The 1,095,344-nt window shown below is 47.0% G+C and overlaps 4 protein-coding genes and 1 non-coding gene across 24 annotated transcripts in view; 4 read left to right on the forward strand and 1 right to left on the reverse strand.

Annotated features, from left to right (window-relative positions):
- Positions 1-74,016: 74,016 nt before the first annotated feature.
- LOC135898236 (uncharacterized) lies at positions 74,017-245,766 on the forward strand. 2 transcript variants are annotated; one of them, XM_070539504.1, is made up of 6 exons: positions 74,017-74,131; positions 110,005-110,134; positions 118,303-118,360; positions 122,472-122,527; positions 157,339-157,402; positions 245,625-245,766. In XM_070539504.1, exons 2-6 carry the CDS (start codon positions 110,091-110,093, stop codon positions 245,745-245,747), a joined length of 345 nt encoding a protein of 114 aa, XP_070395605.1. In that variant the 5' UTR covers positions 74,017-74,131; positions 110,005-110,090; the 3' UTR covers positions 245,748-245,766. The 2 variants fall into 2 exon arrangements, with proteins under 2 accessions (XP_070395605.1, XP_065283157.1); XM_065427085.1 differs by lacking the exon at positions 245,625-245,766 and adding an exon at positions 169,376-169,591.
- Positions 245,767-279,966: 34,200 nt separating this feature from the next.
- On the forward strand, positions 279,967-391,999 carry LOC135898307 (endochitinase-like). 4 transcript variants are annotated; one of them, XM_070539505.1, is made up of 9 exons: positions 279,967-280,160; positions 285,917-286,093; positions 307,689-307,948; positions 325,292-325,395; positions 327,157-327,274; positions 353,978-354,181; positions 368,066-368,179; positions 386,274-386,396; positions 391,757-391,999. In XM_070539505.1, the coding sequence occupies exons 1-9, from the start codon at positions 280,034-280,036 to the stop codon at positions 391,868-391,870; spliced, it is 1,341 nt and encodes a 446-aa protein (XP_070395606.1). In that variant the 5' UTR covers positions 279,967-280,033; the 3' UTR covers positions 391,871-391,999. The 4 variants fall into 4 exon arrangements, with proteins under 4 accessions (XP_070395606.1, XP_070395607.1, XP_065283261.1 ...); XM_070539506.1 differs by lacking the exon at positions 386,274-386,396 and having other exon boundaries at positions 368,066-368,183; XM_065427189.1 differs by lacking the exon at positions 386,274-386,396.
- TRNAS-GGA (transfer RNA serine (anticodon GGA)) lies at positions 300,244-300,318 on the forward strand. The gene has a single exon. It is a non-coding gene; the product is annotated as a tRNA-Ser (tRNA).
- A 60,082-nt stretch (positions 392,000-452,081) lies between the features above and the next one.
- On the forward strand, positions 452,082-973,308 carry LOC135898235 (neprilysin-1-like). 15 transcript variants are annotated; one of them, XM_065427075.1, is made up of 30 exons: positions 452,082-452,188; positions 464,490-464,583; positions 520,382-520,471; positions 525,722-525,933; positions 526,500-526,874; positions 557,415-557,796; positions 574,182-574,316; positions 574,761-574,931; positions 623,608-623,645; positions 656,857-656,944; positions 700,944-701,149; positions 717,269-717,352; positions 724,047-724,208; positions 734,662-734,748; positions 749,558-749,760; positions 794,297-794,482; positions 812,706-812,792; positions 860,129-860,259; positions 862,191-862,422; positions 864,008-864,106; positions 888,906-888,983; positions 921,901-922,013; positions 927,091-927,149; positions 927,856-927,907; positions 935,518-935,585; positions 962,238-962,368; positions 963,232-963,297; positions 967,479-967,586; positions 971,466-971,542; positions 973,138-973,308. In XM_065427075.1, exons 2-30 carry the CDS (start codon positions 464,528-464,530, stop codon positions 973,235-973,237), a joined length of 3,876 nt encoding a protein of 1,291 aa, XP_065283147.1. In that variant the 5' UTR covers positions 452,082-452,188; positions 464,490-464,527; the 3' UTR covers positions 973,238-973,308. The 15 variants fall into 15 exon arrangements, 10 of the variants coding, with proteins under 10 accessions (XP_065283147.1, XP_065283148.1, XP_065283150.1 ...); XM_065427076.1 differs by having other exon boundaries at positions 574,185-574,316; XM_065427078.1 differs by lacking the exon at positions 967,479-967,586.
- Positions 973,309-1,072,620: 99,312 nt separating this feature from the next.
- The window catches only part of LOC135898306 (uncharacterized), a 78,568-nt gene continuing 55,844 nt past the window's right edge, over positions 1,072,621-1,095,344 (reverse strand). For both annotated transcript variants that reach the window (XM_065427188.1, XM_065427187.1), the window contains 2 exons: positions 1,079,288-1,079,640; positions 1,072,621-1,073,240 (listed from right to left, as the gene is read on the reverse strand). In XM_065427188.1, coding sequence (XP_065283260.1) covers positions 1,073,093-1,073,240; positions 1,079,288-1,079,640 — 501 coding nt within the window. In that variant the 3' untranslated portion in view covers positions 1,072,621-1,073,092. The remainder of the gene's footprint in view (positions 1,073,241-1,079,287; positions 1,079,641-1,095,344) is intronic.

Below are 1,095,344 nucleotides of genomic sequence, written 5' to 3' on the forward strand. Positions count from 1 at the left end.
AAATGTGCGGCCCCGGTGTTTATCACTGGGCTAATTCCGACGGTTTATTCAAGTTTTTTTAATTATATTGGTTATGTCTGCATTTCTTAATGAGGTTACGCAGACATATGGCTTGGGTTTATCACATTGTTTATTTGGAATGCCACACATCGGGCTTTGCAAGATCACCATCATGGAAAGGGCAATGAGTGGTTCATTGTTTTAACACAGCGGGTCCATCAAAGTCTTTCTAAAATATGTTATGCATTTGTGTTGTATAATGCGTTAATCATAGTAGTTATGACTTGGTTATGCACTGTAGTTACCAAGTGACACACTGTGGCTGCACATTTCCTTTAATTAATTACAGACACACAATCTTATACCTATTGGGATGTCGGAGAGAGACTGCTGCACGTGTACTCAGCTGCCAGCGGAAAACGACGTCACTATCAGTGTACTTAATGGCCCTTTCTGCACCTTTGCTACGAGATAACGATGTTATTATGATCTTCTCTTAACTCCGTCCTCCTGTGTGTCCCATCCCTACAATAATACGTAGATAGATGTGTGTTTTAAATGCATAAGCATTTCTATGTCTACCCAACAAGAAATTTCTCCGTCTATCATACAATACAAATGTAATGGCTCATACCCCTACACTAGGGTTTTTGTGATTGGACCACGACTGCTTCGCCTAGGCATATACAGCTTCACTGTAAAAAGAATTAACACCTTTCTGCTAGAGACCAAGGCGATCATGAGGCGTATTAACAAATGAAAGTTTATCGAACATGCCGAGTAAGTGCTCGTCAACAAGCAATAAATTGAATTTACACTAAAAGCAGAAGCAAAATATGATGTGTGTCGATGCAGATCCCAACAGGAAACGCATCCATCTCTGAAAGTCTAACAGAGGCCATGCTGACACAAGATTCTACCAGGTTTACAGCTTCAATAATTTCTCTAGGCAGCCGATCTCCAAAGAATGCTAGCTTCTTCCTCTACAATGCACTCTCGACATCTGAGCGTGCATTGTAGCGGAAGAAGCTAGCATTCTGTGCAGATCGGCTGCCTAGAGAAATTACGGAAGCTGTAGATTTAAAAATGCTGGGAGAATCTTGTCAGCACAGCGTCCGCTACAAATGGATGCATTTCCTGTCGCGAAACATATATTAATTTTTTTTCTCCTTTTTGTGTATGCTCGGTTTATTGCTTGTCAGCCAGCACTTACTCGGTGTGTACACTCAACTTTTGGTTCTTAGATCATCTCGATTTTCCTGTTCGTCCTATGTGTTCTCTGGAGCTGTTTGCAGCTGGCCTATTCTTTATTTTTTTAGACTGCAACAAGTCACTTTTGTGGCCCTTATGATGCTTTTGTGTACCTTATAAAATCTTTTATTTGGCCAATGTAGCAAGAATGTATAGTGTGAGCAGTAAGAACACGGTACGCTAACTTCTAATTAAAAGGTTTATTGTGAAAATGCAGTGATCTATTAAGCTTACCAGAAAGAAAGTAGTAAAGCAATAAAACATGATAAAAATTAGTGCTCGGTAGTACCAAACATAGAAACGAGAAACGCAGAAAGTACAAGTCAGGGCAAAAAAAGTATTGTGATCACGAAGTGTGCATGTGGCTACCTTCCAAGAAACTCGTTTTTTTTTCAATGGCATAGAACTGGAGGAGTGTGCTTGCATAAGCAAGCTGTCAGTCTGTCTATTGAAATAAGTACAGTCCTTCTTGAAAGGTGCGGGCATGCAGGCTTGGCAATTGGAATGATTTTTTTTCCTGCAGTTGGAATTTTTATGTATTTTCTTTCTGCAGCATTTTTATTTATGTTTAGCTGCATCAAGCACCAATTTTTATCCAGCCTTCAAAGAAGTCTTTATTTTTCTGGGGAAAATTGGAAATTCAAGACGATGAGCAAAACGAGAACAAGGTGAAAGCAGGAGCTAACGTTACGACACGTGGACCTTGAAGCGACTTGTCGAAACGTCGGCTCCTGCTTTCACGTTGTTCTCGTTTTGCTCACCGCGTTTTTTTTCTGGTAATTAGCACAGCTCGCCACATTTCTACAATGAACTTCAGTTGCAAGTTAGTCCTCATCCATCTCTAGTGTCATCCTGTTAATACTGCTTCATGCTATGAACCTTTGCAACATTTGCGTGTTTGTGTGTGTGTGCGCACGCGTGGATTTGGATGTGAAATTCCTTTGTATGTGAAATCCCTTGGGCAGAGGTATCATGCTTCTCCTGTGTAGCCTCTTTATTTCATTAACTATAGTGCAACTGAAATACGATGGAAGAACGAAGGGAACACACAGAGCGCTTCGTTTTTGTCCGTTGTCTGTCTGCTGTGCTTTAGTTAATAGTGAATATACACCAATTCATCCTGTATTCAGTTATTATGTCGGGCTTATAAACCCGCTTGTGTCCAGGAATATTTGCATGGCTATACCCAGCAATTTAATTTTAGGCTATGTGCTTGCAAGTTGCCTGTGAATCTCCTGACTTTCCTGACAATCTCGTGTGACCTGCTGGCCCAGACAATTTCTGGTGAATCCATGCAGGCGCGAAAGGTGTTGTGAAGGCTGTAATCTGCACAAGTGCTGCTTTGATTGCTATCAGTTCAGCTTTTCTAGGTGTAGGATAACCTGGAATGGTTCTCACTTATATGGCGTGCAGTGTTATGAAGTGTCATACTACTGTTACATTGCTATCGCCACATCAGTATGTAGTAGTATAGTATGTGTGCCTGATGTTTGCCTGCATCTTCATGATTAGTAACCTCCTCTGTGTGTTGGACAGTTGCCTATAGTCTCCTGGCCTAATTGTTTGCGGCCATATTGCATGGTATGGGCCTGTTGTGTTTCAAGTTCAGGTGCTCCCGAGGTTGTTTCTGAAGGGAGGGGTAGTCGTCTTTGCATCTCATATGCTAGCTGGCATAGTATCTTGGGACCAGGTTCTGAGCTCTTGAGGCAAAGATTTTGTTCTGCCGGTTGCAACTCTACTCTGTCTTGGTGCTTGTTTGATTTCTCTTTCTCATAGAGGTCTCCAAGCATGGTAAAGTCGGAAAGACCTGTTATTACCCGATCCCTGTATTCGATGAGTTGTCTTTTTTGTATACTGCTGGTAATTCATACCGTACAATGCCTTCGACTCAAACACAGCATCTGCGATTTTCCATAGTATCCACTCCTCCACCCCCCATGATTTCAAGATTATCCTTTTCACCAGGTGTAGAATTTGCGTCCAGACATGGCATAATTGTTTCACCCACGTGATGGCTTTGCCGTCATGGTCTTACAATAGCTGAGGATTTGTGGATGTTGACTTGTGGGTATGTTTCTCCAGCTATTGAGAGCACAATGTCCAATCTGGATTGGTTTTTCAGTCTAGACTTTTTTCCGACATCTATGTAAGCTGACTTATCAGAAAGCGAGAGGCCAGACTGGCCAACAAAGCCTGCATACATGTGGAGGGCTTGTCGCATCATTCTTGATTTCTGTAGAAGGTAGCATTCCCATAGGCTGTAGCATTTCTTGTAGTATGCCTGTGTTGCTGGTGTGGGTGGGCCAAATGTACCTCCAGCTCTCACCTGGAATTTTCTGTCTTTCAAAAAGTTACTGTTTACCTTAAGTTCTCTAACAGAACTTTTTCGCTCATTGTTCCTTTTATTAGAGTAGCATGAGGACTGCTGTTAAAAGCCTATTCACTCCCTTCATTCTTTCACACAATGCCCTGCAATAAAGTTTCTGCTGCCCATGGCCGACTCATATCTAATAGAAAGGACAACTCTTGAAAAAGGTTTTCTTTGTGCTATGTGTGCGACATAGTATGAGCATTCATTTCTTGACATTTATACATATGTAGAACCAGCTTCCTGACAGAGTACTTGCTATACCTGATTAAGCTTGTTTGTGCAGTGCTGTTGAACAATACATATTGAAGCAATGAATGTTTACACACTCGAATTATCCCATAAGATGGTTGTTTTACAATTATGCGATTTAGTTTTGATCGGTGTTAGATTTTGCATAAGCATGTCCCCTATGCAATAATATTTGGAAGCTTAAGGGTTCAATAAAGGGGGATGAAGTAAATCTAACTGTAAGAGCTTTTTTTTACCTGACGCCCATCGAAATGCAACTTCCATGGCTGGCAAATCAACCCTTCGCCCAAGTTTAGCAGCAGAATGCTATAGCCATAGTGGCAGGTGAATAAATTGAAGAAGAATATTTTGTCTATAGATTTTTTTTTGCCTGTACGTAAGTAAAATTTGAAATAAGTTTGTCATTGCAAAAAAAAGGCAGCTTGCGTTCTTTTATTGAATAAACCACATATTGTGTATAGCTAAAATTCAGAAATTGGTTCTCAAATCCTCGGGTGATATGTTTTTACAAGTAGCATGGTAATTCCTTACTTATAAAGATAGTAATCACAGCGGATATCGTTATATGTGTTTACACGCTAGCATATGTGATCACAAACGTAATAGCAACATGTAAGGGATGAATGTTTCTGCACACTTGATCAGCTGTGAACGTGCAAGAACTTCTCGTACTTAATATATTCGAAGTTTCACAGGAGGGGGGAATGCAACTGGCTGACTTCACTGCACAGTTTTGATTTACTTTTTTTTACCGTGCCGTTTTCTACTGTTTCATCCCCACAAGAACAGGCTGTTTGCCTGCTTTTCACATTGTTGCACGAGTTTCACATGACGGTGCAGGAGGGTACGTTGCCACTGTGCCACTATAGCAAGCGAATAATTTACTTAATTTACTAGCTATAGAGTTATTTACCTTTAAAAGCAAACGTTAACAGGTGCAGTAAGGACACAAAATCCGAAATGTAGTCAATGTTTATTGGTTCCTGTGCAAAAAAAAAAGAAGAATTCTCGAGAGAAGAGGTGCAACTTGACGTGCATGTAATATTCGAAATCAAATTAACGACGCTGTTTATTGAAGCCATGAATTTATTACTATCGTAGAAAATTCATTACAATAGCCTACACTTTTGCTCTGTCAAATTTAGTAAGCGAGGTAAAATAACCTTTCAAGATGCATCCGGAAATTCACGCTTGAAAACCGACAAAAAAATGCAACTGAACGGTACCGTGTTCAGCAGAACGTTGACACTTCGGGTCCCTTCCTTTCTTGCCATTTGTACTTGCCGAGGTTGAAATAATTCAAGCTGCCCCGTAAGCGCGATTTTCGCCTGCTACTCTAGAAACGATAATTGTGACGACGTCATCGTCAGGTGGGGATCGGCCACCTCCTAGTGCCTTCAACTCGCAAAGGCGTACGAAAGAAACGTGAAAATGCACTTCATTTGCTGCGTAGCGTCTGAACAAACCCATAAAAATCGGCGAAAGAAATCTGCGGTACCAGTTTTTGATTTTCCTTTCGCGTACGTACCCAATACGCCAATCCACATCTCCGCGCATTGCACTTTTTGGTGCGAGGAGCCATTTTCCAAAACGAACTGGCGAAATAGCTCCATGATGGCTCTCCGCGCAATTTCGTCGGAAAATCGCAGCGATCACTGCGACGGTGGGACCAACCGGTTGGCCACAACCGAAAATTGGTGGGTCGGCACTACACTGCAATTTTCGTCGCAAACGATGGAAATCACACTTCCGGTGCTACGAAAATCGCATCACGTGAAGCAGACTTGAGTCCATTCATAGTGCCTAGAAAATACTGGCTAGTGTGCCGTCCGCTGCCTCCCGAGTGGCACCGGATGCAATAAGTGCTAGCGGCTGCCGCTAGGAGCACTGCAGTGCAGGTCTTCGTAGTCCGCCATGTTTTTAATGATTTATTTATTTATTTATTTATTATTTATTTAGAGACATAGCAGAGGTGGGTTACATAACTTTGAACACAACATGTCAACCAACGTGGTTAGGCAGTTCTTTCTGAAATTGATTAGTCGGCAATGAACGCAGAGAACCATCTAAGTTATTCCATAATTGAACAGTGTGTGGAAAAAAAGAAAACTTGTAGCAATCTATTTTTGGAACGAAGGGATCTATGTTTAATAGGTGAGTACGTCGGGTTACTCGCGCTGTAAATGTGGTTAGGGAGATAGGCGCTTCAATGTTAGATGATCCGTGAACGATTTTGTGCAGCAGGATTAGGCGGTCACACGTGCGATGAAACGACAATGGGTCAAGTGTTAAAGCGTGTGCGTGGGCTGACGGTGAAAACATACGGTCCGTAATGGCCATAAATAAATCTAACCGCGTTTTTTCTGAATGGATTCTAATTTGGAAATATCCTGTATGCGATGAGGCGACCACACTACAGAAGCATACACTAAAACAGGTCTAATGATTGATTTGTAGGCCGTAAGCTTGCACTCTTTAGTGCCGTGTTTTAAAGTTCGTTTTAGGCACCCTAGTTTTCTCATCGCCTTAGAGCAGACTATATTGATTTGATTATGCCAACTAAGGTTAGTTGTGATAGTAAGTCCAAGGTATTTGAACTCGTTATTTCGTTAATACTGTATCCTTGTGTGCTATACGCAAATTTTAGGGGCTGTTTCTTATTAGTAAAAGGCATTGCCACAGTCTTGCTGAAGTTAATGCTCATCTGCCATGTGTCTTACTCCAGTCTGAAAAGGATGAAAATACGCTATTAAGCACTTCTTGATCACGAAGAGTACGAATGCTAGAATAGGTCACACAATCATCTGCCTAAAGACGTATTTTCACTTGTGTGTTTCAAGCTACTTCAATAATGTCGTTAACATATATGATGAATAGGAGTGGTCAGAGAACTGAGCCCTGCGGCACCCCTGACGTAACCTGGGCTATAGAAGAGATTTTGTAATTAAAAGTGACGGATTGGAATCGGAGGTGCCGGTAGTCGGATATCCAGTCAATTAGTGTATTACCAGGAAAGATTGCAGCAAGTTTTAGAAGCAATGTTTTATAGCTTACCGTGTCAAATGCTTTGAGAAGTCGATAAAGATCGCATCAAGCTGACCGCGGTTATTTAGTGATGTGGCTATGTCATGTGTGAATTCTAATAACGGCGTTGTTGTAGAACATCCTGCTCGAAAGCCATGCTGCTGTGGAGACAGGAAGTTATTTGCCGTTAAATATTGAATGATGTGCTTATGGATGATGTGCTCGAGTAGTTGGCAACACGTGGGCAGCAACGATATAGGCCTGTAGTTAGTGATTAGCTGTTTGCTGCCAGATTGAAGACGGGAATAATGTTAGCTTGTTTCCAAACACGAGGAACTGTGGACATCTCAAGAGATTTGTTAAATGTAATTGTCAGGTACCGCGCGTTCCATTCAGAGTATCGCTGTAAAAATACACAGGAAATGCTGTACAGGACATCTGGATCCCTAGCTCAAGGCTAGTTGGTATCCATGCTAGTTATTTTTCACAATCTTAACATCAATACGAAGAAGTATAAATAAATCATATATACATAAACATTCATTTAAAACACAAGGCAGGGTACGTGTATTAGCTACGAGAAACCCACAGAAAGGAATTTGTATTTAGTAAATTATACAATGCAAGTGAAAAAGGTAAACATGTGTACACTATCCAGATGAAAACTATGCAGATAATAGTAATGAGTGATAATGGGATTTCACTGATAGTGAAAAACATTTTTCTTGCTTTACTTCTGTTGGTAGGCTGTTCCATAGGAGTGCTCCAGTGTTGCTTAACCTTCGCCTTACATATACATTATGCATTTTTGGCAAGACGAAATTTCCCTTGAGTGCGCTGCGTGTATTGCTTCTGGAATGTAAAAAAATTGATACACTCAAAGGACAGTTAGTGGTTATGCTGTTGTGAGTATGCAATATTGTCACGAGAGGAAAAGCCAGTCAGTCAGTTCTAAGTGAACGGCCGTTTACAGTTCGTGTTTGCAGCAGCTACCACGCACACTTCTTCCTCGAGCTCTAGCGTAACTAGTGCGTACCATTATCCCTTCCTCCAAAAAAATTAAATAAAGTTGGGGAGATGTTAAATGCCACAAGGAAAAAATAAAAGAAATGAGAAAGACAACGGACGAGACGACAGCGGCCGCATCACAAAGTTTGTGGGTAAGAGTCAGCGCGAATGGTAAAGCTTCATCCTGGTAACGTGAACAATGTCAGAGGAACGTGGTCTACGGGAGTGGTGTGAAGTGTCGGCTGGAATAACTTCGTAGTTGACAGGACTTAGACGACGCAAAACTATGTAGGGTCGAAAGCATCGGCGCAATAATTTTTCTGACCGGCCTCGTTGACGTATAGGGGTCCAAACCCATACAAGATCTCCCGGGTTGTATGCGACATCTCTATGGCATATGTTGTATCGACGAGCATCTTGACTTTGTCGGGATAGAATTCATTGCCGTACAAGGCGCCGCGCCGCTTCGGCACGCTGAACAAAGGCGTCTGTATTGGGTCCGGTAGGTTGAGACGAAGTTGGTAGGAGCATCACGTCAAGCCTAGTGGTGACGTCGCGTCCGTAGACCAGACGAAAAGGAGGAAACCCGGTGGTTTCTTGTAGGGCAGTGTTGTACGCGAATGTCACATACGGGAGCAGTTCGTCCCAATTTTTATGATCCGTGGCAACATACATGGAAAGCATATCCACAATCGTTTTGTTGAGACGCTCAGTGAAACCGTTAGTCTGCGGGTGATACGCAGTTGCCGTACGGTGCGTTGTTCCGCTCAGCTGCAGAGTATCTCGGACCAACTGGGCAGTGAAGGCCGTACCACGGTCTGTGATGACGACAGCGGGAGCACCATGTCGAAGGACGATATTTTTGATAAAGAAGTTAGCAACAACTGAAGCAGCAGCTCGCTGAACGGCTTGTGTTTCGCAGTATCGAGTGAAGTAATCGGTGGCGACGACGATCCAGCGGTTATCAGCTGAAGACTTGGGAAATGGGCCGAGTAAATCAATCCCGACTTGTTCAAAAGGTGAGCAAGGAAGTCGGACAGGCTGAAACAGACCGGCGGGTTTTAGTGGTGGAACTTTGCGGCGCTGGCAATCTCGACAACTTCTGACGTACTGCTTCACGGCTTTTGTGAGTTTTCGCCAATAGTACTTCTGCTTGATGCTCGCGAGAGTACGCGTGAAACCAAGATGCCCGGACGTTGGTTCGTCATGGCATGCACGTAGAACGTCGTCGCGGAGAGTAGCGGGAACAACGAGCAGGGAAACGGCTGCCGTAGGGTGAAAGTTCCGCTTGTATAGGATGTCGCCACGTAGGCAGAAAGAGGACAAGTGACGCGCGAACTGCCGTGGGGGTTGTGGGCGGCTTCCTTCAAGGTATTCAATCAAGGGCTGGAGCTCGGAATCTTGGCGTTGCTGTTGAGCAAGGTTTAAAGACGGAAGAGTACAAAGAAAACCAGAATCGTCGTCAGTATCTAGTGGTGCGGGGTCGACGGGGACGCGGGAGAGACAGTCGGCGTCAGTGTGTTTCTGGCCAGACTTATAGACGATGGTCACATCAAATTCCTGCAACCAAAGGCTCCATCTTGCGAGACGGCCTGAAGGATCTTTGAGATTCGCCAGCCAGCAGAGAGAGTGGTGGTCGCTGACGACACGGAAGGGGCGCCCGTACAGGTATGGGGGAACTTCTGGATAGCGCATATGACTGCCAGACATTCTTTTTCAGTTGCTGAGTAGTTTTTTTCAGCAGCAGACAAGGTTCGGCTGGCATACGCAATAACGCACTCAACACCAGCTTGAAACTGTACGAGTGTCGCTCCGATACCAACGTTACTAGCATCAGTATGCACTTCTGTGTCAGCCTCGGCGTGAAAGTGACCAAGTATCGGTGGTGTCTGTAGACGTCGCTGAAGGTCGTGGAAGGCGTCCGATTGTGCTGGGCCCCAAACAAATGTGACGTCGTTCTTGATGAGTCGTTGCAAAGGTTCGGCAATTTCACAAAAATCGGGTACAAAACGGCGGTAATACGCGCAAAGCCCTAAAAATCGGCGGACATCGTGTTTTGTCTTCGGTATCGGGAACAGAGCAACTGCCAGGGTTTTGTCAGGGTCAAGGCGCACACCGGTGCTGCTGACAATATGACCTGGAAATTTGAGCTCCTCGTAGCCAAAGTGACATTTTTCGGGCTTCAGGGAGAGGCCGGCGGTGCGGATAGCTTCAAGAACCGCCTCAAGCCGCTGGATGTGTTGTCCAAACGTGGTGGAAAAAACAACTACATCGTCTAAGTAGACTAAACACGAGTTCCACTTGAGGTCAGATAAAACTATGTCCATCATGCGTTGAAATGTGGCCGGAGCGGAACACAATCCAAAAGGGAGGACCTTAAATTGATAGAGCCCGTCGGGTGTTATAAACGCCGTTTTTTCCTGGTCCCGTTCGTCAGCTTCAATTTGCCAGTACCCACTACGTAGATCCATTGAAGAAAAGTAGCGGGCATGTCTCAGGCGATCCAAGGAGTCGTCAATTAGAGGAAGTGGGTAAACGTCTTTTTTCGTGACCTTGTTCAGTTTGCGATAATCGACACAGAATCTTAGTGAACCGTGTTTATTTTTCACTAATACAACAGGTGAAGCCCAAGGACTTGTCGATGGTTGAGTGACATTATCGTCGAGCATTTGTTTCACTTGATGACGAATAGCATCCTGTTCTCTTTGCGACACGCGATAAGCGTGTTGGCGAACAGGTTGGACGGTCGGTTCAGTGATGATTCTGTGTTTGATTAAAGGAGTCTGTTTGACCTTCGACGTGGTGGCGAAGCAGTCGCTAAATGACGATAGCAGAGTAAGGAGCCTCTCCTTCTCGTTTTGGTCGAGCTGTGGGTTGACGTTGATGTGACTGGTCAAGTCCACATCGCTGGGTTCCGGAATCGAGATTGTCGAGCACAGGCGTTGGACTCGGCCACCGTTTCAAAGTAGGCCATGCAGGTATGCCTCGCAAAGTGCTTGTATTCGCCACTGTAGTTCGTAACTAGAATGGTGGTTTGCCTATGTTGGAGCTCTACGAGACCTCGTGCGACGCCGACTTCGCGATCCAGCAATATGGTGAGGTTACCTTCGGCGATGCCTATTCCTAGTTGTTCTTGGGGGCATTCAACGAGGACGAAGATGCTACTTAGAGGCGGTAACGTCACGCAGTCATCGACCACGCGTAAAGCGGCGCGGTGATGTTCATCCTCCACATTCGAATCCGAAGAAACATAGTTAGAAAAAGTCACGAACAAGTCACGAAGGTTAATGATCGCCCCATATTCCTGGAGAAAATCCATGCCCAGTATAACTAGCCGAGAACACTTGGGCAGCACAAGGAAAGACGCTATGAAAGTCGAAGTAGAAATTGCAAGTCTGGTGGTGCATCGTCCAATGGGTGACACGAGGTGTCCTCCGGCCGTAATCAGATGTGGGCCGTCCCACGCTGTCAGCACCTTGCGTAGCCGAGTCGCCAGTGAGGCACTCATAACCGAGTAGTCAGCTCCCGTATCTACAAGTGCAGTTACTGGATAACCGTCGATTGAAGCAGTAATAGCAGCAGAAGTTTTTTTTTTGCAGTTTTGAATGAAGGCGTCAGCGGTACGTCGCGAGGGGATGGCGTCGGCGGAGGATATTTGACGGTTCGCATGACAGCGGCCTCAACCCCGGAGGTCGCCGTTTTCAGTTTCCCCGGCGCGGGCTTCCACCGTTGACTCCAGCGGAATCAAAGGTGGGTCGAGCACGGCTCGGTGACGCGTACCGACTAGGTGAAGGCGACCGTGACTGTCTTCGCTGTTGGGCAGGAGGAAGCCGGTTACTTCCTAAGTATTTCTCGATTTCGTGCGGGCGTTCGCCATAGCGCGGGCAACGGGCATCCGGATGGTATCCCCGCAGACCAATCCGTCGGTACTGGCAATCGCGATACATTTGACCAGCCTCCCCGGAGTGATAGCACAACGGACTGTTGTCGGGGACGCGCCATACTGTAGATTTGCATGGACCAGGATGAAAGGGTGCTTGCGGATTCATGCGGTGGATCGGACTTGGCTAGCGTCGAGAAATCCCAGCAGGCGGCAGCGAAAAACGGCTCGTCGATGGCGCGCAAGCCCGAAGAGCATCCGCGTACGAGAACGTGGGAGGTTCGGGTCGTGTTGGTGGCGAGGGATGAACCACTTTGCTGATTTCTTCCCGAATGACAGCCGTAAGAACCGCGGCACTGGGAGGTGTCGGAGCCGATGCATAGGACTTTTGCAGTTCTTCTCGAACAATTTGTCGTATTAGCTCGGTGAGTGACTCCCTGTCATCATTTGCAGGTACGAGAGAGCATGCAGCAGTCATGGTAGTCTGGCGTTCATACTGCGAGAGCCGCTGCCGAAGCATACGTTCCATGACTGTTGCCTCACGAACGAACTGAGAGACTGTTGTAGGACGATTGCGCACGAGGCCCGCGAAAAGCTGTTCCTTTACGCCTCGCATTAACAGACGCACCTCCTTGTCTTCTGGCATTAGTGGATCGGCCCGACGGAACAATCGCGTCATGTCTTCGACGAACATGGCGACGGTTTAATTTGGCATTTGGAACCTCGAAGAGAGTGCCTGTTCGGCTCTTTCTTTCCTTTCGGGAGTGCAGAAGGCTTCGCATAGCAGTCGGTAAAACTCCTGCCAGCTGGTAAATGAGGCTTCGTGGTTCTCGTACCGTACTCTCGCCGTGTCTAAAAGGGAAAAGTAGACGTTCTTCAACTTACGGCGATCGTCCCAGTTGTTAAAGGCGGCGACCCGGTCGAAATGGTCCAACCAGTCTTCAACGTCCTCAAAGGCGTCGCCATGGAACGGGTTAGGCGTGCGAGGCGCGTTGAGAATGCATGGTACGGGAGCATTTGGGATCACCTCGGTTTGGCTTGCGGTAGTTGTTGACATCTTCCTCACGGAGCTTGCCAGGGGACTGTATTGAGGTGGAAGACCTTGGAGGCGACGGCTGCTTCGATAGATTTCTGCCGTCCCCGAGATACTGGCGTCGGTAGCTTCTGGTTCAGGACCCGTAGGCATACGATGGATGCGTGCCCAGCACTTCCACCAGTTTGTCACGAGAGGAAAAGCCAGTCAGTCAGTTCTAAGCGAACGGCCGTTTACAGTTCGTGTTTGCAGCAGCTACCACGCACACATCTTCCTCGACCTCTAGCGTAACTAGTGCGTTTCAATATAGTTTTAAGATTCAGTAATAAATTAAAAGGCAGTATATTTAAACTTTGAAACAGCGGCATTTATATAGCATTGTAGTCCGAAAAAGTCATAAATCGCAAGGCCCTTTCCTGAAGAAGTACGATAGGTTCAACATATGAAATGTACGTATTACCCCCAAGATGCAATACAGTAGGATAGATGGCTATGGAATATGCTAAAGTAAATTGTTCTCAGATTGGCAGGGTCGAAGTAATAAAGGCATTTATGCAGCATAAAACAAGCTTTGCTCAACTTTTTACACAGCAATGCAATGCGAGGCTTCCAATGAAGATGCTCGTCTAGTGTGACACCCAAGTATAAAATTGAACTCATCCGCTCAAGTATAATATGGTTTAGAGAAAGCGAATGACAGTCTTTTAGTGGTGCTTTCCACGAAGAAGTAAAGAGAAGATATTTAGTTTTCTTGATATTCAGAGTTAGCTTATTTGACGCGAACCACTGGCTAACACCCCGAAGTTCATTATTAGCTACTTGAAATGTTTAGTCCAAGGAGTCTAGCGCACAAAGTAGAACAGTGTCGTCTGCATACATCACAGCAGAGACGTTTTCTAAGGTATCAGGAAGATCGTTTACAAATAAAGAAAAAAATATTGGCCCTAGTACCGAGCCTTGTGGGACCCCTGTAACAATGTCAGAAACGTCGGATTTGGTATCTGCAATGGAAACTAGTTGTTTTCTGTTATTGAGATAGCTGCGGAAAAATTGAAGAGTTAGACCTCGGAAACCATAGCATTCTAACTTATTTAGCAGTATGTCATGATCCACAGTGTCAAACGCTTTTCTCTCATCTAGAAATATGCCTAGGACACTTTTGTTGTTGTTCAAACTAGAATTTATGTAGTCGGATAGAGATAATACCGCTATGATTGTCGATATTTTAGCTCGAAAACCATGCTGGCAATGAGATAAAATGGATTCACGTTCAAGAAATGAAGTGATTCGTTGGGCGATAAGTTTTTCAAAGACGGTGTTTAAGCAATTTAAGACGGATATAGGGCGGTAGTTTTCTAATAAGTTATGGTCCCCATTTTTGTAAATTGGAATAACCTTAGCGATCTTTAGTAAATCTGGATAGGTAGCAGTACAGAAAGAGAGATTGAATATTTTTTCTAATGACATGCACAGTATATCCATACAATGCTTTAAGGCCACTGTGGATATTCCATCCTGACCAGTAGAATGTTTGAATGGCATGGCGCTAACTACGGACACTATCTGCTCCGCTGTAATGTCCACAAAACCAAATGAGTTTGTCGTCCTTTTTGGGTAAGTAATGGATGAAAGAAGAGGTACATTATTAGATATTGTGTGACCAATCATACAGAAGTACGAGTTAAACGACGAGACTAAGGATTCCATAGATATTCCTAAGATTTTCAAGTCGGGCATTGTATATTCTGCAACCGATGGCTTAATTACCGAGTTGATAATGCACCATGTAGCCTTTCAATTACCAGAATTACGGACTATTAAATTTGTGTAATACTCTTTTCTAGCAATACGTATAGCGCTAGTTACTACATTTCGAGCTATACGAAATTTTTGTTCATAATATTTGTTGCCCCTATGTGACTTTACTTGAGTGTGCCAAAAGTCTTTATCTTTAATTAATTTTAGCAGTGCTTTCGTCATCCAGGGACAAATAGGAGTCCTATAATATCTCTTTCCGAAGGTGCGTGACGATTGCGCTAATACATCACACAACGCTTTGCTGAAACTGTCAAATTGCTGATTTGAAGTTTTCTGCGCATCTATAGTTAAAGAGCAAAGGCAATCACGTAATACTGGATTGTTAACTCGATGATAAATATGAGAATGGCCCTGAGAATGAGTGGATCGATGAAAAAAGATGGCAGCAGCAGAGTGATCTGTTACAGCTGAATCATAAACATTACACCAGCTTGAATTGGTGTTAAAGTTGCACAATATATGATCGATCAGTGTGGATGTCAGTGAAGTTATACGTGTTGAGGTTTTAATGACGTTATAGAACCCATATGATCTAACAAGACTAAAATAATCGCTGCCATGTTCCTTTATAGCATCAATATTGAAGTCTCCACATATTATTATTCGTTTACTTAAATTGGTTAAATCAACTAATAAATGTTCAAAATGTTGCATGAAAGCTGATTTGTTCTTTTTAGGAGCACGATAAAGCACCGCTACAACGAAGCAATAAGAATTCACAGCAACATATCAAGTTCATTCGCGTATGAGTAAGAGTACTCTTTAACAACTGAGCCCAATATAGAAGACCTCACAAATAGTGCAAAGCCGCCACCCTTAGTTCCCGTACTTCGAGGAGTGGAGAAAAATGCATATCTGGGTCTATGGTACAGTTCGTCTGAACGCAGCCATGTTTCGGAGGTAGCAATAACATCAAACGGGAAACTATGTAGTGACAGAAGAGAGCAAAGGTTGCCAATATTTTTGAGCAAGCTACTCACACTACAATGAATTAAAGTGTAACTGGAGGAACTCTTCAGGAAGTCATTAGCAGGCTGAACTATGGTAGACATGGTAATGCATAACACTAACGAATAAGTGATAGGTCGTTATCATTACGAAGTTTCACAACCCGTATATTCTAAGCCTTTCGGGCGAGAATTTTCCTGTTTGCTACCCAGACAAATTTCCACTTTGTCTTTTTCCTGGTGATAGCTTTCCCTAATAGTGTTTTCATTTCGGGGCAGAGGTGCTCGTTAATGTAGACATTCGCTGAGCCATCGTATCCAAATTCCTGAGGGCTCATCTTTTTCTGTTTGAAACCTTTAATTATGCGTTCTCGAATACAACGAGACATGCACTTAACTAAAACATTTGGCCGATCCTTTTCTTTACTGGGAACACGATGAATCACATCAAAGTCTGTTTCACTAACAGAAATGTCATGCTTTTGACAAACAGATGTCAATACTTCGACGAGGTTTTCGTTTCGTTTTAGGGGAAGTCCCTTGATTTCCAAATTTTGTTGTCGTGTATATTGCTTCAGCTCGATTATTTCCTAGCGGGTGCTTTCAAGCTTACTTCGTAGTTAAATATTTTCTTTTTTTAGCAATGCTTGTTCTTTCTTCATAGCATCAATTGCTGGCTTAAAACTTTCAAAGTGAGAGTACAAGAAATGAAGGGATTCCCTTATCTGTTGCATCTTATCTCTCAGAGTAGATCCATACCAGTCAATTTTGCCTGATAGATCAGTAAGCAACTTTGCCAATTCCTTAATTGTAGTCGGCGGTTTGTCCGTCATTATCAAAGGAAGTTCGCACTGGACATACAGTTAAAAAAAAAGGCGCTAAAAGAGCAGTCACGGAGCGATCCAGGAACTTCTGGTGGCTTATAATGAAATAAATCCAAGTTGATTTACTTGCACTATTTGAAGAAAACGATTAACCTTTGCCGATGCTTCCAGTTGCCTGGACCGCTCCGTACTGACGAATTTCGCACTTGTTACAGCTCCTTCTATAGCTGATGGGAGGGGGCGTCCATGATTTGACGATCACAGTGCCATTTCATGACGCAGGCGCAGTCGGTAGCTACCATGGTGGCCATCTTGAAGATGAAGGCTGATATAGTTGATCGGATGAAACAGCTGGTCGTTTTTTGACTGTGCGACCAGCAACGAACTGGCCCCGGAATCTGCACGATTTGAAGAAAACGATTAACGTTTGCCGATGCTTCCAGTTGCCTGAACCGCTCCGTACTGACCAAAATTACATAGCAAACAAAAGGGCTATGGCTAGAAATCTTTTCAATCTATCTCAGGACGTGTGATTTTTAAAGAATAGAAAACACTACACTCACCCCATAACGTTGCGCAAAGTTCTTGAAATTGTGCGGCACCTTATGTTGGTAAGGGATCACAGCATGTCTCTAACGCTCCTGGTTGTTCTCTGGAGATGAAGCTGTGACGTTACTCTTATCGCTCTCAATCGATTTTTCGCAAGCCGCTATTACCCCGCTGTTAAGCACAGGTGCTGAGAAAGATGGAAAAACACCTAGCCGTAGCCCTTTTGTTTGCCATGTACGCGACAAGTCACAGTTTGTTGTTTGCACCTGCAGCGGGGTATACGAGTTTCCTTTTCCCTGCGGCTGTGTTTATCTCGGTCGGATCGGACGCTGTATTAATATTCCTTTCAAGGGAAGCTGAAAGGTTTTCCAGAAAAAATTAGTGAACATCTGTACATAATGGTTTTCAACCCTCCGAATTCGAATATCGTATCGAAATTGAGCGAAAGCGCAAATATATTTTATTTCGACGAAAAGTGCAGCAGCGGACACGCCCAGCTCACGCGTCTCGTTTCCGCCTGTGATTGGTCGGGTTCCTCGTGACGTCAACACTAGCGTTATTTAAATGCAATCGTCGGCATTTGTGCGCTGTCCGAAGCTGTCGGCAATCTACAAAGACGGTTTAAACGCGTCAAAAATTTACCGGTTCATGCAGTACGTGTAGTGACCTTCATCTGTGCGCCATCCGCACACTACTCGTAACCGAAGTCGTAAAGGCGGCGAATTCCGTCGGCTACGTGAGATGGTCGGTTTCTCACTGTGCGCGAGAGAAGGGGGGAGCGTAGCGTCCTGGCGTGCGCCGGCTTTCCAGCACATGCGAACTCTACATTTGCACTGCGTTATGGTAGCTGCATGCAGGCTGTTTTACAACACACGTGCAAATAGAAAATTCGCGGCGCTTTGCAACGAAACCTGCGTCAAGGGCGGGAGATAAACATGCACCTTCCGTTCAGCGTGCTAACACGAAGGAGCTCGCAGTAAATCAAAATCCAGGTTACAGCGAGTTCGTGTATTCATAAGGCCTTCCAACGCCAGTTATCATCAGTCAGTCCACACTCGTGCCGTCTTTGTTTTCGTTGCTCCGATCTTTTCGCGCTGCGTTTAGAAAGCCTGCTAGTGGCAAGTAGTTGTCTCTGCGCCGGGCCTTGGACGAGCCGACTTGACTGGCAAACCCAACGCACGCATTAATGATAAATTCTGGTGATAATCGTCGTCATGGAAGTGGTTGGAGCAAAGCACTGTTGTTCTTGAGGGCTTGAAATTCTTTCGCTTCACAGCAGCCTCCCACTTCGTTAAAAGCTTCTTGTCTTGTGGGAAGTAACGGAAGACAACATAATAATAATATTTGGGGTTTTACGTGCCAAAACCACTTTCTGATTATGAGGCACGCCGTAGTGGAGGACTCCGGAAATTTTGACCACCTGGGGTTCTTTAACGTGCACCTAAATCTAAGCACACGGGTGTTTTCGCATTTCGCCCCCATCGAAATGCGGCCGCCGTGGCCGGGATTCGATCCCGCGACCTCGTGCTCAGCAGCCCAACACCATAGCCACTGAGCAACCACGGCGGGTGGAAGACAACATCGTCGCGGCCGCTGGTGTTCGTGCAACCGTAGGGTGCACAGAAAACCGGCATGATCGGCCCACCACTTCAGTTGATGCTGCGCACGTTGACTACCACTCTACATACACGCAGACACACCAACAAAGGAATGCAGGGTCGATCGAAGCAGATTGCGATGGCACGCACGCAGAAACAAGCACGGTCAGGCACGGTCGCGGAGGCTGCGAAGGAACGGAATACTAGAGTTTACGTCACAACAAAGGCGGTTTCCGGTCTCCGCTGGCATCGTCAGCGTCAGCAGCAGCGCGCGGCATTCGAGCGCAATTTTAACCGACGATTACGTCGCTCCTAATTGAAAAAAAAAACCAAATTTTACCTACGCGGTTTATAAGGTTCCCGCATCCGTATATGAGCGTCTCATTGAATTCGACAGACTCTTCAGCTTGCCTTCAAAAGAACATATTAAGAATAAGTCATCTGGCGAGCCATACCAAGTAGCAAAACATTGCAGGGCTTGTGAAATAGAGACAAAAGAATGTGTGCCCCCCGATTCTTGAAAAAACAAGAATTTTATACCGTCATAGGAGTCCTCGTACACGGGAGCTGTTAAGGCCTCTGTTGTAAAGAGGAAAATGCGTGTATGTGCTAGGACTTTTTACATTGTGCTTGCTGATTGTGAGGTGCAATTTCTGGATGGAAAATTGTGGCGGCGGCGATTTTGAATGATCTATCGGCATGACGACGTCATTTGATTTTGATCATTCTACATATATGTGATCTTTCACCCAATAAAATTCAGTTGTGGGTCTGCGCGCGTCCTGCCCATTTCTACTTCTGCTGTTCGTGTGTTTGTAGCGCAGTACCTCATGCTTTACAAGATGAACTGCCACCAACTAGCCCAACTTGCCGCTCTACTGTAGTGCTGCGAGACAGTAGCTTTGCTGACAGCCTGACCTTACGGGTCGACCCTTACAGAAGCAATACTGGACCAGTCGAAAAGTGCACGTCTTTGTGTTCTTGATCGTAAATAGGCCACTGGTCCCCTTGGGAGGACAGGAGACGGTCTTGGGCAGTTACACGTGCTCGGGCAGCGTCGTGCTGGCGTCAAGTGCATGTTCTGTTGGCTTTCTGCAGCGGATTGAAAGGATCTGTCCTGTGTAAATGTTTGGTCTCAGCCGAACAGTAGCAAGAACGGGAAAGAACAACAAAAAAACTTTCGAATGGAATCTCCCGCCACGGTAATTGAGCGGTTGGTGTGGAACTCCATTTTGTAAAACCACTTCGTGTAGAAGAAAATGGGTGGCACCTGTGGGGTACCTCTGTGAAAGCATTCTGGTAATTGCGTACGTGTGGCGTAATCTTTCACCAAAGAGACCTACTTGTTGCGAGATGTTGGAGAAAAAAAGGCGAAGTTCAAGCCAATACAATATGGCTCCGAGGGGATGTCGAGCGCTTGAAAGCGGCCGTTCGACAGCGTCGATTGTGTTTTTTAGCGCTGGCGTTTGTCACACGGCGCAGCATATTATCGACGGAGAAAGAAGCGTCGCCGACGAACAGCGGCGTGACTGGGGCGACGGGGACAAATGGCGCTGAGGCCATAGATTAAACGTAAAGGGTGGACATTCCCGTAGGCGCCTGCGGCCGACTTTGGCTCTAAGCGCACCTAGCGGAATCGGTGAAACGCACCAGCCTCCAAGATGGTCGCCGCGCGCTGACCAATCTTGGAGGCCATGATTTCAGTTTCGGTTCTTTTATCATTTTTTTTTTGTGACCCATAAGGTTGCATAAATCGAGTGGTTTCACACAAGCGCTTGTGCCACTGTTTATATGTTGCGATGACGAGCTCGCAAAGGTGTTTCACTTTATGTTAGCATTAGTTAAATTATTATTTGCTGTTCCAAGGCGTAACTTGGCGTTACAATCATTCCAAGTGTTGAGGAAGTAGAACTTTATCGTTTGTTATATTGTACTCCTAGTAACTAACACCGAAATGACTATCGCAAATAAATTTGCCATGTTCCTTCAATAAAAATCAACTTGCTTCACAGCAAAGATCACGAAGATGGCGGACAACAATTTATTAATGCAAGACTGTGAGAAAAGTAGCAGACATGAAAATGCGAAGAAACTGGGTAATACAAGTAGTCGAGAATAGCCGGAAATTATTGGCGTGATGGCAATAACTTTACACAAGCAAAACACATACAAGACATATTGCAACTATCCGAGTAATGAAAAAAATGATTTAAAAAAAGCTTTTAGACGGAAAAAATATGAAGCTTTTTCTTGTAAGGCGTGTGAATTAAGATAGCAAAATTATGTGGATGATTGCGTCCCAAAATAAGATGGCTACAAATATAGTTGGGCACCCACCAACATGCTCATCTCAATTGTGTAAGCCAGTGCGTCCATTATTTAAGAGCTGCAAGACATTGGCATCTCAGTCAAGCACTTTGTGTTGGGGGACTTCAACTGCTGTCTTCGAAGCCTTGCAATCTTCTTGTGATACTTGAAAATTTGGCACGGGCTGTGGTTGCTGAGTGGCTATGGTGTTGGGCTGCTGAGCACGAGGACGCGGGATAGAATCCCGGCCACGGTGGCTGCATTTTGATGGGAGCGAAATTCAAAAACACCCGTGTACTTAGATTTAGGTGCATGTTAAATGAAACGCAAGTGGTCGAAATTTCGGGAGTTCTCCACTACGGCGTGCCTCATTATCAGAAAGTGGTTTTGGCACGTATAACCCCATAATTTAATTTTCCAAATTTGACGTTGAATATTCATGATATCCTTTGGCTGTGGAGCGTACTTTTAGAAAATAGTGGAGGTTCCTGCAAAACTCGAATGACAGGCAGAAGGTAAGCATTACTGGATGGTACGTTCATTTGTATACGCAATACTGGAGTCTTGAAAACTTTAGAATGGATATGTTACGTTCGTTCGTGTAATGCATATTTTTCTGATCTAAGGTGATGGAAGCATGGTTATGAATGCTAAGAAACAGTAAACGTTCTACGCTAAGGACTCCATACAAAACGAAAACACGAATTTGCAGCCCAATGCAAAACAACTAACAACGCTCGAGCACACATAGCCTGCTACAGAGGTTGAGAGAGCGCCCATTATTGTCATAGTGCAAGTATTTCACTTGTACCGCTTCAGAAATACCTACATTTTATTTGCAAAAGGGGATATGGCTCAGTGGCTATGGTGTTGGGCTACTGAGCACGAGGTCGCGGGATCGAATCCCGGCCGCGGCGGCCCCATTTCGGTGTGGGCGAAATGCGAAAACACCCGTGTACTTAGATTTAGGTGCACGGTATAGAAACCCAGGTGGTCGAAATTTCCGGAGTCCTCCACTACGGAATGCCTCATAATCAGAAAGTGGTTTTGGGACGTTAAACCCCATAAATAAAAAAAAAGTGGAGCACCATATTTCTTCAGAAGCCGCTGCGAATAGCATGAAGCTCTCTGCATGCAACGGCATGTGTTCATATGCCGCATTTCTTAACGAAGTATTTCATTTTCTAACTTCGTCATTATATCAAACGTGCCTCGCAGCTCGGACGCAGCCCCGTCAATGTTATCGGTGGCATCACCACTCATTGTTGCGCGTGATAAAGAAAAAAAGAATGCGAAATGAAAATCAGCGTTGCAAATGGTCAGCAGCTGTTTACGGCTTCAAGAGCTCCGTCACTCGTTCACTCGGCTAACAGTGACATAACGAACTATGACGAGAATAAGTCTTTCACAATGCGCAAAAGAACTTCCTGTGGCCTTACCATGAAACAGCGACAAGGCCATGATGCCACACGCTGGCAGAAGGACCAAACAGCGCTCCTCGGGTGCTTTTTACAGGACAACGACGCCACAAGACCGGCGATGGGGCCTCACTAGGCTTTGCACGTCTTGGGTCATGCCACCTGTAAAGCTGCTAGGTGGAGCCGCCGTCACAGCCACATTTTTCTAAATGCGCTCTGCCACCTAGCGAAATCGGCGAAGCTCCATAGCTCGGCCACGAAGTGGCTCGAGTGTCCACTCCTGTCGTTTACTATGTTGCTGTATGCGAAGGCGACGGTGATCGAGTGAAACGAGTGTCATCTACAGGAACGTCACAAGTAATCGAGATATGGCGAGGCGAGTAGCGGCGAGGATCCCCATATTGGCGAGGAGAGGAGGAAAAAGTAGTTGTAACACGAGGGCGGTCTAGAAGGTGCGTCAGAGGCGGGCTGCTTTGCCAGTGCAGTGGCAAAAGAAGCGCATTGGCGCTTTCTCCGCAGTTCTCTGCTCAGCAGGACTGCGAAATCTGGAAGGAGAACACAGGTTGTTGTGAGACATGGCGGTCGGCTCCCGTCTGACATTAGGTCGGGCGAATGAGCAGTTGGCTGGAAAATAGAGGTTGACAAATTCTTGCTGCCGGAGTGCCTGAAAGAGGGGGAGGGCTGGGGCTGATTTGTCAGTGGTGTGGTCACGTGGGCTTGCATGGAAGTGTGCTGGACATGCAGCGTGCAGCTCGAGGCGAAAAATAGGCGTCACGCTGTCACTGAAGGGCGTTGCGGTGGTAGGGTCGGTGCCGGATAACGTCGTAGCCGTGTTTCGGACACTAGAACTTTTAAATGGCTGTTGGCCAGCTCGAAGCGGTGGCATTCCTTGACAGTGACGTCGATGTTGAAAGATCAACAATTTCAACACGTGGTCCACGTTCAGTTTGACGAAGTGGCCTACTTTGTCAACTTCCGCCATTTTGTCGTACCGAGTGTGCGAGACATTTCAGTCAGTGTTTGACTGCAGTTCACTAGCGATATTATTGCTTGCAGCCAGTTGGTAACCGGATGGTTTTACAAAAACTATGGGGGCACCTAAGCGATTCTCATGATGCGTAAATGAGAGAGCATTACTTGTCGCTTAGTTTGTCGCTCTGTTATGTCGATGACTTTAGTGGTGCTGTGAAATGTTGCGGAGATTATTCTTGCTGGCTATATGTTTCCATGCGTAATCTTGCTGCTTACGAGGTCGCAATACCGCAAAACAACAAAGCGGTAATACTGCGACCGCTCCGCTCAGTTTCATGTGGAGTTGCCACTAAAGTAGTGTTTCATGCGCATCGCATTGAGCCTTTTATCGATGAAATCACTTTTCAGCATGACTATACTACATTGCCGAGCGATGACAGTAAAAAAAATGGGGTTTTACGTGCCAAAACCACTTTCTGATTATGAGGCACGCCGTAGTGGGGGACTCCGGAAATTTCAACCACCCGGGGGTTCTTTAACGTGCACCTAAATCTAAGTACACGGGTGTTTTCGCCCCCATCAAAATGTGGCCGCCGTGGCCGGGATTCGATCCCGCGAACTCGTACTCAGCAGCCTAACACTATAGCCACTGAGCAACCACGGCGAGTGAGCGATGACAGTACTTTTCTGAGTGACACTACGGCGCTGACAAAACATTTATTCACCGGTGTTGCAGGCGACCTCCATCTCTTACTCTGGAGGGGATGTAGGTATAAACCGAAGCAGGTTACACCTTATTCGTTGCCGTGCATTATATCCAGCGACAGCGTGCCCCCGGCAACGCGAAAGGCAGAGCGAGCGGCTGCAGCTTGCCGTGCTGGCTCCACAGTCACTCGTTCAACTATCGGCTGAATCGGCCGTCAGGCAGAACCAAACCGCGTGCCCAGATGCAAAGATATTGACCAATGTCGTCTGTTGCAACGGTGGCGCTATGCAAAAGTGTTGTAGCGCACTCGACTGCGGAGCGGTAGCAGTGGCGTGTTGGCAGAATATCGTATCCTCAACATGGCCCCCTTTCGTTTCGCGCAAGCGTATCTGGCCAGCTCTTCAAATCAGTGGCGTTGCTCGACGGCCGCCAGCAAGCGAACAAGAAACGCGCCTGGAAGTGAAGAAAATCGCGCCCCGGGGATAATACAAAGAAGCAGGCTTAGCGAACGGCAAAGTACCGCCAGCTAGATGAAGGTGTAAGTAATGTTTAGCCAAGTGGAGATGGAGAAACGATGCAAAGCATCGCAGAGGAGGAATGCGGGCGGATGCGCACTAGGTTGACCTCCTCTGGCATTTGCACCTGTTTTTCTTTGCGATGCATACGTGGTGGGTTCGTCTCGTGGTAACGTTGTCCTCGCACGCCTCATGCTGTGTGCGCGAGTAAAAGCGTGCGATGGTGAGCTGACGATAGTGGCTCAATCTCTTAAACGGCGGCTTTCCAGGCACTCGCATTGCACTGCTGTTGCTAAATAGGGCCCTATGCCTTTCAGATTTTCAATATATGCGGCCCGGTGTCTACTAAGGTCCCTAATGCTCCTACGAAAAGATCTGTGATGTTATTTCCAAGCTACATCACCGTAAGGCAGGAGAAAGCTCTGGCCCGGCACGATTGACTTAGCACGATGGCCGTAAGTGCGACACGGTCTGTCCGACACAGCGGTCTCCAAATTGGGCGGGAGTCCCTGCTGCTTAACTTATTTCACTGCGTCGTCAGCCAGCGTCAGATCGTATGCAAACTCGACCCCACCTCGCAATGCCGGCACCCCTAGGAAAAAGCGCATGCAACAGGCTTAAAGAAACTTCTTCCGAAGTGCCTAGGCAGAGCCATATATTCATGGAGCAAAAGCCCCCAGATTTTTTCTCCCGCGCCCGCTCTTACTCGCGCCTGCGCACAAACGGCTGGTGATTTCTCAAATGAACGTCTCGATGCAAACGCTGTGAATACTGATACGCTGCTCGCACGCATTCGTGGCGTCACACCAGAAACATGGGTGGCGGGGGTTGGATTCCGCCCAGTGCCAGAGAAGATAGGAAGCGCGGCACATATATGCCGGGCGATCGGTCAGAAGTGTCAAGACAACCATTGGCACATAGTTGCAAACAACCAGTGGTGGATGTTGTGCCTATTCGGGCGCAGATCCTGTGGCGCACACAAATTGACGCAAGATTTGACGTCAAAGAGATTAGGTACACAGGCAAACCGCAACGTGCTTAAAGTTCCGTAAGAGCACTCAGCGCATTAAACATTCATGAAGGCTAATAAAGACGCCGAATAAAAGATCACGAAAGAAGAGCGACAATGCTACTGTATTTTTGATGCTATCAAAGCAATCCTGCTATTCGCCTTCGTATTGTGACGGGTATTTCTCGCTTACTTAAAGGTACAATGATTGACAAGTTTACTTGCAACATGCAAGTACGCCACGTCGTTTGGCACGCACCTAATTTGTGTTGCTCATCAGACAAGTCGATTGAATGTCTGAAAGTGTACTTACTTTTCATTCCTCTGGTGCTGCTCCTTAATTAAAACATGTAAAACCGACATGCCAAGTTCTCTTCCAAAATGAAAAAAGTTGACGTGCAGTTACACTCTAGCTTACAAAGTAGAGCGCCTCCTTCCCGTAAGCAGGTGCCATCAGTCGCGGCGGCACTTTGCCACTCTTCCGTTCTTTCAAAGTGAGCCATTTATTAGAGCCCTTTGAGAGTGACACTTTTGAACAGGTGAGCCCTCCCGGCCCTTGTTTTCTTGCCATTGTACACCTTATTTAGCTTGAAATAGCCACCCCCAAAGAAAATCCAAGAAAAATGTGGTTGTTTAACTTTATTGAGCACAGCGTTTACAAGTGCGCCGCTCGAGGATTGATGGTTGGGTTTGTTTGTTATTCAGGACGAAACTAAACACAGCGCGGAACACAAGCTAGTTTCCTCACTCTCTGTCTGATGCCTCGCCTACCACATGGTGCTTAGTTTGGCGAAGTACCATTTTACACTCAACCTTATGTCTTTGCAAGTGTACTGAAAATTCTGGCAGGTAACTTGCACCTCTTGCATGTTTAAAGCTGACTGATGGTTGCCTCAAGCACAATTTATAACGAATGTATCTTTTAGAAATGTATGTATGTTAGAAATTATGTAATGCCTTCGGGCCCGTAAGGTTAAATAAATGAAATGAAATGAAATGAAATGGTATTGAAAACCGCTAACCCTGCTTGCGTTGTCTATGGTCCAGTGACGCTTTAACGTAAGTCTCTCTTTTTTGAAATTCTTGTAGACGCGGCGCCCCCGAGCAGACATAGCGCTCAACTGTGCTGAACCAAAGTACAATCATTTTAGCACAGCAGGATTGCCATGATGAGGCAGTGAAAGCGTTTTAGAAGCTGAGCAATTCATTATATAATAAATGTATTCATTTTTTATTATTTTATTACCATCAGCTTTACTTCTTTGGTGTATGCCTTAGCATAATAGATTTTAAGTGTATCTCTCCACCAATAAAAGATAATAGGTGGTGACCGGAGAGGTCCTCAATATGCAACAGAGGGTCTTTCTTATCGGTACAATGTGACATTGCAGTGTAGCGCTTTCGAATGGCTGCAGTTTTCTCTATACAATAAGGAGCAAATTCCATTGCTACATGAAAAAGAATATAAATGTTTCTTCATCATCATCATCATCATCATCATTATCCTGGTTACGCCCACTGCAGTGCAAAGGCTTCTCCCATACTTCTCCAACTGCCCCGGTCATGTACTAATTATGGCCATGTCCCTGCAAACTTCCTAATCTCTTCCGCCCACCTAACTTTCTGCCGCCCCCTGCTACGCTTCCCTTCCCTTGGAATCCATTCTGTAACCCTTAATGACCATCGGTTATCTTCCCTCCTCATTACATGTCCTGCGCATATACCCATTCCTTTTTCTTGATTTCAACTAAGATGTCATTAATTCACTTTGTTCCCTCACCCAATCTGCACTTTTCTTATCCCTTAACGTTACACCCATCATTCTTCTTTCCATGGCTCGTTGCGTCCTCCTCAATTTAAGTAGAACCCTTTTCGTAAGCCTCCAGGTTTCTGCCCCGTACGTGAGTACGGGTAAGACACAGCTGTTATACACTTTTCTCTTCAGGGATAATGGCAACCTGCTGTTCATGATCTGATAATGCCTGCCAAACGCACCCCAGTCCATTCTTATTGTTCTGATTATTTCAGTCTCATGATCCAGATGCACGGTCACTATCTGCCCTGAGTAGATGTATTCCCTTACCAATTCCCGTACGTCGCTACACATCGTAAACTGCTGTTGTCTTCCGAGGGTGTTAAACATTACTTTAGTTTTCTGCAGAATAATTGTGGCACCCACCCTTCTGCTTTGCCTGTCCAGGTCAGTTAACATGCATTGCAATTGGTCCCCTGGCAATATCATCAGCGAATCGCAAGTTACTAATGTATTCTCCATTAACTCTTATCACCCATTCTTCCCAATGCAGGTGTCTGAATACCTCTTGTAAACGCGTTGTGAATAGCATTGGAGAGATCGTATCCCCTTCCTGACGCCTTTCTTTCTTGTGATTTTGTTGCTTTTTTATGGAGGACTACGGTGGCTGTGATGCCGCTATAGATATCATTCAGTATTTTTACATACGGCTCGTCTACACCCTGATGCCGTAATGCCTCAATGACTGCTGAGGTTTCGACAGAATCAAACGCTTTCTCGTAATCAATTAAAGCTATATATAAGGGTTTGCTATATTCCGCACATTTCTCTATCACCTGACTGATAGTGTGAATATTATCTATTGTTGAGTAGCCTTTACGGAATCCTGCCTGGTCCTTTGGTTGACAGAAGTCTAAGTTGTTCTTGGTTCTATTTGCAATTACCTTAGTAAATACTTTGTAGGCAGCGGACAGTAAGCTGATCGGTCTATAATTTTTTAGGTCTTTGGCGTCCCCTTTCTTATGGATTAGGATTATGTTAGCGTTTTTCCAAGATTCCGGTATGCTCGAAGTCATGAGGCATTGCATATACAGGGTGGCCAGTTTCTCTAGAACAATCTGCCCACCATCCTTCAACAAATCTGCTGTTACCTGATCCTCCCCAGCTGCCTTCCCCCTTTGCATAGCTTCCAACGCTTTCTTTACTTCTTCCTGCGTTACCTGTGGGATTTCAAATTCCTCTAGACTATTCTCTCCATCATAATCGTCGTGGGTGCCACTGGTACTGCATAAATCTCTATAAAACCCCTCAGCCACTTGAATGATCTAATCCATATTAGTAATGATTTTGCCGGATTTGTCCCTTAACGCATACAACTGATTATTGCCTATTCCTAGTTTCTTCTTGACTGCTTTTAGGCTTCCTCCGTTCCTGAGAGCATGCTCAATTCTATCCATGTTATACTTCCTTATGTCAGCTGTCTTACGCTTGTTGATTAACTTGGAAAGTTCTGCCAGTTCTATTCTAGCTGTATGGTTAGAGGCTTTCAGACATTGGCGTTTCTTGATCAGATCTGTCGTCTCCTGCGATATCTTACCTGTATCCTAACGACGTTACCACCGGCTTCTATTGCACACTCCTTAATGGTAGCCACAAAATTGTCGCTCATTGTTTCCACAGTAAGGTCCTCTTCCTGAGTTAAAGCCGAACACGCCTTCAGTAGCTTGATCCGGAAGTCCTTTATTTTCCCTCTTACTGCTAACTCATTGATCGGCTTCTTATGCACCAGTTTCTTCCGTTCCTTCCTCAAGTCTAGGCTAATTCAGTTTCTACCATCCTATCGTCACTACAGGGTACCTTGCCGAGAACGTACACTTCTTGTACGATACCAGGGTTAGCGCAGAGTATAAGGTCTATTTCATTTCTAGTCTCGCCATTCGGGCTCCTCCACGTCCTCGTTTGCCTGTCCCGCTTGCGGAAGAAGGTATTCATTATTCGCATATTATTTTGTTCTGCAACTTCTAATTATAACTCTCCCCTGCTATACCTAGGGCCTATGTCATATTCCTTCACTGACTTGTCTCTAGCCTGCTTCTTGCCTACCGTGGCATTGAGGGCGCCCATCAGTACAGCGTGTTTTGTTTTGACTTTACCCATCGCCGATTCCACGTCTTCATAGAAGCTTTCAACTTCTTCGTCATCATGACTGGATGTAAGGGCGTAGACCTGTACGACCTTCAATTTGTACCTCTTATTAAGTTTCACAACAAGACCTGCCACCCTCTCTTTATTGCTATAGAGTTCCTGTATATTACCAGCTATATGCTTATTAATCAGGAATCCGACTCCTAGTTCTCGCCTCTCCGCTAAGCTTCAGGGGCACAGGATGTGCCCGCTTTTTAGCTTGTTATATGCTTCTTTAGTCCTCCTAATTTCACTGAGCCCTATTATATCCCACTTACTGCCCTGTAATTCTTCCAATAGCCCTTCTAGGCTCGCCTCAGTAGATAACGTTCTAGCGTTAAATGTTGGCTGGCTCAGATTCGAACGATGGCCTGTCCGGAACCAGGGATTCTTACCACCCTCTGCTGCATAGCTGGTCTGACCGCTGCCATGGTCAGTTCCTTCGCAGCTGCTGGGGACTGAGAGCCGGGGTTTGATTGTTGTGTTCATATAGGAGGTTTTCGCCAAGCACTGCGCCTGCGTGGCCAAAACTGCTCTGGTGAGGGAGTGCGTTACCGGTGCTGGTCACCGGGAGCAGGCAGCACACCAGGCCTGTTTATGCAATTTTATCAACACGCGGATTTTTTTTATTCCGGTGGAAAATTGCGCGGCACTAGGATTCGACCCACGGTCTTCTTGCACGCGAGGCGGATGTCCTACTTCTATGCCACCGCTGCACCACACACACACACACACACACACACACACACACACACACACACACACACACACACACACACATATATATATATATATATATATATATATATATATATATATATATATATATATATATATATATATATATATATGTCATGACAGCCGGGGTCCGGCTGTCATGAGAATACATGGCAAGGTGTAAGTACAGTTAATATGCATGTGCATATCAACCAAATGAAGATAAGTTTACATGAAAAACGAATAAAATGGGCGACCAAAATGCGGCTGAATCATTCAAAGGACAGCTCATACGTGTATAGACCAATGGCGATTGCAAACATATCTAAAATACAAAGCATGAAAACGCACCGAAATGAATTGCAAAAACCAATCGCCACGCGACAACAAAACGTCAATTGGTGCTGAATGTGCGCTAGGTTATCAAGCAAACCCAGACACAGAAAAAGGGGAATATGGAATTAGTTGGAAAATTGAGTTGCCTGTCTTTGTAGCCCGTCACTTGTCCCTTGTTCTACTAGTACGTCACTATTCCCCTTTTTCTCTGTCTGTGTTTGATTGATAACCTAGCACATATTGAGCACATATTGACGTTTTGTTGTCACGTAGTGATTGGTTTGTGAAGTTCATTTGGGTGCGTGTTTATGCTTCGTATTTTAGATGATATGTTTGCAATCGCCATCGGTCTATACACTTATCAGCTGTCCTTCGAACGATTCAGACGCATTTCGTTCTCCCATTTTATTCGTTTTTCATGTAAACATAGCTTCATTTGGTTGATATATATATATATATATATATATATATATATATATATATATATATATATATATATATATATATATATATATATATGTATATATATATATATATCTATGTTTATGATTGGTGAAAGGCAAATTGATTGAACATTAGCGTAAAATTGAGCTCCAACATGCAAGAAAGCCACCTCATTTGACACGCACCTAATTCATGTGGCTCATCAGACAAGTCAATCTAGTGTTTGAAGGTGCATTTACTTTTCATTTCTGTGGTGCTGCTCCCTAATTAGAACTTGGAAAATTCCAAGTTCTCTCGCAAATTCAAGAACGTTGACGTGGAGCTAAACTTGTCCCACGACACATATCTACACATGTGTCCACGACACATTTGTGGAGCTAAACATGTCCCGCGACACAGCATGGTCGAGCCTTGAAGTTTTGGATTTATTTGAGAGTCCTGACAAAATATGATTGTCGTGGCACCAGAGGAAAAAGCGAGACTACACGCCTGACTAGGCTGCTGTCGACACGAGCGCAGCAGACAAGAGTGGGAAAGAAAAAAAAGGAAATATGCGCATACGTGTACACACGTAATACACACATAAGTACATACTTGTATATACGAATGCCGCATATATACATACAATAGATTAATGCAGCACAATAAGTATATATACTACAAATACAGAAATAAACCAACCCTAGATGATAGAGTAGATACAGAAAGGGCAAAACAAGATGAATACAAAAAGGTCTTGCAGTACATGCCATTGCAGACCAGTCGAGCAGCAGTAAAATTAATTAGAAAAGCGAAGTTAATTGTCAAGAAAATACAGGTTCAATTTCTTCCTAAATATCGAAAGAGTTGGAGAATGTTGCACAATGTTAAATGAGACCGGCTCATCTATAAATATATTGTTAATAGGTATAATGCAGAAAAATTGCCCGACTTAAAGTAAAACTCCCCTATTAAATATCCCAACATTGCCCATCATGAATTTTATGCTGAGCATGATGTAAAATGTGCTGGACATGGTGGGTATGAGTAAATTCATGATGGGTATAATGGGTTGATTGTTGGTACAGTGGTAGAAGGTGGGATGCATTGGTGGGTCACACGCTGGGTGAATTGTCTGAATGGCGGGTGTGTTGGGTGAATGGTGGGTGTGGTGGGTGGATGATGGAGTACATACTGTGTAACCTGTGTAAGTGGTGGGTGAATGCTGGGCGTCCTGGGAAGATGGTGGCTACATACTGGGTGAACTGTAAGTACTGTGGGTGAATGATGGAGGTTCTGGGTTAATGTGAGGTGCGTACTGGGTGACCTGTGCAAATGATGGGTGAATGATGGATGTGCTGGGTCATTGGTGGTTGTACGTAATGGGTCCCATTCAAATGGTGGGTGAATGGTGTGTGTGCTGGGTAAATAACGGGCGTACTCTGTGTATCGTGTGACACATATTAGAAGAAAAATGAGTGGATATATCTGACAATGAGATCATAATAGGTGTGTCATTGGTAGTGACACATGCAGTGATGATGGCGGGTGCCTAATGTCTACATGGTTGTCTGGTTTGCCAAATAGCAGCGCTGCGTGCATGTACATGAATGTACATGTACTTTTCTATTATAACAGTTATTTTAATATTTCAGCATATTTTCAACATTTTTCAGCAATATCTTATGATGCATGCCTACTTATTAACTATTGTATCCTGCTTACTTTGTGTCTAGTATTTGCTGCTTTTGTTATTGTAACGATTTGAGTTTAAAGTGACATACCATGAGTTTTATTCAACTTGAGCATTGATGTTGACGGTAAACCATGATGTGCCTGTGCTACGTACTGTACCGTACGGGCTATGGAAAATTGCATATATCCGTCCGCATAGTGGCGAACATTTTCTCTCAGAGTGTTGGGAGACCAATAGCAAGCAGGGAATCCTCATGGCAAACTCAAACTTTATTTTTACATAACTTATGCGTAGTTAATAAGTGACAATCATATATAGGTGACCTATACAATATGCGATATTAAAGTTTCCAGAGGGGTAGCGCATATAATGACCAACTAAAGTTCTAATATAGCTGCGGCACAATCTTCTCCAGGGCAGCCACTTCTAAAAAGTGTGTTGTCAAATCGTTCTGCAGCATGTTGATGAGCAAAATTCCGTAAATTATATTCTTTGCCGTATGCTTTCTTTCAATGCACTGTCTGGGACACAACATGTGTGTAGTTTCAAGGTGCCAAAAGAACAAAATGGTAGCAAGTAGGTTTATCTTCAGACAAATCATGTCCCGTATTGGAGCTCTGAAGTGCTTTATTTCATACAGTAATCATTTTTTTCATTTTTTCATTTATTTGTTGTTTGAGACATACAGCTGTCTCAGGTGCTCCAGCAAAAGGCCTTGCCTGACAAAGGTTGCAGCACCCAAAGCATGTTGACAATCTGCAGCAAACAATAGCACAACAAGTGTTACAAATTTCAAAATATGATAACAGATAAAACAATAAGGGGTGTGAATCTTAATCAGAACATCTTAAAGAAGAAAAACAAAACAATAACATTGAGGTAAATCAGGTAGTTATACAATAAAGCAGCGAAGAGAATACGTTTTAACAGATTTTTTTAACCTCAAGCTTGATTTTGAGGTTTGCAGTTGTTCCAGGATTGTGGGTATATTGGTAACGTCTATATTTGAAAATCTAATGCCTGTTTCCCGTCGTTCATGCGAGTAAGCGGTATAGAGATTTAGTCATGTCTGAGATCATACGGAGTCCCTTTGGTGGCGAAGGTCTGATTAAAATGTATGTGAACAGCTTGACGGAGACGGAACGCCTTGAGCGATAGTTTATGCAAAAACCGGTGGTCTATATGGAGTATGCCAAGCTTATCAAAAACGGTTGAGTATATGCGAGAACAGAGAGGTTACAAACTGCCCTTACGGCTCTTTTCTGCAGCCTCTATAGTGACATAAGGTTAGTTTTGGTAGTGGTTCCCCAAACCAGAAGGGAATAGTGTAGACGAGAGTGTATTAGTGTGTAATATCGCTGTTCCTTTAAATTCATTCGAATGAGGTGCTTTAGCATGTTAATCATTCCCGTCGCTCTACGAATGTCGGCTGTGAGGGTCTCTATGAATAGACCATACATGTTTTCGTTAAACCATACGCCTAAACATTTTACGCATTTGGCATTTTCTATAATGCGCCCCCAAACTTTAACTCCTAGTGGCCCATCAGCTGCTTTCCTTTAGGTCTAGATATGATATACTTTGTTTTTTCGCAGTTCAGTTGTATTCTATTTGAATTTAGCCAACAGTTGAGGTCCCTCATTCATCGATTGGCAGCGTTAAATGCTTCTCGAATGTTATGATCAGAGAAGAAAACGCTGATGTCATCTGCACACAATGTTATGCATGGCGTGTTTGGGTTGTTAACAATATCATTAATATAAAGAAGAAATAAAGTTGGGCCCAGGATTGAGCCCTGAGGAACACTGCTGTTTAAATAAAAAAGTTGGGACTTAGAATCTTTAGGCAAACAAACTGCTTACAGGAGCTGAAATAGTTCTTAAAACATATGCTACAACTCTTATGCCATACCAGGGTAACTTTCAGAGCAAAATATCGGGATTAATAGAGTCAAAAGCCTTTCGGAAATCCAAAAGCAGTCCAATAGTGTAAATATGCTTCTCACAGCTCTTAATTAAGTGGTCTTTCGCATGCAAAAGCGCTTGTTCTGTAGGCTTTTGCTTATGAAACCCGAATTGTGTTGCTACAATTGCTTTGTTTTTTGTCAAGTGCCCAACTATTCTTTTATTTAAAGTACGTTCAGGGATTTTAGAAAAGATAGGATGGACTGAGGTGAGTTTGAAATTATTGAGGTTATCTAAGGCACCCACCTTATGCAGTGCCACAACTCTCCCAATTTTTATGAGCACGGGAAATTCACCAGTCGATAAAATGAGGTTGCAGATATGCGAAAGTGGGTGACATTACTTGCGCTACACTCTTTATACGCTTTGTACTTATTTCGACCACTCCGCATTCACAGGTACTCTTTAGTATAGGTAGGACGTCTGTTATCTCGGCTGGGCTTGTTGGGTACAGGAAAATAGTGGGCATATCAGAACATCTATTGTATGCTTCACATCGGCCAGCAGGACCATCGCTACAGTGCGCAGCAGCAACCTGGAAATGCGAGTTAAATTTGTTGGCCAGGAATACCCCTGGTAATGTTATCCCGCCGATAACTATTGAGTGAGTGCAGTTCGTTTTGTTGCCCGTCATTAATTTTCGAAATGTTCTCCAAAGCAGTGAAGGATTGTTTGCAGCCGCAGTAAACTTATCCTGATACTACTCGCGTTTAGCCTTCTTCATTTTAGAGTTTGTTTTATTCCGAAGCTGCTTGTAGGCTTGCAGGACGTGGGGATCTTTCGATTTAATGAATGTTTCAAATAACGTTTTACGGCGTTCAATTTCTTTATATTGTTCGTAGGAGACCCAAGGCTTTCTAATTTTTCGGTGCGTTTTGCCCGTTTCTAGAGGGAAACAGGTGTCGTAAACTTTTTTAAAGTGTGCTAAAATCTTGCTGTAAGACTGGTGAACATGTTGTTCTCGCTCTATTATACTACAATTGGTGTTAGTTACAAGCTCCTGGAACTTCGTGATGTTATTGTCACTTATTTTCTACTTGCTCTAGCTTCTTTCTCATTCTGCAAATCACTACGATGGTAAGAGCCCGGTATAATGCAAAGGATGGGTAAGTGGTCACTGATGCCGCTAGAGAAAATGCCTGAGACCATTTCATCACCTAAATGGTTTGTTATACGCAAGTCTAACAGTGTACTTGTTTCGACATTAATTCTTGTTGCCGCCTCGATTAACCTGCGACGGCCATAAGAGTGAATAACGTCTAGTAGACCATTTTTACGAGAGTTTTCAAGAAGGAGGTCAATATTAAAGTCACCACTGAGTAACACTGGCACTTTCAACAAGTTATGCTCCAGGATCTTTTCAACAATTTGCAAAAAATATTCACACTACCTGCAGGTGGACGGTACAGGACAGCAAGAAACAGGCCGTCACGTTCAACCACAAGTGATTCGCAATCATGGTGAACCACACTGTACTCTTATACTCGTTATAAAATACATTATTGCGAAAATGGAATGCAATGCCACCACCTCTTCGTTTACATCGCCGATAGACACACAGCTGTAACCTTCAACTTCGGGAATAAAATTATTAGAACTGAACCAGGTTTCTGGAAAGGCCAAGTGATGGAAACTATAATGCAGAGAGTCGAGAAGCATGTTAATTTTGTCAAATTTGTTCTTGAGGCTTCTAGCATTCATCTGAAAAACTAAGGAACATTGCTTCTTATGAACATAGCTGCCCACATCTGCTCGCAACGTTGCTTGACATCATCATTATCAGTGATAATATTCGTTCTCTCTTTGGCTAAGCAGTTCACACATTTTACATCGGTGCTACTGACATTTTAAGCTTCTATTTTACCTTGGATAAGTCATCCTCTGATTGAATTCTAATTGCGCGATCCCCATGATGTTTCCTGACGAACAGTTTCCTTCCTTTATCCTTGTAAACATGTATTCCTTCTCAGTTGCCTTTGCTTTCATTACCCAAAACAGTCTCTTGTCCGTAGCTGTAAGGTTCTCACGCAAACCCACAGTTGATTTCTTGTTCCTCAAGACAGCTCTTTTATTGAGCCATTCTTCCTTACTAGTTAGAGACTGAAACCTCCTTAGTATAGGCTGTGCCTTTCCTTGTTCCGCTGGAAGTCTATGAACAGCATCAAGTTCCCTTGTAGCGACAGGCTGCAGACCGAATTCACTAGCAAGGATGTTAACCTTGGTGAGCAAGTCCTCATTCTCGGTAAACCTTATGCCGTGTATTTCCATATTGTGTCGTCGTCCATACTGCTCAAGTTGATTAAGGTGATTTCTGAGTTTTTTTTTGTTTCGTCACAGTCCCCTTACGCTTCTGTTGCGGCAACTATTTTCTCTAACGTGCGAAATTTGTTTTGCTGAGCTGCAATTTTATCCAGTAGCGTATCGTACTTCTCGGAAGAAAGTGTCACCAAGGACTCGATGTCGTCCACAGTGGTCTTAAGATTGAGTACCAACTCTGCATTTTTTTATTACGTTTACTTCAAGCAGCTTTTGATTTACGGCAGCTAGCTCATTGAATACATCAGTGATAGTGCGTGCATCTGCTGAGCTGTCAGGATCAATTGTTGCTTTAGGCTCGCAGGCTTCACAGTTCCATTCTTTTCCTTTTTCGAGCCATGGTTATTTCGTCCTCCCCAAAACAACTTCCTAAGGGATAACTGAAACCACATCTCACCCATGAAATGGAAGATGCATCGTCGGGAAATGAAAGGCTACATGAAGCACACTGAGCAGTATCGGTCATTGCCGAAAATTTGTAAACCTTGAGCAAGGGCACTCGTGGAAGCAGCAGCAGCAGGCAGCAATACCAAGTAGCGGTGGAGGAGGCTCAAATTGGGGTGTGTAGTGACCTGCGTTTACAGGAAGAATTGCCCTGCTAGGAATGTTGCCACATGACTGGCGCCACGCCGCTGCTGCCGCAGAGGGCAAATGCAGTCGGTCTTCAGTTGACGTGGCTTCATATACTGGTTCCCGGGCGGCAGCTTCTCCGCAGACAGGCGATGAATTTCACCGCAGGTACGTAAGGCGCACCAGCGGATAGTGCCGCCCAACCGCAGACACCGCGCAGGGAGTCGAGGCATGTGGCAGTGATGCGTTTCAGCTTGCAGATAGCAAAAGAAAATCTGATACGTAATTCAAGTATGCTACATTTCAAATGATTGAATCTTGCTCTATTCGATGCAATAGAGAATGACCCAGATATTGCAGTAGCTTTTCCTATGTAGCAGGAATGTAACTGTCAATCAACAAGCTATACAACATATATTATAGAAGGCAAAGCATTACACTCCGATTCTTATGAATTAAGGCATTGTTTTGAGAGATTATGCGTATGTTATTCCACTAAGCTCTACATTGCAATGTAGATGTAGTGAATTGCTCTAATTAAGAAACAAAAACAGAACCCACGAGATAGAATCTATCTTTATGAAGGTACACATTAAAGCAAATGCAGTACCTTGTTTGGACAAGTATGCTTCATGCGGAACCATGCAGATTCTACGAAAGAACAGGCAGTGACAAATGGGGGCCTTGTAGAATGAGCTTAGCACATATCCTACGATATTTTGTGAAACGTATGCCATTTAATTGCAAGATAAGTGGAAATATCTCTAAATTAAAATCCAGTTTTCGCAAAGTAATTGGCAACGAGTAGTTGTACATGTACATAGGATATTAATTATTCTGGAAGTGCGACACATTTAGGGAATATAGAATTACTTTTAGAAGGTAAATTTTTCCCTGCTATAGGATAATTGTATTTGTTTTCTTGCTTCCTTTTCCTTTATTAGAAGTGCTAGACATACCATCATATCTATTTCTGACGAAGCACAAATTAGTCTATGCATTTTTGTTAACATATTTCTATAGGTCTTGATTAGGCAGAGTCCATTATAATTCATAGAGGCCTCTGCAAAATCTAATTACTTTCATGAATAAACCTGATCTACCGAATGGCCACTAATTTTCACATATCACAACCATATAACACCCTTCTGTGCAATGCTGTCACCATTGACTGCATTTCCATCTTTCTGAAAACCAAATTCTGGAATTGCAATGGACCGCAAGTAGTCCGTCCAACGCATTTTATGACATGCCCATTTCCTATATTGCAATAGTTCGCTAGTTCTCCTGCACATCGAATGATGTGCCCCGCTGCCAAGCTAATTCTGCAGAGCTGAACTAATGCAAAAATGCTCTTTTGAAAGGCAAACCTTGATACTTCATGACTAAGGCTCTAGCACTGTTCACACCTATCTGGCGACATTCTAATGTTGATTTTGTAATCATTGAATGGCGTGAAAGAGTTATAAAGAATTATACTTGGCGCATTTGTTCAAAGCCTACTTTTCACAGTTAACTGCCACCTAAACACCGAGTAATTGCAGATATGTGCATACGCTGCGTTACAGTTTCTGTAGCAGAAATGGTAGTATTCATTTTGCAGTATTACATATTTTCTTGCGATTAGATGAGATGTTTCATAAAGAATAAGTACCCTTATCAACATAAAGCAGCCATGAGGAGAAAAGTCGGCGTATGTCGGAAGGTGTGGATTGTCTCCTAAGTGGTAATTTCTGTTCTGGGAAGTCCAAGCTCAATGTGAAACCCAGTTTTACTATTTAATTTTCAATGATGTTGCTTTACTTCTGTCCGACAGGGAGGGTATGTTGGTAGTGATGCTGAAACAGCTGTTTCAAGAGAAAGCACTTGAGGCTTTATCGAAGAATTTTGCGCAAACGCATTCAACCACGGCAAAGGTCACGAAGCACGCAATTTCCTTTAGCAAAAAGCTTAATCTGGCTAATCTTCAGAAAAAGATAGAAGGGGCCGATAGAAACTGCTTGACTGTATTCTTCTCGGCCAAACCTCACAAACCGGAGGTTCCCCTACGCTCGATAGTCATCGAGGCAGGTTCTTGACAGGGTATTCTTTCCAAATTCCTCCAAAAAAGTTTGAAGCGCCTTCCAATTGTTGACCCGCTCAGAGCGTGTAATTCAAAGGTTACAATTATTATTTCTCTCACGCAGGGAGGTCATTGGAAGCTAACTTTGCTTTTTCGATTGACATTGCAGACCAGTTTTATTCCATTCCTCAGAGTGATGTTTTAGCGAGAGTGAAGGACAGTACAGAATCGTCGGGAACTGTGGGCTTCCAAAACGATGCAGGTATTACTATGGAAAATTTTCTAACGCTTTTAGAGCTATACCTTCCTGCTGAAATTGTAAATCTCTAGCGTGGTGGATTCGTTAAGCGCGAGGGAGTGTGCAATGTCACCTTATAAGAAAACGAAACACCTGTTCTACTACAATAAATTGGTGTAAAGTTAACTGTTTGCATTACATTCCACAACTCGAAGCATGACAAAAGCACGGTTCCTTAGGGAACCTGTGGCGTCCTTGGCTGAAGGCCTGACGAGTGGTTAAAGCTGGCGATCAGGCGGTAACGATTGAGCGACAAGCTTATGAACGGGCTAGATGCGTGGCACTGCCCTATATTCACCAGCTGACCCACCGCCTTAAAAAAGTGTTGGACAAGGCAATGTCCCAGTTGTGCTCATGGCACTGGATTAACTCGGGAAACTTTGCAAAGTTTTCAGAGGCGCCGCTCGCATTAAGCCATCCTGCCAATAAAACACGAACAGCCTTATGTGGAGTGCAGGACAAATGTGGTTTACAGAATTTTGCTCTCATGAAGAAGGTGCTACATCGGTCAACCAGGCCGGTGTATCAGTGTTCGTCTAATGGAGCACAATCCGCTTGTCGAGGCAATATCAGGATCTGGGCACTTGGAGGTACATTGCAAGCGCAGTGAGAATGAATTCGTGCCACTCTTCGATAAGACTCAAGTGATAACTTCCAACACAGATAAGAGAGAGCAGGAAATACTTGAGGCCTTCCTTATTCATCGGGAAAAACAGGCCTGTGTCAGCAAACCTAACTTGTCTTTGACAGCAAAAGAAATAAAATTCTTGCACAATAGGGTGCCAATGCGCATGCGCTTCAGGGATTGATTATGTAGCACGCGTCTTTTTACCTATATATTTGTGTTCTCTTGAGAATAAAGCCAGTTGATGTGTAGCATTCGGTGTGTCTTTTTTCATGTTCCTCTCCGTGTTCTTTTTTACACGCTAGTGCAATGTCCCTTATACGAAAATGAAACATCTGTTCTACTACAATAAAGAGGTGGAAAGTGAACTGTTTGTATTGCATTCCACAACTAAAAGCAGGGGATGTACAAGTAACTGATAACAAACCAGCAACCCAAAACAAAGGCAAGGGACAACACAAATGTAGGCCCCATACTGTTTCTTATGTTGCCTATACAAAACATGTGCAAAAGTGGACCATTAGAATACAAAACACAATATATTGCTGAAACATCCTGCATTGACATACAAAGGGGTGGAAATGACCAAAAGTATCTTGGAGAATATATTGAGACAGGTAACATTCCAATTCCCGCTATCTCTTTTTCTTGAAAGTTTTGAAACAGAAAGGATAAAAAGCGAAATATACTGTGCTAGCACAAAATATTTTTATGCAAAAGATGTTCACTTCAAAGATACGATGCACGTGAATCAGAACGGTTGACCACCGGTACAGGCTCAGCCCAGCCCGAATTTTTTTCTTTCTTCACTACCTTCCACATCAGTGGTCACCAACACGCGGCATGTTATGCGGCACCACGTTACATTGCCAACACATTATGAAAATAAACAGTTGTGCACAAACTGAAAGACGAAGGACATGGATTACATGATTTCGTGTGGAAGACGTGCATAGTGCAGAATGAAAGATGCGTAAATTAACACCATAAGCATGTGCAGTACAGTGCAAGGGCACATAGGAGCGCATTGTAGGAATTAAGGGTGTCTGCCGGTATTCGAAGATTGCTCGGTGGTTCTAAACACAGGAATCAGACCGGCACGAGTGGCCATAAAGGCGGCTGAAATAATCCGACTAGAGGTCGAATGTGTCAGCACGGCCTCATTGGGGTTGTCACAATAGGAACTGGATTATCTATGGCGACAGCCACGACGGAAACAGTTGATACATGATGCTCAAAGACTGCGTTGTGCCTAGACGGACCCGTTGGAGCATGTCGCACAATGCAGTAAATTGTCCTTGTGCCCGTCAAATTCCTGTCCTGCGTCATACAGTTTGCGCGCAGCAATGATTTATTATAGAATACTACTAACTCTCCCAAACCAGTCCCCTCGTTACTTTCTGAGACACTGTTTCTGCATCGCGCTTGGCAGCATTCGGTAGATGCTGTCTTTGGTGGCTACAGAGACAGTGTGGCTAATGGGTGTAAGGTAACTGGAAAGTACTCCAAAACAACTTGACCTTGGGCAAGTTGGTGCTACACATATTGTTCCTAGCACAAATTAGGACATGACGCAGGGGAACAGAAAACAGTATAGAGCTAGAGAAGCTAGGAACATGTTTTGCAATCACTGGAAAATCTTTGCTGCCGGCTCAGAGACCTCCAACTATTTTTACGGCCAATAGGGTTCATGTACTTATTGGCACTACCTTTTCCATGGCTTCACATGACATAGGCCCAACTCTTTTCATCATGAGTGGAACCAACGCTCATGTTTTTGTGGCGTGACACTTGGCTTGATTGATATATACATACGTACATGCATACATATGTATGTATATATATATATATATATATATATATATATATATATATATATATATATATATATATATATTATGAGCATTATATTACCCCTTCATCTTCTTAGCCTGTATATATTCATCGTCATGACCAGCGTCATCTGCAGCGCGCGAGATGCAAAACACAACGTTGAGGCTTAACAGCTGTCTCGCAAGTGGTGGAGGCTGCTTTCGATCCCTTGGTCCTCTACGCCTTCCAGTTTCCCTGGAGCTTCGTTCAGGCTGCCGCTTGCTCCACCTTTCCGGCAGCATGCCCAAGAAGATCCTCCAGGAGCCTCCGGCGTCACCATCTCTGCCACAACAGCCGCTCCTTCATGGATCGTCAGCACGCGGCAGTGTGATCCCACCATGTTTGCTCGCCTTCGTAGTGACGACGTTGATGACTGGCTGGACAAGTATGACCGTGGGAGTGAGTCTAACCAGTGGGATAACATTCACAAGCTTCGCAATGTCGCATTCTACCTCACTGACGTTGCCAGGACTTGGTTTCTAAACCACGAGAGCACCTTGCCTGATTGGGCGGCATTCAAACATCAGCGTCGGCAGACTTTTGGCACTCCCAACGTTCGCTCTGAGGTCGGTAAGAAAAAGCTTGATGGATGCAGGCAGGTTCCCGGGGAAACATACACCTCTTATATCAAGGACGTTTTCGCCCTTTGTCGCCGTGTTGACGCCACAATGACGGAATCTAATCGTGTTGGTCACATCCTAAAAGGCATTACCCACGTGGCGTTCAACGCACTGGCGATCAAGAATCCAAATGGCGTAAACGATGTGATCGCAACTTGCCAACACCTGGACGCACTACAGGCCATCCGTTTACAACCAGTCGCCGGTGACGCGCCACCTTCGTCGGATACCGACCTGCATCTGCTAATTCGGACTCTGAAACGCTAAGAGCTCCAAGCGTGTGGCCTGCTGAGTCCTCCCGTTCTCCAGCCTCAGCCTTCGGTTACTGGCCTGCACGACATCATCAAAGAGGAGCTGTCCTCCTTGACCTGCGCTGCGAGCTGTGGCCCTCCTTCGCTATCCACCATCCACCTCGTATGCTCAGGTTGCGGCTATGCAGCCAACGCTCGTTCGGACAGCGCGTCCTGCTCCTGCTACTGTCCCCAGCCATCTGGCGACTTTACCCCCCGTCCGCCTGCCACAGGATTTTACACTACCCGTCCTACGCCCCACCCCATTTGTTATTATTGTGGTATTCGGGGGCACATATCACGTTTTTGCCGATGACGACAACAGGGCTAACGCCGTGGCTACGATATTTATGAGAGAGACCCGTTGCTTCCTCCGAGTCTTTACCAGCGCCGGCTCTCCCCACGCCCACCTTCTCCACCTCCCGAAGCACCTCGCAACTAATGTCCAGGTCGCCACCACTCGCCCTCCCCTCTCCGACGCTCGACATCACCCCTGCAACCGGCCACCCACACTTCTGACTACCGATCGAAAAAATAGATGGTGCAGTTTCTGGAGGGAAAGCTGCACGGCTCGTACAGACAATTCCTCCAGCGTGCCCGGCCAATACTTTATTCGTGCGTGCAGAAGGTGTACCAGTCCTACCATTGCTTGATACGGGCGCAGCTATTTCTATTATTCATGCTGGCTTGTGCGCTCGTCTACGCAACGTTACTACACCTTAAAGTGGAGCTCTTCTTCGTGGTGCAAATAATGTTGTGATTCGGCCATCGGCGCAATGCACCGTTAGAGTTTCGATCGACGGGATACGCCACCATATCCAGTTCGCAGTGCTGACTTCCTGTGCTCACATGCTTATACTAGGGTGGGACTTTCTCAATTCGGCGTCGGCTTTCATCTCGCGCCGTGAACGCCTCGTTAAGTTGACAGAGACCGGCAATTCCGACGGCGTGCACGAACCACGCTTTCGTTTACGAACTGCTGACGATTGTATTGTGCCCCCTGGTCGCGAACATCTCCTTGCATTTAACTCTGACATCACCGATGGTGACGTTTTAGTTGTACCGTGAGCCCATTGCTTATCCAAAGGGATTGCTCTGGCACCCAGCCTTGTTCGCTTCACCAACGGCAGTCCTGCTTTCTTAAGGCGCCGTTCTCATGTGCGTCTTGGATACTCAGCCTGTCTCTGTGCTCACCTGAACTATTGCTGACTCACAACCACCCACAGCTATGGATGCGGTCCCTGCTTCTGATCTCGCTAGTACCATTAGCTCTGTTCTAAGGCCACAGCAGACAGGGGAGTTACTGGCGTTGTTATCCAAGCATAAAGACGCCTTCGACGTCCACTCTCCTCTTCTGGGACAGACTTCTACGACGGTTCATCGCATACACACAGATGGAACTTCCATCGTGCGCCGGCGGCCATATCGCGTTTCTTCCGCTGAACGACAGATCATCGATACCCACGTTGCCGACATGCAGAAACGTAGCATATTCCGCCCATCTTCAAGCCCTTGGTCGTCACCTGTCGTTTTGGTGCGTAAGAAAGACGGCGCAGTGCGATTTTGCGTAGACTACCGCACCTTGAACAAAATAACCCACAGAGATGTATATCCACTGCCCCGAATCGATGATGCGTTAGATTCATTACAAGGCGCGGAGTATTTCTCCGCCTTGATCTACGCTCCGGATACTGGCAGATACCCATGCACGAAGCAGGTAAGGAGAAAACCGCCTTTGCCACACCCGATGGACCTAACGAAATTAACGTAATGCCTTTCGGCCGTGTAATGCTCCCGCCACATTTGAGTGGATGATTGAAACCATTCTACGGGTCCTAAAGTGGAAGACTTGCTTATGCTATCTTGACGACATCATATATTCGTCGACCTTCCATCAGCACTTGCAGCGGCTCGACGAAGTCCTGACATGCCTCTAAGCTGCTGGCCTTCAGCTGAATACAAAAAAGTGCCACTTCGCCAGCAAAATCATTAAAGTGCTCCCAGGACAGCTTGTCAGCAAGGAGAACCTTCGACCCGACCCCGACAAGATTACCACTGTCCTCTGCTTCCCCAGGCCTCAACGCGCCAAAGACTTGCCTAGCTTCCTTGGCTTAGCTTCGCCTTTGCGGCGCTTCATACGTAACTTTGCCACCATTGCGGCGCTGCTCCATCAACTCCTTCCTTCTGGAGCTCCCTATGTATTGTCGGACGAATGCCAAGCTGCTTTTGACGCCCTCAAGCGTGCCCTCACGTTGGAACCTGTGCTTTGTCATTTCGACAACACCGCACCCACTCTTCTACATACTGACGCCAGCGGAAATGGTATCGGTGCTGTACTTCGGCAACGCGAGCAAAATTCTGAAGATCGTGCGGTTGCATACGCAAGTCGCACGCTAACAGCTGCAGAGAATAACTATACCATTACCGAGCAAGAGTGTCTCGCCGTTGTCTGGTCCGTCCAAAAATTTCGGCCTTATCTGCACAGCCCCCACTCTACGGTCGTTACTGACCACCACGCCTTGTGCTGGTTGGTGACGCTAAAGAATTTAACGGGACGTCTCGGCCGTTGGATGCTTCGTTTACAAGAATACGACTTCGACGTCACCTACAAGTCTGGAAGGAAACACCAGGATGCCGATGCTCTCTCTCATTGTCCCCTACCACGGTCTTCAAACGCTGCTTGCTTACCACCTTTCTTGAGCAAACCGCAGGGCTCGTCGCCTGCATTCCCTTCGCTTGCTGCTCTTGACCGGCTTCCATCCAGCCATTCTCATACGTTTGCCTCTAGCCAAGGTAATGGCTCCTACTGCCACTCCGTTATGGAACGTATTCGCGGAGCATATCGCACACCTTGCGCTCGGCTCCGCCGGCAGTTGAAGAACTTCCATATCGAAAATTCGATGTTATACCGGTAGGTGTTTCACCCCGAAGTACACCGTTGGGTTCCTGTAGTTCCCCTAACACTTCGGGCGCAGATATTGGAGAACTTTCACGACGATTCTACTGCCGGTCACTTTGGTTTCCATAAAACCTATCAGCGAATTCGCAGCCGCTTTTCTTGGCCTGGACTTGCGACCAGCGTAGCGAAATACGTGGCTTCCTGTTCGCTCTGCCAAAACCACAAACGACTGACCTCACCTCCGGCTGGACTGCTCCAACCTGTCCAGTGTCCTGAAGCTCCTTTCGCAGTCCTTGGTATCGACCTCTATGGACCGCTACCCTTAACCACTGGCGGTAAACGATGAATCGTCACAGCTGTAGACCACTTGACACGGTACGCTGAAACAGCCGCACAAACTTCGGGATCCGCAGAGGAGGTTGCAGCCTTTTTCTTGGAAGCCATCTTTTTACGGCACGGAGCCCCATGTGCCCTTTTGAGTGACCGTGGCAGGACCTTTCTGTCTTAACTTCTCGATGATGTTCTCCGCGCGTGCAATACCATCCATAAAACGACTTCCAGCTACCACCCTCAAACTAATGGTCTCACAGAGCGCTTTTATCACACGCTGTCCGACATGATATCTATGTACATCAACCCTGACCACACCAATTTGGATGTCGTTCTACCATTCGTCTCTTTCGCATACAACACGGCTGTCCAACACACTACGGGGTAGTCGCCCTTTTTCCTTGTGTATGGTCGCCAACCGCTCACTATCCTCGACGCTTCTTTCTTCGGTGTCCCCGTGCGTTCGTCCACATCAGTGTGCGAGCAGTTCGTTTCGCGCATCGCCCGGTGTCGCCAACGTGCCCTCTTCAACACCGACGCCAGTCAACAAGACCGCAAAATTTGCTATGATGCATCTCACCGCGTCGTTTCCTTCCACCCACGAAGTGTTACTGTGGACCCCAGTTCGCGCTCCTGGATTGTGCGAGAAATTTCAGTGCCGTTTTATCGGGCCCTACATTGTTCGGGAACTGACTTCGCCAGTTAACTATCGGGTCGCTCCAGTTGTTCCGCCTTTGGACGGCCGCTGCCGTGCCACGGAGATTGTGCATGTTTCTCGTTTAAAGCCTTTCATACGGCGTTTCCCGCTTAACCAGCGACCAGGCTTGCCGCTTCAACGCTCGGCGAGAATTGTGTGAGCATTATATTACCACTTCATCTTCATCTGTATATATTCATCATCATGGCCAGCTTTATCGTCTTCTGCGCGCGACCGGCGCAATAAACCGTTGAGGCTTAACAGCTGTCTCGCTATATACATATATAAAATTTTTGATTATGCTCCGGCTTGGAAGTTGTGATGGTGAAGTTGTGCATTTGTGCAAGGAAAATTTAAAGATAACACACCTTCTCTGGGTAGCAGCACATGAACAATTCCCGATTGCACATGAGATAAAAAATTTAATCTGTGGGGGGGGGGGGGGGCGAGGTGCTACTATTCTGGCATGCATGAAGCACCAACCTGTGTCACTTTGTTGCAACATTTTCCAAACCTTAACTCGTTCAATGTTATTGATTAGCACATTGAACAATGCAACTGTCACGCAAGTAGTCATGCACCTCGGTATGTTTGAAGTGAGGCACACTGTTGATGTCTGACTCATTAAAGCATTGTGAAGCTAAAAAAATACTCAAAACGGTCGTACTTGAAGTGGGCTGAAATTGAAATTGATTGTTAGATTTGGAAAACTATAGCGTCTTTTCCACTGCGGCTGATTGACAAGTCCACCATCTTATTGCTACAAGTTTGTAGACTTAATGAATGAGAAATATGAATTTTCCGCTTACCTGACTGTCGGGAAGGAACAACGTCGGAAGCGCATTTGCCTTCAAATGCAAACGTGTCCAACTGGCGCCCGTGTCCTGTAGAATTTCCCGATTGTAACGGTAGGCGTCACGTGCAAAGTGCCTACCGCGAACGCGTATGTTTTTCCACGTCTCCGTGGAAGAAAGGCCAATGCGCTGTAGCCAAGCAGACCGCAAGCAGTCATCTTGAGGCAGCAAATACAGATACTTCACGGATTTTCTGTCGCTGGGTTCGCACCCGATGACATGGCAAGGCGCATCTTGCTTACTCATTGCTCCCAGAAATAGCAGTGGGCGCTTAGCGCGCTCTATCCGCGACGAGATATCCGGGGTAAAATTCAACTGGGTCCATTGAGCCGAGGAAAGAAACCGAAGATACAGTCAGCTGCGCAGAACCTGCAGTTACTGCGCTGCAACGTCCGGAGGTAGGTGTCGCATTACGGAGCCTTGCCAGCCTCTGCATTTACTACTGTATGGTTGCTGTTGCTCCCAATGGTAGCCCGACCTCAAGGTTAATTAGGGAGAGAAGATAACTCCCATTAACATTGGCAGGGCCCTGTCACTGGTCTTGGGAGGTCGCGTTCGGCACTTTTTCCGCTGCGTGAGAACGACAGCGATCGAAGCGGCGACAGGAGAACCGTAGTGTCAACAACTCTGTCGACATGGAGGGTCGTGCGCGTCTGCATGTGCTCGTGATATACAGACGTTTTCATGTACTTACAGCACTACTGGAAACAAAAGCGCACCTAACGAGTTTACAGTCGACTTCGGGTTGCAGTTCCGACCTTACCGTTGGATTCGCGAATTCACAAGCGGGATGCTGATCGAAGTGTGCTACACTAGCTTTATGTAATATCCCAAAAAGTATTTGGCTCTAATCTTCAGGTTTCATGTGGTGCCGTTTACTGGCCTTGGTCACCAATGGACTCGCTTGCACATATGTATTATACGCATGCGCACGGACGAGCACGGGATCCGCCGCGTTGTAACTAAGCAGCAGTGCCGCATCATAAGCTTCGTATGGCATGCAACTACTTATAGTGTTTAAAACCACTCGAAACCAACGAGGCATCAAGGCAGCGATGCCGAAAAGGCAGTGCGGTCAAAAATAGTTCGGACGTACGAGGACGCGCTGGCTCTGTGAGCCGCTGAGCCATGGCTGAGCGTCAGCAGACGACAGTTGGTTTCGCCGAAAGTGCGCCATCCATATGAAAATTTAAAGCGAATTTTCGCTTACTTCTGCTATACTTCGTCCTATATAGTTAACTGTGTACATTAGTATCCACGGTTACAGTAGGAACAAGTGCAGTGATCTAAACACCCGTCTTCATGGAGGTCACCGATCGGCCAGTAGCAGCAGTCTAAGGGAATGTGCTTTATGACACCATAAAGCACGCAAAAGAGATGTAGTTTAGCAGAATGCGTTGTTGGGCAAGTTGGGTCATTATATTTGGAAAGATTGGATGCGCTTTGTAGACAATCGCAAGGAAGAAGACAGGACAGGCGCAAACTAAATCTGAGGTTTATTCGAGGGAAACACTTAAATATCAGTTCATGCCAGCGCAGGTGCATCAGGGTATCAGCAGCAGAAAAGAGGAGAAAAAGCCCAAAATAAAAAAAACCGATGGCGTGGCTCAGCTAATCATATTTGCTAGAAAATGCACCTCCCTGTTGTAAAGCATGATCGATGTGTCACTTATGCATGCTTGTCCCTTCTTTCTTATATAATATGCCTCTAGAAGTTCTCGTGCTTTTTCGTTACTGCACTTGCGCAGGATCTTAACCTGGTTGAGCAGAGGCGTGTATTTATGATCTAGGCAACTCATGGGTAAATGACGTGCTTCCGGTTTTTAATTTACCTTTCGTGTTCACGGATTCGCACGTTCAAACAACGGCCCGTCTGGCCTATGCATGTTTTGGCGCATGTCAGGGGAATCTGAGAAATAACGCCAACTTAGCAATCTACATGGGGGTTCTTGTGTTCCACGCCGCAGCCACCTTGCTTCTTTCTGGCGTGAAGTCTCCCACTGCGGGCGCAAAAGTGACTCAGCTTGCAGGTAGCCGAGAAAGCGAGTGGGACACCGTGCTTAGTTGCAATTTTCTCGAGGTTGTGTGCAGTTCTATGAACATATGGGATTACGACTGGCTTTGAAGCTTTGTTGGCAACATCAGTGTTTACTTTTTGAGGTGCTTTTAGCCTTTTTTCGAGCGTTTCAACAACTGCCACCACAACCACATCGGGGAAGCAAGCCTCTTTCAGCCTAGAAATTTGCATGTCGAAGCTGGCCTGCATGGCATGCGTACATGACTTTTTCAGCGATTGCTCAATATTCTGTTTAGCAATGGCCCTTTTGGGCATTTTAGAGTAAGCTGAATCATAGGGTAACAGTTGTTTTTGTATACTAGGGCACAAACAGCAACAAAGGTGCTCATTACCAAAGGTAGGTTTGAGGTCAAGGAACTGCAGAATGTTACTGACAGGGAGCGCATGTTTAATGGTTAGGCCTAAAGCATCATTCTCAAACCGATTTAAAATGTTTAGAATGGTATCGTCATACATTGAATCATTTCGTTCCTTCAGCAGCACAGGAAAATCGTTAACATACGTAAAAACGTGTACTACTTTGTCATTGTCAAGTACACCAAAGAATACTCAATACTCGATAGAAAGACATTCCATAAAACTGGTGATAAAACCGATGTGGTTGCGCTGGCAGTTGTTGAAACGCTCGAAAAGAAGCTAAAAGCGCCTCGTAAAGTAAACACTGATGTTGCCAACAAAGCTACAAACCCAGTTGTAATCTCATATGTTCATAGTACTGCACACAATCTGAAGAAAATAGCAACAAACACGGTGTCCCACTTGTCTTCACGATTGCATGCAATCTGAGTCACCTTCGCGCCCACATTGGGAGGCTTCACGCCAGAAAGAAACAAGGTGGCTGCGGCGTGAAACACAAGTACACCCATGCAGATTGCCTAGTTGGTGTCATTTGTCAGATTCCCCTGACATGCGGCGAAACCTACGTAGGCCAGACGGGCCGTTGTTTGAACGTGCGAATCCCTGAACAGGAAAGGTCAATTAAAAACCAGAAGCGACGTCATTTACCCAGGCGTTGCCTCGATCATAAATAGAAGCCTCTGCTCAACCAGGTCAAGACCCTGTGCAAGTTCCGTAATGAAAAAGAGCGAGAACTTCTAGAGGTGTATTATATAAAAAAGAAGGGACAAACATGCATCAGTGACACATCGATTATGCTTTACAATAGGGAGGCACGTTTCCTAGCTAATATGATTAGCTGAGCCACGTCATTGGTTTTTTTCTGATTTTGGGGTTTTTCTGTTTTCTGGTTCTGATACCCTGATGCACCTGCGCTGGCCTGAACTGATATTTAAGCATTTCCCTCGAATAAACCTCAGTTGTTAGTTTGCGCCTGTCCTGTCTTCTTCCTTGTGATCGTCTACAAAGCGCATCCAATCTTTCCAAACACAAAACAGAGTGAGGGTTTGGCTTATTTTGAAACGAGAGCGTTTGAGAAAAATGTGAGTTTGTGCTCCCCTTGTGAGCCCCACGCGTCGAGCACGAGTGCAAAATTTGGCTGAGATTCACAGCAGCATGTACCATCTGCTGAATGTGTTTTTAAGGAAAGTCCTAGGGATGGTTCAGGGCCTCTTTAGAAGACATACCCCCCCCCCCCCGCCTCCCTTTCAAAACAAAATAAGAAACGTGGCCATGCCCAACGTCAAAAAGCCACGACTGCCATTTTGTCTTTGTGTTGCAGGCTCATGCTGATAATTTCCCCTCCAGTACCCTAATTCTTCCACATATGCACAAAAACCATAAAAGGCTGAAACAATGGCGTGCGCTTAGAATATATGCTCCGTTGCAGGTACACAGGGATTTTGCTGTCATGGAAAAGTTTAGTTGAAATAAAGAAATAGTCGATTCCGCATTCGAACAGTTCTTTATTTTTTTTTGAACCCACGTTGCTCGCATTGTTTGTGCCCTTCGTTTTCATAATTGTTCGAGTAAACTGAAAGATTTTTTTCTGCCCTTTCGTGTTAAGTTCAGTCCAGTACAGTGAGTTGTGCTGCGCCCGTCTGTAGCGCCACCCGGCAGGCACGTTCAGAAGAAATAACGAAGACAATCACTAGACGATATAACGTCCAAAAACCGCCAATACAAGTAAAACAGTCGTTGGCCTCTTTGCTGGGAGGTCGCAAGCCAAAGATTAATATGTGAGGACGGCATGATGGTTTGTCTCTCAGAAGTGCACATGACTGATGGCGACAATTACTGACACATTCGGGAGGGGAAATTCAGAGAAGAGGATAATGAGACTGACCTATGATCGGCAAAAGATCACGCTGCAGACGTATGGGATGAAACTATAATATAGATATTGGCGTCGTCTCCGCTCCTACGCAAGTATCAATCTAGTTTAAACAAGAATCAAGTCGTTTTCCCCGCGACGCGATTTACTGCTGATAATATTTCAAGAACATAGTCATTTGCATCGCACCAATAAAGACGTGAATTCTGCCATTTTTGATACAGCCTCAACCTTCAATAACATTTCTAGAATATGCATTAAAGACACAGGGTCTCCTTTCGAGCATGCACACTCGGGAAACTAACATGCTCGATGGTGGATCTGGTTTCGACTCATATTGCATCATTCATTTCACTGAACATATTTGGCATGAGTATGCTCGTATGAAGCCTTAGTGCGCCCTGTGATTATTTGAGCTGGTTAAAAGCTGTTGTGTGCAAAACGAACACTTCGGACAATTTAAGCGTCCTCAGGCGCCTCTCAGTTTAGAGCGAGTAAAATGCCGCAAGTTTCTATTCTCCGCCGGATTGCTTAAAGTCAAGTTTTGAACACGTCATATTACCACCGGTCGACAGATCACACTTCCGATTGGAAGTCCGTCGGGCCAGATTATGTCGCTCAAAACACTCTAGTGGTTCAACACTCATGCATTTCCATAGCGCTAAAAAGGAACTTTGTTCTAGAATGAATGCTGCAAAAGAATTTTATGACACGATAAAGTTGCCTAAATAATGAAGGGTAATCCTCGTGAATTTCGGAAAGCTATCCTACCAGCTGGGTGATCCTCAGACCCGTTGATATTTAGCAATGTTGCAGTGTCTGATACCAGACAATAGCTTTTCTTTAAAAACCCACTTGCGCTCTTTATTCACGAATGATAACTCGGCAATTCCTTTTTTTTTCATTCTGGACCACATTCTCCAATCAAGGATGTACGAACATCTCCTGAAGGTGTACTTATCTTAATCTTAAACTAAGACACCAAGAAAGTTTGTGGTCCTGAGGTTATCCTGACTGTTTTTCTCGTTCGATTTTCTCTTTTGTACAGCAAATATCTAACAATTATCTTTAAAAAATCTCCCTCAGGAGTCACCCTTAGTTCCTCGTCGAAAGTTGCTTCAATTCTCTCCTTATTGTGGGTGAAGTAACTTTCAACTATAGTCTCTATAGGCCCATATCCTTAACAGCACATTCATGTAAATTACTCTAACACATTATTTTTAACTATAATATAGAATTTTTTGAAGCTAACAATTTTGATGCACTTTCCAGCATGGTCTTAGACGTGGCCTATGACAAAGAGTGTTCGTTGTTTCCCTTCCCTACTTGGTCTCACTCTTCTTACAGAGCGACGCAACCTTAAATGCCTAAAATCCCTCCACATAGTAATTAATTTTCCTCGCCTCTCCTTTCTAGATAACTATTTGACTTTTTCCAAACCCTCACTTACGAGGAGTTACTACGCTCTAAATGTTTCAGCCTTTTTACCCCCGCTTATTCCATTAGGTACAGCTTTTTCGCATCATCAATTGTAATCTGGAATTCATTACCGGGCAAGGTCAGTTCACTACCATTGAGAAAATTCACACAAGCTTGTTTATGTTTGTATGAGTGTTGAGTGTCTCTCACCTGCAACAGTCTCATTCAGGGTGCAGTATGTATAAATAAAATAAATAAATAAAAGCGCTGACTAATGATTATGCACGCCACGTCATGCACTCACGGCAGATAGCCGGCAGTAGATTTGCTGCTTTCCCAGTCAGTCAGAAGAACTTTTTCGACCAGAGACACCACGACGAGCGATTTCCAACAGGTGCCCTCGTGCGACTATGGACTCCATGCCGACGTGTGGGCCTTTCTGAAAAGCTCCTTCTTCGCTTTACGGGCCGATACTGCGTCCTCCGACAAGTGACTGATGTCACGTACGATATTGTGTCCGCCAACACCGCTACATGATCCGTTCCTTGTCCAGCGACGTCACGCATGTTTCGAGACTCAAGCATTACCACCCTTCCTCTGCTGTCGGTCCTTAGTGACGCTGGACCGGCGCTTATGCCGCCATGGGTCATGCTACTTGCTACTCGAAGATGAAGATGTCGACTTTTGAGTTAGTCGGACGTACCCATAAGAGGCTTCGGCTGACCTGAGGATGACAACGTGCATTGCTTGATGTTGGCAGGCTTTTATGTTCGCCACTGCTTGCTACCTTCGTAAGTACACCTTGTAAATAGTTTCCCTACTTTGCTTCCACGTCATAATACTTTGAATTGCACACTGTACCCCAGTCTGTGTTTTGCGGAAATCAAAGTAGGTTTTATTTTTACAATGACATCATTTACACTACCGTTATCCAACTTTTACGGACGTCCATTAAAGTGATTCCGAACTGTGCTCTGAGATGTTTATGAAAAGAGTAAAAGGCAACGCATAGTGGCGCGGCCAGTGGCCCGACGGACCTCCAATCGGAAGTGTGATGTGTCGACCGGTGGTCATATGACGTGTTCGAAACTTGTCTTTAAGCAATCCGGTGGAGCAGAGAAATTTGCGGCGTTTTACACGCTCTAAATTGAGAGGCACCTGAGGAAGCTTAAATTGTCCGAAGTGTTCGCTTTGCAAAAAACAGCTTTTAACCAGCTCAAATAATCACAGGGCGCACTAAGGCTTCATACGAGCATACTCATGCCAAATATGTTCAGTGAAATGAATGATGCAATATGAGTCGAAACCAGATCCACCATCGAGCGTGTTAGTTTCCCTAGTGTGCATGCTCGAAAGGAGACCCTGTGTCTCTAATGCATATTCTAGAATTGTTATTGAATGTTGAGGCTGTATCAAAAATGTCAGCATTCACGTCATTATTGGTGCGAGGCAAATGACTATGTTCTTGAAATATTATCAGCAGTAAATCGCGTCCCGGGGAAAACGACTTGATTCTTGTTTAAACTAGATTGATACTTGCGTAGGAGCGGAGACGACGCCAATATCTATATTATAGTTTCATCCCATACGTCTGCAACGTGATCTTTTGTCGATCATAGGTCAGTCTCATTATCCTCTTCTCCGAGTTCTCCCTCCTGATTGTGTCAGTAATTGTCGCCATCAGTCATGTGCACTTTTGAGAGACAAACCATCATGCCGTCCTCACATCCTAATCTTTGGCTTGCGACCTCCCAGCAAAGAGGCCAACGAATGCACTGTTTTACTTGTATTGGTGGTCGTTCGACGTTATATCGTCCAGCGATTGTCTTCGTTATTTCTTCTGAACGTGCCTGCCGGGTGGCGCTACATACGGGCGCAGCACAACTCACTGTACTGGACTGAACTTATCACGAAAGGGCAGAAAAAATCTTTTCAGTTTACTCGAACAATTCTGCATACGAAGGGCGAAACATTGTGAGGAACCTGGGTTCCAAAAGAAAAGAGCTGTTCGAGTGTCGAATCGACTATTTCTTTATTTCAACTAAACTTTTCCATGACAGTAAAATTCCTGTGCACCTTGCAACGGAGCGTATACTTTAAGCACGCGCAATTGTTTCAGCCTGTTTGGTTTTTATGCATACTTGGAAGAACTTGGGTACTGGAGGGGAAATTATCAACATGAGCCTCGACGATCGTATGAGGGTAATGGCATGATTTCTACGCCGGCTGTTTGACAAGGGCATATGACATGGCGATTGCTGGGTACTGCGTAGCTAATGGACGCGCGTTGGTTAGACAAACACGGATTGTGACATTATTAGCCACTATGTATTATACAATAATACGCACTCGGGGTAATTTCATGTTGCGTAAGCTAAAACGACAATGACATTTCTACTTCGGCGACGAGAACCTTTATTAAGCGGGCTGACACTTAAATTTCGTACAGTCGCACGCTTTGTACGTCGGCGCCTCAAAGCGCGAGCTGTCACAAGAAGAGATACTGGCACGGGGTGCACCAGCCGAGTGTCTCATACAGCTGGCCGGCTTTTGAACGAGTGAGCCAAGAGTGTGAACGTGTACGGGATATTGGCAGCTCATTCATGCTTGGTGTTCTAAATATATAAATACCACAGCATATACCTATAAGTGTATGTACTTATACCTACACCTGTGTACCTACACCTATAAGCGTGAGCTGAACCTGCACGTGACTACAGCGTGCATTCACTCCTGTGTAGGATCCTCTCCACAGCCTTCCATTTTCTGTCGCGCTCGCGTTACATCACAGCTACCGAGAGGTGGTGCAGACAACTTCCCTACAGAAATGACCTCACGTTAGTTTTACGTCTTCACTTGTTTCAATGTATTCTGTGCGTGAGTGTTGAATTGACTGAAGCGTAAGTAACATTAGTACCTCAGTACACCTACTGCTAGCTTACTGGGCCATTCAAGATGAGCCAAATACGCCTACAGGCACGTAAACTGGGGTTTGACTTAAAATAAAGAACGAAATGTAAGGATTGTTAGAAGACCCGGCTTATGTGCTTGACGACAGGGGTTCGATTGCCAAATGTGTGAAACACTTGATTTTACTTAAAGCAAGACGATACAGGAAGCGGCCCACCACGAAGTGAAAAAGGAGTAGAAAGCTGCTTCGGGTTAGAAGATGTGTCATTATTTCGTTCTGAGTCTGAATGAAGCCGCAAGTCACGTAAACCGTAGCCTACGTTCCTATATGTCGCACCGCGAACGGATCAAGTTTTTAATGGCTTCCGTTTGTGTCGCAAACAAATCAGCATATTCAAAGACTACAACGCGAACACTTGCGTTTTTACAATAAATACACATGTGATCAAGTCCTAACTATGGTGGCTTCATTGATATAGCTTTCTGCTGCTGAACACAATGGTTTCAAATTCTGGCCGCAATGGCCGTATTCATATTTAGATTGATACAAGAGCGCCCCAGTATCTTCGTTTGGTCAGCCGTTGAGAATATAAGTTGAAATGATGTATATAATAGCATTTCAACTGCGGTGTTTCCCATAGCCCCGCTGTTTTGCTCTGGCACTATATACAGTCTACCAACCATAGAAGCAAGCACAAATATTATTGAAATCAATAAAGTGCCACTGCAAAATTGTGCAATATACTTTCATATCGCAGGTCTTACTTTTTCACAAGTAAAATAGAGCTTTACTGCTGAAAAAATAGTGGCGTAGGGGTCGCGCAGGTCATTTATATGATAGAAACGTTGTTTTACCTTGCTTAGAGTGTCGATGCATGCCGTGTCGTTTCGCGAAATTTTTGCTGCTTCACACCTTCACGTAGAAGCGACTGTTGGGGCACGAGAAAAGAAGGAAACATATTTGGATTCCGTAACGTTAAAGTCGCAAAAGTTTACCTCGAACGTCTAAGACCGACTCACTTGAGACACTACGAATCTGCGTTCGGTCATCACCTGACCTGATTTGACGCTAATAATAAACAAATGTCTTAGATTGCAGTTACGTTTGATTTCCGCGGTGCTTACTAATTAGAATACGAAAAGATCCCACACTCAACGTCCCAGTTTAGTAAGAGTAGACAATCATTGATACACATCTTACGATAGAGCATGCGTGAGCTTGGTTGTAGAAAATATCAATTTACAGTGTGGCTGCCCTGGAAACTAGAGCTGTACGCTGTTTTCTATTTTAGCACCGTGATGTAATGAGACACTCATTCTCTTGGACACTGATTTCCAGTAGTCGGATTTTTAGTGCCTTAAGGGAAAAAAATAATGGTAAGCACAGTTTGCGAGAACAGGCACCCAACAATTTTAAGTGCTGGTGGGCTTGTTACGGCAGTTTTGACATATGAAAAAAAGCGTGCTTTCGGGGTGCATCACCTCTGGTATAGTCACATCGCACAAGGGTGAAACACGTTAAGAAGGTGCCATAAATTAAGGCGTTTCCACTCTGGAAGAAAGCAAAATCAAATGAATTCGCTGCTTCATGTACGCTGAAACTTTGGCAGACAGTGTGCGAGAGGCCATGATAGTGCTTGGCAATCTTGTGACTAGGCACGACACTACTTACAGACATTATCCTGTTGTAAATTGTAATGTTCCCTTATATGGTGTTTTTTGATATTCATTATATATAAAGGGCCTATTGCGGCACGGAAAAAGCAGCATTCCCCAGGAATTCACGCCCGGCGACAAAGTGTTAAGCGGGAAATCCCTCGCTGAAGTATTCAACAAGGAGATTTTATGCTTTTTTACACGAATCAGTATGGCTTTCAAATGAGTAAATCCACAGAATTCGGATTACTTGAAATACGTGATGAATTTGTTGTCAATATTTGAGGTTATTGGTATACCTTTAGATAGGAACGTGTGGAAATTCATATGTTGGGAACTTTCCGCAAAGAAGACACGAGACGAAGAAAGGGGATGACACGACCGCTTTGTGTTGCACCGTTCTTCGTCTCTTGTGCTCCTTGCAGTAACTTCCCAAATAAAAAAAATGTATAGATTAATAAAGCAGTTATTTTGAACAGGACATACTTTTTCTAAGTTCCCATTTTGTGGAATTGGAAGCATTGCACTAGGCTTACTGCCTAGCTGTCTGTTACATTGCTCCGAATTCGTAGTAAATAACAGCAAAAAATCAGATTTAACAGATATTAGGTACGGCGTCCCACAGAGTTCTACTTTCGGTCCTATAATTTTTCTGCATTATATCAATGAACAATTTATTTAATGATGAGAAGGCTTTGTTTGGCATTGCGGAACATTCTCCGACTCTTTCCATATCTAAGAATAAACTGAAACTGTATTTTCTTCACCATTACTTTCTCTTTTCCAATTACTTTTACTGCTGGTCGACTGATCTGCAATGAGATGTACTACAAGACCTATTCGTTTTCATCTTGCTTTGCCCTTTCTGTATCTACTGTGTCATCTATTGTTGTTTTATTGCTTTATTTTTACTATATATACTTATTGTGCTGTACTAATCTATTGTATGTATATTTGTGGCATTCGTAAATAAAAATAAGTATGTACATAAGTGTGTATTACGTGTATACATGTATACACATTTTTTTCTTTTTTCTTTTCCACTGTTGTCTGCTGTGCTCGTGTCGACAGCAGCCTAGTCAGGCATGCAGTCTTACTTTTTGCTCCGGTGCCACGACAATCGTGCATTGTCAGAACTCTCAAATAAATACAACACTTCAAGGCTCGACCATGCTGTGTCGGGAGATATGTAAAAGAGTCTAGCTCCATGTGAACGTTCTTTATTTTGGAAGAGAACTTGGCATGTCGGTTTTTCATGTTTTAATTAAGGAGCAGCACCAGAGGAATGAAAAGTAAATACACTTTCAAACATTTGATCGACTTGTCTGATGAGCAACACGAACTAGGTGCGTGTCACGCGAGGTGCCGTACTTTAATGTTGCAACGAAACTTTTGCGGTAATTATCAAGCAATTCACCTTTAAGCAAACGTAAACGTATATACTCTTTTCTTGTAGCAATAGAGTTCGCTTCTTATTGTACCTAGAACGCTGCAGCCATTCGAAAGCACTACACTGCCATATCACGACATTGTAGCCGATACGAAAGAACGTTTTTTGCACATTGAGTACCTCTCCGTTCGCCACCTATGATCTTTTATTGCTGGAGAGATACGCTTAGTTTGCATTATGCCAAGGCATACACAAAACAAGTAAAGTCGATGGTATTAGAATACTAATTTATGGGTTTTGGATTTATTTATTATATATAATGAATTGTTCGGCTTCTAAAACGTTTCCAGCGCCTCATTATGATAATCGTGGTCGTGCAAGAACCTGGACCTCATTGCCTGCGGTAAAATGATTGTACATTGTTTCAGCACAATTAAGCGCTATGTTCACCCGGGGGCGCCACGCCTGCAAGAAATCCAAAAGAGCGCGACTTACGTTAAAGCGTCACTGAACCATCGACAATGCAAGCAGAGTTAGAGATGTCCAATACCATTTCTCAAAGATACATCTGTTATAAAGGGTGTTCCTGGCAACCACCAGTTAGCTTGAAAAAGGAATGCGCGCAAGTTACCTGCCATATTTTTCAGTACAGATACATTGGCATAATGTTGAGTGTAAAATGGCGCTTCGCGAAACTAAGCACCATGTGGTAGGCGAGGAATGAGACAGAAAGTGAGGAAATTAGCTTGTGTTCCGCGCTGTGTTTAGTTTCGTCACGAATAACAAACAAACCCAACCATCAATCCTCGAGCGGCACACTTGTAAACGCTGTGCTCAATAACTTTGAACCGCCACATTGTTCTTGGATTTTCTTTGGGGGTGGCTATTTCAGGCTAAATAAGGTGTACAATGGCAAGAAAACAAGGGCCGGGAGGGCTCACCTGTTCAAAAGTGTCACTCTCAAAGGGCTCTAATAAATGGCTCACTTGGAAAGAACGGAAGAGTGGCAAGGTGCTGCCGTGAATGATGGCACCTGCTTACGGGAAGGAGGCGCTCTACTTTGTAAGCTAGAGTCTAGCTCCACGTCAACTTTCTTCATTTTGGAAGAGAACTTGGCATGTCGGTTTTACATGTTTAATTAAGGAGCAGCACCAGAGGAATGAAAAGTAAGTACACTTTCAGACATTCGATCGACTTGTCTGATGAGCAACTCCAATTAGGTGCGTGCCAAACGAGGTGGCGTACTTGCATGTTGCAAGTAAACTTGTCAGTCATTTTACCTTTAAGTAAACGAGAAATACCCGTCACAGTACGAAGGCGAATAACAGGATTCCTTTGAGAGCATCAAAAATACAGTAGCATTGTCGCTCTTCTTTCGTGATCTTTTATTCGGCGTCTTTATTAGCCTGCATGAATGTTTAATGCGCTGAGTGCTCTTACGGAACTTTAAGCACGTTGCGGTTTGCCTGTGTACCTAATCTCTTTGACGTCAAATCTTGCGTCAATTTGTGTGCGCCACACGATCTGCGCCCGAATAGGCAACAACATCCACCACTGGCTGTTTGCAACTAAGTATGTGCCAATGGGTGTCTGGACACTTCTGGCCGATCACCCGGCATATATGTGCCGCGCATCTTATCTTCTCTGGCGCTGGGCGGAATGCAACCCCCGCCACCCGAGTTCCTGGTGTAACGCCATGATTGCGCGCGAGTATAGCGACAGAACTCCCAGCGTTCGATATGAGTCTTTCATTTGAGGGATCGCCAGCCATTTGTGCTTAGGCGCGAGAGAAAAAATCTTGGGACTTTTGGTCCTTGAATATATGACTCTGCCTAGGCACTACAGAGGAGGTTTCTTAGAGAGTGTTGCATGCGTTTGTCCCTAGGCGTGCCGGCATTGTGAGGTGGGGTTAAGTTAGTTTACGCCCGGACGCTGGCTGCCGGCGCAGTAAAATAGGTAAAGCAGCGGGCACTCTCACCCCATTTGGAGACGGCTGTGTCGGACAGACTGTCGCACTTGTGGCGCTGGTGCTAAGTTAGTCGTTCCGGGCCCTATTTTTCTCGCGCCTTACGGTGATGTAGCTGGGAAATAACATCACAGATGCATCCGTGGAAGCAGCAGGGACCATGGAAGACACCGGACCTCATATATTGAGGATCTAGAAGGCACAGCGCCTTAATTAGCAACAGCAGTTGAACGCTAGTGCCTGAAAGGGCGCCGGTGACGCTACACGCCCCTGCAATCGCTCTGAGAATACGTCATGCTACCCGAACGCGTCTTACGCTAACCTAAAGTTAACATAACGTTAACCTGACGTTAACGTAAGCGAACGTGGCCGAGGTGCAAAGACAATATTCCTCACGTCATAACCGCTGTGAGAATACACCGCGGCACCCTAATGCCTATTACGCTAACCTAACCTATCATAACGTTCACCTAACATAACACAGCCACAAACTCAGCGGTTACAATCTACCACACGTAAAGCTACGAGCCTAGCTTCGATGGATGGATGCCTGGATGTTATGAGCGTCCCCTTTGGAACGGGGTGGTGGGTTGCGCTACCAACATCTTACTACTATGCTGCCTAATCTCCTACCTAGGCTAAACGAGAAAAAAAAAACACTATGAACTCCCACAACCAAACTTTTGGATCCCCTATTGCGAATTTCGCATTTGTGTGTCTCCGTTTTTTGTCGTTTCCCTACTTTTTTTCCACCAATCCTTCTATCACCTCTTACTAATCCCTATTGCGCGCATGTTTACTTTTCCACTGCTCTCGCTGAACCCAAGAGATTCAAGGAGGCCAGTGGTGCCTAAATCGACCACTGGGTAGACGTCTTCACATTCTAATAAAACATGCTCCGTAGTTTCCCTAGCTTTACCGCAGCACGCACATGCTTCTTCTTTCTTCTTATATCTCGCTTTATAGGTGCGTGTTCTAAGGCATCCCGATCTCGCTTCGAAAAGTAATGAGCTTCCCTTTGAGTTATCATAAATGGTTTCTTTCCTCATTTCGTTTTTTCCTCTTAAGTAGTTACTCATGGCAGGTTTCTTTTCAACTGCCGCCACCCTGAGATTAATTCAGCCTCTCTAACTTTCCGCTTGACCTGCTTTGTTGCTGTGTTGCCCACCCTACAGGCCGCATACTTGCTGGTAAGCTTCCTAGTTCTTTTCCTCCACTGTGAATCAATGTTTTGCCTGTACAGATACCTGAACACTCTCCCAGCCCATTTACTTTCTTCCATATTCCTCTGCCGTTTTCCATACTCAATTTTACTGTGAGCTTTCCTCACTTAAAAACTAGTCCAGCCCATATCACCCTGCACAGCTTCATTTGTAGTCTTCCCTTGAGCGCCCAATGCGAGGCGTCCCACTGACGTTTGGTTCCCATCCAGTCCTGATTGTACGCCTGATTTAAAGCAAATGACTGCATATCCAAAGGTAAGTCCTAGAACCATTACACCTTTCCACATACCTCGGAACATCTCATACCTATTGTATCCCCATAGCGCTCTGTGTTTGATTAGCACTATTATTAGCACCTCGTACCTATTGTATCCCCATAGGGCTCTGTGCTTCATTATGGCTGCATTTCTCTTCCCCTTCACAGTTATCGCTCTTTCCTGGGTTTCCCTATATCTATTGCCTTCGTTTATCCATATTCCAAGGTATTTATATTCTGTTACCCGAGGTATTTCCTGGCCTTGTATTGCCACTGTCTGTTCTCTGTTTTCATTGAATACCATCACACCTGATTTTCTAACGCTAAATTTCAAACCTAAATTCTTGCGTTCCTATCCACAGATACAACCAGACATCGCTTTCAAGAGAAAGCGCGTGACCGCGTGCGGTTCAACTACAACACCCCTGCTCCATCTCCTACTCCGCTGCCATATTGCAATGAGCACGACAGAATGTAGCACGCTTCCTCCACCATATTGAGCCGCCATCGTTGGCTCACCGTCGCGCGCTTTCACTCGCGCACACAGCGTATGGCGCGTGAGGATAACGTTACCACTAGACGAACTCACCACGTCTGCATCGCAAAGAAAACCCCTAGCAACTGCCTGAGGAGGTCAGCCCAGCACGGATCCACCTGCATTCCTCCTCTGAGATGCTTTGCCTGGTTTTTCCATCTCCACTTGGCTCAGCGTTACTTACACCTTCTAACTGGCGGTACTTTGCCTCTCGCTGAGCCCGCTTCCTCGTACTATCCCCTAGGCGCGATTTTCTTCACGTGCGGGCGCCTTTCTCATTTGCTTGCTGGCGGCCTGCGACAGACACCGCCGGTTTGAAGAGCTGGCCAGATACGATTGCGCGTGAAAGGGGCCCCGTTGAGGGTACGATCTTCGCTGGATCTTCATAGGGCTCGGCCAGCTAGGGGACTCCAAGTACAAAATGAAGCGCAAGCCCGGTGCCGCGCGTATCGTCCTGCCAGCTAGAAGAGTCGCTGTGGCCCTTTAAAACAAGGTGAAGGCAGAACCACAGCAAATGCATGGAAGACCAAGGAGTAATACCAAAGATAACGGAACCTGCTGAATGGTTCAATCTCATGATCGCAGTAGTGAAAAAGAACAAAGTACGCATTTGTCTGGGTCCAACACAACTAAACAAGTAACTTTTAAGCGAGAACTATCGTATGCCAACAATAGAAAACATAGTTCCGCGACTTTCCGAGGCTGTTTTCTTTTTCTCAACTTTAGATGCAGCATCTGGATTTTGGCAGATTAAACTGCACAAATCAAGCTCAAAACTCTGCACAATGAGCCCGCCATATGGTCGCTATTGCTTTATTCGAATGCCGTTTGGCATCGCCATGGGCCCAGAGATTTTCCAAGCAGCAAGGCACCACCTGTTAGAAGGGTTACCGTGTGTAGAGGTAGTCATGGTCGACGTATTGCTTTGGGGAAGGACTAAAGAAGAGCACGCTTAGCACTTGAAACTCTTGTTGACACGCTCTCACGAACACAATCTTAGACTGAACCTCAGGAACTGCGCGTTCTTGCAGCCCCATGTGCGTTACCTGGGCCACATATTAAGTGCAGAGGACCTGCGAGTAGACCCGCAACTAGTGCACGACGTACTACAACTGCCGGCGTCTGAGAACAGTAAGAAGCTGCAAGAGTTTCTTGGTATGATTCATTTCGCATACAGCGATTCATTCCAGGCATGTCTGACGTTACTGCCCCGCTGCGAACCTTACTACGCAAGGACATTCCATGGGTATGGACCGAAAAGGAGGAACAAGTTCCTAAAAGTTGCTCGTTCTTTAATTTTCTCAGCTTCCAAATCTGCGGCATGAAGGAGGCTTCGGGCCGCAGATTCGCGAGTTGAGAAAATTAAAGAACGAGCGAGAAACGTTACGTTCTGGCCCAGCATGCCCGAGGATATTGAACAGTACTGTAGAGCTTGTAAGATCTGCCAAAAGCATCAATCGCGGAACCCGAAGATGCCGTTTTTGTGTCAGGAAGTGCCTAGTTTATCCAAGGAAACCGTAACAATGTACTTGTCCTCTTACGTCTGCCGACAGTTTGCCATAATCATAGACTTATGTTCCTTCTTTTTTGAGATACGTCAATTCCAAAACGTAACTGCAAAACTGCTGAAATCATGGTGTGGGGAGATTTTTGCGGTTCATGGACTTCCCTTAAAGCTGTGCAGTGATAACGGGCCACCATTCCACAGCGCGGAATTCAAAGACTTCTGAGCACATAAGGTATCACACACGTAACTTAGAGCCCGTATTACCCCCGCCCTAAGAGAATGGCTGAGAGGGTGGTCCAAGAGGCGAAGAAACTACTAAAGCGCTCATATAGGACACCCGACTTCCCAATGGCTTTATTTGAGTTGTGTAATACCCCCACGGATGCGGTGCTGAAGTCCCCTGCGCGGAAAAACATTGAACGACATACGAGAACACCGCTCCCAGTACCCACAACACACCTGGTGCCAGAGACGGTGCCCTGCAGAGCCGTTCAGTGCCGTCTGCAGTAAATCCGTCAGCGCCAGAAAATCTACTACCATCGCGGCTCCAGACAGCTGCCACCCCCCCTCCCCCTCTTAACGCAGGGGCAACAGGAGGTAACAGCGTACGATACTCTTCCCCGGACCTGGGCACCGGCTATCTTCCAGTGGAAGCACCACGTTCAGCGATCCTGAAAAAGAAAGATGGCCGGGAGATCCATACGTCGTCCCATACGTCGAACCACCTTTCCCAGAGCTACGAAGAAACGCACGGGAACGTCGCAAGCCCTGTCTGTACTTATTGCCCGGGTGACGTTGAACTAATCCTTCATAAAAGAAAGAAGAGAAGATCACGCTCCTGTTCCTATTTATAGCAGCGTCCCACCGGCAATAAACGTTGTTCTTTACTGACAACGGGCCTGCTTGCAATTGTTTTTCCCAATTACCAGCGAATTTTCCTTTTCTTCAGTTGCTATGACTATGTCATACACGTCGTCCAGCTTTGTGCAATATTTCAGTGACTATATCAGAAGCTCTCAGTGCACGTATCGGAAGCTCTTCTACACTTTCGTCTTTAGGGCATGATATAAATTTTTTAGGCGTGTACATGAAATGGCCTTTTCGTTTTCTTGAGCTTTTTTGTTTGTGTTGTTGAGTAGTCATGCACATTTTTATTTATTTATTTATTTATTTATTTATTTATTTATTTATTTATTTATTTATTTATTTATTTATACATACTGCAGCCCATTAGGGCTATGGCAGGAGTGGGTATGCATGCGAGGAAAACTGATCATGATATGCAGAAACAAGAACATAGAAATAGAAAAATGTGAAGGAACTATACATCAGCAATAGCATTTAAAAATTGTGAAATGGGGTAACAAACGAACATCGGCAGGTAACAAATTCCACTGTTCAATCATGCGGGGGAAAAACTGTATTTGAAAGTGTTAGTGCGTGGATGGAGTGGTCTGATATTAGAGGCATGATAAGCTCTATTTGAGGTCGGGCAAGCAGGCATTAAAAGGGGGGGATCTGATAGGTGACAAAGAGAGTTCTTATAAGAATAGAAGATCATCAGATATTCTATGTGCCGCCGTCTAGAAAGAAACTGAAGGTTTAATTCCGTAAGAGCAGCTGACAGTGAAAAGTCTCGGTCGAAGCGACGGTGAACAAAATAAATAGCTTTCCTCTGGACCGACTCAATACAATCAATTTCACATTGTTTATATGGGTTCCATACGGAGGAAGCATATTCTAAAACTGGGCGAATTAGTGTTTTGTGTGCTACTAATTTAGCGTCCCTCGGAGCAGGAGACAACGTCCGGCGGATGTAACCAAGTTTTTTTAAGGCCTTACCACAAATGTAATCTATATGCTTAGACCAAGACAAGGTGGGTGTAAAAATGACGCCTAAATATTTGTATTGAAAAACTCGTGTTAGTTGTACACTGTTGCATATATAATCACAACATACGGGCATGTGTCTGTTAGTAAAAGACATTATAACAGTTTGATCAAAATTTATGCTCATTTTCCAAGGAGCACCCCAGTCACAAAATGAAATAAAGGAATTTTTAAGGCGCTGATGATCAGCGAGTGAGTCAACTGGGCTGTACATAACACAATCATCTGCATAGAGGCGTATTTTTGAAGTAACATGGTCTGAAAGGTCGTTAATAAACAATAAGAATAGTAGAGGGCCAAGTACGGATCCCTGTGGGACTCCTGAGGTGACGTCGACTACAGACGAATCCGCAGAATCATAGCATACGAATTGGGAGCGCAAAGAAAGGAAACTGGAAATCGAAGACACTAACTGAGGGTTAATTGTCATGTCATGCATTTTTCACTTTCGTTCATTTTCTTAGCGTGTATCATACCAAGCTATACGAAAATCTTTGTTTTTGGAAACAGAAAATAAAACGAGGACAAAGATTTGTTGTGGTCCAAGTGCAATATATATATGTTCTGGTATATGCCAACGCGACGGGCCCTGACGGGGTCTAGAACAAACTTTTGAGAAACCTAGAGGGAAAGTCGGTCGAGAAGCTCACCGAAGAAATCAACAGAACGTGGGAAACGGGACGAGTACCAGAGGTCTGGAAAGAGGCCTCGGTTATACTAATACCGAAACTCGGTAAACTACTTGCGGTGGAGAACATGCGGCCAATATTGCTAACCTTGTACGTAGGCAAGACGGCAGAACATGACATACATAACCGAGTATCGCGGTACATAGAGAGAGAGGGCCTCTTCCCACATAACATGGTGGGCTTCAGACCGGGCCTCTCCACACAGGACGTAATGTTACTACTCAAAAAGCATGCAATCGACAGCATGGCCAGGGACACCAGGGGCATTCTGGCTCTGGACCTAACGAAAGCGTTCGACACGGTCAAACACAAATTTCTAATGAAAACGATCTCGGTGATGGGGCTCGGCCGGAAATTCCAGTCTGACATAGGCTCTTTCCTCGGAGACAGGAGCACCACGATCAAAATAGGACAGGCTACGTCCGATTGGTAGACGCTGGGCGCGAGGGGCACCCCACAAGGGGCGGGGCTCTCCCCACTAATATTAATCTAGCAATGAAAGGACTCTCGGACCGGCTGACGAGAGTGACCAACGTCAATCACGCCCTGTACGCAGACGGCATAACGGTGTGGTGCCCGGGAGGGTCCGACGCAGAAGTCGAGCGGGCTCTTCAAGAGGCGCTGGACATAACGTAAGAGTACCTGAAGGAAACGGGACTTCGTCTGTCACCCAGCAAATCGGAACTGTTGCTGTACAGGCCCTCGAAAGAAGGCATGAGGAATTTCACGCCGATCAAAGTACGCACGAGTGCCGGCCAGCCGATCCCCAGAGTGGACGCTATAAGAATTCTGGGGCTAATAATTGAGGGTAAAGGCGGTAACAAGCAAGCAGTCATGAAACTCACGTCCAAAACGGAGAACATGCTCCGGTTGATTCTCAGGGTGACGAACCGCAGGGGAGGGCTCAGAGAGAGCAATCTCATCAGACTTTATTACGCCTTCCTCACGAGTCACGTCAATTACGTAGCCTCGGCGCTAAAATGGACCAACAGAGAGGCGGCCAAGACAGATACACTGATGCGCAAGAGCATCAAAAGGGTGCTAGGTCTTCCGATCACTACAAGCACGGAGTGGCTCGATAGGTTAGGGGTCCAGAATTCACTAGCGGAAATCATCGAAGCACACACCAAGGCACAGGTCGTGTGGCTGTCGACCGCCAGGGCCGGCAGACGCATCCTAGATGAAGCAGAGATAAATGCAGAGGCAGAGTGCAACGTGCGCAAAGTCGCGCTCAGCGTGGCGGTCAGGGGCACTTTCAAGGTAGAACCGCTTCCGAAAAACGTCCACCCGCAATTCAATGAAGGGCACCGAAAGGGGAGGGCCCGAACACTGCTGAAATCGACCGCCAACTGCCCGGGACTGACGGCATTTGTAGACGCGGCCCAATACGAGTGCAGCGACCGGTACGCGGCCGTCTTGATACGCTGGGATGGTACGACCATTACCGCAGCATCAGTCAAGGGGGTAACGTCAGAGGTGGGCGAACAGGTGGCAATAGCCATGGCAATGAGGGACCCCGAACGTCCTTACGTGTATACAGATTCGCGATCGGCGGCCAGAGCATTCGCCTCGGGCTCGATATCGCGGAAAGCGGCAACCATCCTCGGCAGCGAGGGAGCCGCGGGTCATCAGATGGTCAAATGGTTTCCAGCCCACATGGGGGCCGACGTGCACCCCGACTTTCCCAACGCCAACGAGCTGACGCACGGACGCGCGCGAGGACTGACGCGCCGCGGCGATCATGGTGAGCGAAGTGGCGGAGAGGGAAGGGAGCACCGAGACCCGCTGCTCACCTTCAACGAAATAACAACACACTATCAGCTGTCGAGGAGGACCTTCCCGCTCCCCCACGCTAAACTAACTAGACCACAGTCATCTATACTCACAATGCTTCAGACAGGGTCGTTCCCCTTGAGAGGCAGACTGAGCCTTTATTCACCAGAAGTAGAGCCACAATGTCCGGATTGTGGCGAACCGTACTGCTCGCTAGCGCACATGCTCTGGCAATGCTCCGCGTTAACCGGCACCGTGTTCAGTAAAGAAGAAGACAGGGCGGACGCCCTGCGAAGCGACGACCACCAGACCCAGCTCCGGGCCGTCCAGAGGGCTCACGAAAGGGCGGAGGCTCACGGGCTTCCCGTCCCAGCGTGCGCGCGGCCGCGACCCCTGCCGACCACTAAACCAAGAGTGGGTTGGAAGGGGTTCCTCAGGACTCAATAAAGTTATTTCCTCCTCCTCTGGTATATGCTGGCATATTGACAGTGTGGACAAGACTGCGTGCGTGCAAACACAAAGAACCCACGGCGCACCACATGCAAGTTCAAAATGCCGATGTTTGTCGTGACGCGCGCGCGATGAAATAATAAAAACAGTACGCGCTGCTCACAGGCAGAAAGAAAGCAAAAATAAAGGTGCGCGGGGCGCGCGGCAGGGTGGAAATGGTGCGGTGCGGGTCGTAATAATAAAAATAAAACAATAAACCAAACAGCGCTAGGGTGAGGAGGCGCCGCGCAGCTGCTGTTCGCGTTGCCAGACAACGTAAACAATCTTGCGCGCCGCCACTTTACCAAAGTATCGCCCTGCTGCTAGGGCAGTAACTGAAGGGGACGTTGGCGCTAGCGTCCAAAGGGCATCTGCTCAAAAACAGCCATTGGCAGCCTTTCGGAGGCTCAAACCTGGAGTCAAGCCTCTCCAAAATAAGAAGCGCCTGGAGTCGCAGACTGAAGCATGGCCTATGGTCAAGTAACGGCGCTGTTGCAGGGATAGGGTGCCCGAATGCGTCGGCATAATTCGCGCGCTAGTATTCGCTCACGGCAGCAGGCGTCGCTAATGACGGGGTGATACCTGTTAAAATGGCCGCGTAAGTTGTGCGTCATGGTTCACTTGAGGACGTAAACACCTGAAGTGGTGGCACAGCCAGAAGTATTGCTTCCTGACCTGGTGTACCGAGCGTATGCTGCACTTGGTCACGTACGACGCCAGCTACGAGATTAGTTGATGGCTCCTGCACCTAATGCAGCCATCGCAATCGTCGCGGAGTACCGATTGAATAATCTCGCGAAACAACTCAACCTCAGTCGCGAGAGCTCATAGGCCACTGGTAGAAGAGGAGAAATTCACTTGCCGATTGTACTGGTGCGAGCGCTGGTGCAGGGACTTCTCCATGGTGACGCCTTCATTGAGAAACTGCGCAACCGTTCTGGACGGACTACGAGCGAGTCCACAAAAAGCCGCTCTTTCACGCCTTGCATCATGTGACACAGGTTCTTGTCTTCAGACATGGTAGGGTGAGCTAGCCTGAAGCGACGCACCATGTCTCCCGCACTTTCATTTGGTTTCTGAGTGCGAGAATGGAGGGTCCATTCTACTTGTTCCCTGCGATCGGAGGTGGCGTCGGTGCCCAAGATGCTGCGACAGAATTCACGCCACGATACCAGAACATCTTACCGGTTCTGGAACAACGTGTAAGCGCCATCAAAAAGGCTTACGTAGACGTTTCGAAGCTTCAAAACGTTGTACCATCCACCGAACTTTCCAGCGCCCTCGAAGTCCGCCAGCCAGTCTTCCACGTCTTCAAGAAGGTGACAATATGGTACACGAATTGAAAATTGCCACGTGTGTTTTCAAATTTGTTCTAAACAACCTGTCGTTTCATATTTCTATATTTTGCTCATCGTCTCGTGCGACCATAAATCAAGCGTTTGGAAGTTTTAATCCCCTTCCAGCTTAAACTACTTGCGGACAGCATTTGCTACAGTTTTCAAGATCTAAAATTTGGAATAAACTGCCAGTAGAAATAAAACAAGCAAATATTTTTCATGCATGTCTAAAGAATACTTCCTTAGACAGAATATAGCTTTTCGTTGCGAACACTCATGGCGTCCTTTCTTGTGTTAGTAACTCGCTGAAATCTGCTGAGAACATCATTTAACTAGTATTTCGATTTTGTCGAGATGAATAATGTATATTTTCGACCTTCATAATAACGCAGGAACTTCTCTGCAATCCTCTTAACTAGTTTTATAAGTTTACTTACAAATGTTGAATACTATGACATGCTTTTCACCATTTCGCATTTCCTTTTGTGCGCTCGTGAAATTTAGTGGTGTACGATATATGTGTGTATGCATGTGGGTTATCTTACTTGTTTTGCACTTGTAATTGGTATTATTTTTCATTGGACCCGCAAGTAGCCTGTGGCCATGGGTCCAACCAGTTTTGGTATTTCTGTATGTTATACGTCTGCAAATAAAGAAATCAAATTTCTTGGCCTTGCATTGACACTTGCTGTTTGTCGTTTTCTTTTTTTGAATGCCATAAGGCATCATTTTTAGCTCTAAATTAAAATCTTAAATTCCCACCTTTCTCTCCACAGGTATTAGCCAGCCGTTGCATATCTCTCCGTATTAGCAACCGAGGAAAGTCGCCCGCATAAAACAAATGATATCGATGATGACGTAGATGATTTATTGCTATCCCATTTGAAAAGCGGCGATCACCAATAGTCACCTTGCTTGCTTGAGTGACTCACGCATTTTATACATGCTTCCCATTCTCGCATTTTTGTATAGATATCTAACTTACTTTCTCTTCTTGAAAACTTCGCTATCTACATTGTACCGCAAACTGCGTGTAATGGATCCGGCCTCATCAAATATTTCGTGTTTTTTTTTCACCATTACTGTTAACATGCCTTACTTACCTCGACTGTTGACTGGTTGATGGTTTTGTCCAATTAAATTCGAAGGGCTTCTAGTTGAGGTGTCCTCATCTGAGAGACAGTTACTGCGCTGCACTTTACCCCAATTTTTCCTTCCACAAACAAGAATCTCTATCTCTCTAGAATGTCCGCATTACTTGCACTTCTCACAGGGTGAATCCCTTAGCATTCCATTACGATATGCTGAGCGGCCTCTGAGTTTCCGATGCAGCACACACCTGCTTCGTGTCGTTGAGAATATTTCCTCCCGCATGTTGTTGTCCTTAGGCAACCAGCTCGTGCCTCAAATAGCAAGGCACTGCCCTTCTCGTTATTGTAGAGACCTTACCCAGTCTATCGAATCCCGGCCACGATGGCCGCATTGCAATGCGGGCGAAATGCGAGAACACCCATGGGGGTACTTAGATTTAGTGCATGTCAAAGAACCCCAGGTGGTCCAAATTTGCGGATGCGCCGACTACGGCATGCCGCACAATCGAATAGTGCTTTCGTCAAGTAAAACCACGTAATCTATCTCTTTTCCCACTCTGATGTTTGCTGGGTTTATTTGAGTGTGTACTTCTTTGCGAAATTCATCAGCTGTAACCTACCTCACGTAGAGCAGTGCGTGGTGAGCTTCAGAAATCTTACGATTTTTATCGCGTATAGAGGTAAGCGAGTATTTATTTGGTTTTACTTTCGTCCTCACATGTATCCACAATTTTTTGATGCGCCACTCAATACTTTTTTTACGAGAGCCATGCGCCCGAATTTCACTCGTAGGTTTTTACTTGCATTAGTTGACTCATCACTCTTTTTCCCAGGTATACTGGTCACATCTACAAGCGCCTTTCCATATGATTCTTATTTTTGCCTTCATGAAAAACATGGACGCCTGTTCAAGTTTTACCATTTCTATTTCGTATTACACCACTTTATTGGCATCCTCTTCTCCTGCAACAGTATTTGAGCCCAGTTTGTTTTATTTCCTGCTTTTGGAATTTTAGAGCACTGTACAAAAGACTTGTATTCTTGTATCCGTGAATGTAAAAGGTTTTCTCTGCGCTCGCTGATGGTTTTACTTTAATTAAGATTGCGGACGTGTATTACGTGGTTAAGAGGCCTTATTCAACAGCTCATCGCGCAGAAAAATTCTGAGCATTCCTCTTGTTAGGAAAACACCTATAGTGTAAAGCATTTATGGTTTCTATTTTTTACAGAGCCCGTATAAATAAATTTCCACATTCGGCACCTGCTCTGTCTTTCTCGATTCTACAGAACTCTGAGGTGTTACCACTAACCGCAAATAAAGACATCGTTCCTCAAATTACTACGTGAAATTGTTCGAAGGCATGTCTTGTAAGCGTCTGCACCTTTGCAGAACGTCATAATTAATGTTAGACATTGACCTCTAGACTTAACGCTCGGCGTAGCAATGAACTAAATCAATAGCAAAGTATCACGACAGCACCACGTGATCCTGCATTGAATATACACGTGATGTCTTTGGTTTGAGAGTTCAGTACACGTGAAAAGCAGTCAGTTTGCCCATTGAAGGCACGTGCTGGTTCACAGGTGCGACGTATAAAAGAGGCGATAAGCTAGAGTGGTTATAACAAATAAAGTGAGGAGAAAAAGCCTCTTTCCATCATTCTCTGCTGGATTCGCCGTGGTACATTGCAGAGCGAACTCGGAAAACGTGAGTATATAGCCTGAAGCCGCTTAAAGTTGCGGTGTGCTCGTTTATATTTACGGCATATTTGAGATTTAATAACTCGCCGGTGCGATATCTTACTCTTGATCGTTTCCGTTTAGTTTATGTAATTGTATAAGCATGATTGGAAGCTAATTCCCTCATTTGAATGATTGTGCTAGCGAAAACTGGCCTAACCTGAATCTCTTTCGGGGTGCTATGATCAGTTCTCCCAACAGGTCACAGACATGACGGTTGTCTCAAACGCCTTCAGAAAATGTTTGCCTTTCGCGCTAATACATTCCACGAATGAGAACGATGGAGAGAATTGCATCTAACGTTGACGAGTGCACTGCTTGGAAGTTGAATGCTTTACTCGGGAGAGAGCTGTCATGCACGCACAGGCGCCAACTACGCGGGGGCTCCGAGCCCGAGCCGCCTCCGAGACCCCTCCGTAGTTTTCCGTGTGGGGGAAGGTAATGGAGGGTTCAGCCCCCTTCGGGCGATGCCGAAGGCCCCCCCCCCCCCCCCCATCATACCCACACCTAACGTGTCATTACCAGATCTTTCTCACCCACATCATTTGAGGTTTCTTTTGAATTTCCTCGACCATTTATTTCAAGCGAAATTTTACTGCACCTATTAGCTTACTGCATCGTGGTTGGCGCGGATTTTCACGGCTTTTAATTCATACTTTGCTTTATTTCTGCAAATACTTACAATACGAGAACAAGCGCTAGAAGCACTAGCGGTGGCTGCCTCATCCATATTTTCTCACTCCAACATTATTTAAAATTTCAAGTGTAGATAGCAGGCACGCACACAATACATTTACATATAAACACAGGGCAAAGTTGATTATATTTTTGAAAGAGATCGAGGTACCCAATTAAACATAATTTCTACAGGTATGGATAACCTATGCCTAGAGAATGAATATGTTGCTATATGTTCACCACGCTTCAAATTGCTTTGCGTGGTTTTTTGACAACGAAAAAAAAAACCGTAGACTTCAGTGAACCCTTCAGCAGTCTTTTATTCATGTTGTGTGAAATGCACGTGCATGTTGTTTGTCCCAGCATTGCTTCTCTTTCCAGTAAGCAATGCCGACGAGTCCTAAAAAAGGAACATTTCTAATAATTTACAACATTTATAAGGGATTTAAACATCGTCAGTTGCATGCAAAAGTTATAAATATATACAGGGTGTCCCAGTTAACTATCATAGACCAAGATTTAAAAAAAGAGCCATGCGTTACTCGAAGAAAACCTAGTGCATATCGTTTACAGAACAATTGAGTAGCTGCCAGTAATTGTTTCATTACTGATATTTAATTAGGTAATTGTAATTATCTATCTCGACACGTACTATCCTAATTATCAAAGTGTCAATGAGGCATTTGAAGGCATAGCCAAGGGACGCCTAATTACGGTATCTACAGCGACATAATAATTGCGAACTGATTTGTTTTCCGGCTGATAAATAAACCTCACGAAATATGGGGAATACCACGTTGCTGTGCTCCCCCACCCCCGCAACATAAACCAGCGCCCTCGAACAGGCTCCTTCTCAGTCAGCCAGAACAAAATGAAGGAAATATTGAAAAACATCGCGATCGAGCTGGTATCTTATCCGCCGCGCCCAGGCCGAAGTAAGAACTCGCGTTTGGACTTAGAAATAGGCTGTGATAGCTGTTGTCTTAGCGTAGATAATGTGCACGGATATTTGTTTTTCTTTTTGCCACAAAAACTATCACCACAAAAGCGAATTGACCAAATCAGTGCAAAGGTTTGAAAGTGCATTTTGTTTCGTCCCAGTCGTGATGTTTTTCTCTGATGAGCCGTTCTGTTGGTAAGGCAGTCTTTGACATAGTCATGGATTCTTCTCCCACAGTTAGTGTTATTTAGCCTTTTCATTATAGCGACGTGGCTGACGTTGTCAAAAGCACCTTGACTAGGGGAGTTGAGGAGTGATGTCTTCACCAGCCCAAGCAAAGGCACACCCGAAGGCTCGGTCATCTCGCCCATACTCTTTAATGTGCCGATGATCGGCCTAGCAGAAAGACTCAGCAGAATCCAGGGCATCCAGCACGCGATGTACGCAGACGACATCATGGTCTGGGTGAACCATGGATCCCTGGGAGAGAAATAGGAGAAGCTACAACAAGTAGCAAGCTGCATAGAAAGATACGTGAAGGAAAGAGGACTAGCCTGCTCTACAGAGAAGTCTGAAGTACTGAGGGTAGGAAGGCACCCCACTGATGCACCACTCGAGGGGAAACTGGAGTGGCAAAACATCCCGGAGAGGAACATGATAAGAGTCCTGGGAATGTGGCTACAAGCAAGCAGGAAATGGAGCCACACACTCAGCCTGCTTAGCAAGTCGGCTGAACACGTAGGCAGAATGATAACCAGAATCTCCCACCGAAGGCATGGGATGAAAGAAGACGACACGTTAAAGCCTGCCAGAAGCCTCATATTCAGCAGGGTAATCTACTCGCTGCCATACCACCTCATGATCAAGAGCCAAACGTACAAGCAGAGACAGCCCTGCGCAAGGCCTACAAGACGGCACTCCACCTACCAAGAAACCCACCGAACGACAAGCTGCTACAGCTAGGGATTAGCAACACCTTCGCCGAACTGGCAGAAGCACAGCTTGAAGCACAGTTTCACCGACTCAGAGACAAGGCTACGGGAAGAGCGCTCCTGACAAGGTTAGGTCGCAACCCAAGGAGGCATCTCGATCGATCCGCCGATATACCCGACGAGATCCTTGAGACCCTGTAGGTTAATCGCATTCCGAAAAACATGGATCCAAATCCACGCGGCCAGAAGGCAGGCGCGGGCAGATTATGTGGAAAGGCATTTAGCCAAACTCGAAAACACGATTTTCACGGATGCAACACTGTATCCATGGAATAGACATGCAAATTACATTAAGGCAGCTTCGGTAGTGGTTGACAACGCAGGCAAGCTAATCACCTGCGCAACTACACGTAGCGTCGCGATAGTGGAAGCGCAGGAGATCGCGTTTGCGCTGGCGGCAGCTGAGGGCTATCGAAAATACAAATCAACGGTCATTTTAACGGATTCAAAAGAGACATGCAAGAACTACAGAAACGGTAGAATCTGCAGGGCTGCCTTAGCTATCCTCCGCAAGGCAGAACACCTCAGATACACCGCAACCCACAAACTAATCTGGATTCCGGCACACCCGGGGATAGAAGGAAATGAAAGGGCAGACAGCTTGGCTCGCGAGATCACATACCGAGTCGAGCGGCCACACGCCCTGGGACAGCACTTCGCCGTGGAGATCGGCTATTCAGAGTTACTGAACTACCACAGAGGCAAGAGAATTAGATACTCCCTGCCACACAAATCCTTAACACAACACGAAGCAGCTCGTTGGCAGAGGCTGCAAACGGGAACCTTCTCTAACTTACATATACTAAGCAAGATGTATCCTGCACAATTTAGGAACACATGCCCGTGGTGCGGGGCAACCCCCACGCTTTATCATATAACCTGGGAGTGTAAACGTAACTACACATTGAACCAACACAAAGCCCCAAAGCCGGAGCAGTGGGAGAGCCAGCTCACCAGAGCTGCGAGCTCGCCGCCCAAATGGCATTGGTGCAGCACGCAAGCGAAGCAGCGCGGCTCAGTGGAGCCCTGGACTAGGGGCCCAACCGTGCTAAGAAGGTCAAGCGTCTGCAGCGATGAAGACGAAGACCGAACGCTAAACCCTTAATGGACCAAATCACTCTCTCTCTCTCTGATGAGCAGAAGGTAATGATTCTTGCCTTGGTAGCTGCAAACGACAACTAGAGGAAGGCCCCAAATATACATATATCAGTCATGGAAGTGCGGTGGCAGACCAAACTCGCCGACTATCATTAGAAATGCTGATAACTTGGGACAAACTGGCAGCTTAAAAAAACAGCGGCGGAGTACTCAATCTTTGAGTTCTAGCCTATGAATGGATGTTCTAGCATTTATGGCGTCAAACCCTCAGCTAGCGTGCGGGATGTGGCCGCCCAGGTACCAATTTCCAAGTAATCAGTTTGGAAGATTCTAAATGACGGCCTTTCACCCATACCACCTTAACCAGCACCAGTGCTTAGAAGATAAGAAGATAGGGGACCTGTAGATTCGTCTAGATTTCTCGAATTGGATCATCACAAAAGCCGATGAGTCACCGGACATCTTGAGCAACGTCATGTGCACAGATGAAGACAATTTTCGCAGAAACGCGTAGCTAAATTTGCCTAATGCACAGTATTGGATGGACTTAAATCCACGCCGGATAAAATGTAATCAGCACCAGTACAAGCGGACGCTCAATATGTGGTTTGGAATTTACGCCAGCGCTATAATCGGCCCCATCTTCTTCGACCACACACTGACTGGACAGCGTTACGTGAACGAAATCCTTGAAGGAGTGGTGGATGAGTTTCTCAGCGAAGTTTCGGGGTCACGTCTTCCACTTTTGTGGTATCAGCAAGATGGAGCACCAGCACACAGCAGCAGCCGAGCACGTAACTGGCTGGATGCGACTTTTCATGCACAATAGAATGGAAGGCGTGGGCCTGTAAATTGGCTGGCTAGGTCACCTGACCACTCACCACTCGATTGCTTTCTTTGGGGTTATGTGAAAGATTGCGCGTAAATGATCGAGACGATGACGTCAGATTATTTCAAGGCAAGGATAACGGATGTCTGGCGTAGGATTCCGGCGTCGGTCATGAAAAAAGGCACTGAAGTTGTGATAAAACGGACACAGAACAGCGTAGCTCTAAAATGAGACCTATTCGATCGCGGCTGCTGTTCAACGGAACTTACGAATTCATAGATGGTAAGGGCACACTGAAATCTGATGGTTTTTTTTGTGCACACATCCTCATTGCCGATTCCGCTCATTTATAAGTCGTATATTTACTTTCTTGAACGCATCAGCTTTGCCTTTACACGTTGGTCGCTTCCCAGCCAGCTCATTTCGCTTTTATTTTTTGACACGAACCTGTTTTTGCAGCAGGTACACACCTTCATGAAAAATAAAACGGTCACTTTAATTTGGCTTTGGTCTGAAGCAAGTTTCTGGTACGAAATGTAGCTTCGCGCGAACTCTTTTGATACGGTGCGAGCAATCGTATCCAGATTTTGTGGACACGAGGGTTTAGTTTTCGTGAGTGTCACCATGTTGCGTACTGACCTTAAACTTTTCAAACTACTTTTCAAACAAAAATAAGATAATTAAAGCTGTCCCTGCGCATCGAACTCCGCCACAATGCTTGTCCCGCCGGCGTTATCAGTGTTCTTGATAAAGTATAGCTGCTCGTCGCCTGGAAATGACTTCTCATCCTGAGAACGTTTAGGCGCGACGAGCGATGATTGATTCTGTGCTTTTGATACGGTTACTTTTCTTTCTTTTTTCGTTTTTCTTCATTTTTGTCTCTCTGATGCTACGGAGTAAACAAGGTAGGTTAAACGTCAGAAACACTCCGTGGCAGCATTTCTTCAGTCGGCACACATTGTTAGCGTCCGAACATCGCACAGTGTCTACGAGAGACACCGTCATGGACGGCTTTTGATTTTGACCTGTTGATTTCGCTAAGATGCCCCCAATTATTTAGCTAGCGACCTTGCTATCCGCACATGGGCTACCGCCGCAGCTGCAAATCGAGATCTGCTTATGTATCAAGATATATACATGCATATGATAGTTTTGCACGTGGACGAAAAAGTCATGACAAAAGAATTGAGCAAACTTCCTATGTGTCGTCGTCCGTTTGCATGCTATGCAAATATTGCATTAATGAGCGCCATTCTTAAGCATATAAATTGATAGGGAAAAAGATTATGTGGATCCCACGTATGTGCGAATCAATGTAAGCGACGCTTTCTGTGTTGTTTATTGTCATCGTCGTACGTAATCTCTACAGTGTAGTCAGGCACCCTCTAATGAAATGCTGTCAATGTTTGCCTCATTACGCCCACCATTGTGATCATTTCATCATCAACTCATTTTCTCAGAAATAAATGCTGACGAAACGTTGAAGTCATCCTGAACAAGATCAACACGCGTCGTAGTACTCGACCATATGATGCCCCTATTCGCAATATTATTTTCGTGTTGTTTTTTTTCCGGGGTGGGGGGAGGTGGCGATCTGCTCTTGAATCGTAGAAACGTCCCTGCTCGTTTTCATTCTCAAGCACCCAATGAGAACTGTCATCACTACAACTTCACGATGTCATGGTGGCAGGTCACCATTGCGTGTCGCGCAGGTAGGACTACGCCGAATCATGTGGGTTGTCATATACTGTTTTGTGCGTCATACTTCGCCACATTCATTTTTCAAGCTATGCCAGAGCTCGAGAAGGCCGGCCAACTCGCTAGGTCGCTTTCCTCTGTTTACTTCCGCAAAGTGTGTTTCCATAGCTGTGGTTACCGAATTCGGCCCAGCGGTAGCCTACCGCTCAGGCCTTTCTGGCGACCTGAGCAATTGAAGTCGCAGGCTTCCTAGAACACGGCCTGGACGTTCAATATGGCTATCCTCAAGTATTTTTCGCAGACTTCGCGAAGCGCCTCCTCTTCAGTGTCATCGCTGACACTACTCGCTCCTGCTAGACACAACACAAACAAGCAACGACCATAATGAAGTATCAATTACACGCTAGTTGACATGCTGTCGATGTAAATTTCCGCTGAGCACCGGGATCGGAGCGTGGTCCTGTGTATGGTGACATTATTGCTCTACAGCCTCACTAAACAACACCGATCTTTACTCAACACTTCTTTTTTTTTGCCGACAGGACCATACTGTATTTCCTCTGAATATACTTTCGGATTTAGGTGTGACCTTGCACGTCCACTTATTCTGTTACGTTGACGGCAACCATTGACGTCAGGCTGCCGCCTTATTCTGAGCTTCGCCTTCAGCAGAGAGCACAGAAAGCGGTCTTTACAAACAAACCACCGGGATTCAAGCCCATGTATTCGCAGCGCCCTGCATTTGGGAGATGGGCACGCTAACCGTTACGCTACCACCTACCTCCACCACTCTCTGTTTATCTGCCTTCCCACTTATCGTTCTTGTCGCAGACGCAGGCAGAACTGACGCAGAAACGAAAACGAGGCAAAGATTCCTTGAGCCGCCAGCTGACACATCACCTTAACTTTGGCAGGTTAATCTCATTGGAGCGCATGTAGGCTTGCGGCTGCGTGCAGATCGTGGGTCGCCTTAGCTTTATATTAAATTGGCTTTCACCGACTCTTTTCGGCTAGAACTGAAACGCCGGACAAGAATGAGATCCACCGTTGTATTTTTGTCCTGTTCTTTAGGTTTAAACCTAAAACGCTCATTTACACAAATCGGGATTTCATTATGACATGGCATAATGGTACTATATTTCGAGGTCATGTCGCTGCGAGTAGTGTTCCTGTATATGCTCCCGCAGGGAGCAGAGTTGCGCATAGGTCCGCCGTCGTGATCCAGCTCTGCAGCGAAGCCCCTCCTCGCGCGCGCAGGAGCCAAATGCCGCGCGGTGTTCCCCCTTTTACTCTAGTGGTCGCGAGCTACAAGCGCCAATTGTTCGCAGGCGCTTAGCAAAGGGCACTTCTTAATACAGGCTACGCTCGAATGAGTCATTCGTGCAGTCGGAGGGGGTGGGCTTCCAACCAACCGAAACTTTGTATGTACCTATGTAAACACGCATATACAAACACACACATGAACGTACAAATAGGGGGTAGGACCGCCTTCGATTCCCCAAAATAAAATACTCCCGTGGCTCGAACAGCTCAAAAGTTCGCTCGCAAACGCGCAGTACGTTGCCACAAAAGGCGGTGCAATGATTTTCAGCATGCATATGAAGTTTTCTTATCATTGTCAGAAGCAAGAAATGTTTTAAAGGGTGTTTAAAACTTCACACACGTAAGCTGGACACTTAGCGAATTTTGGCTGCCGAAACCAGCCGATTAATGACCGTCGCCAATAGAGCTATCGTGCTTGCTGTTATGTCAGTGACCGTTAACAGAGCGTCGTTTATCACTAACCATCGTTCACAACAGCTGCACGTTTTCGATACATGCGGTGCAGACACAGATTTAAGCGCATTTCAAATGTTCACATGCGCACATATTAGGCAAAGCTTACTTTTACGATTCATTCATACCGCAGACTAATCAGCTATATAGTAGCAGCAAATCTGCAAGTAGAAAAAGATTCAAGATGCCAGAGCTTCTAGATCAAATTTATTTCATACAAGGGAATGCATGAACGGCTACTGGCAACAGGCCAAGTGTGCTGGTTTTTGGAACCTTGGGGGCAGAATCCAAAGAAAATGGAAAGGCAACAACTATTAAGAGTAACAACAGGTTATTTTTATTGAACTAATCACATCAAGATGGCAAACTTGCAGAGTAATTAGTCACACAGTGCAGACTGTAATCTGACAACACATTTTTGGCATCGTACTGGCACAATACAAGTGCCAGTACGATGTGTTTCGTATCACTTCACCAAGGTCCTTGACTTCACATCGTCGAATACCGTACCTGAAACCCGCAGCTGCTCCTCTCAACGCACGATCGACGGTCCTCTGATTGCAATGGCGATGGCACTGACGGAAACGACGAGTTCGCGTGAGTCAGCGATGCACCCGTAAAGTTGGCTTCGCAGCGGCGCGGATCATTTGACGTCATTTTTCGCGCTCGGCCAATAGCTGTGCGAGCGGCGCCGGAAAAGGTATGCGCAACTCTGCTCCCTGCGGGAGCATATACAGGAACACTAGCTGCGAGAAGAGGCCAGCGCCACGTATCGACGCAAGGGCACCCCACTACCGATGCACGCGGCACGTTACTGAATGATGAAAACAGAAAATATAAGCAGAAGGAACCCGCCACCATGACGCATTCTTTAACGCGACAGCGTTAAGGAGCTCGTATCACAGAAAAGCCGGTGTCGTTGCTGTCGGCGGCGTTCGCCGTGAGCGAAGAATCCTGGAAGGCAATTCATAAATAAAAAACAACTTACAAGATGGTAACAATAAAATTCAAACAGCGCTAGACGACAGCACCAGAATGAGGAGGAGACAAACACGGCGCTGAACCCGACGCAACACGTCTCCTCCTCTTCCTTGTCCTGTCGTCTAGCGCTGTTCGAATTTTATTGTTACCATGGAACACCAACTCGCCCAATCCGCTGCCCTTTTACAAGATGGGCTCGGTGGCAATCGAACCAGCGTCTCTGGAGTGTGAGACGCAGACGCTTTCACTCAGCCACGAGTTCGATAGTTCAAAGCGGGTCAAAAGCGGCTCTAGTGAATACGGTGTTGCCTTAGGAACGAGCCGTAGAAAGTTATACTGCCGTGCATATCGGTAATTATGAGCATGTAAATTACACAAGTCGCAGTTACAGGAGTAGCGAAGTACGTATCCGCTATATTTTTTCTGCGCACACACAGAGCCATGTTGCGGCAAACACAGAAGACCCCCTCCTTACAATGTACGGCGCTGCCCCGACACGTGGCATGCGACTCGCCCCATGAGCGCGTCCACCTTCATGGCATGCCGCAGCCCGGCTGTCCGTGCCGATCACTACGTTTGGCTCGCGTATATCGTTTTGAGTGGGCCGTGCGGATGGCGTGCGATAACGCTATCGCGTTCCAGTCTTGAAAGCGAAGCTTAAGCGTCCTCCAATTTTTTTTTGTACAACAGTGACGCACAAGGTCGGATTGATATTCATTGACCATATACCTCTTAACTATTTCCTAAAGGGTGTACTTTAGATTTCATCGTGGAACCGCAAGCGCAGGGAGCGTCACGTGTACACCACGGCCACGTATATATATATATATATATATATATATATATATATATATATATGAGAAGAAAGGGCGTTAACCAAGGGGCCCGATTTTTCTTAGTCATATCATAAGAAGCCAAGAAACAACGAAACCAAGGACAACACTGGGGAAATTACTTGTGCCTCATAAATGAAATAAAGAAACGATATAATAATGGAAATTAAAGTGGATGAAAAAACAACTTGCTGCAGGTGGGAACCGAACCCACAACCTTCATATTTCGCGTGCGATGCTCTACCAATTGAGCTACCGCGGCGCCGTTTTCCCATCCACTTTCTTGGGTATTTATGTGTCCTAGTAGAACCCTGGGAGTGTTATCCAGCGCCACTACTCATAGACTTTAGCGGCGGACGTGAAACGTCCTTTCTGCCCCAGGCGTCACGAGAACGTGATCTTTTTGGGTGAAGGCAACTGGTCAGTAAACCCACATATGCTACCTGAAGGCATCAATGTTGCCGGATTCGGGACCCTCGTTATGTAATAAACGAGAAGAAAGGGGGTTAACCGAGGGGCCCGATTTTTATTAGCCGTATCATAAGAAGCCAACCAACACTGACTCCAAGGACAACACAGGGGAAATTACTTGCGCTTAATAAGTGAAATAAAGAAACGATAAATTATAGGAAATTAAAGTGGACGAAAAAACAACTTGCCGCATTTGCGAACCAAACCCACAACCTTCGCATTTCGCGTGCGATGCTCTACCAATTCAGCTCTCGCGGCGCCGTTTTCGCATCAACTTTCTTGGGTATTTATGTGTCCTAATAGAACCCTGGGAGTGTTAGCCAGGTCTGTGACATTGATGGACAGTTGGCGCAAAGATAGAGACGTCAAGACAGGAAGAGGGCGAACGACCGTAGACAAGGTAGAATGGCGGGTAAGCGGTCATGCGTTGAATGGCGGTGTTATATGCAGAAGTCATGAATGGCAAAATTGCGTGCCAGTTTCTGTGACCCGGTTCGATGTACATGGCTAGCATATCTGACAGCGTGCGATGAAATCGCTCTGTGAGGCCGTTGGTTTGCGGATGGTAACTGGAGGTAGTCTTGTGGTTGGTTCCGGAGACTCTGAGTACTTCGTCTAGTAGTTGCGAGAGGAATGCTTTTTCCACGATCATTCAGGAGGACGCGAAGAGCACCGTGACGCAGTACTAAGGATTGACGTATGAATGCAGCAACTTCAGAGGCTGAGGCAGAACTCACACAAGTTGTTTCGGCGTAGCGTGTCAGGTGATCAACGGCTGTCACAATCCATCGTTTACCGGTGAGAGTCACAGGAAGAGGACCATACAGTTCAATGCCAACGACCTCGAATAGTTGCGACGGACAAGGAACTGGTTGCAGTTGTCCGCTTGGAGATGATGTAGCGAGCTTTCGACGCTGACATAGGGCGCATGAAGCGACATACCTCGCTGTACTGGCGGACAATCCAGGCCAGTAGAAGCGACCTTTGACGCGGTCATAGGTTTTCTGGAAACCAAGGTGACCAGCAGTCATGTCATCATGAGAAGCCTGCAGGACATGAGCACGTAGAGAGCGTGGCAGGACAGGAACCCAGCGTTGACCGTCAGGGTGATAGACATGATGGTATAGGACGCGGTTGTCAATCTTAATTTGCGTCAGCTGTCGACCAAGGCGGGCGTTAGGCGGGCGCGAAGTTCCGTGAAGGTGGTATATGATGCGCCGACAGTAAGAGTCGGTAAGCTGATGAGATTGGAAGGATTTGTTGTCATGTGGAGGCATATCATGCTGTCGCGTGGAGGCACCACAAGTGGTGGAGTGTCCTCTTCGGTCCTCCATCATCTGACTCCCCGCTCAACCTCCTGGAGCTTCGATCGGGTCGCCGATTGTGCCAGCTGTCCACCAGCATGTCGCAGGACGAGCCAACAGGCACTTCTACTTCCACCATCTCCGCCTCGGCTATCCGAGCCTCTCCGTTTTGGGTTGTCAGTGGGTACCAGCGTGATCCCCATCTGTTTGCTGGACTTCGCGATGAAGACGTTGAGGATTGGCTGGACGACTATGACCGAGTGAGTTCGGCTAACCATTGGGACGATGCGTTCAAGCTACGTCACGTCGCCTTTTATCTGACAGGAGTAGCGAAGACTTGGTTTTTCAACCATGAGGTTGATTTCACGAACTGGGGCGCTTTCAAACAGCAGCTCCGTCCAATTTTCGGCACACCGGCTGTTCGCTCCGCCCTCGCAAAAAAGACGCTCGACAGCCGCAAGCAACAACTCGGGGAATCTTATCCGTCGTACATCGAGAATGTGCTTGCTCTTTGTCGGCGCGTAAACATGGCCATGACCGAATCTGACAGCGTTCGCCACATCCTCAAAGGCATTGGAGCTATTGCTTTCAATGCTTTAGCCATCAAAAACCCCGCTACCGTCGCTGATATCGTCGGTACTTTCCAGCGCCTTGACGAACTCGAATCAGTACGGTTGCAGCCAGACACCACTGTAAACACTACCGCCGACGACCCTACGTTACGAGCAATGATACGTGCAATAATTCGAGAGGAGATACAGTATCTTGGCTTAGCCGCCGGGCCTATACCTTCTCATGCGTCGGCTACCAATCTGCGAGATGTTATCAAAGAGGAATTGGCGTCCATGGCTGGTGCAGCGTACACGGACCCTTTATCCCCTACGGCCCCACCTACATACACACAAGTACTCGCGGTTAATCCAGTCATCGTTCCACCGATGCCCCCAAACCCATTACCGGCCCATATGGCTTCCATGACTACCAGCGCACCTACCCAAACCAGCTGTCAGGAGTGGCGTCCTCCTCGTCCCATCTGCTACTACTGCGGCTATCGTGGCCACATAGCACGCTTTTGTCGCAATCGCCAGCAAGACGAGCATCGCGGATATGACGTATACGAAAGGGATGACTTTTCGCCCGGAGCTACTTTCCAACGTCTAGGGCGCTTCCATGACCAACGCCGTCCTTGTGGTCCCCCGCGCGGCCGCTCTCCATCGTCTACTGTGACATCCGAGACGGCTCAGACGTACCGTCCTGCGAGACGCCGCTCGCCGTCACCCCTTCGTCACTCTACATCCCCACTGAGACCTGCTTCTCAATTCGCCGATCGTCGTCCGGAAAACTGAATTATGCAGCTTTTGGAGGAAAAGCTGTATCGAATGACAGGACAGAAATTCCTCCATTGCGTCCGTGCAATATGAAATTGATTGCAGTAGAAGGTGTGCAAGTAGAAGCTTTGATAGATACTGGTGCTAGTGTTTCAGGTTTTCACCGTGAATTGTGTTCGCGACTTCGGGAAGTTACGGCCCCCTATGATGGACCTACGCTACTCGCTGCTCAAGGGGCCGCCATTCGACCTATCTCCATGTGCACTGCTCGTATTTCTATCAATGGACTTCTGCATTACGTACAACTTGCTGTGCTAAGTTCGTGTGCCCAGCAGCTCATACTAGAATGGGATTTTCTTCTGCGGCCTCCGTCTCCATATGCTGCGGGCAACGCGTTCTCCACATGACCGACACGACCTATTCATTTCATGCAGATGACGCACCACATCACTTGCTTGCTGCAGATGATACATTGCACCTACACCACTTATGGCGCAGCACTTATCACGGCGTTTATTCCGCGTCAAAGATGCGGCGAACCGACCACGCCCACAGCACGGATCACACTCGAGAGCCAGCCCCACAGGCGATGATGAAGAACCCCAAATGAACCCCGCATGGTGATGATCATGGACAGATGACAAAGAGCAGCTTATAAATTGCCACAATATATATATATATATATATATATATATATATATATATATATATATATATATATATATATATATATATATATATATATATTGTACTGTAAAATAGGGAGCAGTGGGGCTGTGGCTAGGAGAGAGACGACGACGAGAAAGAACAACCTTGTTTCGGTGCTCGGTCGGCTACACTACCTCTCGCTGCTCCAACGTTCTAGTCGCGAACGCTTACTGCTCAAAGTGCTTCGTGACATTTGGTGGAAGGTGCTGGACTTATTGCCAACCTGGAACTCCGCAGCCGGACGATCCCTGTCACATCTCCCATGCCTGAGGAGACTAGCCCTACCGCGCCACCCATGGCACCGCCTCCAGTCATCTGTGCTGGTGCGCCACGCCAACGGGATCCCCCCATATTCAATGGAACTGACGATCATGACGTAGAGGACTGGCTCTCATCATACAACCGAGTGAGTGCCCACAATAAATGGTCTGATGCTGACAAGCTTGGCTACGTCCCTTTCTACCTTTCCGGGGTCGCCCATCTTTGGTTCCGCAACCATGAGGCTGACTTTTCCACCTGGTCAGCATTCCGCACAGCACTTCAAGAAGTATTCGGTCGCCCTGCTGTGCGCAAACTTCGGGCTGAACAACAGCTTCGCTGTCGTGCCCAACAAAAGGGCGAAACTTTTACGAGCTACATTGAAGATGTAGTTGACATCTGCCGGCGTATAGACCCTGATATGACCGAAGATGGCAAGGTCAAGAACATCTTGAAAGGCATAGAAGACGACGCCTTCCAAATGCTCTTGGCAAGGAATCCTCAGACGGTCAACGACATCATAGCGCTTTGCCAGAGCTATGAGGAGCTGCGCAAACAGCGGCTTTCTACGCGCCGAGCTCTCGCTCCGGACGTCGCGCTTTCAGCTCTGAGTGATGGCGTCACTTCTACTCCTTGCAGTTCAGAACTCTTCGACAACATCAAGCAATTTGTGCGCGAAGAAGTGGCGCGCCAACTCTCTCTTCTGCCAGTCGCTCCAGCTTCAGAGCCGCGCTTGTCTCCAGATCTCCGTCACCTGATACAAGAACAAGTCGCTAACGCAGTGCCACTTGCTCATCAACCGCCTCCTCCGCCTGTGCCACTTACGTACGCTGCCGTTGTCGCCAATCCAAGGCCTCCTTCTGCAGGTAATCAATCCAGACTTACCAGCGCCTTTCCCTCACCTCCGCAAGCAGCTGCAACATATTCTCCTGCCCCCCCAAGCAGCTACTGGCCACCACAGCAGCCCATGCGCCCACCTCGCCAATATTTCCGACAGTCTACGCCCGCTGTTCTCAATCCATGGCGCACCCATGACAATCGGCCTATCTGTTATTCGTGTGGCCTACCTGGGCATGTATCACGGCTTTGCCGCCGGCGTGGATGGTATCCTTCGGATTCTCCGAGGGCCCAAAGTAACGGTTTCGACTCTCCGTCCCGTTCTGCTACTGCCGCTCAGCCCTTCGAAGCCTCGTCTCCTCTTTCTCGACCCTTCAATACCCGTCGGTCTCCGTCTCCCCGTCGGCGTTCTCTGTCGCCGCTTATCCGTCGTCCTGAAGCTATCCGAGAGGAAAACTAAGGACCGCAGTTCCGGAGGCAAGAACTGCGATCTCAGCGAACTCCTCAAGACCTCATTTATTTCCTGCGAACATCCTCGAAGTTTATGCAGAAGACATTGCCGTTCATGCGCTTGTAGACACGGGAGCAGCAATATCAGTGATTTCGGACCAGCTTCGTCTTACCCTTAGAAAAGTCGCGACGACTTATTCAGCCATTTCATTACGTACAGCAAGCGCTGCGCCGATTGAACCCTTAGGGAAGTGTACCGTGCGTGTTGTTATAAGCGGCGTTTTATACCATATTGAGTTCGTTGTTCTGCCTTGCTGCTCCCATGCCATGATTTTAGGATGGGACTTTCTGTCCTCTCATCATGCCGTTATAGATTGTGCCCGTGCTGAACTCGCGCTGTCGCCATTAGGCACCAACGTTTTTGAAGATACTGATGGCACTTCCAGTCGTGTGTTCGTCACCGCCGACACCGAGATTCCTCCATACTCTGCCGCACTTGTACCCGTTTCCTGCGTTGGGTTTTCCGACTCCACAGTTCTTTTCACGCCGTCTCAGCTTGTTGCTCGCCGCCATCCTTTCTTGCTTCCTTTTGCCCTTCTTGCCATTCGACAAGGTTCGAGCGCACTTTATGTATCGAACCTGTTTCCTTGCCCTGTCAGGCTGCTCCACAATGAGTGTCTTGGTTATGCCGACGAAATCGAACCAAGCTTCCTTTACGATGTGCCTGACGACCCGGCTTCTCCTCCGGTTGACGCTCTGGCCCTTCAAGTTTCTCCTCCCATGTCGCCGTGTGACCCAACATTTTACCAGAGTATTGATCCCAACCTCACCCCAGCGCAGCACGCCCAGATCGTCCATCTTCTAGACCGCTTTCGCACGTCATTCGACCTACAACAATCTCGCTTAGGCCGTACTTCCACTGTTGTCCATCACATCGACACCGGCAACCATGCGCCATTACGCCACAGGCCGTATCGTGTATACGCCACGGAGCGTAGCGTGATCGCTGAGCAAGTTGCAGACATGCTCCAACGCGGTGTCATACAACCTTCGCACAGTCCTTGGGCTTCTCCTGTAGTGCTGGTAAAAAAGAAAGATGGCACAATTCGCTTTTGCGTGGACTACCGGCGACTTAATAAGATCACACGCAAGGACGTTTATCCGCTACCCCGTATTGACGACGCGCTAGACTGCCTCCAAGGCGCTGAATTCTACTCATCCTTAGACTTACGATCCGGGTACTGGCAAGTGCCAGTGGCTGAGTCAGACCGTCCGAAAACGGCTTTCATCACACCTGACGGTTTATTTGAATTCACCGTGATGCCATTTGGCCTGTGTAATGCGCCTGCCACATTTGAAAGAATGATGGACAACATCTTGCGCGGCCTCAAATGGCAGATATGCCTGTGTTATCTGGACGACATCGTTATCTTTTCACCGGACTTTCCTTCCCACTTACTTCGACTTGAACGCGTCCTAAAGTGCATCGCCGATGCTGGCCTCCAGCTTAACTTGAAGAAGTGTCACTTCGCTGCGCGGCAGCTGGTCATCCTCGGCCATGTCGTGTCGAAAGAAGGTGTACTTACTGATCCGGCGAAACTACAAGCTGTTGCCCAGTTTCCCCGACCAACGACTTTGAATGAACTGCGCAGCTTCATTGGATTAGCGTCATACTTTCGCCGTTTCATCCGCAATTTTGCCACTATAATTGCACCTTTAACGCAGCTTCTTCATGGTGGCCACAACCTTTCAACCTGGTCACGGGATTGCGATGCCGCCTTCACAAAGCTGCGTCGTCTCTTGACGTCACCACCCATCCTGCGCCATTTCGACCCCAGCGCTCCAACTGAAATACACACGGATGCCAGTGGCGTTGGCCTTGGGGCCGTTCTCGCTCAGAGAAAGGCTGGCTTCGATGAGTACGTCGTTGCCTTCGCCAGTCGTGCACTCACTAAACCTGAATCGAACTATTCTGTCACAGAAAAGGAATGCCTCGCTATAATTTAGGCCATAACCAAATTCCGTCCGTATCTTTATGGCCGCCCGTTTGACGTCATAACTGATCACCATTCGCTGTGCTGGCTGTCATCCTTGAAAGAACCGTCCGGTCGTCTTGCTCGATGGGCCCTTCGACTGCAGGAGTATGACATTCGCGTACTGTATCGTTCTGGCCGAAAACATTCGGATGCGGATGCCTTGTCTCGTTCGCCACTAACAGACGAGGCTAGCTTCCCAAAAGCCTCATTGTCCGAGTCTTCCCTTGCTGCCACGGACATTCTTCTGGAGCAGAAGAAAGACCCATGGATTGTGTCCATGCTGCGTTTTTTGTCCAGCCCATCGACACCCACTAGCAATCGCGCATTACGTCGCCAAGCACATCACTTCTCCATTCGCGACGGGCTCCTGTACCGTCGCAACTACCTCCCGGACGGCCGCAAATGGTTGCTTGTCATCCCGCGACACCTGCGTTCGGATATTTGCGCAGCGTTCCACGACGATCCCCAGTGCGCGCATGCAGGGGTACTGAAGACATACGCGCGTCTACGCCTTCGTTACTACTGGCGGGGGATGTATCGATTCATCCATCATTATGTCCGCTCCTGTTTGGTTTGCCAACGCCGTAAAGATCCCCCTCGTCGTTCAACCGCCCCATTGCAGCCTTTGCCTTGCCCAGCACGTGCTTTTGATCGAGTAGGCATCGACATTTATGGACCTCTGCCAACCACATCAGATGGCAATCGCTGGGTAATCGTGGCCATCGACCATCTTACGCGCTATGCGGAAACTTCCCCTTTGTCCAGCGCTTCTGCACGTGACGTCGCCTGGTTTCTCCTGCGCCGCATCATCCTTCGCCACGGAGCTCCCAGGGAATTACTCAGTGACAGAGGCCGCGTCTTCCTCTCCGACGTCATCGAGGCTCTCCTCAAAGAATGCTGCATCATTCATCGCACCACTACTGCGTATCATCCGCAGACTAATGGCATGACCGAGCGCTTTAATCGCACTCTTGGTGACATGCTGGCCATGTACGTTGCATCCGACCAAACCAAATGGGACCATGTTCTACCTTTTCTGACCTACGCTTACAACACCGCCACGCAGACTACCACGGGATTTTCGCCCTTCTTTCTCCTGTACGGACGCGAACCTTTTTCCACAATGGATACTATCCTTCCGTACCGCCCTGACTCCACGGAAACAACTACCCTATCCGAAGCTGCTGCACACGCAGAAGAGTGTCGCAAGCTTTCCCGTATATTTACGTCAGAAGACCAGCAACGCCAGAAGCACCATCGAGAAAGTTCCAATGCTCCTGTATCCTATGCTCCTGGCTCGCTAGTGTGGCTTTGGGTTCCAGCCTCTACCACTGGACTGTCACCGAAACTCGCGTCGAAGTACCAAGGCCCATACCGTGTGATCAAACTAACGTCTCCAGTCAACTATATTGTGGAACCCCTCGAGCTACCTTTGGATCATCGCCGCCGTGGACGCGAAATTGTGCATGCCCAGCGTCTCAAGCCCTACTATGATCCGCCTGTGCTGTCCTACCCGTAGGTCACCGGGACGGCTTCCTTTTCCGCGGGGGAGATAACTGTACTGTAAAATAGGGAGCAGTGGGGCTGTGGTAGGAGAGAGACGACGACGAGAAAGAACAACCTTGTTTCGGTGCTCGGTCGGCTACACTACCTCTCGCTGCTCCAACGTTCTAGTCGCGAACGCTTACTGCTCAAAGTGCTTCGTGACAATATATATATATATATATATATATATATATATATATATATATATATATATATATATATATATATATATATATATATATATATATATATATATATATATATATATATACATTTATATATGCATGGTGGTATGCTCCTAACCCCACCGTCGGTTACACTTCACTCCTTTAAGAGGCAGGACCTGTGTAGAGTGAAGTACTGAACACTGTATTTAGTAACCGTGGAACAAATCATGGATCCGGGAACTCACTGAGGCACGTGCGACGTAATGCTTACCGCAGTTCTCCCGCATCTACCGCTAAATTACCATTAACTTTTTTTCCTTCCTCATGTTTACGATAGCCAATTGGGCAAGTCCATGGTTGAAGTCCTTGCCTTTCGCACTTCCATCACCTGCCCTTTTCTTTAGTATATCGCACTTTTTTTTGTCGGTGGCCTGCCTCATTCCTCACAGGACGAAGTACAAAATGGAAGTAACCTAGCTGCCATAGTCGAGGGCAGTTATTTTGGATTACTGGTGCGTCGATTTCAAACATGCATTTCCTATCCAAGCCTAAATGACAGCGATACAAGCGAGGTGAGTTACGGTAGCTCGTGGGTTTGGACTAACAACGCTACTCACGCAGAACTTCTGTCTTTTGTGTGGTTGTGAACCGGAGTGAAAGGCAAGAGGGTAACACACCTTCCCGAACTGAAAAATTCGGAATGACCCTTTGTTCGAAGGTTGGGCATACGTCAAGGACGCACAATACGAAATACCGTGAAGTCAATGTCAGCTTGCTAAGGGGGAACTGAGATGAAACGTTTTCAAGTAGATATACCTTTAATTATCGTAACGACATTTTTATTGAAATTTCTTTCATTTCCATGAGGCGAAAGCAGACTAATAAGCATTTAAGTTTTCTTTATTCTTGACACCTTCTGTGGGTGTTCCGGTTGCTGTCATTTAGAAATTCTTAGATTAAAAGGTCAGTCGTCAGTAATAAATTATTTCTATAAATGAGTAAAGGCGCACGCAACAGAAATCAGCGTTCATTTCCAGTATTCACTCAATAAAGATGTAGGACGTCTAAACTGTCACGTTGTAGTGGTGTGAAGAACAAGGCAATTCAAAGAGAGTCAATCGCGGATATAACTCATTATAAATGCCAGCTTGCCTTGGAAAAGAAAACACGCCAAGCACAGCGATGGCCGCTCACCAAATAGAAGCTTCCTCTGAATCTGATCTACGAATCAAGGCATCGGTTCATCATATTTGAATGGTCGTACATTGCAACGCAATCGCGGGCGATGAAATGTGATCGAGAATGTATACGTCTGTATTCGCTTCACACGTGCAATCTGATTAGATAACTCTCTTTCGCTATTGAACCCGTGACGACATTCTGGATACTTGAAATACATGCAGGCGCGTCTTGAGCTATGCGATAACTTTGGAACAGTGGTGAGACGCTAAAGGAAGCTCACCCGTAACAAAATGGTAATATACTGTTGCTTCACACATTAGCTGAAATATAATGCGTGTGCTAAAAAGGGCCCCCAAGACTGCTCAGCGGCGTAGACATACCAAAAGTTGCAGAGCTAAACACTTTCAGAGAACTGGTAGTTATTAAACCCGTATTTATCGTGTCATTGAAGCCGTGTAGTCCAGGGGCCAGTTCCATCACGGGCACTGTATCGGAGCTCATATTTCACGTTACTTTACATATGTCCGCAATAAGTGTCACAAAATCATGGCATTTAATTTTTTAGGCCTTAATATTAGACAGCTAAATATATGGCCTAAACACTAATCCTAATAATTCAGGACTTTTCTTTCTAGCGTACACGTTCGCGCTGCTCGAGCTGTTGCAATGTACTGAAGAATACATCACATTCTTTCCCCCGGGTAGCTGTTTTAACGCATAGGCATTAAGGGCCCCGTGTCTCAGAAAAGATCATGTCGCCGTCGGCGGCGTATGTATACGTATGTATGTATGTATGTATGTATGTATGTATGTATGTATGTATGTATGTATGTATGTATGTATGTATGTATGTATGTATGTATGTATGTATGTATGTATGTATGTATGTATGTATGTATGTATGTATGTGCCATGCCTTGCTAGATGAGATGCGGTATATACTAAACGTAAAGAGCGGACACTCCCATAGGCGCCTGCGGCCGACTTTGGCTCTCAGCGCACCTAGCGGAATCGGCGAAACGCACCAGCCTCCAAGATGGTCGCTGCACGCTGCCGAATCTCGGAGGCTCAAATTTCTGTTTCGTTTCTTGTATTTTTTTTTTTGTGAGCCATACCTTTGCCTAAATCGCGTGATTTCATGCAGGCGCTTGTGCCGCTGTTTATATGTTGTGACGACGAGCGCGCAAAGGTGTTTCACTCATGTTAGTTTCATTTAAATTCATATTTGCCGTTTCAAGCTTAACTTAGCGCGTGTGAAGTGATTTTTTAAGAGAAATGGAAGAGAGAAGTTCAGTGCCGTAACTGTCTCCCACAGGAGGACACCTCAACAGCACTGCACGGGGAAGGGGTATGTATGGGGAGAAAAAGATGAAGGAAATAGAGACCGGAAGTAAAAAGGAGAGAGAGACCGGAATAGTAAAAAAAAAGACAATGTAACTAAGCGTTTTCGGGGCCTACAGCCGCGCTCTGAGGTGCGTTGCTTCACAGAATCGCAACTTGGCATGATTGTTGCGCTAACTGTTGAGGAAGTACAACTTTATCGCTTATGATATTGTACGTCTAGTAACTCATGCCAAAATGTGTATTGCAAATAAATGTGCCGTGTTCCTTAAACATGAATGAACTTGCTGCACAGACAAGAACACGAAAATAGCAGACAATTTATTGCAGCAAGTTTGTAAGAGGCAGATACAGGAAAACGGGAAGAAACAGCGAAATGCAAGTAATACGGTTGCCACACGGCGCACTTTTAAACGCGATCAAGCCCAGTCCGATTTGACTTTCTTAGTCACGATTGATTCTTTTGCGCAAGCTGCGCGATGGCGCAAATATCAGTTGCGAATTTCAATCCGGATCGGACTTGTTCCCGATTGAAAGTAGTCGTGTGACATCGGTATACTGGAGAATAGGCGGAAATGAATGGCGTGATGGCAATAACTTCGCACAAGCAAAACACATAGAAGACGTGTTGCAACTATCCAGATAATGAAAAAGAAAACTACAAATACACGACAGCAATTAATTTGCTTAAGATGGTATTGTTTTAGAAGGAAAAAAATATGACGTTTTTTCTTGTACTTCTGCGAAGGAGGCTGAAATGGGCAGCAAAATTATGTGAATGGCAGCGTCCCGAAATGAAATGGCTGCAAAAATGATTGAGCACCCACCAACATCTTCATCTCGAATGTGTAAACCAGTGTGTCCGTTATTAAAGAGCTGCAATTAGGCACTTTGTGTTGGGGGTCTTCACCTGCTGTCTTCGAAGCCTTGCAGTCATCTTCTGATACTGGGAATTTCGCACTTGAGTATGCGTGATGTCCTTTGGCTGTGCAGTGCATTTTGAGGAAATGGTGGAGATTCCTGCAATACATAGAATAACAGACAGAAGGTAATGAGCAAAACGTGAACAAGGTGAATGCAGGAGCCAACGTTTCGACAAGTGGACTTGTCTTCTTCAAGGCGACATATGCTTTCCTCGCCACAGTATATATAGATGGTGTTCTTCTAAAGGGGAGACGGTGTGAAGTGGGAGGACGCGGAAACGAGGGAAAATGTGCTAGCGTGTCGAATTGAGAGTAAAAGAACGCTGTGTACAAGGTCAAACGCAGCCCCCTTCCCCCCCCCCCCCCGGTCTGTCAACGCACGCGCGTTAGCCGGCGTGTCAAGGGCGTAAGTGTTGTTGCATATAGCTTGAAGTTAACATACCGAATAGATTCGAAAGCTCCCTTTGAAATGTTTATGCCTATTGGTTGCAATGTCTTGAACTTATGGATAAGGTATGATTCTCTGTATTTTCTTTCTCGTTCAGAACGGAAATTCTACTGTAAGATGTAGAGTTTAAGTTCATCAAAGTTATGGCCTGGTTGGTTGAAGTGTTCGGCGACGGCTTTGGGAAGCTTTTTAGCTGTGTCCACGCGATGTCCCTTTAATTTGACGTTCATTGATTGTCCTGCTTCATCGATATATTATTTCTTACAGAAGGCACATTCAAGCATATAAATCACATCCGAACTTGTGCAAGTGAAGCTAGATTTGACTTCATGTGGATCACTAATTGCTGAGCTTTTAATTTTAATGTCACTTTGAAGGTGCCTGCACTTTAATTTCTTCTTGTATCCCCCCCTTTTTTTTCTCCCCTTTCCTTTCCTTTTCTTTTATTTTTGTCAGCCGGCGTGTCAGACGCCCTTGACACGCCGGCTAACGCGCGTGTGTTGACAGAGCGGGGTGGGGGGGCCTGGCTTTGACCTTGTACACAGCGTTTCTTTACTCTCATTGCGACACGCTACCGCATTTCCCCTCGTTTCCGCGTCCTCCCACCTCACACCCTCTCCCCTTTAGAAGAACACCACCTATATATACTGTGGCGAGGAAAGCATATGTCGCCTTGAAGAAGACAAGTCCACTTGTCGAAACGTTGGCTCCTGCATTCACCTTGTTCATGTTTTGCTCATCATCTTGAGTTTCCATCTCACGCATTCCCCGTCTTTTCACCAGACAGAAGGTAAGCAATACTGGCGGCTTCAAAGCTGTTGAATGTAGACGCTACGTTCCTTCGTATAAGCAATATTGGAGCCTACAAAGCTTTATAACAGAAATGCTGCGTTCGTTCATGCAGCGCGCATATTATTTTATTTTTTTGGTAAAAGAAGCACTGTTATAAAAGCTAAGAAAGAAGGAACTTTCTACGGTAACGTCTTCATACACAATTAAAACATGAAAACGCGTATTCTCAGCCCAATGCAGAACAGCTAACAACGCTCGAGCGCACATAGCCTGCTAGAGGTTGGGAGAGAGCGCATTATTGCCATACTGCAAATATTGCATGTGTGCCCCTTTAGAAATAACAACATTTCTTTTGCAGAAGTAGAGCACCATACTTTTTCAGTCGTCGCCGCGCGTATCATAAAGCTCTCTGCCCCGAACGGCATGTGTTCTTAGCCACATTTCTTAACGAACCATTTTATTTTATTTTCTAACTTTGTCATTCTCTCGAACGTGCATCGCAGCTCGGACGCTGCCGCATCGCTGTTTTCGCTAGCATCACCGCTCATTGCTGCGCATAAAGAAGAAAATGAAATGAAAGTCAGCTTAGCAAATGGGCAGCAGCTGTTCATGGCTGCAAGGTCGCCGTAACTCGTTCATACTTCTAACAGTGACGTATACAACGAAATGCGAAGAGAATAGGTCGTTAACAACGCGTAAAAGAACTTGCTGTGGCCTTACCATGAAACGGCGACCAAGCAGACGCTGGCAGAAGATCCCAACAACGATGCTCAGTCGCATTTTACTGAAAGAGCCCGGCGGAGCGGTCTGACGAGGCTTCGCACATGTTGGGTCGTGTCCAGTGGTCGTGCCGCCTATCAAGCTGCTAGCCGCCGCCGCATTTTGCTTGACAGGCTCTGCTACATAGCGGAATCGGCGAAGCTTCATAGCTCGGCCGCGAAATGGCTCGAGTGTCCGCTCTTGTAGTTTACGATGTTACTCTTTGGTATATGCGTGTTAAGTTGGCACAACATTCCATCACTGAAGTTGCTCATACCTTATCTTACAGTGTTAACAATGGTACACCATGGAATTTTGAGGCTGACAGCCCACAATCAAAGACCATGAAACAAAATACCGATAGTGCATACCTTTTATGTTAAATGTTCTAAAACTAAAATATTAAAAGTGCGGAACAGCGTCAGACACCTGAAAATGATGTAATTTTCTTGGCGCGGCTGCGCACTACCTCCGGGATTGGCTCACGCAAAGGGCCGCGTTTCTACCAGAACGCTCATTTTGGGCATAGCGCTCGACGCCAACGCTTCCCACTAAACATTACAGTTACATAAGTTGCAGTTGCTGGGAAGCGTGAGAAGTGAGAAAACGTGAGAACCTAACCTTACGTGAGGCCTCCTTACAGCGAAGGATCGATGGAGGAAGCAAGCGTACTCTGAAAGCTTCCTTCACCCGCCCTCACCTAAGGAGTCGTTGCCGCGTGCCTGGGTTCGAGATTATTTCTTCAACTCTTTCCGCGAACACCATTATTCTATTAAAAAATGTTGTATCGTCGCACAATCTTTAAATTGAATAGCTAATATAGAGAAGCGTGGACGCTTTCTTCTAGTTTTGTTTACTAAAGTTAAAAAAAAAGTTGCGCATTACAGTGCAAAACTTGATGCGCTCCAGCAACGCTGGCACGCCGGCGTCTTGCAACGCCTAGCAACGCCTAGCAATGCTTTCATGCCGCACGCGTGACTGAAACGAACATGCCTGGCAAGACGTACCGTGCTCGCGCGCCTCCTCAGGTGGGCGACAGTGCGCATGCGCAAGCGAACGCCACGTGGTTAAGCAGTGAGGTGAAGCGCTCGTTCAGGGCCAGGGGCGGCGTAAGGACGCATGAAGGTAGCTTTGGAGCTACCATATGCTGAGGAAGCACCGAGGAAGCCTTCACCGAGGGCCCCTCAGTAAGGAAGCTTTCAGAGTGACATAAGGTAGCCTCACCGCAATGAAGGTTTCCTTAGTGAGGTAAGGAAGATTTCATTGTTTGGCTCCTTATGCTGAGGAAGTACCAAGGAAGCCTTCGCCGAGGGCGCCTCAGTAAGGAAGCTTTCAATGTGACATAAGGTGGCATCACCGCAATGAAGGCTTCCTTACTGAGGAAAGGCGGGTTTCATTGTTTGGCCCTTAATGCTTTTATTCTTTCCCACTACAACTAAAAAAGTTTTGCGTGTAAATGAACTTATACTTTGCGACTTATTTTTCTTGCGTTGCCTAGCAACAGGCTAGCGGCACGCCAGACGCGCGTGCATACGTCATGCGTCCGACAAGCCGCAGGAGCGAGCGAGGCCGGCTGCTGATGTGAAGCTGGCGGGCTTGGTGACCCGAATCTTTTTCACGTAGCTCGTTTTTTCGGGCTCCCGGCGTTTTCTTTTGTTCCGTGTGCATTTAGACGTGGCACCGCTGCACTACTGGACTACAGCAAGGTGAGAATGTTTGTTTGACAGCCTGCGACGCACTTCAAGCACATTTAGGCTTACAGCACAAAACTGAACCTATATAGTGACGCAGTTATCGAAGAACAGCTCCGCCGTCCAAGCCTAGGTAATTTGAGTTAAATACTTGTACTGGGAGATGTTTGCGGCGCTTTCTGTGAGCCCGAACATAATTATAACTTATTTCGGTAGTTTATAGGCATGCTCGCCGCACCTGCCTTTGTGACGAAAAGCAACTTGGCCGTGTGATGCAGTTTCGCGTGTACTCAATCTTAACGACACAAGATTTGGCGCTTTCTAGGACCCCATACATAATTTTAACTAATTTCGCTACTTTTTGGGGTACTTTTCAAGCACAGTGGCCGCGCTCGGCATAGTGGCGCAGTTAGCGAAAAGCAGCTCGGCTGTGCGCCGCAGTTTCGCGTGTACTGAATCTTACTAGTAGAATTCCGTGACGCATTCTCTGACCCCAAAAAGTATTGTCATTCATTTGGTAACATTTTGGGGTACTTTTGAGGCAGGATACCCGCCATGGTTGCTCAGTGGCTATGGTGTTGGGCTGCTGAGCACGAGGTCGCGGGATCGAATCCCGGCCACGGCGGCCGCATTTCGATGGGGGCGAAATGCGAAAACACCCGTGTGCTTAGATTTAGGCGCACGTTAAAGAACCCTAGGTGGTCAAAATTTCCGGAGTCCTCCACTACGGCGTGCCTCATAATCAGAAAGTGGTTTTGGCACGTAAAACCCCAAATATTATTATATTAATATTTTGAGGCAGGATCGCCACGCCTGTGTTTGTGAAGTTAGCAAAGAAGGAAGCCGGCCATACTGAGTTCTGCGTGTACTGAATTTTAGTGGGACAAGTTTGTGACTCTTTATATGGCCCTGCAACAACATATACCTTATTTCGGTACTCACGCTTGTCGAAAACGCGACGAGCGATTGCCGACATTGATAACACGGGAGTGTTGCTTGCGCCTGCAGGACGCGTAAAAGATAACACGTAGGCGCTCAAGGACTTGACATTTATTCGGAGCGACTGAAAACAGGCTTTGCACCCACGAATCTGTCTTGAGTGCGACTAGAAGACATTCTGCGAGCGTGTAACATGGTCTGGCTGAGCCTGTGTTGTAGCCCCCTCTGTGTACTAGGCGTACCATCGCGTCGACTGAGGTGAAGTTGTTTTGGAAACGCGCAGTCACCCGTGTATTTGTGCTTTGAAAGGGCAGGAAGCAATGCCCGGGAAGGGAGGGATGCTGGAAAATCGGTTGTTTTCTTCAGATTTTATGGCATTGTTTGCTACGAAATATATGGAAAACTGAATTTATCTGTAATGCCTCTCATCAACTTGTGCACGTTCCGCCTCTACACGCAATATTCCTTTTAGGTCAATTTACGAAAATGATACATGCTTGTAATTTACCTTGTTTCAGCTGATGGCATGCGGTGGAACTTTGTACGGCAACGACTGCTGCTTACCTGGTACCACAACTTTCGATTAATGGAGAAGAAGCCCGGAACGAGTATTTATATAGAGCAAAATAAACATTTCATCATTTCGGAAGACGTCTTGCGTTTTCTTAATGAAATCGCTCGTGACAGATTCGGCGGAGTCTTGTAAAAGTCGTTCGGAATCATGTTTACTAAATAATGAAACGATTCCACGCCAAGGCCACGCGTGGTTCAGCAGGACCGAAAAAAAATGCCACGCCAATTAGCGCAGGCGGTGTAGCGTGTGCCAACTGGCGTTCAAAACGCGCGCGGCCAAAGCCGAAAGGTGTTAATACCATCCGCTTGGTGTGCTACAGTCAATTCGGCGGCACGGATTTATGGGAGTGTCCGCTCTTGTTGAAATTTATTTCCCTATGGTTTTATTATCAATATAGCAGCGAATGTGTGCCGCCGAAAGCTTCCTTTGCTGTTGAAGCGATGCATGATGGTGCAGGTTTAGCGCGTCGCTGGCTAGAAGACAATGAGCTGCCGCCATGGGAAGGAAGATAACGAAGGTGAACAGCTCACGGAGCCGTGCCGATGGTGACGATGCCATCAATGGTGCAATCGTGACGAAATCTGGGGCGGCGATATTGACGTCTCAGGAGATCTTTCTGCGTTGATTTCGCTTTCTCAAAGAGATAGTACTATTAAATTAATTAGGCAGTTTTAGGTGCCAAAACCACTTTCTGATTATGAGGCACGTCGTAGTGGAGGACTCCAGAAATTTCGACCACCTGGGGTACCTTACCGTGCACCTAAAGCTAAGCACACGGGTGTTTTAGCATTTCGCCCCCATCGAAATGCGGCCGCTGTGGCCGGGATTCAATTCCGCGACCTCGTGCTCAGCAGCCTAACACCAGAGCCGCTGAGCAACCGCGGCGGGTAGATAGTACTATTAATGCAGAGTCATTCGTTCTTGTCTTGTAGATTTAAATATGTGTTTGACTATGTATCCCATTCGCCCCTGAGAGTAGGCGTAATGGGGGGAAGTGCTCTCCCTCTCTCTCTCTCTTTTACACACACACGCACACACACACGCACGCACCCAAACACACGCTTGCACGCGCACACACACGCATGCTCGCACACCCACGCGCACGGACGCACACGCTCGCTCCCACCCACACACGCACGGCCACATATACACCCACACACGCTCGCACACACATGCACGCACACACACAAACACACACACAGATACGACAAATGTTCGCCCGATTCACATTTATAAGCTGTTAGATACGAGACCTTTTCCTGAGCCTCCTTCGAGTTCACCAGACCACATCGAATCGCCATCACACCTAATTAAGGAGCACAGAAGCACATCCACCACTTTCCCGAGGCGCAGCACGCTCAGACAAGTAGGCGTCCCCCACCTCGTGCGTTGCATGTGTAGTTATTGTCCCACTGCTTGAATCTTCCTGAAAGTGAAGCGGGAACCTGGCACGATTCCAGGTTGATTCCAGGTTGGACGCTCGAAGACAACCCGCCTCACTCCGCTGAGTTGCAAACCCGGAGGAAACGACGGCTGTAATTCAACGTGATGCCCTCGGAGTCCTCCTATTGTGGCGGCGCTTGTAAACTGGGAAGGAACAACAGCTGTAATTCACCGTGAAGTCTTGGGAGCAAGCCCCCATCCGCCTATTGTGACGGCAGTTGCAGATCAGAAGAGACCTACCGGAGGCAAGTGATCCCTCGGACCGTAAATACCATGGAGCGACCCTCTGAGCCGAAGGTGGCTGCACTCGCACGAGCACCTACCTTTGGCCGAAAATGACGACACCTGAACGGGCTCGACCAATGGCCCAACAGGACGTGACCTCGAGACACCGAAGGGGTCTCGACGTCACGTCCATGCTCCCGGTCTCCAGAGACCGGGAGCAAGCGAAAAAGCATTCCTTCACTCATCTCAGCTAGGGCTTTGTTGCGAGAGGCAAAGGATCAGGAGGAGGAGTCTGCGTTTGTTGACGCCGCATGGATTAATGGTAAAAATGCTTATTCGGTGGTGGTAGTAGATGGCAAAGCGAGCGTTAGAAATGCTGCTTCCATTTATATCAAAGATCCGGGGGTTGCTGAACAGGTGGTGGCTATTGCTCTAGCACTAATTGATTCAAGAAGAGTTTTGGTGTTTAGCGACTCGCGATCTGCTATTACAGCCTTCTCAAGAGGACTTGTTGTGAAACTGGCTAACAGACTGCAACAGGGTAGGGATATCACTTCGCATACAGTTAATTGGCTCCCGGCGCACATGGGGACAGTGGAGGGAGCCCCGCGTAACTTCAACGAGGTGGCGCACAGGGAGGCACGAGGATTAGTGTGCCGTGTACTCCCTGAAGGGGCTGGATCTCCCGCTCCTGAGTACAGGGACCAACTCTTAACCTACAACGAAATCACCAAGCACTATTACTTAGGGCGCAGGGCATTCCCGCTGTCACATCCTAAATTAAATAGGCCGCAGGCGGTTACATTAAGGCTTCTGCAGACACGAACGCACCCTAACCCGGTCATCATGAATAAAATTAATCCGGACTGCGGGATTTCAGTCTATTGTAGTAAGTGTGGGGGTTTGCTCGATATACAACACATGCTGTGGCGCTGCTTGGCCTTGGCCGGTGATGGTTCTCGAGGTGAACAGTGGTGGCAGCGGATGCTGCACAGTGAAGTGCTGGCGGACCAACTCAGGGCTGTCCAGAGGGCCCGTGTGATGGCAGAGGGGCTCGGCCTCTCTGTACCGACGTGGGAGCGGCCCGCATCAGTCCTAGACTGATCCCTCAGGACCTAAATAAAGTTCTTCATACCATACTCATCTCTTCCGGGCTTCTTGCCACGGGCCGCAGCGTCCGAGTGGCTGCCGGCCCGCGATGACTTAATGACTGTTAATTTCTTTGTGTCTTTACTGTAAATAACTTAATTAAACCTCCAGTGTTCATCACAAAGTCATCCTCCACCTCGGCCAACTCCCGCATTCAAGGGCAAGGTCCAATATCTGGGGGACAGCGGTGCGATTGTCCTCCAGAACCAACAACGCGTCCACGCGTGCACACACGCACAATAAGGTACGCACGCAGGCACATGGAACTGCATCCACACACAAGTATGCTCGCACAGGCATACACGCACTCGTGTGTACGGAGATTCAGATACGGAGATACAAACACGTGCGCACGCACAAATCCAAGTACACACGCAAACACGCTCAAGGGGTGTACACGGATATACACTCCCTCTCCTTCCCTGCTGCCTCGCTACAACATGCGCATGGAAACAGACTGAATGACACTCACTCAGCAATTACTTTCAAAACTCCAGCTGTAATAAATCGCTTTACAGTTTAAAGTTCGCACTTCTTCAAGTCTATGTGCCCTGTGCTGAGAGGGCGCAATACTATTTGGTCCTTTCGTGTGACATAACCGTCCATTTACGACCAAAACACTGCTTTAAGGCACGACCAATGAACAGACTAAGTGCCATAAATGCATCTGTTGTCAAAAAAGGCTACCCTCTTGGCGCAGACATTTGAAACTTGTTGATACTTGTCTTCTACATAGAAATAAAATTGTTTAAAATTTTTGCTATTTAGTTATGCTTGTTCATTGGCGTGAAGTTCTACAGGATGGTGAATGTGCGATGTCCAAAATTGCTGAGTATGTCCACGCAACAAGGCGCAATACTATATATGTATATATTTTAACGTAGCACAAACACATGCGCATGCTTGTTGTTAAGTTCTCCAAGGAATACAATATAATAAAATCAATGAATTAAGAAATAAGCAATCTATTCCTACGTTCTAGGAAGCAAAAATAGAAAATATGATATTTCAGGAGCCCTACTGAAAGAAACAAAACTGAAACGAAATCCTGAGTTTTGTGTTTCGGCCATGTTGTGGAAGACTGTCGAACTCAGTCCTACGTGGAGATAAAAAAAAAGCATCACCGCATCTAACCCACTGCTAGCATAACGCGGAACGATAGGTGCGAGCTATTAAAGGGCTCGGCCACCGGTGTCAACGTTTCCGCAAGCGATACGCAAGGGTTTCTATACATACCACGCGAACTTGCACGACTGTGTCAAAAATCGCTTTTGGGAACAGTGTTACGCCATGTGTGGAGCGTCGAGATAGGCATCAGTCGAAAGCTGAGTCTCCGAACTACATACGCTGCAGCGACATTTACAATAGGCGTCGTAGTTTCATCACAGCTACTGTTTCTCTCTCAGAAATTGAGTACAAATTTTTGTCGTTTCCATAGGCTTACATTGAAGAATCTTTAGCCGCTCTGGGAATATAATTCTTGGTTGCCAAGCGTGATCCCTGCATTTGGCTCGTGTAAACTGTTTTGCAGAACATGTCGGTCACCTGCCTTTTTCAACAATCGAGCTGCAGCTTTTGTTATTTGCGAAAAACCCGCTCGTTCCATTGAAAACGCGCTAGCTTCGTCCCGAGCCGCTTGGGGCTCTAGTTGGTACGTTTCCAGAAAAGTTGGATATGGCCAGAATTTTCAAACACTTTATGCCTATACCGTTTCTTGTCGCATTTCGTGTGGGGTCACAGCGGCACATCGGTAGCGTTATCAAGGGTATTTATTATCAATGTGACCTTTCGGTCTAGAGAGACTGATAATAAGTGCGACGTAGAAATGAGAGGAAAAAATAGCCGCGAAACCTGGTGTTGGTGCTCTTTCCATATAATTATCAAGGTGATGAGCTGTCTGTTCGGGTTTGCCACAGGCATTGTAGTTGCTTTCAATTAAGGTATCTGAGAGCGCTGCTGTATGATGCAAGTGGGAGCCCAGTCAGATGGTATTTTTCATACTTCGTGAAGTTTATTCGTCAGCCGGAAAAATTTGTACGGGGTTAGTACGTCGCTGAAAACACGGCATTTAGATGTCATTTTGGGCTCACTACAAATGCCTCATTGACACTCTGAATATTAAGGCAGTACTTTTCTAGTTATCTAAATAATTGCAATTGCTAAATTGAATCTCAATTCGGCTAACCACTAAGGTTTCTTCGGGTAACGCAACTGCTCTTTTTTGAAATCTTGGTGCATGATAATAGAGAAACACGGTACAATTCACTCAGTAACAGAAATGAGGCCAAGCTGGATTCACTCGAAATCAGAATTAAGAGCGGTGATGCGCAGCAGCGCTTATGGTCAAACTCACAAAAAAAAGAAACAGAGAGAGGCTGCAGTTTCGCCAGAAAGGCGAAGCATTATTAGTGATGGCGAAGTTTGCGACAATTACACGAAGGAACTATATACCACCGAGAGGAGTCAGGCAGTGAAATTGAACTGTCTCCTGGTATGAGGTCTCGTATAGGTTCATGTAACACCATGAGTTCAGTGCTAAATCCTTCGAAGTCACACGAAGCTTCATGCAGTGCAAGAAATATATATATATATATATATATATATATATATATATATATATATATATATTTATATGAGAAGGAAATTCATAGAATAAAAATAAATTGCATCGCATACGGCGGACATAATGTCAGCGCCTGACTGGAAGCTTACCATTATCGTTGTTTTGGACAAGTTATTGGTGTATTACTATTAGTATTTGTGTATTTGTTTGTGATTTTTATATTGCTATGACAAAAGTGTTCGGTCTCTTGTATTTTGTACTTCGGGGAGCTGGGAACCAGTCAAGCTGACTCGTCAGCTTTTCTCCCGCACTCCCTCACTTCATGAGTGAAATAAAAATTATTATTATTATTATTATTATTATTATTATTATTATTATTATTATTATTATTATTATTATTATTATTATTATTATTGAAAAGGAAGGTGTATAATTAATGCATTTCACGGGTGCTGACATATGGGCAGATACTTGGACACTAACCAAGACGCTTTAGAACAAGTTAAGGACTGCACAAAGAGCGATGGAACGAAGAATGCTAGGCATAACGTTAAGTGACAGAAAGATAGTGGTTTAGATCAGAGAGCAAATGAGTATAGCTGATACTCTAACTGACATTAAGAGAACAAAAAATGTCCCTGGCAAGGTCTTGTAATGCACAGGTTAGATAACCATTGAACCATTAGGGCTACAGAATGGATATCAAGAGAAGGGAAGCGCAGTAGAGGAAGGCAGAAGACTGGGTGGTACGATGAAATTTGGAAATTCGCCGGTGCTAGTTGGAATCGGTTGGCGCTGAACAGCGGTAATTGGAGATCGGAGGGAGAGGCGTTTCTCCTACAGTGCACTCTGCAAACGAACTCGTACCCAAATCCGGCGTCCCTTAATAGCATATATCCAGAGATTTATACCATTTGTTGCCTCATATGCTCAGGGAGTGCGGGTCGCTGGGCCCGAAGTTCACCAAGGAAGAGTGAGACGCCCTCCTGCGAAGTCCCGTCTTTGAGGATCAAATCCTGGCCGTCCAGCGCGCCCGCGATCGGGCCGGCAGACTAGATCTGTCAGTCCCATCGTGGGATTAGCCAGGTGCGCGTTTTATCGCGCTTTGCTGGACCAAATAAAAGTTTATTCACTCACTCACTCACTCAAAATAGGGTAATGATATATATATATATATATATATATATATATATATATATATATATGTGTGTGTGTGTGTGTGTGTGCGTGCGTGACGTTCGGAAAATTGGTCGGTACCCAGCCCTCCTCCTCCCACCCCCCAGAAGAATGAAAACTCTCTGCCTATGCATGCACGTGTCATTCCCTTTTCATGCCTGACCTGGTCGCTAAACTCAATGTCACCATCAGCGGCCGCGGGTAGCCTTTTTTCAGTGCTATACACACGCCTCCTGGTGACCGCTCATGTCTGTACGCGAATGTCGCACAGCCGGTATTTCGATCACAATGTATCCGGTCGTGATCCTGCTTCTTGTGCAATATCACATGACAGATGTGCTTGCCCTCCTGCACACGGACACACAGAATGGCGATGACTGATACCGTTTTTTCTGTCGTGGCGTAACGCCTGATGTTCCGTGCCTCAGTGGCCAACTTTAGAGCACTCACACGCGATGCCCCCAACTGGAAGGCCAATTGTCGGCTGCTACCGATGAAACAATGCTATGAGAAGCTTAATTGATACATCCTAGTGAAAGCACTTTGTATGACTGGCCTAGAGCTGCATGTGCGAATTAAATCTGTTGTAACCGAATGTGAATTTGAATCCACACAGAAAAAGTTAGAGAAAGAAACTGTCAAGAAAAGTGTCTGGCTGTTCACTGCACGCTTACAGATAGTATTAAAGCTACCAAACGGCAAACAACCAGGAATGAGAATCAATAACCTTCAGTTTGCAGGTTTGGGCATGAATTGCTGTATGGAGAAGACCGAGGCAATGCTCAATAGCCTAGCAAGGAAACAACAATACGTGATTGCCTGTAAGCTTCTAGAATCTGCACAGGAGTAGGTTTATATAGGTCAATTACTAACAGGGGACCATGATCATTCGGAAGAAATCTTTAGAAAAAGAAAAAAAAGTTTCGAATGCATACGGCTGGCATTAAAAATTGTGACTGGACGCTTACCACTGTCGTTGAGAAGAAAAGTGTACAACCGTTGCATTTTACCGGCACAAACATATGGGCAGACACTTGGTGGTTAACAAGAAAGCTTGAGATCAAGCTAAGGACTACGCAAACAGTATTAGTACGAAAATTGTTAGGCGTACCGCTAAGAGACAGGAAGAAAGCCATGTGTTTCGAAGAGAAAACGGGGATAGTCGATATTATATTTCACATTAGAAAGAAATGACGGATCTGGGTAGGCTGTGTAATGCGTAGGGCAGATCAGCGATGAACCATCCGTGTTACGCAGTGGGTGCCAAGGGAAGGGAAGCGCAAAGATGGGAGAAAATTGCGCGCAGTGATAAAATAGGCAATTTGCAGGCACAAGTTCGAATCAGCGCGATGCAATGGTAAATGGAGATCACTAGGAGAGGCCGTCGACCTGCTGTGCACATAAATAGGCTGATAATGATGATCATGAACCAAACCCAAAGCTTTGCGCGCTATTTCTACATGCGCCAGACACCGGCAGCAGCCATTGATATATGAAAACACTCGGCTATATTCCGCTCAGAGTAAATGCTAACAGAAAAGGGGGAACACACAAATGCTCGTGGTTTTATAGAAAAAAAGATACTCCTGATTTGCTGGCGGTTATTTTCCTGTACTACAGTTATATATTGCAGTAAAGGCAAACACACAATAATAATAATGTGACGCAGTAAAGTACCTGATTTACATTTTCACTTTTTTATGAAAGTATTTTCAGGTTATCAAACTGGACTGACTGTTTAAACGTGTCATAACTGCCATCAGTGAAGAAGCTATATCTTCGAAACACTGCCTATGAAGTCTACGATGAGGCTCTCATTTTTACTTCTTGCCTGGCTGTAAGTATCTTTAGACGTTTTTATGAAGCGACATATTGAAACAAAAGTGAAATTCTGCTTATTAGGTTTCCGTACCTTACCTTAAATAGAATAAGTTGTATACTTCGGAAAATATTTTCATGCATATCTCGATGCATCTGCTGGATATTTTCTATTGGTTATGCGACGAATTTAATGGGGTGGTCGATCATATGGCGAGAAGCACATCGACAGCAACGATAACTCAGATGGACGGGAGACTGTCCCCGCGACACGAAAATGCGACGGCGCTTTCTTGCATGCCGATCTTCAGGCTCTGAAACGCGCCTTGTCGACGGAACTTTCAAGAGCCGCTGTTCCGCGCAATCATGCATCGGCTGAAGAAGGAGCCATCCTGGCGACGCATGGCGACGACGAAACGATGGGCTCATAATAAAGCTTCAGCCTGTCTACATGAACCATTTCACGTCCCCGGCGACGCTGGTCACTTGGGGGCATGAGTGGCTCGACGATGTGGTCGCCCGGAGAAGTTAGCGCAACAAGGACCACTACGTTTCGGAAGTACTTTGGACGAGACGCCAGTATTCGTATGTTAGACACTATGCCATACGAGCGATTCAGGAGGGAAAGTAGGATCAGGTCGCCAAGTCAAAACTTTTAGCGGGATCGGTGTGCTGTGTAGTGAGCGAGCGGGCACGCATTCGACATTCCATGGCATGGTTAGCGGCAGTGGAAAGCGGAGTGCACACGGAAGCATCTGGATCATAACGAAAAATTGTGCGCGCGCTACATGGAGGTATCCGGCCGTAGGGAAACAAAAAATTACCGACGATTACGTTACTTCCTAATGCGAAATTTGAGCGCAGCAAATAAGCTGTTTCACCTTTTCGATAGATTGAGGCAAAGAAATCGAGCAACACATGTATGCGCTATCACAGAATTTTTTTTTTATTTTTCACACGTATTCCTTTAACAAAGACTCCACTAACAGTTCTTGACAGTCATGAAGGAAGCTTTGTGGTCGGAGAAATAGACTGATATATGTTCGACTTGGTACACCAATCCTTGATTCTCAAAGACGTTCTCGGCGGCGGCGATGAGCTTCTGCTTCAGCCTCGCTTACTGCTGGTTGCTCTCGACGGCGGCGATGAGCCTCCGCTTCGGCGCTTCCGCGCTTCCTTGCACAGCTGCGTAGATATTACTGTAGGGAGCCTTCTTTCTAGAGAAGCCCGTACAGTTCCACTGCCAAATTCGAAATGTCTCAAGCGACAGAGCCGTCTCTTACGAGCTAAACACTGTTCCTAGGTGGGGCTAGAATGGGTGCTACATTACTAGCTGCTGGGTCAGACAGACGTATCGGTGAGCTTGGCTGCACTACCGGGTCCACAACAAATACAATGCTACAGCAAGGCGGGATGCTCACTTGATATTTGAGCCCATTCGCGGCGTCGTGACTACGAGAGCTCTTTGGCGGCATCACTTGGTCTTCGGACAGCGTTATCAACCTCGACTTACGATCGATGATTGCACTTTGTTGATTCAGGAAGTCCATGCCGAGAATGACCTCTCGTGACCACTGATGGCTGGGTACGTCCTGTGATTAAAGGTAATTCGTGCCGTGCATATTCTAGACGGTGGTGTATTAGATGTCCTGTAGTGGTCCCAATTTCAGCGCGTTCCCAGGAATTTTTAACTTGCAACTGGGTGGCGATGTATCCACTCATCACGTAGAAGTCGGCTCCTAAGGCGGTGACTGCGTGATAGTCGAGAATCACGACCAAGTCGGTGGTTATTCGTCTTGCGCTGTAGTTAGGTCGTTGCGTCGGACAACGGCTGCCTCATGTTGACGTGTGGAAGAACGTCGCATCGTGAGGCGTCGTATTCTGTGCTTCTAGGCTTCGTTGGGATGGTGGCGCCTCGTTGATATGTCACCGGGGATAGACCTTTCGGCGCCTTCGTCGGCGGCGGAGGATCTTTGTCAGTTCAGCGAACAGCAACCGCACCTCCATCAATTGCTGCTTTTAGTTTTCTGGATGTGGACTCAAAGACAGGTGGTAGGCTGGGCGAATGTTGGGCATTGCAAGGACAGGTAGAGGTCTGGTGATGGTGGACAGGGCGGTCGTCGAGGGCTCCATTACGTGGCGGCAAGGTAGCCGGCGATATCATGTGGCATCTCACCTTGCTGAGGGCGCTACGCGCTAACAGCGAACCCTCGCCGTCCCACCTCCAGGTATTGGCATCGGCGGTAGGCGTGACCCGCTTCTCCACCGAAACAGCAGAGCGGGCGGTGATCAGGAGAGCGCCAGACGTCTCGTTTCTTTGGTTAGTTGTGCTAGGCGACGTGTGGGAGAGCTGGCGGGGACGGACAACGGAACTGAAACGTTACGGTTCCCTGGCGTATGTGCAGAGGGGTAGTTTGACGACTGGAGACGGCGGTGTAGGTGACCGCTTCAGACTTATGGTGTGGTTATTTCGTCTGTACTTCAGGAACTACCTATGACCACTAGATTTCATCTTGGACTACATGAGCTGTTGAATTACCTTGGGACGGCGACGCTGGAAGCATCTTCTCGTGTTCTTCGCGCATAATTTATCTAATTATCTCCCGCCGTTCGCTGGAGCGGAGGGCTTGAACTTCCGCAGAGTCTGTCATTGAGCGGCAATTGAATTATCTGGTGCGCAATTCTAGCGCCTTTTCATTAGTTGCGGCTTCTGACAGAAATTCTGCTAATGTCTTGCGCAGATGTGCATCTGTCGCAGAGTTCTTGTTTTACATGGCACATGAGAAGACGTGTTTACTTCTCCTCAGACAAATCCAGGTCGGCGTGAAGGAAAAGAGTTATCTCTTTCGTGAATACCGCTACGTTCTCGTTAGGGAGCTGCACTCGCACTTGTAGTAGAAGTACGGCCCTTTTTTTTCGGACGACGCTTGTGACAGTCTGCAGGAACTCACTGCATAACAGGTGCAATGTCGTTACCAAGCACTAAATCTACGAACCATGTCGAGGCGGAGTCTTCCAATGAGAAACAGTGTCATGGAAGGATAAAACAAGTGAAAGGGGGAAGAAGATCGTGAGACGCTGACTGGTGCGTGTAGTTGCTGGTCGGCCGTATTAACTACATTGACTCTGCTTGCGTATATATTGTAAAAACAGTCTGTCTGTACACCCAACCTATCCGTAACATACTGGTGGGGGCTACGTGGTACCCAGGCTGGAAACGGAGCTCCGCAGTGGACATCGCATCGCCGTTCCCACCATGAATGACGGAGAACACGCGGGAACAACGTCGTTGCCGCCTCCAACGTCACCCTCGCCAGCTACGTCGCTTTCCGCGGGATCAATGGCACCAACGTTGAGGAGTGGGTGGCTATGTACCAACGCGTGAGTGGAATCAAGAGATGCGACCCTACGCTTATGCCAGCTAATCTGCTCTACCTACGATGCACGGGAGACGTGTGGTACGATAACCACGAAGAGGAGCTAAGCAGCTGGGACCAATGCAAATAGAAGTTGACAATGTTGTACGGCAAACCAGCCCACCGTAAAATTGCCGCAAATCAGAAACCCCACACGGAGTCCTATTTCTCGTACATCCAGGATAGGCTGGCGCTATGTCGTTGAACCGATCACGACATCGCAGTAGCTGAGAAGGTCGGCCACGCGCTCGAGAGAAGTGCTGACGATGCCTTTATTCTGCTCATGTGAAAAAGCAGCTCTACAGTTGATGCTATCACCAAAGAGCGTCAAGAATTCAAGCAGGCTAAAAGCCGACTTGTCCTGCAACTATTACCAGACTTCCCAATACCGCCGCAACGTCGACGTCTGAAGATCAGCCCGCACAGCCGCATGCGTCGCCATCAGAGGACGTGGTGAAAATCGTTCGATGTGAACTGGATGCAATGGCACCCGCAGCTTTCTGTTTACGTAGCCCTGATGCTACCCCTTTTTCAGTTCCTCTCGTACAACATCCTTCACCAGGAACCTGAAAACATTGGTCTACATTCTGTCTGTGCTGCCGCCAACCCCAGAGCCTACTAACGCCCTTCTACTATTTTCGCTCAACCACGGCGCTTTCCCCCGCGTTGTCGCAACACGTCTGAGGGGAGAACTGCGGACAAGGAGCAAATATGTTTCTCTTGTCGCCGTATTGGTCATGTCGCCTTCAGCACCTCGCACGCCGACCAACCTGAGCCGTTTTGATGGAAATGCCCCTATTTTTCGACCACCGCCGAGTCTAATAGCGCAGGCACCCACTGCTAGGCACACCTGGTACAGTGGCTCACCAGTGCCGCGCGGACGACAGTCTCGTTTACCGTAAACACGTCGCCCGTCTTCCCGTTTGCAGCAGCCACGTCGCCATTCGTCCCCTGTCGCTTTAGGCCGCACCCTTTCGGAAAAGTAAGAAATGCAGGCCTCGGAGGTGGTGCTAGATTGCTTGCTACTGCAGCAAATTCTGTGTTCATGCCCACAAAGAGAAGTGTAATTGACGTTAAGTAGATGGCATATTTGTCGAAGCACTCGTGCACACTAGAGCCTCTGATGGATGCTAGCCAACGTAGACGTTTAAAGGTCCTTACCCCAGCATCTCGCCTAGTGCTTCGTGTGGCCGACGGCGGTGTGTTGGTTGTTCTTGGAATGTGCGCTGCGCGTTTAAGTACAGCCTGCCACCCTACTTCTGTTCCTTTGCTGTGATCGACAGCTGCCCTCACGGCATTATCCTTGGATTGGAATTTTTATCCAGTTTTTCTGCTGTCATCCACTGCGCAACCAGCGTTTTTCAGTTAGAACTGCCGCAACTGCGGATAATTCGAGCACTGCCTCATCGCACTTGTGTTCGCTTCACGACGTGCGTCTGTCACCCGAGGCATTCACTTACGTCACTTTGACCGGGCACCCACAGGTTTCTGATGGTCAATGTGTACTTCGCCCCATCTTCGACATGGTTTTAAACCGGAACGCTGCTGTTCCGCATGCGCTGGTTACGGTTGCTAATAACGACGTCGTTCTACCGCTTCTGAATTTCAGCCTGTGCCCCCAAGTGCTTCCGGCCGGCATGTTCTTGGCCAGAGTTTCTAGTGTTTCTGCATTTGACATTGAGTCTGAATGCCAAGAACGGTTTATTAGCGCAAATTGCAGCTGACAGCTCTCGTTCCTTAACGGATATCTTCGCGAAAGTGATTGCACCTGACCTCGTCTCTGTACAGGCCATGCACATGCGGGAATCCTACAGTGACATCTTGGATTTCAGCGAGAGGCCTTTAGGCCAAACATCTGTTTTTCACCACCGTCTAAACACTGGCGAAAGGAATCCTATGCGACGGCACCCCTATTGTTTATCGCGTGCTGAGCGTAAAGTTATCCAAACAGAAGTGGACAAAATGCTCCTCAAAGGGGTCATTGAACCATCAGCCAGGCATTGTGCTCCACCTGTCGTCCTTGTGAAAAAAAAAAATGGCACTTAGCGTTTTTGCGTCGATTGTTGCCACTTAAGTAACATCATGCGAATAAACATCTACCCATACCACGTGTCGATCGCGGCATAGTCTGCTGGTACGAAGCTAAATACTTGTCGTCCATCGATCTTCGATCCGACTACTGGCAGATTTCACTTGATGAAATGGACCGGGAGAAGACGGCCTTCATTACGCCTGAGGGTCCATATCAGTTCAAGGTCATGCCCTTTCGCCTATGCAATGCTCCTGCGACATTTGAACCTATGATTGACTCTCTTCTGCAAGACTACAAATGGACCAGCTGTCTTTGTTAGCTTGACGACATTATTTTTTTTTCACGTTTGGCAGCCACCATACCCGACTCGCTGCCATTCTTACGGTCTACCGAAAAGTAGGGCTCCATGAAACATCAGTTCACGAAACTAGACGAAATGCCCATTCGGGCGCCTTCAGGTTACGATGTTTGATCACCTCGTTTACGTATCCGGTGTACAATGAGTGCCGGAAGAAGGTCGCGCCATTCGAAGTTTTCCCGTGCCACGTTCTTCTTCTGACGTACGCTGCTTCGTCGGCCTGTATTATTACTTTCGCCATATCATCAATAACTTCGCCGACGTTGCGCGGCCTTTGACAGATCAGCTAAGAAGAACACGCCATTCTTACGGGGCCTCGAGCAGACTCACGTGTTCGCAGATTTCATCGGGTTTCTGACCCCCACTCACGCACTATACCACTTTGGTCAATCTGCACCGACCGAAGTCCCCACTGACGCAAGCGGCCACGGCACCGGCGCTGTTCTCGTGCAGCACAATGGTACCGAGTGCGCGATAGCATCTATCTATCTATCTATCTATCTATCTATCTATCTATCTATCTATCTATCTATCTATCTATCTATCTATCTATCTATCTATCTATCTATCTATCTATCTATCTATCTATCTATCTATCTATCTATCTATCTATCTATCTATCTATCTATCTATCTATCTATCTATCTATCCATCTATCTATCCATCTATCCATCTATCCATCTATCCATCTATCTATCTATCTATCTATCTATCTATCTATCTATCTATCTATCTATCTATCTATCTATCTATCTATCTATCTATCTATCTATCTATCTATCTATGTAGGCTGCTAAGCAAACCCATCGGCCCATGTTGACTACCTGCTTTCTATACTTAGCATATGCCCCTGGTCGTGACGCCATTGTGGTCGTTCCATTGGCGTCACTCCAGCTTTGTGACTCGACTCTCGTCATGCCCTCGTCGTCACACTTTCTACCACGACCCAGGGACACAAGCTGTCTAATTGCTTAGGCCACTAGGCATGAGCTCCTGCTGCCATCGTGGTCGTTTCATCAGCATGCTTCCAGCTATGTCATGCAATACTGGTCCTGCTGTCCTCTCATGCTATCATCTCCATGTAGTCGTCATGCCACCCCGCTCATTCCAACTTTGTTGTCTGGCCCTCGTCATGCCGTCAGCATAATGCCTTCTACATCTTCGTAGTGACCCAAGTTGTCTAATAGCTTGAGCCACTTGGTATGGGTTCGTGGTCGTGGTGCCATGGTGATCATCGCATTACCGTTACTGGAGCTTTGTCATGCGACATTTGTCATGCCACCGTCGTCATACAGTAGTCATGAGTTAGTTGTGATACCACCCAAGTGGTGCCGTAGTGGTCGTTCCATTGTGGTAATTCCAGCTTCGTGATCTCACTCTCGTCATGCGGTCGTCCTCACGCTTTCTACGCCGGTACAGTGGTACAAGTTACCTAATAGTTTGGTCCTGGCATTGTCTTTATTCCAGCTTTGTGATTCGGCTCTTGTCGCGCCGTCGCCATTGCGCCATCGTCGTCGCATTAGTCGTCATGTCGTCAATCTTCGTCGCTCTATTACAATTGATTTCATAACCGTCTTCTTGCAATAGTGATTATGCGGCCCTTGTTATGCCGTCATCGTCAAACAGTTGCTACTATGCCTCTATTGTCAGAGCGTCGTCATAATCCCCTCGTGGTCTTACGTCACGCGCTCGTTGTTATTCCATTGTGCTTATGCCGCTGTCATGTCATCGTCGTCATATAGTTGCCCTCATGCATTGGTTGTGAGACCACCAACGGCATGCCGTCGCGGTGGTTCCATCGTTCTCACCAAAACTTCAACATCCGACTCTCGGCGTGCCCTGGTCCTCGCACCACTGTCGTCAAGCCATCAACCTTACGCTTTCGCTTTGCCATTCTGATCACGTCAGTATCGTCATCCTATTGTTGTGATGCCGTCATCGTAGATAGTCGGCGACGTCCGCATTCGTCATTCTGTCATAACAATATTATACTAAGGCTGAGGCTACAAGTGCTAGGCAAAGTGAAGCGAACAGCACATACATTCATTGATATAACCCATACAACACATAGAACAGCACACGTTTCAGTTCCCTGCGGAGAGGATGCCACTTAACGTCGGAGACACACCAAACTGGCGTGACCCTGACCCCGATTTGCGAACGCGCAAAGCTGCAGCTAAGCGCCCAAAACAAGCCGACGAAGCTAGACTGCGAAAGCAGCAACGTGAAAATACGACATGGCGCATTACCAAGTATACAGCAGGCTTACGTCTTCACGTGTAACAGGAGTGTAACATGTTGCCGAATTTTTATTTGCAGCGTTTCGTAATAAGGACACGGATTTGCGCCACTTTGTACAGTTTTTTTTTCTTTTTTGACAGAAGTGCTCTGCGGATGTTATATCACCGCAGCCTAGGCGTCGAAGCCAGTAATTGTGAGGTAAGTGGAAGGAATTAATAGGCTTTGAAAATGGCGCTCAACCAATCGGGCTGATGTTCCTATTGGAAAAAGCCAGAGTGAGAACTCAAAGGGTGTCCCTGTTAACGGTAGCCAAGGTGCCAAAATAATAGGTGCGGCATATGATTATACAATCTGCGACATTCTGTCGTCAGACATCTTTCGCTAACAGAATAATATTTGTGTAATTGTAGTCTGACTAATTAAAATGCTTAATTATTCATCTTTCACATCGTTCTTTTTAATGGCATGACTTACCGTAGAAAAACTGTTATTGCGTCCTAAAAGGTGGTGTTCAGTCACGTTAAACACGCTGTGCTTATCGTAAAAACTTTCCCGCGCATAACTCATTGCGTGTGAAATGTGTAAGCTGCCGCGTGATTAAGTGCCGTGCGTACATGCCAGTGGCATCAAAATAATAATAAGTAACTGTGCTATTTGCCTTATTTGGCTGCCAACAAGTAAACTGAAGAATTGATGTCATACTAATCAACGCTATCATATTATGGCTCGAATCGCGAAGGTAACCACCTAATTCAAAGTGGACAACGGTTCAGCTTTCGCTGATTTTTCATCAGTGTCATTCAGGTTAGTACTTAACTGAAGGAAATGTACTGTTGAGGAAACTGGTTTGTGCCTTTCGTTCTTACGCACGAGTTTTACCAAAGGTATGCAAACTTATGACATGCCGGATGGTACATCTTAACACTGCGCAACAAGATGTCGCATGCTGTGACAATGCATATCAAGCTAGGTCTCCCAACTTCCACGAAGAACAGCCCGTAATATAATGGTCTCTTTACATTTTATCAAACAATGTTTGGTAGTGTCAGACGTGTTGCAAAGACAATCGTCAGATGAGACAAGAAAATCCTTCCACCGAAGCGATGATCTAAATGTTAAGGTTTCTATCTTTAAATTCGAAAAGGAAGTGCTTGCTGCGAAGGAAACAAGCACTTCACGAACTCTTTTATGTATATCATGTCCTGGCACTCAGTCGTAAAAACTGAGCGATAAAGTGAGGGTGTGAGCAGCATCGTTAAGAAACTTTCGTGAAGATTATTTTACGACCGAGAGGGAAGTAGCCTTTCGAAAAATGGAGCGTCAAAAAAGCAGCGGTAGTATATACTGCATGAACGCAAATAAATAAAAAATATCAATCGAGCAGTCAAGCAAAATATATATTTCCTTTGACAGCGGTAGCTCGACAAAAAAGCGTAGTGGCTTCACTAAGATCTCGACACCCTTCAGATGGTGAAGTAGGGTAGTGCAGAATACCACATAACTAGAAGAAAAATAATAAATGAAGGATACAGTACAGTTAGGATGACATATGCGCAGCTACGTAGAAAATGTATGCTATAAATGAAGTTCACAGTGCGTGAAAGTTGCAACAAAACGCCCCTACAGAGTGCAGATTTGTCCAACATGACCAAATCCAACTCAACAGGAAAATGACTGCAAGAATACATTTACCCCTGATAATTTATAATGGAAAATGTTTCATGCTACACATTGGCGCACACGGCAATAGAAAGCGCCTAAACGTCAAGCGAAGGATTAATGCTAACGGAGTCCCATCGGATCAAGAAGTATATTAAGAATGTAATATAAAAATAATATTATTATTATAAACATATTATATGGATTATAAATAAAATATATAACACAAATAGAAATATAATATAAGAAAATTCGTTATGATAACGTAATTTTAGATGATCGGTATCTTTAGAATCAGCAAAAAATTCTGGTTACGTCGCCGTCACCATCACAAAGTCATTCAGTCATTCGGTGCAATAAGAAAGTATAGCATCATAAGTATAACTGATTGGTAAATGTGGTTTGCCAAAAATAGCATTGGGATCACGGTTACGCTTAGTTTAAACGATCACCTTGAAGGGGTCGGTCGTAGCTATGGGAACGCAACAACAACGATACACTCAAATCGAAAGAGGAGCACGTTCTCAGCCTCCAGGGAAGAAATGCAGGTTGTCTGATTCCCAATAAAACATTGTACAGAATGCAGCAAATGAAATTTACAATCCCTGTGATTGCATGGAATGCAGTTGTGCTTCGAATGTTATGATATAGTCTAAGCAGGATAGACATGATAAGGAACAGCAAATGCTTAAGAAATTCTGAGATTTCAGTACTAATTTGCAAGGATTCTATGGCTCCTGAACGAGCGATGGATTGAAATGCATAGGCTAGCAACATAAGTTACCAATTGCGAAGTAACAGCTGAGCCAAACAAAGCTCACATATTCGTAGACAACTGTCGGAATTTCTGTCACATTTTTTGTAACAATGAAGGGATACCTTCTTCACAGAATCTTACTCAACGCTTTGAATAGATTGTGTTGCTGTGCTTTCACTTGTGCGTACAATGCCCTCTCGCAAATACGTGTAACTCACGGGTGCAGGATGGTTTTCAAGTCGCTGCACGCAATTTTTCGTTGAGCGTCAGCTGTTTCTGGTACTGGGTCACTGTGGCAAGAAGAATATTGAGTCAATGACGCGGGGCTCGCACCAATTCATCTTCCTCAAAAAGTGTTTGGTGTGTGTGTGCAAAAAACAGGGGAAGCGTGCAGACAGGACACAAGAGTAGAGAAGTGGACAACACGAACGCCGACTATTAACTGAAGGGAGCACATAGGCGAAAAAAGGAAGAAGATGCAAAACTCATCTGCGCAAGCTCAGGAATGGTATAAACACATGTCAGTCGGGTGCATGTGCCGGTCTACGTAAGAGATAACTGTTAATACACTTAATCTCTTCCTTATGTAAAGTAATCGAAGGCTGACTCACGTACGCACTTCCACCATTGTAGATACGCCATGCCTCTAGCATAAGACGCGTATCTTCATTCTTATGCCTGTACAATACCGCGCATTTATTTAACTCTGGCGTGCACTTACAATCTTGGAAATGTAGCGAAAGATTAGAAGGCGATCCGCCGCTTAACGACCTTTTATTCCATTAGCCTCTGATTGATACATCATCCCGTTTTCCCTACGTAGAACTGGCCACAGCTAAGGGGAATATTATAAACTACACCCATACGATAGTCAGTAAATCTGTTATTCTTATTGTGCTTCACTCACCGCTTCCCTTATTTTTTGCATAATGAATCCTTACCAACTAGCTCAGCTTTCTGTCGTTCTATGTGTGCGTTCGTGCGTGTGTGTGTGTGTGGATTTGCCACACTGTTACACTGTCACTGTCACTGTCACTGTCACACTGTCACACTGTGCTGTCACGCCTCTCTGAATTTGTCGCACTGTTAGCAATTCATGTGGAAACCTCTCATCCCAGTGACGTCTCGTTCCAGGCACAACACGCATGAGTGCGAAAGCTATGATGTTTTGGTTGAAATCTCTATGCCAACTCTCCGGGATTTTCCACAAACATTACAAAGGACCATTTTGCGATTTTACGAATGTTGAGTGAAGTTTTACGAGAAGTACTTGTCGTTCACCGACTCTATCATTAGCAGTTATTGCATGGGGAAAAAGGGAAATGGCACTGCTTCCTTCGAACAAGCTGGCATAGACAAGCTCCTGAAGTAGGCGAGATCTACAAGATAGTCAGCCATCTGTTCAAACTTTAATGCTACTGCTTGGAAGGCTAAACTATTGTTAATAAATTGCAAACGTATATAAAAAAAGGTGCGAACGCATGCAAGGTGAACCACAAAGTTTAGCACTCCCAGTCGCGGTCTTGTGCAGGGTAATAATAATTTACCGTAATTTCTGCATTTCTACAGTGGTATTCAATACTACACCAATTAAGTTAGGATGAACATAGTATGTATCCTAAATTCATCCATTCCATCCAACTAAATACATGTATGGGTCCCCATGTAGCCTGTGTCAATGATGTTTCTTTGCTGGTAAACGGGTGCACAATGTGCTTGAAAGTCACCCAAGGGCAGCACGTTGTAGCGGCACTTACTACCGTCTGTAAGTGCAAACCACAAGGTTAGACTGGCCAAAATTTGACTGACGGCAGGCATGGGAAGAAAATATACCTCTTATAAAATCAATATAGAAGGCAACCTTTCTAACGTAGGTCCTGAACTCTTTCACAGGTAAAAGAAGAATCATTGGTTCAAAAGCTCATGGAACTCCACAACGCATCAGTGAGGTGAGTTCCTGCTCCGTAGTTTCTATACTCTGTTTGAGTAGCTCCATGCAGAAGGGCCAAGGTTATGCGAACCGTGAGTACAGATTAATGCGCATCGAGTGCCAGTAATGAGAATCCGCTGCTTGTATCGATGGCCTCAGCAAGTGGCCTCGTCGGATGATGTTTAGTTTGTGAGGAAGACGATCGGTACGCTAAAAAGCCTCGTTACCATCGCTTGGCTCGTACCCAGTTTGCTCTGTCACTGCGCCCTACCTGCTGATTCTGCGTTTGTAAATTGTGATCTACGACCCGAATAAATCCCTTTTTGGAGTTGCGACGTAGAAAAGGAAATTTGGAAGAACTTTGCAACCGGACACTACGTAAACCCGTCTTCATTACGCCGGAAGAACCACAAAACGCTGCCCCGGTTACTACCGCGGTCTGCCCCGGACATTTACGTCAAGGAGACCCACCTATCTTCAGCTATGTAGAAGACCATGACGTAGAAGACTTGCTCGGTGACTACGAAAGCGTGAACATGACCAAGTCTCTAGGAAGCCGGGTGCACCCCATAGACGAATCCGCGTCGAAGGACAGCGTGTAGGTCGAGAAGCACCATAGGAGGGTTGTCGACCCAGTACTCCAGGTCCGGGCGCAGTTAGGGCAGCCTTGACCTGGCCGTGGAGTCGTCAACCATGCCGTTAGACCTGGGACGGTATTCAGTGCGACGACCATATTGAACGCCATGATGGTGCTTGAGGGCAGATGAGAGGGTACAGTCAAATTGCCCGCCGCGATCGGTGGAGACGATGCTGGGGCAGCCGAAGCAGCAAATCTATGCAGAAATCGTTTCCGCGGTGATGTCCGGGACGGTCACGGCTTCGGGCCAACTAGTGAAGCGGTCAGCCATTGTTAGAATGTACCAGCTATAGGGAGACGGAGGAAGTGGTACAACCAAGTCAAGATGGACGTGGTGGTAGCGACAACCAGGTGGCAAGAAAGACTGCGTGGGAGTCTTAAGGCCCGCTTATAGTCCGACGTTATCGGCGCGCGGGCGAGCGTCGTTCGCGGTCAGTTACGCTACGTCGGTTGCGCTGCGCCAGCCGGGAGGCCATCCCCTCTATACTTCAACGCGCGCGCCGTCGGCTGCTATCTTCGGAGCATGCGCAGAACTTTCGCCAAGTCGCGCGCCGTCCGCAAAAGCCGTCTGCGGAGTTGTGTTGGCGCCTTTTTCTTCGCGCGCAATGCATTGTGGGTCGACGCAGTCGGCGGCGCCGGCGTGCGGATGGAGCAGGAGCCAAATTTGCGCCGGGCCCGTCGAGGCGCGCTGGCAGCCGCCGGTTACGTTGGCGCTGCAGAGCGTCGGACTATAGAAGTTGTTTTCGCCAACGTAACGTAGCGTGCGCGCGCGCGCGTTACGTCGGACTATAAACGGCCCTCTAAAGGGGTCGTTTTCGCCGACGTGACGTAGCGTGCGCGCGCGCGGGCATTACGTCGGACTATAAACGGCCCTTAAAGGCCAAGATATTGGCCTCGAGCTCCACCACTGGAAAAGCTGGCGCCACCGTCGTCGTGACGTGCTAGGAGGGATCACGTGGACATAGCGGCTGCGTCGGCTGCTTCGGGCGCGCCGAAGCGAGCTGAAAACGAGTTTAAATTCCCTCGTACGCTGCGGTCCTCATTTAGTGGCGAAATTTTCCCGCTTCGAGAGTCTCCTTCACAACGCTTCAAAGCACTACAATAGGTAGTGGCTGCCTTTGAAGGCGCGCAACATGGTCGGCTACTGCTCGGTGCCGCAGGGCCGGACGCACGTAACGGAGGCCGGTGTCAGCCTAATTCACACGTAGCCGCAGGACAAGAAGCTGCGTGAAGCTTGGCTCGCGAAACATAAAACCGGCAAACAGTCATCGGCTACAACTCGGGTATGCAGCAAGCACAGACGCGAGGAAGATTTCTACTACGGCGCCCGGTCTGCGATGTTCTGAAAACGCGCACTGAGACGCTCGCCCGAGTCCGCTGCCCGACTAATGTCGTGACGGTTTGGTCTATGAACTTGTCGATGCTATAGATACTGGCAAGTTCAGTGGAGTGGAAAGGAAGCGGTTAGAAGCACATTTAAAAAAAAGCATGGCATATGGTCATGTTTGTGTTATGAATTAATGCACTGGATTACAAAAAAAGAGCAGCGGGAAATTGCACGCTGAGAACACCGATAAACATACAGTGCGACGCAACTCGAGGAATAATATTGAAGGGTCAAAGAATTTAGATGAAAGAATGATTGAATCGTCGCGACGGCACATTACAGTCCCCGTAGGCGTCGAAGTCTCTACAATGAAATTATTTTTGAACAGCTCTGATAGCGCCCACGCAACAATGGTTGCTTGTATACTGTCAAATACTCATATTCTGCGGCCTAAAGCTCATGGCGCGGGGAGAAAACGCGCGCGCGGAGAAATCGAAACAGTGCGCCGACAAGCATGTAGACGCGCAGTCGGTCGCTGCGAATCTGCGCGATCGCTGCATTGAGGCTTCGTTCTATTATGCTCCATTTAGTTATACAAACACTATAAGAACCTTTTTCACATAGTTTGCTCTCGGCGTTTACCTACCTTTCACGCAAGAAACCGGTTCGGGAGACTCCATCGCGGCAACCGCGCGCAGTGGCGTTCACTGTACGTATTCGGTAAAGAGATAGCGTCTGTAAACGATTGTGTGCTTTCAGTTTGCCCAAGATTATTATTTAGACACTAAGAAACTTCTCTCGTTTCGAAAGTACTTACAAAAATGTCCGGGAGAGCTCGCGCGTGGTGTTTTCAGTGACCGCTGACAGCAAAACCTATGAGGAGCGTGCCACGTGATCCCTCATACTACGCCAGCGAGGCGCCTCCGATAGATGGCGACTCCGTAACTCCTCGCCGCCAATAGTCCGGCGTTCTCGGCGCGCCAGGCCGCGGCAGGCGAAGTCGGATACGCTGCGCTAGCGACGCCAGGGGTGCAAGAAATTTGCTTCCTCTAGAGTTCGGCGTGAGCGCGCCGCTCGAGGCTGGCGCCATCTGTGCGTCCGGGAGCGCAACTTCACTGCCGCGGCGAACAGCTGTTTACATGGCGCATGCGCGTCTTGCATATGGGGCTCTTGCATTGCCCAGGGGGCGCTGCGAAAAAGGTGCTAAAAAGCGCCCTCTGCGCTAAAATGGGTCGTACCAAGCTCGGTCGTCTGCTTCGGAGAGCACGTTTACACTATGGACCCGCCACTTTCGGTTGTGTTGTTTCACGGCCTGCAGCGAATATCGGGCGCCGAAGATTTTTTTCAGGGGTGGCACGCTGCGTAAAGGCAAGAAAGAATGCAGTGCCGAATACTTGTGGGCCGTTCAAGAATTGGGCGGCGAAGCTTTAGCACCGTGTCAATCGCAAGCGAAGCGAGTCGCGTACGAAGTGGAACTTCAGGTAAGGTTTGCACGCTAGCTGCTAGATTCAGGCGCACAAACGCGAGGAAATGCTTGCTATAAATGAATCCACAGCGGCGATAAGCAGACATCATGTGTACGGAACTGCTCGAGCACACGACGGCACGCGCCGCGATGTACGAACTGCTCGAGCGCACGATCGTACGCGCCGCGACGGCAGCGGTCTTTCGACATGCCGCGAAACGGCGGGCCTCCTGCAATCTTTGTTGACTGCATGCCGGTAAACAAGTGGTTATGCCTGCGTTGTAGTAGCGGCCATCTGTCCTTTTTAGTAACTGGTAATAACTGATGCAATGCATATGAGCTCGCTCGTACGCCGCTCGCTTGATGTCGGTTTTAATGACAGCGCTCGAACATCGATGTGCTGCAATCAATACTGCCTGGCTGCGTTGCCTCAACGTGCTGGCTTGAGATCAAGGTTGAGCGCATTTAACTCTCTTAACCTGTGCTGCTCGTAGTGGAGTAGTGAATTGTCATCGAATGAGCCCGACCATTTGTACTCATTTTCACACACCTGGTCCCTTCACCAGTTCACATCGGTCGAATTGTTAATTGTCGCTGTGGCCGGTTCTCGAATCGTGAATTACCAGCCATGCCTGCTGCTATGTCGGTCTGCTGTCGGGACGGTAGGTGCAAAAGACCGAACATTAGAACGCAGATAATCAAGCAAGCTACAAGACAGGCGAAGCAGTCAGCATGGCGCGAAGTTTCGCTTACTCAGCGCGACGAACTGCAGCTATGCAGCGCGCCCTACGCTCCACTTCGTGAGGCCTTGAAGGAAAACGGCAGAATATGATGTTGGGATTCAGGCCTTCTTGTTCATGGCAGCCCACGACGCAGAAGTAATGACGGTGACGCCTTCTCGAGGCTGGGCTAGGTCTCTCCGGATCGGCGCCACCGATTCCGTCTGCTCCCAGCATTGCGTCCCACGGCACACGGAGAGCACGTTTTCGTTAAACTATAGGCTGCGGCGAGCTCGCAGCGTGGTCGGAATGGTCTGCGAGAAGTGACGAGCCTTTTCGCACTCGCAACAGGGCAGAAAAAAGTGCGAATCGACGCAAAACTCGGCCTAGAAACGTGCTTCGCCACAGCCAGGGCTCAATACGACCCAAGCTGGTACGACCCAGATGTCGTTTCCCGCGCTGCCACCAGGCGCCGCTACTATACCTCAAACTCCAGCGCAAGACGCCCATACCCTCGCCGTTCGGGTAGCGCGCGCGCTTCTCGTTTCGCGCGCTGTTTGTGCGCCTACAACGAAAACTTTTGCGGGATGGCGTTAACTTGTCCTGACAGTCAGAAAAAAAAAACAGGCTTTTACGTGCGAAAACCACTTTCTGATTATGAGGCACACCGTAGTGGAGGACTCCTGAAATTTCGACCACCTGGGGTTCTTTAACGTGTAACTAAATATAAGCACACGGGTGTTTTTCGCATTTCGCTCGCATCGAAATGCGGCCGCCGTGCCTGACAGCCCGAACATCGCACTCATATTGCTAGTACTTCGGCTACGTCAAAAACGGAAGCGGACCATGTATGTACAGTCGACCAAAAAAGTTTACGGACCACGGCATCTCAGAAAATTCAAAATATACGAGCAGCCTTTAAAAGCAGCCAGTAAAATTGGGCGTCACAATGTTGTTCGCATATGGCACAAAAGGCTAAACATGGGGATACCAGGCTGTGTTTTGAGCCTGAGGATATATTCAGCTTTTTGTCAGATCTCTTGGTCCGTAAACTTTTTTGGTCGACTGTACATGCGAAAGCTATTCGACAAGCGCCCTCAACTCGGCGACTACCACCAGCTAGTACAGGAGCTGCGAAATGCAGCTTACCTGTGGCGAGACCACACTGCTTTCGTATAGCTTCCCACGCGTTGTTCTTGCGCTCTGTGTCGCGGTAGTCCATACGTTTCACGTCGTATACACGTGGAAGGTTGCAAATCGCTTCAAGCAGGCGTCCTCATTCGCGCTGTCATCCCACATGGATGTTGAAAAAACCACAGCCGCAATGTCAGTACGCGCACCGCAGGCCGCCATTCTGCCTTCTGCTCGCTGCCGCTGCAGCGCGCAGTGCATTCTGGTCTAGCGGCAGCCGCGTGAAATAGAACACGCTCTATGTCCGCGCCGGCGGCGTTGTGCTCGCCAAGCGCGCCTGGGCACGCCGGCTACGCCGTGACGCCGGACTGCAGAGTGCGCGCTTTTCACCGACGTCGCTTAACCGCGCCGCGCGTGTCCGCGCGCGCGCGTTACGCCGGACTATATCTTGCGCTTAAACGGCCCTTCACGAGGTTCTCCATGGCTCGGATTCTGGGATGGCAGATGCCGAGATGGGATAGGAGCAACGCACGACGGAAGGCAGCCGAATGAAGGAACGAGGTGCAGCCGCTTAGATGTCATACCAAAGTGCGCTAGGCAAAAACGGGTGAACAATGAGTTGTAGACAGAGGTAACGGCGATGGTCACGCAACGCATGCAGCTCAAGGTCTTCCATCTACGCCCAAGCTAGACCTTCCCAGTCGACAGGTAATGTAGAAGTGCGAGGGAAGTGATGCTGAAAGCGCATGAGCTGCCTCGTTTTTGGAGGCTTTGGTGTGCCGGATACCCCTAGCAGAACTCCGATATATACGCCGGTTGATGAAGTTCACATTTATATATTTAGTTATTTATGTATTTAGCATACCCTTAGGGCCATTACCGCATTAGAGAGGGGAGCGGTTACAAGCAAAATGGGCTAATTCAACACACAGGAGTTCATAAAGCACAAAATTATATATATATATATATATATATATATATATATATATATATATATATATATATATATATATATATATATATATATATATATATAAACAAATAACAAATGGCGCCAAGATATACAAAGTTACCTGTGACGTTCGTGAGTACAGGTTAAACAATATGAAGAAAAAGGTTCCTTCCCAGTTTTACAGAGCTAGCTATGACATTCTTGAATAATTGGTGACCTGCGGTGCTGGCTGTCGCGGCGGGAAGACGATTCCACTCATTGGAAATGCGTCGTACGCATGACTTCAAGAAAGGCGCTGGATCTGGATAATAGAACGCCGACTTTATGAATGTCATCTAGTCTGGGCGATACATACGGAGGCGGGGAAATAGGTTCGTTCGTAACAGCGGGTGATGAAATAACTTATGAAAAAGGCACAGACGGAAAATTTTGCGACGTGATGACAAGGACAGTAAGTTAAGGTCAGATTTCATGGCACTGATACTCGCGGTTCTATTATAGTTTGAAAGAATGAAACGAGTAGATTTATTCTTAACCATTTCCAGTGACTGCGTGAGGTTTATTTGACCTGGCTCCCAGATTGAAGCTGCACACCCAAGTTTGGGTCGTATTAGAGTTTCATAGAGGATTAATTTTCAGGAAAAAGGTGCTTTGAAAAGTTGCGTCGTAAGTAACCTAGCATTCGGTTAGCCTAACTTATAGCATGAGCGATGTGGGTATTCTAAGTGAGATCGGAGGTGATGTGAAGGCCAATTTACTTCTAAGTTGTTACCAAATCTAATGAAGCGGAATTAAGGGAGCACACAGGTGGTTCACTGTTACTTCTAGATGCACGCATGAATTTACACAGGTTAACATTTAGTTCCAATAACCCTTAATTACACCATGCGAGAACAGCGTTCAGGTCAACTTGGCGTCTGGTTTCATCCTCATCGCAAGGTATTTCAGTCCAAATTACACAGTTGTCTGCAAATACATGAATTCGAGATGAAATAGAGGAAAGTAAGTCGTTAATATATATGAGAAATAGGAGGGTTGTACCACAGGGCTCCAAGCATGGAGCCCTGTGGTACAACCGAATAAACAGGCCTCAGATTAGAGGTTACTTCGTTAGCTGAAAAAAACTGTGACGGGTTAGTGAGGAAAACCTCAAGCAAGTACAAAATTATAGGATCAAGGTTTAGTTGATGCAGTTTGTAGATTAATAAGCTATGGCAAACTTTACCGAACGCTTTTACGAAGTCTAAAAAAAAATATGTTGGCAACTGAAGAGTCGTAGAGCAATAGGTTCAGTTTACGCGTGAATAATACTAGTTGAGGGTTACATGAATATGTTTTGCGGAAGCCGTGTTGAAACTCAGAAGAAAACGGAGTTTTCCTCTAAGGAGTTGGCAATATGTGAAAACAGAATATGCTCGATAATTTTGCTTGGTATACGGGTTAAAGAAATAGGCCGATATTGCAGTTGGGAATGTTTAGTACCTGTTTTGTAGACTGGAATCACCTTCCCGACCTTCCAATAAGCAAGCAGTGAACCTTTGTCAAGTGATCGCTGCAAAATCTCTGTAAAAATAATGGAACAATAAATGGTAGTGTTTTTTAGAAACTTTGGTTTAATTAGGTCATAGCCAGCAGCAGATGAGAGTTTCAATGGAGATATTTTTTTTCTGTGCCTATGGGTTCCCTGAATAAAAGGTACATAGCGGCGTAGTCGTAAGATAGTGTAGATGGTCGTGTTACACGAGCGTGTTTAGAAAAGTTGCGCGTAAATACGTCATTTAATACGGGTGCACATTCGGCACGGGAATTGCGTTATGAGTGCTATCAACAAGAGCTATGACGTGGTCATGTTTGGGGTTCATAGTGCGCCAGAACATTTCCTATCAGTAGTTAGTATAGATGACAATGTGTTCGTTAAAAAGTTATCTTTAGCTTGCGTAAGCGCTGTTATGTAGTTATATGTAGCGCGTTTGTATGCTGCCCATCTTTCAGTGTTTGCAGATGTTTTAGCTGATCTGTCCAAACGTTTGATTTTGTTAGAAAATCGCTTAATGTGGGTGTTGTTCCAGGGAGCGTTATTGTTATAGGAAAGAGTGTAGGTAGGGATAAATATTTCCGTTAATGCACTAATTTTAGTAAGAAACGTATTCCAGTTTGATTGCACACTGCCGTTATCAAAATCAATCAGGAAAGTGTCAGGAAAAATACAGAACTCGTTGTTATTTGAGGCTCAGTCTGCTTTCTGATAATCATGAATTGCCTTGATCTTTTTTATGACTTCGGACGTGAAATAGTGAAGTTGAAATAGATAAGAGAGCGATCTCTTAAGGACGGTAAGTAAGTAATGTTCGAAAGAAAACTGGGTCGTGTTGATAGCAGAAGGTCAAGAGGGTTAGCAACTTGTGGTGTAGTTCTGGCGGATTGTGTTATCAGTTGACCTAAAGAGAAAAGTGTGCACAAGTCAAGAAAATCTTTGGCTAACGCTGAGAAAGGGTGTATCACAATAGGTTCGCTACGCCAGGCTACGTTTGAAATGTTTAAGTCGCCGAGAACAAACAAGAGTAAGGAAGGAAAGCGTGTTACAAGGATATTGATTCTGCCTTGTAATTTGTTAGCGAAGGAGTCAGCGTCAGTAGGAACGCGATAACATGCGTCCATTATAGTTGTTTCGAAATTCCAATAATTGCTCAGACTATCTCCAAGTTAGCAATAATAATGTGGTGGGAGTGTACGCATTTATTAATTGCCAGAAGAACGCCAACACCATGACGCAACGTACGATCGCAGCGATAAGCTGAGAAGCCATGTGCGGTAGAGAATATTTCATTGTCTGTAATAATAAATTAAATTATGGGGCTTTACGTGCCAAAACCACTTTCTGATTATGAGGCACGCCGTAGTGGGGGACTCCGGAAATTTCGACCACCTGGGGTTCATCACCGAGCACCTAAATCTAAGTACAAGGGTGTTTTCGCATTCCACCCCCCAATCGAAATGCGGCCGCCATGGCCGGGATTCGATCCCGTGACCTCATGCTCAGCAGCCTAACACCATAGCCACTGAGCAACCACGGCGGGTGTTGTCTGTAGTATGTGGGCGCAGCCATGTTTCGGTAAATACAATGATATCTGGGTTAAACATCTCGACTGTGGAAGGGAATGAGTCGCGTTTGTTTTTGATGCTTCGAATGTTAGTGAAAAGGACAGACACATGGTACAAGTGTCTTCCACTGCTCCTCGCACTTCCGTATGGACGATTAAGTGGTGCAACACACGGTTCGGTGCTAACACGCGTGTGTTATGACGTGCACTCTGTCACGCTGCCTGTAACAGGATGGTACATGTACTGCTTTTTGTTTACGACTAATTTGTTGTATCGGAAATGTAACAGGTGTTTGCATGGTAGCTTCTTTGCAAAGACAATCAGTGTACTTTGACTATGACGGGTGGCACGTGAGTAGTCATCACAGACCGTGATGTCTTTATGTTTTGGAATCTTATGCGCAAAAAGCACCTTTTCTTTTACTTCGTGGTTGCTGAATTTGCCTATAATGGGGCGGCATTTATCTGGTGGATACGAAGCGAGACGATGAGCGCGTTCGATTGCCATGTAGGGTAGATAGCCGATGATAGTTATTAGCGCGTTAATGATGTGGGCCTCAGATCCTTCCCATGATTAGCCAGAATCAGGGATGCCGTGAAAAATTACATTGTTTCTTCGCGAACTGTTCTCTAGGTTGTTGAACCGAGATCGCAAAGAAACAAGCTGAGTGTCGCACGTCTCTACATATTTGTAGACACCTGTGATGTGTGCCTTAAACTGATCAAGTGAATTTGCTTTTTCTGCAAGAGCATCCAGTCTTTCTTGGATGCAGCCAATCTTGCTTTCTATATTTTTGGCTGGCTTTGATTGCGTTAGCATCAGCAACGACTTCTGTCATATTCCTTGAGGACTGAACTGATCGCAACTGAACGTCGTTCAGAAGCTGGTAGAGGGCCGCCATTTGTTCCGAGGGTTCATCAGGTAGCGACTGTGTTTGAAGACTGAACTCCTGATAGCCGCAAGATTAGTTTCGATGTCACCACAACAATGTATTAACACAGACATATGGAAATATTCGCAAATAATATCACAAAGCACACGTGGGCGCTGAAGTAGCAGCAAGCAGATGTCATCGCTTTTTCTAGCGTACAAGGAAAAACGCTTATACACCTGCGAAGTGTTGAAAAGCGGATGGTGAGCCATATTGCTGTTTCTATGCCCGCGCCCACTAAAGACGGTGTCGAACGGCCGGGAGTTTAAGTAGGCACCAGGGGTTGACGTCACCGTTGCTGACGCACATGTGCAGTAGATTGGGCAGGGCTCTCCGGATGGATTCAGTAGGGAGTAGTTATCAGAGAAGTGATGATTGGCGTATTCATCTCGTGGTGCCGTACAGTCGGAACAGTCAGCTAAGGCGTCAGAGGCAAGCGCTGACCTCAGAAGAAAGTTACCAGGAAAGCCTGGGAAGTGCCGAAACGCGAAATGTGAGCAATATTGCTCTTGCTACTCCCACGCCCACTCAATTCAACTCAGATTGTATGTAAGACATACACCGGAAACGTATTATCCTCTAGGATACAAAATGGCCGACCCTCAAAGTGCCGGTAGGGCTGCAGGATGGTGTAGGTAGCGAGAAGCTCGCGGCCAGAAATTCTCTGGTGAATCTCGGCAGGTTCGAGCTTCCCAAAGAAGAAGCCCAGTGGACGCCACTCAGATCGATTTGCTGCTGGAGAACAGCAGCGATAGCCGCACTGGAAGCATGAGCTATGATACAAGTAGGCACGTCACTTCTGGGATGGATGAGCAACACCGAATTGGTGACGGCTTGTTGAGTAGTCTTGAAGGTAGGTTGAGCTTCGGGAGGCTAGGAAATCTCGGATAAGGAGCCCTTGCTCGTGCGAAGATGGTCAGCCAATGGGTGCAGAAGCTCAGTGAAGGGTGGAATAAAGCGTCGGGAGCACACGAGTTCGCGCAGCTGGCGTAGGGTAGTAGGTGCTGGGAAGTCTTGCATGGCCTGGATGCGGGAGAGAAACGGATGAATTCCAAGCGCCGAGATGTGGTGACCCAGGATGTCGACCTCGGAAGACCCGAAGACACATTTCTGGGGGTTGACAACCAGGCCAAATTGTTGAAGGCGTTGAAAGAGTTCCCGGAGCTGACGCTCATGATCTTGTGGATTCGGACTCGTGACGAGGATGTCGTCAATGGAGGCAAATACAATCGGGAGTCCGCGCGTTACCTCGGAAAGGAATCGATTCACGACGATTAAATGGCGGCCGGGTTGTAAGGTGAGGTCAGATGCCCCCGTCAGTGACCCTACATTGCATTTCCCTACCCCTGACATGGGGAATAGTACTGGTGGGCGTTGTGCTGGAAAGGGCGATGGTAGCACCAAATAGGCGAGCCTCGAGGCCTGCGCGAACGGGGACTACTGGCGAAGAGGGGCGGCTGCTGGGGTGTGAGGGCGAGTCGCGCTAATTATGAGAGGGCGTTTGAAGGACGTTGATGGAGACGGCGTGCAGGGATCGTGAGCGATAGAGGACTCTGGTGTTGAAAAGAGAGCGGCAACAGAAGTCGCGTCGTGGACTCGATCAGCGAGCTGGAAGAGGCGGTCGGGGGCCGAGTCTTCTGTAGCGGCCCAGATAAAGCGGGTGGACTGCGGCGAGCGCTGCAGGAAGAGTGCTTTGAAAAGCTCACCATTCGCGTTGAGATTGCTTTAGCCCAGAAGCCGTCGTATGCTGTTGAGCAGCCGGGAGGGGCGGCCATCTCCAAGGTCCTCGGAGGTGAGCATATCGGCTATCTCCGTTTGCTCTCTGACCCACACCACTCTTTTTTCGCCTCTTGACGTTACGCCTAACATTCTTCGATCACTCATCGTGCGGTCGTTAAATTGCTCTAGTGCTTCTTTGTCCATCTCCAACATTCTTCCCCACGTGTTAGTACCGGTAGAATACACTGATTGTATACCTTTCCTTTTATTGATGGTGGCAAGTTTCTAGGCAGGATATGCGAGAAGAAAGGGGGTTAACCGAGGGGCCCGATATTAATTAGTCATACCACAAAAAGCCAACAAACACTGACACCAAGGACAACATAGGGGAAATTACTTGTGCTTAATAAATGAAATAATGAACCGATAAATTAATGGAAATTAAAGTGCATGAAAAAAGAACTTGCCGCAGGTGAGAACCGAACCCACCGAAACGCGAAATGCGAAGGTTGTGGGTTCGGTTCCCACCTGCGGCAAGTTGTTTTTTCATCGACTTTAATTTACATTATTTTTATCGTTTCATTATTTCATTTATTAAGCACAAGTAACTACCACTATGTTGTCCTTGGTGTCAGTGTTTGTTGGCTTTTTGTGATAGGCAGGATCTGGTAGTGTCTGCTGTATGCGCTCCACCCAATATTATTCTGTAAATTTTCTTCTCGAGATCAGGGTCCCGTGTGAGTAATTGACCTAGGTAAATGAATTCCTTTACCGACTCTACAGGCTCACTGGGGACCCTGAACTCTTGTTCCTTTGCCATGATCATTATCTTTCTCTTCCGCATATTAACCCTCAAACCCACTCTTACACTCTCTGAGTTATGGTCCTCAATCATTTGTTCTAACTTGTTCTCCAGCTTCTTTGTCATTCTCCAAGTTTTTGCCCCATATGTTAGTACCGGTAGAATGCACTGATTGTACACCTTTCTTTTTAATGTTAATGGTAAGCTTCCAGTCAGGATCTCATAATATCTGCATATGCGCTCCGACCCATTATTCTTCTTTAAGTTGCCTTCTCATGATCAGTGTTCCCCTTGAAAAATTTACCTTGGTAAGCGTTTTTCGTCACACACTCTACAGGCTGACTAGCGATCCTGAACTTTTGTTCCCTTGCCACGCTATTGCTCATAATCTTTGTCTTCTGCTTATTAATCTTCAAACCCACTCTTACACTTTCTGTTTTACGGTCCTCAATCATTTGTTGTAACTCGTCTGCAGTGTTGGTGAACAGGACAATGTCACCTGCAAATAGAAGGTTGCTGAGATATTTGCGGTTTATCTTTACTCTTAAGCCTGCCTATTCTAATAGCTTGAATACTTTTTCCAAGCATGCACAGCATAGCATTGGACAGACCGTGTCTCCTTGCCGGAACCCTTTCTCTATAGGCATATTTCTACTTTTCTTGTGGAAAATTATGCTAGTTGTAGAACCTCTGTAGATATTTTCCAGGATATCTATTCAACTTTTTGTAATCATGCATAACGCATTGCCTCTATGACTCCTGGCATGGCTACTTACCCAAATGCCTGTTCGAAATCTATGCAAGCCATATATAAAGGATAATTATACTCTGCAGGTTTTTCGATTAGCTGATTGATTATACGGATGAGATCCATTGTACAGCATCTCTTCCTGAAGCCAACCAGTTCTCTTGGCTGACTGAAGTGTTGCCCATATTCTAGTCGAAAATATCTTTGCAAATATCTGAAACAATGCTGGAAGCAAGTTGATCGGCCTATAATTTTTCAATTGTTTATTGTCTCTGTTTTTATGGATTAGTTCATTGTTGGCATTCTTCCATTTCTCTGGCACCTTTGAAGTCGTGAGACATTTCGTATAACAAACCACAAGCTTTTAAGCTTGATATCTCCTCCATCTTTGCTTCAATCGACTGTTATTCCATCTTTCCCCATTTCATGTCTTGCAAAGCCCTTCTTCATCGCCAGATATAGAAGGAGCCTCTGTAACCTTTTCAGTACTGCTTCGAATGGAATTAACCTGGATGCTCTAGGTACTGTGCAGGTCAGTATACAATCATTCCGCTGCTTAACTATATCTTTGGAATTGGTGATGATATTACCCTGCTTATTTTTCTGTGCGTAGATCTGGCCATGTCATATGCCAAGCTTTCTTGCCACTGATTTTATGCGGCGTCCATTTTTACTGAGTTCTCAATCTTTCTTACTTAATAATTTCTAATATCCTTTATTTTCTCCTTCTTGATCTGTTTTTACAATTCCACGAATTCTATCTGATCTCTTGAATTGGGTACTTTCAACCTTGGCTGTTTTTTTATTAGGTCTTTGGTTGCTTGGTAGAGCTGACCGAATGTTTGCCTTGGTGCGTTAATTCTCACTTCATTTGTTGCTCCTGAAGCCAGCCTAGTAATGCTTTCACTCATTAGCTCGATGCCATCTTTATCTCGCTGTTCTAAGGCTGCACCAGCCTGAACTATATCAACCTGAATTGGTGCATTGTGTTCTGTATATATGTTGCTCCACTTGTGGTGGTTCGTTCAGCTATTGTGTATCATTGTTGCTTATCACCGTTTATTCTGTTTGCCATTGATAAAGGGAAAATTAAACATCGACCAGTTCGTAGCAATCGCTACAAAGGAAACCGATACGGGTCCCTCGAAAGAAAAGCCTCAGAGTTGAAAAAAAATTCGTCCTTGTCCGGGACGATGTCTGATTTTCCCTTTATCAATTACTTCTCTCCACCTTGCGGGTTCCCGCAGAACTAATTCGTCAAATCTGTTTACCGATTGCTTCTACTTTTAGATGCGTTTGGCTATTTATTATTTTGTTGCTGTTGGTTTTCTGCGCTGCATTTTGTTTCATTGGGCTTGGCTGTATCTGGTAATTCTTTTCTGTATATTATGTGCCACTCCTTTCGGTAATGCGGATGCCCTTCGGGATAAGCAAATATATGGAAATGAAATCACATGTGCTTTTCTTTGCAGCCAAAGCGTAGGGACAAGTTTTTGATCGATGACAGCCAACATAAGGCATGGTGATGGGTAAAGACAGTGAAATGCCGACGATCAAAGCATGAGAGCAATTTTCGTAGTGACCAAACAACAACTAGGTGCTCCCGTTTGGTGATTGTATTGTTCTTCTCTGCGCAAGTCGAAACATGGCTTGCATACGCGACGACTTTCTCGCGAGAAGCGTGGTCGCGCTGCTGCAGCACCGCGCCAATTCCTTGGCCGCTTCCATCAGTGTGCAGTAGAGTTGGTGTCTTACCATAAATATCACGAAGTAAGGGTCGCGAGGTGAAGGTGTGCTTAAGGGTCTGAAAGGCGACTTCGCACCGATCGAATGACTGGAAGGAACTGGAAGTGGCAAGAAGTCCCTGCAGCGGGGGGCAATAGTGGCAAACTCATGGATGAAACGTCAGAAGTGCGAGGCGAGACAGCTGAAGTTACGCAGTTCTTTCCCACGAAGTCGGCATGGAAAGCTGAACACTCCAAGAACCTGATGAGGATCGGGTTTAATGCCGTATTTGTTTACACGATGGCCCAAAACATTGCTTTTTGTGCGAGCGAAGTGGCACTTCGCGCTGCTTAGTTGAAGACCAGAACTTGCAAGACTCGTGAGCACTTCGCCGAGACGCTGCAAATTTTCAGCGAAAGTCGTCGTAAAGACGACAATATCGTCGATGTAACCTAAGCAGGTTTTGCACGTGCGGCCAGGAGGAACAGTGTCAATCATTTTTGAAAACCTAGAGGGATGATTGTAGATGGCCAAAGGCATTACGTTGAAGCCATTGAGAGTAAGTAAGAAAGGTGGCCTTTTCTTTCTCAACTTCATGCATTAGAACCTGCCAATAGCCCGAACGAACATCTAGGCTGGAGAAGTACTGCGCATCGTGCTCAAGGACAGCCTAGCCGCGTCGTTCGTCTTGTTGGCGGCGTCTCCGAAACTGGAAGATGTGCCCACGTAGGCCGCAGTAGTAGCAATGCGAGCGCGATTGCCAGAGAAGTCAGGAGGATTCAGCATTCATGTAAGTGAAGGTGCTAGCGGACTACAACCAGCATAGGCGACGGGACGCAAGGAAATAGGGGTGGCCTTTTAGCAAGGCGGGCATACGAAAGTGGTGGCAGGCAATGAGAAGCGGCTAGCTGATTGGCCCTGTTGAGGGAGGCCAACTCCTCTTTAGCGATGCCACGTACGCCGGTAGCAGGAGGATGAACGTGGGCGCTGGAGGAAGATGACAAATTGTGAGCCTGCAGTTCTTCCCAATTGAGAACTCTAATGAGAGCCGAGAGCTCAACAATGCTGGTCAGGAAATTGTCGCACGAGTCGGGCTGCAAGCGGATTCATTCCAAGGCATCGAGGCGCTGACGCACAGAAACGACGTCGTCCACACTCGAGGGGTTTTGCGCTGCAAGTGCGTTGAGAGCGATAGACGCGATACCTTTGAGAAGGTGGCTGACATGGACAATTCCTGGCGTGGCGTTGTCGACACGACGGCAAAGCGCGAGAATATCCTCAGTGTATGACGTGTGGGACTCGACATAATGCTACACGCGCTCAGAGAACTTCATAGCTTCATAGCCGACTGTAGGTGTGCGAAAAATACGCTGAAGATGCTCTTTGAAAGAAGACCAATCGCGAAAGTCCTGCTCGTGATACCTAAACTATGTCTTCCCGACCTCAGTGATGTAGAATGCAACGTTCCATAATTTAGAAGCATCGTCCCATTGGTTGAAAGTGCTTAATTAATCGTAATCATCCAGCCACTGTTCGACACCATCGCCAGGCAGGACAGCGAACACTTCAGGATCGCGCTGACATCTGCTTACAGTCCCGGAGGTTGTGGTGGCTGGCATTTGAACGGGGCCGGTGGACGCTACTGCCTCGTCTTGGGATATGTCAGCGGGTACTTGATTTATGCATCGACCCCAACGTATTTCGAGGAAAGAAATGCGGAGAGGACGAAGGTATACTAAAGCATGTCCACCACTCCAATTAATTGAAATATGGGTTTTTACGTGCCGAAACTGCATTTTGATTATGAGACACGCTGTAGTGAAGACTCCGGAAATTGGGACCACCTGGGTTCTTTAACGTGCAGCTAAATGAAAGTACGTGGATGTTTTCGCATTTTGCCCCCATAGAAATGCGGCCGCCGTGGCTGGGATTCAATGCCATGACCTCGTGCTTAGCAGTCCAACACCATAGCCACTAAGCAAGAATGGCGGGTTCTCCGCCGCTTGTGAAGCAATGGTTTTACTCGACGCTTTTATTCCCAAATCACGAACTAGAGCACAGAATATGAAGATGGGAAGCGGTGGTGATGGTTATGCAGAGATATAGGGGGGTGCGAAAACTTATTTTCATTCGACTCTCTAAGTTTTTATTACACATAAGGTTATTACGTCGTCAGAGTTCGGCTTTCAGTCAGGCCTGTCTACCGAAAGTGCCTTACTTTACCCAAAGGAATTGATTCTAAGGAATATGGAAGCAAAGAAACTTGCCCTAGGAATATTCGTAGATTTCTCCAAGGCATTTGACAGGATAAATGTTAGAAAAGCTGCAATGTGATGGAGTCCGTGGTGTCATTTTAAATTTAATCAAAAGCGATTTATCCAATCGGCCAGAGTGCGTCTCAGTCAACCGAGAGCTATCATCACCCACGAAAGTTAAAAATGGGGTACCTCAAGGAAGCATATTGGGACCCCTGTTATTTAATATTTTTATTAACGATATTGTACAAATTGACAGCTCTGTAGATTATGTAATCTACGCGGATGATACTAGACTGTGTTTTCTGGTTAAATGGCTGATGACCTCATCGTGTCTGTGAATGAAGTGCTAAATAAAATATATGCATGGACTATAGCAAATTCACTACACATTAACTGCTCTGAAACCAAGGCTGTACTGTTCCATGCGAAATCCAAAATATACGAAACGACTCGCAAGCTAACTCTTAATAATAACGAAATCGAATTCTCCCAAACTGTTAAAACTCTTGGTGTTCTCTTCCACGAACATATTGCATGGAATCACCATACGGAACACATTAGCCACAAACTTTGCAGAGTTTTAGGCATGTTGCGTCGGTGTCACCTTATCTGTAAAACAAAAACTATTAATATATAACGCTCTTTTTTCTTCGCATTTACACTATTGTCATCTGGTTTTGTCCACAGGCTCTAAAGCATCATTAAATAATGTGGTCGTGCTGCAATAAAATGCCCTGAGGTGTATTGAAGGTATATCGCATAACGCACACACCGCTTCATTATTTATAAGGTATAGAATTTTTAGAGTGAACAGTTATTACAAATACAACCTATTGACAACTTTTAAATCAGAAATACGCAGAGGAGGTACCCTCTTACTTACGTTGGCCGATTTGCAACCAAATCCGGCCAGTCGCCTCACCCTACATACAGAGAATTGGTATGTACCATGTTCTCGCACTAATTATGGACTGCAAACATTACATTTCTGCCTTCCGAGCTTACTGAGCAAATGGAAATTAACAATTGAAAGTTTACGTAATTTGTACAATACGGATATGCTACCTAGAATGTCCTGAATATCCTATTAATGTAATATCAGGTCACTTTTGTGATGGTTAATTGATGTCATGCAACTATCTCTTGCGTTGTTGATTAATGCTTCTTATATATAATTCAGAGTTTTATTTCGCTTTTGTTGTGACACATGTGTGTTCCTTTCGTATTGTCGCTCTCCACTGCCTGTCATTTTGTAATGAAATGCTGTTTTCCGGGTGATGGGGCCAGTCAAGCTGTTCAATGCAGCTTTTTTCCCATTACACCTAACCACGTCCATGTGCACATTCATGTACCTGCCATGTTGTTGAATAAACTCAAACTCAACTCAAACTCAATGAGGACGATGATGTCCGTCATATAAATGCTCACAATATGCATATTCCTTATATTTATAGCTGTAGCTTAGTACAACAATGATGCCTACTGTTAATGAGGAATTACAACTTTATCGTTTGTGCTTTTGTACTTTCATTAATGCATATGAAAATAAGTATTGTAAACAGATGTCATGTTCCTTCAATATCCACATCAATCAGCTGCGGCACAGCCAAGAACACAATAATAGCACAAAAAATTCATTGCGGTAAAATTTTGAGAAAAGTGGCAGACACATAAAAACGAAAAGTAACTGCTAAATTGATGTAAGAGAATTCTGGGAAAATATCAATAAAGATAACAACACACACAATTAAGCGGTGCTAAAAATATGCAGATAACGAAAAACTACACTAATATTCAGGATCGGATTTCTTAGTAGTATGGCAAAGAAGTCCGACATGGATATGGACGGCACGATGGACGCGGACAAGAAGAGGCAAAAGCGTAGGCTTAGTCAGTCCCACCAGGAACAGCGTCTAGCCCGAGCCCCACTTCAGTGGTGATCCGGCTGCGGAGCTCTGCACGGCGCCCTTCTTCTTTACAACTTCCCCCCTCGCTGAAGACGGAACTGCACAGGAGGCCTATGGCGTCGTGAGGACGAAGGGCTCGTGATATGGCTTGAGCCGATCTACGTGCACAGTTTCACGGCCTCGGTGATGCAGGTCCGCAGGGGGCGTCAGAGGCTCGATGACGTAGTTCACCGGAGAAGTTTGCTGTAGAACCCGGTAGGGCCCATGGTATCGGGATACAAACTTGGATGAGACACCTGGTGTCGAAGTAGGAGGAACCCACAGCCAAACGAGAGCGTCAGGCGAAAACTGGTAATGGGGGCGCCCGTCGTCAAGACGAAATTTCTGTAGGGCTTGTTCTTGCGTTGTAAGGGAGCGAGCTAGTTGCCGACAATGTTCTGCATACCGGGCGGCTTCGGAAACAGGTGTACCCTCTGATAAGTCTGGACGGTAAGGAAGAATAGTGTCAATGGGAAATAATGGTTCGCGGTAATATAGAAGAAAGAAGGGAGAAAAACCCATCGTTGATTGGGGTGCCGTATTGTAGGCGTACGTGACATAGGGAAGGATGAGGTCCCAGTTTGTGTGGTTGGAGGCGACATACATCGAAAGCATGTCGCCAAGAGTTCGGTTAAAGCGCTCTGTCAATCCGTTTGTTTGCGGGTGATATGCGGTGGTACAGCGATGAATAATGCGACATTCAGCGAGAAGTTCTTGAATGACATCGGCGAGAAAGACGCGGCCACGGTCGCTCAGGAGTTCGCGAGGAGCGCCGTGATCCAGAACTAAGCGTTGAAGGAGGAAGGAGGCAACGTCACGAGGCGTCGCGGCTGGCAGAGCGGCCGTTTCTGCATACCTCGTGAGATGGTCTACAGCTACGATGACCCAGCGATTGCCAGCAGCTGTGTATGGCAGAGGCCCGTATAGGTCTGTCCCAACCGGGTCAAAGGATCGGGAAGGGCACGGAAAAGGTTGCATTGGTGCAGAAGGGCGGCAAGGATCAGGCTTCCGGCGTCGACATTCTGTTCACGAGCGAATGTACTTTTGCACAAATGTGTACATACCACGCCATTAAAACCTATGATCTAGTCTGGTGTAGGTCTTGAAGAGACCAGCGTGTGCGCACTGAGGGGCGGCGGGGAAAGCGGCGCATACATCAGTGCGGAGCTGCCGAGGTATTACAAGCAGCCATTTGATGCCGTCGGAACTCTAGTTACGTCGATAGACAATTCCGTCGCGGATGGCGAAGTGCGAAGCTTGTCGGCGTAATGCTCGGGATGGTGGGCGTGTAGGTGAATTACAGATGTAATCTATCAAAGATGAAATCCAGGAGTCCTTGCACTGCTCCAAAGCCATGTCGACAAAAGCGAATGGGAGAACTGGGTTGTCTAGGACGGACACACTGACAATGCCGGCGTGGACAGGCGAGTGCGAAAGAGCATCGGCATCGGCGTGCTTCTTGCCTGAGCAGTAGACAACCCGGATATCGTACTCTTGGAGCCTCAGTGCCCACCAGGCTAGGCGGCCGCAGGGATCCTTGAGAGACGACAACCAGCAAAGTGCGTGGTGATCGGTAGCGACATCGAAGGACCAGCCGTACAGGCTGTGGGGCTTCGGGCTAACGTGCCCGGACCCGGCTAGCTAAGCTCTAAGGAGACACGTAGCTCGTCCCCACTCCGCAGCGCCCGCAAAGGGGCGCCACAGAGGATTCGCTGACTCACCGGCAAGGCGTAGGGATGACTCCAGCTGTGGCACCAACGAATGGGGGTTTATTCCCTACTATGTACAAAATGCGAGTACAGTACAGGAATACGGCACTGGGGTGGCAGTCGCAGACTACGGGTGAAAGCTCCCGGGAAGTCTGCTCCGCCACGCTGGCTCTTCCGAACAGGTTCGCCACACAAAAGGGGGCCGCGTTGCTCAGATGGGCGTGGGACCAAGAGGGTCCGCAGGTCCGACATCCAAGAGCACCGAAAGTCAATCTGTCCGGGCGAAAGCGCCCGCGCACCTCCGATGCTGAAGGAGAGAGAAACCGAAGAGAGGGCGAAAGGGGCCCGCTCCTCAGGCACTGGTCTTACGCGCGGCGCACGGCGTAACGTGAGCCGCGCGCGCAAGCAGCAGGCTGCGCGTCGCGCCGGCGCCAGCGGCCGCGGGGAATGTACGCTATCCAAAATTAGGCTTGGAAGTGCGTGTCCCCAGTGATCGCGCGGGCGAATGGCCCAAGTCGCGCGTGAACAGGAGACAGGGGTCCCAAAAGGGGTCCCCACATGACACCCCCCCCCCCCCCCTCTTGAAGACTCGGGCCGGCCCGTGAGGGAGCCGACGGGAATCAATGGCGAAGCTGATGTCTGACCTGTTTTATTTTCTCAAGCGAAAATATCGAAGTCGAGATTCCCTCTAGCAGGGTCAATGCCTCCGGCTTCCGGCGATACGACGGAGTTGTGGAGAGGCGCCAGCGCCGTCGCCTGATGCACAGCTGCCGCGATGGTCGCCGCGAACACAGGGTCCGAGGCGAGAGCGCTGACAACGGAACGCAGCAGGGCAGGGTTGACGTCCGGGTCCATGTTCTGCAGCACCTGTGGGGCTGGATCCGTCCCGGGCTCCTCGTCAGCTGGCTCTGTCCCCCTCACGTGAAGCTTGTGCACCCCGCTGGAGTCACGGGTAGTACACAGCCGCAGCACACCGCACACGCCGCAGTACACTGCCGAAGGGTCCGCGGCCATGACGGCTCCGCCCGAGGCCTCCACCGTGACTGATACCCTGCGGCCGAGAAAAATGCGAGGTATGAGAGCTACCTTTCTTTGTTCCTTCCACCGTTTCGTCGACACGAAGCAAAGTGGTGCTTCGGAACCGGATTGGAAGGCCCAGGTAGCGACATGGCGGCGTGAAGGCAAACGTTGCCTGTGTGGAGCGGTCGTTGCCTGTGTGGAGACACAGGCAACGACCGCACCTGGATGGATGCGGAGGTGGTAACAGCGCCAGCTTGGAGCACGGGTCGTGCTGTGGTCTCAGGAGCGAGTGCGACCACAGTGGCTTCTCGAACGGCTTGCGACTGGAGGCGCCCGCGATGGCGGCGACGGCTCCCGTGAGACCTGGGCGAGTCGGTCGTCGTCCTCGAGGCGTGTTGGGACGGGTTCATTGTTGGCGTCCGTCTAGGACCAGCCTGACAATCAACACTTCACACAACTAATCCGCACTCCGATTATAATAGCAACACTAGAAGCAAATCTCACAGTCCGACGACAATGTTCACACACAGAACACGAAGGTCACACTGCATCCGTCAGCTTGCCAATCACGCATCGTTCTGGCGTATGGACCTTTGCAGGCGGCTGCCAGAGGGAAGGAGGAGGCTCACGGAAAAGGGCATATTGGGCCTATGGTAGCCTCATGCATCCCTCCGGCCAGCGCTGAAATGCTAACCGTGCCTTTCATGGCACTCGAGCGCCACTGGAGGATAAAGTTCCCCGGGCGCGAGCAGTAAGGCAACGGCTAGGTCCGCTTTCACAGCTTACGCCGGCGGGCTCGCGGATCATTTTTGTTTACCACGGCCCTCAGCAGAAGCTGCGCACTACGAAAAAGCGTCTTATTCAGCTAATAAATGCCTTTTTTTCCGCTTTAACGCGTGCATTCACGCTATAGTCACACCTCTAATAATAATAATAATAATATTTGGGGTTTTACGTGCCGAAACCACTTTCTGATTATGAGGCACGCCGTAGTGGAGGACTCCGGAAATTTTGACCACCTGGGATTCTTTAACGTGCACTTAAATCTAAGCACACGGGTGTTTTCGCATTTCGCCCCCATCGAAATGCGGCCGCCGTGGCCGGGATTCAATCCCGCGACCTCGTGCTCAGCAGCCCAACACCATAGCCACTGAGCCACCACGGCGGGTTATAGTCACACCTCTCTGCTTGCCAGCTCGGCGGGGAATAAGGTCCCTCTGCCTACCAGCGAGAAGCGGCGACTAAGAGCGTTTTCGTAAGTTATACCGGTGAGTGCACGGCTGGAGATCCGCCGTCTTGCTCGGTTGCGCTTGCTGTGTCTCTTCCTTTTCCCAGTTGCTGCTTCTGGCAATGAAAGGTTTGAGGTCAGGAACGTTCACTGGACCGCCGAATGGTCTACCGTTTGAGTCCACCAGTTTATACACAAGAGGCGCCATTTTGGTGTCCACTCGGTATGGGCCCAACCACTTGGCCGACAGAGAGGCTGAGATGCCCTTTGTTGCGTCACTCAGCACATGATTGCGCCAACGGACGAGGTCACCTACTTGATAATGTACCTCTCTATGCGACCGGTCACATTGTGCTTTTTGTCCAGCGCGTGCTTTCGCCAGGTTGGTGCAGGAATGAGAAAGGGCCTCGCTCATCCTAGCGCGCACTTGCACCGCGTAGTCGGAGAGACCCGACGCAACGGCGCTCGCCCCGCTGCCGGTTCGCAGAACGCGATCCATAGGGTTTGGCAGCTCTCCCCCGAAGTTGAGGAAAGCGAGCGTGCACCCAGTCGAACGGTTCACCGATGTGCGCAAAGAGAAACCTATCTCGCGGAGACAGCCGTTCCAGTTCCTGTGTTGCCGGGCAAAGGCTGCGAGCAAGGGCTTCACATTTCGGTTCATCCGCTCGGTGGGATTGGCCTGAGGATGATAAGTCGTTGTTTCGCGGTGCTTTATGCCAAAGGCTGCACAGACATCGACGAACACCTTGGCCGTGAAATAGGACGCGTTGTCAGTGATCAACTCCGCCGGAAAGCCAAAGCGGGTGAATACCTCGAGCAACTTGTCCCATATGACGCGTGCCGTCCGCTTCCGAAGGCGAAAAAGTTCCACCCACTTCGTGAAATTATCTGTGATGGCCAGCAGGAATGTGTGACCTTGCCGGCCTCTTGGGAAAGGTCCCATAGCGTCACAGGCCGCGATTTGCCAGAGTAGCTGGCTGGCGATCGGCTCCATGAGGCCGGGGGGTTTGCCACCACGGGGCTTCACAGTCTGACACACGCGGCACGAGCGACAATAATGAAGTACATCATGCTTCATGCCTGGCCAGGTTGCGGAGCGGCACAACTTAAGATAAGTCTTACGGCCACTCGCGTGTCCGGCCAACCGCGAGTCATGGAAATAGCTCAACGGGACCCTCCGTAGACTGCGGGGGATCACCACCTTAAAGGACTCATTAGGAGCCTCTTCAGATGGGATATAGCGCAGGAGCACTCCATCAGCATCCAGCAGATACGAATCCAACGTGCCTGCAGCAATACCAGCTGCGTCGCACCCGACACCAACAGCAATACCAGCGGTCAATTTGCGCCCATCGGCGTTGCCACCTCGCTCCCTTTCGGAGCTGTGCTCTTTTTCGTGCTCGTCAGCGATTTGCTGACAAAATGGGTCTTTTTGCTGACCTTCCAGCAGCTCCCGTCTGCTGAATGTGATACCCATGGACGTTACAGGGTCCAGCAGGTACGCACTTTCGCCCGGCGATGGCGGCTTATAGGCCGCTCAACCGCCTGAACTCGCTCCTTCCGTGCCGTTGGAGACAAGGGCTCCGGCTTCGTTCGGAAGCGTTGTCGCGGAGGGGTGCCGGTCAAAGGTGTCCGGGTCGGAAACGGGTGCGCGCGACAAGGCGTCGGCCACCACGTTTGTGCTCCCCTTCCGATACCGAACAACAAAGTTCTAGCGCTGTAACGTCAATGCCCAGCGCGCGAGGTGGCCTGAGGGCTCGCGCAAGTGCTTCAGCAAGGTGAGCGCCATGGGATCCATTTCGACAAGAAAAAGCACTCCGTCGACGTAGTGATCGAACTTACACAGAGCGAACGCTATCGCTAGACACTCACGTTCGGTCACGGAATAGTTACGCTCTGCGGGCGTCAACGACCGGCTGGCAAAGGTCACTTGCCGCAGAACGTCCTCATGTTCTTGGAGCAGCACCGCAGATATTCCCAGGTCGCTCGCGTCAGCTTGGACTACCAACTCCCTGTTCAGGTCGGGCAGCTTCAGCTCGGCTGTGTCCACAAGAGCTATAGAGAGAGCCCTGAAGGCATCATCTTGCTCCGGACCCCAGCTCCAGCTTGTAGACTTCCTCAACAACGAGGTCAAGGGAGCCTGTAGAGCGGCGCAGTTGGGCACAAATTGGCGGTGGTAATTCACCATGCCCAAAAAGCGTCGGAGGGCCTGTATGTTCGCCGGCGTTGGGTACTGCAGGATAGCTCGGCCCTTGTCCTCGCTCTTACCAATGGGCGTCCCTAGGGGGTCGCACTTGGCATCTGATAGCATGGGGTTGCCACGAAGAGCATCCCTGAAGCTTACAGCATTGTCCGCTGCCTCAAACGACAGAAGGTCCGCAACCAAGGACTCAGGCTGCGACAGGGGCCGCAAAGGCGCCTACTCCGACGCCATGCCGAATCCTAGTTGGGCGCCAGATATGTGGGGCTTTGGCTAACGTGCCCGGACCCGGCTAGCTAAGGTCTAAGGAGACACGTAACTCGTCCCCACTCCGCAGCGCACGCGGTGGGTTCACTGACTCACCGGCAAGGCGTACCGACGACTCCAGCCATGGCACCAACAAATGGGGGTTTATTCCCTGCTATGTACAAAATGCGAGTACAGTACAGGAATACGGCACTGGGGTGGCAGTCGCAGACTACGGGTGAAAGCTCCCGAGAAGTCTGCTCTGCCACGCTGGCTCTTCCGAGCAGGTTCGCCACACAGAAGGGGGCCGCCTTGCTCAGAGGGGCGCGGGACCAAGAGGGTCCGCACGTCCGACAGCCAAGAGCACCGAAAGTCAATCTGCCCGGGCGAAAGCGCCCGCGGACCTCCGATGCTGAAGGAGAGAGAAACCGAAGAAAGGGCAAGAGGGGCCCGCTCCTCAGGCACTGTTCTTACGCGGGGCGCACGGCTTAACGTGAGCCGCGCGCGCAAGCATCAGGCTCCGCGTCGCGCCGGTGCCAGCGGCCGCGGGGAATGTACGCTATCCAAAATAAATCTTGGAAGTGCGTGTCCCCAGCGATCGCGCGGGCGAATGGCCCAAGTCGCGCGTGAACAGGAGACAGGGGTCTCAAAAGGGGTCCCCACAAGGTATGGACGAAATTTTGTGATGGCCCAGATGATCGCGAGACATTCTTTTTCCGTGACGGAATAGTTCCCTTCAGCTTTCATCAGAGTGCGGCTCGCGTAAGCAACAACATATTCTTGGCAGCCGGGCTTTCCCTGGGCGAGCACAGCGCCAAGACCAACGCCGCTAGCATCCGCATGGATTTCTGTGGGAGCAGCTGAATCGAAATGACGCAGTATCGGTGGTGTTGTGACCAGGCGACGTAGCGTCGCGAAGGCGTCATCGCAAGTAGGGGACCACGCGAAAAGGTTGGGGTCTCCCCGAAGAAGCTCTGTCAGAGGTGTCATAATCGAAGCGACATTTCGAATAAAGCGGTGGAAGTGCAAGCAGAGGCCAATGAAACTGCGCAAGTCTTTTAGAGATGTTGGCCTCGGGAATTCTTTAACAACACGGAGCTTAACGGCATCAGGGAGAACGCCGTCCTTCGACACCACATTTCCGAAAATTGAAAGCTTGCGTCCCCCAAAGTGACATTTTTTCAGATTTAATTGGAGGCTAGCGTCACTGAGACAGCGTAAAACCTACTCCAAGCGATGAAGGTAAGTAGGAAAATCTGGTGCGAACACTACTACATCATCCAAATAACACAAGCACGTGTTTCATTTGAGGCCTCGAAGAATTGTGTCCATCATCCGCTCGAAAGTCGCGGGCGCGTTGCGAAGTCCCGAATGGCATCAAACGAAATTGGTATAAGCCATTTGGTGTGATGAAAGCAGTTTTAGGCTTATATTCTGCAGCCATGGGCACCTGCCAATGACCAGAGCGTGGACCGAGGGAGGAAAAGAACTCTGCACTTTGTAAGCTGTGGAGGGCGTCGTGGATCCGCGGCAATGGATAAACATCCTTTCGGGTTATTTTGTTTAGGCGACGGTAATCCACGCAATAGCGGATCGAGCCATCCTTGTTTTTAACTAAAACAACTGGCGATGCCCATGGGCTGTCAGATGGTTCAATGACACCACGCTTTAGCATGTCACTTACTTGCTTATCAATGACGCGTCGTTCTGTCGACGAGACGCAGTAGGGTCGCTGCTGTAGCGGTGAATGAGAACCGATGTCAATACGGTAACATACAGTCGTCGTTCGGCCCAGAGAAGTGCTATGGCTGTCAAAAGCAGGGCAAAATTTCTCGAGGAGACGGAGAAGGTCATGGCGTTGCGTGGGGCTTAAGGCGTTGTCATTAACGTGGCTGAAAACGTCTTCAGGCGATGTGGCAGGTACGGGACTGCAGTAGAGGGTGTTGACCTCTGACGATCCAACAGGAAGTTCTGACGTGGTAATGGCGTCGTAAGGCTCCACAGTGCCGAGAGATTCACCGCGATACAACGCAATCGGGAATGGGAAGTGGTTGTGTACAGGAAAGTGAGTAGCACCAGCTTGAAGGCTAAGCAACGCAGTTGGGAGTGGTGAGAGGTCGCGGTGAACCATAGCAGTGGAAGGCCTGAAGAGTACCGTAGAGTCGGAGGCAACGGAACAGGATACAGGTGCCAGAACGGATGCGTGCGGAGGTATATGGATGTCGTCAGTGAGGGACAACTTGGTGCAGGAAAGTGAAACGTCATCAGATAAGGCATTGCCAAGCGAAGAGAAGGCGACTTCTGCACGGGAGCAATCAATAACACCTTGGTGACGGGAGAGAAAGTCCCAACCGAAAATAATATTGTGCGAACAGTGGGGAAGTACGACGATGAACTCGACTGTGTAGAGCACTCCTTGAATTTCAAGCCTTGCGGTGGACGCAGCCACCGGCTGGACGTGCTGTGATGTGGCTGTGCGGAGTAAAGGACCGAAGAAAGGCGTCGTGACTTTTCGTATTGAGCGGCATAGTTTTTCGACAATTACAAATATAGCGGCACCTGTGTCAATGAGGGCAAGCACAGAGACAGCTTCAACAATGGCATTGCAACAACGGCAACAACGTTGGACGGCGAAAGAAGAGGGATTGAGCGTTGTGACGATGACGCAGTTCTTGCCGCGGGAACTGCGCCACTTAGTTTTCCGTGTTAGTGGTAGAGGGACGTCGACGCATCGGGGAGAGCGAACGACGACGAGGAAAAGGAGAACGGTGGTTGGAAACTGGGTGAAGGCTTGGGCGGGGAAGGGGTAAATCGTGGTCTGGAGCGTAAGACAACGGATGGTCGTACGCGGCTGCGCGTGGGTCGTCACGTGGATGAAGTGGACGGCGGCGGCACAGTCGTGCAACGTGTCCGGAAATACCGCACGAATAGCAGATGGGCCGATTGTCCGGTGTGCGCCAGGGATTCATTACTCGATGGGCTGGAGGTCGTGGTGGCGCGGGGGTAAAAACAGGGCTAGGCATCAGAGGGGTAGCCCGGAAGATCGGCGCTCGTGGTCGTGCGACGGCATCGGCGTAAGTCAATGGGGCGCTGAGTTGAGGCGCCCATTCCAGAGGAAGGACCTCGGACACTTGCTCTTCTATAAGATGTCGTAGGGTCGGACTAAGGAATGAACTTGACTCCGGCGGCTTGGAAATGAGGGAGAGCTGGCGAGCTACTTAATCCCGTATGAAAGCCTTGATCTGCGAGAGAAGGGTGGAACCTTGAATAGGGGAGGTCAAGCCGGACAGCAATCCCTGATGGGGAACTGGACGGTGAGTGAGGGTGCGTTGACGGTGGAGCTCGTCCTAGCTTTGGCACAGTTCAATAACTTGTGCAACAGCAGAGGGGCTCATTGAAATGAGCATCTGAAATGCGTCCCCGTCCATACTCTTCATTATATGCTTGATTTTATTGCCTTCAGTCATGGATGCATCGACGCGTTTACATTGATCGATGACATCTTCGGTGTAGCTGGTAAAGGTCTCACCAGGCTGCTGAGAGCGCGACTGCAGACGCTATTCCGCACGAAGCTTTTGAACAGCAGGGTGGTCGAAGACCTCGCTGAACTTTGTCTTGAACACCGTCCAGCTTGGGACTTCACTTTCGTGGTTCCGAAACCACAAGTTGGCCATTCCGGTGAGGTAAAAAGGAACGGTAGTCAGTTTCGTGATGTCATCCCATTGTTGTTCAGACGGACGCGCTCGTATAATGAGAGCCAGTCATCAACGTCGTGGTGGTCAGTGCCACTGAAGATGGGATGACCACGCACTTCTTCCTTACAGAAGCAATAAATAGGACCTTGTTTTTTTTACTTTTGCCAAGGAGAGTGAAGTAACCTAAAATTTATGTGAATGGCTAGTGCCAAACCTAGAATCAGAATCAGAATCGGTTTTTATTGAGATCATTAGATTCATTAAACCTAAATGGCAAGTAGAAAACAATTTTGATGTCGGGCATGGGATGGATGGTTGAAGGCTACTACACGTTAGTGGGTGTGTGCTGTTGTATGGTAGACCAAAAAAAAAGTTGCGAGCACTGAAGCTTCTGGTCATTATAATACAAATTTTTTTCAAAACTCCAGGCGTGTTTATGCGCCCCCTAATCACAAACTCGACAGGGCCCAAGCGGTAGACTGGAGGCATTACAAGAAGGACCTTCCCCAACGCCGTCTATCTCAGGAGGATATATTCAGACATCAACTCGACGTTCTCCAGATGAAGCTGTGGTGCGATGGACGGCCGCGTTGCGCAGCTCAAACCTCTAAAATCAACTATGGGCCATCCAGCAAGTCCGTGAGCTGGCGAGGATCTCCGGACGTCATCGGGGGCAGCTTAGGCCCAGGCCACGAATTTGCCGGATTGTCAATAAAGTTGTTACCACCACCACCACTGAAGCTTCTCCTGCTGCGGCAACACAAACAATTGGGCACGCACCAAGACTATTGTCTCGAGTCTCCAATCAAGTTAGTCCCTCATTAAACAGCTGAACGCTATTGGCATCACAGCCAATTAAGCCCTTCGATTGTGCGTGGTGGTCTTCATATACTGTCTTGGCAGCCTTGCAATCGTCTTTTGATATTGGGAATATGCATGAGGTCCTCGGGCTGTGAACTGTATTTTGAGTAAAGAGTAGAGGAGATTCCTGCAATATGTAGAATGAGAAAGACCGAAGTAAAGCAATGGTCAAGCTTTCAAAGCTTTTGAATGTATAGGCTCCTTCATTTAATGCACATTTTTTCTGATCTAATGCATCAACCACCTGAGGCACTGAAATACGTCGTAAAATAGCTGTCACTGAAGCAGTTATTTTTGCTAAGATAGAAGAAACCTTAAGCTGTAAGGAATCCATACACCACTGAAACTTAAAATCACGCACATTCAGCCCAATGCTGCACAGCCATTTCACCTAGGTTGAAATGGCTGAGGAAGCCCGTTCCCTGTACGGCAAAGCTAACGTTGGCGGTCACAAACACCCATCCGTGCAAACACCAGAGTCCAATATCTAGCGTTATTTACTCGTGCCCATACGACGCGATTGCAGTGTTGTTCACTGCCTGTGACATGCGTGTGATTTGCCGCGTTTGCGATCTGTGGCCGTGACGGAAATCATAGACAGCTCGGCATTATTGTTGACGAGGAGGTGGATGTTGGTGAGGCGTTCGACTACGAAAAAAAAAAATTACCGGCGATTACGTTACTTCCTAATGCGAAATTTGAGCGCAGCAAATAAGCTGTTTCACCTTTTCGATAGATTGAGTTGGCGAAAGACGTGTGGGAAACGCACACCGGAGATTCTCACGGCACGTATCCGGAAGCGGTTTCACGTCATTTTGGAACCAGAGCCGATCACACACTGAACACAAACTTCCAAACGGATTGTCTGTAAACTGTCGCCGGAAAGCATTTGTTGCACCCTGACTGTTTGCGAGCCTTTGTTTGCGTTTGGCCTCGGCCTCGGCCGCGCGAACGGTAGAGTCTTCTCTGCGACGGCGATGAGCTTCTGCTTCAGCCTCGCTTACTGCTGGTTGCTCTCGACGGCGGCGATGAGCCTCCGCTTCGGCGGTGCGAACGGCAGGGTCTTCTCGGCGGCGGCGATGAGCTTCTGCTTCAGCCTCGCTTACTGCTGGTTGCTCTCGACGGCGGCGATGAGCCTCCGCTTCGGCGGCGCGAACTGCAGGGTCTTCTCGGCGGCGGCGATGAGCTTCTGCTTCAGCCTCGCTTACTGCTGGTTGCTCTCGACGGTGGCGATGAGCCTCCGCTTCGGCGGCGCGAACAGCAGGGTCTTCTCGGCGGTGGCGCTTAGCCTCTGCTTCGGCGACGCGTACTCCTGGATAATCTCGACGGCGGCGACGGTAAGCTTCTGCTTCGGCGGCACGCACCTCTGGATTCCGACGGCGACGGCGCTGGGCCTCTGCTCTGGCAGCTCGTTTAGCAGCAGCAGTAGCAGCAGCAGACGGAGGACTTCCATCGGTCGTCTCGCTCATGGCTCAGAAAGAACTGGCAGATAATTTCGCAGTGGCGAACGGCAGCGGCAATTTCGGCTCGGGCGGTGCACATATACAGATCCGCCGCCACCAATCTGGCTCTCTGATTGCCACCGCACAGGGCGAACGGCAGCGGCAATTTCGGCTCGGGCGGTGCACATATACAGATCCGCCGCCACCGATCTGGCTCTCTGATTGCCACCGCACAGGGGTTGCATTGGAGGAGGAGCGAAGAAAGGAATTAAGTTCGAGCCGGCGCTTTGACAACCGGAGACTCGCAGGAAGAGGGGGGAGGGGGGCGGCGTGTACACCCAGCGGCAAACGATGGGGGCAGAAGCGCGCGCAGCAAGCGGACAACACGATAAAGGGAGGAGGGAAGAGATAGCAGCGACTGACTGATGCCGCTGACGCCGATAGTGAGTCAACCCCAGCTGCGGAGTTGGTTTCAGGGACAACGCCGCCGATGCCGACACAAACAATATGATACCCTCGCTTCCGCAGCGCTAAGAACCAGGTCTAGCCGTGGGAAGGTGGTCACGTAGTCGTCGACGTGCCGAGGCCTACGTGAAATAACCGGCGCGTCGGCAACTGAAGAGCACCCTATCCGCCACACAAGAATAGGGGGGGGGGACCCTTTCCTCCTCTTTCTGCATGGCGGCGACGGTGTTCTATGCAGTCACGTTATCTTGACTCTCTAGCGGCGTCAGCGGCATCCAGCGGTATCAGTCGGTCGCTGCTAGCGCTGGGGGGATGAAAGGGGGGCGGAGCTGGTTACGAGGCCGACGACAACGCCGACGACGACGCGAAACCCAGGAACGGACGCCAAAGAGCTGCGCTCTAAAACAGGTGGCTTGCTCGAGGGCCGTTGTCGCTTGCCGCCGTTAGTGAGTGGCCGGTGCGTTTCCAGTCCACGAACAAGGCTGAGTGCAGCGAAATGATTCTTCGCTAAAGCGACGGTAGTACCAGCATAGCTGCCGCGGCGAGTCTCAACGTGCACTGCGAGACTGTGAAGGCGAATGGTGGCGCCGAAGTTGGTCGCCAATGTTGCAATCAGTCGTCAGCTTCTCCATTGCTCTAGTAAGGTCATCAACTGTTTCCTCTAGGCGCGAGAGTCGGTATTCTGGCTCTGGGGCTCTCGCAGATTCGATGTGTGTCTAGGGCGTAGACGAGCAGCCGTAAATGCGGTCAGCCAGTGCAGCTAGTCGATCGAGACTTCTCTCATTGTAACCCGCCAGTACCTTGCGTGCGGACTGTCGGAGGTGTTGCAGGAACAGCTCGCACAAAATTAGAATCTGGCTCTCGTTTCGGCAGTGCTCACCCAGTAATTGACGCAACCGGTGCAGGAGTTGCGACGGTAGTTTCTCGCCGAGTTCCTCGGTGAAGAGCTGTTGGAGCCGATAATGTCACCATGGCTCAAGGCGCTGCAGGACCATGCGTTTCAGGTCGTCGTATGCTGTGGCCGAAGGCGCACCCCCTAGCATGTACTATATGGCATCAGCGATGTAGGAGGGTAGTGCGGCGACGACGTGCAGATAATTTGCTGTCATCGGAGTGATGCGCTGGAGTTTAAAACGTGTCTCTACTTCCATAAACCAAATTCGAGGATTGTTGGGCCAAAAGCTGGTAAGCTGAAGCTCTGCGGTGATGACAGGAGACGTAATCATCGCATCGTCTCTGTCAGCAGCAGTAGTAGCAGCCTCACGCATGGCTAGTGTTAAAAAAAAAAAGAAAACGTAAATGCCCTGGGGCACCACTCATTGGTAGCTTGGTTTCGCGGAGGCAAGGAATACACGCTTTCACAGGTTGAGAACGGCGAGTGGGCTGGCTTTATTTGAAAGTAAGAGGACGTTTGCCGAGTGGCTGTGCTGGCGTCCCAGTCGGCTAGCCACCTCGTTTCCAAGAAATAGCAGGGGGCAATGACCCCCACAAGGAGGCACAGCGAAATGACACATGTTCGCTCCAAAACAACACGTCGAATCAGTTTTCAACTTCATCGTCATGAGTGAAAGTAGTTGACATAGAAACATTGTAAGACATTTGTCGCGACCCACTTATTTGTCAGCAAATGGTGCCTTGCCTGAGATGATACTGCAAGTGCAATTGCGAAGGGTCAATAAAGGTAGTGTGAATATCGTTTGTCTGCCACACAGCAATACTTAGCAAGTTCCATGCTTTGTTTTCCTCATGTGTGCTTTGTCCTGGACGTATCTTATTGTGTTAAAATGAGCGGGTAAGCCTGTCATATATCACGAAGACTAATATCAGTAAAAAAGTATTGTTTTACACCATCCGGTGAATGCTCGTGCAGCAAAAATTCAAGGTATTTTCTATCTATACAATGCCTCACATACTGAGTAGAGGATTCTAAAGGCCATCAAAATTTTTATTCAATATAAAACAGAAATGTTACCTTATTATATGCGTAACTCCTTATTCCACATTATCTTTTTTATATTGTGCAAGAAACTTTTTATGGGGACTTGAGAGACATTTCGAAAGTGAATGTAGAAACAGCTGGCATTTCTAAAGAATTCATTCAGTCGCCTTGTGAGTTCAGACAAAAGGAAATTAAGCTAACGATATGTTATTGCTGAATTGATGATCAAAGCTGGTTATGTTCATGTGCAGGCTTCACCATATAAGAGCAGACTCCACATGCTGTGTCGTTTCATATTTCTTTTGTACAATCTTTCGAACGGCACGTAAAATGCTTACTCTAGAAAGGCTTGAGTACACTCCTTTGTGTCTTTGTTGTGTGATATAGCATACTCGAAGCAGGATGAAATTTCTCACGAAGGTGTTTCTTTTGCTATTCATTTGCGCAATTTTACCCCAGTGCTTTTCATGTTTGATGGAGCCTTGTGTATCCTGAGCAGCATCAACAATGCATATCTTTCGGTTATCCCCAATAGATGGAATTACTTCTTTTATTTCTCCCAGGCTCGCAAGGAACCATTCCAAACAACACCAGCCAGTTCATTTTGCTGAGGTGTGTCCTGGATATGTAAGTATAATTTCTACTACCCAAATGGCTGACAATCTTAACGTTTTATTCTACTTGCGTAAGTGCATATGTCAAAACAAGAATAATCTAGAAGGTGATAAAACACCCAGTTGCATTCATTCAAAGACAACGCCTTCCTGAGAAAGGTGGGGCTCAGAATGGGGCGGTGTCAATGGACTCGGCTCTCTCCGCTCCACCCTTCGCGACAGGGCAGTAGGAGGAGCGTCTGACTCCTGCAAATTTACAGCGAAGCTGTAAGCCTCTTGTCGGTCACCGTTTTTCGTGGGCTTGTGCTCACCCGAAATAGGTACCGTCACCTAGCGACTGCAGTCACACAGACAGACTTCTAGCGGCAGCTCGAAATGCCATTTGTCTTTTAGTTTCTGCGCAATAGAGTTGTTTTCCCGTACATTCTAATTACAGCCTGAAGCTATCTTGTCTTCAGCTTCTGTGTAAGTCGCACTTTACAAATTTTCCAACACAATTTACTTTGAAAAATTCAGTTCAAAAAGCCACTCGCGCTTGGCGGAGATGCTATAACAATCAGGGTATATGCTGCACATACGCACACATGCGGCCGCGCGCGTGACTATTTGTGCATGCAATGTATTTGTGCGTCACGCTTGGGCGTGCTGCCTGTTGCATCTGGCGCGCAGCGTGTGTTGCGATTATAACCGGCTTTATGCCAAACATTGATGATGGCGATGATTTCTTTGCAGCCCGTTTGAAACGGGGCGGTGACAACTAATCACCCAGCCTACTTGATCTAATCAGGCATGCTATACATGCTTTTCATCAAGAGTTTTTGCATGCATTTCCTATATCTCTTTTTTTCCCTGCTTTCGTTCCACCAATTCACTAAACGACTGTTACTTTTCTCGACTGCTGAACGGCTGACGCTACCGTCCACTTTAAACCCAAGCGTTTCTAGAAAGTCTTCGTTTACTATAGTTCTCGCTGGATGAATCCCTTCACATTATGTCAGAATATGCTGAGCAACCTCCGCATTTTTTCTGCAGCATACACATGCCTCATCTAGTTTCGAATATTTACTCCGGTATGATTTCATTCTTAGGCAACCGGCTCGGGCCTTCAATAGCAAGGCACTGTCCACCATGTTATCGTACAGGTTTTCGTTTCTATTTTATTTTCTCTTATTCTGGTAAATCTTCATGGTCCGTTTTGTTTTCATTCTTTGGATCCAATTTACTGTCTGCATTTCGCTCACATCCGTTCTGATGATTCCTGGTTGTGGATTTAAAGTATCATATACCCTGTAATTGGTTCCCAACTTTCTTGACCTCTTCCTGAATTTTGTGTCCATGCTTTCCAATACAGAAACTTGAGCACTTCAGCTGCCCATTTATTTTCAGCCATGTTACTGAGTCTTTCTTCAAAACTAATTTTGCTGCGTCCCTCTCTTGCCTTATTTTATACAATATCAAATATAACTGCCGAGATACACATTGAACCAGCTGCATTCAGGCCCCGCAGGCCCCGCAGCACCAATGTTATGCCCGGGGATGCTAGGCGAAGAAAGCTTTCCTTGAAAAAGGTGGCTCAGTGCGCATTCCACTGCCCGCGATTGGGGACGTAATCATGTAAGGCGTGAAGTGACTCTCCATCACTGGTCAATACAAGTGTTGGAGCGAAACAAAGCAGTTGCAACTGTTGCAATTTAACATGATGCCTTTTAGACCTTGTTGGCACAAGGTCTAAAAGGCATCATGCTAAATTTCTAAGGGTCGTAGGGTGTTGCAGCTGCTGTGTCTTGCTCCCTCACTCGCATTCACCAGTGATCCTGATAGTTTTAAATAGAACGACTGAGGTGGTATTTCGTCGTTATAAATAAAGACATGCCTTTGCTTGAAAGAAATAGTCATATTTTCCACCAGCTTGTCCTAGCATTTACAGCGGTTAGATTAAGGCCTCACGTGTCTCGCGAGCGCTTGCATTCAGTCACCAAGAATAGCCAATTTGTATAACAGCCATTAGGAAGCACTGTCGCGTTAATAGCATCGCCATAATCAGCCATACCCTGACAATGTACTTGATCTCCTATAACTTCCTCGTTTACGCAATCACAAATGCGTTCGTTTTTTTACATGCGTTGTATTAGCGGCGTTTTCTTGATGTTTTCTCTAGGCTAGCTGTACCACTTCCAATGCTCTCATCCTCCACTATAACGTTCATGTGTCCTCCGGGCTTTAACATGACCTTTGAGACTTTAAAATCAATTCTAACGGCCCGTCCTCTGCCATTTGTTTGAGTCCCCTATATCTTTCACAACGTGTGGGGATATGGCATTCGCGTTGTTCTGAACGCACCCGTCGAGCAATTTGTCGCTTAAGCCAGCCAAACATGCTCCGCTGCTGAACAGACGGCACGCATTGCTCTAGTGCTAGGAAACAGAGTGTGAAAGAGAAAAACTTTTTGCTGACTAGGAAACAGACACCACTTCCAATTTCATCTAGCGTTGTCCCTTAGTTAAGAGGCGCGGTTATACCACAAATTCTGTGATGTTGCAATACACCAAGGCAATTTGTAGCAGTTTTTCATGAGAGTGCTTCGCTGCAACAGTAACATTTGTAGAGCACGCGCCTCCGTGCCCTTGAGCTTAGGGGCCCTGAAGACGCTGTATTGTGGTTTGAAAAATATTCGAAATGCAGCAAATTATTATGTGCGTTGTACTCCTAATATACTTCGCGCATATTCTGGTATGTTTCCATGTCCCTAGGTATCCATGGCTTTGACAGTTTCGCCGCGAACTTGGGTCGCTGGGGAGTCCGTGGTGTTAGGGTAGAGCATCGGTAGCTGTGTTCAAAGGGCACTGTTCGAAAGCAACAGTTGGACCAAGTTGGGCCATTTACAATGTAACACTTTGTATTTGCGGTACTTGAATGGAAATTTTTGATAGCAACTTGTGCCGCTTGGCATGTGCCATTCTTCAATAAAGCTGTTTGACGCCAACGTGGGCTACCCGCTCTGTGCCACTAGGCGAATCGCTGCATTTCAATAAGCCTCCTCAACGCCACCCTCTGTCACTAAGTATGCGCTGTTCTTCAATGCACCCCTGTTACGCCAACTTGTCCTTGCACAGGGTATGTCCTGCCCTCCGTGACAAAAGAAAACTTTTCATACTTTATCCGGTGCTTGGCGGAATGGAAGTTGTGTTCTTTATACAAGTATACACTTGGCCAATCTTTTTTTGGGGGGGAGGGGGGAGGACCCAGCGATGCAGCCAGAATTAGCGGCTGCCGGACACCTCACTTCTCCATTCACGCATTGGATAGATAGATGCATGGATGCTCTAAGCGTCCCCTTTGGAACACGGCTGTGAGTTGTCCTACCGAGCTCTTGTTCCAGGCTCCTCTCTCACACATTCATACTGACACGCTGCGCCATCTAGCCGAGGCACCACCCGATCGCGCCACGTGTCTCGATGAATGCGTTACAACGGAGCCCAGTTGCATACAAGACTCATCCATGACGCGCTTTGATAGGAGCGATACAGTGCGTCACAATATTGCTTGAATGCGAACCACATTAACATCAATCTTTATCGTGCAATGGTATGGACTCATTTACTTAGCGTTCATTTCGTCATGTATTTGTCGAACATTTTATGATTATATTACGCGTCACCGCATGAGCGATCATATATTTATTAAATATGCTAAAGACACGTCTTACTGCCTAGTTTTTTAGGCCCTTTATGAGATATTTTACATTCACCATTAATGTAGGATTGGCAAATCATTATCTTGGACCTTGCACTTTCGGCGATGTGTAGTTGTAGCTCCAGTAACATTCAATATTTAACACATCCGAGCACGACTCTCCTGTTTTTGTGTGTGCCATGCAGTTTTTTCGCCTGTTGGGCACGTCATTTATTTTGCCGGTGTGAGTGACCACATGATCTCTGTTGGTTGTCGTAGCCAAACAGCTTGACTGACCGTCTCACACACTGCACACCTCACTTACAATGATACATCTCTACAGTAACATACAAACCTGCAAAGAAACTTCTGGACGTCAATTTACTTCCCCACTGTCCACTGTAACGTGCCTTCGCGGCGCCCTCTACCTATGTATCCCACCTCAGTGAGGCTGTGGCGGGATTGCACATCTTTTTCCTTCGCCCGTGGACATGTGAAGCAACACAACGTCAGATGCCATCGACCCGTATGAGGCAACCTGAACATCATTACGCTCATTGACGTCAAGAGTGGCGTTATGCAGCCACCGAACAAGCGCCTCGGAGGCCAATTCAACAACTTGTGTCTTGATGGTAAGGTACCATACTGTAACATTTACCAACACATCAGCAACAAGTGGGTTCCTTCCTATCGTCGTCCAGACTTCCGGTCATGCAGTGTTCTAGGCGACCTGCGTGCTCTTGTCGGGCCTTTACACAACTGTAAGGAAATACGTTGCATCATATTACTTTTATCCACAACATGACTGCTCATCATCCGCTCCGGCTGGTCTACTCCGTTTTCTCCGGTGCCACTCGGGACCATTCGAATTTTTTCAGGACTGATCTATATGACCTCCTGATGTAGACTAAAACAAGCAAACATTCGGTTGCAAAGGCTGTCAGTCATTTCACATGGTGCACTGAGATGTGCCTCTTTGTTCCGGTGAAACCTGTGAGATTGCAGGTTTGTGTCTCCACTTCGCGCTTTTGCGCAATGGAACACATCGCGTTTAGCTTCACAATGGTAGAACGACAATCTATTTCGGTCTTCTCGAATAAGTTTCTCGCGCCTCAGAACACGCTCCCATGCATAACCTGAAGGTTCTATCTACAGACAAACGGTCCACCAGAGCATCGTCACGGCACGTTATTAGTCACAATAAACGTGCACTTACCGACCGTTTCAATTGGGATTGTCTTTTTTCTGTGGTGACGGTTGTCCGCACAATGTTGTATTACGCACTGCCCGAGAGAGCTCCTTCCTTCTGTGTAAAAGAACTCGTGCGACTGTGTTTGAGGCCACCATTTTTCAATGTTCCTGCGTCAGCCAGCTCGTTTTTTCCCTAAGCATTTGATATATTCTCGCCCGTTGTCGTGAGATCATACTTGTACGTACGCAATAACATGCAAATTACTAATCGCACATATTTGTACACTTTGGTAATTTTGATACTTACTGTTTGACGTTTTGACCAATTACCGGCCACTGTTTTCAATAACCAATAAAATGCAATTAGTAACGTTATCAATGAAACAATCTGTAACAGGTGATGAAATTTTGGGAACCTTAATTTGGCAGAAAGCACAGTGTAACAAGTGAGTTCCTGTTACAAAGCAGCTTTGCGGATACGCATGTCTATACAAGCAAACACGGCGTCTCAATGTTTGTTTCCGCGTGTTACTGGCTCCAGCAGATGTCGGCCGACCAAAGGAACTGAAGTTGCCTTGCTGATATAGCAAAGGCCACTCAAGATGTTAATGCCACCATATCACCTACACACAATTCTCAGAGGCTTCAATTGGCCCAAACCGGGTTTTTTAAAGGTTAAAGTAACAACGAACGCTGCACGTTAGAGAGGATGAGGGCGCAGAGTAATAGCCAGCTTGTGCTCAAGGTGTGCGTACGTTACGACACCAGCCGGCCTTCTAACTCTCACAGCGAGAGAGTTTTCAGGCCCCTGCTGATGGTATTACTTCCATAATCATCAATGTCATCATCGGTCCATCTTTATGTGCAATGCAAGACGAAGTCCTCTCTCAGTGATCTCTAATTACCCTTGTCTTGCACCATCTGATTAAAACTTGCCCCTGCTAATTACTTTATATCATCAACCCACCTAATTTCAAGCCGTCATCGGCTGTGCGTGGCTTCCTTTGGCACACATTCTGTAACTCTAGTGGCCCATGGGTTATTTGCCCTACTTATTACATGGCGTGCACTAAAGCCCCTCAATTTTCCAAAAGTAGCGCCATTCTTAGATCTTTCCGCCACCCCGCTCACCCAGGCGCTTCCTCCTCCACTCCTCCTGTCGCCCCAGCCTCCTCCGCTCCCCCATTGGCCAATCTGTGTCACGTGAAAGCGGGCCCCGCGCTTTTGTATATTTTTTTCTTTCCGGCGCAGAGCAGGCGCCGCGCTTTTGTATATCTTTTCTTTCCAGCGCGCTGCGACCCCCAATCTTGGGCCTGCGACCCCCATTTTTGGGCCTCCGCGACGAAGTACGGCAGGCGGTTTGAAGGAGCGCGGTAGTTTTATACAATGTGTTAGGGCCGAGTGCTTAATTGCGATGCCGTGCTGCTGCGCCTACGGTTGCCACAACAGACCCAGTGACGGCAAAAAGCTTTTTGTTTTACCATCCGCCGGGCGCAACGCATAACGAAGAAAAGTGTGGATTCACAAGATCGGGCGGGCTGACTTCGAGCAAGTGGCAAAGAACGCGCGGCTTTGTTAAGTGACACGGCTCCTCCAACCTCTTCTTTTGACGCCCGTGTCAAAACGGGCCCGTGTCCAGTGCATTGGGGGTGCGTTAAAGAACCCCAGCTGCAAAAAAAATTAATCCAGAGCCCCCATTATGGCGTGCCTTATGAGATCGTGGTGTTGGGATGTAAAACCCAAGAATCAACTTTTCTTCTGTCTTGTGTGCCTTGACTGTTCCAGTTAACGCAACACTGCTTCCTTGTGAAAACTTACAACGCAAAAGAATACAGACGCACGTAGTATACAGAGATAAAATTAGCACTTCAACAAAAGTGTTGCTGGTGCCAATGAGGGAGGGGGACAATTATTTTCTGAACCTCTTTCCAGTTGTCCCATCAAGTTCCTTCTTTCTTTTCTATCAAATTCTAACCATTTGCACTGTAATAAATAAATAACGATTTCATATGCTGGTAAGTTGTTAAAATTATCTATACCGCCTATGTGTGAAAACGTTGCTCATGGCCACCACAACCTGTGCATGAGCTACGTACATCTGTAAAAGGCGCGGAACAGAAACGGCCCTGCTGCCAGGCATTGCTGACCGCAGACAGTCGGAATCTCTCACGCGCCGGCCGAACAAAAGCATCCTGCAGGTACGTAAATTAACCTACGAAACCACGTGCACATACTTTCGCGCTGTCAAAACCTGAAACTCTGGTAATTACTCGCGTGTCTGAGCACACCGCGTGCTTGTGTCGTGTTTCAGCAACACGAACTTTCAACGTGCGCGCGCTTTACGCCTTAAATACGCCTTGAATAATGGTGCTTTTCTCTATTTCTTCCGCAAATCCGACACGACATTCTTAAGGCCAGTTACCGACTGACAAAGCAAGATCTAGATTGAAAAAACTGCTCCGCAGGACTCGAACGAACTTTTCCGCAGATTTCCTCCCGTAGCGTGTTAGCCGTCGTCTGCTACGGCAGGCCCACTGCCGGCGGCGCCACCGTCGAGGCCGCGCCGAGCGGAGGAGGAGAGAAGTGAATGGCGCTACTTTGGGAGATTGAGGGGCTTTAGCGTGCACAGCTCTATTTTATTTCAGATAGTGTACATTAGGATATCGGCGCTCGCCGTTTTCTCTCTGATCCACATCGCTCTCATCGCCTCTTGTAAAATTAGCTCTAGCACTTTTCGTTCCATCGCTCTTGGCGTGATCCTAAACTTGTTCTCAGGCTTCTTTATTAACGTCCAAGTTCCTGCCCTATATGTTAGCATCGGTAAAATGCAGTGACTGCACACTTTTTAACGACATTAGCAAGCTACCACTTCGAATGCGGTAATCTCTGTCGTATGTATTCTAAGCCAGCTTTATTATTTTGTAACTTTCATGTTCGGGATCCCCTTTATGTAACTAAGCTACAGAAACATACTTCTGTGCAGTCTCTATAGGCTGACTCGCGACTATAAACTGTTGTTCCTTTCACAGGGTAATAAACATTACCGATCTTTTCTATACTAATCCTCAAGCACACTTTTAGACTTTCTCGGTTGAAGTACTCAATCGTTTGCTGCAATTCACCCTTAGTGTTGCTGAACAGAAGAGTTTCACCTGCAAAGCAGAGGTTGTTGATATATTCGACGTTGATCCTTACTGCTAAGCCTTCCACGTCTAGTAGCTTGAATAGTCATTCTAAGGTTGTAGTTAATTGCACTTGAGAGCATATTCAGTGGATTGAACAGCACTGCAGCCCCCAGTGGCAACGGAGCATTGGCCAATGCGGTAGTTCGATCTGCGACACGGCACAGGGGGCTAGGACTCTCAAACCGTACAGGCCGCTACTGGTAGTTGAACATGGCAACGTTTACCACGCGAGCCCTTTCAATTGAGGCTAGCTTATCCGGGCTGTTTGAAAAATATGAGGCATTGTCTGCGATATTATTGGCCTTAGTGAGGTTAGAAGTACTTGTGAGGATTACACATTGCTAGCTAACGGCCACCTAGAATCAAGACTGCTAATTGAGCTCTTTGGAATGTTGGGTTCTTGGTTATGATATTTCAGCGAAAATGCAAGATACAAAGAACGGAGGCGCAGAACACGAGCGTTGTGTTATGAACTTACTTTCTTTGTACCTCTTGTTCACGCTGAAGCACCAAAACCGTGAATCTAACGGCCACGTATTCGGCTACAAGTCTCCCAGGTATGAGAGAACATGGGTTAGAATTTCTAATTCATAATTACGTAGCGGAAGACATTACTGAATTCTGTAGCATTACTGAGAGGGTAGCAGTCATCGTAATGTAGATTAGTAGAAAATACAAATTAAAGAAAGTGCAAGCCTATGCTCAACTGACCCCTAGACACGATCATGAAGAAATAGAACAGTTTTGTGAAGCTGTTGAATTAGCAATAGGAAAGTACACATTCAGTATACTGCACGCATGGAAGGCTTCAATGCAAAACAGGGAAACACAAGGCTTGAGGCAAAGCAATTGTCAACTACGTCATTTATTCTAAGGAGAAGGAGAAGCGTTGGTAGGATTCACGGAAAAGAATAGGCTCTGAATAGGCTCTGAAGACGCGCAGTCACAGCAAGTGCACTTGGAAAAAGCCCTGATGGAGACACCAGAAATTAGATTTCATGGTATCTGCGAATTCAAGGATAGTGCATGATGTAGAAGTGTTAGCTAGGGGCAAATGCAGTGTCAATAGGTGAATGATATATAGAATTACTCTCAATTTGAAGAGACAAAGAAGAAAATAATTCAGCCTAGACGTAGTAGGAGCAAACGCAGATGAATTGAAGCTGGTGCCCACAAACAAATATGCAGCTCTAGAACAGGAAGTCGAACAGAAAGCATAGAGATAATGAATGCAACAGTGACTATATTGATTTTAGAAGCCGAGATTGAATTCGGAAATAGGGCACAACGGCAACCAGTAGGCACTCTCTCCGATGTAACACAGTGCCTTATGAAGAAACGGCAAATCATGGAAGTGTCTAGATCAGATAGAATTCGCTGAACTGTGAAAGCTGATAAGCAAGCAATGTTTGAAATTATAGCGTACGAAAAAATGAGGAACCAGTAAAAGAGAGGCGTAGCGGAAAATTAGTCATCAGAAAATTTTGCATCAAACAGGGCCAGATGTATGCAGTGAAAGACAAGCAGGGTAGCGTCATCAGCAATTTTCATGGAGTAGTAAAAGCAGAAGAAAGCTCTACTGGCCTGCAGGGTGCCCATAGCAGCCACGCTACCTTCATTCGAAGTAGTAATGAATACGATACGCAGGCTGCTATTGTAACCAACCATAAAGTAAGGAGAGCCTTGCCAGACAGGACTCGGGGAAAACGGCCGGAGATAATGGAACAACAGTTGCAATAATCAGAGTTGGAGCAAATATCATACTTGAAAAGTTTGCGGCCCTTTATACGCTGTGCCTCACAACTTCAAGTGTATCACAGAACTGGAAGAATGCCAACATTATACTAATCCACATAAAGGGAGACGTTAAAGAATTGAAAAATTATAGGCCCGTTAGCTTACTTCTAGTATTATAAATACTCGGCAAGATAATAATTGGCGATAGGATAATGGCAACACTTGACATCAGTCAACCAAAAGAACAGGCTGGTTTCTAGCAGGCATACTGTAGAATGAATCCCACCCATGTTATCAATCAGGTAATTGAGAAAACTTCAGAGTGCTATCAACCTCTCTATATGGCTTTCATAGACTACGAAAAGGCATTTCATTCTGTGGAGATACCAGCAGTCATAGAAGTATTAAGTAATCAAGGAATACAAGGGACATACGTTAATGCTTTCGCATATATCTACAGATTCCACAGCTACCTTTGTTCTCCACATGAAAAACAGAAGATTACCTATCAAGAAAGACGCCAGGCTGCTGAAATATTTACCACAAAATGAGGGCAAATGAACAAAGAATTATTTTAAAATCAACATGGGAAATGGAAGCTGTGCAGGTGCTTTTTTCGGTGCAAATAATTTAACCTAACCGAGGCGGCGGATCTCTGCATAAAATAGTATTCAGCCATCTAAGTGCAGGCTGCTGACACCATTCCTGCTGCCTTTCCTCCCTCGCACCAGCCTATCTATGGAAACGCGTGTCTCATGTTTAACTGTAATATTAGCTGGAGCGCCCACCGTTAATAGGGCTTGTTGGCTTTGCGGGAAAGCCTGCATACAAAATTTCGCATATCACCTAGTGTTTGTGAGGATTCGCAATGTATGGAAAGCTGCAGAAGATGCATTAAAAGGGACAGTCCAAATCGTTTTCTTTACTCTGTCTGCGCAATACCAAGAAGTGTCTTAATCAAACGAGCGTAAAAGTTGTTCATTATTTTGGTTGATTCCTCAGTTACTTTCGTGTGACTGTACTTATAGCTGTAATAATTGCATTTTTATTGAAGTAATTGTAATTGGTAATTTTTTTTTCTCTAAAGTGTACAAATCTGGGTGAGCTAGCATAAGATAATGCGGCTGTAGCTCAAGAAGAGCGGAACCTTTGCTGCAATGAACATTGCTGCGTCGCATTTTTCAGCTCAAGTGATGAAGTCTTGCTGCGCACTCCAGTTTGCGTACCTGGCTAATGAACCACAATAATTGTGATTTTCTTTCTCATTTTATAATAAAAAACGTTTCTCGATTCTTTCCTTAGGCATCGGCAAGGTGGAATTTAGGCCGTGCATCCTCATTGTAATAAACATGTGTCCGCTGCCTGATTGGCGCAGGAGTATCCAAACGAACGTCGGAAGGCGCGCCGCGTAATATTTAGGTCGCGGCTCGTAGCTCTTGCGTTGGCTCGCTTACGTTATTGGTGAAACTTTGTTGCGTGGAGGTCTCTGTCAAGATTCGTGGAATGCACTAGCAGAGCAAAAATAGCCAACGGTTTACTGGCAACGATATTCGTTAGCTAAATGCGTTACCATCGCCGTTATGGATACCAATCAGGCCGACTTCAATCGGATGAACAGAGTGCACACTCAAATCTAGTACAACTTATCTTAGCATTTATCCACGAGAAACAGACCATTGTCATACAGGCACATTATTCAGAAGTTACATGGCTACAGGTGCGATATATTGAACAAAATTTATTTGATTCGTTCAAAGAAAAATTAACTAGGTACTTGTACCAAATGTTCACAAAAAAGACTTGATTCATCTAAAGTGCCTTTTTCCAACTTTGCAACGAACTTTCGACGTTTTCGTCAAAACAAAAAAAAACGAAACACGTCGCGGCAGTACTTCTGATTGTGCTGGCTTGTGGACAAACGGTTGTGCACTACTGAAATTTCTTTTAAACGACATTTTCTGTGGTGCTCAGTTTAAATTGTGGAAAAAATGTTTTACAAAACAGGCACTTGGGTGCACTTTACAATATCAAATCTAAACTGAATCTTTTCTAATTATATTTAGAGGATGAAACTGTTGTGCATTTTATTTAGGGCATATTTTAGAAGTCTTCAATCCGAATAATGCTCGGAAATATTTCCTATCTTTGCTTATGTGCTGGTGCATAATCTTTATTTTGTTTGTTTTGTTTGATGCTTTCAGTGTGGTGAAAACAGCGTGGGAACATGGTGCTCTCCAAACTGCGAGTGTCGTGTCTTAAATGTGATTAAACCGCCCATGTACGTATGTTTTGAGAAGGGCAAACCACTTCCGCTTGGATTCAAGTAATTCTGACGCACAAATTCCTGTGGCTGTATTCAATAGCTTAATTTCAATTAAAACAGGTAAAGCTGAAATAAAACGTTCACCTATTTTGGATGGCTGTTGTATTGTGCGCAAATGTGTGAAATCGACTGGTGGGGCCGATGCAGCGCTTCGTCATTGCCACAGAGGATGCCTAGAAGCAGTACCGGGTAGTATTCGTAATCTATAACGACATGGCGGGCAACACTGATGAATTCCTAAGCAATAATAAATACGCGGGAGCCTACGCTCCTAATTCTGTCACAATGATGAAGAAATACAACAGTTTTAGGAAGATTTTGAAATAGCGATAAGGGAAGTGCAAACTCAGTATATTGTCGTAATGGGCAACTTCAATGCAAAAGTGAGGGAAAAGCAGGTTGGTGAACAAGCAATTGAGAATCACGGCATCGATTCTAGTAACACTAGAGAAGGGATGTTGGTAGAATTTGCGGAAAGAACCAAACTCCCAATAATGCAGGGTTTCTTCGGGAAGCGTATAAAAACGTTGGCCTTGAAAAGCCCTAATTTAGAAATTAGAAATGAAATAAATTTCATACTTACCCTTAGAGAAAGGATACCTGGGCTAGTTGGTGTACTTCATCATCATCAGCATGATTTTTTATTTTCACCACTCGATACACGGTGAAAAAGGGAAAGCCGGCAAAAAAGCCTAAAATTCTTCGGCTTGACAAAGCTCCGGTCTTCCAGATAGGCACGGTAGCGGCTGGTGTAGCAATACAATCACTCAAAAAGTGTGGATATAACAGTATTTTAAAACAGAAATACATAGACATTTTCGTGTTATTACACAGAAACTAGTTATAATAGAGTTGTGTCAAATAACTCCCAGTACACAAATACAATCTGTTACCTTGCATATTACTATTTAACACAGACTCAGTCGCATATATCATAAGACCACAAAAGCAATATATATATATATATATATATATATATATATATATATATATATATATATATATATATATATATATATATATATATATATAGATGAATATATCAAATTTCACAGAAGTGTACAACAAACACAAGTTACCATCAGGATTCGTTCTTTCTTTTTTAGAAATTAGTTTACATACTTGCAAATACATATGTGCGTCCAGTATAGAAAACAGAAAAAAAGATAATCTGCATATAGACTGCTGCTTTCATGACAGGCACCTCGGCTTCGTAGCCCAGGGCGTCGCCACATCCTCGAATATTTTTTTTCTCGCGAAGACGCCCTTTACAGCATCCAGTTTACAACCCAAACCCTGCCACGATGTCCGGGCACAATCACTGCCGCGGAAACCTGGATTGTAGGAATAATAGTTACAAGTGTGAACGTATAAACGCAACGAAAGTACATGATAAGTTCTGCGGAACTGTTAGAGCAGTTAACAATGCACACCTATAGGAACAAATCCAATATTTTAGTTTTGTTTAGAGATAGCGCATCAACATTTTGTTGGTTGAAGTAGTTAAATAGGGAAGGTAGTGTATGTTTAAGGTGTTGGCAGCCATAATTAGTACGTGAGAAAGCAATCTGCCATAGTGCCTGGTGACGATATGAATATGTACTTCTATTTTGTTGTAGAGTTGCCAGGGTTAGGAATGAGTCGAGTTTTCCCAGCGTAGCATTTCTATTAGCCCCGAGAACGAACACGAGCGGCGCTGCGAGCGCCGCTCGCGTGACGTCAGGGCACGGACTCGCGCCTGTCGTCTGCTACAGTTCGGGCGTTGTCCGGGCGCTTTCTGCGGTGTTTTCGTTTGTTCGCCCTCGTTCTCTCTGCTTGTATACTTATGGTGGTCGTCTCAAATATATTTTTACGACGTCTTCCTTTGCGAACATTTATTCAAAGAGCTAATTTCTTAGACAACAATGCAGCTCTCGAAGGCAACGCTACAGTGCCAGCCGAAGCTACGCAGACCAGCCCATTGCGGGTTTTTCATACGCGGATAGACAATCGCAAGAGCATAGCCTATAGGAATCCAGTTATGATACCATACCTGCCGCGGTGCAACAAGTATGTCACAAAGCTGGCTATATGACTTCTACAGCAGTTACGTTGATTTTATTCCGCTAAAACAGGTTTGCTCACGACGAGTAGTTCATGGTACAATATCGAATTTTCGCATTTCCTCACAGAAACGCTCGGCAGTAGCACGGGGACTTAACTAATACTGGAGCTTAGATCCTACACGCCTCACTTGCTTCTTTAACTGCTTGTCAACATTAGGCGGTTCTTCACGTGTTCATTTTTTTTAAACGGCGGAAACTTGAACTAAAGTTAATGAAGTCTTACAGCTATTTACAGAGTACAAATAGGAATGTACCAATATATATTCCCTTTTCCGTGCTAAACGTTCAACTCACCTCTTTAGAGCGCGTTTGTTAATGATTAATAATGTATGTTATGTTCCTCTTTTTTTGTCTATGTTAGCTAGTGTATATCATTTATTTATTTCAATGCCGCAGTGTGTTTTGCATTGTTATTGTGGAAATATTTCACTGTTCTTTCATATATTGTATAACTGCAATGTTTTATGGCCACTATGTAATTTATATGGCGCTTGATGTGTTACCCCATGCAGCCATATTGTACCTAAGGGGGTGAGGTTACCTCAAGCCGCGTCTGTGCGACCTTTTTCCCTCATCCACCTCCACTTACCACTCCTCTGTACATGTGTGTGTGTAAATGGAAATTATTAAATCAAATCAAACTCACTTGAGAAATTTACTGGTGCTTGCTGCTTGAGGAATATACATGACGAATCTGTTTGGCGAACTGACACAGGCTGCTCGGCCCAATTTTTTTAGTGAAGTATGCCTGCTGGACCGCATCGCTGCAGCCAGAAAGAAGTCGAAGCATCAATGATTAGTAGTATGGGACATATTGAAGATATCGAAATTCCCCCGGTGGAGGGTCAGAAATCAAGTGAAAGTATATGCAAGGCTTGTGGTGCTTTCTTTATTAATGTTTGCGATTGGATTGGAGCAAACTTAATTTGCCTGCAAGGTTCTCTTTTATGTACCGACGAAGCGAATAGTTATCAGTTTGTATAATTGAATAACGCTGGATCGAGACATGGTGAGACAGAAGGTGCTTGAATTTTCCTTTTGTATACAGGAAATCTAAGCTGCGGTGTAGTAGCTCGAGAATACTTTAGCCATTCCAGTTGGCGCTGTAAAAACATGCTTTATGGTTTTAATTCGAAGTTGTAGTGAACTGATGAGTTTCGCGAACATAGCGTGCCTCGCCATACGGACAGTCGATTGCTACCGTTACGTGATCAGGGGTGTGCCATATTGTCGATAAAGGCTACTGAGGGCCACTATGAAACATTTCATCACTTTCAATTGAGTGGCTCTCGGTCTTAACAACGAAACTTTTCTCTCAGGTGATTGCTACTATGGTGTTTGTGAAATACTCTACATGACGCGCCGTCGTGTTAGCAGCCATGAGCAATTCGTTTTTTTGGAGGCCTGTTTCAGAGGGGGATGAAAGTAGCAGCAAACTTTTTCATAAGAAATGCGCGCCTAACTATTTTTTTGCGCATTAATCAATGGCCATATTTGAATAGAACACCACAACAGAGTAATAGGAATCATGATGAGAGCTTCGCTGGGCAGTGTCTTTCTAAAATCAGATAACATGTTAACGCCAATTACCAAATTTTTCTTCCACGTAAAATGCAATGCCTCTCCTAGCTAAATACTAAAGGAAAGTTAAATGTTTAGTGAAGCATCATACACAACTTCGCGCGTTGAATTTGCAGATATTCTTTTTTTGGTCAAAATTTACCGATAGACACGGCGCATATATGCATTGCAAAACCTAGTAGACCCCTTTAACGCTACTTAGCTTGCGATATCCAAGCCGCAAAGTTTCTCGACTCACACGCTTTTGAAGAAGAAACTGTGGTTAAGGTATGGCAGCTGAAAGAAGCCGACGTATTCTTCAATACGTATGGCTCGAGCCACCCATGCCCCAAGCATACACGAAGGGAACGAGCGCGCGCGGCAGCCGAGCGAGCCCGAGCGAGCGGCGTCCTGGCCATGACGTCACTCGCGAGAGGGCGCCACTCCTAATTCTCGGGGCTAATAGCTTAGTAACGTTTTGAATTTATATATGTCACGGGCTCTGGTTATTCTGTTTTGTTGGGAAAGCTCTTGCGTATGCTCGAAAAAAGAAACGTTTGCTATGGCCCGAATTGCTTTCTTTTGAAGTATTTCCGGCATTTTAATATTTTGTGCTGTAGTATTACCCCATATAATTGAACAGTAACTGACGTGTGAATGGAAAAGAGCATGATAAATAAGACGCTTAACTTTAAAACGTAGTGCACTTCGATTCCGATTTAACGAACCAACAACTTTTCGTACCTTTGAGCAAACATGACTAACGCGTTCATTCCAGGATATATGCGCTGTGAATATTACGCCTAGGGTTTTTACGGATGACGAAATTTTAATTTTGTACGGACCCAACACAATACTATCTGGCAATGTAGTAGAACTTCCCGGAGCATGAAAAATAACGCATTTTGTTTTGCTTTCATTGAGGATGAGGCCGTTTGCCTTAGACCATGCTCGAAGTCCATAACAAACGGAGCTCGCTATAGGCGTTATTTCTTTTAAATCTTTACCGGTAAAAAAAAAAAACAGAGCAATCATCTTCATACGCGAAAAGTTTACACATATCGCTCACTTGTACAATATCATTATTGTAATATACTTGCATCTTTACACCATAAAAAACGCAGAAAGACAAGAACGAAGAAAGTGAACAACACGAGGTGCTTTCTCACAAGTGAAAAATTGCGCGCTTTGACCGTTTGAAGCACAAGCTCCACCTGAGGGACTCAACAATCTGCTTTGAACACCAGGCCCGGAAGACCAGCCTCATGTTCGTTGCGACTTCTGGCGCTACGCGTTAGAGAGTTCTTATAGGCGGCACTATTGCTACGATGGGACTTGAACATGAAATTGCGGTTCATTGTCCACCCATCGCACAACACCATCTGTGCGTTACGCACCACGAAAACGCTGCTGACCTTCTTGTGGAGCACGAGCTATTGATTGATTGATTGATTGATTGATTGATTGATTGATTGATTGATTGATTGATTGATAATTCCTTCATTCATTCATTCATTCATTTTCATTGATTTCTCATTCGCACGTGGTCTTGCACCAAAAAGAAATGTGGGGCCTGTAGCCAAATGTTAGTTTGGACCCATTGTCATTACACAAATATTAGGAGCTGCAAAATTTAGTACTAATACAGACTTCCTAGTAATGAAAATTCGAGAAATTAGGTGACCTGTCACATCAGCACAAACAAAAAACAGTATATTACACATGGAAGTAGGATACACGAAAAAAAAAACGGTCATGTGCATGTGTTTTTACAGTTGTGCAAGCAGATAATATTACAAATGACGATGTATACTGGAAAAAAAATGAATCAGGTAATTTTAGAGGGGTACAGCTTTTTGACAGAAAAAAAAATTGCCAGTTTTACTTCATGAGGTACTGAATTCCATAATCTGGCACCATGAAACTCAGTTAGTCTTGCGCCATACGTGTTACGAGGGACTGGTAAGTTAAAGTTCATGTTTGTTGCATTCCTTGTATTTCAATTATGCCTAATGAACAAGCCCACCGACAATTACTGATTTCTATGTAAAATGGTATTAAGCAGAATCGCAACTTTCATTTCCGATGCAGTAGAAATAGTAATTTGCCGACACGGCTCAAAGGATGGTGATATTATCATGGGGGCTCGTGTAAGTTACGCTGCCCAAGGCCCTTTTTTGTAAACGATTAACGCGATCTATGTATGTTTTATATGTACCAGCCTATGATTCCCAGCCGTATTTGATGTGGCAATGAAAAAAAGAAAACTAGATAATCTTAAGTGTGTTAGTATAAAACATGCTCTACATTTAATACAAAGCAAGCACGAGCTATTTTCGCGCATGCACTGGATATATGAAGTCTCCAGTTTAGATCGCAATCTGATGCACTCCTAAGTATTTTTGGGTGCCTAACTCTTTTATAGTTCAGCCTTCAAGATAAATTTGCATTCCTGCGGCGTTAGTGTTACAATATCGGTGTAAATTTGGTACACGCAAACCATGTTCATGTTTCATAACCCGCAATGTATAGAACTCTGCAATTCATTAACGGATTTACCTGACAAGATTAGAGTGGTTTCTTCAGCGTAAAGAAAAGCTTTTCAGAGCATTAGTGCTAATAAAAGCTCACCAACATATAGGGAGAAGAGTATGAGCCCTGAAAGTGATCCTTGTAGAAAACTTGTAAAGAAAGTGTTTATTTAGAATAAAAGTAGCCATGACTTACATCTCGTTTTCAACCGCTTGAGTACCTAAAAAAGATGTTCATAGTAGTTTCGCTAAAGTTATAGCAGCATTTCTTATCTTGAGACAGAGGAACATTTCTTACTTTTAGGTTTTTCCGACGACCGTATTTTTTGTGCTCGACTATGTCCTGTCGCATTTCTCTCACCTCCCCCTTTAACTGACGCACATAACCAATAATGCTGGTAGTGCATAACTTTTGACAAGTCACGGTGTAGGTTGTCCACATCAGTCCTAGGTTGAAACACCCTACTCATAATATTGCCGCGCCAGTACTCCAATGAAGAAGACGACAACTCGAGTAGGCATGAGCGTTTTTGTCAAGGCGAAGTCAAGAAGTCGTGGTTGCGCTCGCTTCTCAAAACGCGACCCACCACTGTGCCTTCTGAATAGCACTCTACGACCCCCGTTTCTGACGTTGTGACACAGGTGGAGGTACTGAAGCCTGCAACCCCATGCGGGTGACCCCTCTTCAGCGCCGTACACCTCGTTCCGAAGCTCCAGCTCTCTGTACGACTCCAGTCCACCGTTTCAGTCGGCGCCTGCTCAGCCTCAGCCCAGAGTTCCCTCCCGTTGCGACTCTCACCGACATGGCTACATCATCGGCGCTTCTGCCTCCTTCACAAACGGCACCTGGCCTTTCCCAGGTGACTCTTGAACACCATCGTGTCCCCGACATCTGCCACGGTGATGCTTTCAAAGGGGTTGAGGACTGGCTTAACTAGTACGAACCTGTCGCTCTTGTCAATCACTGGAACGACCAAGAAATGCTCGCCCATGCTTATTTCTCGCTAGAAAACAGCGCTCGTACGTGGCACGCGAACAGGAAAGGGAGCTTTCCAAACGTGGGGTGATTTTCCTCGTCAGCTCCACAATACATTCTCTAGCTCGGACCGGCGCGATTATGCGCAACAACATTTGGAGGCTCGGCTACAGCAACCCAACCAAACCCTCGCCTTCTATGCGGAAGATGCGGCCCGTCTGTTTCGCCGACCTGACCCGGATGCAATCCGAAGCAAAGTAGGGGCGTCATCTCAAGCGGGAAATTAAGGAACCTCTGTTTGCCGGTCTTCTCCGAAACGCGCCAACGACGGTCAAAGAATAATTCATAAAGGAAAAGACTGTCTTTGAATGGGCACATAGCAACGTTGCCGCCACTTCGACCGCCAGCCAAACAACGCACCAATCAGCTCCACAGCTTAGATTGTTGGCCACCCTTCTTTACGGGACATGATTCGTGACATCCTGCATGAAGAGCTGCGAGCCCTCGGCATTCTTTCTATGGAGCCGCCAGTCGTTTCTGTTGCCGAAGTCGTGCGCCAGGAGTTGCGGCAAGCCTTCTGCTAACCAGCCCTATCTCCAGGAACACGTCCGCCGAGGTATGCCGACATGGTCCGACATCCTTCACCTCCGGTAGCACCATTTCAGCCACGGCGCGCTCCAGTGCCGTGGTGGCAACGGGAGGCAATGCGGTACTGACTTGTGGCGCGCGGCCGACCGTCCGTCGACCACTCTGCTTCCACTGCGGCAAACCAGGCCACATTGCCCGCTATTGCCCTCATCCAGACGCTGGAGTCGGCTCCTTTCCGCCTGCCGCTCCCTTTCACTTCGACGGCCGTCGCGCTCCGCGCAGTGATCAGCTGTCGACTAGCCAGGCAGCTTTATCATGTCATCGCAAGTAGTCCCCGTCACCTGTGCGTTAAACCTCCCCAAACTGACAGTTTCCCACCTGACGTGGGCAGGAGTGGTCGCTCCCCTAGTCCACGACGAGGAAACTAACGGCAGTGACCTCCGGGTGGAAGGTCACCCTGTATTGAGACGCCAGAAATACCCCCACGCTCTCCACGAAGACGACTTGACGATGACTACTCACTCCGACGAAAACGATATGACAACGATGAATACTCACGCCGACGGCGTTGCCCGTGCTAACTCAGCATTCTGGTGGATAGACATCACGTCAGCGCACTTGTTGACACTAGCGCAGTCTTCTCGATTATGGGTCAAGAGCTGGCCGATCGAATTAGGAAAGAGAATATGCCATGGACAGGGCGCCACATGAGAAGTGCCGGGGATCAGCTAATGACACCAACGGCAACATACTCCACCCGAATCCAAATCGGTAATTCCAGCTTCGTTGCCACTTTCATCATTCTCCCCGACTGCTGCAAAGATCTCATCTTGGGGAGGCATTTACATCGAGATCACGGCGCATTCATAAACATTTTGGAACGTATGGTGATATTTTCTGCCAGCCCATACGGCACGGCGACACGATGAATGACGGGCAACATGAGCGTTTGCGAATCGCCGACGATGTGACCATTCAGCCGCGTTCCTGCCCTCTTGTACGAAGCCCTACCACGAGGATGTGATCGCGGAGCAAATTGTTGCACTATTGCCACGCATTGCTAGAGGCGTACTCGACATGAATCATGGGCATGCGGAAGTCCTTCTAACGAACTTCCGCAATGAACGCCCTCACATTTAGAAGGGTACCGCAATTGCGTACTGTGACAACATCACCCAAGTTACAGATGGTTTCGCCCTACAAGCAACAACTTGCTCGCCCTCGACTCCTTTGTCTGTTGACTACAGCTTCACCCTGTCGCCTTCCGAGCGGGAGCACCTATTGGAGCTGATACACCAGTTCGAAGATTGCTTTTCGAATGTGTCAAAGGTCGCACAAACACCACTGACCAAGCACCGCATCATCACGGATGATACTACGCGGCCTATTCGACAAAATACCTACCGTGTAGCTCCAAAGGAACGCGATGAGATTCAAAAGCAAGTGGAGAAGATGCTCGAAGATGACGTTATACAGCGTTCGAAAAGTCCCTGGGCGTCACCCGTGGTCTTACTCAAAAAGAAAGACGGCAGTTTGCAATTCTGCATCGATTATCACAAATTAAACCAGGTCACGAAGAAACACATCTATCCGCCGCCACGCATCGACGATTCGCTGGACAGGCTGTGACATACACGTTATTTTTCATCAATGGACCTACGAAGCGGGTATTGTCAGATCGAGGTCGATGAGAGAGATCGTGAGAAAACTGCCTTCATGACCCACAACTGCCTTTACGAACTTAAGGTCCTTCCTTTCGGTTTGTGCTCAGCGCCTACCACTTTTCAGCATCTAGTGTACAGCGTGCTTTTAGGCCTGAAGTGGCAAACATGCTTGGTCTATCTAGACGACGCCATGGTGTTCTCAGCTAGATTTGAGGAGCATCTAAGCCGGTTACTCACTGTTCTCCAAGTCATACGCCTGGCTGGCCTGACGTTAAAACCCCAAAAAATGTCATGTTGGTTACAGTGAACTGTGCTTCCTCGGCCACATCTTCAGTCACGAGGGTGTACAACCTGATCCAGCCAAAATAGACGCTGTGGTCAATTTCCCCACTCCATCCAACAAGAACGCAGTGAGGTACTTCTTGGGGCATTGCGCCTATTACGCGCGCTTCATTGCGAATTTTTCATTTATTGCTGCACGGTTAACACGCCTTACACGCGACGGTGTTCCATTTCTATGGGGAGAAACCGAGTAAGTAGCGTTTAGCGAACTACACCAAAGCTTGAAACACCTCCTGTTCTTGCCGACTTCGACCAACATGCCCCTGCAGCACTTCGCACTGATGCGAGCAATGTCAGTCTGGGTGCCGTACTGGTGCAGTGGCAAGACTGCTCTGAAAAAGTAATCGCCTACGCTAGCCGAACTTTCTCTCGTACGGAGTAAAACTACTCAACTACCGAGAAGGAATGCCTCACCGTAGTGCGGGTGGTTATCAAATTCCGCCCGTATTTGTATGGCCTTCATTCAAGGTTGTCAGCGATCATCATTCTCTATGTTGGCTTACTAACTTAAAAGACCCATCTGGCCGTCTGGCACGCTGGAGTGTCAGGCTTCAGGAGTTCGACATAACCATCATTTACAAGTCAGGAAAGAGGCACACCTACGCCGACTACCTCTCGCGGTCACCCATCGAGTCCGCAGGTAAAGATGACGTGGATGTGGACGATGCATTTTTGGGCGTCGTCGACGCCGTCACTATTTCACAGTAGCAGCGCCACGACTCAGAGCTGCTCCCCCTCATATATTTCTTGGAAGGGAGAAGTACAGACGTTCCGCGACTCTATGTAGGGGAACTGCCGTCTTTTTGTCTCGGGAACGATGTTCTATATAAGGACCATTCTGCTAGTGGCGTATGTGCCTGTTGTACCGGCATCACTTCGAAAAGAACTACTAAAAGCATGCCACGATGAAACCACCAAAGGTCATCTTGGCTACACGAGGACATTGTCCCGACTCCGACGGAAGTATTACTGGCCGAAGCTACCCGCTCCTGAAAAACGTCACGTGCAAACATGAGCGCGCTGCCAAAGCCCGACAAGCCCGCAAGTCTTTTACATCCGGTAGACGTACCTGGCCAGCCATTCGTCCAAGTTGCAATGTATTTCCTGGGCACATTTCCAACTTATACAGCTGGCAACAAACGGATTATTGTTGCCACCGATTACATCACGTGCTACGCGGTGACGAAAGCTACGCAGCGGGGCACAGCAGCCGAAGCAGCTTATGTTTTCATTGAAGGCATTGTCCTTAGGCACGGTGCCCTAAAAGTAGTCATCATATACAGGGGAACTACCTTCACTGCCGAACTTATTGACTCGCTTCTCAGACTCAATGGCACAAGCCACCGGAAAACAACCGCTTATTATCCCCAGACGAGCGGACTAAGCGAGTGTCTTAATAACACCCTCGCAGACATTCCATACATGTATGTGGACATAGAACATAAGAACTGCGATTCGATTTTGCCTACAATTACATCGGCCTACAATACCGTTCGACAGGAAACTACTGGAATGAAAGATTTCAGCTTGGTCCGTGGTCGCCAGCCACGACAACGCTGGATGCTATGCTGCCGCACGAGTTTGACGACCTGCCTACAGACATTCCCGGATATACTCAGCACGCCGAAGAAGCCAGACAGCTTGCCCGCGTATGTATCTGCATTCAGCAAGACCAAGATGCCAAACGGTGCGATCGTCAATACAGGTCCGTTTTCTAAGCCCCCCGCGACAAAGCATAGGTCTGTATACCGATATGCCGTCATTGACACTACGAAAAAGTCATACGACGGTACTTTGGGCCGTACAGAGTGATCTGCAGCATGAGCGACGTGAATTCAGTGAGTGAGTGAGTGAGTTAGTGTGTGTGTGTGTGTGTGTGTGTGTGTGTGTGTCTGTGTGTGTACTTTGCCCCGCTGTACTCTGTACCATTGCCCTGTTGTCCCGGCTAGTAGACGTGAGCCTTTTTGTCAAGGCCCAGTCAAGAAGTCGCAGTTGCGCTCGGTTTTAAAAAGGCGACCCGCCGCTGTGCCACCTGAATAGCACTCTGCGACCCCTGTTTCTGACGTTGCGACAATATTCATGGAAGCTTTCAGGTTCTAGATGTCCCTCAGAGACTGTTTGCTGTCATCAGCTAAGCGTTTTATATCAAATCTGATGCTTGCGATGCTTGCGATGCTGTCTAGCTTAGACGTTATGTCAAGCAAGGCTTTGGCGAGTTCCGTCACGATACCCGATGGTTCTTCCGCAAGAGCCTGTACAAGTGATTTCTGTGGTTGTTCACCCATTGCAGATTTCATAGAACAAAGGAGCGATCCAAGAGCTTTAACTTGAGATAAACGTTAAAACGCCCACGTACTTATAAGTATAGAGGGGTGGGTGTTAGAAACATGACTGATGTTAGCAGCTGCCTGTATCTCTCTGAATTGAGGCTCGCTCAGTTCAAGAAGGTGTTTTATAGCAGAAACCTGATGCGCCGATTGTCAGAAAAGCCGCTGGGTGCAGCCGATCGCACCTTCGAAAGTAACTACTTGAGCCATGCAATCGGGGTGAACCCACCTTCGAAGCAGTCTTTTGGAGATATGTACACAGCTGCAGCGTCCTAAGAAGATTCAGTGTGTACGGCGACGCTTGGTCAGCGTCGATTTGTTCGGTGGCGAATGAAAAACGCAGCCTGCAAAGGTACAGAGGTGTGCGCGTAGTACATCGCTGATGCTGGAAGCTGCCTGGATCGCTGTGAAATGACAAAACTTTGTAAATATTTCTATAGTCTCTCTCTGTGTGTGTGTGACTGTATGAGTTGTAAAGAGAGATAACAGCCAGTCTAACATCTCCAGATTATCACTATAGTTGTCTCTCTCTCTATGTGTGCGTTTTCCCGCCTTCGTTTGTCACTGAGTCCTCCATCTTCCAATGGGAAGCACAGTGGGCTCCTGTACTGATGGAAACGGTTGGAAACCATTCATCGGCTCAACTTGGGTCACTGAGTACGTGGTAAAGTGCACATACATGGTGGTTTTCAGCATGCCAAATTCACGCCGGCATGGGTCACTGCATTTGCGGGACTGTGCAGGCACTGCGGCTATAAGAAACCCTTTGTGATCGGCTTGGAACACTGGGCACGCGCCACTCGGTTTTTGCGGTTTTTCAATGAACCTGTTTGGTGCCAACGTGGTCACTGGATGGTGCCACTGGCAATGTGCGGCTCTACAAGGACAGAGATTATCCCTTAAATTTCTCCGCTAATGCGCGCAGTCGAACCGACATTCCAAGGGTTCCTCAAGAACAGCCAGCAAGTCGATGCTCGAGCAATCTACGGCACACACGCACTGCCTATGCACCACTTTTCAATGAACGCTTTTCACACCTACGCTTTAGCGACCTGCGCTATTAATGCAGTGGCCATTTTCTGCTGTTCAGTGAGCCTATCGCACACTGGGGTTACTGAGTAAACGCCAAAGAGTGCATGAGAAGCGACGCAGCAATTGGCGTCACGCTTCTTGTTTCGGAGGCCATGCCGGGATTTCTGGACAATGTCAATGGATGGCGTACGGTGTTCAAAATGAAGGGCGAGGGAGGAGCCCGATTGTCGCATGCAGCGTTTCTCAGCGTTCCCAGGCCACGTGCAGTCCTCGCGGCCGCAGCGCTAGACGGCATCGAGTCCTGTTGCAGAAGCACAGAACAGGAGTCACGCCGGTGCAAAAACACCCGTGTACTTGGATTTAGGTGCACGTTAAATAACCCCAGGTGGTTAAAATTTTCTGAGTCCTCCCCTACGGCGTGCCTCATAATCAGAAAGTGGTTTTGGCACGTAAAATGCCATAAGTAATTAGATATTAGTAAGAGGCGATTGGATGATTGGTGGAGGAAAAGTAGAAAACGACGAACAACGGAGGCCTACGAAAACAAAGGTAACAATAAGTGTTCAGAAACTTTGGTTATGGCAATTCATCGTAGGTGATTCTTCACATTCTTTTTATCATAGGTAGGAGTTTAGGCAATAAAAAAACAAGAGTTTGGTGCTGCAACTCACCACCCCGTTTTGAAGGGGACGATCATCCCATCCATCCATCCATCCATCCATCCATCCATCCATCCATCCATCCATCCATCCATCCATCCATCCATCCATCCATCCATCCATCCATCCATCCATCCATCCGTCCGTCCATCCATCCGTCCGTCCGTCCGTCCGTCCGTCCGTCCGTCCGTCCGTCCGTCCATCCATCCATCCATCCATCCATCCATCCATTGCGGCACATGAAGAGGCCACGTTTCTATCAGAAAGCTCGCCTTAAGAAGCTTCCCGGTAAGCAAACGTTATGGTAACATGTTCCAGCTGCTGGGAAATGGGGAGAGGCAGTCAGCGATTTTTAATGCTCTCGCTTTCCACTGTTAAAGGCAAAGCTTAAGTATCCTCCATTTTCGTTAGTGCATTGAATTAGGAAAAACGCTCGCTTATGGTTGTCATTTCGCCTGATGTTGAATTTTATGTCGCGATAATATTTCCTTACAAAATACACCCAGCATTTCACAGGCTCGTCGTCATCCCTATGCCCTCATGGCAGCTGGTGTAATGCGTTTATCATTGTACCATTCCATCATTTCAGAATCATCATCTAATTGCACCATGCTGTCATCGTCATACCGTTTTTGTCATTCCATTGACGTCATTTCTTCATCGCGATTTTATCTTCTTCACTGCGTAGTTGTACAGTGTTCATCATGGCCTTATCCTCATGAGAGACCTCGGCGAGCCACTGCCTTAGCAAAGTGGGCCAATAACGCAGAGTTTATGTCCAATGCAAACGATAGTCTTAAAAGATGCCTACAGATTTTTAGGTATCCCGATTTCCGTAACGGGGAGTGTCGCTGTACTGCTTAAATGCTGGTCACGTTATCGTCGACACTCAGCGATTGATGAGTTCCGCCGTAATGTTTGTCGGTTGTGTCGAGGCAAATCCAGAAGTTGAGTTGAAGTATGCACATATGCTTTGGTTGCTGGTTATTTTCATAGGTGCGCCCAATTTTTTTACACATTCTACTCGATCACTTTGTGGTTAGTGCATACAGATCTCTTTCATCTGCCAATAGCAACCCATCACAAAAATCTATTGCAGGCAGAGGAAGAAAGTCAGCAAGCAACCTATTCTCGAAGTCTACCCGTAACCAGCATAAATCAAGTAGGCTTCATAAGGGGAGCTTTATACAGTAAACCGCCTGCCGGACAGCGTTGAGTACTGCCGCTTGCAGCTTCCCCACTCCCACGTGAAAACTCCCTACGGCGTGCTACCACGCTCGTAGATGTCTGCAGGCGTTGGCTTCGTCCCTGCACGAAAACATCGTCATGAAACTCGTGCAAGGTGTGAACTTGTTAAGTGGGAATAATTACCACCTTAATGGCATCAAAAGCAAAAAGGAAGATATATTGCTGGTAGCACAAACACGCGAAGGCCTAAATCCGATGGTAGCGTTTAATCTCAAGGACTACTTTTCACGTTGCATATATTTTTTAATGAAAATTCGGGAATTTCGTGACTGTTCGGCATGGTAGTTTTCTCATTGTTTGCTTCGTTAACCTTTCTTTTTGCGCATGCCTATCAGTCAGGCCGATTGCCCTTCCTTAGCTTTCGCTAGTTTTCTGCAATTGTATGCCCATTTTTCCCATGCTGTAATTTTTTTTAATTTACAATAACACAACTTCGTTTTTCATACAAAAGGGATTAGAGATACTTCAGGCCATACACGTAAATATTTTTCAACACACGTTCGACTCTACAGTTGACTTTTCCTAAATATGGAGCAGAACCATATGAAGAAAGCTCTTCCACAAAGCACTGTCTGGCGAAGCTTTGCACTATCTTCAAACTGCAGTGATTAGGATTCGTATGCAGCGATTCATCATAAACACCTACATTCCTGTCATATTATATGGTAAGGGGGATTCTGAGCCAACTACAAGGGAATGTATGGGCTGTAGCTGACTTCGATTGCAAGACGTGCCAGCATAGCGAATGACTCACCATTCCAAATAAAGATAGGTTTATAAATAGCTCTAGGCATTGTATGCGTTGTAGATAAAAGGGTACAGAGAACGTGCGTAAACTGCACAATAGTCTTCTGAACGCCGAAACCAACAGAAATCCCCTGGAAGAAACCTGAACACTTTACCGGCAGTTGGAAACATTAAATTGGAGAAGCATCTATGCGAGTTCTATAGTGTTGGCGTTGCTGCGCCGCCGATCCCGGGTTCTTTGCTGCACCGCACACTTTTTTTTCAATTTTTTGTGCATGTTCTGCGGCAGCATCTATAAGCTCTCAAAATCTTTCATGCACTTGGACCTGATAATAGACAATGACGTCATGCTGTGCGTCCTCACTACCACTCGACAGCGACATCTGTGCAACTTTCGTGTCATGGACTTCGGTATTAATTGCGCTGTTCTTACGTGACGTTTATTCCTCTGCTTTTGCATTTGTTCTCTAGAATATGCAAAAGCAGCGCAATAAACTTAACCGCGTGTCCCGATGCTCCGATTAAGGTGGCGGTGCGGCATTAGTGAAGACGAATTGCTTGCTGTCGTCTTTGTTTGGCAGATGTGCGTAGACAAGCTGGTACAGGCAAAACAAAAAATATATTCTCGATGGGGTACAGAAACCGTGTACGAAGCGCAGAAATCTGAGGTTCCGCCACAACGCTAAAATGACTTTATATTTCGGGATGCTACAAATATCGCTAAGTACGTTCATAAATTAAATGCATGCGGGCCAGAACAGCGATGTGCGTGTGTAAGAACACAAAACCAACGCTTCGCATGACACTAAGAAAAGTAGGTAGTTCTCTAAAAGGGATACAAAAAGATAGTTTTGATCAAAATAGATGTAATTCTTGCGGGAAGTCTATTTCAACATAAAAGCTTTTCGGAGACGAAATTGATTTGAATGAAATGCACCTACCCGGATGTTATTTGTCTTTCATTTGTCTCTAACATCAAAATCGATTGCACTTTGGCCTTCGTTAGAGTAAAACACTATACGGAAAGCGCCTAGCAAAGGCCAACGTGTTATCGATTATATACTTGTAATATAACCCCTGACGGCATTTGTACAGGTTACTTCAGAATTGCTGCTTACTTGCTTGGACCACTGCGCATGCGTACCTAGTCGTGATGCCATCGAGCTCGTTTATTCGTCGTCATTCCAGGTCAGCCATATTACTCTCGTCATGCCGTCGTCGTCCTTTCTTCCACCCCGAGCCATGAAGTAGCAAAAGTTGTCCGATTGCTTGGGCCCTAAGTATGGACTCGTGGTCCTGATGCCATCGTGATTGTTAGATCGTATTGATTCCAGCTTCGTGATCTGACTTTCGTCTTCCTGCCGTCATCAAGCCTTCTAATCCAACTCAGTGATCGAAAGCTTCTAAGAGCTTGGGCCAATAAACATGACTTCGGGGTCGTGACGCTGTCGCGGTCATTTCATCGTTGTAATTTCATAAACCTCATCCGACGCACGTCATGCCTTCGTCGTCGCACTGTCATTTTAGAATTGTTACTTCAATAACGTTATTGAATTGTCCTCATGCCATCGTCATCGTATCACTTTCGTCATTCTATTGATCTTAGTCTTTCTTCAACTCTGTGTAACTGGCTACCACACCTACAGGTTCAACAAGGCGGATGTGAATTACAAGACAACCGAGAAGAAAACATTAGTCGTCCTAAAAGCTGTTAAGTACCTTCTTTTTTACCTCAAAGGTGTAAAACTAGAATTGTACACCAATCACAAGGCGCTTACCCACCTTTTTAGAATGAAGGAGTCAAGCAAAATTTGCATGGTGGGTCAGTGTGCTTCCTGAGTTTGACTTTGAAGTGAATCGCGACCCTGGAGCTCCTAATAAAGATGCCCGACGTAATGTTTATATTCTAAGTCATAATTGTTGACGTCGGCATAAAACAATGAGTGTGGCCGAAATTTTGGAAGGATCTGAAGCTTTAAAACTGACACAGACAGGCAGAATTGGAGTGCCTCCCTCACTAATTACGGAAATTCTGAACCTCTACCCCGACAGTACTTACTCAGGTGGTCATGGTGCTTTCCGTTGGACCTCATGAAACTGATGGAGAAGTTCAGAAGGCCCGCATGAAAGAATGCACGAAAAGATGTTCGAAGTTATTTCACAAGCGTCAGGTGAACAAAGTAAAATTTAAACAACCCAATCAGCAGCAGCCGACTAAGCGGGCCATTTTAATACAAGGCTTCTCAAATGTAAAACAGTACTTCGCTCAGTACTCGAGTACGCCTCTGAGTACGCCTCTGACAATAAAAATGCTACGCGTCATTTATTGTAGCTACAAAAAGCAGTTTACCCCTAATTCTCATCTTGCCACTCTGTCTTTTCATCGTCACATTGAATCGTTATAGTGTTTCCATCCCCTGGTTAACTTACCACTATCTCCTCTACTCAGCAGCTACATCACACTTGGTAGGTCTACATTCAGCGTACACCATCATGAAAGTAATATATTTCTTTTTCATCATGGCGCCGACAGGTTTAGATATATTTTTGCCAGCACTATAGAACACTGGAAGCTTTCACCCAGTAATGTCCGATCTTCATCGCCTGCTCAATTCGTTTTGTATAAAGCTAACGATTGATTTTTCTTGCATCTTGTTTCACTGCGATTAGAATTCTTTACCTACTTCCGGTGTTTGAGAATGTCTGTCTGTCTGTCTGTCTGTCTGTCTGTCTGTCTGTCTGTCTGTCTGTCTGTCTGTCCGTCCGTCCGTCCGTCCGTCCGTCCGTCCGTCCGTCCGTCCGTCCGTCCGTCCGTCCGTCCGTCCGTTCGCCCGCCCGTCCGACCAGGCGCCCTCAAAATGAGAATACCTTAAATTTTTTCGCGAGTTAACAAAAGACTGAAATTTATGTGAGGAGTGCCATGATTGCACGGGGAAGTATCAACTGCGAGGGGCTGTGACTGCGCTGCGAGAAAATTGATATTTTACTTGGAGTGGCATGGAGTTGTACTCAGTTGCCCCTCGCCATATCACACAGCAGTTAATGGACTTGCTGACTGAGCTACTCGTGACATGGAACAGTACATAAGTTGGTACCGAGGTTTTCCAGGAAGATGGAAGTGCTGCCTTGATGCGGCGGTAGCTAATCATAACCGGTCCGATATACCGCTTCCGGAATAGAAACGGCTCTTTGTGCTACTGAGAGCCCAGCCTATTTACCCGCCGAGACGGGTCTAGGAGTTGAAGCGATTATCCACCTGATAATAGAGAATAGTGGTGAGAGCCATGCACCGTGATATGAAGAAAGAAATTACAACAAAAAGTACAGTTTATCTATGTTTCGCGAGTCCAAGAACGCCATTGGAGCCGCCCTCAAACGCATCGAAAGCTCCCTCGGTCTGATCCGAAGAATCGCCAACAGGTACCGCGAAATCACGGAGGGACAATGTGATCCGGAGTATCCACGTATTCGTGCTATACCCCCTTGCTTATTCGGCAGCTAAACACAACTGGCTCGTGTAGGAGAGCAACAAGATCAATGCCCTAATTAGAGAGAGAAAGAGAGAGAAAGAGGGAGAGAGAAACAACTTCATGTAGTCGCCTGCAGAACGACACCATGACTAAATGGCGCCGTGACGGGGGCACGGACGTCTTCTCAGCGGGTGGTCTCTACTGAACTCCAGCGCGTGTTACTCCCGCGCTCGGTCGCCCTGAGGGGCAACGTTCCATCGGCTTCGCTCGGCCTTTGTCTTTCAAGAGCCGCCGAGACCTGCTGGACGGCCTAGGTTTGGCTTTCGTGGTCGTAGCATTCAACCGCAGCCGCGAGTCGCGGCGGAATCGTTGTACTTGTCGAAGCTTCGTCGGGGAACTTGGTTCGATCCCATAGGATGTGCGTCAGGGTGGCCCTCTCCCGCTGGCACACGCGGCACACATCACTCCCATATAATTTCGGGTATAGATGAGTCATTGGCACTGAAGTGGGTAAGGAACCAGTTCGCAGTTGTCTGAACAGCACCGCCTCCACTCGGCTCAGCCCTGGGGGTGGGGGTGGGAAAGTCCTTCGAGCCAGGTGGTGGAATTGTGTAAGTTCGTTGAACGTTGTCATGCGGTCCTTGGCACTACACCACGTTGGACGATCGGTTGCAGCGGCGCGGTTGTTTAGCGCTCGCGCATCTGCGTGTGCCGTCTCGTTGTGGTTACCGTGCTTCTCCGACGCAGCGTTGCCCGCGTGCGCCGGGAACCACTTGATTCTAACATACCGATCCTCTCGTTGCGGGTCAGCCGAGCACAGAACGCGCACAGCCTCACCACACACTTTGCCCTTTGCATAATTCCGCACTGCACTTCGCGAATCGCACAACACCGTCTGGCACCCGGGGTCGGCAATGGCCAGGGCAATGGCCACCTCCTCCACCTGACACGCCTCGCGGACCCGTAAGCTCGCCGCTGCCCTCGTCGCGCCGGACGACGCCTCGATGACGACAGCTACGAACGCCGCGCAGTCTCCCTGGTTTTCTGCCACATCCACGAACCTTGCGTGCTCGTCCTTGGCGTGAAAGTCGATGAGGGCCTTGGCCCTCGCCACTCTTCTTCCCCTGTCAAAGTCCGGGTTCATGTTTCTCGGGATGAGGCCTACCCGAATCCGGCGCCGGGTCCCATCCGGGATAGAAACGTCGCTACTCGCCTTTTTCACCCCGGGCGTGAAGCCCAAGTATTGAAGTATGCGCCTGCCGGCTTCGGCCATAGAGAGCCGCTCCAGCTGGGCGGTCTGTCACGCTTCAGCAGTTTCCTCGAGGGCATTGTGTACCACCAGGCTAAGGAGCTTGTTGGTGTTCGTACACTCGATTAGTCCGAGCGCCGCCTTGTAAGCTCAGTCGGGGAGGATCAGTCGGGTCTGTGATGAGGGTGAAGCCAAGGTCTAATGTCTCTTGGAACGGGTCTCGCCGCTTGGCCAATTGCTTGTTATGTCCCCATGCCGGGTGCGCCACGTTGAAGTCCCCGCAGGTGACGAAGCTATGAGTCCCCGCCACGGTGCTGGCTCTGTGAAGGAGCGTCTTGAATTTTTGCTTCCAGTGTGAAGGGCTACTGTAGACGTTAAGCAGAAAGGTGCTGTTCTTTTGTTTCTTGCCCGTAATGACCTCGATGAGAGTGTATTCAATTTTACTGTTGTGCAACTCGTGCTCAATGAAGGTGAGTCCCTTGCGAACCAATGCGCATATCCCTCTACCACCGCTGACCTTCGGAGACTTGCCATATGCCCGATAACCGGGTAGCGACACTGCATCAGTGCGAGTCTCTTGTATCATGATTATATCGGGCTTGCGTGGTACTTATGTTGTGCGTTGCTGCAAGACGGCCCTCTTGCTAGCGAAACCGCTACAGTTCCAGTGCCAGGTCACGAGACTCTTCTCTGCTGTAGTTGTTGCTGTTGCTGGAGCGGCCATGATTGTTGCTGATTGTACTGCTGCGTTATTCGCTGTATTGCGTTCGTTAACTGCTGACACGTCCGCTCGATGGCGGCGCACCTGTCGTTAATTATCTTGGTGAAGGTTGTCTTAATATAATCTTCGAGCCTCTCGAGGTGTTCCTCGATTTGGTCGACCCTGTATTTCAGGTTGTCCAGCCGGTCGTTGAGCTTGCGCTCCTTCAGGTTCTCGATCGCTCGTCTCTTGGGTGCGGGTTCCTTCTCAGCGGATGTTGGTGGTACAGCGCTGCTGATGCTGGGTGTGGGTTCACATGATACCACTTGGGGCGTTTCGTTATTGGTGGAACGGGTCGTCAGAAGCTTCTTGATTTCCAAGATCTCGTTCGCCATCTTCCTAATAGTGGCCTCTTGCCTACGAACTTCCGTCTCGAGCTCGTTGTTCAACTTCAACACACATTTGGCTAACCCCGGAATTCGCCGGGTCCCGAACAATGGACGTCTCCATCTCGGTCAACATGTTTGTACAGCCGCTGCCCGCAGACGACGGTCTTTCCTCGCAGAGGTTAGGCCTGGCTATGGGCAGTTCCAAGCTGTTCGATTAGGCTTAGTGGAACGACGCCGGCCTCCATGGAAATTCCCCGGAAATTGGCGAAAAATCGTACCTTTTGGTAGCCACCGGTACCGGTTGATGACCCGCAATCTCACGGACAGCGATAATAGTTATACCCCGGTAAAAAATAATTAGCACTGCAAAATTGGTCATAAAATTCGGAGCCGATGTGAGCACGTCAGCTCATACCATGGCTCATACCCCTGCCCCCTAATCAGAAGAGTCTTCAAGCTTGCCCTCCGCCTTCCCGTCCAAACGCACACAGAAGACGTCCTCAAGTTGGGAATCCACAACACTTCCGCAGAAATTACTGAAGTGCAAGAGTTTTCTCGGTTTGTCAGACTATCTTGTACCCCAGTTGGCCGAGCCGTACTTGGCATGCTGGGACGTAACCCCACGGTCGACAGTCACGACGCTCTGAAGCGGCCCAGGGACCGTCAGATCCAAGATTTTCATACAACGGATGCCATGCAATATGCATCAGACCTACAACGAAGGGCGAAGACGAGCCAGGGGTAAAGCTCTGCTCGCCAGTGCCCGCTTGGACAACGATCAAGCATGCTTCATAGACGCTGCTTCGTACGCTCAAGAAGAAGCCTTCTCCTCAGTGGTTATCGACTGCGATTACAAAGTCCTCAGCTGCGCTACGATCCGCACTCCTAGTTCCAGCGTTACAGAGCAGATTGCAATTGCTCTTGCATTGACGGGCGGTGTACATGACACGATTTATTCAGACTCCAAGGCCGCTATCAGGGCCTTTCAGATGAGATTGGTGGCTGTAAGGCCCTACGTATTATCAAATATGCTAAAGACATTAAACATCACTCATTGGCCTGTTTCCCTGCGCACCTTCAAACCATTGAGGGTGCCTCGCTCAACCCCAACGATGAGGCGCACTTGGCGGCACGAGGTTTCACTAATCGTGCGCCGGGTAACGCGTCCTGTCCTCGGTGACCCAAGCCTATCTGCTCGTACAACGACATCTGCAAGCATAATTATCTCTCAAGAAGACTCCTGTATTTGTCGCACTCCTCTCTGTGCGGGGCCCAGGCAGTCTCAGACTTCTACGAACAGGCACTTACTCGAGCCCCGCGGCACTACACAATGTACCCCGGATGATACCCAAGCGCGGGCTGCCTCCGGTGTGGGGGTTATGCGGATTTCGCACATGTCCTGTGGAGCTGCGCCTCTGCCGGTCGCCCTTTCACCCAAGAGGAAATAATGCAGCTCATTAAATCCCAGGACCAGACCTCTCAAATCCTGGTAGTTCAGAGGGCCCGCGATGGGCCGTCAGGTTTAACCTCATGGTCCCTGAGTGGGCCTACCCAGGTGACCTTGAGTATGCTCGCGTCTTTTGTGGGCCGAATAAATTTGTTTCACTGACTCACTCACATCAGCTAGTATTAAATGATTATTCGTTTTCGATTTACCAACTATATAATTATTACATAGATCTCTAAATGCGATAAAACATCCAAGATTGCGAAAGAAAAAGGTGCAGTTTTTTATTCCGTTTTGTGGAAGGAAAAGGGTACCGCGTGAGAACGATGAAAGATGACGACTGCTGGAGTAATTTGCCTGTTAGTTAAAAAGACCTGATAAGTTTCTTCGTCGAGTGAACCCATCCAAACGACAAATTGAGTGAAGTTTCAGAGTGTGTCTGCGGCCCTGCCTGTTCACCCAATGTGCACTTGAGCTCTGCACCATAGCTGCGGCGCTAGCGCCCCATCAGGTGTTTTTTATGCAAGAGCATTTAGATGTCCCATACGTAGGAAAAGCCGGGGTTGTCCGCGACGAGTGGTACCAGAATGAAGGGGACGTCATCAGCCTGTTGTATTACGTCAGTAGTAGCAACGAAGATAGTAAATTGTATAACAACGTAATTAGTAGCAAGTATGTGTAAATAATCTAGGTGAAAGTTAAATATATCGAAGTAAAGTGAAATAAAGTTATAACCAGCTAATGTAGGCTGACGTAATGTGTAGTAAACGAAAGTAGGATGAAGTAAGGCGAATGAAAAAAGCTGAATAATGTGGCTCAAGGCTGGTAAAAATTATAGCAGGGTGGATTGAGACTGATTAGGTTGGATTAAGGTTAATTAAATTGCATTAGAGTGCTACTAAATACAATAGGGTGGATTAGGGTGGATAAAAATGGATAATATGATACAGTTTATGTGTTTATATTTATATATTAGAGTGGGCTGGGGTACGTTTGTCAGGCTTTCTCAGTTCATGAACAGCAGGTTGTTATTATGCCTCAAGATGAAAGTGTATAACAGTTGTGTCTTACCAGTACTCACGTACGGACAGAAACCTAGAGGCTAACGAAAAGGGTTCTACTCAAATTGAGGACGACGCAGCAAGCTATGGAAAGAAGAATGATGGGTGTAACAGTAAGGGATAAGAAAAGAGCAGATTGGGTCAGGAAACAAACGCGAGTTAATGAGATCTTAGTTGAAATCAAGAAAGAAAAATGGCCATGGGCAGGATATGTAAGGAGAAGGGAAGATAACCGATGGTCATTTAGGGTTACGGACTGGATTCCAAGGGAAGAGAAGTGTAGCAGGGGGCGGCAGAAAGTTAGTTGGGCGGATGAGATCAAGAAGTTTGCAGAAAGAACATGACCACAATTAGTACATGACCAGGGTAGTTGAAGAAGTAGGGGAGAGGCCTTTGCCCTGCAGTGGGCGTAACCAAGCTGATGATGATGATGATGATGATTTATATGTTCATATGTATATATGGATTACATGACTGGCAGTTTGCTACGTGTTGTCTCGTATTGTGCAACGTTGGAGCCCAGGGAGGCGGCAAAAGATGCGAGTGCGGCAAAATGTGGGTCGTTGGGGCCGGGACATAATTTTAATGTTTCGGCATCTGTGATTGGCCAGTGAATTCTGTGAACGAGTGAAAAAGGGAAATAAACGGCATAAAAATGGATAGGCACTGCTGTGAGAGAAGAAATAGTGGCTCGGACATGCAAATTTAAGACTTTAGCATGTAGTGTGCTCCGAAAGTTCCTTTTTGTAGAACTTGATTGTGCACATTTGAATATGAATCTTCTGGTCATCTCTTAAACAACGTTTTGGACCTTTCTTTACCCCGGCACCTGGCACGGCACAGACCATGGAACCTTCATGGCCGCATGGAAGCCCGAGTTCACAACACCATGAACATAGACACGTGATCGCTGGTATGCGTCATATCGCTGCAAGTTTACGAGAGACACTGCGCACAGTAGTCACCTTTGAAGGCGCCACGAATTAAATTGTCGTGTTGCGCAGAAAAATTGTCCATGATGTGTGAAGTAGAACTTTCCGCACGCTACAAAAAAGTGTCCTTCGCGTGCACGCTAATTGTGCTTGACTGTACAGTACCAAGTCAGGCAGCTGATAATAGGTCAACCAAGCAGATGGGGAACAAGCTGCTCCTTGGTTATGAGACCTGGGTCTCATCAGAAGTTTTCCCGAAAGTCTGAAGCTCAAGGAGAAGGCGACAGCGAAATTCTGTATGGCTAGATCCCTTCTTTACGCACTCCGCAATAAGGTCTCACGCGAAATTGATAGCCTGGTGGAAACTGGAAACTGATCACCGCTACAACGTGTAGAGTGGGGTACGCTTGTCATAATGGTATTAAAAAAGATGGTACTACATGATTATGCGAAGAATTTACAATCACGCTCTACCGGGCAAGTGATGTAGAGCATTATCCAGTTCCGGTAATCGAGAACATGTTCGCTAGCCTTAATGGGGGTCCGAGCTTCAGCATGTTCGTTGTGAAGGACGCGTGCAATAAGGTACTGCTCGACGACGTGTTACGCAAGCTGTTGTTTTTTACACCCACTGTAGTCTGGTTTGTTCTGAAGCATTTCTGTTTGGTATAGCATCCAAGGCGGTTATTCTTCAAGGGAAGATGGACGCAATACTCGTGGGGCTACCAGGCGTCGAAGCCTATCTTTATTACGTGCTAGTGGCAGAACTTAGCATAGGCAACGGAGAGTGGTTGAAGGAAGTTTGGGAATGGTTCCGAGACCAAGGCGTTAAGCTTAGAGCGGAAAAATGCAAGTTTCAACAGTCTTCAGTCACGTACCTTGGACATCGAATAGATCGTGAAGAACTGCATCCCATTGAGAAGAATCACGCAGGTACCACGCCCAAGAAACAAGAAACATCAGGGAGTTGCGTTCGTTTTCACGTATAATCACGTAATACGCACTTGTGTTGCCGAATATGTCCACGGTGCTCACGCGATTGTACCGGCTAACGGACGAAACAAAACTACTTAGAGGCGGAGCGAAAGTCGCTGGCACATATTTTTGACGTATCTCGTTTCCATGATTACCTTATAGGTCGAAAGTTAACCCTGGTTACCGAAACAACCATCAGCCTCTCCTGGGAATTCTTAGGCCTGATCGCTAGACTCCAATGATGGCGGCTATTCGCATTCAACGGTGGGCACTGTTACTGGGTGGCTACCAGTGCAAGCTACAGTACGTGTCTCGAAAACAACTGCTGACAGCAGATGCCCTCAGTAGACGGCCAGTAGAGGCGAATGGTCCAACGTTGGCAAGCGAACACCCCAAATACGGGTTGTCGGTGGATGCATTTCAAGAAAGTATTGCGACGGCCAACGAATTACAGGAAATAACCGCCAAGGATGAGATTAAGAAGTTTGCAGGGACGGCATGGCCACAATTAGTACATGACCGGGGTTGTTGGAGAAATATGGGAGAGGCCTTTGCCCTGCAGTGGGCGTAACCAGGCTGATGATGATGATGATGATGATGATGATGATGAACCGCCAAGGACCCGGTGTTAGCCCGCAACACGCGCTATATAGTGCGTGGGTGGCGTCGAACAGGTAATGAAATGGAACGACAGCTGTTACCGTTCTTCGATCGCCCATTAGAATTATCGTGGGCCCACCAACTAGTCTGCTGGGGCAGTCGAGTGAGGACACCGTCTGCGGCAGGAAGTAGAGTGTTACAGCTGCTACATGAAACGCACCAGGGCTCGTCGTCAATGAAATATGTGACACCATCATCGTACAGGTGGCCGGATCTGGACTGCGACGTAGAGAACTTGTCGGCTTAATTCACAAACTACTTGTCGAACTTGCGCATGCCTTCGGCATCCCCACCAGTAAATTGGCCAAAAGCGTCTGACAGGTGGTCTAAGATCCAAATCGATTTTGCAGGGCCAGATGGTCAGATGATCATGCTGGTGGTAGCTGCAGACACGAAGCAGATTGAAGCAGTTCCAGCGAGGAACGCGAACATAGCTTGTACTATTCGGTGTATGCGGAGCATGTTCTGCCGTTTTGGAGTACCACGCACAATCGTGTCTGATAGTGGTACAAAATTTACAAGCCAGAATTTCACCACGTTCGTAGTAAGAAATAATATTGTGCACTTACGTAGAGAGCTATCCCATCCGCTATCGAATGAAGCCGCGAAGAAAAGGTTCAAACCGCGAAGGATGGGTTGCGTAAAATGACACAAGGGCTGCCGGAAGATAACCTAACACGACTGTTGTTCAATTACAGGTGAACCCTCCAAAGGGAAGGAAAGTCCCGCTCTGAAATACCATTGGCTATCAGCTATTCGTTCGCGCTTGGACGCCTGCTTGCCCGCCAGAGCTGCCAATTCAGGGATGGGCCGTGGCGAATGAACTGTTTCCCCAGGCAACAATGTATGCGTTCAGAGTTATGGAACGGGTCAAAAATCGGCACTCGGGCACCTGCAATCTATTTAGGGCCCAGAATGGTAAAGGTTGAATCGCCAGACGGTGTAGTGCGGTTCCACGTCGACTAAGTCCGCTAGCATCATGAAGCTACACCTGCAAGGACTGCTTACGAAGCTAGTGCAAGGGAGCAGTCGGACGATTAACCTGACCTAACCAGTGTTGTCCCTTCATCACCTGACAGGACCAGCACTGTCACGTCAGCGTCATGTTCGTGCACGGCAGCTAAAGAAATACCTGCGGTAGGACCGCCACCAACAGGCTAGAGAAACGTCCAAGCTCTATGGCTCTACTGCCGGAGCAGGTTCTTGACGTCGAGGCAGCCGACAAAACGACCGGACTCGTGCATCGTAAGCTAAGGCAATCGAAACGAACTCGGAAGCCAGTATGGCGCTTCTAATTAAGCGGGAAAGAATCTTACATTTTTGTTGTTCGTCGTTGCAGACCAGCCAAATAAGCTGTGCGCGGGCACACCCATATTCACATGCCCTGTTCTTGAACGAGCATATCGTTGTTTCTCTTTCCTTTGCCCAAACACATTCAGTACTGCATCCTATAGACCGTTTTATTGAGGGCGCTGCCATTTTGCGATCACAGCGCCGTCTATAATCCGGCGCCATGCTGGTATGTGGGATCGCGCTGGGGGGTGCAAATGGAATGTGCTGTTGACGACGAGCAGCTAGTTTTCGCACTTTCTCGAGAGGTGTCAACAACGTGCTTGATTTGGGAAACTTCTTAGCGAGTCGTAACCCAGCTTTTACGTTTGATATAGCCACTATATCGAATGGCGACGGGTCTTAAGCGTTCCCACAACTCTGCCCACGATTGAAGTAGGGGGTGAGCCAAGTCTCAACGATGTCGATAAATAGCGTATACATGTAACCTGTTATTATTGTATGTCTAGCATTGAACACTATTAAGGTATAATTCAGGCGACAACAATCTGTGTGTGTCAACTGCTGTGTCAATTTTTCTTGATATAAGAAAGGCGTTCGGTACAATCTGTCACTTCATACTATTATAAAAACTGAAATCTCATTCTGTCGTTGGAAACGCGGCAATCATCCACATCTACTTTAACACACGAAGGCAGCAAGTGGCCATTAACAAACAACATTATGCTTTCACCGATATCGTATGCGGTGCACCACCAAACTAGGTTTTAGGCCCTATTCTGTTTTCATTATACAGAACTGATGTACCGGACGCACTTAACCTGCCAAAAGTCTTGATGTATGCTGACGACATCGCGTTAGTTTACTCAGGCGACTCACTCTCGTCATTACAAGACAGTATATCTGGCAAACTGCTAACAGTAGCTATATTGTTTTCAGAAAATATACTAGCCCTTTCCCACTCCAACAGGAAAATAATAGACTACAGCGCGTTCACTTTCACTTTCACTTTGCAACAGCAACTTCATTTTCTGCAGTAATACAGCGGGCCATGACCGGCGTCGACAACAGGAAAATAATAGACTACAGCGCGTTCACTTTCACTCTAACGAACCGAACTCGGAATTGTGTTGAATGATTGAAATATTGAAGGATTACTTTGGACAGTCACTTGCACTGGAGAGAACAAATTAGCGTTGTCTGTAGAAAACTCACCTTTAGCTGTTACACACTAGCACTGGCCCATGCCCGGGAATACTTACCTCGTGCTTTGCTTCGTTGCATATACCTTATTTTGCTTCATACCCTCATGAGCTATTGTTGTGAAACATGGGGCCTAAATTATAAAACTTACTTAATACCTGTACTGCAGTGCAAAATGCGGCCTAAGAAAATAACATTTAGCTAAGTTCATCACCCTAGTAGCGTTCTGTTTACTGACCTTCGTATTATTTCTTTCACGGCGTTAAGAAATTATAAGATAACTTGTTTAGTTAAAAAAATACCCAACACCAACTTTCCATTACCCAACACCATAGTCAACTTCCGCGTGCAAACAGGAGGCAAGCAACTAACTTTAACTTAACCCTTCCTTATTGCAGCAATGTCTGCGAGGAACGATTATTAGAGTACTTTGGCGCTATAACTTGGAAGTTTAATATTGTATGTAAACGCTTATTCTTGTCTATCCAAACGTAATAACTCTTTGTTAAAACAAGTACTTCATGTAAATATTGTTCTTACTCATTGAGCAGATATACACTTGGTTGACCTGTATATGTATTTTTGTGCATTTGACCAGCTACTAGCCACATAGGTTATTGGTCCAACTATAGTGCGCATTCCTTGAATTGTTCAAATAAAGGTCAATTTTGGCTTGATAGATTGACTGATTGATTGATTGAGGTGTCTCAATGTCTCATGCTGTGTACCGCACCAGCGTATATCCCAATCCAGGTAACTGCGAAGATTCTTCGAGGAAACACATTTTACAGCTTTCGTGCTACTAAAATTTTGGCGGTGCGATATTCGAAACATGACTTATCTGGAAACCGGGAATCAGGCTTCACAAAACAAAGAAGCGCAAAATAACTCGATCAAGGGGCCGTTAACACGGATAAAATTAGCTCATGGTAGTGGCCGCGAATATGTCACGATTGACCAGACGCACGCGACCCGTCAAAAGATTATGCGCACACTTAGGTATCGAATGGTGCCTACGCGTGCAAGGCACCTCACCCACTCGACAGAGCTGAAAAACGAACTACACTTTGCAACAGCAACTTCATTTTCTGCAGTAATACAGCGGGCAATGAGCGGTGTCGACAACTAGCCGGCAAGATTAGGTAGCACGCGGGAGCCAATGGGAAAATGGTACATGGCACATGGTAGGCATGCTTTTGGTTACAGAATGGAAAAGAACACACCTTCATTTCTTAGTCGGAGGGGGCTGTTTTCATAATAAGTCCTCGGTCAACTACCACTAGAACGTTGGTTCTCAAGCATGATAATGTTAGGACACGTTTCAGGAGAAAACATTGAAGTGCCTGCACGAAGAAATAGCAAACTTCATGCATTCACAATATGTGACCGAATGGAATACGCACCTTCCTTTCATATCCCGGTTTGAGCATGGGTGCCGAGTTTTGAGTTTGTCGCCGAGCGTTCACTGCGAAAAGAACTTCCCGAGCAGACACGCGATGGCCTCAAATATTTCCTATTTCTGCTTGCAACGCAAAGCGGGCGTTTTTCTTCAATCGCAGTGGCGGTGTCCACGAAGTCGCCTTGGCTTGACGACGCAATTGAAGCTTGCTTGCAAAAGGTATTTCTTCAGCCACATACAGCAGAGTTGTAGTCCTTCGACTTTGAATCATCTGACATCGCAGAAATCCCAAACAGAGGACGTTCGAATCGCACTAATTCGCTATAAAACCACTACCTTTCAAAGCTGTAGCTTTGAAAGGTAGTGGTTTAAAGGTGAGGTTAGATAACCGCACAGAGCGGTCCGAGGAGGAGAGCGGCCCGGCGCACTGGTTCGAGGCTACGTTCCTTTTCGCCAATAAAACGGTTTATATAATGCAGCTGGTGCTATCAATAAAGTTGTTTGAACTTGAATTCAAATTTTTGAGCTTATTTGCAACCATGTTGGGGGAGCCTAGGGGTAAAACCTGCTTAAACAGCTTGAGAGAACCTGGCCACCCTACACACACAGAGGATGACGGTAGTTATAGCAGCAAAAAAAAACAGAAAAGTGAAATATAGAGTGCAATGTACGTGGCTCACGCACACGCAACATATATTTGCGTATGACACGCGTCTGAAAACTTACAAAAACACTATTTCAATAAACATCACAATGAAAATAAACAAATCAGCAAGAATATCGTACAAACGCGCATGAGTTTCTGCTAAAGATGTTGTTTGAATGAGGGTATGAAATGTCAAAGAGTCGTTCTCTACTAAGTGTATTTAGTAATGAGGGTAACAAGAACTCTAGCATGTGCTTGCCGAAATCTGTGCTACATTTCTTTATTTGCCAATGTTCCGGTTTGCGTGCACTACATTTTGTAATGTTTGCTCCTAGTCGAACTAATATTTCTAGCGCGTTAGTATTGTTGACTGTACAAAATATGTACTGGCGCACAAATTATAAGTGTACATAGAACTGACCCTAATAATACTGTGTTGTCTGAATAGGTCCTCAGTGTGAAGACAGCATGGAACCTTACATATTAATGAAACCATACGCTTTTGCAACACTTCAAGCTGGGCGATGTTTTTGTTAGTAGTTGTACCCTAAATTAGTAACCCATAGTTAAATACTGGTCAAAAGACACAGTTATGAGGAAGCATATTGCCGTGTACAAGGCAATAAAAAAACGCAGCGTATGACACCAATCGTTTAAGACACCTTACTAATCGTATGGTCTGCGTGGTCATCCCATGTCATGTGTTATGCAAAGCAGACTCCCAGGGTTTTTATTGATGGTACTAATTCTATTTCGATGTCACTTAACTAGAGCAAGCTAGACAGGTTTGTTTGTAGGTAAAAAAAAACGTCTTTGTTTTATTCGTTCTAACTTTAAGTGGTTTCTTGTAGCCTAGTCATGTATTTTAGATAGCGCTTTGTTACCCCTATTTACTAAGTTTCTGCCTAAATTTCACAAAAAAAATGAATAAACTGGCTTTATCTGCATATTTTATAAAATTAGCTGTAGCATCAGTAATCGGGATATCATTAATACATAGCAAAAATAAAAATGGTTCCAGAATGCTTTCCTGGGAACACCACATTTTATTTATTTTACCCTCAGGGCCCAAGCATTACAGAGGGGAGTGGGTAGAGAATAAACGCAATGCATAGTAACACAATAATAACAAATTAATAATGAACATAAAAAACATAACATGACAAAGCATGCTAAGGTACGGTAAATCCTAATTATAGAATGTTAGCTAAGGCATATTTAAATCGGGTATTGTCATTAATAGAAACAATGTGGGAAGAAAGGTGATTCCAATCTTGTGAAGTTCGAGGTAAAAAAGAGTAAAGAAAGGTTTTAGTATGACATGGCTCGATACCAACCTTAAAGCGATGGTCAACACGGTTAGATATATAATGTGGCTGAAGAGTGAATTCGTCACGGAGGGCAGGGTGATAGGAAAGCCGATGAAAAAAGCTCATGCGAGAATTTTTTCGGTGGAATCCTAGAGTTGGAAGAGATATGTCAGATTTCATAGAAGTTATACTAGCAGAGCGGTTAAAACAAGAACAGATGAAGCAAGTAGAGCGATTCTGCGCCATTTCTAGTGACGCAACCAAATTGTTAATGCTTGGATCCCAGGCTGGAGTGACGTATTCTAACTGAGATCGAATGAGTGCTTTATGTAACAAGAGCTTTAAAGGTGAAGGGGCTGCAGAAAAGCTACGGCATAAGTAAACTAACATGCGGTTAGCGTTGTTATTGTCTTCTCAATATGCAGAGACCAACTTAGATTAGAAGTGATATGAACCGCTAAATACTTATAGGAAGAAACCGCGGCTAAGACAGAGTTGTTTAGGTAATATGGAACAGGCCTACTGGATGCGCGAGAGATAAGCACCACTTTACATTTGTTATTATTTAATTCCATTAGCCAAGTATTGCACCAGTTAGATATAGAATTTAAATCTGACTGGAAAATGTTAGCATCGTTATCAGTAACTGTTTCACGGAAAATAACGCAGTCATCAGCGAAAAGATGAATATTAGAGGAAACTAAAGGGGGAAGGTCGTTAATGAAAATGAGAAAAAGAAGGTGGCCTAATACGGATCCTTGTGGGACTCCAGATTGAACAGGACATTGGTTAGAGGAAAGTCCGTTGGCTACAACAAATTGGCGACGATTTTAAAGGAAATCTTTAATCCACAAATAAAGACTACTATCAACATTAGGTTGACTATGTGTATGAAAAAGAAGTATGTGGGAGACCTTGTCGAATGCTTTAGAAAAATTTAAGTAAATACAGAAAGCTAACGAAGAATGATCAAGAATACGGTGCAGTTTATGATTAAATGATATGAGCTGCGTTTAAAACGAAAATAATTTCCGAAAGCCATGTTGAGCTGGTGAGAAAGAGGTGTTAGATTCAAGAAAGACGACAAGGTTGGAGTATATAATATGTTCTAAGAATTTGCAGAATGTGCTAGTAATGGAAATGGGTCGATAATTACATGATGAACTTCTATTGCCCGATTTGAAGATTGGAATCACCTTCCCAATTTTCCATTGGGTGGGAAGAGTTGATGTGTCAAGTGATCGCTGAAATATTTTTGTTAGTATGATTGAACTGTAGGCACAAGTATTTTTGAGAAATTGGCAATCAATAAAATCATAACCAGGTGAGGAATGGTGTTCTAAGTTTTTGATGAGTTTCGTAATTCCAGCCGTGTCAACAATAATGGGAGGCAGGAGTGGGTCACAGTAATGAAAAATATCTGAAGATTAGGATTTGTACCTACGGAGAAATTTCTTGAGAAGGTGTCATTAAGAATAGTAGCACATTGTAGTAGCTAGAGTGGTTAACTGCGATAACGAAAACGTAGAGCATAGTTCCAAAACATCGTGAGATTGAGTGGAAAATGGCGACATAGCAGCTGGTTCTGTGTTCCACGTTATGTTAGGAAAGTTAAAGTCGCCGAATAAAAATATGGAAGATAAAGGAAAACGTGAGAAAACATTTGACCGTTTCTCAGATGACTTTCTCCTGCATCCATTATATTCTGAGTTTTCTATTGTAAATAGGAGGACATTAAAGAGTGTACAACACCTGTATTTCCTTAATACTACTAGCACGAGTGAATTTTTTTAACTGGGTTTACACAATACCCTAGACAAGATAATCGAAGCGCACAACGTTGCTCAGTGCGAGCGTTCGACAAAAACCACAACCGGACGACGGATCCTCGAGACGCTGGGCATCGGCTACCACACGCAGTAAAATGTCGCGATACCCACACCGATTCGCGAATGCATCAATGTTCCGCCGTTGACCAAGAACATGCACCCGACGCATCTCGTTGGTCGGCGCAACGGGTGCGCATGAGACCTGCAAAAGAAATACGGCAGTAGCAGAGAAACCGTTTACGTAGACCCGGCCCTTACGAGTGGTGACACGGTTTCGCGGTCGCAATCATGGACCACAGTGGGACTTGCATGGCGAGCACGACGATACGCACAGAAGAGATGGAGGCGGTGAGGATGCGGCGCTAGCAGTCGCGGTAGCCACCACGGAGGCCGAATTGATATTAAGTGACTCGCAGGCAGTGATGCGCAACTACGGTAGCGGCCGGATATCCCTGAAAGCGGCCCGCATTCTCCAAATTTAAGACGGCAATATTGTCACCCAGCTATTACAACTAAAACAGTTTGGCAAAAGACAGATTGGCAAAAAACGTCTGCCTTTAGTGATGGCTGGTCCTCGGAGAGCCCTCGCGCAACCACGAACTTCGTCGTTCTCGCCTTAAGGGTCCCGTGTCAACACGTGCACACTTATTTTGCGCCATTGCTCCGCTCTCAAAAGCGACCGGCCCGGTCGTTTCAAGGGCAGCGGGCGAGCACTGTGGGCAAGGGTGCCAACATGAAAAAACAAAAAAACATAGAGGAATGTGCACAGTGCTGAAGCGGTTTGTGAGGGTTGCTTAGCCCTGGCGTGCGTAGTACGGCTTCATCCGTACTACGTGGACGACTTCAGCACGGGGACGGCATCGGTTCGAACCAGGATCAGAGCTTTGAGGCACCACGTCGTAGTTCACATCACTGAGGTTGCGTACAACTTCATAGGGGCCGAAGTAGCCGCGCAACAATTTCCCTGAGAGCCCACGGTGCACTCCCACACGCGGTCGCCTGGTAAGTACTGGACATTCCGTCGGGTCCGATTGTAACGGTAGGCGTCGGTATTCTGCTGGGTGCGGATGCGATTCCGAGCAAGCTGGCGAGCTTCCTCGGCTTTCTTGATGAAATCTGCAGTGGTGTCATTCCTTGTGGTTCGCTGGTCTACCGGGAGGGAGCATGGCGTCTAAGGAGCTTGTAACGCGACGTCCGTAAACAAGCTCAAATGGTGTAAACTCGGTGGTCTCCTGCACAGAGGTATTGTAAGCAAACGTGACGTATGGCAAAATTTCATGCCATGTTTTGTGTTCCGCATCAATGTACATGGAGAGCATGTCGGCTAATGTTCTGTTTAGGCGCTCTGTTAAGCCGTTAGTTTGGGGATGATAGGCTGTGGTCTTTCGGTGGTCGGTGTGCGTCAGCGTGACGACTTGTTGCAATAACTCCCCTGTAAACGCTGCACCACGGTCAGTAATGAGTACAGCGGGTGCACCGTGGTGAAGCACGATGTTGTGGACGAAGAAGCTGGCGACTTCAGCAGCAGTTCCCCGCGGCACAGCTTTTGTTTCCGCATAGCGAGTTAGTCAGTTGCCACGATTATCCACTTGTTTTGCAAGGAGGACGTGGTGAACGGCGAAAGAAGGTTCATTCCCTCTTGCTGGAACGGCACCGGAGGCGGATCCAAAGGCTGAAGGTGGCTGGCAGGCTTGACGGGTGGAACGTTACGCCTCTGATAGTCATGGCACGTTCGCACATAGCGCTGAACTGACGAATATAGGTGTGGCCAATAGTATTTTTGCCGTATGCGCGCTAATGTCCTCGCGAAGCCTAAGTGGCCGGCACAGGGATCGTCGTGACACGCCTGTAAAACTTCCTCGCGCAGTGCCATCGGAACGACGAGAAGAAACGTTTCCTGGCTGTTCTCGAAATTTTTCTTGTACAGGACATCGTTTCGCAAGCAGTAGGGCGTCAATCCTCGTGAAAGTGGGCGTGGGACAACAACGTCAGCTCCCTCGAGATATCGGATGGCTGGAAGCAGCTCAGAGTCTGCACGTTGATAGTCAGCCATGCGCACCACGTCGACGACACCAAGAAACAGCAAATCTAGCTCCAAGTCGGAGGACGTCAAGGGAATAGGAGAACGTGACAAGCAGTCAGCGTCGCTATGATTATGGCCGGATCTGTAGACAACAGTTAGGTCGTATTCCTGGAGGCTCCAATGAGCGAGGCGATCTGACGGGTCTCGTAGATTGGCAAGCCAGCAGAGCGAGTGGCGATCACTGATAGCTCGAAATGGCCGGCCGTATAAGTACGGTCGGAACTTGCTGATGGCGCACACGACTGCTAAGGATTCTTTTTCGGTCGTTGAATAATTAGCTTCTGCTTTTGTCAGACTACGACTCGCGTACGCAATTACACGTTCTGCGCCATCTTGCCATTGAACCAGAATGGCCCCGAGTCCTACGTTGCTGGCGTCGGTGTGTATTTCAGTTGCCGCGGTGTCATCAAAATGCGCCAGCACTGGAGCGGATTGAAGGCGTTTACGCAATTCGGTCAAGGTCTGCTCTTGGTCTTCCGTCCACGCAAAGGGCACATCTTGTCGCGTCAGCCTCGTGAGCGGCTCAGCAATCCTTGAGAAGCCTTCAACGAAACGACGGTAGTAAGTGCAGAGGCCCAGGAACCACTGAACAGTCTTTTTGTCTTTAGGACGAGGAAACTCGGAAACGACAGCGAGTTTTCTTTGGGTCTGGTCGTACTCCTTGGGAGCGGACCACGTGGCCTAGAAACTTGAGTTCCTGGAAGCCAAAGTAAAACTTTTCAGGCTTGATGGTGAGGTTGGCCTTGCGTATTGCGGTAAGGACACTTCGTAGCCGGGCGAGATGTTCAGCGAACGTGCTGGAAAGCACAACGTCGTCTAGGTACACTAGACACGTCTGCCATTTTAGTCCAACGAGTACAGTGTCCATCATTCGTTGGAACGTAGCAGGAGCGGAACAGAGACCGAAAGGCAGCACTTTAAATTCGTACAGCCCATCGGGAGTCACAAAGGCGGTTTTTTCATGGTCGCGCTCATCCACTTCGATTTGCAAGTAGCCTGACTTTAGGTCTAACGAAGTAAAGAACTGAGCATGACGCAGACGGTCCAAAGCGTCATCGATCCGTGGCAGGGGATAAACGTCGTGTTTGGTGACTCGGTTAAGCCATCTGTAGTCAACGCAGAAGCGGAGTGTGTTGTCTTCCTTTTTTACTAGTATGACAGGCGATGCCCCCGGACTTGTCGACGGCTGGATGACGTCATAATTTAACATTTCTTGAACTTGATGCTTAATCGCCTCCCGCTCCATAGGTGACACGCGATATGGATGCCGACGAACAGGTAGTGCCGACTCCTGTGTAACGATCCGGTGTTGTGTAACGGAAGTGCGCTGGACCTTGAATTCCATGGAAAAACAGCCGGAGAATTCTGTCAGTAGGCCCAGCAGCTGATCCGTCTGTACATCTGCTAAGTCAACATTAATGTGGAGCCAGGTATTCAGGCTGGCGTGAGTTGTTGCATCCGGTGAAATCACTTGTAACATGCCGATATCGGAGAAGTCAGCAATGTCGTTCAGGAATGCCACAGCTGTACCTTGAGGGACGTGCTGATACTCATGGCTGAAGTTTGTCAACAAAACTTGCGAGCACTTATGCTGTATTCGAACAAGGCCCCGGGCGGTGCAGATGTGTCTTTCGAGTAGCAGCGGGATATTTGCCTCGGCAACACCCTCATAGCCGTCGAATGCGTCGCAGGTGAGGAGGGTCAATACGCTGCTCCTTGGCGGCACCGTAATGTTCTCGCCAACAATCCTCAAGGCGTTGATATATGTGTCGTCAGTGCTGCTCCCTGCTAAGGCCTGCGCCGTCGAAAACGTTACCCGTGACTTGTGTAAGTTGCATTAGCCTGCAGAAAGTCAATTCCCAGAATTAGGTCCCTCGAACAGCTTGGGAGGATAACGAAATCTCCGAGGTACGTAAACCCATGAATGCTCACTCGCGCTGTGCATCTTCCTACCGGGGTTAGCAGATGGCCTCCTGAAGAAGTTCGAATCTGCGACCCAGTCCACTCGGTAGAAATTTTCTTCAGCTTGCAGGCAAGGTCCATGCTCATAACTGAGGTGTCCGCTCTAGTGTCGATTAACGCCGTTATTTCTTCGTCGTCTATGGTGACGGGAATGTTCGACGTTACAACCTCTCGTAAGGTGTTCGACTCCGTCTGTACGTCTGCATCGTTCTGTTTTCGTCGTTGTCGTCGTAGTGGAGGATATTGCGTACGGTCGTCGTCAGCGGCCTCACCTCCGGAGATCACTGAACTCACTTTTCCCGACCCGCCGGGCTAGGCGAGTGGCGTCTTAGAGCGCCGCGAGTAAAGGCTTCGCTTGGTGATCGAGACCTGTGACGAGCAGGAGACGACGAACGGGGCTCGTGCCATCGCTGATCAACATCGCGACGATTTTCGACGAAACTCTCTATTTCCGGTGGCCGCTCATCAGGTCGTGGACGAGGTGCATTCGGCGAGAATCCACGGAGCCCCACATGACGATAAGGACACATTCTGTAGATGTGTCCGGCTTCGCCACAATGAAAACAAAGGGGCTTGTAGTCTGTGGTGCGCCAGACGTCCCTCTTCCTAGTCCTTCCTTCGCCGATGTGCGGTGGGCTGCGAGGCGGCCTGAAGATTACGTCCACTCATTGAGTGAGGTGTACCATGCTGCACGCACTTGAGGGTGGCGGATGGCGTACTGCTTCAGCGTAACTCATTTCGGCGTGCGGTCCCTGCTGTGGTGCCTCGTACTGTCCAGGGACATGGACGACCTGTAGGACCTCGGCGCGCACCATTTCCGCAATGGAAAGTTGTCCCACAGGTGCAGTGGTCGTCTGCATCTTCTGCAGTTCCTCCATGACGACAGCCCTGATGAGTTCTCGCAAGGCGCGAACGTCGTTACCAAGGGTAACGGCAGGGAGGTCGCTTGAAATCACGGCGTCGCGGTTGTTTTGCCTGGCCCGCTGTTGAAGGGGCTTTTCCATAGTAGTGGCTTCGTCATGGAACTCTGCAAGTGTCGTCGGCGGATTTCGAATGACGCCAGCAAAGATTTCCTCTTTGACGCCGCGTATGAGATGGCGCGCCTTCTTTGTTTCAGTCATAGAAGGGTCCGCGCGTCTGAAAAGCCGATTCATGTCTGCTACGTACGCCGTCACTCCCTCATTGGGGCCTTGAATTTTTGCCTCCCACGCTAACTCCACCCTCTCCTTCCTGTCTGCCCTAGTGAAGGCATTGTGGAACTGCCTACGAAATTCTTCCCATGACGTCAGCGTCGCATCATGGTTCTCAAACCATGTTTTCGCGGAATCCTGAAGAGCGAAGTACACCTAGCGTAGCTTACGCTCGTGGCTCCAGTCGTTGAGGTTGGCAACCCGGTCAAAATGGTCGAGCCAGCCGTCGGCGTCCTTTGAAGCACTTCCGTGGAGCAGATTCGGCATACGGATGAGATTCACGACAACGTGCGATGCTGCAGGAGTCGCAGGAGGTGGTTGGTTCGTCATCCTAATTCGTTCTGGTAGCAGACCGTGCTGTGGCTGGAGTCCCCGGAGACGTCGGCTGGCACGTATGTGCACAGGGGTAAGCTCAGCTGAACTACTCGCCGGGCTTAGGTCTGGGGTATGCCCGGAGATCTTAACATCGACCGTGCCCCGCACGTCCACAAGAAATGTCACGCAGCTATTACAACTAGAACAGTTTGGCAGAATACAGATTGGCAAAAAACGTCTGGCTTTAGCAATGGCTGGTCCTCGGAGAGCCCGCGCGCAACCACGAACTTCGTCGTTCTCGCCTTAAGGGTCCCGTGTCAACAAGTGCAACGAACGATAGTTTCCTCGTATGGACCCCGGTCCTCACAGACCCTCCACTCCCGGGCAACGAGACGACCCATGCCACAGCTCGAGGACTTACATGCCGAGCCGCGGTGCCCACCGCGAGAGCGATGCAGGGGTGGATGATGGGTGACCACATGACCACGTTCAGAGACCTCACGCAACACTACAGATTGAACAGATATAAATACCCACCACCCCACGCCAAACAAGAAATAGGAGGTTGCCTGGAGGCGATTGCAGACACACACATATCCGAACCTGGCGATCCTTCACCCCTGCTGCCTCGACATTTATTCGTCCGACGAGTGTAAAGCGGGCGGAGCCAGACCAACGCTGCTGCACGTGCTGTGGGAATGCACCGGTAGCCAGCAGCATGAGTCCTCGTTGAACGGGGTAGACGTGGCCGTCTCGAACCGAGGGGCGCGATGGAAGGCGGCCCTGCTCAGCCACGACCTCGCTGATCAACTGTGGACCACCCGGCAAGCCGAGGAAGCCGCCGCTGACCAAGGACTGGGGTGCTTATGGCCCCACCTCACCCAAATCATCGGACATTTCTAATAAAGTTTTCACTCACTCACCTTCCTAACAATATGCTGTGATTAACAAGGTCAAACGCCATGGAGCAATCTAATAATAAGCCGTGTACTATTTCCTGAGATTCGAATTTCTCTAATATGAACTCACTTAAGGCAAGAAGGGCAAGTTCAGTGTATTCCTTTTCTTGGAAGCCGTATAGGGCCGAATGTTTAGGATTATGACGATCTACAAAAGATTACAGGCGCTGTGAGATAATTTTTTCAGAACCTTTAGATAGACACCGGGCTGTTATTGCTTGTTTCATTTTTGTTCTTTTTTTAAATACTGCAGTCACTTTGGTGGTCTGCATGTCACGCGGGAAAATTCCTAATGACAAGCTTTGGTTAAAAGTTGGACTTAGCAATGAAGCCAGAATTACCTGAGACATTAGTCGCTTTACTGTTGCCTAATGGCGCAAAAAACGAGACAACTTCATTCTTGGAAGCCAGTGTAAGAAATAATGTGTGTTAATTGCAAGATATCGTATAAATAAAATCTGCATCAAAGTCTGAAGAATGACCGAGTTAAAGAAAGAAGTCATTGAAACTGTTCGCCAATTCGCTACCTGCTCATTCTACGTCGTCTTGTAAAATCATAATCGTTTGTGCGGGCAATTTTCCTAGCATTGTATTAAGCGCCCTCCAAACGTTAGCATTACGTCCTACTGGCGTATGAAATTGATGAATAGATATTCGTTCTTAGCCCTCTGTAGTCCCTTGGTAACGGAGTTTCTAAATTGCTTAAACGCTTTAAGTGCCTCAGACATTTTAGTTTGTATGACTGTTTTGTACACTTGGTCAAGTTTTCCAATTTGGTGGAGTATTCCTTTACCATTCATGATTTGCTGCATTTTCTGAGTGTCTATCTTTAAAGGAATCGAAGGAAGATAGGCTTCGAGGAATACGGGAAGAAATCTCTTATATGCAGTGTCAGGGTTAAATTTTTCTAGCACAATACCAAGGTTAATGCGTAGTTTTAGCATTCATAGCCTTATAAAGAGCGGTTTTTCGGGCCACACACATTAGTTCAAGGTGTAGCTTGTAGAAATAAATGTCGGCAAGTGATCGCTGATGGTACGAATAGCACAGGAGTTGATGACCCGTAGTTCTAAATTCGTTATCAAGAGACCTATAAGAGCCGTGGATGCATTAGTGAATCTTCTTGGTGTAATTGTAAGATTGTTACATGAATGGATACTCAGAAGAGACATGAATTGCCGCGTTGTACTAGGCACATCTAACACGTTTACGTTAAGTTCGCCACCTTGGATCAAATTGTATCGGCTTTCGTTCACAAACTCGAACAACGATTCTCAAAGTGAAAAAAAAAATCAGAACATTCACTACCATGGGGGCGACAGGATACCGACCAAATTTGAGCATGAGAATTCACTGTGAGAACTTCACAATTTGGAGTTAACAAGCAAAAGTCTGAAAGCAGTTCAGAGTCCAAGGCATTGTCACTAGCATAGGTACACCACCTCCGCGTTTTTCAGAACGATTCATGTGATAAGACATGTACATAAGAAGAGTGTACACCTCATGCTCTACTCCTAGGCTATTTACGCTACAGCCTTCCAGTGTGGTCCAGTACGTGCAAGTCAAATATTCGCTCAATGGAGACCTTACAGGGCCGAGCATTGCGCACGTGTTTAGGACTTCCTCACCGTGCATCAAGAGCTGCAACAATCGTGCTCGCCAAAGATTTTTCTATTCAAGCATACGTAGCTGTGGATTGTTTCAGGACGCATATCCGTCATATTTCCCGCGTCCCTGATCATCACTTGGTGATCTTATAATCACGCATACATTTAATCACCCATACAGGTTGTCTTCCACTATGATACATACCAGCAGCAAGGCCTTCATTACCCTTGTGGCGTCTCCAACAGCCTCAGCTGCGCCTAAGTATTCCGGGTGCAAAGAAGGACAATCTCCCAACAATAGCTCTAAAACAGATGACGCTGCTATTAGTCAATGAGACATACGGGGACCGAATACACATCTATACTGACTGTTCGGTCTCACCTACCAGCTCTTCAGGGGCCGTTCTCATTCCGACTACCAAAACCACAATCAAGATCAAACGGTTCCACAGAATGACAGCAGCAACAGCAGAGCTTGCTGCCGTGCATAATGCTGTCAAATACCTTCTGCACGAGACATCTCAGAATTGGATCAATCTTTGCGACTCTAAGGCAGCACTTCAGAGTCTGCATTTCGCCCTATGTAATAGAACTCCTGAACAGTTTTAATATGAAATAAGACTAGATCATCGTCAAGCTATAAACTAGAGGACATCAAATTATATTCCAGTTGCTACCTGGACATACCGGCACTGCTGGTAATGACCTCACCGACGAAGCCGCGTGGTCTGCCCATCTGAGTGCCCGACCAGTTCCAATCTCTTTATCAAGAGCTGACGCTGCAAGAAAGATTCATATTGTGGCTAAAGCTATGACACACATATACTGGTCTTCTCGTAGCCTTCCGAAGTGTCATCTTCGTAGGCTGGATCCTTCTTCAAAGCAAGAAGTGCCATAAAAATTTCCCCTCTGCGACAGTATTGTGCCGCCTCTGGCTAGGGGTGGCATTTACGAAGGCCTACTCGTTCCGCATTGGAATGGGGGATACGCCCATGTGCGACTATTGCGGGACTACAGAAGCGATTGAGCATATACTATGTATCTGTCCCCAATACGAGGTCGAGCGCAAAGTTCTCCGGGCAGCACTCAACCAGCTCGACTCTAGACCATTTTCTGTAATGAAGATCTTTGGTCCCTGGCCGTACGCTTCGATGGCACAGAAAGCCACGAAAGCGCTCTTGAAATACGTCAAGTCGAAAGGTCTTGGGAATCGTGTGTAGACTCGGTGCGAACCTTCCACTATGCGCGAAACTGTGCTCTATCTATCTCCCTCTCTCTCCTCTCTCTCCCTCTTCATCCCCATGCCCCTTTTTCCAGTGCAGGGTAGTGAACCGGACCTGCGTCTGGTTAACCTCCCTGCCTTACCGGTTTATATTTCTCTCTCTCTCTCTCTCTCATGATCTGAAACAAATCATGTCTCAGAGAAAATGACTACACTTAAAAGTTCTTGAACCTCGCAAAAAAAGCAGTCAAGTTCATCACGCTTATTATGTCCTGATTGAAGGTTGAAGTGTATACAGAAGCAGTTTTGACCATCGTTCACAAGAAAACTGCTCAACTTCGATAAGGTGATCGGTTCTGTAGAAGATAGCATATTGTTCATTCTGCTTCTTCGTTAATAGCTCATTTACAACAGAAATAGAAACGAAACTGACGTCATTAAGCCAAACGCCGCAAACCACCAGTGACGAAAATAAGACAAACTGAGGTTACTTCCTGCGGCATTATGATAGGCCACACCTTAGGCACTCACTCCTACATATTTACCGGTGATTACCCTACTGTCTGCGATAAATGTGGCGACACGCCTGCACCTGCACCTGCACAAATAAAGGAATGGTATGACATTGCAGACAGGAATATTATATGCAAAGCATGCAATAAGGAGATATGCACGCTCGAACATCTACTCTGGGAGTGTGAGTCGCGCGGCGTTGGCATTTCCCAGAATCGGGTTTCAGGAATGATAAGATCTCCAGATCATATCCCTCAAGTCCTGGCTGTCCAGTACGCCCGTGATAGGGCTAGGAGGCTTGACCTCCCGGTCCCAACATGGGAATAGCCAGGCAGGTCGCAACACCTTGCACAGGACAAAAATAAAGTTTTTTCCTCCTCCGCTTATGGTCCTTCATGTCTTCTTAGAGTGTGGTGACATAGGAAGTCGAAGAAAAATGTGGCCCCGGCATACAGACAACACATTCCCCTCCAATCCACAATTTTTTTTGGCACTGAACCACTATTTGACAATAAGTTAGTTTTGGCGCTTTTACAAGATGATAGCGCATTGAATGTTATCAGCCCAATGTATACGTAGCCCATCATCCCACTGGAGGGTGCTACTGCGATAGCGGTTTTACAAACCACGTATTTTCGAGCCCTCACTTTCAAGGGCTCTCTCATGAGGTACGAGTGCTATTTTTACAAGTTTAGTACTTCACCATTGATTAAGAGAACTTTTATGGTTATAGCATACACCACTATTCATTCATATTATTTCAATACCTGTACATTTCACGCACTCTACAGTGACTAATTTTTAGTCCTCTCTAATCCAAATTACATGTACCATTCACATTCTAATTACCAACCCTTACAATTGCCATATTGTAACATCGTCAATTTATTCATTGTTTTTTTGGCGCTTTTTGGCAATGTCTTGCTCTCTTGCCAATAAAATAAACTAATCATCAGCATCACACACAGGCATCTACAATTTTCGGTGCATTTCACGCCTTTTGTATTATCTTTAATGAAGTGAGTATTCATACCAATGTCAATGTTCGGATCATATAAATACTGCCGCCACACTCCGCCGTAGGCTCGAATGTAGATGTTCTTCTGCTTCATCACGTTGCCATTTACCTACTGAGTCACGCGGAAGCTTGGTATACGTCCGTGACCTAGTGGCAATGAATCTGTGCCAGACAATGGCCGTATTTGTGTCATTCTTATTTTGCGCAACCGACAGCGTGGCCATTCCAGGCTACTTCCAATGAGCTAATATCAAGGATGTTAGAAATGCAGGCCTGCCTGGACTGGACACTCTAAACCATAGATAACACCTATTGTATTCTTCCACTACACTGCAAGCGCGTCTTGACTGTTATGATGTCTTGAACGCCTTCAATGAGCCTTAAGGTATTCTCAAGAAAAAAATCAGCGTGAGAGCCGTGCGATTTTAGCTGAACGCGGCAACAGAGATGACCGACATGCTATCTCTAGAACCACATTCGGCTGAATTCTCTACAGGTACTTCATTTATCAAGCGATTATTCTGTTCCAACATTGCTATGTTCCCATACATTGCAATGGCGACTGCTGCTATTCTACTTCCGCAGTTCGTAGGTAGTGCACAAAAACTGCAAAACTTTAGCTGGGAAGTTTGGCTAACCTTGACATCGCCTACGCTAAGGATTGTGTGAGAAGTACATACCTTCCAGATAACAGAGGAAGACTGCCGGCTGCCACAGCCTACGCACCTGGAAATCTTGATCGAACATCCTAATTTACCAGATCAAACCTTTTCGCCTCATTACGACTCGCCACCATCGTAGTCTCCATGGCACATCTACATTGGCGCCAAATGCATGAATTCTTCTGCTAGAAATCATCATCATCAACAGCATCATCATCATCATCATCATCAGCCTACATGCGCCCCCAGCAGGGCAAAGGCCTCTCCCATACTTCTCCAGCTACCCCGGTTATGTGCTAATTGTGGCCATGTCCCTGCAAACTTCTTAATCTCCTCCGCCCACCTAACATTCTGCCGCCCCCTGATACGCACCCCTTTTCTTGAAATGCAGCCCGCAACCCTTTATGACAATCGGTTATCTTCCCTCCTCATTACATGTCCTGCCCATGCCCATTTCTTTTTCTTGATTTCAAATACAATGTCATTAACACGCGTTTGTTCCCCTGACCAATCTGCTCTTTTCTTATCCTTTAATTTTACGCCCATCATTCTTCTGCGTCGTCCACAATTTAAGTAGAACCCTTTTCTTAAGCCTCCAGGTTTCTTCCCCGTAGGTGAGTACTGGTTAGATACAGCTGTTATACACTTTCCTTTTGAAGGTAATGGCAACCTGCTATTCATAATCTGACAATGCCTGCTAAACGCAACCCCGCCCATTCTTAATAACCTGATTATTTCAGTCTCATGATCCGGATCCGCGGTCACTACCTGCCCTAAGTAGATGTATTCCGTTATCACTTCCAGTGCCTCGCTGCCTATTGTAAACTGCTGTTGCCTTCCGAGACTTAAAGATTGCTATAGTTTCCTGCAGATTAATTTTTAGACTCACCCTTCTGCTTTGCCGCTCCAGGTCAGTGAGTATGAACTTCAATTGGTCCCCTGAGTTACTAAGCAAGGCAATATCAAAAGCGAATCGCAGGTTACTCAAGTATTCTACATTAGCTCTTATACCCAATTCTCCCCAATCCAGCTCTCTGAATACCTGCTGTAAACACGGTGTGAATAGCATTGGAGAGATCGTATCTTCCTGCCTGACGCGCTTTTTGGGCGATTTTGTTGCTTGCTTTACGGAGGACTACGGTGGCTGTGGAACCGCTATAGATATCTTACAGTATTTTACATACGGCTAATCTACACCCTGCTTCCGTAGTGCCTCCATGACTGCTGAGGTTTCGACTGAATCAAACGCTTTGTCATAATCAATGAAACCCATATATAAAGGTTAGTTATATTCCGCACATTTCTCTGTAACCTGATTTCTTCGTTCCTGAGAGCATGTTCAGTTCTATCCATTATAAAGTACGAGTTAAAATACAGTCATTTATTGACCGGTATCCATCTTCATCACTTCTTTCTCTTCCTCCCTTCTCCTGTCCTGGTCTCTTCTGTCTTCTTCTTCTTCGCCGGAACATCACATCCATATTGTACTTTTTTATGTCAACTTTAGGGCAGGGTTAGAGGCTTTCATCATTCGCGTTTCTTAATCATATCTTTCGTCTCCTGCGATAGCTTACTGATACCCTGCCTAACGAAGTTATCACCAACTTCTATTGCACACTCTTTAATGATACCCATTTGTCGCTTTTTGCAGTTTATCGCGTTACCCTGTTGGCGACTCTGACTCCTCTAATATCGCCAGCGCTTCTTGCGTATTCTCTGTATCCCAGCTGCTTCATTTCGCCGACGAGCAACGCCGTGACGCCTACATTAGTGCACTCATCGACCGTTTTCAACATTCTCCGGCCGATGCTGCTCTACGCCTCTTCGTCCTCCACGACGGTACTCTGTACCGTCGTAACCTTCATCCGGACGGCTCCGAGTTCTGGCTTGTAGTATATAAACACCTCCGCTCCACCGTTCTAGAAGAGCTTCACAACGTACGAACGGCAGGACACCTCGGCGTATCTCGAACCTATGACCGTGTTCGTCGCCATTTTTTCTGGCCGGGCCTTGCCCATTCTGTACGACGTTACGTCGCCGCTTGTGAACTTTGCCAACGATGCAAGAAGCCTTCCCAGCTCCCCGCTGGTTATCTGCAGCCGCTCTACATTCCTGCCGAGCCCTTCCATCGTGTCGGTTTGGACCTTCTCGGCCCATTTCCGGAATCTACATCAGGAAACAAGTGGGTTGCAGTCGCGGTGGACTACGCGACCCGCTACGCCGTAACCCGTGCTCTTCCGACCAGTTGTGCAACTGATGTTGCGGACTTCCTCCTACATGATATCATTTTGATGCATGGTGCTCCGCGTCAATTGCTTACACACCGCGGCCGCACCTTTTTCACCAAAGTCATTCAGGAGATCGTGCGTGCCTGCTCAATAAAACATAAGTTTACCACCTCCTACCACCCCCAAACGAACGGCCTCACTGAGTGTTTGAAGCGCACCCTTACAGACATGCTATCCAAATATGTTTCAGACGACCACCGTGACTGCGTCCTGGCTCTACCTTACATTACCTTTGCATACAACTCTTCCCGTCTCGAAAATGTTGGCTTTTCCCCATTTTACATCTTGTATGGCTGCGAACCGACGCTACCACTGGACACTGTGCTTCCGTCCGGCACAGCTTCAACTAGCGATTATGCCCGTGATGCAATCGTCCATGCTGACCATGCTCACCAACTTGGACGCGATCGTCTGCAAGTGTCTCAAGACAAGCAGAAACAACGCTACAACCTCCGTCACCGTGATGTCCATTTTGTGCCCGGCGCGCTAGTGTTGCTTTGGTCACCATCGCGTAAAGTCGGCCTTTGTGAAAAACTGCTTTCCTGTTAAACAGGCCCATATCGCGTGATACGCAAAGTGACTGATGTCAGCTATGAAATCGCTCTAGCCATGCCCATTACGTCATCCGCTGTGACAACCAGTGACATTGTCCACGTTGCCCGACTCAAGCCCTACAACTCTCCATGCACCTTGGATATTTAACAGCACCGTGACGGTGCTTTTGCCGTCGGGGGGTAATATTACGATATCATTCAGCGATGCTCAAGAGACGAGCCGCCACGTGAACGACAAAGAAGTTAGTCGGTGCCCTTGGTACGAGTGAGTGTCAGCCTGTCTGCCTGGCTCCAGTGTAAATAGCGTGTAAATAGCATCTTTTCTCTGTGTCTTTCCACACGTAACAATATTGTTGTTCATTTCTTCAACGTCAAGCTCCTCTTCCTGAGTTAAGGCCGAATACTTGTTCTGCAGCTTGATCCGGAATTCCTCTATTTTCTCTCTTACCGCTAACTCATTGATCGGCTTCTTATGTGCCAGTTCCTACCATTCCGTCCTCAAATCTAGGCTAAATTGAGCTATTACCATTCTATGGCTACTGCAGAGCAACTTGCCGAGCCCATCCACATCTTGTATGATGCCAGGGGTAGCGCAGAGTATGAGGTCCATTTCATTTCTATTCTCGCCATTCGGATTCCTCCACGTCCACTATCGGCTATACCGATTGTGGGAGATGGTATTCATTATCCGCATATTTTTCCATTCTGCAAACTCTACTAATAACCCTCCCCTGCTATTCCTAGAACCGATGCCATATTTCCCCAATGAATCGTCTCCTGCCTGCTTCTTGCCTACCCTGGCATTGAAGTCGCCCATCATTACAGTATATTTTGATTTTACCAACCGCCGAGTTCACGTATTCATAGAAGTTTTCGAGTGCCTGGTCATTATGACTGGATGTAGGATCGTAGAACTGTAAGACCTTCAATTTGTAGCTCTTATGAAGTTTCACAACAAGACCTGCCACCCTCTCGTTAACGCTATAGAATCCCAGTATGTTACCAGCTCTATCCTTGTTAATCAGGAATCCGACTCCTAGTGCTCCTCTCTCTGCTGAGCCCCGGTAGCACAGGACGTGGCTACTTTTTAGTACTGTATATGCTTCTTTTGTCCTGCTAACTTCACTGAGCCGTATTATATCACATTTACTGCCCTCTAATTCCCCCACTAGTACTGCTCGCTAGATAACTTCTTCGCCTCACTAGATAACGTTCAGCGTTAAACGTTGCCAGGTTCAGATTCCAACGGCAGCCTGCCCGGACCCAGAGATTCTTAGCACCCTCTGCTGCGTCACAGGTGTGACCGCCACCGTGGTTAGTTTCTTCATGCCACTGGGGACTGAGGGACGGGGTTTGATTGTATTTATATAGGAGGTAGTGGCCAAGTAATGCAGCGGGGTGGTCAATTCTGCTCTGGTGAGGGTGTGCGTTACCACTTCTGGTCACCGGGATCAGGCCGCACCCCCGGCCTGTTGGTGCAATTTTGTCAACACGCGGCTTTTTTTTTAATCCGGTTGAAAATTGCGCAGCACCGAGATTCGAACAACGGTCCTCTTGCACGCGAGGCGGATTCTCTACCTTTACGCCACCGCTGCGCACTCTGCTAGGAATAATGATCTTGGAATCACTGCCAATTTCAGCGTGGCCGATGTTCTACCACCTTATCATTCTCTAAAACTCCCTAGTGACTCCTTCTTAATGTTCCATACGAACTCTTTTATTGCAGTATGGAAAAAGTTTTGCCCTAGTTGTAGTCTTCTATTCATGAGGACTGGCATAAGATGCCAATAATATACGCAGGATGAACGTATATGCTGAAATATATGTGCTTTGTTATCAAGGCTAAAGCCTCAAAGGGCTAATGGGACAAAAAACTATCGTCAAGCGTAATTTCACGAAAATTATAGGGTACCAATATTAATGGTGCCATCATTGATAGTCGAATCCGCTACCTTTGATCGGAGTCGACCCCACGACCTTTGGTTTAGTTAAGGCGTAGTTCATTAGGGCACATTTAATTAGAATAGCCTTAACGCACTCATTCGAACCCACCACATTTGGTCGAAGTAGAACACACAACCTTTGGTGTCACTTAGAATAAAGTTAATTTGGGCACAGTCAATTAACATAGATTTAGGCACTCGAACTCACGGCATTTCGTAGAAGTAGAACACACGACCTTTGGTGTTAGAACAAAGTTAATTAGTACATAGTTAATTAGAATTCGGGCTATTGAGGAACTCGAACACACGACCTTTGGCGAGAGAAAACAATAGGAAGTAACAACGAATTCAAATGAGAATGTCAAGTAAATGAACGAGTATCCCGTGATGCGCAGGCTTTCGGCTTCATCCCCTTTGTGTATGCTAAAGTGACTGTCAACTTTTTGCACCTAAGGCCGATGGGTAAACTTTTTAACTTTTTTTCTATGCAACCTGCAGTCTCATGGAACGTTTATGTTTATCCTACCATAAAGACCACAATTTTATTTACATGTAATTTTTATCGTCATGCGGTGAATCGCGAACAAAGACAACATATACACTCTAAATCAGGCGAGTGCAGTTCACACGTATAGGCAGTGATGTCCCAAGCACCAATGCGATATGACTCTTGTCGAAGGAAGAATGGTGATGGCAGGTGTATGTGCTGAAAGATGCGACCGGTATCAAACAACATTTAGAGTTCTCTGCCGCTTATGTAACAACGAGACAGAGCTATTCTCTATTGGCCAAGAATGGTCATGCCCACAGTAGAACGTACCGAATGGCTAAATAAAGATTAGTACATCAGATAATCTAACTCACCATTCTATTAATCGATCGGAGGGATTTGGAGGTGCCTCTTAGCGGATATCATATGTTCAGATTGTATGCAGGAATTCATTTTTCAACATGCAGAACACAGGTGCACCTACTTCATCAGCGTACGGGGTCATATAAATCAGTTGATTGGCACAGTCATTAGGTGCACATATATAGTTCACACACACACACACACACACACACACACACACACGCGCGCGCACGCACGCACGCACGCACACACACACACACATAGATACATACATACATACATACATACATACATACATACATACATACATACATATATACATATATATATATATATATATATATATATATATATATATATATATCTACATATATATATATATATATAATATATGTTGTATATTCAGCACCGACCGACCTAGTAGCCCCCAGTAGCGAGCAGATGCCACCTAGCGGACCCGGCAATTACGGCAAAGAAAGCTCTGCTTTACTAAAAAACACGGAGATGATTTGCCTGCCCAAACATTTGAATCATCAGGACAACTTTAAAACTCAACAACCAATATCGTTGACTTCAAGTTTGCCGAAGTGAGCAGCTTGCAACCATTTGATCCAAAACCATCCGATCGTTTCACTGGGCGCATACAAATGTCGTCACAGGTTAGAAACTAAAGATATTTTCAAGCCATTTCAATACATAAGCTTCGAGGCAGCCACGCGGTGACAATCCACACTATGCAACTGGTCTACATAAAAAGGAATGTCGAACTGTAGGTCGGCCAGTTTTACTATGAAGACTTCTGTGTTTGCACACCTTACTAGCAAACACAGAAAGGGATATCCTGCTTATTGCACATTTGGTATGCCAATTTCTGTTCAGGTTTTCCGATGTTGCACATGTTGACCAGAAGTCTCTCGGATTCAGTGCTAGGTTCATTATTGTTCATATTTGCAGTGGTTTCCCTCCACTGGGTTCTACAGGCTTTGTCATATGCACCGTATTTGATACATGTCGATGATATATTCGCACGGTCTAACTAACCCGACTTGTTGACACGGGACATAGAAAATTACTTCAAATATGACAGAATTCAAAGGCGAACAGATTGGTCGGGACCACTCGCGGGAAAATACAACGCTGACTTCAGTGACTAATCATCGTAACTGCCCTCAGCTGCATAGCAGACCTACATTTACCGCTGTTCTATGAAACTCCCGCACGTTCAGTGTGTTAGCGTTCAGTCTCCACATTGCGGCTTCAGACTAGACTGCATCGTAGATGAGAAAACCGCAAATCATCATAACTTCTGTATCTCACAGGCGTATATATTCTATAAAGTGTAGCGCTAGGAGCAACATAGCCCGACTCTTTATTCGTGGCAAGTTGCAGGCAAAACTTTCAAGCTCACTTTCGAGATGCGATTCTTGAGGACTGGTTGTGGTTAATCTGGCAAAAATATGCAAGTGAAATGATCACTTGTCACCCACGCCTATCCTTTATGCCTAATCTTCAGTGGGATCCGCAGGTACGTCATTGGCTGCCGCAATTGGTGCGTTTTAGGTCACGCTCACTGAGATAGGATCCTCAAGCGCTTATCTGGGTGTGGCTCAGCCATGGGTGACAAAACGTGCAACTGGTGGCCGAGCCTATGCGCAGTGTTCGTCGACTTAAGGTTCTTCACGCAGTTTGCACAATAATTCTGCGCCGGCCTCAGGCAGTGCATGTACACAAATACCCGAGCAAGTGGATGGGGTAATGACCGCCAGGGTAGTTTAATTTGGAAAACGCCGAACGCGTAATGCGGGAGATGTCTATTCGATTCCAACATTCGGCAATAATAATTTTCATATACTTTGCTTACTCTTCTGCTCATAATTTTTACATTTCAGTTAAACAAACTTATTTCTCCAATAATTCTTATGGCGTCTTTCTCTGTTTTGCTCATAGGGTTTTCAATGACTTTACATGGTGGTAGCGTATCCCGCTGTACTCAATCTTTCGATGTGTCGCGAACATAGGTAGGCAAACTCGCCCATGAGTAGGCTCACTCGGACACAAACTGACTCATGACTCCAAGACTCAGTCAGTCTGGCAGACTAGAATTTTGGTGGGCGTCGGTTCAAGAAGGGAAGCATAAGTTGGCTTCTAGCTAGCTTGACTCATCTTGAGCAGGCTGGAAGTAGGTAGCGCTGTGTCCAGCTACAGTTTAGACATTTTAAAGATGTCTAGCAACTGATGTCTCTAAGCCAAACGCATTAGAAATTATGAAGGCGTTTATTTACAAAAAAAGAAAAAATTCGAATCCGTGGTTAGCACTTGAAAGTCTCCAAGTGACACACTGTTTCCAGGCTGTTCTCAACACCGTTGCATAGAAAAAATATCATATTTTCGAAGGCATTGCCAGGAATGATCTTGGGCAGCCTCAAGGAATTATGGCGGGAGGGCGGGGGTGGCTCGCCAAAGCATATGGGGAACGGCGTAGGGGGCGACACGATAAAATTTGGAAGCAATGTAAGCAAGGAAGTTCCTCCCATGCTTTTCAAAAAGGAGCGGATAGTTGCGCTGGTAGGACATATGAAACCCCTTGTAGCGAAACCACCACCTAACTGATAGAGCGCGCTGAATGCGATTCTTCAGATTTCGTACGCAAGTTTCTTCTGCTGAAATTTCCATCCAGTAAAGGGCGGCGGGGTGGGAGGTGCAATTTAAAATCTACATAAAGACACCTAAATATAAAGTATCCGTGATACGAAAACATAGCCGTGTATTACAGTTGGTTTGAAGCGAAAATACGTTAGCATAAGAAAAGATTAGCCAGCATTACATAAGAGCAGCGCGAACAGCGCAGGTGGCGCGAGCGATGGTGCCTCTAGGTTTGTTTAGCCCATTTAGAAACTTTCGGGAGGGTGGCGGTCTTTGTTCTTGCTGTTCGCATGCTTAAAGGTATATGTGTTCTCGAGTGGAGACCTTCGGATCGTGTTTGCAAGAACGGCAACAAAACACCGCTTTATTTCGGTTAGGCAAGTGATTTTATTATACTCTTGCAGGAACCAGGGAATAAATATTGACAGCAATGTACGATGCTTATTTACAAAAAGGACTGCAGGTCCAGCCAGTTAGGCCGACAGCTTGAGACCAAGGAGCAGTTCGTCTTCTTCATCGGGGTGCCCGCTCGCATCGTCCAAAAGAAACACTCAATATGCATGTAGCATTATCCCCGGCGGCAGAAGCAACATCTCGCAGCATCTAAATATGGGTGTCAGCAGGGGTCCTATAACGTAAAAATGTTCCAATCTGTTTTATTGCAAGCAGCTGACGTCAAAAAAACGTAACCGCCGACGCAATTATCGTGTGGTGACCCGCAGCATTGTCTGAACAGCTCTCTCAAGCGGTGTCCACGTTCATAGCAGGTCACTTTTGTACGCTTGCAAAACGAATAACACTGCCTGCATTAAGCGCTTCAACAAGTTGAACGCGTCGTTCACGATCTCTTTGAGGACGCGGCCTACTTTGTCAACCTCGGCCACGTTGTCGTCGACGTGCCGATAAAGAGTGCGTACGTCTTGTCTGTACGAGACATACGACTCAGTGGGAGACTACAGTCTGATAGCAAGCTCTTTTCTTGCAGCCAGTTGGTATCGGCTTTTCAAAGAAGTGGCAGAGCTTCGAAATGAATGCATCCCAGGTAGACAGCTCGTTCTCGTGTCTCAGGAACCAGGGAAATATTACATTCGCTCGCGTTAAGGTAGGGTCACACGGATTGTCCTGGCTAGCACGCTCATGCCCCCTGAGCCAGTCAGCAACGGTGACATTATCTTGGTCTTAGAATATGCCACGACCGCGGGAATCGGTAACGGTTACGTACGTTGTTGTTGGAGTTGCAGTTGTAGATGCAGACGAGGTGTCGTCGACGGGAGCTACAGTGGAAAGCTGCAAGATGCGGCCGCTGCGGAGCTCCGTGGCGAAGGATGGGGAACGGAGACCTCCACCAAATTTTTGCACGAACGAGGAATTAAACATGGAAGACTATTTACAATATAAATGTGGAAAACTAACCGCGGCGCTGGCTAGTTCAGCTCCCTCGTGTTACTTAGTGGAATGGCGCAAACCACTCTGGGAGATCGGCCATGAATCGCGCGTTGAGAAAACTGTTATCGTTTTTTAGGAAAACAAATTGAAATGAAATAGGTGTTTTGTAAATGCGAAATAAATTTCTGCCGTTTCAAATACAACTGATCAAAAATCTCAGTAGTCCAGTAAAAATTATGGGATCATGTGAATTAACGATTTCCGCATGCAAATAATTTTGTCTCATGTCTCAGGGTTTCAAAAACATTCCAGTGGCTATAACACAGTATGGCAGCCCTGCAGGAAATAATTATCGGAATAGTCAAATTCAAGTCAAAGTATGGGAAGGCTTCTTATAAAAGTCTTTCCTTCGAATAATTACCCGGTGACGTGTCAAGAAGTGTTGCAGCGATTCACTCTCATGGCATAAAGGACAGAAATGTGACACAGATAGAGTAGGCCTGTCAAGGTAACAATTCAGTGCAGGGGGGGGGGGGAGTGGGGGAACTGGGCGCCTCAGTCTCGTAATCGTACCTTAAATTTTTTTCTAGTTGAGCACCATGTGTTGTTACAAGGAAAATTGAGATGCGGGAAAGCACAGTTTGACAACAATGACGGCGAATTTATTTGTAGTAGCATATCTTCTGAATTGGGCCGCAGTGACGAGAGCTGAACTAGGTAAAATGGAGAGAATAGGACCATCGTGGGATGGTACTGTAAGTGCATGTGAACATTCGCTTCAGGCAAGACCTTTGTGGCGTGGCACCCATACTAAACGAACGGGAGGCAAATGCCCTGAGTGGAGAGAATAGACTTTTTCTAATGAGTCTGACAATTTGGATGTTGCTAGTGAAGAACAGAGAGGCAGGCAATCGGTTAAAATTACGGTTGACTACAGAGACGATGGTAATTTCCTTAAAGCTAAGACAATTGGCAGTAATTCAGTGTGACTGATAGGTGTGAAATGAGGTAGTCGAATAGAAAAAGTCTAGATTTGAGCATGCAAGATCCATGCCTAGCTCATCTTCATATATGGAAGCAGGCACGTACCAAGGGGGGGCCCGCCCCCCCCCCCCCCCGAAATGAAGTGGCATACCCCATCCCCTCCCCCCTCTTCACCGAATCCACCACTACTCACACATTCCTAAAGCGCCGCCAGATCAATGTTGAGACTTCGCAGCTGTTCATCGGTCAGCATTATGCTGCCTTTTTCACTCCTTTTAGATGGCGGTAGTTATAGCCAGCTCTTGTAATGTGAAGGACAGTTTTCTCGTAGATTCCGCACCCGCACGATTAACTCGAGATGCGCTCAGTTGTCACCATCTATTCAAATGTCAGCGCATAGCTGTTGCTTTTGTTAGTTCAACCTTCTTTGTTTAGGCTGATCCTGGGACCAGGAGAGGGATGCGGCTGTTACTCAGCTGGTCTGTACTCTCATGGAACGAGTTGCGGCCGGAGAAAACGCCAATTGCGTTTAACTTATCCCTTTGCTTCATTGTTTCCTTGAGTTACGGCTCGCCGCGACGCTGGCAGACGTCCGGAATCATATACACGTGATATAGGTTAGATAAGGTGGGAAATAAAATAATCTGAAAGAGCGTCCATCATGAAACCCGGCAATAACCCTTAAACCCATAAGCAAGATGACTGTCGCCCGTTACCTCGTCTGTTTTTCCCTAACTGTATAGCACTTTTCGTGCAAAATTGGCAACTGGAAACAAAAATCGCAAGGAGTTGAGAAATTAAGCGATCTACTAAGGGAGAGAGCCAAGGCAACAACCAAACTGCAAGCAAAAGCGAATAATAAAAATGTTAACCGTTGTTTATGAGAATATTTATGGATCAACATCTCTTTATTTAAAAAGGAAGTAGAGTAAACGTCGCCGGAAGTGGAGAACAATTACTTGTTTTGAATGACGCTTCTACAGTTATCGGTCGAACCACCTCACGTAGGCACTTCTCTGCTGTGCTTATGTGGGTGTTTTTGTAACCTTTCGCAGTGAGCGCAGTACGTCTAGAATCGCAGAGTCCTGCGCTCTACGCGGTTGTATGGGACTGGCGGCCGCACAGCGTTACGCAATTCGCGGAACTGTCAAAACTGATATACAAGGCGAAAATAACTGATCTTCAAAACTATAACATGAGAAAGACTGAAGAAGCGGCAAAAAATGAGCGCAGCCTGAAATCAGTAAAAGAGAAACCTGGCATAGGACAAACCATGATGTATGCACTAAAAGATAAGGATAATATCATCAGCAATCTCAAAGATATAGTAAAAGCAGCGGAAAAATTCTAAGCTGACCTGTATACAGTACCCACAGGAGTCACGATAGTTCACTTAGAAACAGTAATGAACAGGATACAGAAACTCTCCTATAATTAGCGATGAGGCCAGAAGGGCCCTGCAAGACATGAAACGATTAAGAGCGGGAGGATAAGGTGGAATAACAGTCGATTTAATCAAAGATGGAGGAGACACAATGCTTGGAAAACTGGCGGCTCTTTATACGAAGTGTCTATCGACTGCAAGGGTCCCAGAAAACTGGAAGAATGCAGACGGTATACTAATCCATAAAAAAAAAGGAGACGTTAAAGACTTGAACAATTATGGGACCATTAGCTTGCTCCCAGTATTATATAAAATATTTACCAAAATAATCTCCAATAGAATGAGGTTAACACTGGATTTTGTCAACCAAGAAAACAGGCTGGCTTCAGGAAGAGATACCTTACAATCGATCACATCCCTGCATCCCTCCCTGCGGTGGGCATAAAGCAGGCTGATGATGATGATGATGATGATGATGATGATTGTGGAGGTGGTGGCCCCGCCCCCGAAAAAAAATCCTGGGTACGTGCCTGGATGGAAGCATAAGTCGCTCTAAAGGTGTGCGTATTCAGGTATGTAAGATTGTCTTACAATATACTATTCCAAAAAACAAGAAAGGGGCTGGCAGATGGAATGGCACACTGTGGTATAAACTTTTTTAAACAGGGTTGAAAGTACCTCAGACAGGCTGGCCAACGTTTCGATAGGTGGAACTATCTTCGTCAAAGGCGGCCTCGTCATCCTCGGCGTGTTAGTTTTAACCCTTTAAAACTAACACGCCGAGGATGACGAGGCCGCATTTGACGAAGATAGTTCCACCTATCGAAACGTTGGCCAGCCTGTCTGAGGTACTTTCAACCCTGTTTAAAAAAGTTTATACCACAATATACTATTCAGTTATTGGTAGGGCAAATGTTTAGCATTGTTTCAAAAAATTGTCAAATTCTATTTTACCGACTAGAACAGAGGAATTTAGTAAGACCACCTCGCACACGTGAACATTGAATGGATCCAATAGTTTTTGTATGAAAACAGCCTGAGGGCAATGAAAGCGATCCCATTTATGGTTAAAAATGAGGCCGGTTCAGAAATGAAAACATATGGTGACCTCCTCGGTGGAAATGCATATATCTTTAGGAAACCTGAAGATATATGGATATATCTTTCGGAAATCGCATGAGAACAGAAGACATTTGTGTTTCTTGGTATAAAATAGCGTTCGCGACAAATTTAGGAGCCACAGACATAAACGGAATGCCTCTCGTTCAAATGGAACCAAAAGCCCAATTTTTTGTGAATCTGTCAGATATAAAACGCAGCTGAACTCTATTATCGGGCGAAAATATATACAATAGATCACAATGACAGTATTCCGACGAAATCCTGATCGATTGCTTGTAAGTGTACTCAGCACTCTTAATGCGCGTGCTCCCTTGGAGGTAATGTGCTCTATATTCACACTCCAATTAAGGTTTTCGGTGTATATGACTCCGAAATAATTAAGTGAATTTACCTGCGAGATATACCCTTTTCAATAAAGAATCGCAATTTGCACAGGAACACTTTGAGGGAAAATTAGCATGGCGCTTTTCTCATATTAGGAGAACGATTAATATCATGCGACAATTCAAGGGAACTAATAGAGTACAATTGCCTTTTGAAAAATATATGTATATTTACCAATGCAGCTAAAAATGCGATGTCATCGGCGTATACGTACAGCTTCACATACCATTGCAAAGATTCAGTTCTTTCTAAAACATTAAATAGCAATAGCGTCAGGGCAGATTCTTGGGGTTGAGCTCTTGACTGTTAATATGTGAATGAAGACAATCCGCATCAGGTAGACTTAATGCAGAAGTGCGTTAATTAGGCTACATGCTGTACACTGTCATACGCTAAAGTTATATCCAAAGTGGCTCAGGCAGCATAGTTTTCTGATATCTAGCTAATTAAACTCTACATTGTAGGTTGATTTGGGCAGACCAAGTCGAGCGCCCACGTCTGAAGCTAATTGAACATGCCCTCAAAACCATGTTTTTTATCAGCGGCCGTGTGAGATTCTTTTGATGAGTTTTACTAGCTTTGATATACCTGGTATTGGCCCAATGCTACCAAAGACGTAACCAGCGCCTTTTTTTTCAATAATGAAACTGCTGTTGCAAGTCTTCATTCTGCAGGAGTGCACAAATTTTTTATAGAATGGTTTATCATGGTAAGCAATCATGAGGTGGCGTCGTAAATTATGTTTTTATTATTGGCATAGTAATGCCATCTCGACAGGGCGCTGAACTGGGCTGGTGGTTTACTGCATTTGTCAGCTCCTAAACTCTAATTTGTCAAAGTCTTCACCACGAGTAGGCGGCGCAGCATGATAGGGCAAAATTGACCTAAAGTGGTTTAAGGCGTGTATCCATTTATTCCAGTAATTTGACCAATTAGCATGATGTTGGAAGCACATAGTCGACGTTCATTTGCGCCGGAATGATTTTACATTTCTAAGAAATCGAAGGAGTGCTTTACAGGTAGTGGCCTTTGAAAAAGAAGTCGAAGTGCTTACAATCAAATCTGTCTTTCTCACTTTCAATAGTTATTTTTAATTTGGCTGCTGTGGACTTATAGCCCCCCCCCCCCTACCAAATACTAGGGCACTGGTTATGAAGCCGTTTTGCAAAGCTGCTTTTCTTATCATATAACCACGTGAGCACTCTATGTTCCGCCAAGGGCTAGGAGACCCACTTTTAGTGGAGTGCACAGGGAACTGAGAAATCTTTACAAAAGCTTTTTAAGCACAAAATAAATTCATGGTCTTTTCTTCTTGATTATCCGATAGCTGATTAGATGAGGGCATGTGCAAGACCCTTTTGAGTGTGCTGAAGTAAACAGAAGTATTTAATGCCTACTAATTTCTGTGAACGGACAAAAAGCTCAAACAATACATTATAGAAACTGCTTTTATAACAAACCATGTGGAGGTGAGCAATTTAAATAGTTATATTAACATATATCAAGGAAGGTGCCTGACTACGTAAAAATAGGGGTGGTCTTGTGCTAGTGCATGATAAATTATTGTTAGCAGCCTAACCCCAGAAACGTTTACCACTCAAATCGGTCCTAAAACCCCACGCAGTATGTTTGGAGTTCAAGTCCCCGACAAACATGATTTCTTTTCTAATGGGAGCTCGAGACCCAGAGGAAGTTTGTCTTCTTCGTCGGGGCCTCCGCCCACATTGTCCAAAAGAAACACGCAATATAAATGCAGCAATATCTTTCGAGGATTCCTACTTCGATGGAAATCATGGTGCACGGTTAGATCATCGCGTACGTCAGTAAACATTTCGAATTGTCTCGTTCATGCAGTTACTGACGTAGCATGCTTCAACTTGTAATATTTTTCAGTTTGTTACTAGCGCTTTTTTTCCTTTGCCTCTTTGCAGCGCGAACATTGTTCTGGCTTTGAGGCTACGAATGGAGCTGTGTAGTTCTTTTACCGACTCGATACGCGGTGATTGATCGCCAGCAATTCTCTCATGCTAAACAGTTGCAATACTATTATTCACCACTACGCACTGTACCTAAACATGATCGCACAAATAGCACTCGGTGATGGCTGCTACATACGAAAAACAAACAAACACACAAAAATTTCGCATGCAAGTTGCCTGAACACCATTTCTTCAGTTTGCGAATTGAAAAAAAAAGTGCTAATGGGCTCACGTTTACCTCATTCAAGTGTGTCAACTCCGTTGTTAGGCACGAAGGCAATGCATATAAAACAAAAGGGCAGGAAGCGAACAAGTGCGGTCCCCGAAGATGACATCAGCCGACAGCATAGGCCACTTTTGTACAATGAGGCCAGTAAAGAGCAGTTGGGCCACTGTTTCAAGAGAATCAGCAAGAAAGTAAAACAATATCGTCAGCCAAAATATGGAACATTTCATGAAAACTAAATGTTTAGAATGGTTCAAAAATCTGTCGGGCACAGCTACATTGAGTGAAAAAATTATCATATTTAGACATGCACTAAATGAAGATTGGATTTTCTTGGTGTATAAATTTACAACATTGTGAATGTGTTTAATGCACAAGCGGGAAATGTTGAATGCCTATCCGTAAATCACGGTGAACTTATTTCTGGGTGTACTTGGGTTGAATGCCTATATTTTATTCGTAAAAGTGGTTTCAGATACACACTTTAACCTTCAATTGGCCTTCATTCCATTTTTACTGAGTGCTTTATGCGATACATTACCCCTCTGACTTCAATACAGCTGTGTCGCTTGCAGTGTTGTCACAGAGTAGTGGGTAGTGAATGTATAGACTGCATCTTTTCCGTTCTTGTAGTTCCGATAATATGGATGTTTACTTTTTTCAAAGTACCTTCTTTCAACTAGAGGTAGCGCTTGCAATTCTGCGTAAGCTATTATTGTTCATACGACGGTGTGTACAAATGGTAGAGGAAAGTTCGGTGACCTTTAGCACTGCATGCAGGAAAGCTTGGGTCAAGCGATTGATAGCTTTCATTGAATTTTACCTTCAAATGTTGTAGGATTTATTTGGCTGCAAAGAGAAATGACTTAAATTTGATAAACGAACAATTGTAACGCAAGATGCATTTCGTTTGCTTATTTGTTAGCTATCAAATTTTCATTGTTTCTATGACATACGCTGGTGCAGCTGAGGACTGTGGATAGGCAATGTGCTATTACTTTGCTATTTTAATTTAAGTAGTCATTTGTGCTACCTCATCAGCTGACCAGTGTTATCTGAGTTTCAGAACATTACCTAATATGCTGTTAGGCTCCATCACATGAGTGGAAAACCGGCTGGAAAAGCTGTAGATTGAGCGTCATCTTCTGCTCAAAGGTAAATGTAAACACTTTTGTAACGTTAAATACGTAGATTTCATTCTCTGCTTTCTCAGATATAATAAAGTGAGCTACACTTCTATTTATTGGTGCGGAACCTCGTAGCTTGTTCATTTATTTACAAATATTAGACTGAACTCTAGCTTGTCAAATTGTTATGTTTGAATGCTGTCAGCTTCAGGAAAGGCAGGTTCGTGTTGTGCTAATTCTTACTAAGGAAAATGGTATTTCCGATTCAAAATTTGTCATACCAAATGTGAATTTGACATCAAAGCTATGAGATTTAAATTGTTCGTCATTGTTGTTCTGGCGAGACAGTACTCACTTTTTTAAAGAGTGTAACACGAAAGTTGTGAATCGTTTTAATACAAAAATTCATGGTCACTAGCGTACGCGAAAGGGCGTGAAGGAGAAAGCTTGCGCGCTCAAGTGTTACTGAATAAATTACTTGACATTCTTATTTGAATGCGTTGTTGTTTTCTATTGTTTTCGCCTACTACAAGTCCTGGGATCGATTGCCTTAGTTAACTGTGTCCTAATTAGTTTTGACTCAAGTGACTTCAAAGGCCAATGGTTCGACTCCAACCAAAGGTCGTGGGTTCGAGTGGCGTAATTAATGCTGTGTCAATTACCTGTGCCATAGTTGACTTCGCCTTAAGTAGCATTAAAGGTTGATGGTTCGACTCCCAGCAAAGCTCCAGGGTTCGGCTACTAAGTGTTGTGCCATCTAATGTTCCGGGCGGTCAAATTTCCTACCCATAAGCCATTTAAGACTTAATAATGAATAGCTGTCAACACAGTCATTTTGCTATGGAGCCTTAATTCCTTGCTTATATTACATTAACATGGTTAATTATTACCTAATTTTCTAGTCTGACAGCCCGAAACATGCGCCTTGTGTACTTTGGCTTCCGACATGAAACAGAAGCCTATTCATGTCACCAAATGTACACGTGACAGTCTCATGGCACCAGAAGCAACTTACTCATACACACGCTCTATGACCATGCTACGAAGACTGAGATCATTCAACTCGCGCCAGGACAACAGGGGAGAAGGACCTCTTGCATTTTAAAAAGAAGTGAGCAACTGAAGGGATGAATTTGACGGCTTTTAGTGGCAAGTTCTTCATATCGCTGTCAACTGCAGCATTGAGTCAACTGGCTCGTGTTGGAGTTGTTTGTCACAGAGCATGAATGGAAATATTGGTTTCGTTGATACGAATGGTCTCCTGCTTCATGTCTAAACAGTTCTACCCGCGGAGCACATTTTGAGCTAGTTACACACACAGAAAAAGTGAGCAGGCGGTCAAGTCTTTTATGCGCCAAGAAGTTGATGCAGATCTGCCGCATAACATTTCTGGTGAAAAAAAAAATAACTGCGGATCCCACATACTGTGGTTATCGATGTAAGCGAAGGTTTGTAAGCTGTGTGCTTTGATTGACGATAATTATCGGTGATGTTGGTGGCAAATGTGTAACTTTTCAGCGTTTAGTCTAATGCGAGAGTGGTGAGTTGGTGTTAAGTGGTACCTTGCGTGCACCTCTGCTGTTCGCCTGCGTGGCCCACAAAATGTACAGGGAGACGCGTCTGCCTGAAGCGTTGTTGTGCATTGAGGCGTAGTCCATGATATCTGAGAGTTAAGCATTATCATTGCCTCACATGGCACATCGCATCATTGCAGAAGTCCTAAACTTTAATTATTGGCTTGTGCGTTGCTCAAATAATTGTTACAGAAATCTATGCATGCATTCTATTCATTGATTTGCAGCATCCACCATGCTTCGCTGCGTAGCGAAGACGCTCATATTCCGCGCAACGCATCTTTCGGGCCTGCGTGTTCTTGACGCTCAGTGCGCACTTTGGAGCCATTTTGCTGGTGCGTGTTTACGTGTTTCTTCTGTATGCATGGCCAGCACGCCTTGAAACGCCAGCTCCGAGCGCTCTCTTCAGGCTTCGGACGATTGTAATGTTTACACTGTCACAGCCCAGCACGAGACCTCCACAGCCAAGCACCTGCATTTTTGTGGCATAAGAAAGCAAGTACAGCACGTCCCATATACACAAATTACGCATTCAGGCCCGCGAAAGCGTCGGCCGGATTGCGCGGAGGCGAGCACCATCTGGTGCTATTGTAAAAGCCCAGCGGCACGGACGAGAAGACTATTGGAGCGCCCTGAAACTCAGGAGAAGAGGCAACGAAAGCTTCGGTTTAAAAAGTGAACGGAACATGGAGTATTTAGCACAAACATTGGCCAGAATGTTGTGGCAGAAAGTGATTCATGATATATTCTATTCATAGGGTGGGCAGAAAATACAGTCGGCAAGCCAACAGATGCCTTAACGTGCTTCTGCAGGAAGCCAAGGAATAAGTTTCCCGAGGTACGTCATAATAGTCATAATGTTTAGTTACTGGATGCGCCTTACATTGCTAAAACACTACCGCAATCAGAAAGAACACGAATGGCCAAACATGACTCATTATAGAAGCCACGGTCATTGCTAAATATGGTGCTTTCACTATGACTTCCATCGCTCTTTCGCAAAAAGAATTATCATATTTAGGACGCGACTAAAGTGGCGCAACCAGTTAGGGTGCTTCACAGTCAGCACAGAGTCATGTACCTGTTAGGGTTTGGTTGTAATTTTTTTTATAACTTTCACGTGTGGATATATGTTACTCGCAAAAAAAGGTAACAACAATAGTAAGTCAGAGCTTGTCTTCATATTTTCATGGCCTTGTACCTGTGTGCTCTGTAATTAACAGTAAAGTGGAACACCAACCAGCGTGGTCTCCAGCCATCTTCGTACAGGACTGCCTGCATGAGCGAGATGGCTGGGGCTGAATGTTCAGTGCCATGGTCAAGATCCCGGGGATGAAACGGGGCCGGACAAACAGCCTCAAGCTCACGACTCGGGTCACATTCGCGTAACGAGATAATGCTCGGTGAAGATCGGCCCAGGATAGCGTCACATCTTTGTTATGTAGACGGGAAAACGGCAGTCTGATACGGCGGTTTTCGGCCTCGTAGAAGCGGCAGCATTTCCGACAAGAGAGTCGATGGTAGAGATATTGTAAGCCGGTAAATTGAACGCATCGTCTACTCTTCCTTGTAGCACGTGGCTAGCTTCGTCAACCTCGGCCATTTTCTCATCCACTTTCCGGGAAAAAGCGAGCACATATATGTACGAGAAAAACTATTCTTTGTGTGATTGAATGGGTATAACAAGCGCTTCGCATGCGGAAAGCTCGAGGCCAGACATGTTTCAAAAAATGCCGCGGAGCTGCTGCCTAAAACCATTCCAGCTAGAGAATACGCCCTCAAGTGTCTGGAACCAGTAGCGTGGTGTTCCGCCCAAGTAGACGGCTGCATTTGGAAGTATTATGGCAGAGTTTTAACCCATTGCGCTAGCTAAGACGCGCATATATGTTTATCCAGCCCTCAACGTCAAGACCATCTTGACGGGAGAATGTTCCAGGATAGCAGGACGGTGCAGCTGCTGCGAAGTTCCGTGTTCCTCCACCAAAATGTTTCACAAATTAAGCAGTATTTGTACGAAAGACCATTTACAATATATGTTTACAAATGAATGGCAGTACTGAGCGATGAAGTAAGTTTGTTTGCCTTCTGCTAAAGACTCATACTCACTATGGAGGATCGGCCAATGAACCAATTACCTGGAAACTCGAGCCAGGCGACGAGTTCGTCGTCTTTTTCGTGGGGGAACGGTGCTGATATTTCAAGAGGAGAACGCACGTAGCAATAGTTTGTCTCATTTCGCTCAGGTTTTCAACATGTTACCTCATACATTCATCCGCGTAAAATGAGCAGAATGATAACTGATTCCAACGTTCCAGGCTAGACACTATTTTTATAGCAACCACTCCCATCATTTCAACGCTTACGAAGATGACTCTACTTCCTTTCCTTTCATTTCATGCAGCCAGAGCGTTAGTTTTCGAGCCAATTGCTTTTTCTGATACATATCACTGGTATACTGATATATATGAAGGTATATATCAGATATATATGCTATGAGATCGTTACCAAAGATGCCAGTTATTCATTCTTTATGAATTTGTTCTGTTTTGTAATGTGATATTGATACAATTTGTAGTGGCGATAAATCCCGAATCAATGCCCATTAAAATAAATGCAGGTAATGAGAGCTACCCTTCATAATGAATACACTATAATTATTGCGCCGTCAATAATTTACCAATCAACCTCTACACATCATTTCGTGGTATCCAGAAACTCCCAGCCTCGTATGGTATATGCATACAAATATACGTTCATATTTTTTTCGCAAGCTTACTTATGCGCCGAAATTGTGCACGGCTCCTCAACACAAACTAACGATGTGCCAAAGTTTAGTGAAGTCATAGTTGTGATATGTTTGGAAAGAGCTCGCTCGGACGGCGACCGGAAATAAATATACGGGACACAGATGGTCCCCGAGGCGAATAACAACTTTACGGTGAGGCGCCTGCTTTTATCGACCGGGCCAGCGATGTTATCAATTACAGAAGCGACTTCTGGGCTCAAATAATCCTGGTCCTGAAACCAAAACTTATCAAATATCACTACTTCACACCACGCCCCTTTTTCTTGTACAAGACCTGGGGATGCCGACGTCAGTATACAGTGCTGATTTCAAGGTACAGCAAGGTTCTCGACATGCGGATAACGTCATTATTATACAATGCAACAGTCACTTACTGGAAATTCAAAACACAAGGCAGTCTGTGTGACCTAGTTATGTTATAATATGGATGTAATGTGGTGATGCTATGTTCCTATGTAAAAAAATATCAGATTTCACTGCATGACACGGTATTGTCCACATGCTACAATCTACAAGATTCTACAAAACGTATGCCACAGTGTCGGAGACCTACTCTAAACATGCTGTACTTCATATATTACACTGTAAAAAAACGTAACCTTAGTCTAATTGAACTAAAACATAACTCACTAGGCTGATTCACTGAAAGACGTGAAATAATTAGCAACACACATGAATATGCGCTTTGGCTGTAAGAACTTTGTCTCCACGTCCCCCGTACCCCTTAGGGAGCAATACATGCTCTCATGTGTAAAGAAATATGGCCCTATCTGCAATGAAGATATAAGTCAGCTAAGCCATATGTTGTATCCAGTATACGATTAAGGTTGAATATGTTGCGCAGTCGTCTGTACATATTTCAGTTTTACGAAATACTTCTACTGCCTTATGCCCTGGGATTGCTATTCACTAAAGGCACACGGAATACATTGAACGAAGAATTCTAGAATGAAAACACACTGATACTTGCAAAGACGGTCAATCATGATGCATATGCAAGTGCCGCATAGACAATCGGATATATATATATATATATATATATAAATATATATATATAACAATTGACGACTGCCATGATGCCATCAGAGTGTGGAATGTTAGTAACCAAAGATGCTGCATCAAGTGTGACCAAAAGAGAACCTTGAGGCATAATGACAGCGATTATATCCGACAGGAAGTGGGAAGTGTCTCTTACGTAAGAGGCAAACGTAGCTGGGATATTACTAATCAGGGAATCTACGTAGCTGGACAAATTTTCTGTGACTGTACCTATGCCAGCTATGATGGGACGACCTGGGTTGTTTATCTTATGTATTTTAGGTAAAAGGTAGAAACGACCAGCAACAGGACTTAGTGGAATTAGAGAATGAACCGCATTGTCAGGCACCTTTTTCTTCTTGACGAGATCTAGCACTGTGCTTTTGATCAGAGATTGATATTGCTCAGCGGGGTCCCGGACCCAGAACTGCTCTTTTCTGGTATATATTTATCTATATCTCTCTCTCTCTCTCTCTCTCTCTCTCTCTCTATATATATATATATATATATATATATATATATATATATATATATATATATATATATATATATATATATATATATATTGCGACGAGGTGACGAAGCTCCTAAGTGTGGGTGCCAGTGGCCCTTCGCTGCTCCAGCCGCAGTGTGCAGCGTTCGTAGTTCGCGATTTCACTATGGATGTTGACGAGGACGGGTTCTTCGCTGGTGCGTAATCTCTTAACCAGTTAATATTTTGTTTTTGTAAAGGACATTCGTAAAGTAAATCGCTGTACGTTTTTTGTGTACTGATGCGAACAGCATTTGCTTAACACGACCACACCATGTGCGCTCGTCTCCTTTCAACGTGTTGGGAGGTTAACATGCGTTCTTTTTCAGTTTAACAGTACCCTGGCCTCTAAGCACAATTCTCAACCATTTTGGGGATGGGGTCAGGTTTCTCGTCGAAGGCGATGAAGTTGTTGCGGCAGGCCACATCATTGAGGGTAGTGCCGTCGCTTCCACCTGCTGCTCTGACGGTGCTGTGCACGTTATCGCTTTCGTGCTGCAGTCGTCCGCGCTTAGTAAAGACCCACGCCGAGTCGACCTAAAGTTGACCGACGAGACAAAAATAGCAGAACTGAACTGCGCATGCCCTGCTGCGTAAAGTATTGCCTCAAGTTGTTCGGATGGAGAAGGCCGCGGCGCGTATCGCGATTTGTTTACATTACATCATACTAAGCTGACTCGCGGATTTGCGATCTGTTTACGTTATGCGATAAATTTAGAGTAAATATGTTGCTTTATCAATTTTTGTTTTTAGCCAGACCTAGGAAATCGCGAGTTAGTTTCAGAGTGTTACTAACATTGTAAAATGCTTTCGAGTCGCTTTATAACCAGTTGCAACCGTTACATGAAGCTTAAATAAAGCATGTAACGTATAATTTATGTTGTATCATAATCATTAGATCCCTTTAATTACTTTCGCATGCAGGCACTTGAATTTGCAGTGGTGTTTATGGTAAATCCCCACAATATAGTCATTAGGATGACATTTAATTTGTAAGATGGCTACCTTTTTACTAGCTTAATATAGTGGCTCTTGTTTCCAGAGCTTTTATAAGATCAGTTACGGACCGATCACATGTGGTAGAGTCATTTATTTACTATATCTCACAGTCAAGTGTTTCACCAGTGTGTAAAATCAGCGCACCTGGTGAGTATAAACGATGCACGTTGGAATCATTTGCACATTTTGTTTTTCTTTCAGCGCCTCTCACAAGTGCAAGCATTGTGTTGCTGTGCTTTTGCATATTAACAAAGTACGGCAATTAACCCTTCTGTCAACAACTGACTCACCCCAGTCATGGGGACAAAACGCCAAGTATACTGCAAAACAGAAATATGGACCCACCCCCATAACTGAACTACCTGCTGCCCCAAGGCATGCATATTGGTTTGGCCGTCTAAATATTGTGTTATCCCTAAAGTGATTGGCAGATTTTTTAAAGCTACAGCTCATTAATAATGGTGATTCAGGAAAGACGGGCACGAAACCCGACTACATGCTTACATTTATTTTCCTTGAATGGCTATGCCATGTGGCAACCCAAGTGTTAACGAAAAAAACATTAATTTGCTTTCACAGTGCTCTGGTATACAAGTATACTCTTGATTTTTAAATTGCCTGAGGAGAAACACAATTGCACATCGACCTAAGCAGTATTGTAAGATGAGTTTATGGTGCAAGTCGGTGTAAACAGAGGACGCATGTTACCACGAAAGACGTGTGTTGGCTTATTCTATTACTTGTTCTAAGCCTTGCTTCCATTGAGTTCACTATCAGAAACTTTGTGATTATGCGATGCAGCTTTTCATACATTTTACATTGGAATGTAGATCAATATTGCATAACTACAAGCTTGTAACAGAGGTTTTAGCTTGTCTTGCTCATGTACATGTACAGAGCAACACCCAGAATGACTAATCTTATTTTTTTCAATTTATTCAAAAATAATTCACTATTTTTAGAGAATATTTAGCTTTCTTACAAAAATGTTCAAAAAAATGGCATATGTTTGCTCGCAACCACGTAACCTTGCTAACGAATTCTCTAGTTGCCATTTGATTTAAGCTCTTCTGTACTTCTGCCAATCAAATTTATTTATATTTGATGCTTTGCCCTGGCATGCCCAACACGTTTGCTGTATTTATTTTGTACACTGTTACAATTAGGTCATCGAAATGTTAAGCGAATACGTTAACCAATGTAATTATGTGAATTTAATGTAGGTTTGTTTCTAGTTTAAGGAGCCTGCAGTTTCTCGGCCACAGGAATGCGTGGCTTGCCATATGCTCGCTCAGCCGAAATGCACGTCACAAAAAAGCCAAGACAAGGTGCCAACTTCATTCGTTTATTTTCGAATACCTGGCTTCATATACCTGCGAACTTTTGTTCTATAGTGACAGAACACTTGTTTTCAGGGGCATGTGTATCGACAGAAATTCATACGTATGGTGTTTCATTCTGCAACTTGTCATGACAAAACAAATGCCTTTCTGCATCCGCAGGACTCTCCGCTCTCGACAAGCTTGCCAACTACACTGCAACTAACAAAGCAGCCAAGCCCTGCACAATGCTCGAGCTCATAAGAAAGTCGCAGAAGCCAGATTTCAGTTCCTTCGTGGAAGAGGAGCCACAAGCATTTAATGGAGACACAATTAGCGAAATAAAGAGGCTCACGGTGTCCCAATCTGCTAGTGATGATTGGCACAGCTATCGCGAGGGTGTTGTCACCAGTACAATCTGTCACATGTTCAAAACAAAAGCAAATAAGCTCAAGTCAAAGCCACGGCCCCACAACCTGTCAGGTCTATTCAAGACACTTTTCAAAAGCTCAACATTTCAGACAAAGGCCATGAAGTCTGGTAGCGAAAGAGAAAGCAAAGCAAGGGAAAGATATACAGCAATAATGAATGCCGATGGGCACACCGTCACTGTTAATCAGACTGGATTTACAGTGTATAAAGATTTTACTGTGATCTTTTGTTCCCCTGATGCGATTGTGAATTTTGTATGCGAATGCTGCTCAGGAAAGACAAATATGCTTGAGATAAAGTGCCCTCAGTGAATTTTTAATGCTTTCAGTAATGAAAACCCCAAGCCAGCATACATAACTCAAATTCAGGTGCAAATGGATGTGCTCGGAATCCACTCATGCGACTTCTTTGTATACGAGAGTGCCGATGTCTGGAAGTTACTACACGTAGCATTCGACAAGCAATACTTTGAACAATGCTGTTCTTCTGTGAGGCTAATGTACAGCGAACACCTTTTTACTGCGCTTAGGGCATCTTATTATATGTTGAACTTTAGAAGAATGAATACCTGATCATTTTGTGCTGTTCAGAACAAAGTTCATTACACGAGATGTTAAAGTGGCTGCAAACTCATGTTTTCTCACTGCGGTGAGATAATTATTTAAAATGTTACAACTGCTGGGGCTGCGCTGAAAGACGCACTTTCCAGTTTAAAAATATGTCGCTCGGGGTTGGGGGAAGGGGACAGCCCCTGCTGCAGACACCGTAACTGTTTCGCTCAAGGCTGACACCTGAACTGGAAGAGGTCTTCGTCCGAAGTGCTGGTCAAGCTCTAGGCTACTTAGCTTCAGCGATCGTGACAGTCTACGCTCTTGCAGCAGGGCGTGGCCGATGGCCCACTCTAATCAGAATGTTGGCTTTGCGTTTTCCTTTGTTTCAAATTATTCAGTGTTGCAAAGGATGTGGCATGAATATTGTTAAACGAACGATAAATTAAGCACTAGCCTATTTACAAGGTATATTTACAAAAACAACTGCAGCGCTGGCCAGTTCAGCCGACAGCTCGAGACTCAGGAGCACTTAGTCTTCGTCGGGGCAACCGCGCGCATTGTACAAAGGAAACACACAATATGCATGTAGCAACATTTCGAACGTTTATACCTGAAAGCATTGTGCAGTAAACAAGCGAACAGGGCGAAAAGAAATTTTCAAAATTATTTGTTGATATCGTCACTTTGTTTATCTGTTTGTGCTTTCTGCTCTATAGTGACCACTGTACGTATTGATATTGCCACAATATAACACACCTGGTATTATTTCGCGTTTCTTTCAACTTTGTGCACTGTTTAGATATTTGGTAGAAACTTGTCTTCACCCAAAATTGGCTTTGATAAGTTCACTATGCCAGCAAGCAACAGGATGACTTTGTCAAACACAGGAAGGTGCTGAATGGGGTACCTCTGTTGAACAATTTTGAAGACATTGACACGTTGAATGGCTCTTTCAACATGTACTCTTGCTCTTGCAATCGCTTGATTTTTGTTTGCTTCATGTTCTACAAGCTGTTGCCTTTTCTTTAAGAAAGTGGGCCTGTTCATACTAACCCTGGCCTCGTCGCAAAGGTTCTCTATCAGGAAACTTTTGTCAGCCATAACGCGGTCGACATATGCCGCGCATTTGTTGAGTACATTTGAGTGGGCTGTGAGCTGCGTGTCTGAAGCGCGACCTCCAAACGCTTTCCCAACTAATGTTATCATGCCGCTTGAAGCAACGCCAATCAATACTTTGATTGTGTACTGGCGTTTGCATTGACTGTAGGTAAGCAGCCGCGATGTCAAGTCACCTGGCCTTTTAAAGGCCACCTCTGTGCAGTCTAATACAATGCGAGTTTCCTTGTATTCCTTGAAATAAATTGTCAAGTTTTCAAGGACTGACTCTGTGCAAGGGAAAAACACCGCCTCTCCAAGCACATTTGCAATTATCCATATGGCATTCTTCAAAATGTTCGATGCAGTTGTTCTGTGTGTAGAAAAAAGAACAGATAAAAAGCCGAAGCTTATGTTGTGGTAGAGTTTCACAAAAACCATCAGCACGGTATCTTCGTCACTTAATGCAAAACTTCTCGGAATGGATACTCCGCGCAAGGCAGCGAACTCATCAATTATATTCCTCAACAGCTGCAGACATGGCAATCCTGTGAGCACTTTGATGGTGTCGTCTGTGTGCCCAACCGCACATGAAAAGAGAGGCTTGACACGGCCAATGACAGGGAGAGGACTCGCTTGTACACAGGCATCCTGTAGTGTGCCAGCTTGTGCACACACCATCTCGGCGAACTGTTGCAGGATATCATCTTGTGGCACTGTAACGAATGCACAATAGATCTGACTTTACTAGTACAGTAAACTCGTATGTGTAGAACTATACTTAATGTGTATTCGTTGTGCCGAGTATGCTTTCTTGTCATGCCAAGTCAGAATGCTAGCTAGCAATAATAGTAGCCAATTTGGTAATCTCGCAGAAGCATACCTTCGTACGCGGTCACCTCAGCAGGATTTTCTTCATGAACAGAGGCATGACCTACACCATACACCAGGCAGTGAATTACTTCGAAAACGCAAAAACCATTGTGCTCGCAGTTATTCAATGGCTACTACGAGGCACATAATGCCGGAAAAACTCTGGCTCAACATTTAGATTAGTTTTGTAATCATTTTGGGCACATAATGAGGGATAAATGAAATTTCTAACTCACCTGCAACATCGTCGGCTATGCTTCCTGGCATCCTTGATTGCCTTGAAACAGGGGCTCTCTTTGCTATTGCAAAAAAAAGAAAGAAGAAAAAGGGTATTGGAGGGGTGCGCATTATTGAATACGGTTGTTCCACGCGCATTTGGGTACTTTCACCGACAAACAACCGCGAGTGTGCATATCAGCTGTCGGGCAACTGCATAGGATTACGAAAAATTCATTCGTTGCAGAAATGAAGCAACTGCTTGTGTGGATAAAGAGCATCGAAAGAACGCTTGTCAGCAGCATCACTTACCCGGTGGCTTACGAGGCAGGTTTTGCTTGTCAAATCTGCGCTGCGGCAAGTTCAATGTTGGCAGTGCATTGGGCTTCAATTTTTTCCGCCCCCCCTATAAAAGAGAGAAAAAAATATATCAATATGAGCAGTAGCAATAAATTCGCTCGCGCATGTTCGTTCATCGCTTGATGGACCATCAGCTGTTGGCTCGTGAAACGATACTGTATAATCTCTACGAGATCATACGCACACACTTGCCGTGTTTCGGTGCTCGTATTTACACTTCGGAACACTGAGAACACTTCCCGTGGCTGAGAAAAGACAACGGAAAACGTGACAACTAGTCACGCTCGGTGACGGTCGTTTAAACGGACTCGCAGCTGAGCGCGAACCTTGCGTTTTCCTTCGCAGGCGGCGCATGAAGGATATAAAAATTTATTGCATGCGTGGAGACTCAGTAAATCGACTTGCGGAAGTATATGAAAGGACAGGAAACTCATTACTGGCATCCCAGGCCACGCCGCCACGAACTTTCGCGGACTGCAACAATCTTCACACGCACAGTATCTACGCATCAACTACGCATGCAGCAAACGTTAATGCCCAGATTGCGGATTAGGATTCCCAAACGTGATATCAGATTTGACTACTCACCATCCTTTTTCGTCAGCAAACGCTTGAACGCAGCATCGTCGGAATGCTTACTGCACACCATCGCATACTTGGAAGGCGCCTTGCCGTTCCGAAGCCTAACGAGCCATTCTCGGCGACGTACCACGTCAACGGGATAGTAGTGATAGCTTATCGCTGGCTCTGTGCAATATGTGCTGCATTGCGGAACCGAACAAAATCTCGCCATGGTAAATGAAGCGTTTTCTGCGGGCACGGAGCACAGAATCGCGAAATGAAAACAGTAGCCTTGTACACTTCCACACACCGCACGGGCGACGCATCCGCACTAACGGGGCGACGGTGCTGCCAACTATAGGTCACTCTCGCGGCCAATAGGACCAGGGGTGCTACGCAGGATGCGCCGAGTTTGGCGAAACTCGGGATCTTCACGAGCTCTGGCGACACCCCAAGATGAAAGCACGAATGGTACCTAGACACAGTTTATCTTTCGACAAGCCTCCAGTTTCATTGGTTTATCTAGATTCACTCTGGCTGGCTATCATTCCTTGGGCGTTGCCTTCTGGGCGGTCGACAAACTGGGGCTCACGTGATCATACCGTCTGTGCATGGTCGTGCCTTCTTTCACTTATTTGTCGTTCCACCGAGTGCATTACAGGCAGAAGCAAGTTGTAAAGCAAACGCATTTAGTACAATATTATTAGTTAGTTTACCATGGTTTAGAAGCATTTTAAAGCTTTCAACATGTACACCGAAAGCGCATTAGACGAATTTGTAATTTAGTACGCTTCGCATTATACCACGAGGGAACGCTGTGGTGGCGTCATCACATCCATTCACCGGGCGAGCATGGCGGCTAAGCATCGGAGGCGCACAGTGTAAACAAACTCGTACAACGAGCTTGCAGTGCGCGACGTAGTGATCAGGCTCGACGATGACCACTATTTCTTGGATAGTTCTGTTCCTCCGTGAGCAATCTTTTCGTGCACCCCGAAAGACTGCCAATAGCTCCGGCGATTTTACAGATCGCAACGTGCACCTACTGTTCACGGCGCAGTGCTGAAGGAACAACTTGTCCGGTGCTGCTTCTGCGAGTGCGCCGAGTTCCTCCACTCTGCGTGACTGCGAGCGTCATGAATATTACATAGTGTGGGCAAAAGGTAGACATCCTATATAGCTATGATGCGACAAGGTGGTGGTACGGACGATGGATCTCGCTACCAACACAGTGAAGGAGACATCGACAAACTGCAGATAAGTATATTCTACTGTTTCATATTTAGCATAATAAGAATGCATGGATTAAGTCACTTTCGTAGTAACGAACTGAATGTCCAGCCGTTTAAAGAAGGCAGTGAGAACCAATGAGTGCTCATGCTTTTACATGCAAGTGGGCCCGCGAAAATATGGAAAAGATGAAGGTAACCTTCACTAACTTGGTGAGATAATAGAAATTCATGAGTGACATTAAGCCCGCAAAATGTATGGAAGAGTATCTTTATCCAAGTGAACTATCAATAGCAGGTACTGATATAAAGCAGGAAACTTATATAAAAATTTCTTAGGTTGAACAGCACATGGAAGGCATTGCCGAATCGTGATCGCCACGTTACCGATATCCTTGAAAAAAGTTTAGAACTATTGCATTCTACCGGTTATGCAATATGAGACATAAAGCTGGAGGTTAACAAAGAAACTTGAGATGTCAACGACTGTGCAGAAAGCGAAGTAACAAAAATTGTTGGAGATACCATTAAGGCAGGAAGACAGTGGCGTAGTAAACCGTGGCAACTGATATGCTAGTTGATACTAAGAAAAAGAAGTAATCGGCAGGCAGGCCGCGCACGTATTCGATCACTTCTTGCCAATTCATAACAGGTGATTACATAAGCGTGCCAGAATGGATGTCACGGAGAGAGAAATACACTTGAGGGTGGTAGAAAATTGCCTAATGGGCCAAAAATATGTTTGTAGGCATAGGATGCAATCAGCTGGTATAAGACTGGATTATAAGGTGAGGCATTTGTCTTGCAGCGAACAAAAATAGGTTTGTGGTAGTAAATTTTCTTTACCTTCTCTTCTTACTTTCGTGGCACAGAGTGCCTCCAAGCTGGCGTAACCAGCTTACTTGGTAGAGAAAACTTTGCTTCAGCTGTCGCCGTTTCTCCTCTTCCATCAGAGATGGGACGCCATAGACGTTGAACTTGGAGAATAGACTTTATGTACACATTATATACATTGACAGCTATTTACAGTGGGTCCGACGTATCAACTCGACATAGCCGATAGTACATAGCACCGTTCGTACGTCAAGACCCTTGGGTTACACTGGGACCGGCGCCTTAACTCGGCAGAGCCGAAAGTGCAGAGCACCTTTCTTGCGCCCGGCTCCCCTGTGAGAGGTCGGGAGCCAGGTTTTAAACCTTCGGTTGCCCCTCCCGAATCCCCTCACGGCAAATCACGACACCCCAGTGACCTGATTGGGTCAACTGGGCTGTCACTCATTGGGCACTCTCTCTCACCCTCTCCCTGCGTTCCTCGGAACATTCAGATAGATAGAGGGAGAGAAAGTAACCACCAAACAACAAATAAACAAATAACATCCCAACCGTTTCGCCTCCGCGACATACATGGAAAAGTCTCCCGACACCTTGAAAAACACTTACGGGGAAACGGCCATCTGCGTCGCCCCGTCCTCACGCTTTCACTAATCCCATCGCGCACTGCGTGCCGCGAAGGACACCCCTGCCGACGTGCGCCCGCCGATTCGCAATGCCGTCTTGCGCATTGTTCGTCTCGTCCGGCGGGCCCGCAAAGCTAAGTGCACCGTTGGATTTGTCTCGGTGGCGCCAGCCTACCTTTCAGGAGACTGCGCGTCGGGTCACCGATCCCTCGGGTTATAAGCTGCCGCTTTGTACCCCCCCCCCGGCATGACCATTGACATCCTAACAACGCTTTGCCCGTACGCGTGACAGCTTAAAATGTCCCGACGCGTCGGCGCGGGCTATCTGCCGTCAAGGAGCGTCTCCCGACTCATTAACAAAGCGCCCGGCTGGCTTTACTCCCGGCTAAGCCCGAAAACGGCGATCTCCCACAATTCTAGGAAGGGAAATGACCTCTCAGCGCCCATGCCGTTTGGCAACATCCTTTACACGTCCTCCCTAAGATTCATGTACGCGCTCAAATGCGGGTACCTGAATACTAACAAAACAAAAAGGATGGTGCAAAGAAAGTAAAGTAAATGTCACGCTTTCGGCACTAGGATTTCTATGTCCCTGCCCGGGCGGCCTGAACTAGCATCGCTCCTTAACAACCGAGCCCCTCTGCGCTAACACTGAATGCAAGCGCACAATGGTCATACAATAACTGTACCTGAACGAAAGGCCGTACAGGCATATAAAATGCACAAGCACTAACGAATGAAAAAGGACAAAGTAATAACAAAGACCGAACATGGCTCATGCACAGCATCGCGAGTAACGGTGTCACTATAATGACCGCACACACAAAACAAAAAAAGACACACAACAGAACAAGAAAAACTCCTTGAACGCATGCAATAATGCGACAGGAAAACGCTTATTTCACTGAAGAACACACTTCATCGCACAGTTCTGTTCTATAGTTCAATAGCTCCGCACGTCACTCCTTTCCGCGCGAGTGTTCACTGCATAGTCCTCCCGTATCTTAACTGCCTCGGAAGCACCGCTGCCTTTACCCAAGCATGCCTTCAACTATGCCATAAGCATCCTACACCTTAAACTAAGGTGAAACATAGGTGGAGTGAAACCCCCCCACAGCTCCTACTTAGCCGCCGGGGTCGAAGGGGTGATCCCCGCAGCGTGTACGGGTTACCTCGCAGCGTGCTCTGCGACAAACCGTCTGTCCCGAAACGACGTTTCCATCGCGCCACGACCGCTTCGAAAAACTCATGCTCCCCATCGGCCTGAGTGCACCTGGATTCAGTGCTATGATAGAAACCGCCTGACCAGCCCTGCACGCTCGCCCTCTCGGAGGCATCGAGAATCGAGCCGACACATCGGGTGGTTCGCACATGGCGCCCTCGTCTGCTTTTCTCAACACCGCAGTTGTCGCCACGTGAACACTGACGGCGGCGCTTAACTTCAGCACGGCCGTCACTTGTGTCTCGCGAATGGGAGCACAACCCTCGCTTGGTTCCGTTATAAATTCAGGATCTTCGAGCGGGACTACATTTAGCTCTACACCCTGAGACCCCGCCGAGATCCCACTGCGTTTCTGGCCACCACGCGCCTCACAACGACACTCCGCAACGTCGCCATTAGTGGAAACCATTCCACCTGGGGTCTTCTCTTCTTTTGGGACATCTGGTACTTTCACCAGGGTGACGTCGGTCATTGCCAGAACCTTATCGACCACTGATGAGCCCACAAACGATGTAGCTGCCGGCTGCTGCTTTTCTGCAACCTCAGTACATGCCTGCATCGCAACCGCAGCGCCGCCGCACTCTCGGTTAAAACAGCCATCAGACCCGAATTCGGAAACACTCGATCCACCTGGCTCTCCCTCCTTGATCTCCTGACCGGATTTCTCGTCGTCGGGTGGGCCGCTTAGCGACACTTCGGGATTAACCCCGTCACCCTCTCTCGACAACTCAGCCGTACCCGACTGTCGCCGCTGCGCCTCCGCAAGCGAAGCTGAAACGGTAGTCTGCGCGGCTGCACCGCACTCCCCAGAAAGGCACGCCACTGGCTTCTCGCGGACTACGTCGGACGCAAACTCCTCGTTTGCCTTCACAGCTCCTGTGTCCGATGGAACGCCTTCGAGTTCTGGCTGGGCGCCATCTGCCTTTTGGTCTCTGACTTTCACTACCCCCTCAAAATCGCGCTCGGCTTTAAGCAATTGCCATGCTTCCTCCGACAGGAGGCAATCGGTCTGTGCTGTCAGCTTGTCAGTTAAAGCACACAGCACCGGCACCGACTCATTTACGTCTGCGAAAACGCCACAATCGCGGGACATGGTCAGCGGAACCACGGCGAGTTTCGCCCTCACATTTTCTCCGAAGGCGGAGGTTAGGCTCATCGTTCCATGCGACTGTGCGATCTCTGGCGGCAATACGCTCTCACGCAACACTGTAATTTCCGCTCCCGTGTCTAAAATTGCGTCGATATGTCTATCCTTACAGTCCAGAACAACGGGAATGAGGTCGCTATGCCCAGCAGCTGGCTCTCCTATCGCGACGTGCGCCGCCAAGTTATCACTCTTAGCACTCGGAACCCTCGATGTTTGCTGCCCCGGGCCTAGGGGGCAATTCAAGTTCATATGCCCACTAGAGCCGCACGCGAAGCAACCTCTAAACTTTAGTTTTGTGTCCGCCCCTTGACCTTTCGCACCGCCGCGACTACTTTGCGGTGCGCCTGGCTTAACACTCTGGCCTTGCGACTCTGCCGTCATTTGTTTCAGCTGTTTCCCTGCGCTGTTTTTGCCTTGCGCCTCCTCGAATGTCCGCAGTAGCGCGGCGAGGTCCGCTGCCTTTAGCCATGTTTTCCCTTCCTGCAGCGTGACGTACCGGAGTGCGTCATCTGACAGGTTTTTCTTCAATTGGTCTGCAACCAATAGTTTGACCAGCTCCTCGAACGTCGACACGCCTCTCGAGTCAAGGTAGAAGTGCAGGTAGCTTTGAAGGCGAGTTGCATAAGGTCTCCATCCTTCGTTCATGCGCTTTCCTGACCCCAAGAACCTTTTGAGGTATTCCCCTGCGGAAAGCTTGAGCTCGTCAAGTACTGTTTCCTTGACTTTCGTATACTCCTTGTGTTCTGCCGGGCTAAGTCTTGTGGACAAAAACGGAACCTTCTCCGCCACCAACGGGAAAACAATCTGTCCCCAAAACCCCCTCGGCACTTCATACGCCGTCAGGGCGCTCTCAACCGACTCAAACCACACTGGAGCCTCGGCCTCTGACGGAAATTTGGGAAGCACCCCAGCGAGACACTTAGCATAGCGTCTCAGCTCACTGCAGCGATCCTGCACACCGAACGCGTGCCCGCTTTCCCGTGAGCTCCCACTTCCGTTCTGCCTAAGTCGCGCAAGCTCCACCTCCAACTCAAGCACTCGGCGCCGATCCGCGAGGCTTCTGAGGTCCATTTCCCTCTGGCTCTCTGATGCGACAGACCCCTCTGAGTGGTCCTCGACATTCTCGGCTCCCGATTCACTCATCGTGGGCTGATTTCTCCTGTCGGGGTTCAAGTGAGCGAACCTGTGTTCATACGCTACAGTACGACCAGGCAGCGGTACCCCCGAGGTGTAAGAACGAGAGGACTCACCACTTGCTGAGATGCTGCTGGTCGCTGCTGCCACGCCTTGCCCGTTGCGGAGTCGGCACCGTCGGTCGTACCAAAGTTCCTATGTCCTCACGGGACCTTGCCCGAAGTGGAGACGGCCAGGAACCGATGCCCTTGGATTGACGGCTTGCTTCGCCTCAGCTGCGGATTTTCTTGCCCAGGCGGAAGTTCGTTGTCGTTGCCGGGTTGCTTCTTGCAGTCTCTGGCGAACTTCCTCGCTGTCTGCGACGCTTCAGTCGGAATGCAGAGCGTTCCTTGTCGTCGACTGTTTCGATCCTGTCCAGACTGCGCCAGTAAATTTTCTTTACCTTCTCTCGTTACTTTCGTGGCACAGAGTGCCTCCAAGCTGGCGTAACCAGCTTACTTGGTAGAGAAAACTTTGCTTCAGCTGTCGCCGTTTCTCCTCTTCCATCAGAGATGGGACGCCATAGACGTTGAACTTGGAGAATAGACTTTATGTACACATTATATACATTGACAGCTATTTACAGTGGGTCCGACGTATCAACTCGACATAGCCGATAGTACATAGCACCGTTCGTACGTCAAGACCCTTGGGTTACACTGGGACCAGCGCCTTAACTCGGCAGAGCCGAAAGTGCAGAGCACCTTTCTTGCGCCCGGCTCCCCTGTGAGAGGTCGGGAGCCAGGTTTTAAACCTTCGGTTGCCCCTTCCGAATCCCCTCACGGCAAATCACGACACCCCAGTGACCTGATTGGGTCAACTGGGCTGTCACTCATTGGGCACTCTCTCTCACCCTCTCCCTGCGTTCCTCGGAACATTCAGATAGATAGAGGGAGAGAAAGTAACCACCAAACAACAAATAAACAAATAACATCCCAACCGTTTCGCCTCCGCGACATACATGGAAAAGTCTCCCGACACCTTGAAAAACACTTACGGGGAAACGGCCATCTGCGTCGCCCCGTCCTCGCGCTTTCACTAATCCCATCGCGCACTGCGTGCCGCGAAGGACACCCCTGCCGACGTGCGCCCGCCGATTCGCAATGCCGTCTTGCGCATTGTTCGTCTCGTCCGGCGTGCCCGCAAAGCTAAGTGCACCGTTGGATTTGTCTCGGTGGCGCCAGCCTACCTTTCAGGAGACTGCGCGTCGGGTCACCGATCCCTCGGGTTATAAGCTGCCGCTTTGTACCCCCCCCCCCCCCCCCCGGCATGACCATTGACATCCTAACGACGCTTTGCCCGTACGCGTGACAGGTTAAAATGTCCCGACGCGTCGGCGCGGGCTATCTGCCGTCAAGGAGCGTCTCCCGACTCATTAACAAAGCGCCCGGCTGGCTTTACTCCCGGCTAAGCCCGAAAACGGCGATCTCCCACAATTCTAGGAAGGGAAATGACCTCTCAGCGTCCATGCCGTTTGGCAACATCCTTTACAGTGGTGCTGGCAGTAGAGACTCGTGAAGGTGCGGGGCCACCTCAGCTTCTGGTACACTAATCAACATGACAATTGGCTCTGAAAAAGAAAACCCCAGTTATGAAAAGTGAAGCAACGTTGTCCCAACACATTGTTTTATTATGCATACTACACTAAAGGCTTCCACAGTTGGGCACTTAGTACTAATAGTGCAACGAGCATTTTTCTTTGTAAATAATAGTTTGTATGTGGCTGATTCATTCCAATACACTTTTTTTGCAGGAAAACATTCTGCTGCTGGAGGCACTCAACCGCCTGGTGGCAGGAGGCGAGCGCCAGGCACGTGCTCTTGAGAGTGTGGCAGACCTCTAGAGAGCTGCTCTGCAACAGTAGTATCGGTGCCCTCACTGCTCTCCTGTCGAGCCCACAGAAGGCGCCTTATAAAGGAGCTTTCAGTTTAATATTTTGCTTATTATTCAAGGACATGAATAAAATTATTGCAGTAAACATTGTGCTGTGCATATTAGGAGACTTGTAACATGCACTTGGTGTCCCTTCAAAATAGGCAAAAACTTAAGACAACCTGTGCCACTCGTGGACCATGTAAATAAAGAATACACTAATGCAGCATACACGTCATTGTACTGTTTGTTCTTTCTATGTGCAAGAATACAGTGCGTGTTGATTAGCCACAAGATGAACGGTGTGTGTAATTCACAATGAAGGCAGGAAACAGCAGGAGCTTAATAATGCTACCACCTATAGATTGGGCATATGACTGCAACACTCCCCGATTCAAAAGTGCCATTGCATCCATGTTCGATACCACATATTCTTTAACATTGTCTTATAATTGCATGTACTATATTTCGCACATCTTAAACCTTTGCATACCATACTTCTGATGTATCTATTTCATAGGCCAAATATTTGTACACTTTGTCCTTTTGTGTTGTATGAAAAGAAGCATCCTTTACAGTCTGATAAAACTTCAGAAGACAGGAGAGGCCCGGCCAGATGACCAAAGCGCAGCAGCCGATTGTCTCCGCGTCTAAAGAAATAGTCCGTCTCCAACGAGCAGGTATTAGTCTGGCCGGCGGCACAATGTCAGTCTAGAGTGCGCGCCCATTGGTGCAGGTTTGTGTTCACCTGCCTTAAAGTGCAGATTCCGCAGCCTCCTAAAGTTGTATCCGACTATAAAAACATGTAATGCCTTGCACCAGTTGCATAGACGTCTGCAACTTGATAGCACACAGTGATCAAGAACAGAAATCTATAAAGGCATCCAAGCAAAGCTGGCTGGCCACACTTCCATTATGAGGGGCTGTAAAAAGATCTCGCCAAGTATTCTAATGACGTCCTTTAAAAAGAGGTGGTGCTTGGCACTTCTTTAGAATCAAAAACAGATTACAGTGAATATTGTGTAGCACGTCAAAGCAAACTGAGCTTGGTTATCTGCACAGCATGTAATGGGAGGTTGTGCTTCACATAGGAAACAAACCGCTCTGTCCAGTACAGTATTGAGGCCGGTATGGCACCTATTATGTCAACAGTGTCAATATACAAATTACACTTTTCACAGGCCATTGATTTCACAATTATTTTTGTACGATGGTTCTTTCAATCAGTGCTTGTATTACATGAGCAGGTGGATTTGAAAGCAAAGCTTTGTTTGCAAACCTTCCGACTTCGATAATTGTGTGGCAACGCACGGGCATGTTGTCGCATAGCTCAAACTTCCTCGGCCCTGCACCAAAGAAGCCCAAAGCTCTATTCGAAGTTGGATCGCACAACAATTCAACGGCACACAAAGAAGAGTAACACACACAGCAAAGCATTCTGCTGTGTTAATCAATGCTTCAATGTTAATCACCAATGCTCTAGTTATTAGGCCACAATGGTGCACATCTTTGAAATTTCCCAGCATAATTTAGCTCTCCAAAAAATCACACATGTTAAATTTTGCAGCACAGGTGTATGTATGCTGGTGCCATATCTTTTACCACTAAACTCGCAGGAATCAAAGGGGCAAGCAATAACCAGCCTTACGCTGCCGTTACCATTATCATCACGGCACCAATCAAAAGACAGTGCCACGTTTCAGTAAAGGGAGTACCGGAGGGAAAGGTGTGATAGCGAAGGCTTACAATAAATATAACAGTTACGAGACATGTTCAATGCCAATATATGCTGCATGTCACTCAGCCTAATTTGGTATTGCGGAAAGAGTTTACTCGTTTGAGCATACCACGTTTTGTGTAATCATTGCTCTATAGCTGTACAAATGGTCCATTTGCTCTGCAATTTTTATTTTTATCATGGTGGGTTAAAGAACCACTTTTCGTTGGCATCTGCACCACATTTCTCCCGATATGTAATTTTGCCTTGGTGGTTCATGACATCTTCGCGTACAGAGAGTTCTTCAGAGGATTCGATGTGCATTGTTCTACTGCTTAAGAATTAGAGCCCCATTATGAGACGAAAACATACAATTTATCCAACCAGATTAACGCCACCCCCCAAAAAAAGAAGATACACTGAACTTCTGGCACATGCATCGACAGTGAACAGAGGAAACAATCTGAAGTATTTTTTTCATGCAAGCCAACACGCAAAGATTCTCAATGCATTTTCATTTCGCCACAAATGCATAGGCACAACCGGCTTGGCGCAACATCCACATCTCTAGCTGCAACAAATTGTGCAATGTCTCGCTGTTTCATAGTGCGACCAATAGATTACGCATACCCAAAATTCAGCATTGTGCATACTAAGTAACTTCACCAATGATAGAACCCCAAGTTCTTTATGAGATTAGGATTCATAGGTTACTTCACACAATTTGTGATATCCATTTATATATTTATATTTATTTAACCTATTTCCCAAGAAAGTGAGCCATTTGGAAGGCACCCTGACAGACAAGTATAATAATCGGCAAAAAGTCATCAACCAGCGAAAAAGTCAGTATCATAAGCAGCCGCATGTGAGATGTCGCTGACACAAAATTTAAGTCGGCTACACAGAAGTGACAAACTTGGCAATATGGCGTGTCTAAACATTGCTTCAATGTTAATCACAGTAAAGCTGACATTGAAGGCACCTTAATTCCTACGTACGCTCTGTCCACACACCCGACTACGTTCGTAATGTTCCCACGAAGTAGGAAGCATTCTTATTTTATGCCCGCTCAGCCGCAGTATTCTGGAAAGATAGCCACCGCTTACGCACTGTCGCATTAATAAGCGCGTCAGACACATCTCTGACACAGTGGCTAACAGTAGTTTGATGGCGTCCAATGTAACGCTCGGCGCCGACGTTTCCCTGAAAATTCCCAGTCCCGTAGAAACGGAGGGCACAGGTGACTTGCTCTACGACGGTGAGCGAATGAAGCCCGCCACACTGACTCCGCAGACGAGAGTCTTCGCCTAGCCCGTCACACAGCCAGCGCATTGATGTCTTCGACAGGCGAAGATGACGCTGAAACTCCCCGTCGGTCATGTAGGTGAACGGGTCCGGACGGTCATACTGACGCTTGCTGCCTCTGGATGCAATGAAACAGGCTGCTGCTGCCGCCGCCATGTTCCCGAGTTGAACTCGGAGGGGGTTTCGCGATGTACGAGTTTAGCATGAGTTCGCCTGTCAATCAAAACCAGAGGTCACGCCCCGCGCGAGGCATTTAACTCTTGTGCGCGCACCCACTACAGTCGGGCCACGCCCAACTTATCTTCCGGCAACAGCGACGCGGTGTCGAGCGGAGAGGCATCAACAATCTTGACCGCCGACATAAAACACGCACAACGCACTGTCATCGGTGATGTACTGAGCACCACTATCAAAAACAAAGCGTTGACTGTCGCTGGTTTATGCATACATTTTCTTGGGCTGAGATGGCCGCACAACGCGGTTTCATTGCCGGCATTGTGGCACGTAGCGCGCAGTAAATAATTATCGGCACGTCACTGTAGCTGCTTGCAAGGCGTCGATGCGCCGAGTGGGACGACGATGCTGAGGAGTGCGTATTGCAGCAGTCGTTTGAGATGGCTGCTCTGTCATCGGTGATGAAACGGAGCCACAGCGTCGTTAACACGATCAGCGTCTGAGAATCGCTCGCTCTTCTAGACCCAGAGCAATGGCATTTCTTCATCACAAGCACTGCGCACTCAACAGTTCCAACACCTCTCTCCGTTCGAAATCTGATTTCATAACTGCACGCAAGAGCCCTCACCTGCCAAAATGCGAGTGCTGCGGTGTCGTTACGACATTCATCTGCGATCGCTGCTGGCTCCAGCAGTGGTAATCCGCAAGCACCTTCGACTGCACAACACACATGTACTGCGTACATGCGCTCAGAGGCACCTTCACTGGGCAAGTGATGACAAGCGATCAATTGTGTCGCTGGGGAAGCACGCACTTTTCGCAATGTATCGCAGAGGCTTAGCGCACAAAGATAAACTGGTAGATTTTCACTGAACTGCGTCACTACGCACTAAATAACATACCGCCATTTTGCAGCCACAGCCGTTGTTACAGTGTACTAGACAGGGGCAGTGTGTTCAGACGGCGCAGCGCGCCACGCACCGCTTTGAAGCCGGCAGCGTAGACAGGTCCTGGATGTATGCGGCGGCGCTGCAGTCGCACGGGCTGTACGGACGCGTTCTCCGTGTGTTCGTTCTGTGGTGTTGCGGCCAGTTGCAGCGTGCTTACCATGTGCTTGCTCTGAAGGGCTCTGAAGGAATTCCTCGAGTTTCTGTCTCGTTGGGGGTCACATGCACAAGGATTGCCATTCATTGGGCGTGTTGGTATACTGACTTGGAAAGCATATTTAACTAAGGCAATAAGAGTTGGAGAACTTCTTGTGAGGTAGTCGTGCGGATCCAACGATCACCCAACACTGCCTCAATTTTTTATTGTTGTGAATTGCCTTTTTATATCTTGGCGAAGGCAATGCAAACAGGGAACACAGAGGTCAGTAAACATTTGGTATTGCTACTTCACTCACCTGATAATTCTGACTAGGAAGGGGGCGTTGCCTCACAATTGACGAGTTATGCTATGTTCAGACTACGTTCGTAAGGCGCAGATTTTTCGTAACATACGTAAGCGGAAGCGCAACAAGCGTATGTGTCTAGTTCAGGCTGCGAACGTAAAGGTACCAACGCGCGCAATTCTCGCAAAAATCGTGGGTGAGCGTGTTAAAGGGTCAGCAACATTTACGACTGTTATGGTACGACCGTTGCGACACAGCCAATGACCGATAAGCTTTCGGCTTTCAACAACCGGTGACGACACTTCCGTCCTCCCGTCTGCAGACAGCTCCGGGCGCGGGAAGTGCCATTCCGCCATTTCGTGCGCACGATTAGGTTGGCTGTGTTGGTGTAAATTTGTGCAGTGCGCCTTGCGAGACTATTTTCAATTCATGTGGTTTATCCGCCGAGGAAATCGATGGCCGCAGATGCGTGCTCCGAAATTCGATGAGCGGTCTCATTAGGTTTTCAAGGAAGCGGAACTGCTGGGGCGACATGCGCATGAAGTTACGAAACATCGCAGCGTCACCAACTCGGAGGTCTAGAAAATCGCCGTCCACGGCCCTGCCGAGAAATACTTGCCGCACCCAAACCTTTCTGCGTCGCCTTCGTCGTCTTTGGGCGATTGAATACATGACTATTTGTTTTGAGCGTGAATTTCTTCGATCTCGGCCAGCGCTCGCATGTTGACAGGAGCCATATTGGACCGCTGGTGACGTCGATTCTGCAGCTCCAAATTTCATTGGCCTGTTGTAAAAGCCGTAATTTACGCAGCAGTAAATGTGAACAAAGGTGCCGGCTTAACTGCCGTAACGTATTTTACAGCCGTTGCGTTAGATACGCCGAAAGAGCTGTTACGCGCGTTACGACCGTAGTGTGAACATAGCTTTAGTTGAAGCTGGAAATCTTACGCCGGTAGAGCAAAGGCTAAAGAATACTCCGGCAGAGCACCGAGCTTATGTGGAGCAAATGAGCGGTGACAGCCTCATCCGTTATATATGGCAGGGTATGTCGGGCAGAAATTTTTTGCTCGCAAGAAATGTGAGGACAGCCGCTCTCTTCTTTTGCAGAACTCCATTGTCAGTAGCAGTCTAAGAATTCACGAAATTTGTGACAGGGGAGGATTGCTGTATCTCTCCAAGCTGCTTTTCGAAGCACTAAAGAAACTTGAGGGAATATATTTATAACCTTCTTCCGCCCTTCTTCCGCAAAGAGGTGCTTTGCAGCGACAGCATAGTTGATGTCATGATTCTAGTGAAACCTTTAAATTTGGCTATGCCGCATCTGCTGCAAAATTACATCGATTTCACATCAGCAGTTGTGCGTTTTTATGTCCTAACAAGGCAGCACTTTTACGTAAAAAGTGCTAATCAGTGAAGAGAAGCATGACAAAAAAAGAAATTGCACATTTAAGTTAGCTACACTGTTCTTAGCAGGCTGGTGCAACATATTGCTACGGCATGAGCCGGGCGAGGAGAAGAGAAAGAAGAAGTGAGCTGGTGCAGCCTCAGGACGCCATCTTGACTTTACCATCCATATCGTCCCTTGAATAAAGCCGGTTTAACATTAACCGTAACAGTTTTGTGGTGGAGGTGCGGGGTACTTCGACCACGACGGAGCTGCTGCAGCAAGTGCCACGCCGGAGCCGACGCCTCGCTCGACTGCCTCCAACACCAATTGAGATCCCGATGTCCCACAGCAGCGACGAACAGCCTTCTCTGGCTGCTCCAGTGCGAACAACCGGCGCCTGGATGCATCAGATGGAGCCCCGCCCTTTCTCTGGAAAATTCGGCGAGGACGTGGAGGAATGGCTCACCCACTACAAGCGTGCGAGCAAGTACAACGGCTGGAACTCCATGACTCAGCTCGACAATGTAGTTCTGTTCGTCACAGACACGGCGCTAGTGTGATTCGAGAACCATGAAGATACGTTCACAACGTGGGACAGCTTCGTTACTCACCTCACAGAGTGCTTTGGCGATTCCACCACGAAACGGAAGCGGGCGGAGCAGACATTGCTTCAGCGCGCTCAAGTCCCAGGTGAGATCTGTACTACGTACATAGAGGCGATCCTGAAGCTTTGCAAGACTGTCAATCCTCGAATGTCCGAAGAGGACAAGGTTGGACACCTTCTCAAAGGCATAGCCGAGGATGTTTACAATTATTTAATCGGAAAGGAGAGTCTCGCCTCGGTCGCCGACCTCATCAAGCATTGCCGCACATTTGAGGCCTTGAAGCTGTGCCGTTTCACGCCAAAGTTTGGCAGGCTAGCAAATGTCACAACGGTGGCAAGCGTTGACGAAAACGACAACTACAGCTTTCAATTTGACCTTGCGGCAACTATAAGGCAAATTGTCCGTGAAGAACTTGAACGACACACCAAAGGGGCGGATGTCGAACAGCTTGGTTGCGCTTCCAACCAACCTCAAGACATGCATCTGCTGTGTCAGCATTGTCTGCCATGCCAGGCGTTGCAGACTGTCGAGTTGATCAGCTGCGACAGCACCGACGTACCTTTCCCGACGACATGACGCACGATCAACGAACTCGTCGAGCTACCACCACGAATCGGAATTCGGAAGATCGCGTTTATTATTCGCAGCGTCCCAGGGTTGACTCCGAGGCATACAGCGTCGGTCACGTATCTCCTGTATGTTACAGCTGTGGCGCCTCAGGACACATTGCTCGTTTTTGTCGCCGACGCCGACAGACAACAACACCACCAACTTGGCCTAATTTTGGACGTGATAGTTGTGACGACCGTTGGCCGATAGACCCTGCAAACACCACAGGCGCGCCACCTCGGAATACCTTCCGTCAGTAAAGTAGAAGGAGTGGCTCGCCAGCTTCTGACCGCAGCCTGACGCCCCCAACCAGTCGCCAACGCCGTTCAGCGTCACCACGGCGACGTGCTACGTCTCCACCACCGTCGGGAAACTAGCCGGCGCGGCCGATGGAGGTAAGGTCGCCGGACAGTCTGTGTATCTGCGAAATACTCCTCTGCCTATTATGATGGTGAAGAACAAAGTGCGTGTGTTAATTGATAGTATACCTGCAACAGCATTAGTGGAGACTGGTGCTACCGTTTCCGTCATGAGTGTGACTTTCAAAGAGAGGCTGGGTAGGAAAGTTATGTTCCCGTGGAATGATGGTGTGACGTTTCGTGCTGTCAGCGGAGAGTGCCTAGTTCCCCTTGGTATTTGTGTTCCAAGTGTTTTATTCGGAGGAGATCTTAAAACAGAATTTCTCGTACTACCGCGATGCACTCACGATGTGATTCTCGGGATTGACTTTCTTCAGGATTGTGGTGCATCCGGTAACTGTGGCACAGGCGAAATTACTTTGAATAGCGCACTTCTCGCCACCCTTGCCGACACATCCTTACCAGTGAAAAACTTTTGTGTTGTTTTGAACGATTTGCTGCTACCGCCTTGGTCGCTGTCACGTATCCCTGTCAATTTCGCTGCTGCCGACCTTTCATCGTTTGACGCGCAAGTCCAGCCACTTACTTCGAGCTGCGCAAAGAAAGATGTACTTGTACCACGCTCTGTCGTGAGAGTAGTGAATGGCGCCTCCAATTTGTGGGCTTTCAATTGTTCTTGCGTCCCTGCCGTTCTCCCGCGTGATATGAAGCTTGCTGAATTTGACGAGATTACTTACAGCTCCATTACAGTTCTAAGCGAGGAGGGCAGTCTCATACTAGCGATCCCCAAAGAAGCATTTCTGAAGAGCAGATCCTACGAATGATCAACAAGGCACTGCCCTCACATGAGCGCCGCGCTCTCGCACAAGTTTTGTGGGCACCTCTTTCTGTGTTCGATTTCACACAAGGCGACAAGCAGGCTTCACTCCCGCGTTCTCGTGCTCGCCACAGAATTGAAACCGGATCTGCGCACCCCATTCGGCAAAAGCCTTACCGCTTTTCTTCAGCAGAGAGGACAGTTATTGCTGAACAGGTGAAAGACATGCTGCGGAAAAGTGTTTTCCAAGAGTCTTCTAGTCCAAGGGCAGCACCAGTGATCTTAGTAACGAAGAAAGATGGATCGTGGCGGTTTTGCGTTGATTACAGGAAACTGAATGCGGTCACCAAAAAGGATGTGTATCAGCTTCCTAGAATTGATGATGTCATCGACTGTCTACAATCCGCTGCCTACTTTTCATCACTGGATTTGCTTTCAGGGTATTGGCAGATACCCATGCACCCAGACGATAAGGAGAAAACGGCCTTCGTGACACCAGACGGTCTTTATGAATTTAACGTTATGCCGTTCGGCCTTTGTAACGCGCCAGCAACATTCGAACGATTCATGGATACTATCCTCCGAGGACTTAAATGGGAAATTTGTTTGTGCTACGTCGATGATGTGGTGATTTTTGGCAGCACATTGAGTGAACATAACAGCCGTCTCAATCTTGTTCTGGATTGTGTCAAACAAGCCGGCTTGATCCTAAATTCCAAGAAATGTCGTTTTGGAGAAACCGAGACGTTAGTACTTGGCATCTGGTCGACAAAAACGGTGTGAGGCCAGATCCACGGAAGATTGAGGCAGTCAGCTCCTTCGAAGCACCGAAGTCAGTGCGGGAGTTGAGGAGTTTCTTGGGCCTGTGCTCGTATTTTCGGCGCTTCGTCCCAAGATTCGCCGACGTGGTGTACCCCCTAACATGTCTTCTCCAAAAAGCCATCCCTTTCAACTGGACATCGGCTTGCGACGACGCGTTCCGTCAGCTAAAATTTCTACTAACATCAGGGCCCATATTGCGTCACTTCGATGCATCCGCACCTACGGAAGTGCACGCTGATGCCAGTGGCATCGGCATCGGTGCCGTACTTGTGCAACGTCATCAAGGAGCTGAACACGTTGTGGCTTATGCTAGTCGCTCTTTGTCTACGGCGGAACGCAATTACACTGTGACCGAGCAAGAATGCTTGGCAGCTGTTTTCGCTGTCCACAAATTTCGACCTTATATCTACGGACGCCCGTTCACTATCATTACTGACCACCACGCGTTGTGCTGGTTGGTGCATCTTCGTGACCCGAGTGGACGACTGGCACGTTGGGCTCTTCGACTGCAGGAGTACGACTTCGTTATTTCCTACAAGTCCGGGCGTCGCCACGCAGATGCGGACTGTCTCTCCCGCCTTCCTCTGACGACGACGGAGTGTGACGAAGACAATTTTGATGACTGTTTTGCTCCCATTTCTTCTACATTCCCAGACTCGATGACTTTCAAAGCAGAGCAGGAAAATGATATTGGTTTGGAACCTATATTTGTAGCCGCATCGCGTCCTGGAGCCACTGGTCGATTTTGTGTCCGTGACGGCCTGCTTTACAAGACCAATTATTCGCTTAAAGGCGCACGCTTCCTTCTGGTGGTGCCGCAGAGTCTGCGAACGGACATACTGAGAGCCATGCACAACGATGTGACCTCTGGCCATCTAGGATTCATAAGAACTTTGAACGGGACACAGGAGCGTTTTTACTGGCCCAGATTGCGGGACACGGTCAAGCACTACGTCGCCAGTTGCGAACGATGTCAACGCTACAAGCGCCCTACGACCACTCCGCCAGGTCTTCTCCAACCTCTGCCGCTGCCTCGCCTGCCATTTGAACAAGTGGGTATCGATCTTCTGGGCCCATTTCCCCGATCATCTAACGACAACCGATGGGTGATCGTATGTGTCGACCACCTGACCCGTTACGCGGAAACGGCGGCCGTGCCATCTTCAACAGCTGCGTCCGTTGCAACGTTTTTGCTTCGATTCATTATTCTTCGACATGGTCCCCCCCGTGTGATCATTAGCGATCGCGGTCGTTAGTTCGTTGCGGACGCCGTAGAAGAACTGCTTCGTCTCTGCAGTTCGCAGTTCCGTCATTCAACGCCTTATCACCCTCAGACAAATGGGCTTGTAGAACGTACGAACAGAACTCTAACATGCTGGCCATGTACGTATCTTCCGATCACAAGGACTGGGATGACGTACTCCCCTTCATCACCTATGCGTATAATACTGCAAAGCATGAGACGACCGATTACAGTCCTTTTTATCTCCTTTACGCACGTTCACCACTAAGCTGCATTGACACTATACTACCGTTTGACTTTCACAGCGAGTACTCTGTTGCCAAGACGCTTTGTCTTGCCGAAGAAGCCCGGCGTATCGCTCGTCTTCGTACTGTGAAATCGCAAGACCGATCGAAAGAGCGCTATGACAGCCGACACCAGTCTGTCTCGTACGCCAAAGGAGACTTTGTGTGGTTGTGGACTCCGCAACGTAAACGTGGCTTATGCGAAAAGTTTTTACCCCAGTACACGGGCCCATTCGTCATTGTAGATCGCTTGAGTGACTTGACGTACGTAGTGGCACGCTTGGCGTCGACTGGTCGTCGGTCTAGCCGGACCTAGTTAGTACATGTTGCCCGTCTTAAGCGGTTTCACCCTACGCTTTACGAGTGATTTGGACTTGCCCACCGGGCTTCGTCTGGCAACCGGGGATTGCTACGGCCTGAGCCGGGCGAGGAGAAGAGAAAGAAGAAGTGAGCTGGTGCAGCCTCAGGACGCCATCTTGACTTTACCATCCATCTCGTCCCTTGAATAAAGCCGGTTTAACATTAACCGTAACAATATGTATGCTGACCCTTGTTTGTCTTTTTCATCTGAATGCACAACTTTTTATGATGCATTCAAAAAGCTAATTTTGTGAATATAATTAAAAGTGAATGAAGTAATTTATTTTCGCATATTAATTCCGCTGTAGGTCTCCATTGTTTGGGTAGGAATGTACTTGCACTGTTTTTCTGTGTTTTGGCATACTGTGTGTAGTTTTGCAGAGATGCCTTTGACTTAGCGTCTTTCCTACCTGTTTTATTCCTTCCATAGAAATGTAGGATGTCGGTGTGTCTCATACTCGGACATGAGCCTGACGTTCAGGAACACTTCATGATGTAAATAAAAAAAAATCGCGAATAAACTTATGTAGATGCGGGGGGCTCGCGAAACAGAACGAGGGACAAATGTTTATCGCGAAAGAAGGTAAATGCCAAGCAGGGAAGGGCTTTGGCTTTGGGCTATGTGCGTGCATGTTGTTTTGCCCTCTCTTCTACAACAGCGGCTGAGGAACTAAGCGCTTGACGTTGGGTCGCGGATGCGGCGGCCGGTTTTTTATGAATGCGAACCGCAAAAGAAAATGTGTGGACCTGGAATCCGAGTTGGTTTAAATCAATTCGATGTCCTTTAGTACGGCGTTATTTGCAGCCGACTTTTCCGTTCGAATAATTTCTGGTTACGTGACAACGTGGCTCAAAACAAATTTAACGGCTTTACGCCATGACTTCTGTGTCTGCAAAACCTTTGCTGTCAGGTTAATAAATGTGTCTAATGGGCGTTGAGATGCGCTAGAAGTGCACATACATTTCATCTCGTATATGTAGTGAGTTTCGGGGATGCATCTTAACATCCGCCGATCATTTGCACGTCTATCAGAGTGCGAGAGAAAATGATTATCAAAATATCAACATGCAGCGCTGGCGCTGCGCCGTACGTTCCGTAAAGCCCATGTGCCTACAGCGCCATCTCGTGCTATCTACATGAAGCGCCTCAGCGGCGTGCGCTTCCTGAACACACTGCCCCTATTTTAGTACACTGTACCGTTGTGCCGTTTTTAGTCGGTAAAGCGGGGGCCTTAATAGCCTAGTGAAGGCCTGCGATGAACTGCCATACCGCGGCGCTCCGTTTCTATTCCCCTAATAGAGAAAGAGTGGCCATGACCCTCCATGGATCATGACTGACTGTATTGAGAATAGCACTGCAGCGCCCCTAGGCGCCTTATCACCGTATGAACGCCCTCGTGCGAGAGACTCCCTTCAATGTACCGCTTCTAAGCTTTCGCGTCACTGTCGCCACTCGCGGCAAGAAGTGCAAAATTTATTAATTTGCTCGATCTGCGTTTGCCATCACAAATTTCTAGCGTTGAAAACGAAAAACAGATACTTCAAGAAATAAAAATGTTCGTTATTCTATGTGTTGTATTTTATCGTATTCGTTTGAGTGAAAGTGTAGCTTAAAGAATGCGCCGCATGTACCCTGTTCGCATTCGATGTAGGATAGAAAGATAGCGCCCGAAAGAAGAGGCACGCCCTTGACGCGCCCGGGAAAGGCGTGGCAAGCGTGTCACGGCAAGTGTGCAGACAGACAGCGAGACAGTCACAGTATTGCTAAGTTGCGATAATCCGTTGATAACAATGCGCGGCGCTGGCGCGTTTTGTTGTGCAGCCGTCTGCGCTTGAAACGTGGAAGCAGCGTGCCGCGCAGGGTGCGCTCATGTTGTCATACGCGGTTTTTTGTCGACATATTATTTTGCCTGCACCTTCGGCGCGTTTCGCGCTATCTCCGTTCACTGACTGCTGTCGAGCAAACTCGGGTAAAACTCGGGTGAACGAGAAACTCGGTGCATCCTGCATAGCACCCCAGGTCGGTTATTTCCAACAACAGGCTGTTATGGGTTAATGCAAAGATATTCATCCTTGTTGCTACCTAAATATGGGCTGTATATAAACAGCACACACTAATGAGATGTACTGAGCATAACAGTCTTGCAAAACATTTTATTCAGCCTGCTTTGCCGTCTCCGCTTGCTTCGGCGACGCATGCGGCGCGTAGGAGAAGTGTTGGTCTTAGTACACTCTCTTCAAGCCGGTGGTTGCTCAGGCATTGAAACTGTGCCTGCAAGCTCATTTTAGCTCTCTCCAGGCGATGTTGCGAGCAGTGAACACGACTGGAAAAGGCCCGTAGACTCACTTAAGAGCCCTTCAGCAAAAACTAGCAACCCAAAAGTCAACCCTAACGCAATTTCTGCTCGACGGCTTGGAGATACGTCCGTTAGCGGAACAAGAAAACAATGTATGGTGGCAGAGCAACATAGCCGCTTGTTCGTAATGTGCCCACCTTGAGCCTGCAGGTTTCGGTACACGGCCGCATGGCGAGTCAATAGGAAAACTTTGAATAAGCACCGCCGCTAGGCATTGCATTGGTACCTCAAGAGAGCCTGCTGACAGTGTTAAATACCATTCAGCTGAAGCTGCGATTGACGCTCTTTTATTGGGCATATCAGCCAGCATTCTAAATCATGCGTCGTTTTCTTGCTTTTCTTTCTAGACTAACTGTACTACAGAAATACGTATTCTAGCTATTTAAGGAAATGCATAGAAAACAATTCTATGTCTGCATTCTGGCCAGCCTGTACACACAATGCCTCATGACCTCGAGCGTACCGGAATCTTGGAAGAACGCTAACATAATCCTAATCGATAAGAAAGGGAACGCCAAGGACTTAAAAAATTATAGACCGATTAGCTTACTGTCCGTTGCCAACAAAGTATTTACTAAGGTAATCGCAAATAGAATCAGGAACACCTTAGACTTCTGTCAACCAAAGGACCAGGCAGGATTCCGTAAAGGCTACTCAACAATAGACCATATTCACACAATCAATCATGTGAGAGAGAATCGATCGGTATATAACCAACCCTTATATATAGTTTTCAATGATTATGAGAAAGCGTTTAATTCAGTCGAAACCTCAGCAGTCATGGAGGAATTGCGGAATCAGGGTGTAGACGAGCCATATGTAAATATACTGAAAGATATCTATAGCGGCTCCACAGCCACTGTAGTCCTCCATAAAGGAAGCAACAAAATACCAAAAAAGAAGCGCGTAAGGCAGGAAGATACCATCTCTCCAGTGCTGTTCACACCGTGTTTAGAGCAGGTATTCATAGACCTGGATTGGGGTGAATTGGGGAGAAGAGCTAATGGAGAATACCTTAGTAACTTGCGATTCGCTGATGATATTGCCTTGCTTAGTAACTCAGGGGACCAATTGCAATGAATGCTCATGGACCTGGAGAGGCAAATCAGAAGGGTGGGTCTAAAATCAAATCTGCCGAGAACTAAATTAATGTTTAACAGTCTCTGAAGAGAACAGCAGTTTACAATAAGTAGCGAGGCACTCGAAGTGCTAAGGGAATACATCTACTTGGGACAGGTAGTGACCGCGGATCCGGATCATGAGACTGAAATAATTCAAAGAATAGAATGGGCTGGGGTGCGTTTGGCAGGAGTTCTTAGATCATGAACAGCAGGTTGCCATTATCCCTCAAGAGAAAAGTGTATAGCAGCTGTGTCTTGCCAGTACTCACCTACGGGGCAGAAACCTGGAGGCTTACGAACAGGGCACTACTTAAATTGAGGACGACGCAACGAGCTATGGAAAGGGGAATGATGGGTGTAGTGTTAAGGGGTAAGGAAAGAGCAGATTGGGTGAGGGAACAAACGCGAGTTAATGACATCTTAGTTGAAATCAAGAGGAAGAAATGGGCATGGGTAGGACATGTAATGAGGAGGGAAGATAACCGAAGGTCATTAAGGGTTACGCACTGGATTCCAAGGGAACTGAAGCATAGCAGGGGCTGGTTGAAAGTTAGGCGGGTGGATGAGATTAAGAAGTTTGCAGGGACAGCATGGCCATACTGTGCCCATTAGTACATGACCGGGTAGTTCGCGATGTATGGGAGAGTCCTTTGCCCTGCAGTGGGCGTAACCGGGCTGATGATGATGATGATGATGATGATAGAAAAGCACGCGCCGAATGAGAAGAACATGTTGGTGTTGTTGTTCTTATTGTTGCCTCAAAGCATCGCTCGTACCCACGGGGCGGATTGGTCACACTTGATGCACTGAAGCTTACACCAAACAACATAACAAAATAGGCAAAGGCAAACGCTCAAAACACCGCGATCGGAAACTAAATGAGACCACAAACATTTATGGGACACATGAGGTCAGGAACAAGATAAAAAATTCACGGTGACGTTTCACTTGTGGAACACAGGTAACTCGTGAGCGTATGGCTGCTATACCGCACGCGACCCTATAAACCCTGAGTGCGCCTAAACGCCTACACTGTCCGCATCACTGGTTGTATTCTTGGCAGGGTTCGCGCGGCCATGCCATACGTAGGAGCCGCCGCAGTAGAATGCCGCCATGTGCACTATCGCTTGCTAATTAAATTAACTAGCAGGCTGGCACCGCGAACAGGCAAACTTGAACACTTTACACTCAATGAACGCGGACAATCACTGTCACAACACTGGCGTGAGCAACCGCGGCAGTAGAAGAGAGCGAGAACAAACTCAGGTTGAGTGCACAGCGCACGCAAAGCTACGAGCCATCGACCAACCTAGAATGTGCTCCCAAAGCAGATAGCTTTCAAGCTAAAGCTCGTGCGACCGCATGAAGCCGAAGTACGACGTCCCGCATTCCTCCCCTCCCCCGATGTGATGGGCGCGTCGGCATACGACGCGCCTCCTCCCTTGCGCACGCGCCATTGAGCCGCCGTCGTAGGCTCACGGGCACACGCTTGCTCTTGCACACACAGTGTACGGCGCGTGAGGACGGTGTTATTCAAGTATGCCTGTGTCGCAAACAATACCTGTAGCAACTGCCAGTGGTCAACCCGGCACGCTGCTGCCTCCCTTCGTCCTATGCGACGCGTTGCCTCATTTGTCGTTCCCGCCGTCGCTCACCGTTGCCTACACATTCCTCTAGGTGGCGTTACTTTGCCGCGCACTCACACATACAAACTTGGAATGCACATATAAAGCGAGATATAAGAAAGAAGAAGAAGCATGTGCTTGGCTGCAATAACGCTAGCGAAACGATGGAGCATGTTTTATTGGAATGTAAAGACATCTGCCCAGCGGTTGATTTAGGCACCACTGGTCTCCTTGAAGCCCTTGGGTTCATCTAGAGCAGCGGTAAAGTAAACATGTCCGCAATAGAGATTAGCAGGCGGCGATTGGAACATTGGGGGAAGAAAAGTACGGAAACGACAGAAAACGGAGACGTACAAAAGCAAAGTTCGCAGTAAGTGGTCAGAAATTTTATTTGTGGGAGTTCATATTGTTTTTTTTCTTTATTTCTTTTTTAACACAGGTAGGCCATTAGGCAGTATAATAGCAACAGCTGGGTGACGCAACCCACTGCCCCGTTCGAAAGGGGACGCTCATAACACCCATCCTCGAAATCCTTCGAACTTTCCCCGGCACGCCATGCTCTTCACTTCCACACGACTTCTTTGTTCGCCTGCTTCACGGTTTCTGAAAGGAGACTGCCGACTTCGAGAGCTATAGTAGGATACAACTTTAAGAAACAGCAGTTGGCAACTAAGGCACACGACCGTGCGCGGTTTTGTTACGCCGCTAACCAATCACAGAAGAAAACGAAGTCGTCGTCAAGGTTTTCAAAATGGCGTCTTACTTGATACCAGAGGAGCGTCGGCTGATCTTCGATAGTGTTTTCATCGGCGGAAGCGATGAGGTGCTCATCTGGCATTGACAAAGTCTATGGAGCCTGAGCATTGCACTCTTCAAAGTCCACGGTATAGTTCATTTCACTGCTGAGTCAGTTTTACTCATGAAACTTCGATGCCAACTGAAGTCAAACTTGACAGTAAATAGTTCCAGAGCAGCAAGCATTTAATTTCATTTCACAAAAGAATTAGCCTTTCACCATTCTACTATAATAAAAAACATATAAAATTATGCGCTTATAATTTTATTTTTGTGGTTACCGCCTTATTTAGGTAACAGGGAAAGTTTGAAGTACGAACTCTTTGGAGCGTTGCGGAGGAGCAGTGGCTGGCAGTTGCGTGGGCGTGAGCGGGGCTGCACTGCAACTTGAGTTTTATTCGACTATGGACAGTTACCCTTGCGCGCAAGATCAAATAAAGTGCCCCACAGTCGGTACCCTAGCAGCGTAACATTTTAGATGCTTCAATGCACTTGTGCAGAGCAATAAACATCGACTCTTGGCTTGTGCCTGATTGACAGGCACCAAAGGATAAAACATTTGGTGTTATAAGTGCTAAGCCCAAATTGCCAGTAGGAAATATGAGGAACATTCGGCGGGAGGAAAAGCGGTGGCAAGAAAGACAGGAATTTTCAATGTACTTTGGTTTGTCGTTTCGTCTTGTGTCTTATTAGCAGTCGATTCGTAGCAGCCTATCCGCGGGATACGCCGTGAGAACTCCTCAACTACAATTCCTAAATTGCAGTATGTGCCAGAAAGTCAATAAATAAAACCTTAGTAATTCTTTCTTGTGTCAGATATGCATTTAGATTTCTCGTGCAAATAACGTCGGCCACTTCGATTAGTTAAGCTACAATTACACTGTCGGACGTGAGCGATTTTTAAAAATCCTGCATGATAGAAAAAAAGAAACATACATATCGGTCCTAGAGCTCCTATTCGAGCCCTATATTACCGTTATACTCGGCGAGATGGGTCCTGTAGGTCCTTTAGTCGGGTATATCGGTCTTACACACTAAGCCATATCCTATATTCCCGCATACGAGTCCTGTATGGGCGTGTGCTCAGGCATATCGGTCTTATATTTCAGCCGTATGTTTCCTATATATTTCCTATATTATTTTTTCATGAATTCACATCGGTCGTGTATGAAAAAATATATGGTCGTACGAAAGCACATCGGTCCTGTAGATTGAAAAAGCCTCCTGTGTACCTTGCTGTTCCAGGAATAGTGAAGGAAGCCTGCCTGACCAGCGCGGCTCCGAAGCAGATCACATTGGAACTTTTGCATTGTTCATACGCTAACCAAGAGTGCTATAACGTAAAACTATTCCAAACATTTCTATTACAATTCTGCAATCAACCCACCACGATTGGTCAAAAACTTTTTGGACCACCCCCACTTCACCTGTCTGTCACGGGACGTTACGAGAACCACGACAGCTCCCCATCTAATATGACGTGTACGCACTGATTAAGCATAATTTGACCGGACAAAACAAAAATAGTTAGTTCTTATTCGACGCCTTCTTGCCATTAGCCCTCGGCTATTGGTAAAAAGTTGTCGGGCTGCACCCGCTTCATCTGCCTCTCACGCGACGTCACAAAACAGCAAAAACTTACCGCGTCAATGTGACGCGTGCTCGTTAAAGATGCATTAAAATGCAGAACAAAACTGAATTTTCTTCTGAATAGCCGCAGGCTGCCCCATTCCGAAAGGAATAAAAGATGGCTGCCGCCGATCGCTCCGGCACTGGCTACTAGCCCCTGCAGGAAAGCATGGGTTTATTTGCGCGTTATAAAGCTTCTTGCGCGGCCGTGTAACGGCTTCGAGAACTTTCAGCACGTTTACGACCTCATTCTGCCAACTCTTCTTCCCTGAGGATCCGTTTTAGCGTCATTCTTAAGGTTCCGTTGCATGCCACCGGGATTGTCGCCGAGCCACCGCAAGCTAAGTAAGAGAAAGCGGACCAATCACAGACGCCGGCACCACCCTCTTCGTCCGGTTATCGATATTCAGTGCAGTGGCTCGGCCTAAGCGAATTCCTTTCCACTTGAGCATGCTACTCGCCTCTGGTGAGCCAATTAGACAAGACAAGCCGCTCAGTGCAGGCAATGTTATTCGTTTTTCAAGCAAACAAAAGTGACCTCCTATGAACGGGGGGAGAACCTGATTGCTTTGTTCAGACAACCCTGCGGGTTATCGCCCGATGCTTGTGTCGGCGGTTGCGCAACTTTGACGTCAGGAGTTTGGAATAAAAAACATATTGGAATAGTTTTACGTTACACGGCCCCAAATCCATGTTTATCAAGGCCCCAAATCCAGGCCCCAAATCCAGGCCCCAAATCCATGTCGTCATCAAGTTTAAGACTTCACACGTAATGACGTCTACAGGATCCGAACTGGCCGCTCTTCGCGCTGCTGTCGAATGCATTGAAAAAGAACCACCCAACAAATAGGCAATATTTTGGGATTCGAAAGGCGCCCACCAGGGCCGCTATTTTGTAGCGATGCCTTATGCCTTATTCCATGCTATTCTTATCATCCACCACTCACGGCCGCATGATCCCGTTGATAATGTGGGCAGACCGTCGCTCTGACCACTGGCCAAGCGCGAAAAGCCTGAAAAGCATAGAATCGGAAAAGGCATCGCTACAAAATACCGGCCCAGAGCTTACGAGGTTTAAGGCGTGGCTATTATGAAGAGCCGGTGTCTAAAATGAACGAAACTTGCCATTGCGCTTCTGAAGGAGGACATGATATTGCTACGGAACAGCCGCCACAGCGTGGCTGCACTGAACAGGAAGAAGAGGACGTGGCCCCGCTTGATAGAGCGTCGCCATCTTTGCCACCATTGGTCTGCGTGTAAATAAATTGTAAATAGACTTGTACATCAGCTACACGTAACATTAATTTGGGGGAAGTGGACGTTCCCCGTGCCCGTCATGGAGCTTCGCAGCGGTCGCAACGGCGACAGTGCAACTTCGGCTCCTGCTGGCGGCACTTAATCTACGCAACCGTTACCGCCTGCAGCCCCGACCTACGTCACCGTTTCCCCCCCTCGGGATCCTGGTGTTTTCAACCGAGTCGTCAGTACTGATGTTGACGGCTGGCTCCGCTTATACCAACGTGTCAGCACCAGTCACAGGTGGGATCCGACTATTATGCTTGCGAACGTTCTTTTCTACCTCGACGGAGCTCCACTTGCATGGTTCCAGACTCACGAAGAGGAGATCTCGAGCTGGGATCTCTTCAAAGAGATGCTCCGCGACCTTTTTGGCAATCCGTTCGGTCGCCAAGTCAATGCCAAAAAACCCCTTGCCACACGTGTACAGACGTCGACCGAGTCCTACGTGTCGTACATTCTCGATGTCTTCGCCTTTTGTGCCAAGGCTGTCCCGACCATGTCTGAGGACGAGAAGGTTAATCACGTCCTCAAAGGCATTGCTGACGACGCCTTCAATTTACTGGTGTTTACGAACGTCACGAGCATCGATACAATCCTCAAGGAGTGCCGCCGTCTCGAGCAAGCTAAAAGCCACCGGGTATCGCAGCACATCACGCGACTTCCCAACACAGCTGCTACGTCGTCCTGTGACGACCTCTTCCACCAGCCGTCGCGATGTGACAACTTGACCCACATCATTCGTCGTGAGGTCGAAGCGGCACAACCGGCGGCCCCTTCATTCCCGCCACCTGATCATTCTCCGGTGACAATCTCCTTGATCCAGGCCGTCGTCCGTGAATTGTCCAACGTCGGCCTGCAATCCATTCGTTCCGTACGCTCGGAACCTCTCTCTCCACGCACGTCCCCACCGCGATCTTCTTACTCTTATCGACAGCGCAACCCCTCCGAATGGCGAGCCGTGGACGACCAGCTGATCTGTTTTAACTTCCGACGCATTGGATATGTCGCTCGCCACTGCCGCAGCCGCTGGAATTCTCCGGTGCGCTATTCTCCTGATTATCACCCTCACCCCTCTAGCGCGTCCTTTTCCTTCGCCCCTTCTATAACCGCTCCATCATCCGACCCTGCGACACCTTTGACACGACCCCGCTACTCCCGCTCGCCTTCTCCCTCCTGTCGTCAATCTCGTTCGCCCCCGTCACGCCGTGCTCCTTCTCCGACCTACTCGCTGCACCACCGATCGGAAAACTAGACATTGCAGCTTCTGGAGGTGAAGCTGCAACGACGAAATTGGCATGAAATCCTGGCTTCACTTTACCCACGAACAATAATCTTTTGGACGTTCTCGTCGACAATGTGCCTGTGTGCGCGTTGATTGACACCGTGGCGCATTTGTCCATCATGAGTGCTGCTCTTCACCGTCGGCTCAACAAAGTTCTGACAACTGCCCCGAACCGAATTGTATTGGTTGGAGGAACTGTTGCTATTGGTGGCATGTGCTCTGCGCGCCTCACCATTGCTAAGAGACACACCATCGTTCTCTTCACCGTCATCGATCATTGACCCCACGAACTCATTCTCGGTCTGGATTTCCTTGCCAATCATTCTGCCCTCATTGAATGTTCGGCCGGCTCACTTCGCCTTGACTTGCCTCCTCTTGCCGACCATGTGGACCCGCCTCCAAGCCGTTTGAGCTGCATGGATTTTATTCGCCTACCGCCTCAATTTGTGACACAGGTCGACTTGTCCTCACCAGCTGTACCTGACGGTAATTACGTGGCCGCACCTATTCCGGCAGTTATACTTACACATGGTGTTACTGTGCCTCACACTGTGCTGACAATTGCTGGTAACCGCACCTGCCTTCCCGTTGTCAATTTCGCGCTAACCACGCAAGTTCTGCCTCAGGGTTTTCGTTGGCTATAGTTAGAGCTTTGCAGGATGGTGAGATCGAGCCATTCACAGTGGAAAATCGTCACAGCTCAGCCCATACCGTAACGTCATCGCACGGCACTGACGTCGACATTGAGAAGATGGTTTCCTCTGACCTTACACCTGTTCAAGCTGAAGCTCTTTGCTGCGTTCTTGAAGGCTATCGCGACATTTTTGGCTTTGACAATAGACCCTTAGGTCAAACGTCCGTCGGGACCCATCGCATAAACACTGGCGGTGCGAACCCTATTCACCGACGTCCATATCGTGTTTCGGCGTCCGAACGAGCTGTTATCCAACAGGAACTCAAAAAGATGCTTGCAAAGGAAATTATCGAGCCTGCTTGTAGTCCCTGGGCTTCTCCCGTCGTACTTGTCAAAAAGAAGGATGGTGCGTGGCCTTTTTGTGTAGATTATCGCCACCTGAACAAAATCACGAGAAAGGACGTGCACCCTCTGCCACGTATTGATGACGCTCTAGACTGCCTGTACGGTGCCACCTATTTTTCTTCTATCGACCTACGGTCCGGCTACTGGCAGATATCCGTCGACGACATGGACCGAGAGAAGACTGCATTTAGTACCCCTGACGGCTTTTATCAGTTCAAGGTGATGCCTTTTGGTCTCTGTAACGCGCCCGCCTTCTTCGAACGGATGATGGACTTTTTGCTTCAGGGGTTCAAGTGTTGCACCTGTTTGTGCTATCTGGACGATGTCATCGTTTATTCGCCCACATTTTACACGCATCTAGACCGTCTTTCAGCGATTCGTGACGTGTTCCGCCGCACCGGTCTCCAGTTGAACTCGTCAAAATGTCACACTCAGCGTCATCGTCGGCGGCAAGTGACATCGTTCACGTGGCGAGACTAAAGCCATACCACACACCTTTCGCCGCGGATGTGTAGAATGAGCACCGGGACGGTGCTTCTACTGCCGCGGGTGATGCTACAGAACAGCTACCACAGTGTGGCTGCACTGAAGAGGAAGAAGACGACATGGCCCCACTTGATAGAGCGTCGCCATCTTTGCCACCGTTGGTCTACGTGTAAATATATTGTAAATAGACTTGTACATCAGTTACGCGTAACAATATCATCTTTCAATGGCTGCCGGAACATTGCGGCATCGTTGGTAATCACCCCGACAATGACGCTGCCCGACGTGCACAGGATGGTGTACCGACGCTCCTTATACCTTTATCGAGAGTAGACGCTGCAAGAGAGCTTCGCAGTCTCGCTCGTACCATCACGTTAAGTTACTGGCATACACAACGGAACTCAAAGCGTCGTTTATACAGCCTCGACCCATCACTGGAACTTAAATTACCAGCAAACCTATCAGGATGTGATGCAACACTGCTATGTCGGCTGTGGGTAGGAATAGCATTCACCAACTACTACAACTATTGTACTGGAATGGTGTACTCACCAATGTGCGCTAAGTGAAAGTGTGAAGAGACCATCAGTCATCTTCTGTGCCACTGTTCTCGCTTTGATAAGCAACGTCAAACTCTCCTGTGTGCCTTGAGCAGACTGGATGATAGGCCATTTACAGAAGCAAAGATCTTGGGTGTCTGGCCTCACGGTTCATTAGCCCAGCAAGCAGTTCCAGCGCTTCTTCACTACCTGAAGGCAACAGACTTGAGTGCCCTACTGTAGACATCCTACACCTTAGTGCACGTGAGAGTTTGGTACAGACTCATGTTTTCTCTCTCTCTCTCTATCGCTCCCCATTCCCCTCACCACATCTAGGGTAACAAACTGGACTGTCTGGTTAACCTCCCGGCCTTTCCTTCTTCCCTTCTCTCTCTCTCTCTTTGGTGATAAGTCTCTCAATTCAATTTTGCAGTATCCGTGCTAACATCGTCTTCTGAATTTCACCATCTTTGCTTACCAATGAATAAAGATTGGTGTCCTTCAAGGCAATCGAACGTGTTCGCAAGAAAATTTATATTTCGTATACCGCCTCTAAATTTTTACTTACACAGATCTCGTCTCACTGTGTCCCCACTAAGTTGATTTTTCAATGCACCTGAACCTAGCGAGCAATTCTTCCTCTCGTGTCGCCGATATTTTAAACAAAAAAAACGCTAAAAAATAACTTCCACAATTTGGGCTATTGCTAATCTCGCCAACTCTTCTTTCATTTGGGGGGATTTCACTGGGACCCAGGCACAGCGATGATTTTCTCGCAGTTTACAGTTTTGCTAGAGAGACACAAAGAATACATCGGTGAACTTTAAGAATTATCAAATATTTTTATTATTTCACGGGTTTGTGTTAAAATGTTATCGTAAAATCCTTAGCAATAAGTATTTTTGTATTTCTAAACGACATTTCTATACTCCTGCGCTCCACTATTCAATTTTAAAAAATTTTTTAATGTACTTTACAACGCCCGATGGATAATTATTAAGCGGACGTAGAGAAAGTTATATAAGCAGTAGGTGGCGCAATTCCACAAAAACACAAATATTGACAAACAAGCAAAGCGTGCTATAACTTAGCAGTACGAACACTATGAAAAATACGGTAGATGTCGGGGAGTGGGGGGGGGGTGGGGGCGGGGGCTCGTAGCGCTTACTGAATAAGTCAGTAGCATGCAGCAGAAAAGATATAACGTTAAAAGCGTATACATATAAGCAAAAATTTAAAGTAAATTATGGGGTTTTACGTGCCAAAACCACTTTCTGATTATGAGACACACCGTAGTGGAGGACTCCGGAAATTTTGACCACCTGGGGTTCTTTAACATGCACCTAAATCTAAGTACACGAGTGTTTTCGCATTTCGCCCCCATCGAAATGCGGCCGCCTTGTCCGGGATTCGATCCCGCGACCTCGTGCTCAGCAGCCCAACACCATAGCCACCGAGCAACCACGGCGGGTACATAAGCAAAAATTTGAATTGTGAAAACACAGTGCTAAATTAGCACTAGTATAAAGTTTGCTGCGGAAACACCACGTGCACTAGCGTAGCTGCACAGACACCGAACACCCCAAGCGAATAATTGACTACATATGATGACTTCGGAAAATCAACGATTTGCTTGTGATATGAGCAGTAATGAGTGATTGCCTAAATTTCACTGGGTCCGAATCATCGACTCTGCGATCGGGAAAGCTATTCGACAGCCGCATGGCACGTGGGAGCGCCGATGATCTAAATGTGTCAGTATTACCGTAAATCGTTATCATCATTTATTGGTCCTTAAAGACCCCTGGAAAGGGCATTCCATAAGGGGAGACAGAAAATTGAACACAACAACGTAGGCCACTGTCAAACATTGTCACAATCAGTGATCAGCAGGATATATACAGGAGAAAAAGTACAAAAATCAATTTCAATTAGCCATATCAAGTATAAAAATAGCAACAGTAAAGTAAACAGAGGGAAATAGAAGCAGGCAAGAATTCTCACATCATGCTTTCAAATAGGATGTCAGCAACTGCCGGAACTTTTATCGATCGCGTTCTATCACAATATGGTCGGGTACTGAATTCCATTCTTCAATTGCAAGAGGCAGGAATGACTTGTTAAATGCGTTAGAGGAGCCGTGCAGACGTAGAATGCTCATGGAGTTGAAATGCGCGTGAAGCTTTGGTTATTGTGTAGTCTACGTGATGTGTAGGGTGACCTGTGTGTGCCAAAATGATTTTGGCTAAACTGATACACGCATTTATGAAATAAGCGCAAAAGCACTATTTCATGGCGGTTGAGGTGCTGGATAACGAGAGAATTCGCATGAGTGGGGGTTATAATTTTGAGAAATGAAGCGACTGGCTCTACTTTGAATTGCTTCTAACATGGTAGTTAAGTAGCTTTGAAATGGGGACCAGATCGAAGGGGGAAATTTGAGTTGTGAGCGAACCAACGTTTGGAAAACAAGCTTACCAGTGAGAGAAGGCTACTTTCGAAGATTTCGACGTAAATACCCCAATTAGTTTGCTGCACGTTAGAAATACGTCGTGTCCAGGGGAGATTCGCTGTTAGGGTGATACCGGGGTACTTAAATGAAGAGACCTCCGATCATCTGCTCCTTGTTATACTGCAGAAAAGTTGCATTAACTGAGCATAAATTCACGAGTCATTTGTCACACGAAGCGGTAATAAGGTTGAGGCCATCTCGAAGACCTGTTTACCTGGCAATAGTTCGATGCACAATGCATTCATAATCAAATATGCGCATGCAAGATTATATGTTATTGGGCAGGTCGTTCTATGCGTATAGGAAAATGTAGGGGACGAAGTACGCTCCCCTGTGGTACACCTGCGGAAACATTGGAAAGGGACGAAGAGTAATTGTCAATGGCAGTGAATTTCTGCCTGTTAGAAATAAAATTTTAAGTCAGTCGAGTTTTAAAGCGGGTAATTTCACACAGCAGAAATACTGGTCCACGTGGTCAAATGCTTTTGAAAAGTAAAGAAATATGCAGTGAGTTTGTAATTCTGAGTTCGTGTAAAAGTGCAGAGCTGTCGTCAACTCCACTAGTTGCGTGTAACATGATAAACCTCTTCGGAACTGATGCTGCTTAGTGACAAAAAGAATATTAGATTGAAGGTGATGATAAACATGGGACACGAATGTGTGTTAAATTGTTTTACAACAAATGCACATTACTCATATGGGTCGATAGTTTTCAACTAGGTTTCTGTCACCATTTTTAAATATAGGTACTACTTTGGCGGTCCTGCAATCAGCAGGAATCTGACCAAGGTAGGTTTGGAGTTTGAGTGCTACCGATCTACTTAAAGGAAGAGTAGTCAGATAACCTGCTGCTTGTTATACTTAGCTTAACAGCTTAATTAACTGCTGGAAAGCATGAAATAAAATCTTCGTTCAAACAACTGTTACTTTAGTATTTTGAAGTTAATGTTATAGATACCTGCTGAGGTGGATAGCTTGAGCTTATCAATTAGGTGTGCCATACCATCAGTTGTCATGTCTGCGGGTGTCATATACCCGTAGCCTAGATCCCTAACCTCAGTCAGATCATCTAAACATTCCATCGTGAAACTGGATGAAAAAAAGCTTTTCAAAACTGAGGCACACTCGTTTTCTATAAGGGAGGCACGACTAGCATTGTGCAAGGTGATGTGATTATATCGACTACAAGGAGATAAATTGGCCGGAATTTCAGAGGGTTAGGCTTGACGAGCGAGGGAGGGCCTTAAGAAGAATATAGATCTTTTGCAGCAGAAAAAGTCTGACAGTACATTTTTGCGCAGTATTGCGCAGCATATTTTTTCCATGCTGATAGGTTGTGGAAACGCGTTACGCCTTTATATAAGCATTTCTTCTTATTTCAGAGCTTACGAATGTTTTTTCTCAACCAGGGATTGTTTTTGTCTGCTGTTATTTTCTTAGAGTTCTGAACATACGGTGAACCGCCTGCTTCTTTGCCAGTCCCCAATAATGGGTATGCACCAGTGTTTGGGAGACAAGACTCGTCTCTTTTGCGCTGCGTGTTGTCTGGTTGTTCACTGCCGAAGACGCTGTTATACAATGTCAGTGACCACATCGGCTTACCAAGGGACATGTACTGCATTTGTAGTTTTTGTTGTTTGGCTGTCTGCCCACATGTCCACTGCTACGTTGTCGAACTTCGGTGTGTGGCCGGGAATCTTGGAAGGTGAGTCGCTACGCTTCTGTTTTTCCTAATAGAACGCACTTCCTTTCCTCGATACAAGAAAGGAAAAACCGCGGGAGGAGCAATGGCTTGAATGTCTGGGTGGTCTACCGGTATATGCAGCAATAAGTGTGCCTTCTGAAAGGCAGCGAAATAAGTGTGCCTTCTGAAAAATTGTCGAAAATTATACCGGTAGGGGCGGAGTGGTATGCCACTGTTAACCAATTGATGTGCGGGATGTTCAAATTCCCAAACATGATTAGTCTTTTTTTTCCAGATGTTGGTGCATGTAATGGTATAATAAAAGCATAGTGTGATGATACGAGGTAGAACTTGGATAAACACATGTCATAACAATTGCGTTGCATCTAAGCATCAGCTTGCAGAATATTGCCTCGGCTCTCTCGACATCTGGTAGTAAGGCAAAGGTAATTTTTTTTGTTTATTAGTAGTGCAACTCCACCTGCTGATGTCTGTTGATCTGAACGTAAAATTGCATACTTCGGGGGAGTCACTTCTACATCTAAGATATAAGGCGACAGCCGCGTAAACGCTTGTTGCGGTGTGCGGTGTCTGCTTGAACGTTGGTGTCTGTGTATGCGTGTCTCACTTGTGGCATCACAGGTAAACTACCCTGAACGGTAAGCTTTAGCAAAGATGTTTTGCGACAATAGATCATGATTAGGTAAGCGCACTTCGTAGCGCGAACCGGCTGCATGCAGCGCAGGTGACTCGGGCATAGTATTGGTTTTTTTGTTTCATGATTTAGTAACGCGCTCTTGTTCTCATTTCTACTATAAGGAATGTTCTACGGCAAGCGATCGCTCACGCTTGTTGATTTTAGCGCCAGAGTTGATGTGCGTAAAGAAGGAAGCTCACCATGTTTTACCTTCATTCTGAGCTGCCACTAAGCGGATTGTGTGTGTTGTGCAGCCAGTGTGGTAGATCTCATTTCGTGGCGCTCGATCCGGCTGCGAGGAATGCTACGCCGCAAGTGTAGTAAAATTCTCGTTACACGCTTTAGGTATATATCTCGAAATTCTGTTAGCATGAAGAATTTTCAAACAGAGACGTATAGTTGAATAACTGCTAGCATATTCCGATGAAATGCTGCGTTTGCGGGGCATGTATCAGCAGTGTGTGCGCTGCTGTTTTCGTAAAATTTAAAAGTAACCGTATTTTTAAGGTTCCTGGCAATCAATCTAAATAATTTTCGGAAGTTACCACAGGAAAAACATGAGACTTGAAAAAATATATAGGTTCACCCAATATTAATATATGCAACCACAAAGGCTTTTGGAGAATGAAACCTGCGATAAGCTCAGTCACCCGCAGCTTCGCAACTTAGCCGAAAAAATTTGAGAACAAAAAATTAGTTGTTCCGGAAAGAACTTTTACATGTTTCCAACTGAAGACATTGCATTTGACGGTAGTTGGAACATTTTTTTTCCTCTTTTTTATAAAGAGTTTAGCAGCAGAAGTTATCTCTCGGGCCATTTGAAAAGCGTTAAGCGCCTTTGGATGCTTCGGCGTTATGCAGTTTACGTGCAGTTATTCACTAGGCAGCTGCTGGCAAAGATTCGCATTGTGCCAATCGTGCATGGTACGAAGCCCTTCTCGTTCGTAATAAATGTTCCGGTTTTCATTACTGTTGCATTTAGTGACGTCTTCTTGGACACACAGTATACTATATGCGCTGTACAAAAGAAAAAGAAGCCATATTATCCATTTGGTGATCTTTTCTTAGTCGATAACGCACAGGTTATTCAAATAATTTAGTGGACATTTCACTGGTTCAACCCTTATCAACACACCTAAGATATTATAACATGTTTTTTTGATTATTAACCTTATAAATACGCCCGCATTCATTTGCATTCTACTGAAAGTGTGGCAAAAGTATTCATCTCGAAGCTTGAAAAAAGACGTTGCAGACTGTTCTAAGCAGAACTAAATTGCAATTCTTAACGTGATTCTTAGAAACTACAGTGGCTATACTGAGCATGCTCGTTCGGCGCGGGCATATTGCATTATCACCTGAAAAATGTGCGCAGTCCATCCGGGTATCTTTCTATAGACTAGAATATAGACAGTCTATAGAAATTCTATAAACTCAGAGTTTTTATAGGTTAGTCTATAAAAAGTGTATGGTCATAAGTCCGTAGACTGTCTATAGACTTTCTATAAAAATTTTTGTAAGGGTGGCCATCTTGCAGGTGGCAAGAAGCGGCCTGCCAAGACCTTAGCAACGATGTTTGGGGACATTTACCGCGATGTTTAATTGCCTAATGGATTTTCAATTTCTAATGCAACACTGTGAACGATGAGGTGAACCATATTGGAGGTCTCCTAATCACCTATATCCGAGTATTCAAGCATTGTGCCATTTTATCGCCATAAATATGCTACTGCCGCAAAGTACAAAAACGTTCCGTAATAATTATCGTTTATTTGCCTTCTTTAATGCCGTCTATAAATAGATCAATCATCATGAGAGCTGTCAGCACAACATGCAAATAAATATTAAAAAGGAAGAATGAGAAACATCATTACATGTAACAAGCATTAGTATTCATTATTATCTTCAATATCATCAGGTGTTACCGGTGATTTTGCATCCTGATTGCATAGACGGCCTCAGAACTTTGGTGGCAGCTGTTTTCTTTCAGCCTTAAACATAAAATGTTATTTTATTTTAGAGCAAGGCAGTGCTAATCTGCAACCTTTATTATATGAGAAGGATAACGCTAGTATGTGAACTGCTTGTACGTCAACTTTTCTATAAACGCTCGAGCGTGCTAGCACATTTTGGGATCCTCGCAGCACTACGCACGGCAAGATACGACGATGCGAACACGTAAACTGTGACGACTGGCGTGCCTTTGCCTCCGCACAATGGCGGTGCAGCGGCTCCAGCCTCAACTCCAGCAGTTTTTCTTTACCCTCCTTGGATGATACACTGGTGTGGGAATAGCAAGACTGAATGTACCTAGCGGCATTGTTTTAATGTTCGAAGTCATTTTTTAAACAATATTATTATGGGTTTCAGTTGGTGAGACATATTCTAGTTTCCGCCTGATAAGCTCTTTATGGGCAAGTAGCATCACTTGTTTTGAGCTGCATGTTGGCGACATTTAAAAATCTCTTGTTCATTTTGTGCGTGTTGATAATACAATGGCAGCAATGTGTGGATTAAAAAAAATATTCTGGGGCTTTACACGCCAAAGCCACAATTTGATTATGAGGCACGTCATACGGGGCATACGGGGGTAATTACCTTCATCGTATTCATGAGCCTGTTTGTGTGTCCACTGCAGGACAATGACCTCTACCTGCGATCTTCAATTATCCCTGTTCTGCGCCAAACCGATTCCATCATGCGCCTGCAAATTTCCTCAATTCGTCACCCCAACTAGTTTTCTGAGGTCCTTGACAGCACTTCCCTTCTTTTGGCACCCATTATGTAGCTCTAGTGGGCCACTGGCTATCCATCCTACGCGCTACATGTCCTGCCCAGCTTCATTTTTTTCTCCTAATGTCAATTCGAATATCGGATATCTCTTTTACTCTCTGATCAGCGGCACTCCCTTCCTGTCTCCTAAATGTACGCCTAGCATTCTTTTCGTTCCGTCGCTCTTTGCGCGATCCTTAACTTGTTCTCGAGCATCTTTGTCAGTCTACAAGTTTCTGGCCCATATGTTAGCACAAGTAGAATGAATTGATTGCACACCTTTCTTTTCAATTAAATTTGTAAGCTCCCAGTTACGCGCTGGCAACGCCTGCCGTATTCACTCCAACCTATTTTTATTTTGTAAATTTCCGTCTCATGATCACATTCCCATGTGTGTAATTGACCCTGATAAACGTACTATTTTAGACTGCAGATGCTGCCTGGCGATCCTGAAATCTTGTACCATTGCCTATTGAACATTATCTTTGTCCTCTGCATATGAAGCCTAAACGCCACTCTTACAGTTTCTCGATTAAGGTCCTCAATTATTTGTTGTATTTCGTCCCCAGTGTTGCTGAACAGGATGATGTCATCTGCAAACCGAAGGTCGCTGAGATAGTCGCAGTTGTTCCTCACTCCTAAGCCTTGATAGTTTAATAGCTTGAATACCTCTCCACGACTGATAACTGTCACCTGTAAACAAGGCCCTTAAAGGACTAGGTGACTTCCCTCGTGTGCAGCGTCTCGCTCCTCAGGAAACTAAACTCCTAACATATAAAACCCTCATCCGCCCCATCCTCGAGTTCAACTGCGTTGTATGGAATCCATGCGCACATTCTTACATACAAAAACCAGAATCAGTGTAAAAAAGGGAGTGAGTTTTGTTTGTAGGAGATATGACAAGGACTTTTCACCGCCTAACTCTCTTCCTGCGCTTGGTCTCACTACTCTTGCAGAGCGTCGCAAACTGGAATGCCCTAAAATTCCTTCACATGGTAATAAATTTTCTTCGCCTCTCCACTCTTGATAACTGTTTGACTTTTTCCACACCCATTGTATGAGGAGCCGCCAGGTTCTGAATATATCAACCTGTTTTGCCCGCATTCATTCTTTTAAATAAAGCTCTTTTCCATCAACAACTGAAGTCTTGAATTCCTTAACGGGCAACATCCGTTCACTACGACTGAAAGAAATCAGGCAAGCTTGTTTGTCAATGTTAGCTTTTTTGTTCATCCCACTCCTGCAATAGCCTCATTGAGGCTGAGGTATCTCTTAATACCATAAAATAAAATAAATAAAATCAATATATTTTTTTTGCAAGCATGCCGTGAATAGGATTGGAGAGACCGTGTGTTTTCGCCTGATGCTTTTCTTAACAGGTAAATACCTAGCTTTCTTGTGGAGAATCAAGGTAGTTGCGGAAGCTTTGTGTAAATTTCACAATATATTCACTTATGCCTCCTGTACGCTTTGATTTATTGATGCCTCTATGATTGCTTTTATCTCTACTGAATCAAAAGCCTTTCCATAATCTTCCAAAGCCGTATAGAGAGTTTGATTGTACTCTGCAGATTTCTCCATTACACCATTGCTGAAATGGATGTGATCCATTGTAGAATATATCTTCGTCATGCCGGCCTGTTCTCTTGGTTGACTGAAGTGTTGCCCTTATTCTGTTGAAAATTAACTTGGTGAATATTTTATACAATGCTGAAGGCAAGCTATTGGGCTTGCAGTTCTTCAATTCTTTAAGGTCTCCCTTTTTGCAGATTGCAGCACTGGCTCTGGCCGCGTCGAGAGGCGCGACAGAAGGAAAAAATATAAGGAATAAAAGAAGGGAAGAAAATATTTACAAACGGTTCTACTAACGCCGTGGGTATTGGGTTGGGGTAGTGGGCAAAGACTCGTTAATTAGCAATGGCTGGAAGCAATTAGTAAGAAATTGTTTTAATCTTAAAAATACAATAGGGCCGAGGTCAACGTTTTAAATAGTTTATACAACGTTTTATCATAGTATAAGATTGCGTGAGTCGCGGTTTATATTCAGGTCTTAAATAAAGACGGCCACCTGGGATTCATGCTGTGACTGATTAAAACAATTGCATGCATGAAACTGAGAAGTTCATAGTTTGAGAACATACATCAACACCAGATATAGCTCAATCGAAATCTGCGGACACAATACTGCACCAGAATAAGCTTTTTTTTATTGCCATCAGCAACAAGCATTTATCTACGGTAGAGCGCTACCCGTGAAGTTCGAACGTCCCGTTAACATGCATTTGTTGCGGTTCTTTCATGTACAAAGAGCGGGTGAAGCCACTCTGGTGCGTGTACGACAATAGGGTTGATGAACGACCATGGCGCTTCCTTCCTCGAGACATCCCCACTGCCCAGTGCACGTCCGTGGTGTACACTTACCTAGGCCTCAGCCCTGGTGGTCGGAACCTGACGAGCTACAAGCCTAACTTCGACTTTGGACCCGGTACGGTCAAGCGTGGCTGTAGCTTTCAAATATTACCCCAAAGTGCACATGTTTTACCGTATTTCCCCCAAGCGTAGTGATAAAACATGACATGACTCACATTTTCCACTGAAGAAGTATAACCAGAAATATTTATTCTCTAGACGTTGAATAGCTGTTGATTTTTTTTATAACCAGAAATATGTAATATTATCAGATATATGCAGTATGTCTGATGACAAAAACAGCGCCGAACAATTCCGTTAAAATTATTTATTTATTTATGTCAGGAGTACTGCCGACCTCTCATTGGGGCCTTAGGCAGGAGCGGGTTATAACACAACATATTTGGAAACAAAGAGAAACAAATCTAGAAGCGCGACAGAAAAAGTTGCCAAAGCAAGTCCAATGCAGGTACTAGGAGAAAGTGATGCATGCACAGGTACAAGAAATATACGCTAGAAACTCGAGTACTAGAAATTATACAATTCAAGGACAGAATGACGGCAACAGACATCTCTTAACAAACATCTTTGCAACGAGTGAACATACCATAATCAGAGCAAGATAAATTTGTAAAAATTACGCCTTGCGAACACCGAAAGATACACATGACGCCAAGCAAATATTTTTAGCACACTGAAAAAGTACTAGAAAACGTAAATGGAAGCGTAGTGCGCGTGCGTGCGTGCGTGCGTGCGTGCGTGCGCGTGCGTTGAACGAGGCCAGATAGGGGAAGGGGGGGGGGGGCACGTACGATGGGGTAAATCAAGTGGATTGTCGCCGCAGCTCTGCCATGAACGACTCAACAGTAGTACACTTTACTGCATCAGGAGAAAGAGCATTCCATTCAGTAACGGTGCCCGGAAAAAAAGAATTTTTAAAAGCTCGTGTTTTGCAAGAATACTCCCTCGTTTCTTCGGGCGCTCGGATCGCGTGAATCGCCGATTAACGCATTCTATGTACATGTCCTTGTTTATCCGCAGCTTGTCATGATAAAGTAAAAACATGTATTTCAAACGATCATGTAGTCTTCTTGTTTGCAATGTATCCAGGTTAGCGTTCTTTAGAAGTGTAGGAGGGGATGTAAGGGAACTGTAGCGACTGTAAACAAATCTAATTGCTTTCCTTTCAACCAGTTCAAGCTTTTTAGTATTTTCTTCGCTATGCGGATCCCAAACCATGGAAGAGTACTCGAGGATTGGACGGATGTAAGTTTTGTACGCAAATAGTTTTAATTTTGCGGTGGATTTGCGCAGAGACCTTCTTAAAAATCCCAATTTCTGCATAGCATTCTTTTCGATGTAGGCAACATGCTCGTTCAACCTAAAATCAGCCCTAAATATGACGCCCAAGTACTTGTAAGTATCAACGAAAGATAGTTTTTGGCCGTTAATAAAATAATCGCATTTTAAAGGAGACCGTTTACGCGTCACCCGTATAGCCACCGTCTTCTTTTCGTTGACCTTCATTTGCCAGACTTCACACCAAGAAGATATTAGGATTAATGCTGTGTTTAAGAAACCTAGTCACGTGGACTGCGTATTTACTGATAAAGGATGCAGTCATCTCCAAATAACTTAATAGTGAGCGGAATATCAAGGTTGATGTCATATATGAATATTAAAAAGAACAGTGGCCCAAGCACTGAACCTTGAGGGGTTCCCGACTTCAGCGGTCGTGAATCAGAGCACACGTTCTCGATAGTGACATTTTGATTTCGATAGGAGAGGTAGGTCTCGATCCATGAAATTAAGATATCATTTTTCAGTATAGGTTTGAGTTTTGTCAGAAATTTGGGATGAGATGCACGGTCAAACGCTTTTTCAAAGTCTAGGAAGATCATGTCAATTTGGCCTTCTTTATCAAGGATTGCCGCAATATCATGAACAGTTTTTAGCAGTTGTTTCATAGTTGAGAGTCCCGTACGAAAGCCGTGCTGCCGGTCGTTGATTAGGTTATGTTGCTCGAGAAAAAGTGACAGGTGCTTGAATATGATGTGTTCCAAAACATTTGCGCATGAGCAAAGCAGGGAAATCGGTCTGTAAGATGAACTAAGGGAAGTATTTGATGTTTTAGGTAAAGGAACAATTTTTGCAACTCTCCAATCGCTGGGAAGCTCGCACTGAAAAAATGATCTCCGAAAAATAATGCACAAGAACTTAGAGCACCATTCAGCATACCTCACAAGAAATGCGTTACGTATGCCATCTATACCAGACGACGTTTTTTGGATCGGTATTAAGTAACAGCTAGAAGATTCCTTCCTCAGATGTCGAGATGTCACTTATTGGTGGAATATCATTAGCTGTGTTGGGGCATGGCCTTCTACCATCATCATCGGTAAACACAGAACAAAAGAATGCATTAAATGATTCTGCAATCACTTCTTTGTTCGTCACAATAGCACCACTTATACACATATTAAGGAAGCACTTCTTTCTAGGAGAAAAGTGCTGCCAGAATTTCGCTGGGGACGAAAGTAAAAAGCTCTCTAAAGTAACCTAATAATAATAATCTTTCGTTTTTTTGATACTGTCTTTCAATGCTTTGCGCACGACACTGAGTTTATGCATGCACGACGGGGATGGGTTCTGATGATGTTGGTTTTCTTAACCTTTTCGCTTTTCTTCCCAAGCGAACCACTGGCATAATAATCCACGGGCGAACATTTCTTATTACGTTTACTTTTGTTGGTACATAGTCCTGAACGCATCGCAGTACAAGGTTCTTAAAAAAACACCAAAGGGCGTCAACAGTACAGCTGCTAGACTTAGAAAGCGTGATAAATCGAGAAAAATGTAGGTCAAGTGTGTCTAGTATTTCTACGTCATTGGCACGCGAGAATACGGAGACAACTCCCTATTCCCTCTTTTTTTTGTCACTTCGTTCAGTGTGACGCCCAGGCACACCAATTTGTGGTCTGATATTCCATCAACCACGCCGATACCCGACACACGACACAACATGCCACTGTTAACGAAAAAAAGATCCAGGGTTGAGGCAGTAGTGTTCTGCATGCGGGTGGGTAGCTTAACCAGTTGGGTTAGATCATGATAAAGAATTATAACAACTAAGCGTTTATCTGCATTTGTAAGCGGTACAGGGAAATCCGTATCCCATGTGACTGAAGGGACATTGAAATCACCGCCAAGTATTATGTTGCGAGAGTAGCCATGGATGGCGCAAACAAATTCATTAAGCTTATCAAAGAATGTTTCATCTGTGCCTGGGGGACGGTAAAAACCACCGTCTATGAACTGCAAACCACCCGAGTCAACCCTCACGATAACAAATTCAAGATCTGGTATATCGGCCAGTCTTTCAGCTTTTAACGTTTCCTTAAAAAATATTGCTACTCCGCCGCCTCGAGATTCCCTGTCCTTGCGGCAGACCCGGTATCCCTGGGGCGTGATTTCGTCGTCCTCAATCTCAGTGTGAAGCCAGGTTTCAGTAATTATTAATAGTTGAGACTGATACGTTAATATGACACTGTCTAAATCATCGCTTTAGCTAGAATGCTACGAGCAATAATATTTAAGCATTGGAAGTGTTTGCCATTGTTATCGCTTCATTTACTAGGAATTCCTCTGGTAGCTGGCGTGTGCGCACCGGCCATCTCGTGCTGAACTTCATCTAACGTTAGTAATCGATTGTCAATCTTAACTTTATCATGTACGAGCTTTACTTTTGTACCGCATTTCCTCATTTCCGAGGTACTGTTCCAGAGTAGTTTCCTCACGTGCCTAGTGGTTGCAGAAAAATCCTCGGAGATAGAGATTCCCTTCCCTTTCAATTTGTAGCAATCTTTTAGGACGTAAACTTTTTCCCTGTGATCAAAAATTTTCACGATCACTGGTCGCTTTTTACCGCGCTGCTTTCGCCCTAGCCTATGAATCCGTTCAACTGCGTTAACGTTCCTGTCTAGAGTATGCTTGAATATATTGTCAACTACGCTATCCATGAGGTCATCAGAGGCGTCGCCTTTCCTTTCTGATATGCCGAGCACAAGAAGGTTATTACGCCTACTTCGGTCCTCCAGATCAACGAGCTTACTTTCCAAGTTACGAACGGTCATTTCAAGACTAGTAAATCTATTACTGAAGCTTTTAATCATCACAGAAGTTTCCTCGACAGTTTTTATGTGCGACTCAATGTCCTCAAGCCTTTTTTGGATACTGTTCTGACCATCAAGCAACTGTGATAACAATTCGGAAGTCGAGGGCCCTTGGTTGGGCTCAACGTCCCCACATAGCATCAGCAAAGACAGGAACACTTGTTGAATGGCGCAATACAGGGTAAACAGGCTACGTGGGTACGTCAGCTGGACTAAGTAAGGATTGCTACACTTAACAGATGATACTTCGTTACTAACCTGCACGTAGGAAAGAAACGGCTTCAACATAGTGCCGCAGGAGGACCAGCCGACGTGCCCACTGAAAGATTCCGGGGATTCCAAGCATCGTATATCCACTTGAGGTGACGTTGATGGCGCTGGAAGCATCGTTGCCCATCCTTCCTCAATAAAAGATGGCGCATGCGTGAAGATGTCAGTAGACTCACGTGCTGTGGCGGCAATATCGGTCGTAGCTTGATGTGTGCTAGCCATTTCTGTCGCACCCAGCAGGGAAATCTGCACGTAGAAAAGAAACGGCTTGAACGTGGTGCCACAGGAGGACCAGCTGACGTGCGAACAAACGTTCTGCGAACAAACGTCGCATTGAAGTTTATGTTTCGATTTCCATGTAATCATCCAAGAAGCTGTCACGTCTAAAGCATGACACCTTGATAATATACAGCATATCAGCTGCCGCCTCTAGAACACCGCTCTTCCTCTATAATGTACTTCAGTCCTTCGAGATACTTTTTCGTACTTATAATCGCACAATGCGTCGCACAATCACTGAATAGCAAAGCCTGCTAAGTCAATGCAGGTTCGGCTAGGTTGCATTCTCTGCAACACTTTATCCTTGCGCTTCCGGCACTTGTGGCTAAATTGTCTCACCATTTATGTAACTTCTTAATGGAGGTCGCGTCATCTTAGAAGTCGAAGCCCCTTTAGTGCGTTTTCAACACAGCTTGTTGGGTGGCGGCAATGCTAGCTGCAAGCACCTTTCGAAGCGTTTCAAATCTGTGAGCGTGAAATGTCATATGGTGGGGCAATCGCGGAAGTCAAGAAGCGTGTCCTATCCAGGTGGTCGCTTTTGATCACACTGGTATGCTAACTAAATTTGGGGCGATGTAAATTTTCTGAGGTGTGCTTTCACAATGTGATCTTTTAAACGACTTGCATCACAAGGTACTGTACGCGAAAGTATTTTTTTTTTTCAGTCTTTGCATGCAGCTCAAGAAAACTGACGAGCTTTAACGGTATATCTGCTTTGCCACTTTAGTCGTGCTACGTGGTGTTTGTGTTTGCCAGGGATTTAGTGTTTGCCATGGTGTTTACCAGACATTTCTAGCGTGAAACGATATGATTGACTCAGGCATGGGGTGATGCTGAAACAGGACTGTGAGCAGGCGCAAGAAACAAAGTGTGCCGCGAAGCTCTAGTGTTATCATCACCATCATCATCATAAGCCTGGTTACGCCCACTTCAGGGCAAAGGCCTCTCCCATACTACTCCAACTATCCTGGTCATGTACTAATTGTGGCCATGTTGTCCCTGCAAACTTCTTAATGTCATCCACCCACCTAACCTTCTGCCACCCCCTGCTACGCTTCCCTTCGCTTGGAATCCAGTCCGTAACCCTTAATGACAATCGGTCATCTTCCCTCCTCATTACGCGTCCTGCCCATGCCCATGCCCATTTCTTTTTCTTTATTTCAACTAACATGTCATGAACCCGCGTCAGTTCCTTCACCCAATCTACTTTTTTCTTATCCCTTAACTTTACACCCATCATTCTTCTTTCCATAGCTCTTTGCGTCGTCCTCAATATAAGCAGAACTCTTTTCGTCAGCCTCCAGGTTTCTGCCCCATACGTGAGTACTGGTAAGACACACCTGTTATACATTTTTCTCTTGAGGGATAGTGGCAACCTGCTGTTCATGATTTCAGAATGCCTCCCAATAGCACCCCAGCCCATTCTTATTCTTCTGGATATTCCGGTCTAAGGATCCGGATCCGTGGTCACCACCTGCCCTAAGTAGATGTATACCCTTACCACTTCCAGTGCCTCGCTACTTATCGTAAACTGCTGTTCTTTTCCGAGACTGAAGAAACGGCCATCGCTTTGGCCTACGTGGCTACCAATGCACACTGCATCATCAGCGATTCAAAAACGGCCATTCATAACTACGTAAGAGGACTGATAGCACCCCAAGCGCCGAAAATTCTCTCTGGCACTCCTCCACCAAGGCAACGCCGCGTGCAGATCATCTGGGCCCCTGGTCACTTGGGTCTGGCTGGAAACGAAGCCACGCATGACGCCGCCCGAGCTCTCGCACACCATGCGCGTCATCCTTCACTTGCGTCTTCCGATCCCGACCAGCCCTCTGTTCTGCATCGCGGTCACGCGCGGGACCGAATGGTTACGTTCAGAGAAATTCTGCACTACCGCAGAGAGCGGTTACGCTACCCCCCGCACACAAAACACTGAATAAGTCTCAATCCACCACTTGGCGACTCCTACAGACACGTACTTTTCCGAACCCCGTGCTTTACAACCGCATGTACCCCGATGCATACTCCCCACTCTGCAAAGCGTGCAGGACCCGCGCTGACCTCGATCATATAATCTGGCAAAGCCCCAAAGCCTCACCCACCAACACCTCCTGCACTAACACAGGCATCATTAGTACGGCGGAGCAGTGGGAGAAATTGCTGCTCAGCTTGAACCAAGAGGAGCAGCTCTCGGCCGTCCGGATGGCCGAAGACGCCGCCAGAAAGCAAGGACTGGCCGCCATCTGAGGAAGGGGGGGATTGGGTGTTAGTCTCCCGACCCTCGCCGCCCCTTAACCCCATCAAGGACATAACAAAGTTTTATCTCTCTCTCCGAGACTGTTAAACATTACTTTAGTTTTCTGCAGATTAATTTTCAGACCTACCCTTCTGCTTTTCCTCTCCAGGTCAGTGAGCATGTATTGCAATTGGTCTCCTGAGTTCCTAAGCAAGGCGATATCATAAACGAATCTGAAGTTGATAGGGTATTTGTCATCAAATTTTACCCCCAATTCTTCCCACTCCATGTCTCTGAATACATGTTGTAAACACGCTGTGAATAGAATTTGAGAGATCGTATCTCCCTGTCTGACGCCTTTCTTTATTGGGATTTTGTTGCTTTCTTTATGGAGGACTACGGTGGCTGTGGAGTGGCTATAAATATATTTCAGTATTTTTAATATGGCTAATCTACATCCTGATTCCGTAATCCATCCATGACTGCTGAGGTTTCGACTGAATCAAACGCTTTTTCGTAATCAATGAAAACTATATATAAGGGTTGGTTGTATTCCGCACATTTCTCTATCACTTGATTGATAGTATGAATATGGTCTATGTTGAGTAGCCTTTACGGAATCCTGCCCGTTCCTTTGGTTGACAGAAGTCTAAGGTATTGCTGATTCTATATGCCATTACCTTAGTAAATACTTTGTAGGCAAAGCACAGTAAGCTGATCAGTCTATACTGTTTCAAGTCTTTGGCGTCCGCTTTCTTATGGATTAGGATTATGTTTGCGTTTTTCCAAGATTCTGGCACGCTCGAGGTTATGAGGCATTGCGTATGTAGGGTGGCCAGTCTTCCTAGAACAATGCACCCACCATCTTTAAACAAATCTGTTTTTACTTTATCCTCCCCAGCTGCCTTCCCCCTTTGTATAGCTCCCAAGGCATTCTTTACTTCTTCCGGTGTTACTTGTGGGATTTCAAATTCCTCGAGAGTATTCTCTCTCACAGTATCGTCGTGGGTGCTACTGGTACTGTATAAATCTCTATAGAACTCTTCAGCCACTTGAACTATCTCATCCATATTACTAACGATAATGCCAGCTTTGTCTCTTAACGCATACATCTGGTTCTTGCCTATTCCTAGTTTCTTCTTCACTGCTTTTTGGCTTCCTCCGTTCCTGAGAGCATGTTCAATTCTATTCATACTATAGTTCCTTATGTCGGCTGTGTTACACTTGTTGATTAACATAGAAAGTTCTGCCAGTTCTATTATAGCGGTAGGGTTAGAGGCTTTCATACATTGGTGTTTCTTGACCAGATCTTTCGTCTCGTGCGATAGCTTACTGGTATACTGTCTAACGGAGTTACCACCGACTTCTTTTCCACACTCATTAATGATGCCCATAAGATTGTCGTTCATTGCTTCAACACTAAGGTCCTGTTCCTGAGTTAAAGGCGAGTACCTCTCCTGTAGCTTGATCCGGAATTCCTCTAGTTTCCCTGTTACCGCTAACTCATTCATTGGCTTCTGAAGTACCAGTTTCTTCCGTTCCCTCCTCAAGTCTAGGATAATTCGAGTTCTTACCCTCCTATGGTCACTGCAGCGCACCTTGCCGAGCACGTCCCCATCTTGAATGATGCTAGGCTTATCGAAGAGTATGAAGTCTTTTTAATTTCTAGTCTCGCCATTTGGGCTCCTCCACGTCCACTTGCGGCTAACCCGCTTGCTGAAGAAGGTATTCATTATCCGCATATTATTCTGTTCTGCAATTTCTACTAATAATTCTCCCCCGCTATTCTTAGAGCCTATGTCATATTCCCCCACTCACTTGTCTCCAGCCTGTTTCTTGCCTACCGTGGCATTGAAGTCGCCCATCAGTATAGTGTATTCTGTTTTGACTTTACCCATCGCCGATTCCACGTCTTCATATAAGCTTTCGACTGTCTGGTCCTCATGACTGGATGTAGGGGCGTAGACCTGTAGTACCTTCATTTTGTACCTCTTATTAAGTTTCACAACAACACCTGCTTAGTGTGTTCGAGAGTGTGTCGGAGCTCTAGTGTGTCCGAGAGTAAATACAAGTGCTTAAAGCCGAAGTTTCTTTCCCTTCACGCTCAGGTTTTGGAATGAATAAGCATGCTTATTGCCGTGTAGATGATGGAAACGCTCACGAGGACGACAAACCGGCATGTATGACCACCTGTCATGACCTGCACATTAGCAGATGGCATTCTTCGTCCTTAGATAATTTAGTTACCTATTTTCCTTTCAAAATATCGTGCATGTAGAACAACCACGTATTTAATCCCTAACCAAAGGCTAGTAGCGGGCCCAATTAGAAATGATAAGTCAGAAGTAGGTGAACTCATTGGGGATATGACAGCAACAGGGATATATAAAACGATCAAACCATTAGAAACCTTATACAAAAGTATCGAATCTGTGACGAAAACAAAAGCGCTTTTATCGATAGAAGAAGACACTTGCTTTCAGAGACAGCGCCACGCAAGCGAGAGGAAGACAGTATTATCATGATATTAAAATTAATATGTAGTAATGTTGTCATAAAACACGAAAGTTTTCATATTTAGGGGATTTACTATTGCAAAGTCTTGCTGCTCTAGTTATAGACAAAGATGTCTACGCGAAGTTACGCAATGAAAAAGCAAGTGGTACCTAAATATTCTAATTGCAAAAAAAAATATCGACGGTCAAGGTCATTATTGAAGCTAATAATTTTCGCCTTCAGCTTTGGGGTATGCCTTGTATGATCGGCTGCTTTCTCGCCGAGCGAGCCGTTCCCACAGAGAGAAAAAGAAAAACTGAGCTGATCCAGGAATGAAAATTAGATCCCGAAGACAGCGCAACAGTACACTTGACTGTTTGCCGCAGTTATATTTTCAAATCTTAGCCGAACCCAGAAACCGCGTAGCACTCCTCAGTCCGGTGGATTACATAGGTCATTATGGTGTCATGGCTGGTACAAAATGGTGTCATGGCTGGTCTCTCGGCTATCAGGACATAAGTGTAAAGGCGACGCACTCCCACATTGCGGCCTAAGGCCGCAATGTGGGAGTGCGTGGCCTTTACACTTATGTCCTGATAGCCGAGAGAATTCTCAAGCCTTATCAATACTCAACTCCAAAAAGGCTTGCAAAAATGGCTGAATGATTCGTCATATCACGAGCTCCTCTCCTACATACTAGAAGTCAATTAGACTCTCTTATATTGTACGAGATGTGCGATAGCTTCTCTCGAAGTCATGCGCGCGAATAAAGGTTTTCATGACAAAAGCCAAGAAGACGCTTGCCGGGCACGTAGGTATTCGCTATGCTGCTAACCGCTAGTTGCAACACGAAAAATTACATGCACGTTCACGTGAGTACTAACTGCACAAAATGTCTGCGATGAGGCGACAACTTATACTGTGCGTAAACTAAAGTGCAATAACTTATATGCACGGACTTCTCTTTCGAACAGCATTTAAATGAAACATTGCAACCAATGATCACCAAGGATAGATTCCAATGAGTGCATTGCACTTGCATTCTTTGCTACTTTGCTATCGCATTCAGTGCTTCGAGCGAAGCTGCAATACTGTATTTTAGGAAAAACGTTCATGCTATTTAACTTATTGTTGCTAGGATATGCAAACGAACACAGACCATATGAAGATGGTTCAAACCTTCACGTTATTCTGATGTTGAATCTGATCTGAGCCGAATAAAAGCCCGAAGAAAATAGTGATCATCATCATCATGTATGTTTCCTTAAGGACTCCTGCCGGGGTAATAATGGGGGGGGGGGTGTACAGAAGATAAGTATACAAACGAAGATATGGTTACGATTTCTTACAAACCTGAGCCTGCGGATTCGTAATAAAACAAAAAAAAAGAGAAAAACCAAGAGCCACACTAAATATAATGGAAAAGCAATCAGCGGAGCAGTCACTATGTAAAACGGCAATCGCAAAACAATGAAGGCACAGTACGGACATTATAAGGTTCGGATTTGAGATGATCAGTAAGCAGCTGCTTGAAGGTAATGGGGTTGCTGTCATTGACAACTCTATCTGGCAAATTGTTCCCCTCCACAATGACGCTAGGCAAAAACGATTGGTTAAAGGAAAATGGTGCACCATGCAAGCGCTGCATGCTGCAAGAGTTAAAAAGGCGACGAGATGTACGGGTTTGTGGGATTAGAAGCCTTCCATGCAGTTCAGGGACGTTATAATAAAGTCGCTGGAAACGCGACAGTTCTGCAATTTTCCGACGCAACACCATTGGTTCGAGTGCTAAAGATGATTTAATTGCACTGACACTTTCTTCATGGCTGTACCTGGAAGTGATGAATCTAGCGACATAATTTTGTATTGATTCGAATATAATAATTATGTAAGCTTGGTGCGGGCTCCAAATTCCTGAGGCGTATTCTAGTTTACTTCGAATGAAAGTTTCATAAGCTAGTTTTCTTGTGGATGAGGGGCACAGCGCAAGGGTACGCGTGTTGTAACCGGGCGATTTATTGGTGTCGGTAGCCAATTTCGTTATGTGGTTGGACCAGGTCAACTTGCTATTAATAGAGATACCGAGATAACGATACGATTCAACGGTGTACAGGACTGTCGAGTTTAAAAAGTACGGGTGATTCTTGTTAGAGTGTTTACGGAATACCTGCATAACTTTACATTTGGAGATGTAAAGTTTCATTAAAGAATTGGAACACCAGGTTTCTTATATATGTAAGTCTTTTTGAAGCATTGCATGGTGGGTTGGGTCTGTAATGCGAAGGTAGATTATGCAGTCATCTGCAACAAGTCAGATATTTGGTGATATGCTGTTGGGAAGGTCGTTTATGAAGATGACAAAGAGAAGGGGACCGAGGACGAACACCTGTGGTGCTCCGGAGTTGACGCTAGCAGTAGTTGAGCAATGATTTGCGACAGCTGTGTGCTGGAGTCGATTAGTAAGAAAGCAATGGATCCATGAAAATGCGAGAGGGTCGAGACCGAGGCATGAAAGTTTGGCCAAAAGCCGCTGACGGGGAACACTGTCAAATGCTTTGGCAAAGTCCAGGTATATGACGTCAGTTTGAAGTGATGAGTCTAAGTTGAGGTGAAGTTCAGTAATAAATTCAAAAAGCTGTTTATCACATGAGAAACCAGGCCGGAAACCGTGCTGATTATAAAAAAAGAAGGAATGATCACCGAGATGACATGTCATCTGCGAATACATTATATTGTCACGAGAGGAAAAGCCAGTCAGACAGTTCTAAGCGAACGGCCGTTTACAGTTTGTTTTCGCAGCAGCTACCACGCACACTTCTTCTTCCTCAACAGCTCGCGTAACTAGCTCGTGCCATTACCCCTCCCTCCAAAAAAAAAGAAACAAAAACAAACAAATAAATAAATAAATAAAGTTGGGGAGATGTTAAATGCCACAAGGAAAAAATAAAAGAAATGAGAAAGACAACGGACGAGACGACAGGGGCCGAATCACAAAGTTTGTGGATGAGAGTCAGCGCGAATGGTAGGACTTCATCCTGGTAACGTGAACAATGTCAGAGGAACGTGGTCTACGGGAGTGGTGCGAACTGTCGGCTGGAATAACTTCGTAGTTGACAGGACTTAGACGACGCAAAACAATGTAGGGTCCAAAGTATCGGCGCAATAATTTTTCTGACCGGCCTCTTTGACGTATAGGGGTCCAAACCCATACAAGATCTCCCGGGTTGTATGTGACGTCTCGATGACATAGGTTGTATCGACGAGCATCTTGACGTTGTCGGGATAGAATTCGTTCCCGCGCAAGGTGCCGCGCTGCTTCGGCACGCTGAACAAAGGCGTCTGTATCTGGTGCGGTATGTTGCGACGAAGTTGGTAGGAGCATCACGTCGAGCATAGTGGTGACGTCGCGTCCGTAGACCAGACGAAAAGGAGGAAACCCGGTGGTTTCTTGTAGGGCAGTGTTGTACGCGAATGTCACATACGGGAGCAGTTCGTCCCAATTTTTATGGTCCGTGGCAACATACATGGAAAGCATATCCGCGATCGTTTTGTTGAGACGCTCAGTTAAACCGTTAGTCTGCGGGTGATACGCAGTTGCCGTACGGTGCGTTGTCCCGCTCAGCTGCAGGATATTTCGGACCAACTGGGCAGTGAAGGCCGTACCACGGTCTGTGATGACGACAGCGGGAGCACCATGTCGAAGGACGATATTTTTGATGAAGAAGTTAGCAACATCTGAAGCAGTAGCTCGCTGAACGGCTTGTGTTTCGCAGTATCGAGTGAGGTAATCGGTGGCGACGACGATCCAGCGGTTATCAGCCGAAGACTTGGGAAATGGGCCGAGTAAATCCATCCCAACTTGTTCAAAAGGTGAGCAAGGAGGTCGGACAGGCTGAAGCAGACCGGCTGGTTTCAGAGGTGGAACTTTGCGACGCTGGCAATCTCGACAACTTCTGACGTACTGCTTCACAGTTTTTGTGAGTTTTTGCCAATAGTACTTCTGCTTGATCCTCGCGAGAGTACGCGTGAAACCAAGATGCCCAGACGTTGGTTCGTCGTGGCATGCACGTATAACGTCGTCGCGGAGAGTAGCGGGAACAACGAGCAGGAAAGCGGTTGCCGTAGGGTGAGAGTTCTGCTTGTATAGGATGTCGCCACGTAGGCAGAAAGATGACAAGTGACGCGCGAACTGCCGTGGGGGTTGTGGGCGGCTTCCTTCAAGGTATTCAATCAAGGGCTGGAGCTCGGAATCTTGGCGTTGCTGTTGAGCAAGGTTTAAAGACGGAAGAGTACAAAGAAAACCCGAATCGTCGTCAGTATCTAGTGGTGCGGGTTCGACGGGGGCGCGAGAGAGACAGTCGGCGTCAGTGTGTTTCTGGCCAGACTTATAGACGATGGTCACATCAAATTCCTGCAACCGAAGGCTCCATCTTGCGAGACGGCCTGAAGGATCTTTGAGATTCGCCAGCCAGCAGAGAGAGTGGTGGTCGCTGACGACACGGAAGGGGCGTCCGTACAGGTATGGGCGGAACTTCTGGAGAGACCATATGACTGCCAGACATTCTTTTTCAGTTGCTGAGTAGTTTTTTTTCAGCAGCAGACAAGGTTCGGCTGGCATACGCAATAACGCGCTCAACACCAGCTTGAAACTGTACGAGTGTCGCTCCGAGACCAACGTTACTAGCATCAGTATGCACTTCTGAATAAAGGGAAAAATGAGACATCCACCTGTTGTTGTCGACAAATTCGACTTCGCCCTGCCATCTGCTAGCCGCCTGGTTAGCTCAGATGGTAGAGCGGCTGCCCCGGAAAGGCGGTGGTCCCGGGTTCGAGTCCCGGACCAGGACGAATTTTTCTTCAACTATGAGGCTTTTCTTTCGAGGAACCCGTATGGGTTTCCTTTGTAGCAATCGCTACGAACAGGTGGATGTCTCATTTTTCCCTTTATTCATTACTTCTCTCCACCTTGCGGGTTTCCGCAGAACTACTACGTCAGTATGCACTTCTGTGTCAGCCTCGGTGTCAAAGTGACCAAGGATCGGTGGTGTCTGTAGACGTTGCTGAAGGTCGTGGAAGGCGTCGGATTGTGCCGGGCCCCAAACAAATGTGACGTCGTTCTTGATGAGTCGTTGCAAAGGTTCGGCAATTTCACAAAAATTGGGTACAAAACGCCGGTAATACGCGCAAAGCCCTAAAAATCGGCGGACATCGTGTTTTGTCTTCGGTATCGGGAACAGAGCGACTGCCATGGCTTTGTCAGGGTCAGGGCGCACACCGGTGCTGCTGACAATATGACCTAGAAATTTGAGCTCCTCGTAGCCAAAGTGACATTTTTCGGGCTTCAGGGAGAGGCCGGCGGTGCGGATAGCTTGAAGAACCGCCTCAAGCCGCTGGATGTGTTGTTCAAACGTGGTGGAAAAAACAACTACATCGTCTAAGTAGACTAAACACGAGTTCCACTTGAGGTCAGATAAAACTGTGTCCATCATGCGTTGAAATGTGGCCGGAGCGGAACACAATCCAAAAGGGAGGACCTTAAATTGATAGAGACCGTCGGGTGTTATAAACGCCGTTTTTTCCTGGTCCCGTTCGTCAACTTCAATTTGCCAGTACCCACTACGCAGATCCATTGAAGAAAAGTAACGGGCATGTCGCAGGCGATCCAAGGAGTCGTCAATTCGAGGAAGTGGGTAAACGTCTTTTTTCGTGACCTTGTTCAGTTTGCGGTAATCGACACAGAAGCGTAGTGAACCATCTTTCTTTTTAACTAATACAACAGGTGAAGACCAAGGACTTGTCGATGGTTGAATGACATCATCGTCGAGCATTTGTTTAACTTGATGACGAATAGCATCCTGTTCTCTTTGCGACACGCGATAAGCGTGTTGGCGAACAGGTTGGACGGTCGGTTCAGTGATGATTCTGTGTTTGATTAAAGGAGTCTGTTTGACCTTCGACGTGGTGGCGAAACAGTCGCTAAATGACGATAGCAGAGTGAGGAGCCTCTGCTTCTCATTTTGGTCTAGCTGTGGGTTGACGTTGATGTGACTGGTCAAGTCCACATCGCTGGGTTCCGGAATCGAGATTGTCGTTACCGAAGCACAGGCGTTGGAATCGGCCACCGTTTCAAAGTAGGCCATGGTGGTATGCCTCGCAAAGTGCTTGTATTCGCCACTGAAGTTGGTAACTAGAATCGTGGTTTGCCTATGTTGGAGCTCTACGAGACCTCGTGCGACGCCGACTTCGCGATCCAGCAATATGGCGAGGTTACCTTCGGCAATGCCTATTCCTAGTTGTTCTTGGGGGCATTCAACGAGGACGAAGATGCTACTTCGAGGCGGTAACGTCACGCAGTCATCGACCACGCGTAAAGCCGCGCGGTGATGTTCATCCTCCACACTCGAATCCGAAGAAACGTAGTTAGAAAAAGTCACGAACAAGTCACGAAGGTTAATGATCGCCCCATACTCCTGGAGAAAATCCATGCCCAGTATAACTAGTCGAGAACACTTGGGCAGCACAAGGAAAGACGCTACGAAAGTCGAAGTAGAAATTGCAAGTCGGGCGGTGCATCGTCCAATGGGTGACACGAGGTGTCCTCCGGCCGTAATCAGATGTGGGCCATCCCACCGCTGCCACCACCTTGCGTAGCCGAGTGGCCAGTGAGGCACTCATAACCGAGTAGTCAGCTCCCGTATCGACAAGTGCAGTTACCGGATAACCGTCGATTGAAGCAGTAATAACAGCAGAAGTTCTTTTTGCAGTTTCGAATGAAGGCGTCAGCGGTACGTCGCGAGGGGATGGCGTCGGCGGAGGATATTTGACGGTGCGCATGACAGCGGCCTCACCCCCGGAGGTCGCCGTTTTCAGTTTCCCCGGCACGGGCTTCCACCGTTGACTCCAGCGGAATCAAAGGCGGGTCGAGCACGGTTTGGTGACGCGTACCGACGAGGTGAAGGCGACCGTGACTGTCTTCGCTGTTGGGCAGGAGGAAGCCGGTTACTTTCTAGGTATTGCTCGATGTCGTGCGGGCGTTCGCCATAGCGCGGGCAACGGGCGTCCGGATGGTATCCCCGCAGACCAATCCGTCGGTACTGGCAGTCGCGATACATGTGACCAGCCTCCCCGCAGTGATAGCACAACGGACTGTTGTCGGTGGCGCGCCATACTGTAGATTTGCGCGGACCAGGATGAAAAGGTGCTTGCGGGTTCGTGCGGTGGATCGGACTTGGGGAGCGTCGAGAAATCCCAGCAGGCGGCTGCGAAAAACGGCCCGTCGACGGCGCGGAAGCCCGAAGAGCATCCGCGTACGAGAACGTGGGAGGTTCGGGTCGTGTTGGCGGCGAGGGATGAGCCACTTTGCCGATTTCTTCCCGAATGACATCCGTAAGAACCGCGGCACTGGGAGGTGCCGGAGCTGATGCATAGGACTTCTGCAGTTCTTCTCGAACGATTTGTCGTATTAGCTCGGTAAGGGACTCCCTGTCATCATTTGCAGGTACGAGAGAGCATGCAGCAGTCATGGTGGTCTGGCGTTCATACTGCGAGAGCCGCTGCCGAAGCATACGTTCCATGACTGTTGCCTCACGAATGAACTGAGAGACTGTTGTAGGAGGATTGCGCACGAGGCCCGCGAAAAGCTGTTCTTTTACGCCTCGCATTAACAGACGCACCTTCTTGTCTTCTGGCATTAGTGGATCGGCCCGACGGAACAATCGCGTCATGTCTTCGACTAACATGGCGACGGTTTCGTTTGGCATTTGGAACCTCGAAGACAGTGCCTGTTCGGCTCTTTCTTTCCTTTCGGGAGTGCTGAAGGCTTCGCAAAGCAGTCGGTAAAACTCCTGCCAGCTGGTAAATGAGGCTTCGTGGTTCTCGTACCATACTCTCGCCGCGTCTAAAAGGGAAAAGTAGACGTTCTTCAACTTACGGCGATCGTCCCAGTCGTTAAAGGCGGCGACCCGGTTGAAATGGTCCAACCAGTCTTCAACGTCCTCAAAGGCGTCGCCATGGAACGGGTTAGGCGTGCGAGGCGCGTTGAGAATGCATGGTACGGCAGCATTTGGCATCCCCTCGGTTTGGCTTGCGGTAGTTGTTGACATCTTCCTCACGGAGCTTGCCAGGGGGCTGTATTGCGGTGGAAGACCTTGGAGGCGACGGCTGCTTCGATAGATTTCTGCCGTCCCCGAGGTACTGGCGTCGGTAGCTTCTGGTTGAGGACCCGTAGGCATACGATGGATGCGTACCCAGCACGTCCACCAGTTTGTCACGAGAGGAAAAGCCAGTCAGACAGTTCTAAGCGAACGGCCGTTTACAGTTTGTTTTCGCAGCAGCTACCACGCACACTTCTTCTTCCTCGACAGCTCGCGTAACTAGCTCGTGCCAATATGTTCTAGCAGTTTACACTGAATACTCATTAAGGAAATGGGGCAATGATTGGAAGGATCAGAGTGGCTGCCTGACTTATATACCGGCACCACTTTACTAATCTTCCAGTCATTTGGAAGTGAGCTATCAGTAATAGACTGGGTAAAAATTATTTGTAATATTAGACTGGAAATTCCATTCGTACTTTTTAGTATCTTAGCAGTGATGTTATCTGGCCCGGGGCACTAGAAATCGTTAGGTCTTCGCTAAGTTTCCTAATGCTTGAGAAATAATCGTAATAGGAAACATGAGGGAAAAAGTGTGGCTGGACAAGTCAAAGTCCTTCAGTGCAGGCTCATGAGTGAAAACAAAATAAAAATATAAGTTCATTATGTCTGACCACTCATCAAGCGACACATTTGAACCGTTAGAATAAGTCAAGGAAAAGTTATTGGAGATATTGTTTAGTTTCAGAATATTCCAAAATTTGTTGGTGCTGACACGTGTGATGTTAGGCAAATCGTGGTGGAAGAACTTCTTTTTGCATTATCTCAAGGTGCTAGTGTATTTCCGCAGGCGTTTAAATTACTTGTCCCACTTTGAACAAGATTTAGAGCGTTTCGTATCACGAAAGAGACCTTTCTTTCTTACCCGACACCCTCCTAAGTTTGTTAGAAAACCAGGGCTCTCCTAAATCACCGCGAATGCGAACGAGAGGCACATGTCTCTCAACAAGCCTAATAATGTATTCTTAAATAGCAACCAGTTTTCATCTACTGTGCGAGAAGGAGCAGTCTCACGAAAAAAAATTTGAAAAAGTGCTTGCTTCAGTGTTACTTTTTTTGAAATGTGCTTTGTTGTAGTCCCTAATGTGTTTGGTCGAGGGCTGTCTGAAACGAACTGCGATGCAGAAATTAAATCGCAGTTTTTGTAGTCGCTTAGAACAGCAAAGAATGATAGCGATTTTATTATTTCGGGGTTAGAAACAAGGACAGGATCTGGAATGTTCTCCCAACGGGTTGCCATATTAAACGTCTTAGTAAAGTTGAATGTAAGGATTGTGTCAAGAAAATCTTTGGATTGCCGGTTATGTGCCTCTAGATTTGCCCAGTTAATGTCCGGGAAATTAAAATCGCCACACAGCATACAATTCGCAGAAGGGAAGCGTGAGTGAAGATTCCCTAGTACAGAATTTAGTTCATGTTTCAAAGAAACATAACAGTCAGGAGCGCGATAACAACCAGTTACCACAGTCATACTTGAGAGAAGTGATGTATTTACACACAAGATATCGTGTTGACAGTTCAATTTGGTGACATATGAAGGAAGACTTTCGTTCACAAAAATCAAAATGCCGCCTCCCCTGCGCAACAACCTGTCAAGCCTATGAACAGCTTATGTTGGGCTATCATATAGTAGCTCGTGGTCAGCAATATTTGGATGCAGCCAAGATTCCGTAAGTATAGCGAGGTCAGTATTGTTGTCTTTCAAAATTTATTCTAATGCGTCTTTCCTAGGCAGATAACTTCACACGTTTGCGAGCAAGACCGACATATTCTGATAATCAGGGACAGTAATCGAGGCGAGGCAGGTCTGGGGGGAGGAAGGGGGACGCGCATGCCTGGAGAGACGCAGTGACCACTGTGCCCTCAGTTCAACTATACACTCAGATTCAGCATTGTGCGTGAATTGCTTGCCATCAAGCAGCAGCCTGTCAAATCATATTTTATGTGACCTGCCGCTCTGTGTTCTATGAAGATAAAGTTTCAATAATATATGGGGTTTTACGTGCCAAAACCACTTTCTGATTATGAGGCACGCCGTAGTGGGGGACTACGGAAATTTTGACCACCTGGGGTTCTTTAACGTGCACCTAAATCTAAGTACACGGGTGTTTTCGCATTTCGCCCCCATCGAAATGCGGCCGCCGTGGCCGGGATTCGATCCCGCGACCTCGTGCTCAGCAGCCTAACACCATAGCCACTGAGCAACCACGGCGGGTGAAGATAAAGTTTCCTTCGCGCCTGTCGAACTCTGGCTGAGTAGTGCTCGCGAATTGAAAAATTTGTGCCTTTGATCTTAGAAGCCACAGTAAGAATTCTTGATTATCTTTAAATCTTGGATATTTTACAATAATAGGCCTAGTTTTGTCTTGCTAGTAATGGCCAAGTCGGTGTGCACGCTCCAAGTCGTCTATACTAACGGATAAACCGAGTTTCTCGGAGCAGAATGATGCTATTTTCGTCTGGGGCTCAAGCCAAGTCTCGCCCATTGTGTCTTGAATTCCACAAAAAAGTAAGTTTGAACGACGCAGGCAATTTTCTGCATCATTGAATTTTTTTAGTAAGAACTTTGATTTCAGTGAAAAATTTTGCAAGGCTGCCATTCACGTCCGCCTTTAAACCTATTTCGTTTGACTGAGTCGACTGTAAAATCTTCTCCAGGGCATCAACGCGAGCTGAAAGGCTGGCCACGATGGTCTCTGCTATTCTGTGATGCTCGGATTAAAGAATGCTTGGACAGAACAGAGCTTTCTGATGTTTCTATGCGAGATATGACCTTTGGAATAGTTTCAATGGACGGCGGTGAAATGTCATTTGGTCCTGAGTTTACTTCTACACCTCCTGATGGCAACAGCAGCGTAATAATTGTTTGAGCATTGATGTTAGAGATAACATTTTACAAAACAACCCACAAGTTCCAATAACACAAGGGGGGCCCGACACCGCTAGAAAACAGCGATTTCTAGAGCGAACACAAGCCGCGTTCGGAAGGTAACTGACCTGCGTCAAGAAGGGGATATTTGTGCCCACCATCGTTGCAATAGCGTGCCCCTACTCACCCCAGTCCGGAGGTGCAATATGCAGTCGATGCGGCTGTCCCTCGTGCATAGCTGCTCGATGTTGCCTGACGAAAAACCGGACTGTGGCAAGGAACGGCTTATGTGAGGTGGCTTGCGAAGAATCGTTCAGGGCCATGGGTAGCATCTGGGCGGGGACGCTTTGGCGATTATTCAGAAACGTGTGACTGCCGTGGAATCTAAATTATGGAGTTTTACGTGCCAAAACCACTTTCTGATTATGAGGCACGCCGTAGTTTAGGCCTCCGGAAATTTCGACCACCTGAGGTTCTTTAACGTGCAACTAAATGTAAGTACACGGGTGTTTTCGCATTTCGCCTCCATCGAAATGCGGCTGCCGTGGCTAGGATTTGATCCCGCGACCTCGTGCTGAGCAGCTTAACACCATAGCCACTGAGCAAGCACGGCGGGTACCGTGGAATCTCAGCCGAAGCGACAATACGAAGCACCGCATGAAAACCTGCGTCAAGAAGGAGATTTTTGTGACCACCGTCGTTGCGGTGGCGTGCCCCAACTCACCCCAGTCCCGTGGTGCCATATGTAGTCGATGTAGCTGTACCTCGTGAATAGTTGCCCGATGTTGCCAGGCGAACAACTGGACCGTGGCAAGGAACCGCTTGTGTGAGCTGACTTGTGTGAGTCAGTGCGAAACTCAGTTTGCTAAGGTAGCGCCCAAGTATTGAATACTCCTCATGCCGTCTATAAATTTCGGAAGGCGGTTCCTCTCATAAGACGGTAGGAAAATAATTTCCTAGTTAGCGTTTTTTGGGGAAATGAAATTCCGTCATTGTGACAGCGGCCAATCGCCGCGAAGATGCATGCAGACAGAAAGAAGCATGAAGTCGTCGCGAAGGGTGGAGATGCCGTAAGAAATTTTGTCACGCAAACTAGCATGTCCATAGGAATGTGACAATTTCACATTTTCAGTGGCACAGCGGAAGAACAATAGATCCACTTGTGTTGATAATATTACTGATCGTCCGCTACGCAGCCGGACTTAGCGCCGTTTCAGCACTGAAGCGACAGCACGAACGCCCTGTACGCTTGCGCGCTCTCTTGGCCGTGGGGGGCCCGGACACGGACAGCCGGTTGTTCGAGCACCCGGTCGAAGGCACCGAGGGCGCGCGCTCAGCGCTCATGGCGAACGCCGAACACTGGCTGCGCGTGTTTGACTTCGACGGGCTCCTGGTGCACATCGACCGCCCGGAGAGTTTCACCACCTCAGATTATACCATCAACGAGTTTGTCTTTGTGAGTACACAGCGCGCGAGAAGCCGCCAGCCAAAACGCTTTATTCATTGCTCTTCATACTATTCCGCCTATTCAGTGCTTTTTTGCCGTCTTTAGTACGGTTACCGAGATTCTCTTTGAGCGCTACCTAATGTAGTAACTGTAATCGATGTATATGATACATGGCGCCAAAGGGTACATAAAATAGAATTTGCGCAGCATAAGTAAACTCATTAGTGGTTCTTCTGATATTCTGGAAGCACAGGGGTTTGTTTACCTGTCGGAGTGTTTTGTGAAGTGTTTTTTTATATCACATTTGCCTATTTAGGGAATACTTCGATCAAGTTGAAAACCCTCATACGAAACGTTGTATAATCCTGGTGCCATACAATGTTTCTTGCGAAGCTAACTAAAAGGGCATGAACAGGTGAGCTTGCAAAATTTCACACTGTAGCCGCGTGTATTGAAGTGCACGGAAGCGCAAGACACTGCTGATAGATTTACCGACTCTGTTTATAATAAGTGTAAACATTCGCTACTATCTCCATATTGGTTTTCATTAAAACTGTAACTCATTAGCGAATACCGGTAAGTAGTTAGAAATTTTCTAATACATAGGAGTTATAAGTGCTACTTAGTACGAAGTGTAAGCCTTTTCCGTTTACATAATTGTAGAATTTGCCGTACTTACTGTGGCATTTATTTTCCACGGAAAGTTTCTTTTGTGTGTGAATATAGCAAGTGGTGTAACATACAATCTTTTCGTGGAAACTTTTTTGCGTCTAGGTTAGAAGTTATTTTCAGTAAATATCTCGTTCTTGAATCGTGCTCCATATTTGGAGACACTCCTCCTAAACACTGTATTTATTGCACAGAATATCAAAGCTTTAGAGAAGCAGTCCATAGAGAAGCTGCAGTGCCCATAATTTCATTTAACAATGCGGCAATTAAGTGTCAGTGCATTTGGTACGCGAACAGAATTGGAACGGGAATTTATTCCTAGCAGTATGTGAGTACAAAGTCCTAATGAAGAGGCTTGGAATTCCGGCAAGACACACCTATGATAATTGTCAAATACAGTGTTCTCTTTAAGACACCGTGCGATTTGGTTGAGTCACACCTTGACCGCCCAACTTTCCCTTGTTTCCTCCTCCACTCAGTCACCAAGCACCATACCACACACTAAGAAAAAAACAGAGTATCCCTTACTCTTTTCGAAAAGTTTGGACTCGTCACGTATATGACACACTTTGTGGGAGACACCCGAACTCTCTTTTGGCAGAGAGTCCCGAGACTATCTGTGCTCAATACAAGGTGTTTACGTGACTCCGCACACAATAGTCATGCATACTCTGTTGTAGTAGTCGCCGATACCCTCTCAAAAGAGTTACAAGACTAGTGCTGAGGGAGTCCATTACCAATTCTAGACGAGTCAGATGACTCACGATAAAGTGTCACATGAACAATGCAAGAATGATTCAGATAACTATTCTAGATGAGTCTATGACTCCAGCAGTGTGTGTCAAGTTACCCTTAGTGCGTGGTGCAGGTCTCTTGCAAATACGTAAAGTAGCTAATTCATGTAAGTCGTTTCACTCTTGGATGGCAGTGTCGAGCCGCTTTTCAATATGTGTCAACAACTCTTGCTGTAAGTAAACACGAGTACGACTAGTTCGCAAGAAGACTACTGTGAAAATACAACATAGTATAACTAAGAATCCACAGTAAACTTGCCAAAAAGCACATGGCAGGTTAGCAAGAAAAAGCTAATATTTCATCAATCTTTGTTATTGCCTTCTGGAAAATTCAAATGTATCAGTCAGCACGGAATCACTATGAAAGCAAGACAGTTCTCATTACTAATAAACTGGAATAAATAGCCAATTAAGCAAAACAGTCTTAAATAAATATCCAATATGTAGCCTGCAGCTGCATATTGTCACGTGGTCGTGACGTCAAAGAACACAGTAGCAATACTGTGAAACACAAAACTAACTTTTATTGGGCGAACCTGTGCCCACAAAAGAGGCTACACTTATAGCACAACGATAGCGGCGAACACGGTCAGCGATCGTCGAAAATCTGATCAGCGGGTCAAGCGCGTCGGCTTTTATACAGCAGTCATCGAATGTTCCAGATTATTCGTTGGGACCCGCATGCCTTCTACAAAGTCTACACCATTCGTGTCAAGCGATGAAATGAGATAACACAAGGTTCGGCGACAACAGACAGCGTTTAGAAGCATCGATAACTTTACAGAAACTTCGGATACATGCAGGCGCGTCCCGCGCTGTGCAATAACATTTGTTAGGCGGCAAAACTTGACGCCCGGTAAAGACAAGTACACGTGTCAATATGCATGACGCTGCAATGCCACTCAGAACCATAATGAGACCCCAGAATATTATGTAACTCATGTAGAAGTTCAATTCACCACCGCACACGTCTGTTATATTATGTCAAAAGATTTATAAGTTCAACCTATTTCCTTGTTCTACAAGATTTAACTTACGACTTAACATTCTAAGCAAGTAAGCTATACATAACAAATAAGAAAGGCTGCATTTATTTACAAAGGAGATCCATATAATGAAGTGCAATAAAAACAATATTCCAACTTCGAATACAATATCTATGCATTATACTATGCTAGCAGAAAACAACTGGTTGGCAATTGATAATGCAATCTAACAGTAAAAGCAGCTGTCTTACCTTATGGTACTCTTGTTGGCACTTTTTCCCACAAAATTTGTGTATGTTAGCATGAGATGAAAATTCATCTGAAAAACACCACATTAAAAGTTGTGCATCAATTTTATTCTGTCATTCAACATGCAACACTGTATAAAAACTTCATAACAGACAAAATTACAAAAATAAATGCAGCAACACTTATACTGATCATTTATTTATGTTGAGAAACATACTTTTGCAAGACTAAGTACAATAGCTGACACAGACAATTTCACAGGTAGAAAGAACCCCTAATACAAAACTTTCCATAATTCAAACACGTTGACAAAAGTAGCACAGGTAGCTGTATTTTGTTACGGCAAAGATAGCGCATGAGTGATGAGGACAAGGAACGAAGCAGAAAACATAAACAAACTATACCAAACTGCATTCACGCAGCTGTAACCATACACATGGTGCACACAGATCCAAAAGAAACAAAGAGGAAGATGTGAGGAAGGCTTTCACTCATCAGAAGTCATCCTGTAAAAGCACATTATGCACTGTCTGTAATCTACCCTCAGCACATACATGAATAGGTTACATTAGGTGCTACATAAAGAAATCACTCATACAATGTTCTCGTGATTTTCCTTATTCCAATCTTTAACTTAGCAAACATGACTGAGTTACGTAAGGCCTCTCTACGGCTTGGCACAAATACAGAAAGAAAAAATTTCTATAAACACGGGAGGTCACGGACGGATGACTGACACATACCTCTTTTAATTCTTTTGTCTTTGTCATTATGATAATCTACCACAGTAGTCTTTTGTAGAGTGAAACACATCCAGATAATACACTGTGGGCAACCTAGTATGAATACCTGTTCTCGATTTCTACCTTTCTCTGGTGTCCCGATAAGGTAACAATGGCGCAAAGGATTGTCTTCCCAATGTATGCGTTCCCATACAACAGGAGCTGATGATAAGTCACAATAATGGTTCGTGAAATAAAACATCTGTGCTTAACTTTCCACTGCCGCTCCAATCTGGAGTGAATTTTTTTTGCTTTGTTGTGTACACTAGCACAGGTGCTACGTTGTCCCCTTGGTGCCCAAAGCAACTCTCGCACCACAGCAGGACGTAAATTTTTTTTTATTCTAAGTGAAACTCTGGTGATGGGGGACAATTGCGAACTTATATTTTTCCTTTATACCCTTATTTTGACCTTTAACTTTAGCCACTTTACTAGTTTTCTGCAGGTGCTGACAGGCCATTGCACCAATTCTAGGTTTTGAAAGCACCAGAGCAGGGCAGAAAGCAAGAACAGACATTTATAATTTGGGTGCCCACTGTGCATTGCGTGATATGTTTCAATGAACGATAAAACTACTTCGCAGAGAAACATATGTAAGATAACAGAATTAAGCTCGAAGCCTACCATATGAGTAAATGGGAATTTCGTGATTTGTGGAATTTCGTGATTCCCAGTTATGAAGAAACAGTTTTGAGAATATGTGCGAAGGCGACCAAGTCACTCATGCTCACAACGGAAAAAAAAATAAAAACAAGCAAGATTACAAGAACTTCGAACTTGCAACCTAAAGTAAGACACCCGACATGACTGATTTATGTATTTACTGAGCATAAATTACACCTAGCGCATAATCTGCTTGTAGAAGATGACAAAGAATGAGTTACTGTTGCTTTCTCTCTGGGGCATTTGGCTCTTCTGAACACATGCACATTGTATGGCACAGCTGCGTGGATGTAGCTGGGCATAGTTGTGAGTCAGCATCACTCTATTTTTATGGCCCTGCACTATTATCGTTATAATTTATAATTAGCAAGCAGCCTAACTATCAGATTAATCAGCTGTATTTTAAACGAAACATACTGACAGATTTCCCTGTTTATCGCTAACAAAAAGATGGGTACATCATTTCAGATTTCAAGGAGCAGCTGTGCAACAGAACAGATGCTGAAGACAGAAAATCTACAATGACCAGTAACTTTATGATTAAATGCCGTGTACTAGCTCTTTCTGCAATGAATACCTCTATTACCAAAAATTGTAGTCTGAAAAAATAATTGGAAAATATTTACAAAAGTGACAGAGACTAGAAATGCATTACAATGGCAAATTTCTTCGTAAACAAGATCACAATAATTGAAAGTTTATTAATTTTAGCAAAATGGCTGACATCCCATTATTGAGGCTAGTCAGTGCTGAAGGTATTGTTAGTTTGTAAGAGTCCTCAGACTGACAGCTCTGAAGTATTTATTGCCGCTTTGCTGTTGCAGATATTACTTTGCCAGAAAACCTTTTGCAAGCCTTGTGGGACAATTCTGTTGGAAGATAAACCTATTTAACCATGTCTTTTGGGGTTGTGTATCTCGGAACTGGTGCTATTCTGAGTTCTTACAAACTAGACGTTATTGAGTACTGTAATTATAATGCCTGCCACTGGTACAAGTTTTTCTTAGCGAAAATTGTCGCATTGTCATGAAGCAGTTATGTTATATTTTTAGCGGCAGTCACTGCTGAAACACTCAGTACAAAACACAAAACAAAGATATGGAGCCAAAATGTAAATGTCGAAGAAAGTTATAGTCGATTCAGCATTTCACAGAACTCTCTTCTTGTTAGTGTGCCAATACCAATTGCACATTCACAAACATTTTCGTATTGCACTTCTGGCAAATGCATGAAATTTCAGTGTTTAACAGAAGCCCTTGGGAAGACAGCCCAGAGTCGCTTCGACAAATGGACTTGCCTTCAATTTGCGTCGCTACGTTGTAGATCGCTATAGCAAGGGACATGTTTTGCTGATTGAATATTACTCGAAACAGTTTTATTATTTGTACTAGAAGTTTGAAAAGAGAGCAAGGTGTAGAGTTCTTCATGCAGATTTCATATATGTCATTAGTATTTTTGAGCTGCTTCTTGAGTTATGTCCTGCACAATGGGAAAATACAGTGATCTTTGCGGGCACTTTCTTGTGTACTAAATTTTCACAAAAAGCAGTGTGCTGTAGCAAACTTAGCTCTTTTTAGACTGCAAAGTGCCGATATCTATTCAAACAGCATGTCAAGGTACTAGAAGTATGCAAGATTAGTAGGCAGGCAGCCAGGCCTGCCTACTAATCTTGCATACTTCTCATGCTATTGCGAGAAACATTATTGAATATACTTCAAAAACTTTTTCTCACAATAGCATGAGAATAACCTTATGCACCTATAATTGTCCTATACTAACAAAATTTGGCAAACATACTCTTCAAGATATGCAGAATGCTGATATCTAATTGAAATTGCAATCTGTAAAATTACTTAGTGGTCTAATATTTTTTTGCATAGTTCCAGTAATGTACAAGCCGTTTGGATCGGTATCACCACTTTGCAGCATACAACTAGCTAAATAAGATACAGCATGAACTATCTCTGAAAATTTTATACACAAGAAAGTGCCCACAAAAATATTTCGCCACTGTGTAGGACATAACTAAAAAACAGCAGCTACACAAAAATCACTGACAATTCAAATCTAATAAAACACTTTATGAATGACAGTATATTCAGATCTCTAGTAGAAATATATAAAAAAAGTTGTTTCGAGGAGTATTTCCCCGTAATAAGTGGATGTCAGTGTATTCTACCAAAGTGTTAGAAAATGCCTTCCGGCATGCCATGGGGAGCTTTATAAATAGCACACGCACGCATCTGCCTAAAAAGCCCCACACCCTGCTCGCATTCCTTAGTGATTTTCGCATTCTGTTGTACGTCACTATTTGCATCCCTTAACATTAAGTGCGCAAAACCAAAAACAGCCTATGACCGCGTTTACTCGCATAATGACCGCACTCGCTGAATGATCGAACCCCTAAATTTTGACGTCAAAATTAGATTTTTTTGTTTCCCGTGAAATGATTTCACCCCGAACTTGCCGTAGTGATATTTCACGTGCCAAGTCTAGCTAGTAATGGTCGCGCTTACCATCTGTCGACTGCTATGCGAACGACTCTTCAAGACAAACCAAGCGGCCTGCACGCACCAAACATTCTTTAGCAGATGCGCCATTTCATTCCTTTCATCACTTTCCACACTTCTATGACAAAAATAAGTAACAACCAAACTTGACTCAATTATGTGTAGGCTTTATAATGGTTGTGGTCAACAAAAACAACAAAAAAGGCGTCTTTCGATTTTTCTCGTCTGCACTCCTGGGCACGCAACAAATCGCGAGCGGCAGTGACAGCAGCCACGTTTACACTGATATGGGGTGCTATTCTCGACACGCATGGCGGCTGCACGGCCGCCATTATCCGCCGTGTTGACTCTCTGATTGGTTGTGGAGAGCTCACGTGTCTTGAAATTTGTGCAAGGAAACGGATGTTTTGCGAAATGTCATTTTGCGTTTTCATCAACATGACGAAACGTGACGTGGAGCTGCAAATGTTATGGACTAATACATTTTTTTGTCCTTGGCAGATATATTGCGATGTTAGCGCTTCAAAAAGAATGTGAGCGGTAGCGTGCAGAAGCCAGTGCAATGCATCTGCGATTGCGCGAATATGTGGTGGTGATCCAAGATATGCGCCATGCCCGCTTGCTGATTGGCTGAAGGAATATCTCGTGAGGAGCGTCACAGGAAGGGCTGTTTCGTAAACGTCATTCTGACGATGCGTGACGTTGCGCTGGGCCGCCTTTGCTGAGATTTTCCGCCATAAGTTTTGCTGCGACGAGCCGCGCGAATTATGCTAATGAGCAGCCATATGCAATGGCTGCCGAGAGGAATGCGTATCGCCATATTTTCCCCGTCGTTTGGCACCACGAAAATCTTTTCTTCATAACGCGTGCTCATAGTAGTTGCATCGCTCTCGGGTGGTGTTGGCATTTGTGGTTGGGGCCATCATTTTTTAAAAGAACGCGTTTATACGAAATAATATTGGTTGAACATAGCAAACTTTCGGCAATGTTGTCCACTTTTCACTGCTGCATTTGTATTGTAATCAAGATTAATGCCTTTTCGCACAATAAAAAGTTATGACAACGGCCTCTTTCTAATTTATAAAAAGAAATGTACGCAAGGCGGCGCCTTGAAGTTTCCTCCCTCGGTGCGAGTAACCAGCGAAATGAACAAGAGATGGCAGCGCCGGCGCTTGCGTCGCTCTAGTGGATATCTCTGGTGCGCGCAACGCTATCGGTGATATTCGGCCGTTTCTCAGCCAGCCGAGTCGGACTGAGTCACTTGCGTTTCACGAGATAGCGATAACGTGGCCTAGAACGTGCGCGCATCACCACTGGTAGGTCGCGTATGTTGTCTCAAGCAAGAAAACAAGCGCCTTGGCGCCAACATGTGATGGCTCATTCCATTTTCCGGGGACACGCGTCCTAGCTATTGAAGCAGACGATGGCTTGTACGCAGCAGACGACGGAAGCGAGAAGCGTTTTCGACGGAATAATCATATGCTTTGAGATAGCTGCTTTATTTTTACTGCGGAGGAAAACTGTTTTGCTTTACTGATAACGCTATATTCAGTGCCTTCATTCCAATTTCTTAGGCGAAACGTCAAGTTGGCGTCACGTTACGTAAGCAAAACGGAGCCACCAGCGCCATTTTGTTTGCGTCGCGCCTACGTCACGCATCGAAGAAAATGGCGGAATGTCCAGAATAGCGCCCATGTTAGAAGTGTACCCTATTCATTCGCCGACGTTTGTAACACAGCTAAGATATTCGCCCACCCTTAGCGGAAACGTGCCATATTAGGATAGAGGTGAAGACAAATGCCGCAGTTTCCGCAGCATGCCCGCCATGTGTTTCTATGTCACTGGCAGCTAAGCGCGACCATCTGTTTCTGTCCCCTCAAAGTCGACATGGCTATGTTATTGCCGCAAACTTGCCGATAATATTCATTACAGATACGGAAGAAACTGTTTGAATGCACGTAATGTACTCACGAGAAGAAAAAAAATCGCGTTCGGATTGCTCTGCCAGCCACCATATTTTTTTTTTGTGTCCCGCAGTGCATACAGCGGCAGCCGCCTATTTGTTGACCTGTTGTCATTCCGTAGCAAATGCCAGATGAATTTTTTTCCTTTTTGCAGGAAATTGAACCCGCACAATGATCGCACCCCTGAATTTGAGTCAATTTTTTTACAAAAAAGTGCGATCATTATGAGAGTATAGAGGGTAACGCTCTGAATTTTTAGCCTGGAAAGGGGTTGTATACAAATGGGGGCAGCCAACTCTAGTGTGACAATAAACAAATATTTCTTCTCGCATTATTTAAACCACTCATAAAATACATCCTCACAAATTTGGAAATGAATGCACATAGAACTTTGCTGATTGTCACATTACTGCCCCGAACGAGATCTTTTGATGTTTATAATTCCTAGTTTAATACACTTTTTCTAGTAAATGGGCTCTGACCTAGACTACTCAGTGTAGGAGAATAACCCAGACCTGGAGGCCAATATTTAAATCTGAAATAAAGACTCATCCCTTGACCACGTCACTGCTATGTAATCAGATGCGCGCATCCATAGACATGTAGTCTGTAAAATAATTTTCACGTGATCTGTACTGTTACTCTTGCACTAATAAATTAGGAAAGGCATTTGCTATTTAAAGCACTCCTGTAAACCTTTGTGTTTGAGAAATACAATACTGAAAAGTGTAACACAACCAATGTGTGCACGAAACCTACGATGCCTTTGACATTCGTCAGTGTGGCAAATAGACACTGAGAAATGCCAAGGGCATCATAGCTTTCATGTCTCAAACCTAGTATGCAAGTATTACTGGTATCATTGCAGTGAAAGGAAGTCACATTATTATCAGACTTATGAGGGGAACTCATGTTTCTCTAGTTTAACATTTTCTTTTCTGTGCTCCTATATTCTTGACTTTTCCAAAAATAATGGCTGTTTAAAATAGGTACCCTATATTGCTCTTAAATACTTCCCGCACCGGAGCCCACGTTAGGTTACATTCCTTGAACACTTTGCAGTGCTGTAGATTATCAAAGTGAAGAAAAAAATGCCATAAGCTTGCATTTTAGCCTTCTGCATAACGAGGATTATGAACCTATCAATTACATACACAAGTACAAAAGAACTACGAAAAACTAGGCATAAACACAGACATACATTACAATAGCAGGAATCGATGTTGAGAATTCTAGTACAAAAGAAACCATTAAAATCTCGGTACTAAAGACACATATGAATTATAATAACACAAGTATTTGCTAAGAAGTTGAAGAGACAAATAGAATGTCTCTTCAAATCACTCCACCCCAACATTCATCCATGGTTCGATGAGTGACCACAGCTGATGATGCTGTTTGGATAAGCTGACGTACAGCTGTGAACTAGGTGGAACATATAGAGGGGTCACCAAAGGTTGCACGCTGGTTGCACAGCAGGTTGCCTTGATCTCCGGAATCACTCGACACTCATGCGTTGAGCCTGGTTATACGTCGTTCGCAAGAGGCCTGGCCCGAGTGTGTGGCATGGCTTGGGTAAAATTTCGAGGCAACCTCAAAAACACAGATCCACATATATCAACACAAAAATATTCTGCACCATAGGGCAAACCTGAAGTTTACCATCGGCACATAGCAGATAATGAAAACATACACAAGTCACCAGACTTGAGGTATACAAATGTGCAAAAGTGTACATGAAGAGCTGCTTATAGGAAGGAATGTTTCATTTTCTCTTTTGTAGATCAATATTAGTATCTTAACATAAAGTCAAGTGTACTTGGCCCTCCCTAAAAAATTTAAATTATGGGGTTTTACGTGCCAAAACCACTTTATGATTATGAGGCACGCCGTAGTGCAGGACTCCGGAAAGTTTGACCACCTGGGGTTCTTTAATGTGCACCTAAATCTAAGTACATGGGTGTTTTCGCATTTCGCCCCCATCGAAATGCGGCCGCCGTGGCCAGGGTTCGATCCCGCGACCTTGTGCTCAACAGCCCAACACCATAACCACTGAGCAACCACGGCGGGTATGGCCGTTCCTATTTGTGTAAGTAGGATATTCCATGCGATCTGTCCCGACCTGGCACACGACCACTTAAAGTTTCTTTTTGAAAAACTGCAGGCCTTGCAATATAGGACAAATGTTAATTTCAAGAAATACTTAACATAAAAAGTTTTTTACTGGCGCATCATAACTACGCATCATAAAAGGCATAGCCAAAAAATTGGTTCCTTCATTCAGGGGGCCAAATTTTTCAGGACAATAAAGAGAGGCCTTAAACCAAAAATTTAACTGCTTATTAGCCACTGCTCAATTATTATGGGTCAATAAAAATTGACAAAATGGCCTATGAACTTTATTTTCATAGACCTGGCTTACAGAAAAAGCTGCAAATTTATGTAATCCACATATTCAAGTCTTGTGCTGCATGCAAAAAACTGGTTTCAGGAAGATAAATTATGCAGCAGTGCACAGAGATGGGGATGAACTAGAAAAAAGTCAGTTTTGGTGTACGTTTATCGGCATACTTACTATTGAGGCAGTCCTAGTACATTTATGCCCAATACCATGTATGAGAGTACACTGTATTGTTTTTAAATTGATAAAGCTTTATCAAAGCAGTTTTCTGTTAAGCAAGAAAAAAAATTGGACAAGTGGTCTCCTACTAGTTTCGAAATTTGCATCGCGTTTCGTCTAATCCACATACCTCTTGGCGGCGACGACAATGTGCATGGACTTGAGCATTCATGCACCGATAGCAGGAAGTTTAAACTGTTTTGAAGGTAATTCATTCATTACTGAATGGCTACAAGCCACATCACTCAAAATGTTGCCACCTAATTACTTGTACTTATCTTAATCTTTCTGTCGGCTTCCAGCCTGCTTGGCATCATTACGAAGGCTGCCAACTGCCTAGATGACAAAGTCAGGACACGGTGGGGGCAGGACGCAGTGGCAGGAGCCGCCAAAGGCTTCGAACTCCCAAGTGGATGTAGTCAGGACACGGTGGTGGTAGGATGCAGGGGCGGGAGCCACCAGAGTGTACCTGCAGCAAATTTGCACAAATGCTCTTAGCCCTACCATGTCACAATTTACAAGAAAAATTCAGCTGTCCGGGTAACATGGATAGCAATACAAATAAATGTAAACAGTTAGGTCCTACAACACAACTAGAATGTCGACAAAGAAGAAATGGTACTTGTGTTTATGAAAATTCTAGCAATGAAAAAAAAAAGAATGTGCATCCGATTTGTGCATGGAAGCTCAGTGTAAACCTACGCTCATACCATCAAGTGATCTGCTAGTCAACTGCAAGCCTCTTAAAATGTCATTGTATATTTTTTACACGCAAGATGTTAAGCTGCATTAAAACAAGTTCAACATCTCTAAACATAAGTAAATCACGAAGCAATTCAATAAATGAATTCCAGTGGTCGTTAATGCAACAAAGTGCAAGCTCTGAATGAAGCTGGCCAAACTGGGTAGTGACAAATAACAATGTGGTTCTCTACATCTTGTTTTTCTGGCTTTCGCTGTAACATTAAAATACAAAGCAATTTCACATTCCTGACATTTCACCCTGCTAATTTTTATTCTATAATGCATAATACTTCAGCAAGAGCAATAATGCTGTCTTTTAATCGTAAACAGTGATAGAACAAGAAATTTTACTGGAGCCAATGTTTCGACAAAAAATTTGTCCTTCTCCTTGTCGAAACATTGGCTCCAGCGATGCTCCTTGTTCTACGGCTCTTCATCATTTCAAGTCTCTGTCTTCCTGTATACCTCTGTACTTTCAATGTTGTATCAATGAAATTGTAATAACGGAGAATTAGTAAATGTAGCTGATGAAGAACTTGGGCTTATTGGTAGATAATGAGAGAGTAACTGTGCAACATAGAGATACGGACCAAGGAGGCTTATGTGTGTCGTCTCCTCCAGCCATGTCTCTCCTTTGGACAATTGCTCTATCTCGATGGAAAAGTATTACCCTTTGCACAATAATGCTGAAATGAATAAAGGCCATGAAAGTGGACACAAAAATTACAACAAATAGCATCATATGCTAATGAGATATGCCAAACTGCCTGCTACGATCTCTCACCCATAACGTGCTGCATAAGAGGGCGTCTTTTTTTGGGTGTTGTCATTTCTTGAATACCTAAAATAACGTATATTTCAAGATTGCAAAAATACACACAACAACAGCAGTAGCAGAGGAGATAACGCATTGTTTAGTAAAAGAAGGTAAACTAATCTCTGATACACTGCAGACGTAATTTCCTTTATTAAATTAGTAGAAAAATACACCACACTTCATTTCATTCAATGCTGTGAGCGTTTCTTGGTACACAAAGAAAGGTATTTCTGCATGAAAACAGCAAAATATTCCACTGAAATATACTTAAAATTGCTATATGCACATTACAATAGCCAAGACAGGATAAACTTGGGTTCATATGCAGCTCACCGGAAGGTACAACTTTGCAATCAACTCACTTCTGCTTGCCAAATATCTGCACTAACATAAGACTACAAATAAAAATACCCTCTTTTTCATAAAACACCGGACTCAAAATAGAAAATCCAGTGGGAATACCACAAATTCTCTACGTAACACAGCCCGGTTTTGTAAGCCTAGTAGGATTTACTATATAAAGGTTGCAGCAAATTCATGCATTTTAATATTTACAATCATGAAAATAAAGATTACATTAAAAATATAACATTATACATCGGCTTATATTGTGAGCTGTGTTTCCGACTTGCAGCCAAATGCGCATTAAATTTGTTCTGTTTCAGCGCTTTTAAAGCGTTGTGTCTGTTCGGTCGTGCATGCAGCCGCCTTATCGCTACGAAAATATCTGTGCTGCCACATCGCCTGACACTGCCATACAGCGTTGTAGCGTTTTTATTATTCGCGGTAATATACCTAAAGCGCTAGTAAATCTTCAGAATACACAAGCTGTTTTTCCAACAACCTGTCTTCGCCAGCGAAAGTCACACTGGTGCTAGTATTGTATCTACACTTCAAGTTATGCAATACTTCGTATTCTACGGATTTTTCGATGGGAGAGGACACTCGTCATTGGAGTCGTTAAGAACGGTGTTTTTCTATGGCAGTACAGCTTTGCTATAATTTCAGATGCTCTCCTGAGGCTTCCGTCTGCCAGTAGTATTTTCGCATACATACGCGCACGCATGCCTATGAAACGTCTGTGAACTGCCAAGAGAAACGTGGCACAAAATGCAGCCGTACCGGAAGGGCTGAGCACGCGCCGTTTGTAAACTCGGAACAAAAGCTGATATGCTTACCAGAGAGGTTAAGAGAAATATGGCACAGGTCACACTCCGCTGGTAGTCTTTCGTATGCATCTGGTCGTCTCAGCGTTGCAGTCTCCCCTATCACAAGGAAAACGCAGTGCAAAACGCAACACTTCTGGCGCTTGTGACGGTCCGGCGAGTGGCACTTGCTCGATGTCGGCAAAGACGAAATCGGCGACACGCCGCTGCTGGCGGCGGTCCTCCTCATCGCAATCACACAGCACGGACAGAAATTCCCACCGTCACTTGCCGCAACGCCTGGTTGTAGTCGCCCCTAACGCAGCGCTTTCAGAACCACTCCATAGAATAAAGAACCGCCACTCGACGACAACGTACTCACGCAGGATGCAACGCAACTGGAAAATGGCGTCATGCCATTGACGGCTTCGGCTTTGGATAATTTGTATCCGCACAACTGAGCAAAACAGTTGCGCTAGTTTCGGTTTTCGTTCCTCGCGTTGAAATAAAAACTGTTTTGCTCACTGGTAATTTTACGTCACGTAAGTAATGTTCACGAATGAAACAGCCATGAATTTAACACGCGTCTTGAAATACCCGCTACGTTCACTTCGCAGAAGCAAAATTTGCTCGTCCGAGTGTGGTTACGTTTGAAATATCTATCGTTGGGCTGTCGGAGCGTGCTCGAAGTGGGAAGAAACGGCGTAATTGTACTTAATTTGGTTAGCTATAACGGTGCGGCTGCCCTTGATCTCTATCGAGTGCAGTTTGCTCTGATGTAAAGTAGAACTACAAAGCCGCCGACGTTACTGAATAATCTAGTGCACCTGAACCTGCCAGAACTCCGGTATTTCCTCCACAATTTCTTGCGACTGCATTCCGCTGTCACCAAATGCGAGCGTAGTCATTTGGCGGAGATTTAGCAACTCATTTTCCAGAAATCTCGTTCACCGTTGTATCGCGACGTGGAGAAGCAGCGTTGTTGGTCCTTAGTAAAATTTTCTGTTTAGTGCGAATTTTGCGATAGCAGTTATACGGACACAACCGTCGAAATATATCGGTCGGTGTTACCATGAGCTTACGTATAAAGTCAAGTGCGATAAGATCCTATCCCACGCCGTTGGCTGTGCGTGTTAAAGGAAGTGTTCGAGGCTGAGCCGGGCTGAATGGACGCCCCAAGTCAAGTATCTATGGAGTCTAGGAGGTCACGTGATAAAACGTGCGCAAGCCGGGAGATGGAGGCGCAAGTTTAGCGCGCTTCTCCTCTTCTAGCCGTTGCTCTAGCCCGGTCTTGCGCCACCCTCGCTCTGTTTTGGAGAAAATTTCCGATGGATGCAAAGCTGGGGAGGGGGGGTGCGCTCAGATAGCACAGTGTTTCGGAGACGCGTTGAAAGAAGAGGCAGCAGAAGCCTTCGGTCCGATCTGTTCGCGCCCTTCATCACGCCGACGCTGTGACAGCGAGTGTTCGCGGTCATTGAGTGCGATCTGTTGATCTATGCACGTGCGTGCGTGACCCAGTGCTGGCCAATTTAAGGAGTAAGCGAATGTTTACTGCAGTTTATTCAGCCGATGAAACTACGAACCTTGGTTCGTGCAATAGTTCGTGCAGTGGTTCATGCAGCATTGGGGTGAAACTGCTATATTTTTGTTTTTATACTTCTAGGGGGTTCCAAAGCAGTGTTGCGTACGCTAATATTTGTTTCTGGTCGCGGAACGCAACGCATTGCGGTAGCCCAGTGGCTTTGGTGTTGCGCTGCTGAGCTCGAGGCGACGGGTCCAATCACAACCGCGGCAGTTGCATTCCAACGGGATCAGAATGCGAAACCGCGCGTATACCGTGCATTCCGTACAGGTTAAATAACTCAAGCTGCCGAAAATAGATCTGCAGCTTTCCATTACCGTGCGCCTCATAACAAGATCTTGATTTTGGAACTTAAATCTTCAAAATGTAATTTTAGGTGGCGGAATTACATTTACAATCGACACTGTTGAGTGCGCCTACTGAACTTGTTATCTCGTTGCTGTGCTCTCTTTAGTAGCCAATACTTTTTTAAGATTTACTTATGGTCAGAATCTAGTGTGACAAATCCAGGTCTTCCTTAGCATAGGAAACCAGCTATCGCTTAAGCGTGTGAGGTATCAACAAACATGGTCAAGAAAATCAATATATAGAGTTCGAAGTAATTGCAGAACATGACAACGATAAAAGAATGATACACCGCATTACAACCAGGACAGGAACCGGAGGGCCTGCCTAAAACAGAAGAGGTTATGTGGTATTTCTTCTCCTGCATTAAAATCTTTCTCTCGCCAGACTGATCTCGAATATCAGAGGCATCACAATCTTCCGCCACAACTCTTCGCGTGCTATTGAGAGTCAAACGACCCGTGCGCAAATGTTGACTCTTGTTTTCTGACTCTACTCGCGCAAAAGTGGGTCTTCGGAAGAAAAAATAGAGTCAAGTTGCCGTGACTCACTTTTTACTCTCTGTTTTCTTAGAGCGCAGATTGATTCTCTCACTGTTTTGCAAACCTTTCACCACATCGCAATAATTCCTTTACAACATCATCGGCACTTTCCCCCACGAATTATTTCTGATCAGTGGTCCAGTAATTGAAGGATTGGATTGTCGCAAGGCAGTAAACGATTAAGAATATCGTTAGTCCGTGGTACCATCAATGAACTTACACATTTCATCCACCACAGTAGCAGCAGTGCGTACACTGAGCGGTCCAGGGCTCCTATTCCCTGCTTTTTTGTTTTTATCGCATCGACAGTGAAAATTGACGATTGCTTGGGCAGAATGCTGGCGGGATACCTTCCCCTCCCTATGATCTTTGTATGTGAACGCATGTAAGCTCACATGTGGCGAGATGATTCATCATCTTAACAGTCAGGTATTTGCTTTCACTAAGTCTTTTCGGTTAGAAATGAATTTCAGCAAAATAATTCGCCGTACTTTCTTTGGATTTTATTTGAACCTTCAATCAGGAACTTTGATCCTATTCTGCTTCTTACCAACTTTCGGCGTGCGTGATTCCTCAGTGCGCCGCCGTGTCTTCCACCAGAAGCGCATTTTGAAACGCCGATAGAAATGCATTCTGCTTTGAGAAACGCTCGGGAAGCGCCTTCCCCACAAATTGCCTTCGGCCAGCTTTTGCCACTTCCGATGAATTTAGTCTACTGCCATCCTGTTTTTAATTTTCACGTGGAGTTACATCACCAGACCGCCATACCGATACAAGTGCACCATATAGCAGTACTTTTTGTCCCTGTGACATACAGATTGCCCCACAGATCGAATTTGAAGGGGCAAGTTCTGTACACTGATTCAAAGAGAGCACATTTATCAAAAATGAAACTTTACACGGTTTAAGTGTTCTCACCAGCGTGTGATCTCTCCTACAGGCCATGTACGAGTTCATGAAGACAAGAGACAAGTTCTTCTCTGTTATCTTACCGGCTGATAAGGACCGTCGGAGCGCCTACTTCTCGCCATACGCCTACGCACAGTGCGTATTTGAATTACAGTTCTATTTTTCCACCAATAAGACATTCTTATATTGACCGTTCAAGGCGAAGCTTTATGGCCGCACAGCAACAAAACGCCATCCTTGGGTGGTTAATGTTGCAGTTTGTAAATAATCCTGTAATATTAAGGGGAGCTTTGTTTCCAGAATGCTTAAGACATGGGTTCCAAAAGCGGCTTCCACGAGAGGCCTAAATGAATCCGACCCAATTCCCCCTTTGATTGACTATAGAATGTTTATTATATTCGACGAGTTCACTGCTTGTTTTGTTCTCATTTCATAGCCGTCCAATTTATTCATCGCTGAAATTATCGCGGAGCCGAGGACTATAAGGATGCAGAAGACGAAAGTAATGTTCAATATAGCCTGCCAAAGAAACAAGAATTTATAATCGCCAGTCAGCCTCTAGAGTGTACAGGAGTACATTTATGTAGATCAATTACAGACTGTGCACCCTGATCAAGAGACCAAAATTTACAGAGAAATAAATGTTGATTGAAGTGCATACGACAGTCTTTACAAAATCCTGAGTGTTAGCTTAACACTGTCGTTGAAAAGAAAAGCGTACAATAACTGCATTCCAGTAACGCAAACATACGGGGCAGAAACTTGAGCGTTAACAATGAAGCTAGATGCACATTTTCCCGGTCGCCTCAATAATAAATGCGTAACCGTTTCTATGCTTGCCCAGCGAGAAAAAGCATGCGTTCGTCCGTGCTTCCCATATGACGACCGCTTTAAACATAACGCGAGCCGCCGCGAGTGAATCCACCTTCTTACTGCCTCTCTCTTCGACGGGAACTCAGCGGCTAGAACACAGAGCACACGAGGCTGTCAGCACGCTCTCTGTCGCCATCGCAGAGGGATATAAAAATACGGTCCACGTGGCCGCGCAGGACGCAGCCGCGGCGGGAGTGCGGTTGATAATGGTTCATAATGGTTCAATGGGCATGAATAGGGCGCTAAATAGTCATTACGGCCTATAATGATCGGAATGTCATCAGCGCAGTGGCGTGCATACGTCATCAATTAACATTGCGCCTCCGTCGGCAGCACGTCGTGTCGCCGTAGCGCTGTCGGTTGTACTGGTGGGATCAAGTTTCATAGCATTGATAATGACACCGGGCAGCGTGGCGACGAGGAAGCGGCTCAATGATTACGCATATTTGGACAACTCCCATTGTGGTTCCTGCGCAATTTTTTTCCCTCAGAAAAAAAAACCTCTGGTGCCTGCCAATGTTGTGTTCTCGTAATGATACACTACAATTCCGACAGAAATCATTTTCTACACAATTAGAGCCTCTCTCCTGTTGAGTGCGATGATCTTCATCTCTTGCCGGAAATTGTCAGCTAATAGCATCTCCTAAAGGACGTTATTGATAACTGTCACTCTTTCCATCTCCCTCTAAAGATATCACTGCAGTGGTAATGCGGCTATGTGGTATTCCACTACTAGTAAAGTAATGAAACTAATCGAGAATACAGCCAAGTCGGCATTACAAATCATATAAGCAAATTCTAAATTGCCTGCACAATACGTTAATGTGTGCCTTCTACTGTAGAAATGAAGGAGCACGAGGCCTTGACTACACCTTAGGATGGATTGTCTCGCAAATGCCATGAAAATAAAGTTGAGCTTATCATTCTGAGACCCGAACACATTTAGGGTAATTTGAATTCGGGCACGAAATATTGTATCCTCTCAAAACCAGTGGAAATAATGCGGCACGACCATGCGCGCAGGAAGCTGGAGGCTTTTGTGGTCTGGAGCCACGACCTGGTGGTGCATCCTCGGGAGCCAACTTGCCCATCACCGCTAAACACCAAGCACAAACACCATGGCCCAAAAGTGCTGTCCTTGGTGAGCCTTTAACGTGTTTATTTGGAACAAATAACTTAATATAGCGCCAAGCAACCATTGATAGGTGCCGCAACAGTACCAGCGCCAACTGTCAGGTAATTGAGATGCAATGGGTGGACTTCTGTCGAAAAGTGCGCAGGAAGTCGAAGAATGAAGGAAAAGCTAAGGCCACCAGTGAAAGAGAACTTTTTGCCTTCAAACAAGAGGTCGAACATGTAAAACGGATGCGAAATCACATTTTTCCAAGTACTTTGCAAATAAATGCTTATTACTAGCATGAAGGACTTGCCTGGTGGCTCACGCTAGCATTTTTGGAAAAAGCCGTGGGGCGTAGTTGTTGGCACCTGAAAATTTTGCGACGCGACGAGAAGCCGTAAGACCTATTATGCGTTTCTTTATCGTTAGCTTTATTGCCAGTCATTATAATGGGAGTATATCAACATTTTTTCTGAATCACGTTTCCCATTTTTACAATGGTCACCCTTGCTGTTCATATGTCCGCGCCTCAAATTATTGGGCCCATTCAGTATGCTGCTAACCACCAAATCTGGTTTCGAACCGGGTAGATGCATTTTTACACAGCAAGTTAAGATTAATCTTGTTGTGCGCCTAACGTAAGGAAGTCTGTAACTATTGCGGTAGAAATAATGACCAAGCTTTCACTATGAATCGTGTACTGTGGGCGTCCGAAACTATATTGGGCGTATAACGAACGAAGTACAATTGCCGGTTACTTCTTATTGTCTTTCTACGTTTTCCAAACGCGACATTTCAGGCATCTACCGCCACGCATAACTTTGCAATTCCTGTTCGGGTACGACATATCACCAGCCCGATCATATTTTCTTAGTTGCTTACTTTCACGTGTAAAATTGTGAAAGAAGACGCTTGCACGCGCCTCCATTCCCCGAACTCGTGCCTCTTCAAAAGCAAAGGAAATAACACGCAAAATTCACTGGCGATATAGGGGTAAATGCAAAAGAAATCTATTAGCCTAACATCGAACCTCTTTTGGGCCTCAAATCCATCATTTAAAACAGGCTCACCACCTCGCGAATTGTTCTTCAGGAGGTCACTCAACACACGTCCGGCCTTTTCGAAGAGCAACGTCCCACTTTGCTCCTTCATTTCCATGTATTTATCATTTCTGTAATTCAATTAAGAAGTACACATAATTTCCCCTAAGTGGCACTTCGGGTCATTGCTTGTTAGCTTCTTATGATCTGACTATAAATAATATTACGACATTATCGGTAGATACCCGAGAGACGAGCCACCGCGAGAACAACGACGAAGTGGGTCTGTGCCCTTGGCGCGAGCGAATGTGGGCTTGGCGCTCTGGCTCCAGTCCAGTGTAAATAGCCTGTAAATAGCGTCTTTCGTCTGTGTCTTTCTACACGTAACATTCTGGTGGAGGTCAGCGATCCCCGTCCTCGCCATGGAACTTCGGAGTGGTCGGTACATCGAGCTTGTCACCATGCCTCCCGGTGACGAGTCCGCCTCTGCAACGGCTTCGGCTGGTTTGACTGCTCCAATCGTCACGGTTGCTCAACATCGCGACCCTGGTGTGTTCTCTGGCCTGGAAGGACAGAACGTTGACGAATGGATCAAGCTATATGAACATGTCAGTGCTAATAACAGGTGGGACCCAACAATTATGCTCGCCAATGTCATCTGTTATCTTGGCGGCACCCCACACGTGTGGTACCAGACGCATGACGACGAGATAAGCAGTTGGGACACTTTCAAAGAAAAGCTACGGGAACTGTTCGGTGACCCCATTGGCCGCAAGGTTGCCGCGAGAAAGGCTCTTGCGTCTCGTGTTCAGACATCTACAGAGCCGTACGTTTCATACATCTTCGACGTCTTGGCTCTATGTCGCAAAGTTGACGATGCTATGGCTGAATCAGATAAAGTGTCCCATGTTCTAGAAGGCATCGCCGACGACGCTTTCGATTTTCTTGTTTTCGACAACGTCTCGACAATCGACGTCATCATTAAAGAATGCCGTCGCCTTGAACAAGCCAAGAGCCGCCGTATCACGCACCACAGCACGTGGCTACCCAACACTGCTGCTACGTCGACATGTGAGGGTCGACGGCGTCAGACCAGGACCTGTGATGACGTCACCCGTATTGTTCGCCGCGAGCTCGAGGCCGCCTGTTCGCCAACTTTCTCCAGGACGCCTCCCGATCCACCAGCAACCACCATTGCCATGATTCAGGCCGTAGTCAGGCAGGAATTTGAGAACATGGGTCAGAACTCCGTGTGTTCAACATCTACAATCAGCGTTCCCCAGTTCCCTACCGGCCCTGCTCGTCCCCGACAGTCCTTGTCTACAACATCTCGCCGCAACCCATACGAATGGCGTACCCCTGATGACAGACCAATCTGCTTCCAGTGCTGTCGCATCGGCCACGTCGGTCGTCACTGCCGCAACCGATGGCCACCGCCTCCTCGGACATACGCCGCCACTTATTCCCGCACCTTTGGACCTTCTGTTACCTATGCCACCCGCCATGAACCCACTGCCGCTGATGCCCCTGCTCCGAACCTCCGCTACAGCCGCTCGCCCTCACCTCGACGCCATCAGTCTCGTTCTCCCCAACCCCGTCGCGTCTCTTCCCCTCCTATCGCCTCCCGGGCCCAGCCGGAAAACTAGGCACTGCTGCTTCTGGAGGTGAAGCTGCGTTGTCGACACTGCCCTCAAATCCTCTGCTCACGTTAAACACGAACCAAAACTTTCTTGCCGTTGACGTTGATGGCTATCCTGTCACGGCACTCATCGATACAGGGGCACATCTTTCTATTATGAGAACTGCCTTCCGACGACGACTGAACAAGCTCCTCACACCAGCGTCGGCAGGCGTCGTCCGCGTTGCGTATGGCGGTACTGTTCCTTACATCGGCATGTGTACGGCACGTGTTAGCATCGCCAGCCACCACACTCCTGTCCTCTTCACCGTGATTCCTCATTGCCCCCACGACCTCATTCTCGGCCTCGATTTTCTCTTCGCGCATTCTGCTTTTATTTACTGCTCTGCCAGTGCACTTCGCCTTCAGTTGCCAATTCTCGCAGAACCTTCTGACGCACCCCAGTGCCGCCTACGCCCCACCGGCCTTATTCGCCTGCCGCCAAAATCAATAGCCTATATTGAACTCTTGTCTTCCCCACCAGTCCCTGATGGCGAGTACCTCCTCACTCCTCTGCCCCACATTCCACTACAGTATGACGTTACCGTGCCTCACAGTATACTTACTATTACTGCGAACCACACTCGCATACCCATCTTTAACTGTGGATTGGCAAAGCAAATTCTACCGCAAAATATTTGTGTTGCCAACGTTGTCTCGGCGACCATCACGTGGCAGCGTTATCAACCGATGCGTCTTGCGAGCTGAGCAGACCCATCTTCCCGGGCCGCCGATCCCAAGATACAGAGAATGGTTGCGGCGGACCTGTCTTCTGCGCAGGCGGAAGACCTTTACCAAGCATTATTGTCCTACAGAGATATTTTCGACTTCGACGATCGCCCTTTAGGCCCGACGCTCGCGGTCAAGCATCGGATTCTTACTGGCGATGCTACTCCTATCCACCGACGACCGTATCAAGCTTCTGTGTCGGAACGCCGAGTAATTCCCAGTGAAGTTAACAAAATGCTGGACAAAAACATCATCGAGCCTTCTTCGAGTCCCTGGGCGTCACCTGTAGTGTTGGTTAAGAAGAAGGATGGCACGTGGCGCTCCCGTGTCGACTACCGTGTAGACTACAACATTTCTAAGAAGGACGTCTACCCGCTCCCACGTATAGAAGACGCCCTTAACTGCCTCCGTGGTTCCAGCTATTTCTCTTCTATCGTACTTTGATCTGGATACTGGAAGATTGCTGTTGACGATATCGGCAGAGAAAAAACCACGTTCATCACACCTGATGGCCTATACCGATTTAAAGTAATGCGGTTTGGATTATGCAACGCCCCTGCCACCTTTGAGCGTATGATAGACTCCTTGCTCCGTGGTTTCAAATGGTCCACTTGACTCTGCTACCCCGACGACGTCATCGTCTTCTCGCCCACGTTCGACACTCACCTTGAGCGTCTAACAGCTATACTTGATGTATTTCGAAAGGCCAAGCTGCAACTTAACTCGTCCAAATGTCGTTTCGGCCACCACCAAATTACTGTTCTGGGCCACCTCGTTGATGCTTGCAGAGTACAGCCTGATCCCGACAAAACTCGCGCTGTCCAAGACTTTCCAGTTCCGAACACAGCCGCAGACGTTTGAAGTCTTGTCGGGCTATGCTCGTACTTTCGTCGCTTTGTTCAAGATTTTGCGGCAATTGCTAGACCCCTTACTAATCTTTTGAAAAAAGGCGTACGATTCTCGCGTGGTACTGCAGAAGCCGCCGCCTTCTCTCGTCTCGTCACACTTGTCTCCTCAGCACCTATTCTCGCCCGCTTCGACCCTGATGCCCCTACAAAATTGCGTACAGATGCCAGCGGTTATGGCGTAGGTGCCGTCTTAGCCAAGCGTCAGCGTGGCCAGGATTGCGTTATTGCTTATGCAAGCCTCCTCCTCACATCATCGGAGCCCACCTATTACATCACGGAACGAAAATACCTTGCTGTAGTCTGGGCGGTTGCGAAGTTCCGTCCATACCTCTACGGTCGCCCATTTTCCGTAGTCACTGACCATCATGCTCTCTGCTGGCTGTCATCCCTAAATGATCCTACAGGCCGGCTTCGTAGACGGGCTTTGAGACTACAAGAATTTTCGTATTCTTTGCTCCACAAGTCCGGCCGCCTGCACCAAGACTCTGACAGCCTGTCGCGTTACCGTGTTGACGACTCTGACTCCTCCAATATTCCCAGTGCTGCTTGTCTATTCTCTGTGTCGCAGCTGCTTCATTTCGCCGACGAGCAACGTCGTGACGCCAATATCAGAGGACCCATCGACTGTTTCGAACACTCTCCGGCCGACGCCACTGTACGCCTCTTCGTCCTCCGCGACGGTACTCTGTACCGTCGTAACCTTCATCCGGACGGCTCCGAGTTCCTGCTTCTAATACCTAAACACCTCCGTTCATCCGTTCTAGAAGACCTCCACGACGCACCAACGGCAGGACACCTCGGCGTATCTCGAACCTATGACCGTGTACGTCGCCGTTTTTTCTGGACGGGCCTTGCCCGTTCCGTACGACGTTACGTCACCGCTTGTCAACTGTGCCAATGACGCAGGAAGCCTTCCCAGTCCCCCGCTGGTTAGCTGCAGCCACTCGGCATCCCCGCCGAGCCCTTCCATCGTGTTGGCTTAGACCTTCTCGGCCCATATCCGGAATCTACATCAGGAAACAAATGGGTTGCCGTCGCGGCTGACTACGCAACCCGCTACGCCGTTACCCGCGCTCTTCCGACCAGTTGCGCGACTGACGTTGTGGACTTCCTTCTACATGATATCATTTGGATGCATGGTGCTCCACGTCAATTGCTAACAGACAATGGCCGTACGTTTTTGTCGAAAGTCATTGACAACATCATGCGGGCCTGCTCCATTCAGCATAAATTTACTACCTCCTACCACCTTCAAATGAACGGCCTCACTGAGCGTTTGAACCGCACCCTTACAGACATGCTATCCAAATACGTTTCAGACGACCACCGTGACTGGGACCGGGCTCTTCCCTACATTACTTTTGCACACAAATCTTCCCGCCTCGAAACTGCCGGCTTTTTTCCGTTTTACCTCTTGCATGGCCGTGAACCGACGCTACTACTAGACACCATGCTTCCGTCCACCACAGCTTCAACTAGCGCTTATGCCCGTGATGCAATCGCCCGTGCTGACCATGCTCGTCAACTTGCGCGCGTTCGTCTACAAGTCTCTCAAGAAAATCAGAAGCGACGCTACGACCTCCGTCACCGTGATATCCATTTTGCGCCCGGCACCCTCGTGTTGTGAGAAACTGCTTTCCTGTTATACCGGCCCATATCGCGTGCTCCGCCAACTGACCGATGTCACCTATGAAATTGTTCTAGCAACGCCCACTACGTCTACCGGTGTGACATTGTCCGGTGTAACCAGTGTAACCAGTGTAACCCCGTGTAACCGGTGTAACCAGTGACATTGTCCATGTCACCCGACTCAAGCCCTACAACTCTCCACATGTCTTGGATATGTAAAAGCACCCTGACGGCGCTTTTGCCGCCGGGGGGTAGTATTACGATATTAACGGTAGATACCCGAGAGACGAGCCATCGCGAGAACGACGACGAAGTGGGTCTGTGCCCTTGGCGCGAGTGAATGTCGGCCTGGCGCTCTTGCTCCAGTCCAGTGTAAACAGCCTCTAAATAGCCTCTTTCGTCTGTGTCTTTCTACACGTAACAATATATCCACTTTTTTTTCCTCTAGGACACTTCTAATGATAATGCTTTGAAGTTTATTTGTATGTCCGGCACCTTCAAATTACTAATTATGAAACCCTGTTCTTATTCTGATATATACGATATCAAGATAAATAACAGGCTTAGAAACACTATGCAATTTCAAAAAAAATTTGCAGATCCAACGTACCTTTTGGAACCTATCTAACGAGAATATTCCTTTAAAGGTTAGGAAAGTGATGATAGCTGCATTATTTTTTGTTTTCTTAATGTCAGAACACGATCAAGCCAAATGCCTTTTGCATATCTTTCGACAACCTAGTACAACGTCTTATAACAATTTTGTAATGATCACTGACGTATTCTAGCGATTATATACGGTCATTTACTACTGCTGATGTACATTTTGAATGCACCCTTTATGCACACTTGGATTCCTTTATTACGGTACTGTAATTTCATCGATGCAGGCGTGCAACTCGTTTGTTGTTGCGTGTCTTGCGCTGCAGACTGTGGAGGGATTATCGAAAGCGGAGGCGTAGACACCGTAAAAAACGAAACGTAGGGATGCCCGTTCATTGAATTTATGCCCGCACAATCACGTGATCAATGACACCAGCTGTTCTGCATGTTAGGAGACACTCTGTGTTGTTCGCTTTGGGTAAACCGCACTTTGTCTTCATGAACCCGACAATTCAGCTGTTTTTCACCTTGCATAAATTGACGTTGAAGTAATCCGCTGTGATGACTTGAATGGTCCCGTGCTTTTCACGCTCTGTGCTACCGGGCGTAATCGCATCTGGTGCAAACTGGGCAGACACAATTTCATATTCCCCTTCACGTTGTTCCTCGTTTAGAAACAACGTTGTGATACACTCGGCTTCTAGCTTGCATTGGAGAATTCGCTAAGGCTTAGCGCCAGCGGTAAACCGAAGTTGTCTTTCTTGGGTGCGACGCTTCTTTTGCGCTAGTTTCTCTTGCGCTGTGAGGTTCTGTTCAGCTCCCATGTGCGCGAAGATTGCAATGGGCCCTTCAGCGTACCTAGCTTTTAGGGGTACGATTGCACGCGGCCGAAGATACATACTCGAAGCAGCCAATTCCCATGTACTGACCTGTAACACCATCATGGGCTCTCCTCACTGGAGTTTGTTCTGTTTTTCTGGCGAAGTGAAAATCATATGCCCATTCTCGATGCCCTCCTCAACTCAATAGTTTCATGCCTGCGTCTTAGTCATAAAGGAACTGACGCGTGCGCACGTGCTCATGCACCCCCGTGCTAATCAACATGCCACCACGCGAGTATATTATGAAATAGTTTTTTTCGCGTTGACACGATGGAGGTATGAGTGCAATTGTGGCTACATTTTTAGTGCATCATGCTGCCGTTCTGGGGGACCGACGTTTGGTCCTATTATCGGCCACATCATCATCATCCTCACCATCATCAGAATATTTTATGTGCACTGCAGGACGAAAGCCTCTCCCGGCGATTCCAACTAGCACCCACGAATTTCCTAATTTCATCGTACCACCTAGTCTTCTGCTGTCCTCTACTGCGCTTCCCTTCTATAGCTGCCCATTCTGTAACTCTAATGCTGCAATGGTTGTTGAACCTGCGCAATACATGACTTGGCCAGCGCCGCTTCTTTCTCCTATGTCAATTAGATCATCGGCTATACCTGTTTGTTCTCTGATCAAAACCGCTCTTTTTCTTTCTCTCAAGGTTATTCCTATATTTATTCGTTCCATCACTCTTTGTGCGGTCCTTGACTTGTTCTCAAGTTTCTTTGTCAGCCTCCAAGTCTCTGCCCAATATGTCAGCACCGGTAAAATGGACTGATTGTACATCTTCCTTTTCAATGATAATGGAAAGCTTCCAGTCAGCAGCTGACAATGTATGCCGTATGCTATACAACCCATTTTAATTCTTCTAGGAATTTCCTTCTTATGATCAGGGTTCCCTGTTATTAGTTGACCTAAGTAAACCTACTCCTTCAAAGACTCTAGAGGTTGACTGGCCACCCCGAACCCTTATTCCCTGGCCCGGTTATTCATCGTTATCTTTGTCTTCTGCATCTTAATCTTAAACCCCACTCTTACGCTTTGTGTATTAAGGTCCTTCAACGTTTGTTGTAATTCCTCCCCAGTGCTGCTGAATAGGCAGATGTCATGGGCAAACCAAACGTTGCTGAGGTATTCGCAGTCGATGCTTACTTTAAGCCTTCCGAGTTTAATAGCTTGAAAACTTCTTACAAGCAAGCAGTCAATAGCATTGGAGAGATTGTGTCTCCCTGTCTGAGCGCTTTCTTTAAAGGTATCCTCCTGCTTTCCTTGTATTGAATTAAGGTAGCTATGGCACCTCATTAGATATTTTCCAAGGTATTTACGTAAGCGGTCTGTACTCCTCGATTATGTATGCCTCTATGACTGCTGGTATCTCTTCTGAATCAAATGTCTTTTCGTAATCTGCGCAAGCCATATATAAAGGCTCATTGTACTCTACGTATTTGTCAATTACCCGATTGATGACATGACTGTGATCTATTATAGAGTATGGCATCCTGAAACCTTCCTGTTCCACAGTTGACTAAAGTCCAGTGTTGCCCTCATTTTATTGGACATTATCTTGGAGAATATTCATTATCATACCGGGAGTACAGTCATGGGTCTATAATTTTCCAATTTTTCAACATCTCCCCTTTTGTGGATTAGTGTAATGTTTGCATTCTTTCAGGTTTCTGGTACTCTTGCAGTCGATAGACACTTCGTATAGATAGCCACCAGTCTTCCAGGCATTATGTCTCCGCCATCTTTCTTTAAATCGACTGTTATTATATCTTCTCCGGTCACTCTTACTGATTTCATGCCCACCATGGTTGCTCAGTGGCTATGGTGTTAGGCTGCTGAGCACGAGGTCGTGGGATCGAATACCGGCCACGGCGGTTGCATTTCGATGGAGGCCAAATGCGAAGGCACCAGTGTACTTAGGTTTAGGGTAACCCCGGGCAATCGAAATTTCCGGAGTCATCCACTACGGCGTGCCTCATAGTCAGAAAGTAGTTTCAGAAAGTATTTGGCGCGTAAAACCCCATAATTCATTTCATGTCCAACAGGGCCCTCGTTTCTAGATAGTTTTCTAGCCCTCGTTTAGATAGGTTTCTGACCTATCTAACGATGAGGTCAGAAACCTCATCGTTAGATATAAGAGGAGTTTATGTATCATGTTCATTATAGTTTCAAATGGCGCTATCCTGAGTCCTCAGGGCACTATATTGGTCAGTATGGCATTCTTCTGCTGCTGTTACTATATCTTCGAGATTCCCTTTGATATTACTTTGCTTATCTTTCAGTGCATAGATCTTGGTTTGTCCTATTCCAACTTTCCTTCTCGCTTATTTCAGGCTGCGTCCATTTCTTACGGCTTTTTTAGTTTTTCTCAGGTTATAATTTCAAATATCACTTATTTTTGCCTTGTTGATCAGCGAGTGTCGTCTATTTTGTTGTTGAGCAGCGAGTGTCGTCTATTCCTGCTTGTCTTCACTGTGTCCGTGTTTGTGCGCTGCTTCACCAGCAAGGTCCTTGTTGATCAGTTTGACAGCTCCGGGAATTCTATCTTAGGTCTTGATTTGGACACTTTCATTCTTCGTCGTCTCTTCATTAGGTCCTTTATTAGTTGAGAGACCTTGCGTTCTGGTTGCCTTGATGTCATGCCTCGCACTTCAATTGCTGCCTCTGAAGCTAGCTTAGTTGCGGTTTCATTCGTCACCTCTATGTCATCTTCATCACTCTGTTGAAAGGCTGCATATTTGTGTGCGAGCACTAGCCTCTATTAATCTGCTTTTACTCTTACTGCCTCTAGGTTGACCTGGTTCTTCTTGACCAACTTTACTCTTTCTCTCTTCAAATAGAGGTGAATGGTAGCGCTGACTTACCTATGATCACTGCACTTTACCCTACCCATCACTTCTACATACTGTATTATGCTGGGATCGGCAAAAATTATGAGATCAATTTAATTTCTTGTTTCACCATTAGGGCTTTTCCAGGTACACTTTCTGTTGCTACGCTTCTTGAAAAAGGCGTTCATTATTCTCAGCTTATTCCTTTTTGCGAATTAACCAGCATCTCTCCTCTAGCATTCTGAGAATCGACGCCGTAGTTGCCAATTGCTTGTTCACTAGCCTGCTTTTTCCACATTTTTGCATTGAAGTTGCCCATTACTACAAAATACTGAGTTTGCACTTTTCTCATCACTAATTCAACATCTTCATAAAACTGACCTACTTTATCATCATCGTGACTGTATGTTGGAGTGTAGGCTTGTACTACCTCTAATTTATATCTGTTATTAAGTTTGATTACGACTACTGCTACCCTCTCAATAATGCTGTAAAATTTATCAATGTTGCCTGCTTATGCCCTTGTGCATTAGGAATCCTTCCCCATTTATATGTTAACTGGGAGACTTCTATAGCAGAGGATATGGCCGTTACTCGGCACTGTACAAGTCTCACCAGTTCTAATCTCGCTAAGGCCAATGAAATCCCAAACAATCTTTGATATTTCTTTTAAGAGTCCTGCTAACCTAACCTCACTCGACACACTTCGGCTGTTAAAGGTTGCAAGGTCAGGTTCTGTTGGCGGCTTGTCCAGGTCCAGAGATTCTTAGCGCCCTCTGCTGCATTACAGGTCTGACCACCACCTTGGTCAGGTGCTTCGCCGCTGCTAGGGACTAGGGGCCATGGGTTAATTGTACGAATCATCAGGGAGGGGGTGGCCAAATACTGCAGCCGGAAGGCCAATTGCTGTTCTGGTGAGGGAGTGTCTTTGTTGAAGCTTAGTGAGCCTTCCTAATTTGGTTGTATCTGGATTAGTATAGCCCCACTCGCTCTCGACATCTTTTGCCGAGTGTCAGGCGTCACCCCAAGCCTGCAGGTGTAGTGCACTTGAGGAGGTCGAAGTCAGGCATACCATCGTTGAAAAAAAGAGGATTCGAACTTTAGAGTATCGTAACTGAGCATTCGACATAGCTCAGTCAGATACTCCTGCAGGCGGCGAGGCTACCTCATTGTCGAGAAGTATAGTAGTAAATGTAGATGAAAGGATTGGATGCAAATACGATCGTTCTGATGTGATGAAAATCTGTGTGTTCACATTACAAGTGGTGGTGTCACAACTTGCATTTTCTTTATCTGTGCGTAAATACTGTAAAACTTCTCGTCACGTTTCTCTGTGGCCCTCCCCTTCGTTGTGCTAGTGCAGTTCAGCCCTCCAGTGTTTGCACTGCGCGCGTTTTGATTAATGGCATCCTTCACCACATTCAGTTCGTCGTGCTGTCTTCGTGTACCTACAATGATATTGGAATGGAACTTTCTGTCCTCCGCATTAGATTCCATCTTATGCCATCAGCGAACTATTCATACGACGGACACTGAATCGTCGTCTGCTGTCGATGCTCATAGCCTACGTTTAGTCACATCTACCGGCTGTTTCATTCCCGCGGGCAATGAGCATATCCTCGCACTGACTTCGGACACTATTGTTAATATTGATGTGTTCCTTGCACCGAGCAGTCACTGCATTTCTGGTAGGCTTAGCCTTACTCCTAGCCTGGTGCGGTTTCAGGACGGTAGAGCATTAGCCGCTGTTCGCAACCCTACTTCTTCGCCAGTTCTGCTCTCCCAGGGCGCTATTGTGACATGCTCTAGTAACACCGAACCTCTTTCGCTGGTACCGTTTCACACCGAATCACCACCTTTGTCTACCACAACTGATTATCATACTGCTGACGCTGCTTTAACGGCCGTGATAAATCTCGATCTGACGACTGCGCAGAAAGAAGACCTTTTGGCACTCCTACAAAAACACAGCGCCTTATTTGACGTTCACTCCAAGCTCCTAGGGCGCATTTCCGTCGCAGTACATCACAACGAAACCGAAGGCAGTTCGATTGTGCGCCGCCGCCTGTATCGTGTGGCTTTCGCAGAAAGGAAAGTCACTGCAGATAACGTTGATCACATGCTCAAAAGAGACATCATTCGGCCATCGTTCACTTCTTGGTCGTCTCCTTTTGTACTGGTTCGCAAGTAATACGGCTCTGTACGATTTTACGTCGATTATCGAGCCCTTAATAAGATCACGCGCAAAGACGTCTATCCGATGCCAAGAATCGATGATGGCATTGACACCCTCCAGGGTGCAGAATATTTCTCTAGTCTAGACCTCCGACCCGGATACTTCCGAATCCCTACGCACGAAGCGGAAAAGGGCAAGACAGCCATTGCAACCCCAGACGGACTTTACGAGTTCGACGTCATGCGCTTCGGTTTATGCAATGCTCCTGCATAATCTGAACGCATGATCGACACAGTTTTACGTGGCCTTAAGTGGAAGACCTGTCAGTGCTATTTAGATGACACCGTATTTTTTCTACAACTTTTCGTCAGCACCTTGAGCGTTTGGACGACGTTTTCACATGCATTTCCAACGCTGGGCTCGAACTCAACACACAGGAATGCCATTTTGCCAGAAAGACAAAGTGTTGGGTTACCTTATCAGCAAGGATGGCGTTCGACCAGATCTCGAAAAAGTTGCTGCTGTACTTCGCTTCCCTCGCCCTGAAAATCAAAAACAATTAAAAAGTTTCTTGGGCCTGGCATCATTCTTCCGCCACTTCATCAGTCATTTTGCTGCCGTGGCGTCACCGCTGCACAAGTTGTTCATGTCGGGCACTGATTTCCCTTGGACAGATGACTGCGAACTTTCTTTTCAAGCCCACAAGCAAGCATTAACCACCGACCCCATCCTCTGTCACTTCGATGAGAACGCACCAACTTGTTGGCGCACCGACGCTAGTGGCCATGGGATAGGTGCTGTCCTTCTACAGCGTGATACCACCTCACGAGAGAGAGAGAGTTGTTACCTATGCCAGTCGCGCACTAACGGCTGCCGAAAAGAACTACTCGATCACAGAACAGAAATGTCTCGCAGTAGTTTGGGCGATCCGAAAATTTCGATCACATCTTTACGGATGCCACTTCACGGTCATAACCGACCACCACGCCTTATGCTGGTTGTCGTCAATCAAAAATTTGTCTGGAGGCCTTGGTCGCTGGGTGGTCCGCTTACAAGAGTGCGACTTTGACGTTGTCTACAAGTCTAGTAAAAAGCATCAAGATACGGACGCTCTCTCGCTGCCCGCTGCCACTATTATCTTCAAGTACATCTCTCTTTTATAGGGAGGTCGTGATGTCACGATGGGCTATTATAGGTTGTATCTATTTAAAATCCTGCTTCTTCAAAAAAAAACATTTAGTTAGAAGTACGCCTTGTCGGTCGTACATGTTCCTCTTTTAATCCGCGTCTTCGTAGCGCTCCTTTCTTCAAGTATCTCTCCATTGCTCGCCACTTGATGATGAGACTAAGTCGCCACTCCCGTTATCTAGCGGTTACTGACTCGTTATGTTCCAATCGCGTCACTGAGTTCGCCTCGTGTCAACGTTCTGACCCCTACTGCAACAACATTATCCAACGCCTCTGCGGAACTACTTCTGCACCAAATGCCAGATTACGTCGACAAGTGCGACTATTTAAGCTTGACAACGATGTGCTGTACCGCTACATTTACAACTCCGACGGGCACCGCTGGGTACCTATTCTTCCACGTTCGATGCGCAAAGAAGTCCTTGAAGCCTTTCATGACGCTCCATCTGCTGGCCATTTGGGTTTCCACAAAACATACCACCATGTTAGGAGCCGTTTCTTTTGGTCAGGCGTGTCTACTTTTGTGGCCAAGGACGTCGCTTCTTGCGTCCAGTGTCAACGGTGGAAACGACCGAGTTCTCCTCCTGCTGGGCTTTTACAGCCCATCCCAAGTCCTGAGACACCGTTTGCCAACGTTGGGATAGACCTAGTCAACCCTCTGCCCACAACGCCGGCAGGTCATCGATGGATCGTGACAACTGTGAACCAGCTCACACGTTACGCAGAGACCACTCCTCTACGCTCTAGTTTGGCCTCCGACGTTGCCACCTTCTTTCTGGATGTCATTGCGCTGCGTCATGGTGCACCTCGTGTACGGTTAAGCGACGGCGGCAAGACTTTCATGTCAACAATGATCGCAGAAGTACTCGGAGCTTGTGGCGCAGTTCATAAGACGACATCCGCATATCACGCACAAACAAATGGCTTAACCGAGCGATTTAATCGCACACTAATAGATATGATATGAATGTATATGGGGCCAAACCACGACAACTGGGACAAACTTTTGCTTTTTGTGACTTTTGCTCACAATACCGCTATCCAATGAACTAAAAGGTAGTCACCTTTCTACCTAGTTTAGGGCCGTTCACCGACATTCACCACCAACGCCGATTTCTTCAATGCCCCAACTAACACCTCGGCCAGTATACCCGAGCAGTTTGTCTCGAGACTTGAGGAATGCCGTCAACGTGCTCGCTTCAACACAGAAGTCAGTCAGCTAGATCGCAAGGAAGGTTACGACATCTCTCTTCGTGCCGTCTCCTTTCGTCCTGGAGAGGAAGTGCTCCTTTGGACGCTCATTCGTACACCCGGTTTGTGTGAGAAGATTGAATGCCGCTTCTTTGGACCTTACATTATTAATGAACAAACATCCCCCGTGAACTATCCCCTTATAAAAATGAACGTTAACATTCTTTAGAACTCCTACCAACTTTCTATTTACTTTATTGACAGTCTATTTACATTTACATTCTAGTAACATTTGTTCATACACAGTCAAAAGACTTCCTTCTTACTTTTGTATAAAGAATATTTTCAATACACCGTTAACAGACTTTCTTCTTACTTTTGTATAAAGAATATTTTCAATACACTGTTAACAGACTTCCTTCTTACTTTTGTATAAAGAATATTTTCAATACACCGTTAACAGACTTTCTTCTTACTTTTGTATAAAGAATATTTTCAATACACTGTAAACAGACTTTCTTCTTACTTTTGTATAAAGAATGTTTTAAATACACCGTTAAAAGGCTTCCTTCTTACTTTTGTATAAAGAATATTTTCAATACACTGTTAACAGACTTTCTTCTTACATTTGTATAAGGAATGTTTTAAATACCCCGTTAAAAGACTTCCTTCTTATTTTTGTATAAAGAATATTTTTAATACACCGTAAAAGACTTCCTTCTTACTTTTGCACATAGAATATTTTAAGGTCCCCATCAACATGTATTTTTCTAGCTTTTGTCTCTATAACCACTTTAGTAGTGCGTCACAAGGCTCGTTACTTTTGTGTAAAGAATGTTTTACTATACGTCATCGAACTATATTTTTTTGTTTGAAGGACATGTATCCTCAGTAGGTCCACAGCTCGTACTGTTTGCCGAAAAATATTTAGAATGGGAAGTAACTTGAGAGTTTTTGATAAATTTTTCTAACACACATTAATGCCTACATATGACATACTCAGGAGTCAAGCTCTTTGTTTTAAATCATAGTCCCAATCCAAGTCGGTAGCGAATTGTTGACGGAGTGCTACTAAAATGTTTAAAGAAATATCTTCGCAAACTGTTAGAACTAATCTTTCTAAAGGTTCTACGGGACTACGTGAGCGTGCGGTGACGTCAGCACACTCCGAGAAAATTTGCTTGCGCTACACCACCTGACCGGTTTGATAGCGGACTACTGTGCAGGCCGCGCACCAATTGCAGAGCTTTATCCCGACCTTCGGGCTGGTTAATTAAAGGCCGATTTACGCTTGAGCCGTGACGCGTGCGGTCGTGCAGAAAACTGTACATTTCACCCACTGGTTCACAAATTTTGGCATACACTGGGCTCGCACATGCAGTGTAAACCGAAATGTCTGTACCAGTCTACGAAATGTGCAAATTTTCACCCGACCACACGCGTGCGGGCAGGCAGGTGGTGTTGCGAGGGGCTGGAGCGCAAATTTGCCCTTACCACACACTGCTATTGCAATGCCACCAATTAGCTTTGCAACGAGATAATAAGGCCAGTGCATTCTGCGATATAAATAGTACGCCCTAAGCTCGAACGTGTCAGCATAGTAGTGTCAAGATATTAGTTAAAAAGAATAAAAAGAGCCGAAACTCAGGGTAACACGGCGCTGGAACGTTGCCGCTCAAATGTCCAAAAGGCTGCAAAATACAGCTGCTGCTGAGTGAGAGCAAGTACTGACCTGAGAAGCGCACAGTTCGAATAGAAAGAAAAGCTGAACTCTGTGCAAGTAACACCTTTCTGTGAAAAAATAATTAAATTACCCTTACTGTATAAAAAATGTAGCTTTCTACGCGTTCCTATTCGCACGCTTTCGTCCCTTCCTCCTACTGACGGCTCCTGCACATTAAAGGAAATGGACATTGCATCAAAGTGAAGGCAAAGTAACTATGTCAACTGATGTGCTTTATGGCGATGGTAGCTTGCTGTGTGTGAAAACAGATAGAAAAGAAATAATGATGCACTCTTAACATTCAGTGATCTTGCTCCACAACACGGCGACAAAATTTTGAGTTCCGACAACGGGTCATCATGACATCCGTAATAATGGCATTCCGTATACCAAGAGCCAGGATATCAAAGGCCATGCTTTTGCCGTGCTTCGGGCGTCTGAAAACTGCTAACGTCATAGCCGCCACGCTTTGGACATGTATTTGACTATAAAAATAGTACTACAATGTGCTTCACCGCTGGGCGCTAGGGAGCAAAGCTTTGTCTTTGAAAGCAGCAAGTGCTAAAGGATGCTCTTGCGCAAAATAGAATAACCACATAATTTACCCAATATGATATTTTTCTATGTTTATTACATTTCAAGAAAAAAGTCGGTTTTCAGAACAATAATTGTCTAGAAAGATAAAACTATACAGCCCCTAAATGCCCAACAAATTGACCCGGCTGTCTTGTCAGTTTTTTTTTTTTTTTTGTCAACGTCGCGTCGGCCATGAGGTGCATTCCTCCCTCTACGTGCAGTTCCCAGAAAGGGGTGCGTACAAAAGGCCGGCCACAACTTTCACTGAGAGGCGACGAATGTCTAGGTGCGAGTCAACCATCGCAAAGTACTGGGGAAGGGGGGGGGGCGTGTTCCGGCTTAAAGAGGGGCTTTAGTTCCGCGGCGGTCGAGGCGAAGCAGGTGGATGGAAAGAATGTAGCATGCCTCTCCCGCGCATGCGCAAAAATTTGACAGTTGGCCGAGTCGAGGCAAAGAGGGTGACTATCGCAATCGCCATCAGTTCTTTTGCGACGCCGGCATGGTACGGTCGAGCGATGTAGGTGTTTCGTGGCGTATTGTAGCAGCAATCTAGCTGTTTTTGCTGCTTTTTATTCTTATGATGTGTTGTGGCTAATTCATCAATGCAAGCCAACCAGCAAGGTGTTTGCGAAGCCCACGGTGCTTTCTTCGTTCCGTGATGTGAGCGTTTCTGGAACTTCTCTGCCAGCTGCGATGCAGTGTCGTGTGAAGTGATTCAATATTGGCACTGTCCGGGTTTTAAACTGCACAAGTAGCGAATAGCTGTTCCTCAAGACTGCTATGCGCCGAAGTTTTCTCTATCTCCAAACTATAATAAAAGGTATGTTCTTTTCCATCATTTTTCATAAACATTTTATTTTGATGTTATTTTATTTCTTCCTACGCCGCATTCTGGCAGGTTATTATAGCGCGAACTGTAACGACGTGAAATGTTTTAAGAACGATTGTCTTACATTTGTCAGCTGCCCCGCGTCATGCGGTTCGCTTGAAGTTGCTATAAACAAGAAGCGTACAAATACTTCGTTTTCACAGTGTTCGCATTGACTTAATGTGTGTTAAATATTGTCTGATCATGAAATCATTCTTTGCTCCTTCGTACTCTGGCTGCACAAGATGAGAGATAGTAAAATATTGAGCGTATAGTTTTATGGTTCACAATTACATATGTTTCAGCGACACGGTTCACAATGACGTAGGTTGCACTGGTTAGACAAGTGCGAATGTGAAAGAAAATCATTCGCGCTTGTTAACCATTGCAACCAATGTCATTGTGAACCGGTATATTTTGACACTGATATTTTGTTTTCGAGTAAAAATAAACAGTCACGTCAAATTACAGAAGCGTTCCATATAATAAGGCGTGCTTTTGCATTTGTATTCTTGAATACTGCTTGAAGCTCTGTAATCTGTTTATATAAAAATGGATGACACGTTTTGCACATGCTCGGTGCAGCTAGCTGGCGCTGTTACGTTCAGCCCTTCCAAAAATAACTAGCTGTGAGTAAGCGCTCGCGTGTCCACCGTCTCTGCGTCCGTGTCTATTGTGCGCGCTACAAGTTTCACCATGAATAAACCATTTAATTAACTTTTTGAGTGAGTAACTCATTTATGCAGATAATTGGTAGAGAAAACATTCTGGACACTTTCCTAATTTTAATAACATGTAGTAAATACAACGCAGCAAATGATATGCATTGCAATATGTTCCCAATCCTTGCCATCTCCTCTGCAAGTAAACAGGGATGACGGTTACAATTTTAGGATTCATCTGAACCTTGTTAAAAAGCTGTTCTGCGTATGTGATATGCTAACCTGAACGTGATGTTAACACTGACCATCTTGTTTCTGTGCAGGGTTGGTTCATTCTGCAAACATTCAGGACATCAGCTCTGAATGTAAAGAATACATTATAATCGATGCTTCCTAGAGATTATGCGACAGTTGCCATGCCGTAATCAACTAAGTTATTATTAATTTATTATTTTTATTGATTTCTCTACTACTTCTCTCACAATTCTGTGTGAATATTTTTTGTGTGAATAAACTTCTTTCAGTGAAAACTTGCATTTGTTTTCCATGTACATGTACCTTCTGGGTTTCATACCGCCTTTTACCAACATGTTCACGCATACTGACACATTTTTACACTGTGCTACTAGGTCGTATGTGGGACAAATGTTACTAGGGGGATAGTAAGACGTCAGTAGCAAGTACATATGCACATGGAAGTAAAATATTGCCAGAGTGTTACTAAAGAGCCAAAAGACTTGTGTTGGTTGGCGGTTAGTAGAATGTTTACAGACCATCTATGAACATGCTTGAATTGAAGTACGGTAGCCAATTCTTGATAGGGTCCAATTCTTGATAGAATCCAATTCTTGATAAGATGTTACTAGGTTGTATAAAGACATGTACGTGTTAATAGGTGATTGGTAGGAAGTTGGCAGAACGTTTACAAACATTGTTCAATTGGAAGAAAGTTAATACGGCATATAAAGAAAGCTTGCTAATAGGGGATCGGTAGGAAGTCAACAGAAAATATATGAACATTTTTCTTTTGAAAGAATGTTAATATAGTGTATAAAGAAAGCTTGTTAATAGGGGATCGGTAGGAAGTCCACAGAAAATATATGAACATTTCTCTTTTGAAAGAATGTTAATATGGTGTATAAAGAAAGTTTGTTAATAGGGGATTGGTAGGAATTTAACAGAAAATATATGAACATTTCTCTTTTGAAAGAATGTTACTAGGGTGTATAAAGACAAATGTTCATAGGAAATTGGTAGGAAGTTTAAAGACATCCTATGAACATGTTTCTATTGGGAGTTGGTGGCCAATTGTTTCTAGGATGTTACTAGAGAGTTGGTAGGATTGTATAAAGACATTTGGTAGAATTTCAATTGACTGTTGGTAGGTTCTAGTAACAAAAGTCTATAGACTGTCTAAAAAATGTTGCTAGAAATTTTTATAAGGGTCGCATTACTCCGGTAGACGTTTGTTCGGACAATCGTTATCGTGGTTCAGAGATCGTTCACGTTTCGCGCCTAAAAACAATTCGTTCGGCGTTTCCCTCCAGGCTAATTCGCGCCCTGACTGGCCGCTTGCACGCGCGAGGGAATTAGTGTGAGCATTATTAATTTGCATAGTTATATTATAACCTTGAGATTAAGGGCGTTGCGGAAACTCCTAATGAGTGTTTAATCAATGTCCTTGCTAAAATAGGTGCGGCCATCAGTGAACCCGTCTCCGCCAGCGATATAGACGTAATTCACAGGGTGGCAACCAAAAACAAAACAAAGAAGACCATTGTTGTACAGTTTATGAAGAGCGAAAAGTGACACAAAGTTTTAGAGAAGGCAACGAAAACAAAACTTCCGAACAGAAACCTGGGTTTGTCACTTGAAGCTTCCGAAACAGAGGCAAATTTGCCTGTTTTCGTAAATGAACACCTGTGCCAACTTTTGAAGAGCTTGTTTCGTATGGCAGTCGCAACGCAAGCGCGAACATGGCTGAAAGTTTGTCTAGGTCGAAAAAGGTAGCATTTTTGCCCGTCGTGATGAAGCATCAGACGTTGTGGCAATAAGACGCGAGAGCCATCTGGACAAGATCACCGCTACAGGATAAGAGTGCGCATGCTAGGCGCGAACACTACGATTTTCCAGCATGTGCAAACATGGCTACCGATTGTGTGCTACCTCAGGGCATACGCGGTATCACATGTCACAATCACATATCACATATCACAATCATGTTGCTGTACCAGGTTTTGAAATGCTGCACGAATTTAGCACCGTTACCAGTGATACAGAAATAATTTGTTTAAAGAAAAATAAGAATGGGTTCGCTCTGCTGTACAGACCGCCAAACGGCAATCTCGTCACGTTTTAATGTTCCTTGACTCTTTACTTTCTTGTGCCAATGAAACTTGATGGTTACTAACAATAGCAGGTGATATGAATATTGTTGTTGAAAAGGTCTCGAGCCGGGCGAATGCCTTTTTGTTTGTGTTGCAGAGTAATTTTTTTTCAGAATGTTATAGCAACGCCAACACGCGTTACTCTTTCAACTGCATCTGTGCTAGATTTCTTCATTACTAACTTAAATCCTAATAATGTTTTCTCAGGTGTCATAAACAGTGACATCAGTGATAACTTACCTGCTTTTTTGTATGCTTCTGCGTAACAGCGCATTGAAACAAAAGGAGTGGCCTGAACACACGTACCGGGAGATATAATCTATCCCGTTAGAAAATTTTAGGGATAAGATTGCTCAAACAGACTGGAAGGAAACATTTACTTTTAAAAACAGCAACAAGTGTTTCGAATCATTTTTAAAAATCTTCAAGAAACATTGCTTCGAGTCCTTCCCATTACGCACATACCGTAAACAAAAAAGGTTGCGTACACCATGGATCACACACGAACATATCAAGCTTATTAAGCATAATAACAAACTTTTTGACAACTTTCTTAAGTCACGTAGCATGGAAAAATTAAAAGAATTCAGAAAGTTTTGAAATAGGTTGAATAAAGATATCAAAAGATAAAAAAGCAAATATTACAAGCGTGTATTTGATAATTGCTTGCGTGATAGCGGTAAAGTGTGGAGGAAAATTAACGAGGTATTAAACAAGAGCACTAAAGATGCCACGATTCACAACCTTGTTATAAATAACAAAAGGTTGGTGGAAAGGAACAAGACAACCTTTTTACCTATTGCTTTGTTGAAGTTGGCACTAGTACATACTGTCGCGGCGCTACTAATCATATTCCGAGATTATTCCACACAATGTACTTACTGCCAACATCCATCGCTGAAGTAACAACATTGTATCAGAAGCTTAAAAATAGCCGTAGCCGTGATGTATATGATCTAGAAATAAAACCAATGAAATACGTCTTAGATTTAATTGCGCCAGCACTTACACACATATATAACGTCTCTCTTTCGACGGGAATTTTTCCAAGCAACATGCAGGTAGCAAGACTTTCAGTAATCTACAAGAATGGTGACAGAAATTGTTTAGGTAATTACCGCCCGGTGTCAATCTTGCCTGTATTCTCTAAGGGACTCGAGAAAGTGATTAATTCTCGTATTGAGAAATTTACTAGAAAATATAACGTCTTAACGGACTGCTAATTTCGTTTCAGAAAGGGACGCTGCACCGAGGCAGCACTTCTAGCTTAGAAGGAAGAAATATTAAACAATTTCGAAAATAAGTTGAAGACATTGGGTATACTCTTAGACTTTAGCAAAGCCTTCGATCGAGTCAACCATACAATATTGTTGGATAAGTTACAGCATTATGGGTTTAGTGGGACAACACTACAACTTATTAAATCTCACTAGAGTGCGCGCCATCAATACGTCGAACTAAATATGCATAAATCTCACCTACGGTCTATTGAATTAGGAGTTCCACAGGGTAGCCTACTGGGACCAATTCTTTCTGCTCTTTGTATTAATGATATCGTAAAAATATATGACGATTGTAGATATGTTAATTATGCCGATGATTGCTCGGTGCTCGGTAAGGGAAAAATAACATTGATATTGTAAGACAAAAGGGACGTGCGTTCTGTCACAACTTGCAGATTTGGTGCCAGAACAATAGGCTCATTCTTAATGAGTTAAAAACTAAGTGTGTTGTTTCGCACCCCAGGCACCTTAGAAAATATAGACGACCATACTGCTCTCGGGCCATTCAAAATTAAAATAGAAAAGTTTGTTAAAATTCTAAGTGTCATTTTCTCAGAAAACATGTCTTGGAATGAACATGTGAAAACTTTATTACCAAAATTAAGTAGAGCCGCCGGTGTATTAAGCCAGAGCCGTCACACTTTTGCAGTCAGCATTAAAAAAAATGGTATACTTTTCATTCTTTAACTCTCACTTACATTACTGCATGCTAACATGGGGAAACACGACAACATCAAACTTGCAGAAAGTCTTCTTTATTCGGAAAACAGCACTTCGATCAATAAAAAATTCATCGTTCTTTAAACACACAGAACCACTCCTTCACAAACATAAAATTCTAAAAATCTACAATATATACAAATACAAAATATTAGGAGCCTATAAAAACTCCACCTTAGGTAGGGCGAAATCATTCGAAGAATTATCAAATCTCAGGAAAAGTACAATTTCTTACCCTTTCCGATATCAACCACCACACTACGTTCCCTTCTCGCGCACCCATTATGGGAAGGAAAACTTGACTACACTCTAGCAACTCCACTAAATGAGCTATACCGGTAAAATGTAGACGTTCTGGCCCTTACTAACAAAACCTTATTTGACCTGTTTGTTTGACTGTATTAGAGCTGCTTATGCTTCTAATTGTTCATTGAAATGTGTATGCTGTGTAATTGTTCTTGTAATTGCCATTTGTGATGGAAGTGTCTGATCGTTTCTTTATTTGCTGATGGTTACATAACTGAATCGTCGTGTCACTGCTGCTGTATGGGTGGCTAGAGCTCAGTCAAGCTGCGCAGATGCAGCTTTTATCTCTGGCCCCCTATTTTCGCACTAAGAATGTACTGTGTGCGGCGCAAATAAAACTTGATAAAACTTGATTGATTGATTGATTGGTTCATTGATTGATTGATTGATTGATTGATTGATTGATTGATTGATTGATTGATTGATTGATTGATTGATTGATTGATTGATTGATTGATACACTTCATATTCTCACCTGTACATACACATCATCACCGTGTTCGGGCCAGGTGGTGGGCCTCTCAGTCGAGAGAATAAAGAGGGGGATATATGTCACCGCGAAAATGCTGTCTGACAATTCATTTCTCAGTCGGTTACGCTGCCTCTGGATTTTGAAGTCGAGAATCCGATGGAACGATAGACGGATGTCATGAGGGTCCCTGTTGGAAAGGGGCGGTGGGTTGCGCCACCAAGCTCTTGTTATTTTATTGCCTAATGTCCTACCTATGGTAAGTAAAAGAAAAGAACAAAAACCCGTGAAGAATCACAATTGCCAAAGTTCCTGAACCCCACTGTGAACTTTGTTTTTGTCTGCCTCCGCTGTTGGTCGTTTCCCTACTTTTCTTCCACCAACCTTGCAATTGTCTATTACTTATTCCTGTTGCGGACATGTTTACTTCCCCCTGCTGTCACTGAATCCAAGGGCTTCAAGAAGGCCAGTGGTGCCTAAATCGACCCTGGGCAGATATGTTTACATTCCAATACAACATGCTCCATCGTTTCACTAGCTTTACCGCAGCAAGCACATGCTTCTTCTTCGTTGCTATACCTCTCTTTATAAGTGCATATTCTAAGGCATCCTGATCTCGCTTTGAAAAGTAATCAGCTTTCCTTCGAGTTATCAAAGATGTTTTTTTCTTATTTTGTTTTTTTGCTTAATTAGTTACTCACGACAGGTTTCTTTTCCATTGCCGTCACCCACGAGATTATCTCAACCTCTCCGACTTTCTCTTTGACGTTATTTGTTCCTGTGTCACGGTATTCGTAACAGAAGTACAGTCGGTGGGCATCGCGCTGGAGGTGATATTTAAGGTCAACTGCAAGGAACTTGCAGTTTGACAAAAAAATGTTATAACCTGAGCTGATGTACCACTGAGCCAATCATGTCAATATCGCAGAGCTGGTGATTGTATAGTTATTTTGCTAGCACTTTTTAAACAGAGCCTAACCAGATGATGCGTGCACCTGCTGTGGTGATGACGCTATGGCCGAAGTCCCACAACTCTGCCTCCGAATTTTTTCAGTGAACCGCGGGCAGCCGTGGGAGCCGGGACTCAGGCTTACTGGCTTCGCCAGGCCTGGAGAGCCACAGAGAGGTATCAAAGCACCACGGTAGCATGAACGTCTGCGAAAGGGCTTGAGGATGGGTGCTATGAGCGTCCCCTTTGAAACGGGGTGGTAGGTCTCACCACCAAGCTCTTGTTCGTATTTTATCTAGATTTCTACCTCTCTCTCTCTCACACACACACACACACACACTTCACTCACGCACGCACGCACACACACATACGCCCTCAAATAATTCCCAGCATTGCGCTTTCTGAACCTCTACTGGGAACTTTGATTTTTGCATCTCCGTTGTTCGGGGCCTCCCGACTTTTCTGTAATCAAAGCTTCAATCGTTTCTTACTAGTCTCTATTGCGGACATATTTACTTTCCCTTAGCTGTCTCGGGACTCAAGGGCTTCACCTAAACTGACCCGTGGTTAGATGTTTTCTAATTCTAATAAAACATGCACCATCGGTTCCCTTGTCGCGGCAGCCCGCGCCGGCTATTGTAGCATGGCTACATACGGGCGTGGCCTCCCAGATTGCCCGGTTGCACTGTTGCAATCTCAGATGTGCTGCCTCTTTTCATGTCATGTCAAAATTGTCATGCCTCTGTGCCGGTACAATTTAATGACGCCGTTTTTTTTTTTCAGGGACAAAACCCATTATATTTGTGAGTTCTTGTGATGCTTCCACTCGTATTCAAAGCGGTACATTTTGCGTGCATGCTTCTTTAAATTTACAATATCTTGAACTCAGCATTTTACGCTGTCCTATGTTTTGTTGCAGTTCGCCTCTAAATTTGGAGAAGTCAGCCCGTCTGAACTACATCTGATATGCTAAGAGGGGATGGTACCCGAACAAATGACTTTAAAGGTGTTGGCAAATATCTCAACTTCCACTAGCGGGAAACAATTCAAAATTTGCACAGCTATTGAAACGTGTTTCTGCAGTTTTTAAATGGAGAAATTTGTATATAAAACGTATTCATTCGAAAATTGTTGTTTTCGCTCAGTCAACTGCAACGACCACTGTGCAATTGTTGATTGAAATTTCACAGAAAAACGTTCACACATTGCAGAGAAAGTGTTCCTCCTGCAAGTCAAAGCAGCATTTTCAGAAATACTTATTAGGTTTTAACTGTTCGACCATGCTATTATGCCCTTGGGGCGTAGTCTGCAGTGTCATCTGCATCAGATTACTTTACGAAACCTACCCTGGCACTTGCTACAGCCTTCTTTCTACTTTAGCATGAGTGTTGCATTGTTTATTTATAGTGAAAATTGCAGCGTAAGCGACCTTTTTTGAACCTACGGCCACTGTTACGAGCGAATATGCATCAGATGCCCGATTTTTTCTTCGCTTGTGCTGCAAGTACAAGCGGGTCACTTAATGGACATGTTTTTCATAAGACTAAGTATTTATTGGTCCTACATTCGAGAAGCGGTGTTTAGGACAGATTCTGGGTACTATTCCCCCTTAGGCTTTCGTCTGTGGCTATGCGATTCTCCTTTTAGGGGGTAAGAATATCCTTGTATAAAAGATTTGAGCACTCTCCACTAGGCCTATGTTCTATGGCTACTACATCAAGAAATTTAAGCCAGACTCTTGATATCAAAGAGGAACACATGATAGTGAGGACCTTGGACCCACATTTACTGCCTCTCATTTGAGCAATTGGACAAAGAACGGACATGTCAGCGGGTATAGCAAGGCTCGAATTGCGAAGGAGAAGCTGCCTTGCCGCATGCCCACACTTTCACCGCCTCTTACTCAGCTCCAAATTCTGTGTGCAGGCTGAATTGGTGGATTCCGTGGGTGCCTCGTATGCCACGGAGGAAGAGGCCCACCTGGTGATGTCTCGCATGATGCTGACTTTCTCATTGGCGGGATTCTACTTCGACTTAGAACAGCCCAATCCACGGCACCGCGGACACCCACATCCACCGCTGCCCCGGGAGGTGATGCTTGAGAGCGCCAGCTACGTCGCATACCACCAGGTGAGTAACTTCACTCTTCTATGCAGTACATACTTACCTGGCGAAACTTACATACTTACCTGGCGAAGTTTTGCTAGTAGAAGAAAGTTTTTATTCTCTTATGCTTTTGCGACCTGTATTGAGGCAAATCGCTCACAACTCGTGGCTGGCTACAAGTTTCTATAACGTTTCCGAGAAATGTATTTCCTTGTCTTTGTGTAAAACTGCCAAAAAAAAAAGAGCTATATCCATACAAAGCTAAGCGGTACGCTTTCCACGTAAAGCTGCGCCGATCAGTATTTGAAATTGAGTTGCAGGTAGGGAAATCCTCGAGTGCGCTTCAGAGTTGCTATTCGGGTGTACTGTTCATACATGAGTGTAATTGCACTGTGCTTCATGACCAAAAATGATTAAGCCGAGCTAGCGTTCGCAATATAGAACGTACCATGAGTTGGCAAGCACAGTACGGCTACTTTGGAGGAGAACAGCAAAGTAACATTGAAGGGCTACTTGACATCACCCTTGGACAACATCATGAAGAGCTCTCGCTATCTCTACATGGCTACCTGAGGAGAACTACAGATTCTCAGAAACAATTACCCTATTTCTTCCACCTTTTGCTAGGGTGCTTTGATTCCATCTGTTAAGGAACTTATCGTTGGCCTGCCTAAGCATGTTATATTAAAAATAACATTGGCCTTTTACTGTAATGTGAGAAACCGGAAAAAATGAAGTCTGCTGAATAACAAGGAGGAGCGGTGGCCAAGCGCATATAAAATAGCATGCGGCGACATCCTTTCGGGGGGAACCCAAGGAAGCCTTCAAAATGACCCAATGCGTTGGCTTGTCTCGGAAGCTGGAAATATTACACGCAAAGAGTACGTATCTTTCAACAAGAAGCAGTGACTACTGTTGTGCAGTACCAGCTCGCAAGGAAATGGGAAAGCTGACCGCCACTCTTGTTTCCACTGAAATGTTATTGGTTGGCCATTTGCACGCGTGTTGCCAAGGTGTTTTAGAAGGAAGTAGTTCTTGCGGTGCCTGTGTCGTTTAACTGCAGCGAAATAATTTCCAAGCCCTTGAGTAGTCATTACGTGTCACCAAGGCAGAAGGCGATAAATTTAGTGGGGCAGATGTCAGTGTGTTTGGATGGTGCACAAACGTCTACAATAAGCATTTTGTGGACCAACAGTAATATTTATTGTGTAAGCGCACGCGTGCTCTTGCTTTAACTTAGACCCCTTTGTGGCTTAAGAAAAATTGCCATCGAAAAAGGAGCATCAGTGACACTTGCGCGTTTTACTGTCTCCAGCTTCATGCAAGGATTACTGGTAGTTGGATCGAAAACAAATATTAGCAATGGTTCAATAAAAACATTAAAATTTTGAAAGTTGCTAGCGGACACAATGGATGCGTTGTTTCTGCCAAAGCCCACACGACAGGTTGACTAGAAACACGTCGACCGAGCTTTGGAAAGTACAATTCATGCTGCGGAAAAATGCGGCTTAGTACATATCACAATAAATGCGGAAATTAATGCTATTAGCAATGAATCAGAGTTGTGAAGCACTGTACTGCAGCCACAGAGACATGTCATGTATCAGCGAAGCTCCTCTCTCACGCTTCCCCTCTAAATGCGCCAGGTCATTCAGTGAAGCTGCCGCGAAGTTCGCGCGTGGCGCTTGTGTGCATTCGAATGCGTATGCCTCAATATTTATTATTACGATATCATCGAGCGATGCTCAAGGGATGAGCCTCCGCGAGGACGACGACGAAGTGGGTCTGTGCGTTTGGCGCGAGCGAGTGTCGTCCTGGCGATCTGTCTCCAGTGTAAATAGCCTGTATATAGCCTCTTCAATCTGTGTCTTTCCACACGTAACATTCTGGTGGAGGTCGGTGATCCCCGTCCTCACCACAGAGCTCCGGAGTGGTCGGAACATCGAGCTTGTCACCATGCTTCCCGGTGACGAGACCGCCTCTGCAACGGCTTCGGCTTGTCCGACTGCTCCAATAATCACGGTCGCCCAACATCAAGACCCCGGTGTGTTCTCTGGCCTGGACGGAGAGGACGTTGACGAATGGATTAAGCTCTATGAACACGCCAGTGCTACACCTCCCAGTGCTAATAACAGGTGGGACCCAACGATCATGCTCGTCAATGTCATCTTTTATCTCGGCGGCACCCCACGCGTGTGGCACCAAACGCATGATGACCAGATAAACAGTTGGGATAATTTCAAAGAAAAGCTCAGGGAACTGTTCGGCGACCCCATTGGGCGCAAGGCTGCCGCGAGAAAGGCTCTTGCGTCTCGTGTTCAGACATCTACAGAGCCATACGTTTCATACATCCTCGACGTCTTGTCGCTCTGCCGCAAAGATGACGATACTATGTCTGAAGCAGATAAAGTGTCGCGTGTGCTAAAAGGCATCGCCGAGGAAGGTTTCAATTTGCTTGTTTTCGACAACGTCTCGACAATCGACGCCATCATTAAAGAATACCGTCGCCTTGAACAAGCCAAGAGCCGCCGTTTCACGCACCACACCAGGTGGCTACCCAACACTGCTGCTACGTCGACATGTGAGGGTCGACCACGTCAGACCACCACATGTGACGACTGACGACGTAACCCGTATTGTTCGCCGCGAGATCGAGGCACCCTGTTTGCCAGCTTTCTCCGCGACGCCTCCCAATCCACCAGCAACCACGATTGCGCTGATTCAGGCCGTCGTCAGACAGGCGTTTGAGAACATCGGTCTCAACTACGTGTGTTCATCGCCTACACCCACGATTCCCCAGTTGTCTAGCAGCCCTCCTCGTCCCCGGCAGTCCTTTTCTGCCACAGCGCACCGCAACCCGGCCGAATGGTGTACCTCTGAAGGCAGGCCGATTTGCTTTCCCTGCTTTCGCATCGGCCGCGTCGCTAGTCACTGCCGCAACCGATGGCCACCACCTCCTCGGGCATAAACCACCGCTCATTCCCGCCCCTTTGGACCTTCTGTTCCCTATGCCACCCGCCATGAACCCATTGCCGCTGATGCTCCTACCCCGAACCGTCGCTACAGCCACTCGCCCTCACCTCGACGCCATCAGTCTCGTTCGCCCCAACCCCGTCGCTTCTCTCCGTCGCTTATCGCCTCCCGGATCCAGCCGGAAAACTACCCACTGCAGCTTCTCGAGGTGAAGCTGCGTTGTCCACCCGGCCCTCATATCATCTGCTCACGTTGCACACGAACCAAAACCTTCTTGACGTTGACCTTGATGGCTATCCTGCCACGGCACTCATCGATACAGGTGCACATCTTTATATAATTGGTGCTGCCTTCCGACGACGACTGAACAAGCACATCACACCAGCGTCGGCACGCGTCGTCCGCGTTGCAGATGGCGGTACTGTGCCTACGATCGGCATTTGTACGGCACGTGTTAGCATCGCCGGCCGCCACACTCCTGTCCTCTTCACCGTGATTGCTAATTGCCCCCACGACCTCATTCTCGGCCTCGATTTTTTCTTCGCGCATTCTGATCTTATTGACTCCTCTGCCAGTACCCTTCGCCTTGAGTTGCCGATTCTCGCAGAACCTTCTGATGCACCCCAGTGCCGCCTACGCCCCAACGGCTTTATTCGCCTGCTGCCAAAATCAATAGCCTATATTGAACACTTGTCTTCCCCACCACTCCCTGATGTGGAGTACCTCGTCACTCCTCTGCCCGACATTCCACTACAGTATGACGTTACCGTGCCTCACAGTATACTTACTATTACTGCGAACCGCACTCGCATACCTGTCTTTAACTTTGGATTGGCAAAGCAAGATCTACCGCCAGGTATTTGCCTCGCCACCGTTGATTGTCTCGGCGACCATCACGTGGCAACTTTGTCGACCGATGCTTCTTGCGAGCTTAGCAGGCCCATCGTGCCAGCCTCGACCGCCGACCCCAAGATACTGAAAATGGTTTCGACGGACCTGCCCTCTGCGCAGGCGGAAGACCTTTACCAAGTATTATCGTCCTACAGAGATATTTCCGACTTCAAAGATCGCCCTTTAAGCCAGACGCTCGCGGTCAAGCATCGGATTCTTACTGGCGATGCTACTCCTATTCAGCGACGACCGTATCGAGTTTCTGCGTCGGAACGCCGAGTAATTAAAAGTGAAGTCAACAAAGTGCTGGACAAAAACATCATTGAGCCATCTTCAAGTCCGTGGGCGTCACCTGTAGTGTTGGTTAAGAAGGATGGCTCGTGGCGCTTCTGTCTAGACTGCCGCCATCTGAACAACATTACTAAGAAGGACGTCTACCCACTCCCACGTATAGACGACGCTCTTGACTGCCGCCACGGTCCCAGCTATTTCTCTTCCATTAATCTTCGTTCGGGATACTGGCAGATTGCTGTTCACGATACGGACAGAGAAAAAACCGCATTCATCACACCTGATGGTCTATAAATTTAAAGTAATGCCGTTTGGATTATGCAACGCCCCTGCCACCTTTGAGTGTATGATGGACTCCTTGCTCCGTTGTTTCAAATGGTCCACATGTCTCTGCTACCTCGACGACGTCATCTTTTTCTCGCCCACGTTCGATACTCACCTTGAGCGTGTAACAGCTATACTTGATGTATTTTGAAAGGCGAAGCTGCAACTTAACTCGTCCAAATGTTGTTTCGGCCGCCGCCAAATTACTGTTCTGGGCCATCTCGTTGACGCATCCGGAGTACAGCCTGATCCCGACAAAACTCGCGCTGTCCGAGACATTCCGGTTCCGAAGAGAGCCGCAGACGTTCGAAGTTTTGTTGGGCTATGCTCGTACTTTAGTCGTTTTGTTCAAGACTTTGCGGCAATTGCTAGACCCCTCACTAATCATTTGAAGAAAGGCGTACAATAGCCTTGCGGTACTGCAGAAGCCGCCGCCTTCTCTCGTCTCGTCACTCTTCTCTCCTCACCACCCATTCTCGCCCACTTCGACCGTGATGCCCCTACCGAATTGCGAACAGATGCCAGCGGTCAGGCGTAGGTGCCGTCGTAGCCAAGCGTCAGCGTGGCCAGGTTCGCGTTATTGCTTATGCGAGCCGCCTCCGCACACCATCGGAGCGCAATTATTCTATTACGGAACGAGAATGCCTTGCTGTAGTCTGGGTGGTTGCGAAGTTCCGCCTTTACCTTTACGGTCACCCTTTTTCCATAGTCACTGACCATCATGCTCTCTGCTGGCTCTCATCGCTAAAGGATCCTACAGGCCATCTTGGTCGATGGGCTTTGAGGCTACAAGAATTTTCATATTCCGTGGTCTACAAGTCTAGCCGCCTGCACCAAGATGCTGACAGCTTGTCGCGGTACCCTGATGACGACCCTGATTCCTCCAATATTACCAATGCTGCTTGTGTATTCTCTGTGTTGCAGCTGCTTCATTTCGCCGTCGAGCAACGTCGTGACGCCTACATCAGAGCACTCATCGACAGTTTTGAACACTCTCCGGCCGACGCCACTCTACGCCTCTTCGTCCTCCGCGACGGTACTCTGTACCGTCGTAACCTTAATCCGGACGTCTCTGATTTCCTACTTGTCATACCTAAACACCTCCGCTCAACCGTTCTACAAGAGTTTCATGACGCACCAATGGCGGGACACCTCGGCGTATCTTGAACCTATGACCGTGTACGTCGTCGTTATTTCTGGCCGGGCCTTGCCCGTTCCGTACGACGTAACGTCGCCGCTTTTGAACTTTGCCAGCGACGCAAGAAGCCTTCCTAGCTTCCTGCTGGTTACCTACAGCCGCTTGACAACCCTGCCGAGCCCTTGCATCGTGTCGGCTTAGACCTTCTCGGTCCACTTCCTGAATCTACACCAGGAAACAAGTGGGTTGCAGTCACGGTGGACTGCGCGACCCGCTACGCCGTAACCCACGCTCTTCCGACATGTTGCGCAACTGATGTTGCGGACTTCCTCCTGCATGATATCATTTTCATTCGTGGTGCTCCACGTCAATTGCTAACAGACCGTGGCCGTACGTTCTGAGCCAAAGATATTGACCACATCATGCGTGCCTGCTCACTACAGCATAAGTTTACCACCTCCAACCACCCTCAGATGAACGGCCTCACTGAGCGTGCCTTGGATATTTAACAGCACCGTGACGGCGTTTTTGCCACCAGGGGATAGTATTACACATCATCGAGCGATGTCAAAGTGACGAGCCACCGCGAGGATGGCGACGAAGGGGGTCTGTGCCCTTGGCGCGAGCGAGTGTCAGCCTCAGTTATCATTAGTATATGGACAGAGAACCATTCCTCACGTAGAGTCGCTTAAATACTTGGGTATCACATATGACGGAAAACTGAACTGGCGTTCTCACATCGAATATATTGGAAGGAAGGCGACACGAGCCGTAGGTTTACTAAGTACAGTCAGTAACCGACGCTCTGGTATGCGAAGTGACGCATTAATTATGATTTATCGTATGTATGTACGACCGATTCTAGAATTTGGTTGTGTTTTGTTCTCCGGAAGTGCAAAATATAAATAAGGCCCCTTGTTCTGTTAGAAAGAGAAGCTCTTCGACTATGTTTAGGTCTTCCTAAATTCGTTGCTAAAGATGTATTATACCAGGAAGCGCGCCTACCTCATCTTCAAACACGATTCCGCATGCTTACGGTTCAAACCTACTTAAGAGCTTATGATCCTTCGCTACGACGTGGACAATATGCATTTATTAGTGAACCAGGTCCATTTTTTGAGACCACGTGGTCACGGTTCCATACCCCGCAAGTTGTATTCGTGCAAGCGCAATTAGCAGCTTTAAATGTTCGCCTTAGAGAAATAATTCCGCTCCATAGGTCTCCGGGGCCACTGAAAATTGAATTTGCAAACATTTTTCCACACAATGCGAAATTTCTGCCCACAACATATTTGAATGGCCGTTTACAAGATTATTTGACCCATTTCAAAATAAACGTAATTGCGACTGATGCTTCTTCGTGTGAAGAGATGGCAGGTTTGGGTATCTACTCACCATCCCTCAAATGGTCTTTTTCACTTCGCCTACCAGATTACACATCAGTGTTTCATGCCGAACTTCTGGCAATAGTTCTTGCCTTGCAGAAATTACCCATTCATATTACAAGAGTTATTATCGTCACAGATTCTCTCTCTGTGTGCAGCGCACTTACTGCGTCTACAAAGTCGCCAACAGGAAACACGTTTTATTCATTAGCTCCACCTCACTTAAGTTTAGTGCATATAATATGGGTCCCTGGCCACCGAGACATTGATATAAATGAAAAAGTCGATTCCTTAGCAAGAGCTTCTTTAGCAGGTCCTGTGCTATTTGTGCTGCCGGCAACTGCGCACATTACTGCACTGTCACAGCCATCACGGTGTACTTCAATCACTGCCTTGACACAGGCACCCTCCCTAGTTCGTGGAAAGATGCCAGGGTAATTTTTATCCCAAAGCCAAACAAACCACTCAACATTTCTAATCTCAGGCCTATATCACGAACCTCTTGTCTAGGTAAAACACTCGAACACGTCATCCTCAACCGACTCAGTAAATACATGGAGGACAATAATCTTTATCCATCAGAAATGGTAGGCTTTCGAAAATCTCTCTCATGCCAAGATATCATGCTTCGAATGAAGCATGACATCATTACACCTAATAGCAGTCTAGATACGCAAGCAATTCTCAGTCTGGACCTCCACGGAGCTTTCAATAACGTTTCACATTCCGCCATCCTCAGAGAGCTTAATCTCATTGGGGTTGGCGGAAAGACATATGACTACATATGTACCTTCTTATCCAACCGTACCGCAACGATACACATAGGCACAGAGCAATCCCTTTCATACGCTTTAGGTAGCTACGGCACGCCCCAAGGCTCTGTGCTGTCCTCTTTTCTTTTTAATCTTTCTATGATGCCGATGGCGCAAGCATTGCGGTCTATTCCCGATCTCAAGTTTTCACTCTACGCCGATGACATCACTCTTTGGATGACTGGCGGTTCTGATGGAGAGATTCAAGACACTCTACAGGCCGCAGCAGACGCCGTCGTGGCTCATGCCGGGGCTATGAATCTCACATGCTCCCCTCAAAAATCCGAGCTGCTTCTTCTACCATCCCACCGTGGTGCCGGAAAACACATGTCTAGTATAGAGGTAATCCTAAACCACATCCCTGTTACTTAGAGTGGACAGGCTCCGGGTGCTCGGTTTACACATTCAAAGCAACCGGCTCAACACATATATCCTACATACACTCCACACCACAGTCGATCACACCCTGCGCCTTCTAGGGCGAGTCTCCAATAAACATGGCGGTCTAAAGGAGGCCGAACTTCTCCGCTTGACTAAGGCCTTCGTTATCAGTAAGATTACATTCGCAACACCCTATCTACATTTCCTTCAATCAGAATCAGATAAGATCGACACTCTTTTACGCAATATATACAAATTCGCTCTGGGAGTCCCCATACGTACCTCCACTGATAGGCTAATGCTTACCGGAACTTTCAACACACTAACTGAACTCACAGAAGCCCACCTCACATCCCAATATAGCAGACTTTCTAACACCGCAACAGGTCGACACATTCTACAAACTCTTTCTATCACTCCGGCACCCATCATCAAGACTAAATACACCATTCCACTTCACATACACAAGAACCTCTGCATCCCCCCACTTCCTAAAAACTGTTTGTGATGTTTCCTAAAAACTGTTTGTCCGCTGTTTGTGATGCACCGTGTGCATCACAAACAGCGCAGGAGGCAGCGAGCAAAGGCTCTCCAAAAACAATTCTCCACCTCTAAAGACGTGCTCTATGTTGATGCCGCCGAATATGGGAATAGAAATCATTACGCAATATCAGTCATTAACTCTCACGGCCAGGTCGCTGCGGCCGCCTCCATTCCTGGCCCTTCCTCGGAGGAGGCGGAGGAAGCGGCCATAGCCCTGGCCCTCACTATTCCAAATTCATCAGTTATCGTTAGCGACTCCAAAGCAGCCATACATAACTTCGGAGCGGGTAGGGTCTCTAAGGCAGCCCTTTCTCTCCTCTTGGCCCATCCTTTCCATCAAACTGTGGCATTAATCTGGACTCCCACGCATGCGGGCCTTGCCGGAAACGAGGCGGCTCATGCTAGTGCCCGAGGATTTACTGTCCGGGCTCAGGCATCAGATGTGTCGGACCTCGCCACGGAGGAGGCGCCGTCTACAGCGCGGGATCGAATTATTACTTACCACGACATCTGCACACACTACCGATTAGACCGCTTAACCTTTCCGCCACTCATGGGCAAATCCCCGCGTAGGTGTGAAGTTCTGTGGCGACAGCTGCAGACTCGCACCTTTCTGTTACCTTACCTCCTCCACGGCATTCATCCCGCCATTTACAGTTCTCCCTCTTGTAAATTCTGTGTCTCTCCCAAAGCAGGCTTAAACCACATCATGTGGGGGTGCCCTAAGCACCCCCTTCCCCCTTTCCTCAAGCAATTAATATCTAGTGAGGAGCAGTGGGAGGCTGCCTTGCGCAGCTCCAGGCCCGATCTTCAGGAGGCCATCCTGGAGTGGGCTGAGAGGATAAAGGAGGCCTACTTCAAGTAGTTCCTCCCCCACCCTCTATTCCATTGCCCCGTTCCCTTTAAAGAGGGATAAATAAAGTTTTTCATCATCATCATCATCATCATGGATCACTTTTTATTATCATGCCGGCGGTTTTCTAATCATCGAAAACTATGTCTAGAAATTCCAATTCAAAATTTAGGATTACCTTTAAGCAGTACTGTTTTACTCTCCCTTGGAGCAACAGTTTTGGCATATAGCCACAAGAACATTTGCCTAGCCCTTTATAATTTCCTATATGGCACAATAAGAATGCCTTGTTAATAGTTTTTAGTTTGAAGAATTGATTTATTTCTACTGCAGTTTAGAAAATTCAAAAAGTAAAAGCACAAATTCACAGTTCAAATCTTACTATTACTATTCATAGTTTAAACTTTTTTAAAACAGGGTTGAAGTGCCTCAGACAGGATGGCCAGCCTGTCTGAGGCACTTCAACCCTGTTTTAAAAAAGTTTATACCACAGTGTGCCATTCCATCTGCCAGCCCCTTTCTTGTTTTTGATATTCATAGTTTAACTTACTCAAGTGTAAGTACATCCTTTTTTTAACATTCCTATCAACGCAAGGCTTACTATAGTATTGATCAATACTTCATCTCATGTATTCATAGTTTATTTTACATCTTGGATTATTTGTGTTCCTTTCTTTTTTTGGAGTTATTTATTTATTAACCAATTTGTTTTATTTGATGTATTGAGTCATATTACCACCCGATTCGTGGCCTATCCCCCTCAGTCGGTTTGTGCCATTACCTGAGGCTTCATCATCATCATCATCATCATCATCTGTCTCCACTGTAAATAGCTTGTATATAGCCTCTTTAATCTGTGTCTTTCCACACGTAAGAATATGACCAGCAAAACTTTTTTGTTGGGCTAGTTGGTGCATTACTGGAGTACTATAGCGCCAAACAGACGACACAGGAACACAGACACAGACGACACGTCCGTGTCTCTTCTTCCTGTGTCGTCTGTTTGGCGCTATAGTACTTCTGTAAGAATATGACGCTGGTTCAATTCCGCACAAGCACCGGAGAAACGTTAAGTTTTTTTCTATTGAAGAGGTGGCACATATTAAGTGGCACACGGTTACCCAAGCTGTCGTCAAAGAGGTTTGATAAAGAACAGCACATACCGAGTGTCGTAAACCCAGTGACCCAGGTTAGCTTCAAATGGTTAATTGAAGAGCAGCACATAATCAGTGCCACATATGCTGTAACATTAGTTGCGAAATTAACTAATAAGCGGCACATAACCATTACCACATAACCAGTGGCCCAAAATTGTACGGGGTCTGCTTTCGAACCCTATTCTGTCAGCTAAGAAAGCTGCTCTCAAAAATGCATTAACTAGCTCTGTGGGAAGACCATATAACGGCAGACTCGTTTAAAACAACACGTGAGAGGCGGCGAATAAGTGCAAGAAAAGGGACGTACTGTTCAGGTGGGTTCTTACAGAGAAGCTTGTAAGGGCTAGTTCCCCCTGCATCGTGTCCGTGTATCGACACGAAACTCTAGCCTGCTGCTCCGGCAACCTCTTTAGACACCACTTGCGTTCGGGCCGTGGAGTAGGTGCCATGATTGACGTAGCCCTACTACATTAAAAGGACGTTATATCACCAACCAGTGATATGTGTCATGCGTTCCGTGAAGTAGAGATTGTGCCGGAGATCTGATCAGTGCCCTTCGGACTCACGATGGCTGGGCCGCGTGCGGTTGGTCCTTAGAAGGGAGGGAATAGAAGGAGCAGGGACTTTCCCAGAAGCGCGAATGGGCACTCAAATTTTGCAAAAGAACGGCGTTTGCGAGCCTATTAGCGCACCCAACCCATGGCGAAGTTGAAACACGCGTTAAGCACTCCCCATACGTGTGCCGATCCAGAAGCTAGTGCAATGCTGCCCCGATTCACGGCGACGTGAAGCAGGTGATAGCAGTCCGCATACGTGGACTGATCCCGAAGACAGTGCAATTCCGGGCTGACCTGCGGCGTAGATGACGCACTCACCATACGTGGGTCTACCCCGAAGACATGCAAATGCCCAGCCAACCCGCGGCAGAGGTGAATCAGGTGTTAGGCACTCCCCCATGCGTAGGCCTATCCCGAAGTTTGCGTAATGCCAGGCCATACTGCGGCTGAGATGATGCAGGTGTTAACCACTTGCCATACGTGATTCGATCCCGGAGGTAGCGCAATGCCGGGCTGACACGCGGTGGAGGTGAAGCAGGTGTTAAGCCCTCCCCCCCCCCCCTATTCATCGGCCGATCCCGAAGACTGTGCAATGCCGGGCCGACCTGCGGCTGAGATGACGTAGGTGTCAAGCACTCGCCATGCGTGGGTCGATTCCGAAGGTAGTGCAGTGCCGGACCGACCAGCGCCGGAGGTGCAGTTCGCCACTAAAGAGCCCACATGCACAGCTTCACTGGTCATCGTTCTTCACGGAGTGGAAGGGCACTGAGCTTTCAATTTTTGTATACCAGGCATTCTATACAGCACAACCTTTCTCACAGCGCTCTACAAAATCCCTCTCCTTAAACAGCAGATGGGCAAAGTTATTTCTCAACCTTCCTCCTTCTTTCACAGAGATCGAGCAAACCACATATTTTTAATGCGTAAGTGGCAAAGCCTGCGGTGAGCGGCCCGAGATACGTAGAGTATTTTCAGCTTCTAGATTTTAGAGGAGCTGTGGGGTTTTTGCAAACATATATAAAACGTATTCCCTTTTGTAGTTTTTGTTAAAGGTCGGTAATGAAAAGCCACTTGTTTTTAAGTCCTTTGCTGCAACTATGTACCGTTTCTTTTATTGCGACAGCGTTTCTTTCATGACCGATGGCAGACTGCGTTTGGTACCAGAACAGGGGATGAACAAGTCGAATAGGGCGGGGCGTCGAGGCTGCGAGGCCATGAGTAAGGATCGCGTAGTGCATTGGTTAACTAGAGTTGTTCGGTATGTGCGATAGTGGCAAGGTACCTCTAAGCCTCTGAGCTTCAGTCGTGTAGTCAGGCGCCACGGCGAACAAAATGTACCGTTGCAAGGGCAAGTCACAGAGAATAGGGGCAGTTTCGAGACGCAAGTTATTTAGATGCTACAAATGCATTAATTTTCTTCAGTAAACGGTTTCATTAAAGTTTCTCATTATTACAATGAAATACGAATAAATACAACACCAATAAATTTTAAAGCAACAATGTGGTGAGTGGATTTCCTAACCGATATTAAGAACCAATAATTTATAACTGATGCTAGCCTAAGAGCTTCTGCTCCGCAGAAGTTACTTCTCTACTATTGGGTAATATTCCTAATTTTCAACATGCATTTTAAAGAGACTATCTAAGGTGCCAACTAGTGAGTCTAATAATTAGCAACCTGGATTTACCGTTATCAAGCAGGAAATTTCTGCCCCTTTCTAAAATCCACCTTAGAGGAAAGAAACAGTGTTTGTAATGCGCTTTTTTGAAAAAGCCTACATTTATTTAAGTGCAATGCACGTTTGCTTGGACGTGGTACTTCATATAAACTAAGGAAAGGACCAGCGCTGGAGCGCCAGCAGCAACTGTCCCCCTCTTATGCCACCGCCATTCACTCTCGCAGTTACCAGGGCGAGATAGGATGGAAGCAGGGCAGTCGCCTTGCAGGCTGTTGTTCTCGCCACTGGATGCAACACGCATATGGTTAATTGGCTTATACAGCCACCTATGCTCCTCCTTCATATGTACCGTTGATCGACTCGTTCTCTACGGAATTCCGCGATGAAACAACAAACGCTACCTATATATTCCTACTGCAAGAAATATACACATTGAAGTGCATAATTTTTTTTACAAAGCAAATGCCTTTGTAGAGAATGGCTTTTCGCCTTGTCGTTTGTTTCGCCAGCCGTTCATTGCGTATATAAATATAAAAATGAAATCATGTAAGGATTTAAAACCTTCTTTTTAGAAATTACTATAAATGCCCTCGAAATGCGTCGGCACCGAAGGCGGATTCAACAAGCGACGAAGGCACCGTGCCCAGCAAGAACGCCTCGATGTGCCACGAAACGTAACCCTGAAAACGAACGTCAGCGTCCGGATATTCAATTACATTGCCCAAACTTTGTGCGGAAACCACTTTCAATGGTTTCAGTAGAAATTTTTTACTATGTAAGAATTAAAAAAAAACTAAGACACAATAAGAGAGCCAGTGAACAGGATTGACACTGCGCCGAAAGTTACACATCCGCAGAATTACGATATCACTCAGAGTATTTGCACGTGAACTTTAGCCCAGTCACTCTTTTCCGTTGTTTCAGATATGCGGGGACAAGCAATGGAATACGACCTACAACGCCGTGACTGGTTGCGTCGAGATGATCGGAGAAAACGGGTGGATTTCATACCCGGGAAGACCGCGGAGAGAGCTACTGGCAAGCAAGCGTTGTTATTGACATTAGCAATTAATTATTTTTTCTGAAATGAATCAATACATCATGTGGTTAATCTTTCACTTTGTCAACAGAATTTTAGACCTTGTCATATCTTAGTCGAACTAACCTCTCTTATTAGTGTCTTTTACCAAAGCAAGAAATATTAAGCTGGGGTGCTATGCAGGATGCGCCGAGTTTGGCGAAACTCGTTACCTTCACGAGCTCTGGCGACACCCCAAGATGAAAGCACAAATGGTACCGAGACACAGTTTATATTTCGACAAGCCTCCAGTTTCATTGGTTTATCTAGATTCACTCTGGGTGGCTATCATTCCTTGGGCGTTGCCTTCTGGGCGGTCGACAAACTGGAGCTCACGTGATCATACCGTCGGTGCAGGGTCGCGCCTTCTTTCACTTGTTTGTCGTTCCACAAAGTGCATTACACGCACAAACGAGTTACAAAAGAAATGCATTTAGTACAATAATATTAGTTAGTATAACATGGTTTCAAATCATTTTAAACCTTACAAGATGTACACTGAATGCGTATTCGACTAATTTGTAATTTAGTACGCTTCGCATTATACCACGAGGGAACGCTGTGGTGGCGTCATCACATAAATTCATCGGGCGACCATGGCGGCTAAACACCCAAGAAGCCCATGTAAACAAACTCTTACAACGAGCTTGCAGTGTGTGACGTAGTGATCAGGTTCGACGATGGCCACTAATTCTTGGATAGTTCTGTTCCTCCGCGAGCAATCTTTCCGTGCACCCCGAAAGACTGCCAATAGCTTCGGCGATTTTACAGATCGCTACGCGCACCTATTGTTCACGGCCCAATCCTGAACAAATAACTTATCCGGTGCTGCTTCTGTGAGTGCGCTGCGTTCCTCCACTCTGCGTGACTGCGAGCGTCACGAATATTGCACAGTGTGTGCAAAAGGAAGACAGCCGATATAGCTACGATGCGACAAGGAGGTGGTGCCAACGATGGATCTCGCAACCAACACAGTGAAAGAGACATCGACAAAGTGCAGATAAGTATATTTCTACTGTTGCATATTTAGCATAATAATAGTGCACGGATTAAGTCACTTTCGTAGTAACGAACTGAATGTCCTGCAGTTTAAAAAAGGCATTCAGAACCAATGAGTGTTCGTGCCTTTACATGTACATGGGCCCGCGAAAATATGGAAAAGATAAAGGTAACCTTCACTAACTTGGTGAAATAACAGAAATTCATAAGTGACATTGAGCCCGCAGAGTCCATGGAAGAGCATCTTTATTCAGGTGAAATATCAATAGCAAGTACTGATATAAAGCAGGAAACTTATGCAAAAATTTCATGGGTGTAACAGCACATGGGAGGCATTCCCGAACCGTGATCGTCACGTTACCGATATTCTTGAAAAATGTTTAGAATTATTGCATTCTACCGGTTATGCTATATGGGACATAAACCTGGAGGTTAACAAAGAAACTTGAGAAGTCGAGGACTGTGCAGATAGCGGAGTAACAAAAATTGTTGGAGATAGCATTAAGGCAGGAAGACAGTGGCGTAGTAAACCATGGGAAGTGATATGCTAGTTGAGATTAAGAAAAAAAAAATGGAATCGGTGGGCAGGCCATGCACTGCTTCAATCACTTGTTGCGAATTTATAACAGGTGATTACATAAGCTTGACAGAATGGATGTGAAGGCGAGAGAACTGCAGCCGAGGATGGTAGAAAATTGCGTAATGGAAAAAAATGGGATGTTTGTAGGCATAGGATGCAATCAGCTCGCAAAAGACGGGATTGTAGGGAGCGGCATTGGTTTTACAGTGAACAAAAATAGGTTTATGGTGCTGACAGTAGAGACTCGTGAATGTTCGAGGACACCTCAGCTGTTGGCACACCAATAAAGATTACAATTGGCTCTGAAAAAAATAACCCGTTATGAAAAATAAAGCAACGTTGTCCCGACAAATTGTGTTATTATGCATACACTAAAGGCTCCCACAGTTAAAGGCAGTTAGTACCAATAGTGCAGTGAGCATTTTCATTTGTAAATATAGGTTTATATGCGGTTGATTCATTCCCACAATCGACTTTTTTTGCAGCAAAACATTCTGCTGCTGAAGGCACTCAACCGCCTGGTGGCAGTAGGCGAGCTGCAGGCACGTGCTCTTGAGAGTGTGGCAAGGTCCAGAGGGCTGCTCTGCAACAGTAGTATCGGCGCCCTCACTGCTCTCCAGTAGAGCCCCCAGAAGACACATTATAAAGGAGCTTTTAGTTCATTGTTTTGTTTATTATTCAAGAGCATGAATAAAATTATTGCAGTAAACATTGTTCTGTGCATATTGGGACACTTGTAACATGCACTTGATGTCTCTTCAAAATGCGCACAAACGTAAGACAACCTGTGCCGCTATTGGACCGTGTAAATGAAAAAGAGACTAATGCAGCATATACGTCATTGTTCTGTTTGTTCTTTCCATGTGCAAGAATACAGTCGGTGTTTATTAGCCACAAGATGAACGGTGTGTGTGTATTTCACAATGAAAAGACAGGAAACGGCATGAGCTTAATAATGCTATCACCTATAGACTGTGCACATGAATGCCACACTCCCAGATTTAAACGTGCCATTACATGCATGTTCGATACTATGTAGTCTTTAACAATGTCATATATTTGCATGTACTCATTTTCACACAGCTTAAGCCCATGTATAGCTCACTTGTGATGTATCCATTTCATAGGGCAAATAATTGTACACTTTGTCCTTTTGTGTTGTATGACAAGCGGCATCCTCTATTCGGATACAACTTCAAAAGACAGGAGAGGCCCCGCCCAGATGACCAAAGCGCAGAAGCCGACTGCCTCCACGTCTAAAAAAATAGTCCCTCTCCAATGAGCGGGTATTAGTGCGCCCAGCGGCACGACGTCAGTGCAGAGTGTGTGCCCATTGGTGCAGGCTTGTGTTCCCCTGCTGTTGAAGTGCAGATTCTGCGGCCTCCTAAAATTGTATCCGACTATAGAATCACGTAATGCTTTGCACTGGTTGCATATACTTTAGCAACTTGATAGCACACAATGATCAGAAACAGAAATCTGTTAAGGCACCCAAGCAAAGCTGGCTGGCCACACTTCCATTATGAGGGGCTGTAAAAAGATCTCGCGAAATATTCCCATGACATCCTTGAAAAAGAGGTGGTGTTGGCGCACTTTAGAATCAAAAACAGGTTACAGTGAATGTTGTGTACCACATCAAAAGAAACTGAGTTTGGTTATCTGCACAGCATGTAATGGAAGGTTGTGCTTCACATAGGAAACAAACTGCTCTGTCCAGTACAACTTTGAGGCCAGTATGGTACCTATTATGTCAACAGAGTCAATATTCAAATCACACTTTTCAAAGGCCATTCATTTCACCATTATTTTTGTATGACGGTTCTTTCAATCAGTGCTTGTATTACATGAACAGGGGGATTTGAAAGCAAAGCTTTGTTTGCAAACATTCAAACTTCCACAATTGGAAGTGTGGCAAAGCACTGGCATGGCGTCGAATAGCTCACACTTCCTGGCCCACCTGCTCACATCGACCACCTGCTGCGCCACTGTCCACGATACACCACTGAGAGACAAGAACTTGCCAGGGCTTTTCAAAAACTGGACAATCGGCCGCTTTCTGTGCGGGTGCTGCTGGAACACCGCCCCCATCGCCCGTCGGCCCAAAAACCTGTGAAGGCACTTTTGTGCTTCTTCAGGACGACGGGCTTGTGCGACCATTTGTGACTCTAATTGCAATTTCTGTAAGACCACACACGTCAGCGAACTCACTGCAATTTCCTTCTTTCCTTCCCTCCGCTCTCTCCCTGTTATCCTTGTTTTCCCCCTTTCCCGCTCCCCCGGTGTAGGGTAGCCAACCGGACGTGATTCTGGTTAACCTCCCTACCTTCTTCTTATCTCTATCCTCCCTCCTGGCCCCTGAATTTGAAGTTGGATAGCGCAACAATTCGACGGCATACAAACAAGTGTAACACACACAGCAGAGCATTCTGCTGTTTGTATTTCTCTTCTTTGTGTCCCGTCTAATTGTTGTGCAATTCAACTTCAAGCTTCTGTACCATTACAACGAGTCTTCAACCTCACCAATGCTCTAGTTATTAAGACACAATGGCGCACATCTTTGAAATGTCCCAACACGAATTAGCTCTCCAACAAATCACCACAACAGTGTAATCATTGCTCTAAAGCTGTACAAAAGGTCTATTCGCTCTGCAATCGTTATTTTTATAATGGGGGGTTAAAGACCCATTTTTCATTGGCATCTGCACCACATTTCTCCCGATATGTAATTTCGCCTTGGTGGTTCACATCTTCACGCACACCGAGTTCTGCAGAGCATTGGATCCGCATTGTTCTACTGCTGAAGAATTGGAGCCCCATTATGAGACGAAAATATACACTTTGTCCATACAGAATAACGCTGCCCCCACCAAAAGAAAATACACTGAACCACTGGCGCATGTACCAACAGTGAACACAGCAAACACTCTGAAGTATTTTCTTCATGCAAGCCAGCACACTAAGATTCTCAATGCATTTTCATCGGCGCATGCGGAATGCTGACCTGCTGCCTGGGACGCTTCTAGTCGCCTCTTTGCCGCCACCGATGTCGCTGAAGTCAACGCCCCTGACGTCACGTCCATCTGCGGTTATTTAAACCTCGCTTTCGCCGGGCTTGTCTGCAGTCGGCGGCAAACCGTGACCAGCAAGTGACTGTTTTTACCTTGCTGTCGGCAGGTGAGTCCTTGTATCAACCTGCTTTTGTATTTTTCCCACGTGTCCTCGTTTGCCGCTGACTGCAACAAGATGCCGAATATTTGTGCTGTTTGCCCCCAGGTGTTACATGCGGATGGTAAATGTTTAACGTGCTCTTTGTGCAAGCGGGGGTATCATCTTGGCAAAAGTTGTTCGGGGGTTGCCGAGGGTACCTACACTAAAATGACGTCTGAAAAACACGAAGCTTGGTCCTGCCAGGCATGTAGGCAATCTGGATCCACCAATAGCGATGTTTCGTTCTCACATCAGTTAACATACGTCACGAACAAACTGGATCAGCTTACAACAATTGCAGAAGCACTTGTAGTTAAGATGGAAGAACTTCTGGAATTCAAAACCTCGGGAGAAAAGCTGAGTGAGTCTGTTGGGGAAATACAGAAGTCTATTTAGTTTCTGTCCTCAAAATACGATTCCGTACTTTCGGCGATGTCGGATAGCCAAGCCGAACTTGGCCAGCTTCGTGCCCAGTGCGAGACGTTGTCATCGACAGTTTCTTCTCAGGCTGCAGCCCTCCACAGTATGACCACTGAAATCAATGCCCTTGAGCAGTACACCAGAAGGTGTAATTTTGAGATACACGGTTTCCCCGTTCAGCATAACGAGGACCTGATATGTGTACTGGGTCAAGTGACGGAAAAGCTTGATATAGAGTTTCAGCCTTCAGAAGTTTCTGTTGCACAAAGGCTACCAGCTCGCAAGGATTCCATCCCGGCTATTCTTGTGCAAGCACAAACAGTAGCGATCAAGCAAAAGTGGCTCGATTCTCGCGGTTGTCTCCCAAGTCTTGTCTTCAATGAAATGGCTCCAAATCCTCGGCTATATTTCAACGACAATCTGACACGCGCTAACCGAGATTTGTTTTGTCAGGCTCGCCTAAGAGGGAAGCAAAAGGATTACAAGTTTGTCTGGACACGCAACGGAAGGGTGCTGGCCAGAACGGCTGAGGGTGCTCCTGTCATTCGCATTGATACTTCCATTGACCTCGAAAAGCTCGTATAAATATGGATGTAGCTAGATAACTCTCGTTTCGTACCTTCTTAGACGTTCATAACTTTTTTGTTGCTAACACCGGTAATGCCTTCACTGCCACCCATGTTAATATCCGCAGCATCCGTTAACACTGGAATCATTTTTGCGCTTTAACTTCGCCTTTCCTGTCTATCTGTCACGTCTTTGTTTTGACAGAAATTAATGTTCCTGTGGACGCCATGTCTTCTTATTCTATACCAGGTTATAGGTTGTTTTCATACACTCGCACGTTGCGTAAAGGTGGGGGCGTGGCGGTATTTGCGAAAGACAAGTGGTCTGTATCAGAAATACCGCTTTCCTTTTCGCAGGCTGAAGTTGTTGCTCTGCGACTATGCTCATCTGGGACTTCATTGCTTGTTTTGTCTATGTACCAGCCGCCTTGTTGCAATGTTCGCTTATTTTTATCAGAGCTTGACACAGCCATATCATCCCTATTTCTTGACGAAAACGTGTGTGTGCTAGGCGATATAAACATCGACACCCTCAGCCACACTCTGCCACCGCTCGCCGACTATCTCGATCTATTATCTAAATGGGGATTAGAAGGCGTTATACATCACGCAACGCGTGAAGAATTTCTGTGTGGAAAGTTGGTTAAATCCTGTATTGACCATATTATTGTTCGGTGCTCCAATTATGCCATGCAGGCAGCTGTTATTTAAACCAAGGTCGCTGATCATTACTTCGTCTGTTGTCGTCTTGTAGAAAATGCCACGCCTTCGAAAGTCAACAGCATGAAACAGGAAATTTGCATTGTTGATCCTAAGCTCTTTGACGAATGCGTCAGAAAGCATGACTGGCAGTCCACGTTATAGACACTCTCTCCAGCTGATTTATACGACCATTTTATTTAGATTCTCCACAATTACAGAAACAAATGCACCCGGTTTGTAAAAGTGAGATTACGTCGAGAAGAGAACAAATGGCTATCGCCACAAATATTAGCGGCAATTAAGGAAAAAGACCTGATGTGGGCCCAAGCTAAACGGTCTAGAAATTGTCCGGAGGTACTACTGAAATTTAAAACATATAGAAATCGAGTGAATTCCATGATTCGGCTAGCAAAGCGAAATCATATGCGCCAAAAATTCAAAGAAGCTTTGTCGGACGTCAAAAAGACGTGGTCTCTTGCAAATGAATTAAGAGGTAAATTCAAACGTGATAGTCGCCTGTTACCACTTGAGTCCCATTTTTCTCCAGATGGAGCAACTGTTTCAAATGAATTTATTACATACTTCTCGCAGGTTTCTGGTACTGCTAAACCACACCCTGATAACTGTACTTTAAGGAACAGCGTATACAAATCTGCACACCTTCCTCCTCTATCAGAACTTGATCTCAGATTAATTCTTTTTAACCTAAAAACTGGTAAATCACCGGGCGTTGATGGCATTTCTGTGGACGAGTTACGTAGAAATTTCGACGCTGTTAAGTATGTGCTGTTATCACTGCTGAATCACATTTTAACCAATGGTATTATACCTACAGAAATGAAAAAGACCATAGTCATACCGCTCTTCAAGAGTGGTGCACGAAATAGATACGAAAATCATCGCCCAATTTCAATTTTGTCGCGTATCTCTCAAATATTAGAAAAACACCTTCTGCAAGTCATGTCGACGTACCTCGACGCCAGTAGCATTATTTCAAGTACGCAGTATGGTTTTGTTCCAGGCAGAGGCACACAGGCTCTCCTTGAGGATATTTCAGACATTTTAAATTCAGCTTTTGATGCTAACCAGGTCGTATGTGCTCTTTTTCTTGATGTTAGCAAAGCTTTCGACAGTGTTTGCCATAGTCTTTTGTTATATAAACTTTCCTTGATGGGATTTCGTGGGCCTTTCGTAAAGCTGCTCTCTAACTTTGTGGAGGATAGAACGCAGTTAGTCTCCATTGGTCAGTACCGGAGTAATGCAACTTCAATAAAAGCCGGAGTACCTCAGGGATCTATATTAAGTCCACTTCTTTTCAATCTATATGTGAATGACCTCGCCGCTGCTACCCCTATTTTTTACATTTCAGTACGCAGACGACACAGTTATCTTGTCTCAAGCTCCCCGTTTTTCAGATGCAATCTCCTTTTTACAAGATGCAACGATCAGCGTTATGAACTGGTTCACTAACAATGTCATTATAGTAAACGTCTCGAAAATACAGCTTATATGTTATCATAATCCATTGAAGAAAGTCAGTTTAAACCTTCCATTACTGGCACACTTCGTCTTGCTCCCCCTGCACCTGCTCACCCGTTCCACATGCTTCAACAGTGAAATACCTCGGCGTTTTCTTCAAAAGTGACTTCACATGGAATACGCATCTGGCCCATATATGCTCACGATTACTTGCAGTTTCAGGTACATTATGCCATATCAGATATTACACGCGACTCTCCGTTCGTAAAATGGTTTTGCAAGCTTTGGGTTACGGTATGCTTCGCTATGGGATTACGGTGTATGGTCACTGCGCGATTCGATGGAAAAATAGAGTCAACTCTATCCTTCGATCTATTCTGAAAATTTTTGGTTATGATTTAGGTTTAACCACCGGCATCGAACTTTTCGAAGCCTTAAGGTTGCCAGATTTTAACGCCCTTCTAGCGGAAACGGCCATACTCAGGCATTTCTGGTCGCACAAATACAAGGTTGAATATGTTCCTGCTCGTTGTCTCCGGCCAAAAGACCGTTTTCGGGTGCCTCGCTGTTCTACCAAGTACGGTCAGCGCACTCGTAATTACTTCATCCCTTCCTCTCTCAATAAACTACCAGCAAGCGCCCTTCGCGCGAAATCAAAGTATAAATTAAAACAAATTCTTCGTCGCATTAACCTCTAATCCATTACACGGTTGGTTCTTTCATGTGTACTAAAGCCCTACATAACTTTAGGGTACTGGAGCAAATACATCAATTTATTTGTTTCATTTTACGCCTACTGATGTGTGTGAATAGAGCGTGTAAAGAGTACTTTCGTTTTGTTTCAGTGCCCTGCTCCCTGCAGATCTCATATGTATATTCCTGTCTCTTTTTTGGTTCCTATTGTCATTGTTTTTTGTTGGCTGTTGTCAATAGGATAATTGATGGTTTTTAAGTGACATACACATGCCTGATGTATGTTTTCTTGCTCTGTATTAAGAATGATGGGTTATGCTAATTTTCATCGCAGGATACGTGGTTTGTTTTCATTTTTTGCCTCCTCATTGCTGTTTGTGTTTCTCTTCTGTGTCCGTGCCTGTTAACAATGTTTCTGCATATCTTGCGTTATCCGCGATATTACATCGGTTAAACGCTGTCTGTCGGCTCTGCCCTTCAAGCCCAATGCGGCTTTGGCAGGTCTATTATGTATTAGTGTTGGCGGAATTCCTGTGACAACAAAGTATTATTATTATTATTATTATTATTATTATTATTATTATTATTATTTCGCCATACATGGATAGGCACAACCAGCTTGGCGCGACATCCGCATCTCGCATTGCAATGAATTGCGCAATGCCTTGCTGTTTCATAGTGCGACCGATAGATGACACATGACCAAAATTGAGCATTATGCATACTAAGTAACTTGTACTAAGTACTAAGTAATCTCATAAAAAAATGGCTGTGGCTTAGCTAAGGTTAAGCCCAGGATACGAAGCATACTAGCCTTTGTTTTAACGCGACAGCGTTAAGGAGCTCGTGTCGCAGAAAAGCCGGTGTCGTCGGCGTCCGCTCAGGCGTGCGGCGCTTGCTCAGGCGCACATTTCGTTGTCGCGCCGAACGCTGCGTTGCTCGACGCTCACCGCGTCCGATGCGGGGCGCGTAGTCACTGCGCCGTAGAAAAGCCACCTAGAAACAGTCTCTGTAGCACGCCGCAACCTTCGCTTCTCATTCCAACGAGCAGCTCTGTCTCCAGGAGGCATCTCACCTCGTGAGTGTCTAGCAGAGGCAAGCGCAGCGGCTTATATACCGCCGCGATGCCGCGAACGACGGCGCGAGTTGGAGCCCCGTTTCTCCTCTGTCGTGATGTCACGGTGTCGCGTGGTCAGCCTTGAAGGCGACGCCACGAGCGACGGCGCGAGTTGGAGCCCCGTTTCTCCTTTGTCATGACGTCATGGTGTGACGTGGTATTGAAGGCGACACCGCCGCGCCTGAGGAGCTGGGTTGAGCTCTGGTAATATGCTTCGCATAAAAACACCAAGCTCGGTATGAGATTAGCATTCACAGGGTATTTCACACAATTTGTGATATCCATTTATCTAGTTATACTTCATTAACCTCTTTCCACAAAAAGTGAGCCATTTGGAAGGCACCCTGATAGACAAGTAGAACATTCGGTAAAAAGTGAGCAACCAGCGAGAAAGTCCGTATCATAGGCTGCCGCATGTGTGATGTCGGTAACACAAAATTTAAGTCGGCTACACAGAAGTGACAAATTAGGCAATATGGTGCGTCTAGACAGCGCTTCAATGCCAATCGCAATAACGGTGACAGTGAAGGCGCCTTAATTCCTACGTACGTTCTGTTGACACACCCGACTACGTTCGTAATGTTTCTGCGAAGTAAGAAGCGTTCTTTTATAAATGCCCGCTCAGCCGCAGTCTCCGGGAAAGCCAGTCACCGCTTCCGCAACTTGCCCCGGCTGACCTTCCACATATGCCCCCATGGGTAATGTCCAAAATACCGGTACGTCTATCTATTCCCGGAATTTCTAAAAAATCGCGAATACGTACCGTCGGCCTCAGACTTTTAACACTTGAATATATGTCGAAAGAATATGACTCCTCGGTGACCGTGTATACAGACGGCTCGGTCTCGTCGTATGCGTCTGGTGCGGCTTTCGTCGTGCCTGCGCATCAAGTCATTCGACGGTTTCGTCTGCATAACAAGACGACTACAACATCTACGGAATTAGTGGCAATAAGAGAGGCCGTTCAATATATTGCGCGACAGCCTCCTCAAATATGGACAGTTCTCAGTGACGCAAAATCGGCTCTTCAACTACTTAGAGTGGTGTTGAAAGAAAGAGCTTACAGAGTGCTGGCTCTTCAAAGTGCCGAGCTCTACACTTTAGCGCAAGAAAACGGCCACCACATCACATTTCAGTGGATTCCTAGTCACTTTGGTATACAGGGCAACGAACTGGCCGACGCTGAAGCGAAGAAAGCACTCGAAGAACGAGAGTCACTGCTTTCAATTCCTTTTTCAAGAGCGGACGCCCTCTGTCTCCTCTCCAGTGTCATCCGAAAATTGACAGCAAAGCACTGGGACAATCCTGATAATCGCCACAGACGACTCCAGAGATTAGACCCCACCATGAATTTTAGGCTACCACCGAAAATTCAACGAAGCTGTGCCAGTCTTCTGCACAGAATAAGGCTGGGGGTAGCGTTTACGCGCGGATACGTGCACCTCATGCGGCGCACCGTGTCTCCACACTGTGAGGTGTGCAATGTGACTGAGACTATAGGTCATGTGCTTTGTGACTGCCCTAAGTTTGTGGAAGAGTGTGATAGGTTGGTCAAGGACCTTACGCGTCTCGACAGCGCACCGTTGTCGGAGGACGTTATTTTAGGCCCTTGGTCAGACGCTCAGTCGAGTTTCAAGGCCATCAAGGCATTACTGAACATTTTAAAAATTACGGGCCTGGATTGCAGACTTTGAGCATGCCAGATTGCTTGCCATATGTTCTGCATCTTCCTTCTATCGTCATCGTCACCCATCATGCACCTCTTTCTTCCCTCTTTCTTTCCCTCTTCCCCTTCCCCCAATGCCGAGTAGCTGGCTAGAGGAGTATACCTCAGGCCGACCTCTCGGCATTTCGTGTCATTAAACTTCTTTCTCTCTCTCCGCACTGTCGCATCAATAGGCGCATCAGACATCTCTGACACAGAGGCTCACAGTAGCTTGATAACGTCCAATGTAACGCTCGGCACCGACGCTTCCCTGAAAACTCCCGGTCCCGTAGAAACGGAGGGCGCAGAGGACTTGCTCTTCGACGGTGAGCGAATGAAGCCCGCCACGCTGTCTCCACAGACGAGAGTCTTCGCCTAGCTCGTCGCACAGCCAGCGCACTGATGTCTTCGACAAGCGAAAATGACGCTGAACCTCCACGGCGGTCATGTACGTGAACAGGTCCAGACGTTCATACTGACGCTTGCTGCCGCTGGATGCAATAACACAGGCTGCTTCTGCCGCCGCCATGTTCCCGAGTTGAACTCGGTGGGGGTTTCGCGGTGTACGAGTTTAGCACGAGTTTGCCTGTCAATCAAAGCCAGAGGTCACGCCCCGCGCGATGCATGTAACTCTTGTGCGCGCACACACTACAGTTGGGCCACGCCCAACTTATCTTTCGGCAACAGCGACGCGGTGCCAAGCTGAGAGGCATCTACAATATTCACAACCGACATAAAACACGCACAACGCACTGTCATCGGTGGTGTACTGAGCACAACTATCAAACACAAAGCGTTGACTGTCGCTGGCTTATGCATATAGGTTCTCGGGCTGAGATGGCCCCACAGCACGGTTGTTAGACAGCACAGCACGCACGGCACGCACAGCACAGCACGGTTCTTAGAGTGTACACTCTAAGAACAGTTTACACCTTTTGGCTTGCCCCTTCTGCCACACAAAAATAATCGTCATCTGCCTTGATGCGTTTCCTTTCTTTATCGCTGCGAGCCCGGAACTTTCCAGTAACGAACAGCGCGCGCGTTATCAGCACATAACAGTTTACACCCTTTGGAGTGCCTCTTCTGATAACGCGCGTGCCGTTCGTCACTGGAAAGTTCCGGGCTTGCAGCGATAAAGAAAGGAAACGCATCAAGGCAGATGACGAATATTTTTGTGTGGCAGAAGGGGCAAGCCAAAGGGTGTAAACTGTTCTTAGAGTGTAGGTCAAGAGAAGGCACGGAAATTTATTGGAATCGCAACTAACGCTTTATTAGAAAGAGGAAGATTAAATACGTACAAGCAATATCATGTCATATATGCTGTGGCGTTCAGAGAGCACATGTTATAACTCACCTCAAGGAGCAAAGCCGAAAGTTGACATTGATCGTAGGGGTCGAACAATTGAGCTACTCAACTGAATAGCAGTTACTTTCAAGGCGTAAAATGATTTTTTATTAATGATGAACGAAGGCCTACATTTGTCTCCACAAATGTGAAAGGTGAGCGCCTCTATTATTTACCCTGTACATGTATCCTTAATTTTCAACGCTTCACTTTATTACCTCACGTGTACCTTTATTCAACCTTTTTTGTTTCGTTTTTGGGCTCACTGCTTCTCAAGGCAGCTAGCCCCCACTGAGGCTTCCGTGAGCGATATGGGCATGCATGAAAGAACAATTCAGTATGAACGGCTAGAGCAAGATATTTATTAGAGTAACCCTGTTAGCGCTTTGTGACGGGAATAGTTAGACCATACGTTGTCGACAAAGTTATTGAGAAATGAAATATCCCCTTTCCACTGTATTGGCAGCATCGACACATACATGAGAAATCGCGCTGGATGCCACTGGCATAGACGTTTCCTTCCCAGCGATACTTTCCCAAAATGCAACTATACTTGGGCTACGAAGCGCAAAGGGTGAGTACCGGCTGTCAAATTCTGTGCGAGAACCTCCACTATCACTACAGAAAAAGTAACTTGTAGATTCGTATTACAAAATCCGGTTAGAGGCTTCTGGAACCGAATTCACAAAACTTTTTCTTCGTAAGTGTTTTTTTCGATTGGCGAATCGCCTTCTCTATATAATACTATGTCCTACACCACTTTTTGGCTGGCACGAACGCTTTTAGCGTAAGGACGTTTTGCGAATACGGGCCCTGTTTGCGATAGTGAGCTCGAAAGCTTAGCCAAGCTGTTGTTTGTACTGCTTTTCTGAACGCTGATCTGAGGCGACGCTTCCTGCGTTGAGCATTGGCATGCCTCCGCTGCTGATATTGCCTTGCTTAGTAACTCAGGGGACCAATTGCAATGCATGCTCACTGACCTGGAGAGGCAAAGCAGAAGAGTGGGTCTAAAAATTAATCTGCAGAAAACTAAAGTAATGTTTAACAATCTCGGAAGAGAACAGCAATTTACAATAGGCAGTGAGGCACTGGAAGTCGTAAGGGAATACATCTACTTAGGGCAGGTAGTGACGGCGGATCCGGATCATGAGACGGAAATAATCGGAAGAATAAGAATGGGCTGGGGTGCGTTTGGCAGGCATTCTCAGATCATGAACAGCAGGTTACCATTATCCCTCAAGAGAAAAGTATATAATAGCTGTGTCTTACCAGTACTCACCTACGGGGCAGAAACGTGGAGGCTTACGAAAAGGGTTCTACTCAAATTACGACGCAACGAGCTATGGAAAGAAGAATGATAGGTGTAACGTTAAGGGATAAGAAAAGAGCAGATTGGGTGAGGGAACAAACGCGAGTTAATGACATCTTAGTTGAAATCAAGAAAAAGAAATGGGCATGGGCAGGACATGTAATGAGGAGGGAAGATAACCGATGGTCATTAAGGGTTACGGACTGGATCCCAAGGGAAGGGAAGCGTAGCAGGGGGCGGCAGAAAGTTAGGTGGGCGGATGAGATTAAGAAGTTTGCAGGGACGGCATGGCCACAATTAGTACATGACCGGGGTTGTTGGAGAAGTATGGGAGAGGCCTTTGCCCTGCAGTGGGCGTAACCAGGCTGATGATGATGATGGAAGTAAGAACGTCTCCTGTGGAAAAATGCTTCTCAGTACAGTGGCAGATGCTGGAGTCAAAAGTATTCTTCCACGGCAAATCTTTGTATGAGCACTTAAAGCTTAAAAGAAATCATTCACCAATTGAGGTTTTGAAGTCACATGCACCAAGGGACTGTCGACTCAAAATCTTTATTCATTTATTACGTTGTTTATTTATTTATTCATTTATTTATTTACTCACTGCCAGATTATCAGGCGAAAGAAGAGTTGGCAGTACAAAAACTATTTAGTGGGTAGTACGAGGGTACGGAAGGTGCGAGTAAAACAAAAATGTAGGAAACATCAACATCCTGCTACAACTGAGACAAAGGTATATGGCAATACAAAATACAGGGGTGCTATAACATAACGCGATTCCAAACTTTTCTATTCCAATTCTGCAATCAGACCTCCATGATTGGTCGCCCCATCTGCTCTGCGCTGTCTGTCACGCCACGGAGACTGGGTACACCGATTATGCATGATTAGACGAAACAAAATAACATTGAGAATTCCTGATTCGACGCCTTTTCGACATTAGTAATGAAGGCACCGTCTGACCAATTGCTATTCGTCAAAACTTTTCGGGCTGCACCAACTTCACTTGCCTGTCACGCGACGTCACCAAAGCGCCAAAACCCGGCGCGTTAATGTGACGTGTATGCGTTAAAGGCGTATTAATATGCCGAACAAAACTGAAATATTTTTAGAGCGCAGCTCTTTGGCGTCCGTTCCTGGGTTTCGCGTCGTCGTCGGCGTTGTCGTCGGCCTCGTAACCAGCTCCGCCCCCCTTTCATCCCCCCAGCGCTAGCAGCGACCGACTGATACCGCTGGATGCCGCTGACGCCGCTAGAGAGTCAAGATAACGTGACTGCATAGAACACCGTCGCCGCCATGCAGAAAGAGGAGGAAAGGGTCCCCCCCCCCCCTGTTCTTGTGTGGCGGATAGGGTGCTCTTCAGTTGCCGACGCGCCGGTTATTTCACGTAGGCTCCGGCACGTCGACGAATACGTGACCACCTTCCCACGGCTGGACCTGGTTCTTAGCGCTGCGGAAGCGAGGGTATCATATTGTTTGTGTCGGCATCGGCGGCGTTGTCCCTGAAACCAAATCCGCAGCTGGGGTTGACTCACTATCGGCGTCAGCGGCATCAGTCAGTCGCTGCTATCTCTTCCCTCTTCCCTTTATCGTGTTGTCCGCTTGCTGCGCGCGCTTCTGCCCCCATCGTTTGCCGCTGGGTGTACACGCCGCCCCCCTCCCCCCTCTTCCTGCGAGTCTCCGGTTGTCAAAGCGCCGGCTCGAACTTAATTCCTTTCTTCGCTCCTCCTCCAATGCAACGCCTGTGCGGTGGCAATCAGAGAGTCAGATCGGTGGCGGCGGATCTGTATATGTGCACCGCCCGAGCCGAAATTGCCGCTGCCGTTCGCCCTGTGCGGTGGCAATCAGAGAGCCAGATCGGTGGCGGCGGATCTGTATATGTGCACCACCCGAGCCGAAATTGCCGCTGCCGTTCGCCACTGCGAAATTATCTGCCAGTTCTTTCTGAGCCATGAGCGAGACGACCGATGGAAGTCCTCCGTCTGCTGCTGCTGCTGCTGCTGCTGCTGCTGCTGCTGCTGCTGCTGCTGCTGCTGCTAAACGAGCTGCCAGAGCATAGGCCCAGCGCCGTCGCCGTCAGAATCCAGAGGTGCGTGCCGCCGAAGCAGAAGCTTACCGTCGCCGCCATCGAGATGATCCAGGAGTACGCGTCGCCGAAGCAGAGGCTAAGCGCCGCCGCCGAGAAGACCCTGCCGTTCGCGCCGCCGAAGCGGAGGCTCATCGCCGCCGTCGAGAGCAACCAGCAGTAAGCGAGGCTGAAGTAGAAGCTCATCGCCGCCGCCGAGAAGACCCTGCAGTTCGCGCCGCCGAAGCGGAGGCTCATCGCCGCCGTCGAGAGCAACCAGCAGTAAGCGAGGCTGAAGCAGAAGCTCATCGCCGCCGCCGAGAAGACCCTGCCGTTCGCACCGCCGAAGCGGAGGCTCATCGCCGCCGTCGAGAGCAACCAGCAGTAAGCGAGGCTGAAGCAGAAGCTCATCGCCGTCGCAGAGAAGACTCTACCGTTCGTGCGGCCGAGGCCGAGGCCAAACGCAAACAAAGGCTCGCAAACAGTCAGGGTGCAACAAATGCTTTCCGGCGACAGTTTACAGACAATCCGTTTGGCCGCACTCACGAAAGACGTCGTGCACTTCCTGCAACTCGCATTAATCGTCCATCGATCCACACCGATGTTAGTAGTGGGGGACTTTAATGTACATAAAGACAAACAGCCTATTTCCTAACACTTATGCGGGAGAACATCCCGTTCCTCTCGCTCGTAACGCGTCCCACGGCTGTGACAACCTCGCGAGGCACTTGTATAGATCTCGTCTTTGAGAATCAAGCATTGCTGTACGAAGTCGAACATATATCAGTCTATTTCTCCGACCACACAGCTTCCTTCATGACTGTCAAGAACTGTTAGTGAAGTCTTTGTTAAAGGAATACGTGTGAAAAATAAAAAAAAATTCTGTGATAGCGCATACATGTGTTGCTCGATTTCTTTGCCTCAATCTATCGAAAAGGTGAAACAGCTAATTTGCTGCGCTAAAATTTCGCATTAGGAAGTAACGCAATCGTCGGTAATTTTTTGAATAGCCGGAGACTGCCCCGTTCCGAAAGCAATCAAAGATGGCTGTCCGCCGATCACAGTAGCACTAACTACTCGGAACTGCCGGGGAGCATGGATTTATTTGCGAATAACAAATAAAAAATGCGTGGCTGTGTAATGTTGTCGAGACCTTTCGGCACGTAGACAACATCACTCGGCAAATTCTTCTTTGCTGAAGATCCCTTTGAGCAACATTTTGAAACTTTTGTTGCACGCCACCGCGATTTTTGACCAGGCAGCGCAAGCTAAGGGATCGGAGCAGACCATTCGCAGACGCCGGCCCCGATCTCCTCATCCGGCTTTCTACTTTCAGTGTACTTGCTCGGCCCCATCGAAACTCTCTCCGCTTGGGCATGCTCCTCGCTTCTTCTGAGCCAGTTAGATAAGAAAAATTGCACAATGTAGGGAATACTATAGGGTTTGAAAGCAAAAGAAGGGGACAGCCTACAAACGAGAAGCGCGTTTCACTGGACTTTTCAAACAGCGCTGCAGGTTACCGCCCGATGCTTGCGTCTGTGGTTACGCAAATTTTACGCCAAGACATTGGAATAAAAACATACGGGAATAATTTAACGTCATTGGGCCGCTGGCTATTGCAAGTACAAATAACAATAGAACACTCAGGCGCTCAAGCAGAAACAACGCCATGCTATAAATAACCACGGGAATTATAAAAGTAAGGGCTAGATTGAGATGGGTCGCTCAGGAGCGCCTCGAAAGTTTTGAGTCACTCTTTTAAAAAAAATGAGTGAGTGAGCCGTGGTTCTATATAAGTGAGCGGCAGTTCTTTTGGAGAGAGCAAGCGGGTTCTCGTTCACTGAGCCGTGCCGAACCGTTTTGGCAGAGACGGGTCTTCTGCTGGGTGCGACTTTCGCGCCATCCATTAGCGCTTCGAGAAAGAAACTGCCGTCCCACCCTTCTTCGCAAGAGTCGCAACCACTCCCTCGCCTTCAGTGCAGATGGGTTGGTAAGGAGCGAACTGGATAGTTTGAAAAGTTCGCTTACAGCATGTACATAGACAAAGGAACTGAAAGAATGAGGAAGAAAAGCGCTGACTTCCAAATGATTTATTTTTTTTTAATTTGAATAGCAAGGATATATATAATGCCACCAAGAGTAAATCGCCCGCTCCAAAGCAAGTAGGCAGCATGGGTACGCGTTCAAAATTCAACCGAACCAAGAACGCCTGGTTAAGATGAACGACCGTGCATGCGCCATCTCAAATTGGAGATCGCAAATGCGCTATCGTTCATCTTACTTGCTTTGGAGCGAGCGATTTTGTCTTGGTGGCATTATATATATCCTTGCTATTCAAAAAGCTACCACGGCGCACACCGTTCTATTCGTGCCTTCAGTTGAAACTGTTTCGTTAATGGAGAATAGTAACTCCCTCCATAATCGAGAATAGACCTTTCCGGCATTTACTCACTGCATCGTTCATCGTCAGGAAGTGGAAGCCAGCAGGTCTTAAGCAGTTGGGTGGTAACGTGTCTAAAAATGATGGCGCCCATACAATGCAACACCGAAACACAATAATGTGCTCGACTGATTTTCGATAGGCGTTGAAGAATACTGGTGCCAAAAGGGATGTTGCGAAACTTGCAATTCCTGCCTGACAGCATTTGGAGACGCAATAATTCGAAAGCTATTTCAAAGATCACCCATCGTATTGTTATGAGCCAGTTGTTCATGCGTATATAAAGAGGCTGTAGTGAAGAGCGGACAAGAGGAGGACAAAGTGAGGTCTATCGTCCGCCATCTTTGTTGTTGGTGCTCCACTGTCAGTCTTCTTCATTCTTAAGAACGTTTGCACCCTGTGGAGCTTATCTTGTCTCCAAACAATAACCGTCATCACCCTTGCTTCGTTTCCTCTCTTGAAACTGGGCGCTCGCTACTTTCCTGTCGAAAATGCTGTGTAAGCATGATAATGTGCAATCCGTTTGTGACTAGGAAATACCGGGCTCGCAGCGTTAAAGAAAGGAAATGCGCACAAGACAGATAAAGGATATTGTTTGGGGACAACATACAACCCAACGGGTGGAGACATTTTTTTAGAACATGGTAGGCGGTGTAAACAAATCCCCTTTTCTGTAGATCTCCCCGTAATGCCTCGGTGGAGTTTCGGTGTATATCACAGTGGGATGATGATCGCCGTGTACGTTTTATCGGCCATTCGACAATGTCGACTGAGAGGGCCGCTGCTTCGGCTTCGGCTACCACAACACAGATTGTCTTGACCCAACCCCGAGGCCCTGGTTCCTTCTACGGCACTAAAACCACGGACGCCGAAGACTGGCTAATTGAATACCCACGATCCAGCAAGAACAACCAGTAAAACCTAACTATAACGCTGGATATTATCATTTATTACCTCAAGAGAACGGTTCGTGTTTGGTTCCAAACACAGGGAAAAAAATTAACCAGTTGAGACACCTTCAAGCAAAAAAATGCAGAACTCTTTGAGAAGCCAATTGGGTGCCAGTGAGCTGCCAAGGAGCAACTTTGGCGCCGGGAACGAACATCTACTGAAATGTACGTTATGTATATTTAAAATGTAATATCACTGTGACGGTGGGTCGACGACACGGTGGCGGAAGTTGACAAAGTCAGCCACATTCTTAGAGGCACCGCTCACGACGTCTTTAATTTATTCGTGTACAAGGACTACTCGACCATCGACGACATTGTAAGAGAGTGCCGACGCTTTGAACAAGCAAAAAGCCGTCGTGTCTCACAACAATTTGCTCGGCTCCCTAATACCGCTGCTACCTCATCGTGTGAAGGCGTGCAGCAACCTAGTGCCGAAAAAGTGCTGCGTCTTGTCCGGCGCAAGATTGAGCCTGCGTCTGCATCGGTTCCTCAGGCTCGCTATTACAACGAGCCCCGTCCGGCAGTGTCGTCGGTTCAAGCTGTCGTACGCGAAGCGTTCGCGAACGCAGGCATCCGTTCCATCCATGCTGTAAGTAGCCCTATGGCCAGCAATTTCTTTCGACCTCCCCTCCCACAATCGAACTGTCTCGGATACCGCGACCCAAACCAGTTTCACACGCATGACGACAAGCCAATATGCTTTACCTGCAATGAGGTCAATCAGACTTGTAAATTGATCACACCATTGTCGCTATTGTGCGCTTTCATGTCCTCGTCCCACGTACGCTTACCGACCGGAAGAAAGCCGGTTCTTGCCCCTTCACGTCCGCAATGACCCGCCACACTATAATCTTGCTGCTGCGATTGCCCATCGCTCGCCGTCCTCATACCCTCGCCGTCCCACCTCGGAAAACTAACCAGTGCAAATCACGTAAGGGATGTTGCATTGGCCAACCAACCCGGAAATACTCTGCAGAGAATCCTAACTACGCCACCGTAGTTAGGATTGCGTTAATGCCAGCCGCCTTACATTTTTACTCTTCTGAGCGAAACTGCTCGATGACACAGAGAGTGTCTCGCTATTGTTGGGACCTTCGATGAATTTCGCCCTTACCTAACATTCTACCTTTCACCGCCATTACTGACCACCATGTTCTTTGTTGGCTGTCGCTTCTCAAAGATGCCACTGGTCACCTGGGTCGTTGGGCGCTGCGGCTTCAAGACTGCTGATATACAGTCATTTACAAATCTGGCCGCTTGCAGCAGGATGCCGACTGCCTCTCCAGATACCCCGTATATCCACCGAAGCACTCCGGCCCTTGTGTTCTTTCCATCTCAGCCCTTCCACATTCCTACCTAACAACGCCTTGACGGGTCCATGCGTATTAACATTAAAAAGTTGTACTCCCACGCTCCTGATCCTTCCCTCCGCCTTTTGTACCCCCAATTAGTCGCTATATCGTCGCACTTTACTCCCATGCTGTATTGACATGTTGCTTGTCATCCCGGCTCACCTCCCTTACACTGTGCTGGCAAAGCTGCACGACGCACCAACGGCGGGCCAGCATGGTGCGTCATGCACATACAACCACGCACGCCACCGTTTCTATCGGCACGGGATGTCCCGTTCAGTGCTCTGTTACGTGGGCTCGTGCGACCTTTTCCACGCCTGGAAAAGGTCGACAATGCCACCTGCGGGTCAGCCTCTGGACATTCCGTACGAGCCATTGCACCGCGTCGGCCTCGGTTGTCTTGGTCCGTTTCGATTATGCCCCTCTGAAAACAAGTGGGTCGCCGTTCTAACAGAATATGCTACGCGGTTTGCTATTAAAAACCCCTAAAAACCCTTAAATGTACTACACATGCACTTCCCACTAGCTTTGCCACCGAGGTTGCAGACTTGCTGCAAAACGTAATACTCCAGCACAGGGCTCCTCGGTGACTGCTAGCCGACCGCGCAGACAGTTCCTGTTGAGAGTACTCAATAACATTATAAAATCTCGGGTGATGCAGGATATATTGACTACGGCCTACCATCCCCAGATGAATGAGCTAACAGAACTCCTGAACCGAACACTTACCGGCATGTTGGGAATGTTTGTCTGACGACCACCAGGATTGGGACGCAGCATTGCCCTGCGTGACATTCGCGTACAACACTTCCAAGCATGAGACCGCTGGTTATTCGCCATGTTTCCTCTTATGCGGACGCAACTCTACATTACACATGGACACCCGGTGCTTTCTTCTGGATAACCCCCCCCCCCCCATTGAGCATGCTTTAGAGACTATAGCCCTTGTTAACCATGCACGTCAAGTTGCTCACACTCATTTTTCTGAGTCACAGTTACACCAACAGCCTCACTAGAACAGGCACCACAGCATCACCCATTTTGTATCTGTATCGCTCGTCCTCTGGTGGTCCCCAACACGACGTGTCGGACTGTCAGAAAAACTGCATTTGAATTAAACCGCTCCATATCGGGTGTACCGCCAAGTGTATGAAATCATTTCACCAGTGCTTTCGTCATCATTTGTTTATCTTCGCATGGATGTTGTACACGTTGTCCGTCTCAAGCATTATCGTGTCCCGCACACCCCTTAATGCCTTGTATGTTAGTTCTTTCATGTAGCTTTGTTCAGCTGCGCCGAGTCGATGCTTTCGCCGCCAGAGGCTAGTCTTATGAGTCAGTTGTCCTGTGGATATAGAAGGTGCTTAAGTGTAGAACGGACAAGAATAGGACAAAGTGAGGTTTATCGTCCGCCATCTTTTCTGTTGCTGCCCATTTTCACTCTCCTAGTGCATCTTGTAAATATAGCACCTTTTCTTTAGATCTCCCGTAACAGTGCTTTTGACTATATACATTTTTCAGATCTAGAGGTAGCTAGCCCAATTTCCTGCGAAACATACTGTAGACATGGTTCGCAAAGTTACGTTTTAACAGGGCCATGAAAAGAACTAGCTGCAGGGGGACGATGCTTCGTGAAGAGGGTTGTGCCCCATTCGGGAAACTTATAAGCGAATGGAAAGAAAATAATAGACTTTATGGTCAATTTAACTCGTAGCGCCTCTCTCTAGTTTGGAGTGGCTAAATCAGGCGCTAACCTGAAATCTTTGCTAGCAGAGTGCTGTACAAGCCAAATCTGAGACACGTTTTTAGCCCATAATGGAGCAGCTGGGCTTCAGCCATCTACAAGCAAATGTAGGAAGAGTGCACAACGAAAGACACTCAGACTGACGGGGTGGTGTGGTGCGGTGAAAAGAAAGCGAGGAGTAGTCGTGGGACCGGAACAACCGAAAAGCAAGGTACACAAAATGTGGCATCGCAGGACGCACACGTACCGATTTTGAGTGTTCCGTCGTCGCCATTACCTTATCGCGTTATTTCGTTATTACACACGTTTTTATGCGTCAGTGATCTTTATTTGCAGCCCCTAACCTTTTTATTTCCGCTATCTGGTCGTCCAAATTTTCTTTCGTGTCAGTCATTGTTCAGCTCATGTTAACGGGGAAAGAACGAGTGCTCCGTATCCTCTCTGAGGCTTCCCGCTAGTCTCATAGGAAACAATGCATTGGTTAGCAGAATAAAAACGAAACATGAAGTGAACAAATCAGATGCGTCATTGGCGCCCTATTTCCACCTTTCAAAATTTATTGTAATGCGTGCGACGGAGCGTTCATAGGGCGCTCCAAAGCAGCAAGTCGAATTATTTGGTATGTGTACTCCGTGTGTTGCTGCATTTGAATGTCTTGAGAGTATTTCTCCGAGCGTATGGTTACGCACTATACGACACTCTTTACTGTAATTAGTTAGCGATGTAGGGCAACGAAGGCTGTGAACTAATTCATGCTATGAGTCGGCAATCGCTCATCATGTGCTGTGTGTAATTCACTCATAATACTAACTTAACGTCATAGTGTTAACATCACTCTTTATTTTTCTTTTCTGAACGCAGTCAAAAGTGGCTGGAGCCATGCTCTTCGACTTGGACATGGACGACTACGATGGAGTCTGCGGGAAGAACCATGCGCTAACCAAGACTTTCTCGAACTTACTTAATATGTCGTGACGTACAGTCGCTGCACTGAAAGATCGTGCAGTCATATACCTTTACTAACCGCGGACAGTGATTCAATATTGTGCGGGAGAAAATTTGCAATGCACATGTGTTATTCATAAATTACTTAAGCACCCTAAACTTGTACTTAAAATGTCATGAGTCTGAAGTTTGCGTTCACGTAATTTTTCTTTTTTGGACGAAATACTAATTATTGGCTCTCATTTTAATGACAACCCTTGTCTCGAAATTTCAAACCATTTTTACTGTTTTCCTCTAGAACGTGCATGAATTCATGAATTGGTTTTGTTTGAAAGGTGAAGCATTTGCAGGATATTCCGAATCTTATTCGCAAACCGAATGTCTTGTCAGGCGGCGCGCAGTATATTGTCGAGTTTCTCATCCATACCCTAAAAAAATATTAATATCGTGCTCCTCTCTCCCGCAAAAGTGTAGATATTTGGGCGATGCAGCAATAATACGCTGTTCAATTTTATAACGCGGGGATGTTGGATGAAGCGGCATGGCAATCACCCAAAGCACTTTATTGTGTATATTCAGGCGGTGAAAAGCTCACAAAGCATTATCTCCGGCCACTGTATATTTGGTTCCACTTTTTCTATATCTTATAACTCATGAAAGTGTCATCAGCGCTCTATATACATTCCAGCTTAAACATTGTCATTCAGGAACCTATTGCAAGCATTTAGCTGAAGCTGTCTGTAATACAGAAGTTTCTTTATTTGCCTAATGCCCGTATGCAGAAGAGAGGCCGCCCCTATACTCTGGAATCGCAAAGGCCTGATTCACAAGTTAGGTCACGTTAAAGAATTAACAAGCAACTTCTAACCTGTAGCATGTTGCATTGAATAAACAAACTTAGGCCCTGAGGATAGTCGATTCTCCAAAAGTTTTATGTTGTCCGAAGGCACCGCGAACATTCCAGCCGTCTGTAAGGAACAGTCGCTGCAGTCGTGTAAGCGGGCACTCTTACCCATAATGTTCACTTAAACACTACTCCTGCAGTCGTAGCCATCACTGTTTTGTCGTATACAACGGTCACCATCTGTTCAATATAGATTCCTCCTCATACCCGCAATAAAAATAGAGAGCCAGAAAATTTATTACAACAGTTGCCTGAGCCTATTCCTTTAGTGGGATATATTATTGTCCATTGCACATGTTGGGGCAGTTATAGAGCTGACCGAAGAGGACAGCTTATTTAAAAGTATTTTATGCAATGTCCGCGCATCCTTGGGCGATCAGAACGCACGTGATCTGCGCCTGGCTGGCTGAAAAAGGGGCTTTGTTCCGGCCACAGAGCCCCATGCCTCAATGAGGTGCCTGGTGTAGTCTCGTGCGGATCCCATCCTCTCGGTGAGCGCGGGGAATATCTTACATTCTCGCATCTCTTGAAATGTTCCATACTTTGAAGCGTTTCTCTCGCAAACCAGATTTAGTTAAAGGAAATTTTCTATGTCTCAATAATTCCATGTTATCGCTTGATAACCAAACTTTTTCTCAAGTCTCTAATTTTATTAAAAACAAGTTTTCGCCTGCATATGCCTTCTAACCACTCGGAAAATCGACCATCGCGGACAAGATCAGCCTCTTTCCACGTAAGTACGAGGCTCTGGACAGGAGCTATAGCGCTTCAATGTAACCTGGTGCCTGACGGACCAACCGACTGAGCTGCCTCTCCGGGCAAGGGTCACGAGTACAAATCCCCTTTTGTCTTCTTTTTTTTGTTTTCCTCCCCCCCTTTTAAATATTTCATTTCTCTTAGTTTATCACTGTACGGGACCCCTAAAAAATTCCTCCATTATGTATGGCCACACATACAGGTCATAAATACCAGGTTTCTCCAGTTGAGTGCCATCTGTGTGGTTTAACCGAGCTCAGATTGGTCCACCTTGACTGATCAAGGAAACCACTGAAGGCGAAGTGAGGCGTAGAACTCCTGCGGTGGCGGTAGAGCATCTGCCCCGCGTGCAAGAGGACCGTGGTTAGAATCCCGGTGCCACGCAATTTTCCACCGAAAAAAAAAGAAACCGTGTGTTGAGAAAATTGCATAAACAGGCCTGGTGTGCGGCCCGACCCCGGTGACCAGAACCGGTAACGCACTCTCTCACCAGAGCAGTATTGGCTACTCTGGTGCAGTACTTGGCCACGACTTCCTACATGAATACAACAATCAAAACCCGGCCCTCAGTCCCAAGCAGCCGCAAAGCAACTGACCACGGCGGCGGTCAGATCTGTGACGCAGCAGAGGGTGCTAAGAACCCCTGGTTCCGGACAGGCCGCCATTGGAATTTTAACCTGGCAATGTTAGAACGGTATATAGTGATGCCAGTCTAGCACTGTTATTGGAGAAATTAGAGGGTAGTAATTGGGATATAATAGGGCTCAGTGAGGCTAGGAGGACAAAAGAAGCTTAACAGGGCTAAAAAGCGGTCACGTCTTGTGCTAGCGGGGCCTAGCGGAGAGACGAGAACTAAGAGTCCGATTCCTGATTAATAAGGATATAGCTGGTAATATACAAGAATTCTATAGCATTAACGAGAGGGTGGCAGCTGTTGTAGTGAAACTTAGTAAGAGGTACAAATTGAAGGTACTACAGGTCTAGGCCCCTACATCCAGTCATGATGACCAGGAAGTCGAAAGCTTTGATGAAGATGTGGAATCGGCGATGGGTAAAGTCAAAACAAAATACACTATACTGATGGGCGACATCAATGCCAAGGTAGGCAAGAAGCAGGCTAGAGACAAGTCAGTGGGGGAATATGGCATAGGCTCTAGGAATAGCAGGGAAGTGTTATTAGTCGAAATTTGCAGAACAGAATAATATGCGGATAATGTATACCTTCTTCCGCAAGCGGGTTAGGCGAAAGTGGACGCCCAAATGGCGAGACTAGAGATGAAATAGACTTCATACTATGCGCTAACCCTGGCATCATACAAGATGCGGAAGTGCTTGGCAAGGTGCCCTGCAATGACCATAGGATGCTAACAAACCGAATTAGCCTAGACTTGAGGAGGGAACGGAACAAACTGGTGCATCAGAAGCCACTCAATGAGTTAGCGGTAAGAGGGAAATTAGAGCAATTCCGGATCAAGCTATAGAACAGGAATTGGGCTTCAGCTCAGGTAGAGGATTTTATTATTGAAGCAATGAACGACAATCTTATGGGCATCATTAAGGAGCGTGCAATAGAACTCGGTGGTAACTCCGTTAGACAGGATAGCAATAAGCTATCGCAGGAGACGAAAGATCTGATCAAGCAACCAGAATATATGAAAGCCTCTAACCCTACAGCTAGAATAGAACTGGCAGAACTTTCCAAGTTACGCAACGAGCGTAAGACAGCTGACATAAGGAACTATAATATGGATAGAATTGCACATGCTCTCAGGAACGGAGGAAGCCTAAAAGCAGTGAAGAAACTAGGAATAGGCCAGAATCAGATGTATGCGTTAAGAGATAAAGCTGGCAATATTGTTACTAATATGGATGAGATAGTTGAAGTGGCTGAGGAGTACACTAGCAGTACACCCTACACAATACACTAGCAGTAGCACCCACGACGATAATGTGAGAGAGAATACTCTAGAGGAATTTCAAATTCCACAAGTAAAACCGCAAGAAGTAAAGAACGCCATGGGAGCCACGCAAAGGGGGAAGGCAGCTGGGGAGGATCAGGTAACAGCAGATTTGTTGAAGGATGGTGGGAACATTGTTCTAGAAAGACTGGCCACCCTATTTACAGAATGCCTCATAACCTCGAGCGTGCCGGAATCTTGGAAGAACGCTAACATAACCCTAACTCCTAAGAAAGGGGATGCGAAAGACTTGAAAAATTATAGACCGCTCAGCTTACTGTCCGTTGCCTACAAAGTATTTACTAAGGCAATCGCAAATAGAAACAGGAACACCTTAGACTTCTGTTAACCAAAGGACCAGGCAGGATTCCGTAAAGGCTACTCAACAATAGACCATATTCACACTATCAATCAGGTGATAGAGAAATGTGCCGAATATGACCAACCCCTATATATAGCTTTCATTGATTACGAAAAAGCGTTTGATTCAGTCGAAACCTCAGCAATCATAGATGCATTACGGAATCAAGGTGTAGATGAGCCATACGTAAAAATAGTGAAAGATATCTATAGCGGCCCCACAGCCACCGTGGTCCTCCATAAAGAAAGCAACAAAATCACAATAAAGAAAAGCGTCACACAGGGAGATACGATCTCTCCAATGCTATTCACAGCGTGTTTACAGGAGGTATTCAGGGAGTTAGAGAGGGAAGAAATTGGGGATAAATGTTGATGGGGAATACCTTAGCAACTTGAGATTCGCTGATGATATTGCCTTGCTTAATAGCTCGGGAGACCAATTGCAATGCATGCTCACTGACCTGGAGAGGCAAAGCACAAGTTTGGGCATGAAAATTAATTTGCAGAGAACTAAAGTAATGTTTAACAGTCTCGGAAGAGAACAGCAGTTTACGATAGGTAGCGAGGCACTGGAACTGGTGAGGCAATACATCTACTTAGGGCAGGTAGTGACCACTGATCCGGATCTTGAGACTGAAATAACCAGAAGAATATGAATGGGCTGGGGTGCGTTTGGCAGGCATTCTGAAATCATGAACAGCAGGTTGCCATTATCCCTCAAGAAAAAAAAGTGTATAACAGCTTTGTCTTACTAGTACTCGCGTATGGGGCAGAAACCTGGAGGCTGACGAAAAGGGTTCTGCTTAAATTGAGGATGACGCAACGAGTTATGGAAAGAAGCATTATGGGTGTAACGGTAAGGGGTAAGAAAAGAGCAGATTGGGTGAGAGAACAAACGCGGGTGAATGAAATCTTAGTTGAAATCAAGAAATGAAATGGGGATGGGCAAGACATATAATGAGGAGGGAAGATAACCGATGGGCGTTAAGGGTTACGGACTGGATTCCAAGGGAAAGGAAGCGTAGCAGGGGGCGGCAGAAAGTTACATGGGCGGATGACATTAAGAAGTGTCCAGGGACAACATGGCCACAGTTAGTACATGACCGGGGTAGTTGGAGAAGTATGGGAGAGGCCTTTGCCTTGCAGTGGGCGTAACTAGGCTGATAATGATGATTTCGCTCTTAAAGTCGAGTGAACAAACCTATTTTTCTCCTACTTCAAGCAATTTCAGTTGCTTGGATTTAGCTTTTTGCTCACCATGGGCTTTTATTGATTTCAAATAGGATGTCTTGGACATCTCATATGGCAGCAAATATTTACCTGCTATCATCAAACCCGCGTCACCACTACCGAATGTAAATTGCAAACAGCGTCGGGGAAAATACATCTTATTGAATGGCCGCTTTTAATGGAACATACAAAACTCTAAGAAGGCTTTTCAATTGAGCCAATGAAAATTTCCCTGTCATGTTAATTTCAGCGGCAGAAAAGGCAATCCCGCAGGCATCCAGCCTTTTGCACAAAGAAATAATCCCTGTTGGACACCTGAGTGAATCCAACGGCAAAAAGAACAAAATAGGGTTTGTGGAATGTTACAAGATACTAGACCTATAAACACCTCCTAGCCTCTAAACAGGGCAATTGGAAGGCCGGTGAAAAAATAATCATAGAAACAATACATATCGTCAATAAACCGCTCAGTCACATCTAAACGATTGTGGGAACAGGTAGGAAGTTTAGGGGATATTACTCATTTTACACAATATCATTGCTTACAAACCCAGACACACAAACAGAACTACAATAACAAGCTGACATAGCTGGTGAACACTTTCATGTTGTCTCCAGCTCAGCAAATTTTTCAAACAAATTTTTAAGCTATAAATTGTCTGCTGAAAAACATAAACTGTCTACTACTGCCGTGTCAAATGAATTTTATAACATCCCCCTTACACTTCAGGAATTAAACAGAGCATTTGCTGCAGGTAAAAATTAGGTAACAAGTCACGACCTTATTTACTACTCCATGCTGGCACAACTATTCCAAACGTCTGTACAGGTCCTCCTTGAAATTTTTAATATGATCTGGCATAATGCCGAAATAGTGGGGAAATGTAGCAGAAGTTATATTTCTAAAAGCTGGCAAATCCCTAACCTCTGCAAGCACTTACAGACCCATTCTCCTCACGAGCTCGTTGGCAAAATCATATGAAAGCATACCTAATATAAAGCTTTCATTTATATTAGAATCAAGAATCCTAATAGACACTCGCCAGTGCCGATATGTATAGGGTTGTTGAACCACTGACCATCTTGTCCGTCTAGAATATGAAACACTATACGTATTTTTACGGAACCCACTCTGTCTTGCAGTTTTCTTTCGTTTACAAAAAGCCTATGATACCGCGTGGTGATATGGAGTTTTAAGAAACCTGGCTGTCCTCAGGATCCGTGGTAAAATGGTGAACTGCCTGACCTCATCTCTAATAGAACATTTCAGGTGCGTTCGGAACACTACGTTGTCATACATTGTAACACAAAAATGGCGTTTCGCAAGTCTGTGTTCTCAACACGACACTTCTCATAGTAAAAATGAATTCAGTTAATAAGGTTATTCCGTCCTCTATTACGCCCTCTGAAAATGTTGAGGATCCCCAACTGATTTGCCGCACCTCAAATTTGTCAACCTGTGCGAGGTAGCTTCAAATCAACATATTTGAACCTACACTAGAAGCTTAAAAAAAAATTTCTTCCAATTCCAGACCCCGAAAACTGTGACTCATGTTTTCTCAGGAACGACTACACTGCGACCTAGTCCTGAAATTGGATGATGCCACACTGGCCGTCGAACAACATTATAAATTTCTAGGAGTGATCTTTCTTACAAAAGTAAGCCTAGAATTATAGGGTTTTACGTGCCAAAACGACTTTCAGATTATGAGGCGCGCCTAATGGAGGACTCCGGAAATTTTCACAACCTGGGGTTCTTTAACGTGCACCTAAGTCTAAGCACACGGGTGTTTTCGCATTTCGCCTCCATCGAAATGCGGCCGCCGTGGCCGGGATTCGACCCCGCAACCTAGTGCTCAGCAGCCCAACACCATAGCCACGGAGCAACCACTGCGGGTACAAAACTAAGCTTCATCGCCGACTCAAAGAAACAAAAATTAAAGCAAACGAAGTGTTCAATATTCTCCATGTGTTGTCTCATAAGCACTGGTGTAACTTCCGACCATACCTTTACACAAGATCAAAAACGCAACTTCGCGCGCAGAGGCTGTGGGAAATGCGGCAGTCTCGGTGTAGCGCATCAAGTGGTCGACACCTACAAATACCCATCGGTTACCCGAGGAGCTGCAGGGAAGTGGCTCGTATATTTATTGGTCCTAGTGTTGTCCCAGTGCTTTCCCAGATATTTTTAGCAAAATTTGACAGGAAACGTCAAGGCTTCCTTCTAAACAAGCGTTTATGCAAAGTTTTTAGGTATGTGGACGATTTTTTAGTACTTTTAGAGCTTTTACCAAATGACACTCTGCCCGCAGCAGTAAACGATGTATTCATTGCTTTTAAAGCTTCTTCACGCACTCTCAATTTCACTCATGAACTTCCTAGCAATCATTCCATCAGGTTCCTAGAACTGCAAATAACATTCTTTGATGGCGGGCATTTGTGCTGGATGTATTCACCTAGGGTCAAGAAAGCTCTTTTAACATTTGGAGCTACACATTCAAAGATTGTAAAAAGAGGGATTGCAATGAATTGTTTCCGCAATGCACTCGAAAGAAGCTGTCACCACGCTATTAAAAGTAACTTTGACGCACAATTCCAACATTCAGAAGCCGCAGGGTTCCCTCCGCCTCTTTTGAAAGCGGTGGCTGACTCGCTGCTTCAGAAGCTAAAGAAGGAACGGACGAACCTGGTAGATGGTGGGGCAACTGAACGTAGGAAACATGAAGTTATGCCGTATGTGCATATAGTGAGCCACAACATCAAGAAGGTTGCCGCCAATCAGGGAGTAAGTGTTGTGTTTTCTGCCCCTTCTGAGCTTTCGGGTCTGTGCTCGCGCATTTCTCAAGGCAGGGCGAGGAACCAAGTCTGCACAACGCAGCATGAAAACCGTTTTACGGCATGTGCTGCAGGGATTGTCTATAAGTTCCCTCTCACGTGCGAAAGATTTTAAATAGGTCAAACTGGTCGATGTATTAATGACTGCCTGCCTTGGCACCACTCCTCCCTGGGGTCAAATAACGGTGCAAACTTGCCTCGCCATTGCAATGAGTGTGGTTGTTACCCTTTGTTCAGCAATGTGACGATTCTTGGTAGGGGCAAGGGCAAAGAGCGAGAAATCCTGGAAGCGTACTACATCAGTTTATTAGGTGACTACTGCGTTAGTACTACCTCGGTGCGCTTACTTGAAAAAGAACTTGCATTTCGAGGCCGGTCACGATAGTAGCGATTATTGTCTTTTCATGCTCTGTGATTAGCGATGACGCAGTTGCGCATGCTCTGCTGGTCTTGCTGGGACTACACCAAATCTAATAAAGCTCTGTTGATAGTCCAGTCGTTGAGGTGTGAACCTCTCCTCTTGTCCTTCGTGTTTTTTTACTGCTTTTTTTTCCTTCAAGTATGTACCAACTGGCCCAGATTTCAACCCTTCTGGCTCGTATAGGTCTGTGCCGACGCGATCGAAAGGCCGAGCCGGGCAGGGCAGCCGTCAAATGCTCACCAGGAGGGCGCTGTGGAATTTTACGCCGTTGGCACGCAGTGCAAGCGCGTACGTAGTGGCGCACGAAGTGATACATGCCGTGCCAGTAGAAACGCTGCCTTAGCCGAGTATACCTTTTCAGAACACCGGCGTGACCATTATGAGGAGCAGCATGAAAATAAGCGCAGATGTCAGAACGTATGTGTCGTGGTATCACCAGTAGCCATTTGGGACCATCAGGCAAATAATTTCTGCGGTAAAGGACGTTGTCGCGTACAGTTAAGTGAGCGGCTTGGTGACGAAGTGTTCGAGAAGAAGGTGTGGCGGATGGGTCGCGGAGAAAATTCAACATACTTGAAAGCAGGGGATCCTTACGCTGCTCGTCCGGCATATAAGCGACGTTGAAGGCTGGCACGGATGCGAGGAGCGAGACACTGAAGCCACATCAGAAGGTAGCGGTGATGGGGAAAGCGCATCGGCGTCAGGGTGCTTTGTGCCCGATCGGTAGACAACGCGGATATCATATTCTTGTAAGCGAAGTGCCCAACGGCCTAGGCGACCTGACGGATCCTTCAATGAGGACAGCCAGCAAAGTGAATGGTTGTCGAGGACAATGTCAAAAGAGCGACCATACAGGTATGGACAAAATTTGACGAGAGCCCAAATAATGGCCAAGCACTCCTTTTCTGTTAGTGAGTAGTTGGCTTCTGCCTTCTTTAAAGTGCGGCTGGCATACGCGACGACGTTCTCGTCGTAGCCGTCTTTTGGTTGTGTGAGGACTGCACGAACTCCGATGCCGCTGGCCTCCGTATGTGCCTCTGTAGGCGCTCTGGGATCGTAGCGTCGAAGAATCGGTGGCAAAGTAAGTAGGTGATGTAGTTGCTTGGAGGCTTCGTCACAGGAAGTTGACCACGCGGAGATGCCGTTGGTAGCGGTGAGCAAGTTGGTCAGTGGTGCGATGAAAGTCGCGAAATCGCGCACAAAACGCCAAAGGAAGAGCAGCGCCCTATAAAGCTGCGGAGCGCCTTAAGAGCAGTGGGCATCGGAAACTGTGCGACGGCGCGAAGCTTGGCGGCGTCAGGAAGCACACCGTCCTTCGATACAACATGACCCAATATTGTTAACTTGCGAGCTGCAAAACGGCACTTTTTGATGTTAAGTTGGAGGCCAGCAGAGGAGAGGCAGGTCAGTATCTCACGCAAGCGAACGAGGTGCGTCGGGAAATCTGGCGAACACCACGATATCATCAAGGTAGCACAGACATGTTTTCCACTTGCAGTTGCGAAGGATGGTGTCCATCATCGCTCGAAAGTAGCGGGCGCGTTGCAGAGCCCGAATGGCATCACGGTGAATTCGTACAAGGCATCGGGTGTGATGAAAGCTGTTTTCTCACAGTCATCTTCTGCCATCGGCACTTGCCAATAGCCGGAGCGAAGATCCAAAGATGAGAAGTACTCCGCGTCTTGTAAGGAGTCGAGGGCGTCATCTATCTGAGGCAGCGGATAGACATCTTTACGACTGATCTTATTGAGTTGACGGTAATCCACGCGGAAGCGTATTCACGCGTCCTTCTTGCTTACTAACACTACAGGAGAGGCCCAAGGACTGTGGAAAGGGCGAATGACGCCATGGTGCAGCATGTCGTCGACCTGCTCGTTAATGATCTGTCGCTCGGCTATCGACACTATGTCGCTCGGCTATGATCTGTCGCTGGCGTAGAGGAGGATGGGAACCAGTGTGGACGCTGTGAGTGACGGTTGCCGTGCGCCCCAAAGATGGTTGTTCAAATCAAAATTCTGAAGAAGCGCGAGGACTTGCTGGCGATACGGAGGCGGCAGATCGGTGCGTACGACAGATTCAAGAACGTCTGACGACGACGACAATGATGATGATGACCTGCACAGCGCGGGAGAAGTGAGGGCGTCGAGTTCATAACAGGTCGTGTCGTCGGAAGCATCGACAATGTGAAGCGGTTAAAGGGGGTGAACACGACCTAGTGATTCGCCGCGCAGTAACGTCACATGGTAGTGAGACGGGTTACACACAATCATTGAGGATAATCCAGATACAGTGGTGAGGACGACAAACGGGAGAGGTAGGGCCTTGCGACGTAGAAAAAGAGGCGACGGTGTAAAAAGTACTGTAGCGTTTGACGCTGTAGAACAAGAGACGGGCACAAGCACACACATTTCGGGTGGTATGTCCGTATCGGACACAATAGTGAGCTTGGAGGCTTTTTCTTCAGAGGGGTCAGGTAGCGGGGCATCGGCCAGCGGCAAAAGCGCCACTTCGGCCCGGGCACAGTCGATGATGGCACGATGGTGAGACAACAAGTCCCAGCCGAGAATGATGTCATGTAAACATGAAGACAACACGAGAAATTCAACAACATAGACAATGCCGTCGATGACCACCCTTGTAGTACATTGAGCAAGCGGGGCTATATGCTGCGCAGTCGTGGTGCTGAAAAGCATACCAGACAACGACGTTGTGACCTTGTGGAGGTTACGACAAAACTTTTCGGTGATAACAGAAACTGCGGCCCCAGTATCAATAAGCGCCATTGCGGCGGTTCCTTCTACCAAAATGTCCCATAAATTGCGTTGCGACTGCGCAGGCCTTGTAGAAGTCGCGAAGATTGCAGTTCGTGCCTGCGGAACTGCAGCAACTAGTTTCCCTCGTTAGGTGACTGACGGCGACGTGAGGGGGAAAGTGAGCGACGACGTGGTGATGGCGAACGATGGGCGCCGACAGAGCGTCGAAGAGGCGGCGACAACTCTGGGTCGGGAAGCATCGTATGCCCGGTAGTATCGTGGGAATAGGCATATCCAGGTGTTGCGACAGCAGCGTTAGCAGGTAGCAAGCGACGATGGCAGAAGCACGCATTTTTTTTCGTTTCGTCACTCTTCGCGTGCTACTTAACATGTTCTCGAGCATCTTTGTCAACTTCCAAGTATTTGCCCCATATGTTAGCACCGGTAGCATGCACTGACTCTACACCTTTCTTTTTAATGGTAGTGGCAAGCTTCCAGTCAGGATCTGACAATGTCTGACGCATGCACTTCAGCTCATTTTTATTCTTTTGTAAAATTAGTTCGCACGATCAGGGTTCCGTGTTAGTAATTGACATAGTAAACGTACTCCTTCACACACTCTAGAAGCTAATTGGTGGTCTTGAACTCTTGTTCCCTTGCCAGGCTATTGGTCGTTATCTTTGTCTTCTGCATAATAATCTTCAACCCCACTCTTACACTTTCTCTGCTAAGGTCCTCAATTATTTTTGCGATTCATCCCCGGAGTTGCTGAACAGGGCAATGTCATCTGCAAACCAAAGGTTGCTGACATATTCACCGTCAATCCTCAGTCCTAAGCCTGGCCAGTTTACTAGCAGCAATACTCCTTCCAAGCATGTAGTGAATAGCATCGGATGGACATAAATATTTATACGTTGAGTGTAGTTTGCCTCCCTAACTGCACCGCAGTGTTTTGCTCACTTTTTTCTAAGTTATCAGAATTCAGTCCTCACAGCAACACATATGCTACAACATGGTCACACAATGGAACTCACACGCACACTATAGAAATAGACCGAACGCAATTATGCGGCTTGTCCAGCGACAATTGTTTGTTTTCTTTTTGCCACTCAAATGTATTCTTCAACTGATTGACATATGTATGCACTCACTCCTGCAATATCTTGCTATGCAAGATGGCAGTATATGTAAATAAATAAATAATAAATACTGTTCAGATTATGATATTTATGATGAGGTGCTCTAGGTTGTTAAAAAGCCACTGAGGCTGCCCCCTTGTAAGGCCTTACAACGTTTTGATTTGATGTTGACCCATTTATATAAAACAGAAACCTCACAAGAACACATTCTACAAAATTTCGCGCACTTCAGGACAAATACAAAAATTACACATAATTTTTCGTAGATGGTTATAAAACACAAGAACAAGGGGGCGTAAGGGGCGTAGCGAAAAATTAGGAAACAAGTATTCAATTACCACAGTACCCTCTTTTCCCTGGTGAAGTTTATGCTATATGTGTTTCAGTCAAAAAAAATTATCCGTGGCAAGCCTAGGAATACAGCCACACACACTGATATCTTAAAGGGACAGAGAACCGCTCAGCACATGAATCGAGATAATCCCGCTCAAGAAATTCCTTATCGTGTTGGATAAAAGAAGGCATGTTTTCTTCATAAAACATAGATTTTTATTTGTAATTCATCGCTAAACGCCACGAAAAAATGTCCTATGGCGCCCAAGCGGCAAAAACATGAATCTGCATAAGAGGTTCACGACATGACCTACTTTTGTGCGCTGGTCCTGGTCTTCCTATTGGTATTGTCACGTGGTGGTGACGTAGAAGAATACAGTAGCAATACTGCGAAAGACAAAACTAACTTTTATTGGGCGAACCTGTGCCAGCGAAAACAGGCTATACTTATAGCACAACAATAGCGGCGAACGCGATCGGCGATTGTCGAAAACCTCATCAGCGGGTCATGTGCGTCGCCTTTTATACATCAGTCATCCAATACTCCAGAGTTATCGCTGGGACCCGCGTGCCTTCCACAAAGTTCTACATTATTCGCGTCGCGCACACATGCAATCAGACTATAAATGGTTCGGTCACAGACAGCGGATGGAAGCATCGATGGAAGCACCGCTCGGATTGTCTCGCGCAGGTCGTCGTTGGCCAGTGACGCAACTCCGGCGTTGTTTGTCGAGTTCGTGCGGCGGTTGAATTTCCGCTTCCGCATTTCCAGTGTCTTCTCGATGCTGGTGGCCTCGCGAAAAAATTCGTCGATGGTCTTCGGTGGGCTCCGTACCATTCCGGCGAAAAGTTCCTCCTTTACACCACGCATCAGTAGGCGGACTTTCTTTTCCTTGGATATTTCCAGGTCGGCGTGGCGGAATAGGCGGCTCACTTCTTCTGTAAAGATCGCGGTGGTTTCATTAGGCAGCTGCGCTCTGGCTTCAAGTAGCGCTTGGGCTCATTCTCCGCGTACGACGCTTGTGAAGATCAGCCGGAAGCCGCGGCGGCACACGTCCCACGTCGTTAAGGTGGCTTCTCGGTTCTCGAACCACGTCCTGGCAGCGTCTTCCAATGCGAAGAAGACATGTCGCAGTTTGTCGTTGCTGTTCTAGCTGTTAAAAGCAGCGACTTTCTCGTACATCTCAAGCTAGGTTTCCGGGTACACGAATGTTGAATCGCGGATCGTCATAGGCTCTCTGGGCTGCTGCAGCACCAGAGGTGACGCTGGGGCTGCCTTAGCCACAATCTTCTTAGTCTTCTCAGGTAGACGTGCGTGCTCCGGGGGCAGCTGTTGAAGACGGCAGCTTGCGCGATGGTCCGGGGCTACGTTGGTGTTCCCTTTGCGGTCCAGGCTTGGATCACGGATGTCGGGGGGGGGGCGTCCGGTACATGAACGAATAGCACTTCCACCAGATGTCACGTGGTGGTGACGTTCAAGAACACAGTAGCAATACTGTGAACGGCAAAACTAACCTTTATTATCTGAACCTGTACCCACAAAAACAGCCTACACTTATAGCACAACAATAGCGGCGAACACGGTCGGCGATCGTCGAACATCTGATGAGCGGGTCAAGCCAGTGCCTCCTAAATAGCAGGCCTGTGTACTCCGATTTGTGACATCATGCTACTTGGACCGAAATTTGCAATGCCAAGCCCAGCGTGACGAAGACGATGACGTCAAAACCACCGCAGCTCGATCGGGAGCATCCCCATTAGATACTATGGCAGTCGGCCAAGGTAGCATGACGTCATGGATTGAAGTGCACCGGCCTGTGTTATCTAGGAGGCGTTGGTGAAGCGCGTCCGCTTTTATACATCAGGGGTGCGATGGGAGATGGTTGTTCGGCGCGTTCGTTCGGTTACCAGCGCGCGCGATTGGCCTACTCCGCGCTGACGTCACCAGCCGCGGGGCGCCGCCCGGTTTTTGGTGACGTCAAAACGACGACATGCTCCTGTCAATCATCCGCCCACCGAGCATTTCGTCCGAACGCGACGGGAGTTGAGAAGTTTGGAGCGATCACACGGCTTCGCATGGCGGGTCTGGTGGATTGGATTGAATCCTGCAGGCGGCCTTTTCGGCTGCGGAATGGCACGTTTGAATCCAATGCATAGTTTAATTCTAGAAAATGGCGCTTCCGTTGGAAACAGGGGCCGAATCTTATAACGGTTAGGTTGGGGAACCGTTCCTTTGGCCTCACCTGATTGGCCAAAATTTTGATTACGTCACAGGTCGTCAGAGGCAGCGGGGCGGTATCGCAATTTTCGAATACGTCACGCATCTGTCAATCATCTTCAAAGCGAACCGGTCGTAGGAACCGGCGAAGGGGTAGTCCGCTTTGGGTTCCGTTGCTGTGGCTGGGCTGTTGGCTTGTGACCTTGGCCGCGCGCGCCGGTCGCGCGTCCCCGGAGACACGCGGGCGTCGCGCGCACGTGCGTTGGTTGCTTCGGAGGCTATTACTTGCCTTCGTCGTCTGCTTGGCGTTGCTCTTTCGGTGTCGACCACGGCTGGAAATGCGATACGCTTTCGAAGAAGTGACGGATAATGCGTTGCACCGCCCTTGCTGGCTTTCTAAGTAGACCTTTTGCAGGCTACGCTATCAAATGGAGGAGACTCGGGTGCAAGCGTACGAGTGGCCATTCCACGCAGAGGAAGGAATATTGCGCGCTGGGGTTCATTGCCACCGGCCTGCAGCTCCCAGAGCTCAGTCGGACGCGAAGCATTCGTCGGAATTGCCTAGATCTCTGCTGCTGACATTGTCCACAAAGTTGCTCTCGCAATTACTGTGTTGGCCCGTTGAAGGGCTGGGTCAGCTTTCCCGTTACCTCAGCTTCAAAGTCAATGCCAAGGAGATATTTGCACGGTGAGATCGAATTCCCAGTGCTATCGCCAGTGTGAATAGCGAGCAGATCGCCGTTCAGCAGTCAGAAGGGTTCAACCTAGGCTGGTTCAGCGCTTCCTTCGTTCGGCTGATAAAACTATACAGTCAGGACGGGAAGGTATTGTAGAGCTCTCTTATTTGGCTGCCCTTTTTTCTCTATTTCGGGAGTGCCATACTTTATTTCGCAATTTCACGGCACAGCGCGCACCGTCAACACCACACTCTTCGATTTGACTTCACGCAGGAAACGCGGGGCCCGTATACCGTAATGTTAGATTTAAGTTCCATTGCTTCTATCACACGACGCGCCGTGGGGCAGATCGTAGGGATAGCGGCAGCGCGGCGGCGAGCGAGTCATGTCCGAGCCGATGACGAAGGGCGAAAAAAGAAGGAAAACTGATATAGTCGGCTAGTAAAGGTGTCCCTAAGAATCAGTTCACGGTTTTGTCGCGCTATCTATTTGAGAAGTGCTGGTAGTGCGTTCCTGTTGCATGCATCGTGCGAGCTCCTGGTAGCAGACAACATAGCGCTGCGCTCTGCCCACTCCGTGGCCAACTCAATTATGCTTACGATACCGCCTGTGGGCTGAGAATGAAAAAGAATGACATTAATAAATTACTTCTGCATTGCGTAAACGCCCGGCACCACAGTTTATACGTCAAAACTTGGCGTATAATATTTAATTTATATTTTACATTTGTTTAGCAAGCAGAAACATTCTGCAATTCCTCGATTAGCTCGTCATATAGTGACGTACACTTCAGAGGTGGCACCCTCTCATCTATTGGTCGCATCCTCCCCTTCTTGCACCGCCGGCTTGGGAGTGGCACATCAAGTGACGTAAGTGGCGAAGCGAACGGTTCGTATTCCGAACCGTTATAAGATTCGGCCCCAGGTTGTTGCGCTTGCGTTTCTAGAGGAAGGAGGAGAGCGGGTGGCGGTGCGAAACGCGTTTGAAGAAATGGAAGAAAGTGAATTCCGGCGTCGTTTTTGTTTCTCGAAACAAATAATTCGTTGGTTGTAAAGAGAAATCGACAACGTCATTGGTGTCAGCGAGCCTCTGGGATGTTGTCGCTGCCTCTTGAAAAGTGGGCCACTCTTCCCGTCGTTTTTTTTTTTCTTTTTCCTTCTCGCTGTGCGCGACACCACCTAGGGACGACGCAAAGAACCTAATAGTTATAAATTACAGTAGTCACACGTACTACTATTTGAAAACGTGTTTGGGCTTGAGAAGAAAAAATACATTTTTTTAGATAAAGATTTCATTCAATTGGAAGACGCGAAACATTTGGCTTCGTAGTATACTGTTTGCAAGCAGACGACAAACGACGGAGGTAAACTTCCGGGGAGGTCACCGCTTCCTGATTGGCTGCTCTCTCCGCCCCGCTGTCACAAATTTTGCATACTGCAACTTTGTGACGTTGCAGCAACTGAACAGAACGCGTATCGAACAAAATATCTCCAATCGCGCCCCAGTTGTCGAATGCTCCAGAGTAATCGCTAGGACCCGCGTGCCTTCCACAAAGTTCAACATTATACCCGTCGCGCACACATGCGATCAGATTACACAAGGTTTGGCGACAATAGACAGCGGATGGAAGCATAGATAACACTCCAGAAACTTCCGATACATGCAGGTGCGTCCTGCGCTGTACGATAACATTTGCTAGGCGGTGAAACGTGTCGCCCGATAAAGACAAACAAGTACACGTGTCAATACCTCCCTCTTAAATAAGCATAGACCAGATGCTGCAAACCAACGAAAGTAATAAAGAAAAGCACTCCGTAGCAAAGAAAACGACAAAATACGGAATGTTCGTCAGCGTCTGTAAAAGGGTTTAAGACGCACCACGTGGATCGCATCAGATCGTGCGCGGCGCAGCTGTGAATGCGAAATGCCGTGTGACACGACCTCATAGTCCAGTGCGCCAATACGTCGGATGACCTTGTAGGGTCCAAAATATCATCGCAATAGTTTCTCACTCACTACTCGTCGGCGTATCGGAGTCCATACCCAAACACGGTTCTTCACGAGCAGGTTATTTTATAGCGTGAACGAAGACAATCCACACTTAAAGGGAAGCTCAAACGGTTTTCAAATTCCATGAATTGCTGGGGTTGGGAAGAACATATCTAATAATTTACGGTTCTGAATTCTTTTCTTCGTTTTGTTAACATAAGGGACGGAAATTACTTTCGAAATCCACCCGCGCGGACACGCCCCCGTCGCTTCCCGGAGTGCCGGGTGAGGAGGCAGCGGGAGAAGAGAACTGGCGAGAGTGACGTCATTGCCGGGGAGGGTGCCGGTGAACCGGCGTGCTGGCATGTGCTGGCGTGTTTCTTTGCATCCTTCGCTTTAGTAAACGACGATAGGAGAGATCTGCCACCGCTGACGTTTTCTTTTTTTTGCGATTTTCGTGAACTGTGCTTCCTTTCTGTGCTGCGTGAGTGCCATAGCCAAGGGCGCCCGACATGCCCTCGTTCTGTGCAGCATTCAGCTGTGCGAACACAGGCGGGCGAGACGATGTGTTGTTTCACGTGTTCCCGAAGGACAAGAAGCTTGCAGCGCATTGGGTTCATGCGGTGAGGAGAGAGAATTTCGTGCCGGCGAAATCAACTGTGCTGTGCTCGGACCATTTCCGCGACAGATATTATCATCGGAGCTTGACAACGATGTGGGCAATCGGTATCCCAATTGCGGTGTTCCGGTTCCCACATTGATGCACTCGAGAAATGCGAACGTTTGCAGCAATGAACATCTGGTAACATAGTTTTAGCGTAGCCGGATAGCCTTACGACCAATGCGGAAACGCGTTGTTGCCGGCGTTGCTAGGCTTGCCAAGCGACATTCGACGTACGGTTGCAGTTACCGTAAAGTTGTCGTCTTTGCCACACGGCGGTGCTAAGACTGCCTAATATCTGTAAGTCAACACTAGCATGCAGCACGTATACCGATTCTTGATGGAGCCACAATTGCAAACTCGTCGAACCATACTCTCAATATTGCACATATAATCCCCCTGGCCATCTCGATCTGGATGTGTATGATAAGCAACTTCCATAACTGTACCTCACGCGCTGTATGTGCGCGCTTTGAAACGCGGTACTAATGTTCGTGATCGTGTATCAACAGGCAAAAAACCACCGACAAGCAAGCAGTGGCAAGGTGCTTGACATCGCGGAATGGCACCCGTGTTTACAATCTAACGAGAAGTTGGTGCTTCGACAGTCTTTCAGCAGCATGTTCCCTGTGACACTTTAGCGGGTTTTTCCTCCTGTCATTGCAACGTGCAGCTACATGAAAAAACATACGTACCAGCTAACATTTTCAATGCGCGACAAGCTGCGCACATCCTTCTCGCTGTTGGCGCACTCAACATCGTCGGTGCCGCCATCGTTTTCTGTATCGGCTATCGGTTCGAACATGTAAGGCGAAAGTGTAAGCTGACCGAAACAGCGAGAACCTTCCATATTGCTTTCAACTCAGCTGTGAAGCCAGAGCAGAAGAGCGTGCTAGGCTCTGAAACGGCGGCGCCAACCGGTGATCCCCGTGAATGACGTCACAGCAGTCGCGACCAACCACGCGCAACAGCGGCGTTTGCACGATGCTCCGAGGCGCTGGTGCGCGTTTTCTTGTAAAAAACAGCCCTCCGCATTCGTTTCCGCCATTCTTCAACTACATATTCGTGTCCAATGGACTAAATACTGTAGAATGCCGCAGGGAACTCATTTCTGTTCTAATTGTTTCATCCATCCATAATCGGCCTGGTTACGCCCACTGCAGAGCTAAGGCCTCCCCCAGACTTCTCCAACAACCCCGGCCATGTACTAATTGTGGTCATGTAGTCCCTGCAAATTTCTTAATCTCATCCGCCCACCTAACTTTCTACCGCCCCCTGCTACACTTCCCTTGGGATCCAGTCCGTAACCCTTAATGACCATCGGTTATCTTCCGTCCTTGTTACATGTCCTGCCCATGCCCATTTCTTTTTCATGATTTCAGCTAAGATGTCATTAACTCGCGCTTGTTTGCTCCCCCAATCTGGTCTTTTCTTATCCCTTAACGTTACACCCATCATTCTTCTTTCCATAGCTCGTTGCGTCGTCTTCAATTTAAGTAGAACCCTTTTCGTAAGCCTCCACGTTTCTGCGCCGTAGGTGAGTACTGGTAAGACACAGCTATTATATACTTTTCTCTTGAGGGATAATGGCATACTGCTGTTCATGATCTGAGAATGCCTGCCAAACGCACCCCAGCCCATTCTTATTCTTCTGATTATTTCCGTCTCATGATCCGGATCCGCCGTAACTACCTGCACTAAGTAAATGTATTCCCTTACCACTTCCAGTGCCTCGCTACCTATTGTAAATTGCTGTTCTCTTCCGAGACTGTTAAGCATTACTTTAGTTTTCTGCAGAATAATTTTTAGACCCACCCTTCTGATTTGCCTCTCCAGGTCAGTGAGCATGCATTGCAGTTGGTTCCCTGAGTTACAAGCAAGGCAATATCGTCAGCGAACCGCAAGTTATTGAGGTAGTCTCCACTAACTTTTATCCCCAATTCTACCCATTCCAGGTCTCTGAATGCCTCCTGTAAACACGCTGTGAATAGCACTGGAGAGATCCTGTATCCCTGCCGGACGCTTTCTTTATTGGGATTTTGTTGCTTTCTTTATGGAGGACTACGGTGGCTGTGGAGCCGCTATATACAACTTTCAGTATTTTCCCATATGGCTCGTCTACACCGTGATTCTGTAATGCCTCCATGACTGCTGAGGTTTCGACAGAATCAAACGCTTACTCGTAATCCATGAAAGCTATATATAACGGTTGGTTATATTGCGCACATTTCTCTATCACCTGATTAATAGTGTGAATATGGTCTATTCTTGAGCAGCCTTTACGGAATCCTGCCTGGTCCTTTGCTTGACAGAAGTCTAAGGTGTTCCCGATTCTATTTGCGATTACCTTAGTAAATAATTTGTAGGTAACTGACGGTAGGCTGATTCGTCTAGAACTTTTCAAGTCTTCGGCGTCCCCTTTCTTATGGATCAGGATTATGTTAGCGTTCTTCCAAGATTCCGGTACGCTCGAGGTCATGAGGCATTGCGCATACAGGGTGGCCAGTTTCTCTAGAACAATCTGCCCACCATCCTTTAACAAATCTGCTGTGATTTGATCCTCCCCAGCTGCCTTCCTTCTTTGCATAGCTCCCAAGGCTTTCTACTTCCGGCGTTACCTGTTGGATTTCCAAGTCCTCTAGACTATTCTCTCTTCCATTATCGTCGTGGGTGCCCCTGGTGCTGTATAAATCTCTGTAGAACTCCTCAGCCACTTCAACTATCTCGTCCATATTAGTAATGATATTGCCGGCTTTGTCTCTTAACCCATACATCTGATTCTTGCCAATTCCTACTTTTTTCTTCACTGCTTTTAGGCTTCCTTCGTTCCATAGAGTATGTTGAATTCTAACCATATTATACTTCCTTATGTCAGCATCTTACGCTTGTTGATTAACTTCGAAAGTTCTGCCAGTCCTATTCTAGCTGTAGGATTAGAGGCTTTCATACATTAGCGTTTCTTGATCAGGTCTTTCGTCTCCTGTGATAGCTTACTGGTATCCTAACGGAGTTACCACCGACTTCTATTGCACACTCCTTAATAATGCCCACAAGATTGTCGTTCATTGCTTGAACACTAAGGCCCTATTCCTGAGTTAAAGCCGAATACTTGTTCTGTAGCGTGATCTGGCATTCATCTATTTTCCCTCGTACCGCTAACTCACTGATCGGCTTCTTATGTACCAGTTTCTTCCGTTCCCTCCTCAGGTCAAGGCTAACTCAAGTTCTTACCATCCTATGGCACTGCAGCGTACCTTGCGGAGCACTTCCACATCTTGTATGATGCCAGGGTTGGCGCAGAGTATGAAGTCCATTCCATTTCTAGTCTCTGTTTTCGGGCTCTCCCACGTTAACTTTCGGCTATCCCGCTTGCGGAAGAAGGTATTCATTATCCGCACAATATTATGTACCGCAATCTCTACGAATAACTCTCCCCTGCTATTCCTAGTGCCTATGCCATATTCCCCCACTGCCTTGTTTCCAGCCTGCTTCTTGCCTACCTTGGCGTTGAAGTCGCCCATCAGTATGGTGTATTTTGTTTTGACTTTACCTATCGCCGATTGCACCTCTTCATAAAAGCTTTCAACTTCCTGGTCATCATGACCAGATGTAGGGGCGTAAACCTGTGCTACCTGCAACATGTACCTCTTATTAAGTTTCACAACAAGACCTGCCACCTTCTCGTTAATGCTATAGAATTCTTGTTTGTTACCAGCTATATTCTTGTTAATCAGGAATCCGACTCCTAGTTCTCGTCTCTCCGCTAAGGCCCGGTAGCACAAGACGTGCCCACTTTTTAGTTCTGTATATGCTTTTTTTGGCCTCCTAACTTCACTGAGCCCTATTATATGCCATTTACTGCCCCCTAATTCCTCCAATAGCACTGCGAGACTCGCCTCACTAGATAACGTTCTAGCGTTAAACGTTGCCAGGTTCATATTCCAATGGCGGCCTGTCCGGGAAGCTGTGCGCGAAGCTGCGCACATCATTGTCGCTGTTGGCACACTCAGCATCGTCTTTGCCACAATCGTTTTCTGCATCGGCTGTCGGTTCGAACATGTAAGACGAAAATGTAAGATGCCCGAGACAGCTAGAACGTTCCATAATGCTTTCAACTGAGCTGTGAAGCCAGAGCAGAAGAGCCTGCTAGGCTCTGAAACGGCAGCGCCAACCGGTGATCTCCGTGAATGACGTCACAGCAGTCCCGACCAATCACGCGCAATAGCGTCGTTTGCGCGATGCCCCGTGGCGCTCGTGCACGTTTACTTGTAAAAAACAGCCGCTTGCGTTTGTTTCCGCCATTTTTCAACTAGATATTCGTGTCCAATGGACTAAAGACTGTAGCATGACGCAGGGAACTCATTTTTTTTCGAAGTGTTTCAGCTTCCGTTTAAGTGCCCTAGGGACGGCGTCGGTGTGCTCTTCCAAATAATCGACGAGGTTTTTTTGCTCCGGGTCCGCTCGTCGATGCTCAGCGAAGTCTTCCGCGCTTGTTATTCCAAGGAAGGCGTCGTCTTCCTCGTCATCTTGCGGCGCCGGGTCAATGGGGGCGCGTGATAGGCAATCAGCGTCTGAGTGTTTTCGTCCGGACTTGTAAGTTACAGCGATGTCGTATTCTCGTAGTCTGAGGCTCCACCGCGCCAGCCGTCCTGGCGGGTCCTTTATGCTAGCTAGCCAACAATGCGTGATGGTCGCTGACCATCTTGAAAGGCCTCCCATATTGGTAAGGGCGGAATTTTGCTGTAGCCTAAATGATGGCGAGGCATTCCTTTTCAGTCGTAGAATAATTTTCTTGCGCTTTTGACAGCGACCGGCTAGCATAAGATATCACCCGTTCAAGTCCGTCTTTCCTCTGGACTAGTACGGCACCGAGGCCTAGGCTACTGGCGTCAGTGTGGATTTCGGTATCGGCGTCCTCGTCGAAGTGTGAAAGTACCGGCGGCGACTGCATGCGTCGTTCGAATTCTTGAAATGCGTCGGCCTGCGGCGTTTCCCACTTGAACTCGACATCACATTTGGTTAGATGTGTTAGCGGCTCCGCGATGCGTGAAACGTCCTTGACAAACCGCCTGTACTAGGCACACATGACAAGGAATCTACGCACTGCCTTCTAGTCGATGGGCTGCGGGAACCTTGCGATGGCAGCTGTCTTCTGCGGCTCGTGGCGGAGTCCAGATTTGCTGATGACGTTGCTGAGAAACAGGAGCTCCTCGCAAGGGAAGCGGCACTTTTCGGGCTTCAGAGTAAGCCCTGATGACCGGATAGACTCTACTACTATTGCAAGCCACCTAAGGTGATCATTGAAATTTCCGGCGACGAAGACGACGTCATCCAAATATACGAGAAAGGTCTGCCTCTTCAATCCTTCTAAAACCTTGTCCATAATGCACTGGAACGTTGCAGGCGCCGTGCACAGTCCGAATGGCATAACCTTGAACTCGTAGAGGCCATCTGGGGTGATGAAGGCGGTCTTATCGCAATTAATTTCGTCGACTTCTATTTGCCAATAGCCAGACTTGAGGTCCATCGACGAGAAGTATTTAGCGTTGCAGAGCCGATCCAATGCGTCGTCTATTCGTGAGAGGGGGTATACGTCCTTCTTCGTGATCTTGTTCAGACAACGATAATCGACAGAGAAGTGTAGGGTTCCGTAATTTTTCTTCACCAACACTACAGGAGATGCCCACGGGCTTTTTGACGGCTGAATGATGCTGTCGCGCAGCATTTTGGCGACTTGTCTTATAGTTTCGCGTTCTCGCGTCGAAACACGGTAAGGGCTCTGGCGGAGTGGTCGAGCGCACTCTTCGGTTATTATGCGAGGCTTTGCGACTGGCGATCAAGGCAGAAAGCTGGGATAGTTGCTGTGTCATCAGTAATCATTTGAGACTGGCGTTTGTCGAATCCTTGATGACGTCGAAAAGCACTCTTTGTATCGTGGAAGTAAACGTCTGAGCCGGTGTTGCTTAATCAATGGGGAGGCTTGGATTTATGTCGAAGTCTGGTTCGCGAACTGCGGTCGTCCGGTTAGAGGTGGCAGAATCAGAGAGGACAAACGCATTGCTGGTTTCCGGAATTTCCTCGATGTATGCGATCGTCGTGCCCTTATTGATGTGCTTGAATTTCTGGCTGCAGTTTGTCAGCAACACTTTCGTGTTTCCTCCGTGCAGTCGAGGGATTCCTCTTGCGACGGAAATTTCGCGATCGAGCAGTACACGTTGGCCGCCTTCGATGACGCCTTCTACGTCAGCAGGTGTTTTGGTACCGACGAAAATAACAATGCTGGAGCGAGGCGGGATGCTCACTTGATCTTCGACCACACTCAAGGCACAGTGACTAGGAAGGCTCTCCGGCTGTGTCCGACGACGGTATTGACTTGGACTTCAGGTCGATGGTTTCGCCGTGTTGGTTCAGGAAGTCCATGTCCAGAATGACGTCTCGTGAACGCTGTTGGAGGATAACGAAGGTGGCATGGTAAGTCCGGTCGTGAATGGTAATTCTTGCCGTGCACATTCCAGTCGGCGTTATGAGGTGTCCTCCAGCGGTCCGAATTTGAGGGCCTTCTCATGTAGTCTTAACTTTCTTCAACTGGGCGGCGATGCGTCCACTCATGACGGAGTACTCAGCCCCTTTGTCCACTAAAGCGGTAACTGCGTAGCCGTGGAGAAGCACATCGAGGTCGGTGGTTCTTTGTGTGACGTTGCAGTTAGGTCTTAGGGTCGGGTCACGGCTGCGTCGTGTTGAAGTGAAGCTGGAGCGTGGCGTCATCAAGTCGTCTTTCGTCGGTGTAGTCTTGGCTTCCTGACTTCGTCGGAACGGCGGCATGTCATTATTATGTCTTCGAGATGGTCTTTTCGTCGTCTTCGTCGGCGGCGGAGGATCTTCGTCAGTTCGACGAACAGCAACCGCACCTCCATCGGTTGCTGCTTTTAGTTCTCCGGATATGGGCTCGCAGAGCGGCCCAGGAAGGGCCGGTGTATGGTCGGCGCTGCGGCGACAGGTAGCGGCCTGGTGACGGCGAACGCGACGGTCGTCGAGGGCTCCACTGAGTAGCGGCGAGGTAGTCGGCGGTATCGCAAGGTCATTCGCCAATCTGTGGTCGCGGCGCGTTAACGACGAACCCTCAGAGTCCCATCTCCCGGTATGGGCTGCGGCGGTAGATCTGCCCGGCTTCTCCGCAGTGATAGCAAAGCCGACGGTGGTCGGGGGCGCGCGAAACGTCAGTCTTCCTTGGAACGCCGCGTGAGGTGACGGCTTGGCGTGCTGGCGGTGGAGGCGGTGGTGAACAAAGGAACTGTGTCGTCACTGGGCCCTGCCATGGGCGCGGAGGGGGAACGTGACGGCGCGCTAGAGCGTCGTATGCCATCGCTTGCGGCTGAGGCTGCGGCGATTCAGGGCCGACTCCGAATTGTTATTTGAGCTCCTCGCGTACGGCGTCGGTAATCGAAGCCACTTGCGTCTGTGATTAAGGGAACAGCTTCTGCAGTTCCTCCCGCACGACCACTCGGATAGTTTCGCGCAGGTCGTCGGTGGCCAGCGACGCAACTCCGGCGTGATTTGTCGAGTTCATGCGGCGGTTGAATTTCCGGTTCCGAAATTTCCATTGTGTTCTTGATGCTGGTGGCGTCGCGAAGAAACTCGTCGACGGTCTTCGGTGGGCTCCGTACCATTCCGGCGAAAAGTTCCTCCTTTACACCACGCATCAGTAGGCGGACTTTCTTTTCCTCGGACATTTCCGGGTCGGCGTGGCGGAATAGGCGGCTGATTTCTTCTACAAAGATCGTGGTGGTTTCACTAGGCAGCTGCACTCAGGCTTCTAGTAGTGCTTGGGCTGATTCTCAGCTTATGACGCTTGTGAAAATCTGCAGGAAGCCACTTCGAAACAGGTCCCACGTCGTTAAAGTGGCTTGTCGGTTCTCGAACCACGTCATGGCAGTGTCTCCCAATGCGAAGAAGACATGTCGCAGTTTGTCATTGCTGTTCCAGCTGTGAAAAGCAGTGACCCTCTCATATGTCTCAAGCCAGGTTTCCGGGTCTTCGAATGTTGAACCGCGGAACGTCGGAGGCTCTCTGGCCTGCTGCAGCACAATGGGGGACGCTGGAGCTGCCATTGGAGTGGCCTTGGCCACAATATTCTTTGTCTTCTCAGGTAGACATCCGTGTACCGGGGGCAGCTGTTGAAGACAGCGGCTTGCTCGATGGTCCGGGACTACGTTGGTGTTCTCTTTGCGGTCCGGGCTTGGATCATGGCTTGTCGGGGGCGTCCGGTACATGAACGAAAAGCACCTCCACCAGATGTCACGTGGTGGTGACGTTGAATAACAAAGTAGCAATACTGTGAAAGACAAAACTAACTTTAATTGAGCGAACCTGTGCCCACAAAAAGAGGCTACACTTATAGCACAACGATAGCGGCGAACATGGTCGGTGACCGTCGAAAATCTGATCAGCGTGTCAAGCGCGTCCGCTTTTATACATCAGTCGTGGAATGCTACAGAGATTTTCCGGTTCCGAAATTTCCATTGTCTTCTTGAAGCTGGTGGCGTCGCGAAGAAATTCGTCGACGGTCTTCGGTGGGCTCCGTACCATTCCGGCGAAAAGTTCCTCCTTTACACCACGCATCAGTAGGCGGACTTTCTTTTCCTCGGACATTTCCGGGTCGGCGTGGCGGAATGGGCGGCTGATTTCTTCTACAATGATTGCGGTGGAAAGGCTAAGAATATTGTGGCCAAGGCAACTCCAATGGCAGCTCCAGCGTCCCCCATTGTGCTGCAGCAGGCCAGAGACGCTGGGACCCGCGTGCCTTCTACAAAGTTCTACATTATACGCGTCGTGCACATATGCGATCAGATTACACAAGGTTCGGCGACAATAGACAGCGGATTGAAGCATCGGTAACATTCCAGAGGCTTCATATACATGTAGGCGCGTCTTGCGCTGTACGATAACATTTGTTAGGCGGTGAAACGTGTCGCCCGATAAAGAAAAACAAGTACGCGTGTCAAAATTGAAATGCAGTATACTTTTTATTAATATAAGTTTTCGGTTCTAGTGAGCAGAATAGTGGCACTGCCATCGCCATCGTTTTCGATGAGTTTACTGGCTCGTCGATAGACAGAACAACCCGACGGGGGCTAGCGAGCCGTGACGTAGGCGTCATGACTGGCTCAAAGAAGAAAAACATGGTACAAATATAAGAAATGTATTCAAAAAATGCGAGCGTATTGCACAACCATTTTATTTTAGAAGTGGCTGAAAATATCAAAATGTAGGTGGTTAGCCACACTTACACTCACTCATGCGAAAGCAGAACGCGGGCGGCTTTCGCGATTTGCGAGGCGGGCTACCCACACCGCTCTCATTTCTCAGCGTTGCTGAAGGAGGGACGCTTACTTTTCTAGAAGCTGCTCAGTTCGAATATCGTGCTTAATAAATATCCACGTGCTTTTGGAAGTAACCGCTGCAGACGTGAACACTATCGAGGGTGAGCATTGGATTGCGCCATAAAACACTAGTTCCTTAAAGGACGGTTGTCAGACTCTTTCAGTACATTAAAAGCTCTACATTTGCAATACTAGCGTCAACGTCAAATAGGGAGTATGTTACATATGGTACCTTCAAAGAATTATGGGAGATCAGTTCGTTTCTGGTGGGTTCCAAGATTTTGGAATACCGGGCAATGAAGCAGCGGATAGGTGCGCAGCCATGACTGTGTAGAAAGACACAACCAACGCAACACTTCCATAAAAAGATGGTATCCGGGCAACTCGATAGCCTTAATGACAAAATGGCAATGCTAATGGTACTGTTGCGCAAACAACAAGCTACCTCGTACTAAAACCGTACTTCGGCAGTGGCTTCTGACTATGCATTTGGTATTCACAACCTACACATAATTTTTAATTAGAAAAGAGAACGCACCAACAAGTGAGAGGTGCCAAGTACCGCTGAAAGTTATACATATTTTGCTGACATGTACATATAATGAAAGTGACAGTCTAAAACACATTCCTTGATATCATACTTTAGTTTTAGGAGATGATCCACTAGTGCCATTACCTGACGAGAGTAAATTTCTAGGAGAAACCGGCATTTTACAGAAGCTATAATACTACACAGCTTTTGCTTTCTTAATTTTGACCTTAAAACAGGAAGAGAGAGACAACTTTATGCGTCAAAATGGGGAGCTGATCCATTGGCTCGTCAGGAAGTCACTGAGCACGTGTTGATGGGCGAGTTCATTATACACAATTATACAACGAAAGCGCCAAATAACACAACGGACGAAGGAAGGCGCGGTTGTCCCGTGTCGCCTTCCATCGTCCATTGGGTTATTTGGCGCCTTCGTTGTAATCGTCTGGAAGGCCAGATGACCGCGAGGGGATGTGTGACGGCGACTTCTTCGGGTCGCTCCACACCGTAAACAAAAATTAGCCCATATGGGCATTTTAACAGCTACGATGCAATGACCCCCCCCCCCCCCCCGGTTAAGGTAAGTACTCCGATGAGAAGAAGTAAAATAAGGTAGAACCGTAGTTCACCTTCGATCTCATTTTAAGGGGCATTGCGGTTGTAAAATGGGGCATACGAAGAATAACAGTGGGTCCCGCTGTGGTTGCTCAGTGGCTATGGTGTTGGGCTGCTGAGCACGAGATCGCGGGATCGAATACCGGCCATGGCGGCTGAGTTTCGATGGAGGGGAAATGCGAAAACACCTCTGTACTTAGATTTAGGTGCACGTTAAAGAACCCCAGGTGGTCAAAATTTCCGGAGTCCTCCACACGGCGTGCCTCATAATCAGGAAGTGGTTTTGGCACGTAAAACCCCATTATTTAAGAATAACGGTGGCGTAGGGTAGATTGGGATTGTTGAAACACGCCCACATCTGAAACGAGCCAAATCGCGAAAAGAAAACCTCAGCCGTGACCAACACGGCTGGCAGGCCCAGCGACAACTTCAGTAGATTTCTGCAGTCAGATTCGAAATATCCCTCACGATGTGTTTCTGCGCTCGTTTTCTGTTCGGAGTAGCCACGCCATCACCCTGTAGAGGACGCCGAAATAAAATCCCTTCGCGCCGAAAGCCGAAACTATGCGCGGAGGAGCACATGACTTCGGAGCACGCACGGTCGCGTGAAAAGTTGTCAAGCAGCAGCCATTGCCAGTAACCGCGTATTCTTCTACCGTTGTTGATATCTCGCGGTGTTTTGAACGCCCAAGACTACACGGTAAGTGACTGTGAACAATTGCACGTTCTGTGAGTGTGTATGTGTTCTAAGTGACCAGACGCGCTGATACGGCTTACTGAAGGCCTCAGCCGCCTCTGTGCGACATGGCACGTGCAACAGCTGGACCTGCAGTACCATTTTGCACGATCACTCTGCTTGTGCGGGCTTTGCCGTATTCGAATCGACTTGAGTGCTTAGTGTAAAGCAGGTGTACTTAAAAATCATGATATTAGATTAAGAAGGACTTTGCCTTCTCTTTAATTGGATGGCTGTCAGTATTCGACATGTTGCCCAACGCGCAAGCTACTCTTAGAAAATTTACGTGCAGTGCGAGGTGGGCTAAGCTTCGTCGCTTCAGCGGGGCCTGAAAAATGTGGCGACTCGTGAAGGTTCGCTGCGATGCGCGTATGTGCCGTTTGTACAGCGGTCACTTGAGTCAGAACCGGTGGTGCTTCTTTGTGCGTGGTATCTGCTAGCTGCCGCGTACGTGGCGCCAGTCCCTTTAATTGTATGATTGTGTGAAGTAGGTCGCTTACTAAGCGCGCACTATACAGATTTGCGGGTATACTCCGTGCTATCCTAACTCTTCGCGCCCACGCCACTGATTATGCAGGCAGTGTGCGATTAAGGCACTCGGCCCCGTAGCTTGGAGAGCCTGGTCTGAAGGCTACATATATTGGCGGCGCGTTGGGGTTATTTAAAGCGCGTTGTGAGCTAACAATGGCACTACTGGTCAACGCCGCACTAGCTGCCTATCAGAGTAAGGAGATGGTTGTTTTATGTCTTGAAGAAACTCTCTATAGTTAGCCTACTGCTTGGCGGCAACAGTTGTGCAGCTTGGGTTCATATTACTGAATACGCCGTCACTTGACCGTCGGTGGCAGGAGCAGGTGAGTACCAGTGGTGCCCGCACCTCGGCGGGCAGAAAACGATGCCTGTGGCGTGACGAGTTACATCAATTTCCGCTATAGCATTGCCGGCAGTAGGTCATATGGGCGCGTCTCTCGGTGGCTGTGGTCCTTGCAGCGGCTGCCACTACGCATTCCCTGAAACTACTATGCTATATTTATATAGTCGATGCTGTTGCAGTGTTGTTATTCAACAGCAATGGATGCCTCGACTTATTAAATGTTTAATTACCTTGCTCCTATGCCATTGGGTACAGATAATCAGTTTTCAGTTCTAGGTGCCAAATTCACACAGAAAGTTGCGCTTTTTGACCTCAGGAAGATATCACAGCTCACAGAGTAATCCTATATTGCACGAGTTTTAATAATAAAATTTCTGCAACTGGTGAAAAAAAGGCAGACTGATCAACTGTAAGACAAATGTGCTTGAAGTGCGCCATTGCCTATTGAAAAGAGAGATACTACCTCGGTATTCAATGTCAGTAACACGCATTAGTTCTGCATCTTTCTGTCTGAAATAATTTGTCTTAGAAGCCATTCATTGTAGGGAATCAGTAAAAATTTAATAGCTTAACTAGGGCATAAGTGCAAGAATTGGGCAAAGACTTTAGTTTGTAAAGAGCAAAGCCATTAAGATATAAAATTTTGGGAAGCTTAGTTTAACAATATGTTGAACAAATGCAAACCTTTATTTATCATAAAAAGCCAGCAAACCCTGACAGCGAAGACAACATAGGGGAAATTACTAAAGGTAGTGGGATCGTTACTTTTTCATCCACATTCATTTCCAATAATTTATCGTTTCATTATTTTATTTATCAAGCACAAGTAATTTCCTCAATGTAGTCCTCGGTGTTAGTGTTTGTTGGCTTCTTATGATATGACTAATAAAAATCGGGCCCTTCGTTTAACCCCATTTATTCTCGTTTAAAACTTAATGTAGCAGCAGAAGTTCTGCAAGATAAGCTTGCGACCAGCTTTTTCGCGTTCTATGTGATCATTGTATTGTCTCATTTTTATCATTTTTTATCAGGACTGCGGCTGCGACATTTCATTCCCAGCTGTGAGGATGACGCAGCTTCATAGCCAGACATGAGACGCCTTCCAGCAGTGCCCTTTTCAGCAACAGATGCTTCGGAATACTCTTACCGAGAGTTTATTTATTTTAACGCTGAGTGTTTTATGTGCAACTGCTTGTTTAAGGGGTTCAATTAGAATTATTGCTGTGACACTTGTTCCATGAAACAGAGCGTATACAGAATGTCCTGTATAATTTTAACCAAACATTAAAAATGTGGAAATGCCACGTAGCTGGACAGAACCAAGGTAATGTTGTTTGCATCGCTTGGAGATACTCAGATTCATTGTATTCTTCATAATTGCATAATTAGGCCTATTTAATCACCATCTGAAATAATATAATTAGATGAAAAGTGTCAATAAGAAAATTGTAGAGCACCATTGAAATCTCCCAGTACAGCTTTTTGTGGCTCAATATGTGCTACATAATATGTTTCTGCGAGCATGAAAGTAGCCTGAGAGTACCCGCAAGGTGCCTCGAGTGGCCCGTCACGCGGCAACTTTGCGCGTATTCGGAGGCTTGCCCTGTATACATATGCCCTGTATAGGTATGTGTGTTTCAGTAAGAAAAGAAAAATACTGAAGCATTCCAGTCACATGATGTATTTCAGGACAAGGGTATCCTGTAAATAAATATGTGACAATAAAATTTTAAAAAAGAGATTTGTGCACAGCTGAGGTGTGCAGGTATGGGCGACACCATAACGACGAAAACCTCATACAAATTTATAAAGCTATTTACTAGGGTGATCACTCTCGCATTATTGTTTTTGCTGTCTATCGCGTTATTATTTCAAATATGTGCTCTCTGCTTTTGCGTGGTTAAAAATGCAGTTCAAATACATGATTTGCGTTCACCTACACATTTACTAAAACATAGAGAAGAATTGCTAAAAATTTCCTTTGCTTCTCTGGCCTTCATTTTAGGTCCTTCTCAAATTTTCCCAGCTTTACTAAAAAGTATCATACACACATTACAGTGCTTATATGCAGCTTGAGCACACTCGGCCAGATTGTGGAGTTGCCGAAGAGGTTGCAGTGTCTTTAGTTGTGTTCGGTAAATGCAAGTTTCTTGTGTGGTGCAATATGCCTAATACAAATTGGATTCAGTTTTCATTTTAGCAGAATCTTTCTTTTCCAGGTATATGTTATTTAATGTATGTCCAAAAAACCACACCTTTTTTAACAACAGTTGCTCGTTCACTAAATCCACTGTTGGTTGCTATGAGACGCATGTAGGCTGGGCAGGATAGGGTTTGGCCTTCAACTTAAGGTAGTGTTGGCCCATTTGCATGCACATAAAGCAGCGTTCAGAGAAATGTCAAAAGACGAGTGATAATACAACACAGCCGTGTGGCAAAATTTACAGATGAGCACATTGGTTGATGCAATTCAGAGGAATGTACGCAAAAATATAAGAATGTGTCTGTATTATAAACAGTACCTGTGTTTCAGGCGCATGGCCGTTTACCGCCATGTACTCTCGGAAGAGAACAGCAGTTTACGATAGGTAGCGAGGCACTTGAATTGGTAAGGGAATGCGTCTACTTAAGGCAGGTAGGGACCGCGGATCCGGATGATGAGACTCAAATAATCAGAAGAATAAGAATGAGCTAGGGTGCATTTGGCAGGCATTCTCAGATCATGAACAGCAGGCTACCAATATCCCTCAAAGGAAAAGTGTATAACAGCTGTGTCTTACCAGTACTCACCTACGGGGCAGAAACCTGGAGGCTTACGAAAAGGGTTCTACTTAAATTGAGGACGACTCAATGAGGTATGGAAAGAAGAATGATGGGTGTAACGTTAAGGGATAAGAAAAGAGCAGATTGGGTGAGGGAACAAACGCGAGTTAATAACATCTTAGCTGAAATCATGAAAAAGAAATGGGCATGGGCAGGGCATCTAATGAGGAGGGAAGATAACCGATGGTCATTAAGTGTTATGTACTGGAATCTGAGAGAGATAGGAATCGTAGCAGGCGGCGGCAGAAAGTTAGGTGGGTGGACGAGATTAAGTAGTTTGCAGGGACCACATGGCCATAATTAGCACATGACCGGGGTAGTTGCAGAAGCATGGGAGAGGCTCTTGCCCTGCAGTGGGCGTAGCCAGGCTGATAATGATTATGATGATGATTATGATGATGATGAAGACTATACCAGTTCAATATTTAACACTATAAATCTGTTTGCCTTATTCATGTCGAACTGCTGCATATTCGAAAATTTTCATTGATTGCACTATGAAGGGTTGGAAATATCTTGAGTCACTACGAGAATTAAATTTACAGTTGTAGCCTTCCATTGTGTGATAACAAATGGGCATTTTGGTACCAGGTGACTGCTATGCATAATGCCATGTGTGAGGGTTAGAACCGTCACCTATATTTACATTGTATACATGTATAAAGTGTGTATGTACACATGTTGAAGCCACAGACTGTGCAGTCTTAATGAAGGGTGTCGCTATGTAAATATAGGTTTTCTTTAGGCATTATCTATTATGCGAAGCCTATTACGAGAGCTCAACCCAGCTCCTCAGGCGCGGCGGTGTCGCCTTCAATACCACGTGACACCGTGACGTCACGACAGAGGAGAAACGGGGCTCCAACTCGCGCCGTCGCTCGCGGCGTCGCGGCGGTATATAAGCAGCTGCGCTTGCCTGTGCTAGACACTCACGAGGTGAGATGCCTCCTGGAGACAGAGCTGCTCGTTGGAATGAGAAGCGAAGGTTGCGGCGTGCTACAGAGACTGATTTTCTAGGTGGCTTTGGCTCAACTCTTGCAAGATGGGCTGGGTGGGAATCGAACCAGGGTCTCCGGAGTGTGAGACGGAGACGCTACCACTGAGCCACGAGTAGGATGCTTCAAAGCGGTACAAAAGCGCGTCTAGTGAATGCGGTGTTGCCTTAGAAACGAGCTGTTTCTAAGGCTCAGGCGTGCGTTGCTTGCTCAGGCGCACATTTCGTTGCCGCGGCGAACGCTGCGTTGCTCGACGCTCACCGCGTCCAATGCGGGGCGCGTAGTCGCTGCGCCGTAGCTCATTGTCTTACACCCCTTGGCGGGTCGACGGGAACGCTGTCGCGTTCCTCTCTTGAAGGCGAAGCAGAGTAACGCATGAGTGGTTTCTTCGTCTAGCCAAACCAAATATAGCTGAGCAACAGCCGTTCACCAGGCTAAACAGTGGTTCAACAACTAAAATAAAGGCTAGTATGCTTCGCATCCTGGGCTTAACCTTAGCTAAGCCACAGCCATTTTTTATTCCTTGTACGTTAACGTGTAGTGAAGCAAAGAGAAAAAGATTCTTAACACAAAGTGGTTATAGTATACCCATAAGAGTCTCAAGCACATTTGGATAACTTTACAGCATGCAGTAAAACAAGAATGGGAACTGAGGTACTTGATTTTTGTTTGTCATTACCATATGGCACCAACAAACAATGAAGACCAAAGAAAAGAAAAAGGGAAGGAAAGTGGAGCAAAGCACAACTAACTGCTGATGGGAGCTGCATTCGCATGTGCATGATGCATGCAATCATTGATTGATTTATAGCACCAGCCCTCCTTCTCTTCAGTTTGTTGCGCATTTGTGTGGGTGTACTAAGACTGGGCCTGGAAGTGTAGGCAATGCCACTCGTGGCCTTGGTGCGGGATGCAACACATCCTTTTAACCACAGGTGTCATGTATTATGTGAACCGAACTTCTTTTCAATTCCCTCTAGGGGCCTACTATTGAAGTCGCAATCAGTTTGCCTAGTGTACTGCAGCCTTGGGAAAATGAAATGTGGTACACTGCACAACATGCACACACAACAAAATTTATTCCATCGGCATTTGCACACAGAACATGCATAGGACTGGGCAACTAGCTGTTTTTCGTGACCGAAACAACTACGTACATCAACACTGTATTGAGAAGCCAGTATATTTTTCAGTCAATGCAGTAGTCCATGAACATATGGGATTTCCACAAACATTGTTTTGTCTGCCACCATCTTCTCGGTTGTTTTTTGCACTCCTTTCTTGATAGCTGCGAGACCCTCCTGTCCGGCTGAAGACACATTGGTGGTCTAGTAAGCGGCCTTGCAAAGTTATTATTTTGATTTAATAAAAGCCAAGCTGCCTTGGCCAGTGCTGAACGGATACATCAAAATGCACGGTATTATTGACAAGGTTAGAATGACTTCGAATGAAGTTTGAGGGTTGTTTTGTTTAAGTGACCGCTGTCTGCTAAAACCAAATCATGTCAGCTTTTAAGGAAGCAATGCTCATGTTGGAAAACAGCAAGGCTGTGTGGGTACTCAAACACCACCATTGCTTCAGCTAACTGAAGTGTCTCTATGACATCAAGGCAGAAGTGAAAGACATGACAAAGGAAAGTTTCGTGTACAAAGGCTCTTGGTGGTAATTTTTGTAGGTTCAAGGGCTATCACAATGAGTAAGAAAATGTGTTCTCGATACAGCGTGAACACAGCGTTAGCGCTGAAGAACAAAGTGACACCATTTATCTAGTACTACAAAAGCACGTGCACAGAAAATCGATGCCTATTGGCCTCAGGGGCCACCACTGGAGAGATCGACTGCTATCGCTATGACAAAGAATGTGACATCACATGACTCGAGTTCATGACTTTGTTGCAGCTCGTTGGCTGGGTAATTAAAGCCTTGATTTTTAGATTATAAAAACTGTTTCATCCACGATGCAGGAATTTAGTTGCCAACTCTTACAGCATGGTTTACTTCTCAGTGCTGCGGTGTCGGATGTACTCGACCAAGCCTGGAGTGAGTTCTCATGCGTACCGCATGTTCAAGCTTCCGCTAGATGCTTAGTTGATAATGTCACTGAAAACGAAACGACACGATCATGGAAAGAGTCTTGCAAGCAATGCAAACAGTGCTTGTAGTGTGCTCACTTTATGACATCAGTTAATACACCCTGTGCGGAGATAATTGCGGAAGTGCAGCAGAAGTCTGCAATGAGGACACAAAATATAAGCTGTTTAGGTTCCAGACATTCCAAACAGATAATACACCATCGTTCAATGGTAGTTTTGGCAAGAGGGTCAAGCCGCCCTCCCCGTGACGAATGCTGTGAAAACAGTGCTGTTATTGCAGCAAAATTGTTATTGCAGCAAAATGTTATTGCAGCACTGGGCACGGTGGCACTGCCAGTATGCGGCACGCTAACCCGTTTGCATTCATTGTACAGCTGTCCTTCGGCCTTCTGCTTCATGCCGGGGATGGCGGCACTGCGCAAGCCGGGGCTACCAGGGCGGCGCAGGAGCTCTACACTACCCGATGCCACGTGCTGGATCCACCGCCATACTCATCGTGGGAATTGCACCATCAACACCGGAAGATAGCATGCTCGGAGATATTGGCCCGTGATCTGCGTTCAGCGCCACTGCTCTCCGCTGCCTTAAATAGCCTGCCTGGGATCGACTCGGCCACTGGGCACGGTGGCACTGCCAGTATGCGGCACGCTAACCCGTTTGCATTCATTGTACAGGTGAGAAAGGATTTTGGATATTGCATACGCTCAAGCGACCCTTTCTTGCTAGTGCTGCCATGCCCACCATTTTGTATCCTGGTTTTTGATGTCGCCTTAGCCTTGACAAAATTGCTGCTATTAGGCGGTGATATTGAAACTAACCCTGGCCCCGATCTAACCCAAATTTCAAAACAGCTGAAGGATATTGCAGCTGACATCAAAGATATTAAAGAAAAACGTTTAATAGATATGGAAAACAAGCTTGATCTCCTTGCAGTCCTTCAAAATAGAGTCGAATCCTGTCAACAAGAAATCGCCTGTATGAGCGAAGTAATAGACATTCTTCAACATAATATTGACGACCTTGAAAACCGCAGTAGGCGATCTAACCAAATTATTTATGGCCTAAAGGGAAAAAACGATGAAACTAGCGAGTCGTTAGAGCAAACTGTAAACAAAGACATTATCGAAGACACCCTGGGACTAGAAAAAGTTGCCATCGAGCGTATACATAGGTTGGGGAAACGAGCCACAGATAAAACTCGACCGGTAATAATGAAGTTACTTGACTACAGACAAAAAGTGGCAATCTTAAGCCGAGGTTTCAAACTAAAAACAACTGACTACTCAATTGGTGAAGACTTCTCTAAAAGAATAAGAGACATACGGAAGAAACTTTGGGATAGTGCAAAACCAAACCGTGAAAGAAAGGAAAAAGTATCACTTTCTTTTGACAAACTTTACATTAACAAACGCGCATATATTTGGGATGAAGAGAAGAAGGACAAAGTACCGATGCAAAAAAAACGACGCAGAAACAAACCGCCGAATAACCCGCAGAGCCGCACAAGCGGCACAAGCCGCACAATCAAAAGATTAACATTGATAAATGTAAACGCTCGCAGTGTCCTAAATAAAACAGAAGCCTTGGAAAGCCTTCAAGTCGATTACGAGCCCGATATTGTGGCCATCACGGAAACATGGCTATCACCCGCTATATTCGACCACGAGATTGCCCCCCCAAACTACACAATCATCCGGAAAGACCGACCTTCACGAGGTGGAGGAGTGGCCTTACTGATAAAAAACTGTCTTCGCTTTGTCCTTCTTCCCGAGGTGGACAACGCTGAAGCCGTTTTCTGCAAACTTTTGTGCGACGGGACGTCAATCGTAACCGGTTGCGTTTAACGGAGCCCTTCCTCTGACAGTGCATGCCTTTCAGCAATTCAAAAATATATGCAGCGTCATGTCCATCAATCCAGGATTATTCTTGCCTGCGACTTTAACCTAGCTGACATAGACTGGTCCACAATGCATCATACGTCAGAGGCCTCTGAAGTGCTAATAGACTTAATGCTAAATTTTAACCTACATCAACTTGTCACTCGTCCTACCCGCGTTCAAGGCTCAACGAAAAATATCCTCGACCTCATATTTCTTAGCAACCATTTTACTACAAGTCAAGCACAAATAGACATTATTGAAGGAATATCTGATCATAGTATACCTATGTGTACATTCCAGCTTCATCATTGTATTACTACCCAGTCAACAGTAAAAAGCTTTTTTAACTTTCATAAAGCAGATGACGCAAGCATACTAACTTATCTGTCGCATGAATTCGATTCCTTTTCGGAAAAAGCATCTCAGGAATCTACTGATGTAGATGCATTGTGGCTACATTTTAAAACCATCGTCCTGCACTGTATAACTAATTATATTCCAATGCAAAAGAAAAAACAGCACCTTAAGAATCCATGGATCACGCGCGAAATAATCCATGCTAAACGGCGCGCAAATTGGCTTCGTAAGGCTAACAAGAATAACCCAAAACCATCTACAACCTTGAAGTCAAAATCTGCAGTTATGCATTTCAAGCAGAAACTAAAAGATTTGAAACAATATTACTACAGTGTCACTCTTGCTAACTTCCTAAAAGATAACCCACAAAGATTCTGGAAACATCTGCGCAGTACCGAGCAGACAACAACCAAACTAACTGAAGAAGAAAAAAGTGCAACGGCAAACAAATATAACAATTTCTTCAAATCAGTCTTCACGGAAGACAAAGGTACACTCCCCCCTCTTCCTCCATCCTGTACGTCAGTGCTTGATCGGTTAATAATAACGGATGCCGGCATCCACAATCTTCTCCTCAACATTGACCCTAAGAAATCAACCGGGCCTGACGAAATTCCAAACGAATTCCTAAAAAAAAAATATGCTGAGTGGTGCAATAGATATCTGCGACACATTTTTCGTAAATCACTAGCAACTTCTAATCTACCACATGACTGGAAAAAGGCTAAAATAATACCGATCGACAAGAAAGGAGACAAAAATAATGTTGCCAATTACAGACCCATATCTCTCACCAGCACTTCATGCAAAATACTAGAACACATCATTCTAAAACACATGACAGTATTTCTAGAACGTGAAAACATCCTATCGCCTCACCAGCATGGTTTTCGATCTGGCTTATCAACCATCACTCAACTAACAGAGGTAGTTCATGACCTCGCTCTTAGTATTAATAATCGTTCCCAAATTGACATGATTTTACTTGACTTATCTAAAGCTTTTGATTGCGTGAGTCACACTAAACTAATTGCAAAAGTGGAGCATGCCATCGGGAAAGGGGAAGTTTCTGCTTGGATAACAGCTTTTCTAACACACCGCTCACAATTTGTTATGTTTGACCACATGCCATCTGATGTCGTTCCTGTCACATCTGGAGTACCATAAGGCTCGGTACTCGGGCCGCAATTATTTCTAATCTTTATTAACGGTATAACCGATAATATAGGGTGAAAAATCAAACTCTTCGCGGATGACTGCGTGATATATAAGGAAATTAACAGCCATAACGACCATCTCGATCTTTCTGATTCCCTTAACACGCTAGCCGAGTGGTGTTCCCAGTGGCAAATGTCTATTAACGTCAATAAATCAGTGGCAATGACAATAACAAGAAAAAAGCAACCCTCTCATTTCACCTATGTCGTTAATTGCACGCCTCTTTCCATGGTTGAGCAACAGAAATATTTAGGAATAACGCTGACAACAAACCTCAATTGGGAAACACGCATAACTAATATTACAACTACTGCACTACGAAAGCTATTTTATCTAAAAAGACGCCTAAAGATCGCTCCAACGAACATTAAGCTTCTGGCCTACAAAACATTTGTGAGACCTATTTTAGAATACGCTAACACAGTTTCGTTTCCTTACACAGCAACTAACATAGCTAAACTTGAAGCTGTACAAAGAAAAGCTGCAAGGTTCATTCATAGTAAATATCGTTCTACTGACTCACCTTCACGTCTCTTAGCTTCCTCAGGCCTCAACACATTATCGACGAGAGCGAAACAAGGTCGATTAAAATTTCTGTTTCAAATGCTGCACCATCAGTATAAAATTGATATCACCCGGTACATTTCATATTCGCAATCTAGAATAACACGGCATCAACACGAACATACGCTAACTGAATATTCCTTTTCTAATGACGCATTCAGGTACGCATTCTTTCCTCGAGTAATCAGAGAATAGAATGAACTTAACTCATCATTAACAGCGACAAATTCTTTATCCCTGTTCGTTTCACAACTGGAGCTCATCACAAGAGATTATTAATAATTTGTCATGTTTGTTCCCTGTTCTCTTTATGCTAAACTAACAGTGCTTAGAAAAAAAAATGTATACACTTCTTTGTTTCCAATACTTCACGTTTGTTGCTTTGACTATGATATGCCCCGGTTGTTGTTCATTTTTGTTCTGCTTTGTTTAGTGTTCTGTTGTATAGCTTATCTACCTTATCCTTTGTATTTTGTTGAATATTGTTGCTTTTTCATTCTTTGTGTAACTCGCAATGTATTTATGTCGGGAAAAGAAAGTGTTCATGCCCGTCTGCTAGGCTCTCGGCTGAGAGTGGCAGTATTGTAAAATAAATAAATAAATAAATAAATAAATAAAATGAAAATTGCGTATAGCTATTTCGTAAAAGATCATGCCACCCAATAAAAAGCATCAAGTTGCTCCAATGAAAGCCTTCGTTGTCCTACGCACAATGCGCCCATTATGTTGCTGCAGCGAAACTTTTTGGTAAACGTTCTTGTTGTCAGTAGCACTTGTCCCGTGTACATTAAACTTTACCGCATTCTAATAGCCGTATCACCAGCAACCAACTAGCCCGAGCAATGATCAGAGCCCACAGAATTACCAAATCGAAGAAGATATGCTTCAGTGTAGCACCTGTTTTGTTAACTGACGAGTGAATAGCATACTTTCTGCAAACCGATGACCACGTGCATTTTCCATGCACATACCATGTTCTGCACAACTGCTCCCTACCCCTTAGGTTCTTATGGCTTTTACGAAGCATACCAGAGTACTTAACTATTTGTCTGTTCTACAATTAAATCAGTTGTCAGCCAGCACTACGTGTCATTATTCTAGAAGTCATTCCTTTGTCAGTGTCCTTGGTATTCTTCTCCACTAAATATGAATAACAAAGCAGCCGTTTTTTAATGTTGAGATTATGAAATTTAATTATAGGGATTTACGTGCCAAATCCACTTTCTTATTATGAGGCACACCGTAGTGGCGGACTCCAGAAATTGCGACCACCTGGGGTTCTTTAACGTGCACCTAAATCCAAATACACGGGTGTTTTCGCATTTCGCCCCCATCGAAATGCGGCCGCTGTGGTCGGGATTTGATCCCGCGACCTCGTGCTCACCAGCCCGACACCATAGCGACTGAGCAACCACGGCGGGGATTGTGGAGATCATGAAGAGAATATTTTTAATATGTACTTCAATAGAAAAATTCGCTCAATTTTAGGAAGTCCTGCTGACCCCAAGCTTGGTGTGAAATGAAGACGTGGCACTCCATATCCCTTCATGCTTATATTTTGGCATAGCTAGTCTGTTAGCTAAATTTTTCGTTCTTCCCTATTGAATTCTCAAGAAGGGTACCAACTTAGTCATTCATTGAAAAAAAAAAAACATTTTGCACTAGCAGACTGAGCCATGCACAAAGCCTTTGAACTCATTACCATTTTTTAAAAGAAAGTGCAGCTTCTGTGTGCAACAAAAGGTTGAATAAGACGACGGTAAATGAAAACATAGCAACATTAATCATCAAGAGTTGTCCAGCGAAGTACGCCTCAAGCTGGCGGCGACATATTTGTCAGGGAAATAAATGTTTCTTGCCTGAGACATTTCTTGTTCAACCGGGCAAGTATCCTTGCTCAAAGATTAGCTCCAGCCTGAGACATACATCCTCCGTTCGACCATCCTCCACTGACAATGCACCAATACATTTTGCAATCCTTGGCAAGGTAACAAATTCATATTCGAAGAAAGGGCATGTAGTGTGCACCCTGGAAGGCAGCACGAACAGTAATTTATTCCCTGGAATTAAATTAAAGTTTGCTTTCCTGTTACTTTATTTTAATCACCATGTTATAATTTGAAAGGATGGTTCCTCAGAGAAAATAATAATTGAAAGCTCAAACAGTTTTCCTCCTTTATATCTGTTAAAACAGTTCTGGTTGCTGCAATACCAATTCTCTCTGTAATTGTATCGTGTTTTAAATATGCATTCTGATTCAAAGGAAAAGTTGGGCTTTTTCTTCAGAGTGTGTGCTGCTGCTTCGCAGCTTCAATTTTGTATCTAGGTGGTGACTGTGATAAAATGTGCTTTTTAAATGAGAGCGATATGCTACTTAGCGCAAAATAAAAACAATCTCAAATTACCTCAGCTCGGGGGGTGACACAAAGGAAGGCCATTGTCAGAAGGAGGATTTGAATTCTTAGAACAAGGCGCTTGAACACAAGAAAGCATTACTTATTTCGTCTAAAGCAGCTTCTATTAAATATGCTCAGGGAAGGTACTAATTCGTGGCTCCATCTAAAACACGTCACATTGCTGACTGCACTAGGTACAATGAGGTACACTAGGACATATTGCACTAGGTACAATGAGATATCACTACTTGCACAGTATTCAACATTACATAGTAGCTGTGCTAAAGTGTCCATACAGAACACAACTCATGCCACATATAAAATACAGTGAAATATGGATAAACGAGACCGCTTAAACTGAACTGCCGCTTAAACAGAACACCATCCTCATGGTTGGTTGGTTTTGTATTCAGGCAGTGCGCTCTGCAATGTCTCTCAGTAAATTGAACTCCTGACAAACGGAACTGATTTCTCTGGTCCCTTGTGGCTGCGTTTAAAGAGCATCCACTGTAGATATATAGGGGGATCCCATTCGGAACATTCACGAATCTAGTGATAAAATTCACGAATCAATCATATTAACGATAAATTCATGAATCAGGGATAAAATGCCGGCCATGGCGGCCGCATTTAAATGGGAGCAAAATGAAAAAAAAACACCCATGTACTTAGATTTAGTTGCACGTTAAAGAACCCTAGATTGTCCAAATTAATCTGAAGTTCCTCACTATGGCGCGCCTGGTAATTCTGGTTCGCAAAATACAGTACTTTAATATTTAATGGCTTGCTCGCAAATACAACGCAATAACTACACTTAATTTTAGCTGGTTACTGTGATGAGTACCAGTTTCTTCATTTAGTACTCGGCATTTATCATCATATTTTTGTGCTAGTTTATGCAAAATACCACTGATAGTCTTCATTATACAATCCACTGCTAATTTTGGGTGGCTTAGTCTTGCACGCTCACTGCATAGTCTCTGCGAAAGTGTACAATGTCAGTAGAAAGTAACAGTTCGAACATGTGGTTCTATATTTACAGTTCAATAATGGACGAGATATGCCTTAAATTAACATTTATTTCAATTAATAAATTCATTTTGTTAGGACATGTAGAATACTATTAGCTCGCATGCTTACAATGCACAGTGTTATTTTTAATCCAGACAATTGTCTTACTGGGGCACAAATATGCTTTTTTTTGGGACAGAAAGTAAACATGTTTTATTATATTTGCTACATTTGGTGTCTACAATAAATTTTCTTCTCTATCAGTGTGTGTCGTGCACTCTGCCTTTCAGCAAGTAGTAACTGCTCTCGAAGGTGTTTGCCAGCCTCGGAGGCACTGCCGATAACTAGCATTTTTGCGAGGACGACTGCTTGACAGCACAGTGTTTGCAAGGAGAGGTTCTGTGATAACTGAAACGAAAAAAAATGTCGAAGTGGGGTCACAAGTTCAATCGCCATTGGACCACATGTACGCGGGACTTCGGTAATTAAGCGATGGCCCTGTACCATCGATTGGGCCACGTGTGGCGAGCACGCGACGAAATGCTTCGTGGCGGCACGCCGCGCTTACGCAGTGGAAGACGCAATACCGGAGCCCAAAGTGTCGGACGCCGGCGATCGCTCCGAGCAAGCGCAACACCTGCTCAGGCGGTAGCTCATGGACGGCCGAGTTCCCTTGAGCTCTGATTGCCGGCGTCCCACATTTGAGCCTGCGGTGTTCCGTCCTGTGCTGTGTAAGCGCGTGACCCGTGCCACGAAAAATTTCGCTACGTGCTTGCCACGCCTCAATTAAAATACATTTAATTCCTTCACACAACTCTCATTGTACCTCCCAGTCAAACGGGTATGAATTGGGCATTTACGGTACTCACGTTGTATGCCGAAATAATGCCCACCTAAATGGGACTCTTATCGCGCGCCCTTTCAATGGGAAGAAAAACGTATACAAAAGGGAATGCGCTAGAGGGCAAACGAAAAACGCCCATCTTGGTGTTTACAGTGCACGGCTCGGAGTTGCACGTATGGGCTGAAGCTAAGAAGCACTTCCTCCCACGACGAAGTTGAGGGAGAGGCCATGAGATTGGGGAGAAGGGGGGTCCTCCTCAAAGTTCCAGAGCATGTAGCTGAGCGTCGCTAGCTCGCCGCACAGGTGACAGTACGGACTAACTCTTTCCGGGTAAATGTGCGAGCATACGTAGGGGTTTGGGTTTCAGTGTGTCTGCAACCTGCGCTAGGAGATCTCCTGATGACTGTCTAGTTTACTGTGTGATGCGGGCCCAGTGTGTCTCGTGATGCGGTAATATTAGGCTATGTTGTGATATAAGTGCAGGACTTCGTTTGAGGTCTCCGGTTCCGACAGCCACTCCACTCAGCTGATGAATCCTCGAGCATGTTGCTGGGCCGCTTCGTTCCCTTGATTCAGCGCGTGAGGCGGGACCCATATCAACTCTATTGAGCGTGCTTCTTTGCTGTATAGTGACTGTAGGAGCTTTAGTGTGGTCTGTGCCACTATTCCTCGCACGAAGCTTGTGATGGTGGTTTCGGAGCTGCTCATATCTATACAGGCGCGTGTTGAGGCCACGGCCAACGCAATGGCGCCTTCTACTTCGTTGGGGGTGGCAGCGCGTATTGAGTTCGAAGCTGTCTTTGTCTTGAGTCCTGGGCCTGGAACGGCTGGAATGGCGTAGGAGGGGGTTCAATCAGAGAACTGGGCTGCGTCGACGTACGTCACGACGGATTTAGCCCCATGCACCTTGTGTAGGGCCTAGGCCCTTTCTCTTCTTCTGTCATGGTGGTGACCGGTGAGTGTGTTTTGGGTAGCGGTTTGATGACGAAGATGCGCCTTACGTGTTGGGAGGGTGGTGGGGTCAGTGCCCGTCGAGGGCGCTCTGAGGCCCATTCGAGCGAGGATACAGCGGGGGTCTTGCTATCTTAGAGACGGTGAACCTGTGATGTGCAGTGTGCTTCAATGCGTTCGTTGATGGTGTTGTAAACTCCCAGTTGAAGAAGTTTCTCTGTGGATGCGTGTATTGGTAAGCCGAGGCGTGTCGTATAATGCAGTCGAGACGAGTTCATTCTATCTCCTGTAACACTAGGTATGCTATTGCATAGGTGCGACGGCTGACGACAAATGCCTGGACTAGTTGGAGCAGGTCGTTCACCTTCATGCCTTGCTTACGCGCGCTCATTCTGTGTAGCCATCTCGTGGTCTGCTTCACCGTCATCTGGAGCCGGTCGATGGTGATGCCATCCGCCGGTTCTGCTGTAGTTGCTCAGTACTCGCATGTACTCGACGTGGGTGACTGGCTGCCGGTTTACGCTTATCGTGATAGCAGTTGCGGGTGACTTCTGCTTGCGTCGGTGGGATGGCCGGACCAGAAGGAGTCTCGACTTCTGCTCGGAATAGTCTAGTTCCGCTGCGTTCACGTCTTGAACGACGATGTCGGTGGCACTTTGGAGTGTTTCTTCAACTGTGCCGTCCGACCCTCCACACGTTGAGATTGTGATGTCATCGGCACAATGCGTGTGCCTGATTCCTGGGACTTCATTCAGTTTCATTTCAGTTTCAGTTTCAGTTTCATTCATTCCTACTCAGTTTCAGTTTCAGTTTCATTCATTCCTACTCAGTTTCAGTTTCAGTTTCATTCATTCCTACTCAACGTAGCAATGCTACGTTGAGTAGGAATGGTGACAAGACTACGCCTTGCGGCATGCCTCTGACCCCCAGCTGTAATAGAGATGAGCGCAGGTCTCCGACAGCGAGATCAACCTGTGGTTGGGAGGAACGGCCTGATAGAGTTGTAGGCTGGTTTGTCGGGTTGCAAGTTGGCTAAGCTCTGAAGCGCGGCTGCATGGAGCACATTGTCAAAAGCTTTATGGACATCCAGACTTAATAGACCTTTCCTGCTTGAAACACTGTCTGGATGTAGGAGGTCGTGGTGTAATTGGAGGAGGATTCCCAGGCCAGACAAGTATGCTCGAAAACCGAGCATCGTGGCTGGTAGGAGATCGTGTACCTCTGCAAATATCTGTAAGCGGCAGAGTATTACTAGCTTCGCGGGCTTGCCTAGACAGGAGGTCAGTGAAACGGGGCGAAGATTCTTTAGGTTCAGTTTCTTGCCTGGTTTTGGTATGAACACCATCCGTGCTTGTTTCCACTAAGATAAACAGCCGGAGCGCCAGCACTTGTTCATGTATTCGGTTATTGCTCCCACCGACTTCGGGTCAAGTTTACGCAGCACCTTGGTCGTAACGCCATCGGGGCCCGGAGCTGACGTCTTGCGCAGCTTGTGCAGCGCGGCGTACACCTCTTCCTCCAAAATATCAGTATCCAGCTGTTCATTGGGAGCTCCGAAGCAGTCCAGCATGTGTGTGTCGCTCTCTCTCGATGTGTTAAAAATTGGAGGACGCTTAAGCTTCGCCTTCAAGAGTGGAACGCGATAGCGTTCCCGTCGACCCGCCAATGGGTGTAAGACAATGGGCTACAGGGCAGCCATCACTTACGAGGCGCCCCGCATCAGACGCGGTGAGCGTCGAGCCATATGGTCGAGCAACGCGGCGTTCGGCGCAGCAACGAAACGTGCGCCTGAGCAAGCGGAGCGAACCAAAGAACTCGGTATCCCGGAGGGGGAAATGATGCACGCCAGCCAAGCGCCGTGATCGGCACGGGCAGAGAGATAGAGAGATAGTGATCTAAACAAAGGAAGGACGCTTGATTCTACAGAGGGAGCAAGGCGAAGCGTTGTCAGGGGAGGGAGTCCGAGCCGCGACAGCTCCAATGCGCGCGTGGCGCGCCATCTGTCGGGGCAGCGCCTTACATTGAGAGGAGGGGGTCTTCTGTGTTTGCCGCAAGATGGCTCTCCGCGTGCGGAAAGCGCAGAAGAAATGCAGCGAAACGCACTTCGCTACTCGTGTAATTGCGACTTCTGTAAGTTACATGGTCATAATTACCGATATACACCACAGTATAACTTTCCACGGCTCGTTTCGAAGGCAACACCGCATTCACTAGAGGCGCGTTTGTACCTTTTGGAGGCATCGAAATCGTGGCTGAGTGGTAGCGTCTCCGTCTCACACTCCGGAGACCCTGGTTCGATTCCCACCCAGCCCATCTTGGAAGTTGCTTTTTATTTATGGAGTGCCTGCCGTGATTTATCGCTCACGGTCAACGCCGCAAAACGCCGACACCGACGCCGACGACACCGGCTTTTCTGCGACACGAGCTCCTTAACGCTATCGCGTTAATATACCGGCTGGCGAGCTCCGCCAGCAGCTCCTCGTGAGTTGAAGGGTATTGGTGTATTACCTGCGGCAGCTTCTTGCTTGCTGCCGACTTTGTGTTTCCAGGATCCAGTAGGTATTGCAGAAGGTGTCAAGTCTTCTTGCAGCCCAGCTGGCCGCCGAGGCTGTTGCAGATCTGGCCCCACCCACTGCTGACGTCGCAATGTACAGGTGCGAGCCTCTATCTCCCCTTCCAGTTTCACTATGCGCCGTCGCAGCTTGTGAGGTTTGCGCTGGCACTTGCGCGTGAGGCTTTCGCGCATTTCCCACATGTGCTGAAGATGGGAATCCGGTCGATGGCTGCTCTTGAGGCCCCACCATTTCTTATTTATTTATTTATTTGTTTATTTATTACGGAACACAAACTAGCAAGCCATCACGGGGGGGGGGGGGGGGGGGTACACGACGAAGTAACTGTCGTGAAAGTGTTATAACGGCTCAGCACCCTGATCCATTTGTTGCGATCCCGTATGCAGTCGGGTGCTGTTTGTTCGCGTAGCTGACGGAGTTTATTCCACTTCGTAATGCGGGCCGTGATCGTCTTCGTCCTGCTGGCGTCCGTCTCAAATGTCAGCGACACAATGTAATCATCGCTGCCGACCGTGCCGACCGCGTCGCCTGTGTTCTCCCAGAGGCTGCCCGGTGGCCGGCTGTCTCTGCACATACTGTTACCGTGTTACCGACCCGTGTGGGTTGTTGTGGGTCGTTGAGGATGGTAAGATCTAAATCTTGCGCGCCCTCCCATAACCGGGTGCTCTTGGGGTCGGATTTTGGGTAACATCCCTCTAGGTGTTTGGCGTTGAATTCATCAAAATTCAGTAGTGGCGCCCCTTTCGCGAGCAGGCGCGCTTTGCGGAGGACTAGTGGAATGTCATCGCCCTTATCTCGTGGTGAGTTGTAAATTCTGAGGACGAAAAGTGGGCTGTCTCACCTTCTTCTGGGCAGTATTTCAAGGATTGTGTGTTGGATGTCTGTACCCTGAACTTAGTGTTTTGTGGCTGTAAGGTTGCGGTCTACAAGGATGGCCGTGTTGGTACGAGGCCTGTCGATCGGTCCTAGCTGATGGTATGGAGTGTAACCTGGTAGTTTTACGGACGCGTTCATCTCTTGGAGAGGTATGATGTCTCGTGTGTCTTGTGTTGGATGTGAAGCTGCAATTTCCCCCGCCCAATGCGCTAGCTCCGGCAGCTCCACTGCCATACTGTCAGGGTTGTTCGTGGAGCCATGTTGCACTGCTGTTAGAGTATGCTTCCTGGCCGGTGGGCATTGGTGTGTCGTCGGCTTCTTACAGATTTCCTCCTAATGTAGTTTTGGCTGATATCCGTTGTTTTTTGTAGTGCGGCGAGTTGTGTGCTGTCTTTAGCCTGGATTGCCTCCACAGAGCTCTTGAATGTAATGTATGTGTTATCGTATCCATGCAGAACGCGCAAAAATCTGAAGAATTGTGTTTATGAGTTGATTGATCGCGTTAAAGCGCGCCTTCAGCTTAGTTTTTAGGACGGAGATGGCCGCCGTAACGGCTGTAGCAATGATCGCTTCAGTATAGAGCGAGGCAGTGGATATGGCTTCCTTGCGGTTGTTTGAAGTTTGTAGCCGTGATGTCATGTTCCCAAGTTCGTGACGCGTGTTTAAGACGCGGATGTGGATGTCGAGGAGGATGTGTACAAGGCGAGGACCCTGTTTACCTTAGCCTCAAGAGATTGGATATAACTAGTTTTTTAGATATTTGGGACTGCTGATCGGAGGTTTGGGCTTGATGGACCTAAATATGGGCTCGGGAGGCGGAATTCACCTTTGACATTTCCGTCACTTGTGAACTCTATGGTAGTGATGCTGCGGGTCCCTGTTGCCAGGCCACATTCTCGAGTGAACCTCCAGCCGGGGCCTCGGCTGGATGACCAGGGCCGGCTTGCCGAGGGGGATCGTTGGGTTGAGCGAGATCTAGGGCGGCGGGTGCGGGGCCCGAACTTGCTAGCTCGGCGTTGAGGTTGGCCATTGGACTCGAGCGGCGGCAATGACGTCGACCGAGCACGGAGGCCCGGGGCGCGGCTGCTGGAGGTGCTTCAGCGGAACACGCTGCGCCATGTGGCCCGGGCAGGCTCTTGCGCTTGCTTCGTTTGTGGGGTGGGCGGCGTCCTCTTGACGAAGCGTTATTTTGCAGTTGAAACTTATAACACCTTGTATTAGGCGCAGCACAGCCTTAGTCGTTCTTGCGCCACAAAACGCCGTTTCACTAACCTTTTGAGCTGATATCGGAAATCACGTCAGATTTCAATTGAATTCTTGGACTTACATGCATAAAGCGCAAATGGTATGAGAAGTGTCTTTCGTTTACAATTAGTTTCTTCAGCTTCAATGCAGATTTATGCATGTATTTATTTATCACACCGTCAAGGTTGTGCAACAGTACATGTAGATTGGAGTGAGACAGAAAAACTTCAAATGCCATCAAGTGTACTTTAACTCTAAAGGTTATCAAGAAATAAAGGAAAAAAGAGCGTATGCTAAAGGGTACATAAAATGATGAAGGTAGTGAGAAACGGGTCATTGAATACTATGAATATTTTAAGAGCAAGCGAACCATCACGTAAAAAGAACAAACGTAAGGTTTGCCTTTACTGTAGTTTTGGTCAACAAAAATGTGCACTTACTCCCGCCGATTTATGATTACATTTCTTTACAAAAGTTCTTAATTCTTCTCAGTGCTATATATTTGCAAGGCACACTACTTTGTTAATTTTTATAAAGATGTATGTTATAATCAATAGATCACTAACCTTAATTAAATATTTCACTTATTGCTTGGATAATAACTGCAAACTATTTTACAGATGATCTGTGTTCTAATTGTTTTGCAATGTAAACACCATTTTAAGTGAAATTATTTGAAATAAAAGCTGAATGTGCGTTCTGTGTATGCTGCACATCATGTGGAAATAAGGGCAAGAACGCTACTGTCACAGAAGTTTACGCACTGGTGATCAGCATCGTGACAGCCAAACAAGAAAAATGCTTCATGCAGACGACTGATCAAGCATGTACCCAGACGGAAGGGGGGCGCCGCCCCCCCCCCCCTCCAATCCCCGCCTCACGCACATTCTGTAAGCGACGCCAAATAAATGTTGAGACTTGACAGCTATTCGGTGGTCAACATTTTGCTGCCTTTTTCACTCCTTTTGGATGGCGGTAGTTATCGGCATCTTCTGTAGTGTGAAGGCCAGTTGTCTCATCGATTCGGTGCCCGCGCGCTTAACTCGACATGTGTTAAGTTGTCAGCATCTGTGCAACGGTCATGCGCATCGCTGTTGCTTCGTTAAATCAACCTTCTTTGTTCAGGCTAATACAGGGACCAGGAAAGGGATTCGGTTCATAGTCAGCTGGTCTAAATGCGCGAGGAACGAGTTGCGGCCGGAGAAAACGCCAGTTGCGTTTAACTGTTCATTTTCTTTGATTATTTCCTCGAGCGACGGCTAACCGCGACGCTGGAAGATCCTCGGACCCATATACCCGCGATATGGGTTATATAGGGCAGAAAAAATAATGCTAAAGAGCGGCCACCATGAAACACTACAATAACTCTTAAGCCCATAAGAAATATGACTGTCACCCGCTACTTCGTCTTGGTTTTCCCTAATTGTACAGCACGTTTCGCGCAAAAGTTGCAAAGGGAGACAAGAGTCCCAAGGAGTTGAGATATTAAGGGATATACTAAGGGAGAGACCCAAGGCAAGAGCCAAATACGAAGTAAAAGCTAAAATTACCCAATTTAACTACTGTTTTAAAAAATATTTATGGTTAAACATGATTTTATTCAATAAGGAAGGGGAGAAAACGCCGCCGCAATTGGAGAAAAATACTGTGGGTTTTGAATCACGCGCGAGTTTTTCCTGCGTGAGTGCATTTGATGTGGTTCCTTGTTTGCCCAGAAAAAGGGAAATGTGTCTCACAGGCGTACCTGTGAGATACACCTTACTTCATTTGTGTTTTGCGAGTTTACTTCTTCATGGCCAATCGCGGGTGTTTTTCACACTTCTACTACTAAAGGTATCCCTCACCGCCTCATTTGCATGGAAAAGTGGCGCTTGGTTGGGCCCCCCGCCTCCGAAAAAGAAACCTTAGTACGTGCCTGCGACAAGTGCGACTTATTGCTACTAGCGGAATGTTCACATTGCGGGCGAAAAATAACATTTGCTCGCGACGTTGCCATGAATTAGGACTGCCAGTTATTCAAACAGACTAATCACAGTCCATTAGTCACAGCTGAGAACGTGAACGCTAGACAAGACGGTACCGCAAACAGTTGCACCGCCAGAAATACGTCACGCTTTGTTCACTTTTCCTTGTACGGCACAAAATAGATATAAAGAAAAAGCATTGTGAATGTTTCAAAATAAGGCGTGACTCTAGCACTAACCAGAAAAATTAACCTCCCCGCACCCGCTCGTGACAGTACACTAGTATGAAGTTTGGCGGGCGCAAGAGCAAATGTAAGGTGCAGGGCTAGACCGACGTGACATGAAAACAGCGCAGCGAACGAGCACACGTCATCGGTGCGTAATTGAAAACAGTAACCTCCAGTGTCAATGTAGCTAACCAAGCTTTCTAAAAGTTCCCGTATCTTTTTCCTTCAATGCGATTCTGCCTATAAAATGTCTGTCTACAGAGGAAGCTCTCATTCTCTGTTCTTGGTGGCCGGTCACATGACGGCATTCTCTAATAATGTATTACCGCACGTAACAATGAAATGACATCAAAGCTCGTTTGTAGTTTAAAGTGTGTCCCATGCAGGAGTCGCATAATATTGTACAGCTCGTTAGAGAAGTTGTGATTGTGTGCTGTTTGGAATACTTGGCGCGTTTTCACATACACAGGGTGCTGCATGAAACTTGAGCCAAACGTTAATAATATGCGTATGCCACGTAGCTGGACGGAACTAAGGTAGTGTACTTTGCCATCGCATGAAGACATTCAGATTGTTTTTTGTAATCCGCCTAGTTAAAAAATTAGTCTTTAATAGTTATTAAACTTCTCCATTATTAAAACTAAATGAGAAGTTTGACTGAGAAAATTGTAGAGCAGCATGAAAAACTGCCGATACAGCTTTCTCGTGCTGAAAAGTGTTTTTGCAAGAATGAATGAAACTCGCGAATAGATGCAAAGTGCCTCGAGCGGCCAGTCGCGGAGCAATATTGCGTGTACTCGCGAGCTCGCAATCTACACAATTAACCTTTCGAAGTTCCCCGGCAACAGCTATGTTAAAACATAACAATGTTTATACGTTAACACTGTACTTACCTGGGAATTGTGTCGGAAGGAAGTGACACTAACACTGTATATCAAATATTTCTAAGCATAATCTTTCGGGCCTATCGCTCTTTATTTTCTTTAAAGACAGTGACCCGCTTGAAAAGACACCGATAAACATGGACAACAAGGAAATTTCCTAATTAAAATACGCCGATAATGCGAACGGCAGCCCATTCAGGAATTTCGAAGCTGTGTTACAAAGTGACTACCGACATGTATGAACGAATGTCTAATGAACCAGTTTAATACGATTGCAGCATGCTCTGAAAGCGTTTGGAAGACTGAATTCTATGCTAAGGGAGTTTTCACAACAAACGAATAAAATTTTGCAATGACGTAGAATTACGGGGTCGCGAATTGGTAAACAGATTCAATCACTTATTCATTATTTTGGATTGTCTTTTAACATTGCTTCAGAGACTAGCACGGTACACTGTATTTCTAACAGCAGTGTCCGAGAACGCCACACATGGAGAATCTCTCCACAGTAAAGTGAAGTGCCTGTCAATCATCCAAGTACAACATTCAAAACATGTAGTGGACATTTTAGCACCTTTCTAACGCATTTCATTATTGAAAGTTTATCATCAGGAATTGTTGCCTGTGAAACTGAGACTGCCAAACAAATGTTTGTTTGCATTGCTGCATTGTATTCACCGCCGAAAGGTTCTCTACATTGTGTCGTGTCAGCCGTTCTGAATAACCTGGTGCACTTCATTGCCTAGGTAATTTTCTCTGATATACGATTTAACAAGAAATCTCGCACGCAGCTTCTTGACTATGGGGCCTCCTTCTATATTTAAGTCTTATTTGAAGTATATATTTCAGATTTACGAACATAAAGAATATATAAATTGACAACTACAGTATTAAAAAGGTGCCAAATAATGTCGGACGATTACGATACTCCCTAATTCGAAATTTGAGTCCAGCTCGATACTTGTTTTTGTTTCGCGGTATACTGTGGCAAATAATTTGAGACCAACATGACAGCGCTGACTCACAGTGCGCCAGTGCCGTCGGCGCCTTCGCCGAGGGAGAGGCATCAGGCTAGTGCTGGCAAAATGAGCGGCATCGGAGCCAGCTGTGGAAGACGACGATGACGAACGCGCGAGCAGCGGTACGAGCGTGTTCGTGCGGTCACGCCGAGGGACGCCGACGCTCAACCTAGACGCCGTTTCAGACAACAGGTGCAACGTTGGGGAGGCCAGAGATACTCTTTGCGCTGGCTGCGCGAGCCCTTAGCAGTAGTTGGAAGTTCGTGATCGCGATTGTGCGAACGTATTCTTTATAAAAGCTGAATATGGAATGAAGAAAGTGTTAATTCTTAGAAACAGACTTTGGTATACGGCTATCTAATGGGCTGTCTTTGATTAATTCCGCTTTTTCATTGCGTTTCTTTTCTGGTTTTTTTATTGGCAGCCCATCGCGGCAGCCTCCCGTGAACAATCGCACGAATGAATGCCGTTGGCGCGGAACGAAGCACAAATGGAACGCGCGGAATTACACAATTCCGGTCACTTAATTTCTTGCGTAGCTTCCATAGTGCTGCATCTGATGTCTAAAAGGATGTACAGGGACGGGCGCCTCAGAGTGGCCCTCTAAAAGGAAGTGAGCACTACAGGCTCATAATGATAGTGCCAGTTTTCTCTAACTGTATCTAAAAAATAGTCTTACAATATCAGTCATCCTGCGCAGATCGTCGTAATCAAACATTACACCCAACACGGCTTCGGCATAAATTAATCCACAGGACTTGCTCTTGTTGCTCAGGAAGTGTTTATATTGGAGAACTTAGAATGTCAGAAAATGGTACTAGGCTTACTTCTGGACATCACCAGAGCGTTAGACCATGTTATTGTAAATAAAAGTAAGCTGTTATGGGATTAGACGCGTAGCACATTCCTTTTTCCCATCGCATACACAACATAGAACTCAGTTTGCATTGGTTACAAAAGAACTCTCATGTGAAAAAAACCTGTCAAATGTGCTGTCCACCAGGGGAGCAGTCTTTGAAAGTTTTCCTTTCTGCTTTACAATAATGAGATTGCAGCTATCGGTAACACAGCTGAATTTAAATTATATACTGAAGATACCGGAATATTTATTGCCGGAATTCAGGTGCATAGTTACGAGTGGTAATAAAGCACTATCATGCAGGCATCACTGAGAAACTGAGTATGTGTTACAAATTAACAATAATAAAACTGAGCTAATCCTGTTGCGACCACGAAACAGGTCCGTTCATCTTTCTATATATCATCATCATCATCATCAGCCTAGTTACGCCCACTGCAGGGCAAAGGCCTCTCCCATACTTCTCCAATTACCCCGGCCGTGTACTAATTGTGGCCATGTTGTCCCTGCAAACTTAATCTCATCCGCCCATATAACTTTCTCCCACCCCCTGCTACGCTTACCTTCCCTAGGAATCAAGTCCGTAACCCTTAATGTCCATCGGTTATCTTCCCTCGTCAATACATGTCCTGCCCATGCCCATTTTGTTTTGTTGATTACAACTAAGATGCCCTTGGCTCGCGTTTGTTCTCTCACCCAATCTGCTCTTCGTATCCCTTAACGTTACACCTTTCATTCTTCTTTCCATAGCTCGTTGCGTCGTCCTCAATTTAAGTAGAACCCTTTTCGTAAGCCTCCAGGTTTCTGCCCCGTACGTGAGTACTGCTAGGACACGGCTGTTATACACTTTTCTCTGTAGGGATAATGGCAACCTGCTGTTCATGATCTGAGAATGCCTGTCAAACGCACTCCAGCCCATTCTTGTTCTTCCTAAATTTTTCTTTTCCTATTTATATATATATTACACCTATATAACGTAACCCACCCGCAGCAACATCAGCATCTCCACCACCATTTAACGAAACGACTAAATGTCTTGATCTGAATACAAAATACGAATGGTGAAAAGGAAAGCTTCATAAACAATAGTTCAAAAGGCGTTATGGCAAGGCGGCATGCACCCGTACATTCGTCGGTATGGTATGCGATCACACTGCTCATGGTTGCAGGTGCGGTTCTAACGCGGCGCGTAGGCTCAATGACAGCTCCCTCGGCAGCCGGTGCCGTCTCTAAGGTGCTCGTCGACTATGTCGTCTAGCACCAACCGACAACGAAATGCGCGCTCCCGCGGCATAGGATACATGTCGGTGGCAGAGAGAGCTGTTGAAGTAACCCTGAAAGAGAAATGCAGAAAGAACCCATGACTACCGACATTCAGAAAATGATGACAGAAAACTTCACTACGTAACATCCGCATATGCAAGTGTCTCTGCCCCTCGCAGTCTGACGTCGTGTCAGTGTTCGTTGCTCCTTTTTGGCCTTTGCTCAGCTGATAAAACACGACGATGCCTCCTACAAGGTCAAGAGTTTGTTTCGCAGGTTCAAGCAGCCGCATTCCAACAGAGGCGAAGGCACAAAGGTGCATGCACTCCAATTTTGGAAACCGGTAAGAAATCATAGGTTGGTGACCTAAGGGCCTGGAGTTTCTAACTATGCCATCTCTCAGTGCCCTGGTGGCAATTCATAGATGTCCCAGCTAATCAATCAACATCCACACGATGATCAGCACCAACGTATCTATAAAATTACCAACCTCATAAAAGCACTCCGTCAAGTGCACGTCAGAATACTGCACGGCACCGTACACGAACCACATAACGGTTCAACATTCTAGCTGGTTTCGGATCAAATCGGTGCAAATTGTCGATCTAGCGACTATTAACGTATTTTCTTCGGAGCCATCAGTGCACATATAGTACGAGGCTAAGCCGAGAACAGGGGTAGCCAAGCGACGGCAGACGCCCTTCTGTAGATATGCAAGTGCAGCCTCACAGTAGGAAGCGAACAGTAAGTAGTGGCTCAGGAGCAACAGTGCTTAAAATTCTGGAGAAATTGAAATGTTGTAAAAGGTGGTCAGCCTATTTTTATGTTCACTTCAGAATGGAGGCCTCTCCCAGTGGTCTCTACTTATCCTTGACCTGTACTAGCTGATTACAATTTATGCCGTCTTCAACAGCGCTTCCTTTCCACAAGCACGCACTCTGTATTTTTAATGGTGCACCGCTTATCTGCCTTATGAATTACGTGACCTGTGCAGGTCAAATGTTTCTTTTTAATTTGAACTAGCACTACCCCCGTTTTCTTTCGGCTCCACACAGCTCTCTTCCGGTCTCCTAACTTCAGGACTAGCATTTTTCGTCCCATCGCTTCATTGAGCGGTCGGTAACTCATTTTCAAGCTTAGTTAAGCTCCATGTTTCTGCCCCATATTATAGTATCAGAAGAATGGAATGATTGCGCATTTTTCTTTCCAACGACAGCGGTGAGCTTCCCGTCATGGATTGATAAGGCCGTATGTGCTCCAACGCATTTTTATTCTTCTGTAAATTTTCTTCTTAAGATCAGGGTTCCCTGTGAGGAATTAAATCAGATAGACTTACTCCTGCGCACACTGTAGAGGCTGACTGCTGATTATAAATTTTTATTCACTTAAAAGTATTTCACAATAGCTTTTTATCTGAATGATGTTCAGTCTGCTCTTAAACTTCCTCGGTGAATGTCCCCAATGACTGGTTGCAATGTGTGTCCAGCGTTGCTGAACAGGACAATCTCATCGGCAAGCTGACGTTTGTTGAGATATTCACCGTTGATCTGTCGCTTTTAATCCTTCCCCGTGTAACAGCTGCAACATTTCCTCTATGTGTACAGAGAATATCATTAGAGAGATTGTGTCTTCTCGCCTGATAACTTTTTCAAGTATTTTTCCACTTGCGGATAATTAGAACATGTGAAGCCGGAACTACTACTGAGGTAGAGCCAGAGGCTGAGGAGTTGCGGATACGTGCTCTATGGGTGAACGTAAATACGACAGCTACACGTAAATGAAATACTTTTCCAGTTCTTAGTCATATGCTGCAAGCGCCATGGCCGTGATGAAAAGTTCCTTCAGTTCTTCAGCACAATCTATGCGATATGCACTTAGACAGCGAATTACCCACAAATGCCGTGAATTTGTGCAAACAGACTGAATTAAGTGATAGAACTGTGCGCTGTCGGGAGAGCGCACAAGACAGCAAAATTCGAGCGACGTAAACGCGCAGACGCTCAGTATCTTGCTGATACTGCGTGTCTTAGTGACCGCATTTATCGTCGTGCACACTTCGCATTGCTCACTTCGCGACACCAGGCCACTGACCGGCATTTTTGTAGCGTCATGGCGACCCCACTACTGCTCCGCAGGCACGGAGAACCATAACACCGTGCTTAGTAGAAGAACACTATTGCGCTGAATTCGCAAGCGCCTACTAACGTATTTCTTAAGTGAGAGAAGGAAAAGATAGGAAGAACATAGCACGAAGCGACTGAAAGACGTGAGTGACGTCATTTCTCCCTAGCCTGATGTTAGGCTGTCCTTTAGAATAAACATCTCGAGGCAATCACAGGGACAGCGATTGCTGTCGTCTCTCATCGCTTTTATTTGCCATCTGGTTGTCCCGAGGCGTACTGCCCGTTACTGGCTTTGCGCATGCAAAACAAAAACGTACTGGCGAGTTTACCAAGAATTAAGTTTCTGCAGCGACACCGGGCAGTACACACGCACGTGTGTGTGTTTATATGCCATCGTATTGACGTCGCGCATCATATCAGATAGGTTTGCCGGCCACCGTACGCTTACGTTTGCTCACGCCTAAGCATAAGCAAAACCGTTGGCAAATACGGCATGCTGCTTCGATTTGGTGCAAAATGACACTATGAGCAATAGAAACAGTTTGACTTTTTTTTTTCATTGTTTCGTCTCGCATGGAGAACTACAGCCTCAAAACCGTCGGGGAAAATAATCCGAGGCTCTATGAAAGATAGAAACTGAAACTACAAAGATGGAACTGCACAAAACCAATGAGTGGCAAATTTGACGGTTATCCCGGATGGACACTGCACTTTTATTTGCTACCACCTAATACAGTGTCATGACGAGTAAGAAAAGTCAGCTATCGCGCACATACACAGCGACTACAAGACATTAGGAAGCTTACTAATAAATGTTACTGTATTCCGCAACACCGCACACCTAAGAAAATTATACACTCAAGCTGCTCGACGCACTTCGAGATGACTAATCTGAGCGTGCCACAAATATATAAGTACACGCCGTCATCGGCTATCAATTTTGCCCTCTGGCCAATGTCCCTCAACAACGCTTTCTAACACTTACCCGCCTCAGCTCGAGCGGCGCAGATACACATAATTGTGTTCGTGGAACAGCTACCCTCATTTCGTAGAAATTTCTTTTTACGCCGGGAACTGCTACAGCTCTTTATATTTTGCGAATAGACTTGCACCTACTATTGACGCAAGTAATGATGTTCGCACCAGTGCTACCTACCATTGCATACACGCATATTTTCGAGCGGAAGGCTCGTCTTTGTAGCGGCGGACATTGCAAGCTTGCTGATCTTAAGAACAGTTTTAATTTCAAAAATGACTTTTTGGTAAGATTTTTGTTCCGCCAAAATGTGTTCGTAAGTACGCTTCGTGAATGCCGCCCGTTTTGCGGCTGCCCCATTATGCCTCACAGAAGAAAGCTCTGGGTTCTACATAAACAGTAATTGGCAAGCATTGTTTGAAACTACCATGTTGTCCAAAGTGTGTGGCCGCACACTAGTAACAACACCTACAAGAAATGCTCTGGACTTTTTGAAGACTAGACTCAAGACTTTGAGGAAACTATTGTGCTAATAATATATACATACCTCCTTCAAGCCCTCATCATCCTTCTTCAATGTTTTTCGTGCCCCTTTTTTAGCTGTGCAGAGTAGCAGGTGAGTGAATACTAGCTCAGGTCGACCAGTTTGCATTTAAAATAGATTATGTCGCTCTATCTCACACAGTGAACAGATATTGAGCGCTACCCATTTCTACTTTTGCCCTAGTACCTGCGGTGACTAAAGAAGGCTGGCAAAGATAAAGAAGGTTGGCATTCCGGTCGGCACGCGGTTTCTTCTAATTGTAGGAGGAAGAAGAAAGCAAGGATTTGGCAGCCATGTGAGTAGCGATCTAAATATTTGCATTATCAGCTTACGTCCCAGAAGTATTTTTAAACAATCCTGCGCGCATACGAATTGGTAACACTCCTACTTTCGTAATTACAGCATGCGACCACTCTCCCTCCCTGCGCACAGAGCAGTGTTAAGACGAACGCGAAAGAGATCTCAAGATCTCAACCTGCTCGGTGTATGACGAGCGTAAACGCTTAATGTTACCAGAATATCGACTTGCCATGTCTACAACGCTATTAATCATTGCCAACTTGTACATTAACGTTAGGTGCAGCATTATTTCCTGCATGTGCTGGATTTATACGAAACTTGTAGAAGCAACGCTAAGATGATATTCGAATATGTAGCTCATGGTATGGTGTTGTTCGAATTAGAGGCAATATTCAAAGAAATTATGCCATGGTAAATTTAACGAAGTCTAAGATTTCTACTCCCCAATAAAATGAAGAATGCACCTTCACTCCCCGTTATCCATGCTTGAATGAGATGTTGCACCGATGAACCTTGTAAAACCGCCTTCACTTGTGTTTGTCTGCGATTTCAGATGTAAAGAACACCTTGTATGTTAAGTTTCATAACTATGGAATCTCAGTTAACACAGTGCTATGTTTGCAGTGTCCTACAATATACGCACCTTAAATTTTACCACCAGATTCAATAACTAAAATAGAACGAATTTGGAACATAGGGTTCTGTGTATACGTATTGTTACGGAACGATAAAGAAAGAGCAAGAAAAAGAGCGCGAGACGCTGGCTTCCGCATGTTGTCGCTGGTCAGCCATCTTAACTATTCTGACTCATCCTATGTATATATATATATATATATATATATATATATATATATATATATATATATATATATATATATATATATATATATATATATATATATATATATATATATATATATATATATATATATATATATATATATTGTTGTCTTAGTAAAGAAAAAAGATAACTCGTGGCGCTTCTGCGTTGACTACCGTCACCTCAACCGGATAACAAAGAAGGATGTTTATCCCTTGCCTCGCATTGATGACGCTCTTGACTGCCTTCACGGATCCCAATACTTTTCATCAATTGACCTCCGCTCCGGCTATTGGCAGATTAGCGTCGATGAGATGGACCGCGAGAAAACCGCCTTTGTCACACCGGACGGTCTGTACCAATTTAAAGTCATGCCCTTTGGATTATGCAATGCGCCAGCTACATTCGAGCGGATGATGGACTCTCTCTTGCGCGGCTTGAAGTGGTCTACATGCCTGTGTTACCTCGACGATGTGATTGTGTTTTCGCCGAACTTTGAGAGCCACCTGCGGCGCCTCACAACCATACTCTCCGTGTTTCGCAGGGCTGGCCTTCAGCTAAACTCCTCCAAGTGCCATTTCGGTCGCCGTGAAATTAACATGCTTGGTCATCTCGTCAACGCCGCCGGAATCCAACCTGATCCACAGAAAGTTCACGCCGTGCGAAATTTTCCTGTACCTTGTTCAACGAACGATGTCCGTAGTTTTCTGGGCTTATGCTCTTATTTTCGGCGATTTGTGAAAAATTTTGCGGACATCGCTCACCCTCTCACTGACCTTCTTAAGAAAGACGCCTCTTTCTCTTGGGGACCGCTACAGGAGAAAGCCTTCTCTACCCTGATTGAGCGGCTTACCACTTCCCCGATTCTCTCCCACTTTGATCCTTCTGCGCCCACTGAAGTACGAACTGACGCGAGTGGTCATGGCATCGGCGCTGTCCTCGCTCAGCGTCAACAGGGCCAAGACCGTGTCATCGCTTACGCTAGCCGCCGCCTTTCCACGCCCGAGCGAAATTACTCCATTACTGAGAGAGAATGTCTCGCGCTCGTATGGGCGGTCGCGAAATTTCGCCCGTACCTTTTCGGTCGGAGCTTCTGCGTTGTCACCGACCATCACGCCCTCTGCTGGCTCTCCTCTTTGAAGGACCCAACTGGACGACTTGCACGTTGGGCATTGCGCCTACAAGAATATACATTTTCTATTATATATAAGTCAGGACGCCTGCATAAAGACGCTGACTGCCTGTCCCGCAATCCCGTGGATCAACCGGACGATACCGATGCAGACTCGGACATCAGTATTCTGTCCCTCTCCGGCTTCCTCCACATTGGCGACGAGCAGCGCAAGGATCCTGTTCTTCGAACACTTATGGACCGCCTAAGCTCCTCGCCCAATGACCCGTCCCTTCGGATGTTCACCTTGCGCGATGGAACTTTATACTGTCGTAGCGTTCGTCCTGACGGCCCGGAGCTCCTCCTAGTCGTCCCCAAGCACCTTCGACTCACCGTGCTCCAGCAACTTCATGACGCTCCTACTGCTGGACATCTGGGCGTCACTCGTACTTACGACCACCTGCGGCGCCGCTTCTTCTGGCCTGGCATTTATCGCTCTGTGCGCCGTTATGTCGCTTCTTGCGACCTGTGTCAGCGCCGGAAGACGCCTGCTATGCCTCCCGCTGGTTTGCTTCAACCCATTGATATACCTACAGAGCCCTTCTTCCGTGTGGGCCTCGACCTCCTTGGTCCGTTTCCAATTCCCATCAAAGGAAACAAATGGATTGCTGTAGCAACCGATTATGCCACTAGATATGCCATCGCACGAGCCCTGCCAACCAGCTGCGCTACAGATGTCGCCGACTTCTTACTAAAAGACGTCATCCTGCACCACGGCGCCCCTCGCCAGTTGCTGACGGATCGCGGCCGCTACTTTCTATCGAAGGTCGTTGATGATCTGCTCCGCTCCTGTTCTACAGAACATCGGATTGCTACCGCGTACCACCCTCAAACGAACGGCCTCACCGAGCGACTCAACCGCACACTCACTGAAATGCTCGCCATGTACGTCTCCAACGATCACCGCGACTGGGACGTCGCTTTACCATACGTCACTTTCGCATACAACTCGTCCCGTCACGACACTGCCGGATTTTCACCATTTTTCCTTTTGTACGGCCGCGACCCCACCTTGCCTTTTGACACGTTGCTACCTTCCGCAGTACAGTCACCCAGCACTGCTTACGCTCGCGAGGCTATTGACTTAGCCGCCCAGGCCCGAGATGTCGCCCGTCATCGCCTCACAGTCTCGCAAGCTTCTCAAAAGCGACGCTACGACCTTCGGCACCGAGACCACCATTTTTCACCTGGTTCCCTTGTCCTTCTCTGGACGCCTTCACGTCGTGTCGGCTTGTCGGAAAAATTACTGTCCCGTTTTTCTGGTCCGTACCAGATCTTACGCCAACTGTCCGACGTGACCTACGAGATCGCCCCACTCGGTCAGCCTTCCGTGCCTCCCAACTTAACCAGTGATGTTGTTCACGTCACCAGGCTCAAGCCCTATGTCCCCCCAATAAGTGAGGCTGTTTAACTTGCACCGGGACGGAGCTCCCCCACCGGGAGGGTGATGTTACGGTGAAGTGAAGGAAGACGTTGAGTTGGACTAGAGAAAAGACGAAGTCTGGCGGTTGCCTGAACGCCATATCCATCATTTGTAAATATAAGTTATTTTACACTCGTGGGCCTGCTTTCTTCCCGCAACAATATATATATATATATATATATATATATATATATATATATATATATATATATATATATATATATATATATATGTATATATAGCTTTCTGGACTCGCAACATCCCTGTAACACATTGGTGAGAGGTGTTGCGTACCACGGCTGGAAACGGAGCGCCGCAGTGGACGTCGCATCACCGTCCGCACAATGAATGACGGTGAGTGCTCGGGAACAAAGTCGTTGCCACACCTCCTGCGGGACCGATGGCGCCGACGTTGAAGAGTGGGTGGCCATGTACGAACGCGTGAGTGGAATCAACAGACGGGACCCTACACTTATGCTAGCTAACCTGTTGTTCTACCTAAGAGGCACGCCAAAGGTGTGGTACGAAAACAACGAAGAGGAGCTGACCAGCTGGGACCCATGCAAAAAGAAATCGACTGAGTTGTTCTGCAAACCAGCCGGCCGTAAAATTGCCGCAAAGAAGGAACTGGCTTCCCGTGGCCAATCCCCCATGAAGCCATATGTCTTGTACATCCAGGACGTGCTGGCACTGTGTCGTAAAGACGATCACGACATGACAGAAGCTGAGAAGGCCGGGCACTTACTTAAGGGCACTACTGACGACTCGTTTATTCTGCGCATGTGGAAAAGCTGCTCTACAGCTGATGCAGTCATCAAAGAGTGCCGACTATTCAAGCAGGCCACAAGCCGACGCGTGTTGCAACCATTCGCCAGACTTCTCAATACTGCCGCAACGTGGACGTGTAAAGATCACCCCGCACAGCAGCATGCATCGCCATCAGAGGCCGTGGTGCTAATCGTTAGACGTGAACAGGATGCCATGGCGCCCACAGCTTTCTGTTCGCTTATCCCTGATGCTACTACACGTTCAGATCCCCTCGTACAAGCCATCAATCGCCAGGAACTAGAAAAAAAAAACATTTCGCCATTTCAGAAGACGTCTTGCGTTTTCTTTATGGAATTGCACGTGACACAGATTCGGTGGAGGCTTGTAAAGATCGTTCGCAATCATTTTTAGTAACTAATAAAACGATTCCCCGCCAACGCCGCGCGTGGTACAGCAGTAGATGTGAAAAATAATAAAAAAAAAATTACCGACGATTACGTTACTTCCTAATGCGAAATTTGAGCGCAGCAAATAAGCTGTTTCACCTTTTCGATAGATTGAGGCAAAGAAATCGAGCAACACATGTATGCGCTATCACAGAATTTTTTTTTTATTTTTCACACGTATTCCTTTAACAAAGACTCCACTAACAGTTCTTGACAGTCATGAAGGAAGCTTTGTGGTCGGAGAAATAGGCTGATATATGTTCGACTTGGTACACCAATGCTTGATTCTCAAAGACGAGATCTATACAAGTGCCTCGCGAGGTTGTCACAGCCGTGGGACGCGTTACGAGCGAGAGGAACGGGATGTTCTCCCGCATTCTCCCACAACCCGAGACTCGCAGGAAGAGGGGGGAGGGGGGCGGCGTGTACACCCAGCGGCAAACGATGGGGGCAGAAGCGCGCGCAGCAAGCGGACAACACGATAAAGGGAGGAGGGAAGAGATAGCAGCGACTGACTGATGCCGCTGACGCCGATAGTGACTCAACCCCTATCCGCCACACAAGAACAGGGGGGGGAGACCCTTTCGTCCTCTTTCTGCATGGCGGCGACGGTGTTCTATGCAGTCACGTTATCTTGAATCTCTAGCGGCGTCAGCGGCATCCAGCGGTATCAGTCGGTCGCTGCTAGCGCTGGGGGGATGAAAGGGGGGCGGAGCTGGTTACGAGGCCGACGACAACGCCGACGCGAAACCCAGGAACGGACGCCAAAGAGCTGCGCTCTAAAATTGGTTTACATTCTGTCTGTGGTGTCGCGAATCCCAGAGCTAACTAACGCCCTTCTACTATTTTCGCTCCAACCCACGCTTCTCTCCGCGTTATCGCAACCCGACTGAGTGGAGAACTGCGGACGACAAGCCGATCTGTTTCACCTGTCGCCGCCTTTGTCATGTTGCCCGATATTGTCGCAACTCGTGGCCCTCAACACCTCACACACCGACCAACCTGAGCCGTTTTGATGGAAATAACCGCAACGTTTTGCCCACCGCCGAGTCTAACAGCGCCGATAACTCTGCTAGGAACAAATGGTACAGGCGCTCACCATCGCCGCGCGGGACAACAGTCTCGTTCACCGAAAACCCGTCGCCCTTATTTCTGTTTGCCGCAGCCACGTCACCTTTCGTCCCCTGTTGCTTTCGGCCACATCCTTTCGGAAAACTAAGGAAATGCAGCCTTCGGAGTTTGTGCTGCATCGCCTGCTACTGTCGCCCACAAAAATAAGTGTAATTAACGTTAAAATAGACGGCATACTTGTCGAAGCACTCGCTATGAGTGTTAGCCTATGCAGACGTTTAAAGAAGGTCCTCACCTGAGCAGCTGCTCGAGTGCTTCGTGTGGCTTACAGTGGCGTGCTGGTTGTTCTTGGAATGTGTACTGCACGTTTAGGTACAGCCGACCACCCTACTTCTCTTCTATTTGCTGCTATCGGCAACAGCCATCACGATGTTATCTTTAGATTAGGCGGTTTATCCAATCACTCTGCTCATCAACTGCGCACCCGGCGTTCCTCAGTTAGGACAGCTTCGACTCGCCGATGCTCCGACAACCGCCCCGCCACACTTGTGCTCACTTCACGATGTGCGTCTATCATCCGAGGCAGTTACTTACGTCACTTTAACCACCCAGCCACAGGTTTGTGCTGGTGAATATGTGCTTCATCCCATCTTTGACGTGCTTTTGAAGTTGTACGTTGCTGTTCCGCCTACCCTGGTGACGTTTAACAAAGAAGACGTTGTTCTATCACTTCTGAATTTCAGCATCTGCCCTGAAGCGCATCCGGCCGGCATGTTCTTGGCCAGCGTTTCTAGTAGTTCCGAATGTCACATTGAGAGTCGGAATGCGGAGAGTGGTTTATTACCGCCTATTGCAGATCACAGCTCTGATTGCTCAATGGTAGACTTCAAGAAAATGATTGTACCTAACCTCACCTCTGCACAGGCCGTGGACATTCGCCTCCTGCTCGAATCGTACAGTGACATCTTTGATTTCGGCAACAGGCCTTTAGGCGAAACATCTATTGTTCACCACCGTATAAATACTGGCGACACGAATCAAATTAGTCCGCGTCTCTATCGTGTATCGCATGTTGAGCTAGAGTCATCCAATCAGAAGTGAACAAAATGCTTCGCCAAGGAGTCATCGAACCATCAGCCAGCCCTTGGGCTTCACCTGTCGTCTACCTTACCTTAGGCGAGTCGGGTAAGATACCTTACCCGACTCGCTGCCATTCTCGCGGTCTTACAAAAAGCCGGCCTCTAACCGAACCCAAAGGAATGTCGATTCGGGTGCCATAGGATTACCGTGTTGGGACACCTTGTTGACGCATCCGGTGTACAACGAGATCCGGCAGGACTTCGCACCGTTCGCAGTTTCCCTCAGCCCCATTGTGCTTCAGACGTACGCTGCTTCAATGGCCTGTATTCGTACTTTCGTGGTTTCGTCACAAACTTCGCCGACGATCTTCCAAAGAAGAACATGCCATTCTCATGGGGCCCGGGCCAGGCTCACGCGTTCGTCGCTCTCATCGGGTTTCTGACCACCACACCCATACTTGCCCACATTGATCCAACTACATCGACTGAAGTCCACGCTGACGCAAGAAGCCACGGCATCAGCGTTTTTCTCGCCCAATAACAGAATGGTACAGAGTGCGTGATGGCTTACGCGAGCCACCTGCTGTTGCTTCCAGAGACAAATTCCTCTATGAGAGAGCGGGTGTGTTTGGCTTTAGTTTGGGCGATCGCCTATTTCCGGGCATATTTGTACGGCCGCACGTTTTCGGTCGTTACAGACCACCATGCACTCTGATGGCTGTTTTCCTTCCGGGACCCTACAGGACGGCTTTGTCACTGGGCTTTGCGCCTCTAGGAATGTTCACTTATTATCAAGTACAAGTCTGGACGCCTACACAAGGACGCGGAATGCCTCTCTCGTCACCCGTGGATCCTCCTGATGCTGCTGCGCATGATCCGATGACCTGCTTGACGGCTTTTACTAGGCTGTTTTAGCAGAGCGTTTTTCACGGTCCGCTCCGCTCAGCGGGCTAGCGGAAGCGCAAGTGCGCATGCGCGACCCGTTCAGCAGTCAGCGGGCGAGCGGACGGGAGCCCCCTCTCCGCTAGAAAGCCTTCTCAGCGGAGCGCGGCGAGCGCGTCAAGCGGGTCTAGCGAAGCAAAATGGCTGCCCCCAGTGCTGATGGCCCGTCCACGAGGTCGTTTGAATCGGGATTTGTAAAGCGCAAACCTAGAGTACACTTTAGGAGACACGAAGTTCTTCTATTCGGGAGGTTGTGGCCATGAACCCGTTTCAGTACCATGCCATGTGTGCACGTTTGTTTATGCGGACCACGTTTTAGGTGTACTGAAAGAGCAAAAAACCTTGTCTTGGCTACAACACAGCGTAACGGCTCTGTTAATGTAAGGATTATATACATATATAAGAAATGAAAATGCAATGTATTGCGTGAAATGCCTTCAGACACTTGAGCAATTCCAAATATATTATTTTATTGCGGCAATTCTTACAACTTGAATATTATGTTCATAGCGGTTTTACCTTCTGCGGCAAGGTGGCGCGTCAGGCAAGCACATGCCTTTCGGACGCAGCCGGGCGCTCCGCTAAAACTGATTCTTCGTCCGCCGCTCCGCTAACTGTGAGCGGGTACGTGAGAGCGGACCGGACCGTCAAAAACGTTCTGCTAAAACACTCTACTGACATGACCGACGTGTGCGTTGAACAACGACGTGACGAATCCTTACAGTCCCTCATCGCCGGATGCAATCTAGCAGCACCGACGGCCCATGCCACAAGTTCGTGCTGCACAACGGCATCCTCTACCACCACAATATCAACCGTGACTGCTCTAAGTTGCTCCTTGTCCTTCCTCGTCATCTACGATCCGTCGTTCTCGAACAACTTCACGATGCACCGACGGCGGGACGCCTTGGAGTTTTGCGTACATGCGACCACGTGCGACGCCGATTCTTCTGGCCGGGTCTCTACCACTCCGTGCGTCGTTATGTCGCAACTTCTGAATTGTGCGAGCACCGGAAGAAACCTTCCTTGCCACCTGTCAGACGACTCCATCCAATTGAAGTTCCCTTTGAACCTTTCTTTCGTGTAGGCCTTGACCTGCTTATCCCTTTTCCGACGACGACTAGAAGGAACAAATGAATCGCCGTCGCTGTAGATTACGGGATACACTACGCAATAACAAAAGCATTGCCGACCAGTTGCGCAACGGACGTCACCAATTTTCCCCTCCATGTCGTCATTCTCCACCACGGTGCACCTCGACAGTTACTTACAGACCGCGGCCGCACGCTCTTGTCTCGAGTTGTCGACGACCTCCTCCGCTCTTGTGCCACTGAGCAAAAGGTTTCCATGGCCTACCACCCAAAAACGAACGGTCTTACGGAACGACTCAAGCGAACACTCACAGAGGTGCTGTCGATGTACGTATCCAACGGCCACCGCGACTGGGCCGCCACGCTCGCCTACGTGGCATTCACGTAGGCCAGCGTGCCGACATCACACCGCAGTATATTCACCCTTATATGTTTTGTGTGGTCGCGACTCCACATTGCCGTTTGACATCATCATCCCTTCGGTGCCACGTGTTGCAACTGAGTACGCTCGGGAATCATCGATCGCGCACACATGTCAAGTCGCCCGATCTCGTTTATTAGCCTCGTAGCATATACAAAAAGAGCGTTATGACCACTGCCATCGCGATGTCAAGTTCACCCCAGGTCCTTGGGTGCTCATTTTCTCACCATGTCGTCGGGTCGGCCTCTCCCAGAAGCTTGTCTCTCGCTACAAAGGGCCTTATGAAGTCCTACGTCAAGTTAAGGACGTGAATTACGAGATATCACCGTTAGAGTTTGATTCATACTCAAGTCCGACGCCTGTTGACATCTTGCACGTTTCGCGGCTGAATCCACACTTCGCTCGCAATTCTTCCCCTACCATGCACAGAGACGACGCTTCAGCACACGGCGGTGCTTTTACGGAAGGATAAAAGAAAAGGAAGGAAGAAAAAAATCGCGACACGCTGACTGCTGTGTGTTATTGCTGGGCAGCCATATTTAACTACACTGACTCTGCTCGAGCATATATTGTAAACCCAGTCTGTCTATACTTCCAACATTCGCGTAACAATATTTCAATAAACCCACCAATGGTCTCAGCTGCATGACACCGTTGTGATTCTAATATACGTACATACATACTCACTTTTCTTTTTGATTGTAGAGGTATGGAAACACTTAACATTTTTAGTAAAGCCATTTCGAGAACTCCAAAACTAGCCACTTCGTATTGTACCGTACTGCAGATTTCTCTGCGTGTTTTACCCATTATACCAAGGACTTAGTACACTCGTATTGAGTCAGTTACTTCTGATCAAATTGTCTATGATTATGCTGAAAGTCTGCCACGAAATGTAATTCAGTAATGAATATATAACATATTTCATCAACAACAGTAGTACAAGATTCTAGGTTAATCAATGCCGCCTCTTTTGAAAGTAAGCTAGAAATACTACAAAACTTATCCTCCGTATTTTCCGGTATATCCTTTTTGAACACGCTGCACACAGAAATGAAATTACTTCACTCTCATTGCACATTTCACTTTTGCCTACAGCATTACTCAGTCATACTATTGATTGACCGCCAATCGTAGCGACCAGATTTGCGTCACATATTTGCTTTTCATCTGTTTAGCGCGCTGAAACCAGTAAATATTGTGAAACTGTGTACTATTTTCAGGAGATTCAGCTGTTGTCTAACTTGTGTAAATTTTATTTGATATGCTGCTTGTCTATCGGTATATAAAATTATCTGCTCGCCAACGACTTCAGCATTTACTACGCCACGCATCATCTAGAACAGGACCTTCTTTTGTCGGCACAGTTGCCGTTGAAAAATTACACAGCGCTTACAACCCTGTACTTGCTTAGTGTTGTTTTAGAAATAATATAACTGCCTAATGAGAGCGGCATTTCTGACCCGCCTTGATTGCTTAGTGGCTTTAGTGTGGCGCTGCTAAGCACGAGGTGGTGGGATCAAATCCCGGCCATGGCGGCCGCATTTCGATGGGGGACGAAACGCAAAAACTCCCCTGTACTTAGATTTAGGTGCACGTTAAAGAACCCCAGGTGGTCCAAACTAAAATCCCCACTACAGCATGCAGCATAATCAGATCGTGGTTCTCGCACGTAAAACCGCCTAATTTAACTGCATGATTCGCCTCCTGCCGCAGCAGTTAGTCTCATCGTCGCTGGCGACATCGAGAACACCTGGCAGTCCGTCAAGTGCACCTCGCTGTCCTTATGGAGAGAAGAATGATTTCACAGCACAAACATTTCTCTAGGGCTTCGAAAAGCCGTGTGCACAGCATATATTCACCAAGGTTAAGAATATGACCACTTCAGCTTGATTGGCAGTACCGGGTTTTGCATATCAATATCGACTATGACGTGATGAAATGTGACTACCATTCTTAAATAATGTTTCAGAAATTGTTCATGCTAGACGTTTCCTTATTCATTACACGCACATATATCGTATAGTTATTTAGTACTGCCTCTGCACATATAATCGCAGCCCACAACATTGACTGCCAGTAGCCTGAGTCTTTAATAACAGAGGCTAGCGATAAGGCAAAGAATGATGTCGATCAGGTAATTGCTTACAACTTGTTTCCAGCAACCTGTGATAACTATTCAGCACCACGCGAAAATAAAATTATGACAGAGATCGAACACAGCAACGAACATTGGTATGATCGGAAAGCTGCGCTTGCAAGGGCTTAACTGCGCGTTGTCCAGCACGCCGGTTGGCCTCACCTTGCGCGGTGTTGTATCTATATTTACGCGACGATTTTGTATTCGGTAGAGAAAATAGTCCCTTAAGTTTTTAGAAGAAATGTGTGCAGGAAATGAATGAAATCCAGAAATACTACGTCGCTACAGTTAGGTTCAAAATTATGCTCGAATTTTCAGTGCGTCATTGTCTTCATGTTGTAACACTAAGTGATACTTTTGCTTTGAGCATTAGGTCCACTAATCCAATAAATTTGCTAACTAAATATTACGGGTGTGATGTGCGACAGGAGATGTAATATTTAATTCCGCAAATACGTTCAAAATGTTTTTTTCTATTTGAATTATATTCCCGAAAAGAGTCGTTGAGCGCCTCGTTCCGCTTTGTGTTCACTAGCAGCTCTCGTTGTTTAAGTCCATATTTTGCACTCTTGTTGAAATGAACGTTCTACAAATAAGCGCTGTGGCTACTGTTTTCTCAGATGCATTTGAAACTTCAGTGCTCACAAACATGAAATGTTTAGTATTGTTACTTCTTCACAGAAAGAGTTCTCAAGTCCCAGTAGTAATCAGCGCACGATACTCCAGTATACAAAAAGATAAATACTTGATTTTCTTTACACGGAAAATGAAAAACAGCGCAGTGCCATTTTTACATTGCCTTTATGTGCTATTGTTATAACTTTATCAGATAGACATGTGTGGACATGTTACATTTGCTAGATAGTTGCAGAATGTTGATCTACACTTGAGTTGGAATGACTTTAGGCACATCATATTTCTCAGCTTCCTCTTCCGCCGCCACACCCCACTAGTGGAAGACCATGAAGAAGGGACAGCCAGTAAAGAAGCCGGAAGAGAAATCAAAAGAAGAGACACCGTAAGTAAACACACCGAATATTGTCCATGTTGCGGATATTCCAGTGCAAATGCAGTGATAAAACATGAGAAAATTGATGATGAGGTACTAAAATATATACTGGATCTTGTGAGTGAAAGCTCGTTCAATGTATACCTGTAACATTTACCAGGGCTTCTTAAACAAAAAAGTTGCAGTTTGGCCGGAAATGAGGAGCATCGATTGCGATCGTAAAGTAGTAGGCACCTATGCGAATTAAATATAGTAGTTTTATCGGTTGTATAAACTGATAAACTTTCGCTTAGTAACTCAATTAAGAGGCAAAGTGTCACGTGCGCACAGGAAAACGTGAACACATTCCACCTGATTACCGCGGCCACTCGCTGTCAAAATGCTGGAGTGATGAAGCGCGGCATCAGCAGTGACCGAAGTGACCTTCGTGCTGCCTTTCGCTTCAACGCAAACCGAACGGCGAGAACAGAACGCGCACAAAGTTATGAGCCGTCGACGCATTTAGAGTCGGTGCCCAACTCGAGTCCCTTTCAATATTAGCCCCGAGAACGACCTACAGGTGCGCTGCGAGTGCCGCTCGCATGACGTCATGAAACAGACTCGAGCCTGTCGTCTGCTGCAATTCGGGCTGTGTCCGGGCGGCGACTTTACAATCCCCCCTTGGATGGATGAATGGATGGATGGATGTTATGAGCGGCCCCCTTTAGAGCGGGGTGGCGGGTTGCGCCACCAAGCTCTTTCTATTATACTGCCTCAAGTCCTAACTATGTTAAAAAGAAAAGAAAGAAAAAAACTATGAACACCCACAAACACATTTCCTCACCCCCTATTGTGAACGTTGGTTCTGTACGCCTCCGCTGTTGTCGTTACCCTATATCCGCTAATCTTCCATTCACCTCTTACTCATCTATATTGCGGACATGTTTAATTCTCCCCTGCACTCGCTGAACCCAAGAGCTTCAAGGAGACCAGTGGTGCCTAAATAGATCACTGGGCAGATGTCTTCACGTTCTAATAAAACATGCTCCATCGTTTCTCCAGCTTTACCGCCGCAAGCACAAGCTTCCTCTTCCTTCTTATATATCGCTTTATAGGTGCGCGTTCTAAGGCGTCCGGATCTTGCTTCAAAATTAGTTTCCCTCCTTGTTGTTCCGTTCCTGATTTCGTTTTTTCCTCTTAAGTAGTTACTCATGGCAGGTTTCATTTCCATTGCCGCCACCGATGAGATTGTTTCAGCCTCTCTCACTTTTCGCCTGACGTTCTTTCTTGCTGTGTTGCCCACCCTACAGGCCGCATACTTGCTGGTAAGCTTGCTAGTTCTTTTCCTCCACTGGGAATCAATGTTTTTCCTGTACAGATACGCCAACACTCTCCCAGCCCATTTACCTTCTTTCATATATACTCAATATTACAGCGAGCTTCCCTCACTTGAAAACTGGTCCAGCCTATATCACCCTACACAGCATCACTTGTAGCCTTCTCGTGAGCGCCAAACGCGAGGCGTCCCACAGACCTTTGGTTCCCATCGATACCTGATTGTACCCCTGATTTAATGATAACAACCGCATTTCCAAAAGAATTTCCTCCAACCAGTACACCTTTCCACATACCCAGGAGCACCTCGTATCCATTGTATCCCCATAGCGTTCTGCGCTTCATTGTGGCAGCATTTCACTGCCTCCTCACTGCTATTGTTTTTTCCTGTGTTTTCATATATATATATATATATATATATATATATATATATATATATATATATATATATATATATGTGTGTGTGTGTGTGTGTGTGTGTGTGTGTGTGTATTAGTGTATTGCCTTCGTTATTCCATATACCAAGATATTTATATCTTGTCACCCGGGCTATTTCCTGGCCCTGTATTTCCACTGTCTGGTAACTGTTTTCATAGCATACAATAAAACCTGATTTTCTACCGCTAAATTTCAAACCTAAATTGTGGCCTTACTGTCCACAGACGTGGCAAATCATTTGCTTGTTAGCTAGCAACACTATGTCGTCCGCAGAAAATAATCCTCGAATCTGCTGCTCTACCACTGCACCTGCCGGTTTATATGAGAGATTAAACGCGATATTACTTCATTCTAGCGCTTCTCCAACTTCACCATGTACGTCATAAACAGCACTGGGGATAGAGGACACCCCTGCCTCAGTCCCTTTGGATAATAACTTTCTCCTCACTCCTTACCCCTTCCCCTTCAACACAAAAGGGTATTTTCTAGCTAACGTTCTCTCAAAAGCTGTAGACAATCGTCACCTAACCCTTCCCCTTTCAGAATATTCCACAAGATCCCCAATCTTCCCAATTCTCTTATCCCCAATTCTTCCCAATCCAGGTCCCGGAATACCTCCTGTAAACACGCTGTGAATAGCATTGGGGAGATCGTATCTCCCTGCCTGACGTCTTTCTTTATTGGATTTTTGTTGCTTTCTTTATGGAGGACTACGGTGGCTGTGGAGCCGCTATAGATATCTTTCAGTATTTATACGTACTGCTCATCTACACCCGGATTTCGTAATACCTCCGTGACTGCTGAGGTTTCGACTCAATCGAACGCTTTCTCATCATCAATGAAAGCTATATATAAGGTTTAGTTATATTGCGCATATTTCTCTATCATCTGATTGATAGTGTGAATATGATCTATTGTTGAGTAGCCTTTACGGAATCCTGCCTGGTCCTTCGGTTGACAGAAGTGTAAGGCGTTTCTGATTCTATTTCCGATTACCTTAGTAAATACTTTGTAGGCAACGGACAGTCAGCTGATCAGTCTATAATTTTTCAAGTCTTTGGCGTCCCCCTTTTTATGGATTAAGATTATGTTGGCAGTCTTCCAAGATTCCGGTACGCTCGAAGCCATGATGCATTGCGCATACAAGGTGGCCAGTTCTTCTAGAACAGTCTGCCCACCATCCTTTAACAAATCTGCTGTTGCCTGATACTTCCCCGCTGCCTTCCCCCTTTGCATAGCTCCCAAAGCTTTCTTTACTTCTTCCGGCGTTCCTTGTGGGATGTCCAATTCCTCTAGACTATTCTCTCTTCCATTATCATCATTGGTGCCACTTGTACTGTATAAATCGCTATAGAACTCCTCAGCCACTTGAACTATCTCATCCGTATTAGTAAAGCTATTGGCGGCTTTGCATCTTAACGCATACACCTGATTCATGCCTATTCCTAGTTTATTCTTCACTGGTTTTAAGCTTCCTCCATTCCTGAGAGCAGGTTCAATTTTTTCCATATAATACTTCCTTATGTCAGCTGCCTTACGCTTGTTGATTACCTTGGAAAGTTCTGCCAGTTTTTTACTAGCTGTAGGGTTAGAGGCTTTCGTACATTGGCGCTTTTTAATCAGATCTTTCGTATCCTGTGAAAGCTTACCGGTATCTTGTCTAACAAAGCTACCACCCATTTCTATTGCACACTCCTCAATGATACCCATAAGATTGTCGTTCACTGCTTCCACATTAAGGTCCCCTTCCTGAGTTAAAGCCAAATACCTATTCTGTAGCTTGATCTGGAATTCCTCTATTTTGCCTCTTGCCGCTACCTCATTGACCAGTCTCTTATGTACCAGTTTCTTCTGTTCCCTCCTCAAGTCAAGGCTAATTCCACTTCTTACAATCGTATGGTCCCTACAGCGCACCTTGCCGAGCACGTCTACATTTTGTATGATGCCAGGGTTAGCGCAGAGTATAAAGTCTATTTCATTTCTTGTCTACGCTGTCATTGGCTCCTGTTATGTCTAAAATGCTACATATAACTGTCTGCTTTCTACTTTTGATATTTCAATACACTGGCTAAGAACAAGTAAGCTATCATCCAAACGTCTGTCTATCCTGAAGCCGTTCTGAAGTTCTCCGAAAATGCCGTTTTTAGCTGCCCATGCCTGCAGATTCTTTATTGCCTGTATTGCTAGCCTGTATACTACCGATTGAATGGTCAATGGTCCATACGAATGAATTCTATCTTTAGCCCCTTACGTTTGTAAATTAAATTCATTCTACTTTTTCGATAACTCTCTAGTATTCGTCTACCTTTGAACGTTTTTTCCACTGCTTTCACCAGAGCTTCCTTACTTTTTGGTCCTAGTTCCTTATACAGCCTAACGGGAACTTCGTCTAGCCCTGTGGCTGTGCGCTCAGGAATTTGCTATTAGGCCTTCTTTAAGTTGGAATTTCAAAACAGCGGCTCTTTTTTCCACCTGGGTCTCTTTCATGCTCTTTTTTTCTTTAACTACAACCTCGTCATTGCCTTGGAAGGATTCGGCTGTTATTTTTCAAATGTAATATAGTGCTGCATCCCCTTCCAGTTTGTTTTCATCTTCGTCTAGCATATGTTGTTTATTGTTGTTGACTTCCTGCCTAATAATATGATGTGGATCCAAAATATTCTGGGTGCGGAGTTCTTTTTCTCTTGTATTTTTGACAACCAACGTTCTTTTCACCTTTTATCTTCGCTTGCACTAGCATTTGATCCATAGACTTTTTCTCCCGGTATATTTCCGATTTACTGGCTATTTCATCCTGCGGCAACTGCGCCATCTTTGCCTGCCTGTGTTATGAGGATGCTTTCTGTCATTCGGCGATCGGTTCTCGTATCTCCCTCTTTCACCAGCTTTTCGGTTTCGTTTTCCCTTTCCAACGAACATGTTGTTTCTCTTTCCGTATTTCTGTTGTTATTGCATTTAGAAGCTCACTATATTCCTACGCTTGGTGGTGTGCTAAGTTCTTGCTCGACTCTAGTGATTATAGTTCTTGTTTGTACAGCGTTTCAATTTGAACTGACCATTTTGCACTCTTTGCTCTCTTTCCCAACTATATATTCCGGGTATCACCTGTCAGAATATTATCGGATTCAGCTTACGTTCCCCTCCTTTCCCTGTCTGTGTACAGTGATGTGCGTTTCTTTCCCACCAAGTTACCTTTCGTGGGAAAGGGGCAACTGACCTGCGCATTGGCGGGACCTGATGTCATCGGTATCCTGACCCCGGATATGGGGGAAGTGGCTGGACAATGATCACGCAAGGCATGAAAGCAGCAATGGATGGTGGGTGTGATCGGCGACAACTTCATAATCAACTTTTCTGTGGTACTTTGCATTTTCTTTGCATTTTCTTTTACATATGTAAATGTAAACTTATTTTTCAAACGTCCTGAATATCGGGCCCAGCCTCACGTTCACTTACCCCTCCACGAGGAAAGAGGATCCCACGTCTCCGAATCACCAGTCGCAAGAACGCAGTTTCCCACGTCATCCCGGCATTGCAGACACGCTTGGCTGCTACAGATAACTGCGCCGGCATCACGAGCGTTCGCTGAGCGTTTACAAATCTGTAGTGTGCATGGTGTGAAGTTGCGAAATGACGGGGTTTTTGCGGTGGCCGCAGAGAAACAATAGGAAAAAGAAAAAAATAAACACTTCGCATTTCACTCAGCCGACGCGCCCGAGCTCAGAGATCGTTTCTTTTGCTAGCACAAACATATTTATGTCTTTGACGACATTTTTCGCGTGAGTCAGTAACGACGAAAAATGGAGAGGTAAACTACATATGCCAAGGCATACCTGTCAGAATGCGCTTCCCGCACAGTCGAACGGCTGCTGACGGCTGCCATAGACGCCCTTGCGCATCTTGCAGCTTCATAGCCCTAAACGAGGCTTAACAGCGCTGTCGATCGCCTTTTACCTACGAAAATCGGAAAAACCGCACTGTTCTGCTGGGACGATCACAGGAGGTACAGCTGTAAGCGACACACGACATTTGCATCGTGCGAAATTTTGATAGCAATAATGTGCGAAAGGCGTTCCGGGTGCGTGGCAGCGAGAATGGCGAGGCAGTCAAGTGAATGTATTAATTTTATTGGAGATCCGACGAGGACGCGAACTCGTCGCGCACCCGGCTGGTCCCACGTCGGGACCTTCCCGGTCGCGGACACGCCGGACAGCAAGGACTTGCTTGTGAAGAGCGGGGCTACGCAGAAGCGCGTGTCACTCCTCCTTGCTGAACTTGGTGTATTTCGACCTGCACTCCCAGAGAATGTGCGCTAGAGTGGAGGTCTGCCTGCAGTACGGGCAGGCGTCGTAGCGATATACGTCGAGGTAAACTTCGTGTAGAACAGCCAGAGACGGGTATGTGCCGGTCTGTAAGAGTCGAAGAGAAACGGCTTGCACCCTATTCTACTGACTAGTGCAGCGCCTGCCACGGCCGGACTGGAGTCACTCGGAGAAGAGAGTCGAGTCTGGCCGTGTGCCTGCCAAATCGCTTCGGTCCTCAGCCACTAGGGCTCTGCGCATGTGCAGTTCGGCGTCCCAAAAGGCGGATGGTTAGAAAGTACAATGGGGCGTGGCACTTGCGGAGGCATGGGACGTTTACGCGCATGCACGAGTAAGAGCGGGTGCGAGAGATAAAATGTGGGAGCTTTTGCTCTTTGAATATACTACTCTGCCTAGGCAATATGGAGAAATTTCTTAGCGCGTGTTCTCTGCATTTGTCTCTAGGCGGGCCGGCATTGCAGAGTGGGGTCAAGGTTGTTGACGCTCTGACGCTGGCTGCCGGTTCGGTGAAACAGATAATAACATCACAGATGCTTTCGTGGTAGGAGTAAGAACCGTGGAAGAGGTCGGTCCACATATATTGAAAATCTAGAAGGCAGAGCGCCTTAGCAACCGCGGTTGAACGCGAGTGACTGAAAGGGAGCCGGTGCTGTTCGACACCCCTGCCACCGCTATGAGAATCCGCTGCGCTCCCCAATGCGTTTGACGCCAACCTAAGCGAATGTTAACCTCTCGTGACGATGCCAAGACAAAAATACAATAATGCTCACGACGTAACTGCTGTGAGGATATGCTGCACCACCTCGCGGGAAGTTACCCTAACCTTGTCTAAGGTAACGGTAACATAAATTAACCAACCTAAGTTAACGTTAACCTAATCTTACAGATCATAGCTAAACGTGGCCTAGACACATATACAACAATCAGCATGGCGTTACCGCCGTGAGAATACGCCGCGCCACTCTAACGCCTTTTACGCTAACCTAACACAACCTAAGCTAACGTAAACCTAACCTAAAGCTTAGATAATCTAACCTAACGTGGACGAGACGCAAAGCCAATAATCGTCGCGTCGTGACATTAGACAAGCACGCTCAACCGTGGTTGCTAACGCTCTGTTCGTCTATTTCATTCAACTGGGGCCCACTAAGAACACTCCTTAAACGTCCAGAAAAGCGGGCCAGGCTTTTACTATGGCCCCTATTGTGTCCCCGAGACTATCAGCGATGTTTTTCTTTCTCTTCTTTTTTTTTGGGGGGGGGGCGGGGGTAGAGTGCCGTAAGGCGCGCCATAGTTATAATCTGGCATGGCTGACTCAGTACCAGCGCCACACATGCGAGAAAGTCCGTCCGATGTACCTTTAGACACAGCCATCATCAAATGGGGCGTCAATGCGCGCTGGTTCACCTGTTTAACCGCGCAGGCAGCCAGCGTCTGTGCGTAACCAAACTCGACTTCATTCCGCAATGCCGGCACGCCTAGGTAAAGAGGCGTACAACACTAGTAAATGAACTTCTCCGCCGTAGTCCCTAGGCAGGTTCACATATAGGCCGTTTCATCGGCGAGGAAAAACGTAGCCTCAAACCAGCGCGCCGCTCTCTTCCTCGCACTGGTATGTGCGGATAGCGTTTTCTCTAGTGGTTTAATTGCGAATTAGTGCAATTCTAGCGTCTTCGTACTGGCATTTCTGCGATGTCAGATGACTCAAGGCCGACGGGCTCCCACTCTGCTTTATTGGGCTGCCAAAATAACTTTAGGGAGCAAGTGTGCAGTGCATCTTCAGCCGCGGCATCTTCGTAGAAACCGCGGCTAGGATAGAGAAGCGTGCGCGTTGCATTGCCAGCATAAACAGAAAGGACTGGATGCCATCGCGTGTATGTTCAGAAGATGTTGTTCCCAGTGAGCGCTTGGTGTTGAACTCGGAACTGGGCACCCATGATCAAACTGGGATACGAAAGAAAGATGCGTATATTCAAGGTCAACTACTTCGAATTGGTGAATTTCTTCGTGCACACACAATAAACTTATTTTGTTCAAACGTGTTCTAAGATTTTCATGCTTGGCAACCAACGTTCTGGTGGAAGTTGACCGAGGACGTATTATAAGAAGAGTAAGCGGCGACTATGAAGGTGTGTTCTTTTCCATTATGTAACCAAAGCCATGGCTACCATGTGCCCGCCAGCCCTAGTTCATAAGGGCTCGCCCATGCTTCCGACTCTCGCCGGGAAGCTGTTGACGCCACTCATCCAGCGCTGTATTACTGCAGAAAGTAAAGTTGCTGTTTAAAAAGTAGTTGTTCATCAATTGAGGTATCTCGAGTTGGCGAAGTGCCCTTGCACGCACAGGCACCATTCGAGACCGAAGAGTGACAGTGACAAGAACTTTATTAGAGTGTCCTGAGGAACTTGATTAGGGGGCAACCGAAGGCTCCCCGATCAAGTTGGTGGCTCCGCCCATGACGGGACAGGGAGATGGTGACTCTCCGCGACGTCGCGGGCCCTCTGGACGGCCTGTAGTTGGCTTGTGAAATCCGAGCTCTTCAGCAAAGCGTCCCACTTGGACTCGTTATGAAAGTCGGAGCCCGCGTTGTACGGGCACAGCCAGAGCATGTGGTCGAAGGAGCAGCACGCGTGACCGCATTTGGAGCACGATTGCGTAAAGTTCGGGTCTATCCAACTCAGCGCTCTCGGGGTGAGGTACGATCTTGTCTGTAAAAGCCTGAAAGTAACAGCCTGAGCCCTGTTCAGTTTCGGACTGGGGGGAGGGAATTTTCTCCTGCTGTGTCTGTAATGTGACGTAATTTCGTGAAAGGTTGTAAGTTTATCTTTGAAGGGACAATCCTGCGGGAGAGCCGCTAAGAGTGCGCACAATTTTTCGACGCATCGGGTGCGTCTGGTTGATCGCGGCACATTCGCAGTGAGTATTATCATTTCATTTTGTCCATGTTAACAGCCTTTTCGATCGAGTCATTTTACAGTTCCTTCTTTTGTAAAGCTTGATGCCCGAGTGCCAGAGAAGCCATGTTGAGAAAATCATACCGCGAAACTTTTAGGTCCACGAAAGCTAGCAAAACGTGCTTCCTCGGAGCTTCGCAGTTACTAGGATTAGGATGTACACCCGTGAGCAAAAGTATACGGACCACAGGGTCGCCGAAGAAACTGAATTTCTTCGTAATAACCGAACATAAACTGGAATTAACGAGCACACGGAAAGATCGCAATGCCTGGTTTGGACTGCTGTGCTCAATTTGAAGCTTCGTTCACAGGCAGAGGAAAAAAACGCCTTTATCGCGCAACCCCTGGTCCGTACACTTTTGCTCACGGGTGTACGCTGGTGCGGCACGACACATGCGGACACTTCTCGCATGACACACGGAGACACTTCTGATTCTTGTCGCCTGAGTGATACTTTAACAGAGTTTAAGGCTAGACATAAAATAATAGCGCGTTACATCTATACGTTACGTATCGACAATGTTCAGACTTGACTCGCCTACTATTTCAATCGTGGGGAGAGCTGCGGGAGCCACTATGGGCCCGTCACCGTCCGATTTTGCTACTGTATGTAAGCTAAACGCTTATTGAGGACACCCTAAGAAGTTTTGCAATCTAAACGACTTGCTGACACCTTCCGGGAAAGCGTGAAAACTTCCCACTCGTCGTCAACAGCGCGTTCCCTACGCGCCCTCCAGCGCGATCCCACATGCAAGCATGGCGCCGCACAACAGACGGTGCTGCGTTTACAAAATGGTGGCGTCCTGAATAAAACGATCTATACAAGGAGTACCGGTTCGCATATTTTCTCTCTCGCTCCCGCTCTTACTCGCGCCTGCGCAGAAACGTCGAGCGCCTCGAGAAACGCCACGCCTCGTTGTGCCTACTAGCAATTGTAACGATGCGTCGGGGCGCCTTCTGAAGCGTTTTCGCTTGTTGGCTCTCATTTCCTATGCTTGCATACTTGTGAAGGTCACCTGAAATATATTTTTACGATATCTTCGTTCACGTACATTTAATCTAAGAGCTTATCTCCTATGTCGCAATATGTTTTACAAAGGTAAATCTACAGTAATAGCTGAAGAAGCTCAGTCCAGTCCACTGCGGGTTTTTCGTGCACGGATCTAAACTTTTCACTGGTAGCTAACGAGAATAATAAAAACATAAACGCAAAAAACACAGCACATAAGGATCCAGTTAGGATATCATGCCTACTGCGATGAAACAAGCATCCGAAATGCTGGCAATATGTGATTGCTGCAACATTTACCTTGATTTTAACCCGCTAATTTGTTTGCTCATGACTGGTCATTCATGGTATAATAACGAATCATCGAATTTCTTCACAGTAGCACTCAGCAGTAAGATGAGGATGTATCACGTTGATGTTGCTCTTGTTCATCAGCTGCAATAGCAGCACTGCATTCAGATTCTACCAGCGCAACTTGCTTGCTTAACTGCTTCTTAAAATTAGGCGGTTCTTCACGTGTTAATTTTAAGTGGTGGTACTGCTGTTTACAGCTGTTTGCAGGAGACGGTAGGAAATGTACCAATATTTATTCTCTTTTCTGTGCTACACGTTCAATTCACTTGAGCAATTTACTCATGCTTGTTGCTTGAGGAAAAAAACATGAAGAATCTGTTTGGCGAACTCACACAGGCTCCTAGGCCCAAATTTTTGAGTGATACAAGCCTTTTGGACCACGTGGCTGCAGCCGGAAAGACGCGGAAGCCTCATTTATTAGTAGTGTGGGACATACTGAAGACATCAATATTCCTTGGTGGAGGTCGAAAACTACGTAAATTCATGTCAGGGTTGTGGTGCCTTCCTCATGAGGCGGATATGCGAGGTTCCGTTTGATGTACTGATGAAGCGAATAGTTCTCAGTTTGTATAATTAAACTACGCAGGTTCGAGATATGGTCAGGCAGAAGGTGTCTGAATTTTCATTTTCGAGACAGCCTACGCAACGATGCTGTGCCTCGAGTATACATTAGGCATTGCGATTGGCGCTGTAAAAACAGCATCAGCGTTTGATTTCGAAGTTGTAGTGAACTGATGGATTTTGCGAACAATGCGTGCCTCGCCATAACCGCAGTCAGTTGCTTCTGTTTCGTGAGGGCTTTGCCACATTTTTGATAAAGGCTACTGGCGGCCACTATGAAGGCCACTATGATACGATATATATAGCGTCAGTTGATTGCTTCTCGATCTTAAGGAAGAAACTCTTGTTTCAGGTGATTTTTAGGGTATTCATGAAGCGTTTACATGGCCCATCGTCACGTTAACCGCCATCTTGGTGCCTGTTTCAGACAACGGTGTAAGAAAAGTAGCATGCTTTTTCATGCAAAACGCACCTAACTCTACCTTTTACGAATTACTGAAGTGGCCATATTTCACCAGAACAACTCACCAGAGTTATAAGAATCATGATGAAAGCTTCGCTGCGCAGTGTCTTTTTAACACGGATTTATAATGTCGACACCAATCGCGAAGACTTTTCTTCCATGTAAAATGTAATGTCCCTCATAGCTAAGTACGAAAGAAATGTTAAGTGTTTAGCCGAGCACCAGACATGATTTCGCATGTTGAATTTTGAGATATTCGTTTCACTCAATATGTATCGACAGATCACAGAGCTCCCGAAACACACACGTGTCGAGGAGCTACATCGCTATGCGAAGTTGCCTACCCTCCGTGCACCCATCGAAGCATCGAAGGCAGGACACGACGAACGCCTGAAGCACGCCAGACAAGGCAGGACTCTACTGGCCTGCATGGGAAAGGATATATCAACTTTGCCACAACTGCCATCCGACATCTCACCGTGGTATGACATTGCTGTCGTCTACACAACACCAACGCCCAGAAACATGGGCGCCCAACATACGCACCGCCGGGTAGCATTCACTGCGCGTCATGTGCAGACATTGGCAGACGCACCGCCAAGCCATGAACAAGTGTACACTGACGCAGCTTTCGACCCACGCACCAGCGAAGGAGCAGTCGCCTACCACGTAGTGGGTTCTTGTGAGACACATTCTACTTTTACAACTGCTGATGCCGACGACCCAACGGAACTTGAACTCCGCGCAATAGTCTGGGCATTAGATAGAGTTTCAAGCACCACGCAAGCAAAGCACATCGATATATACACCGACTCTCAGAATTAGCTGCATGCCTGCAAGTCGCGCCACACATCATCATCGGCAGTACTGCTCGTCATGCAGGCCTTCAGGTGTGCGGAGGCCCACGGCGTCACTGCAACACTTCATTGACCCTGGTTACCAGGGCATCGAGGGAAATGAGAGAGCCCACGAGGCGGCGCGCGCCCTTCTTTCCAACCGCGTCGTCTCCCGGGATCCTTCAGAAGCCCTCACAAGCAGCACAAGCAACATAACAAATGCAGCCCCGTGTGACCAAGAAAGAGCTCTGAGAGCAGCAGCCAACCGACGCAAGAGGGAACTCCGTGCGAGTGTGCCCTCATACCCAGACCCATTTCCAGTGGGTCTTCCCAGGTCGGGGCAGGTGCTGCTGCATAGGCACCGTTCCGGCTTCGTCCTCACACCGTATATGCTGGAGTGGTGGCGACAGTACCGGCCACGCCGGGAAAGACGCCCCCCATCTCCGTATCCCAACTCCCTTCTATCGCAGGAACCCGGCCCTCCCACAGCCTCCGCGGACCAAGAAGCGCTCCAGACGCCACACAGGTGCCCTGACTGCGACATGGCTACGCGGCCATCCGCAGCCCATCTGTTTTGGGAGTGCCAGCGACACGCTCAACAGCGGGACCACCACCTGAGGGGTGTGCGAGTGTCTTGCTACAAAGAGTGAGTTAGACCAGCAACTGGCTCGATGGATTCTGACAGGGCCATTCTGGACTCGCTCTTGGCTTTCGCCAAGGACGCGCAGCTTCTAGGACGGCTCTAAATATGCCTCCCTCCCTGCTCTTCTTATTCCCCATTTTAGGCCTTCGCGCCATCCCTTAATAAATACATTTTGTCATCATCATCGAGAGAAAAGGCGCATATATGCATTGCGAAACCACTGGACACCTTCAACGCTACATAGCTTGCGACATCCAAGCCTTAAATTTTCTCCACTCACGCTGCTTTGAAGAAGAAACTGTGGTTCAGGCATGGCAGCAGAAAGAAGCCAACATATCCTTCAATAAGCACGGCGCGAGCAACCAATGCCTCAAGCACGCACGGAAGAGAACGAGTGCGCGCCTAGCAGCCGAGCGAGCGGCGCCCTGGCCATGAGGTCACACGGCAGAGGGTGCCACTCCAACTTCTCGCCACTAGTAGAGCCCGCGAGGGTGCGCCATACACAGTTGCCGCCGGACTAGTACGCCATCGCGCAAACCATCCTACCGGGTGCTTTGCGCCAGCCTGAAGATGGTGCGTTTCCTCCCCGATTTCCTCCCTTGCGCGTGCGATATTGAGCCACCATCGTAGGCTCACCGTCACATGCTTTCACTCGCATATACAGCATGCGGCGCGTGGCGACGACTTTATCGCCCTTGGACTTCACACAAAAATCCACGGCAATGACGACGACGACTGCAGAAATGTGCCTCGAATGTCCATATAATTGCTGTCGCACTAAAACAAAAAGACAGTGATTTCTGGTGCTTAGGTACAACACACATTCTCTAATAGGTTGCTTGCTGTCGGTTGTCCAAGCAGTGGAAGGCATTTTGTATATTCCTGCTATCTTTATCCGAGAACATGACTTTGTGCGTGCAACAGATGCGTGATATAAAACACATAAAATCAAATATGACGGGTGATGTTCACGTCGCTAGGCTCCTTGAATCGGAACAAGTGTAGGCTTGTAGCTGCACCGTGAACGTTGTGTCAGCTTTCTCATAAATTTGCTTTTACTCACAGTTTCAGGTACAACAAGAATTCCAAAAAAGAAATTTGCAATGACGTTTTTTTTCCCGGTTTACGCGAACAACTCTGAACCCTATTCATGACATATACCATCGCTTCAAAGAGGTCGCATTGAAGTAAATGTAAACGTCATTCCTTCTGTCGAGACTAGATACAGGGTAAGTTGCTTCCTCATTCAAAGGGACCTAAAAATGTGGTGCACTGCACGAACAGACTAATTATAGTATGAAACGTCGCCTTAGGTTGCCGCGTACATTAAGCGCAAGTTGACGAGAACGGATACAGAACGGATAAGCACCGCAAGTTGTTGAACCATCATCTATGAACAACTGCAGTGCCTGCATACAGTGCTGTCTAGCAGCTATGCTTCGCTACGTAGTTGACCTATTGTGTACGTACATGTAGTTGCATTTTTATTATTGCGTTAGCAATTATATGCAGACTGCCGGCGCATTTTCGCCGTGCCCATCTTCGTGACGTTCCGTATCAATTCGAAGGGCGATAACACCGTCGCCTGGCACTGTGTGCTGCAGTGCATGTGCGAGTAAAATTGCGCGAGGGGAGCCGACGATAGCGGCTTAATCTGGCGCGCGCGCGCGGGAAGAAGGCGTCAAGAAAGCGCTAAAACCCCTCAATTTTTCAAAAGTATCACCATTCTTCGATATTTCCGCCACCCCGCTCACCCTGGCGCGTCCTCCTCCACACCTCCTGTCACCCCAGCCTCCTCCGCTCCCCCATTGGCCAATCTGTGTCACGTGAAAGCAGGCGCCGCGCTTTTGTATATTTTTTTCTTTTCAGCGCGGAGCAGGCGCCGCGCTTGTGTATATTTTTTTCTTGCCAGCGCGCGCCGACCTCCATTGTTTGGCCTGCGCGACGAACGTACGGCAGACGGACTGACGGAGTGCGTTGGCGTAATGGAACGTGTAGGACCGAGAACTTAATTGCGATGCCATGCTGCTGCGCCTTCGGTTGCGGCAACAGACACAGCGAGGGCAAAAAGCTTTTTGTTTTGCCGTTCGGCGGGCTGACTTCGAGGAAGTGGCAAAGAGCGCACGGCTTCGTGAAGTAAGGGCCACGGCTACTCACAACCTCTTATTTTGAGCCTAGTTCACGCCTTCCGATTCGAAAAAGTCTGTGTTCATGCTCTGTGTGGTTTTTAGCGCGTTGTTTGACTTTTTTTATAAATGCGCTCTCTTTGTTTCATGTAGTTTCGTCTTGCGGTGAAAGGCACGCATCTGCAGCTGGCCTGTGACATAAAAGCGACTTCATTCAGGGTGTGTTTTGAGCTCCACCAGAAGTTAGTACATTCTCGACGCTTTTGCAAAGCTCAATATGACTTACGATGCTGTCTTTTAGCTTCGAATGTACGCCCGCATGTATTGATTTGGTTTGTGGTGATTAACGTTTTTAACCTTCCGAAGCGACTAAAGCTAGGATGGAAGTCGTAGTGGATAGCTCCGGATAACTTTATCTAGCTCGCCTGGTGATGTTTAACGTGCACTTTGATCGTAGAGTAGTACGTGGGCAGGTAAATTCCTCGTTGGCGTTTCATAATACTCGCGCGCTAGCGCTGCTTTAGAAGTTGGCGCCTCGGCGCGATTGTATTTCTTCAATAAATTTTATTTACTAGTTGTAACAACTTGTCATTATTTCGTATTATTGACGGCGCCTCCAGGGCACCAAACCGGCAACGGGAACACCAAAGCTAGAACCAGGGCTGGATGGGGCTCGCCGAAGCGTGTGCATGCCAAGGGGGTATAAGATCACGGACAGCCATTTTTGTATGCGAACACTCCCTGCGACGGCTGCATTATTGTAATGTCACGTGCTCCGTTAGGCCTCCGTTACGTGAGGCCACGTGTAATGTCACGTGAGGCCTCCGTTAGCCATTACATGTGCCCTCCTGGAGCAGTACTTGTAAAAAAAAACAATATATCGTCACGATTACCAAAGCGCCACGCAATGAAAAAAACGGCCCTTTTGCGAGGCACTGCTGACCGCCCACAGCCGGAATCTCTCACTCGCCGGCCGAACAAAAGTATCCTGCACGTCCGTAAATGAACCCTACGAAACCACGTACACGTACTTTTGCGCTGTCAACGCCTGAAACATTGGTAAATACGCGCGTGCTTGCGTCGTGTTTCAGCAACGCGAACTCTCAACGTCGCGCGCTTTACGCCTTAAGTACGCCATGAAAAATGGTCCTTTTCTCTATTTCTTCCGCAATTCCAGCAGGAAACTCTAAAGGCCAGTAACCGACTGACGAAGAAAGATCTCGATTGAAAAAACTGCTCCGCAGGGCTCGAACGAACTATTCTGTGGATTTCCTCCCGTAGCGTGTTAGCCGTCGCCTGCTACGGCAGGCCTACAACTGGCGGCGCCACCATCGAGGCCGCGCTGAGCGGAGGAGGAGGGAAGTGAATGGCGCTACTTTGGGAATTTGAGGGGTTTTAGAATGGATGGATGGATATTATGAGCGTCCCCTTAGGAACGGGGCTGTGGGTTGCGCCACCAAGCTCTTGCTACTATACTACCTAATATTCTACTTAGGTTAAACAATGAAAAAAGACAAAAAAAAACACTATGAACTACCACGCCCAAATTTTCTGATCCCCTATTGCGAACTGTGTTTTTGTACGTCTCCGTGTTTTGTCGTTTCCCTACTCTTCTTCCACCAATCCTCCAGTCGCCTCTTACTAATGTCTATTGCGGACATGTTTGCTTTACCACTGTTCCCTCTGAACCCAAGGGCTTCAAGGAGGCCAGTGGTGCCTAAATTGACCGCTGGGCAGACGTCTTCACATTCTGATAAAACATGCTCCGTAGTTTCCCTAGCTTTACCACAGCAATCACAAGAAGGCGGAGGGGAAACGCGCCCTCTTCCGTCGTGAAAAATGCAGTGTGGGGACTGGAGAGGAGGAGGGGGCGCGTTCGGCTCCGGCAGCAACTGTGTATTTCGCAATCAGGCGCAAGGGGAAATGACGATCGAGCCTCCCGCGCGAACCGAAGTGGACAGGCGGTGCGGCAGGGAGGGGAGCGGGCTTCTACTCCGCCAGCGACTGCGTCGTGTGGTCACGCGCGCCGTATCTTTAAAGCGACCTGCGGAAGGCGGATACGTTTGTGCGTGCTGTTTTCTTGCCGCTGTTAGCGTTGAAGCAACAGACAGCGCAAGGGTCACTTCGCTCGCTGCTGCTGCCGCGCTTACCCACGCGAGCGTTTTGACGGCGAGCGTCCGTGCTCATTGAGTGTGATATGTTCATGTTTGCCTGTGCGCATTGACACCAGGCCTGTTAATTCAGTCAGTTAGCGAATGTTTCGAAGTTTATACGGTCAATAAAACTACTACCCTTACTTCGTAGAACTCTACTGATTTGCTATCGTAATCGATGCTCCGCATTTCGCGCGAAGCTGCGCCTTCTTTGCAGAATACTGCGTACCTCGGTTAGGTCAAGGCAGGGACGGAGGAAGTTATATTCATCAAAATCAATGCGATGGCCGGCAAGCTTTCTTAGAACAAACATAAAATAATGTTGGCACAATATAGAATATTTAAATATAAAACAAAGTGATCTTTAATTCAGTAGGCGATAGCAAGCTCACCGGGAGGAATTCTACTCGGTGATAGTTTAAGGAAAAAAATTGAAACCTGAAGGCGTGCATGTACGCGAAGTATGGGGTTAAGCTATGATGATGGTGATAACAATATATCATATTTTTAACAACTGTACATAAGGCGCGGGAAAAATGCCTAGTTTGCCTTGAAGAAATTGGCAGAACAAGAATAGGCCGGTGATCCTACTCCTGATATGGAGAGACGGATACGGTACGCTGTGGCTAAGGAAGCTTGGGAATGGGTTCCGTCGTATTTTTATATATGTAGCGTACTGCACGTCTCTGTACTTTGTCTAATTATGTTATTTCGTTTTTGTATGGGCGTTTCAAATGATAGCGGCAGATTCGAGTTTTGGGCTTATGTGTGTATTATAAGCTAATAATTTGCAGCAGCTAGCAGCACCCCTAAATTTATAGGGAAGAAAACCAAGTTTGCACGAGTTGATTCAATGTGTCCATGTGCTCGTTCCATTTCAGGTGCACGTTTAACACAGCAGCGAGATATTTACGCTTAGTCACTTGTTTAACCAAAATGCAATTAATAAAGTAGTTGAAGGAAACTGCATTTTTTCTGGCTATTCCCAAGAGCAGGGTTTTCTGAACGTTTGTTTCCGTGCCCCACTCTTCACTCCAGTAAACGACATCGAGCAGAGATGTCCTTTCTTTATTTCTTTCTTTATTTATTTATTACAGTGTTGATATCGTATTAGAGGACATGTCTAAAGGCAAAATATTGCCTGACTAGGCTGTGTCTTCCGTACAGTGGCAGCAGTATGGCAAAATGTCAGACATTCAACAAAGCACATATGAAATTAGACTAGTACACATATTTTTAAACAGTTAAATACACAGTTCAGGAAGGATAAAGTCATCTTGTGCAGCTTGCTAAGCACTTGACACATAGAACAAATACATATCCAAAATGTTTTATACTTGTATTTTTACATTAATACTAGTCTTCCGAAAGTTATAATTTATTTTCCGTGTTCTTAAAACGCTCCCTCGAAATATTAGAGTTTATGATGTCCAATACAAAGCGGTGGTTGTTTAGACTGTTAGGAAGATGGACTGCCAGTTGTCGATCTCGGCATTTTGTTCGGCAATGTGGTCTAACTACGACATTTTCTTCTGGAGTAGCGTGTCGTTTTACCATGGTATTTGCTTTGTAAGGAACACTTGTGTACGAAGAAATGCCGCGAAATTTCGTGGAATAATTTTAAAGTCTGAAGTTTTGACTTTCTACTGTTTCATATTTGCTGTAATAAGGTTTAGTGGTGTGTACGCCTTAAGTTTCTTAATGCGTGCAGTGCGCGGTTTTGTTGTGTGTGAAGAAATCTTAAATTAGATTGTGTAGCTTTCGACCAAACCAGGAAACAAAAAGTAAGTCGGGAATGCATAAGCACATTGTAAATGTTGCGCTTCACGCTTATTGGTGCCAAATATCGAAACCGGCTTCTGAGAACATCTACGTGTGGTGATCAAGACAGATTCTGACGGAATAAATTTTCTAAAAATTTCGCTGTTGATGCCTGTTCGATGTGGACTTTTTTGAAAATGGACGTTGCAGTTGAGGAGGGGTAATCTTTCCTTTTGATTTAAATACTACATACTTAGTTATTTGTGTTTAGTTGGAGTTCATTTGCATTCAGCCAAAAGCTTACTTGCTGTAACGAAATGGTAGCTTGCTGAAAAAGATTTTGCATTGCTCTTCCTGAGAAGAAAACGATAGTATGAACCGCGTATAGTATTTGAGCATCTTTGAATGTTTACGAGGTCCTTAATCTACAGTAAAAGTTAAACAGGCCTTAGAACGGATCCTTGAGACACCCCATATTTATTATCATCATCATCATAATCAGCCTAGTTACGCCCACTGCAGGGCAAAGGCCTCCCCTATACTCCTCCAACTACCCCGGTCATGTAATAATTGTGGCCAAGTTGTCCCTGCAAACGTTTTAATGTCATCCGCCCACCTAACGTTCTGCCGCCCCCTGCTACTTTTCCCTTCCCTTGGAATCCAGTCCGTAACCCTTAATGACCATCGGTTATCTTCCCTCCTCATTACATGTCCGGCCCATGCCCATTTCTTTTTCTTGATTTCAACTAAGATGTCATTTACCCGCGTTTGTTGCCTCACCCAATCTGCTCTTTTCTTATCCCTTAACGTTACACCGATCATTCCTCTTTCCATAGCCCATTGCGTCTTCCTCAATTTCAGCAGAACCCTTTTCCTAAGCCTCCAGGTTTCTGCCCCATATGTGAGTACTGGTAACACACAGCTGTTATACACTTTCCTTTTGAGGGATAGTGGCAACCTGCTGTTCATGATTTGAGAATGCCTGCCAAACGAAACCCAGCCCATCCTCATTCTTCTGGTTATTTCAGTCTCATGATCCGGAACCGTGGTCACTACCTGCCCTAAGTAGATGTATTCCCTTACCACTTCCAGTGCCTCGCTACCTATCATAAGCTGCTGTTCTCTTCCGAGACCGTTAAACATTACTTTAGATTTCTGCAGATTAATTTTCAGACCCACCCTACTGCTTTGCCTCTCCAGGTCAGTGAGCATGCATTGAATTGGTCTCCTGAGTTACTAAGAAAGGCAATATCATCAGCAAATCGCATGTTGCTAAGGTATTCCTCATCAACTTTTATCCCCAATTCTTCCCACTCCAGGTCTCTGAATACCTCCTGTAAACATGCAGTGAATAGCATTGGAGAGATCGTATCTCCCTGTCTGATGCCTTTCTTTATTGGGATTTTGTTGCTTTCTTTGTGGAGGACTACGGTGGCTGTGGAGCCGCTATAGATATCTTCCAGTATTTTTACATATGGCTCATCTACACCCTGATCCCGTAATGCCTCTATGACTGCTGAGGTTTCGACTGAATCAAACGCTTTCTCGTAATCAATAAAAGCTATATATAAGGGTTGGTTATATTCTGCACATTTCTCTATCACTTGATTGATAGCGTGAATATGGTCTATTGTTGAGTAGCCTTTACGGAATCCTGCCTGGTCCTTTGGTTGACAGAAGTCTAAGGTGTACGTTCGTGATTCTATTTGCGATTACCTTAGTAAATACATTGTAGGCAACTGACAGTAAGCTGATCGGTCTATAATTTTTCAAGTCTTTGGCGTCCCCTTTCTTATGGATTAGGATTATGTTAGCGTTCTTCCAAGATTCCTGTACGCTCTAGGTTATGAGGCAATGCGTATACAGGGTGGCCAGTTTCTCTAGAACAATCTGACCACCATCCTTCAACAAATCTGCTGTTACCTGATCCTCCCCAGCTGCCTTACCCCTTTGCATAGCTCCTAAGGCTTCCTTTACTTCTTCTTGCGTTACCTGTGGGATTTCGAATTCCTCTAGGCTATTCTCTCTTCCACGATCGTCGTGGGTGCCACTGGTACTGTATAAATATCTATAGAACTCCACAGCCACTTGAACTATCTCATCCATATTAGTAACGATATTGCCGGCTTTGTCTCTCAACGCACACATCTGATTCTTGCCGATTACTAGTTTCTTCTTCACTGTTTTTAGGCTTCCTCCGTTCCTGAGAGCCTCTTCAATTCTATCCATATTATAGTTCCTGATGTCCGCTGTCTTACGCTTGTTGATTAACTTAGAAAGTTCTGCCAGTTCTATTCTAGCTGTAGGGTTAGAGGCTTTCATACATTGGCGTTTCTTGATCAGATCTTTCGTCTCCTGCGATAGCTTACTGGTTTCCGGTCTAACGGCATTACCACCTACTTCTATTGCGCACTCCTTAATGATGCTCATGAGATTGTCGTTGAATGCTTCAACACTAAGGTCCTCTTCCTGAGTTAAAGCCGAAAACCTGTTCTGTAGCTTGATCCGGAATTCCTCTAGTTTCCCTCTTACCACTAACTCATTGATTGGCTTCTTGTGTACCAGTTACCAGCACCAGTACCAGTACCAGCTTAATATACTGAATTGCAAAGCTAACTTTGTTTATTATTGCGTACTGTGTTCTTGAGCAGGCAGATGTTTCATTAAGGATAATTAGACACCACTGATAACATACAGAGGTGGCTTTTCAAAAAGGAGTGCATGCTGTACGCGATAGGTGCCTTTCATTAAATTGAGAATGATACCTAGGGTTAGCATAGGTTTGCTTTTTTATTGTAAGTAAAGTGGTTTCTGAATATTTGCTCTTGCAGTAATCATATTGGTCGCATGCTATTAGTTTACACGTGGTCAAAAAACTTACGAAGTTTTTCTGTTAATAACCTGCTCAGCAATTTTTTCCAAGACAAAAAGTACGGATATTGGTCCGTAGTTATTCATATTGTCACGTGGTAGTGACGGTAAAGAAAGAACACAGTAGCAGTACTGTGAAAAACAAAACTAGCTTTTATTGGGCGAACCTGTGCCCACAAAACAGGCCACACTTAAAGCACAACGATAGCGGCGAACACAGTCAGCGATCGTCGAAAATCTGATCAGCGGGTCAAGCCCGTCGGCTTTTATAGAGCATTCGTCGAATGTTCCAGACTAATCGTTCGGACCCGCGTGCCTTCCACAAAGTTCTACACCATTCGCGTTATGCGATAAAATCAGATAACACAAGGTTCAGCGACAGCAGACAGCCGGGTAGAAGCATCGATAACTTTCCAGAAACGTCGGATGCATGCAGGCGCGTCCCGCGCTGTGCGATAACAGTTAAGCGGCGAAACGTGGTCGCCCGATAAAGATAAGTACACGTGTCAATACCCCCCTCTTAAAAAGCATTGTCCCGATGCTACAAATATAAGAGAGCGAAACACAAAAGGACACTTATTAAACATAAGTAACAAAACAACGAAAAGAAACAAAGTCCAAAGGTCATTCACGGAAAGCCCCAAAGTTCATTAACGCTGGTAGTACGGCTTGAGTCGCACAACGTGGACTATTTCAGGTCGCGAGCGGCGCCGCTGTGATAGCGAAATGCCGTCTGGCACGACCTCATAGTCCAGTGCGTCAATACGTCGGATGACCTTGTAGGGTCCGAAATAGCGTCGGAGTAGTTTCTCACTGAGTCCTCGTCGGCGTATCGGGGTCCATACCCAAACACGGTCGCCGGGCTGGTACTCGACGAAGCGTCGTCGGAGGTTGTAGTGTCGGCTGTCGGTACGCTGCTGGTTTTTGATCCGTAGGCGGGCGAGTTGTCGGGCTTCTTCGGCGCGCTGTAGATAGGTAGCGACGTCAAGATTCTCTTCGTCGGTGACGTGCGGCAACATGGCGTCGAGCGTCGTCGTCGGGTTCCTGCCGTAAACCAACTTGAACGGCGTGATCTGCGTTGTTTCTTGCACCGCCGTGTTGTACGCAAAGGTTACGTACGGCAGGACCGCGTCCCACGTCTTGTGTTCGACGTCGACGTACATCGCTAGCATGTCGGCAAGCGTCTTGTTCAGGCGCTCCGTGAGACCATTCGTCTGCGGATGGTAGGCAGTTGTCCTCCTGTGGCTTGTCTGGCTGTACTGCAGAATGGCTTGGGTGAGCTCTGCTGTAAAAGCCGTTCCTCTGTCGGTGATGAGGACTTCTGGGGCACCATGTCGCAGCAGGATGTTCTCCACGAAAAATTTCGCCACTTCGGCTGCGCTGCCTTTTGGTAGAGCTTTAGTTTCAGCAAAACGGGTGAGATAGTCCGTCGCCACGACAATCCACTTATTCCCGGATGTTGATATCGGAAACGGCCCCAACAAATCCATCCCAATCTGCTGGAATGGTCGGCGAGGAGGTTCGATCGGCTGTAGTAATCCTGCTGGCCTTGTCGGTGGTGTCTTGCGTCGTTGACAGTCTCGGCATGTCTTGACCTAACGGGCGACGTCGGCGGTCAGACGTGGCCAGTAATACCTTTCCTGTATTCTCGACAGCGTCCGGGAGAATCCGAGGTGCCCAGCGGTTGGATCGTCGTGTAGGGCGTGCAGTATTTCTGGACGCAGCGCTGACGGTACAACAAGAAGGTAGCTGGCGCGGACTGGTGAGAAGTTCTTCTTCACGAGCAGGTTGTTTTGTAGCGTGAATGAAGACAACGCGCGCTTAAATGCCCTAGGGACAACGTCGGTGTTCCCTTCGAAATACTCGACGAGACCTTTTAGCTCCGGGTCGGCTCGTTGCTGTTTAGTGAAGTCTACCGCGCTTATTATCCCAAGGAAGGCGTCGTCGTCCTCGTCGTCTTGCGGCGGGGGATCGATGGGGGCGCGCGATAAGCAGTCGGCGTCGGAGTGTTTTCTTCCGGACTTGTATATTACCGTGACGTCGTATTCTTGTAGTCTGAGGCTCCACCGCGCCAGCCGTCCTGAAGGGTCCTTTAAGTTAGCTAGCCAACACAATGCGTGATGGTCACTGACGACTTTGAATGGCCTGCTATAGAGGTAAGGGCGGAATTTAGCTGTAGCCCAAATGATGGCGAGGCATTCCTTTTCAGTCGTAGAATAGTTGCTTTCCGCTTTTGACAGCGACCGGCTAGCATACGATATCACCCTTTCAAGTCCTTCTTTCCTCTAGACTAGGACGGCACCGAGGCCTAGGCTACTGGCGTCAGTGTGGATTTCGGTATCGGCGTCCTCGTCGAAGTGCGCAAGTACCGGCGGCGACTGCATGCGTCGTTTTAGTTCTTGAAATGCCTTGGCCTGAGGCGTTTCCCACTTGAACGCGACATCACATTTGGTTAGATGTGTTAGCGGCTCCGCGATGCGTGAAAAGTCCTTGACAAAGCGCCTATAGTAGGCACACATGCCAAGGAATCTGCGCACTGCCTTCTTGTCGGTTGGCTGCGGGAACTTTGCCATGGCAGCTGTCTTCTGTGGGTCGGGGCGTACTCCTGATTTGCTGATCACGTGGCCTAGGAACAAAAGCTCATCGTAAGCGAAACGGCACTTTTCCGGCGTCAGAGTGAGCCCTGATGACTTGATGGCTTCTAACACGGTCGCAAGCCGCCTAAGGTGATCGTCGAAATTCCCGGCGAAGACAACGACGTCATCCAGGTAAACAAGGCACGTCTGCCACTTCAGTCCGGCTAACACCGTGTCCATGACGCGCTGAAACGTTGCAGGCGCCGAGCACAGTCCGAATGGCATGACCTTGAACTCGTACAGGCCGTCTGGCGTGATGAAGGCAGTCTTTTCGCGATCTCTCTCGTCGACTTCTATTTGCCAGTAGCCAGACTTGAGGTCCATCGACGAGAAGTATTTAGCGTTGCAGAGCCGGTCCAATGCGTCGTCTATCCGTGGAAGGGGGTACACATCCTTCTTCGTGATCTTGTTCAGTCGACGATAATCGACGCAGAAGCGTAGGGTTCCGTCCTTTTTCTTTACCAGGACTACAGGAGAGGCCCACGGGCTTTTCGACGGCTGGATGATGTCGTCGCGCAGCATTTCGTCCACTTGTTCCCTAATAGCTTCACGTTCTCGCGTCGAAACTCGGTAAGGGCTCTGGCGGAGTGGTCGAGCGCTCTCTTCGGTTATTATGCGATGCTTTGCAACTGGTGTTTGTCGAATCCTTGATGACGTCGAAAAGCAGTCTTTGTATCGTCGGAGAAGACTTCTGATCTGTTGCTGCTTACTCATAGGAAGACTTGGATTCACGTTGAAGTCTGGTTCGGGGATAATGCTCATCGGGGTAGATACGGCTGAATCCGAGAGGACAAAGGCATTGCTGGTTTCCACAATTTCCTCGATGTATGCGATTGTCGTGCCTTTGTTGATGTGCTTGAACTCTTGGCTGAAGTTGGTTAGCATAACTTCCACTTGCCCTGCGTGGAGTCGAGCGATCCCTCTTGCGACGCAAATTTCACGGTCGAGCAGTAGATGTTGGTCACCCTCAATGACGCCTTCCACGTCAGCGGGTGTTTCAGTGCCGACGGAAATAATAATGCTGGAACGCGGCGGGATGCTCACTTGATCTTCGAGCACACTCAAGGCGTGTTGACTACGATAGGTCTCCGGTGGTATCGCTTGATCTTGTGACAGCGTTATCGATTTCGACTTCAGGTCGATGACTGCGCCATACTGATTCAAGAAGTCCATGCCGAGAATGACGTCTCGTGAACACTGTTGGAGGACAACGAAGGTGGCAGGGTAAGTCCGGTCATGAACGGTAATTCTTGCCGTGCAGATCCCTGTCGGCGTAATCAGGTGTCCTCCAGCGGTCCGAATTTGGGGGCCCTCCCATGCAGTCTTAACCTTCTTCAACTGGGCGGCGATGTGTCCACTCATTACGGAGTAATCGGCCCCTGTGTCGACTAAGGCAGTGACTGCGTGGCCGTCGAGAAGTACGTCGAGGTCGGTGGTTCTTTGTCTGGCGTTGCAGTTGGGTCTTGGCGTTGGATCACGGCTGCGTCGTGTTGAACTGAAGTTGGAACGTCGCGTCGTCAAGTCGTCGTTCATCGGTGTAGTCTTGCCTTCCTGATTTCGTCGGGACGGCGGCGTGTCGTTGTTATGTCGTCGAGATCGTTTCGTCGTCGTCTTCGTCGGCGGCGGAGGATCTTCGTCAGTTCGACGAACAGCAACCGCACCTCCATCGGTTGCTGCTTTTAGTTTTCCGGATATGGGCTCGCTGACCGGCCCCGGGCTGGGCCAGTGTATGGTCGGCGCTGCGGCGACAGGTAGCGGCCTGGTGATGGCGAACGGGACGGCCGTCGAGGGCTCCACTGAGTAGCGGCGAGGTAATCGGCGATGTCACGTGGTCGCTCGCCAAGCTGTGGACGCGGCGCGTTGACGGCGAAACCTCGCAGTCCCATCTCCCGGTACGGACATCGTCGGTAGACGTGACCCGCTTCTCCGCAGTGGTAGCAGAGCGGGCGGTGGTCAGGAGCACGCCAGATGTCCGTCTTCCTCGCGTAGGTGCGCTGGGCGACGGGTGGTCGTGCTGGCGGCGGCGGCGGCCGACGACGAAACTGCGGCGTGACAGGGCCCTGGCGCGGTCGCGGAGGGGGTCCTTGACGGCGTGCGACGGCGGCGTAGGTCATCGCTTGCGGCTCACGCTGCGGCGATTCAGGGGCTACTCCAAGTTGTTGTTGGAGTTCCTCACGCACGGCGTCGGCAATCGAAGCCACTTGAGGCTGTGATGATGGGAACAGCTTTTGTAGCTCCTCCCGCACGACAGCTCGGATAGTCTCGCGTAGGTCGTCGGCGGCCAGTGACTGAACTCCGACGTAGTTTGTCGAGGTCGTGCGGCGGTCGAATTGCCGGTTTCGCATCTCGAGTGTCTTCTCGATGCTGGTGGCCTCGTGAAGAAACTCGTCGACGGTCTTCGGTGGGCTTCGTACCATTCCGGCAAAAAGTTCCTCCTTCACACCACGCATCAGCAGGCGGACTTTCTTCTCCTCGGGCATTTCAGGGTCGGCGTGGCGGAAGAGACGGCTCATTTCTTCCGTGTAGATCGCGGTCGTCTCATTAGGTAGCTGCACCCGGGTTTCTAGTAGCGCTTGGGCTCGTTCTCGGCGTACGACGCTTGCGAATGTCTTCAGGAAGCCGCTTCGGAAAAGTTCCCAGGTTGTTAAGGTGGCTTCTCGGTTTTCGAACCACGTCCTGGCCGCGTCTTCCAAAGCGAAGAACACATATCGCAGTTTGTCGTCGCTGTTCCAGTTGTTAAAGGTAGCGACTCTTTCGTACGTCTCAAGCCAGCTTTCCGGGTCCTCGAAAGTTGAACCGCGGAACGTGGGGGGCTCCCTGGGCTGCTGCAGCACGACGGGGGATGCTGGGGCTGCCATTGGGGAGGACTTGGTGGCAATCTTCCTGCTCGTCTCAGGTAGGAGTCCGTGCTCTGGGGGCAGTCCTTGCAGCCGGCGGCTAGCTCGCTGGTCTTGGGCGACGTTGGTTTTGTCCTCGGGCTTCGGACTTGGATCGCGGCTTTGCGGGGACGTTCGGTACATGAACGCACAAGCACCTCCACCAGATGTCACGTGGTAGTGACGGTAAAGAAAGAACACAGTAGCAGTACTGTGAAAAACAAAACTAGCTTTTATTGGGTGAACCTGTGCCCACAAAACAGGCCACACTTAAAGCACAACGATAGCGGCGAACACAGTCAGCGATCGTCGAAAATCTGATCAGCGGGTCAAGCCCGTCGGCTTTTATAGAGCATTCGTCGAATGTTCCAGACTAATCGTTCGGACCCGCGTGCCTTCCACAAAGTTCTACACCATTCGCGTTATGCGATAAAATCAGATAACACAAGGTTCAGCGACAGCAGACAGCCGGGTAGAAGCATCGATAACTTTCCAGAAACGTCGGATGCATGCAGGCGCGTCCCGCGCTGTGCGATAACAGTTAAGCGGCGAAACGTGGTCGCCCGATAAAGATAAGTACACGTGTCAATATCATTCAGTGTGCCACTTTAATAAATAACGGTCACTCGGGCTAGAATATTCTTATTTGGGAACACACCTTTAGAAGAAATAAATTATAGATATGTGCAAGAGGCATGCTAACAACTTCGCTGCAAGAGACAAATTGTGCAAATTTCTTGACATTCTTGACAATTTCTTGACACTTTCTTGACTCAAATGTTTTCGGTGGTACAGTACGCGAAAACGCTTGAACACTGTGCATCATTCGACGCAGTTTGTTGCGGGGATCAAGCCGATACCGGATTTATATCGGTAGGTGCTTTTCTGGAACGTTTATACGACCTTGAACGTTTCGCCACGCCGGGCGGAGCTAAACCTAACGGGTCAACGCCGGTGAGGAGTACGGCCTAGGCCTTGGCCTAACTCCGGTGTGGTGGGGCATCATGCCCGAAGTCGAGATGGTGGAGGGGGTGGAAATCACCCCCGAAGAAGCAAGGTGCCCCGGCTGGACCACGGGAACGGGCAAGACTAAGAAGGCAAGGCAAGAAACTTCCAAGTCGACGCCGAGCCCGGTAAAGCAGGGAGGCGGCAGGGGCGGCCGCCGCACGGCAGCCCAGCGGACCGCGCTGAAGAAGCTAGCCGCAGCCTCAAGGCTCCCGAGACTGCCACGGGACCATATTCGAGTCATCGTTAGGCCAAGGGGTGGCCTCAACGCAGGCACGTACCCAGGGGGGGGGGGGGGGCCGGGGGGGCCCGGCCCCCCCCCCAAAATCAAGTGGCATACCCCCCCCCCCCCTCCCCATTTGCCACGCCACCACTCCTCACACATTCCTAAAGCGCCGCCAGATCAATGTTGAGACTTGGCAGCTGTTCATCGGTCAGCATTATGCTGCCTTTTTCACTCCTTTTAGATGGCGGTAGTTATCGGCATCTCTTGTAATGTGAAGGACAGTTTTCTCATAGATTCCGCACCCGCGCGATTAACTTGAGATGCGTTCAGTTGTCACCATCTATTCAACCATCACGCGTATAGCTGTTGCTTTTGTTGGTTTAACCGTCTTTGTTTAGGCTGATCCTGGGACCAGGAGAAGGATGCGGCTGTTACTCAGCTGGTCTGTACTCTCATGGAACGAGTTACGGCCGGAGAAAACGCCGATTGCGTTTAACTTATCCCTTTGCTTCATTGTTTCCTTGAGTTACGACTCGCCGCGAAGCTGGCAGATGTCCTGAACCATATACACGTGATATGGGTTAGATAAGGTGGGAAATAAAATAATGTGAAAGAGCGCCCATCATGAAACTCTGCAATAACCCTTAAACCCATAAGCAAGATGACTGTCGCCCGTTACCTCGTCTGTTTTTCCCTAATTGTATATCACTTTTCGTGCAAAATTGGCAACTGGAAACAAAAATCGCAAGGAGTTGAGAAATTAAGCGATCTACTAACGGAGAGAGCCAAGGCAACAACCAAACTGCAAGCAAAAGCGAACAATAAAAAAGTTTACCGTTGTTTATGAGAGTATTTATAGATCAACATCTTTTTATTTAGAAAGGAAGTATGGAAAACGCCGCTGGGAGTGGAGAACAATTACTTGTTTTGAATGACGCTTCTACAGTTATCGATGGAACCGCCTAACATAGCCACTTCTCTGCTGTGCTTATGTGTGTGTTTCTCTAACCATTCGCGGTGAGCGCAGTACGTCTAGAATCGTAGAGTCCTGCGCTCTACGCGGTTGTATGGGACGGGCGGCCGTACAGCGTTACGCAATTCGCGGAACTGTCAAAACTGATCAACAAGGCGAAAATAATTGATAATAAAAACTATAACATGAGAAAGACTGAAGAAGCCGTAAAAAATGAACGCAGCCTGAAATCAGTAAAAAAGACACCTGGCATAGGACAAACCATGATGTATGCACTAGAAGATAAGAAGGATAATATCATCAGCAATCTCGAAGATATAGTAAAAGCAGGGGAAAAATTCTAAGCGCATCTGTATGCAGTACCTAGAGGAGGCACGATACCTCACTTAGAAACAGTAGTGAACAGGATACAGAAACTCTCCCATAACTAGCGATGAGGTCAGAAGGGCCCTGCAAGAAATGAAACGATGAAGAGCGGGAAGAGAAGGTGGAATAACAGTTGATTTAATCAAAGATGGAGAAGACCTAATGCTCGGAAAACTGGCGGATCTTTATACGAAGTGTCTATCAACTGCAAGGGTCCCAGAAAACTGGAAGAATGCAGACATTATACTAATCCACAAAAGAGGAGACGTTAAAGAATTGAAAAATTATGGGACCATTAGCTTGCTCCCAGTATTATATAAAATATTTACCAAAATAATCTCCAATAGAATAAGGGCAACACTGGATTTTGTCAACCAAGGGAACAGGCTGGCTTCAGGAAGAGATACTTTACAATGGATCACATCCATGTCATCAATCAGGTTATCGCGAAATCTGCAGAGTACAATAAGCCTCTTTATGTTGCTTATATAGATTACGAAAAGGCATTTGATTCAGTAGAGATACCAGCAATCATAGAGGCACTACGTAATCAAGGAGTCCAGAAGCTTACGTAAAAAGCTTGGAAAATATTGCTGCATGCGTGTCGTATTTGTTTGAACGACGCGCGTAGGCGCCATCACCCCAGAAAAGAGGAGGAAGAACGAACTGGGCTCGCGCTGTGAATCTAGCCGGTCAGCGCTGCAACCGTTGTTGTAAATATATTCTGTAAATAGTTTCTCGTCTTACTGACTCGTCCTTCGCGTAAGAATATCTACAGAGGTTCTACAGCTACCTTAATTCTACACAAGAAAAGCAGGGAGATACCTATAGAGAAAGGGGTCAGACAGGGAGGCACAATTTCTCCAAAGCTATTTACTGCGTGCTTAGAAGAATTTAAGCTATTAAACTGGAAAGGCTTAGAAGTAAAGATCGACGGCAGATATCTCAGCAACCTTCGGTTTGCCGATGACATTGTTCTATTCAAGAACAATGCAGACGAGTTACAAGAAATGATTGGAGACCTTAACAGAGAGAAAGTAAGAGTGGGGTTGAATATTAATATGCAGAAGATGAAGATAATGATAAATAGCCGGGCAAAGAAACAAGAGATCAGGATCGCCAGTCGGCCACTAGAGACTGTGAAGGAATACGTTTACCAAGGTCAATTAATCACAGGGAACCCTGATCATGAGAAGGAAATTCAGAGAAGAATACAAATACGTTGAATCGCATACGGTAGACATTGCCAGCTCCTGACTGGAAGCTTACCATTATTATTGAAAAGTAAGGTGTGCAATCATTGCATTTTGCCAATGCTGACATTTGGGGCAGAGACTTGAGAGCAAGTTAAGGACCGCGCAAAAAGCGATCGAACGAAGATTGCTAGGCATAACGTTAAGAGACAGGAAGCGGTTTGGATCAGAGAGCGAACGGGTATAGACGATATTCTTATTGACATCAAGAGGAAAAGTGTAGCTGGGCAGGTCATGTAATGCGCTGGTTAGATAACCGTTGGACCATTAGGGTTACAGAATGGGTACCAAGAGAAGAGAAACGCAATCGAGGACGACAAAGCACTAGGTGGAGCGATGAAATTACGAAATTCCTGGGCGCTAGTTGGAATCAGTTGGCGCAGGACAGGGGTTATTGGAGATCGCAGGGAGAGGCCGTCGTCCTGCAGTGGACATAAAACAGGCTGATGATGACGATGATGATGATGATAAAGATGGAGGTGGTGGCCCCCCCCCCCCCGAAAAAAAATCCTGGGTACGTGCCTGCCTCGACGTGAAAAAGATAAGCACTATTAGAGTGTCACAGGCGCTGGCTATGGCGGCGGCGCTTTCACCCGACGAGGTTGGCGAAGACATCGTCTGCCCAAATAGCGTGCAAAACATCTACGTCGTCTCAACACCAGAAGAAAGGAACGCGCGTGCTTACGCGATGGTTCAACAGATACACCTGCGCGAAGGGGTCTTTGAAGTGGCCGCGTACATGGCCGCCTCGGACGATACATGCAAGGGTGTTGTGAGAAGCGTCGACGTCGAGTTCAACGACGCTCAGCTCCGCGCAATGATCGTACACCGGCGGAACCCCACCGCGTTGGAGGTGCGTCGCATCGAGACCGCCACCACGGTTATCGTCCTATTCGATGGACTGAGGATGCCGAACTTTGCCATGTGTGGAGCAGGCATGCTGCCCTGCTCTCTATACAGAAGGCAAGTTGATGTGTGCTACGGTTGTGGGGAACTGGGCCACAGGGCCGATGTATGTCCGACCCCGAGTGTGAAGAAGTGCAGGGGATGCGGAGCCACATCCCCCACTGAAGGCCACCAGTGTGGGGCGAAATGCGGCATAGCGGAGGCCCTCACCCAACGGCTGATCGCAAGTGCGCGCAACGCTTCCAAACGCCGTATGTCGTCAGGCAGAGACGCCGGAGGCGCCGGCGGAAGAAAATTGGCGACGCCAAGGGCGGCAACGCGGCACGCGAGATGAGCCAGGCACTGACGTCGGCGCTACTGAAGAGGAGCTCTTCGAGGGGACGCTCCCGCTCGCGCAGTCTTTCCCGCTCTAGAACGCGCTCCCGCTCACATGAGTGCTCCGCTCCGTGCAACGAGGGCGCTCTCAATCTAGGGGCCGCTCCAAGTCCAACGTGCGCATCGCAGGAGGTCCCACCTGGGCCGACAAAGTGAAACAGACGAAGCAGACGGGCCGGACGCAACACGCCGCCGCACAGGAGAGCGAGCGGGCGCATGATCCCAGGATCGCGCAGTTGATGAACGAAAACGCCAGCCTCAAGGAGGAAATCCGGAGAATGAAGGCCGACTTTGAGGCCTTCCGATACGCCAGCGCCGTTCAAGCGGCTGCGCCAAGGCAAAGGTCTACGGAAGAAGGGGCCACAGCAAGAGCGGTGAAGCGCAGAGCCACCTCCTCCCAGGGTACTGTTGAGGACGTGAGCACGGCGGAGGCTGCCATGCAGAGGTCCTTCGACCGCATGCAAAAATCCTTTGCCGAGCTGGTACAGAGTAACCAGGCCCTTCTACTCCGAGTGCAACTGCTTGAGAACGAGCTTGCCAAGCGATGTGACGTACACTACGGCGACGCCACCAGGCCGGAGGCGGTGTCCAGTGAAATGCTACAAGACAACCAGCAGTCGTGGGCTGACGATCAAGATGGCATCTCAGCCCAGCTCCGGTCCAACATGCCCAACCATGGCCAGACTGGATAGTAAGCTCATCGTGTGGCAGTGGAACTGCACCAGCTTTCGGAGGCGCTGGCCTCAACTGGTGCAGTTCATCAAGGCCCGGGAGCCGCAAGAGAGGCCCCACGTCATTTTGCTACAGGAAACGGGAATGGAAACGATTTCCCTCCAGGGGTACCGAGCTGTCTCCTCGTTGGCGGAGAACGGGCTCGGCATCGCGATACTTATTGCAAATAAGTGCGCCTTCCAGCAGCACGATCTCCGTCTTGGCAACACCAAGCTGGAAGCGTTGCTCCTCGAGATCATACCAAATAGTTGGCTCAAGAACAGCGTCTACGTTATCAATGTGTACTGCTCGCCTAGGGACAACCGGCAGACCTTCTGCAGCCTAACAACCAAGGCATCGTCCAAGGCGAGGGAGACGCCGCTCGTTCTGGCTGGAGATTTCAACGCGCCGCACGAAGCCTGGGGCTACGTGAGAAGCATTCCCAAAGGCTGCAGACTCCTGCAGGCAGCGACTGACAGCTCCGTAGAACTGATAACCAACCCCCATTACCCCACACGCATTGGAAATTCGGTCTCGAGAGACACCACCCCAGATCTGGCCTTCGTCAAGAACGCGCCGGGAGCAGAGTGGCACAACTTACAAGAGAACCTGGGAAGTGACCACTACATCGCGGAAACCTCCCTACCGGTCAGCGCGGCCCCGCAGAGGTCCTTCGAAATAGTCGACTGGGACGCCTTCCGAAAGAGAAGGAAGGACCACCACGAGAAATACGAGTCGTTTGCGGACCTCGTAGCGCAGCTCAAGAAGGATGTAGCTGCGGTCACCAGGAACGTCGAAACGGACCTCAAGCTCGATCGCATGGACGCTCGATTGGCGCACCTGCTCGAAGCCAAGAATTCCCTCACGGCCAGATGGAAGACGCAGAAGCTGAATCGCAACCTCCGGAGGAGGATTGCGGCCCTCAACCGCGAGATCGAATCGCACTGCAAGGAGCTCGGCCAGCAGCAATGGAACGAAGTATGCGCGTCCGTCGACGGCCAGATGCATGCAGGAGGCAAGTTGAACCTCCTCAAGCAGTTATTGGACGACACCTAGTCTAAGAGAAACCACACTCTGGCTATTGATAGGCTGGTCCACAAGCTTAATAGCGAAGGCGCATCTATGAACGAAGTGATGGACGAAGTCGCGCGTCGCTACCTCCCCATCGGGCAGTCCGGGCCAGAAGATTACCCGGCCTATGGCGGCAAGGCGGACGAGGAGCTCGACGCCCCCTTCTCCATCTCGGAAGTCAGAGCGGCCCTTCAAGGCCTCAACGGAAGATCGGCGCCCGGGCCGGATGGAATCTCGAACAGACTCCTTCGAAATTTAGACGAAGGCTCGATCGAACTGCTCACCAAAGAAATAAACAATGTCTGGGAGGCCGGCATCGTACCGGATGCCTGGAAGGAAGCCTCGGTGATCCTAATTCCGAAGCCGGGCAAGACACCAGCCATAGACAGCCTGCGACCCATTTCGCTCACGTCTTGCGTGGGCAAGGTGGCGGAGCATGTCATCCACAACAGAATATCGAGGCATGTCGAGGAACGACACCTCCTCCCGCCAAATATGGTCGGCTTCAGACCCTCGCTGTCCACTCAAGAGGTCATGCTGCTGATCAAGAGGCAGATAGTCGATGTGGTCACGAGAGACGTCCGAGGCATCTTGGCGCTGGACATCACCAAGGCCTTTGACACGGTCAAGCACAAGCACGTCCTCGACTCTGTGACGAGATTGAACCTCGGCGAATGCTTTTACGCGTTCGTGAGCTCTTTCCTAAGGGATCGCAAGGCCACGATCAAATTGGGCCAGGTCAAGTCGGACGGATACGCGCTGGGAGCCTGCGGCACGCCGCAGGGTGCGGTGTTATCTCCACTGCTCTTCAACATCTCCATGAGAGACCTATCAGTCCGACTCGACCGAATCGGGGCCATCAATCTCAATCACGCTATCTACGCGGACGACATCACCGTCTGGTGCAGCGGTGGGTCGGACGCAGCGGTGGAGCGGGCCCTGCAGGAGGCCTTGCAAGTCACGGAAGAATTCCTCGAGGGCACGGGACTTGTCCTCTCACCGAATAAGTCGGAACTCTTGCTGTATCGACCCGACAGAAAAGGCCGCAAGTTCGACACGACGCTGGACCAAGTACCGATCGAACTCAGAACGAAGACGGGTCAGCGCATCCAGAGGGTGGATTCTCTCAGAGTGCTCGGACTGGTCCTCAATGCAAAGGGCAACAACGCGCAAACGATCGCGTGCCTGAGTGCGAAGACGGAGAACATGCTCCGACTTGTTTCGTGAGTGACGAGCAGGAGGGGGGGCATCAGCGAAGCCAACCTCATAAGGATCTACCACGCCTTCCTTATGAGCCATATCAACTACGTGGCTTCTGCGCTAAACTGGTCACGTTCGGAGGAGAACAAGATCAACGCACTCATGAGGAAGAGTATCAAACGAGTCCTCGGCATCCCCATGACGACCAGCACGGAGAAGTTGATGCAACTCGGGGTCCACAACACCCTGAGCGAAGTCGTCGAAGCGTAGAAAACGGCACAGATCGTTCGCCTCTCTACCACCAAGGCCGGCCGCCGAATACTCGAGATGGCGGGTCTGGCAGCCATGGCCGAGGAGTCGTGCGCCGTCCCGCTTTGCCAGAGTGAAAGGGAAACCTTTCGAGTCTCCCCCTTCCCGCGGAATGTTCATCCACAACACAACGAGGCCCGGCGCGCAGCCAGAGCCCGAGCACTCATCAAGACTGCCCTGCAAACCCCAGAGCTCGCGTCCTTTGTCGACGCGGCGCGGTATCCCGGATCAAACTCGTACGTGGCCACGGTGGTTTACCCCCAGGACAAGATCCTGAATGCGGCGTCTATACAACGTTCGACGGCGTCCGTCGCAGAGCAAGTCGCAGTGGCGCTGGCTCTGTGCGAACCCGGGCGCACGCATATCTTCACGGACTCCAGGTCGGCGGCGATGGCCTTTCTCGCCGGCTCTGTCTCGGCCGAGGCTGCGGCAGTGCTGAGGACCCGCAAGAAAGGCACGGCCCGTCATGTCATAACTTGGTTCCCGGCTCACATGGGCCGGAACGTCTCCCCCGGCTCGATCAACCCTAATGAGCTGGCCCCGACCAGGCGCGAGGTCTCATCAACCGCGCAAGTCCGAGGGGCCCGGCTTCGCAGGGGATCGACCGAACCACGGACCCGCTGCGCACTTTCCACGAGATCACTACTCATTACCAGCTGGGACGCAGACAGTATCCGGCTCCTCACCCGAGGCTGGGCCGACCACAGGCCTCGATGCTGAGAATGCTGCAGACGGGCTCCTTTCCGTCTCGCTCTAGGCTGAGTCACTACACTCCAGGTGTGGATCCCCGCTGCCCAGACTGCGGCGAGGAACGGTCGACCTTGAACCACATGCTGTGGCAATGTTGCGTTGGAAGGTATCGGAAGTTTCTCGAATGTTATCGATGGCGTTGCGCCACTCGCCTTTAAGCCGGCAAGAAGACTGGGATGAAGCCGTCAAGAGCAACGACCTTCAAGTCCAGCTTCGGGCCGTCCAAAGGGCCTGCGACAGGGCTGAAGATGACGCTCTTCCGCCCCCGGCGCAGGTGCGGCCCGCGACTACGACAACGTAGTCCCTTAGGACCAATTAAAGTTTCTTGTCTGCCTGTGTGTCTTGACATTTTGCTCTGAATAGATTCCGTTTAGGCTTGCACGGCATATTCGGGATGGCTGTTTATTGGATAACAGATATTACATCGGGAAGCGATCACTGAGGTCACACATCAGGACTCCTGCTCTTATGCAATAAGAAGAAAAAGTCTTCACACAGAATTCAAGCGTTGTCTTGTTTGCAGATGAATGCGAGTAGGCACGTAGATGGCATTTGAGCACCTATATAATTCAAGTCTTTCCTGAAAACGCGTAAATTCTGCGTTGTCAAAGCAAGCTTCTAAATTAAAATTAAAATTTCCGAGAGAAATGGTCGCAAATGCTGGTCGGAAATGGAAGATTACTGGCTACATATCATTCAATGCTCAGCAAACAGACCGATTTTAACTGTTGGTATAATGAAAGAAATGCATCATTTAAATAAATCAAGAAAGAGCACGGGTCCAAGCCCACTTTTTTGAGGGACTCCGGAAGTTGCATGCAGAGGCAAAGAACAAGGACCACCAGACTCTACAAACTTCATCCTGTGATGAAAGTAAGCAGCAATCCAGGTAACTAGCCGGCAACGGTTGGTGAAGGTACTCCTGTCTATCTTCATTTGAAAGGAGTTCGTTATATGGCACCTTGCAAAGGCTTCAGTGAAATCTAAAAATGGAACATCAGTACCGTCTGATTTGTCAAATGCTGCGCTAAAATTGCGAATGGCTTTTATCGGTTGAGTAGCAGTGAAGAATTCATTCCTGAACGCATTATCAAAGTTTAATATTGTGAGCATATGATTGGCAGTCATATGTTCGATTTACAGCATGACGTGGTCAGAGTAATTGGCAGAAGTCGTGTACACAGCGTCGGTCAACATCATCGTGAATAGTGGCATGTGGTAGGGACGGGTAAGAAGGCAGCAAAACTGTGATTACTGAAACGAGCGTTTTATTGGGTGAACTGATGCCCTCAAAAACAGGCTACACTCAGCGAACAACGTTAGCCGCGAACACGATCGGCGGTCGTCGAAAATATGATCAGCGGGTCAAGCGCGTCCGCTTTTATACATCAGTCGTGGAATGTTCCAGACGAATCGCTGGAACGCGCGTGCTTTCCACAAAGTTCTACATTATTCGCGTCGGGCACACATGCGATCCGATTGCACAAGGTTCGGTCACAGACAGCGGATGGAAGCATCGATAACATTCGAGAAACTTCCGATACCTGCAGGCGCGTCCTGCGCTGTGCGATAAATTTCTTAGGCGGTGAAACGTGTCGCCCGATAAAGACAAACAAGTACACGTGTCAATAGGAATCATTTTCGCTTTGAGTTAGTGAGTCGGCAAATACTATGAAGACAAAGATGCGTGAAATATTGTAGCACTCTTCAATGAAGCGCACTAAACATGCTCGCTTATTGGGGGCGAACTTGTGCCCGGAAACTCAAGACTAAATACTTTCACGCAATTTGCAAGCAGAGTTAACAGACGCCTCTTCAACAGTGAGCCGCGTCTCCACACTGGACACACTTTCACGCGCCCCGAAAACCAGTAGCCACGCCGTGACTTCTCATTGGATGGGGGGACTCAGGCGCTGCCGCGTGCACGTTCACGAGAGACACGCGCTGTCTCGGCATGCTCGAGGCGTTGCTGGCCCTCATCTAATGGCGATGCGATGAGCAATGTCTAGGGACTTATAGCAACGAGGCGCTTGAAAACGTACCTCCCGCGAGTGCTCGTAACTGGCATGTGAAGGGCTCTCTGCGGCATCAGACACCCTCCGAAAACGCATCGTCGCGATTCGTGGGAAACAAATTGATATATAGAAGTGTTTTCATTGCCTGTCGCAGTAAGGCTTGATGCAGCAAAGCCGATTTGAGCGCTCTTCTTCATGACTGATGACTTTGTAATTCAGGTCATCTACCCGCCGAATACCAATCTACCGGCCAAAGTATCGGCGAAGGAGTTTTTCACATAGTCAAGAGGATGCACTGGTGTCCATACCCACACCTTATCGCCTGACTGATACTGAACTTCTCTGCGGCGCAGGTTGTAATAGCTTGCGTCCCTGCGTTAATGCTGGCGTACACGGAACCGTGCCATTTGCCGGGCTTCTTGAGCTCGTTGTAGGAAGTCGTCGCCGTCGTGCGGGCTGTTGTTGTCATCATCTACTGACAATATAGCATCCAGTGTAGTTGTGACTGTACAGCCAGGGACCAGTGGAAGTATAGTGGCCTGAATTGTCCTGTAAAGCCATATTATAGGCGAAAGTGGCGTAAGGAAAGATTGCGTCCCGTGTCTTATGTTCGAGATCGACATACGTGGACAGCATGTTGGCCAAGGTTTGGTTTAGACATTCCATCAGGCCGTTTGTTTGGGGATGGTATACATGGCTTTTCCTTTGACTGGTGTGAGCCATGTTCATCAAACACTGGATCAAATCAACTGTGAAAGCCGTTCCTCGATCTGTAATCGCGACCATAGGTGCAACATGTAGGACTACTATGTTACAAACGTAGAAATTGGCAACTTCAACTGCCATTCCTCACTAAAGGCAACCAGTTTCAGCATATCGTAATAAATTGTCCATCACTACTACGATCCATCTCTTCCCTGACGATGATGTTGGGAACGATCGAAGAAAATAAATTCCAACTTGTTGAAATAGAGTCTTCAGTGGGTCTATGGGTCGGAGAGAAGGCGGGCCGGTTTCACGGGTGGTCTTTTCCGCCTTTGACATTGATGACTCGTCTTCACGTAATGCTGCACCGATGCTAACAATTTAGGCCAGAAGTATCTGAGACGAATTCTGGCGAACGTTCGGCTCACACCTAAGTGACCCGAGGATGGTTCAGCATGACAGTCTTCCAAAATTTCCGGTCGCGTGGCTCACGCTATGAAGAGGAATATTTATTTGTCTAGTTGCGTTAAAAATTTCTCTTGTAGAGCGCATTATCTCAGAGGCAAAATGACGGTAAAGCTCTCAAAAACATACGCTGGACTTGGACATCGTATTCTTTGAGGTTCTTGATGTTTCGGAGCAATTCTGTGTGGGTCCGTTGACGCTCGGCGGTTTCCAAAGCCGTCATGGCTGTAAGAAACGGGAAACCTTCTTCTTCTGAAGGAGTAGGCTCCACTGGTGTCCGCTGCAAGCAGTCAGCATTGTGATGTTTTCTCTCAGACCTGTATACAACAGTAATGTCGTATTCTTGGAGCCCGACGTCTAGCTCGCAAGTCCTTTAGGCTTCATCATCACCACCATCATCATTATCATCATCATCGCGCCTGGTTACGCCTACTGCAGGGCAAAGGCCTCTCCCATACTTCAACTACCACGGTCACGTACTAATTGTGGCCATGTTGTCCCTGCAAACTTATTAATGTCATCCGCCCACCTAACTTCCTGCCGCCCCCGGCTACACCGCCTTTTCCTTCGAATCCAATCCGTAACCCTTAATCACCATGGGTTATCTTCCCTCCTCATTACATGTCCGGCCCATGCCCATTTCGTTTTCTTGATTTCAACTAAGATGTCATTTACCCGCGTTTGTTGCCTCACCCAATCTGCTCTTTTCTTATCCCTTAACGTTACACCGATAATTCTACTTTCCATAGCCCGTTGCGTCGTCCTCAATTTCAGCAGAACCCTTTTCGTAAGCCTCCAGGTTTCTGCCCCATATGTGAGTACTGGTAACACACAGCTGTTTTACACTTTCCTTTTGAGGGATAGTGGCAACCTGCTGTTATGATTTGAGAATGCCTGTCAAATGCACCCCAGCCCATTCTTATTCTTGTTATTTCAGTCTCATGATCCAAATCTGTGGTCACTACCTGCCCTAAGTAGATGTATTCCCTTACAACTTCCAGTGCCTCGCTACCTATCGTAAACTGCTGTTCTCTTCAGAGACTGTTAAACATTACTTTAGTTTTCTACAGATAAATTTTTAGACCCAGCCTTCTGCTTTTCCTCTCCAGGTCAGTTACATTCATTGTCATTGGTCGCCTGCGTTACTAAGCAGGGCAATATCATCAGCGAATCGCAAACTACTAAGGTATTCTCCATTAACTCTAATCCCCAATTCTTCCAACTCCAGGTCTCTGAATACTTTCTGTTAACACGCTGTGAATAGCATTGGAGAGATCGTATGTCCCTGTCTGACGCCTTTCTTTATTGGGATTTTGTTGCTTTCATAAAGAAACTAAAGATCTAAACTAAGAAACTAAAGAAACTAAGAACTAAGGAAGAAACGAAGAAACGACTACGGTGACTGTGGAGCTACTATAGATATCTTTCAGTATTCTTACATATGGCTTGTCTACACCCTGATTCATTAATTGCCTCCCTGGCAGCTGAGGTTTCGGCGAAATCAAACTCTTTCTCGTAATAAATGAAAGCTATACATAAGGGTTCGTTATATTCCGCACATTTCTCTATCACCTGTTTGAGAGTGTGAATATGGTCTATTGTTAAGTAGCCTTTAGGAATCCAGCCTTGTGCTTTTGCTGACAGAAGTCTAAGGTTTTCCTGACTCTATTTACGATTAGCTTAGTAAATACTTTACAGGCAACGGACAGTAAGCTGATCGGTCTATAATTTTTCCAGTCCTTGGCCTCCCCTTCCTTATGGATTAGGATGATATTAATGTTCTTCCAAGATTCCGGTACGCTCGATGTCATGAGGCATTGCGTATACAGGGTGGTCAGTTTTTCTAGAAAATCTCCCCCCATCCTTCAACAAATCTGCTGTTACGTGATCCTCCTCAGCTGCCTTCCCCCTTTGCATAGCTCCTAAGGCTTTTTTTACTTCTTCCGGCGTTGCTTGTGGGATTTCAAATTCCTCTAGGCTATTTTCTCTTCCATTATCGCCGTGGGTGGCACTGGTACTGTATAGGTCTCTATAGAACTCCTCAGCCACTTGAACTATCTCATTTATATTGGTAATGGTATGGCTGACTTTGTCTGTTAACGCATACATGTGATTCTTGCCTATTCCTAGTTTCTTCTTCACTGCTTTTAGGCTTCCTCCGTTCTGAGAGCATGTTCGATTCCATCCATATTGTACTTCCTTATGTCAGCTGTCTTACGCTTGTTGATTAACTTGGAAAATTCTGCCAGTTCTATTCTAGCTGTAGGGTTACAGTCTTTCATACATTGGCATTTCTTGCGATACCTTCCTGCATTTCCAGCATTTCTTCCTGCGATACATTACTTTTATCGTGTCTAAAGGAGTCACCACTGATTTCTATTGCAGGCTCCTCAATGCCCATATGATTGTCGTTCATTGCTTCAACACTAAGGTCGTCTTCCTGGGGTAAAGCCGAATACCGGTTCTGCAGCTTGATCCGGAATTCCTCTATTTTTCCCTCTTACCGCTAACTCATTGATCCGCTCCTTATGTACCAGTTTCTTCCGTTCCATTCTCAAGTCTAGGCTAATTCGAATTCTTACAATTCTATGGTCACTGCAGCGCACCTTGCCGAGCACTTCCACAACTTGTATGATGCCAGGGTTAGCGCAGAGTATAAAGTCTGTTTCATTTCTACACTCGCCATTCGGGCGCCTCCACGTCCACTTTCGGCTATCCCGGTTGCGGAAGAAGGTATTCATTATCCGCATAGTATTCTGTTCTGCAATCGCTACTGACAACTCTCCCGTGCTATTCCTAGTACCTATGCTGAATTCCCCCACTGACTTGTCTCTAGCCTGCTTCTTGCCTACCCTGGCATTGAAGTCGGCCATCAGTATAGTGTATTTTGTTTTGACTTTACCCATCGCCGATTCCAAGTCTTCATAGAAGTTTTGGACGTCCTGGTCATGATTACTGGATGTAGGGGTGTAGACCTGTACAATTTTCAATTTGTACCTCTTATTAAGCTTCTCAAGGAGACCTGCCACCCCTCATTAATTTTATTGAATTCCTGTATGTTACCAGCTATATCCTTATTAACCAGGGATCGGACTCTTAGTTCTCGTCTCTCCACTAGGCCCCGGTATCACAGGACGTGGCCGCTTTTAGCACTGTATATGTTTCTTTTGTCCTCCTAACTTCACTGAGCCATATTATATCCGATTTACTGCCCTCTAATTCCTCCAATAGCAGTGTTAGACTCGCCCAACTAGATAATGCTCTAGCGTTTAACGTTGCCAGGTTCAGATTACCTAGCAGCTGTGAAGCAACTGACCACTGGGGCGGTCAGACTTATGACGCAGCAGAGGGTGCTAAGAATTCCTGGGACCGGAGAGGCCGCCATTGGAATCTGAACATTTGGGCTTACCATCCAGCAAATAGAATGGTGATCGCTGACAGCATGGAACGGCCTACCGTAGAGTGATGTTTCGAACTCGCTGATAGCCCATGTGACAGCGAAACACTCCTTTTCTGTCGCAGAGTAATTTGTTTCAGCTTTCGAGAGAGTTCGGCTAGCATACGCTATGAGTTTCTCTTCCGCATTTTGCCGCTGAGCTAGAACTGCGCCGAGACGAAGATTTCTTGCATCTGTATGGCCTTCTGTGTCCGCTGTCTCGTCTAAATGGGCGAGGGTTGGTAGGGCTTGCAATCGATCTTTTAATTCAATGAATATACCTATTTGTTTAGTATGCCACATTAAGGCCACGTCTTCTTTAGTAAGTCTCGTTAGAGGTTGGGCAATGTTTGAGAAGTTTTCTACAAATGGACTGTAATAAGCGCACAGTGCCAGAAACTGCCGTATTCTCTACTTCTTTGTCGGCTTTGCAAATCGCGCCACGGCACCAGTCTTGTCGGGATCTGGACAATACCTTTCGTGCTAATTACGTGACCCAGGAAACGAAGTTTTTGGAATCCAAACTGGCACTTTTCCGGTTTAAAGGCCAGGCCTGCTGAGCGGTTAGCTTCGAGCGCTAGTGCAGCCTCTGTGCATGCTGGTCCAATGTTGCGAAAAATACAACTACGTCGTCTAGGTAAACTAAGCATGATTGCCATTTCAGACCCAAGAGGACATTGTCCATCGTGCGCTGGCATGTCACCGGCGCACGACAGAGGCCGAATACAAGCGGTTTGAACTCACACAGGCCGTCTTGGTTTATGAAAGCAATTTTTTCATGGTCTCTTTCATCTTCTTCAATTTGACAATACCCGTTCTCGAGTTCTAATGAAAAAAAAGCATTGCATCTCGTAGTCGATCCAAGGTGCCATCAGTGCGTGGCAGGGAGTATACATCAGACTTGGTCCCGCTGTCCAATTTCCGGTAGTCAACGCAGGCTCTGAATGTATTGTCCTCTTTTCTCACTAGGACTACAGGCGACGCCCACGGGCTATTTGATGACTGAATGACATCGTCCTCAAGCATCTCTTGCACCTGACTCTTTATGAACTCTCGTTCAACCGGTGATATTCGGTACGGTTGTTGGTATACTGGCCTGGTCGCTTCGTCTGTTATTATACGGTGTTAACCGATCGGTGTGCACCTTACTTTTGACGAGGTGGAGAAGAATTCTGCGAAGTCATTTACAAGGTTCGCCATCATCTCTTTCTGTGCTGGCGACCGACTTGGGTTGATCGCAACTGATGTTACGACGTCATGCGTACTTTCCATAGCAGGCGACCTTGACGCTAAGCAACATACATCTGTGACTGCAGTAACGCTGCGCAGGAGGGCGATGACTATGTTCTTTGCGGTATGCTAAAATTCACTTCTGAAATTCATCGGCAATACATCTGCACACCCATCGCGTAGTTAGACAATTCCTCCCGCGACGCATATACCTTTTTCCAACAGTAGCTAGATGTTCGCGACCGCTATACCTTCTGAGTCGTTGAATGCTTCGTTTCTTACGCGAACCAGCACTCTGCATCGTGGTGCCACGGTTTTGTCATCATCGGTAAGCCGCGAGACGACGTGCTTTGTCTCCTCCGACTCTTGCATGTCTATTGCCTGCTTCGTAGAAAATTATACACTATAATTCTGCAGGTTAATTATGGCACCATTTGCTAGAAGGAAGTCCATTCCGAGGATTACAGCCTTCGAACATTCTGGTAGTATGACAAAATCAGCGACGTAAGAAAAACTTCGAATTCTGATTTTCGCTATACATTTACCCAGAGGCCTAATGAGGTGCCTACCAGCCGTGCGTATCTGGGGTTCACTCCATGGCATCAAACCTTCTTTTCAGTTCCTTGGTGAGTGTATATCTTACGACAGAATAATCAGCACCTGTGTCAACTAATGCTCTCGATTAGCGAACGTCTGCGGTAATACGCAAGTCTGAAGAAATTCTCTCTTCACTTTTCCTATTCATCCCTTTCCGTTCGTCACTGCTGTTTGATAAACTTGACGAAGGATCTTGGCTTTTTCAAACTGCAGCGGCCTCGCCTCGAGAGGTCGCTCGCTTCAATTTTCCTGACGTTGGCTCAGTGATCGTTAGTGCGTCGACGCTGATGATCATGGCTGGTGTTCGTATATAGCAGCCTGGTCCTGTCGTCTGGACAAGTAGTCCTGAATTCCGATGGGCCTTTCACCAATACGGGGACCAGGTATTTTATCGTAAAGCCGCGAAGGCCTGCTCTGCGATATGGGCACATTATGTAAAGGAGTCCAGCTTCTCCGCAGTGGAAATAGAGTGGCGTCCTTTCGGGTGCACGCCACCCGTCACTTTTTCATTGCTTCAGCTCTGCTAGTAAGTGTCCACTGCGCAGAGACGGCTGGCGGCTGCTGGGGTTCGCGAATGGAGCACTATGCCCGGTTGGCTTTGCATAACATATCAGCGTACGTCGGTCGCCGACGAACCGGTGGTGGTTGTTCAAGATGCACAGGCGGCGCCTCAAGTCCTGGGTGCAGAATGGCGTGCCGAACTTCTTACCAAATGACGGCGGCCAGAGTTCAAGCTGGCGACGTGGCTTCCGGTTGCTGCAGATTTCGAAGCTCCTCCTTTGCGATTGATCGCAACAGTTCTCTTAGCGCTTCAGGCTTACTACCTGGGCCATCTGACAGGAGGCCGGCTGGTGCGCTGTTGACATCACGATTGTAGTTACGGGCACGCTGCTGCAGCGCCTTCTCTATGGTCGTCGCTTCGGTGCAAAACTCAGCAACACTGTGTGGTCGGCTGCGAACCAGTCCTACAAACAGCTCCTGCTTCACGCCACGAATCAGATGGCGTTATTTCTTCTGTTCGGTCATGTTTAGATCAGCGCGCTTGAAATGGCGGGACATGTCCTCAATATACATGCCGACAGTCTCGTTAGTGCGCTGGTTTCTGGCTAGGATAGCGTGATCTGCCTTCCCTTGCCGATCAGTGCTGGCATACGTGGGAAGCAACTGTCCCCGAAATTCTTCCCTTGAAGAGAGCGCCGCTTCATATTTCACGTACCATGTTCTCGCTTACTCTTCTAACACGAAGTACACGTTGCGAAGCTTCCGTGCCTCTTCCCAGTCGTTGAAATCTGCGACTCGCTCGAAGTATGCCAACCAGCCATCCACATCTTCGAACGTATCGCCGTGGAAGGACATGGGCGTGCGCGGTGGGTACGTGATGAGCTGCGACGATGCTAGTGGGTTGGTCATGGTTGCACCGTCGCTGGTAACTGCTGCCTGCACTGATGCAGCAACAGGAAGCAGTCCGAACTCGGGCGGGTCTCATAGGAGGCGGCGTCTTGTGCACTGGTGTACTGGAGTGAGTTCTCAGGGTTCCAGACGCTGAGGGTCAGGACTCTGCTCTCTTACGAACTGGGGACTTCCCATCATACCACGCAACTCCAGCAGAAATGCAGCACTCTTCAATGAGGCACACTAAAGAAACTGGTTTATTGTGTGCAAACTTGTGCCGGGAAACTGAATACTAAAGTATTTTCACGCAATTTGCAAGGAGAGTTAACAAGCGCCTATTAAACCATGAACCGCGTCTCCACACTGAACACACTTTCATGCGCCCCGGAGACAAGGAACCGCACCGTGACTTTTCATCGGACGGGGGAACTCAGGCGCGCGCGCGCGCGTGCACGGGAGACACGCCATGTATCGCCATGCGCCAAGCGTTGCTGGCGCTCCTCTAACGGCGATGCGATGAGTAATGCCTAGGGGCGTTAGCGATGAGGCGCTTGGCAGAGTACCTCATGGGAGTACTTGAACTGGCATGTGGAGAGCTCTCTGCAGCAATGGTTTGGATAAAAATCTAAAAGAGTATTGATTGATCGATTGGTTGATTGATTGATTGATTGATTGATTGATTAAATACCTTTTATTATTTGAAAGCAAGGTGACGCTTCTGGCAGTCTTCATAGTTGGCACGTCTAGTTCAGGAGGCCAGAGGCTTGTGCTGCATGGCGAGCTCGCTCTGCTAATTGGAGCTGATCGTCGACTTCAGGGTTAGACAGCACAGCCTACTAAGGCTCCAGCACAGAGCCTTCGAGTGCTCTGAACTCGAGCGTGGCACTCTTAATAAACCAGGCGATATTCTTCAAAGCACTCAATTTCGATTAGCCGAGTGTAAGCCGCGCCACTTTATAGCTCAGGGCTTGTAAGCGGCTGTTCGAATGTATTCTACCATTACAGAGGCGTTCTCCCCTGAGGTTGGCTAAACAGGCTGCAATAAACTAATATTATATGTATAGGTAACACGATGCCCCACTGTTACGTTCATGTAAACGTGGCCTATGATATGCAGCTTGAATAAGCTTTAGCTTCTACGTTCCCGCAAGTAAACGTCGCTTATGATATACTTTAGAATAGCGAACTGCTGGGCTATATGGTTATCCGATATAATAGACGACTTTTGCCCCAAAGCCACACGCGAGAAAGGAGAAAACACTAGCGTTTGCTTCAACTGTTTAATGAGCTTAAAAGAATCGTACATATATAGCCTTCCCAGACCCCAAGTTCATGCGCACGCGTACAAGGCATCAAGTGAATTCGTGTAAAAAAAAAGTTCTCTGAGTAAGCATGGAATATATATCTGCTCGCCCTCATACAGAAAAATACATGCGTCACTGACAAAAGTTGGACCAGTTTTGCTAATGTACAAAGCGTCCAACGTTTCACGTGCCCGTTTGCTGCCTGCCTGTGCCCAAAACCCTTACAACTCGAAACAGTGAAATGCAATTGGTACAAGCCCTGCACTGTCATACTAGCCATTTACCACCAGTATTTTATATATTTTTTGCATGTTCTCTAAATCGGTAATTCTCGCAACGCTCGTCTGCCCAATATAACTTTTTCCGCAGGACAGGATAATTTCATAAACGACGTTTGTGGCACACTTTATGAAAGGTTGCCTAAGTCTTTTCTGACAGCCGACCTTCTGGCCTTCGCAACATATTGACACGTGTATTTATATTTATCGGGCGACCAGGTTTCACCTCCTAACAAATCTTATCGCACAGCGCGGGACGCGCTTGCATGTATCCGAAGTTTCTGGAAAGTTATCGATGCTTCTATCCGCAGTCTGTTGTTGCCGAACGTTGTGTTATCTGATTTATTCGCCTGACGCGAATGATGTAGAACTTTATGGAAGGCACGCGGGTCCCAACGATTAGTCTGGAACATTCGACGATTGTGTATAAAAGCCGACGCGCTTGAACCGCTGATCAGATTTTCGACGATCGCCGACCGTGTTCGCCGCTATCGTTGTGCTATACGTGTAGCCTGTTTTGTGGGCACAGGTTCGCCCAATAAAAGTTAGTTTTGTCTATCACAGTATTACTACTGTGTTTTAACGTCACCACCACGTGACATCTGGTGGAGGTGCTTTTGGTCCATGTACCGGATGCCCCCGACAAGCCGTGATCCAAGCCCGGAACGCAAAGACAACCCCAACGCAGTCCCGGACCATCGAGCAAGCCACCGTCTTCAACAACTGCCCCCGGAGCACGGAATTTTGCCTCAGACGACCAGAAAGATTGCCACCAAGTCCACCCCAATGGCAGCCCCGGCATCGCCCATCGTGCTACAGCAGCCCAGGGAGCCTCCGACGTTCCGTGGTTCAACTTTCGAGGACCCGGAATGCTGGCTTGAGACGTACCAGAGAGTCGCTACGTTTAACAACTGGAACAGCGACGACAAACTGCGATATGTCTTCTTCGCATTGGGAGACGCGGCCAGGACGTGGTTCGAGAACCGAGAAGCCACCCTAACGACCTGGGAACTTTTCCGAAGCGGCTTCCTGCAAACATTCGCAAGCGTCGTACGCCGAGAACGAGCCCAAGCGCTATTGGAAACCCGGGTGCAGCTACCTAATGAGACGACCGCGATCTACACGGAAGAAATGAGCCGTCTCTTCCGCCACGCCGACCCTGAAATGCCCGAGGAGAAGAAAGTCCGCCTGCTGATGCGTGGTGTGAAGGAGGAACTTTTTGCCGGAATGGTACGAAGCCCACCGAAGACCGTCGACGAGTTTCTTCACGAGGCCACCAGCATCGAGAAGACACTCGAGATGCGAAACCGGCAATTCGACCGCCGCACGACCTCGACGAACAACGCCGGAGTTCAGACACTGGCCGCCGACGACCTACGCGAGACCATCCGAGCTGTCGTGCGGGAGGAGCTACAAAAGCTGTCCCCAACATCACAGCCTCAAGTGGCTTCGATTGCCGACGCCGTGCGTGAGGAGCTCCAAGAACTTGGAGTAGCCCCTGAATCGCCGCAGCGTGAGCCGCAAGCGATGACCTACGCCGCCGTCGCACGCCGTCAAGGACCCCCTCCGCGACCGCGCCAGGGCCCTGTCACGCCACAGTTTCGTCGTCCGCCGCCGCCGCCGCCAGCGCGACCACCCGTCGCCCAGCGCACCTACGCGAGGAAGACGGACATCTGGCGTGCTCCTGACCACCGCCCGCTCTGCTACCACTGCGGAGAAGCGGGTCACGTCTACCGCCGATGCCCATACCGGGAGATGGGACTGCGAGGTTTCGCCGTTAACGCGCCGCGGCCACACGCCGCGGCCACACGCGGCCTCGCGATATCGCCGACTGCCTCGCCGCCACTCAATGGCGCCCTCGACAACCTTCCCGTTCACCATCACCAGGCCGCTACCTGTCGCCGCAGCGCCGACCATACACTGGCCCAGCACGGGGCCGCTCCGCGAGCCCATATCCGGAAAACTAAAAGCAGCAACCGATGGAGGTGCGGTTGCTGTTCCTCGAACTGACGAAGATCCTCCGCCGCCGACGAAGACGACGAAGAAACGATCTCGACGACATAACAACGACAGGCCGCCGTCCCGACGAAGTCACGAAGGCAAGACTACACCAATGAACGACGACTTGACGACGCGACGTTCCAACTTCAGTTCAACACGACGCAGCCGTGATCCGACGCCACGACCTAACTGCAACGCCAGACAAAGAACCACCGACCTCGACGTGCTTCTCGACGGCCACGCAGTCACTGCCTTAGTCGACACAGGGGCTGATTACTCCGTCATGAGTGGACACATCGCCGCCCAGTTGAAGAAAGTTAAGACTACGTGGGAAGGCCCTCAAATTCGAACCGCTGGAGGACACCTCATCACGCCGTCTGGAGTCTGCACGGCAAGAATTACCGTTCATGACCGGACTTATCCTGCCACCTTCGTTATCCTCCAACAGTGTTCACGAGACGTCATTCTCGGCATGGACTTCCTGAACCAACACGGCGCAATCCTTGACCTGAAGTCGAAGTCAATAACGCTGTCGGAAGATCAAGCGATACCGCCGGAGAGCCCTCGTAGTCACCACGCCTTGAGGGTGCTCGAAGATAAAGTGAGCATCCCGCCTCGCTCCAGCATTGTCATTTCGGTCGGCCCCGAAACACCCGTTGACGTAGAAGGCGTCATCGAAGGCGACCAACGTCTGCTGCTCGACCGTGAAATTTGCGTCGCAAGAGGGATCGCTCGACTGCACGGAGGAAGCACGAAGGTGTTGCTGACAAACTTCAGCCAGGAGTTCAAGCACATCAACAAGGGCACGAAGATCGCATACATCGAGGAAATTCAGGAAACCAGCGATGCGTTTGTCCTCTCGGATTCTGTTGCATCTACCCCGACGACCGTAGTTCCCGAGCCAGACTTCGACATAAATCCATGTCTCCCCGTGATTAAGAAGCAACAGCTCAGAAGTCTGCTTCGACGATACAAAGACTGCTTTTCGACGTCATCGAGGATTCGACAAACCCCAGTCGCAAAGCATCGCATAATAACCGAAGAGTGCGCTCGACCACTCCACCAGAGCCCTTACCGAGTTTCGACGCGAGAACGCGAAGCTATAAGACACCAAGTCGACGAAATGCTGCGCGACGACATCATCCAGCCGTCGAAAAGCCCGTGGGCGTCTCCAGTTGTTTTAGTGAAGAAAAAGGACGGAACCCTACGTTTCTGCGTCGATTATCGTCGATTGAACAAAATCACGAAGAAAGACGTATACCCCCTCCCACGGATAGACGACGCATTGGAGCGGCTCTGCAATGCTAAATACTTCTCATCGATGGACCTCAAGTCTGGCTACTGGCAAATAGAGGTCGACGAAAGGGATCGCGAAAAGACCGCCTTCATCACGCCAGACGGCCTCTACGAGTTCAAGGTTATGCCATTCGGACTGTGTTCGGCGCCTGCAACGTTCCAGCGCGTCATGGACACAGTTTTAGCAGGACTGAAGTGGCAGACCTGTCTCGTTTACTTGGATGACGTCGTCGTCTTCACCGGGAATTTCGACGACCACCTCAAGCGGCTTGCGACAGTACTAGAAGCCATCAAGTCGTCAGGGCTTACTCTGAAGACGGAAAAATGCCGCTTCGCTTACGATGAGCTTCTGTTCCTAGGCCACGTAATCAGCAAATCTGGTGTCCGTCCAGACCCGCAAAAGACAGCTGCAATCGCACAGTTCCCGCAACCCATTAACAAGAAGGCAGTGCGTAGGTTCCTTGGCATGTGTGCCTACTATAGGCGCTTTGTCAAGGACTTTTCACGCATCGCGGAGCCGCTAACACATCTAACGAAATGTGATATCGAGTTCAAGTGGGAAACACCGCAGGCCCACGCATTTGAAGAACTCAAGCGACGCATGCAGTCGCCGCCGGTACTTGCACACTTCCACGAGTACGCCGATACAGAAATCCATACTGACGCCAGTAGCCTAGGCCTCGGTGCCGTTCTAGTCCAGAGGAGAAACGGAGTCGAACAGGTGATAGCTTACGCTAGCCGGTCGCTGTCAAAAGCGGAAGGCAACTATTCTAAGACCGAAAAGGAATGCCTCGCCATCGTTTGGGCTACAGCTATACTTCGCCCTTATCTTTATGGCAGGCCATTCAAAGTCGTCAGTGACCATCACGCGTTGTGTTGGCTAGCGAATATAAAGGATCCTTCAGGACGACTCGCGCGGTGGAGCCTCAGACTACAAGAATACGACATCACTGTCACCTACAAGTCCGGACGAAAACACTCCCATGCCGATTGCCTATCACGCGCCCCCATTGACCCGCCGCCGCAAGACGACGAGAATGACGACGCCTTCCTCGGAATGATAAGCGCGGAAGACTTCCCTGCACAGCAACGGCCAGACGCGGAGCTAAAAGGCCTCGTTGAATATTTGGAAGGGCACACCGACGTTGTCCCCAGGGCATTTAAGCGCGGATTATCTTCCTTCACGCTTCAAAACAATCTACTCGTGAAGAAGAACTTCTCCCCAGTCCGCGCCAACCACCTTCTTGTTGTCCCGTCAGGACTTCGTCCAGAAGTATTACACGCCCTACATGACGATCCGACCGCTGGACACCTAGGATTTTCCCGGACACTATCAAGGATACAAGAAAAGTATTATTGGCCGCACCTGACCGCCGACGTCGCCCGTTATGTCAGAACATGCCGAGACTGTCAGCGACGGAAGACACCGCCGACAAGGCCAGCCGGATTATTACAGCCAATCGAGCCTCCTTGCCGACCATTCCAGCAGATCGGGATGGACTTGTTGGGGCCCTTTCCGACGTCAACAACCGGTAATAAGTGGATCGTCGTGGCGACGGACTACCTCACCCGCTTCGCTGAAACTAAAGCACTGCCGAAAGGTAGCGCAGCCGAAGTGTCGAAATTCTTTGTCGAAAACATACTGCTGCGACATGGTGCCCCAGAAGTCCTCATCACCGACAGAGGAACGGCCTTCACAGCGGAGCTCACCCAAGCCATTCTGAACTACAGTCAGACAAGGCACAGGAGGACAACGGCCTACCACCCGCAGACGAATGGTCTTACGGAGCGGTGGAATAAGACCCTCGCCGACATGCTAGCGATGTACGTGGACGTCGAACACAAGACGTGGGATGCCGTCCTGCCGTACGTAACATTCGCTTACAACACGGCGGTGCAAGAAACAACACAGATCACGCCGTTTAAGCTGGTTTACGGCAGGAATCCGACGACGACGCTCGACGCCATGCTGCCCCACATCACTGACGAGGAAAATCTCGACGTCGCTAGCTATCTCCAGCGCGCCGAAGAAGCCCGACAGCTCGCCCGCCTGCGGATCAAGAACGAGCAGAGGACCGACAGCCGACACTACAACCTCCGACGACGCTTTGTCGAGTACCAGCCCGGTGACCGTGTTTGGGTTTGGACCCCTATACGCCGACGAGGACTGAGCGAGAAGCTTTTGCGTCGCTATTTTGGACCGTACAAGATCATCCGACGTATTGGTGCACTGGACTACGAGGTCGTGCCAGACGGCATTTCGCTGTCACAGCGGCGCCGCTCATGACCTGAAATTGTCCACGTTGTGCGGCTCAAGCCGTACCACCAGCGTTGACGAACTTTGGGACTTCGCGTAACTGACCTTTGGTCTTTATTTCTTTTCGTTGTTTTGTTACTTATGTTAATAAGTGTCCCTTTGTGCTTCGCTCTCTTTGTAGCATCGGGACGATGCTTTTTAAGAGGGGGGTATTGACACGTGTATTTATATTTATCGGGCGACCAGGTTTCACCTCCTAACAAATCTTATCGCACAGCGCGGGACGCGCTTGCATGTATCCGAAGTTTCTGGAAAGCTTCTATCCGCAGTCTGTTGTTGCGGAACCTCGTGTTATCTGATTTATTCGCCTGACGCGAATGATGTAGAACTTTATGGAAGGCACGCGGGTCCCAACGATTAGTCTGGAACATTCGACGATTGTGTATAAAAGCCGACGCGCTTGAACCGCTGATCAGATTTTCGACGATCGCCGACCGTGTTCGCCGCTATCGTTGTGCTATAAGTGTAGCCTGTTTTGTGGGCACAGGTTCGCCCAATAAAAGTTAGTTTTGTCTATCACAGTATTGCTACTGTGTTCTTAACATCACCACCACGTGACAATATGGGTCGGCTAAGCTGAGCTAGATTTTGGTAGCTGAAAACACTATCTGTGCGTTGTGTTGGTTGGCCACTTTTTTCAGGCAGTGCGAAACCCTGTGTGGATGTAGAGAACTACCACAGGCCATTCCTTGCTCACCGATTCTTTCCTGCTGACACCAGCTGTTATCTTCTTCACACGGGTTTCTGCCACAGGGACCGAGACCAACTCAGGGAACCCAGATGCAACCAGCGTGTCCAATTTGTTGTCAAAGCTAGCTTGCATCTCATGCACATTCGATTTCGGGAGCGACAACACCAGACAGTAGTTTGCGATGCCTCTTTTTACTACTTTCTCGTGGGCGGAATTATACGGCAGGAGTCCTTTTTGCGCTCGAGGAGCGAATAGCCAAGCAAATATGACCATCTACAAACTTTAACTGTACATCAAAAAATTGAAGCATGCCGTTCACCGGCAGTTCATGGGTAAACGATAGCCCTTTTGCGAGTTTTGTAAAGTCATCTAAAATACTGTTTATCATTGCCTCTCTAGAAACAGTCCATTGCTTGTTTAAAACTAGAGTTGAAGTAAGCGCCCGTGTCGTCTCCTTTGTTGTGTTTGTGGTTTTTTGGCGCAAAACTCGTTTTTCATGATATAAATCTCGAATAAGCTTTTACATCTACGTTCCCGCTAATTCAGAGAACGCGGATGGACAGGGCGGTGCGCACAAGCCGAGCCGATGACGCGGCGTGGATGAACACATGTCGAGGGGCATTCGATATTTCGAATGACTAAGGAGTCTTGCAGCTGTAACCCTGCTGCAAGGAGCTACTGCATGCCTGAGCTTCGGCTGCCTCGGGAACACTTCGTCACTTTTGAAGGTTTCAGAACTTCCGTCGGTTCTGCCGCTGTGCCGCGGTTACTCACAGCCTGGACAAATCGTTGCGAGCCGCGTTTGTTGCCGAAGTCCGCTGCACGTGACTTGCCAAGATGCGCTGTGTAGTCTTCCCGTGTCAAAACATCATCGCACAATTTAAAGGTATTGTAAAGCGAATTGTCGGAAGAGTACGTGACCTGCGTGTATAAAGCAAATTAAGCAGAAAGGGCAGGTGCGTTGTCTTTGTCCCACCATTGTCATCACGCTGTCACCGTTCCTTTAGTGCCATGCCTCCGTCGTCGACACGCTGCCATGATTCCAATTCGTCATGGCATTTTGGTGACGCTGCCGTCACTGTCTCATCGTAATCACCTCCATCGGCGCCGTTCAATCATTGTCACAGCGCTGTCACCTTTCTCACTCTGTCAAGCCACCTACCAAACTTTGTAGGCGATAATCAGAGCCACCGGTTAGCGAAGTCGACAGTATTCGTTGGAAATGCTATTGTGTTGTGTCAATTTCGTTTCTGCACTCTATGTAGGGGGCTCTTCGTTTACTTTGGCAGTCATCTTTCATGATTTCTGGAGCAATTTTTCGCGCGTTTACTTAATAGTGCACGTGAATATTTTGTAACAATTATGTCTACTGGAAATTCCAAAAATTCAAATGTACAAAATGCGAAATATTATTTGTGAAATCCTGTAGTATGGGTGTGGTGGACGCAATGCCTATTTGAATTTATTTACACTATGAACCAAATGAGCTGGTTTATCGCGTATCCGGCGCTCCTTTTTCTTCAGCACCCTATCCGAGTACAACATAAATTAGCATTTTTTTTCAAAGCGACTGCCATGAAAGCTAATGAGAGATGGTTTTTCCTTTTGATGCCTTTAGTGAGGAAGAGACCGTTGAAGAACAGACTGAAGCTCCCGAGGAAGAGGAAAACGAAGGCGATGAAGAGGAACGCACTGGTGGCCATGAAAAGTACGGCTGTCTCGTCTCAGAATATCGAACGGGTATCCAGTGAAGTGTTGTTGGTGTAATAACATGAGGAGTAAAACAAATGTTCAACAACAATGCATATATTCGTTCCCCGCTACAGTATTAACGTGAAAAGTGATAAGTCATATTGTGTCACCGTACAATTAGAAAAATTTGACTCTGTGGTGATGCCGATAGAGCTGTAGTTGCTTTGGAAAGAACAGCTAATTCACTAATGCGGTAACGAAGCCCAATAATGGCTGAACTTTTGTTTGCACCTTGCGGCGACCTGTGACCCCTGTTTAGCTTGTGGCGACGAGCGACCACGTAGACCGGTAAATTCGGGTTCTCGCAGGAGAGGAAGAACCAACACTCCGTCGCTTAGCGTAGCATTCTTTTAAATTAATCTCCTTCGGAACGCTAGCCCGTCGGAGCGTGCCAGCCGCTCGTGCCTCGTGTAGACGCGAACGTCTACGTCATTCCACGTGCGATGCCGATGCTGCTGCCGCTACAGAGGGCTCCCCCCATAGAGAGGAGGAAAGTTCGACGAACGATGGAAAGTCCACGTGACGCGGCGTGTCTTGGCGTTGGTCCTCGGTGTCACGTGCACTGGCGGCGGCGAAGGATGCAGCAGGGTCGCGTCGCATACTGATGGAGCTGATGGCGCGGGTGCTTCGATGTAGGCGGGTTTGAGACGTTCCAGGGCAATTGTGTCTGATCGTCCGTTGACATTGACAACAAACGTCGTCGGACGACGCTCTAGAACACAATATGGCCCGGAGTAGTGTGGTTGCAAAGGCTTCCGCACGGCACAGTTACGCACGAAAACGTGGGTAGCAGAGCTGAGTGCGGGAGAAAGGTACGGAGACCTTGCTTCGTGTGAAAGTGTAGGCACGGGGCGCATCTGGCTGAAGAAAGCTTGCAGTTCGGCAACGTAGTCGCCAGGTGATGGCATGGGCGTTTGGGGGGTGGCGACGAAGAAATCGCACGGAAGGCGTAGGTGAGTGCCGTAGACTAGCTGAGCACAAGAGCAACCTAGGTCACTCTAGAGTGCGGCTCTGATGCCAAGTAAGACGAGGGGCAAATGCAGGACCCACTTCTCCGGTGATTCATGTGCCATAAGGGAGGCCTTGAGATGCCGGTGAAAACGTTCAACTAGTCCATTGGACTGCGGGTGGTAAGCAGTTGTGCGAAAACGTGTCGTTCCGAGTAGTTGGAGTAGCTCGTTGAAGAGTGCTGAGTCAAACTGCCGGCCGCGATCTGTGATTATTGTGGAGGGGCAGCCGAACCTTGCTATCCACGTAGACATGAAAGCTGCTGCAACTGTGGGCGCTGATATGTCGGATATAGGTGTAGCTTCTGGCCACCGTGTATAACGGTCGATGCATGTCAGTATGTAGCAGTAACCTTGCGAAGGTGGAAGAGGGCCGACGAGGTCCAGGTGTACGGTGTCAAAACGAGCATCCGGTGGAAGAAAAGACTTGGCAGGCGGAATGGGGTGACGCTGGATCTTCGAACGTTGACAGGACAAAGAGCAGCGAACCCAATCGCGAACATGCGCGTTTAGCCGAGGCCAAACGAAACGACTGGAAAGAAGCTTCTGTGTCGCGCGTATGCCAGGGTGCGGCAGGTTGTGCACGGTTTCGAATAGACGTCTGCGATGGGATGCCGGAATGTATGGTCTAGGTGTGTCATTAGAAGTGTCGCAGACGATAGACGTACCATCTGGGGTCACAACGACGTCTTCCAATTTCAGGGACGTTGACGAATTCCGGAGTGTACGAAGTTCAGTGTCGTCACGCTGTTGACTGGCGAGTAAGTCGGCCTCGATGATGAAAGGTTCCGATGTCAACGTGGAAACGACATTGAGACGACTCAGAACGTCAGCTGGAACGTTGTCGGTGCCCTTAATGTGGCGGAACGTTATTGTAAACTCGGAGATGTAGGAAATGGCGAAAATGCTTGATAGCCAGGTAAACAGCGAGTAATTCACGGCCGAAAACGCCGTAGCGGGACTGCGCAGGCTTCAGTTTCTTCGAGAAAAAAGCGAGTGGATGCCACGCATTGTCGATGACTTGTTGCAGAACGGCACCAACGGCGGTGTTTGAAGCGTCGGCCATGATGGCAGTGGGTGCGTCTGGCTTTGGGTGTCTAAGCAGCGTGGCGTCGGCGAGGGCAGACTTGACTCTTGTAAAAGCGTCGGTGGCCTCTTCAGTCCACTGAAGCACTTGTTTGCGTTTGTTTACCAGGAGAGCGTCTAGCGGAGCCATAAGTCGTGCGCACTCGGGAATGAATCGGCGGTAGAAATTGAAGAAACCAAGAAATTGGCCAAGCTTGGTGAGTGTGGTCGGTCGAGGAAGGTTTTCGATGACGCGAATCTTGGACGGCCGTGGTCGAATGCCGTTAGCGTCGACGATATGACCGAGGAACTCGAGTTAGGGTTGACCGAATTCACTCTTGGCGGTGTTGATGAAAATTCCTTTGCTGGCAAGGGGTGAAAACAACAACCGCAAGTGGTGAAGATGTTCTTCTGCCGAAGAGCTTGCGACGTGAAGGTCGTCAATGAAGGCAAAAACGAAAGGCAAACCTGGAGTGACAGAATCGATGAAACGCTGAAAGGATTGGCCCGCGTTCCGTAAACCGAAAGGCATGCGGAGAAATTCGAAAAGACCGAAGGGTGTGGTGATGGCGGTCTTGGGAATGTCTTCTTCAGCGACCGGTAGTTGATGGTAGGCGCGAACGAGATCGATCTCCGAAAAGATCGTCGCACCGTGCAACGCTACCGTGAAGTCCTGAATGTTCGGTAGAGGGTAGCGATCAGGAACTGTGACGTTGTTTAGTGCCCGGTAATCGCCGCATGGGCGCCAGTCTCCCGTCTTCTTAGGAACCACGTGAAGGGGTGATGCCCAGTTACTGGAGGAAGGGCGGATGATGCCAAGTTGTAGCATGTGTTCGAACTCCGCGCGAGCGATCTTGAGTTTCTCCGGGGCCAAACGCCGGGGTCGGAAGTAGACCGGTGGGCCGGAGGTGACGATGTGATGGCACACGTCATGTTGTACCGGTTGCGTCCAGTCCGGCAGGCGCGTCAAAGTGGGAAACTCGCGTAGGTGCGCGGCGAAAGGTTCGTCCAACATGGCAAAAATTGGCGCTATGGGCGATGTGCCTGATGATGGGACGCCGGGAACGGATAGCTGGGTAACGGAGTCGATAAGACGGCGTCGTTGGATGTCCACAAGGAGTCCGTAGTTATGCAAGAAGTCTGCTCCAATGACTGCATGACGGACTTCTGCAACCAGGAAAATCCAGCGGAGCGCTCGTCGAAGGCCAAGGTTTAGCATGACGGAGCGTGACGAGAAAACTGGAATCCTGGTGCCGTTGACGGCTTGCAAAAACGACACAGGAGTCGCTTTTCGGTCGGAGCGCTGGGCGGGGAGAATGCTGACGTCAGCACCTGTGTCGACTAAGAATCGTTGTCCCGTAACTCCTTCCGTCACGTAGAAAAGGCGACTTGTGTGTTGGGCCGGACCACTCGTCGCCGTTAGAGGTCGGCCGGCCTGTTTCCCCTGCCAAGCGCAGGGACGCCGACAGTGACGAGCGTCGTTTCCAAAATGGCGGTGGTAGTAGCAAACGCCAGGCGCTGTAGTTGAGGTTTCATTTTGGGTGCCCGTGCGTCTTGATCTGCTGGAACTACGGCTGCGTGGGCGACGAAACGCGCGGCGATGTCCCGCTCCACAGATGATGCGTTCCAGGCGCTCACACAAGGAGTCGAGCGGAGATTGCACTGCGGAAGAGCAGGGAAGAGTTTGCAGAGTGGTTGTATTGTCACCCGGAGACGGTGACGTGGCTGCGATCGTTGGGGTGGCTACTTCCATGACTTTGTCGGCCAAAGCGGCAAGTCCGGTAAGGTGCATGGTAGAGGCAGTCGCCAGGACCATCTGCACGTTAGCCGGGAGTCGTTGCAAAAAGAGTTCGCGCAACAGCGTGTCGTCGATGGATCTCTCGTTCTTTCCGAGAAGCTGGCTCATTCGACGAAGTTGACTAGGGCGTCGGTCGGCGAGTTCTTCAGCGGACAGAAGCTGCTGAATGCGATAACGCTGTGAAGATGCTGTGCGCTGTAGCAGTGCTGCCTTGAGATCGTCATAAGCGGCGGCAGACAATGGGGAGTTCAACAAATCTGCTACCTCGTCAATGGCGGAGGGAGAGAGCGCTGCCACGGCGTAATGGAACTTCGAGGCTTGAGAGCGGATACCAGCGACTTGAAATTGCGCTTCGGCCTGAAGAAACCACGCCGAAGGATGCTGGTCCCAGCACTGTGGGAGGCGAACAGCGATGGCGGAACAGGAGGGCTCACCGCATTCCTCGGAAGGGTTCTGGCCTTGAGCTCTCGTAGCGTTGGTCTGGTCCATGGTCGTCTCTACCACAGGAGCGTATGGCAGTATCACGTCCGGGTCACCAAACTGTGGCGACGAGCGACCACGTAGACCGGTAAATTCGGGCTCTCGCAGGAGAGGAAGAACCAACACTCTGTCGCTTAGCGTAGCATTCTTTTAAATTATTCTCCTTCGGAACGCTAGCCCGTCGGAGCGTGCCAGCCGCGCGTGCCTCGTGTACACGCGAGCGTCTACGTCATTCCTCGTGCGACGCCGATGCTGCTGCCGCTACAAGCCCATGCATCGGCTCGTATGCAATGTGTAGTGATTACGGTGGCTCAGTAGCTAGGATGGCATGCTCCCGAAAACAACGTCACCGGTTCAACTCCATACCCTAGTGGTCGTATTTCGAAGGCAAGGGACCGTGGAGGGGCTGGGAAGCTTTCGTTTATCAGGCTACGATTGCAAGTTAAGGAACCCCAGGAGGTCATATATAGCTCTCCACACTCGGTTACCACCTCCGCTATGGACAACTGCGTGGTATTGAAGTTTAAATCCCATACATAATATTTTTTCTAAGGCCCAGCCACCCACCGCACCAAGGATCGACATGAATAAGTTCTCTGATCAGGGCACATGTACGATGCTTTGCATTTCGTCCTTATTCTTGCACCTGATATCTTGTTCCTTCCTCATTCAGAAATTTTGCTGTCCTTTTCGGTGCATCATATTTGAACACCTAATTACTGCACCATTCTTCAAGAAAAATAGGATGTTCAGTTCAACTCATTTTTTAAGGTTGCTCTATGTTATTTCATCGGTAGAGGCCGAAGTCATCCATAACGATGCTACTACCGCAGTTTAGTAGAGTTTCAATGCGCAGGTCTAGCAGGAGAACAAGCGGCAGTAAAAGCCACGACTCGCCGGAGAAGTCAGTGTCCCGGTCCAGAAAGGGTAGCAAGAAGTCCATTGTCTCTGCCGACGCTGGTGACCACAGAACAGGCTTATCCACTGAGAAGGAAGATGCTACAGGCAGCTCCGGCAAGCACCGCGCTCGCAGTTCAATCACGTCAAAAGAGAGCAAGCACGCCAAAGGTGAGATGCTCTTGAAATTTATTTCACCAGTCCCCTAATACCAGAACAGTCAGCCTCAATGTATTCATAACGCATCATGTTTTGAGTTTTCCATGCGCAGAATGAAAACGTCCTGAAATAAATCGCTGCATAGCTTAGGTTCTGCCTCAGAAATCAGTAAAAGTATGGAAAAGAAACTAAATATGCATAATCATAGCACAGATCCTTAACTTTAGACGCACTCACGCTGATCCCTATCGGGCCCAGGTGACATCATTGCACTCACTCCCCAACGCTGGACGATGCCTAGCTGACTGGAACTCAAAGAATTCAGGATCAGCAAAAGCTCTACAAATATTCAGTAACGTCCAAATGATTGGTAGTCATTGCACTAAGTTGTTTTGATAGGTGCATTCACGCCAACCTGGTGTGAGGGGACACTCTTCAACAAAATTGATATCTTAGTTGGTTATGGTTGAACGGGCTTCCATGTCGAGGGACAGCGATGGCGTCTTACTTTTTTCAGAACACAAAATGAGTTGCGTGATGTAACGATAACACTATTTGATTTGGTGTTTTCCTTGAAGGGGAAGGACATGAAGAAACGGAAGCAGAAGCCACGGAGCATCCGGAAGAAGAGACCGAAGGACAGCAGCCGGAAGAAAACGAAGAGACCGGTGCCACGACTACGAAGGGCAGTGCCGTGAAGGAGACTTCTAGAGGGAGTCGCAAGGGCAGTCGCAAGGGAAGCAGCAGAGCCACACAGGAAGGCACTACCAAAGTCTCTGGAGAAGACACAGCCGGGGAGATGGGCTCTAAGCAGGGTAGCGAGGGATCCACCAAGGAGAGTGCCGCGGCAACGGAGGCACCTGCAAGCGGGGAACAGACTGCAGCTGAGGAAAGTGGGGAGAACGAAGAAGGCACCGGACAGGGAAGCCGAAAGACTCGTACCGGATCGACTCGTACGTCCCTTTCATCCTTTCTATCGCTGCCCTCGTTTATTTCGTAATTACACAGATTCTTTCAGCTAACTTGTTCCAATTAAGCATTAAAAAATACAATACAGTTGTAGGAAAATGCAGCAAAGTGGTATTTGTCACGGTCCTCTTAAGCAAAAACAGTTAGTTCCTACATAAATTTAAGTTATCAGTTACCAATAATTATTAACCAACTGTTAACATATTCAGTAAAACCTAAAATCTTCATTACAGAACTTGCTGAGGCTATTCACAAATATCCGAAGCATTCATATACATGAGAAAATTTGCGATGGAATAAATTTAATTTTTCCGGGCTACAAGGACGAAAGCGCGTTAGATTTGAAAAAAGTGCCATGTAACTAAGCTAAACGCGCAGCAAATTTAAAGCCCCCAAACATGTTACAAACAAATGATCGATGTTTCAGGCAGACTGGGATCATAGAGTGGCCGCTAGTGAAAATAAGAGGCGATCGCCGTGCCCGTCTCTGATTCGTCGCCATCCGCCACCAAAAGCGGCTCACCTTTTATGCGGCCTCCAGATAGCAAGAAATTCACAGACGATTACGATACTCCCTAATACAAATTTTGATCGCACCTGTATGCGCCTGTTCATATCGCGATATATTGGCTAGCGGGCACACTCTGCCTTGTGCGGTATGTTGCAAAGAAAGTGAAGCGTCGCACGACCGCCTCAATAATCGGGAGATCGCGAGAGGCAGAGGGTGGGTAACTCGTGGACGCAATTCACAGCAATCGCCGCAGACAGATATCCACTCATGCAGCGCTTTGTTTCCGAGTATGGTATCGGCGACGTCATCGGCGAACAGATGACCCGTGATACTTCAGCACCATCTCGTAGCCTTCGTCGCCGCAAACTCCGTCTTGCCCGGCACTAGGCTTATCACGCTTTCGCCATACCCTCTTCCTCCGCTTTCGAGCCTAATGGTTCCGCAGCACCCTCCTCCTCCGCTTACCTCCTCGCGCTATGTTCGCTATCGCCACTGCGCTGCGCACTCGCTCTTTCATGCTTCGCTGTGCTCGGTCGCTCGGTTACGAGGGCGTCGACAACGGGCGCCTAAGAGCTGTACTTAAACCGCTGACAAAGCTTCAAGAACTGTCGTGCACTACTTATCGTGTATTCGTTGGCTCAATTTCCTTCATTAAATCAAGAGACGAGATTGCGTGGAAATATTAGACGCCAGGGTCATTGTCTTCGATTGATCGCCTTTGACATTCATGGTTCGGTCTGCCTGCAGTATCGAACATTCGTTGGTAGCATGTTTAAGTGCACTAATATTGCAGTTTAGTTTACTGTTTAACTGCACTAACTGCACTATCAAATGGTGGAGCGTGTGAACGCTCCACCATTTGATAGTAGGTGTTTAAGGTTAGATGCGCTTGGAGTTTTATAAAAAGGAACAGAAAGACACAATGGCCGAGCGGGGCGAGCGCGATTTCTATTGTTGGTTTGTCACTCACTTGCGGCGCTTACCTCCTCAAGAAGCCGGTGGTTAAAGCTTAAATGATATAGGGAAAGGGAAAAACTTGTACGCGAAATTAAATTCGGATGAAGTATATCGTTCATGCTATTTAAAAAAATACATTTGCGTGGCAGTTCTAGAAATTATTTTTTTTTAATTCTATATAAACAGCAAATTCTGTATTTTTTTGGTGCTATTGGAATAATTTCGAAGATAAAATCAGAGAATTATTGATCTATCCAATTATTGATTTCGAGAATTAACATGGTAAGGATGGAAACAACTTTATTCTGAATCCGGCAAATTTGACGACCCGGGCTCAGGTCTCCCATGAGGGGGCTTCGAAGCCTTGCCTCGTCGCCGCCTCTCGGGCTTGCTGGACAGCCCACTCTCGTGTCTTGAGGTAGGAGCTGCGCAGAGTGGCGGCCCACTTCGACACAAGAGCCTCCGGAGCTACTGCCATTGTAGTTGATGTAACCCGACACTCCCACAACATGTGTGACAGCATCGCTCTAGTTTTCTGACATAATTTGCAAAGAGCAGTCGGGTATTGCGCGGGGAAAATGTGCTGCAATCCCACCGGACTGGGGAATGTTTGTGTTTGCAATTGTCGCCAGATAACTGCCTGGCGACGTTTCAGCATGGGGTGAGGTGGGGGCAGCAACCGCCTGCCTAGCTGGTAGTGCTTGGTGATGTCATTGTACCTGACTAGGCGTTCTCGCGTGTTTTGAGCCAGCAGTTCCGAACTCGAAGAGGCGGTCTCCGATTCTGCGCGGCGGGTCAGTTCTCGCGCAGAGCGGTGTGCTACCTCGTTCAAGTTAATGATGCCCTCATCGGTGGGGGTGGCGACGTGCGCTGGAAACCATATCATGGCAGTGTTATCGAAGTGCCATCGACCAGCTTTCCTTAGAATCTGGAGAGCTTCGGAGGAAATGCGCCCCCGCGCGTAGTTGCGAACTGCGGATTCTGAGTCGCTAAAAACTACCTCGCAGAGGGGGTCGGTAAGCGCAAGCGCAATCGCTACCTCTTCTGCTGTTTCGGGGTATTTCGTTGCGACACTACACACGTGCGTAAGCCGGGAGCTAACGTCTACGACTACCGCCGTGAACCGGTGTTCTCGTGTGTATTCTGCGGCGTCTACAAAGCGCGTAGTCCTCTCTCCACCCAAGGAGCGCAGTAGTGCCTTGGCATGGGCCTGGCGTCGGCCCCGATTAAATTCGGGGTGCATGTTTCGAGGTATAGGGGCGACAATCAGCGTGTCGCTGAGGTCAGGTGGAATGAACTGTTTCTGACCGTGCTGGACGTGGTAGTTGAAGCCGAGTTTCTGCAGGATGTACCGGCCCGTGGCTGTCGGAGACATGCGTTCGAGTTGGGTTCTTTGCGCATCCACAGTTTCCTCAAGCGTGTTGTATACCGCCAGCTGTAGCAGACGAGCAGTGCTTGTGGACTCCGGTAGGCCAAGGGCGATGTTGTAAGTTTTGCGTATAAGGGTGTTGATTTTCTCCCTTTCAGTGACATTACATTTGTGAAAGGCAGCCACATAAGTGATGTGACTGATTGCGAAGGAGTGTATGAGGCGCATGACACTGTCCTCCTTCATGCCCGTGTGCTTGTTTGTATTGCGTTTGATCAGGCGGGTAGCCGCTGTAACCTTGCCTTCGATTTTACGAATAGCTTCTATGTCTGACCCGTTGGCTGTTATATGCATGCCTAGGATGCGTATCTTCCAGACTCGGGGATAGCAGGAGCCGTCTTGCGTATAGAGGATTATGTCATCACATTGGCGCGATTTGGCTGTAGGCTTGGGCCGGCGGCGCGAGCGTTAGACGAGCAGCTCCGATTTCAGTGGAGATAGTCGGAGACCTGTGTCTTGGAGGTAGATTTCTACTGCAGAGACCGCTGCTTGTAAGGTGCATTCTATCTGACCGTCACTGCCGTTGCTGACCCACAGGGTGATGTCATCTGCGTACATGGCGTGATGAAGGCCATCGGTCTCGTCGAGGTAGGCCAGGAGACCCAGCATCACGAGGTTGAAGAGGAGCGGGGATATGACCGATCTTTGAGGAGTGCCGGTGCTTCCTAGTGTATGTTCGCCGGATGTCATGCTGCCGACTGCGAGGGTGACTGTGCGGCGTGACAGGAAGTCTCTGACGTAGTTGTAGCTTCGCTCACCCACGTTGAGCTTGTTAATGCGGCTCAGGATTGCTGCATGTGCTACATTGTCAAATGCCTTTTCCAAATCTAGGCCGAGGATGGCCCGGTTGCCACTAGTTGGGTCATTTGATAATCTGGTGGTAGAGCTGGAGCATGACGTCTTGAGTGGAGAGGTGTGACCAGAAGCCCACCATAGTGGGTGGGTAGGCTCCAGTGTCCTCGAGGTGGTGGTTGGTGCGGGAGAGGAACGCGTGCTCCATCACCTTGCCAACGCAGGATGTGAGGGAAATGGGCCGCAAGTGATCGAGGCTGGACTGCTTGCCTGGCTTCGGTATCAGGACTGCTTAAGAGCGTCTCCACGCCCCTGGGATGCAACCTGCTCGCCAGCATTTGTTGATGTGTGCCGTAAGAGCGGTTATCGAGGCATCATCGAGGTTTCTTAGAGTCTTGTTAGTAACCTTGTCGGGACCAGGTGCTGATTTGCCATTAAGGTTGTGGAGAGCTGCGTGGATCTCTGACTCGTGAAATTCTTCATCGAGTGTCACATTTGTCTCCCCAGTGTAATCTCCGTGTTGAACATCGGGCCGTTGAGGGAAGTACTTGGCTAGCAGGCGTGTCACGAGCTGGTGATCACTCGTGGTAGCCTGTTCCTTGTGCAAAAGGCGTTGCAGGTTTGCTTGCTGAGCAGACGTGCTCTGCGTTTCCCCAAGAGGTGACGAAGGAGACGCCACGTGCTGCCATTGTGTAGCTGCCCATCGACCGCGTTGCCGATGTCATACCACTGTTGGCGGCTTAAGGTCCGGCAATGTTCTTCCAGCTGGCGATTGATATGTGCGATCTTCTTACGAAGCTTTCGGTTGTGCCTTTGCTTTTTCCATCTTGCGTTTAGTGACGTCTTGGCTTCCCAGAGGTGGGCTAGTCGGCTGTCGGTCTTCTCAACCTGGACTTCGGGTGCGAGCGTCTGCGTCGCCTAGTTCATGTCGTCATTGAGCGTCTCCATCCATGCCTCGATGTCATGGATGTTCTCCTCACCTCTCTGTTCAGCTCGCTGCTTTCGGAATTTGTCCCAGTCCGTCCACTTGAATTAGCCGTCTTGTGTAACGAAGATTGTCGCAAATGGCCACGCAGATGTTGCTGTGGCTCAATGATGAAGCCCCGAAGGAGAGGATATTTTGAGCAGTTAAAACAACACCCAATCTTCGGAATGAAAATTATAATTTCTTCATCTGATTTCTAAATTAACGGCATACTATTAGAAAGTGATCAATGTTTTCGGATTCTTGGCAGGTTGGACCCAGAGGCAGTGGTGCCGGACCAGACCTGCATGGTAAAAATATAATGGTAGGATGTGGGACCGTAAATTCGTTATGGAGATTTCAAGTTTATGCGTACGACACAATTTATTTTCCCATGAAAATGCCATACGGTTAAATTCTGACATTTGGATTTTGAATTTTATAGAATCTTGAAAATGGTCAAACTTTCTAAGCATAGTAGCAGTGACATAAACTGAAGTAGGCATAACGGACATAACTGGCCCATCAAGAGAGATCCGAGCAAGTGTTTGCCATTTCATTTAGGAATATGCCATGATGGCCTGGAATCTTACCAACCGCACTAAGCTTAAGTTTCAGAGGATTAGTGATTTAAAGGCATTGGCTTCAATAGTGTCTGAAGATGAAGTGAGTGATGTGCATACTGACAGTGAATCACTCACTATAACCGCTGTTGAATAATTTGAAGGAAATTTTCGAAGAGCTAAGATAACGGCTGATAGTTCAGACAGAAATATGGGCGCGAAATCAGGAAGTCATAATGCATATTACCGTGATAGTGGCATGGAAAAAATGCCGACACCCATTCTTGCCTCACTCATTGACGCATCGGTCGCAATCCCATGATCCATTCCCAATTGCGTTAAATTATCTTGTATTAAACATGCCCAATTAAACATGCACTGGGCAGGAGTTTGGCATTCGATGAATATATATTATCAAATTCAATCTTTTGGAGCGAAGAAGACAGGCGTGTGCTTCAGGCGCATCGTCAGCGCCTCCCTCGAGAACAGAGCTCACGCGCTCGGTGCCCGGTGCTTTATCAACAGACCCGCCTGTGTATCGTGCAACGTTCTGGCTTGTTACTTAAACCATCTTACATATTTGGTGAAGGTTTCGAGGTTTTCTTCAACCTTGGAACTCCGCTGTCGTACGTTGCCGCGCATCATGCCGGAAGACGCAAGCCAAACACCACCACCGGCCTCGGCCACCTTTCTCTGTTTCGACTCGCTGCGTCAACGGGATCTCGCTATTTTCAGCAGCTCCGACGAAAACGACTTCGAAGGCTGGCTCTCATCCTATGAGCGCGTGTCTGTGCAAAACAAATAGGACGATGCTCACGAGTTGAACAAATACAGTCTTCTGCCTCATGGGCGTTGCGAACGTGTGGTTCCACAACCTCGAATCCGACCATCGCACCTGGTCAGACTTCAAGAGGAGTTTCAGGCAACTTATCGGTCGGCCCGCGGTGCGAAAGCTTCGTGCCGAAGAGCGCTTGCGCAACCGTTCCCAGCAGCCCGGTGAGACGTTCACCAACTACGTAGAAGACGTCCTTGACCTTTGGAAGCGTGTCAAAGCATCATTGACCAAATCCGATAAGATCCGTCATATTTTGAAGGGTATTGAAGATGATGCCTTTGAAATGCTCCTGTCGAAAAACCCGCAGAACGTCGTCGAAGTCGCTGGTGATTGTCAGAGTTACAATGAACGCGGCCGACGTCTTCTGACCTGGTGTTCTTCCACGCAGGATGTTTCTGTTTCGAGCTTAACTACAGTTCCCGACCATGGCCCCCTGCTCTGTGAGATCAAAGAGTTCATCCGTGCTGGAGTCTCTCGGCAGCTGTCTCTACTCACTGCCGTTCGAAGCTCTCCGCCGTTTTTGACTCCAAACCTATGACAAATGATACAGGAGCAAGCATCTAAGGCTATTCCGTCCCTGCGTGCACCACCGCCGGCGCCAGCACCTATGACATACGCTGCAGTTGTGCCGCGGACCATACCACCGACTTTCTCGCCACCACAGCCCGCTCTACTATGATGTCCGCCTGCGTTTCGCACCAGGATTCCAGCCAGCATTGGACCATGGTGCACGCCCGACAACCACCCAATATGCTTCTATTGTGGCAACCCTGGTCATGTTGGACGCTTGTATCACCATCGCCCATGGCTTCCACGAGCTGACCAACCTGCGCTATCCTAGGCCTCTCAAGTTTCCGTCATCTCGTCGCCTCGTGAATCACGTCTGACCTCTCTGCTCACCGTCAGCGCTGCGAACGAGCGCCGCTCGCCACCTTCCCGAAACCGTTCGATCTCGTCAATGCGTCGTCGTCCGACTCCTACCGAGCAGGAAAACTAGTCCTTACAGTTCCCGAGGCAAGAACTGCATCTGTGTCGAACAGCGCAAGGCCTCGCTATTCTTCGACGAACGTTATTGAATTATCTGTAGATACAATTGTTGCAATTGCTCTAGTGGGCACAGGAGCCGCCGTTTCTGCAATAACCGAAGACGTTCGTCGCTTGATCTGAAAAGTAATGACACCCTTGTCTGCTCTGTCGATCCGTACCGCAAGCGTACAGTACATTACCCCTGTTGTTGCATGCACTACGCGCATCGCCATTCAAGAACTCAGGTACACAGTCGAATTTCTGTTTCTGTCTTCATGCTTCTACGACACCAGCTTGGGCGGGGGAGGGGGGGGGGAGGGACGTATTTCCTTTGCAATCACAAGGCCGTCATTGACTTTTCTCGCGCCGAAGACGAATTTTGGCCGCTTCCTGCATTGCGATGTATTGCCGCTTCCTGTTATTGCAGCTGCCTGCTCCAACAGTGTTAAAGATGCCACTGCTCGTTTTACACCGTCGCATATTTTTGTTCATCGATGATGTTATCTTGCCTTCGCTGTCCTAACTGTCAACGGGGTGCTTCACTCATATGCCTATCTCCAAAGATTAACCCTTGGCCTTCACTCTGCGTCATGATGGGTTACTTGAACGTCATGAACGCATCGAATCTAGGACCATCTTCGATGCCCCTCTTGGTGGCACCTGCTCCGAGATCAGTACATTGCCTTGTTGCCCTGCTTGCCCCTTGCCTCCACTAGACGTCTTCGACAGTTGTGTGGATACTAACCTGAGCCCCGTAGAAAGTTTCCAACCACTCAACCTGCTTCGAAATTACTACTCTGCATTCGAGTGTCAACAAGCGACTTTCGACTTCACATCGACCGTGTATCACGAAGTCGATAGGGCCGTCCACGCTCCGCTGTGCCAGCAACCTTGTCGCGTGTCACCCACAGAGTGACGCGGTATTAATGACCAAATCAATTATATGCTTCAGCGCGGACTTGTTCAACCTTCCAACAGACCCTGGGCGTCCCCTATAGCCCTTGTGAAGAAAAAGAATGGGTGCATCCTGTTTTACGTGGAACCGCCGTCTTAACGAGATAACGCGCAGAGATGTATATCCTTTTCCGCGTATTGACGCCGCCCTCGATTCTTTGCAAGGCGCGGAGTACTTTTCCTCACTCGACTTACTGTCCGGCTACTGCGGACAGTAGGTCGGCACCAGCAGATTCTACAAAAAACGGTTTTGTAATACCAGACGGCCTGTATAAATTTAACGTTATGCCGTTTAGTCTTTGCGATGCTCCTGCTACTTTTTAACGGACGATGGATAATCTCCTCCGTGGTCTGAAATGGAAAGACGTGCTTATGTTACCTTCACGACATGGTAGTCCTTCCTCCTGACTTCGCTTCTCATCTGTGACATCTCGAGCAGCTCTTTCAGTGTTTAACTTACGCAGGCCTCCAACTCAATATGAAGAAATGTCACTTTGGAGCCAAGCAACTGATGATACTCCGACAGGTGGCTTCGAAAGACGGCATTTTACCCGATGCTTCTAAACTTCGCGCTGTCACCGGTTGCCCGAAATTAACGACCCTGAAGGAACTTTGAAGTTTCATCCCACTCTGCTCATACTTTCGTCGTTCTAGTAGGAATTTTTTTTGCATAATTGCTCCCTATATAACTCCTGTATATAACTCCTGTGAGGTGACACCGTCATTTCTGCCTGGTGCCCAGCTTCTGATGACGCGTTTCAAACATTGCGTCGTCAGGTGACATCACCTTGCGTACTGCGCCATTTCGGCCCCATGGCTCCCACAAAAGTTCACACGAACGCCAGCGGTGTAGGACATGGTGGTGTCCTAGCTACGCACGGAGCTGGACACGGGGAATGCGTGTTAGCCTGCGCCCGAAGGTCACTAACCAAGTCCGAATCTAATTACTCCGTAACTGAAAATGAAAGCTTAGCTGTCGTTTCGGCTATTCAAAATTTTCGACCATACCTGCACGGCCATCCCTTCGATGTCGTTACCGACCATCACTCCCTATGTTGGCTGTCGGCATTGGAAGACCCATCAGGCCGCATCGCCTGCTGGGCCCTTCTGTTGCAAGACTTCGACAGGCACGTTGTCTGTCGGTCTGACCGCCAACACATCGACGCCGATGCTTTCTCTCGCTCCCCCACATGAAGTGACACGACTTCCCTTGCTGCCATCGACTACGTGTTTTCGTCACCAGCGCTCATACAAAAAAGTATACAGTTTGTTCGAAAGGTGTGGTGTATAAGATACCTCTGAAATGAGGTCGGTCTATAGTAGGGCAGACGGGTAGATGTCTTAAAGGGATGCTGAAGAGTCTGTCGAATTCAATAAGACGCTCATATACGGATGCGGGAACCTTATAAACCATGAATGTAAAATTTTCGGGGGGATTTTTCACTTAGGAGCGACGCAATAGTCAGTTAAAATGGCGCTGTAGCTCCTCCCCCCGTCAAGTGCCGCGCGCTGCTGCTGACGCTGACGATGCGAGCGGAGACCGGAAACTGCGGCTTAGTGACGTCAACACTGGTGTTCCGCTTCTTCGCAGTCTCCGCGACCATGCCTGACCGGGCTTATTTCTGCGTGCGTGCCGTCCTAATCTGCTTCGCTCGACCCTACATTCCTTTATTTGTGTGTATATAGGAGTGGTAGTTGACGTGCGCAGCATCAGTTGAACTTGTAGGCCGATCATGCCGGCGTTCTGTGCAGCCTACGCTTGCACGAACACTAGCGGCCGCCACGATGTTCCGATGTTCCATTAGTTCCTGCTAGACAAGAAGCTTTCAGCTAAGTGGGAGGCTGCTGTGAAGCAAAATGACTTCAAGCGCTCAAGAATAAGTGTTGTGCTCTGACCACTTCGGTGACGATTACTACCGGAGTTTATCAGTTATGCGTGCTTTGGGTTCTCCTAAAGAATTGTTAGCACTCTGAACGGAAAGTGCATGTTTATCGCTCACCCTTCACTCAGGTTTCATTGCCAAGCGCCGCGAATTTTCTATTCGCACGTGTGTTGTGAAACAGCCTGCATTCAGCTAGCATAACGCAGTGCAAGCGTAAAGTTTGCATGTGTTGGAAAGCCTGTTCACGCCAAGACGCTGCACTCCCCCTTCTCTCGCACACATAAGGAACCGACCATCTCACGTAGTCGACGGAATTCGCCGGTTACGAGTAGCGTGCGGATGGCGCACTGATGAAGGTTCTATACTACACGTGCTACAACAGCCGGTAAATCTTTCCCGCGTTTAAACCGTCGGTGTAGATTGCCGACAGCTTTGGGGCAGCGCACAAATGCTGAAGATCGCATCACCGCTTACGTTCTACGAGGAGGCATGCAGGAACATAATACTACAGTTGTTTGCCCGGAAACGTACTCACTGGAACGCTGAATGCAGCTTAGCAAAAAACATATTCGCCAAAGAACATTTCCAACACAAGGAGATACTAACACTTCGCTTCGTTCGCGTGGAAAGCAGTGCTTCCACCAGCATTTTTTGCTTCTTGGAGAGGCCGGCTCTTCGCAATCGGCTCGTACATGTAGTATGTACAAGTATGTACGTACGTGTAGTATGTACAAGTATAAACCCCTTACAAGTGATCTTGCACGCGACAGCGACAGTGACAGCGCTGCAAGCGAGGCGATGGCTGTCGCGTTCACTCGTCGTCTGCAAGCCGAACCATTGTTGACGTCAGGAGGCGCCCGACCAATCACAGGCGGAAACGAGGCGCGCGAGCTCGGCGTGTCTGCTGATGCACTTTTCGTCAAAATAAAATATGTTTGCGCTTTCTTTCACTCAATTTCGATGCGATATTCGAATTCAGAGGTTTGAAAACCATAGCGTACTGCTCTTCAGTCATTTTTTTCTGGAAAACTTTTCAGCTTCCCTTTAATGTTAGGTTACAAGAACACAGAAATAAAGTGCGTAAAGGGCGGGAAGGGTTTCAAGGTGTTCATTGCGCACAATGCGGCTGTATGCCGCTTTTTGAAGAAACCACTATCTTAGCTAGGCATTCTAATGAATGCACCAGACTTATCATTTAAGCAGCAGCGATTGCCGATGGTGACTCAGTTAGCAGGCCATCGATTGCATTAACAGACAAACTGGTTTTTCTGAGGTCGCACATGCGCTCTCGTTCATCTTAGGTCATGAATTTTGAATGCATACTCATGTCGGGCTGATGCTTTGTAGGGGCCGCTTTTGTCCTGGTGTCGCAGTGCATATATGTTTGTTTCTGAAAATAAAAACAAGTTGGAAGTCAGCGCTTGTCTTCGTGGTCCTTTTTTTGTCCCTCGTCTATGTATGCGCTGTAAGTGACGATTGATGCCACGGAATACCAACTTGCCCGTACCCAAACCTTGCTTCAGTATATTACTATTTAGTTGATCAAGCTCAGTTTGTACAAACAAACCCCGAGGTCTATATGAGCGAGACCAGTGCTCATCGAAATATTCCCTCGTTTCACTAATAAATACAAATTGTGATTGTCTCAAAGAAGATTCATAACTATTTAAATACGCCTTTACTGTTATGATGCGGAATCGACAGGAAAGTGTAAGAAGTCGTGCTTCTTTATATAAAACGCTGTTATCGACCAATTTTGGTAAAACAAGAGAATTCTGGAGAGTCTTCCGCTCTAGAAGAACCAGGGAGTTAATTTTGTATGCTGGCCCACCAGAGAAAGCAGGAACCCAATGCCAGTATCAGTCGAACGTAGATGCGATAAATCGCTATTAAAGTATGCCTGCATTGCCCAGCGCGATGTCAGCGAAGTCTGCTTATCATGCCAGCAGTGCGTGCTGCCCTAGATTTAACAGGATCCACGTGATTTCGCCAGCACAGTTTTGCGTCGTATATTACACCTAGATATTTGATGAAGTCAGCTTGCGGAATTATTTACTAGCGGTATTAGAGGGAGATATTACCTGGTATATTCAATAGAAATAAAATCAACGAAATTTTGTTCACTTTAGGCAACATTCGAATATCTGCAAACCAAGCTTCAAGCGTTCCTAAGTATGATCGCCGTGTTGTTTGTAGTGAGTAAATATCACTCGCAGATGCAAAGAATGCTATGCGGTCTGCATAGACACACACTTGTACGGTATCTCACAATGGGATTGGGCCTAATAAATTGATAAACAAAATAGGAGAAAGGACTAATCCCTCTCAAATATTTCGATTACTGGGATTGCTTTCGACCTTGTAGGGCAGTTGGAGTAGTCGGCAGCATGATTTGCAATGCACAAACAGCATGACTGAGCCTGAGACGTGCGATCGTTGGCAAGATAGCCTTAATCACATAAATGGCAAGGAGTACTTGATCGAGAACCATTACCACTGTATCCGTACCGCCAGCACTTGAGGCATTTTAGTGGTCGTGGAGCTAAGGGTTCTACTCTGTCGAATAATCGCCATGCCTTTATCGCTGATGGGCGAACCGTTCCTAGAAACTTTGGTATTATTGTTACTGCAGAGACCCTCTTCTTATCTACAAGCCTGGTACAGCGGTACGCGGAAACTACACCTGCTGCAGAATATATCCCTAGGGTTTCTGATGCACTTCAGCTCATGTCCACGCTGCGGACTAGGACTTTTCAGCAAGCTAGGTAAGGAGGGATGAAGGAGCTCACCGGCTGCGTGGCATAGTTAGTGCATTTCAGCAGATCCTGCATAAAGGCCACGACTGGTGAACAACAGAGGATTTCTTGTTCGTTGTTTAAATAACAACAGTTTGAACAACGCCCAAACTGACCTTGAGTATGTGCCGCGGTCATGTACAGGAAGTGCGACGAGATTGCGCGGTGCTCTGATTGAATAGCATTGGGGTTCTTCATACGAATAGCTCCTCCATTGGTAGGTACCAAAGCCACAGGTGCGCTACTGTTTCCACTGCGAAGGAACAATTCCACTGGTACATCCTGCGGGGGAATGGAAGCAGACTAGAGGGTAGCCCTCTGGCCCAAATCAATACCGACCACCCTTAACAAAATGAATAAGAAAGAAACAATAGTTATGAAAAGAAAGGTAACCACCGGCTACTTGTCAGCGTGATCTGAAGTGAAGGCGCTAAAATGACGGTGGACGAAGAAGGAACACACACGCACACACACACACGCACACACACCGCCATTACTACGTGACGCCTGGTGGAGGTGCTAGCGTGTTCATGTACCGAAGGCCCCTCGGAACGCCGCGATCCAAGCCGGAAACTCGAGGACAACAGAACGTTGCCAAAGACCAGCGAGCTAGCCATAGACAGCAGGTAGTGCTACTGGATTATGTACCTCTTCCCGAGAAGACCAGATGCACCAGAAGACCAGTAAGCAGTCCCAATGGCTGGCCCAGCGTCCCCGATTCTGCTTCAACAACCCCGGGACCGACCAGCCTTCCATGAATAATCGTCTGAAGACCAAAAAACAAGGCTGAAGGCCTATGAACGAATAAAAATTTTCAACAACTGGAACTCTCACGACGAGCTGTGGCATGTACGCTTCGAATTAGAAGACGCCACCTGAACGTGGTTTTAGAACCGGGAGTCGACCCAGACAACATCCTATCGGTTCCGTAGTGGCTTCCTGCGGACCTTTACGGGCGTCGTACGCAAGGAAAGGGCCAAAGGTATGCTAGAAGCCCGAGTACAACTACCCCATGAGAACATCGAAATTTTAACAGAGGAGATGGCTCGACAACTCAGACACGCCGACCTCGACATGACAGAAGAAAAAAAATTCGCTTCTTGATGAGGGATGTCAGGCAAAAGCTCTTTGCCGAATTGATACGCCAATCGCCCAAGAATCTTGCTTATTGCGTTTCCAAAGCCACAACCATTCAGCAGACGCTTGATATGCGGACAAGGCAGTATAACTGCCGAAACTACACCGATGCGCAACCACTCTGCAGTGGCGACGTGCGAGAGACCATCAAAGAGGTTGTTTGCTAGGAATAGCAGAAGTTCTTCGCAAGGTCACAGCCTCAAGTGGCCTCAATTGCTGACATAGAAGTTCAACAATGACGTGGCGTTACTGAAGAGCCATCGCCATCGCCACAACCCCAGCCAGAAGCGTTGACATACACCGCCGTTTTCCGCTTTCGGATACCATCTCCGCGCCCGCACCGGAGCCCTATGACGCCACGATTGCATCGCCAGACGCCGCCACCCCGTCCACCTGTCAGCCAGCGAAACGCCCCAAGAAAACAGGCACTTCGCGTGCTCCCGACCACGCCCGCTCTGCTACCATTGCGAGGAAGCCAGGTATGTGTACCGCCGATGCCCATACCTCGACTTGGGACTGCGAGAGTTCGCCTTCAACGCGGCGCGTCCAGAGCTTCGGGAACGCCTTCATGGTGTTCCGGGCTACCTCGCCTCCACTCACTAGAGTTCTAGACGACTGCCCCGTTCGCCCTCACCAGGCCGGTGGCTGTCGCCACAATGCCAACCATACACCCGCCGCGCCCGGGGCTGGTCTGCGAGCCGATATCAGGAAAACTAAAAGCAGTAACCGATGGAGGTGCCGCTGCTGTCCGTCGAACCGACGAAAATCCTCCACCGCCAATGAAGACGCTGAAGTGAATATCTTGACGATATATGAACGAAACGCCGCCATCCCGATGAAACCTAGCAGAAAAGAATACTCTGACAAAAAAAAAACCTGATGATACGACCTTCAAGCCACAAGTCAACATGACGAAGCCGTGATCTGACGCTGACACCTAACTGTAACGCAAGGCTAAGTACCAAAGACCTCGACGTTCTTCACGATGGCAGCGCAGTCAATGGTTTAGTGGACACAGGAGCCGACTACTCCGTGATCAGTGGATACCTTGCCGCCCACTTGAAGAAAGTTAAGACTGCATGAGAAAGCCCTAAAATCCGGACAGCTGGACGACGCTGAATAACGCCTACTCGAATCTGCACGACAATAATTACCGTTCATGACCGGACCTACCTTGCTGTATTCGTTATCCAACAGTGTTGACGAGACGTCATTCTCGGCATGGAATTCCTGAGCGAACACTGCGGAATCAATGACCTAAAATCCGAGTCGACAGCACTGTCAGAAGTTCAAGCGATACCGCTGGAGGGTTGTCGTAAATTAAACGTCTAAAGTATGCTAGAAGATCAAGTGAACATCCCGCCTCGCTCCAGAACTGTTATTTGCGTCGGCACTGAAACACCCGAACACGTAGAAAGCATCATCGAGGGTGATGACTGTCTACTGCTCGAATGTAAATTTGCGTCGGAAGAAGGATCGCAGGACTGCCTGGAGGAAAAGTGGAAGTGATGCTGAGCAACTTCAGCCGGTAGTTCAACCACATGAACAAAAGCATGACGATCGCATTCATTGAGGAATTTGAATACACCAGCAATGAGTTTGTGATCTCGGATTCTCCCTCATCTAGCTTGACGACCACAGTTCCCGACTAAGCCTCGCCATGAGTATGCAGCAACAGCTTATAAATCTTCTGCGACGACACAAAGACTGCTTTTCGGCGTCATCGAGAATTCCATGAAAACCAGTTGCAAAGAATCGCATAATAACCGAATGGTGCGCTTGACCACTCCGCCAGAGCCCTTACCAAATTTAGACGCGCGAACGTGAGGCTATCGGGGAGCAAGTCGGCGGATTGCTGCGTGACGACATCACCTACCAATTGAAAAGCCTTTGGGCATCTCTTGCAGTCTGGGTGAAGAAAAGGACGGAAAGCTGCTTTTCTGCATCGATTATCGTCCACGGAAAAAAATCAAGGATGAAGTACACCCCGTCCCACGAATAGACGGTGCATTGAATCGGCTGTGTAACGCTGAATGATTCTCGTGAATGGAGCTGAAGACTGCCTACTGACAAATGAAAGTCGCAGAAAGGGATCGCGAAAAGACCGCCGTCATCACGCTAGATGGCCTCTATGAGATCAAGGTCATGCTATTCCCACTGTGCTTGGCACTGCAACGTTACGGTGCGTCATGGACACGGTGTTAGTAGGATTGAAGTAGCAGACTTCCGTCGTCATACCGTCGTCTTCGCCGGAAATGTCGACGATCTCCTTAGAAGGCTTGCGAGAGTGTTTGATGCCTGCAGGTCATCAGGACACACCCTGAAGCCGGAAAAGTGCCGTTTCGCTTAAGATGAGCTTCTGTTCCTGGGCCACATGATAAGCAAATCTCGAGTCCGCGCGAACCACAGAAAACAGCTGTCATCTCAAAGTTTCAGCAGTCCATAGAGAAGAAGAGAGTGCGTAGATTTCTTGGCATGTGTGCCGACTACAGGCGTTTTGTCAAGGACTTCTAACGCATCGCTGAGCAACAGATACATTTAACTAAATGTGACGTCGAGTTCTAGTGGGAAACGCCGCAGGTCGACGCATTTGAACAACTAAAACGACGCATGCAGTCGCCACCACTACTTCAGGGCTTCAACGAGGACGCCGATACAGTTATCCCCACTGACGCCAGTAGCTTAGGCTTCCAATGCCATCCTAGTCTAGAGGAAAGACGGGCTTGAAGCAGACATAGCTTGTGCGAGCCGGTCGTTGTGAAAAGCGGAACGTCATTATTCTACGACGAAAGACGAATCCTTAGCCATCATTTGGGCTGCAGCCCAATTCCCCCTTACCTATATGACAAGCCTTTCAAAGTCGTCGGCGACCATCACACATGGTGTTGGCTGTCTCAATTAAATGTCCCTTAAGGGTGCCTGGCGCCGTGGAGCCTCGGGCTGCAAGTATGTGACATAACAGTAATCTAAAAGTCCGGAATAAAACACTCTGATGGCAGTTGCCCGCATTGACCCGCCACCGCAAGCTGAGGAGGATGATGATGCCTTCCTTGGAATAATAAATGCGGGAGAGTTCGCTAAACAACAGCAGGCAGATGATGAATGATGAATGTGGTGTTTTGTGGGCCAAATGTGGCCAAAGAGCGCCAGGCCGGTGGTAATGTTTTCGCAATGGAGGTATGAATAACAAAGGGCAGAGGTTACGGTGGCTGTAGAGGGGCCTAAAAACAGTCGCTCTAAAGTGCATAAAACCTATACAAGATAAAACTATGCAGATGGTCAATGGGCTGTACTATGGACACAAAATACACATCGTGAAATAATCATGATTTTGTGATATATCTCACAAATATACTTTTTCCAATAAGCACTACTGCCTTAACAGAGTCCTTGGGATGCAAGGGCCTATAGGCATGTGCTCATCTAGACTGCCATCACAGCGGCATCCTCTAGAAAGAGGTTGTGCTATGAATTTCTGGGGCTAAAAACTTGCATGTCGACATCGGCCACCGCCACGGCCACGCCATCCCGGCCACCGCGGCCGCATTTCGATGGGGGCGAAAGGCGAAAACACCCGTGTACTTATATTCAGGTGCACGTTAAAGAATCACAGGTGGTCGAAATTTCTGGACTCCCCCACTACGGCGCGCCTCATAATCAGAAAGTGGTTTTGGCACGTAAAACCCCATAATTTAATTGTTCAAGAAATTGAGAACTGCTCTGGTGTCAAAGAACGGTTCTTCACCAAGAAACATTTGGCTGGATGGAGAGGGGTGTGCTGGCGATGTACAAGGGGAAAATGTCTCTTTCTCTCAGCATCGGCTTCCCGACACTCCAGGAGGGCGTGGAGAACGGTCAGCCTCTCACCACATCTGCCATACGTTGGAGGTTCATTTCCGGTCAGTAAAAAATTGGGGGTGTCATAGGTGTGTCCTATCCTGAGTCGACAGAACAGGACTTCAGTTCATCGTGTTTTCGTTTTCGGGGGCCAGAAATATAACTTTGGCTTAATCAAGTGAAACTTATTCGTAGCTTTCATGTCCCACAAGCGTTGCCAGTGGCTTCGCAGACTCTTCCGCAAGAGAGGCTCCAGATCTGTGACAAGGACAACAACCGTAAGAATAATAGCTTGCGAGGTGATTGATGTAGCCATTTCATCAGCTAGTACATTCCCCTCGACACTTCTATGGCCAGGCACCCAGCATATAATCACATGCTGGCTAGACATACACGCTCTACAGAGAATGAAATAGAGCTCAGTAAGTACAGGGCTTTTGTGTTTACAGAGGGACTTCAAGGCTTTTACGACGCCTAAGGAGTCTGTAAATATAATGGATTTTTGAAGATTTGATTTTCTGATATGTTTCTCAGCCGACAACAGTGCATGGGCCTCAGCCGTAAATATACTTGTTTCAGGGTGCAGTGCACCGGATTAAGCGAAACATGGACCAATGGCTGCGTAGGACACCCCGGCATGCGACTTAGAAGCGTCTGTGTAAAACTCTGTGCACGAGTACTTGTACTGGAGCTCCAAGAAATGCATTTTGATATGAGTCTCTGGCGCATGTTTAGTGACCTCTACAAAGGATGTGTCACACTCTACCAGCTGCCACTGCCATGGCGCTAACAGATTCGCTGGAGCCATAAGACAATGTTCAAGCACCGGAACACCCATTTCCTCACTGAGGTTCCTTGCGCGCAAAGAGAAAGGTCTTCTCGCTGCAGGTCGGTTATTGAAGAGTATGGCATCGGTCATATCGTATATGCATGAATAAGAGAATGTTCGCTGTTAAAATTTACTTTGAGGAAATATGAACACTGCCATATGATCTCTGAAAATGGAGTGACCATACATTTGCTTCTGCATAAAGGCTTTGCACGGGGCTTGCCCTGAAGGCTCCAGTCGCGAGGCTGATTCCTAAATGATGGACAGGATCCAACATCTTTGAAGCACTTGGTGTTGCGCACTGATTTACTATAGTGCGTGAGCCGACAAGACACCAATACAAGTTCAAAAGAGATTTGCTATCACTGCCCCATGTTGTACTTGCTAGAAGTTTCAATAAGTTCATTGTTTTGAGGCACTTAGCCTTCAAGTATTTAATACGCGGGATGCATGTCAGTTTCGAATCCAGTATGATGCCGAGAAACTAGTGCTCGGCGCTTACAGGTAGTCTGCTATCAGCGAGCTCAATAGTAGGCCGTGGTACTATTCCTCCATCATTCGTGAAAAGAACGCAGGCACTTTTCTTTGGACTCAACCTGAAACCATTTTCGTCAGCCCATTTTGCCACTTTATTTAAGGCATCCTAGACATGTCGTTCGCAGATAGTTAAGTTGCATGATTTCAAACCAAGCTGCACGTCATCTACATATACAGAGTATGAGATCGTTCGTGGAATAGCCATGCCCAAAGAATTCATTTTCACAATAAAGACTGTGCTCCTTAGCACACCACATTGTGGAACTCCAGTTTCCTGGGTGAAAGAACTTGACAAGGCATGGCCCACCCTGTGCGGTTAGAAAGGTAACTTTCAATCATACTTGACATACTGCCGCGGATACCCGTAGCGGAAAGGTCTTGAATAATACCGAAGCGCTATGTGGTGTCGTATGCTTTCTCCAAATCAAGAAATACGGAGAGAAAAAACTGTTTCTGTATGAAAGCATCCCTTATATTTGCCTCAATGCGTACAAGGTGGTCTGCAGTCGACCTGCTTTCTCTGAAACCACACTGGTAAGGATCTAGTAGTGTATTGCTCTCAAGCATATAGATTAGGCACCGGTTTATCATCTTTTCAAAGAGCTTGCAGAAAGAGCTTGTCAAAGCGATAGGCCTGTAAATACTAGGTAAGGACGGGTCCTTACGTGTTTCAGTATAGGTATTATTATAGTTTTTTTCCAAGAAGATGGAATATACCCAGCGGTCCACATGACATTAAAAAGTGAGAGGAGTATTTTCTGTGCTCCAGGATGCAGGTACTTGATCATTTCAAAAATGATACGGTCACCACCTGGTGCTGACCTGTTGCAACAAGCAAGAGAAGTATTGAGCTCAGCTAAACTGAACGGGCGGTTGTAATCTTCATTTTTGGCATATTTCCGATCAAGGCGCTGTCGCTCTGCGCGTTCTGTTAACTTCACGAATGACTGTGAGTAATGCGATGCACTGGAGATAAACTCAAAGTGTTCCCCCAGACAGTCTGCCTGGTCTTCCAGGCCATCTCCATGGGTAATTACTAACGGCAGGGGGTTCGTCTCTCGTCCTTTTAGTTTATTCACCCTATTCCACACTTTTGCCTGTCTTTGTAAGTATTTATTCTAGATATGTACCGCTCCTAGCTCTCTCTCTTCGCACGTCGACGTTTTCTCCTGCCTTGAGATTTGACTTGTTTGAAATTAATAATGTTTTCAGCTGTTGCAAAAGTTCGAAGCAATACCCAAGCTTTGTTTTGATTTTGCGTGCATTTCGACATTCGTCATTCCACCATGGGATGCGACGGCTCTTTGCCACTGCGTTAAATTGTTTAATGCATTTTGTTGCAGCGTCAATGCTAAAACCAGTTAGGTGTGCAACAGCATCGTCTATATCAAAATCAGGAATGTCGTACCATCCTAAACACGCGAGTTCTCGAAACAGTTCCCAGTTTGCTGATTCGAGGTTCCATCGAGGGAAATGCGGTAAGCATGCATCTGGTTTGGTTAGGTTTAATGTAATTGGGAAGTGGTCACTCCCATAGGGGTTCTTGAGAACAGACCACTCCAGGTAAGGAAATAGTGAACTCGAAACGATGCTCAAGTCTATGGCCGAGTATGTGTTATGTGTAACATTGTAATAGGTTGATTCTTTTTTGTTCAATAAACATGCACCCGAAGAAAACAGAAAATTTTCTATCAGGCGCCCACGCGCATCGGAACGCGAGGGGGCTATGTGCGTTTAAATCACCAACGACTATGTATGGTGGAGAAAGTTCATCGATAAGGCTTTGAAACTCTGCTTTAGAAAATTGACAGAAGGGCGAGACTTATATCGAACAAACTGTGAATAACTTACAAAACAGCACAGCTCGGACTGCAACTGCCTCAAGGAGAGTTCGGAATTTGATTTGCTGACATGCAACACCTTTATAGACTATTACGGCTACACCCCCTGAGGAGGTGAGTGCATCTTCGCGGTCTTTACGGGAAGTGGTATATTGCCTTAGAAAGTTGGTCTGTGTTACTTTTAGGTGTGTTTCTTGGACACACACCACCTTTGGAGTGAAGTTGCGAAGGAGTTCTTTAACATCATCAAGATTTTGAAGAAGCCCTCTCACGTTTTATTGTATTATTTGGGTATCCATAACGGGAACGAGGTTAGTGCTGTATGTCTAGAAACTGAATTTAGATTACAGGACCCTTTTCCGGTCCTGTAATGCGATGTTTCTTTTTTTTGGAGCGGTCGAGCGATTCTCGTCGCTCCTTAGGCGCTAGTGGCACCCTTTAACTTGGTGTCGTGTCCATCGCCTGCTGCGAAGCGCTGGACACCCGCTCTTGTGAGCGATGTGTTTGTTGAGAAAGCCTCTTCTCAAAGGATGAGGCCCTTGAGGCCACCAGACCGGAGGTGAACGGCCGCTTCTCGGATGACGGAGCAATGCTAGCGGCAACCGCCGAGGGGGCAGGTGACGTCACTGCCGGCTCACTAGGTGTGGGCCGGACAGCCGCCGGAGGCCGCTGTGGCGCTGCCCCCTGACGCACCACTTCGGCAAAGCTATTCTTCGATAAGAAGGATACGCGCCTGCGTGCCTCCTTAAACGAAATGTTCTCTTTGGTTTTGATTGCCACAATTTCCTTTCCTTTTTTCCAATGTGGGCAGGACCGCAAGTACGCAGGGTGCTCCCCTTCACAATTTACACAGTGTGGGGTGTTCTTGCTAAGACTCGGACGAATGTTCACGGTCGCTACATTTGGCACAGGTTAGTCGGCCACGGCAGTTCTGGAAACTGTGGCCAAACCTTTGACCCTTAAAACATCGGAGGGAATTTCGGATATACGGCCTCACCCTGCTCTTCAAATAGCCTGCCTCGTTTGTTTCGGGCAGAACACTTGAACCAAATGTAAGAATAAGATGCTTAGCCTGAATTTCTTTACCATCGCGCCTCGTTTTGATTCGTTTTACACTGATCACATTCTGGTCACTCCAGCCTTCTAGTAGTTCTGCCTCTGTCAGATCAATCAGGTCACTATCTGATACAACACCACGGCTGGTGTTCATGGTGCGATGCGGTCTTACATTCACTGGAACGTCCCCAAAAGAGAGAAGATTCGGCAGCTTTTCAAACTGATTTTTGTCTCGGAGTTCCAAAAGGAGATCTCCACTTGCAAGTTTGGTTACTTGAAAGCCTTGGCCAAGAATATTGGTTATTGATTTAGACATTAGAAAAGGAGAGATCATTCTCGCTGACTTAGCAGTTTTCTCCGTGTGGATGACATGAAATTTGGGAAAGTTTTCATTATGATGACCATCGAACCTAAATGCTTCTTCGCTGCGCCCTCGTTTATGAGGGCGATCAGTAAGGGGTGGAAATGAACTTGCCATAGATATATGTGGAAATTAGGCAGCACCGCCAGCCACCCACCTGGAGCCCAACAAGGGGACGCTGCAGGACCGTGAAAAGACAGCGCCTGCGCGCGCCAGCTGTACGACACAGCTATAGCCAAATCTGTTATAACCAAGGTTGGCTATACCACACAAGGTTAACCCTTGCTGCCCGGTAAAAGTGGAATTAAAAAGGAAGCTAGGAGGAGACAGGAAAGACCGAAAGCAAGAGAAAGACGAAGATTAGAGAGGAGGATAGAAAAAGGCAACTACCGATTTCCCCCGGGTGGGTCAGTCCAGGCGTGCCGTCTACGTGAAGCGGGGGCCAAAGGGGTGTGTTGCCGCCTCCGAGGGGCCGTAAAGGTCCCACCACCCGTCATTGGTTCAACCCCCAGGATCCATCCCTTTTCCCCGGACACGGCTAAGCCACGCACGGCTACACGCGGCAGGGTCCAACCCTCATGTGCTCGGGTACGTGGTGTCGCAGCACACCAAACGCCTGCCGACGCAGACGCCCCTGCGGGGCGCAGCAGGCAGAGCCCGAGCATAAAAAGCGTCGTCGAGTATTTGGAAGGGAACACCTACGTTCTACCTAGAACATTTAGGTGTGGATTGTCTTCGTTTTGTTTGAAAACAGGCTACTCGTAAAATAGAACTTCTCATCAGTCAGCACTACATACCTTCTTGTTCCCTCAGCACTGCGTCCAGAAGTACTGCATGTCTACATGACGATCCGACCGCTAGCTACCTCGGAATCTTCCGGACGATATCGTGGATACAGGAAAGCTATTAATGATCATGCCTCACCACCGACGTCACCCGTTACGTCAAGACATGCCGAGACTGCCAACAACGCAAGGCACTACCAACAACGCCAGCGGGATTACTACAGCCGTTCGAGCCTCGTTGCCGACCATTTTAGCAAGTAGGGATAAATATCTTGCGACCCTTTCAGACGTCAAACCTCTGGAAATAAGTGAATAGTCGTGGCAAAGGACTACCTCACCCGCCTCGCTGAAACGAAAGCTTTGTCGAAAGGCAGCGCAGCGGAAGTGGCGAAATTCGTCGAGAATATCCTGCTGCGACATGGCGCCTCACAAGTCCTCATCAACTACAGAGGAACGGCCTTTACAGTGGAGCTCACCGAACCGATTCTGCAATACTGCCAGACAAGCCACGGGAGGACAACTGCCTACCACCCGCAGACGAAGGGCCTTACTGAGCGCGTGAACAGGAACCCCCCCCCCCCCCCCCCGACATGTTAGGTACCTACGTCGTCGTCGAGCACAGGACGTGGGAAGTGGTCCTGCCGTACGTAACGTTCGCTTATATTTGTTAGGTATAATTTGCAGCACAAAATACATTTCTTGAAATCCTAATGTTTCTCAAATTTTTAGATAAGTTGTTGAAAATCCATGCCCCTTGCCATGCCATGAAATGGTTGAGCAGTTTTTAGACGTTTTTAGAGCAAACACAAAACGACTTACTGTTACTATTGAGCTTCCGAAGGAGAGTTCGTTGCAGTTTTTAGGCTTTAATCTAAAACTTACGAGTTATCGCGTTTGCTGTGCGTACCTCATTCGAGGTAAAAATGAATTGTTGCAATATGTATCAGCGCACTCTAAGACTGTGAAGCGTGGAATCACCTAACATTGCCAGAAATCGGCTCTGCGCAAGTCGTGCGTGTATGTGATGCAGGCGAGTTTTTGTCATCAACTAGAGTGACTTTTAAAAGCAGGCTACCCTCAGTCTGTCTTAAATTCTATGGTCGAGTCCCTCCTGCGAAAGTCAAAAACTACCACTGCGAGTGTGAAAGCGTACTTGAAGGAACAGGAACGTGTAAAACCAGTAGTAGTACCTTATGAGCACCGTGTGAGCCATAACCGCAAGAAGGTAGATACCAAATATGCCATTGGGTTGTCTTTTCGGCTCCCAACAAGTTAGCTCAATTAGGTCCCTGGATCACACGCGAAGGGCCGCGGGGCTGCCAGAAGCAGCACGCCAAACATTTCAAGGAATGGATTGAAGGGGTGGTTTACGAGGTACCCCTACATTGCGGCAAGTCGTGCGTTGGACAAACGGGGCGTTGTAATAATGACAGACTGAGAGAGCATGCTAATACTGCCGGTAAGTGTGACAAGGCGCATCTTCCTGCGCACTGTAAAGCCTGTTGTTGTACGCCATGCCTCGAGCAAGTATTGATTCTTGGCAAAAGTAGGAACGAAAGTGTCATCAATACATCTATTGTATTATATTTCGTAGAAATGTGCTTTATTCAAATTATGTTACATTGACCATGTTTTTGTCACACCTTGGCTCCCTGCGCATGAGCGGAAGTTGTCTTTTCTTCTGTACGTTTTTTCAGGCTGTCATTAAACAGTTGGCAGTTTGGCGCTTCACTGTCTTCCTTTCTTCTGTCTCTTTTCAAGAAATGTTTCTTGCACCACAAATTATACCTAGGAAGTCGAAGCACCAACTTGCCCAAAAAGAAGTTCTTTTGGAATATTCGCTTATAACAAAGCAGTGCAAGAAACAGGTCAAATGATGCCGTTCACGCTGTTTCACGGAAGAACCCCACGGCCACTCTCGACTTCATGCTGCCGCACGTAACCGACAAAGAGAATCTCGACGTCGCCGCATATCTGCAGCACGCAAAGAAGCCCGACAGCTCGCATGCCTGAACATGAAGAATCAGCAGAGGAACAATAGCCGGCATGAGAATCTTCGACGACGATACGTGGAATACGAGCCTGGTGCCCGTGTTTGTGTTCGTACTCCAATACGGCGACGAGGACTTAGCGATAAGCTTTTGCGCTGCTATTTCGGAGCCTACACGATCATCCGACGCATTGGTGCACTCGACTACGAAGTCGTGCCAGACGGCATTTCGCAAACACCCCGGCACGATTGGCTATCTGAAATAGTCCATGTTGCGCGACCTAAGCCATTCTGTCAACGCTAACGTACTTTGGGACTTTGCATAGCTCAGCTTCTCAATTTTTTTTAAGGGGGGGGGGGCTGTGTTACTTTAGCCTTTCTTTATTTTTTCTCTCTAGTCCACCAAGCGCAGGTGCCGTAGGTCTCCAGGAAAGTCGCAGAGTGTTCCTCCTGTATGTGTGCAGTACGCCCTGCTTGGCAGCACGCATGATGAAGCCGTATGCAGGAGTCAGAGGGCAGGCACGGAGATATGGTCTGCCGTAGATGACAGCAGTAAACACGAGCAGCAGTAGAAATAGCAGATGGTTACACTGCGTACTGTTTAGCTGCAGCTGCCGCTTCGAACAATATGACAATATTCATAAGACAATATTCCTACTGACGCCAACGTGAAGTCACCGAAGCGAAACTTGTGCAGCATGTGCGCTTGAGAGCTTTGTCAGCTGGCTGCTGTCGATGCGACTGGCTGGCCCTCGGAAAGACAGTCATGTCAACCTCATCAAGCTTTCGATGCTGGGAGTCTTCTCGTGACTCTTGGCGTTCATCGCTCCTTTTCACTCGGTGGAATCAAATTTCTGTTCGTCCGTTAGACTGCAGTTTCAGGTGATTATCCGAGATATCATGCAGAACTCAGTTAACTTTCAGTCTTCAGCTACCGGCAACTGCGCCATGATACGCATTTGCCGATCACCCTCCAGTGAGCATCTTTGTAGCATGCCAATTAAACTATGTTGTTTTTGCCTTTATTTTACGGTGCACTTTAACAATCGTCTTCGTTGAGCATCCCAGTCACTTCAATCAATAGAGGTTTTGCATATGCACACTTACGTAAAAAGACTGCCAGTGGTGCTGCCACTGGTTGCAGTGCTTCCACAGAATGAACCTACTGATACCATTATTGCTATAAGTTTGAGCCCCGCTGCACGCGAGTACCGCATCCATTTTCGGCCCGATGCGACGGCATTGAATGTTCTTGCGTTGTTTTGTTTCCTTTTTGGATTGCTGGTCCCTCTTGTCTTCATAAGTATTCTCCAGCGCCCCTTTAAGGCACGCTTCCTTTTTACATCTGCATGGACGTTTCTTTGTCGCAAGGACCCGGGTTTTTTTCCAGTCTTGGTGACAATTTTCTCGACGGTTTGAGCACTGTTTCCGCTTCTTTTCGGTTTTTCAACTTTTATTAGGTTACTTTTTTGCATGAGGTTGCAAGAGCTTATCTTTTAATCTTGTCCACTTCTTCTTTCAGAGGCGTCCTATTTTCCTCGTTTCTTTTCTCTAATACACTTTTTCTCCGTGAGACAGAGTTAAGGGAAAATTCAAAAGACTAGATTGCTCCTCGATGACATCATGACTGCGAACATCTTCAAGACTTTCAGCGCAGTCGGAGCTAAATCTAAAAAAAAGAAACTTGTTTCTTGCAAATATCCTCGAATCGACCTCTTCCGATTGAATTAGCTCGAGTGACTTCACACGCTTTCTGTCTGCGTGAGTTGGTGCAGTTGCCTTATCTAAGAGAATTGTTATAATTTCCGTTGCTGTACTACTTCTTCTAGCTTCAGTGTTCTTTTCTAGCCGTCTTTCTAATTCCTCAATTCTGACGGGATGCTTTGCTTTGTGAGGCAGGTTTTAAATTTGAATTCTTCGATCGCGTAGACGTCATTCTTTATTTTTCCAGTTTGATGAGGTTATGTATTGTTCTATTCGCGCTTTTCAGGTTGGGCATTCTTTCTTCTAAAAGCTAGAACTTGTCATTTAGCTTAGCGAAACCCTGTCGAGTATCCAAGAAAGAGTTGACCATTTTCCGTTGTAATCTCGTGAATATTCAAGCATATGACAATCCGTGTGACTTGTAGGTGCTCTATGTCCTTGTATTCAAATGTTTTTATTCTGTGATCGCGTGCGAGATCACACCAATGGCCGTTCCGCAAACTTGTGTAGTCATTGCCTATATTCCTAATGGCTTCATGCAATCGATGATTTAGTTAACCTGGTGCACGGTGCTTTAATGGCAAGGCCGGTAAAATGACTCCAGTTGGAAAACCTCAACCCGTCCTCGTGAACCCGAGGTGGCCGTTGCGACGACGGCACCGCAGATCGGCAGGTTCCCGGTCGGTGGCTTCACGGCCTACAACACGGCCGAAGAAATTGGCCGTTGTGACGCTGCGAGCCCCAGGGTTATCGTCCAAGTGAAACTTCGGTGAATGGGCAGGTACGACACCGTAAGCTTCACCGAGGTCTGGGCTGATAGGGTGTGCATTACGAATCTCCATGGACACCCCTAGCTTGCAAGCCTCGGGCCTCATACTCAAGGGCAAGGGCCGAGCGCAGCGGAAGTAAGCGTAAAATCAAGCTCCAGGCGACGCCTACAACCGCGTCAACCCACAGCTCGACCTTCTCGATCTCAGACCCTGCGGCAGTCGCAGCCCCGGGTTTTGTGCTGCCAAATAGAAGTCAACCGAGACTTACGCCAAGGCTGCCATTATATCTTTCTATCATGGAGCTCTAGGGCCAATCAAGAAGATGGTACGTGCACGAGAGAAGGCTGTCCTCACCTTTTATATTCAGCAGGTTACGCTAGATCTCTATACACGCAATCTCTATAACTAAAGCGCCTTGGCACCGTCATTACATGCGGACAAAATGCTTGAGGAGCGCTTCCCGAAGTTCCTGCGGACGGAGGTGCAACCGGCTACTTTTCGCTCCTCAGTTGTATTGGCAGACTTTCTGCTCTCACTCAAGTAGTACGTTATCGTAGCGGCGCGATTGTCGCGTCTAGATCCGGTGAAGAAGACGGCTCGTGAGCGTGTAGCGCGAGAAACGAACACGCGATTGCGCTCGACCTCAGTGGCCATGGCCGCGGCCCCAGAATCAAACGTCTGCTCGGCCCGTGAGCCTCCTCTCCATCTCAAACGCAGGTGCGCGGCGACTCTTTCCAAAGAATTCACTGAGCTGAACGCAAGGGCTTTCGGCTGCTCTACGGCCTCCTGCTCCCCTTCCTAGGACGTTTCCGCAAGCTACCACTCATCACCGATTTAAAGGCTCTCCCACCGTCTTCACTACGCGGAAATATGACTCGCCTAGGCACGGCGACGCCACAAGCACAGCATTGGCGATGCCTTCAGTGACCACGGCAACCCTGATGCTATCGACATTCGAGATTTCACCGCAAGCAGCATCATGTTTTGTGCTCACACCTTTTGTGGATACATGGCCTACCGAAGTTTTACAGGAGCAGCTCTGCCACCTGGTTTCTTCATTTGGGGCATGTGTTTAGATAACGCAAGTGTTAGTCACTTACGATGTAGACGTAGAAGTCATGCCTGTAGCGGCAACTCATACTTCTCTCTATTTTGCGTACATCTATAGTTATTTGACCTATCATATCGAGTCATGCGACCTTACATATAAAACTTACTTGTGCCCACTAGAACTTGTCCAAAAGCAGTCACTCCGTATTATAACCAAAAACACATATCACGTACATTCGGCTCCACTATTTTCCTTATTAAATGTCCTTCCTATTTCAAATAACATTTTATTTAATTTTTTCCTCCTGGCCTACCTCTCCGGTGCATTTGGTGTACACTTATTTATGTTCATACACTTTGTTCGTGTCGAGTTATTTATTAGTCTTCAATTTTTATTGACTTCGTCTGGTGCACTTCGTTATGCCTTCGCTTATTTACTCACTCATTGGCATACGCTATTCAGTTTTGATTAGTTCTTCTGTTCGTTACTTCCTATTCTTGCCAACTTCCTGTATCTGTGAGTATTGTTCGCTTGTATTTAGCAATTGATTCTGTTTGCTTGTATTGTATGCCTGCATTTCACCATTGCTTTTGTTTGTAATATTTTTATCCATACTCTGACAAGAGGTCCATTGCAGTGTTCACGCTAAGGGACCTATTTCTTTATACATGTCTCCATAGGTAACCCCACATGTAACGCTCAATAACTCAAACCATCGCCTCCAGAGCCGGTTGCGAAGAAGACGGCTCACGAGCAGGCGGTGCGAGAAACCAACACGCGAAGGCGCCCGACCTGAGTCGCCGCGGCATCGGCCGCTCCCGAGATCCCGCGACGCCATGGCCGGCCGACCTAAATAAAGCGTAACCACTGTGGCTATGTCTTCGACTCACCTCCCACAGTCATGTCGGCAAGCATAAGCTAGATGTTACGTTTGCGCATGACGACTCGTTTGTACACTTGGACAACCACTTTAAACGCACGCTCGCCCGTCTCCGGCTTACGTCGACGTGGCTGTCGAGCTATATGCTTCTGCGTGTATTCTGTCCGGTGTTTGCCTTGCGCACGTTTTCAGAGACCTTCCTGTGCCCTAACTGAATGTAAAAGAGCATTATAGCCTACTTATCGAGCACGGGGTATAGGAGCAGCTTGTATTGTGGATACTAGGCTTAACGGCCCACACAATCCAGGTGAGAGATCAAGCGTCTGTCAGCTTCTGGCAGCGACACCTTTCATTGTAGAGCCTCCTATCTGTTCTAGTATATTTATCCTAATATCTAAATAATATATATTTTGGTCCAAAGCGAAAATGATTGCGCCTACATATTTTAGACATGCATTAACAAGGCCCGAAAAAAGGAGTTGTGGTGGTTAAGACGTCAATTAGTATAATGCAAACCGAATTTGTCCAGCGTTCTGTGATTTGAACACTGCTCCTGTTTGTCCACTCCGTTTTCTGAAGTCAGACATGGTAAAACCGTCATGATGACTTGGGTGTCTTGAAGTAGAAAATGATCACAGTTGAATTATACAGAACGTAACAGATCGCAGAGCTTATCTTTGTGACGGCAGGTAACTATATACTTGCGCGATGAGCAAAACGTGAACAAGGTGAATGCAGGAGCCAACATTTCGACAAGTGGACTTCTCTTCTTCAAGGCGACAAGTCCACTTGTCGAAACGTTGGCTCCTGCATTTACCTTGTTCACGTTTTGATCATCGTTTTGAATTTTCATCTCCCGCATTCCCCGCCTTTTCTCTGTATACTTGCACGTAATTGCTTAAGGGTGGTAGCCCTCTGCATGTACTACAGCAGGCATAGCTACTTGGAAATTCGCTTTTGCAGAGATTGGAATGAAAGAAGCAGTGCTTATCATTGGCCTACACTTTACCGTTTACTTGCTGTTGATGCGTGTGCAGATGAGAGCGGGCAAGGTAGCACGGAATACCCAGAGTCGGCTTCTGGGGCTGGCAAAGGGACGTCCGATGAAAAGGCAATTTCTACGCCTCCGTCAATATCCCTTGACCGGCCAGAAAAGAAGCTACCACCAGCCGCAGAACCACCCAAGAGATCCTTCTTCGATTTCTTCCGAAGGAAGCCTGCCGCTGAAACAGCAGCCGCAGCACCTTTAGAATCTGCAAAGCCCATGAACGACGCTTCCGTAGTACCCACTGATGCCACGAAGGCCACGGCGGAAGCTCCGCAGCCACCTCAAAGGATTGGCCTGAGGTGGCCTTTCTTTCCCAAGCCAGCGTCTGGTGCATCAACGCCCTCGAAACCACCGCCATCCCAGCAGCCACCGTAAGTGCTCATTTTGATATAAGGTTTTATGGATACGAAGACGTAAAGGAAAATTCCCAGAAATGTAAAATCACTTCAAAACATTGGAAATAACACTCCTGAAATGGAAATAAGAAATCTGCAACCCGTGGTGCCCAGTACATACCAGCTTATAAGCTTTGCCACCTCCATATATGAAAATTTATTAATTCCCTGTTAAGAACAATGAAAAATGACGCGTACCGTGCGCTACCTAGCATGACAATCTTAATGCATACAATGCTCTTTGTCACTTCACAAAATATCTAGCAGCCTTAATGAGAACAAAGCGCCCTTCATTATGGTACACAGAAAGGTCTCCTAAGCAGAGTGTGTAATAAATGAGAACTGAAGCAAAAACAAGAGTTGAACCGTTATTTTCAACTGAACGAGCCGAACGGGTATTTTCTGCCATTCTACAACCTACCTTTCTACATTCTAGAATTCGGCCGGAGCTCAATGAAGGAAAATTTAGAGTACGTTCAAAAAGTGCTTCAATGAGCCTAGTGAAACCACGGCTGGGACACATCAGAAATAAAGGCTGGACAAAGGCTCCCGTTTGCCTCCCGAAGTCAACAAACAACTTCCACGCTACAGACAAGAATCAAATGACTGAATAATATCCAATCGTTTGCAGCACTCATTAGGTTCCAAATTTTTCTGAAGTCAAGGCTGCCTATCACGCGATGAAATATGCTGGTGCTCTACGCGTTCTCACACATCTTCATGCGAATGTCGCCCGACAGTGTACCTTCTGCTGTGTTTTATGCGAAGCATATTACTAGAGCTCAACCCAGCTCCTCAGGCGCGGCGGTGTCGCCTTCAATGACCTTTGACCCCATGCCATACCACGTGACACCGTGACGTCACGACAGAGGAGAAACTGGGCTCCAACTCGCGCCGTCGCTCGCGGCGGTATATAAGCAGCTGCGCTTGTTTCTAGGTGGCTTTGGCTCAACTCTTGCGAAATGGGCTGGGTGGGAATCGAACCAGGGTATCCGGAGTGTGAGACGGAGGCGCTACCACTGAGCCACGAGTACGATGCTTCAAAGCGGTACAAAAGCGCCTGTAGTGAATGCGGTGTTGCCTTAGAAACGAGCTGTTTCTAAGGCTCAGGCGTGCGTCACTTGCTCAGGCGCACATTTCGTTGCCGCGCCGAACGCTGCCTTGCTCGACGCTCACCGCGTCCAATGCGGGGCGCGTAGTCGCTGCGCCGTAGCCCATTGTCTTACACCCCTTGGCGGGTCGACGGGAACGCTGTCGCGTTCCACTCTTGAAGGCGAAGCAGAGTAACGCATGAGTTGTTTCTTCGTCTAGCCGAACCAAATATAGCCAGGCAACAGCAGTTCACCAGGCTAAACAGTGGTTCAACAACTAAAATAAAGGCTAGTATGCTTCGAATCCTAGGCTTAACCTTAGCTAAGCCACAGCCATTTTTTTTTTATTCCTTCGTTGCCAATCTACCTACCAGATTTCATTATTTTTGGTCGATGGGGGCGAAATGCGAAAACACCCGTGTACTTAGATTTAGGTGCACGTTAAAGAACCCCAGGTGGTCAAAATTTCCGGAGTCCCCCACTACGGCGTGCCTCATAATCAGAAAGTGGTTTCGGCACGTAAAACCCCATATATTAATTATTATTTGTGGTACGAAATGATCTTTCCATGTAACAACTGCATTGGGAAATGAACCTTTTTTTTATTGATATAGGAGCTACAATAGCGAGCTTTATATAGTACGCTGGGCCCTTTTTGCTGCAAAGATCGGTGCAGGTGCTCGAACTATGTTTAATTTCGGACACCCTTACGATAAGAGTCTTACAAAAGAGACCCGCACCAAACCTTCTTCAGCCTTTTGAGTGAAAAAGTAGCATTTTAGCAGTAATTATTCCTTGTTAGACTGATGCTTTCACCATTCACTTGTGCATGGCGTATCACTTAGCTCGGTAACAGGGAAGCGTTTTCGTCCTACTTTCTGAGACGCACGCAGTGAACGCAGGCAATAAATACTGTAACATTGAACATTTAATTCAACGGAAATAGAAACAATCAATATCACTATTGGTCCTTCTTGCAATGTAAGTCGATTTCATGTATTGCAAGGCTGTGGTATACACTGCTTGGCGATATTTCAATAAACCTATTGTTGTAGGATGTTTTTCGCTAACAGTTTTTTAAACCACCACTGATTCCGATTGATGGCTACTTAACCTTTACTATGAAGCTCGTCTCGTTTCCAAAGCAGTATACATTGCCTTTGTCATTTATGTTCCTACTCCCCATCACATTAGAATCCGTAAAACAATGCATAAATGACTTCTTTATGTCAAAAAAGCTTCGTGCTATGTATGAATAGTTATTAATTACCCTAGGTTATTTATTACATTGCTGACATTTTCATTGGCCATGAAAACAACTTCATCGTCTAGTGTTTTTTTAGGGGGAGGAAATGACCGGCACGATCAGTAGCAATGTTCTTGCGGCCCATGCTCATATTCCATAATTTTACCTCCAACTGCAAATGAAGTTTTTCTTGCCGACAAAAAAAAAATTCTTCGAAAGAGATCAAGCAAGCCTTTCCAGCATACACAAAAGAATGGCGTTTTTCATAACGTAGCCTTGCATTCCTTTGCTTGCAGCTCTACAAAAACATTCAGTATACAAAATGTCATGATTTTATGTTTTGCAGCAATTTCTTTTTCGTAAAACGTGCGCACGATAACAAGTTTGTCTTAGAAATTCCGAAGAATAATAAAATATATTTAGGCAAGACGTGCAGCAGTAGCTGCTGTGTTTCCTACTTATTTAAGTTTGGCGATACTCATATGAAATATATCAGAAAGGTGACAAAAATGCTAAATTTGGTCATTTTGGCAATTCTTTTCATAGTAAAATGCCACATAGAAAAGTATATGCTTTTCTTATATTTAGACATAACAAAGTTGCGACACATTAAGAAGCACTGGGCGCTAATGAGCTAATGCGGTACATACCCGGCTGGGCTAAAGTTGAAACCAGTGTTGCCATTCATCATTGTTATGGCTCAATTTAGCGGATTTGGCATCTGTTTAGTGACAAACCTTTCCTATCAGCGACCAGTGAATTTTTAGAGACAGAGGGAACTATTAGGCGAATTTTAGCGACTTCGGTGTTAATGAGACCATTGCCTGACAACGGCACTTTCAAGCAGGAGCTGTGAGATGGCTTAAACTAATTGTGTGGCGCATGGACTCTGCGACCATTGCATTTAGTTATTGCGTGAGCATGGATACTCACACAATAGCTAAATGCACTGACGCTTTTTATACAAAAATTAGAAGAGCTCCGAAAAAATCAGGGTGTATGCGCTTTCAAAATCAACGCCTTTCTTTCTTCTTTACGACACAGTACGGAAGGGTCTTAAAGCTGCGGCTCCTGCGCTTTAGCTGAATTCGTTCATTAGGTGGACTTTACCACATAAATAAAATGAGCACTTGTATACAATTTGTTATGAGATAGCACGTCGATAACACGATAGATGAAATGCGAAAATTGGTGACTGGGCTCGTTCACGCTAAGTTTATAAGAATCTGAATGCTCAGTGTCTTTTTCTCTTAACTTTAGATGAAATAAATAATTTCAAAATATGGACCATCGCATTTAAAACCGGGAAAAAATTATGAGGCACGCAAGTGCAAGGGACGCGGATAAGTTTCTACAACCTGGGTTTCTAACGCACACACAACGCATTGCACACGGGCGTTCCACACCGAAGCTGTTAGCCTGTAGTTGGTCGGAATTTTTCGTCGGCTCGGGCTCGGAATGGAAGGGAAGGCGATGGAATGAAGCGGATGGAATGGATATTATAGCGTCCCATTAGGAACGGGGTGGTGGGTTACGCCACCAAGCTCTTGGTATTATGTTGCCTAATGTCATACCTAGGTGAAAAAAAATATAAAAAAAAATAATCACGATGAACTCCCCCAACCAAGTTTTCTGATCCTCTAATCTGAATTAACCCATCCAGAAACAGCGCTGCCACCTAGCGGCTGCAGCCACTCAGACAGACCTCAAACGACAGGTGTAAGAGGGCTCTGTGTTTGAGTTTTCGCGTAACAGAAATATGTTTTCTCGTACACTTATATTACAATACCTAGCTACCATGTCTACAGCCTGTGTAAAGTCGTGCTTTATGAATGTCCTGACGCAATTTTTTTTGAAAATTTCGCCAATTTCAATAAGGTAGTTGCATTTGACGGAGGGCCTAGACCACCGGGCGTGTGGGCTGACACTTCACGACAGCACGCATCCGCAGTGGGCGCCGTGTGGATTGATGTCGATGAGCGCGACGCAGAGGAATTTGGCGGGGCCTTTACGAGTAGTAGTTGTTGCAGTCCAGGAACGGATTCCAGTGTGATTGCAGCCGAGCTATTGGTAGGCGTCAGCTAACGTAGGTTGCGCCTGTCTGACGTCGCCAACAGCGTGGCTGTACATCCACTTTCAGAGGGTGCAATGGAGGCGGCATTTTTTTGCATGCCGCTCCTCTCCATGCAAATGCTGCCTCCGCGGCAGGGATTTTATTACGCTCCTTCGGGCTTAGAAGCGCGATGCCGTAGCGTCCTCGGCTGGTGAAATTACTATTGCTGGGATCTTTCAAGTGGAAAAAATATTGCCGTATATATCTGTACAAATTTAATGTAAATTTTGTCGCCGTAATAACAGTATAAAAAAGCGCATGCCACAGAATTTAATTCTCATCTCACGGGCACCGAACTGTAAATAGCTGCCAGTATTAACCTGGACTAAGTGAGTTGTTGCTATGAAAGTTACGTTATCACGTTATGTAAAACTGTGGCGAATTTGTAACGTTACCGTCCCAATGTATGCAAAAAAAAACGTTTGTCATCGGTTGTGCTGCAAACCTATTAGTAAAGTTTACGTTATCAGCAACCGGAAGGTGAATTTATTGTATATTTTTTACTTGCATGGACACAAAACTAACAATAAACGTTTTGGTGCACGCGTATTTGATAGTATTGCAGACCATCTCCATCAAATTACCTTGGCACTTTCAACGACAATTCTTAGCACCTTTGCTTGAAAATTTCATAAGTACTAACGAATTTCATTTTCTGTCTTGCAGCACGCTCGAAGAGGTTTCGCAACGCTTGTTGTAATTTACCGGAACACTATAAATCAATAGCGTTGAAACTTCTGACTTTCTTTCCTGTTTTACACCACGTGTGACGTGACGATGACAATGACGGTGAAAAAAGCGGGACGGGCAAGCCCCCCTTCCAATCAAAAGATCAGGGTTCATATTCACTAATAGCTCTTCGAACAAGATTCTTCGCAAGAAGAAAATTCCAGCCCCTCCTGATGCTGGATAATAAATTACGGAAAGCCGCCGGCCACAGTCAACAGCACTTATGAATGGGAAGCTTTGGGATTTGGGCAGATGATAGGTGTGTGATAAAAAAAGTTGTTAACTCGGGCGACTTGGCTCTCCATTTTAACTTGCTAAACTGTGTTACAGACAGGACATTCATCAAATGAATTGTAAGAACAATACTGCTTTGGCGTATGGTTGTTTTGAATCTTTAGTCATCTAAGTGGTGTCTTCAAGGCGATTAGCCAGTTCAAAAGAAAATGCTTATCATTTAGAACGCTAGTTCGTTTTGCGTGCGCTGCAAGTTGCTTCTGCGGTATAGGTAGCTTGCTTGCATTAATACTAGGAGGCCATCACTGTTGGTCGGTGCACTAATTTTCAAAATTGGGCAAGCAACCCCCCTAGCTGCTTTTTGGGTCAAACGTTGCATGGGATTAAAAGACCTAATCTCCAACTACAAAATGTTGCAAACGTCTGTAGCATACAAGCGCGTTAATTCACACACGCAAAGAGCATGTGAGAGCCCCAAATGTTCACCTTTCGAAACAACGCATTTTTCATGGCTCATCGTTAAAAGTCAGTTGCGGGCAGTACTGAATAGACCATCCTTTAAAAGGATGGTCTATTCTCACACAGGACACTTATCATACAGGCCTCGGTAATCAGCTAATTTTAATGCATTTTTTCCTCACTGGTCCGTCAACTTCAACGCGCGTAGCACACGCCTCTCTAAGGGAGCTGAAAGGGGCGATTAGAGCGAATTCAATGCGTTTTCAACCCATTGGGTGCCTTGGCCTTCTAGAACTATTCGCATGTATGCAGTACGCTCGGACGCTTCGTGCAATAGTGCATTCAGTTTCTTGCGTAATATTGAAAACATTTGGGAGACAGCGGTCGGCTTCATGTAAGCATGTGAACTGTCTTTCGCTCATTGGAATTCATGGGTGAAGCTCAGAAACCTTTTTTCCGACAGATTTCCATTCTCCCTAATTTCGAACAGTTTAAACAAGTTCAAATCGGCTCGAACCGTTACATTGTTGCTCCAGCGGGTAACCTGAAACAAACCAGAAAATATGCAGAAGCCTGCACTTAAACCCGAACCAAACCCAAAGGGTTACGGTTCGACACCCTGCTAGTAAAACTGGCATCGAACTGGCATTGTTAACTGTTATCGCAACAGCTCTGTTTTTAATTACATCTCACTAACGCTAATATTTCATCATGAAGCGCATGGTCAGCGGCAAAACAGCAGGACAGTGGCAACTACGTCCAATAGCAGAAATGCTATGACTATCACTAGCTTTCACATATCCCTTCGTATTGTTCTGCGAGAAATGCTGGTGTTTCATTATTGCGTATGGCACTACACGACGCAGGGCTCTTTTTGTTTTGTTTCCCATACGTAGCATTTCTTAGCATAATTCGGCAACGAATATCTGAAGTATTAATACTATTTTCAAAATTTCGCCTACTGGCCATGAGTTAGTGGGCGTGCGGCTTCTATTGAGTAATTGCACCAAAAGCCCCTAAGGGCATGTTAGAATTATAGGGAAAATATTTGACTTGCTTTAATTGTCCCTGTAAACATTACCCTTAATTGCATACATATGGTCCACCTATTGAAGTACTTCATCTGAATAGGCGGAATTACATTATCTTCGATTTCTAGTCCATCTAAAGACAATGTACTTCATATTTCTAAATATCGAAGGATACAAATGGAATTGGAAACGACATGCTTCCCAGCGAACTAAAGTTTTGTTTTCCTTTAAGGCAACTGATATTGATAAACAAAACCTGAAGGAATTTTAAGGGAGCATTTGAATACATACAAATTCCTCCTGTGGTTCGCATAAATGTTCGCGTAAGTCGCCTCCAAGAATCCCGTCGTCAACCCAGAGTTCCAAGAGCATAGGTGGGTATATGGCGCAGGACAGGCGTAATTGGAGATCGCAGGGAGAGGCCTTTGTCCTGGAGTGAAACTAAAACAGGCAGATGATGATGATGATGATGGGGATATATATCTGCATATGTATTGGGCAAATGAGGACGTAAGAACCCGTATAAATGTGGCTTGGTGCTTTCCGAACTTCATGCATGCGACAATTACGAACTCATGCAGTCAAATGCTGCCTGCATTTTTCTGCGACTTTTAACATCTATTGAAGCTTTCAAGCAAGCGGCTAATAAATTAAGGCGCTTTGTGCGCTCGGCTACTCAGCATAGCGACGTATAAGCACCTGCGATAGCGAACAATCTTTGTAGGACGTAGTGCCTTGAACACGGCATTTAGCTGTTCAGTACTGGGTTACAAAGGATCTTAATGTCTTAATCTTAGAGGCTGTAATATATGTCCCAAAATGAAATGCCCTATCATCAATACTGAGGCATTTTGACCCTAGAATCCTAGCTGTCCCTCAAGGATTGCATAAACTCAAAACTAATATCCACTGTTGGCTCGATCCAGAGATCACGTGGCCGAACGAAAGGCTTTGTTGTTGCTGCAAGTAAATATTTGGCGTTTGAGTATTTGTGATATCACTCGAATGCCGCATCGAAAATTGTTGCTATGGTGTAGAATTGAATAGTGGTGTAGAGTTGAATAGCGTTCTGAAAATAATGATTCCAGTTTTTTTAATAAACTGTATCATGGCTAAGTAAGTGCCGCCTGCAGAGACGGTTACTTCTTACTAGTGAAACACAAGTTTTCATTAGTCAGAAGAGCAGGCGCGTAAGTATTTAGGGAAATTTGTTGCTCCCTTTATTTGAATTTTCCCAATATGGCTTCTATATATATTAGAAGCTTGAAAAAATCGTATTCGAGGACAGCTTCAGCTTATTTGGCATTTGTAAAGCGCTCGTGTTTCAAGGTAATCAATATCACGTTTGACGATTAATACGCTAGTTTGGTATTCATAGAAGCGAGTCTGGACAAAGTTTCGTGGGAGTCCCGACACGAAGCAAGTAATTGACACGACGTAACTTATTATGCATACCATGCCCGTCTAGAAGGCGAGTGGAGCTGACAAAAGCGGTAATGAAAAGGCATGGCTTCGCCCTCTCCCCTGCAATGAGACGCCTCACTCCAGGTTTCGTCTTTGTATCGAGACACCACCCTCTGAACGCAGAATTAGAGTACTGATAATATAAATTTTATTATGAATATTTAGAAACACAAACGCTTCCAAGGCAAAAAATAACTAGAGTCTAATGTTGATTTGCGCAAATGGAGTCTAATCGCAACAAAATTCTATCATCTTGACTTATACTAAACATTTTAGATGTTGATAAACCAAATTTGCTTATTTACTAGCTCACTCTCACGTTAGCAACCCTCGCAATTAGCACTTGAGCAGCTAGCATGCTCTCTCTTTTTTTAAGATTATTGATAGTTTCAGATTTAGACCCTGTAGTATATATCTCACAATGGTGGCGTTCTAACGCCAATAATGACGCGTTTCGCACCAGGAATTCTACGTGTTCCTATGGAATCTCATAAACAGAAAGCTTCTATGCAATGTAGTGAAATCACAAACACCTTTATTGTAGGAGCTCCTGCCTCAAATTTCGCTCATAAAACAACATTCATTTTGCCCCAGACACTTTTGAAGCCCCGAAATTTTAAATATCTCAACAAGAGATCTCGCACATATTGCGAGGATCAAACAAAAAATAAACTAACTTGACTACAACAGCAATGAATCCCTTTCGTTTGGTGAGTTCGTAGATCCAGAGGAACATGGTCGTACTGACAAGTTTATTGTAAAGGAGCGAAATTAAACAAGCAGGTGTAAGACATCCTGACAACACACCTAGAGCACAGCTGCCTTGTGTCTCTCCTTTACAGTGAATCTGCAACAACTAGCCCAGCTTTTATTATAATAACGAGACTGTATAGTTCTGCACATAATCCGCATCAGCCAGTTAAACATGGCGTCCTCCCGTGATTTCAAGCTTGGGTGCCGCACCGGATCCTGACGGTGTTTCTGGGCAAAGAAAGTTTAACCAGGATAATTCACAGTAGGATGGTAAATGTGTATGAAATGTCGTGTTAAACGTATTGGCCCTACCAGTGAAGACACCCATCAGTGTTTTAGGAAAATCCATAATCAGGATGGCCCACTACTTCTACCGATTTGGGTCAGTCTGCCCAAGATGACCGCCTCATGAAGAATTGCCTTGTTGAGATGTCAAATTTTTCATGGAACTTAGCCTTTTGTAGGGCGGGTACAAACATTCATGACACTTTGGAAATCTCGAAAGTCTCGGTACAACAGGCACCATGGAACCTTCTCACGTAAGAACGACAGCACTACTTGGAATGCTCATACGAGCTTTTGGATAAATTAGTAAGGAAATCCTTCTCTGCTGCATTGCGGGGGGTGATGAGACGTCTGTTTACTAGCGTCATATAAAAACAAAGCAAATGTCTATGCTGAAGAAACATTTTCGGTCACCCCTCCTCAGTAAATTAAGTCGCCCTGGAAGAAAAAGACGCCGATTGTTTTCTGGGGCGCAAAAGGGATTCTGTTGATTGAACCTGGAGAAAATCGAGATAACAGGAAATCATTGTGCCAATGTTCTCCTAAAACCATATGTCAGTCATGAAAAAACAGCAAACGTTGTAGATAAGAGCCGCCCGCCTCATGCATGGAGACGCAGCCGAGGCGGCGGTCACCCGGGTAGTTGCGCCTTCTCCCCCCCCCCCCCCCCTTCCTGCCTCAGATTATTAGTGTACTAAAGATAACTGGGAAGATCGATGTGCAACAACACCCCACTGCGCGGCCCCATCCAGTGCGTGCAACCCGCTACCCCGAAAATAATTCTTGGTCACGCAACAGCTCCTCCAGAACGCTGCCGTTATACTGCGCTGCTCAAACAGGCACTCGAAAGCGTATTTTTGAATAGCTTTACCACTTTTCTACATTGTAAACTTGCTTCTCTCGACGCGTTTCCACACTGTACAATCTACGCTTAGGATACCGCTGCTAGTAACTTTTTATGCACCAAATCATCAGAAATACCTACGGGACAACGTCCGCCGATTTGAACGTGCTGCAAACTGCCAGCAGGAGTATAATTTTATTTTCAGTGTTTCTTAAGGATTGAAGCAAATCATGTATCAATAGCATGTTGTTTCGGTATCAAAGGGCATATGAGGGCAAAACAACATGAAATGTTTGTGCTTACAGCGACAAACATAGCACGTTTTCCACTGACATTGTCACGTTGTCCCGAGCAAAATTGGAAGCGGCAGCGTGTTTCAGGTCACCTCGTGTATCTCGTAGCGTCCCGCATATGTCCGGAGGAAGGCGATAGAAGGCTGCGAAAAAGTTCCACAATATATTTTTACGCGAAAGACTAGTCACTAAGACGAGGAACTATTTAGAGATTATACTTACAACAGCGATTGCAGCGCTGGCCAGTTATATTCACAGCGCGAGCCCAGTTCGTTCTTGCTTTCCTCCACTGATGGTGCCCACGCGCCTCGTTCAAACCATCAAATACCACACGCGCGTAGCATAATCCCTCGGCGGCAGAAGCGACATCCAAGAGCGCCTAAATGTCATCACAGGGAGGGTGATACTGATTCAGCCGTGTAATGTGCGCGATATCACTGGACTGGGAAGCAGATGAGGCATCAGTGGCGATCTCGTAGGTGACGGAAGTCACGGCACGAAACACTCGGTATGGGCCTGTGCAACGAGACAGCTGTTTTTCTGACAGGCCGACCTGAAGCGACGGAAACCATATAAGCACCGAAAAACAGGCGGGAAGTACACGTCTCGGTGTCGCCGCTCATGCGAACACCATTGACTTTCTTAGAATTTCAGAGGACGGTCCTGGGCAATTTCCCTTGCGTGGGCAAAGCGGGCGATGGCGTCAAGTGCATATTCACTGGTCGGTGCCACATGAACAGGGCGGGTTCTGTCGAGGGGCAGTGCTGGTTTTAGGCCGAATAGAAGGAAAAATGGCGAATATTCGGCTGTGTCGTGGCACCAGGAATTATAAGCAAATCTGAAACACGGAAGAGCGAGATCCCAGTCAGTGTGGTCTGAAGCTACATATTTCGCGACCATATCTGTGAGAGTGCGATTGAGACGCACCGCGAAGTCATTTGTTTGCGGATTATATGACGTGGATAGCTTTTGCGTTGTGGCATAGAAATGCAGGACGTCTGCGGTAACTTTTGATAGGAATGTCCGGCAATGATCTGTGAGAAGTTGTCGCGGAGCTCCACGTAACAAAATCACGTGGTGTAGAAAAAAGTCGGCGACATCTGTGGGGAAGATTGTAGGACGCGCTCGGGTGATGGCGTAGCGCGAGGGGTAATCCGTGGCCACAGCGATCCACCTGTTCCCAGAGGTAGAAAGAGGAAAATGGCTACGTAAGTTCAAACGAACCCGAAAGAATGGCCCCGCGGAAAAGTCGAGTGGTTGAAGGCACGCAGCAGGGAGCGTCGATGGTATCTTGCGTCGCTGGCATTTCTCACATGAAGCTACGTATCTTCGAATGGAGCGAGCAAGCCCTGGCGAAAAGAAGCGTCAGAGGATCCGGTCGTAGTTACGTGAATCACCCAGGTGATCGGCAGTGGGCAGGTCGTGAAATTCGTGAAGAACAGCCGAGCCAACATGTTTGGGGATCAAATGGAGTAATACAGGGCTGCCAGAGTTAAAGTTGGCGTGGTAGAGTACGCCATTTTGAAGTGTCAATAAGCGAAGGGAACTGTCGGCAAGTGACGATTCCAGGCTGTCATTGATGATACGAAAGGACGGTTTACGGCGCTGCTCGTCCGCGACATGGAGCAGTGGAAAAAGAGAGAGAACACAGCCGTCGGTGTCAGTATCAGACGTAGAGGTCGCGTGTTTGACTGGTTAACGACAGAGGCAATACTGCGTCCTGTTGTTGGCGTCCCGACTTGTATGTCACTGTGTAGGGATATTCTTGTAGTCGGAGGACCCAACCACTGAGCCGGCCAGTAGGATCCGTAAGCGACGAAAGCCACCAGAGTGCATGATGGTCTGTGATGACTGAGAAGGGCTTGCCATATAAATATCGGTGGAACTTTGAAACAGCCCAGACGAGAGCAAGACATTCGCGCTCGTTAATCGAATAGTTGCGCTCTGCAGTTGTCAGGAGCCAGCTACCTTAGGCTATAACACGGTCGTGTCCATGTTGGTGTTGCGATAAGACGGCGCCGGTCCTATAACCACTGGCATCGGTTCGGGCCTCTGTAGGTGAGGACGGGTCGAAGTGGGCCAAGACCGGTGGATTGGTTAAAATCGTGATAAGGCATGAAAATGAGGCCGCCTGAGGGCAACCCCACGTAAAAGGCACGTCTTTCTTCAGAAGTTCAGTGAGTGGTCGAGCGATTGATGAACCGTCGGAAATAATAACAGAGCCCCACAAAACTCCGGACGTGTTTGACAGACTGAGGTACAGGAAAAGCCGTTACTGCTCGAACCTTCTCTGAGCTGGGTGGTACTCCGGAACCATCGATGAGATGGCCTAGCGCTGTAATCTGTCGGCACCCGAAGTGGCACTTCGATGAGTTTATTTCGAGCCCAGCCTTGCGGAAGACGTCCAGGATAGCTGCGATGCGCTCAAGGTGCATCTCAAATGCTGGAGAAAACACAAGGACGTCGTCAAGGTAACACAGGCAAGTTGATCATTTGAAACCTTAAAGCAGAGAGGCGATCATCCGTTCGAACGTTGCGGGGGCATTGCATAAATTTAACGGCATAACCTTGAATTGGTAGAGGCCATCAGGAGTGAAGAAAGTGGTTTTTTCTTGGTCTAGCTGATCGACGGAAATCTGCCAATAAGCAGATCGAAGGTCGATGGACTAAATGGATTTCGCACTGCGAAGACACTCAAGAGCGTCGTCGATTCGTGGTAAAGGATAAGCGTCCTTTTTAATTATTCTGTTTAGGCAGCGGTAATCAATGCAGAAACGCCACGTGCCATCTTTCTTTTTGACGAGCACGACCGGCGACCATCAAGGACTCGATGAGGGCTCAACAGTGCTTCTGACGAGTATCTTGTTTACTTGCTGCTGAAAAACTAGCCGCTTTGGCAGTAAATGGGAACAGCATCACCAGTGTTTATCCGATGCTTAACAAGGGACGCCTGACCAAGTGGTCGATTTGCAGTGTCAAATATGTCGTGGTAGGCAAGCAAAAGGCGATATAGGGTGGCTGCTTGGTCAGGTGCAAGGTCCGAAGCTGCCATGGCACGTAATGGGCCGTCGAGGTTCCAGGCATCCTGTGGATAATCAGGAGGATCTGTAGACGCGTCGGCTACAAAAGCAGTGACGTGGTCGGCTGTCACTGACTGGAGTGTGGCCACCGCTATGCCTTCAGGTAACACTTGCTGAACAAATTGATGATGGAGAGACACATCCGATTAGCGGCAAGGGTTACGACGGAGTGTGGCACAGAGATGTCGCGCCCCAGGAGGACGTCACGAATAGGAGCTACGACACAGTCGCCATAAGGGATGGTTGCCGTTGAAGCCAATTCGACGACATTTAGGGCTTTTGGAGGTAAGCGAACAAACGCTGTATTGCAGAGTGTGTTCGGTTGTTTGGGGCGAACGTCTGAAAGAAGACGAAGCTCGAGGCACGCTCAGCGTACCAGTGGAACAGTCGATGAGGGCAGAAGGAGTCGTCAGAAAGTCAAGCCCGAAGATTAGGTCGTGAGGGCAACTGGTCAGCACGGTGAACAGGGCAGGAATTTCGCGGCCAGCAATTCCTGTGCGAGCAGTGCACATACCCCTGACGGCAATAGCGGCGCCATTAGCGACGCGTACGGGTCGAGTGATGGCAGGCGTAAGAACTATTTTGAGACTATGACTTAGGTTAGCGCTCATTATGGAAACTTGGGCACCAGCATCAATTAATACCGTCAACGGAACACAATCAACGTCTACTTCAATAAAGTTCGTGTTGGTGAGGGGCGTCAGAGGAGGATTTCGACAGGACGACCGTGATGCAGCACTACCTCCAAGAGCTGCATGGCCTAGTTTACCGTCCATCGGGTTGGCGAGGAGCTGGGAATGAGCTCCAGTACGGCGGCATCCAGCTGGTGCAGCAGTGGCGCGATACATGACCAGCGCGGTTGCAGCGGAAGCAGATTGGTTTGTCGCCTGGGGTTCGTCATTGAGCAGGATTGCCTGTTCTGGGAGCGAAATACTGGTTATTACAGGTTGGGAAGACGGGAATGGGTGCCGAATCAGGTCGGGAGACAGAGCAGGCGGTAGGGTTGCCAAGGTTTACAATTTCTTGCCCCACAACTGCTAGAATAACGGAAATAGTGGGGTCCGATTGGTCAAAGGTACCGGCAGGGGGTCGTGGATTAAGGGGGGCTGGAGTCACCGCGTCAATCTCACGGCGAACAATACACGTGACGTTCTCTTGAAATGGTCGTGTGGCTGTAAAACGGAGCCAGAGGACGTGGCAGAGGTGTTTGGGAGCCGGGAAAACTGTGGGACGGCGCGGCGGCTTTTTGCTACATTGAAGCGGCGGCATATTTTGACGATGGCGTTGGTGGTAGAAACGTCCTTATAGACGAGCAAATTGAAGGCGTTGTGCGCGATACCTTGTAGGATATGGCCTACCTTGTCAACCTCGGTCATCTGCTCGTCGACTTTCCAGCAAAGCGCGAGCACTTCCTGTATGTAGGAGACATACGATTCCGTCGACGACTGGACACGGGTGGCAAGCTCTTTTCGCGCAGCCTGTTGGCGACTTGACGGATTCCCAAGTAGGTACCGGAGCGGCTCTTTGAAAATGTCCCAGCTGGAAAGCTCGATGTTATGGGTGCGAAACCTGACGAGCGGTGTCCCGTCCAGATAAAAGATCACATTGGCAAGCATGATGATAGGATCCCAGTGGTGGCTTTGGCTAACACGCTCCTACATGATGAGTCAGTCGTCGACGTCAACGTCATTTTAGGCAGAGAATGTCCCAGGATCACGGAGACTAGGAACCATACCGTACGTTGTGGTTGGCGGCGCAGGCGTAGGTAGCGACAGGGTGATTCCATCGGAAGCCATGGCTGAGAAGACAACGGTGCGGCCGCTGAGAGCTCCATGGTGAGGACGGGAAACGTTCCACCTTCACCACAATGTTACGCGAAGGACGAGTCAGTAAGACGAGCAACTATTTACAGGTTATATTTACAACAGCGGTTGCAGCGCTGAGCGGTTAGATCCAAAGCTCGAACCCAGTTCGTTGTTGCTCCTCTTTTTTCGATTGATGGCGTCTACGCGCCTCGTTCAAGCTATCAAATGCCACACGCGTGTAGGAATATCTTTCTTAAGTGGCGAAATGCTCCTAAGCTGTATCACAGGAAGTGCCGTACACAGCGGCCTCGTTCTCACACATCGCTTTGATCCGCAGAATTCAAGTGGGTATTTCGCAAGGACCCAGGAGTCGGTCAGTATTTTTCTTACATATTCAGAAATTTCGACCACGAACAAATTTACTCAGATTCGTATGTGTTTATGGACACCAATCATAGCGTTGTATTTATGAAGGACCCATGGCGCTGCTGAGCACAATATAGTGGGTTTGATTGCCGGCCGTGGCGGCCACATTCCGATGGAGACGGAATGTAAAAAAACGTTCGTGTATTACGCTTTCGTCGCTCGTTCACTAACGTAAGCTACTCAAAACCATTTTGAAGGAGACATACAAGACTAACTTGTAGCCTTTGAATACGGGATTCATCGTAACCAGCTATGCAGTTTCGAGACGACCAACCTCCAGATGATGTACTTTTATAACGAAACCAAAAAAAAAATTCCATATATGGCCGTGGATCCTGAGGATTCACAGACCTCAGCCTGCAAAGGCCATTTTTCCTGTGCGTACTGCCATATTGACTCCTCTCCCTAGAATCACATTGATTAGCAGGAGCATCTGAAGCGCCGGTAATAATTGAGGTGTAAAACTGAGATACTAAATTTGTTTGTTACTCCCTCCATTTTTTTATAGCAGTGCCCCTCCTGCCACTGAACCCAAGCCTTCATTTTTTTCCCGCTACTTTGCCTCCGCCGGAAAGCCGACGCCAGCTCCTGTGGCACCACCTGGAAAGCCACTGCCTCCAGTTGTTCCCCTTCCAGTAAGCGCGTAAGTGGTGCACTGTTAAAAATGTACTCCGTTATCTTCAATTGACCTTTCCGGGCAATATCAACTGCCAGTCACATCTCGTGAAATATACAGACCTCTGTAATTTCATTCAAGAACAGCGCACTGATGTGCCACAACCTTTACAGCAACTATTCCCTCCCCCCAAGATTACACAAATCAGTATTTCATTTACTGCGTCATTCAAGTGTCATATCGACAAAGATTACTGGTCTAGACTTCAGCAAATATAATTGCGCAGCGCCGCAGTAGCATGCGTCTTCTTTATCGTGAATGTAGAACTTCTGCTTGAAGGTCACGAAGAGTGCTTTGCGATAACAAAAAAAAGCAAGATAGATTTATTATGCAACTTCATTTTATATCATGTTTTTGTTAGACGTGTCATTTATCAACCTTGCTTTAGTTTATTCGTTTGTTTTTGTTCAGGGCGAACCTTGCGCCGACTTCTGCGTGGCGGAAGGATGCGGCTGGCAGCATCGTCAAGCCAGGGGAGGAGCCAGAACTCGACATCCCCGAGGACCTGGGATCCACGCCCGCCTTGCGAGTGGCACGCCTCGAAAAGAAAACTGACAGCGACGCAGCGCAGTCAGACGCAAGGTGACAGTGGATATTTGCCCGTTCAGCTTCCTATAAGTGCATGAGCTCGCTGCAAATCCAGCTTTATTTCTTTTAAAAGAAATATTTTATGAAGCAACGCTACTTTGAGGAACCTTGCCAACCTGAAAGCACACATCTTTTGTCCTCCGAAACAAGGTAACAAAGAGACATATGCAGCACAACATCACGTAGAGTATAGAATATTGTCATTGCTATGTAGTGAAAGCGGAAAAGCGAAGCACTGCAAGAAGTTTTTTTCAGAATCTAACGCTTTACTACGCAAGCTTCTGCCAAGAAAGACTAGCAAAGCTCAGTGATCACTGACATCGATAAATTCGGTATCTTGAGCAGCACGGAATCTGATTCTGATTTGGCGAAATCACTCCAAAAGGCCGCGTCCGCGCTCATTCTTTCCCGAATAATTTCTGCCACCGCTGCTTCGGGCATCCCTTCCTGCGGATTAATCAGAACTCGAACACGCAAGGAAGTCAAGCCCTGTAAGCTCTCTGCAAATCGCACTGGCGGCCTTCGAGCTCAGCATATCGCAGCGTTCTGCCGCGAGAGCCTAAATGCTAACAGAGGCGGTGAGAAGTTACTGGTATCTGTACGAATGCCACGTTAAGCATATGATTGATACCATGAAGGTAGAATTTGCTCGAAAAAAATGCACGGTACCTCAAAGAACGTATACGAATGTGGAACATACATGAGGAGGTAAAATTTGGGCGGGCATGTGTTAGCGCTTATTTAGTAGATGGCGCAGTGTAGCGAATATCACGCATTCTCTTTCTTTTGGCGGCATTTTGAGAGCTGGCAGAAACTTTGGTGGTGCGAAGGATGGGCACTGTAAATGATGCCTCTTTTTGGAGGCAGGAGAATTCGAGCAGCCCACCATGCCGAGTGCCCCAATGTGAACGAACCTGCACCTTCAAGGCATAGCAATAGCTGCGAGCACTATTTTCGGCCTTCTAATCCGATCTCACCAGCAAAGTGCGCCTACTATTTATGCATGCATCACTGCCGTATAATAAAAAAAACTAAATGTCTGGTTCGCTATGTCTGGTTCAGTACGGGTGAAACCATGATTATGTGCAGCTGTACTTGGCGTCTCTGTGTGGACCTCGTAATTAGCCGCATGGCGAAAATAGCCCTGAAGGTAGTTGATAATAGTGGAGGAAAAGGTGTTAAGGGTTTGGTTACCTGACCCATGGACTCGCGTCTAGGATGCTCGGCCAGAATGCATCAGAGAGGTAGAGGCGTTCGCCTGCTATCGGCGGTTGGCGGGGACCACTTTATGTACCGGTGCGCTTATGAAAGGGCGGGCAAATCGGGTCAGAACCCGTAACTGCTTTGAGATGTGCTCGCCCTTTTTCACGTATGGCGCGATTTGGGTGGCAGCCTCGGTTCCATCACTAGGACCGCGGCCTATAATGTAAAGCAGAGCAGTAATGGGAGATGTCGGGTGTTTCAGATCCGATGTCGGTGAATTGTGTATTTGGCCGAGGTCATTTTTCGGTCCAGGTGGTTTCTAATCAAATGGGTCCAGGAAGACAGTTACCCGCTAGGCGAATTGTGCGTGCATCAAGGACGGTACGGTACCTTGTGCTTATTCTAGGTTGATGACAGCACGCGGCAAACATTCACCTCCACCGGCTGATACAAACACTGAATCGCCTTTGCTGCCGTCTACGCCCACGGCCATACCAGCGGGCCCTAGTGGTCCTCTGCGCCCTGAAGGCAGGAATTATGGGGTCTATGAAATCGGTGACACTACGGGCAAGCAAGGCGATGAACGCAATGAGAATGAGAGTGTACACAAAAGGCTGAAGCACCTGGTGGAGTCATTGCGCGTGATTCTCGGTGGCCTCAAGAACCCGACTGCTAAATGTGCCCTGCAAGTGCTGGCCGTGCTGGAGCCGCTTATCGCAGCTTTTATATGCTATAAAGCTTTTGTTTGGTGCTAGTGCTAATCACGCAGGGAAGGCCCATACACCAGCTTCGTGCTAGCGCTTTTATGGTTAAGTCCACTTGAATTGATGACTACAGACTTGATACGGAACCTGATAGTGGCTTCATGCACCAGATTTCTGAATGTATCATCAGAATGTTGAACTCGCTCCTACCGTTGTGCACCCGTCTTTCTATGGCATCATCATCCCTCATCGCACCTTCATGTCCACGTTCCTCCTCCCGTTGAGCAGAGTAGCAGGCTAGAGCGCGTTAGCTCGGGCCGACCTCTCTGCCTTCTTTTAATTAAATTATCTCTTTCAAATTATGCGGTTTTACGTGCCAAAACCACTTTCTCATAATGAGGCACGCCATAGTGGGGGGACTCCGTAAAGCTCAACCACCTGGCATTCTTTAACGTGCACCCTAATCTAAGTACACTAGTGTTCTCGCATTCCGCGCCCGTCGAAATGCGGCCGCCACTGCCAGGATTCAACCCTGCGACCTCGGACTTCGCTACCATGGTGGGTAGCACAGTTCAGTTTAGAGTGCCCGCTGGGGCTCGCGTGCATTCGAGAATGCACAATTGAGACCAAAACCTAACGACAAGTGCATCGTCAATTAAAATAAAAAATAAGTATTTTCTGTCACATTTCCACAATGTAAGACTTTGAACAGTGTAACTCAGTAATAAATAATGATCCAATTTTGTAAACTGCACCTGTTAGGAAACAAAAAATCGTATGAAATTGCACGATTATACAATGCTATGAAATGTACGACATATTCCTTAATACGACTTCCTCAAATTATCCTAAACATTGTAACGATTAGACGTAAGCTGCAAACATTTATAGCCAATTGTCACAGTTTTGCTTTTCTAACTGATGCTATTGAGAATAAAACGATATATATTTTGGAGCTCATGTACCGACTGTAAATTTGCAGACATAAACATTTCACAGGCTTTCTAAAGAGGTCTGACGTTCTCACTTAGATTTCTTCTTCCAACGGTTGCTATAAGTGAACTTCTTCTCTAATGTTGTTTCATGACGGTGTTTCTATCTTTTACATGTATTTGAATAGGGATATTAGAATACAAAAATACGAAACGCTTGATTTTATTGTAAAGGACCCAATATGTGACAGGGACAAATGAACGTGTTTACTTCGCAACACATTGAGGCAAATAACCTGACGACAACATGTACTGTGAAACAAAGTTTATGAGCTGGCACTGTCTATCGCTCCTGTCAAGTATGTCTGCGTGGACCAGGTGGTCAGAAATATTAAACAGTTTTGAACAACGTCTTCTCTGGTCGCAGGCATTGTTTAAGAATGGTGTCATGAGGATAATATTTCTTTGTAGCCAGGAAGGTAAGAGTGTTCGCCATTGAACAAGTCAGCAAATGGTGCAAAATGTTTTACTGCGTGCGTGCAAGTGCTGACATGCGAATGTGGATGTGCGAATGTCGCTCGAGATCCCGTTTTCACGGGTTTGGCTACAACGACGGATTGAGTTTGTTCGTGGTGCATTTCTTTAAGCGCTGACAAGGCTGCTACCCGTTGTTTTCCGCGAGCTTCAACAGCGTCTGCTTGGAGCTCGAACCAGGTTGACCATGGGAGCGCGTTCTGCAGGGAAGACGACGCGATGTAAAAACAATAACACAAGTTTAATACACCATTACGCGTGAGCAGTGCGCTCCAAGACAACAAAAAATACTGAAATGTTCGGAGTGCGTGCTCCTGCGCGCAAGGGCAGAGAAGATGTGTCACCACGTGGTGTCACGTTGGCCTTCCTATACCTTCAACCACCCAGGAAGCCTCCTTCTCGCGTGCTCTCAGGTAGCGGGCTTTGCACAAAGAGGAACACGGAGAGAAACCGCTCTTTCCCGTAGAAAGGTTGAACATAGGACAAGTCCAGTGAACCCACACAAAAGAACACACAGAAAAATCCCTCTTTCGCGTAGAAAGGCTGAACATAGCACAAAGTAGAGTTGCATTTGCACTGGTGCATAATCCCGTGGCACACACCCCACAGACAAATCTCTTTATGTTGACGATTAGGCACATGTCGTCTCTCAGGCGCATGGTATGCGTTCCATTCATTGCGGCGCAAAGTGAACTACAACAGCTGTAAAACGAAAAGCACGGAGCAAGGTAGAATAGATATAATTATATATCTATAAGTTCCTCGTGCGTCGAAATAATGCTTAGGTGAAGTCAAGTGCCTCGTGTTTGCCGTCTTCTCTTTTCTGTTCCACCGTTTTATTTTTCACGTTCTTGTAATGTGCTATTTCAATTCAGTTTTTGAATGCACGTACTGGTATTGAATTTACTGCCACTGTGATGACTATAAAGCAAGAAAGAACGAGCTCGCCACTAAAAGCTAAGCTCATTGACTATGCCACCAATCTCGAAAATTGGTGCATGCCCTGCACGCGAAATACTGTGTGAGTGATGTCAGTATTTTGACAGAAGATTGCAACGTAATGAATGATCCTTCGCCACATAAGGCTAAATGCTATGCTGTCGGTTTTGCTTGACTGCTTAGGTATATCCTATATAGGCATCTACATCTTATATACCTGCAGAGGAAACCTGTATTGGTTTCACAGAAAGAAAGCCCCGCAGTTGAAGGAAATGTAATCTTGGTCCGGCAATCGAACCTGGGAACAACGTCTTTCCGAGGTGGTCACTCTACCATCTCAGCTAACCACATGAGTCCTGAGTTGAGTGCTCGACCAGGACGAATTTTTCTTCAAGTGCGAGGCTTTCTTTCTGAAAAACCCATATGGGTTTCCTATAAGGGAATTTGAGTGGATGCCAATTTTTACCTTTCATGTACTTCCCAATCCTTGCGGGCTTCCGCAGAGCTGATTTGCGATATTCGTATCCCAGTGCCTCGAGTTCTAGATTCATTCTCCTTTGCTCTGCAATTGGCTGGCCTCCTGGTTAGCTCAGGTTGTAGAATGACCACCCCGGAAAGACGTTGGTCCTGGGTTCGAATCATGGACCAAGATGAATTTTTCTCAGTAGCGAGGCTTTCTTCCTGCGAAACTCGTATGGGTTTCCTTTGTAACTTTGCGTTACGATTGGCGTGGATTCCAGTTTTTCCCTTTCATGCACTTTTCTCCACCTTGCGGACTTCCAAAGAGCCGATATGCCATGACTGCATAATGCCAACTCAATTTGGTACGTTTTGCGCCACGAAGCAACGATCAACAGGACTCGTACTGGGAAAACATTTCATTGACGTTTCCTAGTGCAAGGCAAAAACATCAATTCTGTGGCTCGGCGGCCAAGCCTCAGTATGAAAATAATGAGAAGATGATTCCGTGTGGAGCCTTTACTGCATGATTAAAGGCATCCAGATGTGGCGAAAATGATCCAAAGTTATCCACTGCACTACCTATCAGCCACAATGTTTCTATTAAAAGCTAAGATCTATCAATCAATGAATCATTATTCGAAGCAGCATTTCTGTTTGTTTGACACTGCAGTCAGGGCCGAAAACTAGCGTTCTGTTATGGACATTGCTCTATTTCACTAGATTGTCAAACTCGCCATCTAGTCAGCTCTCATTCGTTCAGAGGACCTCCCGGCCTCTCTGATTGGATCAAAACGCCGCCATTGCAGAATTTCACAATAAGTTTATATTTTAGTTTCCTTATCAAAACATTTGGTAACACGCAGTCATCGTCAAGCGCTTTGACGCAATGGTTTAGCAACACAGAGCAAGCTAAGGTTGTTGTGCGCACTCCTTAATGCATGGCTGCCTCATGCTTCGAAAAAAATGTACGCGTAACTGGCGCAAGCCATTTTGGCGATGCGGAGACGTTCCCTTATACTGCACGGGAGAGAGCTTCCATCATACCGCATCCTTCCATCATCATCTTCCATCATACTGAGGCCGCAAGCCTTGTGCTGGGAGTATCACACATTTTCTGTGAGAAACGTCGGCTGACAGTACATATGAGAAATTATATGAGAAGAACGAAAGCTCCACAATACTAACATCAGGATAAAATTAGAGCCAAGGGAAGGTGAAATAAGATGTATAATATACTCGTGGGTGTATGGAGATACTATCGTGCTTCGTAATAAATCTACTGATATCCACTTTTTTCTCGTGATTGCTCGAATATTCGGCTTCTGGAGCGGACACCGCGTCCGCTTCGGCTGAGGACCCTGCATGTGCGTTCTGCAGCATAAACGTGGACAATTTACTTTATAATTATATAGGTTTATAATTTTGTATGTATTATCATACATAGTTGCTCACGTGCACAACCTATACTCCTGAAGGATATGGCTATGTGTACTTTAAAACATGTCAAGTGAGGCAACGCAAAAGACTGAAATGAGCTGACGCGGTATGTCGGGCTCTTCAGAGCGGCTTCAGAGCGCCTGCAGAGCCCGGCCGCGTAGGTGTATTGCAATCAAAGGCGGGTGGCTTTCAGTTTCTTCTGCTGACTGCCTACATGGTGTATAATGCTGAATACCTTGCTTTTACACGGTGACCTGTGGGAGCGGCCTTTATGGAAGGTTTTCGCGATTTGCTAGTATGCAGGTCCGGTATAGGTATGTTCTTGGTTGTCGTGGCGTTGATTATTATTATTATTTGATTTGAAAACATATGTACACATGCCGGGACATGTGAGCCATCCGCTGTGCCACGTAGACCCTTGAGGATTGGAAGAAGAGGAGAACGCTTTCCTTTTCTGGTTGCGGTAAAGACGTGGACTCCTGGATTTCTCTGTTGTTTCGCCCTTGACATTGCTGGTGGTAGTGCTGGGTGAATGCACCTCCCCCCTCCCACCTCCAAGTGTTCGCCGTAACTTGTAGCTCCTTACAGACAGCCACAGCTCCCACAGCAAAAAGCAGCCACCGCCTGCAAGGGCTACCACCCGAATTAATTCTTTTGTCATCGAGACTGCAAGTAAGTATGTCAACGCCCACTACAGACCAGGCGAGCAAAACCGGCTTTGCCCAGTCAGCTCTCCCGCGTGTTTTTCATGAGCCACACATACCCAGACTGTTCCGCGGGGGCACTTTTGAGGTTTTTTAAGACTGGCTGAACCACTTCGATCATGTTACCAGCATTAACGAGTGATGCGATGTTCGCAAGTGGCGCAGATTTACTTCGCGATGGAAGACTCGGCGAGGATGTGGTACAAAAATCATGAGAGGTTATTTGGGACATGGCAAGAGTTTAGTCGACAGCTCTGCGATGCGTACCGCAACGCCAAAATGAAGGAGAGAGCTGAACAATTTATGTCTTCTGCTATCCAGCCGCCAAACGCTAGAGTCTCGATATTTGTCGAGAACATGCTTCGTCTTTTGAGGCCTGAAGCACTACAATGCCCGAGGAAAAGAGCATGTGGCACTTACTGCGTAGAGTCAAGGAACAGCTTTTTGCCGGACTCGTACGCAGTCCACCAACAACCGTGGCTGAGTTCGCGAGTGAGGCAACCGCGATGGAGCGTCCTCTCCAGCAACGGTCCTCACAGTACGAACGCCACCACATCACGGCTACTACACTCTATATTGGTTTCAACGGCTAGAAGCAGGCCCTCACAGACTTCATACCAATGGTTGTGCGTCATAAACTGTGACAACTCCAAGCAGTGGGACCAGTGGGACCCTAACCAACTGTGACAGAACTTGCGGATCTCATGCGGAACGAATTCTGACCGGCGGCGCAACCACTCGCACCACAAATACTTGTGGTCCCCTTCCTAACATATGCGGCAGTGCTGAGGGCTCCTGCTCCACCGTCCACAAATCCCATCATGCGGACAGTGGACCAGGCTACACCTCTGTTCTCGGAGATCCCTGTGCATCCCCTACCCGGGTCAAGGTACACGAACGTATTTACGTATCTACCATCCCATCACAAATCATCACATCCATCACATCACAAATCCCATCATGCGGACAGTGGACCAGGCTACACCTCTGTTCTCGGAGATCCCTGTGCATCCCCTACCCGGGTCAAGGTACACGAACGTATTTACGTATCTACCACCGGGCTCAATACAGAGCTCTAATAAGGCAAGTGTATGGCGCTCGTCGGATAACCGTCCGCTCTGTTACCACTGTGGCGAAACAGGTTACGTGAATCGCGACAGCCAGTACCGCCCCTTGGGTCTCCGCGGGTTCCACCCTGAAGCGTGGTGCCCACGCTACAGTGAGCATCCACGCCAAATCGAAGCGTATCTACGGGCCAGTAGGTTCCTGATCAGCGCCGCCAATCGCGATCACCATCACTTCGTCAGTACGTGTCACCTAGCTTCCCTCAAGAACCGATCGCGGGTTCACAGGGGAAACTAAGAACCGCGACTGCTGTGGGTGAAGCTGCTTTACGACGATCGCTCGAAACGTTAACGGTATACAAAACCAACCATGCACGTGGCTGCGAGGCTGAGTAGCCTAGATGCAACAAAAACGATCTCTGCCCGCAAGGATCTTGAAGTCAAAGGTCGACGCTGTCTCACCACCGGCCAAAGAAAAAAGCAGCTGCGGTACACTAGCAGCGCTACTAAGAGGCCTGTCGATGTAGAAGTTGCAGAACATGGTAATAAGGCCACCACCACGAACGTTCAAAACCTAGCTGCCGAGACCCCTCTACGAAACTCATCACAATTGAGGCATCGTTGAACGTCACCATCGAGCACGAGATTGTCGACAAAATGCACCCGGGACTTAAGCCGACTCGCCGACCAGATGGCTCTGGAGGCGTGTAGCCTAGCGCTAGATGCGAAAGGTAGGCACCTTGCTGTGGGTCTTTATTCACCAAGCAGTTCAAATGCCTAGCGAGCCAGCCCTCGTATTGCCACGCTGAACGCTCGAGGCCTGGCCACAGAGCAAAAGCTCAATCAACCGTACCGACTGATGACATACCAGCCCCTGGTAGTGTTGGCTATGCAAGAAAGGTGGCAAGAAGGGATTAATAGCAAGCACAGTGCTTTTTTCGCATCGCGATACTCTATGGTAGTAATCCATGGAATAGAGACATCTGCATGATGGGTTCTTTTACGGCGAAGGTGTTCAGGGCTAGTTCCCCGTCTATCATGTCCGTGTGTAGACACAAAGTCCCAAAGATAGTGCGATGCCGGGAAAATTCGCGGCGGAGGTCAAGGAGGTGTTAAGCACTCCCCATACGTGCGCCGCTTCCGAAGATACCGCAATGCCGGGCGGCCCGCGGCGGAGGTGCATTTCGCCATTAGAAACCCGCATACGCAGCTCCGCTGGTCATCCCCCTTCACATATTGGAAGGCCACTGGATTTTCTTGTAAAAAAACTGCCCGCACTCCTAATGCAAAAATCTGCGCATTCCACGCACTCTGGGAGCCTTCTTTCTTTTTTTCTTTCCTTATTATTACTGTTAACCCTCGCTTGAGGGTTGTTACAGGGAGGGAAAATAGTACAACACAAGCAAATTTGACACTTCATAGCATCACGTTGGGTGTTCACGATACAAAATATCAATCAAGCATTCAAATTTGTGCACATCCGTCTGATCGACAACAACATCAGGTAAGGCATTCCACATTTCAATTGCATCCGGGAAAAAAGAATAACAAAAAACATCAACACGTGTGTTATAAGGCTTGACGGCTCTGCTGTGGTTAATTCTCTCGATACGATTTGCAGGGAACTGGACATATATTTCCTTTTTTATCTTCCGAACCCTTTGAAGTATCTGAAAAAACATCTTCAGTCTGGCTTTCTTCCTTCGTGTTTCCAGCAACTCAAGCCCACACGAACGCAGAATTGTTGTTACCGAGTCAGTCCTTCCATACCTTGAAGCAATAAAACGAGCAGCCATTCTCTGAATTCTTTCTAGTTTGTCTATTAAGACTTTTTGGTGGGGGCTCCAGACAACGCAAGCGTATTCTAAAGATGGACGTATGAGAGTTTTATAAGCAATTAATTTAGCATCTTTCGTTGCATGTTCCAGCTTTTTCTTCAGTGAATACAGTTTTTGTGAAGCCGTCGAGCACAGGTTATCGATATGTTTAAGCCAGTCTAAGTTATGTGAAATTGTGATCCCTAAATACTTGAATGTATCTACATTTCTTAGTTTGTTGCTTGCAACATTATAAAAGAATGGTGCCACACTTTTTTTGTTAGTAACATGTGTAAAAGTCGATTTGTTGTAATTGATTTCCATGTCCCATTTTTTCACACCAAAGGTGAAGAGAATGAAGAACCCGGTTAATTCTGATTTGGTCGTCAATGTGTGTTACTGTAGAATAAATTAAACAGTCGTCAGCAAAAAGCTTCAATTTCACAGGGAACTCGACAATCTCTGTAATGTCGTTAATGTAAACCAAGAGCAGCAACGGGGCCAAAACAGACCCCTGGGGAACACCAGAAAGCACTTCTAACGCAGGGGATAAGCACTCGTCCGCACGCACGACCTGCCTGCGATTTGTAGGTAGGCTTCAATCCATTTTAGAATAGTGTCATTTATTCCTGCTTTATGTAACTTGAATAGTAATTTATTGTGCGAAACTTTGTCGAAGGCTTTCGCAAAGTCTACGCAGATGACGTCCATTTGTTCTTGGGCGTCTATAGCTGAAGTAAAATCATGAATAGTTTCTCCGAGCTGGGTTACTGTAGAAAGTCCCTTTCGGAAACCATGTTGGTGCTGATAAAAAAAGTTGTTATTTTCAAGAAAAACGAGAATATGCTTACTTATGATATGCTCTAAGACTCTACAACAGACGGTAGTCAGGCAAACTGGGTGATAGTTATTTATTAGCAATCGGTTACCGTTTTTAAAAACAGGAGTTATGACTGCCCAACGCCAATCTTGTGGCAACGAGTGAGTTTGCAATGACTTAACAAAGATACTATTTAAGAAAAATGACACCCACTCCGCGTATCGCTTTAGAAATTGGGTTGGTATTCCATCCGGCCCGCTAGCCTTCTTAGAATCTAAAAGTAGCAGTTGGTTAAACACGCCTGCTTGAGTGATGACAAGATTTTCCATCCCACATGAAAAGGAAGACGGCAGACAGGCGACTGCGCAATCGCTGGTAGGCGCTGAAAAAACTGATTGGAAGAAATTACTAAAATGACTCGCAATATTTGCTTTTTGCGTTACTATTACATTGTTAACTTGGATCTTGTTTATTTGTTCTTTTTTATCATTCAGATAAAGCCAGAATTTTTGTGGTGATGTTTTCATAAAATTACTTAATGATTGGTTAAAGAACTGCTCTTTTGATTCCTTCAGAGCCGTTTTTAGTGCCCTTCGCAATTTCGATACCTCGACGAAGATACCTTGCCTTTTACGTACACGCTTTATTTTACGCCTAATATGGATGATATGTCGATTAATCCAAGGGTTCCGTCATTTTATATTTTGTAGTCCAGTTGGGATGAAACTATCAACGCAATGTCTTATAATTTTCTTGAGGCGCTGCCATAGTTCGTCAACCGATTCACAATCGCAGGCAAGTTCAAATTGATTAATTGATAATTTTAAAAAATCGAGAATAGTTGTGTCGTCTGCCCGACTATATTCTTTAACATTCACAGGTATAAACGGCTGGGAACAAGTGCTTGCGCTCGACACTATGTGTACAAGAACCATCTTGTAAACTGACAGACCATCGTCCACAGACACTGTATAGTCGCCTATTTTATTCGAAAGAAACAGCAAGTCCAACAATGACTGAGATTCAGGCGTTACCCTCGTGTTTTCTTTCATGATTTGCTTTAGATTGTGCGAGATCATTATTGGAAGCAGTTTTTCACTACTAGACATTTCTACGTGCCCAGGTACTAAACTGTCCCAGTTAATATTAGGTAGATTAAAGTCCCCGGTCATCATTAGTCTGGTGTTACGGTCCAAATGATTGCATGGGAAATCATTCAGCTTATCTAAAAACTCGGGTGCAGTGGCAGGAGGCCTATATATTGCGCCAACAAGATATACAGTGTTCGCGTAAGTAATTTTGCACCATACTGTCTCAGGAATGATACATTCAATCATTACAACATCACTGTGCTGTTTAACAATAATCGCAACGCCTCCACCGCGAGTGTCTCTATCCCATCTAAACATTCGGTAGTTGGGTGGCACTATACATTGGCTAGGTACATTGCTGTTCAACCATGTTTCGCTTACCACTAGCACATGAGCGGTCTCCGTCAGCAACAAATATTCAAACTCAGTTACCTTATCAACAATACTGCGTGCATTCAGTGACAAGATTCGGAGCTATGAAAGGGTTGAAGTACATGGGGAATCGCTGGGACTGCCTGAGGGACCAGAATCACCATGCGTGTCATCTGTCCTGTGTGTGCGGTGCTTATTTTTATTTCGGTAGTTTAGAAGTAAACGTGCGTTGTTTTCTTGGTCCCATACGTAAAGCTTATCGTTTACCTTGAGCTTGTCGTCAATCAAAAATACTTTCGCGCCCTTCGCCCTTTCGGCAGAAGCGCTCGCCCACAACTTTCGTCGAACATCTACTGTTTCCTTTGCATAATCATTGCTGATGCTAACTGACTTTCCTTTAAGTTCTTTGCAGTTCTTCAATACCTGCTCCTTTTCTCTGGTATCATAAAACTTCATAATAACTGGTCTCGGTCGTTGACTGTTTTTCTTGCCAATGCGATGAATTCTTCCGACAGTTTTAACTTGAACCCCCAGTTTTTCATGAAACTGTTCATCAATGACAGCTGCCCTCAAGTTCGCCTCTGAGTCACCGCTTTCCTCCGAGATTCCAAAAACCAACAAGTTGTTACGCCGGCTGCGGTTTTCATACTCGATCAATTTTTCAGCCTGGTGCTGGACTATAGCCTCTAGATGCCCAATTTTCTTGTTCATTTCCTGTATCATAACAAGAAATTCCGTCAGTCGATCTGTTTTTGCGTTTAACTGCACAACGTTCTCGCTTATTGAGGATAGTCCGTGATCAGTCGCCACCTGATTGTCTATAATTGTTTGCAGCAGTTCGGTTGATTTAGGCCTGGGATTTTCTTCTATGTCTCCTGACACTAATAGCAACACCATGGACCAACAGTCAATAAGAATGCAACAACACCTGCGAGGGCACGGCAGGATAACCAAAAATCTGTTGTCACTTCGGCAGGAACAATCAGTACCCTGAGGACCAACCTGCACAAACAGCAGAAGCGGGTGAGCCATGCTGTCCGCAGGCCAGGTGCCGTGCCCTCTGATCTGGTCGTAGTCGCGTCGCTCCTTTAGTAGGTTTGTTGCTGATGACGTCACACCTTGCAGTTCGCATCCCACGAATGAAAAGTTCGTTGCCACGTGGTCAGCGTGAGACACCGAAAACGGCATCATTCCAGCACTAGTCGTCGTTATTGTGGCTGGCCTTTCATGCAAGATCCACGGCAGTACCTGCACAAACAGCAGGAGCGGGTGAGCCATGCTGTCCGCAGGCCAGGTGCCGTGCCCTCTGATCTAGTCGTAGTCGCGTCGCTCCTTTAGTAGGTTTGCTGATGCCGTCACACCTTGCAGGTCGCATCCCACGAATGAAAAGTTCTTGCCACGTGGTCAGAGTGAGACATCGAAAACGGCATCATTCCAGCACTAGTCGTCGTTATCGTGGCTGGCCTTTCATGCAAGATCCACGGCAGTACCTGCACAAACAGCAGGAGCGGGTGAGCCATGCTGTCCGCAGGCCAGGAGCCGTGCCCTCTGATCTGGTCGTAGTCGCGTCGCTCCTTTAGTAGGTTTGTTGCTGATGACGTCACACCTTGCAGTTCGCATCCCACGAATGAAAAGTTCGTTGCCACGTGGTCAGAGTGAGACACCGAAAACGGCATCATTCCAGCACTAGTCGTCGTTATCGTGGCTGGCCTTTCATGCAAGATCCATGGCAGTACCTGCACAAACAGCAGAAGCGGGTGAACCATGCTGTCCGCAGGCCAGGTGCCGTGCCCAAAAATCAATGTAAACGAAGCTTTGTACAGTGTTTGCCTTGACTGGTGAAAAGTGGCGGTGATGTTGGCGGCGGATGTGTGATTGCTGCAGTGTTTAGTACAACGCGCGAGGGGTCCATTGATGTTAAAGGCGATCTGGCGTGCACTAATGCTGTTTGTCTGGCTAGTCCCCAGAACACGCAGGGAATGTTTGCTTGAGGTGTTGTTCGTCACTATTCATAAACTGAGAATGGTGAGCCTAACAATTGCTTTACATAGCACATCGCACCGCAGCAAAAGTGTTTCACTAAATTTGAATCATGGGGCTGCCTATAATAAAATTATTATTATGATTGTGTGTACGCGTATACATACATTCGCGGTCTGCACCACGTTTCGCTTCATAGCGAGGACGCTTCTGCTGTGCGCGACGCCTCTTTGCGGTCTGCGTGCCCTCGACGCGGAGTACTCGCTTTTCAGTCATTTTTCTGGCTCGTTTACCTGTCCAGCCCCCTGTTGAGAGGGCAGCTTCAAGCACTCTCTTCAGACTATGTAGGATTCTAATGCTTGCAATATCACAGCTAGCCAAGAACGCAACCTCCACCGCGCCGAACCTGCATTTTTGTCGCATTGAAAAACAAGCACAGCACGTGTGATATGCACAAACTACGCATCCCGGCCCGCGGCAGTGCCTGCAGGGTAGCGCAGTGTACGTGTATGTGCTCCCACAGGCAGCAGAGTTGGGTGTAGGTGCGCCATTATGTTATAGCTATGCAGTGAAACCACTCCTCGCGTGTGCAACAGGCAAATGCCGCGCGGTGTTCCATTTGATTTCTTGTCTGCTGGTCGCGAGCTACTTGCAGCAATTGTTCGCAGTCACTCACCAAGATCGCACTTTTTATAGCAGGCAGCGCTCGAACCATTGGCCTAGTCGGAGGGGGTTAGAATTTTAACGCTCCGAAATTTTCAGTTTGTATGTACATATATACATACACATATAGATTACACACGTACGAATGTACAAATAGGGCGTAGAACCTGCACGATGTGGAGTGCTGACAGTAGCTAGCCGCGTTTACCCAAGTGGCTGGGAGCCGCGTTGACCGAACGAATGCCAGACACCTTTATTTGACAACCACATATATGGAACGCACAGCGCGTAGCGCCCTCTACATCTCTCCCCCGAGATATGCACACAAGAAACACCAAACACTTCACAAGTGTTTCTTCTTCTCTTGTGTCCTGTCTGCACGCCTCACCTTTTTTTGCATAATGCTTCACAAGTCAAGTCTTCTGGGAGTCTTGACTCGACGCCCAAACCCGGTGACTCTCACTCCAGAATCATTAAAGGCTTGTGGTGTTGCTGTTGCCGTGGCGTCTGTTACCATGGCCTGTTCGTGCTCGCGCTTTTCACTCCGAACTAGCTCGTTGAGCTGGCTCATGGTTTTTTCTGAATAGGGCACTACATGTATCCTATTACACACAAGCACGACGTTGGGTGTTTCAACGGCGTACGAGTGGGGCTTGGAGGCTGGGCTGAGAACACTCGCCGTATCATTGATGTCTCCAACCCACACCATATCTCCCGGCTGCAGTGGAGGAAGGATGGTCGTGGCATGACAGCGATTGAAGGCTTTCTTCTGCCACCTTCTCACCTCTTCGACCTGGCACTTCACATAGTCTAGCGCAGGTCACTTTGCTTCCAGGTGGTCCACTGTCTTTCAAAGCCTGGTTGGCAAGCTGCGACCCAACAGTAGCTGCACTGATCTGAACCCTGTGACGGTTACAGTGTCGCTGTATGGCAGAAGAGCCAGAAAAGGATTGTCTACTTGCGCAAACAATTCGTTGATCGTACGCAACATCCTTTCCACTTCCCCATTTGATTGCGGATAGTTTGGACCTGAGGTGATCTGTTGGAAGCCATGGCACTTCGCAAAAGCTGCAAAGGCCTGTGAAGCAAATTGCGGTTCTGTATCACTTAGTACTACTGCGGGAATGCCAAAACGAGCAAAACTGCTTTTGACTGTGTTGATGACCACCTCAGAATGCGCGCTTCGCGTGTAGATGACTTTAGGGTAGCGAGAACGATAAGCAACAGCAAGTAGGTAGTTGTGTCCCTTGTAACCAGAAAAGTCCATTCCTACTTCTTGCCATGGTTGTTCTGGAGCCTTCGTTACCACCAGCGGCTCACTTCTTTGCGCTCGTGTGACTGCACACCGTCTGCAGCGAGTGACTATGTCGCGTACTTGCTGAGAAAATCCGTACCACCACACGGAATCCTGGGTCCTGAGTAGGCATCGGTTAATTCCCTGGTGGCCTTCATGGATAGGTACAAGCGTATCCTTTTGCAGTAAAGCTGGGATGACAAAGCGATTACCTTTTAACAGGATACCGTTGCACTAAGAGAGATCACCTAGATGGCTCCAGTACTTCTTGATGTGCTCCGGAAGCCTGTCTCGACGAGGCCATCCTTGAGTGCAGTATTTGACGAGCTGGTTGCATTCCCAGTCAATGTCTTTGTGCCTGCGAACATCATCTACAGTAACCGTCTTCGCGTCTCTACCTTAGCAACTTGAAATTCCACAAACTCCTCTACCACATCCACCGGACTGATTGACGGCTTCTCATCCGGAGCCCTTGAAAGTGTATCTGCAGTGGCTAGCTGTTTGCCAGGAAGGTACACCACCCTAAACTTGTAGCGCATAAATTTGATGCGAAACCTTTGAATACGTGGGGGCATCGTGTCCAAGTCAGCATTTCCAAGCAGTGTTACCAGCGGCTGGTGATCGGTCTGTACAGTGTAGTTTAGGCCACGCACGTATTGGCCAAAACGGTTCACAGCCCATGCTACCGCCAGCGCTTTCTCTATTTGGCTGTAGCACTGTTCCGCTTCAGAAAGCGACCTGGATGCGAACGCTGCCATGCGTCGCTCACCTGGTGGTTGTTCCTGCAGAAGAACCGTCCACAATCTAAAGGAGCGCACGTCGCATGAGACAATGGTATTACGACCGGGATCATACTTAACGACTCACAGGTCCGACGTGCGCATCGCTTTTACCCGATTAAAAGCGGTCTCTTGAAGCCGTGCCCATTGCCATACATTTTGCTCGCCTAGGAAGGCGCGAATAGGGGCGGTTGCCTGCGATAGGCTGGGCAGGAAGCGACCAATGTGATTAGCCATGCCGAGGAATCGCATAACCCCCGCGACGTCCTTAGGTGGCTCCAAGTTGCGCAGTGCTACGAGTTTGCTGGAACTTGGCGAGATACCGCTGGCGTCGATCACCACACCCAGAAACTACATGGTATTGACTGAAGCAGCACTTTGACTTGAGTTTAACTCCGGCTGTCTTCAGACGCTCAAGAACCTCCACAAGTCACTTGCGCTCTTCTCGATCTTTACCAAAAACCAGGATGTCATCTATCATGTTGACGATGTTCGGTTGCCCCTCCAGAATTCGAGCCATTTCTCTTTGAAAATATTCCTGTGCTGAAGTCAAGTCAAAAGGTAGACGACAGTAGCAGTAGCATCCAAATGGTGTGTTGAATGTGGTATGCTCTTGGCACTCTCGCGACAGTCGCACTTGGTGAAATCCTGCTTTCGCGTCCAGCTTCGAGAATACTTTGGCGCCATCCGATTGCCCGAGCACCAATGCGACCGTTGGAAGCACATGCTTTTCACGGAGAACGTCTTCGTTGAGCTTCGTTAAGTCCATACATATTCGGATGCCATCTCATGGCTTCGGTACTTCCGACCAGACCGGCAGGCCATGGCGTCGCCTTCGTAATGCGCCTGATGACACCTTGTTTTTCCATCTGGTGCAACTCCTTTTTTCCCTGGTTGTACAGAGGAATGGGAATTCTGCGAGGTACACTGAGAGCAAATGGCCTGACATTTGGCTTGAGTCGAATAGTGTACTCCTCCCCTACGGTACCAAGCTCTTCGAAAAATTCTTCGCCAGGGGCGGCGTCGCTTGCAGAGCTAGCTTGCTTTTCAGGTCGCTGTGCGTTGTCGATGAATTTGACAACTCCCAGTGCGAGGACAGCAGGATAGGCTAGTGGAGGTGTAGACTGCGAAGAAATGACGTGTACTGATTGTACGAAGGTGTGGCTTTTCCATTCCAACGTAGCTGTCAATTGGTCTGTTACTTTCAAAGGCCAATTTCCTCGACCAGTGATATGACCCTCCGCTTTTTCGAGTCTGGACGGTACTCCTGAAAAAGTGCCTGGAACGGCGGTAACTTCCGCTCCTGAGTCGTCCTTGAATTTGAGTGGGACTCCATTCGCGTGCACCTAAACAAACTTGGCCTTTGCCTCGTGACTGCTCCTGACAGCATGCATTTCGATGGCATGTGACTGTCGGCTTTGCGAACGTTGTTTGGCTATGCGAACTGCTTCGAAGTGTCCTTTCTTTTTGCAAAACTTGCAAACAGCTTCGCTGGCAGGACAAAATTTCCGCTGATGCTCATCTCGTCCGCAGAAGTGACACGATCTGTGCGCGCCGGCGAGGAGCGTTTCTCTTGCTGCCGACGCTTGATTACGTGACGGCCTTCTCGTTGGCCTGTGTTTCGCTACATGAACGGCGACTGACCCAGATAACTGGCTTTCTGGTTCACGTTTTTCTCGTTTGGCATCTTCGTCCAGCCGTGCATGCAGAAGCATTTCATCAAGCGTCAAGTCGGAAGTGCGGCAGAGTTATTCCGATAACCTGCTGTCAAGCAGACCAACGATAAATCGGTCTCGAAGAAACCTATCCCCAATGGACGCTGCGCGGTAGTTGCACCTTCTTACCATGTTTCGCAGCGCGGAATAAAAAGCATCGACACTTTCGTCTCCTTGCTGCGTCCGCTTGTGAAAACTATAACTCTCGTGAATTTCGTTTAGCGGGTGCACGAAATACGAGGTGAACTTGCTTTCAACAACGCTGTACGACTGAACATCTCCGGCCGACAAGTTGAAAGACGCCAGCACGCGTCGAGCTTAAGCACCCATTCATAAAGCAGCGTTCGTATCCGAACCTCGTCGGTAGTTTGATGCAATCCTGTAGCGTAGACATAGTCCTCGAACTTCTCATTACAGGTAGACCATACACTTGGGTCTGCGAAAGCGAAGCTCGATGGCTGTTGGAGTCCAGGTGCCCCCGAAAACGCAGCGTCCGGCTTGTTCGCCATTAGAGAGAGCGAACAGCGGCCACTTCTGATGCCATGTACGATGCCGGGTGCTGAAAGACGCTAGCGGCGTCTACCCAAGTGACTCGGAGCCACGTTGACCGGATGGAGGGCACACACCTTTTTTCGACAACCACATAAACAGAACACATGGCGCGTAGCACCCTCTACAGAACCCCCCTCGGTTCCTCGAAATAATTATCCTAGCTACACCCATCCTTCGAACAGCTCAAATGTTCTTGAACAAACGTGCAGTACCTTGCAACAAAAAGTGGTGGAATGTTTTGACCAAACGCATCAAGATTTCCCTCCGAGGCCGGAAGGGAAGAAATGTTTTAAATGGTGTCTAAAGAAAACTACACACATGTTAGGTGGGCTATTATGTGAGCGCATTTTGGCTGCAGAAATCAGCCGATCAATGGTCGTCGCCAAGAGAGCTAACGTGCCTGCAGTTATCGGAGTGACCTTTAACAGAACGTCATTTATCGTTAACCGCCATTCACAGCAGCTGCACGCTTTCCATGTATGCAGTGAAGACATGTAGATTTTAATGCAGTTGAAGTGTTCACATGTACACATTTTATGCAAAGTATTATTTTACGATTCATTCATACCGCAGCCTAAACAGCTGCTTCGCAGCAGCAAATCTGCAAGTGGAAGAAGATTCAAGATACATGAGTTTCTACATCAAAACTATTTCGTACGAGGCAATGGATTAACAAGGGCTGCTGGCAGCAGGGCAACAGTGCTCGTTCTTAGGGCCTTGCGGGGCAGATTTCAAAGCAACTGGAAAGGCAACAACCCATAAAGAGTAATATCAGGGTATTTGTATTGCACTAATCACGTCAAGGTGAGAAACCTTTAGTGGTTTTATTCACACATTGCAGACTGTAATATAACAACATATTTTTCTGGATCGCGCCATAATACTCAGTTCAATATACTATAAGAAAGCGCATATTAACCACTCAGGCAGAATTTCACATTCCTCACGAAGACTACGGCCGATGGAACAAGCAACATATTGCGGGCAGTAAATGCAGGAGCTATCCTTGCTGTCTCACACGCGGGGTCACGCGAGATTCCCGCTTACCAAAAAACAGCGAACAATAGCACAGCAATCAACGTTATATGAAAAATCGGAACCTCGACATGAAATAAAATGAAAAAACACTGGAGAGAAAAACCAGAGTGCCGAGAGCACATTGTATCTGCTAGTAATTACTATGTTTTAAACACGCTGTTCTACCCGCATAGCCAGAACAATCGTACAAGCAACACAGCGAATTGGGCAAGTTGGTACTGTTAACATTATTGGCTTATATGTGAAGCGCAACAGAGACGTGTCGTTCATTTTTGCTCCTGCGTCTTTCTCGCGTTCCACATATACGCCGCCAAAAACTGTACAAGTGAACAACTTTTCATGCCAGGGGTGCGCATGTAAGTAACATGGCTATAACTCGAAGTCAATGTTACTTTACTGTAAACAACCAGAACTTAGCTCTGTAAACAAGGTGAACGCACCTCACATATCCTGCTCCCTTTCCGAGCCGGTCGGTCTCGGCCCATACGCAGCAGCAATACCAGTCGCCTGCGAACGCCTGTCCTTCCGTACAGCAATGCGCAGGAAGCTTTGCCATCTTCGGGGCGGTTTGTGCAGTTTGGTACGTTGTACCATGTCATACTGGAATACAAGTGTCAGTATTGCCACGATGCTATCTGTGCCAAACCAGGCTGACGACGATGACGATGACCTCTACTGTGCAAGCGAGGTACTAGAGAAGAAGCCTAAACTGGGCACTTGTTGGTAATTGTTTTGATTAAATACCGCTCTCCACTCTTGACTCAAGTGAGCCGTTACACTGGTGGAGGTGCTGGGTACAGCATCATCGCCCAATCATAGGAACGACTCCTGCGAGTAGCCCTCCATACAGCACTTCAAGACAACATCGACGCGTTGAGACACCTGTACACCACGAAAGCCGCAGGCTGCAAGGTCTGCGCCTGGAATTCGGTCTCTTGCAAGGAACTTTGTCAGTGACCTCACCGACTCAGAAAATCGCACTTGCAATTCCAACAGAGGTGACTGCTCAAAACAATCTAGTCCCCACAAGCTTCCAGGCTGACACGAATGAAGACGCCACAGACTGGCTGGACCAGTAAGAACGCGTATCTAAGGTCAATCAAAGGCGTCCGGACCAGAATATTTCCATTGTGTACTTCACTCTTGAAGGTAGCGCAAGAACGTCGTTTCAAAATCGCGAGGCACATTTGACAACGTGGGACGAATTTTGCCGTCGGCTACTTGATACCTTCGGAAGCACTGATCGCCGAAATAATGCACGGCGCGTTCTCGAGTTGTGCATTCAGAAGCCCGACGAAAGTGTTGCCATGTTCGCCGAGGGCATGTCTCGTTTGTTTCGCCACCCGTTTACCAATATGTTTGATTCGGAGAAGCTGAGCCATCTCATGCGCAGCGTCGAAGAACAGCTACTAGCTGGTCTCATGCGTAACCCACCTACAACAGTGGAAGAATTCATTAAGGAAGCCACAGCAATCGAGCGGGCGCTGCAGCAGCGTTGCCGGAAATACGAACGCCTAACAATCAGCCTGCAGTAGCCGCAGTACTGACAGTGACAGACGGCACCTCGCTGCATCAACTGATAAGATACATTGTGCACGAAGAGATTGCGAAGCAAACTGCGCCACCGAAGGAGATTATTACTGCTTCGGTCGCTGAAGTAGTCTGTCAAGAAATCCGGCAAGCATTTGCATCGTTTGCGCCACTGCCTGAACCTTGTCCCGAGCCGCGCTCGAGCCGCGCTCGAGCCGCGCGTGCACAGCTACGCAGGCGCTGTCCGTCAGCCGCTTTCTACCGCGCCAGTACAGCAGTACCACCAGCAGCCAGCCATTGCTGCCTGGATACAGCGGGATCATTTTAGGTGACCCCAGCTTCGCAGGACCGACGTATGGTACACTGCTGATCACCGACCATTGTGTTTTCACTGCGGCGAGCCAGGGCACATTTATCGTTTTTGCTCTTATCGCCAGGGTGGCATCCAGGAAATGTCACTTGCCACTCCGTGACAGTTTCTAGAGAGATATCCACGCTTCGACAACAGTGTGCCACCCTCCAAGCCCACAGCAGGGAAAACGCAATAAGTGACCTCCGGGGGGAAGGTTGCAAGTCGTTGAACCGCCGAAAATCCCCCATTATTACTGAGGAACGAGGAGGGCACTCCGGAGAAACAGAACGCCGGCGAATTTGTTAGTGCCGACCTACTCTTAACGATTGTTTTTGCACGGCGTGACAGCTTTAGTTTATGCTGGCGCAGACTTTTCGATAATGAGTGAGCAGTTGGCAGACCGGCTTAAGGAAGTCATAAGGCAATGGACGGGTTCTTATATTCATAATGCCAGGGACCAGATAATGACACCTACAGGAGAATCTACTGCGCGACTCCAGATAGGAAATACAGCTTTTGTCGCCACGTTTATCTTTTTAAAAGACTGCTGCAGACAACTCATCCTTGGAATGGACTTCTTGCGGGAGTATGGCGCCATGGTTAACATAAGGGACGGCGAGATGAACTTGTCAACTAGTACAGGCACGAGCCATGACGAAGAGCGCCAACGTACATCGTTACGTGTCGTCGATGACGGCGTCTGCACACCATCAATATCATGCAGTCTTGTCTCCGTCAGTTGCGGAGAACAGTTTAACAAGGACGGTGTAGCCGACCAATTAAGTGCACTTCTGTTCCGTCAAGGTGTTGCCTTCGCTCAAGGTATCGTTAGCCTAATCGGTGGTCGCACAGAGGTACTACTGAAAAATTTTCCCAAGGAACGCCAGCACATCAGTAAACGCACCTCTATGGCATGCTTGACGAAATTGACCACATTCAACACTGCTTTGCTTTAAAAGAGGAATCAACCACCGATACGATGCCACGTGCACTCGTCGTCGAAGCTGACCCAGGTTTAGCGCGGCAAAAGAAACAAAGCCTCAGGGAACAGCTTGACTACAACGTCCAGAGGGCGTGAAACACCACTGACGAAACACAGTATCATTACGGAGGAAACAGCAATACCCATCCGACAGCATCCGTATCGCGTGGCTGAGGAAGAGTGCGAAGCAATACAACAGCAAGTCATGAAAATGCTAGAAGATGATATTATCCAGCCATCAAAAAGCCCTTGGGCATCGCGCGTGGTACTCGTTAAGAAGGATTGTAGCCTGCGGTTTTTTATTGAATATTGCAAGCTCAGTCGGATTAAGGAAAGAAGTGATTATCCCTTATCAAGCATTGACGATTCCCTCGACAGGCTACGGCATGCACCTTACTTCTAATCTATGGACTTCAAAAGTGGCAAATAGAGCTCGATGAGCGGGATCACGAAAAGACTGCTTTTGTGACGCCTGATGGGCTCTATGAATTCTAAGTTCTCCCTTTAGGCTTGTGAGTGGCCCCAGCCACGTTCCAAAGGCTAATGGATACTTTTCTCTCAGACCTTAAGTGGAAGCCTTGCTTAGTGTACCTAGATGATGTGATTGTTTATTCTGCCATATTTGATGAACATCTCAGACGGCTATGGTCAGTTGTTCATGCCATACCTGGGCTCGACTTACCCTAAAACCTCAAACGTCCCAAGTAAAACTCTTGCTTGGGCTAGTTGGTTCATGCTTGAAGTAGAAAAGGCAAGGCGCAGAAGACCCGGACTCAGGAGCAAGAACACAAACAACAGGACCAGCGCCTGAGTGGCTATCAAGTACTACAGTTTTGAAGCCACGTTGTAAGACACGCAGGTGTCAGACCTCATCCTGTGAAAATCGCAGCTGGCGCAATGTTTTCAAGGCCTACGGCAAGAAAGCAGTCAGGCGCTTTCTGGGCCTATGTGCATATTACCGGCGCTTTATTGCGTGTTTTGCACGCATCGCCTCACCGCTCACCTGCCTAACTAGAGAAGATGCCCGTTTGTGTGAGGCGAGGAGCAGGAGGCGGCATTTAACAAGTTGCAGCACCGTCTACAAACTCCACCTGTTCTTGCCCACTCTGACTTGCATGCGCTGACAATGATCCACCCCGATTCCAGCAACCTGGATCTAGGCGCCATCCTTGTTGAACGGCAAGACGGCGCTGAGTGAGTCATCGCTTCCGCGAGTAGAACACTGTCACGTGCCGAGTCGAACTGCTGCACCACAGAGAAGAAATGCTTGGCTGTAGCATGGGAAGTTACCAAGTTCCACCCGTATATATACGGCGGCCAATTTCAAGTCATAAGTGATCACCATTCTCTCTGCTGGTTGACTAACATGAAATATCCATCTGCACGTTTGGCCCACGCCTTCAGTAGTACGACATGAGAGTGGTCTATAAATCGGGAAGGCGGCACTTAGACGCTCACTGCCTTTGCAGATCGCCTATCGGCTCGTCAGGCGGAGATGACGAATGCGCCACCTTTTTAGGAGTTGTTGATGCGGCCACCATCTCTCAACAACAGCAAGAGGAGCAGGAGCTCACTTCACTCATTCATTTCTTAGACGGCCGCACCACGAACAAGCCTGCGTTGTTCTGAAGGGACCTGTCATCATTCTGTATACGCAACAGTGTTTTTAGGAGGAAGCTCTCTTCTACAAGTAAGAGATATCTACTAGTCGTCCCTGAAACTCTCCTCAATGAAATCTTGCAGGTCTATCACGATGTCCTGTCACGTCGCTGATCTGCAAGATCAGCGACGAAACGTGTTACCCCTAAAACCGGCCGTGCTATTACAACCGTTCATGTGCCAAAAACGCCGTTTTCACAAATTGGGATGGACCTTCTTGGCCCATTCCCAATATCTACTACCGGAAATAGGTGGACCATAGTTGTGACATATTATCCTACGCGATATGCAGAAATCAAGGCACTTCCGAGCAGCGCAGCAGCCGAGGCCGCACAGTTCTTCACAGAAAACGTCGTCCTGAGGCACGGTGCTCCAGCGGTCATCGTAACCGAAAGGGCAACCAGGTTCACGCCTCAACTTTTGTGAACTGTACTCACGCTCACTGGCACGGCACACAGAAGCACGACAGCCTGTTATCCGCAAAGCAATGGACTTACGGAGCGCCTCAACAAGACTCTCGCAGACATGCTGTGTATGTACGTCGATGTAGAACGTAAGAACTTACACCAAATATTACCCTACGTAACGTTTGCTTATAATACGGCTAGGCAAGAAACGACAAGAATGACGTCATTCAGTCTCCTCCACGGTGCAGAAGTAACTATAATGCTAGATCCTATGCTTCCTCAGGATTCCAGCGATTCCGAGACTGACGCCGCAGATTTCACAAAGCGCGCTGCAGAACAGCGGCGGCAAATTCCGTGACGCTATATGTGCCCAATCACGCTCACGACGAAGATGACCACCTCGAGTGTGCGAGAGAGTTACTAGAGAAGAAGCCTGAACTGAGCGCTTGTTCTAATTGTCTCGACAAAATACCGCTCTGCGCTCATGTCTCAAGTGAGCCGTGACAATATAATTTGGTCCGCATCACTTGTCCAAGATCCTTAACTTAACATAATCGAATACTGTACGGGCCGTGCGGAGCCGATGAAAGCAACGCACGCTTGACCACCTGCTAATTGCAATGTTGATGGCTCTGACTGAAATGATTCGCCGTCGCACACGTAAAGTTGGCTTCGCAGCGGTGCTGTTAAACGTTTGACGTCAATGACGCCACCATAGCGCTCGGCGAATAGCGGTACGAAAGGAGCCAGAAAAACTATGCAGAACACTGCTACCTGCAGGAGGTTCATCATCATCATCATCAGCCTGGTTACGCCCACTGCAGGGCAAAGGCCTCTCCCATACTTCTCCAACAACCCCGGTCATGTACTAATTGTGGCCATGCCATCCGCCCACCTAACTTTCTGCCGCCCCCTGCTACGCTTCCCTTCCCTTGGGATCCAGTCCGTAACCCTTAATGACCATCGGTTATCTTCCCTCCTCATTACATGTCCTGCCCATGCCCATTTCTTTTTCTTGATTTCAACTAAGATGTCATGAACTCGCGTTTGTTCCCTCACCCAATCTGCTCTTTTATTATCCCTTAACGTTACACCTATCATTCTTCTTTCCATAGCTCGTTGCGTCGTCCTCAATTGGAGTAGAACCCTTTTCGTAAGCCTCCACGTTTCTGCCCCGTAGGTGAGTACTGGTAAGACACAGCTATTATATACTTTTCTTTTGAGGGATAATGGCAACCTGCTGTTCATGATCTGAGAATGCCTGCCAAACGCACCCCAGCCCATTCTTATTCTTCTGATTATTGCCATCTCATGATCCGGATCCACCGTCACTACCTGCCCTAAGTAGATGTATTCCCTTACGACTTCCAGTGCCTCACTGCCTATTGTAAATTGCTGTTCTCTTCCGAGACTGTTAAACATTACTTTAGTTTTTTGCAGATTAATTTTTAGACCCACTCTTCTGCTTTGCCTCTCCACGTCAGTGATCATGCATTGCAGTTGATCCACTGAGTTACTAAGCAAGGCAATATCATCAGCGAATCGCAAGTTACTAAGGTATTCTCCATTAACTTTTATCCCCATTTCTTCCCAATCCAGGTCTCTGAATAGCTCCTGTAAAGACGCTGTGAATAGCATTGGAGAGATTGTATCTCCCTGCCTGACGCCTTTCTTTATTGGGATTTTGTTGCTTGCTTTATGGAGGACTACGGTGGCTGTGGAGCAGCTATAGATATCTTTCAGTATTTTTACATACGACTCGTCTACACCCTGATTCCGTAATGCCTCCATGACTGCTGAGGTTTCGACAGAATCAAACGCTTTCTCGTAATCAATAAAAGCTATATATAAGGGTTGGTTATATTCCGCACATTTCTCTATCACCTGATTGATAGTGTGAATATGATCTATTGTTGAGTAGCCTTTACGGAATCCTGCCTGGTCCTTTGCTTGACAGAAGTCTAGGGTCTTCCTGATTCTATTTGCGATTACCTTAGTAAATAGTTTGTAGGCAACGGACAGTAAGCTGATGGGTCTATAATTTTTCAAGCCTTTGGCGTCCCCTTTCTTATGGATTAGGATTATGTTAGCGTTCTTCCAAGATTCCGGTACGCTCGAGGTCATGAGGCATTGCGCATACAGGGTGGCCAGTTTCTCGAGAACAATCTGTCCACCATCCTTCAACAAATCTACGGTTACCTGATCCTCCCCAGCTGCCTTCCCTCTTTCCATATCTCCCAAGGCTTTCTTTACTTCTTCCTGCGTTACCTTTGGTATTTCGAATTCCTCTAGACTATTTTCTCTTTCAATATCGTCGTGGGTGCCGCAGGAGTAGCTGCAGGAGGTTACAGGAACACTAACGGATGGATGGATGGATGAAGGAATGGATAGATGGACTGAAGGTAGGAGCGTCCCCATTGAAACGGGGTGATGGCAGTTGCCACCATGCTCAGCTTTATATTTTTGTTTCACTGTGTTATAAGACAATAAAATTCGCGATTTTCTTTAAATACTACTTCCTACAAATTTAACCTTTGTCACCTCTCTGCTTTTGAGCCACCAATCTTCCAATCGCATTTTGCTAATTTTCACCGAATAATTATTTACATGACTATTGTTACCTCTGTACCATAGGGCTTCAGGAAGCGTGACTGTGCCCGCATCGCCATCGGCATGGATACCATCCCGTTTTAGTAGGAAGTGTTCTATTGTTTCTACAGATTTACCACACACAGTGCACGTGTCTTCGTCTTCGTTTAATTTCTTTTTGTAGCTGCGCATTGTAAGACATCCTGACCTAGCTTCAAGGAGTAGGGCACTGCCTCTTGAGACATCATGAACGCTTTCTTCTTGATGTGCTGCTTCCAGTATCGATATAGGTGAACGCTGTGCTTCTTTTCCATTGAATTTATTCAATTTTTGCCTTACGCGTTTGTAACATATCATTTAATGCTGTCTTTCTTCGTCATCGTGCTTGCGTACTTACCCGTTTATTTCCTAGTTATTTTCCGCCATTGTGAGTCAATGCTCTTCCTGTATAGATTTTCGAACACCTTAGCTGCCCACCTGTTATCGCTTAATTTCCTCAGGTGTTTTTCGTATAGGATTTCACTCTGAGCTCCCCGTGCTTCCAACGATGCCCAACCCATATCCCCCTGTACTGCTTCGTTTGGGGTTTTTCCCTGGCCATCTAGTGCTAATCTTCCAACAGCTCTCCGATTTACTTCTAGTCTCGACTGAACTTTTGCCCTTAAGCACAAGATCGCATTTCCGAAAGTAAGCCCCGGCACCGTTATTCCTTTCCAAATACCTCTCAGTACTTCATACCTGTTGTACCCCCCCCCCCCCCCCCAATGCCCTATGTTTCATTATCCCGGCATATCTTCGCCCTTGTGCTATGACAGACTACTCGTGCTTTCCTTCGTACATCTGCCATTTGTTTATCCATAGCTCTAGATATTTGTATTCGGCCACTCTGGGTATTTTATGGCCTTGTATTGTAAACTCCTCATCAGTTGCATCGTTGAAAAACATGCCACCGGACATAGCTGCGCTCAAATTGAAACCTACACTGTTTCCGTCATCTCCACAAAAATTAACCAGAGTTTGCAAATCTTCCTGGCCATCTTCTAACTGTACAATATCGTCCGTATGCATTAAACCCGGTAGTTGTTGCTCAACAACCTTTTCGCCTAATCTGTACGGCAGATTATACCCTAGATTGCTTCCATGTAGCCTTCGTTCCATACTTATCATATAAAACATGAACAGCAGAGGCGATACAGGACAACCTTGACTTAATCGTTTCTGTACCTCGACAGTTATTGTACTCTTAATTCCTTCCCATGTTATCTCAACATTATTTTCTCGACATATTTCCTGAGCAAATCAATTACCTCATGACCGATACCTTCATCTTTTAATATGTTCCACAGGAGTTCCCTGTTCACGTTGTCATATGCACCGCTTATGTCCAGGAAGGCTAAGTACAGAGGTCTATCTTCCGCCTTAGCTATTTCTGTGCACTGCGTAAGCACGAACAGGCTATCCTTTGAGCGCCTACCACTTCTTAACCCGTTATAAAGTTCTCCGCGTACTCTATTACTTTCTACCCATTTTTAATTTCCCCGCCTTCCTTCTAGCGAAGCGCGGAGGCGAGCTCCATCCTATGGTGCTGCAAGAAACCCAGCGGTACGCTCGGCAAGGCCATCTCAGTGCCTCCAGAACTCAGAAGACGAGGCAACGAAATCTTCGCTTTGAAAGAAAGGAGACTCAACTTGAGTCGATATCTACCTAAGCAAGGCATTCTTCGTGTGATTGCCTCACGTACTATGTGTCGTTGTGCATGAAGTGTGGTTTTCGACATATGATTATAACATGGAAGAGCAGCATTGAATAGGAAGAAATAATATTTTTTCAGTCGCTTCATATTATATACAGAGATTTACATCCACTACATCAGATATGAATTAATTGCTTAATATTCAAGTTTGTCGCTAGTGCCGTATTGTACTCGCGGTCTTTTTGATACGTCGGTTTCTACTTAGGATAGAAAGGCGCTGGACAAAGGCTGTTCTATGTCGCTTGTCGACGCATGCCTCCATCTTATAAAATTGTTTAATGTAATAATTGCTCCGTGGAGTGTTTGTACTGCGCTTGTGGACGCGGTTTTGGCTATTTTGGCTCCTATGCAAATAACTTCCGTATATATTGTTGCAGGAAGAAAGCAGGCGCATGAGTGTAAAATAATGTACGTTTACAACTGGCTTGAGTGGCGTTCAGGCAATGATCAGTGTTCGTCTTCCTCTAGTTCATGCCAAATTCTTCTTTCCCTTCATTGTAACATTACCCTCCCGGCGGGGATAGCTCCGTCCCAGTGCGAGATCTAAAGCCTCACGTAACGGGGGGACATAGAGCTTGAGCCTGGCGACGCGAAGAACATCGCTGGTGACGTTGGGAGGCACTGAAGGCTGACCGACGCGGGCGATCCCGTATGTCACGTCGGACGGTTAACGTAAGATTTGGTACGCACCAGAATAACGGGAAAGGAGTTTTTCCGACAAGCCGACGCGACGTGAAGGCGTCCAGAGAAGGACAAGTGAACCAGGTGAAAAATGGTGGTCTTAATACCGAAGGTGACAGCGTCGCTTTTGAGAAGCTTGCGAGAGTGTGAGGCGATGACGGGTGACATCTCGGGTCTGGGCGGCTAAGGCAATAGCATCGCGATCGTAACCAGTGCTGGGTGATTGCAGTGCGGAAGGTAGCAATATGTCGAAGGGCAAGGCGGGGTAGCGGCAATACAAAAGGTAGAATGATGAAAATCTGGCAGTGTCGTGACGGGACGAGTTGTATGCGAAAGTGATTTATGGTAAAGCGACGTCCCAGTCGCGGGGATCGTCGGAAACCTACATGGCCAGCATTTCAGTTAGGGTGCGGTTCAGTCGCACGGTGAGGCCGTTCGTTTGAGGATGGTACGTGGTAGCAAGCTGGTGTTCTGTAAAACAGGAGCGAAGCAGATAATCGACGGCCTTGGATAGAAAGTAGCGGCCGCGATCCGTAACTGGTGAGGGGCGCCGTGGTGCAGGATGACACCGTATGGTAAGAAGTCGGCGACATCTGTAGCGCAGCTGGTTGACATCATTCGTGTGATGGCATATCTCGTGGCATAATCTGTTGCTACAGCAATCCATTTGTTTCCTTTATTTCAAATTGGAAAGGGGCCAAAGAGGTCGAGGCCTACACGGAAGAATGGCTCTATAGGGATATGAATTGGTTGAAGCAAACCAGCAGGGCGCATAGCAGGCGTCTTCTGGCGCTGACACAGGTCGCAAGAAGCTACATAATGTGCACAGAACGGAGCGGTGCCACAGGCGCTCGTTAGTACGAGTGGTGCCCAGATGTCCAGCAGTCGGAGCGCCATGAAGTTGCTGGAGCACGGCCATTCGAAGGTGCTTGGGAATGACTAGGAAGAGCTCAGGGCCATCATGACGAACGCTACGAAGGTATAAAGTTCCATCGCGCAAGGTGAACCTCCGGAGGAACGGGTCATTGGGCGAGGAGCTTAGCGTTCCATAAGTGTTTGAAGAACAGGATCTTGGCGTCGCTCATCGCCAATATGGAGGAAGCCGGAGAGGGATAGAATAAAGATGTCCGAGTCTGCATCGGTATCGTCCGGTTGATCCACGGGACTGCGGGACAGGCAGTCAGGGTCTTTATGCAAGCAACCAGACTCATAACAGAAAATGTATATTCGTGTAGACGCAATGCCCAACGTATAAGTCGTCCAGTTGGGTCCTTCAAAAGGGAGAGCCAGTAGAGGGCGTGATGATCGGTGATGACGCAGAAGCTTCGACCGAAAAGGTACGGTCGAAATTTCGCGACTGGCCATATGAACGCGATACATTCCCTTTAAGTAATGGATTAATTTCGTTTGGGCGTGGAAAGAAGGCGGCTGGCGTAAACGATGACATGGTCTAGGCGTTTTTGAGGCTGAGCCAGGACAGCACTGATGCCATGACCAATCGCATCAGTTTGTGCTTCTGTGGGCGTAGAAGGGTCAGAGTGTGACAGAATCGGGGAAGTCGTAAGCCGCTCAATCAGGGTAGAAAAGGTATGCTCCTGCAGTGGGCCCCAGGAGAAAGATGCATCTTTCTTAAGGTCAGTGAGAGGATGAGTGATGTGGGCAAAATTTGTCACACATCGCCGGAAATAAGAGCATAAGGACAGAAAACTACGGATATCGATTGCTGAACAAAGTACAGTAAACTTTCGCATGGTGTGAACTTTCTGTGGATCGAGTTGTCCATCATGCTATCTCTTTTTGTATGATGGCCCTTTCTATTGCGGAGACACGATATGGCTCCCTATGAACGGGGCTGGCGTCACCGGTGCTGATGAGATGCGTGACGACAGACGTCTGGCCCAGTGGACGGTCATCCAAGTCAAAGATAGCCCGATAAGATGACAGGAAGTGACGAAGAGCTGTTCTTTGCACGGATGGAAGGTCAGTGGCAATCATCTTACAAACATCGTCCGCAGGCGTCGAGTATAAAGGAGTTGGTGACAAGGGTCCGTTGGTACTGAGGAAGAATTCAGAGGCCAAAGAAGAAATCTCAAATTCTTCTAAAGGACTGATGTGCGCTATGGCGATACCGTGTGACAGCACAAGCGACGAAAATCCAAAATTGAGGATGGGCATGCGAGAGTAGTTTTCGCGGATCCCAATTAAGGTGCTCGGTAGGGCAATATTGCGCGACAAAACCACGTGAGTAAGCGGCAACATGACGTGCGCGTCATCAGGTACGGGAGAACAGGGCGTCAGGAGGACATTTATAGCCGCCTGTGGAGACAGCCTAGCACTCAGCAGAACATAAGCGGTGTGAAGCACAATTTGTTGCGGTGGCAGGAAGTGCCAGATCCAACTGTACAACACCTGCGGAGCATTAAATTTGGGCAGAGTGTTTCGAAAGGAAGTCGAGGTCGAGAATTACGTCGTGCGGGCACTGGTCAAGGACGATAAATAAAACAACTATATAATAGCCCCGAATGGTCACACATGCTGAGCACGATCGAAGAACAGGTGAAGTACTCCTATCGGCGACTCGCACAGTGCACGATACGGCGGGCGTCAGAACCTTTTTTGAGCCTTCGGCGGAGAGCAGCCCTCATAACTGAAAGCTGTGCTCCTGTGTCAATGGGAGATGTAACAGGAATGCCATCAACTTCTATGTCCAGTAGGCTTCTAGGCGTAGGCAGGGTCAACAGAGGATTTGTGGGCCGCGTCGGAGCTGCAGCTTCTCGTCCGGGCGCTGCACCACCTAGTTTCCTGAAGGGAAGCGACCGGTTGCAGACGCCGACGAAGAGCCGTGAATGAGGGGCGAATGGGACCTACGACCATGTGGAGAGGGCGAGCGGCTGGATCTTGGTGGAGCACTGTCGGCGCTCATGTTCCTGGTCGGTGTATAGGGCGAGAAAGTACGATTGTCGGGCACTTGGCGGTAGTGAATCGGAGATGACCACCGAGGAGGCGACGACCAGCGGTTGCGAAAATGACGGGCGATGTGTCCAATACCGCAACAATTAAAACAGATGGGTTTATCATCCGCTGTGCGCCAGTCAGCTGGGTTGCGACGGAGTGGCGGAAAGCTTTGCGCCTGGGAAGGAGCGGTAGGAGAAATCTGATAGGTGTTTGTATGGCGCACCGAACAGAGAGATGGAATGGCCAAACTTTTGATTTCCTCCCGAACGACCGCTTTTATAAGAGAGATAGGGGGTACGCCTTCCCGACAGTCGAAACGAACTGGAGCTGGAGCCATGGCCTCAAGCTCACGGCGAACGATGCGCGTTATATCTTCTGGTCCTGTCGGCTGAAAGAACCGTGGTGAGTCCTCACAAGACGATGTCGCGGTGGTATTGGGCAATCTGTCAAAGGTTTGAGTGACGCGGCAGCCTTTCGCTTGTTTGAAGCGCCAGCACTCCTCTATAATTGCATCCACAGTGGCACAATCCTCATACATCAGTGGATTGAACGCATCGTCGGCAACACCTTTAGTATGTGACCAATCTTGTCCACCTCGGTCATGTTTTTAGCAGCCTTGCGACAGAGAGCCAGCACATCTTGTATGTACACAAAATACAATTCTGTGGATGTCTGGGTGCGGCACTCAAGCTCTTTTTTTCCTGCCAGCTGAGGACCGACAGGTCTGCCAAATAGGTCTCGCATTTTTTCTTTGCAGACATCTGGTTAGGTCAGCTTCATGTGCATCGTGCCATTGCTTCGCAATTCCTCTCAGATAAAATATCATGTTTGCTAGCATCATTCTTGAATCCCACCTGTTGTGGTCGCACGCTCACTCGTACATCGTAAGCCAATCCTGGACGTCGGCGTTATCCGTGCCACAAAATGTCCCTGGGTCCCACGGATGAGTGAGGATGACCGTTGGCACAGGGTGCTGAGGCGTTTTCGCTTGTGTCGGTTGATTTGCCATTGTGCCGGCAGGTAGATGACGTCCGCTGCGAAGTTATGCGATTGTACTCTGCACTTTCCACCAAAACGTTGCACGAAGAAAGCAGGCCCACGAGTTTAGAATAATGTATATTTACAACTGGTTGTAATGGCGTTTAGGCAATGGCCAGTCTTCATCTTCCCCTAGTTCATGCCACCTTCTTCTTTTCCTTCACCGTAACAATATTTTTTTATTTGAGATATATAACACGAAAGATTAAAAAGAAGCGTTCACAATGAAATATTTTCAGTATCAGGCTTTTGTGCTAGAGATCTTATTTTCGAATTCTGCCGTCCGACAATTTTAATAATGTATTTAATTGTTTATAGCGCAGTGCTTCCGCGATAATGAGGGCTTGCGAACTCACAAGGCCGTTTGAAGCCACAAGAACAAAGATTAGACAAATCCGTGTACTAACCAACTCTCCCATTCTGGCTCAATCACCCTGTTTGTAGCTCCTGTAGGAAATAGCGGCACAGTTCCCTCTATTGTCAGATACAATTTCAGTCTGCTACGACGCCCCGCCCACGCGCTCGTAACCGCCAGCCACTGTTCCCCCGCGAGGTTACCAATAGTTCGTATTTCAAGCTTTCCCTGTGAACTAAATAATGCGGTAGCCACAAGAATACTATTGCTACGGGATAGTATTTCCAATGACGAAGAGCCGAGCAGTCAGAATACGACCACGACGATTGGAAGCTAGCGCGGGCTGTTGCCTCTTGGCCAACTGCGGCGTATTGCCTTGTAAATATACTTGTAAATAGCTTTTCGTCGGTGTGCTACTGCGTAACATATCTGGTGGAGGTGGACGTTCCCTGTACCTCGTCACGGAGCTTCGCAGTGGACGGTACGTCGAGCCTTCCTTCATGGCTCCCGGCGACGACAACTCGACTCCGCCGGCTCCGACACCTGCTGCCACTTCGACGTACTACATCACTCTCCCCGCTCTCCGTGATCCTGGCGTGTTCTCGGGAAAAGATGGGGAAGACGTCGAGTACTGGATCAGCATGTATGAACACGTCAGCCACAATAACCGGTGGGACCCTACTTTCATGCCCGCCAACGTAGTCTTTTACCTCCGTGGCACACCTCGAGTTTGGTATCGGACGCACGAAGATGAGCTCACCAGTTGGGATTCGTTTAATCAAAAGCTCCGAGACTTGTTCGGCAACCCATACGGTCACCAACTTGCCGCGCAGAAGGCGCTTTTCGGTCGTGTGCAGACGTCAACGGAGCCCTATGTCACGTACATTCAGGACGTCTTGGCTCTGTGCCGCAAAGTTGACGCACACATGACTGAGTCCGACAAGGTCTCCCACATCCTCAAAGGCATTGCCGATGAGGCCTTCAACTTGCTCGTATTTAACAACGTGGCGACGGTGGATGCAGTTATAAAAGAGCGCCGCCGCCTGGAACTCGCTAAAAGCCGACGTACCGACCAACGCTTTGCCCGTCTGCCCAACACCCCAGCGACATCTTCCTGTGCCGACGCTCCTCGTCCCAACAACCCTGGTGATGTTACCAGGATTGTCCGGCGTGAGATCGAGGCCGCCTATCCGGGTGCCTTCGATTCCAGCCCCTCCAATGCACATGCATTCACTGTTTCCCTGATCCAGGCAGTTGTCCACCAGGAGTTCGCCAACATGGGTGTTCACACCATCTGCTTGACCCATCGCCGTGATACCCACCCGGCTTCTTCGATTCCGCCCCATCCCGCACCTTCTTACCCACTACGTTTCCGCAACCCCTCTGAATGGCGCACTGCAGACGACAAGCCAATTTGTTTTCACTGCCATCGAATTGGGCATATTTCTCGGCACTGTCGCAGTCGCTGGAGTTCCCCGCACCAGTCTACATATAGTGCCTACTCTCGCCCCCCAGGTGGCCTATTTGGTCCCTATGCTGCCCGCTCAGATAATGCCGCCAGCGATTCTCCTGCGCCGAACCGCCCCTACTCTCGTTCGCCTTCGCCCCAACGACGACATTCTCGCTCCCCCCAGCTCCGTCGCTCCTATTCGCCGACTTATTTCAGACGCCGCTCCCAGCCGGAAAACTAAACGATGCAGCGCCTCGAGGTGACGTTGCATCGCTCCCTACCCCGCCAAATCCTCTCCTGACGTTGCTCACTCATCTGAACTTTCTTGAAGTGCAAGTCGACGGTGTTCCTATATCTGCTCTCATAGACACTGGGGCGCATTTGTCGGTGATAAGCGCTGACCTTCGTAACCGGCATAGGAAAATAATCACACCCGCCACGACGCCTGTTGTCCATGTCGCCGATGGCGGAACAGCCCCTGTAATTGGTATGTGTGCCGCCCGCGTCTCCATCGCCGATCGCTCCACTACCGGGCTATTCACAGTCATCGCTCGCTGTCCCCACGACATCATCCTCGGCTTAGATTTCCTCTCCGCACATTCTGCTCTCATCGATTGCTCCGCCAGTACTCTCCGCCTCGACCTGCCTGTTCTGGATCCCACTGAACAACACCCTACTCGCCTCAGTTCCGTCGACTTCGTTCGCTTGCCACCTTCGGCACTGACTTACGTTGACTTCGTGTCATCCCCACCAGTCCCCGACGGTCACTACATCGCGGCTCCTATGCAAGACGGCCTCCTTACACAGGGGATCACAGTACCTCATACAGTTTTATCTATTACGGCGAATTGCGGCGGCCTGCCAGCGGTCAATTTTGGCTTGACGACACGAGTGCTGCCACGCGGGATATCCCTGGCCCAACTTTGCTCATTCGTGGATCACTCTGTAGCATCTTTTTCAGTAGACGACAATTCAGCCAATCCTCCTCTACCATCACAGTCCGCAACTTGTACCATCCCCAACTTACAGAAAATGATTGCACCCGACATGCCGTCCGAGCGCGCTCGTGCGCTCTACCGCGTTCTGATTGCCTACCAAGATATTTTCGACTTTAACGATGGTCCTTTGGCCCAAAGAACAGCCGTTAAACATCGCATTAATATCGGCGATGCCCCTCCTATTCATCGCCCCCAGTATCGAGTATCACCGGCTGAGCGTCAAGTTATTCACACTGAAGTTCACAAAATGCTTGCCAAGAACATTGAACCGTCATGTAGTCCATGGGCGTCACCTGTTGTGCTGGTAAAAAAGAAGGATGGCTCATGGCGCTTTTGCGTGGATTATCGGCACCTTAACAGGGTTACCAAAAAGGACGTGTATCCCCTACCTCGGATTCATGATGCCCTTGACTGCCTCCACGGTGCTCACTATTTCTCCTCTATTGACCTTCGCTCCGGCTATTGGCAGATTGCCGTGGGCGATCTCGACCGCGAGAAGACTGCCTTTGTAAGACCAGATGGTCTTTATAAATTCAAAGTGATGCCGTTCGGTCTATGTAACGTTCCTGCCACTTTTGAACGCATGATGGACTCCCTTCTTCACGGTTTCAAATTGTCCACGTGCCTGTGCTACTTGCACGACGTTATCGTATTCTCCCCAATATTCCCTACGCACCTCGAGCGCCTCTCAGCAGTCTTGGACGTTTTTCGGCGAACTGGTCTGCAACTCAACGCATCGAAGTGCCAATTCGGCCGTCGCCAGATTGCTGTCCTTGGACATCTCCTTGACGCTAACGGAGTGCAACCGGACTCAGGCAAGATCCATGCTGTTACGCACTTCCCTGTTCCAAAGTGTGTCAAGGATGTGCGCGGCTTCATCGGCCTTTGCTCGTACTTCCGGCATTTCGTGAAAAATTTCGCGGCCATAGCACGACCACTAACCGAGCTTTTGAACAAAGACGCCCCTTTCCAGCGGGACGATAACGAGGCCTCTGCATTCTCGCTTCTAATCGACCTTCTGACAACACCTCCCGTTCTGGCCCATTTCGATCCTTCTGCGCCTACCGAAGTCTGTACTGATGCCAGCGGTCACGGAATTGGCGCAGTACTGGCACAACGCCAGTGTGGCCACGACCGTGTTATCGCTTACGCCAGCAGGCTCCTCTCGCCCGCGGAGCGCAACTATTCCATCACTGAGCGTGAGTGTCTGGCCCTAGTTTGGGTGGTTGCGAAGTTCCGCCCATACTTTTATGGCCGACCCTTTTCCGTTGTCACAGACCATCACGCGCTTTGCTCGTTATGCTCATTGAAAGACCCTACAGGAAGACTTGGTCGCTTGGCCTTAGGCCTCCAAGAATATTCGTTCTCTGTCACCTACAAATCTGGCCCACTACACAAGGACGCTGACTTCTTGTCTCGCTACCCGGTAGACGAGCCTGACGACGCCGACAGTAGTACCGCCGACGGCATTTTCTCTGTCTGCCTTCGCTAACATCGCCGATGAACAGTACCGAGACCTATCGCTGCGAGTACTCATCGACCGTCTGCGCTCTACACCTACCGACGCATCCGTTCGCCGATATGTCCTCCAGGGTGGCATTCTGTACCGAAGGAATTTCCTCCCTGGTGGCCCTGATCTTCTTCTTGTCGTGCCAAATCGTCTACGGCAGGCTGTGCTCTTTGAGATGCACGACGCACCCACTGCAGGACATCTTGGGGTAACCCGCACGTACGACCGCGTCTGCCGCCGCTTCTGTTGGCCTGGTCGCGCTCGCTCCGTCCGACGCTATGTTGCTGCCTGCGATCCCTGCCAGCGTCGGAAAACACCTCAGGTACTACCTTTCGGTCATCTCCAGCCGATCACCGTCCCTGTGGAACCGTTGTTTCATGTAGGATTAGACCTCCTCGGTCCCTTTCCCACGTCATCATCTGGGAACAAATGGGTAGCCGTCGCAACTGAATACGCCACCCGATACGCTATCAGGCGGGCTCTCCCTACCAGTTCCGCCACTGACATCGCGGCCTTTCTCTTGCATGACATTATCTTACTGCATGGCGCCCCGCGATAGCTGCTTATTGACCGTGGTCGAAACTTCCTCTCGAAAGTTATCGCCGACATTGTGCGTTCCTGCTCTATTCAACACAAGCTGTCTACCTCATACCATCCTCAAACCAATGGCCTGAGAGAGCGATTAAACCGTACTCTTACCGACATGCTGTCCATGTACGTTTCGAAGGACCATCGCGACTGGGACGTTGCCCTTCCTTACGTCACATTTGCTTATAATTCTTCCCGGCACGACACCGCCAGATTTTCTCCAATTTATCTACTCTAAGGTCGCAAACCGACCTTGCGCCTTGACACGGTACTTCCTCCTGCTGCGATCTCAACGACGGAGTATGCGCGCGACGCCATCGCTCTCGCCGACCATGCACGCCAGCTTGCCCGTGCTCGACTGACGGACTCGCATACCACGCAGCAGCGTCAGTACAACGCCCGCCCCCATGACGTACAGTTTTTGCCTGGCTCACTCGTGCTCCTGTGTTCACCCTCTCGTCACGTCGGACTTTCAGAAAAGCTGCTTTCGCGATACACAGGGCCCTACCGCGTGCTGCGCCAGGTGACGCCTGTGACGCACGAAATTGCTCCTGTGAGCTCAACCTCGTCATCTACTCTGGTATCTAGTGATGTCGTGCAAGTCATAGGCTCAAGACACTACACTGCTTCAAAGTCCGGCCTTTAGTCGCTCCGGGACGGCGCTTTTGCCGCCGGGGGTAGTGCTACGGGATAGTATTTCCAATGACGAAGAGCCGAGCAGTAAGAAGACGACGACGACGATTGGAAGCTAGCGCCGGCTGTCGCCTCTTGGTGAACTGCGGCGTATTGTCTTGTAAATATACTTGTAAATAGCTTTTCGTCGGCGTGTTCCTACGTAACAATATCATAGGCGCGTAATTTCGTGCATTTTCACCCGTCTATTATATTATAACGGTGAAAGCCGAATGCTTCATTGAACTTAAATAAAGCGCATGCTTTGCAGGGTATGAAACGTTTTGGTGTTTTACCTAGTCTTAGCACGACACCGCTGTTCAGCATTCAAATTTTGCACTCTTCGACGCTCATCGTATGCGCGCTGTTCTTTGGGAGTCTTTCCATGGTCTGCCTATGGCGATCTTATAATGAATTGAATGTGTTGCTAGGGAGGTCTGCCTTGTATAAATTTACTTTGGTGACGTCACTCACTGATGCGCATGCTGCTGTTGCCCATTTCTCACTGGAGTAGCTTATGCAACCGTGATCTTCAGCGGGAAAGACACGCGGGAAGAAGGAATGTGCCTATCATTGTTCACAGGCGCCTTATTATCCATCATAGGGGTTTGGCGCTTGTTTTGTGCTTTTCTTTATTGAAATGCATTATGAGCTATGTGTTGTGTGCCTGACTCCAAAGGAGATATGCACTTTTTTGTTCATTTTCTTTTTTTGATGGCGGACATGAAAATCCGGACCAACTAGAGGCTAACAGCTTCACTGCAAAACTTCTTATTAGTTCACGCCAAATTAGTTCACGCCAACTACCTTCTTGTTGTACCCACAGCACTGCATCCAGGGATTCTGCACGGCCTAGGTGAAGTTCCGACTGCTGAGCACGTCACATTCTCCTATCATTCAGGAGAAGTATTTCTCCGCACAATTGAGCGCTGATGTCGCCCATTATGTGAACACGTGCAGCGAATGCCAGCGATGCAAGACAGTACGGACGAGGCCAGCGGGATTGCTTCACCGAATCGAAGCTCCTGAACTATTGACCGTTTCAGCAGATCGAGATGGACCTGGGGCCACTTCTGACGTCAAAATCAGGAAACAAGTAGATTTCATAGTCTCTTACTATTTTACCCGCTACGCCGAAACGATAGCCCTGACTAAAGATAGCGCAGCGGAATTGACTAGATTGTTAAATTGCTCGTTCAGGATATCCTGGTGCAAAAGCGGTGCACTCGGAAACCTCATCACTGCCATAGGAACAGATTTTACAGCTGGGCTAACTGAGGCTATCCGGAAATATAGCCGGACAAGTGACCGGAGGACAACCACCTGACACCTGCTGAATAATGGTCTCAAAGAACGCTTGACCTGAACGAGACACTTGCTGACATGTTAGCAATGTACGTCGACGTCAAGCACAAGACGTTGGATGCCGTCCTTTCATATGTGACCTTCGCTTAGAAAATGGCAGTGCAAGAGAGAACACAAATGAAGCCGTTCAAGCTGATTTACCGAAGAAACCCAGCGACGATACTCCTTGCCATGCAGCCATACGTCTCCGACTCTCTGCCGAGCGTCGCCGCCCATCTGCATCTCGTGAATTAAGCCGACAGCTCGGCCACCTGCGCAACAAGAAACAGCAAAGAAAGGACGCCCGACACAAAAATCAACGACACTTCCTGAAGTAGAAGCCCACCGGTCGTGTTCAGTCTTGCACTCCGACACACCGACGAGGACTTGGACATTTGTGCGGCGCTATTCCTGATCCTAGGAAAGAGAGGGCATGGAAAGATGCCGTGAGAGAGAGATCACGGCATCTGGCCTGCGGACAGCATGGCTTACCCGCTTCTGCTGTTGGTGCAGGTTGGTCCTCAGTGCACTGATTGTTCCTACCGAAGTGACAATAGATCTTTGGCTATGCTGCCGTGCCCTCGCAGGTTTTCTTGCATTCTTATTAACTGTTGGTCCATGATGTTGCTATTATTGTCAGGAGACATAGAAGAAATTCCCGGGCCTAATTCGACCGAACTCCTCCAAACGATTATAGAGAATCAGGCGGTGACTGATTGCCGACTATCCTCAATTAGCGAGAACGTCGTGCAGATAAACGCAAAAACAGATCGACTGGCTGAATTGCTTGTTATGATACAGGAAATTAACAAGAAAATTGGGCATCTTGAGGCTATAGTTCAGCACCAGGCTGCAAAATTGATCGAGTATGAAAACCACAGCCGGCTTAACACCTTGTTGGGTTTTGGAATCTCGGAGGAAAGCGGTGACTCAGAGGCGAACTTGAGGGCAGCTGTCACTGATGAACTGTTTCATGAAAAACTGGGGGTTCAAGTTAAAACTGTCGAAAGAATTCATCGCATTGGCAAAAAACCGTAAATGACTGAGACCAGTTATTATGAAGTTTTATGATACCAGAGAAAAAGAGAAGGTGCTGAAGAACTGCAAAAAACTTGAAGGAAAATCAGTTGGTATCAGCAATGACTATGCAAAGGAAACTGTAGATGTGAGAAGGAAGTTGTGGGCGAGCGCTTCTGCCGAAAGGGCGAAGGGCGCATAGGTATTTTTGATTGACGACAAGCTTAAGGTAAACGATACGCTTTACGTATGGGCCCACGGAAACAACGCACGTTTCCTTCTAAACCACCGAGATAAGAACAAGCACTGTGCACAAAGGACAGATGACAGGCACGGTGATTCTGGTCCCTCAGGCAGTCCCAGCGATTCCCCATGTACTTCAACCCTTTCATAGCTCCGAATCTTGTCATTGAATGCACGCAGTATTGTTAATAAGGTAACTGAGTTTGAATATTTGTTGCTGACGGAGACCGCTCATGTGCTAGTGGTAAGCGAAACATTGTTGAACATCAATGTACCTAGTCACTGTATAGTGCCACCAAACTACCGGATGTTTAGATGGGATAGAGACACTCGCGGTGGAGGCGTTGCGATTATTGTTAAACAGCACATAGATGTTGTAATGATTGAATGTATTATTCCTGAGACAGTGTAGCGCAAAATTACTTCCACGAACACTGTATGTCTTGTTGCCGCAATACATAGGCCACCTGCCACTGCACCCGAATAATTAGATAAGCTGAATGATTTCCTATGCAATCATTCGGACCGTAACACCAGACTAATAATGACAGGGGACTTTAATCTATCTAATATTAACTGGGACAGTTTACTACCTGGGCACGTAGAAATTTCTAGTAGCGAAAAGCTGCTTCAAATAATAATCTCCCACAATCTAAAGCAAATCGTGAAAGAAAACACGAGGGTAATGCCTGAATTTCTGTCATTGACTTGGTGTTTCTTTCGAATAAAATAGGCGACTATAAAGTGTCTCTGGAAGATGGTCTGTCAGATCATAAGATGGTTCTTGTACACATAGTGTCGAGAGGAAGCACTCGTTCCCAGCCGTTTATACCTGATAAAGTTAAAGACTAGTCGGGCAGACGACACGTCTATTCTCGGTTTCTTAGAATTTTCATTTAACCAATTTGAACATGTCTGCGATTCTGAATCGGTTGAGTAACTATGGCAGCGTCTCAAGAAAATCATAAGTCATTGCGTAGATAGTTTCATCCTAATTCGACTAAAAAGTATAAAACGACGGAACCCTTGGATTAACCGACATATCGTTCATATTAAGCTCAAAATAAAACGCTTACGCAAAAGGCATGGTATCTCCGCCGAGGTGTCGAAATTGCGAAGAGCATTGAAAAGAGCTCTGAAGGAATCAAAAGAGCAGTACGTTCTTTAACCAAACATTAAATACCTTTATGAAAACATCACCTCAAAAACTCTGGCTTTATATGAATGACAAAAAAGAACAAATAAACAAGATCCAAGTTAACAATGTAATAGTAACGCAGAAAGCAAATATTGTGAGTAATTTTAATAATTTCTTCCAATCAGTTTTTTCAGCGCCTATCAGAAATTGCGCAGAAAACTGTCTGCCGTCTTCCTTTTCATGTGGTATGAAAAATCTTGTCGTCACTCAAGCAGGCGTGTTTAACCAACTGCTATGTTTAGATTCTAAGAAGGCAAGCGGGCCAGATGGAATACCAACCCAATTTCTAAAGCAATACGCGGAGTGGGTGTCATTTTTCTTAAATAAAATCTTTGTTATGTTATTGCAAACTCACTCGTTGCCACAAGACTGGCGCTGCGCAGTCATAACTCCTGTTCTCAAATGCGGTAATCGACTGCTAATAAATAACTATCGCCCAGTTTCCCTGACTAGGGTTGGTTGTAAAATCATAGAGCATATCACAAGTAAGGATATTCTCGTTTTTCTTGAAAATAACCACTGTTTTATCAGCACCAACATGGTTTCCGAAAGGGACTCTACAGTAACCCAGCTCATAGAAACTATTTATGATTTTACTTCAGCTATATATGCCCAAGAACAAATTTACATTATCTGCGTAGACTTTGCGAAAGCCTTCGACAAAGTTTCGCACAATAAATACTTTTCAAGTTGCATAAAGCAGGAATAATTGACACTATTCTAAAATGGATTGAAGCCTACCTACACAATCGCAGGCAGGTTGTGCGTGTGCACGAGTGTTTGTCCCCTGCGTTAAAAGTGCTTTCTGGCGTTCCCCAGGGGTCTGCTTTGGCCCCGATGCTGTTCTTCGTTTATATTAACATTACAGAGATTGCTGAGTTCCCTCTGAAATTGAAGCTTTTTACTGACGACTGTTTAATTTATTCTACGGTAACACACATTGACGACCAAATCAGAATTAACCGGGTTCTTCGTTCCCTTCACCTTTGGTGTGAAAAATCGGACACGGAAATCAATAACAAATCGACTTTTACACATGTTAGTAACAAAAAAGTGTGGCACCATTCTTTTATAATACGGCAATCAACAAACTAAGAAATGTAGATACATTCAAGTATTTATGGGTTACAGTTTCACATAATTTAGACTGGCGTAAACATATCGATAACCTGTGCTCGACGGCTTCACAAAAACTATTCACTGAAGAGAAAACTGGGACATGCAACGAAGAATGCCAAATAAATTGCTTATAAAACTGCCCTACGTCCATCTTTAGAATACGCTTGCGTTGTCTGGAGCCCCCACCAAGAAGTTTAATAGACAAACCAGAAAGAATTCAGAGAATGACTGCTCGTTTAATGCTTCAAGGTACCGAAGGATGGACTCGGTAAGAACAATTCTGCATTCGTGTGGGCTTGAGTTGCTGGAAAGACGCAGGAAAAAAGCCAGATTTAAGATTTTTTTAAGACACTTCAAAGGGTTTTGCAGATGAAATAGGAAATATATTGCCAGTTCCTTGCAAATCGTAGCCAGAGAATAAACCATAGCAGAGCCGTCAAGCCTTATAACACACATGTTGATGTTTTCCGTTATTTTTTTCCGTATGTAATTGAAGTGATGAATGCCTTACATGATGTTGTTGTAGATCAGACAGATGTGCACAAATTTGAATGCTTGATTGATATTTTGTATCGTGAGCACCGAACCTGATGCGATGAAATGTCAAATTTGCTTGTGTTCTGCTATTTTCCCTCCCTGTAACAACCCTCAAGCGAGGGTTAACAGTATTAATAACAAAGGAGACGGTCCTCCGATGTATTGGCGTGCCAGACAGCATTTCACAATCACCGCGGCACCACTCATCAGCTTAAATAGTCATTGGGCCCTATAACGTAAAAATATTCCAATCTCCTGGCGTCAACCTTGCTTAACCGCCGGCGCAAGCATCGGGCGGTCACCCGTAGGGTTGTCTGAAGAGACCAATCAAACGCTCTCGTTCACAGAAGGCTACTTTTGTTCGCTTGAAAAACGAATTTCATTACCTACACCGAACCGCTTGTCTTACCTAATTGGCTCCCAAGAGGTGAGGATCACGCTCAAGTTGATAGGCATTCGATGGGGCCGAGCCAGTGCACTGAATATTGATAACCGGATGAAGAGGGTGGTGCAGGCGTCTGCAATTGGTCCGCTTTCCCTCACTTAGCTTGCGGTGGCTGGTTGAAAATCGCGGCGGCATGCAACGGAAGCATAAGAATGATGCTAAAACGGATCATAAAGAAGAGTTGGCAGAACGAGGACGTAAACGTGCCAAAATTGCTCGAAAACGTTACACGGTCACGCAAAATGTGCTATTACACGCAAATAAACCGATGCTTTCCGGTAGGTGTGAGTAGCCAGCGCCCGAGCGATCGGCGGCAACCATCTCTTATTCCTCTCGGGCGGCTATTCAGAAGTTTTAACGCGACAGTGTTAAGGAGCTCATGTCGCAGAAAAGCTAGTGCCGTTGGCGTCTGCAGCGTTGGCCGACAGCGAAAAATCCCCGAAGGCAATTCATAGATAATAAGAACTTACAAGACGGGCTGGGTGGGAAGTGAACCAGGGTCTTCGGAGTGTGAGGCGGAGACGCTACCACTCAACCATGAGTTCGGTCGTTCAAGGTGGGACGAATACGCCTCTAGTGAATGCGGTGCTGCCTTACAAACGTGCCGTAGAAAGTTATACTACTGCTGTGTACATCGGTAATTATGAGCATGTGAATTACAGAAGTCCACTACATTTCCGCTACATTTCTTCTGCGCTTTCTGCCCACGCAGAGCCATCTTGCGGCAAACACAGAAGACCCCCTCCTCGCAATGTACGGTGCTGCCCCGACAGTTGGCGCGCCACGCGCGCATTGGGGCTGTGAGGGGACCGGTGCGAGGCGCGTCGCCGCCCGGCTGTCCGTGCCGATCACGACGTTCCGAGACACCGAGTTCTTTGCTTCGTTCCGCTTGCTCAGGCGCACGTTTCTTTGCCGCGCCGAACGCTGCGCTGCTCGACGCTCACCGCGTGATTGGTGCGTGCAAAGTCCAATGCGGGGCGCCTCGTAAGTGATCGCTGCGCTGTAACGCATTGTCCTACACCCCTTGGCGTGAAGTCGAGAACGCTCTCGCGTTCCACTCTTGAAGGCGAAGCTTAAGCATCCTCCAATTTTTGTTCGGCATATTAATGCATCTTTAATGCGTACACGTCACTTTGACGTGGTGAGTTTTTGCGGTTTTGTGACGTCGCGTGACAGGCAAGTGAAGTGGGTGCAGCCCGGAAGTGTTTGACCAATAGCCGAGGGCTAATGGCAAAGAGACGTGCAATCACAAATAACCAGTTTTCTTTTGTTCCGTCAAATCATGCATAATCAGTGTGTACACGTCATATCAGATGGGGTGCTATCACCGTTTTCGTAACGTTGTGTGACGGGCAAGTTGAGTGGGGGTGGTCCGAAAATGCTTTGGCCGATCGCGGAGGGCTGATTGCAGACTTGGAATAGAAAAGTTTGGAATAGTATTATGTTATAGCGCGAATTGTGTGCCTGAAGTCTTTCTACCCGCGCTAGTGAACTTTGGGGCTTTCTTTATTTTTTGCATTGTTGTTGCTCTTTGTTACGTGTAGGTTTGTTTTTACAGCGAAGCTGTTTACCCGTACCGTCCGAGGAAAATTTCGTGTCGTTGGCGTGCTAAGCCAAAAAAAACCCCGTATGTAGGCTGATCCCGGAGATAGTGAAACGCCGAGCCGACGCGCGGTGGATGTGAAGCAAGCGTTAAGCACTCCCCATACGTGGCACGATCCTGAAGATAGTGCAATGCCTGGCCGAGCCGCGGCGGAGGTGAAGCAGGCATTAAACACTCCCCACACGTGGGCCGGTCCCAAAGATACTGAAACGCCGAGCCAAAACGCGGCGGAGTTGCCCACATACACAGTTTCGCTGGTCATGCTTCTTTACAGAATTGAAGGGCATTAAGATTTTTTCGCTCTCGTGTTACGTCTGCAGCATCCGGGTGATGCTTTTCCACAACGGGGCGTGCGACACGCTTGCTGTTTAGGCTTCGTCACGTGGCCGAAATTCGCCAGCAAACGAACGTTGAAGGTTGTTGTTCAGCGCAAGGCTTCTTTCTGTACCGGAACTTTCTTGAATGTTATCTATGGTGCTATCAATTGCCAATGCTGTTATTGTTCCTCGTATAATCGAGTTTTGTGCGTGACGCAAACGCTTGTGCACATTCTAAAATTTCCGTGAGAACAAGCCATTAGGCTGGAAGGCTCATTGGGCCATGTACAAACAGGTGACTTCTCTGTCACCCAGTTCACATGTCAACGATAGCCGACTGTGCTCACTGCTACCGTTGTGCTGGATTGCCACATGCACCGGTTCGCGCAATAAAAAGTTAGTTTTGGGATTCACAGGTTTTGCTACTGTGTTCTTCACCGTTAATACAGCGTAACAATATAGTACTTATTGAGCACTTTTAGAAGCGAAGCAATTAAATTATTTCTGAATAATGACAATGCCTCTTGTAAACAAAAATGGCCTCCCTAACATAACTCCGTAATAAATGGCACTATACAAGCCACATTGTATCTACGTTTTGTTAGCTAGCTACATGTGCCATTCGTATGCACCGCCTCTTTTGGGTAGCAAATGCAACAACCGATGTTATTACTAAGCCTTACTAGAATCGTAGGTGACTCTGTAACAAGTAATTAATAGCTTTTCGTTAGTAGTGGACGTAACGTTATTCCTCGTGTGTTGGTGTGGGGAATTACCCTTCAACTGCGCTACACGAGCCGCATCAGTCGCAAGGACGGTGCTGTCAGGAATGAGCACACGCAAATTAAAAAGGATGTTTTGACGCAGGAGGAGAAAACTGGAGAAGAAAGATAGAATTGCGAAACTCCTGTTATTTTAAGCGAATACTCGGCTGACTAAGCTAGTAATCACATATCGCGCAGTATGATTGTTTTCGCAGCAGTAAGAGAGCTGGCAACAGCTCCACTGTTACGAAGTGTGACATTTGTAAGTGGCACTAGACGCCAAATGCTCCAGCAGGGCGTATAATTACGCGCGTATTCCTGGCTTTCATATATCTAGCTGCCTAAATATAGAATTTACTGACCACTTTTAAACTACAGAAAAACGGATAATTATTTTGCAAGAGTAGACGTGGGGGGTTGTTATGTTTCCTGAAACAAAACTATTTTCTATTGCCACATTGCAGCGGAACTCCTCGCAAGGATTCAGTGGCCAGCGGAGCAGGTAAGTTGAAAGTCCACTATGAAGGGTGATTGTTAACAGTTTAGAGCTTTCAGAATTTTGAGCCAGTTTCACAGATATATTGTTTAATAACGTGTGCTTTTCGTTTGTTTACAAGTAGTTAATTTTATTTACGAAAGCATCGACAAGAATAATGAACGCTTTCAGATGATAAGGCAGGCAATAAGAAAATTGAGGAGTCATTCTGTTATGAGAAGGCGGATGAGCACCGAAGCTGCAGCACATCGGACAGGTTTAGATATGGGCGCATGTAATTATTTTAATCATTTCGCAACGTTAGCGATGACAGCTTTGTGATTACTGCAATATCCAGTTCAGTTAGAAATTGGGTAAATTTTGTGCGAGCGTGAAATCTCTACAATACCATTGTTGAGAAGTTGGCTGACTTAGATCGGTGTGGCACTTCAAACCAAATTCTTCTAGCCCGAACTCTGAACCATTTCATGTGTGGTTTTGAGATGTGCTCCTTGAAGTCTTCAACGATGATCGCAAGGGCGATGTCACCACGGCTAACTCATGCACCGTGCGTGGTCATGACCTTCTGAATATCACACTCGGGTGTGCCTGGAAATATATACACCAAGGGTATCGCAATTCCATCCTTCGACGAATAGATCCTTACGGGTCAGACGCATTCTTCATCGACGCCGCCAAATATGGCAACGAAGACAGGTTTGCAATCAGGGTCGTTGACGCGCGCGGAACACTTATCAGCGCCGCATCAATTTACGCTAAATACGCAAATGAGGCGGAGGAAACTGCGGTAGCCTTGGCTCTTCAAGCCGCAAAAGGCCCGGCGACCATTTTCTCCGACTCGCGCATGGCGGTTAGGGCTTTCTCGTCCGCTCTAGTTTGTAAACACGCAGCCGACATCGTCAACAGATCCTTTCGTATTACTACGCGAGAACACATTGGAGGTCATACATAAGCGTGGTTCCCGGCGCACATGAACGATGCAACTTACCGAGTGGGCTGCAACCCTAACGAACGGGCCAACTGCCTCGCGCGTGAATTCACGAACCGCGCCCGAGATAATGGTCCGGCTCTCCCGCAGGATTGCTCCTTCAGAGATAATCTTACGACCTTTCATGAAATTACATCACATTACAGACAAAGCAGGGGAAAATTCCCTCCCCCCAGCCCGAAACTGAACAGGGCTCAGGCTGTTACTTTCAGACCTTTACAGACGAGATCCTACCTCACCCCTAGAACGCTGAGTTGGATAGACCCGAACTTCCCGCAATCGTGCTCCAAATGCGGTCACGCGTGCTGCTCCTTCGATCACATGCTCTGGCTGTGCCCGTACAACGCGGGCTCCGACTTTCATAACAAGTCAAATTGGGACGCCTTGCTGAAGAGCTCAGATTTCACAAACCAACTACAGGCCGTCCAGAGGGCCCGCGACGTCGCGGAGAGTCACCACCTCCCTGTTCCGTCGTGGGTGGAGCCACCAACTTGATCGGGGAGCCTTCGGTCCCCCCACTCGAGTTCCTCAGGACACTCTTAATAAAGTTCTTGTCACTGTCCCTGTCATCGTTCGTTTGTACTGCACAGACATCCCTACATTGGTTACATTGTCCTCTTGCGAGTCAAGGGCCTAGGCATGCACATACTTCTTGTCCTTTGTCCATCCGCTGTTCACAAACAATTTCAGTGTACCATACACTTGGAATATTGCATCTTGAAATTTTTCATTTAGTACTATTAGGAGAAGCGCACTTGAAGCCTGCTTCACCTTCGCCGTGGGTAGGCCTAATGTTGAACTACCTCCGGGATCGCCCCACGAAAGAGGTTATTTTTGCCGACTAACCAAGCGTATGCGTTGGCTGTTGAGGTACACAGCTTCGCTGTAAAACGCGCACCAGAACCTGAGCGTTTTCATGTGCATCTTTATCATCGTACGCATCTTTGACATATTGAGCATGCACAGCCACAAGCATAATGAAATAGAAGTGGTGAATAGCCCATGTATCATCTCTTGCCTGAATCCTTTAAAAGTAGTTCATTTCATTATATTCTTTGTAGACTAAGTTCACTATTCTTCTGCTTGCGAACTACAGGACATAAGGGCACCCCTTCAGCACTCTTAGTCAGATGCCGCTTATAAGAGCACCCTGTACCTAGGATGAAAGTTCAGCATAATGATGCTTATCATGCGGACTGAATTTAAAAGGCCAGCAGTATATCGATATCCTTGTTACGTTGTCAGGAATCATGCGGCCCATTACGTTGGCGATATTTTTTATGTGCAACAATAGTTGCAACTAACGACGCTTACCATGAGGACCACTGAATAATAGGGGCATTCTTTTTAGGATAAAAAAATTCAAGATAGCAACACTTACTGTGGGGCACAAACATGCTGCCCCTATCGTAAGTTTTTGTAGGCAAGGAATGAGAAAAAGGATATTAGGAGGGAAAATCTTTAGGACAGCACGAAGGGAAGTGCATTGATGATTGATGCTAGCAGTGTTTTCCCAAGGACAAAAATCCCTAGAAGCGATTCTATTGGCTCTAAAAAAAACTACAAAGGAGTAATTGTGTCGAGCCGAATATCAACACGCAATGCCCAGGTGTAGATAGCTATAAATACTTACTCGCTTCAGTCAGATTTTGTAGCCTCATTACCATACCTACGCGCCTACCAGCCACATCTGCGACACTAATGAATTGCGCTCAAACTAACATAGAAGAGCCTGGTACTGATGGTGTGTATGATACCCCGATAACCGATGATCTACCCTTTTTTGTTAGAGATAACAGTTTCAGAGACCCAGCGAAGCCACAGCACAATCGTGTAAGAAAAATACACTACGGCTAGCTCCCCAAGAACATCGAAGCCACAGCACAATCGTGTAAGAAAAATACACTACGGCTAGCTCCCCAAGAACATTCAGTCAATCAGAATAGGGGAATAGGGCATAACGGCGTGAATGATGTGTCCTCAAGCTTCCCTTCCTTGCATGCACTGTCGACAGTAGCTGCGTAACCGTAGCCGCCCGCTCCGACAAATCCCCGGATGGCCGCCGACATGCTAATTATTTTAAGCGAAGGAGACTAAGGGGCATCCTAAATGGAGCCAAAAGAAGCGTATTATTTATAACCTAAGACAATGCAAAACCCAGCGCAATCAATCTGTCGCAAGGATGCCAGCTTGAAAGCAGCAGTACTTTTCAAATCTCATTGAGAGCGCTCAAAATGCCACAAAATGTTTCGGAGATGGTGAAAGTGGCTGGAATGAGCAGATATGAAAATATTGCTTTACTGAAAATGATGCTACTACACTTGACAACTTTAACTCGTACTTTTGAAATGTCGGGGTATCTTTATTAGTTAATAATTTCTCAAGCTTGCATCACTGCGCAGGCATACCCCATTTCATGGAAAAGACGTTTTCTGTTTTTTGTCATAGAGCTATGTGAATTGGTTTCAGTTGCAGCAAGCATGCCATGTTAAAAGGCCCCTGGCCTAGATGGTGTAACTATGCGCATCGTTAAAGAAATCATTGACCTACTAGGATCTATACTATGCTGCATTTTCAACCTCTCGTTAAGCAGTTCTACTTACCCATCGTCCCTGAAATTGGCCAAGGTTATACCGATATTCAAGAATAAGTCTGATCCCTCTTATTATCGACCGACGACCTATCCTGAGTATACTCAATACTATTTACGAAAATATTCTCGCGAAGCGAATTCAGAAATTTCTAGAAAAGTATAACATAATTAGCCCGCAGTAACACGGACTCAAGGTAGGTTTTTACACGTGTACTGCAGTATTGTCTCGGATTCAAGTATTTACAGCAGCTCTCAAAAATAATATGCTTGTCGCACTGGTATGTCTCGACCTAAAGAAAGCAATCGGCACCATCGATCGCTACATCCTACTAAATAAACTAAAATGCAATGGTTTTCACGGACAAGCTGCCGAGTTGCAGGAAAGTTATTCACAAAACTGTAGTCGAACTAGTCGACACTTCGTATCGTCCCCTAATTGAGTCAGTACCGGTGTTCCGTAAAGATCAGTCCTGGGACCTGTGTTTTCCCCCTATATATTAATGTCTTGCCGAAGGGAGTAACCTCTGCACAAACACTGATGTATACCGATGATACAGTTATAATAGTAACAGGAGATTATACCCAGCATGTTCAAAGGAAAACTAATGCCGAGCTGGCTCTATAAATATAAATAGAAACTTTATTTGCTAGGAGCAGATTTTAAGGAGGGTTGCCTCCTTTAAGGAGCCTGTCAGTCCAGGGCCCCACTGGCCTCTGCCACCTGCCTGACCGGGGTTATTAAGGACTTTTGTCCTGCCGAGCTGGCTAAGAGTTCAAGATGGTTTGCGGAAAATAAATAGAAGGTATAATAGAAAAAAACTAAATACATGTAGCCTCTAGATGTGGTTTCAGTTCACATAGCACTTAATAACAATCCTCTCGAGCACACCTCCTCGTACAAATATATTGGCGTAGTATAAGACGATCACCAACACTGGAAAAACCACATTGATGCACTACGTAATATGCTCTATGGGGGATTTTATCAAGTATCATCATCACCACTCTATTTTATGTTCACTGCAGGACGAAGGTCCCTCCCTGCCATCACCAATTAACCCTGTCCTGCGCCCACCTAACCTTCGGCCGTCCTCGACTGCTCTTATCTTGGCACCAATTCTCTAACCCTAATACTCCGCCGGTTATCTTAGCTACTCTTTACATAACCTGCCCACCTCCATTTTTTTTTCTTAACATCAGTTAGCATATTGGCTACCCCCGCCGTTTGCTCGCGGTTCCACACCGCTCTCTTCCTGTCTCTTAACGTTAAGCCTAACATGCATCGGTGCATCGCTCTATGTGGCGACCTTAACTTCTTCTCGAGCTTCTCTCTCAGTCTCCATGTTTGTGCCCCATACGCTAGCACCAGTAGAATGCACTGAGTGTACAAATTTATTTTCGATGATAGTGGTAAGTTTCCAGTCAAGACCTTACGATTTCCGCCGTATGTGCTCCAAACCATTTTATTCTTCAGTGAATTTCCTTCTCATGGTCAGAGCCGATTGCGAGTAATTGACCTCTGTAAACCTACTCCTTCGCAGACTCTAGAGGGTGACTGGCGATGCTAAAGTCTTGTTCCTTTGATAAGCTATTCATCATGATCTTCGTCTTATACATATTATCATTCAACCCCACTTGTACACTTGTTAAGAGGGGATTGTTAAGGACCTCAATCACTTGTTGTAATTCATCCCCAGTTCTGGTAAACAGGACAATGTAATCTCAGAACTGAAGGGTGCTGAGATATTCGCCGTTGATCCTTAGTCTTAAGCCCACACTGTTTAACAGCTGGAATACTTCTTCCAAGCATGCAGTGAATAGCATTGGAGAGATTGTGTCCTTGTCTGACCCCTTTCTTTGTATACATATATATATTGGTACGGTGAGGTGCGAAGCAATCGTTTTATTTACAGGAGATGGACGATGGTCGTAGCGTGGTCGCAGCGCAGCCCGGCCTCTCAAACTCCTCGTTCTCTTCGTCTTCCCTTTCTTCTCTTCTTGTCCGTGCTTTTCGTATCTGTTACATTTCACCGCAAGCAGACGAAGCCCGTGGGGCGTGTCAGGATGGACAAGCGGGGTAGAAAGGCTTCAGGCGAGCAATATGGGTCAGCTGAGTTCTGCTTGATCGCCGACCATTGCACAGTAGGCGAGCTATGACGTAAGTGAGTTCGCTCAGGCGGTCCACAAGTACAAATGGGCCTGAATATTGTGACAAGAACTTTTGGCACAATCCACGCTTGCGTTGCGGTGTCCAAAGGAGGACTAAGTCACATTTTGCAGCGATACTTGTACGTGACGGTAGTCGTATCGCTCTTTCGAACGTCTTTGCGGGGCCAGAGTACGAAGACGAGCTATTCGACGCGCTTCTTTGGAGAGACACAAAGTCTTCGATACAGAATCATCACTGTGCAGAACGAAGGGTAAGAAAGTGTCCAGAGGGCTTCGCGGTAACCTTGCATACAGGAGATAAAATGGACTATAGTTCGTCGTTTCCTGCTTCGCCGTGTTGTATGCATAAGTGATGAAGGGCAGCACGTCGTCCCAGTTCTTATGATTCGAGGAGACGTACATGGCAAGCATGCTAGTCAGTGTTCTGTTTGCCCTTTCAACGAGGCCATTGGTCTGTAAATGATACGGCTTGGAATGACGGAACTGTGAAGTGCACAAACGAAGTAACTCTTCAATGGCATCAGCCGTGAACTGGCGACCTCGGTCGCTGATGATGACACGTGGTGGGCCATGACAAGGGACCACGGAACGGAGCAGGAAAACCGCCACGCAAGCAGCGGTGGAAGACGGTATGGCTGCAGTTTCTGCATACCGTGTAAGATGGTCTACGGAGACTATTATCCAGCGGTTCTTGTTAGATAACGGGAATGGACGCAAAAGCTCAATGCCTACTTGCTCGAACGGCGTACTGGGTGGTGTCAATGGCTGAAAGGGACCTGGGGCTGCGGTGGTCGGTCGCTTGTGACGTTGGCACGTTTCAAAACTACCGACATAGCGCTTGGTATTTTCGTACATCTTGGGCCAGTAAAAGCGCTCCTGCGTGTGGTGCAGCGTTTGTACGAAGCCGAAATGGCCGGATGTCATATCGTCATGCATGGCGCGTAGAACGTCGGAGCGGAGACTCTCGGGGACAACAAGCAGAAAACGCGCTCCATGCCCGGAGTAATTAGTTTTGTACAGCAATTTATCACGGACAGTAAAGTGACCACTGCATTTAGAAGTACGGGCGGCGACAAAAAGTGGATCAAGGGTAACATCATCCCGTTGTTCTCGCTGAAAGTCTGCCGCGTCAGGGAACGTAGGAGTAACAGCAGTGAGACAGTTGTCAAAATTCTCAGCATCGCAGCCGGTAGTCGCAAGAGGAATCCGAGAGAGGCAGTGTGCGTCAGCGTGACGACGGCCACTCTTGTACGATACCACAAAGTCGTATTCCTGGAGGCGCAGCGCCCAACGTGCGAGGCGACCAGAGGGATCACGCAAACCGACCAGCCAGCATAAAGAATGATGGTCAAGGATAACCTTGAATGGCCTACCATAAAGATAACATCGCAACTTTTGTACGGCGAAAACGGCTGCCAGGCATTCCTGTTCCGTAACCGTACAATTGCGTTCAGATTTGCTCAGACAACGGCTGGCATATGCGACAGCTTGTTCTGCGCCACTGTGACGTTGTACAAGCGCCGCTCCTATCCCGATTCCACTAGCATCAGTATGGACTTCAGTCGGGCAAGATGGATCGAAGCGACGCGAGAGGGGTGCTGACGTTAGTATAAACTTCAGTTGAGAGAATAATGCGTCACACTCCGGTGTCCAATTGAAGGATGTATTTTGTCGCACAATACTTGTCAACGGGTAAACGATGTCGGCAAACAGGGGAACAAAACGGCGAAATACGAACATAGGCCAATGAATGAGCGGAGTTCTCGTGCTGACTGCGGTGGCTTGAAGGAGCTCACTGCTTCAATCTTACGAGGATCGGGTCTGACGCCATCCTTGTCGACTGAGTGTCCCAGGACCAGTGTTTGACGTTCGCCGAACCGACACTTTTTTGAGTTTAGGACCAGTCCAGCTTTCTCAATGCAGTCGAGAACGAGGCTGAGGCGTTCTTTAGGTTCTTCAAACGTGCGGCCAAAGATCACAACATCACCGAGGTAACACATGCATATCTCCCAATTTAAACCACGTAGTACTGTATCCATGAGTATTTCAAAGGTGGCAGGAGCATTGCAAATGCCAGAAGGCATAACATTAAATTCGAATAGGCCATCTGGAGTCACGAAAGCGGTCTTTTCCTTGTCGGCAGGGTCTATAGGTATTTGCCAATACCCCGATCGCAAATCGAGTGTTGAGAAGTAAGAAGCAGCGTGTAAGCAATCAATGACGTCATCGATTCGCGGTAGTGGATAGACATCCTTCTTCGTCACTGCGTTTAGATGTCTGTAATAAGCGCAGAATCTCCAGGAGCCCATCTTTCTTTTCGGACCGGGATTACTGGGGCTGCCCATGGACTAGATGACTCTTGAACGACATATTTGTGCATCATCTCCTTGACTTGCTCGGCAATAACTTTGCCCTCGGACGATGACACTCGGTAGGGGTTCTGGCGGATGGGGTGTGCTGAGCCAGTATATATTCTGTGACGAGCGTGGGACAACGTTAACCGAAAGGGTGCATCTCCATGCGTGAAGTCGAATGCGGCCTCATTCCTTGCAAGGACTTGTACCAGTGCTTGCCGTTCCGATGTACCGAGAGCCTTGCTGATCATGCCAAGCATTAGCTCTTAAGAATGGCGATTATCGCAAGGAGAGCAAGCTGTAGAGACGTCCGTAGTTAGTGCCGCTATTGAGCTACATGCGGCTTCATCGAAAAGAGCGATTTTCATACCGCGAGGAAGGACAACCGGCGTGGCGGAACAGTTCAGCGCCCACAATGTGGCGACTCCTTCCGTCATGCAGACGACACAGCAGGGCATAAGTATATTTTTTATAGCAAAGTTTATGCGGAGAGGCCTAACTACAAGGTCAACACAAACAGCATCAACAGTAGTTGTAGAAACACAAGCGGGCGTCAGGCACCATGATGGTGCAATCACTTCATCAAGAACGCTGAGTGTGCCTGTGTCCCCGTCTTCACCACCCAAGCTTTGTTCGGAATGTGATGATATAAATAACTTCTTCAATGAGATTTCGCCACAACCACAGTCCACGGAAGTGCCGCACTGTTCAAGAAAATCGATACCAAGAATAACGTCGTGCGAACAACGAGAAAGAACAAGGAATTCCGACACAAACACTTTCCCAGCCAACAAAACACCCACAGCACTAACATCAAGGGGATGAAGCCACTCGCCGCCTACTCCACGAAAAGTAATACCGTCGTTCCAAGAAAACATAACTTTGTGGCCTAGCCGGCTTTTGAAAGCGAGGCTCATCACAGACACAGTAGCCCCAGTATCAACTAACGTCATGGTCGGTTTTCCGTCAATCGAGACATTCACTTTGTTTTTGAACATCACAACTGGCAGAGGTATTTCTTGCGAAGACCATCCGGCGACCACACATCCACTGGCCGCGGATGCTAGTTTCCCGGCGGCGGTGAGGAAGTACGGCGCCGAGGAAACGGAGAGCGACGGGGACTGTTATTTGGTGGCGTCAAACTCCGCTCAGATGCAGGCGAATCGCTGCGCCTGGTCTCGTGTGAGAAGTGGTCCATTGGGAGCAAATAGGTCGTCCGCAATTCATATGAAGTACGGGTTCTGGGTGGCGAGAACATCGGTGGTGTCCTACGTGATTGACGGCCTTGGCGACAATACCTAGCTATATGGCCTATGTAACCGCAGTTGTAGCACACGGGAGGGCCGCGGTTCACAGCGTCTTCCTCGAAACGAATGGTAGGCGGCTGCGGTTGGCGAGAAAGTTCATTGTCATGTGGATAACGTGTCTCTGCTGCTTGCTGAAATCCGTTATATCGCGCATGAGTCGCATCGTGGTAGTAGGGTCGGTGCTGTTCTTGTCACGGCCTGACAGAAGTCACAGGGTCTCGGGGGTGAAAACGCGGCTGCTCTCGTTGTGGCCGAGCGTCATAGGTACGGCCTCTGTCGTAGATACGTGGCTGCTGTCGGGGCGCGAGTTCACATTCCTCAGTGCCTGTCGCGGAAACGCACTGAGGATACTGAGGATAGGCGGAAGCGATGAGTGCCTGGATGTGCCACTTGCGCGTGCAGGCTTAGCTCTTCCCGAACTATTTGTCGGATCGTTGATGCCAGATCGAGGGGCTGGTTGGTGTCCACGCTTGCAACTGTCGTCACATTGGCTAGCCTGCCAAACTTCGGCGTGATGTGCCTTGTATTCAGTTGCTCGAAAGTACGACAGTGCCAAATGATGTCAGCGACGGAAGCCAGGTTGTCTTTAGCGATGAGGAAGTTATAAACATCCTCGGCAATTCCTTTTAGGATGTGCCCGACTTTGCCTTCCTCGGACATTCCACAGTCCACCATCCTACAAAGTTTTATTACTGCCTCCATGTAGGTCATGCAGGTTTCGCCTGGCACTTGCGCACGTTGCAGTAGCGTCTGTTCTGCCCTTTTCTTTTTCGTCGTGGAGTCGCCGAATCGTTCTTTGATTTCCGAAACAAACCTTCCCCATGTTGTGAACGTTTCCTCGTGATTGTCGAAGCACAACAACGCAGTATCCGTTAGAAAGAACACGACGTTCGAAAGCTGAGAAGCGCTGTTCCACTTGTTAGCGGCACTCACCCGGTTATAATGGATGAGCCCTTCCTCAACGTCTTCGTACGATCTTTCGGCGAAGGGACGCGCATCTCTCAGCTGTAGAACGGAACAGGTCGGCGCAGCAGTTGGAATGGGCCGTTGTTCGACTGTGTCGTGGGACATATTCAACTCCGGTGGATTTGGTGGGAGCCAAGCAAGGCGACGGCTCCGTCGAAGAACTTGTGAGTCAGCCTCCGTCTTCGGGTGTCGATTACCCAGCACCTTCCACCACAACCTTCACGGTGAGTTGCGAAGAAATGGATTTATTTACAGCAGATGGACGATGGTCGTAACGTGATCGCAGCGCAGCCCGGCCACTCACACTCCTCGTTCTCTTCGTCTTCCATCATTTCTTCTCTTCTTGTCCGTGTCTTTCTTGTCTATTACAATATATATATATACATATATATATATATATATATATATATATATATATATATATATATATATATATATATATATATATATATATATATATAGTGCGGACAGTGCAGTTGCTCATTTCAAGCCGCCGAGGCCCAGTCCAGGCCCGCCGCGGCAGGCCCGCGACTGGCTGCGACGCCAGCACTGGCATACTGTACCTCCCTCTAACGCGATGATGGCACGGGCCCACGGCGGCTTGCAGCGATGGCACCACGCCCCCAGCGGCGGGCAAACCTTGCAGGCTGCTCCACTGAACGAAAATAGGCGAAACAGACAATGTCTGAGCCACCAACGTCTCCAGGAACACGAAGGCCCTAAACCTGACTGGCTTCCCAGACTTACGCTTGGCGAAGATGCGGCATAACAGGTGATAGAGCCTCCAGTTATCGAGGTCTTGCAGGAACCAGAAGCCCTAAAATCATTCCCGGAGGTACACCTGGTCAGGACTTCCTCTTCAACACCGTTCTGATGAATGCACGCGGCAGGTTGCCGGAAGTAGCAGTCGCCCGCTCGCTGCCATTCCACAACAGAGAGACCTCACAGTACCACACCACCCAGTTAACAGGAGGGGAAAACGGCAGATGATCATTTTCGCTCTAACGGCACCACTTCCACTGCCATTGACAACTGACCTCAGCCTCCATGAGGTTCTCGTCGCAGTCGTCGATGAACTCCTCTTCGGAATCATCGTCCTCGTCGTCTTCGCGGCCGCAGCCGCCAGCCGGCGCGGAGGAACCACCGCCAGAGTCTGAGACTTCACCCTCCTCGGGCTCAGATGAAGATGACGCGTCGCTCTTGTTCTCGGCTTCGCTACGCGACGAAGGGTTCTTCATAGTCATTTTCTGTGCCAGCTTGCATTTGCATGCCTTGGAGGCTCGCTTACCGTCAACCGTTCAGTCGTCGCCGCTCTACGACGTCTCCAGTCGCTGGAAGTGGCCGCTGCGACGGGTTTAGAGCCAGGCGTGGTCTCCATGCTGCCAGACCCTACCAGAACTGATGATGGCGACAGAAGAGGAGCCGGTGGACTCGCTTCTAAGTGAACGCCGGCGCTGTAGCTCGCACAGTGTAGATGGTTATGCAGCAAGCCAGGCAGGCGTCGTTATTGGTCGTGGAAAGGTCACAACCCGCCTCCCCAATGATCATAGTCCGTCCCGAACGAAGCCGGAGCCCCACGTTACGGGCGCCAATGTGGGAACGGCGTGGTCCCTCAGTCCACACCAGCAAGACGTCCTGGCCTGCCGCACCCAGAGCGCCCTGCTGCCCCTCGAACACCCGATTCCGCCGTTCGCTAGTCACTTTGTCCTCGACTTCTTCGAATGCTGGCTCCGATGCCGGATTTCCCGTACTTTCTGATTTTGATGTACAGAAATAAGATAACTGTGGAATCTTTGTAGATACATTCCGAGTTATATACATAAGCCTGCTGTACTTCTTCATTATGTAATGCCTCTATGACTGCTGGGGTCTCTACTGAATTAAATTCAATTTTGTAATCTATGAAAGCTACATAGAGAGGCTCATTATACTCTGCAGATTTCTCGATTACCTGATTGATGACATTGATGTGAGCCATTAAAGATTATCTATACCTGAGGCCAGCCTGTTCGCTTGGTTTACTGAATTCCAGTGTTGCCCTTATTCCAGGCACGTACCCAGAATTTTTTTTCGGGGGGGGCCCACCACCTCAATCATCATCATCATCATCATAATCATCATCATAATCATCATCATCATCACCAGCCTGTTTTATCTCCACTGCAGGACGAAAGCCTCTCCCTGCGATCTCCAATTACCCCTGCCCTGCGCCAACCGATTCCATCTAGAGCCCGCGAATTTCCTATTTTCATCGCTCCACCTAGTGTTTTGTCGTCCTCGATTGCGTTTTTCTTCTCTTGGTACCCATTCTATAACCCTTATGGTCCAACGGTTATCTAACCGGCGCTATACATGACCTGCCCAGCTACATTTTTTTCCTCTTGATGTCAATTAGAATGTCGTCTATACCCGTTCGCTCTCTGATCCAAACCACTCTCTTTCTCTCTTAACATTATGTCTAGCAATCTTCGTTCGATCGCTCTTTGCGTGGTGCTTAACTTGTTCTCAAGTCTCTGCCCCATATGCACTGGCAAAATGCACTGGGAAATGCACTGGGAAATGCACTGGCAAATGCATTGGCACTGGATATATTGCACTGGCAAAATGCACTGATTGCACACCTTACTTTTCATTAATAATGGTAAGCTTCCAGTCAGGAGCTGGCAATGTCTGCCGTATGCGATCCAACCTATTTTTATTCTTCTGTGAATTGCCTTCTCATGATCAGGGTTCCCTCTGATTAATTGACCTAGGTAAACGTACTCCTTAAAAGTCTCTAGTGGCCGACTGGCCATCCTGATCTCTTGTTCCTTTGCCCGGCTAATTATCATTATCTTCATCTTCTGCATAATAATATTCAACCCCACTCTTACACACTCTTTGTTAAGGTCTCCAATCATTTGTTGTAACTCGTCTGCATTGTTGTTGAATAGAACAATGTCATCGGCAAACCAAAGGTTGCTGAGATATTTGCCGTCGATCTTTACTCCTAAGCCTTCCCAGTTTAATAGCTTGAATTCTTCTAAGCACGTAGAAAATAGCTTTGGAGAAATTGTGTCTCCCTGTCTGACCCCTTTCTCTATAGGTATCACCCTGCTTTTCTTGTGTAGAATTAAGGTAGCTGTAGATCGAGATTCTAACGCGAAAGACGAGTCAGTAAGACGAGAAACTATTTACAGATTATATTTACAACGGTTGATGCGCTGACCAGTTAGATTCACAGCGTGAGCCCAGTTCGTTCTTCCTCCTCTTTTCTGGAATGATAGGGCCCACGCGCCTCGTTCAAACAAACAAATACCTCACGCATGTAGCAATATTTTCCAAGCTTTTTACGTAAGCGTTCTGTACTCCTTGATTACGTAGTGCCTCCACGATTGCTGGTATCTCTGCTGAATCAAATGCCTTTTCGTAATCTATATAAGCCACATAGAGAGGCTTATTGTACTCCGCAGATTTTGCGATAACCTGATTGAGGACATGGATGTGATCCATTGTAAAGTATCTCTTCCTGAAGCCAGCCTGTTCCCTTGGTTGACAAAATCCAGTGTCAACCTTATTCTATTGGAGATTATTTTGGTAAATATTTTATATAATACTGGGAGCAAGTTATTGGTCCCATAATTGTTCAATTCTTTAACGTCCCCTTTTTTTGTGAATTAGTATAATGTCTGTATTCCAGTTTTCTGAGACCCTTGCAGTCGATAGACACTCCGTATAAAGAGCCGCCAGTTTTCCAAGCAATATGTCTCCTCCATCTTTGATTAAATCGACTGTTATCCCACCTTATCCTCCCGCTCTTCATCGTTTCATGTCTTGCAGGGCCCTTCTGACCTCATCGCTAGTTATAGGAGAGTTTCTGTATCCTGTTGATTACTGTTTCTATGTGAACTATCGTGACTCCTCTGGGTACTGTATACAGGTCAGCTTAGAATTTTCCCGCTGCTTTTACTGTATCTTCGAGATTGCTGATGATATTATCCTTCTTATCTTTTAGTGCATACATCATGGTTTGTCCTATGCCAGGTTTCTTTTTTACTGATTTCAGGCTGCGTTCATTTTTTACGGCTTCTTCAGTCTTTGTCATGTTATAGTTTCGAATATCAGTTATTTTCGCCTTGTTGATCAGTTTTGACAGTTCCGCGAATTGCGTAACGCTGTGCGGCCGCCAGTCCCATACAACCGCGTAGAGCGCAGGACTCTGCGATTCTAGACGTACTGCGCTCACCGCGAAAGGTTAGAAAAACACCCACATAAGCACAGCAGAGAAGTGGCTACGTGAGGTAGTTCGACCGATAACTGTAGAAGCGTCATTCAAAACAATTGTTCTCCACTACCGGCGGCATTTTTTCTCTACTTCCTTTTTAAATAAAAAGATGTTGATCCATAAATATTCTCATAAACATCGGTTAACTTTTTTATTATTCGCTTTTGCTTGCAGTTTGGTTGTTGCCTTGGCTCTCTCCCTTAGTAGATCGCTTAATTTCTCAACTCCTTGCGATTTGTGTTTCCAGTTGCCAATTTTGCAGGAAAAGTGCTATACAGTTAGGGAAAAACAGACGAGGTAACGGGCGACAGTCATCTTGCTTATGGGTTTAAGAGTTATTGCAGGGTTCCATGATGGACGTTCTTTCACATTTTTTTATTTCCCACCTTATCTAACCCATGTCACGTCTGTATGGTTCCGGACATCTGCCAGCCTCGCGGCGAGCCGTAACTCAAGAAAATAATGAAGCAAAGGGATAAGGTAAACGAAATTAGCGTTTTCTCCAGCCGCAACTCGTTCCATGAGAGTACAGGCCAGCTGAGTAACAGCCGCATCCCTCTCCTGGTCCCAGGATCAGCCTAAACAAAGAAGGTTGAACTAACAAAAGCAACAGCTATGCGCATGGCGGTTGAATAGATGGTGACAACTGAACGCATCTCGCATTAATCACGCGGGTGCGGAATCTACGAGAAAAATGTCCTTCAAATTACAAGTGATGGCGATAACTACCGCCATCTAAAAGGAGTGAAAAACGCAGCATAATGCTGACCGATGATCAGCTGCGAAGCCTCAACATTGATCTGGTGGCACTTTAGGAATGTGTGAAAAGTGGTGGCGTGGATGGGGAGGGGGGGGGGGGTACGCCACTTTATTTCGGGGGGGGCCCGGGCCCCCCCGGGCCCCCCCCTGGGTACGTGCCTGCCTTATTCTATTGGTAATTATCTTGGTGAACATTTCATACAATACCGGATGTATGCTAAGGGCGCTATAATTGTTCAGTTATTTAATGTCTATTTTTTGTGGAATAATAGTCTGTTGGCATCCTCCCGTTCTCTGGGGCCCTTGATGTCGTGAGACAGACCGTATGAAATGCCGCCAGCTTCTCATTCATGTCTCCTCCCTTTTTGATTAAATCTTCTGATGATCCATCTTCCGCAGCCTTTCCCTGTTTGATGTCTGGTGAGACCATTCTAAGTTCATCGCTAGTAATATAAGGAGCCTGTGTATCCTGTTCATCACTACTTCCATTGAAGGTTGCCCAGTCTGAGTAGTCTACAGCTCACCTTAGAATTCTACTGCTTTTACTATATCATCGAAATTACTGATTGCATTACCCTTGTTATTTTTCACTGCTTACATATTGCTATGTCCTATTTCAAGTTTTGATCTGATTCCATGCTGCAGCCATTTTTTACTGCTTCCTCAATGTTTCAGACGCTGTAATTTTGAATATTGCTTACTTCCATCTTTTTTATTAGGTTTGACATTTCGGCGAATCCTATGTTATGTCTGGATTTATACACGTTCATGCTTTGTCATTTTTTATAAGGTCATTTGCTACATGGGAGATCTTACCTACTAGTTGCCTTGACATCTTACCTCCTCCTTAAATTCCTGCGTCTGAAGTCAGTGTCCTAATGGTTGCATTCATTACCCCTGCGTTATCTTCATCTATCTGTTCCCAGGGTGAATAGTTGTTTGCAAGTACCAGCCTGAATTTGTCTTCTTTTACCCTTCCTGCCTCCGCACAGGGCGTCTGCGTCAGCAGGCGTTTGGTGTGTTGCGGCACCACGTACCCGAGAACATGGGGGATGGACCCTCCCGCGTGTAGCCGTGCGCGGCTTAGCCGTGTCCGGGGAAAAGGGGATCCTGGAGGTTGAGCCGATGTCGGGCGTTAGGACCTTTACGGCCCCTCGGTGGAAGCAACACACCTCTTTGGCCTCGGCTTCACGTAGACGGCACCCCCGGACTGACCCACCCGGGGGACATCGGCAGTCGCCTTTTCCTGTCTCTCTCTTCGCACACCTTCGTCTTTCCCTCTCACTTTTAGCCTTTACTGTCTTCTTTTTTCTTCTGATAACTTCCAACATTCCTGGCGGTGAGGGTTGACCTGGTGTGTTTTTACCTACATTGGTTATAACATATGTGGTTATGGCGACGATGTACAGTTGGCATGGTAGGGCTTGCTTCACCGCATACCCTGCCGTGTCCCGTTGTTGGGCTCGGTGGTGGGTGACTAGTGTCGTCGCTGAATACTCAACACATTTCATGGGAACTTCCAACCCCTTCTGTACCGATCGTCCCTCTAAAAAGGGGCGAACCGATGCTATGCTTCAGTTTTTTTCTAAAAGGCACTCAGACTTTCCCAAAATTTCACGTTGTCCACAGTGATAAACCTGACAAGAAAGCAAGAATAACTTCACCATTCTTTGTGGCGAAGCATCTCGCAGAGACCATTGGAGGTGGCTACAAGATCACCAAGCTGGCCAGTGGGGACCTATTACTAGAACTAAAAGACAAAGCACAACACGACAAGCTAACAAACCTTGTACAACTTGGAGACATCCCTGTATGTGTGACAGCACACCGAACCATGAATACGGCCAAAGGTGTAATCCCTGACATTGACTTGATGGACTTGACCGAAGAGGAACTCCTGGAAGGATGGAAGGATGAAAACATAATAAGTGTACAAAGAATAAAGATCAGACGTGACAGCAAGGAACTACCAAATAAGCACCTGATTATTGCCGTTGGCTCTAGCACTTTACCAGAGACATTAGAAACGGGATATACCAAAATGAGAGTACGACCGTATATCCCAAACCCTCGACATTGTTTTAAATGCCAGAGGTTTGGTCATGCTTCCCTGAGCTGCCGAGGGCGGCTAACATGTGTGAAATGTGGCATCAATGATCACTCTGCAGATGACTGTAAGGCTGAGCCCCGCTGTAGCAATTGTAATGGTGGTCACCCAGCGTATTCTCGATCATACACAGCCTGGAAAAAAGAGAGAGAGAGAGAGAGTAAACTTTAATGAGCACCAGCAGTTTAGTCGGCTGGGCCTAGGCCTCCCACGATGGGACGTCGAGGTCTTACCTCTTCGCCGCTTCGTGGGCCTGCTGGGTCGCCCAGAGTTGGTCGTCGAGATGGGAGCTGCGCAGGGCGGCGTGCCATCTCGACGAGAGGGTCACGGGATTAATGTCTGGGTATTGATGTTTGCACTCCCATAGCATGTGAGGGAGTGTTGCCGATTCAGTTTGACAGACCTTGCACGTCTGGCTCGGGTAGATATCGGGGTATATAGTGTGATAGCGTGTGAGGGAGGGGTATGTATTCGTCTGTAACAGGCGAAGGGTGGTTGCCTGTGCCCTGTTTAACTTGCGGTGAGGGGTGGGGAAGGTTCTTCTTGCAAGGTAAAATGACTTTACAAGGTCGTTGTACCTTGTAAGGCGGTCGCGTCCTGCGGGTGCACCTGCACCGTCTCCGGCACGGTTGACTAGTCCTCGTGCTACGGAGTGTGTAACCTCGTTGAGGTTGGCGAGGTGCGGGTGGACAACGCCGGCGTGTGCTGGGATCCAGACGAGTGTGATTTGATTTTCAGGCGAGTGCGGGGCTTGTCGTAAGATACGGAGTGATTGATGAGAAATACGACCTTTGATGTAGTTGTTGACTGCTGTGCGAGAATCAATCAGTATAGTGTGACAGGCTGGGTCAAGAGTGGCCAGAGCGATGGCCACTTCCTCGGCCGTCTCGGCATTTTTGGTAATGATGCTGGCAGCATGTCGGAGCAAGCCGCCTACTGTGGTAACCGCCGCAAAGCGCCGTCCATCTTGGTATTCAGCTGCGTCGACGAAGGTGACGCCCGCGGTGTTGGCGTAAGCTTTGATGAGGGAAGTAGCTCGTGCCTTCCTACGTTCTTTGTTGTAGTCTGGGTGCATGTTTTTCGGAATAGGGTCGGCGTGTATCCATTGCCGAATGTCGCGTGGTATTGGGTGTTTGTCTCCATGTTGGCGGTGGTAGGTGATATTAAGCTTGCTTAGAATGCTACGGCCCGTTTCCGTGAGAGTAAGCCGCTCTAGTTGAGATCGACGTTGGGCCTCGATTAACTCGTCTAGCGTGTTATAGATACCTAATTGTAATAGAAGTTCCGTGCTGGTGTGGTTGGGTAGTCCTAAGGCCTGCTTATAGGCTCCTCTAATGATGTTGTCCAGTTTAGTCTTTTCAGCTTTGTACCAGTTGAGAAAGGGCGCAACGTAAGTAATGTGACAGACGATAAAAGATTGGACAAGGCGGATGAGGCTTTCTTCCTTCATACCCCCTCGCCGGTTGGTCACTCGTTTCAGCAGTCTGGATGTATTGGCGGTCTGTCGAAGGATCTTTGAGATAGCCGTAGAGTTAGCGCCGTTGGCTTCTATGGTCATACCAAGAACAGGGATGCAAGGGACCACGGGTATGGGTCTGCCATCCCTCAAGTGGAGTTCGATTTCCTCGTATTGGCGTTTAGTCGTGGAGCCTCGCGGGGGGCGTCCACGGAGTGTGGGGCGATATAGGAGAAGCTCCGACTTTTCAGGGGAACAGCGGAGTCCCGTGCCTTCAAGATAATTTTCTACGATGTCAATGGCGTCTTGTAGGGCAGTTTCGATTTGGCCGTCACTGCCCTTTGCAGCCCAGATTGTAATGTCGTCGGCGTATATGGTGTGTTCAATGCCGTCGAGTTTTTGTAGTTCCTGTGCTAATCCAAGCATAACCAGATTAAATAGTATTGGGGAAATGACAGAGCCTTGCGGTGTGCCCGTGCTGCCGAGGGAGAGTTCCTCCGATCGGATGTCTCCGACCGACAGGAAGGCCTTCCGATTGGATAGAAAGTCTCTTACGTAGTTGTAAGTGCGTTCTCCAAGGTTGAGCCAGGAGATACGCTCGAGGATGGTGGAGTGCCTTATATTATCGAAGGCGCGCTCGAGGTCGAGGCCCAAGATCGCCTTCGTGTGACGAGATTTGCCATCTAGGATTTGATGCTGAAGTTGGAGCATAGCGTCTTGGGTGGAAAGATGCTGTCTAAAGCCAATTATCGAGTGGGGGTAAGCGCATGTGTCTTCGAGGTGAGTGTTTACACGGGTTAGGAGTGCATGCTCCATTACCTTGCCTACACATGAAGTTAGCGATATGGGCCGGAGATTGGCGAGGCTAGATGGCTTACCGGGTTTGGGGATGAGAATTACTTTGGCCGTTTTCCATGTCGAGGGAATGGATCCCTGGCGCCAGCAGTTGTTGATGTATTCGGTGAGTTGTTGCACCGAGGGGTCATCTAGATTGCTTAGTGTTTTATTCGTAACACCATCTGGGCCTGGCGCCGAACGGCTGTTCAGCTTATGTAGGGCAGCATGAATCTCTGCCACGTTGAAGTCTTCATCAAGGGCAGGGCTGGAGGTCCCTGTGTATGGGCCGTGAGGTTGAGTGGGCCCAGATGGGATGTACTTTTGACATAAGCTCTTCTTAACGTGGTCCTGGCCATGCGTCTTGCTTTCTGTGAATAAAAGCTTGGTGAGGCGATCTTGTTGATATGAGCGGGTGGTGGTGCTATCAATCAAATGTTTGAGGATTTTCCATGATCGGGGGTGGTGGAGTTGCCCGTCTAGAGAGTGACAGAGCTCTGTCCATTGCTGTTGATTTAGAACGCGGCAGTGAGCTTCAATTTCCTTGTTGAGAAGTGCGACCTTCCGTCTGAGTCTTCTATTGAGCCGTTGTCCCTTCCATCTAGAGAGGATGGATGATTTGGCATCGATAAGGTGAGCGAGTCTACTGTCCATGCGCTCAGTCGGGGCGTCTGTTGTGATAATGCGGGTGGCCGATTTAGTATCAGACAGTAGATCGCATGACCATGATTCTATGTCGGTAATGGGAGTGTCCGTCGTTGCTGTTATACGGCGTTTACGGAACGCATCCCAGTCCGTCCAAGTAAAGTCCCTTGTTCTTCTCATAACGGCTGGTAGGTGTGGGAGAGTAATTTCGATGATAGAGTGATCACTCCTGAGGTCGTGTTGGGTGTTGCGCCAATGGGCGTTGTCTGCCTTTTTGGTGAAAGTGAGGTCTGGCGTCGTGTCTCGTTCAGTAGAAGTGCCGAGGCGAGTGGGGAAGGCTGGGTCAGTAATGAGTGTAAGCCCGAGATCATGGGAGTCTTGCCATAAGTTACGACCTGCAGCAGAGCTATGTCTGTAACCCCATCCTGTGTGCGGGAGATTGAAGTCACCTCCGATGATAAGGGGGCTGCTGCCTGCGGTGTTAAGGGCCTGTTTGAAGAGGGTTAGAAATCGGCTATGGCGTTGAGATGGAGTATTGTAGATATTGAGGATAAATATTCCTTCCTTTCGTTTTCTGTGCGGGATGAGCTCAATGAAGAGCTGTTCGGTGCGCCGATCGTTCAGGTCGTGTTCGATTGCGGTAATTCTTTTTCGAACGAGTGTGGAGACTCCGTGCGGAGCGTTGTTCGCAGTGAAAGAGTTATATCCTGGAAGGCTGACCGGATTATTGTGCGTTTCCTGGAGCAGGATTACGTCGGGTTGACATGCACTAGTACGGAGGTGTTGACGGAGAACGGGTTGTTTATGGAGGTAGCCTCGGCAGTTCCACTGCCACAATGTTGTGTCAGTTTTAGTGTGGGCCATGATGAAGGATAGGGGATGCCACAGGTGGCAGGGTGGCGGCGACGGTTCCTGTGGTGTCCATGGCTACGGTTTGAGCGGTGGAAGCGGTGTGCGTGAAAAGGGTTTGAATATTAGCTTCCATGGTGGTGACTCTGTGCATAAGGGCGATTAGAGAATTCTGTAAAGTTTCCACCGTGCTTTGGAGTGTCACGAGCATATCCTTGACCTCGGAGCGTACTTGGCCCTGAGCTCCTTCTTGGAGGGCTCGCTTTTTTGTGGCTGGTCTTGAGAGTTCTTCGGTTTGGCTGCTGGTAGCGGGAAAAAAGAAAAAGAAATAATTACGATAAAGGTAAAAGAAAACAGAACTTTCAGCGAAGCAAGGCAACGCATCTCACCAACATTTGCACAGAACGCATCTTTCGCCGAAGTGGTACGTCGGGGGCCAGTACCACAACGGCACTTGGCGGACTCCAGCACCACGCGTAGCGAGCATGCGGCAACGCCACCCGCCCCCATGGTGGGAGCAGCGAAGGCTGCCCTACCTCTCCCGAATTTCTCCACAGTGGAGGCCTCTGCTAGTGCTGGCACTAGAGTCACTGGAAAAATTTTTATAGTACCGCAAAGGTCGGGATTCGACTGGCAACATTGAGCGGCCACCGCCATATACCTTTCAAGCCAACTGCGTCGCGGGAAGGCCGCCATGTTGGAAGAGCTTGATATTCGATGACACATCGGGTTGAGTGTTTACTGAAGTACAAATACTTTGTGCCCGGAGATAATGGTTGCTAAGAACGAAAATAAAACGTTATGTTGTGCGAAGTAATGCAGCCGGTGGTTGTTTTGCACGCCGATCGTGTTTACTGCTGGAACTGTGCTACGATTGAGGGCAGCAGCTTAGCGCTTCTATCGGGAGCTTATGCACGCGTTTGTTTTTCCCCTTCCGCGGAGCGAGCTACGAGGGAAACATTTCGTCACTTCGAGCCGGAATGAGGCAAGCTTGTGCTTTTGGGCATGCACATCGCGGACCACCGTCGGCTTCTATTGAATGTTTCCAAGCAGGACGAAACTAACACTTGACAGTGTCGCAGGCACGTACGTTGATTGTATAATTTCACAAGATAAGTCGGATACATTTAATTTAGTTTGTAAACGGATACCACGCGTTCTCGATTCTGCCGGGTTGCTTCGTCCGCCGTATACGCACGGCACACTGCGAATGCAGTGTGCACACCGGTGTTTGGCCGTGACTGTAAGACGATCTGTGCACAACAGGCGTGAAAACCAACTTCGATGACCATTTTGCGCACTAAATATTGTGGCAGGCCAATGTGAGCCATTTGCGTGATTACAGCAAGGTGTATGTACTTCTGTACACTGATAATGAGCGAGAGTTTGCTACATCGCGAATTATGAACGCGGCTGTCTAGTGCGTTCATGAGCGGCTACTCTACTCAACTTATTTATGACTGTTTTCTTAGACTGCCAAGATTTACTGCCTGTGTAAAGAAAAAGTAGGGACGCCCGCTTGTGACGCAGCACTTTCTTTTTTCTAAGTTACATAGGCGATGTATAAAATTCTTGTTCTTTTAGATCGGTTTATGTAACCTGCGTAGTGACAGAGTGAAGCTATAGCTACTGGGTGTTCTGTTTTGTATTTCTTGTTATGCATAAAGCACAACATTATTTGGGTACGCACCGTAGCATTTCAACATAAAACAATATGTATGCTGACTTCAGTTTATTGCATGTGCTCGGGTGACAAGCTCAAAATTTGAAGCACGTGTTATGAATATCACATGGTCATTGGTTTCAAGCTCGAAATCTGCATGTATAAATAAGCAAAGGATAAGTGGAAAAAAGGAAGTATCATGGGCCTCGTATTGACCATGTTTTTATTGACTGTGATTGTCACGATCTGCGAAAAACAAGCGCCATATGGGTCGAGTGACTCGAGGCGAGAGCGCGCTCGCGTGCGCGGAGAAATCATGCGAATACCTGGTGCACGTGAGGACGCGGAATTATCGCGCGACAAGTGTGCCTTCGCGTGCCGCGAGCACGGAATAACCGTGTGTGTTCAGCAACAAACGCGTACACGTGTACACCCGCGTCAAGCGTGCAAGACGCGAACGATCCCTGCAATGAACACCTATTTTCGTAGAATCGCTAAAACCGCGTGCACTTCGCTTAAATATCTTCTAAAACAGTGCCGAAAAGCACAAGCAAGGTGTACCTATACCTCGCTCATGCGGGTGTATTTGTAGGCTTGATGTTCTCCCGGCCGATTCTGCGTAACCACGCAGAACGACGCGTCGCTCTCGGTCATTTTTCCGAGTCGGAATCTAGAAAAAAGTATTTCCAGACTCAGTTCGATTACTGCATATGAAGGTGCAGCAGCCAGGCATGATTTGTTTGCAGTAAAACGCGAGCGCGACAATCGGAACACAAGAAACATAAGTAACCGGCGCTGCCTGCGCTCTAACTCCGCCGGCTCGCCCGGCGCTTTGAAGGTATTTGGCACCCCAAAGTCACGTGGTGCGGTTGGGCGAATGAACGCGTCGGCGGCGCGGGGAAAACGAATGCGGCACTGTGAAATTTTTTCCAGTGACTCTAGCTGGCACCAGTCAGCCCAGCTCCGAGGTCAAGACAAGCGCACCAACCACCAGGACGGTGGGCTCCAAGGCCTTCGCGGAAAACACACCGCTCGCAAGAGCGCGAGTCCAGTGCCTCTCAAGAGGCCATGGACACAACACCCAGTCAGAAGGCGCAGTTGACGCCTAAGGAGCGGCGCGATTTTGTCGACCGCTCCAGAAAAGAGAAAACTCCTATTACAGGGCCCCAAAAGGCACTGTAAGCTAAATCAAGTTCATTGTCTTTGACGCATAGCACAACCATTATTTTAATACGGATACACTGATTATTCAGTGGAATATCAGAGGCCTGCTTTGCAACCTCGATGATGTCTAAGAAATCCTTAATGACCTAACTGCAAAAGTGCTGTGTGTCCAAGAGACTCATTTGAAATCTAAACCTAAACACTTCCTTCGTCACTATGTTATTTTTCGGAAGGATCGCCATGGTGCACTCACATCATCAGGCGGTGCAGCCGTCACAGCTGACAAATCTATAGCCTGTCAACAATTAAAGCTACAAACACCCCTTGAGGCAGTTGCCATTCTAGCTGTACATTTAGATAAACTGATAACCATTTGCTCCCTGTATATACCGCCGCATTTTCAGCTTCACAAACAAGAATTCCAAACATTAATAGATCAGTTACCTGAATCATATCTTGTGCTTGTGGATTTAAATGCACACAGCAACCTATGGGGTGACTCGCGCTGCGAAGCCAGAGGTCGCTTGATTGAACAGTTCCTTTTTTCTTCACGTGCACCTCTTTTGAATGAGAAGGAGCCCATGTATTATAAGATAGCAAACAAAACATACTCCTCAATAGATCTTAGCATTGCATCTCCTACCCTTCTACCTTACTTTAAATGGAAAGGTTTTAAAAACCCATACGGGAGTGACCATTTCCCTGTATTTCTAAGCACACCAATGGCTAATGAATGCCTTCCACAATTACCTCGCTAGAGAACTGACTCAGCTGACTGGGAAAAGATCAAAAATCTTGCTTCTTTATCCTGGGACGACATATGTGCTTTAAGCATAGACGCTGTGGTTAAATATTTTACGGTTTTTCTCCTTGACACCTCCTCCAAACGTATCCCTGTAACAAGTGGATTGTACACAAAACGCCGTCTTCCGTGGTGGAACGATGACTGTCGAATAGCGCGTAAGAAGCAGAACAAGGCATGGGCTTTACTTCCGGATTCTCCGACGGCAGAAAGTCTAGTCAATTTTAAACAGGTCAAATCCCAGGGTCGGCGAACGCGGCGACAAGCTAGAAGAGAGAGTTGGAGAAAGTAAATATCGGGCGTTAACTCTTATACTGATGAAACAAAGGTTTGGATTAGAGTGAAGAGGATAAACGGTCGACAGCCTTACTCGCTGCCTCTCGTAAATACTCAAGGCGACAGCATGGAAGATCAGGCGAACTTTCTTGGCGCACATTTCGAACAGATATCCTGCTCGTCCCAATACTCTGAAACATACAAAAGGTACAAAAGGCAAATGGAAATACAACCATTAGAACGGAAAAGCACAAAATGCAAGGCATACAATAGACCTATTTCCATGGCGGAGCTTCAGGCAGCACTAAATAGCTGCAACAAATGTGCCCCAGGTTCTGACCGCATCCTATATGAAATGCTAAAACACTTGCCGTCTGAATCACAAAAAAACCTTCTTTGTCTCTACAATTCTATATGGTCTTCCGGCCACATTCCCTCTGCTTGAAAAGAGGCCATCATAATTCCTATTTTGGAACAGGGTAACGACCATTCTTTGGCAAATAGTTATAGGCCTATAGTATGGACGAGCTGCTTATGCAAAGTTTTTGAAAAGATGGTAAACAGTTACCTGGTCTACTATCTAGAAATAAACAAGAAATTAGACCCATATCAAAGTGGTTTCAGAGAAGGCAGATCGACGACAAATCAGCTTGTGCGCATGGAAATGTACATCAGGAATGCCTTTGGGCGCAAACAGCTTGTATTATCAGTTTTTCTTGATATGGAGAAGGCGTATGATACTACGTGGCGCTTCGGGATCCTTCGGGATCTTTCTGCAATGGGTATTTGCGGCAACTTGCTGAGAATAACTGAAAGCTATCTCTCTGACAGGACATTTCGTGTTAGAGTTGGCAACGTGCAATCTCGACCATTCGTACAGGAGGCAGGTGTACCACAGGGTGGAGTACTGACGTGTACACTATTTATTGTTACAATGAACTCCCTACACACCATATTACCTCGCACGCTCTTCTATTCCGTCTATGTGGACGATGTACAGATAGGGTTCAGGTCGTGTAACCTTAGCATTTGCGAGAGGCAGCTACAGCTTAGCTTGAATAGATTCTCAAAGTGGGCGGATGAGAATGGTTTTAGATTGAACCCCCCAAAAAGCACATGTGTCCTGTTCTCAAACAAGAGAGGTGTACTACCAGAACCAGATATAAATCTTAAGGTAAAAAGAATTACTGTCAGCCTTGAACACAAATTATTAGGTGTTAGCCCGGACACAAAACTCAACTTCACTCCCCACTTAAAATATCTCAAAGAAAAGTGCCTGAAGACCATGAGCCTCCTCTAGCTGCTTTCTCGAACAACCTAGGGCAGTGACAGGAAGTGTCTGCTTAGCTTATATAAGAGTCTCGACAATCACGCCTCGACTACGAAGCCGTGATGTACCACTCCGCAACTGAAAGTGCGCTAAAGATTCTAGACCCAGTCCACAACCTCGTTATACGACTGGCAACAGGCGCCCTTAGAACGAGCCCTATTGAATGACTGTATGTCGAGTCCAATGAATGGTCCTTACATCTACGCAGGATATTCCTAAGTTTTGCGTACTACACTAAGGCAAAATCAGACACCGAACACCCATGCCATTACAGCGTTAGCGACCTGTCCGCTGCCACACTTTACCGTAACCGCCCACTTATTAGAACTCCTTTGAGCCTGCGCTTGGAAGCAATGTCAGAAGAAACAGATATCCATATCCAAGAAAATATTTTAATGCCTCCCACTCGCCTTCCACCGCCTTGGGAATGGCAGACCATGGAGTGCGATATCTCTTTTGTCGAAATAACGAAACATGCACCTGAGGCACACATACGATCACACTTCCTCGAACTCCAAGCGAAGTACTGCTGTGCCGAGATGCTTCCAAATCATCTGTTGGTGTTGCGTATGCCGCACTTGTGCCATTTTTTTCCACCTCCGGTACTCTAAATCCTAGCACAAGTATTTTCACGGCTGAAGCGTACGCCATACTCTCAGCTGTAAAACACATCAGACAAAGAAATCTCCATAGGACCATCATATTCACAGATTCATTAAGCGTAATAAGGACCCTAATGAATTTTCGGAAACATACAAACCCTGTTTTTAATGAACTATACACACAAATATGCTTAGCCTTAACATACAACCAAAATATCGTCCTATGTTGGATACCTGGCCATAGGGGCATAAAAGGTAATGTAGCTGGTGACGAAAGTGCAACGTCCGTCGCCTTTAATGAAACGAATGTGAATAAACCCCTACCTGCAACAGAACTTAAGCCCTTCTTACGCCATAAACTGAGGAAGTACTGGCAGGGTCAATGGGATAAAGCAGTAGGGAATAAGCTACATGTTATCAGACCCAAATTAAGCAACTGGATATCTGAAAAAAACAGCAAGGCATAAGGAAGTGCTTCTTTGTAGATTAAGAGTAGGACATACGGCACTCACTCCTACCTTTTGACAGGAAGCGAACCTCCGACATGTACCAAATGTGGCAAGAGGCTTACAGTTATCCATGTCCTTATCCAATGCGCTGAAATAGAGGCAGAAAGAAAAAAAGTGCTTTCCCTCCGCTTATCTCCAACACATACTGTTACATCCAGCATTCTGATCCCCTTTTAACTTTTCAATCAGTAATAAACATTTTATTTGAAACTGACACCCTAAATGTCATTTGGTCAGGCTACTTGTAGCACGGCATCCACCTTGAGGTCGTAGCTGCAATAAAAAGACTTACTACAGCACGTGCCTCCCAGCCCTTGCCTTCAAGGCCCTGCTGAGGCACTAGTGCTAGAAACACTACATATCTTAATGACCATCCCTCATCCCGAGAAACACCTATTGCCATCACATAAACAATCAATCACTGTCATTTCTTTGCTTGTATTTTACGCACTTCAGAGCGAATAAATTTTAGGCCCTTTCACAGCCACATTGCATCATATGTATACTTTGCACATTTTAGCGAATATTTTTAGGCCACTATACAGCCGTCTATCATATACTCCCCACTATTAAAACTCACATATCATTGAGAACCACGAATCATTGACTTGGCGCTCTTCGGCCATATCTGGCCCTTGCGCCAATAGACTCTACAAATCAATCAATCAATTACGATTACTGCCTCTGAGTTGACCTGTTTGTTCTTAATCAATTTCTCTTACTTTTCTTCACCTTTCTCTCTTCAAACTGAAGTGAACCTTATCCCTCACTAACCTATGATTACTGCGCTTTACCCTACCTAACACTTCTACATCCTGCACTATGCTGGGATCAGCAGAAAGTAAGAAATCAATTTCATTTCTTGTTTCACCATTGGGACATTTCCAGGCGCACTTTCTGTTGCTACGCTTCCTGAAAAAGATGTTTATTATTCGAAGCTTGTTGCTTTCGGCGAATTCTAGCAGCCTCTGTCCTCTAGCGTCCCTAGAATCAACGCCGTAGTTACCAATTGCTTATCACTAGCCTGCTTTATCCGCACTTTTTCATTGAAGTCGCCCATTACTACACTATACTGAGCTTGCACTTTTCTCATCGCTAGTTCAACATGTACATAAAACTAATCTATTTCATCATTATCATGTCAGGAGGTTGAAGCGTAGGCTTGTACTACCTTTATTGTGCACCTCTTATTAAGGGTTGTTTGGACTACTGCTTGCCTTCCATTATTGCTGTAGAATTCATCAATGTTGCCCGCTACGTCTACATGGATTACGAATCCTACTCAGTACTGCTTTTTATTGGGAATCCTCCACAGGAGAGGGCGTGGCACTTGGCACCGTATAAGCCAGTGATGTCTCAAAGGATTCATGATAGGTCCTCAAAGAATCCTGCTAAGCTAACTTCAATTATCAATCATTACACAACCGAAATTACTTTGATAGCAAAGCTCTGGGTACCATATATTTCGCATTTATACATAGCCATTTAGAGAAACGCTCAAGGCAAGTACTAAGCCAAGATAAAGTGATAAATTAGGGCTCGAGAATCCCTCTAAGGCATGAATATTATCGCCAATGGAGCCTTATTAATCGAAAAATTGAGGTAAATGCAGGACATGATAAGAAACTCCCCCGGGACATTTAAGTACTTGCCCGATCACGTAAGCACTCCTGAGTTAAATTCTGTCAGTTTTACTCAACTGCTCGTTGCAAAGATCATCCTTGTATTGCATTATCAGATTAAATAAAACGCTACTTGTCCAGTTCAATTTCATGTTTAGAAAAAAAAAATTAAATTAGCGTTGGCAACGACGCGGCTGGTCGAAAGATTTCGTCTTCACTCGAATCTGTGCCGCCCACGCTTTCGCGTTTGGGTACTTCCCTGATTGCCTAGTGCTGCGCTGGTTTTGCTAGCTCGCGAAACTCACACAAACTGCAAGTAGCAGAGAATTCAACTTCCCTGTGATCTCACGGGATGCACAAACGGTCTATGTCACTTGACCAAAAAGCAGTTGCAGACGCGAATCCTCCACTCTGGCTTGGCTCGGTACCGCAGTCTGTCGGGCCCCGTTTTACTCGCAAACGGCAGCAAAGGGCGGTGATGGCGTACGCAACGTCACCACTCCTCCGGTTGGGTGGCGACATAGTTGAATTTCGAAAGAGGTATTTGGAACCTACAGATACAATTTTCTCATAAACTAAGCCTTTTCTTGGCACGAAATAGGCGTTACGAGGTGTCTGGGAAGGTCCTCGTCCACATCGACTTAGTTTTTGCCTTTGGTATCCTTTAACATACTGTGCTGAATCTTGACCGTGGTCTTGCAGCACATACCTTCAGCCGGTATGTAAGATTCAGAAAACAATTATAAAAAGAAATTAATCCCTATGATATGGTTCATCATAATTAACCGCTGCATATGGCCACATGCAACAGGGCAACATATGGACGTACTGCCATTTGATCGGTTATATAAATGTCAACGAAAAAGTGTTCCAGTTACTAGCATTATAGTGAAACAAACTACTTCTACCCGCGTCCCTGTTTCGGACGGCATAGCGTGCCACTAGAAACGTAGCCTCGCATAAGTTGACGGCCCCTTGCCTTCGCTCGGGGCGTCCGCAAGCCATGACCAGCACGACACAGGACCAGGGGCGCAAAGAACAGAAGCCGCTTTCATTTACGATGTAACGAAGCATTAAAACAACTACCGCAGTCTCGCGGCCGATAGCAGAAAAGAACAAGACGAAGAAGCGACCGCCAGAAGAGCAACCACATGTACAGGCAAAAGGGAGCGACGAAAGAAGGGCATTTGCAAACCATCAACCGCCGCAATCTTATGGTAGATAACAGAATGCGTAATGCAAAAAAGCAAGCAAGCACTAAGCTGGGCGCGCAGAGGAAGTTTCGACAGCGAACAATAAAAGCAGTCTTTCACGCGCACATAAAGCAAAAATGCTTTTGCTGTTGTGGAGCGCGTTTCAAAGGCTTCCCCCACGCGCCTGCAGAGAAGGGCCCAAGGGCCCGACAAACTTTAACTCACCTCCAATTCACAACATATAGGGAAAGCGACAAATACAAGTTACTGGTTGTAAAGTACAGAAGTCGTTGCCCCTTGAAGTAAAAAGAAAAGCTCATAACTTCAATATCATTGCGAAAAAATACTTCTTATTTTAATTGTGTTATCATGACTCGATCTTCACGTGCCCTTTGCCCGTAATAATACCTTCGTATATATATTCTTTTTGATGTTTTTTTGCACTTCGCTGAGTGAAGATTTGTATTATCTGACGAGTAAACCAGAATTTCAAACGACCCTCTTTGTCCACCTTTTGTTTATTATGCATTATTTTCAATGTATTATAGCTCAGTACGTTTTCTTATGTCTTCAGTAAAACTTAATCTGGGCTTAGTTAGTACATTATTCTGAACTTAAACTTAGAGCGGAAACACCTAAGACGAACCACAAAAGGAAGGTAGGACAGCGTCAGCTCCAGTGTCCTATCTTCCTTCTGTGGTTCGTCTTCGGTGTTGGCGCTGTAAGTTTAAGTTCAGTCTTATGTCGTCGTTGTTTTTGTTTTCGACTTATTTTTTTTTTCTTTATACAAGATGAAACTTCATAGATTTGTCTATTGTTATGCTTCCAATGCAAGCACGAAACTTTAGTCTGCGTGCCTTATTACATTTCTATATTTGACCGATTACTAGCATTTGGCTACACGTCCAAAGCATTCATTGAAATTCATTATACGCGCTTTGTCAAATGAGATTGAATTGAATACCGTAGCAAATAGCTGAACAAGATGAAGCATGTGTATGCTGGAGCAACATTTCGGAAACAATTCTACATATCCTAATGGAATGCGAAGTGATTCGCCCAGTAAAACCCGTAGATACTATGCACCTTCTAGAAACGCTTGGATTTCTAGTAGATGGTCAGCAGTCGGCATAAGCAACATACGTTTATATTATTCGTGCAAGACAAGTACGGGAGAGATTGGGAGATTGATTGGATGTCAAAAAAGACAAAAGTGATGTAAAAAAATATTTGAATGAAAAGCACATGTTGCATGCCTGAGTAACTCAACCAGAATAAGGGACTATTTGTACCGCCCGTTTCAAAGGGTAAGCGAATAAATCACCATCATCATACGCAGCAGCAGCAGCATCGGGAGAAGAGGATGATAATCGTCAGATGCTGTGACGAGTTTTTTTGGCGCCTTACGACAGAGCTGCATATATGCGCTTTTTCAGTACCTGTGTGTGCGCTGCCTAGCGCTTCTTCGCGGTTAACGGCTCTTTTGAGGGCTACCTAATGGAGTTTCTTTGCAAGAAATTCACCAAGAATTAGGGTACTCCCCAATTTGAAAGTTGAATGCCCATCTATACGTATTTTGATTTCGCGTGTCACTATTTTGTATTGTGATTATTTAGGTACGCAGTTTGTATTGAAAAGAGGGCGCTGTGAGAAGCGCGCTTTGTTTGCAACGCGCGCTACTGTGGGACCATGTCGTAGGCATCGTCGCCGAACAACCCGACCAGCGCGCCACGATGGTTTTCCACCAGCGACGACAGCGGGCTTTCGTCGCAGGGCACCCACGCCACCAGTGTCGGTGGCGACAACATCAAAGGAAGCGTCACATCGAGCGTTAATCGTAGCCGCTCACCATCGCCTCTTGCAAGAGCAGTGCTGCCGCTCACACGCGATGGCACCATGGACTGACCTCGGCTGATGATGCCGCGGGCGAGTGTTGCACTCCCCACCTCAAGCTAACCTGTCCCCCCCCCCCCCCCCCCCCACGTCGGAAAATGCAGATGACATCGCCCAGGTGGCTGTGCATGCCTTCGCCGCTGGCAACTCCGCGCAAGCGCAGGCCGTTTCCCCTCCGCTTCTGCCCAACCTTCTGCCTCATGCTTTCACTGTAACCACCTCCTCCCTTTTCCTCTTTGCCCGCTGTTTGATTTCGCGCTGCGGTCCACGTTCGCTTTTTTTTTCTTTTGCTGTGCTCGTTCGGTTGGTTACGACAAGGAACAACGCCGAGGCTCAACACGGGAACCGGCGCCTAAGAGCTGCGCTCTAAATGAAGAAGTACTTGTTATGTGCAGGATAACATCCATGACTATACGGGTAGCGAAGATATACTACTTCGCTGCAGCATGATTCATTTACATTTTCTACAATTGCTTGTTCGTAAGCAATGACACTAAGTACATGGCTCAAAGGCGAACAGAATTTAGATTTATACTTTCACGTTAAGCTAACAAAAGAAGAACATTGCCATTTTAGAACATATATCAATACTGTATTCTGCTGTAGCCTTTACTGAGTAGTTTTCTGAAAGTGGTTATTCTTAAGTTATAGCGCGTAAGAGGCCACCCTAATGCACAGAACATTCGAGTAAGTACTTTACCATTAGGAACACAGAGGTTACGTAAAATAACAAAAATTGTTATTTATAATGTGCCATGAATTGTATGAATTTCCAAAGGTGCACTGTTAAATATCTGCACTTGCACCATCTGCTGCTGCATCCATGCCCTTTAGACAATGCGCATATCAGAAGTATTTTTGTCTCCTTCCAGAGAGCGACAGTGAAGGTGCGGCTGGACAAGGTGGCAATGGCCAATCTCAGAAGCCTTTCGAAGAAATCGTCAAGGAAGAAATGTTGAAGTAAGTGCATTTCTTATTCTCAAGACAGTAGTCTCTGTCTCACAGACGATATATGAATGGTTTACTTTTAAATCCAGAGTATTCAAGAAGCTGTTCAGGCCAAGTAAATAATGCTACAAGCCAAGCAGTACATAATATCGAAAAAAATATATTATTAAGCTTTGAACTTGTCGGCAGGTGCATCCCGACTGGTGCTTTTAACCTGATAATTGCAACAGCCTGTCTTGCATTCGTCCATAACACACCCTGCAGGTAGAGCTAAGCTTGCGTCGTTCAGCGCATAATTTAAGTTTCGGTTGTGCAGCTATACGATATCTTAGTAGCAAACAAGTCCCAGTTAGGACAAATAATAAATCATCAACACGAGTCTGGGGCGCAATTCACTGATCTGCGCTGTCCCTACGCAATTTCTTAGCCAAAAAAGTTTTATTTAGCTCAGATGAGGGCGCAAACCTTGTATCTTGTACCTTCCGTCGAATGCGAATAGGGCACATGCGGCACCTTCTTGCGCCTACACTTTCCCTCAATTGAATACGTTAAAATAAAACAAATAAAATAAACATTCTCTTTGTTTAAGTGTCTATTGTTCATTTTGTACTCTCTAAATGAGAAACTGAGCAGCTAGGTAGGTGTTCACCTCCGTTATCTTCCTTCCATTGGCGGTCGCGCATCGTCTTCATGCCAGCAACGGGCGAAATCTGCACCAGCAATGCGTCCTGCATCGGTTCCGCGGCCAAGCAACGTTTCGGCAGCACACGTGCACTGCTATATTGACATTAAAACTTTAAACTGTTTGCCTACGAAAAAAAAACGTGGATAAAAATGAAAAGCGGACTGGCCGAAACGAACATGCTCACGGAGCCATACCTTGATGGCAATATCACAAAGGGCTGAGTGCGGTCAGGCTGACCTTACAGACGTAATTTATTTGTGTCAGTTAGACTTTCAGAGAGCTTTTAATATCAAAATATTTGTTTGGATAGTCATTGCAGAAGCATGTTTAATAAAGATTGCTTCGCTCGGCTGCATGATACCGTGGACGGGCTCCAAACTACTGATTTGATTTACCCACTTGAGATCAATTATAAAAATCTAATTAACGTAGCTTCGTTAGTTACGCGCACACTGCGTATTTTAGAGCGACAGGAAGCTGAGCTAGTTGGTAAGTATTCATAATGCTAGAAAGCGTAAGGCGGGCAGACACGGACACAAAAGAGGAGCACTGGACAACACGAACGCCGACTATCATCTGAAGGCAGCACTCAGGCGAAAAAAGAAAGACACAAAACTCATCTGCTGATGCTCTGAAAAGGAAGTACCACGTGTCAGTCGGGTACACGTGCCGGTCTACGTGAGACAAGTGCTAAGGCAATTGATATCTTCATTATGTAAGGTAATCGAAGGCTCACTCAAGCACGCACTTTCATCATTATTGGTATGCCATGCCTCGACCATAAGACACGTATCTTCATTCCTATGCCCTTACAATATCGCGCATTCATCTAACTCAGGTATGCAGTTCCAATCTTGGCAGTCTTGGCAATGTCAGGAAAGATTCGAAGGCGATCCACCCGTTAACGACCTTTTATGTTCCATTAGCCTCTGAATAATACACCGCCCGCTTGCCCTAAGTAGACATTACCACAGCTAAAGGGAACTTAATATAGCACACCCATACGACCGTAAGTAAAATTGTTGTTGATCTGCTTCACCGGACAAATATCTCTTCTTTTTTGCCTTTCACCTGCTCCTTTTTGCTCTCCACGGCAGCGCATATCTTACAAAGCTTATTGGGGAGCAGTGAAAACAACCTTAACGCCATATCTACTTCAACTTTCTGGAGGCAGTGCGATACTGAATGAATGTAGGGAATAGCCACTACTCATTTCTTGTTATTACTGCTTTCTGTAGTGACGTATGTTCCCCTCGAAATCGACTTCTTTAGGCGTTCAGCCACACTGGCAACTGCCACAATAGGAAAACCTGCTCCTAATAGGCGCCGGACCTGTGCATTAAAACTGGCGCTCCTTTTGTGCATGCATTATGTTGTGAGAGAAGAGTTAAGGCACGATTTGGAAATATCATTTTTTACTACTTTGGAGCGGTTGGATTGAAAGTTTAACAATGGCATCGAAGATCTAGGGGAGTAGTGCCAACACACGTGGCTTTTTTCGAAGACCAAGGAAATGTCTAGAAACTTTACTACGCGTCTGTGAGGAAATTTTTTGGTAAACTTTAATCCTAATCCATTAAGTTTAAGTACGTCACTTATTGACTCATGGTCGAAAAAAATCGAATAATCATGTTGAGACGCATGATCCTGTCCGCCCGTTGGTTAATTACATTGTGGTGCATAAACCTAGACTAGTAGTATCAGACAAGAAAGGTTATTTCGTGATTTGTTCAGATGACATGTTCGTAGAAAAAGCGGTATCAGCTATCCAAAACGAATTTTAGCCAGTAGAACTCAAGCCATCGGCAGTCAAGCAAAGTGCGGTTGACCTGCTGTGAAGACATAATCTAGATACGATTGTCTCTAATGTCAAGAAATCAAAATCGCCCACCTTAGAACTGTTAATTCTTGGTGAAGACCCATAAGCAAGAGATACCTTTTCGTACTAAAGTGTCAGAGAAAGGGACATGGCAGGTCTGTGTGGCTAGTTACCTACAGAACTGATTAGCTTCACTAGTTTTTCAGACCCGTTTCACTAGCGTAACTCTCAGGCACTAGTTCAGTTTTTGACAATAAAAATCCTGGTGATTGTACAGATTTTAGTGCGGATATCGAAGACCTATATTACTCCTCGCCGCATGACGGGTTGTTAAATACCGCAAATGAGTGCAATAATGAACAAGTACAAGAGTCCGGATTTATAGACAGATGCGTTGTTTCCACGGGTGCTTTTTGTTAAAAATTCTTTCAATGTATTTACAGTCCACGCTAGTTGGGTGGAGAGATTGTGTGTTTCTGAAGAAATCAGGAATTTGTATTCGTTCAAAGGTTGGCCCTATTCTTAGTGGTATTTACCTGAGCAAGATTGACAGCTGCTTAGAGAAGGCCTTAGGTGATTGTGTTATGAAGGTTTTTCGTTACGCCGATGATTACCTGATTTTCTGCAATAGGGACGAATTTGATTACGCTGACAGTAAGTGAGCATTATAAAGTTAATAGATGAGGATTAAAGTTTACCAAGGAATTTCCTCACAGACGCGTAATACAGTTTCTGGACATTTTCTTGGTCCTCGAACAAAATCACGTGTGTTGGCAGTACTTCCCTATGTCTTCCAGGCCATTGTTAAACATTCAATCCAAGTGTTCCAAAGTAGCAAAAAACAGAATTTTTATGTTGTGCCTTAAATCTTCTCTCACCAGATCATGCTTGCACAAAATGATCGCAAGCTTTAATGCACATGTCCAGCGCCTACTAGAAGCAGGTTATCCTAGCGTGGCAGTGGCCAGTATAGCTGAACGCCTTAAGAAGTCGATTTCGGCTGGAACAGACATGATTACAGAAGGCACTAATAACAAGAAAAGAGTACTGCCTATTCCCTATATTCATTCAGTATCGCACATGCCCAAGAAATTTGCCGGTAGATGTGGTGTTAATGTTGTTTGGACTGCTCCCAATAAGCTTGGTAAGATATGCGCTGTCCTTCAGCGGTAAAAGGAGTAGGTAAATGTAAAAAAAAACAGATATTTGTCCAGTGAAGCGCACCGAGAACAACAATTTCACTGACTGTCGTATGGGGGTGGTTTATGAAGTTCCATTAAGCTGTGGCCATTTCTACGTAGGGCAAACGATGCGGTGTGTCAATCAGAGGCTAATGGAACATAATAATAATAATAATAATAATAATAATAATAATAATAATAATAATAATAATAATAATAATAATAATCTCTATTCAGTATAGTGAAAACAGTATACATAACGGGAGCGTCGAAGCCACAAGAGGGCTTGTGCGGCGACAACCGGCAGCCGCGGCAATCTACGCGCCACACCAGAACTCCATCAGAAGCTTGTTGTGCATTTGGCACAACCATCGCACATTATCAAAGATGCACTGATAACATCAGTACATATTAAATGTTCTCTACCGCTTGAACATCAACTCTCAGTGTTTTGCGGGTGGACAACGAAAGTACATCGTCCGGTAGTTCATTGAAGATAGCAGGAACATAATAGCGTCTTGTTGCTTTACCGTAGTGAGTGCACACTCTCGGTTTAAGATAACGAGGAACATGTCTCAACGGTATCGGTTGCCTGTATGCACTGCTCCAAAAATATTTAAGTACTACGATTTCTTTAAAAAGATTCTCGAAAGAAGGCAAACCGGCTGTTCTAAAGACACTGCTGGGCAAATTCTTCTGTGGCATGTAGAGGACGCTTGTAGCGATGTTTTTCAAAATCCTATTAACTCGACATTTCCATGTGAAAGAGCCGTTAAAAAAACAACACATACCGTATCTTAAAACACTATACCCCAGAGCCTGGGCGATTAGTTTTCTGATAGAAAAAGGCATCATGGTTTTTAAATTAAACAACAAACATGCAACACTTCTAAGTTTCTTACAAATGTGGGTCAAATGAGTAATCCACGTCAGATCACTGTCTATGTGCACCCCAAGATACATAACCGACTGGACGCTAGCTATAGGTTGACAAGAGCACAAAGAGCAATATGAAGGGTGTAAATATATGGAAGCGACGCTTGGTACATCTTTGTGTGGGTTACGAAAACAGACAAGTCTGAATTTGGTGCTATTTATTTGTATTAAGTTTGAGGCAAACCAATCACTAACTTTAATAGCGTCCTCTTGAAGGTTAGCCAGGGCACATGAAAACTCAGGTTTGCTTGACACTAGTAAAGTGTCATCGGCATAAAGGAATACGGTGGATGCTTTCACGTGGTCACATATATCATTCACATATAAGCTGAATAACAAAGGAGATAAGATAGACCCTTGCGGGACACCGCACACCAGACTTACCGCGTCACTGGAGATAGGCCCAAACATGACTGCTTGTGAGCGATTGTGAAGATCGTTTTTAATTAGTGACAAAAAAGGACCCCTAAATCCATAAGAATACAGTTTAGAGATTAAAATTTGATGATTTACTGTGTTGAAAGCTTTTTTTGCGTCCAAAAATAAAACCCCAATTGCCACCTCATTGTTTTCCAGGCTTTGGTGCAGTAAATCAGAGAGATTTTCTAACAGCACCTGTTTTCCAGACCCACTAACAAATCCGTACTGATTCACACTCATTAGGTCATGTTTAGCAACAAATGCATTCATCACAGAAAGTACGTGTTTTTCTAAAATCTGGGATATGCAGGAAAGAACAGAAATAGGGCGGTAGTTGGCAATATCATTCTTTTTCCCACTTTTGTACAGAGGGACAAAGAGAGCACTCTTCAGTGAATCTGGCCATGTACCAGTTGCAATTATGCCGTTTAAAATAAATAGCAGAAGATGTTTCAGAGCTGTAATGTTTCTTATCAGATCAGCTGTGAAAATGTTGTCAAGTCCGGCGGATTCATTATGTTTCAGAATAGACAAAATGCTGAAAAGATCAGATTCTGTCAGAAGAGGAAGGAAGGCTGATGGCGATACACTGTTTTTATTCTTTGTCGAGCTCAAAGTTTGGACTGCGACCCGTTGCTCAGCCGTAAATACGTTATTGAACTCATTAGCCAAAATAGGCGACACTACACCGAAATTATGCTCCACTGCTTCTTGGACGGACAAGCGTATGTTACCACGTAACTGGTTTATCAGAGACCAAGTGTTCCTTACGTCGCGACGAGTGTTGTGAAACTGCCCTGCAAAGAACTTCCTCTTTGATAAGCGGATAAGCGCAGTTACCTTATTTCTGATGCAACGATATTCTGCTCGAAGTTTGTCATTTTTGGCGCCCTGCGGCATCGAGACCAGAAAGTGTCCTTTTCTTTGATAGCAGCCAGGATTTCCGCAGTCAGCCACTGGCAGTCAATTTTACGTTTCTTCACAACCAAAGTTTTTTTGCACACTTTCTTTATTTCGCCTAATATCCTGACCAAGCTATCGTACGCAGTGTCGTTAGTGTTATGATGAGTAAATGAATCGCAATCATATTCAGTGACATGATTATCGAACTTTTTTTGGTCTAGAATGGTCACAACACATCTAGTAGAGTTAGCGTGCTGCATAGAGTCTGTTTTCATAAGGCCACACGCAATGTAATAGTGATCTGCCAGTTTCTGTCTGATTACAGCGCCGGTCACTGAAGAAATGTCCGACGCACGGACGTTAGCGTGGTCAATGCAAGTAGTTGTAATGCGATTATTAAAAAATTCTTCTCTAGTAGGATCGGCGATATGTGGTTCAATGCCAAATTCTGCCATGCGATCACCATGGCGATCACCCTTCACCCAGTGCCATGGCGATCACCCTTCATCAAATCGATATTGATGTCCCCTATCATGCACACAATTTTAGCAACAAAGTTGGTTTTCAGTATAGTTTGTAATTCTTCAATAAATCCCAACACATCTTGACTAGGAGGTCGGTACATAGCAAGAAGATGAAATGAAATACCACGACAGGATACTTCAAAGGCCATGACCTCCGCTGTGCCGAAGGAAACGGTAACCTCGGAGATCATCAATGATTCCTTGAAGTATACCGCAATGCCACCACCCCTGCTGTTGTTGCGTGTAATGAAATAGGCATGGTAACCGGGAAGCCTAAACACATCGGTTAGAGTGTCGGTAATGTTAATTTCCGTTAATACAAACACGTCAACAAAGTCACTGAGAGCACAGGCCATAACCGCAAATTGATCCCAGTGTTTCCTGATGCTCCGAATATTAATGTGAAGAATGGTACAAGAACAACCCAACGCTGGCTGAAAGGTCTTACAAAGGAGTCGAAATCTGGAAACGACATACTCTTTTGCGAGGAACTACAAATCTTAGGCCATCTTATCAATGTCGCTTACAGAACAGATTTTTAGAGCAGTAGCACCCTCGGTCTTCCTCGCAAATATTTTCCCATTTCGCACCCAGACAAATTTAAATCCCTTTGCTTTGCCTTGAACCCTAGACCTCCAAAAAGTTCACTGTTCGCACGAGTCAGGTTCTCACTGAAGAAATGTCAGGAATCTGTTTGTTTTCTGCCAACGCCCTGAGTCGAGCCCTTGCCTGCAGCCATTTATCTCGCAAGTCTGGTGACGTGAATCTAGCCAATATCACCGGTATTTTCCCTCGCCTCCTGATAAGCGATGAAGAGCACATACCGGTTCCGCCATATGGTCATGCAAATTAAACTTCACAGCCAGGTCCGACAAGACTGCCGGCAAGTCCTCATTTTCCGTGACCGGTAATCCGCTTATTTCCAGGTTAGCTCTGCGAGTATACTGTTCACTGTCATTTAGTTGCGATTGTAAGTGACTGATCTGTTTTGCCTGCTCAGATACAGTTTCCTCAAGGCAAACCACTTTCTGATCAAGTCTCATCGTTGCTTGCGAGTTGCTATTGCACTGTTCAAGAAGCTTGTCGTATTGTGACGACATGAACGTGACTGATGTTTTTAACTCAACAGTTGTGGTCTGCAGGGACTGACAAGTGAACGTCAGCTTATCAACGTGTATTGGTATCAGTGCAAGACTGTCAATTACGTCTTTGTGACCAAGGATAGCTGTCAGCTTGTCTTCGAGGGAAGACAACCTTGCCAATATGCCTGAAGAGCTGTCCTGCGACAGCTTCCCAGAAGCGACAGTGGCTCTAGAGTCTCCGCGACATGTACGACAACGCCATTTCTCACGTTTCGCAGACCCCATTGACGTTTATGTCGACTCAGCAATACCAGAACAGTGCTGCCCAAAATGATAAGACAAACTGCATTCCGCACAAGTAACGCTACACTCATCTTCAAAAATCGCATTGCATAAACCACACTCTGCACTGCTATCAGTCATAGTACCGGATCAAACACTGCACGAAAAAACGCTTTGCAGTCAGCGCCGCAAAAAAATCTATATATATGTATATATATATACAGCTCACCTGCCAACAAACAGAGTAACATTCAGAGCACTGCAACAGATTGCCGCTGACTGCAGGGTTGAAGTGGCTCGCGTAGCATTTTGTAGCTGCTGCCGGCTCCAGTAGCGCATTCCGGTGGGAACTTTCTACCTGAACATCGCCCCCGAGTGCTCCGTGGTCTCTGCGCATGCGTTAGCTGAGAGAAGGTGAGAAAGGAGGACAAATTGACTTTACCGGATGTGACGTCATATTGTTGTTTGTTTTTGCTTTTCTGAAATAACTACTCTCGAACTCAGACGCATGGCTTGCGTCTCGTTCGCGCGCGTACGTATGGCTGTGGTCCGCTTTTAGTTTTTGGCGAATGCTTATAGAAGCTTCAAGTTGCGGAGACTGCGGTGGGCCAGGGCTTGATGACATTTGTTGCCCAGCTGCTGGTGCTACCGCGACGTACTTGGAGCAACGGTAAGTGTTGTGCGATTACCCGTTCTCTTGCTGACACGTAAAAAACCGGTTGCGCATTCGAGCTGTGGTCGATGTGATCTCGAAATTCGAAGGAACACGAAACGGTTGTCGCAGGTCCCGCAGTGATCGCAGTATAATTTATTCGTTCGTGCCTTCAACACTGCAGTTCCTACGCGTTGCACCGATGTAAAAAAATAAAAAAAACAGCGACATCTTCCACGCGCCAAAAATGCATGCACTCAACTAGCGTGGATGTCGTCCTATGATGTTTATCGCGTTCTTAAGTCTATTTTTCTCCATCTCTATAGGATGACTACGCTATGCCCTTCTTATTTACCCATGCAGCGCATTGCTGCATTTAATTAACTTTCTCACTGCTGACCGCGGTATGGGCGTCAGAGGCTTTCATTCGTTGCAGTGAGATAACGAAAGCGTATCCCAGTTGAAAATGACAATAGAGGTTGTGTTCAGTACTACAGAAATTTCTGTTGTACAACAGGATTTTTCTGTAGTAACTACAGATTCCTGATGGAGCGACAGACGTTTCTGATGTACAACAGACATTTGTTGTTGCTACTACAGAAGTACAGTCTGTCGTATGTCTGTTGTTACAACAGAAAGCTGAAGCTCTACAACAGATTTTTGTAGTACTACAGAAAAAATTGTCATCACTACAGGCACCCTGTTGTCCCAACAGAAATGTTCCTGAAGTAACCCGAAGAACTTCTGTAGTGCTACAGAGAGCTGTTGAAATACTACAGAAACCTATTGTGGCAACAGGCCCCCACAACAGAAGTGTTCCTGAAGTAATGCGACCAACTTCTGTTGTACTACAGAAAAATGTTGTACGACAGAAGCCTATCATTGCAACAGGCCCCCAGTTGTCATAACAGAAGTGTTCCTGAAGTAATGGACAAACTTCTGTTGTACTACGCAGAACTGTTCCACAACGGAAACCTATCGCCGCAACATGTACCCAATGATGACAACAGAAGTGCACTGAAATTGTGTGATGCGACAAGCTTCTGTAGTGCCCGGTTGAAAAAGACAAAAGGAATTCCTGTCGCAACTACAGAAATTCTGTAGTACGATAGAAGTTGTTGACATTTCTTAATTGGGAGACATTTCTGACATTACGACAGAAATTCTGATTTCGCAACAGAAGCATTCTGTCGCGACAACAAGAGTTCTGAAGTCGGAACAACAGCTTTATATCCTGACAGCGACTCCGACGTTACGACACCAATTCTGACGTAGCAGCAGGAACATTCGGTCGTGACGGCCAAGAGTTCCGAAGTCGCAACAGAAGCGCTTTCCGTCGCGGTCCTTTAAAATTGTATGTTTTCGCATCGGTGGTGTACACTGTACTTTTCTCTTGCGCGGTATTCAATCGCGCTTCTCTGACGCCGGCAATGCTGATGGCACCGACACCAGTAATAAAGTCGACGTGGCGAATAGTTATAATTGTGCCGTGACGACGCGGCACCAGCAACGCCCTACCGGCCTCCTCAAAATCGGCCGCTGATCAAAATCATACCATCTGCGGGAATGGCTGCGTATCCGTTTTTTTTGGTAAGATGTGGCACACAGGCCTGTGGACTTACATGTGCTGTTACACTGACACATTATTTAATTTCCCAGGAATATTTCACAAGCTTATGCGAAGGGGAAAAGAAGATTTGGGTTGTTCCACAAAGTTGCGTGAAAAGCTGTCTCGCTCGGGTCTCATTAATCTGGTGCAGTGCTGCCGTGAGAAGCCAGTATGCTGTCAGAAAGAACTCTCATCCACGAATGTTCATGTAGTTATTTTGCATTGAACACACGAATTATATTGGCGCTCAAAAGTGTAAAGAACGAGAGACAACTGTCGAAACTAGCAGTAATAACCCTAAAAGTCAACGTTGTCTATTTCTGAATTTCTTATTTAATAAGGATATCGTACATCAAAATCGATGTTCTAGCACTGCAAGATGTACCTGTCGATGGTACGAACACTCTTGCTCTTCTAGAGATGCGGCACTTGACGCGGTGGAGTGATAGCGGATCTTGGCTCTCAAAATGCAAATGTAAACATCAGCGCATCGGCACGTCGTACTGTTCACATGGCCAAAACGTACATTCGAAAAGCATGTCAGGGGTGGTGCAGTGGTAAGATGCCGGGCTCGGAATCGTGAGGTCGCATGTTCGAATCCTAGGCGAAGACGTTTTTTTTAAATTTTTTTTTACTTTTATGTTTTTCTTTTTTGTACTAACAAATTTACATAACCTTATGGACGTCTCTGTCAATTTTTTATTAAATATTGATCAAGAACTACACAACTTTCTACTACAGGACGTCACACTACAGACAACAGAACTACAGACAACAGAACTACAGGCAACAGAACTACAGGCAACAGAACTACAGGCAACAGAACTACAGGCAACAGAACTACAGGCAACAGAACTACAGACAACAGAACTACAGGCAACAGAACTACAGGCAACAGAACTACATGCAACAGAACTACAGGCAACAGAACTACAGGCAACAGAACTACAGAAACAACGTCCCAAAATACGACAGACTCTTAAAATTTCCTGTTGTGTTTTTCAACTGGGATTTCCTTCACTTGAAGCTTCTTAGTAGCTCCTTTGCGAGCCGTGGAGTTAAATCATACAGTGCGTACGTTGTGAGCGAGCTGGTAAACGAAACCACTTTACTGCTGCTGCTACTATCACTTTTACGGGAACATTCAAAAAAACATATATATATTAGTATGAATCGGCTCACCAAGCTTTATATGCACGTCCGTTGCTTTCGTTCATAGATCATGTGCGTAGCTTTGCAACCGCGACCGATATTGTAAAAACAGCAAGAAGACAGATGACACAAGTAATGTGTCTGCTTTAATTGTTGTATGTGCTGTTTTTAGAATATCAACCAACTCCACTCACTCGTGCTGTTTACAGCTAAAACGTGTTTTTTCTTGTTGCATGAGGAGCATTTGCTTCTAATTGTGGCAGTAACGTTGTGCATTGTCCTCGGCCCAGATCGCTGACTGTGTGCAAATTTGCCTAATTTGTTTCACTTTACTGCTGTCTTTACAGCTTCTGCTTATTTCCTCTGCCTGCACCTTATATTTGTTGTGTTTATTGAGACCTGGCCTGTCTCTGCTTCATTGAAGACAAATGGACACAAGTACGGGTCGCTGTTGGTTTGTATGGTTTGCTCAGTCTGAGCGTGGTATGTATATCCATTTGCTAAAAGGGTATGCTGCTGCACCTAATGCAGGTACTGCGTATCTAAAGGTAGATTTAATTAGTACTGGTTTGAGTGATGTATGACACCAGAGAGTTATTCTAGAAAGGTGACAAAGCTGGTCCACAAATTTAAGGTATGGAGATGCTGAACTATGTAAGTGTTCTAAGTTGCCGTGAAGTATTACACACATTTAAAATTTCAGTTGCAAAAGACATAGTAGAAGAATCCAGAAGATTTGCTGCCAGATGTCTTGAGACAATACATTGTAGAGAAAGCATTATAGTGTGAGCTGCCAATGATTGTCGTCAGCTCTAACCCATTTTTCTATATAGCCTCTGTTGCTTCATAGTCTGTTGCCATCACATGCTTGTTATAAACAAAAAATTGAGCTGCGGGATTCCCCTGATTTTTCTCGCTCATAAGCTACAAATGTTTTGATTTTGTCTGCCTTGGTGCCTCATGGTAGAAAACGAGTGTTTATTAGCCACTTGCCAGCTTCTAAGATCATGTACTTTGTAATGTGGGTGTTTTAAAGCATACTTAACATCTGCCATCATGACTGTGAGTGCTGCTGCCCAGCACTCTTAGGGCTATGCTTAGTACACATGCGCAGCTATCCAAGAAAATTGACATCGGGACAACTGCCGTTAAAGCTCACTTGGTAGAGCATTGCAAGCACAAGGCAGAAAACGTGGGTTCAGCTTCGTTGTCTCTTGTGCAAAGCATTATCATGATCTGTCTCCTGGCTTCTTCGTACATCCAGTCAGATTGGCTCAATAATAGTAACGTGCCTGATGGTGGGTCGTTGGTCTGGGTCCTTAGTGCAGCAGCCCAATTCCTTACCCGTTAGGCTACAGATGCATGCATAGCGCGCCAGATTAATCTCACTGGTTCTCTCATAGCAGCTGATTCTTTCTGATGTTATGTGACTCAAAGTTTGGGATTCTCCCGTTTCAGCTCAGATGCAACATAAAGCAGACGTGTCTATTTTGGTGAGAAGTTGTGTGTGCAGTTGTTTTGGTTTCTCTGTGTTGACTTATTGTGCTTTGTATTTCATGTGGTGTTAGGCATTACCTCAATTGCAGCTTCAATGCTGTGCCCATAGAAACAGTTGTAGGTAGGTGCTCAGGAGTAATGGGAAGCTCATTCTTCCTAATTCTCTCTTGCATACAGCAGGTAGTGCGTCCAGTTTAGTGCCATGCACCTGTGTGGGGCATTTCCTTGTTCTTATTCTGCTGATGTGTTGTACATAGGGGGAAAGTCAGTCCTCTACATCATGGTTGTCAGTGCCGCTGAATACAGTGCAGTCTCAGCCTCGCTGCCTTGAAATGTCATAAGAGGTGACGTCTAGGCGTAAGGTAGCATCTTGCTGTCCCTTGTCATTGGGCATAGCCAAGGTTGTGGTTGTGCAACCCAAGGATCCTGGAGGAGGAGCAAAAACGTTTATTGAGCTCTAGAAAAATTTAATGAATTTCGCGGAGTCAGATGGTGTCTTCCATCTTTTTAGCTATAACCCTCTGCCTCTAGTCCAGGGCTCCGCTGGATGCCGCTGCCAGCTGGGCCCGTCGGATCAGCCCTAGTTGGATGTCCTGACGGTCGCTAGAGAGCATTCCTTTCCATTGCTCCGCACTTGGGTTTGGTGCCGCGTTTGTTTTCTGGCAGGCCCACGTTATACGGTAGAGCGTGGGTGTTTCCTGGCACCATGAGCATTTGTCAGTGTACTGTGTGGGTTGTATTTTACTGAGTGTATTTCAGTTCATATATGCACCCGTCTGTAGCAGCCTCCAAGCTATGGAGTCCTCTCTAGTGAGAGAGCTATGCAGTGGGGGTACCGCTTCCTGCTGCCTTTATAGTGGTTTAGGATAGCCGAGTATTCTCTGGGGACTGGCTCAGTTTCCTCGAGGTCATTGGTGGAGGGTGCTCGGTATGCTGTGTATTCTCGAGCTACCCTGTCAACCTCATGGTTGCCTTCCACGTCCGTGTGACCCGGCGTTCACACTATCGTGTGTCTAATTGGTTGTTCTTTTTCTGGGTTTTGTGTGTGGTGATCTTCAGAGCGAAATATGTGGAGCGCTCTGTGACCTATTCTGCCTAACATGTAGTTTCAGCATGCTGTTTGGGAGTTGGTTAGTATTGTTAAAAACCACCTAGTCCGATAGCCCTCCGCTGCCGCTAGAGCGATGGCCGCTTCTTCAGCCTCGACTACCGTGCAGTCCCGTAGAGATGCGCTGACGATTTCTCGCATGTCCGAGTTTATGCATTTGTACATAGCCACCCACTTTTCAACATCGGCGCCATCGGTACCGCAGAAACTTCCAGGATCCTTATTTATAACCCTAACGCAGTAGCGGCGGTGATAAATAAGGATCCTGGAACTTTCTGCGGTACCGATGGCGCTGATGTTGAAGAGTCGGTGGCTATGTACGAACGCATGAGTGGAATCAACAGATGGGACCCTACGCGTATGCTAGTTAACCTGTTGTTCTACCTAAGAGGCATGGCAAAAGTGTGGTACGAAAACCACGAAGAGGAGCTAACAAGCTGGGACCAATGCAAAGAGAAGTTGACAGAGTTGTTTGGCAAACCAGCCGGCCGTAAAATTGATGCAAAACAGGAACTGGCCTCCTGTGCCCAATCCCCCATGGAGTCCTAACTCTTGTACATCCAGGACATGCTGGCACTTTGTCGTAAAGCAAACCCGATCACAACATAACAGAAGCTGAGAAGGTTGGGCATGTGCTTAAAGGCATTGCTGACGATGCCTTTAATCTGCTCATGTGCAAAAGCTGCCCTACAGTTGATGTTATCTTCAAAGAGTGACGAGAATTCCAGCAGGCCAAAAGCCGATGCCTCTTGCAACCATTCGCCAGACTTCCTAATACTCCTGCAATGCAGACGTGTGAAGATCAACCCACACAGCAGCATGTACCGCCATCGGAGGACGTGGTGTGAATCGTTGACATGAACTGGATGTGATGGCGCCCGCATTTATGTTCGGGTATCCCTGATGCTACATTTTCAGTCCCCTTCTCACAAGCTATCATTCACCAGGAACTTGAAAACATTGGTTTATGTTCTGTCTGTGCTCTTGCCAACACCAGAGCTAACAAACACCCTTCTACTATTTTTGCTCCATCCCGACACTTCTCTCCGTGTTATCGCAACCCGACTGAGTGGAGAACTGCGGACGACCAGCCGATATGTTTCATCTGCCGCCGCATTGGTCATGTCGTCTGATACTGTCGCAACTCGTCGCCCTTAACACTTTGCACGCCGACCAACCTGAGCCGTTTTGATGAAAATGTTTCGCCCACCGCTTAATTACCAGCGCCAACTCTGCTAGGAACATGTAGTACAGTTGCTCACCATCATCGCACGGACACCAGTCTCGTTCACCGCAAACATGTTGCCCATCTTCCTGTTCGCTGCAATCATGTCGCCTTTCGTCCCCTGTGGCGTTTGGCCACACCCGTTCGTAAAACTAAGAAATGCAGCCCTCGGAGGTGGTGCTGCATTGCCTAATGCTGCAGCAAATCCTCTGTCTATGCCCACAAGAAGAAGTGTAATTGGCGTTAAAATAGACAGCATAGCTGCCCAAGCACTCATCAACAGTGGAGCCCACATATCTGTGATGAGTGCTAGCCCGCGTAGACGTTTAAAGAAGTTCCTCACCCCAGCAGGTGCCCGAGTGCTTCATATGACTGACGGTGGCATGCTGGTTGTTCTTGGAATGTGTACAGCAAGTATAGCTGGCCGCCCTAGTTCTGTTCTCTTTGCTGTGATCGTCTTCCCTCATAACGTTATCCTTGGATTTGACTTTTTATCCACTCATTCTGCTCTCATCAACTTAACGACCGGCGTTCTTCAGTTGGAACTGCCTCAACCAGCCGATGCTCCGAGCACCGCCTCCCCACACTTGTGCTCACTTCACGATGTGCGTCTGTCACCCGATGCAGTTACTTATGTCACTTTGACCGCCCAGCCACAGGTTCCTGATGGTGAATATGTTCTTTGCCCCATCATCGATGTGCTTTGAACCAGTCACAGTTACTAATAACGACATCGTTTTACCGCTTCTGAATTTCAGCCTGTGCCCTGAAGTGATTCCAGCCAGCATTTTCTTGGACAGCGTTTCTAGTGGTTCTGAATTTGATGTTGAGAGTCTGCATTCTGAGAAGGGTTTATAGTGCCAATTGCAGCTCCCAGCTCTGGTTCATTAACGGATGACTTTGCAAAAATGACTGCACTTAACCTCACCTCTACACAGGCCAGGTACATACGTCTCCTGCTTAAATCGTACAATGGCATCTTTGATTTCGGCTACAGGCCTTTAGGCCGAACATCTTTTGTTCACTACTGTATAAACACTGGAAACACAAATCCTATTTGTCGGCGTCCCTATGTGCATAGCATGAACATCGAGTCACCCAACCAGAGGTGGGCAAAATGCTCCGCAAGGGGGTCATCGAGCCATCAGCCAGCCCTTGGCCCAACTTCGCCTGTCGTCCGTGTGAAAAAAGAAAGATGGTGGCTGGCATTTTGCGTCAATTATCGCCACTCAAATGAGATCACACGAAAAGATGTCTACCCACTACCATGCATCGATAACGCCTTGGACTGCTTGCACAGTGCTAAATACTTATCGTCCATCGATCTTCGATCCAGCTACTGGCAGATTTCAGTTGATGAAATGGTTGGAGAAGACAGCCGTCATCACGCCGGATGGCTTATATCAGTTCAAAGCCATGCCCTTTGGCCTATGCAATGCTCCAGCGACATCTGAACGTCTGATGGACTCTCTTCTGCGAGGCTACATATGGACCACCTGTCTTTGTTACCTTGACGAAGCTGTTGTTTTTTCTCCCATGTTCGGCAGCCGACTTACCCGACTCGCTGCCATTATTGCGGTCTTCTTAAAAGCAGACTTCCAACTGAATTCCACGAAGTGCCAATCTGGGCTTCGTCAGATTACAGTGTTGGAACACCTCATTGACGCATCCGGTGTTCAACCAGATTCGGAAAAAGTTCGTGCCATAGACAGTTTCCCTCTGCCACATTCTGCTTCTGACGTGCGCTGCTTCGTCGGCCTGTGTTCTTACTTTCACCGTTTCGTCAAAAACTTTGCCAACATTGCTCGGCCTTTGACAGATCTTCTAAAGGAGAACACGCCATTCTCATGGGGCCCGGAGCAGGCTCACGCTTTTGCCGCTCTCATCGGGTTTCTGACAACTCCTCCCATACTTCCCCACTTTGATCCATCTGCACTGACCGAAGTCCACACTGGTGCAAGCGGTCATGGCATCGGCGCTGTTCTCGATCAACAACACAAGTGTTACCGAGTGCGTGATAGCTTATGCCAGCTGCCTGCTGTCACCTGCCGAGAGAAATTACCCCATCACCAAGTGGGAGTGCTTCGCTTTAGTTTGGGCTATCGTCACGTTCTGGCCATATTTGTATGGCTGCACATTTGCGATCGTTACAGACCACCATGCACTCTGCCAGCTGTCTTCCCTCCGGGACCCGACAGGACGGCTTGGTCGCTGGGCTTTGTGGCTGCAGGAATTTTCATTTATTGTCAATTACAAGACTGGATGCCTCCACAAGGACACTGACTGCCTCTCGTCACGCCGTGGATCCACTTAATCCTTCTACGCATGATCCGATGACCTGCGTGATGGCGTTCACTGACATGACTGACATGCACGCCGAACAACAACGCGACGAGTCCTTACAGCCCGTCATCGACGGAATGCAATCACTCCAGCAGCACTGACGGCACATGCCGCATGTTTGTGCCGCACAACGGCATCCTCTACCACAGCACTATCAACGCTGATGGCCCTGAGTTGCTCCTTGTCCCTCCTTGTCGTCTGCAATCTGTTGTTCTTGAACGTCACGATGCACCGACGGCGGGACACCTTGGAGTTTTGCGTACATACGATCACGTACGACACTGGTTCTTCTGGCTGGGTCTCTACTGCTTTCTGCACTCTTATGTCGCAACTTGTGAATTGTGTCAGCGCCGAGAGAAACCTCCCCGACCACCTGTCGGATGACTCCATCCAGTTGAAGTTCCTTCTGAACCATTCTCTCGCTTAGGCCTTGACTTGCCTGGCACCTTTCCGATGACTAGAGTTAACAAGTCGATTGCCGTCGCTACTGATTACATGACACGCTACGCGATAACAAAGGTGTTGCAGACTATAGTTGTGCAACAGACGTTGATTTTCTCCTCCACTGTTGTGAATGTGACCAAGTTCTCGCGGCATTATATTGTAAATACAGTCTTTCTATACTCCCAACATCCCCATAACAGTATGCTTTGCCTCTGGCATGTTCATGATGACCGATGGCATATAAAATAGTGATGCTGACTAAGCTTCGCAAAGAATTAATGTTCTATCTCTTCCTTACAGGCTGCTGTGTTTCAACTAAATCTGCGTTTCCTGTGTCCAGTGGCCTCGTTGCTCAATTAGTGCTTGCCTATTTCTGTTGCACTGCAACCCACTAATGTTAAAATGTGATACTTCTCCTCTTTTCCGTTGTCCTCCTGTCCTTTTACACTGCTGCAAACTTTTAGATTTCGATGCTCGAATGATTAATACAACAATTGATGCTACCATATTATGTGACGACTGTCATGACGGCAATAATTTAGGTGGACCTGAAACTAAATGAAAAAAAAAACAGACATCTGTGAGTAGGAATAACTTGTGACCAAACTGGCTCCATGCTAAACTTTGCCTCAAGGAAATTGGTCTTAATAGTCTCAAACCCTTTTCGTGCTCTCGTGACTGTCTAATAGACAGTCACGGAAGTTGCACAAAAAGGAGTGCCTTTCTGTTGGGGAACTGTTTTTATCACGAGTATGCTATACAGCACCAGTTGTGCTATAAGCAGGCACAACTGCACATACAAGCTATAGCCTGAACTTTAAAATAATTTCAGATCTATTTGTAAACTTCCCAAGCCACTTCACAACTGCAAGCTGTCTCAGGGTCATGACCTATATTTTGGGGAAGACTAAGAATGCAGCCTGTGACTGAAGTTTCAGTGTTTTGAGGCCACCATTTCGAAATGCTTTTTATGTGCACTCAGTAGGAGACAGTTCTCCAAGCTTCTTGATATAATTTTCAGTGATACTAGAAGCAAAACTTATTAGTTGTATTATACTAAATTTTCATATTTTCTCTAATATACTGTGGTCGCAATAACACCACACTGCTTAAAAGGCATTGAGAATAAAAAAGCTACTTATTTGCCCTAGTATAATGTAGAAATCGGCATTCTGCAGTCTGAAAAGTGAAAACAAAAACATCGTTGCGACATTCACAACCACTTTAGCTGCTCATAAAATCATTGATGTGCATGTAAAGAGCCTGTATGTTGTGTCTGTTAAAAACATGCTCCATCATGCTGCAGCATTATGCACATTAGCTTTGTGTAAAAGCCACGGCTGTTGCAATGTGCTGCACCGCAATGCACCTTGGTTTTGTGGAAAAGCTACCATTGTTGCTACGCTCTTTACTGTTATACACGTCAACCTTGTGGCAAAGCCACTGCACTTGCAATGTGCTGCACCTCAAAACGTTTCAGGTATGTGGGAATGCACACTTGCATGTGCTAGATTTGGGCATTTTTAATGCAAATAATTATTTTTTCATGCCAAGCACTTTGCAGTAGGCAATTTTACGTCCCGACTCATTTCGGTCATCTGCATTGAAAACAAAAATATGTTACAGTGACCCCGAACCTGTTTCCCAGCATAACATGACGCTCTAGCCATTTGACCACTGTCGTGCACATACTTCTTGCTCCCCAATGCATTGCTGTGTGTATGGGATAGTGGCATGTGTATAACAGTGCATAATACATGTCAGAGCATGTGTGCATATACAAGTTTCTTATCAAACTGTGAGCATGTCAGTCTCTCCCATTCTTTCTTTGTAGCTGGACTTCGAGGTGCTTTGTTAGAATGCACCACCTTTGGGATTCACTCACATTTCCAAATCCCCCTCACTGTAGTAGCTAGCACAACATGGACACTGTACCTTTATGCTGTAATGTTTCTTCACTGGAGTACAAAAAGGAATCGTGTAGATCCAACATACATGTTAAAAGTGGTTAATGAGAATCTATGAAACATTCATATTTAATGCATTGTTGCAATCCAAATGATGGAAAGCGTATTTGCGTTGGCAAGCTAGCAGTAGCAGATGTCACAGGCATGTTATGCAGGGAAGCCACCTTATCACCTGTAGCTGTTCTCTGTGCAGTGAGGATGAAGGTGACATGTGCTTGTTTAGTGAAGAACGTTGACAAGAGGTGTATTCACAGAGACATATGACACTTATCTTAATACTACATGTAAGGCTTGTATACTTGTGTGGCAGCGACACATACCCATTCTATGAGATGGGCCTAGAATAGGCCCGTGCCCATTTGCGCATACTGCATAAGCCACGTTTTCCACTCGTCAAAACAGCTGCCACCACAGTGTTAGGAAAGAGACAAAGAAACCATGCCTTTGCATTCATACTCTCCTCACAAAGCTTGTGTCATATATGCAATCACTCGCCATACACAAACACATTGGTTAACACTGCAATGTTTGGAAGAACCCAAACCAACGCTACATAGCCATTTACCTCCAACATAAATCCCGACTGTGTCTGGAATCTACATAATGTTTCTTAATTTTTCAGGCATTTGGTGGTAGAGGCCAGTGCATTTGACAGAAATCTTTCTTGACTGCAGCAATGTTCAGAATGTAGTATGAGGTACTCTGTCTGGCTGGAAGTTGAAGATAGAAGTTATATTAGTAGTTAAAATATTGTAGCCAGTATTGAAACTACACATGCACTCAAGGCTGAGCCACATGCGAACACGGAAGAGCAGACACACACGGTGGTCACTTGAGCTGGCATTGTGTAGCTTTGCCAGCAAGCCCAGCTGGACACTGAAGTAAGGCATGTTGTTGGGTTAGTCAGCTCGTAGCTTCAGCAAAATTTTAAACTGTGTGAGGAAGACAGGACATGAACAAAAGCATAGATGCATGCGCAAAGTATAGACTTCCAACTGGCTTTGTTTGGTGAAGGCAGAGAGTTTATAAGGTTCTTCAAAATGGCAAAACAAAAAACATTCGCAAAGAAATTGTGCAAGAGGCAGATATGAGAAATAGCAAGGCCACCTGTGCATTAAGAGTGCAGTAGAGTCCCAAGGTGCCCATCTAAGAATTCTATTTCTTTCCTTGATAGGTATCAAGAAGGTGAGCTAGCTTAGTTGTCACAAATTTTAGCGATGTAGAATGCTTTGATGACTTCTCTTTCTGCTTTTGAGCTTGCCTTCGAAAGGAGTTTATTCTGTTCCAGATGAGGCAGGCAGCTTTTGCTGTCGCAGCTCCTGCACTGCAAGAGGAGATTCTCAAGGAAAGAATTACTCAGATGGGCACATTAAGACTCTCCTGCACTCTTAATGCATACATGGCCATGATATTTTTTATCACTGCTTCATGCACAAATTACTTGCAATTGCTCCTTGTTTCGCTAATTTGAAGTACCTTATATATTCTCTGCTTTCACGAAATAAAACCAGTTGGAAGCCTGTGCTTTGTGTGCGCCTATGTTTCAGTTCACGTCCTGTTTTCCTTGCGGAGTTTAAAATTTTGCCTAACCAGCTGTATAGCTTGTGTATACAATGAGTAATCAATATTATGATGACTGCAGCACAGCAATGGTCTAGTGGCATAGTGTCGACATAGTGTAGAGATCGTACTAAGTTAAAAATCTGGAAATGCCATAAATTGTGAAATCAACCCTTATCCCTTGGTTTCCTACAGCTGCAGAGCACTTGACCACTGCAGCAGTCAGGCATGCTGTATATTGACGCGTGTACTTCTTTATCGGGCGACCACTTCTCGCCGCCTAACAAATTTTATCGCGCAGCGCAGTACGCGTCTGCATGTAAAAGAAGTTTCTGGAAGTTATCGATGGGTTCCATCCACTGTCTTTCACTGCAACTTGTGTTATCTGAATGCATGTGTGCGCGACGTGAATAATGTGAAACTTTGTGAAAGGCACGCGGGTCCCAGCGATTGCTCTCGAACATTCGACGACAGATGTAAAAAAGCCAACGCGCTTGACCCGCTCATCAGATTTTCGACGGCCGATCGTGTTCGCCTCTACCATCCTTCTTTGAGTGTAGCCTGTTTTTGAAGGCACAAGTTCGCCCAATAAAACGCTCGTTTCATTAATCACAGTTTTGCTGCCCACGTGACAATATTGGGGAGTGCCAGGAATTGAGAGATCGAGACAGGCCGCCACTAGAAGTTCCCTGGGCCAGGTTACCACTCAAATGCATCCAAATATTTCTAGATTTCGCTATATAAACCTTTGTAGAATGAGGAACTTTTGAAGGGTGAAGTTGTTTCACACAAAAGAAAACTATTACTAAATAGTGACCAGTTTCTTTTGTTTTGTAAGCCAGATTGCATGTATCTGACATTGCTTACTGACTCTTACTTATTCTCGCTGTCCGATACAAGCATATGCACTCACATGTTTTCAAACAATGTGTGGAGCCATGTTTTTGGTAGAATAAAATTGGTCCCAATACAGAGCTTTGTGGCACACCGGATCTTACTAGCAATCACGGAGAAGAAAATTCATCAGTAGTTACAAATTGGTTCGGGTTAGTTAAAAATTTACTAATCCGATTCGTAGTCCTGTCAATACGAAGTTTACTGTCTTTTGTGTATTGGACCAAGCCGATGACCCCTGGCCTGGGCGGGCCCTGGCACTTCACCTAGTGGTGGCCTTTGAAAATAGCAGTGTGGCACCAGTGGTTGCATCAGGATCTAGGCTCATGAAGATGAATGTGCAGGAAAACATGCATGTGCAGGAAAACAAGACCAGAAAAGAAAGAAAGTCCCCCTAGCTGCCAAGTTAAACACAGGAAGAAGTTCAGAGAATGTAAGACTTCAATTGTATATCGTATACCCTTGTCGTGTGGGAAGTATTACGTCGGACAGCCGGGCAGATGCATAAATGATAGACTGCGCGAACACAAAAATAAAGTCGACAAACTTGTATCAGATGGCTTTCTCTCCCTTCATTGTAAGCAACATAAGTGCTCCCCTCTCTTCGAATCAACAACCATTACCAGTAGAAACAAGTGCGAACTCACTAGACTTATAATAGAAGCCGAGCAGATTGATGCCCTAGGGGATACATGTATCAGCAAACCATCATTGGCTCTATCTGAAAAAGAACTGAAATTTTTGCGCATGGCCTAACTTATCACAAAATGTATCGCTATGACTGTTAATCTGTTCACGTGGCTGTGACTCATGTTCTCTGAGTGTATAAGTATGACCTGGATTTCGACAATAAACAGTGTTGGAAGTTAGCGCTGTGTGTGTCCCTTTGTGTCTTCTCTTGTCCCGTCTTTGAATCGCGCTACCATACTCCCCTTGAAGATCATGAAGATAGACAGCAACGTGTACAGGGCAAGGAGTTTGGTGGCCTGGTACTCGTCACAGTTGTGGAGAACACTATAGTTTTGCGAGTCCTAGCCCCTACCTAGGGTACCAGTCTCTGCACTGTGTGTGTGTGTGTATATATATATATATATATATATATATATATATATATATATATATAGAGAGAGAGAGAGAGAGAGAGAGAGAGAGAGAGAGAGAGAGAGGTTGTGCAGGATTGCTCGTTGGCAGCACGTGATCATGCGGCAGCTGACGGGCCTTCTATGTGTTTCGCCCTGGTAGTGCGGTCGTCTTTGTAATTCTAGAGCGGCGCTGGCATTGCCCAAGAACAGGATGTATCGGCATGGTGCAGAATTGCAGAGTGGGGGTGCTCCATTCTATTCCCACTCCATTCCTTCAGAGTTGTGGTTTATGCAATTCCAGTTCTTATAACTTGTCAGAATTCTGACAGTTGGACCAGTCCCACTGTTTCAGTGGTCAAACTAATCTACTCCAATCCTTCAATTACAGTAAATAAAACGCTTCCCGTATAATTACTTACTACTTGCGCCCCGATGCAGCGATAGCGTAGAGGTAGAGCATCCGCCTCACGTGCAGAAGGACTGTGGTTCAAATCCAGGTGCCACGCAATTTTCCACCGGATAAAAAAAATCCACGTTGATACATTTGTATAAACAGGCCTGGTGGCCTGACCCCGGCGACCAGAACTGGTAATGCACTCCCTTACCAGAGCAGGATTGGCCACCACCTCCTTTATGAATAGAACAATCAAACCCCGGCCCTCGGTCCCCAGCAGCTGCGAAGCAACTGACCACAGCAGCGGTCAGACCTGTGACGCCGCACAGGGTGCTAATAATCTCTGGATCCGGACAGGCCACCATTGGAATCTGAACCTGGCAACGTTTAACGCTAGAAAGTTCTCTAGTGAAGCGAGTCTAGCAGTGCTATTGGAGGAATTAGCGGGCATTAAACGGGATATAATAGAGCTCAGTGAGGTTGGGAGGACAAATGAAGCATATACAGCGCTAAAAAGCAGGCACATCCTGTGCCACCGGGTCTTAGCGGAGAGACGAGAACCAGGAGTTGGATTCCTGATTAATAAGGATATAGCTGGTAACATACAGGAATCGTATAGCATTGACGAGAGGGTGGCAGGTCTTGTTGTAAAACTTAAGAAGAGGTAAAAATTGAAGGCCGTACATGTCTAGCCGCCTATATCCAGTGACCAGCAAGTCAAAAGCTTCTATGAAGACGTGGAATCGGCGGTGGATAAAGTCAAAAGAAGATACACTATACTGATGGGCGACTTCAATGCCGGGGTAGGCAAGAAGCAGGCTGGAGAATGGTCAGTGGGGGAATATGGCATAGGTTCCAGGAATAGTAGGGGAGAGTTATTAGTAGAGTTTGCAGAATGGAATAATTTGCGGACAATGAATACCTTCTTCGGCAAGTAGGATAATCGAAAGTGGACATGGAGGAGCCCGAATGGCGAGACTAGAAATGAAGTAGACCTCATACCCTGCGCTGACCCTGGCATCATACAAGATGTGGACGTGCTCGGCAAGGTGCGCTACAGTGACCATAGGATGGTAAGATCTCGAATTAGCCTAGTCTTAAGGAGGGAATGGAAAAAACTGGTACATAAGAAACCGATCAATGAGTTAGCGGTAAGAGGGAAAGTTGAGGAATTTCGGATCAGGCTACGGAAGAGGTATTGGGCTTTAACTCAGGAAGAGACCCTCAGTGTTGAAGCAATGAACCAAAATCTTATGGGCATAATTAAGGAGTGTGCAATAGAAGTCGGTTGTAACTTCGTTAGACAGGATACCGGTAAGTTATCGCAGGAGACGAAAGACCTAATTAAGAAACCAATTCTTATACATAGCTTTCATTGATTACGAGAAAGCGTTTGATTGAGTCAAAACCTCAGCAGTCATTATGGAATCGGGGTGTAGACAAGCGTTATGTGAAAATATTGCAAGATATCTACAGCGGCTCCACAGCCACCGTAGTCCTCCATAAAGAAAGCAACAAAATCCCAATAAAGAAGGGCGTCAGGCAGGGAGATACGAACTCTCCTATGCTATTGACGGCGTGTCTACAGGAGGTATTCACAGACCTGGATAGGGAAGAATTGGGGATAAGAGTTAATGGAGAATACCTTAGTAACTTGCGATTCGCTGATGATATTGCCTTGCTTAGTAACTCAGAGGACCAATTGCAATGCATGCTCACTGACCTGGAGAGGCAAAGCAGAATGGTGGGTCTAAAAATTAGTCTGCAGAAAACTAGAATAATGTTCAACAGTCTCGGAAGAGAACAGCAGTTTACGATAGGTAGTGAGGCACTGGAAGTGGTAAGGGGAATACATCTGCTTAGGGCAGGTAATGACTGCGGATCCGGATCATGAGACTGAAATACTTTGAAGAATAAGAAAGGGCTGGGGTGCGTTTGGCAGGCATTCTCGGATCATGAACAGCAGGTTGCCATTATCCCTCAAGAGGAAAGCGTGAAACAGCTGTGTCTTACCAGTACTCACGTACAGGGCAGAAACCTGGAGGCTTATGAAATGGGTTCTACTTAAATTGAAGACAGCGCAACGAGCTATGGAAAGAAGAATGATGGGTGTAACGTTAAGGGGATAAGATGAGAGCAGATTGGGTGAGGGAACAAACGCGAGTTAATGATATCTTAGTTGAAATCAAGAAAAATGTGCAGGGCACGTAATGAGGAGGGAAGATAATCGATGGTCATTAAGGTTTATGGACTGGATTCCTAGAGAGGGGAAGCGTAGCAGGGGGCAGCAGCAAGTTAGGTGGGCGTATGAGATTAATAAGTTTGCAGGGACAACATGGCCACAATTAGGACATGACCGGGGTAGTTGCTGTTTACGCAAGCATTTTGCAAATGTGGCTCGCTTTTAAGCACCCCTTCTTATGTCTAAAAAAACAGAAATAAACATTCAGTATACTTTTTCAACTTTTACTAAGCTTATCATATAGCTCAGTGTTAACATACAGTAATTACAGGTGAGGTTACAAAAAGCAGTAATAATTGACTGTAAACACTGCTTGGATGGTGAAAAACATGGGAATCGGGACATTTTATTTTTGACAACAACCTTTATTGGCATAGGAGGCTCAGGAAATGGTGATGTAGCAACACTGTAAAGACTGAATAAGATAGATGTGGAATGCCTTGATGATTTCTCTTTCTGTTTTCTTTATTTTGTCTTCAAAAGGAATTTATTCTGTTCAAGATAAGGGAGGCAGCTTTTGCATCTGCTACAGAACATCGGTAGATGTTGTGTGAAGCACTTTTTCTTTGCTTTTTCACTACCTGAGCAAGGTAACTTTCTTTGTGCTTCATAACGCGATTTCTACAGTCAACTTCCATTATTTCTACCCTGACGAGACTGACGGGTCGAACCTGCTGAAACACCGTTGATTCATTTGGCAGTATGTGCTTGCGTAATTTGCCTCTGAAACGAACCTGCATCAACTTTCTATTTGTCCAAAGTATAAAACTAAAGTAGAAATGACAACTCCAAACCAAAGTGGAAACCTACGCATACCTGATTTTTTAGTATGCCAGCCAACTTTCTAAAGTCAGCTTCGCTGTATCACAGCCATGATATGCGGTAAAGCATATACTGAAAAGATTTTGCGGCAAAAAACAACACACACAAGAAAGACGACGACACCGTGGGCGCGCGTGGTGTCGTCTTTCATGTGTGTGTTGATTTTTGGCACAAAATCATTTCAGTATGCAAGATCACCAACTAGCCCAGCAGTTAACACTTCTAACGTGAAGCATATGAATGCCACAAACATGGTTTTAGTTTCGCACTTGATTGCACAGCTAGGCAATTTTCGGCTCAATGTCCTTGGAAAACAAAAACTGTTTGTTAGAATCAGATACGTACTACAATCAGACATTGTCAGCTACCGTTAAAGCTTAAAAATCTTTCTCAGCTGGGTCAAAAATAAGCATTTCAGGCAGGCGATAGCGTTTGTATAACACATTCACTGTCCCCTAAGCTCTGCTGAGGCAGACGTTGCCACTAAAAGGGGTCGTTGTTGGGGTCTGGTCAAGTTCGCATTATATGGCGAATGCCAGTTTTAGGATCAAAATACTGAATGTTTAGGCCCATAGAAATGCATGGGCACCGGCCAGGACCGACTTAACTGAAAAATGAAATTAATGAGAGTCGGATTATTGGAAGTTTACTTCACACCCTTTTCTGTTCTACAAGGACTTGTCACTTTAATATGTAGTTTTCTTCTACCAGTGTGGCAATGGTGCTAAATTTAGCATTTGAAAAAATCCATCATTCCAAGGACAAGTTGCAAAGTAGGGGCACACTTTGAGACTTGAAACATTTGCACATATAAAGGCAGGACAAATTAACAGCGGTCCACTTAACATAAGTTGGCTGTATTATCTGCATAGTATGTGGTTGCTTTTTTGGAATGTGGTCATTCTGTAAAAGAAAGTTTTATTTGTTTCAAATAAATTGCTGAACTATTGCTTGTGTGTTTTCCTGTGCTCTTTGTGCTGATTGCGCTTTTGAAAGTGCAGTGAGCGACTGCAGACTGAAATGCACAAGGGTTCACTTCATCATGTCAGGAAGGATTTTTTGGCATGACAAAGGAGCCTTAACCCCTACCATGCACACACACTTTTTTTTATAAACACCTCAAATGAAAGAGAGTGACGTCATCTATTTTAAAGCCTGGCAATGTTAGACAGAGTGAAGTACAAATACCATTTGCTGTTAAGAGGAAGCTTTAGCTCGGGCCCATCTCCGACGCGGCCTATTCAAATACATGTAAAACGCAAAAATGTTTTTCTGAGACTACACCTGGACTGATTTTAATGAAATTTGTTGCATTTGAGAAAGAAAGTTAAATTCTAGTGAGTGTTGGAAGTGGAATTTCGATTTAGGGCTGGAATTTTGTAAATAGATTTTCAAATATTCGACCGTTTGAAAAAATATAGAAGCACGTTTACAAATTCATAGGTCTGCATCAAGAATAGACATCGCGGTTTGGTAAACAGCATACATTAGATCATTCAGAGCGGACAAATTCGATATGTCATTTTACATCTTACGTGAATTTGTTACGTTGGTTACAAGGGTTCTGCAAAAGTTGTATTTCTATATTACTAAAATTTTTTATATTCATGTGTACATCAATTTTGTCCGCTTTAAATGTGCTTTTAGATGCAATTCACAGAATTGTATTATCCTTCATCATTGTCAGTTAGAGTTCTAAACTTGATAGCTTCGTTTCTTGGAAATTTTCAATTTTTGCCAATATTTAATAAAAAATTGACGACCTAAATCGAAAATTCGAAACCAACAGTCACTAGATTTTAAGCTTTTCTTTTAAATGCAACAAACCTCATCAAATTCGTTGCAGTGGTTGCCGAGAAAAATCAATTCCCCTTTTACATGTATTTAGATAGGAGCACCTGAGCTAAAGCTTCCTCTTAAGTATTGCTGCTAAAACCTCATGTTTGTGTATAGTATGCACATGCAGTGCTGGCTATGCCGTGGTTGAGCCCTGAAACAGCTTTCACCACGCTGCTTGCTATAGCATTGCTGTGTTCTGCAACCTGAGGGCAAAACTATAAATATCTAGAAGTTCAGCAGTGCAATTGACAGCTATTTCCGTATGTTTGATGCACTCCTGGCCAGGGACTTTTCGTCCTGTAGGCAAAATAGATGGCCGCCTCGGACGCTGTTTTGGAAAAAGTGCAGCATACCTCTAAAGCTTCCTCAGAATGCTTCACCAGCAGGTTCTGCCAGCGAGTGAAGTGGGGCACAATAATCTGACTTTACATGGTGCGGCACAATACCTTAAAATGTTTGTTTGTTTGCGGCACAACCTTAAAATGCTGCTGCTTCTGGCTTCCATTTACTATGACATGCTGGTGCACCTCAACATGGAGCAACCCCATTTTACTAAAATTCTGAATTCTTCTACCAACATGGTGTGGTGTGGCTATCTATGATCACTGTATAAAACCAGGGCAAACAGCATCACTAGAAAGTACAAAAGCTGGTATAACTGTAATGAATGACCTGCAGTCATCCAAAATATGTAAAACCGCAAGAATTGGTCAAGCTCAAACACTGCAGAGTTTAAGTAGTCCTGGCATAATTTTTTTTCTTATGCATATGTAGCTGTCATTCAGTCAATTACACTACGAAACTTCAAATTCCTTCTATGTGCATCAAATATATCCTTAATGCAAACATTTAAACATCTGCCAAAGGCAGTGTGGCCCCATAACCTGGTGACAACATTGCATAGTAGGTCACAAACAAATGATGCATGCTGCAGTTCATAAGTAAGCCATGCTATTATTAGGTCATTGAAAACTCAGCATGTTAGGACCACTATGCAGCACAACATTGGTCTTTCCTTTCCGTCTTGGTGCACACTGTGGAGTGGGTGCATGTTAAAAACCTCAGGCGATTAAAGTTAAGCCGGAGTCCGCAACTATGGCATGCCTCGTAATCGTATCGTGGTTGTGACTCATAGAACACTAGAATTAAATTAATTTTAATTTAGATGTTTGAGAAGAGTCATAAGAAAATTTATTTAGTGAAGCAAGTCTTAGCACACATTAAGAATCGCTCAAAGCACACGCAGCTTTCAGTGGCATGGTATGGTCATAAAAGCTGCCACGTGGAACCAGATTAATATAAAAAAGTTCAGTCCAAAAGTTTAATGTCAGTGCTCCTTTACATGTAAGCATGAGGGACACAGCTTTAAAGGCATCATCTAAATCCTGTGTAAGTATATATTGGTGAATATCAAATGGCCCTACATCTAAGGAAGTTATAGGGTGTTATAACAAGAAGCCAAAAGATTTTTGTTGTGCACTCTTCCTATAGAGACAATATAGGGCAGCAACAAAATAGTTGGGCCTTGTGAACAATTCATTCAAGATCTTTGCCAATTTGGCAGGTTCACTATTACTAGAGATAATGAAGGCCAATCACCTTGAAATGCTTGCCTCAACCTCATCAGCATTGCATCACTTATTTCAAATAACTTTCTTTTTGTCATTTTGCCAGATTAAAGTTCTCGAAAACCTGCTTGGCTGGTTTCAAGAACTTTTTGAGAACGGTTTGGTTTCATTCGAATGCAGCATTGTCAGTCTTTAGGGAACTAGACCCATCTTTACTGATATGCAATCAAGTAGATCAATGCAGATGCTGTCAAAGTGCATGTGACAGAGTGTTAGGAGTAAGCATTCCTGGGTGATGTTGCCAAGAAGGGAGTTGTGAGCTTAATGCACATAGCAGCTGTAGCATATGAAAACCAGCACATTACTAATTTTTTAGATACCGCAGGGCTTGCACTGATGCTGGTCATAGTCTACTATAATTTCCACCATATATGGCCCTTGTCATCACAAGTTATTTTTATTGTCCTACAATATATTCCCTCTGTGTACAATCAACATCTCTGCCAAGGACAACAGAAAGAGTACGATTGGAAAATGCAGAATTCTCCATCTGCAGAGGTGGCTGGCTGATTGCCATATAAAATGCTTTGTGAGCCGGCATTGATGTCTAAATATCAACTCATCTGCAAGCGTGCAAAATAGGCTTTGGGATACTTTTACCACAAGCAGAGACTAGAATGACTGTTGCCTGTGACATATGGCACATACCCATGACGAGGGATTAGCTAGGATTCCCCATGAATACAACATCAAATAGCTTTATATTCCCACTAACTTGATAGTACATAATACTGATATGTAACAAAAATAAACAACAAAGTAACTGAAAAACGAACAGGTCTACTACGATTGAGCCACAAAGGGATTAAGATGGAAACATTTGTGTTAATAGTATGAAAAATATGTGCCTAAGATGTCATCTTCCCAGCAGCAACAACATGATCATGCACAAACTACCATTACTCTTCAAGTGCACTCCAGGCTGCTCACACCATTTTCTACAAGATTTGAAGCCCAACAGGCAGAAGGGGTCACAATTTGGCCAGTCAGAAGGGCAATGCGCTAAATACGAAAAAAGAACCTACAGGCCCACTATGCAATGCTTTTGCCAAACTATCCCAACCGTCAATGTGAGCAAGTCCACAATGACCAGGAAAAGAAGTTAACAAATTCCTTAAGATGGAATGAAAAAGAAATGTTGCGACAATTCAGGAATGAATTCTTTGTACTTTCTAGTGGCACACGGATAGACAGCCGGTGGGCACAATTTGAATTTGAACTCATGGCAGTGCTGCAGGGGCAAATACCACGCTCATACTTCTGAAAAGCGTTGGTTACAATGCTGATTTGGAAGGGAAACATTGCAAATACTTCTTCAGAAGTTCAAGCATCTGACCAGTAAGTTGTTGAGCATGACTAGGGGAAATATCAATTTCACAAATAGCACCATTCCAAATAAACTGGCCCACTGTATTACTATTTTTCTAAAAGCCTCTGTGCGCGTTAATACAACCTCAACCTGAGGCAGCTTAAATCTAGGTCCCATGGAATCGAAAAATACAGCGGCGAGTATAACACTTAAATTTGCTATCTTGCGAACATGAGCGAAAACTTGAATTTGAAAAGGTTTGCTCGAAAGGAAACCTCACGGCTGTAACTCTGCTGCTCGTCTCCAGTTGTGTTAAAAAAAAAAAACATCCGCACGATGAATAGACACTTCGATATTTGAAGCAGCTCGTTAGTGGATATCAAGGAATGTGCACTGGAAAAGAGCGAAACATGTAACCGACTGACTGACGGAAGTAAGGCTCACAGGATGTTTTCTCTGCCTACACCGATAATGCAGAACGTATTGTGCAATTAATTCGCCCGTAATGCGCAGCAATTACCGCACTCGATTGAAGTCGCCATCGCAGCGACGCGCCATTTATTTCAGGACCACGAAAAACAAGGTTAAGTACAGCGGCGGTTTACCTGTCGGCAAGCCCCTAACTCGCATATGACGAAAGCGAATTTCACGGAGTCCAAGCCCACGATTGCTCAAGTCAAACTGCGCTCGCACGAATATCGCGCACGTTATACGCTTTCGACACGCACAAAAGCGCGCGCAGAACGTCTTGCAGCCGACACGGCGGCAATGGCTAATGGCCAATCTACGTTCGAGAGTAGCTTTTTTCAAAAAAGTAAAATCAAGCAACAATGTGACGTCACATCCTGCAAAAAAGAGTTGTTCTCCTCTCTTACCTTCTTTCAGCTCACGCATGCGTAGCGACCGCGGAGCCCTCGGGGGCGATGTTCAGGTGGAACTTTCTTGTCCTTTGCTCACGTGGTTCCCCTGGTATGAAGCGGTGAACAGCAACGGCCTGATGATAGTGCAATCTTGGTGACTGCCAAAAGGTGGTTAACCGGTGGATTGCCTTCCAATATATCTTTACATTGCTTAGACTGCCAAAATTGTAAATGCACACTATAGTTAGATGAATTCGCGATATTGTACAGGCATAGGAATGAAGATACGCGTCTTATGGTCGAGGCATGGCATATGAATAATGGTGGGAGTGCGTGCGTGAGTCAGCCTTTGATTACCTTACATAAGGACGAGATCAATTGCCTTAACAGTTACCGCTCACGTAGACCGGCATTTGCACCCGACTGACACGTGGTGCTACCTTTCCAGAGCAGGCGCAGATGAGTTTTGTGTCTTCTTGCTTTTTTCGTCTCAGTACTTCCTTCAGTTGATAGTCGGCATTCGTGCTGTCCACTTCTCTTGTGTCCGTGTCTGCATGCCTTACCCTTTTTTGTATTATGACTCCGTATCTATAGCTCACCAATCTAAACTATCGAAGGACGAAATGATGTCAGCAATATCGGTATTGATATAATAGATTTATTTGTTGCAGGTAAAAGCAGCCGGAATATTGATGACGCAGTAGGTTTCTTATAAAGCAGGTGTGAAAATTTGGACAAGTTTTTTCGGGCAAATCAGGTTCACGAACTTAAACGCATGTGCCTCACCATGGACTTCTGATTTCACAATCGATTCTTCTACATTATACAAGACCCACCCCAGCGCTAAGGTCTATCACACAAGATGTGCGAGGACATCTTGCGCGCTCCCGATTATATTTGTGAGCGTTGCAAGCACGAGACTCTATTACCTGGTTGCATTAGGAATAAAAACAGCTGCCTGGGGGAAAGCATTGGATGCATTTTGAGTACCTTATAACATATAGAACAGTGCGGACATGTACGTTAGAACGAAAAGAATAAAATTAGGGTGAACGTCTCGCTATATATATATTGGCTGTATAATGTTAAAAGGGCCCTGAACCACTTTTTATCGAAGTGGAGAAAGGCATTTGAAGTTAGGCTATTTCAGAAATAATTTGCCTCAGAATGTACTTCAATGCGTCAATGAGAAGCGAAAATATTGGAAATCAAACACGGCCTCCGCTTTGCTCCCGTTCCTTCGTCATTGCCTTACACTGCGAAGGCTGCAGCGCAGTGGGGGTGCCCACAACGCTCCACCTTCTAAATGTCACCGTGGCCCACAGTTCGAATTTCATTTTCGATGTTAACGTAGACACCACGATTCCGCCTTTGGTGCCCACGACGCTCTAAACATACGCCAAACGCCGTTGTCCTCAGCAGCCGCAGTGCGCTTAGCCAGGGGACTCGTGGTGGCACCCCGTGACGGCTGCGGTATCTACGCCATGTAGGCGACCGCAGCTTAATATGAGCTACCGGCCAATAGCAGCCGTCTGAGGTAATGATGAGCTACTGCGTCCGATGACAAAATAGTGCGTCTAGAAGAGATTGAGGACAGGGCCTTCTGTTGACAAGAGAGCGTTTGAGAGAAAGGTGACTTCGCGATCTGCTTGGGAGCTCCACACACCGCGTACGACAGCAGAACTTTGCTAAGATGTTCATACCATCGTTGGCTACCTGCAGATTATGTTATTTCACCAATCGGAGTAGTTGCACAGGCCTCCTTTATAAGCTAAAAAAGAAAATACTGTAACTTTGTGACAAATAGTGCTGGCATACGTATACAGTCGCGTGAATTATGAGCTCCGACACAGTGCCCGTGGTGGAACTGGCCTCTAGACTACAGGGCTACATTGACGCGCGAAATGTTGGTTTGATAAATACCTAGCTTAGGGCCGAAGCCTTCGGCCCTAAGGCCCCCTATGGGTAGCCTTAGGGCGGAAGAGCTCCATGAAGAACTTCAAGATCAAAACAAAGATTAACACTCCGTTAAAATGACCAACAGAACCACACGAAACACGGGATACTCACATTTGGTACCAGTACTGTGCGCAGTTCAGTTGACGCAGGACACTTTAAAATCAACGTCCGGCCATACATACTAAACCCGAAGCACTCTTTCAAGTGCCGGAAGTTCGGGCTAGCCTCACAATCATGTAGAGGGAAAGAAACATGCGCGAAGTGTAGTGCCAACGACCATCCTTCTGAAAACTGCAGCGCCCCTGCATAATGTGTCAGTTGCAAGAGAGACCATCCAGTTACTTATGGAACTGCCCTTGCTGGAAAAGACAAAAATAAATCATCGCAATCTCCGTAAAAGAAAAAAAACTATCATTCTATGAGTTGAGGAAAAGGCAACGGTGCGCACCTCAAGTGCCCCATGCTGTGCCAGTGTGACGCTGCAAGGGGGCAGTGTCACGTCGATTTCGAGAGTCGACAAGGTCCACGCCTAGTATTCATGCAGAAACTACAATCCGCCTGCTTGATGGCAGCCGCCAGTGCTGCTCCATCATCATCAAAGATGGGCTCGCAGACCGCAGAGACGCAGTACCCAAAGTTGAAGCGAACTGCACGGCCCAAGGCGCGCCTTTCGGCACCTGGCTATCCATCACTTAGCGCATCGCAGAAGGCGGTCGACCTTAAAACACCAGGTTCATCGACGCCAAAAGAACTGCGCTCGCTGGAGCGTGCAAGAAGGAGAAGGTTCTTTGAAGTGTGCCGAAAAAGGAACAGCTAACCTGAACCGCTACCGCCCTTGAATAGGGAGTGACTCTTTCACAACATGTCAACTATCACTTTATAGCCGACCTACACCTGTTTTCATTACTTTACAATGGCTTTCACCATCCATTTTACAGAGACCTGATCCATCATCTAGCTGACATCAAAGACGTCTTAAATGAATTCTCGCCAACAGCATTCTGTCTCCAAGAGACAAACCTAGGTCCCCAAAACAAAAAATAATTTTGAAGTACAAAGACTGTCGGTGTAATCGAGAGCAAGCAGGTAGCCTTTTTTGAAGTTTCGCGATTATAGTGGGCAGTGGTGATGCAACTCGCGAACTGAAGCTTAAAAGCAAATATGAAGCGGTTGCAGTCCTGTCCTTGTTTTTAAAACAAGGACAGGACTTCTACTTCTCTCCACCTTGCGGGCTTCCGCAGAACCACTACGCCAAACAATTGCCTTTGCTTCATGTTGCCGACAAATTTGACTTCGCCCTGCCATCGGCTAGCCTAGCCGCCTGGTTAGCTCAGATGGTAGAGCGGCTGCCCCGGAAAGGCGGTGGTCCAAGGTTCGAGTCCCGGACCAGGACGAATTTTTCTTCAACTATGAGGCCTTTCTTTCGAGAAACCCGTGTGGGTTTCCTTTGTAGGAATTACTACGTACGGGTGGATGTCTGATTTTCCCTTTATTCATGTTTTTAAAGCAGTAACAATGTGTTCTACATATATTGTAGCACACCTAACATTTGCGCTTACTAACTTAGAATCACTTTTGAAACAGCTACCAGAGCCATACCTCTTGTTGCAGACTTTAATGCTCAATGCAATCTTTGGAGAAATGAAAAAAAAAAAACGGAGAGTAGAGGCCATATTTTAGATTAACTTGTCCTGCTGAATAATGTCTCTTTGGTGGACAAAGGAAAAACACACATGCTCCTCCCGGAGCTCAGGAAGAATGAGCTCTTCTGATTTATATTTTAGTTCTATATTTTGCACATTATTTAATTGGGATGCTCTTGATTGTCCACACGCAAGTGAATATTTCCTGTCGTGATACGCTTGTCAACCACACCGCAAGCTATTCTGAGAAAATCCCACCGCTGGAAGCTGCAGCAAGCCGACTGGTTACTGTTTCAAGGAAAAGGCAGTCTCCATGAAACTTTTTCCTATATTCTTAGCGTTGGTGAAGTGAATGAGGTAACCAGCTAGAACTTGTATCACAGATGCTGCACGCATAGCAATCTATTGGTCCTCTGGTATAGCACGACCTAATCACAGTCTTGTATACACGAGAATTCAAGGAAGCAAAAAGAAACAAAATAAAGCATGTGGAATTTTTGTAGATACCCAACGCACAAATGAACTCCATATCGGTTTCTAAAAGGCGATAGCTAAAGCATGGCACATCCGTCGCGGTTCTAAAAAAAAATTTCTGGAAAAATTATCTGTCGTTCATAAACAAAAACAGCACGGGAAAAATCTGAGAGCAAGTTTCTAACCTAAATGGTACCTTCTCCCCCTACGTAAACTCTTTTTTGACACGCCTGGTACACACTTAGGTATGGACTAACAGGCTGCCATACCAGCCGAACATTTCTGTTGTGTTTCGAGTTCCTTTTACGAAAAAGATACTTTTTTTAAAGTACAAGAACACAGTTGAAAAACAAGGAGTTCCGACAAGTGGCAGCACGAACGAGCTTCATAAACAGCCTAATTACATTCCATGAACAATGCACTGGCCTCCTGTAAAAATACTGCACCAGTACCTGAAGAAATACGTTACCAGATGCTAGGGCATCTCTCAGAATCTGCTGTAGAGGCACTATGAAGATTTTTTAACAAAATATGGACAGGGGAAAAACGAATTGAAGAATGGAAAAAAGCTACAATTTTACCGTTCCTGAAACCCGAAAAATCGCCAACCTCCCAGATAGTTATAGAACCATTGCTCTCCCAAGTCATCTTGGCGAATCTTTAGAAGCATTATGAATAATATGTTAATGTTTATACTGGAATCTCGCGAACTATTTGATGTGCACAAATGTAGGTTTAAGAAGCATGTTCAACAGTTGACCGTTTCGTTCACCTTGAAACACACTCCGAAAAGCTTGCATAAGCAAACAACACTGTCTGGCAGTTTTTTTTATATGGACAAAGCTTAGTACAGCAATTGGAGGTTTGGGATTCTCTGTGACCATGCACATGTAGGCATCCGCAGCAGGATGCTGAAATGCCTGAAAGTCTTCCTCTCAAATCGTTCATTTCATGCGCTCCTTGGCTCAACCATTTCGAGGAACTTCGTTCAGGAGAATGGAGGGCCGCAGATTAAAACCGCATTCTTTATAGTAAAAAGGGCTTCATGGCGAAAACAATTCCAAAGCCTATTATCTAGTCCGTCTATGTGAATTACCTTCAAATTGCATGCACGTTCTCCAGCTTTCCTACATGTGAAAGACAGATACAACTCACATTGAACAACCTTGCGATCCGGCCATACAAATGGATTGAGGTTTTCCGCACAAAAAAAAAAAGTTCCGGTTGTTTTCTTACTCAAAAGAGGCCTACAGGTTGATCCTTCCCTGGATCTAAATGAAACCGTACTCTCAGGAAAAGAAAACTAATTTTAAGCATTAGATTGGACAAAAAACCCACATATCTGCCACATATAAATAGTCTGAAAGTCAAAGCTCCAGGAGATCTGAATATCCTTCAAGTATTCTGAAAGAAACGCTGGGGGTCTGACAGAGCACGCCTTACTGATTTATCGTTCTCTGGTATGTTCCTGTCTAAATTATGGGAGCATAATATGTGGTTCGGTAGAACCCTTGTATTTAAAACAATTAGATGCAGTTGATAATGTAGGTCTGCGCCGTTCGTGCGGAGCATACAGAACGTCGCCTGTAGTAGCCCTCACTAGACGATAGAAGAATAGCACTCACATGTGCATATGTTCTATGAACCATAGCGCGAACAGATTTGTGCTTCCGATCGTCAGAACTTGTCCTGCTCTTATGCTGCTCGCCAATAGACCCTAAGTAACAAGGCCACTGCTTCTCCGCTTTGAAGAGATATGCTGCTGAACTGCATTTATCGGGCGCATTTCCTGACACTGCACAATACCACGTTGCACTTGCGCCATGGTACAGCTTTCCGTCAGTGTTCGATCTTACTTCTACACAATTCAGCACAAGGCAAATCTCAAGAGAATATGTTATACAAAAGTACATCGCACTTAGAGAATATCTCGCACTTAAAAAACTGAATTTTTCACACATGATTCAAAAGACGCAGCTTTCGTCGCAAGTGCTGTAGTGGAGGGGAACTAGAAAAAATGGCAAGACTTTCTCAGTGCACCGTTCACAGCTGAGTTTTACGCTGCCTTGGTGGCTGTAAAGAAAATAATAAGTGAAGACATAGAGAATAGTTCCCAGGAAGGTGTCGTCGTCGTTGTCTTGCGGTGCCGGGTCAGCATGTGCGCGCGATAGGCATTCGCATTAGAATGCTTCTGTCCGGACTTGTACACGGCGGTGATGGCGAATCCCTGGAGGCTGAGACTCCAGGAATGATCTGAATTTGATTGTCAATTTGGCACTCAACACAGTGCATGATGGTCGGTAACAACTTTGGAGGGCCTGCTGTGTAGATAAGGGCGTAATTTCTTCGTAGACCAACTAGTGGCAAGGCAATCCTTTTCCGTCACAGAATATTTAGCGTCCCCTTACGACAGCGACTTTCTAGATTAAGCAATCAGCCTTTCTACTCAATCTTTCCTTTGGTCTAGGATGGCACCGAAGCCTAGGCTACTTGCGTCGATGCGGATTTCGGCATCGGCGTCTTAACCGAAATGGGCGAGCACTGCTGGTGACTGCAGGCGTCCTTTAATCTCTTCAAATGCTTAGATTTGCAACGTTTCTCACGTGAATTCGGCGTGGGATTTTGTTAGATATGTCAACGGCTTGGCGATGCACCAAAAATATTTGTCAAAGCGTCTGTAATGGGGACACAGGCGAAAGAATCTCCGCACTCCCTTCTTGTCGGTGAGCTGTGGAAAATCAGCAATGGAAGGTGTCTTCCTATTCAGGACGGACTCCAGATTTGCGGATGACATGGTCGAGCAACAGAAGCTCATCATGAGCGAAGCGACGCGTTTCGGCTTTAGGGTGAGCCTTGACTTGATGGCTTTTAGTACTGCCCCAAGCCACCTGAGGTGATCGTCGCAATTCGAGGCAAACAACCACTTCATCCGAGTAGACGAGAGACATCCGCCACTTCAACACTGTTCGTACCGTGTTATCATGTGCTGCAGCATTACAGGTGCCGAGAACTGTCCGCATGACAGGTCAATAAGCTCGTAGGGACCTAATGGCGTGATAAAGGAGGCCTTCTCCTTTGGTCGGCTTCTATTTGCGAGTTTCCAGTCTTGAAATCCATCGATGCTAAATGCGTGATGTTCCAACCAGGGGGAGGGGGGCGATATTGGTTTGTCGGTTGGTCATCATGGAAAGTTATCTGGATAGCACAACAAAAGAAGGACACATGAAGAAATGAAGACGAAGGCAAGCGCTATCAACAACGAAAATTTACTTCGGGATCAGTCGTACTCATAGACCCAAGCAACCACGGGGACAACGATATCAACCGTGAAAGTACAAGTACAGGACGGCATGAAAGCACTATAAAACTGGTACATCAGGTAAACACAAGAAAACCTAAAGGACGTGTTGCAAGCACGGTAAGTTTCATGCCATGGGAAAATAATCTGTCTCTCGGACAATGATAGTGACGGTGTGCTGATGCAATTGATCAGTGGGTAAGAGCATTAGCTCTATTACTTTTATTATTCTTGCACATTCGCGCTTATCCCTATCTATTATAGTGGTATCTTATATAAGAGGGGACATGGCCCACATGTTCACGCTTTCCAATGAAAAGCAAGAAAACCTTCGCCTGGGGCACTCTGGCACTTACTTTTTCGCTCTCTTAAGCGCTAATTGATGCACCTTCCGGTTTGACCTGTGTAGCATTTACCTCATGACAGGGAAATATGATAGACCACCTCTATGGCGCATCCGACGAACGGATCTTTGTGATTCTTATCACGGACCAGCATTTTTGTCCTCATGGGGTTAGTGGTTTTGAACAAGGTACTTAGCTTATTTTGAGCTGAAAAAAACAACCCGTGCTTGATCGCGAATTACTATCCTTTTCAGGCTATGTGATACATGGTGTACCTACAGAATCAGGGCTGTCTTCACCTGCTCACGGCCGCTAGCTCTGGTATTCTCATGGGGGCAATTTCTCGAACGTTGCTGCTGTAGCAACCTTTCCGCCACCGACACATGGTTAGGACAACCAGCGTCCTTAAGATGCACCGACTGCTGCTGGAAACTGGTTTTCATGAGGTGTGGGCACAACTTTTTAGGGCGTTGTTGAGGCACATCTTAGTTATGCCTCGCTTCACCAACTTGGAAAGGGCGGAATGAAATTGGAGGACAGGTTTGTTAGCTCATGGGCTGTAAGCCCAGAAGGTCTCACTATCAGTAGAGAATAACTGAACGCCAATAAACCGAGGCTTATTGTCGACAGACACTCAGAAAGTCACGCCAAGAAGTCTGAAACAATCTCTAAATGTAGTAAAGGTACTAGCACATCTTTCTTGAAAACACTTGCTAGGGCAATCCAGAAACCATAAACAATTGTCGACAAATCTGAAAGCTCCCTGTAAACCTAGTAGCCCCGTGAGGCGTACATACATGCCCCTATCTAAATGGGCTAAGTATAGGTTGCTAAGGATGGGAGCTAGACATGGCCATTTACAAATGCATCACTTCTGCAGATGCGGCCTATAGTTCTACTGAAAGAAAGGCAAAAAGGCCAACATTCTAAAAGCCCTTCTGAAACGCCTGCTTCCTGTAAAACCCTTGTGGCGCCATATTTGTTAATACAATGCTCGACAGATTGAAGAAGTCGTTGAAGCTTTTTTCGGTGCGCTACCTGACAAAGTCAAAGACTTCATCAAAACCTTTCACGCGAAATGGGTCATCAATCTCTAGAACGACCAGCTTAGAAAGCAGGTACATGGCAGCTGCTTTCTGTCTTCACAGAACTTTACATGCGATGCACCGTTCATGCTGATCGAACATCTGCATGGTTAAGTAATCTCGATCCAGACGCACCTGCCGAAGTCGTTCAACACGTACAATTTTCAAAATTATTTTTTCCTGGGCAACGAATAGTGCGAAACCACCAACCAATGAGTTTATATCTTGGCGAAGCTGCTTGTTACGGATGCCGAAAATTAGAGCAGGCGCGCTCAGCCGTGGCGATGAGGACAACAGTACGCCCGGAATACCGAGGAACATACTTAAAGGGCCTGTTTTTCTAGAAATGAAATCGACGAAAGTGGCTACGAGGCCTGGATGATTTCATTTCAGTATTTTCTCAACTTGTTGCTTTATGACTTCTCGTTCTGGCCTCGAAACTCGACCTGCGGCGTCGGGTCGAGGCTGCGACGCATTCTACCGTTGTTGTTACGTCTCGTCGTGAGGCCTTGTGTAGGTAGCGTAGTCTTGGATTTGAGGGCTCTTGATAGTGGCACGTGGTTTCTACTTTATCGAGCAGGATGTTGAAGCGTTGTGGCCTGCGGCGGAGGATCTTCGGTGTTGCGGCAAACAGCAACTGCACCGTCATCAGTTGCTGCTTTTAGTGTTCCGGATGTGGGATAACAGACCAGCCCCAGATTGGGCTAGTGTAGTACCGGCGCTGCGAGAAAAGCTAGCGGCCTGGTGGCGACGAACGGGACAGCCGTCGACAGCGACAACGGAGGAGCTGCGATGTAGTCGGCGATATCACGAAGCCATGAAGCTCGGTGTAGGCGCGGTGCCTTCATGACAAACCCTCGTAGTCCCAAGTCATCCTGTGAGCATCGGCTGTAGACAAGGCTAGCTTCTCTGCAGTGCCAGGGTAGGAGAAGGCTCGAGCTCGCTTCTTCCCGACGCCGCCCCGGATGCGGGAGCCACTGGGGACCTTCTCCGTAGGTGTCGCCGCCGCTGCGAGGCGGCTATCAGAAGTTCAGAGCTGGCAGACCAGCTCCGGGCCGTCCGGCAAGCCGAAGATGCCGCTCGAGTCCAAGGACTTCGAGCCGTCACCTGAGGCCACCAAAGCAAGAACTGCCGGACTATTCTATATTAAAGCTTCTTCTTCTTCTTCTTCTTCTTCTTCTTCTTCTCTGCAGTGATGGCCGAGCGGTCGGCGGCCTTCAGCAAGCCACACGTCTCTCTTCTCTCTTCCTTAGGGCATTGCGTGGGCGGACAGGATGACGAGCTGGCGTGGTTGTGGTGGCTGGCGGCTGAAATGCGGCATTACAAGGCCCTAGCGCCGGCGTAGATGAGGGACATGATCACGGGCTACGGCGGCATAGGTCATGGCTTCCCGCTGAGGCCGCGGCGATTCAGGGACTCCCAAGTGACTGAGGGACCTCAGCTCGGCCGATGTGAGCAATGGAAGCTACTTGAAGCTGCGTCCAATGGAACATCCTGCGCAGTTGTTCACGTGCAACGACTCTCATGGTCTCTCGGAATTCGTCGGGACCTAGTGCTTGGATTTTGCTATTCGATGAAAACACTAAGCTGTTCGATGGCCTAGTCGGCATTGGCTCTCGGTTTCCGGAGACAGAATGGAAGCCATTGGCTTCCGTTAAACATTGCGGGGTGGTCTTTTGAGAAATGCGAATCGCTGCTGAAAAACTCGTGGTACACACCAGGCATGGAGAAGAGAACTTTGTTGTCCGCAACCACGCCGCGGGCAGCGGGACGTAACAGGCGGGTCATCTCTTCCGTATATATCGCAATCTTCTCGTGCTGGAGTTTCACACGGGATTCCAGTGTCGCTTCAGCCCTCTATTTGCGGACGACTCTCCTGAAGCTGTTCGAGAAGGTGCTGCGGAAGATTGCCCACATTCTCAGGGTTGACTCACGATTCTTGAAACACGTCCTGACGGCGTCTTCTAAGCTGAAGTATATATCCTGCGGCTTGTCACTGGAGTTCCCGCTTTCGAACGTAGGAATCCTTTCATATGTTTCCAGGCAGTTTTCCGGGTCTTCAAACGATGATCTGCGGAAGGTCGTTGGCTCCTTCGGCTGTTACAGAACGATGCGGGACGCTGGGGTTACCGTTGTAGCTGTTTACTTGGCCACGAGCTTTCTGGTTGTCTCAGGCAGAAATGCGTGCTACGGGCGCAGGTTTTGTACGTTACGTCTTGATCGATGGTTCGGGTCCGCCCCGGTGCTGCTTTCGAGGTTTGCTGTCTTCAGCATTCGGGGTCCGGTACATGAACAAAAGCGCCTCCACCGCAAGTTACGTTGTAGAGGTGGTCGACCACAAAGTAGGAAAACTTTGAATGATGAAATTAACTCTTTTTGGGGCGAACTTGTACCCCTAAAAGCAAGTGATATTCAAAGCACAAATGTAGCGGCGAACAGAGTCGGCGATCATTGAAAAGCTGATCACCGGGCACGACCATCGGCTTTTATGCATGACTCGTCGAAGGTTGCAGCGTAAATACAGGTGCCCGCGTGCATTCCAGTAGGTACTGCATGGTTCTCGTCGCGCATCCGCTCAGATTACACAAGGTTATTGGATGAGAGACAGTGCTTAAAATGATAACATTTTGAAACTTCTGATGCCTGCATACGCATGTTGAGCCTAGTGACAACGTTCAGCATTTGTTAGCCTGTGGAAAGCGGCAATGAGAGAAATATAAAAAGTTCATGTGTCAATATTATCACCCAGTGTCACAGATGAACCGAAGACGTCGGTCTTGATACCGGGTCCCCCTCTGTCTGAGGCGCCCCGCCGGCACATACCCACCCTGGAGGAGCGCATGGAACGCCGCCTGGCCGGAATGAAAGCAGCGCTCAGAGTCTACACCGTGTTATGCTTTGTCGTGCTCGTCATTGGCATGGCCATCATGGTTGCCTGCGCCTTCAAGTTTTTCGGTGAGGTTTCCTTGCATTGCTCATAAAATATCTGCTCGCCCATCGGTGGCGATATAATCTGGGCTCTTATCTACGCCACTTTTTATTATCTATGTGGATAATTAGAATACCGTAAATTGAACCTATTGAAAAGGAAGTAGTTTGATGTTGCATAAGAAATTATATGATCCTTTGAACAGTTCAATGCACAATATTTGCAGGATCTTAGGAAATGAATAAGAGCGTCGCTGCTCGGAAACCGCGCAATTTCACGAGAACTAAACTGATGTCAGCACAGATGCCGCGTAGACCTCTACTCGATAGAAATCTGTTTTTGCTGATGTGATAGATGCGGATGTAGCCCAAAATAATAATCAGTACTGAAGACGTTTAGCGCGTTCCAATGTAGTAAGTAAGGCTCCACTAAACAATGGTACATTGGGCCGGTCGGTTTCGAGTGCTCCAGCGTGCTTTGGCAGCAGGCATTTCATTCTTCTGGCCGAAATCGAGCCCTCTGAACAAAGCGTGCTCGGCGGCCTTTCATTTTCAACACGGAAGCCCGACCGAGGTCTGCCGGAGTGTGGTTGCGTGGCTCCAGAACACCGCAACGTGTTGTCAGCCCTTGTGGCATCCTTTGGCGCCTGTGCAGCTTGTTTGTTTACAACTATAAAAATTCATTGACGAGTACAATACTCAATCCAAAATTTGAGTGCCGTTCAATACGTGAAGTCATTTCGTTATATATTGGCTGACGCGAACAATCTGTCTCGCACAGCATGTTCCAAACGGCGAACAGTGTGGTTGTCTGCCTTGCTAATCGGGAGATCACCGAGAGGCTGCGCCTGGGTGACGCGCGGGTGAGATTCACAGCAGCCACCAAAGACAGAACTCGGCTCAAGCAGCTCTTTCTTCCCATAGAGACAACTTGCTTTACTTTGGCGGCATATCACAGCCATTGCCGTAACACAGCCCGTCTTGCGTGGCGCCACATTTTTTTTTCTCACATTTTCGTTCTACCAACCATAAAGGCGACCCTTTGTCGTGGGGAAGTCGTGCCACCAGTGTCAGCGGCGACAACGCCTTAGGGATCGTCTCGTCGAGCCTTAGTTGTAGCTGCTTGATACCGCCCCTTACAGTAACAGTGACTTCCGTCACACGCCCTGGTACGGCAGACTGACCTCAACAGCTGACGCCATGGATCTGCGTAGCCCTGCCCACCTAACGGCGCCCTGCCCCCCCCCTACCCCCTCTCTGAAGCGCAGATAAGATCGCCGTTGCGGCTGCGAGCGCTTCCGTGTCTCGGCCTTTATGCCGCCGGCAACTGTGAGAAGGCCCTCTCCCCTCCACTCCACCTCCGCTTCCCAGCTCATTGTTCCTCTCATGGTTCCGCTGCACCCTCCTCCTGTGCTGTCGACTTTCTTTTAATATCCCGCTATGCTACGTGTTCGCCTTCATTCGTACAAAAATTAAATGGCGGGGGTTCTACGTGCCAAACCACGATCCGATTATGAGGCACGCCACAGTGGAGAGTCCGCAATAATTTATCACACCTGGTTTTTTTCTTTATGCGAAGCATATTACGAGAGCTCAACCCAGCTCCTCAGGCGCGGCGGTGTCGGCTTCAATACCACGTGACACCGTGACGTCACGACAGAGGAGAAACAGGGCTCCAGCTCGCGCCGCCGCTCGCGGCGTCGCGGCGGTATATTGGCGGCGAGGAGTTACGGAGTCGCCCTCTATCGGAAGCGCCTCGCTGCCGTAGTATGAGGGATCACGTGGCGCGCTCCTCATAGGTTTTGCTGTCAGCGCTCACTGAAAACACCACGCGCGAGCTCTCCCGGACATTTCTGTAAGTACTTTCGACACGAGAGAAGTTTCTTACTGTCTAAATAATAATCTTGGGCAAGCTGAAAGCACACAATCGTTTACAGCCGCTATCTCTTTACTGAATACGTACAGTGAACGCCACTGCGCGCGGTCGCCGCGATGGAGTCTCCCGAACCGGCTTTGTGCGTGAAAGGTAGATAAACGCTGAGAGCAAACTATGTGAAATATGTTGTTATAGTGTTTGTATAACTAAATGGAGCGTAATAGAATGAAGCCTCAATGCAGCGATCGCGCAGATTCGCAGCGACCGACTGCGCGTCAGCATACTTGTCCACGCACTGTTTCGCTTTCTCCGCGCGCGCGTTTTCGCACCGTGCTATGAGCTTTAGGCCGCAGAATATGAGCATTTGACAGTATAGAGACAACCATTGTTGCGTGGGCGCTATCAGAGCTGTTCAAAAATAATTTCATTGTAGAGACTTCGACGCCCACGGGGACTGTGATGTGCCGTCGCGACGATGCAATCGTTTTTTTCTTCTAAGTTCTTTGACCTTTCAATACTATTTCTCGAGTTGCGTCGCACTGTATGTTTATCGGCGTTCTCAGCGTGCAATTTCCCGCTGCTCCTTTTTTGTAATCCAGTGCATTAATTCATAACACAAACATGACCATATGCCACGCTTTCTTTAAATGTGCTTCTTACCGCTGCCTTTCCGCTCCACTGAACTTGCCAGTATCTATAGTAGCGACAAGTTCATAGACCAAACCATTATGACATTAGTCGGGCAGCGGACTCAGGCGAGCGTCTCAGTGCGCGTTTCCAGAACATCGCAGACCGGGCGCCGTAGCAGAAATCTTCCTCGCGTCTGTGCTTGCTGCATACCCGAATTGTAGCCGACGACTGCCGGTTTTATGTTTCGCGAGCCAAGCTTCACACAGCTTCTTGTCCTGCGGCTACGCGTGAATAAGGCCGACACCGGCCTCCGTTACGTGCGGCCGGCCCTGCGGCACCGAGCAGTAGCCTGCCATGTTGCGCGCCTTCAAAGGCAGCCACTACCCATTGTAGTGCTTTCAAGCGTTGTAAAGGAGACACTCGAAGCGGGAAAATTTCGCCACTAAATGAAAACCGCAACGTACGAGGGAATTTAAACTCGTTTTCAGCTCGCTTCGGCGCGCCCGAAGCAGCCGACGCGGCCGCTATGTCCACGTGATCCCTCCTAGCACGTCACGCCGACGGTGGCGCCAGCTTTTCCAGTGGTGGAGCTCGAGGCCAATAAGCAGCTGCGCTTGCCTCTGCTAGACACTCACGAGGTGAGATGCCTCCTGGAGACAGAGCGGCTCGTTGGAATGAGAAGCGAAGGTTGCGGCGTGCTACAGAGACTGATTTTCTAGGTGGCTTTGGCTCAACTCTTGCAAGATGGGCTGGGTGGCAATCGAACCAGGGTCTCCGGAGTGTGAGACGGAGACGCTACCACTGAGCCACGAGTATGATGCTTCAAAGCGGTACAAAAGCGCCTCTAGTGAATGTGGTGTTGCCTTAGAAACGAGCTGTTTCTAAGGCTCAGGCGTGCGTCGCTTGCTCAGGCACACATTTCGTTGCCGCGCCGAACGCTGCGTTGCTCGACGCTCAACGCGTCCAATGCGGGGCGCGTAGTCGCTGCGCCGTAGCCCATTGTCTAACACCCCTTGGCGGGTCGACGGGAACGCTGTCGCGTTCCACTCTTGAAGGCGAAGCAGAGTAACGCATGAGTTGTTTCTTCGTCTAGCCGAACCAAATATAGCCAAGCAACAGCAGTTCACCAGGCTAAACAGTGGTTCAACAACTAAAATAAAGGCTAGTATGCTTCGCATCCTGGGCTTAACCTTAGGTAAGCCACAGCCATTTTTTTACCGTGTACCTAACGTAAGTACACGGGTGTTTTCCCATGTAAGCCCCATCCAAATGCAGCCGCGGTGACCGGGAATCGATCCCGCGACCATAACCAGCAAGCAACCAGGGCAGGTGATTTCATTCTTCGCGGCGCTCGTTCGCTCGGCTACATCGCCTTCGTCGTGGGACAACGCCAATACTCGCCGAAGGAACCGGCTCCTAAGAGCTGTTCTCTACAACGTGCTGACGTGTTTCCTCTTCCGCTCTATGACTGCACTGTCAAGCGGTGCAGGTCCAGCTGGGTCATGCTTTTTCTCCTTTCGATAAAAAGCCGGCTTTGTATCATTCAGATCCAAGCAAGAGCGTGGTATAGAGCAGCCGAATGTACCATACATGGAGGCGACAATGGAAACCAGCGCTTCCTAGTAGGCGCTACGCCGTGTTCAGTGTGGAACTAAAGTACGCTGACACCGCCCTGTAGAGCTAACACAGAAATGGTACAAAACATTGAGCAATAACATACGCGCGTCTGGGTCAGGGTTTAGTTTCGCCCGATGTATCCAGTCAATGTCTACATATGGCATGCTCGAGATCAGGAGATTAAGCGCTCCTGCGTTCAAGCATGTCGTTTCTAATGCTGTATTCGGATGGTCATTTTCGAGCGCTTTATAATAAAGGGCTCTAAAAAGTAGGCACGCGTTCGGGTGGTAGAAGTCGTGCGCTCAGACTACCTTCGGATTGTTCTTTCGGAGCGTAAGCCTCCGAATCGGAGCGCTCCCAACCACTCCGATTTCGAAATGACAGCGTTGGCGCGATCTGGCCGGGAGGAGCTTCATGTGACACTACTGAACGTGGCTCGCCGCGGTTTCTGCAAGTGTCTGCTCAAGTTACGGTTGGCTATAGTGCGGTAGAGTGTCCGCACTGGGCGGCTGCGTTGAGGCAGTTCCGAACTCGATGACGTCATTTGTAAATGTCGCGCACGAGTGCTTACGAGGCGGCTTCCCGCACTTCCTGCGTACTTGCGCCAACGGCGGGCTGCTGTGACATCGCTCAAGCATTCGGTTGGTACACTGCCTCTCCCGCTCATATTGTGCGCTGCGCCTGTATTTGCATACTGTGAGCCAGAGGACCAGAGCCGCCGACCGATTACACCATAAGTTAATCAGAATGGCACACGTGTGGCGCCTGGTAAGCGGCAAGCTTTTTACCGCAAAATCGAACCACGTGCTACTCAAGCTGTTCTCGCTAAGGTTGTTTATGATGGTACTACTGTAACAATGTGAAGCTTTAGCGCTGAGTGCCTGCAGATAGTTCTATCGGTTTTATTTTACCATGCGTAATGGCCTTGCATCTGCAAGCTAGTTGGATCAACAGTGTACGTGTGTGGAGCGTAACTCTATAGTCTGGCGTTGCTGGCGGACTTCGCGGGTTGTAGCAGTCAGCTCCAACGGGATTCCGTTACGGCTGGGAGCGTCAGATATTTAAACACATGAAAAGACGCTGAAGTTATTCCCGCTGGTGTTCCCTGTGCACGGTTGAATTTCTAAATCACACTATATATGGCTTCAAATAGTGAGCTGTGGACGCTTTGAGGAATTGTCTGGCGTTGTGAAGGATATTATTGGCCTTAGTGAGGTTAGTCGAATTTGCGAGGCTCACACAGCGCTGAGTAACGGCCACGTTCTCTACAGAGGTCTTCCAAATGAGAGAGATAACGGGGCCACGCTTCTAATTTATGAAGACATAGTGGCCAACATTGACGAGTTCTACAGCGGTAATAAGAGGGAAGTAGACGTTGTAATACAACTGAATAGGAGAAATATAGAATAAAGTTATAGCAGAGCAAGTCTAAAGATATCGATTGAAGACCGCTTCAAAATCCAGTCATGATGATGAAGCACAACAGTTTGATCAAGGTATTGAATTAGGAATGAAAAAGGTGCAAACTAAGTATACTGTAGTAATGAGTGACTTCAATGTAAACGTGGGGGAAAAGCAGGCCGAGCAAAAAGCGATTGACAACTATGGCATAGATTCTAGGAACACTTGAGAAGAAGTGTTGGTAAAATTTGCTGAAAAAAGTAGAGTACGAATATCGAATGCTTTCTTCAGTAACCGCCATAACAGGGAGTAGACCTGTAAACGCCCTAATAGGCAGGTTGCGAACGTAGTTCCCGCGCCTACTAGGGCGCCCCTCGAGGCGGCGAGCGCGGAAACGGCAGGATACGACCGGCCCGCTTGCGTTCGGAAAGCCTGTCTGTGCACTGTTTCGCGCGTAGCTGTTGCCTTTTCTGAGCAATGCCGAAGTGCAACCCGAGCTGTTGAGTAGTGGGCTGCAACAGCACGTACACCAACTCACGAGGAACAAAGTTTTACAGGATTCTAAGCCGACCGTATGAAGCAGAACGGCGTAAACACTGCATAGCGCTCGTCCGACAACATAAGCTGTTTTATGTTCCGGCGTTATGTCAAGTGCGTTATAACGCTGAATTCTTTGCTTTTACAGCAATGATGGCAGCAACGGGACACCTACAGTCAGTAGCGTAGCTAGGTCGTCTGGCACCCGGGGCCCATAGGTCTTCTAGCTGTCCCCCTCCCCCTCCACCGGGTTTATTGGAGGAAGGCGAGGATATCAACAATTTCCGTGTGTCTCCAGACGTATATGACACCCCCCCCCCACCCTTCTGGCCCCTTGCACCCGGAGCCCACGCCCTCCCCCCCCCCCCTTTGCTACGCCACTGCCTGCAGTGCGTACCAGGATATGCATCAAAGTAGTTTGTTCCCACTTTGTCCCGCAGTGAAGCTGTGGAACTCTTTCCCAATCCTCTCCCATTCAAACAGCGCTAGGGCTTGCTGAGAGATTTGAGGAGGGGTTGCAGCCGGCTGAGCTGGCATACACTCTTCTGCGCCCAGCTTATCAACGAAGGGGCAGATGAGATCACAAAAATTTTTGACAACGCGGTTTATTGGAACCTCCTTTGCACGCACTGAAAAATCGCAACATAAAAGTATCGCACTTCCAGTAACTTGGGCGAAAATATTTTCCCAGCGTAGTCTAACACAACTGGTAAGTTCATCCCCATTTTTTTGTGTTTGGGGAGAGCAACGTTAGAATACCTCTGGTAGGTCTTACGAGTCGTTCGTACGCCCCACGTTCTTGGATGAGATGTTTTTGATTCGTATTTGCCGTCCTGTATGTACAGGGAAACTACAGCGGCATCCTTGCACTTCCCTGCGATGCCAGCACGGCAATCGCAGCTCCCCGCTAGGATTTGTCTGCTGTCGCCGATCTTTAAGAATCAATTTCGCTTACAATTTCATGCGTCCACACCGTAGATAACGAAGTAACTTACGCTGAGCTTCACGCATCTTGCTGGTGCATTATTTTTCGTTTGCGGAATAAACCTAGCAGTCACTTCCTATCAGTGCGAGTTCAACACTTTCCTCACGTCGTAGACGTGCCCCACTTCAAATGGACGACTTCCTTTCTCTAAATTCTTTTCACGAAAAAAGCTATGAAGATCTTGTAATTCCCGAAACCCGGTTAAAATTAATATCGGCACGCTGTTTCGCACCATCGCTACCGTTTGACAGGGCGCCAAACACGCAGCGCGGGCTGCTGACGCCGTGAGTAATCCTACCACATTCGCGCAACTATTCGTCAGGTGGCGCTAGGGGTCGGAAAGACAGGGCGCCGCCTAGCACTTGCAACGTGCCCATGGACGAACAAGTAATGATCCACCCGGGTGGATCGTGAAAAAGTGATTTTATACTCTCTGCCTTTCCCAGCAAAGGGCAGGATGTACAAGGTTAGGTAAGGTAAAGGGCTGTGAAGATGGGATAGTGGGGTTTAGGGTGGCTCTCTATTTGAAAAAAGAGTAAAATTAGCCAAGCAGAAACATGCCAACATATACGCAGTAAGAGTAAAACTAGACGAATACAGGCTGGTGGTTGCTAAAAAATGTGCAGCTTCCGAAGAAGTTAACTCAGAGGCAATGAATGAAACCTTAACTAGGCTCATTTAAGAAGCACCAATTGAAGTTGGAGGTAAGGCGCCAAGGCAACCACTAGGCGAGATCTTACAAAACAGGACCTAATATAAAAACGACATACCATGAGTGTCTATAAATCAAGAAATCACAAACAATTAGTCTATGAAATCTGATAAACACAGGGAAGTAACTCATGTTCGAGATTATAGCGTCAGAGCCATTGAAGAAGCAAAAAAAATAGCCGTAGCATGAAATAAGAACATATCTTGAAATCAGAACACAGCAAGATGCATGGAGTGAAAGATAAGCAGGGTAATGCAATCAGTAATTTTGATGATATAGTAAAAGCATTGGAATAATTCAATGCTGACCTGTAGAATACCCAAACCACGCTACCTTTAATGGAAGTAGTGATGAGCACAACACAGAAGCTCCTTACATTGCTAGCGATAAAGTTAAAACGGCCTCGCAAGACTTGTCCCAGGGAAGGCTGCAGAATATGGAATGGCAGTGGATTTATTCAAAGATAGAGTATTTGTGTTGTTGGGGCCCTTTATAAGCAACGCCTCACGACTTCAAGGGTACCTGAGAAACGGAAGAGTGCCAAAATTTTAATAATCCATAAGTAGAGGTACCTTAAAAAATGAAAAATTATAAGTCGATTAGCTTGCTTTCAGTAATGTATAAAATGTTCACCAACATAATTTTCAATCATATCAGTGAAAGACTGGACTTAAATCAACCAACAGACCAGGCTGGTCACAGGATGGGATATTCTACAATGTATCCTGCTCATATGATCAAGTCGGTAATTGAGAAATCTGCCGAGTACCACCAGCCTCTTTATAAGGTTTTCATTGAGTATGCAAGGACATTCGATACAGCACAGATACCAGTACTCATGGAGACATGACGTGAGGAAGGAGTGCAGGAGGCATACGAGATTACCTTTGGAAATATGCACAAAGCTTTCATTTCTTCATGCCTTCATTCTCGTGAAGAAAATTTGGAGGATGCTTAAGTTTCGTCTTTAAGAGTGTAACGCGATTGCATTCAAAGGTCCCTGACTGCGTCTCTGCTTCCCGGCAACTAGAGCGTATGTAACTGCAATCTTTACCGGGAAACGCTAGCCGCGAACGCTATGAACGAAGGCTGGCTTTGTGGTAGAAACGCGGCCTCTTGCGTGGGCCGCCATAGGGTGGAGGTGAGCGCTTGCTGGAGGTATCGGAAGGATCCGGGCACGTCGCTCCGTCGCCCTTGAGGCACCCACGGGCCAGCGTGCTCAAATGCCGGACGCCGTAGTTGGTCTGTGAATTATGGAAACACCGGAAAAGGTTTTTTTTTAGTTTTCGTGTAACAGCATGTTTTATTGTATACTCTAATGACAATCCGAGAGCTATCGTGTCAGTGGGTTGTGTGTATGTCGTAGTTTACGATTTTCCCCCGTATTTTAGCTTGAGAAATCAAGTTAGTTCTGTAAATTTCTTGCGTCACATGGATGGCCGGGGTATGGGTGGTTTGAAAATATTTTTGTCAAAACGATGCCGAACGCTGGACGCGGAGGCGGGAGGCTGACGCCGGACTTCCTACGACACGGGCTCCTTAACGCTCCCGCTTTATAAGTGAGAAAATAGCTATCAAGAAAGTGGTCAGACAAAGATACGCATTCATCTTTACTAGTCATGGCATGCTTAGAAAAAGTATTCAAGCTTTAAGTCGGCGAATGGTTTGGAGTGAGGATCCGCGGCGGATATCTCAAGAGACATCTGCTTGCAGTGGACGTTGTCCTGTTCAGCAACAGTGGGCTAGACTTGCGGCAAGTGATTGAGGGAAAATACGGGGAAGACGGCAGATGAAAATTCAATACGATGAGCAAAACGAGAACAACATAAAAAAGGGAGCCAACGCTTCGACAAGAGGACTTCCTTTTTTCAAGGTGACATATCCTTTACTCAACAAAGTATATATATGTAGGGTTTTTCTAAAAGGGAGAGGGAGTAAGACAGGTGCGCGAGGCCACGACCGAGGGTGCGTTTGTGCTGAGGCTATGCAATTCAAAAGTAAGTTGTATCATTCCACGTCGGTAAAGGAACATGAAGAAGCGCCATGTGTCAGCCGGCAATGTGTTTTTTCGTGGAAGTGGCCTGGAAGCCGGGGTGAGGGGAGGGGAGGTAGGAGGGTGATTGTTTTCTCCGTAGGATGTCAGTGAGCTATCGTATTTCTGAAAAAGAGAAAAGAAGTGGCGGAAAAGGGTGCTCACAGATTTTTTTTTCACTAAAACGGAATAAATGTATATATAAAAGAAAAAGAAAAGAGGAAAGAAAACAAACAAAAGCACAACATAAGCACACCAATGAAAAGTAACTAGGTGCTGTTGCTTATAGCTTGACATTTCTAAATAGCTATAGCTTGGCATGGAATATAAAGCTCTCTTTCAAAACATTTATGCCTATTGGTATCGATGTCTTGAATTTATGAATGAGGCATGATTCTCAGTTTTTCCTGTCTCATTCAGAACAGAAATTTCGATGTAGGATGTAGAGTTTAAGTCCATGAAAGTTATGACCTGGTTGGTTTAAATGCTCTGCAACGGTATTGGGCAGCTTTTTAGCTATGTCCGCGCGATGTCCCTTTAATCTGACATTCATTGACCTTGAATACGTGTACGGTAGGGTGATTAAAAGACAGGACAAAAGAAGACACACAGGGACACACACAGCGCTAATGATGCGTTACCAACAAGCCCACATTGTAACCCTCGATGCATTGTTTCCTGCAGGAGAAACATTCAAGCGTTGAAGTCACATCGTAACTAGTGCAAGTAAAGCTAGCTTTCACTTCGTGCGTGTCATTACTGCCGGTGCTTCTCATTTTAACGTGACGTTGACGGTGCGTGCAAATATTGAACCTGGGGCGACAACATGCTTCTATTACGGGAAATGACGTCGCCTGATTTTTGCGTGAACGTGCCTTTACTGTTTCTGTCGCGGCGATAGGTCGCCCTTGGTAACACTGGGAACGCGTTCGTCCGACGTTCGTTACTTGATAACGTTGGGTGGTGTTTTCGTAAGATGTTAATATTTGAGAGGGTGTTAGAATATTTTGTTTTAAAGGCTGGTGGTATCTGATTCTGTTGTAGGCTGTTTCTTAGTTAAAGGACTGCCTCTCCAAACTTCACGCGACATCATAAGCCCTGTCTAGAGGAAGTCGTAGATAGTTTATTTCTGCTAGCGTTGCTTTATAGTCCTTTAGGTGGTGGACATATTCGTTCTCTTTGCTGCACATTCTTCTTATTCGCTTGCCCGACAAACATTTCTTGATTGCAGTGCCGCAGGTGATGATTGGTGTAGTCTAAATATTGGTGGCTATTCGAAGGCTTCCTCTGAAGTGCTGTTCTCAGTTTTCTATTTTCTACCTGGACCGTCGTCTCCAAACAAGGAGAGCGGGGAGCAGTAAATTTACTGTTCGGTTGAAAATGTTCGAAATCGTTACTTATTTCGGTTAACGTGCTTGTACCGTGTCCCAATTATTTATATAAATATGTCGTCACTATAACGCAGATAGGTGTGCGATATATAGGGCATTACTTTATAAAATTTCCTTAAAGGTGTCTCTTGAAAATGTTGCCTCACGTGGAAGAGAATTGTGTTCTCATGGTAGTGCCGGAAATTTTCAAGTTGTGAATAGAGTTGAATTCGAAATAGTTAAGCGTGATAACTAGGCAAACTTCACGCGCGTGCGCTTGGGAATTGCCTGCGAGAGATCCCGACCCGGCTTCAATTCCTTCACTCATGGGTATGTTAGTGTAAATGGCAGAAACATGCAAAATCACTAGAATAACGCGGTTGGAAAAGATTGGGTTGGCGAGAATACTGTCGACAATACGAAGGAAATAGGATGTCTTTAACAAGAGATGGGATGGTTGTGGGGATGTGTTACAGGTGGTGATTGAAGAATTTACATAGTCACTGGGTAAGTGTGTTGATATTAGACACCCTATAGACCGAAAAAAGATTTCTGCTATAAAATTTTCTTCCACGGGAACCTAATCCATTTTGGAAAGAAGACAAAAGCGGCCTACCTATTTGTTCTTGAGCATCATGATGTCCACATAGGGTGACTAGTTCTCTGGACACGAAGCCCGGACACGGTGGCCTCACGAGCTTCTTCGCGAGGCCACCGGCATCGAGAAGACACTGGAAAGGCGGAACCGAAACTTGGGCCGCCGAACGAATTCAACTTCTACGCCGGAGTTCAATCACTGGCCGCGGACGACCTGCGCGAAAGTAGAAAGCGGTCACACGTGAAAGATTGACAAGTACACGTGTGAGTATCCACCACCTAAACGGCCTTAAAGCAACGCTAGCAGAAAGAAACGATCCACAAGTTCTTCTCGACAAACTTATGATGTGGCATCGAGATTGGAGAGGCAGTCGGAATTAGCTAGGAAATAGTCTGCACCAGAATCTGAGAGACCAGCAGCCTTTACAAAAAATATTCTAATACATTCCCAAACGCAAACAACATCCTACGAAAATACCACGCGATATCATGAAGTAACGAGCATCGGAGAAAAACCTTCCAGGTGGTACCAAGGGCGACCTGTAGCCGAAACAGAAGCAGTAAAGACACGTTCGCTCATGCAACAGTTAGCCGACATCATTTCCCGCGTAATAATAGTAGGTTGTCGCCCCAGGCGCGAAATCTGCAGACCCTTTCAAAGTCACATTAAAATTAAGAGGACTCCAAGTAGTTACACACAAGATGTGAAAACTAGCTTTACTCGCTCTACTCTCGATGTCATCTATACACTAATGTGTTCCTTCTGTACCAAAACAATATTTCGGTGAGCCGGGTCAAACAACGTAAGATTAAACAGACATCGTGCGAGCACAGCTAAAAAGCTGTCCAAAGCCGTTGCAGTACATTTGAACTAACCAGGTCATAACTTTCACGAACTTAAACTCTATACTCCACATTCAAGTTCCCGTTCTGCGCGAGACACAACATACAGAGAACCATACCTAATCGATAAGTTCAAGACATTGCGACCAATAGGCATGAACGTTTCTAAGGGAACTTCGGCATATATTCGCTATGCCAAATTTTAAGCTATATGCAGCAACCGTTAGTTATTTCATTGGGGTGATTAGAGTTTTGTTTATTTTCCTTTAGTCTTTTTGTTTTGTCTATTTGTTAATTGCATTTAGGTATCTTTTTTTTTCATGAGCACCATTTCCTGCCACTGCTTTTATTCTCTCTTCCAGAGAGACGATAGCTAACTGAGGTCCAGCGGAGCATATATTCCCTCACCTCTCCCCACGTCGTCAAGGCTCCTTCCACAAAAAAAAAAACTAACAAACGGTCGACTGACACACGGAACTAGACACACGGAGTACCAACGTTAACACATCTTTCTTTTCAATTCTACACCCTCGCCGCTCACGCACCCTTGGTCGTTGCCTCGCCCAAGCGCCCTACGCCATCTGCCCTTTTGAAGAACCTTATCTATATATACCGTGCCGAGCAAAGCATAGGTCACCTTGAAAAAGCAAAATCCATTTGTAGAAACGTTGGCTCTCAATTTACCTGTTCTCCTTTTGCTCAACAAAATATTGCGGATCTTAAAGGAGAAAGTGTGAAAGTAGGATTGAAGACTAACATGCAGAAGACAGAGGTAATGTTTAATAGCCTTGTATGGGAACAAGAATTTATGCTCAGCAGTCAGCGTCGCCAATATGTGCTGGAGTACGTTTAACTAGGTCATTTAGGCATAGGGGACCGTAATCCTGAGAAGAAAATTTACAGAATAAAAATGGTTGAAGCGAATACGGTAGGCTGAGTGGCAGCGTACCACTGTCAATTAAAATAAAATTTTGCAATCTTTGCATTCTACCGGAGCTAACATGTGGAGCAGAAACTGGTGGTTCACAAGAAAGCCCGGGAATAGGTTGAGCATGGCGATAAGAACGGTGGTACAACAACTTTTACGCTTAACTGCAGAACAGTACGCATTAGGGCTGGTTGATTCTGTATTATGAGCAGTGAACGGCGCTAAACAACAGGACGAAGAGAGGGACACAGACCGCAGCGCAGGTACGGAATGGGTGCTAGGGGAAAAGAACCGCTGTCGAGTACGGCAGAAAATGAGGTTGGACGTTGAAATTAGGAAATGGGCAGTTGCAAGATGCTATTAGCTTGAGCAAAATAACAATAAAAGGAGATCGCTGGCAGAGGCTTTCATCCTGCACTGGACATGATAATAGACTGCTCCTGATGACGATGATGACCAATGGGTTACGGCTCTCTTCCGCAATGTTCTGGATAGAAATACGTTTAAGATTGTTTGCAATGGCATCACATTGGCGTCAACTTCCTAACCGCGACTGGGATAAACAGTGAGGTCGCGGGGAGAGTGCCAGCGCTGCGTCTTACCGGTTGATATACCTCCGATGTTGCTTTGGATGACCGCGCCATTTCGAGGAAGGAAATGTTATTTCGTATGATTCGTCATGTACGCAGAGACTCGACCGACTGTGAGCGCAGGCGGGGGCGTTGTCGCTCGACAAAAGCGGCGAAACGACGAACACTGTTCAAGAACAGCGCGCCTGTGTTTTGTTGGCATCGATGGGTGGCGCCTCGCCACCGTTGGAAACATTGACACTGTTTTGGCTTTTAGCCGCTGGCCCGCGTACTTCCTCCAGCAAGTTCCAGAGCATGATTACAAATATCCGCAGTTACAGAATGGGTTTGAGTACAGGAAAGGCTGCTTGATCCATCCTCCAAAATAAAACCGACGAGTCACAATAACTTCCCTCCGCGCAGCAAAAGAAAAAAAAAGCAATACAACAAACCGTACCATACTGCCGCAGGGAACGCGCGAGCTAATTTTTGCTTTATCACCAGTGTCCCACGTTTAAAGCACAATTTGCGCACAGCAGCAAATAAAACGTGTTAAGCTGAATGGCTGTGACATGGACTGGACTAGACACGGTTGACCACTTATACTTGCCCCAAAATGACTGCCTATTTTGTGAAGGTTCATTGCCACCGCGAGAGGCAACGCTGAGGAACGCTCTGAATGCATAATCAATTTCTTGGAAATTGTTCACATGGTGACACATGGGACATGTTCAACTAAAAGGGGCGTGATGAAGAGTTCGCTTTCGGACCTGATGCCCTTGCGTAAGTCGTAAGCAGCAGCTGGGGTTACTAAACTCAAATTGTGTAACAATACGTCACCCTCCCCGACGCATCACCAGTGATATAAAAATTTATTCTCGCTTATAAACGTGATCGCATTCTCTTGTGTGAAATAAAAGAAAACTGCTTTTGTGCCCTCTTGGACTATCCGCACTGGTTTCGTGGGAGAGAGCCTATAAGCAGAGAGCCCACAGCATCCGTCGCCGTTTTTATTTTTGCCTTGGAGATGTTTCCTAGCCAAGGCGGCTACCTGCGGTTTGCGTAACGTTCTGCTTTTCTGTGTGTATTTTTTGTTTCTTTCGTTCTTTTTCGCAGCACTTCCCTTCTCATCTGCGCATGCCGCACAAGGCGCAACACTTGTGCTGGTACCGGCAGCGACGTTGAACGCGCGAACACCTACATCTTCAGCCATCAAACAAACAGCTATTAAGCGGGCAATACTTTTTTAAATAGTTGTCTTAGTGCAGCAAGCCCGCGCCCACGCGAGGAAACATTCAAACAGAATAACTGAGCTGGTGTTCCTAGCACACACAATATTTCTACGGGTATTTTTTCTTCTTTTTACATGTGCAAGGTATACTAGATCTTTCTTCGGACGGAGCAGAACTGATTCCGGGCGTTCATAGTCAACACGTTCTAAGAACTTTACCTTTGCGTTGATTTAGAGATTACTTTGAAAATTGTTTTTGCGGCGCGTCAACCGCATAATCAGCGTTTTGTTTATTAACTCAGTTGAATACTAGTTGACTCTCAACTACCAGTCAGAGATGTTAGTCAATCCTGTCTTGTAATTTCCTTCTTGATGTCCCCCCTTCTGGCGCTGTTCCGAGGAAATATTTAACGCCAACTGGCCCAACTTCCGGTTCTCCTCGGTTGGATCCTGCATGAAGCGTCGTTTGTTCCAGCACTGTTTTATAAAGTCAGGTCGCAGCACTTACCAACAACACACTGAATGTTCGATACTCTTTAAAGTCGCAGAGTACAGCTTAAGAAGTTAACCAATATGTGAACCGATGGTTTGGCTAACTTTGCTAAAGTGTGAGGGCTCTAGTTCTTACCTAAATTTGAATGTATCTTTGTTAATTAAGACCTGTCTCTACATCTCTCGCAAAGAGGGAGAAATGCGGGAATCTGATGTCGAACTTGGCACAGTCTACGGTGGGCGTAGATTATAGGCCTAAGTTTTTCTATCCAATTCTCAATGACCCACTCAGTGGCCGAATCTATTTGTCTAAACCTTTTTTGCAGGCTGCTTCAATCCCTCGCTGTTTCCAACAATGAACAAAATACTAGAGAACACTACTTGCTACACGAACGACTGCAAAGAATTTGGTAAGGACATGAAAAAGCCAGTCGACATTCATATATGTATTTACTTATTTTTGTGTTTGTGTCTTTGTTCATCTATTTATTTACTTTAATTTTGGAGTACGCCTGCACTTGTGCCTACAGCGAAGAGAAATGCTGTTATGATGCATAGCGCGCTTTACAACTGTGGTGCCGAGCAATTTTACAGCCAGAGCACGTAAAGATTTCTTCCGCGCAGAGAGACGCGGCCGTTCCTCGGCGGTAGCAAAAAGTTGTTCTTACATTGGCTGAAATCCGGTCTCTATTATGCAGTGCGCCCAAGGTCCGTGCCAGATCTAAATTCAAGAAGACGGACAAATTTGCTTTCTTTAATCCTTTACGGTATTCGTTTGCGAGCTTATGTGTAGCCCGCAGGTATCCTTTTGTATCTGTGTTATTCCACAAGAGATCAACACGGGTCCGAAAATCAATATTGTAGATTTCCTAGAAGATTCTGTATTTTATGCGCATATGACTTGGTATTACAAAATTGAACCAGGCTTCTTTGCCAAATGGATACTTTAGGAGGAAGGAAACACCGAAATTTTTCAGTGTGGAGGCGCCATTTTCATGCACCGGACATTGTCTAAATTCACAACAATGTGAAATAGAAAATATTGCGGCTACAGTGAATTCATTTTGCTGTAAAACACATACGTAAATTAGAGCCATCTAGCATTGTTTGAGGTTTCTGTGCAAAACGGAACTATTTTAGAAAAATTGATTCATTTGATACAATTTTGAAAAAGCTGCTATATTTAAGAATTCTCATGTACTAAGCCCATGTATGTTGTCTGTCTTTTCAAATTTAGTGGGCTGTGAGACCGTAACCTATTGAATAATTTTGTTTAATATTGTTGCTGCATCACAAATTATCCTTTTTACAATTTGCCTCAAATGTGGGGAAATGATCACTATTAAAAATGAAAATAAAAAACCACGTCGCTTATTTCTCTCAACATTTCGGAAACAGCTGTTCACAGACACCGGAACGAGAACATAAAAAAAAACCGGTTGCATTATTTTCTCTGTAATACCAATATAGATGGTAGAAATTGGAGCTTCGCCAGCGTGCAGCAAAGGGCTAAGAAAAAGAGACATCGGGGTAAAAAGAATGCGCGCAACCGTGTGATTGCCTAAGCTTTACCACGATTGCGACAGAAGGACTTATAAATATTATGCAGAAAAATGCACTTAGTACAATACCCATTCACTTGAATCAAATAAAGATACGTCAAAAGAACAACTTTGCGTAGCTCATTTTGTTCAACAGCACATGTTCGTATCTTGCAGCGCAGATAATTTGTTCCTTCTGTGGTTGACGGTTTGGATCAGAGAGCGAACGGGTACAGCCGATATTCTGATTGACATTAAAGAGAAAAAAATGGAGCTGGGCAGGTCATGTAACGCGCCGATTAGAGAACTGTTGTAGCATTAAGGTTACAGAATGGATACCAAGAGAAGGGAAACGCAGACGAGGACGGCATAAGACTAGGTGGAGCGATGTAATTATGAAATTCGCGGCCGCTTGCTGGAATCAGTTGGCGCAAGACAGGGCTAATTGGGGATAGCAGGGAAAGGCGTTCGTACTGCAGTGGATTGTAGGCAAGTAACCGCATTTACGGCAGGTAAAAAATGCTCTCATATATATATATATATATATATATATATATATATATATATATATATATATATATATATATATATATATATATCGTGCAGGCTATGGCTCTGCTAGAGACGCCATAATATAACCTAAGATGTGAAGATGTGATGGTGGGAGTGGGGATGGCGTTAGTTAGGGTGGGGTTAGCTGGCAGATAGTGCCCGCGATTTCTCTGTTCTACCGCCTTCTTCAAAAAAAAAAAACAGAAGGTTGTTACATACTGCATAAAGAAAAGCCCACCATCCCTAAGAATGATCCCCACTTTCGGAAAGCCATGCTTTCGTAGCAAATCTGCAAAGAGGCGCGAAACGTCCTGTCTCAGAAACTTAGGTATTTCGGAAAACGCTACCGGTTCCTTGCGCTCAAGACAGGCACGTACCCAGCCCCCCCCCCCCCCCCTTCCAAAGTTAAGTGCATACCCCTCCCCCCGCCATCCCCGCGCACGCCACCAATACTCACACACATTCCGAAAGCGCCGCCAAATCAATGTTGAGACTTGACAGCTATTCGGCGCTCAACATTTTGCTGCCTTTTTCACTCCTTTTGGATGACGGTACACATCGGCATGTCCTAGGGTGTAGAGGCCAATTTTCTCATCTGTTCGGCTCCCGCGCCATTAACTAGGGATGCGTTCAGTTCTCATCATATATTCAACAGCCACGTGCATGGCTGTTGCTTCGTCAGTTCGACCTCCTTCGTTTAGACTGATTCAGGGACCAGGAAAGCGATTCGGTTCATAGTCAGCTGGTCTGTGTGCTTGAGGAACGAATTGCAGCCGGAGAAAACGCCCGTTGAGTATAACTTTTCCTTTTGCTTCATAATTCCCTCGAGTGGCGGCTTGCCACGACGCTGGCACATCGTCGGAACCATATACCCGCGAAATGGCTTAAATAATAAAAAAAAAAAATAATGCGAAAGACCGTCCATCATCAAACCCTGCAATAACCATTATTCCCCTGAGCAATATGACTGCCACCCGTTAGATCGTCTGGTTTTCTCTAATTGTCCAGCACTCCTTGTGCAAAATGTGCAACTGGAAACAAGGGTCGCAAGGAGTTGAGAAATCAAGCCAAGGCAACAGCCAAACAGGAAGGGAAATCGAAAACTAACAAATTTAACCATTATGTGTGAAAATATTTATGGATCAGCATCTTTTTATTTAAAAGGAAGTGGAGAAAACGCTGCAGAAAGTGGGGAACAATTCTGTGTGTTTTGAATCATGCATCAGTCGAGTTTCCTGACGTAGCCACTTCTCTGCTGTGCTTATGTAGTTGTTTTTCTCACTTTCCGTGGTGGGCGCAGTACGGTTAGAACCGCAGCGTTCTGTGCTCTACGTGGTTGTGCTGGACTGGCGGCCATGCATCATTACGGAACTTCCCAAATAACAATACGAGTCGGTTTTGGCAGTTCACTTGGTAGAGCAGTAAACAAGGGATCCAAGAGAACTGTGATTGTTCCGCAAATATATATTTCTCTATAATTCTTCCAGAACTAATTTTTTAAAAAGGCCACTATAGTCGTATACTACTTAAATCTCGCGCACGCCCTCATAACCGCCAACCACTGTTCCTCCGCGAGGCTCCGAATCATTCGTAATCTTTTCCAATACCCAAATAAGGCGGTAGCCACAAAAATAAAATTATTAGCGCATCATTTTATACGTTTTCCCTCGCCTATTATAGTGGAAATGACGAAGCCTAATTCTTTATTGAAGTGCAATAAAATGCTTGCTTCGCTGCAACTATTTATTGTCAAGTTTCACTTCAGCTGGCGATGAAATTTAATGAGTAAAACGGGCTCAGCAGTAAAATGAACTGTACCGCAGACTATTGAATATTAAACAATTATGGAGTTTTATGGTGCCAAAACCGCGATCTGATAATGAGGCACGCCGTAGTTGGGGACTACGGAAATTTGTACCACCTGGGGCTCTTTAACGTGCAGCTAAATCTAACTAAACAGGTGTTTTCACATTTCGTCCCCATCGAAATGCGGCCGCCGGGGTAGGGATTCGATCCCGCGAACTCGTGCATGCTGTGCACTAAGCAACCACGGTGGGCAGACTTCTGAGGAGTGAAATGCTCAGACTCTATACGCTTTGTCTATGTCTGTTGCACACCTCATTGCTTCCGTCGATGAAAAGACTCTTCAATAACAGCAGATGCTCCGGAGGTATTAAGTACGACGCCATTTTGAAAAGGCCACATGACAATTTTGTTTCCTCCTTTGATTGGCTGGTGGAGTAACAAACCCCGCGCAGTCCGTGTGCAAACACAGACATAAAACATAAAATAGGCTAAAACAGAAAATAAGATAGGACATAAAATAGGCTGGTGATGATGTTAACTGAAATCTTTATGTTGCACTTTCATTTGTTTGCCTGTTATTGGCAGTTTTCTTTCTGCGCGACTCCATATTTGATGTGGTTCCTTGTTTGCCAAGTAAAGAAGAGGTGTATATCACAGGCGTCCTGTGAAATACACCTTATTCGATTTCTCTTTTGCGGGTTTAAGCGTATTTATGGCGAATGGTGGGCGTTATTGACATTTGTACTAGTACAGGTACCCTCCCGCCTCGTTTGCATAGAAAAGTTACCTTGGGTTGCCCAACCTCCCCGAAAAAAAATCCTGGGTACGTGCCTGCTCTATGTAGCGGCGCATACCTTCTCTTGGGGAATTTTTTGAACCACTCTTGGATGATGAGGTGATTTACAAAGTGCTCATAATTCCTTAACTTTATATAAGAGGTAATTCGTAGGTGTTCCTAATTTAATCTGCTGCTTCATTGCGTGCAAGTCTAACAGATGGCGGTACCCACTGAAGGTTGAGACTTAAATGGCTATTGGTAAGCTCCGCAACCAAAATCAATGGCTGCCAGCGCACCCGAAACAGACGGAGTGTCCGTAGTTTCTTCAGGTTAACGGGGTGTTCCGACTACCGGAGACTTTCACCGTATTTAACTTCACTTGCTGCGTCTGCCGCCGCTTTCCATGAGCCCACTCTCCATTCTTCTGCACTGTACCAACACCTTCAAGAGAGGCGATTTAGTGCGATTGCAACTATAAGGACACTCCAAATGCATTTCTGCCGCCGGCGTCGCTGTCGCTGCGAGGTTCCGTATAAAGTCCAAAGTCGGCAAAGTCGTCGCCGCGTGCCGTATGCTGTGCGCGCAAGTGAAAGCATGCGATGGCGAGCCTGCGACCGCGGATCAGTCTCGCGCGCAAGGGGGAAGAACGTCTTTCTGTCGTAAATTCGTGCATAATGCACGAATTTACGACAGAAAGATGTTGTAGAGCCGCGTCCTTGAAATCATAATTCCAGTGCACCAAAATTGCTTTTCTGTCGCAACCATGGTAAAGTTTAGGCAACTCAGAAGCTTATGCACGTTCTTTTTAGCCGGATGTCTCTTTTTCTCAGCGCTTTGCTGCATGCTGGCGAAGTTCTCATTTCTACCACCTATATTGTCATTACAAGCAAAATAATGGAGCATGCTTTTTTAATGTTCTTGTTCCAGTGTCTATGAACAGCTGTTTACGAGACCTTGAGAAAGATTAGCGAAGGGGCTTTTTATTTTCATTTTTAAATTGTGTTCGTTTTCGTGGAAGCTTCACATTTTAGGCAAATTGTAAAAATCATAGTCTGTGATACAGCAACTATATTCAACAGAATTATTGAATAGGTTAAGATCTCACGGCCCACTAAATTTGGAAAGACTACATATATTGGTTTAATACGTAACATTCGTGAATATAGCAACTTTCGGAAAGTGTATCAAATTAAGGAATTTTTGTAAAAGACGTCCGTTTTGCACAGAAACCTAGAAAAATGCTAGATGGCGCTTCTTTACGTATGTGTTTCACACAAAACATGCACTGATTGTAGCCGTAATATTTTCTATTTCACATTATTGCGAATTTGCGACGATGCCCGGTGCATAAAAATGGCGCCTCCGCAATGAAAATTCTCGGTATCTTTTTCCTCCTAAAGTATAATTTGGCAAAGAAGCCAAATTCTATTTCGTGCTACTGAGTAATATGCGCTCAAAATAGAAAATATTCAGTCGAATCTGAAATGTGAAGTTTTGGAGCTGTGTTTAGCACTCATGGAATTACACAGCTCCGATAGATCAGTTCTTGAAATGAGCGTCGTTTTAACCGACAGCAAGAAGTGGAGCAAATGTCCTTTATCGAGCATGGAGTGTACCCGGGTACATCGATATAGTAAAATATTGACACCAGTGTGGATATCTTTTATCCTAGAAACACATCCTACGATAACTAAGTCAACTCGTGAGAAATGCACCAAGCTAATTCAAGCTGCAGAGCAATACGTTCAACTTCGCAGTTAACGCCATAAAAGTGTCAGAGTCCGCTTGTAACTACAAATATAGCCTGAAAACTCAATGTGTAGGCATAGGTAGTTTAACGGCTCTGAAGTATACCTGTTTGTCTGAATGGGAGTCATTTCTGCAGTCTTGAAAGAGCCTGGATAGACGGTAGCATCTACACAATGATTATCTTATTTCCATCATGCTATTTTCACTTCAGCATCATCGATTCTCTTTAAGCCCGGATAAGAACCACGTAACCACGTACACAGTGTGCAAGCTCATGCGATGAACATTGGTGACTACTGCATTCGCTGGCGCGCTATGCATTCTCTCGTGGTGGATGTTATAGGTTTATAGTTGAATAAAGTTGAATAAACAAACTGCAATCTATGTCGTTAAAAAACCGCGCTGTCACATTTCTCGCAACGCAAGGCAATGTGTTATTCATAGTTGCTACGTGTAGACGATTCGTGCTCCGTTAGCCTATTATTTGCGCAGGGCCCGGACTGTACAATATTGCTCGTAGCTGAGAGTCAGCGCTTGCGTTATAGTGCCATTTCGTGTCGGAGTCCTTCTTTTTCGGTGGTGCCTTTCCTGAAAATATACGCCCTGCTGGCTCGCCCAACTTTCAGTTCTTGGAAAGACGCTAACAATGTTCGTTCATTTCGTTCGCCCTTCCACCAGTGAACGTGTTCACAGAGTCGATGACAGACTCGATACTCCCGTGCGAGGACTTTTACGAGCACGTGTGTGGCGGCTGGCTGCGCCGCAACAAGGTTCCTCGCCACCGCTACTTGACCAGCACCAGGCTCGAGGCGCAGTGGGCCGTCGAGGGGAGCATCATAGGTGCGTGGCAACTGCGGAGTCGTGCTGCTTGCGGCGTCATTACGATTGTGCTCACTTTATCAAGAAAAAATAGCCACTTTCGCCTGAAGGCCAAGCACTGGAAAAAATTTCAAGGTGTAGCTTTCGGCCCAAAGCGTATCAGGAAGCTAGCGTGAAGAGTAGAGCCAACAGCGGCGTAGCATCGCGCTGGTGCGCGAGGTGACACTGGAGTAAAACCGCAGGCGTGTCTGAGCGCATGAAGAACAGATCAGGTAGGTTTAGCTTGACTCTCAGTCCCACTGTGACCACACCTCGGCGTGGCAGGCACAAGCTGATAGGGTAGATAACACAATAAATGTAAGAACCCTTAGTGAAGTACCCCTATGCGGCCCTTGAAGTATAAACCCTTTTGGTCCACTCTGTGGCAGCAGTGCATTCACGACCCCAGAAAACTCCCGGTCCTGCGAACTGAGAATTGCGTCTGCGACAGCAGGGAGGAACTTCTGAAGAGGTCGCGCTGGAAAGCAGGCGAGCGTGTCGCAGGCGAAAGCTAAAAGTATTGCAGAAACATTTCTTTCATTACCGAAACATGAACTTGGTTGTAAAAATGTGTTTGCTGGGAAAATTGTCATGCTGTGCGTCGTATTCACCGGTTTAGCTTATCTCTTAAAATACGGCAGTTTTCATATTATGTGTAGAGTGTAATGGGCTTGATAAGTGATAATTAGAAAGATTGCTACGCTCTATATGACAATTTCACAGTGGCGAGTTTCTGCACTAATTTCTTTCAGTTTGAACAGATGTTTAAATCTGCGACAGCAAGCGCTGGGCAGCTTTCTCACTACGGTTTCAGCAAGAGACTGAATTACATTCACGTATTATCGTACTTTTCAGATAGACAAAACATTCACTACTTAAGGGCCTAATTATTTTGTTTAAGCTGCATGATGCAATTGCAAATTTTAATCTGAGCATGACGAGTGAAGTCCATGCGAAATTCCCGGTGCTAGTACCAATTATGATTCATCAGTCCCACGAATCTTGTAAAAACTACAATGGCGTTTCGCTTCATATCGTCCTAGACTTCTAAACCCGAACTTTTGGAAGTTCGTCGCTTCATTGCTAGTGTATTGCTTGATATATTATAAGGACACACAACTCGAAAACTGTGCTAGATTCCTGCCAATCAGAGATCACCACTTGGTTAAATTTCGCGTTGTCGAGGTCTCAAAAGTAAATATTTATTAGGATAGCGAATATATGAGAATATTTCCTTGGACAGTACACTTTTATATGCAAGTAATACCCGCTTTTTCATGCAATACACCTGAAGAGTTCCTTTAACGTTATGTGCTCCATCAGAATTCTCTCTCTCTCTCCCTCCTTTTATATATATATATATATATATATATATATATATATATATATATATATATATATATATATATATATATATATATATATATATATATATATATATATATATATATATATTCTTAATAAAAATGGCAATGGCATAATTTTAGTACACTGTCTAGTGCATACCCCTTGCATTGTTCAGCTAGCCGAAGCGTTGTGTTGGTTTTGTACGGCCCGAAAACGGAATGGGGCTCCAGTTCGCAATTTATATGGTAGGCAACCTGATTTCATTGAAATGGGTGCTATCTGCACTCGGTAGAGGGTTCTGTTATGAGTCCCCGCTAATTAAAGTACGACGCAGTTTGACACATCAGTGAGGCATAGAATGCGCACATTACCATCGTTTATATTGCGATAGCAATTACATGGACAATACAAACGAATTTTTGCCGTCGGAATTTGCGTGGTTGTCGCCGTGATGTCCCGGAATAATTCCAAGGACTATAACACCATGGTCGCGCGTCGTAGGCTGTGTGTTCGACCGAAAGCGCCCGACGTAAACAGACGATGGCGGCTCAATATGGCGGGCGCGAAGGAAGAAAGGGGACAGCAAACGCGCCGTTTTCTGTCGCGAGAAAGGCCTTGGGAGATGGGAGGGAAGGGTAGGCGTTGTGCAGCAACTGCGGATTTCGCGACCGGCCGCTCGGGGAACTGATGATCGCGGCTCGTACGCACGTGCCATATATGGAGGCAGGCCGGGACGTAGCGCGGGAGGGGGGGGGGGTGGGGCGGCTTCGACTTCGCCAACAAGTGCGTGCTTGGTGGCCGCGCGCCGTTTCTAGACAATGACCTGCAGACGGCTCACACATTTCTACGCACTGTGTGCTCACCGCTCTTGCGTTGAAGCGGTAGACAGCGCTAAGGTCACTTCGCTCGCTGCTGCTGCCGTGCTTGCTCGCACCAGCGTTTTGTTAGCGAGTATCCGCACTCGTCGAGTGTCATGTGTTCTTGTTTCGTTGTGTGCGCTGACACTATATGGTTGTTAGTTGAGTTAGTAGGCAAATGTTTCTAAGTTGATGCGGCCAATAAAACTAATATCCTTCGCATAGTTGTGTCTCAATTCGCTATAACTAAAGTGCGACATTTTGAGCACCGTTAAGTGTATAACGTTCGCGCAATCATTTTCGTAATATTATGGCAAACGTGCAAGTAACAGTAGCCACTGAGCACGGTGATTTAACGTATTATTCTTTAAACAATTTCCGTGTTTAATTCTGAAATTGCTAGTGCAGTAAATGCGATAGCCCACGGGTACCGCATTAACTTTGCAAGGATATATTTTTGCATTGTGTGGCCGGGAGGAAGCGTATAAGACAAACATACAAATCTAATTTATACATGGGACGTGCACTAGCAAACATGCAGGGGTATATAAACAGCTGCAGCGGACACCCTGCTACCCGTATTGTTTCTAGCGATACTGCCAAATACTAGGATCGTAAGCGGGACACGTTTCCGTCACTTCGTAAATGCGCAGACGACGACGTAAATTCAACAGGGATATTTGAATTGATAACGTCGCTCATTCTTCGTATGCATCGGTGTAACGCGAGAGCCGTTTTGCGTGCAAGCGTGCCCCGTCTGTGGAAACGGCGAGAACGTGTACACGCCGCGGTGGCTTAGGGCCAATGGTGTTGCGCTATGAAGCACGCAGTCGCGGGATGAATTTCCGGTTGCGGCAGCCACATTTCGACCAGGCGAAACGCGAAAATGCCCGTGTCTGGTGCCTTGGGGCAGGTTAACGATTACTGGTGGTCAAATGTAATCCGCAGACCCCCACTGGGGCGTGCTTCATAATCGAATCGTGCTTTTCGCACGTAAGGGCGAAAATTCAATTCGCACTTAATTCAATTCAATTAGCACTTAGCATTCAATTAAATTTAAATAGGATTCTGTGTGTCACCACGAGGGAAGCAAGCGCCGGAGCAGGAAGGCACCTGGAGTTCAAGAGAATTTCGTGCTGGAGAAATTACGGAGGAGCGCGTTAAGCGGATGGATGGACGGATGCTATGAATGTCCCCTATGGAATGGGGCGGTGGCTTGCGCCACCAAGTTCTTGTTATTATATTGCCTAATATCCTACCTATCCTAAAAAGAAGAAAGAGAAAAAACGCGAACAATTCCCATCACCGCCTTTCGGAGCCCCTATAGGGAACTTTGTTTTTGTACGCCTCCGTTGCTTGTCGTTTCCCTACTTTCACCAGTCTTCCAATGGCCTCTTACTAATCTCCTCTGCGGACATGTTTACTTTCCCCCAGCGCTCACTAAACCCAAGGGCTTCAAGCAGGCCAGAGGTGCCTAAATCGATCGCTAGGCATATACCTTCACATTCTAATAAAACGTGTTCCATCAGTTCCTTATCGCTTGCACTGCTACGAAAGTCGCTTTTCCGCCGCCTTCCGTGAGTCACGCTCCATATTTAGCTCATTTTTAGCTCTTCGACCGGTTTCACAAGCTCCTCCTGGAAATGCTTCTTATTAATTATTCTAGCGTCGACATCACAGCGTCTGCCGATCAACTCGATTTCCTCGCCAATCTCGTGCTTCTCCTCGTCTCTTTTGAGAACACAACGCACACTGCACTCTTTATCACCTTCCTTGCCATGTGTTGCGCTCGGCTTACTTCAATATAAACACGGAAGCTATTCCAGCACGTGCCTACAATGAAAGGCCGATACGGAAAGAACATAAATCGTTCATATACACAAAATTAAATGTCCTGAAGGTTTTAAAGGCAATAAGTGCCGCACAGATTTAAGGTATGGCATGCTTTCGAACGTGTTCAAACACGCGGCCATTCTCTGATTGTCCTACCAAAGCAGTGTTCCTGATACAAATGCACACACTAAAACCAATAATTGGTAATAGTCTTGCCATTTCGAAACAATATTTAAAGGCTATAAATACTTAACATGCCACACGGTTCCACGTGTCGGAGTACGTGGCACGAAAGGACGCTCTGATTGTTCTGCAAAATCAGATACACGAAACACACACGCGCACACGAAAAACAAAAGAAAAAAATCTATCAATCCCCTACTTCAGCGCAAGAAATGAGCAACTGAAAAAGCAGAAGCAAGCTCAGAGCGTGTGCAAACACAAACACACACACACACACACACACACACACACACACACACACACACACACACACACACACACACACACACACACAGACTTCTTTTTCGTAGCCGCCATGGAGCAAGTGCAAATTTGTGGTGTTTGTAAAGTTCGGACAACAAATAAATCTGCAAATCCGGTGGCATAATTGTTCATGTTCTTCATGTCTTATATTCTCTGACAGCGCGCATCGGAGTGCTCTCGCAGGTTAGTGTCTGGCTTCCTTTTTAATCCACGATGCACTGAAGATCCACGGTCATTTTGCTCTCCTTTTCCTATGTATCTTTTTTTTAAAGCACCAGCTTTGAGGCCAAACCCGAGAGGCGCGTCAGCTGTCGTCCGCCATTTCGCTTTGCCGAGATAAGCAAACCGCAACGTGCTTTCTGGACGCGCGTTAGATCGGAGCCACGAGCGAAACGCGACGGATCGGACATCTCAAGTGAGCGCACTCTCACCGCCGGTCAGGCACAAGCGACAGACAAGGCGAGTAGTCAAATCGAGCTGCGCTCCCGCTATTGTGAGCCGCTGCAAACATACCGAGATAACAGAGCACAACACTTCGCGGCGCTGGCGTCAGTCCAAGCCAGTCCAGGCCACGCTGAGGAGCGTTCGTGTTAAGCGTGCTGACGGCTGTACTTCTAGTTAGCATTTCAACGTATGTAATGATTTAATGAAGAAAATAAATCGGACGGTTGCTCGGGTAGCTGTATGAAGTGTATTTTATTATGTCTAGGTAATAAATCACACTGGAGACAAAGCATGGAGGAAAACAAATCATTGGAGTTAAAATATGCGTAATGAGAGCTTGTTATTTCAAATGATACTGACCATTTAGCAATAATATAAAGTATATACCGCACATCAACAACGCGAAAAGTCCGACATGTCGCACATTCAATGCACAAACGGGCACCAAAACAAAACAGCGCAGATGTGCTGTAAGAATAATCGTGGACTAGATTGAATGGCAAAGCAATGCGTAGTCAACTCTTAGAACAACAAAATTGTTCGAGTGATTCATAAAAGGTATCGTTATCGTTAACATGGAGGGAACCACATTTAAAACAGGAAATGTATTCCATTACCGAGAGCTTTTCCTTAAAGGAGACAACCTATAGCATGGCAGCCGACCAGCGGGCCGCTGCATATGGTTTTCACTCAAAATATGGCACTGTGAGAAGCCCGTAGCTCATCCCATATATCAAAGTTGGATGGCGTCGCAGTCATCCTGAATCACTGACGACAGGAGTCCCGTGATCGCAGCAAGTGAACACGCTCAAACGACACGTACAGAAAGTATGATTAGCCGCCGTGGTTGCTCAGTGGCTATGGTGTTGGGCTGCTGAGCACGAGGTCGCGGGATCGAATCCCGGCCATGGCGGCCGCATTTCGATGGGGGTGAAATGCGAAAACACCCGTGTACTTAGCTTTAGGTGCACGTTAAAGAACCCCACCTGGTCGAAATTTCCGGAGTCCTCCACTACGGCGTGCCTCATAATCAGAAAGTGGTTTTGGCACGTAAAACCCCATAATTGATTTTTTTTTAGAGAGTATGATTGCTGAAATGCCGTTCAAGATATGCATGGCGTCCACTGACCACAGGCGCCTCAACGGCGCGCCGGGAGAGGGAGATCATGCAGGCAGCGTAGCGACAACGCACATGCCGCATTCCGGCGAGGCCAGTGGCCAAAAAAAAGCCGTCAGAGGGAGGAGAGGCGGCGATACCGTCCGCAACTTGCGCGCAGTCTCCGTGCTTCGGGTCGCCACTGAATCAGTCGTGCGTCTGTGCCTGCCTGCGCGCTGACCAATGACAAAACCCCGCTAGCAAGTGCGTGAGAGCGCTGGTGCAACGAAACTACGTTCACACGGACACGCCCATGAAAGCTTTCATGCGTAAGCTTCCACGAAAGTAGCAGCGACATACACACATAGATTAAATGGCGCGTGCTCACACAGGTGCACATAGACTCAATGGACATGCGCGCGCATTCCTTCCGGTCGCACACGCACCCAAACAAAGCACATTATTTTTATATCATAAAGTGAGACCGCTTCACAGTATTCTCATGTTATTCTCAACTTGTATCGAGTTGCTAAAGAAAGCGCTAGCGCCACATTAGAGGCACCTCCTTCGCTGCGTGCAACATCTAATTCGATGGCCGAAATGTTCAGGCTTACCTGTTTCCCGCAGCATCGCCTGACATTCTGGAATAATATTGCTCTTGCGCGCTGGGACCAAAATAATTATACTACGGGGTTTTTCCGTGCCAAAACGACGATGTAATTATGAGGCACGCCGTAGTGGGGTACCAAGGAAATTTGGGCCGTGCAGCTGGAGTTCTTTACCGTGCGGCTAAATCTAAATATACACGATGTCCGCATTTCGCCCACTCGAAATGTGGTGGCCATGACCGTGACTCGGTCCACGACCTTGTGTTTAGCAGCCCAACACGAAAGCCACTAAGCAACCTTGTGGGTCAACACACTCGGTGGAAGGCGTCCGTAAGAGCACAAGTAAACGCCATAACTCCGAAGGCAGGTACCACTACCTATAGTGATCGCGCATGGAAAATCGTTTCGCCACATTTCACCTAAGGTGACTTAAGCAAGGTTTTATCCACGTTAAACACCGGTGAACGAGGCTCGTCGGGCGTCTATGAATGACGTTCCTGCTGCGCGGCCATGATGTGTCCGTGGGCCTAAAATCGCGGCTGCATGCGATTGTCGAGGAGGTGGTCGACATGTCCGTCGTGTGCGGCGTGCTGAGAAAGAAAGCTGTCGTTGGTGTCACAGTGACGCCAAAGCCTTGTAGAAACGGCCACTGTTTATCAAAAGTGGTATCTGATAGTTGAAGTACAGGAAAAAATAAACAACTGCGGAGGCGTAAAAACCCGACAGGGCCTATTTCATGCGACTGCCGCACTAGCCTCTATTTTACTTCATTTAGATATGAGATTTCTCGTGAGCAGAAATCTCCGTTTGCGGCAGGTTTTCGTAGGTGTGCAAGTGTAGGCCAATTCACGCTTTTCTATGCGAAACCTTTCTTTGCCACTATGACAGTATCTATCTATCTATCTATCTATCTATCTATCTATCTATCTATCTATCTATCTATCTATCTATCTATCTATCTATCTATCTATCTATCTATCTATCTATCTATCTATCTATCTATCTATCTATTTATCTATCTATCTATCTATCTATCTATCTATCTATCTATCTATCTATCTATCTATCTAGCCGCCAACGTGTTGGCGCTCTCATGGTCGTTTCGCTAATTTCATGCGTACGAAAAATGGCATAGCATGACAAGAATGTATCACGAACATAAATGATGTGTCACGACATGAATCTGATGATATGCGTATCATGTATGTCATGAAGGAGCTTGATACGTATTCGTGCTCTCGTGATCATTTCGTTAACTTGGTACGCCCTCCCCTCACTGTTTTGCATAACATTGATTCCCACAGGGCGTGGGATCTGCCGGCGTTTTCCTCGTTGGGTAAGCTTAGAAATGCTAACGCATTTAAACGTGAGCCGTTCACCGGCATGTGCTCTTCTCCACTCAAGGGTGCGGATTGCAAATCACCGGAAACAGGTTCCGGCTTGTTTCGGACGAGAGGCGACGCGCATCACGTAAACGCTGTCGCATAAGCATTAGCGCCATGCGCTAAAAACCTGATACGGTACTGTAGCATTCACGTAAACGTGTCTTGAGAGCAGAACGCTACCTCAGTCGCGGCCGCGTTTACCGCATCCTAGTGCATGGTGAGAGCCCGCGAGGGTGACAGCTCGTACATGAAATATTTGTGTAAGAACTGGTGCCGGCGAACGGAACGCAGGGCAACCTCACGATACGGGCCCAGTAGCCCCAGGTCCCACCACGCACCGGTGAAGTTCGTTGTAGTCAAGGTTGTTTCGTACTGGTTCCAACTAGAATTGTTTTACAGCGAAACTGTTTATTCGGACCTCGTGCCGTCGGTGTTGCACTTCGCTGAAAAGGGCCGCGTGACCTAGCGGGAGAGGAAAAGGGGAGCTCAATAAGAGAAAAGGTTTGGAGTGACTCGTTTTCCCCGCGAGAATGCTATCTTATAAGTGAATCTTGTACGGTTTTAAGACGGCAAGCTGGGCGAGTTGGTGATTGAACATATTCCTATGGGTGGGAAGCGCAACCCCGACGAAGGACGAGAGGCAGTACGCTCGTGTTGTGTACTCGCTCGTGTCGTGTACTTCCTCTCGTCCTTCGTCCGGGTTGCGCTGCCCACCCATAGGAACATGTTCTTGTACGGTTGTCACACGGTGCATTATCGGCGATCGAGCCTCATTGGCATTGAATTTATCGACGATTGAGTCCACCCTGCCACGAAAGAAATAAATGTTATGCTGGCGGTTTGTGGCGAGCAAATAGCACCCAGCGATTGAAACGCGACACTAGGAGCACATGGTTAAAAATTATGGGGTTTTACGTGCCAAAACAACTTTCTGATTATAAGGCACGCGGTAGTGGAGGAATCCGGAAATTTCGACCACCTGGGGTTCTTTAACGTGCACCTACATCTAAGTACACGGGTGTTTTCGCATTTCGCCCCCATCGAAATGCGGCCGCCATGGCCGGGATTCGATCCCGCGACCTCGTGCTCAGCAGCCTAACACCATAACAACTGAACAACCAAGGCTGCTAGGAGCGCACGATTGCCGGCACTTCTTGCGCCAGCAAGGAATGCCCGCCAGCCACGTCAATCGTCAAACCAGTCCAACCAGTCTTCAAAACGACTGCAGTGCTCACATCTCCAGTTGTGGGCTTGTGCCCAATTTACGGAGCATTAAATTAGTGATTCTGCACATTCTATCCCAGCTAAAACTATGGGGAGACCACGAGTAATGCGTACCCCTGAGGAAGAAGCTGCCTACCGCAGGCGTCAGCAAGAGTTGGCTTGTGAATGGGCTCGTCGTCCTAGAGCCATCTCGGAGCTGCACAACGGAGATGCCGAGTTTAAATGGTAGCGCTCCTAAAGCATGACCACCTCTCGAAGCACGGAAAAGAGAAAATGAGCTGAAAGAATGGTGACACATAGGATTTACAACATAGACTGCTTCCAAAGTTGACTTGCATGGTGTAACACTCAATGCTTTAAAACAGCTTCGCTGTTCGACCATCTTGACGGACTGTAAGGAGCGGTGATGTTTTTTTTTTTTATATCATGTGCGCTCCTGCTGAAGAAATGCAATTTGGCGCCTAGGAGTTCAAACAAGTTCTGAGTCGCACAGCATACCTGTGCCATCTATGAGTTTTCAAAATTTTCACACTACTGAATTCCCTTTTTGTATATAAAGTGATATCAGGTGATTCCGTGTTCTTGTTCCGTCACTTGGTTAATGAGGTAAAATCCTATTTTTATGCTTTTTATTCCATGCTGATGGAGTGAATATATTGGGCTATTGAGTTTTGATAGGTATTCAAACATAAAAACCCTTCCCTATTCAGGCTCGTTTAAGTTTGCAGTAGTTGGTTTTGCGCTGGTTGTCCCCGCTTAGTTCGCGATGCAAGGAGATGCAGCGCAAAGGTAACTTAATTCGCCCCTTCAGCCGAGCTTTCTCACTACAGTGTTTTTCAGTGAGTTTGCGCTGTCATCAAGTGAGATGCGTTGATGTGCGCTTCTACGATTGTGACACGATGCTTATTCATTTATTTAGTCACCAATATTTACAAGTTTCAACGGAAATCTACTGTCCTTACTTGGGATAGCTATGTAATAATGTGCTATCGGAATCGATATACTGCACCTTTCAGGCGAAGCTGCGGCTTTTTTGTTTTCGACAAGAGTGCTTACCTCGAAACTGCGGCGCATGGTCAAGCCCGTTGAGTGCCCAGCAGCCCCCAGCGATTCGGGGAACTGTTAACAACAGCGCATTTATCGCATCACTTTCAGAAAGCTTGAACTCCACTCCTGTCTCGTACACCGATCAGCACGCCGTTCAAAAGGCCATCGCACTTTACATCGGCTGCACGAGTATGGGTAAGCAGGCATGCTTCCGTCAAAGCACTATTCCGAAATGTTTTGTGCAAGGGTGGGGCGTTGCTTAGGAGGACGAAATGTTGATGTGCCTCTCATGAAAATTGCTGCGTTGTATTGACCTATATGTGTTTACTTCGCTGAATAAACTATCAGAACACTGTAAAGTTTGCTCAACGGGTATTATCTGCTCATCTGCTACACAACAGATACTGTATATTATTCCAAATCTTATCTTGGTGGAATGAATTGAGCGTACTGAACCCTGTAAAATTATTTTTCTCAAAGACGCATATGAATTTTTCACTGCTTTGCACGTATAAATTTGTGATAAAAATTTACGTTGTCCTTGCTTCTAGGGAGCATAAAGTATCAAAAATGCCTGCACAGCTTTCTCTCAGAATTAACCCTAAACTGTTTCCACTTCTATGTGATTTCCCCTGTTATGATGTGTCAAAATAGGTTGCGTGCACTGAAGCACAATAGAAACGCCATGCGATGCAGCAGTTTTCATGTCTCAAGCTTGTCTCAAGCTTAAAGAACAAACATTGCAAAAGCGCTAATCATGCGGAAACGTAACTGGGCAATAGAGGAGTTTTGTCAGTTAGCTGCTGCGGCGTTTAGCCAGGGGACTGCCTGTACAAAAAAATTATTGAGAAGGCATGGAATTATTGGTCAATGTTGAGTTTTTCATTGAGGAATTGGGAAAATTTTGTTGGAGAATTGCTGGGCTGACTGCTTAGTGGTTTTGAATATTGGCCACTGAAATTTAATTGAAATACCATTGGGTGTCTCAATGTTGAATAATTGTTAAGTTACCATTGAAATTCCATTGCGCTTAGACGGCTCGTTGTGTTCATTTTGTTGAATGGTTGTTGGGTTACCATTTATGCTGCATTGAACTGACGTTGTAGTAGTTCTCTTGACCTGTTGTTGAGTTATTGTTGTCACAGCACTGAAAAGGACCCTGTGGCCCAGTTGAGATGGCATTGAGATTTCAGAAGTGGCCATTGAGATATGATTGACATTTCGTTGGGCTAGTGGATTGTTATTTATATATTGAAATTGCTTTGCAATTCACACCTGCATGCCCCGGTGCCTGCTCATATCTTTCACATACACAGACAAAAGCAAACGAGAGACTGATCAATGTGAAGTACCTTTATTTACACTAAAGATGCGTGCCCATGAAACATTATTACAGTACATAAGGCACCACTACATCGAAGCTGGAGCACTGGGAACCTAGAGCACTGGAACCTGGGCTAGTACGTACAGCACTCTTAACAGTGTAAATACATATAAAAAATCATATGCATATGAATTAAATCAAAACGATCATTGTGGTCTTCACTTGCAACTTAAGTTTATGACTAGAAGGCAAAGCGACTCAAAAGGCAGGGCTTAAGCATACCCTTTTAACAACCACCTTTGAATACATGAACACTTGAAGCTGCTTGCGTGTGAATACACACAAGACATCTGAATACATTACATTAAAATGTTTCGCACACTAACCCACCACAGGAACAGTTACGGCTGACTGTGAGAAGGCAAAATAACAGACTTGAAACAAATGACTTCACGTAAATATATACAAGGTTTAGCACACGTCTTTCACCGCGATTAAAATTTAACGAAGTACCAAAGTAGACTTGTCTGAGCTTTTTGTCTTCGAGATGTATATTTTTCAGGTTGCCAATTATTTTATAAAATAACATCACTCAACTTAGCTATTAATTGGTGAGACATGATTTAGAAAATTGTCGGGCGTGGTGAACACCTGAATCATGTTTCTGACGAGCCAGGTTTGCAAGAACAGTACACCATTTTATATGGTAAGTTAAGGTACATAAGAGTTTGTTGGTGGTATTTCCTCAATTTAGTGAGCTCATTTTCGGTTAATTTTTCTGGACTTACACAAAGCTAATTAGAGCACTTTTGGGGTCTTTTTCACTATACCCAGCAGCTAAGTGGTACCTCAGTAAGTAAAGAGATAAGGCAAGGCTAATACCTTGAACGATAAGAGAAAAAATAATTAATTAGCGCAGAAAATTGGTAGTAACACACGGCTAACACAATTCCAAAGAGCCAAACAGATGGTCACCTGCACTTGCAGAATCAAGTACCCCAGAAATAGTCATAAAGGATGGGAAAAGGTTTCAATGACTGGACAGCCAGATTGTTGAGACAATGAAAAACGCAAATAAATGCGTATACTAAAAACCAATGACCTCAATTGCGCAGGTACAATGTTATAAAATGCTACCAGAATTTTATTGCATTAGATACATAAAAGTAGCATAAAAATTGGGACAAAGCAGTAACAAAGACGGAGGGAGATACAGCACCCGTGTTGAAAAAGAATTACAAGTGATATACATGCATATTTAAGCTCAAGACATTTTTTTCTCCAATATATACAAAGAGAGCCCATGCACTGATGGCATAAAAGACGGTTCCTGCACCTGCAGAAAACAGCACAGTACAAAGCAGCGTCATGACAATCGAAAATTAGAGCTTTGTGTGTTTAAGAAGTACGAATACCTACAGGCATTGACATGTCATGCCTTGAATGGATGAAATTCATAAGTCTTACACAAATGAAGTTACCATCACTCTTATTGGCTTCCTCAGGGGACTTCTTGAAGTTGAACTAGAAAAACGTACATCAGTGTTAAAAACAGAGAAGATAAGGCCCTATAGAGTTCTTCCTGAAATAAACAGCGCAAATAGCTTCATGTATCAATTCTATGGACACTTCGCCAATTCGGTGTACCTTTATATTTGACAACCAGCCAAACAGACGAGAAGGATGTATTAAGGTAGGAACACACATAAACGCTGACTCAACTAGAAGTTTATTCGAGAAGACAAAGATTTTAAACACACTGGCCAATTCACAAAGAAAAAGCCATGGACGCGCAGCAGAAACAGCCCGGCACAACAAAAAAGGACCGAAAGACGTCCTGTAGCATAAACATGTGCGTCAAACATTACCAAAAACATGAAAACTGAAATGTTTGTACTGTAAGTGATACTAACGAGAAGTACTGCAGCAACTCTTTCCCACTAAGGGTCACAGAAATCTTTCTTATCAATTTTTGTTCGTGATCAATAAATAATGCTTCGATAAGACCTCTTGTGTTCTGGTCTGTGATGAAACAATCGTTCTTTCTGCTCTACACCACAACACCAGAGGAGTTCCAGAAGCAATTATTATTGATCACAAACGATACAAATACTTAACCAAGTTATCTGTTCCCTTAGTGGGAAAAAGTTGCACTCCTCAAAAGAGTATTTCTCGTTGGGTAGTATCACTTATCGGACAAACCTTTCGCTTTTTGGAAAGATTTGTCCGGTAGTTCTCGTTTTTCACGCACGTTTATTCTACATGACATGGCTTTTCATATTTCTTTCTTGTCGCACGTGGCGGTTTACGCCACGCATGAACGGCTTTTTGCCTTTGCAAGGTTGACCAGTGTCTTTAATACCTCTCTCATCAAAAGTAGGCATTAGTTGAGCATGCGCTCGTGTGTGCTCCTACCTATTTCTTCGTCCGCCTCTCTTCGTGCTGCTGCTTACAGTACGCACGTATCACTTGGTTAGGCTGGTAAACATTCTCACAAACAAAAGTAAATGCCTCCCCTCAAAAGGTAGCCCATCCTTTACTACTAAACGCCAAAGCAAATCAAAAGTAAGCCTTCACAGCGTCCATGCGGCAGCTAGTACACCACAGAGCAGCACAAAAAATAGTTGAAAATCTCACTTGATGGAGAGTGGCAACAGAGATGCGAGCTTGCTAGTGAATCAGCCACATATCAACGGGTGTCTATTGCACGACGCCAAGGTGCTCTTGATATAGAACACTTTAGAACACTTTAGCACCTGTGAATTTGCTGCATGCGTAACCTGTGAGAAGAGAATGCGGACAGAAAATGAGATTACGCGGATTAAGAATCTGCCACACACTGCATATAACTACGCACGAAATAGAAGTACACACTACACTGGCAACTAAAAATTTGCGACTCTTTACGAGTGCCGTCGAGAAAAGGAAGAAATGGGTTGCTACGGTAAATGTTAGCTAAAACACGCACAGCGATGTTTCACAGCGGGGAAAAATATTCCCGGCTCTCTCGCAGAACCAAAGACCACCGACAGTGCATAGCCGATACCAAGTAGATATAGAATCTTTGGGTAGAAGTCCAGCAGAACCAATGACCTAAAGATATGGCGAGAGCGATGCGAGCGTGAGCATGCCTGTACGAGTGAGAACATGTACCGCTTCTTTGAAGCTTCTTTGAAGCTTTGAAGCGGTGTGGCTCCGATCATACCACGCGATTTGGGCGCAGAACGTCGCGTACATGCCCTTGCGCATTTTGCGCGGTAGCGTAGCAGTAAGCTAGCTTCATGCACGCGTCATTCTTCGCCGCGCAAATGGTGCTCGAGTGCGACGCTTAGCTCGAGGCGACAACGCGTCGATTGGCGCTCCTTTCGCTTATGCAAGCAACGCGCATTCGGATCGGTCCAACTCAAAGAGGCAGCCGAGAATGGTGGCATGTTTCGGTTATCGCCTATTAAAATTGCACCGTACGCCTTCAACGGCAACCCGCCGCGCTAGATAAAGATGCTTACTGCGGTAGTTTTGGCGGTGATAGGCGAAAGACGAGCCCGTCGGCGGCTGTGTTCTTTGGCGACGTCGTCACCACACCTCTGTTCATTTGCGTTGTGTATTCGTGTACAGTTACTGCGCGGAACTTGTGACTAATCGGTTGGCCGTTCTTTGCAAATCCCAAAGAGGCGAAATATATTTTGCGGTGCGCCGCATCATTAGCCGCAACCTAATTCGAGGCGCGCTTAACCGCTACGGCATAAAAGGTGATCACACTAACCGTGTGGTATACGATGACCTACCACGGATTTTAAAAAAATAATTCCGATGTGCTACGTGCCAAACCAACGATCTGATTATGAGGCATGTCGTAGTTGGGGACACCGTATTAATTTTGACTTCCTGGAAATTTTCACGTGCATACAATGCATATTGCGCGAGCGCTTTTGCATTCCGCTCCTTTGGAATGCGGCCGCTGCAGGGATCGTATCCACGACCTCGAGCCCCAAATCGCCACGGCGGCCGCCATAGTTACGAAATGCGTAAGCGTGACGTGCAACACTGCCTTCCGGTACGAGTGTGGTACAAGCGTAGCAGAGCTGCACACCTGCTGCACAATCATTTGTCGCGGTTCTCCTAAGCTCGTAGATCCTGCCGAAATACCTTGAAAGGCAGCGCTCCTCTCACGTATCGAAACGCGATAGATAACAACCGCTTACACGGCCCACGTGAGCCCCTATGAAAGATTACGTACCACTGTACAAAATTATCACCGCGCAGAAAAGGCGATCCTTATGTTCGGACTGTGTTCTCTCATACAAATTAAGGAAACGTTATTAGACAGGAACAATTGAAGCAATGCAATTTTACGCACGCAGGACGCCGCTGCCTGTTCGCCTACCATTGTTTCAAACGAAGTGACGGCGGCAGCGAGTTAGTATCGCGCGCTTTTGCTCCGGGGCATGCGGTTTGCTTGAAGAAATTGAACGGCGTGCTTAACATCTCACGCTTGTCAATGTCAAAATAGTAAAAAAGGCTACGTGCTCAAGAAAACGAGATTACTTACCTATCTGCAGAAGTTCGGCTGCGACTCTTTCGGGGTGCCTTCTCTCCAACAGGCATCATGACCTCTGCCGCGCAACTCATCGAAACAACCAGGCTCGCACATCAGTCAAAGACTAGTAGCTGGGTGAGCCAACGACTTCAACAGATAAACGTCCCAGTTATCGCCGTTAAAGCATTTCACTAAGATGTGCCTCATGATGTCCGAAAAGAAAAAAAATACTTTCATCAAAAAGCATGAGGCGTGAACCACCGCACAACTGCGCGAACAGCTGCAACCAAGTAACTGAGTCCGAAAGCCGTTCACAGCTTCACTATCGTATTGAGTTATAAAAACCTTTCAAACACAAAATAACGGCACTGAAAAACCACTAAATAATTAGCAATAATTTCTCATCCACTAACCTCCATAAATTTTTAAGAACAAGCTAATATCTAGCGTAAAAAATAAAAACTACGACCAAAATATGCGACTACGAAACTAGCGGTAACTATGTGTACTGTTGCAAAAGTGCGCGCAAAACGAAGCTACGACGGTTGCCACCGCGTGCGCGCGCGCACACACACATACACACACGCACCCGTACGCTACCTTTACTTTTGTAGCGCCACCTAGAAATGACAGTTACTACTAATTCTGCTATTTTTACAAAAGTAACCCTTTTAAAATAGCTTTTAGCGCCTTCACAGATGACGAAGTGCCAAGTAAGGTGGGATAAAAGTCCGGTACCTGTATTTCTTTCATTCCCCCTTGGTGTTGTTCTATTTAAGTGAACATACGAGACCTGCAGGCGTGCGAGATGAGACGACGACACTTCGGCGAGGCTCAAATAAATCGCGAGTTTCTTGCAAGGCGAGAGTCGGGAGCAGCCGCAGATACAGCGATTACCTGTGATACTGTTGCGGCTGTTGCTGAATCCGAAGCTCTTTGAAGTCAGTGGTTACAGCGGCTGCGCACTGCGATCTCAAAGCGCGTTCGTTCTTTGATCTCTAGTACCACGGACATTGGATAAAAAAAATACATTTGCTTTACGGACAGAGGGTACGTCGCAGGAAATTCGAAGACCTCACACGTGTATGTTTGTAGCGTGTGCGCGCTTGCATCCTACGGTTCCTATGTCCGATGCTCCAATGTAGCGTCGTCGCGTGTCCGAGCCTGTCTTATTGCCGGCCGCGCTGCCGCCGTGTCTACTTTTGGGGAAGTCGACATGCGCGTAGTCACCGTGTTTGTAAAGGAATTTCACGTTCTTCTGCTCCCCGACATGCGCTGATTTTGGATTGTACCAATGGCTATGTCATCTAGTAGTGTATGTTAAAACGACGATGACATTTGTACACCGGCGAAGAAATAAATCGTTATGAACTTGGGCGGTCATGAAGCTAGTCAAACGCTGCAGTTTTTACAGATCGAAAACGGCTACGAAAGCGGGGCGGTCCCCGAGATAGGCGCTTCAAAGCGCCAGCTGTAGCGACAGCACGAGGAAGTGGCACGCGGCGCACGCGTCAAGCTTCTGAGAGCTTACTGGCTTTCGAAAGAGAGGAGTATGCGCTCGCTCGGGGCCTATTGGTTAGTGTACCGGGCTCGACGGCCGACGTTCGATTCCACCCCATTGGTCACACATTATTTTATTTTAATGAAAGCGAGGCGAAAGAAGAACCTACCTGCCGCAAAGTGAGAGGAGTGAGTTTGGAACGCTTCCCAATACATTTTTGGAAAGTCTTCATATGCGAGTCCTAATTATCGTGTACTGGACTCAACTGCTACACAAAAAAATAACAACTAGAAAAATCAGCACAAATTAGCCAATAAATTATTTTTTCAGAACACGCAACGGTAATATTGTTGTGCAAGGGTTGAGTGAGTTCAATTGCTCTTGAAAATTTGTTGAAGCCCGTTGTTTCAACCATTCCCCAACAATATATCAATGGTTATTCAACAGTCATTTTTGTACGGGTGGTTCTAGCCCGTGGCGTAATGTGGTAGCCTAGATTACTGTGCGTTGCTTGTCTGAAGATGTAACTGCTTCTTCGGATAACTAGGGGTCATAGAATTAATGAAATTGGCTCACATTCTTATCTGATACAGATATTCAGCGCTCTGCCGCGTTTCCAGAAATGTTCCACGGATCTGAGAGTTCTCAAAATTTCCAATCACGAGAATCTACGAAATGCCTGTATATGCGATAGCGTAAGCAGCCATGAAAATATTTTTGTAAGCTTCTTCCACAGCGGACCACGTTAACATAACACATGTTAAAACATTAGCGTGAACTCGCATAGCACGATTAATTAAGACATATAAGGGAAGGTCGGCGCAAAACCTGCAGTCAAAATGTATTTTTGACACTGCATTTCAGCAAGGCCTCTCGATATTTACTAATTTATTCAAAACACTGAAATAAAAAAAAAGTCGGATAGCGGCTACCTTTCGTTCAAAACATGTTTTGCGTGAGTTGGTACGTGGGCTTGTTTATAAAGCGTTCTAACGTATTCTACTGCAGTGTTGGGTCTGTGTATTTGCGTCCTGCTCTGTCCGTGTTCTCGCTTCTGCTACTAAAACTCACCCTTTACGCGTAAGTGTACAGCGTAAGGCAGAGCGACACAATCAACCACAGAAGTGCAAGATAACTTTGACTGTATCTCTTGTGGTGTATGTTTACTTATGACTTACTTATGTACTCAATGACATTGATCTGCGCTAAATTGTGACTTCGTGGAGAGTCGTGTGCCTCTAGTGAGATGACGCCGTTCGTATTGTTACGTAAGGATTAAAGAAGAGAAAGAAAGAAGATCGCGAGATGCTGGCTGCTGCGTGTTGTTGATGGTCGGCTATGTTCATCTAAACTGACTCTGCTTCTGTATATTGTAAATGCAGTTTTTCTATACTCTCAACATCGCAGTAACATATTGATGGGAGGTGCGGGACCGCATGGTCAGAAACGGAGCCCCGCAGTGGACGTCACATCAACGTCCCTACCATGAATGAGGGCGAGCACGTGGGATCAACGTCGTTGCCGCCTCGACCGTCACCGTCGCCAGCTACGTGACTGTTCCCTTCGATTATGGTTAAATTATGGGGTTTTACGTGCCGAAACCACTTTCCGATTATGAGACATGCCGTAGTGGAGGACTCCGGCGTTTCGACCACCTGGGGTTCTTTAACGTGCACCTAAATCTAAGTACACGGGTGTTTTCGCATTACGACCCCATCGAAATTCAGCCGCCGTGGCCGGAATTTGATCCCGCGACCTCGTGCTCAGCAGCCCAACACCATAGCCACTGCGCAACCACGGCGGCTCGGTTGTGGTTGTGCAACCCAAGGATCCTGGAACATTCTGTGGCACCGATGGCGCCGGCGTTGAGGAGTGGGTGGCGATGTACGAACGCGTTAGTGGAATCAACACATGGTGCCCTACGCTTGTGCTAGCCAACCTGTAATACTACCTAAGAAGCACGGTAAAGGGGGGGTCCGAAAACGACGAAGAGGAGCTAAACAGCTGGGACCAATGCAAAGAGAAGTTGACAGAGCTGTTTGGCAAACTAGGCACCCGCAAAGTAGCCGCATTGGCCTCCCGTGCCCGATCCCCCACGGAATCCTATGTCGCGCACATCCAGGACGTGCTGGCGCTTTGTTTTAATGCCGATCACGACATGACAGAAGCTGAGAAGGTCGGGCACGTGCTGAAGGGCATTGCTGACGACGCTTATAATGTGCGCATGTGCAAAAGCTGCTCTATAGTTGATGCTATCATTAAAAATTGCCGACAATTCCAGCAGGCCAAAAGTCGACGTGTTTTATGCGAAGCATATTACAAGACCTCAACCCAGCTCCTCAGGCGCGGCGGTGTCGCCATGAAACCACGTGACACCGTGACGTCACGACAGAGGAGAAGTGGCTTTGGCTCAACTCTTGCAAGGCGGGCTGGGTGGGAATCGAACCAAGGTCTCAGGAGTGTGGGACGGAGACGCTACCACTGAGCCACGAGTACGATGCTTCAAAGCGGTACAAAAGCGCCTCTAGTGAATGCGGTGTTGCCTTAGAAACGAGCTGTTTCTAAGGCGTGCGTCTCTTGCTCAGGCGCACATTTCGTTGCCGCGCCGAACGCTGCTTGGCTCGACGCTCACCGCGTCCAATGCGGGGCGCGTAGTCGCTGCCCTGTAGCCCATTGTCTTACACCCCTTGGCGGGTCGACGGGAACGCTGTCGCGTTCCACTCTTGAAGGCGAAGCAGTAATGCATGAGTTGTTTCTTCGTCTAGCCGAACCAAATATAGCCAAGCAACAGCAGTTCACCAGGCTAAACAGTGGTTCAACAACTAAAATAAAGGCTAGTATGCTTCGCATCCTGGGCTTAACCTTACCTAAGCCACAGCCATTTTTTCAATCATTCGCCAGACTTCCCATACTGTCGCAACATCGACCTGTGAAGATAAACCCGCACAGCAGCATGCGTCACCATCAGAGGATGGAGTGCGAACTGTTAGACGTGAACTAGATGCGATGGAGCACGCAGCTTTCTGTTCACGTAGCCCTGATGCTACCCTTTTTTCAGTTCACCTCGTCAAGCCATCGTTCGGCAGGAACATGAAAGCAATCGTTTACATTCTGGCTGTGCTGTCCCCGACCCCAGAGCCAACGAACACCCTTCTACTATTTTCGCTTCACACCGACGCTTCCCTCCGTGTTATCGCACCGCGGCCGAGTGCAGAACTGTGGACGACCAGCCCATATGTTAGATCTGTCACCGCACTGGTCATGTCGCCTGATACTATCGCAACTCGTGGCCCTCAACACTTCGCACGCCGACCAACGTGAGCCAACTTTATCGAAATTCCTTCAATCTTCCGCCCACCGCCGAGTCTAACAGCGCCGAAAACTCTGCTAGGAACCCTTGGTACAGTCGCTTACCATCGCCGCGCGGACACGTTTCATTCCCCGAAAACCCGTCGCCCATCTTGCCGTTCGCCGCAGCCACGTCGCCTTTCGTGCCCTGTGGCTTTTGGCAGCACCCTTTCCCAATACTAAGCAGTTCAGCCCTCGAAGATGGTGCTGCATTGCCTACTGCTGCGGCAAATCCTTTATATGTGCCCACAAAAAGAAGTATAATTAATGTTAAAATAGATGGCGTACTAGTCCAAGCACTCATCGACACTGGAGCCCATGTATCTGTCATGAGTGCTAGCCTATGTAGACATTTAAACAGGGTCCTCACTACTGCAGCTGCTCGTGTGCTTCGTGTGGCTGACGGCGGCATGTTGGTTTTTCTCGGAATCTGTACTGCGCGTTTAAGGATAACCAGCCGCCCCACTTGTGTTCTCTTTGCTGTGATCGACATCTGCCCTCACGACGTTATCTTTAGACTGGACTTTTTATCAAATCATTCTGCTGTCATCGACTGTGCAACCGGTATTCTCTTCAGTTAGAACTGCCTCAACTCGCCGACGCTCCGAGCACCGCCCCAACGCAGTTGTGCTCGCTTCACGATTGGCGTCTGTAACGTCCCTTCGACCGCCGAGCCACAGGTTGCTGATGGTGAATATGTGCTTCACCCTATCATCGACGTGCTTTTGAACTGGAACATTGCTGTCCGCATACGCTGGTCGCGTTTACAATTAATGACGTCGTTCTATCGCTTCTGAATTTTAGCCTCTGCTCTGAAGGGCTTCTGGCCGGCAAGTTCTTGGCCAGCATTTCTATCAGTTCCCAATTTGACACTGATAGTCTGAATAACGAGAGTGGTATATCATTGCCAATTCCAGCTTACAGCTCTGGTTCCTTAACGGATAATTTCGCGAAAATAATTGCAACTGACCTCACCTTTCCACAAGCCACTGACATACGTCTCCTGCTGGAATCGCACAGTGACATCTCTAATTTCGGCGGGAGGCCTTTAGGCCCAACATCTGTTGTTCACGTCCGTATAAACACTGGAGACACGAATCCTATTTGTCGGCGTCCCTATCGTGCATCGCATGCTCACCGTCAGGTCATCCAATCAGAAGTGGACGAAATGCTCCGCTATGTGGTCATCGAACCGTCAGGCAGCCCTTTGGCTTCGCCTGTCGTCCTTGTGAAAAAACAATGGTACCTGGCGTTCTTGCGTTGATTATCGCCACTTAAATAAGGTCACGCGAAAAGATGTCCACCCACTACCACGTATCGATGACACCTTGCACTACTTGTACGGAGCTAAATACTTCTCGCCCATCGATCTTCGATCCGGCTACTGGCAGAATTCAGTTCAAGAAATTATTCGCGAGAAGAAGGCCTTCATCACGCCAGATGGTTTATATCAGTTCAAAGTCATGCCCTTCTGCCTATGCAGTGCTCCTGCGACATAATGGACTGTCTTCTGCGAGGTTACAAATAGACCACCTGTCTTTCCTAACTTAACGACGTTATTGTTTTTTCACCCACGTTACCTTCCCGACTCGCCGTAATTTTTGCGGTCTTCTGAAAAGCCGCCCTCCAACTCCACTCCACGAAATGTCACTTCGGGCGCCGTGAGATTACCGTGTTGGGACGCCTCATTAATTCATCCCGTGTACAACCGGATCAGTCAAAAGTTCGCACGGTTCGCAGTTTTCCTGTGCCACATTCTACGCCTTTCGTGCGCTGCTTCGTCGGCCTGCGTTCATATTTTCGCCGTTTCGTAAAAATCTGCGCCACCGTTGCTCGGTCCATGAGGATCTTCTAAAGAAGAACACGCCGTTCTCATGGGGCCCGGAGCTGGCTCACGCGTTCGCCGTTCTCAGTGGGTTCCTGACCACTTCTTGCATACTTACCCAATTTGATCCATCTGTCCCGACCGAACTCCACACTGTCGCAAGCGGCCATGACATCGGGCTCTTTTCACCCAACAACAGAATGGTACCGAGTGCGTGATAGCTTACGCCTGCCGCCTGCTGTCACCTGCCCAGAGAAATTACTCCATCACCGAGCGGGAATGCTTGACTTTAGTTTGGGCTGTCGCCACGTTCCGGCCGCATTTGTACGGCCGCAAGTTTTTGGTCGTTACAGACCACCACGCACTCTTCTGGCTGTCTTCCCTCCGGGATCCGACAGGACGGCTTGGTCGCTGGGCTTTGCGGCTCCAGCAATTTTCATTTGTTCTCATCTGCAAGTCTGCATGTCTGCACAAGGACGCTGGCTGGCTCTCTCATCATCCCGTGGTTCCCCTGAGCCTTCTGCGCATGATCCGGCGACATGCGTGATAGCTTTTACTCACATGACTGACATGCGCGCAGAACAACAACGTGACGAATCCTTACAGTCCATCATCGCCGGAGTGCAATCTGGCAGCACTAACGCCATGTGCCGCAGGTTCCCTCTGCACAACGGCATCCTCTTCCGCCGCAATATCAACCCTGACGGCACTGAGTTGCTCCTTGTCCTTCCTCTCATCTGCGATCCGTCACTCTCGAACACCTTCACGATGCACCGACGGCGGGACAACTTCGAGTTTTGTGTGCATGCAACCGCCTACGACGCCGGTTCTTCTGGCCGGGTCTGTACCGCTCTGTGCGTCAGTATGTCGCAACTTGGGCATTGTGTCAGCGACAGCAGAAACCTCCCCTGCCACCTGTCGGATGGTTCCATCCAATTGAAGTTCCTTCTGAACGTTTCGTAGGCCATGACCTGCTTGGCTCTTTTCCGACGACAACTAGAGGAAATAAGCGGATCGTCGTCGCTACTGATTAGGCGACACGCTACGCGATAACAAAGCCATTGCCGGCTAGTTGCGCAACAGATGTCGCCAATTTTCTCCTCCATGACGTCATTCTCCACCACGGCGCACCTCGACAGTTACTTACAGACCGCGGCCGCTCGTTCTTATCTCGAGTTGTCGACGACCTCCTCCGCTCTTGTGTCACTGAGCACGAGCTGTCCACCGCCTACCACACACAAACGAACGGTCTTAAGGAACGTCTTAACCGAACAATCACAGAGATGCCGATAATGTACGTCTCCAACGATCATCGCGTCTGGGACGCCACGCTGGCTTACGTGATGTTCGCGTTTACCTAGTCCCGACATGACACCGCAGGATATTCACCCTTTTATGTGTTGTATGGTTGCGACCCCACATTGCCGTTTGACAGCATCCTCTCTTCTGTACCACGTGTTGCAACTGAGTACGCTTGTGAAGTCATCGATCCCGCCCATATGGCGTGTAAAGCCACCCGATCTTGTTTATTAGCCTAGCAGCATATACAGAAAGAGCGTTATGATGTTTGCCATCGCGATTATAAGTTCGACCCAGGTGCTTGGGTGCTCATTTGGTCACCGTGTCGTCGGGTCGGCCTCTCCCAGACGCTTCTTTCTCGCTACACACGGCCTTATGAAGTCCTACGTCAAGTTAACGACGTCAATTACAAGATTTTTCCATTACAGTTTGGTCCTTATCAAGTCCGACGTCGGTTGACATCGGACATAATTCGCTCCCGAAGCCATACGTCGCTCGCAATTCTTTGCCTACTATGAGCCGACACTGCGCTTCGGCACCCTGGGGTCCTGCTACGCAAGGATAAAAGAAGAGGAAGGAAGCAGTTCGCGAGACGGTGGCTGCTTCGCGTTGTTGCTGGTCAGCCATTTGTAGCTACACTGACTCTGCCCGTGTATATACTGTAGATAGAAGAGTCTTTCTATACTTGGAACATTCCCGTAACAATATTATGCACTGCAATGACTTTCTAATAAACAAATAAATTTTATATGCTTGTATTTTTAGGTACTCAGATTTTTTTCAGATAACTGTAGATTCGAGGCCCAATAGACAAAGTACGGTGCACTGGTTAAGATGGAAGTAATACAAAATCAATGTTTCTGCTTATGCGTTGTAAGTTAAAAACCTCATAAATTGGCGATGAAAGTTATTCCCTACAGTTAGTGCGGTAGTGCGGTTTCACTCTTTTGTTGTGGTTCTAAGAAAGTCGCAAGAAACTGCATCTTCTGCATTGAAAAATGTCACATTTAGTCAGGGAAATAAAGTCAATGTGGTATAAATGGGGACAGGGGAGATTTGATCACGCGCACACGGTTGACAATACGTCTCGAAGAATGCCTTGACAGTATTTTGCTAATTAGCAAATGTTGTAAAAAGCGCTACCCAACTCCGTCTTTCACTTTATCGCAGGCTTGCGCAACACGAAGGGCACAAAACCCCTTGAGAATCTCCTGGACAAATATGGCATCCCCCGGTGGCCCATCCTGCATGAGCAATTCCAGTTGGATGTGATGCGCGCGCTGGCTGACATGATCCGGGACCTAGGACTGAGCGCCATCGTGTCCGTTCGCGTCGCCCCCGATAGTCACGACACTCGCAAGCACATCGTCTACGTAAGTTAACAAGGCCATCAGAGCGCTCACTGTTCACTGCTTTGCTATGAACTTCGCAATAGACGAAAAAACCATGGCCAGGCGGCGCTACTGCGCCTCCTGACAGCGCCCCAATGTGGAAACGCCAAGCAGCGCGGACGCGTCGTAGCGCAGTCTCCGCTTTGTTTACATTGTGCAGTCCGCGCTTTTCTTCGCTGCTCGTTCTCACGACGCTCCGTTTTCGACGGCGGCAGGTCGCCTGCTTGCGCAACAGAGATGCAAAGATTGCCGTCAGCTTTTCTTCGTGGCGGCAACCTCACGATAGGGAAGCGTCTGCTTCCGAACGTGTACGGCGTTCAACAAATTGTGGACGGTGATGTGAGAGTGAAAGCCAAGTGCGTGTCACAGGTGTCCGACAAGATCGTAGACGACGTCGAGTTAGAGGTACGCACCATGTTCGGAAATTTAGCCACTTTTATTTCAATTCCAACATAAGTCACATTGGCAGCAGGAACTTCTGTTGTCATACTACTCGATGACTGCAGATCCATTGGGCTGCTTATTGACGGTTCCGTCACTTCACAAAGGCATGTTCTGGAGTCTGTTTCACACGTGTCTTGCTGCTGCTCACGAACTGTGTCGCTGCAGTACGAAAGCACATGTCCGGTGGTGCTGACTGCTGAGAAGACTGTTGTGATTGCCATTGGTCTGTTTGGCACCGATTCCATCTGCATCGCACATAAATGAAACAGTATGTGTGCCTATTTGTTGTAGGGCTTAAATTACTCCCAATAATATGTTTGCAAAGGTAACGCTCCTGTGAGTGGGTGCATATATTATTCTACAAGAGTCGTACCACTACAAGTTATGATACTTGCACACTTAGATACTCAGAAAGCATGGGCAAACAACAAACATAACGCGCACGTCTCGAGCGGCTGCTTTCCGATCAGCCGCTTCCCGACGCACGCGACGACCGCGGCTTGCATTAAATACGGTGTGCTACCACACAGAAGTAGCGCGCGGCCCCTTTCGTCACCTGCACAACTGGTAATTTAAGTTGCAGCATTTGGAAAAGGGAAATAATTCTCTTGAGCTCGTCCATGCCGATCGCGAGGGAAGGCACAGTGCAATCAAATAAATTCGGGGGTTCTATGTGCCAAAACCATGCCAAAACCGCGAAATCATTATGAGGCCCGCTGTAATGGGGAATTTCAGGAATAATTTTAACCTCTGGGGGTTCTTTAACGTGCACAAAAATCAAAGCACATGGTAATAAGGGTGTTCTTGCAATTTGCCCCTATCGAAATGCGGCCGCCGTGGCTGGGAATCGAGCACGCGTCGTAGAGCTTAGCGGTGCAACACGCATGCATTTACCGCTAACAAACGGCGGATGCCACCACTATTCAACAACGCGACACGACTAAACAAACGGCCGTGCGCCTAAAACAGGCATATGACTATTCCGCTTTCAAGATATTACACGCGAATGCGAAAGTATGAGACTTACTTGACTCGGCGCACTGCAGTTATCCATGCTTGTCGTCTGTCCTTCTCGTACCACTTCCCAGGAAATCTGTAGAACTTCACGGGTGGCGTACGACCTTTCGTGTTTTCGAGGCTGCTCTGGCAATCAACAACACATCAGTATTGCGTGCCACCTTTCCTGGCTGATGAGTTTGCACTCGGTATCGCAAAAACCACGCGCACGAGCGCTCCCGCCGTACAGAACACGGGCGCGCGCTAGCGCAGCGACGACCCTCGAAACTTCCATCGGTCCGCTAGGGGAGCATTCGGCGCTGGTGCCGCGCGGGCAAACATTAGGCTGCCTCGTCTATAGCCGTGAAAATCGCGACGGGGCAAATAGATTTGAAAAGAACAATCGTACTCGCAATTAACAATTCAAGCTACTATCTCTTCTTCTTCATCTGCTCATCCTGCTGGCCTTCCGGGGTAAGAAGCCGCACTTACGAGCAATACAACTCTGCAGTGTCAAAAAATGAGAGGAAGAAACACACCCTTGCAACACAACGGATGATGCAAACTGTACATCCCCAAATGAAACACAACCTATCCCTATAATAGAACGCAGTGCACCTATTCAAATAATAAGAGCAGTATAGGACCGTAAAGTATAGAAGCAAGAAAAGCTTCACGTAAATAAAAAATATTTTTTTGTCGCCGTAAGCTGCAGAAGTATAAAAGTTCCTCAGCACTTGTTTTTGACGTTGAAAGTTTCTCTACTGCCAGACTCACTGCCAACACTCTAAGTTTATGCTATTATCCAATCGTTCTGCGAACATAACCTTATTTTAAGAAGAGTTGGGACTGTAAAGGATTGCCTCTGAGAGCTGAACATACAATCATTTTCTTTTGTGAAAGCTTTCATTGTTTTTTTTATCTACTCCATGCTCCTGACGTTAGCAAAATGCTCAGTGAAAATAAACAATTATGCTAACACCGTCGAAGTTGAGTGGGTAAATAAGCAAAGGTTCTCGTTGTTCAGACGTCTTGGCCGCCTTTCGCCGCTGTCCGGACTCTCATCTTTTGGATATATTACCTACACCTGTGACAGCACCGCGAAATGCACCAACACAGAGTGTCAGTGTGACAGACGTAACTACGCATAGCAGTGTAACATGGCATTTAACAGAACTAAATGCTATGTGCCAGAACACGTGCCGAGTGCTATTGTTAACTACACGCGAGCAATAGTCGAAGCTCTTCTTCCATAGCATTTCTGTGAGAGTTAACTTCAGAATAACGCGCATGTATGGCTTCGTTCCGCGCTAAGTCTGGTGGTGCATGGCCAGAGAGCAAAAAGCAAATGCCTCCCCCCCCCCCCCGTTCTCCTGCGTGACCCATGTGACCCACCCAACCAAGAATTAAACCACCTCAGAGATCTGTGCTCTACATTCGGCGGAAACCGGCAGAGCAGATGCACCAAAACCTGACGTGAAAGGCAAGGAAAGACGATCTAAGAAGTAATTGTGCTGTTCAAGGCATATACGCATTGCAGCACGGAGATTTATAATTTCTTTACGATGTTACATTCCAAGGTGGTTTAATTAAAAAGCCAGAACGTTCCACAATACACAGGCAAGTCTGTTGATCAAGCGTCCGGCGCCGAGCGCGGGAGCTCTGTTCTCGAACGAGGCGTTGACGATGCGCTTGAAGCAGACGCCTGTCTTCTTCGCTAGAACTTCCCCACGGAGAAGAGGACACCATCCTGGCGATTCAAGGTGAAGAGAGGACGACGGGGTCGTAGTAAGGTTTAAGTCGCTGCACGTGCACCGTCTCACTTCCACGGCGCCTTAAGTCAGCGGACAGCGTGAGAGACTCGACAAGGTAATTTACAGGAGACGTCTGTAGCACGACGCGTAAGGAGCGTGGTACTTAGCTGGGAGTTTAGAGGAAAGACCCCGGGGTGGTGGAAGATATCCAGATCCAGACTAAACACTCTGTCTGATAGGAGCTGGTGGTTCGTTCGTCATCGCGATGGAACTTTTCCTGCCATTGGTCTTCAATTGTAAAAGAGAGGGCTAGCTGGCGGCATTCCTCGGCCTATCTGAGAGCTTCAGACAGTGGCGTGCACTCTGACGGGTCATGTCGGTAGGGGAGAATCGTGTCGAAAGTGCAGGAAGGTTCACGGCTGTACTCGAGGAAGAATGGTGAAAAGCCTGTCATGGCCTGTGAAGCGGTGTTGTATGCTTAGGTCACATATGGTAAAACGATGTCCCGGTTGGTGTGGTCGGACGCAATGTATATCGATACCATATCGCCCGAAGTGCCATTGAACTGCTCAGTCAGGCCGTTATTCTGCGGGTGATAGGCAGTAGTGGTGCGATGGACAGTACGGCATGGAGTAAGGAGCGAGGTAACAACCTCGGAAAGGAAGACACATACTCTGTCACTGAGAAATTCCCGAGGAGCACGATGGCGAAGTACGAAATGTTGCAAGAGGAAGGACGCTACGTCATGGGCTGTCGTGGCTGGTAGAGCAGTTTTTTCTGCAAACGCGTAAGGTTATCAACGGCAACAGCAATCCTGCGATTCCCAGCAGATGTGCAATGTATAGGGCCGTAGAGGTCCAAGCCGACGCGTTCGAATGGTTGAGAAGGGCACGGCATCGGCTGCAAGGGACCACAAAGACGGTGAGCAGGCGACTTGCGGCGTTGGCATTGTGAACATGAGTGGGTGTATCTTTGAAGCGAACTGTACATCCCAAGCCGATGCGCTGGCGTACGTTTTGAAAAGGCCAGCGCGGGCGCATTGTGGATCTGCATGGAAAGCGGAGCACACATCTGCGCGGAGGTGGCGAGGGACGACGAACATCCACTTGAGAACGTTTCAAGTTTAGGTGTCGCTATACAGCAGTCCATCCCGTACGGTAAAGTGAGAAGCTTGACGATGGAGAGCGCGAGAAGGGCGACTCAATCGGGAGTCCCATAGGTGATCCAAAAGAGACGCAATCCACGGATCTTTGCGCTGTTTCACAGCCATATCGATGAGCGCTGGTGACGAAAACACGTAGTCGATGGCAGCAAGGCAAGTGGTGTCACTTGACGTGGGTCAGCGAGAGCAAGCGTCGGCATCGGTGTGTTGGTGGCGAGAGCGATAGACAGCGTGCCTGTCGAGGTCTTGTAACTGGAGGGCCCAGCGGGCGAGGCGGCCTGATGGGCCTTCCAGTGTCGACAGCCAACGCTGATGGCTGTTGACAAGGCTACAGATGGTCTGTAATGACATCAAAGGGACGTCCGTGGAGGTATGGTCGAAATTTTCCAAAAGCCGAAATGATAGCTGAACACTTCTTTTCAGTTACAGAGTAACTATATTCGCCCTTGGTTAGTGTCCTGCTTGCGTAGGCTACCATGTAGCCGCCGTATCCACTTTTGCGTTGAGCAAGGACAGCACCAAGCGCTACGCCGCTGGCGTCCGTGTTCAATACGGTGGGAGCCATGCGGTCGAAATGGCGCAGTACGGGCGGCGATGTGAGCAGACGGCTTAGTCTTGTAAACACATAGTCACAAGATGGCGATCAGGTGGAAAGGCAGGTGTCGCCTCGCAGAAGCGGAGTTAAGGGAGCAATGAAAATAATAATAATAATAACTTCATTATTTCCATCAGTGATGGAGGAGACTGCGGGTAAAAGTCGCTTTAGAGGCAAGCGACTTGACTAGAGCCCGCAGCCTCTTTTACGAGGCAAACAGAGATTGAACAGGAGATATATATACATAGCAATTTACTACATGTGAAATATACGCAAAAACACAAATTACCTGAAAAACGCTCTCTTCAAATATTTAAGAAAGATTGAGTGACAGAACCTTCACGTAAAGCTCGTACATCAGTTCTATAAATATCAAGACTTGATTTAAGAAAGAAATTTAAAACTGTTGGTAATGTGTATGATATCTTTTGTGTAGAATAATTGGCACGCGGAGTGACTTCCTTCCACGGTTCCGTACACCTTGTGATGTAAGAATTTGTGTTCCTGGTGAGGTCAGATAACTCATGAAGAAAATTTAAGTTCTCTTTTACCTCCCGTTTGAAAGCTTGACTTAACTTGTAATTATAAAGGTTAAACACGGGTATTATATTTGCTTTCGGAAATAAGTCTGATGTGTGGGCATTGTAAGGCAGGGTAAATAGTACTCGCGAAAATTTTGTCTGGAGTATATGTATCTTTTCTAGACTCGTACGTGATATGGTACCCCACATGAGCAGACAGTAGAAGCAAAATCCCTGATAAAACGACGATAGTATGAGCAGAGCCCGATGAAGCTTCGAAGTTTCTTCAGGGTCGTCGGCTTGGGGAAATCGTTGACAGTGCGAAGTTTAGAAGCATCAGGTAAAATGCCGTCTTTGGAAACCACGGGTCCGAGTATCGTTAGTTGTTTGGCTCCATAGCGACATCCCTTCATATTGAGTTGGAGGCCGACGTTAGTTACGCACTGCAAGATCTGCTCTAGAAGGCACACATGAGAGACGAATTTAGGAGAAAAAAACGACTACGTCATTAAGGTAACATAAGCACGTCTTCCAATTTAGACCACGGAGGAGATAGTCCATCATCCGTTCAAGAGTAGCAGGAACATTGCCAAGACCAAGAGGCATAACATTAAATACATACAGGCCGTCTCATGGTACAAAAGCTGTTTCTGGGCAACTGGCTGGTGTCATGGCCACTTGCCAATATCCGGAACGTAAGTCGAGTGAGGAAAAGTTCGGCGCCTTGCAAAGAATCGAGGGCTTCGTCAATGCACGGCAAAGGATATACGTCTCTGCGCGTTATCTTGTTAAAATGACGGTAGTCTCTGCAAAACCGGCTGGACTCATCCTTCTTATTCACAAGGACTAGACGGGATTCCCGCCCAGGGACTGTTAAAAGGTTGAACAACTCCGCGCTGAAGCATATTGCTGACTTGGGATTCTATGACGTAAAACTATTCCAATCCGTTTTTATTCCAGTCTCCTGATGTCAAATTTCCAGAACCGCCGACGCAAGCATCGGGCGGTGGCCTGAAGGTTTGTCTGAACAGACCAATAATACAATTTCAACGTTTGTATGAGGTCTATATTGTTTCAAAAACAAATGAGATTACCTACACTGAGCGGCTTCTCTCATCTAATTAGCTGACGAAAGGCGAGGAAACCGAATAAGTGGAAAGGGATTCGATGGGGCCGAACCAGTGCACTGAAAATCGATAACCAGATGAAGAGGGTGGTGCCGGTGTCTGCGATTGGAGCGCGTTCCCTCACTTATCTTGTGGTGGCTGGTAGAAAATTGTGACGGCATGCAGCGGAAGGTTAAGAATGCCGCTAAAACGGATCCTCAGCACAGAATAGTTGGCAGAACTAGGTTGTAAACAAGCCCAAATTGCTCGAAAACGTTACACGCCCACGCAAAATGCTTTACTGTATGCAAATAAACCCATGCTCTCCGGCAGGTGCGAGTAGCCAGTGCCTGAGCCATCGTCGACAGCCATCTTTTATTCCTATCGGAACGCGGCAGCCCGGGGCTATTCAGAAAAAAAGAAAACTCAGTTTTGTTCGGGCTAATAATGCATCCCTAACGTGTACACTTCACTTTGACGTGGCGAGTTCTCGCGGTTTTGTGACGTCGTATGACAGGCAGGTCAAGCGAGTGTTGTTCAAGAAAGTTTTTGACCGATGGCGGAGGGCTGACTGCAGAATTTGAATAGAAAAAATTTGGAATAGGTTGACGTTATAGCGCCCATTTTCTTCAATAGCACGGTGCTGTGTGGGTGACACGCGATAAGGTCGCTGGCGCAGCGGAGCGTAGGTGCCCGTATCGATCTCGTGATACAGAGTCGATGTGCGATCTGAAGTCGCTTGTTGACAATAGAATGTAGACGAGTACTAGCGATGCATATGTAAGGCGGTTTAATTAACCAGCTAGAACGTTGCACGATACACAGGCAGCTCTGTTTATCAACCGTCGGACACAGAGCGCGCGAGATCTGTTCTCAAGTGAGGCGTTGACGATGCGCTGTCTTCTTCGCTAAAATTTATGTAATTATTTACTATTCACAACAGCAACGGCAGCTTCTTTACATAGATACGTCACGAAAAATACGCACTGCATCATGCAGATTAGTTTCAATAGCATTTATAGGTAGCATTCATTGAATATAAACACATTTAAAACACATTTGCATCCAAGATACTCACGATGTCACTATTACCGAAACGTAGATAAAAGAACACTGCATATAAGCAGCATGGTTTATACCTCGGCAAGAAAAACTTCCTTACATTCTTCTTTATGTATCATTTTGCCAAGCGCCACATTCTAGTATATGGAATAATAAACGGTACTGATTTAGGGGATTTCGTATGTCAGAGGACAGTAACTGAGCACCGTAATACAGGGCGTTCTCTCCTTAGATGTTTCCTTAGGTTGTTGTAGCCAGTTTAAGGCCGCATAACTTTTAAAACAGTCTTGCTTGTTCGGCTCTGACGTGGAATTCTTACGGATAAATAGTACATATAGATAGTTGCTTTTTTGGTAAGATCTGATCTTATTGCTTTTGAAATAAGGAATCATATTTTAATACAGTTGAAGGTTGCCACTGGCTCGTATCACATCATTCTGTAGGGTAAACAAAGGCAGGTTTGTTTACGTCGGTCAGTAATGATATCAACAAGGTGTATGTTTGGCGTCAATGCACGAGTGCTTAATAAATTTGGCGTTTAGCAGTTAAAGAAAGAAAATCTCTTAATCTGTTTAGTGGCATTGGTTTAGTGGCATTGAGAAAACTGAGGATTAAGTTGTGTATGAAAGAAACTCGTTTTGCGTTGAATAGCGAACAGTTCGTTCTACCTATTTTTGGTGAAAGTTTGTTTGCTAATAGCAATTTGTTTACTTTCTCCAAACATGCATTGACTATATTATTCAATTTGCATAAATCGACATCTGCAAAAAAGATATTTGTGTAGTCAGCGTTTAAAATCATATTGGTGCGACTTGAAATGTTTACAATATCGTATAGGTAAAGTAGGAATAGGACTGGCCCAAAAACAGACCATTCGGGACACCATATTTAGTTATTTTGCCGTTTCGATAGTAATCCATTTACTGCTGTATATTAGAGTCCAGAAGGTAGGCGAATTTGGTTGAATCTCCAGGCTATAATTCGAATGCCGTAGGAAGCAACTTTCCGCAAGAGGAGGTCATGTTGCACGCAGTCAAGCTACTTCCTGAAGTCCAAAAATATTCAAAGGGTATAAATATTTTTTGGAGGCAGTATGTATAATGTTTCACTTGTTGTACTGAAAGTCATATTGTTCTTTTGCAATCGTATTTTCTGCTGTTAAATAATCTGTAAATTTCTTATTTTTTGAAAAATTTTAAAGACCGAAGATCAGCCTGCAGTCCTTCAGATCATCAAATGACCCTCCTACCTTCGCTACAGTTACATTGGCTAACTTCATTTTCTCAGGAAACACCACTGCTCTAAGTATTAAGTCACATATGTGGGTTAGACGTGTAAGCACGTAATAAATGGCATCCTTTAGCGGCTTCGCTGCAGCGCCATCTGTTCCACCAGCGCACCTTTTCCTTAAAGATGGTATTAGTGCATGCACGTCATGCAAGTCATTGGGAGAAAGCAATATACTTGATGAACAATGTGTAGCTCTATAGCTTTCACACAGAACTTGTGTGTTGTCATTCAAGCAAGAGCCTGCGGTAGGAAAGGCTTTGCTAAACCTGTCTGTGATATCATCGGCGGTCATAGCAGGCTTCTGAAGTAAAATCGTCTTGGTCGAGTGCTTTTTTATTTCTCATCTTATTTATTGCTTCCCATAGAAGGTGAAAATCGCCCGAGTAATCAAGGAAATTGTGTCCATAGTAAGTTCAGTCAACATTTTTGATGTCTTAGCTTATGGCGTGCTATTTCTTGGTTTTTTTTGTATACGCTCACTACCATCTTGTTATTGGAATTTAAGAATACTTAGAATAGATTATTACCGTAATTGATTCTCATACAATTCAGTGCTTATCCCGGTCTTTGCAGGTTTCTTTATTTTAAAGTTTCTTGCGGGATAAACTTCTTGTTCGGATGCGACTGTACGTCTGTTCCTGGCGCTCCGTTTCTTTTCGATTTAATGCGCGCTGTTCACGTTTCACCTTCTTTCCCGTCACATTGGCCATACGTCGAGACAAGCCTCGAAAAAAATGTATTGCTTCTTAGCCGTTTTACGACCGCTATTTCGCATCAGGGTACGGCCTTGTTGAGCCTAATGCATGACCACGGCGGCATCGACAGCCCAGCCCAGGACATCAAAGCTACCGCCATCTGCCGACCGTGAACCACAACACCCGGGACAATCAGTTTTGACGGCGCCACCCCAAGACTGCAGCGAACACGCGGCTGCGTAATGCGCCGAAGGCGTTCCCGGAGCGCAGACCACCGGAGCGTTAACCACGCTCTGCTGGAACCTGTGAACAACGCTGCGAGCATGCTATCGCTGACCAACGACATAGACGCGCACAATAAAAACGAAAGAACAGACTTAAACTGAGCGAAAGCATCCACAACGGCCACCGTCGTGACAGGGGCTGCTCTTCCAAAGCGGCAATGACGGAAATCGCGGTATGGAAACGAACGCGGCCCGACGCTTTCGTTTCATCGTTCCGGGAAGAGCTGCACACGCCGTCCCGCCACGAAGACGACATGTAAACGCAATCAGCACGGACATTCTCAGGCCAAAAATTTGATGTGACAACGCCGCTACAAATAGAGTATGTTCTTCCCGCGTATCAAGAATAGTTTTCCTGCGCATTCTTAGCTGAGAAACAAGATAAGTCGAGACGCCGGAGTCTTCTCATCGGACGCATTCGGCGATGGCGGCGACAGACGGGCGTGGAAAGCGCAACAGCGTAAGCGCAACCAAGCATGGCCAGATAATAAACACCGCCAGACACTTGGGTGCTAGTCGTGAAACAACGGTTCAACGTGGTGCTAAAGACTTCCAAGCCCGCACCTCCACCGCAAACTTCGCGACAGCTATATCCGCTGTCGCCAACACGATACCTTTGACGTACAATACCTTTGCCATTGTGAAAGATGCTGCAAACGATTTCTTGAACGATGTGCACTGTCAATACAAGTAAAATATGTATTCTTCTTTTCATTAAAGAATACGCTCGTATGTCCGAAAAAGTGTGTCCGAAATAAGTGGCATCAATGCTTCCATGTTTCTTGCCTGTTTAATGAGCAAAGAAAGTATCACACTAAGTTTAAAGCCATATAAGTTCGAAACCAGCATTGCATTGGATGCGCTGGTATGAAAAACATATAGGTCTGAAGTGAGCAGATCGAGGACAAATATTTTGGTGATACTTTGCCATTAAAGAACCCTGTTTGCATTTTTGTACATATGTAACTACCAGGGGGAAATATCAATGACCCTCCTTTGTTCCAATGCATTACGTAGGAGCTGCTTTCACCGGTCGTGTATTGTAATTGCACCGAAATTATAGTCGCAAAAGAAAGCACATATCAAAAGCAGGAGTTCCGCAAAACATACGAGGGCGAGTTGAATGAAAGTGAGCCAATGTGAATATATGATATATGGGTTAGCTTATTTAAAAGTAGTCTCCAAGAGCATTTAGGCATTTGTCCCACTTAGTAGAGTCGCATCGTTTCTGTCTCATAAAACTCCTTGGGCTGCTGCTTCAAAAAATCTGTAACTGGTTCCTTTGCGCCATCGTCCAACACGACTCTGGTTACTTTGAGGTTTTTCTTTTCAATTTGCCCAAAATGAGGAATTCGCAAGGCGACAGGTCTAGGCTGTATGGCGCATGCTGCAACGTTTCCCACTTGAACTTTGCTAGTTAGGTAATAACCACATCAGCGACGTGGGCACGGGCATTGTCGTGAAGCAAGATGACCCCATTACTCAATTTTCCACGTCGTTTTTTCTTGTTTCGATGAGCAGCCGATCCGGCGTTTCACAATATCGGAAACGGTTGATAGTTTCTCCAGCATTAGCGAATTCTCTCAGTAATGGCCCCTGATCATCGAAAAAGGAAAGTCAACAAAACCTTTCCGGCGGAAATGACAGCCTTTGCCTTCTTTAGGGGTGTTGATTTCGAACGTTTCCACTAAGATTTGCCATCGTGTTTCAGGCTCATAATATTGGCACCATGATTCCTTCCTAGTCACAACGGCAGACCAGAAGTCGTCACCTACACTGTGATACCGGATCATATGAGTCAAGGCAGCGCCGAACTTCTCCGTATTCTGGCGGTGGTTCAAAATCTTGGGCATCCATCGCGCACATAAGAGCCGATAAGTGAGTTTTTAATGAATTATGGTGCGAACCGAACCGTGACTGAAGTTCAGGCGCTCTGCCAGTTCATCGATGCTTATCCTCGGTTCCTATTTGAACAGCTCATCAACTTTTGCAATTGTGTTGGGGGTAATTGCACGGTGGCTTTGGTTCCCAACCTTGGATTGTTTTTTCAACGTTCACTATCTTTTTTTGAACCGTTTGCTTTAAAGCTTCACAGTGGCCAATGGACTTCAATGTTCAACGTACACGGCAGCCATATGGCCACCAATTTCTTTTTGGGAAACACGTTCAGCTGTCGAAAACCTCACTGTACCACGTTGTTCAACTCTTGCAGTGTCCACTATGTCATGCAACTATGTTCAATCCAGTGTATGAGAGCATTAGGCTTTATCCTCACACCTGCGTGTCGCTTTTGTAAATGAGAGACGCAAGTGGTCTACGCGCGTGCTTCGCAGATAATGAACAGAACCCTTATTGCGTGGGGTTGGTTGGCTTACTCCCATTTCACTCGCCCTCGTACGTTAGAAATGCGAAGATACAGCTTGATAAAGGGCAAGAAAGTTTCCCTGGAAACAAAGTTCACGGCACGTATACGCAAAACCTCGCAATAAGATATTTAAATATACGTAGTAGTCTCCAATGAATCTACGTATCATAGAAAAAGTCGCGGTATATAATGCGTCAAACAAGGCAAATAAACATGTGGCGCAGTCACAGATTGACAGATCCTCGAACCCTAGGGCACGCCGCTCCTCCGACCACACCCCCTGACGTATCGCACGCAACGGAAGGCAGTGCACTTCCTTCCCGCTTTTCTCCCCTGCGCACACACGGCTGAGCCACCAACGTCGGCCTCACCCATGCCACCCCTCCCCACCTTTTCACTTGTCCATAGAGCTTGCGGAGCGTGCCTACGATGTTATCGCCCTTGCACTTTATACGGAACATGAGGGCGACGGTGAAGGCAGGAATGCGCTTGGAGTGTCCATGCAATTGCTATCGCAATAATTTTTTAATATGCGGCAACTGAAATGAGTCATGGCCCATTACTTTCCGCAAAAGAAGAACTAAATAAATCAATCTTCCGCCACACGACCATTTGCTGCGCTGCAACAATGCCTTTTTTTGTGTGTGTGTGTGTGTGGTGGGGGGGGGGGGGCACCGAAATGAAAAAAAAAACGCAAAAGAAAGCATGTTGGCCACAATCGAATGCCTACATTAGGCGCCTAATGTGGCTACCGAATGATATCTAAGACAACGTGGGACGTTTGGTCCACAGACAACCAGACGCATACTGTTCGGTATCGTTCTCCGGCGAGACAAGACTTCGGAAAGGCTGCGCTCAAGCGAATGCGTTCCAATACGTCGAGTCCCCACAGTAATGGCGGCGAGCGACCATTGTTTCTTTTTCTCATGTGCTAGCCAGAAGGCATCAAAAACACTGCCAGGCGAAAATCCGCTCAGCCATGGATACACGAACGCGCACGGAATTATGCCGCGCGGTGGTCGGGGCAACACGAGAAAAACGCATGCGCTCTGGTTGGTTCCAGCAGCCCGCGGGTAGTGATAACAAGAAAATTCAAGAAGCTCAATGTGTCCTCGCGAATAAAAATCAAAGTAGAAAAAATAAGAACGTAGTTACCTTTTCTGAGATGGATGTCATGAGATGGATGCTTTGGCGCAGGTGAAGAGAATGTTAATATTTTTTTCTGTGACATGACGGAACAAATGACCGACCAAAACGCTTCGTCTCATCGGACCGCGCTGCATGCTTTGTCAACTTGTCTGAGAGTGTATTATTTGGCTTGTCTTGTTGTATGTTCCGATGTGCGATATTAGAAAAATCTACGCACCTATGGCGTTAAATGTTTATAACGACATTAAACCCACAATGTTCGGAATTGAAAATCGAAAGCACGACTTGAGAAATGCCAGTGCACCTTGCACATCAAAGGTTTATGAGAACTTTACACCCATAAAGTTTAAGAATTGAAATCGATGCGCTACGTAGATTCGGTGACCTGCGCGAGATGCCCGACGAGGCTGCTCGCCATCAAAACGGCCTTGAAACTCTGTGCTCTGGTGGGGCTCCTTGCGTTATGTGACTCCAGGTGCATGGGCCTTGCCGGAAATCCAGCCCGAGTTCGCTGAGATGTTTTTTCGAGCCTAAAAAGATATTCTCTGTAAAATTCATTATGATTTCCCGGCTGGGGGTTGTATTGGTCGGCGGTGCATGGACAGCCCCTTTTCGAAGTCTGCTCCCTCAAATGAAATAAAAGAAAATAAATGAAAGGAGGGAAAGCCCGTTCCTACTAATGCAATAACAGGCTTAAACCAATCAAAAATAAATGAAGTGGGGCCAATAGCCCAAAGCGGAAATTTGGATAGAAAAGCCATTTGGAAAAAGAAAGGGTGGGCACGGTATCAGCTAGTATCCCAAGGCGAGGTCAGCGAGGGCACAAGGGCCTCGCGTAGAACGTTTATTGATGTCTCCAGAGAAAGATAATGATGATGATCGGCATGCTGAGTGCCCCTGAAGGTAAAGAGTGAAGATGACTGGGAAGGTGAAAACCCCGGCCAAGTTCCTTGATCAGCCGGGGAGCACGAGAGCCGGTACGTGAAAAGCTGAAAAGAGACTTAATAACACTGATTAGAAGTGGTGACAGTGACTGCCCGGTCAACACTAGTCACCGGGCAGCCATCGTCACAAAAACCCAAATAGCAAGCTCTTAGGACCACTTAAGCCTCCATCTGAGACATGTACGTACCTGTACAAGGAGATGTACATGTATGGTACTTTAGAAAGAAGTAAAAGTATAAGTAGCAAGGAACAATTGCCAAAGCGGCGTGCAGATGCCTGCGCCAGCTCCAAAGTACAGCCGCTGCTAAAGTGAGGAATAGGAGGAGCAGGACAAAAAGAAATAAAAGAAGAGGAAAAGAAATAAAAGGAGTGAAGTGTGAAAAGGACGTGCACAGAAGGGTTAGCAGGAGTGTAAGCACTCCCTGCGCGCACCAATGTCCGCACCGCGCTGGCAGGAGTGCCACCGCCAAAACCGCAACAGCGGGACGCCATGAAACAGAACTGAGAGCACGGCGTAATAAAGGAACCAATGGATATTGCCAGGTCACCGAGACCATCCGGGTTCAGGCCGCGACATTGAGCGCAGGACACAAGTGACTAGTAGTGACTCGAAAGTGCTGGGCGCCCGGACGACAGCACCGAGGCAGAGCCTCCGATGCGCCGAATCCTAGAGGCGGGAGTATGCACAGCATGCAGCCGGTGCCCGCGAAAGCGCCGCCAAATGGCCGCATGACCAAGGTAGGCAAGAAGGTCTATGAATGCAGTGGAGCACAAGTGCGAGCAGTAGCTTGCTGAGCACTACCAGGCAGCCACAGTATGTACGATAACCATCAATCGCAAAAGCCAAACAGAGAACGCCGGGGTCCTAGTAGCTGGACGTGTTGAGCCAGCCACGGCTCCAATGCCGGACGTTCTCGTACGTTTAGCGAAGTGACCATTCGGTTAGGCTCCGTGTAGGAGCTGAATGCATGGGCGTGGGATCAGCCACGAACCCCCAACCGACGCTGCATAGTTAGTACCGTCAGAAAGGGGAGGAGAATAAGCACCGAATCAGGGAGTGCCGGGGTCCAAGTCGCTGGATATAAGGGGGCCAGCCACGGCGCCCACACCGGCCACTCCACAGCAATCGGCTGTCCCAGTCGCTGGAACGCCCAGCGGTTCAACAGTGGTCGCAGTGACAGAGAGGGAATAGCCACGAAACTGTGCCAAATGCATTCACCATGCATCCACTGGAGGCACATCCCGCGGGCAGTCCGGCACCGCCGCGCTCACCAAGCGTTCAATGCGGGTAAGGATGGCGCGATTGCGGGCGCTTTGGAGCAGCAGCGGGTAATCCGCGACCCGAATGGTCTCGCGTGAGTCACCAGCCAAGTGGCCCGCCAGCTCCCTCGTCAACGTACAATCAGTGAGGTAATGATGAAAGGTTTCGGCAAGCATGCCACACGGGCAGAACGCGGTGCGCGCAAGGCCAAACCTGTACAAATAGTAGGGGAAGCGGCCGTGTTCCGTGTGTATATGAACTAAAGAGCGGGAGGGCGGGAAGAACGCAGGGATCTGCACAATGCTGGGCACCCAGTGAATTAGAGCTGTATCGTCATGGGCAGACCGCCACCTGAGGCCCCACGCACGTTGCATCTGAGCGTAGAATTGGGTTTTAATAGCTCGGATGGAGGTGCGCAGTACGCGTGGGAGGCCATAACGTGCAGCACAAGCGGCAGCGTCATCTGTCAGCTCGTTTCATGGCGCCCTGGCACATGATGCAGAGCAATGGAAAAGCGAGCTGAAAGACTCCGGAGGGCACGCTTAAGCTGCACAACCCGCATGTCAGTAGAAGTAAAGGCAGAAATGGCCGACAAAAGAGAGAGGCAATCGGAGTATACATTGACTGCGGTAAACGATGTCGGCATGAACATTAAGTAGTCAAATGCCTCTTGTAATGCAACCGCTTCTGCGCAGTACGCACTGCTCGCTCCGCGTATGCGAAATTTCCCTATGTGAAGAACGCGTTGGTGAGGGCTCATCACTACATACGCGGCTCCCGCAGAGAACTGCGTAAAGGAGCCATCCGTGTAGACGTGCAATGCAGGGCTAAGGGACTTACTGAGGGCTTCGCGGGGTGTGAGCCGGCTAAACGGATACCTGAATCGATCGGCCGGGTGATCGGTCCACCGATCATAGCCGTATGCGATGTTCTCCGGATGGAAAACAGGATGGCCAACCCTGTTCGCCCGACAGTCCCCGCGTAGTTATTTTCGGGGACGGGTCGGGTTTCGACTGTTTTCCCGTCTTGACCAGCACCAACGTCGTTGCGGTGAAATTGTCAACGCCCCATATCACATTGTGGGAACACATAGGCTGTCGTAATGTAAATAATCTAAACTCGGCAAGTATTCTGTCCAATTCTAGTGTTAAAGGCGGCGCCCGGGCAAGGATTTGCAGAGCCGCTGTTCGCGCGGTGCGATACGCTCCCGTAAGAGCAAGCAGCGGAACCCGTTGTAACGATTCCACCTTGTCCATAAGCTGGCTATCGGGGCAATCCGACCACCAGACTGGTGCAGCATTACCTGGCGATACAGCTTCTGGAGAGTACCCGGTCGAAGGGAGTAATGAAGGCGAAGATAAGCTAAAATTTTGTGAGTGGTGCGTTCCAATTTTTGCCTGACGTAATCCGCGTGCGGTTGAAAACCTAATCTCGAATCAAATACTATCCCAAGAATTTTCAAGCTGTCCTTTTTACGGAGCTGTCCCTCACCCATACACACTTTGAGCCCCTGCCCCGCGACCGAAGCAGTGCCGTGAGGGAACGCCACAAAAAAGGATTTGTCCACATTAATGGCGACCCTGACTTCTTGAGACCAAGCGTGCACGCGGTCCAAAATCTGGGCCGCCTTTCTTTCAATGTCAGCTCGGTTCACGCCAGGTACAACGATGACGGTATCGTCAGCGTACGCTTGACCGAACGCGTCCCCTGGGAGATCCAACTCCAGGAGCCCTCGGACCACCACATTCCACAAAAGCGGACTGATGGGGGACCCCTGGGGACTCCCCAATGTAGGTGTTGCAGACACTTCTCCCGAATGGGAACGGTACACAATGGTGCGATCAGTTAAATATGATCGGAGTAAATTAAATAAGTTACGTGGGCAACCGTTGCGCTGCATGTATTAGAGTACTTGCGGGTGCCAGGCGGAATCGAAGGCACATTTAAAATCAATGGCAATCAGAATAGCCGGCGTTTTTGACTGTTTCAGGACTTGGAGTCGGCGGCGCAATTCGTACAGGGCCATGACGGCACTCCTTCCATGAGTAAAACCGAATTGATTTGCGTGGATGAGGTGAGAGGAGTGAAGAAAGTAATAAAAGCGGGAATTTAATAACCTTTCAAGAATTTTGCCGAATAATGAATTCATTACAATAATCCTGTAGGAGCCCGAAGAATCCGGAGGTCGTCCGGGTTTAGGGATAAAAACCACCCTGCCCTTCTTCCACTTCACCGGAAAATGCCCCAATTTTAATGCCGTATTGAAAATAAATAGAAAGAAACCCGGGTGATAGTGAAAAAGTAATTTGAGAATGGGAAGGCTAATGCCGTCAAGGCCCGGGGCCGAACCGGTCCGACCAAGGTGCAGGGCATATTCTACCTCAGACAGGGTGAACAGTTTGTCATCCCTGAAAGTCACATATGTCATATGTGTCCGAGACGAGTCTCGCACAGAGTTAATTCACCTAGTCCCGCACTACGAGGGTCTATATTTGCCTTGAGCAGTCGCATGACATCCTTAGCTGCAGAATTGGTGGGACTTACCGGAGTCAAAAATCCCACGTGGCCCAGCACCCATTGCCGTGAGGTCGCCATACTTGTCGTAGTCCCGTGACCTTCAGGCGCCCCCGAGGCATGCCCAGGCCCCGGCGTCCCCGCCGACGTGACCGGGCAATCGACTCGGCCGGCCACCGCTGCGGCGTACGAGCGGCCGGGCCCCGACATACTCGCAACGGCCGCCTGAATCCGGGATTCCATGGCCTCCTGCCTGGCCTGGGCGAGCTGCCGGCGAAGTTCCTGCATCTCGCCATCTCTTTGTGCCGCAGCCGCCTGGAAATCTGCACAGTTCTTGACAATTGCATTTAACTCTGTAATGATCTGAGCCCGAACCAAATTAGTAATTTTGGTCTTGTCATCCAAAAAGAATTTCTTCAACGCGCCGCTGACGCGAGGCAATCTCATCCCACTTCTCTGTGAACCTGAAATCCGCAGCCGGGTTGATCGGGTTTGCCGTTAAATTAGCAGGAATTGGAGCCCCGGTAGTGTGTTTATTTCCTAAGTCGACGCCTGCCGGCGCGCCCCTCGGTACTGCGACACCCTGCCCGGCCACATTTATCAGCTCATCGCCGTCTTGCGAAAAGATACTCTAACCCGATCCCGGCGAGCTACCGACACTCTGTGGCCTGTTACCCTGGGGTGATCCCCCGCGCGTCTGCTTCAGCCGCGACATGGGCTCATACCCTCCTGGGGGCAGCCATATTGGCTTCCCCGCCTACGGCCGGGAAATGCGGACGAAAAATAAAGGCAAATGGATGGTTTAATCCCCCTCCCGCGCATCGACTGGGATCCCTGGGAGTTCCGAAACAGCCCACGATAAGCGAATAAGTCGTAAGACGAAAAGTACTCACTTTTTTGCGGAAAGAACGGAGCCCGAAGCGGCCAGCCAGGCAGGCACTTGCACGAGAGCTCGTGCAAGTGGACACCCCGAAAAAACATTCGGCAGGGACTGAAGCCCCATAAGACTTCAGGTAAGAGCTGATGCTCCACCTCAAGACATGCAGATCTCAGTCTTCCGGATGAGCAAAACCAAGCACAGTTGACGTACGCACCAAATGGCCCCCGATATTGCGACCGTGTGTGATTTCGAACTCGCACTGCAGTCTCTAGGAAATACGCCACGCGTCTGATTCAGGCATGGTGGCAGAAGCACTGCTCATCCTTCAATGGAAGGACTGGTCTGCATAAAGTTCAGTACTCATTCAAGGCTATAACAGGTCAGTGGTAATTCAAACGTCTTGTTAAAAACTGGGTAGCCTGTCAGCCAGCTCTAAATTGAAGCCGCGAAGATGTTTCTCCTGAACCGTCCAGGCCCGACATTTCCGAAAACCGCCGGCAGTGACCGACAAGGACATCTAGGCCCCGTTCTCACTCTTCAAGCTGCAACCAGCACTTTCTTCCACCAGCGTGCGCAGCGCACAAGAGCATGACGCCATGACGTCAACGGCCCTGCAGAATTTCGAATACGCGAAGAGGCTACTTCACGGTGAGATGACATAAACGCAGTGTAGATCAACGGTGAAACTCCAGCAGGATGAAAGTATGAACGGTCGGGAGCCAGGGAACAAAGCGTGTTTATTATCAGACAAGGGGCTGCTTATATAAGAACAGGTACAAAAATATGAGCATGCGCACTTAGTACCGTAAGGGCACGTGTTAACATGACAGTGTGCATACTTACATCTTCCTTCTTTTCGAAGGAAGAACAAAAAGGAAAAACGAAGATTGCAAATTCGCACGTCAGCGACCTAATGCTGTGGTCTGCCTGGCAGGGCGTAACGTTGTGGCGGTCTGCGCCGACGGTGACTTCTACGAAGGATGTCCTCAGGTTGTAGCTCTGCCATGTGGTCAGGCTGGGATACCGACTTCGCAGAAACTAGCTTCAAGGTCCGACATAGGTGGCATTTCTTTGAATGGAACTGAGATGCTCTCTGGCGCTCCGCAGCTCTTGTCCGCTGTCTTTAAGTAGGGCGTACGTCCAAGGCGCGCCTGCAGCGCCGACAACCACAGCTGGCGACCAGTCTCTGCGTATGGTGCCGTACGCTGATACTGGAGACCCGCTGCGAAGATGGGGTAGACGCTTAGCCTTCCGGTTGCAGAAGATCCACTGCTTGTCTTTTATTTCCTGGAGGCGATTGCGAACGGTTTGTGGTGCGGTTTGAGGTGGGGGGGGCAGAACCGGCAACGGCGTCCTTGTTTGGCGGCCCCTAAACCTTTGAACGGGCGACATCAGTTGCTCGTCCCTTGGCATGTTTCGCCACTCCAGCAGGACGCTGTAAAATTCCAGGGTAGCGAAAGGACATTTCGTTAGCAGTTTTCTCGTCTCCTGCACTGCACGCTCCACCATTCCGTTACCACGAGGATAGTACGGGCTTGAAGTGACGTGGGCAATTCCAAGCTGCGCAGCAAAAGAGCGGAAGCATGCGCTGTTGAAAGGCGGGCCGTTATTACTGCGCAGCTTCGCTGGAATTCCATGAGTCGCGAAGACGAGCATGCACGCATTATTTACCGCTGTCACTGTTGTCTGACGTAGCTTTTGAACCTCGAAAAAGAACGAGTAGAAATCCACGAAGGTTAAGTAGGACTCGTCATCGTGGTAGAAAATGAAGCCCTACTACATGCCATGGCAGGCCTGGTATCTCGTGACTCAGCATAGGCAGTCTAGTGTTCCTTCGCTTGTACTTTTCGCACGCTGCGCAAGACTTAGCTAGAGCCGAGATGTCTGCGTTCATGCCGAGCCAGAACATTACTTCTCTGGTTCTCATCTTCATTTTTTGTTCGCCTCAATGTGCGGTGTGTAGCAAGCACAGAATCTCCGGTCACTTGGCCGGAGGAATGACTATGTTGTTGATTATGAGTAGCAGGCCTTCCTCAACATGCAGCTCCTTGCGGTAACACCAGTACTGACGTAGGGCATGCGGCACATGGTTCTTCGTTTCCGGCCAGTCTGTGCTCGAGTAACGGCGCAGTTAAGCCATACTGGCGTCTTTGTTAGTTTCATGCCGAATAGCCTCGATCTGCTGCTGTGACGCAGGAAGCGAAGAAATAACGCTGATTTGAAATTGTTCTCTCTCATCGGTTAGTTCTGCAGCAATCGCGAAGCCAGAAAGCGCATCAGCTAGAAACAACTCCTTTCCTGGTTTGAACGCCACCTTGATTGGGAATCTTTGCAAAACAAGCCTCACGCGCTGCAATCGTAGAGGGCATTCACAAAGTGGCTTTTTGAATATAGATTCCAGAGGCCTGCGATCAGGCTCGACGGTAACCTCCGACGGCTCGAAGATATTATCTTGAAATTTTGGGCAACCATTGATTGTTTCCTTCTCGATCTGCGCGTAGCGCTGCTGTGCTTCAGTAAGCGAACGGGATGAGTAGGCAACTAGGCAACTGGCCATTCATCCTGTGGAAGAACGTCTCCGACGCCATGCTGACTGGCATCTACAGACAAGATCTTGGTTAAAATAGGCTAGGACTGGCGCATGTGTGAGGGTTACTCGAAGTTGACGAAAGCTGTTGTCTTTGTGGTCTGTCCAGACCCACGCGACGTTCTTTTTCAACAGCTAGCGAAGCGGCGCTGACAACGTGGATATTTTAGAGACAAACCGAGCCACGGAGTTCTTCATGCCGGGGAAAACTTGCAGTTCCTTACGGTTTTGTGGTGGCGGGACTTGCATGATGTCTTCGACTCAGGTCGGGTCCACGCACAGCCCCTATAGAGTCAGAATGTGGCCCATGTAGCGGACTCTGGGCTGGGGGAAATTGCACTTATTCCTACTGAGCGTCAGGTTGTGTTGTCTGCACCGAGACAGCAAAGCTACTAAATTTCTGTCGTGTTGCTCTGGCGATTGTCCTCAAACCAATATGTCGTCCATAACGTCGGAAACGCCCCTAAAGCCTGTGGGGTCTTCGGGTCTCACAGGAGTACCGACCACCGCGGGTTCGAGCTTAGCGATCCACAGGGCCGCGTCAGCCGTCAGCCCCTAGGGCCGCTGCGCGCGAGCTCAGGCCACGTGGGGCTACCGAGCGACGCACGCAAAAACACAGTATTTCCCTAAAATTAAGGAAACCGTTTATTGTCTCCAACGGCACCCAACACTGCACAAACACCTGGTCCCGGGACGGCGGGGAACCAAAGGGGTCCCGCACCAAGCGCGAAGAATACAGCTAGGGGCGCCTGTAGCACGTCGCTGCGAGAGCACAGGCTCAAGCTGGGACGCGCCGCTAGGAAAAGTCCCGGCGGCTATGCTATTTGCTCTCGCGATAACCAATGGGCCAACTCGCGAGAGCTCGGGCAATCTCCTTCGGCTTGGGCCTCCGATGAGTGCGGCTCGGCGTGGTACGACCTCGCGCGAGCACTAGGCACCCGTTCTTAGGCTTAGCGTCGGGATAGGAAACAACACGAGGTACGCGCTCCCCGCACGGGCAAAGGCGCCGTGCGTGAGCTCAATCCTAGTCACAAAGGTGTCGGCGGATGAGAGAGAGCATCGTACGTACCGGGCGCTGTCCCAAGGAGAAGAGAGCCGCTACCTTCACGGCAGTAGCCACCAGGGGCCGCTGCGTGACGTCACTAGCTCCGCCCTCACCCGCGAACCATGGCGGGTGGAACGCCACCGCTAAAAACCGGTTCGGAGCAAGGGCGACGTGGCTGGGATTACAGACATGGGTGAAATGCACCCGCGCACTGGCGCGTCGAATTCCCCAAATCCCCACATCCTCCTCTCCTTAATTGCCCCCCTATCAGTCTGGCGAAGAAGCTGGTAGGGGCTAATGCACCAAAGACAACTGAGCCTTTCATGCACTAGCTAATTGCTACCTCAGCCCAGCAAGCAATATGCGTACAAAAAAAAACATACATACAATGATAATGGAAAAATAATAAAAAATACACTCTAAAATACAAGAAAAATGACGCCGCGAAGGGGGGAAGAAATCTTGACGAAAGAGTCTGCTGCTAGCGCCGGACAATGTCCGGGGGTGCGAAGAGAACGCGGCGCGTATAGTTCTGTGGCTAGGGCGGTGGCCGAAGTCGCGGGAGTTGCGAGCGTAGGCTTGATTGGAGGCCAGTTAACGGAGGAACGGGCTCACCGTTGTTCTACCGAAGTTGCTGGTGAGTCCGATGAGTGCCGTTTCCGTGGTGGTGGTGGTCCCGAATTCCAGGTGGACGGGGCAGCCACAGCGGCGCCTGCAAGGCGTTCGCACGGCGTCGGCGACTGCAGAGAGCCGAGCTCCTGGCGTGATGTCATAAGGTCCCGTCCACCAAGGGTATCCGCGGCGATCCGATGGAGTTGGTGCGGCTCCTTCAGCTTGCTTCAATGAGCAACAGCCCTCACGCATGCACGCACGCACGCACGCACGCATACACACACGCGCACACTCCTCGTGGCACCGCACCTCACTCCTCGCCGTCCGCGATGCCGCCCGTTGGCCACAACGCGCCGCGCCGATCCAGGCGCGAAGCGTACCTCTCTCCCGCACCAACGAGTCAAGGGGACCACTGTCACCCCCCGCGCTGCAGGACACGCCAGTCACCGACCCCCCTCTTGGCAAAAAAAAGCAAGGCAAAAGAAAAACGAAAACGAGAAGAAAAAAAAAAACACACACAGAAGAAAACAAGAACGGTCAAAGTCTATGTACAAGTAACAAAAATGAACTACACAACTGTACACTTAAAATACAAAAAAAAAACAATAATTACACTCAGCATGCGTACAAACAAAAAAAATGCACACTGAACAACACACTGTCAACAAGGCTAGAGCTGGGCTGGGGCCAGCTTCTTTTCGTGCACTGGCCGCAAAGAAGCTAACCCACTGAGGCTAAGCAATGTTACTGAGAGCCTTCGGTGGTGGAAAAAGTCCGCCGTCAGGCGCGATATCACACAGGTGACTGTCTCCTCAGGTTGTACCGGTGCGTGGTCCGAATGCGGTCCTTCGCCCCGGGTGTGCCCTGTTGCTTACGGGTGGTGCCACTGGGCACCGGCGCGAGCTCGTCGGACCGCGACGCAAAGGCTTTCAGGTCGGCGATATGGGCACGGCTGAGTTTTCCCGAAGGGGAATCCTTCAGCAAGTACGCGAGCAGAGACCAAACTTTCTCTACTCGGTACGGACCAAGCCACTTAGGAGCGAGCGAGGCTGAGAACCCCTTGCTCGCGTCGCTAAGAGCGTGGTTGCGCTTCAGGACTAAATCACCTACCTTAAATGAAAGATAGCGATGTTTCCGGTCGTATTGAGCCTTCTGCTGGGCTTTGGCCGAAGTCAAACTCTGCCTTGCTCTACAGAGAGCCCGACAAAGCCGGTCCCGAAGTGCTGAAGCGTACGCAGAACAGTCTGCCGGCGCCTCCTCATCCCCGAGCTGACATTGAATGACACTGGTCACCGGATTTGCCAGCTCCCTTCCAAAATTGAGGAAAGCGGGAGAGAAACCAGTCGAGCGATTCTCGGCGGTTCGGATTGCGAACGCGAGCTCACTCAAGTGGTCTGCCCAATCCTTTTGACTCACGGCAAAGGCCGCCAACATTGGTTTGAGGGTTCTATTGACCCTCTCCGTCAAATTGGACTGGGGATGGTAGGGCGACGTGGTGCAGTGATTAATTCCCAGGGAACGGCACGTAGCACCAAACACCCGAGCGGTGAAATAGGACGCATTGTCCGTAATTAGTCTTTTCGGAAAGCCGAACCGACAAAAAACTTCCTGTAGCCTCTCCAGCACCGCTCGCGCGGTCACTTTTCGAAGCGGAAACAACTCCACCCACTTCGAAAAATGATCGACGACAACCATCAGGTGTGTGAACCCCTGCTTACTCCTGGGGAAAGGCCCCATAAGATCGCAGGTGGCCACTTGCCACGGACGCTCACTTTCAATTGGTTTCATCAATCCGGGCGGCTTGCCACCCCTTGATTTCACCGTTTGACAGACATGGCAGGAACGGCAAAAGCGAAAAATGTCACGCTTTATGCCAGGTCAGGTCACAGTTTGGCTCAGTTTCGCAAAAACTTTGGAGCCACTCAAATGACCGGCCAAGGGTTCGTCATGAGATGATCGCAACAGTGCGCTTCTCAGACTCTTGGGGATAACCACCTTAAACGGGTCCACAGCCTCGTCATCGGTAGCTACGTATTTCAGCAGGAGCCCATCGTGATCCAGCAAATATGAATCCGCGGGGGACCCAGCGACACACGCTGGTTCCGGCCCCCCTGCGCCCGCCGCACTACCAGCAGCGTCTCGGCGCTCCGTCTCCCTGAGACCGTCGCTCACTCCGCGAGAAAACGGATCAATTTGCTGGGCCTTCAGTAGCTCTTGCCTGCTGAATGCGATTCCAATTCTCCCAAAGGGGAGTCTGGTCTCGTCCCCACTCAGGACTGCAGCCAACGGCGTCGTGGGTTCGCTTTCGAGAAGCTCCCCCGCTCGCTCGTTTTGCGGCGCGCTGCTTGCCTGGAGAGCGGAATGACAGGTTTGCCCGCTTGCGGAATCGCCTCTCTCTGCGCTCGTTTCGCCCCCGACGCTTGCTGGCGCAAAGGCACCGGCAGTGGCTGTAACACCTGGAGGAATGCTCTTGGTGCACAATGGGGCACGGGATAGCGTGTCAGCTACCACGTTGGTGCTCCCCTTTCGATACTGCACTGAAAAGTCATAATGCTGTATCAGGAGAGCCCAGCGCGCCAGCCGGCCCGCAGGCTCACGTGCCGCATCAGCCAACTGAGCGCACTGTGGTCTGTCTGCACTACGAATTTCGTCCCATCAAGGTACACGTCGAACTTACGTAGTGCAAACACGATAGCGAGGCACTCCTTCGCGGTCACGGAATAATTCCTCTCTGCCGGAATCAAGGAGCGGCTGGCAAAGGCCAACGGCTGCAACACACCATCGTATTCCTGTAGGAGGACTGCTCCTAAACCCAGATCGCTCGCGTCGGTCTGGACAACGAACGGTCTGGTCAGGTCGGGGAGTCTGAGCTGCGCTGTCTCCGCAATGGCGCTAGACAGTTGGCGAAAGGCCTGCTGCTGCTCTGGTCCCCACTGCCACGCGGCCGACTTACCCAAGTGCTTGCTCAAGGGTGCCTGCACTCGGGCACAGGACGGAATGAATGACCGGTAAAAGTTGGCCATTCCCAAAAAGCGGCGAAGGCCACGTACGTCCTTAGGCGCGGGGAAATCGAGGATTGCCCGAAGTTTCTCCCGGTCCGGCTCAATGGAGCCTCCGCCCAGCGTAAACCCCAGTAACTGAACTCGGGTTTGCGCTAGTTGGGCTTTCGCAGGATTCAAAGTCATCCCGGCGGCCCTCACCCTCTCGAGCACATCGGCAACATGGGCCAAGTGTTCATCGAAGGTTCGTGAATAAATCACGATGTCGTCGAGGTAGCACATGCAGTATGACCACTTTGCTTCCCCGAGGACGCGGTCCATGAGTCTCTGAAAGGTCGCAGGACCGTTGCATAGACCAAAGGGCATACGAGTAAACTCAAATAACCCTCTGTGGGACGTGAACGCGGTCTTGCACCGGTCACGTTGATCCATCCGGACCTGTAGGTAACCTTTAGAGGCATCCAGCGTAGTAAAGTACCTCGCACTGCCCAGGGTTCCTACGATGGAGTTAATCGTGGGGAGCGGATAGGCATCCTTACGAGTCACTCCGTTCAGATGGCGGTAGTCTACGCACAGACGATGACTGCCATCTTTCTTAGGCACCAACACAATTGGAGACGCCCGGGCGCTGTACGAGCGGCGGATAATGTCGGCCGATAGCATCTCGTCCAGCAAGCCATCGATCACCTGCCTCTTGGCTAGGCTGACGGGCCGGGGGTTACACTTCAAAGGAAGCGCGTCTCCAGTTTCGATCGCATGGCTCGCCAAATCGGTACAGCCAGGTTGATCGATGAAGAGCTCTTCGTGCTGGCATAACAGTGCCGACAAGCGAGCCTTCTGTGTATCATCCAAATGAACCGCACAGGCGGCCAGAGGATGTGGTGCCTCTTCGTGCCGTGTCGCTCGATCCCAATGGGGACTTTGAGTCGACAAGTGCATAGCGCAGGGGCCTGCCCCCGAATTCTGCGCGCGACGCGGTTCGTGCCGTGCCTCTCGTTCCCAAAGGGGAGTCGCAGCAGGCGAGCGCACAGCTCGAGGGCTTGCCCCCGAACTTGGCGCGCGGCACGTTTCCGACGCCCCATCTGCAAAGGCAAGATCGGACGCCGGCGGGCTGATGAACGGCTTTAGCAACGTGAACGGTCCGTCGCGATAGCCGCCATTCGCAATGTCCACAATGATTCCTGTTTTAAGGAGAAAGTCCCTTCCGAGGATCACAGGGACACTGAGCCCGGGGAGATGAACGAAACGCGTGCGTCTCATTCGCTCTCCCCACCTGACAGTCAGCCTTGCGGCGCCCGCCGAATGGGCCACGCCTTTCGCAAGATTGAATGTCGTTCGGCAATCCCACAAGCGCACTGAGTGCTTCTGCAAGTGGGATAACACCTGTTCGCCGAACAACGAAGCGCTTGCGCCCGTGTCCAACAGCGCAGGAAATTCGCGGCCGACAATGGTCACCGGAATAAAGGGCGCGTGCGCCCCAGCAACACAACCTGCGCGATACGCCGAGTGGTCAGGCAAGGTTTCGGTCACTCGTGCCTTCACGAGCGACCCGCGCTCCCGTTTCCCGACCTCGCAGGAGGCCTGGGCGCGGTGCAGTCCCTTGCTATATGCCCTCGTTGTTGGCAGCGAAAACAGCGCACTCCGCCACGGTACCTTTTCCGAGGCGGAGCGGCCTCAGCTCCCTGCCGGGGTCGACTCGCTGCTGGACCAAAGGGCCTGTTATCACGAGCGTCCGCCTCTGCGATGCGCTGGGTCGAAGTGCGTCCCTGCGCATGCATTTCGGGCAGTGGTACAGCACAGGCTGCCCGTTTCCCGTACGTGTAGGGATCTAGAGCGCGCGCGCTCAGCTCCCACACACACCCGCTTGTAGCCGCAAAGGCAGCTTGGCCGGGTTGTTGCCGTTGGGGGAAGGGCACAGGCCCTCCCCACGCGCAGCGTGGCTCAAGGGCCTCGCTGGCAGGCGGCGGTGGGCGATAGGCTCGCGCGGCGAGAATGTCGCCTTGAATGCGCTTTGCCTCGGCGGCCAATTCTTCTAAATCTCGGAAGCGGCCGCCGCGCAGGTACGCCGAAAAGGTCGGATGTGCTTGCCTGATCACCCGTTCGACGCGTTCCTCGTTCGAAGCATTGGGCTCGGCGATTAAGAAAAGGTCTTGCATCGCGCGTACGTACTCCTGAAGCGACTCGTCAGGAGCTTGTGTACGTAGCTCAAGCTCTCGCCGCATCCTACTCTGGTAGTCAGCGGGCAGGAATTCGCGCAGGAATGCCACGCGGAACTCCTCGAGGGTTGTTGCACGGTATCCGGAAAGCCGGTACCACCTAGCCGCCGTGTCAGTAAGTGCTACGGGAACGACGCGTTCCAGCACCTCCTGATCCTCCAAACGATTTGCCATCTGGTAGCGTACCAGGGAGTCACAATAATCCCTGGCACTGAGCAAGTCACCGTATCCGCTGTAAGTCGGGACTGCCAACCGTACAGCGGGGTGCGCGCATTTCGGTACAGCCGAAAGCGTCTTAACTGCATGCCCCCGAGAGTGACTGAATCATTTCAGCGGCGTTTTGCAACAGCGTCTGTGCGCCTGCTCCAAAGGGAACCGTTGGCGCGTTAGCGGCGTGGTCGAGCAAGGGTGAACAGTCCTCCAGCTCCATCAGCGGCGCGGTTTCCACAGGGATACCGGCCGCGGCGCCGCCAGCCCCAGAGCCAAACGGGCTCCTAGCGGGGTGCGCCTGCTGTCGTTCACAGCCGCCACTTGAGGCAGCTATACGTGAATTGCTTAGGCCGCGTGCAGCCAGCGTCGCCAAAACAGGTGCGCGCTCGAAGGTTGCGCCACTGGGCACAACCGAATGTACTCCAAAGGGAGACGAATGAGCGAAATTCGTGGCTGCAGCGTTGTAATCCCCACAGGGGGCCGTGGCAGACCACTGGTTTTGGCTGCTCATTTGAGTAGCAGCCATCGGGCAAACTTCGGAGAGGGCTAAGGCCCCGTTTCCGTGCTGCGCTCCGTAAACTCCACAGGGAGCCGATCGAGAGCGCTGCGACATCGAACTGCCTTGCATTCCGAAGGGAGCTGTGGCAGACGAATGTGCTGGTGTGCACTGTTCGGGGAGGGCTCTGGCCCCGTTCCCAAACAACGCTACTGCTCCACTGGGAGCTGGTACGTAGCGCCTCGTGTTGTCGTCCACACAGGGGGCTGCGACAGGTGAGGGTGCATAAGTTCGCTGCTCAAGGGGAGCACTGGCCCCGTTATCGAGCAACGCGGCGACTGCTCGCGGTAACAAAGGGCAAAAGTCCCCTAACAAATGACAAAGGTCACTCGGTCTAGCAGACATAACGCGGCAAGTATAATATGCAAAGGCGTACTAACTCGGCTAAGCACAGACAAAGGCTTAATGAGCCTTTGAATCCGCGTTGGGCGCCAGTGTGGGGTCTTCGGGTCTCACAGGAGTACCGACCACCGCGGGTTCGAGCTTAGCGATCCACAGGGCCGCGTCAGCCATCAGCCTCTAGCGCCGCTGCGCGCGAGCTCAGGCCACGTGGGGCTACCTAGCGACGCACGCAAAAACACAGTATTGCCCTAAAATGAAGGAAACCGTTTATTTTCTCCAACGGCACCCAACACTGCACAAACGCCCGGTCCCGGGACGGCGGGGAACCAAAGGGGTCCCGCACCAAGGGCGAAAAATACAGCTAGGGGCGCCTGTAGCACGTCGCTGCGAGAGCACAGGCTCAAGCTGGGACGCGCCGCTAGGAAAAGTCCCGGCGGCTATGCTATTTGCTCTCGCGATAACCAATGGGCCAACTCGCGAGAGCTCGGGCAATCTCCTTCGGCTTGGGCCTCAGATGAGTGCGGCTCGGCGTGGTACGACCTCGCGCGAGCACTAGGCACCCGTTCTTAGGCTTAGCGTCGGGATAGGAAACAACACGAGGTACGCGCTCCCCGCACGGGCAAAGGCGCCGTGCGTGAGCTCAATCCTAGTCACAAAGGTGTCGGCGGATGAGAGAGAGCATCGTACGTACCGGGCGCTGTCCCAAGGAGAAGAGAGCGGCTACCGTCACGGCAGTAGCCACCAGGGGCCGCTGCGTGACGTCACTAGCTCCGCCCTCACCCGCGAACCATGGCGAGTGGAACGCCACCGCTAAAAACCGGTTCGGAGCAAGGGCGACGTGGCTGGGATTACAGACATGGGTGAAATGCGCCCGCGCACTGGCGCGTCGAATTCCCCAAATCCCCACAAGCCCTCTAGTACTTGGTGCATCACCAGCTGAAAAATTTCCGGCGCGGAAGCGATGCCGAACGGCATGCGCAGGAATCTGTATCGCCCGTAGGCGTGCTCATAGTGCATGAGCGGGCGCTCGGCTCATCCAACCTACTCTGCCTGAATCCTGACGATGCATCCAGAGTAGAAAAGAATTTCGCTCCATGCAGTTGTGGTAGGATATCTTCTAATGTCGGCATGTGGTAGTGCTCTCTCAGAAGTTCCGTATTTAAGTCGGATGGGTCCAAGCATATGGGTACTTTTTTTTTCTTTACTACTACAACCATGTGACTCGACCAGGAAGTCGGTTCTGTTGCCTTAGCAATAACGCCGTCGTGCTCCATCCGATCCAGCTCAGCTCGGACGCGGCTCCTGGAGGGCGATGGCGTTTCGTCGCGCTGGCTTGACGACGCCTCGAGCTTCAGGTTTCAGCTCCATGTGGTAGGCTACGTCTTTGACTTCTCTCAGCCCCTGGAAAATATCTCGAAATTTTTCTACTATTTCGTTAGTTTCCAAGGCGTCCACGGTGTTTATGCTGCCAATGAGCCCTAAGCGTTCAGCCACCTTGCCACTCAATGTAACAGGAACAGTGTGTTTCACGATAAAGAATAGCGCCGTGGTAGACTGCGCTGTACTGGCGACCTGAAGCTCGATCTTCTTCGTCGCCTTTTCTATGTGCCCGAAAAACGACCATAGCGTAGAGCAGCAATCTTGTGCTGGCTTCGTAGTAATGTTTCTGAGTGTCACTTCATGCATGACGCACGGGTGGCTCCGGTATCAATTTTGCAGCGTATGGCGGAACCTGCGATTACAACAGTCTGACCAGCGGTCGTGGCCATCAATTGCACTGACTTCGAGGACTTGAAGAAAATTTGGAGGGCACTTAAGCTTCGCCTTCAAGAGTGGAACGCGAAAGCATTCCCGTCGACCCGCTAAGGGCTGTAAGACAATGCGAAGACAAGCGTTCGGCGCGGCAACGAAACGTGCGTCGGAGCAAGCGGAACGAACCAAAGCACTCGGTGTCTCAGAGAGAAAAATGGTCTACGCGAGCCAAACGTAGTGATCGGCACATACAGCCGGACCGCGGCGCGCCATGAAGGCTAGCACGATCATGGAGCTGACGCCTCGATGGTATCGTCCTCTATCCCACTTGCGAGCACCATGCAGACGCATGACTCCTCGCCAGCAGCACGGCACACATCGCAGGGGACGTTTTCAAACCAGATGTGCGACGGCGCAGCGATCGCGTCAGAGGTGTCCCGCATCGGACACTGCGCCTAGGAATCGCGCTGTGAGCGGAAAGAGGAGCGGCGTTGCCTAAACACGGGGTTTGAGTGACTCACGCTGGAAGTTGGAAGGGGAGAGAGCGAGAAAACTTATTGAACTCAAGGGTATTGAGGCATCCTCGCATCGGTCCCCTCACGGCCCCAATGCGCTTAAACGAGACGAAGTGGGGAAGCAGGCGAGTGGCGCGCCACTGTCTGGGCAGCGCCGTACATTGCGAGGAGGGGGTCTTCTGTGTTTGCCGCAAGATGGCTCTGCGTGTGCGGAAAGCCCAGAAGAAATGTAGCGGAAATGTACCTCGCTACGCATTTAACTGCGACTTCTGTAATTTACATGCTCATAATTACCGATATACACAGCAGTATAACTTTCTACGGCACGTTTGTAAGGCAACACCGCATTCGCTAGAGGCGCTTTTGTCCCGCTTTGAACCATCGAACTCATGGCTGATTGGTATCGTCTCTATATCACATGTCGGAGACCCTGGTTCGATTGCCACCCAACCCATCTTGCAAGTGCTTTTTATTTATCCTTCCCTTGTGCAATTTTTCTCTCACGGCCAACGACGCCTACGCCGACGACACAGGCTTTTCTGCGGCATGAGCTCCTTAACGCTTTCGCCTTAAAATAGCCCGTTTCCTTTACAATTTCGACCTGTTTTATCTTGCACACTTGGTCCCTCGGTATCACTTCTGGTTGAAGACACCCACGCGCGAAGTGGTTTCAGCCGCCACACTTGTTACAGCACTTGCCTTGCACAGCGCACTTTGCTTTTCCGTGTGCGAAAGAGCAGTTTGGACACATTCCGAGTCTAAGTTTTGATTTCACAGCACGTAGGTTGGCCTCATCGGTTGCGCTTACTTCTGCCTCCCTGGTCTCGTTAAAAGATTCGCCATCACGTTGATCTCGGGAGCCGAAATGAAACTCGTTGAATGTTCACTTCTTGGCTGGTTTGCAGGGGGCCTCGAATTTTTCGATCAGCTTATCGAGGTCTTACTTTTCATCCTCATTTGCGAATTTGAAGGTATAGAACACGCGCCTTTCTCCTTCACCAATTGTCACAAGAAGTGTTGCTGCCTGAAATTCTTTGGCCTGCTTCCTTAGTCCAGTCGCTGTAGAAAACAGAGTGAACTCCCTTTTCCAGATGATCCACTTCTGGTAAGCACCACCCATACTTTCCAGTGGCTTTCGCGGTGGCAGAACCATCGGTGCCATACTTATTTCTCTGGAGTGCGTTAGAGGTGCAGCTGGACGAGGGTGCGGGAAAGAAAAGCGGTGAACGCGGCTTGAGAAACGCGTTGCAGCCCCACTTCTGAAACCATGTGAACGGTCGAGAGGCACGGAAAAAAGTTTGTTTATTATGAGACAAGAGGCTCCTTATATATGTAAAGGTATGTATATAAAAGATTATAGAGTTTTACGTGCCAAAACCGCCTCCTGATTATGAGGCACGCCGTAGTGGAGAACGCCGGAAATTTCGACCACCTGGGGATCTTTAACGTGCACCTAAATCTAAGTGCACGGGGGTTTTCGCATTTCCCCACCATAGAAATGCGGCCGCCGTGGCCGCGTTTCGATCCCGCGACATTGTGCTCAGCAGCCCAACACTATAGTGACACGTGTACTTGTCTTTATCGGGCGACACGTTTCACCACCTAACAAATTTTATTGCACAGCGCAGGACGCGCCTGCATGTATGGGAAGTTTGTGGAATATTATCGATGGGTCCATCCACTGTCTGTGACCACACCTTGTGCAATCTGATTGCATGTGTGCGCTGCGCGAATAATGTAGAACTTTGTGGATGGCACGCTGGTTCCAGCGATTACTCTGGAACATTCGACGACTGATGTATAAAAGCCGACGCGCTTGACCCGCTCATTAGGTTTTCGACGATCGCCGACGGTGTTCGTCGCTATCGTTGTGCTATAAGTGTAGCCTATTTTTGTGGGCACAGGTTCGCCCAATTAAAGTTAGTTTTGTCTTTCACAGTATCGCCACTGTGTTCGTCAATGTCACCACCACGTAAAATCTTGTGGAGGTACTTCGCGTTCATGTACAGAACGTCACCACAAAGCCGTAACCAAAGCCCGCACGCGGAAGACAACACCAACGTCGCCAAGAACCAGCGAGGTAGCTGCAGGCTGCATGGACTTCCTCCGGAGCACGCACGTTTGCTTGAGACAACCAGGAAGATCGTCGCCCAGTCAACCCCAATGCCAGCCCGGGCGTCCCCCATCGTGCTGTAGGAGCCCAGGGAGCCTCCCACGTTCCGTGGTTCAACATACGAGGACTCAGAAACCTTGCTTGAGACTTACGAGAGGGTCGCTGCCTTTAACAGCTAGAACAGCGACGACAAACTTCGACATGTCTTTTTCGCATTGGAATACGCCGCCAAAGCATGGTTCGAGAACCGAGAAGCCGTCTCAACGACATGGGACCTGTTCCGAAGCGGCTTCTTGCAGACATTCACAAGCGTCGTACGCCAAGAACGAGCCCAAGCACTGCTAGAAACCCGAGTGCAGCTGCCTAATGAGACCATCGGGATCTTTACAGAAGAGGTGAGCCACCTATTCAGCCACGGCGACCCAGAAATGTCCAAGGAGAAGAAAGTCCGCCTGCTAATGCGTGGTGTAAAGGAGGAAATTTTTTCCGGAATGGTACGAAGCCCAGCCAAGACCCTCGACGAGTTTTTCGTGGGGCCACTAGCATTGAGAAGACACTCGAGATGCGAAACTGGCAATTCGACCACCACACGAACTCTACAAACTACGCCGGAGTTCAATCACTGGCCACCGACGATCCACGCGAGACTATCAGAGTAGTACGGAGGAGCTGGAGAAGTTCTACCTAAGGTCGCAGTTCCAAGTGGATTCAATCGCTTAAGTCGTCAAAGAAGATGTTCAGCGATCGCTTGGAGTCCCTAAGGTGCTACCACGATCACCGCATGCTCAGCCGGAAGCAATGGCCTACGCCGCCGTCGCCCGCCGTCAAGGTCCCCCTCCGTGACAACGCCAGGGCCCCGTAACGATGCAATTCCGTCGTCCACCACCGCCGCCGCCAGCACGCCCACCCGTCGCCCAGCGCAACTACGCGAGGAAGGCTGACCTTTGGCGAGCCCCCGACCACCGCCCGCTCTGCTACCACTATGGCGAAGCCGGCCATGTGTACTGCTGATGCCCATACCGCGACCTCGGATTGCGAGGGTATGCCCGTCAGCGCACCGCGCCCTCGGGAAGGTGAACGCCCTCATGACATGGCCGACCACCTCTTCGCTACTCAGTGGAGCCCTCAACAACCATCCCATTCGCCGTCACCAGGCCGCTACCTGTCGCCACAGCACCGACCTTACACCGGGGCTCTGCGAGCCTATATCCGAAAGTCTAAAAGCAGCAACCGTTTGAGGTGCGGTTGCTGTTCGTCGAAAGGACAAAGATCCTCCGCCGCCGAAGAAGACGGCGAAGAGACCACCTCGACGAAATAATACCGACACGCCGCCGCCCCAATGAAGTCAGGAAGCCAAAACTACACAGACGAAAGACGACTTGACGACGTCACGTTCCAGCTTCAGTTCAACACGACGCAGCCGTGATCCGACGCCAAGACCTAACTGCAACGCCAGACAAAGAACCACCGACCTCGACGTCCTTCTCGACGGCCACGCAGTTACCGCCTTAGTGGACACAGCGGCTGATTACTCCGTAATAATGGACACATCGCCGCCCTGTTGAACAAAGCTAAAACTGCATGGGAAAGCCCACAAATCCGAACCGCTGGAGAACCCCTCATTACGCCGACTGGAATCTGCACAGCAAGAATTACCGTTCATTACCGGACTTACCCTGCCACCTTCGTTATCCTCCAAGTGTTCAGGAGACGTCATTCTAGGCATGGACTTGCTCAACTAACACGGCGCAATCATAGACCTGAAGTCAAAATCGATAAAGCTGTCGGAAGGTAAAGCGATACCGCCGGAGAGCTCTCGTAGTCACCACGCCGTGAGTGTGCTAGAAGATCCAGTGAGCAGCACGCCGCGCTCCAGCATTATTATTTCCGTCGGCACCGAAACACGCGCTGACGTTGAAGGCGTCATCGAAGGCGACCAACATATACTGCTCGACCGTGAAATTTGCGTCGCAAGAGGGATCGCTCGACTCCACGAAGCGAAAGCGGAAGTTATGCTAACCAACTTCAACCCAGAGTTCAAGCACATCAACAAGGGCGCGACTATCGCGTACATCGGGGGAGGTTGTGGAAACCAGCAATGCCTTTGTCCTCTCAAATTCTGCCGCGTCTATCCCGATGAGCATAGTCGCCGAACCAGACTTCGACGTAAATCCAAGTCTTCATATGAGTAAGCAGCAACAGATCACAAGTCTTCTCCGACGAATAAAAGACTGCTTTTGGACGTCATCAAAGATTCGAAGAACACGGGTTGCAAAGCATCGCATAATAACCGAAGAGTGCGCTCGACCACTCCGCCAGGGCCCTTACCTAGTTTCGACGCAAGAACGTGAAGCTATTAGGCAATAAGTCAACGAAATGCTGCGCGATGACATCATCCAGCCGTCGAAAAGCCCGTGGGCATCTCCTGTAGTCCTGGTGAAGAAAAAGGACGGAACCTTACGATTCTGCGTCGATTATCGTCGATTGAACAATATCATGAAGATCTACGGATGGAAGATGCATTGGTTCGGCTCTGCGACGTTTAATACTTTTCGTCGGTGGATCTCAAGTGTGGCTGCTACTGGCAAATAGAAGTCTACGAGAGAGATAGCCAAAAGACCACCTTCATCACGCTAGACGGCCTCCACGAGTTCACGGTCATGCCATTCGGACTGAGCTCGGCGTCTGCAACGTTCCAGTGCGTCATGGACACCGTATTAAAAGGATTGACGTGTCAGACGTGTATTGTTCATTGGAATGACGTCGTTCTCTTCGCCGGCAATTTCGACGAGCACCTTAGGCGGCTTGTGACAATTTTAGAGGCCATCAAGTTGTCAGGACTCACTCTGATGCCGGGAAAGTGCCGCTTGGCTTACGATGAGCTTCTATGCCTAGGCCACGTCATCATCAAATCTGGAGTACGCCCCGACCCGCAGAAGACAGCTGCCATCGCAAAGTTCCCGCAGGCAATCGACTAGAAGGCAGATTCCTTGGCATGTGTGCCTACTATTGGCGCTTTGCCAAGGTCTTTACACGCATCGCGGAGCCGCTAACACATCTCACCAAATGTGATGTCGAGTTCAACTGGGAAACGCCGCAGGCTGACGCATTTCAAGAACTCAAACGACGCATACAGTCGCCGCCGGTACTAGCACACTGCGACGAGGACGCCGTTACCGAAATCCACACTGACGCCAGTAGCCTAGGCCTCGGTGCCGTTCTAGTCTAGAGGAGAAACGGAGTCGAACAGGTGATAGCTTATGCTAGCCGGTCGCTGTCAAAAGCAGAAGGCAATTATTCTACGACTGAAAAGGAATGCCTCGCCATCATTTGGGCTACAACAAAATTCCGCCCTTACCTCTATGGCATGCCATTCAAAGTCGTCAGCGGCCATCACGCATTGTGTTGGCTAGCTAACTTAAGGGACCCTTAAGACTCCAAGAATATGACGTCACCGTAATGTACAAGTCCGGAAGAAAACACTGACGCCGACTACTTATCACGCGCCCCATCGATCCCCCGCCGCAAGACGACGAGGACTACGGCGCCTTCCTTGGAATAATAAGCCCGAAAAGCTTCATCATCATCATCATCATCATCATCATCATCATCATCTTCTTCTTCTTCTTCTTCATCATCATCAGCCTGGTTACGCCCACTGCAGGGCAAAGGCCTCTCCCATGCTTCTCCAACAACCCCGGTCATGTACTAATTGTGGCCATGCCGTGCCTGCAAACTTCTTAATCTCATCCGCCCACCTAACTTTCTGCCGCCCCCTGCTACGCTTCCCTTCCCTTGGGATCCAGTCCGTAACCCTTAATGACCATCGGTTATCTTCCCTCCTCATTACATGTCCTGCCCATGCCCATTTTTTTTTCTTGATTTCAACTAAGATGTCCTTAACTCGCGTTTGTTCCCTCACCCAATCTGCTCTTTTCTTATCCCTTAACGTTACACCTATAATTCTTCTTTCCATAGCTCGTTGCGTCGTCCTCAATTTGAGTAGAACCCTTTTCGTAAGCCTCCAGGTTCCTGCCCCGTAGGTGAGTACTGGTAAGACACAGCTATTATATACTTTTCTCTTGAGGGATAATGGCAACCTGCTGTTCATGACCTGAGAATGCCTGCCAAACGCACCCCAGCCCATTCTTATTCTTCTGATTATTTCCGTCTCATGATCCGGATCCGCCGTCACTACCTCCCCTAAGTAGATGTATTCCCTCAATACTTCCAGTACCTCGCTGCCTATTGTAAATTGCTGTTCTCTTCCAAGGCTGTTAAGCATTGCTTTAGTTTTCTGCAGATTAATCTTTAGACCCACTCTTCTGCTTTGCCTCTCCAGGTCAGTGAGCATGCATTGCAATTGGTCCTCTGAGTTACTAAGCAAGGCAATATCATAAGCAAATCGCAAGTTACTAAAGTATTCTCCATTAACTTTTATCCCCAATTCTTCCCAATCCAGGTCTCTGAATACCTCCTGTAAACACGCTTTGAATAGCATTGGAGATATCGTATCTCCCTGCCTGACGCCTTTCTTTATTGGGATTTTGTTGCTTGCTTTATGGAGGATTACGGTGGCTGTGGAGCCGCTATAGATATCTTTCAGTATTTTTACATACGGCTCGTCTGCACCCTGATTTCGTAATGCCTCCATGACTGCTGAGGTTTCGACAGAATCAAAGGCTTTCTCATAATCAATGAAAGCTATATATAAGGGTTGGTTATATTCCGCACATTTTTCTATCACCTGATTGATAGTGTGAATATGATCTATTGTTGTAGTAGCCTTTACGGAATCCTGCCTGGTCCTTTGCTTGACAGAAGTCTAAGGTGTTCCTGATTCTATTTGCGATTACCTTAGTCAATACTTTGTAGGCAACGGTCAGTAAGCTGATTGGTCTATAATTTTTCAAGTCTTTGGCGTCCCCTTTCTTATGGATTAGGATTATGTTAGCGTTCTTCCAAGATTCCGGTACGCTCGAGGTCATAAGGCATTGCGTATACAGGGTGGCCAGTTTCTCTAGAACAATTTGTCCACCATGCTTCAACAAATCTGCTGTTACCTGATCCTCCCCAGCTGCCTTCCCCCTTTGCATATCTCCCAAGGCTTTCTTTACTTCTTCCGGTGTTACCTTCGGTATTTCTAATTCGTCTAGACTATTTTCTCTTCCATTATCCTCGTTGGTGTCACTGGTACCGTACAAATCTCTATAGAACTCCTCAGCCACTTGAATTATCTCATCAATATTAGTAATGATATTGCCGGCTTTGTCTCTTAACGCATACATCTGATTCTTGCCAATTCCTAGTTTCTTCGTCACTGGTTTTAGGCTTCCTCCGTTCCTGAGAGCACGTTCAATTCTATCCATATTGTACTTCCTTATGTCCGCTGTCTTACGCTTGTTGATTAACTTCGAAAGTTCTGCCAGTTCTATTCTAGCTGTAGGGTTAGATGCTTTTATACATTGGCGTTTCTTGATCAGATCTTTCGTCTCCTGCGATAGTTTGCTGGTATCCTGCCTAACGGAGTTACCACCGACTTCCATTGCGCACTTCTTAATGATGCCCACAAGATTGTCGTTCATTGCTTCAACACTAAGGTCCTCTTCCTGAGTTAACGCCGAATACCTGTTCTGTAGCTTGATCTGGAATTCCTCTACTTGCCCTCTTACCGCTAACTTATTAATCGGCTTCTTATGTACCAGTTTCTTCCGTTCCATCCTCAGGTCTAGGCTAATTCGAGTTCTTACCATCCTGTGGCCACTGTAGCGCACCTTGCCGAGCATGTCCACATCTTGTATGATGCCAGGGTTAGCGCAGAGTATGAAGTCTATTTCATTTCTAGTCTCGCCGTTCGGGCTCCTCCACGTCCACTTTCGACTATCCCGCTTGCGGAAGAAGGTATTCATTATCCTCATATTATTCTGTTCCGCAAACTCTACTAATAACTCTCCCCTGCTATTCCTAGTGCCTATGCCATATTCCCCCACTGCCTTGTCTCCAGCCTGCTTCTTGCCTACCTTGGCATTAAAGTCGCCCATTAGTATAGTGTATTTAGTTTTCACTCTACCCATCGCCGATTCCACGTCTTCGTAGAAGCTTTCGACTTCCTGGTCATCATGACTGGATGTAGGGGCGTAGACCTGTACAATCTTCATTTTGTACCTCTTATTAAGTTTCACAACAAGACCTGCCACCCCCTCGTTAATGCTATAGAATTCCTGTATGTTACAAGCTATATTCTTAATAATGAGGAATCCAACTCCTAGTTCTCTTCTCTCCGCTAAGCCCCGGTAGCACAGGACGTGCCCGCTTTTTAGCACTGTATATGCTTCTTTTGGCCTCCTAACTTCACTGAGCCCTATTATATCCCATTTACTGCCCTCTAATTCCTCTAATAGCACTGCTAGACTCGCCTCACTAGATAACGTTCTAGCGTTGAACGTTGCCAGGTTCATATTGTCACGTGGTAGTGACGGTGAAGAAAGAACACAGTAGCAGTACTGTGAAAGACAAAACTAGCTTTTATTGGGCGAACCTGCGCCCACAAAACAGGCTACACTTAAAGCACAACGATAGCGGCGAACACAGTCGGCGATCGTCGAAAATCTGATCAGCGGGTCAAGCGCGTCGGCTTTTATAGAGCAGTCATCGAATGTTCCAGACTAATCGTTCGGACCCGCATGCCTTCCACAAAGTTCTACACCATTCGCGTCAGGTGATGAAATCAGATAACATAACGTTCAGCGACAACAGACAGCAGATAGAAGCATCGATAACGTTCCAGAAACTTCGGATATATACAGGCGCGTCCCACGCTGTGCGATTACTTTTGTTAGGCTGCGAAACGTGGTTGCCCGATAAAGATAAGTATACGTGTCAATATTCCAAGGGCGGCCTGTCCGGAGCCAGTGATTCTTAGCACCCTCTGCTGCGTCGCAGGTCCGACCGCCGCCGTGGTCAGTTGCTTCAGAGCTGCTGGGGACTGAGGGCCGGGGTTTGATTGTTGTGTTCATATAGGAGGTTGTTGCCAAGTACTGCACCAGGGTGGCCAATCTTGCTCTGGTGAGGGAGTGCGTTACCGGTTCTGGTCACCGGGATCAGGCCACAATCCAGGCCCGTTTGTGCAATTTTATCAACACGCGGATTTATTTTTTTTAAATCCGGTGTAAAATTGCCGGCACCGGGATTCAAACCACGGACCTCTTGCACGCGAGGCGGGTGTTCTACCTCTACGCCACCACTGCAAAGGTCGAAAAGCTTCACTAAACAGCAACGAGCAGACCCAGAGCTAAAAGGCCTCGTCGAGTACTTGGAAGGGAACACCGACGTTGTCCCTAGGGCATTTAGGCGCGGTTTGTGTTCGTTCACGCTACTAAACAACCTGCTCGTGAAGAACTTCTCACCAGTCCGCGCCAGCTACCTTCTTGTTGTACCGTCGGCGCTGCGTCCAGAAGTACTGAGCGCCCTACATGACGATCCAACAACTGGCCACCTCGGATTCTCTCGGACGCTGTTGAGGATACAGGAAATGTATTACTGGCCGTGTCTGACCGCCGACATCACTCGTTACGTCAAGACATGGCGAGACTGTCAGCGACGCAAGAAACCACCGACCAGGCCAGCAGGATTACTACAGCCGATCTAACCTCCTCCCCGACCATTCCAGCAGATTGGGATGAATTTGCGGCGGCCGTTTTTGACGTCAACATCCGGGAATAAGTGGATCGTGGTGGCGACCGACTATCTCACCCGCTTCGCTGAAACTAATGCTCTACCAAAAGGCAGCGCAGCCGAAGTGGCAAAATTTTTCGTCGAGAAAATCCTGCTGCGACATGGTGCCCCAGAAATCCTCATCACCGACAGAGGAACCGCTTTTACAGCAGAGCTCACCCAAGCGCTTCTGAAACACAGCCAGACAAGTCACAGGAGGACAACTGCCTACCATCCGTAGAAGAATGGTCTCACGGAGCGCCTGAACAAGACCCTCGCCGACATGCTAGCAATGTACGTCGACGTCGAGAAGTCCAATATATGAGAAGTCGGACAATTCGCTACTAATAATTATCCAATTAGACTGAATGAAAAAATAAATAATTTGAGTATCACCAAGTGACGGCAAACAAAGTTACCTTGGTTCTATCCAGCCCCATTGCGTTTCCATATTTTGAAACTGGCTGAAGTTAGCTGGGGCACCCGGCAGATAAATCGTGTGTGAATGAGAGTGAATTTTTCAAGAAGTGCATCAACTGTTCAAATATAACCTTGCAGCAGCTAGAGATGCCTCAATCATGAAGGCATATATATATATATATATATATATATATATGTGCAGGGGGTTTCACATAACTTAAACCACTAAACCACAGACGTATATACTGGGTGCACGGCAGGGGCCACTGTCACCCTGGACTCGGTAGATGGACGGGGCCGGGGCACCAACCACTAACTTGAATGGGGCACGTCCCCTCCCCCGCTCTCTGAAGTAGGGTGGGGCCAAGTAACGTAATTTTAATTATAGGCGTATCCATATGATGGGCGGGGTCACTGCCCCCCTGCCCACTCGGTAGATACGTCTATGGTTCAAATAACGTGAAACAACACCCTGTATATATGCAATGGTGATCAACTGATCAGTAAAGCAACATATATGTGTAAAAGACGCACACATACTTATGTGCGTGTTTTTCACATATACTTCGAAACTCAATATTGCGCGAGGCTCAATGTTATTCAATGATAAGGTAACAGCATTTAGTCAATGACTTTATTGTTGGAAACTACTAAAAATGGCTCAATAATACTCATTAATATTCGACAATATATCAAGAGAATTTAGTTAACGACTTTATTGTTGGAATTTGCACAACAATGGCTCAATATCACTCAATACTATTCAACAAGATATCAACAGAATTTAGTCAACGACTTTTTGTTGTGACCTACCCAACTTCACGGTTTCATTATTGCTCTGTGGTTTCAATAATTGTGGAGGTATTGTTGAAAGGCTATTGAGTCAACAATTTATCAACAATATAGCAACATCATTTTAACAGTCATTTTCATAAGGGATCGGCTTCCGCATGGGTGTATCGACGTATAAGTATGGACAGCTGGGCTAGTTGGTTATGATTAGCATTGTGAAACTATGCTTGTGAAACTATGTGAAACTATTGTGAAACTATGCATTGTGAAACTATGTTTCACAATGCGTATCGACGTATGCCAAAAACTTGTAATTTCTTTGAGGAGATTTCGATTGCTATACGGAGCACTCTGTTATATCCTGCTTTCTCGGAAGAACACATCTAGGGGCACTTCATAGAGCAGCTCTCCGCATTACACGAAGATCCCGAAGCACACACGTGTCGGGGATCTGCATCGATATGCGAAGCTTTCTGGCCTCCTCTCAGCCATCGAAGCATCGAAGGCAGCCTACTACGGCAGGCACCGCCGGGCATCATTCGCTGCGCGACGGAAAGCGATTGGCAGACGCCCCACCGAGCCAAGAAGAAGAACGCAGCTTTCCAAACCATAATGGATTGGACACATTCTACCTTTACAGATGGTGCCGCCGACCCGACGGAATTAAAGCTATCGTACCAAGAGGCTTTAGGCAGCATGCATACAAAACGCAACGACATATTTGCGTTGAATGTCTACAAGTCGCGTCTCACAGCCTCATTTGCAGTACTCCTTGTCAAGCAGGCCTTCAGCCGTGCGGAGGCGGCCGGAATCACTGCAGCGTTGTATTGGATCCCAGGTGACCTGTGAGTTCTCATTCCAACCTACTCCAACTGCTCTACCTCCAATCGCTTCATCTCCCGAAATACTCTAGCGACGCTCAGCCCCGGCACAAGTAGCATGACAAAAGAACAAAACGACGAAGACAGAGCTCAAATAGCAGTATCAACCCGTAGCAAGAGAGAACGCCGTGCGAGTGTCCCCGAAGACCCAGATCCACTTCCCGTGGGTGATCCTAGGGGACAGCGGCCTGCGGGAGCGGCGCCTGCGACACCGGGCGCGCCAGGAAACACGCCCTCGTTTCCCGTCTCTTGACTCCCTTCCGACGCAGGAACTCGGCCTTGCTTGTGTTATATCAAAAATTAAAGTGACTGCGCTCACTTCCTCGGAGCATGTTGTTTTGGGATGAGTCGTAGCCTCTTGTAGGTGTGTTTATTATATTAGAAGCTGTACGATGCAATAAGTTTTGTAAATCCCAGAGCGCTCGGAGTGTCGGATGCCATGCAAACATTGAACGCACCAGCCAAGCTACGGTTTATGAAATATTTGCTTTTTCATTGCGTAATTCCTTAGGGAAGACAGGCGATCTGTATAATTGTCTATATTGGCTGAATCGTAGGTCTCGGGACGTTTGCCCTGTCTACTCGGTTAAACACATTTAAAAATGCTAAAACCCTCACGCTTACAATATGTCGCTGATTATCAACTGGATTAGGTAAGAAAAGTCATTTCCAGCCTACAATCACGCAATAATGTTACCGCCTAATAGTGTCATTGGCGCCCATCTATACTCTTTTCCTGTAGCTGGGCCAGCCAGAGTTCGCCGTTGAGCGGAGCGTGCTGCGTTCCCCGTTCGGGTCTCCCTACTTCCGTATCCGGCACCGCTACAAGTTGTTCATCTTCCGCTCAGCTCAGATCATGGGCTCCACAGTGGCTGCCGCGGAGCTCGTGGTCAATGACATCGTCCAGTTCGAGGGAAAGCTTGCCGCGGTAAGTACATAGTCAGACAGGGGGGGGGAATTGCCCTACCTTGAGTTTGCACGCATGTTGTAATCCTTTCAAGTATGGAGCAATATGAGCGTTTTTATTATAATGAACAAAAACTAGCCTTAAACGTAAGCTTTAGCCCGGGGCCAACTCCGACGCGGCTTATTCAAGTACATGTAAAAGGCAGGAATACTTTTCTGAGATAACCCCTGCCTCGGTTTTAATTAAATTTATTGCATTTCAGAGAGAAAGTTAAATTCTAGTGACTCTTGGAAGCGGAATTTCAATTTAGGGTGTGAATTGTGTTAAAATAATTTTAAACAATTAAAAAGTTCGAAAAAAATAGAAGCACAATGTTTACAAATTATTAGCTCCGCATCAGGAGCAGATATCGCTGTTCTGTAAACGGAATTCATGATCATTCAAAGCGGACAAATTGGATATATCATTTAACATCTTACGCGAATTTGTTACGTTGTGCACAAGGGTTCTGCAAAAACTCTACTTATGCTACAATTTCTTTTCATATTGATGTGTAACATATCTATTTGGTCCCCTTTAGATTTACTATTAGATTCAATTGACAGAATTGTGATATGATTTTTGTTTGCTTAATTACAGAGTTGTAAACTTGATAAATTCGTTTTCTGAAAATTTGCGATATTCGGAATTTTTAACAAAAATGGATGATCCAAATAAAAATTCGAAACGATAGGTCCCTAGATTTTATGTTTTAATTGTAAACGTAACAACCCTCGTTAAATTTGGTGTATTGGTTGCCAAGAAAAACGAATTTTCATTTTACATTTAAATACATAGGAGCCCCCGAGCTAAAGCTTCGTGTTAGGAGTAGATAATGAAGAGCTTGCACATTTCGCGTGCAAGTTTAGATTTTTAAACATGAGCATGTTGGGCCCAGTGGTTTATTAGCGTGCGCAGTGTAAAGAAGGAAGGAACCACTCGTCTGCCTGTTGTAGTGTTCACTGCGATTGCTTTAATCGAGCTCCGTTTCCCCTGTCCATGCGCGTGGTGATTGTGCACTTCTATTATTCTCAACACGCTGCCACCCGCGAGGAAATGGACGGGTTGGTCGATGATGACAGTGCACGGCTCTCTGACCTCTACTCGAGATTCCTCGAATACCTCATAAATGCGGACTTAAAGGGGCACCAAAGGTTACTATTAGGTCAACGTGGACTGTTGAAATACCATCCTAGAAACCTCGAAATGCTTGTTGCATGCGAAGAATATACTTATTTTAAGAGAAAATGCGTTCTGAAGCGTCCGCGTACCACTAACGCAGTTCAAATCACCCGCCCTCCGATCAACGAGTGGTGACGTCATGGTCTCATAGTCACGTTGCCCCGTCTGCGATAAAACGGCACCGGCAGACTGCGCTACGGCTTTTCTGCACAAAACGCAAACGCGCGGCCAGAAACACAGCCAAGACAGAGCCGATAGCAGCGCGAAAGCGGAACTATGGTGGCTTGCGGAATGGAAAGCGTGCGACGATAAGCTGGTTGTTTACTTTATGACGCCACCTTCGAAGCTCGTTGCAATGGACGGCCCTGACAACGACACATTGGCTCGCGATGCTGGGCTCGACTTCAGCGATTTAAGCACTGATGAACGTGACCTGCTGCTCAGGGCTTGGGCTGCCGGCATCGTTGCGTATTACTACGACGGCAACTGTATGTCATCGCTGTACATAGTCGCACATCTGTAGCTTTTCCTTCGTGAAAACCGAATGCCGCACTCACTACCCCGGCTTCGACCTGCAGTTGTTCTGGCGCTTCGGCTAATGCAGGCACGAACTACGGAACAGCGCTATGGGAAAGCATTGCTTTGAAAGGCACTCCACACGACTTCAGTAAGTCGGCGTTGAACTTGTAATCCTCTGGACGAAAGTGCAGCAATTTTTGGCTCTTTGCCAACGCGATGTGGCAGAAGTACGGCACTTAACTACTTCGAATGGAGAAGTTCACTCGTTGGCACACAGTGATAAGTAACGTTGGATTCGCCGCTGCAACTGCCCTTGGCCGTGTTCCGCGAACCGCTCGCGCATCCCACGACATTACATGGACGTGGCATTCTTACTGCTTGTTCCAAATGCAAGTTTTGCTAGCCATCAGAACCAGCGCAGCACGACGCGATAACGAAACAACTGAAACGCCAAAGCGCGCGCGCCGCATTGTTACCCATACTACTGAAGGGTAACGTCACAATGTTATTTTTTCTTAGAATCGAATAGAAGTAGACAAGTAGCATTTTCTTCCGTCTCATAACCTAATAAAATGATCTTTTTAGTACGAGTAGTTAAGTACTAGTGACATAAATTATGATGATGAGTGCCTTCGTCATCGGGCTAGTACCGGAATGTCGCGGGGGGGGGGTCTCAAATCATGTCATGCATTTACCTCAATTTTCGGTTACTGAAGTGCTGTTCGCCATTATATTGCCGCCTTAGACGTTCTAGAACATTACTTTATCACTTTAACTTGGCTTCATAGTAAGCTTTAGTGTCTCTTTAAGCACTATCTTCTAACATTATGTGCTCTTGCCAGAGTCAGGATAGCAAAGACGAACAAGATCGGCACGTTTATCGTCCAACCACCCTTCCACGGATGCAGCTGCAGTCTCCAGTTGATCTCGGACAGTTCTTTCTCTTCCATTGTTTTTCCTTCGGCTTTTCCTTATTCTCACTAAAAATTAGGTTATGAGATTTTTCGTGCCATAACCGCGATCTGATTATGAGGCACGACGAAGTGTGGGTCTCCGGAAATTTGTGCTGTCCGGAGTTCCTTACCGTGCACCTATATTTAATTGCACTGGCGTTCTCGCGCTGGCTGCCGCGGTGGCGGCGGTTGCTACTGGCGTACCGCCACGCTGCAGCGAAAGTCCAGGAATCACACGGCCATGCGCGAGCGACCGCAGGAGTCATCGGAGGGGTTTGTTTACTTTTCTTTTTGAACCACTTCATTAGGAGCAGGTCGCCCATGCCGTTCTTGTTCTCGATGTAGGCATCAGTGATGCACCGGCGCGGCGATCTGCTGTGGGTCATGACAGTTCCGCAGCCGTTACGAAGCCGACTTTGGCTTAATAGGAAGGTTTAGTTCGCGTGCTCCTATCTAAATACATGTAAAAGGAGAATTCGTTTTTTTCGGCAAGCACTGCACCAGCTTTGACGACGTTTGTTGCATTTAAGAGAAAAACTTAAACTCAAGTCCACTGTTTCTTTCTAATTTTTGAGTTAGGTTGTCAATTTTTCATAAAAAAATGATCAAAAATCAGAAATTTTCAAAAAACGAAACTCTTAAGTATACAGCTCTGTAACTCAACAACGAAAAATGCCAATACAATTCTGTGAATTGCATGTTTTAGTAGATCTAAAGCGGACAGAATTGCTGTTACACATGAATCTAAAGCAATTTTGTAATACGAAAATACAGCTTTTGCAGAACCTTTGTTACGAAGGTAACCAATTCACGTAAGATGTAAAGTGACAATCGAATTTGTCCGCTTTCAATGATCTAATGAATGCCGTTTACAGAACCGCGATATCTGTTCTTGATGCAGAGCTATGTATTTGTAAACTTCGTGCTTCTATTTTCTTTAAACGGTTCAATATTTGAAAGTGTTTTTAAGAAAATTCAGGACATAAATCGAAGTTCGGCTTCCATCAGTCACAAGAATTCATCTTTCCCTCTGAAATGCAACGAATTTCATTAAAATAGGTCTAGGAGTTATTTCAGAAAAACGTTTTTGCGTTTTTACATCTATTTGAATAGGCCGCGTCGGAGTTGGGCCCGAGCTAGAGCTTCCTCTTAAGTCGTCGAACGGGCAGTCTGGCGGTAGCGGACAGTGCGAAGTAGCAGTCCGGAAATAGCTACGTCGGTCAAACAAGGTGACCTTTTTGGTTGAAGAGATCGATGTAGTCGCATAGGTCCTCGACGGAGTAATAGCGGTCGCGTGGGTCTGTTCTAAACCGGGGTGGCTGCACGTAGCCGTCTTTTTCAACAATAACGTAATCGTTCGGGGGACAGTTGTGTGTCCTTTTTGTCTTTTTTGTCGTTGTGGAAGGGCAGAGGAAGCCTCGAATTTGTCGTCGATATGTTGTACTCATGGGGCCCTATGACGTAAAACTATTACAATCTCTTTCTATTCCAATATCCTGACGCCAAATTTACCTTATACCCGACGCAAACATTGGGCGACCACCCACTGCATTGTTTGAAATGCCCAATCAAACGCGCTCCTCGTTTACAGAAGGCCAGTTTTCTTTTCTTTTCTTTTGCTTTGAAAGCTCATAGTATTGCCTACATTGAGGGTTTTTTTTTATCAAATTTGCTGACAAGATGCGAGGAGCACGTTGATGTGCAAAGGGTTTCAGTATAGGACCGAGCCATCGCAGTGAAAATAGATAACGCGCTGCAGAGAGTGGTGCCGGCGTCTTTTATTGATCCGCTTCCCCTTACTTAGCTTGCGGAAGCTGATGAGAAACCGCGATGGCGTGCAGCGGAACTTTAAAAATGCCGCCAGAACGGATCCTCAACAAAAAATAGTTGGCAACGTGATGCAGTATAGGTACGGAAAGGGCTCAATAACATCATATTGCCACCGAAAAATGTTTATTATTAGCAAATAAATCCACGCTCCCCGCCCAATCCGAGTAGCTAGTGCCTGAACAATCTACAGGCAACCATTTTCTATTCCGTTCAGAACGGGGCAGTCTCTGGCTATTAAAAAAAAAAAGATCTGTTTTGTTTTGCATACTATTGCGTCTTTAACGCGTATAATTCAGTTTGATGCGGTGAGTTTTCGTGGTTTATTGACGTTGCGTGACAGTCAAAAAGAAGTGGGCGCAGTCCGAAAAGGCTTGATCAATGGTCGTGTAATATGGCGATAAAGGCGTCGAATCAGAAATAGTTTTCTTACTCTCAGTCTTATTATGCATAATCAGTGTGCACACATCACATCAGATAATGCGTTTACGCTGTTTCCGGGATGTCGTGTGAGAGACAGGCTAATTGAGAGTGGTGCAAACATGTTTTGGCCAGTCACGAAGGGTTGACTACAGATTTGGAATAAAAAAATTTGGAATACCTTTACGGTATAACACCCACGGGATGCTGTAACGCAAAGCTAAATGGTCAAATAAAATCAAGTCCCCACCCACTACGCCTGTCTGTGACGCGATGTCACGAAAACTACGAGAACGCCCAACCTGATATGACATGTGCCTACTGATTATGCATGGTTACACCGAACGGAAAAAAGTAATCACTTCTCATTCGACGCCTTTTTCGCCATTAAGGAAAAACGGGTCGTTCAGCTAAATTCCATTTGTCAAACATTTTTGGTTTGCGCCTACTTCGCCGGTCTATAGCGCGACGACATAAAACCGCGGTAACTTACCGTGTGAAAGTGACGTGTACGTGTAAAAGACGAACATCCCGAACAAAACTTAATTTTTTTTCTGAATAGCTGTGGTTTATCTGTTCCTAAAGGAAAAGAAGATGACTGCCCCCCAATCGGTGTGGCAGTGGCTACTCGGAGCAACCGGGGAGCTTGGATTTATTTGCGTATAAGAGGTTCTGCTTGGAGTATGGCATTATTGAGACCTTTCGGCACGAGTGCATGCTAACTCAACTTTGTTGAGGATCCGTTTTAGTTACATTTTTAAAACTTCTTTTGAATACTGCTGCAATTTTGAACGAGCCAACGCGAAGTAAGTAAGCGGAAGCGGACCTATTGCAGACGGCGGCACCAACCGCCTCATCTATGGTTATCCACTTCCACTGCGCTGGCTCGGCGCCATGAAAAGTATTTCAAATCAGCTTGCTCCTCGCCTCTTCTCAGCTCATTAGATAAGAAAAACTGCTCAATGTAGGCAATCCTATTCGTTTTCAAAGCAAAATAAAATGACATCCTATAAAGGAGAAGCGCCTTTGATTGGGCTTTTCAAACAATGTTGCGTGTTACTGCCTGATGCTTGCGCCGGAGGTCACGTATGTTTGACGCCAGGAGATTAGAATAATAACAGATATGAATACTTTTTCGTTATAGAGCCCGTGCTTGTGCATCCGAATACGGCATCGTCGGTGGTGTTGGTTCTCCTCGCTGCGTTGGCGGTGGTGGCAGGAGCAAGAGCTATGGTCAACGTGTCGTTTATATTTCCGATGATAGCGAGATACGCTCCGAATCTGCCGCACCGCGCGTACAATGTAGCACCAGTGGGCATGTGTGTACGGATCGTCATCGAAAGTGGGGTGTACCATTCGGCTGGTCGCTGACACTGAACCCTATAACGTAAAACTATGATAATATGTATTTATTTAAAACACCTGACGTCAAATTTGCGTAAACGCTGACACAAGCTGGGTGCAGTGACCCGCAGGGTTGTCTGAACAGGCCAGTCAAACGCTCTCCTCGTTCATAGGCGGTCAGTTTTGTTTGCTTTAAAAACGAATAGCATTGCCTACAGTGAGCCGCTTGTATTATCTAATTGGTCGACAAGGGGCGAGGAGCAGGCTCAAGCGGTGTAGGATTCAATGGGGCCGAGCCAGTGCACTCAAAGTCATTACCGGAACAAGAGGACGGTGCCGGCATTTGCGATTTCTACGCTTTCCCTTACTCAGTTTGAGCTGGCTGGTCGAAAATGGCTGTGGCATGGGACGAAATGTTTAGAATGCCGCTAAAACGGATCCTCAGGAAAGAACAGTTGTCAAATCGAGGTCGTAAATGTGCCGAAGGTGCGCGAAAACGTCACACGGTCACGCAAAATCTTTTATTAGAGACTTTTAGCTCATCCGCTATTCCGGCAAACAGGGGCGGTTTGGATGTGCGGTGGAGCAAAACGTGAGCGGCCGGAGTGGTGCAGCCGCCTGGTGGCATAGAGTTCACCCAGACAAACACAAAGCTAAAATTGCAGTAACCCACTATATCCTACTTCGCTGCTTGTGCAAGTTTTCGCGAGAGGCGCAATGGGGAACCAGCGCTGGAGTTTTCACGGCGCCTGCAGCGCCGCCATGGTGGTCAGAACGTGCACAATGCAGCCTCCCCCGCGGACGAAAATTGTGTTGCGTGCCCTTAAAGTCGAAGGAAAACAAAAAGGCGCATACGATACTGTTGCGTATACAAGTGCCACAACTAAGTCGGGATGATGGAGGATGTATCCTTCTGCGTCATTCCATCTAAACCCTACGAACAAGAACGGAGGCGGCGTTGGATCCAAGCAGTCAGGCGAGCGGAGTAAGCTCCCGTCTTGTCGCCCTGTCAAGCGGTGTCCGGATGGTTTCTAAATCAAATTTCGCGTGTATCCTTGGTTTATTCGATAGTGAAGACAGTCAGCCATGGCAGACAGTACCAAACAGCAAAATCTGCAGTCGGTATTTCGTCGGAAACAAAATGAGCAATAGCATGCACCATCCGGCATATGTACCATTTTTCCTTCGCAATGCCACCGCCAAGCCCCTTCCAACGCCACCGCACCAAGTGAACGATACGAAAGGTAAAAAGTATCCATTCATTGCCAAGAATTATGAGGGAGGGAAGCTGCCTTGTAATACGAGTTGTATGCGTATAGTGCCGGCGCACGCGCTACTAAGCCACCTATGTGTTTATAAAAATGCGCATGCGGATGAGGACTCGGCGCTGAGATGCATCTGGCAAATTCATGTAATTAATGCTAAATGTAGCCACGATTGTTGCGGATCAAGCAGCGGGGCACTCAAACTTTTGCTTGCGCGAGTCAGCTGATGCGATAAAGCTTTCTTCTCCATTGACAGCTGTGGCGAAGTAACATCAGAATTTTTTATGCCTAGCCAGAGAAATATGGAATATCTACAGGCCAACTAATACTTACGAAACCATAGCGCACCACGACCGGAGCCATAACTGCTAAATTTGCGAGGCAGGCAGCCACGCAAGCATGGCATCAATGCACGACGCAACCGTTAAAGAAACACACGTACTCGCCGCGACGCACTGTGAAAAATATGTAAAGCTTAAAAAGCTTCTTTCATCATTTCTTCACTTGATGGCGCTAGCATCTTTACAAAAACTGTCCACTTGATGCGGCGCGAAAACGGAAACATACGAACTATAATACGGCTGCGTATGTGTGTGTGTCGTCTGGTTGTGTGGCTGGAATGTGCCGCGTTTCGTCGCCAGGGCAGCGTGCAACGCACTCTTTTCGACGCGTCGCCTATCCAGCGCTGGTTCCCGATAGTGAACACGATTACGCCGCTGTCGAAAACATACACCAACAGCTAAGCAGAATATAATAATTGGCTTCGTGTTGTGTGGTTGAGCTTTGAAGCACCAGCTGGCGCCACGAATCTGGCTGCTGACTTTTACAGCCCCGCTTAACCGGCAAACCGCCCGCGCTTGACGTAATACCAGACGCACAAATATTCACAATTGTGCACAAATAAACCCATGGTCCCCGGCATGGGCGAGTAGCCAGTGCCTGAGCGATCGGCGACAGCCATACTTTATTCCAATCGGAACGGGGCAGCCTGCGGCTATTCAGAAAAATAAATTCAATTTTGTTCGGCATATTAACGTAACTTTAATGCGTACAAGTTACTTTGACGCGGTAAGTTTTCGCGGTTTGATGACGTCGCGTGAAAGGCAGGTAAGTCGTCACAACCCAAGAAACTTTTTACCAATGTCCTAGGGCTAATGGCGAAAAGACGTCTAATCAGAAATAACTATTTTTCTTTTCTTCGGTCCAATGATGCATAATCAGTGTGTATGTGTAATATCAGATGGGGAACCATGGCGGTTTTCGTGTCGTCCCGTGACAGACCGCCGAAGTGGGGGTGTTTCAAAAAAGTTTTTGACCTATCGTGGAGGACTGATTGCAGAATTGGAATAGAAACGCTTGAAACTGCTTTACGTTATAGCGCCCACTGTTCCCCGCAGGTTGCATGGCTGGTGCTTTGGACTAGCGAATTCTTGCAAAATATTCTTGGCAGTTGAGCAACTGCCAGCTCGTGCTTGCTTTCTGTTTTAGCTGTGATCTGGGGCTCGTGTCGGCAATCACCTTCTCTTTATTCAGGATGAATTGACGCTGTACTCTCGCCTCGGTCTGGAGCTTTGGTTGTTGTAGGCGTGGTGTCGGTGGTCTTGCGTTTGCGCTGTCGTTCGCCTGCTTAGCGGGTCTACAGACAGAATGTAGTGCCTGCTGTTCTCGCATAGGGTTAGCGTCCTTCGGTAGTGATCCAATGAGGCGCGGGAATGAAGGCGAAAAGGAATCCGGCTGATGGCGTGACGAATCTTTTCGTGGTAATAAAGGGCCTCGGTGAATTCTGCTTCGAATTCGTCATCACCGTTTACGACTTATTCGATATTGACCTTAATTTCAGTGAGACAACGGTCTTTGTCCACGAGTTCGTTTAAGAGCACTGGCGATTCGACAGTCGTCGGTTCGGTTTTTGCGAGGCTTTGGTTGCGGCGCTGACGACGCGGGTAGCGGCCCTTCGAATGACGTGGCGCTGACCGCGTAGTCGATCCATAATTGATTGTGCGGACGGCAGTCTCTTTGGCGCGTTTCACAGAAGCATAATGTAATGAATGAAGCGACGGCGCGTCCGTCGGTTATAGCAGCTGGCTGCGACTGCTTCAGTACAACGCCGTGTCTCCTCTACGTGAGCATGGTAATCCCACATTTCTTTTCCTTCTGTTCTCATCTGATCCCTGGCCGCGGGCATGGCGTCCCACGATTCTTGACAGCCCTCATCGGTCTTCCGTTCTTCTTTCTCCGTCTTCATTTCCTTGACTGTTGAAAGAGAAAGCGCGTTCTGTAAATCCACAGCTGGTAAACGTGCCAACTGCCAGCGTTCGCGCTGCTTAGTTGCTGTCACAATTTTTTGCTACCACAATTACTGCGTCTGCCGCGAGAAGCAGTCGCCAATGAAGCAGGTGACTCGTTCGCTTTCAGCAAAATTTAGGTGCACAAACTCCACTCGATGGTTACGCTGCCATTTACTGCGCCCGCCGTATCAGCTTGGGTTGGGGCTGAGCTGGGTGTAATGATAATTGATTCTGGGAAATGTGACTAGAATGACTTGAAAAATAAAGAGTGTACCTCCTGTTTGTAGAAAAAAGAAAGAAATAATGCTAACCTTTTAAAAATCAATACCTACGGAAATCGTATCTGATACTTCAGTTTTTGTATTAGCAATGTGCTTTGAATATAGCAACAATATAAACAATTGAGTGTCTTTTACAATTTCTAGGGGAAAAACAACGCAATGATTACACAACTAGGAATGTAAACCATACAACTCGCAATATATGACCAGAAAAACCATTAAATACCAGAAAATAATTTAAAAGTTTTACTGAACGTCTGTGACGAGGAAAGCATATGTAGCCTTGAAGAAGACAAGTCCACTTGTCGAAACGTTGGCTCCTGCTTTCACCTTGTTCTCGTTTTGCTCATCCTACTGTACGCCAGTACGTTAAGCGCAGAATATTTTAAAGCGTTTATATTGTATGCTACAAAGTGATGTTTATTTCCAATTTATTTAACTGCCAAAGGCGCGCAAAAACCGGTTCTCGCTCATTGCCAAAGTTTTTCGTCTTACGGCATTGCTTTAACGTTCTCGCATATAACTGTTCACGTTACGTAGGTATCACATGTTGCAAAATAGCGAATACATACCTTTCCGGTTGAATGAGTTTCTTTGATATTTACAATTCGCTTCGGTTCCTTGACACTGGGTGCTGCTAGTAACCACACACGCACACAATGCGGGTTTTCTATGCTCAGCCACATTTTGAAATGGTACGATCACAGATATTGCACAGCTTGTTTTCGTTATTAAGGAGGTTTGGTCATGGAGACGTTCAAGGCTTTTCATTTGCCCGCTCAAAAAAAGTTTGGTCACTGCTAATGTTCTTGGGCCACAGATTAAATAAAACGTTTACGAGCGTACTTCATTGGAGACAGCTCTGGCAGACGTAAATATAGTACACTGATTAATAAACTATTATTTGGCTCCCCACATGGTTGGCCATCTTTCGCACCATTGTGGTCGGCGCTATATTTAATCGCAGCCAGGCAGTTGTCAAAAACTTCATTGAACCGTGCCACATGAAATATATAATTTTTCGTTGATGTGTAGTTCCATAACTTTATTCGTATGTGATTCTAGGTAAGGAACACGTATGCATAAATAAGTTTCACTAAACCACAAGGACAAGCATCACATCGTCAAGATGAATTACCTACTTAATCTGTAGACAGCACACAAAAAAGATGGGGAAAGCTAAGCTTATATTACTTCCAATTTACTATGCATAAATAAAAAAGTTTAAAGTAATAGGGGAAAAGAACTTACCGCTGGCGTTAGCTGAACTCACATGTTCAGCATTATGCGTGTGACTGAGTTGCGGCGACGGCTATTATGAATTCCACTCTTTCGAATATGTGAGGAAAATTTGAGTCTCTCAGTTTCTCCTTCGTTCATAACACAGCATGGGTATAAAGTCTTGCACTCTTGGTGCTTCCAGGTACAATGCAAGGGTCTAGCCGTCAGTTCGCTTGCATCAAACTTCACCTACTACTACTGCGTGCCACCTGCTGTTAAAGAAGGACGTTCCACACCCACCGTCATGGCCATGAATGACGCTCGCTAACTCTCTCAGGCTCAGCTCTTCTAGGCATACCTAACATCCAAGAACGGTAACGCGTCAGTGGCTCAACTGCTAGAGCATGGCACGCGTGATGCGAAAATTGTGACTTCGGCTCACACTGGCTGCACGTCGTCTGTTCTTGTGCACTTTTATTTACCTTTACGTTCTCACTTCTACAGCTGATACACACGCACACACACACATACGCCCATATATATATATATATATATATATATATATATATATATATATATATATATATTGAAGTGGGGTTTATGTAGCTCGTTCGAGGGATCGCAGGTAGCTCTAGATACGAGTCCTAGCGCTTCGCACCAACAACCCGCGCTCGTGTCTCGCGCCGCAGCGGTGGCAGTCCGCACAGTGCCACATGCATATTACCCACTACAACTACAGTGCCACATGCATATTACCCGCTACAACTTCCCCCGGGGCGAAGAGGAGCCATCCTGGCGACCTAAGGCGATGATACGATAAGGGGGTCGTGGTACGGCTTCAGGCGGCTGACGTGAACAGTCTCGCGGCCACGGCGGCGTGTGTCCGAAGATGGCGTCACCGGTTCGACCACATAATTCACAGGCGAAGTACACGCGATGATCCGGTACGGACCTTGATATTTCGGGGCAAGCTTTGGGCTAAGGCCTGGAGCTTGGAAGGGCAGCCGAAGCCAGACGTGAGAGTCCACGGCGAAGGACTGTGTGGGCTGATCGTTGTCGTGGCGATCTTTGCGGATTCCTTGGGTATCCGACGTGAACGAGCGAGCCAGTTGGCGGCACTCTTCAGCATGGCGAGCAACTTCGGAAAGAGGGGTGAATTCAGAGGCATCCGGGTGATATGGTAGTACGGTGTCGAGGGTAGTGGATGGTTCACGCCCATAAAGAAGGAAAAATGGTGAGAAGCCTGTGGTAGCCTGAACGGCGGTATTGTATGCGTACGTCACAAAAGGGAGGACATCGTCCCAATTGGAATGATCCGACGCAACATACATGGTGAGCATGTCCCCAAGGGTGCGGTTGAATCGTACCGTTAGACCGTTAGTTTGTGGGTGATACGCCGTAGCGGTGCGGTGAATAGTGCGGCACGCGGCGAGTAGCTCATTAATAACTTCGGACAAGAAGACGCGGCCTCGGTCACTGAGCAGTTCTCGCGGTGCGCCGTGCCGTAAGACGAAATGCCGTAAGATGAATGCGGCGACGTCGCGAGCAGCAGCCGAAGCAAGTGCAGCAGTCTCAGCATATCTTGTCAGGTGGTCTACTGCGACAATTATCCAACGATTTCCGGTAGCGCTGCATGGAAGAGGCCCATAAAGGTCGATGCCAACCCGATCAAAAGGACGTGCAGGACACGGTAAAGGTTGCAGAGGGCCTGTCGTATGAGAAGATGTCTTGCGTCGCTGACAGGCTGCACATGACCGAATGTATTTGCGGACATAAGAATACATGCCGCGCCAGTAGTACCGCTGGCGGAGCCGCTCGTAGGTTTTCAGGACGCCAGCATGAGCTTGTTGTGGGTCTGCATGGAAATACGTGCATACGTCGGAACGCAAATGGCGAGGGATGACTAGTAGCCATTTGCGACCGTCGGGCTGATAGTTTCGGCGGTACAAGATGGCGTCCCGTAGCACGAAGTGGGTGGCTTGGCGACGAATGGCTCGAGGGCATGTAGACGTTGAAGAACTGCTAAGAATGTCAATAAGAGAAACAATCCACGGATCTTTTCTCTGTTCAGACGGCATGTCAGTAACAGCAAGCGTAGCAACCGGGCACTCTGTGGATGAAGGTGGCCTTTCGTCGGATCGCATGGGCGCACGGGAGAGCGCATCTGCATCAGAATGTTGGCGCCCGGATCGATAAATGACGCGAATGTCAAATTCTTGGATCCGAAGAGCCCAACGTCCAAGACGCCCCGACGGGTCTTTCAGTGACGCAAGCCAGCAGAGCGCGTGGTGGTCTGTCACAACGTCGAACAGACGGCCATACAAGTAAGGGCGAAATTTGTTTAAGGCCCAAACAATAGCTAAACATTCTTTTTCCGTGACAGAATAATTGGATTCTGCCTTCGTGAGAGCACGACTCGCATATGCAACCACATATTCTGCAAAGCCAGGCTTCCGTTGTGCAAGGACGGCCCCAAGACCAACGCCGCTGGCGTCGGTATGAACTTCAGTCGGTGCACTCGGGTCGTAGTGGCGTAGAACAGGCGGTGAGGTAAGCCGACGACGCAAAGTGGTGAAGGCTTGGTCACACGCCGAAGTCCAGTCGCGAAGGTCACCAGAGCCAGCCAGGAGCTTCGTCAGGGGAGCGATGATGCAGGCAAAATTGCGCACAAAGCGGCGAAAATAAGAGCAAAGACCGACGAAACTGCGGAGCTCTTTCACTGTAGTCGGCCGCGGAAATTCTGCGACAGCACGAAGTTTGTCAGGGTCGGGAAGGACGCCGTCTTTGGACACGACATGGCCAAGTATGGTCAGCTGGCGGGCTCCGAAGCGGCACTTTTTCAAGTTAAGTTGAAGGCCGGCGGTGGTAAGGCAAGTAAGGACTTCGCGTAGACGAGAGAGGTGAGTGGTGAAATCAGGGGAGAAAACTACCACGTCGTCTAAATAACATAAGCAGGTCTTCCATTTGAGGCCTCGTAGAAGATTGTCCATCATCCTTTCGAATGTCGCGGGTGCATTGCAGAGGCCGAATGGCATTACGGTAAACTCATACAGGCCATCAGGCGTAATAAAAGCTGTCTTGGAGCGGTCGGATTCATCCACTGGCACTTGCCAATAGCCCGATCGCAAGTCCAAAGAAGAAAAGAATTCGGCACCATGAAGACAATCTAAGGCGTCATCTATGCGCGGTAGAGGATAGACATCTTTTCGTGTAATCTTGTTGAGGCGACGATAGTCCACACAGAAACGAATCGAGCCATCTTTTTTCTTAATGAGTACTACAGGAGATGACCAAGGGCTGCAGGATGGCTTGATAACACCACGTTCAAGCATGTCTTCAACTTGCTCGGCGATGACACGACGCTCGGTGGATGACACGCGGTACGGACGCTGGCGTAATGGTGCGTGATGTCCCGTATCAATGTGGTGAGAGACGGTACGTGTGCGGCCTAATGATGCTTGGTTGCAGTCAAAAGAGGCGTGAAAATCATTTAAAAGAGTAATAAGCCGCTCACGTTGTGTCGGCTCGAGGTCAGCGGCAATAGAGCGACAAAAAACATCCGGTGGTACTCGGTTAGATGGCACATGGGGTGCCAGTGCTGTTACGTTGGCAGTATCCACGTCGTCGGGAACAGGGAAATGCACAATAACGTCAGCGTCCACAGTCTGGATGGTACCAATAGTCTCGCCACAGTGCAAAGCCAAAGTGTACGAATTTGGGTTAGAAATCAGTATTTCTGCAGCCCCATGGTGCACCGTGAGGAGAGCGAAAGGCAACAATATAGGCTGGCGGCGAATGAAGACGGCAGCGGGTGAAAACATGACCGTCGCTTCGGCAAGCGATGCGCATGAAAGAGGGACAAATACCGCGCTGTGAGGGGGAAGGTCAGTATCGGAAGCTACACAGATCCTGGTAACATCATGAACTTTAACGTCGTGAGATGGCATATCGCACAGAACGGAGAACTGAACCTCAGCACGTGCACAGTCAATGACGGCGTGATGGCGCGACAGAAAATCCCAACCGAGAATCACATCGTGGGAGCAACAAGTTAGCACAAAGAAATCAATCGGATACAAAATGTCTCGAATCAACACCCTGGCAGTGCACATAGCGACTGGCTGAACTTGCTGTGCACTGGCTGTTCTAAGCAATAATACCGAAGGCATCATGGTCACTTTCCGTAATTTACGGCAAAGTTTCTCACTAATCACAGATACAGCAGCACCTGTATCGACGAGGGCAAGACATTTGATGCTATCAACAGACACTTCAATAACGTTAGCGGGGGAAAAACGAGGACTTTGATGTTCCGACGATGACGCAGTTCGTGCCTCAGGAACTGCGGAAATCAGTTTTCCGCCTCAGTAGTACTGGCACTGGGCCTACGACGCATGGGTGAGAGTGAGCGCCGACGAGGGGAAGGCGAGCGACGAGTATTGTAGAGCTGTGACTGCGGTGCTGGTATGTCATCAGCAGCGTAGACTTCCGATGGTGGTCGCTGAGGCATACGGTATGGTCGGAATCCGGAGCTGGGTGGTCGCGGGGTGCCCACGAAGGCCGGCAAGCGCCGGCGGCAGAAGCGGGCTACATGCCCCGGTGTACCGCAGGCATAGCATATTGGGCGGTTGTCAGGAGTACGCCAAGGATTTGTGCCTTGCTGCTGTGCGCTGAAAAAGGGAGCGACCTGCTGGCGAGGCGAGGGCGGATGAGAGAACACCGGCTGGAGAGGCGCTGAAGGCGGAGGAGAGAATCCCGGCAGACGAGGCGCCCGTGCAGCGGCTTCAGCATACGTCAGAGGCGCGGCCACGGGAGCCGGCTGACACGGAGGTGGAAGAGCTTCGGTCACTTGCTCTTGAATTACCTGTCGGATCGCTGGAGCCAAATATTGAGAAGGCTTCTCCGTGGTCGGCAAAATCGAGAGCTGTCGCGCGACCTCCTCGCGCACAAATTCTTTTATTTGCGTCAGCAAAGTTGCGTGGTTGTCGCCAATAACCAATGCTGCTAACGAATCTTCCGTAGGCGGTGGGCGCCGAGCTAAGATGCGTTGTTTCCGTAGCTCGTCAAAACTTTGGCACAAGTTGATAACTTCGGCCACCGTACGCGGATCCTTCGCTAGCAACATTTGAAATGCGTCCTCATCAATGCCTTTCATAATGTGTTTTATCTTGTCCTGTTCCGCCATTGACGGATTCACGCGCTTACACAGGTCAATGACATCTTCGATGTAACTTGTGAACGTTTCACCGTGATGTTGCGCGCGCCCCCGTAAGCGTTGTTCTGCGCGAAGCTTGCGCACAGCGGGGCGCCCGAACACTTCTGTGAAACTTGTCTTGAATCTGCTCCACGTTGTGAAATCGTGTTCGTGGTTTCGGAACCAGAGGTTCGCGACGCCGGTTAAGTAAAACAGCACATTGTGCAACTTTGTGACGTCGTCCCACTTGTTATGCTGGCTCACCCTTTCGTAAGATGACAACCAATCCTCCACGTCATGATCATCGGTGCCGCTAAAGATGGCAGGATCACGCTGGCGCAATGCACCGGAAACGATGACCGTCGGAGGCTGGGGTGCATCTTCCTGGGTGGTTTCGTCAGGCATGATCGCAGCAGTCGGTAGCGTCCTGCTTCGGAGTTCCAGTTTTTGAGGTTACCCCGCAGCTCCACCAAATGAAGTGGGGTTTATGTAGCTCGTTCGAGGGATCGCAGGTAGCTCTAGATACGAGTCCTAGCGCTTCGCACCAACAACCCGCGCTCGTGTCTCGCGCCGCAGCGGTGGCAGTCCGCACAGTGCCACATGCATATTACCCACTACAACTACAGTGCCACATGCATATTACCCGCTACAATATATATATATATATATATATATATATTACGTGAGGGCTTAATACGGATTTGGATAAGAAATATTGGCCCCTTTCTTATCCTTCTTCTCTCTAACATCCCGATAAATCCGTAGAACTTGTTGCTTGTTGAGTTTGTAACTTCTTCACAAACACATGCACATGCCAAGTATAGCGTACGGAAAATTAAAAACGAAAAAAAAAATAACTAGGAGGCAGAGAAATGTAGCACCATTACCAAATGAAAATTTATTGCATGTGAAAACGGATAGCATTCCGAGGAGGCGAGGATGGAAAACTGACGACGAAAAAAGAAACTGATAAAGTACTGTGCGTGGCACAGCATCCAAGAAATCAAATATCGCGTCCTACACTGAAAGAGACGTGTAGCTGACACACATAGCTCACATTTCTTTATTTTTCATAAAATCATAAAATTCTGAAATGGTGTTTCACACCTACAGTTATTTATGTGCGTGCCTAATTGCACACCATACACGTTTCTTAATGTTTTCGCATGGTTCCTTATACGGTCCATGAAAAAGATCTCAGTGCTGCGTATGTATGTTTCGTATATTTCTGTGCGTACGCCGTACATATCCGCGTTTAAAAAACACGCTTTAAGACCAAACGAGATGAGTATGTTTGCTAGCCATGCTTGCATTGCGTACGCTTTATATTTGCTTATGCTTACATGTTTGCTTGCAAATGCTCAATGAATGCTTGGGGTTTTTTAATTGTGTCACGCTCCTTCCTTTTGCAATGTTCTGAGTTTATCACGCGCATTTAAAATGCTATTATACTTGGCACAAATTTCATCAAGTAGTAAAATTATACACGTAGCCTTTTGCTAAGGTGTACTTCATAACGGGCTACGTACTTTCGTAAACTTTCTAATTTGATTTTCTCATCTCTCACACGATACCATCGTCAAAATCATTATAAACCGAGCAGCGAACATTATCTGCAGCGTGTGGCATAACTAGACCAGACTCGCAGGAGTCTTTAACATTACTAAATTGTCCAGGACAAGACAGTAATAGGTAGTTTTATTCCTTGCAGATATCCGAGGAGCCCGAAGATTTGCCGAATCCTAAGAAGTCGTTTCACCTTATATCCTTGGAATCACTTGAGACCGCCATTCCAAATGTGAGCATAAAGAAAAAAATACCTTGGCAGACATATGCCAATCTGATAAACTGGTGCATAAGATACACGTAGCTTGTATAATAGCTTCATTTGGTAGCCATGGATAATTACTCTTCAAAGGATGTATTTGAGACTCCGAAGAAGATTGCGTTTGAAGCTGTTCTCTTTATTAAAAATTTGATGCCTACCACGCCGCCACACACCACACAAAAACACTTGTCCCCCTGACAGTCGCGCTTTAAGGTCACGCCGCTAAAGAACCACGTGTTCTGAAGGGTCAAACTGCGGGTTTGACCCTTCGGGAAGTAACAATTGTTTCGTCGTATTTGAGCGTTTCCGTGGGTCGCCGATTGGTAGAAAACGTAAAACCTGTTCCACACAGTGAAAGCTGTCAAAACAGCAACGCTAGTGGTCGTTTTCTCAACTTTGAATTCGTGTTTTGTGCGATTTTCATGAAAGTCGTTTGTCTCGTTGTCGTCATTTTGCTAGACTCGTGCTTCAGCTCCGGATTGCGCACACTCTTCAGTTGAGTGAGGTTATGATCAAGCTACAGTCTATCACACACCTTGCAGCTATGGCCGCACTCACTGTCGAGGAATTCTCCTTTGAACTGTCCATCGGCACCCTCTCTGGGAGGAAGTGGTCTTTATCGACGTCTCTGCTCTGCCTCCTACTCTCGAAGTGAGGGGTTAGCTTCCCTCTGCAGGCGCTTGGCTTGCGCTGCCTTCCTTTGAAGGGGGCTGGGGGGGGGAGAGGGGGGTTGGCTTCCTTCCACAAGCGCTTGACTTGCGGTTCCCGTTCGCGATCCTCTGCGGTAGCGGCTTCCCTCTGCTGGCATTTTGCTTGCGCTTGTCGCTCAAGCCCTGGATACGCGCCACGTCGGCGCTGCCGCTCCCGTGCGAGATCCCACTGCCGCGCGCACCGAGAGGAATCCATGCGGCGAATGGGCGCGCGCTGGCGAAACACCTGCTCCTATATCCCTCTGTCCCCCTCCTCCGGCGAGCACTCTGATTGGTCCGCTGCTCCTCCTCCTCCCCACGACGCGCCTTCTGATTGGTTTGCACACATCCCGGAGGGGCCCCATAGATGGATGGATGGATGGATGTTATGAGCGTCCCCTTCGGAACGGGGAAGTGGGTTGCGCCACCAAGCTCTTGCTATTATACTGCCTAATGTCCTACCCAAGTTAAAGAAAAAAAATGAAAAAGGAAACAATACAAACTCTCAACACTACATTTTCTGACGCCGTAATGCGAACTTGCTTTTGTACATCTCCGTTTTCTGTCGTTTCCCTACTTCCAGTGATCTTTCAATGGCCTCTTACTTGTCTCTTACAATCTTACTCTTACAATCTTCCAAACACCCCACTGGTACCTTCAGTGCACCCTCTGGCGGTGAGCTCCGGAACCTGCGCCCCTGCGTGACACGGGACGCCGAAAGGCGAAGGCTCGACTTAGAACAGCTCCCCTCTTTAAAAATATTATGCCTGGCTCTGCTATAGCAAACACCAGAGACCAGTGCAGCTGGGGGAAGGCCAATAAAATAGTCCCAAAACGCACACAAGACACAAGACGGCAAGGAGTCCCTAAAGCTGGAACCAGATGGCGCGTTTTTGGCGAGCGAAAAACGCGACTCGCGGCAAACGCTCGCGTTACCGCCGACGCGCGAGCGCCCGCACGAAAAAAGGGAGTGGTGCTATCGCGTCGCGTTTTCCGGGTTGCTAGACAACATAACTCCCAACGACATGAATTGTCCCTGTTACCGCATATATAATATGCCCTTAAACTTACAGAACACTGCACAAAAATAATCGTAGTGTAATTAGACAGCGAAATTTTTGTCCGAAGTGTATTGTGGGGACTGCGTAGCCCATTTCGTTGCAGAGCCATAGCGCAGCACGTTTTGGGCGTAGGAGCCGCAGCGCGGCGAGGTCGCTTTCGAACTTCGTGCGCGTGGTCCACCGCTTTCCCTCTCTCTCGTTCCTCCGAGGGCGCCGAACGGCAGCGGGACCGTACACTTGCCGCCCCCGAACAGTTCAGGGGCTCACCCGATTGGTCTGTTTGGGTGGGAACCCGCGTTCCCTCTTTCCTGGCGACTCAAGCCGACCGAGGAGCGGAAACGCGGGGAGAAGCTGTCGGACACCGAAACGGTGCGAACTGACTTCCGATTCTCACGGTCATCCCTTTTGTTCGCCGGTCTTGCCGAAGGTCCTCGACCCGAGGCGGTTGCGTACCTATTCGCTGCTCCTGTCCTGAAGGTTAGGCCAAAGAGACGCGGCTCACTTGACCTGCGCGGTCGTACTGCGCCGAGTCGCACTCGGAGGTTACTACGAGCTGAAAGAACGTTGCCCTTGTAGCACGGTCGCTGGGAGCCATCCTCCCGTATAGCGGCGTGTTACCGCGTTTTTGAGATACTGAGTGTCACCCTTGACTTTCGGGAGCTTCGGCTCACGGGCCCCGCGCTGATACGAATGTAACAGCTATCCTGAACGCCAAGGTGGTCTTATATTAAACGCCTTCCTTGTACTCTGGGCCTGAAGAGAATGAGCGTCCGCTTCGGGCACACGCTACACACGCGGCTGAGCTGATCATCCCCCTGAGGGGTTCAAATCCTCGGAACAGCGCGGTCGTCTAGGTGACTCCCGGCGGAGCACCGCTATAGGCGGATACCACAGTATTTATGAAGCTTAATTTCAAGCAGCAAGATTCTGTGCGAAACTGCGAGTATGTACCTTCCGCATGCTGAGAGGCCGTGCCTGTTTACAAATTCACATATAAAATAGAGTGTCAGCCACTTACTACCGAGCAGAAGAGGCGATTGCTACTATTAAGGGGGATGCTGAGGGTATCTGCTATAGCTCGCCAAGTCTTGTCACGTTTGACGTTTTCTTGTAATTGCGGTCACGTACATCCCACAGGACACGACGCTTCTCCACTTGAGTTATTAGGGCCTCGTTGAAGGTTCCTTTGTTCATTTTAGGTGCCCCGCAGGGGCGTCTGCGTCAGCAGGTGTTTGGTGCGTTGCGACACCACGTACCCGAGCACATGAGGGTTGAGTTGAGCCAATGCCGGGTGTTTGGACTTTTACGGCCCCTCGGCGGCGGCAACACACCCCTTTGGCCTCGGCTTCAGGTGGACGGCACCCCTGGACCGACCCACCCGGGGGAAATCGGTAGTTGCCTTTTCCTATCCTCCTCTGTAATCTTCGTCTTTCTCTTGCTTTCGGTCTTTCCTGTCTCCTCCTGGCTTCCTTTTTATTTCCACTTTTACCGGGCAGCAAGGGTTAACCTTGTGTGGTATAGCCAACCTTGGTTATAACAGATTTGGTTATAGTAGTGTCGTACAGCTGGCGCGTGCAGGCCGTGCCTTTTCACGGTCCTGCAGCGTCCCCTTGTTGCGCTCCATGGTGGGTGGCTGGCGGTGCTGCCTAATTTCCACATATATCTATGGCAAGTTCTTTTCCACCCCTTCCTGATCGCCCTCCTGAACGAGGGCGCATCGATGAAGAATTTAGGTTCCATGTTCATCATAATGAAAACTTTCCCAAATTTCATGTCATCCACTCGGAGAAAACTGCCAAGTCAGCCAGAATGATCTCTCCTTTTCTAGTGTCTAAATCAATAACCGATATTTTTGGCCAAGGCTTTCAAGTAACCAAACTTGCAAGTGGAGATCTCCTTTTGGAACTCCGAGACAAAAATCAGTGTGAAAAGCTGCCGAATCTTCTCTCTTTTGGGGACGTTCCAGTGAATGTGAGACCGCATCACACCATGAACACCAGCCGTGGTGTTGTATCAGATAGAGACCTGATTGATCTGACAGAGGCAGAACTACTTGAAGGCTGGAGTGACCAGAATGTGATCAGTGTAAAACGAATCAAAATGAGGCGCGATGTTAAAGAAATTCAGGCTAAGCATCTTATTCTTACATTTGGTTCAAGTGTTCTGCCCGAAACAATCGAGGCGGACTATGTGAAGATCAGGGTGAGGCCGTATATCCCAAATTCCCTCCGATGTTTTAAGTGTGAAAGGTTTGGCCACAGTTTCCAGAACTGCCGTGGCCGACTAACCTGTGCCAAATGTAGCGACCGTGAACATCCGTCCGAGTCATGCAAGAACACCCCACACTGTGTAAATTGTGAAGGGGAGCACCCCGCGTACTCGCAGTCCTGCCCACAATGGAAAAAAGAAAAGGAAATTGTGGCAATCAAAACCAAAGAGAACATTTCGTTTAAGGACGCACGCAGGCGCGTATCCTTCTTACCGAAGAATAGCTTTGCCGAAGTGGCGCGTCAGGGGGCGGCGCCATAGCGGCCTCCGGCGGCTGTCCATCCCACACCTAGTGAGCCGGCAGTGACGTCACCTGCCCCCTAGGCGGTTGCGGCTAGCGCTGCTCCGTCATCCGAGAAGCGGCCGTTCACCTCCGGTCTGGTGGCCTGAAGGGCCTCATCCTTTGAGAAGACGCTTTCTCAACAAACACATCGCTCACAAGAGCGGGTGTCCAGCGCTTCGCAGGAGGCGATGGACACGACACCAAGTCAAAGGGCACCACTAGGGCCTAACGAGTGACGAGAATCGCTTGACGGCTCCAAAAAAGAGAAACATCGCATTACAGGACCGGAAAAGGGTCCTGTAGCCTAAATTCAATTTCTAGACATACAGCACTAACCTCGTTCCCGTTATGGATACCCAAATAATGCAATGGAACGTGAGCTTGCTTATTCACAATCTTGATGAAGTTAAAGAACTCCTTCGCAACTTCACTCCAAAGGTGCTGTGTGTCCAAGAAACACACCTAAAAGTAACACAGACCAACTTTCAAAGGCAATATGCCACTTTCCGCAAAGACCGCGAAGATGCACTCACCTCCTCAGGGGGTATAGCCGTAATAGTCGATAAAGGCGTTGCATGACAGCAAATCAAACTCCGAACTCTCCTTGAGGCAGTTGCAGTCCGAGCTGTGCTGTTTGGTAAGTTAATCACAGTTTGTTCGATATTAGTCTCCCCCTTCAGTCAATTTTCTAAAGCAGAGTTTCAAAGCCTTATCGATGAACTTTCTCCGACATGCATAGTCGTTGGTGATTTAAACGCACATAGCCCCCTGTGGGGCGACTCGCGTACCGGTGCGCGTGGGCGCTTGATAGAAAATTTTCTGTTTTCTTCGGGTGCATGTTTATTGAACAAAAACGAACCAACGTATTACAATGTTAAACATAACACATACTCGGCCATAGAGTTGAGCATCGTTTCGAGTTCACAATTTCCTTACCTGGAGTGGTCTGTTCTCAAGAACCCCTATGGGAGTGACCACTTCCCAATTACATTAAACCTAACCAAACCAGATGCATGCTTACCGCATGTCTCTCGATGGAACCTCGAATCAGCAAACTGGGAACTTTTTTGAGAACTCACGTGTTTAGGATGGGACGACATTTCTGATTTTAATATAGACGATGCTGTGGCATACCTAATTGGTTTTATTATTGACGCTGCAACAAAATGCATTAAACAGTTTAACGCACTGGCAAAGAGCCGTCGCATCCCATGGTGGAATGACGAATGTCGAAATGCACGCAAAAATTAAACAAAGCTTGGGGATTGCTTCGCAATTTTCCAACAGCTGAAAACATTATTAATTTCAAACAAGTCAAATCTCAAGGCAGGAGAAAACGTCGACGTGCGAAAAAATAGCTGACAGCGGTACATATCCAGAATAAATAGACAGGCAAAAGTGTGGAATAGGGTGAATAAACTAAAATCCCTAGAGACCAACCCCCTGCCCACCCTTATGAAAATGGTTATGCCCTTTATGTTTACTGTATGTTTCCCGCAGTTCCCATGAGGAAATGTCCTTTATGCTTCCTCCATGTTGAAATTTGGCCACTGCTTTTATGTTTCCTTCATGTGTCCTCCCTTTATGTATCCCGTACGTTACCGTACTTCATGTTTCCTCCATGTTGAAATTTGGCCACTGCTTTTATGTTTCCTTCGTGTGTCCTACCTTTATGCATCCTTTATGTGGCCGCAGTGATGAAATCCTGTATACATGGGGACATGCATAGATGAAGAGCTCCGTGTGCACATTTTATTTTTATAAACATTTCCTGAGTTAAAAAGTTTTGCATTGGTTTTCATTGTAAGGTTACTGTTCCCTACATGATGCAGCGCACGGATTGGAACTCTGCTATGGCACAGAAATTCATGCCAATTTGTTCTAAAATTACAAAGTAATTAGACTTCATACATTATTTCAGTATAACACTTGGAGTGCCATGTGTACGTTCCTCACTGCAGTGCTGCTGTTCTAGTTGTGTCTTTGTTACTAATATAAAATGTAATGTTTGGATAGAAAGATCAGGTTGGATCAGTGCTCGCACTTTTAAAAGAAAGTTATGACTATACTTTGCTAAGGTTTGTCTGAAACTACGAACAGTTTATTGGACTATCTGGATGTTACTGCAATTTGCCACGTCTGCTCACAGCAGACCTCTGGAATGTGGTGCTTGGGACCTGAAAAACAAAACAAAAGCCAATCTTTTTCACTCATTCAAAAATATTCATATAAGCAAGAACAGCCTGGCCTGTATGCACACAGCTAAGAAACGTGGAGCAGTCAAAAACAGCTCATAAAAACATCAGGGCAACACAGAAGCTTTTAACTAATTGTTGTTTGAAAGAGACTGAGCTGCCAGTCCACTCAGGTATTAAACTGCTCACAAATTCTTTTAAACATTTCTGCAGCAGCTGCTAAGTAGTACATGACATTTAGGAGTAGGCAACTGGCCAACAAATCTTTGTGTGCCTGCTTGTACAGATGTCTCGTAGTTATAGCTCAAGTGGTTACACTGTTATATGGCAAAATTCAGGCGGGAATAAAACCAGCAGCAAACATCAGACTACCTGAGAATTTATCACCAAAACTCAAATATCTAGTAAATCAAACGAACAATCGATTACGAAGGGTCTAAAACCTAGGCCGCGATTTTGTAGCGATCCCTTTTCCGACGCTACTCCTTTTGCTCATTGATCTGACCGACATCCGGCTATCGTTATTAACTAGAACAGCCAGCCATGGAAGGGGGGTTATAAGAGTGGCAAACATCGAGCGGAAAGCATCGCAAGAAAATCGCATCCCTTATTTGGCAGTGCTACAAGCCACTATCTTTAACAATCGCAGGCACTGACATCCTGTTCTTCGGATGAAAATATTAATGAAAACGAGCGTCTGATTGACATGCCTCGATTAAAAAGAAATTTCGCTTTTGTTATGTCGGTCTATATTTGCCCTACAATATAAAAGACAAATACGCGAGCACGTCGAACGCAAACAATGCAGACAAGTTCTCGCGAAGCTGGACTTCAAACTGAACGCTATCAATAAAGTAATCTTCACACAAGCTAATATCTGTTCAAGTGTCAAACATCGCAGTCGCGTGCCAACTCGCGATGCCCGTGACACATCGACATGTATTACACACGTAACTTGCGGAAATTCATATCTACGGAAGGATTTCTTGCCAGGAAACTATCGAAAAAACAGTAACTTTCAGCGTTTACGTAAATATTTGCCCATTAAGACCCAACGATCAGCGGTGGTAGCACATCACTCCATAAAGCAAGTAAGCGGTAAGAAATAATACATTTCACGGAAACTCCCCTCGTGAAACGCTTTGCTAAATGTGCAGAGCAACATGGTCAACATACGCTCAGAACGTGTTCGGTTGTCGTTCCACAAAGCTTACTACATGAACCAGAAGCTGCGAGAATGCGCGCAAGCGTCAGACCTGCTTACCTTCAATGTGGTCGGCAAACGGCTCCTTCGTCTCGCAGGCACCACGCGACGACGCTCTTTCCGGCGCGAACACTGTCGAATTGCCGATGAACACCCGCGCACGAAAGCACAACTTTCAACAAATTCTTCCACGCACCATAATTCGAAGCCAAAGTACCAGGTACTCCACGAGCGAACGCGGACAGGCGAGAACAAAGGCAGCTCGGACAGGCGCTGTAGTACACATAAGACACTGGCGTATCACAGGAAACATAAGGCGAACTAATGGCGTTACACGAGTCCAGAGGCTTCTTGATGGTTAATGCCCACGGTACGGATCACAGTTTGTTTAGGCACTTCGAAAATATGATTAAATTACCGTGTAACTGCAACGAACACTCTCACCGCTCACAGCAGCAAAACGTGGCCCAGCTCACCGTCAACCGTTACACTGCGGCAGCGCCGCACTGCGGTTAACAAGTGAATTTAGCCTCCGAGATCTGCATTTCCTTTTAGGGCGTACATGTTGAAAAAGCACAGCCTTCAAGATTAAAAAAAACTCGTAGCTGGAAGGAAGGCTGGTATTTAAACACAAATTATTGAGTTTAAAGTGTCATGGTGCGCTGCCTTGTTTTTTAAAGTATATACAGAGATTTTAGACGAACTATGCACGAACGTTTGCCGGCGGACACGAGCCAATCAGCGCGCACCATGTGCAGGCTCCGTCTGCTTGCCATGGCGCACGGTGTGCGGGCAGCCACCATAGCTGTAACACCCACCGATCAGAAATTCGGAATCGCCACACATATACACGCTTCTTATGGCGCCAAGTGGCGTGTTTTTGAGAATGTCAGGCCTTATCTTGAATAGGTGGAACCATATTTCCCGTTGCGTAAGGAATAAAGGCAACAAAATGTGGCGATGGCTGGCTTGCAGCGGCAGCGGAACTTCGGCCAAAGTGAAGCAGGCGTACTGCTTGCATGCTCGCGTAATCAAATACGGCCATACCCCGCACACAACTTTCATACTCAGCCAACTCACAATTATAAATTATTCAGTTGTACGCCCAAGCAAGCATTTACGGAATCCGCGCTGCCCTTCTTCTACGCGTGCTAATATCGACACAGCAGTTACTCGTACTTGTGGTCAGCGCGAAAGCGACGAGAACAGCTACTTAAATGGTTATATAATCATATACGCTCACTAGCAAAGCGGCAGATTGGCCGCGGAGGCGTCCGCCTCTATTGCGGTTCATGTAGCGCAAGCCATCGAACACTGCGCGTCGTGCCACCGCGTTTCCAGCCGCCGCGCAATTGTTATTTGTCGTGAGGGATTATTCGCTGTATGAGGCTTTGATGTACGTATGTAGTGTTGATGGCGCGTGGTGATCAATACGGCCAAGATAGATAGGGAGGGGGAGGCAGGTGCACCCCCCATTTTTTTTTTTGCTTTGATACGCCAGTAGTTAAAGTTAATACATCGTTCAGGTAGACGATCTACCTGTAGCATGTGTAAAAAGATAATCACTATATATAAGCGCACTCCATCTTACCTGGATGTGCACTAGAGGGAGTACACAGCCAGGTAACAGAGTGCCCACACAGGTAACATAGTGCTCATATATATATATATATATATATATATATATATATATATATATATATGTATATGTATAAGCCAGATATATAAATTAAGTAGATTATTTCCCAAACTGGAGGCGAAGCGGAGCATCTGAAAGACGCCTGCTATGAGAACCGTCTTAAACACTCAATCAACTATATTTGATAGCCTAGCTGGCGCACAACTTTCATGAAATTCTTGCATATTAGGCTAAATACTGCAGATTTCTACGTATGGCTTGCTACTGGAGAATAGCAGGTTGAAAAAGTAAGAAATACTTTATATATTAAGAGAATGCATGGCATAAATCATTATATACACCATCCTATTTCATGGAATGCTCGATTTTCCGCACAATATAGCCACAATTAGTGCCGGTTGGCATGTCTAGTGCGAGGGGTGCAAGCAGTGCCTTTTCCTTGAATCTGCCAGTGACTAACATACAGTACAGATAGCTCTAACTGTACTATTCGTAAAAGATGCTTACTGCGCACATTCTGTTACCTACATGTGCACTCAAGTGCACATGTGGGTAACATATAAAGAGTGCATGCACCATTTATAGATTAATGCTCTATGTTACCTACATGTGCACTCAAGTGCACATGTAGGTAACATATAAAGAGTGCATGCACCATATATAGATTAATGCTTTATGTTACCTACGTGTGCACTGAAGTACACACCCAGGTAACATCCCGCCGTAAACACAAAGGGCACATACTACAATAATTATAATAAGGGTTGTTTTCTTGGGGCAAAGGAAAGGATAAGTCAAGGTTTAGTACTTACAATGACTCTGCAGAGTGTATCAACGGCTGTCACAAAGTACAGATATATCTGCCTGTATTATATGTACAGACAGTTGTTATGTGCACTCTATGTCACCTACATGTGCACTCAAGTGTACACTCAGGTAACACATAGTACACACCCAGTTAACATCCTGCCGTAAACGTAAAGGACACATCCTAGAGGCATAATAAAGGTCACTTCCTCGAGATATACGTTAGGATGAGTAAACATGTGGTACACACAAAGTTGGCGTCCCGGAGGTCACACAAAGGACAAGGAATCATAAAGGTCACATAGGGCACAAGAAGGAAACATAAAGGAAACATAAAGGCAATGACCATTTTCATAGGGGCATAGTAAGTACCCATGGAGATGGCCTGGAAGACCAGGCAGATTGTCTGGGGGAACACTTTGAGTTTATCTCCAGTGCATCGCATTACTCACAGTCATTCCTGAAGTTCAGAGAACGCGCAGAGCGACAGCGCCTTGATCGCAAATATGCCAAAAATGAAGAATACAAGCACCCGTTCAGTTTAGCTGAGCTCAATACTTCTCTTGCTTATTGCAACAGCTCAGCACCAGGTGGTGACCGTATCATTTTTGAAATGATCAAGTAGCTACATCCTGAAACACAGAAAACACTCCTCTCACTTTTAATGTCATGTGGACCGCTGGGTATATTCAATCTTCTTGGAAAGAAACTGTAATAATACCCATACTCAAACAAGGTAAGGACCCGTCCTTACCTAGTAGTGACAGGCCTATCGCTTTGACAAGCTGTTTCTACAAGCTCTTTGCAAAGATGATAAACCGGCGCCTAATCTATATCCTTGAGAGCAATAGACTACTAGATCCTTACCAGTGTGGTTTCAGAGAAGGCAGGTTGACCGCAGACCGCCTTGTCCGCATTGAGGCAAATATAAGGGATGCCTTCATACACAAACATTTTTTCCCTCCGTATTTCTTGATTTGGAGAAAGCATACGGTACCACATGGCGCTTCGGTATCATTCAAGACCTTTCCGATACGGGTATCCGCGGGAGTATGTTAAGTATCATTGAAAGTTACCTTTCTAACCGCACATTTCGTGTTAGGGTGGACCATGCCTTGTCAAGTTCTTTCACCCAGGAAACTGCTGTTCCACAAGGTGGTGTGCTAAGCTGCACACTCTTTATTGTGAAAATGAATTCTTTGAGCATGGCTATTCCACGAACGATCTCATACTCTGTATATGTAGATGACGTGCAGCTTGCTTTTAAATCATGCAACTTAACTATCTGCGAACGACATGTCCAGCATGCCTTAAATAAAGTGGCAAAATGGGCTGACGAAAATGGTTTCAGGTTGAGCCCACAGAAAAGTACCTGCGTTCTTTTCACGAATAAGAGAGGAATAGTACCACGTCCTACTATTGAGCTCTCTGGTAGCAGACTACCTGTAAGCGCCGAGCACAAGTTTCTCGGCATCATACTGGATTCGAAACTGTCATGCATCCCTGATATTAAATACTTGAAAGCTAAGTGCCTCAAAACAATGAACTTATTGAAACTTCTATCAAGTAAAACATGGGGCAGTGATAGGAAATATCTTTTGAACTTGTATAGGTGTCTTGTCGGCTCACGTCTTGACTATGGCGCTATAGTAAATCAGTCCGCTACACCAAGTGCTTTAAAGATGCTGGACCCTGTCCATCATTTAGGAATCCGCCTCGTGACTGGAGCCTTCAGGACTAGCCCAGTGCAAAGCCTTTATGCAGAAGCAAATGTATGGTCACTCCAATTTCAGAGATCATATGGCAGTTTTACATATTTCCTCAAAGTAAATTTTAACAGCGAGCACCCCTCTTATTCATGCATAAACGATATGACCGATGTCATACGCTTCAATAACCGACCTGCAGCGAGAAGACCTTTCTCTTTGCGCGCAAGGAACCTCAGTGAGGAAATGGGTGTTCCGGTGCTTGAACATTGTCTTATGGCTCCAGCGAAACTGTTAGCGCCATGGCAGTGGCAGCTGATAGAGAGTGACACATCCTTTGTAGAGGTCACTAAACATGCGCCAGAGGCTCATGTCAAAGTGCATTTCTTGGACCTCCAGTACAAGTACTCGTGCACAGAGTTTTACACAGACGCTTCTAAGTCGCATGCCGGGGTGTCCTACGCAGCCATTGGTCCATCCTTCTTGGAATCCGGTGTACTGCACCCTGAAACAAGTATATTTACGGCTGAGGCCCATGCACTGTTGTCGGCTGAGAAACATATCAGAAAATGAAATCGTCAAAAATCAATTATATTTACAGACTCCTTAAGCGTTGTAAAAGCCTTGAAGTCACTCTGTAAACACAAAAACCCTGTACTTACTGAGCTCTATTCCATTCTCTGTAGAGCGTATATGTCTGGCCAGCATGTCATTATGTGCTGGGTACCTGGCCATAGAGGCATCGAGGGGAATGTACTAGCTGACGAAATGGCTATGTCAATCACCTCGCAAGGTATTATTCCTACGGCTGCTGTCCCTGTCAGAGATCTGAAGCCTCTCTTACGGAAGAATCTGCGAAGCCACTGGCAATGCTTGTGGGACATGGAAGCTACGAATAAGCTTCACTTGATTAAGCCAAAGTGATTAAGCCAAAGTGAGGTTTCTGGCCCCCGAAAGCGAAAAGACGACGAACTGATGTCCTGTTCTGTCGACTCAGGATAGGACACACCTATGACACCCACAATTTTTTACTGACCGGAAATGAACCTCCAACTTGTGGTAGATGTGGTGAGAGGCTGCCCGTTCTTCATGTCCTCCTGGAGCGTCGGGAAGCCGAAGCTGAGGGAAAGAGGCATTTTCCCCTTGTATATCGCCAGCACACCTCTCTCCATCCAGCAATGTTTCTTGGTGAAGAACCGTTCTTTGACACCAAAGCAGTTCTAAATTTCTTGAACGATGTCGACTTGCAAGTTTTTAGCCCCAGAAATTCATAGTACATCCTCTTTCCCGCGGATGCCGCTGTGATGGTAGTTCAGCATAGCACATGCCTACAGGCCCTTGCATCCCAAGGACTCTGTTAAGGCCGTAGTGCTTATTGGAAAGAAGTATATCTGTGAGATATATCACTAAATCATCATTAATTCACAATGGCTATTTCGTGTCCATTGTACAGCGCATTAACCATCGGCATTGTTTTATCTTGTATAGGTTGTATGCATTTTAGCCCGACTGTTATTAGGCCCCTTTATAGCCACCGTAGCATATGCCCTTCGTTATTCGTACCTCCATTGCGAACGCATTGCCACCGGCCTGGCGCTCCTTGGCCACATTTGGCCCTTGCGCCACAAAACACCCCATTCATCATCATTTTAGGCGAAATCACGGCAGCACGTGCTTTCTTTGACGCACGCGCAAGCTCTGCCGAGAGAAAGAAAATTGCGCCAGAAAGGTTCCGTCGAGATGTGCAGAGAGCAGGGCCATCTGGTGGCAAAACTAAAAACCAAATTGCCATGTGACCAAATGCCACGTGACTTACGCGAACTCTGCACTGCTGCTCAATAGAAACGCACTTGGTGCGGCCCGTCGCGTCGCGCCGCTTTTACTCGGCGAGGGCGTGATGCGAGAGTTTACAGTTTCCGCCGTCGGGGCTCCACTGCTCCGGGACGCTTTGCAGGAGGAATAGCGCCCGAGCGCCGCAGAACCAGTGGGCCTTACGCGTCGCAGCGGGTTTCTTGATAACATACGACTGCCCTACTGGATCTGCGGACGTGTGTGATCGTCTACGGTGTGAACAAGCGTTTTAGCACAGACAGTGCTATGCAGCGCAATTGCTGTGTGCCGCTGTGCAACACCAACGCAAGGAAAGATCCGATATCATGAATTTCCGTGTGATCCTCAACGGCGGGCAACATGGTTGAAGAACATGGTTTCGCCATGGTTGGCGAAAGCAGCCGTAAAACTTCCCATTCAGGATGGTGAAACTTGTGCCAGCTGCCATCTCATCTGCAGCCAGTGAGCTCTCGAGTGAGCTTGAATTCATCACTATGTGGAGTGAGCTGACATAGAGTTAGCACCAATTGCATACCTGGCCGGCTACGTTGCGCATGCATGTAAGGAAAAGGTGCAGTTGTTTACAAGTTTAAAAAATGAATAAGGCTTGCATTTTTTGGGCCTTTGTGTAAGTGACTAATTCACACACACACACACACACACACACACACACACACACACACACACACACACACACACACACACACACACACACACACACACACACACACACAAACACACAAACACACACACACACACACACACACACACATATATATATATATATATATATATATATATATATATATATACACTGAAATATGTCTGTGGTTGATTGCATTACGAATATTAACGACGTGTACTTATCTTTATCGGGCGACCACGTTTCGCCGCCTAACAAATGTTTTCGCACAGTGCAGGACGCACCTGCATGCAAAAGAGGTTTGTGGAACGTTATCGATGGTTCCGTCCACTGCCTTTCGCCGCAACTTGCGTAATCTGATTGCACGTATGCGCGACTGGAATAGTGTAGCACTTTGTGGAAGACACGCGGGTCCCAGCGGTTAATCTGGAACATTCGACGACTGATCTATAAAAGCCGACGTGCTTGACCCGCTGATCAGATTTTCGACGATAGCCGAGTGTGTTCGCCGCTATCGTTCTTTTTTCAGTATAGCCTGCTTTTGAGAGCACAAGTTCGCCCAATAAAACGCCAGTTTCTATAATCACAGTTTGGCTTCCTTCTTCACCGTCACTACTACGTGACATCTGGTGGAGGTGCTTTACAAGTTCATGTACCGAACGCCCCCGACAAGCCGTAATTCAAGCCCGGACCGCAAAGACAACACCAACGTCGTCCCAGAACATCGAGCAAGCCGCCGGCTACAGCAGCTGCCCCCGGAACACGGAATTCTACCAGAGACGGCCAAGAAGTTCGTCCGAGAAGATCGTCCAGAGACGACCAAAAAGGCAGGCGCAATGGCAGCCTCAGTGGCCCCAATAGTTTTGCAGCATCCCAGGGAGCCACCGACGTTCCGCGGTTCCATATTTCAGGACCCGGAAAGCTGGCTGGAGATGTATGAGAGGGTCACTACGTTTAAGAGTTGGGACAGCGACGAGAAGCTGCGGCATGTTTATTTCGCATTGGAAGACGCCGCCAGGACCTAGTTCGAGAATCGGGAAGCTACCTTAACAACGTGGGACCTGTTCAGATGCGGCTCCTTGCAAACGTTTACAAGCGTCATGCAAAAAGAGCGAGCCCAAGCTCTACTAGAAACCAGAGCACAGCTGCCAAATGAGACAATCGCGATCTTCATTGAAGAGATGGCCCGTCTTTTCCGGCACGCCGACCCGGAAATGTCGGAGGAGAAAAAAGTCCGCTTTCTGATGCGGGGCGTCAAGCAAGAACTTTTCGCCGGACTTATTCTTAACCCACCGAAAATTGTGGCTGAGTTTTCTGCAGAGGCATTGACGATCGAGAAAATTCTGGAGATGCGCACCCGGCAATATAACCACCAGAGGCTCAAGCTGCAGTGCGCCATCCAAAGACTGGGTTCCGAAGACCTTCAACAGACCATCAGGGCCAGTGTGCGCGAAGAACTGCGCAAGGTCCTGCCTTCGTCGCAGCCTCAAATGAGCTCGATCGCCGACATCGTGAAAGATGAGGTTCAGCGATCGCTTGGCGTTCCTGAGGTGCAACCTCAATTAACGCAACCCCAGCCAGAAGCAATGACCTACGCCACCATCGCACACCATCAAGGCCCCCCTCCGCGACCGCGCCAGGTCCCTGTAACGCCGCAATTCCGTAGACCACCGCGGTCGCCGCCGCCCACACGCCCACCCGTCACCCAGTGCCATTATGCGAGGAAGACGGACATTTGGCTAGCCCCCGACCACCACCCGCTCTGCTACCACTGCGGCGAAGCCGGCCATGTGTTCCGCCGATGCCCATACCGCGACCTGGGATTGCGAGGGTTCGCCGTCAACGCACCGCGCCCTCGGGTAGGTGAACGCCCTCGTGACGTCGCCGACAACCTGGCCGCTACTCAGTGGAGTCCTCGACGGCCGTCCCGGTCGCCGTCACCTGGCCGCTACCTGTCGCAGCAACGCCGTCCATACACTGGCCCAGCACGGGGCCACTCTGCGAGCCCATATCCGGATAACTAAAAGCAGCAACCGATGGAGGTGCGGTTGGTGTTCGTCGATCTGACGAAGATCCTCCGCCGCTGACGACGACGAAGGTACCATCTCGACGACATAATTATGACACGCCGCCATCCCGACGAAGTCAGGAAGCCAAGACTGCACCGACGAAAGATGACATGACGACGCGACGTTCCAGTTCAACACGATGCAGCCGTGATCCGACGCCAAGACCTAACTGCAACGCCAGACAAAGAACCACCGACCTCGACGTGCTTCTCGACGGCCACGCAGTTACCGCCTTAGTGGACACAGGGGCTGATTACTCCGTTATGAGTGGACACATCGCCACCCAGTTGAAGAAACTTGAAACCGCATGGGAAGGCCCTCCAATTCGGACCACTGGATGACACGTAATCACGCCGACTAGAATCTGCACGGCAAGAATAACCATTCATGACCAGACTTACTCTGCCACCTTCGTTATCCTCCAACAGTGTTCTCGAGACGTCATTCTCGGTATGGACTTCCTGAACCAACACGGCGCAATCATCGACCTGAAGTTGAATTTAATCGACCTGAAGTTGAATTTTTAAGCTTGAAAAGTGGACAAAAGAAAATGCCTTAAAAATAAATGTACAGAAAACAAAGGCAGTTTTGTTTCACGCTTAAAACAAGAAGATAACATTAAATCAAAAGGTTCTGCTTAACTCACCTCCAATTGATATAGTGCCTTCTATTAAAACACTGGGTGTTGTCTTCCACAATACCTTGTCTTGGGACGAGCACATGGATCAGTTAACAACAAAACTCTCCCAAGTAATCGGCCTCATATATCGGAACGCAAGCATACTACCACGCAGTGTACTGATACTAATCTACAATACTTCATTTTGTTCGAGACTTAATTATTGTCACCTAGTTTGGGCCTCTACGACGCAAACCAATCTGCAAAAAATCCATGTTTTGCAAAAACGTTTCTGCGAGTTATTGCGGATGTATCCAGGTACTATCCATCTGAGCCCTTATTTCGCAGCTACAACATAATGCCAGTAACAAATATTTAAGATTATTGCCTGTACAAGCGATATAAACAAGAGATAAAAAAATAATTCTTGTTTCTTGCGTCAGTTAGCGAAGTTGAAATATCACTCTACTACATATAATACGCGAAATTTTGAAACATGGGCAATAGATACTTGTAGGACAACATATGGCTTACAAATGTTGAGAAACCGGCTGCCAAGGTTATTGAACACCCTACAGAAACAAAATATAGAGTCTGACAAAATTACTTGTGCAGACCTTCGAAAATACTTTAGTGCGTAGAAGAAGAAAACAAAAAAGGAAAAAACAATGGTATATTTAGTGTATAATTTTGTTGCACTTTTACTGCGGAGTTATCTGCGCTTTCTGCGGTTCATTTTGTGTGCGCTGGTCTCTGGTGGCGTTCTTGCATGGATAAACAGCGTCTTGAAAGCTGAATGTTTGCACTTCATAATTGTATAACTTCAAACTGTATAACATAATTTGTATAAGGATGACTGAATATGGAATAAGTTTTTTCTTTTTGTATGTATGGATTTCAGTGAGTGCTGATTGTAACTCACATATATTTTTTATAATTTGCTGACTGCTACGTGAAGTTGCCAGTGCGAGGGCCTGCGGCCTTGTCAAGCTGCAATGCGACAGCTTCTTCTGCAGGCCTCCGGCATCGTGTATTTCGGATGCAAATAAAGTTATTATTATTATTTATTATTATTATTATTATTATTATTATTATTAATAACGCTGTCGGAAGATAAAGCGATACCGCCGGAGAGCCCTCGTAGTCACCACGCCTTGAGTGTGCTCGAAGATCGAGTGCGCATCCCGCCTCGCTCCAGCATTGTTATTTCGATCGGCACCGAAACACCCGCTGCCGTAGAAGGCGTCATCGAAGGCGACCAATGTCTACTGCTAGACGGCGAAATTTGCGTCGCAAGAGGAATCGCTCGACTGAATGGAGGGATCGCATGGAGGGAACTCCTGTGCCAGCCAGGAGTTCAAGCACATCAACAAGGGCACGACGATCGCGTACATCGAGGAATTTCAGGAAACCAGTAACGCGTTTGTCCTCTCGGATTCCGGCGGATCTATCCCGACGACCATGGTTCCCGAACCAGACTACGACATTAATCCAAGTCTCCCCGTGATTAAGCTACAGCAGCTCAGAAGTCTGCTCCGAAGATGCAAAGGCTGCTTTTCGACGTCATCGAGCATTCGACAAACACCAGTCACCAAGCATCGCATAATCACCGAGGAGTGCGCTCGACCACTCCGCCAGAGCCCTTACCGAGTTTCGCCGCGAGAACGTGAAGCTATAAGAGAACAAGTCGACGAAATACTGCACGACGACATCATCCAGCCGTCGGAAAGCCCGTGGGCATCCCCTGTTGTCCTGGTGAAGAAAAAGGACGGAACCCTACGTTTCTGGGTCGATTATCGTCGTCTGAACAAGATCACGAAGAAGGACGTATACCCCCTCCCACGTATAGACGACGCATTGGATCGGCTCTGCAACGCGAAATACTTCTCGTCGATGCACCTCAAGTCTGGCTATTGGCAAATAGAAGTCGACGAAAGAGATCGCGAAAAGACGGCCTTCATCACCCCAGACGGCCTCTACGAGTTCAAAGTTATGCCGTTTGGACTGTGCGCGGCGCCTGCAACGTTCCAGCGCGTTATGGACACGGTTTTAGCAGGATTGAAGTGGCAAACCTGTCTCGTTTACTTGGATGACGTCGTTGTCTTCGCCGGAAATTTCGACGATCACCTTAGGCGGCTTGCAACAGTACTACCGGCCATCAAGTCATCAGGGCTCACTCTGAAGCCAGAAAAGTGCCGCTTCGCTTACGATCAGCTTCTGTTCCTAGGCCACGTCATCAGCAAGTCTGGAGTCCACCCCGACCCGCTGAAGACAGCTGCCATCGCAAAGTTCCCGCAGCCCGTCGAGAAGAAGCCAGTGCGTAGATTTCTTGGCATGTGTGCCTACTACTGGCGATTTGTCAAGGACTTTTCACGCATCGCTGAGCCGCTGACACAGCTAACTAAATGTGATATCGAGTTCAAGAGGGAAATGCCGCAGGCCAATGCATTTCAAGAACTCAAACGACGCATGCAGTCGCCACCCGTGCGCACCTCGACGAGCATGCCGATACCGAAATCCGCAATGACGCCAGTAGCCTAGGCCTCGGTGCCGTCCTAGTCCAGAGAAAAGATGGACATGAACACGTGATAGCTTATGCTAGCCGGTCGTTGTGAAAAGCGGAAGGCAATTATTCAACAACGGAAAAGGAATGCTTCGCCATCATTTTGGGCTACAGCGAAATTTCGCCCTTACGTATATCGCAGGCCATTCAAAGTGGTCAGCGTCCATCAAGCATCGTGTTGGCTAGCTAACTTAAAGGACCCTTCAGGGCGGCTGGCGCGGTGGAGCCTCAGACTACAAGAATACGAAATCACTGTAACATACAAGTCCGGACGAAAACACTCAGATGCCGATTGCCTATCACGCGCCCCCATTGACCCGCCGCCGCTAGATGACAAAGATGACGACGCCTTCCTTGGAATAATAAGCGCGGAAGACAACAACGAGGGGACCTGGAGCTAAAAGCCCTAGTGGAGTATTTGAAAGGGCACACCGACGTTGCCCCTAGGGCATTTAAGCGTGTATTATCTTCGTTCACGCTTCAAAACAACCTACTCATGAGGAAGAACTTCTCACCGGTACGCGCCAACTACTTTCTTGTTGTTCCGTCGGCGCTGCGTCCAGATGTACTGCACGCCCTACATGACGATCCGACCCCAGCGCACCTTGGTTTCTCCCGGACGCTATCGAGGATACAAGAAAGGTATTACTGGCCGCAGTGGCGTAGCCAGAAATTTCGTTCGTGGGGGGCTCACTTTGCCGCTCGGCCTCCCCCTTACAGAATTAGTCGAAGGATGGATATATATATATATATATATATATATATATATATATATATATATATATCATTCAACAACCTTGTTTACGTTTTCGTACATATGTAACGACCACGGGACAATCTCAATGACGCTGTCCTTTGTTAGAATATATTTCGCAGAAGCAGCTGTCACCGCTCGTGTATTGCGAGCAATTGCTCCGAAATTATAGTCGCAACAGAGAGCACATGTAAAAAAGCAGGAGTTCTGGAAACTATACGAGGGCGAGTCAAATGAAAGTGAGCCAATGCGAATATATGATAAACGGGGTACTTTATTTAAAAGTAGTCACCGTGAGTATTTAGACACTTGTCCTACTAACGAGTCGCGTAATTCCCGTCTCATAAAACTCCTTGGGTTGCTGTCTCAAAAATCTGTAAATGACTACACGTCATCTTCCGACACGAATCTGGTTCCCTTGAGCAGTTTTTTCAAGTTTTACCAAATGTGGAAGACGCAAGGAAACAGGTCCGGGCTGAATGAGGAATGTTGCAACGTTTCCCACTTGAACTTTGCCAGTTTCTTATTAACCACATCAGCGACGTAGGAACGGGCAATGTTGTGAAGCAACGTGCTCCCAATGCTCAATTTTCCACGTCGTTTGTTCTTGATTGCGACACGCAGCCGATCCGACCTTTCACAATATCTGAAACTATTTAGAGTCTCTCCAGGTTTAGAAAATTCGATCAATGATGGCCCCTAACGATCTAAAAAGAAGTCAACACTTTTAGGGCAGAAATGACGGCCTTTGTTTTCCTTGGGAGTGGTGAATTCAAATGCTTCCACTGTAAACTTTGCCGTAGTGTTTCAGGCTAGTAGTAGCGGCACCATGAGTCATTCTCGGTCACAATTGCAGACAAAATGTCGTCACCCTCATCCGGGGTTCTTTGACGTGCACTTAAATCTAAGTACGCGGGTGTTTTCGCCTCCATCGAAATGCAGCCGCCGTGACCGGGATTCGATCCCACGACCTCGTGCTCAGCAGCCCAACACCATAGCCACTGAGCAACCACGGCCTTTTCAATTGTGTTGGGGATGATTGCACGGTGGCTTTGGCCCGGCCATGGATCGTCTTTGCAACTTTCATGTCCTTCTTTGAACAGTTTGCTACAATGCTTCACAGTGGCCAATGAAACGCAATGTTCAACGCATACGGCAGCCATATGGCGAATAATTTCTTTTTGGGAAACATCTTCATTTGTCAAAAACCTCACGACACCAAGCTGTTCAACTTTTGGAGCGTCCAGTGTCACGTAACCCTGTTCAACCCAGTGTATGAGAACATTAAAGAACATTTAACCTCACCTCTGCATGTCACTTGTAAATGAGATGCGTATGTGCTACGCGCATGCCTCGAAAATAATGAACCGCACCATTATTGCGCGGGGCGGGTCGTCTCACTTTCATTTGACTCGCCTTCGCACATTAGAAATGCGAAGATACAATGGAATATACGTATGTGAAGATACAGCGTGATACAGGGCAAAAATCGGCACTGGAAACAAAGTTCACTGCGCATATACAGAAAACCTCGCAACAAGATGTTTAAATATACGTATAAGTCTCCAATAAATCTACGTACCTAAGAAAAAGTCACTATATATGATGCGTCAAACAAGGCAAATAAACAGCTTGCGCAACCACAGATTCAGAGATCAGAGCACCCCCCCCCCTCCCTCCACTCCCAAAATGTATCGCGTGCGACAGAAGGTGGTGCGCTTCCTCCCCGCTTTTCTCCCTTGCGCACACAAGCGAACGCGTTGCAATCCGTCGAGTCCCCGCAATGCTGGCGGCGAGCGACTATGCATTGCTTATTTTTCTCGTCTGCTAGCCAGAAAGCGTCCAAAACTCTGCCAGGTGAAAAGGCAGTCGGCCAGAGAAAAACGAACGCGCATCCAAGTGCGCCGCGCGGTTGTCGATGCAGCACGAGAAAAACGCATGCGCTCTGGCTGGATTGGCAGCCCGCGGGTTGCGAGAACAAAAAAGAAAGATGAGAAAGAGGCTTAATGTATCCTCGCGAATAAAAGTCTAGGTAGAAAAATAAATAAGAACTTAGTTACAATGGTGGCTTTAGTGTCTTGACATGGATGCTTTGGCGCAGGTGAAAAAAAAATCATATTCTTTTCTGTGACCTGATGGCACAAATGAACCACCACAACGCTTTGTCTCATCGGACCTCGCGGCGTGCTTTGTCAACTTGTCTGATAGTATGTTGATTTGGCTTGTCTCGTTGTTTGGCCCGATGTACGACTTTAAAAAGGTCGATGCACCTTTGGCGTCAAATGTTTACAACAGCATTAAACCCACAAAATTCCGGAATCGAAAATCTAAAGCACGACTTTGGAAATGTCAACGCGCCTTTCGCATCAAAATGTTATGAGAACTTTATATCCACAAAGTTTCAGAATTGAAATCCAAGCGCTCGGTAGACTCCGCGGCCTCCACGAGATGCCGAGACGAGCTCGCTCGCCATGAAAACGCCCTTGAAATTTTGTGCTTGGTGGGGCTCCTTGCGTTACGGTATGTGACTCCCTATGCATGGGCGTTTCCGCGAAATCCAGCCCGATTTCCCTATGTTCGCGCTAAAATGTATTTTCGAGCATGAATTCAGGACATTCTAGACAAAATCGAGCATGATTTCCGGTGCCGGGAGTTGTTTTGGTCGGCGGCGCATGACAGCACGAAAACATTTCGGGGGGGGGGGGGCTCAAGCCCCATAAGCCCCCCCCCCCACCCCTGGCTACGCCCCTGACTGGTCGCACCTACCCGCCAATGTCGCCTGTTACGTAAAGACATGCCGAGACTGTCAGCGACGCAAGACACCACCGACAAGGCCAGAGGGACTACTACAGCCGATCAAGCCTTCCTACCGACCTTTTCAGCAGATCGGGATGGACTTGTTGGGATCGTTTCCGACATCAACTTCCGGAAATAAGTGGATCGTCGTGGCGACGGACTATCTCACCCGCTTCGCTGAAACTAAAGCTATACCGCAAGGAAGCGCAGCCGAAGTGGCGAAATTTTTCGTCGAGAACACTCTGCTGCGACATGGTGCTCCAGAAGTCCTCATCACCGACAGAGGAACGGCTTTTACAGCAGAGCTCAGGCAAGCCATTCTGCAATACAGCCAGACAAGTCACAAGAGGACAACTGCCTACCATCCGTAGACGAATGGTCTCACGGAGCGCCTGAACAAGACCCTCGCTGGCATGCTAGCAATGTACGATGTCGAGCACAAGACGTGGGATGCCGTCTTGCCGTACGTTACATTCGTTACAACATGGCGGTTCTAGAAACAGCACAGATCACGCCATTTAAGCTGGTTTACGGCAGGAACCCGACGACGACGCTCGACGCCATGCTGCCGCACGTCACTGACGAGGAAAATCTTGACGTCGCTACTTATCTCCAGCGCGCCGATGAAGCCCGACAGCTCGCCCGCCTACGGATCAACAACCAGCAGCGTACCGACAGCCGACACTACAACCTCCGACGACGCTTCGTCGAGTACCAGCCCGGCGACCCCGTTTGGGTATGGACCCCGATACGCCGACGAGGACTCAGTGAGAAACTACTCCGACGCTATTTCAGACCCTACAAGGTCTTCCGACGTATTGACGCTCTGGAGTATGAGGTCGTGCCAGACGGCATTTCACATTCACAGTGGCGCCGCGCACGATCTGAAGTGGTCCACGTGGTGCGCCTTAAACCCTTTTACGGACGCTGACGAACTTCCTTATTTCTGTTGTTTTCTTTGCTACGAGTGTTTTTGCTTATTACTTTCGTTTGTTTGCAGCATCGGGTCGATGCTTTTTAAGAGTGGGGGTCATGACACGTATACTTATCTTTATTGGGCGACCACGTTTCGCCGCCTAACAAATGTTATCGCACAGCGCAGGACGTGACTGCATGCGAAAGAAGTTTCTGGAATGTTATCGATGGTTCCGTCCACTGTCTTTCCCCGCAACTTGTGTAATCTGATTGCACGTATGCGCGACGCGAATAGTGTAGAACTTTGTGGAAGACACGCGGGTCCCATCGGTTAATCTGGAACATTCGACGACTGATGTATAAAAGCCGACGCCCTTGACCCGCTGATCAGATTTTCGACGATTGCCGAGTGTGTTCGCCGCTATCGTTGTTCTTTGAGTATAGCCTGCTTTTGAGGGCCATTGTTCGCCCAATAAAACACCAGTTTCTATAATCACAGTTTGGCTTCTTTCTTCACCGTCACTACCACGTGACAATATAATAGACTATGTTCTTTTAGTACCGCTTTTCAAGCTAAATTGTTAAGCTCGTCTTCAGGTGGCTTGTAATTCCGGCAAACTCCTTCTTCAAGCAGCGAGGCCAGCTGAAGCAAATTATGGATTGATCCGCAACGTTGATGATGGATGGCTAAGGTACCCAACAATAGAAGCAGTTGGCCTGTGTAAGCTTGTATGCACCTTCGTCACCAAGGTCATGAAGTGCTCAGACGTGAGACGAACCAGCAGGCAATGCAACACCTTGACGTCAGCACTACCTCCTCATTTCACACAACGTCCGGCGCTGACTTGTGAAAAAGAGGATCGCAACCACGCGCGTTGAGGACCTCGGCAGAGTATTTTTGAGCAAGCTCATAAGACCATTGTTGACGAACTGGGCTAGCAGCCTGAATTCGACCGTGGAAATAATTTTGCTTACACATAAACCTCTCTCTAGGAAAGTTCTGCGCTTGTAACGCTTTCAGATTCTGTGTACACTAACTTTGAAATGAAAAGAAAAACTGGACTCAGCCTACTGACTTCTGGCTGTATTGTTTTCTTTGCGACCCGCCGTGGTTGCTCAGTGGCTATGGTGTTGGGCTGCTGAGCACGAGGTCGCGAGATCGAATCCCGGCCACGGCGGCCGCATTTCGATGGGGGCGAAATGCGAAAACACCCGTGTGCTTAGATTTAGGTGCACGTTAAAGAACCCCAGGTGGTCGAAATTTCCGGAGTCCTCCACTACGGCGTGCCTCATAATCAGAAAGTGGTTTTGGCACGTAAAACCCCATAATTTAATTTTTTTCTTTGCGACCATTGATGTAGGCTAGTAGTGCCCATTTGCAAGATGTTTCCCGCATATACCCGTGAACCGGGTGAACTATAATGAAGTACATTTCTACGTGTCCAGAAATGGAAAACAGCGTTAATCATCGGCTCTAATTGTGGACCAGACTGATCAGAGTTAGGACTTCTTAAAACGAGAATTTTTATGCTAATAAACTTATTATATGCAAAAAGGTAATATAGCGGATTACCGGCTTCGTGTGTGTCGAACGCGAGTTACTGAATAGGCGAACACTCAAAGAAGCGCACCTAACATAGGTGACTTCCGACACAAGCTGTCGCTGACAACTGCAGCGATGCTGACGTACTGCTGTCAGTAGCCAATCGCCAGCTGGCATTACCATTCATATTTTGCGAAACACCGCTACACAACTCTTTAACGGAACAAATGAAGCGCTGACCGCGCGGCTGCGGCGGGCGGAGAGCACAGCTCTCCCCCAGCAACTGTCCCGGAGCAGTGGCGCTGCGGCGTTGGCGATGGGAACTAGGCGCGTCACGCCTCTCTTGGCCGACGCGACGGGCCGCACCAAGTGTGTTCTATTGAGCGGCCGTGCTGTTTGGCGCAACGTTACTCTACTAGCTTCACTTTTCAAACTAGGTGCCGTTGCGCGGAACCGCAAGCAGCCCGCGCCTTTGTGGCATTGCAGTCGCGCCCAGCTTAACTAGCCGGATACGCGGGCTGGCTAGACTAAGCTCGCGGTGCAGCGTTGGTGTGTTCTATGGTTCATTGTTGACGGCCAATTTAAGCAAGCCTGTCATCTGCGAAACTGTACCATTCACCAAGTTCGTTAAGAATATCAGCAGACGATGCCGGCGTGCTGCGCACCTGGCTGCATAGGCGGCTATCGGGACGATGTTGATAGTTCGGCGCGCCACTTTTTCTGTGCTCACAGCAATGCGACGCTTCGCTCGGTGTGGAACAGAGCGATTCCTCGTGCCCACCGAGAACTCTCTGCCAAATCCACGGCACGCACTCGTGCCACTGCTCCCGCGTGCGTCGTCGTCGTCTTCCACAGCTGGCTGCGTTGCCGTTGTTCATTCCAGCGTAGAATTTCACTTCTCTTGTGTCGTCGTAATGGGGATGCCGCGTTTACGGGGGTATGAGTCATTGCTTAAGGGAGTATGAGCCACTCAGTGTCTTACGTAACAAACATATTTAATGTTGAATAAAAATTCATTTCGAAGAATCACAAGCGGCAAATGGCGGGCGAAGGCTGCTAACCACGCCGCCGAGCAAACTCGAGACATCGAGCGCAAGCGACGGCGGCGGACTGCGGGCATACCGCCAGTGACATCGTTCTCTCCGTCGCAGCCGATGGTGTGTGTAGCCTCATAATTGATAAATACTTTAATGAACCCTCAGATTAATCCAGTGATAAACGCAGGGGCCGCACGTTTCAATTTCGCTGGTTAACTAACTTCACGAAGTAGAAGAGCCTACGATTTTTTTTCGCTTTTCTTTAATTTTTGTAGCTTGTCTGGTGAAAGACTGACCTTTCTTCTTGTAGCGTTTCTTTGGCGTGGTGAGAAGCTTCGGGAGGGGGGGGGGGGGGGGGGGCTGAAGATCTTCCTACAACCACGCACTTTGGCCAGATCTTCGGGCTCCTGAGCCTAAACTGCGCGAAACGTTAAGACGACAGGCAGAAGCTCACAATTAGAAACGCAGCTTCTGCGCTTCGCTGTATGCGTTTCTTGCTTTCGTGCAGTTTACCCTTCTTTCAGTAAGAACCAACTGGCCCGATAAATCTTATTGCTGTAGGTGGATACCGCTTTCTCGTGGGATCATTAATTCGGACAGGGGAGAACGCCAGCGAGCGTGAAACACGCGCAAACTGCCCGTCCGCACGAGCTCAAGGCTGCGGTGAGGCGTTTGCAGTAGAGCTCGACGGAACGGCGCTGCCATCTGGCGGCTGTTACAGAAGTGGCAACAGCGGCTGTAAAGCCCGGGATACATGGAGCGTTTTTGAGGCGATTTTCGCCTCACGGCGCCGATTTGACGCCCGGCGTGGCGAAAAACGCCCGCCGCCGCCGATCAGGCCCGGCCAGATTTTTACGTGGCGCGCACGCGTCTGACGCTACCGGAAGTGCCTGTCGGAGACACTTCCGTCTGTTTTCGGCGGGAGCGGCCAGCCGTCTCACCGTTCCTTGAACACCTCGCGCGCACGCGCTGGTCAGCACCATGGTTACGTCGGCGAAAGCATCACGCGTGGAGTTTAACGACAAACTTATAGGCGCGATACAGAAACGTCCCATACTGTGGGACAGCACAAGGAAGGATTTCAAGGAGCAGAGGAAGAGGATGGCGGCGTGGGCCGAAGTGGCCACCGAAGTTGGATGTCACCCGGAAGGTATGGTTGCATTGCTACTAGTATTTCTAGCAAGACACAGTGCAAAAACTTTATTTTACAACCAGGTCAGATAAGAAGGGATGCGCGGTATATCCGCGCCTACTTGCTTGAATAACCAACCCCGTCAGTGGAAGCCAAGATAAAATACTGGCATGCTTCTGCAATGAACAATTGTCATTGATATTACAAAAGTATTATATTTAACTGTTTTATTTGGTGGTAATGTGTGGTAGTAAACCGAGGTTAATCTGTGCAATTCTACTTGCAGACAATAATCTACAGGGGCGGTGGAAGAGCCTTCGTGATACATTCACGAAGAAGCACCGCGCGTGGAAGACTGGTGCACCAAGTGGCTCGGGAGCTGCTGATGCAGTGCACGTGAAGTGGCCGTATTTCCACATGATGATGTTTCTGAAAGATCAGGTGGATATTGGCAGGTATATCCCCAATGCTTCGTGGTTTACTTTTCGAAATAACTTACTTGCAAAAGGAGCTGAAGAAAGCCTTATGTAGCAACATAAGGATGCTGGGCAGTAAAAGCATATTCTCAGTAAGACCAAATGCCATAGAAACAGTTGTACAGTAGATGTTGAAATTTGTCTTGTTATGAACACACATTTGTTGGGCCCCCCACTAGACCAATCAACTGCATTTCAATACGAGGCCTGCGCTTCCAAACAAGAAAATTAATGAAACATTCGAGCAACCAAATCGTGAAATGTAAACTGCGTGGTGTTCCGTGTCATTTGGCGCTTAATTTTTCTTTCAGCACCTTCTCAAACAGCCATGTGCAGGACGGTGAAACTGCAGAGTCGGTCCTGGAATCGATCTACAGTGAAACAGAAGGTGCAAATTTACATTCCAATTATGCTGCTATGCACCTGCAAACACTGTCGACACAAGTACCCACACTTACAATATAATGAGCCAGCAGTCAAGTCTATCAGATGTGAAAATAATTTATTTACTTCTGATGCTGAAACACTGCAAGGTAATTTAGCTAAGAGCAAGAAGCTATCATTGTACACACTGCATTCAACTTATGCTGAACACCATCTTGTCCTGTGTGAGCTCGGTCCTACGTGTGGGCTCTGTTCTGAAATACATACTTTCATTTACGAAGAAGCAGCATGGGAAGTTTACAAATCATTTTTTTACTATTCCACTCTTTAAAACGATCCAAAAACCTTTTTGAGTGCTTAAGGTTTGCAATTCTTTTCTTTATTCAAGACGGAGCGGAACCTCCTGAAGATGATGCTTTCTCTCCACCTGTGCCCTCAAGAAGTACCAGCCCAGAGCCACACACACCAAGCGGCAGCTCACAAGCCAGCACCGCTGCAAGAACCCTGGTAGCCCCTCGGTCTGGCGCAGGAAAGAAAAGGAAAGAGAAAGAGAGGTCTCGGTGGCAGGACGACATTGATAAAGTTGACGCCCTGTTAGCTGAGGACAAGGACCAAGCGTCAGTCTATGGGCAGCTAGTTGCCCACAAGCTGCGGGCATGCCCGAAGCATGCGAAACGGGACATGGAAATGGATTTGCTGCAATTCATCGCGAAGTATACATTTCCTGACAACCCTGAATAAATGGGTGCTTTAAATCCACTATGGATTCTGTGGCACTGCAAGTCCAGTGTGAGCCCACTGCCACGCAATGGCATCTTCATTAAAAAAGTACTAGGCAAAAAGATTCCTTGTGTCAGCAGCACTTGCTCTGTAGTTCCAAGACTGCGTTGTTTCAAGGTCAAGCAGGCTACTTGACACAGCATCACTTCTCCACTGGCCTGGGACGATATTCCAATAATCATCCTCGGAATCCACATAGCCTGGTGGACAGTAGGTTGTTTCCCGGGCAGAAGAGATGAAGTTATGGAGAGCGCAGCAAGCCAGGACAGCAAAGGTTGCATTTTTAGGTAGAAGGTTCATGGGCCGAAGCAAGATTCTCCAACGAGCTGTCAAAATGCCAAAGGCATTTTCCACGATGCGCCTGCACCACATTTTGTAAAAACATGATTATTTGCAGCTGTGCAATAGCATTAAACAAATTATTTTACTTCAAAGAAGTTTGTTCGAGTGCACTTTGTTTATTAGTAATTGAAAGAATATCACATGAGAGAACATTTGCTAAATCTTGTTTCAAAGGTGCATACACACCAAACTTTAGTGCTGCATTCACTGCTTCATTGCCTTAATTCACCATAACACTAAATAATGCTGCCTCAAAAGAAAGTGTGACAATGACTGAAAAGAATGGGGACCATATTGCAGTTTTCTTGTGCCTCATGCGACCTGTGTATAACTGTAGTATCGAAGCCACCATTTGGCTATTTATGCCGGAAAAGCGTGACCAAAGGAATTCATTTTTAAACTATGCATTGGTCGTAGACAAATACGACGTGGTGATTTATGTTTATAATGCCTTATGAATCAATACAAAGAAGAAAACACACTATCAAGAGGAGGTGTTTAAAACTTAGTTTTTTACAGGCCGGAACGAGAAGTATGTACTGCAGAAAACAATTTTCTCTTGCTTCCTTGTCACTCAATCACAGCATAAGATACTATATTGAGCCATCGCTGGGCATGAAAAGCAGTGCAAGAACACTTGAGTTCGTCTTTTTTTTCCAACAATACAAATAAAACAATGCCATATTTTTACAATGGCATTCAATACCTTGCTCTGCTCAGCCGGTAGTTGAATACCCTCTGGATTGGCAGCATGCCTTTGCCCGGGAATGGACGCAAAAAATCTGTCCTCAATTGGAATGCTTCGTCCCCGACGAAAACATGTGGCGCAACCTTCTGGCTTTTTGGAAGGCGTGCTGCTGCTGGTAGGGCCACGACGCCATCGTTTAGCTTTTTTCCGAATGTGCACGATTTGAAGTCTCCGCCGTCACTGTGTCGGCCTGGTGCACCGACATCTACCATCATGAACTTGTACTTTGCATCCACGATGGCCATCAAAACAATGGAGAACGTCGCCTAATAAAAGGAGAACATTAGACATGCATGAGCATCCCTTGTATATGTATGACATCTGGTTCAGCTTATGGAGTGAACAGTACCTTATAGTTGAAATAGCTGCTTCCAGAATTTGGTGGTGCAATAATCTGGACGTGCTTTCTGTCTACTGCTCCTACACAATGAGGAAAGTTCCAACGCCTGCTGAATTCTTGTGCAGATTCCTCCCATTGCACAGGCCCTGGCTCCTAAATGAAAAAAAAAGAGCAAACCTGAATATTTGGGCGAATGGTTTAGAAGTCACAGATGCTAAAAATGGTCTTGCTTCCTGAATTAGTTCATTTAAGCCACTGCAATGCCCTTCACTTTTGCCCTTTTGGCTCTTTCATGCAAATGTAAGTTTGCTACATCGCCTATTAAAGTTCCACAACCAGAGTCAGGAACAGAATTAGGCAAGAAATACATACAGGCAGGTAGAGCGGCCCCAAGTGCTTCCAGATCACTCTGCAGGCATTGTGAATCACAAGCCGACATGTTGCTGGCGCAACTCGAAATGTGAGTGCTATCTGCTTGATTGCCATTCCCGAGGATAGGTACCTGTGTACAAGTAGTTGAAAAGTTCTGTGAGAGCGTCACTGCAGTCACAAGTGCTACGGTACCTGAGGGTTATAGCAAGTCTCTCTTCAGAGCAAAGAGGCTCCCGGCAAACAAAATTCCTCCTCAAGTCCCTGCGGACAATGCTGTGCAGTTCGTCAAATTGCTTCGGACTCATCCGATAGTATCGGAAGAACATGTCTTCATCTGTCTTCATGACTGGAAACTGCAATGACAACAGTGAAACAAAAATTACCAACTGACACCACGTATTTACCCCACCCTTCATCATTACACAAATGGTAGGTGACGTACAGAGATGTGGAGCTTGTTTTGTGATTATTATTATTATTGGAGTGGGCATTTTTCTAGCGACCCGCACCTCAGTTTACATCGTCCAGTTTTTTAAAGTCACACCACCAGCCTCTCTTCCAAGTACTGTTTCTTAACAGCGTGTGTTGACATTAACGCAAAATAGGGAGTGGTACACACCAAGCGTAACAAAGTGTCTTCCGAGTGCATTCTGAGCTCTCGGATGCGAATCTTAATCAATGCGAAAAGGCCGCAGGCGCTGAAGCAAAACTGGTCAAGGGTACGTTGGCCTATGCTGCCGACGCGGCAACCAGTTTCTCAGGCATATGCGGAAAAGCAACGCTAGAGAATGCAACCGCTTACAATGACACACCACGGAGTTCCTGGATTCATCGCAATTAATACAGCTCGTATGAAGCCATTCGTGCATTTATAAGAGTTATAAATACATAACGTGGGTGGCATTCAGCTGGCACCTTAAGCGTGAAAAAAAAGGAAAATATGCTAGTTTTGAATTACGACCTCCGACTGGCACAAAATTTGATTATGACAAGCACAAGCCGCAAAACATTCAGCTGGGCGAGTTGGTACAGATGCATCATGTGAAACATAGCAAAAAAACGACGAACCCAAGAAAAAGGAAGGAAGCAGGTAAGATAAAACGAAGAGTTGGGGTAGTTAAAGTTCCCGAACGCACAACAGGAGATCGATCGCTACAGACCGACAAGTTACTTACAGCGGTGTGGTATTCACCCTCCTCCTTTCTGACTTGCCAGATGGGGTGCACCCAGAATTTACTCTTTCTTTTCTTCTTTTCTTCTAGGTCCCTCATCTTCATCAGCAGTAATCTTTTCTTTAACAACACAAGACGCCGATGTACCCCCATGGACACTGGGTTTGGTCACAAGAATAGAAGCGGCGCGTTCTCCCTCGCAGTAACGCTTCCTGCTTGCCGTCCGCGCGAAGTAAATGAAAACTCTTTTTAAAATTAGTTTTCAGCAACGAGAGCCACAAGCAATGTACAGAACAAAGCTCACACAGAAACTCTGCGCAACCCGCACACCTGTTGCAGTCGCACAAGGTCGCCAGACGAAACATTTCCGGCCAACTCTCTCCGCTGAACATCGACAAAAATATCGATACAATACTAAACATACGTGGTAATGTGTATAGACATATTAGTGAGGTATTTATTGCATAATTTATTAATTATAACACAAGCAAACAACATATAAGCATTGTTTGTTCATTTAGTGGTAGCCAAAACATTTTTGCCTTGTCTGGCCCGTGCGCCGCATGTAGCCTGGCCGGCGTCCCACAAGCGCGTTTTTTTTTTTTGCGCGCGATAATCGCAGGAGAAAAAAATTACCGACGATTACGTTACTTCCTAATGCGAAATTTGAGCGCAGCAAATAAGCTGTTTCACCTTTTCGATAGATTGAGGTGAAGAACACAGTCTGAATTGACACAAGTCCGAGTTGGGAAACGCACACCGGAGATTCTCACCGCACGTATCCGGAAGCGGTTTCACGTCATTTTGGAACCAGAGCCGATCACACACTGAACACAAACTTCCAAACGGATTGTCTGTAAACTGTCGCCGGAAAGCATTTGTTGCACCCTGACTGTTTGCGAGCCTTTGTTTGCGTTTGGCCTCGGCCTCGGCCGCGCGAACGGTAGAGTCTTCTCTGCGACGGCGATGAGCTTCTGCTTCAGCCTCGCTTACTGCTGGTTGCTCTCGACGGCGGCGATGAGCTTCCGCTTCGGCGGCGCGAACTGCAGGGTCTTCTCGGCGGCGGCGATGAGCTTCTGCTTTAGCCTCGCTTACTGCTGGTTGCTCTCGACGGCGGCGATGAGCCTCCGCTTCGGCGGTGTGAACGGCAGGGTCTTCTCGGCGGCGGCGATGAGGTTCTGCTTCAGCCTCGCTTACTGCTGGTTGCTCTCGACGGCGGCGATGAGCCTCCGCTTCGGCGGCGCGAACGGCAGGGTCTTCTCGGCGGCGGCGCTTAGCCTCTGCTTCGGCGACGCGTACTCCTGGATCATCTCGACGGCGGCGACGGTAAGCTTCTGCTTCGGCGGCACGCACCTCTGGATTCTGACGGCGACGGCGCTGGGCCTCTGCTCTGGCAGCTCGTTTAGCAGCAGCAGCAGCAGCAGCAGCAGCAGACGGAGGACTTCCATCGGTCGTCTCGCTCATGGCTCAGAAAGAACTGGCAGATAATTTCGCAGTGGCGAACGGCAGCGGCAATTTCGGCTCGGGCAGTGCACATATACAGATCCGCCGCCACCGATCTGGCTCTCTGATTGCCACCGCACAGGGCGAACGGCAGCGGCAATTTCGGCTCGGGCGGTGCACATATACAGATCCGCCGCCACCGATGTGGCTCTCTGATTGCCACCGCACAGGGGTTGCTTTGGAGGAGGAGCGAAGAAAGGAATTAAGTTCGAGCCGGCGCTTTGAGAACCGGAGACTCGCAGGAAGATGGGGGAGGGGGGCGGCGTGTACACCCAGCGGCAAACGATGGGGGCAGAAGCGCGCGCAGCAAGCGGACAACACGATAAAGGGAGGAGGGAAGAGATAGAAGCGACTGACTGATGCCGCTGACGCCGATAGTGAGTCAACCCCAGCTGCGGAGTTGGTTTCAGGGACAACGCCGCCGATGCCGACACAAACAATATGATACCCTCGCTTCCGCAGCGCTAAGAACCAGGTCTAGCCGTGGGAAGGTGGTCACGTATTCGTCGACGTGCCGGGGCCTACGTGAAATAACCGGCGCGTCGGCAACTGAAGAGCACCCTATCCGCCACACAAGAACAGGGCGGGGGGGACCCTTTCCTCCTCTTTCTGCATGGCGGCGACGGTGTTCTATGCAGTCACGTTATCTTGACTCTCTAGCGGCGTCAGCGGCATCCAGCGGTATCAGTCGGTCGCTGCTAGCGCTGGGGGGATGAAAGGGGGGCGGAGCTGGTTACGAGGCCGACGACAACGCCGACGACGACGCGAAACCCAGGAACGGACGCCAAAGAGCTGCGCTCTAAAACGCCCCATGTAGCCCCCGCTTAAGCGCGCGGGCGGAGAATTTTACAACTGAAGCTAGTCTAGTAACATTGGTTTGGCGGACGTGCCGCGCGACACGTTTTTTTTTTTTTCTATTCCGAGCAGCAGCACGCGGTGGCGCGATTTCGTGACGGATCATGCTGCGCACGCGTCAAAATGACGCGCGCTTCCCACCATCCGCGCGTCAAGCGCGCCTGAAATCGCGCCATGTGGTTCCGCCTGCAGCAAAAAACCGGCGTCCAGGCGGCGAAAAACGCCCGGCGTCGAACGCTCGTCCCTCGGCGTCCAAAAATTTGACTCCCGCCGGCGTGCTCAAAAGGCGTCACGACGATCGATCTCCCACCGACTTCCGACAGCCGCTGAACGTTCTTGTGCGTTTTTTTCCTTTTATGCTGGTACCTCCGTCGGAGCGTCCGTCGCACGGCTGGCGCGGCCGCGCTGGAGAACAGAATGTGGGTGTTTGCGCTTGTTTGGCCGCGCCGGAGAACTCTCATGGAAAGGTTGAAATGCTGTCTTCCCTGTGGTGCTTTCCAGGATATTAATTTTCCAACAGCAGCTTGCGAAAAAAAAAAAGAACTGCGTTTTTCAAAAGCAAGAGGTTTTGTCCCGGAACCTGCGCGGTGGCCCGTCGCGTGAGGAAACCCCTTTGCACACAACAGCGTCAAGGCGCGCGAGAGCTCGTGCGCTCGATGCTTTTTTTTGTTTTTTTTTTCGAGCAGCAAAATAGTGTTTGCATTGTACTGCTTTTCTTATTATTGCCTTTTTAAGGGGGGGGGGCGGCGCCCATATGGGCTTAAGTAGAGGGGACCAAACGGTTTCTCGTTCGCGGCGCCCGAAGCTGCTTTTTTTTTTCTTTTCCGCTCTCGGCACGCGTGCTCGTAAAGTTTGGTTTTGTGCGTCTTCGGTTAGAAATCACCCTGCTCTACTACAACCAAAGTCCCTTCGGCTCAAATGCCTCGAGGAAAAAGAATGACGACTCATTACAGTTAGAAGCCAAATATGCCTGATCTCCTGGCTGTTTGCATCTGTGTGTGCCCAGGCAGCGCACGCAATGCCTGGGGCACCGAGAACGAGAGCCGGTGACATGCCCATTTCACACCAACTATCGATAATTCCATCTTCTCCGGCTGCAGTACTAAACGCTTGTTCTTGGAGGAGGCTTTAAAACAGGAACTGACACTGAAGTAAACATCAATAACCACAATTTATTTTCACGCAAAGTAAACATCGCTATTGGAGAACCACAAAACCTTCTGCAACACCGGCACTCCGCGGTGATCGCAGGCATAGAGTTTCCTACAAGAATTACTAGAGGGAACTCTGGCGCTAGTGTCTACGGGAGCTGCAATGGCAGCAGTTGTCCCAGCATGGGAATTATGGGAAGTACATGGATTTGCCTAAACTTCGTCCTTTTGGCTTCAAACAGCTTTGTGACTTTGTAAACTCGTCATTTTCAACAGTATATTGCGCAATAAATTATTAAATAAACATCATTAAAATTACCCGACGGCAGGATTCGAACACAGGGACTCCAGAACAGAAGCCCAATGTTGAAACCATTAAGCTACGGACGCTTTTTTTTTTCTTTATTTCCAGCTTGGCTACAAGCTTCAAAAGAGTTTGTGATCCTAGATCACACTCGTTTTATCTGTGTCAAAGTGTCAAGCATTGACACCACAGCTTCATCACAGTCCTTCGTCTTGTACACGTCACGTACCTTCACAACCATTTCCACAAAATATTCATACACAGATCGGCCTTTAACGTCACAATGTCTATATGCCAACAGACTACGCCAGACTGCGTGCATTCCAAGTAAAAAGATGACATCCATCTGATCAAAATCGTGTTCACGTGGTAAAAAACGAATGCCATGTGGATTGAGGGGTAGGTCTATCTTTAACATTCTCTGTAATATATCCCAAAAGAATATGGCATTATTACAATCAATGAAAACATGTTCGATCGTTTCAGCTTTGTTGCACAGAAAGCATCTGCTTCCCCATTGCACATAAATTCCTCTTTCCTCCAACCACGTTTTAACAGGCAAGGTTCCCGTGTGAAGTTTGAAGAAGAATGTTTTAACGTTTGCCGGTATCCACATATTTTTAACCCTTTTAAGTACGTCTTGCCCAGGCCCTTCTTGAAACATTAGCCGATACAATGGAACAGGGAACATACTTTCAGTGAGATCCTTCATAAGACGCTTTCTTTTTACATTGGAGAGGTACTCAAGAGAGAATCGCGCCCTAAGGAAACGATAGGACGTTACAACTTCACGCAAGAACCTTGAAATTGTGTAATGAGGGCCAATGGCTGAAGAAACAAAAAAATCAGGCATAGAAACTGCTAACATAGTTTGAAAAAAACTGCACAAAAACGGGTCTCTTTCGTCCCTTATCAATATGAAACGTGATACAACTTGCTGTAGAAACAAGTGGCACACCGACAGACCACCTTTCTTTACTCGACGAAACAAATTTGTCCTTGATGTTCGCTCCCACGTAGAACACCAGATAAACATGGCAGAGATTCGGTGAAATTTTTGCATGTGCTTACGTGTACAGTACAGTGCCTGCAGAAGATACATAATTTTCGCAGCTAGAAAAACATTACAAATAGTGGCACGTGCAAAAATCGACAATTCGCGGCCACCCCATGCATCGGCCATCGCACGCATTTCATCCGTTTTTTCGAGCCAGAGTGACTCGCTTTCACAATACCCATCCAAAGGCACCCCCAGATAAGAGCTAGGTGTCGTGAGCCACCGGATATTTTCAAAAACACTGGGCGTGGCACTCCAGTGGCCATGCCAGAGACCAATGCACTTTTGCTTATTGATTTCACTACCGCTTTTCTCGCAAAACCTTTCAGTAATTCTTAATAATGCGCTAACACTCTCCCTATCTTCAGCAAATAGGGCAACGTCATCCGCATAAGCAAGAACACGTACTTCACAGGACTGTATCTTAAAACCCCTGACTTCTGTACTATTAACTATTTTTCTACAGAGCGGCTCCAGAAATAAAGCAAAAAGTAAAGGACTTAACGGACAACCCTGTCGAACAGAAGAGAGTACTTGTATGCGTTGTGAGAGTTCACCATTAACAATTAAATTGGTACATGAGCTTTGATATGCCATTTTGATGCCTTTACATATGACGGAACCAAGTCCTACATAATTAATTAATAAAAAGAGAACACTATGTAGTACCATGTCAAAAGCCTTAGCTAGATCTATTTGCAGCATCGCTACCTTGAGGAGAGCGCTATCGCAATATTCTAAAATGCTTCTGGCTGTATGAATATTTGTAAATATTTTCCTACCCCTGATGCCGCATGTCTGATGCGGCCCAACTAACTTCCGTATAACTCCCTGCATCCTTGCTGCAAGAACTTTCATGAAAACCTTGTAGTCTACATTTGTCAACGTGATTGGCCTGTATCCTGTTACTTTAAGTAACGTATTTCTATCTTTGCCTTTTGGGATTAGTACCGTGTGCGCACGATTGAACGATGGAGGTAAAGACCCCCGCTCGAGTGCCTCTGAAAATACTTCATGCAATGCTATTGCCATATCCGTCTTGAACGCCTTGTAAAATGTCGCGCTAATCCCATCCGGACCAGGAGATTTGCCCGAGCCTAGTTCCTCGATAGCCCTCTCAATCTCTTCGATACTAATATTCATTTCTAATAAATTCGTTTCCTCTTTACCTAGCCTCGGCATTTCTGCCAAGAAGTCATCTTCGTAGCCCGGCACCTTTGGCTCACGACAATCGAACAATTCTCTATAGTAACTTTCAAATGCCGTCATGATAACTTTCTGTTCTTTGGATATCTTACCATTATATTCTATTTCCAATATTTCATTTCCTCGAGCGTACGCCTTTTCATCTGATAAAGCTCGCTTTGTTGGTACTTCCCCCGCGAGATATTTTTCAGCACGTGCACGTATAACTGCACCTCTGTATTTATCCTCCTCTAAGCTTTCTAGTTTTCTTTTAATGACTTGCAGTTCTTGCGTCAGCAAACCCGGATTAGCTGTTTCGATTCGCACTAAGTCCTCTAGCTCCTGCCGCCGACCTTGTTCATGTTTTTGGGCTTGATATTTTATATGCCCACCTCTTTCTATAGCGTTCAATTTTACCCTTTGTTTAAATAACTCCCATTTCTCTGCGGCACTGCGTAGTGTATCATTAAAAAACTGCTCTATTTCTTTTTTTGTTTTATCTATGAACACGTCATCCTTGATAAGCTTGGCGTTCAATTTCCACCTTTCCCATTCAAGTTTCCTTTTTTGCTTTTGGCCGATCTCGAAGGTCACTAAACAATGATCACTGAAAGAAACGGTATCAACATCGTAGTTCTGACAAAAAGGTGCAATCTCCGAACACACATACACTAGATCTAGTCGTGCATGGCTGGTGCCTTGAAAGTGTGTGAAGTGCTGGCGACTTCCACCTCTTGCAAACTGTGCCACATCATTTAAAGAGAATTTGCTCACGCATTCTTTAAGATACACAGCACTTTCATCATTTACACGAGCAGTAGTTGAACGGTCTTCCTGATTAAGGACACAATTGTAGTCACCCAACACGATTAAGCACCTCTCACAATCAAAATACATACTCAATTCGCGAAAGAACAGACATCTCTCATGCGGCTTTGTAGGTGCATAGACACAAATAAATCTAAATTTCGCTTCCCCGTAAGAGTGATCGCACAAAACAAAACGTCCTTGCAAGCAACTTGTAACCGTTTCAACGACAATGCCAACTGAATTTTTAACAAACAATACACACCCGGCTGATGTTCCCACCGCATGGCTCACGCATACATTGTACCTAAAAGAGAATTTTGCTACCAAGCGTTCGGTCGCTTCCTCTCTGCTAACCTTAGTCTCCTGGACCGCAAGCACATCTAGGTCTCTTTCTTGCATTATGCGTTTGACCTGATATTGCTTGCGACTGGCCCCTAGACCCCGTACATTGAGCGTACCGATGCGTAATGGTGCAGGTATACTAATCATGATGATTGTAAGCGCGAACCACCAGTACAACGCTTACCGTGGTTCTACCCTGCAGTGGGAATACCGGGGTATTACTTGTCGCGTCCCTGACCCCGAACCGGCGACGAAGACGCCGACCGGACTTCGGGGACATATTTTTTACCCTTGGCGCCAGCAACGCGATGCCACTCACGCTCCAGGCGTTTGACCTTGCGTTCGGTGCCGTCCTCCGTCAACTTCGGAATGCCTGTTCTGGGACGCTTCCCGCGTGCCGCGGTCGCCCCCGTAGCGTCTGCTTGGTCTTCGGCCGTAGTGATCTCGGTGCTGTCGCTCATGTCTTCCTCTTCACTTACTTGACTTAAGAGCAGTGGCTCTTGCGTGTCGCTTATTTCGGCACGTTCCTCAGTTGCCTTCCTCAAATCGCGGCTGTCAGGTGTCGTCCCTTCAGCTTTCTCGGCGTCCGTCTCCCGGGCCTTGTCTTCGCGTTCCTTGGTGTTGCTGTTCGGGGCAGACTTTTCGGCCTCCTCCGCGTCCATTATATTCTCTTGGTCTTGTTCTGTAGGGAGAGCAGTTTTGGTTACTCTAGCGTAGCTCCTTGCACATTCATTGGTTTCGTGTCCGAACGCCCGGCACACACCACAACGTGGCGTCTGGCAGTCCCGTCGAATGTGTCCTTGCCTGCGGCACCTCAAACATAGCGGGGACCGGCCCGGCGCCACAAGAAGTACAGTGCAACTTCCTAACTTGAACAGATGAGGCAGGTCATCAAGCTCAACACCTTCCTTAAGTCTCATTCGCACGACTCTCGTCGTGGACGTCGCATGTTCAAAACCGGTGACGGACCAGTTGTCATTCGACACGTCTAGCACGTCACCAAAGCTACTCAACGCTTGCCGAAAGCTCTCACTTTGGACAGCAAAGCCGACCCAGTGCACTTTCACGGTGACGTCTTGTTGGACGGGGTCAATGACAGCGCAGAAGCCGCCCTTGACTTGAAGTCCACCCTTTTTCACGAGAAAATCCTTGTCCACCTTGCTGCGCAACTTGACTAGCCAGACGTGATTCATCTGGTAGGCTCCAATACCCGTGATGTTCTTGATGATACCAGCTTCCTCCAATGGCTCGCGAAAATCTTCCAGCCGATATGGTCTTCTTGCCAGGTCCCCGTGCAAAAAAACGCACTGCTGCATGCTCTCGCCTGAAGGCAATGTTGGCAGCAACATCCTATAATCCGAGGGTGCGGAGGAAAACCTGTCACCGCGGCCAACGGCGGCCGCCAAAGAACCTCGCACGGAGCGAGCCATCACGCGTCCTTCCTCCTTGAATGCCGAACGCGGAGTGATTAAGCTACGGACGCATGTATCGACAAGCGAATGAAACGCCCTTATGAATTTATCGCGGGCATGCCAGTGCCTTGAAACGCTTATCGCGTTTCGATTTGGCCACCTCGACAAGCTCAATCGTTGCAATTAATAGCAATTGTACGCGTTCTCGGCGTCTTCTGCACTTCGAAGAATATAGATTGCGCCGAAATATACGACAATAAGGTTTATTTAGCGTAATATACAAAGCCACAAGAACGTTTGAATCCACAAGCACGAAGATCAGACAAATCCATGTACTTCCCATCATTCCCATGGTAGGACAACGACTGCAGCGCCAGTGTTCCCTCTAGTAATTTTGTAGGAAACTCTATGATCGTAGGTGACCGCTCACTCAACGTAGCCAGACCTGCCAGACGGCGCAAAGCTAGCCCGCTAAAATGCTTGCAGCTAATTGAAATGTGTAGAAATCGCTCGTAAGCGCCTCTGTGAAATTTTTTTCGAAGTTGTTTAGTCAGCAACAATACATAATACAATAAAAATCCTGCGTATTCTTTTTTCGTTATCCAGAAACACATTCGTACAGTTTGGCAGCAATGCGGCGGGCGCGCGGCGGCGTTCGCCCGTTTGTCGCTGCATGTAAGCCAGCGAACCACCAGCGTCGTCCCGCCGCGTCTATTTCTGCCGCGCAATGTTCACCGCGAAGGAACGCTCCATGTATCCCGGGCTTAAGGGGTCCGCCAAAGGCATCTACAGCGGTGTCCACGATTCGCGTCACCAACGCCGTAGGTGACGCCGCGGTTGTTTCCACTCTGTACAAAGCGCCGGGCGAGCAGGCCATTGAGGCACCTTAGAAGCCGCCGGAGTAGAACGCTAATCCTCCCTCACCTGACCCCCCGGCCTCACGTCCCACAGGAGAGGGCACGCACCCGGGCTGCGTTCCTCGCTCGCGTGCGCGCCGCTCCTTCTCCAGCGCTAGGCTCCCTGGTAGAGTGTATAAGCGCGACTGAACAAGGACGCAGAGAGAAACAGATACACAGACACAGCGCTTCACTTTCAGCTATAGCTTTTATTTTCGCAAGCATCGATCAATATATACTGTACGAGCGGAAACAAACGTGACAGCAAAAATGAGCATTCAGTGGTGCATTTCGATGAACCGTACACGTGTGCAAGGCGTGGGGAAACATGTATTGTAGTGGTTACAAAGATAAACCCAGCAATCGTATCTCATTTTCATATAGCGATGCCGAAGGCTTGCTTACGCACTTTCCCTCTAATTTTGCAATCTCGTAGGCCTCCACAATCACCCTCGTCATCCTGCTATGAGCCCTATACAGAATGGAAGTACTTTCAAACGTGTGCTTGCAGGAACAATCTCGGCAGTGAATACCGAAATGACCCGAGATTACCGTAGTGACGTTATATCAATGCCCTTTTAATGTTTCATTGATGCATCTGCCGGTTTCACCAACATACGTACTTCCGCATCAAAGTGGAATGGCATAGACAACGGTATGAGTACAGGTTACAAATTGTCTGCGGTGTTGATTAGAACATGCGTGCCTTTTGTTATTCTCTCTGTTAACCTGTTTTCACAGCTTCTGTAGACGCCCAGGAGCAGAGAAAACCACGTCCACCCCCGATTTCACTGCTATTCTTCTGAGATTATGTGAAATGCAATGAATGTAACGTACCACAGCAACTTTGTTTGCTCTAGCATTTGCACAGATTCCGTTCGACGTGTTTTTGCACTTCCTCCTGAAGCCATCCGCGACAAAGGATAGCATACGCATTGGGTAACCAGAATCTGCCAGGTGCTTGGCCTGATCTCTGAAACTGGCTTCCGTACTGTGGTCACATGAAATAGTCAGAGAATTGTTGAAACGCGATTTAACTACGGCGCGTTTCAACAGCGAACTCTTAGCAGCGAACTTTCAGCAGCGAACTTTTACTGCATGGTGTTTCAACAATTCTCAAAAATTTTCTACAATTCGGAAAAAAAAACAGCTTTGGGTGCCGCGAACGAGAAACCGTTTCGTCCTCTATACCCAAGCCCATATTGGCGCCCCCCCCCATTAAAAAGGCAATAATAAGAAAAGCAGTGCAATGCACACATTTTGCTGCTAGTAAAAAAAGAAAAGCACCGAGCGCACGAGCTCCCGCGCGCCCTGTCGCTGTTGTGTGCAAAGGGGTTTCCTCACGCGACGGGCACAGATTCCGGGACAACACCTCTTGCTTTTGAACAACGCAGTCCTATTTTTTTTTCGCTCGTTGCTGTTGGAAAATTATTATCCTGAAAAGCACCACAGGGAAGACAGCATTTCAACATTTCCACGGGAGTTCTCCGGGGCGGCCAAACAAGCGCAAACACCCACATTCTGTCACTCCAGCTTGACAGAGGTACCAGCATAAAACGAAAAACGCACAAGAACGTTCAGCGGCTGCCGGAAGTCTTATCAAGGACATTCTAGCAGTTCTTGCATTATAAATTAAAAGTGAACATGTTTACTGGTAAATAAGTCATCGTTGAGCCTGCAATCGTTTTTCCTGCGAAATGATAACAACAGTGAGAACTCTTACTGCAGTGTACAAGAGACTGGAGCACACTCGCCGTCAAACGGCACCAATAAAAAATAATGCCGGGTGGTTTTAATAGCTTTTCGAGAGTGGTTTCCCTAAAGGCAGGTATACGAGGCGTGTTTTCCTAATTAGAAATGTAGTGTTTATATGCTGCTTGAATAACGCAGAATAATTTTATTGCTTTACCTAGATTATCCGTAGAGGGCGATATTATTGTATATTAAACAAAAGTGCATATTTCTGTAACAAGACTGTACTACCTATATTTTAACTAATTATTCATGACACATATACCCATTTAAATATTCTAGCCTCTATTATTTGAAAAGCCATATGTACTCAGAACGAATTCTGAGGATAGTACCAGTTTAGCGATATGTGGCCTTCAAGGTGCAGCAGAAACTTAGCGTAAACGTGCCAGCTATTTTTTTTTTACGATACGCCACTCTATAGTACAGAACAAAAATTACTGGAAAATTGTATTTTGTCGCACAACAAGGGACTGAACATTTCTAAATTGATGTCATCCGGAGAATTCATTCGACTGATGCAGTTCATAACTGGTAATATGTGCAACAACAAAATTATTTACAAAAGCAAACATTGAAATAATGTTACTGGATTGTGTATTTCAGTTTCTATAGCAATTTATTTCTGTCTCTTCGAGTAAACCAGTCCATGTACTTCGAAACTCTATACATTAACGGCTCCTTCATGAAAGAGTAATCTGGTCTCTTCGTTCCTAGACGATAGTGAATCGCACATCGTCATTCTTACAGAAGCATGATTAAATCCTAACATTACTGACGATGAAATTATTCCCGATGGGCATTCATATAATTTATACAGGCCTGATCGTATTGATAAAAGAGGCGGTGGCGTCCTTCTAGGAATAAAGAGGGCATTAACATCATACTCGGTTAAAACCGGTTCCAATCCCAAATTTGTCTGGACAGCTTGTTTAATATCTTCCGTTAAGTTATTGATAGGCGCTTGTTACCCTCCGTCAGATTCTGGTGATTCGTTCGTTAATGAGCTGCGCATCAGGATTACTATTACTAAGGCAACTGAGCTATGTCCTACTGATAGCATCTATCTCATTGGATATTTTAATTACGCCTTAATCATCTGGGCTCAACCATCATCATCTTGTTATATTTCAAGAGAATTCTGTAGCTTTACACTTGATGACAACTTCATTCATGTCATTAACCGACCCATCCTTAAGACCAATATATTAGATCTAATACTTACAGCAGCACCAGAAACGATAAAAGAGATAAGGTACTTTGGGTTCAGTGATTATCCTTTACTCCAGCTAAATTAAGACATTCCAGTTCCGTTTATAGGCTAGACGCAGACAGTTTACGATTACAATAAAGCTAACTTCACAGACATCAACAAACAACTTGAAACCTTCTTTTACCATGAATTTCTACCTTCATTTAACAGCCGAGGCATTGATGAAAACTGGAAACTCTTTAGCGATAGGGTTTCATCTTTGGTCAGCCAGTACGGCCCTCTAATCCCAATCACTAAAGGTAATCCTAACCCTTGGTTCACTAGGAAGCTTAAGCAACGAAGGAACCAAAAAAGTGGTCATACCAGACTGCCAAGCGTGTGGGTGCACGTTCAGCTTGGGACAGACACAACGTCTGTCTGAAATCCTATCGCATTGCCTTATACGCTCCGAAAGAAAAATACTTTGCACATGATCTCCCATCACTTATGAAAACTAATCCTAAAATCTTTTGGAAGCAAATACGCCCTGATCGCGACACGAGTTTCGTTAACCTACGAAGTAACAACACTCCCATCCCAGACACTGAGCACCTACAAATATTCAACAGCTTCTTCTCAGCTATATTCACTTTAGAAGTTCACTCTAATCTTCCTGAAGCTCCCCATCTTGATTACCACTATATGACGCGCATTGAAATAACTGAAGAAGGCATCAAGTGCGTCATAAATAACCTTAAGGTATCTACTACAGCCGGTATCGATTGCATTAATTCTAAAATAATTAAAATGTAGCATTTCAGTGTCTTGTAAATTTTTATTTCACATATTTCAGCAATGCTTAACTACTGGAATAGTACCCTCTGACTGGAAGATACTGAAGTAATTCCCATATTTAAACCTGGAAACAGAACCTCACCTGAAAATCACCGTCTGGTCAGCAGATTTATTCTCTTACGTGCATTTCCTTCAAAATGCTAGAACATATAATCGCATCTAATGGTTTCAGTCATCTTGAGCACAATCATTTTTTTGCGCTAATCAAGAGGGGTTTAGAAAGAATCATTTCGTCGGAAGACAGTTATTCGAACTAACGACTGACTTGCATTTTAATATAAACGATAACCTACGAACTGATTGCACATTTCTTGGACTTCAGCAGGGCAGCGTAGTCGGTGCATTATTATTTTTTATTTATATAAATGATCTACCTAATAACATTTCTTGCTGTATTTGAATTTTCGCGGATAATTGCATCACCTACCGCCCCATTGAATGTGCTAATGACCACCTGGCAGTCCGATCCGATCTTCATCTTATCAAAGAGGGGTGCAAAAGGAATAATTACCCTTAACGGTTCAAAATGTAAAGTCATCTAATTCAGCCTGAAACATATCAATTCTAGTTATGCATGCCATACTCAAGATGACTTACTGTCTCACGTCTCCCATTACAAATATCTCGGTGTTCATCGTGTCTTTCATTGTTGTTTCATATCGCATCCATTTGCACCATCCTGTCTAAATCTTTAAGGTACTTACGCCTTAACCTCGGAAGTTCCCCTGCTAATATTCTCAAACTAGCCTATCTTACATTTGTTCGCCCCCCGCATGAGTTTGCTTCATCCATTTTTTTTCTTATCATAACAACATGGTCACTACTTTAGAATCTATCAAAATAGGGCAGCACGATTCATCTCAAGAACTTACCATTCAAGCGTCACTCAGATTAAAACAGATTTTTTTCTCCAATCTTTAGGCACACGCCGTGACATAACTCTACGAACAATATTTCACAAGTATGTACACTCCAATAGATCATGTTCCTTTCAGCTCGACGTCCCATCTCGGACGTCCAAAAGATTGCACAATCATTTGAGTCTTACGCGGATCTATGGTGACACTTTAGCTTTTAGTTCATCTGCACTTCCATGATCCATCAGGTTACAGAATAATCTAGGAAACAACATCGCAGCTCTGTCTAATCATGATACATTTCATCACCAACTTATTACACATCTCACTGAAGCCGTCGTTTAGCATGTTTGAGTTCATGTTTCATATTCATGTTTTTTTATTCATGTTATAGTTCATATTTCGTTGTTGACCGTTTAGTTTCCTCTTTTGCTATGACACGCTTGATGAATTGCGCACTTATTCATGCGCCATGCGCTTTTTGTATTATCATGTGCTTTCAACTACGTACTATATTTCTCGTTATTTCCGCATTGCTTGGTCTCCTCTTCATTACTGCTAATATGCGCACAAATTTTATTTACCACGTATTGTACTTCTTCTTTTTCATCTGGTTTTCTATGTAGTGTTGGGATTTTTCGGCCCCTCCCTCCTAACGCAATGCCCTACGGGCCTGTAAGGTACATCAACTAAATAAATAAATAAGAAAGAGTTGTCCGCATCATGGCGCGGCACATGGCTTCTGGTCTCCCAATTGCCACATTACAGATGAGGTGGACGAACTTCCTGAACACGATCCTGCGTGACGCCCAGGTGACCTTGGAGAAGAGCGACCGCATCATCCTCTCGAACAGGCAGTACCTGCTGCGCCTTCGAAATATCCTCGCTGAAGAGAAGGCGTAAGCGTGCGCGCTTTAAGAAAGAGTGATTTGATCTAATTCGCGAATAAGAATTATCTGCATTCGTCACTGATGTGTAGTCCATGAAATGTACTCGCGAAGGGTAAGAATTCTACCGTGTTGATTGGACATACAGCAAGTTAATGACCATTGTATGTTCTGCCTTTCCCTTTTGCGCTTCACTTGTAGTATGCTGAGAAATGTGTTTACGGGGAGACTTTGTTGCAGCTCTAGATCACTTGTGCAAATAGACACTGAAAAGACATGTACAAGCGACTGTTCGTGATCTCACTCTTCGGGCATCGTCAGGGCTACGGCCTACTTTACAAGTAATGAAATACGAACTGTCCCAACTATCCACCCTCTCACTGACGTGAGTGAACGCAGTCCGGCGTTCAAAAGCGAGCACCCGCCATGGTTGTTTAGTGACTTTAGTGTTGCGCTGCTTAGCGCAAGGTCTCCGGATCAGATTACGGCCACGGCGGCCACCTTTCAATGGGGGCAAAATACCATAACATCAGCGTACTTAGACTGAGGTTCACGTTAAGGAGCTCCAGGTGGTCAAAATTATTCCGGTGTCACCTACCAGGGCGTGTTTCATAATCAGGTTGGGATTTTGGCACTTAAAACTCCGTATTTTAATTTTAGAAACGAGCGCTTTGCGATCAGATGACTTTCTAGTAGAACTTGATTTTTTGTGTGTTCAATTTGCATCTCAAAACAATTTTTTTAGCGTTTCACGCGTTTTGCTGGCATTCATTGGTGTTGCATGTATTGTTTTCGTGAATTCGGAAATTAAACACCAGCCGTGGTGGCTTGGTGGCTAAGGTGTTGCACTGCTAAGCGCGAGGTTGCGGTAGCAAAACCCGGCTGGGGCGGCTGCACTTTGATGAGGGCAAAGTGCTAAGCGCCCGTGTCCTGCGCAGTGAGTTGGTCAAAATTAATCAGGCGTCCCCCCTGGGCTGTGCCTCAGAATCAAATCGTGGTTTTGGCACGTAAAACTACAGAATTTATTTCGACTCAAGAAGTTCACCACAGTGTAGAAATTATCTCAATAAATTTGGCATCCTCGAAACGGGACACTTGAGGTCAACATAATCGACGGGCGATACGTAGGCCTGAGAATGATGTCTATGGTTGAAAATCTTTGGAAACGTTCTAGATACATATGGTGGTTCTATTTTATTTCTATCCATGTCTCCATGTTCACTGTAACCGCACAAATATGCCGAAGCAAGGCTATGCGGCGCACTAAAAGGTCTAGAATGAATACAATATACAGAGAACGAAACTAAGGGTACAAATTAACTGTACCTGCGCAAGTCACACATTTCTGGAGCGCGAGGTTTAAAGCAATTAGGGCTAGTTTGTGCAAATCCATGATGATAAGCGGCGCAAAAGCTTACAAGAACACTAAAGAAAGAACTAAACACTACAAGCGCTTGTGTATAGCTTGTTATGTTTGGTTCTTTGTTTAGTCTTCCTGTGAGTGTTTGCGCTCCTTATCATTGCACTATTTAACCGCAACGCATACATCATGACTTTTGAGACTGGCAACTAAGTAGCTTCAGGAGGTATTCTCTTTATATGTTCCCATATATTGGCATGTCAGGCTGCATGGCTCAGAAAATTGAGTGACAGAAGGCCTGCTAATATTACTTCACCAGCGGTTACTGCTATTGTGCAGAAGGAATAATCGCAAATGAAATGTAACGTAATCAACTTAACATTGGCCGTATTCGAATCATATCTTCCCTGACGTGCTTTGTGCGTGCTTTTTCGGATAAGACGATGCGCGTAATCTTGCGGACCTGACAGATTGCCCATGAAATAGGTTCATTTTAACGAGAATCCTGCAGTTTCGCCCACATCGAGTACGAGGGTACCTTAAGGATGTGGTCCTCAGATTGCATGCTGTTGGCTGGATGCAGCTACGTGGTGGCCAACTACCTGGCATGGAGGGTGGTGGAGCTCATGGGTCCGCTCACGAATGAGCGCATGCGCCGTTGTCGGTTCCGCTTCGACCGGTACCGGTACTCGCAGTTCGAGGTGCCCCCGCTGTCGCGCGAATGCTACGAACACACGGCACGCTACATGAAGTTCGCCGTGGCCAAGATTCTCTACGATCAGGTGCCTGAGAGAACACTCGAGCGCCATACGAAGGTAATGCACTAACATCTGTTGTATATTATTGCTAAGGCGAAGATTTCATTGCCTCTTCGACTTTCCCACTGCTGCTGCTGCTGTGGCTGCTTCTGTCGCGCACACCGCGTCGGGAGGTGGTTCAGAGCGTGTATATATATAACAGGCACGAGCAAAAGAGGAAAGAAGACGGGAGAATCTCGTTTTTGCTCCACCGCGTCGAATGCCAACAAAGCCCTCTGGAGCTCCCTTGCCGTCACCACATTAGCCGCTTGAGAGCTCTAATTATCCGTTACTCCCCTCCCAAGCATTGCAGGAACTGCGGCGCTTCCCTTTCTGCTAACATGTGAGATCAGATGGTGACGAAGGTATGACTGTAGAGAGGAGAGGAAGAGAAGAAGGAGAGGGAGTGGAAGAGGCAGTTCTGATAGAAGAGAGCGGGGAGGTGACGTGCGCAGTGAAGGAAACCCCGATACTATACGACAGTGGTTGCGGGGCAACAGAATAAGCTTAACTTCTAGGTACGGTACAGTATAATGCTGCTATTTCTAAAAAATAATCGCCATTCAAATATGTGATGCTTACGAATTACGCAGGGCGTGCAGAAGCAGCTCGGCAATAATTACAGTGCACCGCACGGTCCAGGAAACCCTACGATAGCGGTCGACCGTAAAATCAACACTTCTGCGCCCGCCGTGGAAGCTTTGCGGTTATGGCATTGCTAGAGGTCGTAGATTTGACCCGAATCGCGGCATTCGCATTTCGATGGGGGCGGAAGAGAAAACGCACGTGAACTTAGATTTTGCGACATATTGAAGAACACCACGGTGTCAAAATTAATCCGGAGTCCGCCTCAACAGCTTACTTCATAATCTAAGTGTGGTTTGGGCACGTACAGTCCCATAATCCAATTCAGGTTTAATACTTCTGGCACAATTATATGTGCCATGTGAGGAAATGACAGCGCTCAACCCTCTCAGAGCTTATAAAATATGGCGCGCAGCAACGCCTCAAACAAACACCTTTCCCTGTGTGTTATGCGTGCTACACAAACAGCAGTGGTGCACGCAATGTAACGTTTATCATCAACTCCCCACTCTCGTGTTAGCCTAAACGTTGAAGAAATTAAGCTTTAGCCGTCAAGATTGCCGCTAATTATCGTCAATCGAAGCATGGAGCAAGGAAAGCTTCGCTGACATCGATTCCTTTAGTTCGTGGGATCTGCATATTTTATTTGAAGTTTCCACATCTTTTTGTAAAAAAATTTCAAGGCACCAAGGCATTGCGCAAACACAAGATGAAAGGAATACTGTGAAACAACACTCCGCAAACGCTAACGCAGAGAAGGGAACATAACACAGCGCTTCTTACAAGGCTGAAAGCTATAATTTCTGCTAAAAGTGCGCACAAAAAAACCCTTCTTGTTCTTAATCCCACTGCCCCTGTAACTGAGACATGGAGCAATAGAGTGCGGCGTAAGCCATCCGTTTCCATTTCTCTCTTTCTCTCTGACGGGACAAGTGCTCGCTCAGGATATAGCAGATGATGAATTGTCATATCTATGCTATTTTGTTTGCTAGTACGCCCATTTCACTCCTTTTCGCAGGTTCAACTCGTAGCAGAGGAAATAAAGGACGCATTTGCCGTGTGGCTCGACCTTACAACCTGGATGACTGACAGCAACAAGAAGCTGGCTGCTTTCAAGGCAAGGCCGGTGTTCAAACATCTTTTACAGGGACCCAGCTTAACTGACACATTGACACTGGCGTTCAAGTTTTGTTCAAATATCATTATGTGCCGATCCAATGAGAAAAGTTGAACGACCGCAAACATGCTCTTATTTCTTGCCTTTCTTGCAAACATAGCATGCGGAGTCCAGCATACCACCTATCTAAAATGGTACCTGGGCTATTTAACGCTGAGATATTTTAACGCTAACAAATAACCCTGCGTAAATTTTTGTTATACTACCTTCAAGAACCACCGCAATGTTTGTGTTGTGCCAATATTTTTTGCTCCATAACAAATATTAACTGAAAGATTAGCGCAGCTAGGTACAGCAAAGGACAAATCGCCCTCATCGTAAGGTGATTCTTACTACTCCAGAGCGAATATTAATTGAAAGATTAGTGCAGGTATACCAAAGGACAAATCGCCCTCATAGTAAGCTGATTATTTCTATTGGCAGACCTTGAGGGGGCACCGGGGGGCATGCTTTGTGTGCAATATTTTACGCAGGTCTACTACTATGTACTAAACTGCCTAACGTTTACTGAAATTTGTGAACGCTTTCATTACCAAATATCATGGCACCTGTCACACCAAAAATATCCATTCTGGTAGCCATCAATTTCAGTTTCAGTTTATTCTCCATTTTTTCGCAATGAGTATGTAAGAAATATTATGCAGATGAGGGTCCCAGAGCCCATGACTGCAACCGGACCCTCGGTTCTAAAAAGAAGAAAAAATGTATACAAGACGTGGGCTGAAGCAACAAAATATAAAAAGTACAAGGACAACTAATGATGGCCTGTAATGCAATACATTGGTAAGAGAAAACAAACGAAAAGTGTATATACTAAAACGCTTAGTTATACAGAAGAACATTTTATAGGGTATGAAACTATTTACAAAATATAAAATATTTTAATGCATGTTTAGATACATTCAGAGCTGAGGTTAGTTTGATCGAATGTGGTAGGTCCTTCTATATTATTAATGCTGAAAACGAGGATGTCATTTTTCCACAGCTGATGTTACATCTAGGTAGTAGAACGTAGAAATTATGCGCAAACCTAGTGTGCTTGGTATTAGTGAGTATTTCTGTAGTCTACAAATTCATAAGCAAGCTGTTTGTTAAGTCTTTTAAGAAGGGAATTCATAAGTGATACTTAACTAAGCCAGTTACAAGTAAGATAAAGTTAGCCTGGAGTAGCAGGAAAGCGCTTGAGTAAAATGAACAGTTGGTGATTAAGCGAATACCCTGGTTCTGTATGTGTTGAGTAGACGAAAGGTGGCAGTTATCTGTGTTTCCCTAGGAAGCAATACTATAGGTGATATGACTCTGAATGAACGCAAAGTACAAAGATAATAATGCGTATTCTGAAAAGAATGGCCGTGATTTAATGAGAGCTATTATGCCAAAACTGTTGTTTAACAAAAGCAATATGATTAGTAAACGTTAATTTAGGATCTAATTTTGTGCCAACGAACGACACACACTCCGCTTAAGGAAAGTGTGTGTCGAGGGTTAGTAGGGGAATATGCGGCACCACCCTCCGCATTGTTTTAAATATCATGAACTGAATTTTGAGAGGGTTAAAAATTAAACGATTTACCTGACCCCATTCCTCCACTTAGTTTAATGCTGAATTTAAAGAATAAGATTATTAAAGACTTATCTGACATGGAAACAAAGGTATCATCCACATATATAATAGTATTAGAAGGTATAAGAACGTCAGGTAAGTCGTCAATGTAAATGCAAAAAAATAAATAAAAACAAGGCTCCCAGTATTGAGCCCTGTGGTATCACTTGATTAACAACATTGTACTCGGAATAAGCGCCCCTTACATGGACTGTTTTTTATGTTCATGTAAGCAATTTTTTAGAAAATTTTAAGCTGGACCGTTTATATCTAAAGTTCCTCGTTTTCAAAATTAAAATGTATGATTAAGAGTGTCAAAAGCCCTGTAAAAACTAAAAATACTGAGCCAACAAAATTACCGCTGTCACTAGAACACCTTATGTAATCGGTCTTTGCAATAAAAACTAAGCTGGTAGAACTGCCAGGACGGAAACCGAGTTGGCAAGATTTCAACAACTTTAAGTTTGTTAGGTAGCTGTTTATAAGTTTAAGAAATGATTTATTGATAAGTTTACCACTGGAGGACAAAATAGCGGTAGGGCGATAATTAGACACCAGTGATTTATCACCTTTTTTAAAGACAGCAATTATTGTTACCTTCTTGAGCGAACTAGGAAAGGTACCTCAATTAAAAAACAGATTAAGGCTGCTGAGTGTTTGCGCAATAGAAGGGGCAACAAGTTTTCAGTGATAATCAGATGCATTATCTAGACCTGGGCAAGTGTGTTTTCATTTAATACAGCAGAACAGGCCCCATCGGCTGAGACGGCCAAACGAAAGAATGTATGATTGCAACGGTTACATGAATAAGAAGAGGCTATCAGGCTATTACTGCACACGTCATAGAAGTAAATAATAAACCAGTTGGCTATACAAGACGATTGAGGGTAAATGTATTGTTCATAAGTTATTTTATCAATGGTTCTATTAGCGTGCTGTGTATTCAAAAAGTCATTGAAAACTTGCCATTGTTTCTTGTGATTACTTTAACCCTGCAGAATTATTTTAAAGACGTTTTGATTTTGACGTTCTGCCTTAAAGACATTTTGATTTTTTCAGTAGGTTGTTCAACATCGTATCGTGAATTTATAGCATTGTGCTACACTTATATGGAACGGCTGTTTTAGTGCTCCTCTAAAAATTATATTTTTTATGCATGGTGGTTAACAAAGCTTTTTTTATGCAAGAATTGCGCGGATATTTCAACTTTTTTTTTTCATCTGACAGGCTTAGTGCTAGCGTGCACAGCTTCAAAAATTATGAACAGAATTTTTCCAATGCCTCTTCAGCACCACATAGAGTACTAATTGATGTCCAGTTGGTACAACTTATTGCATGAACAAATTTATCCCACTCGAAGCTGGAAGTGAAATAACTAGTGTCATAGTGAGGTTTTTCTGTGGCGAAGGTAATAAAAAGAGGAAGATGATCTGTGATAGACATGTCAATGACACCTGCACTTGGAGACGGTGTGATATTGCTTAAGGCGTCATTAAGAAGAATATTATTTAGAGAAGGGAACATCGAGTAGGAGAAGCACTTAAGGACTCAAGCACAAATCCAACAAAACAATCGCTTTATGATATTACTGAACTATTATAATTATCGATTAAAATAATCTGAATATCGCCACCTATTAAAATATGTTTATTTTCAGCTGAAAATTTATGAAGAATTGTGCAAAGATTATGCAAGAAATGAGGAATAGATGAAGTTGGAGAGCGAGAAATGGAACCGTTGAATATGCCAGTGCGATTACCAGAAGACGACATGTTAGTTTCAATCCACGCTGATTCACAGTTGGATACGTTTAAACACAGGTCAAGCCTACGTTCTTACTTGACATTCGGTGATACGAAAATAGCCGAACCGCCATGTCGATCGGAACTGTGTGACAGTATTCGTATTGAAACGACAGAAAAACATATAAGTTGCCATCAGAATAGCCAAGCGAAGTTTCGCAAATGGACAAAAATGAAAAGGAATCTCCGAGTGAATCAATAAAGGCAGTAATGCAATGTTGGTTTCTGCAGTAACTTCGCGCATTGGTGTGTAGTAATGAGGAGTTATAATTAACGAGCAACAATTTTGTTTCAACAGTTGAGAGCAACGACATACAGGGATGTTGCCAGGAGCATATTAGGAAAACGATAAATGTCGAAATTGAAAAATACGTGAAGATGCATAGATCTGACTCGGCACTTGTCCTGAAGTCTTGCGCGCTTTGATGCGGCAATTCTCGGTGCAAAGGTAACGCAATTTCGTTTCTTTTCCGAGGGCGAGTGCTTTGCTGAATAAGCGTTTGTCGTCAATAGTCACGTGCTCACTGACGTAACGAGTGTTCCTTACTTCTAGTCAGACCTATCTGATACGTACGCAAATGTGTTTTCCGAGTTTTCAGAAGGAATTCGTTTTCTTGTCACGCCAGTAAAAACGAGCGATGATGCTCGTTTCTGCTGTCTTGGTGGCGACGCGGAGAGCCGCGTGTTCGTCGATGAAATGGGGCATTCAACCACTTCAGAATTTGTTTTTCAGATGACAGCGCAGTCTTCACCCTGTGTGCAGGGGATGACTTTGATTTCGATGCAATTCAGACCGTTTCATTGCTCCATGGGTGCAATAATCCTGGCCAGCAGTTCTGGCGATCCTTGTTACATTAGGTAGCAGAAGCGTTTTTTTAGCCGCGTGCCTTCGCCTAAGCTCACGTGTTATGTGAAGCCATCTGGCAAGAATAATGATGTTCCACATCCAACCGGGCCACGGCTATGAGCTGCGCTGGCCATCATGCGCAGTGCTAAATCTAGTATAAATAAATACACAAGGTTGTGGTTGGATTGATGTCCGCAATATTGCACAATTGGAAGTGGAACCCACGTCTAATTCGTAGCTTGTCGGTTCGGCTCCTACTGGCGGCCAGTTATATTTTCATTCCCTTTCATTTCTCCCTTGCTTATCACTTTCAAAGCTACACAGGAGCTTTTCGATGCTTTCCTTCGCGTCATCATTTATTGGCTTCATGTGGCTATGGCTAACGAAAGTTTCTTCGTTTCTTTTTCTTCATTTAATTTCAAGTGCAGCAAATTTACCCCATTTTTTCCTTGGCTTCAGTGTGTGCTGGCTTTAGCAAAAATCGGTTCGCACTTTATTGCGGTTTCCGTTCTCGTTAAACTATACGCAACTATGCTTTTAGCTAATTGGTTTAAAGTACAAGTCCCTGCTGAAGAAATTTTCACTTATCAGCAACATTTAGGCTAGCACAAGACTGCAATGCAAAAATGTGTTCAGACTTGCTGCTTTATTTTTATGGCTTAGCATAGCAGAAATGTGGATTTGGCGATGAAGACTCTCGTACTACATGTTGCAGGGAAATACTGACCACTTGACGTGTTTAAGAGTGCACCTAATTTGAGGTATATGAGAGTTGTTTCATTCCGTCTCTATAAAACAGTGGCCAGCGCGGCTTAGCGTCGCCACCGCGCCATCGTGTTTCTCTCGTTACTTTGTTGAGCAGCGGAACACCTCTATAATACACAGCCCCGTTCGCGTTGAGCGGCGGGACACCTACATAATTCACAGTCCAATTCATTTACTTGTAAGCAATCGTGCCAAAAGAATAAGTAACATTAGTCGACCAATAAATATCACTAACCCCAACCACATTCCCTGACTTAACAATGTATATCACTCCAAGCCTCCATCTTCCGGTGAACTCCTGTCTTATTTGTATCCGTAGAAGGCACTCTGACAAAAAAGAGGTTAAGGTTTTCGCTCCAAAGTTCCAACTGTGAAATCTTTCCTCCGTTATACTTTCCTATCTTTCTCGTCCACGCCACGTTACGCCGATCTCTAAACGCCTTTGCGCTGAGCATGTTGCAAGTGTGATGGACGCAGTGCTATTGTTGGATTGATTAATGTATAGATGGATGTTGTAAGCATACCCTCTGAAAAGGGGTGGTGGCCTGTGCCCCCAAGCTCTATTTTCGTTATATTGCCGAAAGTGCTATCTTTCTTCTAGACAATAAATACGCCGTAGCGAAATTTCTGAGCGATTATCGGAAAGGTCTTTGTGTACGTCTACGATCTTTGTGGTATCCCAGCTTATCAATGGCCAAACCTCCAACCACCTTTTACTAATTTATGTCGCGAATATGTTTACTTTCCCCCTGCTATACTTGAACCTCAGGGCTTTAAAGAAACCAGCGAAGCGTAGGTATAGAGCTGGGTAGATAATTTCGCGTTATAAGAAAGCGTGTTCCATCGTTTCCATCGCTTTACAGCAGCAAGCACACGCTTCTGATTACTTGGTGTACCCCCCTTTATAACTATGGCTTCGCCGGGAATATCGCTCACAAAAGTAAAGAACCACCTTTTTAGCTGTTATAAAAATGTTCTCTGCATATTCCGTTTTCACCTCTTGGGTAGTTACTCGTAGAATGTTTCCGTTCCATTTCCGCCACCCAGGAGCTGGTATCAGCCTTTCTGACTTTGCGTTTCACGTTCTTTGTTGCCATGTTGAACAGGGATGTGCGAATATTCGCAACTTTCGAATAGTCAGTATTCGTAGATGCGAATATTTTTTCACTTTTCAAATATTTCCAAAAGGAGACTACGCACAATTAAAGATAATATTTTAGCAAATGTACGGTAAGCTTTCACCTCCGCGGAAATGGTATAGATATAAAATTTGACGAATTCCTTAGTAGAATGGGGGAAGAAGGCATATTCTGTAGGTGTCCAGCAGTTTCGTCTGCTGCTGAAGTGCTCATCAGCAGCACTAAAAAATGTCCGTCATTATTTGGAGGATTTCCGTCGTTACACGGCGTAATTACAGGTAAGAAATGGAGAGTGTGTCCTATTTCAAAAATATGGTGAAAGCTTTCATAATTATAGGGAAAGTGCTCCCTGTTTTAAGTTAAATGTACATTCACTGTAATAATACAGTCGCTGCATTGTTTTGCACGAAACAGACAGAATTCCGTATTTTTGTTGGGCGAACATCCCTATTTTTGCGAGGAAACACTATACACACTACCTACCGCAAACTTTCATCTAACAATCTTTTATTGAACACTCAAACGGTACGCATCATGAAGATACGTAAAAATATGAAGGCTATCTTTCTACAGAAAGCCGCAACAACAGATCCTACAAATACATACACGGGTCCTCTATTCCGGCCCCAGTTTGCCGCGCACAAGGGCCTTGTAGAACGCTGATTCATGCGTAAATATATGCGTGTGTTTTCAGTGTTCTCAAATTAAGCGCTTTGCAGGTAATAATACAGAATGTATGTTTTAGTGAACGAAGAGCCGTGGGCATACGTGTCGATGTAAACTAACTTGAGGCACTCAGGTACTGGTGCGCTGGGAATGACAATGTTTCTCTATGTCAAAATTTGTGCGCACCATAAATCAGTACACAAACGCAGCGTGTGGTACAATGACCGTTACTGCGTCTACATTGAGCAACAAATGGTCTCGAAGGGAAATGGTGGCCTATAAATCCAAGTACAACGGTCGGGTGAAATTGTCGAATGCAGGAAGCAAATCACCAATACTGACAGAGTTCTGCTGAACTCTAATGTAGTTGGTTTCACTCATTCCCATAATATTTCCGAAATATCTCGTATCTGAATAACTGCTTATTCGTTAGCAGTGTGTTCCAAGGGGCTGGTTGGTTCATCTTTAGAATAAAAAACAAACAGCGTGACGAAGGAATAGCGAGTAAAGAGCACAGGACACAGGGTTGACTAGCAACCAAATGCTTTAATTGCTGAAGTAGCATATTTGTGCTTTTCGTGTCTTCTTATGTCTTTTAATGTTTTTTATGCTTTTATGCCTTCACTAATGTCTGCTCATGCTGCTTCTGTCCTGTGATGTCCTGTGCTCATTACTCGCTCGTCCGGTGTCGCGCTGTTTCTGTTTTGTATCCTAACCTGTCTACTCATTGACACACAACAATTACGCATAATCTTCACTGTTCATGGGTTGTCAATTCTTGCGGTAAGATGTAATCGCACGCATTTGGAGCTTCATCTTGAAACAAGACTGGTGAGCGCGCACGTTCTTGTATGGCAGAATAAAGATCGCGAACATGCACGCACCGACGTGTGTGCAAACTACGCTAAGGTGACTGAAGATGAAGAATCTAGTACCGTGCTTGTAATGTGTGTACTGTGAAAAAGAAGAAAAACAGGAATAGGCAAGAAAGAACGCGCAGTGCAAAGTTGGCGTAACGACTCAACCTTTATTTCTTTTGGACCCAGCATGCAGCATCATTTATGCCATGTGCTTTATTATTCGGTAAATGTTATGACACAACTCATTATTTACCAGTTCATTACATGCACCAACTAGCCCAAATGAGCACTATACTAGAGCTTATTGACGCATCATAGTGCACTGCTTTTCAATGAGTTGAAACACTGGGGTTTTCTATCTCCAGTAGCAAACCGTCTGGTTGACCTCCCTGCCTTTCTACTTCTTGCATTCTTTATCTCTTTGTATAAAATGTACTACCTTGTGGTAGAGAATGCCTTCTCCCTTTTCAGAATTCAATTATTGTCAAGATATTATTTTACTTCTCCCTTTTCAGAATTCAATTATTGTCAAGATATTATTTTACTGCTCCAGCAACGGGAGCACAAATGGGAAGACGAAACCGATTCAGTTTTGTCCTGTTGGCTCACAGAGTGCGGCAACAGGGCGCAGCGCCCTCTGCACTTCTAATCACAGGAGCGGTAGACAAAGCTGCGCATGCGTGGCCAGCTCGCTTTTATCCTTTCATGTTGTAAAATGGTAGTTTACCGTAAATATGTTTTAATTTGTACTCAAGAGTGGAGGAAGGCCTCAAGGAAGAGATATTGATGCGTCGGGAGCGAAGGACAGAAGCGATGGATGGTTACGCTGCTTGAGTCTCGGCATGTTCGAATTGGCAAAGTTCCGAATTCGTTGCTGGGTGGTATACGCTTGTGTGCTCGTCATATGCCGTTATAGCGCGGGGATATTTCCGCTGAATGCCTCTCACTTCGTGTACAAAACTCTGTACGCTGCGGCATCGAAGAAGTTGTCCTGTGTTCGGGTGCACGTATGTGCTTGGACATACGATAGCTACTCTCGACGGATGTTCAGCAGTCTACGCGCGCTCGGAACTTGCTTATGAGCGCGCGCAAATCAAATTTTATTTGTTTGTATAACGTAGGTGTTAAAATAATATGTGGTAAGCTGGTGTTGCAAGCAGAAATGTTGCTTCAGAAGGCCAGTAAGCAGCGTCTTGGGGTGACAATGACGCATGAATGGGGAAAAAGGATCATCTATTTCTTCAGATTGGTTTCAGTGGTCGCGCGATCGGCTCGATAGCAATTGCAATCATCACCACTATGTGTATCTTTTCCCATGTCTCGTACATATGTTGCTTGGTTTTCGCTATCGCTTCCTTAATCGCTTTTCCGCTAGGGCCTTTATTCTAAACTCGCTCAACTGCACCAACTCTCTCTATTATCACCGTCCTAATTTCCGATTTTTTCAGTCGTAATGAAAGGCAGCTCGATGTTTTTCGTCCTCCTCGCCACCGAAAGCTGCCCCCGCTCTCATCCTCACCCTTCGCGTTTTCTTTTCCGCGGCTGGCGCGTTCATGATCGCCCCATAGAGAAAGGAATTGAACAAGAGCGGACACTCGGCGAAAATTGGAATGAGGAAACACGCCACGCTATACTTTTAACATCGACGAATTGGTGCCGCGAGCACCGAAAAAAAGAATGTGAAATGGGAATAACAGAAATTTTTTTATTTTTTTATTCTTTCCCGAAAAAAAGTAAAAATATCTGCGTATAAATTAAATTAAACTTTGCCGCTTATTTCCGTTGCCTAGCGACAGGCGAACTGGCAAATGACGAGCCAGATGTTTGCGTCATTCGTCAGATGCACCGCCGAAGCGAGTGAGACCGGCCGCGGATCTGAGCGTTGGACTGTTCGTGCACCCGTCTATCTGTTTTTCTATTTGGAGATTTAGCCTGGTTTGGTAGCCTCCCGGTGAATTATTGCGTTCTTTCGGAACGTCGACGTGGCATCACTGCACTATTGGACTACGGCAAGGTGAGAAACTTTGTTCGACAGTCTGCGACGCACTTCAAGCAATTAGGCTTCCTGCCCGGCAACTAGGCTAGACTTGTGAGGCAGTTAACGAAAAGCAGCGTGGCCGTCGTGGAGCAGTGAATTTGAATTATTGAATCACACTGGGAGATGTTTGCGACGCTTCCTATAAGTCCCTATATTATTTTAACTAATTTCGGTAGTTTTGGGGCACGCTTGTCGTACAGGGTGCTGTGACGCAGTTTCGCGTGTACTGAATTTTACTGCGATAAGTTTTGGCGCTTTCTCTGACTGCCAACATTATTGAGACTAATTTCATTACTTTTTGGGCTACCTTTCGAGCGCAGTGGGCGCTCCTGGCGCTGTGACTCGGTTAGCGAAAATCAGCTCGGCCGTGGTGCTCGGTTTCGCGCTTTAATGCCCTGACAAGTTCATGGCGCTTTTCTTTCTCTGACGCCCAACATTGCTGAAAATTATTTTCGGTACTATTGTGTTATGAGGCCTGCTCGCCGCGCCTGTTGTGACGCAGCGAAGAGCAGCTCAGCCGTGGTGACAAAGATAGTTTGGCGCGTACTGAATGTTACTGCGACAAGTTTGTGGCAATTTTTATGTCCCTGCAACAATTTAAGCCTTCTTTCGGTACCCACGTTTGTCGAAAACGCGACGAGAAATTGTGAAGAGTGATAACACGGAAGGGCGTTGCTTGCGCCTGCTGAACGCACAAGAGATAAGCCAAGGAGCTCAAACGCCAGGGAGTAGTAACTCGAAAATTCTGTCTTCTGAATGGTACCCACACATATTGTCTTGAGTGGGAGTAGAAGGAATTCTGCGAGCGTCCAGCAAGCTATGGTTAAGAGCCTGTGTTGTGGCCACCTCTGTGTATTCGTAGCGTACTATCGCGTCGGTTGTAGCCAAGTTCGCGAAACGCGCCGTTGCCCACGCATTTGTGCTATAAAAGTGCCGGAAATAAGTATTGGGAAGAGGAGAATGCTTGGGAATAGAATGTGTTTGTGGTATGTACGGTATTGCTTGGGATGAGTCGGGTATTTTCTATGCCGTGTGTGTAAATACGAACTGCTTTTGTTTGTAATGCCGCCCACTCACCACTTTCGCACGCTTCACCTTTACAGGCATTATTCTTACATGTTAATACCAAAATACCGCTTGTAATTTTTTCAGCTCACGTCGTCTTGTGCAGCTTTCTGCGGAAACTACTGCTGCTTACCTGGTGCCACAACGTTGGATGAATGCACAAAAAGCCCGCGACGAGCATTTACAAAGAATAAAATAAACATTTTTTCCTCATTTCACAAGGTGTCTTGCGTCCTTATGAAATTGCACGTGGCACATATTCAATGGAGGCTTGTGAATACCGTTCGCAACCAATTTTACTTAATAAAATGATTTGCGAATAAATATTTATTAAATAAAAAATAAATATAGAAATATTTGCTACAAAAGCCGGCATGACGCGCACCAGCTAGTATTCGAAACGCGCGCGCACAAAACCGAAACCGGAAGTGTGCTTCAGGTTTTAACATCCACGGCTTGGTGCGCTGCAGTCAATTCGGCCGCTGGGCTCTATGGGAGTGTCCGCTCTTGTTCTATCTCTTTCTCTATGATCGCCCCTTCGTCATCATAAATGGTGCGTCCACCACTGCTATCCGGCAAGGTGGTTTGAGCATTCTTACCAGCTCTCGTTTCAGTGGCAACCCCATTCGCCATCGAAGCGTTCTTCATTGATTTGTGGTATGTGCCTCCAGTTTAACTTCTACGTTGGTTAGCTTAACTGCTACCGCCTTCGCCTGCTTCTATTTGCTCTTGAGTGGCTTTTCTAGCTTTCGAACCCGCTTAGCTAGCTTATCCTTCTACTCAAGACGGTCTAATCGTGACCCTAGCAGACACTTGCTAACGATAAAACTGCCCCCTTTGGTTCGCTCACTGAGTGAAACCGCATTTCTTCCAACGTGTAGGAACGCTCGCACTCAGAACAACGCAAGCGTGGGTTCCTACAAATACCTACAATCACCTTCTACTAACAAGGCGTAGTATAAAAGTAACTCTACTGTAGAAAAACAAACAAACATTATCAGTCTCCTACTTATATCTAAGAAAAAAAAGAAAGAAAAGGTCGTAGTTTGCGTCCATTTATTTATTCTACATTAGCACTTATATTCGTTCGCGCGGGTTTCCGTTTGTACTCCTGTAGATCGCGAGCATGAATTCGCAACGGTGAAAGGTCGTGGGTACGCCGGTATGGTTTGCCTAGCCGAGTTCACGGCCACCTGCAAACGTCAGATTTCAGAACTACAGGGCCAGAACCGTTTAGAAATCGTTCTATATACTGAGTCTATCGTGGATATCTATCGCGGATAAATCAAAAACATTTTTAGGCACGTAGGGCCCTCTGGGCTGTACCGTCGATAAGGTAGCCTCGCCGCCTACGGGATCATCTGACTCAGCTATGTCAACGCTCGGTTGTCACAGTCGGAAGCTCGAACCCCTCTACAAGTTTTTTGTTTAATTTGAGGATGATGTGCTTGAAATTCACCTCCTCCTGTACACAGCATGTGCAGGCTTGGAGTGATGCCTGACACCAGCAGAAGATGCCGGCAGCCAGAGGGGCTATAGTAATCCAGGTACCACCAAATTAGGAAGGCCCATTAATCTTCAACATAGACCTTCCGTCACCAGAATAGGAATTGGCCTCCCTGTTGCAGTATTTGACCACTACTTCCCGAATGATTCATATAATTAAACCATGACCCTCTGTCCCCAGCAGCCGCGGAGCACCAAGGCGGCGGTCAGACTTTTAACGCAGGAGAGGGTGCTAAGAATCTCTGGGTCCGGACAGGTCACCAATAAAAACTGACCCTGTCAACCTTTAATTGCCAAACTCTGTCGAGGGAGGCTAGTTTGGCAGAACTCTTTGAGGGAATATCAGATATTGCTTGGGATATCATCGACCTTAGTTAGATTAGAACTGGTGAAGCTCATACATTGCTGACTAACTGACATATCCTCTGCTATAGGGCTCCCAGATAAGAAGCAAAAGTGATCGGATTCCTAATACATAAGGACATAGCGGGAAGCATTCACGAATTCTGCAGCTTTCTTGAGAGGGTAGCTGTTCTCGTAATTAAACTTAAAAGTAGGTGTAGATTAAAGGTAGTACACGCCTACGCTCCAACATCCAGTCACGATGATGATGAAGTAAGTCAGTTTTATGAACATGTCGAATTAGTGATGAGAAAAGTGCAAACTCAGCATACTGTAGTAATGGGTGAGTTCAATGCAAATGTGGGGAAAGGTAGGCTTGTGAACAAGCAATTGGCTACTACGGCATTGATTCTAGGAACGCTAAAGGAGAGATGCTAGTAGAATTCACAGAAAAGAATAAGCTTCGAATAATGAACATCTTTTTCAGGAAGTGTAGCAACCACAAGCGTAACTGGAACGCTTTACGTTGATTTCATACTTTCTGTTGATCCTAGCATAGTGCAGGACGTAGGAAGCATCAGTGATCATAGGTTAGAGAGGGCTAGGATTCTCCTCAATTTGAAGAGAGAAAGAATAAGATTGGTCAAGAAGACACAGGTCAACCTAGAGGCAGTAAGGCTAAAAGGAGAAAAATTCAGGCTGGCACCTACAAACAAATATGCAGCCTTATAACAGAGAGATGACATAGAGGTAATGAATAAAACCGTAACTAGGGTGGCTTCAGAGGCAGTAATTGAAGTGCAAGACAAGGCACCAAGGCAACCTGTAGGAAAGTTGTGCCAAGTAAATAAGGACCTTATAAGAAAACGACAAAGAATGAGTGTCCAACTCAAGAGATAAGATAGAATTCGCGGAACAGTAAAAAATAACCAACAAGGCGAAAATAAGTGATATTATAAACTATAACGTGAGACAGACTGAAGAAGCCGTAAAAAATCGACGCAGCCTGAAATCAGTGAGAAGGAAACTTGGCATAGCACAAACCAAGATGTGTGCACTCAAAGATAAGCAGGGTAATATCATCACCAATCTCGAAGATATATTAAAAGCAGCGGAAGCATTCTATACTTACCTGTACAGTACCCATAGAAGTCAGCATAGCTCAATTAGAAACAGTAATAAAGAGGACACAGAAACTCCTCCTATAACTAGCGATGAGGTCAGTAGGGCCTTGCACGACATGAAACGAGGAAGAGCGGCAGGCGAAAATGGAACAACAGTAGAATTAACCAAAGATGAAGGAGACATTATGCCTGGAAAACTGGCGACTCTTCTTATGTAGTGTCTATTGACTTCAAGGGTCGCAGAAAGCTGGAAGAACGCAAGCATTCTACTGATCCACAAAAACGAACACGTAAAAAATTGAAATATTATGGGCCCATTAGCTTACTCACAGTACACTTACTAAAATAATCTCTAAAATAATAAATGCAACACTGGACTTTAGTCACTCAAGGGAACAGGCTGGCTTCAGGAAGGAATACTGTACAGTGGATCACTATCATGTCGTTAATCAGGTTATCGGGAAATCCGCAGAGTACACTAAGCCCCTCTATATGGCTTTCATAGATTACGAAAAGGCATTTGATTCAATGGAGATAGCAGCAGTCATAGAGACATTAGTTATTCAAGGAGTACAGACCGCTTACATAAATACCTCGGAAAATATCTACAGAGGTTCCATAGCTACCTTATTTCTACACAAGAAACACAAGAAGATACCTAAAATGAAAATGGTAAGACAGGGAGACACAATCTCTCCAATGCTATTCAGTGCGTGCTTGGATGAAGTATTCAAGCTATGAAACTGCGAAGGCTTAGGAGTAACGATCGACGGCAAATATTTCAGCAACCTTTGGTTTGCGGATGACATTGCCATATTCAGCAGCAATGCAGACGAATTACAAGAAATTACTATGGAACTCAACAGAGAGAGGTTGACAGTGGGGTTGAAGATGAATATCAAGAAGACAAAGGCAAACGTTATTAGTCGGGCAAGGGAACAAGAGTTCAAGATCGCAAGTCAGCCTCTAGAGTCTCTGAAGGAGTACGCTTACCTAGGTCAACTAATCACAGGGGACCCCGTTCATGAGAAGGAAATTCATAAAACAATAAAACTGGGTTGGATCGCATACGGCAGTAATTGTCAGCTCCTGACTGGAAGGTTACCACTATCATTGAAAAGGAAGGTGTACAATCAGTGAATTTTACCAGTGCTTACATTTGGGGCAGAGACTTGTAGTCTGGCAAAGAAGCTTGGCAACAAGTTAAGGACAGCGCGAGGAGCTGTGGAACGAAGATTGCTAGGCATAACGTTAAGAGACAAAAAGAGAGCGATTTGGATCAGAGAGAAAACGGCCATGGCCGAAGTTCTAATTGACATTAAGACGAAGATCTTGAGTTTGGCAGGTCATTTAATGCGCCAGTTAGATAACCGTTGTGCCACTAGGGTTACAGAACGGGTACCAATAGAAGGGACGGCAGAGTCGAAGACGGCAGAAGACAAGGTGGAGCGATGAAATTGGGAAATTCGCGGGCACTACTTGGAATTGGTTGCCGCATGACAGGGGGTAATTGGAGATCGCAGGGAGAGGCCTTCATCCTGCAGTGGAAATAAAAGGAGTTGGTGATGCTGATGGTTTATATCTAAGCAAAGACACCAAGGAACTCAAAGCATGAAAAAAATTGACAGCCAGTTTAGCCTACGCCAGGGGGGATGAAAGCGAATGCCTGCTGGCTCACGAGACATGCATTAAATGACGACATTCTCACTGGAGTGTATTGCTACTTCCTAATACTTGTTTTCTCGCACCAAACGTTGTGGGTTAGAGTGCCTTATTTCAACGAGCTAGGGAAAGAAGAATGATGGGTGTAACGTTAAGGCATAAGAAAAGAGCAGATTGGGTGAGGGAACAAATGCGAGGTAATGATATCTTAGTTGAAATGAAGAAAAAGAAATGGGCATGGGCAGGACATGTGAGGAGGGAAGATAACAGATGGTAATTGAAGGTTACGGACTGAATTCCAAGGGAAGGGAAGCGTAGCAGGAGGCGGCAGAAAGTTAGGTGGGCGGATCAGATTAAGACGTTTGCAGGGACGGCATGGCCACAATTAGTACATGACCGGGGTTGTTGGAGAAGTATGGGAGAGGCCTTTGCCAGGCAGTGGGAGTAACCAGGCTGATGATGATGATGATGATGATGATGATGATTTCAGTGTATCTTAATCACCTTGGCCTTAACTGAAACCTAAAGTAGTGGGTTTGACTCGCAGCAATGGTCGTGTGCTCGATCACCAATGGTGGCACCATCAATTTTAGCGTCCATAAAATGTCGAGAGCTTCACGGTTCGACTCTCACTAAAGGTCTTGGGTCTGAGTATCCCAATTACTTTGCCCCTATTAAAACCAATGGTCGTTAGTTCAGCTCCCACCAACAGTTGTGGGCTTGACAATAAATTATGCCACCATCAATTTTTCTGCCATTGAATTTAGGTCGCAGAAAACCTCGACATTTCGACTCCGACCTAATGTCGTGGGTTCTGGTGCCTTTATTTCGTATACCATAATTAGGAATGCCTTAGTTTTCGTTGCCGAAGGTCTCATGCTCTACCATCATGGTGGCTCCATCAATTTTGGTGTCATTAAATTTTGGTGCCAACAAAGGTAGTTGGTTTGACTCCTACCAATGGTCCTGGGTTGAACTCTTACCAAATATCGTGGATTAGAGTCTCAGCAATGGTCATAGATGGCACTGTCAATATTGGTGCCATTGAATTTTTGCGCCATAACGCCGGACATTCAAATTTTTCATCCCAGGAGCCGCCGAAGGTTTTCACCTTTAGAATGTACACGGTTTCCTAGCCAGTGTGAGGCAGAGTTGGAAAAATATGCGGATGCCACGTAGCTGGACAGGACCAAAGTAATGTTGTTTGCCGTCGCTTCGAGATACTCAAATTATGCTATTCATTCCGTGTAATTAGATAATCAGTTTTAATTAAATAATCAACGTCACGGATATTGTAGTTATATGAAAAGGGTCGATGAGAAAATTGTAGAGCGACATGAAAAACCCGCTATACAGCTTTCCCTTCCTCAACACGTGCTACATAACAGTGTTTTTCCCAGCGTGAGACTAACCCGCAAATGCACGCAAAACTGCCGCGCGAGTGACCGTTCGAGTCACCTTGCGTCTTTTCGCGGGCTTCTTTCACGTTCGGAAAAGCACTTTTATGTAGCATGTATTAAGCAAAACAACGGTATCTGGAATTTTTTATGTGCCTGAAAAATTTTCTCGTTGAGATTTTGCATTTCATTATAATATGCGGGAAGCTGACTAATTGATGAGCACTATTTAATCAGGCGGAATGGAAAGAATTCGAGGATCTCCAAGCGATGGAAAACAACATTACCTTGGTTCTCTCCAGCTACGTGGCATACACCCATTTTTAAATTCTTGTAAAAGCTAGGTGGGACCCCCAGTATATAAACTTAAAGTTTAAGAAGTTTAAGTGAAGGTTGCTAGGTTACCCTAACGCTTCAAACACCTAAATGAGTGGAAAATGAACTTAACAATAAAATTTTTTGCGCGCCGAACTTGCTCCGTTGGTAACGCACCTCCACTCCCTACGGTGTCACTCGAGAGCGTGGCGAATTGAGCATCAAATGGAGCCATCTGTTAAAGGGACCCTGAAACTTTTTTGACGATTTTCTACAAACGTACTGAGTCGTTAGAGTAGGTCCTTCTGATCATTAATTGACACATCTAAGTGCTATGCGTAAAGCGTGTAATGTATTATAAGGTTTTAAAAATGCACATCGCTGCCAATCGCAGCACGCTGCTCGGCGGAATTTTAACCGCCCCTACCCATATGACGGAAATCACCCATATGACGTCAGTGGGGTGAGCTATCCGATTGGCTGACCAGGCAGCTTGATTGATAATTTTTCCAAATTTATGGTGAACAAATAATCTTCGTAATAGTTGGAATGTTAGTTCATTTGTTTTTATAAAAAGAAAGTAACATAAATAGAATGCACAAGAACAGTTTTTCAGTACACTTCAGCACTTCCGGCACACAGCAAGTGTCGTCTGCTTGTGTTACAACCTGCTCCATTTTGACGAGAGCTCCGCGGTCAGAGTCGGTCTCAGTCTTTTCGCGAGCACTATGATTCGACTTTGTTGCCTTGTAGACTGCAAACCTAGCGACTGTCAACATGTCAAGCTGCGACATCGTGTCCCTCTGCAAGGCAGTATACAAGCGAACTGGCTGCTGCGCATCGGACTGCCGGTATCCGATCGGCGCCAGGATTTGCGTGTTTGTGGCCGTCACGTTCAATCGGAAGATTAATAACGCAATAGCGTTTCGCGGCAAACGCTAGCGCAAGGGGACAGGGTCTGGCCGCTTGACTGTGCCGGGATGAGCCACGAGATGAGCAGAAGGGCAAATGTGAATGGTCTGCACGGTGCAGCCACCTGGTGGCTCATAGCTCAACCATACACAGTAGCAGCAACGAAGTGTTTTCTTCTTTGCTGCTGGTGTGCATTTTTCGCCGGAGTGTTATCATCAACACGTTGTTTTTATAAATGTTTAAAATGTTTTACACTTGGTTAGAGCAATATTAGCGCTTTGTTTGACTGGTTAAGCGCTGCGCCAGCAAGTGTCTGGACCATGCAGACCGATCAGGCTGCTCACGTACGTCTACGCTAAAGTTCCTTCATCAGCTTGAGTTTATGCCTCCAGTCATTCGCCGAAATGACCAGCTTGCCTGTGGTTACCGGAATACCGGACACGTTCGGCGCTACGACAGAATGCTCGCAACGCACGCTGCTTCGATAGTTCTCGGTCGACGGCCAAGCAGCTAGCGGAGAGGCCTCGCGCGGGAGGAGGCGTGCTCCAAAACAACTGGAAGTGAACGATGTGACGTCGCTTCGTGACGCTGAACCAGTGAAGGCGGAGCTTAGCGCCGCTCGCTCGGCGAGCGAGTTCAGAAGGAAAAGCATAGCTAGGGAAGAGGGTAACTTCTAATCGCTTGCAGCTCCATTAATACGTAACGCTTCACTTAAATTGTGGTGCGAATGTTCTACTTAAGCTGTACCCTACGCACCTACAAAATTTGTCCGAACCGATTCAGGGGCCCTTTAACCAATGAACAGGTTACAATTTTCAAGAATGACAGCGGAGTGTCACTAAAGCACCACAACCACTTCTGTCGAAAGGCTGGCCCTGCCATCAACTTGCTTGCGTCTAGGTGGAGTGTCAAGTGAATGGAGGCACGTTCTATAATACTAGGGGCCTGTCTGAAAGAGGAGGCGCAATCGATGATTGGAAATACATGCTGCTACATCGCCTGGATACTTGTGGCATTACACAGCAGGGCCTCGCGAATAACAGAGTCAGGATGTATGCAGAGCTGAAGTAAACACCGTGCAAGGCGACGCTCGCACTGGAGACTTATTTGTGAACTTACGCATGCTATATCCCATTTCACTGCTGTGAGGCGCTGACGTGTCGCGCATTCAACGCTCTCGTGATGTTCATGTTTTGCAGGGCTGTAGTAATTCAGTATGTACATGAGGATCGAAACACGCAAAAGACAGGACGCGTTCTTTGCAACAGGCAGTGCGCTGTGTCTCTCGGCTACACATCATCCCGTTCCTCGCGCTTTTCGATTCCACTTTCGGTGTACCAGCCAGCCCAGTGTGAAAGAAAGCAAACAATTATTAAAGCAAAGCTTTCTATGTCTCACAGACTCGCCCTTGAGCGCCGAAAACGCACTGTAGGAAAGCCAACTTACACATTTGCGTACAATGCAGTTTACATTTGCAGTACCGCGGCAGCGTCGTCTGGCCGGCCGGTCAGTGTCGCATAACGGCGCGTTGTCACAAATTCAGGAAGAGTATCGCATGGCCAAAAAGTTAAATAGACGGGCATGTTTCGTCTGCTAGGCATGACACCACACCCGTAGCGATTAACTGAGCCACCCTGCTTATCGGAGGCATGGGCTCATATTAGGATCTGGAAAATAAAATCAAAACCGCCTTTTAAAGAAAGATGGTTGAACGCCACGCTACCCAGACTAACTGTATATATATGCATTACATTACGGGCGTCACAAAATAAATTCCCGGCCTCCACAATGGGTAGGCCACGGTTGCAGAGTAGGACAGAAGTGGCTGCCATACACGAACGTAAGTGCGAGCCAGTCCCCAGTCATGTGGGAGACGCTTGTGCAGTCGAGATGCCTACTGGTATTGTGATCATCAGCGTGTACATGAGACCGACTACGACTCATTGTGGCGCGGAAACGGCCCTGGCAGAAACGATGAACATCGTAAAGCCACATTATATGCCGTAGCTCATGCGCGGTGACTTTAACATTGATGTGGCAAAATAACACGGCAAATGGATTGAGAGTTTATGCTAGATCGCTACTCTTTGAAACTGAAGACGCTACAGAGATAAATTAAGGGAAAACGAGATATCCACCCAATCGTACTAATTGCTGCAATGGAAACCCATACGGGTTCCGGGAAAGAAAAGCCTCGCAGTTGAAGAAAAATGTTTCCTCGTCCGAAACTCGAAGCCGGTACCACCGCCTTTCCGGGGCAACCGCTCTACCATCTGAGCTAACCAGACGGCTCGTCTCGAAGCAAAGACTAGAGTTTGGCGTCATATTTCAGCAGAAACCTGCAAGGTGGGGAGAAGTAATTAAGGGAAAATGAGACATCCACCCAATCATAGCAATCGCTACAAAGGAAACCTGTACGGTTTCCTCGAAGGAAAGGCCTCACAGTTGGAGAAAAGTTTGCACTGTCCGGGACTCGAACCTCGGGCTACTGCGTCTTTGGGGCAGCCGCTCTATAGCCTCAGCTAACCAGGCGTAAAAGTCGGGTGCGATTTTTCAAACTGACAATCGGGGAGAAAACGGGTTCTTTCTGAAACAGTTCCAAAATGCGCTTTTTTTGTTAACACTAGAGATGGACTAAGTAATACACTTAGTTTATTTTATCAGAAAGTATAACGGGCTTCTTAACTCTAACGCCGTAAAATGTTTGTTTCGTTAAAGCTGGTAATCGGGGGGACGTCAAGATTTTCTAGTAAATGTTGTCCGAAATTTGTCGTGTGTTTGGAAATGGATCAGTAATCATGACAGTAAAGAGCGTTGATAACTTCTAAGAAATGAAACATCTTATTCGCAAAAACCTAGTCATCAGTTTTTACACGCCCTTTTTTACATAGAATAACATCTGCATGCAGAACATGTCAGTCTCCAATCGAGTCATGTCCCGTGGTTGAACGTATCTCAGCGGGGAGAAAGTTTTCTCGACATCACAGCTTCCCTTAGCTAAACGCAACAATGTCAATGCAGCATTTGCCAGCATGGGGCCACGAGCGGTAGATTCATACCAGTATTTACTGCACTCGACAGCTGTGTTTGCGGGGCTTGTTTCTAGCAAGTACTGGCCGAACTCGTCCTGAAGTAAATTTATATCTTCCGTTAAGGACATGAACATAGGTTGGTAGACATCAAATGACTTCCCCAAGAGACGCTTCTGGAATGGATCCAGGACGGCTCCCCACTTCCACAAAGTTAGCTGGTTTTCGTCTCTCTGAGACGTTCCGTTCAGCAGTGCATTGCCTTCTTATGGCGAGTTTAATGCAAAACGCATCAGATGTTCTTACTAATGTGGCACTGCTCTTGGGTAACACGGACAAAACACGCACAAAACAGCTATGGCCTGATCCATTTTACCGATCCTTGTTGAAAACTCGCTTAGGGTCTGCTGCAGCTTAACGTTTGCCAGGTAATCAAAGCTGGGTTTAAGAAGTCTTCCGCTTTCCACGTTTTCCGGGCGTCCAGTTGGGGGCGGACTATGCCTCTCATCAGGATTGTCTCCGAATGAACAACTTTTTCATAAAGTATCACTGGAATAGCTTCCACTTTACTGCTATTATCCGAGCTTTCAGCAAGTGCCAATAACGAGATCCACATTTCTATGACAGCCACAAGCGCTTTGTAGAAGCTCTGCATCTATTCGGGACAACAGAAGGTGGCTTCTTGACATCAGGTCCAAAGAGGCCGTCAGAAGCACAAATTTCGGTGTAATTTCGGTAAAGCTTATTAGCGGGCTTAAATAACTCTCAAAACTTGATCACTATAGATCGAACTGTTACCATGCATGGTAAAGAGCGGACATGGTCTACACTCACATGAATCATGTGCGCAAGATCTTTCACATGAAAGATTTGGATCCCTTGAGCTTGACAGATTTCTCGTGCCGTTTTTTTTCATGTACTCTGCCGAGTCTGTGGCTACAGCCACAACGTCTTTCCACGCCTTGCCTACAGTCGCAAGAGCCTTGCTGAGTATGCTGGCCAGCCTGTAGCTGTTCGAAGCATTTAACGTCTAGCGAAATAAATTGCTTCTTCCGGGTTTTTTGGCTATAGTATCACAGGGCAATGTGGGTGGTAGGCACTCCAGTGATGTTTGGGGATTCGTCGACGATGACACGTTCACATGTCGCACATCCTCGCTAATGTTTACCATGTCTTCCTCAAAAGCTTGTTTCAGGTATTTCAGCCGAGGTCTTTGTCTTGCTGACATGATCTTCGTGGCTTTGCAGTATTTGCGTACGAAGTCCGCCAGAGGTCCGTCCGCCTCGTGCATGCTGATTCCACTGTACGCTAGGGGACGAGCGCAGTCATGGATTACGCCGTCCGCTTCAGTTCCTTTCGCATGTTGTCTACAGCACATATCAATGAGCGTTTGTTGAGATGTTACCGCCTTCTCAGATTCCTGGGTCGACATCTTGAACTTATTATGACGAGATGACCCTAGATGCTCGCAAATTCGGTCGTAGGGCTTCTTCACTGTATTGTTGACTACCTCTGCGTTGCTATGTTTGCACACAAAAGCGTGGCTGCTTTCACTGTCTTTCGTGGCAATCTGGAAGCCTTCATGCTCTTCACACCAATCATAATGCAGCGTCTTTCGTTTTCTTCCGATCTCCACGCTGAATTTTTCGTGCCGCGTACTGGAGCATTACGTTCGCAACGGTGGCTTTGCGCTCACCAGTCGTGCCTGATAATGGGAACTGATGATGGCGATCATGCGTCTAGAGTTCGCACTCTAAACCAGTTAGACGCATCATTCACTTCTTCGCCAGTTACTTCTCTCCAGGTGGCTGGTGAGCTCTTTGTTAGCATTGCTTAGAATTTGTCGAGAAAACCTGCAGGAAAACGTAAAAGACCAACCTCCCATCGCTTGCTGGTCACATGTTCTCGTTTGTCTTTCACTCGCCCCTTACTAAAATGTCACCCTTTCTTGAAGCTCTTCGAATCTTGCTGTTCCTGTCAAAACAGGACTTTCAGTGCAGCGACACCTTTCCCTTCTTTTGTGAGCAGTCGAAAGGCAATATCACAAGCTGCGTGAAGCATTGAGGATGCAGAACGCAATACGGCTCTCAACAAGGCCGACCGACAAACACGTCTAACTCACCGTGAGAGAGGCTGACTGAAGAAAAGTCATAATAGGCGTTGGGGCCCTCGCTGGTAAAAAATGCGTGCATGAAACATCTTCGTCGCTCAATCCCTTCCCCATTAACTAGATACCCGTTCCTTTTGCATGAAAGCCACGGAAGAAGGGGCACATACCCGAGATTATTGTGCAGTAGGCAAATCGCTGTTTTCTTTTCTTCCTTTTCGTCCTAAATTTGTTACTCCTTGACTGACAGCCACGTGCTCCCAGCGTGGTCAGCCTCAAACGTGTTTACCCCTTTCCTTTGCAAGTCTTCTTTTTTGGCGTGTGCACGTATAAACTCACGCCGACCTGTCGAGAAAGCGGGTATAAAAAAGTGTAGCGCTAGGAAGCAATATCTACTCTCCAAGCTGCAGGATCAGAATACGCCCGTTTGTTTATATTGCGCGGGGCGCCCGGAGACAACGGCGAACCGTCACCGTACGATCATGCAGATCGCTACTGGGAAGGTTCATTTGAGGAGAAATCTGGTTTAGCCCGATTCTTCTCAACCATGTGCGGGGTGTAAAAATTGAGTAAAATCGGGTTTTACCCGAAAACAGACCATACGTATACAGAGTCCATTATGAAAGCAGTACGCATCATTTTACTTTGACGCAACTATCCATGGCAGTGCGGTAAATCTTGTCGGGAAATGTCTGCACGAAGCTTTTGCCGGTAGTGTTGGTGGCAGATAAGAAAGAACTTTGAGTTTTGCGCTAACAAGAATTGTGGGAGTTGATTCTAAATGAGCCAGACTTTCTTAACTCTGTCGTAACTGGCGACGAATCCTGCATGTTCGAGTACGACCCAGAATCGAAAAGGCAGATCAGTGAGGAGCACAGAAAATCATCCACTGCCCCAAGAAAGCGCGAATGAACTAGTCTCACATCAAAAGAATGTTCTTTGTCTTCTTTGACGCCCGAGGAATCTTCCATTTTGATTTTGTAACGCAGGGAGAAACTGTCAACTCAGACTTTCACCTGGAGGTACTCCAGCGATAAAAACACTTGGTCACGCGCGCTAGGGCTGACATCGAAGACACGGTCAGGCTCCACCATGATAATTCCCCCAGCCACACGTCCTTCGTCGTTGCCAACTTCCTCACCAGGAGCTACACCCCGGTCATCTCCCAACCCCATTGGCTCAGTGCGACTTTTGTTTGTTTCCCCGACTTAAGAAAGCGCTGAAAGGAAAGCATTGGGGAATTATGGAAAACATCCAAAAGCATGTTAAAGCGTTCCTAAGAGACATTCTCGTCGAGAGCTTTCAGGGTGTCTTTCAGGAGGGGCATACAGGTCGCTGCAAGTGCATTGATGCAGCGGGATAGTATTTTGAAGAATTTTAACCATTTGTACAGGTCCGGTCAATAAATATATTTTTCTCAGGAAATGCGCATTACTCTCATAATCGACTCTGTATTGCAGTTAACATGGAACCTGTCGGCTGTAATTGTTTCTGAGAGAAAGTATGCTGTGCAAAGCTAAGAGTTGTTCACACATGCCTCGACAACGTTCGCTTTTTCAGTTACGGGATGTCCAAGTGAATCCGGGGTCTCCGCACTGGGTGATGTCAGAAAGCGATCTTGACGACTACTACCGCAGGGTGAGTGAACATCATGCGTAAATGCATATTTGCCATGCTTTGACGGACATCGCATGCCGCTGACATTTAGTTGACTGCCGAGCATTTTAATAGCAGGCGAGCAATATGTTGGTAACTGAGTGAAAGTTCAAGAATACACGAATAACTCGTTAGTTGTGCTATAAAGACGGCCATGGCACAAAAACTAACGCACACAAGACGGGACATGCACTGTTTATTCGATGTCGAAGAATCAAGCGTATATTTTTCGCAAAAGTGCACCGTGCCACTAATTGGATCATCGTATTACGCGTTCCTGCACGCACGATAAAGTGTAGTTATTGTTACGGTCTGCTTAACGTAGCAAAATGGTTGTTTACCTTCATTCCTCAGCTACCTGAACGACAAGTCATCTTAATACACGAGAAGTGATGCCCCCCCCCCCCTTTCCGCCGTAATGCGCGGTGCATGCCTGGCGTTTCTGCACTCATTAATAAACGTTGTACATCTCGCATCAACCCTGAAATGACAACCCGGCGTGCCTCATCACAAACGAACACACCACGGGCGTACAATTACACCAGGGCAGGCGGACAAAGCCCTGTACCGTTGTACAGGTTGTTCCAAAAAAAAAACTCACTGCGCAAACCATGCAGCATCGATGCGGAATACTATTGGCGGCGAGGAGTTACGGAGTCTCCATCTGTCGGAAGCGCCTTCCTTGCGTAGTACGAGGGATCACGCGGCGCGCCCCTCATAGCTTTCGCTTACGGCGCTCAATAAAAACACCATGCGGCAGCCCTCCTGGACATTTATGTAGGTAATCTCAAAACGAGGGCAGTTTTGACTGTCGATATAGTAATCTTAGGCAAACTGAAAGCACAGAATCGTTTACTGACGCTATCTCTTTACCGAATACGTAAGGTGAACGCCATTGCGCGCAGTCACCGCGATGGAGTGTCCCGAACGGGCTTCTTGAGTGTAAGGGCACATTCACACCGGCGACTTGAGGAGGTCGCGCGACCGTTTGCGACTCGCAATCAAAAAGCGACCGAAGGCGACTGAGGTTCACACCGGCAAGCCCGGCTGAGCGCGACCCGCGGTCGCAATCCCGGAGATTATCGTTCTCAGCGAGAGCTCTCGGAATCTACGCGGAATTTGAATGCCACGCCGGAGGAGGCCGGATGTAGACACACGAAAGATCACTTGCGGTGCGCCGCTGATTGGTTTATCAGTTTTGCGACCACGGTCGCGCGACTGAAAAATCGCGCAGAGAGCGACTCGCCCAAAATGGTCGCTTTTCGAGAAAGGCGAGCGTTTGCGACCATTTGCGACTGGTCGCAAAGCGACCAACCTGGTCGCGCGACCTCCTCAAGTCGCCGGTGTGAATGTGCCCTAAGGTAGGTACACGCTGAGAGTAAACTATGTGAAATATGTTCTTATAGTGGGATGTCTGTATAACCAAAGGCAGCATAACAGAATGAAGCCTCAATGCAGGGATCGCACGGGTTCAGCGGCCGACTGCGCGTGTGCATGCATGTCCGTGCACAATGTTTTGCTATCGCTGTGAACGCGTTTTCGCACCGTGTCGTGAGCTTCAGGCAGCAGCACATGAGCATTTGACAGCACACTAGCAACCACTGTTGCGTGGGCGCTATCAGAACTGTTCCCAAGTAATTTCGCTGTAAAGACTTCGACACCTGCGGTGACTGTGATGTGCCGTCATGACAATTCAATCATTCCTTGTCTTCTAAATTCTTGGACATTTCAATATTATTTCTGATGTTGCGTCGCACTGTATGTTTATCGGTCTTAGCCTGAGATTCCCTCTGCTTCTTTTTCGTAATCCAGTGCATTATTCATAGCACAAACATGGCCATATATGCCATGCCTGTTTTTTAATGCGCTTCTTACCGCTCACATTTCATTCTAGTGAACTTGCCAGAATCTAGTACCAACAAGTTCATAGACCTAATAAAGCGTCATGACATTAGCTGGGCAGCGGGCGCGGGCGAACGTCTCAGGCGCGTTTTCTGCTACTCACCGAACATCACGCAGCCCCAGCGCCGTAGCAGGAATATTCCTCGCGTCTGTGCTTACTGCATACCCGCGTTGTAGCCGATGGCTGTCTGCTGGTTCTAAGTTTCGCCAGCCAAGCCTAACGCAGGTCCTAGCCCTGCGGCTACGTCGGAATAAGGCTCACACAGGGCTCCGTTGCGTCCGTCAAGCACTGTGGCATCGAGCAGTACCCTACCATGCTGCACGCCTCAAAAGGCAGCAAATACATATTATAGTAGTTTCAAATGTTGTCAAGCAGACACCCAAGGCGGTAAAGCCTCACCACTTAATCAGAACCGCGGCGCAGGAGGGACTCTAAACTTTCGTTTTCAGCTCGCCTCGGCGCTTCGGAAGCAGCCGACGTGGCTGCTGAGTCCACGTGATCCCTCATGTTACGTCATGCCGACGGTGGCGCCAGCTTTTCCAGTGCTGGAGCTCGCCCCAATACTGTTTCGGCACGCAGTTGTCAATCGATATTTCGCGATGCGCAATACCTTTTGAATGTTTTTATGCTGTATTCGGGAGTGTCAACAGTGTTTCGGCAAAGCGTTTGGGGTTTGCTGCTTTGTTGAAAATCTCTAGTTAAAAAGTCCTAGCTACTAGCTCGCGATGCATGATTCCGTTATCAAAGTTGCCGAGCAGTCGACCGATGGCTCGACAAGAGCGCAGGTGCGTTTTGGAATTCATCTCAGCCTCGATTACTTCTCAGGCGTCAGATATGGCGCCACACTAGAAATACCAATTTTTTCTAAAATACATTTGTTTAAATTTTTTAAAGATAGCCTACTAATTCGCATTTCAACTACTGCAACGCGAATTAGGCATCTATTTGATGTTGTTTATAAAATGTAATAATTAGGACATCAGACCTTTTTTTTTTTCAAACCACAGTTAGAAGTTTTATTTACACGTTTTCTTAAGTGTACCTTTAGAACAATGACACTTTCTGTTCTTTTTATTTTATCACTTATGTACTTCGGAAAACTGAATATATTTCCATAATTAGCTCTCAATTCTAGCAAATGGCGCCCCCACAACCCTATACATTTGTTCGTAGTGATTACACCGAGTTCTGACACTCCTGAAGCGGGTTCTTACTTTTCTCATAATCAATTTTCTGTCATTGTTGCAAGTTAATATACTTTTGCATTACTAGCAACATGACGGCATAGTTTAAGGCGCTCAAATAGCGGATTTGCAGACCACCAATTGAAGGCAAATGTGGACAGGAGCGCTTGACATAAGATCACGTCCAGTCTGTTAGTGCTTCGAAATACGAGGACAAATCACAAGGTCGTTGCCCCTATGTTTATTATTCAAAGTAAAGTACATACAGTTTATCGCAAATATACATACGATTCTGAATAGCTTACTCTATTTTGCCACATAGTACCCACACCGCTTCAGGCTTTCGTCCCATCGTTGCACTAAATTTGAGATGCCCTCGCAGTCAGTCAGCGACGCAGGCATTTTCCCCGAACGCTCATTGTCATGCAAGTCTTCATTGCATTTTGCGAACTCACAACACCGCCACCTGACACTCCTCAAAGCGAGACACCTTTCCCCATACGTGGGCTGCATTTCCCTGAGGATTTCAATGGGCTTTCGTCCTTTGCTCTATAACAACGAATCACTTTTTGTTGCTCGTACACCTTGGACGTATGAAGCACAACTGCCACCTTCAAGAACGGACAACAGCACCGTTCCCAGTAGCTATGGGCAGACAAGGCCGGGTCTGTCCAATAAAGTCCACCACTGGGGAATGTATGTTGACTTCACATTTGCAGTCGTAATTTGGCTAAAAAAATGGGGACAAATAATTTCGCATTTGCCCTCCTATAATGTAGAATCACAACACAAAAAACAACTTCAAGGGGCGGTCCAGGTGCTAGTCAGGATAATATTGTTACAGTATAATATTTGCTGACGGCACGAGAACGGAAGGAGCATAAGACCGAATATTTTCCCGTATGGTGGTACGGAGCGCTCGCTGTTGCGTTTATTTGAAAACCGGTGCAGATATCCTACACCGTCACAATTGGTGAGAGGTGAGCGGTATACTCCCTACGACACTGCTCAGGATCTCCGTAGTGGACGCCACATCGCTTCCGCCACGATGTCTTCAAACGACGCCGCCCTGTCTACATCTACCAAGGCTTCATCACATATAGTGCTATCGCATTTTCCGGACATGCACCTGGAAGTCTAGCTCGCATTGTATGAATGCGTCCGTGCCAATAACAGATGGGACGCGACACTCATAATTGCCAACTTATTCTTCTGCCTCCAAGACACGGCTCGCGTGTGGTGTGACACACATGAAGATCTGACTCTCTGGGATGTCTGCAAACAAAAGATGCGTTAGATATTTGCAAAACCTGCCGGATGTCAGTTATTAACCAGTCAAGAACTTGCTACATGTCCCAGCCATGCATAGTCATATATTTGCTATATACAGGACGTGGTTGCTCTTTGTAAAAAAGCACACAAGGACATGTGGGAATTGCATAAAGTCGACCGTGTGCTAAAGGGGATGGCAGACGTCGCCTTCAATTTACGTTTGTGCACGGAGTACGCGAAAGTTAATGTCGTCCTTGTGGCATGTCGGCGCTTCGAACAAGCGAAAAGCCGACGCCTTGCTCAGTGATTCGATAGGAGGCAAAAACCACGGCTACTTCCTCCTGCATAGATGTTCCAGCGTTTCGTCAGTCGTCAAATATACCTACAGTGACAGAGATTGTCCATCGGGAACTGGTGGCCATAGCTCCAGCGATCCGTCATTATCGACTACTCGAAAAGGATGTGGTGACCACATCACTAGTAGGTCTGTCGTCCGACAAGAAAGAGTCAACATGGGTCTCCCCAGTCAAAGAAATATCCGTCTGCTGCAAAATACTGCAGTGGTCCTTCAGCTGCCCCAAGTCTGCGGCAATCCCCAGTGCGTTATCGAACCAAGCTGAATAGCGAAAGTCAGACAACAGGCCCATCTCTTTCGCACGCTGTGGCGTCGGCCACATCCCTCCGTACTGCCGGAGCCGCTGGTACTTATCTCCACGTCCCACCGTCAATATCGATCGCAGTTGTGCATAGAATCCAAGCGGTCAATTTTATGTTCACTCGGATTGTCCAAGTGATGACGTCCCCGCTCCGTCGTATAATCCGAGCCGTTCACCCTCACCTCAAGTTCGACAGTCTCGTTCACCGCCGTGTTGACGCTCGCCGTTTCCGTCGTACCCCCATCGCAACTCGGAAAACAAAATAAAGCAGCGCGCAGGAGGTGACGCTGCATTGACCACCCGGTCCGAGAATCCTCTCTTGACCTCCTCACCTCGTGTCACTGTTCTCGGAGCCGTGCGGATGTTAGGAGAGATGGAGTCGGGAGACGCAGGGCAGCGCAGCAAACAGATTTTAATTTAACCAAACTCGAAATGGAAAATTCAAAATTCAATGCCAAACAACAAAACTCCACACTTTGATAGCCAAACCAATGTCCTTATCCCCGCCTACGTTCGTCCTTAGCACTTCCTCGGAGAAAGTCCGGCAAGCCTAGCCTATGGCTGCGCACTAACAAAAAGGAGCGTCCTTACAGCCTTTTTTCGTCACCTGTATCTCCGACACGTGTCAGCGCTTCATCGTAGTCGGTGTTGCCGCTGACTCCGCAAGCTTTGCTGCCTTGGTATCGGCCGACCAGCTCGTCCGTCTCGGATGTCCGTGTCGTGAATGCGATCGGTGACGTGGCACTCCAGCCTCCCGGGCTATACCTAACTCTGGGTTCTGCCGCTATTTCTCCGGGTGCCGACGAAACGCCCCGGGGACTATCGTCCGTGGTGGTCTGCCTCTGCAGGGGGGGGGGGGGGGGGAGGGGCGCTTTCTGGAGTTCTCGGCACCACCGTGAGAGGTTGCAGCACGTCCAAGGAGACTCACTCGATCGTCGCCGACATCGACGGCTGCACCCTGGATCACCAGCGCCACGGCCTTGCCCGAACCTCCATGGCTCCCGTCGCCAGTGCGATGCTGACGCTCCAACCTTCTTGGCCCACAGCCACGTCGATAATGCCAGCTCAGCGCCGCTTCTCTCCCGATCACAGCTCGGATCACGCGCCTCGAGGGCTCGTGCCGTTCGGACCGATCGGCGCTTTTTGAGCCCCCTGACTCTTACCTATGACACCTCGACGTAACCATATCGAAGTTCTCTTCGATGGTCTGTCCATTACCGCTATAACAGACAACGGTGACGACATATCCTTAATGAGCTCTGCTCTCATCCAATGTCTTAAAAAAGGCCTCACACCTGCCCTTCACTGCCGTTCGAGTTGCCAATGGCAGCACAACTGCCGTACTCGGCCTATGCACTGCCGGTATTAATATTGCCGTCCGTGTTAGGTCTGTCGTCTTCGCGGTCATCGATCTCTGCTCTGATGATCTTATTCTATGTATGGACTTTTGACACTGCACCTTGCACTTATCGACTGCCCTTCCGGCATTCTGTGCCTAGATATACCCCTGTGTACTGCCGACGACGCCGCAGACGAGCCCCGCCTTAGGTGCAGCCAACTCACTTACCCAGTCAAGTGCACGGGTCGAGTCAAGCCTTTTCAAGCTTTTGTCCGTGCTCCAAATATCTGGCAGATGTTAAACAACCGAAGCCCGACAGACATAATCCTCCTCGACTTCAGTAAAGCATTTTATTGTGTAAGGTATGTAAAATTAGTTGCAAAACTAGAGGCTACGATCGGGGATGGTCAGATTACTGCACGGATAAAGAACTTCTTATCGCATCAAACACAGCACGTTATTGTAGATAGCACCCCTTCCAGGTCTGTAGCTGTCACGTCCGGTGTTCCCCAAGAGTCAATACTGGGCCCATTTCAATTTTTGATCTTCATTAACGACATTGCTGCTCACATTGAATGTGACATTAAGCTCTTTGCGGATGATTGTATTATGTATAAAGAAATTATCAGTTACGCAGACCACTTATTATTAAACAGAGCACTCGATTTGGTGTCCAATTGGTGTAAAGAATGGCAAACGCCAAATAACAGCACTAAATCTGTATGCATGTCCGTTACAACAAAAAAAGAAGCCTTCGAAATTTACTTACGCCCTCGGTGGCACTTGCCTGAATAAAATAAATAACCACAAATACCTAGGTTTGACATTCTCTTCAGACCTTTCAAGGAATTTACATATTGATAGTATTACCTCCATTGCATTACGCAAGCTTTTTTTTCTTTGACGATGTTCACGACTTGCGCCGAAGGACACCAGACTACTAGCCTATACAACTTTTGTTCGCCCTATCTTAGAATACGCTAACATCGTCTGGTTCCCGCACACATCAACTAACATATCAAAACTAGAAAAGGTGCAAAGAAAAGCTGTGAGGTTCATTTTTAACAAATACATGCCCTATGACTCCCCACCCGACCTCTTAAGTAACGCAGGTCTTAATACACTATCTGTTAGGGCCAGAGAAGCCCGCTTAAAATGCACGGCAGTTATAAGATAGACTGAGCTAAGTACATTACTTTGTCTACATCACGTCTATCGCAAAAAAATCATCCATTTACACTAAATCAGTACAGTGTTCGCAATGACACGCTCAAGTTTTCACTTTTCCCGCGTGTGATCGAAGAATGGAATCTTCTCCACTCAGAAATGGTTACCTCTCCGTCGCTTTCATCATTTATCAACCTACTAGACACATCCAACAGAGAAGACGCCAATTAACGCATCCTCATATATTAAACTGTAATATTTACTTCTGAGCGTGGAACGTCTGCAATTCAACCCCCAAACTGACCGCTTCTGCGCGGTTGTCTGTTAGCTTTGTGTTTCTCTCATCTTACATGGGTCATTTATTCGCTAATTTTCATACAAACTCTAGTAATACTGTATTAGTACATTGTTATACCAACTATATTGTTATGTTATTATGACCATATTGTTGTACCAACCAAAAGAATTGTACTACGTCTCTTGGACTCTAGCATGTATAATGACCCGTTTGTTTCTTTTTGTAAAACGGTGCCCCCATGCTTTGGTCTCACTGAGACTAGCAGTATTGCAAAGAAATGAATAAATAAAGCTGAATTGAGCTGAATTTCTTCGTCTTGCCCCCCTTGCCGCAACATACGTTTCAGTGGTGCCCTTCCCTGCTCTGCGTCACTGAGGCTACGTGGCATATACTGTTCTCAATGTTCACGGACTGTTATAATGTTCTGGACGTATACTGTTCTGAACGTTTATTTGGCAGTGGCAGTTGCGGCAATTGTGCAATGCCTAAACTTTGCGCTTGTACTTTCAGGAGCCGTCTTGGCTCTGTATTCATCAAGCTTTCCAGTGCTGATTTCTGGACGCGGCATGCGATCAATCGTCACTTACAGCACATACATAAACGGAGGACAAAAAGAGACGACGTAGACAAGCGCTGACTTCCAACTGATTTTTATTTTCATAAATAAATGTATATACCCTGAAACACCAAGACAAAACCGCCCTCTACAAGCAGCAACCCGACAGAGAATGCATTCAGAATTTGTTACCTAAGATGAACGAGAGTGCATGTGCGACCTCAGGAAAACCAGTTATTTGTCTGTTAGTACGATTGATGGCTTACTAACCGAGTCGCCATCGGCAATCGCTGCTGCATTAATGATAATTCTGGTACTTTCATTGTTATGCCTAGCTAAGATAGTCGTCTCCTCGAAAATTGGGACGCCGCCGCATTGTGCACAGCGAACACCTACGAAGCCTTCCCGCCCTTTGCGCACTTTATTGCTGTGTTCTTGTAACCTAACGTTAAGGCATCTACCAGTCTGTCCTATATAAGACCTACCGCATTTCAGGGGTATCTTATACACTACACCTTTCGAACAAGCTGTAAATTTCTTCTTATGGTTAATGCTGCAAAGACTACGTTTCTTAGCACCAGGATTGGTTCTGACACAAAGCTGGGCAAGTTTTTTTGGAGCAGGGAAAACAACGTCAATACCTGCTCTTTCTCCTATTTTCTTAAGCTTGTGGGATATTCCATGGATGTACGGGATAACAGCTGTTTTTTTTTTTACTTCGTTCATGTACCTGAGACTCAAAGCTGTCAGAATCGGTACTAAACTTATTAGGCAGGCTTTCGGAAACTGAGACCAGAAGGTTGCTCGAGTAACCTGCAGCCCTCAACCGATCTATCTGCGCACTGAAACTGGGTCCTATCAAATGATAACTTGATTTTGTTAGTGCATTATGCAAGCAAGCCTGAAGAATACCTCTCTTCACGATTTCTGAATGGGCAGAAGCATAGGCTAAAGGAGGCTTGTTAGCTCGCGGCTCGTACATCCAGCAAACGTGTTGCCGGGTAAAAGACAACTTCAAATCTGTAAACCTAAGTGACCTATTATCCCGAAGCTCATGAGTGAGTGTGAGGGGAGATAAGCATTGTTCGAACAGGTCTAACACTTGACGAAGAGAGGCCGCTACACAGCTCTCCTCACAATTAAACAGAACCAAGAAATCATCGACATAGCGAAAGGCTTTTTTGAGTTTTGTATTACCCATCCGTGACATGACATTCCTGTCTACGTAAGCCAAAAATAAATCGCTCAACAAGGGAGCGATACATGACCCTATACATATCCCACTTTCTTGAAGGAAAACATTTCCATTCCATTCGGTGAAAGTTGAGGAAAGGTAAAGTTTAAGCAATTGTATAAAGTCTGAAACAGACACACCACATTCATTCTGGAACGCAATGTCACCAAAACTACTAATGGCTTCTTCGATAACAACCAGGAGCGCCTGAGGCGGAATAGAATAGAACAAATCTTTTATATCTATGGACATAGCCTTAAATGGGACATCAGAATGTTGTGACGGGTAGTGGATCACCTCGATAGATCCTTTAACCAGAAAGGGATCACTAACATCTAGATCCTTAAGGTGACACTGAATCCAACAGGAAATAGAGTATTGCCACGTGCCTTTTTCCGAAATAATGACGCGGAAGGGCGCTTCCGGCTTGTGGGTTTTCGCGGAGAAAAACATGCGAAGGGCCAACCCTTCCTTGCTCTCTACAGATTGTGCAAGTTTACCCAAATTCCATTCCAATAAAGAGCGTTTTGCCTGCGATTTTACCTTCCTCGGATCCACACCAGTTCGCTTAATAAAGAGAGAATGAATGGAAGCATTCGCTTTTTCCAAGAAATTAATCCTAGTTGTGACAAAAAACCCACCTTCTTTGTCAGCTGCTGCAAGACAAAGACTATTGTCGTTGAGGTAAGAAAACACCCTTTCAACAGGTACGGAGCTTATGCGAGGAGTGTACGACCGGACCTCGTCCACGCCCTCAGACACGCAACGGTCACCCCCACATACCGGAGCACGCCTCGGCACATCACGCACCATAGTGAAAAGCTCCGCTGGGGTGTTCCTTTCCACTATGGCGTACTTTGGCCCGAGAGCGAAAGTCTGTGCGACGAAGTCCGGCAGGGACACACCTACGTCTGTATGAACTTGCTTCGCTGTCTTGGGGATAGAGGCCACACGCCGGTTGCGAAGACGAAACAACTCCTGCTGCCACCTCTGTTCCAGGGAGCTGTCAATAAGTACATTCAGCTCACGCCGTTTCTTGGCCTTGACTTGACGGCTCCGGGGTCGTCGATGCACTTGAATTCTTAAAGATTGACGGTAAATCCTTGCCTGCCTCATCCATTCGGAGCGCATGATTTTACACTCTTTTTCCATGCCCAGCAGAAGGAAGAAGTCCACCGAAGGCCGTAAGAACCTGGGCGAGTAGCTGTCCAGTCCGGCTAAGAATGCAGTAAGTCAGGATGCGCGCCTGGCAAAGGGCAAAGGTTATCAAGGTGACAAGGACAGAAGGGTGAAGACAAACAGTGTTAACGATACCCGACGAACTAGAAAAATACTGAAGCAAGGTTTGAGTACGGGCTAGTTGGTATTTCATGGTATCAATCGTCACTTACAGCGCATACATAGACGGAGAACAAAAAAGGACGACTTAGACAAGCACTGACTTCCACCTGATTTTTATTTTCAGAAATAAACGTATATACCCTGAATCACCAAGACAAAAGCGCCCTCTACATGCAGCAACCCGACATGAGAATGCATTCAGCATTTGTTACCTAAGATGAACGAGAGCGCATGTGTGACCTCAGGAAAACCAGTTCTTTGTCTGTTACTGCGATTGATGGCTTACAAATGATGACAAAAAAGGACGACGTAGACAAGCGCTGACTTCCAACTGATGCGGCTGCGTCCCAATTTTTGAGGAGACGACTATCTTAGCTAGGCATTCCAATGAAAGTACCAGAACTATCACTGAAGCAGCAGCGATTGCCGATGGCGACTCGGTTAGTAAGCCATCAATCGCACTAAGAAAGAACTGGTTTTCCTGAGGTAGCACATGCGCTCTCGTTCATCTTAGGTAACAAATTCTGAATGCATTCTCATGTCGGGTTGCTGCTTGTAGAGGGCGCTTTTGTCTTGGTGTTTCAGGGTATATACGTTTATTTCTGAAAACTAAAATCATTTGGAAGTCAGCGCTTGTCTACGTCGTCCTTTTTTGTCCTCCGTCTATGTATGCGCTGTAAGTGACGATTGATACCATGGAATACCAACTAGCCCGTAGTCAAACCTTGCTGTGGCATGCGAGCTTGTTTGGACTGAGCACGTGCTGCAAATTCATCGATGGTCACAGCTGCGGCTGCGTGGATTAGTTTCGATCTACCTCGAAGGGCATATAAGGAACCTTCAGCGGCGTCTCGGATGATTTGGCAGTGGCAGTGGCGGCAGTTGTGCAACGCCTAAACTCTGCGCTTGTACTTTCAGGAGCCATACCATCGACTGGGCCGTCTTGGCTCTGGACTTATCAAGTGTTCCAGTGTCGATTTCTGGACACTATTTTTCTCCTTCTGCTTTGCTTTCACTCAACTTTGCGTTCATTCATTCACACACTAACTACGGAATTATCGGTTGGGGTAATAGATATCTACCTGATTTGTCTTCAGTCCAGCATACACGAAATCGAGCAATCCATATCATCACCCACAGTTCACCGCGCTCTAATGCTTTCGGCCTGCTTGAGCAATACAAAATTTGATGTATAAAAAGATTTTTGAACTACAATTTACCAATAACGTTTTATAAATTGCTTGATTCCCTGCTGACCTTTCAATATATTCAAGGCAGCTCCTTTAGAAATACAAACCCAACTAGGTTCGCTTCTAATTATAATTTTTTGTTACCATCAGTTCGCACTAACAATGGTAGAAAAGACGTACATTCGCTACCATTACACTTTAAAATCGTTTTCCTGCTTCGCTTAAAATACTACCTACATTTCAGCGTTTGCAAGCTTCGCTGAAAGATTTTCTGCTAACCTGTGATAATTTTTCTTAATAAATATTTTTATTTTCATAGTCACCCAACTAAAAAGTATCACCCATTATTTTTTTTTGCAGTGTTCACATTGCGCCACATTTTTTTCCTATTTGTTTGTTCTTTTTTTCCTGTTTGCGTTTAACAATTGTATAATTTTTGTCGCTCCCGTTGTTACTTCTTTTACACTACATCGATTAGAGCATAGTTTGTTGGTTTTTTTCTTGTTTTTTCTTTCGTTATCATTTGCTTTTCTTGCAACTAATATATTATTATGCTATCCACTGTTATGCTGCCAACAATTTTACAATTCTGTTTTAGTTACCAACCGAAGGTCCCGTTTTCAATATCATTACTTTGGGACGCTCGTCTGCATATTACATGTATGTACCTATGTTTTGCATATGAATAAATTTCAACTTCAACTTAACCCGCCATGTTACGTTACCCGACATCATTGTTACAATCTGGAATAATCAAGCATGACTTCCAATTGTGAACTTCATCAGTGCAAGTTCTTCCGCTGGATATTTCCCTAGCGATGCTCCTTTCCATGCAGCACTGTAGTGTTTTGGCACTGGCTGCTGATTCTCAGCTTGACTACTGCAGAATTTACTTCAACTTCCACATGTGAGGACCCATAGCGCCAAATTATTCCTCCTGGCCAGGGACCTGATGACGCTGATTCTTTCTGCTCTCCCGTAGCTGTTATCTCCAGATATCTTCGATTTCGGTGGCCGTCCGCTGGGTCAGACCGCCCTGGCTTCGCATCGCATAAACACAGGCGATGTCCTTCCCATTCAACAGAAACCTTACCATTTGTCAGCACCCGCACGCGCCATCATACAAAATGAGGTCGTCAAAATGCTTGAGAAGAACGTTGTAGAGCCGTGTTCCAGTCGTTGGACCTCTCAAGTCGTACTGGTGAAGAGAAAGGACAACACTTGGAGTATTTGCGTGGATTATTGCCATCTCAACAAGGTCCCCAAGAAGGACGTGTACCCTTTGCCAGAAAGTGGCGATGCCTTAGACTCTCTGCTCGGCGCCAATTACTTCTCCTCCATTTATCTGCGCTCTTTGTACTGGTAAATTGCTGTGACGAACGCGATCACAAAAAAGCAGCGTTCATTAGACCTTATGGCATTTACCAATTCAAAGTCATGCCGTTTGGCCTCTGCAATGCCCCTGCCACCTTCGAACGCATGATGGACGTTTTTCTCCGAAGTCTTAAGGGCTACATATCCCTCTGCTGCCTTGATGTTGCTCTTGCTTATTTGCCGAACTTTGGAAGCCATGTGCATCTCCTACCCCCCGTTTTAACAACTTTCCAAAACAGATGGTGTACAGCTCAACTCTGCTAAATGCCATATCGGGCGCCATCACTGCAAAGTCCATGGTCCCCTCGTCGACGCTGCCGGCATACAGCTTGATCTTGACGAGGTAGGCGCTGGGAAAGAATTCCCGCTTCCACGCTCGTCGAACGATGTCCGCGCTTTATGGGACTATGTTCCTACATTCGATATTTCAATGATAAGTTCGCAGAAATCGGCTGGTCTTCTCAAGAAGGGCGCTTCTTTTTCGTGGGGACCTAGTCAGGCCGCCGCCTTTTCCGAACTTATTGATACAATCATAAATTCGCCCATAATGGCTCATTTTAACCTGGCCACCAAAATAAAAGTTTGTACAGTTGCGAATGGTCGTGGCATCGGCCCTACTCTTGCCCTACGACAGAATTGCTTGCACCGCGTCATTGCCTACGCTAGCCTACGTCTATCCCGCTCTGAGCAGAATAACTCCATAACCGAACGTGAATTCCTGGCTCTCATGTGGTCCAACGCGTATTTTCGCCCCTACTTTTACGGGTGACAGCTCTGTTTTGTTACGGATCACAATGCCCTCTGTTGGCTATCTTCGGCGAAAGATGTTATGGGGGGTGTCGGCCGCTGGGCATTACGGTTACAGGATTGCTCCTTTTCTGAGGCGCAAATCAGGGCGACTGCATCAGGACGCCAACTGCCTCAGTCGACACCGGCTTGGCCACCTGATCTCACCAACGATACTGATGGTGTTCTATTCATTACAAGCTTTTTCTACATCGCCATCAAGCACCGTTTGACCCCATCTTACTAAATATTATCGATCGCCTCACCGCACAACCCTCGGACCCTCCACTCCGGCCATTCGTTTTATAAGAGTGTGTTGTACACGCGGAACATTAATCCCAACGGCGCTGAGCTTCTTCTTGTCGTTCCAAGACACTTACGCTCAGACACGCTCACTATGCTTCACGACGTCCTACAGCTAGCCGCATAAGCATCGCTCCCACTTATGACCGCGTCCGTCGGCGCTTCTTCTGGCCTGCCCTTCATCTTTCCTTTCGACGATACGTTGCAACCTGTAAGATCTCTCAATGCCGCAAGATACCCTCCTCGCGCCCAGCTGGCCTACTCCAGTCAATCTAAATTCCTCGCGAGCCGTTCTTCCGCGTTGCCTTGGGCCTATTTGGACCTTTCGCTGTATCATCACTTGGCAACCGATGGATTGCAGTCGCCTCGGATTACGTAACTCGCTTCGCTTTCCCTCGAGCTCTGCATGAGCTGTGCCACCGGTGTCACCAATTTTCTCCTTCCAGATGTTATCCTACAGCACGGTTCTCCTGGTCAGCTCCTAACGGATCGCGGCCTTTTCTTCCTTGCCAAAGTTGTTGACAACCTTCTACAATCCAGCTCCACTCTTCGTCAGTTCAGGACAGCTTACAATCCATAAAAAATGGACTGACTGAGTGCCTCAACCGCACGCTTACCGACGTGCTTGCTAGATAAATATCGAAAGATAATCGAAATTGGGACTGTGCATTTATCTTTCTCTCCTACACTTATAGCGCTTCGCACCGTGACAGTGCAGGTCATTCACCTTTGTATCTTTTGTATGGCAGTCCGGCGATTTCAGTCATTGCTTCCCACCGATTCAACTGCGGCTTGCTCCTACGCCTTGGCTGCAATTACACGCGCCGAAACTACCCACGCCCTGCCCTTGACCATCTTGTAGCTTCTCAGACTGCTCATAAAACGTTTTACGATCACCACCACAGGGATGCGCGTATTGATCCTCGCTGACTGGTCCTCCTCCGGTGGCTTTCTCGCCGTGCCGGTGTCTGCGAAAGGCGGCTGCCCGTTAATGGACACATGAACACAACTAGCTCCATGACCGCTGAAACTCGCTGTCAAAACGATGGCGTGAGGAAACGCGGCAGCAGCAGCAGCAGCAATTGAGGTGACCTTCGTGCTGTCAATCTCATCAACGCAAAGTGAGCGCCGAGAACACACAGCATGCACAAGGCTACGAGCCACCGACACAGATGGCTCTTAAGATACGGCCACAGGATCATGCGCAGCCGCCACAAGCGCATTTGCAGCTCCTCCCAGTTCCTCGCAAGGTAGGATGCCTCGCGCACGCCGCAAGACTTTGCGATTACTCTTTGGCACCGACGTGTAGCAGTAAGCACATGCCATACGGTTTGTGCTGGTCTTTATTTAACCTCTTTGACGCCAGCTCATTCCAGCGGCTATGTGCCAATAAGTGAGCACCACTTTTCACTGAACGTATTTGAGGCCAAATGGAGTTACTAAGTACGTGTCACCATGAATGTGCCGCTCTACAATGACTAAAAATACGCCTTAAATTTCTCGAATGCCAAGTGGAATCGAACCCACCAAAGATACGGGATGTGGTAGGTACTACTGTTCAAGGGAACACTTTCACGCCGACTTGGACCGCTCGATGTGCGCCACTCGGTCATCGGGTACCCTATAACGTAAACTATTCCAATATGGTTTTATTGCAAACTGCTAACGTCAAATTTGCGTAAGCGCCGACACAAGCATCTGGTGGTCACCCGCAGGGTTGTCTGAACCGGCCCATCAAACGCTGTCCTCGTTCATAATAGGAGGTCACTTTGTTTGCTTGAAAAACGAAAAAAAAACATTGCCTACACTGAGCCGTTTGTTCTATCTAAATGGCTGATTAGAGGCGAGGAGCATGATCAAATGGAGAGGAAATTGAAGGGGCTGAGCCACTGTATTGAAGAACGATAACCGCATCAAGAGAGTGGTGCCGGCGTCTGTGATTGATCCGCTTTCCCTTACTTAGCTTGCAGTATCTGGTTGAAAATCACGGCCGCATGCAACCGAAGGCTTAGAAGGCCGCTAAAACGGATACTCAGCAAAAAACTGTGTGCAGAGCGAGGTCGTAAACGTGCTGAAAGAGCTCAAAAACGCTGCACGGCCGCGCTAAAGGCTCGTTGTACGCAAATAAATCCATGGTCTCCGGCAGGTGCAAGTAGCCAGTCAACGAGCGATCGACGGCAGCCATCTTTTATTCCTTTGGGAAGGCGCAGCCTGCGGCTATTCAGAAAAATATTTCAGGTCTGTTCCGCATGTTAATGCATCTTTAACGCGTAGAGATGCAGGGAAAAGACGGGGAATGCGGGAGATGGAAATTCAAGACGATGAGCAAAACGTTAACAAGATGAATGCAGGAGCGAACGTTTCGACAACTGGACTTGTCTTCTTTAAGGCGACGTACGCTTTCCTTGCCACAGTATATATAGGTGGCGTACTTCTAAAGCGGAGAGGGTGTAGAGGTCACTTCGACGCCGTAAGTTTTCCCGGTTTTGTGACGTCGCGTGGCAGGCAGGTGAAGTGGAAGCAGCCCGAACAGTTTTGACCAATAGCCTAAGAAGATTGATGAAAAGGCGTCGAATCAGAAATAACTTTGTTTTGTTCGGTCCAATGATACCTAGTTGTGCGTGTGGGTCATAACAGATGGGGAGCTATCACGGTTTTCAGGAAGTCACATGACAGACAAGGGAAGTGGAGGTGGTTGAAAAAAGTTTTTTTACCTATCCCGGAGGGCTCAATGCACAATTAAGATATAAAAATTTGGAATAGCTTTACGTTATAGCGCCCTAGGTTTGTGCAATTCAGTGTGCGCCGCTCTTCGATCAACGTTCGTGAAGTCAACTTGGCTAACTAGCTACGTAACAATGTAATGTACCGAAATAAAATGACAAAAAAACAGCCTTTAAATACCTGTGATGCTGTGCGAAATAGAACGCCGCCACAATGGTTGCTCAAGGACAGGAACCCGATGGATTAGAAGGTTCTGCAACAATAGCAATATTCATGGGCCGCTTTCGAAAGAGGGCTTTTCACGCCAATATTTTAGCGAGCTGCAGCAATATTGCAGTGGGTATGTGCGATCTTTACTAATCCTATCGCCATATTGAGTCACTGAGTGTGAGCCACTGAGTTTGCGGCAACTGAGGTAACAACTTTCAGCGTTCGCAGACACTGCAGAGCCACGCTTCTCGTATCGGGGAGCACGCACGCACTTCAGGTAGTGCATTTAGATGGCGTAGCGTGTGCTGAAGAATGTGCGAGAGAGGAACCCTGTTTGTTGCCACATGACGCATTACTCAGCGTGCGACGCCATACATTTCGGAAGCCATGCTGAGGCTTCGTGGCGGAACCACCACCTAGCACGGAGTGTCCTTACCTAAGCACCAAAGACGAGTCCCGCTGCAGTACAAGTATCATACATATGACTCGTGCCCACTGTGGCAATATGTTGCATCGCTATACTGATTTGCTCCTTACCGTGAACAGTCATCATGACTGGGTTCACGCACAATTTTTTGTATCTTTATTGCACTGTTGGCGAGTGTTTAAATTAACTTAATCATATTGCTCCGTCGCAAGGCCGGTTTCCGTTGAAATCTTCATCATAATGTTACCTGGCTGTGTCTATTCACAGTGCCAGTGCCACAGTCCTAAGTTGGTGCGGCATTTGTTGTAGGTAAATGGTGAAACACTGTTATGTATATTTTGCATCATGGGTCATTTTCGCGTACGCTTCGAGTATTTGGTTATGAACCGAAGCTCCACGTCAAGACGTACAAGTGTATCTGGCGCTCTGTTTGCCACTCGAAGGTATTTGATTTGATTTAACTAGATATATAAAAATGTACGGAACGCGGACATATTGGTATACTTCATTGCTTCGGCCCCTGGTGTAACGGCTGTTCATAATGTTTTGACCTGAGGGTACGTGCCTCTATGGCATCGGATAACTGCTATGTAGATAATTCTTGATGTTTTCTTTTTTCCCTTAATTCTACCGCTAAAATGAAGGCCACGAACTTCGCTTTATGCGAAGTGGGCACTTTATCCATTTCCTTGAGCTGAGTCAGTGCAGTCGGGGCAAGTTATATATTTCTGGGGGAACGGGGAGTTGAACCCGTTGTATGAAAAATATAAAAAAGAACATTATACATTATGTCAAAGAAATGCTCCAGCTACTGGTGGTTTTCCTCCACCAGGACAGGTCTTCGTGACCGAGAGGAGTCGCTGGTGAAAGGTAAAAACAACACAACTTCAGGCGTCGGCCATTAACCCGTCGCATTGGTTGCGCTTGCAAACTCCGCCCCAGCACCGACGGAGTTGTGAAAATGTATCGCTCGCGCGTCTTTCGTATTTTTTTCTTTTTCGCTTGTTGCTACAGCCAGCACGCATGACTAAACATGATCTTTTTTTGGCGTCACGTTAGCGTCGCACTCAGGTTCAGCATCAATTTAAACACTCCATCGTCTTCTCGTTTGCCAAAGGATACATCCAACGTGAGCGGGAGATATCTGCTGTAAAAGCGGGATAGATTTTAGTAACATTCTAGCGAAAATATATTGTCGCGTGGTAGTGACGGCAAAAAAAAACACAATAGCAAATACTGTGGAAGACGAAACTAAGTTTTATTGGGCGAACCTGTTTCCACAAAAAGAGGCTACACTAAAACACAACGTTAGCGGCGAACAAAGTCGGCGATCGCCGAAATCTGATCAGCGGTTCAAGCCCGTCAGCTTTTATACACGAGCCATCGAACGCGCCAGAGTAGCCACTGGTGTCGGCGTGTCCACCAGGAAGTGCCACACCATTACCGTGACGCATACATGAAGTTAGATTACACAAGGTTGGGTACCAACAGTAAGCGAATACAACCATCGATAACATTCCAGAAACTCCCGATACACGCAGGCGCGTTCCTCCCTGATAGATTACATTTGTTAGGCGGGGAAAATTGCTCACCCGAAAAAAATAAACAAGTCCGCGTGTCAATGCCCCCCCCCCCTCAACCAGCATCGTTCCAATGCTACAAACATAACAGGACAGCGAAATACAAGAGGACACTTATTAAAGACACAATGTCCAAAGTAAGACAGTCCGAAAATAAACGAAAGACCAAAGGTCCCAGCTACGCAAAGTCCTAAAGTTCATTAGCGCTGGTACAACGGCTTAAGTCGGACAATGTGGACCATTTCAGGTCATGAGCGGCGCGTTGTGATAGCGAAATGCCGTCTCGTACGACCTCATGGTCGTGTTCGCCACTGCGTCGGCTGTTCTTGTAGGGTCCAAAATAGTGGCGTAAAAGCTTCTCCGTAAGCCCTCATCAGCGTATTTGGGTCCAAACCCAAACACGGTCACCGGTCTGGTACTCGACGTAGCGTCGTCGAAGGTTGTAGTGTCAGCTGTCCATCCTCTGCTGGTTCACGATCCGTAGACGGACCAAAGGTCGGGCTTGTTCGGCGTACTGGAGACAGGTGGCGACATCGAAATTCTCTTCGTCGATTAGGTGCGGCAACATGGCGTCGAGATTCGTCTTGGGGTTCCTGTCGTAAACCAGCTTGAACGGAGAGATGTGTGTTGTTTCTTGCACCACCGTGGTGTAAGCGAAGATTACGACACGATGGCATCCCAGGTGTTGTGTTCGATGTCGACGTACATAGCTAGCATATCGACGAGGGTGTTATTCTGTGCTCCGTAAGACTACCTGTCCGCGGGTGGCAGGCATTTGTCCTCCTGTTCCTTGTCTGGCTGTGTTGCAGAATGGCTTGGGTGAGTTCCGCTGTAAAGGCCGTTCCTCTGTCGGTGATGAGGATTTCTTGGGCGCCATGTCGCCGCAGGATGTTCACGCCAAAAAGTTCGCAACTTTGGCTGTCCTACCTTTCGCCAGAGCTTTTGTTTCAGCGAACCGACTTTGGTAGTCGGTCGCCACGAAGATCCACTTATTTCCGAACGTTAACATCGGAAACAGTCCGCACAAGTCCATCCCGATCTGCTGAAATGGTCGGCAAGGAGGCTCGATCGGCTGTAGTAATCCTGCTGGACTTGTCGGTGGTCTCTTGCGTCCTGGCAGTCTAGACATGCCTTGATGTAATGGGCGACGTTAGCGGTCAGGCGTGGCCAGCAATAATTTTCCTTTATCCTCGATAGCCTCCGGGAGAAACCGAGGTGCCCAGCGGTCGGATCGTCATGCCGGGCGTGCAGTACTTGTGGACTCAGCGCCAAAGGAATAACAAGAAGTTAGTGGGCGCGGACTGGTTAGAAGCTCTTCTTTACGAGAAGTTTATTTGAAAGTTATAGCAGCGCTAAGATATATATAGATAGAAAGATTTATTTGTCCGAAAACAAAGTGCAGAATGAGAGAGTATGGGAGGGAAAAAGCTGCCAAATGCAAATGAGGACCCCCTACGCCCCACATAGCAGCAATATCGTGAAAAACAAAGGCAATGCGATAGTTTGCAAAGTATACACAACAACAGAATTGTAAAGCAGAGAAAAATATTCTCAATACCCGTTATCATTGCATTATTGTTCTCTATCCCGTAATAAATTACATAATTATCATTTTACACAATTAAAGCAATTGCATAATTTTGCGCCAATTTCGATTACAGTATTCTAACGCCAACGTAGACAAAAATACAGATGAATAGAATTCATTCAAGTCACTTATTATGTATTGTGAAACGTAGTTTAGCCTATGTGGGAAGCGTTAACCTACGTTTACATAACACGCCATTTATTCTGTTCATTTTAGCCCGAATATTTTCAATTTGTAGGTCACAATTGAGCGTCTCAGAGAATACAGCACCAATAGATTTTATACTGGGTACAATATCAGTCTCGATATCAATGTCAATATAATATCGATATGATATCAATATTAATGCATGCACAATGGAACAAGGACGAGACACAAGCGGTGTTCCTACGAGTGGGCTGTTTTGATGTGAGAACGAAGACAATCATCGCTTAAGTGCCCTAGGGACAACGTCGGTCTTCCCTTCCAAATGCACGACGATGCTTTTTAGTTCCAGGTCTGCTCGTTGCTGTTCAGCGAAGCCCTCCGCCCTTATTATTCCAAGGAAGGAGTCGTCATCTTCATCATCTTGCGACGGCGGGTCAATGGGCGCGCGTGGTAGGAAATCGGCATCAGACTGTTTTCGTCGGGACTTGTACATTACTCTGATGTCGTGTTATTCCAGTATGAGGCTCCACCACACTAACCATGCTGAAGGGTCCTTTAAATTGGCTAACCAAGACAACGCGTGATAATAGCTAACGACTTAGAATGGCCTGCAATATATTTAAGGGTGAAACTTTCCTGTACCGCAAATTATGGCAAGGCATACCTTTCACTTGTAGAATTAATGACTTCCACTTTTGACAGCCACTGGCTAGCGTAAGCCATCATCACCTGTTCAAGTCCGTCTTTGCTATGGACAGGGATGGCATCGAAGCCTAGGCTACTGGCATGGATTTTGGTATAGACGTCTTCGTCGAAGAGCGCGAGTAACGGCGGCGGTTAAAAGCATTGTTTAAGGTCTTGAAATGTCTCGGCCTGCGGCCTTTCCCACTTGAACTCGACATCACATTAGTTACATGTGTCAGCGGCTCAGAAATGCGCGAGAAGTCCTTGACAAAACGCCTGTAGTAGTCACATATGCCAAGAAAAATACGCAGTGCATTCTTGTAGATGGCCTGCGGCACAGTTGCAGTGGCAGCTATCTTCTGCGGGTCGCGGCGGACTCCTGATTTGCTGATGACGTTTCCTAGGAAGAGAAGCTCATCGTAAGCGAAGTGGGAATTTTCTGGCTTCAGAGTCAGCCATGATAACTTGACGGCCTCTAGTACTGTCGCGAGCCACCTAAGGTAGTCGTCGAAATTTCCGGCGAAAACGACGACGTCATCCAAGTAAAGAAGAGAAGCCTACCACTTCAATCCTCCTCAAGCCATGTCCATCACGCGCTGGAACGTTGCAGTTGCCGAGCACAGTCCAGATGCCATTACCTTGAACTCATTGGGGCCGTCTGGCGTGATGAAGGCGGTTTTTTCGCGAGTGCGTCGATTTCTATTTGGCAGTGCCACACTTGACGTCGATCGACGAAAAGTATTTGGCGTTGCAGATCCGATCCGATGCGTCGTCTACCCGTGGGAAGGAGTATACGTCCTTCTTCGTAATCTTGTTCGGTCAAGGATAATCGACGCACAAGCGTAGATTTCGGTCCTATTTCTTCACCAAGAATACAGGCGATGACCACAGGCTTTTCGACGGCTAGATGATGTCGTCAGGCAGTAATTCGTTGACTTCTTACCTTATAACCTCACGTTCTCGCATCGAAACTCGTTATGGACTCTGGCGGGGTGGTCGAGCACACTCTTCGGTTGTTATGCGATGCTTTGCAACTTGTGTTTGTCAAATCCTCAATGAAGATGAAAAGCAGTCCTTGTATCGACGCAGAAGACCTCTGAGCTGTTGCTGTTTCATCAGGGCGAGACTTAGAATTATGTCGACGTCTGCTTCGAGAACTACGGTCATCGGCGTAGATGCCGCAGAATTGAAGAGCACAAAGGCATTGCTGATTTCCACGATTTCTTCGATGCATGCAATCGTCGTACCCTTGTTTATGTCCTTGAACTCCTGGCTTAAGGTTCACTTTGGCTTTCCCTCCGTACAACCAAGCGATGCATGTTGCAACTCAAATTTCACGGTCGAGCAGTAGACATTAGTCGCCCTCGATGACGCCTTCTATGTCTGCGAGTGTTTCGCCACGGAAATTAATGACAATGTTGGAGCGAGGCAGGATGCTGACTTGATCCTCAAGTACACTTAAGACACGCTGACTGGAAGGCCTCTCCGTCGGGTATCGTTTGGACTGTGGGCATCGTTATCGACTTCGACCTCAGTCGATGATGGCACGGTGTAGTTTCATGAGGTCCATACCGTGAATTAGGTCTCGCGAGCACTGTTGGATGACAACGAGAGTTGCAGGGTAGGCCCGGTCATGAACTGTAATTCTTGCAGTGCAGATTCGCGTCGGCGTTACACGATGTTCTCCAGCTCTCTGAATTGGAGGTTCGTCCCATGCACCCTTGAATTTCTGCAGCTTGGCGGCGAATAATTCACTGAAGACGAAGTAGTCAGCTGCTGTGTCCACAAAGGCGGTGACTGGGTGGCCGTCTAGAAGCACGTCAAGGTCGGTTGTTCTTTATGTTGCGTAGCAGTTAGGTGTTGACATCGGATCGCGGCTGCATCGTGTTGACGAGTTGCTGGTACGTCGCGCCTCCATCGGTTGCTGTTTTTAGTTTTCACAATATGAGCTGACAGAGTGGCCCCAGGCTCACCAGCGTATGTACAGCTCTGCGGCAACCGTTAGGAGCCTGGTGAAGACTTCGTCGAGGGCTCCTCTGAGTAGAAGCGAGGTAGTCGGCGATATCACGAGGGCGTTCACCTTGCTGCGAGCGCGGTGCGTTGACAGGGACCCCTCGTAGCCCCTTTCGCGGTATGGGCATCGGTGGTAGACATGTCTGGCTTCCCCGCAGTGATAGTAAAGCGGGCCGTGGTCGGGTGCGCGCAAAATATCCGGCTTCCTCGGCTGGCTGCGCTGGGCGATGGGTGGGCGAGCTGGCGGCGGCCGGCGGAACTGCTTCGATACAGCGCCCTAGCGCAGGCGCGAAGGGGGAACGTGAGGGTGGGCTACGGTGGCGTACGTGATCGCTTCCAGCTGAGGCTGCGGCGATTAAGGTTGTCCGAATTATTGTTGGAGCTCCTCGCGTACGACGTCGGCAATTGAAGCCACCTGTGGCTGTGATGAAGGGACAACCCGTGAAGTTCCTCCCACGCGACCGTTCTGATAGTTTCGCCCTGGTCGTCGGTGACCAGTGATTGAACTCCGGCATAGTTTGTTTAGTTCTTGCCACGTTTGAATTAATGGTTCCGCATTTCCATTGTCATCTGGGTGCTGGTTGCCTCGCAAGGAAACTCGCCGTCGGTCTTAAGTGGGCTTCGTATCGTTCCGGCGAAAAGTTCATCCTTCAGCCCACGCATGAGTAGGCGAACTTTCTTAGACATTTCCGGGTCAGTGTGGCGGAATAGATGGCTCATCTTCTCCGTCTTCTGGCTCATCTTCTCCGATCGCGACGATCTCATTAGGCAGTTGCGCTCGGGTTTCTTGCAGCGCTTGGGCTCGCTCTATGCGTATAACGCTTGGGAATGTCGGCAGGAGGCCCCTTCAGAACAGGTCCCACGTCGTTAAGGTGGCTTCTCGGTTCTCGAACCACGCCGTAGCGGCGTCTTTAAGTGCGAAAAAGACATGTCGCATTTTGTCGTCGCTGTTCCAGCTGGTAAATTTAGCGACTCTCTCATACGTCTCACACCAGCTTTCCGGGTCCTCGAATGTTGAACCGCGGAACGTTGGTGGCTGCCTGGGCTGCTGCTGCACGATCGATGTTGGCCACTCTGGTGCTCTCATTGTAGCTGCTGTCGTGCTCGTACACTTCTTGGTCTTCTCAGGCAAAAGCCCGTGCTCCGCGGGCAGACCTTGCAGCCTGCATCTAGATCACTTGTCCTTGGCGATTTTCGTGTTGTCTTCGCGGCTGGGGCTTGACTTACGGCTTTGCGGGAGCGTTCGGCACATGAACGCACTAACACCTCCATCAGGTGCCACGTGGTATTGACGGTGACTAATACAGCGGCAAATCTGTGAATGACGAAACTAAATTTTATTGCACGAACGTGTGCCCACAAAAGCAAGTTACACTCACAGTGATAGCGGCGAACACGGTCTGCAATCGTCGAAATGTGATCTGCTGGTCTGGTGCGTCGGCTTTTATACACGAGCCAGGGAACGTTCCGGAGTAATCGCTGGTACCCGCGTGTCTTCCAGAAAGTTCATCATTCGCGTCGCGCATACATGCAATCAGGGGCGCGATCGGGGATCTTTGTTCGGTAGGCGTTCTGTACGGTTGCTGCAATGTCACAAAGAGGCAGTATGCAACATTTCTCAGAATGGGGTGAGGGCAGCCAATCAGCAAGCGGTGAACTCCCCGCAAGTTTACTTCCCTCGTTTGTCGTCTGCTTGTAGACAGTATACTACAAAGCAAACTGTTTCTCGTCTTCCAATGAATGAAATCTTTATCTAAAGCGTGTATTGTTTTCTTCGAAAGCTTAAACACTTTTTCAAATAGCAGTAAGTGTGACTACTGCAATTTATAACTATTAGTTTTTCTGTGTCGTCCCTAGGGTGGTGTAGGGCACAGCGAGAAGAAAAAAGAAAGAAACGACGGGAGCAGTGGCACACTTTTCAAGAGGCAGCAACAACTTTCTAGTCGCTCACTGGCACCGATCGTGAGGTTGATTTCGCTGTCCAACCAACGCACTATTTCTTTCGAGAAACTAAAGCGACGCCGAAATTTGCTTTCTACCATTTTTTCAAACGCGTTTCGCTCCGCCACCAGCTCTCTTTCCTCCTCGAGCAACGCCAGCGCCACCACCTAAGCTCCCAACGCAAGCGCAATTTCGCAAGCGCTATTTTCTCGAATTAAACTATGGATTGGATCCGAACGTGCCATTCCGCAGCCGCAGCCGCCGGTTGGATCCAATTCAATCCACCAGATGCGTTATGAGAAGCCGGTCTCGTAAAGAGCGTGCGATCGCTCCAAACTTCCCAACTCCCGTCGGGTTCGGCGCCCAGCAGACGACGTGCTCGGCTGCACGATGTTTGACTGGAGCGTATCGTCATTTTGATATCATGGATGGATCGATGGATGTTATGAGCGTCCCCATTGCAACGGGGTGGTGGGTTGCACCACCAAGCTTTTGCTATTATACTGACTAATGTCCTACCTAGGTTAAACAATGAAAAAAAAAACACTATTAACTACCACGCCCAAATTTTCTGATCCCCTATTGCGAACTGTGCTTTTGTACATCGCCGTCTCTTGTCGTTTCCCTACTGTTATGTTTGTGCCTTAGGATTTGCCTGACGGGAGGCCAGTGCTGTGGTGTGTCGACCGTGGAGGCGGCGTTAATCCCCCCATGGTGGGTGTCCCCACGGCGTGGGTGTCCTCGCAGCTGCACGGCGTCAACGACGGAAGCGGCCGTCGGCTTACCGACTGCTATTCGGCCCCTCCTCGTGCGGACAGCAATGCACCCCACCCCTTCCTTCGTGCGGCGGCGCCAAGGGGCAACCCTTTTACCGACCACCCAAGGACTATGTTTCGACACCTTGCCTTGCAGATCGTTCGTTCCCTTTGTCGTATGCCGGGCCACTGAACTTGCCCGGCGCCCCATACCGACCGACCGCCAGATTAGCCTGACGGCGCAGCGCGGTGCCCGGAGGCGCCGGCCACTGAAAGCGGCGTTGGGAGCACCGAGGCTGCCCGGACCCTCTCTCTCTCGAACTTGTTCGTCCTTAGGGACTATCTGGGGAATCTGGGGACGGGAAGTGTTATTTAAGCAGCTTGGAGCTGCTCGGTTGGTCTCTCCTCATAACCACGCAAACTTGTACATACTGTATAAAGAATTCTTCGAGAAAGCTCTCCTCGTCTCTGACTCTGCGTGAAATGGGGTCCTGACCTCCTGCCGGCCACGCATACCTCGGCACACACAACAGCTGGATGGCGAGCGGTGGGATCGAGCCTGAAGTATGACGGACGACAGCACACCGAGATCACGGGGACGGACAGCTCAGGGCTGGTGAGTGTTGGCTTTGCTCTTTGAGTGACCAGGCTGACTGGATAGAGGTGTAATCCTAGTAGCTGGTAGGGACCTGCCGCAGAAGCGTGTGTTTTGGTACTTCTGGGTAGAGGTCGAGGCATTGTCACACCAGTGTTTCGTGATGGATCTCAAACGGTTGCTTAGAACTCAGCTCATATCCCTTTGCGAGGAGCTAGGCGTTGAAGTTCAGCTTCAAATGACGAAAGCAAGTATCATTGAAGCGATTGAGAGCACGGATCTTGCGAAAGAGGAAATCGTAGAAATGTGGAACGAAATCCTAAGGCGCAAGGCGGACGAGCAGAAGCTAACAGAGCTTCAGATAGAGAAACTTCGACTTGAAGTCGAGTTGAGAAAGACAAGTGTGGTTCCGGAATCAGAGGGAGCAGGTAGACATGACCTTTATGATCTATCTAAACTTATGCAGCCCTTCAAGGTTGGGCAAGATATAGGCCTGTATCTAGTAAATTTCGAAAGAACTTGCGAAAAGTCAACATTTGTTCGCAGCACTTGGGCGCGGCGCTTGCTTAGTTTGTTGCCATGCGAGGTAGCAGATGTGCTTGCGAGGTTCCCTGCGGATGATTCTGACGACTATGATCAGGTAAAAGAGAGCCTATTGAAGCGGTTTCATTTGTCAGCAGAGGCATTCAGGCAGAGATTTCGAAGTCTGAACAAAAGGCAGGGCGCCACTTTTGCTGAGTTTGCTTATGAGTTAAAGGTAAATTTGGCCGAGTGGTTAAAGGGCGCCAAAGCTTTTGGCAGCTTCGAAAAGGCGTTAGAAGTGTTTGCCTTGGAGCAGTTTTATTCAAAGGTGCCGGAGGCAATGAAACTTTGGATCCAAGACAGAGATCGTGTCGAGTCGGTGCAGTCAGCCGCTGACCTGGCGGATCAGTATGCCTCACGCAGAGGAATTAAAGAGGAGGCTACGATCGCCAGTGCCAAGGAAAAGAGAGGCTGGGAGGGTACAGCTAGGCCCAGTAATGGGAAAGATGCTGTGAAAGAAGTGGAGCCGAAGGTTCACGAGCAGCCGATAGGGAAACAAGATAGAGAGATTCGCGAGAAGCGTTCACAGAAGAGCTTGTTCGGAGAACGGAGGCCGGTGACGTGCTTTAACTGTAACGAAACCGGTCACATAGCTGTCGGCTGCCGCAAACCAAGGGTTGTGTTTGCGTACGTTTCGGACTCGCAGACTAATGATGAGCTGCTCAAACCGCACCTGTCTAAACTGCAGGTGAATGGGAAAAGCTGCAACGTGTTTCGGGACAGTGGAGCAACCATTGACTTGGTGCACCCAGATTATGTGAAGCAGGAGCAGTACAATGGCAAATGCGCTTGGATAAAGCCTGTGTTAGAAGACACGAGTGTCTGCCTTCCGGTCGCAGATGTGGTGCTAAGTGGGCCGTTCGGTGAAGTGTGTACTGAGGCAGCTGTTTCTAACAAGCTGCCGCCGCAGTACACTTACTTGTTCTCTAACCGCACCGATCGCCTACTGAGGGACCAGGATAAACTTTGGGTAGAGGGTAGCGTTCCGGCTCTAACGACATCTAAAGCGCGTGCCTTGGCTCCTAAACCGGAAATTAAAGAACAGGATACTGACGTGGAAGTGAGCAATCCACTCGGCGATGAGTGCGAAATTGAGCCGGAAAGCCCTTCAATATCAGTGAGTAGTGAGGGAGAGACTGTTAAGCATGAGAGAGAGATTGCAGAAAATGCAGCGGTGAAGGCTCTTGGGCAATCAGGCAGACAAACCAAGTTCGAGAGCGCATTGATGAAGGACGTCGAATGTGTCGACGGGTTGTTTGTCCTGCCGTGCTCTAGTTCACTAGATAGCATGCTAGCAAAAGTGACGAGAGAGGTTCTCATGAAGGAGCAAACAGTTAATTTGGCTCTCAACATGACGGAGGAAGTGGCGACAGAAATTCCGTGTCTAAGCGAAATGAAGGAAATTACGGGTGCGAAAGATGTGATGAGGGTCGCTGCGTCTCGGGTAGCTTTGACAGACCTGCGATTGGCTGATCCAAATAACTTGGTAGAAGAGAACATGGATTTGTTTCCTCAAAATCCAGGAAAGACGGAACTGATGGCTCACGACATAGAACTCGCATCCGAGACTCCAGTGAAGTCACGAGCTTACAGGACGGCACCGAGACAGCAGGAAATGTTAAAAAGAGAAGTTGAGCGGATGCTGGAACTTAGAATAATCGAGCCTTGCGAGAGCTTCTATGCTTCTCCGCTCATTCTTGTAGAGGTCCCGGGTAAAGACCCACCGCCTAGCATTGAATATAGGAAGCTGAATGCGACAACCAAAGATCAGATGTGTCCCATTCCCCAATATTCAGAACAAGCGGCTCCACTGACCGATGTCCTAAGAAAATCGGCTCTTGAAAGAGTAATTTGGGATGACGCCAAGGCGGACGCGTTTCAGGGGCTAAAAGCGGCTCTCTCGGCTTCTCCCGTGCTGCGTGCACCGAACTACGACCGACCCTCCATTGTACAGTGCGATGCAGGCAATCGTGGGTTGGGGGTCGTGTTGTGTCAGGAGGGTGACAATGGTGAAGAGCACCCAGTGTTATGCGCCAGCCGAAAGCTCACGGTGCGAGAGGAGGCCTATAGCGCATCGGAAAAAGAATGTGCATGCCTTGTTTGGGCATCTCAAAAACTAGCCTGCTACCTTTACGGAACGACATTTGTCTTTGTGACCGATCATTGCCCGCTAAAGTGGCTGGCTCAAATGTCAGGCAAGAATCCCCGATTGTTAAGGTGGAGTCTAGCACTTCAGGAGCTGAATTTCAGCGTGCGCTATCGAAAGGGAGCGGCCAACGCCAATGCTGATGGTTTAAGCCGCGCCTTTTAGTTTATCTTGCCAGCTTGTACTAGATTTCTTTTGTCTGCAACTGTATAGTTTTGTTTATTTGCATTGTGAAGAAGCGAGAACACTTGTGTGACTGCCAGAAGTTAACGAAGTACATATATAGGAGTTTTCACTGTCAATGTCAGCTTGGTCGCTTGGCGAGTACGGCTTGCACTGCCGAGCCAGTGGTTTCGTCCTACGTGATTTAGGAGAAAATCAAGAGACAGGAGGCGAAGCAGATCTCTTCCGTCGAGCAGCTGAGACTTCTCACCGTACGAGATCTTCCCCGTCGGCGGAGGAGCTGTTATGTTTGTGCCTCAGGATTTGCCTGACGGGAGGCCAGTGCTGTGGTGTGTCGACCGTGGAGGCGGCGTTAATCCCCCCATGGTGGGTGTCCCCACGGCGTGGGTGTCCTCGCAGCTGCACGGCGTCAACGACGGAAGCGGCCGTCGGCTTACCGACTGCTATTCGGCCCCTCCTCGTGCGGACAGCAATGCACCCTACCCCTTCCTTCGTGCGGCGGCGCCAAGGGGCAACCCTTTTACCGACCACCCAAGGACTATGTTTCGACACCTTGCCTTGCAGATCGTTCGTTCCCTTTGTCGTATGCCGGGCCACTGAACTTGCCCGGCGCCCCATACCGACCGACCGCCAGATTAGCCTGACGGCGCAGCGCGGTGCCCGGAGGCGCCGGCCACTAAAAGCGGCGTTGGGACCACCGAGGCTGCCCGGACCCTCTCTCTCTCGAACTTGTTCGTCCTTAGGGACTATCTGGGGAATCTGGGGACGGGAAGTGTTATTTAAGCAGCTTGGAGCTGCTCAGTTGGTCTCTCCTCATAACCACGCAAACTTGCACATACTGTATAAAGAATTCTTCGCCGAGAAAGCTCTCCTCGTCTCTGACTCTGCGTGAAGTGGGGTCCAGACCTCCTGCCGGCCACGCATACCTCGGCACACGCAACACTACTTCTACCAATCCACCAATCGCCTCTTACTGCTGCCTGTTGCGGACATGTTTGCTTTACCACTGCTCCCGCTGAAACCAAGGACTTCAAGGAGGCCAGTGGTGCCTAAATCGACCACTGGGTAGCCGTCTTCACATTCTAATAAAACGAGAGTTCAACAACGTGGCTGCGCTCCCTGGCTGGCGACGTCGGGGCGAAGTGGGCCAATCGCGCCCGCCGGTAACCGAACGAACGTGCCGAACAACGATCTGCGATCGCACCCCAGATAGATCACACGAGGCTCCGTGACAATAGACAGCACATGGAACCTTCAATAACATTCGAGAAACTTCCGATACATGCAGGCGTGTCCCGCGCTAAGCGACAACATTTGTTAGACGGTGAAAAGCGCTCACCCGAAATAGATGAACAACTCCACGTGTCGATATCTAATCGCGGTTAGTTTCGCTTACCTCTCGTTGCGACGTTTTTCAATCAATTTTAATTTCATTTCCTTTGTAATCAATCTTAGTTATTTTATATCCATTGTGTTTCATTTTGGATCATTTATTCTTATGTCTTACCCTCGCTTGATGTTTTGTTTTATTTGTGTATATTATTTTATTTGGTAAAGCTGGTCTTATTTTTTCTGTGTCTTCCTTTCTTCTTCCCATTCTTTTTTAATGCATATTCAAGGACCTGTGGGAAGGTTGTGAACAAAGTGAATCTTAAATAAGGATAGAATAGTACAGACAAATCTTTTCAACGAAATGTTATACCAATTATGAATGTAGGATGAATTCGCACTGCTTTCCCAGTTGTAATAATGCAAGGGGCGAAAGCAAGTGAAGAAAGAAGATTTGGCGCAAGTGGGAACCGCCCCAAAATTATGCACACAACGCGTGGCGGTCTACTATTAGGAGAAGCCGGAAAAAAGAAAGGCAGCAACGTTAACCAGACAAACAACGGAATTGTCTATATACAATGTTTGCGTGAGCTAGGGTTCCTGGAAGCCACGGAGTAAATTTGGAAACATGTTCTTAAACGTTACTGCCGTACAATGTCAATTTAGGACAAGAGACCGGGCACTATTACATTGGTGTGCTTTCTAAGGCAAACTACCCGATTGGACACCCTATGAGAAAAATATGGGAATATCTTAATCGCAATTTTTAGGTATCACTGCAAGCCCGCACGCGCACGCGCTCTTCTTTGGTCCACTTGCTTAGCTTCGAATCAGATTTACCCAATAACAACCTCATTCTTATGAATTTTCCAGATTATGTCGTATGTCAAGTATTCCTTGACTATTTTTCTGTTGCCAAGGTGGCTTGTTACTTGTCACCGTAAATTTGGTGGGTGTTCCGCATTCCACAGCGTGATCGTGAGCTGAGGGGTCGATAGCAGGGCTAAGTTGCAGGGCCATGCACGTAGGTGCCTTAGCAGGGCTAAGGCACCTACGTGCATGGGTGCCCAAGAAAGTCACAGGGCGAAAATCACGCCATCGTTGACCAATGGGTAGATAAACGCGAACGTAAGGTACGGGTCGTAGTTTCTCTTGTCGACGCTAATGTGCCTCTTCTTCAGTTTTATTTCCCCTAGTTGTACATCTACGGCTATCGCAAATATAGCATTTTTCCAGATTTACTTTCACCAACTCTGTAAAATATTACTTATATGCGCTCTATAACTTTATATTCTTTTGGTTTTGTAGCTTAGGTTCGGCTTGGACTTGCCTGACTGGCATAAAGGTTCTTGGGCTAGAATCGCCTAACGGAAATACAATATTTATTTCTAGATACCTAATCTTAAGAGAGAGGAATTTTTCGCCGCATCTCTGGCCGTTATGAAAGAGAAAGTACTGAACGACTTCTTTAAGCTCAGGCGGCATGGTCATGCACCAGACTTCGGGTAAGTGTTGCAACATTTTGTCAGTATGCTTGTGAATGGAAACATTGCACTTAAAAGTGATGCATAACAACCGAATGTGTGAACGTATTCACATCACCACCCTTTATCTTATTTCATCAGTACTTATATTTAAAGACGCTTTTGATAGATTTGCTTCTTCGCAAGAAACGATATGACGCTTCTAGGAGTGCAATTGTATTTCGTGCCGAAAATTATTTTTATTTATTCATTTACAAATACTGCAGGCCCTATTCGGGCCCAAGCAGGAGTGGTTACATCAATAGTAATAAACAAGGCTGGGAATCAAAGAAATAGAATACAGAACAATACAAATATAAAATAAGATATACAGGAACATCAGCCTTTGAAATTTAGACTTATCAACAATAAATACGATATAGGAACAAGAGTTGTAGTTTGCAACTCAACAACAAAGCACTGAAAAACCATGTACACGCAACAGATCACTCAATTCAGCATTTTCACCTAATTTTATTACAGAACACATACGATGATCAATTAATTTCTTTCCCTATGTGCATGATGCTATTAATCAAAAGAAAAAACCATTCACAAGATGAACGAGCGATTGTGTGGTATTAGCGCTAACTATTTCTTGTGATAATTTATTCCACAATAAAATAGCATGAGGAAACAGGGAATATTGATGCATGCTAAGGTGACTGAATGGTTGCCTGACTGTTTTGTTGTGTTGTGTACGGGCAAAGCGTATTGACGGCTCGGGTATGTGACGTTCACGCTTTATGTGACCATGGTACCATGGTAGAGCTGATAGATAAATTTTAATCTGCATACCATTCTGCGATGATCGAGTTTTTTCACCTTCGCTTTATCGCGAAGAACTGATACGCTCGAGAAGCGCGAATAGGTAGAATAGATGAACCTCAAGACCATGTTCTGAACCCTTTCTATTTTTTTTATTAAATATTGCTGATACGGGCTCCAGATTAGGTCCGCATATTCTAATTCTGGCCTGATGAGAGCTTTGTATGCTGTTAACTTTACAGCAGGTGACGCATGACGTAGTTTTCGTTTTAAAAATGCCAGCTTTTTCAGTGCGTTACTGCAAACATTATTTATATGGGGTTCCCAACTCAAAGTACTTGTGAGTGTAACGCCTAAATACTTCACCCAGCTAGTTTTTCTTAATATAAGCATTTTTAATGGTGTAGGCAAATTGTAAAGGTTCTTTTTTGTTACTAAATGTTATGCTTGCTGTTTTCGAAATATTCAGTTTCAAGCCCCATTTATCACACGATGCACTGATTGAATGCAATGCATCGTTTAGTCTGACTTGATCAGAGTGTTGATTTGTGCTGGAATAAAGGACACAATCTTCCGCAAACAGTCGGATCTTTACAGGAGGTTGCACTGAAAAATAGATATCGTTGATGTAGACCAGAAACAACAATGGACCGAGCACCGACCCTTGTGGTACTCCTGAGTGTACATCTAGTGTATCAGAGACGCAGTCGTTAACAGCCACGTATTGTTTCCTTGAAGCTAAGTAACATGCTATCCAGCGAACAATGTTGTCTCCAATACCAATAGCATGCAGTTTAGTTACTAAATCATCATGTGGAACAACGTCGAATGCTTTTGAAAAGTCTAAAAACACTGCGTCAATCTGTCCCTTCATATTTAGGGAATTTACGAAATCATCGGTTATCTCGGCTAGCTGGGTTGAAGTGGACAGACCGGAGCTAAAGCCATGTTGATTGTCATGAAGCAGTTGGTTATTTTCTAGATGTATGATAATCGCCTTAAATATAATATGTTCTAACATCTTACAAATCCTGGATGTTAGGGAAACTGGTCTGTAGTTGTTAAATTCTAATGGTGATCCAGTCTTGTGAATTGGGACTATCCTTGCGGAGCGCCAGTCAACGGGTATCAGACAAGATTCTAACGAGACTGTATATATTTTATACAAATACTCTGCTACCCAGGTCACATATCTGTTAAGAAAATCGTTTGATATTTCGTCAGGACCGGGTGATCTTCTTCTATCAAGCGTACGCAAAAGGGGAAGAATGCCCTCTTTGCTTAAGTTTACTTCAGGCATCGGTTCAAGAAGTGCATGAGATGGCAAATGTGCGTAGACATGAATTATTGGACATGAATACGAAGCCAACGCCGTTGTTACTGCACTGTGAGCTATTAGAAATATCCGCCAATTAATGTTAGCGCACTACGTGCTAATCGTGCTCTCTTTTACGCTCTCTTTTTTGTTATTATAATAATATGACAGCTGTGTAAAAACCACGTCCCTTCGACAAATCCTCTATAGCTGAGAACTGATGTTCCTGAAAACTTCACTCTGCTGTTTATGATCAAAGCAAATTTAAATAAAAGAATATATTACTGACTATACAGCATAGCGAAAGAATGCTCTGTTGAATTTCACGTATTCTAATGTCTTGTAGCGATATGATCACGTGTAGTCAACATACACCGGGTGTTTCCGCAAACATTTTCAGTTCCTAAAAGGTTTTCTGTGGCAGATAGAACAATTCTAGTTCATGAGCTGGTCTACACAAAGACGAGGAAATAATTGCAAAATAAGTGCAATGAATAATCGGCTAATTGTCTGAAAGTCCCTAGTTCAGTTTTTGACTGATTGCCTTATGGCAAACATTGCAATTTACAAATTCTTTACAATTTACATTAAAATTTACAAGTTCGCCAGATGGATCCACTTGAAACGAATTCTCAGGATGCACCAGTTTCGAATTCACTAACTTTGTGGAGAAATGCATTGGCGTTCCAGTTATGCTTCTTCATAAGTTCATAAAACTACGTTCTGGCAAGAAAATAACTGGAACGCCAATGTGTTTCTCCGCAAAGTTCGGGAATTACTATCTCGGAACTTGTGACATCCTGAGAATTCGTTTTAAGTGAATTCGCCTTGCGAACTCCGCGGATATAATTTCTAAATAGAAAATGGTCCATAAAAAATTATTAAAACGTAATTAGCAATTTTTTGGTAATAAGTCAAATATGCACTTCAATGTTTAGTGCAAATAGTGTCCGCCGCTTCAAGAAGCCCAGCTCATCAGCTATAATTGCGTTTTCTGAACAGGCAACCGTTCAGAATTTTTTAAAATGTTCGCTGAAAGAACCTGTATAACTGTGATCGACGTGACTGCTAAGCCTGCACAAGTTATGCAGTAAACTGACGGTACATAGTTTTTATTGATTGAGGGGTATTCAGCACCTCGTCTAATTTCGATGCGGGTATATAAAATGGGGGTCAGCAATACATTTTTCGCGTCACCGCTCTTGCCCACCTGTAAATCGGAATCGTGACTGCCCACACTCAACATATGAGTACATGTGGGTCATTTTTGCTCAAACTTCAGTCATGCTTTTGTATAAGGCTGGCGTCAAGGCAAGTCGGAATTTGTACCAGCTTGGTTTGCCTTTTTCGACCAGCTTTGCTTTTGGTCAAACTCGTTTGCCTTCTTTTAGTGGGAGAGCCTACTGGTAACAAAAGAGAGTGACGTACATTTAAATTATAGGATTAGGACCCAGAACTTCAAAGGTGTTGAAAGGGTGTGCCTATTACACATGTGTCACTGTACCAAAACTCTTCTGATTATTAAATTTTAGGTGCTAAATATTTTCCAATTATAATAATATTTAATTAGGCAGAAATAAGCAAACGACCAAGAAAGTAACAAAAATATTTTCTCTAAAAGAATTGACTTCTGATCTAGGGTGGTTGCTTGGGCTAGTTGGTAATTCATGATCTAAAATAACGTACAGTGCAAAGGACAAGGACAGCGCTGTGTATGTCGTCTATCGCTGTCCTTGTCCTTAGCGCTGTACGTTATTTTTGACTTCTGATGCAACAGCCAGTACTTATGTACACCTAAATATTCAATACTGTTTCCAATATTCTCTATTCAAGGAACTATTTCTACAATTTCTTAGTTAGCTATGAGCATATACTATATACATATTGCTGCGCACTATACGAAGATGATGATCTGGTCACTTGGATTTAGTGGAACGCACCATTAAGCAGCCTCTGGCGACCCCTCGCCTCCAGTTTCGGACACACGAGGACGATGTCGCCGGTTAGGGTTCAAACAGCAGTTCCGCGACCTTTCCGGTAACCAGTTTGGTCGACAGCTTGCCGCCAAGAAGCAACTGGCTGTACCTATGCAGAAGTCAACTCAGCTTTACTTGTCGTACACAAAGGACATGCTGGCCTTGGGCCTACAAGCTGACCAGAACATCACCAAGGCTGTCAAGATCACCCTCATTTCAAAGAGTATCGCACTACGCGTTTAATCAGCTCGTATTCACCAACGTGACCATCGTTGAGCTTGCGGTCAAGGAGTGCTGTCATCTAGAGCAAGCGAAATGTCAGCTCAGCTCGCCTCAGTTCGAGCATCTACCGAATGCCACTGTGAGGTTGTCCTGCGAGGCAACTGCCTGTGAGCCATCTCCTTCAGGCGGCATGACGCGAATCGTCCGCCGAGAATTCAAGGCCGCATATTCAGGTTTTATGCAAAGCCACTGTATCCGATACCTTGACGCCAGCTTTTCTACTGATCCTGGCTGCTGTTCGCCAGGAATTTGAGAATATTTGCCTCCTCTCTACTGGCTGCGCCCTAAGGACTCCTGACGCCGCTCTAGTCTCCTCAGACAAGCCTCATCGACCATACGCCCCTGATTGTTGCAGAAACCCGCCGGAATGGAGAACAGGCGACGATAAACCTTTTCACTGCAGTCGAGCCTGTCAGATTGCGCTCTGTTGCCGCGGGCAGTGGCCGTCGCAGGCCCACAGCCTATTTCCCGCTTAATCTGGTTCCTTGTGTACTGCAAGCCGCCCCGCACCGAATCATCTGCACCCAACGTACATGAGGAATGCAGCCGCAACGCCCAGGTGCTTCCGCCGCATAAGGAATGATGGGCCCCTAGCTTGGTGTTGGCGTGCTTCCATGTTGGCTAGTGCTTGCTACCCCTTGTCAATAAATCATGTAAATAGTTTACCTACTGTGTTTCCACGTAACACCATTATCATAACATCTCTTCATGTACACAGGTGGGTCGAGTCGCAGCCTCAAGCCGATCCCATATTTCAATACCTCGGAAATTATATGCGTGAGTGATGTAATTTCATTCGTATTCTGTCGCAATTTAGCATGCACGCATAAAGGCTAGCATAAATATGCTAGCTTTTAAACGACTTGGTTCCAAATTACTTTTGAGCATCACCGTAACTGCGTTAATGTCACGAAGGTGAGTGAAGACTCTTGCTCCACCAACGCCACAAAGCAGCCAACTGTGTTATTATTAATTTTTTTGCCCAGCCCGAAAATAGAGCCTGTCTGGTTGAGCAGAGTTCGGCGCAACATCTCAAAGCAGCAGAACATGAAATATAGGTTATTAGACCTCTTTGCACAGCAAGTGGGGAGACATCAGTTGGCAAAAGTTCGCGGTCAAATGTGGTTGCTCATGGTGAAAAATATTAGCTCACGGCGCATACATGAGAAGTGCCTCGTGCACTTATGATGTCTGTCACTGTGGTGCCATACCGAAATCACCTATAGAACTCGAAGCAGTGTGCTTCTGTCATTTTATCAAAGAGGTATACAACAGGCACCTGATCAAGAACAATAAATTGATCTCTCTCTATATGATCATAATTTGCGTGTAACCATGTATAGTGCATGCACATTGCCAAAACAATATGAAGGTGGCTGTGCAAGCTCCCTATAATAATTTTAGAACAATTGCTCTTTCGAGCATAAGTCAAAATATCCTTACGATAACATATTACACCGACTGTTACCTTATATCGTTACAGTGCTCCCCGAAGGAGTCATACACAAGCCTTTCTTTTGGGTCGAGACAAGCCCGTGAGTATTGTTGCTATAGCAAGTACATCGTAAGTTTAAGAGGAAGCTTTAGCTCGGGCCCAACTCCGATGCTGCCTATTTAAATACATGTAAAACGCAAAAATGTTTTTTTTCTGAAAAAACCCCTTGGCCGATTTTAATTAAATTTCTGGCATTTGAGAAAAATAGCTAAACTCTAGTGACTGTTGGAAGTGGAATTTCGATTTAGGGCCTGAATTTCTTAAAATAAATTTTTAAAATTCGACAGTTTATAGAAATAGAAGCACGAAGTTTACAAATTAATATCTCGCCATCAAGAACAGATATCACGGTTCTGTAAACGGTATCCTTTAGATCATTCAAACCGAACAAATCCAATATGTCAAATTATAGGTTGCGTGAAATCCTTACGTTGTGTTCAAGGGGCCTGCAAAAGCTGTATTTTCATATTGATAGATTTTTAATATTCAAGCGTAACATAAAAGCTTTGTGCCGCTTTACATGTGCTATTAGCTGCAATTCACAGAATTGTGATATCATTTTTCATTGCTGACTTACAGAGTTGCAAACTTGATAGTTTTGTTTCCTGAAGGTTATCGATATTTAGCATTTTTCATTAAAATATTGACGATGTAAATAAAATATTCCAAACCAACGGTCACTAGATTTTATGTTTTTCTTTTAAATTCAGGAAACCTCGTCAAATTTGGTGCAGTGGGTGCCGAGAAAAACGAATTCTGTTTTTACATGTATTTAGATAGGAGCAGCCGAGCTAAAGCTACCTTTTAAATTGACAGGTTTTGTTACAGCCCAGCTGCCATTTTCAATTATCAACTCTTCAAGGATATTCGAATAAAGAAGTAGGTGTTATCAAGCCACCATTACTTCCACTTCAGCAAGACGTCATACCAACCTTAATTTTAGACCATCGTATAAGCACTCCCACACGGCGCGGTGTTCTGATTTGAGGTAACGGACATTTAAAAAGCCTATACTTTTCCACTTAGGCATTTAAAATAGATTTTCACCGTATACACATTCTATTAACAAAACATTTAGCATGATTCAATGCTGTTTGATATTTCGCGTGAAATAGTTTGGGTTTGTAAAAGTTATTAGCGAAACTATAGGGCATTATCTAAGGTCTGAACGGTACGGTATTTCTCTCCCCATCACAAATTAAAGCAAGGAAATTGCATGAAATCCCAGTTGTTACTTTACGTCTTTTGAACGGGAAACTCCATAGAGCACGAGATCTGGCAGAAGGAATAAACAGACACCACAAAGAGCGCTTTATGAATTTCATGTTATATTTGTAACCATTCCCCTTGTGACACTTTATTGATCACAGCGTTCTGGCAACAACGCTCGCTAACTTTCTTTTTTTGAGATGCTATTGCTATTTATTCCTATCATCGTAACAAACCCTGAACTTGTTAGTGAGCGTTTGTGGTTAGTATTCATTCCATCTCTTCTGTCTCTTTTGCCTGTGTTATTTTACCGTCAAAAGCCACGTTGAACCAGCAAGCCCAGCGTGACATGCTTCTGCAGTTTAGATTACTGCCTATTAATTTAGGTCGCTATATTATGGGTTGGACGAATCATTTTATAGTTTGCGATAAAGGAGGACAACGCTACTATTTAAAATAAATGAAGTATCGTAAGGCTCTATGAGTTTAATTCAAAGCCGTGAAGAAAACACTTTTGCGTGTTCACCCAAATCAGGCGCTCTTTTTTTAGGCAGGGGCAGCGATGCGATCGTTGTGCTTCTTATACAACATACCTCTCGACAATAATTCGCGCATTGTCTCGATATACAGTTCAAAAGCTAGTGATAGTGTTTTTTCTTCTTACTCTAGAACGGCTTACTCTAGAACTCGCTGAAGCAAAGCAGCAACAAATTATCGTGCATACTATCCAGGCGTTAGAGCAGGGAGTTGTTATCACGGTTACTTACTACAATAGGCACGCGCAAACAAAAGCGGGCTAGGCTACACGAAGTCGCATCGTTTTCGTCCTAAACCGTGCATATTTACGAGTACTGTGACAGAGAGGCGCTTGCGTTGATTTTTATCTTCGTTTTTCACCCTTGAGGCAAGCGGCATTCCGAAAGGCATTGGGGGGCGGGGGCGTGGAAAAAGATAAATAGCTGCAACCAGAAGAAAATGTCGTAATAACAAGTAAAACTAATATAGTAATAACAATGAAAAGTAAGACGTTATTATGCAGTGCTGGCTAGCGTGTCGAGAAACCTTTGAATATCACAATTAGATTCTGGGCCAAAAGGAAGGGTCCTGTTTAATTGATGGGTTCTAATCAAATCCCAGAGAAGAGGCCGAAACGTATTTAGCTTGCTGTTTTGTAAGCTAAGAAGTTTTATTTTGGAAATTTCTTGCTTGTTTCTTGCGGCAATACTACGTTTGGGGTGCTAAACCGTAAAGCTATTCCTAACTTTTCAATTCGAATTCTGCAATCACCCGTCAGCGATCTGTCAAAAACTGTTTTGGACCACCCCTACATAGCCAGTCTGTCGTGTGACGTCACGGAAACCTGGATAGCTCCTAGTCTGACATGACGTATGCACACTGATTAGGGGTGATTCAAACAATTCATTCTGATTCGACTCCTTTTCACCATTCACCCTCTGCTATTGGCCAAAAGGTTTCAGGCTGCACCCACTTCTCCTGCCTGTCATTCCCCCCTCCCCCATGTCAAGAAATCGCGAAAATTCATTGTGTCTATGTGACGTTTACTCGTTAAAGATGCACTAGTATGCCGACCAAAACTGGATTTATTTTCGGTATAGCCGTATACTGCCCTGTTCCGAAAAGAATAATAGATGGTTGCCGCCGATCACTCAAGCGCTGGATACTACGAAACGTTCATTTGAGGGATCGCCAGTCGTTGGTGCGCAGGGGCGAGTAAGAGCGGTCGAGAGAGAGAAAATCTGGGGGCCTTTGCTGCTTGAATGTATGACCCTGCCTACGTACTACGAAGGAAGTTTCTTAGCGAGCGCGTGTTGTAGGCGTGTGTCCCTAGGCGTGCCGGCATTGCGGAGTGGAGTCGAGCTTGCTTGCTTTCGGGCGCTGGCTGCCGCCGCGGTATAGTAGGTGAAGCTACGGGCTAAGTAGTGGCGGATCGTAGCTTTCTCCCGCGTTACGTTGATGTATCCTGTATATAACATCACAGATGTTTCTGTGGGAGCAGTACCGACCGTAGTGGAGCCAGGGCCGCATATATTGAAAATCTAGAAGGCAGAGCACCTTAGCGACCGCGGTTGAACGCAAGTGGCTAAAAGACTGCCACTGGCGAAGACTGACCCAGTACCGGCGCCGTAGGCGCGAGAAGTTCTGTCTGACGTACCTTCAGAGGCAAAGTTCTGACTGGTCTTGTAGAAGTCGCGGGGCGAGGTAGTGTTGAACTTAGCGTCACAGGTTGGCGGCTGGATGTAATTCTATTTATTCAATCCTTTTTTTTTCACTAATTGCAACGACGTGTCATTTTTTCGCATTATTGGCGGCGCCTCCAGGAAACCAAAGCGGCAACAACGGGGACACCAAATCTAGAACCAGGACTGGTCCGTGGGTTGGGGCTCGCCGAAGCCTGCGCGTGCCAGGCGTGGATAAGATCGGCTGACCGCTCTCGCGAACAGGCAATTTTTTATGCGAACACCTCCTGACACGCTTCGACCTCCGAGGTCCTAGCCCACGTGCCGCCCTGCTTGCAGCTTCGATTCCCCCGCTAGACCTTGGGGTGCCCTTGTATAAATCATGGGTTGCTTTTCTCGTCGCGACGATAGATTGAATTTTTTACAAGCACTGCTCCAGGAGGGCGCATATGACCGAAAAACGGAGGCTACAGGAGAGTATACCTGAGATTATAGCAAAGCAGGTGGCGCAAGACATCCTGCGCCGCCTGCTTTGCTATGTCCGGCTTTGCTAGACCCGATCAGAACTATGTCCGGATCGGGTCTTACTCATGCGGCATCCACGAGATCTCCAAGAACGGCGGTGACCAAAGAGACACTTCGTGGAGTTCAACGAAAGGTCAGACCTGTGGAATCCATGAAGCATTGCTGATAGACGTCCCAGATGTATGTCATGTATAGGGCAGAAAACAACTTTGTCCAGGTAGTACAAGCACATCAAGCATTTGAACCCATGGAACAGGAAGCCCATCATTATTTCGATTGTGGCCGGTGCCTTCCAGAAGCCGGAGGCCATCACAATGGAATATTGAACGTCGTTAGGGGTGACAGACGTGGTCTTCTCCCGGTACATGTCAACGGCAATCTGCCTGCATCCAGATCATAGGCATACCGAGAAAAAGTAGGTTGAAGCATACAGGCAATCTGAAACGTCATCGATACGCAGCAGCGGGTAAAGGTTATTTTTAAAATTTTGTTAAAGTGACGATCATCTTTACAGAAGCACCCTGCTTCATCCTTCATTTTGACGAGTGGGATGCAGTGAGCACAAGCACTGCAGGAAAGCTCAATAACATCATTTACTAGCATCTTCTTTAATTCCTGTAGGATAGCTAGGCGTTTCGACACGAAACTACAATCTAGGTGCCCAACTCGATCTGTGTCACAGCTTTAGGGGGCAGCCGAGTGAAGTCAATGGAACTTATGCGGCTCTGAGGCGGGTTACTGACTCTTCGTACACTCCTAAACAAAGTCACACCCCTTGGGTCGTATCTTGCGACACATCAAGTATTGTCACCTGTCTTGCCCGTGTTTCCGTTCTTTAACGCTGCGGCCCCGGTACTTCCAAGTCACGAACGGCATGCGCATTATCAGCATGACAGAGCATTCTTGACTGGAAAGTAACGAGCGCAGCGTTTTCAAGTAAGGAAACGCAAGCAAGACAGATGGCGGTTATCGTCGTATGTCAAGATGCGACCTAAAGGGTGAACATTTTTTAAGGGTGTAGTGAAGAAGAAGGACAAGGCGCAGATAGCCAGTATCACACTGTAAGAAATATTTGCACTTTTGAGGTGTATATTTGCCCCACAACAATAATCGTCATGTGTCCTGCGCGTATTTTCTTTCTTTAAGTCTGCGAGCCCAGTACTTCGAAGTCACGAAAGTCATGCGAGTTATCAGCATGACAGAGCATTCTCGACAGGAAAGTAGCGATCGCACAGTTTTGAAGTAATCGTAAGCAAGACAGATGACGATTATAGGTGTGTGGCAAATATACAACCCTAAGGGTGTAAGCTTTTCTTACAGTGCACAGACTCTGAAAAAGCTTACACCCTTTGGTGCTTACCTTGTCCCCGAACAATAGTCCTCATCTGCTTTGCTTGCGTTTGCTCTGTTGAAAGCTTGGCGTTCGCTACTTTCCTCTTGAGAATGCTGTGTTATGCTGATAACGCGCAAGCCGTTTGTGACTACGAAGCACCGGACTCGCAGCGTTAAAGAAAAGAAATGCGGACAAGACAGATGACGAATATTATTTGGGGACGAAGTACAACCCAAAAGGGGTAAACATATTTTACAGTTGAGTCAATGAGAGCAGAATGGACGGAAAGAAAACAGGCCAAATATAAGTACGTGAGGTTAGTGGGCTTTGACAGTAAACAGGATGACAGTGTGCTGATCGGTGATGGTCGCTTGGGCAGGGCACGTGCCGATAATAACCACTGTCTCGCCGTCGGCGACTCTTGCAAAGTCCGTTCAGTGCAGACCTAAGGACTTTTTTAGCTGACGTCTATATTACATTAGTCTTAATTATTATAATATATATTATATATTATATGTTATATTATATACTATTTAATATTATATCATATATTATATTATTTTTATATTAGTGCCTATGTTAGTCACGTGCGCCAATGTCAATGAATGCGCTTAGAGATATGTCATCAACCTAATTTCCAAGAGGTCGTGCATAGTGTGCAATGTCAAGCGAGGATTCGTTCCCAAGGCCGTTAATGCTGTGCCACCTCCAGAGGCTGCGCTTTCTAGTTTTCCGATATTGGATGGTGCTAAAAGTCAGGGAGTGAGCTTGACGGGAGGGAGTCGAACGAGACTGTTGGCTTAATGGAGAAGAGGGGACCAAGTGTAGCAAGACTCTCCGCAGAGGCCGCGTGGGCAGGGGACTGGTTTGGCGGTAAGGGAGGTGGACGAAAAGATGGACGCTAGGAATAAGGGAATCCGCGAAATAATAGCGAGTCAGTGAGGTCCAATGGCAGCAGCAGTGACGAGTGGCGTGACCGATACGTCGGTATCGGATGCATATGGCCTTGTTGTCGAGGGTGCACCATTCCGACGGGTTGCGTTGTCGAGAAAAGTATTGACTGGAATGGGGTGCAGACTTAGAAGTATACTGACTTCAGGAGGGCATACTGTGCATACAGACTAAAGGCCGAAATTCCTAAATTCTTGGTGGGAAATGGCGTAGATCAAGAAGATTGTGGCGGGGAACGGATAAGGTGTCTGGGAAGAAATGGGTACAGGGTATGCATCCTTTAACTGGCGATGACCGATGTGGGTGAGGTGCCCAAATCGAGAGGGCTGGTGCGAGAGCTCGTGGCGAGAAAACGTCACAACCGTATTAGCAAGGTTGGTGAAGAGCTGGAAGGTTCAACGGCTTTTCCTTTGTTTCGTAGAGCGGCATTCTGTGAGGATGGTTCTGATGCTGGCGACGTTGTCGAACACTGATCAACTGAAGGCATCGTCAGCAACCCCTCTGAGTGCGTGGAGAAACACATCTTCCTCCGACATGGTCTGGTAGGCTTTGCGACAAAGTGCAAATAGGTCGAGAATATAAGAAACGCAGAACTCAGTCGAGATCCGTACATGGATAGCAAGGGCTTTCTTCGCAGCTAGCTGACGACCAAACGGATTAAGAAAAAGGTTACGCAGTTTATATTTGAGGAGATACCAGCTATCTATCTCTCCCTCATGAGTGTGGAAACAAACCCGAGGAGTAGCGCCGAGGCAGAAAAGGATGTTGGGGAGCATAAATATGAAGTCGGACCATTGTTGCTGACACATTCTTGTACACTCAGCCAGTCGTCATCATAAGACTTCATTCCAAAGAACACTTCAGGATCACGAGGGTGTGCAACCGTGACAAAGGCAGTAGCCGCAACTAGTGTAAATGATGTTCCGTCAACAGGAACCTAAGCGATTGTTGGCCGTGCAATCGCTCCGATGTTCTATGGCGGATATATGAAACGCGAGCCTCCACTAATAATGTTACGTGAAGCATGATCAGAAAGATATTTACAAGGCATGATTATAGTGTTAATGCAAGTGATATCAAAACTATTATCGGCTGATATTGGTACCACTTCTCTTTCCCCTTTACTGCGGCCCCGATCAGGCGGCACTTATCTTTGACGCGGTTGTGTAAGTTGTAAATGTGTCACCTGGCTACTGCTGACATCCAAAGGCCGTGGGGTCAGCTCGACCCTCTCTCTCTACCTTGTGTCCGTCTATTATTCCCCAAAGGCATCAGCCGTGCTCTCTAATGGGTTGCAGAAAATAGCGCCTTTTCTTCGGGAAAATTACTGTATATCTCTTCCTGTGGCGGTCTAATATCAATATGAATAGATGAATTTTATATTTGAACACTTGTTATGTCGTCTACAGTGACACATCCTTTTCTTGATTACAGGTCAATCAATTTCGGTGCTTTGGGCAGCATTATCGCCTACTATTTAACGCTTGGATTCGGCGCTTATGGTAAGAACTACTTCAGAACTTCTACATGCGTTTAACTTAGTTCACTGGGGGTGACTGTTCCAAGAACTATTTTAAAACTTACTGAACGAAAGTAACACGACTTCCAGGAGGACTTAATGTCCTCCTGGAAGTTAAGGTCCAGTAAAAAGAGGGCATTGGGTAAATTTAACGTAATTTCATGTGAAAAGAAGCCTGTTTAAATGCTAGACTACCGACTAGGTGCGAAGTAACCAAGGAACTACAAGGGTTATACGGGTACGAGCGCTGAAATCCGCACGTTTTGCATCTTTTCGTCATTGTCACATACTAACAGGCCACATTCTTGATCACTGTTCCGCCATCATTCATTAAACATAAAGAGGCCCAAAAGGCATTATGTAGAGCGGATGTATATGCAAACTGCATCAAGCATCCTAATGTGATTAGAAGCAAATTGCGCAAATAAGGATCAGACTTACTGAAATGCTTTGATGATGTGGACATGTATTGTGCTAATATATTAGCACTAGCACTGCAATGACAGTAGAATTATCAGAGATAGCAACTACATTAGGTCGCAGATTACGCAGCTGTAAAATATCTGAAGAGGCGAACGGGTAGGTATTCTGTAAGTTCCACCTAATGGACGTGCTCATTTTGTCTTCTGTGGGAATTTCGCTGAAGTGGGTGTCCGAAGGGGACTGCCGTCCCAGCTGATCAGCACTTCAGCAGCAGACAAAATAGACATGTCCACTAAGTGGACACATGTACAATAACCCCCAACCCCTCGTCAACAGCGGTAGAAGAGAGATGCCTCATAAACTAGTCTTATGCAGTGCACAACCTGAGCGCAATTTTACGGAGGTGAAATGGCACACCTCGTGCAGCGCGACATAGGTGGCATGAAAGAAACTAACTGCCGCGTTGAAAAAGGCAAAGGCCTCCTACTATAACCACATGTTTTCTGACATCTGTCGACAGCGGCCAAACCAAGTTTGGAAAGCCATCAATCAGGCACTGAACCGCAAAGCTGGTCAGAATACATTAACGGAAATAACCATTAACGGGAACAAACTTTCCGGTGTGCATCTAGCCGAGCACTTCAGTGAGCACTCTGCTAATGCGGTGCAACCACTGGGAAGCATTGCTCATACTAACATTAATTACCATAATACTGACACAATTTTTCTCGCACCCACAGATGGAGCAGAAATAGTATGCACATTTCTTTCACTAAAAAACAGTAAAGCTGTCGATGTCGATGGATTTCAGGTAGAGGCGATTAAGCACGTAATTGACCGGCTTGCTCCTTGTTTAACCTACGTGTTTAATCTAGTCTTTCAGACTGGCTGTTTCCCAAATCTCATGAAAATCTCAAAAGTTTCTGTTATATTTAAAGGTGGGGATATTAATGATGCTAATAATTACCGACCAATTTCTATAATACCTGTATTCTCCAAGGGATTAGAGAAGATAATATTCTGCCGCGTAAATAGCTTCTTCAACAAATACAAAATACTTTCGGAGTATTAGCACGGTTTTCAACGTGGTAAATCTACACAGACTGCACTGTTAGCTCAAAAAGAACTGATAAATAATAACATCGAAGAAAGACAGATTACGCTGGGCGTTTTCATTGACTATAGCAAAGCCTTCGATACCCTAAACCATTACATTTTACTCGGGAAATTAAGTGCTTATGGGGTACGTGGTGTAGCTAATTCACTATTTAGTTCGTATCTGTCTGAGAGAAAACAATGCGTCTCAGTTGCTAACTGTTTTTCATCTTCTAAAACCATTTCTTGTGGCGTACCTCAAGGAAGCATTCTAGGACCAATGCTCTTCAATATCTACATAAATGATATTGTTAAGATAAACAATGACGCCTCATTTCTGCTCTATGCGTATGACACTAGTATTTTTGTTTCTGGACAAGATCCAACTGAAATTGTTTCGAGAACTCAAAGTGTACTTGCAGATGTGCGGCAATGGTCTACAGCTAATGGCCTACGAATAAATGCGACAAAAACAAAAGCTGTCTTTTTCAGATCCCGAGGCACTGAAGTCGACGTCAACCAATCATTAACGCTTGAGGGAATACCCGTCGAAATAGTGGAGAAACATAAACTTCTGCGCATGACGTTTTCTGCCCATATCACATGGACGTGTCATATTGAATCACTAACTAAATCGTTATCGCGTGCTGCTGGTGTTTTGTCACGATGTAGGCACTTTCTTCCAGAAAATGCGAAACTTCAGATTTATCATGCTCTGTTTTCTTCCCATCTAAATTACTGCCTGTTAGTCTGGGGCACCACAACCCTTAGTAACATAAATACAATTCAGCTATTGCAGAAAAGAGCACTTCGGTATATTGCAAACGTCCCGCGCAATAGTTCTACAGTTACATTGTTTACCCGCTATAAAATATTCAGTGTGAAACGCATGCTCAATTTTCGTTTAATGTATGCTTATTTCTTTTCAAACGAACAATTCAAAGCTTTTATCAAAGATTTATCTAATATAAGCATGCATTACACTGATTCACGCACCCGCAGCACCGACAAGTGCCTTGTTCCTCGTTCCCGCACGACCTATTTTATGCAGTCTCTTAGATCCACACTGCCGTCCCTACATAATAAATATGAAGAGAAAGACGCCAACTTTTCTACGTTTACACAAAAAGAAATCCCTGAATTTTTGTAACTCTAGTCTAATGTCTTTTGTACTGCCCGAACATGATCAAGTATGTTTCATTATTGCTTCTAACACGTTTATTTTCGTCATTTTATAATGTGTGTTCATGTGAACATTTAATATTTCAACTATAATGTACAACTGTTCTGGAGTGTACTTATATACTGACTTTATTTGTTCTATTGTTGCGTTGTTGTATTTGCACAACCTCTTCTTAATTTTTTTTAGCGGATTTCTTACTTGATTTTTGTAAATTTGTTTTTGAACGTATGAATCGTAATACCCCTGTCATGTACGTGGGCCCTTAGGTATTTTCAAGTGGTGTTACTACCGCTTTTCGCCTAAGGGACCCCCAACTGTCATTGGAAATAAAGATTGATTGATTGATTGATTTATTTATTGATTGATTGATTGAAAATCACAAGACTTTCCGCAGATATGCGGGATTCTTATGAATTTGAGGTGTACGAAACTGATTATAGCAGGGAAGATAGTGTCTATTTGACCCATCATTGCGAAGAGTCTGCTTTGCGGCAGGTAACCTGGCCTGTATAATTAAAGAAAAGCATAAGAACCAGCTGCCTCATTTTTGAGAACTCAAGTGGCCATTTGCAAACGCCTATTTTAGTTTTAAACTAATGAAACTTCTGTGCGCAATTAGGTTAGTGTCACCGACAGAAGCGCAAAAAACAATAGTACTGAAAGAAGTGCTGACGAACGATATTTAACTTTAAATTCATCGCGGCGTAGTGACTGTCAAACCGAGCACTAAATAGAAAGGGACAAAGAGCACTATTTTCAATCTATTTCTTCTATATACTGTGTTCGCGTCCTTTACACCTCGATAAGTCTGTATCAACTAGCCGTAGATTTAGTTCAACATTTTTTTGCACCTAATTACCATACAGGTTCACAGAAAGCAGAGGCAACAGCACATGGGCTCACTGGTGGCTGATGGAGAAACAATAGGGCAATGCACTAGATTTTGCCGCAGGTGACACAAGTAGTGAGCCAGATCTCGTACGAGGGGGCAGGAGGGTAGGGAGGGTTGGAAGAACGAACTGCAGTGGGCTTGTCATCATAATCGATCACTTCGATCATTATAATTGAATGCTCCGACTTCTTCGCATTACTCTGTTGACCATATTATTCTTGTTTCGCTTCGAGGGTGCCACGTACATTGTCGTTGCAAAGGAAAGCAACTGCTGCCCTGGAGAAGACAGCTACTGCTGTTCAAACATTGGCTAAAGCAACTTCCTTCGTCCTAGGAGTGTTGACCACTGCGTGCTTCTATGTTCCTGAAAATTTCTCTCTCGTTTATTGTGCCTATAGAGGTTTCTTCTTGAATGAAAATTTCTTTGCGTCCAAATATTTGGTTGAGCAAAGAGAAAGACGCAGCACTACCCAGACAGGTATTTCCAATTCGAAGCACGAGAACACATGATAAGCGAATAAATGTTGAATGACTTTCATTCAGGCCTGCACAGCTTGCGCACCTCTGTTGCTCAGTACAAGCGTTCTATGTTACGGCTAGGCTTCAATTCATGACAATTTCCCTCCCCCCACTTTGCTCTAGCGTGGCAAAACAACACACAAGATTTCCAATTTGCTTTCTTCTACCAGGCTACGTACGATACTATTCTTTATAAAACATTACACGATCTTAAGCGAAAGTAGTTATGTGCTCTCTAGAGCCCCAAACATTCTGCGACATGCCGTGGCACAGCAAGGGACTGAAGAAGAAAAAAATCGAGGTTCAATTTGGCACCCCGCGTTGACGCTTACGCTCAGTAAACTGCTAACGCATGGAGACTCAGCGTGTATATCGACAAGGTATACGCGGCAATTTTGGTGGAGGTTGCTGTTGAAGCTCGACTTATGCAGGAGACCCTTCTAGGGAAGAAGAAAAGCATCCCACGATTGGACCTGACTCCATTTCACCGCACATGCCGGTGAATCCGATGCCTAGACCCAGAAGTTCATGTTGGCAACCTTCAGGGAAAACTTATGAGTGCTACCTGTGTGAAGACGACATAACTGATGGCGCCAACTTACATGACGTTGCTGGACCTGCGAATGCAGACGGCTTTTTATGGGGACACCTTTCAAGACGTGGAGGATTGGCTGTCTGAGCTTACGTGCATCGCTCCGTTTAAGAAGTGGGACAACACCAAACCCATGAGCGTCTACTTAAGCCTCGAGGATGGCGGTCAAACGTGGTTTATGAACCGTGAAAGTGCCATGTGGTCATGGCCTTAGTTCCAGCACAAGTTACTGGAGACTAACTCCAGCCCTTATCGGTGGGAAAAAGCGGAGCGAGCCTTTCAATGACGTGTTCACAAGTCCAACGAGAACCTCACAATGTACATGGAAGGCGTGACGCATCTTCTTCAGCGTGCCAATCTGAGCATGTCGGAAGAGAAATAGGTGCGTCATCTTGTGAGGGATGGCAAGGAACAACTTTTTGGAGGTCTTGTGCAGCATCCGCCAAAGGCTGTTGAGGAGTTCATTACGGAAGCTACTGCTATGGAGAAGACACTTCATCAACGGCGCGGCATGTACAACCGACAATTAAACGCTGCCTCCACTTCGGATATGCCAGTGCGCTTCGGGTGCGACTTCGCCTTGATTTCCGAGCTGATTCGCTGAGTGATGCGCGATGAGCTGGATAAGGAACTCGGTACGCCATCACCTCCACTGAGCTCTCTCGCCACCGCCAAACGTAGCAAAGCGCAGCAGGTGCTTGATGCATCTCTTACTACCAGTGAAGCACCACCTCAGCCAGGCTATATCCCGGCGCAAGATTACGCAGAAGTTTTGCTGCGCCCCGCCCAAGCTTGCTTGCTGCTTACGTTGCTTCACCAGTCGCCTTGACATCGGCGAATGCCGCTCTGTCAACTCCGCTTTTGTAAGTCGATGACCGCTGGATACCCACGAGGAGGTCACAGTTTTGGTGAGAACGCGAATGACGACAACTGCGGCGAAGTTGCTCATGTGTGCCGAGAGTGCCCCTTCCCTACAAGTCTGACTGTGGGGCTCTTCTGTCACTTCGTCCCGACCCAGGTTCTGCAAGAGGCCTCTAGACATTGCATAACTGCTCGACCAGCAGCGCAAGTCGGGCGCATCGCAGCGGCAGTCACGCTCACCCTCACCGCAACCATATTTGCCTGCTAGTGATAGCACCTCGATGATGGCTCAGGGGTAGTCGCCAAGTAAACGCCGACAGGACTAACGTCAGTGACCTTCCCAGACGACACTGCTCATACCCGACGCACTGAAGACCTCCTATAGACCCTACTGCAGCACAACGAAAGTACGACAACGTCAAAACCCGCTGACGCAAGCAAAATTTCACTAGGCATACCCGTATTGATCGACGGCACAAAAATGAGTAAACTTGTGGATACCGGCGCAGATTACTCGAGTCTCAGTGTTAATCTGGCCGGCGTTCTGAAAAAAAAAATACGTTGCTCTGCACTGGGGCGCTAGTTCGTACGGCGCGTGGCCACGTCGTAACACCGCTTGGCTTGTGCACTTCTTGAGTAGAAATTCGCGCTGCTGCTTTTCTCGCCACTTGTCTGGTTCCCGCGATTTATTTCTTGCGATAGGCTTTCTGCGAGAATATGGCGCCATCATTGACCTTCGCGAACGCTGCATCACTTTCTTGACAAAGAGGCAAGCAGAACGAATCGACGCCATCGGACGCAGATCCGCACTACGCGTTTAGGACGACCGCATACCGACACCTCCGCGTGAGGGTGGGATGGTTCCGGTCAAGTTTGACCAGCTACTAGACAGCGGAGTCATTGTAGAAAGCAATAATTTTCTCTTGCTGACCAGATTTATTTTTCCAGCACGAAGTCTTGTTAAACTTTCTTATAGCCAGGCCACTGTCATCCGCACCAGCTTCACCTTTGAGCATCGACGCATGTTTGTCGCACTGCCGTCGCCTACGCCAAACCACCTATGCGCATCGGCAAGTGTTCTCCTTCTAAACTGGGCACAGATGATGGTTCCCACAGTAGCATCGATATAAACTCTGACATTATAGAAGACCAAAACAGTGCACTGCAGGAAGTCCTGAACGAGTTCGAAGCGTGCTTTGGTCGGTGTACTAATGGGCCCTACTACGTAAAACTATTCCATCCTGTGTTTTTTCCACTATCCTAACGTGCAATTTAGGTAACCACCGAGGCAAGCATCGGGCGGTAATCCGCACGTTTGAAAACCCCGACCAAACGTGCTCCTTGTTTATTGGAGGTCACATTCTTTTTTTTCAAAGCGACTAGCATTGCCTGCAGAGAGCAGCATTTCATGTCCATTTGACTGATAAGAGGCGAAGAGCACGCTCAACTGGAAAGGGTTCCGATGGGGCCGAGCCAGCACAGCGAAAGTAGATAGTCGAATGAGGAAGGCGGTGTCGGCGCCTACGATTGGTCCGCTTTTCCTTACATAGCTTGCTGTGGCTAGCCGAAACTTACGGTGGCGTGCAACGGAAGCTTAAAAGTAACGCTAAAAGGGATGCTCAGCAAGGAAGAGTTGGCAGAGCTATGTTTTATAGGTGCGGAAATCGCTCTGTAGAGTTATCTGCGCCGCAAGGACTTTATTACACGGAAAAAAATCCATACTCCCCGGCAGCTCTTAGTAGCCTGTGCCAGAGCGATAGGTTGTAGGGGTTGGAGGATGGACTTCGGGATGAAAACCAAACTTGGGAGGGTTTATTTTACATTATATACAGAGAGGTGAGTGTCAAGTAAGAGTTGTACATACATTACGGGCCGGCAGCAACTCGGACGCTGCGGCCCGCGGCAAGAAGTTCGAGAGAGGTGAATCAGGGACTGCTCTGGTCTCTCTGGAATGCTTCTTATAAACGCTTCGAGCACTGGAAGTCGCGTCATGTTTGACCAATGGGAGAGTCCGCTCAGATGACTCCATTTTCGGCCAATCGTTGGCGCCCGTGTCGCGGTGTCACACCCGGCGGCTCTCTGCGGTCTTGCCTCGCTGACTTCCAATGCACTTCTTCTAAGGTGGAGAAGGGGGGCGATCATGCTCCATTGTACGAGGGCCCACCTGCTCCCGGTTGTACGGCTCCGTAGTAGTGGCAAATGCCTTCTTCAAAGTCGAAGAGGGGTAGGCTTGGGCCTTCCCGGCACGTCCGGCTGTCATGGCGCATTACCGCCGTCTTGGTTTGGCACCCACTTTAGTTCCAACAGTGCCGTGCTATCCCCTCGCTTTCTGGAAGAGTCAAGCAGAGAACAGCTACCGGCGGCTTACAAACTTGTTGGCTCGTGCGCTCCTCTGGAATGTGCTGCGATTCGATGTGGTCCGGGGGAACTTGAAGCAGGCGCAGGAAACAGCTCCATATCTAACAGCTCGCCCTCGCCCCGGTTGTTCTGAATGGCCGGTGAACTCAATTCGCTGGCCGTGAGGAACGCTGAAAGAAGCTGCAGGGTACTGGTGTCGACCCTCGTTTGACGAACTTCGGGATCCTGGGCCCTGGAGAACATACGTCAAACAAACAAAACAACAGAGCGCTGCCCCATGTGTATGCGCAGGCTCTTCACCCCTGACTCGCCAGGCTATTACTGAGTCAAAATGAACCCTGATCTTTTATTTTCACAATTTTGACAAAACAGTTCCAACCACCCTTCCAAAGAGCTATCCATTTCTCCTCGATTGCCGACAAGACCAGAGTACTATTGTTGTTGCAAAACAAAAGGGTCGTTGACGATGCAAACAACAAATGAAAACAGCCGAACATAACTTAAGTGGCCTAACTACACGCACAGCATGTTTCCAATCTATCGCACTGGCGTACTTATCGCACGTATTGGTGCCACTAAACAATCTGGTCAACCTCACAAGCACGTAATCACAAGCGCACTAGCATTGTGGTCACTAAACAAAACGCGTACTTGCGTTGTAGGCAAACTTTTCATTTACGCTTACTCGCGTTTCTTCCCTGAAAGTCCTACAGGACACGTGACATAAACGAACAATTAAACTTGCGGGACTTACACACTCCGCAGAATCCTTAAAATAATGCGTCTTTTAATAACTCGTTCCACGCATACTTATCAGAGAAGTCAGAATACGGCTGCCCTCAACACACACGAGCAACCCAGTCATAAATCTGCTTCCTTCCGTCCACACAGGACACGCACTAATGGAACTAAGAACGCTTCTCAGTGCAAATCATGCACTCACTCAAAATCTACGCGCTTAACCTTAGAAAATTCAAAAACACTTAAAAAGAAAGAAGGTTAAATAACACACACGTGCGTTACGACAGGCCTCTCAACGATAACCTTGACCTTTAGGTTACTCACACATACACAAAAAGATAGCCTATTTACTCATTAACTAACACTCGCGAGACTACATGTTTACACAAACCTCATCTTTCAAATCTCGGAGCTTCTCAAACGAAAACACAAACAAAGCTCAAACCTTACACATTGAAAGAAATCCTAGTTTCAATACGCGAAAACTTTCCGGTGCTCAAAATAAAAAAACAACGCACTTCATTTCTACGGAAGGGCTCTTGGCCTCCCTTTCCAAACGCTTACGTCTGACTCATACTTTGAGTCGAACCCGGGTGGTCGCGGTTTCAAAGCTACTCTGGCTGCCGAGAAACAACAAAAGGCTGCCTCACTATCAGCTCCCCCAAGACGTTACGGTCTCTTGCCAATTTGCGTCCTGGCGCCCCGCTTTCCTCACAAACTTGATTCACCGCGTCGCTACTCCCCACCTGGTCTCGTCCTGCCACATTGCGTTTCTTCGAACTGCACGCTGAGCTTTGAAAAGAACTACGGAACGACGAGGAGTTTAACAGCCTCGTGCCCTTTGTCCGCGTCCGCGCAGAACATGCTTCGCGGTCCCCCTTCCTACAGAAGAGAGAGAGAGAAAAAACATTTATTTGGACCACCGAGGTGGTTGCTCTTGAGGTCGAGTGGGTGGGGTCCTCATTCCAGGACTCCACTGGCCGTGGCTGCTCGACGTACTTGCTGGACGAGAGCTTCTTGTCCCGCCAGGGTATCGCCGGTCAGCTGTACCTCCCACCGCTCAAATGACGTGCTAGGTGTCTTTAAGTGTTGAGGTTTGCCCTCGCACCCCCAAGAGATGTGAAAAAGTGTAGGGCGTGTGTCGCCGCACCAGGGGCAGATGTCGCGATATGTATGTGGGAACATTTTACTGTATCTGTGTAGGTTTGGAAATGTGTTGGTCTGTATAAGTCGGAGAGCTACGGCATCTTCAGTGCTGAGATTTTTGTGAGGCGGGGGATAAATCCTGCGGTTGAGTCGCTGGATCTCCAGTCGGTCGCAATAATTGGATGGCAGGGGCATGAAGGTAAAGGGTGGGGATTGATGAGACGATTGGTCTTGCCCCGCTCGGTTGATTAGCGCTCGAGCTAGGGCGTTCGCCCTTTCGTTCCCCTCCAGACCCGCGTGACCCGGCGTCCACGTGATTTGATGGTATTCTTGCAGCCTCGGGCCTAGAATCTGAGCTGCCAGCAGCGGTGTTCGTCCGTTCGTAAAGTTACGGCAGGCCTGTTGCGAGTCGGTAACGACATGGACTTCCCTGCCTACCCTGTCTTCTTGCTTTATTACCAGCGCCGCCGCTATGGTCTCAGCCGCAGCTGGGGTCTCTGCCCTCACGGAGGCCGCGAGAGTCAAGGAGTTGTCTCTCCCGTTCACGGCGGCTACCGCGAAGAGGCCCCCCACAGGGTACGCCGCCACGTCCACGTACGTCACGTACGGGTCACCCTTGAATTGTCGGCGCTGTCTGTCGACGCGAGCCTTGCGTCGTCCTTCATGGAGTTCATGACTCATGTGCTTCGGTACCGGATTCGCCTTGATCTTGCCTCTGACCTCAGGCGGGAGTGATCGTTGCCCATCGAGGGCACGGAGCTCCGTTGCCGTTCCGGTCCGGTGGAGGATGGCTCTGCCCGCCGCCGTGTTCTGCAGTCTGGCCTTTTGCGAAGCCATAACCGCGTCCGACAGCTCAGCGAAGGTGTTGTGGATCCCGAGGGCCGCTAACTTCTCGTTTGAGGTGGTGACAGGGAGACCCAGGGCCGTTTTGTACGCGCCTCTGATGATGGCATCGACTTGTTCTTGGTCGCGTTTGTTTAGCGAGTGATAGTGATACGGCATGCTATACGTTATTCTGCTGATCACCAGAGCCTGGACGAGGCGAATCGTGTCCTCTTCTCGCATGCCCTTGTGGCTTCTTGTAATTCGTTTTATAATCCGCGAGATCTGGTTGGTGGCCGACCTTAGGGTTTGGATGGTGTGGGAGGCTTTCAGGTTCCTCTGGATCCAAAAACCCAGAATCCTAGTCTTACTGCCTTCCGTTATCTTCTGGCCCTCAAGATAGAGGTCGATAGGGCCGGGGGACTTGTAGATTCCTCCTCCGTGCACCCGGATCACCTCGGACTTTTCGGGCGCACAACACATCCCGCTCGCTGCCGCAAATCTCTCCACGGCCGTCGCGGCCTCTTGAAGGGTCGCCTCTTTTTGCGCTAGAGAGCCCTTGGTGGCCCAGAGCGTGATGTCGTCTGCGTACAGGGCGTAACCTAGGTCGGGGATCTTCCGCAGCTCTTTGGTCAGCGCTAGCATTGCGACATTGAAGAGAATCGGGGAGATTATCGCCCCCTGCGGTGTTCCTTTGATCGGCACGTCGATCGTATCCGATCGAGTCGTGCCTATTCCGATGTTTGCTGTCCGGCCCGTCAGGAACGATTTAACGTAATTAAAGATGCGCTCCCCGCAGCTGATGTCGTTCAATCCCTTGAGAATGGCCTCGTGGGAGATGTTATCGAAGGCCCCTTTTAGGTCGAGTGCGAGCAGGAGATGTTCTCCTCCCTTCGGGATGCCCTTGAGAACTTCTTCCCTTAGGATTAGGAACGCATCTTGAGCCGAAAGTCCCGGCCTGAAGCCAAGCATGGTGTGCGGGAAGAGGTCACCATCCTCTATGTAATGTTGGAGGCGGGTTTCGATGACCCTCTCGTACAGCTTGCCGAGGCACGAAGTCAGCGAGATGGGACGCAGTGCGTCGATCGCGGGCTTCTTGCCGGGTTTGGGAATGGTCACGATTTCCGCGTGTTTCCACTCGTTTGGTACGTGGCCCTTGCTCCAGAGTTCCTCGTTTAGGTATTCGGTCAAGTCCTGGATGTGCATCGGGCTCAGGTTTCTAATCATGGCATTGGTGATTTTGTCAACTCCGGGAGCTGTGTTGCGCTGTGAGGCTCGTGCCGCGGCATACACCTCTTCCTCCGTGATGGGAGCGTCCAGCGCTGGTCTTGGTTCTCCTTCATATTTTAGGAGGCAGGGTTGTATGGGGTCGCTACCCAGGTATCGGGTTTTTAGGGTGTCAATCAAATCCTGGTCGTTTCCGGGGAACTTGTGAGCGATTTCTAGAAGCGTCCGACTAGTTGTCGATTTCGCCTTGTCGGGCTCGATCAGGCAGCGTAGGATGGCCCACGTCTGCGCCGTACTCAGGGTACCCTTGAGCGAGGTGCAAAACTGTACCCAATTTTGCTGCGTCAGCTCGTTTGCGTAATTTCTGGCTTCGTCTGTTATTTTCTCGATTCGAAGACGTAGCTTCCGGTTTAATCGCTGTCGCTTCCACCGTTTGAGGAGGCCCTCACGGGCTTCCCACAGGTGTAAGAGCCGGCGGTCGACTTCGGGCGTCTCGACCGTGGGCTGGATGGTTTTTGTGGTTTGGATGTGGGCTTCCCGGAGGTGCTGCATCCATTCCGCTATGTCTGTTATACCGTTTTCGGGTGGGGGAAACTGCCTGAATGCCTCCCAGTCCGTAAGCCTAATTTCGCCAATTGTTCTCTTGAGTTTCGGCGTGGATACCGAGATACTGAGGATATAGTGATCGCTGCCCAATGTTTCGCCCAGGTGCGCCCATGAGTATTCCCTTACGTTTTTGACAAATGACAGGTCCGGAAACGTGTCTCGACTTACACTGTTGCCTACTCGGGTTGGTTGGAGGAGGTTGGTTATCAATTCGAGGCCCATTTGGTCAACCGCATCGAGGAGCGACCTTCCCTTTTGTGTGTCTTGTTGGTAGCCCCAAGTCGTGTGTCGAGCGTTCATGTCTCCCACAACTACCAGCTGGTTGCAGCCAGCGGCTCTCACGCTGTCGTAAATGATGTTGCGGAAGTCGTCTTTCTGAGCCCTCGGCGGACTGTACAAATTCAGGATGAAAGTGCTACGTCTACCCCTCTTCTGCGGGAGGACTTCCACTAGCACATGATTAATGTCATGATGTTGATAATGTTGTCCCACGGCCGTCACCGTTTTGTGCACTAAAACCGCGACTTTCGGTGATCCCGCGTGTTTAATTACGTAGTAACCCCGTAGCCTGATCGGCTGGTTCCCGACCTCCTGAAGGCAGATGACGTCGGTGGGGTATAGGTGATTTTGGATGAAGAGTTGGAGTGAACTTGCCTTCTTGTTGAAAGAGCGACAATTCCACTGCCAGATCTCGAGGTGTTCGGGCGCGCTGCGTGTGGTGTTAGCCATTGCTGACGTTCATGCCACCACCGTCGCAGTTGTCGGCGTCCCTGACGTCACCCGTGTTGTTTATGCGCCTGTACGCCTTGATGCGTGGGTTGCTGATCTCGTCGTCGACCCGCTTGCGCGAGCCAAACTCAACCTTGCGTATTCTTCTTTCAAGGTCTTCATGGCTTAGTGTGTTCTCCTTGACTTTATTGTTTAATTCGCCCATCTGGTGAAGCATCTGTTGTATCGTAGCATAAATACCTTCGAGGGTGACTACACTTGACTGGACTGCCGCTGCCGAGGCCGCACCGGGGAGCGATGAGGGCGTGGTGGTTCTTGAGGGGGGAGGAATGGAGATGGCGGGCTCGTGGCCTATCGTTCCGCTTTGCGACCCTGCCTGTGTGTTGTTGCTGGTTTTGCTTAGCAACGCTTCTAAGCGTTGCATGCGTTGGTTTAGTTCGTTAACCTGAGCCTTGAGTTTTTTATTTTCTTCCCTGATGCGCGTACATTCTGGGGAGCATTTACTTTTTTCACTGGTGTTTTGAGCGGAGGAGGTACTAGACTGATTCCGGCTCACCTTGTTGTTGCTGGCTTGCTTCTTCTGTTTAGACGTGGATGTCGAGGTAGAAGGCTGCCGCTGCCCTTGCTTCTCTCCTAGCTTTGGCCACTCCGAGCGGAATCGGGACCTGGACCTGGACTGGGACCGGGATCGGGACCGGGATCGGGATCAGGACCGGGACCGGGACCGGGACATTGACCTAGACTGGGCCCGGGACCTCGAGCGGCTCGCCGAGGATTCCGAGCTGAACCACCGTAGGCGGCTTCGCCTTGGTCGTCCTCCATCATTGTCGTCGTCTTCCTTCCTCCTTCCGGGTGGAGGATGCTTCTTGGTGGTAGTGCTCTTGTTCTTTAGCTTTTGCTTGCACTCGCGAGACCCCGTGGCGTGGGCTTCGCCGCAGACGGCGCACTTGAGTGAGCACTCGTGGCCGTCCGTCGGGTCGCGCGTCCCGCAAGCGAGACAGATTTTGATGTTCGGAGTAGGACAAACGTCCGATCGGTGTCCCATGCGCTGGCACACATAGCAGATTTGTTTTGTGGGCTTGTAGGTGTGGCACTCGGTCTCCCCTCCGTAGTAGTAGACGTATCGTGGAACTACGTGAGAGTTGAACGTGATCAAGGCTGTCTTGGTCTTTGCCAGCATGCGGGCCTGCACGATTTCCACGCCTTGGGTCCTAACCCTTAGGTGAGTCATAAGCTCCTCGGGCGGGGTATCCGGGTCGATTCCATGAATGACGCCCCGGGCCACTCCGTCCGGTGCCGCAACGTAAGAGTTGACTTCGTAAAGGTTGCCGCCCAGCACAATCCGCGTGATCTTGCGCGCAATATCCGCGACCTCCTGATCTGGGGTACTAACAATAATTATGTTGGAACCGGGTCTCAATCGCACGATGAAATGCGAATCGTCAACTTTCCCTCCGCAGGCGGCCGAGACGGCTTTTGATATTTGGTGGTTGCTGAAACTCTTCACCTGAAGGCCTTTCTTGGGTCGAATGATGATTTTGAAGTCGCTACGTGGCAGTGGGGGGAGTCGTCGCCTCTTCTTAAAAGAAGGCTTCTTTGATGCCCCAGCGCCTGCAGCTGCGTAGGATGATGATGATAACGCGGTGGCAGAGGAGGGTGGCAGCGGAGAGATCACCCTGCCTGCCACGCACACTTGCTCACCTCTGGCGAGCTTCTTCTTCGTTCTTCGCTTGAGGTGCAATGACCAGTTGGAATAAGGACATTCCGATGGCGTCCCTTGCGAAAGGTCCTCTTCCATAGTGGCAGGGTCGTCGTGGCGATCTTCCGAAATGTCTTGGAAGTCCATGGCTGTAGTTTCTGGCGACGAAGGCCCGGCGGCAGCTTGAACAATAGCACCGGGGGCGGGTGGGGCTGTAGCAACAACTCCACCTCCACTCCCTCTGGTAGAAGTAGAAGTGGCTGGCTGGGATCCAGCAATGTGCGCCATAGTGAGTGCCGAGTAATCGTAGCAAGCGAGCGGCGGCAAAGGCGGCGGAGCGCCTCGCCTACCTCCGCGCTGCTACGTACGGCGGCGTCAGGCTTAACACGGCAGCGCCACCCCGGAGAACTTCAAAGTCCAAAAGCGCTAAATAATATGCACTCACGGTCTTCAAACTTCCCAAGGGGGTTCCGGATGTCTTCACGAAGGACGTCCGACAAAGACTTCGGTCCGCCGATGTGAATTTCTTAAGAGAATAATGAATGTCGACAGAGCCCATGCGAAGCACGTCTACGCCGCTCGGCTCTTCTTCTTCTTACAGAATTCTTACAGAATTCTCAGTCAGCCGTTGTCTTTGTGCCAATAACTGATCACAATGCTGTATCTCTTTGATTAGTGCTGCCTTCTCTCTCTCATACTTTTGCTCACGCTTTCGTTCCTGATACTCACGTTCGTGACGCTCACACCTAAGAGTAAGTCCTTGAAGCTCATGCTTCCGTTCATTCTCGCGTTCTTCACGCTTACTCTAACTCTTAAGTTCACGACGCTCTCGCACACGTACACGACGCTCACGCTCTCGTGGTTCCTGTATCACCTCCCAAGCAAGCTCAATGCTTTTGCCATCATTGCCACTATCGTTAATCGCCTTTATGATAGCTGGCGTTTTCATCCGTTCATCCGCCTCAACTCCCAAATCGTCGCACAGCAACAAGTCTAACCTCGTCAACCTTCTAAGATCCATGGCAGCTGCCCCGACAGGTGGTTAGAACTGTTTTCCTTAATTGTGCAAACACACAATGCAACAAACTCCCGATTCCCAGAACTATCAAAATGAACACACAACATTTGAGTCTGGCGAATCAAAAGGGAAAAAAACCACGCGCTCATTTACGGTTGCAGCACCCTGCCATCCGGTTCATTTGTCCGCTGTTCCCGGTTCCTCCGGACTCCCTGGGTCGAAGGCTCGCTCTTCTTCGCTACTCCCAGTTTCTTCGGACCTCTTTCGACGAAGGCTCTTTCTTCTTCGCTCTTCCCGGTTCCTTAGGATCTCTCTCGAAGAAGGTTGATCCGTAGCGCTGCCACCAGCTGATGCATTCGGAGGCGATCTCACCGCTGCCAACCAGATGTTGGGGCTGAAGGACGGAGTTCAGTATGAAGACCAAACTTGGGAGTATTTGTTTTACATTATATACAGAGAGGTGAGAGTCAAGTAAGAGCTGTTCAGACATTACTGGCCGGCAGCAACTCGGACGCTGCGGCCCGCGGCAAGAAGTTCGAGAGAGGTGAATCAGGGAATCAGGGACTGCTCTGGTTTCTCTGGAATGCTTCTTATAAACCCTTCGAGCACTGGAAGTCGCGTCATGTTTGACCAATGGGAGAGTCCGCTCAGATGACGCCATTTTCGACCAATCGTTGGCGCCCGTGTCGCGGTGTCACACCCGGCGGCTCTCTGCGGTCTTGCCTCGCTGACTTGCAATGCACTTCTTCTAAGGTGGAGAAGGGGGCGCTCATGCTCCATTGTACGAGGGCCCACCTGCTCCCGGTGGTACGGCTCCGCAGTAGTGGCAAATGCCTTCTTCAAAGGCGAAGAGGGGTAGGCTTGGGCCTTCCCGGCACGTCCGGCTGTCATGGCGCATTACCGCCGTCTTGGTTTGGCACCCACTTTACTTCCAACAGTGCCGTGCTATCCCCTCGCTTTCTGGAAGAGTCAAGCAGAGAACAGCTACCGGCGGCTTACAAACTTGTTGGCTCGTGCGCTCCTCTGGAATGTGCTGCGATTCGATGTGGTCCGGGGGAACTTGAAGCAGGCGCAGGAAACAGCTCCATATCTAACAAGGTGGGCAGCCAACTCGTATTCCTGTCACAACGGGGCACCCTCCGGCTATGCAGGAAAAATTCAGCATTATTCGGCCTAATATTGCGTCTTTGAGCGTAAGGGTCAATTTGACACGGTGAGTTCTCCTGGTTTTCTGACGTCGCGTGACATGCAGGCGAACAGGACGCAGCCCGAAAATAACTCACCAGTATTAGAGGGCTAACAGTGAAAAAGGCGTCGAATCAGAAATATTTTCTTTCATTCGAATAATCATGCACAATCAGTGTGCAGATGTCATTTCAGATGGGGCGTTTTCGCTGCTTTGGTTTCGCCGCGTGAGAGACAGGTGAAGGCGGGGGGGGGAAATATTTGACCAATCGTGGAGGGCTTATTGCTGAATTGGAATACAAAAGTTTGCAATACCTATAAGTTATTGTGCCCAAGGTGGGCGAAACGCCAATCGCGAGCCACTGAATCGGAACATACCACGACGCGCGCCCGTCTCACCGAAAGAGCATATGAGGCAATCGAAGCCCTAATCAAGGAGATATTAGATGATGCCGTCATTCAGCCTTTACAGAGTCGGTGGTGCTCTCCTGTCGTTCTTGTCAAGAAAAAGACTGAATACTTCGTTTCTGCGTTGATTATAGGAGCCTCAACCTTGCTACCAAGTAAGACTTGTGCCCACCACCATGTATCGAAGATTGGTTAGACAGGTTACGTCGAGGAAAGTAGTTTTAGCTCTCGGTATAAATACCGGTTACAGGCAAATTCAGGTAGATGAACCAGACCGCGAAAAACTGATTTCTTGACTCCAGATGGCCTTTACGAATTCAGAATACTTCCTTTCTGCCTCCGTTCTGCACCAGCAACTTTCCAGCGTAAAGCAATGAGGGGGGCTAGTTGGTGAACGTTTAGGTTATATTGCGCTTAGTTTTACACTGGCGATAATAAGTGACTTGGACGGACGTAGCGCAAACTACCAAGTGTCTAATACTGTTAATGAACGCGCTTATATACAAGGAGATATGGCGCGGGGGTGGGGGTGAGGTATAAAAAGATATGACAACGTGACTACATATCTTCATAGTTCGGGTCAGGCATACATCTCTTTGCTGTTACCATGGGGGCTATAACGTAAAACTATTCCAAACTTTTCTATTGCAATTCTGCTATCAGCCCTCCACGATTGGTAAAAAACTTTTTTCGACCAACCCCACCTCACCTGTCTGTCACGTGACGTCACGAAAACCGCGATAGCTCCCCATCTGATATGATGTGTACATACTGATTGTGCATGATTTGACAGAAAAAAGAAAAACAGTTATTTCTGATTCGACCCCTTTTCGCCATTAGCCTTCGGCTATTGGTAAAAAGTTTTCGGGCTGCACCCACTTCACCTGCCTGTCACGCGACGTCACAAAACCACACAAACTCACCGCGTCAAAGTGACGTGTACGCTTTAAAGATGCATTAATATGCCGAACAAAACTGAATTTTCTTCGGAATAGCCGCAGGCTGCCCCGTTCCGAAAGGAATAAACGATAGCTGGCGCCGATCGCTCAGACGCTGGCTACTCGCACCTGCTGGAGAGCATGGGTGTATTTCCGTATAATAAAACTTCTTGCGTGGCCGTGTAACGTTTTCGGGCACTTTCGGTACGTTTACGACCTCATTCTGCCAACTCTTCTTTGCTGAGGGTCAGTTTCAGCGTCATTCTTAAGCTTCCGTTGCATGCCGCAGCGATTTTCGACCAGCCACCACAAGCTAAAAAAAATTGGAGGCGTATCAAGGTTAAGGCCAGTGGATGCTTCGCATCCACTGGGCTTAACCTTAGCGTATCCTTAGCGTTTGGAGGCATCTTGACCGCATACACGCCCGTCGCAAAGACGCTGGCGCGGTTGCGGGCACAGAGACTGACGCGACGGCGGGCGCGCGCCGCTTCATCCCTGGCGTGACGTCACATATCACGTGATGCAGTGATGGTGGCGCCGCCGCCGCGTCGCGCGCGACGGTGAGAACCGAAGCGTGGAGGCCTCCGCCGGGTGACGTCCGACGGCGCGATATGAGGCCCCATCTGCAGCCGGTGTGAATTCATCACGTGACGTCACATCATGTGATCTCACTTCAGGGTCAATGGTGGCCACCGCCGGGAGGTGACCGACGGCGCGATATGAGGCCCCATCTCCAGTCAGTGTGACGTCATCACGTGACGTCATGTCACGTGACCTATTTGAAGGTCACTTGAAGGTCAATGGTGGCCACCGCCGGGAGGCGACCAACGGCGCGATATGAGGCCCCATCTGCAGCCTGTGTGACGTCATCACGTGACGTCATGTCACGTGACCCCACTTCATGGTCAATGGTGGCCACCGCCGGGCGTCGCGCGAAGGCCCGAAACCTACGTTAATATGCTTCGCATAATAAGGGAAAGCCGACCAATCGCAGATATCGGCACCGCCCTCTTCATCCGTTTATCGATTTTCAGTGCACTGGCTCTGGCCCAGCGGATCCCTCTCCACTTGAGCGTTCTCCTCGCCTCGTGTCAGCCAATTAGATACGACAAGCCGCTCAGTGCAGGCAATGTTATTCGTTTTTCAAGCAAACAAAAGAGACCTCCTATGAACGAGGAGAGTGTTTGATTGGTCTGTACAGACTACCCTATGGGTGACCGCCCATGCTTGCGTCGGTGGTTACGCAAATTTGACGTCAGGAAATTGCAATAGAAACATATTGGAATAGTTTACGTTATAGGGCCCCATGTTTCCTACACACACCGACCAAATAGGTGCGCGACGATTCCTGAGTCTTAGCGCCTACTACCGGTGCTTTATCAAACATTTTTTCAAGATGGCGGGACCACTGATTCACCTCAGGATGGATGATGTATCGTTCGTCTGGACATCAGAGCAAGAGATTGTTTTCATTGAGCTTCGACAGCACCAGGTGTCAGCACCTGTTCTGGCTCATGTGGAACATGTAAGTCTACAGGGAGGCCAGTAACGTTGGCCTTGGTGCAGTTGCTGTACAACGGCCGGAAGGCATTGAACGAGTGATCGGCTACAGAAGTCGTACACTAGCGCGTGCAGAAACCAACTACAGCGCCACAGAGAAACGCTATCTTAGCCTCGTTTGGGCGTGGCTAAATTTCGATCTTGCACCTACGACCGCCCATTCAAAGTTCTGACAGATGCTCACTTGTTGTGTTGGCTTGCAAACGTACGGAGCCCGTTTCCACGAATGGCACAGTGGACCCTACATTTGCAGGAGTAGGACGTGACCATCGTGTACAAGTGGGGCCGCATACACGGAGACGCTGATGTACTCTCGCACACCTCTGTCAACACTACCGCCTTAGACATTGAGCACCTTCGCGACTTCCTCGGGACCGTAAACGTGACCGATTTCTCAACGGGGCCGCGCGCACTACATGCATTAAGACCTACGTTCGGACATCTAGAAGAAAGAAACCCATCGATATCCCGGCATATGGCTAGAGAATTGTCCTCTTTCTTTTGTGGCATGATGACAGCCTGTACAATGAAAACTCCGCTGCCAATAAGACCCACTTTTTGGGTGTTACAGCAGGCCTCCATGGCGAATTTCGCCTGTGATGATGAGCCTCTGTCTTGCCATTTGGGCTTGACGGAAACCCTTGCTAGAACGCGCAAATACTACTACTGGCCGAAACTTTCCGCGTTCGTTATGTGGTATCTCCAAGCCTGCCGTGAGTGCAAGCACCGGAAGTCGCCAGCTGAGATACCTGCAGTGTTGCGGTATCCGATTAACTCACCTTGTAAACCTTTCGACCTGGTCGGCATGGATCTTCTGGGCCGTTTTGCGCTGTCATCTTCCGGAAACAAGATGATAATTGTTGTTACAGGTTGTTTAACGCCGTATGCTGAGAAAAAGGTGGTGCCTTGATGCACAGCTTCCGAGGTTGCCCAGTTTTCCACACAGATCATCGTAGTACGGCATGGTGCTCCGTCGCAGGTCATCGCAGACCGAGGCAAAGCCATCACAGCACAGGTCACTGAAGGCGTTTTACAGCAAAACTCTTAAGGGCTAGTTCGCCCAGAATTGTGTCTGTGTGTCGACAAGAAACTAGAGCCTTCTCCTTCGACGTCCACATCAGACGCCATCTGAGTTCGCGCTGTCGAGCACGGGCCGTAATTAACGCAGCACTAATAGAATAAAAAGTCATTGTATCACCAACCAATCATGTTTCGTGCGTTCCGTGACGCTGAGATCGCGCCAGAACTCTTATCAGTTGCCCTGTGGACTCACGATAGCTCCGCCGCGTGCCGTTCGTTCTCAGGGAGAAGAGCAGCAGCGCAAGGAGCAGCGACTTGCCCAGAAGACCAAATGGGTGAGCAAACGTCGCGAAAGAGCGACGTTTGCGCTCCCATCCGCGCAACCAACCCGCGGCGGAGTCGAAGGCCTTATGCACTCCCCATACGTGAGCCGATCCCAAAGATAGTGCCATGCCGGGCCAATCCGCTGCGGAGGCGAAGCTGGCGTTAACCACTCCTCATACGTGGGCAGATTCAGAAGGTAATGCAATGCCACGCCCCCTCGTGCCGAAGGCGACGCGGCTCTTAAGCACTCCCCATGCGTGGGCCAATCCCGACGATAGCGCAATGTCAGGCCGACCCACGGTGGAGGTGAAGCAGGCATTAAGCACTCCCCATACGTGGGTCAATCCAGAAGATGGCGCAATACCAGGCCGGCACGCGGCGTAGGAGCAGTTTGCCATTAAGGGGCCGATATACACAGCCTCGCTGGTCCTTGTTCTTCACAGAGTGGAAGGGCCCCGACATCTTTTAGTCAGGTACACCACCTTACGAAAGACAACTGCCTATCATCCGCAGACAAGCGGCTTGACCGAACGACTGAACAAAACGGTGATTGACATGCTGTTTATGTAGTAGACGTACAGCACAAGGAGTGAGACGAGATACTCCCTTAAGAAACATTTGCATATAGAACTGCTATGCAAGAAACAACCCGGTTCACGCCATTTTACCTTATTCGTGGTCACGAAGTGCACACAATGATAGAAGCAATGATACCGTGCGACAGCCTCGATCTTGTTGATCTCGCCGAAGATGCCAAAATTTTCACATAGGTCGAAGAAGCACGTCAGCTTGCCGTTGTGAACAGAAAGAAACAACCCAGTCTCAGAGCCCGCTGTTGCAATCGTCAACATAAGGAACTCAACACTAATTCTAACCAGGAGATTAAGTTGCGCTCTGGTCTGCCGTCCGCCAAAAACGACTTTCCGAGAAGCTTTGGAGCCGCTACTTCGGATTCTACGAGTGTTAGGGGAAATTAACGATGTGAATAGCGGAGTCCTTCCTGACGGAAGCTAGCTTCCTCGACATCGACGGCCGCAACCTGATATTATGCACTTGGTGTGGTTAAAGCAGTACCGTTAATAGCCAATGTTTTACGTTGTTTCTGTCAGTTTTTGTTTTTTCTCAACGCTCAGTGACTTGTTACTATGCCACACATGACAGTGATGGTGACTATATACTCTGTGTGCGTCCTAGGTCCTGTCGGCCGTCTCACAGCAATCCTGTTTGTTCGTCGTTCTTTTTTTTCAATATATTTTTGTAAGAGGGAGTAATGCCAATTGGTGTGGCACAGCACGGGACTGAAGGAGAGGAAAACGAGGCTCATCGTGGCACCACGCGTCGACGCTTACACCTAATATAGTGCTAACACCTGTAGACTAAGTTTCTACTTCAACAGGTTATACGCTAGACTGTGCTGTGCTGTTAGCGGCTTGAGACCGTCGTGTTTTGTCATATAAGAGCGCAACGTTTGTACTAGTATAAAAGGGAGTGTTTCAGTCAGACAGAACTAGAAAATTCAAGCATGAGCTACAAATATGAAACGGAACAAGTGCTGTTAATTCTCTTTTAGAACAATTGAAATTATTTTTTTTATGAACTCGTCATTCATTAGGAAAAATTATTGACAGGTCTCAATGTTTTGGTTAGACGCAATATGTTCAATGGAGACGTTGCAGAGGGTATTCGTGATAAGTCACATGATATCCTTTCGCGAAGATGGCTAGCTGTTTTCAAATTTTTCAGGCATCTGAAGCAAGTATTCGGCATCAAATTAATGCGCTTGTGCGCAGGAATAAATTGCTACCCTCATGCCTACATACAGCAAATAATTCATGCGGCAAGCAGACAGAAGCCATAAACCGACCACCAGCGAGACTGGTAGTCGAAACTATACCGCCACAGCAATCGTTTCGGATGCATTGTAATGACACACCACTTACACAATCTCACCACAACCAAATCGCTGATGGAGCTTGGAGAGCTGTCGCGCGTTATTTGTCGCTGTATCCCATGGTGTTTTCTCCATTGATTCTCGACGAGATGTCTTGACTAGTGTGCGGGTCACCATTGTCAAAAAATATTTAAATTCGGGGAGGAGGGGGTTTGTACCAAAAGCAAGATATAATTATGAGGTACGCTGTTGTAGGAGACTTGTTATTTTGACCACATATTTTTCTTTACCGTGCACCCAGTCTGCTGCTCACGGGTGCTCTTGCGTTTCGCCTCATCTAAATGCGGCCGCCATGGCCGAGATTTGAAGCCACTACGCCAGGGTGACCACTGTCGTCAAACCATCTATGTTGCGTTGGGCCTGTTTATCCGTCACATTATGCGCGATACATCGATCGCTCGGTAAAAGAACGTTTGTGGGCGCTTACTTCACGCCGCGTACGTACGTAGATCACAATACATACATACATACATACATACATACATACATACATACATACATACATACATACATACATACATACATACATACATACATACATACATACATACATACATACATACATACATACATACATACATACATACATACATACATACATACATACATACATACATACATACATACATACATACGTGTATGCACACATATACGTCTAAAGCCCTACAGTTACAGAAACATGGAATAAATGGTATCTCTAAAGGCATGGCCTGGCTGAAAGATTGTTTAACTGTGGTGCCAATGAAAAGAGAAGCAGGAGCTTCAGTTTTACTGTGGCTTGGCTTACTTTAAATTACATTAGCAGTGGAACCTGAGATGTCTATAATGCGCACCTTGAACGCCTCTTTAATGGCGGCATAGTCTGCGACGACGACCATTTATCTACTATTTACCTACGAGTTCTGTAGAAAAACAATTTTTTAGACAATATTCTGTGGTCAAATATAAGAAACGAAATCGATTGCCATGCGGTATAGTAAAATAGAAAAACATACACATACATGCGCATACACATACATATACACATACATAGATACACAGATACGTGTACAGATGCGCTACTCATTTGACCACAGGATACGCAGTGACCCAGGGAGCTGGTGTATGTATGTATGTATGTATGTATGTATGTATGTATGTATGTATGTATGTATGTATGTATGTATGTATGTATGTATGTATGTATGTATGTATGTATGTATGTATGTATGTATGTATGTATGTATGTATGTATACGCATAGTCAAGCAATATAAATACTTCGGCGTAAACAGAAACGGAAGAAAGGCTTATTCAGGCATCTACCACGAAAATCCCAAATAAAGAGGAAGCGGAATGCAGTAATAACAACATAGAGCACTTCGGCGCTAACCCGCCGTGGTTGCTCAGTGGCTATGGTGTTGGGCTGCTGAGCATGAGGTCGCGGTTTAGAACCCGGCCACGGCGGCCGCATTTCGATGGGGGCGAAATGCGAAAACACCCGTGTGCTCAGATTTAGGTGCACGTTAAAGAACCCCAGGTGGTACAAACTTCCGGAGTCCTCCACTACGGCGTGCCTCGTAATCGGGAAGTGGTTTTGGCACGTAAAACCCCATAATTTAATTTTTTTTAACTTTGAGGTCAGAATCAATGAGAAATACTGTGTACAATCTGGAAATGCGTAATGGTACTAACGCCAGCGTTGGCAAATGTCATTGTGTGCTTAAAATCGTATATCTCGTATGGTTTGGAACTTAACCAAAGATTGGTAGTCCCGTTGGCTCTGGGAGTTGATCAGGATGAACAAATTTTTGAACTTCTGACTCGAAGGATCTATTCAGGACGTAGGAAGTACACATTGAAACAAATAAGGCTACCCGATCAAGAATTGACGCGCTTTTCAAATGCAAACAAAAGTCGTCTGCGTTTGTAGTTAGGAGATGTCTTTAGGTGACCTTTTACCGGCGATGCGGCGACGGTGTATGGCGTGGCGATGACATTACGCTGCTCTCAAAGATGGTGAACAGGTCACGTAATTGCCTAGGTCACTACTGACACCAAGGATGACAGAGGGCATGCGCGCCTTTTCGTGCACAAGTGTCGAATATACTGAAAAACATGTCACCCTCTGTGGGCGGTCACGCTCGCAGCAGCGTGAAATACGTCTTAGGAGACCGCAGCTGTAGTATAACCATGGATTTGGTCGTACTAGAGAAAGATGCACTTGGAGGTTTGTTGTAACTTGCAGGAACAAAATCGAGAATCCGTGTTCTAGGGCGACCGAAAGCGTGCCTGGAACTCGCTTCATTGCCACCAATAGGATGGTTTAAATACTTTTTCGTAATTTGACAACTGCTAGCGTTGCGATCATCAGATGTCTGACTTTGTCCATGCGAGACGTATTCACGTTAACGATTCCTCAAAGCTTTATGACTTCCTCAATGAATGTCGCAGACAATCCGCCATGCAATACAGCGACCATGTCTCCTTGGAGCTACCATAACCTGAGTTTTCAGTTTTTTTTTTGTTTTGCAAATAGAGATTCCACAATATTGCATTCAAGCTTTTCCCACTTGGTTAGCACGCTTTTGTAATCTTTAACACGAGAGCGCCGCATTGCCATTGAAAATAAAGACCAGATTGATGAGCGGGCACTAGTTCCCTGATTTATTCTGGCGGCTTTCTCTTACATATTACCCGTACAAATTGTGCACGCCCTACTTGTGTTACTGTAGAATGTGCTCAATTTCTGCCCTGGTCTCCTCAGTCTTGCGCTGGCCAGACAGATGCCCGCTTCGGATTCTGCTAAAAACTGTCAGCAAAGCGGACATTGCCGAAGCGAGTATATATTCCTATCAATACGCACTAAACACGGGATGAAAGAATACAGGATGTGCCAACGGTCTTTAAAGACCACTCCGTGGCAAATTACACTACTGTATCATTACAAAATCCTAAGCTAGCCCTTGACGGCATGTGCGTAGCGATTGTGTAACGTTGCACAATTTGATAAGCTACTTGCTTAAACTAGTTTTATGACAGCTCATTATAAATACCCTGAAACACTCTACAAATGTATTCAATTTGAAATTTCAGCAAGCGGATTCTCTATGTTTCGTTTCCGTAGTCAAGCTAAGCAGTTCTGTTGGATTATTGTAAAACTCATTACCATTCATGATCTTTTGAATGCGATACTTGTTTGTTTTAGTTAACATATTGCCTAACGCGAAAACATTGAAGTGCTACAGTAATCGACTATCTGTACAGCACCCAAGCACTCCATTGCTTAAGCAGCTCAGGATTGTGAATAGTGTGCTCTTTGTGAGTAAACTAAAACAGTCTTAATTTCGTACCCTTAAGGCTCCATGTACAACCACAAAGGAGTCCTGGATGACTGGTGGAGTGGCATGACGCGCCGTCAGTACGGCGCGGAATCGGTTTGCTTCAAGAAACAAGTAGAATGGTTCACCAACCCTTTCACCGGTGAAGAGGTATGCTGCCAACGTATAAATCCAGGCACGAATGAGTCTAGTGCGCCATTGGTAGTTTCTTAACGCAGTTAAAATGCTTCAAGTTAGCGCGGTTATCGGACTCCAGATTGCATGTAATTGCACAATGCCCTCCAGGAGCACGCAGGAGTAAACTACCGATGTGCTTCAAAATGAACAGGCGTCAGAAATGTGGGTTTGCTGTAACGGCTAGCAGGCACAACAAATGATGAACCATGTCGCTTCAAAAAGAAAGCGATCACACTTGACGGACACCTGCTGGCATTGGGTTGCAGAATAACTCCCCGTGTGCTTTTTTATAGCTATATAGTCGTAGCTATACGTACCGAAAGAGAGAGAGAGACAAAACTTTATTGAAAATTCTTGCTGGGGTCAAAGGAAGCGAGGTACCGGACGAGTACACCAACCGGAGTCTCCTTCCTCAGGCAGCGGCAGGACCTTGAAACTTGGTGGCGTTATCAGCCAACCGCACTACACAGAGTTGGTTCTCCAACTCTAGTCATCAAACAACGTATTCGGAAAGTGACTGGCAGCCAACTTTTATATTGTAGCGCGTATGGGTAATCATGCTAACTGTTAACACCCAAAGAATGCTGAATGCAATAAAATAATGTCCTGCTTGATTTTTTCGTACTTTACGCATCTGTAGACGATAACACTAAAGAAACAATGGCTTCCCAAAGATCTCTTGTTCTGTTATCATAGTTTGGTATAATTTGTCATTTGTACTGGAAATTTCTAATGTATAATTTCTGTATTGCTATACCGCATCACAATTTTTTTCGTTTCCTATATTTGGCCGCAGAAGATTATCTAAAAAATGATTTTCTCTACTGCACCCGTAGATAAATGGTACTGTCAACCAAGACGAACTCGTGGCCGACAATGCCGCCATTAAAGAAGCATTCAAGGTGAGTATTATTTACATCTGAGATTCCAGTGATAGTGTAACTTAATGTAAGCCAAGCCAGAGTAAAACTGAAGTACATACTCCTCTTTTCATCGGCACCACCGTTCAAGAATCTTTCAGCCAGGCCACGTCTTCAGAGATACCATTTCTTGCATGTTTCTGCAACTGTAGCACCTTAGATGTTCGCAATGCCATGCCCTGTTCGTCAATATGATCGTGCCATCATTAGGCTCTCCCAACGAATATAAAAACCTCAAGCTTTGCTATTTCTTTAACGCCATAATACTCACAGTGACTCGAATGTATTACTTTGTTTTGAGGTATCTCCTTAGTTACATTGCTGAAGCAGAAAAAGTGCATCACTGTTTTAAGCATGTCAAGCATAATTTGACCTGAACATTGATATAGGGAATAATCTTTAGATGAGAAACAATTCAGTTACGGGCAATGCTGAAAAATCTAAATTTTCAAACTGGTTTTATGAAATCAGCACTACCGCCTCTCTTAAATGTCCGTCACAATTAGAAAACTGGTGATCACAGTTTAGTATTACTAGTCTTTCAGTAAGGCGCAAAAATTGCTGACCATCAATAAAGGAGACTGCGGTAAATTCACCTGCTCTTTCGCGCCGTGCTTGATGCTTTTTGAAAGAAGGAGCGCCGGTTCAGACTTTCGTCCTCAAGCGGATTTGCTTTTCATTGTCACATTTTGTGTATTTTACAATATGATGCAGCTGCACGTTTCCTGCGCCATGCAAAATGTGAAGAACGATTTGTGGTGGAGCAGGACGTACGCACGGATAGCTCCCGTTCCAGGGTCTAACTACGGCGGGGGTAGGGGGGGGGGAGGGGGGTTCAGGAGGTCCTGATCATCCCCCAGCGAAATTATCTTGTCGTTCAACTTTTTGGGCAATATCAAAATGTATACGTACCTTTATAGTGACCACCTATTGCCAAAAATTTTCATACACTGTAATTTTCCCGAGGTTAATTCAATCTTCTTCCTTTACACAATATGCCATTTGCATGGTAACCTTAACGCTCCCTCTTCGCCACACCCACCTTATCGGTTGCAAGAGCTTCTTGAGAATAGCTGTAACTAATACTTTGATGATCTAGCACTAATATATCGACCTCCAGCAAGCTCAACGTAACCCAAGTAATCTGCGCCATCCTTGTCCAGTGAAATTGCGGTACGCCCACCGTGGTGGCTTCGCGGCTATGGTCGCGGGATCCATTCGCGGCCACGGCGGCCGCATTCCTACGGGAGTAAAATGCGAAAACAGCCGTGTGCTTCAGTTCATGTGCACGTTGAAGAACCCTATGTGGTCCCAATTTCCAGAGTCACCCACTACGGCTTGACTCAACATCAGATCGTGGTGTTGGCACGTAAAACCCCATATATTTAATCAAGTTTGCGGTGCATATCAGCTATAACGCACAAAGGCTAGCAGATCGCACTAACGATGGCTATACAGAAGGTTCGATAGAGTATTACAAGCCACAGCGTCTCCTTCGTGCTTGCTTGACAATATTTACAGTACGCAGAAAGGCTCGCAGATCGGCGTTGGTGCGGTCTCTCAAGCCTAAATATCGATTGAAACATGCACGGCTGATCATCGAGTCGGGACCCTGCGTACACAGAAAAAGAAATCAGTTTTTTAGCGAGTGGCAACGCGGTAACAGCGGTTCACTCATGCTCAAACAAAAGCGTGGTGTCCATGTGTTGTGTAAATTATTTCGAGTATTTTTTAGTCACAATCGCGATTAACATTTCATTATCTGTTAGCTCGTCCATTCACAAAGGGGCGCACATGTAGCCAACCGAATTGCACCGGCAGCAATTCAGAGATACATGCATTGAGGACGGTTGCGGTCGCTTCGAAATAACATTTGTAAGGTATGACTGCAGTGAATATATGACCGAGCAAATGACTAAACAAGTGACGATGAAACAAGCCAGCGAACAAAGCGAGCGACTGCACGTTTTGTTTGCGAATGCTGTACTGTCACATCAAAACCTGCACACACACTTTCAAGCTCATGCCAATTACCACGCGCGTCTTAAACAGTTATGATGCCATCATATGCACAAATAATGGGTCTGAACCACCTACAAAACGCAAACCAAATGTATTTAGATATGCCATCACCATTTGCGATAACGGCGCACATTCATCTACACAAAAATTAAATCTATCAAAAAATGAAAATCACTTTATTGTACGGCATTTCCTGCGCAGACGGAGACTAAAGGCTGAAGCAGCCTGACTGCGCCCCTGCCCCTGTTCAGTTAATACAGCATTTACGTGTACAATAACGTATAAAATGAGGTGAACAATATATGAAAATTGCAGTTGCACTCAATGTGCAGGCGAAGAAGGAAAAAAAAGTGACTTCTACTACATCAGCTAAGAAGTATGAGGTGAATGTATGTGCACACAGATCACGCACATAAATATACATATGGAACAAGGTCACACAGAATTCTTGTGTCAGATAGCTAGTAGGCCTTTTTATCATGTTACAGATATGTAGAACAATTATGTACCAATTCATTTTGCGTAGAAAACTAAAAAATGAAAAAATCTGAAATGCTTTGAATAAAGTAGAAAGTAACGTAAAACAGTCTACAATACACCTGCTGTTGTGACAATAAACGCTGTGTACATTGTTTTAATTTTACCGCGGCTATCTATCCAATTTATTGTGTATTTCTCTTTATTTAGAATCTGTAAAGCTTGATATGTTACCGACTGTTTCCTTTAATTTGTCGTAATCTTCGGAAGTCTCTTCCTTTGCTGCCTAAACACGTACTGGTGTTCAACTATAATATCACTGTCTTTTTATATTTCTGGTGTGTATATGTTGCACTAATTGATAAAGATCAACTTGATTGGCCATGAGCACGTTGTGTTTCACAAATAACTCCCTGGCACGTAGGTCACGCATATGTCCTGCATAATTTTCAAGAATACGTAGCACGCGCTTTTGAAGTACCGTGGATCTATTGTAGTTGCGCTGAGTGGTTGTACCCCATACTAGTGAACAGTAGGCAATCTTAGAATATACTGGAGTGTGATAAAGAGTTTTTTGCCTAAGAGGTATTTTGGTCAGGTATGTGCTGAATACTCTCGCTTCTATACGTAATATGCGTGAAATGTTGGTCGCGTTTATTTGGAGGCGAGAAAATTATGTCATTTGTTTTAGAGGCATTTATTTGGAGACAATTATAATTTAGCCATTTGGATAGGCTTTGCAGACAATGATTATTCTTTTCTTAAAGTTCTCGTTTGGTCCGTGAAGTAAAAAATGCGTTAGTATAGCCTGTAAACGTTACTATATCAATGGTGTCACCAATCTGCATTATGTCATTAATGTATAACAAAAACAGGGTAGGACCTAATACTGATCCTTGGGTACTGCATTTGTTACATTTAACGATATCGAGCAATAATTATTAACATATGTAAATTGAAAGCGTTTCATAAGGTAGCTGTTTAATAATTTCAATGACATGGCACGCATTCCATAACATTGCAGTTCTAGTTGTAGAATATCATGATTCGCCGAATCAAACGCTTTTCGCAAATCTAGAAAGAGGCCTAACATATAATCCTTATATTCAATACCTTGAATGATTTTCTACTTCGAACTAGCGTTCAGAAATGAAAAAAAAGAAAAACATTTTGCGCAGTACGGAAACTATATTGCTCACAGCTTCTACTATATAGGCACGGTGCACGGTACGGCATGGAAAAGGCAGTTAGTATTCTCTCATGAAACACAGGCCGCTATGTCCTCGGCTTCGGTGGTGTTATAACCCAAACTTTTATTCCTTGCCTTAACATGAATATAACTTTACCACACCAATATTTTAGTTATTTGGTTACAATCAATTTAAAGAGTTCCCTTTGATTTTGATATGTTAGCGTTGTACTCGATTCACACATGAATATAGGCCAGCATAAATATTTTGATATGACTACCTTTTTACGCACCAACACCCCCGAAACAAATTCCTGAGTACGGCTCTGTCGCGCTAAATGTAAGATTGTGTAATACACGGCATGCGTACTCAAAAAGCACATCTAAATAGTATGCGAATGAAATGTTTCAGTTCATCGTTTAGACGGGTTATTGAGGACTATAATATTCTGACGGAATGTTTTTCAATGTGCAGGCCTACAGGGTATACATGACAAAGTACGAAGAGTATTACAAGATGGTTCTGATTCCTGGTTTGGAAACGTACAACCAAGATCAGATATTTTTCTTCGCATATGCTATGGTAAGATCATGTAAGAGTAATGCGAGGAATGTGAAAAACGCAGTAAAGCTAAATTGTTAATTTTTTTCCTGATATATTCAAAAAAATCATGTTTACAGCCTCAAGTCATTCGAACGCGGCTCAAGCAACAACTATACGGCAAGAACCATGAAACTGGCATATTTTCATAAACCAATTTTATTTTTAGAAACATTATCCATGCTAACTTGTGTTCCATATTGCTACGGAAATGTATTTCCAATGACGAAGAGGCGAGCAGTGAGAAGACGACGACGATTGGAGGCTAGCGCGGGCTGTTGCCTCTTGGCCAAGTGCGGCATATTTTCTTGTAAATTTACTTGTATATAGCTTTTCGTCTGCGTCTTCCTACGTAACACATCTGGTGGAGGTGAACGTTCCCTGTACCTTGTCACGGACCTTCGCAGTGGACTGTACGTCGAGCCTTCCTTTATGGCTCCCGGCGATGGCAACTGAACTCCGCCGGCTCCGACACCTGCTGCCACTTCGACGACCTACATCACTCTCCCAGCTCCACGTGATCCTGGCGTATTTTCGGGCAAAGATGGGGAAGACGTCGATGATTGGATCAGCCTGTTGTACGAGCACGTCAGCCGCAATAACCGATGGGTCCCTACTATCATGCTCGCCAACGTAGTCTTTTACCTCGGTGGCACACTTCGAGTTTGGTATCGGGCGCACGAAGATGAGCTCACCAGTTGGGATTCACTTAAGCAAAAGCTTCAAGACTTGTTCGGCAACCCCTACGGTCACCAACTTGCCGCGCAAAAGGCGCTTTCCGGCCGTGTGCAGACGTCAACAGAGCCCTATGTCACGTACATTCAGGCCTTAGGCCTCCAACAATATTCGTATAGTGTCACCTATAAATCCGCCCGACTACACAAGGACGCTGACTGCCTGTCTCACTACCCGGTAGACGAGCCTGATGACGCCGACAGTAGTATCGCCAACGGGATTTTCTCTGTGTCTGCCTTCGCTAACATCGCCGATGAGCAGTTCCGAGATCTATCGCTGCGAGCACTCACCGAGCGTCTGCGCTCTACACCTACCGACGCATCCGTTCGCCGATATGTCCTCCAGGGCGGCATTCTGTATCGAAGGGACTTCCTCCCTGACGGCTCTGATCTTCTTCTTGTCCTGCCAAAACATCTGCGACAGACTGTGCTCTTTGAGATGCATGACGCACCCACTGCAGGACATCTTGTGGTAACCCGAACGTACGACCGCGTCCGCCACCGCTTCTATTGGCCTGGTCTCGCTCGCTCCGTCCGACGCTGTGTTCCTGCCTGTGATCCCTGCCAGCGTCGGAAAACACCTCAGGTGCTACCTACTGGTCATCTCCAGCTGATCACTGTACTTGTGGAACCGTTCTTTCGTGTTGGATTAGACCTACTTGGTCCCTTTCCCACATCATCCTCCGGGAACGAATGGGTAGCCGTCGCAACTCATTACGCCAGCCGATACGCTATCACGCGGGCTCTCCCTACCAGTTGTGCCACTGACCTCGCGGACTTTATCTTCCATGACATTGTCTTGCTTCATTACGCCCCGCGACAGCTGCTGACTGACCGTGGTCGAAACTTCCTCTCGAAAGTTATCGCCGACATTGTGCGCTCCTGTTCCATTCATCATACGTTTCATACCATCCTCAAATCAATGGCCTGACAGAGCGCTTAAACCGTACTGTTACCGGTAGGCTGTCCAAGTACGTTTCCAAGAACCACCACGACTGGGACATTGCCCTTCCTTACGTCAGATTTGCGTACAATTCTTCCCGGCACGACACCGCCGAATTTTCTCCATTTTATCTACTGTACGATCGCGAACCTACCTTGCCCCTAGACACGACACATCCTCCTGCTGCGATTTGAACAAGCGAATATGCGCGCTGCCATCGCCCTCGCCAACCATGCACGCCAGCTTGCCCGTGCCCGCCTGACGGCCTCACAAACCACTCAGCAGTGTCATTACAACGCCCGCCATCGTGACGTACAGATTGCGCCTAGTGCGCTCGTGCTCCTGTGGCGCCCTCTCGTCACGTCGGACTTTCAGAAATGCTCCTTTCGCGATACACAGGGCCCTACCGCGTGCTGCGCCAGGTGACGCCTTTGACGTACGAAATTGCTCCTGTGGGTTCGACCTCGTCCTCTCATCTGACATCTAGTGATGCCGTGCATGTCAGTAGGCTCAAGGCCTACTACGCTCCTTCCGAGTCCGTCCTTTAGTCGCTCCGGGTCGGCGCTTTTGCCGCCGGGGGTAGTGCTACGGAACAGTATTTACGATGACGAAGAAGCGAGCAGTGAGAAGACGACGACGATTGGAGGCTAGCGCGGGCTGTGTGGGCCAAGTGCGGCGTATTTTCTTGTAAATATACTTGTGTATAGCTTTTCGTCTGCGTCTTCCTACGTAACAATATGACCTTAAATAATGATATACCGCCCCCCTATAGACATACAGTTAGGCAGTATGTACTTTTAACTTATTGCACAATAAAATGTTCCGGAAGGAAATAAGATCAATATTTTGTAGCGACAGAAATAGCGACACAGCTGCTATTTGAAGAAACGAAGACCGAGGTTAACTAAGATATGAGAAACGAAGCCATGTTTATTTTGTCGCGTTGTCATAACACAGTGGAGTCAATTTTTGGTAATTATACACAGGACCGAAAATGACAACTAAGGAGCAATTGGCAGTAATTCTAAGCTCTCCAGCCGGAGACAGATGGCGTCGTGTTAAAGAACATAAGACAATGCTGATTGTCAGTTTTAAGGAAGGTAGTATTGCGATGAACGCGGCCGTCATAACCTCGCGTAGTGCTCGAACGGCTCTGGAGATCACTACCAATAAAAAAACGCAAAAAGCGAAAACACAGACACCTAGCAACATTACTGCTCGGGGTTGAATCCGACCATAACAATTGTGCTTATGCAGGGTGTGTGATATATAGAAATTACAAGTTTTAGCAGTTTTACACTTACTCTTTGATTTAAAAGATAAGAAAATGCTTTTTTCTCAAACCTCAAGACAGTGGCGATTTTATTAGCTTTTCTCAACTCTGCTAGCAGCGCATGCAAGGAGCGAGTGCCATATCCTAAATATTGAAGGCAAGCACGAAAAACGTGTAACATCTATTCTTAGATTAAAAGTGCGGAAATGAGCGTTGACTTGAGCTCATAGAAACGTTAAGAAAGTTTCCGTATTGAGATTTCTTTTTAGCTGATCATATCCTTGGAGAGGGATGTAATTGGCACGAAGAATTTTTTGGCGTAAGCAGATTCCTCCATATAATAAATTGCTTTCGACTTAGTGTCTAAGTTGACGAGAGATAGAAGTTATATTATTTGAGAACTTTACCGTTCTTGCAGAATTATTCATCGCAATGCACCTCACCGTGTCTTGCATGAAGCGTTTGGTTTTTGGCGATGTTACCCACGGGTAATGTGCTTCTTACAACCAGACCCTCATATTATGGATAAGAAGCTCCTCAGACCAGAAGCGCACAGTCTTACATGCGTTAAAGCTATGTAGTTATCGAAGGTAGGCCTAAAAAGGCGTACAAGAAGTGATCACTGTTCAGTGCGGTTGGCAAACGTTCACTGTTTGTCAACATCTTTGTTTTCATAATTCTAGTTTCTACACAGGACGAACTAGGACTACCCTTCTCTTGAAGGGGACATTGCTTCTCTACATATATTTTTGGTTTATGTTTGGTGTAGTCCGTTGCTTCTCAGGCCCACATTTTGTGTCCCGAATGATTCTTCTGAACTTTGGCGTAGTGTTATGGCATATGTCAGCGAAATTACTGCTCTGAAATACTTTACGCAATGCTTTCTGCTGTTGTGTGCTTACCCTTTGCAGACTATGTGCGAGAAGATAAGAGGCCGTGCCTTCTACTATGACCTGCACCCAAAGAAGCTCGTGCCGAACCACCACAGGTGCATGCCACAGTTGCTCCCTTTCTATTGTAGCATCTTTCATTTCAAGGTGGCCCAATACCAACATTTTACAATACAAATAAACACAAATCCTATGTACCAAATATCAAATTGAAACTAGAGTAGTCAAATGCTTAAGCATATAATTGCAATCGGAATATTTATCTTAGTAAAATTAGGGAGCACTAATGTTGTCAGTAGCTCAAAAAGGAGGGAATAGGAAAAACGGTAGAGGTTTTAACTCCGTGACATGTAACCTTTAAAAAACCGTGTGAAAAGCCTCTAAATAACGTTAGAACCTGGTTACAAAGAAACGTCCGATGGCTGAATAGCTTTTTTGCTACAAGCTTGCCAAAAACATTGGAAGAATGGTCAGCAAATAAAGATGGCTAGTTGCGGGAAAAGCAAAAAAAAACATGAAAGGAAGGCTGCTGAAGGACGTCTCTGCCGTAGAGTCTTATGTAAAAGCCCGCATTGCAAGTAAAAAACATGAATAGTTGCAGCGTAACAGATAAAACTGCTACATGACTACAGACTGCCAGGAACACTAAATGACAGCCTACAAGCAAAACGCACAGCCTTGTATGTAGGCTTCCGTCACCAAGAGAGGAGAACAGATGCTATTGCCCATTTTATTTGTACATTACGTCGAAAACATTTGTCGTGGTTTAACTTTTGCGATTCTTTGTGTAACAGACAGAGCACCATAACCAGACTTTCGTTGTTGTGAAATATTTTGTCAATTTTTATCACTCAATATACCGCATAGCTGCGTTACCAATGGGAATACAAATAGTTAGTGTGTAATGTGCGATTTATATTCGAAAATTCAAATAGTCGCCCACTCTACTCCTAAAAGTCTGCTTATTGGGAGCAGAACCGTTATATAGTGCAGAGAAGCAAGGACCCTACGCATAAAAGTGGTTCCCGGAAAATATAATTGAAGTCACCAACATGAACTTCTGCATAGTCGCCAGATGAATAATCCGAAATACTAAAGGAGAGTTTCATGGCAAGGAAAACCCATAGCTATATCAATTATAAAAATTAAAGCCTAACCGGCGACATGGTTGGGAAGTTTTATCTATAATGACGTTATTTCACACATATTCGAAGCAGAAGGAAGAATTTGTTAACTTATTGCTTCGAAAAGCCCACGACTACAGCAAAGCAGAGTTTTTGTTATGTTCGTTGTTGATAATATTGATGAATTGTGTAACAGCTGGAAAACATGTAAATTTGTCGTTGTCAATTAGTGTGTATAGAGTGTATACAAATGTGCATAGTCGTTATTGATTCGAGTGAAAGAAAGATGGCAATTGCAACTTTTCCGCTTAAGTTCCCTTTGCAGCTACTTTTAGTGCCCTCCAATGCAATGTATACTTTATGCAGTGGAGAGGTGAAGAAGCTGGGGCAATGGACTATTGTCGTTTTTATTTTCATTTTTTGTTTTTGTGATGGCCTCACTGCAACAAACGAATGCATAAGACCAGCTATTGCTGCGCAAACTTTTCTCCAGTTTGGCGCCACATATTTCGCGCAAGCAAATTATGTGTCTCATATTGTCTCATTTTCTCCTTTTCTTTCTCGCGTAGGACGAATCTTGCATTGATGAATTTCGACAGATTTGCAGTCGCCTTCGACTGTCCTCTGGGATCACCGATGAATCCTGAGCTGAAATGCGACGTGTACTGAGCGTATTTCAATTGAAACCAACCTTGGAGTTAATTTGAGAATAAATACAGTAGATTATTTTTCAGTCGTTACTTCGTGGTCTGCCGATGACTCATGCCGACATTGCGAGAATTTCTGAGCCCGTGCAAGAAGGGTCGAGAATGGGCGCTGTTTGACCGCCTTGACCAGGTTGGCATGCAAGCGGCTCTTCACTTCCTTGTTTCAAGGTGAGTCACAGTTAACAAGTGAGGTATATTCAACTCTCTATATTGAGCATTAAATATGTGATCCACAGTGGAAATTGGGGTTTTCCTTTGAAAATAAAACGTGAAATGCGTACTCTCCTTCGGAGGTCTTTACGCATTCGGCTTTCAACTGTACAATGTATTACGCCTCCTAATAATGTTAGGAACGGCATGACGCCTGTAGTATCCAAAAAGATATGTGTTCATATGTACTGATTATTAAGGCGAAAGTGTAAGAAGATCATGGGACGAAAAGTCCGATGTCCGGCATTATGGCACCAAAATTAAGAGGGAGTTCAACCCCCGACCTATGGTGGGCGTCGAACCCACGACTTTAGTGTTACTTAACGCTAAGTTAAGGCACATGAGCCCGTGACTCAGCATGGAGATATTGGCAAACCAGCCATGTTTCCATGTTCGATTCTAATTGACATCGTGAAGTTAGAACGTCGAACACAGTGCATTTGGTTTTACGGCAAATAATTAGGGCACACTTAATTGAGATATTAATAATTCATTTGGACCAATGACCTATTGCGAGAGGCGAGCCCTTTACCTTTGTTGTTAATTAAATGCGAAGTTAGTTAAGGCACTGTTAATTAGGGTAGAGTTAATTCAGACACTTGAACCCGCAACATTTGGTGGGAGAAAGCAGCTAATAGGAAGTAACAATGTATTCGAATGAAAACGACAAGTATTGTAATGAAGGGCTCATGAGCGCGCAGTCCTCTTTAGTAGTCCCTTAGTAGTCCTTTAGGAGTCCCCCATGCGCAATCCCCTTTAGCGTATGCTCCAGTACCTGTCCACTTTTTAATGTTGACGCGTATTTTTTATTTGCCTTAGCTGTCACACTCTCCGCAAGGCAATTTTCGAAGCCTTTAGGTTGGGGCCTCCACATTGCAAAAAGTAAATTGCCGTTGTTTGGTGTCCAAAAGTCACACAGGCACTTATGTCTCCTTATGTGCATTCAGTGCGATAGTACTCCGAGTTTTTCGTGTGATACGTTTCATATGGTCATGTGCTCAAATTAGGCAAAGACAATTTCATAAGTGAGGACAAGCCAAGTTTAGAGAGGGCCAGATTGGTTTTGAGCGTGGGTCAACTCAATTTTTAATTATGCAAAAATTTTGGTGGCGGGCCACTGAAATTTGGCGAGTGGATCAAGTCAGTTTTAGGAGTGGACCCGGCCGGCTTTGAAAAAGGGTTTGGGTAGGGGCTAGTTCGTATTCCATTGTTTCAAACATCACACAGCGTGTACATAGACAGGGACGAAAGCAACTACGAAGACAAGCCTTCGTCCTTCGTTTAGACCCTGTCTATGTACGCGTATGTGCGATGTTTGAAACTTTGAAAAAAAGTTCATCTGACTCAATCCCATTGGAGCAAGTCAATTATAGGAGTGGGTCAGTTCAGTTCTGTGAATTAGGCAAACTCAGTTTTAGGTGTAGGTGAAATCGATATTGCAAGTGCACCAGAACGCCTTTGATCATGGGTCAAGTCAATCTTGAAATAGGGCTAACTCAATTTTGAGAGAGGGCCTGGTTGCTCGTGAATGTCGGTCAGCTCAATTTTTCAGTTGATTAACGTCGGTTGTGGGCATGGGCCACGCAAATCTAGGGGGCGGGCTAAGGGAATTTCGGAAGTGTATCAGGCAGGTTTTGAATGCGGGTCAATAAATTTTCCAATTGGGCGCAGTCAATTTTTGGGTGTGCGCCACGGCGACCGTCTGGCGCCATGACCGTTCACCGTGGGATATGCAGTGCGAGCCACAGTAGGTCCTGTGTGAGCAACATGACGTCATCACATGGTCACGTGGGATTTCTTGCAATTGCATGTTAACGCGGCATGCAAAACTTTCTGCTTCAGAGGGCACGTAATGCTTTCACATTACTAAACTTTTACTTTGAAGCGAACTTTATAGCTGATGCGCTCGTGCGCAGGGTTTCAGGTTTGACGGTCACTGCTGGGTATTCAAGCGACTTCGCACGAATTGGAAGACGTGCATGCCAGGTTCCACTCGAGCGTTTTGCGATAGCTTCCAGATATAGGAAATATAGGAAACTAAACAGTTCTCACAGTTTTCTTATATACTAAAATTTAGGCTAGTTCACTATAGGTCTTAGGCGGCCAGCTACAACACAGAACAATGGTAGGGGCAGTGGTGCTCATGAAATGTACAAGGAGTAGACTTAAACATTGAACTTTATGCTTTAATATATATATATATATATATATATATATATATATATATATATATATATATATATATATATATATATATATATATATATATATATATATATATATATATAAGACCTATAGTGAACTAGCCTAAATTTTAGTATATAAGAAAACTGTGAGAACTGTTTAGTTTCCTATATTTCCTATATCTGGAAGCTATCGCAAAACGCTCGAGTGGAACCTGGCATACACGTCTTCCAATTCGTGCGAACTCGCTTGAAGTCGCTTGAAGTCGCCGCTCCGAAGTCTTTCTCAGGACGGTCCTGCGGAGCGTGTCGGTGCAGGAACGAACCATCCGCGCAGCTCGCCGATCCCAACCCACTCTTTTGCGCCCGAATAAACCCGCCGTTAGTTGGCATTAGCAGTGCAAAACTCACGCTATCTCTTAATAATCTGCAGCTGTACCGACTGCCACCAGCGCCCAGCTATGCCTGCATACCAGATTACAGGAGATGAGAAGGCCCTACTGAAAAAAAAAACATCACGGGCCACGTGAGCCGTAGCGACTGCTAATAAGGCTATTGAACATTGAGCCGAGAGGAAGATTTCGCCGTTGAGGAAGTAAATAGGGAAGTGAGGAGCTATCTTAGGTTTTAACGATATGGGATCCATTTCGCTTACAGGCTTGGACGTGAATTGAGCTGGTAACTTGCTTGCGCAGTTCATACAGGTTTTTTTTTTGGGGGGGGGGGGGGGGTGAAGGGGCCCGCGAGTGCTAAGGATGCCAGGGTTAGTGGTAGTGAAGAATAAGTTCCCCAAGGGTAACATCAGACCGCCATCGTCTTCAATGAGAGAAAAAAAAGAGGAAAACCTACATAAACGTTCAGGGTGGCAGAAGAAAAGAAAGTTGGGCAGAGATTCAGGCGCAGTAAAATAGAGAACAAGTAGGGGTTATGCAGTTGCAGAAACGCAGCTTAGATATTCGGAAGAGCCGCCAGTGATTGAGAATTATGTTTGGGAAGAGTGAAACAGGACTCAATCGGAAAGAGAGGGAGAGGGAGTCGTAATGCTTATCCATCAGTTAGCCAAATGAAAAAGTGTAAATTTGAAATGTCAAGAGCTTCTTGGGTAATCACGCAGGATGAGTCGAAAGAAAACTTGGCGAGGTGTAAGGTATTTGTGAAGCGGAAATAATTGTAGAGCGAAGAATGCACACTTAGTGGAATGCCTTAGATCTGATATTAAAGGTTTCGGGAATTATGTGCAAATAATCATGTTAGGTTGCATAAATGCCCAGACAAGGGATCAAGATGTCTATACCACACAATGGGAAGTCATTGCTAGACCTTTATGAGTAACGTAGCCTCGTTTTCGTGAAGAGAGGGCCTAAGTGTGATGGACAGACCATGGGACAAGTGGCAAGCTGGCAATCGATCACAGATTACTGCGTGATGACCAAAGCAATTTATGATAAGTTGAAAGAACTCGTCATTGACGAGGAAGGGAACAGTAGCACAGGACGCGAACATAAAGGCATTCTTTTGAAAGTGGGATATGTAGTTGGGAAAGAGGGCAAGCAACGAAGAATGGCCAGTCAGAACTTGAATACTGAACAAATAACAAATATTGTCCCAAATGTCTTGGAAGAACAAGGTAAATGGCCGAGCAAAAAGTGGAGATATTTGTGAGCTATATATAAATATAGCTCATACGGAAAGAGACGGGATGTGCTCCTTCGAAAGGACAAAAAAGAAACTGAAAAGCTGGTTGAACAGGAGATACGAGATTTGATTGCCGAGTGGCATCAGGAATCACGGGAGCGCAAGCAGGCAAAAAGGCGCAGTTGCCGCAGGAAGAAGTAGCCAGTAAATGGGAAATATACCGGGTTAGAAATAATGTGGTTGAAATACGCGTTCAAGCAATCATAAAAGTAAAAGTGAGTGTTGGTTGTCAGAAATACGTCAGCGAAAGAATGCCGCACCTTGAATATTTTAAAACCACGTAAAAGTATTAGGCAGGAAATCTGGAACGACACACCGGCATATCCTAGACGAAGACGGAAACAAACTAGAAGGGGACGCGGCATTAAATTACATCCGAAAAATAACAGCCGAATCTTTCGAAGTCAGTGAAGAGGGTGTACATGAAGAAAAAAAAACAGCATAATAGAGAAGCTGATGCAAAAGTAGCTGGTTCTGACAAAATTCACCTGGAGGAAAGCAAAAAAGAATATAAGTCACATGGTAAGACGAGTTTTCCCTTAGGCGCAATAATGAACTAGGACAAAAGAGTAAGGAAACGATTGAAAGCACTACAATACCTTCGAAGATGGACCAATACCAGAAAGTTGGGGACAATGTAGATTGAATTTAATTTGTTAACGTAAGTCTGAAAAAGATAGAAATCACTCACATAGACCACCGACCATTACATCCGTAATATACAGTTCGCAATGCAGGAGATTAAATTAAAGGTGCAAGTTTGGAGAGAGAATACGGGCATATTGGGAGAACTTCACATTGGCTTCAGAATCGGTAGTCGTCTGGATGATAACTCATTTGTGCTTGCTCAGTGCATTTAAATATCATGAGTAGAAAGGAGACCGCTATATGTGGCTTTTTTCCGACTTTACCGGTTTGCATGTCAACATAAAAAGCAACCTATTGTGAGATATTCTGGAAGGCAAGGGCATACGGCTGTTTCATGTGGCGCGATTTTCAGTCAGCGTCACAGCGAATTCCATCGCTCAGCGACCGCCGCGATGTCGTGGACTCTCCGCGACTGGATTCCAACAAGTTGGTCGCGCCGCCGCTGATTCGCAGCGATCGTCGTGATGTGGGAGGGGCAATGTGCGACGAAACAAAGCGCCTTTAAAATAGGCCCTTTCCTGTATTACCACGCGGTGGTAGCTCTGTGGAGCAATGTCATGTGCCAGTTTTGGCTATATTTTAATAGGGCACACCCACCAGCATTTGCCGCTTAGGAGCTTCATAAACATTTTTTTTTTCTTTTCTTCCGCTTACACAGAGGAGAAGCTGCATGCTATCCAGGTCGGGAGAAGGACGTGGCTTCAACATAAGGCGCGGTACCCACTTGATCGCCACCGTCGTCAACCTCTTCATCTCTACAAATTGTGCCAGCTGTTTATACATGCACACTCAATAGTAGTTTGTTCTTCTGCAAAAGCAAATACTCATCCAAGAAAAAAAGTTGTGGCTTCCATTCTGACAACGAAACTAGAGTGTACTAAATGGAACCACCCCACCGACACGCACAAGCCGCACGCTCATACTTGCAGTGTTGTGCAGCGCCTCGCTCACCCTATCTGGAAGCTGTCGTAAAGTCTCAACGCTTTTAAACGTTAAAAATGGTGTACCTATTCCATTATGGAATAACAATATGAAAATTGGAATATTTGACTAGCTTCCATGTTGTTTTTATTTAACGATGCAGGCATGAATACTTCGTGAGCAGGAGGCAACCTTGCACGTCGCCGCGACGGAAATCGCGCTGCCTCAAACACATGTGAAAGTTGTCAGCGAAGATCGCTGTGCGATGTGCGGGGCAGAACTATTTTTTTTGCTCCCCAATCACGCCATGTCAAACAGCCTATTAGCCCCGACAACGAACACGAGCGGCGCTGCGAGCGCCGCTCGCGTGACGTCAGGGCACGGACTCGCGCCTGTCGTCTGCTACAGTTCGGGCGTTTTCCGCAACGTTACTAGATTGTTTTCAGTTGTCAAACACCGCCCCGGCACCTGGCCCCTTTCTGTCGCGCCCGCGGGGCGGCGCGCGCGACACTGTCGGCCCGAAGGCGGGCGGTGCGAGCAACGTTTGTGCGGGCGGACAGAGACGCTGATGCGTGCAGCAGCGTGGCACGTTTTGCTCGTGTTTCTTATTTATGTGCCAGGAAAATGCTGCTTGTCTTGTGAGCAAACATGCCTGCAATGAAACAATGAAACCAGGAAAACCACGAGAAATAAAGTGATAGCTAGGGAGGGTGCAGCGCCCTTAATTCTGGACTATCACTTTGTCTGTTTTTACTCCTGTTTTTTTGTTTGTGTTAAAAAAACCTTGCAAGCATTCTACGACGAAATAGTGTACCAGACCACCGCCTTTCAACTTCGTGCGCATTTCCTGAGGGCTATAAACTTGTTAAACTAATCATTTCAGGTCATCAAAGATGTTTTGGAACTGCTAAACTTGACAGAACAGAACGCAGTTCAAAAGAACCTGAAGATTTTTGCATCATAAGAAACGACAGAGCCGCTGCGAGTAACTCTGATGTCGAGTTTAAACATTGTCGATAATCTGCTGCGTCAAGGTGCGCTCTATGTTTTGACAGCCAAGTTAAATCAAGATCCATTGGAGGTACGCTAGTTCACATTTGTTGTGACTGTATTCACATTACACTGTTTGCTAGGAAATTCACCCACTCATGTTTTTTCAGCGACACTTTGGACTAGTGCAGTCCTTCGGTGGAGGTGAGTCCCATCCAACTATAAACAACTTCACGCAGATATTCCGCCTTCTAAGCCTGTATATACACCTGTTAAAAGCTTGTATACACTTGGCGCTACGTGGGAGTGTGGAAGGTGTGCCAGGCTCTGTGCTCGTCGGCGTCAACGACACATTCAAACAGACCAGAGAAGCCTGCAAGTCAAAACATAGTCTTCGCAATGCCATTGAGGCGACGTTGATAAGTTGCGTGGAGCCAAGCAGCTCACCAGAACGTGCTTGCAATGAGCACACTTATGCTCGAAGAAACATAGAGGACAATGCTGGTTATTATCTGTGTGGATATGTCATTCATAAAGTCAGAAAGGGCACACCATGTGATCTGTGCATAGCGGACATAAGCTCTGAAATCCCAGCAGTTGGCTGCGACAGTTACTTAATTGAATACAGAAGTCTCAAGCAAGGTTCCTTAAAGCACCCGACGCCGATGATGCTGGGCTTTATGAAGACAACTGACAGAAGTGTGTCATCTTCCCTGGATGAGGCAGGCCTTTACGGAGAGATATTTTGGAAGGTTTTAGATGATCTAGAGGGGTGCTGCCTCCCTCTTCTTGGTTGTGCAGAGCATATGTACGCGTTCACGTGCGAAGTACTGAATTTCTTCATTGTTATGCGGATCGATTTTTAGTCCAGGGATACAAACTGTCAACTAGAAAGCAGTAGCTGTAGCAACCAAGAAAGCGCATCTTTTGTGAATATCGATGCAGCATGCTTAGATTCATCAATCCGGCGTTGTACCGGTCCTATTCTTTTTTCATGCGTACATAAAACAACATGCCACAAACGAAAGGCTTCACTCTCCTCTTCATTCACCTATTAGCTGCTTTTTACAGAGTGCACAATGTAAAAAGGCTATTCTTTGAATATTTAGCGCCACGAAAAGCAGCAAAAGAAAAAAAACTGGCATTGAGTCGGCGGCGCGCTGCTGCCTTGGGAAGCTTCCGTAGCCAACCGGGCCAACCTAGTGTTCCTGTATATGCTCCCGCAATATGCTCCCTGCGGGAGCATATACAGGAACACTAGGCCAACCGTGGCGGCAGCGCCACCTCGCGAGAGGAGACGGCAGAGGGTCACATTCTCGCGCCGCTCCCAGGCGGAGTTTTACAACTGAAAAGTATCTAGTAGCGGTGGTTTTCCGGGCGCTTTCTGCGGTGTTTGCGTTTGTTCGCCCTCGTTCTCTCTCCTTGTATACTTATGGTGGCCGTCTCAAATATATTTTTGCGACGTCTTCCTTTGCGAACATTTATTCAAAGAGCTAATTTCTTAGACAACAATGCAGCTCTCGAAGGCAACGCTACAGTGCCAGCCGAAGCGACGCACACCAGCCCCTTGCGGGTTTTTCATGCGCGGATCGACAATCGCAAAAGCATAACCTATAGGAATCCAGTTATGATACCATACCTGCCGCGGTGCAACAAGTATGTCACAAAGCTGGCTATATATGACTTCTACAGCAGTTACGTTGATTTTATTCCGCTAAAACAGGTTTGCTCACGACGAGTAGTTCATGGTATAATATCGAATTTTTGCATTTCCTCACAGAAACGCTCGGCAGTAGCACGGTGACGTAACTAATACTGGCTTAGATTCTACACGCCTCACTTGCTTCTTTAACTGCTTGACAACATTAGGCGGTTCTTCACGTGTTTATTTTTTTTAAGCGGCGGAAATTTGAAGTAAAGTTAATGAAGGCTTACAGCTATTTACAGAGTACAAATAGGAACGTACCAATATATATTCCCTTTTCCGTGCTACACGTTCAACTCACCTCTTTAGAGCGCGTTTGTTAATGATTAATAATGCATGTTATGTTCCTCTTTTTTTGTCTATGTTACCAAGTGTATATCATTTATTTATTTCAATGCCTCAGTGTGTTTTGCATTGTTATCATGGAAATATTTCACTGTGCTTTCATATATTGTATAACTGCAATGTTTATGCAATATGGCCACTATATAAATGTAATTTATATGGCGCTTGATGTGTTACCCCATGCAGCCATATTGTACCTAAGAGGGTGAGGTTACCTCAAGCCGCGTCTGTGCGGCTTTTTTCCCTCATCCACCTCCATTTACCACTCCTCTGTACATGTGTGTGTGTAAATGGAAATTAATAAATCAAATCAAATCAAACTCACTTGAGAAATTTACTGGTGCTTGTTGCTTGAGGAATATACATGACGAATCTGTTTGGCAAACTGACACAGGCTGCTCGGCCCAATTTGTTTAGGGAAGTATGCCTGCTGTACCGCATAGCTGCAGCCAGAAAGCAGTCGAAGCGTCAATGACTAGTAGTATGGGACATATTGAAGATATCGAAATACCCCCTGTGGAGGGTCAGAAATCAAGTGAAAGTATATGCAAGGCTTGTGATGTTTTCTTTATGAATGTTTGCGATTGGATTGGAGCAAACTTAAATTAGCCTGCAAGGTTCTCTTTTTTGTACCGACGAAGGGAATAGTTATCCGTTTGTATAATTAAATAACGCTGGATCGAGACATGGTGAGACAAAAGCTGCTTGCATTTTCCTTTTGTAGGCAATCTAAGCTGCGTAGTAGTAGCTCTAGAATACTTTAGCCGTTCCAGTTGGCGCTGTAAAAAAATGCTTTATGGTTTTAATTCGAAGTTGAAGTGAACTGATGGGTTTCGCGAAGATAGCGTGCCTCGCCATACGGACAGTCGATTGCTACCGTTACGTGATCAGGGGTGTGCCATATTGTCGATAAAGGCTACTGAGGGCCACTATGATACATTTCATCACTTTCAATTCAGTGGCTCTCGATCTAAACAACGAAACTTTTCTCTCAGGGGATTGCTACTATGGTGTTTGTGAATTAACTATGTAAATACTCTACATGACGCGCCGTCGTGTTAGCAGCCATGAGCAATTCGTTTTTTGGAGGCCTGTTTCAGAGGGGCATGAAAGTAGCAGCAAACATTTTCATAAGAAATGCGCGCCTAACTATTTTTTTACGCATTAATGAATGACCATATTTGAATAGAACAACACACCAGAGTAATAGGAATCATGATGACAGCTTCGCTGGGCAGTGTCTTTCTAACATCGGATAACATGTTGACGCCAATTACCAAATTTTTCTTCCACGTAAAATGCAATACCTCTCATAGCTAGATACTAAAGGAATGTTAAGTGTTTAGCGAAGCATCATACACAACTTCGCGCGTTGAATTTGCAGATATTCTTTTTTTAGTCAAAATTTACCAATAGACACGGCGCATATATCCATTGCAAAAACTAGTAGACCCCTTTAACGCTACTTAGCTTGCGATATCCAAGCCGCAAAGTTTCTCGACTCACACGCTTTTGAAGAAGAAACTGTGGTTAAGGTATGGCAGCTGAAAGAAGCCGACTTATTCTTCAATACGTACGGCTCGAGCCACCTATACCCCAAGCATACACGAAGGGAACGAGCGCGCGCGGCAGCCGAGCGAGCCGGAGCGAGCGGCGTCCTGGCCGTGACGTCACTCGCGAGAGGGCGCCATTCCTCTTTCTCGGGGCTAATAGGAAACAACTGTATACCGCTTTCAAGCGAGATACACCTAGAAGATGCAGTTTACACTCCACAGGAAGAGATCAGGAGCGAGGAATAATTTATCAACAAGGGACTGGGACAAGGGTGCCGTGTATCCCCACCACTGTTTTCATGTGCATAGTAAAGATGGAAACAGCGTCATAGGGAAGTAATATCGGGTTTAACCTGCCATACATACAGGTGGGTACAGTAGTATAGCATGAGCTCCAGATTGGTTGGATGCAGACGAAATTGTGCTACTAGTTAACAAGCGAAGTCATACGCAACGTCTTTCAAACACCTGTGGACAGGAAGGCAAAAGTTCAGGTGAGAAATAGAGCGTTAAAAATCAGATGTCATGGCATTAAATCAAAACATTCAACAGACAGTGTCAAAATGGGGCCAGGAAACACCTCCGGTAGAAGACTACAAATACCTTTTTTTGTTTGTGGATAAACGAAGGCAATAAATGTGGGATAACACAGGAAAAAATAACAGGAAATGGGAAGAGAAATGCCGCCATAATGAAACACAAAGCGCTAAGGAGATACAATAGGTACAAGGCGCACAGACGTACGTGGAAACGTGTTGTGGTTCCTGGACTTACATTTGGAAATGTGGTTGTTTGCCTGAACTCAAGGGTACAATCAGGACTTGATAGCGACGAAAGGGTTGTCGGACGACTCGCACTGGGCGCTCACGGGAAAACTACACATTAAGCTGTGCAGAGTGATATGGGCTGGACATGTGTTAAAGGAATAAAGCTCACAGTAAAACTGGTTATGAAGAAGGACTGAAGAATATGGCAGAATGTAAATGAGGTGGGAGAGAGGTCAAATATTTGTAGAGGAAGAACGTTGACTAACGGTAGAGGAAAATAACTAAGAAGCTGGGACCGGAATGCTGACCAAGATGGCAACAAAGAATGTCAAGGGAACGTCGGAGAGGCTGAGATAACCTCATGGGTTGCGGATTTGGAAAAGAAACCTGTTATGAGTAACTACTGAAAAGGAAAAAAAAGTAAGTCAAGATATAAACAATTTATCAGAACTCAAAGGTAAGTTCATCACTTTTCAAAGCGCTATCAGGATGCCTTTGATGACGCACTTATAAAGTGAGATACAACAAGAAATAAGCATGTGCTGGTGGCGGTAGTGCTTGGAAAGCAATGGCGCATGTTTTATCAGAATGCGAAAATATCTGCCGAGTGCTCGACCTAGGCGCCTCTGGCGTCCTTGATGCCCTTCAGTTCAGCGAAAGGAGGGGGAAAGGAAACACGTCCGCGATAGATTTAGTAAGACACAATTGGAAGATTCGTGGAAGTAGGGCAACTACAAACAACGGAGGCGTAGAGAAACAAAGCTCCCAAGAAGGGTTCAGAAAGTATGGTCATCAGAATTTTTCGCGTTTTTTCCATGCTTCCTCTTCTTTTATTTTAACATACGTAGGACATTAGGCCATACAAAAACAAAAGCTTGGCGGAGCTACTCACGGCCCCGTACGAAAGGGGACGCTCACAGCATTCATCCATGCATGCACTGCGGCTCACGCTAGACATGGCCTTCCTACCAGAAAGCTCGTCTTCATGCTCTGCGATCGCCACGAGCGTTTTCCAGTAAACATTACGGTTACATAAGCTGCAGTTTCCGGGAAGAATGAGAATCAGTCAGGGATCTTCGAGCGCTATCGCATTCCACTCTTAAAGGAGAAGATAAACCATCCAGTAAATTTTTAATTGAAGGGATTGATGTCCTGAAAGCCAGATTTGTTGCAAAGAAGTAAAGTCAAGAAAGAGTTTCAATTCGAAATACAATACATATGTGAGTGCAGAATGAATCGTCTGGCAATTCGAATGAATAATCTTGAGCAATCCCATGGTTGTGAGAGAACTGACTCAGTAAGCACGTTGCTTAAAATAATTTCCTTGATGAAAACTAGCTTTGTAAGGCTGTATTTCAGATATTGTTTGGTCTCAATGAATTATTGTAGCACTTTTTATTGACAAAGGGGATCTATATCGTTTTAACGATCGAGGATCCATGCTCATTTCATCTGAGCCCTATGTCTCTCCATTGAGGCCTTCACACCGACACTGGTCGACATCGAAGGATAGGACTGTGTTTTGGGCATCTTCAGACGTGAAACTGGGACCACCTTCTTCCTTTGATGGACGTGGACAGTCAGTTGTTTGATAATTTATTCGGATAGCTGTTGTTGTACCGAATATCTTCGCCATAAGGTTAGTTAGGATTTGTGTCATGGACCCCCAGAGGTTTCTAGCTAGGCGCTCCAGTGCATTTCCATGTTCATTTCGACAGCATCGGCAATAGAAAGCGAATGAGACGTGTCCGTTGCTGCCGTCCGACAGGATGTGACCCTGCCGTATCCCTGTGTCCTAGTCTGAATTTCAGCTGTGGCTTCTCTACGGTTACAACGTCTTCGCTAAACAATTTCTAGTGTTTGTATTTTCCGTAATTTTCCGGCAATTAGAATAATCAGGAGAATGCGCTTCATTGCAGGTGCAGCACCGTTCTTCCTTGCTTTTGCGCTCGATAGAATTGTCGTCCTCACTACAAACTCGGACCATGGGAGCAGACCTACATCATTTCAAGGTGTGTCCATAACGCCTACACTTTACACATCATAGGGGACAGCGGGACATATGTTTCATTGTATGGATTAGGGTCCATGCCCTAATTTATGATGCTCGAGTTGTCCCAGCAATAGTGACTATGACCTTCTCAGTAGAAATCCTGTTTTAGTCAACGAGACGTCCACACCGATAAACTGAAATTCCACCCGCTGCTGGAAATACCTCTAATAATTCAGCTTGTGCCGTGTTCACGTCGACACCACGGACAAGTCCTTTCGCACATGCCAAGGAGGGAGGAATAAATGTGCTCACCGGATTGGAAGCAAACAGCGAACACTGAAGATGATCTTGTACACAAGGTTGGCCTGCCAAAAAGCAGACAACACCTCCTCTGCCAAACTGGTGGACCTCAGGGATGTTCTAGAAATGGCATGTCGCCCATCTGAGTTCCAACTGAATCACTTATGGATTCTTAATCCGTATGACACCGTCATTGGTTGGAACGAGAGCCACAGAAACTTATGTGACGCCGCTGTCTAGAAGCATTTCGGCAGGTAACCAGATTGCAGGAATAGAAGCGGACTAAAGAAAGCCGCTGGCCTTGGTAAAGAAATGGCAACTGCCTGGTCTTACTAGCACTTTCTAAACAATAGTAACACTTGCAAAACAGCTAACAATCGATAAAAAATTAGCTGCTAGTCATGTGTTGGCCAAAAAACCCACAGCAGGTGAACAAGCTGATCAAACGTCCTTGGACCATGTCTTCATGGCGTGTACAGAATGTCTGTGCTCACTTCGTTCCTGTCCGTTGCCTTTCTGTTGCGCTGTAGTTAATGAATGCATGAGTCTGCACAAGAGATGAGCGATGGTCTTAAGGTCCACTCTTGACATCGAAACGTTTGTTACACAAACACATACGCGCGCGCGTGCACACAATGTTGCAGGGACGCACATCATGAAGCAGTATCGGCAGGATGACATGAGGCAAGGATGAGTGCCAACTTCCAACTGTTTATTATGATATTGAGGCCCCGAAAGAAGCACAGCAAGAAAGCCATGATAGGAATTGGTGAGTGATGCAACCGATCAAAAATAGTAAAGTTACAGAAAGAAAAGACACATAAAACGTACAAGTGTAGGAAAACAAAACAATCATTGCTATCACCTAACAATAAACCTTCTATTAGTTGGGAGTTTGCATACCCCATTCATACTGCTTTGCACTATGCGCTTGTGCAACAATACCTAAATAAGAAAATTTTCCAAGGTACAGCATCTTAAGGGCCAGTAAAGTGACTTTTTGCAGTGTAAAAAACATAAAGAATCCCCTGGCTGCAAACGGCACCAGAGAACACATAGGGCGAACAAGCAAACCGACATGATCTCACAACCGAAAGTTTGATCAACCTGCAAAGTTTATGTTGGCTGACAGGCAATAAACTTAATGCACAAAAAAGTATAAGGAAAGACTAATGTGCGTTTATACCAGACCCCTACAGGAAATACATCAATCTGTAATGAATGACCTTCTGACACAACATTTTCCAAACGTTTCCATTTCCACAGCTCCATACTTTCTCAAGGCTGCGGATCAGCAGATCTGCAGGCAACGCTATCTTCTCAACAATGCATGCTCAGATCCTACGGTGCAGACAACAAACCAAGAGTACAAGTAGCAGAATTAGTAATGAAAATGATATGATGTGCCAATTGGGATATATAAGTGCCTGCGAGAAGATCGCTGCAGACACCTAATCTCCGTGAAGAAGCATGACGCGAACGGTTGCAAGAGAGCAGTGATACGAGGCGCGCTCTTCCAGTGTTCGTACCAGACGGACAGCAGTTCCGGATTCCTGGGGTGAACGAAGTCCTGCAGGGTCAGAAGTGCGTGGTAATGTGGGGAGTGCCGCGGAGCCGACTGCGGACGAGGGTGTCGGAGGTACTAAGGCTCCACTTGCCAGTGCCGACGATGCCGGCTGACCCGAGGGTCACCGATTCGTGAGCTGTCGCACCTGAGCTGTGCCGTGCAGCGTTCAAGTCTGCGCCACAGGTGGCTGTGCTGGACGCGGTCTTCACGCACGACACCCGTACGGGTGCTGCGAGGAGCATACGGGCCGGGCACTGAGGCCGCACTGGACGTGGCGTCTCCAGGCGGCCGCTGCTGCTCCTGAGCGTGCTGCGAGTCCAGAGCACCATGCAGGGCGAGCCCTGAACGTGTCCTCATAGCAGCCTCCTCAAGCACGGGCGCTCTACAGTGTTGTAACCATAGAACACTGGGCCTTTCAGCACGCGACTGCTTCAGCCCGCGTATTTTCGGGTACTCGTTTGTGAACGCACTGAAGGCGCCAAGTTTTCTTAATAATTTCGCGTTCTTTTGGATTCTTTAAATGTACACAGTAGGACAATGTTCCCAAACGTTCTTTGTTTTCCTTGCGCGTCACTGCGCACTAGAGATATTGCCTAATAGTCTTAAATGCCACACCAAGATAAATGTAGTTACATACACAGTTGCAGTCACCTAAGCTAGAAATGTAACTGGGTTACAGTTACAAGGTTTTTAAAAGTAACTTTTCACTGTTACAGTTACCAAGAAAAAGTAACGTAGTTACTATCCCGCTACTGTTTTAAACTAATGATGGTGTTTACTTCATAGAAACGTACGAAGGCATGCAGGGGGCCAAAATATTACACGGTCCAACCGTAGATGAAGGGAATTTAAAAAGGGGCACACACAAACTATGTGACTGCCTCCTGAAGGGTGCTAGCAAGAGGCGTGCAGTAGCTAAGTGGCAGGAGGGGTCGCTGGTACCAATGCAGACAGTGAAGCGTTCGCTGCAGGACGCGCTAGTGCATATATTGCTCGCTTTGTAATATATCTGGCGCCTTTACCACACCGTAAATTACCTCAAAAAATTGAAAAATACAATTACCGCACTGTATATAGTTAAACAAATAATCGAAATATACCTTGCAGTATTCGTCAATGAAGAGAAATTCCTCGTGTTGCAATGGTGGCAACGAAAGTATGTCGAACGTTGCGTTCACCCTCCCACTCCGAACTTCTGTACTGAACTTCTTGGTGTGGAACAGCGAATTCCATTGTGTTCGGCACAGGAAGCTGCCCTCCCAAGGCAGTCTTTATGGTTTCGGCTGCCAGCACGCACTGGGCTTTTTTCTCCGAAGAGCCTTAAGCCTTGCAAAAAAAAACAGTGCTCGCCATTTTGTTTTAGGCTACATTGTTGCAGGAATTTTCGGCATAGACCGAAGCGACATGGTTCAATGTGTGAGAGGCACACCTGCGCCGAGGCAAGTGGATCCCCTGAGACGAATAATTGTACAAGCTACTGAAAGAAGAGAAGTTACATGAGGCAGCCACCTGCGTAGAGGACAACGTCAGAGCAAGAGGGCTAGCCTGCTCCACTGAGAGGTCCTAGCTCCTGAGAGTTTGGAGAGGAAAGCGAAACCGCACAGTCCCCACCGGCGACGAGTTAAAGCTCCACGTCGACCTCGACGGGAAGCCGATACCGGAAAAGACGCTCATCAGAATCCTGGGGATGTGGATACAGTCAAACCAACGCTGCACCCACACCCTCGCCCTACTCAAGGCATCCACCCTACAAGTGGCCCGCATGATCACGCGCATCTCACACAGACGCCACGGCATGCGAGAGGAGGACACACTCAAGCTGGTCACAAGCTTGGTTGTCAGCCGAGTGGCATACAGCCTCCCATACTACAATCCCATCAAGAGTGAGGTACAACAGGCCGACGCAATTCTACGCAAAGCCTACAAAACCGCACTCCACCTTCCCCAGAACACCTCAACCGAAAAGCTCCTAGCCTTAGGACTACACAACACCTTCGACGAATTGAAAGAGGCTCAACTAGTCTTCCAACAACGCAGACTACAGCAGACCCCATCTGGCAGGGAGCTCCTGAAGAAACTTGGCTGCGCCGATCAACTGCAAGAGATCCAGAGGACCGAAACAATTCCGGACGAGTATCGCAACACTCTAAAAGTAGCACCCATACCCGGAACATGGATCCCAACCTACACAAAGCACGCAGAGAAGCGAGGGCTGAATAGCTACAAAAGACACTAGCACCCCAAGAAACGACGGTATATGTGGACGCAGCCACATACGCCAGAGCAGCGGGGCAGAGCAACAGCAAAGCGGTAGCAACGGTGATTGATTCGAACCTACGCGAGATCACCAGCGCATCACTACAAGGCTGTACGATAATCGAGGCTGAAGAAGCGGCCGTCGCTCTAGCGGCAGCGGGGGGATATCGTTCTAAACGGTCTTTAACAATCGTTACAGACTCGCAAACAGCGTGCCGCAACTATCTACGCGGCAGAATAGGGCACGGAGCGCTCCGCGTACTCCGCTCCGGAGACCACATAACACAACGACAAACAAAAGAAGAACCAATTAGGCATACAATAGTATGGACGCCGGGACACACGGGAGAAGCAGGGAACCAAGAGGCGGACAGGATAGCTCGAGGGCACACTTATTACCGAGCATCCAACGTAGGCGACCTCGAGGAGACCGAACCTGTACCCCAAGACTATTCGGCGATACTAAATTACTACAAGGGCTGCAGAAAGCGGTATCCACCACCGCACAACTCCCTTAGCAGAGAGGACTCTGTCGCGTGGAGGCAGCTACAAACGGGATCGTACCCGAACCTAAACGTACTCAGCAAAATTTATCCCACAAAATACAATCACAAATGCCCCTGGTGCCACGAAACACCCACGCTGTATCACATAACGTGGGCATGCCAGAAGATAGACGTGGCACCCGTTATACCAAACCCGAGTGCGGAATAATGGGAGGGAGTGCTCTCTAGCGATCGCCATGTCGACCAAGAAGGTCTGATTCGGCGAGCACAACTGGCAGCAGCATCCAGCGGAGCCCTGGACTAAGAGCAGCCGACCGTTGTGCTAGAAGATGGACGATTCCATCTGAAGACCGCAAAAGACCAGCGAATCTAGAGCTGATAAAGTGTTTCACTCACTCACTCACAAGCCACTGCCTAGAACCTCAGTGATGCTCTTTGCGACAACATCTTGATCATTTTCACCAGTTCCTCCAAAAGCCCTGCGTCATGAAAAGTGGAAATTCCCAACTAAAAGTTAAGGCGAAAATGAGGTGGTGGTGGTTGAGCCTTCTTATACAGCATCAATATCTTCTGATGGGCTAGCTGGTTAAAGACTAGTAAATTAAAGCGCGAGCAGCTAGGAAAAGAATAGCGGACTGGGCTGGGCGATCACTTAATGCTGCCGTGTTAATAGAGCTGTTAGAGAAAGATACGAAGGAAGTGAAAGTTACTATCGAATAAACAGGGAAGATAAACATGACGACTTCGCAGGTAGACGTAAATCTGTGGTATGCTTCAAACAAAAACAAATATATAACGCAATAATGGGATTTATAGAATTCAAAATCTTTTAGTGAAAGAAGTACTGCTGAAGCCAAGTGGAGCTTTTATACTGCAGCTTAATTTATTTCACTTTTGAGAAGGATTGAAATATAAAAAATTTAGAACCTCAGTGTAGGCGTAAAATAAAATAAGAGCAGCGTTGTAACTTACCTAAAGTCCTTCAAAAAGTTTGAACCGGTGTCCGTAATGATGACAGATATTTTCTTCTGGATCATGTATTGCACAAACACTGCATGGAGTACTGTCGCGAGACGTCGTAGGTGTCACGATCTGAAAGCCGTTGACACGCAATCGCTTCGGATCTTCTTTGCAGAGACTGTTCCCCTATGAAGTGAACCGTCACAACTCGACAGAATATATGGAAAATTAATAAAAACAAAATGCGTAACCTTGCTATCAGCGACATCAATCTAGTGAATTACAAATGAGAAAGCTTCCTCCACAAGTTCACAACTGCTGCGCCAATTACGCGCACACAAATGCCCCGGTTTCCTTGCGTTGAATCGTACTTACCAATTGAATAAAACATTGCTAAGTTATTTAGAATCCCCCATTATTAGATAAGGTATCTCAGCATTGCTGACCCCCTTACTTTTTCAGTAATAAACAACGTGTAGGCCAGATCAGCCACTTGAGTCTTGATGTATTCCGATTCCTATGCATCTTTTTTATCTTACGACGAAAAGTAAGAGTACCGTGCACGGTAGTGTCACACTTAGACTGTCTATACTACTTCGTGACAGAGCCTTAGATCGACTCGTTGCACGAAGTCATGGCTCCAGCGCCGGCGCCGAGCTACCGCCCGCGTGCCTTTTCTCTCCCGCTGAGGGACCACCCTCGTTCTTCCTCTTCTTGGAGCCGAACTCCTTCAGGACAACCGGGTGTTCTTTCTAGGCACAACAAAAGTTCAAGTTAGGCACACTCCTTTCAAATTCATCTGCATTATTCATTTTATGAAATGAGATAGACATGCGAAACCAGAATCACTATACTCATAAACATGAAAATTGCCTCTAGATTCTTACGTACGATTGGCGAGGACGTCTTACTCGTAGAATACTCCTTGCAAATGCAGCACGGCAGCGTAATGTTTGCTGCTATCGTCTTCAACACCGAAAAATATTCGCGTTAAGAAGGCAACGGTTGCTCTGTGTGAACAGGCATGACTACAATTGGGAGCTGTGGTTACCGGTGACGCTTTCCTTAACGCGCGTGTGTCCCCCTAGCACACCGATGCCGCCAGGGGGAGCGCGGGCCTCCCGCTGCTAGGGGATAAAGGGGACGCTCATAACATCCATCCATCCATCCAGCTAGCGACGCGGTGGCACAGCAGCACCGGCAGCCTTGCCTCCGTGCTCTTCAGCAGTTGGTCTCGTCGCTTTTTTTCCGCTCGACTCAAGAGAAGGAAAAGTTTAAAGAAACGTCGGCCTTTAGCGAGTGTTGCTGCTTGATAAGTTATTGTAAAAGGAGGCACCTGGAACGGTATCTTTGTTAAAGTTACTGTATAATAAAGAAACAGCGTTATAGTTACAATTTCCCCAAACTAAAGAATACCACGTTACAGTTACAAGGTACTGAATAAAAGAAACTAGTTACTGGCAACCTGTTACTGGAAAAAGTCGAAAGTTTCAGGGAAGCCGAGAACGAGCAACCTTCTGGCGAGGATAAAACCCAAAAACCTTTGGCAAAGCCAAAATATGCCAACCTATAGCTAGAAGAAAATGCGTAAAGTTCGGGGGAGAACAAAACACCATATCCTGTGGCGATGTGAAAACGCGAAATTTTGGCTGGACGAATATCTGGAAACTTTTGGTGAGACGAAAACAGGAATGTTCCTGGCAAGGTGAAAATCAGCAAACTTATAGCGAGAAGCAAATGAGAAAGCTTCTGGTGATACGAAAACACGATAACTGTTGGTGAGATGAAAACGCGAATAGTTCTGGCGAGACGAATACGAGAAACTATTTGGCAAAGCAAAAACCCTAATTTTTTTTTTTTTTGAGACGAAAATCCGAAAACTTCTGGCACGGCGAAAATGTGCAGACTTATCCCTCGTAGAAATGTGCGAACTTCTAGCGAGAATAAAACGCGAAAACTTCCAAAAATAAGAAAACACGAAAACTTCTGGTTAGATTAAAACGCGAAAACGTTTGGCGAGTCGAAAAGCCGAAAATATTTGACGGCATGAAAACCCTGAAAATTACGGACCATAAGAAAACGCGGAAACTTATGGCTGCAGGCAAGCACCAGCAGACGGACAGCAGCAGGCGGGCAGCCTCGTTCGGGCAGCAGCAGGCGGACAGTCGCAGGCGTTAAACACCAGGCGGAGAGCGGCAACACTACAAGAAGACTACAGGCACACTCTGCTTTCACATATTAGACACGTAGCATCATCCTCGTTTGTAAGATGGACACACAAATATTGTAGTGAAATTTCACGAGGCTACTACCTGTCTGTCCAGAAAATACGCATAAAATATAGGCATAGGAACTTCTTGCACGGTGTGTCATATTTTGTAAACGCTGCAACAGGGCTAGCCTCTCATCTGCCGGTGTAGCCATGGTCGTCGGTAAGAGTGTTGCTTGCAGACTCTTGCCCCCTTCAGACACTCTTTGAGGCAGTGTGGGCAGTAGCTTTTAATGAAATGTTTACGGTATGCCCTATATATATATGACCCAGCTGTCAACTCAGGACGACAGATTTCTATAAACTTATGCATCAACTGCCAGAACCTTAAATACTCGTGCGTAATTCTAAAGCTCACACTTTCTTCGGAGACCCGCATTATGACGCGACAGGTCAAACCTGAAAATTTTCTTCTGCCTTCTGGTGCAGGCCTTTTTATTACAAAGCCCACGTATTAGAAGCTGCAACACAACCCACAGTTATTGATTGATCTAGCAATTGGCTCTGCCTCTCTTCTGCCTCACCGGGAATGGAATGTCACCAGCACTCATTTGGGAAGTGACCACTTGCCTATATCTTCAAAGTTGATAGTGCAACATGAGAATCGTCCCTATATTTTTCGATGGGAATTACCATCGGCTGACTGGAAGCGTTTTAATTACTCGACTTATTCACCACAACATATTATTTATTTATTTATTTTATTTACATATACTGGGCAGCCCGGTTGGCCTATCGCAGGAGTTGGTTTGTACATTGCATTAAACAAAACATTCTTCTCCTCAAATCAACTTCGACAACGTAGGAATCATGAGGACTTCAAAACAAAAGTTACAATGAGTAATAATAAACACAACATGAATAAAGATAACTTATACGAAAGTTCCTTTAAAGGCAGTGACATAATGTCACCTGGTAGTAAATTCCATTTTTGTATTGTACGAGGAAAGATGCTAAGCTTGTTTCCCCGGTTAGCACGCTGTTAAAATGGTGCAAGGTTCAGTTTGTGGCTATTCCTAGCAAGTTTCAACTTACCAGGAGACAGACAGTTGTCCTTTAATGAGTAGGAGGGGGGGGGTGTTAATGAGATTATGCAACAATTTGAGGCATTCACGATCGTACCGCGCGGACAGAGGTTGGAGACCTAGTGCAACAAGGTGAGGTGACAGTGAGAAGTCCCGGTCATAGCGGTGGTATATGAAATGGATTGCTTTGTTTTGAACTGATTCCAGGGTGTTACTGTCAAATACTTTATAAGGGTTCCAGATGGGGCAATCATACTCGAGAATGGGTCGGATGAGCGACTTATATAATAGCAATTTTGTTTCACGTGGAGAATTTCGCAATGCACGAGTTAGCCTTTTTTCATGAGTGCTTTTTGCCTGTGTATTCAATACTGTTAGGCCATGACATGTTAGGTGTGAAGATGAGGCCAAGGTACTTGTATTCAGACACCCGTTCAAGGTAAGAGCCATTAAACGAATAGTTAAGCAAAGAAACAGAAGTGCGCTTACTAAAAGATAAAGTGACTGTTTTTACGAAGTTTATATTCATTTGCCATTTGTCGCACCATTTGCAAAATTGTGTAAAATAATCGTTAAGTAAAAGGTGGTCAACATTCATGTTAACTACATTATACAGCACACAGTCGTCAGCATAAAGGCGGACTTTTGTGAACAGATGATTCGGCAAATCATTGATATACGATAAGTACAAAAGTGGTCCCAGCACTGAACCCTGGGGAACTCCGGACGTCACATTTACTGCAGGCGACTTTGCGGAATCCAGCCCAGTCAACTGGAGCGGTCCAGTCAACTAAGTCAACTTTGATTTCCAGTGTCGAGAGCATGTGGAATGTCATGCGACAGTTTACGACCTGTCTTATTGTACTAAACCCGTGACGAAAACCATGCTGGGCATCACTAAAAATGCAAATATTTTCAAGAAATTGCACAATATGCTTAACGATTATATGTTCAAGAAGTTTCCATGATTGAGATGTTAATGAAATCTGACGATAGCTTAATAGCTACTGTTTGTTGGCGGATTTATACAAGTGAAGGGTTTTTACCAATTTCCAAACCAAAGGGACTGTTGAAGTAGATAAAGACTTTAGAAGAAACGTTGTTAATGCGATCAGGGCCATATAATTTTTAATTGGTCAGCGCAAGATTAAATTCAAAACATCTTCGAGAGACGCGGTAATAACGCCACTTGAACAATGTGAGGCATGACTGAAGGTATGTAAGTCGAAGTTTTCAGTTCTGAATACCAATTGAAAATACTTGTTGAATGCGGCAGCGATAATTAATGGATCATGGGAAGGGAGTAAGGGGCATTATTTATACCAACTGTGTTTGTGGAGGCTGAGTTGGGTAAGATTGAAGCCCAAAATTTTCTAGCGTTACTTTTCTACTTTTCATTAGACCTGTTAATGTAGCCCTAAATTAGAAGTCCTTTGATGAATTATTTTGAGGCGAAGTTCCGCTTTGGCTACGTTAAATTCGGCTATTTCAAGGGAATCACCATTTCGTTTTAAACGCCATAGCCTAGTAACCAGACACAACAGGTGAAGTATCTCACGCGAGATATAGGGAAGATTAGGATTTTTGTTATTTGTTTTCAAATGGACGAAGCATTGGATGCAGCTTGCCACAATCTTTTCAAAGTAAAAAGCTAACATCATTGGATTCGCTGAGACGTTCGGAATCATCAGTACAATCACATAAAGATCAGTAATAGATGCATCGTCGGCGTTGGAAAAATCAGGGAAAATAGAATAAAAAAAAAGGAGTGTCATGAACCGGAAGCGAAATGGATACGACAACGGCCATGTGGTCTGAAATTCCATCTGTAACTTCACATTCGAAACCATTATCTAAAAGGCAGGGATTAACAAAAACTAAGACTAAAACTGCAGCGCCTCTTGTGTTCGATTGAACTATTTGCTTTAAACGAAAGTATAATGAAAAATCTAACAACGCCAGATCTAACATCATAGCCTGAGAGCGAGAAAGAAGCCATAAAATACTTGGGGGTTTAAAATTACCAAGATGTCGATCTTGAAGAAGACATGATACGCTCGCGTATGAATGTAGTCAAAGCGAGCAGCTGAATTATGTTCGATGACGGCGGATAGTAGATAACACCAAATACTATAGAAATACTTCTGAAAAAAGACCTCACACCAAACTGATTTTGTATCAGCTGGGCTAGGGACTATTAAAAATTTAAGGTCAGATCGCAAAAATATTGCAACGCCACCTCCTCTTCTACGACGTCGAGTGGTTCTAACAAGTGTAAAACCTGTCGGTGTTATTTCGCAGTCCTATATGTTATCATGCCAAGATGTTTCTGATGCACCAGCAATATGTGGTGAATGGGCGGATATCAGTGAATGGAACTTTGGAAACTTGTTACTTAAGCTTATGACATTTCCATTCAAGATACGTAGGGATTCTTGTGGTTGGCTGCTCAGGCGTCAGGGGGTAATAGTGGAGACGTTGTAAAGAACTTTTGATGGATGAGAGAAAACCTTAGTGAGGATGGTAGTATGATCGTTATCTTTTTACCTCACTTTACCGATAAATGCTTCGTGAAAGCTTAAGTGAATGATGGAGCCACTATCCCGAAATGGCTTAGAGGCTTCTCATATCTTTTTTTCTGATTGATCGTATGCGCATTGAAAAATGGTTGCAATTACGGAAGTCCGAACCTTCAAGTGTGTGACAATATTTAAGGACGTTTATCGCTTCGCTACAGTCGAGCAGTTTCTATAGTCGAGTGGTCGAGCTATAGTAGAGCAGATGATAATGTGGCGTGGAGGATCGGCATGCCTTCGACCAATTCTGTCGCCCCTTTCAATACTTGAGCATTCAATTTGAAGTTTTTCTTTGAACCTCGCGGACATTTTAGACAGCAGAAGATCATAGGTTTCATCAGGTGTTGCAGTGAAGCCGTGCAGCAGCAAGTTACGGTGAGATCGATTTTCTAAATCGTGATTACGCAAGGCAAGTTGGTTGATTTCCATTTGTAGCTGCTGAAGTTCGCTATTCATGCCACCATTGCTTGCGGTAGAAGGAAGTGTGTCTCGGAGAGATTCCGATGCGGAGACCCGCGTCTCTAAGGCCTCAAACCTTGAATTAACAACCTGATGGAAGTCCGTGCTGTATGCGATTTCTTGTGACATACGTTTCTCACGCTTAACTAATTCGGCAAGCATTTGAGACACTGAAGACAAATCAACGTCCTTACCAACCGTAGTACCCACTTCATCGGCAGTGGCGAGCTTCGCACGCCAGTATCGGCCACCAGGCAACCCTAACCCTTGCTGGGCATAAGAAGCCCAGGATTCAGTTCCACATCACCACTCAAGAGGAGAGCGTGAGCAGTCTCATCTTGTTTAATTAGGTAAATATTGGTTATATGAGATAAATTATTTTATTACATACAATACTATCCTATATTTTGTCGCTTTTATTATTCATACAGCCGAACAATTTATCCTACTAAAGCATGCACTTTCACATAAAAGGTGAGTGACTTGGTGGAACTGAAGACTGCAGGTACGCACGAAAAAGACAGAAATGAGAATGGGGCACAATACGTAGATCGCTAAATACGCGAAATCTCACAGTATTTAAGCACACAAAATCAAAGCGAAGATAGGCACATGATTAGGCAAATATTAATAATTATCGAGGAATTTATAGTGCAAAAGCAACTGAGGCTGTGATGTGCCATGAACAAGACAGGCTTGTTTAATTTGATGAAAGTGCTCCAAGCAACAAAATCAATACTTAAGAGTATGTTCATGAAACCTGTTTCTTTTGAAACTTAAAAATATCGTCCAGAGATACAAGTGAGTTTTCATCTAAGATCACAGATGGTAAGGTGGTGTTAGTGTTTTGTAAAGCTCATAAAGATATGTTTGCATTTTTTGATCCAACGCCGGACATGTCATGAAAATGTGATTCGTTGGTAGAGTTTATTTGCATAACCTACAAAGCGCTTGTTCTTGATTTTTCAATAAAAATTTTACGTCAGATGCAGGCATGTACCCAGGTTTTTTTTTCGGGGGGGGCCCACCACCTCCATCATCATCATCATCATCATTCTGTTTTATGTCCACTGCAGGACAAAGGCCTCTCCCTGCGATCTCCAATTACCCCTGTCCTGCGCCAACCGATTCCAACTAGCGCCCACGAATTCCCTAATTTCATCACTCCACCTAGTGTTTTGTCGGCCTCGATTGCGTTTCCCTTCTCTTGGTACCCTTTCTGTAACCCTAATGGTTCAACGGTTATCTAACCAGCGCATTACATGACCTGCCCAGCTACATTTTTTCCTCTTGATGTCAATTAGAATATCGTCTATACCTATGCGCTCTCGGATCCAAACCGCTCTCTTTCTCTCTCTTAACGTTATGCCTAGCAATCTTCGTTCGATTGCTCTTTGCGCGGTCCTTAACTTGCTCTCAAGTCTCTGCCCCATATGTCAGCACTGGCAAAATGCACTGATTGCACACCTTACTTTTTCAATAAAAATGGTAAGCTTCCAGTCGGGAGATGGCAATGTCTGCCGTATGCGATCCAACCTATTTTTATTCTTCTGTGAATTTCATTCACATGATCAGGGTTCCCTGTGAATAATTGACCTAGGTAAACGTATTCCTTCACAGTCTCTAGTGGCCGACTGGCGATTCTGGTCTCTTGTTTCTTTGCCCGGCTATTTATCATTATCTTCATCTTCTGCATATTAATATTCAACCCCACTCTTACACTCTCTCTGTTAAGGTCTCCAATCATTTGTTGCAACTCGTCTGCATTGTTGTTGAATAGAACAATGTCATCGGCAAACCAAAGGTTGCTGAGATATCTGCCGTCGATCTTTACTCCTAAGCCTTTCCAGTTTAATAGCTTGAATTCTTCTAAGCACGCAGTGAATAGCTTTGCAGAAATTGTGTCTCCCTGTCTGACCCCTTTCTCTATAGGTATCTCCCTGCTTTTCTTGTGTAGAATTAAGGTAGCTGTAGAACCTCTATAGATATTCTTACGCGAAGGACGAGTCAGTAAGACGAGAAACTATTTACAGAATATATTTACAACAACGGTTGCAGCGCTGACCGGTTAGATTCACAGCGCGAGCCCAGTTCGTTCTTCCTCCTCTTTTCTGGAGTGATGGCGCCTACGCGTCTCGTTCAAACAAACAAATACCACATGCATGTAGCAATATTTCCCAAGATTTTTACGTAAGCGTTCTGTACTCCTTGATTACGTAGTGCCTCTATGATTACTGGTATCTCTACTGAATCAAATGCCTTTTCGTAATCTATATAAGCCACATAGAGAGGCTTATTGTACACCGCAGATTTCGCGATAACCTGATTGATGACATGGATGTGATCCATTGTCAAGCATCTCTTCCTGAAGCCAGCCTGTTCCCTTGGTTGACAAAATCTAGTGTTGCCCTTATTCTACTGGAGATTATTTTGGCAAATATTTTATATAATACTGGGAGCAAGCTAATGGTCCCATAATTTTTCAATTCTTTCACGTCTCCTCTTTTGTGGATTAGTATAATGTCTGCATTCTTCCTGTTTTCTAGGACCCTTGCAATCGATAGACACTTCGTATAAAGATCCTCCAGTTTTCCAAGCATTATCTCTTCTCCATCTTTGATTAAATCAACTGTTATTCCACCTTCTCCTCCCGCTCTTCATCATTTCATGTCTTGCAGGGTCCTTCTGACCTCATCGATAGTTATAGGAGAGTTTCTGTATCCTGTTCACTACTGTTTCTAAGTGAGGTATCGTGACTCCTCTAGGTACTGTATACAGGTCCGCTTAGAATATTTCCCCTGCTTTTACTATATCTTCGAGATTGCTGATGATATTATCCTTCTTATCTTTTAGTGCATACATGATGGTTTGTCCTATGCCAGGTTTCTTTTTTACTGATTTCAGGCTGCGTTCATTTCTTACGGCTTCTTCAGTCTTTCTCATGTTATAGTTTCGAATATCAGTTATTTTCGCCTTGTTGATCAGTTTTGACAGTTCCGCGAATGGCGTAACACTGTGCGGCCGCCAGTCCCATACAACCGCGTAGAGCGCAGGACTCTGCGATTCTAGACGTACTGCGCTCACGGCAAAAGGTTAGAAAAACGCCCACATAAGCACAGCAGAGAAGCGGCTACGTGAGGCGGTTCCACCGATAACTGTAGAAGCGTCATTCAAAACATGTAATTGTCCTCCACTTCCGGCGGCGTTTTCCCTACTTCCTTTTTAAATAAACAGATGTTGATCCATAAATATTCTCATAAACAACGGTTATCTTTTTTATTGTTCGCTTTTGCTTGCAGTTTGGTTGTTGCCTTGGCTCTCTCCCTTAGTAGATCGCTTAATTTCTCAACTCCTTGTGATTTTTGTTTCCAGTTGCCAATTTTGCACGAAAAGCGATATACAATTAGGGAAAAACAGACGAGGTAACTGGTGACAGTCATCTTGCTTATGGGTTTAAGGGTTATTGCAAGGTTTCATGATGGACGCTGTTTCACATTATGTTATTTCCCACCTTATCTAACCCATATCACGTGTGTATGGTTCCGGGCATCTGCCAGCGTCGCGGCGAGCCGTAACTCAAGGAAATAATGAAGCAAAGGGATAAGTTAAACGCAATTGGCGCTTTCTCCGGCCGCAGCTCATTCCATGAGAGTACAGACCAGCTGAGTAACAGCCGCGTCCCTCTCCTAGTCCCAGGATCAGCCTAAGCAAAGAAGGTTGAACTAACAAAAGCAACAGCTATGCGCGTGACGGTTGAATAGATGGTGAAAACTGAACGCATCTCGAGTTAATCGCGCGGGTGCGTAATCTATGAGAAAACTGTCCTTCACATTACAAGAGATGCCGATAACTACCGCCGTCTAAAAGGAGTGAAAAAGGCAGCCTAATGCTGACCGATGACCAGTTGCCAAGTCTCTACATTGATCTGGCGGCGCTTTAGGAATGTGTGAGGAGTGGTGGCGTGTGTTGGGAGGGGGGGGTATGCCACTTGATTTTGGGGGGGGCCCGGGCCCCCCCGGGGCCCCCCCCCCCTGGGTACGTGCCTGGTCAGATGTGTATCCCACACGAATACAACACAGGAAAATTTCCATGAAATCTTTCCGCTGGTAGGATGTCTTCCACTCCTGCAGTATGGGTTTTACTATTTGCAGTCTGTTGGGACTTGACAGTCGCAATCATTTTGCCACTTTGTGGTGATTGCAGCACGGACTACCCGAACACAATCTGTGAGTGAAATTATATCTGTTAGACAGACATGGGATGTATTTGCTGCCTAATGGTCCACTTGTTAATTTTCCGGGATTCCGACGTGGCTTGGAACCGAAAATTTACCATATTACCAATCATATACCAATGTTATTTACCATGATTTATCATGATTTACCACGCAGGATGGTGAGGAGAAGAGGATCACACTCGGATTTTCTAAGGAGCGAATTAAGTGAACTGAGATAATCAGTGCTGACCGCCACTTTTTATAATCGCCTGTTAATATTTGTTCCAAAGCCATTAGCAGGGGATATACTTCGGCTGTAAAAACTGAAGCAAACTGTGGAAACCAAAGACAGTTTTCAGTTTTTCATTACTATTTGTTTTGAACACATATAGACAGTTAACAGGAAAAGGGAAAGCGAGGAGCAGGCCGGCAACTGCCACCGGAAGGGGCACAACGCCTGCCTACTCTTCTGAAGGGAGGTGACAGCAACACAGAAATGCAAGATAGGAAGGAGGGGAGGAAAAAGGAAAGAGAAAAGGAAACACAACAGGACAAATCTAAAGACTAAAGTAGAACACTGAACAGGACAAATCCAGTTTTGGATACGACAGCACTTCCGACATGTTCATTTGTCTTGGACCCGTCAGTGTAAACTTCAGTGTAGTCATTGTATTGTTCTTGTATTTCTTATAAATCTTCTAGTATGTGGCCATACAGTGTTTCTTTTATCTCATGGTGTCTAAGAGTGTAATCACAAAAATGTGCAAACTCATACCATGACGTAGTCTGTTCGGCTTTTCGGCGACCCTGAGAGCCTCGTTCAGAATATGGTAGTTTCTGCAGATTTCTTTCAAACGAAGGATAAGTGGTTTCACGCTATGTGGTTTATTGATATAGTGCATTCCATTCGTGCGGTATGTGGCAAGAGTGTAGTATATCTGATTACGTAGAGCTGTGATTCTGAGTCCATATGAAAATGCGAGTGAGACACTTCAGTGTTCCAAACAGGGTTCGTTATTGCCGGTATATAGGCCTTCTGCTGGTGAGTGCCGGTATGCATCAGTTACTAAGCGTAGTACGTGATTGTGTGTGAGGGCAAGACGTTTGACGTACGACTGCCTTGCTTACCCGTAAGCTATACAGCCATTGTCATGAGTAATGTAAATGACAGTGCGGTAAATACGCAATGGGCATGCTCGGTCGGCGCCGCAATGCTTCACGAATGCAACACCATCAGGATGTAAAGTGCTTTGTTTGCCTGAGACGAAAACGTGGAAACTTCTGGCGAGAGGCAAACGTACAAACATCTGGCGAGAGGAAAACGTGGAAACTTTTTGCAGCAGGCACACACCAGGTGGGCCACACCAAGCAGGCAGCAGCAAGCAGCCAGTAGCAGGTGGCCAGCAGCGGGCGACCAGTAGCAGGTGGACAGCACAGGCGGACAGAATGCAGACAGCAGCAGGGGGGCGGCGACAGGTGGGTAGCAGCAGGCGGGCACCAGCAGAGGGGCGGAAGCAGGTGGGCAGGAACAGGCGGGCAGCAGCAGGTAGGCAATAGCAGGTCGGCAGCAGCAGGCGACCAGCAGCAGGCGGACAGCAGTAGGCGAAAAGCAGCCCACGGGCAGCAGCAGGCGGACAGGATGCGGGCAGCAGCAGGCAGGCAGCAGCAGGCGGACAGGAGGAGGCGGCGGAAGCAGGAGGGCAGGAAAAGGCGAGCAGCACTAGGCGGACAGCAGTAGACGGAAAGCAGCCCACGGCCAGTAGCAGGCGGACAAGATACGGGGAGCAGCAGGAGGGCGGCAGCAGGTTGCGGAAGCAGATGGGCAGGAACAGGCGGATAGTGGCAGGCGTAGAGCAGCAGGTCGGCAGCAGCAGGCAACCAGCATCAGGCGGTCAGCAGCAGGTGGGCGGCCGCAGGTGGGGAGCAGCAGGGTGACAGCAGCAGGTGGGCAGGAGCAGGTCGGCAGCAGCAAGCGACAAACTAACAGCAGGCGCACAGCTGTCGAAAGCAGCCCACGCGCTGCCGTAGACGGACAGGATGCGGGCAGCAGCAGGCGGGTGGCAGAAGGTGGGCAGCAGCAGGCGCATAGCCGCAGAGGCGGAAGCAGGTGGGCAGGAACAGGTGGGCAGCAGCAGGCCGGCCGCAGCAGGCACACATCAGCAGGTGGGCAGTAGCAGGTCGGCAGCAGCAGCCGACCAGCATCAGGGGGCCAGCAATAGCCGGAAAGCAGTCCATGGCCAGCAGCAATCGGGTGGCAGCAGGGGAGCGGAAGCAGGTGGGCAGGAACAGGCGGGCAGCAGCAGACGGAAAGCAGCAGGGGGCGGAAGCAGGTGGGCAGGAATAGGTGGGCAGCAGCAGACGGGCAGCAGAATGTGGGCAATAGCAGGTCGGCAGCAGCAGGCGACCAGCAGCCGGCGGACAGCAGTAGGCGGAAAGCAGCCCACGGGCAGCAGCAGGTGGACAGTATGCGGACAGCAGCAGGCGGGCGGGAGCAGATGGGCAGCAGCTGGTGGACAGCAGCAGGGGGTGGAAGCAGGTGGGCAGGAACAGGCGGGCAGCAGCAGGCGGCCAACAGCAGGTGGGCAGTAGCAGGCGGACAGCAGTAGGCGGAAATCAGCGCACGGACAGCAGCAGGTGGAAAGTTGCAGGCAGGCGGCAGCAGGTGGGCAGTAGCTGGTCGGCAGCAGAAGGCGACCAGCAGCAGGCGGACATCAGTAGGTGGAAAGCAGCAGGCGGCCACGATGCAGACAGCAGCAGGCGGGTGGCAGCAGATGCAAAGCAACAGGCAGACAGCCGCAGGGAGCGGGAAGCAGCTGGGCAGCAGCAGGCGGGCCGCAGCAGGCGGGCAGCAGCAGGTGGGCAATAGCAGGTTGGCAGCAGCAAGCGACCAGCAGCAGACGGACAGCAGTAGGCGGAAATCAGCTCACGGGCCGCAGCAAGGGAACAGGATGCGGACAGCAGGAGGCGGGCGGTAGCACGTGGGCAGCAGCAGGTGAACAGCGGCAAGGGGGGCAGAAGCAGGTGGGCAGGAGCAGGCGGGCAGGAGCAGGCAGGCAGCAGCAGGCGGGCAGCAGCAAGCGGACAGCAGCAAGCGGACAGCAGCAGAGCGCGGAAGCAGGTGGGCAGGAACAGGCGGGCAGCAGCAGGCGGGCCGCACAGGGGGACAGTAGCAGGCGGACAGAAGAAGGTGGGCAGTAGTAGGCGGAAAGCAGCCCATGGGCAGCAGCATGCGGACAGGATGCGGACAGCAGCAGGCGGACAGCAGCAGGGTGCGGAAGCAGGTGGGAAGGAATAGGCGGGAAGCAGCAGGCGGGCAGCAGGCCCACAACATGAAAGGCCGCAGTCATAGCAGTGTTACGAGTAAAAAGTAACGGTGCTACAGTTACACTCATCTAAGCCAAGAAAGTAACTCGTTTGAGGTTAGTTTCAAAAAGTAACTTCTTAGTATTACACTTACTGGAAAAATATAACGTCGTTACATTTCCATTACGATTTAAAACTGATGTAATATACCACAAACGACATTGTAGTTTGTTTAATGAAAATGTACGAAGGCATGAGGGTGGTCAAATTTGTACGTCGTACTGTAGACGAGGGGTATTGAAAAGGGGGCACAGTCAAACCGAACACCAACAATCGTTGCCAATGCCTTATTTTGTTTTATCAACTTTTTTCTATAGACTCTTGGTGTCGGAGGCCTTTATCCCAAAACTGATATAATAACTTAGAGAGTTGATGAGGAGCCATGCGATAGCACTTACATGTTGCCTTTGCGGACTAATTGAAAAATAATTATCTGACTCACACATTTCCTTGAACAACTAAGCAATCAATCAAAGCAACTTTATTTCGCAACTTTACAAGGCGAAAAGGGTGACCGAAAAAAAGATGCCACACTGCAGCTTGACTGGGCTCCAGCCACCGATCAGCAACGGAGACGAAACACGTTTAGCATTACTACAAGCTTCATAAAAAGCGCTGTACCAGACATACAATGAATCCAAAATTACATTACACTACGATATGTTTTGGGGTTTGCTCCAGTTGAGCAATGTCGAGAAAAGCATCTAATCTGCACTGAACTGCTTTCTTATAAGAACACAGTAGAGTGTACGTGTACAAATCTCGAACTTTAAGGATTGTATGATTTTCAGGAAGAAGTGCGGTGTGTTCTAAACAAGAAGCACTTGATACCGCGCGGACTGCCCTTTTCTGTAATAAAAAAAGTTTGTGTAGGTTCTCAGCTATAGTGCTACTTCAATCTATCACAGAACAACACAAATAAGAACTAAACAGGGCATCATAAAGCAATCTTCTAATTGCCACCGAGAGATTTTGTCGGCACCTATTCATTATGCTTACTGTTTCGCTTAACTTAAGCAATAATGACTGAATGTGCTGGTTCCAGGACACATGTTCATTAAATATAATGCCAAGTCTTTTTACACACTTTTCAATCGAAACATTGAACTGGCGATTCATAAGGGAATCAGGTACCTTAACCAATGTTCCTAAGGCATGAAACAACTCTCTGTTTTCGAGACGTTCAGTGTCAAACAATTTGTCTTGCATTATTCATTTGCTCTAGAACAAAACGCATCTGCCTCGAAAGTCACGTGCACTAGATATTTTCCTGCAAAAAGCATAGGGCAATCATCTGCGTAGATAACAATTTTGCAAGTTTTGTTTATTTGTACTGCATCGTTGATGCAAACGAGTAAAATGTTAGGTCCCAAAATACTTCCCTGTGGCACCCCTGATACCACCTTTATCATGCGCGATTTGTGCCTTTCTATTTCAATATATCGTATTTCACCCGCGAGGTATGAACGAATTCCAGCGCTACTCCTCTAGACCCATAACGTCCCATTTTATCTAATAAAGTGGTGTAATTCACAAGTTCAAAATCTTTACTGAAATCCAAGTATAGTCCGAGTGTGATCAATTTATTTTCCATGTTCTCTAAAATAATTTCTTTTTGCGGCAAAAGAGCATTCTATGTGGAAAGATGTTTCTTAAACCCAAATGGATGACTTGTTATAAAGTTTGCTACAGAAACTGTCAATTCGGGCATTATTCACCTTTTCAAGCCCTTTCGAGAAAACAGGTAAAATTGAGACTGTAGGATAATTAGAAAAAGTATTTTTTATCTCCACCTTTATGTAATATGGTTACCTTAGCTACCTGCATGTTATTTGAAAAACTTCCAGCAGAAATGGCGATAATAAACATCTGTGAAATGACAGGTGCGATCTCATTTAACACGTACTTAATGGGCTGAATTTGTAAGTTATGGGCATCTCGACTTCGAAACCCATGACGGCCTTCGAAAACTCTTATAACTTCTGCAATCGAAGTAGGCTGAAGGAAGAGAGAATGCGGAGTTATAGGGATACACGCAGCAGATTCAGAAATGTTTGCTGTGCTACCTATATGTGCAAAAAATGCATTAAAGCGGTTCGCAAGTTCCTCTCCTTTATATATGGTATTACCAGCGACAAGATGATCAATAGAGTTAGACATAGGCTTTCGGTTAAGGATTGTATTTAATTTCTTCCAAAGAATATCACTGTTGCGCAGGCAATCATTAGGAAAATACGTATGCAGTATTCTTTCTTCGACATCCTAATGGCTTTGCTAAGCTGATTTCTAAATGACCTAAATTCTTTAAACTTAGTGTGGTCACGAGACTGAAGAAACGCCTGAAGCATTTCATCTTTAATTTTAATCGTTTTCAGCAGGTGTCGAGTAACCCAAGGTTTCCTTGATTTTTTACTCTTACGTAAAATTTTTATTGGAAAAAAGGCCTAATATCACTGCTTGAAAATATCTAGGAATTTATTATAGGACACATTTGCATCTGTAATCGCCAGTACTTTGCACCAGTCAACATTCCTGATGTTCTGTAGGAAATTTTCTAATGTGAATATTGATATATCACGATACTCTATTTCGGCAGCTTCTCGTTTCTCGATTGGCTGCAGTCTCTCCATCATTAATACAATGGACAAATCAACACTCAAATCAGAGCTTAGGACATTGGAGACAGATTTTTCGGCGCGAGAGTTTGTGATAAATATGCCTAGTAGAGATGTGCATGAAGTCATAATTCGTGTTGGAGATGCTATTTCATTCCGAAAACCATTCCAATGTAAAGTCAGTAGTAAATCTATAGGAGGTTTGGAGTCACTTAAGATATCAATATTGACGTCACCACCTACTGTTAGCGTGTATCCATTTTCATTTGGATGGGAAAAGAAATTGCTAAGGAAAAAAATAAATGCCGAAATACTGCCACTTGGTGGCCTATACACAACTCCAAACATGTTTTTACAGTTTCTAATGCACAAAATTTCATAGTCTAAAGTAGTCGTAGTAAAATCATTCAATAATTGGAAACCTGGAAGATTTATCTGCAATATTGCTGATCCCCCTCAGTGTGGCTTCAGAGGTGCGTGGTCTACAACTGACCATCTTGTGTACATTGAAGGAAATATTTCTGGTGCATCTGTACATAAACATGCTTTTCCTATCTTATTCTTAGATGTTGTAAGCACTATTAACGTACTTCGTCGTTTTCATTTGTACATAGCCATCATAATATTTCCTGTTCTTCGACTTCTTCGCGCGTGAGCTGGGGCGTTGCATTTTTTGGAATAAACAGCGCTGGACAACTTGATCGGTCTCGGTATTCTAAAGTGGTGGAGGTACATCAAGAACCCGACGTCCTCTTGCTTTCCCGGCCTCCCTGGAGCTCCGTTCCGATCGCCGCCTGCGCCCAGCTACCCCTACAACGATGGACACTTCCAACCCCGGCCCTTCCAGCGCCTCCAACCCTACCACACAGACGACCCCACCTGCGGCACCCTCTTGGACTGTGACGAGCCCTCAGTGCGACCCCCCTGTCTATGCGGGACTCCGTGGTGATGACGTCGACGATTGGATCGACCACTATGACCACGTGAGTTCTTGCAATAAGTGGAACGACACCCAGAAATTGAGGCACGTCGCCTTCTGCTTGACCGGTGTTGCAAAGACGTGGTAATTTAACCGCGAATCCGACATCGCGGATTGGTCCGCGTTTACCTCCAAGCTGCGGCAAATCTTCTCTTCCTCCTTTGGCCGTGCGGAAGTCGCCAAACAGAAGCTGGGAACGCGCCGCCAACTTCCACAAGAGTATTACACCTCCTACATAGAGGATGTCTTGGCTCTGTGCCAGCGTGCAAATACTAGCATGACGGAAGCCGAACGCGTTCGCCACATCCTAAAAGGCATTGGGTCTGTCGCGTTCAATGCCTTAATCGTGCAAAATCAGGCTTCTGTCCAAGACATCACTTCAACGTGTCAACGCCTAGACGAGCTGCAGTCTATTCGTCTTCCACATGACAGCAGCGATCCTCAGGTTCCCCGTTATCCAGATCTACGTGCCCTTATCCGCACCATCATCCGCGAAGAGCTTCAACTACAAGACCTAAGGCGTCCACCTGCTGCCTGCGCCCCAACCCCCACCTTCGACTTGCGCGAGGCCGTAAAGCAAGAGTTGACAGCGATGACTGCACCCACGACGCATCTTGCTCTGGTAGCGCGCCCCACACCTACATACGAGGATGTTGCTTCGCTACCCACCCCTACCATGACCTCCGTGCCTACTGGCGTTTCCTATGACCATTTGGCTTCGGTGGGAACCAGAGCACTTGCTGCGCCATCGTACCCTCAGTGGCATCCACGTCGTCCGCTTTGTTTTTACTGTGGTATACGAGGCCATATATCTTGCTTCTGCCGCCGTCGCCAGCAGAATGAAAGACGAGGCTATGCAGAGCACGAGAAAGACCGCACTCGCCGATCAGACGCCTACTATCCCGGATCCTATTCGTTCCCTCAACAGCGTTCTCCGTCTCCTCCAGCTTCTACCAATGTGCCTCATAGTTCCCGTTCGGCCAAAGGTCGTTCTCCATCGCCTTACCAGTGCTCTACATCACCGCTTCGCCCAACTTCCCATCTTGTCGATCAGCACTCGGAAAACTACCTGTTGCAGTTTTTGGAGGGGAAACTGCTTCTTATCGGTCTTCAAAAATTCCTCCTGTTCGTCCGGCCAACATGCTTTCTGTGACTGTCGAAGGTGTTCCCGCGTCAGCTCTCATCCATATCGGTGCCGCCGTTTCTGTTCTCCGGTGTGATCTGTGTTCCCGGCTCCGTAAAGCAAAAACGCCTTATCTTGGACCTGTTTTGCGTGGTGCTACTAATGCATTCATTCACCCCGACGGACAGTGTACTGCTCGTGTTCTCATCGACGCCATACGCCACCACATTGAGTTTATCATCCTTCCAATGTGTATCCATGAACTTATACTTGGTTGGGAATTCCTACATTTTGCTTCAGCCATCATTTCTTGTAGAGAGGAAGTTGTCCACATCACGGATACAGAGCTTGCACCTGTTACGGACTCTTCACTTTCATGCGTGAACTTGGCCATCGCTGCAGACTACGTCCTGCGTCCTGGTCACGAAGAAGTTGTAGCCGTAACATCCAGTCAGATCGCCGACGGAGACGTCCCCGTCGCCCCTTCCCGCTGTACTTCTCGGGGAATTCTCATTGCCACCTGTCGTCCGGTTTTCACGTAGCCGCGCCCTTCTGTCTGCTTGCAACACGACCCCAGATCCTGCGATGCTGCTCAACAGGATGACTGTGGCAACCCTCGCCGACACTCAACCTATCCCTATAGTCACGCTTTGCCCGTCTTCATCGCCAGCACCAACTTCAGGTTTGGATGATTCTTTCCCTCCTCCATCCGTTCTTGGTTCTGACCTAACAGCCGCGCAGTCCGAAGCCTTAATGGTGGTCTTCGCAAGACACAAAGCCTGCTTCGATAGCTGTTCCCCTATGTTGAGCCAAACTCCTGCGGCTACACACCGCATCGAAACCGATGGTTTCGCTATGGGCACGTTGCAAGTGCTAGGCGGCGCCCTCTCTTTCCGACCCCTAGCGCCATCTGACGAATAGTTGCGCGAATGTGGTAGGATTACTCGCGGCGTCAGCAGCCCGCGCTGCGTGTTTGGCGTCCTGTCAAACGGTAGCGATGGCGCGAAACAGGGTGCCGATATTAATTTGAACCGGGTTTCGGTAATTACAAGATCTTCATAGCTATTTTCGTGAAAAGAATTTAGAGAAAGAAAGTCGTCTATTTGAAGTGGGGCACGTCTACGACGTGAGGGAAGCGTTGAACTCGCGCTGATCGGAAGTGACTGCTAGGTTTATTCCGCAAACGAAAAATAATGCACCAGCGAGATGCGTGAAGCTCAGCGTAAGTTATTTCGTTATCTACGGTGTGGACGCGTGAAATTACAGGCGACATTGATTCTTGAAGATCGGCGACAGCAGACAAATCCTAGCGGGGAACTGCGATTGCCGTTCTGGCATCGCAGGGAAGTGCAAGGACGTCGCGGTAGTTTCCCTGTACATACAGGACGGCAAATACGAATCTAAAACATATCATCCAAGAACGTGGGGTGTACGAACGACTCGTAAGACCTACCAGAGGTATTCTAACGTTGCTCTCCCCAAATACAAAAAAGGGGTTGAACTTACCAGTTGTGTTAGACTACGCTGGGAAAATATTTTCGCCCAAGTTACTGGAAGTGCGATACTTTTATGTTGCGACTTTTCAGTGCGTGCAAAGGAGGTTCCAATAAACCACGTTGGCAAAACTTTTGGCGATCTCAACTGCGCCTTCGTTGATATGCTGGGCGCAGAAGGGTGTATGCCAGCTCAACCGGCTGCAACCCCTCCTCAAATCTCTCGGCAAGCCCTAGCGCTGTTTGAAAGGGACAGGATTGGGAAAGAGTTCCACAGCTTTACTGCTGTACAGTGTGGGAACAAACTACTTTGTTTGCTGCATATCCTGGTACGCACTGCAGGCAGTGGTGTAGCAACGGGGGGGGGGGGGGGGGGTGTTAGGGCGTGGGCCCCGGGTGCAAGGGGCCAGTGGGGGGGGGGAGGGGGTGTCATATATACGTCTGGAGACACACGGAAATTGTTGATATCCTCGCCTTCCTCGAATAAACCCGGGGGAGAGGGGGAAAAAGACCTATGGGCCCCGGGTGCCAGACGACCTAGCTACGCCACTGACTGCAGGTGTCGCGTTGCTGCCATCATTGCTGTAAAAGCAAAGAATTCAGCGTTATAACGCAGTTGGCACAACGCCCGAACATAAAACAGCTTATGCCGTCGGACGAGCGCTATCCAGTGTTGACGCCGTTCTGCTTCATACGGTCGGCTTGGAAACCTGTAAAACTTTGTTCCTCGTGAGTTGGTGTACGGGTTGTTGCAGCCCACTACTCTACAGCTCGGTTTGCACTTCGGCATTGCTCAGAAAAGGCCACAGCTACGCGCGAAACAGTGCACATACAGGCTTTCCGAACGCAAGCGGGCCGGTCGTATCCTGCCAGTTCCGCGCTCACCGCCGCGAGGGGCGCCCTAGTAGGCGCGGGAACTACGTTCGCAACCTGCCTATAATACGACGTATCACCGTCCGAACGAAAGGTGATTGAACAACAGGTTGCTGACATGCTTGCGCGGAAGATAATACGACCTTCATCTAGCCCATGGGCTTCTCCCGTGGTTCTGGTAAAGAAAAAAGATGGCTCCGTTCGCTTTTGCGTCGATTATCGAGCGCTCAATAAGATCGCACGCAAGGACGTATATCCAATACCTCGAATGGACGACGCTTTGGACACACTACAAGGGGCTAAGTATTTCTCCAGCCTTGATCTTCCATTAGGATATTGGCAAATTCCGATGAACGAGACTGACAAAGAAAAGACCGCATTCGCTACACCAGACGCACTATATGAATTTAACGTGATGCTTTTGGCCTATGTAATGCTCCTGCCAAATTTGAGCGCATGATAGACAACGTACTTCGTGGTCTGAAATGGAAGACATGCCTCTGTTATTTGGACGATATTGTAATCTTTTCGTCTGACTTCAGCGAACTTCTTCATCGATTAGACGAAGTTCTCAAGTGCCTTGCAAATGCTGGCCGCCATATGAATACAAAAAAATGCAAATTTGCAAGCAAGACGATAAAAGTGTTGGGTCACGTCGTCTGCAAAGATGGCATCCAGGCAGACCCCGAAAAGATTAGTGCCGTTCTCCAGTTTCCTCACCCCCAGCAACAGAAAGATCTACGTAGTTTCCTCGGCTTGGCGTTATATTTTCGTAGATTTATACGCAACTTCGCAGCAATAGCACTTCCTCTACACAAGCTACTGGTTACCGGTGCCTCATTCACGTGGACTAGCGACTGCGAGACGGCTTTTGAAGCTCTTAAGCGGCATCTTACTTCCGGACCAGTGCTTCGCCACTTCTATAATCGAGCCCTAACCATACTCCACACTGACGCAAGCGCACAAGGTATTGGCGCAGTACTTCTGCAACGTAATAAAGCCTCTGAAGAGCAAGCCATAGCATATGCCAGCCGAACACTTTCTCCAGCTGAGCGGAACTACACCATTACAGAGCAGTAGTGCCTGGCTATCGTTTGGTCGATTCAGAAATTTCGCCCATACCTTTACGGCCGCCACTTCACCATCGTCACCGAACATCATGCTCTGTGTTGGCTGTCATCAATGAAAAACATGTGAGGACGTTTAGGACGCTGGATACTCCGCTTGCAGGAATATGATTTTACTATAACGTACAAGTCTGGAAAAGGTCATCATGATGCAGACGCATTGTCTCGCTTCACACTCTCGCTCTCTCCCGGTAACGCGCCATCGTCTTCCCTACCAAGTCATTCCGATGCTAATCCTGCCTCACACAAGCTCTCGATAACGCCCCTGGACCAAGTTACGCTTGCATCACGCTCTGACTTCGTCTCGCTTCAGCGGGCCGACTCCTACTGTCGAGCTCTCATGGATCGCCTTAGTGGGTTCGCCGAACCACCCAACAGCCGCTTGCTACGCCAACTTCGACAATTCCGCCTTCAAGGTGACGTGCTTCACCGCTACGTTTACCATCCAACAGGTCACCAGTGGGTCCCAGTTATACCTCGCTACCTTCGCCTGTGGGTATTAGAAGCACTTCACGACGACGTATCGGCTGGCCACTTAGGCTTCCACAACACTTACGACCGCATAAAGACCCACTGCTTCTGGCCTGGCCTATCCGCAACAGTGGCCAAATACATTGCCTCTTGTGCGCCATGTCAGCACCGGAAACGCTCGACCCCCCCCCCCACCCCTGCTTGTGTCCTACAACCTCTCCCTTGCCCGGACGCACCTTTTCAATTTGTTGGTATTGATTTATATGGTCCCTTGCCGTTGACACCCTCCGGTCACCGTTGGATTGTCACTTCGGTCGACCATTTAACAAGATATGCCGAGACTGCCCCTCTGCGATCCGGCATCGCTTCTGAGGTCGCAGACTTTTTCTTGCGCTCCATCATCTTGCGCCACGGGGCTCCTCGCGTTCTTCTCAGTGACCGTGGCAAGGCGTTGATTTCACAAGTTCTCGAGGAAGTTCTGCGGGCCACTAATACCGTCCACAAATCTACTTCGACATATCACCCGCAAACCAATGGCCTGACTGAGCGCTTCCACCGTACGCTGTCTGACATGATTTTCATGTACATCTCTTCTAACCGTACTGACTGGGATAAAATTCTTCTTTTTGTGACATTCGCATATAATACTGCTATTCAACGGACTACCGGCTACAGCCCTTTCTTCCTTGTGTATGGACGATCTCCTTCCACCATCTTCGACAGAGAACACTTTTTCGCATCTTCTTCGCCTAACGCGTCGCTTCCAGAAGATTTTGCTGCCCGAGTTGCACATTGCCGTCAAATCGCCCGGCAAAGCACAGAAGCTACCGAAGCTGAACGCAAGCGTTACTGCGACAACAAACGCCATGACCTACGTTTTCACCCTGAAGACCAAGTCCTGCTTTGGACCCCAGTCCGCACCCCAGGCCTCTCTGGAAAGTTCCTTCCACGCTACCTTGGCCCATACACCGTTGTGCAGCAAACATCTGCAGTGAACTATCTCGTCCGCCCAGTACACTCCGTCACTGACCGGCGCCGCCGGAATGCCGAAATTGTTCAGGTCTCGCGGATGAAGCCCTTCACGCCCCGTTTAGATAACTTCTAATCTGCGGCCAGGCTGGCCGCTTCCATGACGGGGGGAAGTTAGTGTAAGCACTATTAACGTACTTCGTCATTTACATTTGTGCATAGCAATCATCATCTTCCCTGTTCTTCGACTTCTTCGCGCGTGAGCTGGGGCGTTGCCTTTTTTGGAATAAACAGCGCTGCACAACTTGATCGGTCTCGGTATTATAATATGAAGAATATTTAAGGGACAGTGTGGCGTTACTGAATATCGAGGGACTTGCCGGGAATGAGCATCGCGGGCTATATACTAAACCTAACAGAAAACTACTTATCCCATGGTACCTTCCGCGTCAAAGTCGGCAATGTATTGTCACGTCCGTTTATACAAGAAATTAGAGTACCCCAGGAAAACCTGCTGAGTCGCATACACTTTATCATTAGGATGCACTGGTGTGGGCTTCAATACCACCAGCTATATCTTATTCTCTCCATGTAGACGATATACAAATATGTTTCAAATCCAGTGCATCAAAGACAAGTACAGCAGTGCTTGAACACAGCGTTTCTAGGTGGGCAGACAAAAACTGGTTTAAAGTTGACCCCCACAATAGTTTGGATGCTGTCTTTAAACGAGAGGACTAACTCATCCCGCTGTAGAACTGTATGTATCACAGATACCTGTCATCAAAGAACGCCAGTACTTATGCAATATTCTTGACTGGAAGCTTACTTCATTGCCAGCCTAAAATATGTCAAAGCGAAATTCCTAATAACAATGAACGTCATTCGAACTCAACTAAACTATACTGGTGTCTTATATCACTCTGCCCCCCTGAGCACCTTAAAGATGCTACGTCATGTTCACCATCTAGGTGTCCGCCTGGCTACCGGCACATTTAAAGCAAACTGTATTAAAACGCTTTGCGTAGAATCGAGTTAATGGTCCATCCATCTGCAAAGATCACACAGCAGCTTCAGATATTTCCTCAAAGTGCAGTCGCATGAGCGTCTGTGTTCTGGAACCATTAAGGATTTGGCATGTACAACACTTTTAAAGAATCGTCCTTCTATAAGACAACCTTCTTCATTACATGCGAGGGAGTTGAGTGTTGAAGTAGACGTGCCACTACTCGAACATCACGTAATGCCTCTACCTAACCTGCTACCGCCTTGGGAGTGACAGCTAACAGAACGTAAAATATCATTTGTAAATCTTACAAAGCAGGCGCCAGAGTTCGAAATTCGCAGGTATTTTCATGAACTGCAATCCAAGTACTGTTGCTCAGAGTTCGTACCGATACATCAATGTTGGATGTTGGCGTATCTTATGCAGCTATTTGATGACCTTTCTCTGAATCAAACGTATCGAACCCTCATACATGTATTTTTACTGCAGAAACCTATGCAGTTCTTTGTGTGGTTGAACACATTAGGAAATTAAAACTTCATCAGGCAATAATATTCACGCTGATATGTGTCCTAAAAAGTAATAGCCTTAGAAAAGCACAAAATTACTGTTTTTATGGAGCTTTACTCATACTTCTGCAATATTTATTCATCTCGTAGACATGTGAGAATACCTCGCGTTCCTGGCTACTGATGCACAGACTAAATGGCCACATCTAATACACCGAGAGCTAATAATCCTATCACTGCTATTCGAAGCAGAGATTTCAAGCCTTTCTACAAACCAACTTTTTACAAATGAAACTGCGAAGCCTCTGGTAACGCTTCTGGAACGCTCAAACAAATGAGCTTTACTATAACTCAGTTAGGTCTCTGGCCCTCTGCCACGAAAACATGACGAATTGATGTTCCATTATCTCGTCTAATAAGGCACCCATATGGCACTGACAGTTCTTATAGACTAGTAATGAACCCCCAACCTATCGTAGATGTGGAGAGAGGCTCAACGTCCTCCACGTTCTGGCATTGTGAAATTTGCATAAATTATAAAACTACAACATATTCAAACGTGTATAACTTTGAAATCTCTAGCTATCCCTAGCAACTTGAAATCTCTGGCAATTTGTAATCCATCTCTTGCAATATGAAATTTGTCACTGCCAATTTGGACTCCATCCCTGGCCATTCGGAATCTATCCCTGGCAATTTAGAATACATCACTGGCAATTTCGAATCCATACCTGGCAATTTAGATTCTATTCCTGCCAATTTGGAAGCCCTAGCAAATGAAATTCTATCCCTGTCAATATCTCACTTATATACAAGATTTTGTATCTTCGTTTTTGTTTGACAACCAACAGTAATGCATAGGTATCAGCCGCAAAGATACTCATTTGTGGATGTAAAATGTCCGATGCGTAAGACATCTTACCACACTTGCCATATACAGGTGGCTAACCGCTGTTCAACAGGTGTGAGTGTGTGTTATATCTATGCCCCATTCCTAGACGACACGTAATTTCGTCGATTAGTCGTGTTTTTTTTTATGGGGGGGGGGGCAATTTTCCTACTGTGGCTTAATAACATGAAGCTTAATAGATATTTCAGTGTCCCATGAGTTAAATCAGCTGGGGCCAGCTTCAGTGAAGTTTGTGAGTTGTAGCTATTGATGCAGCAGTTTCATCTGCAAGAACTTTGCCCTCAATATCTCTATGGCCAGGTACCTAGCATGCTGTGATATCCTGATTAGGGACATAAATTGTACACAGAACGAAATAAAGATAAATAACCATCTGATCTTTATGTTTAGTCTACGGCGGTATAGCTATTATGACAATTTAACAGTGAGGTAATATTACAGGTCTTTGTATCTTTGTTTTTTTATATGTTTGACAGCCGGCAATACTCCATACATCTCAGCCGTAAAGACACTAATTTCCGGATATAAAATGTCTACTTTGGAGAAGGAGGGATTAACTGCTAAATAAGCCACGCCGACATGAGAGTTGGATACGTCAGTGTAAAATTCATGGCAGAAATATTTTGACTGCAGTTTGAGCAAATCCATTCGAATATATGCCCCTAGAGCGTGTTTTGTAACGTCTGCAAATGATGTGTAACATTCTACATCATGCCGGAGCCACGGCGGTACTAGAGCAAGCAGACTATGCTGAAAAAGTTCGAAATTCATTTCTTCACTAAGGCTCATCACACGCAAGGAGAAAGGCTTTCCCACTGCGTGCCAATTAGAAAGGAGTGTGGCGCTGGTGATATCGTGTGTGCTATAAGAAGAGGCATGTATGAAATTGGCATTAACTTTCACAAAGTAAAAACAGCTCCAATATGACTGTTGCGCGTGGAATGACCATTCATTGGCCTTTATGTAGGATCGCCAGTCGGCCTCTAGAGTTTATGAAAGAGTACGTTTACCTAGGTCACTCATTCACACGGAACCCTGATCATGAGAACTAAATTCACAATGAAAATGGGTTGGATCCCATACGACAGGCATTACCAGCTACTGACTGAAAGCTTGCCATTATCATTGAAAAGAAAGGTGTACCATTAGTGCATTTTACCAGTGCAGACATATGCGGCAGGGACTTGGAGACCGACAAAGAAATTGATAACAAGTTAAGGAGCGCGCAAGGAGCGGTGGAACGAAGATTGTTATGCATAACGTTAAGCGACAGAAAGAGAGCGGTTTGGATCGTAGAGCAACCGGGTATAGACGATATTTTAATTGGCATGAATATGAAAAAAATGGAGCTGGGCAGGTCATGTAATGCGCCGGTTAGATAACGGTTGGACCATTATGCGCACAGAATGGGTACCAAGAGAAGGAAAACACAATTGAGGACGACTGAAGACTAGGTGGAGCGATGAAATGAGGAAATTTGGGGCGCTAGTTGGAATCACTTGGCGCAAGACAGGATAATTGGAGATGGCAGGGGGAGGCCTTCGTCCCGCAGTGGGCATAAAACAGGCTGATAATGATGATAGTGAAAGGCTTGTCGCAGTGCTTGTCGTGAAGGCGCCTGTGCCCAGCGGAATGCCTAGATGGTGGATGAGATGAAGTATCTTTAGAGCGCTTCGCGCAGAAAATTGGGACACTGAGGGGCCGTACTCCAATCGCTTACGTATTAGGCTCGTGTAGAGATGGTGATGATGATGCATGAATTTTATTGGCGCAAGTGCCAAATATGGCCAAAGAGTGCCAAGCCAAATATAATAAATGAAGTGCTAATGGTAAAAGATTACAAATGGCGGAGTTGCGAATGCGGATGTGAATGATACATGTAACTCGGCTGTAGAGAGGCATAATTTAAGTCGTCCGAAAGAACAAATATATGTACGAGCTATAAAATAATGACAACGACCATTGATGTATGCTATGAACATAAAAGTTATAGTACGAAGTGCTGAAATACTGAACAAATGAGTAAGAGTAGGCCCTGTATCTCAGCAATGAGCCCTTGAATGCAAGGGTTGGGAGGCATGTGCTTAAAAAACGGCATCGCAACAGCAGCCTCTAGTGAGAGGACGTGCAACCTATACCTTGGTTTGATAAGTTGAAATGTGCCAACATCTCACAAAATTGTTAAAATTTACTTCTTGTCACATAGTGGCTCAATGCAGAAAAACATGACGGGGTGGAGAACAATGTGTTTACTATACGATGAGAAAAAAAGTACACTGGTCGTTAAGCTTCTAGTTCTTGAAACTGTAAAAAAAGACGCGAGTGACCGAAAGCGCCTCTCCACATTGCATACAGGAGAATCAGCAGCAGCTAACTAGGTAGCATTGAATTCCATAAGTATGGCCTATCTTAAGACGAAACAAATGATCTCAGTCTGTCGTGCTTTCGTTATTGGTTGCCAGTTCCCTACGTTTGGCTTTATAACGTGAAATTTACTAAGCATTTCAGTGTCTCACGTACGTTGCCCATGGCCCCTTAGCTTCTTTCCCATGAAGGGCCTTGATCTACAACAGGTACATATAAAGAAGGATTACTTGGTTTTGTGGTGATCGCTGTAGCTATCTGGTCGGCTAGTATATTGCCCTCAATGCCTCTTTGGCCAGGTACCCAGCACAATATGAAAATTTAATATGATGCGTGTGAAGTGCAGATGATTGAATAAAGTTCAGTAAAGAGATGATTTTTAATCTTTAGTAGAAAAATTAGGGTTTTGATGACGCTCAATGAATCTGTAAACATTATTCTTCTTTCTAGTTTTGTTGCCTTGATGTGCCGTACAGCAGACAAGAGTGCGTAGTTCTCTGCCGTAAAGATGCTCGTTTCCAGCTGCAAACAGCCTGATTCTGGGTAGGATGGGGCAACCGCGGCATAAAAAATACCGTCATACATATTTGAAACATCTATGTAGAGTTCTAGGCACGAGTGCTTTGACTGAATTTCTAGTAAGTGCATTTTTATGTGTATTTCTGAGGCATTCTTTGCACCTTTCACAAAAGACATGTCACAATCTTTCAACTTCCACAGCCACGGTGGCAATGCTTTGGCTGGAGCCATTAGCGCGTTTTCAAAAAGTGGGACAGCCATTGTTCCGCGGATGTTCCTCGTAATCTTCACAATAAAAAGCGTGAAGCTAAGGACTTCCCTGGGGTACTCCAGTTTCCTGTATAAATGAACGATAGAGCGTGTTGCCTATTTTTACGCGGAAAATACGTTTCGCGACGTAACGCTCAATTGCATTCAGCATGTTTCCCCTTGATAACCATGCGCGACAGGTCTCGGAAGACACCATACCACCACGTGATGTCGGAGGCCTTTGCCATGTGAAGAAAAATGGATACGAAGAACTGCTTATGGACAAAAGCATCATGAATATTGGCCTCAACACGCACTCAGGTGGTCAATTGTTGACCGGCCCACTCTAAATCCACATTGGCAAGGATCAAGCATTTTCTTGACTCCAGGTAATGTAAAAGGCGACAATTTATTATTTTTTCAAACAACTTGCACAGGCAACGTGTTAGCGCTATCGGACGACAGTTCATTACTTAGGCGGGATCTTTGCCCTGTTTTAAAACAGACATGACAATAGCTTCTTTCAATTGGGAAGAAAAATGCCAAGCTGCCCAGAGAGCAATAAAAACTGCGAGTAGCGTGATTTGCGTGTCTTTGGGAAGGTGTTTAATCATCTTGTACACAACTTTGTAGGGACCCGGAGCAGAATTCTGACATGCATTTAAGGAAGTTTTCAGCCGAGCAATGCAGAAAGGCTGGTTAACAAGTTCGTTTAGGCTACGTGTGCGGGTGGGCTACATTTGCATTTGAGTGGCTTCCGTTCTTCTCTTTTTTGTATTTCAAGAAATACAAGGAGTAGTGCATAGAGCTAGCAACGCACTCAAACTGTTGGCGAAGAGAGTCAGCTTGGTCCTTCGGACTGTCTTCTTGTTCGTTGGATGGATTTGCAGGCCCAGCAGCCTTCTCAGCCCGTCCCAAATTTTCACGTCTTGTATGTACGAAGTAATACCGGAAGGAAATTTCTCCCAACTTGCCCGCCTTCTTTGCCCTCGGGTGTTCCTCCCTTGCGATTTTATCTGCTTGAACACTACAGCTTTTACGCACTATGGCATTGACAAAAAATGCCCCATGCTTCATTTTTTTTGGCGCCTATTGCATGGGTTCCCATTTGTCTGCGGGGTGAATTTTTCTACTAAGTCTATTATAAAACCGTTAAAATATGTTACTGTGTCATCTATGCAAAATTCACTGATAAAATCCCATGATACATAACTTGATTTTTTTTTAAGTTGCCCCAGCCGGCAGATGATAGTTTCCACCGAGGACCAAGTAGAGGGCATTCGTATGGATGTGTCAGGTTTAGTATTACAGGTAATTGGTCATTTCAAAAAGAATTTCAATTACTAAATATAATGAAGAGCACGAATTATGTTGGGCCTTCTAATACATGGGCTCTCTTTTATTAAAGAGGCATGCACCCGAGGGAGCAAGAAAGTTTTCTATTAGCCAGGCATCGCATCGTGAGTTTGCCCAGATCTTGTGGTGAGCGTTACAATCTCCCACAAGTATGTAATGCACGGGAAGGTGATAACTGTTGTTACAAAAGTGTTTTTTTTTCAAGATGATGATTCGGGTGTATAATAATGGAACATAAATTAACGAATTCAATGGAACAAATGGCCCGAACTGACGATGCCAACAAGGGGCGTCTGAAGGCCGACGTCTCAGCGAGCAACAGACCTGTCAGCTGCTATGGGTACACCACCGGAGGTGTTAGCCTCATGGCAGTATTTCCGGAACATGCTGCAATTACAAAGATCAGTGGTATTCGTAGCTTTCAGATCTGTCACTTGAACACACAACCACATTAGTTTGAGTTCGTGTAGTAGTTCTATAATGTCGTCTAGGTTATGAAAAAGTCCTCTGATATTACAATATAAGATTTGTGCTTCCATTATTATAAATGTGTTTTGTGCTGTGCGTTCAAGAGGCGGAGATTAGGTCACAGGCCCTTTTCAGGCGCCGTGACATGAGGTTTATCTGCTTTGGAGCGATCGCGAATCTCGTGGCTCCTTTGCTGCTAGTGGGGCGATCTGGCTTGTCGTTGTGTCCATAGTCTCTTGCGAGGCCCTGGACACGCGCTCTTCTAAAAACTGCGTTTTATGTGGTGCCCTCGACACGTTGGGCGATACCTTTGAGGCCACCGGCCCGGAGGTCGATGGTCCTTTCCTCTGGGGTAGCCGCCGCGAGGCCGATGGCGACACTGTCCGCTCACTGCATGTGGGCCAGACAGCAACCGGAAGCATTTCTGTCGGTGCCCACTGTCGCGTCACAGCGCCAAAATGTGTTTTTGGGCAGGTAGGACACAAGCCTGCGTGCCTTCTTGAAAGTTATGTTTTCATTTACTTTAATTGTTGCTATTTCCGTTTCTTTTTTTTTTCATGAAGGGCACGACCGCTAGTATGCAGCTTGCTCCCCATCACAGTTTACACAGTGGAGAGAGTTTTCGCAAGCTTCAGAGGTATGCTGTTGGGCACTGCATGTCCCACAAGTTTGGCGGCCCCGGTTGTTTTTGTGAATTGTGACAGAAGCGCTGAAATTTGAAGCACCTGAGGAGATTTGGCACGTATGGCCTAACACGGAGCTTGACGTACCCAGCCTCGTTGGACTCGGGCAGACCACTGGCGGCAAAATTAGCTGTCGGGTGCTTCGTCTGGGTTTCCTTGTCACGCTTCATCCTAATTTCTTTAACGTTGATGACGTTCTGCTCGGTGAAACCCTCCAGGAGTTCAGCTTCAGTCACTCAAACAGGTCATCATCTGAGACTATGCCACGGGTCGTATTCATAGTTGGACTCGAGGTTACTGTAACTTAAGCGTCCCCAAATGACACTAGCTTGGCTAGTTTCTCATAGTGTTTCTAGTTGCAGAGCTCCAAGAGATCACCACTTGGCATCCTGCATGCTTTATAACGTGTACCAAAACCTTTGGTAAGAGACTTAGAAACGTGGAATGGTGAGATCGTGTTCCCATGGGTTAGTCTGTTGTTTCAGATTGAATAACATAAAACTGGGGGAAATCGTTGTTTTGACGATAAAAAAACTGGAAGACTTGATTGAAAACTTCACTACCCGATCACTCTTCAAGGAGCCTTCGGGTAGAGGGGAGTATAAAAGCAGAAATAAGTGGGTGTATCTCTCTCGGCAGTAACACCAGCCAGCCACCCACTAGGTAGCCCTACAAGGGGACGCTGCAGGGACTGTAAAACAGGTCCTGGAAACGCCAGCTGTACGTTACCATGACTCGCGAATTTGAAATAACCTAGGTCGGCATTCTCAGAAGGTCAGCTCTTGCTGCCTGGAAGAATTGAAGGGGGAAGCCAGGAGAAGACCGGAAAGTTGGAAACTGAGAAAAAGACAAAGGCTGCAGGACAGGAAAAGGATACTACAGATTTCACCGGGTGGGTCACTCTGGGGGGCCAGCTACGTGACGCCAAGGCCAAAGGGGTGTGTTGCCTCCACTCAGCGGCCTTAAAGGTCCTAATACTCCGCATCGGCTAAACTCCCACCATCGCCTTTTCCCCGGACATGGCTGAGCCACGCACGGTTAAATGCGAAAAGTCCAACCCTCGTGAGATTGGTTGTATGTGGTGTCACAGCGCACCAAACGTTTGCTTATGCAGACGCCCCTGTTGGGAAAATTTCATGAGGCACTTATTGTCACTACGCGAACTACAATTCGACAGTATTTGAATAGTGTTCACTGTTTTCAGCCATTTCTTCTTAAGTGTCTTTACATGTGGGATGAAAGTTAGCGTCGAATCCGGTATCATGCCTAAAAAATTGTGTTCTGAGGTCACTGTCACGTGGCTGTTTGTGCCATTATAAATGGGCTCTGCAAATAACACTGTCGTATGAACAAAACGAAGGAACTCTAGGGAGGACTTAGTTTAGACCTTTTTTTTTTTGTCCATTTACATACTTGGTTCAAGCCAAGCTTAACACGTCGCTCAAAGATTGTTGGTTTACATAATTGGAATCCCAGTATTAAATAATCTACGTATATAGAATGAAACACATTCCGTGGTTACATTAAATCAGCGTTCATCTTCGCTATAAAAAGCATACAACTTAATGCCCCTCCCCCCCCCCCCCCCTTGGTACCCGAGTCTCACGAATAAGCGGCCTGGATAGAGTTTTGCCTACAGTACCTCCAAACGTACTACGTGATAAGTACCTTCCACTTACATTCAACATATTGCCTGGAATGCCCAATTTTTAGAAATCTCGTAAAATCCCATATCACCAAGCTGTGTCATGTGCCTCTACCTTATGAAAAAACACGGAAAGAAAGAACTACTTATGAATAAAGGCGATGCGAATGTTTGCGCCATTCCGCACGAGATGGTCGGTATCAATCGACCCTCTCTGAAACCGCACTGATTAGGGTCAAGCATTTTGTTCAGTTTAAAATATATCAAAGAAGACGCTTTATCATTGTTTCGAAGAGTTTGCATAGGCAGCTTCGTAGTGCTATTCAGCAGTAACTTGAGAGGTTGGATGGGTCTTAAGCCTGTTTCAAGAGTGGTGCTGTCCACCCAGTGCTTTTTGCCTGATGATGTCCGCCCACTGCTGTCTGCCTGCAGCAGGAGCTGTCCGCCGAGAACGGCCCAGGCTCGCAGCAAAGGGGTTGTGGGCCATTGGCTACACTGATAGTGACGTCGTTTCCCTCTCGCAGCAGAGCGCGCGTGCAGCAGTCTCTCTCCAACTTCCCAATAGGTACGAAAGTGTGTCCCTGTATTTATTTAAAATAAATGTGCAGCCGCGGTTTGTCATTTGGTAACTACAGTGCTTAACCGAGTCATAAATACTGACACGAGTACTTATCTTCTTCGAGGGACCACGTTCCGCCACCTAACAAATGTTATCGCACAGCACGGGACGCGCCTGCATGAATCCGAATTTTCTGGAAAGTTATCGATGCTTGTATCCGCTGTCTGTTGTCGCCGAACCTTATGTTATCGGATTTCATCACCTGACGCGAATGGTGGAGAACTTTGTGGAAGGCACGCGGGTCCCAACGATTAGTCTGGAATATTCGACGATTGATGTATAAAAGCCGACGCGCTTGGCCCGTGGATCAGATTTTCGACGATTGTCGACCATGTTCGCCGCTATCGTTGTGCTATAAGTGTAGCCTGTTTTTGTGGGTACAGGTTCACCCAAAAAGTTAGTTTTGCCTTTCACAGTATTGCTACTGTGTTCTTCAACGTCACCACCCCGTGACAATACTATGATTAATGCAATACAAAACACGTCCGTAACATTTTTCACAAAAGCTTTGATGGATCCGCTGGATTACCACAATGAACCACTCATTGCACTTTACATGATGGTGATCTTGCAAAGCGCGATGTGTGGCATTCCAAATAAACAATGTGATAAACCCATGCCAAACATATGCGCAATTAATAAACACAGACATATTCCATTTTTAAAAAGACTTGAATAAACCGTCGGAATTTACCTAGCGATAAACAATGCGGCCGCACATTTCAGCTTCGCTGGTTTACCGTCAGTACAGGGTGCATGGGCAGTAATTTTGTGTGTTATTGTTTCTTAAGTATAGTATAATGTTGTGCCAGTAAAACACGTTGGGCTAGTTGGTGCATTGTATTGGTGTTGCTTTCTTTGTAGGTTTTTTTCTTTCTTAACGTTGTGCCCTTCTTCCTTTTGCAACATTTTTATTCCCCCTCACCTAGTACTCTGACCTTGCAGCCTGCGAGGTATATAAATATATAAGTGCATAACCACATGTCATTCATTCATCTGAATACAACTCGCACCATTCATTGCTCATCCACGTCACTGTGTTGATGTCTCGCAGTGTGCATCTACATTAACTACCGTTTGCATTTCGGTATGGTTTGAGAACACTGTAGTGCATAAACACTACATGACATTAAGGTTGGGACCTATGCGATGCATAAGCAACCCTTGTAAAAGATGACATGTTGGATTGTTGAAAATAAGACCAATTGTACATATAGCAGTTACTTTACCAGCATTTGTTTGACCACTTGACAAAAACTTCACTTCGCATAGATTCCAACACGTACACTGAACCTCCAATTCTTTTTTCATTGTTAATGGGGTCGTTACTGCATGGCCACATTGTAGATTTGAAAACAAAGTTCCACAAATTTGTTTGTTGCAATATAAGAATATCCCTAGATCACTGCGATTGCAACACCAGATCTCGATACAAACATGTACACTATAGGATGCAAAGAAATGCTCAGGCAAAACTCCAGAATGTTTGCAGCCTGATACTTATGAAAGCAAACAGTTTCATTACATGGCTGTCAATAAGTGGGAGAAACAAAACTTAATTGTGCTTGTGGAACAAAAATGCATTGATAAGCTTAGAGATACAGTCATTGCTTAACACTTTCGAAATAAATAATTATAGCTAGCTATCGACATTGAAGCAGCCTTTCAATAGCAAGAAAAGGAATCAGTTTTTCTAGCTCTGAACACTCAATTGCAGGAAATGGAAGCTAGCATAAAGTTCTTCCAATATAATCTGTTTAGGAATACCAAACTGGAATAAACATTGAGACTTTCATTTGTACTTTCTCTGGCTGAGCAATCTAGTTTGAAATGACTCCAATAAGCATGTAATAACAATGTTGATCTAATACAGGCTACATCCATGGCTAGTTTAAGAAATCTGGATGATTGCTATAAACTACAGCGAAGAAACTATAATATGTAATAACATTATTATTATAATAACATTTATTTCAACAAAACAGGCTAACCGTGAGCGACGTGCGAGGCTGAGCAAGAAGATGAAAAACCCTAGGGCAAGTGCGCCTGCCGTGGGCCTACCATCCTGCATTGGGAATCGCGCCTATTGGTCATCTTGTTAGAAGTTCAGAGTACACTACCAGCGCGAGACACAAGACAACAAAGTGGACGTCAAGCGTGTCTCTTAGCATGCTGTGTTACAACCTACAGGTTTCTACAAACGTCATGGTAGCTGCTCAAATCATTTGATGCGTCGGCTTTTGCGCCTTTAGAAATATTTAGAGAGGACGCCTATATATATATATTCACAACACACGCACGGCGATGGACGAACTTGCTAGCGCTAAGGTTGAATTACACTACACAATTTTCGATCCACGTCCAGTAATAACACAGATAATTTTCGGCTTCGTTCAGGGGAACAGGCGGTCTTTCTGTTTCGTGCTTGTTGTTGCGTTTGGCTCAAGAATATGGCTAGGAGTAGGCACCGCATATGCGCAATCACAAGGAATATGCACGCATGAGTTCTTCAGAAGCTGACGTCGAGCACGGGTAGCGTGAGGATCTTGTTGGGCTGAGACGACGACTTCGTTGCAGCCGAATTCCGAATACTACATATGCGGTGAGGGTAGCTATACGAACTTGTCGATAGGTCATCTTGTATATTGTTGTAGCGCAGGCAGAACAAAACGGTCATCGAATGCAGATGAGACAACCCACAGCGCTGACAACACCTGCGAAAAGCTGTTTACGTGTGCCATGTCGCACTGAACTTCAGAAACCGCTGTTGCGCACTCCAAAACAAACCTTAACTAACACGTTTTTAAATTACCAAACATGCATATTATTTGGTGCTAATCAAGAGAAGTTAATAATTTTATAATGTATTATAAGCCGAGCTTTCCGTCTTCCTTTTCGCAAGAACGACCGGAGATGACCGCGGGCTGTTGAACGGCTCGATGACGCCATCGTCAAGTATCTCCCGTGCCTGCGTACGTATGGCTTCGCGTTCTTTTGCCGACACCCGGTAAGGCTGCTGGTGTATCGGGAGTGTGCCCTCGAACGTGATGATCCTGCGTATAGTAAATGGACTCTGGCGTACCTTTGAAGAACTCGCGAAGGAGGACCAGAATTCATGCAAGAGCATGCGCAGTGCTGTCTGACTTTTTGTGGACAGTTCATAATTTATGTCAATATGGCCCACGGACGTGTCTGCTCTCTCCACTACCTTTGACGTCAAACGTTTGCTATTTCGTCTGCAAGTGCTATCGAAGTGCCGCAGAAAAGTTGTCGATGCTTGGTGCTAAAGTTGGTAACGAGTAAATCGCGATTGCCCATCCCGAACCTCTATCACACTTCTAGCCACACAAACACCCTGCTTCAATAGGTGTTCCAAATTAGTTTCCGCCAGCGCTTCGCCATCGCGTAAGCCACAGCATGTGACCTAGACGAGGACAGTGGCTCGTGGAGGAAGCGTTACGCTGTCTCCAGAAACACGAAGTACGTTGGCACACTGTTGATCGTCCAGCGCGTCGATTGCTCAGTCGGGTGAAAATGTGACACGATGCTCTTGAAGAATAATAACAGCGCCATATTCCTGCTGGAAGCAAACGCCAAGAATAACGTCACGGGAACAATCACGTAAGACAAGGCAACACGCTACGATTGTAGATTCTTGAATTTGAACTCTAGTCCTGCAGGCGCCCAGTGGGGTAACGACGTGGCCGCGAGCCATCCGAATTCTCGAGTTATGCCATGGCGCGATTACTTCCTTTAGCTGTGTCGCCATTTTACCGCTTAATACAGAGTAGTCTGCGCCGGTGTCCACTAAAGCGCTAATGGCGTAACCGTAAGTAGTCACTGTTATATCGAGAGAAAGCCGGTCGTGATTTTCAGCTGCAGGTGGTATTGGATCGGGATCTCTTCGTGTCTGCGTTCATCAAGGGTCTTCATCACTTCGATTCTAAGCAACATCGCACCCAAAGATCACTTTAGTTAGTTTTCCCGGCGGGGACTGGGTGACTGCGCGGTCGAATACCGTTTGGGGGAGGTGAAAATCGTTTCGGAGACGTTGGCCATGACTTCCGCCCGGCAGGCGGTGGCAAGCGCTGCTGAGACAGCTAGTCCTCAATGTCCCGGGGTCGCTGGCCATATCAGGGTGGTGGTGAGTATGCGGAAAAGCCTAGCAGTCGAAGGCGCCGGCATACACTGGCGGCACTGGAGGTCAGCTTCACCGCAGTGGGGGCACAGAGGTCGGCAATCGGGTGTGCGGTAAACGTCCCACTTCCGAGGGGACGTGCGTCTATCGTTGCTGTAGTGGACCAGTTGTTCCGGACGATCGGCAGCTGGAGCGGCATGAGCAAAGGGCGGGTGCATGAACCCAGCTTCGCAGCAAGATATCGCTCCTCTGACAGAAGTGACACTGTAGGAGGATCACGAAGGAACAGCGGTAGAGAGGGAGCACGGTGCCTTAAGGCTTCCGCGTAGGTCGCTCATCGCTATTCAGTAAGTGCAGCCGAAAAATTATCAGGTGGCAAGGCATCACGGAGGGCCTGCCGCAGCTCTTCCATGATAACACTTCTAAGGAAGCTTGTCGTAGGGTGCGATGTTGGTGTGACGCCGGCCTTTTGCAGCTATTCACGCACTACAGAGTGGACGAGCTCTCGCAGACAGTCATTGTTGCTTCCGATGGTCAATAAAATGTCAGCAGCGGATGCACTGTTCACTTGCCGCTTATACAGGTTTCATTGATGAAGAAGCATCTTTTGTATGGTCATGGCCTTGAACAACAACTCCGTGACCGTCTTCGGAGGGCTCCGCACGAGACCAGCAAAGAGCAGCTCCTTGGCCTCGCGCATCAGATGACGTAACTTTTTCTCCTCCTTCATTCCTGAGTGGGTCAGCTCGTCTGATGAGGTGTGTTGTCTCTTCAGTGTACGTGGTCACAGTTTCATTTGGCAATTTGATGCGGGCCTGGAGCGCTCGTTCCGCTTGTTCGTGGTGATCAGCACTGGTATAGGTCTCCAGAAGCCGACGACGAAATTTGTGCCACGACGTCAGTTGCTCCTCACGGTTCCGAAACCGTTTACGCGTGCGGTCGTCCTGGCAGACGTAGATGTTTCTCAATTTTACCACGTCATCCCGATGGTTCATGGCGGCCACGCTGTCGAAGCTGACCATCCACTATTCGAAGTGTTCGAACACTGCGCCATGGAAAACGTCGTCATGACCCCTAGCCTTTTAAGTGCACATCGATTAAACATTGTCCTCTCCGTACCTGTTTGGGCGGGTTGAGTGGAAGCGTTGGTCGTACCGGCTGGAGTGGTGCGAACCGTAACGTCGACGTCTTCCGGGGCTAGTCCTCAGATCCTTCGGCTGGCCAGATGCACGAGAGTGCCGACTGGCGCTGTATTCTTAGTGCGGATCCTTGGAGGGGTTTCCCACATCAGTGAGGGCTACCTCGCACCTCCACCAGTTTGTCACGAGTCTTCAGAAGTGTTCTTTGGAGTTTACTAAACCGCACAGCAGCTGGCTCCTGGAAAACGCGTCCTTCGGGGTTGGCTCGCTAGCATGGAAGAAAAGAAGGGTACAAGCATGGGTACGCCTCTTGAGCCAACATTCGCGAACACATTTATGGGGATTCTGGAAACAGATTTCCTATCGCGCAGCACTGACAAGCCCCACTCATATCTAAGATACATAAACGATATACTTATATTATGGTGACATGGTCAAGAAAGTCTATATAACTATGTAGCATTCGTAAGCTGTTGTCATTCAACAATAAAATTCACATCGGAATCCTCAACTGAGCCCATAAACTTTCTGGACACAACATTGTACATTGACAATGGGGTGCTAAAGACAACGCTGTATAGGAAACTTTTAAACAAACAGCAGTACCTAGAATATACGAGCCACCATCCTAGACATTACAAATAAGGTAGTGTAAAGGCCAAGCCACACGAATACGTCTCATTTGCGCTGAAAACCAAGATTACATAAATAGACTCAATCAGCTTAAAGAAACCCTATCAAACAGGAACCACCCAAAGAGTGACCTTCAAGTAGCCTACACCACTGCAACCAAACTTGATCGAGCGGAGGTCCTCAAGCCCCACCCGAGGATCACAAGAACAACGACGCCTCTTCTTTCTACTGCATTCTCAAACGCACTCTCACACGTGAATAACATCCTCCGTAGATACTACCCCATTCTGAGCAGGAACCAGAAACTTAACATTTTCCCGACCGCCCCAGAGTAGCCTACAGACGCAACATTAATTTTAAAGATAATCTTGTGCATGCCAAACTAAGAACAAAGAGGAAGTTGGGAACCTGTCCCTGTGGCCGCTCTAGGTGCTCTATATGCAAACAATTAAAATCTACCACTACAGTAAAAGGTAGAGCGTCGAATTACGCACACAACGTAACTTCGGCTTTCACCTGCACATCAATCAACGTAGTGTACTCTCTAGAATGTGCCGCTTGTAGTAAACAATACATAGGTGAGACTGGACAACAAATTCATAGAAGACAACGGTCACCGCACGGACACAAAACACAATTTATCTAAAGCAGTAGCCAGCCACTTTAATGAATATGGTCGTTTATTTCACAAAGCAAGGGCGCTATAACGTAAAACTATTCCAAACTTTTCTATTCCGATTCTGCAATCAGCCCTGCGCGATTGGTCAAAAATTTTTGGCGCCACCCCCACTTCACCTGGCTGTCACGCGACGCCACGAAAACCGCGATAGCTCCCCATCTCATTAGACGTGTACGCACTGATTATGCATAATCTGACCAAACAAAACAAAAATAGTTATTTCTGATACGACGCCGTTCTGCCGTTAGCCCTCGGCCATTGGTCAAAAGTTTTCGGGCTGCACCCACATGATGTGCCTCCCACGCGACGTCACAAAACCGTAAAAGCTTAGTGCGTCAAATTTACACGTATGCATTAAAGATGCATTATTATGCCGAACAAAACTGAATTTTCTTCTGAATAGCCGCAAGCAGCCCCGTTCCGAAAGAAATAAAAGATGGCTGCCGTCGATCGCTCCGGCACTGGCTACTCGCGCCTGCCGGAGAGCATGAGTTTATTTGCGTGTAATAAAACGTTTTGCGTGGCGGTGTAACATTTTCGAGTACTTTCGGCACGTTTACGACCACTTTCTGCCAACTGTTCTTCGCTGAGGATCCGTTTTAGAGCCATTCTTAAGCTTCCATTGCATGCCGCTGCGCTTTTCAACCAGTCACCACAAGCTAAGTAAGAATAAGAGGGCCAATCGCAGACGTCGGCACCACCCTCTTCATCCGTTTATTGATATTCAGTGCAGTGGCTCGGCCCCATTGAATCCCTCTCCACTTGAGCATGCTCCTCGCCTCTTTGTGAGCCAATTAGATAAGACAAGCCGCTCAGTGCAGGCAATTGATGTTATTCGTTTTTCAAGCAAATAAAAGTGACCTCCTATGAACGAGGGGAGCGTTTCATTGGTTTGTTCAGACAACCCTGTGAGTGACCAACCGATGATTGCATTGGCGGTTACGCAAATTTGACGCCAGGATATTGGACTAAAAACATGATGGAATAGTTTTACGTTATACGGCCAAAAGGCTATATATACTACAAACAAATTTCCGTTCACCTCGCGAAAGGAAATGTACGGAATCATACCCAATACACAAGTTTAATTGCCTACACCCGACGGGAATTAATTTGGCACGCGGAAACTTCGAATCTTTAAAAGCGGTAACTTAAATCTGAAATTATCGTATCATCAACCCAGACACAAAACACATTATGCCACGAGCTAACCTTAATTCTTAACCTCACGTATTCCTCCATTTCAAAAATGTTTTCCTGCCTACTACTCAATTTAATATGCTCTTTCATGTTTTTACGTTTTGATCAACTGTGTGACCCCCTTTTCCCATGTACACTTGGCCCAGCCCGCTTCTGCCCACGTCACCCTCCTATTTGTTATTCCGGTTTCAGTTCCCCCCGTCTTTTATTTTTTATATATGTTTTTTGAAACACCCTCACCATTACATTCCGAAGTCCCAGACGTCAGCATGCCTTTTTCGGCCCCTCAGCCACACAGGGTATCGCCATTTCTGTATGCCGCCGTAACGACACCTAAGTTGAGTGAGTGGGGATAATATACTTCGAAAGACCATGCGGCTGCCTTCCAATTACCCCATACATTGCTCCGCAGACTCCTTGTCGCGATCGTAACTACTTCAAAATTACTCGACGCATTGCTCCTATGCTACTCAACTCACTATTTCAACTCATGCTTTTTTTACTTTTGTGTTACTCGCGCACTGACCGTCTGAGCGGCTCTTCTAATGCCGCTAAAACATGCCATACACGACACCCCTCAATGCTACCTAACCTTTCGCTTCTCATATGCCCTCCCATGCCCCTTCTCTCATATTTTTCTTGTTGTTTCCCTTTTTTGCTCTTTTTTCTCCTCCAGTTGTCTCACCCTAACTTCTCTTTCTTTTCTCCCCGCCTTCCCACTCTCCCGCTCTTTTCCCCTCGTCTTGGGAACGAAGCTCACAGACGTCAGGCAACAGCGTTCGTTAGCTCTGAAGTCTCTCCCGTTGTAACCAACGGCCACCGACAAGACTCACGCATGATGTCATTGTTCTAACCCTTTAAAACTAAAATGCCTAGAATTACGAGGCCGCCTTTGACGAAGATAGGTCCTCCTATCGAAACGTTGGCCAGCCTTTCTGGCAGACCTTATCCCTGTTTACAAACTTCTTTTGCTAAGTTAAAAAGAGTAGCCGTTGCCGCCATATGGGTTGCAGCCTCTGCTAATATCCATTTCAATCTAAAAACTTTTACACATTAGTTTTGAGCTATGACTAGGACGTGGTTAAAAAAATGTCACATCAGCCGATATCTACGAAGGTTTCTTGATGTATTAGACCAGCTTAAGAAGGCGGCCATACGCGCCGTACTCGTCAAGTAGCGTAACAAGGACAATAAATGGAGGACATCAGATATTCTGGCTGCTATAAAAGCAAAGGACCTGCTTTTGGGCGCAAACTAAACATTATCAGACTTCTAAAGCGATGTGTTTTAGATTCAAGGAAGCGAGAAATAGGGCAAATGCGATTATTCGTCCCGCTAAGCGAGGGCATTTACGGGATGAATGTAAATCTGCTCGGGAAGGTACCAGAAAAATGTAGACTTTACTAAGCAACCTCAGAGGCGCTAGTAAGCATCCTAGTCGCGAAGGTGATCTCACAAATTTTGGTACAGATGATCATACCCTTGCTAACGATTTAATACTTTATTTTCTCGAGTGACGGGTAATGCATAACCGCTTCGACCATCGTGTACTTTTCGTAAGAGTACATTAGAGTCCGTGCATCTACCTTTGCTAGCCCAAGACGAACTTTGGTCACTTATCTTTAGTCTTAAGTGTAACAAATCCCGAAGTATTGAAGGTATTTATCTAAATGACCTGCGCGCCAATTTGGATGTCATCGAAGATGTGTTGCTGTGACTTTTTGCCAATATTATTTCCAGTGGTACAATCGCATTAAATATGAAAACTGCTGTAGTTATTTCGCGTTTTAAGGGAGGGGCCTATATTACAACAGAAAACTACAGCCCAGTTCTTGTGTCTCACTAGTTATCTTAAGTATAAGAAAAGCATTTATTGTTGACAATGAGAAGCTTCTTGGTTAAATACAGAATTCTATCCTCTTCCCGGTATAGTTTCATACAAGCTAAAGGTATGCAAGCGCTTCTTGAAGATCTGTCTGACGTGTTAAACTTGCATTTCGAACATAATTAGAATGTATGCGCCATCTTTCTTGACGTCAGCAAGGCACTCGACAGCGTGGGTAATGGCATTTTGTTGACCAAGATTTCCATGTTGGGTTTTCGTGGCACATGCTTGACGCTCCTGAAAAACTTTCGGTATCATAGGGGCCAGGAGGTTTCACTCGGGCAGTCTAAGAGCGATTACTTCTAAATAAAACCCGGCGTCGCGCAAGGCTGTATGCAAATCAAGTCCACTGGTACATTATATTCATGTGAAACACTATGCTGCCATGGTCCTGTTGGATTGTATCAGTACCCGGAGGAAACTGTCACTGTAATTCAGTCAACCAACTATATGCCTGCTATTACTTTCTTACAAGCAGTGGCGATGAAGGCTATCGACGGGTTCTCTGCTAATTTAATCAATAATAATGCGCTTAAGACAAAACCTATTTTTTTCCATAGTCCTCTGAAAAACCTAAAAATCGGTTATCCCTTTATGCTACACAAGTGAAAGGGTTCACAATATCTGTCAAAACCTTTAAATTACGTTACTTCTGTAAGGTAACTCGGCTTCTGCTTCGAGAGTGATCTTTCCTAGAACTGCCCTTCTGATTAGGTATGTAAACGACTTCCTGCAGTGTCGTGTGTGTTGTACAGTTTGAGATATGCCTCTCTCTGTTCGAAAAGGTATTGTGCATGCATTGTGTTATAATGTATCAAGGTATATCATACCAATATATGGTCATTGCGCCATTCGCTGGCAGACCAGAGTCAACTATATTACACGTTTCTTTAAAAAAAAAACATTTGGTATGGCTTAAACCTTAATGCCAAAAGTGATGGTTTCAAAACATTTTTTTTTATTTTTCCTACTATTAGAAACTATTGTGGCAAGACCCTTCTGGGAAAGTAACTTCAAGGTCGAGTACGTTCCCACACGTTGTGTGCGGCCTAAGGATCCTTAACTCGTACCCAGGCGGTTTACAAGAAATGGCAAGGGGAACACGCGACTACTGTGTTCCTGCATATTTTAACAAGTTATGCTGATGTGTCTTGCGCGTTAAAACTAAATACAAGTTAAAAACACACTCAAGCGAATTGACAGTCAGTCGCCTTCAGTATTCAGACAATTAGTTGCCTTCAGTATATTACTTTTGTTTCAGTTCTTTCTTTCTTTCTTTCTTTCTTTCTTTCTTTCTTTCTTTCTTTCTTTCTTTCTTTCTTTCTTTATTTCTTTCTGTCTTTCTTTCTTTCCTTCTTTCTTTCTTTCTTTCTTTCTTTTTTCCTACGGACTATCTTACAAAGTGAAAAGTATGTAGTTAACATTTCCTGTAGGTTTCTGCTGCTTGCCAGGCATTCCCGCTCAAGCCCTATGTGGCTTTGGCAGACCTGATTTGTACTCGACAACGGCGCCTTCAGAGAAGAGAAAGTTCTAGGGCACTGGTCCAGGCGGCTTTCGGCAGTCAAGGCCTTAAGGCCGTTGGTGAAGTTTTTAAGGGCCTGTGAATTGTGCGACTGCCTTTGACTATTGTTGCGCGTAACATCGCCTTATTGCGTGAATTTTTCTTGTTTTTTGTCTCTCTTGTTTCTCCTTTTATTCCCTTTACCCCTTTCCCCAGCACAGGGTAGCCAAACGAGGAATTAGTACAGGTGTTTTACTTTGTCTGGCGGGCTACCGGTGCAGTGCGCTGACCGATCCTGTGCCAAGGCCACGGTCCTTTACCTGCCCTGTCGCTTAAGTGATACTACGAAGCAAGTTTTCGTTTCTTTCTCAGGAAGCCGATAAAACTTGAGGTTTAGGCGCCCGATTCTCCACTCTATCCTATTTAAATACTTGCGGAGCTTTGTCACCTCTTCGCTGTAACGTTTTTCTTCAAGCAGGTCAACGCTGTCATTCAGTTTTTTTATATCTTCATCTTGCCGCTTAAGCACATCGGGGATTTCATCATATTTTAGTGATATCAGAGTAATAGAGGATTTATGTCAACGTTGTCAGACAATGGGCCAAAAGACTCGGGCTTTGCATTTATGCTGGTGTGAGCTACCAAGATTTCAGCGTCGGCATTCATGTTTTTTTTGTTTTTTTTTGCGCTGGCTCCTCTCATTTCCATGCAGCCTGAAGCGATTCTTTCTTCACTGTAAAGGACGCAGCAGCTGCTCCTGAGAATTTTCCTACATGATATTTATTCTTACATTCGGAACAACTCTGGAAACCAGTGTTCGGTAGAGACGCCAAGGCAAGCCAAACATTGTTTTTCATCATTAGGGGACATGCTTTCATGCTAGGTACCTAGAACTCTCAACACTACACATCAGCAATGGCAAAAGCGGGTTAGGTATAGTCACGTGACGCAGTAAAAAAGGAAGAAAATTCTGAACAGCCTGCCATGTTGTGGAAAATTCACCTAGTAGCACGTTTTTCTGTCACTGCCCCTACTGCCAAAATGGCGCAACACGCTGGGCACCCTACCACGGGAAAGTTCCATCAAAAGACGTCGACAATCACATGTGAGCGGTGTACATGTTTAACCATTTATTTAGGAAGTGTATATATTTTCCATTTGGTTAGAATTTTAGGGTCACGACTTTCAGTGAATTCAATGAATCAAACCTAGTACAGTTGCACGCATAAATCAAATGTCGTGCGCGTGCGTAACCCGTCCTTGGCTGTGGCTTGCAGCAGTGCTTTGTAGCAGGCGTGCTTGAAAAAAGGAGGGGCGTTCCTTGAGCACTGCACTGTTGCAGATAATACAGCCGATACGCGCACGTCCTTCCGTTCCCCTACCGGTGCTGCCAATCATTTTATGACCCATTTAAAATGAGTTTTACACTTGTGCTCCAATTCATCACGACCAACACGGCACGCACGTAATCTTCGGAAAAGAAAATATTTTGCACGCTATGCACTTTTTCGGCATTGGTATTTCCCCCGCGAGACCCCAAAATAGAACGAGTTGCCTCAATGTCCCTGTCCTGGTGATAGATGTCTTGAAAGTGTTTGCACGCTTGTTTTCTTGTGCCTAATTGCATTCCCATAGATTATCTCTAACCTATTGTTCCTTCAAAGGCATGGCAATTAATTTTTACTTGCACTATGTTGTGTCATGTACACATACCGGCTTGGTCCTTGTACAGGAGTATAGCCGAACGTTAAGAAAGTTTTGAAGCAGTTAGAAACTACAATTTTTGCTGTGGAGCTGAACCTGAACCGAACTGAAATAATCGTTACACAACCTCCCCGTCATTAAACATTACATAATTTTGTTCCCAAGTAATCGTCCTACCTACAAACTACTACGCGTTTGCATGATTAATGTATCCATCTATTTTGAGAATTATCAAACGAAAAGTAAAGCCAACCTCGCTGGACACAGGTATCTTGCTCATCTGCAGCGAACAGCAGATGTTTATTTTACTACAGGCAGACGAGGAAAGCAGGCGCAGCGGGTGGTCGACGGTAAGCAGTGGTGGTCGGCTGCGTTACAGATTCAAGTACCGGCTAAGCGTCTTAAGTCGATGAAATGCGCCCTTGCCACACTCGTTTTTGTAGTCATCATAGTCTACATCATAGAGTGCCAAGCCATGCTTCTCCGGTACGCTTCCCGCTTCAGCGAAGAACAACTCCGTCTGAAAAGAAAACACAGTGATCGCAGTGTTGACTGCTACGCAAAGCAGGGGCGCTATAACATACAGCTATGCCAAATTGCCGCCATTGCATTTCTGACACTAGCGCTCCACAAGCGGCCAAACGCATTTCGGGGCAACCTCACCTAACGTGTCTGTAACGCGGCGTCAAGAAAACGTGGAAATATTCCCATTGGAGATGACGTGTTACAGTGATTGCACATGGTTTGGTGGAACAGAAGAAGAAATAACTACTGTCGATTCTATGCCCTTTTTTGCCATTAGCCCTCAACTACTGGTCAGAAATTTTGGGCTGTGGCAGTTCTCCCGTTGTCACGCGATGTCTAATAATCGTGAGAACTCACTACGTGAAAGCGACCTGTATGCATTAAGGTTACCATTACCGTGTCAATGAAAACTTTTTTTTTCAGAGTAGCCGGACATGCATCGTCCCGAATTAAATAGAAGGTGGCTGCCCGCTGATCACTGTAGTTCTGGCTCTTCGCATCTGCCAGGGAGGATGAATATGCCTGCTTGTATTACTAAGTTTTCCGTGGCAGTATAACGTTGTCAAGAATATTTGGCGTGCATATAGCCTGGCACTGCCATATCTTCAGTGAGGATGTGTTTTTGCGGCATTTTGAACTTTTCGTTCCATGCCGCAGTGATCATGGACAAGGCACCCTAAGCTAAGGAAGGGGAAGTGGACCAATCGCAGAATCTAACACAGCTTTGCTCATCCGGGTATCTGCTTTCACTGCGGTAGTTTGGATCCATCGAGTCACTTTCCACTTATGCAGGCTCCTTGCTTCATGTCAGCTAAGGAAACAAGACAAATCTCTTAGGGTAGGCAACGCTATTTCTTTACAAATGAAATAGAAGTGACGTCCTATAAATGTGGAGAGGGTTTATTGGGCTATTCAAAAAATGCTGCCGGTAACCGCCGAATACTTGCGTCAGCAGTTACGTAAATTTGCTCTCAGGAGATAAGAATAAAATCAGGGTGAAATAGTTTTACGTTATAGGACGCAAGGTAGCAATATTTAGCTGCAAGCCACCAAACGGGCAGCAAACAATTTGCACTAGGGTGTAACTAATTCTCAAACCACTGTCCGGGTTCTTAAGGCCTATTTACAATCAGCAAAAACAAAATACATATGCAGAAAGCATCGACAATAATTACAATTCAAGCGAATAGTCAAGAGCGTCTAAAAGTCAATTCACTTTATTAAAGAAATTATGCGTTTTAACGCTAAACTTGTTGCAGTGACGGGATTTATGTAAGACTTAGATAAGTAGGAACTGCCATATACCGCTGTCTATTCGAATGCACATAAAAATATTTTGCAAACAAAGTCGAATCGCCATAGAATAAAGCCGCTTGATTGGTCACGGAAAAATTCACCGATGATTACGATACTCCATAACGCGAAATTTGAGCGCAGCTCTATACGTGTTTTAATTTCGCGATATATTGCCTGGCACGGACCATCTATGGCCGCACATTTCAAATGGAGCGAAGGACGGTACGACTGCTTCGTTAATCTGGAGATTTCGAAAGCGAACGTGTGGGTGACACGTGGCTTTGGTTCGCAGCAGCTGCCACTGACAGATCTCCCAGAGGTCGCGCAACCTCTGGCGTCATATCATAGCTATCATCACCGCACTACGCTATTCTTCTCACCCTTTTCCCACACCTTCCTTTGCTTTCTGCCCTCCTGCTACCCCTACACTCTCCTCAACGCTTTCCCATAGCGTCTTTCGCCCTCGATATGTTCCGCGTTCGCTTTCATATTTCGCTGTGTTTGTCCGCCCGGTTATGCCGCCGCTATTCGTAGGAACGGGCGCCTAAGAGCTGCGGTCTGAAAGCATTGTTTCAATGTTCTCACTAAAAAAACGCAGATTTGACACACTCTTATCTTACAATCACGGACTTTATCCCAATCCTTTGGTATTCACAAAACCCAATATCAAACCGGCCCGTCGCATCTTCACTCGATCAGATAACCCCTTTAAAACAACCCCATTTCGCCGCTACTAAGCTCTTGCATCAGTCACTGCTGTTTCTTGCTTTCTATCGTAGGAATAAACTTCCATTTCAAATCGCTTCCGAGACGAATCACGGTGCATATTTAGTGAACTAAACTGTTCGATGCGTAAGGACACGAAACAAGGTTTTGAATAATTGCATTTGTTTTCAATGCATGATTGAAAATTGTGATTTTTTTGTTATTGCACTGCTACTTCCCTTATCTCACTCTGTTCTTAGAATGAGCCCACCTATTTGATGTAAATGTCTTATTCCTTTATACTTGCTATGAAAAATGCCTATTTATTTTCTTGTTTTCTTCTCACCCCCTATGTAACCTTCGTGGCGATTTTTAGAGTACGTTAATACAAAACGCACTTGCTGTTTCAATGCGTAATTCGCTTTGAATACAGAGCCATTCACCAGATCATCGACAGCGAAAGCATAGGTGGCTATAGATATAGCAATACTAGTGCCGTCCTGTGTGGGAGCAGTTTACCAAGACAGCACAAGCAGCGACTTCGATCAGGAGAGTCTGAGAGGGTTCGTCTAGACTGATTTGCTCCGATACGACTCCTCCTCTTCAACCTGTTCACACATGCTCGCGTATGGGATTGGGACCGAACGGTGACTTTGAAAAGAAGACTAGAGTAAACCAGAACCGACACCCCCTCCACCATTCGCCCCCTTCTCGTAAACAAGTGGCCGTAGTCTTTTGGATAGTAGCATCGGTGTCCTTCCTAAGAATGGTGACGCATCGGTGGGTTGAAGCAGCCCGAGGGCGACTGCATTCCCAGTGCCGTTTTGAAGTATTGCGAAAATTATGGTGGTAAAAATGCCGCGACAAGGAAAAAGCCGTTCGAAGGAGGTTCAAGATGGCAGCGAGGTGCTCAGATGCGTATGGAAAAGTGTTAACAAAGATTTCGTCAGAGACATTAGCATCCAAAGAGGACAAATCTAATATGTTAAATTTTAGCTTACATGGTTTGGGACGTTGCTTACAATAGTTTTGGAAAAATCCTATTCCCTTTACTTGCCTATTAGAAAGTCATTTACATTACATCATTTTTTAAGCTTTAGATGTACTGTTACATAAATATACGGATTTGTGATATCGTTTTAGCGCGATAGCATTTACAGAAACACTACAGGCGCATTTTGACAACCGTTGTCCCTGTCACGGTGACTATTCCGTATAATTTCGATGGCCCTTAAGACCGTCGTCACTCACGCTATGCTGTGTGTGCGAGTGAAAGCCTGCGAACGGAGCTGACGATCGCGGTTCGAATAGGAAAGCGGGGCGGAAGCGCGCAGTTTTCTGTCGCCCGAGAGGCACCCCACTTTGGAATGCACCGGGGAAGGCGTCGGAAGGGGGCGGTGTTCTACTCCGGCAGCAACTGCGTATGTCGTGCTGCGCGCGGTCGCGTGGATATATCTTGAGAGCGATCGGCGTTGGTCTAGGTGCGTCGGCGGCTCGTAGCTTTGTGCGTGCTGCGAGTTATCAGCGCTCACTTTGCCTTAAACGACAGACAGCATAAAGGTCACTTTGTTCGCTGGTGCTACCGCCTTTCTTCGCGCAATCGTATTAACAGCGAGTGTCCGGAGTCATCGAGTGTTATGTGCTCATGTTTATCAATATGGCACTGACACCTTGATTTATATGTTAGTTAGCAAGGGAATGTTTACAAGATGATACAACCGATAGAAGTACCGTCCTTACTTCGTATGGCTGCCTGCTAATCTGCTACCGCAATCGATCCTTCCCATTTTGTGCGAAACTGCGACTCTTTTCATTGCTGAGTTACAGAGCTGCAAACGTATTGGTATCCTTCTCCGGAAATTTGCAATCTTGAACAAACGTTATTTATAAAATGAACGGTGTAAATCTCCTATTTGCTACCCACAGTCCTTAGATTTGAATTTTTTCTTTACTAGTGCAACAAACATTATCAAACTTGGTGCAATAGTTGCCGAGAAAAACTATTTCAACTTTTTCATGTCCTCAGGAGCCCCCGAGCTTAATCTTTCTCATAGGACTGCTTACTTGTTGGAAATCTAAAATATTATAATCCTTTGCGAAATGTTTTTTCCACGCGTTTCTTCTCCGCGAAAACTTTACCCTGTGTTCTAATTGCGTCTCTCTAACGCAAAATAAAGACGCGTCAAACGTCTCAATGCACTCGCTTGCCCGCGAGAACTTCCTAAGTCGAAGAATCGCTCAGCACCGTCCCGTTGGACATTATTGCTTTATATGCATTAATACTAATTCACGACGTAGCGTCAATTCCTCTCCATTAGAGGAACCTCCCTGAGAAAGTTGACGTCAATCGGATCATCTTGTCACGTGTCCTTACTGCTCGCGTCATCGGGCATTTTTTATACCATCTTTCGGTCACGATGACTACGCCATTGGATTTCCGGGTAATGGGACATATGGTTTAGTCCGAAAACATTCTGTGATTTTGCCCGCCTAATCCCCGACTTGAAGGTCCGCCGTAGCGCGAGGGCTGGGGAATAAGTTTCACTACACGGGCTTCTATATATCTAGCACATAATGTTCGGTGGACAAGCGCTTTCACTACAGAATGCGGCCACCACAGACAGAATGGAACCCACGACTAAAGTGAGAGGACACTAGTTACCCAATTCTTCGGCATTGAGGAATTGGTGTATACAGCGATTCACAGGCAGCACGAGGCGGCATGGAAATATTATTGGTGCCTAGTATTATTCTGATAGCCATTACATGGACACTCTCGCAACATCTCTGCCGTAGACATCGCCGTGATGTTCATTATAAATTCCTATGGCATTAGCACCGTCACAGCGCGTCATGTGGTGTATGTGCGAGTGAAAGCATGCAAGGGAAGCCGACGATCCTGGCTCAGTCTGGCGCCTGCGAAGGAGAAAGTGGGGAGCAAACGTGCTGTCTTCCTTCGCGCAAAAGGCCGTGGGAGGAAACATCACAGGTAGCACAGAAAGTCTTCAAAACGTCGTATTAATGGATACAACGTCTCAAACAGATTTTTCGCCAAACTCGACGCTTTAAAACCGTCGCAAGCCCGACAGCTTAGAAACAAGGGGTGAATACGCTTCAGAAACATTTTCCTCAAGACTGGCCGTGTCTGTGTGGTTAGCGTGGTGGGTTTTCGGTGGCGCCGTTCTCTGCGGAAGACATCTCCATTTATCAAGCAACACCCGTCATGTGAATTGCTGCTGTATTCGGCCTGCATTAGCATGAGTTCCGCTAAGAAAAAGAAGCCTTTTTTGGTGTTGACCTCATGTCAGAAGAGACGAACGATTGCGAATGAAGTTGACACCGCAAGATGCAACGAAGAAATGGTGCACGAGTGCAGTAACAGTGATGCCTCTGTTTGTGACGCGGATAACGGCTCCACATCGACTTCAAAAGAGCGCTGGCTGTCAGAAGACCATGCGAGTGTTAATGCCGATTCTTGCATCTCATCCTCTAGCTCAATAACTTTCCCTTTTTCATAATTTATCATCATTCCATTCTTTCTTACGATTTCTTCCTGTCCCCTGCATTATTTTTTTTGTCGTGACCACCAGTGTAAGTGTGAAACGACCGAGGAGGCATGCTTCGGCCTCCACTGTCCCAAAGCAGGGGCCGTCCTGCTTCAAGCTTTGATCCCCCCCCCCCCGTACCTCTTGGGTGCCCTCGATATCCTGCGCCGCATGCTTTATTATAACCTCAGGTGCTCTCCTTAGGCCTCCGCTTGCCGGTTACATGTGCCCTCCTCTGGAGCAGTACTTGTAAGAAAACGGAATCTATCATCGCGACGCAAAAAGTGAGCCACTACTTATACAACACCAGTCAGAGCCTCGCCCCTTCACACACAGCGATCACCAAATGGGGTGTCCGTGCCCACTGCCTCACTGCGCTGGCAGCCAGCGGCGGAGCGTAAACCATCATAACTCCACTGCGTATTGCCCAATGCCTGTACGTCTAGGAGACAAACGCATACAATATGCCCTAAAGAACCTCCTGTTTAGTGCCTAGGCAGAGTCCTATATTGAAGGAGCAAAAGCCCCAGATTTTCTCGCTCACAACCGCTCTTACTCGCGCCTGCGCGGAAACTGCTGACGATCCCTCAAATGAACGACTCGTGCAATACGATACCGCCGTCACATCGGTCATGTGACGACGCGTCTGCCCAAGGCCGCCGTGGCTGCTGTGTGAAACCGGGCTGTGCATAGCTTCGCAATTGTGCTCGTTTGGGCAGTCGTGTGTTTCTCACTGTTCTCGGTTGCGCTGTCCTTTGTGAATCAAGTATTGAGCATTATCTTACTTAGCACAGCGTGTCCAGCGATTTGTTTGGATGATTTTAATTTGGAGAGCAGCTCAGTGTTTCATTTGAGAGTGCCAAGTGGAGGGCAACAATTTGCTCTTCAAGCTCATTGTCATGTTGCTATGGCGTTGTGAGGCGCTTTTTCAATGACGTTCTAATTAAAGCATTAAGAGCAGTATTAAGAGGAAAGTTAGAGGCGAAATGTTGCTTTTGGGCGCCTGCCATCGGAATGGACCCTCATGTGTTAAACTAGCATGTTTTGCAGGATGCGAAGAAAGGTAGGAATGTTGTGTCTGCACACATTGCCTATATCCTCTAGACAGCCGTCACGGTGGTATTTCAGCCTCTCGTTTAGCAAGAATTTTGCAGGCAAGAGAACTGACAAATTGTGAGTATGAGTGAGTATGGTAGCGCAAGAGGTCTGGTGAAGTGCCCGTCCTGTTTTCTTTCCTTCAGCTACAGCGTACTCGCAGAACATTGCGTTAATCCCACCGTGCTCTTGCGCTTGCAATTCAGCTTGTTCGATTGTGTTTTCGCCCCTTTTATCCCACATGACTGGTGTTTCATGGTCTTAAGAGGAACTTTGTGTCCAATGTGAGACAGCCGAATTCATTTTCTTCAGCCGCTCCGAATGCTAGCAATATTGTTACATTCGAAGGAGACTGTTTATCACCCTCACGGATGAAAGGGGCCGTTTTCATTAGGTTGCGAAAGTGAGCGCAAGAGCAGCCAGCCGGTTGATGAACTGAGCGTCATCCTCTTCATGTTCCTGCTTGGGACCGCAAGCACGTTCACTGGTCTTCGTTTTCCTCGCGCGTAACATTCCTCTCAGTGCAGGCGAAGCCGACCTGGTGAGCAAATCCATTTGTCTTGAAGTGGACAATTTCAAGCGGGCGACATGAACCACTTGGGTCTTGCCAGCTCTTCTAACACTCGCCGTGAGGCGAGTTATGGTATAGGTGACTTCCGTGAGTCTGTTAATAATAACAAACGGTCCATCGCAGGCGATCAAAGCTTTTGACATAACCTGCGTTTCCGTACTGGAGTCCACAGCCAGACTAAATCACCAGGGCGATAGGTTACCGGCTGGTGGCGAGTGTCGTAGCGCGCTTTTGATCTGACCTGCGATGGCAAAGTGCGAAACGAGCAACACAAATATGACGAGCTTCTTCGGCAAGCCAGAGAGTCTCGGCGACAGTGGGATTTTCGTGAGTACAGAAAGGGAAAAGTGTGTGGATTGTGTACCAGGCTGGCCGTGCATACAGCAGGAAGAAAGGGCTATATCCGGTAGTCTCGTGCTTGGCAGTGTTGAATGCTTACGTGATAATAGGCAGTACTTCATCGCAGTTCATGCGGTCGGATGAAACATACATGGATAGCATGTTTACAATTGTTCGGTTGGTGCACTCCGAAAGCCCCTTCGTTTATGGATGGTATGGTGTCGAGTGACACAACTGGGATTCACACAAACGAAGCAGCTCCTCTACATCGACTGGTAATTGTCGTCCACGGTCGCTCATGATCACGCGAGGCGGACCACGTCGCAGGATGACTTATTGCAGTAGCAATGTTGAAACGGCAGTGGCAGCTGCGGAGGGCACAGCCGCCGTCTCGCAGTAGCGTTTGAGGTAATCGACGCAAACGAATATCCAACGGTTTTCCTTCCTTGGCTGACTTTGGAAAAGGGCCCACGAAGTCAATGCCCACTTGTTGGAAAGGTGTGCTTGGAGGCGTTCTCGGCTGCAGGAGACCAGCTGGAGCAGCAGATAGTCGTTTGTGACGCTGACAATGCATCCAGCTGGCCACATACGTCTCAACTGACCGTCGCGTTGCAGGCCAATAAAAGCTTTCGTGAATCCGTAGAGTGTGTTTGCCGAACCTAAATGACCAGAAGTGGCGTCTTCGTGCATAGCACTCGGAATTGCTGTGCGAAGGATCCCCGGTACCACTAGGAGAAAACGTGCGCCAGTGCTGGAGAAGTTCTTTTTGTAGAGGAGTCCATCACGGGCAAAGAAAAGGTTTGCTGTCGTTGGTGCGTTCGTAGCGGTGAAGAGCGCTGTTAATTTAGCGTCTTTTTGCTGTTCGGCTTTGAAACAGTTTAGTTCTGCAAAACGCGGCGACATAGAAATCACGAGGTGATCGAAGTCGTCGGCGTCACGGTCCGCAGTGCTAACTGGCATACACGAGAGGCAGTCCGCATCAGCGTGTCGTCGACCTCTCTTATAAGAGATGGTGAAGCTGTATACCTGCAGTCGGGGTGTCCAGCGCGCAAGGCGGCCACAAGGGTCACGCAGATTCACAAGCCAACACAATGAGTGATGGTCGGTAACTACGGTAAAAGGGCATCCATACAATTCAGAACTAAACTGCTGAACCGCAAATATTACCGGGAGGCATTTTTGTACCGAGACAGTGTAATTCTGCTTGTACCTACCTAACGAGCGACTTGCATATGCGATCACGTGTCCACAGTCACCGTAGCGTTGAACTAGGACCGCACCAATACCTGTACGGAGTTCCGTCGGAGCTGAAGGACTGAAATGTTTAAGAACCACAGCAGAAACTTCAACTGACGAAAAGAGTAGCTCTCCACAGTCCACTCAAAGGTGATGTACTTTCGTAGCAGGCATGCCAGCGGATACGCGACGTCGGCAAATTTAGGAATAAAGTGGCGGAAATAAGAACAAAGCCCCGGGAAACTACGGAGCTCCTTGACAGAGCACGCTGCACTGAACGCTTCAACGGCTGCTGTCTTCTGGGGATGACGGTGGATGCCATCCCTATGGGCGAGGTGCCCAAGCACAAGAGATTGGTGGCCCCCGAAGTGACATTTCTTGAGTTTAAAACTAGGCCAGCGTTTCTAATGCAGTTCAGGACAATATCCCGACGCGAGTTGTGTTCCCTGAAGGTGCAGCCAAAGATGACGACGTTGTCGAGGTATCACACGCAGATGTTCCACTTCAAGCCGCACAAAATAGTGTCCATAAATCTCTCGAAAGTTGCCCAAGCGTTGTAGAGTCTAAATGGCATCACATTAAAGTCGAAGAGCCCGTCAGAGGTTAAAAAGGCAGCCTTTTTGTTGTCCTCAGGATGCATCGGAGTTTGCCAATAGCCGGATCATAAATCTACTTAGGAAATGTAAGAGGCGGAATTAATGCAGTCTACTGCGTCATCAATACGTGGTAGTGGGTACACGTCCTCTTTTGTTACAGCATTCAAACGACGATATTCGACACAATATCGCCAAGATCAATCTTTCTTTTTTATAAGAAGCACTGGAGCTGCCCACGGACTGCCTTACTCCTGTACGACTCCCTTTTTCATCATTTGTGCACTTCGTTGATAATCTGTCGCTCTGATGGCCAAATGCGACATGGCTCTTGTCTAATCGGATCTGCCGAACCCGTGTTGATGGTATGGCGTGTTCGAGAAACCAGGATTGCAGGTATTTTGCCCTTCTGCGCACAGTCGAATACCGAAACGTGCTTCGAAAGCACACCCACTAACGTTGGGTGTTCACTCGTGCTGAGCGATTTATTTACCATTGACAAAAGGCCCGTTTTCAAATTGTGGTCGTCAGGTTCATCCGGCACATCTGTAAGTTAAGCCACTAATAAGGACGCGTGATCCCTGGAGAAGGCTAATTTCAAGCTGGCTGATATTAAAGCGAGCTCCTCAGAACAGTTTACGGTACACAAGCCAGTGTGTCCGCTTTTGATCGACACCACACAATGTGGCACCAACACATTCTTGTTCACACAGTTAATGCGCATCGGTTCCACGGTAGCATCAAAGCTGTCGGAATCAGCGCCGCAACAAACAAGAGGAACACAAATGGTAGATGATGGAAGTACGAGCGTATCACCACGAACACACAGTGTTGTTTCGCGATCTACAGGGTTCTCCAGAGTCCTGACGGAATCCTACCGCTTATGAATACCTTCCCTATGCGGCACTCGACAGTATCACCACACTCCCACAAGAAGTCCATACCGAGAACATTATGGGTTGACCGAGGAATAAATACAAACTCTGTCGTAATAACATGGCATCCCAATAACACGTCAGCACTGCACACACCAATAGGTCGTAACGGGTCGCCACTCACTGCACAGAACTTTGAATCTTCGTCCAAATTAAACAAAACCTTTCGGCACATCAGTACACACGCACATTATGTACAAGCACGCGCACTTTATTTTAAGCATCAACACAGGAGGTATTTCTATTAGTAGCAGGTCTCCCGCGACCTCACCTCCATCGGCCGGGCGAGCTAGGAGTCCGGTGAGAAAGGGGACGTGGTGCGACGCAGCGGTGAAGGAGAGCGGGGAGCACGATATTGCAGTGGGGGTGTCAAACTCCTGTTTGCCGCGGAGCGATTCTGGGAACTGCTCGGCCAATACTGGTCGCTAGGTGATACGTATGCTTGCCACAGGGCACCGTGGGGCCGTTTGGAGGGCCGTGAAAATTCTGAGGGCTGGCCCTGCCATGTGGTCAGACGCTGTTTGCAAAACCGCGATATATGCCCCGGGACTCCGCAGGAGTAGCACACCGGGAGAGGTCGAAGCCTTGGTTGTTCGTCGATGAATCGGATGTTATCATTTTCCCTTGTGTAGTGGATTGATTCGTGGCGTGTGTCACGACGATACATTGAGTGTCGAGAAGGCGTGCGCTAAACGAGTTCATCATGGCGCGCAGTCGCGAGGCGTGTTGTCATCCTCGACTGTGGGGGTTTGCTGTGCTCTACGGAAGCTCCGCTAATCGTCGGTGGCCAATGGGCTGAATGTGGCGCAGTAATGGCCTACGTGACATGTACACGCCAAGGTGGTCAGCAGTTGAATGCATCGTCTTTTCGCGGCAGGAAAGTTCCTTGCGGATAATCTGTTGGATAGTCGAAGGTCGAGGCAAGGGCTCATGTCCACACTGGCAACCGTCGTAACCTTTTCCAACCGACTAAAATTTAGTGTAATCTGACGTATTTTGAACGCTTCAATAGTTCTGTAATGCCGAATGGCGTCAGACACAGAATTGAGCATTTCCTTTTCAATTAGAAGATTACACAATCCTCAGCAACTCCTTTCAGCAAATGTCCAACTTTATCTTCTTCCGACATGCGAGCACTCACCTCCTTGTACAGCATTCGCACTTCGATATATTTGGTGCATGTCTCACCTGGTAGCTGCGCCCGTTGTGACAGTGTCTGCTCCGCACGCTTCTTTTTGGCGACTGAGTCCCCTAAACACGCCTTTAACTCATCAACAAAACGTTCCCACGTCGTAACCGCGTCCTCGTGGTTCTCGTACCACAGGAGTGCAGTATCGATCAGGGAGAACACCACATTGGTGAGCTCAGTGGTTGCATCCCCCCGTTGGACTTGCTCACTATTTTCTAGTGAACGAGCCACTCGTCCGTATCTTCTCCCGCTTTGCCTCCGAAGGTGGGTGGAACTCGGCAGTATGACAGTGTACGGCTACGTGCTGCCCTTGGAGCGGTTCCTTGTTCCGGAATGTCGTAGATGGTCACGGCTGATGGCGGGAAGCCGGCAAGCCGACGGTTTCGACGAAGCTGCAGCATTGACGGTTCCGATGTTGTGAGCGCTACCCCGCACCTCCACCACTTTGTTACACGCGAAGTAGACTGTTTATTAACATTATAGATGAAGGGGGCCGTTTACTTTAGGTCGTGCAGGTGAGCGCAAGAGCGGTTACCATTTCACTGGTTAATGAACTCAGCGTCATCCTCTTCTTTTTCCCACTCGGGACCACAAGCAGGTTCACCGGTAATCGTTTTCCTCACGCGTAACAGTATACTATGGTGCTTCTACCTTTGTTCTTGTTAGAGTTTTGTTCTACCTTTGTTGTTAGAGCTCTAATTCTTGTTTACTTGCACTGTGCCAAGTGATCGTTCTCATTCAGTCCACTGACACAGTGCCCCCTGGTCAAAGGCGGGAGAATATGTGGCTATACATTCGGGCATTTTCCCACATCTGCTTTGAAAGACGTCCGCCAAATTGTTTAAGAAATGCAACACGATCAGGTTGCCAGCAGAGGAAAGGAGAGTGAACGCAATTTACATCGTCATCACATGGTTGATATGCTTAGTATACTTCATGTGGGATCTACATGTTATGTGTCCGTTTCATTGAACAGCCTGTTCAAAACAATTTCAGCAACACATTTTATATTTACCATTGGTTATGTTTATGTTTATGATCTGGATACAGTGTTGTATTTGCCTATTTTCTGCTCATGCCACTTTCAGAAATTACGAAATTTCGTATATCTTTCACATTGTAGGTTAAGTGTGCTGCTATAACCCGCCGTGGTTGCTCAGTGGCTATGGTGTTGGGCTGCTGAGCACGAGGTCGCGGGATCGAATCCCGGCCACGGCGGGCGCATTTCGATGGGGGCAAAATGCGAAAACACCCTGTACTTAGATTTAGGCGCACGTTAAAGAACCCCAGGTGGTCAAAATTTCCGGAGTCCTCCACTACGACGTGCCTCATATTCAGAAAGTGGTTTTGGCACGTAAAACCCCATAATTAGGTGTGCTGTTATATGTTTCTTTAGAAGCTGCAAAACTTTGAGTGTCACGCCGGCCCACTTATCTGGCAAGCACACCGAGTGGGATCACTTAAAGTTCAGTGCTACGAAATGAAGAGTGGCGCATACATGTGCCAGAGATGGTGTTTGGGCAAGTCGTCCTGGTGAAGCCACTGCATCTGCATTCAAAATATTTCAACTACCAGCGTAGCGCAAGATGTCGTGTCAGCTTGGACGAAACGGAGCACCAGTGCAAATAGCTGGGCATACCTCTCCGGGCAGCAAGTGTGTCTACAGTGAAGACATTTTAAGTACCAGCATGTACGGCAGTACCATTGCCAGCGGAACTGTAGAGAACAAATTCGTGTGCTCCCAAGATATTCATCAATGGAACCCTGCCTGGATTCTGTGCAAAATATTTTTGAATGTGAAAGTGAGGGTGAACTGGTAAAGCATTGGCTCGAACCTACATGGGTGAAATGGTTTTGTCAATCAGAGTGCTTTTCACAGCGAAACTATTAGCCCCTACTTGGTCGGCATTTTTTGTGTCTGTGTCCTTTATGGAAAATGTGGGCCGATTGCGGCGGCAGTGAAAGGCCAGGAGTGATGGCTCCTACCCCCGTAAGGCACAGGCTCCATCAAAGTGAAGCGCACAGGGAATACGTTCTTTGTATTCACGGATACAGCTTACAGAACAGGGTTATTTTCACTAAAGAACAAGCGCAAAACCAGCCTCCGAGCCCGATCGTGGGATCCCCGTCAGGGGACACTGAATAATTTTTTCATTTGTAAGTGCGGTTTTTGAATATGCGTCCTTAAAAATTTGCCTATTGTCATTGTTAGTGATCTTAATTTTAATCTGCTATTACTTAGCTCACATAGTAGACAATCGTTAGAAGTCATTGGGCCATTCTTGTGCCCAACCTAATAATATTACCCACCAGAATCGCAACTGCAAGTAAAACTTACTAGACCTATGTACAACTAACCATGATATAAATGATGCCCAATGCTGGTTTGCTAACAACTAATTGATCAAGGATAATTTATCAATATTTTTATTGCCTGCGGCAAAGAAAGAAAGAAAAATGATGTTAACGATGCTCCTGTTGCATATCGCTCTTTCAGTACCAATACCTATCGACATTTCATGCTAGTATTGAAGGTATTAACTACAGTGATATGTATAGTTAGCAAAACCCTAGCGTATCGTATGATTTGTTCCTACAACATGTAAAGAACTGCTATAATGCTGCCTTCCCACTCCAATACTAAAAAGGCTCACCAAGTCCAGGAAACCATGGATTAACAGATATCTGTACAACATAATTAGAGAACGTGATAAATCTTACCATAATGTCATTAGAATAAGAGACATATCTCTATTACATGAATGCCAAAAAGTGCGCAACATATTGAACTCACATTTAGAGCGAGCCCGTATTCAATATTACAGGCACATACCCAGGATTTTTTTTTCGGATGGGGCCAACCCAAGGCAACCTTTCTGTGCAAATGAGGGGTAGGTACCTTTACTAGTACAAATGTGAATAATGCTCACAATTTGCCATAAAGATGCGAAAAACCGCAAAAGATAATTAAAATAACCTGTATATCACAGGTACGCCTGCGAGATATAACTCTCTTTTACATGGCAAACAAAAAACCACATCAAATAGACTCACGCATGAAAGATGCGCAGGAAGAACGCTGCCAAGGACAAGTAGACAAGCAAAGTGTAAAATAGATTTCTAGTAGCGTTTTTTTTTAATCAGCTCTTGAAGAATTATAGAGAAACATATATTTGTGGAACTATCAACGAGGGATCTTTTGGATCCCTCGTTCACTGCTCTACCAAGTGTCCAAACCGATTCGTGTTATCATTTGGGAAGATGCGTAACTAGAGCAGTGAACGAGTTCACTGCTCTACCAAGTGTCCGAACCAACTCGTGTTATCATTTGGGAACATGCGTAACGATGTGTGGTCACCAGTCCCGTACAACCGCGTAGAGCGCAGGCCGCTGTGGTTCTAGGCATACTATGCCCACATTAGCACAGCAGAGAAGTGGCTACGTCGGCGGCTCGACTCATAACTGTGGAAGCATCATTCAATATACACGGCATTATTCTCCACTTCTGGCGGCTGTTTTCTCTACTTCCTTCTTAAATAAAAAGATGTCGAACCATAAATATTTTCTGAAACAACGGTTAAATTTCTTAAATTTCGCTTTTTGCTTCATGTTTGGCTCTTGCCTTGGCTCTCTCCCTTAGTAGAACGCTTAATTTCTCAACTTCTTGCGACTCTTGTTTCCAGTTGCCAAATTCGCACGAAAGGTGCTGCACATTTAGGGAAAGGCCAGATGAGGTAACGGCCGACATTTATATTGCCTATGGGTTTACCCATTGTTGCAGGGTCTGATGATGGGTGCAGTGTCGCACTATAATATTGTCAAAAGCTGTCATGAACTACACCTGCCGCGCAGACAACCAGAAGAAAGAAGAGAACGACGTTGGCCAAGCTGCCACGAGACCGCTCTTCCACAACCACGCCTATCAACCAGATTCATCTGGTTCTGCGTTAAACACCTCGTGTGTAACATTTGGTGGAGCTGTGGTGGGTAACTCCCACGATCTACAACGGAACCACCAGCACAAGAGCTACGCCGAAGCTGTCGCCTCGCCGGACTTTCGCTGTCGCGCTCAATCGTGGCTACAGAGCAAAATACCCTCACCAGCAGTGCCTCAGCAAGCCCAGTCCCTATCCAGCATTACCGAGAGCCACGCACTTTCTCGGCGAAGGCAGAGGAATATGTGGATGAGTGGCTAACCCATTACGAAAGGCTAACCCATTACGAAAGGCTAACCCATTACGAATGCTGCCAGTCAGCTTAGGAACGTTGTTTTCTTCTTGGCCGGCACGGCGCTGGTATGGTATTACAACCACGCGGACATGCTAACAACATGGACACGCTTCGTTGTGGAAATCAAAAAGTGTTTCGGTGACTCGGACGCAAAAAGGAAACGTGCGGAACTCACATTAGCCCAGAGAGCTCAGGTACCCGGCGAGACTTGCACTACCAATATCGAAGAACTTTTGAAGCTGTGCCCAACCGTCAACCCTCACATGACAGAGGAAGGTAAAATGGGGCACGTGGTAAAAGGAATAGCGGAAGACGTGTACAACTTCCTTATTGGTAAAGAGAACTTGCACACTGTATCAGAACTGATACGGCACTGCCGTACGTTCGAGGCGCTGAGGACTCGCCGAATTACACCAAAGTTTGACCGGCTGGCCAATGTAACAACTGTAGCAAGTGTTGACACGAGTCCTCCGTTCCCAGACCTTTCTTCCCCCATCCGCCAGATAGTCCGCGAGGAGCTACAGCGACATGAAGAACAGGCACGTTATGCGGCGCCACGTTGCAGCTCCTCCGTTTTCCGAGACACTCTTTGGGAACCCCCTTCGGCTACTTGGAACCACTCGGTGAACGTCGCGGATCTTAACGGCTCCAGAGACGAACCGCATTACATTACGACCGAACCACCACGCAATGGTTCGCCCCCTCAACGTTTGTATCCACACCCACGCAACTTTCGTCCACGAAGACTCGCCGCTACCTGCGACTTTCAAGGGGAAGAGCCTCGCTACCCTCAACCGATGTCTTCGGTAGAATACTTCAATCCGCATTCTGAAGTTCGCCCTTCGCCAGTGTGTTACTGCTGCGGCATGCCTGGCCATATAGCTGGGTACTGTAGCCGACGCCGAGCATCGAACTACTGATCGTCAGCGCCGACTACGCGGTCTAGCGGTCGTACACTGCGCACTCAGTGGCCAGGAGACTCCACTTCAGGAAGCCACTTTCGAGAGGACCGATGCAGCACCCAGGAGACCTACCTTGGAGTAGAAAGAACCCGGAACCGCTACCCCTCCCCTGCCTCCGACCGTACTCTGACGCCACCACCAGCCTTCCGAGCCTCCCGATCACCATCCCCTCGGCCGCGATTTACGTCACCATCGCCTCGGCGCCGTTTCGTGTCGCCCCCGCCGGGAAACTAGCCAGCGCGGCCGATGGAGGTGAGGCCGCTGGAAAATGTGTGCTGCCGACTCAATTGCTTCCAACTATTTTTATGCTAAAGAATACGGTTCATGTACTGATTGATGGGGTCGCTACAATGGCTTTAGTCGACACGGCAGCAACTGTCTCGGTCATGAGTGGGGGGTTTAAATGGCCTTCTGGGACGCAAGGTTATGTTTCGTCGGGACCAGTGCACATGTTTCCGTGGAGTCAGTGGTGAATCATTATACCCGGTTGGTGTGTGTAACGTGGATGTATCATTGGGTGGGAAAGTTTTTAATGCAGAGTTTACTGTTATTCCTCGCTCCTCGCATGACGTGATTCTGGGGATTGACTTTTTGCAATTGTGTGGTGCGAATGTTGACTGCCGGACGGGAGAACTCAGTGTCGACACCAGTATTTCACCAGTGCTCTTTGAAGGTGAAGCTTGCCCGGAGAGTGTGCTGTGCGTGTCTGAGGATACAGTTGTGCCCGCCTTATCCGCTATGCGTGTTGCCGTCGCCTGTTCATCTCCGACTCCTATCTCTTTCGACGCTGCAGTGGAACCTGTACATCGGAACTGCTTCAAGAAAAACGTGTTAGTTCCACACTGCGTAGTCTCAGTGACCAATGGATGCGCGGGGCTGTGGGCGCTAAACTGTTCCACTGAAGCGGCAGTGCTACCTCAAGGCCTAAAGATTGCCACGTTTCAGGAAGACTCGCCCGTATCGGTGACAGTACTTACATAGCTCCCCAGTGGAGGAGCAACCAGTGTCTCGAGCCCCAGGAGCTCGAAGATAGTTTCCATGATTGACAAGTCACTCAGCGATCACGAGCGTCGAGTTTTGATGGCCCTGCTTACGAAACATACCTCGCTATTCGACTTTGCGCAGCACGATGGCCCGCCATCAATTCCTGCGTCCAGAACTCGTCACCGCATAAAAAAAGGAGCCGCCCAGCCAATCCGACAAAAACCGTATCGTGTATCCCCGTCAGAACGCAAGATAATCAGCGATCAGGTCCAAGAAATGCTATGCAAAGGGTCGTTCGAGAATCATCTAGTCCTTGGGCAGCCCCCGTGATATTGGTGAAGAAGAAAGACGGTATGTGGCGGTTGTGTGTTGATTACCGTCGCCTAAACGGCGTCACTAAGAAAGATGAGTATCCGCTCCCACGAATTGACGACGCCATCGACTGTCTCTTTGCGGCATCTTACTTTTCCTCAATCGATTTACGGTCAGGTTACTGGCAAATTCCAATACACAAGGACGACAGAGAAAAGACAGAATTTGTAACACCCGACGGACTATTCGAGTTTAATGTGATGCCTTTCGGGTTGTGTAACGCTCTAGCAACGTTCGAAAGGTTCATGTACACGATATTACGCGGCTTAAAATGGGAAGTTTGCATGTGCTACTTAGACGACGTTGTGATCTTCGGGCGAACGTTTAGTGAGCACAACAAACGTTTGAATTTGGTCTTGAACTGCTTGGAGAAAGCGGGCCTTGTGCTCAATTAAAAAAATGCCGTTTTGGGGAACGACAAACTCTTGTGCTAGGCCATCTGGTCGCTAAGGAAGGCATCCCACCAGATCCACAAAAGACTGCGGCCGTAGAAGCATTTAGAGTACCCAACTCCGTCAAGCAGTTAAGAAGTTTCTTGGGCTTGTGCTCCTATTTTCGCCGATTCATTCCCCGCTTTGCTGACATGGCTCATCCCCTTACACGCCTTCTCCAAAAAGGCGTTCCCTTTGAGTGGACTGCAGATTGCGACTCATCGTTTCGCCAGCTCAAGTTCCTGTTGACATCCCAACCAATTCTTCGGCACTTTGATCCTTCATCACCAACTGAGATTCACACCGATGCCAGAGGCGTAGGCATCAGTGCTGTGCTAGTTCAGCGTGTTGACGACGGTGAGCACGTGGTCTCTTACGCTAGCCGGTCCTTGAGCCGCTCCGAGCGAAACTACACAGTCACCGAACAAGAGTGTCTGGCGGTCATCTTCGCCGTGCAACGGTTTCGTTCGTATCTCTATGGGCACCCCTGCAATGTGATAACCGATCATCATTCGCTATGCTGGCTTGTGAATCTGCGGGATCCCTCAGGACGACTAGCACGCTGGGCCCTCCGTCTACAGGAATACGATTTCGTTATTTGCTACTAAAGTGGCCGGCGACATGCTGACGCTGATTGTCTCTCGCGGATGCCACTTCAAACAACTGAATGTGATTGGACAATTTTGATGAATACATCGCTTTTGTGTCCCCGGAATTTCCGGATATGGGTACCGTCATATCCGAGCAGCATAATGACGAGAGCTTACAACCGCTCTTCGCGACAGCACAGGACTCACCTGCAGGCAGTCGCTTTCGCCTACGTGATGGTGGCGCGCTGTATAAGAAGAGCTACTCGACCACCGGTGCACGCTACCTCTTAGTTGTCCCCAAGAACCTTTACCACCAAGTATTACACGCCATGCACGATGACCCAACTTCCGGTCATCTTGGTTCTACCGGGCTCAAGAACACACTCTACCGGGCTCAAGAACGTGTTTACTGGCCTAAGATGCGGGAAGATATCGAACGGTACGTCGCCACCTGCTCTCAATGCCAGCGCTACAAGCGTCCGCCACAAGCGCCACATGGCCTGCTTCAATCAGTTCCCCCTTCTAACGTCCCCTTTGAGCAATTTGGTATAGATCTTCTGGGCCCTTTCCCGCGATCCTCCAAGGGTAATCGTTGGGTTATCGTTTGCGTAGATCACCTTACCCGCTATTGTGAGACCACCGCATTGCCATTGGCCACAGCCACAGAAGTTACTATCTTCTTGCTGGCTAACGTTATACTCTGACATGGACCTCCTCGCATAGTAATCAGCGATCGTGGGCGACAGTTTACCGCGGACGTGGTTGAAGAAACCCTTCGTCTGTGTTCATGTAGCTTCCGCCATTCTACGCCCTACCATCCTCAAAAATGTTCGAGCGCACAAACACAACGCTTGCCAACATGCTGTCCATGTACGCCGATTCGGCACACAAGAATTGGGACGGTATCTTGCCTTTCAATACCTATGCCTTCAATAACGCGAGACACGAGACCACTGGTTACTCACCAATTTTTTAATGCACTCTGAAGTTCCGCGATCGTCAAAGTAGAAATCAAAGATGGCCGCCTCCGGCAGAGGTTCGTGCACTTCGAAAGATCGCAGATGTCGCGATTCTCGTGGGTATGCGGCTGATTTTATTGATGGATCGAGCAGGAGTGACTCTCAGGATGCTACCTATACGTCGGACTTTGACTCTGATAGCAACGACGATGCAAAATTGTTGTAGTGGGATACCTGTTCAATGAAAAATTTTAATTCTTTTCGGAGAGAGTGCCCATTAGACGGTAATACATTTTTTCCATATTTCATAATTTTTTCGCATATATTTCTTAGTAGATACATGCGCGTCTTTACAAACTTTGTTCAATGTTATACCACAATCTTGATTCTGGCAATTTGTCTTCTTTATGACATATATCTCTTTAACAAAACGATTATGCATGAAAATGCATTCATTCTCATTTTTGTTTATGCATTACGTAAAATATTTAGTGCAGCATTTTCTCCAGAAAAAAAGATCTGGCGTAAATTACAAAATGCACCTATTTTCCCCATGGTAGGGAAAGAGTTAAATACCAAAGCAGTTGGACAGGAAACAGTGAAAACGCGTAGGTATTACCGCAGAAATACTTAACACTTCGGAAAAAATGAACCACAGGAATATTGAATTGCTAGAGAAGATAATCCCGGCCGCGGCGGCCGTATTTCGATGAGGGCGAAGTGCGAAAACACCCGTGTACTTAGATTTAGGTCCACGGTAAAGAACCCCAGGTGGTCCAAATTTCCGGAGTTCTCCCCTACGGCGTGCCTCATAATCAGGAAGCGGTTGTGGCTCGTAAAACCCCCATAATTAAAATTAAGTAGACAAGATACTTTTTCACAGTTACGGCGGCACTTGTCGCCTGTCTCCCACAAATGCTGGCGCATAATCGCTCCCCCGCTCACCTATCACGGCTTTCAGCAAGCTTTCAGTGAATGACTACATCCTCATTGCAGATAAAGAATTCTGATAAAAAATGCTCCATGACACTTTCCGCGTTACCACTTCTTGATTAGACACTCTGACCGGTAAGCTTTCCATTGCATACAAAATAGGCACCATGAAAATTGGTTCTCAGTCCATTTAATTTTCACCTTTAAGAGTGGAACACGATAGCATTCAAAGATCCCTGACTGCTTCCCACGCTTCCCGGCAACTGCAGCTTATGTAGCCATAATGTTAACATGCAAACGCTGGAGGAGAACGATATGCACGAAGGCGAACTTTCTAATTCCTTTTTTTTTTCATTCCACCCTCACGGCAGGCGCCGCAGCTGCCGCGGAGGCGAGGGACCGAGCGGGGCGCGCCGCTCCTACTGGGCAGTAACCGCGCGTCCTCGTTTTTTCCTGCGTCCCCTGTCCCGCTTAGCACGGCACCACAAAATCTCATGGAAAATCAACTAGCACAAACCATCACCCTCCTAATAAGACGTCGAATGGCAGCTGGAAAAAGGAGTTGTGTTCGAGGTTCCATGTAACAAACATATGTTTTCTCGTATATTCAAATTACAATTCAACGCTACCATATCTGCAGGTTGAGTGTAAGTCATACTTTACGAATTTTCTGACGCGTTCTACTTTGAAAAATTGAATTATTTCAGTCCTGCATATGCGTCAGCCGAAGGGCCTACGTGGTTCGGCATCATTTTTCGCACACATACAACGGCGCCGACGCCGGATTTTCTGTGACACGGGGCCCTTAACACTATCGCGTTAAAGTTCATCTAGCACGCAAAGGAAAATGGCAATAAAGCTTACTGAGAGAAACGCGGAGTAGGTTCAAAGCTGTGCCCAGCGCGATACTTCAACCAGACGCCTTCGCCATGGGACCCTGGAGCGTGTTATCTACCGGTGTTTCTCTTCTTTCATGCTAGCGCCACGATCGCCCGACTCCATTGCTCTCCGTTTCTGAGCGCAGCTATGCTGGTACAGTGTACTGTGAAACACCCTTCGCTCCCAGGCTCATCCCGATACCCGGTGATCGGGTGTCGGGATAAGACGAAGATTACACGACGTTGCTGGCGTAAATGTTAGCATGGTGAAACGCGGTGCAAATGTCAGTGCGTCAAGGATAAAAGTCATCGGCTCAAAGAACGATGTACTGAGGGGGGGGGGGGCGGCATTTCGCGCACACATGCACAACCACGCTGCCCACTCAGCCAGTTAAATCACAGCCTTAGAGATTTGTTTCTACTCGATGAGAGCAATGCCTCCTTTATTAGATTCCCGCAGCGTTGCTCGCTTTCCCATTGTAGCGGCGGTTCCCTTAGTTCAGCATAAATCCCGTGAGGCGGCGCCCGTTGCCTTTTCAACTTCCGGCTGATGTGGCAGCGGCGGCTGCATGCTTCCACCGGCGCGTTATATGCGCGGATGTCTGTTAGCGAGCTTTATCGCGGGCCTCCGATATGGTGACAGATGCCATGGCAATCTCAGAGGCCGCAGAACGTGTTCTAAATTGCAGGCGTTCGCCATGAGAGGTACTCCTTGCCTTTTCGCGCAGACGAGAAAAGGGAGAGGGACGGAACCAAGTTTGCCGGACAACGCGGCAGGCATATTGTAAAGGAGGCATTGATGAGAGTCAACTCTGGTGAGTGGATTAAAGTGCCACTTATAGCCCGAACAAAGCCAAGTCGCATATTTTCACTAGCCCAAATGTAGCCATGTAGCCAACTCGCCCAAGTCGACGCCAAACATTTTTTTTTCTGTAGCCCAATTTGGCTATATATAGCCAAACCTGGCAACACTGGCGGACAGACGGCGCACCGCCATGCATGCGCAAGAGCTCCGCGCATGCGCAGGAGCTCCGCGCCCAGGCGTGCGCGCTCCGAAGAGTTTGAGGGCCTTTTCATTTTTCTTTTTGTCTCTCTCTCTCTCTCTGCGCGCCATGCGCGCCGGAACGGGTTGCTTTTCTTTTCCATTTTTCATCCTTTTTTCATGAACGAAAGAAATGCGCTGGCAGGTTGTATTACAAAGGCTGTGGGCTATCGTATGAGACTGGAAAGCCCGCATTGATGATTGCGCCGTTTGTAAAAGCCGTTACAGGGCCCTTCAGGCGCTCGCATTATCGCCACCGACGATGAGCAATACAGCGCATTTGTAGCATATCTTCCAGCGTACCGCCAACTGTGGTGCCCCCACGTACGTTAGTGCTAATTTTGCACTCCGATGATAGGTCAACGCAATCAGTATGGCAATGAGGTACTCAAAATAGTGGCCGCGCAGGCATACCGCCTGTGAAATACAGGGTGGGCTCAGAGAATTTGGCACATATTTTTAGGGAATGACAAACTTTGATGAGCTTATAGTGCAGAATATCAGTCAACGAAAAACCGCGCGATGTTAGTGATGCAGCCGAGATATGAAGACCATGTGAAAAGTATCTCAGAATCGGATGACACAACGCGCACACCACATTCGCGACGTCGGTTCATCGCACACTCACAAAGTCCGCGGTGTCAGCTACAAACATTACGAGTCTCTGTACTGTTTGCTTGATGCCTGTTTGGAATCCGCTTGTAGCTAAAGTTGGCGTTCATACCATCTATTATCACAGTCGGATCGGCGTTTTGCTTTCTTTATTCTACTGTCGCAAAAGTCATGCTAGGACAACTGTGAAGACTGTCTTGGGATTGCCAAGAGCGACTACGTAGATCATATCATGTGGTCAACAAATGCGGAGGTTTAGACTATGTGTACTAAAGTCTACAAATAGGCTCGACAGCAATCTCAGCAGTATACAACTTCAGTGGCTTATATCATACGCAGCTCCGCATTATCAACCGGTACCTGCGCTTGGTTACATCGTACACGGGTTGGGCCCAGATTGACGATTTTTGTCTATTGTCAATCTATAGATGGCATGTAAACCTGAAGCAATAAGAATTTTACAGTATCGGCTGTTTTCTACTTCACCTCACGCCTTACCACAATCAGTATATGGGCTGTTTGCGCATGTTAACATGACTTTGAATGAATGTTTGGTTGTTATTGGCGCAAGGGACAAGTATGGCCAAAGAGCGCCAAGCCAGTGTTGATGAATTCGCAATGTAGTTACGAGTTCAATGAGGTTCATGAGACGTGGTTGTAAAGGGGCCTTAAAAATAGTCGCTCTAGAGTGCGTAAAATATATCTGTTATAAGATTATGTCGATGATAATGACATGTTCTATGTGCAATAAAATCCATCGTTAGAGAATGATGCATTCTAAAAGATATGTGAGATGTTAAAATTACCTGGAGCACTACTGCCTCGCCAGAGCCTTTGAAACACAAACGCCTAGAGGCCTGTGCTATACAGTATGACTATCACAGCGGCATCCTCTCTAGAGAGGAAGCGCTACGAATGTATGGGACTAATAACGTGTAGGGCAACATCTCTGAGGAAACCTAGGACTGTTTCTGTGTTAAAAAGCGGTTCTGGACCGAGAAACATAACAGGATGAAGAGGAATGTGTTGACGGTATGCTAAAGAAAAATGTCTCCTTCTCTCAGATTCGGCTTTCCGACACTCCAGGAGAACGTGGAGCACGGTGAGCCTCTCTCCGCATCTGCCACAGGTTGGAGGGTCATTTCCGGTGAGTAAGAAGTTATGGGTGCCAAATGTGCGTCCTATTCTAAGCCGACAGAATAGGACATCTGTCCGACGTGATTTTATTGCAGAAGGCCAGGACCCTAATTGTGGCTTTATTATGTGGAGCTTATTATTTGTTTCCCTGCCCCACAAGCGTTGCCAGTAGTTTCGCAGTTTCCTGCGCAAGGGCCTCAGATCTGCGACAGGGAGTGCAGCGGTAGGATGAACAGAATACGACGCAATTGATGTGGCCATCTGGTCCACCAGAACATTACCTTCGATGCCCCTATGACCCGGCACCCAGCATATGATGACATGCTGGTTACATATATACGCTTTACATAAGGCGGAATATAGTTCATTGATTACTGGATTTTTGTGCTTACAAAACGACATCAAAGCCTTCACAGCGCTTAGGGAGTCCGTATATATAACAGATTTTTTTAGTTTTGTTTTCCTTATATGCTTTACAGCCGACAGTAGTGCGTAGGCCTCAGCCGTGAAGATGCTTGTTTCCGGATGCAGAGCATCGGATTCCGAGAAGGATGGGCCGACGGCTGCATAGGACACCCCCTCGCGTGACTTCGATGCGTCTGTGTGGAACTCCGTGCAGGAGTACTTGTACTGGAGTTCCAGAAAATGCATTCAGATTTCGATATCTGGGGCTTCCTTTGTAACTTGTAGGAATGATATATCACACTGTACCAGCTGCCACTCCCAAGGAGGTAGCAGCTTGGCTGGATGTATTAGGCGATGTTTGAGGATTGGGACATCCATTTCAACACTAAGCTCCCTCACACGAAGTGAGAAGGGCTGTCTTACAGAGAGACAATTACGGAAGAGTGTATCACATGTCATATCGTTAAGGGTATTAAAACACGGATGTTGAGGATTAGAGTGGACTTTCAGGAAATATGTTTGGCTGATGTATGTTCTCTGGAGATGGAGTGACCACTCATTTGATTCGACATACAAACTTTCAATGGGACTTGTTCTGAAAGCGCCAGTGGCCAGTCTAGTTCCTAAATAGTGAACCGGATCTAGCATCGTCAGCGCGCTTGGGGCTGCAGAATGATAAATCACGGCAGCGTAGTGCAATCGGGATCGAATGAGGCGTTTGTGAAGATTTATCAAACATTTTCTGTCGCTGCCCCATGCTGCATGGGACAAAAGTTTCAGTAAGTTCATTGTTTTTAAGCATTTCACCTTGAGATATTTTATGTGTGGAATAAATGTTAGTTTAGAGTCAAGTATGATACCTAAGAGCTTGTGCTCTTTGTTCACAGGGATTTGCTGGCCATACATTTGGATATCGGGATCTGCCACGAGGCCTCTCTTTCTTGTGAAAAGCACAGAACTTTTGTTCGGGTTGACTTTAAATCCGTTTTCGTCTGCCCATTTAGATACTTTGTTCAAGCCCTGTTGTACTTGCCTCTCACACACTGCAAGGTTTCAGGATTTGAAACCTATTATTATATCATCTACGTAAACAGAATAAAAAATGGATGGCGGTAATGAAGCGTGGAGGGTGTTCATTTTCACGATAAAAACTGTGCAGCTAAGCACACCTCCTTGAGATACACCATTTTCTTGTATAAAAGGTCGCGACAATACATTGCCGATTTTCACGCGGAAGGTACGTTTCGACAAATAGCTTTCTATTATGTTTTGCATATTTCCAATGATGCCCATCCCCGACAAGTCTCGTAAGATCCCGTATCGCCACGTCGTGTCGTACGCCTTCTCCATATCGAGGAATATCGATAAGAAGAACTGTTTATGTACAAATGCATCGCGGATATTTCCTTAAATGCGTACAAGATGATCAGTCGTGGACCACCCTTCTCTGAAGCCCCACTGATAGGGATCAAGCATATTGTGCAATTCAAGGAAATGTGTTAGTCGACGATTAATCATTTTTTCGAATAGCTTACAAAGACAACTTGTAAGAGCTATCGGGCGGTAACTTGCCGCCAAGGAAAGGCCTTTGTCCAGCTTCAAGACGGGAATAACAATAGCCTCCTTCCATGAGGATGGCAGGTATCCGGCAGCCCAGATAGAGTTGAAAAGTGTCAGAAGTGTCATTTGTGTGTCTTCGTGTAAGTTCTTAATCATGTCATACATGATTCTATCAGCTCCCGGAGCAGAGCTTCTACATGAGCTCAATGCTGCTTTAAGCTCGGCAATGTTAAAAGGACGGTTATATGGTTCATCCGGACGGCATTTAAGATCAAGTGTCTGAGGTTCAGCTAATTGTTTATATTTGAGGAATAATTTTGTGTAATGTGTGGAGCTTGATACATGTTCGAAGTGTTCCCCAAGGCATTCGCCTGGTCCTCCAAGGTAGTCCCTTGGTCGTCAACTAAGGGCAGAAGGTAGATTTGTTGCCCCTTTATCTTTCTTACACCATTCCAAACTTTTGATTCTTGAGTGTAGGATGTGATGCCCGAGAGAAACCTCTCCCAGCTAGCTCTACTTGCCTGTCTCCGCGTGCGCCTCCCTTGTGAATTTGCCAGTTTAAATTCAATAAGGTTTTCTGCAGTCGGGAGCGACGCAGCAAACCCCACGCTTTGTTTTCTTTCGTGCCAGTCTGCACTCTTCATTCCACCAGGGTACCCGTCTTTTACAAGAGAGACCTTGTGTTTGGGTAATGGACTTTTCAGCTGCGTCGATTATAAAACAAGTAAAATATGCTACAGCATTGTCTATGTTAAAATCAGTGATAAAATCTCGTGATAAGTAAGTTGCTTCCTTAAAATCATTCCATTCGGCGGAGGCTAGTTTCCACCGGGGTGTATGCAGGGGCATTCATGTTGAGGCATTGAATTTAACATTACAGGAAAGTGGTCCCTTCCATATGCATTTTTTATTGCATGCCATCGCAAGTCCGGGAAAATTGAAGCCGAGCCAATATACAGGTCCATTGACCAATATGAATTGTTATGGATGTTATAATAAGTTGGCTCCTTCTTGTTGAAGAGGCATAGACCGGAGTTCAGAAGAAAATTTTCAATGAAACGGCCTCTGGCGTCACATCGCGAGTCTCCCCACATGGTGTGGTGGGCATTAAAATCGCCTGCGAGTATGTAAGGGTCCGGAAGCTGGGCAATTAGGTTATAAAATCACTTTTTTCTAGATGAAAATTAGGGGGTATGTATAAGCAACTTACAGTGATCAATTTATTAAAAAGAATTGCCCGAATCGACACTGCCTCAAGGGACGTCTGAAGGGCGACCTGGTGACAAGCTGCGGACTTGTGTACAGCTATTGCTACGCCGCCAGACGAGGTATTCGCCTCGTTGCGGTCCTTACGGTAGATGGCGTACTGACAAAGAAAGTTTGTGTGCATTTAAGATGTGTCTCGTGAACACACAGCACCTTTGGGCTATGTTTGTACAGGATTTCTTTAATGTCATCGAGGTTGTGGAAAAGACCTCTAACGTTCCAGTCTATTATTTGTGTAGCCATATTGTTCGTGTTTTTGTGCTGTGTGTCAAGAGGAGTCAAGTCAGAGAAAAGACTTACGGAGCCTTTTCTGGCCCCGTGATTATGGTACGAGTTTTGTCTTTTTTGGAGCGGTCGCGAAACTCGCGCCGCTCCCGAGGCGCTAGATGCGTCTTCTGGCTCTGGGTTGTGTCCAGCGACTCTTGGGAGCCGCTGGACTTCCGCTCACACGAGCGGGGTGTTTTCGCCTTAGGCCTTGCCTCGAAAAGCAGGGCCTTGGAGGCCACCAACCCAGAGGTTGATGGGCCCTCCTTCGGGGACGGCACAGCAGCGCTGGCTGCTGAGGCCAGGGGGGCTGGTGGCAAGGCCGCAACCACACTCGTTGTAGGCTGGGCCGGAGCCGGAGTCTGCTGCGACGTTGCCCCTTGCGCGCCGCACCAGCATACCCTGAGGTATGGAAGAAGGAAACACGTTTCCGCGCTTCTTGAAAAGAATTTTTTTCTTTGATTTTGATTGTGATTATGTCTTTTTCTTCTTTCCATGTGGGGCAGGTTCGACAGTATGCTACATGTCCACCATCACAGTTGGGACTGTGGAGTGTGCCATTACAGTTGTTTGATTCATGTTCGTGTTCGCCACACTTTGCACAGGTAAGTCGGCCACGGCAGCTTTGCGAACCATGGCCATATCTCTGACACTTAAAGCATCTTCGGGGGTTTGGGATGTAAGGCCGGACTCGAAGTTTGATATGTCCTGTTTCTAAGGATTCTGGTAGAACGCTGGACGCAAAGGTGAGGATGAGACGTTTAGTTGGGATATCTTGGTTGTCTTGCTTGATCTTTATTCTTTGAGCCTGAATCACATTGTGTTCCTTCCAGCCCTCCAGGAGTTCTTCCTCGCTTAGGCTCAACAGATCTTCATCAGAGATGACTCCTTTAGACGTGTTCAGTGATCGGTGGGGGGTAACAGTGATTGTCACATTACGGAATGCTGAGAGATTGGAGAGTTTACCATGCTGTAGAGTGCCGCGGACCTCAAGAAGAAGGTCGCCACTGCTTAGTTTCGTCACTTTGTAGCCAGCACCTAGTGTGTCGGTAAGGCATTTAGCTACGATGAAAGGTGAGATAGTTCTGACTGTATTTTCAGGATCTTGACTGTGTATTACATGGTAGCGGGGGAAAGTTTCTTTGCGCTGGCTGATCAGTTGAAAAGTTTCTTCGGTGCGCCCTCTTTTTGAAAGAGGACGATCGGAAAGTGGGGGGAATGACGTATTAGCCATGCAGCATTCATTTATTTCGGTAGCTACGCCAGCCGCCCACCACCGAGCCCAGCAAGGGGACGCCACGAGTCCGGGAGGAAACGCAGACGCCAGCTGTACGTAGCCACTATAACCTAATATAACATACCCATGGTTGGATACATACACCAGGTTAACCCTTGCCGCCAAGAAATTCGGAAGTGAGAAGTGAGAAGAAGACAGGAAAGAAGAAACAGCGGGAGAGAAAGCAAAAGATTGAATAGAGGGACAGGAAAAGGCGACTGCCGATTTCCTCCAGGTGGGTCAGCCTGGAGGTGCCGTCTATGTGAAGCCGAGGCCGAAGAGGTGTGTTGCCTCCGCCGGGGGGCCTTAAAGGTCCAAACACCCAGCATCGGCTCAACCTCCTGGAACCCCCTTTCTCCAGTCACGGCTAAGCCGCGCACGGCTACACGCGGGAGGGTCCGACCCTCGTGTGCTCGGGTACGTGGTGTCGCAACACACCAAACGCCTGCTTGCGCAGACGCCCCTGCGGGGGTTAACATGACTTTTGGTGACCTCCCATGCTATGGCCTTCATCGGCGGTGATATAGGAAACCGTGGAGAATAATTGAAACTGCAAAGAAGTATTTGAGCCAGACTTTAACATATGCAAATGCTACGTAGCTGGAGAGAACCAAGGTAATGTTGTTTGGAATCGCTTGGAGATAATCGGTATATTTTTTGCATTCCTCTGATTAGATAATCAGTGTTAGTTAACTTCTCAATTATGTTAATTAGATGAATATTCCAATGATAAACTTGTAGAGCAACATTAGAAACTCCCGATACAGTTTTCTGTTGCTCAATACGAGCTCCATAGAAGTGTTTGTCCGAGCGTGAAGAAGCCCGCAATTACACGCAATGTGACGCGAGCTGCCGGCCGCGCAGCGATATATAGATATATATATATATATATTTATTTATATATGGGGGTGTGGTGTACGTATATGTGTGCAGGTGCATGTTTGTGAAGAACTAGGTAAAGTGGGCATAGACAAGAAATATACAAGCTTATCGACTCTCGTACATAGACAGTCTAATGACGAAGAATGAACAACAATAAATAGACTGTATCGACTTTTGTCTATAGGTAGTCTACAGAGGGTAAGGGGAGAAAAAAGAAACAAGCGCCTTATCGGCTTTCTTCTATAGACTGTCTATAGACTGCGTATAGACAATAAGAAATAGAAATCTTGTCGACTTTCATCTCTGCAACGTCTATAAACAAATAACGGAGAAAAATAAATAGAGGCTGTATCGACTTTCGTCTATAGGTAGTCCATAGAGAGGAAGTAGACAAAAAAAAACACCTTATCAACTTTTTTGTATAGACAGTCTTTACACCGCGAATACACAAAAAGAAATAGATACTTTGTCGACTTTTGTCTATAGACAGTCTATAGACTTTGTATCAAGAAAAGTCCAAATCTATAGAAAGGCAAGGTCGTCTATAAAAAGTCTATAGACTTTCTATAGACAATCTAAAGTCATTTTTGTAAGGGCTGGGAGATGCCTCTCACATGCAGCTGGCATAAATGTAGGCTGATGATGTCGATACTAATGATGCGGATGGCAGTTAGACCTAACGCCGAGCGCCGCGATTTTGTATTTGCTGTGGGTGCGAGAACGAGGACGCGCGCAGTTGAAGCAGTTGTCGTGCGATTGGACCGATTGCCGATGCCGTCAGTGGACGAGCGCAATGCACCTAATTGGGCAGCTTCGATTATGCAGTCCCGGACTGTATGCAAACCATCTGCGGCTTCCAGTCTTACCAGCCTTGACAGAAGGGCGTGTCACATTCACGGCATCCAGCTGTCAAGGACTGTCCCACGTTTTGTTCGAAAGGACCGTGACCGGAAGTCACTTTCCCGGTTGTCGTCATCTTCTCTTAGCTACTTCTAGATAGCCCCCTACCCAGCGAATTCATTAGCATGGTGCGCGAATAGGTGCAGTCCCAGGGGGTCACGTCGCTGAAACATACATAAAGTTTGCATATTGAAACCGCAGCTTGAGCGCATAGAAGGTGCTCGCAAACGGCAGTTTACGTCTGGCTCTCGCTCTTCGTGCCCCTTAAACACTGTATGCACGCTAGCTCATTGCCCGCGAAAGTTCAGTGGAATTCCCACACGGACATAAGCAAAATAGTGGTCGTCCCACGTCGCTGTTCACGCAGAAAGCACCCTTCTCAAAGCCGACAAGGTCGTCTACTAATGGCCCGATGCGTGTCAAGGAGAGAGTGTGTGTGATCCGGCATGTCCCGAAGCAAGCGCTCCAACAAACGGGACCAACATAAACGTCAACAGCAATCGGCAAACCTCCGACTGTGTACGATCCCAGCTACTGGCATGAAATAGCCATATGCATTATGATATGCTACTAACTCGTGCACTAGTTTCACACGCTTGAGAAGCGAAATCTACCCGTTTACGTCGCACATAGCAATGAGCCGGTCAGGTTTCATGAAACGCATCAAGAAAAGGAATCTTGTGCGCGTGATTGCTGTGCTTCTCTCCTAAATGAACACTAAGAATAAAGCTGCGGCAGTTAGAGCGCTCGTCAAAAAGCTCGCGCGATGGCACACAAACTACCGATGTAACAGGAGCAACAGCTAAGTGCACAATATTTGCCGTCTTGAGTGCGGAACGTACACAGAAGCACACGGCGTATTTCACAACGTGGAGTCAGACGCCGCGCGCATCCGCTTAAGGTAGCCGCCGTCAGCTAGCTGCTTGCGCTTGTGCAGACAAATATCTGCTGGCAGCTTCGAGAGTCTGCGGACAGTGCGCCACTTCTGGTGCGCGAAAAGAACGAACGCGATTCTTGCAGTTCTCGAACTGGTGGGCGGAGCTTCCGAAACTGTTCCGAGAAAAAAAAAATGCGGGAAATAAGTCTCAGGCAGTCCGGAACTGTCAGGGACGGATACTCGTAGAGGCACAGTGCCAAAGAATCACGCCCCCCCACACATTAGCGACGCACGCACCCATGCTGCCAACGGCAGCATTAGTTGCAGCTCAGCCACGTGCCGGTCATCTGCGGACTGAATCGGCCACGCGCGCCGTCGCGCCATTCCGACAGGCAAGACGGCTAGTGATATGCGAGCAACAGGCACTTCGTTAAGCCACAAAGCGACAAAGCCAAGTGGACAGACATTCACAGGATGGCGCGAGAGGTACAGCTACCAGGCCTCGCCTAAATGTTGCGTCGGGCGCGCGCCATGGAGTCCAAAATTTTCGTTTTTTTTTCGGTCGAGTTAGTCGGTTCCTTAGCTTGCGCCGCGCTCGAGGTCCTCGCTCGCCACGCATGCTCATTTTATGGGGCCAATGTGCAATAGGTAGGTACTCGTCAGAGCCGCAGCTTCAGTATTTTCTTTTTGCTTCTTATTTCAGCCCTTTGTGCGCGGTGCTCCAAACAACTGACAAGCCACGCTGCGCGCACTACGCTTGCTTGACTAGTGCGGGACCGTGCCTCGTATAGTGAGAGCTCGTTCAGCTGGGGGCATGACCTCTGTGCAAGCTAAGGTCCGGCGGGTTTTCATCTTTTCATCCTGACGCCCGTGCACCACAATCTGCGGGAGGTCCACGAATCGTAGTCGGAAACGGACCGAAGGGAACGCGATATGAATTAATACAATGATATGCTAATTGTTAACGAAGTCCAACCAAGAGTAAAGTGATGCTTCATATTCAAAATCTCGAATCATGCAAACAACAACGAGTGCGGCGACGAAAAGAGAGAGCCACTAAAAGAATCATTATCTGGCATGCAGTGCCGATGTGAGCTCACACCTATTAAAGACATTAATAGGGTGCAAGATCTTTTTCAAGCCGCGTAGTAACACATAATTATTATACTCGTCCAAGAATTTCATCGATGTCAAGTGATTTTTGATGATATTCCACACAATAATGCCTTGTGCGATTTACGATTGAAACATGTTTAACGCAATGTTTTATTGAAACATTATCGCTTATCGCAAGTAACAGAGCATTCTTCATCAACGTAGTAATTACCTCCTGACACGTACCAATTATTTGCATGATAATGTCTGCTTACATACTCTAGCATATATCGTGCGTGATCACTGAAACTGGATTGATGGTTTCTTGGGCATTCTACAGGGAACTAGTGCAATGTTTAGGTGCAATTGTAAGGGCACCGTACCAAGTAATATAGGAACAGTGACCATTGGTCGCAATAAACAACGCTACGGCGACTGCCGACGTCCTGGTTTTCGTGATATCCCATAAGTGGCGGTAAAACAAATGAATCACATTACAAGCATAAAATAAAGACATTGTCATGGCATGCAACGCAAAAAAAGAAAAAAAACGGGGCGTGCTAGGCTGTCCCCCTTTGTGCGTTTCAGTGGCGAGTATGGGACACGTCTTCTTTAAAGAGACATCACGCTTTCTTACGATACAGGCGCGGCATAACATCTATTCCGGGAATGTTCACTTTCGGAACGTTGTGTGAAACATTGCTGCATTAGTATCTCCAGTTTCTATTCTGCTGCCATTGCTGACGATGCACTGTGAGCGGAGGTGCTTTCAGTCGCTCCCTGGTGACTCCGCAGCCGAGCTGATGTGGTCAGGTGATATAAATACAGGAGGCTGTAGCAGGAGTCGCGAAGAAGGCAGGGTACCGCTGCATCGCCAAGCGTCGGCCAGCTCACGGCGTAATGACTCGGAGATATTCCTGCCGAGGGAGACACAAAGTGATTAGATAGATAACGTACAAAGCATAAAAAAGTTATTTGACCATGGCTTTCCAGATTTTGAAAGTAAGGACATTACACACTCTTCTTGAGCTACAGCTTTCGGGCACGGCAGTGTACAAATAATTAGGTTTATTAATATATTACACTTATTCACCTGCTGATTTTCATGAGATGATTGCGTTGCGAAGTTAAGCACTTTCGCCCTCAAGGAAAATAATTTACAGCGATAACAAGGACCAGCGCTTCGCTTCAACGTCTCGGCTGTAGTATTAGATGTACACGGGTGCAACATGTCGGCAAGGAGTCACTGCTACTGCTGAACAAATGAAATAGCGTTCTCGCGGACACCAGACGCTTCCCAGGACTGGTTGGATGAGAAGCGCCTCCTATGGAGTTGGAAGCGTGGCGCACCGCGGTGGCTTAGAGGCTATGGCGTTTCGCTGCTGAGCACGAGGTCCCGTGCTTAGCAGCGGTCGCGGCGGCAGCATTTAGATGGGGGCAAAATGCGGAAACGCCCGCGTCCTGTGCATCGGCCGGAAGTTAAGAATCCTCTGCTGGTCAAAATTAATCCGAATTCCTCCACTACAGCGTGACTCATGATGAAATCGTCGCCTTGGCAGGTGAAACCACATAATTCTGACGTTCCTTCAAGGCGTCCCACCTCGACAGTGCACGTGATGAGACCGATGGGAAACCGTCGTTCATCAGCGCTCAGTGAATTCTTAGATAACTTTAGTGTACCTTAGCTTAACAGATGTCCGTGCCCCTCAGACCAGTGTGCGCACAAAAAAGCTCAACGGGAACGTCAGGGTTCGTGCACACTGCCTTCATCAGCCTCTGGCAACACGTCGAAGGATTTAGCACCTTTAATTTTTAATAAGCTGTATGAGCAACCTACTCTTCATCCGAAATTCATGTTGTGACCATGTTACTTTTCTCACCGTAGTGTTCATCAGAATAAAGTTAGAATTGCTGCATGTACCACGACATATGTCTACATTGGTTCTTGCAGCCTACGTCGAAAGATTGGAATGAACGTCCCTCTGATATTGTTTCGAATAATAATAATGGTAATTTTGGAAAAGCACTAGCTAACATTGCATAAAAGCAAGCATTTGTACGAACTACTGTTCGTTGTTTTCTTTTTTATATTTTAGTACATTGTATAGTTAGTAAATATTGTGTATAAGCTCGTAATATAATTTCTTCCTATTTCTTCTATAACCCACTGCTCTCTCTAATACCGAAGGAACCTGAGGGTAAATAAATAAATAAATAAATAGATAAATAAATGAATAAGGGTATTATTAGCTCGGATGTTTTAACACTGTGGATAAATTTGTGCAGTCGTGCGACACATGTCAGCGGTTCAGAAAGACGCATGATAAGTGAAAATCACCGAGGGTGTTAGTAAAATTACCGAGCCGCTTCAGCGATTCGTGATAGATGTAGTAGGGCCACTTCCTGTGACAGAGACAGGGTATCGGAACATGCTAACTATGTTGTGTCCCACCACGTTGCGTTGCGTGAGGTGGTATCAGAAAGAAAGGATTCACTGTTATTGATCTTCTCCTAAGTTGTACTCCTAAGTTGATCTTCTCCTAAGTTATCGAAAGTTATCAAGGCAGCATGTTCACAAGTATCCCCACCGCATCATATCTTGAGCGATGTGGCATAAAAATAGTCGACAGCTCAATTCATTATCTACAGAGCAACAGCGTAGAAAGGCGGCGTTCCATTCTGAAGCGGGTCCTTAGATTACTGTGTTATGAAAATACGCGCTAATGGGATGCACGACTACCAGCAGCACATTTAGCTTTGCGGTAGGTGCCACATGAATCCATTGCTTTTATCCTCGCCGAGTTGGTTTACAGAAGGTCACTGCGGTCACCTTTGCGAATGGTGCGGGAAACGTGGGAAGGGCGCGGAGAAGTCGCTACCGTGGTGCAGTTTTTTTTTATTAATCTGCAGGAAGGTCTGCATGATGCTAAAGAAATTGTGGAGGCCAGCATGAAATCAGCTCAGGGTCGATTCAAAGTCTACTACGATAGAACTGCCCGTCAGAGGACGCTCCATATCGGTGAGAAGGTATGTTACTGAGAGCCTCAAGAAAACACAGGCTTGAAGTACAGTGGGAAGGGCCCGCGGAAGTGGTTGCAAAGTGACGCCAAATACGTGGTGAAATCCCACGGAAACGTAAGGAGGTGCGCATTTATCACTGCAACCTAATGAAACCCTGCGTGCGGAAAGAGGCTGTGATGAATATGACCCTAAAGTCCCTGGAGAGATGAAGTAAAACTTGGTTTGTCTAGGTGGAGGGGGAAGTAGAGGTCAAGAACTCCTGAAGAGGACTGAGCAGAGAGACAAACTAAAGGAATAGATGTCTGATCACGGCGAAATAATGGCAGAATTTGATGAATGCTTCGGCGACAGACCGCGCAGAACTGATTTGTCCGAGCACAATATTGGGCTGACGTCCGAGGAGCCAGTGCAATCAAAGTGTTATCGATTCTCTCGCAGGAAGAGAGAAATCATTGACAGGGAAGTGAAGCGCATGCTCGAATCAGAAGCAATTAAGCCACGCGAGAGCGAATACGCTTCGCCGGTTATCTTGGCGGATGTTCCGAGTAAAGACCCAAGGCCCTGAGTAGACCATTCAATTTCAGGTTATAATTCTTTCAATACAACGAATACGTGACATACAGTATACAATATCGGAAATAAATGCTCCCGCCAAGGATCAAATGCATCCAATTCCAAATATTTAGGAGAGTGTGGAACAGGTGAGTCGAGCAAGCTATGTGTCTACGCTGAACCTTACTCGAGGGTTCTGGCAAGTACACCTCAATGAGCGAGCCAGCAGAGACGCGGTATGCGTCACACCAACAAGCAGTTATCAACTGAAAATGTTGATCTTCGGACTAAAAAATTCTTCCTTTCGTTTATCACGCCTCATGGATAGGGTACTAAGGGGTTGTGAAGCATTTGCGTTGCCCTTCTTAGATGAAACCTCAGGCTTTTCTGATTCATGCATGAGTCATGCGAAATTATTGGTGCATCTTAGAGCGGTGCTCAGCCGTTTAGTTTAAGCTGGGATGACCTGAAAGGCCGAGAAATTTGGTCTTGCAAGGACGACCGTAGACTACCTAGGGCACCAGAGAGGCCAAGGTTTTACGACACCTAGTGACGCTGAAATATCAGCGGTAGCAGACTATCCTCAACCGAAAACTAAGATTGACCTTCGGTCTTTTGGGGGGCCTCTGATAATGATGATAATGATAATGATTCAATAAGGGCTTATTCAATTTAGGCAAGCTCCCTGACCGATGCTTTTCGCGGTACAGAACTGATAAACGTAGTCTGGGATGAAAAGAAAGAAGCTGCCTTCTTTAGCCTGAAGGCTGTGTCGACTAGCTGTCCCGTAATGCGAGCTCCAGATTTTGAAGGATAATTCATGGTCCAGTGGGATGCGAGTGACCTTGAACTAGTAGCCGTTACCTTGCAGAGGGATGACGACGGTAACAAACATACCACGCTCTATCTGAGCCGAAAGTCAGCCCTTGTGAGATTACATACTGCGCGTCAGAAAAAGAATGCACGTGTATTGTGAGGACCATTAAGCAATTGCAATGCCATCTTGGGGGCGCCAAACTCACCGTAGAGACGGACCATCGTCCCCTGGCCGGGCTGCAAACCACGAAATCAAAGAACAGTTGCCTCCTGAGGTGAAGCCTCATTCTACAGCAACATGACTTTGACATAAAGTACAAGAAGGGCAAATTCAGTGAAACCGCGGATGCACTTAGTCGCACTGTCTAAGCTGACCGGGGTTGCACTTCAGCATTACTCAAAATTGCTACTTCAGTTTCATTTGTTTGTGAAATTGTGTGTGTAGATGCACAACGTAGCACATCTGGTTTATAAGCATAAGTGACTGCAGAGAGTTCATTTGAGTTCATGAGTGCATTTCGCAAAAAGACACTAAAGAAAGAGTGATGTCACCCTCTTTTGACCTGGTTTGTTCAGAAGGGGCTGAGTGCTTGTTTCCGCACGTGTTTTAGTTTCAGAGACAGCTCGAAGAATCTGGTCGGCGACGTAGCTGACAATGTGACAATCGACGGCGAGTTTCTGGCGTTCACCTGCAAAAACTGAAGTCGTCTCTCCGTGCAGCAGCGGGGACTGCTACCCTCCGCGATTATTTTGGCGCGGCAAGAAGGTGATAATATTGCAGTAGACAACCTACTGTTTCTCACGCACAAGAGCAGAATGCGAGAACTACGCTGGGAAGATAGTCGGAGCAAAGTTCCTACGGAATGCTGAGCGCTGCTAATCATCTCGTAACGAGCTCTTTAGAGAAGCGCCACAAAGGGACGAATGAGTTGCCAGTTCAAAGGCGTTTGGCGAGGGTTGCTTCCAGTGGTAAGAAAACAGTGGCACAATTGCATAAGTTTGCGCTAGTGCCTTGTAGAAATGGATTTGTTTATCAGCTTCTCTTTTATTGGCATCATGTTTACGTCGGCCAAACTGGTCACTGTTTAAGTACTAGGTTGTTGGTGCAGAAGCGCTCACTAGACGGTAATGCAAACTCGCACGACCCACCGTATTATTGAGAACTTAGACGCGCTCCAATCTGTAAAGTTACTATACTTCTTTCTGTACATGGTAATCAGATCACGAGTGGTTTTACTGAAGCCTACTACATAAAGAAAAACGCACATGTTGTGTCAGCGTGCCTTCAATAGCTCTGCATGGCAAAGGATTTAATTTTTGAACGAATTCATAATATAGTATAACATTGCACGTCTGTCAGGTCGCCCTTGCTTGCTGTTTTAAAAGCACGGAAATGATGTCTTCGATGTGAGAGTACCTGGGTGTCGGTCATATATTTTAGGTGCGAATGCGCATTCAAATAAAGTTTATCAGCACTGTCCTTTACTTTTCCTTTCTTTTGTCTTCGTCGTTTGCGCTGCCCCATCAAGATGTTGAGACATTTTCGCTTGGCGCGCGCAAGCCACGAAAGCGCCATAGGTACTAAGGCGTTATGACGGCAGCAGCACCAGTCGCGTGTATGCGCCTTGAGCTTCCGTGCAAAAGCTATGGCTATAAAATCAAGAACTAAGTGCAGTGCACAGTGCTGTCTGCTATTGTGTAGAGCGCGCGAGCCATCCGCTTTGCTCTGCGGGGAGACCGCTCGTGGCAGTTGCTGGGTCCGAGATAGTGCGCTCAGGAGTATACACGGCCTAAAAGACATGCAGAACTGCTTCTGACGAGTAGCGACGTTGCAAACCACTTTTGTTTACCTTAATCTGCATTCAATCTGAGGGTGTTTGCGGCACGGCAAAGACCATAAAATGAAGCGTATGGGCTAATTACACGCGCCGATCCTTTCACAGGAAATATAACACGCTGACAGACTGTTAGTGATAACGAAGACGCTTACGAGCATCTCCTCTGGTTAAATGCAGCACGCACAAGCTTCATGTTTATTAGTACGCGTATGCACCTAGGCACGCTACCTCGGACCCAGCAACCGTCGCCAGGTTTCGTCCCGCAGAGCAAAACCGGCCATGCGCGTGCTGTACACGGGAGTAGAGAGCACTGAACACACGATAAAAACTAAAAATGCCAAATGTTCGTTATTGATGAGTGGTTCAACAAAGTATGTCATTGAAGCAAACGGTCCGGCAAGGATACTTATCTTCGTCAGGGCAGCAACTGACGACGAATTGTTTTGACAATTACAAATGCCCGAGTCAAAACAATGGCTACCTTGTTCTACAGTTAGTCATTTCGAGCTTCGTTCTACCTGCGAACCTCTCTATTCTTCTGTACAAATTACTGCCCTGTTTGAGCTGTCTCAGTCGTTGCATCAAAGATGGTCATTTTTCCACCCGCCTGCCGCTCAACACTTTCGCAATGTTTCAGTGGTGTCGCATCTGTAGCGACTAAAGAGCAGGAATGCAACACGGCGTGCATATGCGACCTTGTGGCGTTCCATGCATGCGAGAATGATATGCACACGCACCTGCGCAGCCGGCTTTGTCTGCTGGCCCTTCGCTGCTCGGCATCGACGGCGCCCGACACGGTGGAGAGCACGGCCGGCAGCGACGACTGCGAGATGTCCAGTGTGAAGCCGTACGAATCGTTGGCCAGCTGCTCGCCCAGCTTCGAGGCCCAGTCATGGCCGACACTCTGCGCTACCGCTGGGGGCGCTGCCGCCGGTTCGCCGCCTTCCGATCGCACGTGCGGTGAAGATGCGACCGCCTGGGACGCGTCCGCCTGGCTTCTGCAGGGACTCAGGACCAAGGCAGGTGCACTGGCCCGTCGCAGTGAATGTACCGAAGCGAGCGGCGCGTTTAGGGTGTCCAGGGAGATAACCTACGGGTAGATATCGCAAGGTATTCGCACTACCGAGCCTGGCTCGGCAAAAGTTTGATAGTTTAAATATGCAGGCCCGAGCACGCGTCTTTAGATCCCAGTACCAAGGTTCAAATGACCCTTTCGCGTGTCTTGAATCTTATTGGGACAAGTTCGTAAAGCTTTCCCTGACCGCTAAGATTATTGTAATTAATTTCGCTACTTTTTGGGATACTTCTGAGGCACGCTAACCACGCCTGTCGTGACGCAGCGAAAAGCAGCTCGGCGCTTGACAGTTTGGCGTATACTGAATCTTAGTGGGACAAGCTTGTAACACTTTTATGCGCCCGCAACAACATATACCTTCTTTCAGTACTTACGCTTCTCGAAAACACGACGAGTGATTTCGAAAAGACATAACACAGAAGTTTGTATCTTGTGCCGGCAGAACGCGCTAAAGATAACGCGGAGGAGCTCAAAAACCAAGAGCTTGAAAATGCTGTCTTTTAAGGAAATGAAAACACGCTTTCCACCCCCGCCATTGTATTGAGTGCGAGTAGAGGGCATTCTGCGAGGGTCTAAGCTGGTGAGAATGAGAGCCAGTGCTATGGCCACCTTCCTGTACGTGGCGGACCATCGCGCCGGATAAGGCCAAGTTCCTTTTTGGAAACGCGCAGTCACCCGCGTATTTGTGCAAGAAATAATGCCCGAGAAGGGGGGACTGCTTGAAAATCAGGTTTCTTGATATTTTATGGTATTATTTGGGAGAGTCTGTTTTTTACGCTATCAATGTGAAACTTAATATATTTGTAATGCCGCCTACTTACCACTTACGCACGTTCCGTCTGTACACGCAGTATTCCTGTTAGGTCTATATACCAAAATGACACATGCTTGTAATTTTTTTTTTCAGCTGATGCAGTCCGGTGGAGCTTCGTACAACTGGTGCGGCGGGCCCGGGAGACAGGAAGAGCCGGGAGCCCCGGTCTAAGGGCGCCTCCCGCACAAGCAGGAAGACACCTGCTTGTCCTTTCTTTCACCCGCCGTGGTTGCTCAGTGGCTATGGTGTTGGGCTGCTGAGCACGAGGTCGCGGGATCGAATCGCGGCCACGGCGGCCGCATTTCGATAGGGGCGAAATGCGAAAACACCCGTGTGCTTAGATTTAGGTGCACGTTAAAGAACCCCAGGTGGTCAAAATTTCCTTTCTTTCTTTAATAAATGTGTTTCCTCCTCCGCCTCCTCCTTCGTACGGCAACTATTGCTTACCTGGTGCCACAACAGTGGCCAGACTACAAAGTCCAGAACGAGCACTGATAAAGTGCAAAATAAACATTTCATCCTACCAGAAGACGTCTTGCGTTTACATTATGAAATTGCACGTGGAACATATTCGATGGAGGCTTGTAACCATCGTACCGAATCACTTTTACTAAACAATTAAACGATTCCGCACCAAGGCCACGCGCGGTTCAGCGACACACGCGAAAAAAAAAATTCCGCGCCTATCAGCAGAGCTGGTGTGGCGTGTACCAGTTGGCGCGCAGATCGCGCACGCCAGAAACCTAATACCGGAAGGCGTTATTCGAATCCGCTCGGTGCGCTAGAGTCAATTCGACCACTGGGCTATATAGGAGTTTCCACTCTTGATGAAGTTCTTTCTCTATGCTTGAGCGATTGATCAGTTTTCGAAGATTGCCGACTGCGTTCGCCGTTACCGGTGTGCTTGGACTTTCACTCACTTTCGCGGGCACAATTATGCCCAATAAAAAGTTTTCATAGTCATTCATAGTATTGATACTGTGTTCTTTATGCTCCCCCAACGTGACATCTGGTGGAAGTGCTTGTCCGTTCATGTAGCGAACGCCCCCGCAAAGCCATGATTCAAGCCCGAACCCCGAAGAGAAAACCAGCCACAACCCCGAACACAAACGTCACTCTTTGTGAAGTTATCGTATCTTCGACTGGTCACCTCCATTCCCCGAAGCGCAGTTGGGCAGATCCGGCGTTAGAGGACAATCGCGCAAGCCGACCTGCGGCTTGCGTTAGAGGTTAGAGGTAGAGGACAATCGCGCAAGCCTACCTGCGACTGGCTCTCGGAGGAGGAAATGGCCGATGCGAAACCACATGACCACTGCCAACGTCCGATGTTTCGGCTATCCAAAGTTCCCGGCGCTGCCGGGAAAACCGCTGGACGCGCCGGCGGGTCGAGCCTTCGTCGAGACTCCAGCATCTTGCGGCTTAGGTTGCCTAGGTTATGGTGGGCCGTCGCCAACCACAGCGGTGCGGTGCTGCGATGACGTTTTAATCTCGACGACTGCTCCGACGACAGGGCTTGGAGCTCCTCAGAGCATTCGAAGATGGAGGATAGCAATTGAGAACCAGCCAGAACATGCCGAACGCAGGGCGCGCACGCTTTTTCAACCAGCCGAAGAAAACGCCGCTCGCGAGAGCGCTCCAGAGTGCTCAGAAAGCACCAGCCGAAGATGGCATAAGTTAAGCAGGAAGTTGCCGTTGCTCATGGCGTTTCTCAGCCTGTCGGGCCAGTTCTGCTTGCTTGTTTACATTTCTTGCGAAACCACGCCCCGCTGCGCGCAACCGGACTGTTCGGACGCGCGCGCACAGCCCGAATACTATACAAAACGATGCAATCACGATGTCTCATTGCATTACCATTGCCGATGTCACGTTGAAAAAAGTTCATAGTGAACTTCGCAAATTGGGCTGTTAGGGCGAATCGGCAGCTTTTACCGGCTTTTATGAAAAGAAACACGCCTTAGAAGGCCAGCCAGCTGAACTGTTCTCATCAACCGCAGGTACCGGCCGCTTCCCAGTTTTTGCGTTTTTCTTTTAAAAAAGGTCACCTTTATCGCTGCCATCTACTTGCTTTTCTCTGCTTGTGCTTCCTGGGGTCCTCAGACGGACTTGCGAGCTACGCATTCTCACTATATACGCATTATATACGCAATATACGCATTCACACTGCACTGCAAGAACGCGCTAGAGACACGTACGACAAACCGACCCATTTGCGATCCATTTCGAGTTTATGAGCACAAACACATATCCTCGCTGTAGCTTGATGAATCTTCGTGCTTTATTGAACAAATTTTGGGTGACCCCACATCACTACAACAGCGCGCCGGCGAGAAGGCAGCATGTCATTTCTGACTCCCTGTTTAGATTCATTGACTGCGGCCCGAGGTGTTTTCTTCCCACGGTAAGTGAAGCTTCATGGAACCAAAGTATTGCGATAGGCGGTGCACGGTGCAGAACAGCACGTGGGTAGAACAGGCCTACGTGCGACCATGGAACAGCTGTTTGATGTGTTCGCGGGCGTACCTTCTGTGGAGCCTTCCTCGCTCTTGCAGTGCATCCGCTAAGCTACACTTCCCTGCGCTTCTCACGCTCACAGATAAGATGCGCCTGTGGTAGGAAGGATTCCTTCCTTAAATCAAAGCAGCCGCTTCTTTCCCATCTTCCAGGATGAAGCACCGGCTGGCCGGCGCACGATGCCGAGGGCAGCAAAATGACATATTCTGCGTAATGCACTATCACGACGCGTATGAGGTTCACCTGTGCAGGTGTGCATGAACCTCAAACGCGCTCTGAGTATTGTCAGAAACAAGCAACAGTTAAGCAACATGTGTTTTAATTTGCACAAAAGCAAGCTGCACAGAACACAAATGTTCTAAAACCAGCACTATTGATTCTTGCATAACGTACGTTCTACGTGTCGCAAATACGCCATGTGCTGTCAAAAGCAGGAATCACTGACCTGCAAGGCGTTCATTGTACAGGTTCTGAAACGCATCGGCTCCGGCCTGTGATAGCACGTTAGCATGATTGCACCAATGAGGACAAAATTTCCCGCGGATACTCCTTCGTCTGTTGCCATTGCCGTAGCGTGGTACATTGCGTACAGTGTTGCATGCGCGTTAATGTCACGAATTTTAATTCCTCCTGTCCCACCTGGCCTCAGCTACATTCGGGAGAGAATGGTCGAAACAACACAGCGCAAGAAAACACGGAGACCTACGCAAACCTGCCCACACGGCGCCTTTGCCCCGGTATGAAACCTATGGAGCAACACGTGTCAGCGCACATAACCATAAAGAAGCCGCCATTGGGGCTCGAAAGGCGTGGCCGCTACAACAAAGAAATAAAAAGCAGCAAGAAGGAAGAGAACGTACTACGTTATTTCCTCCACACATTACTCCTTGCGCGCGGACAAGGTAGTGCCTCGCCTAATTTTCCTTCCTCCGTGACTCGGAGTGATCCTCCTTCGCGAAGGCGTCGGCCACCTCGCAGCTAGGCAAGCCGATTTGCGTGAGAACACACTGCAAGGCTAAGTCTAAGCCCTCCTTGGCGAGATGACGGAGTTTTGAGCCGACCCGCTGCAGAAACGCAAGACCGAGATAGCCCTTCACAAGCACACAGAGTGTCGCGCGGAAGTCAGAAATGTTCGTCGCAGAAAGACACCACTCTGCTGTAAAAGGTCCGCCGAAAAATCAATCGCAGTGAGCTCGGCCACCGCCAACCCGTCACCACATGCAGCGGAAGGAAGACTTGCGTTTGGCGCGCCCCCGACCACCGTCCGCCTTGCTGTCACTGCGGAGAAGCGCGCATCGTCACCCGCCGATGCCCATACCACGAGATGAGCCTGGGAGGGTTCGCAGTGAACGCGCCACGTCCGCACCTTCGTGAGGTGCCACGTGATAGTGCGGACTACATCGACGCAACGCAGTTGATACCTCAACGTCCTTAGCGTTCGCAGTCGCCAGGACGCTACCCCTTCCTGCAGCGCCGACCATACTCTGGCCCACCTCGAGGCCGGTCCGTAAGGCCATCTTCGGAAAACTAAAAGCAGCAACTGACAGAGCTGCGGGTGCTGCACGTTGAAATGCCGAAGATCTTCCGCCACTGACAATGATGTTTCATTGTCTATCTCGACAACGCAGCAACCGCAAGCCGCCATTATGAAGAAGCGTATAAGCCAAGAACACGGCGTCGAAAGAAGACCGCAGGTCAACGCGGCACAGCCTAGATCCTGCGTCAAGACCTAACAGCAACGCAAGACAAAGAACGACCCACCTCGACGTGCTTCTCGACGGCCACAAAGTCACTGCTCTTGTAGAAACTAGAGCTGATTTCTCCATCATCAGTGGATTATTCGCGTCCATGGTCAAGAAAGTCAAGACTTCATGGAACGGCCCTCGATTTCGGACAGCTGGAGGAAACCTGACAATGCCAGCTGGAATTTGAACAGCGAGAAATAGAGTTCTTGACCGGACCTGCCTTGCGACGCTCGTTGCCCTCCAACAGTGGTCATGAAACATAATATCGGCATGGACTTCCTCAATCAACAGGACACAATCATCGATCTGGGGTCGAATCCGATAATGCTATTGTGGGTTGCACGCAATCATGTTCGTCAAGAAAAATGGCCTTTATTGAACGGAGCACACTCGTATATACGAGGTGTGACACACAAAAACGACACCGGTCCAATAACTTATTGTACTTACTGAATCAGTTCTCTGTGACATTGTCAACTTCAGAGTAGTCCCCTTCAGCATTCACACATTTCTGCATTCAGTGCTGCCATTGCTGGTAACAGTTCTGGGACTAGGTTTTAGAGCGCAGCTCTTTGGCGTCCGTTCCTGGGTTTCGCGTCGTCGTCGGCGTTGTCGTCGGCTTCGTAACCAGCTCCGCCCCCTTTCATCCTCCCAGCGCTAGCAGCGACCGACTGATACCGCTGGATGCCACTGACGCCGCTAGAGAGTCAAGATAACGTGACTGCATAGAACACCGTCGCCGCCATGCAGAAAGAGGAGGAAAGGGTCCCCCCCCCCCCCTGTTCTTGTGTGGCGGATAGGGTGCTCTTCAGTTGCCCACGCGCCGGTTATTTCACGTAGGCCCCGGCACATCGACGAATACGTGACCACCTTCCCACGGCTAGACCTGGTTCTTAGCGCTGCGGAAGCGAGGGTATCATATTGTTTTTGTCGGCATCGGCGGCGTTGTCCCTGAAACCAACTCCGCAGCTGAGGTTGACTCACTATCGGCGTCAGCGGCATCAGTCAGTCGCTTCTATCTCTTCCCTCCTGCCTTTATCGTGTTGTCCGCTTGCTGCGCGCGCTTCTGCCCCCATCGTTTGCCGCTGGGTGTACACGCCGCCCCCCTCCCCCATCTTCCTGCGAGTCTCCGGTTCTCAAAGCGCCGGCTCGAACTTAAATCCTTTCTTCGCTCCTCCTCCAAAGCAACCCCTGTGCGGTGGCATTCAGAGAGCCAGATCGGTGGCGGCGTATCTGTATATGTGCGCCGCCCGAGCCGAAATCGCCGCTGCCGTTCGCCCTGTGCGGTGGCAATCAGAGAGCCAGATCGGTGGCGGCGGATCTGTATATGTGCACCGCCCGAGCCGAAATTGCCGCTGCCGTTCGCCACTGCGAAATTATCTGCCAGTTCTTTCTGAGCCATGAGCGAGACGAGCGATGGAAGTCCTCCGTCTGCTGCTGCTGCTAAACGAGCTGCCAGAGCAGAGGCCCAGCGCGGCTATACAGAAAAAATTCTGTGATAGCGCATACATGTGTTGCTCGATTTCTTTGCCTCAATCTATCGAAAAGGTGAAACAGCTTATTTGCTGCGCTCAAATTTCGCATTAGGAAGTAACGTAATCGTCGGTAATTTTTTGGAAGGCCCTTCGGGAGATTCTCCGTTTTTGCCTGAACCTCTTCAACTGAGGTAAAATGGGTTGCTTTTAAGCAACAGTTAACTTTAAGCAGTAAACCAAAGTCGCATGGAGCCAAATCAGGTGAATAAGGAGGATGCCCCATCACAGTAGTGTTTTCGCTGGTCAGAAACTGCTTGACAGATAGGGCCATGTGAGCCGGTGCATTGTCCTGGTGCAACAGCCATCCATCACTCCACAACTGTGACCTTTCTACTCTTGAACTACTCAAAAGACCTAGTGACCAAGTTAATAGTGTTGATTAACAGTCTGACCACTGGTAACCCACTCAATCATTACAATTCCAATAATGTCGAAGAAGACAATTACCATGGCTTGAATTTTGATTTTGACATGCATGCTTTTTTAAGTTTTGGGGATCCTGGAGACTTTCACTGCATTGACTGGCGCTTACTTTCTGAGTCATAGGTAAAACTACGTGTCGCATCACACGTTACAACAGATTCCAACAAATTTGGCCCGTTTGCACACACGTCCTTACGGCACTGTTTTTGGTCAACACACAAAACTTTTGGAACAACCTGGGCACAAATCTTCCTCATGTGTAATTCGTCTGTTAAAATGCGTCGAACAGCTTCCCTATCCAAGTGAACCGACTTCACTACTGCACGAACACTTAATCTTCGGTTATCACTGGTCACATTACGAACTTTGGCAATGTTTTGGTCTGTAATCGCTGACCTTGGGCTCCCAGTACGTTCATCATCTTCCACACTGTCCCTTCCCCCTGAAAACCGCTTATGGCATTCAAACAGACATGCACGAGACAAAATTACATCTCCATGAGCCTTGGTTATTATTTGAAATGTTTCCGTGGCTGATTTCTCAAATTTCGCAAGAAACGTGATGTTGATTCGCTGTTCGGTTTTTACATCAGATATTTTTCCGGCACAATGAAGTTGCTCATGTTCACTCAATGACGCAGCACTCCCAACTGGCGTGATCCGTTCCGTCGAAACTGGACGCATGAATAGAGGAGGTGTGTGGGATTACGTCTGCAAAACAGTTGTTGCCAACTCCACCTTTTTTTCAAAATACACACTTAGTCTCGTTTCTTTTGTGTCACACCTCGTATACATACTAACAAAGGGGGTGTTACAGCCAACTGAGTTACAGCCAGACGATGTTCTTTGGTGGGCGGCAATGAGTCTGCCGCAGGAGTGGGCGCCAGACGAAGGTGTTCGCTGGTGCGCTGTAACTGGTACCAATCTTCGGTCTCGATAATGTAAGTTCTCGGGCTCTTGGCAGGCTTGACAACTCTAGCAGGGGACCAGGTTTTTAATGGAACGCTGTACACTGTGACGCGGGAGCCATCAGGAATCTCTGGTAGATGCCTTGTGCCGCGGTTGTAGAAGGAACGCTGTTTACTCCTGTTGTCGTGGAGCCATCGTTGCACGTCTTGAGGGGGTATGGTTTGCGGTCGCAGGTGGCTTTTTGTGACTGGTAGCAGCGTCCTCGCCTGTCGGCCCATAAGTCTCTGCATCGGAGACCCTAAGTAGGAATCGCGAGGCGTATTTCTCCACTCAAGCATTGCAGCACAAAAGTCCACTGTACCGTACCCATACGTCTTCTTGAACGGCACATTCAGGCATTCCGTTTGATCGGGGGTAATAAGGACTGGAACGGATGTGGTGCAAGCCATTGTCGGTGCATATTCGCTGCGGGAAGCCGTGTGTGGTGAATATGTCGGCGCAAGCAGCGATCACCTTGTCGGCTGTTGTCTGCAGGGGCCTTAGTTCGAAAACGAAAGAATAAAAGTCAACAACGACCAAGTACTCTATGCCACTGTGATAGCAAATGTCAGCTGCTACGACTTCCCAAGGTAGTCTTGGAATTTCATGATTCACCAATGGCAAGCGTCGATTTCGTGGCTTGTGTTTCTGGCAGGTCTCGCAGCGTCGGGCAACTTCTTCTATATCCCTGTTTATGGAAGGCCAAAAGAGCACTGTTCGGGCACGTGCCTTCATCTTGTCTGCTCCTCCATGCGCGGCATGAAGGCAGGCGAGTACTTCTCTGCGCATCTTGACAGGAATGATGAGGTGGTTGCTCCGAAACACGAGGCCATCTTGCGTATGTAGCTCGTCATGGAAGCTGCAGTAGCAAGGTAGCTGGCCACTGATATCAGCTTTGCTGTCCGGCCACTACTTGATAGCGTACTGGCGAAGTTGCACCATCACCGGGTCCTCGTCGGTCTCTTGGATAAATTGGCTCAGCCGACTGTCTGAAATCATGCCCAGGAACGTCTGCAGCTCCTTCTGGTTACTTGGCGTCTGGACTTGCCAGATGTCTTCTAGCCGCTGTGGATCCAAACTCAGCCCGTCACGTGTCAGAATGTGTCCCAAGTACCGCACAGTTTCCTTCTCTCGTTTAGTGACGACGACCATGTTGCTGGCCCACTACGTCAGCTCTGTCACTTGCGCTATCACTGCCGATGCCTCCATGCGGTCCAGCTCTGCTTTTACCTTTCTTTGCAATGCTATTGGAATCCGCCATGCTGGTTTCACCGCTCCCTGTGAACCAGGCGTGAGCTTCAGGTGGTAAACCTTACCCTCCAATTGACCTAGGCCCTCGAGCACGTCTTCGTAAGGCTTCGCATCATCGTAAAGCTCTAGTTGCTCGACAGAAGAGACTCCTTGGAGTAAGCCTAACTTTTCAGCAACTGCGCCGTACAATGTCACGGCAACTTCGTCTTCCACCACAAAAAAATCTGTTTGAATCTTGCTTCTTCTCGTTGCAAGTTCGAGACGAACTTCTTTCGTTGCTTTTTTCTAGAAGCCAAAGAACGTGTTTACAACTACGTTACAGTCATGTGGCTGCTTTTTTGTTACTTTCTGCAACTGGCTGCGCGCGATAATTGAACAGTTTGCGCCTGTGTCCAGCTTGCAAAAAACTGGTTTTCCTTCTATCTGAATGGTAGCCGTCCAGCGATAGTCTTTCTCACGTGCATGCGATACTGTTTCCAACCAGAAATCGCCTAGCGTTTCGCTGTCTTGCGTTTAAATAGATGCTACCTCTTGCTCTTTCGGGTAAAATTTTTTGGGCATCTTCTTCCAGGATATGGCGAAGAGATTCCTTCCTCCGCATTTTCTGCATGTACGTCCTTTTGCCGGGCAGACATGGTCAGTCTGATGAACCTTTGCGCACTTTGTGCAACGCTGACCTTTTGCCTCTGATAGTGCGTTTATCTCGGCAGCGTAATGTCTTTTGGGGCATGCTTGTATTTTTTCGCACTGTTCCTTGCCATGTTCTCGCGAGCGGCACATTTCTACCGTCCTTGAAAATGAAGGATTTTCAGAGACAAGCTTTTCTTGCAGCTTTTTGTCTCTTATCCGAGAATACTACGGCTTCGGAGCATGCACTCTTCGAGTTCCCCATACTCGAAACTTTTTGCTAGCACTCGTAGGTCTGTTAACCAGTCGTTGAAACTTTCGCCCTCATTTTGGTCACGCTTTCCAAAACGAAACTCGTGATAGGCTAGGTTTAGTGCAGGCTTGTAAAATGCCTCAAATTTAAGCTTCAGGACTTCTACGTCCGACTTGGCTTCATCCGGTGCAAAAGCAAAAGTGTTATACGTCTTGCGCGCGTCCTATCCGATAATCATGAGAAAAGTGGCTGCCTGTACCTCTTTGGGTTGTTGGTTTAGGTACGTTGCCGTTGCGAAGAGCTCTAACTCCTGGCGCCTAGTCTTCCAACTTTGCCTTACGTCTCCTGTGGTGACCAGGACTCTCAGCGGTGGCAGTAGCGTGGTGACTGGGGCGCTGGTCTGCTGGCGCTGTTCCCCTTCTCCATTCTCGTTCAAGTTCGGACCTTCGAGCCGTCTTTGTTGGCTTGCTAACCGTCCACTTTTCCTTCACCAGCTGCGCACATAAGCCGCAGCCCGACCACTTCTGACACGAAATGGTTCGCACGCAATCATGTGCGTCAAGATAAAGGGGCTTTATTGAACGGAACACACTCTTATATATACATACTATCAAAGGGGGCGTTACAGCCAACTGAGCGCGCGTGTGCATGACAGTGCATTGCGTCACAGCTATCCACAGACAAAACGGTACCATTGGCGAGGACTTCCAGTCAGGGTGCCTTGAGTGTACACGAGGACCAAGGCAGCATTCCACCTGGCGCCAGCATTATGGTTTACCTCGAGGCAAAGACAGCCGTGGTCTTGAAAACCGTCGTAGCCAACGACTGAAGCCTGCTACTCGACCATGAAATCGGCGTTGGGAGAGGCTCCATCAAGTTACACGGTTGAAAAGCGGAGGTAATGGTGACGAGCTTTATCCAGTAGTATAAACACCTGAACAAGGGCACGAATATTGTATACGTTGCGAGTGTTACAGCCGTCAGCGAAGCATTTGTCCTCCCCAAATCTACTCCAGCTGCAATGAGGATGGGTGTTCGTGAACCAAATTTTGATATTATTAGGAGTCTTCCCAGGGATAGGCTAGAACAGCTCAAGAGTATCCTCTAGAAAGTCACACTCATTTAGAGCACAGATCTAGGCGTCCGTTCCTGCTGCGTACGTTGACGAAACCGAGCGAACGAGCACAGCGAAAGATGAAAGCGAACGCGGAGCGCAGGGTGAGAAGAAAACCATGCACCCCACAAGATTTGCAAAGGACGCTATCTACGAGAGGGCGCAAGAGGAGCGCACCGTCGCCTGCTCACCGATGGCATCCGGTGAGCGCGTCGCACGATACCATTTATGGAAACAAACTGCTGCAGGAGCAGAGATCTGTCTGTCGCGGCTGTTGTGAGTGGCGCCCGCGCGTCACCCACGCGCTGCCTGTCATGAAATCCAGATTGCCGAGGCAATTTAGTCAAACTTCGTTGAACTTCTAACGTGCCGCACGAGACAGATTGTCCGCTCCAGCCCATAAACGCGAAATGACAACACGTATCACGCTTCTCTGAAATTTCCCATTAGGCAGTATCGCAATCGTCGGTGAATTTTTCTTCGTCATCTGGGATACGTCTAACAAGTGTTGCTAACTACAGCAACCATTCATCCGACCACTCCATGAAAGCCCGTACTGAGTTTAGGCAAGAGAGCTAGAAGCCACAACGCAACAAGTCAACGAAGTGCTCCGCGACGAAACCATTCAGCCATCGGGGCTTTTGGAGAAAAAAGAGGATGCAACTCTGCGATTTTTAGTAGATTGCCGTTCCCTCAAATAAATCACAAAGGAGCGCGTGTACTCCTTTTTACGAACAGACAGCTCAGTGAACCGTCTCTGTAATACGAAATGCGTTTCGTCCATAGACCTCAAGACGGGCTACTGGCAAATCAAAGTTGACGAGAGCGATCGACTGAAAAACTGCCTTTATGACGCCAGATGGCCTCTATGAATTCAACGTCATGCCAATCGTAATTTACTCGGCTCCCGTAGTATTCCACTGCCTAATGTACACCGTATTGGTTGACTTGAAGCGGCAAACCTGCGTCGTCTACTTGGATGACTTCGTCGTTTTAGAGCGCAGCTCCTAGTAGCGCGTTCCTGCGGCGAGCGTCGGCGTTGTTCGACAGCGTCGGCGTAACTGAGTGAACGAACGCCGCGAAGAATGATGATGACAAGATGTATTTATCAAGGGAAAGCTCGAAGGCCAAGAATCAAGCGAACGCGGAGCGCGGAGGCACATGAAACACAACTTTTCACGAATCGCTGAGCCGCTGACACATCTAACTAAATGTGATTTCGAGTTCAAGTAAGAAACACCGCTGTCCGACGCATTTCGAGAACTCGAATGACACCTGCAGTCGACACCGGTACTTGTGCACTTCGACCAGGACGCAGATACAGAAATCCACACTGGCGCCAGTAGCCTAGGCCTCGGCGTTGCCCTACTGCAAATATTGACCTGAAAGGGTGATAGCTTACGCTAGCAGGACGCTGTCGAAAGCGGAAGGGAATTATTTTTCGAGCAAAAAGGCGTGACCAGCCATCGTTTGAGCTAAAGCGAAATTGTCCCCTTACCAGTATGGCAGGCCGTTCAAAGTCGTAAGCGATCATCATGCATTCTGTTCGCTAGAGAATATAAATGACCACTCAGGTCGCCTCGCACCATAAACCCTCAGAGTACGAGAATATGACATCACCGTCATTCATAAATCTGCACAAAAACTCTGATGTAGACTTTCTGCCTCGCACTCCATTGGAACTTCCGGCCCATGATTACCAAGATGAGGACGTCTATTTATGAACAATGAGTGAAGAAAACTTTGCCGAGCAGCAGGCGAGCGGACCCGGAGTTCGGAAGCCTTACTGAGTACTTGGAAGGAAAGAGCGACTTTGTCCCGCGGATATTCAGGCACGCTGTGTATTCGTTTTTCTTTCAAAACAGCATCCTCCTGAAGAACACTACAGCAGCTCGCTCATACTACCTTCGCGTTGTAACCGCAGCGCTACGGTCAGAATTCATCCATGCCCTGCACGATTATAAGACCGCCAGGCACCTCGGGTTTTCTTGTACGCTCGCAAGCATTCAAAATAAGAACTATTAATTAGCCGCGCCTGACCGCCGACGTCGCCTGTTACGACAAGACATGTCGAGACTGCCAGTGACTCAGGACTCCACCAACGAGGCCAGCATGATTACTACAGTCTCTGCTACAGCCGATCGAGCCTGCCAACTTACCGTTTAAGCAGATTGGAATGGAATAGATGGGGTCCTCTCCGACTTCAACAACTGGAAACAAGTCGATCATCGTGGCCAGTGACTACCTTACCCACTACGACTGAACGAAAGCCTAGCGAAAGCGGCAAAATTTTACGTCGAGAACATCCTGCTACGACATGGTATGCCACAAGTCATTGCTGACAGAATGGCTCTCACAGCTGAGCTTACTCAAGCCATTCTGCAGTATCGCTAGACAAGTGACCAGAAAACCACTGCCTGCCACCCGCAGCGGAATGGCCTAACGGAACGTCTGAACAAGGCGGTCGCCGACATGCTAGTGATGTACGACGACGTCGAACTTATACGTGTGATGCCCTCCTGCCATACGTAACCTCCACTTACAACACGGTTGTGCAAACAATGCGGATCATGCCATTCAAGAAGGTTTACATAAAGAAATCGCCGACGGCTCTTGAGGGCATGCTGCGGCATGTCTCCGACGAAAATAATCTCGACATCGCCACGGATCTCTAGCGCACCGAAGTAGCCCGACAGCTCGCCCGCCTGCACATAAAGAATCAACAAGTGACCGACTGTCGGCACTACAATCTTGGACGAAGCTACGTGGAATACCAGACCGGCAACCGTGTTTCGGTTTGAATCCCGAGACGATGACGAGGACTTAGCGAGAAACTTACGTCACTGTTTCCTACCTTACAAAATCACCCGACGTATTGCACACTGGGCTATGAGGTCGTGCCAGACGGCATTTCGCAATCATGGTGGCGCCACGCACGCCCTCCAGTCGCTCACGTGGTGCGTCTTAGCCTTTCTACGCCCGCTGACGAACTTAGGGGCTTTGTTTCTTTGTCGTTGTTCTTTCCGCTTTTGACCGGCTATCAAAGGTTAAACGTTATCGCGCCGCTCAGGACGCGCCTGTAGGTATCGCAAGTCTCTCGAATGTCCTCGATGATCGACGACTCTACCCCTTGTCTGTTGTCGCCAAACCTTTTGTACTCTGATTGTAGGCGTGACGGGAATTTCGTAATACTTTCCGGAAGACACGCGGGCACCAGGGCTTCGACGACTCATCTATAAAGCCGAGGCGCTCGTCCCGCCGATCGGATTTCCCCTAGTTCCGAATGTGTTCACCGCTGTCATTGTGCTTCAGGTGTCATTTGGATTTTGTGGGCACTACAACGTACCATTACATAGTGGGATCTGCCATAGTAACTGTAATGAGGCTGACCCTTCTTTCTATTTTTTGTAGTAGTCTAAGACGGGTGGTGTCGAAAGATCTTTCTAGCATGTGTCAAGTAAAGGAGGAAGGCCCATGCATTGACACAGTCGGTCAAAATTTATGATCATTCGCCTTTCCTGCCATACCACAGGCTTGCTCGGAGCTTAAGGTGGTGGTATTGGTCTTAGACTGCTCCATTGTGGTTTATTCTGTGTATTTAAAAATGACGAAGGATTCCTACGATTCGCTTGTGTCATAAAGTATACGCGCTGATGAATGCGCTCGTGGTCTGCTCTAAGGCGCAACATTGAATTGTTCACTAAACCATAGACTATACACACATTATTTTGAATATTTGATATGTAGTTGGAATAAAGAACAAGGAGCGAAGAATGGTCAGTCGGTATTTGAACGCCAAACAAAATATATAGTGACAAAAGTCGAGAAAGAACTTGACAAATATCCAAGCGAGGACTGTAAATAAAGGGCGCTTCCAAGTCTAACAACGAGAAAAAGGAAGAGAAGCCATATATTTGTTGGAAAGGAGAAGAAAGCCGAGAAAGTGGTGGAACAATGAGGTACGAATACCCATCGATCAATGACATGAAGCCTTACGAGCGCATAGAGAAGCAAAAAGCCTCAGTTACCGTGTGATGAAATAGACAGACAATGCGAAATGTGCCGGGAAAAAAAAGCTATGGTTCAGGTACTGGTTCAGGGAAAGATAAAGGTGAAAGCGAACGTTGGTTGTCGGAAATACATGAGAAAAAGAAGGCCGCACCTAGAATATTTTGAAAGTACCTAAGTTATTAGCTAGGAGGTATGGAACAATAACACAATATTTAAGTATGTGTATAGAAAAAAAAAATATTGCCTCACACTGAGAAAAAGAACTAGGAAGCTTACCAGCAAGCATATTGCCGGTATATTAGGCGATATGGTAACAAAGGACGTTAAAGGCAAAGTCAGGAAGGCGAAACCACCTCCTGGATGACGGCAATAGGAAAGAAACCGGCTATGAATAACTACCTAAGACGTAAGAATGAAAGAAAAAAACAACAATTTATGATAAATAAATAGGAAGCTATTTATTTTTCGAAGTGAAATCAGGATGCCTT

Source organism: Dermacentor albipictus, chromosome 5, assembly GCF_038994185.2.
Source record: "Dermacentor albipictus isolate Rhodes 1998 colony chromosome 5, USDA_Dalb.pri_finalv2, whole genome shotgun sequence".
Taxonomy (NCBI): Eukaryota; Metazoa; Arthropoda; class Arachnida; order Ixodida; family Ixodidae; genus Dermacentor; species Dermacentor albipictus.

Coding starts and splice junctions, on each gene's coding strand:
- LOC135898236 (XM_065427085.1), top strand. CDS start 110,091: ATGAAGTCTACGATGAGGCTCTCATTTTTACTTCTTGCCTGGCT. Junction 110,135..118,302: donor TTTTTACTTCTTGCCTGGCT/GTAAGTATCTTT, acceptor CTTTTTTGACAG/AAGTGCTCTGCGGATGTTAT. Junction 122,528..157,338: donor CTCCACAACGCATCAGTGAG/GTGAGTTCCTGC, acceptor TATTTCTCCCAG/GCTCGCAAGGAACCATTCCA.
- LOC135898307 (XM_070539505.1), top strand. CDS start 280,034: ATGTCAGTGACCACATCGGCTTACCAAGGGACATGTACTGCATTTGTA. Junction 286,094..307,688: donor TAACTTCGACTTTGGACCCG/GTACGGTCAAGC, acceptor TCCGCTACGCAG/CCGGACTTAGCGCCGTTTCA. Junction 354,182..368,065: donor GCTACGTCGCATACCACCAG/GTGAGTAACTTC, acceptor CCGTTGTTTCAG/ATATGCGGGGACAAGCAATG.
- LOC135898235 (XM_065427075.1), top strand. CDS start 464,528: ATGAAGAAGGGACAGCCAGTAAAGAAGCCGGAAGAGAAATCAAAAGAA. Junction 525,934..526,499: donor AGAGAGCAAGCACGCCAAAG/GTGAGATGCTCT, acceptor TTTTCCTTGAAG/GGGAAGGACATGAAGAAACG. Junction 860,260..862,190: donor ATCCTCGCTGAAGAGAAGGC/GTAAGCGTGCGC, acceptor GGCTGGATGCAG/CTACGTGGTGGCCAACTACC.